The sequence below is a fragment of the Sus scrofa genome, chromosome 18 (assembly GCF_054392235.1).
Source record: "Sus scrofa isolate SSC_HxYL_T2T_F1_AM1 chromosome 18, Sscrofa_HxYL_maternal_Yorkshire_Landrace_v2.0, whole genome shotgun sequence".
Classification (NCBI taxonomy): domain Eukaryota; kingdom Metazoa; phylum Chordata; class Mammalia; order Artiodactyla; family Suidae; genus Sus; species Sus scrofa.
The window spans coordinates 49,476,696-50,505,000 of record NC_139400.1 but is presented as its reverse complement, the minus strand read 5'-3'; the positions used below and the strand labels follow the sequence as shown (position 1 = coordinate 50,505,000).

The window sequence follows — 1,028,305 nt, the reverse complement described above, 5'->3', positions numbered from 1 at the left end:
TCTAAACAGGCATGAAGAAGACTTTAAACATTTCAGCTAAGGCTAAAAGAGTGAGGTGACATTTCCAATTGGAGTTTGATTCCAGCCAGCTTACCTGTTAAAATAACATACCATTTACAATGTCCAGATACAATAAAAACATTACTGGCCATATGAAAAAATAAAATACAACCTATACTCAAAAAAGAGGCAGTTAGTGGAGACAAACCATGAAAAAAACCAAGATGTTGGAATCAGCAGAAAAGTATTTCAAAGAGCTTACAATATCATGCTGAAGGATAAAAGGAAAAAATATGCTCATAATGAATGAAAATCTCAAAATCAAAATAAATTATAATAAAAAATTACATGGAAATTGGATAAACGAAAACTATAATTTCTGAAATACAAAACTTATTGGATAGACTTAATAGCAGATAGAGAATGAGAAAATAAAGACTTGGGAACTTTTAAACCAATAGAAATTATCCAATAAGCTGAAGAACAGGGGGAAAAAGATATTAAAGTATATGAAAAAAAATTATCTGACTTTCAGGAACCTGTGGAACAACATCAAAAAGCCAAATATACATGCATTTGCAGTCAAAGAAAGAAAGGATGGAGAGAATTGGGCAGAAAAAATTTTTTTGAAGAAGTAAGGGTGGAAAATTTCTGAAATTCACTCAGATATTTACATTTATAGATTCAAGAAGCTAAGTAATTCCCAACTATGATAAATACACAGAAAACTATACTTAACTAGTGCCAAACTCATAAATAGAAAATATTCAAAGCAGGTACAGAAAAAAATACATAGTGCATGTAAGGGAATAAAGATGTGAATGACTCAAGACTTATCATTAGAAACAATGGAAAACAATAAGCAGTAACTGAGAACCAGATTCTGTGTGCACCAAAAATGTTTTTCAAGAGTGAAAATAAAGGTATTTTCAAATAAAGGAAAACAAAAATAACATTATTAGCATATCTGTGCTGCGACCAATGCTAAAGGAAGCTCTTCAGACTAAAGATAGACAGTGGCCTGTGATGTTTATAGCATCCATTAATGTAAAACATATGACAATTTTAGCATGGAGGATGGGGAGGTTGGTAAATGGACTGTTACAGCTCAAGGTTTTTACATTTTACATGAAATGGTACAGTATTAAATTTAAGTATACAATGAAAATTTGAGGGTACAAAGGAACCATTAAAAAATTCCAGAGTTATAGCAAAATCCTAATAGAAAAATTTAAGTATAATTCAAAAGTACAATGAAGACAGTAAGGGCCAGATTGAATGCTGGAGGAAAATCAAAGTAGGAGACATGTGATTTAGGAATCAAGTGGAAAAATCAAATGGATATAATAAACAAAATGTCAAGGAAGACAGTTCTAAGGAGTCTGCTACATAGATGCAGCAGGTGGTTAGAGTTGGACGCTTCCTGTCTTAGTTTTGAAGGACATTCTAAAAAAGATAATAGATATCAGATACAAAGTCAGCATGTGACAAATCTGTGTATGCAGCTTTTCTAAGGAAATTGTAGGACCCAGATCCACAACTCTTGAACTTTTCAGTCCATTGTATATTGAAAGAGGGGACAAGGGGTTCCCTTCGTGGCTCAGTGGTTAACCAACCTGACTTGGATCCATGAGGTGGCGGTTTGATCCCTGGCCTCGCTCAGTGGGTTAAAGATCCGGCTTTGCCGTGAGCTGTGGTGTAGGTCACAGACTTGACTCGGATCTTGTGTTGCTGTGGCGTAGGCCAGCAGCTATAGCTCCAATTCAGCCCCTAGCCTGAGAACTTCCATATGCCTCGGGTGTGGCCCTAAAAAGCAAAAAATATAAAAAAAAAAAATTTTTTTTTTTTTTAATAAAGAGGAAACAAGTTGCAGAGAGAGAAGAGATTGATGAAGATATTTCATTGGTGAACAGGAGCACCATTTGGAGGAGGACGTAGGGGTGCTAGCAAGCAGTAAGAGGTCTTTAAAGAAGACCACTCACAGGGCAATTTCATTACATTTACCAAGTAGAGTCAGAGTGTGACAGGAACTGTTCTGAGTCCTTCACATGCATTACATCGTTTAATCCTCACAATAAACCATTGAGTTAGACACTTATTATTTCTAATTATTAGATGAAGAAACTGAAGCACAGAGAGATTAAGTAATTTTCCATGGCCTCACAGAGAGTAAAAAGTGGTTCTAAGGTTTCAGCTTCAGGTCATCTAGCACCAAAGTCTGTACTCTTAAATGCTGTGCGATACAACTTTGAAATGACTCCTCTGCAGTTGGAAGACACCTGGCTCATACATGAGAATAACAGTTCAGGCCGTGGAATGGGTCCTGACTCCGGGCTGAGAATTGTTCACGAGTAGGTCAAGATGCAAGACAAGAGTTGGCCGCTGTATTTCACCAATTAGAAGATGAACAATTTAAATCTCGCCGTATCTCACAATAGACGGCAAATCATAAGTTAATTGGCACAGGGTTTTTTCCTTTTTTAGTGATACGTAAGTAATAGGAATCTTAAAATAAATGGTATCTAATGCCACTTAATGACAGTGGGATAAAGAAAAGGAAATACCACCTGACCAAACTAAGGACTCTGCAGTGAATCATATTTACAAGGCCATAACAATGTAAATGCTATTGATTGGTTTCACTTTTGAGAATCTACAAATAGGCAAGCATGGAGACTTAATTCTGGCCACATAAGAGATTAGAAATATCAAATCAAACATTTTGAAGGTAGAATTATAGCTGTTGTGAAGTGGTAGCTGGAAAGTCTAAAAAAAAAGTGGAGGAAGGATTAGGGACTTTCGTCAAAAAAACAAAACAAAACAAAACAGATGGCACTCAACCTCAGTGACTCACCAGTGATTTCCATAAAAGTATGAGCAAGTTTAGCAAAACCAACATTGCATGGTGCCAAATCATAGATTTAGAAATACTAGGAAGAAAGTACTCTTCCTAGGACTGCAGGGGTAAGGGAAGGAGTAGTGACAGGAAGCTGGATTAAAGAGCTGTCCAGAAACTGTGGCTTTTTGTAGAGGGAAGCAGCAAGCTGAGGATGACCCAGCAGGGAGACAGATGGGAAAATAAATACTCCAAACTCCCTGTCTTGCTATCCTCCAATCTCCAGTGGCCAAACCCAAGATGATGCCAGAAATCAAGGAACTGCATTGATACAGTCCATATGGGACGCCCAGAGTAGGGTGGAGAAGAAAGGAGACTAGATCTGGAGAAGCAAATAGAAAAATGGGACCTAACTCACACTTAAAAGCTTTTGCACAGCAAGGGAAACCATAAACAAAACCAAAAAGACAACCTACAGAATGGGAGAAATATTTGCAGATGAAGTGACCGAGAAGGGATTAATCTCTAAAATATACAAACATCTCATGCAGCTCTGTATTAGAAAAAAAAAAACAACCCGCCAAAATGGGCAGAAGATCTAAGTAGACATTTTTCCAAAGAAGACAGTCAGATGGCCACAAAGCACATAAAAATACCTTTAATATCACTAATTATTAGAGAAATGCAAGTCAAAACCGCAATGACGTATCATCTCATACCAGTCAAAATGGACATTGTCAAAAAGCCTACAAAGAATGTTGGAGAGGGTGTGGAGAAAAGGGGGCCCTCCTATACTGAATGTAAATTGGTACAACCACTGTGGAGAACAGTATAGAGATTCATAAAAAAACTAAAAATAGAACTACCGTATGATCCAGCAATCCCACTCCTGGGCATATATCCAGAGAAAAACATAATTCAGAAAAATATGTGCACCCCAATGGTCATAGCAGCATTATTTACAATAGCCAGGACATGGAAGCAACCTAAACATCCATCAGCAGAGGAATGAATAAAGAAGATATGGTGTGTATATATATATATATATATATATATATGTATAATGGAATATTACTCAGCCATAAAAAAGAATGAAGTAATGCCATTTGCAGCAACTTAGATGGACCTAGAGATTATCACACTAAAGTCAGTCAAAGACAGAATCATATGATATCACTTATATGTGGGATCTAATTTTAAAATGAGACAATTGAATTTGTTTACAAAACAGAAACAGAGTCAAAAATTTCAAACTCAGTCAGGAGTTGCCATTGTGGCCCAGCAGCATATGAACCTGACTAGGATCCATGAGGATATGGATTCAATCCCTGGCCTTGCTAAGTGGGTTAAGGATCCAGCATTGCCATGAGCTGTGGTGTAGGTTGCAGATGCAGCTCAGATCCCACATTGCTGTGGCTGTGGCATAGGCTAGCAGCTGCAGCTCCAAATCAACCCCTAACCCGGAAACTTCAAAATGATGCAGGGGCAGCTGTAAAAAGAAAAATCAAAATCAAACTTACAGTTACCAAAGGAGAAACATGGGGGGAGGACTAAATTAACATATACATACAACTACATGCAAAGTAATCAACATGGACCTAGCACAGGGAAATCTACTCAGTGTTCTATAATAACCTTTATGGGAAAAGAATCTGAAAAAAAAAATGGATATAGGTATATGTATAACTGGTTCACTTTGCTATACACTTGAAACTAACACAACATTGTAAAACAACCATACTCTAATAAAATTTAAAAAAAAAATAGCACAGGGTTCTAATGTCTTTACCTTCGATATGAGACTGGCAAGATGCTGATCAAAACTGATAGACTAAAGGAATTCCCATTGTAGCTCAGCGGGTTAAAAACCTGACTGGTATCCATGAGGATGCAAGTTTGAGCCCCCTTGTTCATTGGGTTAAGGATCTGGCGTTGCCATAAGTTGCATTATAGGTTGCAGGTGCAGCTCAGATCCCATATTGCTGTGGCTATGGTGTAGACAGCTAATTGCTGCTCTGATTCAACCCCTAGCCTAGGAACTTACGTATGCCACAAGTGCAGCTGTAAAAAGAAAAGGAAAAAAAAAAACTGATAGACTGAGAGGAAAATTTAGATAGGTAGATAAAGGTCAAAGGGAATGGTGTAGCAGTGTAAATCTGCTAAAATTTATCTTTTATAGTGGAATTTGACTGACCTAGATTCATAGTCTGTCTAATTTCACTGCTTTAAAAAGCCAACCTAGAGCAAGTCAGTCAACTTCTCCATACCTTACTTTCCTCAAAAGTAAAATAATAGCAAAATAATTTTATAGAGTTGTGAAAATCAAATGAATTAGTTAATTTATGTAAGGGGATGGAAAATGTTCAGCACTCGAGTGTGTTGTTAATAAGTAAAAAATAATAGAGATGAAAGCATATTATTTAGAAATAAACCAAATAACCAGAAGAATCATACATAGAAAGGGTTAAGAGCACTTACTTTTGTGGAATTTCATTATATGGTCTTTGGTGCCAGCTGATTTTTTAAAAATGTGTTTTAGTACTTTGATTTAAATAAATTAATAAATACTGCAACAAAAATAGTTTTTATTAAGTCCAGGTACCTGGATGAAATGAGAACACCTAAATAGCATGGTAAAAGTTCAAAGATAAGATGAAGTAAGGGGTAATCCACAAATTTCCAGACAGAAAAATGCAGATTACTTACAAAGTGAAAAAATTCCAGCATTTCCTTAGCTACACTAAATGGCAGATGGGAATAAACTAATATACACATAATTTAGAAGTGGAAAAATGTGAACCATTGATTTTATACCTATTTTTTATATATGCAAAGGCAACATAAAGTCATTTTCAAAGGAGGACTCATGAAGTATTTCCTTCACTACCCTTCCAGGACAATGTCCTAACTAATTAAGATGTTACTGAAAATAATGTACTCTAGGAGTTCCCGTCATGGCTCAGTGGTTAACGAATCCGATTAGGAACCATGAGGTTGTGGGTTCGATCCCTGGCCTTGCTCATTGGGTTAAAGATCCGGCGTTGCCGTGAGCTGTGGTATAGGTCACAGACACAGCTGGGATCTGGCATGGCTGTGGCTGTGGCGTAGGCTGGTGGCTACAGCTCCGATTGGACCCCTAGCCTGGGAACCTCTATATGCCATGGGAGCAGCCCAAGAAAATGGCAAAAAGACAAAGAAAAAAAAAATAATATAATGTAGAATTCAAATAGGATATGGGAAAAGTAAACTCAAGTGAAAACCAACTAAACATACAAAGTTAATTACCATTAAAATTTTTGAAACAAATAAAATATTGCAAAGTAACTTGGAATAAAAGTAAAATTTACAGTAATGGTTTGCTTGAATTCTATTTTATTACAACAAACTACTGAGAAAAGTTGGAAATAGGATAAAAGAGGAAAACAAAAACTAATCAGGGTTTTGATACTGAACTCTGATAAAGTATACTTGAAGTAAAAAAAAAAAAGACTTTTTTAAAAGGTAATCAAAATTATAAACCTCATTTAAGATTTAACAGTTGAATCATTACATACCAAATAAATAACGTCTAATATACAAAGGCTGATTTTATCAGTTTATAAAAAAAAACAAAAAACCCTCAAATCAAGTATAACAAACACAAAATCTTATTAGATTAATGAGAAAAGGAAATACATAGGAAATTCAGGGGAAAAAAATATAAAGCTCCATCAAAATGGGAAAACATGATCAGTGTTCCCTCTAACTAAAGAAATACAAATTTAAGCACTAATGATAACATGTTCCACCTATCACTTTAGCAAATAATTAAAGGTTATTGATGCCCAGGGATAATAAAATTTTAAAACAAGCACCCAATGTGGATTGGAAGTTTTATTGTCACAATTATTTGGAATATAAGCTGTTGATGTTGTACAATTTTAAATGTATGCAACTTTTGTGCAGCTATTTTAGTTCTGAAACTTGACCTACCACTAGACTCAGATGTATACTCAAGGATTGAATTTTACTGCAAAAATGTTTATAATAACAAACAACTAGAGGCAGCCTAAATGCCAAAAATATGTTAGTTTAAATAATTATTGTACATCCTTACATTAAAATTTATTCAAACAGTATGTTTTTTAATGAGGCAGTTAAGAAAGGTCTCTGAGATACACAGTTTTTATTTTTACTTATTTATTTTTTGTCTTTTTGCATTTTCTAGGGCTGCACCCATGGCATATGGAGGTTCCCAGGCTAGGGGTCCAATCAGAGCTACGCCACAGCCACAGCAACACAAAATCAGAGCTACGCCACAGCCACAGCAGTGCAGGATCTGAGCCGCGTCTGCAACCTACACCACAGCTCAGGGCAATGCCGGATCCTTAACCCACTGAGCAAGGCCAGGGATTGAACCCACAACCTCATGGTTCCTAGTTGGATTCGTTAACCACTGAGCCACGACGGGAACTCCCGATATGCAGTTTTTGAAGGAAGGGAAAAAAGATGTGTACAAAATAGTCTATATTAATACCTCTTTGTATTAAAAGAGTTTATCTGTTCTATTGAGGGAAGAGAGTATGTGCAAAATGCTTCTGGAAGAATCTATAAGGGACTGTTAATGGCAGTACCTGAACAGAAGGGAAACTACATGTTTTAAATTAATTGGCATCTTTTACTTTTATTACATTACCATGTGCATATGTTATTTTCATAACACTACTTAGCAGAAGGAACTCTGCAATACTATAGGAAATTGACACAATGAAAATGATTTTAACAAAAATTATATACATTAATGTGTACAACATAATTTGATGTACATACATACACAGTGAAATATTACTATAGTCAAGCTAATGAGCATATCATCTCTTCACATAGTTAACTTTTTCTTGTATGCGATGAATGAACCTAAAGTCTCTTAGCAAATTTCTAATATTCAATACAGTACTGTTGATTATTGATGGTCATCACGCTATACCTTGGATCTCTAGACCTACTCATCCTACATAATTGTAACTTTGTACCCTTTGACCAACATCTCCACTCAAATTGGGAGATTTTAGTATTCACCTCATTTTTTTTACAGATTAAGCATTAAATGATAAAGTGTGATAGAAAAGATATTAATATGATAATTGATAATATTCTCTTAATATAAAAATATCAAAGTAGGTATTCTTTGCCAGTGTTCTTGGAATACTTATTAAAATAGCTAACAATTTGCAAAGATTATTTCATTTATATCTTATATACATACCCATATACACACATACTCACACATGAGGTAGGCCATTTTCCATAGCTACAAATGCAGTAATGTTTGACTTCAGTAATGAAAGTATAAGCAACGCTTTCCTCCTCCAAAAAAAAAAAAAAAAAAAACTAAAGTCATGACTTGGGAACCAAGTCCTCCATCCTAAAGAAAAACACACACAAAAAAATGCTATATATTAATTCAGATCATTGGAATAACAATGGAGAGCATTTCATATAAAATTGGAATAGAAACGCTAATCTGAGACAAATTCATAGCATTAATTGCTTTCACAATTAAACAAGTAAAAACTAAAATAAACTAAGCATTCATCTCAAGAAATCATCATAAAAACAAAGTAAACATAATTAGAGGATATAGATTAATAGCAAAGTGGAATTAATAATGTAAGGAGCAAAAACAAGAGATGTAAGTAAAATCCAAACACTACTTTTGGGCTTTTTTTGGGGGAAAAAAAAAGACAACATTGTCAAAAAATAAAAGAGAAAAAGACATACAAACAAAATTAAATAATCAAAATAGAGGAAAGCGGAGTTCCTGTTGTGGTTCAGCAGGTTAAGAACCCAACTAGTATCCATGAGGATGAAAGTTTGATCTTTGTCCTCACTCAGTGGCTTAAGGATCCGGCATTGCTGCAAGCTGTGGCATAGGTCACAGATGTGGCTTGGATCTGGCATGGCTGTGGTTGTGGCATAGGCTGGCAGCTGCAGCTCCAATTCAACCTCTAGCCTGGCAACTTCCATAGGTCACAGCTATGGCCCTAAAAAGGGAAAAAAAAAAAAAAATTATTAGAGGAGAGACACATGATCACTGATAGAAAACATAAATTGTATAATATACAAACCCATTTTTGAGCGCACCCCCAGCATGTTGAAGTTCCCAAGCCAGAGACTGAACCTGCACCACAGCAGCAACCTGAGCCACAGCAGTGAGAATGCAGAAGCCTTAACCTGCTGCACCACAAGGGAACGCCCCCATTTTTACATTATAAAAGACACTAGTATAACCAGTGTGATTAAAACTAGAGATAATTAACATGGATGATATTTTAGAAAAAAATACACTTATATCAGTAAATTTTATATTGGTATTATATTATCTATATTAATGTGTGTGAGTATAGATGCTATGGCATGGGATCATTCCCTGGCCCAGAATTTCCACATGCTGTGGGTGAGGAAAAAAAAAAAAAAAAGAAAAGGTAAATGACAAACTGGAAGTATATTTTCATCATAAAGAAGAAAGGTGTTATGATTTTTAGTACATAAAACTTATTACACATCAGACATCTTAAAAAGGACAATAGTGTTTTTCCATGAATTTGAAGATGGACCCCCAATCAGTAAAGTCACTTAAAGCATATTCCATTGCTAGCTCAAAAAAAACATTTAATAATCTCAAAATATGCAGAAAAGTAAATAACACAATGTTAAAGTAATTAATGAATTAAGTATCCAAACAAAGAAATGAGAACTTTTGGCAATGGAAGGGAAGTTTCTTAATCAAGGGCAGCTATCAAATCTTGATAGCAATTATCAGTCCTAATGAAGAAACTTTAGAAGAAATTCCATTAAACCGGGAACAAAACCTGCTAACATTGCTTCTATTCAACATTAAACCAAAGGGCAAAGCAGAATGGCAACACCCTAGAGTAAGAAGTATATAAACTTAAAACCTCTTCCCATTTGTAGGCAAAATGACTACCTACATAGAAATCCCAAGAGAATTGACCTGCATATTAGTAGAATGATAAGGATTAACAAGCTAGTTAAATGCTAGAGCAAAATGCAAAAATCAGTATTATTTCCATGCATGGGCAATAACCAAAGGAAAACATTAAAGAAAGAAAAAAAAGATTTCTGTCACAATTCAAAATAAATAAGTAAATAAACCTACAAAAGGACCCTAGAGTTTATCTAAATGAAGACTCAGGATATTTACTGAAAATTTTGAGAAATATTACCACATCTCATAAGGGAAATACAAATAAAAGCAGAACTATATCATGTTCATGACTGGGAAAACTCAATATCGGAAATTAAATCTTCAATTAATCTAGAAATGCAACACAGTTTCAATAAAAGTTCTGATACTTTTCTTCGTGGGCCCTGCAAAATTGTCCTAAAATTCATATATACTAATAAAGGGCCAAGAAAAGCCAAGACAATTATGAGGATCATGAAGAGGAACTGGCCTCCTAGAAATCAAGAGGCTTAGTACATGGTAATTGTAATTAAGTCTCTGTGCCATTGCTAAAATAAAATGATGAGCCAGTAAAATAGAGACATCAGAACAGACCCCACATAGATGGAAATAACGTCAGAGAGAGCAGCTCAGAATCAATGGAGAAAGGATGACAAAAAAAGATGTGAGAGAGTTCCTGTTGTGGCTCAGGGGTGATGAAGCCGACCAGTATTCATGAGGTTCGATCCCTGGCCTCATTCAGTGAGTTAAAGGATCCAGAGTTGCCATGAGCTGTGGTGGGGGTCGCAGATGTGGCTCTGATCTAGCGTTGCCTTGGTTGTGGTGTAAACCAGCTGCTGCAGCTCTGATTTGACCCCTAGCCTGGGAACTTCCATATGCCACAGGTATGACCCTAAAAAGAAAAGAAAAGAAAGAAAGAAAAGAATCGATATGGGAAAGATAGAAAATTAAACCCTTGGCTTGACTCATACACAAAAATAAATTCCAAGTAGAGCAAAGATCTGAATATGAAAGGCAAAGTATTGGTTCTTAGAGAAGGAAATAGAGAGGGTACATTTATGACCTCAGAGTGGAAAACAGATTCTTAAACAAGATATCCCAAAAGCACATACCATAAAGAGAAATATGGGTAAGACTTCACTATAATTATTAATATTGGTTCAGTAAAGATAGTATAAAGTTCAAAGACCAGTCATCAGGAAGATATTTGTAATTTTTATACCACAAAGTATTCATTTTCAGAATGAATAGATAATTTCTAAGTCAATAAGAAAAAGGCAAATTAAACAAAAATGGACAAAAAATATACAATTCACAGAAATATCAGCCAATAAAGAATAAAAATAGGTTTTATCCCATTATAATCAGGAATAGAAAAAACTAAGATACCATTTTAGATCCCAAATATTGGCAAAATTTTCAAATTTCAGTACTGCCAAATGTTGGTGAGCCTGTACATAGAGGGGAGAACTCTTACACTACTGGCGAAATTCGTACATTTTTCAAAGCAGTGTAGTAATATCTGGTAAAGTTTAAGATGCACATACTCTTTGACTCTGCCATTCTATTTTTAGTATATTTATAGAGAGATCCTCACGTATGTGCAGAAAAATGGAGCTATAAGAATTTTTTTGCAACACTGAAATAATGAAAAGCTGAAAACAATCTAAAGGCAATCAAATCAATAAGAAAGACCAAGATGTTGTAATATAGTCATATAGTAGAATAATACACAGCAATGTTAATCAAAAGAAGTTAGGGAAATATCACAAATATAAGGTGGGGATAAACAAGTCACAGTTGAGTATGTGCAATACGTAAAATATTCTGTATTAATGCATATAAGGTAAAAGCACAAAAATATGCCCCAAAAATGTACATAAACATTAAATTCAGGATCCTGGTTAACTGGGAAGGAAGGAAAAGAGGGAGGAAATGCAATCAGGGCAGGATAAACCCAGTGATTCTATTGTGTCTGTGATGTTTCCTTTTTTTAAAAAAATCTGAAGTAAGTATAGCAAAATGTTACATTTTAGTAGGGTGGGTGGTTAAAAGGAATAGATATTTGTTGTATTATTTTTCTTTACTCTCTAGTATTTGAAATGTTTCCCAAAATGAGATTTAACAAAAACCAAAGATGTCAGAGGGAATTTTACTAAACAAATAATGTAAATGGAGTAATTTTCAACCTCACTGGTAATCTAAGTTGGCAAAGGGAAGGACCAAAATTCAATCCAGGATGTTTTGAATTCAAATCTAGTCCTCCTTCCATACTGAATTAATTCATTCAACAAATATTCAGTGAGCACTTACATATGTACAAGAACCTGTTCGAGGTACTGAGAATACAAATGGAAGCCAAACAGGACCTAGTCTCATGGAGTTTACAAGATTCAGGAGAAACCAGTTAATTATTAAATATCATTGTTATAAATGTCAAGCAGAAAAAGCAAAAGATGAATTGAAAGCTGCCAACATCCAGGAAAGAGCCAAGTACAGATTTGAATGCCTTGATAAAGCATCACTTCAACCTCTTGGCAACATTTGAGTGCTGATTCTGTGTCAAGCACATTTCCAAGTGCTTTCCATCTATTAATTCATTGCATCCTCCTTTGGGGGTGGAGTCTATCATTATTAGTCCCATTGCACAGATGCTGAAACTGAGGTAGAGAGATTAGTGGCTGCCCATGGCCATACATCTCAGAGCCTCTGACTGCCTTTTGTTTCTGGTTGCCTTCTAAACCGACCTTGACAGCATGCCTCTGGTGAAAGCTCTTAAGAGCTCATCTTAAATCCTGCTGCAGAAAGGCTATTGAAGCAACAACATTGCTCAAAGAGAAAACAAATTTAGATCACGAGACTCAGAAGATGCTGAATTCTCTAATAACCTTCTACACAAGAATCCACTTTGCTATCTACAGTTTAGTGCCTGGATTATTACCTCTAACCTCCCCAATGATGTGGTTTGCTAACTTGAAGGTGAAAATGGATTCTGTTGGTAATGAGAAGAGAGACAAGAGTACCCACCTCTTTTGTTGTTTGTTTGGTCTGGGTAGTGTGACTTGTGTTAGGGGAATTAGTGCCTGGAGAAGAGGATAAGCCAGAATGAAGGGAACTGATGGCTGGTGATTGCCTGTTCACAAGGCAGATTACGACTAGGACACTGGTGGAGCACAGGTCTTGGTGCCTTTGTCCCTTGGCTCCATTGCCTGGCCTCTATTTGAATCCAATTGCTTAATTTTCTGCACACCCCATGAAAGCCAATCCCCATGCTGCTCTGTGTCTTCTTTATATTTCTCCATAATGCCATCTCTGGCTGTTTAACTGCAGCAGGCTTTATGATAAGGGTTGCTGTTTGTTTTTTTCTTCCTTGGCAGTAGGCAAAGACTTAATTTTAAAAGACACAGTCAAACTCAAACAGCCCTGAACAACTTACACAGAAAGCAGGGTGTTTTCTAGGCTCGTTTTTGAAATATTACAATTTTTTTATTAGGCAATTTTATCATTGTTATAAATAAGTAATTGTACTGGGGAGAAGGGATAATCCTTATTTAATTAAATTCATCTATACTCCCAGGTTGGCAGCAACAAGACATATGTGAGACTAATACCCACAGCCTGCCTCTTTGCATGTGCAATTAAAAATTCACTCTACAGTAGCACTGCCAGTTTCGTGTTGCTTTTGGCATTTACAAATTCTTTTATTTTGTGACTTTTTTTTTTACCATACACATATGCTGGAGCAGATGTTGCTTATTTGTTGTTTATTCAAATCTGTAGGCTCTGGCAGCTAACTCCATTGTTCTGTAATGAAGCTTTATTCACTGTCCTGTATTAGGACCCAGTGAGGCTGCGTTAGCTCCCAGTAGGACGCCACAGTTATTGCCCTTGTAGTTGGCTGTTTATAGTCGGAAGCTTGCATTGGGGGAAAAAAATCAACAACAACAAAGGGCTGGGTGATTACAGTGGGGTGAACGAAAGGGAACGAACAGGCAGGAAGGTCACCCCACATTACTCTGCTGTGTAGATCTGCCCGGTGGCCTCAGCCTGGCATCCGGGCTCAGCTGCTGTGGGGTTTGGTGTCTGAAGCTGGGAAGCATTTCCTTCCTGCTCTTTCTCTTCTTTTCCTTTCTTTTTCTCTCTCTGGTTATTTCATTTGCTCACAGGCAGGGTGTCTAGTGCATCTCCCCACCCCCTTCCGCCCTCTTATTTCCAGTGCATTCGTAGATTCGTTCACAGCCACGCTTAGTCCAGCACAAAACTATTTCTCCCATATATCACACCCTCATCACATCTTTCCTCATCCACATACTGTTTCTGGCTGCCTGTGTCTTGGGGTAGCCACACTTCATAAAGTTAAGAATGTCAGGTCCACGCTGACCAAAATAAAGACCTGCTGATCCCTAGAACTCCAATGCCAATTTGGAGACGTTCGCCTTCTGGAAAACCCCTGTCTTGGCCAGGAGGCAATCAATCAGAGATGTAACCACCTCCATCTGGCACATTATGACATGGAACCTCACTATTAACACATTTGTGATTCATCTTGTCCCAACAAGTGGTGCCAGGGATCAAACCACATCCTCCCTCCCTGTGGCAGCTGGGAGCACTCTAGCTTCCCAGCATGCAGAGTTAACACATTGGCTCCTGTGACATCACAAGTAACAATTCTTTTAATTATCACACCTTCCCTCCCCCTCCCCACCCACTCCACAGACATTTTGGCACCATGGGGATATTTTGCAGCCGGCAATCAGTACTTTTCTTAATTGACAGAGTATGTTCCAATAGCATGAAGCCTGGTATCCTCTGTCGAAGGAAAGGGGCAGTTGCTTGATGCTCAGTTCTATCGCTACAACCCTACACTTGTTTGGGAGCTTTTACTTCCATACACATGATGTACCATTTGTTCATGATTTTTTTTTTAAATTTCATTTCTCCTAATAGTCTATACATGTTTATATCTTTAGGATTGCATTCAAGGTCTTTCCTAGTCTGGCCTCAGCCACTGACAGTCTCATTTCCTTTCCCCAACCCAAACTGCAGGTACTGGGTTGCTCTGCATCCCCCGGCATTCCTCACCTTTACATCTTTGTGGTTGCCTTGTTCCGTTTTCATGAATTGTACTTACAGTTTCCTTTTCCACATGCCAAAAGTCATTTGTTCTTCAAGTTCTCAGTTCAGTCCTTACCTCTTTTAGCATCTCCTCCAAGGACATTATTCCCCAAGACGCTCCTTCTTCAGTGCTCCCGTAAATTTTGACATGCCTTTATCATAGGTCTGAACACAGTCTGCCTTACATTACAATTAGCTGGTCCAAAACATATGTGCCTTACTAAATTGTTACATCTCTTAAATATTCTTTGCATACATCTTTGCAGCCATGTTTTGACTAGGGGTTGGCATCACGTCTACAGAGGGGTTAGCATGAGAAATGGGAATAAACCTATACTGAGTATTCTGTATGCCGAGCATCCCACAAAGCACTTTATATTATTAACTATTCCTTAAAATAATCTTAGGAGTAAATGGATTCTACTCCCATTTTACAGATGAGGTAACTGAGGCTCAGAAAGGAGAAATAATTGGATCAAAATAACCTAGCTACTAAGTGACTGAGGTAGGACTCAGAAGTTTTTTTTTTTTTTTTTTTTGCTTTTGCTTTTTAGGGCTGTACCCTAGGGCACATGGAAGTTCCCAGGGTAGGAGTCGAATGGCTGCCAGCCTACACCACAGCCATAGCAGTGCGAGATCTGAGTCAGGTCTGTGACCTACACCACAGCTCATGTCAACGCTGGATCCCTGACCCACTGATTGAGGCCAGGATCGAATCCACGTCCTCAAGGATACTAGTCAGATTCGTTCCACTGCACTGTAACAGGAACCCCTGATTCCAGAGCCTTTATTCTTATCAAAACATTCCTGTATTTCACTAGTGAAAAAACAATCTTATGTTAGATTTCTGTGCATTTATTTTGTAATCGATTTCTGTGTATTTGTTTTGTATCCTGTGACTTTGCCAAATTCATTGATGAGCTCTAACAGTTTTTTGGCAGCATCTTTAGGATTTTCTAGGTATAGTATCATGTCATCTGCAAATAGTGATAGTTTTACTTCTTCCTTTACAATTTGGATTCCTTTTATTTCTTTTTCTTCTCTGATTGCCATGGCTAGGACTTCCAAAATTATGTTGAATAGTAGTGGCGAGAGTGGACATCCTTGTCTTGTTCCTGATCTTAGTGGAAATTCTTTCAGTTTTTCACCATTGAGAATGATGTTAGTTCTGAGTTTGTCATATACGGCCTTTATCATGTTGAGGTAGGTTCCCTCTATGCCCACTTTCTGAAGGGCTTTTATCAGAAATAGGTGTTGGATTTTGTCAAAGGCTTTTTTTTGCATCTATCGAGAGGATCATATGGTTTTTATTCTTCATTTTCTTAATGTGGTGTATCACACTGATTGATTTGTGGATATTGAAGAGTCCTTGCATCTCTGGGATCAATCCCACTTGATCATGATGTACAATCTTTTTAATGTATTGTTGAATTGTTTGCTAGTATTTTGTTGAGGATTTTTGCATCTATGTTCATCAGTGAAATTGGCCTGTAATTTTCTTTTTTAGTGGTATCTTTGTCTGGTTTTGGTATCAGGGTGATGGTGGCCTCATAGAATGAGTTTGGGAGTGTTCCGTCCTCTGAAATTTTTTGGAAGAGTTTCAGAGGGATAAGTGTCAACTCTTCTCTAAATGTTTGATGGAATTCACCTGTAAAGCCATCTGGTCCTGGACTTTTGTTTGTTGGAAGTTTTTAAATCACAGTTTCAATTTCAGTACTTGTGATTGATCTGTTCATCTTTTCTATTTCGTCTTGGTTTAGTCTTGGAAGATTATGCTTTTCTAAGAATTTGTCCAATTCATCTAGGTTTTCCATGTTATTGACATATAGTTGCATGTAGTAGTCTCTTATGATCCTTTGTATTTCTGTGATGTCTGTTGTAACTTCTCCTTTTTCATTTCTAATTTTATTGATTTGAGTCCTCTCTCTTTTTTTCTTGATAAGTCTGGCTAAGGGTTTATCAGTTTTGTTGATCTTTTCAAAGAACCAGCTTTTCATTTCATTGATTTTTTTTCTATGATTTTCTTCATTTCTCTTTCATTGATTTCTGCTCCGATTGTTATGATTTCTTTCCTTCTGTTAACTTTAGGTCTTGTCTGTTCTTCTCTCTCTAGCGGCTTTAGATGTAAAGTTAGGTTGTTTATTTGAGCTTGTTCTTGTTTCCTAAAGGCTTGTATTGCTATAAACTTCCCTCTTAGAACTGCTTTTGCTGCATCCCATAGGTTTTGAAGTGTCATATCTTTGTTGCATTTGCTTCTAGGTGTTTTTTAATTTCCTCTTTGATTTCTTAAGTGATCCATTGGTTGTTTGGTAACAGGTTGTTTAGTATCCACCTGTTTGTATTTTTTTTTTGCAGATTTTTTTCTTGTTGTTTATTTCTAGTCATATAACATTGTGGTCAGAAAAGATGCTTGGTATGATTTCAATTTTCTTAAAGTTGCTGAGGTTGGATTTGTAGCCCAGGATGTGATCAATCCTAGAGACTGTTCCATGTGCACTTGAGAAGAATGTTTATTCTGCTGCTTTCAGTGGAATGTCTTGTAAATATCTATTAAGTCCACCTGGTCTAATTCTTCATTTAGGGCCTGTGTTTCCTTATTGATTTTCTGTCTGGATGTATATAGAATTTCCATATACTAACAACAAAAGATCAGAAAGAAAAATTAGGGAAATAACCCCATTTACCATCACATCAAAAAGAATAAAATACTTAGGAATAAACCTACCTAAGGAGACAAAAGACCTGTACTCTGAAAACTATAAGACACTGATGAAAGAAATTAAAGATGACACAAACAGATGGAAAGACATACCATGTTCTTGGATTGGAAGAATCAGTATTATCAAAATGACTGTACTGCCCAAGGCAATCTACAGATTCAGTGCAATCCCTATTAAATTACCAAGGACATATTTCACAGAACTAGAACAAAATATTTTAAAGTTTTTTTGGAAGCACGAAAGACCCAAAATAACCAGAGCCATCCTGAGAAAGAAAAATGGAGCTGGAGGAATCAGGCTCCCTGACTTTAGACTATACTATAAAGCTACAGTCATCAAAACCATATGGTACTGGCACAAAGACAGAAATATAGATCAGTGGAACAGGATAGAAAACCCATAATTAAACCCATGCACCTACAGTCAAGTCATCTATGACAAAGGAGGCAAGAATATACAGTGGATAAAAGACAACCCTTTCAATAAGTGGTGCTGGGGAAACTTGACAGCCACATGTAAAAAATGAAATTAGAATACTCCCAAACACCAGACACAAAAATAAACCCCAAATGGATTAAAGACCTAAATATAAGACCAGAAACAATAAAACTCTTAGAGGAAAACTTAGGCCAAACACTCTCCTCCACAAACCAAAGCAATATCTTCTCAGATCCACCTCCTAGAATAATGACAGTAAAAACAAAAATAAACAAATGGGACTTAATTAAACTTAAAAGTTTCTGCACAGCAAAGAAAGCCCTAAACAAAATGAAGAGACAGCCCACAGAATGGGAGAAAATATTTGCAAATGAAGTGACTGACAAGGGATTAATCTCCAAAATTTATAAACACCTTCTGCAGCTCAATACCAAAAACCAAACAACTCCATCAAAAAAAGGGCAGAAGATCTAAACAGACAATTCTCCAAAGAAGACATACAGATGGCCAAAAAACATGTGAAAAGATGTTCAACATCACTCATTATTAGAGAAGTGCAAATCAAAACCACTATGAGGTACCACCTTACACTAGCCAGAATGGCCATCATCAAAAAATCTACAAACAGTAAATGCTGGAGAGGGTTTGGAGAAAAGGGAACCCTAGTACACTGTTGGTGGGAATGTAAATTGGTGCAACCACTGTTGCAAACAGTATGGAGATTCCTTAGAAAAATAAAAATAGAATTACCATTTGATCCATCAATCCCACTTCTGGGCATCTATCCAGGGACAACCGTAACTCAAAAAGATACACGTACTCCAGTGTTCATTGCAACACTATATACAATAGCCAAAACATGGAAACAACCTAAATGTCCATTGACAGAGGAGTGGATCAAGATGTGGTACATATACACAATGGAATATTACTCAGCCATTAAAAGGAAAGAAATAACAGCAACATGGTGGACCTAGAAATCATCATGCTAGGTGATGTCAGTCAGTGAGACACCAACATCAAATGCTATCACTTACATGTGGAATATAAAAAAATGATACAACAAACTTCTTTGTAGAACGGATACTGACTCATAGACCTTGAAAAACCTGTGGTTTCCAAATGCTAAAGGTTGGGGGGCAGGGAGGATGCACTGGGGGTTTTGGATGGAAATGCTATAAAATTTAGTTGCGATGATTGTTGTACAGCTATAAATGTAATAACATTCATTGAGTAATTTAAAAAAAATTAAAATATGTTAGAAAAGTCGAGATACCACTCATATGAAAATGTAGGTAGAATTAGATTTATAATTCAACAAGAGGACACCAGTGTATTTCTAAGGGAATATTAAAATCCAAGTATAATAATATGGTTGAAGTGATCCACAGCAAAAAAAGGAGCAAACCAAAGTTTATGATTTAATCAGGGGGTCGAGTTTATTGAAATTTAGGCTTAATAATTATTATTAATAACATTTAGGCCACAACAAAACTCTACTAGGTGAAAGTAAACAAGAGCATGCTCTTCCATACCCTTTATAAAAATCGGTTAAATTTTTGTTTAACAAGAGATATTTTCAGGGTTTTTTCAAAGGATAGCTTATGTCAGATATGAAACCAAGAATCCTTTATTTTTATTTTGTTTTAGCTTGAGAGGTTGTTTTGGAAGAGGATTAGGAGATCAGTCTCTCACAGGCCTTCCTTTTTGAGCCTGGAGAAGTGATTATGGAAGGAATGGAGGGAGTGGCCAAGGTGGTTAATAGAAGCCACCAAAGAGGAAGAAAGGAGAGGTAAAAAAGATGGATTTCAATGCTCTTTATTACAGTTTTTCCCCTATTCTTGCTGTAGCTCGGCAGCAATACTTTTCCTCCACTCTTTTTTCTAAGTGCCTTTAATTATTGGCCAAGCGCTAAAATAAAACCAGCCAAGGTGAATATTGCATCAAGAAACTAGGCTGTTAATAATGGAGTTTGTGTTTTGCCACAAGTCCCTGGTAGTATGAAATCAGTGTAAAGATCATGGCTTGCTGTGAGCAAGGGGAAAACAATAGCTTCCTGCCTCCTTTTCAGGAATCTGTTGGAAGGAAAATCCCAGTGCTTGTCTTGTGTAGCAGATATCATCCCTATGATGAGCACAAGGCTCTAGAAAAGTTTGAACAAATGAAAAGGACACTGGTACTAGAAGAAGCTTTGAGTATTAGTGTTTTTCCTTCCATATCTGATCTTATTCTGGCTGTTCTCCTCACTCTGGAAAGAAAGTTGGCATTTTCCCCTCTTAGCCTTCCCTGGGAAAGTTGAAGCCAGAGGTGAGGCTGGTTCTTCTCCATGAGAAGAGAGGTTAGAGAGCGGCTCAGAGCCAGAGCAGCTGAGAATTTGATTGGTTTCTTCTGCTGCCAAGTCTAGTCTGCTTCTGGTGCCCGCACAGACTTCAACAATGATAGCTGACATGGTCTGTTTCCTTCAGCATGTGCAATTTGCCCACCTGCATGGCAATCGCACAAGTCTAACCTTGGTCATGGTCTGATGCATTAACCAATAGGACTTGAAATTTATTTTATAAAATATAACGTGGTATGAACTTGGAAATTTTCTCTTTTCATTAAGTGCCTTTCTTTAAAAAATGGGCAGAATCCACAGGGAGATTCGAAGTTCTGTTTCTATCATTATTGTTCTGATTTACTAATAGATAATATTATTTAGTATAAATTCTTACCTCCTGAAAAATATGACTATTTCAGAAACCTCTATTTGCTCTTTTTAAAATTTTCTTCATGAATTTTATTACATTTATGGTTATAAATACTATAAAGTTGGGTTGTGATGATCATATTGGCTCTATATTAGATGTAAAGTGAATAGATTATGATTTCCTAGCAGTCCGAAAACCCTGACATGTGTACCCTTGTAATCTAGTGTGGAACCTGGCACTTATTGGAAGTTCAAAAAGTGTTTGTTCAGTTGGTGAGTGAGACAACAAAGGTTTCGCTGGGACTGAATTTCTGCCTATATAAGACAAAATCAAGCCCCTTTCTAAATGTCTTCATAGTGCAATGATATGAGAGAGAGAAATAGAGCTAAAGACAGAGAGACACTCATGATGGCCGGGCACTATAGGCTTAAATACAACTAAAGCCACATAGATAAAATTTTGCAAAGATGAAGTAATGCAATACCATAAACGTCTGTTGACCTGACTTAATATTGATAAAGAGCTTTGAATTTGAAAGAATAAAAAAAATTTTATGCCCCTCAGACTATCATTTTCAAATATTAATATCAAATGATGTATCAGTGGGGCTTTCTTCAGAGAAATTGAAATTGAAAGTTTAATTCAATATCATAGAGATATTGAATTAAAAAAGACCAAAATATTTTCAGCAAAGTGTTTTTTTCTGTTTATTTTCCTTTGTGTATATTGCCAACACTTCCTACACGTTTCAGTATCTTCTCAATATATTTTCTTTAAAATTAAATTTTTATGTCAGGTAAACTAGCAATTCCAATAATTTCAATTTACTCTTGGCATCTACCCTTATGGTAATTTCTATTCTTTTTTTCCTCTGAATAGGATGATTTCTAAGCCTGTTATGAAACTGTCATCCTTGGGGATTTTCCTTCACCTTTTTCTTTCCTACGTCTTTCTAAGTTAGATTATCTTTCTCCTAGAACTCATTTCTTTCTTTCTTTGTTCATTTTTTAAAGTTTTGTTAAAGTATTATTGAGTTACAATGTTGTGTTAATTTCTGTGATTCAGTTATACATCTACACATATCCATTCTTTTTCAGATTCTTTCTTTGGGTACTATTTTCTTTTTTTCCTTCAGAGAAGCTCCTCCCTTGATGTCATTAGATAAAAAAGATACATAATCAGAAAACACAGCTTTGTTTTCAGTATGCCTTTCCAGTCCACTAGGTGGTGGTTCTGAATGCCTGGTGCACAGTTGTTACTTTAGGGTATCTTAGCATCACCAACTCTCTAGTTTTTATCCACTTCAGCTTGAAGGATTTGCATTAATTTATCCCATAGGGCAGGTGTGCTAGTGATAAATTTTCTCAATTTTGTTTATCTGGCAATGTCTTAAATTGTCTTTTATTTTTGAAGGACAGTTTCACTGAATACAAAATTTCTTGGTTGCTGTTCTTTTCTCTTTCAGTACTTTAACAGTGTCATTCCACAGCCTCCTGATCTTCATGGTATCTGATGAAAAGTTAACTATTAAGCCTACTGAGTTTCCCTATGATTTACTGTTATGATAGGTTGTTGCTGGTATTAGTGTTGGTGTTGTTTCTGGTTTGTTTGTTTTAAAGTGACTTCCTGGATTAATTTTGTGAAGTCTGTCTTCTTTGTCATGTGTAGCCACTGAAGTCTCAACTGAGATAAATTAGTGGTCACTTAATGATTGGACAGATATTTACTTAAGTGCCTTGAATAAATAAATTTCTCACCCTTTGCTGATGGTTTCTGTGCATATGTTGGCACATGGCTTCAATGCTCCAACTATATACAATTTGCTTTAGTCTTTCCTTCCTGCTTGTTCAGAGCCTCAGAATCAGTCAGAGGTGAGAAATTAGGATCTTCTCAGACCTTTCCTGGTCATGCACAGAGCCCTGTACATGTATGTGTACAGCCTTCTAGATCCATAGGAATCTATCAGAGCTTTTCAGAGTATTATATGGATATTAGTTAGCTGCTTGTTTGCCCCATGTTGTATCACTATTTGGGGTAGCTGCAATGTTAAACGATTATCACTGGTTGTTTTTGACAAATACACACATGATGTGACTTCCCTTGCCTATGAGTCAGATCAAATAAAGACAAGCTTACTGAATGGAGCTTTGCCAGAGAGCTGTCAGCCAGGTCAAATAATGACAGTTCTCCAGGGATGGGATTTTTCTGGGAGTTTCACCTTGTTCTTCCTCCTTCAATAATTTTTAAGGCCTCTTGTTTATATGGCCATTGTTCCAAGGCTGCTGGTTTTCAAGGCTAATGTAGAGCTGGGGAAAGGATTATGGGATTAGGATAAGTTAAAATGCCACAAAGTTCAGTGTTTTTATTTATATCCAGCTTTGTTTTTCTGAAAAAAAAAAAATCCTCCTTAGGTTTTTGTAAGCCTTGGTTCATTTCTAGAGTCCTGAAAAAGTTAATTTTGATAATTTTTTCCAGTGTTCATGTTGCTTTTATGTAGAAATGGGGCTTGAGGGACTATTTTCCCATTATTCCAGGAGTGCTTTCTTTCCTTTTATGACTTCGTAATGAAACAAATTTCTTTACTATAGTTTTACTGAGAAATTTGCTAAGGAAAAAATGGTATGTGTTCATTCTACCACTTTAGTCCAGAATCTACATTTGTTTCATTATTCAGTAGCAGTGGATTGAAACATTTCTAGTAGTAGAATATCAGGTAGTAAGACACACCAGAAGGAAAGATATTCTTGGTTAAGGCCATCCTTCTTTTAAATCCCCATATGATCAGCAGTCTGCTTTGCTTCAGTCTAAAGCCAGATTCAGTGGTTATGTTTATATTTATGTTGTATATCCAACAGCATTCTGGACCTTCCTGAATTTGAAAGACAGCTTCTCAACAATGCAGATATCGTTTTCAAATCTTTATTGCTTTTTGTACAGTATGATGACATTAAGTTACATTTATGTTATTCTTGCCATTAATAAGAACCTCAGATTTTTCTAGCTCATAAGTTCTCTCCTTATGGTTATGAGTACATTAGCTTGAGCAATCAGGCTTATCCATATTTTTCAGATGGTAAACTTTGGCTCCGAGGAATTAAGGGACTGGCCACAAAACAACCACTTAGTATGCACCAAGGCTGGAAGTTGAATTCAGTCATTTATCTTAAAATTTTATTTTTTTAATTTTTATTATAGTTGATTTATGATGTTCTGTCAATTTCTGCTGTACAGCAAAGTGATATATTGAAATTTAGAAACTTCTTCACTATACCATCCAGCGTCCTCAACTCCAGGTACCATGAACTTTCAGATTGTCATTTAGTCCAAACTATCCAATGCTTAAAATACTTACATAACCTCCAATATTTCCTTAAGCACCTAGGATAAGGAGGATGAAGAGGTCAGTTCATAAATATTTCCAATAAAGTAATGCCTTATTAAGGAAGATCAGAGCCAGTTACCTTTTTTTTTTTTTTTTTTTTGGTGGGGAGCAGGGTGTAGAAGGGAAAGTAAGACTCAACTTTAGCTCAATAACCTATTAAAAAATAACTCTGCCTGCAAGTTTGCAGATTTATATTTTTTCTAGTAATTTAACAAAAATTTATTAAGCACCTGTTATGTGTCCAGAGCTGTAAATAATACAAAGTCTCTGCAAAAGGAAGCGATGACATACACTTAAGAAGTGTATACATCTCATGACTAAAGTAACTTCTGTTTTGTTCAATATTGTGTGCCCAGATCCTCAGGACATGTCCAGATCCTGATACATAATGGGTGAGCAATAGATGTTTATATAATTAATTAATTAACATATGAAATAATCTTAGATATTTTTAAAGGTTATGAAAAAATAAAATGGAATAATGGATTATAGGGTCCTGGCACAGGGAGCTATATTGTATTAGATAGTTAGGAAAGATTTTCTGAGGAGAGAGAGTGGGCACCCTTATCATATGATTTTTAGAATAGTCATTGCTCACTTTTTTAATCCTATTTCAGAAACAACCACTGAGAAATTTCTGACTCAGAAATTCCATTGATACTTTCAAAGCACAAGGAACCCTGGAATGGCGTTTCTTATTCCCTGGAGAAGAATGGCAGGAATAAACACTAGACCGCATTGCAGATCCACTGCTAAGGTTTTCAATCACCATCAGCCAAGGACTATGTAGACGTTTCTTTTTCAACTATAAGCAGTAGGTTTGAGACTATTACTTCGTTCAGGTTAATTTTATATCAATTTCCTTAAGGAGCATAAGAGTGGCTTCCTGAGAGTGTATATTGATTAGTAAAACTTCAGGCATTATCATAATCCAGAATTTAGCCCTTAGAAAATAAGGTGATATAGATCCTTTAAATACATATCACCAGCATATTCCCCTTTCTTCTTTGGACATGGATACAGGACTGACTGGTGAAACACCAAAGATTTGATATATGCACTTTAATGGAAAGTGTGTGAACATAAGGTCAAGTCACACTGTTTGTGTGATCCATGGTAAGTTACTTCAGACTCACACACCCTAATGTTTCCGTTTTTATGATGGGCCTCATAAAACCTACCCACCTTGGCAGGTGTAAGCGTCAGGAACACAGTGTATAGAGAATATCAGAAACAGTAATGGTGATCAGTAAATGGTGGATATTAGTAGTATTGTTATTACTATGGATTCATCTTGAAGGTCATTTGTAAATTCTCTTCTGTCGTTTCTATGGACAAAGATATGAAGACATGATAAATAATTATCCATATCTAGCCCTTCAGCAAAATGAGACATCAACTGATTAGAAAAATGGAAGCCTTTTCTTTGATTACTGTAGGCAAAGTATGTGTAACCACTGTACTCTCATTTTCAGATATAATCCAGATTGTTACTGGTATACCAAGTGACTAATTAAGAGCCCATACGAGTGGTACATTAGAGTTTACTGAGATTTCTAATTCAGTTTTCTATAAAGCAGCCTGGCTACACAATGCTATGACATTGCAAGGTGCCTAATTGTACGTAAAAACATGCAAATTGTTGGAATTCTTACAATTTTCAAGAACCGTGTTTTTTTTCTGGTATGTTAGTAATGTTATCTTGAATTGATCAGGGTTTTCAATCATGACCCTTTCCTTGATTTTTTAAATGTAAATTATTGTTAATTTTTTTTTTATTTATTCTATTTATGATTATCCCTTCTGGGCCTAGTGATGAGTATTTACATATTTGGGCCTATTGCTTTCAATAATTAGATTTTTTTAAATACAGATTTTAGAGTGCATTTATGAATAACCCTACCATTTGTCTCAGATTGGGTTCCTCAGAGAGAGACCTTGAGAAAAGGTTTGTGTTAAAGTGATTTATCAGGACATGCTCCCAGGAAAAACAGGGAATGCAGAGTGGGACTATGAAGAGAAGGAGGTAATACAGTTTGGGCACACCCTTTCACACACTGACAAAGATCTCGTTTTTTCATCATCTCTGATTCCACAGGCATTTTGTGTTATTGTAGCTTTGAAAATAACTAGTACCTTATATATAACACACCAGCTTCCCTAGATAGTTAGAAGAACAGTTTTCAATGGCCTCTTTCTGATTTCCTTTGTGCCCAAAGCCAGAAACAGCATGAGGATTAGTACAGGTGAATGACACAAAAAAACACAGGACCAAAAACGTTTCTAAAATGCCTGTGTTGGCAACATCAAAACATTAGCTAGTCTTTCAAACAATTGTCAGACTCCCAAACCTCTCCTGTCCACTTTTTGCTTTTCCAAATCGGAGTACTCCATTAATAAAAGGAATGATTTGAATCTTGGTAGTTTGCGTATATGGTGTGGTTGTCCTGGTCACATGCCAAGCTAGATAATTATATCTTCTCTTCCTCAAATCCCCTGTTGCTTATTTGCCAAGTGGCATTCTTCGTTCCTTTTTAACCAACTGGTCCCAGGCACCACTGTGAGGTGGTAAACAGCTGGAGGGAGCTACTCCGGAGATGGTTGTGCATCGATGATAGGTGTGCCTATCCCATACAATTTGTCTCTCAACTTGTTCAGTTTTTAAAACACTTGGCATCCTTCAGGAATAAAAGCCCAGAGAAGGGGAAAATCCTATTATTACTCCTATAACCTCAGTAGATTTGAAGCACTGCTCTAATTAGAATGGAGGTAACACTAACAATTAAAAAGTGGCATAGACCAGTGCAGAGAGGGTGATTAAAGGAGAGGAGTTTCTCAGTATCAAGTACTTCACTGATGGCCTGTAACAACATTAACCTTAAGTTTTCGAATGCCAAGGGATCACGTGTCTCTAGTGTTAAGCATTTCTATGTTTAGAACGAGGGGCACTGAGATACTAACCAAATATCTCTAATTGTTTACTTAAAAGAAAATGTGTAGGAGCATAACATAGAAATCATCTTGCTTTGTGTGAAGAAAACTTCACTGTAAGTGGAAATAACAGAGTCTAGACAAACATGTTTCACAGGAAACACATTCTGATTGGGCTCCTCCATTGCAGTTCCTCTTTAGAAGAGTCCCTTACTTTACAAAGAATTCAATGTCCCATTTTCTAAGGAAAAAAAAAAAAACATCATTTTCTCTTGTAATGTTCTGGTTTATGTTTATGCCTCATTCCTGCTCCAACAGTACTTTAGGAACACTGGTTTTCCTAAAATAAATTCAGTAAATTTGGTTGAGAGACTGAAGAGAAAATATTTGAATTTCAGAAGAAAATACTTGACTTCAGAGGAAAAGTATTTAAATTTGCTTCTAACATAAATCACTGCAGAAAAAGAAAATAAAATAAAGTCCCTTTTTTCTTTGTAGCAAGAGAAATGGTAGGGAAATAATTTCAGACTCTTATTTATTGTTGTTAGAGAAATTGAACCTGTTCTTCAGACAACTCCTGGTAGTGACAGCCTCTCTGGGATCCTAAGGAAGCCTGGAGAAGACAGAAACCATTGGCTCACAGACCCTTATGGATCATATGCCCTTTTGGTACCCATTAGTGTTATGGGAGCAAGGACTCTGAGGTCTGTATCAATTAAAGGTGTAATCATTTCTCCAAACTTAACTTTTCTATTTGATGTCTATCTCTTCAATCACCAACCAACTTGCCTCTCTCCCCTACATGACCAATATCCCATAATAAATAATTGAGGCTATTCATGAGAAAATGGAAAGAGGGCAAGTCTGCATTATTCTGTGGGGGAATCCCTCTCATGTTTGCTTCCGATACTCAACACTGCTAGAGGCATCTGGATATTGCCTACTCTCGGTATACAAGTTGCCCAAATATTAGTTTCTTTGCTGATCCCTAGCCCAGTTCCAAGACAGAATGCCTCGGGGGTGGGGGGTCTTCACTTTTCCTGGAGAAGGTAGAGATGATGTTAGAAAAGGCTTGGAGCCAAGAAAGCAGTAGGGCGCCACGAAGGGCCAAACGCAGATTTTGGAAACCTCCCTTCCTTAATTTGGTTTCGATGTAAAACCTCATACTTACAGTTGAGTATAAAGACATACCTACAGTTATTTCTAGTTTGTGAATGAGGAAACCAAGACTCATAAAAATTAAGTAACTTGCTCAAGTTCACCCAGCTGGCAAATGTTGGCATCAGGACAAAACCCAGATCTCTCTGACCTCAAATGACATGCCCTGCCCAAATTCTGTGCTGCAAAAAACCCGAACGGATGTAACCTTATTATCAAATGAGTTTTGCTGATGCAGATTGCATTTTGTTAGAAGCCAAAGTGGATGAAATGTTTCATCATGTGTGTCCTGAGGGAGTGCGTGACACAAAGCATTTCAGGATTCACTCTCTAAGACCTGATTACTCACCACCTTATAGTATGTCTGAAAGAGGAAATCTTCTCTGCTCTCCTTCTTGACTCCCTGTTCTCTTTGTCTTCTTATAATTTCTAAAATATATCCAGGTTTACCTTTAATCTGTATATATTAACCATAATAATTTATTCATTTTTAAACATAAATTTTGTCCTCCTTCCTTTGCGTTGTCTGCAAATACATGCAGGTATCCCTTTCATGTCTTGATAGGCTTTAGTGGACTCTGCTGAGCCAAAATGCATACTCATATCAGATGTTTAGGGGTGGGCATGGAATTATGGTTATTTCGGGCAAATTTTTGTCATTATAAGTGGAAAGCTTAATGACTGCGTTTCTAGGCTAACCCTCCTACTTTACAAATGAGGAAAGGAAGACCTCCAAAGTTAGTAATTTGTTCCAGTGCCCATGATGGTTAGTGACAAATCCAGACCCAAGACTCTCAGTTCTAAATCTTCGATTCTCACTATTCTGTGATTAACCAGTTCTCTGTGTAATGTGTTTCTAAAGTAGTCTTTATTTATACAATATGTGCAAAGCCAAGGTTAAGCAGGTAAATCCACTACACCATAGCATTTTGATGGCAGAATAATGTCTGATTTTTTTTCAATCCCCAGAATTTACCTTAGTGCTTAGCATGGACAAACACTCAAAGATATGTATACTGGAGAAACAAATGATCAAGGCAAGCTCTTCCTCAAACAGTTAAAAAATTAGAGTATGCTTTTCTTAAAATGTATTTTTAAAAATATGTCCTTTATAAAGTTATTTGATAAATGCTTAATGAAAATAAAATGGTCTCACTTTAAACACTATTTCAAATTCAGTTACACTGAATGTATTAAGAAGGTTCGTTATTTACAGATATTTGGTGATGATAAAAATCTTGAGTAAACCTTGTTAAGACTTATCTGTGGCAAAATCTGTAATTTTTCTGATGTTAAAAGGAACCCAAGTTTATTCTAAAAATCAAAGAACAAACAGAAGTTCAAGTGGGTTGCAAACTTGGCAAAAACATATTCTACCAAGAAAAAAGAATTCAGCCTCAAAATCTGTTACTGTGCATGCATCTTCTGGTTTTTCCTTTTGTAAGAACGAAGTCCAGAAAAAAAGAATCATAATATCACATAGAGCAATGAAGTATACTTTGCAAGACAAAAGATATTAAAACTGCTTGTTTGAAATTAATCCAGCCATATAACTCCTTTTGAAAAGTCAATTTAATAAGGCTGCCATATGACCACAGTCATGCTTTAAGTTTTTAGCGTGCAACCATGTTCTGAGCACTACCATTGATCCATTTGCCATGAATAATTTGGTGCTACCAGGTAGAAATAAGTTCTTCTAATATACTTCTGTTTGCATTTTACTGTTTATAGATCCATGATTGTCTTCTTCCTTTGTTATGATGCTTCCCTTTACCGTCATGAATAGCACAAAGATATATACAAGAGCTTCATTTGATTTTTCCCCCCTGTATTATGTATTTGGGATTTTTCTTCTAAATAGTTTTTAGCATTTGAATACAAATAGTTTACATATTTCAGTGAAACAGTGCTTTAAAGGAGGAATTCAGGGCTGCTGGAGTCTCAGAAAAAGGGACTTGGGGTTTTTTTTGGGGGGGAGGGTATGGCCATACACACAGCATATGGAAGTTTCTAGGCTAGGGATTGAATCTAAGCCACAGCTGCAACCTACACTGCAGCCATGCCAATGCCAGATAGTTTAATACAATGCACTGGGCCAGGGATCAAACCCATGCCTCCACGGCAACCGAAGTCACTGCAGTCAGATTCTTAACCCACTATGCCACAGTGGGAACTCCAAAGGGACTTAACTGTGTTCAAAGACTCTTGTTATAAGGCTGATTATTCTTTACAAGGGCTATTGATATCCTCATAGTTCATTCTTAGAATATTAGATTGTGAACTTCTACAGAGAAGAGCCACAATCTTATTCACCATTGTATCCTCTGAATCTAGAACATTGCCTAACTCACAGTAAGCACTCAATAGATAAATATTTGTGAAATGAGTAAATAAATACAGCAAGCTTTTTTTCTAGAGGGTGGCTAGTCACTGGCTTTAAGATTATTTTGTTTCTTAGAAGGCTTGCCTGGTGAATTATGTGTTTCTAAAACATATTGAAAAAAGATGTTCTGGGGTATTTCTTATTGCTATCAAATTAAATTAAAATACATTTTTAGCATTTTTTGTTACCATCTATTTTACCCATAACCTGTGCCTTGTCAACTAGACAAGTTCCTCAGATGTTGGACTGTGTCTTTCAACTCCCTCCATTGTTCATCCAGTGCCTGGCACAAAGTAGCCAATCAGTAAATGGTTGTTAAATAAAGAATGAGAATATATAAAGTAATTTTTACCAGAATTTAAAATGATCTGCAAGCAATAAAAAAATAACATTGATAGTGCAAAAAAAAAAAAAGTGACATGGAAGACATTCTTTAGAGAAACATCAAAATTAACAGGACAAAGAAATGAAAAGGATTAAACATGACAGATATGGACAGCAGTGTCTCAATCCTCTGTCCTTCTTTCCTCCAAGCTTGGGTGGATTGAGGTCCCTAAAAACCCAAGTCTCCTTTTTATTAAAAAGGAGATTGATTAGAATTAAAATACAAAGATTCAGTACTATGAAAATACAAGATTAGTCATGTCAAGGCATTTTTAGTTGCCTGGTTGATTGAACTGGATGTTTCACTCAGAAAAGCAATAGTATATTCAAAAGAGTTTCACTGAAGAGAGGTTTGAAAAGGAACTGTTGGAGTTCCTCTCATGGCTCTGTGGTTAACAAATCTGACTAGTATCCATGAGGATGTGGGTTCAATCCCTGGCCTTACTCAGTGGCTTGGGGATCCAGTGTTACCATGAGCTGTGGTGTAGGTCACAGACATGGCTTGGATCCCTCATTGCTGTGGCTGTGGTGTAGGCTGGCAGCTACAGTTCTGGTTCAACCTCTAGCCTGGGAACCTCCATATGTTGTGGGTGCAACCCTAAAAAGACAAAAAAAAAGAAAAAAAAAAGGAAAGCAAAGGAACTATTTACTGAAGTGGACTGGATTCAAGGAACCAATAAGAGTTGAGGAAGCACCCCTAGGTTAGCCATAGAGGAAAGCCATGATCACTCCTAGGTCTGAAAAAAACAGTGGGAAAGAATCATGTTACTGAAGCCTGATAAAAGAGGAAACCTCGAAAAGAAAATGCTTTACCTGGAGTTCTCACCATAAAGGAGTAGAGGCATTTTCAAATAGTACCCTGAAGGAGGTGGGGGTAAATAAGAGCTCAAAGTTCTTTCTCCTGCCCCTCAATTTCTGCTGGTTCAACAAAGGGAAAGACCTAAAGGTCATTAAAAATTTTTAACCACATTTATTTGGAAGATGTGGTATATATACACAATGGAATACTACTCAGCCATAAAAAAGGATGACATCATGCCATTTGCAGCAACATGGATGGAACTAGAGAATCTCATACTGAGTGAAATGAGCCAGAAAGACAAAGACAAATACCATATGATATCACTTATAACTGGAATCTAATATCCAGCACAAATGAACATCTCCTCAGAAAAGAAAATCATGGACTTGGAGAAGAGACTTGTGGTTGCCTGATGGGAGGGGGAGGGAGTGGGAGGGATAGGGAGCTTGGGCTTATCAGACACAACCTAGAATAGATTTATAAGGAGATCCTGCTGAATAGCATTGAGAACTATGTCTAGATACTCATGTCGCAACAGAAGAAAGGGTGGGGGAAAAAAACTGTAACTGCAATGTATACATCTAAGGATGACCTGACCCCCTTGCTGTACAGTGGGAAAATAATAAAAAACAAACAAACAAAAAAAAAAACTCTTAGCACAATAAAAAAAAAAAATTTTTTAACCACATTTAATATGAAGAAACACAGAAAAGTTAAAATAGATGGGCAAAAATATACCAAAAAGTATGCTAATGTACACAAAAATAAAACAGAAATTACAACATTATTATTATTAGAGTAGAATTAAAGAAAAAAGTACATACAAAAAATATATGAAATAAGGTCAAAGCTATAACAAGAGGCAGAGACATAGTCTTTTCTTTTTAGAGACTGTAGAATGAAAACAAATTATTTGTTTGACTAATAACATTAGAAAATAAGAAAAATACTTCCATTACCTCAAAAAGTAGGAATCCCAAAATATCAATAACTACTGAAGAAATTAAAAGTTGTCAAAGAATTTCATCTTTTAACATGCCCCATGCTCAGTGGTTTTATGGCTGAGCACTTTTCAAGGTTTAAGAAAGTGACACTTCCTAAGCTTTCTAAGCTGCTTGTGATCACAGAAAAGAAAAAAAGAAAGAAACCTATCAAGTTATTTTTTATACAAGTAGCATATTGATGGTAACAAAATCTATAAAAGAAATTCATGTGCTTACAAATGCACACATGTGAACACATGCAAATTGTAAGGAATTTTTGATAAAAAATTCATAGTATATTATGTGAAAAGCAGAATATATATTGTGGATGTTATGATTTTTATTTTACAAAACATGCTCTGCTCCATGCTGGTCAGACCTTGTCTCAACCACTGAATCGAGACCTGGGTGCCCAGTTTTGCAGCAAATGTTATTAATACGCACTTATTCAAAATGGCCTGGAGACCCTCCTTTGTGACGGCTGCTTTAAGGGGGCTGGGGAGATTTTAAGCTGAGGAGACAGACCTGGAGCGTATGAGAGAGCTGTCCAGAGGAAAATGGGTTAGACACTTTCTGGATTATTCCACGGAGGAAACTATGACCAATAAATAGCAAGTGCTAAAGTAGACTTGCTCAATATAAAGAGGCATTTTCTAAAAGACATGATATGTGCTGACTACACAGGACTAGGTCTCTCTCACCCCAAGTGGGCAAGCGCCACCTAGATGACCATCTGTAAGGAATGTCCTGGTAGGGATTTCTGCACTAGATGGTGGGTGGCACCATCCTAGTTTCCAACCTCAGGGACCTCCTGGCCCACAGAGAGGTTTTGTTTGTTCTGCACATTAATTTTTAAATGCCCTCGAGGGGAGCACACACTCTGGAGTCCAGACCATCCACACTACCCCCTATTGTCTTGAATCCTGCTGCTTCACATGCCTGTGCTGCCTGCCCAGCTCCTAAGGGCATTCAGGTTTGCCTAATCTGCAACGTCCAGTCCAGTTCGAAGGTAATTTCCCCCTGAGGCTCAGCTTCTTCACGGAGCTGTCACTGAATTGTCTACCACTGGGCGATGGAAGAGAGAAGAGCTCAGCAAAGAGACAGGTAAAGTAGACTAGATCAGTAAAGATGGAAACCCCAAACAGCCTAAGGCTGAACCATTCCTTTTGCTCTGCACAGGTCCAGCATGCCACACACCCCTCAAGACTCCTTTTCTCCCCCCCCAACCCCCATTGATGTTTCAATCCTGTAGACTTTTTACCTGAGCATCTAGGAACTCAGACTACATTAAGTGTAAAACTTTCCACTTAGGTGACTTTTCTACTACTTTAAGCCATTTCAGAGACTCAGCAGAGCCCTGCCTCCCCTGTGCTGTGGTTGGTGTAATGCTGCCACCTGGTGATCATTTGGACAAAGTGCCTGAGGCACCGTCTCCTCCCAGGCAGAAATATTTCACACTTAAGAGATGGCGAAGCTGTTCTTCTGCCCAGGGCAGAGTCTGTCTAATTCAGAGGGTGAAAATCTTAATTCTGTGAGGACAGTCCTGTGCTGGAAAAGGTGACTTCTAAAAAACATTAATATTAATAGTGATACTCATTAGTGATCTGTAATAATATTAATAATGATTGAGTTCTGATAAATAATGATACTGAGATGATATTCTGCAGTAAAAAAAAGTATGTATAATCACATCATATTTTACATGTGCATAAATTCTTGATGCATATATTCTTGGATATTAGCCTCTTTGTATAACCCCACAGGCAGTTTTTATTAGCATATTTATTCTTTGCCCCATGAGGAAACAGCCTCGGGAAGTATAAGTGGCATGCCCAAGACCACACAGCTAGTAAGTAGGAGAGTCGGAATCTTAACCCAGTAACTCTGGCTCCAGATTTTCCAGATGACTCAGTTGTTGGGCCAAACTGGATCATAGTAGGATGCACTGTAGAGAAATTAGCCTCCTGGAGCTGTGGAATTGCAGAATGGGGGAAGCAACAGCCTAACAATCTCACAAGGGGTTGGTGGTGGTTTGGAGCAGGCTCCACCCAGTAGGGGAGGATCAGAATAATAAAAGGGAAAAGGACTGGTAGGGGTAAATCAAGGCCCCAGTCCAGTGGAGTAAGAAAGAGCTGTGGCCCCTCGGGCATACTGAGTGTCTAGGGAAAATCCCAATGGAGGTGATGAGGCTTCCAAAGTTCTACCCGGTCTTGGCGCCAGGGTTTCAGGAACTGGGTTGGGCTGGCCTGGGGGTGGGGGTGTTAATCCATTACTCTTGCCAGAGGCCATGCCCTTCCTCAAGTTACGTATTAGGTGTGACAGCTTAGGAGTTATAAACTGGCACTACTGTAATTGTCTATTTGCTTAATCATCTGTCACAGCCATCCTGGACTAGGCAATTTCCCATCTTTTAAATCATGTAATTCTTACAACCCTGAGAGAATATTTAGAATTTGCAAAGACAATTTTGAGATGTTTATCATCAAGTTGCCAAAAAGGTGATTTATAGCCAGGAAAGATTTTTAACCTCCTGAAGAAACCAAACTATCTGTAAATAGGACCACATTTCCTTGATGACTTGTTCAAAATGATTCAAATGCATGTCTTTGACTTCTAAAACACAAGATAAATAAGCCTCTACTCCTGAGAGAAGTATGCCCATTTTCACCATTTGGTCTCGCCTTCAAATAGAAGCTCTCAAAATCTGGTTTCTCCACAAATTCACTTAAATAAGTTTCAGAAGTTATTTTTGTTAATTTTGGGGGTTTGTGCTTTATGCAACTACATTCAACTAAAAGTAACAGTTATAAATATATCCTTTTTATATATTTTTTAAAATTAGACAGCTTAGTTGCTTTATTTTGACTATAAAAATTTTAAAAGAAAATATGTATTTTGTGCCTTCCATATGAGTGTAATTTTGACCTTAGTAGAGAATGTTTCATCTTGAAAAATATATCCCTTGTAGAGAAAATTTCTCTCTACTTTTTAGGAACCCTTTATGTTTGTGGTTGTTTTTTTTTTCATTTGGACCAGACTGACATGAACCAACCAGGATACGGACAAATGGGCTGTAACCTATCGTTTTGTTCTACTGCTCTAATGTGTAATTTCATCCCAGTATTTGGAAGAAAGGAAACGTATCTGGAATCTAATATACAGCCCAGTGGACCTTTCCACAGAAGAGAAAATCATGGACATGGAGAACAGACTTGTGGTTGCCAAATGGGGGGGAGTGGGATGGACTGGGAATTTGAGGCTGATAGATGCAAACTCTCACCTTTGGAATGGATAAGCAATGAGATCCTGCTGGTATAGCGATGGGAACTATATCTAGTCATTTATGATGGAGCATGATAATGTGAGAAAAAAGAATGTATATATGTATGTGTGACTGGGTCACCTTGCTGTGTAGTAGAAAATTGACAGAACACTGTAAACCAGCTATAATGGGAAAAAAAATGAAAATCATTAAATTACCAAAAAAAAAAGGAAAGGGAATAGGAACCATTTTATATGAAGCTTATATTCTGTAATAGTAATTGCTTAGACATTACCTGGAAAGTTTAAAGAAGGATGGTGTACTAGGCCTAGGAGTCCTTCACAGCTTGCGGCACGAATCTTGCACTAAAACATATTAGAAAAAGCTAGAGGTTGCGAATTCCGTTCTGTCTGTCTTTCAACAAGAATCAGCCTCTTGTGAAATATCTTTGGGTTTCCTGATGTTTAGGGAGCATGAGGCTGGGGACTGAGGGTGGAAGTCAGTCCTGGCTTGCTCTCTCCTCTCCACGGCTCTGTCTACGGCAGAGGGACGTGGAGGCTGAGTAGAAACACTGTGGTGGGTGGGCATCTGAAGACAGAAGGGGAACTTGGAGCAGGAGGTTTGTGTGGGAAGTTCTTGTGGACGGGCTTCCCACTCCGCAGGGTTATGCAGTGGAGAGTCACCCGCCGAAGTGGACAGAACCCTTCGTGTAGCACTGAAAAAATGCTTGAAATTCTGCACTGAGCTTTTGAAAGGTTTCTGCTATAATCATCCTTTATATTGTACCCACAGTTGATATAAGGAGGAAAATAGCTGATTCTTTTCCCCAACCTCTAAACGGATCTGAAGAGTTTTAATATTGGCAAAGTTAATTATAACAAAGCAGTGAAGTATTAAATATTACACAATATTGTATATGTGAAATATTACACAGGTAAATTTCTTATAATAAACATACAGTGAGTATATGCCATTTCTTTGACAAGGAAACAAGTAGTCTATTACCCAGTTAAAGACTACAAAAATTACACATCTTAGTTAAAACAAAATCTCGCAGGTATTTCCTTCTACACACCATTTTATAACAGATGTTTGGTTTTCTTGGCTTAGTAATTTTGTTTAAATGGTCAATTATATTTTTAATAGATTTAGAAATTTTTAAAATATTTACAACTTCCCCCAGTTTTGTTTTGTTTTTTTAATTTTCAGCTTTGAAGATGTTCCTTCACCGTCTTCTTGTTTGGATTATTTCCAGCAAGGACTCTGTTGCCTCCCTTATCTTCGTTCCCTCTGTGTGTAATGCGTCTTTTTTCTCTGGCTAAGTTTAAGAGTTTTGTCATTATCTTTGGTGTTGGACAATTTCATCTTGATGTGCTTTGGTATAGTTTTCTTCATATTTCTTATATTAGGGATTTGTTGAACTTCTGCTTGTGCGAAAAGGAGGCTGTATTCCAACCATGCTCTTCGCAAAAGATGTACTATTCTAACCTATACTTAGAATAAGCTTCCTATTCTAGCTTTTTCTAGCTACACTAAGGTGTAGCCAGAAGCACTCCTCATTACAGCAGTGTAAATCCTACAATTTAATCTTTAGCAGGTATGACCCTCTAGTAACCACCCATTCCCCAGCCCCATTGATATAATATTTACATAAGAAGTTGCAGGTAGGAGTTCCCGTCGTGGCGCAGTGGTTAACGAATCTGACTAGGAACCATGAGGTTTTGGGTTCAATCCCTGGCCTTGCTCAGTGGGTTAAGGATCCGGTGTTGCCATGAGCTATGGTGTAGGTTGCTGATGCGGCTGGGATCCGAAGTTGCTGTGGCTCTGGTGTAGGCCCCTGGCTACGGCTCCAATTAGACCCCTAGCCTGGGAATCTCCATATGCTGTGAGAGTGGCCCTAGAAAAGGCAAAAAGACCAAAAAAAAAAAAAAGAAGAAGTTGCAGGTAGACTTAGAATTTCAAGATGCTAATGTTTGCAGAGTTATTACCTGCCCAAACTTATCACTGTTCTTTCTCTGCCCCTTCCAGCCTCTCACCACAGCAGTAGTGACAGCAGTAGTCTGAAACAAGAGTGGAGAGTTGTAGTCATGTACTTACAGTCCAGATGAACCTAGGAAGGGGTTCTTATCCAACATTTAGTCAAAAGAAAAAGAATGCATGTGTTTTTGTCAGCTTGGGCTGCTATAACAGATACCATGGATTGAATGGTTCATAGATAGCAGAAGCTTATTCCTCACAGTTCTGGAGGCTGGCAGCCCAAGATCAAGGCGCTGGCAGATGTGGTGTCTGCTGAGGACCCGCTTCCTGATTCATAGACGGTCATCCTCTCGCTGTGTCCTCACATGGGGGAAGGAGCAAGGGAGCCCTCTGGGGTTTCTTTTATAAGGGCACTAGTCCCCTTAATGAGACCTCTGCCCTTATCACGTGATCACTTCCCTAAGGCTCCCCTTCCTGATACCATGATTTTAGGGGTTACAATTCCAACATACGAATTGGTGGGAAGGAGGCATAACATTCAGTCGACTGCAATACATATACACAGATATATAAATTTTGGTGTTTATTATCGTTAGTGTGGCATTTAAGGCATATGCATTTCTTTCTGGATTGTCTTCTCTTCAGTAAAGATGCATCTCACAGTCAGATTGCTATTTAGTCTTAAGAGCCATTCATTCCTTTTCCTTTGTTTCGAGTTTTATTCCTTGTTTCAGGAAACCAGTGACACAGTTTTACATAGACCCTCTAAAAAGTCCTTGGCATTCCCTCATCCATTTATACTTCCAGGCAGTGGACCTCTATTGAGGACCTATCCCGTGTCGGGCACAGAGAGCATTGGAACCGCAGTCCTGCTGGCAGCCTGCTTTCACTCTTTATTCCTTTCTGCAGGTGCCATGGTGAACCGAGCAAACAGCTGCCAGTCTGACAGCAGTGGGTTCCTGGAGGAGCCACCAGAACCACCACCCCTGCAGGTAGAGGGGCCACTTGAGGATGGCACTAGGAAGGAAGGCATGTGTTGCTGCTGTTGGAAAGTGCAGCCAGTGCTTAGAAGACACATGCCACAGTCACCCAAGAACAGGGGATGGGACTTTGGGGTCACACTGGACAAGTGCACCTAGCTCAGCGTTTCTTTCCTTTTTACATTCTTTGGATTTTTCTAAAGAAGGAAGCCGAGGAGTTCCCACTTGCGGCACAGCAGGTTAATGATCTGGCTTGTCTCTATAGAGGCGCCAGTTCCATCCTCGGCCCCACGCAGTGGGTTAAGGGTCCAGTGTTGCTGCAGCTGTGGTGTAGGTCACAGCAGCTCCATCTGGGATTTGATTCCTGGCCTGGGAACTTGATCCCTGGCCTGGAGACTTCCATATGCCTTTCCCGCAGGTGCAGCAGAAAAAGAAAAAAAAATTTAATTTAAAAAATAAATAAAATAATAAAGGAATGACTGAATGAATAAAAGAAGGAAGCTGAGCTTCATTGGAAGAAGGTCCCAGGTAAAGTGGTAAACTCACATAAACCTGAGTTAGTAACGCTTACCTTCTGATTCCTAAGTCAAGGATAATGATAAGGAAAAAAGTAAAGCAAAAAAAACCATTTCTTAAACCTAGTGCCTCCTCCAGTTTCCTGACACACTCACCTTTATTTGGGTTTCCTCCGCAGATGCCTCCCTTGTCAAGCAGCCAGAGTCCTGGGGAGAGTGGATATAGAAAGCCAAGGGATCAGAGCCACAGCTCAGGGTCTTCCCAGGACTGCCAGCAAGAGTCAGATGAGTCGGATTCCAGGAGTAGTATGGTGAGCACATCTTTTTCAAGTCAAGACTGGAGTGTTTTGGAAGAAAAAGCCTCAACCTCTGTGGTGGAGAAAGGGTCTCAGTTTGAGGCCATGGAAGGGCCCCCCGGGCAGCTGTCCCAAGATCTGGCTCTTGACAAGACCCCCCCTGGGGGAGAACTCCCACGGAAAGACAGCCAGCAGCAGCAGCCCCAAGCTGAGTGTGAGACTGTCGTAGGCACAGACCCCTCCAAAGGTGATTGTCCTCGGGGTCTTACCGTGGCGCACATCGCGGAAGTGAAGGATGACCCTCTGAGGCCTGGGCGAGCTGGGGACGTGGAAGTGTGTGTGCAAACTCACCCCTGCGGGTCTCAGAGACCACCTGGGATTTCTCCTCCTCAAGACAAGTTCCTTCGTGTTGACTCTGAGGCCCCAAGAGGAGTGGAAAGCAGTCCACTCTGTCCTGGCACTAACCCCTTACTAATGCACAAAGATGTCCCACAGCATGTGCCCAGGCACCTGGAGGTCATGCCCTCTGCAGTCAGCTGTGTTCACCTATCGGAAGAGTCCGTTCCCCATCTGGGTAAAGTGGTTGGAGATGTTCCCCAGGCAAGGCCAAGGTGTCGTGCTTTGGGTCAAATACCACTGAGGGCAGAATCTGAGATGGGACGCCTTCCTCCAAATGCTGACTTCAACGCCGTTAGCTCCAAGTCTGTGACCGTCCAAATGCCCTCCAGTCTGGCCTCGGCTGCTCAGAACGCTGTGGTTTCGGGAATGGATTCTAGAGGAGCAACCGTAGAATGCACTAAGTGTGACCCTGTCACGGCCGCAGAACCAGGACTGGGGACAGAAGCAAGACAGTTCAGCGATGTTTCTGTTCAGACTTACGCATGTGAGTCTAGGCTCTGGCATTGCTGTTCAGCTCCAAGTAAGAAGGCTCAGCCCCTCACCAAGTCTGTCTCTCTAGACACGGGCTTCCCGGGTCTCTACTCAGTGGGCACCTGCCCTGCTGTACCTGCCCACTGTTGTGTCTGCTACCATCACCATCTGCACTGCCACCCAGAGAGGCAAAGCCCCAGCTCTGTGTCTTCAGCCTATAGGCATTGCTCATGCTCACACAAGCATCCGGAAGCCCAGTTCACGAGGCGGTTGGAAGTCCTTCAGGACACGACAGCAAGGGAGCTGTATTCTGTAAGTATTCACCTCTGCAAAAATACGAAAGCAGATGTAGCAACATCATCCAGAGCATGTTCCGCCTTCCTCTCTTCCAAATGTCAGCTCTGGAGACATACCTTTCCTTTTCAAATCATGAGTAATATTTGTAGGGTGCTTTACTGTTTACAATGTATTCTTGCAAATTTCTTCTCATTTGATACTTCCAATCACCTTGTGAAGGGAGGAAGGCAAATTTTATTGTTAACCCCCATTTTACAGAGGAATATAGAACAATACATTCACATGTGAGGTCTGACACGTAAATGTATCTCTACCGCCTCTTCAGTTCAGTCTAACTGAAAATTAAATTCACTTCGCCATGCAGTCTAACATAAGCCATGTCATCTCTCTGATCCTAGTTCCTGTTTTGTAAGAGGGAAACTATTCATGTCAGTGACACAGGATTGTTTTAGGATTTAAACGAGAGAAATCTTGTAAGGCAGTCGGCACAGTTGCCTAGCACATAGAAAACCCTAGAAAATGCTAATTGTGTGGGTTTTTACTCTTATTATAAATTTTTATTACTATGCTGTTATTGTTCAGATCTTAAATATAGAGCTTCTCAAAGGAGAATGGACGGGAACTATAATTTACTAAGTGCTTACTGTTTGGTGCCTTCTGTGTTACTTTCCATCCTTTTAATTCCACAAATACTTACCGAGCATCTATGCTAAGCACTTTAATTATGCTATGTCAAATAACCCTCATTTTCACCCATGCCATAAATATTTATTGAGTCCCTAATACATGTCAAGTCCTTCCTCTTTTATAGATGAGGAAACAAGAACTGAGAGAGTTTAAGGAATAGTCCGTCTTCCTGAAACTATTAAGTACTAAGTGGAGATTCAGATTCAAATTTAGTTGTCACCAAATTCTTGGACAATACACTTCAAAGATGTGTCCAACTTTAAAATATCTAAATCTATGTAAGTGTAATAGTAACATGAGAAAGTGAGTATTTGAAAAGGCAAATTTCTACATGGTCCTTCAACACAGAGACATCTGTATGAATGTAATATAAACATGCAAAGTGGTTGTATGAAAGATAAAATAACTCACTACATTTTTTTCAAATTGCAAGACTCCCAGGCATTTGTAATATTTTGGAATGAATCGTTGATGAGGATTGAACTAGTCAAAGAAGGCACTGAAGTCAATCCTAGGTGTAAGTTCACTGGGGTAAAAGAACAAAGGCTAATGTATAGCTGGGGTCTTTGGGAGAATAAGATGAAGAGAATAGTAGCATCATCATCATTGATGCTAACGGAGAGATTTTAAATGCTGTAAGGCAATGGTTTTCAAGTGGGGATAACTCGCCCCCACCCCAGTGACCTGTGGCAATGTTTGGAGGCATTTCTGGTTGTCACAACTAGGGTGGGTGCTACTGGCATTTAGTGGACAGAGATCAGGGATGATGCTAAACATCCCACAATACGCAGGACAGCCCCTCACAACAAAGAATTTTCTGGCCCCAAATGTCAACAATGTCAAGGTTGAAAAACTCAGCTCTCAGAGAACAGACATTTGCTTAACCATGTAGTACATGGAGGAAAATGTTAGGGGTAAAACACAGCTAGAGAAGGTGACATTTTAAGAGGTTTCAGGGAGAAAATATTAAATCCTACAGTTAGGTACTCCAGTTTCCATGATAAAAACCAGATTGTTGATATTGATGACATATCATGAAAAAAATATTTTTCTAATTTACGTTTTTAAGGTACATTTGACAGGGATGTATAAATTAACCCATATTTGGTTTTCTATTTTGTTTAAAATAATAAAGTATAAAAAATCAAAACTGTGTTTAAAACTTTATAAGCAAAGGTCCTTCTAGACATACCCGACGTCATTCTTTCAGTGTAAATATGGCAGATATTTGTTCCATAATAAGACTTTCTCTATTTTCTGTTCATATCACCACTCTTAAAAAGCAATATAAATCACTTATTGACTGTGATGAGAAGAGAAATAACATGTACCCATGAGCTAAGCAGTTGGAAGTCTATTCCATCAAATTTGGGGGGGGGGGTGCTGTTACTTAATGTATTGATGTTATAAATTAAGCATCTATGGCAACAGCTATATACTGATACTCAATTAGCCTAACATTTATTCAGTTATATGACCACAAATGAAAAAAAAAAAGGGTAAATCAGTCTTCTGTGGCACAAACAAGGCAATCCTGGCTAATGAGGTTATTTGGCATGGTTGAGGCGACTGTGACAAATCAATGCAGATAAAGAAGACACCAGGCTCTAGAGTGGCTCAGTCGTACAAAGGATGGACCTGACTACAGTTATCAGGCAGATTTCTAGTGCATCAGGCAAACCATGGCATCCGGAGAGCACAGTTGACCAACTAGTACAGTCCAGTAAAACTATTAATATGAAAGGTATGAAAGAGAAGGCATAAGGGGTTGTAATGTATTGGAGTGTCCTTATGAATTTATAGGAACGTGGTTCTAGAAACTGAAAGAGCAGGTGGGCATCCAGCCCCTGGGAGCATCATAGTAGGTAGAAGGATTTCAGCTTCCAGGAGGAAGCTAGAATTCTGGAAAGGGTACGAGATGTGCTAGGGAAACTCAGGTGCTAGAACCAGAGCCAGGTACAAGGCAAGGACTGGGTCAGGAGCTACAGAAGGACATTGCTTAGAATAGGGACAGAAGAATGAACCTGAGCTGGCTCCAGGGATGAATAACTCTGCATGTAGAACAGAGCTCTCCCCACTCTGCCTACTGGTGTCAAGAGAAGGTCTTGGACCCATATAGCCCCAGCTGTGTGGAGAGATCTGGCAACTGGAAAGAGAAGTTAGTCTTGATTTGATTCTGTGACATATCAGCACTTCTGCAGAAAATACAGGGGTTTGTGGCCCATTATGCACAATGTCTATCTTCACAGTGGCAGGCTTGGAAGTTTCAATGAGTGTACACACACCCATTCATGTCTTCTCATACCTTGTCTCATATCGCCCTAGCCTTCTCTCCTCTTAAAATTTAGAATTATACCCCCCAAATGGTGGCTTATATCAAATTGATGTGGCATTATACTCCTCCTGAAACACATGCTATATAGGATTTTACTAGATGACGATGCATTTCTCTTTATTTAGATCTAAGGAGCCGCAGACATACTCAAAGGAAATTAAAATGTGCACACACATGTGTATATGTACTCACAATGCATGTGTACACACACGCAGACGTGCAGAAAAGTAAAAACAAGGCATTGCATTCATCCATAAGAGGAGGCAACTTACACTACAGAACAAAGAGAAAAAGCATCTACAGTGCGTGAGCCTGGGTTCGTAAGGCCTAAAAAATATTCTGAAGGAAAAGTGGTCTGCGTTAGATGCCAGGTGCTAGTTACGCTTAGAATAATTATTTGTGAAAAAAATTACCTAGAAAATAGGTCTTAGACCAAAGATCACAGGCAGAGATAGATAGCATTTCTTACATGTCAGCGGAGTTCCAAGCAAGTGTTAAAGAGCAGTTTTAGGTAAAAAGGACTCAGAAAACAATCCCCATCTAACCCCCTTACGCAGAAGTATGTGACAGGGCAGAGAAACATTGGCTAATTAGAAAATGCTATTTTTGTGGTCTTGTGGGTTACCTAAGATAATCGTTTGTTAATGTGACTAAACTGTTATATAGAAGTGAATTCTTCAAAATCATTTGTTGATTCAAAAAAAAAAATCCCAGAAAAGAAAATCAGATGTTTCCGAAATAAGAGTTTTAGCTATTAGAAAATTATTCTATAGTGTTTACAACTTGTATTTAAAGAAAAAAAATCACACAAATTTTAAATAGTAATACAAGCCAATTTAAAAGTGAAGGGTTGGAGTTCCTGTTATGGCACAGTGGAAACAAATCTGACTAGTATCCATGAAGATGTAGGTTCGATCCCTAGCCTCACTCAGTGGGTTGGGGATCTGGCATTGCCGTGAGCTGTGGTGTAGGTCACAGACGCAGCTTGGATCCTGTGTTGCTGGGACTGTGGCATGGGCCGGCAGCTGCAGCTCTGTTTTGATGCTTAGGCCGGGGACCTCCATATGCTGCAGGGGCGGCCCTAAAAATAAAAAAAAAATTTTAAAAAGTGAAGGGTTAATGTTGTTGCCCTTATCGTTGAAGTTCAGGTTTGTTTTAATGAACAGCCTGGGTCAGTAGAGTAGAGCTTGCATTGTATTTGAGTTACAACCTAACCCTTATATTAGAAAAAAGAGTTCTAAACAGTCTCTTTTTCCCCCCGCCCCTTCTTTTTGCCTAAGTTTTCCTTTTTTCTGAAACTATTCTGTGTCTGTTTTGGATTTCGTTCTGGAGCTGAAATGTGCTTGTAGTGTTTCCAAATGGCCAGAAGATGGCAGCATTTTGGAATCTTCTATATCACTCCCTTAAAACCACCATTCATTTACTCCTAAATCCCAGCCCCCATACCCTCAATGAGAAAGGGTAACCCCTAAATGTCTAGATGAAGCAGAAAATTCAGTGTGTATAGTGTTCAGCCTACCTGAGCACCACATTTCAATGGCTCTGGCCTGGCTGCCCCTAGAACTTGGTCACTTTGCAAGCATCTACTAAGACCAATGGACTCATTCCTTAGGGACAAATAACATATTCACGTGATCAGCTATACTATAGTCTGCTGTGCCTCAGCTAGATCTTGAGAAGAAAAGAAAGAAAGCAGGAGACTTGGGTTTGAAATCTACCGTTTTTTTTTTTAATCTCAGACAAGTTCGCTCTCTGTGTCAAAACACTTACATATTAATAGAAGTCTTCCATGGTCTCTAAGATCTGTTCTAGTTTTAAGAGCCATACTGTAGTCACCTTTTAAGCACTCTCGCCAACATCAATAACCTTCAAATAAATATTCCTCTACCTGGTTTAAATACACTTCACGATTGAAGCAAAAATAATTGCAGAGATATAAAAATGACAGGAGAGAGTCAAAAACCAAACTCTCAGAACAAAATGATGAAATATCACTCTTCCAGAAGGATCTATGTTATGACAATCCCGGTAAAAATAGCCTTCAAGCTGGCAAGATCTCAGCCATGTTGTTTTGGAGAGAAGGGTAAAAATCTGGGACTTCCTAGAAATAAGAGGGGGAGGAATTAAACAGAGCTGTAAAATTAGTCTCTGTGAAAGGAGGAAGAAGAAGAAAGCTTAAAAGAGGTCTACCCCTGAAATGAGTTTCCTTTAAAGAGCTTCCCAGAAGCGCAACTCCAGGCTCTTCACTTCCATCTCATTGCTGTCCTATCTGCAAAGGATACTGAAATGCAGTTTTTTGGTTAGACACTTTGATGCCCCGAAGATATTAGAATCCTATTAATATGAATAAAGGGGGACGAGATAGCCACACTAACCAGAGTGGCGGCCCAAACCGGTGGGCCTGGTAGAGATAGCATTAGTGTCCAACTATCATTAATATTACTCAAAGTCAGGAGTTCCCTTTGCTGCTCAGCGGTTAACGAACCCAACCAGGATCCATGAGGATGAGGGTTCAGTCCCTGGCCTCGTTCAGTGGATTAAGGATCCGGCTTTGCCCTGAGCTGTGGTGTAGGTCACAGACATGGCTCGGATCTTGTGTTGCTATGGCTGTGGTGTAAGCCAGCAGCTATAGCTCCGATTCAACCCCTAGCCTGGGAACCTCCATATGCCACAGGTGTGGCCCTAAAAAGCCAAATTAAAACAGATATATGTGTATCATTATATATATTATGTGTGTGTGTGTATGTATATATATTACTGAAAGTCAGATGGGTAGAGATTCTGGGGTTCTGGGTCATGGATCTATTCAAAGCATAATCCAGCCTGGGCTGGAGAACACAGGGGATAGCTAGTGAGAATCAGCAGATCAACAGAGTGCCTGACAAATAGGCTGGACTTCGTGGCTGCAAGAAAGTATTTAAATAAGGCAGTCAAGGCAACGACACTGTCATACGGAGAAGGTAAGATTTAAAGAACGATTCACATCGGGAGCAATGGGGAACAGGATTGGGAGGATAGACAGTTCAATTCTAGATTCCAGTCCATGGAGGATGGAATGTGTAGTCTTTGCCTCACTCCGAATGGGCTTGTTAGCTGGGCGGGGCTGATCCAGCAGAGCTAAGACTCATAAAAAATATTCTAAGCAGACTTACTCTAATCAGACACATACCATGGGAACAGATGTGTTCAGTGTTATTGAGCTTCAAAGTGAGGCAATGCTCAGCACCAAAGTTAAACAAGATTAAGCAAGACTCAGCTTTTCTAAGCACAAGCCTGCACTAGTCAGACCCTTCCCCTCTTCTCTTGTCTCCATCCTTGCATCTCTGCATCACCTAGTCTCCCACACTGTCTTCCTGTCTCTGGGACGTGATGTCTGCAAGGGCCATCCAACAAGGGCTGCCTCCTGTCCTAGCCTGAACTGCCTCTGGTTGCTTGGAGAAGCCAAAGGCTGGGCTTCCCCTATTCTCTTTCCCACAGGGTAGCAGCAGGGCTTCAACGCAAACAGGTAAGCCCAGGTGGGAAGGCAGGTGCCACTGTGGCGCACTCTTGCAGTGACTCCGAATGGCTTTCCTTCTCAGCTCTTTCTAATTGTTCTCAGTGCACAGTCCATGAGATGGAAACAATGAAGATGGTTTGCCAGAGTTTCCGGGAGCATTTAGAAGAAATCGAGCAGCACCTTAGAGGACAACAGGCGCTCTTTTCCAGGGACATGTCAGAGGAGGAAAGGTAATTCTCTAAGGGAGCCATAAAAGTAAGTACCAGCCTGCACACCTGGAGCAAGGAAAGGTAATCAGGGCAGGACAGATGAGCACCAGGGAGCAGGGCTAATGAGAAATTGGCCAGCTTTGCTTTGCTTTGCAGTTCTCATTCTTGCTTTCTCAGTGGGAGTCTGTGAAAGCCATTTGCCAGAGAGCAACACTTCCTCTTCCAGGCCAGGGCTATTTGAGGTCAGAAAATGGGCAGCAGCTGGGAAGAGGAGGCTAAGCCAGCAGGGTATCTTTAATCAATATGAATAGGGCTCATGCAAATACAAATATTGGCGGTTGTTAAGAGTTTTGAAAATCTGCACTATTTTCACATGGATTAAAAGTGTGTGTCCCAAAAGTAGATTAGTCATTGCCTGGGGTGGGGAGTAGGAATAGGGATTAACTCTGAAGGGGCACGAGGTTTCTTACTGGTGAGGTGGAAGTGTTCCAGAACTGAATGGGGGTGTGATAGTTACCCAGTTGGCAGATTTACTAAAAATCATTGACTTGTACTCTTAAAAGAGGTAAACTTGACAGTACGTAAATGATGCAGCAATAGAGATGTTTAAAAAAAAAGAAACCTGCCCTAGTAATACACTTACACCTGCAACTGATACAAATAAGGGAGGGACATTCTTTTTTAAGACATGTCTAAGGAGCGACCTACATTTTGAAAGGGGCAATGGGAGACTGCACCTGGAGGTGACTGTGACATTTGTTTCCTATTATTTACCTGCAGGGAGGAGGCTGAGCAACTGCAAACATTACGGGAGGCCTTGCGGCAGGAGGTGGAGGAGCTGGAGTTTCAGTTGGGAGACCGGGCTCAGCAAATCCGAGAAGGGATTCTCTTGGTATGCAGATGGGGTACGGGGTTTCGCTAGATCCTGCCCCCCGTAGCTGAGGTGCATTAAATGAGAAACCTGAGTATGCATTCATTCCAGATCCTAAGATTAGGTGCCAGCACCTTCATTTTAAGTATAGAGAAATGGAAGCCTCAGAGGGGCACACAGCTAGCTGATGGTCATCTAGGCTTAGAATTCAGGTCACCTAACCCCCATGCTGATCTTGTCCTCTGCATTGTAAGTAAGAGGTCAGTATCAGGAGTTCCAGTCATGGCGCAGCCGTAATGAACCCAACTAGGGTCCATGAGGATGCGGTTTGATCAGTGTCCTCACTCAGTGGGTTAGGGATCTGGCATTGCCGTGAGCTGTGGTGTAGGAGACAAACGCAGTTCGGATCTTGCGTTGCTGTGGTACACGCCAGTGGCTACAGCTCCCATTCGACCCATAGTCTGGGAACTTCCATATGCCGCAGGTATGGCCCTAAAAAGCAAAAAAAAAAAAAAGAGAGAGGTAAGTATCATTAGCCCATTTTCCAAATAAGAAACACAGCTTTTGACCTAACAAGGGCTAAGTCACTGTCAGAATCTGTTGCCATCTCCCAGAGCCCACTCTAGAGAATTCTCCACCCATCTATGCCAATCCCACAAGTCTGAGTTGCCTCCCTGGTGTAAATATGGTAAGTTATCCACATTTAGCATTCTTGTTTTCCTTTTAGCAGCTTGAGCTTCTTACAGAAGACCCACCTGAAAGCCATACAAATCTGCATCGACATAGCTGGACAGAAGAAAAGAATGGCCAGACTTCATGGGCGTCTGGGGCTGCCTTTCCTCCCAGTGATGGCCAGCAGGCTCCTTGCTCAGGTGTGACCCCTTTGGCTGTCTTTCCTCCGCCCACCTTGGGGAGAAGCCCCAGGATGTCTCCTCCAGAAGCACAGTCAGGGTTAGATCTGTCCTCTCTGTCAAGTTGTCCTGTTGGAGAAAAGAATACAAATGTTTTCCTCTAAATCAGAGTGAGTTTGATGATCTTCCTGTAAGACGTAAGAGCACTTTCTGACTACAGCAGGAATATCTAAATTTTCCCCAAGGAGAAGTTTCTTTCTTTTTTTTTTTTTATTTTCCCACTGTACAGCAAGGGGATCAGGTTATCCTTACATGTATACATTACAATTACATTTTTCCCCCAGCCTTTCTTCTGTTGCAACATGAGTATCTAGACAAAGTTCTCAATGCTATTCAGCAGGATCTCCAAGGAGAAGTTTCTATCAATCCTTCATCAGCTATTTTTTTTTTTTACTATTCTACCCTATGGTTAAACCTGGGAGGAATATTTTAATACACATTCAATACAGAATAAGTGAGCGCCAACTATGTTCCTGGCGTAGGGTGTGCTGGCCAAGATATATATATCTCAGGGTATATATATATGGTATATATGCTTGGCTGAAACTTACAGCCACTGGAGGAGGTAGAATGTGAACACATAAATAGGTATGAATTTGAAAAGTGTAAAAGTGCTTTGGAGGAAATAACAGAGTTTTATGAAAGAGAATCTAACAGGGAGTCTGATTTAGATCAGCATAGTAGGAGGGCCCGGGGAAGTGACAACAGAAGGAGGAAAGAAGATCCAGGCCTCAGAGGCACTAGATTCTCCAAAAGCCTTGATTCAGTCGGTGAGCCAGATGCATGGACACGGCACCTACCAGGTGCCAGGAACTCCTCGTGTGCTGGAGACAGAGCTGTGAAGGAGGCAGCTTCTCCTCCAAAAGAGGTGGATGAAGATTGAGAAACAACTACAACAACAAATAGGATCAAGCGTGTACTTTTTGCCACAGCACAAACAGCGTGACAACACTGTAGAGGGTGATGTGGGGGGAAGAACATACCACATTCATCCGAGGGGTCAGCCTTGCTAAAGGGAAGCTATTTGGGTAAGACCTGGAGGGCGAGGAAGAAGAAGCCGGGTGAAATTCTGGGGAAAGAGCACCGAAGCAGAAGGAATGGGAAGTTTAAAGACTCTGAGCCCCAAAACACAGCCAGCGTCGCTGAGTGGGTGAGTGATGGGGGGTGAACTGAGAGGAGGTCTTGAGAAATGGGCCTTCAGGATGACAGCGGGCTGGAGTCTGGGGGCCCGGGTGTGATGGAAATCCACCCCACCGTAGGTTTTAAGCAGAGTTGTCATATGATCTGTTTAAAGCGTCACGCTGACTGCCTGGTGGAGAAGGCATCCCTGGGGACTTCTGCCACTGGGCAGAGCTCCCATTGGAAGGCAGCTGGTGTAATCCCTGAGGGAGAAGCAGAGCCACCCAGGTGGCTTGCATCCAGCCGGGGGCTTGCAGAGCCCCTCCCAGTGAGATGCAGGGAGGTTGCCCCCGGGCTGCGTGCCCCGGCAGTCTCTGAGTCCTGCAGGAATTGTAAGGGAGGAGAAACGCGTGAAGAATGGAGCAGTCAGAAAAACTTGGTGGAGAAGCACTGCCTTGAGGGAGGTTTACCATCTGTGTAAGGTGGGCAGGTGGTGGTCACTCCCTAGCCAGGAAACTAAGAGCTATTTCTTTTTAAACTACCCATTCCCAGAACCCATCTCACAGCCTGTTTCCATTCTTCATCCTCCTTGCTTTTCAGAAACCCTGCGGCTTCAGCGAAGCCCTCTTACCCTTCAGCCATCCTGCAGTTTCCTCTGCGGACTGTACTTCCTTGGAGTATGGACGTCCCCTTTCTGTCCTTAATTCTCTTCTTTTCTCTCTCTGTGCCATCGTTCTGTACACACTCACTCTAGAGACCCAGTTCCCCACTCTCTCCAGAATCCCTATCCAGAATTTTCTACTCTCAACAAGATAGTTTCACCTGGAAGGGTCTCACTCAGTATCTGTCTTTTCATTTCAGTGTGATTCACAAACAGCTACTTATATGACAATCTCTTTTTCTCAAAAGCAGCCCACAGCAAAACTGCTCATTAAGCATGGACAATTTTTTTTTTTTTTTTCTGAGAATCAAGCTTAATGCTAAAGCAGATTCCATTTTGGGGTTCTGAAGTTTTGGTCAGATTCAGACATATTTTTGACCCAAATCGCTTCCAAACAAAGCAGATGGAAAGGAAGATTTGGTGGTGGTTAGTTCATGTGATCAAACTGCATGAAAGGGACTGACCATTCGAGTTGCCATTTGCTTATACAAAAATAGAATCTTTTGCTTGTGCCATGACACACTTGCCCTCACTTGAGCCTCTTGATATTAAGAGAAATATTCCCAATGTGAATGATGAGGAAACTAATACATGGAAAGAATGACCTACACAGGTTCACACTCAGTCCAGTACTTATTAATGAGAAGCAACTGCACACTGGGGTAAAGGGCTCAAGCTTGGTTTAAAATCTCTTAAAATCCAGGATTTTAAGCTTAAGTCCAGCTCCACTATTTGTGTTGAGTAAACTACTTAACCTTTCTAAGCCTCGGTGCCATCATCTGTACAATAGAGTTAATGTGTATATAGCCCTATAGGCAGGCCTGGAATGTGGTTGTAGTATGAGTCCACACTGAGTATGGCTCAGTACGATTAGGATGATAATTAATAGTAATTAGAGTAGAGGCAATTTTTGAGTATCTCCTTACATGCCAGGTAACTGCCTAAGCACTTTGTGTGCATTATCACTTACATTCACAACAATCCTGAGAGGCAGGAATTAATACACATACGCACGCATGACTGTGTACACACATGCTCGAAAAGACTGTAAATCATCTAAGTTCCGACAACTAGTAAGGGATTGAATTGACTTTGATTCCTTGTTTTGCCAGTGGTTCTCCACTGTGGCTCTGCCAAGCCTTCGGGCTTATGTGGAGCCCACTGACTTGTCCACATTAACCAAAGTAGTCCTGCTTCTGTCTGTATTATCTTTTTAGCTTTAGCAGAGATTTTCCTTTTTTAAAAAAGATCTCGTTCCTATAGAAAATTTTGAAAAGGGCTGTACTATGCTAGTATGTGACTCCTGCAATCAAATACGGGTTCTGGAGTTGCTTTCATACAAAGAGATGGCTTTCTCCACAAAGACTCCTCAGGGGAGTTCCCATTGTGGTGCAGCGGAAATCAGTCCGACTAGGAACCACGAGGTTGCAGGTTCCATCCCTGGCCTCACTTAGTGGGTAAAGGGTCTGGCGTTGCCAGGAGCTGTGGTGTAGGTTGCAGACGCGACTCAGATCTGGCATTGCTGTGGCTGTGGTATAGGCTGGCACCTATAGCTCCACTTGGACCCCTAGCCTGGGAACCTCCATATGCCACAAATGCGGCCCTAAAAAGCAAAAAAAAAAAAAAAAAAAAGACTCCTCAGAGACCTACCATCCTCGCAATTCTTATTAGCTTATGGCTGCTTGTCCCACAGCCATGAAGAAGGGCAAGAGTTCCTGTGCAGCCCCTGAATGATTTCTGTTTTCCAGTTCCAAACTCTTTAAAAGGGTACCTATCCAAGCTGATTTTATTCAGGAAAATCCCAACCACATATTTGAAATCAAGATAATTGCAGTAAATATTTGTAGAAAGTTAATAACATAGAAAACCTTTTAATTGTGACACCCAACTCAGGGTTGGAGTCATTTCATTTCAGTGGAAAAGAAGAAAAAAGTAAAATGAAACCACGTGATCATTTTCAAATTTAGAAATCGGCAAGGGAACAGTTTGACCTCTTCTACCTCAAAAGAGGTCCCTTTTTGTATTAATTTTATTCCATCTAGATTCCATTTTGGTATTCCAAATGAAAAGCTTTGAGTAGAGAAAACTGAGTTGAAAACAATCCTTGGAAACCCAAGTCACATATTTTCCTTGGTTTCGTTATGCATGAGTAAAGACCCAGATTGTACAATGGAGACGAAAGAATAAAACCTTGACGGTTGCTCCGGACCACAGCGTGTACATAGGCTGTATAGACTTGTACAAGGAATTCCATCCTTCCGTACACAGAAAAAACATTCCCCCACAATCCCATTGGATTTCATTTAGCAGATATTCCCTTGTATGTGAATTCTTCTCGGCAGGGCCACAGTTCTCTTTTCTTCAAAAGGAAATCATTCTGCTAAAGTAGAAAAAAATAAAATCAGAAGACTTTCCAATGACTTGAAAATCTGATCTAATATGCTGTTTATTCTTTGTTGAGAAATAGTTTCTGTGGTGTAACAGTGGTCAAATAAAATAGGAGATGTGTGCATAGATTAAAGGATAAAAGAATTTTCTTTTTGAGAAGAAAAGTTTTCACGTGTTTTATTGTGAGATGGTGAGTTGCATACCTAATTTCAAATTTTTTTTTTTTTTTTTTTTTTTTTTGGCATTTCTTGGGCCACTCCCGCGGCATATGGAGGTTCCCAGGCTAGGGGTCGAATCGGAGCTGTAGCCACCAGCCTATGCCAGAGCCACAGCAACGCAGGATCTGAGCCGCGTCTGCAACCCACCCCACAGCTCACGGCAACGCCGGATCCTTAACCCACTGAGCAAGGGCAGGGATCGAACCCGCAACCTCATGGTTCCTAGTCGGATTCGTTAACCACTGCGCCACGACAGGAACTCCCCTAATTTCAAATTTTAATTTGAACAACAGAGAACAGCCATAATTTTCAGAGATTATGAATTATTTTAAATGATGTCAAATTACCTTTCTTGAAAATCAGAGAACAGAGACAGAAGCCAAAATATTTGTGGCACCTTTCTCTAACCCAAGATTCAGTCTTTTTTTTTTTTTTTTTTTTTTTGTATTTTTCTAGGGCCACACCCACAGCATATGGAGGTTCCCAGGCTAGGGGTGTAATAGGAGCTATAGCCGCCAGCCTACGCCAGAGCCACAGCAACACCAGATCCAAGCCACGTCTGCGACCTACACCGCAGCTCACGGCAACGCTGGATCCTTAACCCACTGAGCAAGGCCAGGGATTGAACCCAAAACCTCATGGTTCCCAGTCAGATTCCTTAACCACTGAGCCACGATGGGAACTCCTAGTCTTTAGTAGTCTAATTTTCAAACATTAATACACCAGAAATTTCGTATGAGATGCTTCCTCTGTGAATCACCCCAATTGTGTCATCTTGGAGCTTGCATTTGTTGATTACTTTTCCCGTGAAGATTGTTAACATTTTCCTGGTTGTTTTGTTGTTGTTGTTGTTTGTTTGGTTTTGTTTTGTTTTGTTTTGTTTTTGTATGTCAAGTAACTTTGGATTGTATCCTGGATATTTTCAGACCACAGTCCTGTCTTACCTGCGGGCTGTGGCTCTAATGTCAATTTAGTATTCCTAACCTTTCCGTCCCATCCAGCCTACTTATGAATACACCATCCAGGGCTTGGTCTGAGATCTGGGTGGTGGTCTACATTGTAGTTCAGTTCTCAAAGGCTTTGCTCTGTTGCTTATGATCAAGTTCTATGCATGCACAACTCATGATGAGCTCAACACTTTATACGCAGGTTTAAAGGATCCCTTTCTCCAGCTATGTCCTCTTTGTGAACCCCCCCCCCCCGCCACATTCTCTGCCTCCAGTGGGCTCCTTTTCATGGCTCTGCCTAGAAAACCGTGGTTTAACATCCAGGTATGATAATGAACTTCCTGAAACTGGAACCACCTCAGGGCAAAGTAGCAAGAGAAGAGAGCCTACAGAGCCCCTGCTGCTATAGCTGCTACCCGTGATGCCACCTCCACTACTGTTGCAATTGCCACTGCCTTGGGAATACCACTTCATTACTTGGGCATGACTGAAGTAGGGCTGAAAGAGGTAAAAGATCTTTCTTTCCTAAGGGCCCCGCTCCCAGCCCTCTGGCCCAAGAGAGAGGACTTTTCTTGCAGCATTTTCTCTTAGTATCTGTTGTACAATTTAGGCATCCCTAGAATCTGTGCCAGGAAATATGAGAGGAAAGAAGCAGGAACTCATCTTCATAGGTTTTGTTCTTTGTTTTTATTCTCCCCAGTTAATCTGCTGTTACATACTTTTCAGAGTTCTCAGATAGTTGCTTCATATAGTCTATTCAGGTCTTTTAGTTGTAATTCGTGGAAAAGCGAGGGTAGCAGGCACTTACCCTGTCTTAACCAGAACTGAAATTTTCCAAACTAATTGTTTTTAATATTATCTTACCATAGTAAAAAAAAAAAAAATGCTAGCACTTTCTTACTATGTGCTAAATACTGTCCTAAGCTTTTTATGTGCATGATTTACATATAGAAAAAGAGGAAATATTTGTGATAAACATAATTATTCCCATTTTAGAGATGAGAAATAGAGACTTAACAGGTGTTACGTGAATCACTCTGTGTCACACAGCTGGAAAATCAGGTTATGATCGTAGACTGGTCTGTCTCTAGAACCAAACTCTGAATCACTCTACAATACAGCCATGAGTGGGGCCACAGCTGCACATACTCTGATTACATGTGAGGATCAGGCAGCAGTTTTCTCTGCAAGCATGTTTTCCCGGCTTTCAGCATTGATTAGGTCAAGTTTAAAGATGTACTTATGCACAAGGCACGTTGACATTTAATACTGCTTTGTGTTGGTTTGTTTAAAGGAAGTGGAAACAGGTGGGTGGGCCCTGATTCAATTACGTGATGGAAGGGAACACACTGATCCATGGCCATTTTCAAGGAGAGATGCTGATTGTGCTAATTAATCATTTGTCTGTCAGAATAAAATAGAACGTAATAGAAAATGATGTTCCAGTTACCATAGATAGAGAATACAGACTCAGTGTCTGGCTCTCCAGCAACCAGATGCAACTGTTTATGATGACAGCAATTAAGATGCAGTACCTCAATCCTCCTGGATGGCCATGTCTGAGGTGGTTTGAAGGAAGGGTGTTTTGTAAACTCTTGCCAACAACATGGGACTGCGGAATTGTCTCTCAAAGGAACCTTTCTCTTCAAAGAGATTAATTGAGTCCTTTTAGATCATGGTAATATCCAAGGGCTGTGGATGAGTGAAGTATTTTTCCATTCTGTGTCTTGGAGTACTCAATCCACCTCCCCTAACCAAGACCTTCAGGCTCATAATGGAGTGTCATAATATTTAATTTCTTCTTAAAGTTATCCACTTTCGGAGTTCCCGTCGTGGCGCAGTGGTTAACGAATCCGACTAGGAACCATGAGGTTGTGGGTTCGATCCCTGGCCTTGCTCAGTGGGTTCAGCATCCGGCGTTGCGGTGATCTGTAGTGTAGGTTGCAGATGCGGCTCAGATCCCGAGTTGCCTTGGCTGTGGTGTAGGCCAGTGGCTACAACTCCGATTCAACCCCTCGCCTGGGAACCTCCATGTGCCGCAGGAGCGTCCCTAGAAAAGACAAAAAAAAAAGTTATCCACTTTCTACTCACTAACCAGAGTGGTCTTTTAAAAACATAAAGTAGATAGATTGCTTCTCTGCATAAGTATCTCCAATGGCTTCTCAGCACATTTATAATTAAATCCCAGTTCCTCCCCAAGATCTACAAAGCTGTGCATGACCCAGTCCTGCCAACCTCCATGACCCCATTTCATACCATTCTCTCCTCCTTCGCTATGATGCAACTTCATGGATCTTTTTGCTAATTCCCCAGCATACTAAGGTCATTCTCACTTCAGGGGTCTTTCCCTGGCTGTTCCATCTTTACTTTTGCTGTTCCACTTTCCCTAGATAGTCCTATGGTTAGTATCTTCTCATTTAAAACTTTGTTCAAATTTACCCTCTTCAGAAAGGCTTCCCATGACAGCCATATCCAAAATAGAGCTTCTTCCCCCACACGTCTCCATATAGTCTTTATCCACTTACATCTTTGTTTTCTCCATGGCATGTATTATCTGGATTTTTATTACTTTGTTTGTTGAGCAGCTGTCTATCTTATTAGAATGTTAGCTTTATGAGGAAGAGACTTGTCTGTCATCTTTCCATATCATATCTCCAGGTCTAAAACACTGCCTGTCATGTTCATAAAAGAATTTGATGAATGAGTAGACAAGAGAATTAATTAGCTAATCAGTATATCAATACTAATAAACATAGGATAAACAAAAATTAGACACAGTCCAAAGAATTTTTAGTCTCGGGGGGAAAACACCTATAGCTAATAATCTGTGCCACTTATTTGTTTATGCTTTTCAAAAATTCCCAATTAACAGCAGAATTTCTGGGCCTGAGATCCTCATTTGTATCAGACAGTGGGGAAATTGAGGAAAAAAAAATATTAGGACAACACAGCAAGTCTTTAATGAAGTTAATCCAATCCAAATAACAGTGTTCTTCCTCTTACTTCAGAGTCACATCTCCTTTCACATTAGAGGAGTTTCCCCTTGGTTACAGCACCACAAAACTGATTCCAAATTACATTATCCATCTCAAAGATTTCTCCTTCACTCTAGGCCCCTGCTTGCTTCACCAGCACATGGAATTCACTACCTTATTGTAAAGTGACTTCCTCCCAAGGACTTTGAATCAGGATTTTGTACAAACAGGTTTCCTTTACCTTTGGACCCCATGCTTTTATGAATTTTCAGATTGTAATAAAGTATCTAGGTTAGTGAGTCTCAAATCTGAATGCCTATTAAAATTAATCTGAGAATTTTCAAAAAGTTACCATTGCCTATGAAAAAAATAGAAAATTTTATATAATTGGTTTAGGATGGGGCTTGGGCATTGGCATTTTATAAAAGAGCTCTAAACAATTTTAATAGGTACCCTGGGTTGAGAGCTACTGGTGTAAGTAATCTATAAGGCATTATATTTGCAGGGAAATAATTATAACATGCATGCTGAATTTGAGTTTTCTTCTAGTCCAAAGGAGAAGCACCTCACAAGTTAGGCACTTCTTAGGTGGTTCCTTCATTGGGTGCTTTCCAGGGATCTCCTTGCTCACCTGCCTTCAAACCTTTTTTTATGAGAATTTCCACCAATTTTTTTCAGGAAATCACATACATTTCCTGCAGATGTTGCTATCACCCAAGGATCCACCACCTCCTCCATGTCTTCATTATTCAGTCTTGATCTGTACCCTGGGGTTACCCTAAATCCTTCAGCCCTCTGCAGTAGTCTTGTGAGTGGAGTACAGAATTGGAATGTGGAGGAACTTATTCCCTGGATTGTGACTCATTTTCCCATGAAATGTCTAAATTCAAAAATAGCTAGCTGCATTAGAGATTAACCTTTGAGAGATCTTTTTCTTCCTAGAATGTATAAAGCTGGATAACTCTCAGTTAACAAGGAAAGCCAGATAAAAATCATAATTTTTGTAAACCCATCAGACAGTTGAGATCACAGGGCAACCAAGAAACTTGACATTCAATGAGAAACAACCTCCAGCTTGATTCCAAGGAGAGATAGGAATGTCTCCCTGTGACAGAGCTTGGGAGAACATTATTTTTGTTTACATGTATTACAGGTTTTTAATTTTTTTCTATATTGATTTTATAATCTGATATCAAAATTTCTAGGAGGCATTCCAAGAGAAAAACTGCCAGTCAATATCCCTCACAAATGTAGATGAAAATATACAATATTTTCTTGCCCTGTCAGCTGAGGAGAAGAACACTGCAATAGCAACAATCCCATCTAGCACTTAGAGCTTAGTGTCTGATATCACTCTCTAATTAAAGAAAACAGGACTACTTAAGAAATGGCTCTGTGGCTGGAAATATACAAGATTATTGTATAGGAAATATACAAGATTAGCCTAGGCAGCTTTTAATGCCAGAAAGGAAGAAAATGTTCAAAAACAATCCAACAGGAATTCCCATTGTGGCTCAGTGGGTTAAGGACCCACCATTGTCTCTGTGATGACACAGATTTAATCCCTGGCCTCATTCAGTGGATTAAGCATCTGGTGTTGCTGTAAGCTATGGCATAGATTGCCGATGTGGCTCAGATCCAGTGTTGCCAAGGGTGTGCCATAGGCCACAGCTGCAGCTCCGATTCAACCCATGGCCCAGGGCCTTCCATATACCATAGATGCTACCATAAAAAGAAAAAAAAAATCCTGTAGGGGTATGCCAAGTGGATCAGGAACCAAGTGTAAGAGGTCTCAATGGCAAAAGATGGGACAATTTGAGCAGCAAAGTAAGTTTATTTTAGATTACAATTGAAGGTATGAAGTAAATATCCATGAGTCCGCAGTGATATAAGTAAATGATTAAAATGAATCTCTAAATGGGGAGAAGAGACAAATCTGCCATGCAGAAGAGCTTCAAATGGTGCATGTGAATACTGCGTCTTCAAAGGGGTGGACTGTAACTCCTCCCTGCCCAAGTGTGAACTGTGAATAGTAAAATCTTTCTATATAACACAGTGCAGAAAGGAGGAGAAAAGATATAACTTTACAATGGAAAAATTGGACAAACTATGTCTCAGCCAGGTGACCAAGTTGTGTTGGTATCACATGTCCTCAAATGATGTGATGAAAATGACAGTTTACTTCTACAGTCTTCCATATCTCTAAATCTAATCATGAGGACAGAACATCAGAAGAATGCCGTTTTAAGGAGATTCTACAAAATGTATCATCAGTGTTTCTCAAAATTGTCAAGAACATCAAAACGAAGTCTCAGAAACTCACGGCCAAGAGGAGCCTATGGAAATAGGGTGACTAAGCATAACGTGGTGTACTGGATGGAGTGCTGGAACAGAAAAGGAATGTCATGTAAACACTAAGGAAATCCGAGTAAAGTATGGACTGCAGTTAATAATAACGTATCAACATTGGTTCATTAATTTTAAGAAATATACCATGCCAATGTCAGGTGTTAATAATAGGGGGAGCTGGGTTTGGTCATATTGGAACATTCAGGACTGTCTTCAAAATTTTTCCATAAATCTAAGATGTTTCTAAAAATTAAAGTTTATCTTTTAAAAAGAGAGAGAGTAATACTAGCAGTCAACTAAAATAATTTTTTAAAGAATAAATAAAAAGAAGAAAAAAAATAAAATGTTAAGTGAAAAAACATGCCGTAGACTGGAAGAAAAATACTTAGAAAACACATATCTGATAAATAACCAGCATCCAAAATACATAAATCACTCTCATGACTCAATAATAAGAAAACAAACAATCTAAGCTTTTAAAAAGACATACTATTTAAACAGATACCTCAAGTGAAATAAAATGTGGTTAGATAAAGAGCCCATGAGAAAAGACTATTAAGAAAGATGAAGTAGGGAGATCCCTTATGGCACAGCAGGTTAAGGGTCCAGCATCATCACTGCAGCAGCTCAGGTCACTGCTATGGCGCAGGTTTGATCCCTGGCATGGGAACTTACACATGCTGCAGGCACTGCCAAAAAGAAAAAAAAAAGAAAAGAAAGACAAAACTTCAATTAAAAAAAAAAAAAACCAAAATGACATACCATAACACATCTATTATAGTGGTATTACTGCTAATAAACTGACAATACCAACTACTGGAAAGGATGCAGAGCAACTGGAAACTAGAACTCTCATACATTCCTAATTGGAATGCAACCTGGTACAGCCACTTTGAAAACAGAGTAGCTGATTTTTGAACATTATGCATACACCTTAGGATACAACCTAGAAATACCACTTCTAGGTATTACCCAAGAGAAATGAAAACAAATATACAAAAACCCCATATATTCATGTTTATCGCAGTGTATAAATAATCTCTCAAAACTAGGAAGAAATCCAGATGTTCATCAATTAGTGAACACACTGGTGATGTTCATGTATACACGCAATGGAATATCACTCAGCAAGGAAAAGGAACAGGGGTGACTCTCAAACACATTTTGCTTCTGTACGAAGCCCCCCCAGACTAGAAAAGTTACATCCTCTGTTACTCCATTCATATAACATTCTAGAGAAGGCAAAATTATAAGGTGAGAAAACCAAGCAGCCATTGTCAGGGGCTATCTGGAACGCTGGGCATTGACTACAAATGGGGCATGAAGTGAGTTTGGGGGCGATAGAAATGTTCTGTGTGTTGGCTTGTAGTGATGGAATGTTGCTAAATCTATTTGTCAAAAGTCATAGGTTTGCACACTGTAAACGGGTGAAATACTGTGTATAAATTATACCTTAATAACCTGACTTTCAAAAGCAATTAATGTCTTTCCAAAAAAACCAAATCAGGTCTATATGCCAAATTTAATTTTCTCTTAGTGCAATCAAACTTTTCTATACAAACTATAGTCCTAAATTAATTGTGTGAAGGGTGTTATTTTCCAAACAATTATAGAAAAAAAGACATGTTCTATTCAAATACATAGCAAGAATTTGTCAAAGTTTTGCTGAACTTGTTAAGGAGAGAACCAGTAAAGTGACGAGAGTTAAAGGACAATGCGAGAAGGGTTTGTTTAATGAATATAAGACAAATACTTGATAAAATTTCTACTTTAAATAAAAGACTGTTTAATGTCCTACAGGGCAATAAATCATATTTGGGAAGGGCTGTCTTCTCTACTGGATAAGTATTATTCGAATTTGTTATTGGATATCGTTAGTATTTTATCAGATTTTAACAAACTTATGTCTCACGGTAGAGAGTTATTAAATTCCTTGGCCCTGACCAATTTAAACCCAGCACGTGTACTTCTTAGCAGTCAGGTGACCCTCACAGAGGTTGGGTGAGCAACACCGCAGCATGACAAAGCAGGTCCTAACAACTATGGACAAGAAGCATCCTACCCAATTGTTTATTTTTTTTTCCCCTAACCTTCAGGATTTTCCCTAGATACAATAGCGGAGGTGGTGGGGAAGGATTCTCATCTGAGCCTCCTCAAATTTGCCTGAGTCCTCCACAGAGGTAAATCATTTGTCAAATTTCCTTCTCTCCACCTACTCCATCCCCTGGGATTGCTGAATATGTTTATCTATATACATCAAATGGAAGCACTTCTTGAGTGGGAGTTCATACCCTTTAGAATAGTGGACAGGTAAATAAATATGCACAAGCAGTGAAATGTCAGGTAATAATAAATGCTTTGAGGTCATCGATAAAATAACGTCACAGTGACTGTAGAGGTTATGATGTCCTGTGTCATCAAGGTAGAACAGTTCGGTCACCAGGGTGCAGACCAGAATAAGGGAACAAAGCCAACCACATACATTTGTGTGAGCATGTGGAGACACCGGAACCCTCTGACACTGCTAGGAGAAAAGTCAAATGGTGCAGCCACTCTGAAAATAACTGTCAGTTGCTCAAAATGCTGGGCATAGAGTTACCATTTGGCCCAGCAGTTTCACTTCTGTCTACCCAAGAAATGAAAATGTTACACAAAGACTAGTGCATGAATGTTCATGGAAGTATCTTCATAATAACCAAAAAGTGAAAACAACACAAATTTCTATCAGTTGATGAATGGATAGACAAAAGGTGGAATATTGGGGCAGCATGGATAAACTGCAAAAGCAGCATACTAAGTGAAAGAAGACAGCTACAAAAGACCGTATATTTTAATGGTCTCGTTTATATAAAATGTCCGGAATTGTCAAATCTGTAGGGACAGGATACAGATTAGTGGTTGTCCAAAGCTGGAGAATGAGGCAGGGGAATGGAAGTGACGGCCAATGTGATGAAAACATTCTGAAACTAGATTATGATGGTGGTTGCACAGTTCTGTAAATACACTAAAAACCATTACACTGTTCACTTTAATCGTTATCATAGGTGAATTATATTTCAAGGAAGCGTCGAAAACAAAACGAAAAAAGCCATGCAAACACCTGAGGCAGTGTTTCCAGAAAGTAAATAGCAAGTACAGCACCTGAATGGGGAGTGAATCTGCCCTGTTCAAGGAACGGAGAAAGGAAGACTGCAGCCGGCTGAGGGAGAAGCAGGGACCAGGTCAGAAGGGTCTCAAGCCACGACAGATCTGTTGGAATTTTAATTTGAATGTAACGAGAGGCCCTCGAAGGATTTGAAGTAGAATTTGGATAGTGACAGGTTGTAAATACATGCTAATAAGATTAGTCTGGCCATCTTGTGGGTAATTGACTCAGGGGGAGTGAGAGGAAGCAGACCGGCCAGGGTCTATTGCAGTAGCCTGGGCAGCACTCAAGACGTGTCATAGATTCCTTTCTTTTCCTTTCCCATCCTTTCCCTCCCTCTCCTTCCTCTCCTCCCTTCTCCTCTCCTCTCCTGTTCTCTTCTCTTCTCTCCTTTTTATCAAACAGACAGCAAGGTCACTTTATATTTAGCAAAACAATTCTCGGGAGTTGTTCCAGAAAAAGACAACTAGCCAAAATACGTGACCCACTGTTAACCTTTAGCATCTCAAACAAGACATCCATCACTGGTCCCAAGTCTATTCATAAGGAAAAGTTTAAACTCTTACCTAATTAGCCCTTATAAAGAAAGTATTATCCCAATTAATATTAAAAACCTGCCTTTTCACTCCAGATAGCATGTCAGAGTAAAACAGGCCACTTAATTTGTTCATGACAACTCTTCCCACACCAATTTCCAAGCTCCCAGCAACCAAACGGTTTTCCTACATCACAAACAAACTGCAGTCTTCAGTGCTGTATTTGGAAAAAGAACAATAGGGCATCTGTAGAAAAACAGCATGTGCGTTGGACTTCTCTTCTTGCCTAAAGTGTTATTTCCATTGTGCAGGCTCAAGTGGGTGGCAAAGAACAGGCAGGCTTTGTTAGACCGTTACTCACATAATGAGATTTGAGGTCTGCTATTCAACACAATTTTCAGTGGGCACTTTCCCCAGGGCTAAATTGCAGCCTACAAACGTTTGATTAGTAAATATAATTTTAAAATAAAAGAATACAAAACGCCCCTTCTTTTCTCCAGCTTCCATCCTTTTGAGTTTGTCAGTTTTTTCTCCTAGATGAGGTTTGCTCAGCAGAATACTGTGCTCAGCCTCAGAATATGTGACTCTTATCTGGGACTCCTCCAGCCCTCCTCCCGGCCCCTGGCAGGTCCCCAGCTATCTCTCCACTTGACCCAGTTACTTCTACATCAGGAGCCAATCAACCTAGAAAGTATAAGTAATTCGACACCATGTCTTTCGGCTACAGTCACCTACCGCACTCCCACTTCTCCATAAAATTGAGCCAGACCCATGCACTGGGGATCATTTCAGAGCCTGTTTATCAATTGTAAACCTGCCCCTGCTTCAGTGCAGTTTTCTTCCAGGTTCTTTTCTTTATACTCCTGTTCATCTCCCTGCAAAAGTTTTGTTCCTAATCTCTCTAACTGATAGCTGTTATCCTGTTAAACTACACTTTAAGGCAGACATGCAGGTAACTTTAGAACTGCAGGTCCAAGGTCCAAGGTCCAAGCCTTGTCTATAAACTGCGATGAGACTCTCTTACCACCTCTGTGACAAAGTCTCATTTTTCCTTACTGGTCGCTCGTTGCCTGTGCCATGGTGATAGCCTTGCAGGTCCCGTGGTTCTCAGAGGTCCGCTCTCTCCTGTGCATTCCCCACTCCGCACCACCTCCCTCATCACTAGACTGGGCACACTGGAATGTCTGGCTGTCCTCGACATCATGCCCAGGTCGTGGGGAGTCATGGGACGTGTCTCAGGCCCTCTCTCTGCAGAAGTCCACCATGCTGGCATTTCTGTCGTGCCCCTTCCATACATAGCCATGGGACAGATGCATAAGGTGGTCACCCAGAAGCCCAGAGGGGAAGCATGCTATCAAGCCCCTTAGCTCTGAGGGTCCCCTCCCTCTGTCAGGGAATCCCAGCAAGCTCATAGGGATATAGCAAGCTCAACCCAAGCACACCAGAAGTAGGGCACAAAACCCGCACGAAACTAAGTTACTCCCCCTCTCTTATCTTTCTTAGCTTCTGCTGTCCCTAACACCACAAGGGCTTTTGTGCTTGTGTGATAGGACTGTTCCTTTTACCATAACCTCCATTCTTTCATGGTCCAAGGATTGATTCTTGATTTGTGAAAAAACAGTTTTGGAATTTCCTAAAAATTCCAAAAAACAGTTTTGGGATTTTGTTTCTTAAAGCCCTGTTTTTATGCTTTTTACATTGATAGGGACTTTCAAATGCTCAAAGCTGAGCTCTGACTTCTACGTTCTAAGCATTCTCAGTTCTCTCACCTCCTGGGGCAAGAAGCCTCGACTCCGGGCCAAATGTTTATGTCAAAAAAACCCTGCTTGGCAAGGCTTGGGGGCGGGGGCGGTGGTAAACATTACCAAGAAGGGAAATATACTGTATGGTCTTCCAAAAAATTACACAATTGCAAGCATGAATGGCTGCGCCACAGCCTATTGTATGTAAGTGCTAATTTCCCGTGTTGGAGGCATAGATAGTTTCTCGTGTTTCCTTCTTATTAACTACCAAATAGGTATCTTTGTACACAGGTAACTTTTGGCAGATTAAATTAATAAAAGTGAGATTTCAGGGTCAAAATGTGAACATTTTTAAACTTTGGGTCCTTACGCCAAACTATCCCCTTCTCAACAGTAAGGTAAACTCACTAACAATGACCCTTACTTCACACTCTTCATAAATCATTGTAATTCTTTTAACTCTACTAATCTGATACGTGAGTTTGATTTGCATTTGCCTGAATATTAGTGAGATCAAAGATATTTACATATACTTTTGACTGCCTTTTTTTTTTTTTTCTTCTTTCTTTTTCTTTTTTGGTTTTCATTGCCTATTTGTATTCTTTGTACATGTTTGGGAGTGCAGAAATAAGTGAAGAGCACACAAATGAGAACACTCAGAGGCACTCTTCACCTCAGAGCCTGCTTATGACAATGGAGTCAGCTAGCAGCACTTGTGTTTGGCAGTGACTCGTGAAAGCACAAGCGTGGGAAAGCTTTATAGTGAAATAAATCAAAGGCTTCGAGAATGTCGTGATTGAAAGTTGTTGGCATGGGGAAGCTGGAAATGGACTAACCAGAAGGGAGATAGTTCATATGATCGGTCTGGGGAGCATAGCTAACTTTCTCTGGTTGGTCCTGAGTTGGACCTGGGGCAAAAATTAGGGAAAACGGCAGTAATTATCCATTTATGGCCATTTGGGGCTGATTGCTACAGAGACTGTGGGTCAGGGTTCTTTTTTTCATATATGTCTAGCAGTTGTTGGTTTGTGTTTTCAGTCTCTGGGGAGGAGAAAATATCTCTTTCTCTTTGATATGTAAGAATTCTTCATAGGGTAAGGAGATTCAATCTTTGACATATGTGGCAGATGGATCTTGAGTTATAAATTTGTTTAAATGTGTTTATGTTATATCAGTATTTTTTTCTTTTTTTTTTTGTTTTTTGTTTCTTTGTTTTTTAGGACTGCACCCATGGCATATGGAGGTTCCCAGGCCAGGGGTCTAATCAGAGCTACAGCTGCTGGCCTACGCCACAGCCACGGCAGTGCCAGATTGAGCCCCGTCTGCAACCTACAGCAAAGCTCATGGCAACGCCGGATCCTTAACCCACTGAGCGAGGCCAGGTATCAAACCCACAATGTCATGGTTCCTAGTCAGATTTGTTTCCCCTGTGCCACAGCAGGAACTCCCATCAGTTTTTAAATTTTACATAAACTACTGATTTTTATGGCCTCTGCTTCAGTTAGTGTGAAAAGATTTCTCACATTCAAATGTTATAAAATATGCACCTGCATTTTCTTCTAGTGTTTGTACTTTTTAAACTTTTAACGTATTTGGAATTTATATTGGTGTTAGGTATGTGGCAGACTAGTTTTCTTTTTCTCCAAACTGATAGGTGGTTGCCTCAACTTCACTTATTAGTTAAATTATTCACTGCCCATCAATAGATTCCCACCAATAATTTTGGTTTTGATTTAAATTATAAAATCAGCCTGTGAATTTTTAATTAAACTCTAAGCTTATGAAATGTCTCACAGAGGTTCAGATGGTAAGAGTCAAATGGGAGGGAAGGGGAGAGTAAACACCATTCTGGGCAGTTAGAAGAAAACCCAGAACTAATTGTTGTAGGTCTGTGCATCTCATTCACAAGAGCTTATGATATATTTATAGATTTTTTTTCCTTTAAGCATATAATCAAATGCACAAATCTTAAATATACCATTCAACAACTTCTGACAAATGGGTACACCTGTGCAACTCAAGATACTGTCAAGATACTGTCAAGATACTGTCAGGATAATGAACATCACAATCATTTCAGAAGTTCCCTCATATTCTCTCTCAGTCAGCCCTGTCCCATCCTGCAGGGTCAGTCACTGTTTTCTTTTTTTCCATCATACATCAGTTTTGTCCTTTCTTGTCTACAACACACTTTGAAATACAAAAAAATGGTACGCATTAATGGAGAGAGAGAGGGATGAGTAAATGGATAGCTATGTCATAAAGCAAGTATAATAAAACCTGGGTTTTTTAATGATAAAACCTGAGGTGTAGGTATATGTTTACTTCCATTGTAGTGCTTTCAATGTTTTATGTTTGGAAATTTACATAGTAAAACATTAGAAATTTAAAAAAAAAAAAAAACACCCAGAGAAGAGCTGAAACACTTGTACAGAAGGTCAGGATAGGGAAATATTGCTAGATAATCAAGAAACACATAAAGATATATTAATCAATACAGTGTGGTATTACAGAGACGTAAAAACTGACCAACAAAACAGAACAGAGACTCTAAAAACAAACCCATAAGTATGTAGAAACTTCCCTACCCGATCAGTACTGCACTGCAGGTCAATAGAGGGAGGACAACTTTTTCAAGGAATAGTACTTGGGCAGTCCATTATCCCTGTGTAAAAATAAAATAAGATTCCTTCCTGACAGCATAAAGCCAGGTGAATCCAGGACTTAAGTGGGAAGGCAAAACTATAAAAGTTGTGGAGGAGTTGACTGAGGCTCAGAATCCATTTCTACTTTCTTCTGATGTGTAGCCTACACTGCAAGGAGCCTTAAAGAAAAAAAAAAAAAAAAAGACATTTCTCAAACTTCCAGTAGCTAGGGCCCAGGATACAAATTAGGTCTTACCAAATAGGTGTGCTCACATGAGATTTAGAAGGTGGCAATGAGGCCAAGGCCACCTACCTGCTGCATGAGGCTGTTTTCCAATTCAGGGAAGACCATGGAGAGTGCCAGCAGGCAGCCTGCCCTCCTGGGGGGGGGGGGGGCGCTGTTGTGATGGCAGCTGGCCTCTGTTCCAGCCTTCAGTCATCAGCTTCAGAGCTCTCAAGATGTGGTTGATTTGGTGGCCAGGGCAGCTTTGTGATTATGGCTTTTTGATCCTAGATCATAGATTTCATTTTGATCCTGGATCCATATTTTATTAGCACCTGCCTTTGAACTCCTCTCTGTTGAAACACCAAGATTGTGTTGCCTGCATTCAACTCTCGCTGGCAAAAAAAATACCACATTAGAAAATATCTTTATGGCCTAATTGTAGGAAAGCATTTCTTAAAGAGAATACATATTGAACAACCCATAAATCAAAATAATTCATATTTGACTTCTGTTTAATGAAAACACCATAAATAGAGAAAAAAACTCATAAGATGCTTGATGATATTTGCTTATGAAATGTCTCACAGAGGTTCAGACGGTAAGAGTCAAATGGGAGGGAAGGGGAGAGTAAACACCATTCTGGGCAGTTAGAAGAAAACCCAGAACTAATTGTTGTAGGTCTGTGCATCTCATTCACAAGAGCTTATGATATATTTATAGATTTTTTTTTCCTTTGGTATAGGACTAGACATATCACTTGGTATAGACACATATCACTTGGTATAGACTAGAATCCTAAATAAAATTTTTTAAAATTAACATGAATCAATAATAAAAAGGATTTTTTTTAATTTTATTTATTTATTTTTTTTGTCTTTTTGCTATTTCTTGGGCCGCTCCCGCAGCATATGGAGGTTCCCAGGCTAGGGGTCCAATCGGAGCTGTAGCCACCAGCCTATGCCAGAGCCACAGCAACGTGGGATCCAAGCCGCGTCTGCAACCTACACCACAGCTTACGGCAACGCCGGATCCCTAACCCACTGAGCAAGGGCAGAGACCGAACCCGCAACCTCATGGTTCCTAGTCAGATTCGTTAACCACTGTGCCACGACGGGAACTCCAGGAGGATTTTTTTTTTTAAATATGACAAAATACATGAACAAGAGGAAGGGTTAATATCCCATAAACATATGAAACTATATTTAATGTCAATGGTAATCAATAGAATACAAATTAAAACCACAAGGTAAAATTCTGTACCCATTAGATTGGTAAATGTTTAAAAGATAGATAATACAAAGTAATATTAAGATATGGAAAAACCAGCATTCTAAAGCACCGCTAGGAGTTCCTGCTGCAGTGCAGTGGTTTAAGAATCCAACTTCATATAGTGGGAAAATAAAATTAAAAATAAATAAATAAATTAATTAATTAATTAATTAAAAGAATCCAACTTCAGCTCTGGTCACTGCAGAGGTGTCTGTTCGATCCTGGCCCCAGCAAGTGAGTTAAATGATCTGGCATGGCCGCAGCTGTGGCTTAGGTCACAGCTGCATCTCAGATTCAGTCCGTGGCCCAGGAATTTCCATATGCCACAGGTATGGCCATTAAAAAATAAAAAGTAATTTTTAAAAAAACCCCACTGATAAGAATATATCCTGCTATAGCCACTTTGGAAAAGAGTCTGGGATTATCTAGAATAATTCAACACGGGCAGACCCTACCACAGATACTCTACTTCCAGGAGTATGTCTTTGGGAAAATCTTGCACATATGCACATATGCATGAAGACAATAATTTAAGGGAGTTCCTGTTGTGCCACAGTGGAAATGAATCCAACTAGTATCCATGAGAATGCAGGTTTGATCCCTGGCCTCGCTCAGTGGGTTGGGGACCTGGTATTGCCATGAGCTGTGGTGTAGGTCATAGACATGGCACGGATCCCTCATTGCTGTGGCTGTGGTGTAGGCCGGCAGCTGTAGCTCTGATTCGACCCCTAGCCTGGGAACTTCCATATGCTGTGAGGCCCTAAAAAATTTAAAAATGTTTCTGGAAGCATTGCCTACTGTATTTGTATAAACGGTGTACTCAGATCCTTTGCCCAATGTTACTGGGTTATTTGTCATTTTATTGATTTATAGAAGGTCTTTTTATTATCTGGATGTGAGTACTTTATCATATGTAATTTTTGTGAGTATGTTTTTCCCAGTTAGTTGTTTACCTGCTCATTTTCTTGATGTTATCTTTTGAAGAGCAAAAGATTTTACTTCTGATAAAGTATGGTTTATCAGATACTGATTTTATGGTGAATGCTTTAGCTTTTGTCTAGAAAATATTTATTTGCTTTAAGTTTATGGAATGCACTATTTGTTTTCTTCTAGAACCTTTAGAGATTCAGCGTTTTTGTTTGGGTCTGTGATACATCATTAATTAATGTTTCTGTGTTTTGTGAGCTAGGAATCAAAGTTTATTTTTTTTCTGAATAGATAGCAGCATTATTTGTGGAAAAGACTTTTTCTTTCCCCATTGAATTACTTTGGCAACTTTGTCGAAAATCAACCAATGATACAAGTGTGGGCCTCTCTGGTCTGTTTTCAATACCTATTTCTGCTATCTCTATGCCAGTAGTCCTCAAACAGGGTGATTTTGTGCCACTTCTGGAGAGAGTATATTTGGCAATGATTGGAGACATTTTTTTTCTTTTTTCTTTTTTTTTTTTTTTTTGGTCACAAGTCCTAGAGAGGCTGCTGCTGGCATTTAGTGAATAGTTTCCAGCAATGCTACCCAACACTCTGCAGAGTACAGGACAGTCCTCACAACAAAGAATCATCTAGCCCAAAATATCCATAGTGTCAAGGTGAGAAAGCCCACTCTATGTCAATATAACACTGCCTTGATTATGGTAGCTTTATAGTAAGTCTGGAAATCAGGTAGTGTAAATCCTCTAACTTTGTTCTTCTTTTTCAAGATTGTTGTGGTTATTCAAATGTTGAAACTTTGGATAAGAATTGCCTTGAATCTTTGGATTAATAAAGAAAAGGGACTTCTTAACAAAACTGTCATCCAATCCATGAACATGCCAAAACCTTCCATTTGTTTAGAACTTTTCATTTACTCTCAGCAGTGCTTTGAAGGTTTCAGTATAGAAGGCTTGCACATATTTTGTTACATTTACCCCAAGTTATTTCACATTATTTGATTCTATGTAAATGGTATTTTTGGCCACACCCTCAGCATGCATACTTTCCTGGGCCAGGGACCAAACCTGCAGCACAACAGTGATAATGCCAGATCTTTAACCCACTAAGCCACCAGGGAGTGCCCGTAGATGGTATTTTTAATTTTATTTGCCAAATGTACATTCCTATTACAAAAATATAACTCAATTGCATTGGCCTTGCACCCTGTAACTTTGCTAAATTTACTTATTATTCGTAGTATTTTTGTAAATTCCTTAGGATTTTTATATGAATACAATCCTCCTTTTTTTTTTTTTTTTTGTCTTTTTTTTTTTTTGTCTTTTTCTAGGGCAGCACCTGTGGCATATGGAGGTTGCCAGGCTAGGGGTCTAATTGGAACTACAGCCTCCAGCCTACACTAGAGCCACAGCAACGCGGGATCTGAGCTGCGTCTGCAACCTGCACCACAGCTCACGGCAATGCCAGATCCTTAACCCACTGAGCAAGGCCAGGGATAAAACCCGCAACCTCATGGTTCCTAGTCAGATTGGTTAACCACTGAGCCATGACGAGAACTCCACAGTCCTCTTATCTGCAAATAAATACATCTTCATGTCTTCCTTTCCAGTAGTTTCTTATTCCTGATCCTAGGGGAGAAATAGTTTAGGTTTTTACTAATAAGCATTTTTGTTAGCAGTAGGTTTTATCCTAGATAGTCTTTATCTGGTTGTAGAAATTCCTACCTTAATGATAAATTTTGCCGTGAATGAATTTTGGATTTTGTTAAATGCTATTTCTCTATCTAATGAGATGATAATACATACTTTCCTTCTTAAAAGGTAGTGTATTACACTTATCAATTTCTGAATATAAAGTTAAACTTTAATTCTTGACATAAAATTCAGTCACTTATGATGTATCAGCCCTTTTATATATTACTGGATTTTTTTTTCTCATATTCTAAGATTTTCTTTTGAGTTTTACATTCATGAAGGATATTTGTTGGTAGTTTTCTTATAATATTCTTGCTTAGTTTGGGTATGAAAATTGTGTTGGCCTTATAGAATTTGGAGGAAGTGTTCCGTTCTTTGTATTTTCTGAGAGATTTTATGTAAACTTGGCATTACTTCCATCTGGTGAATGTTGGTCACTTTAGCAGGGAAGCTGTCTGAGCTGGCAGTTTTCTTTGCACAAGATTTTAATTATGAATTCAATTTCCTTATAGATAAAGATTATTCAGATTTTCTTTTTCTTGCATCCAGTTTGGGAATTTTTGTCCTCTAAACTTTGCTTTAATGACACTCCACAAGTTTTGATATGTTGTATTTTTATTATCATTAATTCTAAAATAAGTTGTTTGATTTTTATATATTGATTAATGGAAAATTTTGAAGTATGTCCTTTTTTAGCCATACCCATGGCATACGAAAGTTACCGGGCAAGGGATGGACCCAAACCACAGCAGTGACCCAAGCCACTGCAGTGTCACTGGATCCTTAACCTACTGCACCACAGTAGAGCTTCTAGTGTGTCTTAATTATCAACTGTTAGAGGAGTTTCCAAACATTTTGGTGTTTTATGTCTAATTTTATTCCACTGAGGCTAGAAATATACTCCGTATTATTTCAGTCCTTAAAAATTGAGTGTGTGTGTGTGTGTGTGTGTGTGTGTGTGTGTGTGTGGAGGGGTGGTGTTTATATGGTCCAGTATATGGTCTATATTGGTAACATTCCACATGCCCTGAAAATGATGTGTTGTTGAGTGGAATTTTCTAAAATACCAGTTAATTTGAATTGGTAGATACTGTTATTCAAATCTTCTATATTGTTACAGATTGTTTTTCTGTGTGTACTATCAATTACTGAGAGGGGGAATCAAAATTATTAACTATAATGGTTAACTTCTCTATTTCTTGCTTTAGTTCTGTCAGTTTTATTAAACTCTATTGTTAGGTACCTATACACTGATGATTTATATGCATTCTTATTAATTGACCTTTTGTTATTATGAAATGCCCCTCTTTATTTCTGGTAATCCTTCTCATCCTAAAGTCTACTTTGTCTGATATTAATATTGTAACTTGAGTTTTCTTTTAACAGTTTACTTGACATATTTTCCCATTTTCTTGCATTTATCTTATTTGCATATTTATATTTAAAGTCTATATCACATTAATAGTATATAGTTTGACTTTTTATGCAATTGGACAGTCTCTGTCTTTTAACTTTAATATTTATTCTGTTTACATTTACTGTAATCACAAATAGTGTTTGTTTTAATTCTACAATCTTAATATTCTCTGTGTATCCCACATCTTCTTTTTTCCATTTTCCTCAATTCCTGCCCTCTTTTGAATTAATCAGGTATTTCTTAGCATTCATATTATCACTGCTCTTGATTTATTAGACATACTAATTTGTTTTCTTTTTAAGTTGTTGCTCCATGTATGATTTATGATAAGCAACTTTAACATATTATAGTCTAGTGTCAAGTGATATTATGCCATTGTACACATAACTTAAAAACTTTACAGAGGTATGCTTCCCGGAACCTCTGTTCCAACCTTTGCTGTCTTAGTAGCATACATGTTTACCTCTATATAATATAATATTAACAATAAATTATTTTTGCTTTCAGCATCCAATTGAAAATTAAGAAATGAGAACAATAAAAGTACTCTATGTTTATTCATGTTTAGCATTTCCACAATTGTATTTTCTTGCTTCATTGCATGTCTTACAGTTTTGGGGGGCGTTTGGGGAAGAGTTTTTGGCCACATTTATGGCGTGGGGAAGTTTCCTGGACAGGGATCAAACCCTCACCACAGCTGTAACCAGAACCACAGCAGTGACAACAGCAGATTCTTAACCCATCGAGCCACAAGGGAACTCCTTTCTTCACAGTTTTTTACTGTATACAGACATGGATAAAAGAACAGTAGAGACTGAGGTAAATAATGTTTACTCCTGCAAAAGTGCATCTTGATTCTTCTCTCCAGCACCAGCGTGAGAGCCTGAATAAATCTAATCTGAGGTTAAGCTGGGTTGGGACTTTGCTACAGTTTTCATTAGATTCACTTCACCACTGGCTCCCAATATTTTCAGAAGGGGATAAGGACTTTCCATTCAGCAAGGCTTGGGCTCTATGCATTATTGATTTCAAGATCTCTTTAAGATTTCACGACCCACCTGCTACCTTCTGAATCATAGGGTGTCTCTCTATGCTTAACAGCCCAGCTTTCAGCTTTGAATTCTTGGGGTCTTCTCTTTGCCCTTTAATGCCTCTTCTGTTCTGGACATTTCTGAAAGATCTTTCTCAATCTTGTTACCAAGATTCTAGCCTTTGACCATCACAAACATGTACTTAGTGATGCCCTAGGTTCCTTGGACTGATTTGCATTGTTTTTCCTCTCTGCTCTTTGCATTCAGTGGGTTAGAGCCTTACACTCAGTGAAGACCTAAAATGCCTCAAGAGGAGTTTCCCTTAGTTCTCCTGCCCTGCTTGCAGTTTTTCAGTGCAGTGGACCACTGCATCTAACTTGAGAAGGCACTATGAGTCTCGAAGAGGATACCTCTGCCTCCCTGCAGGCCTCCTGCCTTGCTCCAGCCTCAGCATACTACCTAGCTTCTTGTACTCAATGAAAACTCTTTGTATCCTCCAATCTCTGAGTGATTCTTAAAAAACACTATGATTTTTGTGGCTTACCTTGCTTGTTCTCATTTGTAGGATTTTGCCATTTTCTGTGTTCTAACTGGTGGCATAAGTCTCTCCCTAGCTTTGATTTTATTTATTTATTTATTTTTGTCTTTTTATAGCCACAGGTATGGCCTGTGGAAGTTCCCAGGCTAAGGGTCGACTTGGAGCTGTGGCTGCCCACCTACGCCACAGCCACGGCAGCAGCAGCACGGGATCTGAGCCATGTCTGCGACGTACACCACAGCTCACAGCAGTGCTGGATCCTTACTTAACCCTCTGAGCCACGGTGGGAACTCCTTCCCTAGCTTTGATTTTAATGAACACAATTTTAATGGGCATGGAGTTGTAAACTCTTAACTAAATGTTCTCATACATGATTTTCAAAGATCTACTGACCCTCCAAATATAGATTTTTGTCTCAGTTGATCCAGGAGGTTCTTATTTGACAAAATTAAACTTAATTTTATCATTAATGGGAATGAGAGAATAAAAGACGAGGCAAAGGACAGGGAAGAGGATGAATATTTTTTAGGTAACTGCTATGAGCCAAGGCACAGTATCAGATTCTTACTTTCATGGCATTGTCTTTCCTAATACTTATCCCAACTGTATGAGACAGGCATTACCATCTCCATTTACAGATGCGTCAGTGGTCTCAGAGACTGAGCTGTCTGTGGTCACCCAGAGTATAACTAGATGTGATGGAGATTAACCCCAGTTCTCTAGGATTTCAAACCTTGTGCTTTCTGTTCCCATCTATTAGTTTCCTGAGATAAGGATGTGTGGGGAACAGGGAGGACATCATCTAAGCAGTCGTGGGTGAGACCAGTTTAGAGAGGTAAGATGGGGTTGATCACATGAGCCTTGGTTCTAGATGTAGCTGTTCAAAACTGACCTTAAAGGCAATTGGTATTATTTCAACTTCCTGGCTTGTAATAGAAATGTAAGAAAAACTTTTCTGGAAGCACTGGCGGAGACAAGGGCTGGTTGACTTAGCCTTCCCATAGTGTGTACCACCAATCCAAACCCAAATGAACACACAGTCTGGTAATAACTGTGCTCACTTTGCAAATGAAGCTTTGAGACAGACCCTCTAACCTTCTCTTCCAATTAGAGTGCACTCCAGGGCTGCTCCTATGTAGGCATTCTAGAGCTGCCCCTGCCAGGCCAGGGGGTACTGGACAGACAGGAGGAGGAGCTAGAGTTCTGCATAGAGGCTCTTGCCAGAAGCTGGGTAGCTGACCTTCTCACTGGCAAAAGGCAAGAGAGTTTCCCACTGGGCTTTATGAGTATAGTAATATGAGGCATGTAATTTCCTTGAAATCAAGTGCAGAAGTTATAGCCGCTATTTTAAATACATGCTGGGTTTAAAATTTGCTTTCACATGTTCCTAAATTGTGTGTCATTTTTCATGCAGTTGAAGAGGCAAAGTCCTAAAACTTTAAAAGATTTTTTCCATATCATAAAAGCTTAGTCAACACTTTTTTTAATGCTCATAGAAAGTTAATGAACCTACTTATTAATATTTTTGTAGCACAATTCAAATGTGATAACCCCTCATTTAACTACTTCTCTCTGAGCAACAAAAGCTTTAAACCACATTGCACATACCTTAAAATTCTATGTGCCCTCTGGGAAAATATATGTGCTTGCTCCCTCTGTGTTTAGAAGCCCCCGTAAACAATGTGTTGTGTCTGCTGCTATTACCATCTGGTAGCTGACATCAGTTCCCTCGCTGGTTTCCTCCAACAAGGCAGCCTTATATGAATGCTTGCAGTAACATTTGATAGGATTTGGAGACGCAGTGGGGATTAGGCTCAGTTCCCTCATTGTGCTGCCTCTCTGGTGGAGATTTCTCAGAATCCAGACAAATCTCAGAATGTTGAAAATTCTACTAGCTTAGCTAGAAAGAAGCAAGCATGGGGAAGGGCAGTGAATTCATTCTCCACAGGCCCATTCATTCTCACGTGCTAGAAAGGTAACCAGTGACCAGAGAGCATTTGGGTGCCCTTAATGACTTAGAGCTGCATTAGTCAGCATATTTTCAGCATGTTTTTCATCTTTAGTACACTTACTTAATCAAGCATCAGAGCAGCCGTGATAGAATTTATATTCAAGCAAAGCTTTGGATTAGTAACCGAAGAAAAGCCACATGGCTCCCTTGCTGTTCTGCTGAGTGGTGATTACCATTGTATGCAGTAGCCAGATGTCCAGCTTTGAGAGTATGTTACTGAACAAGAATAAAATCAGCTTGGTTTTCATGGGGGCACAAAGGATGGGTCAGATCTGTCTGCTTCACTGATACAAGAGAATAGAAGAGCCTGAAGCATGGGCAGACCACCAATGCCGAGACAACTGGGAAACACACACACATTGCAGAGCAAGGCAGAAGGAAGAACATTGACTCTGGGGAAGAGAGATCTGGCTTCAGATCCCTCCCTTGCTCTTTAGTTGCTATTCAGCATTGGCAAGTGACCAAGGTCTCTGAAAACCAGCTTTTAAATCTGTAGCATCAAGTAACATACCTGATGGGTTGGGATGAGAATTCACCAGGATATAGTTAGATTGAAGTGAGAACTTAATAAAAGGTAGTTAGGTCAGAGTAACTATGACTTTTTGGATTAGAATGGTGCTCAAGATCAGTCAGTGGATTGTGACTCTGTGGGTCAGAACGGCACTTGAGGTCGATGGGACTGTAGCCCCTTTGCCAGAATGATGCTCAAGGACTTCGTGGCTCTAATCTCCACTGGATAAGACACACCAATATCAGCCAGGACCTGGAGACTAGATAGAAATGCATGTAGCTGGGGCAGGCCTTGGAATTGGATCAACTGAAGGAGATGAGAGAAAATCAAGGCAGAGATGAAGGTAAGATAAAAGATGGGGTGTGCATGGAAATCTTAGATGTATCACAGGTCAGATACCCAGTCAAGCATCGGAAAGCTGCAATTCCGGATCCTGACAGTTGAGGGGCGCAGCCTCTGAGACATTCAGGCTGGCCAGCTGACATCAGAAAGTAGGGAGAACCTGTAATTTAAAGGCAAGTCACATAAAAGAACAAAATAATGCTATTTGCAGCAATATGGATGGACCTAGAGACTCTCATACTAAGTGAAGCAAGTCAGAAAGAGAAAGACAAATACCATATGGTATCACTTATATCTGGAATCTAATATACAGCACAAATGGACCTTTCCACAGAAAGGAAAATCATGGACATGGAGAACAGACTTGTGGTTGCCAAGGGGGCAGGGGAGGGAGGGGGATGGATTGGGAATTTAGGGTTAATAGATGCAAACTATTGCCTTTGGAATGGATAATTAAGCAATGAGATCCTGCTATATAGCACTGGAAACTGTGTCTGGTCACTTATGCTGGAGCATGATAATGTGAGAAAAAAGAATGTATACATGTATGCTCTACCATAGAAATTTGACAGAAAACTAAACCATCTACAATGGAAAAAATAAAAATCATTATAAAAAAATAAAGGCAAGTCACCCACCTTCCTGGGGAAATATATTATCATTGAGGCCAAAATATCAGAAATAATTAAATTTTTATTAAAAATTTGACAGTTCTTGAAATGATATCACACTGTCCCTCCAGAAAGATTGTGATTTTTTTTGTTCTTTTTCAGAAGGGTAGGTAAATACCTGCTGCAATCTTCCAGCTCTCAAAATTTGACTGACCTTGGCCACCTGCCCCTGCCATATTCCATGCAAAGGACTTTGAGATTGTGGTGACACTCTATTTTATTCACCACTGTATCTGCTATACCTAACACGTTGTGTCAAAAAGGAATTCTCAAAGGAAATTTGAAAATACCTAGAATTAAATGAAAATGAAAAAACCACACATCAAAATATGTGGGATGCAGCTAAAGCAGTTCTGAGAGGGAAATATATATCATCAATGCTTACATTAGAAATGAAGAAAGGTCTCAAATCAATAACCTAAGTCCTTACCCTAAGGAACTAATAAAAGGAGGATGAAATAAATCCAAAGTAAGCAGAAGAAAAAAGGAAGTAATACAGATAAGGACAGAAATCAACCAAATGGAAAACAGGAAAAACAATAGGGAAAAATCAATAAAACAAAAAGCTGGTCCTTTTGGAAAAAATTTGGTAAAACTGATACACCATTAGCAAGGCTGATAAAAACAGAAGATACAAATCACCAATATCAAGAATGAAATAAGGGATATTACTGTATATCTTGCAGCCACTTATAATAAGGCAACAACATGTGCCCATAGTTCAATACCTTAGAATAAGTGGACCAATCCCTGAAAACCACCAACAAAATTTAAACAGGATGAAATAGGTCACCTGTATAGCCCTAAAACCTGTAAAAAAAAAAAAATGAAGTTTTCATTTGAAAGCTCTCAAAAGAAATGTCTAGGCCCAGATGGTTTCAATGGAGAATACACTACACATTTATATAAGACTCATGAAATTAAATTCTGTGAAACCCATGTGAAGAAGGTGAAAAGATACGCTACAGATACAGGCTATGATATCTTTTCAAACCACATATCCAACAAAAGACTGATACTTAGAATATATAAATAACTCTCAAAACCTACCAGTAAAAATTGAACAATCTAATTCAACAATCAGCAAAAGACATGAAGTGACACTTCACTGAAGAGGATATCCAGATAGCAAATTAAGTACATGAAAAGATGTTCAACAGCCCTAGCCATCAATGAAATGCAAATTAAGACTGCAATGAGCAATCACTGCACACCTATTAGAACGGCTAAAATAAAAACAGTGATAACGTCAAATGCCGGTGAGGATGCAGAGAAACTAAGTCACTCATACATTGCTAGTGTGAATGCAAATTGATACAACCACTCTAGATAATAGGTGGGTGATTTTCTACAAAATCAAACAACGCACTGCCTTGTCCTCATGTGTATGTGTTCTCTTAGTTGTCACTATATTGAAACCTGTTCTGAGAAGTGATTGGAATAAGAAGTTGAGCAACATTAAAAAAAAAAATTAGAAATTCAGTTGCCACACAGAACAGCAATTGCACATCATTCAGTTGCCGTACAGAACAGCAGTTGCACCCCTTGGCGCCTATCCCAGGGAAGTGAAAACTTATGCTCACACAAAAGCCTGTACATCAATGTGCATAACAACTTTATTTGTAACAAATGACAACTGAAATCAGCCTAGATATCCTTTAACAGGTGAGTGGTAAAGCAAGCTGGGGTATATCCGTTCCATAGAATACTTTTCAGCAATTAAAAAAAAAAAAACGCAAATGATTGTTATGGGCAACAATTTCCAGAGAATTATGCTGAGTGGAAAAAGCCTATACCAACATTTACATAGTATATGATTCCATTTATATAACATTCTGAAAGTGACAAAATTATAGAAATGCAGAAGAGATCAGTGGCTTCCAGAAGTTAGGATGGGGCAAAGAGAACAAGAGTAGAAGTTCGGGACGTGAGTGTCATTATGAAAGATCAACCTGAGGGATCCTCCTGATGGCAGCTTTCTGTTCACTTCTTGACAGTGATAGTAGATGCATGAACCTACACAGGTGGCAAAATTGTATGAGACCTAATACACACACACACACACAATGGGGGAAATCAGAATAAGATAGATGGATAGTGTAGATACCAATGTCCAGTTGTGTTATTGTGCTATAGTCTTACAAAATGTCACCACTGGGGGAAACTGTGCCCAAAATAGAAAAGATCTGTTTCTCTTTAGCATTTCTTATAATTGCATATGAATCTACTGTTGTCTCAAATGAATTAATACTATTACTTATTTCAGTAAGCTCTTCCTCAGTATTGGACAATTTCTGGAAGGTTAAATATATTCTGTATTTTTATTTCAATCAGATGAGAATAAATGACATCAGAATTTCTTACAGATTAACTCAAATAGTCCTCTGTTATAAAGAGAGAAAATATTTTCAGATCTTCCCAAGGCAAAGCATAGACACTTATTTACCAGAAGATATTGATCTGAAACCGTAATTCTCCTCTCTGAGGGTTGAAGGAGATAACCAGAATGATCCAGCAGGATCTCCGGGATAAAACCAGCCTACAAACATTCAGTGCTCTCACTCTCTCTCTCCCTTAATTGAAAAGCTGGAGGAGCCCCATCACCCATCAACACAGAAACTGCCTTTGATTGATTTTGGAAGGCACATATTTCAAGTGCACATTTTATAGGTTATTGACTGAAATAAATTGTCTGAAAATGTCCATCACTGTGATCATTCTTATTCATAAAGACGGAATATTTGCGACTAAAATGAAAATATATTCCTTTAAAGCTAGTTACCATTAGGCATCCATCAGAAATGAAGCCAGAAGTCAATTCCGACACGTCAGAAGGCTCTTGGACCTACAAATCATGTCATGGACACAACGGCTCCGAGCACTTACACTGGGAACACTGTAGGCCAAGAGTCTGTGACTTCCACATTGCACATATGTGGCTGTTATTTAGAACTCTCCAAGGTATAAATTCATATTACCATCTGTCATCTCAGTTGCTGTTTACATCTGCCTTAAAAGGGGGGTTGGGCATCATCAATTAAAGTGTATAGAGCCCTGGAAAAACCACCACTGACAACAGTCTGAACTTGGGGGAAGTACATGTCTATCCAAAGGGGAAATAAAGAATTCATACTCTCTTCTCTCTTTGAAAATACTGCCTTTGAACTTGGGAAATTAAGTGGCAAACGAGTGTTTTAAAATTCTTAACACTGTTCAGCTTCTCACAAGGCCCCCTCAGAAATAATCGCAACTTCTTATGCTTTAAGTTAATTTAATGATACATGAGAGGATAATAAGTTAAAACTTTTGCTCTACAAAAGACCGAGTTTGAAAAGACAAACTATAGACTGGGAGGTAACATTTGTGAAAATCTATCTCTGATGCAGAAGGATTAGTATCTAGAATATATAAAGAATTTTTAAAATTCAACTGAAAAAAGTAAACAATCTAACAAGAAAATGGATGAAAGACATGAAGACACATTTCACCAAAGAAATGTACAGATAGCAAACAAGCACATGAAAAGATGCTCAGCATCATTAGTCAACAGGAGAATGCAAATAAAACCATAATGAGATAATACCAAGACACCTATGCGAATGACTTTTAGAAAGTACTGAATGCTAGCAAGTGTGTGGAGAAACTGGATCACTCATAAATGACTGGTGGAAATAGGTAATGGTGTAGCCACTCTGGAACACAGTTTGTTCATTTCTTATAAAATTAAACATGTAATTGCTATATGAGCCAGGAATTGCACTCCTGGGCTGTATTCCAGATAAATGAACACTTATGTTCATACAAAAGCCGTACATCAATATTCATAACATTGATGTGTAATAGCTGAACACGCGATACAACTGAGATGTCCTGCAACAGGTACATGGTTAAACTTTGGTGCATACCATGGAATATACCCAGTGGTAAAAAAGGAACAAATTATTGATGCACAGAATAACTTGGATGAATCACCAGTAATAAAACTGAGTTTAAAAAAAAAAAAAGCCAAACTCAAAAAGTTGCTTACTGTACTATTCCCGCTACATAACATTTTTGAAACGACAAAAGTTATAGAAATACCAGATTAGTGGTTGCCAGGGGTTGAGGAGTGGGTAGGGCAGGAAGAGTGAGGAAGGGGAGGAGAGGGAGGAAGGGCCAACATGAGGCTTCCCTGTGAAGATGGAGCTCTTCTACATCTTAATTGTATCCATATCAACACACTGGTTGAGACCTGATCCTACAGTGTTGCAAGATGGTAGCACTGAAGAAACTACTTAAAGGGTATAGGGAACTTCCTTGTGTTATTTGTTACAACTGCATGTGAATCTACAAAGACCTCAAAAAAAAAAAAAAAAAGAGTTTAATTTTTTTTTTTTTAAAGAATTGAGTCTAGGAAGAAAGTATATTTTTTCCACTCAAGTTTGGAAATGAAGATGCTGCTAACCCGTTGGCTAACAAGGCTGTTGATAAGAGGAGAAAGCAGGCAGTTTAGAACTGAGAGATCCTTTTAGGGACTTTCCGTCAGCATACGGGGGTCTCCCTTCCTGGCGAGCATTACCTTTTGCTAATGAGCTTTTATCTCTGTTCTAGAGGCTCCAATAAGGACCAAGACAAGCTGGATCAAATAGGGAAGCCTCCTTCCTACTAATTCATTATCATTGCATTTGAAGAAATTCTAACCCTAGGGGTGAACTTCAGGATGAGTTTATTATGGTTCTAGCTCTATTATTGGGATACTGGCAAATGTCAAGGAAACATTCACCAAGTCAACTAACCAACAGGTCATTGAGGCCAACTCGGGACTCCTCAGGACCTGCCCAACTTGCATCCTCAGGAAGGAAAGAAAACAACATGCATGGAAAACATTCGAGCCTCTTCTGTGAGAACCCATCTCTTGAGCATCGTTGGTGGGTGGCCTCTTGACTGCCCTTAAGGGTCTCAAGCCTTTCTAGTAGGTGCTGATCCCTACCTGATCTCCCAGACTCACCTTCTTGCTCTCGACGCCCAGACCAGTGACTACCAACTTCTGTTGCTCCGATCAGCACGGGGCATTTCCTCCAGTGAGCTCCCTGGAAACACAGACCCTTCCCCTCCCTCTGACTGCATGTGACCTACACCACACACACACCCTTGCTTAAATATTCTTTGGCCCCAAGCCTTTCCTAGAGTGTATATGGATTCCTAACATTAGAATATTTCATTTCTTTCCTTTGGAGGAGCGAATTTTTCCTGCCTTCCATACCCCACCTATATGGTGAGGGCTGCATTCTTTGTTATGTTCTATCTTTTTTAAACACTTTTTTTTTTTTTTTTTTTTGTCTTTTTAGGCCCTCACCCACGGCATATGGAAGTTCCCAGGCTAGGGGTCAAATTGGAACTGTAGCTGCCGGCCACAGCCACAGCGACTTGGAATCCAAGACACCTCTGCCACAGCAACTCGGGATCCTACACCGCAACTCACGGCAATGCCGGATCCTTAACCCACTGAACAAGGCCAGGGATCAAACCCACATCCTCATGGATACTAGTCAGGTTCATTACTGATGAGCCACAATGGGAACTCCGTGTTTGTTTTTTTTTTTTTTTTAAAAACCCTCTGGTGAGGAGGACTGCAAAGTGGTTAAGAGCATGGGTTCTAACACTCAATACCCAGCTCCAGCCCTAGCCTCACCATTTACTAGCAGTGAGACCTAGGGCCCCAGATTCCACATCAGTGGGATGGGCAGGAGGAAAACGGCTTATCTTGCAAGGGTGTTGTGAGAGTTGATGCTTGTGAAGAAGAGTGCCTGGCGTGTGGAAAGCCTTATGGAAATGTCACTGTTTGCTGCAATTCTTCTCATCATGATTCTCCTCTAAGACTCAACAGTGGTGAGGGAGAGTACTCTGAACTTAAATTCAAGTGGATTTGAGGGTCGAAATTAGTAGTGGCACCTTTGGGGCAAGTCCTTTATTTTCTCTGTGCCTCAGCTTCCATATTTGCAACATCAAGCCAAAAAATCCCACTGCATGGGGTTTTCATGGGGATTAAAGGACCTGGCTGGTTTGTTTGGACTTCTTTAGCTTTGCACGTTAGGTCCTCAAAGCACTACTCTGTGTGTTGTTTTTGTCATGGACAATTATTATAGTTGGGAGCGGTGGCTGCAAAATGAGTCCTCTTTCCCTCTCCATCCCCCTTGCCCTGGCGCCTGAGAAACAGAGCATCCCCATGGCAACAGCGGCAGCTGGTCCCTTGATAAGAGGCTCTGGAGCCAGGCAGCATCAGCCACTGCCACTGAGGAGCCGGCCCAGCTTCAGGGAGGAAGCTCTCTCTCACCATCCTTTGCCTTCTCATCTCAGCCCCTGTACCGATTGGTAAGTGCTTTGGTTTTTTACTCAACTTTTATGGCAAGAAAAGCAAGTTTCCACTAAGTTACAGCTGTTTTGTGGTTACTGGAACAAAGAAGGCTGCAGCTGGTGGTATGGGGCATGGGGGTTGGGGGTTCTGGTTGAGGCAGGTGCACTTTCTGGAGCAAAACTAAGCTAAGCCGGGGCTCGCTGGGGAGCAGGGAAAGCCATTTTTCCAAGGAGTAGAGTCCTGAGTTCTGTAAGAGCCTGAGTGCTTGCAAATTAAGTTGTGAAATTTCACAGTGAACACAGATATATCTGAGTATTCAAAGCAGTGTAAGGAGGCTTATCTTTCAAGGCCGGGGAGAGTGTTGTTACCAAAAAACCTCTCTATGTCCTACTTCCAGTAGGAGTCATTCCTGAAGGAATATTGCAAATTTAGGTCTTCTAAATGAACAAATTTGATTTTAAAATATGGTATTTTTTGACCTGAATTCAGTCCTCAGGTTGAAAAAAAGATGTGCAAAGGATATGGATTTTATATAACCAGAGGCTCCCTTAACCAGACACCACATTGGTCTGCGGACATAACCTTCTAACTTCTTATTCCATCAAGTACATCCAGGCCTGGCTACTTTGGGGATATTTTTTAGAATACCACAGGTCTGAGCTCAGTGTCAGCTCACTTCTGAGGATCAGTATTATGTTCCCATAATACTGGAAACATGTATTCTGTAGTTGGTTTATAAATTGGATTATTCTCATCTCATCATTAGCTTCAGAAAAGGCCAGAGATAAGGTGGAGATAATTCCATTTAGATATACATGTTGTAATTACAAGGGGAAGACAAAGAGCAAAGAAAGCAACTCACATTCTTAAAACGGTAGCATGTGCTGGGATCTGGGTTGCAAGCTTGACACATGTAGTACTGTTAATACTCTCAACCCTGGAGAAGAGCCACTGCAGTTCCCATTTCACAGATGTGGAAACTAAGTTTCCAAGAGGACATAAAACTTTCCCAGGTTCACCCAGCTAGAGAGTGGGACAACCAACCAAGCATTTGTTTCTACCTCGTATTACCTCACAGCACCAAATGCTTCCAGTCCCTGAGCCTTTTACTGTCTATGAATTAATCCAGACATTCTAACACCCAACTGCGAAATCTCCTCAGTGTTGAGAGAAAGGACAAGATGGCCAGATCAGCTTCGGATCTCAAACTGAACGGACAGTCTTTTTTAGCTGCAGAAATAGTACTACTGTCCTCCTAGTACAGGTACCAGCTCTGAGCTAGCAGACACAAGCCCTTCACATGGGTCCAGGTTTCAGCAGGCTGCTGTGACATGCCTGTCTTGCAACTCAGCTGGCTTCCTTCCCTCACACCCAGTTCCCTGGACCTTTCAATTCCTGTTCTCAAAAGAGAAAGAGACCTTTGTCATTAATAACCTTTGTGTATCGTGAATCAGTCAATATCTCCTCCCTCAGTGGTAATTTGCATTTACAAATATCTCTCTGAGAAGAGGGATGTAAGAACTAGCAAGAGGAAGTTGCAAGAGTTTAGCCTCAGGGAACCTGAAAACCTTCTCAAACCCCCAAAATGCTCTTACTTGGTCTGTTGTACATGCTACACCAAACCACCCACATTCTCTCAAACAACGAGAAAGATAATTCAGACCGACAACCCTTTCTTGTCTAATGGAGAAATCTGAAAAATTCTGAAAACCCCCAGTTTTTGTTGTTAAGTTCAACATAAATTCATTTGGTAGCAAAACCTGACATGAAAGAGATGACTCATCTTGCAGTCTTTATTTATACGATTTGGTGCAAATGCTGGTATTTTTGCTGCCGAAGTAATGCCTGTGACTGCGGTGCCTCCTGAGACCCCTCTAAGGTGTCACATAGTAAAAATTTCCTATTTTTCCACCATACATGTGGCCCCAGTCTTTTCAGGAGAGGGTGGGCAGGCTGATACTGACAGTCACAGTGGCAGTCTGAGTGTCACTGTGTAAGTATTAAAATTCAGAGACCACACCAAACCAATAAGTGGCATGAGAATACTAAAGAGCCACAAACCTTTGATTGGAAACCAGTTTATAAAATATCCCAAAGCATCTTTTAGGTCTCTAGGCCCCCTCAGTAGGAATCTGAGGACCAGGGGACCAGGTAAGTTTAGGTGTGAAAGAAGGAGGTGATGCTTCAGAAATTCCCAAATTACAGCGAGCTTCCGAGGGAAATGATGAAAGCTTCCCTGGGTAGCATGACAAACACAGCATCCATTTGTTGTGCTTGGGGTGGAGACTGAATTAGAGAGAGGCAGGCACGGGCAGAGCAGGAATAGGACGTAGAAATATTCCATTTCCCAGTTCAAGAATCAGACTAGCTCCTGACTCACAGCCGCTCAATTGCCCTGAGCACCCTTCTCACTGAGGATAGAAGTGCAGAGAGGGTAGGGGGATGGGGTCATCTTATACTGACATTCGGCAGGCAGGGAAAATGGTTAATGAGTAATGGTTCATGGTAAATTAATGATTATGAATGAGGCGACAGGAAACTCCAAAGATCTCACTCCTCCACGTGGTTGTTCCTTTGTGTGGAGGTTCTGCAAGAAGATGGCAGTGACATCATCCACGATGAAAGTGTCTTCTAATCCCATGGGTAAAACACATCCCTGCCCAGCACGAGGCATTTTCTAGATAAAATCCCAAGCGCGAGAATCCTCTCAGGTCCCTAACAAACAGAGGCTTGAAAGAAAGTCATTCTTTCACTCCCACTGATTTAAAATAGTGTTGTTTCCCCCATAGACACCAGGTGCTGTCCTTGGGAGGAAACGTGTCAGTTTTGTGACTGATCACCAAGGACTCTCCCCTTGTCCAGGGACTCCTGACGCTTGAATAATTTATCTCCCAAGGGCAGCCTCTCTCTCAAGTCCAGTACTGTGAGAGCCAATTTGCTCAGATGAAGGCAGGCCAGCCCATGGCTCAGCATCTAGATGAAAGGAAGGAGTCAGTGATGCTTAGAATTTTTCAGTTCAGCAGCTGGTCTTCATCAGCCAACTATCTAGTAAGGTATAGGCAACGTTGCATGACAATGACTGCCACTCACTCGGGACTTGCAACATGCACAGCATGTAGCTAGCCTATTTAATCCCCCTGGTAACTCTACAGGTTTGGGACTATTATGTCAACTTTACAGAGAAGAAAACTGAGGCCAAGAATGGGGGCAGAAAGCAACCTGTCTCCTTGGGTGGCTGTGGGGGGCACCACCAAGATGCTCGCCTTGGCAGATTCTATCATGGCAGCTGTAGCTTGTTGGAAGAAAGGGCAAATAATTATATTGCACTTGGGCTCCTCTCCCCTCACTTAATTGTGAAGACTTAGCCATTTCATCAAAGTCGCATGGCTTTTCGTCAAAGGGCTGCGATGTAACCTAGATGTATTTGACTTGAAAGCTCAGATTCAAATTAAATAAGCAGCTCTTAAAGTACACGGGAGCAGCCGTATGATCCAAGTACGAAGAACAGCTGACCTTAGGCTGGAGAGAAGAGGGGTACTCGTGCCAGACAGGACCTAGAGTCGAAAGTAGGAGGCCTGAGTTCAAATGATGATTCTGATCCTAAGTCGTAACTAAGCTCTTTGAGTCTCAGCTCCTTCTTCTAAAGAGTGAAGATTTTGACTAGATCCTCCACGGGGTGATCTTCAGCACAAAATTTATGACGAGACTTTCTGCACCAAGAGAGGGAAGACGGTGTAGGTACGCAGCCCATCTGAGGCTGTGACTTGGCCTCCAGACCTTAGCGCTGAGCCCATTCATCCTAAATGATGATCCCATAATTTCCTCTCCATGCAAGTAGGTGACGGCCAGCCGCCCAAGTTAAGAGCACACTTCCTCATGGTCCCAGGGAGTTGGCATTGGCAGTCTCTATACAAACACTGAAAACAGTGGTCTGAGTTGATTTCTGCTGAAGTCATTCAGTACAATCAGTCTGCTTAGAAGGACACTAAAAGCTGGCTCAAGTAATCTGTTAATGGCTCCATCTGCTAAGCAATGATCTCAGCTTGCAGGGGGAGAGGTCCTTCAGCCTTCCCAGAGAACACTGGCTTATTCGTCAGAAGACAACTGAGTTAAACTAATTGCATGAGCTTGTGCATGCCAGTGACCCAGGAATCTCATGAAAAGAGGACCAGTTGGGTCATTTTCATCTTATTCCTCTCCAACCATTCTTACTGTGGTGGGACATGAGCAATAAATGATCTAAAAGAAACAATATAGGCAGACGCTAATGACAATTTCCTATAAATCTCAACTAATGTGTTTCTCGTTCAGACCTGACACGTGTCCGTTCTGAATTTCTACTCCTCCTGGACAATGGCTACAAATAATAGCTCTCGAAAGTTCAATGGATTTGTGGTTTAGAAAAGATGGGTGATAGCAGGAGGGGGAAGGGGAACAGATTAGCTCTAATGTCAGAAATCTCTCGGGAGAAAATAATAAAGATCCATTTCAAGACTGAGATGTTTTCCTACCGCAGATCCACCACCGTTGTAATATGGATGAGAAGGAAGTCTCATTACTTGATAGTTATAAGCATGTAATAGTAGAAAACCAGAAGCCTGGATCAGTTTGGATCCAAAGGAACCATTGTCTTAAGCGTCTTGGGTGTCTAGTGGAAGTATGCAGAACTGAATTGGGATCCAAGCTTGGTTAGGTAGTAGACATGCAACTAAATAAAGTAAGTTTTCTGATCCTCGCTTTCCTCGCCTGTGAGGTAGGCATAATCCTACTTTGCAGAACTCAGTAGAGAACATATAGGAAAGATTTAATCAAGTTTTTCTGTAACTTAGCTAACTCATTTTTAATTCAGATATTGCAGATTTTCAGTCTGAAACTCCCACAGTACTTCTGTAAAACGGCAAATATTGGATATTTGATAAGTGACAATTACTGATAAATCTGTGTGTGTGAGTGTGTGTGTGTGTGTGTGTGTGTGTGAGTGTGTGTGTGAGAGATTCATTTATTTTGGCTTACATCTTAAGTTTAGAGTTTCTAGTGGCTAAGTAGAAAAAGCAGAGTTAAGATAGGAGAACATAATAGCAAGTGCTCAGTAAATATACTTGTTTAATAAGTGAGTTGAACAAACAGAAGACATACTAATAGATTTGTTTCTTAGCCTTCTGTAGGGCTGGAGAAGAAATCATACACTGACCCGCCTTGGATGATGTCCACCGAGCAAGTGCAGCCCCTGGAGCTCTCAGAAGACCGACTGGACAAGCTCGACCCTCGTTGTGGCCACTTAGGTAAAGGCTCCAGTGTGGATGCCAATAGCGGAAGTCACAGAGGGGCGTCTCTGCCATTCAGTTTGCAAGCAAGTCAGAGGGAAGGTCCTGAAACCTGATAGTTTGTGACTTCTGGTGACAGCCAGCACCAGATGGACAGGCAGATAGCCATGGGTCTGTGGGGTCTGCCATGTAAATATTAGCTGAAGCGCTGGAGGGAAGTTCATTAGAATTAAAAAGAGAGACAAAAGGCATTGTCCTCTTTTTTGGGTCTGACAGAGTCCCAGGCAGAGCATTTTTGAGGCAATAAATGGAACGTAGCAGAATAGCTTGTTTCCAGTGTGTCCCAGCACACGTACACCCCATGTGCGGTGCCAATAAAATATTTCAAATATCTCTCTTTGCCTATCAAGGCAGAATTTTAAATAGCCTTTTTCTGCTTTATTGTCAATCTGTTTCCTTTCCAGAACTGACTTTTTGCATAACCTTTGTAATGAAAATACCAGGAACATTTCTGCCTCTACCCATTTCTAAAAATGAGACACTCAGACTTTTGATGGATGGGCCTTTTGCATATTCATAGCCTTTGTTTATGCCTTGCTTGGTTATGATGCCCTCCCATCCCTGCCTCTCCCCTCTCCCCATTTACCGTCAAGATATTTTATATTCAGGACTTCTCGAAAATGGGAAAAAGTGCAATCGAAGTAAAAGCTAAAATTGAAGGAAATGTCTTGTTGTCTGTGCGGCGCCCTGAGTGACATCCTGGAATTGAATGGTGGGTGACCCACTACAGGTCCATAGCCAGGCTGTATTTCCAGAGACCCCACTGGCACGCAGCACCCAGCACCCATTCTGAGCCACTTTCCTTCATTCAGCAAATGTCTACAGTGTGTATAATATAAGAGGAGATTAACTGTGCTCTGTGTAATACATTTTTAAAATTACATTTTCAGCCAGGCATTAAGATGCATAGTCCCAAGAGCCTGGATTTAATCTGATGCCATAACCTGCCAACAGTGGAATCTCAGAATTTTAGCTGGCACCCCTTTTTTTTTTTTTTTTTTTTTTTTACAGTGGCACCTGTGGCATATGGAAATTCCCAGACTAGGAGTCAAATTGGATCTACAGCTGCAGGTGTATACCACAGCCACCGCAGCACAGGATCCAAGCTGTATCTGGGACCTGTGCCACAGTTTACAGCAACACCAGATCCTTAACTACTGAGTGAGGCCAGGGATCGAACCCACATCCTCATGTGCTAGTTGGGTTCTTAACCTGCTGAGCCAAGACAGGAACTCCTAGCTGGCTTTATAAACCTCAGTTTCTTTATTTGAAAATTAGGGGTAATAGTACCTTTCCTGTGGGCATTGTGTGAAAACTAAATGAGATAATGTATGCAGGATTGTGTGACTATTTAGCAACTAGTAAAATATAGGTATTGAAGAATCAGAAAAGGCGTTGGTCCTTCCTACACACTGGACTGATGTGAGCCACCTAGTACCTAAGTCGTAGTAAATAAAGTCCCCCTCACCTTCTCTTCTTGTGTGCATGTAAATTAAAAGCATATAGTCCAATGCCCTACACATAGTACAATTTTGATAAATATTTATTAAATTGAAATGATTGGATGAAATTATTAAAATCTAATGAGAGAGGCAATTAAGAATAAACTTATTCGAAGGCTATATCATCTTAAATCTCTAAGGAAGCTCTATCTAGAGCAGATGATAAATCATTATAGAAAGAACAAGTGCTTGAACAATGATGGGAAGCTCAAATGACAGCAGGATAAACCAAAACACGGGAGTAACATGAAACAGAGAAAGTAATTTAATGGGCAAGGAATGATCAGGTTGAATTTTTGTGTCCAATGACATCTGATGGACACGATGTAGAATCCAGGCTGCAGAAGCTTGAGTGGGGTCCTACAGGGGACTAGGAGAGTAAAGAGCTTGATAAGACAGGATGATCTGGGGTAAGGATGGGCCAATAGGACCACTGCAAAGCTGGGGGTCCGTGACAAAGCCATTGCTGAAGGGTGAGTGTCAGCCACTGGTGTGCCTTGGCCAGCTGTGGGAGTGAAGGCGTGGGGACCAGACTGAGATTATCACCACTAGACCAGAGAGAGCACGAGGCTCCATACTGGCCGTTGCACTCTCCAAAGAGAGCAAGGCTGGAGCAAAGGAAATTGAGAAGGAGCATTTGGGACAGAAGCTATTCTGGCATCAGAAATGTAACTTAAACCCTCCCTGTGGCTTGCTGAACTGTATTTTAAACTTCCTCTTTCCTTGATTATCCACCCCATTTGAGGGCTCTTCATTTGGGGTTGTCTAGAATTCTAGTTTTCCCTTTTACGACATGTGTTCATGCGTATAAAGCCTTCTGGGAGTTCCTGTTGTGGCACAGTGGAAACGAATCCAACGAGGAACCAAGAGGTTGCAGGTTTGATCCCTGGCCTCGCTCAGTGGGTTAAGGATCCAGCGTTGTGGTGAGCTGTGATATAGGTCGCAGACTCGGCTTGGATCTGGCGTTGCTGTGGCTGTGTCTGTGGTGTAGACTGGCAGCTATAGCACTGATTTGACCCCTAGCCTGGAACCTCCATATGCCACAAGTGTGGGCCTACAAAGACGAAAGACAGAAAAAAAAAAAAAAAAAAAAAAAAAAAAAGTAAAGTCTTCTATAAAAGAGGCCACAATTTTTCTTATTTTTTGTATTTTTCAGACAAAATGACTTCTACCCCTACCATCAGGTATAATTGGAAACCAACCAGTCTGTGACCAGACCCTTACTCATGTGGCTTTCTTTTTTCTTTGCATCTTGTCAAAATCAGATGATCTTTCAGACCAGTTTTTTAAGGACTGTGATCTCAAGAAGAAGCCAAGAAAGGGGAAAAATGTCCAAGTCACCCTGAATGTTGAATCAGACCAGAAAAAGCCAAGGAGAAAAGATACACCAGCCCTGCACATCCCACCTTTCATTCCAGGTACCAGACAATGAGGTCAATTTGCCTATCTGTAAAAAGGAACTGCTTGCCACTAGGCCACATCAGCTTACGATTTTTTCTCCTTAAATATTTGGATGTTCTTAAATCATTGGTACAATCTCTGCATATACTTAGTTACAATAATGCCAGCCTCTATAACATACAAATTCCAAAATATTGGTGGATAACACAAGTTTACATTTCACTCAGCAGTGGAAGTTGTGGGCAGGGGAGGCAGGTTGTGCTCCAGACAGTGACTCAGGGACTCAAGCTGACAGAGTAAAGTCACCATAAACATCACTCCAGCAGGCCCGGAGCAGACAGAACGGAGGGTTGGCAGGCAAGTAGCCCATCACTTCCTTCAGTGGCAGCCCTCACGTGACTGCTAGGGAGGCTGAGACCTATAGCCCAGCTGTGTGCCCAGGAGAAAAGCAAAATGGTTTGGTGACCAGCCAAGGAGTCTCTAAAACAACCTTGCACGTGACATGTGACACTCTCTTATTTCCCAAGGTTTCGTTTTTTTCTTATTCCTGTCCCCCCTCCCTCCAAGCCATGTATTTAATGTCCTCTCTGTTCACAACCCACGTGGAAGGATAAACAAATAGAACACAGAGCTTTCTGGAAAGGAACTTTTTTTCATTCTATAAGAAATAAGAGAAACGCATAAATAGCTGAAATATGCAGTGAGAGGCAATGTCATAAGGAGGTTCTCAGATAAAGACCCTGGGATTTCAGTCTAGGCAGTGAACTTTGGAAAGTTTTGGAGAGGAGGCTGTTTTTAGAGAGTTTGTAAATGATGGGGAAATTTTTCATGTGTAGAAAAGAGGAGAGGAGACAAATGCGTGGAAGCAGGGAGTTAAATCAGTCCTTGAAGAGTGTAGCATGTAGCTTATGGAGCAAGAAATGCCCCGTGGCTCTGACAGGGATGGACTTTGGTGGCAGGCAAACCTGGGCTCAATTCCTTGGGTGCATGTCTTTGCCTCTCTTTCCTCAGCTAGGGGGTTGTGGTAGTGATACTAAATTCCTCAGAGTTTTGTGAGGCTAAAATGAAATCAGACACTTAAACCCCTTTGCATAGAGGATATTCTCTAGTGCAGCCTCGGTAGATACTAATCTTATTATAAAGAAACCCCTTTCATTTAAAAAAAGTTTGGGAGTTCCCTTGAGGTGCAGTGGGTTAAGGATCCAGTGTTGTCATTGTAGCAGCTCACTCAGGTCACTGCTGTGGCATGGGTTTGATCCCTGGCCCAGGAACTTTATACCATGAGTCAGCCAAAAAAATAATTAAAGTTAAATTAGTTTGAAAAAATATATTGACTGCCATCACCAGTTGTTTGTGCAAATGTGGATGCAAAGTCCTTGTGTATCAGGAAATAAGTATTTGACCCTGTTTCTCCCTCTGTTCCCCTTTCTATCCAGGTGTGCTTTCAGAACACTTAATTAAAAGATACGATGTCCAAGAGAGACATCCAAAGGGCAAAACAAACCCAGCTCTTCACAACACGGACCTGGAACAGAAAAAGCCAAGGAGAAAAGACACACCTGCCCTGCACGTGTCCCCCTTTGCATCAGGTAAAAGAGCTGGTACAGGACATTTGCGGAGGATGCTGGGAACAGGTCAGGGGTCTTACCACCTGGAGGTGCCACGGGCATGGCCTTTGTCCTGGCCCCACAGTCTGTGCCTCAAAGAAGTTCCCAGGGGAAGAGCAGCATTGACTGCTGCTTTTCAGGTTTACTTTCATTGGCAGCTCCCCTGGGGCTGACTTGGAGATGGCTGAGGATCAGAGTAGCACTCACGCTTCCGCAGAACTGGTTAGATTCACTGAGCCAATGAAATAGAAAAGTCAGTGGTCCTTGAGAAGAGTTTAAATACCCTAATCTTCAGTCTTCCAGGGATCATGCTGATGGCTGATTCAAGACACCTGGATATTTTGACCAACTCCCCAACAGAAGATAAAGAGGGAAAGAGAGAGGAAGAGAGCTGCAAAAATAATGCTGGCTCTCTCGATATGTGTCAGATCGAGCCAAAAAAATCTTGCTGAATTATGTCTGTAATCCCACACCATAAGGGAGCCAGCGTGGGAAGTATAGTCCTTTCCCTAAAAATTTTATGTACAAGTTGGGGACGAAGACATGTACATTTATGATTAGAGTATAAGACAGAGTGCATGCATGCGTGTTTTATAGACAGTTGGGGGTGCAAGAGTGGCAGAAGAGAAGGTATACCTAACTGACAATCTACTAAATGTTGGGTACTGAGTTTGGCGTGTCTCGTGGATTTTCCAAAGTTAACCAAATAACACAGAAAAGTGACTATTATCTCCCTTTACAGATAACGAAACGGAGAGAATTTAGGTAACTTAGCCACTCTAAAGTCTTCTGTTGATGAAATGGATGGATGGATGGCTGATTGGTTAATTGATGAGGATGATTAGAAGGATAGATGAATGGATCAAATTATGCTCACATCAAGAACTGTCAAGTGACAGAGCTGGGGCTCTAAGCCACATCTGTCTCCTCTATGAGCAGTTTTTCATTGCACCATGCTATGGTTTGGACTTGTAGTAAAATAGCCATCCAGCAGGGACACTTTGGAGAGGAGATGCGATTTGGTTATTATAAAACTATATTTTCCCATTATTTCATTTAATAAAAAAAATCAAAAGACAGCTCGGAGGACCATGAAATAGTAGTCAGGGGTACATACAGGGTTGCTGATTTCAGAGATGAGCCAGGCAAGGAGGCACTTGTCTGAAGAAATGGACCAAGGAGGGGCTGGAGGGTCTGAATCTTCCTCAGCCATGCTTCTCATGGGTTACAGCCATTCCTACCTGCACCAGTGCTTCTCCCCATAACAGGTTTCATCCTCCAAGCTCTGCCTCTGTCCATGTTGTAGTCACTTTTTAAGACTCCATCAACTGCCCTATTTCATTTCAGATAGCGTGACAACCTTCACTCTCCCCAACCAGATCCTTTCATGAAATGCTGGATATAAACCAAACTCACTTTACTTTCTGTCTTGTCTATAGAGTGACTCTTTTTCTACTCAGAAAAAGGTCAGCCAGAGTGGGAATGAGGCAAAAGCGTTGGTACAACTAGGTACCACATATCAACCCTCATATAAATATATATTATATTGACCATTATTGTAAGTTTAAAAAAGATAATCATTTTAAAATCAGATTATTAATTTTCACTATGTAGACCAAACACAGGAGTCAATCTTAACAAAATAATAATTTTTAAAGGAAACACTATCTACTAATTCCAAGTAAATAAAGCAATTCAAGTTAGGTTAACTAAGTATTGTTAATATAAGGAGTTGGGAAGTTACTTCAATAAATAGAGAAGAATGATTTCCATTTAAAAAGAAAAAAGAAAAAAGACTCCATCAGCTTAAAGTCCTACCAACAGAGCCCTTCAAGTACAAAATGAATCTTTTCAATTCTGAACTAACTCTGTATTAGAGCTGGGCATGCAAAGACCAAAACGTTGCCATCTCTTTAGGTATTGTCCTTATAGTTCTTGTAGCTGTTATTATAGCTGTTATTTAAACTGGTTTACATCAAAGACGTTTTTTGATGGGAATTCACGAGAACTGGCCTGGGATTGCCCTATGTTGCAGGTCTTGATCTTGATATCTGGCCCAGTGTCTCCTATGTAGCACCTCTCAATAAGGATCTGCTGATTCGATATTCTCTTTGTCAGTCATGATTTGGCATTTTCAAGTTCTTCATCAGGAGACTGATTCTTTTCTGCTCATTCTTGTATTTGTTTTTATTAAAATCCTTTTAGCAGAAGACTTGGTAGAGGAACCAAAATATTTATGAACAGAGAGTTACCTTACCTTGAACAAGGGCTTTGGAGTCAGAAAGGTGTAGGTTTGATTTCTGGTTCTGCTCCATTCTTGCTTCATGACTTTGGGCAACTAACATAAACTGTAAGAGCCTCCTTCATTTCATCCTTCCCTGAAAGGAGGACCATAAAATCTGTCTCCTAAGGTTGTTATCACAACTAAATAAAGTATATGAAGTACCAGGTACAATTCCTGGCTTGTTGAAAGTCCTCAAAAAAATGTGAGTTTGCCCCCATTCTCTTTGCAACCTGATATTCTTTGGCATAAGTTAAACCATTTCAAAAGGAGACTTTTTCTAGCCACAGTGTCTTATCTCACCATAGAAACCTACTGATTCAAGGAACTTCCTAAATTCTTGAGTCCTATTTCTCTGACAGCAGAGGCTGCCTACATCCCAGTATCGGCATCCTAGGAGAGCAGCTCCCAATTGAATTAAAAAAGTTTATCAAAGAGTGCAAAGTACACAAGAGTTGGAGGAGCGGCACTGTATATTCACAGACTCTATACACAGTATGGAATTCCTTGAGTCAGAAAATCTCTGTATTGCAAGTATTTGCAATTATAGACAGTGTTCTATGACTCCAGCTTTTATTAGCATATTAGCTGAAGTGCTTTATTTTTGAAGAGCCTTTTAGTATCTAAAGATTTGGCAGTAATCGAAATGCTAGTTAAGCTGATAAGGATAGAGCCTTCAGCAGATGTTCAGAGAGACTCACATTGGTTCTAGTAAGAGAGGAAATCACAGAAAAATGCACACCAGAGACATCTCCTCTCATTAGCCCTTGGCAAGTGAAGACTGGACAAGGATTGGCTCTCTCCTCTAAATCTCTTGCTAACTACCTTCATTCCCGGAGGTTAATGAGCTTCTGTGACGGGTTCCAATTGCCAGACAACTCCTCTGAGCTATGAGGAGTAACCTCGGGCTTCCTTGGCAACCCAGGGTTTCCTTCCAACACGGCCCACAGTTGCCAGGGCCAAGTGTCTGCACTGCAAGGAGCTTTGGTTTGGGATTGGTCAGATCCGAGTAGCTGAGACCTGCTTAAGAGGAAAAGTCTTTAGTTGAGGTCTCTGGCAAAAGGAACCAGAGAAAAGAATGAATGATGAAGCTGGAAGCACTGAAGAGAAGCCTCCTGGAAAACTGGCCCATGAGCCATTAAGGCTTGGAGATAGAAGTTCAGTATTATACTTGCAGAAAGGATATAGATGTGTCCTTTGAAAGTGACACTTCCTCTGTCCTGTTGGGAAGAGATCACTCTGGTGTGGTTTCCCAGGAGCTGTGGTGTCACAGTTCTGGGTGCCTTAGATCTGCTCACAACTGTAATGCAGGTGACCAGCTTTAGATGGTGCTCTGGGTGGGGTCATGGCCTAAACCAGCTTGTTGCAGGGGTTAATTGACCCTTGAGAGTCCTTGGACTGACCATTTTGGCCTTAAAAACACACCAAGTTCTAAGAAGCAACCAAGTTCCCTAAACTCTCCTACATAGCGAATGGAAGGAAAAGACCTGACATTTTTTAAATCCCTGCAATCATCCAAGCCCTGTGCTGGATGTTAGAACAGCCTTTGAAAATCTCATCGTTTGGTCCAGGGGAGACGGATGTCTTGTCTAGTGATTCCTACAATGTGAAAAGTGCTTTAATGGAGGTTCATGTAAGGTGTGGTTGAAGCATAAAAGAATGTTGGCCTAAATCTAGCCTGCTGGCATCACCACCTGTGGGACATGCAAAGTATGTTTCCTTCAGTTTTATAGATGAATAGGCTGGGGCTCAAACAGGTTGAGTGACTCCTCCAAGTTGGTCGGACACAAAAGGCAAAGCTTTTCTGGCTCTGGATCATTTCCTTCAATAACACACCTCTGCTTCCACAGGAAATTGTGAGGACCAGGACTGGGTTAAGTCAGACAACTAGTGTTCATCAAACCTCATTCACCAAATAACCAGTGCCATGAGATGAAGCATCAAGAATACGAATACAAAAAAGAAGAAGAAGAATACAGTGACATCCTATAGATGCTACTGATTCAAGCCTCATCCTAAACAATGAGATCCATAAAATCAAGATTTTGATAAGCTGCCACATATTTTTTTCATTAATGACATTAAAATGAATGCTTAACTATATGAAATACAAACACCAGCTCACTTTCCACTTGAAATAATCTCCCAAGTCCCTGGGGGAAGCCTAGGCCACTTTGGGAAGGGCTGACCTTGATGATTAAACCAGCTTCCTCCCTTCCCTGAAATCCTAGCACTTTCTTTTTTCTTTTGGCCCAGATACTTGTATAACTAGGTGTCAAGAATTCCCAAAGTAATCAAAAATTAACTGGAATCTGAAATTTAAAGGCTCCTGTTCACCTTGAATCCACCCAAATTTAGTTTAATGTAAAAAAAAATTCAGAGTTCCCATCGTGGCTCAGCAGAAATGACTCTTGACTAGCATCCATGAGGATGCAGGTTCGATCCCTGGCCTCGCTCAGTGGGTTAAGGATCTGGCATTGCTATCAGCTGTGGTGTAGGTTGCAGATTCAGCTTGGATCTGGCATTGCTGTGGCGTAGGCCAATGGCTACTGCCCCAATTCAACCCCTAGCCTGAGACCCTCCATATGCTGCAGGTGCAGCCCTTAAAAAAAAAAAAAGACAAAAAATTTTTGAGAAGGAGGAGTTGGGATGCTTGAGGCTCAGCCTAGCTAACTTTATGTTCTTCTACCAAGATGGCATCAATTCCAAATAAAAATCCAAACCTCTATTCTGCTGGTATAAGAGAAAATATCTCCTATGATGTTTCATAAGTGATGTATGCAAAAGCCTTAGTTTCAGCTCTCCTCCAATAAATATTAGCTAATTGGTAAAGAACCCACATGAACAAACTAGGGACTGAATCAAATGAATAGTCATTAAGATCAACACACAGTTTGCATTAACTTGCCGCTGAATGGAGTCCAGGGTTGTAGAAAGGCCTCTTGTGATGCTCAGCTTTCCTCCCTCAAGTTTAGATCTTTATGAAACGCTTCATGAACGGAAAGGTCTCTAATTATGAGAAGGAGTCAGTGCAAAGCAGTGGTGGGAAAACAAAATTGGCTGGCTGGGGAGGGATGACAGAAACCACGGCAGAGTGGCCTTGAATCACAGCTCTCTTTCCTTTTATTAAAACGACCTCCTCTCACAATTCACAGGAGGCGCAGAACCACCCAGATCCCCCTTGGATGGTCTTTTCTGGGCTGATCAGTCCAAAAAAATGGTACTTAAGATTATGAATTCCACCCTAGAGCAGTAAACTTTTAAAAACAAGATATTGTGGGGTCTAACACAGGGGTTTCACCTTCAGATTTTTCTTAGTAAGGATGCTGACAAAACAACCATCTAACGTCTCTGAAATCTGATAAAAATAAAAGGATATATTAGTCCCCCAAATTAGAAAAAGAACCATCTTAAACTAAAGGACAGCTTTTACAACCGTAGCCATAGAGCCGAATGAAAAATTTCCTTATTTTCTCTTTTTGCTCTAAACCATGCAAACTTTACCAGCACTGACATTTAGAAATGGCATGTTCAGAATCTCAGCTCAGTATTTTTCCCAGATGTTAGTAAAATGTGTTTAGCTTGACTTCATGAGATTTAGAGGTTCTCTGCAAAGGGGAAATAAACTACCAATTTGTGAAAGGAGGGGAAAAACTAAGTTGCTTGCAGGCGTAGCACTGTGCTAAACATTTTTACCTACTTATTATTTAATTGTCACAATAACCTTTTATATAAGCATTAATGCCCTCATTTTCCATACAAGAAAATTTAGGTCTGAAAGGTATTATCTGGCTCAACCCAGATTAAATGTGTGGCAGAATGAGAAGTCCAAAGCAGTTAGACTCCAAAACCGGTATGCTTACCATTCTGCTGCCACAGGCTTAAAGGCAGAATGTAGAGAAGTGGGTGTAGGTTGCCTCTAACTCCCATGTTGAGCATCTCTGGCAACCAGAGCGTTGTCCTCACTGAGCCACAGCACCTCTGGGAAGGCCAAATAAGGCCACCCAGCTCCCTCTGTCGGCACCGCTCGCAGGTAGCCTCGCAGACACTGGAAGGTTTCTGGGTTGCTATGCTCCTGTGTACTGTGTCTACACTGTAAGGTCATCTAATATTTTAATTAGAGGACCTAATTGCAGACCTGTGCTTTGTGTTTTTCAGGTGTGACCCTGCTCAGGGATGAGAGACCCAAAGTGATCCTGGAAGATGATGAAAAGGACGGTGACAAGATAGCTATTTAAAGCGATTTCACTTGAGACCACGCATAAATAGGTTAAATTGGTTCCCTATGGCGACCTAGAAAAAGTAGGCTCATTTCTGCTCTCGTTTTGTCACAGTCTACCTTTAAGATCCAGACACCTTTTCCCCAGGAGGCATGCAGTATCAAATTTCCAGTCACCTCTTTGTCCCTCTGCTCTTTCTGGACTCTGGTTTCCACTCTCACCTCTTGAATTTTCATTTTCTGATGTCGTGGAAAGGAAGTGGGTCATCCTAACTTAGGAGGTCAACAGGGAAGCTTTAGTGCTCAGTGTCTTCATCTCCCGGATCAATTTATGGAGCAAAGTATGTGGATAACACGGGAATCCTTCAGACTTGACCTCACATCATCCAACTGCCAGTTCCAGTGCGGGCTCTCTGTTTCCACTTAGAAAAGTGAGAATGTTTGGGTTCTAACTCCCTGGTTACTTTGGAGAACATGGTCTTTTATCTCTTTTATCCTTCCTCAAGAGTCCAAGGGTCTCTGGTGATATTCCTAAGAGCTTTGTAACTGTTACCCTAAAAGTGAATATATGAGCTGTGGGAGTCAAGCCAGCCAATCATGCATTGGTCCAAAGTAGCGCGGATAGAGAGTGCTGGTCTGCCTGGGAAGCTTAGAAATATACGCTATTTATTTATTTATTTATTTATTTATTCAGCTGTGCCCGCAGCATGTGCAAGTTCGGGGGCCAGAGATCAAACCTGCACTACACCAGCGACCTTGAGCTGCCGCAGTGACAAAGCGGATGCTTAACCCTCTGAGCCAACCAGGAAACTCCAGTAATATACCCTATTTACTTTAAAAAAACATTTCTTAACCATGTTGTCTGGAGATTTTGTGCGTTGTGTCACAAGTGAACCATTCCAAACAGTAGGTATCATACCAATGTTGGTGATGAATTTACTTTTTAAAAACTTAATTCAGATCAGTGGCAGTCCACTGCTATACTTTCAGCATCCCCACTCATTTGGACGCCAGGATGCTTTCTCGGATGAGAGGGAAACATGTGGTGTGATGAGCAGGAGGCTTTATGACCCCTGCCCAGCCTGCAGTCTGGGTGGCGGGGTGGGGGTGTGCCATGGAAAAGCTTTGCATGGGGCCTCATCCACCAGGTGACTGATGTGAGGAAGGACAAAAGCTATTGTTCAGAGGTATAAGGGTGGCTGTTGGAGTTCCCATTGTGGCTCAGAAGAAATGAATCCAACCAGTATCCATGAGGATGCAGGTTCGATCCCTGGCCTCACTCAGTGGGTCAGGGATCTGGCATTGACATGAGCTATGGTATCACAGACACAGCTTGGATCCCGCGTTGCTGTGGCTGTGCTGTGGGTGCAGCCCTTAAACAAAAAAAAAGAAGAAGAAGGTATAAGGGTAGATATTCAAATAGATCCTGCCTAAAAATGATAAATTTGGAAGCTGTAGATACAGCTTGACTCCAATGGTTCGTTAATCCTTTCTGTTTTCCTGTCCTCACAGATGTGGAAAAGATGCAGGACTCTCTTGGTAATAAAGATGCCTCTAGTAATAAGATGCATCTCTATGTCCTGGTGCATTTCTCCTAAAAATATCCTATCTACCTATGTTTGTAAAGTGAAGTGGTTGCAAAAGAAATTCAGGATTGTTTTGTTTGTTTTTGACCCACAGAGGTTTAAAAATATTTAAACCAACTTATTATTTAACAAGGAGAATTTACATAAAAATCCTAGATTGCCAGATTCTGTTGAAAAACCACCTCAAGATCTGGCAACCTGAGCCTGATTTAGAAGCACTGCAAGTGTCCGCAGGCACTAAGCACTGGGTGCCCTTTTAGGAGTAATATAAGTTCTCCAGCTCGCTGTCCACGCCACCTGGCACATTTCACCCCTCAACTTCACCCTCCAGCCTTCACCTTTAAGGAGCCTTTGGTGTAGACCCATACTTTGTGTCTCTAATTATCTCTCTTCAATCCCAGTGCTCTGCTTTCCCTACTGGTGGCCCCAGTCACAGCTTCGGGAGGAGGGGAATACGCCTGTGGCTAGGCTGCTGGTTGAGGCATGAGTGGTGAAACAGGCCACCATCGAGTTGTGAAGAAACCAAATGCAATTACGTTTATGTGGATGATAGGCTGACATCACACTAAGGGATTCCTAGTAAGAAAGCACAGACGAACTCTCATCCTATCAGCTTTGTTGCACAGGCATGATGTACCTGTAGCCATGCCAACAGGGCGTGCTCAATAAACTCACAGGTGCCCAGACAAGCTGTTCTCCTTTCTGACTTCCTGGGGCAGGGGCAGCGGGGAAGTAGACTGGCTATTGAAGATACAGAGGCCTTAGTTTCTTTTGCAACACTGAACAAGTCCCTGGAACTCTCTGAGTCTGTTTCATTATCTTAAAAATGAAGATAGTAATCCCCACTTTGCCTTCATAGTCTGAGAACTAAATGACATAATATATGACACAGGGCATAATGAGCTTAAAAGCCCTATTCATCTATAACAGAATAATTTTAAGACATTTTCAGAATATAGACTGTGCCTTTTCTATTGCCAAATACCCACTGCCTGGGTATTAAATCAGTAGCAATTATATGGACTTTAGTCACAGCATCTGAAGAAGTATTTCCAGTAGGGAGAGCCCATCACTTGCAAAGCTTTAAAAGACCAACCCTCCTCTGTTCAGGAAAATAGTCTTTGTAGTACTCCCAGCCTCAAAGGAGTGCTTACAGAAATGATGAGGGGAAAAGCCAGCCAAAACGTCTGACCAACCCCGGACATCACCAGGGGATTCGGAGTGAAGCCAAAGGTCCTCCACTCTCCTTAACCTGTGTGGCCCTTTTCTAGGCGGGTGAGTTAGAGGTTTCATGGCTAGGATTACATTCAGATTAAAGTAGTTCTCAATACATTTGTGACTCACTTCCCTCCAGCCAAAAAACCATTATATTAAAAAACTAAGAGCATTACATGAAGCCCACTCCAAAAGAAGGGCCCAATTAAAGGCATCCCAATAGAACTGGCAAATCAGTTGGCCTTTTGGTCATTCTGAAGGCATTTACCCCAAGCCCAGGCCTGAGAGGAGGGTGCACTGGACGGAAACACTTAGTTCTCTTTCAAAAGCCCCAAACAGGACTTGTGCCTCCATTTAAATCCAGATCCTCTTTAAAAACTTCTGCTGAGATCACACAGCCAACTTCTAATGTTTAGCTATCACCCAGAGAGGCAGAATCAGGCTCCCAAGGATTGAGATGGACCTTAAAGGACTCAAGCAGGGTTTCCTTGTGAATGCAGTTAAGTGAATTTTCCCTCCCAAGCCTGTGTTGTCCATACTGTTTTCCCTCTTTCTTTCTTTGTCTGTCTGTCTGTCTGTCCTTCTTTTTCTTTCTTTCTTTCTTTCTTTCTTTCTTTCTTTCTTTCTTTCTTTCTTTCTTTCTTTCTTTCTTACTTTCTTTCTTTCTTTCTTTCTTTCTCTCTCTCCTTCTTTCTTTCTCTCTCTCTTTCTTTTTCTTTTCTTTCTTTCTTTCCTCCTTCCTTATTTTTTTTTTAACAGTAGTTCCCAGGCTGAATCAGAGCTGCAGCTGTTGGCCTACACCATAGCCACAGCAACTCGGGATCCAGACTGCATCTGCAAACTACACTACAGCTCACGGCAATGCCAGATCCTTAACCCACTGAACAAGGCCAGGGATTGAACCTGCATCCTCATGAATACTAGTTGGGCTCGTTACTGCTGAGCCACAATGGGAACCCCCATCCATGCTGTTTTCTTAAAACAAGGCTAGACTGAGATGGCAGGCAGTTGTGAGAATAAATTAGTCAGGCAGTAATTTTCCCTAGCTATATGATGGATTGTGTAGACGCCCTGTCATCTGGTATAAATGAGGCACCTTTGCCACTTGAAATTTTTTAGTGTGAAAATGTTGCTCAGAAAACTCCTGATGGCAGTGAATGAATGCGCAGGAAATAGATGGGCTGAAAATCTCCTTGTCCTGGTCTCCTGAACACAGGACTGCCTTTGAACTGGTTTGAAAATATCATCCTTACAGCAGCTCAGAACATGATAAAGACCATAATTCCTGACCCCTCCCCACCCCACCGCCAAAACCAGGACAGGAGACTCTGCACAGAGGTGTATTTAAAGGGAAAACAATGTCGTATTTGAAATGAGCTCTTTCCTCAAAAATCCGAGACATTAGCTTGTCTTTCTCAAGCAGAAAAGGACAGGTATTTCCTGACCCCCAGTCCCAGGTCCTTCCAGTAAGATGAGATCCCTCATCCTTTAGGAGACTTGCTGAGAAGCAGCAGAAAGCAGAAGATAACCACGCTCATCCTAACCAGCCTTGCTCTTCCAGTCTGGAGCCAAATGTGAACTTTGAACGAAAACAGTGAACCCCACATCCTCAAGTCCTTACAATTATGTATTAGAGCTCCAGAAAAAACAGTATTTATCCATCAAATCCTATATCAACTATATTTAAAATATATTACTGGGGTCACCCTGTGGCATAGTGGGTTACGGATCTGGCATTGGCACTACAGCGGCTTGGGTCACTGCTGTGGCATGGGTTCAGTCCCTGACCTGGGAACTCCCACCTGCTGTAGGCATGGCCAAAAAAATACTACTACTTAGTCGCTTCTTAAATAATGTCCTTCATGAAAAGAACAGTGTGTTCTGAGCCCTTGTATTTGTTCAGTCTTTTTCCTCTCTCAAGTCATCTGATCCTCAAAAGCAATTGTCAGAAAACTAAAGAGGCAAGGAAATGGACTTGGAGGAGAAGCCAAGATGGGAACTCAGGCCTCTGAATGCATGGGTGCTGTGATCCTGGCAGCTTCGTGTGGAGGGATGACCACTGTATACAATCTTTGCCAGCTCCTCGCTGCCAGGCAGCCAGGGTAGTGCCTATGGGCTTGTCGTGGGTCCTGGGCTCACCTTGGGGGAAAGTGTCTGAAACACCCTCTGGTATAAGGAGATTCATGGTTGTGAGCCCTCCTGGGGTTCTATAACCAGAGCCTTTACACCAAACTGACCCTCAGCTGGGGCCACCAAAAGGCAGCAGTGACTCAGACAAGGTCAGGTTGAGAGACAGGAGTTTGGAAGAAGCATGTGAAACCTGGAGATGGGGTGGGGAAGATGCAGGATGGGGGAGAGGTTGGGACCAGTGCTAGATCCAAGGTCTGGAATCTTAAATATCTTTTTCCTGTTCTTCTGTGATTCTGTTAGCCACTTACCAGTAATGCTTCCTGATGGCAACCTGACTTTCCTTCCTCCCTGAACACTGTGGCTCCCAGCTACCCCCAGCAATAAAGCGACCACCTGCTATTGGGGGCCCTGAAGTTTAAGCTTCATTAACTTCCTGATAAATCCACCCCCAGGAGGCAAGAGACAACTGTCTGCCTGCATTGTGAGGGGAAGGGAGCTGTGATGAGGCTGAGCAAGTCTGGACACCTGTTTTTTTCACCCTTTTCTCCGGTGGTTCTCAAGTATCATACATTCTCCACCAACATGTTTTTTTAGCAGGATGACTGATGCAATTAAAAGGTGAACATTTAGAGTTCTTGTCAGGCTCAGTGGTTAACGAACCCAACTAGTATCCATGAGGATATGGATTCAATCCCTGGCCTTACTCAGTGGGTTAAGGACCTGGCATTGCCGTGAGCTGTGGTGTAGTTCAGATGTGGCTTGGATCCTGAGTTGCTATGGCTGTGGCACAGGCTGGGAGCTACAGCTCCGATTCGACCCCTAGCCTGGGAACCTCCATATGCCATGGGTGTGGCCCTAAAAAAGAAAAGGTGAACTTTAATAAGAGGAGTACTCATTTTCAGGAAATTTTTTAAAAAAGTATTCCCAAGGTTCTTTTTTTTTTTTTTTTTTTTTTTGGCTGTGGCATATAGAAGTTCCCGGACCAGGGATCAAACCAAAGCCACAGCTGTAACCAGAGCGACATCAGTGACAACACTGGGTCCTTAACCCTCTGAGCCACAAGGGAACTCCTTCCCACAGTTCTTGGAGTGCTGGTGGGGTTGTCCTTCAATGCTGAGTGACTGGTACCACTCTTTACTGTCCTGGACAATGCTATCATAATTTCTTGTTGCCAAGTGTTCATGTGTCCCGGGAAACATAGCTCTTCCCTTTGAAAGATCCCTCCATCCTCTCCCCGGCCACACGTCGCCCTCCCTCCCCATCCCCTTGCATGACCACGTGGCTCTCTGTTCCGCCTGACAGACAGTAGCTGGAACGAGAACGAATTGTGCACGTTCACTGAAATGAGCCATCACACATGGGAAAGGCTTGAGGCACACCGGCCAATGCTCGTTGCCCTGAGGCTCGGGCTCAGAAAGAAAACAAGTACGAAGGCCAATCCCACTCCTCCCTGAGCCTCTCAATCCCAGTGGAAAGCTTCTTGCTTCCATTCTCCAGTGTTTGGAGATCCTTTTGTTGAAGGGAAACTACTGAGAAGACTAACGTGTAGAACACGTAGACTCCGAGGTTCTGAGCAGGATTACAAGGGGAAGCTCCTTGACTCTCCCCTCCATCTCTCCTCCTCCCCATGCCCTCCTCTGATGGCCTGTAAGGAAAGCCTAGCAGGGACTTGGCCAAGCAGGGGCAGAAGCACTGGAACTAGATCATTAGGGAGGCCAAGCATTCCTTCAGCTGCCTCCAGCATGCCAGGCCTCTGTTCACACTCAGCTCCAAGCCTCCCGTGTCGAGTGGGATGAGGGTTTTCATTGTGCGGGTAATGTATAGGTTTTAATATACATGTTTGCAAGCTCCGTCTTTGATACACCCCATGCATTTCTGAATAGGAACAACGTCCCCGGCGATTCCTCCATCTGAGCGGCAGCCAAATCTGCAGTCGCTCTCCTGTAGAGCAAAGCAAAAGCCAACAATAAAAAAACTAAATAGCAAATCAACAGGGTGTCGTTCTTGAACAAATGCACATTCATAATTTGCAACTGTGTAGTTATAAATCCCCTCCTAGAGCTTCGTTCTAACGACCCAAAGCAGAGAGGAGGCTTTTATTTTTTCCCTCCATTTGGGTATTGGGTGACAGAGCAATGTGCATTTGCCAACAGTGCAAATATTTATACTCTTCAGTACTTTAAAGCCTTATTTCAGATGTAGTGGAGTTACAGAGAATCAATGCCTGATTTTACCAAACCCTGCCTTGGCAAGAGAGAGAGAGAGAGAGGGAGGGAGGGAAAAGAAAAGAGAAGAAAAGATCCTAATCCTATCAACTGCAGATATTAATTTTCGAGAGAAAAGAGTATTCTTAATTTGACCCAAGAGGTCTAAAGACACGGGCTTCATCACCAGGTCCCCAGCAGAAATGCTCGTATGTGTGTGTGACTGTAGGCACGCAAATCTTAACCCCAATTGTTCTTTCCAACCAAAGCCAAGCACACAGTGACTGGGCGAGAGGCAGAACATTCTGGGATCCATTTCGTTTCAATCCCAACCCTGATCGAGCGATGTAGAAGAAGTCAACAGGAAGAGAATTCTAGAACAAAGATTATGTCTGTCATTCAGAGGTAAATGGTTCTCCACAACAGGGCTCGGGTCTCATGGTGCTTAAAGGAGGAAGTAACTCCCATTATTTGCACCGGCACTGACGAAAGAACTCCCTGTGATGGTGGAAGTCTTCTTGGTCCAACATAGTAGGTACCTTGTGCCCACTGAGCACTTGAAATGTGGCTAGTGAAACTGTGGAACTCGCTGTTTCATTCTACTTCGTGTTGATACATGTACATAGCCGCCTGTGGGTGGTGGCTCCCATATTGAGCAATGCGGGTTTGGAGTATTAAGGTATCTATTTCAGGAGGCTGAGGTCAGAAGTAGAATCAGCCATCCAATGGAGCATATAGAGGTGAAGAATTTTAAGTTGGATGATCTTAGCATCCTCATGTTGCAAAGACAACAGGGTTGAAGGACTTCATGGTAAATGCTAGAGGTTAAATAACCACACTAGTGAAATTCTGTAGATTTCCAGCAAAGTTTGGAAAATCTCTAGTCAGGAAATACCATCCCATTTATGAACAACTGCTGAAATGCTCACCCCCACGCTGTAACTCCTTGCTCCTGCTTCATGCTACTAATATTCTCTTTCCTTTTTGAGCATATTTCTTGTGCTTATTCTAAAATTGTGTTCTGCCTCGTCTATTAGATATGCTTCATCTGTTTAAGCTTCCCAGCCTGATGCCTGTTTGTTTGTTTGGTATCTTCCTCTTGCAATGTGTACGAGCTTATATTCCATGGGATATAACAGCTGCCGTAGCCGAAAATTTGTACCTGCGGAACAACTTAAACCTAAGCCTCGTTTGGTTCCCTCCTGATGATTTAGGGAATGGGAAGGACCCATGTGGGGACTGTGGGTCTCTTCTGGTGTTGATTGCTGTGGGCCAGCCTTCCCCAAGGACTCTGTACCTTAGGGAAATCCCTTTACCTCCACGAGCTGTGGGCCTGGCCCGTGTGTGTGAGCCCCTCTGGAGATGGGTGGGCACAGCTGGGGAAGGACTAGCGAGGCCGGCAGGTCAGTCCACACCTGTTGTTACCTGTACCTCGCCTCAGCCAGGCTTGAGCATGGAGCTCTTGTTTCCCTTCCACATTAGCTCTTTTTCTGCCACAAAATGGTCATGGAGTATTTATGTAGGCTAATGGGGGAATTGAAAGAAAACAGATACAGTTTGGAGGCTTTTCTCTAGCTTATTGGCCTCCACAGCATCCTGGCCTCTCTAGCGGCTCCTGCCCACTCCCAAACTCCACATACACAGGCACAGAGCTGCACGCTCACCACATGCCTGTCCCCTGTCTCTCTCAGTGGTTGTCCCCATGTTTGCATTACTTTCTCAGATCCTTCTGTCTCCTTCTCAGTTCTGTGGCCTCTTCAACATCAGGTTGAGAAGAAAGGGCCAGTGTCCCTGCGGAAACACCTCTTTACTGCTATTTATTTTTCCAAGTCTATCTGGTTTGATGAACTTCCTGAACCCAATGGGCACAGATAGAAACAGCTTTTTATTCTCCTGCCTCTGCTGTCCGACATGCGCTTCCTTTTCTACGTCCCCCTTCTCAGTGTCGAAAGGGACTGGATTGTTTCAGTGTTGATATTCCGGTGTGATAATGCACTGCAGCGATGCAAAATGTTAACCACCCATTGCGGGAAACCGGGTAACATACTTTTTGAAATCTCTCACCGTATCACTTCTAACAACTGCATGTGAATGATCTCGAAATAGAAGTTTAATGAAAGGGACTGGAGATCAAGTTCAGTACTTTCCATTTGTCTCTTTTTACTAGGTGTACAATTATAAAGCTAACTGCTTATTATAGGTCATTTTTTTCTTATAGAAGCTACCTCTGATTTATCAAAGAAAGAGAAAGAAATCCTAAAAAGTAAAACAAAATTATAAGAAATTATGTTGAATCCCACCTCATTAATTTGCTCATGGTGCCCAGTTGGTGAATTTCTTATATGGCCTTTACGAAGTTAAAAATAGTACCCCTTATACTGTGTTTTGCATATTCCTTGTTGTATTATGCTTTTAAAATGGACAACTGAGAAAAAATAAAAGCAGCCCCTGATATTGAGACACTGGCCTGACACTCAGAGCTGGGCCTTGCTATTTGCCTTGCTGAGCATAAACCATTTGACAAAACATCAGTATCAGGCAAAGCCACTCTGTGACCATGATGGGTTGAGACCAAAACAAGACCCCCCTACAGTCATGTCTGAACACAGACCAAAATGTGACCCACAAAATGGTCAAACACAAACTCCCCGTCTTGGCAAACACGAGTGACTCTTGCTTTTTGCCAATTCCAGCGTTAGCTTTAGTCTGGAGCTTCTAAGGCTTCTCTCCTTGCAATAGGTTTGATTAAGATGCCCATTCATAGAATTCTCTCTCCTTCCTGACAGCATCCAGCCTGGAGCCGAGTGCTACTTCAGCGTTACTTCCCAAAGTCAGCACCAGATCGTCTGCCACAAGCCAGACCCTCTAAGTCCTTTCTACACACAGTTCCCGAGCCTCCTGGGCATGTTCCTTCACATGAAGGAGTAATGAACAGAACTCGGTCAACTGCAGGTGTGTATCTGGTGGTCTTTTACGGGAGAGCATTGAAACGCTATATTATAGCGTTTAGTCACGCTATCCCACATGTCTCGGGGGTTTGTTTTTGTTTGTTTGTTTGCTGCAGCATATGGAGGTTCCCAGCCGAGGGGTGGAATCGGAGCTGCAGCTGCCAGCCTATGCCACAGCCACAGCGACACAGGATCTGAGCAGCATCTGCGACCCACACCACAGCTCACAGCAACTCCAGATCCTCAGCCCCCTGAGCAAGGCCAGGGATCAAACCCACATCCTCATGGATGCCAGTCAGATTCATTAACTGCTGAGCTGTGATGGGAACTCCAGTTATTTTTAAATTTCTTGATTTCTGTGACCTACACCACAGTTCACGGAAACACCAGATCTTTAACCCTCTGAGCAAGGCCAGGGATCAAACCTGCACCCTCATGGAAACTAGTTGGGTTCGTAACCCCCTGAGCCACAACAGGAACTCCCACGTGCCCTTCAATTCTCCTTTTTAATAGCCGTACATATTCCATTCAGTGAATATATCATAATTCATTTGACCCTAACGATGGCCCCTTATCTATTTTTCATGTTCCCCACATAGTAAATAATACTGTGATGTGCACTTCTTTACAAAAATATTTCTGCTTATTTCCTCAGATAAGACTCATCAAAGTAGAACTTCTGAGACAAATTGTGTAGATGTGTTTAAAGTCTGACGCATTTTGTCCATCTCTTCATTTTACAGAGGAGGAAACTGAGGAACAGAGATGGTAAGTGACTTGTTCAAATGCAACCAGATTCAAGACACAGGTTTCTTGTAAATGCACGCTTTAAGAAAAAAGAGAGGAGTTCCTGTCGTGGCTCAGTGGTTATCAAATCCAACTAGGAACCATGAGGTTGCAGGTTTGATCCCTGGTCTTTCTCAGTGGGTTAAGGATCCGGTGTTGCCACGAGCTGTGGTGTAGGTCACAGACGTGGCTCGGATCCCGAGTTACTGTGGCTCTGGCTTAGGCCAGCAGCAATAGCTCCAATTAGACCCCTAGCCTGAGAACCTCCATATGCCGCGGGAGCAGCTCAAGAAAACACAAAAAGACAAAAAAAAAAAAAAAAAAAAGAGAGAGAGAGAGAGACTGCAATTAGAGATATGTGCCTACAATCAATCAATTTAAAATTTCATGTGCTGTCTGTTTTTCCTGCTTCATAACCACTGAAATTGCAGGGGCCAGCACGAAGTGACAGTTCATAAACTGTCCTCAGTCAGGCTGAGGTTCTTAGGGACATTCTGGTGCTTCGGGCTCTCAGGCCACTGTGGCCAAAGATGTTTTCTAAGTGCTTGAGGCACAACGGCCCTTCAGGCACTGATCCTGCAGCCAGTGGCCCAGGGAAACCTGGAGCTGCCACCTGTTCTCTGGGAAAGGAAATAAGCCAGCACTTCTCTCTTGGGTAAAGACAGTGAGATCTCCTAAGGTACAAGCCGTCAGCCCACGGGGCCACTAGCCTGTTTCTCCCATTGGCTAACAGCGGTCATTCTAGGCCAGTCAAGTCCCCAGAGCATGAGAGATACAGCATGTGTCATATCTGATTCTGGTTTTGACTGTATTATATTGGGAATTATGTCATGTCCTTGCAGTCAGTTTTCTGTTCTGAAGCTCTGGAATTTATATGGCTTCATTTGTGTATTGATTCCCTCTTCTCAGGTGTTTATCTCACTGTTTTCTGAGCACTGAGGGTTCAGAGATGAGTCAGACACAGTCCCAGACTTCCTCAAGCTCACGCTGTCCTGGAGAGAGAGCCAGCAGCAAATACTGATGGCCTAGTACATTCCGCGCTAAACAAATGTCAGTCCTGGAGCCTGGGGGAGCTGGGGGTCAGCGGAGGCTACGCACTGCCAGGGGGTCTGAGGAGAGTTCACAGAGGAGGTGAAACCAGGGCTTGCTCTGAAAAAGAATACAAAGGAGACAGAGGACTTCGGAACCCAGGATCCCTGAATGAAAGCAAAGAGGGGTGGAAGCGAAAAGATCTATTCCACCTCCTACGGGGACCAGGCTTTCCAGGGCGGAGCCCGGGTCCTGTACCTTGTGATCTGATGAACCTGGTTCAGTTTCTGGCTCCACACCCCCTTAGGATTTGACCTGTGTCTTTACCTCCCTGGAGTCTCACTTCCTCCCTGGAAAAAACACATGAATGCAGACTCTGTTAAGTCTGGGGGAGGGTTACACATGAAAACATATGGGAAAGTTTCCAGCCCTGGGCCTGGCATGAGGTTTATTTTCTCTCTTCATTCTTCTGGACAGGTGATCTTCCACGTGGGCCTTTCTCAGAAACGGCTGCCTCGGCCCCAAGAACCACGGTGACAGGCCTGCTCTGGGGTTAGCTCAGGTAGGAATGGATTCCATTTGTTCCTTCTCGAAGGCTTTGCTCTGGAAGAAATGACAAATTTCATAAAAACTCAACTCCTCTTGATTTGGGAGAGACAGCAGTGCCTGATGGCTTGAAGCAAGATCTTAATTCTCTGCTCAGGAATTGAACCTAGGCAGCCTGGGTGAAACCCAGGAATCCTAGGCTCTCGACCAGCTAGAGGCTAGAATTGCCCTGATTCTTGTCCCCTTTGAAAGCAGGAGTGTTTCAAGAAGGCAAAGACTGTAAAAACAGGTGCAAGGTTTATTGTTAGAAGCACAGGACACCACACGGGAGAAGACATGGAGAAGGGTCTCTTTGGCTAAGGCAGAAGCAAAGCGGTGACACACCCAGAGGAGAGGCGAGCGTTCCGGCGTCCCCTGAAGGAGGAGCGCAGCAGAGAGGTGATTTAAATCACGTATACGGGACAGTTCCTCTGGGTCTTTGTCTTCCTTTGGCCAATTTTCTTTCTTTCTTTCTTTTTTCTTTTTTTTTTTTTTGCCTTTTCTAGGGCCGCTTCCCACGGCATATGGAGGTTACCAGGCTAGGGGTCGAATTGGAGCTGTTAGCCACCGGCCTACACCACAGCCACAGCAGCTCGGGATCGGAGCCGCATCTGCGACCTATACCACAGCTCATGGCAATGCCAGATCCTTAACCCACTGAGCAAGACCAGGGATCGAACCCGCAACCTCATGGTTCCTAGTCAGATTGGTTAACCACGGCGCCACGACGGGAACTTCGAGGCCAATTTTCTTGTTTTATCCTTTACACCTGACCAGACCCGGGCCCTCCCCCCATCCGCATCCTCATCTTTTGGCCAAGATGGATTCCTGAGCAAGCATGTTGTCTAGACTTCTCATGGCCTGGCACCCCCTCCCCTTCTGACCCAGGGGGTCTCTGTGCATGTGTATTTGGGGGTCTCCCTGGCCCGGAGAATGGGGAGTATGTGACCTCTTTGTTCTTTCCTCCAAGCAGGGCTCCTCGGCCCCTCTTCTGATTCTGTCATTACCATAGTTTAACAAGTGCACAGAATACAAGTACCAGTTATCTGCCTTGTGCCTGTTGTTATTTCTATCTCGAAGTATAGATAGGTGTCTGGTTGTAAATGTTTGTCCTGGAGCCCACCGACCTCCTGCCTCGGGAAGTGTAAACAAGAAGCTAGTTGCAGTGGTACATGCTGGAGCCCACCCATCTCCTGCTCGGCTAGAGCACCGCAAGGCTGCACAGGGTAGGCACTTGGTGAGGACTCAGTGAGAGAAAAGAGTATACTGTTTTGCATTTTTTAAGATTTGGCCTGGTTACCTGATTCCTTTTAAATTGAACTTTTTAAATTTACTTTTTAAATTTAATTTCAGGGATACCCAAAGATTTTGCATTTAAATTACCCAATAAGGTGACTCAGCTACTTCCCAGCAAGGAAGAACTACACACACCAGGGGTATTGGAGAAAGGCAGGGCTCCAACCCAGTTGATTCCCACCCAGACTGTTGACAGGAGGCCAGATCCAAATCGTAAACTCTGTCCCGAAAGGAAAACAGGATTTGGCAAGGGAGGGATGCTGAGGCTCAAAAAAGGGATCTCAGGAAATCTTCTCCCTCTAATCCAGGATCCGATTGAGTCAGTGTAGGGAAGCAAAATATTCTAAACCATCCCCAGGACCCTTCTGTATAGAGAGTACAAACATACATCTGAGAAGGACAAGTGGTGCAACGGGGAGCTTTGGACCCAGACGCGTGGGCTGTGACTGCTCTCGGGCATTGACTAGCTCTACCTTGTGGCAACTTACTTAACTGTTGTTGCGAGTTCTGAAACGTCAGAGTCTGGAGCAGAGGAAGGTTTATTGCAGGACCACGCAAGGAGACGGGTGGCTTGTCCCCCGTCAAAACCCCAAACTCCCCCAAGTAAATTGTAAAGCATTTTAAAAAGCCAGGTTGTGGGGGGTGAGGGGGGTGGCGGGAGGTCAGGTGCGGGGTGGGGGGATGTACGTGTTCAGCTGGTGCTCAGTTCTCTGATTGGCTGATGGTGACATAACAGGGCCGTATCACAGGGGTTAACAGGATCAGTCCAGGAGGCCCAGGGCCTATGAGCTTATGGTCATCAAGTAGTTAACATTTTCCATCTGATGGGGAGATATTCACATGTGTGAAACCACTCAGGAAAGGTGCCTCTCGGAGACTGTTTTCTAGAACTTCAGAAAGGAGCTCAAGCAGAGGGTGTGGGGGAAGGGGCTGTGCGGGGAAGGCCCCACAGTGTCCCACTCAGTTATAGAAGCTCTCTTTGCTTCCCTGTCCTCATCTGTAAAAACAATGTGTCATCCTGTCCTCTCCAGGTTCATGCGACAAGTCCTGGAGCTCATGCGTTTAAAGCCTCTGGTTCCCCTAGACATTGATTCAGTCTCCGTTCACCTCTCGTTCCCATCACTTTCCTCTTGGTGTCTGAGACTTTGTTGGCATCATTTAGGTGATTCACCAACAGATACTGTGTGCACAAACTCACACGTTTGAGTGCACACAGGGCACACGCAACACACAAACATGCAGACGCGCGCTGATGTCACTCTTTCAGCTCATTCAAAACAACTCAGGGTCACTGATCCCCAGTCTCCCTCTGGAGCTCAGTTTTTGCCCTCTTCACTCTACTTCCTCCTCTGCCCCTTCACCAGGCAAAAAAAGAGCATGAAGGAAGGGCAGAAAAGAACATGACGCTGCCGAGGGAAGAAGGAAGTAACAAATAAAGGAGACCTCAAAGGTCCTGGTAGATCAGAACTTCTAATGACCAGATCAGAAATGTGATGGCTCAGCAGTTTAAGGATCCAGAGCTATCACTGCTGCAGCCTGGGTCACTGCTATGGCTTGGGTTCAATCCCTGGCCTGGGAACTTTGCATGCCACAGGCGAGTTCAAAGAGAGATAGAGAGAGAATACAAGGAGATTAGAGAAAATAACATGAGAAAATTACAGGGAATCAGATCAGGGAGGGTCCTTGCACCCATGTACAGGTCATGGGCCTTTACCATCCCCTCCATGGAGTAGTTTGTGTTTGCCACGTGGTGGGGCTGGGTTGGGGGTCAGTCCCTGAGGGAATCAGGAACCAGGCAGGACCCTAAGGATAGGAAGGGAGCTGAGGATCACCCGGTGGGTCAGTGAGAGCTTCTCAGAAGCTCCAGTGATCACTGGTTAGAAATCACTTCCTAACAAAACTAAGCACAGCACCTGGGGGTGGGGTGGGGAGAGGGGAATGGCACTTTTGAACAAGCAGGCAGAAGATTTCCGGGAATGCTGTTTTCACAGTACTCCAGGCACGGTGCCAACCTCCCACCAGGTTAACCTCCTGGCACCAGGCTGGTCTGACCCCTGTCCTGGGAGAGGGGAGCGGTGGGAGGGAGGACAGGGCCACCCCTGAGCGAGGATTTAGCATTATTTCCCCAGAGGTCCGTGTTGCCTCTGGCCCCGACAGAGCAGTGCGTTACTCAGAAGGGACTCGCCCGAGTGGAGGAGGCAGCATTGATGTAAAGGGAACATCAGCCCAAAGACTGATTGCCTCGCAGTGAGCACACCCATCCAGATGTTCCCACACCCGCCCAGATGTTCTCACACCCGTCCAGATGTTCCCACTCACCATGGGGGCCGGAAAGCCCAGCACGGGGTGTTGGAGGAGGAACTTTGGTTCTTCATTTTCCTAAGACATTTACCTGGGAAAACTCCTCCATCCTGAGTCTTTTCTCCCACTCGGTTTTACTCCTCTCATGGTGGTACCAGTTGAATTAAGATAAGTAGCTGATTGTAGGCTGTTTCTGAGGGCCTCGGTCATTTTTGGACACTTATCTGTGATGTTTGATTTTATGTGTCAACTTGGATAGGCTAGCATGTTAAGTTGTTTGGTCAAACACCAGTCTACATGTTGCTGTGAGGTAATTTTTAAATGTGATTAACATTTAAATCAGTAGACTTTGAGTGACATAATGGGTGGGCCTTATCTAATCAGGTGATGGCCTTGAAAACAAAGACTGAAGGATCCCAAAGAAGAAGACATTTGGCCTCAAGACTGCAAAATAGAAACCCTGTCTGAGTTTTCAGCCTGCCAGCCTGTCCTGCAGATTGCAAACTTGCCAAACGCCACAATTGCATGAGCCAATTCCTCAAAGTCTTCCTCTTCTCTCTCTCCCTCCCTCCTTCTCCCTCCCTCTCTCTCTCTCTCTCTGCTATTTGTTTTGTTTCTCTGAGTAACTCTGATGAAAACACCCACACACACAGAGCTCTCCATTTCCACAATATGTTTGGTCTATTTACGATTTAACGGTTAATACAGATAGCTAAAAACAGTAATGAACTGTAAACCCAAGGGACAACTCGAGGATTAATTGGCAGATGTTCTTGGACCTAATTCTCAAAAGAGAGAATTAGTAGATCCCTGAGGTCTCATCAATTAGGGGACAGGAGGACTGCTGACTTAGGTGGGTGGACAAAGTGATTCATCTTGATACTGAGGTGAGATTGGAAAGTGGTTCTATTGGTTTAGGGAAAAGTGTCAGGCTTTGAGCTTGGAATTTCCTTTCCTTTTCTTTTTCCTTCCTTCCTTCCTTCCTTTCTTTTTTTTTCTTCTTTCTTTCCTTCCTTCCTATCTTTTTTTCGCCCCATGCCTTGTGGAGTTCCTGGGCCAGGGATCAGATCCGAGAAGCAATTGTGACCTACACAGCAGCTGTGGCAACCTCAGCAACCCTGGATCCTTTAACCCGCTATGCTGGGTGGGGGTTGGAACCTACATCCTGGCACTGAAGAGAATTTCCATTTTTAAGGGAAAGACATTTCACAGCTTGATCTGTCCCAAGGAAATAATAAGAGTAATTGGCATACTACAGATAGCCTTTTTTTTTTTTTTTTTTTTTTGGCCACGCATATGAAAGTTCCCTGGCTAGGGATAAAGCCCATGCCATGGGAGTGACCCGAACTTCTGCAGAGACAACACCAGATCCTTAACCCACTGCACCACAGGACTCCCTGATGTCCATTTTCTTTTGCTCCTTAGATGAAGGTGAAAGATTCTGTCTCAAAGGACACATAGATATTTACGAAATAAATTGATGTATGATGCTGAATTTGTTAGCTCTCCGATGGATTGAGACTGAGTGTCTCTTGGCCTTCTCCTCCTGACTCCTTTCCAATGACCTGGATAATATCTGAGCCCCATGATTAAAATAGTGACACTGGGAGTTCCCGTCATGGCGCAGTGGTTAATGAATCCGACTAGGAACCATGAGGTTGCGGGTTCAATCCCTGGCCTTGCTCAGTGGGTTAAGGATCCGGCGTTGCCGTGAGCTGTGGTGTGGGTCGCAGACACGGCTCAGATCCCGCATTGCTGTGGCTGTAGTGTAGGCCGGCAGCTATAGCTCCGATTTGACCCCTAGCCTGGGAACCTCCACATGCCATAGGAGAGGCTCAAGAAAAGGCAAAAAGACCAAAAAAAAAAAAAAAAAAAAAAAAAGTGACACTGGGCGGGGATCTCTGCTTCTGGTTATGGGTTTTGGAAGCTGCTGTCATTTGCCAACAATAGTGGACAGTTGTCATCACCCCTCTGTGGAGGGGGTGCTGGGAGGACCAGGCTGGGATGACGAGGATGCCAAACTCACAGAGCACACTCACATCCAGCACCTTTTAAAATATTCTGCATTACCCCGTGGGCAGAGAAGAGCTGATAGGATTCCTATCAAAGAGATAGACTGAAGTACAGAGAATCAGGGGACTTGCCCAAATCCACACAGGCAGTGAGTGAGTAAGTGGCTGACCTAGAACCAGAACCCCAGCTTTGGCGTTCAGTCCTTCCCCATGGCTATTTCTGTTCCTGCCCTCTTGGAATCCCGTGGCGCAAATGTCTCTACTAGGCATGTATCCTTTGAAAATGACTGCCCAGGAAGTTCCCATTGTGACTCAGTGGGCTAAGAATCTGACTAATACCCATGAGGAAGCAGGTTCCATCCCTGGCCCTGCTCAGTAGGTTAAAGGATCCAGGGTTGCCAAGAGCTGTGGTGTAAGTCACAGACACGGCTCAGATTTGGCCTTGCTGTGGCTGCAGTGAAAGCCAGCAGCTGCAGCTCTGATTCTATCCCTGGCTTGGAAACTTCTGTGTGCCACAGATGTGGCCCCAAAGAGCAAAATTAAATAAATAAATAAATAAATAAAATTACTGTTCAAACACTGGCCACTAAAATGCTTTATCATCCATCAAAATATTTTGAATATTAAAGAGTGAACAGGAGTTCCCATCGTGGCACAGCAGAAACGAATCTGACTAGGAACCATGAGGTTGTGGGTTCGATCCCTGGCCCCACTCAGTGGGTTAGGGATCTGGCGTTGCCATGAGCTGTGGTGTAGGTTGCAGACACGGCTTAATCTGGCTTTGCTGTGGCTATGGTGTATGCCAGCAGCTACAGCTCCGATTCGACCCCTAGCCTAGGAACCTCCATATACCACTGGTGCGGCCCTAAAAAAACAAAAAAAAAAAAAAGAGAGAAAGAATAGAATCACCCACCCTATCCCACCCGCACCCCCAGGAAATTAAGATATTTTCAAAAGGAATTTATTGCACAGCTCTTTACTGAGCAACTACTGTGAGGAAGGCACTGCAATATTTGATGTTAAATGAGACTCAGCCTTCACCTGCTAAGAGCTTAATTTTATGGGGGAGCTGAGACACGTGTTCAGTCATGAGAATCACGTGTATTATATCTGAAGGTTCAAGGTCAGCTCGTGTGGTCCACTCTCTGTTCAGAAAAGGGCCTCAAGACCTTGGCAACCTGCTGAGGTACAAGGTAATTTAGTAAGAGTCTCTTGGCTCCTAACCCACATCTCCACCCCGCTGTTCTCTCACACAAGGCAGCGTGCGGTAAAGCCACGGCTCCCAAACTGTGCGCTGGGAAGCTGTGGGGTACCTCGGGATATTTTAAGATCCAGAGGGAAATACAGCAGTATTTGATATCTGTTGGCCTCTGTGTGAAATATGAGTTCCAGGGAGATCACGATTTCAACATGCTCTGAATTCCTTTTGACGATGTCATGTCTTTTGGAAGCCAGATTTTTGACGATTGTTGTGCTATGAGCAAGTATCACTAAAAATCAGTACGGAGCAGGAAATGAGGCTGGGGGCATCCAAACGGATTCCAAAGTTTGAGAAGTTGTGCAGGGCTGGGCTATGCCTATAACCTACTAGTAAGTAATTGTGCTTATTTAAGAAAAGAATAAAAACATCATAGGGTTCTTTCAATTTATATGATATAATTGTTTAATGGCTGTTAAGCTATTGGAAGATAAAACTTAGTATGTTATTTGGACTTAACAACTTAAAAAGTAGAAGAGGAATTTCTTTTGACCTAAAGTCCTGGGAAGAAGCTTCTGAGACAATGAGGAAGTTGGGGAACCCCTGCAGATTAAAGTCTTGCTATTCAGAGTGGGGTCCCCACCACCAGCATCTTTAGTATCGCCTGGGAGCTTGTTAGAAATGCAGAATCTGGAGTTCCCCTTGTGGCTCAGCAGAAACGAACCTCTCTAGTATCCATGAAGATGAGGATTCGATCCCTGGCCCCGCTTAGTGGGTTAAGGATCTGGCGTTGCCAAGAGCTGTGGCATAGGTCACAGACGTGCATCAGAGCTGGCATTGCTGTGGCCAGTAGCTGTGGCTCCCATTCGACTCCTAGCCTGAGAACTTACCTATGCCACAGGTGTGGCCCTAAAAAGAAAAAAAAAGAAAGAAAGAAATGCAGAATCCTCTGCCAAACCCAAGTTAGAATTTCATTTTTCACAAGGGATCAGGTGATCTTTACACACTTGATGCACATTTGGAAAGCATGTCAGTTAAGCATCACAAGGGCAGCAGAAGCAAACAAATGGCCCAAGTCTGTCATCTGCTTAGCTGACCACACAGAAATGGGGTCAGAATTCAGAATTAATAAGCCGATGCTTCCTAGCTGTGGATCTTTGGGGTAACACTGTGAATGCTGAGCCTCAGTTTCCTTCTTGCCAGGTGAGAATGATGGCAGATTCTATCTCTTTTGGGTGATTAAATAAAGGTTAAAGGTGGTAATGTTTTCAGAGTAGAATGCTTGGCCTCGAGTAGATAAATAAACAATTCTTTTTGCTTCCTGGGTCTGTGGCTCTGGGACAGGTGATTTGTCTTCTTTTTCCGCATCTTTGACAGGTCACAAATACAGGAAAGGAGTTCTCCTGGGGTCCAGCAGGTTAGGGATCCTGTGTTGTCCCTGCAGCAAGCGGCTCAGGTCACTGCTATGGCGCAGGTTCAATCCCTGGCCCAGGAACGTCCATATACCATGGACATGGCCAAAGAAACAAAACAAACACAAACAAAGGCAGGATAAATCTAGTTTCACAGTCAGCCCTTGGACTGATGATCACACCCACTGCAAAGCCAAGCAAACACAAACACCCACTCGCTTTCCAGGTCTTGAACCAAGGGGCGCTGCCTGGAAATGTGCATAGGTTTGCCTTAGGGATTTCATCGTGTCCCTACAATGAAGGCAAACGCTGCAGGCAGGTGGGTGGGCAGAGAAGAACTTGCTGTGGCGGGGTCTGTGTGGGGGGTAAGGTCCGCCTAACAGATCTACCGTATTCACCCGTGTTTCCGTGTACTGTCCAGTGCTTTAAATGTAACCGTGTGATCCCCCTGCCGCTTTTCATCTTGTCAAATTGAAACTCTGTAACTAAACACTCACCCTCTTCCCCCAGCCCCTGGCCACCACCATTCAACTTTCTGTCTCTGTGAATCCGACTATTCCAAGTCCTCATCCAAGTGGAATGTGTCGTTTTGTGAATGGCTTATTTCATTCAGCATAACGCCCTCAAGCTTCATCCATGTCATAGCGTGGATCAGAATTCTCGTCCTTTTTAAGAAGGAAAAATAAATAGTCCACTTACAAAAGATAGCACATTTTGTTTATCTGCGCCTCCTTCTAGAGACGCTCAGGTTGTTTCCACATGTTAACAATTTAACACTTGTATGAACACAAATATCTCTTCAAGACCCTGCGTTTCGTTTTTGAAGATATACCCTGAAGGGAAATTGCTGGCTAGTCTGGTAGTTCTAATTTTATTTTTGTTTTTTTGAGGAACTACTGTACTCTTTTCCACAGAGGCTGCAGGAACAGTTTGAATGAATGACCCTGCATGATAGACACATGCTTCCCTAAGACTGTGAGCTCCCCAAGCTGGGAAACACCCCCTCACTCCTCCTACTGGATCCACTGCACATCTAGGGCGGTGCCTGGAAACTAGAAGGGCTCAAGGTGTGTTTGCTGACCTAGATGGATTGTCCCCAGCCAGCCTCCATTCTTCTCTAGCCTGAGGGTAGCTTTTCTTCTTACACAGCACTGCTACCTGCTGGAGAAATTGTGACATTGCAGTTGCCCAGCTAACGTGGGTGCCTTTGGTAGGCAGCTAATGTTGTCTTGGAGGGTTTAGATTTTTGTAATCCTTTAGACAAGACTGCGGTTTATTTTTTGCTTCGTAAAGTTTTTTTCTCAGAGATAAAAACATAATGGAGTTAAGCTTACGGGTGCACAAAAAAACATCTGTGTGTGTGTGAGAGAGAGAAAGGAGTTCCCTTTGTGGCTCAGCCGAAATGAATCTGACTGGCATCCATGAGGAAACAGGTTGGATCCCTGGCCTCGCTCATTGGGTTAAAGGTCCACTGCTGCCGTGAGCTGTGGTGTAGGTTGCAGGCACGGCTGGGATCTGGTGTTGCTGTGGCTGTGGTGTAGGCAAGCAGTTGTAGCTGCAATTCGACCTCTGGCCTGGGAAATTCCATATGCTGCAGGTGCAGGCCTAAAAAAAAAAAGAGAGAGAAGATATCACTGACTGCAGTCGGCAATAAGGTATAGATACACACTCACACACATGCACACAAATGCACAAGCCAGCTTCTCTAAAGAAAGTGGTTGCTTGAAGGATTACATCACTCGTCCAAGGTCATACAGCTGACAAGCCTGGGAGCTGGGAGCTGGGAAGAAGGTCTGATACTGGTGGTGTGCAAGGAGCCCAGGGCACTGGCAGGAGTCCTCCTGAGAGGCACCTGGGAACACGTGCACAGCACCAGGTGGCTCTCAAACCACCCTGTCTCATCCCCCTCCTCTCAATGAGCAGTGTTGCTGGTCCTCTTAGATCATGACCTTGACTTACAGTGACTGCAATTCTCCACCCAGGCGAGATCCCAGCCAGCTGAGCTGGCTCAGGGGCTGCCCCTCCCCACTGCTCCCTCCTCTTCCTCACCCCAGCCCTGGCTCCCCGGCCGAGCCAGACCACGCAGAGGGAACGAGGTATGCAAAGGCTGTGAGCCCTGGAATTGCTGGCATCTCCAGCAGCTGGAGCTCATAGAGCATGTGTGGGAGGCGGGCAGACACAGACCACAGAGGGCACCTGACCAGCCCTGGGCCCTCACACTGTGTCCTGGGACCTCATACTGTGTCCTGAAACAGGGGGAAGCCTTGAGAGGAAGCAGGGGAGGTGACTGGATCAACTGTGTAAGGAAAAGCATCACTCTGCTGGTTTTAGTGGCTGACTTTGGATTCACCTGTGAATCTGCATTTTTCTTCCCCAATCCAGTAGACTGTTTCCAGGTGAGAAATAAAATATTGCCTGCCGTATCAAGCGACAAAAGATGTCACAGTCTTTAGTGACACCACCTTGTGGCCACCTCCGAGGGTGAGCTGGTGAGCCCTGAGGGAACTCAGGAAGGAAACCAATCCTTGCCATCTAGAATCTGTCAGGTGGCAGCCATTCCCTAAGGTGAGCCCTGAGGAAACTCAGGTTATAAAAAGCACGGGATACTGGCCCCAGGTAGCTGAGGTGCATGACAAAGGAATGATTTCCGTGAGCCCAGACCCGTGCATCCTTCTATGCACAGAAAAGGATAAATTCCTTGAAATATCTGATTCTCTTGTATTAACAATGAAGTTTTGTTCCTACTACCTGCCCTTTGTTACAAAACTCCTCTATATCCTAGCTCCCCTCGCCTCCGAGCTGTTTTCTCAGGGATACTTGAGACGCTGCCTCCTGGGGCTTAACTCCTCAGGTTTTTTCCAGCAAATAAAACATAGCTCTAAACTTTTAGGTTGTACATATTTTTTTAAGTGGACACAGGGGCTTAACAAATGTGTGATAAACTACCAGTGGTATTCATCTTAGAAAATTGAACTCAGGGTTCTTGTTGTGGCTCAGGAGTAACGAACCCAACTAGTATCCATGAGGACTCAGGTTCGATCCCTGGTCTCCCTCAGTGGGTTAAGGATCCGGCGTTGCTGTGAGCTGTGGTGTAGATCGCAGATGTGGCGTAGATCCTGTGTTGTTGTGGCTGTGGTGTAAGCTGGTGGCTACAGCTCTGATCCAATCCCTAGCCTGGGAACTTCCATATGTGGTGGGTGAAGACCTAAAGGAAAAAAAAAAAAAAAAAGAATAAAAAGAAAATAGGACTCAATTTATGAGCTGATTTAAAAACAAAAACACTTCCTCTTTGTTAAGTGCTGTGGGTTCTCCATCTGGGTTGACAGTAATAAGTATACCTGTAAGTAATTTAACAAAATTACCTGAAATAATGGAATTTTAGAAATGGAGATAAACATTAGAGATTTTCTAAGTCAATGATCATCTGTATTAGTATTAAAAATATCCCAACTTCTGGAGTTCCCGTTGTGGCGCAGTGGTTAACGAATCCGACTAGGAACCATGAGGTTGCGGGTTCGGTCCCTGCCCTTGCTCAGTGGATTAACGATCCAGCGTTGCCATGAGCTGTGGTGTAGGTTGCAGACGCGGCTCGGATCCCGCGTTACTGTGGCTCTGGGCTCTGGCGTAGGCTACAGCTCCGATTCAACCCCTAGCCTGGGAACCTCCATATGCCGCGGGAGTGGCCCAAGAAATAGCAACAACAACAACAACAAAAAAGACAAAAGACAAAAAAAAAAAATATATATATATATTCCAACTTCTTGTAAGTAAATTTAGATTTTTGTAAAACATTGTTTAAAAAAAAAGTAATGGGAAAAAAATCACTATGAATTCAACTATATTGAAGGTATGTTTTATTATTTACAATAGCATCTGCAAACATTTGGGCAGAAAATATGTATGTATATCTATTTGCAAATCTAGGTGTGTGTGATATGCCTTCCTTTTGCACATTCTTTCTATGTAAATAAAACTTTATATAGTTGATGATGGGAAATAAAATATCAAAACCATAAAAATAATTCTAGACATACTTTAAAAATAAGCAGATTCAGCCATCTAAAGGCTTGCCCCACCCCCCAAAAAAATACATTACCTAAAACACAAGGACACTTAAAATATGTGTACATTGATTTACTACCAACCAGCGTCCCTAAGCTAGAAGTGAAAGTAAAACTTTGCATAGTTTCGATTGCATAGTTTGCAAAAGTTTGAAAGAATAAATTGTTCAGCAGGGCGAGCTCATTCGGAAATAAACAGCCCTACATCTCAGTGGGTTGTTGCACAAGAGGGTAGCTTCCCATGATGCCACAGTGCAGGTGGGTTGGTGGCTCTGGAGAAGGGTTAACCCACTGAGCATGGCCAAGGATTGAACCCGCATCTTCACGGTTGCTAGTCGGGTTCGTTAACCACTGAGCCACGACGAGAACTCCCCTATTATTGTTTATAATGTTATTATCATCATCCCGAAACACCCAGGCAGGCACCAGCCAAGGGCCTCTCAAACAGCAGGCCTCGAATGTGACACACCAGCCGCGTGTAGCACAAGGCTTTTTCAAGGGCCACATGGACATAGGACAATTTAAACGACTCCATTTCCTGACTTCTAACTTGAGTCTCTCTCCTAAAACTGAGCTGTCAGAGATCTGATCTGCATGTTTGTGATCTGATCCGCTCTGACTCTGCGAAGGGAAGGCACGGCACCACCATGCAGGAAACACCAGTTAACCAAGCACAGCGCTTTGTCTTCTGCTCAGAAGGGTTAGGGCCGATCGTTTGGTTTTGCTGTCATGGAACTCCCTTTCTTTAGAGGATGCAGACAGTGAAGTCACCCACCACCCCACTCTCTAAGGTGCCAAAAGAAAAGATTAAGGAGTTTCCGTCATGGCACAGTGGTTAACCAACCCGACTAGTATCCTGAGGACACGGGTTTGGTCCCTGGCCTCGATCAGTGGATTAAGGATCTGGCATTGCCATCACCTGTGGTGTAGGTCGCAGATGCAGCTCAGATCTGGCATTGCTGTGGCTGCGGCGTAGGCTGGCGGCTGTAGCTCCTATTCAACCCCTGGCCTGGGAACCTCTATATGCTGCAGTTGCATCCCTAAAAAGATTAAAGACCCACCCCCCAAAAAAGGCAAGAAAAGAAAGAAAAAAGTAAACATTAATACTGACAGATACACTATAATTCAGGTTTCTCTTTTCTAAGTAGTCAACAACTGACATGCCAGCTCATCACTGGTGAGTCCAGGTAAAAGATTTTGGAGTATTTGAAAAAATTGAGAAAGGGGTTGACTGATGCCTAGATTATATATCCCTTTCCAATTCAGGTTATTTCCAATTCTTCCCTTACATGGAAATGGAAATAGAACATATTCAAGTTATCAGAATAAATATGTGATGCTGGATTACCTCATGCTTGTTGTGGGTATCCGCAATAGAGTTGCAAGACTTAAGGAACATTGCTAAAGCTTCACCCATTTCCATATCCTTATAGATGGGAAGGAGTTTTCTCAAAAATTTTTCAGTTTCAATGCTAAAAATAAAACACCGTATCATTCTAACAAGAAATAATATCCTTCCTTGGATCCATGAACTAATTGAGGGAAAAAAAAAAAAAACCTAACACTTTAAGAAATGCATATCTCGAGTTCCCGTGGCCCAGGGGAAAAGACCCTGACTAGTATCCATGAGGATATGTTCGTTCGATCCCTGGCTTCCATCACTGGGTTAAGGATCCGGTTTTGCTGGGGCTGTGGGGTAGGCTGGCAGCTGCAGCTCTGATTTGACTCCTAGCCTGAGAGCTTCCATGTGCCCCAAGTGCAGCCCGAAAAATACCAATAAAAAAAGAAAGGAAATGAATTTCTGTCAAAATTGTCCATTTAATAGTCAATGATTTGTTTATCAGTATAATGGGATCATGTTGTTTGGAACTAATCCTAATTCTACATAATTCTTATAATGGAGAAACTGGTCCTACTAGATGCTGTGATTAAATATCTTTCAGTCATGGATTGTGTGGTGCCATGAGACATTTGGAGCATTTACTTGAGCTGATGGTAACGAGATTAACTGATCTTATCTTATTTTTCATCTCTTTTAAGTTCCATAATATATATCTTACCTCTCATTTTTCAGTGCCTCACCATATGTACATCTCATGTTTTTTAAGTTTTACCCTTTCCTGTTCTAAAACCAAATGTATCCTTTTTTACTATTATTAGCTTCCTTGTCCTTTTATTAGTAAGTTCTCCCAAGCTCTTATTTTCCTTTCCTCTAGGTTGTATTCTACTCTGTTTTTAACTATTGCATATCTCATTTTTAATTAGTAGCGTCAAGCTTGTCTTCAGTTATTTTCACCTCCTTTAAGATTCTTCTAACCGGGTGGCTGGTTTTATACCAGCTTGCATTCTACCTGACTGTAGCCAGAATTTTCGTCTTCCTTCTCAGCCGTCATATATTCTCCTGATATGTGGCTCCTCACAGGGGCCAAGAAGGGGTGAGCTAAGTTGGGGACAGCAGGAAATTGGGTTCCACTGGGAGCGGAAGGGACCTGGTGGAAAATAGCCTCAGGCAGCAGGGGAGAGGAAGAGAGAGGCCAGACCATACGTGCTCTGAGCCTCTTCCTAGAGCATCCCTAGACTTAGCCACGCTTTCCTCCTTTGCTATTAGCTACTTGTCTTCTGTCTTTTTAGGGCCGCACCCCGGCTTATGGAGGTTCCCAGGCTAGGGGTCTAATCGGAGCTACAGCTGCCGCCCTACCCCACAGCCACGCAATGCCAGATCCTCAACCCACTGAGCAAGGCCAGGGATCCAACCCAAAATCTCATGGTTCCTAGTTGGATTCATTTCTGCTGCACCACGATGGGAACTCCCACCTTTGCTGTTCTTGAAACACTGGCCTCACAGCTCAGGCACAGCCCTCACCATGTTGTGTAGTAATTACTTATTCATAAAGCCACCTCCCTGCTAGAGGAGAGCTCCCTGAGACCAAGGCTGCCTTAGTCCCTCTTGCATGTTCCCAGCTCAGTAGCACCACAAAGCAATTCACGGATGACCAATAAAACGATGAATGAATGGTCCTCAAAGCCAGGAACCAGAAGCATGAACGAAGGAGAAAGTAACGGCATGACATGTACGTGCGTTTGTGGCCAATGAGAGCGTACATCCAGCTAAGAAAACAGCCAAGAACTGTGGTCTCATAGGACTTCGGTTTTGCTCGAGAAAATGCAGAGGCTCTGTTCTCTGCTGCTGTCAGTCAGTTCTTAACATAAATGAGTGAGCGGACGCCTTCCTGAGGTCCTTCTCGGTGACAGCTCTCTAGGCTCTGCAGTTTCTGTTCTTCCAATAACCACAAGTTTCCTGGTAGGGGCTACATGGCGGCTCGTTGTCACAGTGGCTCCTCCTGCTGACCCGTGAGCCTGACCACCTTGCTCGTCCTGTCTGCGCCGCAGGTGCCTACTCTCCCAAGACGGCGAGCCAAGACCCTTCCCCTTCCCCGTGGGACACCACACACCTCCAGCTTTCTCGGGATTACGAGACCACCCTGCCATGAGACCCTCTGACTTTCTCATGACAACCTGACCACCAGAGTCCAGCTGCAGGTGGAAGATAAACTAAACTCCCCCCCGGTCAGAGGATCCCATCTCCCTTCTGTGGGGTATAAAGAAGGCCCCGCGAGAAGAGTGGGGAGCTGGCTCTTCTCAAGGGTCAGTCACCCTCTCCCTTTCCCCCCTAATAAATTTTCTTCTCTTTGCCTGAACGCCTGGCTTGTTCTCTTTTTCTCCGCGCGCCTTGCATTTCCTACCCATCAGGGCTTTAGGGTTATTATTGAACTGAATGCAAGACGCACTCCCCAGTCTTCCTTCCCCGAAACATGGCGTTGGTCCTCTCTGAGAGCTTGGCTTTCCACATTCTCAAAGTTTGATTTCACCGAACCCTCTCATACCACCCAAAATGATGCTGAGTGCAGGTAGGGATGAGGGGGAGTTGCCTGTGAACATGTGGAAATGACAGGCTGTGGTCCTCTTAAAATGTCTGACTCTAATTGGAACCTTCTTCTGAGCTCCCAACCAGCAACGCCAAGGGCAGGTTGTGTGCCTTACAAAGTGTGCGTGTGTGAAGCAGAATGGCTGGCTCCCTCTTCTGCCTCCATCCTGCCCCCCTCAACGGGCTCACCGTCTCTGTATCCACTGCCTTCATCTCCCCTCACTAATGCGCAGCCTCCCTCAGCCCCCATCCAAGTTCTGGAGTTCTGCCGATTGTGGTTTCCAAGTTCTTAGCAATTCCGTCCCTCACTGTTTCCTGTGCTGCCCTCATCAGCCTCAGCTCCTCCTACCTCTGTGGTCTCCTTACTGGCTTCCTAGTTTTCGCTGAGGACCCCTTCTAGCCCATTCTCCTTGGGGCAGCCATGATGATCCTCATAAAAGTCGAATTTCATCCTGCTGGGACTTTGCTAAACGTATTTGGAACCTTCTGCTTACACTTCAGATCAAGTCCAGGATCCCACGTGTGCCTCTACAACCACTGCCTGATTTAGCCCTTGCTTGTCCAGAGAGCTTCGTCTCGTGCCGGCCTCCTGACTGGTCATGATGCTCCTATGACACGGACCTTTTTTCAGTTCAGGTGTAGGCTGGCTGGCTTTTCTTTCTTTCTTTCTTTCTTTCTTTCTTTCTTTCTTTCTTTCTTCCTCTTTCTTTCTTTCTTTCTTTCTCTTTCTTTCTTTCTTCCTCTTTCTTTCTTTCTTCCTCTTTCTTTCTTTCTGTCTTTCTTTCTTTCCTTTTATTCTTCCTCCCTTCCTTCCTTTCTTCCTTTTTAGAGCCACAGGTGCAGCATATGGAGGTTCCCAGGCTAGGGGTCCATCAGAGCTACAGCTGCTGGCCTATGCCACAGCCACAGCAATGCCAGATCCGGGCTGCATCTGTGACCTATACCACAGCTCACAGCCCTGCTGTATCCTTAACCCACTGAAAGAGAACAGGGATGGAACCTGAGTCCTCATGGATATGTGTTGGGTTTGTTACTGCTAAGCCACAGCAGGAACTCCATGGTGTAGGCTTTTAGATCATGCTTTTTTCCCTCCTTAGAAGTTCTTCTACTCATTTTTTAGTTTCTTAGCTCCTACCCATCCTTCAGATGCCTGAGGACGGCCCTCCTACAGCAATTAAGATAAAGCAAAGCAGACAGGAGCGTAAGAAGAAACAGTAGCTTGTGCTTTCAGTGGGGTCACAAATGAAGTCATAAGATCACCTCAGTGCTGGGTAATTGCCCAGAGAATGTAGTAAATACACACACACACACACACACACACACACAAACACATTCTAAACAAAAAACTAACAAGTGTCAGTGTCTTAATGGAATTTTAAGAAAGCAAGGTCTTTTGCTTAGTTAGGAACAGGCTTCAGAGGTAGCAAGAGAAATAATAACACTTACTCAAATATGTTTATTTTTCTCACAACAGTAAGTCTCAAGGAGTCAGCCCATGGATGGTGGAGCGGTTCTGATAGGGATGCAGCAGGCACAGGTGGTTGTAGAAGTCCCAGTAAAGGACCACAGTTAAAGAGGGAAACTTGGGGGACATTGGGGAATCACTGTAAGTTAATAACTGGCTCCAGAAAGCCATCAGAACAAAGCAGGCTTGCTCCATGAGTGGAGGTGTGAGAACTGTCTCAGGTCGTTGGCTGGGGGAAGCGAGGAGGCCTGCATTCAGATTCAGATCAAGGGCAGGTGTTTGGGGATCACCCTTCAGCTGATTTGAATATACATTGAATCTACATCTTACCGGAAACTAAGGAGGAGCTACGACTCCCGGACAGGAAGAGGTGGTCTTTCCAACCCCCACGCCCCCTGGATGATAAAACTGTGGCCCACCGGCCTCTCTGGCAGAGCCGCCTCTCCTGCTTGCTTGCATCTCTCTCAAGTGTCCCATCTTAACAAATCTATTTCTTGCTGAATTCTTTCTGCGCAGAGACATGAAGGACCTGAACCTCAGTGAGTCCAGACACAGGGTGAGTGATTCTAATTTAAAACTGTGGCTTCAAGTCCCAATCTGGCTTCAGGCTGGGTTCAAGTCCCGGCACCTGGGTTCAAGGCCAAATCTGTGTTCTGGCTAGGTTCGGGCCGTTCGTGCTGTCAGTGTCTGTTTGGTGATATAATCAGGGACACGGGCTTTCCTTTCTGCTCCACGATAGGAAGCACAGGGGACTTTGTTCTCAGGTTCACCGTCACTTCGAAGACCCAGCATGGCTGCTGCACGTCCAGACTCAGGTCTGTGTTCCAGGCAGGAAGGAAAACTAGAAGAGGCAGCTTCTCTCTCATTAGCTGAAACTCTGTCACATGGCTTGTCAGGGTATGTCCCCCGCATATGGTATGTTCTCCACGTCCTGTGTGGAACAGGTCGTAGCTTAAAGAAAGGAGACTTGGGCTCCGTGGCAAGAAGCTCAGGTGCCACATAGGCCTTTAGCCCATGTTTTACTGTCCGAGAAACACGTGCCCACCCACGAATCTGTTCCCAGTTAAACAGATACAATCAAGCAGGAATAGATACAGGTTAAAGGGATTAAACTGATAGACTCAAGCAGGTGGTAAACGCATAGCCCGAGATAACCAGGCAGGCAGGGAGGGATCTGTATCCTCTCAAGCAGAGCATTCTCTGCAAGAGGCTTAACAGCATCCCGTCAAGCCTCCTACTCTCCTCTAAACTATAGGTGGCATTGATAGCGGAATCGGGTTCTTGTTCACCGCAGTCAAAGAATGAACTCTGCAGCTTTATTGAAGAAAAGCAAAGAGCTCCCAGGACAGCTGGGAGGGGGAGAAGAGCTCCCTTTCTCTATTACCCTATAGGGTTTTGTTGTTGTTGTTTGTCTTTTCTAGGGCTGCTCCCTCGGCCTATGGAGGTTCCCAGGCTAGGGGTCAAAAGGGAGCTGTAGCCGCCAGTCTACACCACAGCCACAGCGCAGATCCGAGCTGCATCTGCGACCTACACCACAGCTCACAGCAACCCCGGATCCTTAACCCACTGAGTAAGGGCAGGGATTGAACCTGCAACCTCATGGTTCCTAGTCAGATTCGTTAACCACTGCGCCATGATGGGAACTTTTTTTTTTTTTTGCTATAGGGGTTTTTATCCGGTAAAGATAGTGGGGCACCAACGTGGGGTCCAGAGAGATGGGGTCTTCTCCCATTGGCCTATATCAATCGTTATATCGTTACCTATATCAGTCCTTGTCCAGTAGGGTTCTAGGGGTGGAAATATCCCGTCAATCCCATAGTTTCTTTACCCTTGTCTTCCCATAAACTGAATCACGGGGGATTAGGGATTATTGTCCATCTGGGTGTAGGTACACTCCCTACAGTAAACAAGGCTTGTGGGGATGTTACTCCCTGGAGCCCTGAAGCCACAAATGTTCATCAGTGGCCATATCAAAGAATGCATGAAGCCCATGCTCCTACTCTGACTAATATTCAGACTTAATATTCTGCCTCCGCATCCCACCAGGCTTGCGTAATTGTAGGGAGTACTACGCTTAAGCTGTTTTCTTCTCTCTTTCCCCACAATGGCTGCCCCTACCAGTGAGAAAACTGGACCGTTGACTGTTTTACACTGTCTCTCAAAGAGGCAGGTGGAGAGGGCAGGGTGTAGCAACGGAGGTGGGTCAGCACAAAAGGGGAATTCATGTCATTAATTTATTAAAGGGGAATTCACGGAAGTAAAGAACTTATTTCCATATTTTAAATGTCACAGGTTTTATCTTTCATTTAGAGTTCTGTCTTTACTACATGCACCAGGACTTCTGCAATTTGTCTCCCAATATGTCCCCCAATTCTATTTTTTTTTTCCATAAAGATCTCTTAGTGTGTTCATGTGTGGTATTTTTTTTCAGCAATAGGACTCCTAGAGGACCTAAGCCCTGTGTTTGCTAGCAGAGTAAACCTGTTCAGAAAGGGGCAGCACTTGTATGAGATGAGAAGGGTTTTCTCCACAGCTGCCTGCCCTTTTACAATCTTAAGATTCATCCAGCTTAAAATTATCACCATTGGAAGTTCCTGTGTGGCTCAGTGGTTAAGGATCCGGCATTGCCGCAGCCATGGCACAGGTTGCACGAAAGTTCAATCCCTGGCCTGGGGAATTTTCAGCCATAGTTGAGCAACCAAAAAAGAGAAGGAAAAAAAAGAAAATCATCACCATTAAAGATCCTGGGGAGCTCAGCAAACAGCTCCTGCCTCCAAGAGACACCAGGGGGCAGTGCAGCATAAGAAGTGAGCTTGATCTCAGCTTGGATCTGCAACTTGAGTCCATAACATGGAATAAACAAATAGACTTTTTAAGCCTGTGCCCTGCCTAAATCCCTGTGCCACCAGTTCATCATGCTTTCAACCTCATTTCCAGAAATGAATCAGGCATGGTGCCCTTTCTGTGACACACATTTGGCTTATTTATATTCAAATTATTTTCAGATGGAGGAGTATTTACTGAAAACACAGCTGTGTTGTCTAATGCAACATCACCCAAGGCATTTTTAGCCTATTTTAGGAAATGATGAGGTCACACCTTGATATTTGTTTCCATAATTCTGAGTCCTATGGGACCTCCATGGGTAAAGGTTCGTGGGGCAGAATGACTTAGACAAATTTCCTACATTTAAGGGTGAGGCTCTAAGGGCTAGAGCTGTATTCTTGTCTTCTCTAGGAATTTTGACTCTAAAGATAAAACAGAGACACCTATGTACATCAAAGTAGCTTTTTTTTTTTTTAAGAAAAGTATCATGACATTTTAATCTTCAGACAAATTTTCCTTTCTCTCACTTGACTGAGGTTTTGACACATAAAGATATGTTGAATAAGCAGGGCTCAGGGTAAAGGAAAAAGTAGGTTATCGCTATCTGCGGGTGATACATTAATTTTAGCAGAATGGAAATTCCAGTGGAATAGAACCAATTGCATGGAGCTCTGGGCTGGGGAGGATTTTGAGGTTATGTCTGGACTGGGGGAGAAAACATGCCCCGATTGCTTAGTGATGTCATAGTGAAGATGAGGCCTGGCAATGTCTCTGTCACCTGCTCACACATTGTCTATCTCTCTCTCACTCTGGTTTGATGTCATCGCCAGCCGTGACATTTCTGAGCATCTGTTTTATATAAAGCACTGTGTAGGTTGCTATGTGGGAAACAAATATGAAAACAAAAAATGAGATTGTCCCTGCTGTCCCAGAGATGATGCTACAGTAGGGAAGAACTAGAATCCATGTTATTTAAGGCAGAATCCCTGTTTTCCTAAAGAAATAAAACTAGAGCATCCTGAAGGTGAACCAGGGCGAAGATGACCCCAGTTGAAGAGGTCAGAGCCTATGTCCCAGAGGTGAAATTTTCTCCTGGGTGGTGAAGCATAGCCAAGATGTCCACAGGGGCATACGACGTAGAAGGAATTTCGTAGAAACAGGGTGACATGTGAACACAAAGGAGAATAGGGCCAGTTGCCACAGGAAGCAGCTCCGTGAGATGGTGGGTGGTACAAAACAGCTCAAGGCCATAGATGTCACGTGGTGAGGGACCTTGCCTCTGGAAAAGGCACAGTGAAGGTATCCACAACATCATTCCTTAAACAGAATCACCTGGTGATAGCTGCAAAGCCCTTAGGGCTGGGAATGCTTGAAGCCAAAGGATTTGATTTGACCTCTTTGTGCTGAGTCTGCTGGGGGTACAAGGGAGCCAGGACCTCAGCAAACTTTCTGCAGAAATTTAGCCTGCATGTCATCTTACTGATTGGCAGTAAAGATGCTTCCACACAGATGTATTAGCAGAGGTAAATATACAAGTGTTTATAAAAGGGCTTGTGCCGAGACCAGCTCAGCAGGATGGGGCTGAAGAACGGGTGCTGTGAAACTTGAGGAAAAAAGTTAACATAAAACAAGACAGGTGGGAACTGGGGGACTCCAGGTCTCAGGGACCAAGAGCATCGCCTCCAGAAACCACACTGCTTTTATTGTGCTCTTTAGGGTGACATCAAGTGAAAAAGGGGTTGTAGGTGCAGGATAGAGGTTTTGTTAAGTTACTTTAAAAGTCACAGAGCCAGGTGCTGATGAAGCTTTTATTCTGACCTTTAGGCATTTAACAATCCTTAGCATTTGAGGAAGCTTGGCATCAGCTGTCTATGCAGAGCATCCTAGAGAATCACCATTGTGCTTCTGCAGACAGGGTGCCTGTCTGCAGCAACCCAGCGTGCCTAGGTTTGCACCTGGGTTCTCCTTGCTAATGCATCTCCTGCTAAGGACCCCTCAAGAACCCCTTGGGGCCATGAGGCTCCTCTTTCTTTTATTCTTAAGAGGACCTATCATGCTGTGCAAACGGAGTGCCAGTCTGCACAGGTCCAGGGTGCCTAGACCAAGACGTTAAGTCCTCATTCAGCTGACCCTATGAATAACTTAGGCCTTTAGGTCTTTATGCTTAAGCTGAAGTCATTCACCAGCACTGGGACTGTTTTCCAAGCAGGAAGATGGGGTAAAGTAAAGCAGGACAAGATGGAGTTTTCAGCAAAGAGGCTAAGAAAATACTGTAGAAACATGTCTCGCGACCTCTCCCCCTTTTTGTTTTTGCAGGAGGACAAAAGTAGATCTTGCAACTTCTTTTTTCATTACTTCTTGGATTGCTTGTTTCCTGCATCTATAGACTAAATAGAAAATTATTAAGAATCCTAGAAATGCAATTAATGATCAGATTATTCCTCCACCAAAATCTTTAAACCATTCTAAAGGATTAATTATTTTTAAATCTTCCAGAATATTACCCCGAAACTGTATGAGGTATATTTTGTAGAGAGGTCTTTTGAGTACTCAGGACTCTAGTCTGCAGTTGTTGTTTGTTTTTTGCTTTTTTTTTTTTAATATCCAGAGTCAACTTAACGGTTGACCTCGCAAATGCCTCTTAATTTGTTCCCATGATGTTTCACTAGAATTGTACTCATAGGGAGTAACACAATAAGAAATAAAAGATTGATTAATTTTCCTTTTTGACTTTTCATAAGTGTAATTTCCATCCCAGATTTGAATATTTTTAAAGTTGAGGAATTTTTCACAAGTCAATTTGAGGCTTTCTATGATCAAATTGAGGATAGGGAGGTACAAGTCCTGAATCTTTCCAACTTATGGGGTTTTTGGCTTTAATTATTTTTTGTTGGCCTGATTGGCTGGAGACTGTCCCAGAGAGTAATTCATTAACAGAACACAGAGGTTGATGGCCCCTAGACAGGAATCAGCTTCCCCTTAGGGGACCAATCCCATACAGTTCCATAGGAACCATTAAGCAGTATGACCCCCTCCGTTGCCCTGCATATATTCCAATGAATTTGATTTTTCATTATCTTGAAGGTCTCTGTCCTTTTCGAGGGACATAAAGTCCTGTCAGGCAGCCCCGTATTAACTGGTTTCACCTGACGGTAAGCGAAACTCCAGCCTGTAACTAAATGTACATCTTCACTAGTGGGCATCTCTAAATTTCCTGAAAACCTCATTTGAGGTTCAGGAGTTAAACATAAGGTTTCTTTTCCAATACAAATCAGCCAATTTTTAAACCCTAAAATTTGATTAAAATGTCTTTTTTTTTTTTTTTTTTTTTTTTTTTTCTCAGTAGGGCAGTTTATCATCCTCCAGCCCAGGGACCCAGGAGAAATCATTAATAGATAAATATATATGCACTGGAGCCTCGCCCCATTCCATAGGTCTCAATAAAGGAGGATTGGGGACACAGGCCCAGAAGATATAATTAGTTTCTCCCGATGCTGCTAAGGGAATACTCACTGCAATAGAAACCAAAGCAAAGACAGCTAGGACCAAGTTATCTGGAGTGAGAGGCTTTCCTTCTCTTCTTGATGGAATCCAAACAGGTTGTAATCCAGGACCCAGTGAAATACAAGCCTATCTCCTACCCCATGTGATAAGTTTTTCCAGGGACCAGACGTTTGTTAATGGATCCTGCCACCAAATCTAAGGCTGTTCAGCCTGAGGAAAGTTAATCTTCTTTCCTTCTGTATTAAAATGTCTCTCTGCAGCCGTTTTTTTCACCAGAGGCCAAATATAAAAAATTTAAAGTGAATAAGGTTTTATTTAAAAGTGTTTGTTGTGGCTTAACTATTTGTGTCTCCCTTTTTGTTTTTGAAGAGCCTGTTTTACATATAAATTGGCTCCTTCCACAATAGCCTGTCCTTGGGGCTTGTAAGGGAGACCAGTGCAGGGAGCAATTTGCCCTGTACCCAGGAATAGTTTAAATTGAGAACTGATATAAACTGGACCATCATCAGTCTTAATTGCTTGCGGCAGCCCCAAGACTGCAAAACAGGCATATAAATGACAAAGAACATATTTAGCAGATTCACCAGATTGCGCAGTAGCCCAAATAAATTTAGAGCAAGTGTCAATACATAAGTGAATAAATGACAGTTTTCCAAAAGATGAATAATGAGTCACATCCATTTGCCAGAGAGCATTTGGGACAAGTCGCCTAGGGTTAACTCCAGACTCGGATTGGGAAGGATTGTTAATAGTTTGACATGCAGGACATTGATGGACAATTGTCTTAGCTTTAGCCCATGTTATGCCAAATCTCTTTTTAAGGCCTCGAACATTTACATGTGTTACATCATGAAAATGTTGAGCTTCCTGTAACACAGATGTCACCCAGCAGTCAATTTCTTTAGTTCCTGCAACTAGAGACCCAGGTAAGACAGTATGTGCTCTGATACAAGTAATATAAAATGGGTATCTTCTTTCCCTTGCAACAGTTTGTAATTCTGTAAACAAGTCAAATAACAAGATAGGTACACTCTGTTTAATGGTAGCGGTTTCAAACATTTTGGCAGCATGAACTACATCTGCCGAATCAGAAAGAATATTGATTGGCTCAGGGCAGTCCCTCAAGGCATGGACTACAGCAGTTTGTTTGTTCAGCCTGTTGGGCAGAAAGTCCAGGCGTTTCTGTAATTTTAGATTGATTAGCCACATATCCGGCCTTCCCTGTACTAGTGCCATCAGTAAAGACCACGGGGGCTTCAATGATGGGTGCATCCTTCACTTTTTTGTGGAAGAATCCATCGAGTTCGCTTTATAAATTGTAAAATAGGGTTTTTTGGATAATGATTATCTATTGATCCTACGTAATCTGCAAAGGCAATTTGCCAACCTATATGGTTTTGAAAACAATGTTGGATTTCCTTAACAGTTAAACTAACAATTACATGATTCAATTCTTTCCCCGACATTTGTACAGACGAGTACAACCTTTTAGAATAAGTTGTGCCATCAGGTCCAGGTGCGGAGACAAAGATTTTGTGACATTATTGGGAAGAAAAAGCCACTCGAGAGTAGTTTCTAATTGCATCAGTATTCCCCTGGGAGAATGAGGAGAAGGCATAATTACTCACTGAATGGACTGTTTTAGATTGACCCAAATTAGTTGGGAGTTTTGTATTTTACTTTCAACCTTCTTTAGTTCCTCTTCCGCTTCCACAGTTGGGGGGGGGGTGCTGTTTAATTTAGAATCTCCCCTAAGCAAGGAGAAAAGATTTGACAATTCATATGTAGGAATCCCCAGACACGGTTGGAGCCAATTAATGTCTCCTAAGAGGTTTTTTAAATCATTTAATGTAGAAATTTGATCTCTTCTTAATTCTACCTTTTGAGGGTGACCAGTGGTAGATTCAACCACAGTTCCCAGATAGTGATATGGACTTTTCATTTGAATCTTTTCAGGAGCAAAAACCAATCCTGCTCCCTTAAGACAGGATTGCAAGCATTGAAAAACCTCTGTCAGCTGCTCCCGAGAAGGTGCAGCACAAAGTATATCATCCATATAATGAACAATAGAGCATTTAGGAAATTGTTGTTGGACTGACTCAACAACTGAAGCCACATGATACTGACACAAGGTAGGGCTGTTGAACATGCGTTGAGGCAGGACATTCCATTGATAACGCTTTCTAGGGGCTATATTGTTTATTGCTGGCACTGAAAAAGCAAATTTTTCCCTGTCTTCTGGGTGTAAAGGAATTGTGAAAAAGCAGTCTTTTAAGCCCAGGATAATTAGCAGCCAGTCAGCTGGTATCATGCTAGGAGATGGGAGGCCTGGTTGAAGGGCACCCACAGGCTGAATTACAGCATTTACTCCTCTTAAATCTGTTGACAATCTCCATTTTCCTGATTTTTTTCTGTATAACAGACACTGGCGAATTCCAAGGACTACAGGATTCTTCTGTGTGGCCCTTCTCTAATTGTTCTTGGACAAGATCATTTAAAACCTTTAATCCTTCTGAAGAAAGAGGCCACTGCTCAACCCAAACTGGTTTTTCTGTAGTCCATTTTAATCGAATACGTTCAGGAGAAGCTTAATTATTTTTGCAAGCAGTGGCCACTAAGGAAAAGGCCGATGTCCCAAACCAGATTTGTCCATTTTAACCTCAGATGCGACAGGTTCCACTCTCCCCTGATGATGTCGCCCTAACTCCCGTCTGGGAATGTAACCCTCTTGCTGTAACATCTTTTGGCTTTGATGACTATATTGATCTACTGGTGGTAAGTAAATTTCTGCATGCCACTGCTGTAATAAATCTCTCCCCCATAGATTGATAGGGAGCTGAGCAACATAATTCAATCTAGCTGGCTGCCCATCCTGTCCTTCACAATTAAGCCATTGGGCACTCTTTCTGAGACCCTCTGCTTTTCCTAACCCAGTGACTTCAATATATCGGCTGGCTGAAGAGGCCAGGTGTCTGGCCAGTGTAAATGGCTAGTGATTCAAACATCAGCCCCAGTATCAATCACCCCTCTAAAAGACTTCCCATTTATGATAACTTGACAAGTGGGTCGTTCCTCTAGGACCTTTTCCTGCCCCTCCTGTGGTAATTGAATCCTTTCTGTCTAAAATTATTCCTCTACTTTTTCTTCTGGACTCTAGGTAAAATTAAGATTTGGGCAATCCGATCCCCCTTTTTAATTTTCCAAGGAATCGCAGTGGAAACCATCACCTGTACTTTATCATCCCCTATGTTATCCAATATCCCCGTGTGAGCTCGAACTCCTTGTTCTGTTAGCCCTGCCCTTCCTATCATCGATCCTACTGTATCTGTTGGTGACGGTTTTTTCAATTCGGTTGTAATAGAAGTGGGAGTTTCACTAGGAAGGAGAATTAAATCCTGTAAGCTAGGGAGAGCTACTGTGATGTTGAATGCTCGTGCAGAGCGTAGTCCCAGGGAATCTTGCATCGGTTGAGAGTTTGGCTCTTGTTCTGAATGGGAAAGCTTCCTTGGTTGATGGGGCTGGAAGCTTGCCCCAGGGAGAGTTTCCCAACAAGGGGGTTCCATCTTTATGGAAGATGGACCAGCCCGGACTAGCCCAGTGATTTCCTTTATTACATCTTGGACATAGTCTGGGCTGCTTATTATTGTTCCTAGAAGGTGCCGCAGCTCCGTGAAAGGAAGGTCGGGCTCGTGGAGGAGTGCGACATTGTTTTTTAGTATGTCCTGTCTTGCCATAATTAAAACGTTTTTCTGAAAATTTGTCTTTAACCTTTAAATTAGCCATGGCTTGGGCTGGCATTGAGGCCTTAAAGGACTCTGTCCCCACTCCCTGACAGGCCTTAATATACTCGGCAATGTTAGCTTTCCCTTTTAAAAATCCTATGGCCTTTTTGCAATCAGTATTTGCATTCTCATATGCTAACAATTGAAAAATAGTATCAGACACCTCAGAGTTAGTAATTTGTCATTTTAATGCCTCTTGTAAACGAGCTAGAAATTCAGTAAAAGGTTCCTTAGGGCCTTGTAGGATCTTTTGAAAAGAAGTATTTATTTGACCCTTAGTTTCAATTTTACCCCATGCCGTTAAGCAACATTGTCTAATCTGTTCAATAGCCAAATGATTCATTCTCAATTTGATCTTGAAGATCACTCCAAGGACCAATCCCTAACAATTGTTCCTTTGTAATCAGAAGATTTCGAGCCTGATTACAATTTGGAGTAGTTTGGGCATGATCTTGCCACCAAGACTTAAATTGCAAATATTCACTAGGCAGTAGCACAGCACAGGTTGAGTTATGCCAATCAGCAGGAATCATAAGATTTCCTTCAGCTACTCCCTGCATGATTCCTTTTGTAAAGGGAGAATGAACACCATAGTTTTGAACGGCCTGTTTTAATTCTTTAAGAATTGTAAGAGGAAAGGGCTCATGAATGAACTCATAGACTCCACCAGGGTTGGCGGGATCAATGCTTGGAGCCACTGTCTCCCTGACAGTTACTGGAAAGGCTCGATGTATGGCGTCCAAATTGCCTCCCGTTGGAGCCTGTAAAATTCCCTGTTGAATGGATGGTAGATGGTGTTCAGGGAAAATGCTCATTTTCTTTGCAACCCTAGAAGTAGAGGCTTGATGAGTCCTCGTCACCTCACTCCTAATAGGCAGTAGAGGAATATCAGAATCAACCATTGGAGCCAAATATTCTCTATGATAATTTTGTTCAGAGACTGCATATTTAGGTTTTTCCAACAAAGGGGTAAACTCCCCTTCTTCCTCCTCCTCCAAGTCCTCCGTGGTCTGTAGATGTTCTAAAACTGATTTAATTAAGCTCCAGGGACTCCAAATGGACACAGGAATTGGAATGCCCTCATCATGTAATATCCTAAGTTCCCTTCCTACTGTTTCCCATATTTTTAAATATAACGTTTCTAATGTAAGAAACCAATCACAATGTTTCTCAATAGTCTGAAAAAGTTCCAAAAGCTTACTTTCACTTGTTTTTGCACCCCCTTTTTTAAGGAGTTGTCCTAACAAACAAATGTAAGGACTACAGTTTCCTGCGATTACCTTATTTCCCATGTTACCCCGTAAATACCTGAGAGAGGGAACGTATCTGCAGGATTTTTTTTAGCGTGGCCATGCAAAATTCCTCCCTTCTTCTCAGGGCTCCGCAGCACTTCCAGTGAATAAAAATCCGCTGTCGTCTTGGTCCTTCGTTCCTTGTGCCTGCCCCGTATTGGGCGCTACTTGCCAAGACCAGCTCAGCAGGATGGGGCTGAAGAACGGGTGCTGTGAAACTTGAGGAAAAAAGTTAACATAAAACAAGACACAGGTGGGAACTGGGGGACTCCAGGTCTCAGGGACCAAGAGCATCGCCTCCAGAAACCACACTGCTTTTATTGTGCTCTTTAGGATGACTGTCAAGTGAGAAAGGGGTTGTAGGTGCAGGATAGAGGTTTTGGTAAGTTACTTTAAAAGTCACAGAGCCAGGTGCTGATGAAGCTTTTATTCTGACCTTTAGGCATTTAACAATCCTTAGCATTTGAGGAAGCTTGGCATCAGCTGTCTATGCAGAGCATCCTAGAGAATCACCATTGTGCTTCTGCAGACAGGGTGCCTGTCTGCAGCAACCCAGCGTGCCTAGGTTTGCACCTGGGTTCTCCTTGCTAATGCATCTCCTGCTAAGGACCCCTCGTGAACCCCTTGGGGCCATGAGGCTCCTCTTTTATTCTTAAGAGGACCTATCATGCTGTGCAAACGGAGTGCCAGTCTGCACAGGTCCAGGGTGCCTAGACCAAAGCATCAAGTTCTCATTCAGCTGACCCTATGAATAACTTATGCCTTTAGGTCTTTATGCTTAAGCTGAAGTCATTCACCAGCACTGGGACTGTTTTCCAAGCAGGAAGGTGAGGTAAAGTAAAGCAGGACAAGATGGAGTTTTCAGCAAAGAGGCTAAGAAAATACTGTAGAAACATGTCTCGCGACAGGCTTGGGACCAAGTTCTCAAAAAATTGTGAGCTCTTCATCTCGGTTGAATTTACTTAGTATCTTTTGCTCTGTGACTTCCAAATCATCTTTTACCCAGTGAATCATAAGTGATGCTGCTCAAAGGGTCACGATTACAAATGGAATTGTTTCCATGATGCTTTGCTTACCAAGTATTGTGCTTCTATAAGCCCGGGTCTCCTGAGCCTCTCACTCAGGTGTTCAAAGCATGACGTCAAATATTCACAGAGCATCTAAGCTGAATATCAAGATTACGCAAGTTGCATAGAGTCTTCCAGAGTTATTATTGAAACCATGTACAAGACCTTGAGTCCTTGTGTTTTGAAGTAAAAGGCTTTTCCTTTAGCCTCCCAGCCCTCCCCTCCGTCTCAAAAGGCTGACTCAAGAGTTAATGATTAGAAGATACTGTTACAGCTAAAAACTAGTTAAAAGTCTTCATTATGTTATGTCCCGCCTTGACCCGATAACTCTAACTGGCTTTTCACAAATGATTTCTTCCTTGCTTAATTACTTTCTTTTACCAATGCTAACTTTTTTTTTTTTTTTTAGGACCATACCCACTAGACAAGGTTTTCCAGGCTCAGCGTCCAATTGGAGCTATAGCCGCTGGCTTTGCTGCAGCAACATCAACACCCGATCTGAGCTGCATCTGTGACCTACACCACAGGTCCTGGCAACGCTGGATCCTTAACCCCCCTGAGCAAGGCCAAGGATCAAACCTGCGTCCTCCTGGATCCTAGTCAGGTTCGTTACCATTGAGCCATGAAGGGAACTCCTCCCAGTGTTTATTATTTAGAGTTCTCTTGCACCTGGCATTTTCTTTTGTAATTTAAATGCTCCCTAACACCCCTTCCCTGTAAGCAATCTTCTTTCCAGAGGCAAGGTCAAGGAATGATAACCGCAAAGACAACCAGAAATCAGCACTGGACCGAGACTGACCTATGAAGGGAGAATAATACAGACATTTTAATCAGAAACCCTGTCTTCCGAGCTAAACCTATAAAGCCCCTTGCTATCCCCTCTCAAGGCAGGACACAGTTTTGAGGTTTAGCCTGCTGTGGTCTCCTTTGCTGGGTAAAGCAATAAAGTTGTTCTTTCTGCTTCACCCAAAACTGTCTCCAACACTTAATTGGTGCCGGTGTATAGAGAACGCATTTTGGCTATATTATGACTTGTGATTCCTAAGAAGCTGGGTTTCATGTTTTCTGAATATACGAAAAGCGTAATGATGGCTCACAAGTCTCTGACATTAGTCTTAGAAGCAGACCTTACCACCAGCAAAGATACTGTGCAGTCTTTGAGGCTGCAGGCTTTTTTGAACCACCTGGCCTTGCTGAGGGCACCTGGGGACACACCTGGGACCAAGACTGGAGCCAAGTCATTAACCCTTCACCCAACTCCCAGCCCCAAGGCTTCCTCACTTCTAACAACAGATTTTCTGTGAATCAAGATGTTGGCCCAATAGGAATTTTTTTAATTGGAAATGGAATCCAAAGAATCTAATTGATCAAATGAAGTTGACAACCAATGGAAAGATGAATTCAGACCTTGCAGATGAATAAGTGGCCTTGCATCTGGTTGAAGAACAGATTTGGATGGAAATCCTAGACTTAAAAATGGTGGTTATCAACCCTCTTTTCCTCAATTTCACGGGAGGTTAGAAATCCTAACGATGGGGGGATGGATTGGGGTGCACTCCCTGTTTCAGAAGCTCCATGGTTGTGCTCAAGGTCAGGCTTAACTGGCTTGTGGTAGGAAGAGGAGGGGAGAGGGAGAATTAGCATTCTCTGAGTGCCTCGTAGTTACGTCACTGCCTTAGCCAACTCAGGTTGGTATTATAACCAGACCAGGAAAACAGAACTTCTGGGGGGCATGGGGGGCTTATTTTGGACAGGAGTGGGAAATGGTGGAAGAGTGAGGAAGGTATTAATTGCTCTTTTCTTACAGGGACTGGTCCTAAGAACTGGATTCTATTAAAGAGGGGAAAAAATATTTCAAAGCTCCCATTAGTTCTTTTGCAGGAGCGGGACCCAGAGTAAATGCCCTCTGTTTGGCAGAGTAAGTTCAGAAGCTTTAAAAATGTCTAGCCCTTGTGTGGTGTCGGCAATGAGGGCTGAACATACATTCACAGGAGTGTGATATTCAAGAGGGGAGGAATTTCTTGGTGGAGGAGAAATCCAAGAAGATAGAGGCAAATTCCTGTCCAGGGAAGACAGGGCCAGTGAGAAATCCTCCACGAAGGGAGGCGAGCTGATAGTGGTGTTGACTTTTTAAGTAGTGGCTTCTTCTGTGTCTTTTTTTTTACCCCAGCTGCACTTGCGGCATATGGAAGTTCCTGGGCTAGGGATCAAATCTGAGCCACAGCTGCCGGCCTATACCACAGCCACGGCAACGCCAGATCCTTAACCCACTGAGCAAGACCAGGGATCAAACCCACAGCCTCACGGAGACTACGTTGAGTTCTTAGCGAACTTTTGTGGGTGGAACTTGGGAAGAATAAAGGTGGAGCCCCCTGAACTCCAAGGTGCAGGGTCACACATGGTGGGGGGGCGGGGGCGCCAAGGGTGGGGATGTCGAGTTTCCAAGCAAATGTGGAAACACATACCAAAGAGTCAAGTGCAGCACAAGGCAGAAGCTGGTGCCTGTGGGACTAGCTGGGTGGGTGACATATGATTAAATTAACTTTTTTTTTTCCCCTTATATAGATGAATGCTCATAACCTACCTGAGGTCACAGGACTGGAAAGGGACATCAATCTTGGATTCAAGCCCTCGCTTCATGTATCCCACTTTTTCTCCAAGAAATAATCGCTAATATTTATTGCATCCTCACTATATGTTCAGCCTGTGCTCTGCTTGGTCACAGACGACTCTTCGCATTTTACAGCTGAGACTCAAGCTTAGAGAGGTGACAAAACTTAGTGAAGATCAGAGAGCAACCAACAGATAGAGCCGAGATCCTGTGGTATATAGCACTAGGAACTACGGCTAATCACTTGTAGTGAATCTATACATGTATGTGGAACTGGGTCACCATGCTGTGCAGTAGAAAATTGACAGAACACTGTAAACCAGCTATAATAGAAAAAAATCATCATTTTCAAAAAGAGCCGAGATTTAAATTTTTTTTTTAACCTCAAAGTCCTGGTACTTTACTAGCTATACAGCTTAGTCTGAAATGATATAAACTGCATTGATAACATAGATGTTTACCTATCGACGAGCTGCTATTATTACTCATATTAACAATCTATTGGGTTTGTGTTGTAGGGAGGAAGAGGTTTTTTTTTTTGGTTTTTTGTTTTTGCCCTTACCTATACAATCAGGAAGCGAATTGAAACGGCTACGTTAGATTCTTAGATCTTGACAAGATATTCAGGACTGAATAGTGTGCCAAGCATAAGGGAAATCTAACTCTTTGCCAGTGAATCCCAGGATTCTGAAAAAGAAAAACATGACTCACATACAAGAAAGTCCTTTAAAAGCATCTTTTTATTTGCTGTAAGAATATAACCAGGCATGTCTATACAGTCCCTTGTGCAAAAAAAATTTTTTACAAGCATCGCTGCACTTCCAGATCTGTACATTTGCTCTACTAAAAAATTAGCAAAGGCTGAAAAGTAATGTCTTGGGATAAAAGAAGACAGAGGAGCCACCTTTCATCCCCAGGATCGTGGCTACCAACACCAAGGAGCACAGCCAAGAAAGCACAGCCACAGTGAAGTCTTAATACCCAAGAGGGCAAGGTCATGGACATCACCTGTGGGTGGGTACACGGAAGCCACTCTGCCATGGACGGGTTCCTCATGTGGCCAGGTAGCTCTGTGCAGCAAGTGCGGAGGCATCTGTGTTCAAACAGGTAGGAAATTGCCTGTTGAGTTAACCTAATTCAGCTGGATTAGACTCTACCAGCCTACAGAAGGGTCCTCTGGTTCGGGTACCAAGCAGGGAGCGAAGAATTACAATTGCTTCCTTGACAAAAAATGTCACAGTGATTTTCCTTTCTGTATAATAACTAAATTTCCCTAAAATACCATGGTAAAGCACATTATAAATTGCTCACTAGCACGATAAGCACTAAACTCTGGTGCTGACTTGACTTCCATGACTGCGGTTTATCAGAAATGAACTATGGAGAATGAGAGGACACCAAGCCCTTTGCAATCAGACCCAAAAGCTGTGGCTCAGGGAACAGCTCCCTCGTTGTAGGGTGAGGGCAGTGGAGGGGGGCAGGCCATCCCTGAGCTTTTTTTCCTGGCTCTCAGCTACCCCTGCTGTGCACCTAGGACTTTCCAGGCTGGGCAATAGCAACCAGAACCTGCATTATCCCTAACCTTCACCACCAAAGGCAGAGTGGGGTTATGAAGCCCACTTTCCAGTTTAGCAAACTGAGGTTTTGAAAGGTTATGCCATTAGACCAAGGACCTGCAGCTAGTTATAGACAGGACAGGGTCAGAGATCAGACCTACCTGACAAACCCAAAGCTTTCCACCGCACCAGGCCCTTTCTGAAGGGATCCAAAGCCATTTCTGATCTGGAACCTTTCCTTACGATTTCTGTGAACTTAGTGCCCAAGTAAAGATTCTAGAGAGAGATACAGAAAGGCTAGCAAATGTCACCCCAAAGAGGTAAGTTACTGGCTTCTATCCTGCCACCAGCTCCAAGAGAAACTGGATTTCCAAAGGGACTCAGATATGTGGTCTGCTGGAAAGATGACCTGAAATCTAACCTAAAGTCACCTCTGACCTTATGGGAAAAAAATCTGAAAGTAAGGAATTCAGATTAGGTTCAGGATTGTATACTCTCCTGAACCAGGACCTTAAGACGAAGTGGACACCTCCTGGGTGAATCTTAAATCAGGAGTCTCTGACATCCCATTGACTTCAGGTGTTGTCCACCTGAGTGATGGTAGAGGACCAGAAGCAGCAGGGCCAAAATGCGTCTCCTGCAAATTCTCATCCTTACAGGTACAATGAGGCTGTAGGGCATGAAGCAGGCAATGAAAACCGAAATGAAGACAAGGGTCTTCCTTGTTAACTTGGAACTTCTTGGTGAAACCTCAATTCAGAAATACCGATGGGGAGTTCCCGCTGTGGTGTGCCATTGCTGCAGCTCTGGCCTAGGTCGCGGCTCTGACTGGGATTCGATCCCTGGTCCTGGAACTTCCATATGCTGCGGGTGTAGCTGAAAAAGAAAAAAAACATACCTGTGAACACAATCCATCAGAAAGTCCTCCTTTCCCTGTAAGCATGTTCCATTCAGAAGCTCAGATTTTGTGTGGGAGGCATTTACTTTGCAAGCGCCATGCTTCCTTGAATTTTAAAGATGTGTATTGAAAATCAGAAAAGATGTTTTTAGAAGTGCATTCCTTAAATCCAATAATTATTATTAAACCACTATTCTCATTGGGGCAAGTTAATTTCCGGGGATGAAAAAAGTGTCAATGGGGAGGAATTTTTTTTCTAAATGGGTTACATCATTTGAACTTTGGTCTGGAAAGGTCTAGAACAATAGAAGCCACATGGGACCACACTCTTACTGGTTTGCCACTAGAGTCTGCATTGGCCCCCAAATCCAGTGACTTGAAGGGTCTGTCCCAGAACAACAAAGAAGAAACTCACATCCAGCCTTCACTGTGCCTCAGTGGAGTCACAACCATGAGAAAACACACCAGCCCCAAAGGCCTCCAGGGGTCCTGGAAGCGTGTCCCACAGTGGCTGGTGAGCGGCCAGAGGCAGATGGGCAGGCCTCTCCTTCACTCCCTCTTCCCCTGGACCTATTTTCTGTTCCAGTTATGTGAGATGTTCTGAATCTTTTTCATTTTGATCCTTTGATCCAGCATCTTGTACCTCGCAGGATGCTCATCAGTTTTCTTTGGGACAGACGGTGCGTAGGAGCTGGATGCATAAGCAGGGCGTTTAAAATGACGCAGAGGAGCCTTGATGACTGGGGGCCATGCAAAGGAAGACAGACAAAATGGTTAGCCTCACCAACGACAGGGTGCGCCTATCTCCTGTGGGCAACTTCCTGGCCCTGAGACCTGTTTGTTTTCTTTAAAACCAGGAAACAGAGTTGAACTCTCACTACAAGTCTTACTGCAAATAGATGAAATAAGCACATTATTACTTTGTTCACTTAAAAATAGACAATTTCCTAGGAAAACAAAATTCCTAGAGCTGGACAGTGATGACCCCAGAATATAAAGTTGCTTTGAGAAGGAAGGGATGGGGTTAAGGCAGTGAAGAGAAGCAGTGGCTTCGCTTGGGGCAAAAGCAAAGCAAACACAGGGCAGCAGGGCCATATCATTCGTCTGCATTCAGGCCCAGATGCAAGCTTTCAGGGTTGCAAAGTGGCATACAACCCTGGAGTGCTAATAAGTACATCGCTGAGAAAATATTTGCAAAACACATGTATAAAGGTCTTGTTTCCAAAATATAAAAGAACTCGTAAAATTCGACAAAAGGAAAACAAAACCAATTTAAATATAAGCAAAGATCTGAACAGACTCCTTGTCAAAGTAGATATACACAGGGCTGCAAGGCATAGGAAAAGATCCTCAACAATTTTTGTCATTTGGGAATTGCAAATTAAAACAATGATATATACTACACACTTATTAGAATGTAATACTGTTAAGTGAAAAAAGCATATATACATCTAATCTTATTATAAAAACAATCTGTGCATAGGAAAATCTGGGAGAATACACACTTAAACCATAGCAGAGGTTATCTCTAGTATAAACATGGCTTTATTTTTTTTTCTTCGTTGTTTACCCTGTCCATTTTTGTCCATGATGATCAAGTTTAGTGATGTCACTTTTTTTTTGGCTGCGCCCCTGGCATACAATAGTTCCCAGGCCAGGGATCCAACCCACACCACAGCAGCTACTAAAGCCACAGCACTAGCAATGCTGGATCCATATGCCGCTGAGCCACCAGGGAGCTCCAGTGATGTAACCTTTTTAAAACTGATAACTTTCTTCCATAGATTCAAGTATCAGAGCTATTCCACAAACTGATACACGATAGAAAGTCCATAAACCTGAGTTTTCAGGAGTTCCCGTCGTGGCGCAGTGGTTAACGAATCTGACTAGGAACCATGAGGTTGCGGGTTTGGTCACTGCCCTTGCTCAGTGGGTTAATGATCCGGCGTTGCCCTGAGCTGTGGTGTAGATTGCAGACTCGGCTTGGATCCCGCGTTGCTGTGGCTCTGGCGTAGGCCGGTGGCTACAGCTCCGATTCGACCCCTAGCCTGGGAACCTCCATATGCCGCGGGAGCGGCCCAAGAAATAGCAAAAAAAAAACAAAAAAAAAAAAACAAAAAAAACCCTGAGTTTTCGCTGAGTTTTAGTGCTAGACCTCTCGGAGCTCTTACAGCTGAGTATATATATATATATATATATATATATATATATATATATATATATATATATATATTTTTTTTTTTTTTTTGTCTTTTTGCTGTTTCTTTGGGCCACTCCCGCGGCATATGGAGATTCCCAGGCTAGGGGTGCAATCGGAACTGTAGCCACTGGTCTACGCCAGAGCCACAGCAACGCGGGATCCGAGCCGCGTCTGCAACCTACACCACAGCTCACGGCAACGCCGGATCGTTAACCCACTGAACAAGGCCAGGGACCGAACCCGCAACCTCATGGTTCCTAGTTGGATTCGTTAACCACTGCGCCACGACGGGAACTCCAGCTGAGTATATTTTTCACAGCCTATAGCTCAATATCCATTCATTGACTTCTTGAGTGCTTCCCGATTGTCCTGCTGAGACGACAGTGAACAAAACAGGCAAAAATCTCTGCCCACATGGAGCTTCCATTCCAGTAACCCCGTCTGAAATCTGACTTGCTTACAGAATAAAAAAATGTTCGGTCATAATAAGTGATGCTTTTGCTACAAGCTTTGTTCACACCCACACCAACTCCGCCAAACACATAATTTTAGATTTTCAACAAAGGTCCAGTAGTGACTTAGTGGGTATGCAGAACAGAGGTTTTTGTTTTGTTTTTTAAGATCTCAGTATATTGTTTCTTAGTGTAAAACAAGGGATTGCAGCACAAAACACTCTAGGAACAAATATAAAAACAGTCCTGTTACACTAGAGAATGGAGTAGAAACAGGTGAGAGCTTCGGAGGAAACGTGGACTGTTGCGCACATGTCTGGGCTAGCTGAGTTATTGCTCTTTAAGTCACAAGCCTTCTCCATATTCATTCTATTTTCACGACTCAGCATGAACCCTCAGCCAAAGTATTATTGAATTTCCCACTTCTCAGCATGAAGAAACATTTACCGTTTGCTAGAATTCTGAGCGTCAGAACAAAAACTCTCCCTGCCACTGGAGTCGCTGCAAATAGAGTTGCACCCACTGATTGAAATCGGCTCCCCACTGAGACTGTGGAAATACTTCCACGCCTGCTGTCACCCTTACTCAAAATGCAGGAGGAAAAGACAAATTCATATAGTGCTGTTTGTAGGCACTGATTGCCTTTCCCCTCCACAGGGGAGCGTGACTTGAGGACAGGGCAGAATAGCAGAGCCAGGGAGAGGGCACCATTTTGAATTTAATGGGGGGGGGGGAACCTTTCTTCCGGGTGCGAGTGTGGCCTCTTGAGGACTCTTTCACTCGCCTTCTGCTTATTCCTGAGATAGTCCCGGAAGGGAGCTGACTCTGTTCCTTTCAATGACTGGCCACCTCCCGCAGATGAACCCAAGCAGTAGTATTGCAATCCTCCCCCATCCTGGCAGAGAAGAACCAAGCTAGAAACAACCTGCCCCCTCCTTCCTAGGCTTGATCATCAGCAAGGTGGACCCTTTCTCTCTTGGGGACATGTTCACAAACTCTGCTCTCTTCTCCCAGAGCAACTTCCTTGCAGAAAATGCTCTCATCAGCTAATGAAGATTTGACAAAGGCACATATTTCTGCTCAAAGCCTGAACTTGGGAAAGTCATGATCTGTATTTTTTCTTTTTTGGTCTCTTTAAGGCCTCACTTGAGGCATATGTAAGTTCCCAGGCTATGGGTCAAACTGGAGCTGCAGCTTTTCCGCCTACGCCGCAGCCACAGCAACACAGGATCCAAGCTGTATCTGCAGTGTACACCATAGCTCGCATTCTGGATCCTTAACCCACTGAGTTTGGCCAGGGATCGAACTCACATCCTCATGGATACCAATCAAACTCTTAGCCCTCTGAGCCACAGCAGGAACTCCCATTGCCTCTTAAATGTTGATTTACATGAAGAGCAAAATCCCACTGCCATACACGCCATTTCTATAATCAGTGTCTATTGGCATCTGTTGGGAATCTGATGCAAAGTCCTTATGAAAATGCATAAAAATCATCCAGGAGCTTTGAATTGCAAAAGACTGACGTGTTAACATCCATTCCATGGAGGGTGGAGTGATATAAGAACTGAGCCTGTGATTTTCATTTCAGGATCTGTGATGGCAAGATAATTATAATCCCTGACATACATCATCTGCAAGGCACAATGCTCAGACTTTCACGTGCACTAGCCTTTAATCGTCATTACAATCCAACAGGCAGGTGTTATTATCACCCCTTTTTGAGGGAGGAAACTAAGGCTTAAAGAACTTAAGTAATTTTGCAAAGTGTACACAGCCAGCACGAGGGAAGTCTGGATTCTGCATCCACGTCCAAGCCGTCTGACCTCAGAGCTCCCATATTTAAAATATCCTGGGACCAAAGTTCAGATAAGTTTCAATAACTACCGTAATAAGTTTAAATAGTGACTCATGTATAGTATTAATCCTTGAGTATTTATGTATGATAAATGGGAAACTTGAATATCTTTGTTGGTTTCTGCAATCATATTTCGCCCGAAGCAAAGTCAGTCCCCGTTCAAACAATGCATGTAGTAACAGTTCGGGAAGGAATTGCAGAAAGTTCATGGCTAACAAGTGCTCTCTCTTTTTTTTGGCTGCGCCCATGACATGTGGAAGTTCCTGGGGCCAGAGATCGAACTGGCACCACAGCAGCGACCTCAGCTGCTGCAGTGACAACACCAGATCCTTAACCTGCTATGCCACAAGAGAGCTCCTAATAGCTCTCTTAAGTAGCTCCCCCCCCCATCTTTGCTTTTTAGGGCTGCACCTGCAGCATGTGGAAGTTCCCAGGCTAGGAGTCAAATCAGAGCTATAGCCACTGGCCTATCCCACCGCCACAGCAATACCAGATCTTAGCCAAGTTTGCCACCTATAGCACAGCTCATAGCAACACCAGCTCCTTAACCCACTGTGTGGGGCCAGGGATCAAACCCTTGTCCTCATGGATACTAGTTGGGTTCATTACTGCTCGGCCACAGCAGGAACTCCTTAAGTAGCTGCTTTTGTCTACCCGCCTCACCTGGCAAGGCTGAGATGTTAGCAGGTGCTCCCAAAGTCTAAAGGCTGGAGACAAACAATCAAGACAGGGGAGCCACAGGGTCTTGGGAGGAATTTTAACTTGGTGGTTCCCACCCCTCCTTGCATATGGGAACCACCTGGGGGGCTTTAAAAAATCCTGGGTACCCCAGAGCAACTAAAGCAGAATCTGGGGAGGGGTTAAGCTGAGGCCTTAAGAATTTTTTTTTTTTTTTTTTGTCTTTTTGCTATTTCTTTGGGCCGCTCCCGCAGCATGTGGAGGTTCCCAGGCTAGGGGTCGAATCGGAGCTGTAGCCACCGGCCTACACCAGAGCCACAGCAACGCGGGATCCGAGCCGCGTCTGCAACCTACACCACAGCTCAAGGCAACGCCGGATCGTTAACCCACTGAGCAAGGGCAGGGACCGAACCCGCAATCTCATGGTTCCCAGTCGGATTCGTTAACTACTGCGCCATGACGGGAACTCCAAGGCCTTAAGAGTTTTTGAAAGCTCTTCAGATAATTCCACAGGGCAGTAGTTTACAAACTACTGTTTTAGTCTCGCCAACCTCGCCCCTCCTTATCATCGCAAAGGAAACAAGAGTGGTAACACTTTGCACCTGCTGCAAATGCTCCTTAAAGAGCCAGCCAGGGCTCTACCTCTGGTCTGATCACAACGAACTGCCTGGCTGGGGAGGAGTCCTTTGTGCATCAATTAAAGTTACCGTGGTCTTCAGAATTAGGTGTTTTTTTCTCTCCTACCTACACAGTTTGTTCTTCCTGTTGGGTGTACTGTGAAGGCAAAAGCTCTGAGCAATGAAAAAGCACTATTTTGTTGGAAAAAGCAATGCCGATGCTATCACTTGAGAATTGTGAGAAAATCGGCAACAAGAACAGCCAACACTGAGAGTCCGTGATCTCTTCTAAATAAATAGAACCCTTGGAAAAGCCACAAATCAGACCAAAAGGGATGTTCCTGGTGTCTGACTAAGGGGTACATGCGAGAGCAAGAGATGTGCAGTTAGAGCAAGAGCTGTTTCAGCCTCTTTCCACCACTCCCAGCTATTTAATTTTAGGCAAACGCTTAACTTCTCTAAGCACCACTTTCCCCCCTCTGTAACTTGAATAAAACAGCACACCCCTAGCAGGGCTCCTCGGGAGGGCTCAGCGGGGGGGGGGGGGGGGGGGGCATGTCCAGCACTTACCACGGGGGTGGCATAAAGAAGGCCTTCAGTTAAGGGCAACTTGTATTTTTACTACAGTGACAGCGATGGCGTCGGGAAACGCTGGTGAATAACAGGAGACCAAACCTTGAGCGAATGGAGCGCAGGGAAGACGTGGAACGGGCACCACTGTCCTTCCAGTGCTCGCCCTGGGCTGCTGGCAAGGGTGCCGCTCCTTCTGCCCCTTTCAGAGAATCGGCCTGATGTCAGTTTCGCCCTCCGGGTGTGGCTTCTCCCTGGATTCTTTCTAGCTTCTTTCTGGGACATCTTCTCAGAGCATCTGGGATTCCCAGCCCGCCTTCCTGATTCTTAAGGAGTCAGCATTAGCACATTTGGTGTGAATCACCTGTTCTGCAGACGAGCTCGTTGGAACATGCGCAATCAGCTAAGCATCCTGGCGCTGGGAACATCAGCTCCACGTGGAGCGGAATCAAGTCAGGTGCATCCCAGTCTGAGGCAGAAACACACCCTTAGGAACTAGCAGTTTGGCTGAATTGGTTTTCATAGCTGCTCTTTTCCTTAAGTGGCACGTGGAAGATGCGAATGTGTTTCACCAGAACAAGAGACTTGCTCCTTGTTCTGGGCTTCCCGGCAGACATTTTAAAAAATGAAAGTGACATATAACAACGTTTTGTGAACATGGGGCTTTGCTGTTACAGGAGCCCAGTAGCCTGGCTTTTCCTCAGCATCACTCAGTGTCTCCAGGTCCATCGCCTCCTTTGCAGCCGCCCCTCATCCTTGGAAGGAGGTCAGAGGTAGTTCCGTCTCTGCCCTCATATGACTGAGACACATAATTTCAGTTTCCCACACCACCACCACCACCAACAGCAATACCAACAAAAACAACAGAGATAATAACACTTACTGCAGAGGCCTGAGTGAGAATGACCAAAAAAAAAAAAAAAAAAAAAAAACCAAGGCGGGTCAAACAGCCGGCAGAGTGCCAACACATAGTAGGCACTCATCCAGCATTAGTTTCCATCCCTTTCTGCAGAGGAAGATCCTACATTTCAGGAATTATCTGGAAGATGTGCAGCTGCCAGGGAAACTCAGCAGCAGCATGCTTTCTAGCCGGGGAGTTCATCTGTCTCCTCGACATAAACGCGCATCAGTGAGGACCACGCGGATCGTCGTGCCTTCCTTTGGTAGAAATACAATCCAGCGACGTTAGCGCAGCCAGAAAATTACTCTTCAACCATGTACATCCGATATACTGTTGTCTAAGGTGAAGGTTTAGCCTTAAAGTCCTCAAGTTGCAGTTTATATTAAAACTAGGATAATTGAATCCAGCATCTACATTGGAAAAGACTGGCTCTCCTTCTTTTCCTCAAGAAAATGAGAATACTAACTAATTGGGAGTTCCTGTTGTCACTCAGCTGTAATGAATGTGACTAGTATCCATGAGGATGCAAGCTTGATCCCTGGCCTTTCTCATTGGGTTAAGGATCTGGCGTTGCTGTGTGCGGTGGTGTAGGGTAAAGATATGGCTCGGATCCTGTGTGGCTGTGGCTGTGGTGTAGACTGACAGATGCAGCTCCCTTTCGACCCTTAGCTTGGGAACTTCCATATGCTGCAGGTGCAGCCCTAAAGAGTAAAAAGAAGGAAGGAAGGAAGGAAAGGAAAGGAAGGAAGAGAAAGAAAGAAAACAAGAAAACTAACATATCTGAAACTCACAGAGCAAAGAGCACAGGAGACAGGAAGCTCATTGTCTGAGAAGGTACCCGGAAAAAACCCAGGTGACACTGCCTGAACCAAACCACTCCCTTGTGTGGAAAGATGACCCAGCCAGCATTTCCGTCCCTGGAGGAACACAGCCACAGAGAAAAGAGAAACCACTTCATGCACCCTGAAGCTGTTTGCTTCCATCTGTAGTTCTCAACCCTAGATGCCCATCAGATGACCTGGAGAGCTTTAAATCTGCTGATGCCTAAGCCCCACCCCTAAGAGTCTCAGAAGGAAGCTGTTATTTTAAAGTGGAGCCCAAGCATCAGTATGTTCGTAATGCCCAGCAATTCTAAGGCATGGCCAGGTTGAGAACCACTCGCTCAGAGGCTGAGTTTGTTTTACGAGTAATTGGGCTTCTAGTTAAGCTCCGAGCGATGTTTGGGGCAGCTGGTGGGGCTGGTTATCGCATACAGGAGTGGCCAGCGTTTGGCCATGAGCTAAGATCTGTGACAGGAATGGAATCTGTGAAGATCTATTTTGCGGACAGGTGGTACGGTACTGTGAGAGAAGAGTGGGTTTGGGGGTGTCACAGAGCAGAGCTAAGCTATCACTTGCTGTGAGATCCTAAGGGGTTAATCTGTTGCGAGATTCAGGGTTTTGGTTTTTGATTTCTGTAAAACAGGAAAAATGGTGACTGCTTTGCATGGCCATTGTGGGGAATTTAAAGGGCCCATCACTGAGATAATGTACTCACGGTACCTTGCAACCTTGCAGAGTGCCAGTTAGGTCATGGGTACAGGGTACGCGGCTACCATTATTACACAGCACAGGAGACGAGAGGTCATCATGGGAGCCTTTTAATGGTGCCCTCCCTGGTGCATTTCTTATTACAGTATAGAAAAGCCATGTAATTCCCCATACAAATGGATTTTACCCACATGAAAGACCTCAGCACACATGAAGAGATTAACTTAATGAATTTATTTGTGACTATTTGGCAGAGAATACACCACTGTGGTTCACAAAAGGCTAATTATCCAAAATGTGCATTTGTGAAAAATATACTTTTTCCATTAAAAGTGAGGGAAACACTTTGCTGAAACCAAGTGCTATTTTAAGCAAAGCAGAAAAACCTAGTCCTCGTTCTAAATTATTTACACAGTGTACCAATATGGAGGTTCATTCAATCCCTTTGGGTAACCATAAGTATAAAGAGTGCTGGAACTCCCAGCCGGGAAGGGTGGCCTAGACACCCTGCCAGGATGGAAGGAGTTTCAGCCCCTGAACTCTAATCTTGATGTCTTTAGGAAAATGACAAGGGCACTTTTGACTCTTTAGATTCTTTGCATTTATTATGCTGACCCATAATCGTTCTTAGAGTCACCTTTATTGGAAGCCATTCTCGAATCACTGATTCCCTGGGCTTTGAGATTCCTTATGCTTCACCTCATAGATCATTCATCCTGGCTATGAACTTCATGAGGATGGGACAGGGTGTGATGCATATCTGCAAAGTTGACTGGACTCTACAGAACCTGACGTTTCTCCCTTGCATCAGCAATGTCTTAATACCTCGACTTGCTGCCTGTGTTTTTTCAAAGAATATCAGCAAGTTCCTTTCCTTTGAAGTTTCAAGTTTGAGGCCTGAGCACTTCCATTTTATACCCATGCTACAATCTCAGCTCATTTCTACAGGTCTTACTATAGTCTGTAGAGACACTGCGGCACACATTTCAAGCCCCTCTGACAAACAGGTGAAAGAAGAGGAGCAATAAATAAGGCTGGAAAATAAGCTCATCCCTTATTCAAATAACTGCTAGCTATTAAATGCCCTGCAACCTTATGACTTAATGATTAATGTTTTAATTTAATAAAAATATTATTTATTTAGCTGCACCTGTGGCACGTGGAAGTTCCTCGGCCATGGATCGAACCCATGGGCACAGAAGTAACAACACTAGACCCCTAACCACCAGGGAACTACAAAAATATGATTTTAACTAATAAAAAAAGAATAAAAAAGTCCGCCCAATGACCATTTCGAGTTCTTTGTTTTCATCTTGTTTTCCCTGGACAGCACAAAATGCACGAGGCAAGCACTTTCAGAGGAGAAAAATATTTGGGAGAAAATGCGAGCTAAGTCTTTTTTTTTTTTCCCTGTCTTTTTAGGGCTGCACCAGGGGCACATGGAAATTCCCAGGCTAGGGATCGAATTGGCACTGCAATTGCCAATCTACTCCACAGCCACAGCCATCCTGGATCCTTAACCCAATGAGAGGGACCAGGGATCAAACTTGCATCCTCATAGATACTACTTGGGTTTGTTATCACTGAGCCACAATGAGAACTCCCTAAGCTAAGTCTTTTGCTTTATTTTTTTTAACAATGTGTGCATTTTCCCACATGTCAGGCTAAATCAGTAGCTCTGACATTTGCTCATACCCACAATGACCTGTGCCAGAAGAAGCCTGTAAAGATCTAGTTCTTCAGGGTTCTAGAGCTCTGAAGTGTTAAATCACTGCAGATGAGCTTTGCTCTGGTCCACAGTAAGAGCGACAACTGATATGCCTCAAACTGAACTGAAGATTAAAAGACGATTGCAGAGAAAGTACTTATGGGAACCTTCACTCAGAATGAAAACAATGCAAGATTTTGTCACACACCAAAGTTGTGCTTGAAATCAATATGTATTTAATTGATTTAATTCCCAGGCAGAGTACATTATAGTGTGGACTCTTTGACATTATGCCTAACAATGAAACTTGAGCGAGGAGCACAGGCTTGCCATCTGCTAACTTTGGGCAAGTTATTTATTTGAGTATGCCTCAGTTTCCTGATATGTGAAATGGAGATAACAGTACCCTCCTTAGAGGGTTGTTGGGAGGATTAAGTGAGATAATATATGTTAAGAATCTAGCATTGTCCCTGATTTTTGATAAATGTGCAAGACATATCAAAGTATTTATTGTTAAAAACCTGTGTTAGGAAGATCAGAAGTTACCATTTTTGAAGTTAATCACTCAGTAACTTACAATACACACACTACTTTGTTTTTGTAAAACAACATAAGCTTCCTAAAATGTCTTCAGACCTCAGAGCTGGTCAGTTCTCTTCCGAGGAATCCTCTGGATGGACGTTTTATCCATAGTCCCCTAGAAAAAGACACACAACAATGTCATTGCAAGCCAGCTGGCATCTTAACACACAAACTCTTTCTACATCAGGCAACAGAGATTAGAAGCAGAGCTGCATCTACTGCTGACACTACGTGCACGCCAGCAGCTGCACAAACAGGAGCAATCAGCTATCTGCATCAGCAATGGCTACGGTACCGTACCTTTCCATCTAAAGGATCACTTCAGGAAAGAGAGGTGACCGAAGTGCCTCAGGGCATCTGCTCAGAAGCCATGGACTAGACTCCATCCTTAGCAGTCATGACTGGAAGTGAAGCTCTGGGCCACTCCTCCAGTGAGAGCCAACATTTCCTCAGCTCTCCATCATTTACGACCCACGGAGCTTGACTGGGTTCACAAATCTCATAGGGGGAACAGTAGAAGTTGGCTCTAGAAAAAAATTGGCTGCAGGTGCTATTATTTTATCATCTAAGAGTCACTTTGCTATAGGTAGGCTAGGAGTTAATGTGATGCCCCTGGAGCAGTGCTGGAGTTTCAGGAGGAAGCTTTGATAATTTCAGGAACACCTCACAAGTGGTTCTTTGATGAAGTAGTCTCTGGTGGCTTCATGATTGAAGCATGTGACAAATACAACTGTCTTGGAAGACAGTCACAGATGTTTCACTTAAAATTCTTTAATATATAATATTTGAGCACACATAAAAGTATAGTTGATAATAGAATATTCTACCAATATAGTTTAATCCAATCTTAACATTTTGCATATTTGTTCAAAAGTTTGTTTAAAGAGAGTAAATATCAAGGTAGAGTTAAGTATCTAATATACCCCTCCATGATCCCATGATGTTTCTCTTTCTTCTCCCAAAATCATCCAGAATTTTTTTTTCCACACCCACAGCATACGGAAGTCCCTGGGCCAGGGACTGAATCTGAGCTGCAGCTGCACAGCTGTGGTGATGACAGATGCTTTAATCCACTGCACTGGGCCAGGGATCGAATCCCTGCCTCCACAGTGACCCAAGCCACTGCAGTTGGATTCTTAACCCACTGTGCCATAGCAAGAACTCCCAGAATTTAATGTTAGTTATTCCGGTGCATTGAGTCATTCAATGATTACATTTATATGCATCCATAAAATGTCTATTTTCTGCTTGTTTTAAAATATAATACAAATTGTGTTAGATAGTGTAAATCTTATTGGAACTTACTTTTCTTGCCCAACATTATGTTGAGCATTGTTTGTAATAGAAAAAAAAATTGAAAAGCACCATCAACAGAAGAAAGATGAAATGAACTATGGAACATTTGTAATAATAAGATGTTGTACAGATGTTAACATGGATAACATTTTTCAAAGAACTAGCTTTCATTTTGTATGGACTTTCTTTTGCAATACATTAGCAAACTTTCTTGGAGTTTTTCTCAAAAAATGTGTCTCTTAAAAGCAAGACAGAGCTGGATTTCATTTTTCTTATCCACACTTCTGTATTTTAATAGCAGAGTTTAAGCCATTTACAATTATTGTTATTACTGATGTTGTTGGACTCAATTCTACTAATTTTATAACCACACTTTACTCTTTGCTTCTTTTTTCCTTTTCTGCCTTCTATTAAGTAGATACATCTATATTCCCTTTCTTTGTTATTGTTCATTTGCTGATTTAGATGCAATGGGTTATATTTCTATTATCTTACTGATGATCCTTTGTACCAAAAAAATTACAAAATTACAAAGCTCTGCCCAAAGACAGACAAGATCTGATCATTCCTTAGCTCTGTATTAAATATTCCTTCTTCCATCTATAGCTTCTGTTTCTATTTTAACAAAAAATGAACATATTTTTACAGTGACAAGTTACATTTACTAACATGCTTTATTTACAAATGAGCTCACCACTAATTCCTCTCTCACACTTTGCTTTTGGGTTCACTTTTTTGAAGTATATACTTTAATATTTCTTCTTTTTCTTTTTCCTTTTTTTGGCCTTTTTAGGGCCACACCCATGGCATATGGAGGTTCCCAGGCTAGGGGCAGCCATAGGCCTACACCACAGCCACAGCAATGCCAGATCCTAGCTGCATCCACAACCTATGCTTCAGCTTGCAGTAATGCTGGATCCTCTAACCCACTGAGCGAGGCCAGGGATCAAACCTGCATCCTCATGGATACTAGTTGGGTTCTTAACCTGCTGAGCCACAACAGGAACCCCCTTAATACCCTCATGGATACTAGTTGGGTTCTTAACCTGCTGAGCCACAACAGGAACTCCCCTTAATACTTTTTTTAATTAAGTCTATGAGTGGTAAATTATGTTATTGTATACCTAGAATGTTTTTACTGTGCCTTCACTCATAACTATTTAAGCTATTTTATAATGCTTTCTTTCAGCATACAAAAGATATTTCATCGCCTTCTGTCATGTACTGTTACTAATGCAAATGTTGCTATCAGTTGCTTGTCATTTTATTACAGGCAACCTGCTTGCAGTTCCCCTGAACATAATGAGCTTCTTATATTTAAGATTTTCTCACCCTTGATATAATTTGGAATGATTTCACACAATGCATTTAGGCATGTATTTAGTTTTATTTAGGTATGGCAACTGAGGTGCATTTACCATTTAAGAATTTGAGCATTTAGAGCTGTTTATCTATATTTTGTGCTCTTTCATTTTACAAATTGAGATATAACTCACATACTATATAGTTCACAATTTGAAGCATACAGTTCGGCGCTTTTTAGTATAGTCACAAGGTTGTGGGTCATCACCAATATTTAATTATAAAACATTTTCATCACCAATAAAAGAAATCCCAAACCCATGAGAATTCACACCATTCTTCTCTCTCCCCAGCCTCTAGCAACCGCTAGTCTACTTTCTTTCTCTATAGATTTACCAAGTCTACGTATTTCGCATAAATGGAATCATACAATAAGTGGCCATTTGTGTCTGGTCTCTTTCACCTAGCAAATATGTTTTTAAGGTTCATCTGTGTAGAATGTATCAGTACTTTCTTCCTTTAGCATAGCCCAATAATAATTTATTGTACGGATAGATCGCATTTTGTTTATATATTCACCAGTTGATGGACATTTAGGTTGTCTCCACTTTTTGTCTATTATGAATAATGTTGCTGTGAATATTTGTGGACAAGTTTTTGTGTGAACACATGTTTTCAGTTTTCTTGGGAACATACCTAGGAGTGGAATTCCTGGGTCTTATGGTCATTCTATGATTATCATTTTGAGGAGCTGCCAAACTGTTTTCAAAAGTAGTTGCATCATTCTACGTTCCCATCAGCAATGTATGACGGTACTAATTTCTCTGCATCACCGTGAACACTGGTTATTATATATCTTTTTTATTCTTGTCATTCTCATGCATGTGAAGTGGTATCTCATTGTGGTTTTAATTTACATTTCCCTAATGACTAATGATATTGAGCATCTTTTCACATTCCTTTTGTATATCTTCTTTGGAGAAATGCTTTTTCAAATCTTTTGTCCACTTTTAATTGTCTTGTTTATTATTTCTTTTCTTTCTTCCTTTCTTTCTTTCCTTCCTTCCTTTCCTTTCCTTTCTTTCTTTCTTTGTCATTTTAGGGCCACATCCTCAGCATATGGAAGTTCTCAGGCTAGGGGTCAAATTGGAGCTGCAGCTGCAGGCCTGTGCCACATTTGTAGCAACTCCAGATCTGAGCTGCATCTGCGACCTACACCATAGCTCACAGCAATACCGGATCCTTAACCCACTGAGCAAGACCAGGGATCAAACTTGTGTCCTCATGGAGACTAGTTGGGTTCGTTACTGCTGAGCCACAACAAGAACTCCTATCTTTTCGTTGTTGAGTTGTAAGAGTTCTATACATATTCTGGATACTAAATCCTTATCAGATATATGATTTGCAGATTTTTTTTATTCTGTGGATTTTCTTCCCATTTTCTTGATAATGGAAAGTTATAATTTTGATGAAATTGTATTATTTATTTTTCTTTGGTTGCTTGGGCCTTAAGCTTCTTATCTAAGAAACCACTGCCTGATTCAAGAACATAAAGAGTTCCACCTATGTTTTTGTCTAGGAGTTTTATGGTTCAGGCTCTTTCATTTTTTAAAAATGGTTCTGTCTCTTCAGTCCATTTAGTATAAAGTCCTAAGGTTATCTTTTAATTCTCTTTTCAGCTGTGTTCTACCTTGAGCTTATACCATCAACTGTATTTTTCTTTGTTTTTAAATATTCCAACTATATGTTTACTTTTTAAAATTTCAAATCTTGAGTAGCTTCCTTTGCATATTTCTGTTCTTGTTGGGTTTCTGCACAATTTTTAAAACATTTTTGTTTCAAAACATTTAAAACATGTCCCCACAGCACGTGGAAGTACTCAGGCCAGGAATCAAACCTGCACCACAGCAGTGACCCAAGCCATTGCAAAGACAATGCCAGATCCTTAACCCACTACACCAAAAGAGAACTCTCTCTGCACAATTTTACTTTATTGTTTTTCAAGGATTTTTATTCTTCCTTTTGGCTCTTGGTGTATCCTGAAACATGATATTTTAAGTTGGTGGACAGCCTGTACCAAGAGCTTGTGGTAGAGGCATTTGCATTGTGTGATGTTTGTGAGGCAGGAGGGAGAAACAGGGCTGGCTGTGTTACGACTGAGGGGGAGGGTATCTGCTAGACAAAGCACAGCTAAGGTTAACTAGATCGAGAAGTTTGAAAACTATGCACTCCACCCCTCTGGACTTTGGAGTGGTCGGAACTCAGAGCCTGACATTCAATTTGGGACGACTTCAGACTGCCAAACTAAGGTCAAAGACAAGGTGGCCAAGATGCTGATTCATAAGCCTTAGAAACCCAGCAGGCCACCAATAGGTCCCCAGCAGAGCAGGTAGGAACTAGATTAGCTCTGCATATTCTTACAGATATGATGTCAGAGATTCCATTTAACCCAGGAATGTTATGACCTTACAACCAATAGCAAATACCACCACTGCACCCTGAGGTTGTTGGGTTTAGAGCTGTTTTCCTCCTAATGTCTACAATCACAAGAGCACAATAACCACGAGTGGGGACAAGATGAAATGGGCTTCCAGAGACCACAGAACGTGGTCGACATGATACTAAAAACCAGTCAGTGTAGTAGTATAGCTACAGTTGTGTAGCTGAAACAAATCCAAACTCCAGGATGAGCATTTTTCTGAGGATGGTTGCTTTCTATCTAGTCGTAAATTACAGTGGTAGAGCTCACTCACATACCTGTGCACCCGGCCTTATAAGCATTATTAAGGACACAAATGTGCCTGTCACCTTGGCAGGCACTGCGACAAAAAGGATTAAGACAGTCCTCCATTCTTGAAAAAGCCACCTAGCAATGGTTAAAGAACTTATAAGCAAATCGTTATAAGTCAGCATTAATTGGACCTCAAGGATTTGGAGAGACTGCAAAGAGAAATTAACCGGGGGGAGAAAAGGGTGAAGAGTGTTAAGCAGAGTAGCAGAGGCAAGAAAGTTCATGGGCTACTCAGGGAACACTGAGTCTAGTTGATGTGGCCTGGGTTGGGAAGGCTGATCAAGTTGAAGTTGGAAAAGCAGACATAGATTATATTTCATCTAGTCTAAGATGCCACTTATTGGAAAGTGAACTATTATTTCACATACGACCAAGAAAATATGTATAACACACCACTGATTGCAATTAAAGTATAACACACCACAGATTGCCAAACATTCCTATTTCAGAGGAACTAGAATGAAAGGTCCTGTCCCACTTAGCATGGATGAAATGTAGCAATTCCCCAAAGAAGCAATGCAAAAGATATATCAATGCAAGAAAACAAATTTCTTAAAAAACATAAATGCAAAAAAAATGGATATAAATTTTCTCATCAAATAAGTACAGTATTAATATTAGCATTAGGAAGAGAACAGTGAAATGACAAACTCATTGCTAAAAGTATAAAATAATACTACTTTCCTGGAAATCACTTGGACAATGATGGGTCAAAAACCTAAACTGTACACACACTCTTTGAGCCAGTAATTCTACCTACAGGAATCTGTCCTAAATCCATATTTACAGACTCGGAGGAAGATTTATGTACAAGAATGTATTAATAATAAAATGCCAGATTATTAATGCATACAGTCAGCTCTTTGTATCTACAAATGCGGAACTGCAGATGCAGACATCTGACTCTAAGGGACCCGAGGAACCGTGGATTTTGGTATCCGGGGGGGCGTCCTGGAAGGGATTCCCCCTTGGATACTGAGGGACGACTGCATATAAATAAATTACGGTTATAAGCATATGAAATGTTAATCAATCAGAAATATTTTTAACATTTAGTAACATGGAAGAAAGCTCAATAATAGCAGATTTTAAGAGGGAGGAAACAAAACTCTAAAGTATAATCTCACTCTAGAAAAATAAAAGTAATAAAGATTGGAAGGAGAGGTCATCTGGATTAGTGCTCAGTGGTAGCATTTTGGGGACATCTTTCCTTCTTATAATATGTGTTATTTTTCAGAGTTTTCTATCTCTTTTATAATCTCTCCTTTCTTCCAAGTTCTACTTGGAACTTAATTAGGCTAGAGACTTAAGTTTCTACATGGAGACAGAGTAACCCATAGATAGCTCTCATATGAAGTCATGAATGCCTCACATTTTCTGGCATATGGGATCCAGTACAGATCACACATGTTCTCCATACGTCTCAGTCGTACAGACTCGCTACCCTTTACGAGAACCCGCTATGAGTACAGTGCTAAACTGATAGGCATTCTTTCTAATTCTTATCAACACGCAGACAGATGAGAAAACAGAAGGTCCAAGAAGCTGCGAAGTGCAGTGAGCCTACACAGTTTGAACATGGCACAGTTGGGATCTGAACCCAAGTCTCCCTCGCTCTCACCAAAGGCTCACACTCCTGCACCATCTGTCTCTGCAGAGCATGTCCAGAGGAACAGCAAAGTCAACCAAGGGCCTATTCCTTCCATAAGTGAGCAGGAGAGATTGTGCACCAACTAGGAATATGGTACCCATTTCTGGAAGAACCTTACAGGTGTGGATGACAAAGTTCTCCAACCACACGGGGTTGACTGGACACACAAGGGGCCAGATTCCCAGCTCATCAACGGCTAAACTCAACTCCTGAGAAACCAGTCCTTTCTGCGGCCTGTGGTCCCTAAGTTGATGATGCAATGCCATTTACCCACCTGGCAAGGTAAGGCGACTCGTGGAGCTAGTGCTTGGAGCTGGGGAGCCATGAGAACGCTTCTTTGTGCCTGGAAAGAGGAAAAGGACGATAAGAAAGAGTAGGATTGTGGACTGAGTTTTTGAACCAGTGAACGCGCATCTGCAATGTTATCAAATGGTCTAAAAGTCTGGCTCTGAAACCAACATTTAGAAGGCAGTTGGAAGAGGCTGAGGGAGCAGCGCATAGTCCATGGTCCAGAGAAGCCAGGCGCACAGCCTTTACCTCTGTGTGATGGTTCTCAGTCTCCTGATCGGCAAATTTGGTCTTTACGGACCCACACCTCTCAGCAGGAATGTGCTCTAGGATCCCCAAGGAAGTGTTCTAACCAGGCAGCTGCCTGGGCGCCACCCCCAGAGACTCCATGTCCCTTGTACTGGGCTGACGTCTCTGGTTTCAAGGTCCACCCCAGCTGATTCTGAGATGCATCAGAGTGAAGAAGCACTGCTGTGAAAGGGGAAGTTCTGGATTTAGCAGTGAGGCGTCAGGGCTTGTCCCCTTCGCCTTTACTCCCTGTTGGACCTGCGGCAACTTGATGTCTCCCAAGAGCTGTGATGATGAAATCTTCGGCTGCAAGATGAGGAAAATGCAAACTACATCATAGGGTTCGGGTGGGAAGTAAAAGAACCGAGCTGTGTGAGGGTGCTTGGGAGCCGTGGGAGACCAGCAAAGCTAGGCGGGTGGGGTCCGGGCGTGCCTGCAGCCGGTGATGAGGTTCCTTTGAGGAAAGGGATTCGCGAAAGCTCCTGTTTACAGCTCTGGCTACGACGAACTCCAAAGGCAGGAAGGAGAGAGCAAAACGAACGGAGGGCTGAATTGCTCTGCAAAACAACTTCACAGGTTTGCATATACATGTGTGTGTGTGTATATACACATAACGGCATAGAGAGTGTGTATAAATATACATATACACGTAAAATGCACATGCACACACCTATACCTACACAGAAATATACATAAATGCAGATGTTATTTGTTCACTCATTTCTTTATTTATTTGGCCACCCAGAATGGGGGCAAATGACGCCTGGAGGCTGGACTCTAGCAACACGACTGACGCCTGGAGTCCGAGGTGGCAGAAACGCAGAGAGAACCCTTAGGCAGAGGATGTGCAGGAGTCAATGTCACGTTATTTCTGTCACAAGTCCCCTGAACCTATGCCAACGCTTTTGTAAAGTCTCCTTTGCATGCAGGGGTCTGGTGTGAGCGGAGGCTGTGTGAGTCTGAACACAGTCCTGGGTAAAGAGAAGGAGAGGTGACCGACTGGTCTCCACATCAGAGGAGGCGGGAACTCGGGATGGGCTGCGGGCGAGCACCTCCTACTCTGAGATGTGGAGAAATACACTAGGCAGGGTGCTGGAGATGGTTTCATGCGAGTCTTGACATTCTGTGTCACTGCTAATTATTATTATTATTACTGTCACAGCAACAGTACTGTTAATAGTAGTGATAGTAAAAATAGAAAACACAAAATTAACCCAAACACCTCAGACCCACAAAAACTGGTTTTTTTGTTTGTTTGTTTGTTTGGTTTGCCTTTTTTTTTGTCTTTTCTAGGGCCACTCCCATGGCATATGGAGGTTCCCAGGCTAGGGGTCTAATCAGAGCTGTAGCCACCAGCCTACACCAGTGCCACAGCAATGCCAGATCCAAGCTGCGTCTGCAACCTACACCACAGCTCACGGCAATGCCAGGTCCTTAACCCACTGAGCAAGGCCAGGGATTGAACCCGCAACCTCACGGTTCCTAGTTGGATTCGTTAACCACTGAGCCACAACAGGAACTCCCAAGAACTGTTCATTTGTCCAAGGTGAGAGGAGATGTCTAGCAGAATGCTAGGTCTTCAGTTTCTGGGTCTCGCAGGTGCCCTGAATGTCAGAGTTGGGGGAACCTTAGAGGGTTCCAAACGGGCTGTAACTGCGTGGGAGGCAATTGTGATACACATGGCTTCAGGGTCCTCTCCTGGACCCGCTGAAGGGGACTGTCCAGGGGATGGAGCCGCAGGTTTGCAGGTCAACACGTTGCCCCATTCCCCAGGTGAGGCTAAAGATCATCCATCAAATGGGGTGCTCAGACACCCGAGGCAAAAAGGTTTGCCCAAAGTGAGACGCCGGGGTCCAGGCCAGGGCCTCATCACTGCACAGCTCCGAGGGGTGCCGCTCACACTGTTCCCTGCAGGAAGCGGTGGACCTGAGTGTGTCACAAGTCGGCTCCAGTAACGGGGCTCCCAGGATGCAGATCCTCGCCGCGGGGCTCCTCGTCCAGAGCCATTCCTGACCCACTGGATCAGCCTCCGCCGCGGGGAAGCCAGAGACTCAGGGTGTTTATCCCTCCACTCCGGAGACACTTGATGTGTCTGTCCCACTGTCCCTTTGGGATAGGGTTTCTCACGGTCTAAAGATCATTCCTGGCCGGGCCGGCTGTCCTGTGCAGAGCAGGAGGTTTAGCAGCCTCTCTGGCCGCTGCCCACTAGGTGTCAGCAGCACCTTCCCTGTCGTGAAAATGACGAAACATCTCCCAGGCACTGACACATGTTCCCGAGGAGCAGAGCTGCCCTCAGTTGAGGACACCTGCTTTAGGAAGGAGGCGGGGTTTAGGGTTTTTCATTCAGAGCTGTGATTCGCAATTTGGCCACTTGGTCATTAATAAGAGTCACTGCCACACAAGCACCATTTCTAGGCACTGTATTAATTTGGGACATTTAAAGGTATGTCAGCTATCTTTTCTGATGCTACCTCTCTGAGGAAAAAATGATTTCCAATTTATGGAATTTGGAGACAAACAGAATGTAAGTCATTTGTACAAAGGTACTGAAATAATATGTACAAAGCCGGAGGGCAAAATTTAAGCCCAGAGCCTACAAAAACTTGTCCCAACAATACTTGCTCTTTCTTGACTCATCCATTACCCACGTTTCCTTCAAATGCCGTCTTCCAAAATTTGCATCAGCCCGAGAACAAGCTGGGACCTTTGTTTTAACGAAAAGGAAAAACCAAACCGGATTCTCAGGCCCAACCTAGCACTAGTGAGCCAGCATTTCTGGAGGGGCCTGGATGTTTGACAAGCATCCCAGGGGATTCTGAGCTGGGAGGCTTGGAAAAGCTTGTGTGATAGACATTCCCTTCTTTTCCTCTACCGTTGGGAAAGGCGGTGCCCTGCTTCCCACGGCTATTCTCGTGAAGCTGAGAGAGCAAAGGCAAGGTGACCTCATTCGACACTTAAAAACCTGCAGAGCACTGGATGGTGACAACCTTTTAATGGCGGTACCACTGCCAGGTGAGTTCATAGAAACGCTTCATGCGCTTAAAGATAAAAATCACCTGCTCCGATCTTCCCAAAGCCTGAAGCTCCATGGCTTTTTCTTGGGGCCAGCTTTTCATCCCCTGCAACTCTCCTCTGAAGACAGTGAATGAGACAGGAACCTCTGGGGACTGTTGGTTCGTGGAAACGCAGCCCTGCGAGCCCTCAAGCAACGCTCTTGTTTTCTCTGTACGCTTGACAAAGCGCCCAATACATCAGGGAAAGGGAGACACCACCCTCGCCTCTCCTAATCAGGAGTCAGAAAACAGGCAGCAAGCAGAGACGCATAAAACAAACTTGCTGGCAATTTCTCCTGACCAGCAGGTGGCACCAGGGACCCCTGGGCCAGGGAAGGTGGGGGGGCGGAGGTGGGGGGAAGGGGGGGGTTAGGCTGGGAGTCAGTCTCCTGTGAGTGCCCCGTTAAGTGAGGTTGGTTCCCTGAAATCATTTTCCCTTCTGCAGCCCCCACATCACCTATTCCTTTACTCACAGTTCCATTTGTGGGGATAATAGCTCATGCACCTTTCATTTTCTCAAACTCTGTGCCCCTCCCTGGCTCCCACGTCCAGGAAAAATGTCAGAAACTGAGCTGGAAGAGCCACGTCCAGATGAGCTTGCAAAGTGCGCCCTGTTCTTCCGGCCCGCAGGCACATGGGATCTACTGCAGAGGTCCACCTGAGATGCTGCTCCGGGAGCCACTCGGAAGTCCCTCTACCAGCGGGGCTTTTCAATCCCAGCTCCACACTGGGATGGTCTGGGGAGTTTTGCGGGTACCTGGGCCCGCTCCCCTTAGAAATGCTGTTGAATTGATCTGGGGTGGGCCCCGGGTCAGCTTGTCCTGCCCCCATGAGGGAAATCTCTTTCTTTCAGCTGTCAGAGGACGCGTGCTTTCTTCGCAACAGCTGGCCTGTGCTTTATCCTCAGGGATGATGCGAAGCTTGTAAATAGTTTCTTCTCATGTTTATTTAGGTTTTCAGGAAACTCTGATCCAATTCGAGACCTGATGCTGGGAGCCGGGGAGGCCCATTCAGGCTATAGGACTGTGCACTAACACGTGCCCTGTTTGGCTCTATCTACATCAGCTCTCCTTTCTGCCTCTGCTTATTATTTTGCAGTCTTTGTTTTTTTCAAAACAAATTGCTAAATGTATGTGCTTGTAGACTTCTGAAATATTTTGTAGATGAGGCAAATAGAAGAAAAACATGACTAAACGCCTCCATCAGTGCTGACATGGCCAAGTACCATTTTCCTCATCTATAAACCTTGTAAAAACATCCATTTCGGGGTGCCATTGTGAGGGTCAAGTGAAAGCACTTAGCAAACTGCAGCGCAATAGAGTGTTTGTTATTAGTTTATATCCAAAAGAAGGGTGTGTGTGTGTGTGTGTGTGTGTGTGTGTGTGTGTGTGAAGTAGCTAGTTTGTCATCTTAAGCATTTGAAGGTCACTCATTACATTGTCCTTGACCCACGGCATGTGACTGTCCAAAGAGGAAACAACCCGATCTGTCAGCTCGGGGCAGAAATGTCATCGCTGCAGCTCGTGTGACTGGAAGTATCTTTTGACAAACGAATAGCTTTCAGATATTTCAAATTACTGTCCTTGGTTGGCTCAGCTAAGGGGCAATGGATCCAATTCATTAGGAGTCTGGAGAGGAGGACAGTGACGTCAGTGACGGCCCAGGCTACCCGCCTTGGGGCAAATACGCACACCTAAGATCAGGATGCGGGGTTAGCACTAACCCAATGACTGGCGGCTTGACCTCAAACGAAGAATCTCCCTTCTGCAAGTAGGGTGAGCTTGGCCAGGCCCACACCTGCTGGCAAAGGGTGATTTCAGAGCCCTTGAGACCCAGCGCCGTCATTAGTAACGGTGCCGCAATAGCAATGCTGTTATAGCACAAGCAGGTCCCAAGGCAGAGGAGGGGGCTGAAGGGCTGAAGTAGGAAAAGTGTCTGTCAGCCACATCTTCACTCTCTTTCAGCCTAGGGCAGTGTCTGCTTTTATTTTATTAGTAGTAATAGTATTGTTTTGTCTTTTTAGGGCTGCACCTGCGGCATATGGAGATTCCCAGGCTAGGGGTCGGTTAGGAACTACAGCTGCCCACCTGCGCCACAGCCTCAGCAACGTGGGATCCCAGCCTCATCTGTGACCTACACCACAGCTCATGGCAACACCAGATCCTTAACCCACAGAGCGAGGCCAGGGATGGAACCTGCATCCTCATGGATGCTAATCAGATTCGTTTCCCCTGTGCCACAACAGAAACTCCACAGTGTCTGATTTTATGATACCCACAGCCTCTGGTCACCAGTGCTGTGCACACATACCAACATTTTCTCTGTGCTCCATCTGGCCAGTGTCAGAGATCAGCAAGCTGGAAGGAATCCTCCTCCTTGTCCCTTTGCAGCCTTGACAAAAGTGCATCAAGAGAAGTCCACGTTCTGCTTAGGGCTGTGGAATCTCTGAAACTTTGAACACCTTCAAATCCACCTCCTGTACTTTTGTAAGAGTTTCTTTCCAATAGTATGTAAATTAGAGCGGCACCGTCAGAGTGTTTGATAGCATCCTCCCTCCACGATACAACCGTGAATACCATGCTTGCTTTTCCGTGACTTGATCTCTGCTCAGCATAAAGAACAATGATCAAAACACAAGCGCTATTGAGACATGCGACATGATATGCTTAAATGTGTCTGTCTTAATATTTGAATATGTTTGGAATTGGGCCATATGAGCAAGGAGTCCAAAAAATGGTCCACAGGTTTTGACCCAGGAATCTAAGAATTTTTCCAATAGAGAGATTCAGAAATGCAACAAAGCTTTATGCACAAAGAACCCAGCTGCTATTATTTACAACTGCGAAAAATAAAATGAACGCATGTAACTTAATTGTCCAACAGCAGAGAGGCCGTTAAGTAAACTGCAGTAGAGCCGCAAAATGAAAAGTTCTGTTGTACCTGAAATAATATTAATAGTTTTTTTTTTAATATAAATGGCATAATGCTTACAATCCAATGTTATGGGAACAAACCGTAATACAAAATTAACTGTACTGTTCAGTATGGCCTCAACTGTGTAAAAACACATACCAAGAGACCATAAAGAAATACAGCAAATAATTACAGTGAATAATTGCTGAATGGGGTATTACAAGTGATTTTAATTGTATTATACTTCTCTATAGTTTTCAAAATGAGTAAGTTGTTTTTTGCTTTCAGAAAAAAAAAGAAATTAAAAAAAAAAGTTTCTCTGCCTGGTAAACACAGCCACCTGGAAAGACCATCACAATCCCTTTTGTCAGAGTAATAATCCGGTGGAGTTACTACACAGGAAGAAAACACAGAGGCGGCCCAGATAAAGAGGTGGTATTTATGTAATATGCACCATCACCACTAGGGGCGTCCCCTTCAGAGGCTCGTTTGAAGAAGGCAGGATGGACACCACTTACTAATTAAACCGCATATATATATGGTCACCAACAGGGGTACTGACGATTGCCTTGTCAGACTCCTTATGTCTGTGGCTGGAAAGAAAGAAAAGTGCCAGGTATCCCTTTCAGGAGAAGGAGAAAGAAAAAATGTTTGGAATTTGAAAACTAGTGTTGTGAAAATGTAAAAGCATATTATGGTACCAAGAAGAAAACAACATATGGAAACCAGCCTAATTCCTTGATTACTGACATTTCTTATGCCTCCAAGGAGCTTCTGATAACCCATCTACTTCATCCTTCAAAAAATATTATATGAGACATGATACTGTATATATCTTCAATGTGCAGACAGAAGCACTTGGTACCGAGGTATTGTGTGGCATTTGGAGGAATACAAAAGACAGATGGTGGAGTGAGTTTGGACAGCCTCATATCTGGGACAAAACACGGAAAACAGTGAAAAACATTAAAATAAAGAAAAAACAGTCTTTTCATTTTTCAAATTCCAATAGAGAGGTTAACTCATTGTTTTTATTTGGTAATCAGAAGAACATACAAGTACTTATTTGTTACAAGATGCTGGGGGAAAATTATACATTGAAGGAGTGTCGGCCTCATCTGTGCAGTAAAGGTTCACAATAAACACAATTTATTGAGAGTAGTTTAGCATATTCTGTTTTATATGAATCCCTATGATTTATTTTGCATTTAGAGATGTGATGCTATGTCATCTGAATAGTTGTTTTTTTTTTTAGTACAAACCAGCATCACAGAGAACAAAACACTCTGGAGAATGGATGGTCACTCTCTTGCCTTATGAGACACAAATGCAAACTGCAACTTCATTTTATCTGCTAGAAACACATTTCACATCATGGAAGTACACTCCATCTCTGCCGGAAAATACAAAGTCTATTTTATCATCTTCCTTTTGGGAAGAGCTTTCTTAGGACATATCTGGAAATTCCTTCCTTACTCCTCCTAAAGAACTGTGTATTCGGCATCATTTGGGCTAGGGTTTGGGGTTTGGGTTCTGCTTATCTCCCTCTTTTAAGTCTTGATTTTAATCCAGACATCTCCCTGAAATCCAGCTGAAGCGCAGCAAAATCTAAGGCTGAGGAGATGAGCTGAATTATCCGTTCATACATGGCCAGTGCCCGAGAAAGGAGAGGGTTTATAGAGCCATGGGGAGGGCACAGCATCCTAAGGAGAAAAATCTTGTGCCCAAACTGTGCCCTACACTGAGGGAGGATAAGAGCCTTCTACTAGACTCGCGGCGAGTCACCTTGCTTTAGGTAACTGATCTCCCATGAGGATTTCCTTTTTCTTGCTTCCTTTCCCCAAACTATTCCCTCCTCCCCACCTGCCCACACCCGTGCCTGGCCCACAACATTTCCTCATATGGATCACACTGGAACAAGATGATTTTGTTTCTTCCGTTATTTTGTGTTTCCATGTGCTAAAACGATGTTGCAAGCAGGATGGCTTGCCTGGACAGAGGCAAAAGAAGGAATTGCAAAAGACAGAAAAATGAGAGAAGGAAATAAGGGAAAGGGGAAAGAAAGAGTATGAAAAAAAGGAGAGAACGCTTAAACTAGGAGGAATCTGGCTGTACAGTGGGCACCAGAGTTGATTAAAAACCTAACCAAGCTCTACAAAGGAAAATAGCAAATATTTTTATAAACTTTTTACAGCATATAAAATTGTATAAAAATATCATCAAAGCAAGAAAAAAGGAAAATGTATACTCTACAGTTCTAGCTCTAGACTCAGTGACCGGACAATCCCTATGGCTGTAGATTTTGACTATAAATCTATGTAGATTGGTGGTTGACTCTACTCTGTATCATCACACACACACCCACTCAAAGACAAGGACACTAGCACACAAACACCTACCCTAAGATAGATCACAACAGAGAAGCGAAATCTATACAAGGAATGCCTCCCGGGCAATCTACTTAAAAGCCAATCCATAGCTGCTGGCGTTTAATGGGCATCATTTTAAATGAATTCTCCTGCACCTCATCTGACAGCGAAATGCCTCTGTTGGTTCGGAAGCCAGCTCCCATGAAGATATTATGTGTGAGGTTCAGGAAACATGGCTGCCAAGAGCCACTGGCTGGTCTACCCCAGCCAGCATTGAACACAGAGGTGGTGGGATTTCCCCAGTGGAGACTGAGTAAGTGTGCCCTGAGTGAGATGAAGGGCTCACACACCAGCCCCTGCTTCGCCCCTTGGTTCAGTGGATGGCAATCTAGGCTGGGTTCAAGTTCCTGTAGTCAGGCCAGCCATTGCCAGTGTCAATCCATTTCTACTTGGGAACATAAACCAGAATAAATGTGAATTCATTTCAAATATGTCTGCTGACATTTTAAAGAAAAAAAAATGGGTGAGGTGGAGGGGCATTCGTTAAAAATAATCAGGAATTAATAATGTTTCAGCTGACTCTCCTGACGCTTTCTGTCCGAGGCGCCTGCCGTACCCTACTCTTGTTCAATGTAAAAACAAGATGTTCTTTCGATGAAACGATTCTTGTCGATTCCTGGAGGAGCATCCAGTCTTTTGCAAACGTCCAGGGAGAACTCCTTCCCATTTTTCTAAACTTCCCCAGACCCAAATTCACTTATAGGATGAACCCTGTGTAACGTCCAAGAGGCTCTGTGACCATTCTAATTCCACCATTGCTTCTGTGCCCACCAGCATCTTTTAATGAGAGGGAATCTTCATGACTGAAATCTGGTTCTGGCAGGTAATGTGTTTCTTGGTTCTCAGAGGGATATTTTATAGAAATATTGTGCTGTTGGTTACACTTTTTCATTAAGTGCATTTTCTAAGTGATAATGAGGCCTTTAATCATGGATCACTGTTGATGAATTACAAATACTACTTTCCACTTATTCACACAGAAGATCCAATATAATATCACTATTGCAATGTTAAAGAAATAACATCCAGTGTTGTGGTGGTTTAATACTATACTGACCACAGTATCGGCAGAGGAAAAATTGGGAAATGCTGCACATATAAAACCATTTTGTTTCAAGAAAGTCTATTTTGGATTTTATTTTATTTTTTAATTTTTTAGGGCCGCACCCACGGCATATGGAAGTTCCCTGGCTAGGGGTCGAATCAGAGCTTTTGCTGCCAGCCTACACCACAGCCACAGCAACGCCAGCTCCGAGCCGTGTCTGCAACCTACACCACAGTTCACGGCAACGCAGGATCCTTAACCCTCTGAGGAGGCCAGGGATCGGACCCACATCCTCCAGGATACTGCGTCCTCATGGGTACTAGTCAGATTCACTTCTGCTGAGCCACAATGGGAACTCCCTGGGATTTTAAATGTTACAACTTGGATTATAAGTAAATCTACTGGTAATGCTTTATGGATTAGTGTTTCCATCCCTTTTGGAAGAGCCTTTTCATATAAATCCTCTTTTGGTTTTGTTTTGGTTTTGCTTTTTCATTTATTTGTTTTTCTGAAACCCAAAGACCATAGAGAAATTTTAATTATGGTCATAAACTTGGCTCTGATCATTTTCCCCACGCTGCTTGCAGTTTCCGATCCCTGGTAAAAAGCTATTTGTGTCACAAGGGTGTGTCTGCACATACTTAGAGCATAAGCCTTGAGCAATGATTGACATATAGAAGCTGTTGAGTACATTTTCAGGTAGATTGGAACTCCGTTTGTACTCAGGAGAGTAGTGGAATTCAGTTGGCCAATTCTGCATGTGTTTCCAGAATGCTAAGTGTATGCAGGCACTGTGGTGGGCCAGGGCTGCAACTCCTGTGGTATGTGGGAGAATCTCAGAATCAGAATGAAGTTGATTCCCTAAAATCCCATTTATTGGGGACATACTACTACACATGCAGGTTTCAGTCTCAGGATCTTCTCTATCTCATTATGAGAACAAGATTTGTGCCTTTTTTCTTTTGTTTTCCTCCTTACTCCATGGGAAATGAATATTATGAAGTCATTTCTATCATGTAAGTCTCTGCTCAAAGGTTAAGAATAGAAGAAAATTATTATCTCTTCCTACCTATCTACCTATTATCTACCTTATCTATCTATCTGTCATCTTCCTATCTGTTTATCCATCTATCTATCTATCTACCTATCCAAAGAAAAGTGATCCATGACAGAAGTGATACGAAAATACTAAAAAGCTAGTATCCTTACTCCTAAAATATGGATTACAAAATTGGTCTCCATCTTTTTATCCGCTCTCTGTATCCCATCCTGTGATAATATTGCTCTTGACTTTTTATTTTTCACATTTACTAGAGGCATAATTTCAAGTGGCAAATAGAATATAATGGCTTTAATTCTACAAAAGAAATGAACAGATATCCTAGATTGTTCTTTGGCTCTCAGATGTCTGCTATCAGTTTACTAATTTAAGTGTATCAGGTCCTTAATGAGATCCTGTCACATGTCAATAGTTTTTTTAAAGCGCCAGGAATAAAATGGACATAGGGAGAAAACCTATTTGAATTTCATGAATTAGAAATGGGTTTCTTGCCTGCTACCATAAGCAACTAGGGCTCATAACCTAAGAAAGGTTGGTTGGCATGAGTATAAGTTGGAACAAAGGCCTGTCTATGGATCCGCCATTATGGCACCGAAACACACTGTATCACCAAAACTGGGCTGTAGAGCTATTTGGTGACCTGGGGACCCAAACTCAAGGGCTAACTCCGTTTGTCACTTTCTACCCAGGAACACGTAGAACCTGTGGTTGTCACTGGTGGGAATGACCCTAGTACTTTCCCCACATACTGGTGAATTGTTAACTCAGGTGTGTCAGCCTTTGTTTTCTATGTAACAGTGGAACGCAGAGGAAGATGCTGTAACCCATGCCAGGGAAGAAGGTCTGTCCCACATCACTGCTCAACTTGGAGGAAATTCTCAAGAGAACTGAATGACCTTTAGCAAGTGAGCTAAAGCCCCGGAAATACTGAGCTGTCAGTCAATACTGCTGTCTTACCAGCTCCAGCATCAATTTATAGCACAGTAGTACATTATTTTTTAATTAAAAAAATAAACAATTTTGCTTTTTTGATCAGTGTCCCTTCAAAACACTTAATAAGGATTTTAGAATAAGAGTTACATGGGGCTTTTGTTTTTCCACACTGAGGGTTCCAAGCAGAGTGCTAACCTGAATAAAATTCTCTTCCCATTCTTTTCCAGCTAAATGGATGACTTAAAGCAAATGAAAAACATTCCCATCTTTATTGGTGCTAGAAAAAAATGGCTATATTCCTATTTCTGTTTCAAATAGTGTGCAGTCTTGCTTGTCAGTATATAAAAAGGGGAGCTGCAGGCTTTCCATTTTGACTGGCTGCAAAGCTCTTCACAGAAAAATACAGAACTGAAACGAGGTAAAAGGTTCAGATTCCAAGGTCAAGATCTGACATGCATTGGTTGTATTTCACTCCTATATGAAACCACACCACCCCAAAGAACATCGTTTGCAAACTGATGTCCCAGGTACTGAATGCAGTTCACAGGCATGTTTTCTTTGGCCAGCACAGTGTTTGTAAGTTTCTGAATGAGTTGCCAATATTAAAAAAAACTGGAGAGTGTTTATATAAAATCTTAGGTATCTTGGGCCCCTCATTCCTACACAGCACTAATCCCAGAGCTGCCTAGCAACAGCCCCGACTGGCAGCACCTCCCCACCCACCTCCTCGCAGCCCCTGCAGCCCTTTACTGCCTCACCGATACCCAGGCCACTTTGAACTGCCATTTACCACAATCATTCTAATATCATGCTTGCTTTACTCATTTACTTGACTTGCTAGGCTCCTGTTTTGAATGGGTGACCACATGGTTTACTGCGGTTACTGTTAGGAAAACAGGAGGAGCAACAGAAAAATCCATGTTCTTACAAGCTAAATGTTAGGTTTATGTAACATTTAGATTCCTTTAAAAACCCTTCTCTAATATCAGTACGTGATGGTGCATTCTATACAGCAGTTCTGCAGAGCTTTCTGTCGGGGAACAAAAGGCCTTGCAGACCACATACCATATTCTCCTTCTTTCTGTCTGAAGAAACACCAACATTTTGCCTTCGTGATGAGAGGATTTTTTTTTTCTTTTTTTTTGTCTTTTTGCTATTTCTTTGGGCCGCTCCCGCGGCATATGGAGGTTCCCAAGCTAGGGGTCGAATCGGAGCTGCAGCCACTGGCCTACGCCAGAGCCACAGCAACGCGGGATCCGAGCCGCGTCTGAGACCTACACCACAGCTCACGGCAACGCCGGATCGTTAACCCACTGAGCAAGGGCAGGGACTGAACCCGCAACCTCATGGTTCCTAGTCGGATTCGTTAACCACTGTGCCACAACGGGAACTCCGAGAGGATTTTTTTAAATGTTTGTTTTTGTGCTTGTTTAATGTGGAAATGCAATCTGCAACAAGGAACACACTTGAGACTATTGTCTAGCTCTTTCTCTTCCTCTTACTCATTCTCCTCCATCACCAACATATTCATGTGATCTACAAAGATTCCTTTCTGAGCCACCACCACATCTTAAGAATCGGTTTTACCCAAATCACACCATTCAGATCCACAAAATTACTTGACTTGCACTCCATTGGATCCCACTGTTGACTTGGCTTCAGGAGGCTGTATTTTTATTCTCTTTCCAGGCTACCTCCACTATCCTTACTTTTGACTTGTGCTACTAATCATCTCCTACCTGGTATATCTAAAGGCTCACAAAAATGAAAAAAAAAAATACTGGACATATCTCCCTGATACTAATTCTGTAGTGCTTCCCTGAATAGAAAGAAGAGCAATGAAGTCAAACCATACATATTCAAAAGAAGAGGACCAGCCCGTGGTAAAAATTACAGTAACCACTCAGTTATGGATGTTACCCAATGAAAACACTGGGTTTCCCACCTGACCAATATGGTAATGAGTTGAAACATTCAGGTTTATATTAATGAATGCACAGGTAAATTAACCATCGAATAAAGAGTCCTATAGGAAAATCTCCTTTTTTTTTTATAAAACAAAGAAAATTTCATATTATATAAATGGAAAGAAAAAGCATATGAACAAGTCTGAAAGGAAACTGGAGAAAAGGAATGTTTCTGACTTAGGAAAGTAATAACCAGAGAGCAAAATCATCATCTTAGCTGCGCTGAAGGCCAGCCGAGCTGTATCCACCATCGGCAACCAGTGCAAAAATAACACCATATCAGGTAATGGCATTGACAGTAATACAATGGCAATTCCTGCGTGTGTGGCTTTTTCAGGCCTCTCTCAGCATCTCCAGGATGTCCATTCCCAGCAGGCCAGACAGGTGCCTTGAAAGCCAGGGCATTAGCAAAGGATTTTGAGGAAGTCCCTTCATGTTTTGTTTCTGTTTGTGCAAAAAACCTGACGCTGTGTTGTTTGCTTGGAGTAGAGGGTGTTCCCCCACGGTTCTAAGACCTCAAACCAGCTCCCAGGAAGTCACCTCCTGGAAGTACATGACATGAGAGAAGGCCAAGTGTGGGGGGCTTGTTTTTGAAAGTTGTACACCTTCCCCAGATAGGGGTCTTTGTGGAAGGAGAAGAGAATGAAGAAGCTCAGCTAAAATGATGCAAGACATTGGCAGCCCCTCTTATTGTCTATGAGATGTGTTTTACTCTTCTGAATCTGAAAAAAAGAAAAAGAAAAAGAAAAGTGTCAATGCTGCCTTTCCCCCCCCCACCCCGTCTCCACCCTCCAGGTCTGAGAAGAGAATCTAAGGGAAGAAAAAAGAGAGGGGGGAATCAATTAAACATTTCAAGACTAGTCACTGCCGTCTCCTTTGTTATAGAATCATTCTATTCATAAAGGGGAAATCTCAGTGGAGAATTTTAAACACTGGTTACACTGGAAGCCTTAATAGTTGCTTTAAACGAAATCATCAAACGCTTTGTTCACGCAATATAGATTTTTTTGCTTTTTAGGGCCGCACCTGTGGCATGTGGAAGTTCCCAGGTTAGGGGTGGAATCAGAGCTACAGCTGCTGGCCTACGCCACAGCCACAGCGACATGGGATCCGAGCCGTGTTTGCAACCTACACCACCAGCTCACAGCAATGATGGATCCTTAACCCACTGAGCAAGGCCAGGGATGGAACCTGCATCCTCATGGATACCAACTGGGTTCATTACCACTGAGCCACAAAGGGAATTTCCGGCAATATGGATATTAAGACTCGTTATTTTGCAATCAGGCTGACAGTGACTGCCACATCTGGTCAATTTGCCTCAGAGGTCAGTGGGTTTGGAAGCAATCAGATACAGCTAAGCCCAATCATTTCCATAAGCAATGCTGCTCCATCAGGATCCACAGCTGTCTGAGGAGGACATTCCACCCCAGACTACAGATTCCTCATGGGCAGGGAAATATCTTATTTATCTTTATAATTCTTTTTGCATGTAGTGCAAGGTCTGCCACATACCATGTGCTTAACAAATGCTTCCCAAGAGATTTCAAGCAAGATGCGCCCCAACTGAAATCACTGTGCAAATGGATAAAATCACCTGACTGCTCTACTGGGCCTAGAGTGAGGTGGTGGAAGAAAACCAAGATTGAACAGGACTAATTAATGGAAATAAACAATACTGGATTTTTTTCACCTGGCCTGCTCTACAACATAAAACCCCAGTGGACTTGGACTGGATTTTTTAAAAATAAACAAAAATGATGATGGTATTGCTTCCCCTAAGTGTTGTCTACTGCAAGTCATCATGCCTCACAGTGAGAGGGTTCCCTCCTGTGCAGGGTCCCAGAGGGATACGAGATTTTAAGAAGGGTAGCACCATCATTTATAGAAATGTTAGGAGTCATTAGAGGACAAGGAAAGTTTCCCATTCAACTTCAAAAACTAAGATACTCTCCTAAATAAGACTTAGTCGAAATTAGGCTCAAACTAGTTGGGAGATAAGAGAGCCCTTTCCAATCTAGTGTAATTACGGTCAAATCTCAATTTTTCAGGGGCCATTGATCCAGGCCTCCTGTGGTTCCTCTTTCTTCATTCTAATCCTGTATGTGTTTACTCTCCATTAGCACCTTCACCCACTTGGGAGAAAAGACAGAAAAAAGAAAAGCTTCTGACTAACTACTTCCCTCTGATTCTAGCAGGAAAGTTGACAGTTGCCTCACTGGAATTTGCCAGTGAGGGAAAGAGGTGAAACAAAAGCTGAAATCAAAGATTCGAAATTTTCCATTGTTTCTGATCATCTCTGCATAGCTCGGGCCACAAGGGAAGTGCAAGAGAGCACAGCTCAGTGCTCTGGCCCTGTCATGATCCGCATGGGGTCATCCATAATGAGACTCCTCTTAGATGGTCATGACAGCACTAAGCACCTTAAGAGATGCCCCAGGCCCTCAAATATAAAACCCAGTTGTGTTGTGATGATACAGGGTTAGGTTTAATTGTTTTACTAAATGACAAATTGGTTGGAAGGAAGCTAGGGAGAGCTAGCTGGAGGTGGGCAACAAAGATCACTGTGACACCCAGTGAGCTCCAACCAGCCAACAAGGACAGGATGCACCTCCTGTGTCATGCAGCCTGGCGTAGCAGGGGCTGGCTGTCCAGACTGCTGCATTCCAGAGATGGAAGCGATCCCTCCAGGGTGTTAATGGAACCCAAAGGCCCCTGAGAGGAGATCTTCCTCCTTTGCTAGTCACTGCTCATGAGTGAGATGGGGAGACAGCTGGCTTTGGCTCTCTGCCCTCCCTCCCTCAACCTTCTGGTCAAAGAATGGAGGAATGGAGTTCCCGTTGTGGCGCAGCAGAAATAAATCCAACTAGGAACCATGAGGCTGCAGGTTCAATCCCTGGCCTTGCTCAGTGCGTTTAGCTTGGATCTGGCATTGCCGTGGGCTGTGGTATAGGTCGCAGACACAGCTCGGATCCTGTGCTGCTGCTGTGACTGTGGTGTAGGCTGGTGGATGTAGCTCCAATTCAACCTCTAGCCTGGGAATGTTCATATGCTGCGGGTGCAGCCCTAAAAAGCAAAAAAAAAAAAAAAAAAAAAAAAAGAAAAAAAGGAGGAATGGAGTTGGTCAAGGACTGGCAAAAAGGGGTAAATAAAGGCAGCCTCTGTGTTTAAGCTGTGCCTGGGTTTACTGCCATTAAATACAACCAACAGTAAAAGAACAAGAGGCAGATACTCCAGCTGGGCACGTGACCTGAGTGACCAACCCAAACACATGCTCCTCTAAATGGCTTGTTTACAAATCCCTACGCTGTCAAGGCTCACAGCTCTCTGCAGGAGGACGTTCCACCCTGACTGCAGACTTCTCCAGGGCAGGGGAAATATGTATTGTTTTAACTCTTCTTGAAGGTAGTGCCATGCCTGACAAACAGACATGCTCAACAAATTGCTAGTTTTTCATTGAAAAGAAGTGAACTGAATAAGCCTGAGATGGATGACAGATAAGGGTATAATGATGAGTAGGAAGGCTCTCTCCACCCTTTTTCTAATCTTGATTTTCACAGTGTGAAATGAACAGAAAATTATACGTACATTGATTTTGTACGTATTCAACAGCAAAGTACGATGCATCAAAAATGGATGCTCCCCATGAAGAAGCAGCCCCACTGTGCATTGCTTTTTCTGGGACTAAGCTCCCAGAGAAAGAGCACCTGCTATCCATGCAGCTTCGACAAGGTCTGTAAATCTCACTCCACACTTCTGCTCCTGAACTTCAAATGTCCTAGACTTGTTTTGTTGTGTTTTGGTTTTGTGTATTTGTTTTCAGTGTGAACTAAAACTGCATACGCATTTGAAACTAAACCTGAAGACTACAAAGTATGTGAAAATGAGGGTCTAAAAACAAAGTGTGAGAAGTCAGTCTGTATTGGTCCGATTTACACGACTCTTTGTTTATGGTTGCTTTGCATTGATTCTAAATCTGTGTTGGCTTTTTAGAGGCCACAAACAATAAACTCACTCACCTTTTAAGAGTGACTGATAAACTGAAATATCAACCACCCAACTAGTGATTGGGAAAAATATCTTCCCCCAACTTGAGAGAATTCAAGAAAATATAGACATTAGTGCCACCGCCTCACCTGCCCCTTAACCAAAGACTTCTTACAGCTCCTGGAGGGGCAGCCATGGGGGTTCCAAAGCCTAGAGTGTGTGGTGTATTAATTCAAAGGAATGTATTTACTCTAAGGGAAGGTACAGCAAAGAATGTTTGAGCAACTGCATTCTCAATAGGAGATGCTGAGGTACAATAAGGTGGCCTTACTTCTCTTGCAGGTAGGTGGAGATGCTGCAGAAAACCCTTTGGTAAAAAGATAATTGCTTTAAGAAGAGGCTTAGAGTTTGAGTTAGCAGGACTGGATTCAAAAAATGTGTTCAGCAATCACAATGCTTATCACAACCTGAGCATCTATGAGGCAGATCTCATAAGAATCTTGATTTCTTTACAGCCTGATTCAACTACCATCCAAGCTCAAAAGTAAGCTGACTTGGCTGAGCAGAGAAATGGGATTCAAGCCAGATTTTCAAGTCTCAGAAACTCTTCTCAGGCCACCCTTCTATGGAGTCAACTGTATAAAAAAAAAAAAAAATAAGGTGGCACTGTAAGCAACAGAAAGAGTTGTAAAACTCTTTCTAGGGAAGAATAAATATGGTAAAAACCAAACCCAGTTTGAAATGTTTCTGTGGGGCTTATAAGTGGGTCCTGGTTTTGTTTTGTTTCTTAATAATGAGGAAATACTAAAAACGAACAAATGTTATTTTAGAGATAAATGTTAGGATTTATCCAGGCATGGTTTTCACTGCGCTAAGTGCCTGACATCTATTTTAAATGGTTACCACCAACACCCCAAAGCACAGATGCACACTTTCTCCTTACCCCAAATGATAAGAGGATATGAGTATATTAGGATTGTTCCAAATTAAGTTTACTGTATATAATACCAATGCTACAGCCCTACTCAGATGGGTGGCTGGTTGGATGAATGAATGGATGGATGATGGGTGGACAGAAGAGACAGACAGATGATAGAATAAATTTATGGGAATATAACTTCCTGAAACCTTGCCTATGCCATGATCTAAAATTTACCCATTTGGTCCAAATATACAGAATAAGAACAAGCACAAAGGACAGCGGTTCTTAGGTTCAACCTTTGTGATTTTTCTTTGTCTTTTCTTTTGATCTTTGGCATTTGCGCTATCACCGAGAATAAGGACAGTGTTAACTTTTATTCTTTAACTTTGCCTCCTCTCTCTTCCCTTATATAGAACAGTCTTTCTTTTCAAACTTAAACTATGTGAATAACTGTCCCAGTTCTTCTAACACCGCCCAGAGTATTTTACCGCCATTCCCCTCTGTATTAAGAGCCTAGTACTTCAACACAGAAGGACACAAGACCCTCAATGCTCCAAGTACCCCAGGACCAGGCCACTCTTAAGAAGTGAGTAAATGTCAGGCATCAGCAGCTCCTGCCCCACCTCTGGATCAGGTGAGGGTAGAGTTGTCTGCACACAAGAGTTTTGTTTCTGGTTTGTCTTTGAATTTGCTACTTTTTTGTTTTGCTTTGTTTTGTTTTGTTGGTCTTTTTAGGGCCACACCCACGGCATATGGAGGTTCCCAGGCTAGGAGTCCAATCAGAGCTGTGGCTGCCGGCCTACACCCACAGCCACAGCCACACCAGATCCAAGCCACGTCTGCAACCTACACCAAAGCTCACAACAATGCCGGATCCTTAACGCACTGAACGAGGCCAGGGATCGAACCTGCAACCTCATGGATGCCAGTCAGATTCGTTTCCACTGAGCCACAGCAGGAACTCCTGAATCTGCTATTTTTTGAGCCAACAAAACACCAGCGAGTGTAGAGACCAAGGAAGTCTTTCAGCGAAAGTGTGGCTGGGATTTGAGACCTAAAACATTCTGATTGTTCTTCATGTTTTTCTCAATTTTATTAGTTCAGGAATAACAATAAAAGATTCCAAATGAATGGAAGGAAAAAAAAATGAACATTTACTCTCCTGTTTTCACTGTGGCTCCAGGGCATAGAATAAAAATGGCATATATTGGAGAGGGCTAATGTTTATGAAATACAAACTATTGTCATTTGGAGAGTAGGCTGCCCTTTGGTGAGGAAGGCTAAGAATAAAAACAGAGGAAGCTTTGATACTTGCTTGACATTGCATTTTTCACAGCTCTCCTAGCTTGTGGGTGTCTAGCAAAGAAATGGCGTTAACAATGGAGACATCGCTAGCTACTGGCTTTGGCACATATTTCAAAGGCAGCTGTTATTTTAAAGAAATTTTTTATAATGTTAATAGCGTTTCTTTGGATAAATGAATTGGTATTTGTGTTTCTCCAATCACTTGCAAAGAATCTGAGAAAATACAATTTTTCTAGGGAGAAAACAGATAAATATTTATTTCATGAATACTAAGAAGTTATTTTTAATCCTGACCATCAGTATTGAGGAAGAAGAAAAGACAGATCACATTTCCCCAGTAGTTCCAAAATTATAATCCTCTCTGTCAAACCGGGTTCCTTTAAAAATACAATGGTACATTAAGAGTGTAACGAAATGTCTAGAAGATAGAGTGAAACAATGAAAGCTTATATACCAATAATTGCAAGGGAAAGGTTGTTTAAAAAGATTAATTTCATCATTAGCAAAGAGTACATAATATACTTTGATGTGACAGTTCTACTATGTAGTTATTTGGTAAGAGACTGGAATCTAAATGGCTATGTGAAAGCTGGGAATTGACTTTAGAAGTTTGCTTTAGTATAACGCAATTCAATTATTTTAAACCCACCAATCTTACATTGTATTTTATATGCACATACACACACAACAGATATACACATATATATACACAATACACATATATATGTATACACCAATTTCAGTTGGTTTGACATTGTAAATGTGAATTTCAACAACACAAAACCTACAGGATAATAACAGTTACACATCACTTTGTTCCTTTATATTTATAATCTACCACACGGATATTTACTATATATCTGCCTTGAAAAGCACAAGGATATTCACTGAACCTAAAACTATATATATATATATAATGCACTGGTTTGAAATGGATGCTTTTAACCAAAAGAGCTAACTGTTCTGATTCATAGTGACTCATCAAAGCTAGAACCACGTGGATGCCAGGGGTTTGTATTTCCAGGCTCTCAAGAGTATAGTCTGTAGCTAAAAGGGCCAAGGAGATTTTTTGAGTTTACCCTATTTGACCACCTCCAACCCATATATCATGGATTGGTTAATAACTTTCCCCAAAATCCATCCAAAAAAATTATGTTGTGTTTCAACATTGTTGCACTGACAATATCTTTTTTTTTTTTTTTTTTTTTTGGACAGTGTCCACAGCATGTGGAACTTTCTGGGCCAGGGATCAAATCTGCAATACAGCAGCAACCAAAGCCACTGCCATGACAATGCCAGATCCTTAACCTGCTGAGCCACATGGGAACTCCGATAACTCTAAACGCATATGCTACTGAAGTGTATCCATCAAAAATTTTAAGCAACAAAAGCTTTTTAGAATTTAATTATGGGATCTTATCTAGATGTATAAGAATAACAGGCATTTAAAGATAATATTGCAAAGCTCTCATCCATTTGTTAACTTTCGGCTGTTGTCCTTTGACAGGGACATTGCAGGGGAGGGTTTAGACACGTGGGTTGTTACTCTATGTGAGGAACTGCAGTATAAAATGTTTTGAAAAACACATATTTCAGGGCTCTTTCTTGCTAAACCACAGCATTTTCTAATTGTTGATGCTCTGTGTGTTGACTTATATAAATTTGTTAAGTAAATGGGTCACAGGAGTTTTCATGGATAAACAGCTAAGGGAAATGGGATATTAATCAGAGCATGTGTTGTTATGATGACTTATCTTAATTGGGACCCAGGGCACTCCAGATGTTTGGTCCCTGTACACTCATGGAATCCCACAAGGATGCTAAATTCTCATGTTGAAGGCAATTCCTTCATTAAAGAAACTGACCTACTTCTGTGAATACATAGAGTTACAGTGAGATATCACCCCAGAACTAAGAAATAATGTTATCCTCTGAGAGGGAAATAAGTAAAAAACTCAAAGGATAGGATTAACTATTCGTAGAAACTACCACAAGGCAGAGATGTTGACATCGGTGGCATAATCCACAGTGAGGTCTACTGCAAATCATTCATTGCTAAAAACAGTTAAGCACCACAGCTTTACAGGGTTCATTTTAAAAGTGAATTAGAAGGGATTCAAGATTATTGCTATAATAGCACTGTCTTGGGTATGAGAAGAAAGGACAGGGTACCAGCTTGTGTTCCCAGAACTGTTCACTGTCTCTGACATATCCTACCCACCACAGTTCATGATCTGGGCATATTTTCAGGGGTATGCAGAACTTATGATACTATAGGAGGCTAATATGTTAGGCAAAGAAAACAAGAAAGAAAAAATTTGAGGGCATCACTCTTAAAAACAGGGTTATCAGGATCAAGGTCCAGACAAGTCCAATCCAAACCAATCCAAGTCCAAGGTCCATCCAATCAAGGATGACTGAAAATGAACGAGAATGAGACTCTATGCCAAGACAGCCACATATCCTGATACTGAACATAGGATCCAAAAGGAGACTAGAAGTAAAAAGGGTGGCAGACAGGACTGCCTCTTGCCCTGTCAGGATCTAGGATACACAACATGGTTCCTATTCACTCTTTTTGGCAGATCCACCCAAATGATGTTATACCTTGAAGTCCCAATTTACCACCTAACTCCCCTTACAGTCTCAGTTTACCAAACAACTTTCTGATAGGATTTGACTTTCCAAGTAGGTTTTCCTTCAGGAGAAAGAAACCACTCACTGGCCAGTAGATGTGAGCATTCCAGTGTACAAGGAGGATATAATTCACAGGAAACTGGCCATCAAAACCACACACGGGTCACGAGTATTCATTTTACTGCCAACAAGTCTTCTACAGCATAATCTCCCCTTCATTTACTGTCAGTATGGAATTCCTTTGTTGGACAAAGTCAAAAATAAGACTCCGTGTACATGTGGATCTATTTCTGGATCTTCCATTCTATTCCATTGATCCACTTATCGCTCTTGATGCCAGTGCTATACTTCCTTGATTTTTATAGCTTTATAAGTCTTGAAATCAGGCCTCTTTGTTTAGTCCTCTTTCTCCTTCTTTTCCAAAGTTGCTTTGTCTATTCTGAGTGCTTTGCCTTCCCATACAAATTTTAAAATCACCTTGTCAATTTCTACCCAAAAATCCTATGAGGAATTTAATTGGGATTACATGGAATTTACAGATCAATTTAGAAAGAACTTAAATTTCAACTATCTGTAGAAAATCCCCAAATATTTGGAAACTAAATGATATACTGTTAAATAATCCTTAGATCTATGTAGAAATAAAAATAAAAATTAGAAAATATTTTGAACTGGGTGTGAATTAAAATATAACATATCAAAGTTTGTTGCATGTTACCAAAGCAGTACTTAGAGGGAAATATACAGCAATAAAGGCCTGTATTAGAAAAGGAAAAATATCTCAAATCAATGATATTAACTTCTACTTTAAGAAAAGAGAAAAAGAAAGGCAAACCAAACTCAAAAGCAAGCAGAATAAAGGAAATAATAAAGATCAGATCAGACTTAATGAAATAGAAAAACAGATGGAAAATATAAATGATAGTGATTAATTAATAAAATTTAACCTCTAGACAGATGATCAGGAAAAAAAAGAGAATACACAAATTACCAATATAGAAAATGATAAAGATAACATCACTAAAAATGCTATAGCTATTAAAAAGAAAATAGAACAATATGAACATCCTATGCCAAGTTAGTTCCATTGTGACCTCTGAACAATTTGTGTATGACTTGAGTCATTTTAAATGTATTGGAATTTATTTTATGTCCCCAAATCTGATCATTTATAAACGTCCTATGTGCGCTTGAAAAGAACGTGTAGTCTCATACTGTGGGTGTTCTGGGAAGGCTAATTAGGTCAAGCTAGTGTCATTCAAGTTTTCTTTTCCTTACTGACTTTCCATCTACCTAGTCTGTCAATGATTGAGAGAAGGATATTAATATTTATGAATAAAATTGTGGGTTAATGATAAATGGGCAAAAGACCTAAATAGATATTTTTCCAAAGAAGACATATGAATGGACAGCAGACACATGAAAAAAATGCTCAATATCACTAATTATTAGAGAAATGCAAATCAAAACTACAATATGGTACCCACCTCACACTGCTCAGAATGGCTATCATTAATAAGCCTACAAATAGCAAATACTGGAACGGGTGTAGAGAAAAGGGAATCCTCCTGCACTGCTGGTGGGAATGTAAATTGGTACAACCACTATGGAAAACAGTAAGGAGGTTCCTCAGAAAATTGAATATAGAACTACCATATGATCCCAGCAATCCCACTCCTGGACATACATCTGGACAAAACCACAATTCAAAAAGATACACGCACCCAGATGTTCATAGCAGCACTATTCACAATAGCCAAGACATGGAAACAACCTAAACATCCACCAACAAATGAACAGATCAAGAACATACAAACACTGGAATACCACTCAGCCATAAAAAGAATGAAACAATGCCATTTGCAGAAACATGGATGCAACTAGAGATTCTCCTACTAAGTGAATTAAATCAGAGAAAGACAAATACCATATGAAATCACTTGTATGTGGAATCTAAAACACGTCACTAATGAACCTATCTACAGAACAGAAACAGACTTGCAGACATGGCAAACAGATTTGTGGTTGCCAAGGGGGAGAGGGTAGGGAGTGGGATGAAATGGGAATTTGGGGATAGTAGATGCAAACTATTACATTTAGAATAGATGGGCAATGGGGTCCTGCTGTATAGCACAGGGAACTGTGTCCAATCTCTTGGGATAGAGGGATGGGGAATGATACGAGGAAAAGAATGTATAATACTTATGAGTGGGTCACTTTGCCATACAGCAGAAATCAGCACGACACTGTAAATCAACTAGACTTCAATAAAAATGTATACGCAATAAAGAATGGTGAAAGTGAGAAAAATTAAATTGTGGATTGAAATTTTTTACATTTCATTTCATGCATTTTGGTGCTAAAATGTACAGGATTATTGCAAATAGTCAATTATTTACATAGTCATTTAAATAATAAAAATATTGTATATTTATCCATCTAGACACCATTTCTCGTATTCTATTTCTCTGTGTGGGTCCATATTTCCAGCTGGCATAGCTATCCTGCTGCCTTTCTTTAACATTTCTTGTAGTGTAGGTTGACCAGTAATGAGTTCTTTCAGTTTTTAATATCTGAAAGATATTTTTGCTGGTATAGAATTCTTGGTTGAATTTTTTTCCTTAGCACTTTAAAGATGTTTCACTCTTTTTTTTCTTATTTCACTGTTTCTGATAAGATATCTAATGTTATCCTTATCTTTGTTCATCTCTACACATGTATCCTCTTTTCTCTAGTTGTTTTTGAAATTTTCTCTTCATTACTGGTTTGGAGTAATTTGATTTCGACATGCTTTGGTGTGATTTTCTTCGTATTCCTTGTGCTTGTGTTTTATTGAACTTCTTAACCTATGGATTTATAGTTTTCATCATCTGGCAAAATTTTAGCCGTTACTTTTTCAAATATCTTTTCCTCCTTCCTCTCTTTTTTACTTTAGAGACTCCAATTATACACACACTAGACTGCTTGAAGTTGTTTTGCAAATCATTGATGCTCTTTACAATTCCTATTCTTGTTTTCCTATTCATTCAGGCATTTTCTTTTGTTAATTCTCACCACTCTTTTTTCCATAATGTCTAATCACATGCAGTGTATTTATCATTAATCCATCCAATGTGATTTAGTCAAAACCTTCCAGTGTATTTTTCAAAAAGACACTGTAGTTTTCATCTCCAGACATTTGATTTTATCTTTTTTATATCTTTCATGTCTCAGCTTTCAAATATATGGGCTACAGTTATAAGAACTACTTTAATGTTCTTATGTAGTAATTCCAGCATCTGTTTCAGTTGTAGGTTGATTTCCATTTTTATCCTCTTATTACAGTTAGAATTTCCTTGTTTCTTTGCATGTCCAGTAATTTTTGATTGGATGTTAGATACTGTGAATTTTAGCTTGTTGGGTACTATATAATTCTGCATGCAGTATACATGAACTTTATTTGGGGATGCAAGCTATTTGGAAACACTTTGATACTCATATCTTGATTTTAAGGTTTGTTAGGTGAGACAAAAGCAATACTTAGCCTACAACTAATTACTCCTCTGCTAAGGCAAAACAATTATGAGTATTCCATCCAATTCCCTTTAACTTGTGAGGTATTCACGTCTGGCTAGTGGGAATAGGCACTTTTACTGTTCAATGTGAAATGTTCCCTCAAAACTTCATGAATGGTTCTTTCTTGGTCTCAGGTAGTTTCCTCACTGTGTGGGTCAATCAGTACTCTGATGAATACTCTTCAGATTTCTAGAGTTCTCTCTCTGCAGCTCTAACCTCTCATATTCTATCCCGTTAATTATAGCCACCGTGGTCTCCTTGGATCCTGAGTCAACTCCTCAATGCAAAGAGTCCATTGGGTCTGCCTGGAAACCCTCTCAATGCAGTGAGCTAAGGCAACTGCACGGCTCGCTTCCTTTGTTCCTTATTTCTTAGAGAGTACTGACTTCACTTCTTGATGTCCAATATTTCTTGATGTCTTCATTTCTCTAAAATGATTCTTCCACATACACTGTCTTTTCTTCCTAATTATTTCAGGTGGAAGGGTAAATATAATTCTTTTTCTTATTTCTTCTTAAGGCCACATCTGCAGCATAGGGAAGTTCCTAGGATAGGGGTCAAATCGGAGCTGCAGATGCTGGCCTACACCACAGCCACAGCAATACCAGATCCAAGCTGCATCTGTGACCTATGCCGCAGCTTGTGGCAATGCAGGATCCTTAACCCACTGAGCAAGGCCAGGGCATCCTCACAGACACTATGCGGGGGTATTAACCTGCTGAGCCACACGGGGAGCTCTGGTAAATCTAATTATTAGCGGTCTTCCTTGAAGAAGCAGATGTCCATGGATTGTCTTTTGTCCACTCTTTACACTCTTCACAACTGACTTAAATTTCATGAACCAATATCTTTAAACATTCTAATTCCTAGAACATTCAATAAAGGAAAAATTCTTGCTCAGTTCCCTCCCTGGGACTTAGAAAATGACCCTATGGGGCCTAATTATAATCAATCATTTGAGAGGCACAAGCAGTGGCTATATCTCTTATGTCTCTGTTTAATGGAGTCAATGAAAGTTAAGGGCAACTTCATATTTCTGGGCAACTATAAAAAGTATAGCTATGCGGTGTCCAACAGGACTGAAAACACACTGAAAATAATTCATTCATGTAGTACCCCATAAGTCTTCCAATCTGACAGTGTAAAACTTTAGGCCCTGAGAGAATCTTGGCTCGGAAACCTAGGTCTTTTTATGTTAGTACATTTCTCCCTAAGAGTAAGCAAGGTATTTTCAAAGAGCATTCATTCTTTGAAGTCAGTTAGAAAATGAGGGCTGCAGGGTACCAAAGAGTACTTCAGTAGCCTGGCAGAGATAATGGATGACTGCAAGGTGCTCATTATGCCAGGATGTAATTTACCCTTTCAGCACGTGCTCCTTCCCTCTGTGTGTGCCTGAGCTCACTGGAGTGTGGGAATAACCAACTGGTCCTGTTTCCACTGGGGTTTTTTCGGAATGCACACAATGTTGAAACTTCAAAACACAGTGGGTTTGATCACACTGGGCACTGAGAGGGTGTGCTTGGATACGCCCTCTCAAAAACGAGAGCTGCTCCCCAGGGTTGTATTAAGGCGAGGAGCATTAAAAATAGTTAAACTGACTCCCCCTGGTCATCAGAGGTAATAAGAGCCATTAAAAAGAAATGTTCAAAATGTATCTGTTCCTAGTTTCTAAAATTCAGTATGTCTACTGATCTACGTATCACTTAAAATATTTTCCAAGGAGTTTTAATGAACAAAGGAGAAGAGGTGTGTGAGACTGATCAAATTATTTTTTACTCCAGACGACTAAAAAATAACTCTAGTCTTGATATGACTTGGGGCTCAGATAAAACAAAGTACTAAAGCCCAATGATCTAAAAGGTCTGAAGATCCTGAAGCAATGATAATGACTGATGTCATGTTAGCCCATCAATGAAATTAAAATATGAAGTTGTCCATGCCCTAACTTGCAAGTATATGGACACACCAGACCCCATCTGAAACAGTGGAAGGTTGGCGTTATGGAGGAAAGGGGGATAGGCAGAAAATGTCCCTTCTTTATTTACTGCATCCTGTTCACTGCCCTATGGGATCAAGAATTCTGGTCATTAAAGAATCAAGCTTTAACTTATTTGTACTCTAATATCACTTCGCCCTGCCAAAACCCACACAGTTTAATTATTTAAAATACTGTTAATAACTCAGCTAGAAAGGACACGGGTAAAACAAAAGGGCTTAATGAAGGTAACACAACTTAATCCATAATGCCCACACGAATGCTTTATAACTGATATTTGTAGCACAAAACGAAATGCTGTGAGAGTCAAGACCTCAGGTTAAAGATTTGGGAATTGGTTTATTCTGGGCTTTGATGCTGTAGGAATTCAGATGGGCCAGTCCCTGGATGGAGCATGGGTCAGGTGGCCAGAGGCTGGATTTATAACTGACATCCTTGTCCTCTACTGTACATATTCTGGTTTGTGCTACATTGACGTGGGTCTAATAATGTCGAGTACTTGAACAAACCTTGCCCATAACATAGTCTAAGAGACCATCATTCTCGATTCCATTTTATCTCCATGTACTTCACATCTTGTCACAACCATTCAAGGAGGGTATATATTAAGCAAGTGGTTTCCATGTGCATAAACAATTTGGTAAAAAATTGAACATGTCTGTTCCCCAGATATTATGTGATAAGACACCTGGAATTAATCATTTGAATAATTTTCAAGGAAAGAAGTGATTCCACGCATATGGGTAAAGAGCATATACAATGGCTTAGAGATGAGAGCTAAAGGAGATTCTTTCTTTTTAATAGATGTGTGAGGAGTTATTCTCAAATTTCTTCTTAGTCTTCAACCTGATTATCCAGCATTTGTTCTTCAAGGGCATTATAACCAAACTATTTAAAGAATAGCTAAGCATCCAATAAAATGTCTCCAGGGAGGTATGGTTCAAAAAGTCTGGGGCCACGACAAAAACCACTCCCTAGAAACTTTCATTTTCGGTTTAATATTAATATCATATGTATGGGGAATAACTAGGAATAAGCCCACAATTTAACCGAAACAGGAGGATTCTATAAAAGGTGAAAGGAGTTTTCTCAATCTGATGGTCCAAAGTTTGGAAGGTAATGGAATTTGAACTTTCAGATTTTAGAAAGAATGGAATGCCATTTATCAAAAGTAAAAGCAGTGCTCTTGAACCCATGACAATACAGGTTCATTCTAGCTGATCTGGGATTGTCATCCAAAGCTTGCCTTTAAAACCTGCTTTTGTTGACCCAACGACTTTCCACAGCTCTGTACGTTCTTCAGTATGTGGGCCTCCCAGCACAGGGACAGCACTCGCCAGATTTCTCTTCTTGTTTTTACTGACAGCAGTAACTCATTAAAGGTTAAAAAAAAAAAAAAAAAGTGAAAACTGAAACCATGAAACATTTCCCATGTATGCTGCATAATTCACAAAGACTTATATTCCATGCCATCATAATCAGCACGCCCAGAATCAACTTTTCATAAAGTTTAAAATGAATAATGGCAAGGGGGAAAAGAAAGCGTATAGAATGCATTTGTGATGGAGAAAGTGTGGTGGAAAGAAAGAGATACGACGATGATTTGTAAATTATTGAGAATGGGGTAATATGCTCTTTAAATGAATGTTTTCTCAGGGTCTAATATAAGCCGATATTAACAACCACAATTTCAATTTCAGGTGTAATTCTAACAAGCTTGCATTAAACTGCACACTTTACGGAAAAATATAATGCGAGTTATGCTCTTACCATCTGCTTTCTTGGAATCATTTCCGACATTGGACTGATCCTTCTTGTCTGTCTTATTTTTACCTTCTTTCAAGTCACCTGAAAGTAATAAACATGACAAACGGTGTATGTATAAAGCTAAGAAAGAAGTTATAAGTATCTTTAAACCTGTCCAGGTGAAAAAAGAAAAAGAAAAAAAAAAGTGCAGGATAATTTTAGTGTAAATATCGGGAAATTGGATTAGGTCCTGGACATTGGATTATGATGCGGAAATTAAGACTGAAAGTTCATGTTAAACAGGACTGTACTTAAGTCAATGGTGTTTATTTTCCAAGGAAGGCAGTTCAGCTTTATTGCTCTGCTATGGAGTGAGGGAAAACCTAGGTTAATATAAATTCTATCAACGAAGAGCTACTACGTAACTTCTATGTGTTTTTCCTTATTTGCAAAATGGAGATAATAGTATTCTTCATAGGCATAATATGAGGAAAAATGCATTTAAGGTATTCAATGTGATATCTGGCACATCACTCAGTGATAGCTGCTATTCTCAAACAGAGCTGTAAATGGTACTTTAATTTAATTTTATTTTTTGACTTTTTGCCTTTTCTAGGGCTGCTCCCGTGGCATATGGAGGTTCCCAGGCTAGGGGTCGAATCAGAGCTATAGCCGCTGGCCTATACCAGAACCACGGCAACATGGGATCCGAGCCGCGTCTGCGACCTACACCACAGCTCACGGCAACGCTGGATCCTTAACCCACTGAGCAAGGCCAGGGATCGAACCCGCAACCTCATGGTTCCTAATCGGATTCGTTAGCCACTGAGCCATGACGGGAACTCCCTGTAAATGGTACTTTAATATCAACTCTTCAAAATATAATATGTAAAAGTTAAAAAACACTCAGCACACAAATGTAGAATGAACACATATCAAAAAGTTATTTAATTCATTTATGAGGGAACCAGGAAGACAGGAAGGATGGTTCCAAGAGCATTTGAGGAAATGGGTATTTCGAGGTATTTTTAGAAATATGTTAAAACAAGATTGCTGGGTTAGAGACAAAACTGGTTGTGTTCCACGGGGCAATAAAACCCTAACTGTTGGTGTTACCTCCTCCAAAAATCTACAAGTTAGCACATAATATCCCAGTACTGGGGCTTGGGTCAAATAGTAAATGACAAAGTTAAACACGGTCATGTTCTTCTAAAGCAGGGGGTCAGCAGATTATGGTCCTGGAGCCAATCTGACCTGTTCCTATTTTTGGAAACAATGTTTTCTTGGAATATAGGCACTCATTCATTTATATATCGCCTAAGACAATTACACGATCTTTAGGGGAGTTCCCGTCGTGGCTCAGTGGAAATGAATTCAGCTAGTATCCATGAGGATGGGGGTTCAATTCCTGGCCTCGCTCAGTGCCTCAATGATCCGGCGTCACCGTGAGCTGTGGTGTAGGTCGCAAACATGGCTTGGATCCCACGTTGCTGTGTCTGTCACGTAAGCTGGCAGTTGTAGCTCTGATTTGACCCCTAGCCTGGGAACTTCCATATGCCGCAAGTGCGGCCCTAAAAAACAAATAACAATAATAGTAGTAATAATAATCTTTAGGCAGGTCTGTTAGACAGTATGCCAGTGCGACACTGAAAGGACATGGCATCACCTCTCACAGATTTATTCTCAAGTTTTGGATATTTTTCTTACAAATCTTACTGATGACAGCTTTCTTTTTAGTGTGCATAAAATCAAGAACGGATTACTACTAAATTATGATATCATTAAAGCAAAAAGACCCTAATTATAATTGCAACTGGGAACAGGGGAGCAGAGCCCAAGGAGGAAGGGGTACGTTTGTACATTTATCCTTTCTTCTTTCTTTGTGCCAGGCAGTGTGCTAACTGCTTTGATTACATCATTAAATTCTTTTATTCTTTTTTTTTTTTGGCTGCACCTGCAGCATATGGAAGTTCCCAGGCCAGGGACTGAATCTGAGCCACGACTGTGACTTATGCTACAACTGTGGCAATGCCGGATACTTAACCCACTGCACCACAGCAGGAACTCCTCATTAAATTCTTACAGCAATCCCGTTTTGAAGGCTTTATTTTGAAAGCAGACAAATTCATCAAAGATTAATACACTAAGTGATCAGTATACTGAATAACAAAGTCACCATAGGATTGAGGATGTTTTCCAAGTTTGAGTTTTTCCTCGATTTCCCTGCAGACACTCTGTCACACCCTGGTCAGCCCTGCTGTGTTGAGAGCAGGGGGCTGCCTGCCTGCCTGTGTTTGACACACTCCCAGGCCCCATCCCTGCCCCACACTTTGCAAGTATCTCCCTCTGGCAGCAAAACTGCTTCTATTGGCTACTTTAGATCTGGTTTGCGCCACTAATTTGACAGTTTTTGAACAAATGACAGACTGATCTTTCTACAATGTGATTTTGCTTAAATAGTAAATAGACTTACAGAGAACTGATGTGAACTCCTATCCTCATCCCCCTTTTATGACTACAGAACCTAGAACGCAGACAATGCATCACACTATGCACAGGTGGTCTGACTTGGAGCCTAAGCTCTCAACGACTATGTTTTGCAACTTCCCTAAGAAGCTTAAGTTTTAGATTCCAGGCTTCCCATTATTGCTGCCTTTAAAAAAAATTTTTTTTAATTATTTTTGTCTTTTTAGAGCCATACCCACAGCATATGGAGGTTCCCAGGCTAAGGGGGTCAAATCAGAGTTGTAGCCCACTGGCCTACACCACAGCCACAGCAACACCAGATCCAAGCCATGTCTGCAACCTACCCACAGCTCACAGCCACACGGTATCCTTAGCCTGTGGTGTGAGGCCAGGGATCGAACCTGCGTCCTCATGGATACTAGTCAGATTTGTTTCCACCGAGCCATGACGGGAACTTCCTATGGATGCCATTTTTAAATGCCTTTGGCCTCCAGATTTCTAAAGAAAATAGTACCTAATTCAAGACCATTCTGGTTTGCAAGATATTCTACAGAAGTTAAAGTGGAATTGGATAAATTTAAGCTAAGTTAGGAGTCAATAAACTCTCCAAAGCACACAGTCATCACACTTTACTACCACCCATGGCCAAAAGAGATGGATTCCTTGGAGATCCCATAGAACAGTCCAAACGCTTGCTTTTCCTTGTTTAAAATTTCTGGATGCAGGAAATTACCTTGAGCCTTAGAGTCAAACTAATTCCCTGCAGAAAAGTGGTCTTTCTTTCCTAAATGAGCCTTCACACCCCTAATGCACAATACTTTAAGCTTTCCGGGTTGCCCTGAACTGGAGCTTTACCCACAGCTGCAGCAAGCCTGGGATGTCTTCCAGAAGTCAGCAGGAGCGGTCAGATGTGCCGGATGCTAGCCAGCAGCCCATGGCAGCCTGCCTTCTCCTTGATCAGGGCTGCGGAGGCTGAGAGGGAAGGTGCCTTGATGGACACCAAAGCTTAGGGGTTCCCATGACTCCTGATAAGGAACCAAACTTCTAGAACCCCACTTAGCCACTGTCCTTTAGCTTCATCCTGGAATTATCTTGGGTGGCCACAATGAAGGGTGCCGGGAAAGTGACACATGTTTCTTTGATGATGTTCTTTGAACAGAATCCATTAGGTAATTTCCCATGGGTTGAATATGGATTAACGGCAATGTGAGCTGTTATTCAATAAACGGGGAAACAAAAGAGCCTTTCTGCAGTTATAAATCATTTTAATTAGGCTGTGGTGGCACGGTCCTGAACCACCATTAGCTTTTCTTACTATTGCTCAAAATTGATTTCTTTTCCCACCTCTTATTTAATACTTCATTTTTAGCGGAGGTGGGGGGGGCTACTGCTTATGTTGGGAAAGAAACACAGTTGTGAATCAGCCCAGCCTAGCTGAAGACTCAGGTTCCTGTTTGTTTCTTTCAGGCTCTCCCTAATCATCTTCAGAATAAATTACTGCCACCTTTGCCCTGTCTAGGTATTTTTTTATACCCCTCTTGTAGAATGTATAACCTCCTTTGTAAATGGCATGTTCTATTCACTGGTTTATCTCCTTGACCGGATCAGGGGTTTTAGCAAACTCTGGCCCATGGACCAAAACTGGTCCACAAACTGAGAATGGTTTTTATAGTATTAAGTGGTTGAAAAAAGAGAAGCATATTTAATGACAAGGAAGTTTGAATTTTCATAAATAAAGTTTTATTGCCACACAGCCATGCTGGTTTGTTCACATGTTATCCGTGGCTGCTCTTGCCTAAAACGGGAGTGTTAAGTAGTTGCAACAGAGACCTATATGGCCACAATGACTAAAATATTTACTATCCGGTCCTTTACAGAGAAAGTGTGCCAACCACTGGAATAGACAGATTATAAGCTTCTTGCAGGCAGTAGCTGAGTCTCAATAGTCCTCTGGGTTCCTCTTCTCCCCCTTGGTACCCAACCTCGCAAACAGGGATGGGCTGGTTATGGAACACAGAATTCGGACTTACATATTCCTGAATTTGACCTGAAATCTCTACTTAATGGCTGCTTGATCTTAAGCAAGTATGTAACCTCTGAGCCTCAGTTTCCTCATCTGCAAAATGGAAATGACTGTACCTGCCTCATGCAGTTGTTAGGATTTTTTTTTTTTTTTTTTTGGTCCTTTCTAGGGCCACACCTGCAGCGTATGGAGGTTCCCAGGCTAGGGGTGTAATTGGAGCTATAGTCTCTGGCCTACCCCAGGGCCATAGCAACACAGGATCCGAGGCGTGTCTGTGACCTACATCACAGCTCACAGCAACGCCAGATCCTTAACCCACCGAGCGAGGCCAGGGATCAAACCTGCGACCTCATGGTACCTATTTGGATTCATTAACCACCAAGCCATGCTGGGAACTCTGGATTTTTAAATGACTTGATGTGTGTAAGATCCCACATACAACCTCTGGCACATATTCAGCCTTCAATAAACATCATAATGACTGTTTTTTATTCAGGGAAAGATATTTTAAACTCATTTCTTAAAAGAAATAAAAAAAAGTAGGAAAGAAACACATCTTGCTGTTTTCACAACCCTTGACATATTCCTCCCCTGGGAAGGAGAGACTCACCAGAGGAAGAGGTGAGTAGGCACAGCTTAGCCCCGCCACCCACAGCTTAGCGCCGGCACCCACTTCTCCAGCCCCCTTTGACGTGTATGTTCTAGGAGACACACAGCTTTTCTGCTATTCCAGAGACAGCCTGGGAGGGGGGGCGAGGCCTGAACCCGCCTGCTCTGTTGGTATGTGGCTGGCTCAGCTCAGGGCAGGGCAGGTGTGTGAAGAAGCCCCTGGGCTCAGCAGACCTCGTCTGTGATTTCCAGTTCAGCCCCAGTTGCGGTGGCGCTAATATTTTGATCACTTTCTGCTTTTGGTATCTTTCTCTCCGTTGTTCTCCCCTCGGGAGGAGCACAGAGGAGGGTTTTGCACTGTCCTCTGAAACTCCAACAGGTGTTTATAAATTCTTATTAAATTGAACATATTTTCTGGACTATGATGCACTTGAATCCAAAGCAAACTAGTTATGAGCTGGCTCCAGAACCTGGCTATTGGGGGGCTGGACAAATTGGATGATGGCTTTCCTTGCCTCTTGGGTGCTCGTGGGGCTTAACCTAGAGGAAATCATGCAAAGACCTTGGAACAAATACGAGCTAAAAGATAGGAGCTACTATCATTATTGCGTGTATTAAAACACTGTTTTCTGATTCTACATGTGCTATATGTTAATTGCAAAAAAAAATGATAATCAGAGAGTGTGGTGCTCAGCACTTTCTACGTATTTCTCATTTACTTGGGTGTATAGCATGACAGTGAAGACCGTGGCTCCGAGCAGCTCATCTGGACCTACAAGGCAGTTAGGAGAGTGAATATGGGAAGAGAGAATTTAAAACGGCATCTGATGTATAATGTACAGGGGCTAGCTGTTTTCTGTCGTCGTTATTGTTCGTTATCATTACTATCGGATGCTCACAAGTGGCTCATGCTATGAGCAGGTATTATTATGCACATTTTTCAGAGATAGTGGAAGGTTAAGTGACCTGACGGAGGCCAGTAAGAAATAAGAGGCACAGCTATGACTTGAATCCAGGTTTCTCTGACTGCCAAATTACCTTGCCACAACCTGGCACTTGAAAGGTTTGGTGTCTCTGAATTTCCTTGTTCTCCCCTAAACAGGGTAACTAATTCCATGCCCCTGTGCCTTGGCTCATCTTATTTTCTCTGGCTGAGAGGTCCCTGTATCCCCCCAAATTACAGCAACTAAAACCCAGCTCAGGGAGCTCCCTGGTGGTCTCATGGTTAAGACTTGGATTTTCACTGTTGTGGCCCAGGTTCAATTCCTGTTTTGGAGACTGAGATCCCACATCAAGCTACTGCACGTCGTAGCAAAGAAAAGAAAAGAGAAGAAAAAAAAAAAACCCAGCTCAGGCATCACCTCTTCTTGAAGATTTCTTTGGTATTTACTGTATCCTGCAATCCCCAGACCTAACAAAACCAGTCTCTTTTCTGCACATGTCTGTTGGGGACTTCTGAGCCACTACTGTCACTGGTTCAGGATAAATCCTGAGGCCATTAAATATAAGAAGTCATCCTGGGGCCAGCTCATTCCAGCTTGCCTAGAACTTCTCTGGTTTTAATACTGAAAGCCCTGAATCCCAGGAAACCCTTCAGTCCCAGGCAAACTGGGATGACTGGTCACCCTAAGGTACACACTTGTTCACCTACAGACGTATGGACCGATCCTAGGGAAGCAGACCCGAGGCACACATGAGCTCTAGCGCTGCTAGGGGGACGTTACGTACAGGAGACTGCTTTTCCATTCATCCATCCTGGCGCTAAGCACTCAGGAATGTGCTGGGATGGCTAATAGTCATTTCCCTGGTGGGTAGGCAGACACTGGCCAGAGTCTCCAGAACAGCTGGGAAAGGCCCCAAAGGTATAAATATCCCCAGAGAGAACAGGGCAGGCAAGCTTCTGGCTGCTTTGGATGGGATTCTAATGGCATCCACAGCCCAGGGAAGTGTGATGGGCGGCAGCCGGATGGTCAGGGCAGCCCTGCTTGGCGAGCTGTCCTCACAGGGGCAGTTCTTTGCCAGTTTCCATTCATCACGTCATTAACACCCGAAAACAGCCTTTAGGCAGCTCGATTCTACTCACCATTCTGTTGCTTTTCTCCTGCCGACTTCTCAGCTTTGGGATTTTTCCCATGAGGGTTGTCGCTTTTGTTTGTTCGGGTTCCATTGACGGGGTGAGTCTTCGCTTCCCCAGAAGCCTTTTTCTCAGCTTTGCCAGCTGCACCGTCTTCCGCCTGGCTCTTGGCTTCCATTTCCTTCTGCTTCTCCTCTGCGGCCAGGCGGGCCTTTTCTTCTGCTTCTTTCTTGGCTTTCTCCTCTGCAGCCAGGGCAAGGAAAGGAGCCAAAAAGAAAGAGGTCATGCCATTAAGAGGACTGTCTCCTTGAACAAAAACAAGAATTGGTATGGGGAACTGATACACCAAAAATAACCTAATGTGTTTACTGAGTGTTTGGGGCATAATTGTGGTTCATTCAAGCCAGATCGGATGTAGATTCAGGAAACCAATAAAATCGATTCACGGCAATGACATTTCTGAAAACAGTGGGTTGGAAAAAGGGGCAGGGACAAAGTAAGAATACAGATAATAATACTTAATAAACCACTGCAAGAACTGGCGTTGCTAATATTATCATCAATAAGTTCTCTTGAGTGTATCCTTTATGCCAGGTATTCTGCTATGTGCTTTTCAAGGGTGACTTCCTCTCAGTCTCAACCTCGTATAGTAGCTATTATTGGAACCCTATTTTACACATGTGGAATTGAGGTTCGGAGACATTACAAAACTCTCCCACAGCCTCAGTAAAAACTGAAGTTTCATCTACGTTTGCTTAGGATCTGGAGTTTAAGCATTAAAAAATTGATCACAAAATCAAAATAGAGGGAAAATAACCTCCACTAGAATAACCCAGTTTAGGGCTACTGTCTATGCATTTAAAAGTACAAAGAGGGTAATTAAGCCTCACGAAAAAATATGGTCTTCAAACTGACCAAAAGATGAGAGATGGCCTTTAGTTTGGCCAGGGACCCTGGTCTGGGTCTTTCCCTTGAATGAGAGGATGTCAGCCTTATCGCCAGTTTGGTTGACTGTGAAAGGGTCTGTCTCTGTGTTTAATCAAAACCATAGCATAGGAGTTCCCATCGTGGCCATGAGGATGCAGGTTCGATCCCTGGCCTCGCTCAGTGGGTTAAGGATCGGGTGTTGCCATGAGCTGTGGTGTAAGTCGCAGATGTGCCTTGGATCTGGCGTTGCTGTGGCTGTGGTGTAGGCCGGCAACTAGAGCTCCAATTCAACCCCTAGCCTGGGAACCTCCCTATGCAGCAGCTGCGACCCTAAAAAGACAAAAAAAAAAAAAATAGTGTAACTGCCTATGTCCATGAAGGGGGGGGGAACCCCAAAAAAACTAATACAATCATTCAACTAATATTTATTGAACAGCTACAATGTCAAGGACCATTTCAGGCACTGGGCAGCATAGAGCAGCAAGCAAGAAGACTTATAGAGTAAAAAAGACCACAATTAAGCAAACAAATCACTAAGATAATTTCAAATGGTGAAAAGGGCTATTCAAAAAAAAATGTAGGGAAGAATAACATGGCTGAGCATGAGGGAAGGAGGGAGCCGTAGGGAAGGAGGTGGAGAAGGTGACATCTGACCAGTCCTGAATGATGAATTGCTGCCCACGCAATAATCACGAGAAAGAGCACTCTAGGCAGAAATTTGAAAACGTAAGACTGGAATGAGCTTGGTATGTTCAAGGGACAGTGAGTTGGCCGTACGGCTAAAGCAAGTTTAGTGAGGGGTTAGTGACAGATGACATGGTCAAAGGACCAAGGACACGCAGGGGTGGGAACATGCAGAGCCGTGGAGGCCATGAAGCGGAGCCGGGCGGTGGGAAGTACCACACGTGGAAGGCACCTAACAGAGACCAGTCCTCCCCCGGGGTCTGGAGGCTCACTTGCTTAGCAGCTAATTCACTCAAAAGGCCTTCCACCCTCCCCTAGGAAAAGCATTATCGCCTTCCTCCTCTAGCTGTGTTACAAATATCCCACACCTCATCACCAGGGGTGCTCTTTATGTCCCTTAGTGAGCCTTGGCCCTGAAAGCAGGTGGCCTTCATAGATGACAAGTGTGTTTTTAATCTAATGGGCACCGGAGCAGTTATGCACGTGATCATGGTTCCCTGTGTTTCAGCTGCGAAGGCGCACAAAGCCCAGACCTGGTTCCAGGTTCCCGTGTTCACGGGGCTTTTCGGCATTACATTTTGTGAATGTCTGTGATCTCTGGCTTCATTTAACTCTTCCTGCCCTTCCACGTGCCTGGCTCAGATGTCCTCCTTAATATGCTGGGAAGTTTTCATTCATCCTTTCATTGATTCATCCATGCACCCAACCAAACCGATGGCCTGGCCTCACCCCAGACAAGTTAAATCAGACTCTGGAGGGACAAGGGCAAGAGTAGGATATTTTTAATGCTCTCCAGATGATTCTAACATGCAGTCTGGATTGACAAGCACTGATTAAATTTTAAATATTTGCCATTCAATATTTCATGACATTCTACTTCCCAACAGGATGTATTTATAATTTACGATAAAAAGGTAAGGAAATATCTCTTGACAAAAATCACATAATTATGTGCATATACAGTACAGTATGTCTTCCGACTTCTACTAAGGGGTACAACTAAAGAGGAAAAGAATGCCCTTACAGAAGAAGACAGTGAGATGGCATTCTCAGGAGGCTGCAGGCCCACAGAATCCTCCCCAGAACATTCGTCCAGACTTCCTCTCATCCTTCTATGAGTGCACTGAGGACAAAGGTCTAATGTCATCTCTATCACTGAATTTCCAGTGCTTGATCCAGCACCTGGCATCTAGCAGATGCTCGTGGGGTCTTTGTAGACTAAATGAAATGTATACGATGGGTGTGAGTCACCTTATCTACCAATGAACCTGACCTGGACCTATTCCATCATCAGCAACCCAGACCGGAATACAAGACAGGAAGTACACACACGATAAAGTCCTATCCTGAAAGAATCAGCCATTTGACCAATGTTAGTTTCCTTAACCACTAAAGCAGGTGCGTAAAAGAATGACTGTACTTACTACACAGCGACGGAAAGTGGGCCAAGGGGGGGGGGGAGAAAATTCATTCACACTCAGGTATCAGGTAAACCAATGTATATACTCCCCTCACAGGATTCCCACTGAATCTGTGGCAAACGTTCAACCTTCAGAATATCCCCAAGTTAAAAGCAATTTGGATGGAAGCTGAAGGTGTTAAATTCTGGTTTGCGACAGGAGCACAAAATATTATCTGAGCAAGAAAAATTCATTTGACAACTGAGTCAGACCAATTTTCTAGGAAAAAATCTGGCCAAAAAAAAAAAAAAAAATCCCGGGAGGTGGGGGGCACATTTCAGACACAAATCTGTTTGGGCTCAGTGACAACTGACAGCAGGCAATTAATGTTTAAATCAACGACTGGTAGCTCTTAGGACTTCACATTCAGATCCAGTATGATTCCTTTCCCTGCAGCAATTGTGTTCCAGTGAATGGTTCTGAAATGCCCTACAACCTGTCTTCTCCACTCCGGTTTCTTTCTCACCTCTCTGAAATATCTCAAATTAGTGTGATCAGCCCCCAGCACCAGTGCTCCTACTCTCGATAAGTACATAAAAACAAGCAAACACATAAATTCGAAAAATACACTGACAGGAAGTACATCTGTTCCACTGTAATCCAATCCCCTTGTATTTTCAGGGTGAAATTATTAATATACATAAAATCTTTCCTACTTTAACACAAAGCAGGAGGTAGAACAATTAATCTGTACATGATAACAGGTTCCAAAAATGACATATATGCAAAGAATTAACTTTTCAGGTTTCAGATTTAGCATCTGTGACACTCCTAGGCTCTAGACTAGCAGAAAGCAAACGTTTTAGTTTAATCCCGTTTCCTTCTGCTTTCCATTTCAGACTGTCTGTGGCAATGTGATCATTATAAAAACAGCCAAAATGGCCTAAAGCAAGCAGCTAAAGAGTTAAGGCAGAGCAGAGACCCTCATGGCCCATAAATTGCATTCCTCCTGAGAGCTGGTTCTATCCTATGCTGAATGTCTGTGCAGTCTTGGAGAAATGCATTGATTTCTTCATTTAATTTGCCTTTCTGAATAAATGAGGCTATAGGTTCTTGGTTTAAAATGGTATTGGGATAATTATTCCTTAGTATGATTTTCTGAAATGACTATTTCATCTACAAAAAGAGAGAGAAAGAAAAGGAGAGAAATTAACAAAACAACCAAAACGCTATATGAATTTTGTATAGTAGACTTTCGATTATGTACAAGAACGCAGAAAGGTACTTCTAGATAGTTAAGGACTCAGAAGATGTTCCCATCAGACCTTTCTACAAATTTTAGCCAAAGTGCTTCAGCTGACAGAAAAACCCAATCAATGTTAAAAACTCAGAATGAGGAAAATGCATTAATGATGTGCAGTAAAATTAGTAGATTATAGAGTTCCCTGGTGGCGTAGCCATTAAAGATCTGGCATTAACACTGCTATGGCTTGGGTTCAATCCCATGCTGCAGGCATGACCGAAAAATAACAAAACAAAATCCCCAAAATTCATAGTGTTAAATAAAAACCATTGTCAATATAAAACTTGATGTATACGTCAGAAACAATATTAAAGGATAAGTTAACTGCAAAGTAACAATTTACTTATAGTCTACCTAAGTTGAACCTCTCATACTATTTCAATAAAAACTGAGTGACAATAGAAAAAATTTTAAAAAATTCAATAAACTTCTCAGCATTTGAAAAGGAGTATCATAATATACTATTTCATATTTATATATATATAGGAAACGAATTCAATAAAAAAGATAAAGCTAATCTCTAGTAAAATAAAAACAGGATGTATTTTATTTTATTTTATTGTCTTTTTTTTTTGTCTTTTTAGCTATTTCTTGGGCCACTCCCGCGGCATATGGAGGTTCCCAGGCTAGGGGTCTAATCGGAGCTGTAGCCACCGGCCTACACCACAGCCACAGCAACGCGGGATCCGAGCCGCGTCTGCAACCTACACCACAGCTCACGGCAACGCCGGATCGTTAACCCACTGAGCAAGGGCAGTGACCAAACCTGCAACCTCATGGTTCCTAGTCGGATTCGTTAACCACTGCGCCACGACAGAAACTCCAAGGATGTATTTTAAAAGACCATAAACAAAGTTAAGAAGCATAAGACAAACTGACTAACTGGAAAAAAGTAAGGCAGAAACTGCAATACAATGTAGCCGATTTAAATCATACTTCCTAAGAATATTCAATATAAAAATAAAATCTTCAAAATAGATACAGAGACAGAAAATACCATATTACATATGATCCCTATTTAAGGGCAAATTTTTACCTATATAAATACACACAGCAAATGAAGTTAAAAAGAATTACATCAGAATTTCAACAATAGTTATACTTGGCTGGAAAATTTATAAGGGTTTTTATTTTCTTCTTTACATATTTTGTTTATATTTCAGCATTGCAATGTAAACACCTGTTATTTTTACACCAGAAAAAAACATGTTTAAAAAGTATTAAACACCAAATGGAAACTTATCAATACTGATTAGACTGGCAATGTTATACCTACACATCTTTGGGAATAATAATTTTCAGCTCTGAGAGCTGTAAAAAACATGGATTTAATTTTTCAAACAACTATGCATTCTGGCCTAGCTAGCTTTGTAAATCAAGTCGGTTAATTAAACCAAGATTTTTAGATCCAATTCCACTTCTGATCAATTTAATAACAACATATATTCAAGTACCCCACACAGGGCAGCCTTGGATGAAATCAGGGTTTTTCTGGCAAAAAAGAATAACGAAGAACTATGTCTAGATACTCATGTCGCAACAGAAGAAAGGGTGGGGGAAAAAACTGTAACTGCAATGTATACATCTAAGGATGACCTGACCCCCTTGCTGTACAGTGGGAAAATAAAAAAAAAAAAAAAAAAAAAAAGAATAACGAGCACAATAGCCTGGGATGGTCTAGTACAAACCAGTCGCTGATGGGAAAATGATGTGGACTTAACACCAGTTAACCAGCCAACAGCAGCATTACTGGGAGGCTGACAGTGTTACAAGATGTTAACTATAGGTTGGCATTTTGACCTCCACCTTCTTAACGTTGCATTCAAACAAACCTCTAACTTTCTTTTCCAATGTTTGAAAAAAAACAACACCTACCACTTATCAGGCACTAACCACGTGCAGGCTCTCTTCTCAGTGTCTTACACATATAATTTCTGTTCTTTGCATCAACTCTGTGATGTCTATTATCATAGCGAATTTTCAAAGGGAATTTTCCCAAAGAATCTACCTGAATTTGCCAAAGCACACAGGGTGAGTAGGGATTCAGTTCTCCCTTTCCCCAAGGAACTTCTGCTTGGATAGCTAATCTATCCTCCTCCAAAAGAGACAAAACCCAAGGGCTGTGCCCTTTGTTTACACCCTCTCCCCTTGCTCCCCGTCTCCAAATACATCACCTCCTTCGGGGTACAACCTCAGGCAGCCCTTCAATTTTAGCTGAAAGATGTCTTTCCAAGCACCCCTATAAGCTTAGGAAGAGGTTAGCTTAAGCCTATCTCTAAAAACAAAAAACAAAAAATAAAAAGGAGTTGCCATTATGGCATAGCAGTAACAAACCAGACTAGTATCCATGAGGACAAGGGTTTGCTCCCTGGCTTCGCGCAGTGGGTTAAGGATCTGGCGTTGCCATGAGCTGTGGTGTAGGTCGCAGATATGGCTCGGATCCAGCGTTGCTATGGCTCTGGTGTAGGCCAGTGGCTACAGCTCCAATGTGATCCCTCGCTTGGGAACGTCCATATGCCATGGGTGCAGCCCGAAGAAGCCAAAAAAAAAGAAAAAAAAAAAAGCTATCTCTCTCAGCATATCTCACATATTTAAAAACTACTAGAGCTTATTTATCTGTCTTTTTTAAAGGGCCAGTTTTCCTCTGAAAAATAAATGGTCTAATGCTTCCCCAGAAGGGGGGAAGCGGAAGGTAATTTGAGTAAGCCAGATAATTGCAAACGAATTATTTTGAAGTACCTCTTTAAATTGCGTGCTGTCAGGAATTGGACTTTCAAGTGTAATGAGTGTAACTGATCATAAGAAAGTGCCTCTTTGAAAAGATGCATAGCTGCCATTGCTGCTTGCCTCGCCAGCCAACTGGGAGGACTGGATGTTTAAAGCATCTGCATAGACTGAGAGAGGCTACACCTAGAATATGGGAGAGACACGACTCCCTCCATAGTTCAGGATGCAACATCTGCCCCCGATGACAAGGGCCCAGGTATGTCTTAAAAGAGCCATAAATATAAACCCTTTGCCCCATTTGAAATGAGCAGCCACATGGACACAACACAGTGGTGGCCTCTGAATAACTCCAAAAGTGAGGTCTCGTCTCCCACACTAGAAGCTGCCGCCCCATGTATGAGGACTGAGACTGCCAGAATGTTCTGTGCCTGGCTACACCCACCCTTCTTCTCACTTCTGCAGACACTGGGTCGATAAAAGTGTGGGATGCTGCGGCAGGGGATAAAACGTTTCTTGTCTATTAGGAGCATCTGGGGCTCAGGGCTGATGGGTGCTGGTGACCTTCCATTCCTCCTTTGAAAGAAATCCTGTGTTAACGCCTCTCCACCCCCCACCCAAGACACTGTGAGCTTTGAGGACAAGGATGTCTATTATTCCCCTGTGAGTAACACTGAGTACAGGGCCTGGCCTACAGGAGGCACTCAAGAGATACTGGCAAAAACTGACTACTGTTGGAAGCTCCTCCCACAAAACCCACTGAGATGAGCCTCATCACTGAGCTGTAGGGCCACCCTGTAGGGCCACATCTGTGTCCCTCTCTGGAATCTGGCATCACAGCTTCCTAACACTTACCCAAGGTATGTGTTCCTACCTAGACTACAGAGTGAGCATGAGCTATGTACGACTCTTATGCATGTGCTCAATAAACACAAATACACATGTAAGCAAACGGATGCCAGCTTTCGAAGAACAAACCAGGAGTTCCCATCGTGGCTCAGTGGTTAACGAATCCGACTAGAAACCACGAGGTTGCGGGTTCGACCCCTGGCTTCACTCAGCGGGTTAAGGATCTGGCGTTGCCATGAGCTGTGGTGTAGGTCACAGACGAGGCTCGGATCCCGAGTTGCTGTGGCTCTGGCGTACGAAGGCCGGCGGCTACAGCTCTGAGTTGACCCCTAGCCTGGGAACCTCCATATGCCGCGGGAGTGGCCCTAAAAAAGGCAAAAAGACAAAAAAAAAAAAAAACAAAAAAAAAAACCCAAAAGAACCACAAAGAACAAACCAATGTCAGTTTTTTGTTGTTGTTGCTGTTGTTTATAGTACCAAGAGTGATGACTTTCCTGTCTTTGAGTTTCTGTTTACCTGCAAGGTACCTTCATTTCAGAAGGTCGGCCTGAGTAAGGACGGAACGGAAACTGAGAACACAAAAGGAAGGTAAAAATGCACGTAAGGAAATTAAAGCTTCTTCTATCCCAAGATATTGACGGAGGTGGTCACTGGCCAGGCCTCACTAACATAAAAGCAGGAAGAAAGGCCTTAGAGCTGTGCCACCTGACATGAAATGAGAATGACAAGAGGGCCGAGGAGAAATCAAGAAATACAGCCCCCCTCCTCTACAGAGCCTTCATTTTGAGAGGAGTTTGGTCACAGAGCACCAAGGTCATGCGGCTGGAAGGCTTGGCGGTCGGCCTCCCTCTATCCTGCGTGGAGCGTCAGATATGATGAAGAGAAAAAGACAGTTGATCCTGACATGCAGCAATGCGAGTCTACATCCTGAGTTTGGGCTTCATTTGCAACATCTATCCACCAAAGTGGCAATGCCTTGCTTGGCGCGTGGGTCTGCATGGTGTGGACAGCTTACCTTTGGGCACCTTGGCCCTCCATCTCTCCCGATTGATGTGCACCACCTCAGTCCATGTGGCTTTAAAACTCTTGTAATCAACGGGGATGACGGAATTGTTGATTGGGGCACTTCCTTCTGAGCCAGAGCTCTTGACGGTTGATCGCTTGGCGTCTGACGAACTGATGTTGTTTAAACTAGAGGACAAAAAAAACAAAAACAAACAAACAAAAAAAAACACACCAAACGAGAGGGTTAGTGTTTGGAAAATGTGTGCTAATGCACATAGCTAAGAGAGGAGTGGTTAACACTCATCAAGTTACTGTTGTGAAATTCCTGGGGCCTGAGGTTTATAATTCCTGGTTTCCATATACAACAACTAGGACATTCTCCATCTTTGGCAGAAAAAAAAAATCAAGATTTTTAGCCTTCTGAGGATTAATATACCCCACAATCCCTGTATTTCAGATCTTATTTTTCCATCTGACTAGATTCCCCACATGTGAATTCTCTGTCTTTGACGCTTCGAAATGAACTCATTTGAACGTGACGTTTCCCTGGAGCCACAGTTCCACCTGTCTCCATACTGATCACTTTTCCAAGCTACCTGGCCACTTGGTCTTCTTATTCTCCAGCACCCCCCCCCACCGGCTCCCGTACTCAAGAGCCTCTGATTCAGGATCCCCAAGGCCAGAGCATGGTGATTCCTTATGTTCCTGGGGGAAGGTGGAGAGGCACAGGCAGCTTAGAGATTCTGGAAGAGCAGTCATGCATAGACCTTTTTATAAAAAATACACTATTAATTTAAGCTTTAAATATGGGCAACTTTAAGACATATAGAAGTACATATTATTATATAGACAGTGCCATCCTGCTGGAAAATGCTGAAGAATCACACTCTTTCAGGGGGCTAGAGCAGTAACTGACAAATGCAAACCCACTAAATGACAACCAAGGCTGACTGCACAGGCAGCACAGGGCTCCGGCCAGGGCCTGCAGGGGCAGGGGGTGTGTGCCTAGCAGTCTTGACTGCGTCCGTCCACCTTCCGCATCCCTGGGATCCCACTGTCCTAAGAGTCTTCCTGCCTTTCTTTCTCCTCTTTACTCCTCCTCTTGCTCCCTTCTTCTCTTTTTCTTCTCCGTTCCCTTTCTCTGCCTTCTGACAAAGTCCAAGTTTTGCATGGAAAGGAGTAGTACTAGTAGGAATACAAACTACTAATAAAGACTGCACACTAGCTTCATTGTAGTTGCTCTGCCTCTGTGCTGGACCCTGTTATAAGGACTTAATGTAATTAAATCATTCATTTAACCTGTAACCTACAAATACTATAATCCGCACTTCCTGGAGGTCCCGTCGTGGCGCAGTGGTTAACGAATCTGATTAGGAACCATGAGGTTGCAGGTTCGATTCCTGGCCTCGCTCAGAGGGTTAAGGATCTGGCATTGCCGTGAGCTGTGGTGTAGGTCGCAGATGCGGCTCGGATCCCGAGTTGCTGTGGCTGTGGTGTAGGCCGCTGGCTACAGCTCCGATTCGACCTCTAGCCTGGGAACCTCCATGTGCTGTGGGTGCGGCTCTAAAAAAAGACAACAACAACAAAAAAACCCATACTTCCTTAGATGGGGAAAGTGAGGCAACTGTTGGCATGATGGCATAGCTAACACGTAAGAGAGCCAGGGTGTTTAACCCAGCAAAGGATTCCAAAGGCTCTACTGTTCAACTGCTAATCAACATGCAGGATAATGATGTTGTGGCAGAAGGCAATTTAACATGCGTTTTTTTCCCCTTCTTCATTTTCTTCCGCAACCTAGAAATGAAAGTCAGCTTCACTTCTTGTGATAACTCTGATCAGTAGTACATTTTTTTTTTTTTTTTTTTTGGTGTATGCAGAGCAAGGACTCTGAGGGTACAGCAGGTAACATCAGTGCCTGGTGCTGTTCTGAGCAAAGGTACCGAAAGAGCGGTGGGGCGCACTGGGAACCTGCTGGTCATGACCTGGACCTTGGTCGCCCCCTTACAGCCTAGCCTGGCAAGTACAGAGAGCCGGACGTCACCCCTCTGGGAAGGAGGAGGAGACAGACAGCTCTCAGGAGGACGTGGGAGGGTGAACATCATTATGAAGCACCACCCCCATCCCTTCCAAAAGGATTCTATCCACACAGACGAGCCACCCTGATCCCCAGCCTTTAAGCTTCAGCACTGACCTTGAACGCCTCTGTCCTGTCCCACCAGTTTGAGACGTTTCATCAATGAGTGGACTCACGATCTTTTCTGTCATGTCCGTGAGCACAGTGAAGGTGGGTTCCACGATGAAATCTATGAAACCTGAAGAGAAACAGCAAAGCTTCAGAGGAACTACATATGAACCTGGGCCTTTCTGTGTTGTCCCATGCAAACTGATGAGCTGTATCTTTCTTCTACACAAGAGCGCCAGATCAGATTAGGACGGAATCAGTTGGTCGTAATCATTTAACATATCTCTCGTTTTGCTCTCAGGAGTCTGTTCCATTTCTCCTCCATAACTTTCCTATGACTTTTTCAGTAGATAGTTCAATAAAGTGCTTAAAAAATGCAAATTCAAGATCCACTACGTAAAAAAATGCTGTCATAGGCATTGCATAAAAGACTGAGATGTGTCACACAGCCTGCCTGCTCTTGCAAGGTTTGTGGGAGAAATTACATGAGCACCAAAGCGGAGAGGGCCAAAGGAGAAGCCCAAATAAAGGTCTCTGGGAAGGTGCGGGACAGAGGGTATTTTCCCTCCAAGCAGCATTACGGAGGTTGTGATATGGGAGCTGTTACGGAGGTTGTGATATGGGAGCTGACCCTAAGGCTATTCATTCTAGGTGGAGGGTGGTGAAATCAGCACAATGACAAGGATGGAAAAAAGTGTGGGATGTGCCTGGGGAATAACTGGGGTTTAGGTATTCTTTTGGAATCAGAAAGGGAATGCCTGGGAAGGCAGGTCATTATCAGCTCACGGAGGGAGGTTCCTAAGTGTCCGACTAAAGGATTAGGATTTAGTCCTAAGCACTAGAACTCTCTTGCGATGCTTGGGCAGCATTGTCTTAAGATTTTTTAAAAGTTATTTGGGAAAATTGATCTGGCAAGATGGATGGGAAGGGAGAGAGCAACAGGGACTGAGGCTGGGAAAATCATTTCAGAAGCTGTTGCAACAGCTCAAAGGCAAGGTAAGGAAGGCTATGCCCTTTTAAGGCGGGAATGTGATGGAGGCGCAGAAAATGTACAGCAGGAGGTGGTCCTGCCTCTGGGTGGGATGTGTCAGAGAGCTCCAACAGGAAAGCAGAGAGAACAGGGACAATGGGGGAAAGTGTAGCTGGGGAGAAAGATGGTGGGATCCGTCTTAGAGCTGCTGTGCCAGATGGGAAGGCACAGGTTTGGAAACTGGGAGAGGGGTCAGATCTGGAACTGTGTCTTGAGACATCCCTTGCTGGGGAAATAGTTGACAATAGACTAGAGGGACTGTCTCACAGCTCAAACATACCCAAGTTGTCTGTGACACATCAGGAGAAAATACATGATCTGGAACTAATGGTGGTAACACATTACACAGACACATGAAAATTGCAAGTAAACAAAACACCAATCAAAGGGAATATGGTATTTGGAAATATATGCATGCCTATTTGGTTTTTACAATGACCAAGGTGGAAATGATACTGGCATTTAATGCCCGGCAGTGAAGGATGCTAAAAATCCTGTTAACGTCACTGGCAAAACAAGAAGCCTCCCAAATACCAATAGCATCTTGATAAGGAAACATTGAACTCCAGATTTCAATTGTAGTTAATTGCACTATAATTTTAAGCTGAACCTGAAGTGTTTGATGACAGTATTTTCACCTTATTTTCCCACAAGTTAAATTCATTCAACACGTCCAGACCAAACTCACTCATCAGCTTTCCCTCAACCCTTGTAAATGAGACCATGGTCCAACCACTTACTCAAGTTGCTGGCTTTACCTCTGCATTGCATTCAGCCCAATCCTTAATGTTCTATACGCTACCTCTCTCCTGGAAAGCCCCTGTACTATAGCTCGAATACTCAGCATCTCCTCCCTATAATGTTGCAGGAGGCACCACATCGTCTTCAGTCTTACTCCAAACCTTCCAATTAATCTTCCATGCTACTACGATAGAAATCTTTCTAAAGCAGATTGACATACTTTTTCTGTAAAGGGCCAGATGATAAATCTTTTAGGTTTTGTAGCCACATCATATCCTTAATTCCTCTGTATTGCAGAGGCAGCCATAGACAATACACAAAGGAATGAGCTTAGCTGTGTTGTAAATAAAACTTTATTCACAAGACCAAGCGACAGGTCACATTTGACCCATAGGCTAGAGTTTGCTGGCTCTTAGTCTAAAACATCAATTCATATACAGTTTTCACCTTATTTTAAATTCTTTAGATATGCCTTCACTTCCTACTGAAAAGGATGAGCACATGTTCTTCTTAATACAATATACACGTCTCCAAACATGTCCCTCACTGCATCCTTCTCCCTACCCACTGCTCCAGCCAAATGAAACTGTTTGTAATTCATTCCCTGACCATATTCTACTGTTCTGAATTTCTCTGTTTAGCATATGCAGGCATTGCCTGCAATGTCCTTCCACCTACCCCATGCAACTCTAACACGTATCACCATTTGCCTAGACACTGCCTACCTGTCTCCTAGGCCTCAGCTCAAATATTACCTCTAAACAAGTCTTTCCTGGTCTAATGGTTCACACACTGTTCTGCCCCTGCTTGTACCATGTACAATCTCTGTCGTAGCACTGTAACATTCTAATAGGTCTCGTTTTCGTAATAGCTTGCCCACCACCCCATATTGGTTCAATGTCGTTGGGAGCAGATACCAAGTATAATTTGCCTTTTAAAAAAATAGCATCTGTTATAGTGCTTAGCAGTGCTCTACACCTAATAGGAACTCAATATATTATGCAAAATAAGCACATAAAATGCAAGTAGAAAGAAAACGAATAAATCTTTGTTAAACCGATTTTTTGAATGATTTCACACTTTTCCAAGGTGGAGATCACTGATGGACATTTAATTTATGTAGGGCACTGGTACCCTCTCTCATACGTGAGGAATTCTGTAATGCATATACATTATGATTATTAGAAAAAGTTATCTTTACAAATAGGTTGCTAATTTTTTTTTAAAGGGAAGAAGGGAGGAAGGAAGGAAACATTTTAACAGAGCCATTCCTAGAAGTAGGGTCATCCAGGAAATGCCGCTGTCCTGGAAACAGGACTAGAGGAAGCAGCATTGAGGACACTTCCGGTATTGCACACAGAATGGAGAGGCTGCAATAGCATGGGCTTCCTGCCACTAAGTCTTGTCATTGCCTTAGTGTTGAGGTCCCGTTTTCCTCTGGCAGGGAATGATGGAGACAGCAGGTGCCACTGTCTAATCTCCCCAAGAACCAGCTATACTCCAGTGAGAAGGATGGGAGAGCTCTTCCATCAACCCAACCAGCGAAAGCCATGAGCAGAGCCCAGCAGACGAGAGCCAGGTTCCCAGCCAAAGAATCACTGCGAGCATTTGAGCTTACTTCCAGACACTCCCCTCTGGCATCTCTTTCCAACCAAAGGGTTGGCAAGCACGTACCTACTTGCGACTGGGCAACCATGGTCGACTTTCGGTCACACAGAGGAGAGAAAGGCAGCCCCAGCTCTGCTTCTCTATCACCCTAGAAAAAAGAGAGGTCACTGTAAATTAAGAACAGTAGGCTGAACCACCAGATTTTATTTCACCACTCCAGCTGCCACAAAGACCACTGGTCTTTATTTTAATTATTACAATTACATTATGCAACAAGTCCTTATGGATGCTGCTCCTCTGCATAAAAGACACCAAGAGGCTGAAGCCCTCTGGGGCCCAATCATTCCATCCAACTGCAAAGGCGCATGCTGTTGTACAGAAAGCCTCATCAGGCAGCAATAGGTCCCCTGAGGAAAATAAGAAAAGCAATGCATCACACGGCCTAGACCAGCAGTGTAGTCAGAATTCCTGTGTGTTTCTCAAGTTGTTCCGTGTGGCCTGCGGCCTTTCTTGAGCAGCCACCCCCTCCCAGCTGTGGGCAGTGTCCAAGACACACATCCTCGCTGGACTGATTTGGAATCATTCTCCAAGTGCGATCTAAAACCACACACATTGGAGTAAGTGCTTTGTGGGTTTTCATGGCAGGGCTCAGTCCATAAATGGAAAGTGAACCAAAACAAAAGCAGAGTAAATAATTGCTATTTGTTATGAAGTTAGACAATAATAAAACATGATTCTCTGGCCAATACATTCTCAATTCCACCAAAAAGCAACACTAAAATAAGCAACTGCTATGGAAAGTCTAAATAATGATGGAGATGATTTTTAAAAACTGTTCTGGGGAGTTCCTGTCGTGGCTCAGTGGTTAAGGAATCTGACTAGGAACCACGAGGTTTCAGGTTCGAGCCCTGGCCTTGCTCAGTGGGTTAAGAATACGGTGTTGCCGTGAGCTGTGGTACAGGTTGCAGACACAGCTTGGATCCCGTGTTGCCATGGCTGTGGTGTAGGCCGGCGGCTAAGGCTCCGATTAGACCCCTAGCCTGGGAACCTCCATACGCCATGGGAGTGGCCCTAGAAATGGCAAAAAAAGACAAAAAAAATAAAAATAAAAATAAAAACCATTCTGAATCAGAGCTCAATACGTCAGTCACACATCCAGAGGAACGTGTGTCACCCTTCTTAGAGCCACAAAGTTGTGTGATTCTTTTTACTAGAAAAGTACCTGCTCAGGTTAATGGCTACAGACTTGGGTTTGAATCTGGCCTTGCTCCCACCACCTACGCAATCACAGGAAGTTTGTTGTCCTGCTCTACATTTCAACTGCATCATCTGCGAAATGTGGGATAATAATCCCTACCTTGTCGAGTTAACAATGAGGACTAAGTGAGAAAATGTATTTAATAGATAAAAAGAACAATTACTGTTTCCCAATAGATATTTCTAATATTTAAGTGAAGATCTGAGAAACATTCCTTGCATCAAATACACTCTGATTCTAATAAATGTCACCAATGAACTAACAGTAAATAAAGGATAATCACAACCTGATTTGACAACCAGGCCTACTTCAAAAACTGAATGTTTTTTCTTTCTAAGGCATGTTACCAAAGAGAAAGGATGTTAGGTTACACGCCCATTTAAGATCTACTGGATGGAGTTCCCATCATGGCTCAGTGGTTAACAAACCCGATTAGCATTCCTGAGGACTTGGGTTTGATCCCTAGTCTCGGTCAATGGGTTAAGGATCCAGCATTGCCATGAGCTGTGGTGTAGGTTGCAGATGTCGAATCCCACATTGCTATGGCTGTGGTGTAGGCTGGTAGCTTCAGCTCCCATTCGACCCCTAGCCTGGGAACCTCCATATGCTGTGGGTGCGGCCCTAAAAAGACAAAAAAAAAAAAAAAAAAAAAAAAAAAAGAAAAGATCTATTGGAAAGGAATGGGCTTCTGAGGAAGCTGAAAAGTGGGGGGTCACAATGGGCACTGGGGACCTCCAAGAGGCTCAGGGACAGACCTGCAGTGGCTTAGTTCCCTCTGTACCCCTTTCTCCATGAAATCCCATGGGACATACTGGCTCCTCTGCTTCCGAGTATGCCTTGCTGAGGGCTGCTCGCTTTCTCTCTCTGAAGAGCCATGATAAAAATAACTCAGTCCCAAGCTACTTCTACCTGGGCAGTATGAAGACGAGGAAGAGTATTTGTAACATAAATTGTAGTTGTGTAATGGTATAATGGACTAGCTCAGCGAACACAAAGAAAACTCTTACTCCCTGTAAAGTACGGATGCAAGCTGTTTGCAGGTGCATTTTAATGGGGGTGGTGTAGAAAAAGAGATCATGACAACTAACCATTTGACTATTAAGACACATGTGTTAATCTGGATTTTATTACTGAAAAAGTGCATGATATTAAGCAACGTCTTATCCCACCGACTTGCCCATGCCCACATCGACACATCACTTACACCTTTTGGATTTAATTAGTTACTACTGCTAACGACTAAAAGCCCATTTTATGTTATATTTTTTTCTTTTTACAGCCACACCTGCAGCATATGGAAGTTCCCAGGCTAGGGGTCAAATCAGAGCTGCAGATGCTGGCCTAAACCTCAACCACAGCAACACCAGATCCGAGCCACATCTATGACCTACACCACAGCTTGTAGCAAAGCTGGACCCTTAACACACTGAGTGAGGCCAGAGATTGAAACCAAATCCTCCTAGATACTATGTCAGGTTCTTAACCCACTGAGCCACAATGGGAACGTGAGCCTATTTTTAAAAAGTTGTCAATGAATTCCTTCTGGAAGACATATACATTTATAAAATGGAAAAAATATTCAGAAAGTAATATGGAAGAATATACTTCTACAGGTGAATCCAGCTTAAATGATAAATATTGTATGGCTCTATAACTCTGGCCCTTGTGGAATTATTCATATACTTTCCTCTTTATTAAAGAGATCAATATTTTCAAAAAAGGGCAAAAGGCTCAGCTGACACAAAGGATTTCTTTTAAAAAAACGAGCTCATTTTATTTCTTCCGGGACAGGAGAGAAAAATAAGAACTTATCACTCTTGTGGTAGGGGTTATAAAGTCATGCAGTGGATCTGCAAAGGGAACACAATGAATGTTTGTTGAATGAACACAAAGTGAATCCAAGTTCCTTTGGCCACTTGGACATTTCTGACAAGCAAGAGGGGGGGAGCAATTAGGCAGTTGGCTGTTCACAAACCACCCCCTCTTTCCATTTCCTGTCTGCACAACTAGAGTATGCTTGCCAGAATCTCTGCCAGTTTACGTTAGATTAAAAAACAAGAAGAGAAAAGATGTATTCCCACCACAGTTGTGGCCTACAAAATCTCCTACACCCACCCTCTCTCTCTATGTCATCCCCTCTTTTGGTGCCTTGATGTATGTAAGCACCAGAGAGGCCAGGTAGATGGTAGAGTCTAGATCTAAAACCACTGCTTACTGTAAACCACCTGCCAGTCAAGAAACACTATACAATTGGATTGCGATGATCATTGTACAACTATAAATGTAATAAATTCATTGAGTAATAAAAAAAATGATAAAAAAGAAACACTTGTCTGTACTTTACATGAATGAGGGTTAAAATTCCATGTTATGTGTGCTGGTACCCATTTGAGGGTTGGTTTGTTACAGCAGCTATCTGTAAGCAGCAAACCACTTAAGAGAGACAAAGGTTCTTTCCACATGGGATGTTCACAGAGCGGATGACATCTCTAGAGGAGGAGGGAGAAGGAGGAGGAGGAATGAGAGGAGGAAGAAGGGAAGGAAGGAGAGGAGGGGGACGAGGAGGAGAAGGGGTTGGCGGAAAAAGGGGGATGAAGAGGAGGGAGAAAGAGGAAGAGAGGAAGGAGGAGGAGGGGGAAGCAGATGTGGCACTACCACCACTACCAGGAGGAAAAAGAAAATTTATGAGAAGATACCTCACACGAAAAAGAAAAAAAAAAAGAATACAGAATCAGAAAAATAAAAATAACAGACAGGGACCGCTCGCCAGAAAAACCAGTGCCAACAAGTGATGAGCAAACGTAGCACCATGGTCAGAAAGAAATTCCTGAAATTATCAAGAACAAGGGCTCAGAGCAACAGGAGCTGGCAGAGCTCAGGGAATACATGGAAAAGAAAAACAGAACCACTGCATAAATGAAGGTTGTACTGGAAACAGCACAAAGGAGAGTTGTTCTTGATAAAAATATGTTCAGCGGCATGGAGTTGAAGAATGAAAGAATACTACAGATCAAAGAGTTAAAGAAGATTTAAAGGAAGATAACAGATACAGACTAAAAGCAAAAAAGAGGCAACGTATGAATAACTCTTTCCTAAAGAAGAGACCTAACCAAGTGAATAAGAAAATCATTCAAGATTTAATCAATGTGACATGAATTGACACAGATAAAGAGCATGCCGGGTCTCAAAAAAAGCTATTATAGAACAATCATTATTGAAATATATTCTAGTTCTGTCCCTGGGATTCAAAGGTAAAGAAATAATCCTAAGGGTACATAAGCAAAAAGAGAGATCACCTAGACATGGAAATAATTCTAGCATGGCCTCCAATCTCGCCACAGCGATACTCACGAGTGGAAGAGGTATGAACAAAATCTAAAGAGGACCTCAGAGAAAGAAAGTTTGATCCCCCCAAATGCCTTACCCCAGCAAACTGTGACCCAAGTACCACAGCAGCAGAAAAACTTGCAAATGCACAAAATGTGGTTTTTAGTACTTTTAGAAGAAACCACTCTAGGAACAACTTTGATCAACCAATAAATAAATGGATCAATCATGGCCAAAGTGCCAGCACTGAGTAGAGCCAAGACAAGAACAAATGGAGAACTATGCTTTTGCCAAATCTGTTTATTTTCCACCTTTCTGGGTCACACTGTTTGGAGTGTTTTTTTGTAAACGGCAGATACTATATGAGATAGAATGCTCACTTAGAAAATATGGAGAATTTAGAAATAATATAGCCAACAAATAGTAACAAGGAATTAGTTAGGTTATGAAAGGAAAATGGGAAAGGTGTTGGGAGGTAATGAATAAGCCCTGGCTGTCTTATGTGTTATAAATGGGGGTGCAAATTTATAATTCAAAGCTGACATATAAGGAATAAAGCTATGTTTAAATAACAAAGGTACAGACGATAAGAATTAAACAATTTAATAAAACCAGGTGTTGTGGGAAGAGTCGGGAGGAAGTATACTAATTTTTATAGCAAGGAGACAATAGATACTATCTAAATAAATAAAGTCAGTGAAGTTTTCATTATCAGGTAAGTCACCAGAAGAGCTGAAAATGTAATATAAAACTTCTAAGTCACCAGAACAAATACATATATAACAAAGCAGATGGCACTGCCAATACAGTGAACTGTTTAAAAAGAAGCCATAAAAACAGAAATCAGGATACAAAATATGATGGCACCTAAGAGCACAGATTCCTGTCATTTCAATAAATGTTAATATGACTGATTTCAAATAATAAAAGAATTTTAGGTTGGCTCATAAATAGCCTCAATTATATACAGTGTTTAAGAGGCACCCCTAAACCAAAGTGTCTTTGAAAGGCTGGAGTAAAAAGTTGTGAAAAGACAAGGGTCATATTCTTAAAATGAGCTAAATTTGAAATCTAGGATTAGGAAAGACAACAAAGCAGGGCTTCATAATGATAAAGGATACAATAAATAAACAGTTCTTGATATTCAAAGACCAAATAACACAGAATCAACAGTCATGAAGCAAAACCTATACCATGTAGAATGAGACAGTAATATAAACACCTCTCAGCTCCCAATAGATCACATTTTTTAAAATAATGTAGAAAATAAATCTACTTTTCAGGAGCTATGGACAGTCACAAAACTTGATTATACAATCGGTGACAATTGAATTTCACGATAAAATCCAAACAAGAAAATTCTTTGATCAAACTTCAATAAGTTGCAGATTAATTACAAAACTAGAAAGCAAAGGAAACCATCACTGGAAAATTACATAAACAAACACCTCCATCTGAAGGAACTCTTGGGTAAAAAAGAAATCAAAACCAAAATTACAGAATATTTAGAAAAGAATGATTGTGAACACACTGCATAACAAAACCTATGAGATTCATGATAAGAAAAAAACAAACTCCTTAACTCCTTGCTTTGTATTTTCTTTTTCTTTCTTTTTTTTTTTTTTTTTTTTTTTTTTTGGTTCATTTGTCTTTTTAGGGCTGCACCCAAGGCATATGGAGGTTCCCAGGCTAGGGGCTGAATCAGAGCTATAGCTGCTGGCCTATGCCACAGACACAGCAATGCCAGATCTGAGCCTCATCTGCAACCTACACCACAGCTCACGGCAATGCCAGATCCTTAACCCACTGATCAAGGCCAGGGATTGAACCCACAACCTCATGGTTCCTAGTTGGATTCGTTTCCGCTGTGCCATGATGGGAACTCCACGCTTTGCATTTTCTAATATCTAACAAGCTGAATGAAAACAAATGAATAGAGCATTCAAATCAGGAAGTTAGCAAAAGAACAAAATAAACTCAAGCAGAAGAGATGAATTAATAAAGATGAAAACAACAATTAAGACATTATAAATAACGTAATACAAGAAATAACCAAATGATTAGTTGATTTTATAGATAAGCAAGGGAGAAAACACTGATATATGAAATAAGAAATAAAAAATGGGGAAATAACCACAAACACAGAGGAAATTAAAAGAATTATAGGAAATGTATATAAAATGTATATAAAAATATACAGCCATACTAAGGAAATGAACTTCAAGAGTTTTATAAGATGTATTTACCAAAGAGGCAAACCTTGCTTCTTTAAAGTCGATATTTCATTGAAAAGGACCTAAGGCTGTGGCTTGGATTTTGTAAAATATGGTTATAAAACTGAAGATGTAACTTACTCTTTTTAGCAAAGCAAGGAAAGTCTGGTCTATAAGCACTGAGGCTATATCCTTATACTGAAATATAACCCAACTTCTAAACATAATTCTTTTAAAGACTCTACAGTCCAATTGAGATTTCCCATTTGAACTGTCCAATTTAAAATCTATAGTTAGGAGCTAAGGCAACATTTCTCCCACATGGGTTATTTACCATGGCTTACGGCATCTGGGTTAAAATATTAAGTCAATAAAAATAATTTACTGAATCCTAATTACTAAAAAATAGTTCCAGTCCAGTGAGCGAACATTCCACTCTCAATTGTCAAGAAATTCAATACCGTTATTTTAACATTGCCTCTGGTACATCTCCTTTCAATTCAAGTGTATATGAGTGTGTGAATGTTTCTTTCAATAGGAAAAAAAAAAGGTTAAAATATTTAATTACTTTCTCATATTCACTCTCTACAATTAAAAAAATGGATCACTTCACTACCTCAAACTTATACAAGTTAGCTATGCCTTAGCACTGGCTACAGACTAAATATTTCTAGTTATAGGGGGTGTTATTACAAAAGTAATGATCAAAAAAAAAGTGCTTGATAAGAGGAGCAATGTTTTGGAGAACATTCCTTCATTTATATTAGAAAAGTAACTTCTGAAAAAGAATGGATCAAAATGAGCCCTTGATTAAGAATGAATGTGCAGGAGTTCCTGTCATGGCTCAGTGAAAACGAATCTGACTAGCATCCACGAGGACACAGGTTTGATCCCTGATCTTGCTCAGTGGGTTAAGGATCCGGCATTGCTGTGGCTGTGGTGTAGGCCATTAGCTGTAGCTCCAATTCGACCCCTAGCCTGAGAACCTCCATATGCTGTGGGTGCAGCCCTTAAAAGACAACAACAAAAAAGAATGAATTTGCAGTCATTCTTGAATATACACCTTGGCCACACCTGTACAGCTCTGGTTTCTCTCACACACTTGGGTTCCCCTTGACAACTACTCTGTGAGGCCAAGCAATGATTATATGCAGAATAGGGTACCTGCTGGTGTATTCACAGAACAGCTTAGGGGTGTACACGTGTGTGCAAGTGTTGGACAGAATAGAGGAAACGTAGAACAGTTAATGCAGGAAGGACCCCAAGAAAAAAATCTGGTCCAACCATCCTTTAAATCCTCCCATCTACCTCCCCCCCCCAAAAAAAAAAATCACAGGTAAGACCACTGGGAACCAGAGGAATGATTGTATTAATCCCAGGTCACAAAATAGTTGGAATAAAGATTCCAATAAAGAGCCCTCTGAACTTTGTTTAGTATGTTGTTAATTCTAGTCCTCCCTAACAGAATATTGTGTACAGCTTCAGAAGGAAAAAAAACCCAGAAATGCCTTTTATAATTTCTCCATTCAAACTAGAATCATGAGAATAAGAGTCATCATAAGAATAAATCACTTTCAGGAGTTCCCGTCGTGGCGCAGTGGTTAACGAATCCGACTAGGAACCATGAGGTTGCGGGTTCGGTCCCTGCCCTTGCTCAGTGGGTTAACGATTTGGCGTTGCCGTGAGCTGTGGTGTAGGTTGCAGACTCGGCTCGGATCCCATGTTGCTGTGGCTGTGGTGTAGGCCGGTGACTACAGCTCTGATTGGACCCCTAGCCTGGGAACCTCCATATGCTGCAGAAGCGGCCCCAGAAAAGGCAAAAAGACAAAAAAAAAAAAAAAAAAAAAAAAAGAATAAATCACTTTCAAAAATCCAAGTAACCAGTGAAAGAGTGTATCTCTTGCCAGTTTAGGGGACAAAGTTGAGACTGGAATTAATAAGTAATGTTTTATGGAATCTCAGAGGTCTCCGAATCTGTACTGTAACTTCCCTTAGTAAATTACCAAGAATTAATGAATTAACTGTTTTACCTTCAATTAACTGTAATTCAGGTGCCACAATCTACATGTCATCTGCCTTCAACCTCAGGATCGCAAGTCTTAAAGCACATTTGTGTGTGTGTGTGTGTGTGTGTGTGTGTCTGTCTGTCTGTCTGTCTGTCTATGTGAAACGTCAAACCTTTGTTTTATTTTTAATTACTTATGGATATTCTTTTTAATGTTTATGTCCCCCAAAGATCTTTCCCCCCCATTTTTCAAATCAAAGTATAGTTGATTTACAATGTTGCGCCAACTTATGCTGCACAGCAAAGTGACCCAGCCATACATATATATACATTCCCTTTCTTATATTATGGCAGCTCTTCTTGAGATGAGCTTATTAGTACACATGCCTGGATTTGAGAAGACAGCATTCCTGGTCCTGTACATTTATTTACCTTTGTATTTCTCTACTTCCATGCACTTTAAAAAAATTTTTAAAGTAATGTATACTCATTAAAGGCCCTGACTATTCTTATAGAAAACACATCCCCGTGTCTTAGGATGCAGTAAGTTTAAACATAATTGGACCAGTAGCTTCCAGTGAGTTCCCGACCTCAAATAGCCCCATCTGGCTTTGGAATCTGACAACATGGCCTTGTTTGCTAAAAAGGAAAAAAAACAGCCAATTATAGCAGAGAAAGGGGTTAAAGATTAACATCTTTATCCCACAGGGCAATGCCAAAGTGACTGCCATTTGGCCACCATGTTAAAAAAAAAAAAAATAAAGGGAAAAACATTCTTCATATGATATTTTGGCAAAAGATTAGCACAAGGAAATGCATTTTTTTTCCCAAATAGAAATGCATAGGATAGAAATACCACACTGTTCTGAGAATCAGAATTTAAGTGAGATTCAAACATCACATGACAAGAAGGCAAAGAGAAAAAAAAGTAGCGAACCTTCCCTCCAAAAAGAGGATGACTGTAATGGCATAGTCCTTATCACACTGTTGCTGAAATACAAAAATCGGAATGCTGTCCATTGATGGGGGTGACAGCGGGGAAGGGTAGCAGAGCAGCAAGTACCTGTCGGAAGAACTCCTCCAGGAGTGACATTGTCCAGCGATGGTGGAGTTCCCAGGCTTTTGCTGGATGGCTAATGTCTGCTGTGTGCAACATCAGAGACAACGCTTTCGGCTTTTCAATTCTGTGAACCCAAAGGACCCAAACACATGATGACCAAACTTACAGAACCTCAATAAGAGCTTCTAATAAATCGCTATTTTTAAAAATCCCTTCCATCCTCCCATCTCAGACCCCACTGCAGCCAAACTGGGGAAAAGCATCATTTTCATCTTACAACTGAAATACTGATCAGCATAGTCTCCACATTTATTGAACTGTACACCTCCAAAACTGATGCAAAGCCATTTCTGGAATGACTGCCATCATGAAAGAGACAACAAGAATCCAAGAATCACATACTGACTTCCATTTAGTGCCCCCCTGCATTGAGGGGATATATGATAATTTAGTTTCCAGCAGGGAAATGCTTTAAATTCTAATTGGAGCAAATTGCTATTGGCCCTATTATTTATTTCAACCCTGATGAGAACATATCTGTGATAGGTAGATTTTTCATGCTTTCCCCTCCAAGCATCACTATTTTATGAGACCACTTGATAAAGTTATCCTGAAGGGGATAAACTTGAAAAGTACAGTGACATGGACAAGTACAAGGTCAAACACCTATAAAAACACATGATGTCACAGGCCCACTCACGCTTCTGGCTGCTGCAGAGCAGTCTTCATGGCTTTGATTTGTTGGAAATGACAGGACATATCCGTGGCCATCACCATCTCAATTACCAAGGTCCGAAACTCCCTTTCAGGGACGCCCCGTAGAGAAAAAAAGATGGAAATAAAAAGAGGAAAGTAAAAGTTAGTTTATTCCTTGCTAGTTCTAATCAAAATCAGTTAATTAGTCATGATACTTTGAATCTAACTTGAATCTTTTTTTTTTTTTTTTTGTCTTTTGTCCTTTTTTTTAAGGGCAGCACCCTTGGCATATGGAGGTTCCCAGACTAGGGGTCTAATCAGAGCTATAGCCACCGGTCTACGCCAGAGCCACAGCAACGCCAGATCCAAGCCTTTTCTTCAACCTACACCACAGCTCACGGCAATGCTGGATCCTTAAACCACTGAGCGAGGTCAGGGATCAAACCTGCAACCTCATGGTTCCTAGTCAGATTCACCACAAAGGGAACTCCCTAACTTGAATCTTTTAGGCAAACTTTTGAATGAGGAATAAATGAGGGTTAAAGACTAAGAAAATAATTTACTAGGAATATGGTATGTGGAATGCATATATCATTTGGAAAATGAATTCACAGGAAAAATGCCAGTGCAACTGAAAGTGTAGTAAAGGATTCCTTTCTCAACTGAATTCAAATTTTAAGAAAATTAACTTGAAATGGGTTCTAGGAGGGGACGTTGGATATAGGTATTCCACTGTTTTTTTAGGAGACCTTATTTTTTTAGAGCAGTTTTAGGTTTACAGAAAATACCCTCTTGCCCTTGTACAGTTTCCCCCATTACTAACCTCTTACATTTGTTTGTTTTTTAAAAAATTATTAAAGTATAGCTGACTTACAATATCATGTCAGTTTCAGCAACGTGTGACCGGCACAGCAATTCGTGTGAACAGGTGTACTGCACAGCAATTCAGTTACGTATATGAATATATAAACTTCAGATTCTCTCCCCTTACAGGTTATTACAAAATATTGAGTATAGTTCCCTTTGTTATACAGTAGTTCCTTGCTGGCTATCTACTATATATGTAGTAGTGTGTATGTGTTAATTCCAAAATCCTGTTTATCCCCACCCCACCTCCTTCTCCCCTTTGATACCCATAAATTTGTTTTATAAGTCTGGAAGTCTCTTTCTGTTTTGGAAATAAGTTCATCTGCATTTTTTTAAAGATTCCACATAATAAGCAATATCATATGATATTTATCTTTTCTCTGTCTGGCTTACTCCACTTACTGTGATAATCTCTAGGTCCCTCTTGGTTGCTGCAAATGGCATTATTTCATTCTTTTTTTTACAGCTGAGTAATACTGCATTGTGTATATATACCATATCTTCTTTATCCATTCATCTGTTGATGGACACTTGGATTGCTTTCATATTTTGGCTATTATAAATAATGCTGCTATGAACACTGGAAAGAATGTATCTTTTCTAATTAGTGTTTTCATTTTCCTGGGATACATACACAGGAGCGGAACCGCTGGGTTATATGTTTAGTTTTTTGAGAAACCTCCATACTGTTCTCCACAGTGGCTGCACCAATTTACATTCCCACAGTGTATAGACATTCCCTTTTCTCCACATCCTCACCAACATTTGTTATTTGTGGTCTTTTTGATGATAGCCATTCCAACAGGTGTGAGGTGATATCTCACTGCGGTTTTGATTTTATTTCCCTGATTAGTGATGCTGAGCATCTTCTCATGTGCCTGTTGGCCATCTGTATGTCTTCTTTGGAAAAACGTCTATTCACAGATTTTACCATTTTCACACTTTGAGTCGTTCGTGTTCTTACTGAATTGTAAAAGTGCAATATATATTCTGGATACAAATCCTATGTAAGACATACGCGTTGTGAATAATTTCTCCTACTCCCTATCTTGCTTTCTTTATTTTTTTTAACAGTGTCTTTTAAAGATCAACAATGTTAAAGTTTAATACAACTTTTTAAATGTTGCATGCCTTTGGGGATCCTATCTGAGAAACCTCCGACTACCCCCAAGAACTTTGCTTTCCTCCAGAAGTTCTACCATTTTAATCTTATACATTTAGGTCTATGATCAATTTCAAGGTAATTTCTGAGTATGATGTGAGGTAAAGGTAAAAGGTTTTTCTTTATTTTTTTTTTCTATATTGGTATCCAGTTCTTCCAACACCATTTGTTGACAAGCTTTTCCTTTCTCCATTGAATGCCTTGGCACCTTGGTCATCCATCAGTGATGAGTCAATTTCTGAACTCTCAATTCTGTTCCATGGATCTGTACGCCTACCTTTTCACTAATAAAACTCTGTCTTGATTCCTGAAATCGGGTAGTGTGGATCCCCTAACCTTGTTCTTCTTTAAAATTGTTTTGCATTTCTGCTTGAGTCATAGAATAGCCTCACAGTTTCTAGCATAATTCTGCTGGAATTTTGATTGAGGTTGTGTTAAATCTATAGACTTAACATCTATATAATACTGAGTCTTGTAGTGGAGACTACATGATGACATTATACCTCTCAATTTATTTAGGACCTCTCTAGCCAGCAATGTTCTGTGGTTTTCAGCACATAGGAGTTACACTTGTTTTTTTCACAGTTACTTCTATTTTATATTTATGCTATTGTCAAATAAGTTGTTTTTATTTATTTTCCAATGGTTTGCTGCTAATCTGTGTCCTGTAGCTAATGAAATATCCACATACTTTTTTTTAATATGGTGAACAATTTTAATTGATTTTTAAATGCTGAACTAACCTTGCATTCCTGGAATAAACCCTATAAGTCAAAGTTTTCCAGAGAAAGAGAACCAATATACATAGAATATATATTCTCTCTCTCTGTGTATATTTATTTATACAGAGAGAGAGAGAGATTTAAGGAATTGGCTTATATAATTATGGAGGCTGACAAATCCCAAGGTAAGGTGCCAAGCAAGCTAGAGACCCAGGAGAATCCATGGTCTGGTTTCAATCCACGTCTGAAGGCCTGAGAACCAGGAGAACTGAAGGTGCAGTTTCAGTCTGAATGCTCACAGACTTCTACATGTAAAATGTAAAAACCTTGTAGTGGTATAGGTCCATCTGCTTATAAACAGTCTCTATGTTATAGTTTTTACATGTAGTATACCTCCCTGTAGTATAAACTCATAAGACTATTGTATTTTTTTTTAATGATAATAAAGACTTAACCTAAAGAAATTCAGAAAAATACCCTTTTAGGGAGTTCCCATCATGACTCAGCAGGTTAAGACCCCAACTGGTACCCACGAAGATGTGGGTTTGATCCCTGGCCTTGCTCAGTGGGTTAAAGATCCAGCATTAAGGTGAGGTGAGGTGCGGCGTAGGTTATAGATGTGGCTTGGATTTAGCATTGTTCTGGCAGCTGCAGCTCAGATTCGACCCCTAGCCACGGGTGTGGCCCTAAAAAGAAAAAGAAAAAAAAAAAGAAAAAGAAAACTAGACTCTCATATGTACCCTGATATTCACCATTTTATTCTTATCTTTCTTTTTCTGATTTACTTCACTTAGTATCTCAGTTTTATTCATCCCTAAAAGTCTGATTTCCATCAGGTACCATTTTCCTTCCACCTAAAGAACTTTATCATTTCTTAAAATACAGCTCTGCTGGTGATAAATTTCTTTAGTTTTCCATCATCTAAAAATAATGTGACATCATTTTCACTTTTAAGGGATATATTCACGGGATATACCATTCTGTGTCAACACTTTTTTGTTTATTTTTGTTTGGTTTTTTGTTTTTGGATGCACCTGTGGCATGTGCAAATTCCCAGGCCATGGATTGAACCTGTGCTATACCAGTTACCCGAGCCACTGCAATGACAACTCCAGATTCCTTAACTTGCTGAGCCACAGAAGAATTTCCTTTTTTGTTTCTTTTAACACTTTAAAGACATTATTCCTTTGTCTTCTGGCTCTATGGTTTCTGATGAAAAGTCCAAAGTAAATTAAAAATCTTTCCGCAAATGCAATGTGCCATTTTTCTCTAATTTTATATTTGACCCTTAGCAGTTTGATTATAATACACACGCGGGTATATTTTTATTTAAATTTATCCACTTTTAGGTTTGCTGAATTTCTTGAATCTATAAATGTATATCTTTCACCATATTTGGAAAGTTTTCAGCCATTATTTATTCAAATATTTCTTGTGCCTCATTCTCTCTCTCCCCCTCTTTCTGAGACTCTAATTGTTCCTATAGGTCCCCAAGACTGCTCATTTTAAAAAATTCTTTTTTCTCCTACTTCTTCAAATTGGATAATTTGGAATGACCCTTTCAAGTTCACTGATTCTTTTGTCCTCCGCAATTTTCTACTAAGTCAATGCAATGAATTTTTTAAGATAGATATTTTATATTCTTCAGTTCCAAAATTTCTGTGTGTTCTTGCTTATAGTTTCATTTCACTGGTTACATTTTACACTATTTTATTTATTACAAGCATACTTTCCTTCCCCTCAGCGAGCATAAATATAATAACTGCTTTAAAAGTTCTTGTCTGATACTTCCAATAATAATGCATCCTGGAGATTGCATCTATTGTCTTTTCCCTTGCAAACAAGTCACATTTTCCCGATCTGGGAAAATGGTATTGGCATTGAGACTTTCACAGAATTTGCTTCCCCATATTTGGCAATCTCTTTTCTGGGCTTCTAATTCACTTGCAAGCAGCTCTCGTAGTTCCTACACTGGTTTCTCTAGCCAGAAACATAATGGAGACTGGTATATAAATATAGCTTTCTTTCTTTTTTCTTTTTTTGGTCTTTTTAGGGTTTTACCTGAGGCAAATGGAAGTTCCCAGGCTAGGGGTCAAATCAGAACTGTAGCTGCCGGCCTACACCACAGCCACAGCAACGTGGGATCCAAGCTGCATCTGCAACCTACACCACAGATCAGGGCAACGCCCGATCCTTAACCCACTGAGTGGGGCCAGGAATCGAACCCACATCCTCATGGATACTAGTGGGCGAATAGAAGCCACGATGGGAACTCCTTAAACATAGTTTTAGTAACTTAGTGTTGCCTTGACTGAGACTTGCCTTGGGAGTAACGGCACAAAACACACTTCCTAGTTCTATCATAGTCTCCAAACGTTAACACATCTTCAAAATTTGTCTGATTTTATTCACTCTCTAGAGCCTTCAAGTCACTGGAGGCCAAACGTTAACACATCTTCAAAATTTGTCTGATTTTATTCACTCTCTAGAGCCTTCAAGTCACTGGAGGTTGTGTTTGTTTGTGTCTTTGTATTTTGTTCATAGCTTATAATTGTTATTTGTAGGAGGATTGCTTTATCAGCAGCTGATTGGTCTGCTCCAAGAGGGATTACATATTTTTCTTCTTTGAAATGCAGTAAACACCTGGTAATATGTTCATTTATAAAGGCCCTAAAAAGTCTAAAGCATTTAGGTATCCAAATAGAATCTATCATGTATTAAATTGCTTTCTTAGAAAGATACAGGATACTAAACGTATGTTGGTTTTGAGTTAATGGGCTTTACTGAGAGCCCTAAATAATTTTATTCATGAGATAATACCATTGTCTTGGAGCGATGTAGTTCAACATCAATAAAATAATTTTAAAATATTTTAAAAACTGTCCTTAAACGGAAATATAATAGAACATTAAATCTATGTGACTTCAGTTAAAACATCATCAACTGCAATATTTTCTTAACTTACAGAATCCCCCCAAAATAGGAGTAGTAACAAAGCATGTGGGCACCGTGGGCTAATATTGTAAAGAAGAATCCCCTGAATCAGAATATTCCTATACCTGAGATGCTTTATGATTCTAATTCCAATATATTTCACTCTCTGAGAGAATAAAGATAGTGCTGAAAAAACACACAAATATATAAGGCTAGCACATAAACAAATTGCATTAAACTACATTCCCAAGTGACTAGTTTGACCTGTTTCTTTCGTTCTTTTTTTTTTTTTTTTTTTTTTTTTGCTGTCCAGTGGCATGTGGAGTTCCCCAGCCAGGGATCAGATCTGAGCCACAGTTGCGACCCTTGCCACAGCTGCAGTACCAGCCCCTAACCCACTGTGGGGGCCGGGGATCAAAGCTGGGTCTCTGAGCTCCAGAGACACCCATGATCCTGTTGAGCCCCAGTAGGAACTCCTGATCTTTTTATACTAAATTTACTTATGGTTTGCTGGACCACTCAATTTTATAACTTGTTTTTTATCAGAGTCGGTATTCAAATGATTCACAACTAGTACTTCACAAATACCCACCAATAAGAATGCAGAGCTAATGATAAACAATTCAGATGGTTGCCCTGGTGATAATAGTGTGTACCAGTATGAACTGATAATGTTCTGGTCTACTGCAATGATTCTGGGTTTAGATACCACCTAAACCAGCCTCACTAACCGCAGTGGTGGACTGAACAATGAAGGAGGCATATTATCAGAGCAGAGTGGGAACCCAAACAACATGGCTAAATGTTAACAAACGTAGAGTTAAGCAGAAATAGAAAATTCTTAACAAAAATACAGATAACAGAGGTGGCGTATCTATGCTTTGAAAATGGGTTAGGAGATAATCATGGCCATCCAGCCATAATTCCCATGTGTCCACAAATCCCACAGTCCAGCAATATCAGTGTATTACCTGAAAGCCTTAAAACAACAAACATTCTTTGATCCATGAATTCTACACATAAAAATATATTAAAGAGATGTTCACTGTAGGATTCTTTATCGTACCCAAAACACACAAACACCCACACAGTCACATACTCAAAATAAAAGTGATTATGGGACATCCATAGATGCAGTATGGTATAGTCTCTTAGCATAATATTTTAACTGCCATGGGACAGTGGCCACAGAATATACCACACAGACCTTCAACTACAGGAATGTAACTGGCCATAGGCCTCATCTAGTACATTCTGAAAACTATTGCCCATTTTTGCCCCAAGGCCATGTTTTCCATGAGCAGCTCCAAGCCAATGACTGAGGGCACCCCTTTCTAGGAGACATGGGGCTCCTCTGAGGCTTTGGCTCAAGAATTTCTTGACCAACCACATTGCTGAACTTTCCCCGGGATGCATGGAGATCTAGAATGCTTCTACCCAAGCTTTTTTTCCTCTCTCTTTCTTCTGGGATCAAAAATAAAAATAAAAGAAAAAGAAATGAGACAATTATGCAAGCTTTGAAGCACTTCATTTGACTGTCGTAAGGCCAGGAATATACGCTATTTAAACAAGCCCTCACACAATCCTTCAAAACCAGGATGTATCTGAATACATGTATCTGAAAGGATGTTCTCTCCCATATTCAAATCTTTCATTATACTTTTACAAACATTTAAATTGGATAGAGGAGTCCTTTTTCTAGAGGATTTGCATTGATTAACTGAAATGCTCTGCATTTTTTACATGTTGCCTAAATCTAACAGTTTTTCCAATAAAATTCAAGCCAAATATTTCTCTGTGTTTTAATGAACTAAACGCTGCATGGAAATTAATGGCCAACTCTTTCAGAAAATCAGTTTCAGATTTGTTGTTCAGTATGATTTATTTCTCTGAATCCCTGCATAGAGGCACAGAAATACTCAATAAACAGCTGGTCATTTAATTAAAATATAAATATTATTTGCATCACAGTAGATTCAGAAGTTTTAAGCATTTAAATGATTTGGCCTATAAGCTTTGAAATGCTTTGACCTATATTTACCGCTACAACAATTTGCAGGCTTGTTGCAAAGTGTGCTAAGCACTTTTAATAGATTATATCATTTATTATTACCCTAACCAAATATTACTATCTATTTTCTAGAAATTAAATTTTAAAAAAGGTGTAAAGGGGCTGAGTAACTTCCTAAATGTCAAACAGCTAGTAAATGACTGTGTTCATATTCAAACTCATGTTCCAAGTTCAAAGACACATAGTGTCATTTAGGCAACAGAATTCAGAATTAAGTACCTATGATTATTATTATTATTATTAGTCTTTTTGCCTTTTCTAGGGCCGCTCCCATGGCATATGGAGGTTCCCAGGCTAGGGGTCTAGTCAGAGCCACAGCAATGCGGGATCTGAGCTGCGCCCGTGACCTACACCACAGCTCACAGCAACGCCGGATCGGTAACCCACTGAGCAAGGCCAGGGATCGAACCCGCAACCTCATGGTTCCTGGTCGGATTCATTAACCACTGCGCCATGACGGGAACTCCCCTATGATTATTTTAAAGTGTCAATTTCCTTAGCAAATTTTGAAAGATTTTTTTTAAGACGTCCAATTAAATATAAGGTGAAAAAAAAAACATTAAATGACAAAATTCAGGTTTAAGCAGGTAAGATAAAAGCAACACAAGGTTCCTAAGGTAACCAACAGCAAATACTTCCAACATGCCTGCAATATATTTGAATATTTATGTCAAGAAAAAAAAAGAAAGAAACAGCAATAAAAATTTCAGAGTATTATTTCTTCAAAAAAAAAAAGCACACTCCATCTCTCCTCCCAGCTCCTTTTCTGGCCTCCAAATCTCTCTCATGGTCCATCCTTACCTCCAGTCATCTTTCGAGAGGTTGATCAAAATATTCATTTCCTCATCCTCCTGCAGAAGACGGTAGGCTGCACTTAAATGGTGATTTTCCAATACAGACCTATCGTTGTACAGAATAGCTGGGTCAGACCTGAATAGAAAGCCAAGCAAAATAATTTAGGATGTTGAACAGCTGCAATTTTTCAGATAACTCTGCTAAGGTGGAATGCGCCATCTCTTTACCCTACTTTAGCAATTAACTTTGCCTCCATGCCTTTAATATCAACCAAAAAGTTAAATTAACACTACAAACTATCAATAGATGAACGCAGGGTATTTTAATGTTAATTTGCCAATGTTATTTCACATGTGATCTCCAACTTGAGAACTTTCAAAACTGCTTTATAAACAGATCTCAATTACCCGGAAGAGTAGCAAAGCTGATTTTTTTTTAAAATGTGGGTGATGTCAAAATTCCTTATTTTTTTTCTGGAATGACTTTATTTTTATTTTATTCAATAAGAGAATGTGTTTATTTTAGTTGAAATTCCCTGAACACATACAACCTGGTGGGAACAGTTTCCCAGTCCACTATTAGTAGTTTGATCTTAAAATTTTGCCATGCAGAAGCCACATGTGGGAAATTGGAGAGTAAAAAATATAAAGGTTATGTGACAATTGTTAGTTGCTTTCTAACAGCTGAATGACACCAAACATAGGGTGATCTACTTTTTTTTTTTTTTGGCTTTTTAGGGCCATGCTTGCAGCATATGGAAGTTCCCAGGCTGGTGGTCGAATCGGAGCTACAGCTGTCAGCCTACAACACAGCCACAGCAACGCAGGATCCGAGTTGTCTGTGACCTACACCACAGCTCACAGCAATGCCAGATCCTTAGTGTACTGAGTGAGCGCAGGGATGGAACCCACAACGTCATGGTTACTAGTCGGATTCATTTCTGCTGTGCCACAATGGGAACACCTACGTTCTTAGTATATGTATTTTAATGAAACTTTAGATTATTAGAGCTTATTCATGTCTCATCAAGGAAGCTGAGTCCCAGAAATGCAAAGTGGGAGTTCACAGAGCCCCACAGTGGTTAAGTGGCAGGGTTGGAATGAAGGCAACATCTGACAGTTGAACCATTTCTCCCCAAGGTAACTTCCACCTGGCATGGGCCAAACTTTGGGATATGTCCAGCATACGTTTAAAATGTTAGGCTTTACAGTCTATCCATCAAAGGGCAAAGAACCCGGTCACAAATATAGTTTCCTAAAGATGGATCTCACAGATGGAGACATTTTGGATAAAATTCAGTTAAAGAAGGCAAATGTTTAAATTTCATTCCAAATCAACTTAACTGAGCCCACTGGAATTTTCCCACTCCAATGGAGATGACACAAAACAAGCCAATTCTGAGATGAAAGATCTAATCTTGTATCCGTTGAGCAAGTAAGGCACCAACTGATGTGTATTTTGTGACATGATGCAATTTTCCAACTCCTGTAATTAAAGCCATTTTCCTCTGAGTTGTGACTGCTTTTGACACTGGTCTCCAGCCAAGATCCATGTACGACTCTTCCACCCACCTCTCTTCAGCAGGTGCTATTCACTGTCATCTGAGCAAAGGTTCCAGCGGCAGATAGGCATTAAACAGAGATGCTCTGTGGAATACCTGTACTCAGAGACCTTGCAATTGAACTACAGAAGGCTGCTTTACAGCAGCCAAGACTCCTCTGTGAAGAGGCAGGAGGTAGAAAATGAAGCCACAGCTTAAGTTCTTTTGTCTGCTCCCATTCTATTGAAATCCCTTTCTGAACAGAGATCAGATGATACTGTCTTCTTTTGTGTACCCCATAATTAAGTGTTGGCTTCATTAAATACAGGTAGAATGACTTAACGAACACAAATCTATCTGAAGTATGCACCTGCTTTTCCAAGGGACATCAGAAAGTATTTATTTAGTCTTAAACTCTCAACCCTCACTGCTATATTCTGTCTCTGTGTCTTTCTACCTTTTTCCAATTCTAGCTTCTTTTGATTCCTATGTCAAGACCCAATTATTTTACTGTCAGAGTCTCTCTGGCTCCACATCATAGTCTTAAGGGAAGCTAAGTTCTTAGACAAGGAGAAGGCAGATAAGGCTTCATCCTAAATGGAAATGATAATTGACTGGAGTTCCGTGCTAAGAGGAATACTTAAGGATAAATCTGCAGCTTGGTAAGAAAAAAAAATCAATTAGTGATGTCTGTCAAAGTCAAGAGGTTTGGAGGGAGGAACTTGGACCTGTATTTACCATCCCCCACAGAGCTTTTCATCTCCCTGTACAGTTCCTTATAGAAGGTGCAAAGTGGCCTAGAGGACACAGCCTAGCTCCCTAAGCCCTGTACCAGGGAATGACATACACACTGAATAGGGTAGCAGTGAAATCAGGGGGAATGAGAAGAGCATCACCAGAATCCAGAGGTCAGAGGGTAAGATGGCTCTGCTATTGTTTACATCACTGGAATCATTCCAGTCCTTGCCTGTCCTCACTGATTTAGCCTACATGGTATCTGCACCTTTATGTAAACCCTTCCTATTAGAAACAGGTAGAGATGCGTGGTCCATACATAAACAGCTAGCATTAGAAAAGAGAAGAAAAGAATATCCACATTTAACATGAATAACATAGGAGAATTAGGAGTGAATGGCTTCTTTTGATTGAGGCTGACCAAGCTGATCTCTTGTTCATAAGTTCATTTTTTTCAGAAATGCAAAATAGAGCCACTAAGCCAAAAAAAAAAAAAAAAAAAAAAAAGGTGACGGCACTTTTCAAACTGCTCACACTCTATCCCTGCCCCCTCTTGCCTCTTCTCCAAACAATACAACATCCTCACCGGGTCTGAATGTGGAAATTGTTGGTGGTTCCGGTGTGCTCATAGTCGTGGATGGCAGCTGAGAAGATTATAGCAAAGATCTCCAGCTCCGTCAGCCAGTTCTGAAAGGGATATTACAGAGCAATCAGATAATCTGTCTCCTTCTCAGATAAAGTCTTCAGCTTGCTGACAACACACCCACACTGCTGCCTTTCCACCCCGCAGCTGGCAAGCTATTGCCAAACACACGCTTTCTGAGAGACAGAATTTCTTTTCTCCTGTGAGGAGACTGGAGGATGTGTGATTTGAAAAAGCATGCCCAGCTCAGTTGAAAGCGCTACCTAACAGTGTTTTTTCAAAGAAACAAAAAACAACGAACATGAACACTGTAACAGCCCTCACTGCACCCTCTCCCAAACTCCAAATAAAGTTCCTAAGTAGACGTAGGAAAAAAAATTAAGTTTCAACACAGTACCAAGAAGAGTAACAGAAAACCTCATGTCTAATCCATTAGAAAGTAGATAGGGGAGTTCCCATGGTGGCTCAGGAGTAATGAACCCAACTAGTATCCATGAGGACGTGGGTTCGCTCCCAGGCCTTGCTCAGTAGGTTAAGGATCCGGTGTTGCCATGAGCTGCGGTGTAGGTCACAGACATGGCTTGGATCTGGCGTTGCTGTGGCATTGGCCAGCAGCTGTAGCTCCAATTCGACCCTGAGCCTGGGAACTTCCATACGTCATGGGTGCGGCCCTAAAAAGACAAAAAAAGAAAAAGAGAGAAAATGGATGGGTAGGGACAGATGGAGAGATAATATCTTGCCTTCTGCATACTGATGTTTGAAAAGACCTGTCCTCATCCACATCATCAAAACTGGCTGAAGTTCAGTGGTTCTCAAAGTGTGTTCTCTGGACTTATAGAGTTAGCATCACATTAGAAATGTAAACCCCTACCCCAGTCCCACTGGATCAGAACCTCTGGATTACAGCCCACCAATGTGTGTTTTACCAAGCCATCCAGGCAATGCTGATGAATGCTGGAGTTTGAAAACCACTGCTGTGTTTGAAGTTCCCTTAACTGATCTCCATTTCAGACTTTATGGATTCGCTGACACCTCCCCTTCCTTCTATAAGCCATGCTGCCCAAGGTCCACAGCATGGAGCCTCCGGGACTGTTAGCTCACCCTTTGGTACTTTCTGCTTATCTTTGTACTAGTTGAGTTGATGATCACAAATTTCAGTATGGTTTATACCGAACCCAGTTTTTTGACAAACTGTATTTATTATTATAATTAAGTAGTAAAATATAATCTAAACCAACAAACTATGAACACAAAACTGGAGTTATGTCTACAGAACCTAAATTCAATGCTTTGCATGGTCAACTATGCAAACTGGAGTCAAAAGAGGTGTGATAACTGTGAAACAGTAGAAAACAATTATAAAAATTTAGGAAGAATCTGCACTCAGTTTTTTTTCATGAGAATCTGTAAGTTCCTATTTCCTTTTAAAGAAATGAAACCTAGTCTTAGGGCAGGGTTAATGCCAGACAAATGTGAGTACCTAAACTGGCAGAATTCAGAAAGAAGCCTGAGTTCTGGATTCAAGATTCATAAGAAAATTAGTTGTTTAAGTAAACAAAATGATTTTAAAATGCACAGGCCAATTTTTAACAATTCTCCTTCTGCTTTTTTTTTTTTCATTTAACTACTAATTTTGGTCTTTAAGAAACTCCCTGAAATTATTGCCTTCTTTGCAGATGGCTAAGGGAAAAATAAATTAACCACATACAACCTATGGCAAAAGACTTCATAGATAGGGGGGAAAATGAGCACAGAAATACCTCAGGGGAAAAAAAAAAAACAAACCCTACATTTAAAAAATGATTAAAAGCAGAATCCAGCCTAAAATGTCAGGAAACATTTTGGCATTCGGATAACATGCTTCAAAAATACAAACTGATGTACTATGAACAGAAAGACACAAGGAAAGAAACAGAATAAAATGAAAAAATAAACAGAGTTAAATGAAAAGAGATGGGTAAATAAGTGCTAATTTCAATAAAACTGCAACACTATCCTGAAAGCAGCAAAGGCCATCCTCATCAGGGTTGACATTTTGGGGAGCTCACTCTGTGTTGGGCTATTTATACACAGAAACTCATGCAGTACACACAACTCCACAGAGGGAGGTACTCTTGTCACCCCCCTTTTATAGATGACAAAACGGAAGTTGGGAGAGGGTCAGCAAGTCACCCAAGGTCTCACAGCCAGTCCTTTGACAAGCCACACACTCGTACCCCAGAGTGGTCACTTATAATCTTCTTTTTTTTTGGCCTTTTTAGCCCTCCCCCCCACTCCCGCCCCGAGGGATACAGAAATTCTCAGGCTAGAGGTCCAATTGGAGCTGCAACTCCCAGCCTACACCACAGCCACAGGGACACCAGATCCAAGAAGCATCTGCAACCTACACTGCAGCTCACAGCAATGTTGGATCCTTAACCCACTAAGCGAGGCCAGGGATTCGAACCTGGTCCTCAAGGGTACTAGGGGGTTTGTTACCACTGAGCCACAATGGGAACTCCTCTATTGGTTTTTTACTGCTCCCTTAACAGATTACCACAAACAAGGCACACACTCCTATTTATTGGCAGGCGGTTCTGTAGATCAGAAGTTGGCACCGTTGGCTGGATTTTCTGGTGAAGCCCTCACAAGGGTGAAACCGACCTGCTGGCAGGCTGCGTTCCTTTCCGGAAGTTCTGCGGGACATCTGTTTCCAGGTGCATTCAGGGCACTGGCAGAATTCACTTTCTCATGTGTGCACTTGACCCTCCATCATCAATCTAGCAACAGCTGGTTGAGTCTTGCTCACACTTCTTCTGTCACACTTCTTGACTTTTAAGGACTCATGGGATTACAAGGGGCCCACCTGGAGAACCCAAGATAATCTCCCTGTTTTAAGGCCCTCTGGTTAGTAACTTTCATTGTATCTGCGGAGTCTCTTTTGCCATCCAATGTGACATATTAACAAGGGTGACATCAGAGGGCAAAGGTCACGGGGGCCGAAATTCTCCTGGCCACAAACCCTCATAAAGTTACTTCGTGGTCTTTAACCGGGTTGCCATTTGGATGACCTTAGTGTGTCCCTTGAATATATGATGATGTCACACATAATCAAAAGAACAAGACGCGCAGCTTCTCTCTTCTAAAAAGAAAGAAAGAAAGAAGCCAAAGGAAAATTAATGGCACTGTGCCCGCCAAAAGCAATGAAAGGGCCAAAGGATAGCTTTGGAGTTCCATTTTTGACCCAATACAAAAGCCGACTGGAGCTGGGAGTCTGACTCAGATCTATTCAATCAACCACTCTGCAATCTAATACTACGCAAGGATTTTCTCTTAGATGTGAGCGAAATCATTATGAAAGAATTCAAGCCTCTTCTAGGCATCTAAGTAAAGCAATAATGAGGACTATAAACAGACTACAATGAGTAATACTGTTGATGCTGAAGCCCAGACATCACTTTATCAATGGGATGTTTTCATTCCCTATGTGTCTTACAGTTTATAAAACTGAAATGATTACACGCATTTTCCCCCGCTTGGTTTGTAATGAAAGGTTAGAGTAACAATATGGTCTCCATTCATCAGCCCGCTTCCCACTGTTTTTCGGAAGCTTTTTGCAATGAAAGACGTTTGTTTGGAGCTGCATTTCCAAGAGGGAGTGGGTGGGAAGTAGTTTCTATATTTAAGAATTATTCTGAATATGGCCTGAACTGATCATGAGAATTTAATGGCAAATGGCAAACGAGCTCATTTAAGAATAGTGTGCAGCACACTATGGCTGCTATGATTTAACATCTATGTCAATGACAAGGTGCATTAGCATAAATGCTTGGGAGTTTTTCTAGAGGGCTACAAAGGCTGTGTAGGATTCACCTTGACATCCCCAGAGTGTGGACGCACTGTACACAGTAGGGACCAACTAAATAGATGTCAGATAGATGATTTCAAAGTACATTTTCACATCCATTTTGATCCTCACCACAATACTCTGAGGTACTACATAGGATAGATACTAAGGTGTAAGACACCAGGGGCTCTTTGCCTGCCCCTGGCACTGCAGCAGCGTGGCTGAAGATTTAAAGTCATGATCCCAGAAGTCAGATTTGAGACCAAATCTTGCCTCTGCTGCTGTACCAGTTTGCTAGAGCTGCCACAACAAAACACCAAAGGCTAGGCAGCTTGAACATTAGAAATCTACTTTTGAAGAGTTTTGGAGGCCCGTGGTTCAAGATCAAGGTTTTAGGAGGTTTGGTTTGGGGTGACAGCTCACTTTCCTGCTTGCAGATGGCCGTCGTCTCGCTGTGTCCTCACGGGTTCTTTCTTCAGTGCATCTGCACGTTGTGTCATCACCTCTTCTTCTGAGGACACCAGTCTTACTGGTTTAGGGCCCACAGAGCTGACCTTATTTTACCTGAATTATGTCTTTAAAGCCCTGGTCTCCAAATACAGCCACAGTCGGAAGCATGGGAGTTAGGGCTTCACAAAAAATGGGGGGGGGCCATAAAATTCAGCCCATGACAGAGACTTTATGATACACTTTATAATCTTAACTCTGCCAGTGTGGTTCATCCTATTTCCCCCTGAATTTGTGCCACTTTCTTATTGATTTATTTATATAATCTGGATTTTTTTTTTAAAATCTTTTTAGGGCTACACCCGAGGCATATGGAAGTTCCCAAGCTAGGGGTCAAATCCGAGCTGTAGCCACCAGCCTATACCACAGCCACAGCCACGTGGGATCCAAGCCATGTCTGCAACCTACACCACAGCTCATGGCAAAGCCGGATCCTTAACCCACTGAGCAAGGTCAGGGAGTGACCCTGCATCCTCATGGATGTTAGTCAGATTCATTTCTGCTGAGCCACGATGGGAACTCCTATAATCTGGATCTTAATCCTTGTTCTCTATTTTTTTCTCTCAAGTCCTTACTTCATTATGGTGATTTTTTTTTTTAATCCTACAGAAGGTTTTAATTTTACCATTCTCAAAATAATCAATATTTTGTTATATAACTCTTGTGTTTTGAGGCTTATTTAAGAATTTCCTTTTCCAAGGCTATAGACATACTCTCATATTTTCTTGTAATACAATCAAATTTTTATTTTTATGCTCACATCTTGAATTCATCTGCCTGATTATTTAGTGAATGATTTCAAGTAGGACACAAACATTAAGTTTTTTTTCTGAATGAACTGTCCCCAAGACATTTTTTGCACGGAGTAATTTTCCCTGTAATTGTTTTCTACAGACCTGTCCTCATCTTTTCATCGGCCATTCAGTCTCCGTTATACTCCAGTCCGTGTTCCATCCCCACCAAACCACTGGGACTGGTGGTGACAAGTTCACAACGATTTCCATGCTAAAGGCAGTGGTCACGTTATCCTCATCCTACTCTACCTTTTGGCAAGTCCTGCATAGGTCACGATTCTCTTTGGAAGCTCTTTTTTTCCTTGCCTTCCAGGACACCTCACATGCTCTTGGGTTTTGCCCCAATCTTGCTGGCCACTTTTTTTTTCAGTTCCTATTGTTGGCTCTAATTCATTACCTTCATTTTAAACTTGAGACCACTCCAGGGCTCCCCTCAGAGCCCCTCTACATCTCCATTCACACCCTCTCTTCAGATCACCTCATCTGGTTGCATGTCTTTAAATAACATGGACATGCCCAAGACCGCCTAATCGCCATGGCCATCCCTGACCTCACCCAGAACTCCAGACTCCTTTGGTTTTCTTTCTTCCTGGCATTGCCACACTGACATTGAGTACGGATCTTAAACCCAACATGCCTGAATCAAAACTCTTGACTTCCCTTCCCGCAAAGCCTGCTTTGCTACAAGGCTCTCATCAACCCTATGTATCAAACCAAAAATCTAAGATGCCCTCTGGATTCCTCTCCTTAGGGTTCCAAATCCTATTCACCCCCTAGTTATTTTAACTCTAATGCAGAATAGAACTTTTGGTCTCTACAGTCCCAGCAATGTGCTTCCCAGTCCAAACCACCAGTCTCTCTGAATAGACTTCTGCTCGCCTCTCCTAAGAGGCGTTATCTTGCACCGCTGTCCCCCTCAGATGCTGGCCTTATTGCTGCTCCTGAATGGAGCGAAGCTGTTCTCTCAGGAGGGACATTTTTTAAATTGAGGTTGAATTAGACATACAGCTTTACGTTAGTTTCAGGTGTACACACAATGATTTGATGTGTGTATATATTGTGAAACAATCACCACTGTAAGTCTAGTTAACACCCATCACTATACAGAGTTACAGATACTTTTCTTGTGATGAGGACTCTTAAAATCTACTCTTAGCAACGTTCAAATACACACACACACAGTATTACCAATGTATTGCCACCACGCTGCACATGACATCCCAATGGCTTATTTATTTTATAACTGGAAGTGTGTACATTTTGACTCTCTCCAGCCATGAGGTCAATGTACTTACTAATCCTGCACTAATTCCACTGGCGACTCTTCATTAGTTCTTGGCATGACTCAAGCCTAAAATCACAACTGTCTCAGATTAAATATTACTTCCCGAGAGACGCTTTTGCTGACTATCTAATAAAACACCCAGGTTTCCCTCTGTAGGTGGCCTATTTTTAATTCTCTGCAGAGCACTAGGATATGTTCTTATTTACTTTTTCATTGGTCTACGATCTATAAATTCTCTCTAAAATGCATGGTTGGTTGGATAATTCTTGGGGAACGGAAGTCCACAAAACAGTGCACGTCCTATGGGCTCGACCTCACCAGAAGAGAAACAGACTCCAGTTAAAAAAAGAAAAAATCACCATCCCATCTTTAGTGCAATCTCAGCATTCTTGTCCGTACTTACCGCCACTCCTGTCTTATAGAGGAGGTAATGCACAGTCTGTGTAACGTCAGCCGCATGCATTAAATTGTGGTAGGGATTTTTGTGCTTGCTGTATCCCACTTCCAGGGCCTCCACAAATGAGACAAGTGCAGAAATGGGGATCTGAAAGAGAGCGACAAGGTTAATTAGCTAGGGACCTAGTAGCTTTGAGCGAGGGTGCAAAAGTCTAAGGCACTCTAGCTGCCTCTTGCTGGAGGGGTGACGTCTCACATGAGGGAATCAGAATTTTTCCCAGTTAGTAAAAATCACCGAACAAAGTATCAGATAACCTGAAAACTAACAGGAAGCCCCTGGTCTGCCTTGCAAATTGTTCTTGGTTTTCCAGTTCAAAGGCCCGGGGTAATGACACAGGATCACCTCAAGGACCCTCAGGGCAAAAAAGAGAGGTATTCATTTATTTCTCAGGCAAAGCCTCAAATCTTTACTTCTTGAGAAATAAATGAACATATACAATGCAGAACCTCATTTATTGTGGGAAAACATCAAGTTCAAAAAGACCTTAAGTAATAGAATGATGGCAAAACAAACACAAGCTGCCTCCTTCTGACAACCACACCCTTTAGGAGGAGAGATTGTGTACACTGGACAGGTGAGGAAAAAAAACAAAAAAAGCAAGTGAGAGTCTGTTCTATCACAGAAATAAGCTGTGATCTTGTGTTTACCACTTGGCAATTTATTATTGGTGCCTTGTAATTTGGAAAAATATTTCCAGTTAGCCTAGTCACTTTCTGTCTCAAATATGTATAATACAGATACCTTCTTTTTCTATTTAGCAGAAAGTGAACAACGGCAAAATGCCTGTACAAAAACAAAGGGACTCAGAAAATGTTCATTGTATTAGTTTTCTGGATCAATTCTTTGATTTAGGGTAAATTATCAAGTATAAGATTGGAGGAATGATAGAAGATAATATGAGAAAAAGAATATGTGTGTGTGTATATATATATATATATATATTTATTTATTTATAGGGTCACTTTTCTGTACAGAAAAAAGTGACAGAACATTGTAAGTCAAATATAATAAAAATTAAAAAAAAATTTTAAAGACTGGAGGTAAAACAGGGAGTGTGTGTTCCAGGAGGCTAAAAATCACATTTAGAAAAAAAGAAGGAAAATTCTGCTGTAGTGCTTTAAGGGAGTCCATACTATGTTATTCCTTGGGCACATTGTTCCATATTTACTATTTGTGGTTTAAAAAATTTAAATACACCCTTTTATTTATTTATTTACTTATTTCTATTTGGCCACACTTGCAGCCTATGGAAGTTCTCGAAGGATCGAACCTGTGTCACAGCAGTAACAAAGCTGGATCCTTAACCTGCTGAGCCACCAGGGAACTTCTTAAAAATAGCCTTCTGGATGTGCGGGACTAATTCACTATCATTATCATTCATTAAAAAGGGAAGATCCAATGATCTTGGGTTACTCGGGCTATTCTTTGGAGACCGATGAGTCACTGAAATGCAAGGTAAAGGTGTGTCTATGTGCATAGGAGCTTTCTTCTGAGGTTTGGAGCATCCATGGGGTCTTCAAGCAGGTTTCTAATGCGAAATAAATTAAGGATCATGGCCACAAAATGCTTAAGTGCAGTCCTTAGGAAAGTGAAAAAGAATCATGCTGTCCAGAGAATCAATGTAATATAGAAGAAGACCTGCATTTTCCGAAGACTCGGTCATATGATGGGAGAAATGTGAGTGGTGTGATACAAAAGATGCCAGCAGAGGATGCTCAGGTTCCCCGGCGAACTGCCCCCCACCCCCTCCAGAGTCCGTGGAATTAGGAAGCTGAGGAGGTAGAGCTCTGCTCTTATAAGGTGAAGAATTAATCTGAAGCATGAATGGCTGGGAAATACCAGTGATCTGTCACAGACGATAAATGAGAGTAATTGTCTGAATCTGAGTCAAGTGAAGTTTGCAGAGATAAGAGCTGCATGCTCTGACTCCACTGCTATCTCCTTGCCAGTGGGTGGTGGTCATTTGTACACGAAGCCAAGGTGAAATGAGATCTGTGGGCAGGGAGCTCTGCTGGTTCAGGCTTCCAGCTGTACTGCTAGGAAGACTGGGATCTAAATGGGCAGCTCCAGCCTCTTCCCTGCTGATGAGGCTACCAGGCAAAGGAGCAATGAGAAGTTCCCACCGCAGAGTTCACAGCTGCGGCTGTCTGGACGATGCTTCCCAAGTCACCCCAGAGCAGTTTTCAGTTTATATTAAAAGGATTCTCTTGGTCTTAGCCCAAAAGTCATGTAAGGATGGACACGTGGGCAGTTTTTTAAAAATGAGACACTGACCTTGAAACGGCTGATCAGATCATAGCGTGTGAGTAATTCATAGAAAATGAATTTCAGTGCATGATCCCCGCTGGCTTCATTGAGGGAAAAGACATCGAAGGACCACTTGTCCACATCCTACAGGGCAGGGCAGAGAGAAAGAATCATTAGTTGGCAGCAGCCACTTACACAGCTACCAATCTCCCTACTGCGGGGCTAGCCTGTAGCCCTCACCTGGGAATTCACAGCCTAAGACTCTAATTCCCCTTCCACTCTTAAACTTTTTCCAGGAGTCCCCGTCCTGGAGCAGCGGAAATGAATCCGACTAGGAACCATGAGGTTGCATGTTCAATCCCTGGCCTCGCTCGGTGGGTTAAGGATTTGGCATTGCTGTGAGCTGTGGTGTAGGTTGCAGATGCGGCTCGGATCCCACGTTGCTGTGGCTTTGGCTTAGGCTGCCGATTAGACCCCTAGACTGGGAATCTCCATATGCTGTGGGTGCGGCTCTCAAAAAACAAAAAACAAAAAACAAACAAAGAAAAAGAACCAAAAACAAAAACAAAAAAAAAACTTTTTCCAATATGGCAGTCCTACATAGCACTTACTGATAAAATATCAAATAGTCCTATTAGTAATAAAAATAGCTACATTTATCAGGTGCCTACCATATGATAGGTATTATGATCAGTGATAAATATGTAATTTATCCTGAAGACACCTCTAAGAGGTAAGTACTATCAGTCACATCTTACAGACGAGGAAACTGAGAAGTTACCTCATTTCCCTCAGACCCATGGCGAATAAGTGCCAGGGACACATGGGGGCCAAAACACATATTCAACTGATGCCTATGCTCTGGCTTTTTCCATTAACCCTCCATTAACTCTGCTGAATTCCAAAATTTCAAGTGACTTCACAATAACCGAGGGGGTTCCCTACTCTAAACTTCTCCCCAGCCCTGTGGTACTATCTGCTGACTTTCTCTTAGTCCACTGTTGAGAATGTAAACCCACTTAAAAGTGTTCAGAAACATGCATGATACAGAAAAAAAAAAATAATAATAATGTGCCACTTCAACAACCCAAACCGCGGAGCTGAAAGCAAAGAGAAAAGCTTCCTTTCACAGAATGGAAAAATGTTACCACTTCTGGAGTTGCGGATCTGGGGACCGGGTCCTCAAATCTGTAAGTCACTTTACTGAAAAAAGTAAAACTAAAAGCTGAGCTGAACACCCTCCTCACACAGTGCTCTTGAAGTTCAACGCTCTATTTGTATATAAACAGCTTCTCTAAAATATATGTAAACATTGTCTGATGTGTCTTTGATTTACAACAAGCTACTTGTGGGTATTATAAACAAAGGTGTATTTAGGCAATAATTAAAGCACGGGTCATTTGGTTTCACATCATGTCAACAGTCCCACTTTCAGTAGTTAAGGAAAGTTTACTGCCGTCAGCATGACAATAAGGACCCATGTGAGACCCCACTGAGTCCAAGCTAGGTGTCAGATGATCCCCTGCAAGAGACCTTGGCTCCAAGGAACTCCTAGATCCAGTGACTCCCACATCATCCCTCACTGCATTCCAACATCTATCCATCCCAATCCTGCCCCTCTCCGAGCATCCCAACCAACAAGATCACCCCGAAACCATGAGGGTCTCTCTCATGGATGCCAGGGCACAGGAAAGCCAAACTGGGTAAAAGGAAACCCAAACTTTTCCAAAAGGGTTTCAAATAGATTGTTTCAATTCACACTTAGTGGTAACCTCACCTCAGCCTTCAATAATTTCTCCTCCATTATAACAACTAAAGAAATAGCTATAAGCATTAAGGACATTTTCTGTGCCAGGCACACAGCGAAGTATTGATACACATTTGAAAACCCTTACAACTCTAGAAATGGGTACCACTTTCCCTGTTTCACAGATGATAACCTCAGAGAGATGAAGTGTCCAATGCCATTCTGTAGCAGAACCAGGCAATAACCCTACTGACGCCCCTAGTGATACCATTACTGACATGACACTGCAAACTCAATGAATATATGCTGTGACCTAAATACCCCAATAGGGCCTAGGAGGTGGAGCCATTTACGATTAATCCAAGATGTAAAGCTTCACCTTGGCTGCTATAATTGGCATTGTCATGACAGCCACTGTCTCACCGTTTGTCCTAAAGAAAAGTCCACTGACAACTCAGTAGGTAGGAAAACACTGTCAGATCTGACGATTTTTAATCCTCTTCATCAGAATGAATTTTTTTTTAAAAGGATAAAAGCTCTATCACTGGAAATACAGAGATTATTACAGGAAAAGTCAAGGTTTATTCTGAATACTAGATCGCAGAGAAATGGAAGGATGAGAAAATATAGTGCGATGGATAAGCTCTCCAGTCCCCCATTTTTGGGAGGTCTTAGCCATGATTCTCACATTTTAATGTTCTTTAGAACTGCCCGGGGTGCTCAGAAAAAAATGTTGATTCTCCAGTGGAGAAGGCCGTAGAATCCTGGCTTGTGGCCCGGAATCTGCATTTTAAGAAGCACCTAATTTAACTGCCTTAAACCAATCTTCCTTTTTTTTTTTTTTTTTTTACCATATTTGGTCCAAAGACCATTCCCATGGAGACACCACATGAATTTCCTATTAGTCTCATGTGAAGGAAGCCTGAACCATCTCATTTCCTCCCACTTTAAACCTGGAGTCTGTCCAGGGTGTCTCTTCCTGAGTCACACAACAGATGCCTTTCTAAAGAACAGCACCATTCTACATTTCCAATAACCCCACCTTAGAAGATTAGAGATAAAATCCAGATTAGAAGCCAGGATTCACTGAAGTGGAAAAAGAAAAAAAGAACAAAGATGCAACATATTCCAAATTTAGAGATGTGCGATGGTAACGATTCTCTTACTTAAATGTTATTTTATGCCATATTCTTACATTAATCACAAAGGTAAACATGGCAGTGGCATGATGGTTATTTTACTGAACTGTCTTTCAGTCTTTGGGGAAATTTTCTGTAAAAGAAGAAAACAATCACGATTCCATATAAATTACTGCAGTGGAGTGAAAATAACCTTTTCTTTTTTTTTTTTCTTTTTCTAACAGGCACTACGTAAAAATAGAATCTGTGCCATCTCTCCAATTCACTTCCAATCCACTGCAAATAAAACCGGAGTCTAGGGAGGCGGAAAAAATATTACATTGTAAAAAGGTCTTGAATTTGTCCAATAAACAGGGAGTACAACCAAGAGAAACAACAGTTTTAGCCTTCTGTACATATCGGCAACAGCGTGGAAAAGGGTAGCAATTCAGAAAGTATTTATTCCTCGTCTGAATCATCAAGGTAACATTTCCCTGAGAAAAGACAACACGTGTGCCTCTGAGAGTCACTTTTCCCTAAGGTAAAAATAACAATTCATGCACATCACAGGTTTTCCACATATCCTCCGTTATTCTGCATAGAAAAGATGCTTCCATTTAGAAGAAATATTTTCATAAATTTACCAGTCCCAGTATAACCACCTGTATTTATGTTCACGATGAAGGAATTAAGGATAAAAGATGCTTCTAATGTTCCTAAGATTTTCACTGAGTGTTTCAGGTTCAATTATGAAAATCAATGCAATTTTATAGTGGGTGTTATGAAACATCAGATCTCATGAAATGATTTCACAGATTAAATGGAAAATGTTGCTATAAGTTACACAATGATTTATTGGGCACTAGAGTGGGCATTGAAGAGGAAGGAGTGAAAACATGTGTCCTCTTGCTGTATCCCTCTTGAGGCACTTTCCTGTCCCAAAGACGACTTGAAAAGAGATAGAAAATGGGTAATAGAGAATCTGAACATATAGGGTCTCACAAATTCAGTTCATGAATGGCTTTGAGAGAAGAGAAAGGGACGGTGAAATAAAAAACCAAAATGGCCCTAAAAGGCTCTTTCTTGACATTAAATTGATCAAGTAGCACTCCCACCCCTGACTTTAAGAATAGGGAATTTAAATTATCTTCTGAAAATTGCATCAGGAATATACTTTTCAGGTCTCAGAGAAAGAGAAGAAATAGCTTTAACAAGAGTCAGCACAGTGGGACGTCTGAGCGGTTGACACAACTCCACCTATAGGCACCAGACAGTGCTGACCAGCTCAGCCATGCTGCGCCTCAGCACAGCTCCTCCTTCAAATCCAGAAGCCAAATCAGCTTCAGCACAGCTGGGATACCCTCAGACCAGTGGGTCTGAATCAATGCACACCTACAGGAATGCATGCAGTTGGGGGCTCTTAGAGATAGTCTATACAATTCCAGGAGCTTGACTGATTGGGAGTAATTCTAACTCGTCTGTGTGACTTCCCGTGGAAGTTCTGGGCTCAGTGAGAGTCTTGGGAAAACAGTAGGATATATGAAGAGGACTAGGGCTCAGGGGAGACACACTTTCATGCAGTAAAATGTTAATGAGTGCTTACTCTGCCTACAACTCCACTATCAAACCACAGTTCTGTCTTTGTGTATTTTTTTTTTTTTTTGGTTTCACTAAGTCTTAATTTCTTCATCTACAAAATGGACATAGAGCAGATCAGCAGATAATAGTAGAATTATGATTACCAAAGATCCTCTTAATGTTGAATATTTATAGTCAGAACAAATCTGATCTTCCACGGCCAAAGTCAGACTGGGTCTCGTAATGCCAGACCACTGTACAGATCACTAAACTACTCCAAGACAGAAAGAAATGAAACCCATTCGGATTTTGACTAAAAACGATGGCAGTACAAATGCTGAAAAGATAGTGATATTGTTGGAGCAGGGAAGAAAAAGACAATGAAAGAAAAAAGGCAGGAATGACTGAAAAAATTATAAATGAGCTCTATGTGAAAACCTCTTGTTTTCTAACAACAAATTTAACTACTTTTCATAAGGTACCATGTACACTGTAAGACCTTTTCATTGGTGTTACCTTTAATGCTTCAATAACGGCTGGTGGGTAGCTCAGTCCAACCATGTTTGATGTCCGTCTATACATTCTGGATAAAACAGAAGGGAACATATGATATTATATATTACAAAACAAACAAACCAACAAAGAGAATTAGCAGGCCATAGACTTATACCAAGTATTGGCAATTAACAAGAAGTCATGTCATCTGATGACCCAAGGAACCTCAAACTTCTTTTATAATTTTTCATGGTCACTCCAGTGGCCTAAGGGGTAAACTCAAATGCAATTAAAAGCAATCTCAAACATGTAAACCACTGGAGCCAAAAAAAAAAAAAAAAAAAAAATTAAGTCTATGTGCCCCAAATTGGAAATTAAATGATCAAAATGGGTCTCATTTTCTGCTGGAAGTGAATTAGTATAGCATGGACAGTATATAACGCAGTATTTTAACTTGAATGAAGAACTCCTATGGGTAACCCATTTAGAAAAGCTTGTCCTTTAGAACTGTCAAAAACGAGAAAGAAAACTATCCCGGGTGACCTTTGCGCTGACCGTGGCATTTCTAAAACGTATAATTGTGTTACAAGGATTGTAAGAAGAATACATCAATTTCTGGAACCTATTTCTGAGGAAGGGGTGTAATTTAATTTCAAAGAGCAAAATGACTAACAAAATTGGAAAGTGCCATGGGAAACTCAAATCCCTTCAATGAACTCCTCCCTGGGTCAGTACCCTCAAAGCATTCTTGACCTGGTCCAAATCATGCACATATGTCAAAGGATGGTGGATGAGATGATGTCCTTTAAAAATTAGAGGTTGAACTCAAATGAAATCTTCTCTAGTCAACACAAAGAAGTCCGAGCAAAGGCCAAAGCTTGTCTAATGATGCTGCCGAGATTAAAATAGATATGTTTTTGCCATCTCTCATTCGACTGCCTATATCCACACAGAATTTTCAGTATTTGTAAAAATATCCAAACTAGATCAAAGCAAAGCCTTTAGTTATTCGAAACCAGTGTTTTGCCTTTCGCTGCTTTGGTCACTGAATGACAGGCGTCTTTACCTCTCCACGAATATCCCAGCCTGCACTGCGTGGACAATGCTCTTGAACCTCGGCTTCTCCTCGCTCCTTCTGAGCATCATCCCCATCTGCCGTGTGAAGGTGGAGGCCAGCCAGTCTCGGACCTCGGAAGGCACAGCATCTGATTGAATGTCACTGAGCTCATCCTCTGTGTCCAGGAGTCGCCTGCACCCAAGAAACACAAGCAGGACACTGAGATTAAACCTGAAGTGAGAACAATCTGTTCAAAGCAGCTGTTCCTTCCCTCCACCCCACCTGCATATACACATGCAAAGAAACCAAAATAAGCTGGCCACAAAAAATCCAACACGTTTATGCCAAGGCTTGTGAAAGCCCACCAAAAGTGTTTCAGGATGGCTTCCTCTACCAGACTGGACAAAGGAACAAAGGAATCAGAGAAAGTCAAATAATACTTCATCTCAGGCTCTATGGGTCTCAGACCCCTTACATTCAGGAGCACCCAGTATCTTTATTCCTAGTTGGCTTGTGGACTTTGAATGGAATCTACACCTTCCACTTAAAAATGCATTTAAGGAGTTTCCACTGTGGCACAGTGGGTTAAGGATCTGCCATTGTCACAGCTGTGGCATAAGTCGCAGGTGCATCTCAGATTTGATCCCTGGCCTGGGAACTTCCATATGCTGCTGTAGCCAAAAAGAAGAGAAGAGAGGAGAGAAGGAGAGAGGAGAGGAGGGGAGAGGAGACGAGACGAGATGAGACGAGAAGAGAGACGAAAATGTTAAAAATGCATTCACAGGGAGGTTTATTTCCTAGATGGCCATATGCTATTATTTTGTTTTAGAAATAATGACACTTAAAAACTATAGACAACAATACTGTATTATATAAACTTCAAGGTTGGTAATTGCTAGATCTTAATTGTTCCCACTACACACACACACACACACACACACACAAATAATTACGTGACGTAACAGGTGTTAGTTAACTCTATGGTGGTAATCATATTGTAACATATAAATATATCAGGTCAACACATGGTACACTTTCAACTTATACAGTGTTACATGTCAATCACATCTCAATAAAAATACATTTTAAAAAAGAAAGACTTTGCAAAGTATTGCCCAAATCACATTAACCCAGTAATAAAGTCATGAAGCCAAATGATAGCAACTGATATTCTCTCTAGTTTGATAAGACATTACAGAAGCTTAAATGTCTAAATTTAAGCAAATTTTCCAAAATAATGCAATTCTTTATTTGAGTACAGTGATTTAAGTCATCTGTCAGGTGTGCTTAGCAGGTTTTTCAAACATGTTCATAGGTTAGACTAGAAGAGAATATAAATAGCAAAAAATTAAAATAAAACTTTGAAAGTTGTATCTTATACTTGTATTAAGCCCTACTAAAAATATGCAGTAAAAACAGGTATCAATGAAAAATTGTTTTTTCCTTTAGACCTATCAATTGTGAAGTAGGGGAAAAATGTTAACATTTGGGAAAAAACTACAGCATCAAATTTCCTTAAATTAGGAATTAAGCATATCACCAAAAACTAAGACACATTAGATTACTGTGAAAAACTTTCAAGGTGAAATTTGGCATAGAAAAGTAAGACATCACAAAAACTAACAGAGGAGAGTGTCTGAATTAGAAAAAAGGAAGAAAAGCCTTTCATATTTACCATTTCATTGAAATGAATAATATGCAATAATTCCAGTGTGACAAAGCATTTGATTAAAAATCTGGTAAGATTTTTAAAAATTACTTTTTCTCCTCTGCTATTATCTCACTTTCATTGTCATAATGGGTATGTGAGATAAGTTCTATTGGCTCCTTTTATAAATGAGGATGCATAGAGGATATGTCATGTCCAAATCTACCCCATTTGTTTGTGAAAACTAAAGTTTCAGTCATTTGAATGCTACCTTCTACATGCGATGGGGGACATTTCAGAAAAGCCATATGAAAGAACAATCATATCACCACACCCACTTCTTGTCATTTCAGCTTACCTGGTTTCATCAATGTATACAGACTCAAGCACTGTGGCTGCATATTCCAAATTCTTCTTAAGATCTACCACTGAAGCCTCCCCTCTCTCTAACTGTTTGACCAAAGACCGTAACCTGGGGGAAAAAAGACATGATTCAATTAGAACAGAGGAAATAAAGAACAATCCTACAATTAGAGTAATGTACTTTAAGTGTCTTTATTTATTCCAATACGTCTGAATGGAAAATAAAAATCTAATGACGGAATTGACCAGTATTTCTCAAAGAAGCAAGTTATGAAATAAAGGCACACATTTTCCCACTAGGAATCAAGAGCAAAAATGTTCTCATCTATAAAGGCAGTGACCACCCCCAACATTTTGTAACTGCCTTTTATCTTTCTAAGCATTTCCTAAATTATCAATGATTTTGCTTCTTCTCTGGCTTTAATGTTTTTCAGTCCTAACTGGATGTAGCAAAGCATGACCACCAGCAACATCACCAAACACCACTCGAGATTCTGCTATGTTGAGGCATTTGTTCACCTGTGACCATTGAGACTAACAGCGCCATGGCCCAATGGGTATTCCAAGACAGGTGAGGAGATGTAGACCATCAAAATAACCATAAAGGGCTACATAAAGAATCCATGAAGGCAAACTCTTTTACTGGACAGGAAGAATTCTTCTAAGAACGGATAAAAACCCTAGTCTTTTTTTTTCTTTTTTAAAGGAGGATGGATGATAAACCAAGATTCAGAGGAATCTTACCCATGGCTAGATAACAGTTCCAGGCAGTTTAAGAGAAGCAATAAAACATGCTCTCCTCTTCCTTATAGGAACATAATCCCCACAGAGAAGGACTTAGCATATATGAGAGCAACAAAATGCCAACAGATTATCCAAGCCCTGCAACTGGAAACACTGTAAATATCACAGAGACTTGGAGATGACAACTCTGCAGGCTGTTTGATAGCCAGCGAAGAACAGAAACTCTGAGGACAACCTTGTATTTGAATCTTACTTCATGATGCATTAGTTGTGGGAATACCAGGCAGGGTATTTAGCTTCTCTGAGTGTCAGCTATAAAGTGAAGAAGCAACTACCAAATTTCCTAGGATGATATAGAGGTTAAATCAAACTGATACTGATGTAGTCACATCAACCATGTGACCCATGATTTTTTTCCCCCAGCTTCATTGAACACAGCTGACATACAACACTGAGTAAGGTTAAGGTATACAACATGATGATTTGAGGCACACACACATAATGCAAAAGGACTACTGCAATAAGGCTAGTTAACATCACCTCATCAATTTCTTTCTTTCTTTTTTTTTTTTGGTGAGAACATTTAAGATGTACTCTCTTATTAACTTTCAAGTATATAATACTTGAAACTAATACTTGCTAACAGAACCACCATGCTGTACTTGAGATCCCCAGAACTTACAACTGGAAGCTTGTTTCTTTGACCAACATCCCCCATCACCCTATTGTTTTTTAAAAAGTCATTTGCTACCATTACGGTCATTATTATGTAGTGACCTTGATCATTAAAGGTAATCAGATGAGAAACAGCCTGTTAAGGTCCTTGAAGTTATTATCAAGTCTCCATTTCCCAAGACTGGTCCCACTTCCCTGACCTCAAACTATCCTCAGACTCTCACTCTTAAGAGAGCACACGTCAACTTCTCGGCAAGGCATAAACTACTCCTCTCCAGATCGACAGGAAAATGACTGACAGTAACGAAGGAGGAAAATCAAATCCCAGGATCAACCTTAAAAAGTAGGCAAAAGGTTCAGCCATATAAAAGAAATCCCCAGAAACTTCAATAATGTAAGATACAGAGGAAATGAGATTGAACGTGGCCACTACCTGACTTGCGCATTTCCAAGACGCAGAAGGGAAATGTGCAAAGGAAAGGAGCAGAGGCCTCTGCAGGCTTGGAGGGGAGAGTCAGCCTGTGGATCCCGCGGATGACACTAAGAAGTGTTTCTGGTCTCCAAGGCAGCCCAAGACAGGAGTTGGCATGGAAGGGTTTATCAGTCACTCACACATGGTGGACAGCCAGCCTGCCAGAGAGTGGGGAGGCTGCAGCGGCAAAGTCTGAGAGCTGCTCCAAATAAGGAATGGAAGCCCTTCAGCAAAACACATTCTTAGCTACACCAGGCTCTAATTCTGACTCTCACCTCCAGGAGCACAACTACCCCCTAGACTATTTGGACTCTCCACTGGCAGAGTAAAATGAGAGTAAATTTCAACTTTCTACAAAATGTCTCCCTTCATTGGAGGTTTAAAGATTCTACCAGGAATAGACATGAATCTCCCATAGACCTATATCAATTCTCAAGCCATAAAAAAATGATGAGGGAAAATATAAGACCTAATAGAAGTAAGAACCTGATGATTCCATCTTCCTATAAAAGGGCAGTCATAAGAAATAAACAAACAGAAGTAGCTTTTATGAAATAAGTTTTCCTGGACTGAAGCAAAACCTTTACAAGAAGATGAAAAAGATCAAATAAAACCAGAAAAAAAGGAAACATTCTACATATGCTGTTGTCATTTTTTACCTCCAAGAATAACAACAACAAAAGAATATGACAATAGTTGAAAAAAAGCTACATTCTTACAAAGGAACAAAAATTCAAGCTGGCCAGAGACTTCTACCATGCCAAATATCACAATGCAATTTAACAACAATATCAGTTTTTGAGAATAATATGGTGTAATTCAAGATATCTGTATTTATGCCTATATTTAGTAGGATTGCTGTGTATATGTGAAGCCAACAAATACACTCTCAGGTCTGAGTAAGTTCAAAATTTCATCATTAATACACTTTTCCAGAAAATAAAAACAAAAACACTTTAAGTGAATCTCTGGGGCAGTGGTCTTGCAAGGATAGATTCATGGGTATCCAATTAGATTGATTCTGAATTCATGACCTAGATACAACAAAGCCAACCCTGCAGTATTTATAGAAAACACCCAGAGACCTTCACCTCTCCTTTTTTCATTCAAGGATGATAAAACAGTGGAAAAAAAATCTACAAAAAGACTCAGCAAAAAAGAAAGTGGAGAATCATCTTCAAGATGCAAAGAAAGGACTCGCTTTGGAAGAAGAAACGCACTCGTGGAAACAGAAGTAAATTTTAGGGAACATCTTCTTTGCATTCAATAAAATTCAAGAGAACCGATTTGTGAAACCTAGGTGAAACCTGAAATCATAATGGAATAAAGTGAATATATTGAGAGAGGAAAAGAAATTAGAAAGAAACATAATATTACAATAGAAAGACAATAAGAACTTAAAAAAAAAAAAAGAAGTAGGAGTTCCTATTGTGGCTCAATGGATTAAGAATCCGACCTAGTATCTGTGAGGATGCCGGTTCGATCCCGGACCCTACTCCGTGGGTTAAGGATCTGGCCTTGACGCAAGGTGTGGCAGAGGTCACAGCTGCGGCTCAGATCTGGTATTGCTGTGACTGTTGTGTAGGCTGGCAGCTGCAGCTCCAATTTGACCCCTAGCCCGGGAACTTCCATATGCCGTGGGTGTGGCCATAAAAAATAAATAAATAAAAATAAATAAAATTTTAAAAAGTAGTAAATAGCGACCAACTTCCTATATACCCATCTCCTACTTGGACCAGCACCCATCAGAGATATAAGCTACTGCTGTCCCTGTCCATGTAGCAGCCGGCCTCCTGAGTTACGGGGCTGCCACACGAACCCGAGGAATTTCCAGATGTCTCTGTTTCCAAATATTTTTGAGCTCTAGGTTAGCACTCAAGTGGGTGCTTCTCCACTGGCCCTTCAATTCACCCCCTTCTCCAATCCTTCATCCTTCTTGGAACATCCTGGCTTGACCCCCACCCTACCCCAGCACCTACCACTATCTCTTGCTAAAATTGCTTCTTTGTGGGCAGAGGACTTATGCATTAGCTCCTTCACCACTGGTCATCAACTAGCCTCAAAAATTGAAAACTTCCCTAAAATTTCTGGGAATAAGGAGTCGCCCTTCCCTACTTTCCATCACAGTACAGCTTTGCCCCAGATCTCAATGCATCTTAAGAAGGGTTGCCTAAAAATGGCCAAGAGCCTTCACACCCATATGTTAAGTATTTTTGGTCAACTTGGAGAAGACTAACTAAGCACAAAGGCTCAGATACCTTCCTTTGTTTTCCTAGTAAAGTTTGTCTGGATGTTTTTCCATGTGAATTCACTTGGCCTAAAGGGTCCATGTCCTCAAGGACAGGTCACATGGTAACTTGTAGGCTGTACATCTAGCTTTTTAATCCTACGCAAAAGGATTTGGGGTCTGGGCACCTAAAAACACAGGGAGGGAGGGAGACAGGAAACCATCACAACAATAATAATAATTTCTCTTCTGACTGATGTTCATAGTTTCCAGCACTCCATTCATTTCTGTCACTGTGGCTGCCAGATTACAGTTCCAGTATAGAAGTGCAACACCATTTTAGGAAGAGCTTATGCGTTGAAACTCTGGCAAGACGCCTTGCTGTTAGGGTAGTGTATAATTTCATTGGGGATGAGCCTGTGCATCTCCACGTGAGTCCTTCACTTCTTCATGTAAACTCTTTGCTGTCTTTAGGCTTCTTTGCTACAAGGCATGTGGTGAAACGCTGCATCCCTTTAGTGCTCAGCATCCGCAGGTTCAGAGCAAGTCCTGGATGGAAGCTGAGTTATCTTGAGACCAGGTCATTATTTGGGAAGCATAAAAGTGTCAGAAGAGAAAAACTAAGTGAGGGAGGGCCCGCACATTGTATTTTGGAACTTGAAAGGCTTGGTAAGAAAAAGACAATGTCTTCTTCTTCTTTTTTTTTTTTTTTTCTTTTTTTCCAGAAGATCATTTCTAGGACCAATGGGGCTGACTTTATTAGGAGGCAACTTTTTGAATCGACTTCGTAATTTAGAAAGTGCCCGGAGTTCCCATCGTGGCATGGTGGAAGCGAATATGACTAGGAACCATGAGGATGCGGGTTCGATCCCTGGCTTTGCTCAGTGGGTTGAGGATCTGGCGTTGCTGTGAGCTGTGGTGTACGTTGCAGGCGTGGCTCAGATCCTGTGTTGCTGTGGCTGTGGCATAGGCTGGTAGCTGTGGCTCTCTTGAGACCCCTAGCCTGAGATCCTCCATATGCCACAGGTGCAGCCCTAAAAAGACAAAAGAATAATAACAATAATTTAGAAAACAATGGACTCAGCAGTGTTCCCTACCCAAGTGAGGTCCCCCAAACCTTTCAAAATTAAGCCTTGAGCACACATATATTTGTGGTGCTTTAGACCCTGCTGAAATGAAATCACAAAAGCATAAGCAAAAACAAACTGGAATAAAAAGCCATGAAACACACTTTCTTCTATATGTCCATTCTGCCCAAGGTTATTGCCACCTGAGAATGGACAAGCAGCTTCTACAATGCCAGCACAGCCGATGACATATCAGACAGGCTTCGTTTAGTTAGAAAGAATGTCAAAGGGAACTGGATCTTTTATAGCATTTCCTGTTCATGTCTCAGTGAATCATGAGTCTTAAAAACTCATCTGAATAAAGAAAAAATCACCACTTCAGTTCATCACATCCGTGTATTTGTAAGGCAAAGGCAGCTCTGTGTACTTTTCACACACCTGTTTCCTCTATGTCACTCCCATTCCTGCCACTTACCTAAATGCCACAGAAAGTAAACTGAAACAGCTCCTTCAAATGGGATTTGAGGCTTATGCTTTAATGTCATCCGATGATGCCATCTGAATGTTTTTCTGGAGATCTGTTGGTTTCTATAATTAATTAACATTGCTGTTCTTGAAACTTTCCTTCAGCACTGATTGGCTGCTTTCTGGACGTAGGGACTGTGATATGCTCCAGGAACACAAAGGGGAGAAACGCAACACCTTCCCTCAATTAGGGGTAACGACAGCTAATCAGGGCAGACTGTGTAAGCACAGCAAGCATGATGGCAGGGGCGTGACAAGGGAGCTAAGAAAGCACAAAGGAGAGGAATCTCCAAGGAACCAGGTCCTCCCTAAGAGGAGGTGACATCAGAGCTAAATTGAGGCCAGATAGGCATCAGCCAGGCAAGCAAGATGGGATGGAGAAATGATGGACTGGGGACCTAGGGCACAGCCTCTGAGATGGTGATGCATTCAAAGAGGCATGAAAGTTTGTGAAAGTTCCATGGTAGCTGGAACTCAGGGGACATGGAGAGATGTAATTTCCAAGGAAGGTAGGAGTCAGACCCTCGTGGGTTTAGCAGGCTAAACTAAAGGAATTTAATTTTCTCCTGGAGTTAACGTGGAGCCCCTAAAGAATTTTTAAATGGGGTAGGGGGTGGCATGATAAGACTGGCATTTCAGAAAGATCAGTCTAGCAACAGAGTAGAGAAGTGCATGTACTTAATGAGTGGGGAAATTATATTTTTGTTGTAATTAGGCTTGTCTGGTAGCCTGAAGAGTGGATATTATCTCTCATGTGACAGAACTTGGATAGCATGTGGCAGGAGCCTGGTGGCAGGATGGATCACTGCTTTTAATTTCTGGGAAAGGGCTTGCTATAGGTATGTGGTTTCCTGATTTAGTGACCTCCAACCAAAGATAAGAACACCAGCAAAAAATGAAGATGGCAAGAATAGCCCAGTTATGTAGCTGTCAGTTACTGCCTGTCAATGCTGTAAGTAAAACTTTTTGCTCTCATGTTTCTCAATTCCACATACTTAAGGCAGATGCATAAATAGATTTAAAGAAATTATTAGGCTCTATTTACTTTTTCACTCAAGAAAAAAATTGGTATCAAGGTGCATATCTGTATTTATACATATTTCTCTAAATAAGCTATTAACTAGTTAAAAAAAATTAGTGAGGTTAAAAAATTTTAAATGACATCATTAATGAACTGGTCCTAATTGAACATGTACTGAACACATCATCCAGTTGTGGTATAAGACATTCCCTTCAAGTACACATGCAACAGTTATCAAAACTGACATTATGCTAGGTAACAGCAAAATCCTCAATAAATTTCAAATAATTGAAATCATACAGATATCAGGTATTCTCTGGCAACAGTGGAATTCAGCTTAAAATCAATAACCAAAAATGTCTAGAAATATTTCAAATTTTTGGAAATTTAGGAATATACATCTGATTGATCACAGGTCAAAGATTAAATCAGAAAATAATTTTAGGAGTTCCCATTGTGGCACAGCGGAAATGAATCCAACTAGTAACCATGAGGTTGAGGGTTCAATCCCGGGCCTCGCTTAGTGGATTAAGGATCCAGCATTGCCGTGAGCTGTGGTGTAGGTCACAGACGTGGCTCAGATCCTATGTTGCGGTGGCTCTGGTATAGGCTGGCAGCTGTAGCTCCAATTCAACCCCTAGCCTGGGAACCTCCACATGCTGTAGGTGTGGCCCTAAAAGGCAAAATAATAATAATAATAATTTTAAATGTTAATGGAAATATGACTCACCAAAATTTGTGGCATTCAAATAACGTAGTGCTTAGAGGGAAGCATATGGCCTTAAAAGGACACATTTCTTAAAGTAGAAAAGAAGAAAATCTAAAAATAAGTAATTTAATCTAAGGAAGATAAAAGACAGTGAAAAACAAACACAAGAACAAAAATTAAGTAGAAAACAAACTTAACCACAGAAATAACCAACAAAGCCAAAAGCTGTATCTTTGCAAAGCTTAAAATAAAAAGCCAAGACTTACCAAGAAAAAAGAGAAAAGTCATAGATAAACAATACTAAGAATTTTTTTAAAATTACCACAGATTTATAACAAAAGATAATCATAAATACCTTTGTGCAGATACATTTTAAAAATTAGATGAAATGGGAAATGTTCATGAAAACTTAATTTATCAAAACTTACATAAGAAAAAGATAAAATATGAATACTTCCATATCTACTGAAAAAACTGAATCCATAGTTGGGTTTTTTGTTTTGTTTTGTTTTGGTTTTGGTTTTGGTTTTTTTTGCTTTTTAGGGCCACACCTGCGGCATATGGAAGTTCCCAGGCTAGGGGTCGAATCAGAGCTACAGCTGCTGGCCTATGTCCACAGCCCCAGCAACGCAGGATCCAAGCAGCATCTGTGACCTACAGCACATCTCACGTCAAGGCCAGATCCTTAACCCACCGAGAGAGGCCAGGGATCAAACCCGCAACCTCATGGTTCCTAGTCACATTCGTTTCCGATGCGCCACGATGGGAACTCCCATAGTTGTTTATTTTCTCACAAAGAAAACTACAGTGCAAAATCACTTAATCATTGAATTTATCTAAACATTCAAAGAGGAAATCACTCAGTCTTCCAGAGAAAAGCAAAAGGAGGAAACACATTCCAAATCATTTTATGGGGTCAACATACTCTTGATTCCAAAACCAAACAAGGACATTATAAGAAAAGAATGATAGAACAGTCTCTCCCATCAACATAGATGCAAACATCCCAAACAAAATTTTAACCAATTAAATCCAGTGATAAATAAAAAAGAAGGCACACAGAAAGCAATTTGCGAGACTCCAAGGTTGGTTTAACATTTTAAATCAATGAATAAATGTGACTCACTATTTTAACAAGAATAAAAGAGAAAAATCATAGAATCATCGTTAAAGACTTGGAAAAAATAATTTGAGAAATCACCTACCCATGCTAAGTATCTTTGCAAAGGAGGGAAAGTGAACTTCCTCAATCTGAGAGTGAGTCTTTAAGACAGAAGTTCTGCAGCAAACAGCGTACTGAAATACTGAAATATGGAAAGGTTTCCTGCCGAAGTAATAACATGAGGACACCTACTACCACTACTTCTCTTCAAGAGTGTATAAGAATTTTCACCAGTTCGATGAGAAAAAAAAAAAAAAGAAGGAACAAAAGATACAAGGACTGGAAAGAAAAAACAAAAGTCACTACAGATGAAATAATACTTAAGACAGGATATCAAATAATTTGCAAATAACTTATAATCAGAAGGTGAATCGAGCAGGGTCACTGGGTAAATGGCAGCAATGAGAACATGGTACTATCTGTAAAAGCATCAAAGTAAAAAATATCTAAGAATAAAATCTTACAACAGACAAAAAAAAAGTGCTCAACACAAAAAACTCTATATAAATGGAAGAATAATCTATATTCATAAATTATAAACCCAGTGTTTTAGAAGTATGAATTCTGCCTAAATTTATCGATAGATTCAATGAAATCCCATTAAATTCTCTACAGGTTATTTGCTGGAAACTGACAGACTGATTCTAAACTTTATTTGTAAATGCAAACCAACTGTACCCAAGATGGTTTTGATGAAAAAGAACAAACCAGAAGGACTTATATTCCCAAAGAGCAAGACTTATTATAAAGCCTTTAATTATGGGCCTGCACCCCTCTACCATCTCACTATTCCAGCCCTCTCCTCTCAACACCCAGCTGGCCTATGTAAGGATCTGCACATGTGCTTTTGTATTAATATAAGCACTACATAAGTAGGCCAAGAAATCTACTTCAAGAAAAAAATGGAAAAGCTAAATATAAATTGCTTTCCGATGATCCTATTCTACAAATGATTTTTCCATTCCATCAGCACGGACCCGTTCTTTGGATGTCTGCTCAAGGCTACACTGCATGCTCTCTTGGCTGCTGTGGATTTTATAATGAATATTTGCATTCCTTTTGTTTCCATGAAGCTACATCATAGAGGAAGCCTACATATCCTGGCTTCTCCTAGTTTCTGTTGGACAGAGCAGATCCAACTTCAGAAGGCATGTTTGGTGTGTGAGAGTGAGTGTGTGTGTGTGTGTGTGTGTGTGTGTATGCGCGCGCGCATGCCTCGCAAGCTGTGAACACTACACAGAAAGCACAGTTGGTTCAGGAGAAACCTTTTATTTTTATGGTATTCTGGACGTATTATAACCCAGGGCTAAAATTTCAGTTCCTTTAGAGTTGCTGATATTGACTCTGTTCCTCTGGATTCTGGCAGTAACACAATGCAGTGATTTAGAAAGGGGTTCCCCCCCCTCTAAAACACAGCCATTGGCCTCATAAAGAAATATTTCTTAAAAACCAGTTTATTCCTTACTTGTTTTTACTGTCATTCAAGTCACACATTTTGTTAAAAGGAAACAGTGCAAAAAAGAAAAATGTGCACGATTCACAAGCATGGCAGGAAAATCTTTATTTCTGAAGGAAAACACTCTCTAAAGGACAACTCTCGGTTGCCAGAGGGTATTGGGAAAGGATGCTGAGATAAGAATCCAGTCTTCTGGCCACTGTTCTTCAGGAAAAAGAAATTAAAAGAATGAAAAAGAAAAGCCAGAGTATCATTCAGAATCTGGCACAGGCCATGCTGGGGACTGTGGAGGGAGAAGGAGATGAAATCCTGCCAGGCCGCCAAAAAGGTAAGTTCCAGAAGCCATTTTTCATTTGCAGCTATTCATGTGAAAAGAATCACCATCACTTTTCTCTGCTGATAAACACGCCACTTCAAAAACATCTGTTTCAATAGACCAAGGGAATGAGGAGCACTGGAAACATCTTTGAATGGTGGTAATGAGACAAGGAAGATGAGCAGAAGTGAGAATAAACTTTGCAGGAAGTATTAAGAAGGTTGAAACCACGCAGAGATGTGTCCCTCTACATTGAAAGAGTCAACTCAGGATTCTCTGGTGGCACAGCGGAGTAAGGACCAATGCTGTCACTGCAGCGGCTGGGGTCACTGCTGTAATGTGGGATTGGCCAAAAAAAAAAGTCAACCCAGCCCCATGGCGCCCTCATTTTCCTCCCCTGAATTCTGTTCTTTATTCAGGCTGAATCGCACTGTATTGGTATGATTATCCAGAGGAGCTCACTCACCCAGCAAAATGAGACATAGTAAGATAATCCAAGATTTTACCCCCACTTTTTTCCTTCTATAATAACAGAAAAAAATTAAAATTAATTCAAAGATGAAAATCTGCAAAGAATAGCTTTCTTCCTTAAGATTATTTCTAGAAAAATTACAGAAATAATAAAAAAAAGAAAACTCAAAGGACAATTGGGAGAAAAGGGGACGTAAGGGCATTACTTTGAATGTGTGAGGACAGGGCCATGTGTGTCCTTGGTCTAGGACTCAAGAGGAAATGACAGGAGAGGAAGCGTCAGGGTCCACTATTGTTTCTCTCTCCTCCGCTGCCTCTAGATACACCACACCACCCCCACGCCTCTGGTGACTCAGCCCCCAAAGGTCACGAGATCCCCGAGAGTTAAATCAGGGTTGTTTGTCCCACCTGCGGTTCCACTAAATTCCACTAAGTTTCCAAGACAGCCGCCGCAGGAGAAAGACTGCGGAAGGACACGTGGGGGAGGCTGGATTGCAACTCACCAGCTCTGGTCACTTCCCCAGGCCAGAATCCAGTGAGATGGCCACCGCTTTCCAAGAGAGAAGCTGGAAGGTGAAGCCGGGTTGTACGCCCTGACGGATAAGGGGTCAGGTCTGGTGGAGCCCCAACCCATCTCTGCCACAGCTAGAGGATGGAATCCTGTCATCTATACTTGTGTTTTTCTTCTAAGTCTTTTGTTTCTACCCTCTTGAGAGGATCAAATGGAATACTGTATATTCAAGTGGCTTGCTAACGTTATAATCCACTAAACCGAGAGAGACATAATTATCCTGATGATGAGATAACTTCCCAGGCATTCTAATAAAAATGAGATCGTTCTCAAGGGAAAGATCCTGAATGAAAAAGGACAATCCTCAAAGGTTAAATACTATATGATACGATTTCTATAACATTCTTGAAATGACAGAATTATGAAAGGAAGGACAGATTAGTGGTCGCCAGAGGTTAGAGAGAAAGGAGCGGGGGACGAAGATGGGTGTAAACAAGGAAGTCTTGTGACGATGGCATAATTCTGTATCTTGACTGTGGTGACAGATGCAAGAGCCTATACACATAATTAGATTGAATAAAACTGAACACACATACACACACATACAGGCACAGGAGTACAATAAAACTGGGAATATGAAAAAGATCATTGGCGTGTGCTAATGGCAATATCCTGATGCGCTGTGGTTGTGCGGGATGCTTCCACTGGGGAAAACTGGGGAAAAGGTACATAGGAATCTCTCTGCATTATTTCTTTTCTTTTCTTTTTTTTTTTTTTTTTTTTTGTCTTTTTGCCATTTCCTGGGCCGCTCCCATGGCATATGGAGGTTCCCAGGCTAGGGGTCGAATCGGAGCTGTAGCCGCCAGCCTATGCCAGAGCCACAGCAACGCGGGATCTGAGCCAACTCTGCAACCCACACCACAGCTCACAGCAACGCTGGATCCTTAACCCACTGAGCAAGGTCAGGGATTGAACTCACAACCCCGTGGTTCCTAGACGAATTCGATAACCACTGAGCCATGACGGGAGCTCCTGCATTATTTCTTATAATAGTGGGCATCTCCAATTATCTCAAAATCAAAAGCTAAATTTAAAAAAAGAGACAGTCCTTCAGCTCATGGAATATTGATGATAACAGGCTGGACCTGAGTTGTCCTTACATAGGGCCTCTGGTTTCATAAGGGCTTCTCTGTTCAGATGGCCCACTGAGTATCTGTCTCCCAGATCCTCCTGTTTGGCGTCAGTCGCAAAATTGAGGAAGGAGAAATGTTTATGGGTGAGCTGTAACCCCGTCCGATGGTTCTGGAGAGGATCCAAGGAGGGCTTGCCCCTGGTGACATGTGGAGCTTGGTGCGAACCAGAGGAAGACTCAAGATTTCCTAGGGGAGGTTCTCAGGATCAGCTGAGATGCCAGCGAATGGTCAGCACGTGAACAAGATGAGAGAAGAAGAACCCCAATGACTCGACTAAAGGGTCACCGATTCCAAGACAGGAGGTCCCCTCCCCTTTTCAGTTCATCCTCATAAGTCTGTTTTATTTTGAAGTTAATTTCACCACACAGGGTGGCCACGAAGGGTTTGTAAAGGAGGAAATTCAGAACCAGGCATGAGGCTGATGGAGCGGGGTAGGGAAGTAGGTGGGGGTGTGAAAGAACCTGTCACGGTGATTGTGCTGCAGGGTGTGGTCCCTTCCAATCGCACAGGAAAACAGTCTGCATATTGTTATGCATATTGTTAACAGTCTGAAATTTGTTTTCAACAGAATTATCATTCCATTTCTTGCCAACCAGAAATAATTCTGTAACAGCTCTGGGGTGGGTAGCAGGAAGGGTTCTGGACCTGCAGTGTTTGTTATCATTATCAGTAGTTATTATCATTCATTGTCTGTCTGCTCTACCCAGTTCTGAAAACTGAATAGGTCCAAAGCTGAAACTTCATCATTTTGTTACACATTAACTGAAAAGGAAGAGCTGGGGAAATATTTTACTCAGGCATTACCATCTCACTCACCAGCACTGCCTCCCTCTTTGAAGGCAGGACTTGTTTCACTTTCCCTTTTATTAAAATAACGCCCCCTCTCTCTGTGGTTAGAAACACACATTTGACATAACTCAAGTAGCCACATGAGGTAAACACTAACAATACAGGACCCAAGGCCCATAACTATTTAGGAACAAATCTGGTCCCCTGTTAGCTTTTTTTTTTTTTTCTGTCAAAATCTACCAGAAGAGCTGATTTACAAAGGAATTAGCAGTAATCACAGCAAATACTGATGGATCAATATGGATAAAGCACTGCACTTGCCCCAAGTAAACTAGCCCTCATTGTTCACGGTGACAATTCCTACAGTTTAAAAATATTGTCTATGGAGTTTTCATTTTGGTGCAGTGGAAACGAATCTGACTAATGTTCAAGAGGATTCAGGTTTGATCCCTGGCCTTGCTCAGTGGGTTAAGGATCTGGTGTTGCCGTGAACTGTGGTGTGGGTGGCAGACGTGGCTCGGATCCCGCGTTGCTGTGACTGTGGCGTAGGCTGGCAGCTATAGCTCCTATGAGATCCCTAGCCTGGGAACCTCCATGTGCCTCAGGTGCAGCCCTAAGAAGCAATATGTATATATATGGTCTAATGCTTTGGAGTTCTCCCCTCAGAAGCAGTGTGAGCCTCCACTGAACTGGAACTTCCTCATGTAACATTTTTAAAACCTCCTAAATCTCAATCTATGTAAGATGTTTTTTAGCGACACTTGAACCTACGTGGTGGCATAATACATGCCATTCATGTAATGTAAAAACGGTTTGTTTCCAGAAGAGATGTGATGAGCTTTAGACTCTGTCTCAGGGACTAGGAAGAGGAAAAAACCGTTCCATTGAATTATTCTCTAGTAAAGGGAAGAGAGACACCGAGGGAATCGTAAAGTGTTCGACCCTAGCTGGGGACTCTTTAGAAGCCTGCAGGAGACGTGTGAAACCTCGAGGAAGGAGGGGTGCGTTCACACTTCCTCTATCGAGTGCTTCTAGAGACGGAGCTTTCCTTTCGTCCCATCAGGCGACAAACACAAACAACTGGGGCTCGGTGATGTCCCTGGCCTGGCATCGCAGAAGAGGAGTGCCTGCTCTGCCCACAACCTGCCAGAGCCTAAGGCCACCCAGAGGAGATGGGGCACCTAAATGCAGGTCTCCCCAAGGAGCCTGAGAAGATGCTGTGCTCGGTCCCCCACGGTAGGAAGTAAGAGCAACATGGCATTTTTACTAGAGCTGGGACTGGCCTTCAGAATTCACAGTCACGCATAATGGCTCAAGGAACATCCCAGGCGCCTTCTGTGTGTGTCCTTGGCTCTGGGGTAGGACAACCATGACGAGCACCCAAGAGGATTCCAGGGAAAGAGGCGGAATGAGAGAAAGCTGAGCACTGAGGCATTCCGCCCCTCTTCCTAGTTTAGACAAATCGAGATGACCCCTGAGGTGACCCCCAGGACATCCTCACGCCAACGCAGGATGGCACCATCAGAGGAGAAGCAGTGACTATAAGCTGTTCAGACAGAGAGAAGGCACAGTTTGGATCCCTCCCGACCAGGGGGAAAGAGGTGTCAGAGGTGGCCTGTGCCCTGCAGCAGGACGAGGGCAGCTGCAGACAGTGCTGACTGGCATCGCCCTCCCAAGCTAGGGACCAAGTGGGCGCTACAGCCAGACCTCAGCACAACCCCGGTGTCACAGGAGCTGAGCAGGGCCAAGGGAGCGGGGAAGAACAAGGTCGCAGACCTTGGCTGGAGATGTCAAGACTTCAGTGACTCACCGGACAAGAGGCATTGCCCTGGAGACGAGCAACACCAGGGGACAACACAGGAGCACACAGGTCTGTGCCATCTTGGATAACAGCAGGGAGAGCAATGAGGGAATCTGAAAGTCTTAAGTATTGGAAGGTTTCAAAAAGTGAGTTATCTAAAACATTGCTTAAATCATTAAACTGGTTGGCGTTTCATGAATTGGATTCTAATTAGTTTCTCTGTTTCCACCCTTATCTTCTCTCTCTCTCTCTCTCTATCTCTCTCTCTCTCTCTCTCTCTCTCTCTCACACACACACACACACACACACACACACACACACACGCCATCCCATTAGACTCAGGCCCAGCAGGCGAGGCTCAGGAAGATCAGATCACACACAGGAAGTAAAGGACATCTCGAGCGCACTGTGAAAACATGACTGGACCTGCTACATCGAGCAACTCCTCAGTGGCAGGCAGGGTGCCCAGCAAGCAGAGCTGATACGTGCTGGGCCTGCTCCCTAGAAGGCACACCTGGTGTGAGGCAAATGCAAATAACCGTCAACCTCTACGGCAAATTGGCAGCAGAGCTGCAGCCAAATATTATTCCAGCACCGAGAAGAGGAAAATTACCCCTGATCACGGTAGGACAGGGCTATGACATGCAAGTGGGATTCAACGTTTAACAAATATTTCATGGGTTCCCACAGTATCTCTGCTACTGTGCTGGGTCTGTGCATCTTGAGGATGCAGTCTGGGAAGGGAGGTGGACGCACACAGGTGCATTCCGTGTAACGTAGTTTGTCTTAAAACAGACTGTGCAGTGGGCATCACGGAAGACTCACAAGTTTGAATGTGTGGACTTCAATTTCTACAGGGCACCAAGAATCCCAAGCTTGAGAGCAATTGGTGCCCAGGTTCGCTGGATCGTCTACTCCCTACTTAGGAATAAAGAGTATTTTTAAAGAGATATTACCAAAAAAAGGTGTGTATGTGAGGGGGAAGATAGGAGATTATTCCCAAGGGATTTTCAGAACTTCTTCCCTTTGGATTTGGGACTATAAGAGCTTTGGTCCCACTGAAGGAGGACATGAGTCAGGTATACTCCTCATGTCTCCTTAGAGCATCAACGGGGCATCTGCCAGCTAACAGCCCTGCTCATCTTCCAGAGGGGGCGGAAGAACAATGGACGTCAACTCCAGGGATGGGGTAGGCAGGCAAGGAGGGTACCACCCCCTCAAGATGGCTTCTTATGGGCAGCAGCAGTCACTGCCTCAAACAGAGATCATAAGGGGAGGAAAGAAAAAGAAAGCTTAAAAAATACTTTAAAATTGTATAAAATAAAAAGTTCTTTAAATAAATAAAAATTTTAAACTCTAAAAAAATTGTTTCCTTCTTGCTAAAGTGTGGTCTATAAGAAAGGAAACTCTAAAAGGATAGAAACAGAAGTACATGTGGCAGCTCTTACATGGTTTTGGAGGATTTTTTTTATCCTACCCCACCTCAATAGTAAAGAGCAAGTGTTGGGCAGAACGATGCCGCTCTGGAGAGTGATTCTCTCCACTGGTCACCTCAAAAGTTTATGTGTCACTGAGGCAAAGCTATGCGATCATTTTATAGGGATGAATACAAAAGCACAAAAATGTTCACCATCTGTTAGGGATTTCTTCAAAAAGGCTGCTTGGGTGCCCAAGACCAGTCAAAATGTCCAGATGCTAAATGAGCAGGTGTTTGGGGCACCACGTTTATACTGAGGCTTCTGCAGGAAGGCAGGACAATGTCTGCTCCTGGACCTCAGGGAGGAAAGCTGGGTGGGGTGGGGTGGAATTGGGAAATGCACAGAGAATGGACACAAGTGGGGAAGGAAGGGAAAGTTGGATCACCGAACTATTTGATTTTATTACTAATCAAACTAATTTCCTTATTCTTAGGGGCTTCATACTAGCTCTTGCGACCTACTTGGTAAGAAAATGTTTCCAGCACTGCAACCACTGTCATTAACAATGAGAGCACCTAGCTGGACCTTGTTGAATATACTCTCCAAAACGCTTTCCTTTGCATTTTTGTGGTATATTTGCCTCCATGGCATTGAGTCAACAGGTATTTATAATGAGATAAGAAGGGGGAAAAAAGTGTTCTAAAGAAGCAATAGTAATATTACTATCATAGTAATAATAATAGTAATTATTGGTAATAATACCAGCATTATTCTAAACTCATGCTAGTGCAATGATTCCCAAAGCCAGCACTGCATTCTAATTTCCCAGAGAGCTTTTTAAAAATATAGAAACCCAGGCCAGACTTTAGACCACAGTGTGAAATGACGTAATCATGCTGATAATTCTGACCTTGCATGGTGGGAGGTAATACTTTCAGGCAAATAATCTGAATAATTAAACTGTCTTGTTACGGTTTGAGAAATCTTGACCAGTGCTTTCTAAACCGTATTGCATAGAACACTTGGCCCACGGGATGTTAAGAGGCATTGCTAACGAAAAGCTTTCTGCTTGCAAATGTTTGGGAAATCTGGATGAAACAAAGTGAAATAACATTTGTTTGGTCTTTGCTTTCTCAAGGCTTTTGTCATTGATGCTCACTAGGACTCTCCAAGAGAAGGCTACTGTGCACAGCATTTCCCTGCTGGATTTGACAAGAGTCTTATGTTTTTCTTCGTAAATCCCCCAGCCTCAAACGCTCTACTGCATGGGATTCAGGGAGCACTGCCAATAAGCCCTACTCCCCTGGATGTGCATGTGCATTAACGTTACCTTTAATGACTGTAGGAGTGAAATGGCTTGAAATGGGAAAACTTGGGATGAAATGATGATTGTAAATTTAAAACAAGGTTAGCCACTGAAAGCTTTGTCATATGCTGAGATAAAAAGATAACAAATCGGAAACATGCCAGCTTAGACATTCATTGACGCAAAATAGAAAACCACCTTTTGACTAACCCTGAAACCAATTTTCTATTTTGCTAACATTTCACCCAATTTGCTTTTCTCTCTTACACAAGTTTTGTGGCATTAATACATGATTGAGTAATGACTCACCAGTTAAATGACAGTACTCTCAGGTATTTTGATGTGTTTCATTTTTACCTCTGCAATGATAGAAGAATATTTTAAAAAATGTTTTCCCTTTGTCTCTGAATATGATTTTTCTCTAATATTTTTCTTTCTCTTGCAGGACACTCTCTGATGACCAGTTAACATAATTCACAAGGACAAAGGGCATGTAATCATTATTGCCAATTCTCAAGTGTACTGCTCTGTATTTTGAATAATATGCCAAATTAAGCACAGAACCACCATAACCTATTTATTCTTCCATATTCAAATGATCTGGGATAGAAGAATTTCTGGGCAAGGCTATAAATAACTGGAATGTATTAATTTTTTACTTCTTTCCTTTCCTGTAGCCAGAAAACCAATAATAAGTTATTTGCCCATGATAGAACATTCTCAACTACAATGCTGGTGTGTAATTTTTCTCAGGTTTTATTTAACATGTTTCCTAACATTCTTCTGAGTAACTGAGAATTTGTTTTGTTTGGTTTTGTCTTTTACTATGACACGTGTAAAAATGTGATGTAAAAAAGTTTCCTTTAGTGTTTATTTTAAAAATATTTTTAAAAGATTCCAAGTGAAATAAGTATTTTATAAATGATAATCATTTTTCATTGGTATTTTCCTGTATATATATATTTCCTCCACTAGATTTTCCTCAACTGTACAAACCTCTGTTTTATTTGCAATTTTAAAAGATTACATGGTCTGGAGCTCAACTTCTCTCCTAAAAAACAACAAAATTCACAACTAAAAGCTAAGCAATCTCCACACAAATGGACCGGAAACCTTAAAAAAGATACCCTACTCCAGAAGAAAAAGAGGAGGCCACATCAAGAGGTAGGAGGAGCGATTTCGTGATATAAACAACCCCATACCTCCCAGGTGGGAAGCTCCACAGACTGAAAACTAATTGGTTCCCAGAGACTCACAGGAGTGAGAGTTCTGAGCCCCACATCAAACTCTCACGTGTGGGGATCCAGCACGGGGAGAAAGAGCCCCTGGAGCATCTGGCATTGAAGGCCAGCAGGGCTTGTGCGCAGGAGCTCCACGGGACAGGGGAAAACGGAGACCCCATTCTTAAAAGGTACACAAGGACTTTCACGTGCACTGGGTCCCAGGGCAAAGCGAGGTCTCCATAGGAAGACCTCCTGACTGCAGTTCTTAGAGGACATCCTGGGAAAACAGGGGTGAATGTGGCTTGGTGTGAGGGAAGGACATTGAAGGCAAAGCTCTCGGGAATATTCAGCAGCAGTGCCTTTCTCTGGAGGGGGCCATTTTGGGAAAATCAGTCAGCTTTTGCTGAGAAGCCCCAGGGCAAACAACAATCCAGGTGGGATCACAGCCCCGCCCCTCAGTAAACAGGCTACCTAAAGACCCCTCAGGCACACAGCTGTCTCTAATCTCATCCAGAGACTAAGCCCCACCCACCAGAGGGATTAGAATCAGCTCCACCTACCAGTGGGCAGGCATCAGCCCCTCCCATCAGGAAGCCTACAGCAAGCTCCCATACTGACCTCAGCCACAAGGGGGGCAGACACCAGAAGTAAGAGAGGCTACAACTCTATTATCTATAAAAAGGTCACCACACCAAAAACCTATAAAAATGAAAAGACTATAACTCAGATGAGGGAGAAAGGAAAACCCCAGAAAATCAGCTAAGCGATGAGGAAATTCTCAGCCTCCAGGAAAAAGACTTTAGACTGTTGATGCTGAAGATGATGAAAGACATTGGGAATAAACTGGAGGCAAAGATGGATAACTTACAGGAAACACTGACCAAAGAGATACAAGATATAAAACTTAGACAAGAAGAGATGCAAAATACAATAACTGAAATAAAAAATTCACTAGAAGCAGCTAACAGCAGAATACAGGAGGCAGAAGAGCCAATAAGCGAGGTGGAGGACAGATTAGTGGAAATTATGGATGCAAAACAGAAAAAAGATTGAAAACAAATGAAGAGAGTCTCAGAGAACTCTGGGACAATGTGAAATGCACCAACATCCCTACTATAGGGGTGCCAGAAGGAAAAGAGAGAGAAAAGGGGACAGAAAAAATATTCTAAGGGAAAATAGCTGAAAACTTCCATAACATGGGAAAGAAACCACTCACTCAAATCCAGCAAGCATGAGTACCATATAAAATAAATCCAAGGAGGAATACACCAAGACACATATTAATCAAACTAACCAAAATTAAAGACAAAGAGAAAATCCTGAAAGCAGCTAGGGAAAAGAAACAAGTAACATGCAAGGGAACCCCAATAAGGTTATCAGCAGATTTTTCAGCAGAAACTCTGCAGGCCAGAAGGGAGTGACATGATATACTCAATGTGATGAAAAGAAAAAACCTCCAACCAAGATTACTTTACCCAGCAAGGCTCTCATTCAGATTTGAAGGAGAAATCAAAACCTTCACAGATAAGCAAAAGCTGAGACAATTCAGGAACACTAAACCAGCCTTACAACAAATACTAAAGGAACTTCTCTAGGCAGAAAAGAAAACATAGCAATAGGAAACAAAAATCCCACAAATGACAAGGCTCACCAGTAAAGGTATATATACAGTAAAGATCTGAAATCATCCATGCACAATTATACCACCCAAATCAGAAATCATGAGAAAAAGTGGGTACAAATGCAGGACACTGGAGATGAACTTGCAATTAAGAGAACAACAACTTAAAACAATCTCATATACGTATAGACTCTTATATCAAAACTTCAGAATAACTGCAAATCGAAAATCTACAATGGATACACAAACAAGGAATTTCTGGAGAAGAAAGATATCTCATAGTAAATAAGTACATAATCCACCATGAAGGGGGTCATTTGACATCATTCTTGGAATGCTGAAGACTTCTTGGATCTGATTCTGATTTCCTCTTCATCAAAGAATTTATGATAATTATAATTAAATAATGCAACTGTACAATTAAATAATACAGTTCTACAATTGTATTATTAATAACCATTTCTCTCCATGGTACAATGTAAGGTCTATGAGGTCTTGTTTATCACATCACCTAGAATGGTGTAATGCCTATATTGAAGAATCAATAAGATGTAACAAATTGTGAGGACATATTTATATAGTTACACTGTTTTTTAACCAATTTATGCATTTTATATTTTGCTTATTTTCAGAGGGTGTATTATTTTTGTTATTCTTACCAGTTATTCTTTTTATTATGCCATATAAAATATTTAATGGTATATAAGGCTTTCTTCTTTATAAATTTTAGTTGCATAATATACACAATTTTAACATAATGGTAATATTTAAAGAAAAATTGAAATGTAATAGATAACACTAAATAGTAAAGATGAAAGCCATACAAAATGGGATAAAGTATAGAATAAATTTCCTATTTGTCTCAGCATTATTTTCCATTCCACTTCTCCAGAGGGAGTCACTTAATCTGTTTCTTAAGATCCATGATATAATAATCTGTGTGAATGTAATTGTGTTTAAATATATGTATTTTATTCTGTAGAAAAAATAAAAACAAAATTTCAAAAATAAAATAAATAAATAAAAATAAAAAAGATGACAAGATTTTCCTAAAAAAAAAAAAAGATTACATGGTCATTATAAAATTTACATCTCTCTTCTAATAAATAAGAGAAAGTAAAAATCATATCAAATTGTCCTACCTATAGATAGCAATATTAATAACTTATCATATTATCCATGGATAGATTATTAATGATGACTTTTAAACATTTCCTCCACAAATTATTTGGTAGAATGCTTTAACACTTAATATATTATAAATCTTTTTGTGTTATTAAGTATTTTTCTCCAAATAACAAAAAACTTTAATAACGACATAATTTGTCACTAAATAGATAGCATAATTTATCCAATCAGCCCATTCATGTAGGACATTAGGTTGTTTCTAATTTTTGTTACTATAAACTATATTCACATAAAATTTTTATAACTTTATTTTGTGCACTTCTTTTTTATCATGACAAAATTTGGAAGTCCAATATCAGGATCAAAGGGAAGAAATATTTCTAAATTTTTTGATGCTTATTGCAAAACTCCTCACTAAAAAATTGATAGCAATCCCCCTTCTTGTCAGCAGAACATGAGCAGGCCCACCTCTCCAGATCATCACAAATACCTCTTAAGACTGAATCAATGGAAATATATTTACAGAGATATATATTTGCCTCATTGTTTTGTATTCTTTGGATTTTCAGTGACAATTTTAGAAAGGGGAAAAACAAAAGACTTGAGCTAAGCTGACTATCTTTAACTGGAGCGGCTCCCTCCATCCCCACGAGATTTTAACTGAAGGCCGCTATTTATGATTCTAATATAAAACAGCAGTCTTCATCTATCCTTCCTGTTTCTCTGCCTGGCAACTCTGAAGCTTTCCATCGTTTATGCAGTCTGACCTCCTGCCACAGTGCCCTTGACCTAGCACTCCTTTCAGCTCTAGTCCTTACCAAGAGCATGGATGTCCTATTTATACCAGTCAGGCCTGACTATCAGTAACAGTGCATCAAGAAATAGCAACTGATCCTAAAAGCCCTAGAAGATCCCTACATGTCCAGTTAGTAACAGAAGTGTTTCGTTTTTTGTTTTTTTTTTTTTTAATTTTAAAGCATCACAGATTTTATTTCATGTGTAAGAAAGATATTGCGATGAAAGAGGAAAAAGAGACAGGTTGAAAGAGGGAGATGAGGAGAGAAAGAAGAGGAGAGCTCAAAGAGGGATGGAGGCAGAGGAGGAAGGAGACAAAAAAATAGGAAAACTCTTGGGATGAGCAGGTATGGGTTTCCCTCCATTTGTGAAAGAAAGCGGATTAATCTATTGCCTATTTCATTCTGCCCAAAGGCTCGCGTTAGATTAAACTGACCCTTAAATGCGTTCATCGTTACAGTCGGGTCCTCAGGGAGTGGTGGTTCCCGTGGTTCTCAAGCCAGGGTGATTTTGTCCCCACAGGAAAACTGAGTAGTGTCTGGAGACATTCTGGCTGTAATGACAGGAGGGTGGTAACTGGCCTCTAGGATATTAGAGCCAAGGATGCTGCTAAACATCCCATAAGGCACAGGACAGCCCCAACAACCAAGTCCTATCTAGCCTGACATGTCAATAAGGCCAAAAAAACTTGCTTCATGACAAACGAGTTTAATTATCTGTAATGACTGGAGAAAAGCAATGCCATTGTCTATATGTCTCTTCGATTAAAAAAACAAACCCACGAGATGAAATAAGCTAAAAAACAGAAAAAGAAAACTCTCCAGCAGATCACAGATGATCTCTACTTACATAATTAATTGGGTTTTTCATTTTCTTTTAAACAGCGTTATTGATGTATAACTAACATACAAAGAACTGCACATATTTAATGTGCATAACTTGATGAGTCTGAACATAGGCAAACACCGTAGATACCCTCACCTCAGCAGGTAACAGACCCATCAGCTCCCGGTTTCCTTATGTCCCCTTTGGTTTCCTTTCTTTTTGTATTGCTTTGCTTTGGGTTTTTTGGTTCATTTGTTTGTTTGTTTCGTTTGTTTGTTTTATGGCCACACTTGCAGCATATGAAAGCTCCCAGGCTGAGTCAAATCTGAGCTCCAGCTGTAGGTCTACACCACAGCCACAGCAATGCTAGATCCACGCTGCATCTGTGACCTACACCACACCTATGCCAGATCCTCAGCCCACTGAGCCGGACCAGGGATCTAACCCACATCCTCACAAAGACAATGTCAGGTCCTTAACCCACCGAGTCACAATGGGATCTCCTTGTTTTGCTTTGGGTTAAGTGGTAAGAACTATTAATGTGAAATCTACCCCCTAACAGATTTTGAAGTCACAACACCGTATTTACTGTAGGTACTATGTTGTCAAGCAGATCTCTAGAACCTATTAATTTAGCACAATTGAAACCTTCTGCCCATTGAACAATTGTTTCATTTATACATAAAACTATATACCAATGTAACGAGAAATAGATTTCAAATTTTATTTCCTTTTTTTTTGTCATAACACTAGTTATCAACTCATCTGTATTAAACATCTGTTGTATTAATCACACAACTATGCAGAAAATTCTCTTATCAGGTGCTTCTTCATTGTTATCTAAAATATTGCCATTCTTTTTTTTTTTGTCTTTTTTTTTTTTTTCTAGGGCTGCATCTGTGGCATATGGAGGTTCCCAGGCTAGGGGTCTAATCAGAGCTGTAGACGCCGGCCTGCACCAGAGCCACAGCAACGCGGGATCCAAGCCACGTCTGCGACCTACACCACAGCTCACAGCAACACTGAGTGAGGCCAGGGATCGAACCCGAAACTTTATGGTTCCTAGTTGGATTCGTTAACCACTGTGCCACGATGGAACTCCAATATTGCCATTCTTAAGGTTACATCTTCTGGACAACAAGAAAAAGGATTGGATAGCAATCATAGCTTTCTTCTCCTGGTTATTTCTTAACTACACTATGCTATCATTACTGGAAGCATGAAAATACTACCAAAAGATAAAGTTATTCATGGTAAGCAAAAATTTGCTATACATAGAAACCACATATTTAATAACTATGTAAATAAAACATCTGTCGAGGATGTACTGTGTGTTCAAAATTCTATGTAAGATTTATATGAAAAAGACAGAACAGTGATATCATATATACATATAAATATCTATATATCTAATATATTACATATCGTATGTATTCATATAGTGAAATATATCACAACAAAATAGGTGATATATTTCACTATAGGTTATCACAATATAACCTGTGGAGCTATATTGATATACTGAGTATATTCGAATGTTCTGTTTCAAAGTCTAATTCATAGCTTTAAAAATGTAAAAATTAAACTTTTTCAGTGGCTGTATTAATAAGTTCTTGAGACTGACATTACAAACGGTGGTTCAGGGAGTTCCTGTTGTGGCTCAGCAGATTACGAACCCAACTAGTATCCACGAGGATTTGGGTTTAATCCCTGGCCTTACTTAGTAGGTTAAGAATCTGGCATTGCTGTGGCTGTGGCATAGGCCAGCAGCTATAGCTCTGATTCGACCCCTAGCCTGGGAACTTCCATAAACCACAGGTGAGGCCCTAAACAATAAATAAATAAATAAAACACAAATTTAAAAAAAATGGTGGTTCAATATTTTAAAACCTATTAATATGATGTTCCAAATTAGGAAGTCAGAAGAAAAAAATCTGCAAGATCTTTTTGATAAATACTAAAAACAAATTCAATACAGAAACTAAAAATATGTATTATTTAGAAATAAACATAGAAAGAGATACCCTAGTTCCACATGAAGAAAACTATGAAAATTCTGAGGCATACCAAATGAATACTGAATAAATTGAAATAAATGTCATATTTCTGGATAGGAGGACTATTTTAAAGATGTAAATTTCTTCTCAAATTGAAATATAAACTATTGATTTGTTTTAGAATTTGAGAGCTTATTCTGAAAATAATGTAGAAGATTAATTTTTTTTAAGTTTTATTAAAGTACAGTTGATTTACAAAGTTGTAATAATTTTTGCTGTACAACCAAGTGACTCAGTCAGGCATACATATGCACATATCCATTCTTATTCGATTCTTTTCCCACATAGATTATCGCAGAATACTGGGTAGAATTCTCTATGCTATATAGCAGGTCCCTGTTAGCCAATCATTCCATATACCTCAGTGTGCATATGCCAGTCCCAAACCTCCAGTCCATTCCTCCCACACTCTCACCTGTCCACTTTGGTAACCATAAGGTTTCACTCTGTGAGTCTGTATCCATTCCGAAAATAAGTTCATTTGTATGCTTTTTTTTTTTAAGATTCCACCTACAGGTGATATCATATGATGTTCATCTTTCACTCTCTAACTTCCCTTAGTATGATTGTTTCAAGGTCCATCCATGTTGCTGCAAATAGTGTTACTTCATTCTTTTTATGGCTGAGTAGTATTCCATTATATACATGTGGAATACACACACACACACAAACATACACACACACACACATTCCGCACATCTTCTTTATCCATTCCTCTATTAATGGATATTTAGGTTGCTTCCATGTCTTGGCTATTGTAAATAGTGCTGCAATGAATTGCTGGATCTACTGGTAGTTTTATTTTTAGTTTTCGGAGGAACCTCCATACTGTTTTCCACCAACGTACATTCCCACCAGCAGTGTAAGAGGGTTCCCTTTTTTCCATATCCTCTTTAGCATTTATTATTTGTAGACTTTTTGATGATGGTCATTCTGGCTGGTATAGGGTGGCACCTCAGAGTAGTTTCAATTTGCATTTATCTAATAATCAGTGATGTTGAGCATCTTTTCATTTGTTTTTGACCATCCAAATGTCTTCTTTAGAGAAATATCTATTTATTTATTAGTTTCTGAAATGGTATTTATTTACTGAGAAATCTTAACCAGCACAACACATACTAATCTTTTTTTTTCTTTTTTTTTTTTTGTCTTTTCTGGGGCCACACCCGCGTCATATGGAGGTTCCCAGGCCAGGGGTGGAATTGGAGCTGTAGCCGCCGGCTTACGCCACAGCCACAGCCACGCCAGATCCGAGCCACATCTGCAACCTACACCACAGCTTATGGCAAGGCCGGATCCTTAACCCACTGAGGAAGGCCAGGGATCGAACCTGCAACCTCATGGTTCCTAGTCAGATTCATTAACCACTGAGCCACGATGGGAACTCCAACACATGCTAATCTTAATGTGAAGAAATAAATTTAAATACAAAATATAACCTAACAAAGGAATGACTATTCAAAGAGAAATCAAGAACTGGATTTTATTTATTTCTCTTGGCTGTGCCCACAGCACGTAAAAGTTCTGGGGCCAGGGGTTGAACCCAAGCCAGAGCAGCGACAATGCCGGATCCTTAAGCTGCTGAGCCTCACAAGAACTCCCATGAACTGGATTTTAAAGAGCAAAATGTTTATAACTGATCCTATGAATCCTCCCCTAAAATTCACGTGATTAGACCTCATTCATCGCTCAGTTTGCTTGAACGACTGTTGAAGGCGGGAGACCAGGGCAGATTCTCAGTACAGGCCCTAGGCTTCTGGGGAGGATGGTCCCTTCCCAGAGCCCCGCCGAGGCTGTGCGCTCCACGGACTGGCCCTCGTTTCTAGGGCAGCTTCTCCCCTTGCTGAGAAGACCCAGAGAGGTCTCTCTGCTCTCTCTGCTCTCTTTCTCCAGCCTGCTTCCCGCCAGCCAGCCCTGCTCTGCTCTGTCTCCTTTTAAGCATTCATCAGAAAGAATCACTCGTCTGACCGTGCGTATGGGATGTAGGAGAGACTGTACCAGGTCAGCGACAAGAACTGCAATATGCAGAATAATAAGGCCAGTCCCTTCTTACGCCACCAAAGAGCAGCACACAGGGTAAGTACCAAACACAAGATCATAACAATCGTCGCCAGAGAAATGTCTATTTAGACCTTCTGCCGACTTTTTTAAACTGGGTTGTTTGTTGTTGGTTTTTTTTTTTTTTTAATAATAAACTGCAGGAGTTTTTTGCATATTTTGGAGATTAATCCCTTGTCAGTTGCTTCATTTGCAAATATTTTCTCCCATTTTTGTGGGTTGTCTTTTTGTTTTGTTCATGGTTGCCTTTGCTGTGCAAAAAATTTTAAGTTTAATTAGGCTCCATTTATTTATTTTTGTCTTATTTTCACTATTCTAGGAGGCGAATCTGAGAAGATATTGCTGCAGTTTATGTCAGAGAGTGTTTGGCCTATGTTTTCCTCTAAGAGTATAGTGTTCGGTCCTTTTTTGTGTGTTTTTGGTTTTTTTTAGGGATGCCCCCATGGCATATGAAGGTTCCCAGACTAGGGGTCCAATCGGAGCTACGGCTGTCTGCCTACACCACAGCTCATGGCAACGCCAGATCCTTAACCCACTGAGCGAGGCCAGGGATCAAACCCACAACCTCATGGTTCCTAGCTGGATTCGTTTCCACTGCCCCATGACAGGAACTCCCAGTGTTCAGTCTTATGTTTAGGTCTTTAGCCCATTTTGAATTTATTTTTGTGGTGTTAGAGAATGTTTTAATTTCATTCTTTTGCATGTAGCTGTCGTCTTCCCAGCACCACTCATTGAAGAGACTGTCTTTTCTCCATTGTATGTTCTTGCCTCATTTGTCGTAAATTGATCATAGGTGCTTGGGATTATTTCTGGGCTTTCTGTTCTGTTCCATTGATCTATATGTCTGTTGCTGTGCCAATACCATATACTGTTTTGATGACCGTAGCCTTGCAGTATAGACTGAAGTTGGGGAGCCTGATTCCTCCAGCTCCACTTTTCCTCCTCAGGATTGCTTTGGCTATTCAGGGTCTTTTGTATTACCATACAAATTAAAATTTTTTTATCTAGTTCTGTGAAAAATGTCATTGGTAATGTGATAGGGATTCCCCTGAATCTGCAGATTGCTTTGGGTAGTATACTCATTTTGACAACACTGAGTCTTCCAACCCAAGAATATGGTATATCTTTCCATCTGTCTGTGTCACCTCTGATTTATTTCATCAGACTCTTATAGTTTTCAGAGTACAGGTCTTTGGTCTCTTTAGGCAGGTTTATTCCTAGGTATTTTAATTTTTTTTTGATGCAATGGTACTTATGCTTGTTTCCCTAATTTCTCTTTCTGATCTTTCATTATTAGAATATAGAAATGCAATGGATTTCTGTGTATTAATTTTGTATCCTGAAACTTTATTGAATTCATTGATGAGGTCTAACAGTTTTCTGGTAGCATCTTTAGGATTTTCTATGTATAGTATATCATCTGCAGTGAGAGTTTTACTTCTTCCTTTCCTTTTTAGATTCCTTTTATTTCTTTTTCTTCTCTCACTGCTGTGGCTAGAACTTCCAAAACTATGCTGAATAAAAGTGGTAAGAGTGGACATCCTTGTCTTGTTCCTCATCTTAGTGGGAATTCTTTCAGCTTTTCACCATTGAGAATGATGTTCGTTGTGGGCTTGTCATGTATGGGCTTTTTAAAATAGCCAGTCAACTTTTAACCACAACGCTAGATTCTTAGATCAATTCCTGAATTAATATTCATTGCAAACCTGTCAATCTTTGAGCACTATACACTCTGGTCAGTCTATATGTTATGCCATAAGTGTAAGAATTTAAATATTAGGATAGTCCATTCTCCTGCCAAAGCTTCAAAATGAAAGATGAAATGGGAAGACTGTTTCCTTAAGGAAGATTTCTCCAAAGATAGCAGCCTGAGTCAGGGGAAAACAATTGGCCAAACTCATTTATTATTACAATCTAATTGTGTTTTACAGCTGTCCACAGGATGTCTAGGAAATTACACTTACAACTTTAATCAAAGGGCCAGGATTAATGCTTATTTAATAATCAATTCTCCTTTGGCTATTTCTAGCTTTGAGAAAAATAAAATCGAGACAATAAAGAAAGTGATCATTTCTCTCTTACATTTATTTCACCCACAGTCTTGGCTTCCCTCCTTATAATTAAGTAGAGCAGTGGATTTATGCTCATGAGAAAATTCAGACAGAGAGAGAATTTTCTCAACTTCATGAGCAACCTTCTCAGTACACAAGAACATAGAGGGCTCTATGTATAGTCTTTTGGAAAATGCTTGTCCTTTCAGCTCCACACCAACCCAGGACAGAAGCTGAATTCATGTTGGATTGAACTAGGACTAGGCAATAGGAAATAAGCCATTTCATCTCTTGGTTTGATATGCACCAAAGAGAAGTGCAGATAAACAGCTTTAAACTTTAGTGTACTAATATTTCTAAGGAAATTTTGATGAAATCATGCATTGATGTTTTTAGTTCAAATTATTTAAAAGATAATTTAGAAGCAAAATGGATTAAGAGAGATCTCAATGGGAGACTTTAGCATTTCTCATTGAGGGTAACAATGCATCTGGATTTCCAGACACTGCTCTTACAACATGAAATTTGCAAACAAAATCACTGAAAGCAAAAAAAAAAAAAAAACTATATATGATAAAAGACATTTTTCTTAAATTTAAGTTCCTATGACACTTGTTAATTTCATAGATTCTCCTGAATGGAGATATCACATCTCCACTCACTTAATATGAAACAACAAAATCTAAATCCAGTGTGTCCAGACACATAAATATGAAGCAAACAGAGTTTATGTATAATTATTCTCCTAAGTAATACTTAGATCACTACTAAGTACTACTTCCACTCGCTACAGAAGTGGCTAAGAATGAGAATTTTTTCCAAAATTCACTGACTTCCCATCATTCTTCTGAGAAAGAACCAAATCAGTAAAGATCTCTTATCTTAACTGAAGTTGGTAAAATTAATATTTTAACAGTAAATGGTACATTCCATCCTTCATGGTTCATACCTGTAACTAACTTTATATGACTTATGGAAATGGTTTGGATGCTCTATCTACCGACCATATTTGTTGATGAGATGATTTTTATCATCAAAAACTAGGAGCATCTTAACCAGGACTTGAATGTATTAATTATTATTCAACTGAAACACCTGGTAAAAAAACTATGCTGAATTTTAAAAAAATATTCTTTTATATATTTAAGAGACACACTTACTGTAGGCTAGATATTAGGCTAGATACTGTGGAGAACAACAGAGGCATCTGGCATGGACCTTGATCTCATACAACTCACAGCCTAACGGTGAATTCACAAAGAGATATCAAATGATTGCTGACATTTAATTTAACAAATATTTGAAGATTGCTAATGTGCTACACATTATTCTAGATCCAAGGAAACAAAAGCAAATAGATCACAAATTGACAATGTTCTCTTTGGTTTCAGACATACAGATAAGGAAGAACATCTCTATGCTTATAGATTAACAAAGTATAATCACTATAATGTATTATATAATCAGATATCAGTAGATGCTAGACTTTGTTCTCTTGACTGCCTGGGAAAAGGGGGGAATTAAGATAAAATGTTATGCCATCTATTTTTAGAAAAATTTTAGAGATGAAAATGTCTATTTGAAAAGGTTATGCCTTTTCTTGCAAAATTATGCTACACGGAGAATCTGTAAAATAACGTCCCTCTATATTTTAGAGCCAGAAAACAATGTGCCACTTCAGTTGAACAGTGGCAACAATATAACTTACTGTGTACAGATTTTTTTCTTCTTTTAAAGCCTTTGTGGTTGATCATAATGGACATTAAGTAAATAAGCTGGATGAATATAAATGCCAAACCAAACATGTTACTTTAAGTACTTAAATCTCTTGGATGTAAATTGAATACAAAATGGGTCACTATCAGTTTCTTTCCAAATCTCCATATGTTCAAAGTCGTTATCGAACCATGACCTTCTCTTTCTGTTAAATATTCCCAATTCATTTCCTCACAAACACCAACCTTAACACCTTTAATCATCTCGCTCACTGTCACAGGGATCTTCCAGATTCTTCGGGCTCTTTTTAAAGTGTTAGTATCATGACATTCTAATAAATTAGCTCTCAAATGTCAACTTCTCAATAATTCCTAAGAGCATGTTAACTTTTTATATATTACAGTATAAGCTCATTCGTGGATGGTGATCAATTGGTGAATCCTGTATTTGCTTTTGCTTTAAATATATTAACTACAGTGAAATACACTTTCCTTGGTTGGTCTTGATATAGGAAGATGTGTAGATTAGAAATCCCCTTGCCCTTGGCCAGGTGTACCATTGAGTCAGCAGTATTTATTGCTGCCAAGTCCATGGCAGGTGCCACGTAGGCTACAGAGAGAAAAGATATAAGAAGCTTCCAGTTGAGTAAGGAAGGCAAGCATTCACTGATGCACCAGTGAGTGAACAAGGAAAGAAGAGCCCAGCAGCCCAGCATGTGGCCTTTGGAGTTCAAAGCTTTCTGTTCCAATACTTACTAGCTTTTTCATTTACTAGTTGTGTGACCTTGGACAAAGTTTTTCAAACTCTCAAAATGGATTCCATTTCTTCTTTGGTAAAATAGGGATGATAACAGTATATAGGTCATCGGTTTGATGATAATTACATTAAATAACTTATGTAGAGAATTTAGAGAATGTAGAGAATTCAGCACAGTGTTCTTAAACCTTCAGTAGCTGCTATGTGAGCACAAGTGTGTATGCATGTTTTTTTATACTTTGCGCTAGGTACTCTGCTAAGTATATAAATAACTATGATATAAGGCAGACTTTTTTTTTTTTTTAAAGAGAGGGTTAAACTGAAGAGCAAGAATAGATTTTAAGAGTGAGCCAACCACTGCCTGATATGTCGTGACTATGTGTGTGTGGAGTCAAAAATATCCTCAGTGGGTGGGAAATTCCAAGCCTACAGGTAAGAGCAAGATAAGTGTCCTTGTCCAAGGAAGTAAAGAGCAAGAAAAGTAGCATCCAAATCACATTATGTAGAAAACCCAGCCTCATCTGTATTCCTATGAACAACTGCTCCTTCCCTGAGATATAGAGACCTCCATAGATACGGTTGACTTTTGACTCATAACTCCTTCTATGCAGAAACTAGCACCGAGAAGTTGGCAAGCATAGAAGGTATTTAATAAATTAGAACCTGTAAAACTTTATGGGAAGCAGGTGTTTGAGTCCCATTTTATGGAACACGAGCCTAACGAAAAGGGTTATATGAACTATTGTGAGGTTGTTCTGCCAGTGAACAATGATGGGAATGCAATCACACGCCCCACAAACTAGACTATGATAAGTCTCCTGTTGTTAGGATAATGCCATTTATACATCTATTTATAATTTTATATTCCTCCCCTTCACTTCATTCTTCATTGAAAGTTAATGTATTGCAACTCATTGGCAGGCAATTTATTTTAGGGTAAAAAAGTAATCTAATAAAAAACCCAGTAAAATCTGTGAATGTGAAAAAATATCCCAAAGATACAAGCAGATTTATTATACATAGCTGGAAAATATATCTCTTATATGAAGGCATTCATAAAGTGAGTTAATGTCTCTGTGCAGAAGTTCTTTGAAAATATATTTGACAGAGTCATTTACTTTCAATATCAGAAATCACTGGGGAACAGGTGAAAATTACTCCTACAAGTAAGAAGTATGTATATACAGCCAAATAACTAGAGCAAAATAAAACCTTATGGAAAAAAACAGACGAGTGCATGGAAAAGTGGGGGCAGGGAAGGGAGAAAGATATAAAACCTTAACTTAAAGACAAAGTTAAAATGAACCCACTAACCACACAATAATTTAATAATAGGACACCTATAATCTTGATTTCACTTGACAGCTCTCTTTAGGTAAATCTCTAAGAAAGTGACATCCAGTCATTTCATAATATTGCTCTTTAACCTAGAAATTGCTTTAGGAGCTTTAAATTTAGTTCTCGAGGTCATGAAGCTGACTTTCCATGCAAAGATTCAATATCATTTTCTTTAGTTACTCTTTCTTGATGAAACAGTTCCTCTTTCATCACATCATTAATCTCAATGCCAAGTTCTGAAGGCTGTGCTAAGGTTCACTCTCTGTGTGGGCAGTGGATGGCAAACCTGCCCCTCTGCAGGAAGAGTAGGCAGGGATTCTCATTCCAGTGTGCTTCCACCACAATCTGGACATCCACCATTAGCAGGTGCGTTGCAATGGCCAGTACGTACGCCTTTGTCAATCTCTGTGCTGTGCCAAGACATTCTAAGACTGAAAATCAAGTCCATGACCTCAAGAAGTAAATATTCTGACTTGCAGGATAACCTCGTTTAGTCCTCAAAACAATCTATGAAGTAGTTAATGGCATTATTCCTATGTCACAATGAGAAGAAACGGCTTAGTTTATTTAACTCTTCCAAGGTCATACACCTCGCAAGAGCCTGTGCTCTTAATCACGTTATTCAACAAATAATATAAATTGGGTGATTTAGCAAGTGGCAAAACAAATGAATAAGACATTCTAACACAAACTAAACTCCATGATCATATTCCTATTCAGCCTCTCAAGTATGAGATAGAATAGTCTTAAATTTGGATTTATAAATTTCCCAAGTTAAAATTAGATCCCAAAGACCATTCCTAGTATGGTGAACCCTGCCATCCAATGAATGAACTAAAGTGATGATGAGAAATATTAGTAGCAAGAGACCGTGTCCTCCAAATGCTGACACTAGTTACACATTTTAAATCTTAATTTATAAACTGACCAAACTGATGCACAAAGGTGTCTATTTTTTTCACTGATTCTATCGATTAACTGCTGTTTTATAAATACAGCCCAAATAATGTAATAATGTCAAAGTATCACTAGATAATTAAGAGTGGCTAGAGATACTCTGGCTATTACTTGTTCATTAACATATACAAAACACATTTCTTTCAAATATTACTGCGAAGATCTTTTTGATGTGTCAACTTGGCTAGGCTAGTCCCTAATTATTCAACCAAATACTGTTCTAGATATTTTGTAAATATGGTTAAAGTCTATAATCAGCTGATTTTATTTTATTTTTCTTTTTTCTTTTTCCTTTTACAGCAGCACCTGAAGGATATGGAAGTTACCCAGGTAGAGGTGCAATTGGAGCTGCAGCTGAGGCCCCTGTCACAGCCACAGCAACACCCCACCTGAGCCACATCTGCAACCTATGCCACAGTGTGTGGCAGCTCGATGCAACACTGGATCCTTAACCCACTGAGCGAGGGCAGGGATCCAACCCCACCCTCACAGAGACAATGTCGAGTCCTTAACCCACTGAGCCACAACAGGAACTCCTCGGTTGACTTTAAATAAAGAAAACTACATTAGATAATTTGAATGGACAAGCTGGAAAACTGGAAAACCTTAAAAGCAGAACTGAGGCTTCCCAGAAGAAAAATGAATTCTGCCTTTGGACAGGAGCTTCAACTGTCTGAGAATTCCAGGCTGCTCTCTTTGCAGATTTTGGACTTACACAGCCAGTCCCAGAACTGAGTAAGCCTGTTCCTTGCAATAACTTTCTTAATATTCATTTCCTATTGCCTCCACTTTTCTGGTTGAACTCTGACTGATACAATTACTCTTACATTCTTACATGGCAGAGTTGTAGTGACTGTAGTTAATTTATCAGCCTCTACTCAAGGAACAAATGGTCTGGAAGCAATATAAAACTTAGTGCACAGCAGAAACGAATCCAGCTAGTAACCATGAGGCTTTGGGTTTGACCCCTGGGCTCACTCAGTGGGTTAAGGATCCAGCATTGCTGTGAGCTGTGGTGCAGGTCACAGATGTGGCTCAGATCCCGTGTGGCTGTGGCTGTGGTGTAGGTCTGCAGCTGTAGCTCCAATTCCAGCCCTAGCCTGGGGACTTCCATATGCCGAAGGTATGGCCCTAAGAAGCCAAAAAAAAAAAAAAAAATTTTACAGCTAGGAGTTGCTATCACCACTTTAATGAAAAATAAATTTAACAAAAAGAATAAGATACAGATATGGGGATTTTTAATAAAGATCCTGAACTCTTATTCATCTTTATAACTCCAGTGACTACCATGCGGGAGGTGTTCAACAAATGTCTTACAAGTGAATAAATAACTGAATCAGTGTTTGAGTGAAAGAATGAGTTGATCTGGCTAGCAGTTCCCTTGTGCTAAATTTCTCAGATTCTTCACTGCAGTGTTTGGAATACAAAGGATGCAAAACTTCAGCACAGAAACTATAGCTCCTGATAAAAAGTTGCTTGAAGGCCTTTCATCCTTCAGAAGTTCCACATTAATCTTTCTTTTTTTTTTTTTTTTTAGCTGCCCCATGGCATATGGAGTTCCCAGGCCAGGGATCAAATCTGAGCAGCATTTGCAGCCTATGCTGCAAGTGCAGCAATGCCAGATCCTTAACCCACCACACTAGGCTGGCTATTGAATCTGTGCCTAACGCCCCAGAGAAGCCTCCAGTCCTGTTGCACCACAGCGGGTACTCCAAATCTCCCATTTTTAAGGCAGTACTTTGCACCCACAAATTGTATAACTGTTTCACATAGAATCCTAATGGAATAACCACCAAAACATAAAAATGTGGTTATCATCACTGAAAAATAGGTAATGAGTCAAAGACATAAAAACTTCTAAAAAGGTGACCTAAGTTCTCTTAGTTGGTCACTCAGATGTCAGTTAGAACTACAACTAAGTAAATAAATGGTTCTGGCCCCCATGGCTATTTCTACACATTGTGATCAGCGACTCAGTCAAATCATTGTCAGAGGAAAACGCAGCTCCCTGGATTTCCACTAGTACCATAAACAAGAGGGGACCCTGAACTCTCCATGTCAGGCTCCATCCCTCTCATCTGAGGAGTTACCGCAGCCACCCTTCCTATCACACTTTGAACCATCAACTGCCTGGACTCTCTTGGGCTTCTTATTTGTCTCTTTTATTTTGTTGCATGTGGGCTGATAACCAGGGTCCAGAAGGTTTGCTCTGCTATAGGTAAAGCCCTGGGGGCCCTGGCTCTTCTGGATCCGTTAACACTAAACAGGATCTGAGAGAGAAGAAGGAAAAGGAAACCCCTCTTCTTCATCCCCACTGTACCTAAACCCCATACAGCACCGTGTGTGCCAAGAACTGCCTAAGAAAACACATCCAGAGCTTCTGCTGTGGCGAAGCAGAAACAAATCCAACTAGGAACCATGAGGTTGTGGGTTCGATCCCTGGCCTCGCTCAGTGGGTTAAGGATCTGGCGTTGCCATGAGCTGTGGTATAGGTTGCAAAGGCGGCTCGGATCTGGCGTTGCTGTGGCTCTGGCATAGGCCAGCTGCTGTAGCTCTGATTTGACCCCTAGCCTGGGAACCTCCACATGCCTCGGGTTCAGCCCTAAAAAGCATAAACAAAACAAAACAAAAAAACCCACACAAAACAAACAAAAAAACACATCCACTTAATCTTTCCAAAAATCTATTAAACTTGTCATACTCATTATCAACTCTAAGACACATTTATTTTCACATTTTAATATCTCTCAAAAAGAGATGCATTGTACAATCATAGAACATCATGACTTATTTGACTCTGGTTTATCTTCCATAAGACAAAAGCGTATCTTTATTTTAAATGAAATAGGTCTTAGCATCACCCCTTTTACAGATGAGGAAACTGAGGCACAGCAGTAGACCTTTTTCCCAAAGTCACACAAATAGGAAGGGGCAGAGCCAGTACTTGAACCCAGGCAGTATGACTACAGAGTAGAATTTCTCAGAACTGGCACCACTAACATTTTAGACTAGGTAGTTCTTTGTTGCAGAGGGCTGCCGGTGCACTGTCAGATGTTTAACATTATCTCTGGCCTCTACCCACTAGATGACAGTAGCACCCACCCCCAATTTGTAACAAACAGAAGTGTCTCTAGACATTTCCAAATATTCCCCTGGGGGTAAAATGGCTCCTCTCAAGAAGCACTGCTCTGGAGTATGTTTAATCATCATGCAATATACAGTCTTCCCCAAAAATAAAGATATACCCAAGGTGACCTGCACTATAGCCAGAAATAAGTTGAGCCCACTCTAGAAATCAGGAACACTGCTTGGCTTAACTTTCCCCTTTAAGATGGTCCTTTTTTCTGATTTCTTCTGTTATTTTTACTGTGCTCTTATCATTCTCCCCTTTTTTTAGCTCTGCACAGTCCACAGGTAGGTTTTTTTCCCCCCCATCCTCTTATCAGGTCCCATTTCTGTCCACTTAGTTTCGACTTTCTTTGGAAGGGCTGCTCTGGAAGTGGTGAAAGCATTTGCTCCCCTGGTGCCGCCCTGTACCACCTCCACCCCTCATCCCGGAAGATGATGCTTAGAACCCCATGCTTGCTCCGGCATCAGGCAAGTGAGGAAACCTAGCAGAGGCTTCCCTGGAGTGGGGAGCGTGGTGAAACCCAGGCACATAAATATGATTTGATCTTAATAAGTTCTGACAAGAGAGCTCATCTCAGGAGTCTGTAAACTGAGAGGCATCACCTGTGGTGGCTGAGTGCCTGGAGTCCACGGCCTGGGTTTCGATCCCAGCTCTGCTGCTCACTAACTATGAGTTTGAGCTCCGTGATCTACGTTGCCTCAGTTTACTCCTCTGTTAAAGGGGAAAATAACAGCCCCCATCTCATGCAGTTGTTGTGAAAAAGGAGTAACATATTTGGAAGAGTAAATGCCCATGCAAACACTAGATAAGTGTCTATAATTATTAGTGACCCAATTCTAAACACAACTGAGGTGCACCTTCTGCTGAGCAAGAGAGTTTCCAATTTGTCAGCCTAATTTTTTCATAGAATACTTACACCAAAATACTAAATCTAAAATCATCAAAAATATATAAGCAAATTGCTTACATATATTCAGAGCAGGGTAACAGAATTAGGCTACCCTTTGAGATGTAGTTTATCCACATATGCATCCAAACTAGCAAAATTCTAGTAATGCTAAAAATGACCAGTTTTTTTTTAATGAACAATCACTTCTGAATATCTGGCATACTACACAATGGTACATGCCTGTTATCATAATAGATATAGTTATATAGAGGTAGATATGAAACAAAGACTTTAAATCATAAAGGGCCTTCTGAATCACAAAAATCAAATAACAGGATGTCTCAATATTAACATCAATATACTTGACAGAAACTTAGTCCTTGAAAACTGAGAGTGAAAACTTAAAATCCTTCAAATCCTTGAAAACTGGGAGACTGTATGTATCTGTGGTACTACCTGTGACCCGTCTGCCTGGTGTGTAATCCCCAGAAACAAGACAATCTCAAGAGGCCACATAATCACGTCACCTCCAAGCTGGCTCTCAGAGCCATCCACATTGACTACAGCATTTTATGAGTTGCCATTACCGAGAAAGCAAACCTCATCCTTTGAGCTGGAAGAAAGTAGCACCTGCTGTTAATCACCTCCCCCGCCACCCCCCCCCACCTCCCCCACCAGTTTCTGTATCAGCTTCCCCACCACCCCCTGCAGCTCCACTCCGGCCCATCCCATGAGGCATGCAGCCAGGGAAGCCGCTCCTTGGGGGCCTCTCAAAGAGCCAATAATAAGTCACTTTCACTTTCTAAGAGCCAGATGTGCTCATGTCACAGAAAACTTTGCATCCGTAACCATCTATATCTTTATTATGTCCATTTTACAAATGGGAAAACTGAAGCTCAGAAAAGGTCAGTAGCTTTCCTGCAAGAAAAACGCTGTCTGTATCTCAGTCTGGTGGCTGAGATTCCTTGTTCACTTCCTTTAAAGATAAAGGCCCGTTATCTATATTGCCCGAAGGAGCAAAACTGGTTTCATTCCTCTGTCCTCCTCCTCAACAGGACACGCCACATCCTTCTATCCAAGGTGTCTCAGGAGCTTTTATCTTTTCTGCTGCCCCTGTGTGGGCAGGTGGTGTTAAATTCAAGGGGTTACTTTTCTTTTAGTCAAATGTTAAATCCATTGGCTTCCAGGAAGTAAAGGGTTACTCCACAGAGGTAGAAGTGATACTAACAGATCAAAGATTATCTATACAAGTCACCATGATCAGAAGGAGGATAAAAATCAGTAAAACGTATTAATCCTGAAACTACAGACAAGGAGAAAGAACTCTATCTCAAATCTAGTTAATCTTATGGTCTTACAGCCACACTGTTTCTATCAGAAATATCAAGAATATTTTGATGGGTACACAGATGTCTTTTCATTTGGGTAAACACGTATTTCTAAAATAAAATTTATTGGGGGAAAGGAAGTACTATCTCCATATCATGGTACATTAGAACATAGACAATACAAAGTATTTCGGCCTTTGAGACAGGAAGTTAGTTTTTAAGAAAGACAGCAGAGTGAGCCGGCTAGAGTTTATATGGAAAATATATCTTAACTTTTGCACACAGAAATATGTTTAACAGGTGATCACTGAGGATGATTTGCTTCATGGATTAGTATTCAAATGTTTGCTGACATAGTTGGACTTGATTTTCCTTTGTGATCCGAAGTAACTGGTAAAACCAGGTGTTTCACATTTCAACCTGTGATCAAGGGACATTAGGGCTCAGGACCTGAGATGTCTATCCCAGCTCTACTGATTTACCATGTAAATCTGAGGACACAAACATCCTGGACCTCAAATTTCTTCCCTGAAAAGCGATGGTGGAAAGGGTTCACTATTATCATCATAATTAAAGGATGCACACATCTGGGGCTACACTTTATGCTACACTTTATCCCACACTATTTGCAATTCATTAACCCCTGTTTTCACTTTCACTTTAGCTCTTTATGTGGTAGTCAATCACATGAATGTCCAATGAAAAATTTTCAATAAAATTTCAATAATGCTTCAAAGAAAAGCAAGCCCCAGGGTACAAGCCAATGCTTCGCAGCAGCTGTGCCCAGCACCACTTTATAAGAAAGGGGACTGGCAAAAAAAAAGCATCCTAAAGAGTACATGGTGGCCAATTTGGGTCATGTAAAAGGCGGGTAGCCAACAGCAACAATTAATATTGGGCCAGAGAGACAAAGTCAAAACCTGGAGTCAGAATGGCAGGAGTGATGCAGCAGGTGTCAAATTAGGGATGCGACTATGGATGAACATAGGAATAGCAGACAAAAGAAACCAAACCTGAATAGGGCAAGCAGTGGGGTGATCTGAGATTTAAAGGCAAACGGAGTCATCAAATCAAGTCTGGGATTTGTGGTCTGGGACCAAAATAAGAACTGGCTGGAGTAATTTTGAGAGATAACATTGGCACCCCTTTGGAAGGTGGTCACCAAGTGCAAACTGGTAGGGATCCTTCACACAGGGTTCTCCGATGCTGGCCTCATAAAACCAGTTCGGCTGTGGCTATTTAGAAGTATGTGTGTGCTGGTTTGCCATCTCTGTTCACGAGCACAAAGAACCTGCACAGTCCACTTCATAAATCTCCCTTCAGCTTGCTACCTTCCACCTACAACTCTGGGTTGGGTGCCAGTTAAATCTACAACAGCTATATTTTTAAACCAGCAATTATCCTCATTTCTTCTCACTGACACTCCATACAGTTAGTCTGGTTTTGATCCAAGGCAAGAAAAAGCATATACTAGCTAAAACAAATTCACACAAACATAACACAGATTGTCTCAGAATAAATTTCAAGATAAATTTTAAGCAGCTCCAATCTGATTTACAGGTCAGATTCAAAGCTGGTTCTATACTAAGTATAAATCAATTACACAAATATCTCCAAACAACGGTAAGAGAAGTCCAAGGCCAAGATCTTAATTAAAATACAGTTTACTTTAGCGAATGTAGAGATTATCATTGGAAAACTCTATCACATCAAGAAATAGTTTGGATTACACGTGTAAAAATAAGCACAGGCTGAAAGAGAAAGCTTTTTGACAAGTAGTTCAGGGAAGAATTTAGCAATTCTATAGCCAACATGATCTATCTACATCCAGGTGTCAATACACACCTTGCTTTTTCTCCTTTTGTGTTAAATAGGGGTGTTTACCATGGCTATGATAACAAAAGGAATCTAGTGAAAGCAAACAGCAGACCTAACATACTATCTCTTACTTTAACTGTGGTCAACTCACTCTAAATACACGTTTTCAAGGAAAAGATATATGGATAAAGCAAATCCACTGCTTTTTCCCGCCACTACTAGATGTCGTCTTTAATCATCACAAAGGTTCAACCCTCACCTATCAAATACATTAAAAGACAGTATCTTAAGAACAATTTCGGTAAAAGATGCCCACGCTACATAGACAAATATAACTTTAGGATTACTTCAAGTTTTTCCTCCTATTATAAATGCTGCTTTTATGCACCTATAATAGCAAAGGTTCCTGTCCATTTGAAAGGAGTTTGGAACACAAGATTCAAGTTTAATTATGGAAGACAGTCACCATTCCTCTGAATCTATGAGAGGTTTGCTCAAGAATAAATTCATTATCACAGAAAAACCACTTATATGTCTGTCTGTCCCTAAATATCTCCAGTTCATTGAGCTCTATTTACTTAGCCTCTCAAAGATGATGTTTGTTCATTCATTCATTCAAATATTCCATTCATTCCATGGTTGCTATAGAACCAATCCATTTGGTAGCCAGGATGGGACTTAAGGTTCCCCAAGAATCTAATCAAAAGTCAGCCTTATTCCTGTGTAGACTCTGACCTGCAGGCAATGAGCTTGTGTCCTTTAATAAGACCTTGACTTGCCCAACGACAGTTGTGCTTTAATTGTTGTCCCAGTCTCTGTCATAGTAGCCCAACCCATATGCTCCCTAGTGTCCTCAGACCCAGGCTTGGCCTTGTTCCCTACTGTTTCCAGTATTTTAGGTAACTGCTGAGTTACAGTCCTTCCATCTAGGTCTTGGCTGGATATTGCTACATCTTCCCCCAAATCTCTGCCTGCCCCCAACACCTGCTGCCTGCTGCCAAATTATGTCACCATGAGAACCTACCTTAACCTCCAGTTTTGATACTGACAAAATCAGCCTAGACCGATGCTACTTATGCACTTTGTGGGATTAATCACATCCTTCACATTTCACTGGATCCATGGAATTTTTCTCTGGGCTTGCTTAGCCTTAAATGTCTATACTAACTGCTCTATGTCTTGGTTTCCTTATCAATAAAAGGGGAATATACTATAAAGATTAAATTATATATATTTTATAAGTACGTTAAACATAGACACTTCATACATTTTACAAGTATATAAAAGTTAGAAATTTACAACAGAGGCTGGAAGATAATACATGCTCTATAACTATCAGTGTTGCTATTATTATTATTGCTATGGTTGACTTCCTCTAGGAAGCTGTAAGATCTTTCAAGATGCAGACTCTTTCATTCTTAAAACCCCTCAGATCTAATGGATGATTTGCATATTTCAGGCAGTAAGTGGTCATCAAATAAAATCGATTTTTCAAGTATTTTGCAAAGATACCTAGAAATACTATATCTCACATAGCTGTAGAAAGTATGACCACAGCTGCCTACTTAAGGACATAAAGTCACTAAAACAGTCAAGATAGTCATAAGCCATACTCGAAGATGGTTCCAGCACCATCTTCATACCATACTGTTTTGATGACATGAGAGCTAGCACATTTACTCCAATCTTATGTTTTATGTAAATTTACTTCTCCAGAGGCAAGGACATGGCATAGGGTAGCTTGGGCAATGTTCATTCATTCATTTTTTATTGTTCAGCCCTATGTCAGACTCTATATAAGGTATTAGGAGGCTACAGTAAACCAAGCAGACAAAAAGCACTGCCTCATGGAGATAACACTTGGGGTGGAGAGTTAAAATTTAGACAAACACAACATTACTGTGTATCAAATTGTGGTAAGTGGGATACATAATACTGAGCAGCTGCTCCATTCTATCACCTGTAATGACATTAGCTTACTTATCATATCCCTTTCTGGAAACCACAAGACCAGTTTTCTCCAACACTCGGTCATTGAAGGGAAATGTACAGAGGGGTATGATATTGTTATTTTGCTGCCAATCCGTGCACCAAAAGTCCATACTTCATAGCCAACTTGGGGAAGCATCCCACGACCAGTCATGAGCAGAAACTTAAGTGGCTCTAGAAAGGCCCAGCAGTTCCTCTGCACAGGAAAGGCTTCCCTTCTATTCAGCCACACATGGAGAAGTAACTGGCCCAATTCTGACCCATGTTCCATCTCAAATACAACCTCAAGATAAAGAAAGAATCTGTTTTGGTGGGGATAATTCTCTTTTTATAAGTGGAAAATATGTTAGATTATCTGCTTTAAGATTCCAGGGATTGTTCTAAAGAAAAAGAAGACTTTCATAGTTATCAATTTCACTTTAAGGTTGTTGAGGCACCTTTAAGACTTTATGACCTTTCACCAATGCAACACTCACAGATGGGTATTGCTCTTTAAAGCAAATTAATGTCAACCCATATATAAATGAGTCAGACCAGTCAGTGCCTGAGTATTATGGTTCATTCCATGGCCAAAACCAAGCCTTTGTAGGGTAGTTTTAATTCTCCAGCTCTATGAATAAGTCTGCTGAATGAATATTTTGCTTAATGACATTAATTGCCTTGAAACTAGTTTTGGGTAAGTTGCTTTTTCATAGAGCAATTGAATGAAAACACCAAAGCTAACAAGAAAGACATGAAAAACCATAGAGATCAATCAATAATATTATTCCCTCCCAATATTAAACCGACATTAAGGACCTGTCAAGCTATCAATCTACTTGCTATTGATCTACCCATCATTAACTCTCTGTATTTCTTCCAAATAACCACACTCCTCAGTAGGATGCTAAACTTTAATCATGATGTTTGATAATCCACTTGCCTTGCCAAATGACCTGTTAAAAATAGCTATACTTCTGCTCTGCTGTGGGAAAGCCTTTGTAAGAAATGATATATTGAATAGTTTAGATTCAAATCACTGCCCTGATTTAAACCCTGTGGAAATAATAGTGTGACAGTAAATAATACCGAGTGCTGCCCACACTTCATACATTAAAAACCGTCAAAGATATTTAGTACTGAAGGTCTTTCCAATACTAAGCCCCAAGAGATTTACAAGGGGTCAAGGTGATTAGACCTCCTTAATTAAAATGCAAATTCACTTATTGATTTATTATATCAAACAGATCCATAAGTAGCTACTCATTTTTTAACGTGTTCATTTTCGATTTAAATGACAGATATTAATTAAGTATTCATCAGACTCCCCCACCACACCTGTAGTTCCAGGGTCCTAGTCTCAAATTAAGCAAGACAGGGACATTTTATGTCCCAATTTTCTCCCCCTCTGGCTTTAGAGTTTGGGAAACAGAATAAATACTCCATGACTAACAAACAAAATGTGTACCAAACTGCCAACTCTGGCAAAATATTATTCATTTGTGTATGTGTACATATCATACATGTATGCCCAGGCTGGCTCTGCAGATCCATAAAAACCCAAGTGATTTCTCTTCATCCCAGAGTAAAGAGAGGAGATTTGCTTAGCTGGGCATGTTACACAGGGGACCTATGGGTCTCACTGTCCCTGTGAAGACTGAGAACCATCTTTTAAATTTCCTCATGCCCCCAGATCCTGAGTCTCTTAGTTGTTCTGCAGCACAAAGGGACTAGCCTCTTGTTGCCTTCTTTTATGAAGGCTTTTCTGCTGTGTCTAGTCTGCTAAGACAGTGACCATTGGCCTTCACATTTTTCATGCAATTTCCAGCTTTCAATCTTATGTTAATATTGCTTTTCTTCTGCCATTTCCTCTCCCATTTTGTCCGTATCCATTTATGCCTTCTTCATGGCTTTTCTGTCACATGGAAGAGTTTTATAAAGGAGCAGAGGTAAACACATGTATTTAATCTGCCACATTTTGCCAGAAGTTTCCACTGTACTATATATAGTATATACCATTTCAATCTAAAACTATTTGGCTCAAGATGGGTAACTTCTAAGGTGTATAGACTAAGATAAAATAATAATCAGCATCAGAACTGCTAAGAATAAATCATATTAGGATGAGACTTACAGATAAATCCCAAAGTTTAAATCTGATTATCTGACTAATTATTAGTATCTTATTAAGATATTTAAAATAGGGACTAGGAGTTCCTGTTGTGGCGCAGTAGAAACGAATCTATGGTCTCCATGAGGATGCGGGTTCGATACCTGGCCTCACTCGGTGGGTTGGGGATCTGGCGTTGCCGTGAGCTGTGGTGTAGGTCGAAGACTCACCTTGGATCCCACTTTGCTGTGGCTGTGGTGTAGGCCAGCAGCTGTAGTTCTGATTCGACCCCTAGCCTGGGAACTTCCATATGCTGTGGCTGTGGCCCTCAAAAGCAAAAAAAATAAAATAAAATAAAAAATAAAAAAAGAATTTTTAAAATAAAATAGGGCCTAATGCTTAAGAGAAGGATTTGAGTCATGGTATCAGATCATAACCCATAGAGCCCTAAATACAGAACGGCCACACGTGGAGTAAAAACAGTGAAGTTGATGGAGTAAAGACTGCGTAAGAGAACACTTCCTTTCTTCCCCTTGATCTTGACTGCCCTTCAACTTCTCTATTCGATTTTTCAGTTCAAGTAGTGTATTCTTCATCTCTTTGGCTTCTGTTTGGTATTTTTCAATATTTTCTATCTCTGTTGCATTTCTTACTTTGTTTATTCATTGCTTTCCTGACCTTAGTAAAGCAGCTTTATTATCATTATTTTGAATTCTTTATTCCATAAATCACTCAGCTTTGTCTCATTAAGCTAGGTTTCTGGAGATTTGGCTCATTTTGTTCGTTTGTTTGTTTGTTTGTTTTTAACTCATTCCCGTTTCTTCATTTTCCTTGAATCTCTGAGTTGGTTTCTACCACCCAGTATTGACAGATTGTACCGTCTTGGGTAGGAGATAAACCTCATTAACCAGCACAGCCTGAGCTCCTATTTGCCTCTCAAACCTTTGTGATCTTCCAAGTGGCTTGCAGTAGTTGAAGGTGTGCCAAGACTCATCAGCATCCCGAAGGAGAGGATTATGGTCAGCACCTAGAGGCAGGCTAATCAGAAGCCAAACCCTTGTGCAGCAGCTTGGAAATAAGGCAGTCAAAGGCCTTCCAGGGAGGAGCTGGGAGATGGGCATTTTTGCCTTCTCCCTTGGCACCAAGCCCAGATGTATAGCCACAGGGCTATCCGCCCATTTAAAACTGCTTCTTTGTTAGCTATATAGTCCTGGGGGACTCACGAATGCAAGCCCCACTGACTTTCAAAGCCATGTGATTTGAGGGTCTGTCCTTCTGGTAGCAGACTTAAAAACTGGGGTGCTAAATGTGTGGTCCAAATCCTTTGGGGGTTGGGGGTTCCCTTCCGATTTTATGTGCTGTGCCGAAGGTGGGGTTTATGGCAAGAGCGTGTCTCAGCCTTTACTACCTGATTTGATATACGTATTTTCTCAGTTTTCTCTTGCAAAAGAATACACAACTAGTTTCTGGATTTCTCTCAGCAGGACTTAATCCACGCGTCGCTGTACGTTTGGTGCGTCCATGGGAAGAGGGAACTTCAGGGGCCTCTGTTGGTGCCATCTTGCTCTGGATCCGATTTTTATTTTTTTCCCGGGGAGAGGTTATTCTTCACTCCTCAATGGAATCAAAAGAATCAATACTGCTTCTATGATTAAAAATTGTAATATTTAATAATTTAAATAAATTTCTTGAAATTTTGTTTGCCAAGTGTTCGATGTACATTAACTCATTTAATCCTTACAACCACATGAGATACATATTACTAATACCAATTGCATAGGTGAGAAAATGGGAATTAAGAAAGGCTAATAAATAATTGGCTCAAGTTGGTAGAGCCACAGTCAGAATCCTGTCAACCTACAAAGTTCACCTCTTCACCTCATTATTATACTACCTCAGTCAGTATGCTATGAAATTGTGTGGCATGAAGAATGAAATGGGAGTATGCACTGATAATATTTAAGTTTCCTTTAAATAGTTTCTTGTATAATGTCCTTTGCCTCTCTTATAAATATTTCAGATTATTTTGGGCAGACTCTATTTAATGATCTTACAGAAATGCTCTGAAAACGATGGAATTGAGCTTTTAAAATATAAAATCTCATTGCCCCAAGCAAGAATGCTTTCTGAAATTAGAGCCAGATTTTGCTTATAATTTAATAGTCTTTTTTCTCCATCATTTGCATAGTGATAAAGCTTTTATAGAGTTTTAATTCTGAATTTATATTCCAAAAGTGTCAATCTAGAGGCTGTAATCCTACTAACTTTTCTGTATGCCTATTTTTCTGAATGCGTATAAATGTTTATTTTCTTTAAGCAGCATATTTCAGAGGTAAAATGTATTCCACAGGCTTTAATCTAACCACATGCTGTCATAAAACTTCCCTGGCATATCTTTCTCTTACAGTTAAACAAATTACATTTGGGTATGTGAGGAAAATGAGGATATAACAAAGTGATTTGGGTGGACAAAATGTATGAACTGCATCCTGTTTATGGAACATTTTTACAATTGTACAGGCTGACAGCTATGCTTAGAGAAACAGTTGAAGAATAATTTTATTTGATTATTCACTCAGTGGTTTATAAGCAAAAGGGAAAAAAAGGATGATAATCTTCAAGATAAAAATATGCAGTCCAGAGTGAGATTTATATAAAAAAAAATCATTACAAAAGTCCTTGGAAAAAAGAAGTCCTTGAAAGAATGTAAAAAAAAATTATATATAGATAATTGGGAAAGTAGGTCCACTGTTCCAAAATTGAAAGCCTCTATCCTTTTTTTCTTTTTCATTTCTCTCTGTATGAAGACGTTTCTATCAGCCTGGGTGCATTTTCATCATATCTGGAATGTACATTTGGCACATAGACCAATGGCATACATTGAATCAACCTGGGCAGGGGGGTGGGGGGCAATACTCAGAGCAGCTGATGCTGAAGCACAGTGGGGCGATCCAAGCAATGTGCATGATTAAGATGCTCTAGCAGAGAAAGCCTACAGGGATGTTCAAGGTGAGCCCCCAAATCAATCATTCCAGCACCAGATGCTCTGAACTGTCCTGATGTTGGATTGGGCTGTTTCTCACCTGAGCCACACGGCAGGACTCAGGCACAGAGGCTGCACATCAGCATCATTTGGAGGACTTTTTAAAACCATGGGCGCCCAGGTCCTAATCAGATTAGTCAAAAGGAAATCTACTGATGGTGGGGTGAGGTGAATTAGGGGCCCCAAGGCACCAGCATTTTTAAAAGCTCCCGAAGATATTCTAAGGAGCAGCCAGAATTGAGAACCACTGGTTCAGAGTGACTAGCAGCCAAGATGTATTTAATAATGGTTAATGAGTCTCTAAAAGAGGCTAGCTGGTATTCTATAAAATTCTTTTTGTTAATTTTTTTAAAAAAATGTACTGAGGTACAGTTGATGTATAATAATGTGTCTTTGAGGTGCACGACACAGCTCTTTATAATTTTTAGGGTTATATTCCACTTATAGTTATTATATACTATTGACAATATTCTCTATGTTGTACAATCTACCTTTGTAGCATATTTATTTTATACATAGTAATTTGTACCTCTTAATCCCCTACCCCTATCATGGCCCTCTCCCCACTGGTAATCACTAGTTTCTTCTCTATATCTGTGAGTCTGTTTCTTTTTTGTTATATTCACTAGTTGGTTGTACTTTTTTATATTTCACATAGAAGTGCTATCATATAGTATTTGCCTTTCATCGTCTGACTTATTATACTTAACGCAATATACTCCAGATGTCCATTCATGTTGCTGCAATGACATTTCATCTTTTTATAGCCGAATAGTATTCCACTATGTGTGTGTGTATACCACACACCACATCTTCTTTATCCATTCATCTGTTGATGGACTCTTAGGTTGCTTCCATATCTTGGCTATGGCAAATAAGGTTGTGCTGTGGTCACTGGGGTGCATGTTATCTTTTCAAATTAGTGTTTTCAGTTTTTTTCAGATATATACCCAAGAGTAGATTTGTTGGAACATATGGTAGGTCTGTTTTTAGATTTTTGAGACACCCCCATACTGTTTTCCATAGTGGCTGCAACAAATTACACTCCCACCAACAGTTCGCTCTCTATTCTCTTCTGTTGATCTATGTGTCTGTTTTTGTGCCAGTACCATTACTGTTTTAATTATTATAGCTTTGTAGTATAGTTTGAAGTCAGGGAGTGTGATTCTCCCTGCTCTGTTCTTTCTTGAAATTGTTTTGGTTAATTGAGGTCTTCTGTGATTCCATGTGAATTTAAAAATTACTTGTTCTAGTTCTGTGAAAAATGCCATTGGCATTTTGATAGGGATTGCATTGAATCTGTAGAGGGCCTTGAGTAATATGGTCATTTCTACAATATTAATTTTACCAATCCATGAACAGAGTATATCTTTCCATCTGTTTATGTCATCTTCAAGTATTCTATAAAATTTAAATGACCCATTGCCTATGAATAAATGAAAACAGTCTATGTCAATTATATATGTCTGGATCTCATAGTATACTTACAAGAAGCTTAAACACTGAAAAGTTAAAAATGCAAGAGATCAGAAGTGGGATTTGGGGAGTTCCTGTGGTGGCTCAGCAGTTAATGAACCCAACTAGCATCCATGAGGATATGGGTTTGATCCCTGGCCTCACTCAGTAGGTTAAGGATCTGGCATTGCTGTGAGCTGTGGTGTAGGTTGCAGACACAGCTCAGACCCTGCATTGCTGTGGCTGTGGCGTAGGTCAGCAGTTGTAGCTCCAATTGGACCCCTAGCTGGGGAATCTCCATATGCCATGGGTGCAGCCCTAAAAAGCCAAAAAAAAAAAAAAAAAAAAAAAAGAGGAAGTGGGATTTGGTCACAACAAATCCAGGGTAAGGTCCACTAAGTCCAGGGCTTACATCATGGAATTCTCCAGTAGCAAGTGTAACAGTCCCAATTTCCTAAGGTGATTTTTTTGTATTACACAGGGTCCTATTACCATGTAGCTCTGGTTTTAAGTCAACAGAAACCTGAGTTTTAAAATCCAAGCATGAGGGTTTCTATCATCTTGACTAGCACCATTTGTTCAGGGGGTACTTTCAATAGAGGAGCATAATGTGGGGTCTCCCCCTAATAAGAAAAGCACCCATTTTAATTGGCAGCAAAGCTAAATAGAAGAGTCCTGAGCTGACAAGCATTTCCTGTTGCTCCTGTACAATAAGCTTTGGAATTCAACCTAAGGAACAGAAGGGACTCTCTTGTCGCCTGCAGGCACATGACTGGCACTGATAAATCCCTGCCTTGCAGCTTTTCAGACAGCTTTGATCAACAAATCAATGAGAGCCACAGGCACCTGGTTTATGTAAAGAGCCTTTTCATCCCCTCCACTGATCCAGCAGCTGCTCCCTCCTTTTGGGGACCCCTGCTTTCATATATGTACAGAGTTCAGAAGGAGGACACTGCTGCAGTGTTTACTCTGATGCCTTTCCCATTCAAGGAAATGGGCAGTAAGTTCATGCTTTGTTCTGCTGCTGGAACCAACTAGCAAGTAAAAGCATTGCACTTTCCCTAGGGGGAAAAATGCTGGCACCTAAGGAGACAATATGTTCTTGTTATTAACATAATTTCAGGATCCAAAAGAGTGAAGTTCAAACACAGGACCATCAGCAAAAAATGAGAGAATTTTAGACTACTGCAACTATCTTATGGTTTATGCCAATAGTACACTTTTTGTGGTCTGCAGTAAATGTTGACCTTGAAGAACAGTTTCTAATTTATTTTTCAGAATGGAGGGAACTTTTGCTTTCTAACAGCAATTATCATATAAGAAGAAACTTACTATCTAAAAAGCAGGGTTATGCCAAGTACAGCCAATAGGGCCCATTACATTAAAAAAAAAAAAAAGCATATAACAGTTTGACGATGACACAAATGAATACTACCCGAAGAATGAATTTTACTTTACTAAGGCACTTAAATGTGCATTTTATGCTTTTCCACAGTATAGGAAGAAACAGTTGTCTCAAGACGGTGAAATGCTACCTTCCAGGTCTCTACCAGGAAACGCCATATCTTAAATCTTCTGATTTTTGACAAAACTAAGACACCATCAAATGCAGGACTCCCCTGAATTCAGAACAGCTTTTCAGACCATGAAAAAGGATTCTATATCTGATGCATATCTCTCCTGTAAGAATTATACCAATTTAAAAAAAATTCAACTTTTAAAAATATATCTCCTCTAATCAAAAGTTTATGGTATAGATCTCTAAGATTCTTAGCCTTAGCTCATTAACAATATTTCTATTGATGAGTATTATAAATCAGATAACATAATAATTAACATCATCATCTCTGTCATCTCTTCCAGCAGCAGCTTTCTCTGTGTAACATGCTTTGCATTGTAACTAGTTTAGGTTCACAGCACACAACCTCTCTGAAGTAGAAAATCTTGTGATGTAAAAATCCTCAGCAAATTCAATTAGCACAACCAATAAAAAAATTCACACTAGCTTATGTGAGTTGATGCCAGTCGGTTTTATATGGAAGAACTCACTAACCCATACTCAAAAGTTATTTAATTTGCAGTACAGATGAGGAAGAGTAATTTTTTTCTTATGCCACCATTCTCTTAAGGGCCCAGTTTTGACCAGAACTTTTTGTAAGTCATTTTTAGCATGGGCTGTTCTCGGGTGACTGACAGACAAGCTTGACTTCCATTCTCTGTAAGATCATTGTGGGCTAGAACACCATGAAGGTCTGATTCTACAGGATGCAAGGTTCCCAAATGATGCATACAAATACTTGATTTCAGGGGGGGAAAAAATGGAAGAAAGTGAGTGGTTGTGTCCCATTTCATTTTTAAAATGCAATGATAATACTGCATTTTTTTAAAATTTCATTTCTGGGCCACACATGTAAGGATAAAATGGTCAAGTTAATGCATTTGTCTTATCATGTAACCTTTCCTATGACAAAGGCAGCAAAAGCTCAAATGCTTTCTTTAATAAGAGCCAATAGAGGAGTTCCTATTGTGGCTTAGCAGGTTAAGAACCCGATGAGTATCCTTGAGGATGTGGGTTCGATCCCTGGCCTCACTCAATGGGTTAAGGATGTGGTGTTGCCGCAAGCTGCAGTGTAGGTCGCAGATGCAGCTCAAATCCCACCTTGCTATGGCTGCGATGTAGGCCAGCAGCTGTAGCTCTGATTTGATCCCTAGCCTGGGAACTTCCATATGCCAAAGTGGGACCATAAAAAGAAAAAAAAAAAAAAGAGCCAATAAAGCTATCATATATATGTGGGTCTATAGACTCTGAAATGTTATGAAATTGAAATAGTGAAGAGACAGCACCCTGAGTAGATGGAAAGAAATAAATAGTGTCACATATGGACACAAACTCTTTCATTTAATTGAAATCAATATTTAAAAAAAAAGTTTGGCTGACTAGCCTGGGCCCTGGGCTTTCTACATTTCCTTAATGAATCAAGCCAGTTATTTCAGATCTGCCCCTTGCCCCTGGCCCATACTCCTCTGTATGACAGAACTTCCCTTTCACTGATTTCAGGGCACAAGTTCATTCTCCTCTGGCTCTTGCTTTTCACACTGAAGTTCACATTTCTGAAAGGAAAACCTATAAATCAGCTCTCAGGACAAATAAAAAACCAGCAATGCCAAGGTCAGAAAAAGGTCCCCATGATATGAGGGCACCTCACTCATTCATTCACAAGCACCCACTCTGTGGCAGGCCCAGTGTTAAGCCTTAGACACAATATAACAAGTGTGACTCAGTCTCTGTCTCTAGGTGTTTGTTATCTGGTAAGGGACAAATAAAATGAATTAAAGTTAAAATACATGTGTTAAGAGCAGCATAAATAAAATGCTACGGTGGTCCCTAGAACAGGGTTCTGGGATCCTTTGCCCTGAAGCCTAATTCGTCTGGAGTCTCCTATTTAACAGGGCACAACACCTCCAAGGGACAACAAGTAGGAAAGAAAGACAATTACAGCAGTAACAGCAATTTCTACAACGCTCATTACATTCATATGGTTTGGGGAGAGGTACAGCTAATAAGGCTTATTATGCTTACCTTCCACATTTCAATAGAGGGATAGGGATTCACCCCACTTCCTATATGGGAATACAGGAGACACTACCACTTACTTGACATAGGCCAGAAAACTCTGTCCAATTATTTCCTATTATGTACTTCCACAATGATCAGTTGGGCAAACCAAAAATTGAGACATGTGGCCCAAAAAAGAGTAAGTTTTTTCAAATTGAAAGTTATGTATATTTGTATAAACAGCTTGAAAGATCCAAAGCAGATTGCTATATACTTGACAAATAGCCTTTATTAATTAGGGAATGGCCCATAAAACTCATTGCATTTGTTGGGATAGTGAGTAACGAGTTTTACCACATCCAAATTATATTGATGCTGATGCTACAAAAAACACCCTAAAAGAACTGCTTCTGCCAACTCTAACAAAAGTTTGAGTTCTCCTTCCTACAGATTTTAAAGAAAAAGTCTACAAAAAGGAAACTCAACAACATGCTCTAACAAACGACATCCATGATCCTCTAAATTCATCCCAAGACAGAACCAGCTTTACATCAAATCAGTTTTACAAAAAAGAAGTTAAAGAGACTTTTCTAAGCAAAAAAGAAAAGTCCACAAGAAACATGAAAATTATGAAATAAGAAAATTATGAAAGGAAAAAGCTCACTGGTAAAGATAAATATATAGTAAAGTAAAGCCAGTAGGAATGTTGAAAGACAAATGTAGTAAAATCATCTACACTTGCAGTAAGTAGTTAAGGGATATCTAAAACAAAAAGATGTAAAATATTTTGTCAAATCAGTAAAAATGGGAAGGGGTAAAAATGCAGGGGTGTTAAAATGTATTTGAACTAAGAGATCAGCAACTTAAAATAATCACACAGATTGCTAGATATAAATCTTATGGTATATCACTGTATATCAATCTTATGGTCACCGAATACCAAAAATCTATAATATAGACACACATAGAAAAAAGGAATCCAAACATAATGCTAAAGATACTTAGCAAATCATAACAGAAGAGAACAAAATAAGAAGAAATGAACAAAAAAGAAGTTAAAAATGACAAAACAATGAACAAAACAGCAATAAGCACATACCTACAATTACTTTAAATGTAAATGGACTAAATGCTCCAATTGAATACACAAGAGTGGCAAAACGGATACAAAACCAGTAATGATATTTATGCTCCCTACAAGAGACCCACTTCAGATCTAAAAATACACACACACTGAAAGCAAGGGTATGGGAAAAGGCATTCCATTAAAATGGAAATGAAAAGAAATCCATGGTAGCAATACTTTTATCAGACAAAACAGATTTTAAGACAAAGATTCTAACAAAAGACAAAAGAACGACATTACATAATGATCAAGGGATTAATTCAAGAAAAAGATATAAAGATGATAAATATATATGCACCCAACATAGGAGTACCTAAATAAACAAAGCAAATATTAACAAACTTAAAGGGAGAAACTGACAGTAACACAATAATTGAAGGGGACTTACCCCATTTACATCAATGAACAGATCCAGGCAGAAAATCAATATGAAAACACTAGCTTAAACAACACACTAGACCAAATAAACTTAATGGGCATATATAGAACATTCCATCCAAAAGCAGGAGAATATATAAATTTTTCCTTATTTATTTTGTACAGCCACACCTGCCCTATGGAAATTCCTGAGCTAATGGTCGAATCAGAGTTGTAGTTAAGCCTACACCAAACCACAGCAACACCGGATCTGAGCCGCATCTGCAACCTATGCTGCAGCTTGTAGGAATATCAGACCCTTAACCTACTGAGCAAGGCCAGGGATTGAACCTGCATCCTCACGGACACTATGTCGGGTTCTTAACCTACTGAGCCACAACAGGAACTCCTCATCACTTTTATTAAATATAGTATTGGAAGTTCTAGCCACATTAATCAGACAATAAACAAAATGAAAGGAATCCAAATTACACAGGAAGAAGCAGAACTGTCAAGGTTTGTAGAGAACATAGTACTCTACGTAGAAAATCCTCAAGACACATGCAAAAACCTACTTGAGTCCATCAGTGAATTTATTACAGGTGCAAGATACAAAATTAACATACAGAAATCTGTGGCATTTCTATACACTAATGATGAACTATCAGCAAAAGAAATGAAGAAAACCATCCCATTTACCACTGCATCAAAAGAATAAATACCTAGGAATAAATCTAACTAAGGAGGCAAAAGGCCTGAATTCTGAAAGCTATAAGATATTGATGAAAGAAATTGAAGATGACACAAACAAATGGAACAATATACTGTGTTCATGGAGTGGAAGAATTAATATTGTTAAAATGACCATACTACCAAAGACAATCTAAAATTTGATGCATTCTATACCAAATTACCAATGGCATTTTTCATGGAACTAGAACAAATAATTCTAAATTTTGTATGGAAGCACAAAAGACCCCAAAGAGCCAAAACAATTTTGACAAAGAAGAATAAAGCTGGAAGCATCATATTTTCTGATTTAAAACTATATTACAAATCTACAGTTATCAAAGCAGTATGGTACTGGCACAAAAACAGAATATAGATCAATGAAACAGAATATAGAGATCAGATATTAACTCATAGGAATTCTCTTGTGGTGCAGCAGGTTAAGGCATTGTCGCTGCAGCAGCGCAGGTCACAGCTGTGGCATGAGTTTAATCCCTGGCCCAGAACTTCCACATGCGACAGGTGTGGCTGAAAAAAAAAGAAAGAAAAGAAATGAACCCACACTTATGCAGGCAATTAATCTACAACAGAGGCAAGAATGTACAATGGGTAGAAAACAGTCTCTTCAACAAATGCTGGTAGAAAAATTGGACTACAACATGCAAAAGAATCAAACTGGACTATTCTCTCATACCATGCACAAAAATAAATTCAAAATGTGAGTTCCCATCATGGCACAGCAGAAACAAATACGACTAGGAACCATGAGGTTTCAGGTTCGATCCTTGGCCTTGCTCAGTGGGTTGAGGATCTGGCATTGTCATGAGCTGTGGTGTAGGTCACAGACACGGCTTGGATCTGATGTTGCTGTGGCTCTGGCGTAGGCCAGCAGCTGTGGCTCCGATTGAACCCCTGGCCTGGGAACCTCCATATGCTGCAGGTATGGCCCTAAATAAAAAAGGCGGAAACCAGGGCGGGGTGGGGGGGGATTTAAGACCTAAATGCAAGACCTGAAACCATAAAACTTCAAGAAGAAAATATAAGCACTACTCACTTTGGACACTGGTCTTAGTAATATTTTTTGGATATGCCTCTTCAGGTAAAGGAAACAAAAAGTAACAATAAACAAATAGAAATACATCAGACTTTAGCTTCTACACAGTGAAGGGAATTATTAAAAAAGGAATAGGCCACCTAGTAAATGATAGAAGACAAGATTTGCAAATCATGTATCCAATGAGACGTCAATATCTAAAATACACAAAGAAGTCACACAATTCTATATCAAGAAAACTCAAACAACTTAAATTTTAAAATGGGTGGAGGATTAGACTTTCCAAAGAAGACATACAGAGAGCCAACAGGCAAATGAAAAGGTGCTCGACATTGCTAATTACGCAAATCAAAACCACAATGCGATATCACTTCACACCTATAAGGCTATTATCAAAAAGACAACAAATAAAAAGTGTCAGCTAAAATATGGAGAAAAGAGAACTCTCACGCACTGCTGGTGGAAATATAAATTGCTACAGCCCCTGCAGAAAACAGTATGAAGTTTCCTCAAAAAATATAAAGTATAACTATCATGTGATCCAGTAATTATACTGCTGGGTATTTATCCAAAGAAAACAAAAACACTAATTAGAAAAGACACATGCACTCCTATGTTCATTGAAGCATTATTTACAATAATCACGATAAGGACGCAACCCAAGTGCCCATAGTAGATGAATTTATAAAGAAGATATTGTATATACATACCGTGCAAGATTATTCAGCCATAAAAAAGAATGAAATTTTGCCATTTCTGTCAATATGTACGGACCTAGAGGGTATTATCCTAAGTAAAGTAAGTCAGGCAGAGAAAGACAAAGTGTCTCTCACTTATACATGGACTCTAAAAACAAACCAAATGAATAAACATAACAAAACAGAGTTACAGAGACCAAGAACAAACAGCTGGTTGCCACAGGGGAAGGAGGTAGGGGGAAGATAGAATAGATGAAGAAGATTTAGGGGTACAAACCTCCAGCTGTGAAATAAATGCGTAATGGTAAGAAAGGTACAGTGTGGGGAATGTGGTCAACAACCATGCAGCATCTTCGTATGGTGACATATTGTAACTAGACTTACTGGAGTGATCATTTTGAAATACATAGAAGTAGCAAATTACTACCTTGTGTAATAGTAGCCAACATAGTGTTGTAAGTCAATTATGTTTCAAAAAAAAACTCAGATTTGTGGTTACCAGACACATGAGGGGATAGGTAGGGGTAGTGTTGGGAGGGGACTAGGGCACTGGATGCAGGCAGTCAAAAGGTACAAACTTCCAGTTATAAGACAAATAAGTACTATGGATATAATGGACAACATGATAAATATAATTAACAGTGCAATATATCATATGTGTTAAATTGTTAAGAGAGTAAACCCTAAGAATTCTCATCACAATATTTTTTTCTATTTCTTTATTTTGCATCTATATGGGTGATGTGTGTTCATTAAACTTATTATGATAATAATTTCATGATGTAGTTAAGTCAAAACATTATGTTGTACATCTTAAACTTATATAGTCCATATGTCAAGGATATCTCAATAAGCTGGAAAAAGAAACTGCTTTACTTATAAAGGTGTTTTGTACTTACTTTTAAAAAGCCCCTTAGGAAGACTACCAAGGCTTGTTTTTTTATCATTAATCATCCACACTGGAGATCTATATTGATTGAGCCCTCTGGCTAATTACTTACCACACATTTCATATTGTTTAGATTACAATCTAACACCTATTACAGGTCTTGCGGGTGATGGTGAAATTCTTGCAAGAATGTCATTTTGGAAGATGGATTCATTTTTGATCCAACAATGGTTATTAATCTAGAATCCTGGGAAAAAGTCAGTACGTGGCTAACACATTTAAAATTGGTTTGTAGAGGTTTCGAATTTGTAACTTCCAAAACTATTCACAATTCCAAATTATTTGGTAATTCCAAATAACTTCTTTGTAGCGTTTGTCTTGTAAACTACCTCAAAAAAGAGCAGGCCAACTGGATAAAGTGAAGATCAAGAGACCAAATAGCTTAAAGCCAAAATTAGTTTTACTGATGAAAAGCCCTTTATACCTTATATAGCATTTACTTTTAGAATACTTTCCTTTTAATCATGTATCATTATAGATGCTATAATTATCTGCTTCTACTTCAATAATGCCAAAAACACTGACAAAAGGCTACTGTGAAGATTTATAAAAATCGACTTCAGATCATCTTCATATACCATGATTAGCTCCTAGCACATGTAAGCAGTATACAATAGTTTCAATTTTTTTGTTGAATGAATAACTGAATGAGTAGTTTATCATACAGGTCCCAGCGACACACTGGCAAAGGTTTCTTTCTAACCTTAATTATGGTTACAGTGCACTGTGGATACAGCATCATGGTCAAGGCCTCAGCCAAACCACTACCGCCAACATCAAAGTATTTTTAGCTCCTTGTGGCATGGTCTAGGTATTGCAAAGAAAAATTTGGATGCATAATCCAAGTGCTTTAGAAAAGTCCAAAGTAAACAAGCCCAAATACCAAAAAAAAACCTTGTAATTTAAAATTATTACTTTAGCAGTGTAATTTAAAATTATTACTCATGTTGCAACAGAACAAAGGGTGGGGGAAAAAATGTAATTGTTATGTATACATGTAAGGATAACCTGACCCCCTTGCTGTACAGTGGGAAAATAAAAAAATAATAAAAAATAAAAAAAGAGGACTAAATGAGTTAATATATATAATAAACCTGGACTAGCTCTTGGCTCAACAAAAAATAAAATAAAATAAAATAAAATTATTACTTTAGCAGTGTAGCAGTGTAACTACATAGGTGGCCGGACAACTTTTTTTTTTTTTTTTTTTTTTTTGGTCTTTTTGCCATTTCTTGGGCTGCTCTCATGGCATATGGAGGTTCCCAGGTTAGGGGTCGAATCAGAGCTGTAGCCGCCGACCTACACCAGAGCCACAGCAACACAGGATCCGAGCCGCGTCTGAGACCTACACCACAACTCATGGCAACGCCAGATCCTTAACCCACTGAGCAAGGCCAGGGATCGAACCCAAAACTTCATGGTTCCTAGTCGGATTCGTTAACCACTGAGCCACAACGGGGTCCGGACAACTTTTTTTTTTCCAAGTCACACACATACACAGAGTAAAGAAAATAGCTAAATAAGTTACATGGTTATTAACTTACGTGTAACTGACTTGGGTGGACAACTTCACAGAGTTGTCAAGGTTGATATTTATCAAGTTGACAGAGTTTGACAAGAGTTAAAAAGGAAAATATGTGATAAAGGTAAACCTTTACTTTATTTTTAATATTTACTTATATAATCTTTAATATTTAGTGATAGGATCACTATTTTGCCATAACATCAAGACACAGAGAAGAGACTCTGATAAGCATCCTATATGAGACAAACAAGAAAGACATCTGAGAGCTGATAAAAACAAAGCCTTTTTAAGGGGGAAAAGAATTGGTGGGGGGAGTTACGAGGAATGCAAATAAAGATTTCAAAGAGCAGCTTTTGAATGTGCAAGAACAGTTCTCACTCTGCTTGATTCACCAGGTCATGCTCAGGAAAGAAGATGGTATTATCTCTTCTCTGCCAAATGGACTCACAAAATAAGACAGAAGGAGTTCCCGTCGCGGCGCAGTGGTTAACGGATCCGACTAGGAACCATGAGGTTGCGGGTTCGGTCCCTGCCCTTGCTCAGTGGGTTAACGATCCGGCGTTGCTGTGAGCTGTGGTGTAGGTTGCAGACATGGCTTGGATCCTGGGTTGCTGTGGCTCTGGCGTAGGCCCGTGGCTGCAGCTCTGATTCAACCCCTAGCCTGGGAACCTCCATATGCCGCGGGAGCAGCCCAAGAAATAGCAAAAAAGACAAAAAAAAAAAAAAAAAAGACAGAAATTGATCAAAATAATAGAAAAAGAGAGAAGACACAAGAGGGTATGTGACAAAGGTTAACGCAGAATGAAAACAAGTCATCTAGAAAAATAAAAAATAGCAAGAACCCCCAAAGAAGACTCCACTCAGGCCCAACTGAGATTCATAAAGAGGAAACATGCTCAGCTGTCCACAGCCTGGAGAAAGGATGAATCATCCATCATCCCTGAGAGACGTGCAAAACGGAAACCATGAAGCTAGGAGATTTCCCCCCCAAACACTGGGGGCTAGAAATGAGACACATGTCAGACCAATGGTGTTCAGCACTGGCGGCACATTGGAATTACCCGAGGAACAAACAACAAACAAACAAAGCCCCAATGCCCAGGCCCACCTGGAGAGACTGATTCAATTACTCAGCTTGCATCTACATATAGAAATTATTTTAAACCTGCCCAGATGATTCTGACATAGTCAGAACCATGATTTTCATTCCTATCATTCGGTAGAAAAGAAACCACAGCCGAAGGGGGTTTGAAATTCATCTTCTCCAATAATTTTTGCCTTTTTTCTCTAATGATGTCTCTTGGCATTTACTGATATCATACGTCTTTAAAGAGGCAACAAAGCAGGAAACCAGAGACTGTGCTCCAAGTCCTGATTCATCTATATCAACTCAGGCATGGCTTTGCATTCTGTAAAAACAAAGTGAAGCGCCAGGCAGTTATACAAATTCCTCTGCAGTGTAAAGAGGCTATTTTCTTGCTCAAGTACAGCTTCCTCCAAAGTGGCTACTCATCTTCTTCATTGCTGCTCTCAAAGTCTTTTGCGTTATCAGCAGATTCCCACCACTGTCACTTCCACAGCACCATCTGCTGATACCCACTCTCCTCTCTGCACTGAGTTTATGCATGGGATATGAAGGAGGCTCTTCCTTCTTCATTTCAGAAACTCATACATGAGTATTTATGAGAGGCCTTCTTCTCACATCTATAAATCCATAAATGTGACAGACAGTATCTTCAGGTATGACCCAGACCACGACCTTTTTTTAAGCTCTCCAATAACGTTTGACTTTGAAGATAATTCAAGGCATAAACAAAATTATAAGTGACATTTTTAATATTATGCTGATATTGAAATTTTATACATGGGGTCTTCCTGATGGATCAACTTTCTCATCAAATTCCGGTCCAAGAAACATTTTATATTCTAAATAATACTCTAGACCCCAAATTGAATCAGCAAGATCACACTAGAGTAGGAGGTGGCAAACTATTGCTTGAGTCACGTCGAACCCACAGGACTGTTTTTGAAAATGAAGTTTTATTTGAACACAGCTACACTGCCTCATTTGTATACCGTCTATGGCCACTTTCACACCACAACTGTAGAGTTGAATAGCTGCAACAAAGACTATTTTGGCTCCTGAAGCTTAAAATATTTTCCATATAGCCCTTTACAGAAAATGTTTGCTGATCTCCGTGCTAGGGGGTGAGATGGAGGAACTGCCATCAGATACTTATCCTGCTACCTTGGAGGGCAATCTGCTACCGCCTACCCCAAAAGAGTTCGCTCTCCTAGACTCTGATAAGCCTCTAGCTCTAATGAGATTTCTCACCAAAGTTACAATGTGTGATATAACCAACCAAGGAGAAATTTTTTTGTTTGTTTTTTATGGCTACACCCTCAGCATATGGAAGTTCCCAGGCTAGGGGTCAAATCAGAGCTGCAGATGCTGACCTATACCCCAGACAGAGCAATGCAGGATCTGAGCTGCATCTGCGACCTATGTGGCAGCTTATAGCGATAACATACCCTTAACCCATTGAACAGGGTCAGGGATCGACCCTACATCCTCAAGGATGCTAGTCAGGTTCATTACTGCTGCGCCACAAGAAGAACTCCAAGGAGAAATTTTTTAGTCTGTTTATTATACCTTTTCAAAAATGGGAGGAGGAGGTTGATGACTGAGCACTTATATTTTCCCTACCTCCCACCTAAAATTCCATGAAATAACCAAAAATGTATTTTTAAATGTGTCAAACATCCTTGCAAACCAAGAAAGGGTTCCATGATGAAACAAAGAGTTTGAGGAAAGATAACAAACAGATAGAATCAGCTTGACTCAGAAGAAAAACCAGAAGGAAACCACATCCCCAAACCCACAGGGGCAAAAACTGCCTATAAAGTAGACATATTTGGGGAAAACCAAACTCAAGGTCAACTGAGGCAGAATATAGGAAAAGCCCCTGGGGAATTCTCCATATTCTTCAGAGTGATTTATTAGCGAGCTAGATTTGGATTTTCTTGCCACTTAACCCTTCATCACTATCCCTCTTGTGCTAAGCAACCGTCAGCAGGGACACTGACCACTGGCTAAAGCAGTGGATGTGGAGCTAGGCTCACAGAGGCAGAGTAATTACTGAAAACTAGATAGACAGCAATTTCCTGACACCCAGAGGACAAGTTACCAACAAACATCTCCCAGAGAATGTCCTAATCCCCTCCACATTAACTGGAGATACAGTATGGTAGGGAAAACAGGAATTTTCAAATACCAAAGAGATAAACAAGAATCACCAAATGTTTTAGGAAAACCCATACCAAACTCAACAGAACTAATACCTGGGAGGAAACAGAGCAAAGAGAAGATAAATTTAGAATAAATATATTTTCTATTTTCAAGAAATGAGATTTGATATATCCACAAAAAAAGATCAACTAGAGATCTTTTAAGTTAAAATTTTAATCATTGGAAGAAAACGGAATGAAGGACAAGTGATATCATTCAACTGAAAAGAAGCTTAGGAAACTGAAAGAACACGTCAAGGAACTCTCCCTGAACACAGAACAAAAAACACAGAGTTCCTGACTATGAAAGAAAAATTAAGAGACATGGAGGATCAAGCAAGATATTTCAATATATGTATAACAGGTATTCAGAAGGAATTTCAAAGGGGAAAAAAAAATCCCAGGGCTAAATATACAAGCCTCAGTTTGAAAGGGCTCACCAAGTGCTAAGCAGGATGAATTAAACTACATTTTGTATATTTTCATGAAATTTCAGAACATTAAAGTTGGCAAGGTACGGAATAATACAAGCTTCAAAAGAAAAAAAAAACAGACTGCCTACAAAGGTACAGATTGACATCAAATTTTTTACTGTCAACACCGGGTGCTAGGAGAGAAAGGACTACTCTCTTGGAATATGAACATGATATTATTTTGAACTGGTACCCCATCAAATTCACGTTCAAGTAGAAAGGCAAAAAAAAATTTTTTTTTCAGACATTCCAGAATCCAGAGAATGTATCTCCACAGGCCATCTCTTAAGGAATTAATTAAAGATTCACAAAAAGGGTGAATCTAAGAAAGAGGAAGAGATGGAACACAACCAACAGAGTGGGAAGAAGAAAAAACTCCTGTACAAGGACCACCAGCTCTTCCAGGAAAAGAAGGAGGACAGATCCTTCAGGGCATGACTATGGTCCTTCAGGTGGAAGGCCCAGCTTTTCCAAGCAACGTCTTTCCTTTGGGCAAGTGCTCATTCCAGAATGCACCAGGCAGACCCACTTGCCTGGGCAGGATTCAGCTGCTCCCAGGGGTAATGTTTGTCTGGGAGATTGAATACTGGTTTCCAGGAAGAGAGCTTAGAAATAAGTCTGCAAACCGCTGTTCTTCTCTCACATCTATACCTATGTTTTCTGATCCTTGAGCTTTTCATCTATCGAGTAGTGAGAAGTTTGCCTACACGTTCTCAAAAAACTGACCATCAGCCTCTCCAAAAAGTGTATTTTTGAACCAACACACTCTCTAATGGAAGGGCTGTAAAGCTGAATACAGTAGTTCCCCCTATTTGCAGTTTTCCTTTCCATGGCTTCAGTTACCAGCAGTCAAATGTGATCTGAAATATTAAATGAAAAATTCCAGAAATAAACAATTTGCAAGTTATAAACTATGCGCCATTCTGAGTAGCATGATGAAATTTCATGCCACTCTCCTTCATCCGGCTCGGGACGTCAATCATCACTGTGTCCAGCATATGCTGCTCATTAGTCACTTAGTAGCTGTCTGGGTTATTAGATGAACAGTCATGGTATCAAAGTGTTTACGTTCGAGTAACCTTTACTTTTCTTAACAATGGCCCCGCTCCTGGCTCCCAGAATTGAATAAAGGTTATATCTGCTCCTGAGATCTTTCTTTTTTTGTTCTTTTCAGGGCTGCATGTGTATCATATGGAAGTTTCCCAACTAGGGGTCAAATCAGAGCTATAGCTGCTGGCCACAGCCATGGCAACACAGGATCTGAGCCGCGTTTGCGACCTACACCACAGCTCACGGCCACGCCAGATTCCCAACCCACTGAGCGAGGCCGGGGATCGAACCCACATCCTTATGGATACTTGTTGGGTTCATAACCGGATCAGCCACAATGGGAACACCTGCTCCTGAGATCTTGGAAGATCCAGCAATAAGGTACCAAATCATGCCTGCACTCCAAACTAATATGTAAATATCAAGTGTGTGGTTGTCCTCCCAACATCCTCCTGTTAGTCATCCTTAATTGAAACCTTTCAGACATTCCGAGAAAAGAGCATTGGACTAAAGTTTTCAGGGAACCTGGCTTCAAATTTTATCTCTATGTCCTTTAACCCAGTGCCCTGGGCTTACCCCCTTCTCTTCTTACACCACGGAATTTGTCATTTGTCACCTTACAATGATGTGATCTTACAACCCTAAGCCTCTCAGGGTTCCTATGTTGGTCAAATAAGATCATGTGTGAGAGCGCTTTGAAAACTGTTAATCACAATTCAGTGGTACTCTGAGTGACTTTATTTGATAAAATGATGTTGATATTTAAAATTGAAAAAGCAAAAATGCACAAAACAAAGAATAATTCTTTGGGAGTTCCTGCTATGGGGTAGTGGGTTAAGAATCTGACTGCAGAGACTCAGGTTACTATAGGGGAGCAGGTTCAATCCCCAGTCCAGTTGAGTGGGTTAAAGGATCCAGCGTTGCTGCAGTGTAGTGCAGCCAATTAAAAAAACAAAAAAGGAATAATCCCTCCAGTTGAGAATCAGATATCTACCTGTGACATAGATACCTACCTGTGTGAATATACAGAGAGGAGGTAGATAACATTTCTGGGTTTTCTTTTTTACACTCACCTCTAAAGACAGTAACTCAACATCTTCCTAAGAACGGAGAGAAGAATAGCCCATTTTTTCCTTCAAGAGCAGCCTAAGGAAACTAATAAAAGCCCGGGGAGATGCAGACTCCAGTGGAAGAGTCTGTAGACGAGTCATTTCGACGCTCAGAAAGGAAATCATAATTTGTATTAGGCACTGTGTTTTGTGTCACTCTGAATCATGACCCCTTCCAAATTTCTCCGGAAACATTATCAGTTTCAGTATTGCTAGCTCCCAACTTATGCCCTTAAACTAGCCTTTTATCATAACCCACTCCCCTAGTGATGCCAGTGTCGTCCCTAGAAAAGGGTGCATTTTTAAAGTGATGACCCTCAATAATTTATGAACCTGGCGGAATGATGTCAAAGCCATTTGAATTCTCAGAAGAAATACACCCTAGAAATGACATGGATTGAAACCGATCCAAAGGGTATTAAAATGGATGTGTGCTGCTCTTTGTCCCATAGGTAATAAATGATGCTGTACGAATAAGCAGCAACGCAAAATGTTAGAAGGATCTGAGATAGTAACTTGAGGTCATTCTTGCAAGCCACTTATTTTGAGAGGCAAGTGATAGCTACTGTCTAGAGGCAGTAATAAGAAAGCATAGCTTTGCCTGGATTAAACCTATTGTCAAATGCTGTCCTTAGGATACATTCGAATGTGAAAAGCAAAATAATCTATGTTGTCCTCACTTAAATTTCACCCCAAAGAGCTGATCCTCACATGTGATAACAAAAGATTTCCTCACTTACTGAAGAAATTGTTTTCTACTCCTAAGTCTAACAATCTTGTTTCTGTCACTCAGATTCTTTTTTTAAAAAATGTTATTGTTGTCTTTGATATACAAAAACTACATATTTTTAATGTATACAATTTGATGAGTCTGGACACATGCATAAACCCATGAAAGCATATCTCAGTAAAGGTGTTAGAAAAAATTAAAAATAAAGACACTTGTAGAAAAGAAAATAATTAGTACCATGTGGGCGATTTTAGAAGCAAGGTGTCCAAAATGCTCAAAAACACAAATGGCCATGATTGCTGTGGAATGAATTGCTATAGTAGCTGAGGTGGCCCAAGACCAGCCCATAGTATAAAGGAAATTCTGATGCCTGAAAGCATGCAAATTTCCTATGCTAGGAGTGCCCCTGGTTAGGCTACCTCTAAAAAAGACCCTGTCCTTTGGCAGTTTGGAAGCCTTTGAGCTTCAGGGTACAGGAAGCATGCGGAAAAGCTACAAATGCAGAACAACTGTGAGGTAAGAATTAAGAGCCATATATACCTAGGATCTTTCTCCCAACAGCAAAAGTCTATTATGAAGTCAAGCCCAGTGAGGCTCAGAATACATGAGGTTTGATCTCCACCTTGTAGTCACTGCTCACCAGACATCTGGGGTCAGAAGCCTGTCGGAGCCACTTTCAGGAATTTGTTCCAAGGAATGTCTTGTTCAATAAAGAGATACACTGATTGTTGATTCATTTCACTTTAAAAAAAAATCATAGAAGTAAACGAATTTGCCTTACTCAGGGTCAAACACCTGCAGATGTCAGAGTCCTCGTTTTCTGCCAACCTAAAATTATTACTCAAATCTTAAGGGGAGGGCAGGCGCACCAAGAGTAGCCTCACAAACACCAATTACCATTAGTATAAACCCCTAAATAATAGCTAGTTCTTCCAAGGTACTTAACCAATTCTCTCCAGAATTTCTATACACCCAGAGATCTTCTTTCCAGAGGCATGTAATGAGGCTTTCCTCTCAAGGAAAGGGAAACTACCTGTTTCATTGCAGTAGGATCAGAATGTCAGACACTGGGATCAAAACGACTAGAAGATTTTGTTGAATCCCTGCCACTGAAAGACTAGGAAGTTCAGAAAAACTACAGGCGAACCTCTAAATTGCCACTTGAAGTAATTCTTCTACCATATGAGGAGTAGATTAAAATACAAAGAATCTCAGAATCCCATCAAGTAAATACCAAGTAGGACAAAATTCACATTTGTGAGGTCTTCCCTAATCTTCACATGGGACCCCCACCCAATCCTCCTGTGGTCCAGCCGAGCTCTCCAGCTGAGGCTGCCCATCCTTCTCCGCACAGTTCCCTGCCCTCCTGTCCCCAGACCAACGGCCTCACCTCAACTGCAATGACTTCCTTCTTACTTTGTATTTAAACTTCGCTTAGGTCAAACCCTACTTGTCAAATTACCAGAGCAAGACCCATCAAGACATCCTTTACCACTTTCAAACCCTTCTGAGACTTCCTCATCTGGTCCTGCCCTTGTCGATGTTCTCGTTCTGTCACTGTCATGCTTGAGCGTTCACCTCCCTCAAGGTCAACAAGCACCTGGCATGTGATTCACAACATGACTAGGAGCCTGTAGAACAGTGCCTCCCAAAGATGACCACATGTCAATCCCGAGGACCTCTGAACACACGGCAAAAAAGAATTTGCAGATAGGATTAAGGTTATGAACCACAGAACGGAGACTGGGGCCTAGATTATCCAGGTGGATCAAACAGAATCAAACGGACCTTTGAAAGCTGAGACCCTTGCCTGGCTGCAGTCAGAAAGATGAGGTAGAAGAACAGGCAGGGGACACTCGAAGCATGAGAGAGACTCAACTCACCATTGCTGGCTTTGAAGATAGGAAACAGACCACAAGCCAAGGAATGTGGGCAACCTGCAGAAGCTGAGACCCACCCATGGCCAACAGCCAGCAAGCAAATGGTTGCGCTGAGCCACTAAATTTGTGGCCATTTGTGACAGCAACAATAGAAAACTAATAGAGCGGTCATTATCTGTATTAATAGCTATAATCACTTCTCTTCTTTAGTATTTAGTACAGGCCTTTGTCTGGTTCTTTGTGAACTATTTTTATAACACAAGAATGTGACCAGCTTATTACTTTACCATTTTATTGCTTTTAGTTTAGACTAAGATTTGCCATTTATGTATAACTGGGTAGAAATCCACTATCTTATCAAATAATTAGGAAACATTTTTAACAGCAAAACCATAATCCTCCATCCCCAAACCATCTAAACAGGTGCATTCTTTAGCTCTATAAATATTATACTAAGTTCTAGTAATGTCAAATAGATCTGGCTGCCTAAACATGGAAAAATCAAATTTCAGGCTCTGAACAAAATTCCTTCAAGTAAGATAGCCTTGGGGGTTGTATCAGCAATGTTTGAAGAGATACGGTGCTAAGGAAATTTAATAAACAGTTTTATTCAATCACTAAATCTGCTTCAACAACATACATTAACACTCACTCTCACAAATGGAATTTGTTTAAAAATAAAATCTCTCAAGCTAGTTGACTAATGTTAACAATTTCCAGGGCCCAGATTATCCATAAATAATCATGTAATTTTTCTTAAAACATTCTTTGCTTATCAAAGTGTTGATACTTTGAATTTTTCTTTGAACTGGTTGTAATATCTCACTAGTTCCTTCATTAATAAGGGAGTTAAACACAAGATTTGGCATGTGTATTAGGTAAGGGTTCTCCAAAGAAACATAAGCAATAGTATATATATATTTTAAATTATCATTAGATATATATAGACATATAGATATACAATAGTCCCCCCTTTAGCCATAGTTTCTGCAGTTTTAGTTGCCCACAGTCCAACACAGTCCAAAAACATTAAATGGAAAATTCCAGAAATAAACAATTCATAAGTTTTAAATGGTGTACCATTGTGAGTAGCATGATGAAATCTTGAGCTATCCTGATCCATCCCATACAGGCCATAAATCATAGCTTTGTCCATTACCTGTGTATACTACCTGCCCATTAGGATAGAAAAAAGCATAGTAAATATAGGATTTGGTCCTATTCGCCTCCAGTTTCAGGCCTCCACTGGAGGTACTAGAACATATACACTTCGGATAAGGGGGGATGAACTATTGCCTAAACTATATATGATATATATGGAGAGAATATATATATAGATATATAATCTATATCTACAGATTGATATAGAGTCGAAAGGGATTGAGAGATTGATTTTAAGGAACTGGCTCATGTAGACTCTGGCAAGTCCAAAACCTGTAGGGTAGAGCAAAGACCCAGGAAAAGTTAATGCTGTAGCATGAGGCCAGAGGCAGTATGCTGGCAGAATTCCCTCTTCCTCCAGGATGTGAGTATTTTTTCATTTAAGGTCTTCAACTGACTGGACATACTGATTAGGCGAGGCCCACCCATAGAGTGAAGGGTAATCTGTTTTACTCAAAGTCTACTGATTTAAATGTTAATCTCATCTAAAAAAAAGTATCTTCACAAAAACCTGTAAATAATGTTTGACCAAATATCTGGGTCCCATTGTCACCAAGCTGGCACATAAAATTAACCATTACAATAAGCATTCATGTTATATTTGACGGGCCACGATTCACACCTATTTTAAAAAATATTAACTTTTAACAACTGGCAGGCCCCTGAGGCGAAGTTAGGTGGCATCTTTTTTATTTCCAAAGGCATGAAGACTGTACCCCTTCAAAGTCAGGGGGGCCTTCACAGTACTCCATTCACCCCAAGGAGACCCCTAGTCATTCCCTGCTGTTAAGCAGACTCCAAATATCATTTTCCTGATCTCTGTCAGTGATCTTCATGTATTCAGGGTCATCAATGATGAATGTTCTCATAGTCCCTGTCCTGAAACAGCTTTTAGAAAATTAATCTAGCATTCACTCAAAATATTGATTGAACTTCTTTTGTAATGAAGTCCCTGTAGGAGCTACATGGCAATAAATACCTCAAGGAGCTTAAAATGTAGTTGCAGAGATACGATATAAAGCATCAGCTCAACATACACACTTAAGGAGAGGACAAGTCCAGATACTAGGTCTGTTTATCTGGGGAGGTTCATTCTAGCTATGCTACTAGTCGAAAGAAAATGCAATCAGATGCACAGATGATGGTGGTAAAATGTGACAGACAATGTTAAGAGATTTACCTCCATTTTCAGGACCATATCAAAGACTGAAGGACTAAACCCTATACCAACCAGATTAGCCACAAGGCAGTACCTACCAGTACAGCTCCTGAAACATTACTAGTCCTCTTCCATGACTTCTCTCTGGGACTTTTTAACAACTCAGCTGATCAGGCAACTAGCTGACATCTTTCCAAATACATAAAAATACATTCCAATTTCCCTAGAGATGTCCGTTTCAGGGACTCCTTTGAGAGTTCCTCCCTTATCAATATAGTTATGTGTGCTTTGGACCTGACTAATAGGAACTCTCTGATTAGGTAAACATAGCTACCTTTGCCGACTGGCAACCAGGAAAAGGAGCTGTAAATGAAAAACTCTGCATAGTTCAGTTTACCTTTAATATGACAGTTTAGATACTGGATGGAAAAATATCATCTAAAGTTTAAAAACAGTTAATTATTGAAGGTGGTACCTGAATTTCATTTTATTAATGTCATTTGCAAATGATTCATTCCTTTATAGTCACTGAGTTCTATGAAGGTTGTGAATCAATCATTACTCTTGTGATGTGAACCATAAAATAATACATTCAGGAGTTCCCATCGTGGCTCAGCCGCTAACGAACCCGACTAGCATCCATGAGGACATAGGTTTGATCCCTGGCCTCACTCAGTGGGTTAAGGATCTGGCGTTGCCGTGAGCTGTGGGGTAGGTCACAGATGCAGCTCAGATCCTACGTTGGTGTGGCTGTGGTGTAGGCTGGCAGCTACAGCTCCAAATGGACCCCTAGCCTGGGAACCTCCATATGCCAGGGGTGCAGCCCTAAAAGACAAAAATACAAAATAATAATAATAATAATAATAATAATAATAATAATATATTCAAAATTACCACTACTTGACATATCCCAACTTTCTTTCCTTACTTGTCCCTGCCCTTGATGTGTCAGTATTACTTTTCCTTTTGGAGGAAGGGATATCACTGGGGAGGGGGGGCATTTTTATGTTTGCTTGTTTTTAATTATCATCCTAACACCTAGTATTCTTTCCTGATCATCTAGGTGAGGGATATTTTGTTAAAGCTGAAGATGACAATTTAATAGTATAAAACTGGGAACCAAGATTGATGACAGGCTCCAAACTGGGGCACAGCAAAAAGAGAGCCCCCAAAGTCAATGCATTCAAATGTGCAGAGTTTGCTGGAAAGCTCCTAATTTTACAGAAAACCCTAACTCTGTGTGAAACCCTGGTTCACCACTCCTGAGCACAGTAGAAATTGCAAACTTTCAGGTGTGGGCAAAGGCAAGAGGTTGACGTGCTGTCTCCATGGGAGGCTTTAGCGGGCACAGAAAACCTGCAATGAGTGGACAAAATTGCTCAAACGATTTAGTCGGGGGTCTTTTAGACTGACTGATGAACTCTATTCAACGGCCCTATTCAGTTTGGGCTTAAAACATGACTATCGTATACATGAATAACTGACTCACTTCTCTGTACAGCAGAAACATACACAACATTGTAAATCAACTATACTTCAATAAATTCAATGTCTAAAAAACATGACCATCATTTTCCTGTATGTTTTGGCTTTTTAATGTTTCTGAAGTCAAAATCAATCTTAGGACTGATGTGTTCCTTTAAAATAACTGTGTTTCTTTAATAAAATTTAGTGATGATCTGTCTTACAATCTAGGTGAGAATAAGTAAAGTCACTAATATTCATAAAGAGGCTGAATTGGGTCTATCATCCTCTGAATTGAGGACTTTCAATATCTGATAGAAATTTTCACCCCAAATAAAGGATTTTTTATCTCTTAACTTGACTGAAAGGGTTGACCTTGAAAATTAAGTTACATGGAACACTTTGCTCCCCAAATATGCCTGATAAATGAACTAGATACTTAGGCATACAGAGCTCCCTAAAAAGCAGCCAAATGTTATCACAAACACTTGCTAGTTTACTTTCTTTTTCCATGATTAATTGGTGTTTGGCTTTCCGGTGTCTTCAAAGACCATTCTCGTGAAGTCTAGAGGCTTCGTAAGCTTGAAAGTATGATTTTTCAGCTTCCATATTAAAAATGTACATATCTTTCTATTCTCAATAAAGAAAAGCCATATACCTGAGCAGACAGTGTTTCTTGGACATTTCTCTTGCTTTATGTTGGTAACAGTGAACTAACTTAATCCTTAAGCTATCCTTCTACAAGGTAAAAACATTGAAAGTCCCATTTAAATATTTACAAATCTCTCTGACTGGCACTGCAATGACTCAGCCCTGTATGCAAAGATAAAGATGCAAGTTCTGCTCCCAAGGGGCCCAAGAGAGTGTTGACATAAAAACAGAGGTCTTATTAAGGGCTGATCATTAATCAATATAAATCATGTGAAACACTCCCACAGCCCACCCCAATTTTGATGAACTGAAATACGCTTCTATAACCCACCTCAATTGCAACAAACTGAAGCATGCTCTCATAGCTCACTCCAATTTCCATAACACCCTAAAATATACCAAGTAGAACGGAACTCATAAATACTTGTCATAGTTGCTATCCACACATCAGACAAGGGATCTCTTTGGCAGAGACTTTCAGTACATGTGGGTGTCAGTTTAAATGTACACAAACATATGTGTATGTTTCTGTTATCACTCACTCCACTCTTTCTCTCTCACTCATGAGAAGTATATTTGAAAGAAAGAGTTACAGGGAATAGCCTGGAGTCCACTTATTCATTTAAGCGAATCATTCATAAACGTATTGCTTAACTATTTGGGGCACCCTGCAAGATCAATCCACAGTGGACATCACCCAGAGACTCTACTCTAAATTCTACATATTAAAAAAAAAAAAAAGAAGACGACGACGACATGAAATAGAATTAGAGGAGCGTAGAGATTTCAGTATCTTTCCCAAGGTACAGAGTACCCTGACTGCCTGGTAACCTCCCAGCAGCTTAGCTATTATTCCTACTAATATAAGAGTCATCTGAGTCAGAGCCTCTCCATGAACAGACTCAAAGAAAAGTAGATTCCAAACCTATCAAGGCACCTGTGGTAGTTCAGCCACTACCCTCTCTTCAGCCCTCATAAGGTGTCTGCCTCCCCAAGTGTATTCTCACTACAGGTTGCTGCCAGCAGTTATTGGTATCCAGTAAGTCTGAGCAATGAGGCAAAAGAGAAATGAGGAAACTAAGTTATTTCACTTGCTACTTACTGCACACGTCTCAGGTTTTCTGCCCCACAGAGCATCACTCAGCAGGTGGAGCCTCCCCACCAGGCTAACCACAAGCTGGCAGGGCCTTCCCTTATCCAGCATTCCCTTGTGGGTCTTCTCTGTGGAGAACAGTCTTGTTTTCCTTGTCCCAGCACCCAATCCCAATGGCAGCTAAGCTAAACCACGTGTGAGAGAACTAGACTGTCCTCACCCGTCGGGACACAAAGTCGTGGGCTCCCTCTCTGTGCCTTCCTTGAAAACGTTGGTACAGAAAGGTTTCAATTCTTCCCTTCCCTTTGATCTTCCACAAAGAGAGACCCACTTAGAGCTCCACCTGTCCTTCCAGTTTTATGAAATCCATACGCAATTTAGAATATATGGCACTTCCTGATTGCCAGCTATACGACTATTTTCTAACGTATATGTGGAAGCTTTTTTTTTTTTTTTTTTTTTTTTTTTAAAAAAGCAACCAACTCACAGAAAAAGAGATCAAATTTGTGGTTATCCAAGAGGGGGAGGGTTGGGAGGAAGGAAGTTGGAGGAAAGTGGTCAAAGGGTACAAACTTCCAGTCATAAGATAAATAAGTACTGGGAATAAAATGTACTGCATGATAGCTATAGTCAACAGTGCTGTATAATAACTGTGGAAGTTGTTAAGGGATTAAATCCTAAAAGCTGTCATCACAAGAAAAAAAATTTTTTTTGCTCTTTTGCTTTTTCTTTTGTTATACCTTTATAAGATGATGGATCAACCTAAACTTATGGCAGTGATCACGTCACACTATGTATAGGTCTAACCATTAGATTGTACACCTTAAACTTACACAGAGATGTATGTCAATTATATTTTGATAAAACTGGAAAAACTGCCTTACAAATAAAATAATAAGTGCGAGTTAATGAGTGCTTATTGTGTGCTAAGCACTGTGCTAAGTGTTTCCCTTATATTGTTTTGCAAATCCTCTCAACAAATCCACGTATTTACAGAAGGGAGAACTGAGAGTTAGAGCGGTGAGGGGACCCCCTGGGATTACACAACTAGTAAATGGCAGCGTGAATAGTCTAACCCCTTTATTTCCAACACTCAAGCTTTATCTACCATCTTTCCTTGCTGACTCAAGCATAAGTTTTCTACCCAACTTGGGTAAAAGAATGCCCCTCTCTATTAGGGAGCTATTTATTCTCAGCAAAAGAAAATGCAGGGAGTTTCCGTTGTGGCGCAGTGGAAACAAATCCAACTAGGAACCATGAGGTTTCGGGTTCGATCCCTGGCCTCACTCAGTGGGTTAAGGATGCAGCGTTGCTGTGAGCTGTGGTGTAGGTCGCAGATGCGGCTTGGATCCCATGTTGCTGTGGCTGTGGTGTAGGCCAGCAGCTGTAGCTCCAATTTGACCGCTAGCCTGGGAATCTCTCTATGCCACAGGTGCGGCCCTAAAAAGCAAAAAAAAAAGAAAGAAAAAGAAAAAAAATGTAGGGAGGTAGAGAGGTCCATGCAAAAAAGCACTACTTCTGTTTCAGTCCTGGATTTCACACACTCTGTATCTCTGGTGAGGCTACTGCCATGCATTTCTGAGCTTCAAGTTCCACAACTGAAAAATGTATCAATAATACCTGCTCTTCACATTACAGAGAGCTGAAGAAATACAAATGAGAAGCTGTGTGTGAATAAGTTTTGAGGAAAATCAATAAATAACCAATCAAAAATTACATAAACTTATTTATATTCATCAAAATTCAAGGAAGAATATATATAGTTCTTTGTGGTATCTCCCTTGATATAACAATCTTAGCAATTCGAGTTCCCCCCTCCTCCAAAGTCTTCTAAGAACTCACAGTTTGTTTCACTGTCATGGACCTTTAACAAAAGTCACAACTGGTAGTATTAACAATTTTATAGGCATCTATCTAGAAATATGGATGAGCCACAAATACCTCGATTATGGAGACTGTTCACTATCTTACTACTTCCAATGGCATGCCCTGCATACTTTCCATATGATGGATAGTTTTATATACATATATATCTTGGTTGCATTGATAATAACTATGTATGTTACTGTCAAAGCCAGAAAGCTGCTATTAACTGGCAGCCATATAAAACAAGAGATTAAAGCTATTTCAAAAGTAACTAAACGTTTACTAATTGTATCTTTGACCAACATGCCTGAACAGTCCTGGCCTACAGGAACAGAGATTTTCAGCTGTGCCAGTTCAGTGAGTACCAACAGCAAACGCTACCCATAACCTGGCTTCTCGAATTCTACCACTTCCATTCTCTTTCCACAGCTAAGGGAACCCATACTCCGTTCTGAAGATAGAGGGGGAACCCTGGGAGCCAAGAGGGAGGTTTTGACTCTTTGGTCTCCAAGTAAATGCAGAACAATGTGCCCCACTGTGCACGTCTGAAAGGGACAGATCCTCAGCACAAACGACTGACAGCACAGAAGCCAAAACTGGAAACAGGTGACCATCCGGGTACTTGACAGCTCTATAAAAGAACACCTTCACGAGGAAGACTGTTTACTGGATCCCCTCTCCAAGCACTGATTTTGCTTTCATTTCAAACCAGGCTCTCCAGAGAAAATATTCATCCATCCTGCCAGGTACTTTGACACAGGAGTTCATCAGAATAGCTCTAGAAACTGTCTCGGATGACACCACTGAAAAGGCTCTTGGCAAGCCTCTGTGTTTAGAGAGCTACAACTCAGAAACTGTTTCATGAGCTCTGGCAAGACGACATAGCAAAAAGGAAGGAAAAAAATAAGGCAATGAGTCCTATTCTTTTGAGTCTGTAAAATGTTAAGTTAAAAAAAAAGAAAAAAGAAAAGAAAAAATCATCAACAACACAGAAGATGTAGAACTACAGAAAGTGGGTTATCTTAGGAGTTCCCTGGGTTAAGGATCCGGCATTGTCACTGCTGTGGTGCAGGTTTGATCTCTGGCCCAGTAACTTCCACATGCCACATTCGGGGCAAAAAAAAAAAAAAAAAAGTAAGTAATTTTTAAAAAAGAAATAGGGTATCTTAGGACCTTGGTGAACAATATCTTGATGGGAATATTTTAAACTGTAATGACTGGAAACTTTGCCTTTTGAAGTTAAGTTGCTCTTTTCCCAAATATATCCTCCAATTTAATCCTCTGCTAAGACAAGTAAGTAAAACTCATTACAGCGAGGTCCAGAACACTCATTTGTGTAGCCAAGGGGCTGACGATCTCCGAAAGACTCACGCTCCCTCTTCCATGGTGTACAGTTGTTTCTGCGAATAGTTGTACAGTCAGGGGCTACCCAACCCCCCTGCACCTAGGTAAGGAGGCTTCGGGACTACTTCTTGAGTGGAAGTGATGTGTGTCACTTTAGGACCAGTAAAGGAGCAACTGCCTCCCCATCACGCTCTTTCCCCACCCTCTGGCTGAACGCTGAAATGTCACAGATGGTGCGAAGATGAACAAGAGCCTGGGTACCCAGATCACTGATTGGAAGGCTGAGCACCCACTAGACCAGGAACATGAGAGCAAGAAGGAGAGTTCAGTAAGGCTGCGGCATTGGCAGTTCAGTGTTTGTTATGCAGCTCGATTTAACTTAAGTGTCCAATTTGCTATTTTAGTTTTCTTTCTATTAGACAGCTTTTCATTTTGATGTGCTTTTTAATGAGTCTATTTCTCGCTAACAATTTGATTCTCTGATCTATTCCTAGCTTTTATATACTGTGGATTGTCAAGATTTTGTCCCTCTGGCTAACCGAAATAGTTTTCTATCTATTCTTTTTCTCCATTCATCCCAGTAGCAGCTTGGCTTATCACACCACACTACTACTATTTGATGGACGTGACTAAAAGACAGTTGTAGCGCAGTGTATGGATGTAGGTTTGAAAGTTGATTCTGGTTAACCCTTGGCCAATTATTTACTTTCACCAAGGCTCCGTTCCTTCCTTTAGAAATTACCTCTGTTTTGACATTTCATTGTCTCGTCTCAAAATGTGAAGAGATAGGAGTTTCCATTGTGGCTCAGTGGTTAACGAATCCAACTAGTATTCATGAGGACGCGGGTTCGATCCCTGGCACCACTCAGTGGGTTAAGCATCCAGTGTTGCTGTGAGCTGTGGTGTAGGTTGCAGTAGCCACTCAGACCCCATGTTGCTGTGGCTGTGGTGTAGGCTGGCAGCTACAGCTCCGATTTAACCCCTGGCCTGGGAACCTCCATATGCTATGGGTGTGGCCCTGAGACAAAAGACCAAAAAAAATTTTTTTTCAAAAAAAAAAAATATGAAGAGATAACGTCTCACTTAGTCTTAAAAAGTTTCATACGTATTTCTCCACAACGTTGAGTCACCATCCATCACACCTGGCAATGGTTCTGATACTAAGGAGTCTTGTTTTACGTAACAGGTAAGAGGCACATCTGGAAGTAGCCACGTGTGAGCAGATGCAGACTGGTTTATCCAGACAATCCTCCCTGCCCCCCCCATTTGGATTACATTATGTACAATTTGATGTGGCTGCTCACATTGTACATGATTGATTTGTCAAACTGCTATCAACCATGCCGTTTCATTAAATCCTTCCTGCTGCAACAATCCACCACTGGATACCCATTTCAAGTGTTTTCTTCCTCCCTATTAAGGCAGTGAAGGAAATAGAGCTAAGGTTTTACCCTCATTGGTGAAACTACTCACTCTCAAATAGGAACAAAATGCTGAAACCATCAGTTCACTCTGAGCTAGTCCAACAAAGAAGTCAAAAATGTGGCCTTTAGGAGGCTGGGTTTCCAGCGAGCAGGTTCCAAAACAATGTCCTTGTGCCTAAAATGGAGTGGGGCAGAGTGTAAAATACACCAATTGTCCTAAAATCAAAAACTCCCCAGGAGTTCTCGTTGTGGCTCAGCGGGTTATGAACCTGACTCGTATCCATGAGGCTGTGGGTTTGATCCCTGACCTCGCTCAGTGGGTTAAGGATCTGGTGTTGCCGTGAGCTGTGGTGGCGGTCACAGAGGTGGCTCGGATCTCACGTTGTTGTGCTAAAACAGCTCCCCCATTCTCAATAAGTAACTGCAGTACTGCAGACTGGACACTTCCCCTATGAAGTACATATTTAGGCACAAAGTACATAACCAAGTCCAGATGCTACCCTGTCCAACTGACTCATTTTTAAAAGTAAGAAACTGAGGCCTCAGCAGATTAAATGACTTGCGTATGGTCACCGAAGGAACGTGTTAATTCACCACGTAACAGCCAAAAGCCTCTGGCTTGCTTGCTTCCACGGCACTCTGGTGTCAGAGGCCCCCTGCAGAATTCCTCTTCTGCCTGCACTGTCTTCCTTTAGAGGCAATGCAAGCAATGCTGAGCGCTTTGGGGACCTATCGACCAGATGTGAGCTGAGCGACCTTGACCCGGTCACTCACCCTCTCTGAGGTTCCATCCACGTCCTCCGCTGTAAATTGGGATTAATAAGAGTGCCTACACTGAGCGCCGTCATGGGGACCCATAGAACGTTCTGTCTCAGCACTGAATGTGGCTTCAGTAAGTGTCTGCCTTTTTTTTTTTTCTTGTCTGTCTGTACATCCCGTCAGAGAGTTTCTAACAGGAGAGGAAGCCCTTCTGACGGATCTATTTCTTTGATCATTACTGAGAGGATTCTGGTTTTAAAAAATAAAAAAAAAAAAATTTTTAAAGGCTGCCACTCAGGCACATATGGAAGGGCCCATATGCAAATGAGGAGCAGGGCCCCGCTCAAGGAGGAAGAAAACCCTTCTTCATACTTTTGCTGTGACTCTGAAGGCATAAGTGCCACGTGTGAATTAGTTCAACACTCCCCCATCTTTGCTTGTACTTTGCTAGATCAAAGGTACCAGATCACTGAAGCTGATCCATGCGACGTGGAGGGCAAGTCATGAAAGACGAAAGATTTTTAAACTTTTGGTATTTATACTTTCGATGTTCTAACATTTATTTTTTTATTGCCAATGTTTCATCATGAACATATTCAAAGATACAGTAGAGTTTAAGGAATTTTACAGTGAACCGAGGTATCTAATTTACACTGCTTTATCTCCATGTTCTAATATTTAAAACAGAGTTTAAGCGTATGTTAATCGGATGCTCCCTAACAGATTTACAAATAAAATGAATTTTCACACATGTGCATGAACCTTCTCGTCAGGGAGAAGGTGCTATTTAAATCGCTCAGCAGGAAGAGACCAGTTAAGCAAAGTGAAAATTTGCTAAATGGGGTTTAGGCTAAAGGAATGTGTAATTCATAAGCTTCTCTCCCTCTCAGGGTCAATGTGCGAATCACCTCAACCTGCCCTTTTAGGAATCCTGTCTTGAAATTTTCTTCTGTTTAACCTACTGATCTATGTCCCCTGCACCCAACCAAGAGCAAAGAACACTCAGAAGGAGTTAATCAAGTGAAAATTCAAATAAAATCAAACTCGCTTGTTTTCCAAGAATCAAAAACTAAACCAAAATTCCTAAACTTTATCACAACTATTAGGAGTTTTTCAGAATACTCGTATAAAGAGAAAACCGAACACTCATCAGTCAAAATCATGGGCAGATAAACAAATAAACAAATTCATATTTGTCCAGGTTTCTGTTACCCTTTTAAAAATTGGCATGTCCAATATTCAGAAGAGATTTTTCTCCTAGTGGAGTACAAATATTCTACCTAATAAGCCAACCTCATTTCCCTTCAAAGAGATCACAATCTAAACATCTGCCAGGGCCAGAGGCAAAATGGGCCGATATGCTCACCTAAGGAATAAAAATTGGAAAACTCATTAATAATCCTCTTTAAAGAAGAAAAAAAAAATTGCTCTGCATTAAAATCACAGTGCCATTAAAATAGAGTTTTAAAATATATATAATTTTCCCCGGGCTTATATTTCATAGTAAACAGCCAAGTCGCTTAACTCCTCTGATAATGACATTAAGAACATTCGTGAACCCAATATTTGGCTTTTCAAGCCTAAGGATAACGTGTCAGTTTTCCATTTGTTCTTCTGCTGTGGAGATTAGCTACCTCGTGGTTCAGGCAAAAATATAAACTTCTTCCTGTAACCCTGGCATCCCCCAGTTCTGCCATTGAAAAGTGTATTTCAGGAGTTCCTGCTGCAGCTCAGCAGTAGCAAACCTGACTAGTATCCATGACGACGTGGGTTCGATCCCTGGCCTCACTCAGTGGGTTAAGGATCCGTCGTTGCCGTGAGCTGTGGGTGTAAGGTTGCAGAGGTGGCTCAGATCTGGTGTTGCTGGGGCTATGGTATAGGCCGGCTACAGCTCTGATTCGACCCCTAGCCTGGAAACTTCCACATGCAGTGGGTGTGGCCCTAAAAAGGCAAAATAAATAAATAAACATTTAAAAAAATAAAAGTGTCTTTCTATGTAGTCCTTGAAAACAGCTGCAGCTGAGATCCCAACCGAATATGGGTAAGCCATCTCTTGTGGGGACAGAACAAACCACCAAACCCTCACTGATGCACTGGGTTCTCGCCATCAAGGTACCGAGCAAGAGGACCGCAGGAAGTGACTCAGCATCTAGGAGCTGTGCCATCACAGGCACATTTAGACTGGTTGCCCGTAAGATGTAAGAAGAGAATCCTCCCTTTTCCTATTAGCACTGCCATTTTTTAAAACTGGGAAACACTGGTCACATTAGCATAGTTTTCACGCAGCATTACATACACTGGTGTTCCCTTCCTGAGTAGCTTAGGAAAAATGCATTTTCCCAGCAGTCTACCTCCCAGGTGGGCTCTGGTTACTGGCAGCAGTGGTGGGGGTTGCGGACAGGGGACGGAGAAAACCACCGTCTCCATCAAGTCCCTGCACAGCAACCAGGACCTGAATGAAGTGCTTTATATTTTGTAACAAGTTTCCACATACATGATAAGTGACTGGAAATCAACTGGGTTTTATTCAAAGCACTGTTTCTAGCCACAGCTCTCCAGTCTGCCTCACATAGGATGCTGGATAAGCCAGTGAGCTGGGTTTCCACTCACTGAGTAGCTCTAAACCTTGAATACACTGCAGTGATGAAATAAAAAGCCTTTTCTAGTCTGCTTTAAAGCTCATGTTGTACCGTGTTTTCTCATCCAGACATCTGCAGGGTAAGTGGTCTTGTGTCCATGCTACAGCCGACCCATGTGACATAGTCAAGAAGGGCTTGACCTCAGTTTCCCTATTCAGGCTCACGCATTTTTTCCAGATCTCATCAGTTTATCCTAATAAGCCTCCAACCAACATCGGTAATTGCTTCTTTTAAAATTTACAATCATATTTAGATATATTTTAGCTTCTGTAAACACCTGCTCAGGCACAGAGGTGCATCTAACATGGATGGTCAAAATATTCCCAAGGAACTAACTGTAAACTGATTTTTTAAATAAATTAAGCAATTTAAACATGCACCAGAGAGTTCATGTTATTTACAGAAAGCCTATGACTAATTCTTTTGCAAAGTTCCCTGTTGCAATCTGAACATCCAGTCCTGATTTATCTGTTGTATGACCCCCAAATGTCACATATCAAGTATATCCAAAAAGTGCCTACCAGAGCACCAGGTAAACGGTGTCACTCAGTAAACGTTATGATTTAACGCAGTTTCAGGAGATCCGTAAAGCAACCTACCACATATCATAGAGCATCCAGACACATTTTGTAAAACTATGTGCAAGTTTATGACTCTGGAATAATTTGGGCATGTTAATTCCCTTTCAGATAGTAGAGGACTCCATGGAATTTCTGAAATCCAAAGAAATCTTTGGATTGGGTTAACTAGCAGAGAAATATTCACCTGGGAAATCAATTTCTGGATCTTCGAATTCTATGTGTAGTTCTTCCCACAACTAATCTTCCCGCAACCCAGGCTTCCTGCCAATTCTCCTTTCTACTGTCCTTCTCCCCCTACAAAAACCTCAAGAGTGACAAACCAAAAAACCAATACAAAGCAGAAGTCCTCAATGTCTAGTTTAATCAAAGCATCACCACTCCCATCTGTTTTGCTAAGTGATATATTGCTAGCTTTACTATTTATATGTAACAATTATTTATAAAACATTATAATTCATTCACATAGTTCTGATCAATTTTATATTAACAATGATTGTAAAGATAACTCAATCTTAAGTGTTCACGTTTCCCCCTCTGGAATGAGTTATCTTTACGATAACTAATAATAGGGGGAAATGTGAACACTTAAAGATGTATGGTCACAGGAAACTGAAAATAAATATAGTTTGACTAATATGCATATTTTTTCAGGACGTCATGATAAGATGATCAAGAAGAGATATTCAAATATAGTATACTATTCTCTGGGAGAATGGAATGACAATAGAGTTTCGATCTGTTAAAGAAGAATTTGTTCCTGTTATTTTTTAAAGGATGATACTGGGTATCAGATCAAGTCATATCGAACATTCTGCTCCAAATACTTTTGGGAGTTGTATAAGAGATTGATTATTAATATTGACAATACACCAGAAATAACGTGCTACATGCTAAAATTAAAGTAGTCACATTACAGTGAGAACATCTGGAGAATACTACTTAACCGAGTGATCAAAGTTAACAGACCAGTAATGGGACACATAGTAAGAGCATCCTGTGCCTTCTGATGAGTCACACTGAGAAGGATACAGCCCCCCTTCTGGGATATTCCCACCAAAGATGCATTACATGAATCCAAACACAAGGAAATTGCTGACAAACCCCAACTGCGGGGCATTCTCCAGAACAAGCAGTCCTGACTCTGACTCTTCAACATGCCAAGGTCATTAAAGCCAAGGAAAGCAAAGGGACTGTTCTGGAGTCAGGCAATAGGTGATCCTGACTGGCAGGAAAATGCTACGTATCAAGACAAACGGTGGAATTTAAACACGTGACTATGCATTAGACAACAGTATTTTAATAGTTAAACTTCACAATCGTGCTAATTTTCCTGTGATTATGTTAGAAAATGTCACTATTCATAGGGGATGCACACTGAAGTACATAAGGATAAGAGAGTATGTACTCTCAAATCATCTGGAGGGGAAAAAACTAGACAGATAGGTAGGTAGGTAGGTAGACAGAGAGATACATACATATATACAGACACACAGACACACATACACAGGCAGGCAGACAGGTAGACATAATGAGTGATGAAGAAAACTGGCAAAACATTAACAATTAATGAATGGGGTGAAGGATATATAAGAGTCCACTGTACTGTTCTTGCAATTCTCTGTGAGTTACAATTATTTCAAAATTAAAAGTAAATAAAATGTACATATCAAACAAAATTATGAAAGAAACTACATAATTTTCCAAACTCTTATCAGGTGTATTGGTCCAAGTGTTGCAAAATGCTGCAAATTCTGGATTGTTTCTCTTTTTTCTTTCCAGAATCCTTGTCAGTCATAAAATCCCTACTCTCCTGAGCTCCTGCTGTTCACACATTTCCCAGCAAAGAGATCTGTATGTTCAATTTTATCATCTCCTTTCTCTATTTTGTCTAACAAATTGACACTCTGTGTCTGCCACCCTCCTAAGAAAGAGTAAAGAAAGTGTCATTTTCTCTTCCATAATCATGAACTGCTTTGCCTAGAGAAGCGACAAATTAATTAAATTTAAAGTTGAATGACTTACAATTAATCTAGCTGGCTTTATATTGTCAGCATATAGAAAAAAGACGAGCCCCCCCACTGGAAAACAAAATGTATCCATAACTCTTCGCTACCATTAAATCTCTTTTATCTGTAGCCTCTATATATGACATTTCATAATATTACATTTGTATATGAAATAAGTTTCAAATGTTACATTTCTATCTGTATGTATAACATGTATATAATTGAACTGAGAGTATATGGATAAAGTTACTCTGAACATGCCTGGTAAAATGCATAAAGCATAATATTAAAACTTCTCTTTAAAATGAATGAAGTGGCTCTAAATGTGTCTTTCTAATTTGTTTTCTATGTGATCTCAGAATGTGTATGATACACACTCTTCTGTATCCCCCATTCCATTCTTCTGAGTAAAATTACATTTGACAGATAAGAAGCCTGGGGTAAAATAAGATAAGATACTTGTACTATATAAAATCATTGTTGGAGGAGTTCCCATCGTGGAGCAGCAGAAACAAATCCAACTAGGAACCATGAGGTTTCAGGTTTGATCCCTGGCCTTGCTCAGTGGGTTAAGGATCTGGCATTGCCAAAAGCTGTGGTGTAGGTTGCAGACATGGCTCAGATCTGGCGTTGCTGTGACATAGGCTGGCAGCAGCTACAGCTCTGATTAGACCCCTAGCCTGGGAACGTCCATATGCCACAGGTGCAGCCCTAAAAAGAAAAAAAAAAAGGAAAAAAAATTGTTGGAGAGACTGGTCAATTAGTGTGAGAAATTAGGCCTCCGAGTTGCCCATGTGTAGTTCTATACTGGATCATGCTGGGATTTGCTGACTTTTCCCATTCCCCATACACTCATGTCTACATATACATATATGTTACATAACATACACATATACATGAACTCACATACATGATTATATCATACATGCATGTCATTTCACCAAGGCGAGAACCAACACAAATAAAAAAATATCTCCAGAAACCATTTTCTTTCTTTTTGCCCTCTTCAATACAAGGAGTTAATGAATACATGAATAGAAGAAAGCAAATATTTGGGAAAACAAAAACCAAAAAAACCTGCCTCAGGTTGTTGAGATGATCCTTAAGCCATAGACAGTTCAAATTTCAAGCCTTAGAGATAAAACTTACAGCCAGCAATCTCTGTAAAATCTAGAATAAATTTCAAAGGAAAATTCCTGATATACAGTCTGTCTGTACAACACCCAAAGTTTCATAATTAGAACTCAAACTCTTGCTTCTAAATATCCAAAACCTTCCAGCACCTTTTCATCAAAACAACACAAAATAAAGAGGCATCTTGTTCCCACTGACTTCTCAGGCTTTTATTGAAAGCAAACCAATTCTAACTAGAGGAGACTAGATTTTGTGTGTGTGTGTGTGTGTGTGTGTGTGTGTGTGTGTGTGTGTGTGTTATATAAATTACATACTTTTTTTTTGCTTTTTTTTAGGGCCGCACCCATGGCATATGGAAGTTCCCAGGCTAGGGGTCAAATTGGAGCTACTGCTGCTGGCTACAGCCACAGCCACAGCAATGTGGGATCCGAGCCACGTCTGTGACCTACACCACAGCTCACAGCAACGCCAGATCCCCAATCCACTGAGCGAGGCCAGGGATCAAACCCACATCCTCATGGATCCTAGTTAGATTCGTTTCTGCTGGGCCACAACTGGAACTCCCCTAGATAATACTTTTAAAGTGCACTGCTACTCCTAAAATCTCTTTACTTCGGAAGCCCCTGAGTGCAAACATCTTTCAAAGCAAGTTCACCTTGGCTGGTAAATGCCAACAATCCCTGAGAGTTTGCACAGAAGAGTCGGTCCCTTGGTATTTTTCGCAACAGTTGAAAACCAACCATTTCCAGTTGGAGACAGTTCTGTGGACAAAGAAAATAAATCCTGCAATAGATAGGCTCCGGGCCACATTTTCCACTCAAAGAAAACTGACACCCTTCTGCTTCAACTGCTTTTCCTAAAGAGCCAGAGAGGGGGTGGGACTGGCCAGGAGAAAGTCAGAGGAAAGATAGAGGAGGCAGAGAATTAGAACTAAAACAACATCCTCTCACAAGTCTCTGGCCGGAGAACCTTCTCTAGAAGGTTTCAGGAGATAGAAGAAGGAGAAGATGACATGGTTACTTCCAAGAAGCCCAAAAGGGGAAGACACTGACCAAAAAGAAATGGGCTTAGGAGGTCAGCAAACCAGCAGGAGGGTTTCAAACACCCCGTGTGTCTAACTGGGATTGGGTTTCTCAGTCCAGTGATTCTGTTCCTGCGCATCTGAGTTTGACACCTAAGGCCCCTGCATCCTGACTCCAGTCAGACTCGCACATACAGGTCAGAAGCTGGCTAGATAAGAGGTTAGCAGGAATAATTCGAAAACCAAGACTGGCCACGAGCTGAACATGAATACATCAAGGGACTTCTGAAAAGACAGGTCTACTAGGCCCATGGCCCAGGCCCATCCCTGTCAACTCCTTCATTCAGCTTCAGCCCCTTTAAAGGATATCTCACTCATGGTGCCACTGGATTCTTCTTTTCATGTCTGATTAAGAGCAAGCTTTTGTTAACTTTTTCTTTCTTTCTTTCTTTCTTTCTTTCTTTCTTTCTTTCTTTCTTTGGTCTTTTGAGGGCCACACCCACAGCATATGGAAATTCCCAGGCTAGGGGTCGAATCAAAGCTACAGCTGCTGGTCTTCGCCAGAGCCACAGCAATGCGGGATCCCAGCCACGTCTGTGACCCACACCACAGCTCACGGCAACACCGGATCCCTGACCCCCTGAGAGAGGCCAGGGCTTGAACCCGCATCCTGATGGATCCTAGTCAGGTTTGTTACTGCTGAGCCATGACGGGAACTCCATTTTGTTAATGTCTTACTATGAAATCAATCCTTGAGAAAAATTACAAAATAGAAATGAGAAAAAAATAAACCAGATACTCACCGTGGAGATTAATAGTATTAACCTCCGGATATATAGCAAGAGTAACAGTGAAAACATAAGTATTAACCTCTGGGTATACAGCAAGAGTAACAGTGAAAACATAAGAACAGCTGCCTATATTTATTTATTAATATCTATTCATCAATTACTATATTGATTAATATAGTATACGGTAGTATAGGGTCATATACCCTACTAAGCATACAAACATTATCTTATTTAATCCTCATGGTAAAACTTAAAAAAAAAAAAAAGAAAGAAAAGAAAAAAGTTGTACGGCCCATTTTATAGATATTTGAGCCCAAATGCCATGCTGAGTCACAAGGTTATACTGCTCAACATATATCAGCTTGTTTGTTTATTTGTTATGCACTTAGGCACGTATTGAGTGATGAAATGATTCCCATCTTACAATCTAGAGATGTCCCATTCAAAACCATAGAATATTTGCCAATTTATTCAGAGCTTCTCTCAGTAAAGGATTACAGTGTTTTGTTCTTTGCGTAAGTTCTGTCTATACCTTGTTGAGCTTATTTTTCAGTTTTGATGCAATTATGACTAGGATCTTTATCTCCCAATTCTAAAATAATACCTCATATTATTTATTTCAGATTCCCTGTAATTTTGAGAGTAATCTTTACTTTTGAGAAGAAGACTAAAAGGGATTTTTTTAATAGGAATTAAAACATGAGGGCGGATAGAGATGGGGTCAACTAGAAATTAAACTGAGTTAGTGTCCTTGCAAGAGCAGAAATAAGTGCAGAATACAGTAAACATAAATCAGCACCTACTTATTGACTCAGTCTGGCTGAATGAGACACTAGAGGGTTATAAAAGAATTTCATAATCATTGACCTTGACATGTAAGAACGTACAAAATGGTTGGGGGTTTAGAAGTCAAGGCATACACATTTCTTAGCATCTCTAGAGACAGGAAATACTAAATTGTAGAATATGACTTCATCTGTGCTGAGTGTTAAAAAAAAGTGTCTAGAGAGCCGAGGTTGTGGAAAAAGATTCCACCAAATAAAAAAGCTTGTATTATCACTGAGTCAGTGGACAGCTGGCAGATAAGAAGCCAATATAAACACAGATTTTGATTTTTATTTTTTTACTATAAAGCCAGAATAACATCCTCATGCTGAGCCCCAATGATCCACTAAACTGTAACTCTGCAACTCCTCCAACAGTGAAAACAGTCAATCATACTCTTCCTGGGAAATCTTGGGGAGAAAGAGGGCCAGAGACAACAGATACCTAGGAAATTGCTTCTCAAAGTGGAAACATGTAGCTAAGATGTGGCAAAGTCAAAATGCCTGGGCTGCCTTCTTCCTTGAGTCTTCACTTACTCAACTGTTGTAGACACAAATCTCCCTTCTTTGGCTAAGAATTTATTGCAGTTCCACCTTTCTTAAGAAATGAAAATTGCAATGCTGAATAAATGGCTTGTAAAACTATCCGTTTTCACTGACACTTACTAAGTACCTTTGCTTCCTGAATTGAATTGCTGTTTAGTCACTTCCCTCAACATGTCACCAGATCTAATATGGATGTCTTGATTAAAAGCCTTGAAGGGATGAGGGGGAAAGACTTTCTAAAGCACTCCACTTCCACCAGGGAGAAAGCATCCCAGCCATGTGAGGGCGCAGACCACACTTTTCCCCTCGTGTTGATCTGGAAAGATGACCGAGGCGGGGATCAGAAGGGAATGAATCACTGTGGAGCTGTTCCTACATGCCTGGCACTGTGCTCAACACTTAACAGGGTCTCCCTGGCAACGACCTTCTGAAATAGGTGTACTACCCTTATTTTATAACTTAAAAACCAAGCCTGGAGTAGTTAAAGCAGAAATGAGGTGTATACACACAGGCTTGGTTCAAAGACCAGCTCTGCTGCTTATTAGTTGTGTGATCTTGAGAGAATTATTTAATCAGGCTGAGGCTTAGTTTCTTCATCAATAAAATAGGGAGGAAACCCTTTTTTTTTTGGTAGTAAATAACAGAGCTCGTATTCAGACCCTAGTTTTATATTCCCAAGCCTGTGTGCACATCCCTTGTTTGTGCTACAACTAACCTAAGCCTCGGAGTCACAGTTAGAATTATGTATCGAGCACTAGGAGGGTCCGAGGGCCACTATGAAGATTACAGATACAGTGTTTGGCATAGAGCAAGAACACAGCAGATGGCAACCACGGGATCTGCATGGATTCTTCAGTCTGCCTCCTCTCCACTCTGCCTTCTCTACCCTGCTCTATGACCTGAGATCTCCTCCTAAAGATGCACCCCCCAGGCTTCGGGCTAGATAAGACCAGTGGGAGCCGTTAACTGGAGGTCAGAGGTCAGGAGGAGGGAAGGTGAGATGGCTCTTTTCATCCTCTTCTTCCACTGAGTTACATTTCCTGGCAACATAGTGTTGTTCTGTGACTCCAGATCCTGTAGGAAAAATCCTCTTCCATAGCTCCTGCTCTCACTAGATTCCTGTAATGCTAATTCTTCTCCTCGTGCCTTCAGAACTAAGCAGGGTAACAACTTTCCATGGCTATTCGTTGCTGGGAGCACCAACACACTTACCCTGTGCTCCTGCTTGCAAGTAGCCACTTCCTTACAATTTCTTGAAGCATCTAAGTTGGAGTCCTCTCCCTGCCAAACCCTAAATGATCCCCAAACTCAAAAATCATACGTAAGTGAGGGACCCACCAGCCACTAGGATCCACTGCTGGTGCTTGACAAACCACTCACTCACCAATGGCCATTTAAACTAGAGGAGAAATTTATGACCAAGTTTTATTAAATAACCAATCTTGGGAGGGAGAGGAGCACTGTTAAAGTATAGCTAGCAATCACCCCACCACCCATTTGGTGATTTATTTTGACAATTTTGGAAATGTTCTCTACCTCATTCCAAAACCCCCATCCCAATTACACAGGTTGGTCCAAACTCAATCTCACAAACTGCACTGGCTACAACTCAGCTTTCTTTCTGAGAAATGTCAGTGTGACTTTCCTCTGAGAAAAAGCAAGACCAAGATGCTGGAAGAATCTTGAGGAAAAATCCCCAGGTATATAGCCAGCACAGTTTTTCTCTCAGGTCCTTCTGAAAACTGTTTATCACAAACTTCAAGTTCTCGAGATCACCGTTGTTGAAATACCACCAGAGCTATTTTGCAAACCATCATTTTCAACCATGTTCAGTTAGCATTTGTCAGAAGCCACTTCAGCAGGTCTCATTTTTTCCATGTGTAATTGCTAATCAATCCACAGGGCATGAATAAGTCTATAATTACTCAGTTAAAGAGTAATTATACGGCCATTTATTTGCACCCTCCAAACTCAAGGGATACTGGGTGCAATATCCAAAAGAGGCATACTCTATGTTTTCAAAGACTCAAATTTGTGTTTGCTTCAATGTTTCCTTTTTGCTGTTTCTGCAGATCTTTTTATAGCTTTTGTTTTGGTGCACAGTTTTGCTGTGTGAAGCTTAGCCACATTAGATGAAACATCCAAAGTAATGCACCACAGTGCTTCACATGACTGTAATCAGTTTTGATAATTTGAAGCAATTTTATAAGGGACCCCACATTATTTGTGAATCATTGCAAATTTCCCATTTTGGATTGGAGCAATAAAAAACAGTGGTCTTGACATTTGCTGGTCATCAACAAGCTTCAAGCTGGCAAGGCAGGCACAGAGTAGGAGCTCTGAGAACCTGGCGGCTTGCCACTTTCAATAATTATATTCTGCCAATCTTAATTCCCAGCTGCAGTGTCAGCTGGATACAGAACTTTTACCCATTTCCTACCCTGTATACTGCACCACACGGCCACATAGCTGCTGGGTTTTGCCCCAGATGCCAGGGCATTCCACTGTGGGTTAAGTGATGTTTATAAAACTTCTTCCTAGTAGAGAGATGTGCCATCAGAATATTTTGGAGTCGAATGGGATGAAACTCACACCACAGCAGTGATTCAAGCTGCTGCAGTGACAATGCCCCTTCCCCTGCTTCAAGGAAAGGCAACTCCCTTTTAAAACTGATGGGTCCCTCCTACCAGTTCTTATGCAGAGCAGCCCCTCACTGATGAGGATGCAGTGAATGTCGCTGAGGCTCTGTCAACCTGTGTGTGACATCCCTCTGGCATCTGGCCGGGGCTAAATTGTGTCCTCTCAAAACTCATATCTTGACTTCCCAACCTTCAGTGTCTCAGACTTTGACTGTGTTTGGAAATATCTTTAAAGAAGCAATTAAGTTAAAATGAGGCAGTTAGGATAAGCCCTTATCCAATCTTACTGGCGTCCTTACAGGAAGGGAAGATGAGGACACAGAGAGACACCCCAGGGGTGCCTTGCCCAGAGAAAAGGCAGCAAAAGGACAGCCATCTGCGAGCCAAGGAGAGGAGCCTCAGAGGAAACCAAACTTGCCGGTATCTTGATCTTGCACTTCTGGCCTCCCAAACTGCGAGAAAATAACTTTCTACTGTGTAAGCCACCCAGTCTGTGTGGTATTTTGTTATGGCAGCCTCAGCTGACTGATACATCCTAGATCCTCCACTTCAGAAAGCTCCAATGTCACCAAACTGTGGAGATGAAGAAGAAGGCATGCCAAATGAACCTACTGGACCAGGACGAGATTACCACCAAAATCTCAGCTCCAACCCCAGTCCTGCTGCCCCTCCTGCAGGCTGTGTAACCGAACAAAAGTCCTTTCCCCTCCTCGGGTTCAGTGTCATCCTCTGGATATGAGGGGCATGCTGTAGACAGCAGTAGCCTCTGCTATCTCACACACCTGTTTGGGGCACCAAATGAAGTGACAGTGGCAAGGAAGTCATACAAACATGTGAGGTATTAGAGTAATTCTAATTGTTATTGTCACGTGCAGAAGTCTAACTGTAATCCTGAAGTCTTAGTTTCAGGATATCTAGGAAAAAAGGAATGGGATTGCCTAGTTCCAGACAAGAGGACATAAACCCCATTTCCTGCTCCTCCCCAGGTACAACTGAAAACCCCATAAATAATACGACAATCATAAGGGGACTCAAAATGGTAGAAAGAAAAAGGCAGCTGGCTAGGGACCACAAGACCTAAAGAACAGCACCATGGCCCAGTATCTCCTGATCTCCAGCCCAGAGGCAGAAGACAGCCCAAGTGGGTGCCATGCTCCCTTTCAGAAAGTACCAGCGAAGACTAACTGAATCCCACCAGCACTGGGCAGCCAGAGGAAGCCCTCTGCCTCCTCCACAGGTCTAGCATCTTCTCCTTCTCAATTTGGCAGTGCCAGGAAGACCCAGGGAAGCACCTTCTGCCTTCATGGGCAGCAAGAGCAAGTACTGGGTGAGAGCACTGCCAGCTCTCGGCAGCCCAGGCTCAAGAGAGAGGTTTCCACTCCAGTAGGCCTGGCATCTCCCTTCCCCAACCAGAGCGTCCCTGGTGAACTCCAGGAAGTGCCTTCTACCTTTAGAGATGACACCTGTAGGGATTGAGTAGAAGCCCCAGCAGCATTATGCTAACAAAGCTGACCAGAATAGCACTGCAAAGCTCTAAATTATCATTGAGACTACAGCCCACCAAATTAGGCTCTGACCTGTGCACTAAATCTAAGCAGGGCAGCTGTCTGCTAAAATAGAAGGTAAGAGAGGATCCAGAGTCTCCTAACACAAGCTCCAAATGCCCAAGAGGCAATTTTTTTAAACTGTAGATCATATCAAGAATCAGGAAAGATCACAACTTGAATAAAAAAGACAATCAACAGAGGCCAAATACTGAGATGGATCCAATGTTAGAATTATCTGACAAGGATTTTAAAGCAATTATCTTAAAAATGCTTCATTTTATTTGATAAAGGAACTATAAGTGCCTTTGAAACAGATGAAAAATTGGAAAATCACCAAAAAAAAAAAGATACAGAAAGAACCAAATGGAAATTGTCAAACCTAAAAATGAATAACTAAAATTGAAAATGCATTGGAAGGGCTCAACAAAAGAATGAATAAAATAGAGAAAAAATGAGTGAGCTCGAAGATAGAACAATAGAAAGAGACATCTGTGAAACAAAAACAAAAGCTCTAACAGTCATATCCTAAGAGTTCTAAAAGGAGAAGAGAAAGAGAGAGAGGCTGAAAACATGTTCAAAGAAATAATTACTGAAAACCTTCTAAATTTGGTGAGACAATCACTGAGAATGCAAATAGATTTCCAGCAAATACACAGATATAGACAGATAAAAATATAAACATAACACATTTACAACGTCAGGTATTTATGAGCACTCTGACAAATCTTAACTCATTCAATTTTCAAAATAATCCCACTAAGTAAATAGTATCATCCTCATTAACCTGGCCAGGATCACACAGCTAGTGAGTGGAAGAACCCAGAATGCAAACTCAGGCAACCTGGCTCTAGAGTCTATACTCTTAACTCTATGCATGGAAGTAGTGTTATAATCAACAGCCAAAGAGGACAATGTCTATATAAAGTAGATAATGAGACAAAACATAATGCAGGAATTGGTTTCAGGGTTTGTTTTTTTTTTATTTTTTTTATCATTTTGAAGATTTCCTTTATAATATATTAGGACTGGACATTATAGCCTATGTAGGCTTGAATATTAATAACGTTCATTATTCAGAATTGAGTTTAAACTGAAAATACTGATATGAACAGTTATTTTTCTGCCAGAATCCATGACTTTTTTTAAAGTTGCATTTAAGCAGTAGGTCTTCTCGGCTTAATACTTTCATCAAACATCAATGCTAATGTCTTTTTCCACCTACTAACCTTCTAAATGATTTTTTTATTAAGACATATACTTTCAATCATGGAAAGCAGGTCTCTTCAGTATTCTATTAATTAAAAGGAAAATACCAAAAAAAAAAAGAAGAAAGCAATTAGCTAAACAATATAGGCATACTAAACAATGAAAATCTTGTGTCAAATTTGAAAATGTCACAGATCTGAAGATTAAACTGTCCTTTTTAGGACTGCCAGGCCAATATTATATTTTTATTCTACTATGTAACCATGTCCAAAAATGCACTTTCCTATGGACTAAAAGGAAAGCGAAGTGTTTTGTTACACTAAACTACACTCAGGTTCATGGTGACAGCACTGTTTATGAATGACATCTAATCTGGGGCTGGAGGAGGCCACTTGGACATAAGGGGACACGCTAAGTGTTCAATAAATACAAGCTTGATGGATAAAAGGGAGGAAGGAAGGGAGGGAGTTTACCTCCCTCTAATCTCTTCTCCACCCCACTCCTAGAGTTCTTGATGCAGAATTCATGCCTTAAAAAGTCTGCAGAGTGGGGACTGACTACAAATGTGCATGAAAGATCTTTTGGAGGTGACGGAAATTTTCAAAAACTTTCAGGTGATAGTTGCACAACTCCACGAAGTTACTAAAAATTACTGAATTGTACACTTAGGTGAACTTTATTATATGGAAATTACACTTCATTAAAGTTTTTTTTTTAATCTCTATCCATTGCCTTTGGGATAAAGCCCAAGTTCATGAAAGCATGCAAGATCCTTGATGATGAGGCAACTACTTATCTCACATCTTTTTTACCACCAGTGTTTCCTCAACCCTCTGACCCACCACTCATCTTCTGTCTGCTGACCACAGCTCTCAGAAAATCTGCTCACCTCGCTCCTTTGCTCTCTGCCTTGGAGTCTTCCTCACTGCAGCTGACAAACACTGAATGGGGATAAAAGACACTGCTCAATCTAATCCCTATTTCAAGAAGCTTTCTTGACCCTCTCAATAGAATAGACCATTTCTTCTTGTGTATCCCAAAGCACCTGGTAATTCAATGTCTACGAATACTTCTTCTTTAAGTCCCTGGGCTTAGTTTTTTCTACTATTTTCTCTCTTAAATCTCCCTAGAACTCAATGAGATAGAATCACCATCACCCCTACTTTAGAGATGAAGACTCTGAGATGTAGAGAAGTTAATTAGATTGCCCAAGACCACAGAGCTGGTATTTAACAAGCCAAGGTTCAAACCCAGTCCAACCAACTCCAAAGTTCACACTCCCAACCATCATCCTATCCTGCCCAGATATAGTCAACATGGGTTTCAGGCATCTCTCAGCAGGGATACCCCAGTGAGGAAGCAGTCTTCCCAAGTCAAACCCACAGATGGAAGCTGGGCAGATGAGTAGACAACTCTGCCATCCAAGGCTCACAAAATTAGAATGGTAACTGATGGGTACTTAGAGAATGCACATTTCAGAAGACTCTTAAATTGAGTACAGATGTTTAGAAGATTAGTGTCAAATTAGGAAGCATTAAGCAGACATTAAAGCAGACCAAATTGGTCTTTTTGGGAAGCTGGGTCAGGATGAAAGAAGTGTGTGCTTGCTAAGTAGGCCAGGTTATTCAGAGCAGTCCTCTAACTCTGAAATCAGTGATGGGAGCCGAGATTTGCCAGAGGATGAGCCACAGTAAGAGGCCTAAACCCTGGTGCTGAAGGATTGAGCCAAAGGCTTTCAGATGAGGTGGAAGGAAGGTGGATTCTCCCACTAAGACTTTTTAGCAGCTTGTAGATGCAGCGCCAGAATGCCAAATAATGGAGCATTTTCTCTCTTTTTTTAACTGTGCTTTAAAAAAAGCACACCTAACATGAGAACACCCCGCTTAAATTTTTCAGCATGCAGAACATTATTAACCATAAGCACACTGTTGCACATGCAGACCTTCATCTTGCATCATAGAAAATGTTCTTTTGTGCACTGCTGCTGGAAATGTAGAATGGTGCAAGTGCTATAGAAAACAGCATGAAGGAGGAGTTCCTGTCGTGGCTCAGTGGTTAATAAATCTGACTAGGAACCATGAACTTTCGGGTTCGATCCGTGGCCTTGCTCAGTGGGTTAAGGATCCAGCGTTGCCGTGAGCTGAGGTGTAGGTTGCAGACTCGGCTCGGATCCCAAGTTGCTGCGGCTCTGGTGTAGGCTGGGGCTGCAGCTTCGATTAGACCCCTAGCCTGGGAACTCCATATGCCACAGGTGCGGCCCTAGAAAAGAAAAAAAAAAAAAAAGAAGAAGAAGAAAAAAAAAGAAAACAGCATGAAGGGTCTTTAGAAAATTAAAAATAGAACTACCATGTGATCCAGCAATACCACTTGTGGGTACATACCCCCCAAAATTGATATCAGGATCCTGAAAAAGATATAAGGAAATGCAAATCAAAACCACAATGAGATCCCTCTTTACATCCACTAGAATGGCAATAATCCAAAGACAGATAACAAAAAGTGTCACTGACAAAGTGAAGAAATTGAAACCCTCACTCATGGCGGTAGGAATACAATATGATACAGCTGCCTCGGAAAACTATTTGGCAATTCCTTACAATGTTAACCATTGAGTTAACATGTGACCCAGAAATTCCACACCTAGGTATATACTCAAAAAAATGAAAAATTAAACATATGTCCACACAAAAATTCACATGGGAATGTTTATAGTGGCATTATCCACAGGAGCCCAGATGTGGAAGCAACCTAAATGTCAATCCATGGATAAATGGATAGAGAAAATGTGGTATATACCTACAATGGAGCATCATTCAGCCTTAAAAAAGAAGAAAATATGAGATTTTTTTTTTTTTTTTTTTTTTTTTTTTTGGCCAGATCATGGCATATGGAGCTACTAGTCCAGGGATTGGATCCAAGCTGAACCACATACTAAACTGCAGCTGCATCAATGCCAGATCCTTAACCCACTGTGCCGGGCTGGGGATCAAACTCGTGTCCCAGTACACCCAAGATGCTGACTATCCTTGTTGCACCACAGCGGGAGCTCCTGAGATGTTTTCTTAACCATTAATCTGATGCTGAGGATACTGATACTATCCTGGAAGTCAACATTTTCAAGACAAATCACTACAAGAAATGAATATGTTCCTGCGTCGAACAGACATGCTCGTATCCCCCATCTTTGGGTTTCCAGAGGAGGCAATGGTCTCTGAGGTTTTTTGAACCAAAACTATACCTTTATTTTCATTCACTGGTTTCATTATAGTCAGAAATATTGGGTTATTGCCTCAATATGAAGCCTCAGTCACACACACAAAAAAATTATAATGTATTTACTGGTCTCCAATCATGCTATGCCCAGTCACACCTGCTTGGAAGACTAGGTGGGAATAATAAACTCTCAGAGAAAGACATTTTATTCTGTGTAGCATAATATGTTGAGCATTCACCTTCCAAACTCCAGGGCACATGGCAGATATCATTAGTAAATCCCAAACTTAGAATCCTCCATAATGCACCGATCAGAATTAGCACTCAAAAACAAGGTGCCTCCCCTACCATGAGTAACATTATATGGAATTAAGGTATATGAAGCAGTGTAGACTGGTCGTTATGAACTCCACTCTGGAGTGAGACAGACATAGGCTCCTATCTCGTTTTTTTTCACTTACCAACCTTGTGACGTTGGACGAGTTATTCATACCATGGTTCCCATCTTTAAAATAGAATAAAAATAGTCCCTAACTCATTGTACAGAGGTAATAAGGATTAAATAATTTAAATAAATATATAATCACTATTTTATAAAAATATTAACTCATCCACTCCTCAAACAATCCTATGAGATGGAAAGTATCATTATCCCCTTTTTGTGGAAATGGGCACACAGAGAAGGAGAGCAATTTGCTCAAGGTCACACAGCCAGTAAATGGCAGAGCCAGCATTCAAACTGAGGCAGACTGGTACAGAGTTTACACATGTAAGTAAGCACTGCACTATTAAGAAGTAGACAATTCCCTCGCTTATTAGCTTCTTGCTTTAGTGGTTGACCAGGGCTTCAGGAAAGTGAGTAAAAATATTTGCAGGCTTTGCTTTGAGATTGCCACAAAAACTACTAGAAAAATACAAAGAATTACTTTAATAGTCCAACACCAGACAAGGAGAAAAAAAAGCAGCAGGACTGTCTAAACCCAATACTGTAAGGTTATTTTACTACAGGTCAACAGCTACGACACATGCAGGTCTGCATCTTCCTGACAGGTGACAGAGAGGACCAAGGAGTTCCAATCATAAGATCTCAAAATACTCATTTTATCCTCACAGTAGGGGAGACAAAATACATAAATCACCATGGGGAAATGTAAACGTTCCAGGAAAAAGCTCCTTTAGCAAAAAGTAGCCTTCCTCACACTTGCTCAAACTTTATGAGGGAGGTACCCCCTGGCTGTCAGCTCTCCTCTGCTTGAGATGATGAGCCTTTCAGCCAGAGGCTGGCTTCTTCCAGCACTTCAATCTAGCGTTCTGCTGCTGCCCCAGCACAAAATTGGGTAGATCCACTTCATCACAAGGTTTCAGATGAGTCATAGATTAAAAAAAAAAAAAAATTTCAAAAAAAAAAAATGAGTGCTTAAGAATCAGGTATCAAGATTTCAGAAAGTCATTATTTTTTAGAAATAATATTTAATTTTAAGAAATATGGAAATCAAGGCTTTATTCTGTGCAAAATGATATAAATTCTGGCTTCATTTCTATGGACTAATATAATCACAAGGACTAATCTTTTTTTTTTTTTTTTTTTTGTCTTTTTTGCTATTTCTTTGGGCCACTCCCGTGGCATATGGAGGTTCCCAGGCTAGGGGTCCAATCGGAGCTGTAGCCACCAGCCTACGCCAGAGCCACAGCAATACGGGATCCGAGCCACGTCTGCAACCTATACCACAGCTCACGGCAACGCCGGATCGTTAACCCACTGAGCAAGGGCAGGGATCGAACCCAAAACCTCATGGTTCCTAGTCGGATTTGTTAACCACTGCGCCACGACGGGAACTCCACAAGGACTAATCTTGATAAAAATACTTGGATTGCCTAAGACCTCCCAAAGGAGGAATTCCAAGGGATTCAGTGAATCCTGGGGAGCAGGATTACCAATTTTTTTCTCTATTTTGTAAGATCTTTGGTTTGCTACTCTAGGAAATGCGCCACAAGCATGTTTCACCTTCTTGATCAAAAACACATTTAAACCTATGACCAATCTGCTTCCTGACTGAATCTAGTGGCTTAATACCTCACGAAGTTCTTATCTTGCAACTCTGGAGGTCCGAAGTCTAAAATGTTTCCCTGGACTAAAAGCAAGACATCAGCAGAGCTGAGTTCCTTCTGGTGGTTCTAGTGGAGAATTTATCCCCTGCCTTTTTCATTTTCTAGAGGCTGCCTGCCTCCCACGGCTTATGGCCTCTTCCTCCCTCGTAGAGCCAGCGGGCACAGGACCTTCAGTCTCTCTTGATCTCTGACTCCTGCCTCCTCTTGTGAGTGACCTTACACTGTGTCCAGCCTTACACTGGTCCACCTGGATAATCCGGAATAATCCTTCCATCACAACAGCCTTCACTTAATCCCATCTGCAAAGTCCTTTTTGCTACAAAAGTTACCATATTGAAAGATTTTAGGGCCTGTGGCCAACTTTAGCAGGAGGGTCATTATCCTACCCACTACTTGATCCTTAAGAACTTAATTCTCTCTCTCTCTCTCTTTTTTTTTTCCTTGTCTTTTTAGAGCCACACCCTTGGCACATGGAGATTTCCAGGCTAGAGGTTGAATCGGAGCTGCAGCTGCTGGCCTACAGCCACAACATCAGATCCAAGCTGCATCTGCGACCTACACCACGGCTCATGGCTACGCCAGATCCTTAACCCACTGAGAGAGGCCAGGGATAGAAACTGCGTCATCCTCACGGATGCTAGTCAGATTCATTTCCACTGAGCCACTACGGGAATGCCAAGATCTTAATTCTTATAGTCTTTTCTCCTACTCTACAAAACCGTCCAATGTCAAAAATACTGAATTTTAAGTTATTTTTGCAACTATACACTTTGTCCATATCTAGTAACTCCACCTTGTAATAATAAGTTATGCCACATTACAGTCCAAATCTCTGGGGTGTAACAGCATATGTATAAAAGTAGAACAATAACAAATTTAAACCGTAAGTTCTGCTTTTGTGCATTTATGTATCTACAGATTTATAGATAAATGAGATTTGGTAAAGTCCTAAGCGAATATGGCACATCATTTGTCTTTGGTCTCCTCTGTATATTTTAATTATAAAAATATTTGCTAACAAAAAGTCTATGCTCAAATGCTCCAACAGCTTCATCAGTCTAAAGCAAGTTTTCTCTCTGGATTTTGATCAATAACGTTTTTACTCAAGAATAAAGCCCTTCCAAACTATGATCTACAGTTTACCCCACGACATCCAATGACAAAATGTTATCACTGCTTCAGTTTTAAAAGTACGTCTGCCTACAAGCACTTTTTCTAGACATGCATGCTACTTTCTTAACTTCAGGAGATGACACTTACATAGCACTACGTATCATTGTATGTGTCAATACACATAAGAGAAAAGAGAAAGGGAAAGTGTTAACTGCATATATTTTATCTTTTCACGGTAGCAAAGCAATTTAGAGTGCTATATCTGAACGTTAAATATGAGACAGAAAAAAGAACTTTTAATATCTTACAGATGAAATTGGTGTCTTGGAAGTGGGGAAAGACCATTTTCTGAGCACATTTACGTGTGAGGCTTTGTTCTAGGTTCTCTACCAAACAACCATTCTCAGGATATCATATCGCTTGTCAGTGCCTTAAAAATCGCCTATTATGTCACCTTGGAGAACCCTCTTCGAAGCTGCACAGCACAATTCATTCACTGTCTTGTCTGCAGTACTACCTGAGGTGCAGAGGAGAGCCCTGTACTTTCTCTTTACAAACATCCAAACAGAGTTACGTGGAGGTTAAGTGTCTCCATCAAGGAATCAAAGGCAAGCCAAGGCATGGCTCTCAACCTGACCCCAGATGGGGCAGCCATTGAGATGTGCCCAGGGTGGGTGGCTCTGCCAGCAAAGGTCTCACGGAGATGCCTGCTTTTCAGACATTTCCATCTCTCAGTGAGCACATCAGTATGAATTCAACAGTTCTGCGTGATAGTCATCTGTTTGTTTTGCCCTGGGAGCAGCTATGGTCAGTTACACACCGTGAATTTAATGGCAAAGCTCTGTTTTCAGCTACACATAATACTCCACCCTCAGCTGCTTATACATAGATGAAAAGATGAAGATAAATAAAATGCACGGAAAATAAGAATACTTAATTGGAACCAATAGGTGTAACAACGTCCTGTCATTAAAGATGTTTTACAGAAGGCTCTCTGCTCCTTTTTTTCTTGTGTATAAGCAATACACAAGGAGTCCATAGCTCCAACTTAGGAAAATTCTTACTGACAAGCCAAGATCAACAGATTTTGAGAGGGACCCATGAATAACACATAAAGAATGCCTAATTGGAGTCGAGAAGCAACTCACCAAAATAATGGTTGAATCTAGGTGGTGGGTGTAGGGATGTTCATTATATTACTCTTTCAACTTTATATTTGAAAAAAAAATGAAAATCAAATTTTGAAAATAAAAAGTAAAATTGAAAAAGAAATAATTCACTAGATGTTTTTGAAATATTTGGACTTTGAGGAGTTTGCATAAATTTGAGGCAGATTTATACAAACCAGATACTTCATCTCTCTATATGTAGCCCCAGCACCCAAAAAAATGTATGTAAAATTTACGACCTGATAAAATGGAAATCCACAATGCTTCATACCTCTTCTGAATGAATGCATGGTGACTAGTACAGAGTTAAATTCTTTAGAGAAATCTCCTTTTGTAGATCAGGTAATACCGGCATGTACTAGATGAGCAATTACAGTAATCTTTTTGTTTTGTTTTGTTGTTTGCTTTTTTAGGGCTGCAACCATGGCATATGGAAGTTCCCAGGCTAGGGGTCGAATTGGAGCTGCAGCTGCCAGCCTACACCACAGTCACAGCAACACAGGATCCGAGTCACGTCTGCAACCTACACCACAGCTCTCAGCAACGGTGGATCCTTGACTCACTGAGCAAGGCCAGGGATGGAACCTAAGTCCTCATGGATACTAGTCAGGTTCCTTACTGCGGAGCTACAGTGGGAACTCCACAATAGTCTAAACCAACACCCCTCTTCATGTAACTGTCCTTGTCACACCCTTTAAGTCAGAGTATGCATTGCCCCAGGGCTAAGCAATGACAGAAACACCTCCCAATTGCTCCCAGTTAAACAGAGGGGGACGTGATGAACATTCTAGTGCCTGCACACTCCTGAGTGAACTCAAATTTCCCCAAATGATAAATGATCAAAAAGAGTCCCAGAATATTGGGCAGAGTTCTCTGCTGTACAGCACAGAGAACTCTACCTAATATTCTGTGACAATCCGTGTGGGAAAAGAATCTGAAAGAGAATGGATGTGTACACATGTATAACTGAATTGCTTTGTTGTACAGCAAAAATCATTACATTGTAAATCAACTATACTTCAATTTAAAAAAAAATTAAAAAAAGAAAAGCAAGGAGTGAAAATATACCCTACTCGCCACCACAACTATTCCAACTAGAAAGAGGAAGGACTGGGAAAAGAGTGGAAGAGATGGTATTCGTGAGACCTTGACAGGTGACCAGGACACGACTGGGACCCTGTCTCCAGCACCACCTAAACAAGGTGACTCTGAACGTGTCACCTCACCTCATGGGCCTTCAGGTTTCTCACCCGTCAAACGAGGGGGTGGGATCAGAGGTAAGTTACCATTTTGCTCTAACTTTCCTAATTATAATTTAAAAATCAAACCCAGAGGTTACCCTTTCTAGAAGATCCTCGTAGGGAATAATTTGGATGATGGTGACAGTGTGGTCTGCTGCTCAGCTCAAAGAAAATGAAATAAATTAATGCCATGTCTTCAAAAAAAAAAAAAAAAAGGAGTTCCCATCATGGCTCAGTGGTTAATGAATCCAACTAGGAACTATGAGGTTGCAGGTTTGGTCCCTGGCCCCGCTCGCTGGATTAAGGATCTGACGCTGCTGTGAGCTGTGGTGTAGGTCACAGGTGCAGCTCTGATCCCGTGTTGCTGTGGCTCTGGTGCAGACCGGTGGCTACAGCTCCGATTAGACCCCTAGCCTGGGAACCTCCATATACCGTAGGTGCGGCCCTAGAAAAGACAAAAAAAAAAAAAAAAGAGTCTCATGGGGGCTTTTAAGGAAAAGAAAGAAATGATATGGGGTGGCGGTTGGGGAGGAAGAACCCAGGAGGAGGGAGATAGAAAGAGAGGCTTTACTGAAGACCAGGGATGGATGACTCCTTAAGACACCACCGAAAATCTGGCACAAAAGCAAATGCACTGAAATATGAATTCCATTTACTATCATGGCTGATAACCCCAAACACTTTGTCATTATTAGAAAGTGAAATGAGTGCTCCTGGAAAAGTGAAATGAGAGCCAAAAAGCACCATGGTTTACATGGAAGGACATGGCGACGGCTACATAACACTTTCGTGTTCCAAAGCGCGGTGCAAATGCTTCTTTGTTCCTTTCACTGAACATGTGTAAATGTAAACACTAGAAAACCCTGGGATTTATAATTCCAAAACCCAGCATGTTTGCTTGTAAACCCAACGAAGCAGGGGGGAAAAAAAAAAAAAAGAGTGACTCTTGGGCCAAGGTGCCAAGAACTCTGAATTATTCTGGGCAGCAAACTTCATCCTCCACACACACTTCACGTCCTGACTGCTTCCTCCTCTCCCACCCCAGGTCTCAGGTACACGACTGCCCCTTCTGGCTGCTTCAACAACCCTCTATTTCAACATTTCTTTTCCACTTCTGTCTATTTTGTCTGCTCCTTTTAGGCAACCTTCAGCCCCAAGCACATAGCCATCCCCGCTGGCTATAGTGACTTCTAAAGAAATAACACTGGCAGGAATTAATGACCAAACCCTATAGAAAGTCATTTTAGGAATAGTGACCAGGGAGTTCCCACTGTGGCTCAGGAGAAAGGAATGTGATTGGTACCCATGAGGACGCGGGTTCGATCCCTGGCCTTGTTCAGTGGGTTGTCGGTCCAGTGTTGCCATGGGCTGTGGTATGGGTCGCAGATGCGGCTTGGATCTGGCGTTGCTGTGGCTGTGGTGTAGGCCGGCAGCGGTAGCTCCTCTTCAACCCCTCACCTGGGAGCCTCCATATGTAGGTGCAGCCCTAAAAGACAAAAAAAAAAAAAGAAAGAAATTATTGACGAAACTATACCAAACTATATAGAATGAGTGACTGAACTGTACAGAACGTTGCAAAGAAAGAACAAGAAGACTCCTGCTTATCCTTTGTAAGCAAACCTTCAACAAGCAGAAGAATCTCCAGTAAATGGCTCACCCAGCCAAGTTTAGTGAAGAAGGTATTTGGGGCATATGCAAGGTTTTAAAAATGAAGTTATCTGAAACCCTCTATAAAAACATTACTTGAGGATGACCAACTTTTGAAAGGCAGTACTTGTCATAGAAAGACCAGTGACTTTGGAATAGACCTCTCTGGGCCACCACCCAGCTGGGAAATCTTGGAGAAGTTATTAAACCCTTCTGAGCTTTGCTGTTTGATCTGTAGCAAGGAGATGATCCTATCAAACAGGGCAAACGTACATGAGCATCCATAAAAGAATCTGCAGAATACATTCGGTTAAAAAAATAATAATATGCAGGGGGGTTAGTGCATACCAGGCATTGTGAAAGTGTTATGCACTTGTTGTCATCCAACCTTTGCAACAAGAGAAGAAGTTTTAGCCCCTTCTTCCGTAGAGAGATGAGAGTCGTTGTCAACACAAGTGGTGCCCAAATTTGACTTCATGTCTGAATCACTTTAAACAACCTGAGGTTCTTATCTGAGCATCTGGAGGGCGGCCTGGGCCCTGAGGATCTTAAAAGCTCCCTAGGTGATCCCAGTGTGCAGCCAAGGTCGAGGATCACTGTATCAGAAGCATTTCCTCCATGCCACCTTCTGCCTTGCCGGAGCTCTTGGGCAATACTTTTTTTTTTTCTGCCACTGTACAGCAAGGGGATCAAGTTATCCTTACATGTATACATTACAATTACATTTTTTCCCCCACCCTTTGTTCTGTTGCAACATGAGTATCTAGACAAAGTTCTCAATGCTACTCAGCAGGATCTCCTTGTAAATCTATTCTAAGTTGTGTCTGATAAGTTGGGCAATACTTTTACCGAAAACAAGGAAAAGGTATTTCTTCCGCACAGACTTTTTCCCTCTCATACCATGGCAGTCCTTTTCAATGAATCAATCAATCATTCATTCACTGGGAATTTGAAGAAAGATAAGGTGCACAGACATACCTGAGGTATTGTGGGTTTGGTTCTAGATCACTGCAATAAAGCAAATACCACAACAAAGTGACATAAATTTTTTGGTTTCCCTGTGCATATGTTTGCCCTATACTATAGTCTGTTGAATGTGCCATAGCATATGTCTAAAAAATGCACATACCTTAATATTGAAAAATAGTTTATTACTAAAAAATGCTAACCAGCATCTGGCCTTCAGTGAGTTGCAGTATAACATCAAAGGTCGCCAATCTCAGATCCCCACAACAAATGTAAAAATAATGAAGTGTGAAATACGGCAAGATTTACCAAAATGCGTCAGAGAGACACAAAGTAAGCAAATGCAGTTGGAAAAATGGCACTGATAGGGAGTTCCCACTGTTGCTCAGTGGAAACGAATCTAACAAGCATCCATAGGGACACAGGTTCAAGTTGATCCCTGGCCTCGTTCAGTGGGTTAAGGATCTGGCATTGCTAAGAGCTGTGGTATAGGTCACAGACATGACTCAGATCTGGCGCTGCTGTGCCTGTGGTGTAGGCCAGTGGCTGCAGCTCTGATTCGACCCCTAGCCTGGGAACCTCCGTATGCCACGAGTGCAGCCCTAAAAAAGACCAAAAAAAAAAAGAAAAAAAGAAAAGAAAAATGGCACTGATAAACTTGCTCGATGCATGGTTGCCACAAGCCTTCAGTTTGTAAACAAAACAAAACAAATAACCATTATCAGGAATTGCAATAAATATAGGTATGCCTATAGTCACCACTACAGGAAATAACTCAAGGTCTAGAGTGTAAATATATGAGCAAGCCAACAGTAACCATCTCGAGTACTTATCATGCAATAAACACACTTAATTGAATGTCTACTAAGTACTTGGCCCAATACTTGGCCCTGAAGGAAGAGCAATGAAAAGCACCGATGTACAGCCTGACCTGATGGAGTTTCCAGTCAATTGATTTGATAAGAACCAAATTCTGGTTGCTATGGGGGGATAAAAAAAGAATAAGCTCTCTCCAGACTCTTTTCCAGAATTGTCCTTCCAGGCTGGAGAAGCACTAAGCCTTCCAGCAGACACACGCTCAGGATGCAACACAGTACGAGAATGGGAGGGTGGCAGAGAGGAGAGGCCCAGCCAAATTGAAAGTCAGATGGCAAACGTGGAGTTATCCGCCATGCCTCCAAAGCACCTTGCTCTCCCACACTCAGCCAGGGAATTCAGGAAAGGTTTCCATGAGGACAGGGACTCTGCACTGACTCTGAAGGAAGGGCAATTGATACTCGGGTAAAAAGATGCTATGAGGATTCTCGGGAACAAGAAAACAAGGGCAGCAACTTTGAGGCAACGTGGGGGACAACCTGCTTCCTGACAACCTAGCCCTTTCCCCCTCCTTCCCTCTGGTCCCTCCTTTTAATCACTCTGCTTCCTCCTTCTCTTTTGACTCTCTTTGCTCATCCCTTTATTTTCCGGTCTTTTTTTTGGGGGGGGGGTGGCATTTATTCTTTGCTTGTTCCTTCTAGTCAGTCTTCAGTACCTTTAACTGACCCACCCCACCAGTACCCTCCACTCTGCTCTTTCAACCTGGCTCATTATCCTGGAAGCCCACCAGGATCCAGCAGCCCCACATTTGATGTAACGCTCCAGGGTTCTCTTCTTGAAATTCTTTAACAAGTGGTCCCATGTTTTCATTTGGCACTGGGTCCCACAAACTATGTAGCTGGTCTTGCCTAGAAGATTTAGAAATTCACCAGTCTAGATGGAGAGTTCTGGAAGAAAAATTCCTGAAGAAGGTCACCTCTGGTGCAATGACCTTTTAAAAATGGATTCAGTTCGTGGAGTCTCTATAACCTCGATTTATAAAACCAATGTCTGTGAAATTAAATGTTGACATAAATGGATCTTGTCATGAAGAATACAAACTCTTTTTCTCTCTCAGAAATTCTAATAGGAGTTCCCCTTGTGGCTCAGTGGTTAACGAATCCAGCTAGGAACCATGAGGTTGTGGGTTCGATCCCTGGCCTCGCTCAGTGGGTTGAGGATCCGGCGTTGCCATGAGCTGTGGTGTTGGTCGCAGATGCCGCTCAGATCCCACGTTGCTGTGGCTGTGGTGTAGGCCAGCGGCTACAGCTCCAATTAGAGCCCTAGCCTGAGAACCTCCATATGCCATGGGTGCAGCCCTCAAAAGACAAAAAAAAAAAAAAAAAAAAAAAAAAGAAAAGAAAAGAAATTCCAATAGATCAACAAATTGCAATGCAGAAGCCTCAGACAGGAAACTCAGGAAGTGAAGGCATCATCCTGCAGGGCAGCCATTCATTAAATTTCTTAGCCCAAGTTCATTCATCGGTTCCTCTGAAAGGAAGATGGTCCTTACTTCAAAACACTGGAGGAGAAATGCAGGGAAGTGAGGATCAAGAATCAGCGCTTAAAGGAAAACCACCGGGAAGCTGTGGTTGAGAACCACCAAGCCCTGAGTGCACAATTTCTCTTCCGAGAAAAACTTACCAGTTCTGGGAAAAGGGCTGAGAGCAAACGAGTCAACCAGTACTATAAAGGTCATGAAATAAAATACCACTTTCTCACAGGGAAGGCAATGGATGAGCTTTCCCATGATTCTTTGCTCCACCAAAGTGCAATAGGGTCTTAGGTCACATGTTCTAAATAGCAAGGCTGTTTACAGGATCAGATAAATCACATTTATAATGGAACCCAAAGAAATGGTTTCTCAGAAACTTTGAGAATTCTTATCTCCAAGAGAAAAGAGTATTGAAGTTCAATTTCCAAAACAAAACAAAATAAGTTAAAATAAAATGAACTCAAGTCCCTGCTCTGTGCCTTCCCTTAGCGCCTCACTCCTCCTTTATGTAACAGGTAGAACAACACTGGCCATCTTCGCTCACAGTGAGGAGTCCCAGGGGCCAAATAAAAAGCTCAGGTAGGGAGCTCCCTGGTGGCTCAGTGGGTTAAGGATGCAGCACTGTCACTGCTGTGGTGTGGGTTCAATCACCATCCCAGGATCTTCCGCATGCCAGGGTTGCAGCCAAAAAATGAAAGTTCACCTATATAAAGTTTTCCTTCCTTTTTTTTTTTTAAATGGTGGTACCCGCGGCATACAGAAGTTCCCAGGCTAGGGGTCAAATCAGAGCTGCAGCTTGCAAGTCTATGCTACAGCCACAGCAACACCAGATCTGAGCCGCCTCTGCAACCACTGCTTTCAGCAATGCCACAACCTTAATCCACTGAGTAAGGCCAGGCAATGAACCCTTACTCTCACAGACACTATGTTGGGTTTTTAACCTGCTGAGCCACAATGGGAACTCTTAAAGATGTTTTTTAAGCTGGGTGAATTAGCTACTAATGTAAAGTGTTCTATTACTACACAGGACAGTTCCCTTCTTCACTGTAACTCAGCATGTCTTAAGACTCCTTTTCCTCACCCACACTAAGTCTGCCAGCCCTTGTCCTGCTATGCCCTGCCTGCCCCTGCCTCTTGGGCTACAGCTGCTGCTCAGGATCACGCTCTTGACCAGCAGGCCAGCTCTGGAATTAGGGCACCTGCACCAGACCCCCAGCGAAGTCCCAACATGTGGCTTTTTCTACCAGTGGCTCTCTCTAAGCCCTACAATGCATACGCTGCTCTGGCTTCTTGGTTTCCTGAAATGAGGGTTCATTCTTCTGACTTCAATTTGGATATTCATTATAGCGTCACTTCTTCCAAGAAGTCTTCCCTGATGGGCCCACACACACAGATACACACACCATTCCTGATGTAAAGGCATTCCTGCATTCTTCCATACCCCTCAGCCCTATCGCAGCACTTGCTGCAATATTTCATAATAGTTGTCTTCAGATGTCTTTCTCCCCCTAGCTAGATTAGGAATTCCTTGAAGGCATGGCCTGTGTTTATTTTTTATTTTTTTGGCGGGGCAAAGCCTTTCACTTGGCATAGTGCCTGACAAGAGTAGACGTTCAATAAATGTTTGAAAAATGGCAAAGAAGAGGAGTAGAGGAAGGAGGTACAGTGAATTCAAGAGTGTCCCCCAAAATTCATGCTGACCTGAAAACCCAGAATGTGACTGTTAGTTTCTTAGGGTCACCAAAACAAAGGACCACAAATTCAGTGGTTTAAAACAACGGAAAGTTATTCTCTCACAATTCTGGGCCCCAGAAATCCAAAATCAAGGTGTTCATAGGGTCATGCTCTCTCTGCAGACTCTTGGGAAGAATCCTTCCTTGTCTCTTTCTAGCTTCTAGTGACCCCCTCTCCCCCAAAATCCTTCAAGTTCCTTGACTTGAGGCTGCGTTACTCTGATCTCTTCCTCCTGCTTCACGTGCCTTCTTCTCTCTGGGTCCACGCCCCCTTCCCATAAAGACACCAGCCATTGGATTTAGGTCCACGCTAATTCAGTACGGCGGCTTGTTAATTTAACTACTTACATCGCCAAGGACTTTATTTCCAAAGTCTCATCCTGAGGTTCCAGGTGGACATGAATTTTAGAGGGGTATTATTCAACCCATTACCATGATCTTATTTGGAAATAAGGATGAAGGTGGGATCAGAGTGGATTAGGACTGTTGCACTTATAAGAAGATGAGAGGACACAGAGTGAAGACTGAGACAGAGATTGAAGCCACACGGTCCCAAACTGAGTGACATGTGGGGCCCCCAGAAGCTGGAAGAATCAAAGAGAGATTCCTCGCTGGTCATCAGAGGGGGAATGGCCCACCAACCCTTGAGTTCTGGACTTCCAGCCAACAGAACCGTGAGAGAGTAAATTCCTACGGTTTCAAACCACCAAGTTTGTGGGAATCTGTTGCAGCAGCCATAGGAACTGATTGGAGGGATAAAAAGGTGATGAAGATTAATTATTGCAACTCTTATTTGAGCTTCCATTTTCCAAAAGAGAAAAGAAAGGAAGGAAAGGGGGAAGGAAGGGAGGGAGGGAGGAGAAATGCATCTGTTTCAAGACAAAACTCAAAAACTCATATAATTTAATGTCAACACTGATTCAGTCAAAGGAATATAAGAGTCAGAACGATTTAAATTTTATTGAATCTATGCCTTAAACAGCTGAGGGATGGACCAGGATTAAGATAGCAGATATTTCCTTTATTTATTCGTTCAGTCAAGTATTTATTTATTTAGAAGAGTGATTTTTAAAAAAACAGACCTTTAACTTGTTTATCAGGAAATCCCTGCTAAAGAAACAACCAGCTCTTAACACACTGAGGATTCTCGAGGAGAGTAAGAAAAGTAAACAGAAGGATGCAAATGGAATGTGCCATTCAGAGCATTTATTCCCAGGGGCGCTTAGGAACCAGGACAGGGTGGGTCCACCCAGTGAGCTCCTCTCGCATCCAGCTCTACTCTTCTAGATGCCTCTAAGCTAAAGCCTTCCTCAGCCTCTTCTCAGGAGCAGTGGCAAATACTACAGAGATCTGGAACTTCTCACACTGTCTAAAGAGCAAACCACATCCAGGCCTACAGGGAATAGAATGAGCTTAGAAACAAAGAAAAACCTCCAGCTGCAATTTGCTGCCTGCAGGGGTTTGTTTTTGAGCCCCATCTCTGCAAAGTACCAGGATGAGATGAAGGGGCAGGGTCTTGGATAATAAAATATCCCCTTTCCTAATAAAACTTATTGAAGCATCATTACCATTTTTCCCCTAAAGAACCATGTTAGAGCTTCATGAGCATACAAAGTGGACCTAAAAGAGGTTATTGCTGGTAGCTTCACTAATAAAATCTCTTCGAATGGTATCCAGTATGGAATTATTTTCTGAGTTCTTCTCTGACGAGAACAGTTCTATAATGAACTTCCAGGATCAAGCTGGAACCCATAGAAAATATTACGTATCTGTGTTGATCATCCTCTGCCAACTTGGATCCCAGAGAGAAGGGTGGACCTTCTCTATGTGCCTCCCACGGGGGTGACCCCATGGCCTGTGCATCACCCTGGCCCACCACTCCCTGCTGAGTTTAAAGACACCAGTGGAAGGTCAGCGAGTGGAAAGAGAAGGAAGCTGGAGTACTTACAACATGACCTATCCCAGCATCACTATTGCTCCAACAGTGACAGGCAGGCAGTTTCTTTCATACAGCTCTTAGCTCTCCAGCCCACTACTCCACTGCTCCCCTGCCCATCAGGCCTGGGCAGTGGTGGCTTCCTGCTATTGCCAGTCCCTGGGTCCTTCCCCATTCTTTTCTGGCTCTGTTAACTCTGCCCACATGTCTGCAGAGATCACCTTCATTGAATGGCCCTGCGTTCCATTGGTTTCGAGCCAGAACCAGGAGTGATAAGTGGCAATGCCAACATCTGTAAGTCTCTCTTAAATACCTCCATGTATTTCATATAAATAATCACAACTCATACAATGACTTCACCTTACCTGCCTTCTCTCCATTCCAACCTTGACCTGTAGAGATTCTTCTGCCCATGATTCGAGAATCATCTTTTTTTTTTTTCCACTAAGTGACTCAAATTTAATTTTAAAGTAGTTGGAGCCATCAGAATCATTTCTGAACCTATGTTCTAACTGAATACAGTTTCTCCCATATTTGGGCCCCTCTATATTTTGTGATTGTATTGTTCTGGTCTCTACTTACAGTATTTTTTCACCATTCTGCTTTATTTTCATTTGTATTCAGGTTATATCCTGGTTCTCTGGCTAATAACTCGCTTAAGATCAATGATGGGGTGGTACTCATTTTTATATCTATCTCCTCCCTACCCAGTAACTACTTCAGTGCCAGACATACAAGTATGTGCTGCTGTGAGCTCCTGACAGGTAGGGATTCTCAGTGATAAATCGCCATGAAACCAAGAACACATCCACAAACATTCATTTCACATTTTTATACGTTACATATATACATTATATATTCTATATCTACATACACACCCTACACTGAAACTTTCTTGATAAACCACCTTTTTCTCTTGATTTCGATATACAGATATAGACACAAATATAGATAAAGGTACAGGGTCAGAGATAGAGATCTAAAATGAGTTTTCAGGAGTTCCCGTTGTGGCACAGTGGTTAACAAATCCGACTAGGAACCATGGGGTTGCGGGTTCGGTCCCTGCCCTTGCTCAGTGGGTTAACGATCCGGCGTTGCCGTGAGCTGTGGTGTAGGTCGCAGACGAGGCTCGGATCCTGCGTTGCTGTGGCTCTGGTGTAGGCCGGGGACTACAGCTCCGATTCGACCCCTAGCCTGGGAACCTCCATATGCCGTGGGAGCGACCCAAAGAAATAGCAAAAAGACAAAAATAAAATAAAATAAAATAAAATGAGTTTTCACCTTCAGTCAATTACTTTTCCAAACCCTTTATACATGCGTATACATCAGCGTCTCTGCTAACCCAGAGAAAATGTCCTTTCTCCCTTATTCCCTTTTCCTCTTAAGGAGACCCTACGATGTCACTCATTACAGCCATAGTTGGCCTCTGATGGGTGGACTGTCTTTGGTCTCCCTGGGCTATTTAACTCCAGAAACCAGCTGTGTCTCTGTCTTTAGCTTTCTCTGGGCAGGCACTTCCTCTTGTCCACTCCATCACTTTTCACTTATATAATCGCATTCAATTTTCTGTCTTGTCTGAGCTTCACTTTCCTCAACTAGGAAAAATGGGAATCATTAACTCTTTCATTGATTCAATTAACCACTCATTAAGAGTTAGACACTGTGCAAAGTCCCAGGAAGGCGGTGGGGGAGGGATGGATCTAAAGCAACCCCCCCCCAAGGATCCTGCAGTCTGAGGGGGCCACAGAGGAAGAGAAAGACCACGAGGGTGCATGCAGTCTGGGAAGGTGACTGTGTTAGTGCAGGGCTGGGGCTGGGGTGGGGAGTGGGGGGAGTGCCAGGAAGGTGTCTTCCAGCTGGTTGGTGGGAAGGGGTGAAGGAGGACTTTCCAGAAGAAGGGGCCACTAAACCAAGTCCCCAAGCTGAAGGGAGATAAAGAAACATTCTCAATATTTGGTGGATTTTGAGAACTACAGAAACAGTATCAGCCATAGCAGCAAGACTGGAAAGATGCTTTCCACAACTGAAATTAATACGATGTTACTTGAACTCTACCATGTGTAAAGAGAAATTGTCTGCTTTGCTGAATCTGACTATTGAACTTAATTCAGCTTCAAAATTAAGTTATTCCTCTGCTGGAGACTCACTTAGAGCAGCAAGATGTAGGGGAATAAAATAAATTAAAATTATACTTAAAAATTCAATGCATCATCATGATCTTACTATGATATTTATTTCATGTTTAAGCCACTCTAATTTTCTTCTCATATTGGGGAGCCTCTTACATGATTTTTACCAGCAACTCAGAGCTGCCTCCAGAGAGCAAGCAAGGCTCCCAGCTCCTAGAGTCCCCTCCCACGACCAAGGAAGATGGTGATGGATACTGAAGAAAACAGTTCTATTTTTTAAATAAATTGAGCTCTATTTATGCTATGCATACCAACTGACACATTTTCCAAGTTTATTTATTACATATATATGTATTTGAGTATGTCTTACATATATTCAAAATTTATTAGTAAGTCATTTAATTGGAATGTGACATGCATCTTCCTATAGTAATGATACTTAATAATGCTCAGCTTCCCAGGCTAGCCTTCAAAAGTCTATTACACTAATCTGCAAAAATACTGAATCACCATGCTGTATACCTGAAAATAATGTAATATTGTAAATGAAAAAGTACACTTCTATTTCTAAAGCTTTATATTACACTATAGTATCTGGCCACCACATCAAACATCTCCATGGAGAAAATCTGGGCAATGGTCAAACTCAGAGGCCTCAAGCCCTGACTCTGAAGAAGGTAAATGAGGTTAGGGCCTCAGAGGCCAAAATTGGAAATGGGTGGTGGGAACAGGTTAAATGATGTCTCCGGGGCATGTGTCTTGATTTTGACCAGGTCAGGACCTCAGATTCACCAGTTACTAACCTAAACAAATTACATTCTCTGTCTTTATACATGTACCTGCAAAACGGGAGTGGCTGTGAGGACTAAGTAAGGTGACACATGCGATGCGCCCCCACTGCCTGGCATAGAGCCGGCGCTCAGTAAATAAGGCTCCCTTGCCTTTCCTCCTTTGCTTTCTGAACCTGTCATCTCTCCCAGCGTATGAAGGAAATGACCTCCGTTGCAGGATTGAAAACGAAAATTAAGGAAATGTATGTATCTATGTATTTGTGTGCATATATGTGTGTGTGCATAGAGCATATGCATATGTACTTGTGGGTATAAAATCAGTAAACACTAAGCACATGGTCCAATGAATAATAAGAATTCAGCAAATTCTGGTTCATTTTTCCTCCAGCTTTAAGCAATCTACCGAACGGCTTGCTTCCTTTTCCACTGACCCAGTCTTTAGATGCTTGTTCACCACCTGTCCTTGGGCCTCTGCAGTGTGAATTACAGTGTCTCTTCAGACAGTCACAAAGCCATCATCTTTATGGCTAGTAATATGTTATAGGGTTACTAGTAGGTCCCAGGTCTCTGGGTTATTCTAGAAAGGGGGTAGGGACGCAGCCTGGAGACATCTATTTCCATGAGCTGATGTGCAGGACCTGACAAGGGCCTTGGCATCAGAGGTGGGCATAGAGAGAATGACTTGGGAAGAGTATCTGTGCCCCAGTGGGGTCCCTAGACACCAGTTTGGAGCCCGAATGGGAGGAGGGCTGTGGTCAGAGGCTGTGGGGGTGTTTTCACAAGGCTATCCAGAGTGTGAGCAAATGCAGAAGAGAAACCCTTCTGGTATGTGCATGGAACACATATGGCTTCAGCTCAGGGACCCGAGGGACCACAATACCACTGGGACTGTTGCAGAGTTTGTGCTCTTAGGAGAAGTAGGAATCTACGCCAGTCCAAGGAGGCCACTCTCCTACAGAGGACACCAGCCACAAGGACGAATGAGGCACGAGTCCCTAGTGCTTCCCACCACCTTGGCCACTGGGAAAGAAAGGGTTCAGAGAGAAAAACCCAGAAAGGACTATTTCATGATCACATCTGAGACATCCCTTGGAACCCCCAAACCACTATTAGGAGCAGGGAGGTGATCCTGAGATGTCAGTGGCAATGCCAACCAGGAAAACTTGAATGCCCTTCATGTGATTCATTTAGCACCACAGGCGGGGAAGATCTGAAGAGGGGTGCAGAGAGAAGGGTGCATCCAAAGAGGAAGTCCAGCACCTTAAGTCAGGGGCGTCTGAAACTCTCCACAGTCACTGGGGAAGCCCGGTTGAAATGGGCTTAAGAGCAAAATGGAATAAATGGTTACATTAGAGCTGTATAAATCACACAATTTCCACATATTATGGCATCAATATTAGTAAGCCTGACTCCTTTTTAAGCAAACATGTTCTGAATTCTTATTGTCCACTGCTCACAGAGATGGCAGATAATGACGTCTTGCGAGCTCTTGTCAGGATCCTGGGGGGAAGGCGCTCTATAAATATCAATTACAACGAGTTGAAGCTGTATTGTTTTCCATTCTATAGTGGCATTTTGTATGTAACATAATGAAGGTTTGATCTCTAATCCTCACCCCATACAATCAGCACCCACGCAGCATATTTTTTTTATAACAGTTGAACTCTGATTAGTTTATGCCGGTTACTCTGAGAACATTTCTTAGAGGGGCTTTTCTTTTCCAGTAATTATGGTTTTGGTATCTTCCAATATTTGCCAATACAGACTGGTTAATATCTAAGTGATTTCACTCTAAGATGACACAATGTTGCGAATATGTCTCAGCTATGTCTGAGATATAGAATAACTATGACTTTACTCTCTGTCTGAATTGGAACATGATAATTCCTCATCTTTCTTTCTTTCTTTCTTTCTTTTGTCTTTTTTGGGCTGCACTTGAGGCATACAAAGGTTTCCAGGCTAGGGGTCAAACTGGAGCTGTAGCCACCGGCCTACACCACAGCCACAGCCATGCCAGATCCGAGCTGAGTCTGCAACCTACACCACAGCTCATGGCAACACTGGATCTTTAACCCACTGAGTAAGGCCAGGGATCGAACTTGCATACTCATGGATGCTAGTCAGATTCATTTTTGCTGAGCCGCAACAGGAACTCCCATTCCTGATCTTTCAATGTGAATCCTTAACCCAAAAAATAATTGCTGTTTTCCAGGCTAATACTTGAGTTGGCTAACTTAAAGGTATTCTGGGATATGCAAAGCATTCTAAGATACGCAAAGGATCACAGTTTGAACTAGAATGAGAGAAAGAGAGAAAACATGGTGTACAGGAGGGCCTGGTTGGCAGGCATTCAGAACTGTAACTTGGGAAAAACAAGAAAGAGAAACACAGGGGCATAGGTCATACATTTGCAAATCTTCTAAGTGATCAACCAGAAATCAGGAGAATAAATGGATAGCCTCCACGAGTCTATTTTTTCCTATTATACAACATAATAGTTTATAGATATAAAAGCTCTGGATGTGGGAAATTGAAGGAAGAAATTCTGGAATGAGATGTCTCATAAAATCTTAGAAAATATTTTCTCCCATTCTATGGGTTGTCTTTTTGTGATGTTTAGGGTTTCCTTTGCTGTGCAGAAACTTTGAAGTTTGAGTAGGTCCCATTTGTTTAAAAAGACAACCCATAGAATGGGAGAAAATGTTTGCAAGTGAATCGACTGACAAGGGATTAATCTCCAAAATTTATAAACACCTTCTGCAGCTCCATACCAAAAAAACAAACAAGACTTCTGCCCAAAAAATGGGCAGAAGATCTAAACAGACAGTTCTCCAAAGAAGACATACAGATGGCCAAGAAACACATGAAAAGATGTTCAACATCACTCATTATTAGAGAAATGAAAATCAAAACCACGATGAGATACCACCTTACACCAGCCAGAATGGCCAACATCCAAAAGTCTACAAACAATAAGTGCTGGAGACGGCGTGGAGAAAAAGGAACACTAGTACACTGCTGGTGGGGTTGTAAATTGGTGCAACCACTGTGGAAAGCAGTATGGAGATTCCTCAGAAAACTAAACATAGAACTACCACTTGATCCAGCAATCCCACTCCTGGGCATCTACCCAGAGAAAACCACGACTCGCAAAGACACATGTACTCCGATGTTCATTGCAGCACTCTTCTCAATAGCCAAGACATGGAAACAACCTAAATGTCCATCAACAGAGGAGTGGATCAAGAAGATGTGGTACATATACACAATGGAATATTACTCATCCATTAAAAAGAATGAAACACCAGCATTTTTAGCAACATGGATGGACCTAGAAACTATCATGCTAAGTGAAGTCAGCCATACAATGAGACACCAACATCCAATGCTTTCACTGACATGTGGAATCTGAAAAAAGAACAGACTGAACTTCTTTGCAGAACAGATGCTGACTCACAGACATTGAAAAACTTATGGTCTCCAGAGGAGACAGTTTGGGGGGTGGGGGTTGTGCCTGGGCTGTGGGATGGAAATCCTGTGAAATCAGATTGTTATGATCATTATACAACTACAGATGTGATAAATTCATTTGAGTAATAAAATTTTTTTTTAAAAATCTTACAAAATAGTAGTAAACATTATTAAATAACAAGCAATTCAAATGCCAAAACATGCAAACATGTATCAGGGTAAAAGGTGAATAGAACACTATAGGACTAGAACTCCTAAAGCCTATAACCGTGACAAGTCTTTTCATCTCTCTTAGTCTCTTTCCTTATCAGGAAAAACGAAAATGATGGACAAAAGTGATCTCTTAAAAAAAAATTAAAAAACCCTTTTGTAACTGGCCAAATGTAATAACAGTCCTGAAGTTTCCCTTTTGGGACAAAATTTATGCTGCAAAGTATACAATCGACTTCGCAACTGCCCTGTGTAGAAGACAAAATAAATCATAAACCTCCAAGGAAGAGAAACTAAAAAGTGGAAATTCCATGATGTTGCTGAATCACTGTTGGTGTCTGATACCCAAGCTCCTTTTTCCTGGATTTCTTTAGTGTCTCAAGTAGCAACAAGTGCTTCATGCCAGAGGAAACCAGATACAAAGGCAGACAACCACAATGGGAGGCAGAAAAGGCCAAATTCTTTGAGGTTCCACCTGCAATTTCATTTTACGACCTTGAGTAAGCCCCCATATTTCCTTATGCCTTAAGTCTTCTCATCTAGATACGCAATTGGTATTACCTAAACTACTTTGTCATCAAAAGAATAAATATTTTAGAAGTATTCAAAATCAAAGCCTTTAACAATAGAAAGCACTACCAGTTTTGAGAGCTAATGGGATTAATGGAAATAGCACTAAGTTTGGAATTAAAAACAAACAAACAAAAAAACTGAGTTACAGTCAGGTGTCTATGAGCGGGACCTGACCCCTCTCTCAGTTTCTCATCTAATGAAGGCAAATTGTAAAATCTTCTCTGTCCACCCCCAAGACTGCCAAAATCAAATGAGATTATGAAATGCATGGCATTCCTTGAACTCTAGCAGGCTATAAAACGTGAATTCTTGACAGCCTCATCACAATCAGAAGAACCTAATGAGCATTTTCCCACCCTCCATTTTTTAGCCATAAGTCTCACAGGTCCAATCCCTGGGCATCAGGAAACTTCGGGATCCTCAGAAGGTGAAAGAACATCAACAAAAAAGTGAACTCAACCTAAGGTTCACAAGCTTTATGCAGATCTGGGAGGAGTGACTGATCATTGTCAGGATCTGTTTAACCATCATTCTTAACTGGTTTGTAAAACAACAGGAGCAACAACAACAAAAAGACAAAAAGACCAAAAAAAAAAAAAAGGAGTTCCCGTCGTGGCGCAGTGGTTAACGAATCCGACTAGGAACCATGAGGTTGCGGGTTCAGTCCCTGCCCTTGCTCAGTGGGTTAACGATCCGGCGTTGCCGTGAGCTGTGGTGTAGGTTGCAGACGTGGCTCGGATCCTGCGTTGCTGTGGCTCTGGCATAGGCCAGTGGCTACAGCTCCGATTGGACCCCTAGCCTGGGAACCTCCATGTGCCGCGGGAGCAGCCCAAGAAATAGCAACAACAACAACAAAAAGACAGAAAGACAAAAAAAAAAAACAAAAAACCAACAACAACAACAGGAGCAATGGTGTTAGCAAATGCTCATGACTACAGCCAAGTCACGGGGCCGTTCAAAATGTAGCGAGAGCTAGTCTGTAATGATTTGGGTCTTCACTCATGAATCAAAAACCCACACTGTCCGGAGTGACAGGCCCATGATAATGCTTTCTAGAAATGCTTTCCATCCTGTATCCTAAATGGGACCATCCTGGAGAGAAGCCCCAAATATCCCAGGTTTGCTTATTTCATGGGTACCCTTGTTTCCAGATACTATTTTGGATATTTTTTTTTCTTAATCAAAAAAGAAGCTTTTTCTCCCCACCCCCCCCCCCGAACCCCCTGGCAATGCCTATAATTACAGATATAGCTCTTGAGCAAGGTTCTCCTAAAATCATAGTAAGAAGACAAGAGGAAGGAAGAGACCCAGTGAGGTCCCTCCTGGTTGGAGGTCTATTTTGTAAAATACGTAATGGACAAGATGTGCATTGTGCAATTTTTGAGGACCCAAGATACATACTTACACACCATGCACAGCCACTCATTCTCCACCACACCTCCAATGCCCAGAAACCCCGTCTTACAGCAGAGAATACTTCTCCAACATTTTCCCATTGTTCCAATTCTGCATCTAAATCTAATTAACACTAAACCATTTTAAAAATCATGCTTAAAATTATAACATAATCATCATATTACATTCCTCATCATATTACACTCCAAGGGGAGTTTTCCCTCATTCCCTTAGATGTTGGCATTGGAAAAATTGATTGGCTCACCAGCTTCTTGTGAACAAGAATAGATTTTCTATTCAACTCTTAAATTCCCCCAAAGAACCTCACAGAGTTTATATCTATTCAGAGGGAATGCTGCTTATAGCTAGATGATTAGGCTAACTGGTCTCCTAGCAAAAAGCATCAAATTTCAGGACCAAAACAAACAAAAAGCATCAATTCTGAATTGTCACCGGCATCCAGGCCAAACAAATGCTTCGTGCTTGCTGATGGTTTCAGGTTGGCCCATGTTCCCGCTGTCTATCATCTAAGATGCAGGCTGCCTATTCAGAGGGCAGAAAAACCCTTGGCAATGAGTGTAGGTGCCAGAAACTATAGGTTTATTAGGCAACCAGCATTTCCCCAAGAGGGAGATCTGGAAGCTCCCACTCCCTGCCAACCTTCAGAACCATCTGCCTCTTTATGCTTCAGGACACACACACACACACACACACACACACACACACACACACACTCCTCCATGCACTGACTGGGCATGAAACCCAAATCAGAGAGAGAAGTTGGCAACATAAAATGTCTACCTCACAGCACAGGCTGAAGGAGCCATCGCGGCTGCAATACGGACTTGTTCCCGTCTGGGAGGAAAGGAGATTCCACCCGCTCATGCCCCACTGCAGCCCCAGCCCCCAGGCCAGAGCAGTAACTTATAGCCTGAAACAATTAATATAGATCATCCAAGATACTGCCCAAAACTAAATTTCAAGGTCATATTACATGCTGTAAAGTCTTCAAAGATGCAGAAATTGCCTCTTTTAAAACAGCTTTATGTCTGTTTTGATACCAGTGCCACACTGTCTTGATTACCGTGGCTTTGTAATATTGCCTGAAGTCTGGGAGAGTTACACCTCCTGCTTGGTTTTTGTTCCTCGGTATTGCTTTGGCAATTCTGGGTCTTTCATGTTTCCATATAAATTTTTGGATTGTTTGTTCTAGTTCTGTGAAAAAACAGCTAATTTGATAGGGATTGCACTGAATCTGTAGATTGCTTTGGGTAATATGGCCATTTTTATGATATTAATTTTTCCAACCCAGGGGCATGGAACATCTTTCCATCTCTTTGAGTCCTCTTTAATTTCCTTGATTAATGTTTTATAGTGTTCAGCATATAAGTATTTCACCTCCATGGTAAGGTTTATTCCTGGGTATTCAATTTTTCAGGGTGTGATTGTAAAAGGTATTACATTTTTGTATTCCGTTTCTAATATTTCATTGTTAGTATACAGAAATGCAACCAATTTCTGAATGTTGATCTTGTATCTGACTACTTTGCTGAATTCTTTGATCAGTTTGAGTAGTTTTCGTGTGGCGTCCTTACAGTTTTCTATATATAGTATCATGTTATCTGCATATAGTGACAATTTTACCTCTTCTCTTCCAATTTGGATATCTTTTATTTCTTTTGTTTGTCTGATTGCTGTGGCTAGGACTTTCAATACCATGTTGAATAAAAGTGGCGAGAGTGGGCGATCTTGTCTTGTTCCAGATTTTAGCGGACCAATGGAACAGAATAGAGAACCCAGAAATAAAGCCAGACATCTATGGTCAATTAATCTTCAACAAAGGAGGCAAGAATATAAAATCGGAAAAAGACGACAGTCTTTCCAGCAAGTGGTGCTGGGAAAACTGGACACTAAGCTCAAAATGGCTTAAAGACTTAAATGTAAGACAAGACACCATCAAACTCCTAAAAGAGAACGTAGGCTAAACATTCTCTGACATCAACCATACAAATGTTTTCTTAGGTCAGACCCCCAAAGCAACAGAAATAGAATCAAAAATAAACCAATGCAACTTAATCAAACTAACAAGCTTTTGCACAACAAAGGAAACCATAAAAAAAAAAAAAAGACAACCTACGGAAAGGGAAAAATAGTTTCAAACGATGCAACTGAAAAAGGCTTAATCTCTAAAATATACAAACAACTTATACAACTCAACAGCAAAAAAATTAACAACCCAATTGAAAAGTGGACAAAAGACCTAAAAAGACATTTCTCCAAAGAAGATATATAGGTGGCCAACAGGCACAGGAAAAAATGCTCACCATCACTAATTATTAGAGAAATGCAAATCAAAACAAAATGAGGTACCACTTTACACCATTCAGAATGGCCATCATTAACAAATCAACAAATAACAAATGCTAGAGAGCGTGTGGAGAAAAGAGAACCCTCCTACACTGTTGACGGGAATGTAAATTGGTACAACCACTGTGGAAAATGCTATGGAGGTACCTCAGAAAACTAAATACAGAACTACCATATGATCCAGCAATCCCCCTCTTAGGCATATATCCAGACAAAACTTTCCTTGAAAAAGATACATGCACCCATATGCTCGTTTCAGCACTACTCACAATAGCTAAGACATGGAAACGACCTAAATGTCCATCAACAGATGAATGGATTAAGGAGATGTGGTATATATACACAGTGGAATACTACTCAGCCATAAAAAGGAACAAAATAATGCCATTTGTAGCAACATAGTATAAGAATCTCTAGTTCCATCTAAGTGAAGTAAGTCAGAAAGAGAAAGACAAATACCATATCACTTATATCTAGACTCTAATATATGGCACAAATGAACCTTTGCACATTAAAGAAACTCATGGTCTTGGAGAACAGACTTATGGTTGCCAAGGGGGCGGGGAGATGGACTGGGAGTCTTGGGTTAATAAATGCAAACTATTGCATTTGGAGTGGATAAGCAGTAAGATCCTGCTGTATAGCACAGGGAACTATATCTAGTCACTTATGATGGAACATGATGGAGGATAATGTAAAAAAAAAAGAATGTGTGTGTGTGTGTGTGTATATATATATATATATATATATATATATATATATATATCTGTGACTGGATCGCTCTGCTGTACAGTAGAAATTGACAGAACACTGTAAACCAACTATAATGGAAAAAAATAAAATCATTTAAAAAAAGAATAGGGAAATATATAGAGACAGAGAGTAGCTTAGTGGTTACCTTGGTCTGGGCTTGGAGATAAATAATGGGAAGTCTGATGGGTACAGGGTTTCTTTTTGGAAATGATAAAAATGTCCTAAATTAAAAAAAATAAAATAAAAATAAAAACAGTTTTAATATGGGACAATTAGAGGAGTGAGAAGGTATGTCCTCAGGATGGATGACCTTGATTACACTGTGTAATTGGTCGGATCCAGTGATCAGAGAATAGAGGCACTGGGACTAATGTCACACAAGTCAGACAGAGGCGAGCCATGGGCAGCAGACTCAGAGGGCATGACCTACTAATATTCTGTGTGCACGCACACAGATACACTTGTGCACATGTGTATGTGTGAAAGGACAAGACATAAAGCCACTGCTTAAATGGATCCAGCATCTTCCTATTTGTTGCACATTTTTAAGCGGATGTCCAAGATTAGTAAAGCTGTTTAAATGTTTGGAAAATATTATCATGATTTTATAATTTATACTTTAAGAAATAATTTGGAAGCTTAAAAGGCAGTTAAAATAAGAGAAAATAGATCCATGGAAATTTCTAGATAGAAAGGAGAAGACAATAGTACCAGAAATCAGAGATGAGAATTGTTGCAAGTAGCCACTTGATTTGGCTTGACAGTCAAGCAAAAAAAAAAAAAAAAAATTACAAGTGAAATAATTCTCACAATCTAATAAAAAGGAGCATTATTAGCTTACAGAAAGATCAGCAAGTCCAGCACTGAGTTTACGAGAAACTTATCGTAGAAAAATGTAGAGAATGAATCGATAGGTTAGAAAGATTAACAAAACATTAAATAACAAATGGTGCTGCATGAAGTAAGTCAGCACAGTTTTTCTCTTTGTTTTTGTCTTTTTAGGGCTGCACCCACAGTATATGGAAGTTCCCAGGCTAGGGGTCAAATCGGAGCTGTAGCTGCTGGCCTACACCACAACCACAGCAAAATAGGATCCAAGCCGAGATCCTTAACCCACTGAGCAAGGCCAGGAATCAAACCCTCGTCCTCATGGGATCCTAGTCCTAGTGGGTTCGTTACCACTGAGCCATGACAGAAACTCCAGCAGAGGAGTCTTGAGTATGGATTTTCGAGGAGACAAACTGAGTTCAATCAGTAACTAGAACATTGGTCAAGCTGTATAAGTGCTTGAAACTTCTGATTCCTCATCTCTAAATTGGAGGCACAGGTTTGATCCGCGGTTGGGCACAGTGAGTTAAAATCCAGCACTGTCACAGCCGTGGCATGGGTTGCATCTGCGGGTGGGATCTGATCCCTGGCCTGGGAACTCCATATGCCACGGGGCAGTCAAAAATAAAAAAATAAATGGAGATGATGGTAGCTACCTCTTAAAGCTATCCTGAGGATTAAATAAGATAACAGGCAAAAGATCTCGCATAGTACCCAACCAGCAGGTGCACAAAACATGGGTTCCATCTCCCATCTCTTCCCCATACGCACCAGGGTTAATAACATCCAGGTTTGTGTGTTGCTGGGACAAAAGTCAGAGACCTAACGCCCTTGAAGGTGTTGCACTGAACACGGAGACATTACAGTGGTCTTAATAAAGTTCTGGCCAGATGCAACAGAGCACTAAGAAACGGTGGCTGGTCTATCTCTTAGATTGATAATGGTCTCAGCCACAATCAGGGAATCGTACAAGCCTCAAGGCCAAGTGGTGGGACGGGACTACCACCTTTTTCGCCATCTCACCCAGATGGTGAGCCATCCCACCTTCACACAGAGAGCTACCTCTAGGCATGATTAGAGAGAAGTTAATTCTTTGTCTCAAAGAATACACAGGGGAGTTCCCGTCGTGGCGCAGTGGTTAACGAATCCGACTAGGAACCATGAGGTTGCGGGTTCGGTCCCTGCCCTTGCTCAGTGGGTTAACGATTCGGCGTTGCCATGAGCTGTGGTGTAGGTTGCAGATGCGGCTCGGATCCCGCGTTGCTGTGGCTCTGGCGTAGGCCGGTGGCTACAGCTCCAATCAGACCCCTAGCCTGGGAACCTCCATATGCCGCGGGAGCGGCCCAAGAAATAGCAACAACAACAACAACAAAAGACAAAAGAGACAAAAAAAAAAAAAAAGAATACACAGGGAACTTGTCAAACTCAGTTAGGAATGAATTGGGAGTCTAGAACTCTGGATCACAGAGATCGGGAGCGACAATTTGAACTTGGAATATTTAAGAATAAATATCACCTACTTGAAAAAAAAACAACAACAAATGAAATGCCTCTATATGGTTGCTAAAAAATATATTTTAATAGCACTATCACCAGATGGAAAATGGATGCAGGCATATTAGAGAGATGACTAAATACTTAGCAATCCCTTACTGTATGTCTGACTCTGTGCTAGGCTTTTGCACGTATATTATTTCAATTAATTCCAGCAACAGGAAAACAAGGGTAATAAACTGCATTATCATCATCAATTAACGACTGTACACATCTCAGCACAACTACAAGCTTATATTAGTGATTCACGAAAGAACTATTAAATGAAGGAATGCGAATCATGTATGGGGTCCACAATACACCTGAAGAGTCAGAAGCAGAAAATGACCATGAGTAGCAAAATTATGGCAATTTAGTCATTATATACATTGCTTTGAGCATAATTAACAATTTGATCAACATGCAAATTCTAATCTAGACATTCTTTAGCTAAAGGGGGGATTAACCGAAATTCATTTCCAAAGCCACATTCTGGCCCCTGGCAAATTTTCTAGTATCTGCACATTTTCTCAAGTGATGAAAGCAGGTCAACATCACTCAGCCAAGGCAACAGTTTCATTTTAGCAACTCTTTGTCCAAAAGCCAATGAAATCAAGAAGGTTAGAGCAAGGTTACTGTGCCACCCCTAATGGCTGTGGTCAGAAACACCACAAATTATTTGCAAGTAAAGAAACATGAAGGAAACGTCAGGGTTCAGTAACAGAGGAACTAATGTACTTGGAGCGTTTGCAGAAACTCTTTCCCACCCAGAACCATTCTCACCTCCATAAAGACACAACCACTCATTCATTCACTCAAATTTATGCTATGATAACTCATGGTGTGCCAGATGCTGGGCCAGGGGACAGAGTGACATCAGATACGGTCACGGCTCTGGTAGAAATTACAGACATTCTTCGACCTAAGCTCAAATTTCGGGGGCACACTCCCAAGGAAGTAAAGGGCCTACAATCGAAATGAAGGCACCTTAATATGCAAATATGCTCTTCATAAGGACACATCACCTGTTAAACATGCTCAAATTGCATTTGGGAAATTGACCCAAAGTAACTGACATACACTGTCTTAGAGCTCCATCCAAATGCCCATCTCAGGGTCTGCACAGGCAGGTGTATGTGTGTTTGATCAGGGGATCTGTGTCAACCACACAGTGGAGCACAGCAGAGCCTGGAAAAAGCACCAGGAATCCCTGTGGTTCCCCAGCTCTTGCACCCTGCAGCCACCCCACACTCAGCTCAGGACAACCCCCTGCTACCTTATTACATCTGCTGTTTTCATGCAACGTCAAGAATGTGGAGGGAAAGGCATTCCCACATGGATGGAGAAACACCTTGAGGCAAGAACCCAGATGAATTCCAGGTGACAAAATTAAGCCATTACAGTTTTTATACTTTTCCACATATGATTCCAAAACGATTGCAGTGAGACATGCCTTTAAGTTTAGGTAAGATAAGAACCCTCACACACAGCCCAAAGGGACTGGTCATGAAACAATTATTGAGCACCAGCTGTATGCCAAGAGCAGTGTCATGCATGGCTGCTGTTGGGGGAGAAAAGAAGACCCCAGTAGTGGCCCCAGGGTAGACTGGGCACAAGGACCTCTAGTATCAAAGGGGTACGTGCAGAGGCAGCAAGTTAGAGGGGAAAGAACCTGAGAATCAGAGGGAAAACCCAGTTCTGCCTTTTCCCACTGCATGCCTCTGCCACGCTGCTTTGCTCCCATTTCCTCGTCTGTAAAAATGGAGATAACCACACCTACTTCCAGATCATTGTGAGAAATAAATGGTAGCAATTACGGCTATTACGTCAGCCAGTTCATCAGACTGCCAGAATTTGGAACTGGACTTCACTCCTCATTAAAGGTGTGACCTTTCTGTGCCTCAGGTTTCCTCTTCTGTAATATGAGGATCATCATAGTCTCATCAAATTCAATGGGTAAATCCATGTACAGAACTCAGAACAGTATCTGGAATGCAGTGAGAGCGTGAAACAGTTTAGCTGTTACCACTGCTATGCTCCCCATGCTGGTACAGCCACTGTGGAGAACAGTATAAAGGTACCTTCGAAATCTATACATAGAACTACCATACGATCCATCAATCCCGCTCTTGGGCATATATCTGGACAAAACTTTCCTTAAAAAAAGACACATGCACCCTCATGCTCATTGCAGCTCTATTCGCAATAGCCAAGACATGGAAACAACCCAAATGTCCATCAACAGACGATTGGATTCGGAAGATGTGGTATATACACACAATGGAATACTACTCAGCCATAAAAAAGAACAAAATAATGCCATTTGCAGCAACATGGATGGAACGAGAGACTCTCATACTGAGTGAAGTAAGTCAGAAAGAGAAAGACAAACACCATATGTTATCACTCAAATCTGGTATCAAATATACAGCACAAACAAACCTTTCCACAGAAAAGAAAATCCCGCACTTGGAGAATGGACCTGTGGTTGCCCGGGAGGAGGGAGACGGAGTGGGAGGGATTGGGAGCTTGGAGTCAACGGATGCAAACTACTGCTCATGGAATGGATTTACAATGAGATCCTGCTGTGTAGCACTGAGAACTATGTCTAGATACTTGCAACGCAGCACAACAATGGGAGAAAAAAAATTATGTATACATGTAGCGTAACTGGGTCCCCATGATGTACAGTGGAAAAATAAAAGTGTGTTGGGGGAAATAACAATAAAAAATAAATAAGAAAGAAAAAGGAAAGAAAGGAAGGAAGGAAGGAAGGAAGGAAGGAAGGAAGGAAGGAAGGAAGGAGCCGAGAAGGTGCAAGGGAAGGTTTTGAAGGAAGATTTCACCACAAAAGGCTGGTGAGAGTTTGGGTGGGGTGGGGGGAGCAGAAATGTAGCCAAGATAAAACACAGACCAGGAAAGTGGTCTGAGGGGCCAGGGCCCGAGATGGCAGCCCTTGCCTTCCTGGGTCCCTGTCATCAGCTGCACTGTCCCCTCAGTTCCCAAGCCAGTCCTGACTAGCGCAGCACCTCTCCCCAGCCTCAGACGTCACTGCTGTCACCACAGAGCAGGTGCCTGAGATGAGCCCTGGACACACACTGCCCAGCGACGCTGCCCCCGAACCAGCCTCCTTTCATGATGCCCCTTAGCTTGGGCTCCAAAATCCTGGCCAGTTCTTAGAGGTTACGTTTATTTTTTTATTTTTTTTTATTTTTACATAATACTTTCATGTGATATGATTTTTTTTTTCACCCACTGATTCCCTGAGAAAGAGTACTAACCGCTATCAAAAATAGTAAGGTGGAGATTGACCTCTTTGTCTCAGGGGTGTGTGTGTGTGGAGAGAGAGAGAGAAACAGAGCGACAGAGAGAGAGAGGCAGAGAAAAAGTGCACTAAGCAGAAAAAGAAGGTATAAAATTGTACATAATATGTTCACATCTGTGTGAAAGAATGGCTATGAATATACTGCCAGCACATGAGTAAGAATTCTTAGAGGGTTTGGAGTTCCCGTTGTGGCTCAGTGGTTGACGAATCTGACTAGGAACCATGAGGTTGCAGGTTCGATCCCTGGCCTCGCTCAGGGGGTTAAGGATCCGGCGTTGCCATGAGCTGTGGTGTAGGTCGCAGATGTGGCTCGGATCTGGTGTTGCTCTGGATGTGGTGTAGGCCAGTGGCTACAGCTCTGATCAGACCCCTAGCCTGAGAACCTCCATATGCCACAGGAGCAGCTCTAGAAAAGGCAAAAAAAAAAAAAAAAAAAAAAAAGAATTCTTAAAAGGTTCAAAAAAAAAGGTTTACAATGAGTTTTCTTTGGAGAGTAGAACTAAGAAATCTATAGCAAAAAAGAGACTGTCTTCATTTCATGAACTTCTCTATGTCTTAATTTTATACCATGCGTGCGTACTATTTTAAATTTTTTAAGTACTTTTAAAAAACAAGTAAGATAAAATTGTATAATTGGGTCACTTGTTTGTACAACAGAACTTGACAAAAATTATAAATCAATTATACTTTCATAATAATAAAAATTAAAATTAAAAAATAAATACAAATAAAATCTCAAAAAACCAAAAAAACAAGTAAGACATCTCATGTCAGAAGTTGATTCTAAGGCCCAAATAAAAGTACGTTTTCCCGGTACCTAGTAAGCGTGGGTAAATGGCAGCTGCCTATTGCACTGCTATTATTATTTGTATAATAAAACTACTGCATAATTTAAAATTAGTGTTTAATTATTTGTATGATGACTCTGTGTATAGTAAGAACATGCTCCAGTTCATTTCTGTGCATCAGCTCTCCCCAGTGACGCTCTGAGCTCCGCGACGTCCACTCCTGCCTGGACTGGCCTTGACCCACCCAGCACATGCAGCATCTCCCAGAGGAGATCAACATCACAGACTAACCGACTGAAGCAACACACGCAGGAATAAATGCTCACTGCCCAGGATGAGGGAGCAAATGACTCCTTACGTCCATTTTGCAGATGTGGAAATTGAGGTCCAATGGAGCCCCAAGTCAAAAAGTTGGGGGAGGACCTCCAACAAAGGGGCCCAGTGGTGCTGGGAGGCCACGGCTCCCAAGAGTCACCTAGTGAATAGGTGGCTGTAGAAGCCACAAGAACCTGGACAAGTTACTGAACCTCTGTGAGCCTCAGTTTCCCCTCCCAAAAATGAGGACGATCCAGATACCTTCTCCATAGAATCTCCTCTAAGGATTAAATGAGATAATAGGTATAAAGCAATTAGAACAGTGCCTGACATAAACAGCACTCAACGAATGTTAGTTATGTGTTTATTGTTTCCATTATTTTAGAGATTAAAAAGCCACAGCCAGAGCATAAACACAACTCGTGCGCGCACGCGCGCACACACACACACTCACACCCCCACAAACATACCACTCCAAAAAGAATTACTTACCACCCTCTTATAATATTTGGCACAGACTCCTATCATACCACTTATCGCGGATTCTAAATTAATGTGTCCCTCCTTTCCAGACTGAGTGTTCTGAAACCAAAACAGGCTTATCTTAATTTTATATCCTCTATGCTTAGTACTTGGAAAGTACATGTACATGTTTGTTAAAAATGTCAAAATGAAATGAAAATTTTTGAATCATTTAGACCCACAGAGTGATGACTGCAAGTAATATTCCGAAAACTGAAATTCAGTTTCTTTTCATTTTGTTGATGTCTTTTTAGCTAGTTCACCATAAAAGCACTATCTATAAATAAAGCTAACTTGTACCCTGAGGTCCACTCATGGGCTAAACTATCAGCCCTGTAGCTTCTCTTGATGTTCATTCAACTTTATTTCTGCAAAGTTTAAGCCGACACATTCGACCAAATGAATCTAATCTGTCAAGGAGCCCAGACTGCCACAGACCTATTCATGGATCCAACCTCCAGGTTCTCTCTAGAGGTGGACGTGCAGACCCCTTTAATGAGGGCAGTCACTGGAATCAGTTCTCTTTCTCTCGGTTTGGTGGGAGGAAGGAGGCATGTGGGGAAGGAATTAACAATGGAAACTCTAACTCACTTCCAGGCACTATGGTAAAATTCTGTCAACTGGGTAACTCGCTAGATATCTCTGCCAAGTAGATTGTGAGACTGTGAGTTCCAAGGGTGTGTTAAGAGCAAACTTTATTCCATTTCTACATAGTGCAATCACACTTGTCCTCAGATGCAATCGTGTGGTTCAAGATAAAACACTCCCTAGTGCAATGCTTATTGTCTTTAAGTGTAAGCCCCATCCATCAAGGAGGTCAGACTCATTCTGTGCCTAAAGCTAGTAATATGTCTTTTGGATAAAGGACACGCTTTGGGAGTTCATAACTTCATTACGTTTCATGGTCCATCCATTACCGCAACATAGCTGTGGCTGGATTCAGCTACTGCAATTGCTGCAACCAACCCAGCGAGGCAGTAGATGAATGGTTGTAGGAGCCATTCATCCACACCCTAGTGTTTGTTGAGTGCCTACTATGTGCCACACACTGTTCCAGGTGCTGTGGCTACTGAAGAAAACAAGACAGAACAAAATTTTTTTGCTCTAAATGGAGTTCGACATTAGTGAGAAAAAAATACATAATGTCAAAAGCCGATTTCAGATAAGGATGTATTAAGAATCAGGAAGGCCCTTCTGGTGAAGTGCAATACGGATGACGAGAAAGGGGCATCCCTGCAAAGAACGGCCCCTTACCCAGAATTTCACGTCTGTTCTGTTCACATTCCATGGAGCTTTGCGGAAGAATCATATTGCTCAGTTTGCCAGAAAGGCACAGCTAAGATGAATCACTAAAACTCGAACTCAACTCCATGTATCAAAACTTCTAGATCCCTAGAGAGATCTTATCAGACCCTTAAATGAAGTTTAGACATCTGGGGAAAACCTCTGTTATTTAAGTGACACCCAGGACATCTGAAAACAGCTAAGAATCGTATAACAAAATAGACTATTTTGAACTGTCACTACGTCGTTAAAGATAATAACCCCCTCCTCTAAACTTTATCTGAGTAGGACTAGGTTACAAAGGCCTGAAGAAGACAACCAAGGGGTCCACAGAGGGAGGGAACACTGGCAGCAGACTGGCTACCGTGTACCCCCGGGACCTTTCTTTTTTGGGGAGTAGCACACTCTTTCATCACCTGCTTTCAGAGGACCCCACTCCCAGCTCCAGGGGAGGGGGATGCCTCAGCCAGACCTGGCCGGTGGGCACACGGACTCCCCTCCCTTCCACAGGAACTGGCAAGGAAGGGTTATGTGGCCCAGGCTCCTCCAGACCCTGGGAGTCCTGGTATTTGTGTGAGAGTTCCTAGAGGCAACTTTTTTCTGCCGCACTGAACCTGGAAGGATGGGAGGCCTCGCTGCAACAGGCAAGCCTGACAGAGGCCAGAGCCTCCGTGGAGCAGGATGTGGGAAGATGGAGTGAGACACTGGGCCTTGATACCTTCATCTGAGCACCTGGATCAAGCCGTACCTAGATCCAATATGTTCTCAGAGTCTCAAAATCACTGGTTCATAAATTATCTTTTGTTCTTATACTGGTTTATTTAACACCTGTCACAGAAAGCATCCAAACACGTCGTAAGTAAATTCTCCTTAGCATCAAATTATTGAGAACTTAACACTTCTCAGTATATCCAAAGGACATGTGTTACAATAGAAAAATGAGGTCTCTTCTGATTTCCATGAATCAATAATTCTTTATCTGGCACATACCGTGTGTCTACATTGGTGCCAGCTCCTAGAGAGGATGAAAATGTACACGATATTGCTTCCCTGGCCTGAAGGACATATCCTACAGCCTATCACAATCACTAATGCTTCACTAATCCATAGAGCTTTCTAGGCTATAGAGCACGTCTAAAGCACTGAACTTCAGGTGCAGAGAATCAAACTAGATTCATCCGAATCCTTGGTCTATGAACTCTCACCTCTGCCCCACACTTGGCCCTTTTTTTACAGGGTCCCACCAACCCCTTACTCTTATCATTTCACAGCATCCCCACCATGAACAAGGACAAGGTTGTCGAGATTGTGAAAAAATCTATCAAACCTCACAATTAGTGAGTTTCAGATCCAGAATAGCGTGTCCTTCCCATTCCCCCTTATCGGCCTGTTTCATAAATATTTAAAAAGAGCTCCTCCAATCATACCAGCAAGGAGCTACACTGAACTGGCTGGCATATTTGAAAGGTGTGTAGTTCAGAACAGACACGTAACCACTAAGCACAGAGACAGAATTTATGGGGTTATGGCTTCGAGTAAACTGCCTATTCGGCATCTTTGAAGGTGGTCATTTTAAAATGCTCTTGCACAAATTCAGTGGCTATCTGCAGACACACTGAAATATTCAGACTCAAATCAGATTTTTCCAGTTCAACACAGGAGACAGCTTAAAGTATTCATTAAAAAAACACTTTTTTCAAAAGTCACATCTTTAAAATGTCAGTACAGCCGTTCTCTGGGGGCATTTTCTTCCTAAAGATCAATAATAGGTCTATTATTACTTTCGTGGTTCTGACTGAAACCAATCAGGTGAGAAAAGGTAAGGAGTTTCATCTATTTAATCTATAAATACATTCACCTAAAAAAAGTATTTTTAAATTTTTACAGGTAATTGATTTCTATTTCTTAGCCTGAAATGACTCTCCTCTTGTTCTCCCGACACGTTAAATTGGTGAAGCAGTTTCACTTTATAGGAACAATGCTCTCAGAAGAATTAACGTTTTCTGCATTGGCTGATCGATTTAGAAAAATTGTCTTCTGCACCTTAAAATGCAAAATCCTCTCCCACACTACACAACCCAAGGGGATGGAGGATATGAATAAAAGAAAAGAAAGGTTTTTACAGAAGTGGATGTTTACAGGGGCAAGAAACCATGGCTTGGGCCCCAAATCCTTCAGACACCACTCGTAGGTGTGTGTCCTGGGTCAGAAGCCTGTGCTCCACCGCCAGGCCCATCACTTCCAGTGGGTGCTGGCAGTACAGGAGATGGGTCCCATCTTCCAGAGGAGGATAAAAGCTCAAGGCTGGAATGTCTTCCTTCTACCCAGAGGCACAGCAGGAAACCAAAACATGATGCAATTCCATAAATGGGCAGACAGGGTACGGAAGAGATACATGACTGACACTGGCAATGAGGTGCACTCAGGGCCAAGAGACATGAGGAAGAGGATGTGCTGTGGGCCCTGGAGCCACAAAATATAATCAGAACGAAAGGGGCAGCCATGACACAAAGTGCTCAATCCACGGAGTCAGCTAGGGAAGGTCTAAATGCCAGCTCTTGGGAGTTCCCATCGTGGCTCAGTGGAAACAAATCTGATTAGTATCCATGAAGATGCAGGTTCGATCCCTGGCCTTGCTCAGTGGGTTAAGGATCCGGCATTGCTGTGAGCTGTTGTGTAGGATCTGGCATTGCAGTGGCTATGGTGTAGGCCAGCGGCTGTAGCTCTGATTCGACGCCTACCCCGGGAATCTTCCATATGCCATGGGTGCGCCCCTAAAAAGATGAATAAGTAAATAAATCCCAGCTCTGCCATGCTCCAGCTTCACCACCAAATAGCAAGACAAGAATATGAAGCATCCAGTGCCTGGCCCATCAACACTTTACTGGTGGTCTTCCTTTCCCTACTCCCTACTCCCTTTCTATGTCGGTCCTGGGTGTAATCAAAGGCCCACACCTTCCACAGTTTACCTTATTGTTGATGATATTTGAGTGCATGTACCACGTCTAAAATAATGAACGCAGACTCTGAAAGCCCACAGCAACATATTTTTCATTAAATTAACCTAATTAACTCTATCAGGGCCTAGAGAGGTTTCCAAAATAGAACTTACCCAGTTGTGTCAGAGTTAATCGTAGGCTGTTGTCTATTCAATACTTCTGTTTGTACCCAGGCCTTGTGGCTTCATAAACAAGCTTTACTCTCACATATGCTCCATTAATTCTTTTCCCCCAAAGAGCCACTTCAGTCCATCTGCCATACTGGCCTCCGAACGCTACACGCTTTGTTTCCAACAAAGCCTCAGCCCTCTGGCTTTTAGAATATTGTAAATCAGATCAGTTGTATCACTAATTGTCTTGGCTAGGGTCAGGACTATGAGTAAAGAAGCCTACTGCAAGGAACTGAGCTTATAAAATGATCGTGTTATTTGGAATAGATCATGGACGTTTACGATTTTGATTTGCACCCCGATACCACTAACACTGCCATCATCATGGCCGGTCCCCAACTAGCCTTATTTTTCTCCTTAACATTGGTGATTCCATATATTCCACTTATTTACTGTCTTCATTTTACATCTCACGCTATTAGAATGGGGGCTTAAAGAAATCACCAAGTTGTCTGTTTTCACCTCTATACCCACCCCATCTAAAATACTACCTGGCACAGAGGAGGTACTTAAAAATGTATCTACTGAATGAATGGTCAGATATAATATTTCTTTGAGATCTTCTCTCTAAAAACAATTTTATAAAAAGTAAAAGCTAATGTAGTATGAAAATATTAAATAAGAGGTTTCAGAGAAACTTCCAAAAATAAAATGGTAGAATCATGTTTTTTAAAAAAATAACATCTTCTATCTAAACAGACAACTCTCCAAAGAAACCATACAGATGGCCAAAAAAACACATGAAAAGATGTTCAACATCACTAATTATTAGAGAAATGCAAATCAAAACCACTATGAGGTACCACTTTACACCAGCCAGAATGGCCATCATCAAAAAGTCTACAAACAATAAGTGCTGGAGAGGGTGTAGGAGAAAAAGGAACCCTATTACATTGTTGGTGGGAATGTAAATTGTGGAAAACAGTATGCGGATTCCTCAGCAAACTAAAAATAGAATTACCATTTTATTTTACTTTATTTTATTTTTTGTCTTTTTGCCTTTTCTAGGGTCGCTCCCGTGGCATATGGAGGTTCCCAGGCTAGGGGTCTAATTGGAGCTGTAGCTGCCGGCCTATGCCAGAGCCACAGCAACGCTGGATCCGAGCCGCGTCTGCAACCTACACCACAGCTCACGGCAATGCCAGATCCTTAACCCACTGAGCAAGGCCAGGGATCGAACCTGCAACCTCATAGTTCCTAGTCGGATTCTTTAACCATTGCGCCATGACGGGAACTCCCAAAATTACCATTTGATCCAACAATCCCACTCCTGGGCATCTATCCAGAGAAAACCATGACTCAAAAAGACACATGTACTCCGATGTTCACTGCAGCACTCTATACAATAGTCAAGATATGGAAACAACCTAAAAGTTCATCGACAGAGGAGTGGATAAAGAAGATGTGGTACATATACACAATGGAATACTACTCAGCCATTAAAAGGAAAGAAAGAACAGCATTTTGCGGCAATATGGATGGACCCAGAAATTATCATCCTAAATGAAGTCAGTCAGACAATGAGACGCCAATATCAAATGCTATCATTCATATGTGAAATCTAAAAAAAGTACACAATGAACTTCTTTGCAGAACAGATACTGACTCACAGACTGAAAAACATATGGTTTCCAAATGAGACAGGTTAGGGGACAGGGGGAATGCGCTGGGGGTTTGGGATGGAAATACTATAAAATTTGGTTGTGATGATTGCTGAACGACTATAAATGTAATAAAATTCACTGAGTAATTTAAAAAAATAAAATCTTCAGATAGCATTCAAATATGGCTTTTAATTTTGTTTTCCAGTATCCCTTAATAAATATTTAGTGGAAAAAAAAAGTCTTCTTTTAAATATGTGTTACAACTGTAGGGCTATTCAGGCCCAACCCACTTACATACAGCCTGTCAGGCATAAGAAAATGGCAACTATGGACAGCCTAGTGCCACTTGGATCAATGGCCCAATCCCCAATTCCACTGGCTTAGCAACCAATCCCTTGCTGTTGTATTTCATGGCTGTAGAGTCTTCAAAGTTGGATCATGATGAATAGACTTTTCGTAAAGATGAAGTACAACATAAGGTTGTGAGAAAAAAACATGGGGAATTATACTTCTGACCAAGCTGGAGTATCAGTGACCAGATTTACCCTTTCACAAGAAACCTAAACTCAGGCAAAATATATATAACAATGGGCATCAAGGCAACAAAGTACAGGCAAGGAAGCATTGCAGCCAAGACGTGGCTGCAAACAAACAAGGGGAGCTCTGTGACTGCTACAGCCTACAACCTTGAGAACGTTTCCGGGGCTCAGCACAGGGAGAGGTGACCCAGCTGGAGCCCAGTGGACTCTCAGAAGGATATGCGATTCCAGACAGACCAAGGCAGCTAGAATGTGCAGGAAACACCACCTAAGAAAGAAGAACTGCACAAAGATCTGCAGAGAATCCCACCTCAGCACACAGGTAAGTGAGGTCAGCACACAGGCATGAGGAAGGTATGGCTGCTCCTGTACTACCATGTCAGAATTGAGGAGTTACAACAGACCATACGGCCCTCAAAGCCAAAAGTGTACTATTTGGCTATTTACAGAAAAAAAAAAAATCTTCCGACTCCCAATAACATCATATTTAACAGTAAAAGACTGAACATGTCCCTCCTAAGACTGGGAATAAGACGAGGATGTCCCCTCTCACTACTTCCGCTCAACATTATTCTGGAGGCCGTATCAGCACATTAAGGCAAGAGAAAGAGACCACAGGCATCCAGATGGGAAGGGAAGAAGTAACACTGTCTTCACGTACAACAACACAATCTTTTATATTGAAAACCTGATGGAATCTACAAAAAAACTACTAGAACTAATTAATCAGTTTTCAAGCTTGCAGGATACCAGACCATTATACAATAATCAATTGTACTTCTATACAGTATAAAAGAATGATCAGAAGGTGAAATTTAAAAGTAATTGCAGTTATAATTAAAATCAAAAATATGAAATACTAATAAGTCTGTTAAGAGGTTATTACGACCTGAATACAGAAAACTACAAAATGCTGCTGAGAGGAATTAGATAAACGCTAAAATAATGATGAGATAGACTGTGTTTATGGGTCAAAAGACTCAATACTGTTAAAATGTCAAGTTTCCTCAAGTTTATCTATGGATTCAACACAATCCAAGTCAAAATTACAGAGGGTTTTTTTGGACACATGTGCTCCAAAGATATGGACAAACTGATTCTCAAAATCATATGGAAATGTAGAGGTCCTGAAATTGTCAAAGCATCCTTTGAAAAACAGCAAAGATGGAAGAACAATGTGAACTGATTTCAAGTCTTATTACAAAATTAGTTTGGTATCAGTGTTAAGATAGACAAAGCAATGGAACAGAGTACGAGTCTTGAAATGGACATACAAATACATAGAAAACTGATTTTAATCAACAATGTAATAGCAGTTCAGTGGAGAAAGGATAGTGCTTTCTACAAATGGGGCTGGAACTCCTAGATATTCATGTGCGAAAAACTAAACTTCCATCCATCCCTCCCACCACATACAAAATCCACTCAAAATGGAACAAAGGGCATAATCAACAAACTATAAAACTTCCAAAACAAAATACAGGAGAAAAATCTTTGTGATACTGTATTAGTTAGCTATGGCATAATGAAGTACCATGAACCAAGTGGCTTAAAGGACAGAAATTTCCTGTCTCATAGTTTTGAAGGCTAGAGTCTGAAATCATGGTGTTGACGGGCTGGTTCCTTCTGAAGGTTGCAAGAAAGAGATCTGCTGCAGGCCTCTCTCCTTGGCTTACAGACAGCCATCTTTACCTTGGGTCTCTTTACATCATCTTCCCTACGTGTGTCTCTGTATCCAAATTTTCCCATTTTATAAGGATACCAGTCAGATCAGCACCTACCCTAGTGACTCACCTTAACTTGATCATCTCTGTAAAGACCCCATCTCCAGTAAGTATAAATAAGGTCAAATGCTCAGACACAAAAGATTAGGACTCCAATACTTCTTTTGGGGGTGACATAATTCAACCTATAACAAACGCTGAAATCACAATCCCTAAAAAGAACAAATTGCTAAACTGAAAAGAATGTGAAAAAGGATATATACGTGTATGTGCATAACTGAATCATTTTGTTGTACAACAGAAATTACCACAGCATTGTAAATCAACTGTACTTCAATAAAACTTTTCAAAATGAAAAAGAACATCTACTCTTAAAAGACTGTCAATAAACTGAAAAGCAAGCCACAGGTTGCATGAAAATATTTTCAAAGCACATGTCTGATAAAAAAAAAAGTGCCTAAAATATACACAGACTCTCAAAATGCAATAATAATTAGAAATTTTAAAAGCAAGCAAAGAGTTGAACAGATATTTTACCAAAGAAGACATTCAGGTAGCAAATAAGCACATGAAAAAATGTTCAACATCATTAGATACTATAGAAATAAAAACTAAAACCACAATGAGATACCACTGTTCATCTATTAGGACAGCTAAAATTAAAAAGACCCACCATCAACTATAATAAAAAAAATTGTAAATAAAATAAATATATATGAGTGGCTAAAAAAAAAAAAAAATGACTGACCATACCAAGTACGTCAAGGATATAGAGCAAGTGGGACTCTCACACTCCGCTAGTGGGACTGTAAACTGGCACGTGTTTGGGAAAGAGTTTGGCAGTTTCTTAAAACTTTAAACATGTGGCTACCATATGATCTAGCCATTCTACTTTTAGGTATTTGCTCTAGAGAAGTGAAAATCTATGTACCTACAAAAATTTGTCCATGAATATTCTTACAACATAATTTGTAATAGCCCCAAGCTGCAAACAACTCAAATGCCCAACAGTGAATAAACAAAATACTGTGGCATGTAGTTCATATAATGGAATAATATTCCACAATATAAGGACTTAATCACTGATACATGCAATTACATGGATGTCTCTCAAAACTATTACACCAAGGGAAAGAAGCCAGTTTTTAAATTACACACTAGATAAATCCACTTACATAAAATTCTAGAAAAATGCAAATAATTATCTATAGAGCTGGCTGCCTGGGAATGGGCATATGGGGAGAGAAGGGCAGGGTAGAACTGGAGGAGGCATCAAAAAGGGTCATGAGCACAGCAATCCCATTCTTGGGCATATATCCAGGCAAAACTTTCCTTGAAAAAGACACACGCACCTGCATGTTCACTGCAGCACTACTCACAATAGCGAAGACATGAAAACAACCTAAATGTCTATCGACAGATGAATGGATTAAGATGTGGTATATTTACACAATGGAATACTACTCAGCCATAAAAAAGAACAAAATAATGCCATTTGCAGCAACATGGATGGAACCTGAGACTCTCATACTAAGTGAAGCAAGTCAGAAAGAGGAAGATAAATACCATACGATATCACTTACATCTGGAATCTAATATACAGCACAAATGAACCTTTCCACAGGAAAGAAAATCATGGACATGGAGAACAGACTTGTGGTTGCCAAGGGGGAGGGAGTGGGATGGACTGGGAATTTGGGGTTAATAGACGCAAATTATTGCCTTTGGAATGGATAAGCAATGAGATCCAGCTGTACAGCACAGGGAACTATATCTAGCATGATAATGTGAGAAAAAGGAATGTGTACACGTGTGTGTGACTGGGTCAACTTGCTGTACGGTAGAAAATTGACAGAACACTGTAAACCAGCTATAATGGAAAAAATAAAAATCATTATTTAAAGAAAAGGGGGGTCATGAGCAATATTCTGGAGGGGGTGGATACGTTCCTTATCTTGAATGTGGTAATGGTTTCAGGAGCATGTGCATAGGTCAATATCTATATCGTGCACTTTCAATAAGTGTAACTCTTTACATGTGAATTATACTCAGTAAAGCTGATTTTAAATACGCATTTCACATTCATATGGCCCCCTGTTTCAAGTCCTGGTGCTATCCCTTTCTAGCTTCGTTACCTCAGGCAAGGTATCACTGATCCTCCCGCTGCCCAAGTGTAAAGGTGCTCTTTCATAACATTTATGTCCCACAGTTATTGTGGATGTCGGCTGATAACTCAGTGAAACATGAGGAACTCAATAAATTACAGCTATTACTAATAATAACAATAATAAAGTTACCCCTTCTTACTTCTTAACTTCCTATAAATGCTATCTTGGAAGACATGATATACAGCCCACAGTTTTAGAACCTAGAAAGCTGAGTCTTCTCCACTTTCTTATTCAGTGTTTCAGATAGTGCTAATGCGAATTTTTCAAAATCAAAAGGTGCATTGGCAGAAAGTTGAAAGTCTGTTTTTCGGATCCTAAATAATAATATTTTCAAATGTAAGCGGTGACCTCCCTTGGTATAAAATGGTTATACAGTCTCAGCGAAATGACACCCTTTTATACATATGTAATCCTTCCTCAACCGCAATTGGCAAAACCACATTTTGAGTTTTAACCACACACACACACACACAAATAAACACACCCACACATCAAAATGTTGGACATAATGTTTTTTTCCATGTGTGTGATTTAGACCGTCAAGAAAGCAAGCAGGCTCGGTTGCTGTCCTGTCCCATAGACCAGTGAATGGGCTTGTGGGATTGAACACGTCTGGGTAACATCCTCATAATACCTGGGGGGAGGACCCAAGCTTGGAAAGATGTCCTTAAACATTGCAATAGTTTAGGGAAAAGGCAAGACACACAAGTACTGTGCTGAGACTTTGGGAAATGAAATAACAAAAATTTATGTGCGAAAGATATTAAATGGTAAGCCAGTAAGAAGACAGTTTCAAAACATTTAAAACCTATAGAGTTAACAAAACAAACAAAAAAAATCTCTGGTATAATCACACTTCCACAGCAATGGATCTTGAAAAAGTGATGACGTTTTAGTGCCTACAGATGTGGTTTGTTTAGGAGTAAACACCTTCAAGAATTTTCATGTACTGAATCTTGAAGAAACACATTAATGTCTTTTTTCGACTCTGAGATTATAAAGTACTTGTGTATTTCTAGTACATATTTTCCAAGTTCATAGAAAGAGAGAGGGTCCGAAGTGCTGCACAGAAATCTCAATCATATGCATGCTGATAAATGCCTAGCTTTCTAGGTGTGTCTATGTATAGCTTTCAGAGACAAAGCAGACACTACTGAAAAAATGACCAAAAACTAAGGAATCAAATTCTTAGTTGACAGTATAAAAGAGTGACCCTCTAGTGTGTAGGTTTTTACAAATATAATAACACCTATAATAATAATGAGTTTCCAGTAGGTGCAGGCACTAAGGTTTATCCCCTTATGTGTAAGTTTCAACAATACTTAAAGTCAATAAAGTTCTCTAACTCCGTTCCCCTATGTGCTACAGCACAGCCCAAGAGTCTGAGACCCAGGTTTGAACCTGCAGAACTATTTCATAGATCTTTGATCTTGGGCAATCTACTTACCCTCACTCAGTCTCAGTTTCCTCCTATGAAAAACAAGCATAACAATAGTGTATTTTATTGTGAGGATTAAATGAAATAAAGCTGATAAAGTGTTCAGTCATTTCCTTGCAACAGAAGTACTTCGTATTAGTTTCTGATTAAGGCAGACACATTTCTAGACCTCTATCTAAACCCTTTGAAAGGGAATATATCTGAAATGGAGCTGGGACAAAGTTAGAAATGTATTTCACACATGTGGGAAAACCAGATTAAAATGAAAAAATGCATTTTCCAAATCAATTGTGGGAACTAGATCTGCTCCACCATCATCTTAACCAGAGATCAGATTAGAAGACCAGAAAAACTGGTCCACTGCTTGAAGAATAACCAGGTGACTCAGAAAGAAGATCCTGAATCTCCATGCTATGCTACCTGAGATGGCAGAACAGTTTACAACTGAATAGTGTGTAACTTTTCTAATTTATGTTGCTAAGGAAATCTACACTATCTCACACAAATTGTTTGTGTTTTAAGATACCATGTCTAGGAGTTCCCGTTGTGGCGCAGTGGTTAACGAATCCAACTAGGAACCAGGAGGTTGCAGGTTCGGTCCCTGCCCTTGCTCAGTGGGTTAACGATCCGGCGTTGCCATGAGCTGTGGTGTAGGTTGCAGACACGGCTCGGATCCTGCATTGCTGTGGCTCTGGCGTAGGCTGGTGGCTGCAGCTCCGATTCGACCCCTAGCCTGGGAACCTCCATATGCCGCGGGAGCGGCCCAAGAAATAGCAAAAAGACAAAAAAAAAAAAAAAAAAAAAAAAAAAGATACCATGTCTAAAAGCTGGGAGATCCAAATTATCAATCCCAGCCTATCTTACTGCTAACATTTTTAATGCCAAATGGCTAAACTCATGGCGTAACTTTCTATAAGCTAAAAGGATACAGATAACGAATATTTAAAATGAAGCAAGGTGGAGAAATAGAAAGGAAGATTTCTCATATCTTCCCTCAACTCATGGAAGCCGAGCACTGGAAACAATATTTTGAGCTTTTATTTTTAAATACAAAGATTCCGGAAAATATTAATGTATTTTTGCTAATATATTTTCCTATTGAGAAATTTAATTTTCTATACATCAAAAAAGTCATGAGAAAAAAATTTTAAAACAATGATAAACTAAAGGGGAATGCAAAAAAAAGGACATGGGGTTAATATTTTTAATATATAAAAGCTCTTAAGATGAAAATCAGAATAAAATATCAATAGCTGGTTCACAAAAGAAAATTTATAATCATTATTGATACCTGTTCAATCTCACTGATAATCAAAAATATGGACACCAAAGCAGGAGTTTCCACTGCAGCAGTGGGTTAAAGCAGCTCAGGTCACTGAGGAGGTGTGGGTTCAATCCCCAGGCTGGAGCAGAGGGTTAAAGGATCCAGCATTGCCACAGCTGTGGCATAGGTAACAGTTGTGGATTGGATTTGATCCCTGGCCCAGGAACCGCCATATGCCACAGGTGCAACCATTAAAAAAAAAAAAAAAAAGATATAAAACAAAAAGAAGGGAGTTCTCTTCGTGTCTAAGCGGGTAACAAATCCAACTAGGATCCATGAGGATCTGGGTTTGATCCCTGGCCTCTCTCAGAGGGTTGAGGATCTGGCGTTGCCATGAGCTGTGGTGTAGGTCACAGACACGGCTCAGATCCCGTGTTGCTGTGGCTGTGGTGTAGGCTGGCAGCTGTAGCTCCGATTAGACCCCTAGCCTGGGAACTGCCACATGCTGTAAGTGTGGCCTTGAAGAAAAAAAAAAAATGTACGCTACAGCAATGTAGGATTGGAGTCACCTATGAAAGATAAAATATAAACTATCAATGGAAGCATAGAGAAACTTCTTGGAAAAGAATTTCGCAATGTGAAAATCTCTACAGATACTTCATACTCCTTAAATTTCCATTAAAGGAATTTCTCCCTACCCTAAGGAAGAAATGATAGAAAAGCACAAGTCATAAAAGAATACATGCATCAGAACACTGTTTATGAAGTGAAAAATTGAAAGCAACCTAAATGCCCAACAACAGTGGATTGGCTAAATCCACAATGGTGCACACATGCAGTAAAATACTATGCAGCCATTAAGAATGTCTGAGATGAAGATTTACGGACAAGGTAAGTCAGTAATACGTCAATGAAGTAGTAGACTATTCAATAATGGATATGCAGTCTAAACTCATTGTTATAACATCTTTCACACTGGAAAATGTTTGGAAGGATGTACATGAAAATGTCAACATTAGTTCTCTGGAGAGTGAATTTCGGCTGTTTTAAAATTATTATATTTCCTAAGAACAAGACAGAGTCAGGCATAGCATAACGGTTAGGAATATAGGCTGTAGAGTCACCCTGCCAGTGTCTAAGTCCTGGCTCTGATATTTTCCCGCTATGTGTCCTTTTTCAAGTTTTTTGTTTTTTTTGTCTTTTGTCTTTTTAGGGCTGCACCCGCAGCATATGGAGGTTCCCATGTTAGGGGTCTCATTGGAGCGTAGTCGCCAGTCTACACCAGAGCCACAGCAACGCCGGATAGAAGCCGCGTCTGTGACCTACACCACAGCCCAGGGCAACACCAGATGCTTAACCCACTGAGCAAGGCCAGGGATCAAACCCGTAACCTCAAGGTTCCTAGTCAGATTCGTTTCTGCTGCGCCACAACGGGAACTCCCTTTTTCAAGTTTTTAACCTCTCTGTATCTCTGCTTCCATATCTGTAAAATCAGGATAACGGTGCCTGTCTCACAGAGTTATTGTGAGCTCCACATGGGAGATCTCCTCAAATAGTGCCTGATACCTAGTAAAAACTTAATAATGCTAGCTGTCAATATGCCTTCTGCCATGTATTATTACTTCTATGAAAAATAATAACAACATTGAGAACAAGTAAGACAAAAATACCCTGACAAATGGCCAATAAGCACATAAAAAATGCTCAACATAATTATCCATTAAGAAAATGCAAACCAAGACCACAATGAGATGCCACTTCACATCCTCTAGGATGGCAATAATCTTAAAAAAAAACAGATAATAAGTGTTATTAATAACAAGAGATATGGAAATCCACATTCCTTATTGATGGAAATGTAATATTATACAGCTGCTCTAGAAAACCAGCAATTTCTAAAAAAGTTAAACATAGGATTACTACATGACTCAGCAAATCCACACCTAGGGATATACTCAGTAGAAATGAAAACATTAAAAACAATCCAAAAAAATAAAAAATGAAAACAATCCATACAAATACTTATATAGGAATGTTCAGAGCAACATTATCCATAATAGCAAGTGTGTGGAAACAGCCCAAATGTTTATCAACTGATGAGTGGATCAAGTCTAGTATATCCATAGGATGGAATGTTATGTGGCAATCACAAGGAATAAAACACTGACAGGTGCTACCACATGGATGAGTCTTGAAAACATCATGCCACCTGAACGAAACCAAACACCAAAACCCACAGTGGTGAGCGTGGTCAACTTGGGCACTCAAGGCTCGACCACTGAAGAATTTCCTCTTTCCTCCTCAGTCCCCGGACATCCCAGCCCCTTCAGGCACCTTCAGGGAGCAGGCATCCCAAGAATATAAAAGGAAGTCATCCCAAGCACTTTCACAGGTGCCCCGGTAGGAAGAAGCCAACAAACTCCCTGCCCTAAGAAAGGCTAGAAAAAAATGATTCAAGGGACATCAGAACCATGTGGCAAGTGGCTCCAGTGAGGGTCACACCCCGGAGAGAGCGCACTTCTACGCCGGAAGCTCAGGCAGGCCCAGCAGAGCGGGCTTCCAGGCTGTGCATTTTAGAGGAAGGGGACAAAGCACATGCCCAGAAGTGAAACACATGCAAGAACACTTGGGAGATGCAAGGATTTCAGAATGGCTGTAGCTCAAGCGCAAGTAAAGAAATCCTTTGATCTCACAAAGGTGGAAAATACTGAAGGATATTGAGTTGGATAGTGCTTTGATAAGATTTGTGTTTTTATTTATTTATTTGTCTTTTTAGGGCCACACCGTGGCCTATGGAGGGTCCCAGGCTAGGGGTCTAACTGGAGCTGTATAGCCGCCAGCCTACACCAGAGCCACAGCAACGCGGGATCCGAACCGCGTCTGCAACCTACACCATAGCTCATGGCAACGCTGGATCCTTAACCCACTGAGCGAGGCCAGGGATCGAACCCGCAACCTCACGGTTCCCAGTCAGATTCGTTTCTGCTGCGCCACAACGGGAACTCTAGGTTTGTGTTTTTAAAAAGCAGACAGTAAAAGAAAAATCTGCTCACTAGGGTGCCTTTCCAAAGTGCAACACAAATGTTAGTTTGTAACCATTGTGTTATAAGCTACTACACTCAACAGAAATTCTAATAACTGAAAGACCAGCTATGCCAGCCAGAAGGGGACCAACATCTTCCAGGTAGCTTATCCACAGAAGCACTCACAATTTTTGAATCTGTTCATTACACCTAAAAAAAAATAACAACAACAATAACAACAACACATCAAGACCACCTTTTGGTTTTTTCTCTTGGACAAAAAAAAAAAAAAAAAAAAAAAAAAAAAGGCAATTTAATTTTATAAATTCTGTTTTTCTGAAACAGTACATAAAATGATCCAAGGTCTTTCAAAATACCAAAATTTTAATAGATTCTTTTCTCAAAATTGAACACTTAGGCTAAATCTCATAGACTTAAAAGCACAGAAATTTGGAGATACTTTAAAATCAAAACAGGGAAATTAAGGAAAAAAAACCCACACTCCTGGTTTTACAAAGTAAAACCACTTAGTGTAAAATTGCAGTTATATTTTCTGAAAAGCACACCAGAGCTTCAAATCCAAGCAATTTGCACAAGGATAAACTGTATTCAAACAAGACCCAAAAGAGTTCGGTCTGTGTCAGACAAATTTTATACAAATCTAAAATTTTACTCTGGGGAGCAAGTCAAAATCCTCCTGACAAAGTACAGATCCTATAGTGTTTGTTTTCATCGAGACTGCCAGGAACATAAAATTCAAAGCCATGTTTTGCATTGCAGTAATTTCTATACCCTCAATCTAGTAAAACTCTTATGACCAGTGACAGGTGGGGCAGCTATATTTTTCTGCCACCAAATGCTTTGCTCTGGACAGAAACCAACTACCCACAGAAGAAAAACCTCACAAAACTAGCATCTGAGGAGGATACAGAAGTGGACCTTAGAATGAGCTCCTCAGTTCATCCCTCTCTAGTTTTTCCTAACTTGCCCTGTGATCAAGTCATACTGGCACCATCACTGTCCATTTTATCCCCAATAAATCCAGACATCAAAGGCTGCCCTGAATCTGCACTTTCTCAGCCCATCTCCTTAACATTCCCACATTCATAGTTCAACAGGCCCTTTTCAGGCATCACTGAAAGGGACGTTTCCCCAAGACTTTGTTTTTTGGAAACAGACTTTTCGGTTTCTTTACACTTTTTTTTTTTTTTTCATAAAACACAGGGCACTGAACTTCTGACAGCTTTGTAAGTTCCCCTACAAATCCCTACCTCTCTGACTTCTCTTTAAACAAATTATGCTCCATGAAAGTTCCCAGGTTGGGATATGTTTCCACAGTTACTTCTTAGAGAAGGGTTCGAGGATGGCATGAGGAAAACACATCCTACCTTTTATAGACACAAATCCTGTTTACCATTTATCAAGCACATCAGGCACAGGACAAGATACAACATCAGAAACCCCGCAGGTAAGTGATAAACAGAACAAATTCTTATTCTCTGCTTCCTCTCGTCTTTTTTACATTTTCAGAGCTTCCAAAATGCTTGGCTGAAGCATTCTGTGTATCAATAAAAATTATTTTAACACGTCATTTGAATGCCAGTCATGTCTTCTTTGGCATTTGCAGTTTGTATTATCAGCTGCCACTCCATTGATGTCTGTGAACAAAACTTAGGAACACAATAATTTTTCTTAAATTCACAGAATCCTGAATATAGGAGTGAAAATGGTCCTATTTAAGAAAGACTACATTTACACACCCCTCTCTCAGGAAAAAAACAGTTTACCTTTGTCTAAAATTTCTGAAGAGGAATATTCAATACTTTCTCTTTTAAGATGGCCTTGATCTCTCAATATAGCAATCAGATGGTTTTTTATTCTTAATGTGTAACTTAAGTACATAATCAAGTTAATCCAGGGACCTAGTATTTGTTTTTATTCTCTCTACCCTAAGTCCCTACTATACTGTCTGGCACATAGTAGGTGGTAAACAAATATTTAATGAATACCCAGAAGAGAGGGAAAAAATGAACAGAGGTGAACAGGGAAGAAAAGGGAGAAGAAAGAGCAAGAAGGAGGAAGAAAGGAAAGAGAGAGAAGGAGAGAACAAACAAATACTAAGAAGGCTCAGGAATTCCTATTGTGGCTCAGTGGAAATGAATCTGACTAGTATCAATGAGGATACAGGTTTGATTCCTGGCCCCACTCAGTGGGTCAAGGATCCAGCATTGCGTTGAGCTGGGTGGAGGTCACAGACATGGCTCAGATCTGGCATTGCTGTGGCTATGGCATAGGCCAGCAGCTATAGCTCCAATTCGACCTCTACCCTGGGAACTTCCATACGCTACACCTGTGGCCCTAAAAAATAAGAAAGAAAAGAGAGACAGATCAATAATGAATTTAGCACTCACGCAATTAAAAACAGGGTAGCAAAGATGTGTACAGAAATAATACAAAGTAGAAAATACTAATTATAAAATAGTAAAAACAGAGATAAAATGGGGAAAATTAGAAGAAAGTTATTTAATTTCTAGCTAGAAGAAATCAGGAGCAAGTCAATAGAGGAGATATTTGAGATGCCTTAAAGAACAGTTAGAATTCGGATAAGCAATCATAAGAGGCAAATGTAATTCCAAGCAGAAGTCATGAAAGTGAGAAATAAAATGGTTTAAAAGGAGTATAGAATATGGAAAGGGGGTCCCTTTAGTATCCAAGCTTATATTGATAGAGCAGAAGTATTCAGGATACCATTTAGGATTTAGGATACCATTTGAGTAAGTGAATAAATGAATGAATAAGTAAATAAATAAATTAGGTTAGACTTGACATTTTAAAGATAGATAGCAATATGAATATGGATTCTACAATCCATCCACAGATGTCAACTGCAAATTACACCTCTATCTCTTTGCAAAGATCTTGTGCAAAAGTCTTCTTCCATCAAATTGGGTTCACTTGAATTTTAAAAATGAATGTCAAGGCAATCTTGAGAAAAAATAGCAAAGCTAGAGTTATTACACTCTCTGACTTTAGACTATATTACAAAGCTACAGTCAAAAAAGTATGGTACTGGCACAAAAAACAGACACACAGATCAATGGAAGAGAATAGAGTGCTCAGAAATAAATCTACATACTTATGGTCAATTGATCTACAACACAGGAGGCAAGACTACACAATGAAGAAAAGATAGTTTCAATAAATGCTGGGCTAACAGGGGCCTGCTGTATAGCACAGGGAACTCTACCCAATATTCTGTGATAATCTCTATGGGTAAAGAATCTGAAAAAGAATGAATGTATGTGTGTGCGTGTGTGTGTGTGTGTATACAACTGTGGATGTGTATACATATATATATATAAATGTATATATATAAAACTGCATCACTTTGTTGTATAGCAGAAATCATCACATTGTAAATCAACTATACTTATGAAACTTTAAAAGATGGAAAAAAATTGGTGTTGGGAAAACTGGATAGCTTCATGTAAAAGAAGGAAATTTTCTCAGAATATTTTCTCACACTGTATTTAAAAATGACCTCAAAATGGATTAAAGACCTAAATTTAAGACCAGAAACCATAAAACTCGAGAAGAGAAGATAGGAAGAACACTCTTTGCCATAAATCATAGCAATATTTTTGGGGGGGAATCTGTCTCCTAAGGCAAAAGAAACAAAAGCAAAAATAAACAAGTGGAACCTAATTAAAAACTTCTACACAACAAAGAAAACCATCAACAAAAGGAAAAGACAGTTTACTGAATGGGAGAAAATATTCGCAAATTATATGACTGATAAGTGGTTTATATACAAAATATATAAACAGTTAATACAACTCATTATCAAAAAACAAACAACCCAGTTTAAAATTTGGCAGAAATTTGCAGCAACATGGATGGAACTAGAGACTCTCATCCTGAGTAAAGTAAGTCAGAATGAGAAAGACAAATACCATACATCACTTATATCTGGAATTTAATATACAGCACAAAGGAACCTTTCCACAGAAAAGAAAATCATGGACTTGGAGAATAGACTTGTGGTTTCCAAGGAAGAAGGGGAGGGATTGGGAAGGACTGGGAGCTTGGGGTAAATAGATGCAGAACATTGCCTTTGGGATGGATGAGCAATGGGATCATGCTGTGTAGCACTGGGAGCTCTATCTAGTCATTTATGATGAAACACGTAATGTGAGAAAAAAGAATGTATACATGTATGTGTAACTGGGTCACCATGCTGTACAGTATAAAAAAATACAAATATAAATAAATGATAAAAAATAAAAATAATAATAATAAAATTGGCAGAAGACCTGAATAGACATTTTTCCAAGGAAGATATACAGATGGCCAAGAGGCACATGAGAAAATGCTCAACATCATTAATTATCAGAGAAATGTAAATCAAAACCACAATGAGATACCACATTGTACCTGTCAACATGGCTATCGTCAAAAAGTGGACAAAGAACAAATGTTGGCAAGAGTGTGGATAAAAGGGAACCCTAGTACACTATTGGTGGGAATGTATATTGGTGCAGCCACTATGGAAAACAAGATGGGATTTCCTCAAAAAAATTAAAAACAGAACTACCATATAACCCAGCAATTCCATTTCTGTGTATATATCCCAGGAAAACAAAAACACTGATTTGAAAAGATACATTCTTCCCAATGTTCACAGCAGCATTATTTACAATAGCTAAGATATGAAAGTAACTTAAGTGTTCATAAACAGATGAATGGATACAGAAAATGTGGTATATGCATACAATGGAATATTACTCAGCCATAAAAAAGAATGAAATTCTGCCATTTGCAACAATGTGGATGGACCTAGAGAGTACTATGCTAAGTGAAATAAGTTATACGGAGAAAAAAAAATACTCTGTTATCATTTATATAGGAATCTAAAAAATAAAACAAACAAATGAATATAGCAAAACAGAAACAGATTCACAGAAAGAGAGAACTAATAGTTACCAGTAGGGAGAGGAAAGGAGGGAGATGAAAGATAGGAGTGTGGAATTAGAGATACAAACTACTATGTATAAGATGAATAAGCAACAAGAATAGACATACAGCACAGGGAAATAAAGCCATTATTTTATAATCACTTTGAATGGAGTATAATCTATAAAAATACTGCATCACTATGTTGTACACCTGAAACTAACAAAATCTCAAATCAACTATACAATGATAAAAAGAATGATTATGTCACAGTATTTGCATGTTATTTTATTTTAATCCCAAAGATGTGGGAAATCCATAGGAAAGAGATTACAATTCTCCTATTACCAGTACAAAAATCAAGGGTTTTTACTTTTCATGCCTTTCTTTTAATTCCTAATATTTTCTAGCACTTAAAAGCCAACAAAAACAGGCTCTCTTCTTATTCTCCCCATTGCCTATTTGTTCCCCACCATTTATTACACACACACATTAAAAACTAGCCAACCAATTTGTCAACAAAGTACTCTCCTGCTGGCTTTTATGGCTGAGTTATTTCTATTAAAGAACTAAGAAATAAGACACAATGCCATACAATTGGTCCTGGCAGAAATGCGAACTCTAGAGTAAGATGGATAAAACAAAATCGGTAGAAAAGCCAGTGAGATTAGTGAAAGCTTTAACATACAGCTTACAATGGTGGAAATCTCTTCTGACCCATGATGTTTGTTAAAGATTACTTGCTGAAAAACAACTTCAGCCACTATCATTAAGTTCTAATTGGGTTTTCACTCTACAGCTGTCAAACTTCCTATACAACATGATTTTTTTCATGCTTCAGCTCAAATGAAATTTTAAACTTTCATCAGAACAATTTAATCTTGTTTTTATGTAGGAATTTGTACGCAAGTGTTCACAGCCGCTTTATTTTGTAATAGTCCCAAACTGGAAGCTACCCAAACATCTTTCAAAGAGTGAGTGGTTAAACAAACTGTGGTTCATCCATACCACGAGCTACTACTCAGCAATCAAAACGAAGTGCTGTTATACGCAATAACTTGGATGAACCGCAAGGAAATTGCGCAGAGGAGTAAAAAAGCCAAGCATACGAGGATACATACTGTATGTATGCAGCCTTCATGAAATAAAAGTATAAAGATGAAGAACATATTAGTAGCTGCCAAGGATTAGGGATAGAGGAGAGGAGATGGTTGTGGCTATAAAGGAATAATATGAAGGAGTCTCATAGTGATGGTACCATAGAGTCTTCTGATTGTGGGGGTCATTACACAAGGCTATACATGTGACAAAACTGCATACAGCTACACACACACACACACACACACACACACACACACACACAGGTGAATGAGCACATGCGCAACTGATGAACTCTGAATAAACTCTATGGTTGTACCATAATTTCTTAGTTTTGATATCATGTTATAGTCACATAAGAGGCTGGAGGATGGGTGCACAGGACTCTCCTTGTTTCTTTCATGATCATCTATCGATCTATTACTATTTAAAAATAAAAACGTTTTAATATATATGGTCAATTCCTATCAGAACATGCCACGAGGTTCACTTCTACTGAATCCAACAGTACTAAATACAGTAAGTGAAGATTAAGGTACAAAATACAGTGTCCTTCAGGATCCATGGGAGATTCCAGGACCCCCCACAGATACCAAATCCACAAACGCTCACGTCCCTCCTATACCACGAAGCAGAACAGTTGGTCCTCTGTATCCGGAGGTTCTGCATCTTCAGGGTGAAGCCATGGTTGGTTGAATCCTTGGATGCAGAACCTGCAGATATGCAGGGCCAACTGTAAATGCTTTTTTGAAGAGAAGGGAGAGAGAGAAATGGGAGAAGATGTCCAACATCCCTAGGAGATTTAGAACAGATGAAAACCTGATTGGGGGAACAAGTTACAAAACTGTCTTAAGTTTTCAGTATACCTTTACACAATGCGGACACTACCACCAACTTTACAATGCAGTTGTGCAAATTAAAGAAACACACATGTCTTTTACGAAGAGGCTGGGATTCAAAAAGTATTCATTCTCTTTCAATAAGCAAAAAAAGAAAAAAAAAGAAAAGAAAGAACGAAAGAAAGAGAAAGAAAAATTCCCTCTCATTTTATTCTCCTTCCCTTACTCCCTTACTGCATGACCTTCTTTCTCAATAGAATTATTTCTTCATCCTTCAGCAACCATCAGAGACAGCAAAGATTAAACGTAAAATCAGAGCTCATTCTATCTAGGCACATCTGCTGCAAGGAGGCCTCAATTCAATCAGCGAGCCACAGAGTCACAGTTCTATGAGCTCTGAGAAGCACGGAGCCCCATGCATAGCTCAACCACAGGGCTGAAATGTTACAGCACCTGAACAAGAGCCCTGCTTTGAACACTGAACACCAAGATCTTCACCTCTGTCTCCTTCCCACGGTAACTGCGATCCCACTTCTCTCAGGGGCTTTAATCCTACTGTCACCCCCTTTCTTTTCCCTTTAGTGAACTGTAACAACCTGGACAGACCGCAAACAGAACATGAGAAGAGTGATGTCTTCAAGGGCCAGTCCAATGAGGAAATCCACCCAGGGGGCCTAAAATGGAACAGCTGAGCAGGACAAGGACCAGCAAAGCAGGAAGTGGCCTCAGAATCAGCTGACAAAGAGACAAATATCCCAGAGTGCACTGGATCCTGGCTGACCCCCAAGGGTCAAAGCAGACAGGGCAGAAGATGAGCGGCCTGTTGAAAAATCATCTTTACATCCAGGTACCATCCTTTTAGAAAACACTCACCCATCTCTACATTGTGCCTACTTCTTTACGTTAATTTTTATGCCAGACACCAAAAAGAGAGTAGAAGAGAGAGGTCAGACATAGGGACAGGCTAAGACCCAAGGCCAGGGTCCAGGGAGGGGTGGAGCGGAGGTGGAGGGGGGACGTAAGGGCAGGGAGGACACCCAGCAGAAACCAATGGGCACGAACACAGTCAGACCTCACTGAGGCAGAGGTCGGCTACCACTCAGACCACAAGGAGCAGATCCCAGCAGGACTGGCTGAGGCTCCCAAGATGGGACAGACAACCAGAGGAGGCTGGCGGAAGTGGACGCTGCCCAGGAGGATGGGAACAGCCGCTCTGGGTGAGCCAATCCTAACCGCATCCGAAATGAGGCGGAGCCATGGGCTCCGTGCTCCGCGGGAGAGACATCACCCCAGCGGTCAGAGGATGGTCACGGTCCATTATTGGCAGGCTCAACCGCCTTGTCCTTAATTACTTATTGAGAGCCCACGTGAGGGATGCAGGTCCCAATTCACACTTACAGCCAAAGGCCACACCCACGGTGCAGGCCCGCTCCACCGCTCCGATCCCAAGGGGGTCCTTTCTCTTTCAGTCGCTTTGTGATCACAATGGAGAAGGTCCCAGCACTTACCTGGCTGCATCTTTTCAGGCCAATCAAGTCCTGGCAGCTTCTGTTTCCTTGTAATAACTTCCCGGGAATTTGCTCCACTAATGAGGCCCCTCCAACTGACAGCTGGTTCCACAAGCTGCTCTCAGAAAACAAAAGCTGTATGTTGAGGTAACCGACATCCCCCGCCACGCACGCACACGCACACGCACACATGGTACAATTCAGAAACTGCGGTCAGCATGAATCCAGCACCAAATGGAACAGAGGCTGCCCCCAGCTTAGATGCAGCACTCCCACTTTTTCTTCTGCCAAGTCCACAGCCTGCATTTTCCTTAAGTTCACCCACAGAGCGGAGCTGGCCACAGTTTGTGGTTTTAAATGAAATGCTGGTACCTCATCTTCTGGTCTGTCATTCCCCTTATCCCTCATTAGCCACCACAGAAGAGACTCACTGTCCATATCAGAACATTAGGAACGTGCCTCGTTTCTATAAGAACCTCATTCTGCTGGGACAAGCGAATTCCAATTGAATCACTCATTGATCCGGTCATATTAAAGCAACTGTCACCACTACACACCTATGAGATTAGCCAAACCCAGAACGCTGATGACACCAAATGCTGGAGAGGACGCCGAATGACAGGAACACTCATTCATTGCCGGGGGAAATGCAAAATGGTACAGATAATTTGGCAATTGCTTTCTCAGACTCTTATCTTCCAATTCATCAATCCCACTCCTTGGTATTTATCCAAATGAACTGAAAACTCATGTCTACACAAAAATCTGCACACACATGTTGACAGCAGCTTTACTCATAATTGTCAAAACTTGGAAGCAACAAAATGCCCTTCAGTAAGTGAATGGATAAATAAACTCTGCTACATCCCTACAATGGAATATCATTCATTACTAAAAAGAAATGAGCTAGCAAGCCATGAAGGGACATGGAGGAATCTCAAATACATATTTTGTTTTGGAGGGTTTTTTTTTTGGCCACACCTGCAGCATGTGGAAGTTCCTGGGCCAGGGATCAAACCCACAACACAGCAGGGACCTGAGTCCATTGAAGAGACAATACCAGATTCTTAACCTGCTGCACCACAAGGGAACTCTGAAATGCATATTAATAAGTGAAAGAAATCCATCTGAAAAGGCTAAACACTATATGAGTCCCACTCTAAGACATTACGGAAAACACAAAACTATGAAGACAGTAAAGAGATCAGTGGGAGTTCCTGTTATGGCTCAGCAGTTAACGAATCCAACTAGTATCTGGGAAGACGCAGGTTGGATCCCTGGCCTTGCTCACTGGGTTAAGGATCCGGTGTTGCCATGACCTGCGATGCAGGTTGCAGACATGGCTCAGTTCTGTAGTGTAGACTGGGAGCTACAGCTCCAATTTGACCCCTAGCCTGGGAACTTCCATGTGCCATGTGTGCGGCCTTAAAAAGACAGAAAAAGAAAAAACAAAATGCATCAGTGGCTCCAGAGGTTGGGGGAGAAAGGGACAAACAGAGCACAGAGGATTTTTTTAGGGCAGTGAAACTACTCTATATGATTCCATAATGAATGAAAACATACCCTTATGCGTTTGTCCAAACACACAGAAAACACAAGGCCAAGAGTGAACCCTAATGTAAACAACAGACTTTGGATGGTATTAGTCTGTCAGTGTAGAGTCCCTGATTGAGTCGGAGAGGCCGCACACGTGTAGGAGCAGGGGTGCGTGGGTACTCCTGTATCTTCCACTCAGTTTTGCTGTGAACCTAAAACTGATCTGAAACAATAAAGCTTACTGATGAAGAAAAGAGAATGACAAAGCCAAAACAAACCAAAAATACTGACATGCAACATTAGTGGTATATTGTGTGTTTATGTGTCTGCTGTGTGTGTGTATCTGAATAGATACCAAGTTATTAGGGCATTCTAAAGGAATGCTGTGTTCACCAATGTGGGAAACTATAAGACTCCAAATAGGTCTCAAGTGAATGCAACTGCTTCAATTTTCTTTGCAAAGGCAAAAAAAAGAAAAGAAAGAAAGAAAGAAAGAAAAGGAAAAAAAAGCTCATCAAAAATGGTAGAGACTAAAGGAAGGAATTTTCATCAATCAACAATCATGACTCTGACCCTCTATCAAAATGAGCCTCACTGCTATGGAGTGCATTACAGAAAAACTTAAAAAAAATTGTTTTCATCTGTTAGGCTAATGTAGGATTAGTATTTCCTCAAATTCCTCATATTTTCAGAGCAGCAAAAATATGATGCAATACACTGAAACCGCATTAAATCTTCAAAAACCAATCAGAAAAAAAGCACAGGCAAGTCTTCTTGGGATTCTGACTTAATCACCTTTAGGGACGAAAGGTAGGATCAGATCTTAAGTATGTCCTTAACAAAGAGGGTGATGCAAGAACAGTGCCGGCCAGGGACAGCCTTTTTTCCAATTCACATCTAGAGCAGGACTAGCCAACAGAAAGATACTGAGAGCCATATACCATATTTTAAATATCTTAGCTACACATCAAAAAATAAACAGATGAAATTAATAATCATGGTATATTTTATTTAACTCAATGTATTCAAATGTTTATCATTTTAACATGTGGCAGCAGTAGCCACATTTTAAGGGGTCAACAGCCACACATGGCTAGTGGTTGCCTGAGTGAACACTACAAATACCGACTTTTAGTATAAATCTAAAAGGTCTCACGCTTCCCACTCTCAAATACTAATTTATTCGTTCAAATTCACTTACTGAGTCTCTTCAAATATGTCATTATTCTTGCTACTAGAACTTCATCAGAGAAAGCAGTAACAGACTAAAGTCACCTCTCCAATCTATACATACCTTTATAAAAAAGGTTAAGATCTATGCTAATGTGAAAACCAGTTCAATTTCAGTTTTTTGCAATTATTATTATTAATTTGATGCCTAGTTCATCTTCTTCCCATGTTGTTTGAAAAAGCAAAAAAATTTCTCATCTTGTTTATTTTTGTGATTCTAAGTTATGTCATACATAGTTCTGTTTTAACAATAATCTACAGGTTTTAAAGAGGCAGAATAAATCAAGAAATATTATGTGCAATGCTATTTGGGGACTGCAGAAAAAAAAGTGGACATAAGTGTAGTGAGAGGTGGGAGAAAAGGAAAGAAGCAGAAGAGAGAAAGCTGGGGTGCAGGGCAGATACCACATCATTTCATAGAAATAAACTCAAGGAATCAAGAGTTTAAGGGCAGAATTTTCATATTGAGTGACTTTCACCCAAACAGGTAAAGGGACCTGGGTTTTTAAAAACTGTGCAAATGTTATGAAAAGGATTTTCAGGGCAATGAACATTAATTACATGCACCAATACATCTGAAAGCACGAGAAAGCACAGAGGTTAGCCACTGCATTTGTGCATTTTAAAGACTGTCCCTTAATAAACACATAATGGGCTTTCTCATTTCACTGCAGCATAACTGATCACGGCAAAGAACCAGAAACAACCTTAATGCCTATCATTAGAACAGCCCAATTAATTATGATTTAGCCATATTATGACATTTTTAAGAAGTAAACTTTTATGATCTGACATATAAAACTTTCCAAGATATGACTTAGTTAAAAAAAAAGCAAGTTGCAGAAAAACACATATCATATAAAATACACACACATCCTACGCTGATCAAAGTTATACTATCTCAGGAGAGGCTGGGAGAAGATGATTGAGGGGACAGAGGGGGAGTCAAAGGAGACTGGACACTTTAGCCTTCACTGTAATACTTTCAATTTTTTATAGAGAATGTATTCATATTTTACTTGTATAGGAAAAAAAAAAAAAGAATTGAAAACCCCCAAATGTGCTTATCCCAAATCAAAACACCAACTCATGCTTAGGTGTTTGTGTTCACCTAAGAACAAAGATTCTCCCCCTCTGTGTGTGTATTTGAACACGTGGGTGGATCCTGAATATAGAGAAGGAGTTATTCTGAATGGCTTATTTTAAAAAATAATCTGAAGATCTCTGCAATCTTTTCATGTAAAACTAAACACATCGGTATGCTTCTACCTATCTGTGTATGAATCAGGATCTTGGTGATACTATGAAATGAAAATAAAATGGCAAAATAAACCAGGTGCTGAGCTTGATTACAAGACTGCAACTATAATTCACAGCTCTTCATTGTCTTTGGCCAACTCTGTAATAAACTTGAATAGAATTTATAATAAATATGATGAAGAATTTATAAAATAAATGCTAACTGCAGTAGATGCTATTGTCATTTGCCAATATGGACAGACCTCTTCTCCCCCAGTGGAAGGACCACGACTCCATCCACTGATGTTGGATTTGGCCATAAGATGTGTTTTATCCAAAGGACCTTAAGTCATGACATATTCTGCGATGAAGCGAAAGCTTTAAAGGTGACCAAGCAGTTTGTCCTTCTCTTGCTTCTGTCCTCATCACAAGAAGCAGTCCCACATAGCCTTTGAGCTATTTTACAACTCTGTAAATTGCGGATAACTGATAACAATGCGAAATAATTCTTGTAACTATTGCACTATAGACATGCAAATACATTTTGTCTGGTGGAGAATCAGTCAACTTCTCCCCTCCATGGTTGAAGAGTTTTGCCATTTGCACATTTCTAATGTACAAATGTGTCTATTCTTTGGATTGTCATTTGAGCTGCTTGTAACTTCTTACCAGTTCCCTCATTAATAACGAGGTAACTAAAATCTCTAACACACATTTATTTACCATATGAATGAGTTATAATTTTTACCTTTTAATGGAGTCCCCATTGTGGCCCAGTGGTTAACAAACTTGACCAGTATCCATGAGGACTCGGGTTCAATCCCTGGTCTTGCTCAGTGGGTTAAGGATCCAGCGTCGCCGTGAGCTGTGGTGTAAGTCACAGATGCCGCTCGGATCCCTTGTTGCTGTGGCTGTGGCACAGGCCAGAGCTATAGCTCTGATTCAGTCCCTAGCCTGGGAACCTCCATATGCCTCAGGTGTGGCCATAAATAGACAAAAGACAAAAAAAAAAAAAAAAAAAAAAAAAAAAGCAGAGTGGGGGGGAGAGAACCTAATCAAACTTAGAAGCTTTTGCACAGCAAAAGAAAACATTAAAAAAAAGAAAAGGACAACCTATGGAATGGGAGAAAATAGTTGCAAACAATGCACCTTGTCAAGGGTTTAATCTTCAAAATTTACAAACAATTCATACAACTCAACAACAAAAAAACAACCCAATCGAAAAATGGGCAGAAAACCTAAAGAGACATTTCTCCAAAGAAGAATGGCCAGATGGCCAGTAGGCACATGAAAAGATGTTCAACATCACTAATTATTAATCAAAACTACAATGAGGTACCACCTCACACTGGTCAGAATAGCTATCATTAATAAGTCTAGAAATAACAAATTCTGCAGGGGGTATGGAGAAAAGGGAACCCTCCCACACTTTAGTAGAAATGTGAATTGGTACAACCACTATGGAAACTAGTATGGAGGTTCCTTAGAAAATTACATATAAAACTATCATATGATCCAGCAATCCCACTCCTGGGCATATATCCAGACAAAACTTTCATTCAAAAAGATACATGCACCCCTATGTTCATTGTGGCACTATTCACAATAGCCAAGCCATGAAAACAACCTAAATGTCCATCAGGAGATGACTAGATTAAGAGATGTGATACATATATACAATGGAATACCACTCAGCCACAGAAAAGAACAAAATAACGCCACTTCAGTGAATACTAAACATCAGTTTACTGGGTCACAATCAACATTTTGTTTATGTTTAAAAAAAAACAGACAGAATAGGAAATATCAGACTTAATCACTGGAAGTAAGATAAAACTTTTATTTCGGTGTGAGCGTGTGTGAGTGTCTTAGTGTATGTGTGCATCAGTGTGAACACATACCAGGTCACAGGGTAAAAGGTGCTTCTTACTGAGAGCCACAGTAAGCAGGTGAGCTACTTGCTGCCTTAGGGCACCTGCAAATCAGCCCCTGGCTGGAAAGAAAAGGGAGGACTCACCAGGAGAGAACAGGAAAAACCAGTTTCCTCCATAAGCTTCTAAAAACAGAGGAAGAAGTCAAGTCCTCCTGTGGCTGGACAGATGGGACTGGAGCTTCCAGATACTCCCCTCTCTTCTCCGTCCCCTCCCCCAGTTACAGCTCAATCAGAAGCCACATCTCATCAGAAAGCTCACAAAACGGAAGAAAAGCTGATTTGTGTCAACGCAGATTTGGTCTCACACAGAGGTGCCCATCTGGCGTGTGGACTTCCCTCAGCAGCGAAAGAAAAGCCTCAGCAATGCGGGGATCCTTCTCCTCAGCAGAGTTTTCACTAAGATTCCCCCCCGGTCTACAAAGACTATTTTCTTTTTCTCCCGGGCCATGTTCATGGCAGCCCCTGGTCACACGTAGCTTCAAATGCACAGGAACACTAAACAGGAATTAAGAAGATGTCCAAATCATTCAGAAAGACTATAATCAGCCCTGAAGATGAATTTTAATGCAAAATCTAAGTCAGAGTCCTACTTTTGTCACCATATCCCATGTGCCCAACATCAAATGGAGATGCAGGACAACACAGGACTTAAGGCTTGGAGTCAAGAGCCAAATGAGCCTCACTTGAAATCAAGTTCTACCATTTTCTGACCTTGAGAAAGTTAATATTTTCTAAGACTCCATTTACTCACTCAAAAAATCGGGACAATAATAGCACCTACCTCAGAGGCTATAGGAAAAAATTAAATGAGATAAATGTGGAAAGCACTTAACCCAATGCCAGGAACATAATAACTAAAATGCATTATCATGTGTTACTATGGCTATTACTATTATTTTATTACCATCACAGCCATGATCACTTCAAATCAGCGTTTGATTTCTCCGCAGCTTAGCTTATTTTGTTTTGCGATCTATCACTGGTATAGATTTTAAAGTATGAGAATAAAAAAAACATTTTGTTATTGTTTATCGTAAATGATTTGCATAAGGATAGGCCCCCAACTCAGTTCCCTAGGGAAGTCCCCATGTCTTCTGGGGAAACGAACATCCTAATTCTTCTCCCTTTCAATGAGTTGCCAAACATCAAAAAATCCATGAACTTGAAAGCTTTTATCTCTGAAGGTCTAGGAGCTAGAAATTCTAACATTGTGAGTCCATATCCATCCCAGGATAGGAGTTCATTAGCAGAGGGCCATTCTCGCCTCTGACAGCCACAAACACCAGCTGCTGCTGAGGAAGTGGGAAAAGCACCCCTACCTTTCAGCTATTATGCACCTGGCCAACTATGAAATCCAGCTTGAATGGAGTGAAATTTCATCTTGACTCCATTTGGTATTGAGCACAGAGGGCAGCCTGGCCTCCAAAGGAAATGCCAGAGAGGGAGCAGCTCCTATAAAATTCAACCAGTACCCATCTTAGACAGTAGAAAAGTGTTCTCTGAGTGCCAGGCCAGCCTCACTGCCACCTATTCTAACACTTTTTCAAATCAAGGATGTCTCCACGCCCACATAGTTTGTTTCAGAAATGACGTTTCCCCCTATAACTGGCATTCCTTTGCCTGAGAACCACACATGCAAGAAACAAGGACAAAAGAGGAGGCTTCTAAGCCACCAGGTCAACCACAGTCACTCATGCACCTGCTCCAACATACTCATCCCATGGATTTATTAGGGAAACAAAAATGAAAAAGAGAGTCTTTTCTATGAAGGAGCTTGTGGGGTGGTTATGGAGAGAAGCAGGCATTCAGCACGTCAACTGTAACACTACAGGTATGGATGAGGCACCAGGGAGGCACAGAAGAGAAACAGGACTGAGTAGGAACTGTAGAGTTTAGGTGCTTCTAGCAGAAAAGACGAAAAGTTTAAAATCAGTGCTCTAAGTTTTATTTTAAGAAGTTAGAATATCAAACCCAAAATAGACAGAAGAAATAATCAAAATAAGAGCAGAACACAATGAAATATGGAACAATCAATAGAAAAAGTTTATTTACAACTTAGGATTTTTTTTAGCATTTATGAAAGTAATACACAAGCAGCAAGACTGATCAAGAAATAATGAGAAAAAGCACAAATTGCCCATATCAGGAATAAAAGAAGGGACATCACTATAGATTTTACAGACATTAAAAAGATGGTAAGCTGTGGAGAAAGGGGAACACTATCACACTGCTGGTGGCAATATAAATTGGAGCAACCACTGTGGAAAACAGTAGGGAGATTCCTCAGAAAACTAGAAATAGAATTACCATTTGATCCAGAAATCCCACTCCTGGGCATCTATCCACAGAAAACCATGACTCAAAAAGACACATGCACTCCAATGTTCACTGCAGCACTCTATACAATAGCCATGACATGGAAGCAACCTAAATGTCCATCAACAAAGGAGTGGATAAAGAAGATGTAGTATATATATACAATGGAATACTACTCAGCCATTAAAATGAACGAAATAATGGCCTTTGCAGCAATATGGATGGACTTAGAAATTATCATACTAAGTGAAGTTAGTCCATCAGTGAGACACCAATATCAAATACTATCACATACATGTGGAATCTAAAAAAAGGACACAACAAACTTCTTTGCAGAACAGATACTAACTCACAGAACTTCGAAAAACTTATGGTTTCCAAAGGAGACAGTTTGGAGGGTGGGGGATGGGGCGTTTGGGATGGAAATGCTACAAAATTGGGTTGTGATGATCGTTGTACAACTATAAATGTAATAAAATTCATTGTGTTAAAAAATTTAAATAAATAGCTGGTTTACAGTGTTCTGTCAATTTTCTACTATACAGCAAGGTGACCCAGTCACACATACATGTACATGTTCTTTTTTCTCACATTATCATGCTCCATCATAAGTGACTAGATATAGTTCCCAGGGCTACACAGCAGGATCTCAGTGCTTATCCATTCCAAAGGCAAGAGTCTGCATCTATTAACCTCAAGTCCCCAATCGATCCCACTCCCTCCTCCTCCCCCTTGGCAACCACAACTCTATTCTCCAAGTCCATGCTATAACGAAAAAAAAAAAAATCATTAGACAAAGAAAAAAAGAAAATAGAAAAAAGGATGCAAATGGATAAATAAATTTTAAAAAGATGGTAAGCAACATTACTCCAATGAATATCACAACACAGATGAAATGAACACATTTCTTGACAAACACAACTTATCAAGAATGACATAGAAGAAACATAAAATCCGAATAGTTCTATACCTATTAAGGCAGTGTATCCAAGTGTGGTTCCCCAGAATGGCAGCATCAGACACACCTAGGAACTTTATGAAATGTAAATCCTCAGACCCCACTCCAGACCTACAGAATCAGGATTTGGGGGGTGCAGTCTCAGCAAGCTGTGTTTTAACAGGCCTTCCTGGTGATTCGGATATCATTTGAGCACTGCTTGAATGCCATCCTCCCACAAAAAACCCAGGCCCAAAGGGTTTCACTAATACATTTTATTGGGCGTAGAAGAAGGAAATAATACCACCTTACAACACTCTGAAAAAACAGAACACTTACCATTACTCTTAATCTCTACTCCCTTATGAAAAATGGAGATTCTTTTTAATCTGCACTCTGATTCTTGTTTTTAAGTGACTCCCAGTTTCTTTGGGATGGAACATTCTGACTGACAAGTGGTCTACAGTGTCAGGTGGTCACACTGCCTGCCTTCAAGCAGAGGAGTCTTTTTTTTTTCTTTTTTCTTTTTTCTTCTTTTTTTTTTTTTTGTCTTTTTGCCATTTCTTGGGCCGCTCCCACGGCATATGGAGGTTCCCAGGCTAGGAGTCTAATCGGAGCTGTAGCTGCCAGCCTACGCCAGAGCCACAGCAACAAGGGATCCGAGCCGCATCTGCAACCTACACCACAGCTCATGGCAACGCCGGATCGTTAACCCACTAAGCAAGGGCAGGGATCGAACCCGCAACCTCATGGTTCCTAGTCAGATTCGTTAACCACTGTGCCACGACGGGAACTCCAAGTAGAGGAGTCTTTATGAATTGCCTTCTCTCCTATATTCACAGCACAGCGACCCCGCCCTATGCTGTCACACCAAACCTCACTCAACTCAGACTAGAGATTGGGGCTTCGATAACCAAACAGATTATGTTACTTCCTCTAAAGACATATCCAAACAACCTTTCCACATCTGCCTGTTTTTGCTTATTCATCCTTGAGTCTCGGCTCAGACATCACCTCCAGCAAGCCTTTTCCGAACCCTAAGCCAAGCAGAGGACCCCTCTCCTCTATGCCTCTGCACCTCTATCAAAAACTTAGGCTGCGGGAATTCTCTTGGGATGCAGCGGGTTAAGGATCTGGTCTTTGTCACGGCAGAAGCCTGAGTCGCTGCTGTGTTGTAGGTTCCATCCCTGGTCCCGGAATTTTCACATGCGACAGGTGCAGCCAAAAACAGAAACAAAAACCCAAATTATGTTGAAATAACCTGCCTGGGTTGCTATCTCTCTCCCATTATCCCATTAGCTCCTTCAGGGTAGAAACCACATCTTACTCTTTTTTATGTATTTTTGAATATCTTACGGTGCTTGACCATCACAGAGTCGATATTCAGGAAATGTGTGTCGAAAATGAAGAGTCTGGAGTTCCCGTCGTGGCGCAGTGGTTAACGAATCCGACTAGGAACCATGAGGTTGCGGGTTCGGTCCCTGCCCTTGCTCAGTGGGTTAACAATCCGGCGTTGCCATGAGCTGTGGTGTAGGTTGCAGATGCAGCTCGGACCCCTTGTTGCTGTGGCTCTGGCGTAGGCCGGTGGCTACAGCTCTGATTAGACCCCTAGCCTGGGAACCTCCATATGCCGCGGGAGCGGCCCAAGAAATAGCAACAACAACAACAACAACAACAAAAGACAAAAAAAAAAAAAAGAAAGAAAGAAAATGAAGAGTCTGCGAGTGGAGTCAGACAAGCCAAAATCGACATCCATAAATAAAATATGCTTAATTTGATTATACCCAACACTTTCGACAGAACTCATTTTTAAAACTACCTGTCATTTACTCTTCATTCAGCCTCCCAATAATGCCAATGCAAACCATGTGACCTCCCTTTTTTAAAACTCTGATGGGTATGCGAGGTCCCTGCCCACTGACCTGTGCAGTGTAAGACTTTTTCGAGAATGAACACAGGGACAAAGAGACTAGCAGTGAACAGATGACACCTATGATCTAGGCTCTTGCTATGGGCCTTCTAGACTCTTGCTATGGGCCTGCACTTAATGGTCACAGCTTTGTAGGTTAACATGAAGCAAAAGATGGCAGTTTCTCTCCTCCTGCCCATAACGTGCAAGCTAGGTTCCAACTACTCCTCTGTCACAAGAGATCCTGCAGAATTAATCTCCTGTACAAGCAGAATAAGTTCTTGAGGAAGGGCAAGTTTTGCAAAGAGTCTGCAAGTTCTCGCTTTTAATTATGATGAAAAGCGGCATTCCTGTGGCCATTAATTTTTATTAGAAGGGAGGACATTATATTAACAGCTAATATTTATCAAGCACGTCCTAGCCACCTAAAACTGGGTCATATACCATATATACATTGTCGCATTTAATTCTTATCAACAACCTCATGAGTTAGGTACTATCACTAGCCCACTGATAGTGGGCTAAGTTATGTATACTTAACTAGCTGAAAAATCACAAAGTTAAACATGGGTGGAAATGATATTTAAATTTAGGTCTCTCAGATCCCCCCACAAAAAACCCACGCTCTGAGAGCCAAGGCTATATTGCATTGTTTACAGACTTTCAGTATAATCACGCCCCTACAAGGTCCCATACAAACCAGTGGTGGAAATAAGTCTCTGATATCAAGGTGGGGGGGTGACCATCCACCCCATCAATCTAAAGATCAAAAGTATATTTAAACATGATCCATTTTCCACACAAGACTCTAAGGAATTTTTCTTTCTATTCAAAATAATGGTGCTAAATGAAAAGCAATTTAGCTTTACGATGGCTTCATCAGAACCTCATCTGTCAAATCCCCAAATCATGCTCCCCAAACACGTTTCTCGATACGGAGAAATCAGTAGTGAAAAAAAAAAACCAGTGTAAAGCCAGCAGGTGAAAGTATGAAGTTATTGTGATCTAATGAGCATAAGCTACCGTCTTAAAGAAGGGCTGTGCTCATGGGCCACCACCATCACCACCACCCCCACAATCACAGCCATCACCAGCACCAACGCCACCACTGTCATCACCATCAGTATTGCTATTAAAAAGCAACTTCATTTTCAAAGGGAAGCACTATAACCTCTAATGAATGAGCTTCTGTTTACCCCTCAAAGAAGCACTATTTGCATTACCCAAAGGGTTAACTTTCTATCTTTCTTGATAAAGGGTTATGAATGAACAGTTACTTTCACTAACAACATAGTACATAAAACTATCACAAAATCATGGCAACGTTACTGGGAATTCTGGACTTGCATACCGGCAGAGGCAATCACGCACCTCACAATCCACCCTGCACTCCTAAGGTGCTTTTCTTAAGCTATTTAATTGTTGCGCTAACTCTAAGAAGCTCTTGATGATGATCTAAATGATAAAACATATCTTGAAGATTAAGAAACTGATTATACAAAAGTCAATGCACAAGTCCTCCTTCGTACTTATATCAAAGGTAACAAGACAACTGTGGCAACCCCATCCCCTAGAGGCTGGCCACTGCAATTCACAAGCCCACTACAGAGAAGAGCACAGCCTGTGACTCCAGACAGAGCTATGCTTTCAATCTGTACTTTATCAATTTCAAGGGACATTTTTGTTGTCTGGTGTACTAAGTAGGCATCTATCCCAATTTATATTGGGACTCACTTTGTAGTTACCAGTTTTCACTGAAATTACTGTGATAATTTACTTTCTTGACCGTGGTACGTAAAAGATGGGATTTGATTTCTCAGTACATTTGTTTGGGGTTTGTTTTTCAGTGTGGTTTTTTTTTTTTTTTTTTTTTTTTTTTTTTGCCTCCTACATAACAATATGTGATAACACCAAATTATTTCTTTTAAGATCTTTGATTTTATGCGTTTTCAGTCGAACAGAGTATAATAGCATGGAGAACTTACGATTTCTGACTTGTTTCCGCATAGAGCATGCTGTATTTACATAAACCAAACAATATTACCCCTTCGAGACAACTTCAAAATCTCTTTCGATGCATGATTTAAAGTACTTCAAAATTTTTTCCTTGTAAAATGTAAATGCATCGAAACAGCTGTAAAATTGTATATGTCAGCTACATAAACCGTGAAATACAATTCATAAATGTGCTGCATAAACAATGAATCATACATAGATCCAAAGAGTAACATTAATAATAATGGCAAAAATACTCTTCACACTGACTAAAAGCCAAAAAGCGCACTGAACGTGGTCATTCTTTATCTCGTTTAAGCCTTACAACATCCCTATAAGGGAAGAACAAGTATCATCTTCTCTGCACAGACAAATAAAGGCTTAGAGCAAAGGCTTCTCAGCCTTGGCCCTACTGACCCTTGGGCCAGATATTCTTCGTTCCGGTGAGGACACTCCGTGTGTTGTAAGGTGGGTAACAACATCCTTGACCGCTATCTACCAGATGCCAGAGGAGACCCCACTCCCAGATGTGACAACCAAACATGTCTGCAGGGGAGCTCCCGCTGTGGTGCAGCAGAAACAAATCCAACCAGTAACCAGGAGGTTTCAGGTTCGCAGAAACAAATCCAACCAGTAACCATGAGGTTTCAGGTTCGCAGAAACAAATCCAACCAGTAACCAGGAGGTTTCAGGTTCGCAGAAACAAATCCAACCAGTAACCATGAGGTTTCAGGTTCGATCCCTGGCCTCACTCAGTGGGTGATGGATCCAGCATTGCCATGAGCTGTGGTATGGGTTGTGAATGCGGTTCGGATCCCACGTTGCTGTCACTGTGGTGTAAGCCGGTGACTGTAGCTCTGATTTGACCCTTATCCTGGGACCCTCCATATGACGCGAATGCAGCCCTAAAAAGTGGGGGAAAAAAAAAAAGTCTGCAGATGCTGCCAAACGTTCACTTCGAAACCACTGGCTTAGAGAAATTAAGGGATTTACTAGAGGTTGTACACTTAAGAATTAGTAGGTCAGGGATTAGAAGCCAGGCCTGCTGATTCTAGAATGTACACCTTCAACCAATAAAACACAGTGCTATTCACTCTGTGATAGTTCCGAGGACATTAATTTTCCCTCAAGATAGAAAACTAAACATGAAGATGAACCATGAGTGTCTTCCTGTGGAAAGATCTTCCATGACCACACCAGGCTGGGCCCTTCCAAGTTTTTTTTTTTTTCCCTAATTAAGGTCCATGTTCCAGTGGCTGTTGACCTTGCATAGGGCTCCCCACCTCACCTATTCCAACTTTCTTTCTAAAAGCTGCTCCCCAGTCACTTAGTTAAGGCTGATTCCATTCTTCAGTAAATAAGACACAGGCCCCGCCCCTAAAGAGCAGGGCCAACGGCTTCCTACCAATTCCCTTACATGCCACGGCTCTGTCTCAAAGTGCAAACCCTTTGCATAGTGACCACTGGATGCTGGTTTTTCTCTGAGGGATCCTCGAGCCATCAGCGACTAAACACTTTGCATGTGCCAAAGACTCCCTATGTGCTTCACATATACTATTTCATCCTGGGCTCCCAAGAACCCAAGGAGGTATGCATTTTTATTTCCATTTGACCCAGAGGAAGAGGTTCCTGCAAGCAGGGAACTTAGCCAAGCCTGACAACAAGATCTGTACCAGGACTCATATTTCAATCAAGGAATGGATGACTCTGAACCCCTTGCTCTTGACCCAACCCTCTGCCCTTTTCATTTCATGGATGAGCAAAGACTACAGACGTGTCTCTTCCAAAGCATGTTCTTGGCTTAATCTACTCCCTCCAGCTTGCTTAGAAATGTTCACGTAGGCCCCCCTCTCACCCAAGTTATGGGAATAAATAATACAGAGCAGAGCGTGGTTCTACTCGTGCAGAGCCGAAGGGGAAAAGTCAGGCAGTGACCTCATGAACTTCAAAAAGGCATTACCATATTCAATCAGAGGATAGAAAAATACAGGGCAAGTTTTCCTTTATCTGATCCTATCTTTGTTATTTACTTTTTATGCATAAAGAGTTGTGTATTCATGTATGACTGATTATATCGCTTCAAAGCACTTTAAGCGGTAAGTACTAAAATAGAAAAAAGAAAAAACAAAGAAACCTGATGGTAGAGGTGAAGGATTTTTCCTGTTTCAATCACATTATTTAAATATAGCTTGTTGGGTTTGGGGTTTTTTTTTGGGGGGGTTTGTTTGGTTGGTTTGTTTTGGTTTTTTTGTCTTCATTGAGCTTTCCTGAGAACTTCAACTTTGAGGTTGAAGCCAAATATGAAAATTTTCAAATGTCTAATGTTTTGATGAGAAAAGAAAAACTGGCAGAGTAGGGAAATGAACTCCAACAGGCATATTTTTCTGATGCTTTGATTTTATTCAGCTTTAAGCTGCTTCATTTAGGGGCACAGGTGGGGAGGGGTTCCATGGTTGTAAAAAAAAAAAAATGATAAAACCACAAGGATGGAAAAAAACCCAGGAAGTTTTTGGCATCTCAAGAGTCTGCCTTTAAACCCTGGCTCAACATTTCTCTACTTTGTGACGTCAGTCAAGTTACAAATATTCCCAAAGGTCTTAATCTATAAAGAACTTCATCAGAAAAAGAAACTCTGATCGCTGTGAAGATTAAATAAGATCATGCACCTGAAGCACCTGCCACATGATGGACCCACAATAAATGTAACAGAGTGCCCTTTAGACATATTTGTCAAAGTTTATGTTTTAGCAATTGTCCCTTTAATGTCCTTCTCATGATTAGTTCACACTACTATTCAGGCGAAATCAGAAGTATCTAAATCCTAGGTGATCTGGCTGATGGCCAAAGGACCATCACTATGGGGTCAGACTGTGTCACCTGCCCAGTGACCTCTGTGCTAACTGGCAATGTTTCTTTTCTCCAATGATTTAGTTACAGGTCAAAGAGTGGTTGTCATCACTGCAAATGCCATTTGATGGTCTGGGCTTCCTTGTAGAAACCCTCAGTAATTAGAATTAGAGAATACCATTTTTGAGCCAAAAAGGAACCATAGAAAGTCTCATGTTCCATCTCCTCTCTTTACATATGAGGATACTGAGATGAGGAGGGAGTAAACTGCAAATACAAACTGGTAACAGAATTGAAATGTGACTCAATCTTTTGTCTACACCAGTGGTTCTCAACCAGAGGTGACTATGTCCCCCACACACACAAGGGACATTTTTTGTTGTCACAACTAGGGAAAGGAGGTTTACTATTGGTATCCAGTGAGTAGAGGCTGGGGATGTTACTAAACATCCCACAATGCACAGGAAAGCCCCTACAATGAAACCATCAACAGTACCAAGGTTAAGAAACTTTGATCTAGGAGTTCCCATTGTGGCATAGTGGAAACAAATCCAACTGGTATCCATGAGGATTAGGGTTTGATCCCTGGCGTCTCTCAGTGGGTTGGGGATCCGGTGTTGCCATGAGCTGTGGTTTAGGTCGCAGACATGGCTCGGACCCCATGTTGCTGTGGCTGTGGTGCAGACCAGCAGCTGCAGCTCCAATTCGACCCCTAGCCCAGGAACTTCCAAATGCCGCAGATGCAGCCCTAAAAAAAGGAAAGAAAAGAAAAGAAACTCTGATCTATACTACTGGACCCAGTGTCCCCAGACACTTCAAAAGCTGCCTCTTCAGCTGCTGCTATTAGACTTTGGACCTAGCCCCAAGCTGGAAGCCCTCACCAATGACTGAATCGATCAGGTCAATTCTGCCTCTTTAGTATTGAAGACCACTGGGATTAGGAGGGATTTAGAGACTTGCCTACTCAGGCAACTGAAAGTCTGGGCTTAACTTCGGAAGCAGAGTAATATGCCCAGCATGAGTGTTGCTAAAGTCTTAACGAGGTACTCAGGTCTTATCAGGCAATCTAAGAAAATGATTCTCAAAGCTGTTTTGGCCAAACACCACAAAACAGCCAAATGACGCACACCACATAGTTATCAAGTATTCAGAATAAAGCATCACCAACAAATACATTCGATGCTGCACTAAACATCTCCATGATTAATGGTGTGATGGAGGAGATAACAGAGATTCAAGCACTAATGTAGAGCAAAAATACTCTCAGAGTTTCTCCCCAAAGCTAGAGTTCCATATTAAAAGAACTTAAACAGAAAAGCAGAGTCAATGATCCAAGCAATTGCATATTTTTTGGTTCTTGCCCATGCATGCCATCTGGCTTGCTGACCTCATAGGCCTCTACCCGGGCGGGTGTGAAGGCCAAACAGAGCTTGAATGTGTAAATATGTGGTGATCACAAGTATGAGTCATTTATCAATCTGAACTTATCTACCTACATTTCCACCTGGTAATTCTGGCTTCTGACCCATGATAGAAATATATGAAGAATCCCTATTGGATTCGCTCATAAATTCAACTCACATTTAGTAAATAAATACCAATTATATCCAAGTCACCATGCTTTGGGGAAGCCTATCCCCTACTCAAAAAAAAAAAAAAAAATCCCAATGATGCCAAGAAGAATGACATAGACCCAACTAACTAGTTCTTGTACATAGGACTAGAGCAGCGGTAACTGGGGAAACAAGCTTGCTCTCAGAGGGAAAGATCTAAGAAGGCTTTTTGGAAAGAAATGGTATTTGAATTGGATATGGAGAAAAACGTGGGACTTCAACAGGTAAAAATGAGAACATTGAAAATAGGAGAAAGGTTATAAAGGAAGAAGAGAGGATAGAAAGTACAAGGCAAATAGGACCATCAGTGAGGAGTTGAGCTTGATGGGAACTTAGGGAATAACAGAGACAAGCAGGAATGTTGAGTTGGAAGCAGATATAAAATCCCAGACAAGAAGATAGTTGTTTTTTGTTTTTTGTTTTTTGTTTTTTTTTTTCATTTTTAGGGCCACACCCGAAACATATGGAAGTTCCCAGGCTAGGGGTCAAATTGGAGCCACAACCACCAGCCTATGCCACAGCCACAGCAATGCCAGATCTAAGCCTCGTCTGTGATCAGGCCAGGGATTGGACCTGCATCCTCATGGATACTAGTCAGGTTCTTAACCTGCTGAGCCACAATGGGAACTCCAAGAAGAGAGTATTTATTAGCGTTTATTAAAAGGAAGCCAGTAGAGGTTTGTTGCTGTTGTAGGTACTGTTGTTGTTATTTTTAAACAGATGTGACACACTCAGGGGTACTGTGGAAAATGGAATCAGACATGGGTGTGCAGAATGGAGATGAAGAAACCAGAGTAACGAGAGTGGCAGGAGGCTATCTGAGACTCTAAGAGATGGACAGTGAGACTGGACCAAGATCACAAGGACGAAAACAGTGAGAGGGAAAAGCCCATAACCCGTCAGAGACCCACTTACCACAGGAGAAGGGGAGCACAAAAAGCTAACTGTTGAAGAAACACACAACAGAAGCTCATATATAGCCACTCAAAAGCTTTGATCCCGGATGAGCGGGAGAAAGGTAATAATGAACAGACACAAAGATGGAAGAGAAAAGAAGACTGAATCCTGTGTAGGCGAACCTCTTGACGCAGAAAGCAACAGCTCAATGCCAAGGTCTGTCCTGCTACTAGTCTAGCTCTACCTCCCAGACTTACTCTATCTCAGCACCCTCTCACCAGGCCCAGTTCCCAACTCCTGCTACACAGCCTCTCTGGGTCTAGATCTGTGCCTGTGCTCCCGACTCCTGCTGACACATTAGGAGGGTGACTGCGTGGGTAAGGGACGAACGAACAGCTGCTGCCTGACACCCTGAACTCTGACCCAACTGTCCATGTGGGCCCTCCATCACCCTCCTTTCTCCCCTGGCTATTTCACCCGAAATCACAGTACTTGTAGGCCATTTCCCAAGTTAACTGCCTCGGGCATTATATTCTGTGGCTAAATCTCAGTGTCCATCTGTGATCTGTGCTCTAGCCAGACCACTTGGCTGCTTTCTCTGGTCCGCTCTGCCTGCCACCATGCACTGTAAAGTTGCCCCGACTCAGTGGGCAAGCTTGGAATGTAAGCTGGACATGTTCTCATAGCTGCTGCATACATTCCTTACCACTTTGAGAATTTATCAGTCATCACCAATACATATAGAAAAACATCTTAAAGGACTCATTCTTAGGAGATTCTGTTGTCCCTGACGCCAGCACTCATATTTGGGCTCTAAATGTCAGTGCTACTAAGTAGTGATATGCAAGACTGGTTCTCCATAAGCATACAAAAATATGTGCACTGACGTATCCCACCACCCCTTTCACTTTCCCAACGAGTTATCTCCCAACAACCTTTTTTACTGCAAAGGTTGGGGACAGCATCCCTGAGTCTATGTTAACGATGCCGAAAGAGTTTCAGAATCCACCCGAGTCTCAATGCGTCTAGAATGAAACGGGGCATGGTTCAGCAGAAGATGCACCTGCTAACCCGAGACTCCAACTGCTTGGAAGGCAGTCTTCCCACAGGGTGATACCCACTCACCTTCCTACCCGCCTCCCGCCCACACACGACAGTCTATTATTAACAGCAAAGGTGGAGGTTCTGCTGATGACTCATTAGGTATGCTGATTCATGAAGGCTGATAGGCAGACCTGACGAAAGGAATCATTCGCTGGAGTTAATCAATTATTGGGCCCATCAAATGTGATTACTGAACCACATAAACATCCAAGTGAAAGAAGGCACTGGACACTTGGGGGGGAAATAACTCCTTGTTTTGCCTTGCAACAAATAAAGGCCAGTCTGTTACCTACATAGGTGAGACCTACCCTATGGATTATCTCCACACCTTTGTATCCTGGCCGGTTTCTTCCTGATAACCAAAATATTTTTGTGCCATTTGCCCCTTTGAGAAAAAGCCTAGACAATCAGCAAAACATGCGTTTTTAAAATAAATGAAGGAGTTCCCTGGTGGCTCAGTGGTTTAAGGATCTGGCGTTGTCACGGCTGTGGCTCCGGTTACTACTGTGGCATGGGTTTGATTCCTAGCCTAGGAACGTCCACATTCCCTGGGCACAGCCAAAAATAAAATTAAAATTAAACTAAAATAACTGAAAACATAAAGAAAAAAAAAAAAAAACCTCAACTATCCCATTAGACTTTAATTTGCCCATACTTTCAAGCACTATGAATAATAAAAAAAAAAATACCGTAGGCTCTCTTGGTGGTCTAGGGAGAGAAGAGTATACAAAAATATAAGTATCCTCTCTAAAGATTTAATTGTTCCCAATGATATTCAATATTTACATCTGTTACAGCACGTACCATACTCTATTACCATTCTTCCCACGCGTCACACCTACAGGCCTGTGCACCTCCTCACAGAGTCTGTTCCTTAATATCTTTTTATTTCTCATTCTTTTAAAGGTATGACAATAGCATGAAGTAAACTTTTGTTGAAATGGGAGATGTTGTAAACTACCAGGCACGTGACTACCGACCTAACATGATCATCAGTAAGAAGAGAGACAACTTTGGCTATAAAGGTAATTGCTCACAGAAACATCTAGAGTTATAAAATGAGTAAATCGGATACACTGAGAACCGGAACTTGCACGTAAATGACCTGCACAGAACTAGGACTACTAACACACAAATCAACAAAAACCTGCATCCTACTGAGGGTTTTGCTATCTGGTGGCCTTAAAACGCCAACTCCACGCCACTCCTGGCCAAAGTATTTCCACCGCCCAGACACAGGAAAACAGGACATGTGTCTGCGGAGGTCCCTGAGGATTGTGGGGTGTCTTTACTTGGCCTTCTGCCTCTCCCTGTGCTGACCAGTCACAGCCCTCTGAAATAGGGGTGAGTGGGTGCATGTATGTGTGTGTACCGGAAGCCCTTTGGGCACAGATTCAGCTTATCACATCATCTCTCATAGCAACTCTTTTCTTCCTGGGCAGCCCAGAGTATTAGATCATTTCTAGGGATGTGTGATTATTTTGTACCTGGTCTAGTGGGCTTTCTCAAAGATATAAACGTCTCAGAGCCAGACCTGCTAACGCAAAGCTGCAGCTGTACTGAAAACAGCCCGATGAGAACTGTATGGGGAAGCAGGCATCCGTGCAATCCTCTCTAGCTGTCAAATTACCATTTCACCACTTCAGCAAATCTCTTGAAATGATTGGCCCTTACAGACAAGACCCATTCATAAAGCGAAAGGACGGTTCCCCGTAATTGTGTTGATTGAAAGCCCAATCCAATAAGGTTTTCTGTGCAGGGAGAAGCATGCCTCCTACCTACAGGTGCCCTTGCTAACCCAGTAAAGAGTACTTACCACATTGCTCTTCCAGTTGAAATTCTGGTCTCGAAAGAGATGAGTTCATGTCCCTTAACACTAAAGGTGAGACTCAGTAGAATCACTGTCATCAAAATACTCTTATGGGCGCCTAGGATATGTTTGGTACTTGATGAAACATTTAAAGAAAGCTATCTACCTTAGTTAAGCTGTAGTATGATGACGATTTTTTCTTGAACATGGCTTTTGAAAGTAAATATATAAACAAAATGAAAAGAAACTTAGCAAGAAAAGTTGAAACAAAGGTAGATTATTTTTATATCCTGGGCTATCTTCCCCCTAATGTCCAAAGCAAACCTGAGTGACCTAAGGCTTTTTAGTGTAACATTTGTATCATTTCATTTTCCTACCAGAAGCCACCAGCTTTATCTGACTAATTAACCGAAGCCAAATAACTACACTTAAGCTCAAGGAACCAGATGAGTCCATGAGCCTGTCCCTAACATGAAAAACGAATCACAGCTACTCCTGGACCAAATGAACCATTCAACAGATAAGCAAACATTCAAACAGTCTAGCATCTTACAGGGCGATCAAGATACATTTAAAAGTGTCTACCATTCAACAAATGAGGTACCTGCATATTCTCAATGTAAAGATCCCGGGAAAAGGTCTTAAGCAAGGTCATTCGGCAAAAGGTTGAAAGTTTGATGCATGAAAAGAGCCTCAAATTCTTTAAGACCTCTCCTCATGGCTCTGGGTGGGTTCTGCAAAACCTTGACAAATAAGATACAGCAGAATTGACCCTGAGCCAGTTTCAGGGTCCAGGCCATAAAGTGACTCGCATCCGCCACTCCTTGTCTCCTGGAACATATGGCCTAGGAAGCCAGCTAAGAGTGTGACTACCCAGCATCCACCATGCAGTAGAAGCCCAAGCTCCAAGGAGACATCCTGGAGGTTGAAAGCAACATGGGGGGAGAGAGAGAGAGAAAAAAAAACAAGGAACACCAAAGCTCCCCTCATGCGAGTGGGGATCCTCTATCCCCAGCAGCCCCAGCTGACATCAGGTGGGTCAGATCCAAGGCACCCAGCCAAGTCCTTCCTGAATACCTGGTCTATAAAACCATGAGCAAAGGAAAATGCTTGTTCTAGGCCATAAGTGTGGGGACGGTTGGTTACTCAGTGATAGATTAGTAGACATGGATCTACTGCACATGAGACTATGAAGGTGATTAAAAATAGAAGAGCTCAAACCAAGCCTCTAGTAATCTGCACTTTACAAGACTCCAATGAAGCTGATACAAAAGTCTTTTTTTAACATCAACATAAAAATGCAACAGTATTCACATCAGATATGCAAAAATATGCTTTCAAAAAAAGTTGACATAGTAATTTGAAACCTGACAGGTTTGAGCAGTTCTCTTGTAAAACTCCCTCTTACCTGTCTATTTATCTCCTTAAAACTGCAGCAACTCTGAAACATCTCGTACCCCCAGTTAACTACATGTGAAAATGATAAATTACCTTTTACTACTGAAGACTATATGCTCTCTCATCTGAGTGATTAATTTACACGTTCAGTGATTCACATGCAATTACCATCATAAGCCCAATGAACCTGAAGGTAGAATTACTTGGCCAGCCATAGAAGCTCATTCTATTTAGAAAGGTATAGCAACCTCTAGGAAGCTTTAAAGTTTTAGTAAGTTCTAGTTCATCTTCTCTCAATGATTTGTGCCCCTCTGCACTGCATAGAGAATGGCGGCACCACTACTACGGATAATTATCTTTATTTTCACTAGAAAAGGTCAGATGAAAGTGGGCACCTGAAAATACCACTGTTGAAACCTACTAGAAGATTTTGATTGCAACAGTAATTTTTGATCTCAGTGTAATCTGCTTAAAGCCATAATACCAAAGTCAATCAATGAAACGTAGACTTTTAGACTGCAGCCTTTTAGACTGAGCTGTACGTAGGCTTCTGATGCTTGGGGAACAAAAGGTCTAAGCCATTTTATTTCTTTGGAATGTGCTTTCTAAACTCTTATCAATAAAACAGACTAATGGGGGGTGATGATATATGATGTTCTCCTTTAAACTGCCTTTTCCATGGTTAAATCTATGCTGACTTTGTCAGCGAATCAGGCAAAAGAGTGTATTTAAAGACCCTTTTGTGCTCCCATCCATAAACCTTACACACGCCCAGCTTCACTCTGGTCAAGGTTTAGTAAAAGCACCATACACCTTAGCAGTAACAGGCTTTTTAAGCCATCGGATCCACTCTCACATGAAGATATACACTTACTGTGCCACACTAAATGCCTGCAATCAATGTTTAATTACATCAACAGGAGCGACTTGAGGATAAAGCAGGCAAAAGGCTTGGAAGGAATGAAGAGACTATTTATTACAAAGAATGTTCACCATGAGCCAGACTCACAGAGTTGTGACACCAATGATTCAACCAAACAGCTCCCCTTTCTCAGAGAGATGCTCTTACCTCTGGGATGTTTTCTTATATTTCCTCCTGTAGGAAAAGAAGCATAAACACACATCAGAAAAAAAAACGTGCAGCAGGCAGTGGGTTAGAAAAAGACAGCTTCAGTGGGGGTGGATATGGAGGTGAACTTTTTGTAGAGGGATCTCTTGAAAGGCTTGTGGGTCTCAAAGCCCACATAAGTTTTGGATTATTGTGTTATATTATAGTAAGATGCACAGAACCACACTCCTAAGAGTTACACGTAGCATCCCGGGAGCTCAATGGCTGGGCGCCCTTTGTTCTGCCCTTCCTCCTCTGAGGGCACTGCAGCATCTTGGCTGAGATCAGACTTCAAAGACAGCAAGATCTAGGCTTAAATTTCAGCCCTTAACTCACCAGGTTCATGGAGTTGTTGAGAAGTAAATGGGCAGAGACCGTCATTTCTTGTATCTAGCACATAATAAATGATCAATAACTATTAGCTCTTTGTACCGTCATTATTGCTACTACCACTCCCATCATCTAGCACTAGAGTCCTTTTAAAGAGTTGCCTTTTAAAATATAAGTGGGTAATCGTGCAACTCAACCATGATTTTAGACATAAGGTCTGCAGGCAAGGAAGTGAGGAGGGGAAAATGAGGAAATCCAGAAGCAAAAGTGGTGGGAGCAGCATGAGCAACTTGCTAATGGCTCAGCTGTGGGCTCCGATCCCCTGGAAGAACACTTCCCCAGGAAGCTCCCGTGGCTGGAGCCACCTCTGCTGTTTACAGTCCTCATTTAGCCTTGGGCAAATCTGTTGGCTTCTTCATCTATCAGATGGAGGTCACGTGTGCCCTGGCTTCCTCACCTGGGTCACAGTGGCATTTGAGAGGAAAGAGTCATAAACGTTTATTTTTTCCAGTATCCCAAGGTTTCTCATGTTTGTGGCAGCTTTTGTCGACTCTGAAGACGCTCAAAAGAGGGTCTAAAAGGCTCTTCACTGGGGGTCAGAGGAAAGGATGCGCTAGGAGAGGGAGATGCCTCTCCTGGTAGCATCTCCAGGAAAGGTACTGCTTCCCCGTTGCCCCTGGTTCCACACCCACGTCCCCATTACAGTCACTGCACCAGGGAGCCAGGCCACTGCTTTGCTAACAGAGATATATGTCACACGGGTTTTTCAAAAAGGCACAGATGTTTCAAATTCGGAATCCCTATGACCTGTGAATCTGTGTTCAAATGAAAACAGGCAGTGTGAGATGTTAAAGAAGCCGTGTGTAGCACCCAACTTACCGTGGGATCTTAACTAGATACGTACTGGACCCTCTCAGCAGTACAGCCCACACTCTAGGCAGTAGCAAGGACAGAGGTTTCGTCTATAGGCACAGAGCACTGTGAGCTGTGGGCGACCCCATGCCCTTGGCCCTTGTTAGGACTGCCGTCTGATAAATTGGGCCAAGGAGTCCCTGGGAAGACTAGAAAAGAACCCATTGTGAATATGCAAGGACTGAAAGGTAAGGGGGCAGTCGGACCAGATGGAGGCACCAAGCTCAACTAGTTCCGTCCACAGACAGAAATTCTGGCTTCAGAAGCCAGAGGAAGACAACCTTTGCTATTGGCTTCCAGCATTTGCCAAGGACTCTACAAAGGCACTGCTGGGAATGCTGCGAGCATAAAATGAACAAAAATAAGAATAGTTTCCACTTTTAGCACCTACTAGTAACAAGCACTTAACATACATCACTAATCTTCAGAATAACTTTGCTAAGATCCACTCTCTGAAAGAATTTGAATTCTATAAAAGGAAATTAAGACATGTTGCCAAAAATGTTACTTTATTATAACAACCGAGACCAGGGGTGGCTCAGGAGGCTTTGTGAAAGTCAGAGTCTTGATTGATGGGCAAGAGTTCAACAAAAAGAAATATGTAAGTACATGGGAAACAGGTAAGGAGGGCAAACCAGCCCTGCCCAGCCCAGCCAGATATGGAGGGAGACAGCAGGTTCTAAGTCTAAAAAGTGATGAGAACATTAAGATAATCAAGGATAGCAATGAAATGTATCCTTTAAAAAAAAAAAAAAAAAAAGATGACACCTGAGAGAAGGGGTCAGCTCTTGGGTAGCCTTGTGACAAGATGACAGGGCTCTGGAATATTATAAACCTGGTTCAAAACCCAACTTCTCCCTCTGTAAGTATGAGACTGAGACATTTCTATGCTATTTTAAGCTTTAGTTAGCCTCCACATATATTAAATGGGAGGAAAGATCTCAAAGGACATAATCATTGACTTTGCCAGGTACCGTGCTGCCATGTAAGAAGGCATTCTAAACCCCTTGCACCTTGTTTTGAGTTTCTTGAGCTCAGGGGTCCTGCCATATGGATCTCTGGATCTATCCCAAGGGCTTGTACATCAACTGGCACATGGCTGGCACACAGCAAGTATCTGATGACAAAATAAAGTCATTTGCAGCGCCACCCACACCTATCAAAATATGGGTCATGCCTTTGGTAGACCCAAAGAAAGAGAGACCGAAGATCTCATTTTTCAGTCCAACTCACCTTTCCAACACTCACCCCCCTTCATAGCTACATTCCTGACTCTACAAGCTCTAAAGCTCTCCCTTCCCATGTCCCATTTGGACAGATAGCCCCCACATCAAAAGAGATTTAATCCAAATAGTGTCATCTTACACTGGAGTTGGAAGGGCAGTACCTAAATCATAAGAGAAGGTTGGAAAATCCGCAGAAATTACTCAAGGTCCTACTCCCAGATCATCGTGACTGGGCAAGACAGTGAGGTCCTGCTGAGTCCTACTCATCCTTCAGCTCTCAGGTGAGACATCACTTCCTCCTGAAAACCCTCCAGGGCTTCCCAAACTGGACTGTGCCCCTTTTGTGTGTTCTCTGGTGACCAGAGCTATTGCACATATCACTATTGCACATATCACTCCAAATGGTACCATTACAAGATCAAGGGCTTGTCCACCATCAGCTAGTGTTTCTCCCCTGCCTAACATGGTGTTTGACAAATGACAGCTGTTCATTATACTGCTGTTGAGTAAATGAGTGAATTTATCAGGACACTGGTCAAAATGCTTTCTTTTCTACTCATTTCTTCTTTCTGCTTAGTGATGATTTACTACAAGAAGTGAAGACACCTACCAGAGTCATGCTTCCTACACACAGGAGGAATGCAATGAGAGAAGGCCTGGGGCAGGGGGTGCCCACAATTGTTGAGAATCTCCTCTGTTCCATGTCTGCTACATCAATTAACTCACTTTGACCTCCTATAAACCCTGGGAGGTTCACCTCACTTCATACTTGATGGAAATGAGGCTCAGAGAGATTAAGTATCTTGACTAAGAATATAGAAACTTGAAGTGGTTGAGACAGAAAGTAAACTCTGAAGGACTCACAGAAACTTGAGGAAATTAGTTAAAGAAGTCAAAGGATGCCCAGAGGAAACTCAGACACTTGACAAGAACAAACAAAACCAACAACAATAGAACATACTGGGTTCTTTCCATCCAAATACAGGAAATGAGCTGGAAAAGAACCTAGTTTATTCTTGGCCTTTTGTTTTTAAGAACTTCAACAGAATCTGCCCCTGATTCATAACCTGAAAGACACAGGGAATGTTTTTAAATGTTCTGTTTGGGTTTCTCAAACTCGGTTTAAATTTACAATTTTTGGAAACCTGAAACAACACATGACAGATGATAAGATTCACGAAGCTCGATGGAGCTAATTCAGACCACAGAGAATGACAGGAAGCTGCTGCAATCTGGGCTCTTGGAGGCCTGGGCGATGCAGGGAGCACAGCTCCACACTCGAGCAGCAGGCAGGCCCCTTCAGGAGCCCAGGCTAAGGAAACCACACTGATGAAGTTCTAGAGGGCTTTGCAAACTCTGTTCCCCGGAATACTCTCCACCCTTCACCCACATACGTACACGGCACTGCTTGTGTGTGTTTGTCTTATTTAAGGAGAGGAATTAGAGTACAATCCTCAAGGTCACTTGCTGAGGCTAAAATCCCGTCTCCACATCTCACAGGCCGATGTGAGAGTGGAAGGTAATAACGAAACATTCAGCGCAGTGCCGGGCATCCGGTAAGTGACCAAGAACGAATCAGTTACTGCATTCAGAACAACAGTATTGTGTAATTAATAATGGTATTACAATGCCACGGGTTTCCAAATTTTGTTTGCGGGGGAAAAAAAGCCTTTCATTGGTTAAAAAAGGAAAAAGAGTTGAAGATTGCTTTCTCCAGTAAAAAAACTGAACTCCCAATTCTCATCTTAGAACACGTGAACCACAAAGAAAGCAGGTGCTAATCTCAGTCCTACTATGAGGAGGAGGAGCTGAAACCCTGCCCAGCTCTACCCGCTGCCCCCATGCCCGGGGGAGCCTGCAGGCTGTTCACTCTGGCACCCACCTGGCAGTGGTCCCAGTTAGCCTAGCAGATGCACACACTTCCTTCTAATGTCAAAGCCAAGGCCATTGCTCAGAAAGCAAGAAAAAAAGCAAGAAAAACTAGCGATTTAGGAATAGGACACCATGATAATCTTTAGAAATACATAAAATTGTCTTTTAAGAAAAATCTTTTATATCCATCATTCCCTAAAAGCTGAAGCCCAGTGAGTTGCTTACACAGAGTCCCTAAGCATTCCCCAAAGTTGTAACTCAGCCCAGAGATAATGGTGCTATAACTAGAATTATTGATTGACCATATCCACTTCCCTCTTAGACAAATTAAAAGACTCCTGGTCTTCAATGGAAATCAATGTCTGTTTAAGTCTAGAATGTTTCTATGGAACCGCGGATTTCCCAAGAAGAATCTAATGGTGTGTACCTGTTACGTGTGCATGCATGGGTAGGGAACGGGAGAAGTGATGGCTTGAAAATCTCCTCTGAAAGGTTTCAGTCCATTTACACCCAGCTGCTCACACTCTGACAAGTGACTGCAAGACAGGAGCATCATCAAAGAGCAAAGAGTTCTGACCCCCAATGCTTAAAAGAGTTCTCCAAAGCTCGCCCTGCTGTGGCATCTAGACCCTGAACTTCACTGTACCTCTCCTGGCCCCAGTCAGGCAGAGGAGGGATGAAACCAAGCAAGCAGAAAGGGTGATTCTGTTCACAGTAAACCCGGACCTACCTAAGGGCAGAGTAGAGACAGCAAGGAAACGGCAAGAAAACAACAAGAGTGGTGGGAGAGAGGAGGCTTTTAAGGAGCTTTGTTTGCTTTTTGCTGGCTTGGAGTTTCCAAAGTACTGGGCTTATCCACAATCACATGTAAGTTTCACATACTCCAAAGTCAAACAGATGACTTGGGAATCATTCCTAATAGCCTGGGCAAGTGAGAGTCAATTAAGTATTGAGGTTAAATCATGAAGCGCCTGGCAGTCTTTCCTTTTTTTTTTTTTAAGTGAGTATCCTTGACTAAGAGCCATATGGTTGCTGCAATAATGAGGTTTATAAATAGGCTTAATATTCAAATAAGCTGGCTTACAAAAACCAAAACTTGTGCTCAGTTTCTAAGTTGACAGCAAGATACCTCCCAGTTGAGCCCAGGAAGGATTTCTGGTCCGGGAAGTTGAATATGCAACAACTCCACAGGCACAGTGAGAATTCCACTTCTGCCTGCAGGGTTCTCCAGGGTTTCTGGGCAATAATGACTCACTCTGCTCCAAATCCCAGCAGATCCCATCTCCATCCTTCCCTTACTAAACTCGCTACTGCTGCCCATGCACAGACAGCGTTAGAAATTTTGATTCTCAGCCCTCAGTTCCCTCAGGGGAAAGGAGATTGGGGGACAGACTCAGAAGGACAAAGTGCACAGAAAGACTCAGGAGTTAAGCACATGTTCCCATGAATTCAGGTCACATGAGGCTCACTCATGGGAAAGTAAACTGAGAGAGCATGCCACAGAGACCCGTGAAACGCGCGACAATCTCCGTGATCATCTGATCCTCTGGTTTTGTGTTTTATGGGCACGTGGGGTGCCTACTAGACAGAACTGGATATGTTTAGAAACTTCTACTGAACCTGTCTTAAATCATTTGTCTGAACTACTTTAGATGTTGCTGAGAATGGAAGGCTCTTGTACATCTCATTTCCATGATAACCCGTGTTAAAACCTAGATTTGCAAAGCTATGTGTACTGATTGTTGGATGGCCTTTCCCATTTTTTTTAAATGAATAAATGCCAAGGAGAAAAATACATATAAATTGCGATCTCCTTCTAACAGACTACTTGGGGAGTCGGGGGTTGGGGAGAAGATATTAGAGAAAATGAGAGACTCTCTTACTTGCTCAAATATTTCTTAACTGATGAGCTACAAAATGAAAATCCATGTGGGAAATGATTCTGTTTTCCTGGTTGGCCAAAGATCCAAGTCAGGACAAAAAAATTAAAAATAATGAAATGACATAAACTCACTTTCATCTGGAATAACCTAATAATTAGGAAAGAGTTGGTTTTGCTTATTAAATTTTCCAGAAATTTTTTCTGCCAGGTTTTCTTTTTTGCTTTTGTTTGTTTGTTTTAATTTTGTCTTTTTAGGGCCACTCAAGGCATATGGAAATTCCCAGGCTAGGGGTCCAATCAGAGCTGTAAGCTGCCAGCCACAGCCACAGTCACAGCCACAGCCATGCCAGATTTGAGCCTCCACTGCAACCTACACCTCAGCTCATGGCAATGCCAGATACTTAACCCACTGAGTGAGGCCAGGGATCAAACCCAAGTCTTCATGGATACTAGTCGGGTTCATTACTACTGCGCCACAACAGGAACTCCTTTTTTTTTTTTTTTTTTTGTTAGTTAAAGTATAATTTATTGACAATGTGGTGCCAATTTCCCCTGTACAGCAAAATGACCCAGTCATGCATACATATACGTTCTTTTTCTCATGCCATCTTCCATCACGTTCTATCCCAAGACAGTGGGTATAGTACCTTGTACGGTACAGCAGGACCTTATTGTTTATCCATTCTAAATGCAATGGTTTGCCTCTCCCAAACCCAAACTCCATCCGCCAGGTTTTCTATCAAGGAAAATTGTCCAACGGAGTCACACCCTTTCATGTAGGCCTCTCGGAAAAGGAAGATCATGTTTAGGGGCAGCAACTCCCAAAGTACAAAATTCCAGTAGGTTTAAGCAAAAGTGATGAGATCAAATTCAAACAGAGGCAGCCTTCCACAGAGTGGGTAGGAGTTGAGGATGGTCAATCAAAAGAACGACAGAGGGAGTTCCCGTTGTGGCGCAGTGGTTAACGAATCCGACTAGGAACCATGAGGTTGCGGGTTCGGTCCCTGCCCTTGCTCAGTGGGTTAACGATCTGGCGTTGCTGTGAGCTGTGGTGTAGGTTGCAGACACGGCTCGGATCCTGCGTTGCTGTGGCTCTGGCGTAGACTGGTGGCTACAGCTCCAATTCGACTCCTAGCCTGGGAACCTCCATATGCCGCAGGAGCGGCCCAAGAAATAGCAACAACAACAACAACAACAAAAAGACAAAAGACAAAAAAAAAAAAGAACGACAGAAAGCTGTAAAGAAGGTCAATGCTTCACTCACTCCTGGAAGCATATGTGCTTCTCTCTCGTGCCACGGAAAGAGGAGCAGTGGAAAGAGGAGAAATCTTTGAGGAGGAGGCTTAATCCAAGCTAAACAGCCCCACAGGAAGCCCCCCCGGACTGGCACCAACACACACAGCCAACCACACCGCCTGATGCGCCTGCATTCCTACAGGCCTGTGTCTCCACTGCCCCCTCCTCCCCAGCCCCCTTGTCTGCCGGCAGACAGCTGGCCAGACACAAAAATCTAAATCTCCTGTTCATGTCGGCTCCTCTCCTGGGCCTAAAAATTCCAACACTCAAATGACTGTCCAACAGGCCCGCAAATGGGACCCCTCCCCAAAGAAAGCTGAGATCTTCCTCTGAAAAGCAGGACTTGTTGAGCAAACCAAGCACTATTTCCCTCTAGTGCAAAGTCTCTAGCTTACAGTTGGGCAGCGAGCTCATCAGTGGCACCAATGAAAAACTATGGAAAGGGTGCCCGAGGAAGAACATAGAAAGTAAATGCCACGCTTGCAGAAGTCCAAGTAGTATAGTCTTTTGCATAAATGATTTATCCCTCTATTCACATATTTACAGCCACTTGCAGTGCTATGAGTACAGTAAAACTGCGTGGGTGGGAAGAGAAGAGATTTTTGTGACCTCCTTCCTGGAAATCTGGCTCCTGTTTAGATAAACATGAATGAGAAAGTCTGAAATATTTCTTAATATCTGTGACGATGCTGTCAGAGTGGAGATAAATCCAATGGACTGAGACCAAAAATCCCACTCTCCACAGATACACCCCTGTTATTGGGGGGGGGGAGATTTTCATTGAATTATCCACAGAGATGTTTGATTCTCTACTCCGTTGTTCCCACGTAGATTTAGCCAGAACAAAAACTGTATCTTCTGCTAAGGCTAACTTCAGCGACCAGTCTAAAATTTGTAAGCCTTTCCTACCTACTCCCGTGGCACTCTCTCCTCCTCTCCTCTGCCTTTCTTCCCAACTCACTGTCCAAACTTCCTCCTGGCAGAATGCAGCTACTGACCATTTAAAACTCCAGATGAATGTAAGTCAATACAACAGCTCCTTGAAAGCAGAAGTCCTTCCTAGTTCCTCTAAAATCCTCTCTCATGATACAATCATTGGCGTTCCCGTTGTGGCTCAGCAGAAACGAGTCTGACTAGCATCCATGAGGACGCAGCCTGGATCCCTGGCCTTGCTCAGTGGGTTGAAGATCCTGCGTTGCTGGGAGCTGCGGTGTAGGTCGCAGACATGGCTCGGATCCTGCGTTGCTGTGGCTCTGGTGTAGGCAGCACAGCTCCAATTCGACCTCTAGCCTGGGAATCTCCATATCCCATGTGTGTGGACCCTAACAAGACAAAAAAATAAATAAATAAAAATACAATCATCTATAGAATACTCCTCTCTGGACACAGACTATAAATTTCAACAATTCATATGTGGCAAAATGAGGTCAATATCCAAAATACAAGGGAAAAACCCCCACTCAACTAGCAAACGCACTCCTAGGGACCATTTTGAGCTCTAGTGTCAACTGAATCAGTTAGTTGAGCATTTGAACCAAATTCTCAGCTACAGCTGCCCTCACCGAAACTATCCAAGACTCCCAGTAATGGGTGCTTTGAACAATTCTTTAATTTTTTAACCATGACTAAGTTCAGTCAGTAGTTTTATAGACAGAATGGCAGTTCTAAACAACTTTTTTGTAGCCTGATTTATAATAATTCATCCTTACATTTCACAAAAGAGCTACTCTGGACCCTATTTATGAAACTGTTCATAGTCTCTCTTAATTGGCAGACAAAGTTTCCAAGTAACAACCTAGAGTAGGATCCTAAACATAAAATCCTTATGGGGATAATTTAAAGGTATTGTAAGACCCCTTAGAATCATCCTCAGACAAGAGTCGGAAGGTACAGAAAACCAGGAGTGGGATATTAGTCTGAGTTTGAACTACTCCTAAAACACTCTGAGGATTCGTTTTCAGGGTCTAATCTTTGACTACTGGATTTACTCAGTGTCTCTAGAGTAGGAAAAGCTTTCGTTATTTAAGCATTTTGGTTGTTTGGAAGCTGGATAAACAGAATTTAATGTTCTTTGGATGTCCAATAGTGACTTTCAGCCAAAATACTCAGTGCATCCTCATGGTGCTTTTCACTTAAGTGGCCTTAAGGGAAAGGAAAGCTCTATTTTGGCAGAATATTGAATAATGGGTCCCTGTAATAGGCCTCTGGAGGAGAGTGGAAAAGAAAGGAAGAACCATTTGGGGAAGGCCAAAAAGAGCCAGAAAAAGGCCATGAGGCAGAGGTGGCCTGGAGGGTGAGCACTACAGCAGGACCATGGATGCCCCCAGAGACACGGGCCTGGGGCGTGTTCCGCAGGTTCCTCTGGAGCATCCGCACGAGGCTGCACCCACTGGACAAGCCTAGACAACAGGACAGCCTCCTGAAGGCTCTGGGGAACCTCCACCCAGCCAAGCTCCACCAGACCCTTCTCCAAGCTCTGAGTCTCACCACCTGGCTTGTGCCCTACAGTCCCCAGAAGTCTGTAATGAGGGCCTCATTCAGTCTGGCTTCTTGGGACGCAGTCTCTTTCTGCCTTTGGAACACTAGACATAACCCTGCCTAGCTCCCAGCTTTCTGTCTTTGCTCAAAGCCATGTTGTGGTGGGCATGACACCAGGTCATCACCATAAGGGTCCCAAGCAAAGCCATGGAAACTGACTGCCATCTGGCCTTCCCCAAAGATTGAGCAAGCAAACGCCAGTGAGAAATTAGATTTAAACTCACAGTCTTCTGGCACCTTTTTTCAGACTGTTTAGGGGAGTCACACTAAACTGTGTCCTCTCTACTTGTAAAATTTATAGAAATATAATTTAGCATCATTCAGACACATACATGAATGCACATATTCACATGTGCATATAGGTATACATTACACATTATGTGTTTTATTATCACTGGATACATAAATGTTTTCTTCTTACTTTGTGGGCTATACATTATGTCTCCAATCCGGACCTTTCCTCTAATCTCCAGACTCGCTTATCCGACCACTTATGCCTTCACCCCACCTCCTCAGGGCAGCTTACAGGTAGCTCCGGAGGGCTAAAACGGAACTCCTGATTTATACTCACTGTTCACTCTGCTCCCATAGACAACGAAACCTGCCAACCTGCTCCCCTCTCAGCGATCCCGACCTAAGTAAATACGACCTGTGGACTCAAGCAAAACACCTGGGAGTTATTCTAAATTCCACATTCTTCCTCATTTCCCAAGTCCAAGTCTTTAGAGTCTATGTCCTGAAAATCTCTCAAATCCAGCCCTGTAGACCTATAGTGGCTTCTCATCACTAGAGCCCCCAATCTAAAAGAAAAGGCAAGAGCTGACCCCTCTCCAGCTGTGCCTCTTTTTTTATTTTACTTCATTTATTTATTTGTCTTTTCTAGGGCCATACCCACAGCATATGGAGGTTCCCAGGCTAGGGATCTAATGGGAGCTTACGGCTGCCAGCCTACGCCACAGCCACAGCAACACCAGATCCTTAACCCACTGAGCAAGGTCAGGGATCGAACCTGCGATCCCAAGGTTCCTAATCAGATTCATTAACCACGGAGCCATGACGGGAACTCCTCTCCAGCTGTGTCTTGAGCCTCTGGTCTCTGCACAGCTTGTGCTGAAGCCACTTGGCTTTCTTTTGTTTTCCCGGAGGCGTCATGTCCCTTTGGCTCTTTGCACATGCTATTCCCCAGACTTTGGAGACCTTAGAACATTCTTCCTCATCTCTTAACTCACATCTACTGCTTCCTCATATCTCAGCTTAAATCCCACTTCTTCGGAGAAGCCTTCCTTGATTCCTAGGCCAGGTCTGGGCTCCCTCTTACATGTTCCCACAGCACCCTGTACTTTGTGGTGCTCAGCACAGAAAATAACCATTTGTGGAATGGGATGTTTCATCTTTGCCTCTACCTGTGGACTGAATACCCCCCAAGGGAGGGGATGTTTGTCTTCTTTCCCTCGTATCCCTGGTGCCTGGCACCGTGCCTGCCACATGGTAAGCGCGAGAGAAACGTTCACCGAGTGAATGAATGATGGATGAGCTTCCTGCACACAGAGGTGTGTGTGTATTCATTCGAATTTATACATAAAACTCATTACCTATAATCATAAATTATGCTTCCTTGATTGAATGATCCTCTTAAGCTTTTTCATAGTTTCACAACCTGGAAACATCTAGATGTTTCTTATGCTCAAGAAGACTTGTTTATTTTGTTTAATAAGGGCTGTCAAATGTCTCTAAATAGAGAGTACACGTCAATAAGACTGAAGAATACCAGCACTTTGCAGTGGATTCAGCATACTTTCTCCAGAAACTGAGTGTTTCATTTGCTGTAGAATTCATTTTTATTACTAACGGGAAACTGCGATGGTCATTCTCAAAGCTGTCACTTTCTGTGCCTCATATGCAACCATTATTTTTTCTTAGTTGTCTCTCAAAAAGCTGGGAGGTAGGTCATGGAAGCACTTGCCTTCCGTGTGGGGAAACTGAAAGCAAGGAGCGTAGTTTTCCACGAGCTAAAGAAAATTAAAGACAGCAAACCAAGCTAGAAATGCCGAAATCTCTCTGCTTTGGGCTGTCTCCAAACTGATGGAGGCTATAAAGTTTGGTCAAAATAATAAACACTTAGCGGCTAAATACCGAGTTTGTAATGAGCTAATAAGTTAGCACAACCAAATTATGAGAAGCAAGTGATGATGTACTAATATACTGCATTTATATTCAAGTGAAGAACATTTCATTCTAAACGTAAGACCCTACTTAATCCCTTTTCATATTAACTCCTCTCTCCCCTTCAATATGCAGTGAGGACATATTTCAGGGAGAGTTAATGGGTCTTTTTTGGGGAAAAGAAAGACTCAAAAACCAATCCCTCAAACACAAACATCTTCCTTCTCTAAATGCCAGGACACTGTGCCAATATCACTAATCTAGCAGTTAATTATTGCCCATACTTACATTGTTTTTTTAACTTTTCACATCTAAAAGAATTATCCCAAGAGTTCCAGGTTGTGGCACAGTGGAAACAAATCCAATTAGGAACCATGAGGTTGCGGGTTTGATCCCTGGCCTCGCTGAGTGGGTTAAGGATCCGGCTTTGCTGTGAACTGTGGTGTAGGTCTCAGGTGCAGCTCAGATCCCACATTGCTGTGGCCCTCTCGGAGGCCAACAGCTGTAGCTCTGATTCAACCCCTAGCCTGGGAACCTCCATATGGCATGGGAGCAGCCCTAAAAAGCAAAAAAAAAGAAAAAAAAAGGGAATTATCTCGTCTCCCTAACCAGACTCTGAGTTTCCTGAAAACAGGGCTTTTCTTCTGATATTGTCATAACTCTTCTGAAGCTCCTAGTATGTGGTATAAAACAGGAGCCTAATAAAAATATGCTGAACCACCTGACATTTGCAATTAAATAGGAAAGTGGAGGACCAATTAATACAGTAAAATATGCAATCTGGGTTGGGAGGAATAATAATTTTTTTCTTTTTTTTTGCCATTTCTTGGGCCGCTTCCGCAACATATGGAGGTTCCCAGGCTAGGGGTCGAATTGGAGCTGTAGCTGCTGGCTTGCACCAGAGCCACAGCAATGCGGGATCCAAGCCATGTCTGCAACCTACATCACCGCTCACGGCAATGCCGGATCCTTAACCCACTGAGCAAGGCCAGGGATCAAACCCGCAACCTCCTGGTTCCTAGTGGGATTCATTAACCACTGAGCCACGACAGGAACTCCGGGAGGAATAATAATTTTTTAACCATTTTTTTCAAATTGCTTTATTAGTGACTCAGCCCCCCTTCCCTGGGTCATCTGTTCTAATGGCTTCAACTCAGAGCCATGACTCTCAGACCCCAGGCTCCAGGCCTAAGGTCTCTCCGTAGTTGCAGGCTGCTCATCGACAACTACCTGGACCTTCCAGGGGCTGCTCCAGTTCCGCACGTCTAAACCCAGTTCCCATGCGGCTGTATCCGAGCCTGCTCTCCTCTCTTGATCTGGAACAAGGTACCAACTCATTAAGACATTGGAGACAAAAGGTATTTGGGAGACAACTTCTCTCTCTCTCTCTTTCTCTCTCTCTCTGCTCCAGCCTAATGTCAAACGTGCCTCTGACTCCTTCCTCCTCAATGGCATCACCACAGTTGAAGGATCTTCTCCAGACCCCAAGTCTCATCTCCAATCTACCTTCCATGCCTCTTCCAGAATAGCCAGCCTAAAATTCAAATCTCATTTTGTGACTCTCTTTGAAAGTCTTAACAATTCCTTAGAAGTTAAGGGATAAACTGTAAACTCTTTAAAATTACATGTATTCAAAAAAAATAAAAGAAAAAACAAAAGAATAAAAGATTCCCTGAAAGATAAATGATGAGTGTATGGAACACATTTGTGGTGGGGGTTGGGGGGGTGTATTATACAGTAAAATGTGTTCAAATACCTGCCACCCTCCACTGTAAGCACGTATCGTTCTGAATAAAACAAAAGGTAAATTTTTTAAAATTCCATGTCTCACTACCTGGCCCATGCCTTCCTTTCCAACTTGATCTCTCACTCTTCCTCGATGTGCCAACATCTTCCACGCCTCTGTACGTGACACACTCTGGTACCTCCACGCACTAGCTTTCTCTATCCATCAATATTGCACTACGAGCTGCAAAAGGCTATCATCACGTAGGTACCTTCTAAGGAAAGGACCAATGGATCCAGGACCAGTGTGGGGAGTGACCTGGGAGATTTCTGTCCAATGGCTCCATATGAACGACCATCACCGACCGAGTGTACACTCTCCTTCGGGATTACTAGTAAGAGGCGAGCACAGGGAAAGGCACCAGGACTCGGGTTATATTCCTGGTAAACAGACACAGCCTTTCCAGCTGCCCATAAAAACAGCTCAGAATTCCAAGCTGATGTATTCTGGGCTGATTGGATGACTCCTTGTTTTCCTCACATCTTTGCAAAAGGCTGACACGAATGAAAGAAATCTGTGTATAAGTTTCTTCCTTGTGAATCTAAGGACTCTGCTCAGATGAAGTCTGCAGCTCACTGCTCACTGCTTCTCGGGCCCTCCCAGGCAGAGGCTGCTCCCCAGCCACCCTCTGTACTAGAGTCAACACTCCCGGGTGTTCATCTCTTTAGCTATAGCCTGGGAATTGTTGAAGGGCTGGTACCTTATCTACTTTTGCACACCCAGAGTTCACCGAAGTGCCAGCACGTAACAGACACTCAGTGAGTGTTAACAGAATCAACTCCTGTTGCCTGAACACTGATGACACTAGCAAAAATTTCAGATGAGCAGACAGAAAATAGAGTGAGAGGGCTTAACTAAATAAGAAATATCCTTAGAAGAGCCAAGCATCTTTGCCTCTGGATTCCGCCCCACCGCACTTCTGCTGTATAGTTTCAAAAAGTCATTTAACTTCTCTGTACTTCAGTGCCATATTAGTGAAGACCCTCAGAGACACCAAACTCAAAGCAGCTCAAGCAGAAACAGAGCCCGACGGACTCGTGCAGCTGGGGCAGCAAAAGAATCAGAAAGAACTGCAGGAACGGCCACCTGGGGGGCAGAGCCAGGGATTTCCTCTCCCTCCTCTCCCCTCTGATTCTAAGTGTTGACCACCTCCAATCACTGAAACTCTTCTCCATGAAGTGAGAAATGGAACCAACAGCAACTACCAGGAAAACCCAGAAGAAAAGCAAAGCAGCTCTTTCCCACCGGCCGACAGAGCAATCTCAGTGACAGACCCCACTGCTTCTGCTTGGGTTCTTCTGGGCCACACTTGAGACTGACCACTGTTGCCAGGAAGATGAAAACCTATGACTGGCCAATACTTAATCTTGAGCCCTTGGTGGGGTAGGGTGGGAGCAGAGGGAGGGTCTAGTCCTATAATGGGGGGGATGGGAAACTTGCTGAATAGACAGAAACAATAGTCCAGTCTGTTACCCTAGTAACCATATATCTGGGGATACTCCAGTAACCAAAACAGACCAAAAAAAAAAAAAAATCTATGTTCTCATGGAACTTATATTTTAGTTAGAGGAAACAAACAATAAACATAACAAACCATACCTCTGTTTATATTCATAATACTATTTTAGATCATGCCAAAAAAACTCATCTTCATAGAGTGTTATATAAGCATAAAATTTATCATACTGACTACCTCATAGTTGGGCAAAATAAATACATAATAGCTTAAGTACAATTGTGACAATTAATGCCAAGGAGTCAGTGAACCCTGTTCTCTTCCTCTCAATTTTCCAAAAAAGTATACAGAAGCGCCCTTTTGTGATTCTATAACAGAAAAAACTCTTGGTCAGGACCCAAGGTCCAAGTCATGACTCAAACCCATACAGCCGTGAGGTTCCCCCTCATCATCAGAGGAAGCAAGTGGCCGTCATCGTATTTTCCCTAATCAGAAGATTCTCGAACAAAACTGCCGTTGGGAGGGGCTCCTAACAATTCCACCCACTCCTACAGAGGAAGAGTAAGGACAACAGCACTTGAGGACAGCTAAGGAAATGATAGGGAAAAAAAAAAAAAGAGGCTCTTCTCAAAAACATAAGAGGACAGCATCCCCAGGTAGACATAATTAAGAAGGCTCAGGTGTAGCATATGTGCTCTCTTCAGTTTAGAGAAATGGGCACGTGGGTAGGAAAGGGCGGCAGGGCTGCAAAGGGAGGCTAAGGAAACCATGCCCTTGACTCACAGGTGGCTCCACATGTTGGAGGGCAGCATCTCCTTCAAGGGAAATGGGAGCCACCATCACAATGAACACCCAGACTCGCAGGGTTCTGCAACCTCAGCTGTGGTCGATAGTGTGTGCCATTCGCATTTCCAATACTCAATGCACCATGAGTATGTGGATGATGCTACAAGGCTAGATTAAGAGTTCTTCCTCGTTCTTTCGCAGAGTAATACGTGAAACAGCCCTAGGTTTCAAACACTTATTGAAAATTTCCTATACATCGGGTAGAACTGTAGGCATGGGGGATATTCCAGTAACCAAAACAGACCAAAAAAACTGTCCTCATGGAGCTGATATTTAGGTGGAGGAATCAGACAATGAACATAATAAATAAGGTCTATGGTGTTATGATAGTGAAACAGGCTAGAGAAAAAAGCAAAGCATGGGAAGCAGATGTTTGGGGTATAGAGGGTCATCCCCTGTATTCTCTACACTAGATTCTTGGCAACAATCCTCTTGCTGCTGGTAAGACCACGCCTGGCCAGAACAGAGAAGCGGAGAGATAAGAGGAGGAAAAGAGAGAACCTGAGTAAACACAAGAGTGGGATTCAGCCCTGGGTTGTGGCTCTGCCACGTCTTGCCCAGTTTTCACCTGTGCCCAACCTGGGTAATGAACTAAATGAATTCCATGAACTCATTTAGTTCACGGGAAGATTGGGTTGAGAGGTCACATGGCCTCTAAGCTGACCCAAATATACATTTATGTTCATTTCCAACACTGAAAAGTTCCCATGTGGGTCTTTATGCGTCCTTCAGCACCTACTGATTGAGCACCTACAATGTGCCAACCCCTGTTCTAGGCACTGGAGGTACAGTAGTGAGCAGGATACACAAAGTGGCTGCCCTAAGGTACTTACATTCTACTAGAGATGAAAATTTCAAGGACAGATTAAATGGAAGAGATACTGACAAGAAGGGAACAGATACCATTGAACAGTCCAGGCATGAGATGATCAAGTCCTAACTGAGATGGCTCCCAAACAAGCTGAACCAAATTCCTGACCATCTGTGGTCACCTCTAAAGCCCTTTCTATACAGTGGCAGAGTCATAAATTGATATGAAAATCCAACTGTGGTTTGAATCTAAAATGTTGGAAGAGCAGCTTCCTTTCTCTTACTGTTAATCCACCGTGTGGACAAAAAGACACACACCCTTGCATCTCCTGTTTATCTTGTTGACTGAAAGTGTTAGTCCAAGTTGTATAAAAAAGCATGTGCTTTGGTTTCTGGAGTCTTTAGCAACTTATTATAGCACTACTGTTTTTTTGCTTGTTTGTTTGTTTGTTTTGTTTTGTTTTGTTTTTTCCTTAATGGGGTGAGGGGGTAAGAACCATGACAGCAGTTTAAAAAAAAAAAAAAAAGTCGTAACAATAGTAACATGTCCTTTTCAAATTAGCAAGTAAAGCTACAGATCTCCTGAGATTGCTGTTGGGCAGAATGTTTCAGAAGGAAGGGTAAAAAGAGAGGGATCCAAACACCCATTTGAAAAAGAATCACCCCACACCTTTATATTCAGAGGTACAGGGGTGATGGGTAAACAGGAGAGACTTGAAAACAAAAATGCAGATACATCACACCCCAGCAATTTGGGAAGAGGAGACTAACAGATGAAACAGAGGAAGCTACAAGACAGTGCTTTGTGTCCTCTAAATGCTTTTTCCACACAAGTTTCCCCCCTCAGCCTGGCTGATTTGCCCAAACACCCTTCTCCAGCCCAAGCTGCTCTGTGGAGTTGGTTTAAATTGTAAAGCAGCCTGAGAGAAGCAGTTCCTCAGTGTGTGCACAGGAGTCCCTCCAGCCAGAACGGCAAGGAGGCCAGCCTGACAGCACTTGGACACTGAATACCTCAGACCCAGCTCCTGTGGATGCAGCAAACTTTCTGTGTGCACCACAACAGGATCAGATGGAACGTTCACTACATGTAACATGAGCTTACTGTAAACACCTCTTTGAAAGAGATGCTGGGCTACGTGCATCTCTTGACTGTGGAAAGAGCCTGCCAGCCAGAATGCCAAGATTTCCAAGTAAGTTTACAGCCTCTGCTTGCAGCAACCAGACAATACAAAAATCATGTTATTTGGCAAGGTTTCCCATTTAGATCAATGGCAATGAAACTCACCTGAATTACTGATGAAAGGGCTCTTTATAAAATGCACTTTAAATAGAGATCCCTCTCAAGAAACCCATACTACCTACCTTATTGCTTCTCTTTAGAAACTTTGAATATCCTGGTTGCAGTGTGGTCCCATCTAAGATGAAGACAACTTAGATCAGTGCCTTTTTGATTTGTTTCATGTGGGGAGGGGCGGGGGTAGAGGCCCACGCACGTGCGTGTGTGTTTTCAAAAACCATCATTGTAGCAAAACAACCTGAGAAGTAGCTGGTTTTCCCATCACTGTCCTTGGTAGGAACAGAATGTCTGGAGAATATACTTGGAGAAAAACTATTTTTTATCTGCTCTAGATCTCTGATGCCACTGATGTCAAATACCTGCAGAAATGAGTAGCTGGTAGTTACGGAAGGTATCTTTGGGACCTGCCTGGTCAATTGAGAAGCAAGCTGCAGCCATTCAGCTCTCACTACAGCTTCCTGACTGGGATAACCAGCAGCTCATTGTTTAGGAAATCTTTTCATGGAAAATGCCACGTATTTTCAGGTCACCTCTCCTCAGAACCCCCCAAACAGAACTCCATGAAGTGAATGAAATTTGGAGATCTTGGTCCCTAGGTCCCACTAAAATTCTGCCCCCTGCACTGGAAGCAAAGGCCCTATTTCGCTGCTCAAATATTGCTAGGAAACTCCAATATTGGTTCTGACCCCTACTTTCTCCAAAAATAGCCCTTCCTTCCAGTAACTATTTTCCTGCTAGAAAGAATCCTAAGAAAATATCAGAAGTTGAAGTAGGCTGGGGAGAAGAAGAGGAAAATTTAACAGCCAGAATGCATGTTGAATTTGAACTGTTAGTAAGTTCTTGGACCACCTGCCTGCCAAGGTGTCTGCTATTTTGCTAGAAAATAACTTCCTTTGATTAAAAGTCTGTGACCTGAATCCCCCAAACTTTTCTTCTCTGACAAAAATAGCCAGAAACATCTCCACGAATACTGAGCTACTGTAACAGAACTCTAAGGACTTGGAAACAGCAAGGCATTCTAAAGCACTCGGAAAGACAAGTCTCTCCGTTGAAAGGAAGGTAGCAGTGACTGTAATTAAGAGAGAAGTGGCTGTGGAACTTCCAGGGCTGGATGGAAAGGGCCACGCAGGAATGGGAGTGAGCCCTCGTGACGGTGCCTGGGTAGTAAACGACTGATGAGAGAGGGAAATGGGGCAAGAGGAGTAAACATGTACTTACAGCCCTCGGAGCCGAAGCCAGATTTTCTCGATCTGTTCGGGTTGCAGGTATTTCAGAGAGTTGCTCTCAAATTCTTCAATCTCCTTGGTTGGCGATTCCATAGCTGCAGGTTATCACAGGGCGTGAGGCCGAGAGAGTCTGGGCTGTCCCCTCCCGCCTGCTCGCCCGGTCCAGCCCGCAGCCCCAGCCGGGCGCCCCTGCCTGTCACTTTCTGCGTGCGCTCCCCCTTCTGCGCCCCACCAACGCCGGCTTCCAGGGGGCTCGGAGCGCCGGGGGCCCCGGGCCCAGGTGCCCCCCGGAGGCAGCTGCGGGAAGCAGGCAGGCTCTCGGACCAATGCCTGGGGTAGAAACTGTGCTCCAGCTCTAGGAGAAAGCACCTCGGACCTATTCGGATTCTTTTTTTTTTTTTTTTTTTTTTTTTTAAACAAAACCGCAGAAGCGAACCGTGTGGCAGCTGCAGGTTTGGGGGGAGACAGGAGGACGGAGGGGAGAGGAGGGAGAAAGTGAGATGGGGAGAGGGGGATGAGCCGAGGGGGAGCCGGCGCCGGGCGGGGCGGTCCCACCCGGAGGCCGCGCACCCCGGTTCCGCCCGCGTCCCCTGCCCCGGGCGCCCCGCGGCTCCCCCTGCCGCCTCCTCCCACCCTCGCCACGCTGCCTTCGCGCCCCCCTCTCTGTTTTCTGTCACTTACCAGCAGCTCTGCTGACAAGCGAGAAAACTGACAACTGAGAGGAAGAGTCGTCTTCGAGCGCGCCCGGGCCGGCGTCTGGTCTGGCCCCCGCGGGCGCGGAGGGAGAGGCGCGCCGGGCACCGGCGTCTGCCCGGCTCCCGCTCGCCGGGCTCCAGCCCCGCACCCCGAGACCCGCGCGCGCCAGGGCGGCCCCCGCGTGCCGATGACTCCCGAAGCCCGCACAAAAGGAAGAGCACGGCACCACGCGCGGAAATGCCGGGGAACCGAGGTCCGTCTCCTCCCAGGGGGCTGGTGGAGCCACGAGCAGCGGCGAGGTTCCGCGGAGTTTGTGCCAGGAGCTTTCATTCACAGCGCTCACGTCCACGCCCGCCGGAGGGCCGCTTCCATTTTGAAAAATTAAAGCAATTGACAAGGACTAAAGGAACCACACATCACGCTTAGCAAAGTCCTGATATGTTCTTGCTAAAGGGAGTCTTCATTTCTCTTTCTCTCTCTCTCCAAAATGGTGGGGGGGAGGAGGGCGGAGATATAAACAAAAGTAAGGAGGTAGGAGTTTCCGATGATGAATGATGGGACTCCTCCGAGGGTCCCTGCAGGGCGATGCTGGGCTGATGCTGGATAAGAGTTTCCGCTCCGCGAAGCTACGACTCAGTGACTGTGTCCCCCTAGGTCACTCACAATGTCAACAGACTGGGACCAGGTATGCAGTTAAGAGGACGGATTAAGAGAGAGAGACCAAAGACAGTAAGATCCTGGCTCAAGGTGATTGCAGCCTTAACATCATAGAACTGGTGGTCAAACTCCCTTCAACGTGGCCAGCACCACTTCCCAGGTGCCATTTCCAACCTGAGACTCAGAGTTCCCAAGGTTCAGGACACAGCTTGCCCTATCCTGGGATTTTCCCTCACTGACAGTTAACGATTCTTTCTGTCACACTCCCAGCATTCTTTTTCTATCCATCAGCTATGTGCCTGCTTCCCAAAATTAAGATAAACCTAAAAGTGAGAACTAGTTTTTCTCCATTGCTCAAGTAAAGTTCCATTCATGTGATCTTGATAAAGAAATTTTAAAATGGTGTTTAAATCCTAAATGCTCATCCATTTGGTAGTAGGCACTTGCTTTCCAGAAATGAGGGGTGAGAGTGATGAGCATGGCACGGCGAGGCTACCCTCATTCATTCTTGTAAAGAAGGTACATGATGCGAGGTGCAAAGACAGACCCTTTTTGATTGAAAGGGACTTAATACCCACCTACCACACAATCTGAAGTCACCTCATTAAAGTCAGCCCTTAAGGATTTTCTGGAAGCACACACATTTCCACTGAGTTAAGGCATTACTACCAGGCAAAGACAGCATTAAGAAGCCAACATATTAACATAAAATTCATTTATCTGAATGAAACCAATTTACCCACCCAGTGTCACCCAGCGGGAACAGTGACCTGGAGGAATTGGATGTTAAGAGATTATTTTAACGACTTATTTTAGAGATGCAAGACAGGAGTGTGGTCCCCAAATGGGGTTTCCATTCGATCGTGTACCTTGGGCAGCCTCATGTCAGAATATGGAAGCATAGTAACGATAACAAGAGCTAATATATATCTGACATTTTCTATGGTCCAGCATTGTTCTAAGGGCTCTACACTCACATAATACTAGCAACCCTGTTGTGAAGCAAATGCTATAATTATCATCTCCATTTTATAGTAGAAAATGAAAAAACAAGGAGGTTATCTGGACTTAGCAGAAAAGGAACTGAACTGGAAGAGACTAGAGCTTGAGTAATGCATGAGTCATTACCTTATCCCACACAAAACGGGCCCCCCTCACAGGGTCCCATTTTCCACATCTTTAAAGAAAATAATTTAGGCAAGAATTTGTTTTTTATGTCTGTTCTACCTTTATGATTCCATGAGGTTATCTGGAGAGACCTGGGGAAAGGAAACGCTGAAAAGGGAGCTGCGTACATACTTTATGTCGTGGATTCCACAGACTGGCCTGGGGCCAAAGGATGGAAGGGAATGGGAAGGCTGATGCTCCTCTTCCCGCCCTCCCCCATACCTGTGACTTTTTCCTCCTGTTAGTGGGGGTTTGATCAGGTCAGAGAAAGGCAAATTTTGGAAGAAAAAGGAAAGGAATAGCCTTCCTTTAAGTAAGCTAATGAGAGAGGGAGGACAAAAATAGTCTTTAAAAGTTTATAAAACATGATTCTGTTTCATTTTAGAAAACTTTTAAAAAGTAAACAAGTATGAGAGCATTAATAAGGATATAACTGTTCTTTATTTTAGAGCCACAGTAATTTTTGGAGCTAGAGGGACCTTAAGGATAATCAAGCTTAGACTTTTTTTTTTTTTTTTTTTTTTAAAGAGCCATACCCGTGGCATATGAGGGTTCCCAGGCTAGGGGTTGAATTGGAGCTACAGCTGCTGGCCTATGCCACAGCCACAGCAACGCAAGATCCGAGCAGCATCTTCGACCCACAACACAGCTCACAGCGACTCCAGATCCCCAAGCCGCTGAGCAAGGCCAGGGATCAAACCCGCATCCTCATGGATGCCAGTCAAATTCGTTAACTGCTGAGCCACGATGGGAACTCCAGTCATTTTTAAATTTCTTAAGTAACAGAACATTTTTATTACAAATTAACATCTTATAAGGGATTCTAATACATACCTCAGTTTTAAAAGTAAAGAAAAGGCTATTCTGGTTGAATGGGGAAGGAAAGTACTTAGTTCTCAGGGTCAGAATCCTCTGCTTTCTCCATATCCCATCTCTGAGTGCCCAATGAGCCCACCTCACAGATGAGAAAACTGAGGGCAAAGTACCATAAAACACCTCAGGATTCCTTGCTTCTCATCCAGCATTCTTTCTAAACTATATTATGAAAAGTTTGTCTTCTCTCTGCCAACAAAATATTACTACTTTTAGATACCATGTTATTGTGTCACTCAGATTTTGTTCCTTTTTTTTTTTTTTTTTTTTTTTTTTTTTTTTTTTTTTGGTCTTTTTTGCTATTTCTTGGGCCGCTCCCGCGGCATATGGAAGTTCCCAGGCTAGGGGTCGAATCGGAGCTGTAGCCACCGGCCTACGCCAAAGCCACAGCAACATGGGATCCGAGCCGCGTCTGCAACCTACACCACAGCTCACGGCAACGCTGGATCGTTAACCCACTGAGCAAGGGCAGGGATCGAACCCGCAACCTCATGGTTCCTAGTCGGATTCGTTAACCACTGCACCACGACTCCAGATTTTGTTCTCTCTTTATCTGTCACAGACAGGGTATGCTTATATGTCGTAGCAACATTTAAAAGCCACAATTTCTACTGGCATTCTGCTCAGAAGCAAGTACAAAAACAGATGCCAATCCACCCATAAACCAAAGAACTAGGATAATGCAAAGCCACTCACAATCTTGCTTTGAGGGTCAATTTCCATGGTGACTTCCTATCCCAGCTTTCTGAGTAAGACTTTTTAGGATATCTTATATGGTGGAACATTACAAAATATATAGAGACATGCATATATACATAAATAATATAACACATATATAATACATACACGCATATATACATATATTTAACTGTCAATTTAAAATTGGGCCCCAAATAAAACTACCTAACAAAGAAAAGTCTTGTACTTGAAAAACTATGAGTCACTGATGAAAGAAATTAAAGATGATACAAACAGATGGAAAGACATACCATATTCTTGGATTGGAAAAATCAATACTGTTAAAATGACCATACTACCCAAGGCAATCTAGATATCCAATGCAATCTCTATCAAAATACCAGTGACATTTTTCACAGAACTAGAACAAATAATTCTAAAATTTGTATGGAAACATAGAAGTCCCTGAATAACCAAAACAATCTTGAGAAAGAAGAACAGAGCTGGAGGAATCATGCTCCTTGACTACACTCAGTATTAGAAAGCTACAGTTACCAAAACAGTTCGATACTGGCACAAAAACAGACACAGATCAGTGGGACAAGACAGAGAGCCGAGAAATAAACCCACTTACTTACAGTCAATTAATCTACAACAAAGGAGACAAATGTACACAATGGAGAAAAGATAGTCTCTTCAATAAGTGGTGCTGGGAAAAGTGGACAGCTACATGTAAAAGAATGAAATTAGAACATTGTTTAACACCATATACAAAAATAAACTCAAATTGGATCAAAAACCTAAATGTAAGACCAGTTACTATAAAACTCCTAGAGGAAAACATAGGCAGAACACTCTGACATAAATCATAGAAATATCTTTTTGATCCATCTCCTAAAGAAAATAAAAGCAAAAATAAACAAATGGGGCCTAATTAAACTTAAAAGCTTTTTCACAGCAAAGGAAACCAATGACAAAATGGAAAGACAATCTAATAAATGGAAGAAAATATTTCCAAATATGACCAAAAAGAGATTAATATCCAACATATATAAACAGCTCATACAACTAACTCAACATCAAAAAAAAAAAACCTGATTTAAAAAAAAAAAAGGCAGAAAAACTGAATCGACATTTTTCCAAAGAAGTGCAGATAGCCAATAGACACATGAAAAGATACTCAGCATCACTAATCATCAGAGAAATGCAAATCAAAACCACAACAACATATCAGAATGTCAGAATGGCTATCACCAAAAAGACCACAAATAATAAAGAAAAAAGATAAAATCGGGAACACACAGCATTGCCCCCCCGAGCACCCATCTTCTAGCTATGATTGCTTGCTTGACCTCCACAAAGCAAGCCAGTGCCCTTGAGACATTTTTCATGACTTGGCAATGGCGTCTTCTAGATAGAGTCTGTTGACTGGGAAATTCTGGAGACGCACTTAGGACGTCGGAAATGGCACCACCAGGGACAGCAGCCCCCACTTCCCGCCCACACCAGATGTGAGCCACCCCCCATAACACACTGTCAACAGAGGCTTTTCTCTCCCATGGGCTTTTCTTTCTGGCGAGGGGCCTCTTCGGTGACAGTCACACTGCTTTTCCCTTTTCATCTTCTCTTTTTGGTTTCCTAATTTGGGGCAGACCCGATCCCAGGAACCACCTCTACCAGAAAAAAAAAGGGGGGGGTACAAAAAGAGACAGTGGACTGATGAAGCCAGGATGACCTCTATTTTCAGCCTGATATGAAATGGGCTCTGAGTAGCCAACAGCTTCACTATCCAGAGTGTGGCCCAGGGATGAGATGGGGAGGAGACAGGATGGAGTCCCAGCTCAGGGGTGGTCTAAGGTAACCTGTTTGCAGCCTGGGTTTGGCCCCCTCTCTGGAAGGATCCTTCAGTTGCTCTAACAAGAGAAGTTCATGTAATCCTTCCAGTGGAGGTGACACAGGCAAAAGAAAGGACTGGGAATAATACTGAATCACACAGGACTAGAATATGAACTTTCTCTTCTCTGGCCATGGTTGGGTTGGACTCAGTGACCTATGGATCTTTTTTCTAGGTCTCATATACCCTGATTTGAAAGCCACAGCCTGGCCTGAACTAACCAGGAAAAAAAAAAAAAAAAAAAAAAAAAAAAAAGCTGCAGGAAAACCTGGAGTCTGGTCCCTGGCTAGGTTTGACTATAATAAACATAGCCCAGGTTGGCCAATCAGAGCCACCCACCTTCTATCTCTAAACAAAGTGATTGGTCCAAGAGTGACATGTAACTAAAGCGGATCCAACACGACTTCTTTATGGGAGATTTGATGTGGCCTCTGGGAAAGTGAGAGAAGGTCTATATGTCTTTTCTCTGTGATAATAAGCTATAAGACTTGAGATTATCTTGGCCCTGGGGTTATCTTTTTACCATGTAGAGAAGATATACCAGAAAAATGACACCAACACAGAGAAAAGTAGAGAGAAGAATTAAAAAGACAAAGAGGAGTTCCCATCGTGGTGCAGCGGAAATGAATCCAACTAGGAACAATGAGGTTGTGGGTTCGATGCCTGGCCTCGCTCAGTGGGTTAAGGATCTGGCGTTGCCGTGAGCTGTGGTGGAGGTTGCAGACACAGCTCAGATCTGGCATTGCTGTGGCTCTGGCGTAGGCTGGCAGCTGTAGCTCCAATTTGACCCCTAGCCTGGGAACCTCCATATGCCATAGGTGTGGCCCTGAAAAGACAAAAAAAGATTTAAAAAAAGACAAAGAAAAAAATGTGAAAGGATCTTTTGAGCCCCTTGATCCTGCTATGCCTGAAGCCAGACTACCCACAGGACTTTTAAGTTATATGAACCAAATAAATATCCCCTCCCCCTCATGTTTTTTTTTTAACTTAAACTAGCTTGAATCAGATCTTTGTCACTGACAACTAAAAGAATCATGATTAATATAACTCCTCCCTTAGAGGATTGCTGTAAGGAACTTTAAAAATATATGACTGGTGCCTTACACATTGAAGGTTCTCATGAAAGAGTAATTCCTCCCCATCTCAACCACCCAATAGCACATGAAGGAAGCTGGAAAACAGTACAGGAACCCTGGGGTGGAGTGCACTCAAGGTAAATATAAGGAAACTTAATTATCCTAATAAACAGATATAGCAGACATTGTGTTTCAATTACTTTTTTTTTTTTTTTTTTTTTTTTTTTTTTTTGGTTTTTAGGGCCAAACCCATGGCATATGGAGGTTCCCAGGCTAGGGGTTCAATTGGATACAGCTGCCACAGCCACAGCAACGCCAGATCCTTAATGCACTGAGTGAAGCCAAGGATCAAACCCACAACCTCCTGGTTCCTAGTCGGATTCGTTTCCACTGCACCATGACAGGAACTCCTATCAAAGCATTGCCATGTTACCAACATTAGCTTCTCTGACAACCCTTGAGTGAACACACATTATTTTTATCCCCAGTTTAGAAATGAAGTGGATGAGCTCTGAGAGGTTTCTCGGCTGCCCTCCAGCTGGTCTACCCCTCAGCTAGTGGCTGGGACATGTGACAGCATGAGGCTTTCCTGACTCCTGGCCCCAGTGGCCACTCTGCCTCTCAGAACACACTGCCAACCCAGCAGAATTAACTCGGCTGTACTAATGAAATTGAAGATTTTGTTCATGTAAAACTGCTGATGCTACAGTCAGCCAAATTCTGACCCAAATGCACATAAATCAGCGGGTTGTTCGTCTATCACTGTAAAGCAAATGTGAATGTGGAAAACAGCGCTGAAAGGGACCTAAGCGATCCCTTTATCCGAGTTCCTAATTATACTGAGGAAAAAGAGCAGCGCAGGCAGGTTAGCCAACTACACAAGGCCCAGCGGTTGATGATGGCAAACCTGAGACCAGGGACCATGTTCCCAGACCCCCAGCCCAGCGCACCTTTTTCTCTGAGCTTCCCTCCCCAGGTCTCAAGAACGGCTCCAGCATCCACCTAAGGGTTTGGCTCAGTGGCTTTTCCATAGATAAGAAGAGGAAGAGAGATTCCAGGGAAGTGAAAGGTGTGTGGTGGCTCAGGTAATAACAAGGAACCCGGAGCCATGGGTATAAGAGAGCCAAGAAAGGGACAAGGACGAGAGTTGGCTCTGCAGACTGAGGTGGGTCTCAACTACCATAGGAAAGCTTCATCTTTTTATGCTCTTGCTGATAGGGATTCATTAAAATCTGCCGAGCAGAGGAATAGTAGATGCAAAGTAGAGGGTGATCCAACAAGTATGATTTTATAAAGAAGGATAAAAAGAATTTCAAAAATTGTTTTTGAACTGCTACCAGAGAAGCTGTGCAGATTCCTGTCTCTGTATCGGCGGGGGAAAGCAATAAATGCTGGAAACATCTCAATTCATTCACCATGCATTCATTCATTCATTCAACAAACATTTTCTGAGTGCTTACTGTGTGCCAGGCACTCTGAGATAGTACGTGGGCAGGGGTTAATAAAAACTCCAGTGCCTACATCATGGAGCACCAGTCTAATTAGGGTAACAGATGCTACAGAGATTACAAACCAACAAATACATCGTCATAAATTGTGAAAAGTGCTGAAAAGAAAATAGAGACTGTTTTCTCGGGTATAGAAACCAATGGGGGTGGGACCTATTTAGAAGTAGGATGGGCATATCAGCCAACCATTGCTACGTAACAAACCACTCTCTAAAATTTAGCGGCTCAGAACAAAAGCAACCATCTTCTACCTCTCATGATTCTGTGGGTTGACCATGCAGTTCTTCTGCTGGGCTTGTCTGGGGTCTCTCATTCAGCTGCAGTCAGATGGCAACTGGTGCTAGATATGGTTTCACTCGCATGGCTGGGGCCTTGGCAGGGATAGATCTCTCTGCATCTCCCCCGCCTCCACCCGCATCCTTCAACATCACCCTCTCTTTCTACGTGATACCTTTGTACGGCTCGCTGAGAGTTCTTTAGATAGCAACTACATTGCAAGTGCAAGTGTTTAAAGAGGGAGGAGACAGAAGCTGCCCCTTGTCTTAAAGGCAGAGCTCAGAACGGGCACAGCATCCCTCTCGCGGCATTTGGTTGGCTAAGGCAACCACAGCGCTGAGCTCTGATTCAAGGGCAGGAGAAATACATTCCACCTCCCAAGGCAGAGGGGAGGGGTGGAAGTGACCCAGATTTTACAGCCATGTTTAATCCACGTAGGTGGTCAGGGATGGCCTCCATGAGCAGGTGTCATGTGAGCCGAGACCTGTAGGAAGAAAAGGAGTCATCTAGGTACTAAGTAGGAGAAAAACATTTCTGACAAGAGGGAAGAACATGCATAAAGATTTGAAGGCAGGAAGAAGCTTGATAGGGTCAAGCTTGATAGGGTGTTGGAAGGAGTCAAGCTGTGATGGGAGGGATACGGCAAAAGGAAGAAGGGCCTGGGACTAGGTGGAGGAGGCAGGTGGGTGGGACCGAAGCAAAACCCTGAGGGCAGATTTAAGGGCCCACTTTCACTTGAAGTACGATGGGAAATCATTAGGGATTCCAAGAGATGTATGTTTGAAAAAGAGCCCTCTGGTTGCTATGTGAAGCATGGTTGGAAAGGAGCAAGAATGTCCCCTGGCTTAATCAAAAATGCTAAATGATTTCAAGAAGTGACCTGAACTGAGTAGACCCATGAGCTCCAGCATCCCAAATCCAAGGCAACAAACCTGAACGAATTCATCAGTGGTGGTGAGCTGATTTCCCTGTTGCTAGGATTACCGCAGGATTCCCTAGACTGCTCTCCTAGAGGGCAGAGATCATGAATGCACCTCGAGTGCATAACAGATCAGGTGACCAAAGACCAAATGGCCTTCTCAGAAAAGGACTGTAAAATGGATTTCATTTACCGGCCCAAGATGATTCCTGCCATGTAAACTATATTCAAAGAGCAAACCTGAGACATGGAACCAAATGAACCTTCGACCAGACCCGAAGCCAATGTGGGGTCATCCAGGGGAAGGCAACGAGGCCCGGCCCAGATTACTTCTTGCTGCATAAAATGTTAACGTTCAGTTATCTGGCAGCTGCACCTCCAGAGAATTGAAATGCTACTTTCTGTGTGATTCAGCACACCAGGGGAATAGGGGATATTAACTACTCCTGACAGTATTTTCAAAATTGTCCTTGGGGACAATTAAATAGTCCATTCTAGTCCCTGTGATTCTCAGAAGTGAAAGGATTTTTAAAACCCAGGAGAACAAAAGAACAATGTCTCCATGAATGCCTTCCACCCACACACATTTGACAGATTCACGCTAATAAAAAAGACCCTGAAGGCACCTTGATTTGGCCCATAATCCTTCACACGCACACACTGTCAGACCCGTCGGAAGATGATGTACGCTTATATTTCTGCTTCCGAGATAGAAACAGACTCCTAGGGAACTTGATTTATGGAGAGGAATGGAAACTTATAGACCCCATTTAAAAGTGATTAGTATGCATAGCGAATGAGCAAAAGACTCGCAAAGTGCGAGCTGCCTCCACTCCTGCCAAGGAATCAGGGGGACCCTCACACACATAGTTTGATGACTTTCCCCAAGCCTAGGCTAATATAAATGACAAAATACAAATTACTCTCCTCCGTGGGATTTAGGAAGCACTTGAGAATTTTAACTAAAGTGGTGAAAGAGTGCTGAGTCCTTGAAAATAGCTCCAGTCTAGTCACTTAAGATCCTGTTAGAGGCCATTCTGCTTTCACTAGGGCCAACCAACCAGAGCCTTCTGAATCAGTTTCTAAATAAGAAAGAGTTCATTTAATACTTCCCTTCCCCCACCTAAGCACAAAGAGCATGTGTGAAAAATCAATCCCCACCTCACCCATCCATACAACAATGCAGCAGAAGTGCCCTCTGCATCCTGTGCAGAAATGTTTCCACTGCTGCAGAAGCTGGAATATTAATGATCAGAGCAACAATTCCCCACATAGGTACTCCCACTCTACAGCACAGGATGCAAACCATCAGAAACCAACCATTTCTACCAAATCAATTCCAAGCATTTCCTAAAGATGCTACCATTGCCTTGGTACCACTGGGGACCACTTTTCCTATTTATTACCGGGCTTAACTGTCTCTAACCATGTGCCGGAGCCAGCTGGTCAGAGAGAAAATTTTAACACATGACCTTTTCAAAACCTCTCCATCTCCCATAGCAGAGTCCAACTTGGTTAAGGATTTATTGACAGAGGGCTGGTCCTTTACTACCGGTGACCTCGGGAGCTTTGTTTGATAACTGTGGCTTTGAGAAACAACATTCTCATCGAAATGAAAATGTGTTTATGTCAGAATACTGGCAGGGAGACTTACACCATTCAATTTGATTATAAATTTGGATTGGAATTGCAGTAATAGCCTACCTCCCATGGTCACTATCTAGCCCTGGAAGCCTCAACTAACCAATGCAGCTTCATAAACCACTACAAACACAAAGGGGAGGAGAAACAAAGGCAGGAACGAACACCGCTCCTAAAAAAGCTGTGGGATATTTCAAGGCAAGGAGACTGGTGAAAATGTAATGATTGGAATTTTTCCTTCTCTATGGTTTGAAACCAATTAAGCAGGTGATCCCATTCGAGAGCTTATCAGAGTTTGCTCTCCCAAAGTACACATGAACACATGGTTCTGGGCATCCTGGCAGCAGCCTGGCTCCAAGTCCTTTTGTGCCGCTGGCTGAGCCGGTCCGCGTGGCATCTGCAACCACTCCACCACGCTTTTCTTGTCCGGCGGGTCCGCGGGAGCCCGGGCGGCTCGGAGGCCGCCTTTGTCCCCGGCTGCTGCTAACCCTGGTGCCAGTGCTTTCACCACCACAATGGATAGCGCCCCGGAGGCTCCGTGACGTGGCCGGTTATTGGCAAAGCCGAGGAAAATCCCTCTTCACACCACCGGCTCTGACCTCACTCTGGCCGAGCGGGGCGCGCTGGCCCGCCTTTAATCAGCCGTGAAATGTGCGGGGGAGAAGCAGCACGGAGGAGAGGCTGCGCGCACATCAGCCGCAGGGACGACCAAATGTGACTCACGCTTTTCACCTTTGGAGGGAAGTAGCATTTTGGAGCAGGATTCCACTCTGGCCTGCCTCCAAGAGACACAGGAGAGAGAGAATACCATTCCTGTTCTCGGCAGACCAGGAGTGTGCAATGCAGCTGGAAGAAAAGAGCCAACATCAATAATGCATGGGGACCCATGGCTGACATTTTTCAGCTATCTGGGGAATTGAGCAGTTGTCAAAATACAACTCTAAAAGGCCACGTGGACAGAGCCGGCACTGTTACTGAAAGGGCAGGTTTAACCCTGGGTGGTAGCCAGAGGACATAGCCAATCCCTCCTTCTTTGCGCAAACACAAATTTTGCTACCAGCATGAGTAGTAACAGTAACAGTAGTAGTACAATTAGTAGCAGTAATAATAATAATAACAACCACAATGGCTATTCTCTATTCTATGTAAATATGTACTACCCCCTTTGCAAGCATGTTAGCCCATGAAAGCCTCACACTGACACTTGACTTGCCCAAGGTTCCGCTGCAAGGGTCAGAACCGGATTGGAACTGGAAGCTGTCACTGACCTGCCCCACTATGGGGTCTCTCAGACACAGGGGGTTTTTTGTCTATACAAAAGTTTTGGGGCTAACGCTGTGTCTTGGCACTCTGACCCAAGGCCTTCCGATGATGGTACCTGGACTTTGCAGTTAGCAACCACTTCAAGGCATGTTAAGCAGCGGTACAAACAAGAATGAGCAGAGTAGAGAAGAGATTACTAGCCCAAGGTCTAGCAGACAGTGGCAGGGCTGAAATAAAAAGGAGCCTACAGTGAGAACACTAGACGGCTACTCTCAGCACATCTCAGGAACACAATACAGTGTGGTTAACCAGAGCCGGCATGCTATGCATTCCATCAGCAGAAGCTAGCCTGCATAGCCGAAACTATGTACCCCTGGACCAGCATCTCCCCATCTTCCTCTTTCCCCTTCCCCTTGGAAACCACTATTCTCCCCTCTTTTTTTTTATGAGTTGGCCTGCTAAGGGAGTAAATCTTAACTGTTCTTGCCACACACAAAAAAGTAACCATGTATACATGCATCAAAACATCACTTTGCACACCTCAAATATATATAATTTTAATGTGTCAATTATACCTCAATAAGGCTGGAGGCAGTGGGGAGGAGCCTGAAATTCTCACTATAGGAACTGCTTCAATCACTCCAGGGTCTACAATAGACCTACAGCCTCGGAAAGCCACTGATGGCCATACTGGTACCCCAGACTTCAAGGGCCGTGTTCCACCCACGTTTCACAAGGAGGCATCTCTCTTCCCAAGGGTTTCCAGTGACAAAAAAGGACAACGCAAGCATGCTGAGGAATGGAAGCAGAGTTAGGGACTCCCATTAAAAAAGCTCTGCCGGAGTTCCCGTCGTGGCGCAGTGGTTAACGAATCCAACTAGGAACCATGAGGTCGAGGGTTCGGTCCCTGCCCTTGCTCAGTGGGTTAACGATCCAGCGTTGCCGTGAGCTGTGGTGTAGGTTGCAGACGCGGCTCAGATCCCGCGTTGCTGTGGCTCTGGCGTAGGCTGGTGGCTACAGCTCCGATTCAACCCCTAGCCTGGGAACCTCCATATGCCGCGGAAGCGGCCCAAGAGATAGCAACAACAACAACAAAAGACAAAAAGACAAAAAGACAAAAAAAAAAAAAAAAAAAAAAAAAAGCTCTGCCTATCACAGACCCAGGAAACTCCTCCATCACCTACTCCTTTTTCTTGCTTTGCCTGGTGGCATTTTTCCTCCTCTTCAGGCAGAGAGGAGACCACAGGAAAAAAATTTTACTTGCTTGCTTTATTAAGGCAGGGCAAAGTAGTTTCTTGGTACCATTTTCTTGCCTTTTAAATGCCTCTCATTCCTTTCATCTAATTTTTCTCTTGCAAGAAGCAAGAAATCCAAAGAAAACGTATTCCTGGGATGATACATGTAAATGAAGACAGAATGATGAAAACTGGGATTAAATGCTGCAGAGCGGAAAAAAATAATGCATGAGGCTAAGTAAGCAGCAGCCTGGCTGTTAATAAAATAAATACCAGTCATAATAAAGTAATGACACCTCTGCATTTAACTCCCTTTGGGACAATCCTTTTCTCAGACCTCCAAAATCAGAGCCCAGAATTCTGCTGAGGGCCGGAGAAGCTCTACCCTCTGTGATCTGTACTCAATCTAGATTAATGAAGCATTCATAACACCTATGCTTACACTTCCTGCACTGTCACCCCAGCCATCTCGGGGGTGGTTTCATCTGTGTGGGAGCAAGCCTCTAAATTCCAGTGGTACCAGGGATTCTAAGGGCAATGACCTTGACATAGCCAGGCTTTCCTCTCACCACCCAGGAACCTGGGGGCTTAGTAGCAATACCAGACAAAAAGCCATCTTCCATCCTGGAATTAATCATCAGCTTGGCGATTCCATTACAAATCTTTGTTTAGAGAAGCCCAGAAAGGCAGACCCATCATGGGTGCTGGAAAGGTTTTAAATTTTTATGGATCAAAGGCAACCTTTGAGATTCTGATAAAAGTTACAGACTCTGGAGTTCCCGTCGTGGCGCAGTGGTTAACGAATCCGACTAGGAACCATGAGGTTGCGGGTTCGATCCCTGCCCTTGCTCAGTGGGTTAACGATCCGGCGTTGCTGTGAGCTGTGGTGTAGGTCGCAGACGTGGCTCGGAACCTGCGTTGCTGTGGCTCTGGCATAGGCTGGCAGCTATAGCTCCGATTCAACCCCTGGCCTGGAAACCTCCATATGCCACGAGAGCGGCCCACGAAATAGCAAAAAGACAAAAAAAAAAAAAAAAGTTACAGACTCTGTTTCTACCTATTTAAATAAAATGTATATATCATGATTTGTGTATAGTTTTAGGAGGCTCTTTGACCCTCCCAGAGCTCATGCAGCCCCTTTCCTAAAAACCCTGCTATGACTTAACAACATGTGTGTGTGAATGTGTGTGGATTCATCTAGTTTGCGCTTCTCAGCAAATGAAAACAGTATGGACTAAAAGGGGAAGAAAATGAAAAGCATATTCAAGTTCTTCAAAAAGGGAACCATATCGAATGAGCAACAAATATATGCCAGTGTATCAGGCATATGACGCACATTTTTGCAATTTAATTCTTTTCACAGCTGTATAACAAGGTCAGTGCCTTTCATGTTCACCTCTCCGTCCACAATGCCTTTCACAGTCCTGGTGCTTACTGAATAATACTTGCTGAATAAGTTAATTATTATTATTTTGTAGATAAGGAAACAGAGCCTCTGAGAGGGTAACTCACAAATCGAAGAGGGAATGAATGGTAGAGGTGGAATTCGAACTCCAATCTGCCTGCTCCCTTCCCCCTGCACCTTGATAAACATTTGACATGGTCTTCTCTGAGATGAAAGCAAAGACTCAAACACAATAAATAAATTATATACTATGTTGGTGGCAAGCGTTATGGGAAGGTGGAAACGTCAGGGAGGGGGATTAAGAGTGTGGCAGAAGAGTGGGTACAGCCGGACCGGGGTGATCAGTGTCGGCCTCTCCAGAAGGTGAGAGGTGAGCAAAACCCCAAAGGAGGTGAAGGAAGGAGCTGTGCAGAGGCGGAGGCCCTGGAGAGGAGCAGCTCGAGCCAGGCGCCAATGCCATGCTGTGCCTGGTGGCTCAAGGACCAAGGAGCTGGTGTGGCTGGGGTCAGGCGCGGCAGAGGGGAGTCATAGGAGGCGAGGATGGAGAGGTCACGGGACGAGGTGCAGAGACCGCGTGTCGGTCACTGCAAAGACTTTGGCTTCGACTCAGAGCGAAACGGGAACCCGCTGCAAGATCGGGAGCAGGGCAGGGGCATAATCTGACTTCCGTCTTACGAAGACGTCTTCGGCTGAGGACATGAGGACAAAGCGTGGCAGGGTGAGGACCGGAGTGGGGAGACCATATCCAGGGGTTCAGGCAAAAGAGGATGGCGGCTTGGCCTGGTGGTAGCAGCGGAGATGGGGAGAAGCCCAGCCCGGTAAGTGTGAGAAGAGAAGCGTGCAGGATGACTCTGAGGTTTTTGGCCCAAGAAACAAAGCCGACATCTGTTTAGGCTCAGCCCTACATTCAAAGAAGGTGAGCCTTAAAAGCCTGCTGTCTTATTCTCAAGGCCTCAAAATCATCCTGGGAGAAATAACATGATGTTTACAGTTTCCAAAGATGTTTCTTTTTTTCCTTTCATAAGAGAGATGTTACTCCCGTGCAGCCCTGTGACAAGAGGCAGGCGGGAATTCCTTTTAAAGCGCATGTTTTTGATGGAAGTTTTGGAAAGCAAGCTCTGAGAAGTGTTTCCTCTGTCCTACTCCCTCCCTTCCTGTCTAAGGCTGCATGATCCTCTCTCATGTGGAAGCGGCATGGTCTTCAGCCCTGCTCTGCCAGGCCCCGGGTCAAGACTTGGATACACCCCTGCTGGCCACGAAACGCTGGTGCTTTCAAACAGCTTTCTGAAACTGGGAGCCCGAGACAAAGGCTGGCTCACAGGGGACCTGAGTCTGACACCAAGAGTGAGAAGCCGGGGCTGTCTCTCTCCCCCACAGGCATTCCTGGTTAGCCTAGGCTGCCAGGCAACTGTTGAGCTGTTGGGTCTGGACACAATCAAGAGCGAATCTGGAGCCTACTTCCGATCACACAGCTCAGCCAAGGAGGCGGGCCACAGGAGGTTAAAGCAGAAAGTGCTGAAGGCTTTGCAGCGGCTCAATCTCCCACTTACTTCCTTTGAGGGTGTGCTTTTTAAAAATGGTAAAATGAAAAAGTGAAGATGATAGATACACTGTATTTTTGGAAGACAACATGTATTGCAATCTACTATGTGCCTGGCACTATGCTGAGTGTTTTTTAAAAGCACTGTCTTGCGGAATCTATACAAGATCTGGGAAGTAAGCATTATTTTCTCCACTTTACTCAAAAGGAACGTTTAGAGAAGTTAAGCAACTTGCCCAGAGTGATCCAACTAGTCAGTACAGCTGTCCGACTCCAAAGTACAGCTTTCACCACAACCTCCTCTAGGATGACTAACTGTCTCCATGCGCCTGGCACTGAGCGGGTTCCTGGGATGCTGGACTTTCAGTTTTAAATGCAGGAAGGTCTCGGGCAAACCATGACCAGCTAGCCACCCCAGCTGCCTCTTTAAATGAAAATATGCACATTATAAAATGAAATCTTATCACAAATACCTAGACGATTCAGTAGAATAACATCATTGAGAAAGTTATAAATGCACACCCTTATTCAAGGTAAATATGGGCTCCTATGAGGTTCATCTTTAAGAAAAGCAGGTCTCTTGGAGTTCGCGTCGTGGCTCAGTGGTTAACGAATCCGACTAGGAACCATGAGGTTGCAGGTTCGATCCCTGGCCTTGCTCAGTGGGTTAAGGATCCAGCGTTGCCATGAGCTGTGGTGTAGGTCGCAGACGTGGCTCGGATCCCGCGTTGCTGTGGCTCTGGTGTAGGCTGGCAGCTACAGCTCCGATTTGACCCCTAGCCTGGGAACCTCCATATGCCGTAGGAGCCACCCAAGAAATGGCAAAAAGACAAAAAAAGAAAAAGAAAAGCAGGTTTCTTTCCCACCCAGTTAAAAGCCAGTCTTCTGCAACTACAAGAGTGAGTCCCCAGTGAGGATGTGCTGTAGAACATTAATCCCCAGTTTCCTATGCATTTTATGCCACACCAGGATCAATGTCACCAGCTGACTCCCAAAGCAAGCCTGCCAGTTGTGAATGTTCCCCAAATCCAGTTCCCCTTTGCATCTGCTTGCTGCAAAATGTCAAAGCATCTCTTGCTCTGGCAATTATAATTTATACCCTTGACTAATTTTCCCAAGGACTCTGGCCCAAAATCTTGCTAAGAGGACATCAGTGAATTCAGCTCTTTGGGATAAGATTCAGCTGCTTAGAACCTAGACCTTGGAGCATTTTCTAGGGCCTGGGTTGTACCATTTGCTAGTACTGCTCACTCACTTCGTCCACATCTTTTCACTCATTTATTATCCTTAGTTCTTTAAAAGACATTCTATCCTCTATTCTAAATAAACTCTTTGAAGGCAAGGACTGGCTCATTTGTCCTCTGGAACCAATAGGAAATATTTAATAAAGGCTTGCTAAAAAAATAAATAAAAATAAAAAAGCCTTGCTAAATCATCTTGTTATTTCATTAAGAATAGTCTTTGTGCTCAGACAGCCTGAAGACTAAAAATTTCCTTAGGAAAATCTGACAGTGGTGGCATTCAGGCTGAAGTCAGACAACAAGGACTGTGTTCCCAGGATGGGCGGGTCTGGCGCCCCCTTATGGGTGCACAGGAAATGACGCCTTCATCTGCGGTTTCTTCCCTCCAAACAACAGCATCTGAGATGTGTCACTCCCAGCAGCTTCCTCAGCTGGACTGGTCTGCCCTTTGCTGCTATGTTATGCAGGGTGGCCAGAATCCACACTGGTCTTGACCTGGAATCCCAAAGAGGACAAGAGTGTCTATTCTCATGGTTCTACAGGCCACCATGGGTCTCAAACATAAGTGCAGCTTTGCTGCCTCTTTCTAAGAGTCCCCGTATGCTGCTTCTAGCATGGATGGTCCTCATCAACTCAGTTTGCAGAATCAGGATCCTGCTTCTAGGGAAGCTTTCTTTCTGCTTTTTGAACTTTAGAAATTGCATGCATCAGACTATCCTTATGCAAAGGTGGATATATCCTCCGGGCCTTCACCCCTAACAGGACCTAAGCAAACCAGGCTGTAGGTGAAGTGCCTACAGAATAGCACCAAAAAGGTCCCTTACACCTGGCCCTTCTCCAGCCTCAACAGGTACCAGTCCGATCCCCTATCCCATGCTTAGGCCAACATTTCCCACAATACTATGTTTCAGGAAACTATAAACTGGCATCATAAAAATGGCCTTTGGTCAAATAAGTTATGGAGATGCTGGGTTATGAACTATGAAGAGGGTATCTTTGCTGGAGGACATTTGAGAAAGTTAACATGCTAAGGTGTATAATGAACCTTCAAAATGGGGTGCGATATGCAGTGCTTCCCAGATTTAATGGATCACAGGAACCCTCACTCATTTCCTTCTTCGGTGGATCATCTTGAGGCTTCGATGCTCCTCCAGCATAATTTGGGAATTCCGTTCTAGCCCCATGAACTCGTTCCATCACTGAGCACGTGAGGGACTTGAACCAAAGCCAGGAGAAGAAAGCATTGTTGGTTGGGAAGATATTCTTTAATGCCCTCGTGAGAGAGGCATACAGGGTAAATTTAGACAATAGAGTGTTAAACAGAGAATGTTAACAGAGCTTCAATACAAAAAAAATTTTAATCCTCAGTTAGAGAGCCATAGTGAGCATCAAATCTGGCAAGAGAATAAACTGTGCCTTCCCCTGACATCTTATCAATTCTCATCATGCTGAAATGAGCACAGCCTTGGGAATTAGATACATCTGTGTTCAAACCTGGGCTCTGCTCCTATTTAGTCGCTCAAAATCTGCCTTGCAGGGCTGTTGCGAGAATTCAATAAGATAATGGACATTATCACATAACGAAAAAGGAAACGTGACTTAAAATTATTCTTTTTCTATGATCTAGAAAACATCCCATAATGTCTTAGTGCAAACCCATACGCTCCATCTACACAGAAGTGATGGTTCTATTCCAAACTCTGGTGTGTGTCCTGGTAGAGGACGCATCTGTCCATTTTACAGATGTGAGAACTGACATTCAGAGAAGTTAAGTGACTTGCCCAAGGTTAAATGGCCTTGGAGAGCCTTTCTTCTTATGGAAAATGAGAATTATAAAAATGACTGTATTTGTCCATTTGCTAAAGATGCCATGAAACTCAAATTCAAATGATCTTAATATAATTCCTGCTTATGGATTTAATTAATTTCAATTTTTTTTCTCGCATTCTTATAAGCCACATCAAATCCTTTATGAATCAGAGTAGAAGAAGGATGGACACAAAGATGAATTACTATCAGACATCTGGGATCATGACCCAGGCTTATCTGATTCCAAAGAGTTTACTCTTTTTCTTTCATTACACTGGAGATAATTGTTCAATTAGGTTTTTCTTGTGTTGTTTTGTTCTGTTTATGCATACTTCAGGAATTTCTAGGGTGATTCTAGATCTGTATATCTGTGTATCTTGGGCTTTGCAATAGACTAATTCCCTCTAAGATCATCCCCTTCTTACCTCTCCTATTGAATGAGCTCAGAGCACTTTTTCTGAACAAGTCAGTCCCCTATCGCTGAAATTAAAAGCATATATTTACTGTCATAAGCGAATGAGGAACTCAAAAGATGTGCACTGCTGCAGGGTTAGCATACTGATGTCCGCAACTTCCTCTGAAATGCATCCAAAAGTAACACAAGAAGGGAATAACATGAATTGATGAACAACAGAGAGATTGAGAGGTGCACAGATTCGTAGGAAATCGAATACAGCAACTGTTAACTGTACAGTCGAGGTGGTACATATATGATGCCCTCTGTAAAATTCTATTGCCCTACACTCTAATCTTTGAAGTTTTTCGCTGAAGATATCAGGAACTCATAAAGAAAACAACTAATGGAGGGTACCAGGGGCTTGGGGAGAGTTTCGGTTTGAGATGATGAAAAATCAGATCCAGGTGAAAATCTGTCTGGAGATGGACAGAGTGATGGTTGCGCAACTTCTTTGGTGATGCGTCTGTTCCAGGGAAAAGCCCCTCGAGCTCCATTCCGCTCCCAGGTCCCTAACGTAGCAGGTGGCATGTGGCCATCTCTTGAGTTTTTGCGGACAGAATAAAAAGAAGGAAGAAAGGGAGGGAGGCGGGCAGCATTTCCGTACATCCCATCAAATTTCAGGCTGTTTTACTATGACATTCCTAAAGAAGAATTTCTTATGTGAGGAAATAAGTGGTATAAATGCTGCTATGTTTGCTAGGACAATAAGTACATCGTTCTGGTTGCTCCCATTAGTCATCTAATGCCATAAATTAAACGCCTGCCTGGTGGCATATTAATTTACTTTCTCTTAAATTACACACTCATGCCATATGGTTTGAGCTGCTAATCTCTACTAAATTAAGGAGGAAGTTCAAAAGATGCCTTACTTGGACTTTTCAGAAAGCTGTATAAATACGTGAGCTTGGCCCAAAGTGGTACTCGATGCCTTTCAGAGCTAGACAGTGACCTTCCGCTTTGATCTAGACAGATCCATCCATGACTCACCAACTTGCTAGAATAAGAAAGGTGAGCCCCAAACAGCAAACAGTGTCAGAAACAACACCTGAGATGACCACACACTGGCATGCACCAATACACACACACATGCACACACACACACTTGTTTTCCTGCTCCTGACTTTCTTTTTCCTCCTGTATATGTGCATGAATTAGCTTTCTTGAAGCGACAGACAGTGAGTGGATTCTGGCTGGGGAAGTGCATGTGCGTTCTCACCCTTCACCGCCGTAAAGCACTGAGATAACAGGCACAGCACATTCCTTATCTATTCAGCTCTGCCTTGGCCCCACCTGGCCCAGCAGAGAGGGAGCAGCGAAGAGCCCACCACTGCCCTCTGCAGGGCTCTGCATTTCAAGACATGTGAATGTTCACAGGACAGACAGACGGATGGACAGCCAAACAGAGTCACTAAACATGGAAGCAGAGGAAGAGGTTTAGATGATGCACAAAGTGAGCGGAGTCTCTTTTACGGAGGAGGACACGTTCGGGGCCGAGATGCGGTGCGCCCCACCCAGGTCAAGAGGAATCGTGAAACAAAACCGCCATGGAGGACCCGCCACGGGTCAGTGTTACAGCAGGGTCTCCTGTCGCCCTGCAGAGGAAAGTTGCAGATGAGAAAACTGAGGCTTCAAAGAGTCCCTCACACTTGAAGCACAGAAGCCAAAGATCTGAGTGTGTCTGTCCTCCAGGCCTGTGGACTTTCCACTAAATGAAATCTATCATCTAGGGCTTACAACAGCGCCCATTGCGTAGTAAGAATCCTCATTCAGCATAATTCTCATTACAAAGCCTGAGGCATCTCAGGAAGAAACAATGACAACTAAGGAAGAATGGGTCTTTGCCTCCGTGGACCAAAAGAAGGCTGTAGCTGCACATTTGCTTCACCAAGTCCCCCTGCCTGGTCCTCTCTGCATCGTCTCTGTCCCTCCCGGCCCTTTCCCTTCCTCTCTGCCTAATTTAAAGTGAAAGACTAACCTCACTTCACCCACCACTGTAATGACAGTGCGGGTGAGTCATCACCCCTCAAGATGGGGCCACTGCCACCAACCTGGCAGCCTCTCAGAGCCCGCCATCTGATTAAACCCCATAGATGGCTGGTATTTTCCAAACGACTGCCTTTAAGATCTCAGAAACAGGTGGGGAAAGTAACAACTTCGCTTATTAGGAGACAACTCTAACAGCCTAAGAAGAAATTAAAAATCTCCTTCAACTCCCCAGAGAAATTTCAAAAACTCCAGAGCGCCTCCTCCAAATAAAATATCTCACTTCAAACATACTCTCATTACGGGAACAAAGCTGGAGGGTGCTGCTGGGAGATGCGAGGGGAGGCAGTGAACTGACACAAATTACACTGGGAGGGGGGGGCCTTTCGCACACACTAGAACAAGAAAAAGGGTTTGTAACCAGATGGCAAAACAAAGCTTCTGAGAATGAGGAGCTGTTTCTGTCCCGTAGCAAACTCAAGAGCACTCTCTGAATCAAGCTCAAAAGGACACAGACTCTTAAAAGTCTGAAAAAAAAAAGAAGTACACAAGTGAAATCAGAAAATTTCAAATGACCAGTTCCAACTGCCTTTTTTTTTTTTTTTTTTTTAGGGCTGCACCTGCAGCATATGGAGGTTCCCAGGCTGCCAGCCTGCACCACAGCCACAGCAATGCCAGATCCAGGCTGAGTCTTCAACCTACACCACAGCTCACGGCAATGCCAGATCCTTAACCCACTGAGAGGGACCAGGGATCGAACCTGTGTCCTCACGGATGCTAGTCAGAGTCATTTCTGCTGAGCCACAAAGGGAACTCCCCAAGTCCCTAGATTTTCAAGCTTGGAGCAGAGGGGCAGGTGTAAAGTAACAATGAGGATGTTTCTGAGACACTAAAGATGGTATGTTTGATTATAGAGCCTACTGGTTATTTATAACTTGTTGGAACCCCTCCCTGAGAGTGAGAAAGGCTGTAGAGGTGGAGTGAGGTAGCAGGCAAGGAAGGCTTGTCCCTACCAATTAGCCAAGACCATGGAACCACCACTGGGAGCTGGTTTCTTCTGCAGCCACAGAAGTGGTAGGAGCCCAAAGCCCACCAAGGCAAAGTCTGTTTGGGAAACTGAGGTTCAAGCCAGGAGACCTTTGGACCACAGTCAGGCAGCAGCCAGAATTGCAGGGGGAAAGATCAGAGTTGAGGCGATGCGATGAGAACCAGATCTGCTGTGTGTACTGCCACTTTGTGGGGCTAGGGGCGCACCTCTATGGGTCAGCTCATAAAGAGCATGATGGTCAGAAGGGCTGACAGTACAAGAGTCAGTAATAAATGCCTAGAAGTTACCTGCCAGCCCACTTTATAAGAAAACACTGATGCAAATTTAAAAGCCGGTTTTCCTTGATGTTCTCCAAACCTCATCTTGGTATCATCTTCCAATACTGCTTGAACGCATTCATGGGTAAAATATTACCTTTCGATCATGAAACTATTATTCTCTGTTCCCAAAGGATGAGTTACCAGAAACCTAAGCCTTCTAAGCACCCTAGGAATCATATGGGAATCTCTGTTTTGTTTTGTTTTGTTTTGTTTGTTTTTCTAGGGCCTCACCCTCGTCACATGGAGGTTCCCAGGCTAGGGGTCCAATCAGAGCTGCAGCTGCCAGCCTACACCACAGCCACAGCAACACGGGATCCGAGCCTCGTCTGCAACCTACACCACAGCTCACGGCAACGCCGGATCCTTAACCCACTGAGTGAGGCCAGGGATCGAACCCGCAACCTCGTGGTTCCTAGTCGGATTCGTTAACCACTCAGGCACAGACGGGGACTCCTGGGAATTTCTGTTTTAAAGAGAGTGTTCCCCTCAAGGTGGCTACGAGTCCTCTCACGGATTTTCCCATAATTTCGGGTGCTCACCCCAGGCTACTGGAGAGCCCCCCTCCAGCCCCCGGTCGGCCTTCCTCACCTCCAAAATGATGTCTCCTATGCTTTCTCCCACTGCCTCAGGTTCTTTTTCTCGTCTTCCTCTTCCTTCTCCTCCTCCCCACGCTTCTCCAACTCCTCTCTCCTCTTCCTCTTCTTTTCACAGTTTTTCCTTCTAAAGCTAATTGTGTGAATGACATAAATGATCTGACTCAATTCTTAGCAAATGTTTTGCCAATGAGCCCAACATATTTTACTGACTTAGCCATCCTTTGCCCACCAATTAAAAAACTTTGTGACATCTGTAACTCATATATACTTGGGTCCATTTTTGGACTTTTTACTCTGCTTTCTTCATCTCTATTTGTCCATACTGGAATCTGTACACAGTGTTTTAATCATTATAGCTTTATAATACATATTTCTAATAGTGAAAATCTTCCTCTGTTACTATTCTTTGTGTTCCAAGAATAACTGTCCTCTATTCTCCTTTTGTAAGAGATTTATTTAGAAATGGATATTGCCAACATTACACTTAAAAATCTGTTAAGAGGATAGACCTCATGTTAAGTGTTCCTACCATGATTTGAAAAAATAAAAATAGGAAAAAAGAAAAGAAATGGACATTGCCTTATAAAGTCAATTTAGCTTGGGCATTTCTGCTGTGGCATAGCAGGTTAAGGATGTAGCAGTGTCTCTGCAGCAGCAAAGGTTTGATCCCTGGCCTGGTGCAGTGGGTTAAGGATCCAGCATTAGCTGTAGCTATGGCGCAGGTCACAGCTGTGGCTCGAATTCAATTCCTGGCCTGGGAACTTCCATGTGCCACGAGTGCAGCTGAAAAAGGAAAAGGGAAAAAAAGAAGTCAATTTATCTAGTAATGTAATAAATTTCTATACTGAATTATCCTTGCATTTCTGGCTTATACTTCACTTGGTCATGATACTACTAGACTCAATTTGATAATATTCTTAGAATTTTTTATATCTATATCCAGAAATGAGACTGGCCAGCAGTTGACTCTTAAGTATAATTTCTAAGAAAAATCAAAATCTTATGCAAAAATCTAATTTTTGCATAAGATTTGCAAAGGTGAGCTCACTATAAATCTTCTAATTTCTACTCTATGAGTCTAAATAGTCCTAATGAGGAAAGATAAGCCAAAAAAGCCACTAAGGCTATAGGTAATCTGCCAAATAGTTGGTCAACGAGTATGACAACTTATCATTATAGAATGTAATCATAAACATAGGAGATTTTACTCTATTTCCTCAATTTCTTTGCTCTCTTACCTTCTTCCTTGTCCCCAGAGCTCCAAGGAAGGAAAGGATGCAAACTACACAGGCAGATTCTGAAGACAACAGCCACCAGAGTAGAGAACTACACCTCCCAGAAGGCTTTGCACAATGGAAAGATGTGACCTCTCAGAAGCCCAACATGCAAACAAAGCAACATACAACTAAGGGACCAGGATGGTGGGGACAGAATGGCAGGAATGAAAGAGGTCTGCTCAAGTAAAGGTGTAAGAAAATTCCAGGAGATTGGGGTGATAAAAAGAGAGAGAATGAAACGGAATATCATCTGTAAAAATACTGAATCCCTGTGTCTTACACCTGAAATTAATATAACACTGTAAATCAAATATACTTTCAAGAAAAAAAGAAATAAAAAGAGATAGAGGGATAAGAGTGTCCTTACACCTAGCCTTTAAAACTCTTACAATATTGGAGAGGTGTAACTCAAGAAATTTTTGTCCTTAAATGTGACATTTACCTGGAATGAAACTACATAGTGCTTTGAAACTTCAGGGAATGTTTTAGAAGCAATACCTTAGTCAACCCATTCCCCCTTTCACCACTGCATACATCCCGCTATGGGGGGCTCACATGCTACGCAATAGAAGATTTGGCATACTTCTCTTCTTCCTAGCACCGAGCTGTACCTACCTCATTGCCAAAGGACACTCCTAATGTGCTCAGCAAACCCCATGAGATAATACACCTGCTGTTCTCAGGGGATGGGAGGAGTGTGTCCTTGCTGCTTCTGATTAAAGCTGATGCATCATAATAATGAAGAAGCAGGCAGGGGTCTGTCACATTTATTCCAAGGAAACACCTTAATGACCTCCCCAAATGGCAGGAGGGCTGCTCATAATAGGCACATACATATGTAAAATAGCAAAAGAGAAGGTGCCAGAATTTTTCTGCCACCTGCACTTTCTTCTCCTGATTCCACCACCTGCGGTGAGAGGGATGAGGAGCCGTTGGAAACCTAGAAGGTGCAGTAACCTTGGGAAGCTGGGAGCTGAGGGAGCAGAGAGCTAGAGAGTAATAAGAGGAAGCCAGAATAAAAGAGGTGGCTCTGACAGTCCTTTCAGAACACATACCCGGTTAGGTGATTTGAGTCCTCTTTTGCTAGAGTTTTAGACTACAAAACTATAGAAGTATAAAACTCGAGCCCCCTATAACTATATAGTTATTTCTTCCCAGATCTTCAGTCACATCTCTGGACAAGTTCATCAGCAGCACCTTACAGCCCATTTCATGGCAATAAACTAAACATTAAAATGGAGTGCTTGCACTTCTCATCTCACTTGACTTCCTGGACCATATGGGAAAGAGCATTCTTACGCGCAAGTTATGACTCAGCAATGCAAGTGAAAACCTCTGCTTCTCTGCTCCTGGGAGCAGGCAGATGCAAAATGTAGAAATCAAACTCCTTACTTGGTATGCATCTGGAAGCCCATCAGAGGGAAAACAGCCTTGAAATTTCTCCTTCCCTTGACATGATCAACTTTCCTTTCTGGCAAACCCCTCAGAGAGATTTTGTTTTAAAGGTCAAGAGAAAAATATTGATCTCAAGCTGTTTGTCTAGCTAGGCTTTCCAAACTATTTGACCAAGAATTATTTGAACAAACTCTGCTAATAATAACAACTATAAGAAAACTATCTCATGTGTAAATGAAACTTTACAGTTCATATGGTGATTCCATGTACATGATTCCTTTTGAGGCTAAGAGTCCATGGGTGAGGTTTATTATACTCTTTTACAGGTAATAAAACTGAGGCCCGCAGTGGTTGAGAGACTTGCTAAAAAATTTTATGAGAGTTATAACAGGAATTTGAGGCTTCTAACTCCAGTATAGCACTATTTCATCTCTTTGTGTCTTCAAGTCTTTCAAACTTATTACAACAGCTGGTCAGTTCACTACACAAGTGGACAGATACATGGCACATACACATGAACATGTCCCAGGATCTATGATGGGCTCTCCTTCCTTCCTGATGTTGGCCATCTCTCTTCTCTCTTATTTTCTTGATCAGTCCAACAAGGTCTATTACTTGTTACAGGTTAGTGGCCAAGAAAGTTCAAAATCCCCTGCTCACCTTTTTCTTCCCAAATGACTAAAGAAATTCTGGTGTAGAATGAGTTGTTGAAAAATTAAGTTGGTATCAGGATTTTCATTTGGGGAGGCAGGATGTTGTTGTGAACTCATTAGCTGAAAGAACAAAAGCGACACTTCCATTCTCCACTCAAGAGGGAGCAGGGTCCTTAGAGACCGATTTCTGTTACCCTCAGGGAAGCGTTAACAGCACAATACTTTAGAAGAGATTTGCTAAAGGAGGTAGGAGGACAGGATGGACACTGGTGCAACAAGAGGAAGGCAGACTGGTCTCTTCCCTAAGGGTTGGATTCCCAGAGCCCGGGAAGTCATGCGAATAGGTTTTGCAAAGTGAGGGGCAGGGAGAAGGAACAGCGTCACCCTGATCACATATCCAGTTGCAAGGTCACGCCTACAATCAGTGGGGCGGGATCCTGTGAGCACCCTCACGGGCACGTCTAGAAGCAAAGCCTGCCAGACGTGAAGGACCAGGCGCCACCTGGAGCATCTTGGAGCAGAAGGAAGGATGCCGATAATGGTGACTACCATGGACTTAAGGCCAGGTCCTTTTTTCTGGTTCACGAGGCACATATAACTGCTGAGGTCCTTGCATGATCCAGTAGAGAGGAAAGAGAGCCCTAATAAAAAGGAACATTAGCGCCTTCCCCAACCATAGCTATTAGGGCTTAAAATCTAGGTTTAATTTCATTTAAAAAATAAAAAATAAAACATGAGAGTGTTTGTACCTCAAAGTCATAAAGCAGTTGCTCTATTCTTCAAGCTACTATGTTGATATGGCTGACTTCCGACCTGACCCAGAATTCCTTCTGGAAGGACTCCTCCAAGACGGGGGTGGGTAGCACCAATGCCAAGCCAAACAATGTGGGAGAGGCTATTCAAGACATGGGGACTGAGGAGCTGAAAAACACCCGCTTCGCTGGCAAACTGAGCATCAGTTTTTATTTGCTCCTCTCGCTCCCTGACTGAATTCTCGCCTTTCACAATGACCACAGATACACTTGGACATCCTTTGTTTACACGAAAATTCCAAGTCTCAAAACGCTCCAGAGGATTCTCAGGAAACTGGAAGAAATGAAGGGTGACTGCAAACACTCGAGCTACTAAGCCAAAACTGTCAGCTGGAAACATACAGGATGACACTGAAAAGCCCCAGGTTAAGCCAAAGCCTTAAAGGTGTAAGTCTAGCCTTGCCTCACTTAAGGCTCCTAAGGAGAGCTGACAGAGGGCTCTCAAAAGAGCAACAGCTTAATAGGAAATATTCCATTTTTTGAAACAGCCTGAAACGGACCCTCTGATGAGTAAGAGGGAACAACTCTTGCCTGACTTTCTTGAGCTAGGACATTGGTTCTTTTCTGCCTTCCAACTCAAACTGCTCTCACCGGGTCTCAAGCCTGTCAGCATTTGTACCAGAACCATAACATGGAATCGCTGGCATGGCAACTGCAGGTCTTAGGACTTGGAGCCTCCATAATCATGTAAACCAACTCCTTACAATAAACATCTTTCTAGCTATACCTACATCCTATTGGTTCTGTATCTCTAGTGAACCCCAACTAATACAGATATTAATGAGGAAGGCCAATTTAAGAGCGCTTCAGAATGCAAAGGAAAACACGGAGAAAGTACAGTCAATCTTCCATATCCTTGAGTTTCTCATCCTTTAGTTGGATCTTACAGACATGGAGGGCCATATATATTCATTGTACTGATATATGCATCATTTTATATCAAGAACTTCAACATCCATGTATTTTGATATCCACAGGGACTCCTGAAACCAATGGATGCTGAGGGACCATTATACTTTAATGTAATAGGAGCTCCTAATGAAAGAGCAGAACTAATGAAACAAGAGAAATAATCAAAGACGTAGCAGAAGAAAGCTTTCAGGAGTTCCCGTCGTGGCGCAATGGTTAACGAATCCGACTAGGAACCATGAGGTTGCGGGTTCGGTCCCTGCCCTTGCTCAGTGGGTTAACGATCCGGCGTTGCCGTGAGCTGTGGTGTAGATTGCAGACACGGCTCGGATCCCGCGTTGCTGTGGCTCTGGTGTAGGCTGGAGACTACAGCTCCGATTGGACCCCTAGCCTGGGAACCTCCATATGCCGTGGGAGCAGCCCAAGAAATAGCAAAAAAAGACAAAAAAAAAAAAAAAAAAAAGCTTTCAGTGTTGATCTGCAAATGTCATGATTGTCTACCAGGAAAACTCAAAAAAGAACCAATAAGAACTATGACAGAAAAGTACCAAAATATAATACAAAAATAATGGCTTTCCTATATATCAACAATACTCAAGATAACATAATGTGGAAGGCAGGGGGGTCTTAAAATAGCAACAATAAATAAAAAATACCTAGAAATAAGCATAACAAAAACTATATTCGAAAAATGACAAAACCTTCTTGATGAGCATAAAAGAGGACGAGAATAAGTAGAGAGCATACCAATTCCTGAACTGAAAGACTCAACACTGTACAGATGGAAACTATCCCCCAAATAATCTATGCATTTAATGCCATCTCAAGTGGGTTTTGAGATGTATATTAAAAATACCCTAAGTTTTTCTTGTAAGGTTAAATATATACAATGATAAAAATGTTTCAGAAAAAAAAAAAGGGAAAAGAATAGTAATGAAAGGAAACTTACCCAGCCAGAAATTAATATATGTTTTCTAAATCTAAAGGAAATCAAACAATGTGATACCAATGCAAGAAAAATAAGGCAGATAATGAATTAGAATTGGAGGTCAAGAAGGAATTGACATAAACTGTGGAATTTAGAATATGAAAAGGTGGCATTTAACATTGGTGGAGACAGAATTTAAGAGTTAATAATGTATTACCTAAATAGCAATTTAATTTAAAGAAAGTTAATTTAGTGCCTATCTTATGCAAAACACCAAAACAGACACCAAATTTTAGCTAAAGGACCTGTGTACATGATTTAAAAGTTAAAATTGTACTTAAAAAATTTATTTTTCCTAAGCACAAAAAATAAAGAGCTGAGAAATTTGACTTTGTAAGAATTCCTACATGTCAACAACCAACATAAAATTAAAAGTAAACAATATATGAGAGAAATTATAACATGTTAATTAATGACATAAAAATTAAGTAATGACATAATTCTTCCAATACATTGAATATTATGCTATCATATAAAAAGAAGAAATTCAAATGGTCTATGCAATTATTAAAATGTTCATCTTCAGTATCCAGTTCTAAAATGTAAATAAAACAACATCATTTTTCTGCATCAAATTGGCATCGATTTTTTTTCAATGATCTTGGCCTAGATGGTAGAACATGGACAATTCATAAACCACTAGCAACAGTATCTGCTGGTGTGATACTTTTGGGAACAATTTGGCAATGGCCTAAAATCAATGTAGACTAGTAAGGGAAAGGCTATTTGATAGAGTAATTCTACATCTAGAAATTTATTGTAAGGAAATAATCAGATGGGGGTGGGGAGGAGTGTTTGTCACAATATTACACATTATGGTTAAAAATTCAAAATAATGGCCAACAATTAAGGGTTTGTTTTCAAAATATTATACTGTATACAATCGTAAAAGTGATGTTAGGGGAGTTCCCTTGTGATGCAGCGGGTTAAGGATCCAGCATTGTCACTGCAGTGGCTCGGGTCACTGTGTGGCAGGGGTTCAATCCCTGGTCCAGGAACTTCTGCATGCCGCTGGCACAGCCAAAAAAGAAAAGTGTGTTGCAGATAGTATCTGTCACGTGGAGTTTTTTCAAAATAAACTGACACTTCTTCCTCCCTCCTCTCTGCCCCATGTCTTTGCCCCTTAAAAAAAGAGCTGACATAGAATACCACTGTCAAAACTGTGTTTAATCCTTCAGGTGTCCTTGAGTAAAAAAATTTCCGAGTACTGAAATTACATTTAAAATTTTTCTTCTTTCAATTTTACAGTAATTTCAATATACTAATATATACTTATTTGCTTAACAAATTCAGTATATTAATGAACATGTAACATAATACATTTGTAATAGGAAAACAAATTATTTTTAATTTGTTAAAATAGATAGTAGCTCTCTACCCGCCCCCCCCTTTTTTTGTCTTTTTAGGGCTGCACCTGCAGCATATGAAGGTTCCCAGGCTAGGGATCTAATTGGGGGTCTAATAGGAACTGTAGCCGCCGGACCACAGCCACAGCAACGCCAGATCCAAACCGAGACTGTGACCTACACCACAGCTCACGGCCACGCCAGATCCTGTTAGGCTAGGGATCGAACCCACAACCTCATGGTTCCTAGTCAGATTCGTTAACCACTGCACCATGACGCAGTAGTAGCTTCTCTTAAGTTTCTCTCTAACAAGGTGTTACATTTGTAGGGTTTTTTTATCAAAAGAAAAAAGCAATGCTAATTAACTTTTGCTTTTTCAATTGCCTTTCTGTTAACTAGTTTTCCTCAGATTCAAGGATTTTGCATTTACTCTCGTCAAGTCACTCCATATTAAGTTGAAATAACACAAAAACCGTCTTGTAATAGTATAACTTCTTTACTGCCTTCCTTCAAAGACTCTAAATTGTTTTTATGGGCTTATATTTTTTTCTTCTGCTCCTGAGTTAAGACAGAAATAATCTTTCCAATGACGGTTCACGATTAAAGCAGAGCACACGTGGTTCCAATATAATTAAGGCTAAAGTTCTTTTATGTGGTACTTTACAAAGTTAGAGAATTATAAAATTGTGATTCTAAGCTTCCAAGCTTTTTCTTCACTGTTACTTGGAAACAACATACCTCACACAATAATAATGAAAGCTTTTTTTTTTTTTTTTTAGTGCCACACTTGCTGCATATAGAAGTTTCCAGGCTGGGGGTCCAATAGAGCCTACACCACAGCAACATGGCATCCCAGCCATGCCTTCGACCTACACCATAGCTCACAGGCAACACCAGACCCTTAACCCACTGAGAGGGGCCAGGGGTCGAACCCTAGTCCTTGTGGATACTAGTCAGGTTTGTTACCACAGAGCCACAACAGAAACTCCATGAAAGCAATTTTCAATACACCAGTCCAAAACCCAAGCTGACTTCTTACTTAGATTAGCTATTTTTAACATAGATTTCTCTCTCTGGTTGTTTGTTTTTATCTTCAGAAAACAGTGCTAATATGTGCAAATACGAAAGGCAGAACCTACAGGAACAATTTCTCATTCATGTCCAAAACAACTCTGTTTCTCTCTCTCTCACTACAGAAGCTATCTATCTACCTTCTAAGGGAAACATAACCATAGTTTTTTCCTGAAAGAAATGAGAACATTTCTCCATTGCAAAATAAAGGAGCTCAGTAACCAAGACAAGGAAAATACACTGCAAACTTGCTCAAGATATGAATTAATTAAGAATTGCCCCCTCTCTTCCCTTCTTTCTCTCTCCCTCCTTTCCCCATGGTACTCTGGGAAAAGTACCTGAGTAAGAGTTACTTAGGATACTCAGGTATTACTACCCTACTATGGCCTTTATTCATATGCGTAATTTTAGCGTAACAACTGTCCCTCATTAGACCCCCTGTTCTTCAACTGCAAAATAATCACAGTCCTTTACTTCCCTAACTCCTTCTGGCCAAATCCCTCTGTCCTTGTAGCACTGACCAACAATTTAACCAGCAGGCAAGCATGCTCCCTTGCGCCCCTCTCTCCTCCTTGACCAACTCTAGGGCAGGAGTTAACCAAGTCCTTAAAAGGGATCATGGTCAACAGTATGTTGAGGAAAAGAAGAGAAGCAAAGACCCTGAAAAATGACAGCCTCTCTCCTCTTACGACCTCCCAGCTGGGCAAGTGATGCGAAGAAGCACAAGAGAACTTCCTGGGCTCATGCTCCGCCCAGCCCCCGTTATACTAATAATAGTTATAAGCGCCATTATTATTGCGAACTTTTGTTGGGCATTTGTGTTCTAAGCCCTGGTTCATGTTCTTTGTTTCTTCAAGTTGAGGAGGTCAGTATAAATCTATGTGACTCAAAACTGCCACATTCCGCCCTAGGGTGATGGAATTTTCCCCCAGGTTACGGACCCCTTAATGGTTTCTCTGCATGGATCCGCACACAAGTCTTTCCCTTAATATCTGAGGAGTTTTACTTGTTCTTCAAATGTCACATCTCCAGATTCTCCTTTCAAAATGCTCCCTGAACCCTTTCTACTCATTCTCAGAGTGAGCCTCTGGCACCCCCTGGTTAGAGCATTTTATCATGCTGGATGGCACTGAGTATTTTGAATTTCTGACTCTACCCATCTCACAACATAAGGGAGGTATGTAATCACCTCTGTACCTCCAGGATCTGACCCAGGACCAGTTCACAGTCAGTACGGGTAATAATTTGTCAGTTAGATGACAGGTTCATTGGATGGATGAAATGAAAATTTTAAATCCTTATGTGCTTGGTCATTTGTACATCAGAGCTGAGCCTTGGGCTTCATTCAGGAATTAGTGACTCTTAAGAGCCCTAATGAAGCCATCTCATTACAGTCAAGGTCTGGTTAAACCTATTTCATTCACCCTCTGCCTTGGGGGAAGTTACTTGAATTTCAAACTGATCCGATCTGCTATCAGATCGGATCAGTTAACTATCAGCTATCATATCTAATAGCTATCAGGACATCAGATTTGGCAACAGGAGAAACAGTGGAAACCAGATAAGAACAGTTCCAAAGAAGGGGTAGAGAGAAAACGCGCAACAGGAAGAGGTGGAGGAAAGAAAGGAGGGCAAAGAAGAGAGACCCCCATTCCATTCCTCTGATGACAGAGAACTTCTACACTTCAAACTTGAGTATGCCTTACTCCTAAGCAAAACCATTCAGCAGACTCTCCGTGACCTCAATACAGAGAAGTAAAGTCTTCAAAAAAGAGATTGCACTGCAGATTAAGGGTCTTGAGCATTGCTTCCCAACATGACAATCTAGACAGAAGACCAAAACATCAAGGGAAATGTGATACAAGGGAGAAAACTGCATTGCCAGAATGCCTCTCATAGCCAGTCTTACAGGTTATAGGAAATACACTGAAAAACCTCATGGGACAATGATGATAAGAAGTGAGACCTCTTAAGGTAAACTTTGAAGGAAGCAAAGATAGTCTTCGATGGGCAACCTCGCTAACTTTACCCTAACTCATTCATTCATTTTCGCTTCCTCTGCACCTGGAAGAATCTAACACATAGTACATGCCAAAAAATTTTTTGTTGAAAGAATTGGTTCCAAATGCTCAATGTTACTCCTCTCTTGGTTTTATAATTCATCAAAGGACTCCTTCTGATAAATATATATATATATATATATATATATATATATATATATATTATATTTAGTTACAAAGAGAGAGAGGGCAAAACAAGCATGCATCAATAATGACAAGCCAAAGTCGCTGATATGTTGATCCATTTAAGGTAGCTTTAGCTCACTTATTTTGTCTCAGGATAAATCAATACTGCATCATTCACAATATATACAAATATTAAATCATGTTGTACACTTGAAACTAATATAATGTTATTGTCAATTATATCTCAATAAAAAAAAATCTATACTGCATCATAATTAAACAGAGGAAGTGTTTGAGCCTAACAGGATCTCAAATGTCTGTCTCCTTTTCCAAAAAGTTGCCTTCATGGGAAACAATATGCAGAGTTCACTTGTTTAATTGGAAGTAGTTTGGTGTTGTTTATTTAGTAATCTTTAACAGAAAAAGAAGGAAGCAATTACACCCGAAAGGCTTTCTTTTTAAACCCAGTACATTTTCTTTATGTAGTTCACCCTTACTCACAGAGTCATGTATTCATTTGTTCATTCATTCATTCATTTATCCTATTTATAGCAATCCAGAATGGGGCATAAGAATATCACAGTGTTTTTCTAGAGTAAGGGTCTGGTTTAGTAAAGACCTTGCAAAATACAAAACACGATATATACAGTGAAGCGAAGTTTGCTTACAGAAACCAGCTTTCATGCTGCAAGCAAAGATTCACAGCAAGTGATCCACAGAAATCTAAAAATAGACCACGATCCACCTCCAGCCCCAGCACTTTCCATCTTCACTTTCCATTAGGAAAAATGTCAGCACCACCTGGTTCCTCATGGGCTGTTACAACTGCAGCACCCTTTGAGCCCATGCTCCATTTTCTGGACAACATAATCAAATTAATCCCTGTCATATGCTTTGCTTGGGTGTCACCATTATTCAACAGCCATGTGGAGACTGCCTGGAAAAGTGCTGATTAACAACGCCAGTTAAATAAATGCCCTACAACTGAACAATCAACCAGGTGAGGGACGGATTCGTTGCCAGCTGTTGTATCTCCTCTGTCCACTGGAAAAGAAACAGAAGGGGAGGTGACGAAGGCTGTTCATCATCAGATTGAATAATGAAAAGATCCAATAATCATTTTCCACTTCAATATTTGTTATCCAATTCACTCGACCTATTACTCAAGTTTTGTTTGCATCAGTTGAAAGAGTGTTTCCTCTCTGGAAACAATATTAGCAGAGAACACATGAGAGAAAAAAATACACATCAGCCCCATTCAGTTCACCATCACCTACACCTACTCTCCATTCTCTTCGACAGCAACCCAGCACGTACGTAGAAATGGCTACTAATGATGAATAAGAGGCTTGCATCAATCCGTAAGTGTTTACATCTCTGACTGGAGAAGGAAATTCTATTGTGATTTGCATACCTGAATACAATTATAATTAAGCATACCCTTCATGTCAAGATCCCCAAGCTCTTTCATGATTATTTATGAACTGAGTCCCTTTATTGTATGTTTCATAACTTTTTATGAGTTTAGCATGGCCATGTGTCAATTATCTCTGGCAAAGAGGAAAGGTACAAGAATATAGAAAAGGACAGAGAAAGGAAGCCACAAATATGGAGAGCACCAAATTTTGAATCAGAAGTTCTGTGTTCAAATTCTAGCTTTATAACTACTTGAAACACCAGCTATGGACATGGGTGTGCATATTCAGTGAGAGTTTTATTAAGCCAAATTCAAATAAAAAAGAAATAAAATTAAAAAACATTAACCCCAACTAATGTGCCATATTACACAGTAGTAATTTAGTCTCTTTTCATGTCCGAAATGAGGATAATACAATAACTTACAGGAAGATTAAATGAAATAGAAATATGAAAGGGATATTTCTATAGAAGGTACTATTAGTAATAATACCAGTAGATAGTTAAATCACCAGATGGCCCAAACTCCTCATTTGAACCAATGTTATCCCACCAAATCTCTACCCAAGACACTGACAAGCTCTAATTTTTCACTATTTTGAATGTAATATACTCCTTTGTCCCCATCTTCTGGTTGATGAAGACGTTAACAGCTGGGACATGCAGAATATTGGACAGACCAAGACAGGAGAAAAAGAAACATCCAAGAATAACCAAGAACTGAGGTTTGTAGGTGTGAATGAGTAAGCACAAAATAAATACTAATGAATTAAAACTCGTATTGCAAATGTAGGCACATTGAGAATCATTCATTCTACTTTACCGGGATCAACTGACAAATAACTACTGCTAAGAACTTCTAAATGTTGACCCATGAATCATTTCTGGTTTTTTTCCAACTAATCAATATGCCCATTAAATTATTAACTCCATACATAGACACTAGTAGTCCTGAGTCTCTTACTTCTTCAGAATTTTAAAACTGAAAAGGTCTGGAGGATACCCTGGAGCAGTGGTTGCCAAAAGAACTTTCTGCAACAATGGAAACGTTACATAATTGGCAGTGTTTAATACAGTACCTACTATTCATGGTGTGGCTATCGAGCACTTGAAATGTGCCTAGCACAACTGGGGAAGTGAATTTGTAGCTTTATTTCATTTCAATTAATTTTGATGTAAACAATCACCTCAAGATATAGCACCCCCCACCACCACCTTGGGAGTTCCTGCTGTGGTGCAGTGGGTTAAGGATCCTGTGTTGCTGCAGCTATGGTGTTGGTCGCAGCTTCAGCTCAGGTTCACTCCCTAGCCCAGGAACTCCCATTTGTCATGGGGGCAGTCAAAAAAAAAAAAAAAAGATATAACCCCAGGGCTGGTTCATAAGAAGCCATTCAGCTCTGCTTCAGGGACAGACTCTTATATACTGGTAGGAATTCAAGAAGAGGAAGTAATCATTCTTTAAACATGCTTTAAAATGATCCCTTCAAATTCTGAGATTCTACAATATTAAAGACTGAACCAAATGACCAACCTAAAGGGCAGGAAAAGATATCTACATTTTAATCTATCAGATCAATGACCAGCCTCATGACTTAAGTCAATAACCTCGTTTGCTGAACCTGCAAAAGTTCTGACACATTCAGATGCTCCTCCTTTTTAACAATGTACATGTTTTTTATTCAGATATTAGGGAGGCTGGACCAGCATTTGCCTCAGATGGATCCTGGCTGGTCTAACCAATTATAGTGGCCCAGAAATAGATCCTGATGGGTCTAAACCAATTATGGCAACCCACGATGTAGACAAAAATCTGTGACATAATTCTAGTCAAAGAGATGGGAAGAGCAGGTCAACTAGGAAAGGAAGAGTGGGGGTGGCTTGCTTTTGAAAATGATTTCCTCACTTTTAAAGAAGTGAGTGGGATGGATTGGGAGCTTGGGGATCATAAATGCAGACTATTGCCTTTGGAATGGATTAGCAATGAGATCCTGCTGTGTAGCGCTGGGAACTATGTCTGGTCACTTATGATGGAGCATGATAATGTGAGAAAAAAAGAACGTATACATGTATGTGTAATGGGGTCACCATGCTGTACAGTAGAAAAAAAAATAATGTATTGGGTAAATTTTAAAAAAGGGGGAAATGATATAAAAAATAAAAAAAATAAAGATAATAGAGTGATACCTCATCTTCTTCTGGGCCTGTCAGCTATAATATGATGCCTGGATTTCAGCAGCCATGTTTTGATTGCGAGGAGAGCTATTCTGAAGCCTAACCCTTCCTGCGGAGGATGACAGAGTAGAAAAAATAGAAAGAATCTAGACTTTTGATAGCAATGTTGAGCCTCTGAAGCAATCCACCCTGAAGTAATCCTACTATTATTCTATTTATGTGAAAGAACATAAATATTCTTTTGATTCTTTTAGCCACTTTGGGTTGGATTTCCTGTTATTTGCACCAAAAACATTCTGATGCAGTCGTTTTCTATTAAATACCTGGTAGGTACCTAACAGGCATTTCCTCATTTAATCCTTGCAACAACCATCCAAAGAAAATTTCAGTAACTCCACTTTGCAGCTGAGAAAGTCTGAGGTTCAAGAGAGAGAAAGTTGCAAACGTCACTTGACTAATAAATGGCAGTATCAAGATTGAAACTCAGGTGTGCCCGGAGCCAAACCCACATACCATGAGTCCCAAAGAGCACGCAAACTGGCAGAAAAGTCTTAAGGTGGCCCAGTTCCTGCACTCAGCTGTAAGACTTTTCACATTATCTGTATTCTCACATGTAGAATAAAGTGATCTGTCTAGATGATTTCACCCAACTATGATTATAAATGGAAAACAATTAGAGTCGTGATTCATTTCAATTTTTATTTCAAAAGCATTCCCTTCACACTTTTCCTGACAGCTGAGAAAGCAGGCTTTGAAGTAAGAAACTCCACCTCCTGTCAGACATTCTGAGGCTCCTCTCTGCCATCGCTGATGCTCTGAGCTGGCTAGGTAGGGCATGACTGTGGCTGTTACAACGGCTGAAGGCACCCTCCTACCCACTTCCCTTACCAACCAACAGAACACCTCAGCACCTTGGCCTGCCACCAAAAATGGGAGCAATTTCAAAAAACTCAGGCACCTCACCATTTCAGCCAAGAGTGAGGCTGTGCACTCATGAATAATGGAGGCAGTGAGGACTCAAGCAGCGATTTGCAGTCATTAGCCAACTCCAAGGTGTGTGCCTTCACAGAATGATTATATGCTAATTGGCTCATTTGCTTGCTTTGTTTCAACTCCTCAGGATGGACCCTCTCTTTCTCCTGTGGAATAAATATTTGCAAGGCTCTTCATTTAGATGTCAGCGAGGTAGCTTTGGAGGCCCTGATTTATGTCTGCCATTGAAGCACAAATATGTTTAGGGGCTTTGACACCATGTAAGTGGGGAAGCGTCAAGAATGCTCTAAATAATATTAAGTAACTATTATCCTTTCCAGGGAGTGGTACTTAATTTCACCCTCCCTGCGCTGGATTTAGTGAGTGGTATCCAGCAAATAAGAATATGGAAAGGAGAAAAATAGTAACTTCATAGTAGAGAAATTTAGCAAACATGACCTTAATCAAGTGCTCGAGTTTCTTATAATGAATGATATCAGGTGGATATATTTACCCCCTGACATGATGTGATGAGGACAGAACTTTCACCTCTGTGGTCTTCCTCGTAAGAACCCATAACCCCAGAACCATAAGAAAAAAAAAGTCAAACCTAAATGGGGACAGTCTACATAATATGTGACTGGTACTCCTCAAAACTGGTCATCCAAAGGTCATCCAAGGTCATCCAACACAAAGAAAGACTGAGAAACTATTACTGACGAGACGAGACTTAAGAAGACATGAAAACCAAATGCAATGTGGTGCCCTGGATAGGATCTTGCAACAGAAAAGGACACTGGTGGAAAAACGGGCACAATCCAAATAAAATCGGAATTCAGTTAATAGCACTGTACCAATGCTAGTGTCTTAGTTTCGACAAAAGTACCCGAGAAATATAAGATGTCAGCATTAGGGGAACCTGGGAGAGGGGGTTTATGGAAACACTCTATCATCTTTCCAACTTCTCTGTAAATCTAAAACTATTCCCAAAAAGAAGGTTTATTTAAGACCCCCCCCCAAAAAAAAAATATAACAGAAGGAACTGGAATGGCTGCCCTCTTCTCTCTCTGCCCAAGAACACACACATACGCTTTTTTTTTTTTTTGCTTTTTGCCATTTCTTGGGCCGCTCCCGCGACATATGGAGGTTCCCAGGCTAGGGGTCTAATCGGAGCTGTAGCCGCCAGCCTATGCCAGAGCCACAGCAACGCAGGATCCGAGCTGCGTCTGCAACCTACACCACAGCTCACAGCAACGCCAGATCGTTAACCCACTGAGCAAGGGCAGGGACCGAACCCACAACCTCATGGTTCCTAGTCAGATTCGTTAACCACTGCGCCACGACGGGAACTCCAACATACGCATTTTTGACTCTGAGTGCACTTAGGCCTTTTGCAATTGGCTTTTGGGTAAGAATGAAAGTAGGTTAAGAGAAGGCAAAGAGAATAAGAAAAGTTTAGATGACAAGGCGAGAAAATGTAGAGACAAGGAGGAGGAGGGGGAGGATAGTAGCGAGAAGAAGGTGAAGGCACTAAAGGTTTTATCCCTTCTCAGGAGCAAGAAAGAAAAATAAAGCATCAAAAGATAGCGTGTGAAGTGCTGCCCATATACCGGTCCTGACGGGTATCACTGCCTCCTAGATGTTCAGGGTACTTCGTTCAGAAACGCCAAAAGATGCGGAAATGATGAGACCTCTCCAGAAGGGAGGTGGAAATGACTGGCCATAAGTGCACCGATTCCATTTCCTCTTCCAGAGCCCACAAAGAAACTGCATTTCCCAGACATCCTTGCTTTTAGACTGGCACCATACGCCTCCGTTCTGGCTAGTGGCATCTAGGTGGAAATAACATGAGCACTTCCCATTCTAGCCTCTAACATATCTCATACATCCACCATCCTCTCTCCTTCTCTCCTGCCCTCGAGACAGCCCATCAGAAGCTAAGGCCTCTGAGATGATAAAACCACATGTTGTAGAAGATGCCTAGATTCCTGAGTTTCTGCTTGGAAGTGGCCAGACATAAGAGATGTTCAAATTTTATTGTGTTAAGCCACTGAGATTTGAAATTTGTTATAGCAGCTGGACTACCCTAATACAGAATGTATATTCAGATGACCATAATGACGAAAACATTCTAGTGTAGTTTCAAATGCGGAAAGGGTAGCATTTGTCTGTGGCAGCAAAGGATGCAGTTATTGGTCTTGCAGAGCTAAGAACCGAATATTCCAGGTGGAGAGATCTCCCTAAGAGAAATACCAAAATAGGAAATATTAGGGTGTGGTCAACAGTCCAGATTGGCATACGGTTCACTTTAGCTGGAACACTACAGGGAGGAATGGGAGTTCTGGAAAATGAGCCCGTAAAAAAAAGTTCAGGCCCTACCATGGCAAGTCTGAAATGATGCTTTAAAAAGATATCTTAGGTACTTAAGGCTTGTAAGTAAGGGTGTGACAGGAACAGATTTATAAGATCATTCTAGCCCAACATACAGGATGAACTGTGTGTGAAAGACGGCAGGCAGGGAGCCCCATGAGAAGTCTGATGCAGTAGTCCTGTGGAGACGGCCTGAACCAAGGAATGTGAGAAGGGAGGAGTCCTGAGAGACATTCCCACAGCTGACATCCCATCTGCCCGGAGGAGTTATTCAGCTGAGCAGGACATCGTATCACTGACCATGACTTTATATAACTTAAAATCATCTCTTCAGCCTCCCTTCTTGCCATCCCCATGTGCTTGGCTGAATTCTCCCCAGCTAAGAGCTACATACAATGTGCAGCTGTCAAGTACAAACAGTTCTCAGAAAGAGATTAAATAGGTTTAACTTGTTATTCAACAAGTTGTTCCCATCCTCTTTCATCCACAGTCCAAGTCTAAGACATTGGACCTTTCAAAGGGCAAAGTGCACTTTTTCTCTTTTCTTTCTTTCTTCCTTTTACTATCTCTCTTTTTCCACTAAATTCACATCAACAAATATTGAGACAACAAATATTTGTCTATCCACAGAAGCTGTGCAAAGTGTTAGGGATATAAATTTAAATAAGAAAAGTGTCTGAAATTAATAAGTATCTCACAAATAAGGGGTGAGAAATTCTGATGCATGCGTAGCAATTGGAAGATAAAGCGCAATGGCATGTGTGACCCTGGACCACAGGAACATGCAGAGGAGACTCATTTTGCACAGGCAAGATGGAAAGGCAGTGAGGATATCTGACCTGGCCAGAGACAGATACACAGAATCCTTCTGAGAGATAGGGGGAGTATTCCAGGCCATAAGCGAAAACGTCATGGTACAATGGAAACAACATAAATGTCCGGCAACAGATGAATGGACAAAGAAGATGTTACACATATATACACTGGAATATTACTCAGCCATAAAGAAGAATGAAATGATGCCATTTGCAGCAACATAGAGATTAGCAAACTAAACGAAGTCAGACAGAGAAAGACAAATATCATATCATATCACTTGTATGTGGAATCTAAAATACGACACAAATGAACTTATCTATAAAACAGAAACAGACTCAGATACAGAGAACAGACTTGCAGTTGCCAAGGGGACAGAGGAGGGATGAACTGGGAGTTTGGACTTAGTAGATACAAACAATTGTATGTAGAATGGATAAACAATAAGCTCCAACTGTATAGCACAGGGAACTATCAATATTCTGTAATAAAGCATAATGGAAAGGGAAAAAAAACATGCCATGGTAAAGGGCTTGCCAAAGTTGGGGATGGTGAGGAGTCCAGTATATTGGTCAAGACTCTTGGTTTGAGGTGACAGAAACTGAACCCAAATTGACTTAAGCAAGCGAGCTAGACAGACACTAGAGTGGCTCATAAAACCAAGCTTCACGTGGACCCAGGGGCTCAAAGGATGCCACCAAGACTCTGTGTCCACCCCTCTTTCCAGGTTCCTCTCTTATGTGTCAGCTTCGTACCCGGAGAGTCTTCTCCCCCTGGTAGGACCAGAACACATCCTACCAGCTTCACACCCCTTTCCCAATAATTCCTGCAAAACCGGAGGTTGGCTCTGATTGGCCCAGTTAGAGGCACCTGCCCATCTCCAGCCAATCCCCACGTACTGCGGCCAGGCAAGCATGGAATACAGGGGCAACCCAGGAGACTGAAGTGGGGTCAGCTTCATCCAAGCTATGTGGATGGAAAGTAGAGTCTCCAAGGGGGACAAGGCTGCTGTTCCCACAGGAGAAAGAACACCTGCTGGGTAGGAAACAAATGGCACTGTAACTGGCACAGCTGGGAAAGAGCACAGGGGTTCGGGGACGGCAGGAATGCGAGGTCGGGCGGGGAAAGGATCAAGATGATCAGGGATCATTTTAACGAAATGCAAGGAAAGCGGGTTTTGTTTTTCAGGCCACCATTTCTCAACCATTTTCTCCCACAACATAAATGATGGACGACCCCATCTGCAGGCATATCCATGGTTTATTCGTGATTTTCCCATGCATTAGCTCTAATTTCACCCTGATTCTCTCATGCTAGACAGAGCGATACAGTAAACCTTGCTCTAATTGGCTTTTAAAGAGTAAAACAAAAAGAGAATAAATTATTCACAGGCTCCTGCTCACTAATTATTAGTAGTAACAAATTACTTTGATACAACACCGTCTCCCAGTGCCTCAGTCGAGCACAGATGTTGTAGGCAATGGGGAGCCACCGAAGGTTATCAAAGGCAGGATGGCGCAGAGAGGAGGAGATTCTAAAGGCAAAGAGGCCAGCAGGGAGGCTCTTTTGGTGAAAAGGTGAGGGGTGTCAAGGACTTGAGCCAAACTAAGAGCTGAAAAGAATGGAAAAGGAGAAATTAATGACTGAGGTTTTGCACAGGAAATAATTACTTACTGAATGGACAACAGCAACAGAGGATGCTTCCAGCTTAGCTGATGGCTTCCAAATCATCCCTTCTCACCCCTCCTCCTCCAGGAGCTCCTCCTGGCCGGCGGACTATAACTTATACGTGGAAAAAAAGCAAGTGATAGGGAGCAGGGAGAGAGATTCCTGTCTAAACGAATTTCTTCCTCTCAGTCTCAAAAGAGTGTTTCTTCATAACTGCTTATTAATTGTTCTTTAAAATACAGGAAAATGAGGAGTCCCCATGGTGGCTCAGCGGTTAACGAGCCCGACTAGCATCCATGAGGATGCAGGTTCAATCCCTGGCCTCGCTCAGTGGGTTAGGATCTGGCATTGCTGTGAGCTGTGGTGTAGGTTGCAGACGTGGCTTGGATCTGGTGGTGCTGTGGCTGTGGCGGAGACTGGCAGCTGTAGCTCCGATTCGACCTCTAGCCTGGGAACCCCCATATGCCGTGGGCGCAGCCCTAACAAGACAAAAGACAAAAAAATAAAATAAAATAAAGTAAAATGATGATTTATAATAGTAACTATTGATGATTTTATGTGGCTATTAATGATTTGTAAGCACTACTGGTAATACATATAATTCTAATTATTAATATTACAAACTTATTATTATTACTAACAACTGCTCAAAACAGTGCTTTATATATATGTGAGAGCCCTTTATCAACTTTACACTTTCATGTATCTCCATTTATTTTATTTTCGCAATAATTCTGAAACAAGTATTATTGATCCCATTTCACAAACTTCATCAGGCAGAGTGACTTTCCCCAAATCAAACAAGAGATAAATGAAACTCCAGATTTCTGACTCCTAGGATTGTGATTTTTCCACTTTGTTTTCCTACTCATTATTTGCAATAAAAATTAATATTAAAAAAAAAAACCTGTGTTCCTAGTCTGAGAACTGGTTATCATTTAGCGTTTGCATTTTCAGCTACTCAGATTTCCCAAAAAAGGGAAGTTTAAATGGAGAGGAATGAAGTAGAGGTAGTTTAGGGAAAGCAGAAGCTAATAATAAGCCCTAAAGGCAGATGGCAAGTTTTTAAGGTTTCCACAAGACTGTCTCAAAGTCACTATGGTACTGGGAACTATCTCTCTGTATTCCTGCCTTCCTTTCTTTCTTTTAAAGGGCCGCACCTGCAGCATATGGAAGTTCCCAGGCTAAGGGTCAAATCAGAGCTGCAGCTCCCAGCCTACAGCATAGCCACAGCAATGCCAGATTCTTAACCCACCGAGAGAGGACAGGGATGGAACCCGAATCCTCATGGATACTGGTCAAGTTCGTAACCCACTGAGCCACAATGGGAACTCCCTATCTGTCCGTATTTCTGTTACAAACCTGTGTCCAGAAGTTCCCAGCTAATGTGCTTCTGGGGAGGAACTTAGCAATTTCCTGTTGTTGCTGAAACACATTTCCATAATCCCAGTAGCTTAAAAAAACACAAAATATTATCTTGAAACTCTGGAGGTCAGAAATCCAAAATGGATTTCACTGGGCTAAGGTCAGGGATGGCAGGGCCAAATTCCTTCTGGAGGCTCCAGGAGAAAAATCGATTGCCCTTCCTTTTCCAGCATCGAGATGCCACCTGCATCCCCTGGATCATGCCCCCTTCTTTGCCTTCAAAGCCAGAAGCATGGCATCTCCAAACCTCTCTCTGGCTGAACTGATCCTCCTGCCTCCCTCGCTCGCCCAGGAGGATATCCGTGCTTACATGTCATTCTCTAGAATAATTCAGGATAATCTCTCCATCAGATCTTTAACTTAATCATATATGCCAAAACCTTTTGCCATATAAAATAACATAGATTCTAGGGACTAGGATGCGGACATCTTGGGAGGGGGGTATATTTCTGCTTATCACAAGGAGTAACACATTAATTGATCTTAATGTGGTTTAGCTGATCAGATTAAATAGCTGTCATCTTTCTGAAAATAAAATAATGAGTCAGAATGGCCATCATTAAAAAAATCTACAAATAACATCCTGGAGAGGGTGAGGAGAAAAGGGAACCCTCCTACACTGTTGGTGGGAATGTAAATTGGTACAACCACTATGGAAAACAGTATGGAGGTTCCTCAAAAAACTTGTGTTTCCATATAATCCAGAATCCCACTCCTGGGCATATATCAGGACAAAACTCTAATTCAAAAAGATACCTGCACCCCTATGTTAATAGCAACACTGTTTACAACAGCCAAGACATGGAAACAACTTCAATGTCCATCAACAGGTGAATGGGGAGTTCTGGTTGTGGTTCCGTGGGTTAAGAACCTGACTTGTCTCTGTGAGGATGCGGGTTCAATCCCTAGCCTCGCTCAATGGGTTAAGGATCCAGTGTTGCTGCAAGATGTGGGACAGGACTCAGATGCAGCTCAGGTCCAGTGCTGCTGTGGCTGTGGCTGTGGCTGTGGCTGTGGCTGTGGTGAAGGCCAGCAGCTGCAGCTCTAATTTGACCCCTAGCCTTGGAACTTCCATATGCTGCAGGTGTGGTCATAAAAAGAAAAAAAAAAAAAAACACAGATGAATGCATAAAGAAGATGTGCACAATGGAATATTATTTGGCCGTAAAAAATAATGAAATAATGCCTTAGCAGCTACATGATGGACCTAGAGAGTATCATACTGTGAATGAACATCCTGCTGTGCATGAAGTAGGTCTCATTCTGATCTACTTCACGTCACATAAGTAAAGTAGGTCAGAATGAGAAAGACAAATACCATATGATACAACCTAATGTGGAATCTAAAATATGACACAAATGAACTTATCTACAAAATAGAAATGACCCACAGGCATTGAGAACAGACTTGTGGTTGCTGAGCGGGGAGGGATGGGTTGGGAGTTTGGGACTAATAGATGCAAACTATTATATACAGAATGGATAAATAATAAAGTCCTACTGTATAGGAACTGGAGTTCTATTAAAGAGCTTATTTAGCATGATCTCATTTGGTAAATAAAAAGCATTTACAGGTACATTTGATATTGCATGAAATTTTTGTCCTTGGGAGAAGGACTAGGGGGTCACAGGAGAAAAAGGAAGACTTTTCATTTTATACCTTTCTAATCTATTTGAACTTTAAATCACAAACATGTACTAATTCTGCTTTTTTTTTTTTAACTGTTAAAATACATACGCCCATGCCTTCCCTGGAGATTCTGGTCCTAGAGATCTGCTATGTAATCACACATGGATATTGTGAAAAAAGCTCCCAAAGCAACTCAGTTGGTTATCCCAAGTTCTCGCTGGGGTTGCTATCGGCATTTGGGGCAAAACAGTTCCTCTCTGTGTTGAACTGTGGTGCTTTGCATCTTAGGATATTTAAAAACAAACAAACAAACAAACAAACCTCCCCCGGCTCCCCCAACTCCCTGCGTCCAGGCACTGCAACAACCAACATTCCCATATATTTTTTCTATCACCCCCTGGGGGATCAGGATGATATTGCAGAATACCTGGGTAGAGCCCGAGCATAAGGCAACTTTAAAACCCTGAGGCTCCAAATAATGCAGAAATGAAGTGGGTGGTATTTAAAAATATAATAAAATAAAAATCTATTCTACTTCCTAACGCTAGTCCCCAAATTCCCTGAGCACTAGGCTTTTGTGAAAGCTGCTTCCCCCTTACTGGAATTTGCTCTTCCTTAGTAAAACCTAGTCTTAAAAATAGTCATTTATCTTGCCTTCAAGACTCAGTCAAATGACAATGTTCCAAGAAGCTTTGCTGAACCCCCTGCCAGTGGAATGACTCTCTTCTCCAACTCCAAAGTTCCCAGAGCATTCTGTACCTCAGTGCAGTCTGCACTAGATTTCACACTATAAATCACACATTTCTAGATATATCGGTGCCACCAACAGAAACATAACGCAAGCCACATGCTTAATTTTCCCATAGCCACATTTAAGGAAGTAAAAAGGAATAGGTGAGTTAATAACATATTTTATTTAACCTAATATATGTAAAATATTATTTACCATATAATCATTATTAAAATTATTAATTAAATATTTCACTTTTTTGTATATGTTAAATCTGATTTCTAAGAGATATGCTAATGACCCTTACAGCATATCTCAATTAGGAAACTAAATTTTCATTGGAAAGACTTGATTGTACTTAGATTTCATAAAATATGGAGTCAGAGAAGTTCCTGCCATGGCTCAGCAAAACAAATCTGACTAGTATCCATGAGGATGCAGGTTCAATCCCCGGCCTCGCTCAGTGGGTAAAGAATCTGGCATTGCCATAAGCTGTGGTGTAGGTCACAGACACGGCTCAGATCTGGCGTGGCTGTGGCATAGGCCAGCAGCTGCAGCTCCAATTCAACCCCTAGTCTGGGAACCTCCATATGCCAAAGGTACCACCCTAAAAAGACAAAAAAAAAAAAAAAAAAAAAGTAGAGTCACATACTCAAGTTGTTCCAGACATAATTCTCAATGGAAAACATGAGGAATTTTTTAATAATTCAGTTACTGAATGACCTGTTTTTTCAAGTTTATATTAAAATTCACTAAAATTAAGTAAAATTAAAAATTCAGCTCCTCAGTGGCACTAGCCACCTGTAGCAAATGGCCACCATATTGGAAAGCACAGCACAGCCGTCTATACTACCAGATTATAAACTCCTCAATGGTTTACAGGGCCTTATTCACGACCGTATGCCCAGTACCCAGGTCACTGCCTTGTATATAGTAGCTACCCAATAAATATTTGCTGAATAAGTGAATGAATGAATGGTTCTGCTCAGTGTCACCCAGAGTATCCAGCAGAACGCTTTGCACCTATGACAATAACTGTAGCTTTTATTTATATAACACTGCACAGTTTACTAAGCTCATCATCTATTCATCTTCCCAAATACCCACTGAGGAAGATATTACTTCCACTTTTCAGGCAGAAAAGAAAATTAAAACAAGATTCGGAAAGTTTAGCCTCTGTGTATAAGGTCACTTAGTAAACGGCAGAGCCAGATTTGGAACCTAGATTTTCTGACTCGCAATTAAAGCTCCTTCAAATTGACCAACAGCTGTTCTTTGGTGCTCAACAAACATATGTAGAATTGAATTAAACACTGCAGAGTGCACAAAGAATGCTCAGGACAGCTGAGAAAGGATTCTCCCCAATGCCCTAGATCAATAGGTCATATGAATAACAAAATTACATAGATCCTGTGCATCAATTAGGGGAAGATACGGTTGCTTGGCAAGAGTCAAGGCAAAACATTTTTAAGACCAAAGAGATTACAGTTAATACCTGTTTGATAAGAAAATGCCAAGTGAGGAGGACTGGAACAGCATCTAAGGAACGACATCGAAGGCAGTAATAGCCAGAGCACCTCTGATCTCGGACCACACTGCTCATCTGAGCAAGCTGCTCAGATCTGCCTGGGGCATAAGAACCTAACCCAAGTAAATTATCCTCAAACTACAACAATCTCTTTACACAAACGGTCCTCACAGTATTGCTTACATTACATTTGCAAAACACTGCAAAAACTTCAAATATCAACAAATGCTTTACTAAGGTATGGTACATCCACCAAGTGATTAAATTTAAAAGTTTTTGATGCTCATGAAAGTTGAAACATGGAGAAACGTTGGGTGTGTTATAATGTTACATTTTAGAACATGATACTGTGTAATTAAAAACAAGTTAAACACATGCATAAAGTAAATCAAATTTTAACAATTTGAAAAAAAATAATGGGTAATATATGGGTAACATTTTCCCCCCTTTCCCTTTTCTAGAGCATGTATCACATTTACAATAGAGACATTAAAAAAAAAAAGGAGTTCCCATTGTGCCATAGCAGAAAAGAATCGAACTAGTAACCATGAGGTTGTAGGTTCGATCCCTGGCCTCACTCAGTGGGTTAAGGATCTGGCGTTGCCGAGAGCTGTGGTGTAGGTCGAAACGCAGTTCAAACCCTGCATTGCTGTGAGATGTAGTGTAGGCCGGCAGCTGTACCTCTGATTTGACCCCTAGCCTGGGAAACTCCATAAGCTGCAGGTGTGGCCCTAAAAACAAACAAACAAACAAAACAAAATAACAACAACAAAACCCACTGTGCGCTCACACACACACACACACATATACATACACACACACACACAAACACGCAAACAGCTCTATTTCCCCTCGCCCACCCCCACCTCCACCATGGAGGATAAATGAAGCCCAAGTAAAGAAAAACTTTCTTCTACTTTTTGTTTAGAAAATAAGCTTCTACTCATAATCAAGGAGATAATCCTTTTCTCTGAGGTGTTGGTCTAAGCTACTCGGTGTGTCAAGAGCTATCATCACCCTTTGAAAGGATATGACAACGGCTGGGCCACAGTCTAACTCATTGTCCTAGGTCACACAGCTCTGCAAAACTAAGTCCAGGCAACAGATACACTCAACTGTCACAGGAAGAGCTGCTCATATTCGCAAAGTACTCTGGCTGGCTTCCAGCAGACCCAGTTCACACCGGGTCACATCAGTGTGGGGTTGGCTTACACGCTTGGACGATCACTTCCCAGCTCTGCTGTTCACACTATGTTAACATGGATGAATCAGAGACTCTCATACCGAGTGAAGTAAGCCAGAAAGAGAAAGACAAATACCATATTATATGACTTATATCTGGAATCTAATATATAGCACAAATAAACTTTCCAGAGAAAAGAAACTCATGGACTTGAAGAACAAACTTGTGGTTGCCAAGGGAGAAGGGGAAGGAGTGGGATGGACTGGGAATCTGGGGTTAACGGATGCAAACTACTGCGTTTGGAATGGATAAGCAATGAGATCCTGCTGTAGAGCACTGGGAACTATATCTAGTCACTTGTGATGACGCGTGATGGAGGATAACATGAGAAAAAGAATGTATGTATGTATGTGTGACTGGGCCACTTTGCCATACAGTAGAAAATTAACAGAACGCTGAAAAACAACTATAATGGGGGAAAAAAAAAAGTCATTTAAAAAGAGAGAGAGAGAATCAGCCACACCGAGTTTTCAGTGATAAAGAGCCTGGAATAGGAAAAGCTCTTGCAGCAAGCCAGGAGCCGGCAAAGACTCTCCCAGGCTCCCCTCCAGCCTTGCCTACGAAACAGACCACCCTTCTCCTAAGGCTGGTAGGATTTCCCAAGGATAAGCAGGTGTTAAAATGCTGAAGGATCTCTGCCAAGATGACAGGATCTCACATCTTGCTGATGGGCATCCAGAGAGGCAGAACCGTTCAAACTCAGCTGAGGTCTTAAGCACAATTCGGTGATTAATCACCTGGATTCTGGACACAGAGAGAACTAGGGGTCGAAACCCAACTCCACCACTTGAGAGCTAAGTGATCTTGGACAAGTTATTTAACTATATTTCAGTATTCCCACCTGTAAAATGAGTGTGACAGTAGTATCCATCTCAAAAGATTATTATAAGGGTTAAAAGAGCATTTACAATAGGCCCAAGCCCTTAGTAGGAACAATGAAAGGCCAAGGCTTCCTTGACTTGCAATATTGGTTGGCCACCTCCTAGTACCAGGGGACAAACACTGGTAGTTCACCAATAGGGGCCCAGCCCTGTGCTGTGCTGTACTTACATACTGTATTGTTTTTAATCCTCACAATAAGCACAAAGTGTAACTATTGAGTATTTCTGTTCTACACACGAGGAAACTAACACTGGGGCAGGAGACTGGGGTGGGGGCTGGGATTAAGCGAGCTGCTAGGGTCCCATACAACAGAGTTCCCATTCAAATCAGGTCTCTTGGAACCTAAAAAACGAAAGGTCTTCCCAGGTGAGATTTATATTCAGATTAAACTTACTTAGGAGAAATAAGTATATTTCTCTATTATACTTACTTATTAAGGTTTACTTATTAAGTAAGGGTTTTCTCCTTGGCGTGGGGCAGGGAAGTGAGGAATTCTCTTGAACCTTCACAGAATACCTGGGAACTGCAAGAAATGCCTTTCTGGGGTGAACACCCAAGGACCATTGGGCCTAAATTTTTCAGGGCAAAATAGCTAGGTTTAAGTGCAATGGTTTCTTTGATGTTTGCCTAGGATAAAAATGGTCACTTTGGAAGGACTCTTGAGTCCAGGCTGGAGAAAGTTCTTAGCTCCCTGCCATGTCCTGGAGCTATAAACTCCTATAAACAAGGCCATGACTCTTTTGTCTCCATGTTATACCTAGAACCTACCACAATGCCTGGCACACAGTAGGAGCTCAACAAATGGTTAGTATAAATGAATGAACCCTAAGAAGTTCCCACATCCATGCCTGACCTGATTCCCCTACTTTTCCAAGCCACCTTCCTCTTCATGGCTTATCTGACCACATTCCCTGACTGGACTTCCTCTGTGCAGTGGGCATGGTTTCGTGCTGTTTCTGGAGGTAACTGCTGTTATTCAATAATGAATGAAGAGATCAGAGAGGAACATTTTTGGATTGTGTGGAATAAAAAAATATTACTATAAATGTAAATTGTTACCCTATAAACATGGATGATTATTCACAGAGAGGAAGATGTATTAAAAAAAATTAAAGGACAAAGTAGAGCGGCTCAGTTTTTTTCTATATTTTTTCTATTAACTTTGAAAATTAGCTCTTTTGCATTCCACATAATATCTAAAATGAAGTTAATTTAACAATATGTCTAACTAGGAAATGTAAAGAGTTTTAAAGAAAGCCTTTCCCCATCCCAAAAGATTCATATATTTACTCTCATCCTTTAAAATAATTATAAATGAATAAAATCCTTAAAACAGGAGCTCCTGGCTCAGCGGTTACTAACCCGACTAGTATCCATGAGGACTCGGGTTCAATCCCTGGCCTCACTCAGTGGATTAAGGATCTGGCGTTGCTGTGATTGTGGTGTAGGCTGGCAGCTACAGCTCCCATTCAACCCCTAGCCTGGGAACTTTCATATGTTGTGAGTGAGGCCACAAAAAAGACAAAAAAAAAAAAAATCCTTAAAACAGTTCTCACCCATAGTCACCAGTTATTGCCTAAAGCAATAAATCTTCCTTTAAACCAAATAGTCTCTGTAAACACAATAGTGTTTCTCCACAATCATGAGGGCAAAGTCCCCAAACCATCTATTTGTAAGAGGAACAAGCCCCATCCTCACAAGCTGGATGATAAAGAACTCCCCAAGATGAAGGTGTCCCACTCCCCAACTGTCCCTTGAGATGTCCCAGTTCCCTCCACTCCACACCTATTTATTGTCCATGACAAATTTCCTGCAATATATGTAGCAGGAAGTCTCTTGCATCACTTCCCAACTCCATATTCCGTGACTTCATGTTCGTAACCTGAAATTGGCCATAGGAGGGATATTTCCACTACAGCAACTGGCAAATGCCAATGTCCATCAAACAGGTCAGTGGACAAATAATAGCACAGTATTGCCACTCATCCGTATGCTGCTCAGCAATAAATAGGAAGGATCTATTGATACACACGGAAACGTGGAAGATTCTTAAAACAGACTTAGTGAAAAACACCCTGTTTTTTAAAAGGATACACACTTGAGTTCCTGTTGTGGCGCAGTGGAAACAAATCAGACTAGTAACCATGAGGCTTCGGATTCGATCCCTGGCCTCTCTCAGGGGGTTAAGGATCCAGCGGTGCTGTGAGCGGTGGTGCAGGTCACAGATGCGGCTCAGATCTGGCGTGGCTGTGGCTGTAGCTCCTATTTGACCCCTAGCCTGGGAACTTCCATATGCCATGTGAGTGCGGTCGTAAAATGCAAAAAAAAAGAAAGGAAAATGGATACATACTGTATGATTCCTTTTATATAAAAATCACGAAAAAGCAAACTAACACAATATAATCTCTGTAGTGACAGAAAGCACATCAGTGGTTGACTGGGGACTGAAAGGAGGCGTTTACAAAGGGCACAAGGAAATTGTGAGAGCGATGGATGTGCTCATTACCTTGATCCTAATGATAGTTTCATGAGAATATACACAGGTCGAATGTGTCCACTTGAATACGTGCAGCTTTTTCTGTTAATTAAATTTTAACAAAACGTCCTAAAAATGTTCTCTGTCTATGCCTATGATAGTATTTATTTTAGTGATATTTTAATATTAATTACATAAAATACTAATATTTTTAAAGATAAACACCACTGCACAATACAGTAATTACTGATTTACTTTCATATTTCTTCCACTAAACTTTAGGTTCCTTGCGGGCAAGAATTGTTCCTGGCACATATGTTCTCCTCTCCTTTGCCCCGAGGACCAACTTCTGACTCTAGTCTCTGAGCTCCTGTTTCCAGACAGGGATGAAGGAGAGTGGAAAGCACACAGGCTCTGGGGCCAAAACGATGCAGGTTTAACACCTGGCTCTGCTCTTTCTCAGTCGTGCGTCCTGGGGCAAGTCACTTCATTCCTTCGATCCCAACTTTGCTTGCATGTAAGAGGGGAATGACACTGACACCTACCAGGAGCAGACCAAAAAGTAGTGACTATATCACCCCTGTGAGTAACAGGTCAGCAAAAGACACAAAAACCATCAGCATTGGTGCTGTACAGCTTTAGTGAAAGGGCAAGCTATCTTTTTTTTTTTTCCTGTCTTTTCTAGGGCCACACTCGCAGCATATGGGGGTTCCCAGGCTAGGGGTCGAATCAGAGCTGTAGCCACCGGCCTGCTCCATAGCCACAGCCATGCCAGATCCGAGCCACATCTGCGACCTACACCACAGCTCATGGCAACGCCGTATCCTGAACCCACTGAGCAAGGGCAGGGATTGAACCCGCAACCTCATGGTTCCTGGTCGGAGTCGTTAACCACTGAGCCACGACAGGAACTCCCAACAATCTATCTTGAAAATATCGTTGTAATAATCAATTCAAAGTTGTGAGAAATGCGCGCCAACCCACTCAACTTAAGGGGTTCAATGCCCTTGGAACCAATGTTTCCACTTGTATTTTTCTACCCTTAGAAATACAGCTTAAAATGGGGAAATATCCTAGATGCATGAGGATTTTCAATACAGCATTCCTGTAAAAAATGAAAACCTGGGGACAACCTAAATCTCCACCATATATTCTCTCCCTCTCTCTCTCTCTCTATCTCTCTCTCTCTCTCTCTCTCTCTCACACACACACACACACACACACACACATTATGTAGTGACTTGGAAAAACGCTTAAGATAAAACACTCAGTGAAAAAATGTAGGATACAAAACTGCATCTACACTATAATTACGACTGTAAGAATCAGGCATGGATATAAAGACTTCAGGAAGGATGCCAAAATGACAGCAGGGAATATATTCAGGACTTTTTTCTTTACCATTTATCAAATGTTCTACAAGTATATTATTTTTATGACAAAATTTCACTTTGTAAAAGATGAATAAAGGAGGACTGGTGACTAAGAAACTGAGGCAATGGCTCAAAGTGAGTTTACCCGGAAGGTGGTGAAAACACGTCAGCCCTGAAACTATAAGCAAAAGCAGTCAGTGCCCAGCAGCCTTCGGAAAACCTCCACGTATCACATTCCCCAAAGAAAACGTGCACGTCGCCTGCATTCTGTTGAGTTGGCTTTTGGGGAAAGACAACATAAGGGACATTTGGTGACACTTCAGTTATCTAAAATGGCATGGACATATGGCATCTCGGGGGGTGGGAGAGCTTATTCTGTGATCATTCCGAAACCCAGACGTCCCTTCTGGGTAAATGCAATGAAGAGAAGGGAGCAAAGTCTGCACCTGGGAGCCATGGCGAGGAAAGGCCTTGAGGTCATTAGAAAAGTGGTGGCCCGTGGAAGAAGCACACACAGAGGCAATGTGGACCTGGGAGAGAGGGAGGGAAGGGAGACAGGGCCAAAGCCGAGCCTGCAGTGCAGCCACAAGAGCAGTTCTCAGGCCCGCAGTGCTGAAGCTTTCAACTCATACAGCTCTCTGGGTCCTGCCCCAGGGACGCTGGTTTAATCGCTCGTGAGTATACTGTGCAGCCTGGATTAAGAACCACTGAAATAGATGGTAGATAACAAGTCTGAAGCGAACAGAGATTGCTAAGTGTAGTAAAAGATAAGGGTTTCAACTGGGAGAAAATGGAATTAGCATGAAGGGAATTCACCTGTGGTTCCTGGTGATGCTATGGATGGTGATCAACAGAAAAGGGAAATAATTTTAGAATCTGTCCAGTCGGGCTTTACTGCTTTATCTTAGGCCTCTCTCTCTCCCTCCCCCCCTTCTCCACCTCCTCCTCCCTCTCTCTTTCCCCTCTTCCTCTCCCCCCCGTCTCTCTCTCACACTCACACACACCCCTCAAAATGTTGAATTTTAGTCAAATAAATTTATTCCTGTTGATATTTTATAATTTTAAAAAACTCCAATTAGTAGAGATCTGGGACTAAGCTACATGATTTTTTTTTTTTTTTTTGTCTTTTTTTTTGCTCTTTCTTGGGCCGCTCCCGCGGCATATGGAGGTTCACAGGCTAGGGGTCCAATCGGAGCTGTAGCCACCGGCCTACGCCAGAGCCACAGCAACTCGGGACCTGAGCTGTGTCTGCGACCTACACCACAGCTCACGGCAACGCCGGATCATTAACCCACTGAGCAAGGGCAGGGACCGAATCCGCAACCTCATGATTCCTAGTCGGATTCATTAACCACTGCGCCACGACGGGAACTCCTACATGATTTTTAAATCTTTTTTGAGGAAGTTCCCATCGTGGCTCAGTGGTTAACGAATGTGACTAGGAATCATGAGGTTGCGGGTTCAATCCCTGGCCTTGCTCAGGGGGTTAAGGATCCGGCGTTGCTGTGAGCTGTGGTATAGGCCAAAGACGCGGCTCGGATCCTGCACTGCAGTGGCTGTGGCATAGGCCAGCGGCTACAGCTCCAATTAGACCCCTAGCCTGGGAACTTCCATATGCCGCAGGTGCAGCCCTAGAAAAGACAAAAAAAAAAAAAAATATATATATATATATATGTATATATATATATATGTTGAAATGATTGTCAAAACACAATAAGATGAAAAACAGTACAGAGAGCTCCCATGTACCCATCACCCAGCTCCCACCAGTGATAACATCTTACACAACTACAGTATGTTATCAAAACCAGGAAGAAATAGAGAACCCAGAAATAAATCCAGACACCTATGGTCAATTAATCTTTGACAAAGGAGGCAAGAATATAAAATGGGAAAAAAGACAGTCTTTTCAGCAAGTATTGCTGGAAAACCTGGACAGCTGCATGCAAAGCAATGAAACTAGAACACACCCTCACACCATACACAAAAATAAACTCAAAATGGCTTAAAGACTTAAATGCAAGACAAGACGGCATTAAACTCCTGGAGGAGAACATAGGCAGAACATTTTCTGACATCAACCGTCAAATGCCATCTTATAAACAGAGAATAGCAAACTAGAAATTACCATTGATTCAGGCAAGAATCATCAAGTGACACCAAAACCACTGCATAAGTGTTTGTTAGGAAAGAGGACGATGACACCTACATCATCTCAAAGTTATCTCCCCACCGAGAGCTTATTACCTACAAAGGGGAGAGTGGCACCTGTGCAGTAGACACACGGGGGAAACAACCTTAACGCAGCAATCAAAGTTAACAGGACAATCAACAATCTTCTTCCTGTTGCTGCACTGAGGACACAACACCCATGTCACTTACACAGTTTTTCTGTCAACGCTAAGAACCTAAATCGAATCGCAAGGAACATCCTGCAGCACAAAACACGTGACCTGCTTGCTTTAAAAGGTTAACATCACAAAAGACAAAGAAAGACTAAAAAACGGCTTCAAGTTTAAGGAAACTAAAGAGACATGGCAACTAAGGGTAACATGTACTTCAAGAACCTGTCATGGATGAGAAAAAAACATTGCCATAGAAGACATTATCGGAACATCTGGTGAAATCTAAATGTAGGCTATACTAGGTTACAGTGTATCAAGGTTAAGCTTCCTGAATTTGGTAATTACAGTGTGGCCATGTAAGAAAATGGTCTCATTCTTAAATGACACAACCTAAAGCTGAAAGGTTATCACGGTTCAGAAAGAAAAAAAAAAATAGATGATAGATATACAGATTTGATAGTAAGCAAAAGTGACTGTAGGTGGAAGATAGATAGTAGTTCATTTTACTCGTCTTATAATGTCTCTTAAGGTGGAAAATTTCTCAAAATAGTTTTTTGAAAAACAATATAGGTACCTACCAGTTGGCTTAGAGCTAGACACAAAAGCCTGATTCAGTGCTACTCATGGAAACTTAATGATCAAAAAAACTCAACCCTGACATGGTCAGACATGGTCCAAAAATAAAATAATTAAACCCTCAGTGGAGAAACACAAAATTTAATAAATATAATTCGGCCCCCTTCAAACACCCCTTTCTAATTCTCAATCTGGACCATTTTCAAAGAATGAAACTGATGGACAGATCAAGGTTTGGGATCCTTAATCCAGATCTGTGGTTTGATCCCCATCTTCCTGTTTCCGACTTTGCAGAGTGTGCACGAATGACACGCAGTTTGCAGTGTACCTGTCTCCAAGTACTGGACTCCATCCACCCCTTGAGCCAGAATCCTCACCTCTTCCAAAGGAGGACAAGCGTGTCTACAGCTCTTGTTCCAATAACCATCCTTCCCCAACCGAGCGAGCCTCTGGGGTCTAGAGGCAGCACATCTTAGCAAATTCACCTCTGGCTGTACACCACAGTCATCAATAAGTGGGGAGCCGCTGGGCGACAGTTATGGGGCTGTCTATTCAATAACCATTAGCGACCACTGCATTTAGAAGTAATAGGAAAAAAATGGCCCCCGTTCCAATCCATGTGGGAAAGCATATTTTTCACAAGTTTCTTCCCCGGATTATCCATGCACTTCCTCCACAGGTGTTTAGATCCCATGCTGTTCTCCAGCTCTATTATTCCAGCTCTGCTGCAGGCCAGGGAATCTTAATTCTGATGCTCCTACGTGGAGAGGACAGAGGCACAAAAATATAATTCCTAATTCTGCAACTTAATTTTTTTTAAAATATGCAATCTTTTTTCTGCTTCCCCAAAGATGTCCAAGACCTCCAAAGACCTCTGCCTATGGAATAAAATGGAACCTTCTTCTTGTGGTAAAACAGCGTCCTGCTCTATTTGGTCCCAACTTCACCTTTCCAACGTTGCGTCCCTTTCACGCACCTTAGACATACATCCAACACCTCCTTCCACACAGGGCATGTCTTCCTGCCTCCTGACCCCGGCTCACGCAGTCTCTTTTGCTTCCCTTTTATTCCATCATGACACGGTGGCCTGTTTCACGGTTACACCGAGTGCCATTCAACACTGATCTATGTGAGGCCCAGGGGGCGGAAGTGAGCATCGGTCTAGTTCAGCTCATACGGCTCCAGTGCCAGGCAGGGGATGTGACGGCAGAAAAGGCAGGGGGCACTTGAATGGGAAGAGAGTCTCTGTCATTAGAAAGATTCAACGAGAAGGAAACTGCTCCTCTCCTGTTAACAGGAGCGGAACCCCTGCCCTAACGCAGTAAGTGAGAATGAAAACTTCTACAGAGCAAAACACAAGGTCACCTGATGGTGAGGTTAATAATGGACATAACCCAGGCCTCTCACTGCTGAGGACAGCGACCAGTGACCGAGCAATGGATACCCAGACTTGTATGATTGTGGGGCACAGTTTTAAAGGGTTCTGCTTTATTTTTATTTGGGGAACCTTAATTTTATTGCAGAAAAACAAACCAGATGAAATCATTCATCACTGAAAGCTTACAAGGCATAACATCTGGTGCTTTCGAGGTATTTCCTGGTGGAGGCCCCGTATCAGTTAGGCCAATCTGTCTTTTCACCTCATCCACCATCGAGACTTCGCCCGAGGCCTGGGAAGGAAGAGGATATAATGCAGGAGAAGCAGGAAGCCAGAGACCCAGCTCTTCTGACCTGGGGTGGTGGGGGGTGAGGGGGTGGCGCTGGATCTGAAGAGGGAGGAAACCAAGGCACAGGAGGCAGGGGTGAGACCCTCTCAGCTCTTTCTAGATGCACATCCACCCATAGCCAGAAAGTCCACAGTGCAGTAGTGAGTTAGGTACAGGAAGGCTGAGTTTTTGCTTTTCCAAACTGTCTTTTGGGTTCTGCATGGGTTGGACAGGCCCCAGAGGTCCCCACAAGCTCCTGTGGCCGAACCTTAGAAACTACCTTGGATTGTGACTGGGGAGCTGGCCCCTGAAGAGGACATGGGGTCAAAGGAGCCAAGGGCTAAAGGCCAGACCATCTGATCCAGAACCACATGAGAACTGTGACCAGACCTCAGGATCCCAAGTGCTGCCAGAGCGGGCAGGAAGCCATCCTTCACTCAGAGGGAACTCCAGGGCCTCCCTGTACACTTCAGGTCTCTGTGGGACCCATGACAGACGTTCCTGTTGCTCACTGGGAGGCCTGGGGGTGGACCCACGCTGCACACTGGCAGGGAGATGGATGGAGGCTCCGGGATGCTGACAGCACTACAGCCCCCACTCCTCCCTGTGGGATCAGCCTAGAATGACTCACACTTTGCAAAACGTGCTGCTAGGGGTTATTCTGTTCAGCTTTAAGCGCGTGCTGAGAGGATGAGGGCACCTCAGGTGAGCACCATCCAAAGGGTGGGAACCTGGATTCCCCAAGAGCCCGATGAGATTGTGTCTGGTTTGAAGGATGCGCTCCCAAGGGGAAGTCAGCCCTGGAGACAGGTCCACTGGCTGGGTACCAAAGTGAGCAAACCATCTGCCCTATGTCCAATGTTCTTTAGCATTTCCCTTGGACAAATGAAACAATTCTGTTTGGGGTGTGAGTCCAAATGCTCCCTTCTTATATTGTCATTTCTTTAGCTAATCCCAATGTTTCAGCAAAGTCTTTTGTAGGCAATAAGAATACAAAAGATTAAAAAAAATAAATAAACGGCGGCCTGCCCCATGTTCACCCCACCACTAGAGCCCACGGGGAAGATGCAGCCTCAAATATAAAATATAAAATCAAGTAGAGAAAGCTGGCCTAGGGCTTCTAGGCTAGTATCTTTGAAGCTGTGCCCACAGCACAGAGCTGGTCGCAGTGGGCCAGCAGAGGATCACAGTATGGGGAGGGGGAGACTGCATTAGCCCAGGTCCTTGGGAAGCAGGTGCCAAGGCAGGATTAGACAAGCAAGAAATTTATCGGAGGAACATCTGTAAGACTTTAGGGAAGGAGTCAGGGACAGATGAGACGCAGGCCTGACTCCCAGTGAAAGAGAGAAGGAAAGAAGGCTGGGTGGCAGCATCTTATATCACAGCACAGTTCTCAGCAGAGTTTGGCAAGGCTGTCAGGGAGTCCTTGAACCAATGTAAGTGTCAGAGGAGTCCCATGTCTCCGGGAATGGCCACCCCTTAGTATCCCTGACATTCTCAGTCGCCGACTGAAAGTGCCCTTGAGAAACACAGGCTGAGCCATCACAGGCACAAATATTCTTATGCAGAGGCAGGGGCCATGGGTCAAGTGGTCAGAGAAGTGAGAGGTGCAGTGACATGGTGACCACAGAGACAAACTCCCCCTTATCCAAAACACCATGGAAGGACCAGGAAGAGCGCAACAGGAAAGGCATCTGCGTGATATACGCTTTGTCGATTTCCAACACTGGAAAATCTGTCTATAAAAACTTGCTTACAAAGAGAAGCCTAAATATTTCTCTTGTGGGAAGCCAAAGCTGCAGTAGCAACTCTTCTGAGCTTTAAAAAAAAAAAAATCAGAATTCATTCTTTTGGGAGTTCCCATCGTGGCACAGAGGAAACAAATCCAGAGTTCCCGTCATGGCACAGAGGAAATGAATCTGTCTAGGAACCATGAGATTGCAGGTTTGATCCCTGGCCTTGCTCAGAGGGTTAAGAATCTAGCATTGCTGTGAGCTGTGGTGTAGGTCGCAGATGCGGCTCGGATCTGGCATTGCCGTGGCTCTGGCATAGGACGGCAGATGTAGCTCTGATTAGGTCCCTAGCCTGGGAACCTCCATATGCCGTGGGTGGGGCCCTAAAAAGACAAAAGACACACACACACACACACACACACACACACACAAAGAATTCATTCTTTCATGTTTTTCCCCTTCACAGACTTGAGCAAGACTCCACAAATTTGGATAGCAAAAACTAGAGACGAAAAATGTCAACTCCAGGGAGGCAGCACTAAGTCACGACAGTACGGGTCCCCAAAGTTCCTGGTGGGTGACCAACATATGGCACTAGAGAAAGCTGCGTATGAGCTAATTGGGAATTTTAACCCATGATTCACCCTGGGGTGGAGTCTGAAGCTGCAGGGGACACTACCCCACACCATGCCATATCATCAGCCAGATTGCACATTTCCTGAAAGTGATCAAGGCAGAAACTAGCTTCTTGGCTACAGCCCCTGGTGGAAAAATGACTGCCAAAAGACAAAATGAGGATGAGTTCAACGGTTTAATTCTGCAAGGAAAACGCAATCCATTAAATGGGATCTGACAATGCCTTAATCTCATCTACGGCCGAGGCTGTTGGCTCAATGCAGTTCTGCCCTCTGGAACGTATTCTTAGTAAGCTATGTATAGAATCAGAAGCCCTTTTGCCAAAGCCCAAATAAGTCCATTCTACGTGGGAAGGGAAGCTCATCAAGCCCCCCAGTGATTCTCTAGGGAGTGAGCAAGCTCTTCTTCCAGAAGCAAAATTATCAAAACCTGGCAACTCAACCCATGTTGAGTCACACAGTTCAAGGTAAGTAACGGAGACAGCCGATGACTGGACGGCTCCAGAACTTCCACTCCTGCCCAAGCAGGTCAGGCCAGTGGCCAGCCTTGCTCACTAAGCACCCACTGAGCTCACATTCCCAGCCTGGGGCTTACTGCACAATCCAGTCACGAAGAAGGGGCCGAGGTATAGAGGCTCAATCCACTCCTAAATAGGTTTTTGAAAACGGAGAGAAAAAGTGTCATATTCACAGACCACTTAATCCAAGCAACCGGACCCAAGGTCAGCATTGTGATTTCACTGCTTCCATTTGCAAAATGAGGAAACTGAGACTCAAAACCATGATTCAAATCCCAGGATTTAGAACAGCATCTGCAGATTTATGCGTGTGGTATTCCAAAGCCTGTGCCTCACTCCTTAGAAAGTGGTCCCTGGACCATCCCATCACTTGAGAGCTTATTAGAAACATAGACTCACAGGCTCAACCCAGACCTACTGAATATGGATCTGCATTTAATAGAATCCCTCAAGGAATTTTTTGGACACAAAATTTACCTTAAAGGGGCTCCTATGCAAAAGGGGTAGGCATATTAAAAACATAAATTTGGACTAGAAAAAGGATTTAATGCAACAGAACAGGGTCAGTCTCACAGGATAAGCCTCAAACAATATATCCAAATTGCACATCCAAATTAATTGGAACCAGTCACGCTATTTTATTTCACCAACAGCAAACCCAGAAGCAGGAAAGCCAAGGTGATGTGATGGTAGAGGAGCATGGGGGTGAGGTAAGGCTCTGGAGTCAGGTGGACTGGGTTGAAATTTCCACTGCTGGGTGGTTTTGAGTAAGTCATTTGATCTCTCTGAGTCTCCGCTCCCTGACTTGTACAACTGAAAAGCAATATTCACCTTGCCAGGATTTGGGGAGATTAAATGAGCAAATGAATGCACACTTCCTGGACACAGCAAATGCTCAATAAATACGGGTTTCCTTGACTTCCAGTACAACCTGGGCTGGGTCTCACCTTTGCACATGCACACACTAGAAGCTGGGGAGGAAAAGCGTTTTCAGCAGCCAGCTCTTTCCTGTTCTCTTGGGTCCTCTAGCGGTAGGCAGGTAGATTCCCATCACTAAACAGACGGGAGGGACGGGTCTGCCTTCCTTAAACTCCAGGTTCACCTTACTCTCTCAGCTCTTTTAAGAAAAACCAGAGCAGCACAAGAGGTTCAAAGGGGTGGGAGGAAACAGGAACAGGAAAACAGGCACCTGGGGTGCAGCTCCCAGGAGTGTCTACTTTCTGGACACTGAGACCTTTGCATTGAGTGATGGTTTCCACGTTCGTCTTTTCAAAAGTCTCCGGTTTTGTAAACAGACTTTTCATGCCAGAGGCTTCGTGAGCTTTCAGAGCCCACCGTGTCTGCACCTGGAACCACAAACTCACGTCTGATTTGATTCACTCTGTGTGTACATGCTCAAAGCAGAGTGGGAAGACACAAGTGGTCCTTCCTGAGCACACGTGAGATGCTGACACTGTGCCTGCCTCCTTCATGTGTGTTATCTCCTTTAAATCCCCTCGAGAACCCTGAGGAGGAGGCGTCTTTATTCCTATTTGAAATACGAAGAAACCGAGGCCAGATTAGAGAAATGCCCTGCTCAAATTAACAGAGCAAAATATTTTAGCATTCAGAGGGAGATTAAATATCATCTGGTCCAGTGGCTCTCCAAGTGTAGTCCCTGGACCAGCAGCAACAGCACCACCTGAGCGTATTAGGAAGGCACGTTCCAGGATCCCACCCAGACCTGGAGGTGAGCCCTAGAGTCTGTCTGAACAAGCCCTCAAGGTGACTGTGAAGTACCCTTAGTTTGAGAACCTAACTAAAGTGCAACTTAGTTAGGTGCAACCCTCAGATGGGGCCGTCAGAAAAACAGAGGCTCGGGAGTTCCCGTCGTGGTGCAGTGGTTAACGAATCCAACTAGGAACCATGAGGTTGCGGGTTCGGTCCCTGCCCTTGCTCAGTGGGTTAACGATCGGGCGTTGCCGTGAGCTGTGGTGTGGGTTGCAGACGCGGCTCGGATCCCGCGTTGCTGTGGCTCTGGCGTAGGCCGGTGGCTACAGCTCCGATTCAACCCCTAGCCTGGGAACCTCCATATGCCGCGGGAGCGGCCCAAGAAATAGCAAAAAGACAAAAAAAAAAGAAAAACAGAGGCTCAAGAGACGAAGCAACTTGCCAGCAGTAACAGAACTGAAGCTAAAGCCCAAGTAGAGCCACTTTCAGAAGCTGCATTTTCCTACCTGGGTAGCTTAGAATGTCCCTTTCATGGGGGGTAAAGGCTAAAGCCGAGTGCAACACAGCACAAAGCCAAGATGCCTTCCAGAGACACTGGCTGGGATTGGGAACCTGGACTGCAGTGAGGGGACCTGTCCCTTCAAGCCCTGGTGTCTTTCTCCCAAGAGATGGAGCATTTGTCTCATCACCACTGCCCAGCAGAGCGAAGGACTGCAGGGCAGAGTGTCAGGGAGGGTGTTCAGCATTGAGATGCTATAAACTATCAACTTACACGCCTTGGGGAAAAGAGGCAATGCCTCTCATTTTCCAAAATCTTTATCTTAAAATTGGCTTATTGAATTCTTTTTTTTTTTTTTTTTTTTTTTTTTTTTTTTGCTTTTTGCCATTACTTGGGCCGCTCCCGCAGCATATGGAGGTTCCCAGGCTAGGGGTCTAATTGGAGCTGTAGCCACCGGCCTATGCCAGAGCCACAGCAACACGGGATCCGAGCCGTGTCTGCAACCTACACCACAGCTCACGGCAATGCCAGATCATTAACCCACTGAGCAAGGCCAGGGATCGAACCCACAACGTCATGGTTCCTAGTCGGGTTCGTTAACCACTGCATCACGACGGGAACTCCGGCTTATTGAATTCTCACTTTCTTCTACACCCTCTGACATTAGTGCTAACTAACATAAAAACTTGTCCATCAGCGGTAGTTGGCTGGAAGAGGAGTTATCTGAAAGTGCAGGTTCATCACAAGCCTGCCTTTTGTGTTAGCTTGCAAATGATATATTTATTTGGGGAAGGATTCCGGGGGGCTGATAAGAATGAAAAGTAGGGCCTTAAAGTCTACCGAAGTTAACCTTGACTTCTGCCATTGGTGTCCACCAATTTATAAGTAATAGTCCTTGTTAGTTTGTGTTTGAACTCAATCAGAACTATAAGTTCTACCTTTCTGGGCCAGTTTCTCCATCTCTAAAATGGACATCATCTTTGGGTTGCTAAGGCCATGCCTGGCAATATAAGAATACCCATCATTGTCATTGTAGTAAAAGGGGACCCAGGAGAAACTGAAACATACAAACTTCTGAAACTTTTTTGAAAAACAGCCACCATTTATAAATGTAGAGACCCTTCCTTTCCTTTGAGAATAGAGATTAAAATTTAATTTAGGGCAGACTGTCCCTTTCATCTAGAAAGAAATACTTATATGAAAATACTATGCAAATACAAAATAAATATACACTCTTTGTCCTGAAAATAGCTTGTATGTAATTGTCTCCACATACCTGCAAAGACATAGAAAAGATTTTTGGAGAAAATAAAAGGAAGTATCTGGCCCCTTCCCTTGGAGGACAACGTTGTTAGGCAAAGCTGTCTGAGGCCAGGTGTCAGGAAAGGTGGCCGGAAGGAAGCCAGAGGCAGAGGTGTCATAAGAAACAGGTGATCTGGACTCCTGGTGTAGACTTAGAACTGAGGTCAGCAAGTCCACCTTCAACATGAGACCCTCACTGGCAGGTAGTAGGAAGCAAGAACAGGATGCAGGCTGACTCTTTTTAGGGCCGCACCCGCGACATAAGGAGGTGCCCAGACTAGGGGTCCAATTGGAGCTACAGCTGCCAGCCTACGCCACAGCCACAGCAAAGCAGGATTGGAGCCACATCTTTGACCTACACCACAGCTCACAGCACTGCCAGATCCTGAACCCACTGAGCAAGACCAGGGATCGAACCCAAGTCCTCATGGATACTAGCAGGATATGTTAACCGCTGAGCCACAGTGGGAACTCCATTTTTTTTTTTTTTTTTGGCGGGCTGACTCTTCAACTCCGTCAGTAAGCCTGGGGTCCATGGGCACAGTTAGGGAGAAGAACCCCAAGGAGAGACCAGACTTACTGATAATTTGGTGCCTTGGGCTTTAATGTCATGCAGTTTGGGTCTTACCTGACAATAAAAGCTGGTGACCACATTTCTCGGCCCCAGATTCCAAACTCCCTCTAAGTGTGAACAAGGAGAGAGAGAAGGGAGTATCCAAAGCTGTCACGTATCCGGTGTTGTGGTAACGACCCTGTGGAAGGAGCTATGAGGACGATGCCAATTCATGAGAACCCACTTGCTCCTCCCCAGCAAACCTGACTCTGCAGAATCGAGACGGCAGGATGTTCACAAGTCCATGCCCAGATCCCTTAATTGTGTGGGAGGGTGTGTATAAGTGTGCCCACGGGTGAGGGCACACACACACGCAGGGCACAGTGGCTGAGAGGCTCTGAATTTCAGAGTCAGAAAAAAGAACTCAATAGCTCAATCTCAGCCAAGAGACGGCTATACTGCTTGGTTAAAGAAGTTCTCTTAGGGCCTGAGAGCACTGATCACAGATGCAGCCCTGAAGTTTAAAAGTGCAGGAGTCTAACACATCGGGCTTCCTCGATTTCCAAAGTTACTAACGCTGGAGTCAGCTATTCTCAGGTTTTTCCACTCCTGGAGTGAAGAAGGAGGTGAGGGAACACACAGTGATGGATTCCTATCAGCATTTTTTAAAATCCAGCTATAACGCATTCCTCCTCTGTAATCCAAAAGGCATACCGAAAACAAGCGACATTATTATAAGAGCAACCTTGACACTGCTCTAATTTATTTCTTCATCAGTAAGCTGTTCCATTTCTTGCTTATAATATTTATGCACAACAAATCTCACAACTGACATGACTGCCACATGTTAACGACAGCTGCCTTAGAGAACATTCATCCTCTAGTATTGCCACTGAAATCAACTATCTTCTTTGGAAGAAAGGATGGTTCCAGAATAGCACACAGTTGTATTAAGGAGATCAATAAATGAATAACCCATGCCAAAATAGTTCTGGCTTCCACTGCTGTAGGACTGGCATATTTACACCTGCTGTGTTTTTCCCTCTGCCCCAAGTGCTATAAGGAATCGAAATAAGTCCTGACCTTTACAAACGTATAACTTAATCTCTTTCTGGAAGCGAGACATTGGCACATGATACAACTAGCAGATCAAAAGAAGCACATGGCCATCAGTACATTTTTCTCTGTTGAAGCATGCTGAGGGAATGCAAACACAAGGGATGATGGAAATGAAGTCGGGCTAGCAAATAAGATGTTCTTTTCATGAATGCAGCTTGTTAGTTGCTCATCGAGAAGACCAGGAACCTGGTCTGGGGTGGAGACGTAGCTTCCAGAAGACAGTCTATGAAGGGCTGATTTCACCAGAGCTGTGTGGCAATGTAAACACACAGACCACGGGAGCTATTTGCCCTCTCCTCTTCTCTTACGGCACTTGTGAAAAAAAAATTGCAGGTTCATAGAATGTACTTCTCTCTACTTGTGTGGGTTTCATGGAAACCTCACAAGGCAGTAAGCAAGCCCTCACTAGCAATATGAGAGGCATGTGCCTTGCAGTTCTTGTCCCGCCACATTACATAAAGAAGTCCAAGCCCCTATTCATCACTCCTTCTCAGACCTCATCTATAATCCAGTCTATACTAAGAAACTTCACACAATGAAATGCCTTTTACTGGGCAACTATACACATCACCTAGATCCAAAAGAAAGCACATTAATCAAGGACATTTCAGGGACCCCAAGAGTTGTCTGATTTGTTTACGAGGGAAGAAAAGGGAAGTGCTTTGTTTTGTTTTTTGTCTTTTTGCCTTTTCTAGGGCCACACCTGTGGCATGTGAAGGAGGTGAGACTAGGGGTCTAATCAGAGCTGTAGCCGCCGGCCTACGCCACAGCCACAGCAACGTGGGATCCGAGCCGCGTCTGCAACCTACACCACAGCTCAGGGCAACACCGGATTCTTAACCCACTGAGCAAGGCCAGGGATCGAACCCGCAACCTCATGGTTCCTAGTCGGATTCGTTAACCACTGCGCCACGACGGGAACTCCAGCAAAGGGAAGTTTATATGTTCTACTAGCCATGTGGAGAGTATGAAACCCTATATAACAGAAGGAAAAACGAAAGAAGTAAGATTAGGATAACAGGAGGGAAAAGGAGGGGAGAGAGGCAGGCTGGCAAAAAATGACTAAATCTAATACAGGACTACTGGGTATTTCAAAAGTAAATGTGAAAAACTCCCTCGGGGGGGAAAAAAAAATCACTCTTATACCCCACATCCATACCCAGACTGGTTTCTATTTAATATGGATAAGAAGGTGAAGCAGTGGTGTCGTGATGAAAGTGAGTACGAGAAACAAAAAGAAAACACAAGAGACCTTTGCAGAAAGAGGCAAGGCTAAACGAAGAACAGAGTCAAGAACCCCTCAGAAACCACACAAGAAGAACCTCGCTTCATTTCAGGAGGCAGCAGCTCTCACGTCTCTTACAACTAGAAACCTTCCCCCAGCAAGGGACTCGAAAGGCACAGGGCTGAATGCATTCCCACCACGTGCTTTTTCCCTGTGCACTTATCTCCGTGTGTCATCCTCCTTTGAAGCAAAAGACTCATTAATCCAATTCAAATTGCCAACATCAGGAAATCCTTTGCCTCAGCATTTAAACGCCAATACCGCTTAAACACCCACAGCAACTTAACTACTGAGAGGGTCTTCGCTACATTCGGGAAATCCAGCCAGGAGTCCAGCGAACATTAATTCCAACACGACTTCATCAATTCTAATTAACTCAGTGCAAAGAAATGAGGTAGCTGACTGGCCACACTGATGATGCATCCAACTGGACTGAAATAACTCCACAAGCAAGGAAGAAGGAACAAACAGTTGCAATCCACCAAACCTGAAGGATGTTTTCACCAAGGCTTCTGGGCTGTCGAGCTGAGGCAATTCATCAGCTAGGATTTCCTCCGGTGGTCGGGGGTCGTGGACGATGGTTGGCCGTGGCTTCTCCTTGACATTGCCTGTGAGCCCATCGATGAGGGAGTTCCACAGACAGTTCTGCGACTTCGACCCTGAGGCATGAGGGGAAAAAAGGTGTGTATGTGAATTACCACCAGCTCCATGTCCTGCCTTGTCCATCTCAGGATTTTCAAAAGCAGGGCAGGAACCCTCCTTACTTAATTGCCATGATCTCCACCAGCATCAGAGGATTCCAAAAGATACTGGTCAGCAACTTGGGGGGCACCTAGGATTTTTTTAAGTTTACATACAAAAATAGGCTTGGAGTTCCGCTGTGGCGCAGCAGAAACGAATCTGACTAGGAACCAGGAGGTTGCGGGTTCGATCCCTGGTCTTGCTCAGTGGGTTAAGGATCTGGTGTTGCTGTGAGATGTGGTGTAGGTCGCCGATGCAGCTCAGATCTGGTGTTGCTGTGGCTGTGGCATAGGCTGGCAGCTGTAGCTCCGATTCGACCCCTAGCCTCGGAGCCTCCCTATGCCACAGGTGCGGCCCTAAAAAGCAAAAAAAAAAAAAGAACTAGAACCCACTATAGGCAGGTTTATTCTTCTGGGAGAACAAGATTCAAGGAAAGTGACACTGAATGTTTACTAACGTCCTACCCTTCAAACACTTCAAACATGGGAGATGAACATTACAGGCAAACCTGCAGTGGATCCGGTGCCACAAAACAGGGTCTGATCAGCCAGGTGATCAAGGTGAACATCCACAATGATGTCGGGTACCCTTGACATGACGTGAGGAAAGCAGCACGTGACTGTCCTAGTCTTTCCCCCCAAAACACCAAACTCCGGTGTATTAAGCATGTTTCCAGCTTCTGTAACTTTGGTGTTTTAACATCTGCCCTGCATGCATATCCCAGACATGCCTTGTTCTGGACGATCAGATAATACACCTGAGTCACTGTGGCTTGGCCTCCTGCCTTCCTCATCTCCCCCCTCAATCCTCTGGGAAGAGTCCCCGTCCCAGGGGCATGCTTTTCAGACACAAAGCAACCAAACCAGAGTCCACACCCCAACACCTCCCTTACAAGCTTTGACATTCTGAGCCACGAGGCACCCTCCCCAGTGACCTCAGGCAGGTACTAGACAACGGGGTACAGCCTCTGTGCCCCAGAGCACACTGAAATTATTCAAACTAGCCAGTCTTAAGCCTGCTTACCCTGTGTGGGCCATTCCTTCCCATAGAAACCACAGTGAAGGCACTTGTCCACATGTGCTCCCGCCCCCCTGTCTCATAACAACCCGTGCTTCTCAGCATGGCCTCCATGGTGGGACAGGTGCCCTCTCTTTCTGGATCCGTGAGTATCAACAAACTATCTCAATAGCAGTCATCCCCTGATCTGTTACCATTTATTTTATTATAAAGAATAATAAAACTTATTAAAACATTCAGTCATAGGGAAAACATCAGACAAATCCCAACTGAGAGACATTCTGCAAAACACCTGACCAGCCCTCTTCCAAACTGTCAAGGTTATTACAAAAACAAGGAAAGTCTGAAAAACGGTCCCACCTAGAGGGGCCTAGGAAGACATGGTGACTAAATGCGGTATCCTGATGGGGTCCTGAAATTCAAGAAGTACACCAGGTAAAAACTAAAGAAATCTGAGTAAAGGATGTGCTTTTGTTAATAATGATGATATTAACATTGTTTCATTAACTGTGGTCAATGCACTGCACTAATATAAGAGCTCAGTAATTGGAGAAATGGAGAAGGGGATGTATAGGAACTCTTCGTACTATCTTTGCAAATTTCCTACAAATCTAAAAATGCTCTAAAATTAAAAGTTACTAGGAGTTCCTGCTGTGGCACAGTAGACTAAGAACCTGACTGTGGCTCAGGTCACTGTGGAGATGCAAATTCAATCCCTAGCCCAGCACTGTGGGCCACAGGATCCGGTGTAAACTGGCACAACACCGTAAATCAACTATACTTTAATAAAAAAATAATAATAATAAAAATTAAAAAAAGAATCTGGTATTGCCACAGCTGCAGTATAGGTCACAGCTGTGGCTCAGATTCAATCCCTGGCCCAGGACTTCCACATGCCATGGGTATGGCCATTTAAAAAAATTAAAAATACAAACAAATAGATATCAAAATAAATGATAATAAAAATATATAGTTATTTCAAAAGTCTATGAGCAAGTTTTTATTTAAAATAGAGCCTAAGGGCATGACTGTTACCATTACCCAATGGGCTCTGGCCAACGCTGGTTATGCTCTTCCCAGAAAAGAAAGAAAGCCTTTATCTTTGCTCAGATATACCGTCAGGTCTCCTAGTCATGTCCATGGAACTGTATCCCTCCGGGGGGGGCGGGGGGGAGGCTTTTTCTACCCCATCCAGGCAGAAGGAGTATCTTCCTAATTCAGAGACTCTCTGCGGGCACAGGAAGGGGTGGACGGAGGGGTGAGGAGCAGTGACCGCTAAGGCACAGCACGAGACAGGTGTGGCGAGAACAGATGTTTACACGCGTGGGATGCCCCCGACCAGCCATCCGCAGGCACAACAGAAGAAATCGCCACAGTGCGTTGTGCCTGAAGCCTGTCTCTGCAGCTAAGATCAAAAGAACTTCACACACAAAAGGGAGCAGCTCACGCGGATCCCTGAAGCTTCATCAAGGACACCTGTGGGTCTGAAAACAACTCTTAATGACCATGGCCATGACTGAGCTTTTTGGGGTGTCCCACATCCAAACTGCCTTTGTGTCAATCAGGAGAAAACTAAAGCACATGAGGGGCAGGAAACAGCCCCCCTCCAACTCCTGAAATGCAAGACAGCTTTTTCAAAGCCATAAACACATATTTTAATAAGATTTGTTCCTATGAATGAAGGTCTGGTTCTGTGTTAACGAAGGTCTGGTTTGAGGAGGAAGACAAAGCAGCAGCCTGTTTTCTTAAATTTGATCTCAGTGGAGGCCTTACTGTAAATTCCCTGCCCATTTCCCTTCCTCCTTTCTTTTCTTTCTTCTTCTGTGTGTGTGTGTGTGTGTGTGTGTGTGTCTTTTTAGGGCTGCACCCACGGTGTATGGAGGTTTCCAGAATAGGGGTGGAATTGGAGCTGCAGCTGCCAGCCTACACCACAGCTCACGGCAACACTGGACCCTTAACCCCCTGAGCCAGGTCAGGGATCGAACCTGTGTCCTCGTGGATCCTAGTCGGGTTCATTACCACTAAGCCACAATGAGAACTCCCCTTCATCCTTTCATTTATTCATTCAATACACACATTTGAATTCCCTCAATATGACAGGTTTCATTCCAGGCTCTAGAAATAGAAAGATGAATGAGACAGGTTCCCTTGGGATGCGTCAGCCCATAAGCACTCACAATAAATGGGCAACACACTGAACCTAAGGAGCAAAGAAGGCGTCACAGGAGGCAGAGGGCTCACCTGCCTGCCTCAGGGCCCAGGGCAAGCTCCACAGAGAACATGACACCTGATATGGGGTTAACGCAGGCGGGAAGAGACAAAAGAGCGTTGGGTGCAAACAGCACATGCAAAGGCTCAGAGGCATAACAAAGCAGTTGTTGTTGTTGTTGTTGTTGTTGTTGTTGTTTGCCTTTTCTAGTGCAGCACCCGCTGCATATGGAGGTTCCCAGGCTAGGGGTCTGATTGGCACTGCAGCCACAGGCCTACACCACAGCCACAGCAACACCAGACCTGAGCCGCGTCTGGAACCTACACCACAGCTCATGGCAATGCCGGATCCTTAACCCACTGAGCAAGGCCAGGGATCGAACCCATGTCCTCATGGTTCCTAGTCGGATTCATTCACCACTGAGCCATGATGGGAACTCCACAAAGCAGTTCATTAAGGCTGAAGCAAAGTGAGAGGGCGGTGACCAGGGATAAGGCCAACGATTGGTTGTACAGGGCCTTGAATAAAACGCTAAGCATTTTAGAACTCCTCTGTAGGCAAAAAAAGAACTAAAGATTTTTAACCAAGGTTAGGTGACAGGACCGCTTCTGTGTTCCCAAGAGGAAACTAGACTACTGTGGAGCCGTGGACCTGAGGGGAAAGCAGGGCTGGAGGAAGAGCTCTGTGAATCCACTGCATCTGTAGGCAAGACAAAGTCTACATACATGACCCATTTTTAAGTATAAATGGATGTGATTAGTAAACTATGAATGTATGTAAAGGCACCAATGAATTCCTAACAGCGTTTTCCTCATTTTCTCAGTCAGTGAATTGGAAGGTCATGTGATCCAAGCAACCTCCCCATGAGGGGTCCCAGGCAGAAGTTGTCCCTACAGCTGCAAAGATACACTGACGAGTTGAAAGAACACTGTGGCAGAAGCTATAAACGGGATCCACTCAACACTCAGTCCCAACTCCTTTTTTACTTGCCTTCCTCTTTTGAGGAGGCCAGAAAACAATATACTCTATTTCCCAGCCGCCTTTACTGCTATGGCTAACCATATGCTATAATTCAGGCCAATAAAACATAGGTGGTAATTCCTAGGACTAGTGTCTCTTTCCAAATTAAAAAGTAAAGTCTCAGCAGGTGAAAAACACTTTCGTCCCTTTAAATTTGGCCTTTCCCTTTTATCCCCTTTGCCCTTTTCTCTTCTTCCTACTGGAAGGTAGATATGTGTCAGAGCTCCAGCAGCCGTCTTGTAACCATGAGGTGACAAAAGCCAACATCTTGCCTATGGAGAGTAGAAAGGTGGAAAGAACCTGCGTCCCTGACAACACAATTGAATGGCTTCCCTGGTCTCCCTCATCTCCAGGTTTCTAGATGTGAGACATATGAAAACATCCTCATTACATTCTTAGATTGTCAGCTGCTTACATTCAAATGTATTCCTCAGTATATATATATATATATATATATATATATATGCTTATCACAGTACCATAAAGGTGTTCCCCATACCCAAACACTACCATCCATAAAGCATTAGGAATTGTTATTTTAATAAATCCTCCAATTTTCTTGTGAAAAGCATAACTACGTTGCACAGTTTTCTCATGTTAAAATTATTAATGTGTTAAATGCAAACTGTCAGTAACACAATTTTTATAACTTATTGTGGCATTTCCTCACAGTTTTTAATATTCTGGGAAACTGTGAAAATAGAAACGGCCTGTTTCTCTTGACCTTTGAGAGCCCAGAGAACAATTATTCTCATGGCATAGCCTTTGACTGGTTTTGTTACTTTTTAACTTAAGGAGGGGGGGGAAATCTTTGCTCAAGAAAATGTTGGGAACCAGCAACACAGTGGGTTTCCCAGTTGTGAGTATGTAGGAACCTAGAACTAAGCGATCAGCCCGAGGGAAAACTGGTCATGCGCAAACGAGGGGTCTGGAATGCCCAGTGATAACGAAGACAGAGAAGGATGGGTGGGCTTAGGAAATAAGCAAGTGGAACTTGTAAGATCTGGTAACTGATTGGGTGTAGAGGATGAAGGAAGAGATGGCAAGATGGACCGAGGTTTCTGTTTGAGCATCTAGGCAAATGCTGATGCCCTCAGAAAATGCTGGGAGTGAAGCAGCTTCTGAGCTGAACTGTGTTCTGAAAAGTTACATTTCAAGATAGAAAATACAAGCAAAGATCCCCTCCATATTCATGAAAAGGAAGCATGCAGGTGATGAATACACAGTTCACATGAGAATACTCTATTTCAGCAAACACCTCTATCAGGATAGAGAAGGAAAGTTTTCATAGCATGAGAAAGTGGGTGAAAAATGACCCTTCTCACTGTACACAAACAATAATAAGAAACTAAAATAATAATAAACGTTTTAAAGAAGGGCAATATCAGAGCCCCTGCCCTGTCCTGGAGTGTTCCAGCCATTCTCTGACTTGATAAACACTGTAATTAAGTAAAACTTGGGCTCCAGCCACAAGGATCTAATTATAACAGCTCATTAGCGCTGTCTCACCTATAACCTGGCCCTAAGGCACAAACCCCAGAGAGATCCAGGAAACTGGCATAACATGAAGCCTTATAAGGAGAATTTTGCTATTTCTGTTTTAATCTCTTTCAGAAGGCAAGTGATTGACAACCGTCGGCTTTGGTGAACAACACAGCACAACATGGGAAGACTTAGGAATGGCAGATAGGCCTGAGGCATGAGTCCACGGATACACGCCAACCCTCAACAGAAGGGGACTTGTGTCTGTGCCTCCAGTACTCTAGGACAGTGCTGAGAACTTCAGAGCTCTGTGCTAAATGCTTCAAGCCATACAGAAGCCTTTATTACACCATCCCTGCCTTCAAGAAGCTTTGGAGAGGCATCAAAATGCAAGGCAGCTACTGAGGGGTCCAGACTAGAGGCAGTCTTTGTAAAAATGAAACAGTTTTCCCCTACCCTGTGTCCCCACCCCTCCATAAACAGTGTTGAGAAAAATGGTTAAAGACTTTGAAATGGGAATGGAGGAAAAGTCTGCTGGGTATCCTGGCCAGCTCCCCTCTCTCTGTTATCTCCGTTTTCCATTATCTTGCAGCTACTTCACAGTTCTGTAAATTGGAGAAAACTGATAGGAATGCAAATGACTTCTGTTTAGAAATGTCAAGGGTGTCCCATGGAATGCAATGACTCGTTGCCCTGTAGATACTGATGTGTTTTGCCAGTTTTACATCCAACAAGCAATTCATCTCAGCAGTCCTGATGGGCTTGTGTATTTGTCTGCTCTTTGGACTCGGCATCAAAGCAGCTGTAACATCTTACTGGTTTCTTCACCAATTAATGAGTTAAATAAGACCTTTAACACAGATTCACTCTGGATTTGTATGATTTTTTTTTTTTTTTTTTTTTTTTTTTGTATTTTTGCCTTTTCTAGGGCTACTCCCTCGGCATATGGAGGTTCCCAGGCTAGGGGTCTAATCGGAGCTGTAGCCACCGGCCTATGCCACAGCCACAGCAACGCGGGATCTGAGCCGAGTCAGCAACCTACACCACAGCTCATGGCAATGCCGAATCCTTAACCCACGGATTAAGGCCAGGGATCGAACCCGAAACCTCATGGTTCCTAGTCAGATTTGTTAACCACTGTGCCACTACTATCCCAAAGAGAAAGATCTCTGTAAACGGATAAGGAGTGATTTCCAGTATGTATCCTAAGTGGGGAAAAAGCAACATGCATGAATTATTTATTATTCTCTCTAGTATTTGATATTGTATTATGCTATCTCTTGGGTAAAAAACAGAGGAAATGAATTTGCATGTCTCCGCAAAAAACAAATAAGAATCACAGACTTTCTAGAAAACATGAAAATGATTACCTGTAGGGGGTGGGTTGAGAATAGGCAGAGCACACTAGAGATGAAATACTTTGCAAACAGTTTTCACTTTCAGACTATGCCATGTTTTAATATCCAAAAATAAAATAAAATAAAAAAGGAATAAAAAATCTTAATACTCCCATGTTGCTGTGGCTGTGGCGTAGGCTGGCAGCTACAGCTCCGATTAGACCCCTAGCCTGGGAACCTCCATATGCCGAGGGAGTGGCCCTAGAAAAGGCTAAAGTACAAAAAAAAAATCTTAATACCAATAGGAACAAACAAGTCTATCCATATATCAAATTGTTAACATAACCATCATGGAAAACAAGAGCTAATTTAAACACATTTTGAGTACACTACTCTAACTGTATATCCTCAGAGGCCAACTCCAAGGGCACACACATAAACACACACTGCAAAGAAATCCTGAACTTCCCGTAGTAGGTTTCTAGTCAGTAGCAGTCATAAAGTAGTCATCTAAACTATGTCACGAGGAACTCAGGAAAGAGCGAATGAACCATTATCACAAGGATGCAGGGATCCAGAGGTCTTGACTCTGGAGAAGGAAAATATAAGTGGGTAATGAGAGCATGTGAAGAAGAATCTTGTGGCTTTGGATCTGGATTAGAACTATCAGTGTAAACACATGACTGTTTTCAACAGGACTTGAAGAGATGTTTGTTGAATAAACTAATTAATACATAATGGAATGCTTTTCAAAAAAAAAATAAACCTTTAAAGTGAAAAGTGAATGAGCATAGTTCTGTCAATTTTAAGTAAAATATATATCACAGCAAACATACTAAGACTGAAACAAAGAATACCATGATGCCCAGAGAAAGGGGCCTTTCTTAGCCCATCCTGAATGGCTTCTGATGCTTGGCCTAGTTTACTTAGAAAGTAGACCCTGAGACAAGGCTCGTGGCAAGTGGTTTCCTTGGAAGTGATTTCAGGAGGCAGGCGTGGAGGGCAGAGAGGGGTGAATCAGGGAAGGGCAAGGGAAAGCCAGCACGCGGGGGCAATACTGAGCAGCCACACGGATGTTATTAACCAGGTCTTAATTGGTACATTTGGACTGCTGACATTCAAATGATTATTGATATAACTGGATGAATATCTACCATATTTATCACTGTTTTCTATTTGTCGCCCTTGTTTTTTGCACTTATTTTTGTCTTCCACTGGTTTTTGGCCTTTTGTGGTTTTTAACTGAGCATCTTATAGGATTCCACCTTCTCTCTTACTTAGCATATTGATTATAGCTGGGTTTTTTTGTTTGTTTGTTTGTTTTTTAGGGTTGCACTCACAGCATATGGAGGTTCCCAAGCTAGGGGTCCAATCCAAGCTACAGCTGCTGGCCTACACCACAGCCACAACAACACCAGATCCGAGCCGTGTCTGTGACCTACACCACAGCTCACGGCAACGCTGGATCTATAACCCACTGAGCGAGGCCAGGGATCGAACCTGAAACCTCATGGTTCCTGGTCAGATTCGTTTCCTCTGCACCACGATGGGAACTCCAATAGCTGGGTTTGTTTTTTTTTAACTTTTTTTTTAGTGGTTTCCCTAGAGTTTAAAACATACATTTACAATGAATCCAGGTCCACTTTTAAATAACAGCCTACCCGCTCACGGGTACTAAGAGTACCTTCTAAGAACAAAATAATCCTAAATCCTCCCTCCTGTCCCATGAACACCCAGATTGAGTATAAATCTTCCAGAGCATTAACTCAGCAGCAGCATCCATAGCACTGAGCTTATCAAGAGAACAAGTGCTCAGATTCAAACGTAACCAACATTTGTTCAGTACTTGCTATGCGCTGGGCATTGTCATGATGCCTTCAGCTGCATTACCTCATTTAATCATCAGATCAACCCTTCAAAGTAAGTATTACTGAAACACGATTGAACACTATTTTTCCAAGAGATCACACCACCCATGGAGTTAGAAAACACCTATTGCTTTGACCCCAAATGCTCATTCTCCTAATCCAGGGTTCAGGGTGATACAGCACACTGTACTTTATTTATGAGTAAACAAACATACACATGGTGTAGATCAAGCAGAATGTCTGCATTTTTTACTATGAAAAAGACATCCTTTCACACAATAAATAAGACACACCCCATCTGCAACTAGACAGAGGCTTGATGTTGTGTAGTCTCTTGCATGAGGCAGTTGGCAGCTTCCTTTAAGGAAGGAGGTTCAGGCTGCAGGGAGAATGAATAATGCAAGATGAATTTAATGGGTTAAGAAAAGACAAGAAGGCAAGAAAAGAGATGAGAAGAATCTAAATCCAAAATAACTAGAGATTCATTTTGAAATGTATCTAATGGTGGCAGCCTGATAAACTGCTGGCAGGAGGAGCCCAAGGTGATGTGGTAATCCCATTTAAATCTGACAAGTGACTTATCAACTGGGTTCCTGATAAAGGAAAAAATACGCAAATGCTATGCTGGCAGAAGGCTGAGAAGTTGAGTCCTGCAAAGCATGAAGGGAAGAAGAGGTTTAATTCTCCAAAAAGGTTTAAAAAATAAAAATAAAAATAAAACCCTGGAAACCTTCAGTGGTTCTCAAAATACCTATGACTTGAGTTTGTAGGCATCCTCTCCTTTTGGGGGAATAAGGCTCCTAAAATTCCTACAGGGTAGGAAAATTGGGGCTTGGGTACTAAGGTCAGAAATGAACCTAGGAGGAGGACAAGATGGCGGAGGAGTAGGGGGACACGCTCGCCCTCTCCCACAAACACAACAAAAAAAGCACATCTACAGAAGAAATGACTCGCACAGAACAACAACCAATCGCTGGCAGAGGAACCTAAACTCCAATAACGGCAAGAAGTTCGTGACATTATTGGGCAGAACGGGAGAAAAGAGGAGAGTGAGAGAAGGTGAATCCGAGCGGGACAGGCGCTCCCGAAAGGGAACTGCGGAGGAGAAAGGGATCCCGCACCCTGGAAAGTCTCCTACGGGGGAAAGATCAAACGAACCGGAGGAATCTCCAGATGCAGAGAAGAGTGTAGCAGTAAGTCGGAGTACGGAAAAACGATCAAGAACCCAACGGACCATCTGAACTACGGGCACAGTCACCAAAAATTGAGACGCCTGGGTGGGGGCTGGGCACCGAATCCTCGGCTCCAGAGGTTAGTCCCCGGGAAAGGGCCGGGGGACGCCTGGGTGGGGGCTGGGCACCGAGACCTCAGCTCTGAAGGTTGGTCCCCGAGAGGGGGCCGGGGGACGCCTGGGTTGGGGCTGGGCACCGAGACCTCGCCTCCGAAGGTTAGTCCCCAAGAAAGGGCCGGGGGGCGCCGCCTGGGTGGGGGCTGGGCACCGAGACCTCGGCTCCAGAGATTAGTCCCCGGGCTAGGGGGGCGGGGAAGAGCGGAAACTGCTTGGGAGGTCTCTAAACCATTTGACGGGGCAGAGACTGCCTGAGAGACTAGAAAACAAAGCTGTCGCAGAGGAAGGGAGCAATACTCTAGGGGCGGGGAAGTGGAAAGCCGCCTCAGAGGGAACCTGGGAGAAGAGCCTGGTCTGCGCCCGTGCTGGGGAGGGGAGAGAAGAAGGGGTGGGTCCCCATAGAATACCCCCCACGCCACAGCAAGCTTACAGGCCCGCTAGCTAGCAGAAAGCTGTGCTTCCCAGTGCATTCCCTCCCCCCACCCCCGCCACCCCCTACGCTCTCGCCGAACCTGGGGCTGCCTGCCATCCAGGAGGGCTGGCCTCAACAATTGCCTGAAGCCTACCACCGCAGGGGCTCTCCCTGCACAGGCCTGCTTGCCCTTTGGAGGGGCTACACTTCCACAGAGCAGCACCAAACACCACCAGCCCCCTAGAAAAGGCCTGCAGCCCAGAAAAGCTAGAACAAGCCTAGCCAGGCCGTGAATAGATCGACCTAATTCTCCGACGGTTTTTCTGAGACGGGCTCCCCCGGGGAGGAGCCTCTTGAGTCTCCAAGGGCCTTGCTACACGCCCAAGACCCCAGGGGGTGCTAAGACCTAGGGGACCAGCTGCATAGGACTGCCAGCTCCAGGCAGGACCCCCTGCAGCCCAGAAAAGCTGCAACAAGCCTGGCCGAATTGGGAAAAGATCTCAGACGGTCTTTCTGAGTCGGGCTGTCCTGGGGAGGAGCCTCTTGAGTCTCCAAGGGCCCTGCTACCCGCCCAAGACCCCAAGGGGTGCTGAGACCTAGTGGACCAGCTGCATAGGACTGCCAGCTCCAGGCAGGACCCCCTGCAGCCCAGAAAAGCTGCAACAAGCCTGGCGGAATCGGGAAAAGATCTCAGACGGTCTTTCTGAGTCGGGCTGTCCTGGGGAGGAGCCTCTTGAGCCTCCAAGGGCCCTGCTACCCGCCCAAGACCCCAGGGGGTGCTGAGACCTAGTGGACCAGCTGCATAGGACTGCCAGCTCCAGGCAGGACCCCCTGCAGCCCAGAAAAGCTGCAACAAGCCTGGCCGAATCGGGAAAAGATCTCAAACGGTCTTTCTGAATCGGGCTGCCCTGGGGAGGAGCCTCTTGAGTCTCCAAGGGCCCTGCTACCCGCCCAAGACCCCAAGGGGTGCTGAGACCTAGTGGACCAGCTGCATAGGACTGCCAGCTCCAGGCAGGACCCCCTGCAGCCCAGAAAAGCTGCAACAAGCCTGGCGGAATCGGGAAAAGATCTCAGACGGTCTTTCTGAGTCGGGCTGTCCTGGGGAGGAGCCTCTTGAGCCTCCAAGGGCCCTGCTACCCGCCCAAGACCCCAGGGGGTGCTGAGACCTAGTGGACCAGCTGCATAGGACTGCCAGCTCCAGGCAGGACCCCCTGCAGCCCAGAAAAGCTGCAACAAGCCTGGCCGAATCGGGAAAAGATCTCAAACGGTCTTTCTGAATCGGGCTGCCCTGGGGAGGAGCCTCTTGAGTCTCCAAGGGCCCTGCTACCCGCCCAAGACCCCAAGGGGTGCTGAGACCTAGTGGACCAGCTGCATAGGACTGCCAGCTCCAGGCAGGACCCCCTGCAGCCCAGAAAAGCTGCAACAAGCCTGGCGGAATCGGGAAAAGATCTCAGACGGTCTTTCTGAGTCGGGCTGTCCTGGGGAGGAGCCTCTTGAGCCTCCAAGGGCCCTGCTACCCGCCCAAGACCCCAGGGGGTGCTGAGACCTAGTGGACCAGCTGCATAGGACTGCCAGCTCCAGGCAGGACCCCCTGCAGCCCAGAAAAGCTGCAACAAGCCTGGCCGAATCGGGAAAAGATCTCAAACGGTCTTTCTGAATCGGGCTGCCCTGGGGAGGAGCCTCTTGAGTCTCCAAGGGCCCTGCTACCCGCCCAAGACCCCAAGGGGTGCTGAGACCTAGTGGACCAGCTGCATAGGACTGCCAGCTCCAGGCAGGACCCCCTGCAGCCCAGAAAAGCTGCAACAAGCCTGGCGGAATCGGGAAAAGATCTCAGGCGGTCTTTCTGAGTCGGGCTGTCCTGGGGAGGAGCCTCTTGAGCCTCCAAGGGCCCTGCTACCCGCCCAAGACCCCAGGGGGTGCTGAGACCTAGTGGACCAGCTGCATAGGACTGCCAGCTCCAGGCAGGACCCCCTGCAGCCCAGAAAAGCTGCAACAAGCCTGGCCGAATCGGGAAAAGATCTCAAACGGTCTTTCTGAATCGGGCTGCCCTGGGGAGGAGCCTCTTGAGTCTCCAAGGGCCCTGCTACCCGCCCAAGACCCCAAGGGGTGCTGAGACCTAGTGGACCAGCTGCATAGGACTGCCAGCTCCAGGCAGGACCCCCTGCAGCCCAGAAAAGCTGCAACAAGCCTGGCCGAATTGGGAAAAGATCTCAGACGGTCTTTCTGAGTCGGGCTGTTCTGGGGAGGAGCCTCTTGAGTCTCCAAAGGCCCTGCTACTCGCCCAAGACCCCAAGGGGTGCTGAGACCTAGTGGACCAGCTGCATAGGACTGCCAGCTCCAGGCAGGACCCCCTGCAGCCCAGAAAAGCTGCAACAAGCCTGGCGGAATCGGGAAAAGATCTCAGACGGTTTTTCTGAATCGGGCTGCCCTGGGGAGGAACCTCTTGAGTCTCCAAGGGCCCTGCTACCCGCCCAAGACCCCAGGGGGTGCTGAGAACCAAGTGAAATCTGCTACCATCGTGGGGTGGACCTCCCAGTCCTGTCTGCCCTCAGGAAGTCCTCCTTTGCTTCAAAGAAACACTGTTAGTCCCATCAACACTCCAGAAAAGCCACACTGCCTCAAAAAAAAGATTGACCAACAACGACAGCCCTCAGGAAATATTCCACGGCAGTGACAAGGCAAACACTACCCGATAACGGAGAGTACAACTCCCTCAGGAGAAAGAAGACAACAAGCAAGATGAAGAAGCTGAGAAACCACCCCCAGTCAAACCAACAGGAGAACTCACCTAAAACAGTCAACAATGAAACTGATCTCTGCAGTCTGACAGACCTGGAGTTCAAAAGAGAAATAGTGAAAATACTGAAGGAATTAAGAGAAGATATGAACAGCAATGCAGATACCCTCAGAAAGGAGCTAGAAAATATAAGGAGGAGCCAAGAAAAACTAGAACATTCATTTGCAGAGATGCAAACTGAACTAGGGGCAGTAAAAACCAGAATGAATAATGCAGAAGAACGAATCAGTGATATGGAAGATAGAATAATGGAAATCACTCAATCTGGTCAACAGACAGAAAACCGAATCAAAAAACTGGAAAGCAATATAAGAGACCTATGGGATAATATAAAACGAGCCAATCTACGCATAATAGGAATTCCAGAAGGAGTAGAAAAAGATAAGGGAATGGAAAATATATTTGAAGAAATTATCGCTGGAAACTTCCCAAATCTAAAGGATACTGGATTCAAGATACAAGAAGCACAGAGGGCCCCAAACAAACTGAACCCAAACAGACCCACACCAAGACACATCATAATAAAAATGGCAAAAGTTAGTGATAAAGAGAGGATCCTAAAGGCAGCAAGAGAAAAACAGAATGTTACCTACAAGGGAACCCCCATAAGAATATCAGCTGATTTCTCTACAGAAACACTACAGGCCAGGAGGGAATGGCAAGAGATATTTAAAGTGCTCAAAGGAAAAAATATGCAACCTAGAATACTTTATCCAGCAAGAATATCATTTAAAATAGAAGGGGAAATAAAAATTTTTCCCAACAAACAAAAACTTAAAGAATACAGCAACACAAAACCCAGGTTAAAGGAAATATTGAAAGGGCTTCTCTAAACCAAAAGAAAGGAAGGAAAGGGAAGAAAAAAGAAAAGAAAAAAAAAAAAAAAAGAAGAAGAAGAAGAGGAAGAACTAGGACAGAGGAAGATACAATCAGAGAGCAGTCATTCAAATAAGCCAGCATACAGATTTAATCATGAACATGCTTCAAACAAAATAAAATTAAAAAGAAAAAAATAAAAGAGTCATCAAAACCATAAAATGTGGGCAAGGGATGTTAGGAGGTAAATAATCCTTTTTGTTTGTATGTATGTCTCTCTTCTTAATTTTAATATAATAATGAAGTGTTTGAACTTACAGGACCATCAGGCTAAAACACACAATTATGGGAAGGGGTTAGCATACTTAAAAAACAGGGCAACCACAAGCCAAAACCAAATATTGCATTTGCAAAAAATGAAAAAAAAATACACTCAAGCAGATAATAACAGGAGACCATCCAACCAAAAAAAAAAAAAAAAAAAAAAAAAAAAAGAAAGGAAGAATGGAGAACCATAGAATCAACTGGAACACGAGGATCAAATGGCAATAAATAATCATCTATCAATTATCACCTTAAATGTCAATGGACTGAATGCCCCAATCAAAAGACACAGAATGGCTGAGTGGATAAAACGGCAAAAACCTTCAATATGCTGCCTACAAGAAACTCACCTTAGGACAAAAGATACATATAGATTGAAAGTGAAAGGCTGGGGAAAAGTATTTCATGCCAATAGACATGACAGAAAAGCAGGAGTTGCAACGCTCATATCAGACAAAATAGACTTTAAAACAAAAGACATAAAGAAAGACAAAGAAGGACACTATTTAATGATTAAGGGATCCATCCAAGGAGAGGATGTTACTATCATCAACATATATGCCCCAAACATAGGAGCACCCAGATACATACAACAAATATTAACAGACATAAAGGGAGATATTGATGAGAATACAATCATAGTAGGAGACCTAAATACCCCCCTCACATCAATGGACAGATCCTCTAGACAGAAAACCAATAAAGCAACAGAGATCCTAAAGGAAACAATAGAAAAGTTAGACTTAATTGATATCTTCAGGACACTACATCCAAAAAAATCAGAATACACATTCTTCTCAAATGCTCATGGAACATTCTCAAGAATCGACCACATATTGGGACATAAAGCGAATCTCAATAAATTTAGGAGCATAGAAATTATCTCAAGTATCTTCTCTGACCACAATGCCATGAAATTAGAAATCAACCATGGGAAAAGGAAAGAGAAAAAACCTACTCCATGGAGACTAAACAACATGCTACTAAAAAACCAATGGGTCAATGAGGAAATCAAGAAGGAAATTAAAAACTATCTTGAAACAAATGATAATGAAGACACAACCTCTCAAAATCTATGGGATGCTGCGAAAGCAGTGCTCAGAGGGAAATTTATAGCAATACAGGCCTTTCTCAAAAAAGAAGAAAGATCCCAAATTGACAACTTAACCCTCCACCTAAATGAATTAGAAAAAGAAGAACAAAGAAGTCCTAAAGTCAGCAGAAGGAAGGAAATTGTAAAGATCAAAGAAGAAATCAATAAAATAGAGACTCAAAAAACAATAGAGAAAATTAATAAAACCAAGAGCTGGTTCTTTGAAAAGGTGAACAAAATTGATAAACCCCTGGCCAGACTCACTAAAAAGAGGAGAGAAAGAACCCAAATCACCAAAATTATAAATGAAAAAGGAGAAATCACAACGGATACAGCAGAAATACAAAAAACCATAAGAGAATACTATGAACAACTATATGGCAATAAGTTTGACAATCTGGAAGAAATGGACAATTTTCTAGAATCTTACAGCCTGCCAAAACTGAATCAAGCAGAAACAGACCAACTGAACAGACCAATCACCAGAAATGAAATTGAAGAGGTCATAAAATCACTCCCTACAAATAAAAGCCCAGGACCAGATGGCTTCACAGGTGAATTCTATCAAACATATAAAGAGGAATTGGTGCCCATCCTCCTTAAACTCTTTCAAAAGGTTGAAGAAGAAGGAATACTCCCAAAGACATTCTATGAGGCCACCATCACCCTCATTCCAAAACCAGGCAGAGATACCACCAAAAAAGAAAACTATCGCCCAATATCATTGATGAATATAGATGCAAAAATTCTCAACAAAATCTTAGCCAACCGAATCCAACAACATATCAAAAAAATTATACACCATGACCAGGTTGGGTTCATCCCAGGTTCACAAGGATGGTTCAACATACGCAAATCAATCAACATCATACACCACATTAACAAAAAAAAGGTCAAAAATCATATGATCATCTCAATAGATGCAGAAAAAGCATTTGACAAAGTTCAACATCCATTCATGATCAAGACCCTCGCCAAAGTGGGTATAGAGGGAACATTCCTGAATATAATCAAAGCCATTTATGATAAACCCACAGCAAATATAATCCTCAATGGGGAAAAACTGAAAGCCTTCTCACTCAAATCTGGAACAAGACAGGGATGCCCACTCTCACCACTGCTCTTCAACATCGTTTTGGAAGTCTTAGCCACAGCAATTAGACAAACAAAAGAAATCAAAGGCATCCATATAGGAAGAGAAGAGATCAAACTGTCACTGTATGCAGATGACATGATTCTATACCTAGAAAACCCTAAGGACTCAACCCCAAAACTCCTTGAACTGATTAATAAATTCAGCAAAGTGGCAGGATATAAGATTAACATTCAGAAGTCAGTTGCATTTCTGTATACCAGCAATGAAGCATTAGAAAAGGAATACAAAAATACGATACCTTTTAAAATTGTACCTCACAAAATCAAATACCTCGGAATACACCTAACCAAAGAGGTAAAGGACCTATATGCCGAGAACTATAAAACCTTAATCAAAGAAATCAAAGAAGATGTAAAAAAATGGAAAGATATTCCATGTTCCTGGATTGGAAAAATCAATATTGTGAAAATGGCCATCCTACCCAAAGCAATCTACAGATTCAATGCAATCCCTATCAAATTACCCATGACATTTTTCACAGAACTAGAACAAACAATCCAAACATTTATATGGAACCACAAAAGACCGAGAATCGCCAAAGCAATCCTGAGAAACAAAAACCAAGCAGGAGGCATCACTCTCCCAGACTTCAAGAAATACTACAAAGCCACAGTCATCAAAACAGTGTGGTACTGGTATCAAAACAGACAGACAGACCAATGGAACAGAATAGAGAATCTGGAAATTAACCCTGACACCTATGGTCAATTAATCTTTGACAAGGGAGGCAAGAACATCAAATGGGAAAAGGAAAGTCTATTCAGCAAGTATTGCTGGGAAACCTGGACAGCTGTATGCAAAGCAATGAAACTAGAACACACCCTCACACCATGCACAAAAATAAACTCCAAATGGCTGAAAGACTTAAATATACGACAGGACACCATCAAACTCCTAGAAGAAAACATAGGCAAAACACTCTCTGACATCAACATCATGAATATTTTCTCAGGTCAGTCTCCCAAAGCAATAGAAATTAGAGCAAAAATAAACCCATGGGACCTCATCAAACTGAAAAGCTTTTGCACAGCAAAGGAAACCCAAAAGAAAACAAAAAGACAACTTACAGAATGGGAGAAAATAGTTTCAAATGATGCAACTGACAAGGGCTTAATCTCTAGAATATACAAGCAACTTATACAACTCAACAGCAAAAAAACCAATCAATCAATGGAAAAATGGGCAAAAGACCTGAATAGACATTTCTCCAAGGAAGATATACAGATGGCCAACAAACACATGAAAAAATGCTCAACATCGCTGATTATAAGAGAAATGCAAATCAAAACTACCATGAGATACCACCTCACACCAGTCAGAATGGCCATCATTAATAAATCCACAAATAACAAGTGCTGGAGGGGCTGTGGAGAAAAGGGAACCCTCCTGCACTGTTGGTGGGAATGTAAACTGGTACAGCCACTATGGAGAACAGTTTGGAGATACCTTAGAAATCTATACATAGAACTTCCATATGACCCTGCAATCCCACTCTTGGGCATCTATCCGGACAAAGCTCTACTTAAAAGAGACACATGCACCCGCATGTTCATTGCAGCACTATTCACAATAGCCAGGACATGGAAACAATCCAAATGTCCATCGACAGAGGATTGGATTCGGAAGATGTGGTATATATACACGATGGAATACTACTCAGCCATAAAAAAGGATGGCATCATGCCATTTGCAGCAACATGGATGGAACTAGAGAATCTCATACTGAGTGAAATGAGCCAGAAAGACAAAGACAAATACCATATGACATCACTTATAACTGGAATCTAATATCCAGCACAAATGAACATCTCCTCAGAAAAGAAAATCAATCATGGACTTGGAGAAGAGACTTGTGGTTGCCTGATGGGAGGGGGAGGGAGTGGGAGGGATCGGGAGCTTGGGCTTATCAGACACAACTTAGAATAGATTTACAAGGAGATCCCGCTGAATAGCATTGAGAACTATGTCTAGATACTCATGTTGCAACAGAAGAAATGGTGGGGGAAAAACTGTAATTGTAATGTATACATGTAAGGATAACCTGACCCCCTTGCTGTACAGTGGGAAAATAAAATTAAAAAAAAAAAAAAAAAAAAAGAAATGAACCTAATAAAGCCCTGCTGAAGTTTTATGCCCACTAAAATAAAATAATGATGACAGTACAAAAAATAAAGTATCAATAATGTTTTGAATATCTTTAAATCAGTTAAAGCACCAGAACAGCATCATAAGAGGTGCTAGGTGCTGTTCTATTATTTTCAATATTCTAATTTGTTTTCTAACTTTATGTCCAGTAGCTATGTGATCTTAAGGATACATTTACCTCATTTTGGTGGTCATCAGTTTTCTAACATAATAATTTATCATCTACAGCACCACTGTCCAATAGAACAGATACAAGCCACACTGTATAATCTTAAATTTTCCGGTAGCTATATTTATTAAAGATAAACAACCAAAATCAATTTTAATAAATAACGTTCTTTGAACCAATAAATCCAAAATACTACCATTTAAACAAGTAATCAATATAAACATTATTAATAAGCCTTTTATATTATTATTTTTGTTCAAAACCCAATGTGTATTTTACACTTAAAGAACTCAGGACTAGCCACCTTTCAAGTCCTCGACAGCCACATTTTATGAGACAGAACAGCTCTACAGAATTTATTTTGATTCATGTTTCATTGACTTAAGCATACCCTTGAATAATTCTTTCCAAAAATGGCATTGTGGTTGATGAGATACACATAAGCAACAACTAAGGTACAGATTTATTGAATTTACATTAAACTCTGAACATATTTCTCAATTATCTTCTGCTATTTATGTCATGTAGAAAAAAAACCTAGCAAACAAGTCTGATAGTGTTTTTTTCTTTTGTAGGCAGAGGTACATTATCTTTGTATTTGAAAATTTTTGCTAGTCTACATGCAATCATGAGTTTTTACTGATTTTTATTTTTTTCTGGAATACAACGATCCTTTTCAATATGCAAACTTAGGCCTTACTTTTTTCTGTTCAGGCAAGCTGCCTTCAACTTTCTCTCTGATGGCTGCTTCTCTTCCAATTGTTTGGCGTTAGTATCAGCATATCCATACATTTATTTATGCTGGTTCTCTCTTCAATGACCTATTATCTTTCCTCATCATTTTCAATTCATCATCACCCTCATCTATAGGTTAACACACTCTTTCTCAAGTTTGACTTCCAATCATTGATTAAAATCTATATTTTAGATTAAAATCTATATTAATCTGTCATTTCTATATTTCAGTGTGGATTTTAATTCCTATGTTTCATATTTACTTTCTTTGCATTGTTTCTTTTTATTATCTTAATTCAAAATCAACCTGCTTTTCTTCTTAAGGCTTTTTGCTCCCATCTCATTGGGACTATGTCTTCTTACTCATGGAGAACGCAAAGTAGCATTTACATATTTTCTTTTGGCTTCCATAATAGGTCATTTTCCAGAAATTTATCTTTTCCCAAAGTCTTTAAGATGGTGTTTCATTTCCCTAGTTCTTTATTTCTGTTTGGAGTTTTATTTTGGATTTAACTCTAGTTTAATCATTCTGTAACACAAAAAGATTGATACAGAGCTTGTTGTTTCCTAAAAGGTAAGATATATAGGTCACTCTAGGTTTCACTCACTATCTACTCGGGCTACCAGATAAATTCAGCAGAAAGAACCAAGAGTAAGACACTCAAACAGCCAGTTATCACAATAAGTAAGGCATAACCCAAGCCTAAAGGGAAGAGTAAGAACAGCACCCAACCTACTTTGAAGCAAAGCCTTGCATCTGTCTTGAATCAATTGGTGAGCACAGCTCCCACATAATTTTCAAAGTCTGTTTAGAAATGCATCTGATGCAGTGGGTCACTATACAGGGAGACCATCATTCCCAGAGGAAAGGTCTCAATTACTCTTTGTCACACATCAAAAGAATGCGTCTGTTCAGCAGAGTAACGATGTAGACAAAATTAGAGGGGGACTCTTTTCAAGACCTTTGACAGCATTCATTTAGTACACTAACGAAAAGGAAAGCTTGTCTACTATGAGGGAAATCTACCTAATAAACATTTTGTTAATAGTTAGTGTAAGGTGGGTGCCTGAGAGTTAGAAGAGAGTATTTTTTTAAGTTTTCTATAAATTTAGACTATCACTAATTCAGAAACCACCTCTCCCATAACTAAGGGGAAAATGTTCAATGCATAAACTACCTTGAAGCATGCTAGCATCTGCAAAGCATGCGAAAAATCCAAGTCTTACCATCTGCTGGATGATTCATTTGTCAAACTGCCTAGTATTCCTTTGGGAAGTTCCAGGATTGATTTTTAACCTCATTATAAAAACTTGGTGGGAATGACTTCGGTAACATAGCATTATGAAAGTGCTCTGAGCACTTGGAAAAAGGCGTCACATTCATCCTAGACATGTTTAAATGGTATGTACACTGTGATCCAAAATACAAGTGTTTGAAAGTAATTGCTTGGAGACGTGGAGTTTTAAGCAAGAGTTCCAGAAAAACAGAGGCTTTGGTGGTAATATATTAGTCACAGGGAAGAACCCTTTCTAATTTTGGCCCAAACTAGCCACTGCCAGTAATAAAATAAGGACAATGGATCATCTGCTGGTGGTAAGCTCCCTTAGGGAAAGAACTGTGGTTTGTTTATTTTTATACTCCTGCGCCCCAAATTCCTTCAGGGTTAACTTTTTATCTGTTTTTAAGATATCTGCTTCTGCGGCTGTAAAACTGAATTAAAAACATGAATGAATCTCTCATCAGTCCTCTTTCACGTATTTCAATTGTATCATGAGTTTGCTTCAGTTTCTTTTTTTTTTTTTTTTTTTTTTTCGCTTTTTAGGGCTGCACTTGCAGCATATAGAAGTCCCCAGGCTAGGGGTCGAATTGAAACTGCAGCTGCCAGCCTAAGCCACAGCCACAGCAACATGGGATCCCAGCCATGTCTGCAACCTACACCACAGCTCATAGAAACCCTGGATCCTTAACTCACTGAGTGAGGCCAGGGATTGAACGGGCATCCTCACGGATACTAGTCAGGTTCATTACCGCTGAGCCACAACGGGAACTCCCTGGTTTCACATCTTGACCTCCCTTCCTATCTTGCCCTATTGGGTTTGGTAACCCAGCTTCATAAAATTTACTTCCTTGGAACCCAGGCAATTCTTTCATAAGTTCCAAGAATTGGAGCTTCAAAGATGAAGAATTTCACAAGAGCTCCTAAGACTGCACAGTTGCAAGGAGCATTGCTCATGCCTTAGTTTTGCAGGATGTCCCTGGAGTTGTGCATTTCACAGCCTACAAGACCCCAGGTGCACACCCTGGGCTTCAACCCAAGACTTAGCCAGGACCTAATGCACACCACGGCAGGAACCACTGCACTACCTTGGTCTACCTGCTACTCCAAGAAGCGGTAGAGAGCATACTCGATACACTATAGGTGCTCCATGAGTATCTGTGGAAGATAAAACATCACAGGAAGTTGTGACTGGTAAATCATGAGCATCCTACAAGTTAAAATGCATCGGACTTCCTTCTAGTTAGGTAACTGAGTATGAATCTCTAGGAGCTGTCCAGGCAATGAGTGGGATTCCTCTCCTTGTTTGGAATTGTTACAGACCTAGAACACTCCCATTCACTGTGCCTTCAACCCATCTGAACATTTATTAAACACCTATTATACACTGACTGGCAAGGCATAGTTTCTGCCTTTAAGTAATACAAAATCTATTAGGGAGACAGTCAATAAAGAGATATTTATACAATATGAAGCAAGTAATAATATAACTTTGTGCAGAAATATACGGATGCCAAACAAAGGAGGGAGTGACCGTTCTGTCCAGGGGGTCAGACCAGGCTATACAGAAAAGGTGGCCTGTGACCAGGGGTGAAAGATGAATGGGCTCACTCGGTGATCAGCAGACGGAGAGAACATTTCAGAGGGAAACACATGTACAAAGCCATGGAGGAGTGAAACAGCATGAGCGGGAAACTAGTTTCATTTTTCTGAGGCTTAAATGATGAATTAAGGTGAGAGAAGAGGTCAGCTGGGAAGAGCCTTGAAGAGCCTTGCACAGGGTGCCAAGAACTTTGTAACAGGTAATGCAAAGATTCCCTTGTACCCTTTATCAAGTTTCCCCCAGGGGTAACATTCGGTAACCCTACAGTACAACATCACAGCCGAGATGCTGACACAGATGCAAAACACTGCCCTCACCATCACAAGCATACCTCATGTGGCCCATGTATAGCCACACCCACTTCCCTCCCACCTCACTCCCTCAACTCCCTGCAACCACTAAACTGTTCTCTGTTTCTATAATTTTGTCATTTCAAGAATGCAGTATACATTTGATCCAGCAATCCCACTTCTGGGCATCTCTCCAGAGAAAACCATGACTCGAAAAGACACATGTACTCCCATGTTCACTGCAGCACTCTATACAACAGCCAAGACATGGAAACAACCTAAATGTCCATCAACAGAGGAGTGGATAAAGAAGATGTGGTACATATACCCAATGGAATATTACTCAGCCATTAAAAGGAAAGAAATTATGGCATTTGCAGCAACATGGAGGGACCTAGAATTATCATGCTAAGTGAAGTCAATCAGACAGTGAGACACCAACATCACATGCTATCACTTACACGTGGAATCTAAAAAAAGGACACAACGAACTTCTTTACAGAACAGATACTGACTCACAGACTTTGAAAAACGTATGGTTTCCAAAGGAGACAGTTTGGGGGGGTGGAAGGATGCACTGGGGGTTTGGGATGGAAATGCTATAAAATTGGGTTGTGATGACCATTGTACAACTATAAATATAATAACATGCACTGAGTAATAAAAAAAAGAGAATGCAATAAACGGAGTTCCTATTGTGGGGCAGCGGAAATGAATCGGACTAGTATCCATGAGAATGCAGGTTGGATCCCTGGCCTCACTCAGTGGGTCAGGGATCCAGCGTTGCCATGAGTTGTGGTGTAGGTTGGAGGTGCAGCTCGGATCCAATGTTGCTGTGGCTGTGGCAAAGGCCAGCAGCTGTGGCTCCGATTTGACTTCTAGCCTGGGAACTTCCATATGCTGTGAGCATGGCCCTAAAAAGCTAAAAAGAGAGAGTGAGTGCAATATACATGAAATATATTGAGGGTTGGCTTTTTCATTCAGCATAATTCTCTGGAGATTCATCCAGGTTGTTGCAGGTATCAATGGTCTGGTTCTTTTTACTGCCGAGTTGTAGGCCATGGTATAAACGCATCCACAGTCTATTTAACCATTCACTGAATAAATACATCTGGGTTCTTTCCAATTGAAAGTTATTATGAGTAAAGCTTTTATAAATATTCATGTACACGTCTTTTTAATTGTGGTAAAATACACATAACATAAAATTTACCATCTTAACCATATTTAAGCCTACAGGTCAGCGGCATTAAGTCCATTCTCGTTGCTGTGCAACCGTCACCATCCACCTCCAGAAATCATTTCATCTTGCAGAGCTGAAGCTGTGTACCCATTAAACAATATTTCTGCCTCCTCGGAGTCCCTGGCCTCCTTGATTCTACTTTCTGTCTCTATGAATTTGACTACTCTAAATACTTGATACAGCTAGAATGATCCAGCATTTGTCTTTTTGTGACTAGCTAGTGTCATTTAACATTAAAACCCTCAAGGTTCACTCGTGCTGTAGTACGTTTCAGAATCTCCTTCCCTTTCACGAATGAATAATATCCCACCGTATTTATTCACTATATTTTGTTTATCCATTCATCCATCAGTGGACAACTGGGTTGCTTCTGGGTTGCTTGGCTACTGTGAATAACGCTGCTACGAACAAGAGTGTACAAATACCTGTTCAAGTCCTTGCTTTAAATTCTTCTGTGTACACATCCAGAAGTTGAATTGCTGGATCATATGGTAATTCTATTTTTAATTTTTTGAGGCTCCACCAAACTGTTTTCCACAGTGGCTACACCATCTTACATTCCTACCAACAAGGTACAAGGGTTCTAATTTGTTCACATCCTCACCAACACCTATGTCTTTTGTTTTTTCTGTTACACTAACCATCCTAATAGGTATCAGGTCACATGTACAGATTTTTGTGTGCATATAAGCCTTCATTTCTCTGAGATAAATTCCAAGGAATGTAATTTTTGGGTTATATGGTAGCTGCATGTTAGTTGTTTTTGTTTGTTCGTTTGTTTGCACGTTAGTTTTTTTTTAAACAACAAACTTTTCCAGAGCGGTTGTACCACCAGCAATGTATGAATGATATGGTTTCTCCATATCCTCACTAGGATTTGATGTGGTCACTATTTTTTATTTTAGCCATTCTTATTGGTGTGTAGTGGTATCCCAGAGAATTCACCACTGTTTCATTCCTCAGGTCCCAAGATCTCTAGCTGGTCTGGCTTCTTCTCTTCATCTCTCACAGTTTTGTGTGTGTGTGTTTCATATGCAATGACCAGAGTCTTTAATTGTACTTAATAGAAGTAACAGAGAAAAGTATGTCTACTCCATCTTCCCAGAAGCAGACATCTGAAAGCTTTGAAGGAGAGGACGGACACGGTCAGCTTCATCTTTCAGAAGATTGTTCTAGCAGGGAAGAGAATTGACTTCACAGAAGAGGATGGAGGCTCAGTGGAATCTATTAGGTAACAGACAGCAAGGGGCTAAAATAAAGCTGTGGCAGTGAAAATGGAGTAAAAGGACCTGAAGGAAACGGAATTCAGGAGAGAGATCCAGTACAATGTGGCAACTGGTGAAGGAGAAGAGGGATACACATATGATTTCCAGATTTCAGGTTGCTGTTACCTAGTGAAGAAAATTGTACCAATTCAGTTAGAGAACAGGAACTTGTATAGAGTTGATGAGTCCAGTTTAGGAACTGCTGCTTTTGAGGTTTCTGTTTTCTTCCACCTTTGATTCATAAATAAGTTTGGCAGCTTCCATGTGATGACTGTTTTTCACCTTATTGTACTTCCTTCAATTAGAAAATAAGAGGATGGGGAGTTCCCGTCGTGGTGCAGTGGTTAACGAATCCGACTAGGAACCATGAGGTTGCGGGTTCGGTCCCTGCCCTTGCTCAGTGGGTTAACCATCCGGCGTTGCCCTAAGCTGTGGTTGCAGACGCGGCTCGGATCCCGAGTTGCTGTGGCTCTGGCGTAGGCCGGTGGCTACAGTTCCGATTCGACCCCTAGCCTGGGAACCTCCATATGTCGCGGGAGCGGCCCAAGAAATGGCTAAAAAAAAAGACAAAAAAAAAAGAAAAGAAAAGGAAAAAAGAAAATAAGAGGATGGGATACTGCTCTCTCTCTTAAGCACTAACTAGCTCTCCAAAGAAGAGAAACAATTGGCCAAAAAGCATATGAAGAGATGCTTAACGTTATTAATAATGAGGTAAATGCAAATCAAAGTCACCATGTGATACCACTCCCCACCTATTAGGTTTAAAATTTTAAAGACCAACCATACCAAGTATAGAAGAGGATTTAAAGAAACGGGAACCCTCAAACATTGTTAACGGGAATAGAAAATGGTCCACCCACTTTGAAAAAGAGCTGGGCAGTTTCTCAAAATGTTGAATTTAGTGTTACCAAATGATCCAACAATTCCACGCCTAAGCATACATCCAAGCTGAATAAAAACATACATTCACACAAAACTTGTACACAAATACTCATAGCAACATTACTTATAATAGCCAAAAAGTGGAATCAACTCGAATTAAAGGAAAAATAAAATGTAGTCTATCCATCCATACTATGGAATGTCATTCAGCAATAAAAAGCAAAGACATTCTGATACAGCTACAGCGTGCATGAACCTTGAAAACATTATTCCAAGTCAAAAAAGCTAATAAAAGAGACCACAAATCATGTGAATCTACATATGTAAAATGGCCAGAATAGGCAAATTTATAGAGACACCAAATAGATCCATGATATCCTAGGATTAGGGGTCTGGATCTCAATGAAAAGGGACTGCTATTGGGCGCAAGATTTCTTTCAGGAATGACAAACGTTTTCTAATATTAGATCATGGCAATGGTTCCATAATTCCACAGATACACTGAAAACCACTGAACTGTACTTTTAACCAGTATCCCTTATGGCATATGAAATATATCTCAGTAAAGACATCTTTTTTTTAAAAAAAGCAGCAGTAATCATCTCCATGTTTTCAATTTTTAATTGTTGAACATATAAAATAATGGGCCATCACTTTTTCCTGTGTTCATTCTTATTTCCGGGTTCAACTGTCTTCTTCCTCAGATATATCCCTTAGTAGTTCTCTTAGAAAATATACATGTATACTAAATTCTCTCAGAATGTGTTTGTTTGAAAAAAATGTATCTTGGCCTCGCTCTTGAATTATCTCTCTCTCAGGACAGAATCCAGGTTGGCAGTTCTTTTCCCTCGTCATTTCACAAATACACAACTTGTGTTCTGACTTCTAAATATGCCATTGAGAAGTACGCAGTCTAATTATTACATGTCTAGCAATGGGTTAATTCTTCTTTTCCTGCTTAAAACCTGGTATGATTCTTCAAGCGGATGATTCACTTCACTAATCAATTCTGGAAGACTCTCAGCTATTAAGTTTTCAGTTATTAGCTTTTCCCACATTCTCTCTAAGTCCTTCATTCTAGAATTCCTACGTGATGTACAATGGACCTTCTCATTCTATCGTCTATGTTGCTTAATCATGCTTTCATGTTTGCCTGTGCTGCATTCTGGATAATCTTCTCCGATACATCTTCCAGTTCATTATTTCCCTTTTCAGTCCTTCTCAATACAGTTGGATAAACTGTGTTTAGTTTTGTTTGTTTGTTTGTTTGTTTGTTTTTGTTTTTGTTTTTGTTTTGTCTTTTTGCTATTTCTTGGGCCGCTCCCGCGGCATATAGAGGTTCCCAGGCTAGGGATCGAATCGGAGCCATAGCCACCAGCCTACGCCAGAGCCACAGCAACGGGGGATCCGAGCCACGTCTGCAACCTACACCACAGCTCACGGCAACGCCGGATCGTTAACCCACTGAGCAAGGGCAGGGATCGAACCCGCAACCTCATGGTTCCTAGTCGGATTCGTTAACCACTGCGCCACGACGGGAACTCCTAGTTTTTTTTTAATATTATTGCTCCCATTTCTTAAAGTTCTATAAGTTCTCTTAAAAATCTTCCTTTTTTCCTTCAAAATGTCTTGCTCCTTGCTTAGAGTTTCAATTTTTGTATATATTTATATGTAAATATGTTCAGTTTATGTTTTCCTTCTGTTTATCATCATATTACCTTGAGGTTCTAGGGTCTTAATTCTCTATTTATTGTGCTCACTACTTCCTGCTCATCACGGCAGATCGCTGCCTCCATGAATTTTTTTTAATTTCAACTGTGAGCTTGTATTTAGCGGGTCTTACTTTCTTTATGAAAATACTTTATGACTTGGGTTGCACTTCAGAAGATTTCTGCATTTGATTCTGCTAGATGTTTCCATTTGATCTGCCATTACTAGCCCAAAGAACCAATTTTTATTAATTTCTTAGTTTGAAAGGGTACCTGGGAAGTTCCCATTGTGGCGCAGTGGAAACAAATTTGACTAATATCCATTAGGACACAGTTTCAATTCCCAGCCTTGCTCAGTGGGTTAAGCATCCAGTGTTGCCACGAGCTGTGGTGTAGGTCGCAGATGTGGCTCAGATCTTGCGTTGCCATCGCTGTGCCAGCCGCTATAGCTCTGATGTCACCCCTAGTCTTGGAATGCCATATGCATTGAGGCCCTAAAAAGCAAAGAAAAAAAGAAAGAAAGAAAGAAAGAAAGAAAGAAAGAAAGAAAGAAAGAAAGAAAGAAAGAAAGAAAGAAAGAAAGAAAGAAAGAAAGAAAGAAAGAAAGAAAGAAAAAGAAAATAAAGGGTACATGGACGAGGCAGGTAGTTTCAATTGCCCAGGGAAGATTTTTCTTCAAGAGTCCAGAGGAAGAAAATGGGTTTCCTTGTTATCTCCCTATGCTAATGGATGTATTTTGTTTTCCAGATATCTCTTTCACTGACCTTTGTTCCTGTTATCTACTGCTGCCTAACAAATCCCCCAAACTTAGTGGCTTCATACAACAGCAACCATCTATTTTGCTCACACTTTGGGAGGGGCCCATCGCTGGGCTCACCATATGGTCTCTCTGTTTCCTCCCAGAATGATGACACTGTTCCAAGAACAAGCGTCCCAATGGGCCCCGGGTGGAAGCTGTATCACTTTTGACAATCTAACTTTGCAAGTCACATAGCGACATTTCTGCCACAGTTAGAGGCCACCCAGATACAAGGGAAGGGAACACACATCTCGGTGGGAGGCTTGTCGACATCCCACTGAAAAAAGAACATGTGGGAAGGGAGATAGAGTTGCAAATATTTTTGGAAAACATGACTTGCCATATGTTTAAAGAGTCCAAGTCCAGGCAGACGTCTCAGCTCCAACTCCCCAGACTCCCCAAGGCCTTCACTCCTTTTCCAGGTGGATGTTAAAACACGTGTTACTAGATCTCGTGGCATCAGGAGCACCACGCCTGTGCGGCATAGCTGCAGAATCAGCAGGCGTATTTACAGCTTGCTGTGCTGATATTAAATTCCTCTTTCATTTCTACCACCTGCAGAGTTCCCTTTCTTTACCACAAGTTTAACTATGCATTTAAAGGCATTTTTAAAATAAATATTACTCAGCACTTTACTATGTGCTTATAAAAATTGGAGGATTTCTGGGTTTACTTAGTCCCCTTCTCATTGGAACCAGAAACTTAATTCAAAGAGTATGCATGGCGGGGAGGGCATGTGCTTGGCATGCAATAGTCACGTCATGTTTTCATTGCCCTCCCTGGGGTCACGTTACACACACACAAAAAAAATTTTTTTTTCTTTTTACAGCCACACCTGCAGCATATGGAAGTTCCCAGGCTAGGGGTTGAATCAGAGCTGCAGCTGGAGCCTAGGTCATAGCCACAGCAATGCCAGAGCCAAGCCACACCTACAACCTACACCACAGCTTTGCAGCAACACTGGATCCTTAACCCAGTGAGTGAGGCCAGGGTTTGAGCCTGCATCCCCACAGAGACCATGATGGGTTCTTAACCCAATGGGCAAGGCCAGGGGGTCTTAACCCACTGAGCAAGAGCCACAATAGAAACTCCCCCCAAAAAAATTCTCATCAGATTTTTTCATTGTGTAAGCTTGTAAACATATGGCAAGGAGGAAATATCTGTTTGTATCTCAACAGGTTGGACCATAATTCCTATTAAGGAAGAAGAAACTGGCCTGCATGTAGGAAAAGAAAGTTGAAAGGTGTGGAGATGAGATGATATGGGCAATGGTGTCAGCAGACACCAAAGCAACTAATGCGACAGTCATGCTGCTCTGAATGAGATACTGGGGAGATGTTTTTATTCCTAAGAGAGATGGAAATAAAGGGCAAAGAGGAGGGTGGGCAGAGGAGGATCAAGGGGTGCTAGGCCAGGAGCTGTGTGGGCAACTGGTGGTGGGATGGAGGAAAGGGCTGCTGAGAAGAGAACTGTGACTTTAAGCTGTCTGCAGGCAACTGCATGTTGTGATCTCTCTTTCCACAATCGACAGTCAAGTTTCGTTTTAATCAATCGCCTTTGGTTGCACAGGAAGAAGGGCCTTTGTCTACATTTGTCAGAGAAGATATGAAAAGAGACAGAAGCATATGGAGGAACGAAATTAAGATATAGGAAATCAGAGCCAGATGGACACTAAGTCATCCCAGGTATTTGCGGAAATACTGAGGACGGCTCTGAACTTCCAAAGGGCAATAGCGATTTGAACCCGTTTACCTAGAGCTCAGAGGAGCAAGAGCCTCCAGCTAACATCTACGTTATGTGTTGTCCACAAGCTCCTAGAAGCTACTCATAGGACAGTCAGCCATCCACTGGTGGATCAACGGCTAACCTATGGGGGACCAAGTGACACAGGAGACATATTCAAAGACTTGATCAAACAGCTTCCCAAAAAGTTCCCCAAACACACAGACACACTAGAGTCCGTCTCTGCAACCAGCATCATTGACCTTTTCTAAGACAAGGTGTTTCCTGACAGGGATGTCACCAAGAGGATGAGTTTTACATGATGTGGTGCGCTTGGGACTAGATCATTTTCAAGTTCTAGTCTAACTTGAAATTAGGTTTGAAATTTTCCAAACCTAAGATGATGAGTTGATATATCTGCTTACTAAGCCAAGCAGATTTGCTTGGCTGATAAGGACTGTATTTGATAAAAGGGATGAAGAAAGGGGAAAAGATAAAGCAGTGGGACCCCTCATGGCCTGGCAGATAAACCTTGGATGGACACAAGTTGGGGAGCCATGGCCTGTGGTTCTGAAACACATATATGTCATGACAAAAGCTAGAGTTTAGAGTGATGGTAGAGGTTACTGTGTGGAGGGTGATTTGAACCTATAAGCAAGAAGCTAGGGGGCAGCCAAGCAGCTCTTATAATGACCTTGTAGTGGAGGGGAAAGGCCAGGACTAGGTAGGAGATGACCTCAGAAAAGAGAGGATTAGGAGTTCCTGTTGTGGCTCAGCAGATTATGAACCTGTTGTGCAGGTCACGGATGCAGCTCAGATCTGGCATTGCTGTGGCTGTGGCACAGGCCAGCAGCTATGGCTTGGATTCAACCCCTAGCCTGGGAACCTCCATATGCTACAGGTACAGCCCTAAAAAAACAAAGAAAAAAAAAGGGAGGGAGGAAGAAAGAAAGAAAAGAGAGGATTTGAGTCAAGAGATGATGCAGAGCAGTGGCAGTCACAAGGGCTGATAAGGGGGATTTGGGGCCCTCTTCACATAGGTTCCATCAGCCCCCACAAACTCCTCCAATAAAAATAAAATAAGGAGACTCTACTATTTTTTGACAAGAACAATTAACATTTGCTCTGTCTTAGGTCTGTATATAATTACATGTTACAAGTGGCTACTGAAAACTGCTAAATGTATTATTCTGTAATATGGAAACTAAATAAAACTACCGTACTGCTCGGTGTGCTGGCTTCCGCCTCGACCTCTACCACCACAACATAGTCCCTCCAACTAGAGTAGGCGTTCTCAAACTTTAGTGTGCACTGGAATCACCACTAGAGTTTGTTAAAACATGGATTGCTGAGCTGCACTCCAAGAGTTTCTGATTCAGCAGATCTGGTAAGGGGCCCAAATACTCATACTTCTACCAAGTTCCCAAGGACCCCATTTTGAAGGCCACTGAGCTGTATTACTGCCCCTAAGCCCTAGAATTGCCATTGCTGGGAGAACTTTCTACAGGAGCCAGTGGGAAATGAAGATGCTCAATCTGTGAACACTGTTGAGGGGGGCCCTTGAGTTCCACATAGGCTCTCCCCAGATCCGGTTCCTGCCCTGTCCTGGCTCTTTATACGGCTCTAGCTCATCCATAGTACACATCCCTGAGAACACGGAATGCCCAGCCAACAGCCATAGCCCACCACTGCTCATGGTATTTCTCAGCCCTCCCTCCCACCGTTTCTTCTCCTCGTTCTCGTCACACTGGTTCCATCACCCGTCCACCCCCAACTCAGGTCTTGATGCTTGCAACAAACCCTCTTCGTTGTGACAATCAATTTAGATCTTTAAATTGTGTCAGACATGATTGGAGTTTGCCCCGAGGCTCCACGATGGACATCACCATGTAATAGCTCTAGCTCACCCTCTACCCCAGTCCAGCGCCTAGCCTGACTGTGCATCCCTGTCTGCCCCCGCCCATCTCTGTCCAGGAAAGGGGACCATTCGCCCAGTCACACACCCAGTAGAAAAGTACTAGGTGACCTCCCTTCGCTTTATTATCCATCCACCAAAGCTACACTAGCTCTTCTATAGGATAATCCATTTTCAACATTATCTGGACTTTTACCTCCCAAGGCAAAAGAGGCCAAATTCTCAGGCATTACTAATTACTAACTAGACTCCATTTTCCTACTGCTTTTGATATCACTCTTTTCTTTTCAGCCATTGCTCATCTCAGGGAAGAAATTATTCTCCTATCAGGGAAACAATGGCAGCTCCAGGATGGGGCTGCCCATCTACAGAAGCTCTGGGGCCAACCCCTCCTTCCACACGGTCAATGCCATGGACTCCCTTCTCAAAGACTGCTCTGTTCATTGCACTGAATGCAGCCTCCTTCGGGTCTCCTGGAGAAGAGATGTACACCAAATTCTGGGCTTTTCCCGCCACACTGTGGCCACATCTGAACACTACACCTAGTCTTTATTCCCTGAAAGGTGGCAGACTAGAAGTTGTCTTCCATTCCTTTTTGAAGGAATGGAAGGTACCTTCTCTACGTATTAACCCCCATGCATCCCTCCAGGCTTCAGCTAACGCTTGTCTCCTCCAGAAGGACTCCCCTGAATCTACCCCACATCCATCCCCCGAATCCAATCCACAGGCAGATACAGTCTGCCCTGTCTGGCTCCCATAGCTTCTGCACCAATCCCTAGCATTTCCTTCCACACGCTGCCCTGGAGCCACTCATTTTTCCATGGTTAGATCATGAGCTCCTTGAAGGCAAATTTATCAATCTGTGTGTCCCCAGGGCCCAGAGGAGAAAAGCCTTCAATAAGTAACATGTGAAAGGAAGGAAGGAAGAGAGGGAGGGAGGGAGACACTCAGAGTAATAAGGTATGTGAGGTCAGTCACTCACCCTTACTGGGCACTTACAGCGTGCAGACACTACACTCTAGTGTTCCAGGTAATCAGGGTCAACATCCACCTCAGCGACCCCAGCCCCATCCAGTGCCTGGCCTATCAGGACCTCCTGCATCCCGGTCCTTCACATCGCTCACGGTCAACATCTGCTCTGATTGGTCGGCGACCAAGTCACATTTCTAAGCATTTTCTGCACTCATCCCTGCAGGGGATCATCCCCGACAACTCTGGAAGAAAGTTACAGTCCGTCTTTTTTTTTTTTCTTTTGGCTATTTTAGGGCCACACCTGTGGCATATGGAGGTTCCCAGGCTAGGGGGTCTCACTGGAGCTACAGCTGCCAGCTTACGCCACAGCCACAGCAATGCCGGATCCGAGCCACATCTGCGACCTACACCACCATTCATGGCAACGCAGGATCCTTAACCCACTGAGCAAGGCCAGGGATCAAACCCAAATCCTCATGGATCCTAGTTGGGTTCATTAACCACTGAGCCACGAAGGGAACTCCTATAGTCCCATCTTAGAACCAGACGTAGAAGTGTGGCTTAGAGGGGTTAAATTACCTGTCACTGCCCAAGTTCATGCAGAAGTCAGAGCTCCTAGACTCAGAACCCAAACCCAGGTCTTACACTGGAGCCCGTGTCCCTCATGGCTTCTGAGGACCCTCATGTGACTATGTGGGCAGCCCTGGAGGACATATACAGGAGGGACCCATATCTGGGAGTGTGCTGCTGACAGCAGGAGAACCTGCCCCTGCTTATGAAGTTAGGACGAGGGAGAGGAGTGGGAACGACTGCAGAAGTAGTTTCCTCAGTCTTCATTCAACAAGCAGGGGATCCTACAACAGGCGCGGTCAGTACGCGTTCAACCAGGAGTCCCTTGGCCTCCAGGAGCCTACTGTCTAATGCGAGACAGACATACACACAAAACGATGTCTCCAGGGAGGGGCGCTCTCTGGGGCTGGCACGGGAGGGCAGCCTCCTGGCATCTCAGACATCTGGACCAGCTGGGGACCCAGCCCCAGGGCCTGCTGACTCCACCCCAGCAGCCTGGATGTCAGAAGCCCAGGCTCAGGGGGCTCCAGGAGCACCTCCCCTGGCTGACATCTGGAGCAGGCGGGGCAGGTCCAGTTCTTCACGGCACAGCCCTGGTCCCCAGAGGCCACCTCCAGCTCCAGAAGGAGAGTATGATGCTGTTCGAGCATGACACGCTCAGAGGCTTCCCCGGAATCAGAGTCCGCTCCATGGGCGAGCACAGAGACCCCTCTCGGCCTGACCCTGGGCTGCCTCTCCAGCCAGTTTCCGTAACACGCGAGGCTCCTGTGTGCCCGGGGGCGCTCTCTGCCTGGGATGTGCTCCACACACCTTCCTCACCTGGGGAGTTCCCAGCACCCTTCACCACGCGATGCAAGCAACCCCTGCCCAGGGAAACGTGATCAAACCCCTTGAGAGGCCCTGCCCTGAGTGACCTCTGCCCCCACTTCCGGACCCCCTCTGATGAGCTCTCCGGGCTGCTGACTATTCTCACATCAAGCCTTACATTTCTTGATGCCGGGGATCTTGCTTTAATGGCGATTTATATCCTCAGCATATAGCACAGAGCCAGGCCCGTGGCAGTGTTCCGAAAGTAAAGGAAGGAACACGAGAACAGTTAAACGAGGTAACCCTTTAGTGCCCTCTCTTGACCCACAGAGATACACTTTCAGGAGTCTGGGTCTGCTATCAATCATTTTCACCATAGTAAGAATGGATCTCTAGGTCCCCACCCCTGAGGGGACTTGTATTTCAAGTTTCCCTTATTTTAGGCAATTTCTGATATAAGTAAGCTGGTGGAAGGGGAAGTCTGAGGAACAGCCTTCCTGCCCCAGATGGTACCAACTGTATTGGAGGTCACAGCCCTGTGGCTCCCTGAATCCTGCCCTGTGGTGAAGCCCGAGCACCTCCACAAAGGAGCTGGAAGACCCCCCACCCCCAAGGCCCAGAATCAGGATGCTCTAACCCCTAAGACCAGGGAGGAAGGAAAGTGCACTGGGAACAGCCAGGATTTGGAGTTAGAAGCCCTAGAATTCCAACAGTGAGCGACTCTCACTGTTTTCTCCCAGCCTCATTGTCCTCGTTTGTAAAAACAATTTAGAGACACAGCATAGCTAGTGTACGCACTGCCCTCATGATGCGAGCCGTTCTAAACCTTCAGTTGATCCAAAGCCAGCATGCTCATTCTCCTGGACACTGTCATTCTTCCGAAGGCTTCAGAGGGGAAGATAATATTTTCCACTTCCTTCGAATGCCATGCCTTCCCCCTGCTTCTGCCCCATCCCAGTCCCAGGAGGATGACTCCCCTGACACTCTCTGTGCCTTTGCTTGTTACACAGATGCTCTGACCAAGGTCAGGTTGATCGAAAGCCACTACTAAGGAGTTCCCGTTGTGGCACAGAGGAAACAAATCCGACCAGTATCCATGAGGATGTGGGTTCGATCCCTGGCCTTGCTCCGTGGGTCGGGGATCAGACATTGTCCTGAGCTGTGGTGTAGTCACAGACAGCTCAGATCCCATGTTGCTGTGGCTGTGGTGTAGGCCGGCAGCTGTAGCCCCGATTTTGACGCCTAGCCTGGGAACTTCCACATGCCTCAAGCTCGGCCCTAAAAATAAAAAAAATTTTAAAAAGCCACTATTAAGACTAAAATGATGAGGACAAAGGTGGCGAAGGGTCCTGATTGGACCCAGAGTCTCAGAGGACTGACTCCACAGCACCTACCACCGCAGCACTGCTGTTTGATGGCACAGCGAGTGTCTCCGGCCTAAATGTCACAGGAACTAAGCTTGAGCCACAGGCTTTAGAATCGACTGCTTTGAGGAAAGTGCGGGGTTCTGGGCAGTGGTGTCAGTCACACAGAAACGAAAGCCAGGCACAGGGTTGTAGTGTGGAGACGACCCCCTTCGGAAGTGGACTAGAACGAGCCCGCGAGGCTGATAAGCCCATCATGAAGCCAGATGTTTTCATGATTCCTACACTGCTTCCCTCTAGTCGCCCTTTAGGATTTCTTCCGACAGTCGTCACAGCGCATCTCCACTGCAATACGGAGAAGCCAAGAAAATGTATGGATTCAAGCAGGGCTAAAACGTACAGAGAAAAGAACATATGTCAGAGGCATCGGGAATCAGGATGGGAGAGCCGCAGAGGGAAGGAAAATTTGGGGACAACTTGGGGGGTGGGGGGCACTGAGCCGGCCCCTTCCTCCCGACCCGAGCTCTTTTCCGCTGAGCCCCTTCCCCTGCGGGTCCAGGTTTCACGGCATTACCAGCCCATATTCTCGCCTCCTGCTCTGAATTCCTCCTAAGTCCGTGCTGGGCCGAGCACACAGTCAGGGCTTTCACATGCCTTGTTAGGTGCAAAAAAAAAAAAAAAAAAAAAAAAACTGGAAAATGCTGCTCCATCTTCCCCTCTCCAAAGGGAAGTCTATCATCCAAACCCTTCCAGTTTCCTAAACTGAAGACTTCATCCATGTGAAGAAGGTTATTTTCAATGCAGTGCAGTCGGTGCCAATCAGATGATGCTACAGCAAGAATTTCTCCTCCTTCCTAAAAGCCATCGAACTTTTCCCCTCTGGTATTTGCCACAGAAAGATGTAGTAGCTAATGTGCCACCTGGCTTCTTTGCACTGCCTTGCCCTGCAAAAGTCAGGAGATTTTCTTTTCCTTTCTTCCTTTTTTTTTTTTTTTTTTTTTCCAGAATCAGCCCGACTGAATTGGTTTGCCACTAACTACTTTTTTGCTGTATAGGCATTATTTTCCCTCACCTCCACTTGCAAGGGACACCCCAGCCCCTGATCCAGTCACACAGTGCGGAAGCTCTGGAAGCCATTTGCAGGGGAAGGTGCCCTCTTCTCTCTGGGAAGGGCCTCGCTGCTCCAGGCTTCACTCTGCCTTCACCGAATCCCCTTCCTAGACCTCCCGACAAGCAAGAGAATAGCAGGAACTCCCGTGGAGGTGCGGGCGTGCACAGCGTGGTCGGGTTACCATTCCAGTTTATTAATTTGCCTAACTACGGCTTAGGAGACGAAGAAAGAAAGGGACTAAAAGCATATCCATCATCCTCACTGAGCTGTGGGATGAAATACTTATTTTGGAAATAATGGTTCTAGGTGGGAGGGCAGTGGAAAATGGGGCCTGCGAGAAGCGAGTGTTTCATTACACAATTTCTAGACTGTGAGCACTTAAAGCTCTTTCGTTATCATGTGCTGCTACCATTCTATAAGAACCGTTTTTAGGAATCATTCCCCAAATTTTGAAGAACCCCCCAAAAAAGAGCCAGAAGGTGGAGTTTAGAGGAAGCCCTACAAATAGAGAAAGGATACTTCCACTTCACATATTAAGACTTAACTATGGCAGAAGCTGTCTTCAAGATTCGGTCAAACTTACTGAACAAAGCAGCGACCTGGAATTTGTGTAGCCCCTCTCAGGCCATCACTTCAAAGGGTGGTGACTGTTTTTATAAAGGAGAGAAGATGGGTATGACTTTCCTATTTTTCAGATGGGAAAACTGAGGCCCAGAAAGTATAAGTGAAAGCCAGTGAGGAGGGATGGTACTGGGAAGAAAAATCCACCTGATGTGGTTGACAGTTCCGCCGCCGTTTCTCCACTGAGCACTCGCTCAGTCCATCTGGGGAGCATCTCCACCCAACCTCCTCACTCTCCCTTGGTGTCCCCCCACCACCACCCCTGCCTCACTGGGATCTGGGTTTTCACCCCAGGAAGTGCATTAACTTGCTGTATAATTTGCAGATCACTCTGGCACAGAAAACATCAAGAGGCGTTTGACTCTTGCTCGCCCACAAGGACCAAGACCTGGAGCCAGAAGAGTCAAGTGAAACTGACGGGGAGCTCCAGGCCCCGAGGAACATCCCAGGGCCAAAGGAGAGCCACTCACTGACTCATCTGAGCTTCCAAACGTCACCAAACTGAGGTAAAGCAGTGGAGCTGGGCCATTAAGTCCACATTGGTGGGGGTGGGAGGGGGTGATGATGCTTTTCCATGTGCACAGACCTTGACAATAACAAGCATTTCACAGGCTTTTCCACACTCATTCTTCAGAAGAGGCCCACCCCGTGGCAGGGCACACGAGGGGGCTGTCCAGTGCAGCGCTTCTCAGACTCGGATATGCTTAGGAATCTGGGGGTTTGCTGAAAAGCAGATTCTGATTCAGTAGGTCTGGAGTGAGCCTGGGGGTCTGCATTTCTAAGATCCTGTGGCTCCCAGGACCACACTTTGAACAGCAAACCCCTAGAGCACTGTTGGCTAAGCCACAGTTGTAAGGACTGAAAAGCCAGCAGCAGTAGCATCCCTCACTGCCCATGGGGCTCACGTGGAGGGGTAACCCACTGAAGACACTTCCCCTATCACTCTTACTGGCTGTGTTTTACTGACACCTGGCAGGACTAGAGGGGTGGACCACGCAGGCATAACAGCCTCTGAAGGAGCCAGGAAAGACATGAAACAAGATTTACTCACGGGAGAAGCGAGCAAGTGGTCTGGCAGTCTTATCTCCGGCTTCGTTTGCAACTGGAAAAAGAAAAAAAAAAAAAAAAAAGAACAGAAGATGCAATTAAGAACAAGGCATATGCATTCACAGACTATGCCCAACGTACAGCTAATCCTCTGGATGATTCGACATGAGGCTGTGTTGGAGAGTCTTTGTAAGAGGATAAAAGCAAATTTACTCCCTCTCCTTCTGCATTTCCAGTGCTGCTCTCAATGCCTGAATGAGGTCAAATGTCTTCATCATTTTGATCAGAACAGTGAATTAAGCTGGAGACAATCTAAACGCTACCAGTTTACTGGGCTTAGAGGAGTTAACTGGCTTGCATCCATTTAGTAAGAGACAAGCACGCCTGGCTTCCAAGCCAGTGCACATCCTTCTGCTTCAAGCTTCCTCTCGTCCGATGTCCTTCAACACACAAATGCACCCCAACCACCTGACATCAGCCTGGTTTTCTCAATCCATGGGGCGAAGCAAGGCAGGGATTTCAGGGGATAGTAACCTGGGGGGTTGTCAGATTTGGATGCTAACAAATAGGAGAATCAAGGAAATTGTTCAGACAGATGCCCTAGAAAACCTTATCCCTAACACTTCTCAGCAGGGACGTCCCTCTCCTCTGAAAAGCCGCTCTACAATTTATCCTCTCAACAGGGTCATAACTAATAACCCTATATTTATGAACACCATCTTCGTGGATTAAAAAAAAAAGATCAATTATTAAACTGAAACACATGTTTCACTCACTTTAAACATCATTTTTAACGCCCATAAAGACTATGCCTTGGGCGTTTTGTAGGTATATGTGGTCAACTTGAATGAACACCCAAAGCAGTCAGCTAGAAAAACCTGTCCATGTTAGTTTAAAAAAGAATATCCAGTGCACAGGCATCATCAAAGAGATTGCTAATGCAAACATTAAATACGAGAATGTGCAGTACAGGACAAAAAAAATAACTGCTTCCCAAAAGTATTACATCATTTTTCTAAGAATGGAAGGAGTCCAAAAATTCCTTTCACGCTTTCAAAAGGATGAAAATTTTAAAATTTGTGCCATTTTGTAAAAAGTAGTGGATTCGATCTCCATCTACTTTGCATTTGTCTACTTTGTCTCCATTCCTTAGACACATGACAAACAAGACATTATACGAAACGACCAGCAGGGGGAGGTAACATCGCATCCTGCTCCCATTATCTCTAACACCCCAGCGTTTCAGAGAGAGAGAAACGGAGATGGGAAGAAAGAGAGGGAAAGAGGGAGAAAGAAGTTAAGACCTAATTAGCTATAGACATGAGTTTCTCTGGCCTTGAGTTCAAATCATTCCCTCTTTGGACACCACAGATTTCTAAAGAGAGCAAGGTTATATTCCAAAATATTTGCTGCAGAAATTGATGGGTTGCTTTTAAAGTAGGATTACAAAGGAGTTCCCTGGTGCTCTGCGGGTTAAGGATCCAGCATCGACACTGCTGTGACTCATGTCGTTGCTACGGCCCAGGTTTGATTCCTGGCCCGGAAGCTCCATATGCCATGGGTGTGGCAAAAAGAATAAATAAATAATAAAGACTATTATTGCCATGGCTGAAAATACCAGCAACCACAAAAATGTTCAGCTTGGAGAGTGCACATTTTCCCTGAGGGAAGAAAGAGGAGCAGTCCCAGCACTGCCACAATTTCACACGCAGCCATAGCTGCTTCCTCACTCCAGGCTTTTTCCTCCCCTCCCCCCCACCTATCCAAGGATGGGAATTGCTGACCCAGATCCAAGGCATGCCAGGAGAAGCGGGAATCAAGATCTAGGCCAGTAGTGTGCCAGGAGAGGTGTCTTGACTCAGAAAGAATCTGAACCCTGCTACCAGCACTGTTTCCCCAGATGTAAACCCAGCACCACAGGATCTCCTGCAATGTCCCAGCACCTCCAAGATACACCCAGCTCACCTGGCCCCAGCTACCAGCTCACAGTATTTCCCTGAGCTTCCTTCAGGGACCAGCCACAGGCTCTAAATGGACAAATCCCAAACACGCCCTGCAGGCTCGCTGCGGCCCTGCTCTCGCTCCTCTGCCCCCTCCCCCAAGGCACCCCTCCCCACTGCTTCACCTGGCCAACTCCTGCTCCTCCTTTAAGACTCAGGTGGAGCCGTTCATTTCAGAAAAGCATCCCTGACTCCCAGCACAGCTTCTGCATTCCACAGATCTCCGCCCATGCACCTCCCTCCCCTCCCAGACCAGTGGTCCTCAAACTTCAACAGGCAGCGGGACTCCCAGGATGGTCTGTTAAAAGAGACTGCGGGGTTTGTTTCAATACAGGTTCTGATGCGGTGGGTCTGGGATGGGGCCTGAGAATGTGCATTTCTAACAAGTTCCCAGGTAATACTGAGCATGCTCGTCTGAGGACCATATTTTGAGAACAGCTGCTCTAAACTATAAACTACCCCCCCGCCTCAAGACAAGTATCATAACTTTTCATCTTTGTGTGTGCAATCTTTCAAGCAGTGACTGGCTGGCATGCAGAATAATGCATTCAGTCAATATTTTTAGAGCTGAATGAAATACACTGCAATGGATACCAACTGCCACTGATGGCTTAGGAGACGGAGGAGCCCTCAGACTGGTTTCCAGAGGACTAAAAAAAGGCCCAGATGTGTTTTGCTTGGCCCCTACAATGTCTTTAATTTTTGAACAACTAGTTGTCTGCATTTAAAAATCAAGAGGTTTCAAATATAAGCACAGATTGTCGGCTTTTCTCAGTAACTGAGTAACTGTCCAGACCCCACTGGCCAGTAACAGATCGCCACTGAGACGCCCCCAATGGGTGGTTCCAGGTCCTGCATGTTCAGGAAGCGGCTCTTTGCTGACTGGCGCTGGGTTTTCCATCCTCTCAGCCTGGCTCCAAAAGACAAGTGAAAACAGGGCTTCTTAAAGGGCTTAGAGAATGCCACTAGGACTCAACGGAGACCAGCACGATAAAGAGTGGTTGTGGCCCAGCGTGCTAATAAGCCCCTCTGTCCCCAGCCCACAAACGGCCCAGACCTTTCGACAGCCCGGCAGCACAGTGCCGGCCAGCGCAGACACACGAGGGCGTCTTGACGAGCAGAGGAGCCCTGCTACACTGTCATCGGCCTTGCATTTTTTTAAAAATCCAGCAAGTAGTCACGGTGAAGGAGATGTTCCATTCGTCAGGAGCAATGAGAGACTGAATTTGGCAAGATCTCCTAAAAATGATGATGTGGAGTGCAGGAAAGTTAACCATTTAAGGAAAGCCATGTGGGTCAAAAGAAAGTCCTGTTGGGCACAACGCACAGACCAGTGGGAATCATTGATTCCACTGATGCGGAATGTGTGTCTAGGCCGCGCAGGTGGTTAGCCACAGAGAAATGAATGGAAGGGTGGGCGCCAGACACATGGACAGTTGATCTTGCGTGTGCTGGCCTTGGTGGAGAGCATTAGCCTTCTTTATATGTCTCTACATAAACCCAACAGTGTGATAAGCACGTTCCATATTTACAATCAGGAAAGATGCTTTTATTAAAGAGGTAGAAAACAATTAACTATTAAATATAATTTACATCATATATGTACATAAATGCATTCACATATATTTTAGACTCAGATTTCAGAGCAGTCTCGGATCACAGAATCCTGGGCACCTTCCATCTCTACTCCAAGAAGACTCCCTGTAAGATTCAAGAAATGAATCGCCCACACCCCTCTCCAGGAGGGTCCACACTTTCTAGGTCAGTGGTTGGCAGCCCTGGCCACACATAAGAATCACTAGAGAGGAGTTCCATCGTGGCGCAGTGGTTAACAAATCCGACTAGGAACCATGAGGTTGCGGGTTCGATCCCTGCCCTTGCTCAGTGGGTTAAGGATCCGGCGTTGCCCTGAGCTGTGGTATAGGTTGCAGACGTGGCTCGGATCCCATGTTGCTGTGGCTCTGGCGTAGGCCAGTGGCTACAGCTCTGATTAGACCCCTATCCTGGGAACCTGCATATGCCGTGGGAGCGGCCCTAGAAAAGACAAAAAAAAAAAAAAAAAAAAAAAGAATCACTAGGGAACTTTAAAAAAATTCTGAGGCCCAGACCAATTAAACGGGGCCTCAGAGGGTGGGACCCCAGCACCCACACTTTTCAAAGTCCCAGATGATTCCATAGAGCAGCTAAGACTGAGAAGCACTAATAGAGTGTAACTTTAGACACCTTTATCCAAGCAACATTCAGGGAAGAAGGCATGGCTCAGATTCCTTCAAAACTAATTACCCCTATTCAGTTCTTCTTTTCAGGGTGCCATTGTTTTGTCATTAAAATCCCGAACAGAGACACGCCTCTGCCTCAAGAAAAACTCAACAGTTAAGACTGCAAACATAACTACAGGGATTAATTGGTGGGCAACTCTTCACGTTGTGAAGGGTTCTTTATCAAAGGATTTGCCTCACCTTGCCTCAAACCCTCAGCACAGGTGGACTGAGTGCTACCTGGGGGCTCCGCGCTGGGCTAGACCCTGGGAGAACTGCAGCAATAGATTTCACTCGGCTCTGACACACAAGCAAGTTAGGGAAGCAAGCTACTACACCTCTCAGTCTGGGTTTATGCAAGTGTCTGCAGCTAGGGAACTGACTTTAAGATAACAATCATGGGGAGTTCCTGCCACGGCTCAGCAGTTAGCGAACCCGACTAGCATCCATGAGGTTGAGGGTTTGATCCCGGTGCTTGCTCAGTGGGTTAAGGATCCAGCAGTGCCGTGAGCTGTGGTGTAGGTCACAAATGCAGCTCAGATCCCAAGTTGCTGTGGCAAAGGCCAGCAGCTTCAGCTCCTATTGGACTCCTAGCCTTGGAACCTCCAAATGCCATGGGTGCAGCCCTAAAAAGACAAAAGAAAAAAACAAAACAAAACAAAATAACAACATAATGATCATGATAAGGATTGTATGATGCAGATTCCTTGGTCTCATCTCAGACTCACTGAATCAGAATCCCTACAAGGGAAGACAAGATTCTAGATTTTAAACAACTGCCTCGAAATCTACTTGGGGATACTAATGCTTGAGAAGCAATATTCTAAATGAAGTGTGCTCCTGGGGTGTTTGCTTTATGTTTCCCCCAAATAAAACTGGCCAGAAACAAATCTTAAAGTAAGGATTCGCCAGGGAGACCAGTGTGAGAGGCAGGTGAGACGGGATGGAGAGAAAGGAAGTTAACTCGGAGCAAGGTGCCTCTGACCCCAGCGGAGCCACAAACAATGCAGGCCATCAGAACAGGACGCGAGGGTGGTCCAGACAGTTGTGGTGGTGGCCTGGGCAGGTGCACACTGCTTTGTAACCAAAGCTAGCACCAAAAACACTGCCACTCTTGTTTTGAAAACCCTGGCATCTGGGTGAGCGTAAACGCAGCTGGGGTGCTGGGTGCCAGGGCAAACACAATGAGAAAGCAGTTCCACAGACGAGCCCTGCTTCCTGCAAGGAAACCTGCCCAACGCTCTGGTTGGCTGCTGCTCTACCACAAGCTCTGGGGCTTGCCAGGGCCCCTCTCCACATGAGGTCCTTTGGGAAGCCTGGTGCTGGAGAGTCAGGCACACGGGACCTCAGAGAAGAAAGTGCTGGAACGAGGTTCCAGGCACCTTCCTAGCTGCATGGAAGGTGAAGCCTGGATTTGCTCACAGGTGCTTGGTCTCACCTCACCTTGACTTCCACTTGCAAACACCCAAGCAAGAAAAACAGGATGGGATGCCTGGGGGGGAAAGATCTGGTCCAAGATCATTAACTATCTTTGCTTGGCTGTCACCTTCTGAATAAGGTGCTCCATGGTCACCTTATATAAAGATGGCAGCTCCCAACTCCCCGTCTCCTCTGCCTCATCCCCCTTCCCGGCTCGATTCCTCCAGAAGCCCTTCTCACCTTCCCATATGCTCCATACGTCATTCACCAGGTTTACTGCATTCTCCTTCCACTACAATGTAAGCCCCGCACAAGCAGAGACTCTCTTCCATTGAGGAAACTACTACAGCCCTAGTGCCTAAATGCCTGCTCAATCAATGAGCAACCTCTTATCAACCTACCATGGACAAGGCCATGGGGGCCAAGAATTGGAAGGAGACCTGGAAGAGGAAGGCACAAGGATACTGGCACCCCCTGAGCATTTAAATATGCTAGAAGTATCCATTCTGTCCTTCAGGAAGACATATCAAGCCCTGACTCAGTTGCAGATAAGGCCCTGAATAACCAGTCATGGGCTCTGCTGTCACTCTGAGAAAGACTATCATTCCCATTTGATGGGGCACTGGAGCTCAGAAAGGTCCAGGAACTTTTCCAAGACCACACTGTTGCATGGCACAACCCCAAACCAAGTGTGCCTGGCTCCAAAGCCCAGGTCCCTTCCATTTAGCCTCTTTGCCTTCCAAGAAAGGTAGGCAGATAAGAGCTGTGTTGCAGAGAGGGCAACCCCTGGAGAAAAATCATGCTAAGGCCTGACCCTCTACTGCATGCCTCTAGCCCCACGGAGAGCCTGCAGAGAATGGGGGAGATCAGCCTGCCTGGGATTTCACGCCTGGCACAAGACCACGAGATCGTCAGTAGCCTCGGGTCAGAAGCGCCGCAGAGGAAGGCAGTCTGTGCTCCTCTTCCGTCAGCAGAACAGAGCTCGGCAGTCCAGCTGGACGGTGCGCCCCAGCGACATAAAAGCCATCGCCCCCCCTCGGCCTCTTCCTTTCTCCACTCCTTTATTCAGAAATGCTTGGCATTGCCTCATTATACCTTTTGGTCCAATTTGGCTGTCAGAGCGACTCTGAATCAGGCTCTTGCACAAAAGAAAATAAAACCAGTTTGCAGTGACTCATCAGGAATGATCATTTGAAAGTGGCAGGGATGGTGCCCCTTCCAGGCCCTTCTCTCCTAGGGCAAGGCTTGCCTGCCACAGGACAGAGTCACTCGCCAGCCTACTCAGCCCAGGGTGCAAGGAAACACAGAGAGGAAATCAAATAAGCCTTTGCCAATCTGAGAAGACAGCTTGGGAAACAGATTTCCTTTACTTTTTTTTAATTTGGAGGAGGTCAGGTCAGTTTATATACTTCTTTCTTCACTGGTCCTAACTTTATACATTTGCTTATTTATCTACATCTAAGCTTGTTCTTATATTTAATTTCTATTTTGCTCTATACATTAACCCTTTATGGAACAAAGGGAGATGGTAATAAAAGTGAAATTTACTTTTTTTTCAATCACTTCCTGGCTCCCTTTCCCGAGTCTCTCTTTCCACGTTGCCAGGTTTCAGACTGACTTGCCATGGCTTCAAGGCACATAGATCAAATAATCTATTACTTTACTGAGTGCACTTTACTGAGTGCTCCCTGAGCCCCCTCCTCCCCATCTCTTGCTGGACTCAAGGATGGATACAACCTGGGTGGGCAGGAGTCCAGCTGAGCCTGGAGGCCCGGCGCTGAGCGTCCGGACACAGGTTACTGGAGTTATTGCAATACCAACGTATCATGGTACCTGATATTTCTATGGAAACCACCTGGCCGAGCCACCAGCTCTTGAGGCTGAGTTAGGAAAACATAATATTACTACGTGACACGATCTATACTCAGCTGAAAGCCAAATATAAGGTCCTTTGTTCACAGAGGGAGAAAGTGTGGTGGCCTAGAGCGAGGAGTGCAGAGGGCTTCTAGGGGATTCAGGGCAGGCGAGAGTCAGGGAGGCAGAGAGGATGATGGAATCTGTTCTGGGGAAAGGAAGAGGAGTCCCAGGTCCTAGAATGCATCTGGGAGCAGACTGAGATGGATCAACTATGTACCTTGAATCTCTCCCTTTCTCAGGCAAGAAAAGCTTTTCATGAGGGGATGGGGGAGTTCCCGTTGTAGCTCAGCAGGTTATGAACCCAACAAGTATCTCTGAGGATGCAAGTTCGATCCCTGGCCTCGCTTAGTGGGTTAAGGATCCACTGTGGCTGTGGCTATGGTGTAGGCTGGCAGCTGCAGCTCCGATTCAACCCCTAGCCCAGAAACTTCCATATGCCACAGGTGTGCCCTGAAAAGAAAAAAAAATCCACTAAGGGAGGGGGTAGAAAAAAGCAGAGAAAGGAGGGCCCTCCCATCTTGAGACATTAGAGAACGCCTCTTGCTGCAGCCCTGCCTTCTTTTCTGGTCCCATCTATAAACGTGTTGCATCTGCAGCTGGATGTGTGAACTTAGCCAAGAGCAGATATGCCTAAATTCAGGTGTGGGTACACTGGTCCAGAGGTAGCAGTCACTCCAAAGCATCGCTGCTCAACAGGGACCATAGTGCTTCCTGAAGGTGACAGCCTGTGCAGCTCTGGCCAGGTCTCCTGGCAGGCGCCCTGCTGACCACCATAGACCTCGGTCCCCGAGACTGCTGGCCCACATCAGGGGTGCCCCCAAAGCAGTGCCCTACAGGGCCCCCTACTATTCCGACCTCATTAAAACACCCCAGTTGAGCAAACCAGGCCAAGACCAATCATTAACAGTTAATACGAATCAGAAGATTAAAATCCAATACAAGCCAGCTGCTCAAACTGTTAACTAATTAAACCCAACTCAAACAAGGGAAAGGAAATAAGTACATGGAGGAGGGAAGAAAAACACTGCAGTGTGTGAAGCCCCTGCTTGACGCCAGACACTGGCAAGAACTTTACACCCATCTTATTTTTTCACGCGCATAATTTTGATCTAATTTTCACGCCATCCCAAGAGGCGAGTATTATTGTCCCTATTGGCAGATAAGGAAACTAAGGCTTAGAAAAGTTAAGTAACTTGCCCCAATCAGGTCTAGTAAATGGGAAAGCTGGGCCTGGACCCAGTTCTGCAAGCCCTTCTCTTTTCTCAACAGTTCACGGGACTTGGGTCTGGTCTGACTTCAAGCGTCCTGCTTGGACCCGATGCAACATCCCGAACGAGGGCATGGCCAGCTGAGGCCTGGATTACCCTATGGGGGGAGGGGGAACTCCCCCCGGAGATAGGCTCCGTCACCTCTAATCAGCGCTGCAACCTCGGGAAGCTCTTCTTCACAATGATGGAAGCTTCCAGAAGGTCTTCCTTCTGCCCTCACGGAACAGGCCTGATTCCCTTTCCTCCTGAGGGCCCTTCTGATTGTTGTGTGATGACAATGATCACGGCCTCAGCCCTTAGCGCTCTCTCTTCTCCAGACAACAGGTCCCATCCCTCTTCATTTGACAAAACTATCCCAAGGCCTTTACCCACAGGAGGAAAATCACAGAAATCACTGCAGGAAAGGAAGAGGAAGAGGGAAGATGTTTTTAAAGAAGCCTCAGCCGCCCTCTGGTCAACATTCACTTCCACAGCCATCTCCAGGCAAAGCCAACTCTCTGTCTTCTCAGCCAAGTTCTTCTCTTTGCTTGATTCTCAGGAGACACCCAGGGTGCCCGGGACCCTTCTTCTGTGTTGTCCATTCAGTCCCCACCCCGAGAGACTGAATTTTCCAGAAGGCTGAAGCACTGCATCTCAGGTGTCCCCGTGCATGAGAATCACTGGAGGATCTTGTTAAGCTGCAGACTCGGTCTTGGTGGGTCCAGGGTGGGGCCTGGGACACTGCATTTCAAACAAGCTCCCAGGCGGTTGCTGATGGGGCGGGTCCAGGAGCCACCCTCTGAGCAGCGAGGTGTTAAGAGACATAACCCACTTGGAAAAGGAACAGCCAAGCACACTTTCTAAGAGCTCGCTGGAAAGCCCCTGGGTGGTTGTGGAAATGCACACTATTGAACTGAATGTCCAATTGCCTTTTTCCCTCAGCCATTCTGTGAGAAAGAACAGCTACCAGCACGACTTTGAAACCCTGAGGACAATCCTGACAAGGTGAGGAGGCCCAAAGCAGAGAGGGCAAGGGAAACTCACCCCGCCCCACTGCCATTAAATAGAAGAGACAACCCAGCAAACCACTCCCCACCCCGGCCAAGCCGCCAGCAGGCGCAAAGCCCAAAGCAAACGAGAAGGTCCTCAGACCCAGGGTCCCAGGGAGCTGCACACCCAGGACTGATCAAAGTCCTGCTCCTTTTTTCTCCAAGGGCTTGCAGCAATTGGGCTCATAAGAGCTGGCATGTGTGCACACAGGCGGGCGCAGCCCTAAACGTGACTCACCCCTAGACGTGACTCACCCCTAAAGCTGCCAGCACAATTACAACCAGCACCGTAAATCACTGCTTTGTTACCAGCCGCCTGCGGGCTGAACAGATCAAGTGCATCAGATACATAAAACCAGCACAGGACATCGTTTCTCTGGGCAAGGAACTCGCACCCTCACAGCAGAGCCCACATCTCAGACATTTTCTTCCATCCTAGAATGCGGCCTGGCATACATGGGCGCTAAGGGAAGGGCTGATGGACAAGTGGAGGGAGCCGGGCCACGAAGTCACAGAGGCCCCGGGATGGACACAGGCCAAGTGGCCAGGGACGCTCCTCCCCTGCAGAACCTAAGAGCCTTGCTACCGACCCGTCAAAGCTGGCAATTTATAGTCATCTTCTAAAATGGATGGAAGTTTGGGGACCACTGGGGGCCACAGATTGGAGGCAAGTATTTGGCTTGGGAAGCACAGTGTTTAAAAGTAAATGATACGACGGACTGGGAGTTTGGGGTTACTAGGTGCAAACTATTACATTTAGAATGGATAAGCAATGAGGTCCTACAGCACAGGGAACTACATTCAACCTCTTGGGATAGAACAGGATGGAGGATAATATAAGAAAGGGAATGGGAGTTCCAGTCATGGCTCAGCGGAAATGAATCTGACTGGTATCCATAAGAACCCAGGTTCGATCCCTGGCCTCACTCAGTGGGTTGAGGATCTGGCATTGCTGTGGCCACGGTGCAGGCTGGCAGCTGCAGCTCCAATTCAACCCCTAGCCTGGGAACCTCCATATGCTGCAGGTGTGGCCCTATTTTAAAAAAAAAAAAATTTTTAAGTAAATGATGCCAATTCCCTTGGGAACAGCCCACCACAGTTCATGAAACGCTGCTGCTCCCCAGGCGTGCTACGATCCAGCTGCCTGCCTGAGACACAGGCCAGTGCTGGGACTCGCAAACTGGACACGGCAAAGCAGAACCGTTCCCTCGAGAAATCTGCTCTTCCCCAGCCTCTCCCATCTCAGTGAAGGGCGCCACCTGCCCCTAGCCTTCTCTCTTCTAAGCAGTCGCTCAGGACGAGAACAGAAAGTCACCCTTATTCCACTCTCCTTCATTCGCTTAGCCCTCCCATCAATAAATCCTACATGCCTACCTCTAAAATACACCCTAACTCCTAGCTCCTCTCCAAAAACTCTGGCCTGAGCATCCAGAGTCCCTCACCGAGAGGGCCCAACAGCCACCCAGGGTCTCCTGCTCCACTCTTGCGCCTTCTCCGCTCAGTGGCCAGGCCATCAGGACGCGGCACTTCCCCCGCTTAAAACCCTCCAGGGACTCTCACTGGGTGTCAGTCGCTGCCTACAAAGCCTTTCCTGATCTGACCTCGGCTCCTCTCCTGTCTGCCGGCTGACAGCTCCAGCTACACCAGCCACCTTCCTCTCCCTCAAACCTGCCAAACGAATCCCCATGTCAGCATCCGCTCCCTTGCTTCTGCTCAGAATGCTTTGTGACTGGTGAAGAAGATTCCAGCGGTAGCGGCTACCCTACAGGGGCCTACGTGCCATCCAGATGCCAAGCTAAGCACTTCACGTGTGCTAACTCATCCAATCCTCTCAACCACCTGGGGAGGTCGTGGTATTGTTATCCCCACTTTACAGGTGAGTCACTGAGGCACAGAGAGGTCAGGCAACCTGCCCAGGTTCATAGAGCCGGTAAATGGCCGAGCGGGAGTCACACTCCACAGCCTTGCTCTTAATCACTGCCCTGCCCCGCAAACCTCATCCGGCTCAACCCGATGACCAAAGGCCCCAGAGGCCTCCCCTGACCACCGCCTTCACATCTCGAGCACCTCGTATCTGGAATTAACCTGCTTCTCCACCACAAACATGCAACACAAGAGGACATGAGCTCCCTGAAGGCAGCTCCCAGCAGTCTTATCCTCTGTGCCCCCAGCACTCAAGGAGGGTGCCTGCGCAAAGTCCCCTCGACAAATATTAACCAACCCATGACCTCATGTTACTTCCTGGCCCCTGAAGGCACCTGAGCCTTTAATCCTCCATCATGTCCCATCATATAGATTATCTGGGGTCTCCCCATAGCCTGCTCTACAGGAGAGACCACTGCAATGCCGAGCCCTCACCATCCCTCCAGCTCGACCTCCTCACCCCACTCCACATCCCTGCCTACTAGCCGTCCTGAGCTCTCTACCATCTGGTCCACTTGGGCACTCTCCTACCAGAGCCTTTATTCAGGCCCTTCCCTTGACGTTCCTGTCCTTCCCCACTTTTCAAACTAACAAATGCCCGCGTGTGCATCAGGACCCAAGTGCAACTGCCCTCAAAGAACCAGTCCCTCTGGAATCCTGTTCTGTTCCCTTGATGCCAGGGCTGCATCACAGCCGGTGGAAAGACTGAGGCTTTCAAGTCAGACAGACCTAACTTGGATTCCTGGCTCCGCTGCTGTGTTGCCAAGCCTCCCTGAGTCACTTCCCTCACGTGCACAATTAAGTCACAATACCTCCCTCTCAGGACTGTCAGGACAGGAGATAAAATGTGTAGATACTCGGCACCATCGCAGCACATGGTCTGATGAGATGCTCAGTGAAAGCGAGACCATGGTGTTAGTATGATTTCTTGCGGGTCTGTTTTTCCAACAACATGTGTGTTGCAGGGAACAGGGACAGCTTCTCTGTGTCCTCGCTGCTTAGCACGCGCAGGACACATGAACCTCAGTGACTGTCTACCGCAGAAACAGGGCAACGGTGTCCTTGGGTTCTGGCGTCCGACACCTCTGGGAGCGCAGGAACTCAAAGCCTCGTCAGTGTTTTACTAACAAGGGGGAAATGGAGAGATGGACCAAACGGTGTGTCCACGCATCTGAACTTATGTTAGAAAAAGCGACTTCGAAAAAAAGTGTGTGCATGGGGGGGACTCTCCCTGGTCTCGGGGAGGAGGTGGAAGAGGACAAGCTGGGGGCGGCGAGGGGGAGACCCAGCGCTCCCACGGACCTGGGCATCCGTGGCCAACGCTACTATTTCAGGAAAAAACTCTGGTACAACACCCTCGACAGGGGAACCAGAGGACATAAGGCAACACGAGCAAACTGATTTGTATCCATTTTCAAAGAATGCCATTCGTCATCGTGGCTGGATTTGTCACCCCTCCATGGTCTCCCCACTACGAGCGCAAATTCCAATAACGTGAAGGGGAGGCAAGGCAGCCTCTGCACTTCTGGAAGGCACTTTACAAACCTTCTCAGACATGCCCGATGCCTTTTTTTCTCTTTGTTTCCCTTTGTAGTTTCTACGCAAGCCCATCTTTTTTTTCTAAGCCTTTGGTATACACACTCATACCCCCTGATGGCCGGGAGGATCAGAGCAGGTTTCATTTTCTCTCTCACAGGTTCTTCTGCAAATGAGCTTGGAGTCTAAGGGCCAAGGATTGTAATGAGTGCTGTGACAGAGGAGTCCAGAGAGATCTCAGAGAGAGTAAGGGTGTAGGGATGTGGGGGTTTTTTTTTTTTTTTTCTGTATTTCTTTTGTCTTTTTAGAGCCACACCCACAGCATATGGAGGTTCCCAGGCTAGGGGGCGAATTGGAGCTGTAGCCACCAGCCTACGGCACAGCCTCAGCAACGCAGGATCCAAACCACATCTGGACCTTCACCACAGCTCACGGCAACGCTGGATCCTTAACCCACGGAGCAAGGCCAGGGATCGAACCTTGGATTTGTTAACTGCTAAGCCACAATGGGAACTCTGGGATGTGTATTTTAGATCAGGGATAACAGGGCTGTCTGAGAAAATTACATGTAGCCTCACAACAAGATCTGAAAAAAAATACATCGCCTAGAGTCACCAACATTCCCTCAGCTGGCCCTTCCACAGAGCCCTGCAGAAGGGAACCTCGCGTGACAGGCCAAGGACACGCACAGCCAGTGAGACGGGCTTTGCTACTTAGGGCAACTGGGTGTTAGCAAAGCTGAGTTAGGAAAGTGACGGTCACGTGACTGCAGACCCTTCTGTCCACTGCAGCTTATCGCTTATGACAACGGGCAGCGACGGAGGGCTGCCTTTAGAATTCCAGGGCCTGGTTTGAATTCCCCGGCCTCTCTCTGCCTGCCCCGACTCCCTCTGTCAGCCTCTCTGGGCCTGAGATGCTCCTCCAAGAAAATGGCTTTTAAACGACGGGATACCTGTCCTGCCTTCCTCAGAGTATTGTTTCAAGAAAGGGCTAGATGAGCGACCTCCTAAGAAGACATTCTGTAAATTACAGAGCACGAGGACATCAACATAATTTGTGGTCTCCCTGTGAAACCTTACATCTCAACTAATACAGAGAATTTTAATGTTCTATTCCTCGAGACTAATACTGGACCCCTTTATTTATCTTCCGGTGCTGTGGACTGAATGTTTGTGTCTCCCCAAAATTCACAGCTGAAGCCCTAATGTGATGGTATTTGGTGGGGGGAGCTTTGGGAGGTAATTAGATCATGAGAGTAGAGCCCCCATGATGAGATCAGGGTCCTTAGACGAGGAAGAGAATTCGCTCACTTGCTCCCACCCTCTCCCCTCTTCCTTCTCTCCACCCTCCCCACCCCCATGTGAAGGTACCACAAGAAGGTAGCTGTCTCCTGGCCAGGAAGTGGGCCCTCACCAAGAACCGGATCTGCTGGTGTTTTTGAGCCGAAATCCACTAGCTGATCTCATTCTAGTTTCCTGACCCAGAGACACAGTGTGCGATGATCTCTGTCATTGCTTTCAGCAGCTAAGCTGCGGGGTAATGTGTTGCTCAGCCAGAGGTAACCTGAAAGGACCAGAGGACCTTTAAAGAGCAGAATTTTAAGAACAGGCAGGATTTCCTGAGGCCCAGAAGAGGCAACCACTGTATTTCCCGCCGAGGGAAAACGCAAGCAGAGCTCAGAGAGGGCATGAGGGTTGTGTCTGGGAAATGGGAGAGCATCTCCGATGGCCAGAGTGCAGGGTACCAGGAATGATACTGAAAAGGGAGGGTGGGGCTGGGTCCCGACAGCCCTTGAACAGGATGCTAACGGGACTGAACTCTTTGAAGGTGAGTAATAATTTCCATCTTATAAGTGAAGCAACTGTAGCTGAGAAAGGTTAAGGAATGTGTCCAGGGCACTTGCCTTCTTTTTGTATCCTGGCATGGATGAGAGCGGGGTTGGGGGAGGAGGGCTCTCTTCCGCTTCTGTTTTTTTTTTTTCCTTGTCTTTTTAGGGCCACGCCTGCGACATATGGAGGTTCCCAGGCTAGGGGTCCAATCAGAGATATAGCCACTGGCCTACACAACACCCACAGCTCACAGCAACGCTGGATCCTTAATCCACTGGGCAAGGCCAGAGATCAAACCTGTGCCCTCCTGGATACTAGTCAGGTTCGTTAACCGCTGAGCCACGACAGGTACGCCTCTTCCTCTTTCTCTCCTTATAAGGACACTAATTCCATCAAGAGGGCTACACTCTACCGACCCAATTATCTCTCAAAGGCCCCACCTCCAAATACCCTCATATTCATTGATTCATATGAATTGGGCGGGGGGCGGGGGGGGCACACAAAAGTGACAGTCCTGAAATTCAAATGCAGGAGGAATCAACACCAGAGCCAGGGCTCTTTTCAACACCTCTGTGTTAGGAGAACGCCATGACTTCAACCAAGGGCCACAGCAGCCTCCATCCAGCTCCCCGGACTCAGTGGGAGATGCAGTGTTTCTGCTCTGCCTGCTGAGTAGAGCAGGACCTGAACAGCCTGTGTGTCTCTGCTCACCCCACCCACGTGGAGGGCTCTCCAGGGAATCCCCAGGCCGGGAGAGAACTCCTCGCAGTGTGCACTGCTCTTCCTTTCTGGCCCGGGCTCTCCTGAGCCTCCCCACTGCCTCGCAACAGTGACGCCACTCTATGCCCCAGGTAATCACCCTGCCACTGGGGGCTCCCCTTCCCTCCTGCTGGGCAAACGCAAGGCAGCATTCCAAAGCATCTTGGAATGACCTCCCAAGATAGCATCAGAAGCAGAGGCAAGCTGACAGAATGTGATTCCAAGCTCCAAACCCACCTGAGAAACACCAGGGCACCACCTGCTGTTCTTTGGGGAGGGGCAGGTGCTTCGGGCCCCAAAAACTACATCCCAGGAAGACAATTCCTGGAAAAGAAAAGGGAAACTTCCAGAGCAACTACCCTGGGCTTCTGACACATAATTCTATCCTCATCACTACCCTGCAGGGTGGGCAACATATCCTGTTTCTCCAGATGAGCAGAGATCCAAAGAGGTGGAGGAACTTGCCCAAGGACACAGACAGCTGTTGTGTACCGCTGGCCAGGTTGTTGTGCGCTGCACAACTCTAGGGGGCACAAGTCACATCAGAGTCACTGTAGATTTATATACTTGTCATGAAAAATTTCCAGCAGAAGTGACCTCAGAGGGGGCATATGTTTCTAATTTGCACAAAAGCACAGACAGGTCAGCAACGGTTCTCCTAACTAACCCCCACCCTGCTGGTAGGGTGGGGATTTGATCCTATTGTCTGTCTGACTCCAAAGCTCTTGCTCTTTCCCTAAAGCTCCATTTCTTCCTTGGGACAACTTCAAGCATGTCCTTATCATGACATCACAGTTCAACTGGCAGAGATGGAGTCACAGGTCCCTAGACCGTCTCAGCTGGAACAGATGTTAGCCATCAATACTTTACCTCAAAGCTTACCCTCTTCACTGGCAGAATACAAGGCCCAGAGAGGAGACGTGAGCTGCCCAAGATCACACAGCTAGGTGTGGCAGAGCTGGGACTTGCATCTTGTGCATCTAAAAGCAGATCTAGCTCTGATATAAAAGTTGGTCAAAGCACAATCATAGAGGATCAGAGCTAGATTGTGTAGGCCAGAGTCTCAACTTCCTCTTACATCAGAAGCACTTTTTCAGCTGTAGGGGCAGGCAGTGAGTGAAGGGTCTTCGGGAGTATCCCTTACCAGACAACTTTCTCAAGTCCAAGTTTAAGGACAAAGAAGGTTGGAGGGAAGAGGGAGATGAAAGAGCCACAGCTGAGAAGTCTTTCCAGGATAGGCAAGAAGTATGTCCCTCTGCAGGCCTGTCAGGTCCTAGGAGGGAAACTGTTGCTAAGAGGAAGCTTCTAGGCCCTCCCCAATGACTCTCAAGGCCTTTGGCATCCACCTTGAAGCGAGGACTCAGATTCTGCACAGGCATCCCCGGGAGCCCCTGAAAACCATGGTGACGGCCCCCAAGCAGCAACTTAGTTCTGTCTGGGCTCCAGCCTCGGTGACAGGACCCAAGGGAGAAAGAACACAGGGAGGAAATCCAAGCACTTAATTTGCTATTCTGTGGAAGATGCCAATTAAAATGCTTCATCCTTCTGAGGCTGCCCTTCAGCCCTGCTCCTGCTGGGCACCTCATTAACAGCCCCTATCAGACGCCCTGCCAAGGCCCACCAGCTCCCTTCCCAGACAATGGAGCCCACGCACCCCCAAGTCTGGCTAAAAGACACATTGGCCTTAAAGACCTCTAGAACCCCAGGGATGCCCCTGGACACTGAAGTTCAGGGAGGCAGCGTGATCTGCTCGCAACCATTCAGCTGGTCCTTCCTGGCGCAACAGCATTCATGAGATGGCATTTTAGACATCACTGAACATGGCTGCTCCCACCGTACGTGAACCTGGGCACCCACCTTCTGCCTGAGTCATTGACACAAACCCTGAGCACAGCCAGTTAGGACAGCCAGAGGACGGAGGACTCCAGACTCTCAGGTTCCATGCCTTGCACAGTCCCGGAGAGAAGAGACTACTGAGCTACCTGCGAGCTGATGCTGGAAGAAGGGTCCAGTGACCACTAACGGTCCTCTCTGCATAGCTATCTTCTAGTTTAGCGCTCTTCCATTAGACTTAGGGTCCAGTTTTTATAAAGCAGGAAGGCTTATCTCTTCACAGACACAGAGTAAATCTCAAAGCCGGCACATGTGCATAATTATGTTAAAGAGAAACAAAAGAATATAAATACTGGAGTTCCCGTCGTGGTGCAGTGGTTAACGAATCCGACTAGGAACCATGAGGTTGCGGGTTCAGTCCCTGCCCTTGCTCAGTGGGTTAAGGATCCGGCATTGCTGTGAGCTGTGGTGTAGGTTGCAGACACGGCTTGGATCACACGTTGCTGTGGCTCTGGCGTACTACAGCTCCAATTAGACCCCTAGCCTGGGAACCTCCATATGCTGCGGGAGTGGCCCAAAGAAATAGCAAAAAGACAAAAAAAAAAAAAGAATATAAATACGTAAATGTACATTTTTGCTGTATTTTTGCCATTTATGACTAACAGGGGATCTCAAACATGGCTTTCTCACTGACCAACGGAGGCGCTAGTCTTTGTATTTAATCATTTTCTAGAACATACTGTAAATTTCTACCTGCTTTCTTTATAATAGCACATCTATAATAGAATCTATTGGTCACAACTTTTTTAAGAGCAGAAGTAAATTTCCAAGAGTCTGCTGTCTGAAAAAAAAAATTGTGCATTTAGGTCACTTGTATTAAAATTTATAAAACCATAGGTTTGGCTAATTCCAACAGCACAGGCAAAGAACAACCAAAAGGAAGTATTTGATAAATATCAGAGGCCACATGTCTGTCATTTGTCAAGCCACAGATTACTTCAAAGAGTTTATATATGAAACTGAAGATCTAGAATTTCAAAAGAATTTATTAATTAAAACGTGGTGTAAAATATTGTTAATTTAAAAATGTTTGCACACAATAGAAAATAATGTTTCTACAATCAAGGGACAACTTATACCTTGATACCTTGATATTACCAGCACTTTTGTAATTCTAATTAATTTTTGGCTTTTTTCTCCTCCCAGCTATGTAAACTTCAATCAATTTAATTAAGTGATTATAACAATAAAAAATAAAATAAAATAAAAGAGAAACACATTGAAATAACATGGGAAAATTGGAGTTCCCATCGTGGCGCAGAGGAAATGAATCTGACTAGGAACCGTGAGGTTGTGGGTTCAATCCCTGGTCTTGCTCCGTAGGTCAAAGATCCGGTGTTGCCGTGAGCTGTGGTGTAGGTCGCAGACCCGGCTCGGATCCCGCGTTGCTGTTGCTCTGGCATAGGCCAGAGGCTACAGCTCCAATTTGACCCCTAGCCTGGGAACCGCTATATGCCACAGGAGTGGCCCTAAAAAGACAAAAAGGCCAAAAAAAAAAAAAAAAGAATATGGGAAAATTTAATGTTTTCATGATGTTACTAATATGAACATTAACACAGGTGAAATAACAGTAAAAAAAAAAAACACCAGGGCCAACACTAGTTAGTAAGCCGAAAGCAAAAAATGTTTTTTATGATACAGCTTAAACAAATTATGCTTATCACAGAACTGTAAGAATATTAGAGAATCTATGAATCTTATAATATAATTTAGCATACTAAGAAATTAAATAAGAAAGCAAAACATCACTCACGTCCATAGGTGTAGGGAGAGTCTTGGAAAAAAATCAAAGAATACTTATTCATGAATAAAAGAACACAAAAACGAAACAAAAAGGATGAACCAGCAATTCCACCCCAGATATATACCCAAAAGACTTGAAAGCGGGGATTCAATCAGATACTCGTGCACCAATGTTGACAGCAGCATTATTTACAACAGCCAAAAAACTGAAACAACCCAAGGATCCATCAGCAGATGAATGAAAAAACAAAATACAGTATATCCATATAGTGAAATACGTTTCATTCATAAAAAAGAATGGAATTCTGACACATGCTACAACATGTATATACCTTGAAAGCATCATGCTAAGTAAAAATAAGCCAAACACAAAAAGACAAATGCATAATTCTACTTATATAAGGTATCCAGAATGGGCAAATCCATAGAGAGCAGAATAGAGGTTACCAGAGAGCAAAGGGAACAAGGAATGGGGAATTACTGTCTAACGGGTCCACTTACTGTTTGGGATGATGAAAGAGTTCTGGAAATAGACAGTGGTGACTGTTGTAAAACATTGTGAATGGACTAAATGTCACCAAGTTGTAAACTTAAAAATGGTTAAAATGGTAAATTTTATGTTACATAAGTTTTACCACAATTTTTGAAGCCCAGTAATAGGAAAAGAAAAAAAAAAAACAATTAAAAACTGGGCAAAAACATGGCCACTTTACCAAAAACAAAACAAAACAAAAAAAAAATATATATATATATAAAGTAGGGTTTAAAAGCACATGAAAAGATAATCAATACTACTGATCATCTATTAGCTATTAAAGAAATACAATTAACACCACTATGAGACACACCTCTTAGGACAAACAAGATAGCTAAAATCTAAAAGTTTGACAATATGAAGTGCTACTGAAGATGCAGAGCAACTGAAACTCTCAAACATAAATGGTGAGAAACAGTACAGCCACTCTGGAAAATACCTTGGCACTTCCTTACAAAGTTATATATACCCTTAGGTATTTATCTAAAGAAATGAAAATTTAGGTTACACAAAAACCTGTACATAAATGTTTACGGAAGCTCTATTCATAATCATCCAAAACTAGAAACAACCCAAATCTCCTTCAATGAGTAAGTGAATAAGCAGGCCATGGGCTATCCATGCAAAGGGACACTACTCAGCCATACGAGGAAGCACGCTATAGGCAGAGGCAACCTGGATGAAACTCATAGGTGATTAGGCCAAAGGAAAAAAGCCAGTCACAAAAGATTATACACTGTCTGATTCCAATCACATATCATTCTTGAAAAGAATAAAAGGATAGTCTCAGAGATGAGATGAGTGGTTGCCAGAGGTTAGAGGTGGAGAGAGAGTTTAACTATAAAAGAACAGCATGTGGTGCAACCATGATGGAGAAGAGCATGGAGGTGCCTTTCCAAACTAAATACAGATCTACCATACGATCCAGCAGTCCCACTCCTGGCCATATATCTGGAGAAAACCATAATTCAAAAAGATACATGCACCCCAATGTTCACTGCAGCACAACTTACAACAGCCAAGACATGGAAGCAACCTAAATGTCCATCAATAAAGGACTTGGGAGTTCCCATTGTGGTGCAGCAGAAACAAATCCAACTAGGAACCATGAGGTTTCGGGTTCGATCCCTGGCCTCACTCAGTGGGTTAAGGATCTGGTATTGCTGTGAGCGATGGTGTAGGTTGCAGACGTGGCTAGGATCCTCCGTTGCTATGGCTGTGGTGTAGGCCAGCAGCTGTAGCTCTGATTCAACCCCTCGCCTGGGAACCTCCTCATGCCACGGGTGTGACCCTAAAAAGCAAAAAAAAAAATGAAAGGATAGGATAAAGAAGACGTGGGGTACATATACACAATGGAATACTACTCAGCCATAAAAACAAAATAACGCCATTGGCAGCAACATGGATGGACCTAGAAATTATCATACTAAGTGAAGTGAGTCAGACAAAGACAAATATCATATGAGATCACGAATACGTGGAATCTAACCAAAAAAATAACACACAAGAACTTACAAAACAGAAACAGACTCAAAGATTCTGAAACCAATTTTTTTTTTTTTTTTTTTTTTGTCTTTTGTCTTTTTAGGATCTCACCCGCAGCATATGAAGGTTCCTAGGCTATAGGTCTAATCGGAGCTGTTGCAGCCGGCCTACGCCAGAGCCACAGTAATGCCAGATCCGAACAAACTAAAAGTAGAAGGATACTTCCTTAATCTAATAAAGAGAATCTACCAGACAATAACAGCAAACATTCTTGGTGAAAAATAAAGATTGCCTTTAAAATTAGGAATGGAGGAGACCCACTATCACCACTTCTGCTCAACCAGGAGTCCTAAGCAGCAGGGGTTATAACTTTCACCTAGGAAATACAAGAGAATTCACAGATGAAAAATTAGAAATAACAAGAAAGCTAATTAAAGCTGCTGGGTTTAAGGTTAACAAGACGAATCTGTACATACTGAATTCCTTTACACCAGTGATGTACAATTAGGAAGTGTCATTTTTCAAATGCCATCTTCTACAACAGCCATAAAAATTTACAAGGTGCCAAGGGATAAATCTAGCTGAACCATCAAGACCATTAGAGAAAATCATAAAATTTTTTTAAAAATATATAAAAGAGGCCAGATCTTTTCCATGCTCATCAATGGGAAGACGAAGCATAAAGATGTCAAGTCTCTCCAAATAAAAGTATACATGTGAACTGAGTAAATATGTGTAAAGCATTTAGAACAGTGCCTGGTATATAATAAGTGATATATACCTGTTGTTGAACAAATACATCAAAATTTCAACAAGGTTTTTCATGGAACTTGACAAGCTTATTCTAAAATTTTTAAGGCAGAACAATGGTACGAAAATAGCCAGAGCAATCTTGAAGAACAGAAGTGGGAAGAAGGGTAATTCTCAGTTAATTATGAAACCATTAAGAATGTTTTTATTAGCCCAGGAGTAGACACACAGACTAACGGAACAGAAAAAAAAGAGTCTTGGATTATTTGCCATATGGAAACTTGATATACAACAGAATAAGCATTACAAGCGTGTGGATACTAGAACTGTCCATTACCCTGGCTGCAGAAGAAATAAAGTTCTGATGCATACCATATACAACTCTCAACTAAAGGCACAATAAAGACCTATATATTAAAGACAAAACTTTTAAAAGAAAGTATTATTTCCTTAGGGTGAGAAAGGATTTCTTAAGTGAGATGCAAAAAGCACAAACCATAAAAGATAAAAAAAAAAAACAATGAAATGTTTTAAAACTTCTGCTTCAAAAGATTCCCTAGATAAAGGGCAATAAAAGATATCAAGTAGAAGAATATATTTATAATCACATATAAGCAACAAAGTGCTAGTATCCAAGATACATAAAGAATGCGAATAAATCAATACAAGAGCAAAAACAATAATTTTAAAAATTAAATTTATAGAAATCAGTAACTCACAAAAGAAGAAATCAAAATAGGTAATAGATATAAAAAAGATATTTAACCTAATAATCAGGGAAATAAAAATTAACACAATGAAATATCACCAAATTAAGTATAGGTTTAGTCTCCAGAGATGGGAAAAATGAGCCAGGAAGGAGTTGACAGAGAGTTACATCGACATGCGCAACCATGACAGTCATTAGACCTATTCATACACGTTTGAGCTCCCCTCTTCTAGGTACACCACAAGATTGCACTTCCCCAACCCATTAAACTAGGCAAGTAGGTATGATTTCCTTCTGCCAAGCAAATGTATGCAGAAGTGTCACTTTCAGGTAGAAACCTTTGAGTCAGTATACAATATATCATGTCTTTTTCCCTCTTTTTCCCATTGCATGCATGACTGACATCAATGCTCTCAGCCTGGACCCTGGATGGAGCTCCTGTCATCCATGAATGGACATGCAGCATGACTCTATGTTTGTTTGCTCGTTTTAAGCCACTTGAATTTGAGAGCTGTCTGTTTTAGCAGCATAAACTAGCGCCCTGACCTCATGCTACCTGACTTCAAACCATACTACAAAGCTATACTAATCAAAACAGTACGATATTGGCACAAAAACAGATACATAGATCAATGGAGCAGAAAAGACTGCCCAGAAATAAACTTATGCTTATAGGGTCAATTAATCTATGAAAAAGGAAACAAGAACATATGGTAGGAAAGACAGCTTCTTCAATAGGAGGTGTTGAAGAAATAGGACAGCTACATGCAAAAGAATCATATTGGAATGATTTATCACTCCATATTCAAAAATAAACTCAAAATGGATTAAAAACTTAAGTGTATTTACAAATGATATAACCAATAAAGAGTTAATCCAAATGAGTAGGGAACATGAATAGATATCTTCCCAAAGAAGACCACAGGGCCAACAGGCCAAAAGGCACATGAAAAGATGCTCAGCACTACCAACCAGCAGGGAAACGTAAATCAAAACCACAATGAGATACCACCTCGCACCTGTCAGAATGGCTATCATCAAAACGGCAAGAAATAACAAGTACCGGCAAGGACAAGGAAAAAAAGAGAACCACTCATATACGGTTGGTGAGAAAGTAATTGGTACAGACCCTACAGAAAACAGTAAGGAGGTTGCTACAAAAATTACAAGTAGAACTACCACATGGTCCAGCAATTTCACCTCCAGGTACTTACTCAAAGAAAACAAAAACACTAATTTGAAAAGGTATATGTATCCCAATGTTCACTGCAGCACTATGTACAACAGCCAAGATATGGACGCACCTTCAGTGTCCATCAACAGATGAATGGATAAAGAAAATGTGGCACATATATATCTGCAACAGAATATTATATTATTAAAAAAGTGAAATCTTGGAGTTCCCTTGTGGTGCAGCAAGTAAAGGATCCGATGTTGTCACTGAAGAGGCTCAGGTCACTGCTGTGGTGCAGATTTTGATCCCTGGCCTGAGAACTTCCACCTGCTGTGGGCACAGCCAAAAATAATAATAATAATAATGAAATCTTGCCATTTTCGACAGCATGGAAGAATCTAGAGTGTATGGTGCTAAGTGAAATAAGTCAGACAGAGAAAGACAAATATCATATGATTTCACCATTTGTGGAATCTAAAAAACAAAGCAAACAAACAAATAGGACAAAATGAAAACAGTCTACAGATACAGAGAACAAACGTGAGATTCCCAGAAGGAAGGGAGGTCAGGAATGATGGCAATCAGATGAGGGGGATTAGGAGGTATAAACCTTCAGTTAGAAAATAAATAAGCCACAAGGATGTAATGTACAGTGTAAGAAATATGGTCAATAACACCGTGATAACTCTGTATGGAGACAGATGGTTACCAGATGCACCATGGTTATCATTTCATAATGAATGCAAATGTCAAATCACTACGAGGGGCACCTGAAGCAAACATAATATTGTGCGTCAACTACATTTCAATTGAAAAAAAAAAAAACCGAGTCAGCCTGTATAAAAATTATGTTGAGGAGTTCCCCTCATGGCTCAGCAGAAACGAATTTGACTAGCATCCATGAGGACGCAGGTTTGATCCGTGGCCTCGCTCAGTGGGCTAAGGATCCAGTGTGGCCATGAGCTGTGGTGTAGGTCACAGACATGGCTTGGATCTGGCGTGGCTGTGGTGTAGGCTGGTGGCTACAGCTCTGATTCGACCCCTAGCCTGGGAACCTCCATATGCTGTGGGTGTGGCCCTAAAAAGACAAAAAAAATAAAAAATAAAAATATGTTGAGGAATTTTTCTACCAAGGAGATCCAAGAAATGGGACAATCACTGCAGAAGAATGTTGTATCCACACAGGATCTCCCTGCTTCATTCTTTTTAAGATAGAGGCTATTACAGCATGTTTGCATGCTGGTGAGGATCGTCCAGTAGAAAAAGAAAAATTGGTGAAGAAATAGAGGTGAATAACTGTGAGCAAAGCTCCTGAGAAGATGAGAGGACATGGGGTCCACGGCACAGGCAGAGATGCTGGGTTCAGACCCAGTCTCTGCGCTGTACCAGGACAGGGTAGATGGGGAGAAACAGAATACAAACGCAGAGTCTACGTACAGACGCAGGGAGGGTGGAAGGGGTGGCAGTGGGAGCACATGGAAGTTCTCTTCTGACTGCCTCTGTTTTCTCAGGGGAAAAAAGAAGCAAGGTCTTCAGCAGAGAAAGAGACGGAGATAGAGTGAACAATTTGAGGAAAGAAGAGGGTATATAGAGTATATAAAAGAGTCATCTCTCAACGTGGGAGAAGGTGTTACGACGTGCCAAGACAATGGTCCAGCATGAGATTCACAGTCATGAATTATTTTATTGAGATATAACCGACATAGACCGATCATATAAGTTTCAGGTATACAACAGAGTGAGTCACAATTTTTAAAGGTTATACGCCATTTAGAGTCACTGTGTTGTACTTTATATCCTTGTGTTTCCTTATTTTATACAGAGTAGTTTGTACTCTTAATCCCCTACTCCTCCTTGCCCCTCCTTCTTCCCTCCCCCCACTAATAACTATTCATTTGTTCTCTATATCTGTGAGACTTTTTCCTTTTTGTTATATTCACTAGTTTGGTTTATTTTTTGGATTCCTTATACAGGTCATATCACACATCATGTGTCTTTCCCTGTCTGACTTATTTAGCCTAATACCCTCCAAGTTCATCTCATGGTCATGAACTTTTAAATAAGACATTCAGCCTGGCTATATGTTTTTCTCGGCCCAGTTCAGCTGTCAGAGAGTAGAAAGAGAGTTGGTGCTTTACTTGGCTCCGGGTTTGGCCAGGCAAGTAAAATAAAGGGTGAATAAAAAGGAGTGATTATAACGGTGGCCCATGGAAACGAGATGGGTGAGAAAGAAACTGAGGACTTGAAAGGCTGACGGCCAGTGAAAAGAAAGTAAATTTGAAGTTGTGAGGGGTTCTAGAAGGAAGGATCTGGAAGGAAGGAAAAGATTAGTCAATGAGTGGGATACCGTTAATGAAATTATGGAGGGGGACAGCGAAATTCACAGGAAGGGAGGACCGCCTACTGGAATTATCAAAACCACCAAAAATTGCAACGAGTAGTAGATCAGGTGTAAAAGTCTTCAAGGGTTGACAGAGATGGTTTATAGATGATGCTCACAAGGAGGAGGGGTCGGTGGTACACCCTGAGGCTGGAGCTTCAAAAGACCGAGGGGCTTCTCAGGAGGAGGCGAGAACCGTGGCCCAAAGTGGACCTGAGGAGTGAGAAATTCACCTACGTGCCTCTGAGTCTGGTGACAGGGGAGGGTAAAACTGCCAGTGGAAGCAGCGTCCTCTGAAGACAGCCCAGGTTAAGCTGGAGCAAAAAAAGAGTCAAATGGCCATTCAGAGAAGAAGTTGAGGACTCAGGGGGGGTTACTGATGAGGAGGGTTCTGTGGGGCCCTGTGGGAGTTAAACCTTCCAGAGATGAGAGACTGAGTCTGATTAAATAACACAAGAGCCACGTGGAGACGCGTGTCTGGGAGATGGCGATGGATGCCTTAGGGTCTTGACTTCTTTGGGTGCCTGACATAAACGAGGTACCCCGAGGGACAACGAGGGAGAGATGGCCTCTTGGGAAGACAGGGGTGGGAAGGGAGGACAGTCAGGAGGCAGGAAGGTGGGGCTTGCCTGGACCACATGGGCACTACACACTCCTGCACGACAAACACATGCCTGATGCCGTTTTTTTAGAGAAACGGCTCCCAGACAAATAGCTTCCTACAAATGAACATTGTGAGAGGCGGCTCCACACACAGGCAGTGCCTGTCTTCCTGGGTTGATATGCACAGACTGCGCACGAGACACAGAGAATGAGGAACACTCAGATTGGTCCTCTGAGCCCTTGGAGATCAGCAGGGGTGATGGTTTTCAGTGGAAGGAAGCTGATGGCACGGGTTCAAAGCGGAATGTGGAAATGCTCTGTGGTTTTCGATGAGTCACCCTTTCCTTGAGCCACCTGCCATGGAAACCGGCTCTGGGTGGACCGAAAATGGTTCAAACCGGACGTCAGAAATAGCAAAACAAAGTTCTCCTCCGTCACAAATCAGGACGCAAGTCGGGTTTTCAAGAACACTGTGGCTGGGGTGAGAGCTGGTGATAACAGGGCCTGGAAGAGTCCTCCTAACAACAAATAGTAGCTGGAGGTAAGAGTCAGCAGGCCTGGGTTCAAATCCTGCCTCCTTCCTGGGAGAAATCATTTCTCCAAGTTTTAGCTCCTCTGCATGTAAAAGTGGGAGTGAGTGATGCCTACATTTGAGAGTAGTTATGAAGAGCAAAGTCTATTGAGCTTTTAGGACTAAATTAGCACCAGTTTTCTTTATCACCTTCTTTCCCCCCCAAAAAAACCACTGAAATCTGGGACGTACTGGAGTGAGCGGAAAAGGAAATACTGGTATTCCTGACCAGGAAGGACACTTAGACACAAGAGTTTCTGAACTGGCTGCAGAATGAAGCCTATCTCAAAAGCCTTCAAGATGAGAATTTATGTGTCAGTGGGTTTCCAAGGAGATAGATTTTACAAAAGCTACTATGAGACTCGCTTCCTCTACAAAAACAAGACAGCATCCCGCTCCTGCTCTCTGAGAACTCCTTCTACACTCTGACAAATGATGGGGTGTAGGAGGCCTAAATGCAGGATACGAAGGCAGCACCCCACATCCAATCTGAGGAATGAATGAATGAATGCTCTGTTTTTCCTTCACGCAGAGATGGGAGACGAGAAAGGAGAGGGACATGTCAAAATGGCCACACGGGGCCCAGGGCAGGAGTACAGAGGCAGTGGGGACAAGTCATGAGGCTACGTAACAAGAAACAAGGCAAGAGCCCAGACTGGTTCTGAGAGCTTTCGAGGCACTCGAAGGCCGTGCAGCTGCGCAGCCAAAGTCACATGTGGGCAGCTGGCCTCCCAAGCACATTCACTATTCCAGAACCTACCGCCCCGCCTGGGTGGGTGCTGCGCTGAAGCAGCATTCTGACAGCGGGTGTCTGTGAGCCTGACAGTGAACGTGGAAAACCACCCCATGGAAAAATCCACTTTAGTTATTTTTCCTTTGGGGGTGTTCGCTGTTTCCACCGGCTCCCTCAGCCTGGGGGGCTGTTTTCCAATGAGCGTTCTGTGGAATATCAACACCGAGAGGCAGTCCGTCCAGGAAGGGCGCCTTCCCTCTAAACAGACCTGAGCTAAAGGCTTGGACTCTGCAAAATGAGAAGATTCTGCAGTCCTTTGTCCCACAAATAAACATGAAGAATGCAAAGATGCTTTAGAAGATGTTGGCATCAGGAAAGGGGAACAGACAGATGGTTGACAATTTTGATGGACTGAGAATATTCTTAGAAGGAGGCATAGAGGAGACCATCTCAAGTCTAAGGTGCTTCTTTGGCGGTCACATGAGCATCTAGGGCCATTCACCAACCTCACGGTGACGACAGGTACTTTATACCTCAAACCGACCATTTTTCATCAGGGTCTTGTACTTTTCAGGGTCTTGTACTTTTGTCTCTTTAGGCAGGTTTATTCCTAGGTATTTTGTTTTTTTGAAGTGATGGTACATGGGATTGTTTCCTTAATTTCTCTTTCTGCTCTATCGTTGTGAGTATACAAAAATGCAAGGGATTTCTGTGTATTAATTTTGCATCCTGCCACTTTACCAAATCCATTGATGAGCTCTAACAGTTTTCTGGTAGCGACTTCAGGATTTTCTAGGTATAGTATCGTGTCGTCTGCAAACAGCAGACACGGGCACAAACTTGTAAATCAACTATACTTTAATAAAAACAATTTTTAAAACTACCGTTTTTCTCACAAATCCATGGATTGAGAAAAATCACAGGAATGACAAGACTTTGTGGGTTAAAATGTTTTTCATGGGAATAGGCAAACATTTCTCCAAGTGTCACCGTCCTACCTCCTTTTGCTGGAATCACTCAAGAAGGTTGATAAAATGCACATCCCCCCTCAGAGCTTCTGGATCAGAACTGTGGGGGGCCTAGGAATCTGCATTTCAAACCGGCTTCCCACGTGATTATGACCCATTCTTCTGTCTGAAAATCACTGAACCTGGGATTTCCAAAACTTTCACGAGTTCATGACACAGCACTGCAAATCAACTATACATCCATTTTTTAAAATCCCCCTTTTTTTTTTTTTTTTTTAAGAGCTGCACTCACGGCATATAAAAGTCCCCAGGCTAGGGGTCGAATAGGAGCTACAGCTGCCGACCTACATCACAGCCACAGCAAGTGCTGGATCCAAGCTGCATGTGCAACCCACACCACAGGTCTCAGCAATGCCAGATCCTTAATCCACTGAGCTAGGCCAGGGATCAAACCCACATCCTCATGGATCCTAGTTGGGCTCGTTAACCGCTGAGTCATGAAGGGAATGCCTAAAAATCATTTTTAGAAAAGGGTTCACTGGGAGTTCCCGTTGTGGCTCAGTGGTTAACGAATCCTACTAGGAACCATGAGGTTGAAGGTTCGATCCCTGGCCTTGCTCAGTGGGTTAAGGATCCGGCGTTGCCGTGAGCTATGGTGTAGGTGGCAGACGCGGCTCGGATCCCGTGTTGCTGTGGCTCTGGTGTAGGCCAGTGGCTACAGCTCCGATTCAACCCCTAGCCTGGGAACCTCCATATGCTCTGGGTATGGCCCTAGAAAAGACAAAATAAAATAAAATAAAATAATTATACAATATAATAAGCTCCTTGGTTGCCCAAAGCTAATCCTAAGTCCACTTATGAAGAAAGGAGAATTTATTTCTGTGAGCTCTGCGGTTTAATGCCATTTTCTGTCCCTAGTCCAGCCCAGCCCATTCCACTCCCCTGCTTTTACCCCCACTCCTCCCTCCCATCTGGCCTCTGCTCCCTGGAGAGGGCCAAGCCCCAGCCAAAAACAGCCCACTGAGAATTTCTGTGCTCCTGGGTTCTCTTCCAAGTGTATCAGGCATAAACTCATATTCATGATGAAAGAAGGGCTTTGCCCCCTTGGGGGCAGATCAGAGGCAGGAGCAGAGGGTGGGGTGTGGACTCTCCCTGCTCCTGAGGCCAACTAGATAATGCCAAGAAAACCTGAGTATGCAGGGAACACAACCCTGATTCACTCTTGGCCATACTATTCCGTGTTTATGCATTTGGAATCTCAGAACACAGAGTAGCAGCACTTGGCAAAAGTGAGTTTGCCCAGCAGTATAGAAACATGGAAATCAGAAACTTCTAGGAAACCCTTTCATTGACAAATCAAGAAATATCTACTGCAAGACGAAGGGTGGCACCTATTTAAAGGACACGGGCTCTGAGGCAAGCTCTCAAGAACCACTTGTTAAGTCAATGAATGAACTTTATCCTGCAGGTGCTACATCACCTAGTCAGTCCACTAAGGCAACGGGGTGAAAGCCGACCTAGAGAAAGAAGGCTGAGTGACACAGTGAACATGAGGAAACTATGGGAGCAGGGAGAGCCTCCAGAGGGGCTCGATGGTGGAGATGGAGAGGAGAGAATGGATTTCCCAGACATTTCTGAAGGTGAATTGCCTCGACTCCATAAATAACTTAATATACTATGTGGGTGCAGTCAAGGGCTGGCTATTAGTTGAAGTAAGATACGTTGCCCATGCAGAACAGGCTTGGGCAGCCCAGGCGAGGGCTTAAAAGGTATTTAGTTAATACGGTACAGGTTGCACTTGAGGTCCCTGGAGGATGTAAAGTAGATCCAGGTGACAACGAGACTTACGGGGTCTGCGGTTGATAGAGACAATGGACTCCACACAGAAACCACTGCAATGAGTGAAGTCCCCAAGGGAGAAAATTTCGTATGGAAGGGAAGATCAAATCCACTTCAAATCAATAATATAGTCATTGGACACCAAGAATGTAAAATCGATGGACTAGAAATACTCATATGTACTAGCCAGCATGCTGGCCTCACATGAGCTTATAGTCTAGCAGGAGAGTCAAGCGAGAAATGTATGGAAAGTGAAAACGGTATGTAAAATTGAAATGATAGCTTGATTCAGCCCCAGAAGGGATTTCCCAGGACCTGGAAGAAGTCTACCCAGTGAATCACACAGATACAAAGCCAGACAACCTGACAGAATGACAGGAGACCTCCAGAGGAGGTGAGCTCAACAGAGACCTAGAAGGACAGGTAAGATGTACCACCGAAAAAAAAAAAAAAAATACAACCTAGCAGATAAGCATTACTACCTCTGATTAAATAGACAGGCCAGGCCCCACTACTACAGCAAATACTCTCTGACCCAGATGTTGCCAAATAATTTACTTCTAACCATACCAACGGGCAAAAATGTCACCAACACGGGGAAAACAAAACAACGTGGAGAGAGAGATGTTGTGAAAAGCTTCCTTTTGTTTTGTGCACTGTACATAAATGTTACTGCATATGTGAAAATCAGGCAGGAGACACTGGTGGGAGCAGCGGCAGAGCTGTTCCTGGTAAAGAAGAGAAGTGGGAGGTCCCTTTGTGGCTCAGCGGTTAACAAACCCGACTAGGATCCATAAGGATGTGGGTTCGATCCCTGGCCTCGCTCAGTGGGTTAAGGATCCAGCATTGCTCTGTGGTGTAGGTTGCAGATGCGGCTCAAATCCCAAATTGCTGTGGCTGTGGCATAGGCTGGCAGCTACAGCTCCGATTCGACCCCTAGCCTGGGAATTTCCATACGCCCTAAAAAGCACCAAAAAAAAAAAAAAAAAAAAAAAAAGAAGAAGAAGAAGAAGAAGCAGAAGAAGAGAAGTATATATAGTCCTCAAATGTATGAAAGACTGTTGCACAGGAGGGAGACTGGACACAGGTTCTAAGGTGCCAATGGACAGAAGCTCTTGGGAGTCAAATGTTCCATGAAACATGACAAAGAAGGTCAAATACACCCAGAAGAAAGCGGGCTGCCTTGGGGGACCCCTTCATCACTGGAACTGTCCAAGCTGAGTCTGGACAACCTCTTATCAGGGATGCTATGGAGCAGATTCAGACATGGCACAGAAAATCCCTTCTAAGACTCGAAGGTTCTAGAGTTCTTAGACAAAGAATCTAGATCATTTCACTGATGGTAGTGCTTCCAATTGTTTCAAAAATATGGCTGGGAGAACCACTGGTGGTGCCCTCCTTCCTTATGGTGGGTAAATGCAGGCCCACAGAAGCAGACACTCAACTGCACATGAGAGGATCCGGTCAACAATAAAGTCCAAGCCTTACTTGGATTGTGGGAAACGCCACTAGTGCTATAAGCAAGGGTGTCCCCTCCGTGGCTCCATGGGATGCTGGGGAGAAGGAGAGAGGCCTCTTAAACACCAGCCTGATTTAAACACCTGTTCTCAGCTGTGGGAAGAGGACAAAAGACACCCCAGACCAGTTTCTGGGAGCTGATCTTCAAGGGCCATCCTACCACACAGGTGACTCTTTTTGTTAATTCTATTTTGGAATCATTTAAAACTTTTTCTTAAGAACTAAGTGCCTTTCACAACTGCTATCTCATGCTTCCACTCAACAGCCCATGAGATGATTTCAATTTTGCAGATTAAAAAAAAAAAATCAAGGCACAAAAATAAGTCAATCATTGTGTCTTAAGTATAGTGGAGTCACACCTTCTGTGGGGGTGAGGTTCTAAAGTTAGCTCGGAAGGCAAAAATCACATGTGCTCAAGGATTGCCTTTGAATCCCTTACATCAAGTGTAGAGTCTCTTTGGCTCTAATATATACAGTCCTAAGCAGTGCACAAGAGAAACGTGCACAGTAAGGCAGAGTGTTTAATAAAGAATATGTGTATGACTGGGTCACTATGCTGTCCAGTAGAAATTGCCTCAACACTGTAAATCAACTATACCCTAATAAAAACTAAAATTAAAAACAAAGAACATACATACAAACTAGAGAGTTCCTTGGTGGCCTCGCAGTTAAGGATTTGGCGTTGTCACTGTTGTGACTCAGGTTCAATCCCTGGCCCAGGAACTTCCACATGCAGTGGGTAGGCCAAAAAAAAAAAAAAAAAAAAACATGCAAAGTATAAATTTGAAGAATCTTAGATTACATAAAAGAGAAGAAAACGAAGAGGTACAGTTAAGTTTTTATTAATCAAGGGTGCCCATGCTACCATGGCACCATAAATGCAGCACATTAAACTCTATAGCTTCATATTAAGACAGACGAGCTGCCCTAGGTCGGCTGGCCCCATAGAAGCTGAATAATGACATGAGGCTCCCACTTACTGGCACTGACCGCCTGATGAGCTCTGTGTTGAGCACTTCATTGAAGCCCCTCAACCATCTAGCCTCTCAACCATCCACTACTATCCTCATTTTACAGATGACACATTTGAGGCTGAAAGGGAGCAGTAACCCTGGGTCACACACACAGCCAGGAAGTAGCAGAGCTGGAGCCAGAGGTCTGTCTGACTCAAAAACATGGGCTTACAGGAGTGACTCTCAAATCAGGTGTGCCTCAGATTCACCTGGGGAACAAGCCTGTTAAAAATGGAGCTTTTGGGAGTTCCCGTTGTGCTCAGTGGGTTAAGAACTAGACGTAGTGTCTGTGAGAATGTGGGTTCAATGCCCGGCCTTACTCAGTGGGTTAAGGATCCAGCATTATTACAAGCTTCGGTGTAGGTCGCAGGTGCAGCTGGGATCTGGTGCTGCTGTCTGTGGCTGTGGTGTAGGCTGGCAGCTATAGCTCCGATTCGACCCCTCACCCAGGGAACTTCCATATGTCGCAGGTGCAGCCCCTAAAAAGAAAAAAAAAAATGGAGTTTCCCAGGTCCCTCTTGGACCAGTGGAGTCAGAATCTTGGCTCCCTTGCCAGTGGATTCTGATGTGGAGAGACCACAGACCGCACTTTGAGAACCCCCTCTGCAGGCTGTAGCTCCCTGCTTCATACACTTTCCACTAAAGCACATGTCAGTGTGCTGTCAGCCTGGTGCTGCGAGGGCTATTAATCAAACCTTGATGATAATGACTGATAATACTACAGCCACATCCTCTTACCACTCAGCGCAGAGGCAACGTGCTCCTAGTCCTGCCATAAGCACACCCAGCCGCCTCGGGTCTGTCTTAATGATTCAGGGCAGAGTAAAGGCCCTGAAACTGTGAGAACTTTTCCTGCAGGAAATCTGTTTCATGGTTAATCCAAACAAGCTTTTTACTTAAAAAATGTCTATCAGGCTGATTGCAAGTTTGACTTCGGCTGTAACACACCACGAAGGCATTCAGTCATGGACTTGCCTTTCTGAATGGAATCGTTCCACTCCTTTTGATTGAAAAGGCACATGATCTAGTGCCAGATGGTGACATTTGCACAAGTCAAGCCAGATTAAGTCAAGAGCTTTAGTGAAGCATGATGCAGATAAAGAAAAGGATGGATTACACACACACAGACACACAGACACAGCTAATGCTAAGTGCTCTCAACTGAGGCAGCAGATTCCGCATCAGCCTATTTCTGTTCCCTGGCTTCTGCAGTTCCCAGCCTCTCACAGCTGGATATACTTCTGCACCCACCCAGCTGCAGCTGGCATGTCCCCAGACCCGGCAGACCTAGGTCTGAAGCAGACAGCCCAGGCTAAGCCCCCAAGGCTAAGCCCTCGAGGCCCTCTTCCTGCCCACCTCTGCGCACGCATTTGAAGCTGGGTTGGCCCAGTCTAAGCATCTCATGAGCAGCCTGAAGCTTCAACTCAAGGAAAGACACCATCAGTGACCCAGTTCTCCAGACCGAGCACCTAGTTACCCATCATCCTTCACGCCTTTTCCCGCAATGTCTACATCCAATCCACCACCAACTCATGCCAGTTCTACCTCTAGTCTGTCTGTCTCTCTCCATCTCACCACTGCCGGAATGATCTGTTTCCTGTACAGGCCACCATGCTTGCTCTCAGGATGACTTAGGAGTCTCCCAACCTCTCTTTGGCCTCAAGATCCTTCTGCGCCTTGTGGATTGCTCTCTCCCTGGCACCTGCACAAAGGAGGTACCTGGCTCAGAGGAGGGCAATATGCACATAAAAAACCATATATCCATGAACAAGAAAGACTTAAAATATTCATAATCTCTTGCACTTCCTCCATTCTCTATTCTCTACCCTAAACCCCTGAAAGTTCCATAGCTCCCTCGTGCTATTAATATACAGTTCAGCAAGGGATTAATTTCCAAAATACACAAATAGCTCATACAGCCCAATATCAAAAAAACCAACAACCCAATCAAAAAAAAAAGGGCAGAAGATCTAAATAGACATTTCTTTCAAAAAGCATGAAAAAATGCTCAACGTTGCTAATTATTAGAAAAATGCAAACCAAAACCACAATGAGGTACCACCTCACTCTGGTCAGAATGGGTATTATCAAAAAGTCTACAAACAATAAATGCTGGAGAGGATGTGGAGAAAAAGGAACCCTCCTAAAGTGTTGGTGGGAATGTAAATTGGTGTAGCCCACTGTGGAGAACATTATGAGGTTCCTTAAAAAACTAAAAATAGAGTGCTCCAGCAATCCCACTCCTGGGCATATATCCAGAGAAAACTATAACTTGAAAAGATACATGCACCCCAATGTTCACTGCAGCGCTATTACAATGGCCAAGACATGAAAGCAACCTAAATGTCCATCAATAGATGAATGGATAAATAGTATGTGGCATATACCTACACTGGAATACTACTCAGCCATAAAAAAGAATGAAATAATACCATTTGCAGCAATATGGATGGACATAGAGATTATCATATTAAGCGAAGTGAGTCATACAGAGAAAAACAAATATCATGATAGTTCTTATTTGTGGAATCATAAAATGACACAAATGAACTTATTTAAAAACAGAAAAAGCCTCACAGACATAGAAAACAAATTTATGGTTACCAAAGGAGAAACGGGGCCGGATAAATTAGGAGCTTTGGATTAACATATACACAAAACTACATATGAAATAGATAACCAACAAGGACCTACTGGATAGCATAGGGAACTATATGCAAAATCTTGTAATAATGTGTAAGGGGAAAGAATGTGGAAAAGAGTATATACATACGTGCATATTATGTATAACTGAACCACGTTGCTGTAATCAACTACGCTTCAAATTTAAAAAAGAAAAACAGAAAAATAAAATCCAAGCTTACAAAGGTTGGTCAAAGTCACCTCTCCAGGTATGTCATGTGCTACTTCCCTCATCCCACGTTGCCCTCCAGCCAAAGTGAAGTCCTTTTAACTGAGATCTCATCTGCATGACTGTATCAATCAGATCTCAGCCCAGGGTTGTAAAGAAACCCAGTTGATGGCTAATGTGTCTAGAAAGGAGTCCATTTTGTACTTCTCATGATGCTTGGGGATCATGAATATTTTAGGCAAATTCCAGTATTCAGGGGTGATGATCTAAGCGTGTGTTACAGAGACCACGTATGCTCCCGCTTCTCTTATGTGCCTACTCTTAGGCAATTGCTCTCTTGTTTTAAAATTATAGCTGAAAATAAATAAATAAACGAAAATGTACTGAATAAATAAATACATAAAAGTATAGCTAATTTAATCATATAAACAATGTGTACCAAGCACACTTTCCCGCTGATTCTGAGAGGGACAGAGTAGGCACAGGTAGCTGTAGAGGTCCCAATAAAGGGCCATGGATAGAGAGGGAAACCTAGGGGACATTGGGAAATCACTGTAAGCTAATAACTGCTCCAGAAAGCCATCAGAACAAGGCAGGCTTGCTTGACTAGGGGAAGTGCGAGAATTGCCTTCAGATTCAGACCAAAGGCAGGCATTTGAGGACCACCCTTCCACTGATTAAAATACACACCTTCTGGGATGCTAAGGAGAAGATACTGCCAGAAGAAAGAGAAAGAAAGATGGTCTTTCCCAACCCCCACTCCCCTTGGATGATAAAACTGTAGCCCACCGGATCTGGGGGGCAGAGCCTCCTTGCCTGCCTGCTTGCATCTCTCCCAAGCGTCCTATCTTAATAAATCTATTTCTTGCCTATCACTTTGTCTCTCGCTGAATTCCTTCTGCATGGAGGCATAAACAACCTGAACCTCAGTGAGTCCAGACACCGGGTAATGATTCTAATTTAAAACTGGGCTCAAGTCCCAAACCGGTTTTAGGCTGGGTTCGAGTCCCAGCATGGGGGTTCAAGTCCCCGTCTGGGTTCTGGCTGGCTTCGGGCCATTAGTGCTGGCAGTTTCAATTCTGCATTCACTCATTCAGTAACTTTATTGAGCATCAACTCTGTGCCCAGCAATACGCACTATCTCAGAATTACAGGGCGAACCACAAGGCAGGGGTAGCCTCTTCCCTCATGAAATATATATCCTATTCGGACAATAGGCTTTAAACAAGTTACACAATGAATTATTTGATGATGATTTTATAAAGCATTATAAAGATGAAGAACCCGGTGCCAGGAGAGCGTTTAATCGGTCACTCTGGAGGGGAAAAAGAAGAAGAAGACTACTTCAGGAAGCTGATGTGTGAGCTGAGACCTGAAACCTAAGTGGGAATTAAATCCGTGGTGAGGCCGGGCAGGGAGGAAGAATTCCAAGCAAAGGAACAGTATTTGCAAAGCTCCGCTGTGGAAGCGAGGAGGCTGGCATGGCTGGGGCACAAAGGAGCATGTGAGAGGGCCTCTAGGGAGGCAGCCAGGGCCAGAAACTTCAGGCTTGCAGGCCAGCACTGCTCAAACCATTTAGTTCCAAGGTGACCCTGATAGATAATTTATAAAATATGATGAAAATGGACTACTAGAAAATGAAAATTGGGAGTTCCCATCGTGGCGCAGCGGAAACGAATCTGACTAGCATCCATGAGGACACAGTTTGATCCCTGGCCTCACTCAGTGGGTTAAGGATCTGGTGTTGCCGTGAGCTGTGTTGTGGGCCAGCAGCTCCAGCTCCCATTCGACCCCTAGCCTGGGAACCTCCATATGCCGCGGGTGCGGGCCTCAAAAAAGCAAAACAAAACAAAAAATGAAAATTAAAAGATATGGAAAATACAAGCCCCTGATTTTTTTACTATTAGATTGAACAGATATAAAATGATTCTGCCACAGCAGAAGTTTCTAAATGCTTGTTCTCAATGCGCGTCCTTTTGCAGGGCTTACTGATAACAAGAAGGCACGTGTCCACAGACCACACAGTGGGGAAGCTATCAAAGGGCTTTAAGCAATGGTAAGGCAAACTCAGAATTGTGTGCTTGCTTCGAAGCTCACTCTGGCTGGTGTGTGGGGAATGGGTCTGGGGCAGGAAGGGTAATTGGTGCTACTGCAGGTATCTTGGTGAGAAACGATGTACCTCAGAGGGAATGGTATTTAATGCTTGCAATAATCTACAAAGTAGTCTTCAACATTCTTTATTAAATGGGATTTAAGGTCATCTCCAGAAGTAGAATTCACATTTCCCAAAACCTAGTAAATCCAGGCTCTCTGAAGCCTTATTTAAACACAGTCTTTAGGGCCACCTTATTGGTGACCTTATAACAAGATCCGTATTGCTGCTTCTGTAAATAGCCTTTCTGTGCCATCTACAGCCGAACTGGCCTTTAATGAAACCCCACGATGATCCAGCATCATTACCCAGCCTTTCAGAGAATACAGCTGCCATTCTTCATGCAAATGGCCTGCAGTGAATGAAACCCCAGAGGTAGAAAGAGAATCTGCTTATAACGGGCTGTGCTCTTCACCATTTTCTCATCTTTCTTCTTAAACTGATGAATTTCCAAAAAGGTCCTGATGACTTTTAAAAGGAGACAATTGAGTTTATGCAGCTGGGGAAGGGAAGGGTTCGGCGAGGCCATGAGGACACTCAGCTCTGGCGCAAGAGCAGAGGACTCGGCCTCTACAGGCCAAGAGGGAGGCACCTGAGACCTGCCTCCCTCGTGTATCTGCTGCATGACCCAGCACCTAGCACTCAGCCTTTCTGAGCCTCAGTTTCCTCATCTACCAAATGGAGCAGTGATCTCTGCTCTGGCTCACTCACAGGGCTCAGGGAAAGATGGTTTCAATTTCATTCAAACAAACATGTCTGTGGCACGAGCAATATGCCAGGCATTGAGCTGGACGCTGAGCTTACAGACATGAGGCAACAATGTGTAAATAATAAATGTTGTGGTCTCTGCAAGCGGGTGGAAAAAGAATTTTCCGGATTTAAAGCAAGGCTTAGAAAAGACAAGTTTATTGAGGTAAGAGACACTGTTAACACAGTGGGCCGACTTCCTGATAATCAGGGAGTGTCGACTCTGGGCGTACGGTCGTGTCTGTTTTTATAGCCCAAAGACAAAGGAGTTGCAAGCAGCAGTCTTGCCATACACCTGTTGACCTGCTGGTTGGCTGGGGAAGGATGAGGTCTTTGGATACACTTGCTGGTTGGTTGGGAGCATGTATTGCCACAATAGGGGTGGGGTAAGGAGTGGGCAACACAGCTTTTCATAGTGGGGGATAGGAAGGAGTAGGCCAAGTTGCTGGGGTGGGGAGGTCCTTGGGAACATTGTAACAATTACAGTGAGACAGGTGGGATGATAAGGGTCTGGCAATTCTTATCTCGCTGGAGGCTTTTTGAGGTTTATTTCCTTGGAGAAGCTTTGAAGTCCCACAGTAAAGGGCAATGCTGCCAGGTGAATGCACTACGCAGACACACACGTGGAAAGCGGCGGGTCCAGTCTGAGGATATGGGGACAGCGGGTCAGGCACGGCTTCCTAGAAGAGGTGCTGGCTGGTCTTTTCAAGCAGGGAAAGGAATTTCTCAAGCAGACAAGCTTAAGAACATCATCTTAGGGAGAAGGATCGGCCTGATGCATTTGGAAACCACAGGAAGCTCACTGCTGAGAAAATGTACGGGAATAATGGAAAGGGAAAAGGCAGGATAAGGACGGGGTTTCAGAGAGCCTTGTGCATGGATGAGAGAAGGAAATGAGACAACACAGAGCACGCCTGAGGATCTGGGCTGCACAGACTCCACATCTGAGTGGGGGTTTTTTTTGGCATTGTTGTGGTTAACAACTATGCTGACTAACACTCTTTGATATTATTGAATATTGTTGAATTTTTGTTGAATAACATTATCGTTGGTTATTATTTGACTCAAAGAGAACCAAAAAGTGGTTGTGTACACAAGACACTCCTTCATGGATACCTCCGGAAACAACAATGAGACTTGGAGGGGGCAGGTTGGAAGGCCTACAATATTGAAGGTGGGGACAAAAGCCAGCGACATCTGACTTGCTAATGTGACCTCACTTGTAAGGTCAGATTCAGGACACTCGGGTTCTCTGCACATGTGCGAGATGGTACAAAACTCTGGGTGGTCCCGGGGCAGGGGCGGGGGAGGACAACTCTTCTCAACCAGGCCTCCTGAGAGAGAAGAGAAAAAAGGCTTTCCCTTCCTCCTAACTTCGAACTGTAGCCCAAAAGCCCAACGGCTTCCTTTCAGTGATATCACCAGATCCCAAAGGCAAGCAATACATGCTATTTTTTAGGCAGATGAGAAAGATCCTGACTTTTTCTTCTACTAGTCATCAGAGACAGCATCAGCTTGGGGAAATCCACCTGGAGTGGGTGAATGTGTGTGTACACTTGTGCACGTGCACCATGTGTCTCTGGACACTCGCGTGTGTCGTGCCATGTGAAGGTGTGTGTGTGCGTCTGAGTGTCTGTGCACGCACGTGTTTCCCCTTCTGAGTAGGTGCGTGAGGGGAAGGCAGAGGGGATGTCAGAGACCCCTGCTGGGAGGAGTTGTCCACTCCGAGGAAGGACTGTCCTGGAAAGGGGTCTAGGACCCTACAGCCAGCTCTGTGCTTCCAACACAGCCTTTCCTGCCAACGAAATTCCCTCAGAAGATAAAGATGCCCCCAGAAAGGCCAATATACATTCTTACATCTGACTTGGAGAATCCTCTTTCCTTTCTCTTAGAAATCTGTCAAAAGCTGCCATTCGAAAGTAACTGAAACACTCAAGTTTTCCCCATTGCCAACCTGTTCCCAGAAGAGCTATGAAACCCATGACTCTGTTTTGGAAATCACCCGCACTGATAACAAGAGGTCCCAGAGGCTGGTGAGAGCCCAGAGCGTGAACCCAGGGTGGCTGATGCCACCCTGCAAAGCTGTTTAGAGCATTAATGAGAGGGGAGGCACCAACATATGCTGCCCAGATTTATTTCGATGCCAGGGGTGCTATCCCACATCCTTCCCCCTTCTTGCTGAGACAGCAGATGCAGGGCGGGAAGGAGGATGTGCACAGGCTTTGGAGACACGTAGACCTCAGTTTGAACATAGCCAGGCCACACTTGAAATGCTTAAACGCGAGTGTCATCAGAGCTACTTTGGAAAGGCCATTAAAACGCAGGTTCCTGGGCCTCCCCTCCAGAGTTTCTGACTCAGTGAGGCTGGTGTAAGCCTGAGAATTTGTATTTTGCCCAAGCTCCCAGGTGAAGCCAAAGCAGCAGGCTACAGACCACATTACGAGCAGCGCTGGGCGACCACTTACTACCTCTGGGGTCTTTTCCAAGTTACCTAACTTCCCAGGGCCTCAGTTTCTTCTGAATGAGCATAACAGTACCTGTCACTTGGAGGGCCCACAGCCATCACACAGGAGAACCTGTCTTTTGGGGACCAGCATGTAAGAGGCATTTGATAAATGGAATCTAGAGTTTTAAATGGAATCTAGAATTTTACACCAAGAGCCCCAAGCTCCCAAGACGGTCATACGAGTGGAATCCTTGGGCCCTGAAGCTCAAATCCCAGGAAGAAAGTATTGCACGTATACGCACCCACACGCACCATCACTTATTAAAATATTATCACATGTCTGGGTTCCTGAAGGTCTCCCTGCTCTTGAGAAGAAAGAACACAGCCTCAGAGGACAGCCCTGCTGGCCTCTGGCTTCACCGTCACTCAGTGAAATATTCATTAGATGCAGCCGCAGTCTGGGCACGGGGGACTGAGCCGAGCAGGCCCCCTCTCCTGCCCCTGAGAAGAACATGGGAGCCAAACACAAGAAGACGACTAAAATGTATTCTTGTGAGCACAACATGGAAACCTAGGAGGAGAGGATATTCGTCCTGCCTGTAAGGAAGCACAGGATTTGAAAAGCTTCACCAAGGACAGTGCATTGCAAGAGGTCTGATGGATATACAGGGAGAAGGGAAAAGACACCCCAAGCAAAAAGCACAGACAGGACAAGAGACGGCAAGCCTAGGAGTGAAGTGGCTTGTACTGCTGAGTGTCCAGACAGACAAGTATGTGTGGACAAGAGGGCCAGAGGTCAGTCCAGATACAGGAAGGGCCTGGGAGACTATGGTGAGAAATCCCTCATGAAAAGAATAAAGACACACTGAGCATTTTTTGTGGTTGGGAGAGGGGGGTTGTTTGTTTGTTTATGGCCCGTATTCTTTTTTTCTTTTTCTTTTTCTTTTTAGGGCTGCACCTGCGGCATATGGAAATTCCCAGCCTAGGGGTCAAATTGGAGCTGCAGCTGAAGCCTGTGCCACAGCCTCCACGATACTGGATTTAAGCCACATCTGCGACCTTCACCACAGCTTATGGCCATGCCAGATCCTTAACACACTGAGCCAGGCCAGGGATCGAACCTGCATCCTCACAGAGAGCATGTGAGGTCCTCAACCTGCTGAGCCACAACAGGAACTCCTAAATTTAATTTTATAGAAGGACAGTTGATTTACAATGTTGCGTTAATTTCTGCTACACAGCAAAGTGATTCAGCCATACATAAACACACATCCATTTCCATACAGCTTATCACAGAACTGGGTTGGTTTCCCGGTGCTCTACAGCAGGTCCCTATGTTTTGGATTGAGCGCTGTGCCCACTGTGGAGGTGGGCTGGAGGACCAAGATTAGAAGTAGGGAAATCTTTTAGGAGACAAGAGATGGCAAAAGTCTGAGGCAGAGTGATTACATGGGGAAGGAAACCAAAAGCTACTTCACATGCATTGCCCACACTGCTCCTATGTGTTTTACTAGTTCACATAAGGCAAGGTTCGCATAAGGAATTAATCCTCAGAGACCCAAGCATCTGAACTTTAACAAATGGAATCTCCCAGAAGGTGTCACCCTCATGAGTTCCAGGTATAAGCAGCTTGTTTAATGAAGTGTTCCAGAAGCTTCGTATGGACCTGCTATTTGGAGTTACAGATATGGGGCTCCCAAATTCCTGCCAGGTGACAAGAGAGGAAGGCCCAAGAGAGTGCATGCCAAGCTGTCTGGTGACAAGGCCCTGGGCATCCATGTCCTAGCTCCTCTTCCTCCAAAGCGTGAGCGCCAGGGCTGAATGGCAGCCAACTCACCAGGGGCCTTGTGTCTGTCACAAGCAGCCAATTCCCTCTGCCGACATGTCTAGCCAAGGGATTCATGTTGCCCACTCAGCCTCACCTGGCTACAGGGGTGCTCCGCTGCTCACCTGGCTCCCCTGCCCTACTCTGGGTCTGGCCAGTCCCATTGAGCAGTGGGAGAACCACTGGACACACAGTAATGTGACCTTGGACAAGTCACTTCTCCAGGCCTCAGTTTCCTCATCCCTAAAAGCAAGGCAACAGCATCTGCTTCCCCCTAACATGGGCTATTGTGAGGATTAAATAAGACAGCGTATAGGAGCTCCCACTGTGGCACAATGGGATCGGCAGCATCTTGGGAGTGCTGGGACACTGGTTCCATCCCTAGCCTGGCACAGTGGGTTGGGGATCCAGTGTTGCCACAGCTGGGGCTTCATTTGCAACTGCGACTCGATCTGCTCCCTGGCCTGGGAGCTCCATATGCCATGGGCTGGCCCATAAAGAAGACAAGGTATTTAAAAGCATGTTATGGAGTTCCCGTCGTGGTGCAGCAGAAACAAATCCGACTAGGAACCATGAGGTTTCCGGTTCGCTCCCTGGTCTCGCTCAGTGGGTTAAGGATCTGGCATTGCCGTGAGCTGTGGTGTAGGTCACAGACGCGGCTCAGATCCCACGTTGCTGTGGCTGTGGTGTAGGCCGGCGGCTACAGCTCCGATTAGACCCCTAGCCTGGGAACCTCCATATGCCGCAGGAGCAGCCCTAGAAAAGGCAAAAAGACAAAAAAAAATTAAAAATAAAAACATGTCATGAACTGTGCATCGGTAAATGGTCCATTCTTTCAACTTCCAACCCAGTCTCCTAGTTTCAGCTTCTTGCTTTGTCTCTACGTCTTTGTCCAGCCCCCAACTCCAAGCTCACCCAGGGAAGGTCATTTTGAAGTGGATCACTGGGTATGACATGGGCATGGCTGCCTTCGTCGGCCCCTCCATCCCTCCAGCCCTCTGTGCTACAAACACGTACCGAGCGTAGATTCTGCATCAGGATTTGTGCAGCTGCTGAGATGCCCGGGCACACGGCTCCTGACCTCCAGGAACTCAGAGAGAAGCCTCTCAGCCAGAGTCTGAGGACCAGCGACCACAGACCAGTAAAGAAATGAGGAAAGAGGGAGGATGATGGAAACGGGAATGTAAGATTCTTAGAGACGTTAGAGAAAACAGAGAATGGCGAAAACAAAGGAGAAAGAGGAAAGGGAACTTGTCGGGGGTCAGCGCTCCCACCAGCTCCTGGGCGGCCTGTGTCGGCTTCACCTCTGCTCCAGGCCTGAGCACGTGCCTGAAAGCGAAAGGCTCCATGAAGACTTATTTATACTTAAATGATGTGTCAGAAACCAACTCCCTAAACTTAAATCCCAGGTCCGTCATTTACTGTGTGACCATGGGCAAATTACGTGACTTCTCTGTGCCTCGGTATCCTCATTTACGAAAGAGATGGAGAATGATCGCACCTACTTTAATGTGTTGTGAAGATTAAAATGAGCTAATATTTATAAAACGCTCAGAACAGTGCTTGGCAACATAATCGTTTTCATTGGTATTACTATTAGTACCACTGCTATCGTTATTATTATAACCATTATTATCAACTCTTAAGCAATCATGAAATAGAAGAGGTGGTGACTGTCTCCTGGGCAGCAAGACAGACAATGCACTCAAGTTCACATGAACGTCCCTTGCCCGAGCCCTGCGCCAGCAGATCTAGCCTCACCAGCCCACCAGACACCAGAACAGCTCTGCCTGGCACTCTCTGACTTTGCTTGGCCACATTCTGTCTCTGGGAGCAAAAGAAAAATATTTTTATTGCATCCTGACAATGCATCTGCATGAAACAGGCAGAGACCAGCCCTAAACGGGGCTGTTCTTCAGCCAAGGAAATAGATTGAGCAGGTTACGTGCTGTCCATCCCATCCACGTCCTCAGCAAGTTGGATCACCTCCAAGGAGCCAGATGGACAGACTCAAAGCCACCAAGCTCCTCTGAAGAGCTTCCAGGGGCGGCAGATGAATGAAAAAGTGCCCTAGAGGTACAGGACGAATGCCTCGGAATTCGAATTTGTTTTCTGCCTCTTACCAGTTGGGGACGTTGGGCAAGTTCCCCAATCTCTTAGAATCCATGTGTCCTCCTCCATATAATGAGAATTAAAAAAAAAACTTACTTCTCAAAATTAAATCATATCCTAGCCCAAGGCCCAGCATATCAGACATTCTAAACTGTGAGAGAAAGTGGGAGTTCCTGTCGTGGCGCAGAGGAAACGAATCTGACTAGGAACCATGAGGTGGCGGGTTCGCTCCCTGCCCTTGCTCAGTGGGTTGAGGATCTGGTGCTGCCGTGAGCTGCGGTGTAGGTCACAGACGCGGCTCGGATCCCGAGTTGCTGCAGCTCTGGTGTAGACCAGCAGCTGCAGCTCGGACTGGATCCCTAGCCTGAGAACCTCCATATGCCACGGGTGTGGCCCTAAAGGAGCAAAAAAAAAAAAAAAAAGTAAATAAAAGTAAACTGTGAGAGGAAGTGGAATCTGTATTAATATGACCATTAATCTGCCGGTTCAAAAACACAAAAGGCTGACAATGACTCTCTCACCAAAACATCTCTCATGTACTTCTCTCATTCACAAGAGCTGGGTCCCTGCGTGGGGTGCAAGGGGGAATGACTGGTGCGCAGACAGACCAGGCAAGGGCATGCCCCTAGCGAATTCTCAACTAATGAGCTTCTGGAGCCCAGCACACCCTGTGCCAACCAAGGGAATTCAAGACTTGGGAGTCCCCGAGGAAACAGCATGTACCAAACTCCGGCCAGGCCACTGACTGCAAGTGACTCAATTTAGGGACTGACTCAGACGTGAAACCTCCAGTAAAGCCAGTGGGCAAGGCAGCCAGCTTCCTGCCACTTTATTCTGGCGAAGCTTGCGGCCTTCTCTGATTTTTTTCTTTTTTTAAACTCAAGCCAAAAAACATCTTTCCTCATTCCCCGAAACGATCCTTCAAAAGGCTCAGCTCCTTCCAGGAGCAGCTCTTGCTCTCAAAAGGCCTGCAAAAGCCAAGTCAGGGACCCTCCCGGAGCCTCGGTCTACTCCTCTGTGAATTGGAAACAACAGGTTCTACCTCTCGGAGCAACGACGGAGGTGAATGAAGGAGGTGACAGGCGTGGCGTGCCCAGCACGGTGGTCCTCCACCGGTCCCCCACCTCGCTCCATGGTTTGGACCTGGATGGAGGGTTGCACGTGGTAGGCAATCAGCAAAAGTTTACCACAAAGCAAAAGACATTTTTACAGTCCTGATTTTTAAACATCTTATATGGTGTGTGTCCCGATGCCCCAGACTCAGAGATGCTGCCAGCATTTGTATCCGGCCCAAAAGAAGTTCTGATAAACTGCTGTCCCATAGGCCAGACAAGGAGGAAGACAGGGCCAAAGCCGGGGTGAGGACAGCACAGAGATGCCAGGTTGAGAATTTCCCTCTCCTGCCTTGTTCTTCCTTCTCCTTGCTCCCTTCATCAGCGTGTCCTTTAATTCCAGCCATGTGGTAGCAAAGGAAGGCATGGCTGGACAAGTGCCCCAAAGGGACAGGACAAATGCCTCATGTGTGCGGGGCCAGGACAAGTCTGTGCTCTAGAGGACACGGCCTTGGAGTCAGGACAAGTGCATTCAATTCAGGCTCTACCTCTGAGCAGCTGGGGGACTTGGGCAAGTTCCCAAACCTCTGTGTCCCCATATCCTCGAAGGGAGGATGAAGCATTCCTGGGACTTGAATCTTGATCTCACTCAAAATCTCACGGTTTCCTCACTACACTGGGCTGAAGCAAAAGAGACAAACAAGCAGAAACACTGCTCTTCAGGACGGACCCTACCTGTTCTCTCATCTGCTCCCAGGGAAACTCCTTGAGCAAACACCGTCACGTTTCCACCCTGTGCTATCGCTACGGTAGCCGAAGTGGCCTCAATTAATCAAGAGAAAGAGAACACTGTCAACAGAGGCCACCTGTCACCCGAAACACGCTCCTCCAGCCTCTAAGCGGAGGATGAGTCAATTTATTCTGCAGGCTGACTCCTCAGCACTTCCGCTCCACGCATCTGTCGGAGTCACTGCACAAACACACAGCACAAACCCCCAGAGCGTGTCCTTTCTTGCCCCCAGCCATGGACAGGCGCCCAGAAATTCTCTGTCCCACCTAAGCTTTGGGCTGTTCCCCAAGAACTGTGCTCAGGGACCAAACCCAACCAGTCTCCAGAGAGCTGCTACGTGGCTCTTCCTGTGTCCAGGCTCCCTGACCAGTCTCCAGAGGAGACTTGAGTGGTTAGGACTTTGGCTTCAAGTTTTTGACCCCAAGCAGGAAGTCGGTGAACATCAGAGTCAAGTTCAGGGAGGGAGGCAAGGACGGGAAGCGCAGTAACAGAACGCAGTCCGACTGAAAGTCAGTGGACTGGCCAGTCAGCAGGGCAGAGGTGGGGCAGCCTGGCTCCACCCTGCAGAAGGTGACACGACCCTGGAAAAGTCATGCAATCCTTCTAGACCTCCGTGTCCCCATGTGCAAGATGGCAACGTGTCATTATCTCTACTTTTCGGGACTGCCGTAAGCATCATGGGACGATGCTCGTGGAAAAACATCTGGCACAGAGAAGGTCCCCAGGAAACATGAGTCACTTTTCCCTCAAATTTCACCCTCCCCCCGCCCCCCATTCTTTATTCCTTGAGGAGAATGCTCAGTCCATGGAGGGCGGCCCCGGCCCCGCCGTGGATTGTGTCTGTGGAGAGGTCTCATCTTCCTCACCCCTGGGGATGAGAAAAGCCAGGAAGTTCCCATCACTGCTCCTGGAGCTCACTGTTGGCCTCTTGGATCAGAAGCCAGGAATTAACCCAACTTTGATTTTTACACTGAACCTGCCAATAAATGTCTACTCATGTGACAGCAAGAACACTGGATATCAGAAAAGCTAGGCAGGTGGTTCGACGCGTCTAAGTCATTCACGTCTAAAATCTCTCATTCTCTCGGCCTCCGTTCAACATCACTACTTTGAAGATTCTTCTTTTGACGTGCCACCAGTCCTTAAAGACTGTCCTTAAGTGGGGGGAAAAAAAAGGCTTGATGGACTAAAGCTATCCTGGGCATTCCATTCTGAACACCAAAATGTTTATAGAAATTGTGTGCTGACCCTGAGATGGGCAGCTCATAACTGGGGCTGCTCTGAGATTTTCAGATGTGACATCTAGTGGCTGGATAAAAAACAGCCGCCAAAGACCAGGTAGAACTGCCCTTGTTGTGCCCACGTGGATGGAAGGGGTTTTTTCATTTTTTAAATTCTAAATTGGATGTAGGAGATTAAACATTATGGGTAAGGATAATCTTTGCCATTCACTTGTATTTTATTTGGTTCTCATCTCCACCTCACACCCACCCAATTCCAAGCAAGTGACTAGATGACTAAGTCTATGGCCCCCTCTTGTCTTTCGTAAAATCCTGAACTCACTGAGAAAATCATGCTGATCGGTAAGCAGGTGGCCCGGGAGGATGGCAGAGAGGGTGCTACGCCGCTCTGAAGGTTCTGAGAAGGAACGGGATTTGATCCTCTGGATGGTGAGAGATCCAGACTGGGGATGGGGTCGCATGAGGAGCAGTGGCCCACATCCTGCTATGTGCAGTGCACCAGAGCAGCGATGGTAGGACCTCACAGGGGTGACTGCAAGAGGCCCGCAGTATGGCAGCACCCCTGGCACACAGGTGCCCAGACTGGCCCAAGATTCCCTGTGTGGGAACATGGTGGAGAATCGGCCAGCCAAGCCTCCAACAGGGTGGGACTACAGGGAACCAGGCTGGGACCAGGCAGCTCCATGGTCCCCAGGGTGGACCAGTGATGTTCTCATTCCTAGGACCTGGGAAGGAGGCACCCCTGTAATGATTCTGAACTTCCTGCCAACCCGTTGGGATAGGATCTTGGAATGAAGCTTAAACTGATGTGTAGAAAGATAAGATGTCTTACATACCTGGGTGTGTGGGTGAAAATTTCTACTCAAAGGCTCTCCTTGTCCCCTAAGACCTCAGTTCCCTCTTTCCTTCCTGGATTGTTTAGTCCTCAGTATCAAATATCGTTTTATCCAAGATTCTGGGAGTTCCCGCTGTGGTGCAACAGGGTCAGTGGTGTCTCTGCAGCACAGGACGCAGGTTCCATCCCCAGGCCGGCACAGAGGGTTAAGGGTCAGTGCTGCCACAGCTGTGGCATAGGTGGCAAAACTAATCCCTGGCCTGGGAATTCCACATGCTTCAGAGCAGCCAAAAAAGGGCGGGGCGGGGGGGAGAGTCTGCAAAATGATGATTCCTCATTTTGCCACCTTTGAGTAGTGATTAAAGAACAAAGATGTCAAGCGGGATTCCACCCACAGAGTCCAGTTTCCACTTTTCAATCAGGCCTGGTTGGGAGGATGTCAGAATCACCCTGAAAGTTTCTCTAACGCACATCCGTTCATCCCCGCCACCCCAACATCCTTAGTAGCCCAGGTCGCTGGAGGCAGGGAAGGTGGGAAAAGCATGAGTTATTGTTTTTAACTTTTGAGAAATTTTACAAAACGTTGCAAAAAAATGGCACAAGGAACGCCCGTAAACACTTTACCCAGATTCATCTACTGTTACCATTTTACCTCATTTGCCTTCTCCTCTCCCCCCACCCGCCCCACATGTATGTGTACATGTGAACATACAGGTAATGTGTCTATGGCTGTGGGTGTAGCTGTGGATATATGCATAAATTTATTTTTCCGAACCACTTCGCAGTCAGTTATATACATTATGGCCTTTAACTCCTAAATACAGGAGGGTGTATTTCCTAAGAAAATAGTTTTCCACTTCATAAATTTACACTGACAGCGTTTATGTCTAAGTAACCTTCCATATTCCAGTCTTTTCGGCTGACCTAATAACAATCTGTCATAGCAATTCCCATCCAGAAAGGATCCAGTCTAGGGCCAGGCTTCACTTTTAACTGCCATGCCTCCTTAGCGTTCTTGAATCTGGAACATTTCTAACAGCCTTTGCTTATCTTTCACGACTCTGACATTTTTAAAGAATACAGCCCCCCACACACACACTTGTTCTTTATCATATGAAAATGTCCCTCCTTTTGTGTGTCTGGGGTTTCCTTGTCATTAGATTGAGATCTGCATTCTCAGCCAGAACCCTGCGTAGACTTTTCCCTCGCAGGCTCTCATATTCGGAGGCACACAATGTCTATCTGTCCTTCATAAATCATTATAATTTTGATCACCTGATCAAAGAGGATAGCAGATTTTTTCCCCATTATCCCTGTTTTATTTCCTCCCCTGCAAGATGGTTTAGAACCATGCAAATATCCTGACCTCCATAAAAAACCCTACCCACCCCCTAGGTTTAGTACATATCCATTGCTGATTCCCGCCTGATCCAATCTTTAATATGATGTTTGCAAAATGATGATTAAATGCCCTCATTTCCCATAGAGAGGTCTCTGGGGAGGGGGTACCTCTATACTCCAAATAATTGAGAACCACTAGGTAGAGAACCCTGAAAACACTGGCAGCTGTTGCATATTTAATATGCAAACTGCAGGGATCATAAAAGATAACACTCAAAGGATGGAGCCCCCGCTGTGGTGCAACAGGATTGGCAGCCTCTTGGGAGCCGCTGAGATGTGGGTTTAATCTCCAGCCCAGCACAGCAGGTTAGGGATCCAGTATTGCCAGAGCTGCAGCTTAGATCGTGACTATGGCTCTGATCCCTAGCCCAGGAGCTCCATATGCTGTGGGTAGGACAAAAAAAAAAAAAAAGATAACACCTGAAGGAATAAAAGCCAATATTTATCAAGCACCCCCTATTAAGCCCTTTATATACATTATCCATGACCCTTCACAACCACCCTAAGAGGCAGGTGTTTTTATTCTTTCACAGATTAACACACTGACGCTCAGAGGGATTAGCTAACATGCCCAGAGTCAAACAGCTACCAAGTGACTGCAGTGAGATTTTAATGTAGCTCCGTCTGATTCAAAAGCCTCTGATACACTACTGCTTTCATGACCGGTTTCTGACTCCCTCTGAAACGGATCCAAGCTGTTGGGTCTCATCACACTGTGTCCACTCAGGTGTGAGACCTCAGGCAGCAACACCCCATGCCACCCAGGATGCTGGCTGGGTGCAGATGCTCAAGGAATGGCCAACAAGGGCCATCAGGAATTATTCAAATGGATCAACTGAATTCACTGCCCACATAGAGACCATCTTTTTTCCTATCTGACCTATCGCTGATGACCCAGAGTGTTCCCCGCCCTATGTCCTCTGGGCCTATCATGCAGCTAGAAAACAACCAACCACCCAGCAGCAGCAAAGGTCCTGCCTAGAAGCCTTTTGAATTTCTCCCTTTTCAAGCAGGCTTTTCCAAAATGCCCAAACAAATGCTTTTTTGTTCCCCTAGTTTCACACAATGCCCCCTATTGTTCTTTAATCCAAATTACATTTCCCTTTGGAATCTAGGGTGCCTTTGCCAAGAAACAAGGGCAATGGTCCAATGAGTAATGAAATTCATTCAGATCTATAAAATTAAGAATAGCAATAAATGTTAGCCATCTGAAACTAATATGATATTATGTCAATTATACCTCAATTTTTTAAATATTTTAATAAAATTTTTTTTTTTAAAAAAGAGCATTAGTGGGCTTATGCGGTTAGAAAAGGTGATGGAACTGAGACGCTCATACTAAGTGAATTAAGTCAGAAAGAAAAAGACAAATACCAGATGATATCACTTATATCTGGAATCTAATATATGGCACAAATGAAACTTTCCACAGAAAAGAAAATCATGGACTTAGAGAACAGACTTGTGGTTGCCAATGGGGAGGGGGAGAGAGTGGGATGGACTGGGAATCTCAGGTTAATATATGCAAACTATTGCCTTTGGAGTGGAAAAGCAATGAGATCCTGCTGTACAGCACTAGGAACTATATCTAGTCACTTATGATGGAATATGATGGAGGATAATGTGAGAAAAAGAATGTATATGTGTATGTGGGACTGGGTAACTTTGCTGTACAGTAGAAAATTGACAGAACACTGTAAACCGGCTACAATGCAAAAAATAAAAATCATTTAAAAAAAAAAAAGAATGACTGAAAGGAAAGTTTAAGAAAAAAAGAAAAAGAAAAAGAAAACACGGAGTTCCCATTGTGGCACAGTGGTTAACGAATCCAGCTAGGAACCATGAGGCTGCAGGTTTGATCCCTGGCCTTGCTCAGTGGGTTAAGGATCTGGCATTGCTGTGAGCTGTGGTGTGGGTCGCAGATGCTGCTTGGATCCTGCATTTCTGTGGCAGTGGCGTAGGCCAGCAGCTATAGCTCTGATTTGACCCCTAGCCTGGGAACCTCCATATGCCATGGGAGCGGCTCAAGAAAAGGCAAAAAGATGACAAAAAAAAAAGAAAAGAAAGAAAAAAAAAGGTGAACCACTCAGAGAAGGCAAGACTAGCAGGAAAGAAGAAAGAGAGAAGGGAATTTATTTCACAGCACTTTGAGCCATCTCACTACCCTTTAGCCCAAAGAATTACATTGCTCCTAATGGCTAATGAGCAAATCTAGACAGGACACACACTCAATCCCTCTTAGCTGGTGAGTTTTGATGAAGTTGGCCCCATCCTTCAGCTCTCGGGGTGGTCATCTGATATAAGTCTGGCCAGTCAGTACCTCCAATGGTCCCCTAGACATAGTGATTCATTCAGCAAAGGGCACATGACCCAATCCAGGCCAACAAGACTCTATCATAGGACTTTTTGCCAAAATAACAGAGAGAGAAAAGAATGTTCTTTCTTTTTTGTCTTGAGGATAATATAGCTGGAAGCCACCATCCAGGTAGAGCTTGCCTGAGAGTGAAGCCAGCACAGAGAAAGGGAGAGCCAAGAGATAGAGAAAGAAAGAGACCAATCCTGAGGGCATAATTTGAGCCACTGAGTCCAGTAATGCCTAAAGCAAGGTTATTCTTTGGTATTTTCTGCCTTGTGACTCAATATGTAAGGTCTTTGACTGAAGTTAACTGAGTTGAGTCACTTACACCAAAGGAATCCTGACTAAAAGAGATAGATACATATCCAAATAGCTGCAAAATGGGTCAGAATGGTAATTCAGAAATTCTGAACACATGGTGTTATATGTGTTCACAGGAAAAAGATGTCACTTCCAAAAGAGCAATCAGGGAAGGCTGCATGAAAGAAGCGATGGTTAGGCAAGTTTCTGGGGACCTGTAGGAACCTCTGGGGAACCTTTCCTCCAAGGAGGAGTGAAGGAGATGGTAAGAGAGAAAAGGGACAGTATCAAGCCAGAAGAACAAGAGAAACCAAAGCATGAAGCATTTTAAGCAAGTTCCAGACATAATTTCACCAATAAAACTTTTACAACAGAAAACGACTTTTTTAACATAATCACAAAACCATTATTATACCCAACAAAAAGAAAAATCCCTTGATAATATTTAATACCCAGTCTGTGCTCAATTTTCCAGCTGAATCCAAATTATCTTTTTGCATTTGTTTTGTTCAAATCAAATCTCTGTCTCTGTCCATTTTTCTCTCTCCCTCTCTCCCTCCCTCCCTCTCTCCTCTCCTCCCGCCCTCGAACATCCCAGCAAAAAACACCCCCCAAACCACTTGAAGTGGAGTCTCTTCTCACACCCCTGGTGGGGAAGGAAATCAATGTCACAGTGGAGGAAATCCCCTCCAAAATCATTTCTTTTTCTCCTGGTCACTGCCTCATCTCTCTGCCCAGGGGCCACCCACAAACAGCAATCATGAGGCCTCCTCTCTGTGGAGCATTCAGGCGCTTTACATGCATCATTAGTTTTAGTCATCCCAACACTCCTAGGAATTAGGGATTATTCTCCCCACTTTACAGAAGTGGAAAAAGAGGCTTAGTGAGGACCACTGTCCTAAGAGCGACAGCACATAGAGGCAAGAGGCCAGCAGTGCTCCAGGAATGCAGCAGGTGCACCAGCTGTGGTCACAAGGAGCTGGGGAAGTAACAGGCTCCTGCAGGGCTGCCAACCGGGAACCCCAGCTGTGGACAGTCCTTCCTGGACCCGGCCCTGAGGTATGAGAGGAAGACCTGACCTCAGGAATTTAAGTTCAATTCAGACTTGAAGTTTCTGAAGGGTTCATCCCATTTTCTCAAAAGGCTTAGGAGGCTGCCTTGCTGAGCACAGATTGGCTGGGGGTCTGGGAGGGTGGAGTTGAGACAGGTCTGGGTTTAAACCCTGGCCCCCCATACTGACCCCTGGCTATGGGCAAATCACCAACCTCTCTAACCTCTGGTCCTTTACTAAAAAACATCTCTCATTCTGGAATGATGGAAGGATTGAACAACATATATAAAGCATAGCACTTGGAGGCTACAAGAAATGCTACAGTTTAAAGGCAGGGGCGGTGGGGGGGGGGGGCTTGCATTTATTTATTTCTACCTCGCCTTCCTTGTTCTGAAGAGAGTTAAGGCAGCTGGTGCACAATAAATATTTGTTGACTGGGTGAATGTAAAAGAGAGACTAATGAGCCTGCTCTCCCACAGAGAGGCTCAAAGAGAAAATGAGGGGAAAATGCCTACAGTGAAATTCATTAGGTTGTTTTTAATATCAGTGATTTCAATTCCAGCCTTTCACTGGGAAGGGGAGAACTGAGTCTAGTATTTAAATGCAGTTAGGATAATAGGTAACATTTCAAACAACATGCAGCTTTTCACTAATTCATAGCACTGAACTAGACCCCCCCACCCCCAAACTCGTTCCTATGAAAGGATTCCTGCATGCTGGTCAGGGAGGGGCAAGAGAGGATGCCCAACCAGCCAGCACCCCCGATGATGAATTATTACTTACTCTGACTTGCCAAGAACCGCTCACATCTTATGAATTCTTTCCCCTGAGACCTGAAAGAGTCCGTGAGCTATAAAACACAAGTCGCCCAGACTGCTGAACTCACGTTGTCATGACAGCTGTGACAGTGCAGTATATACAGACCTCATGAAAAATGTCTGCTACACGTGCGTTCATCACAGTGTTGGTTAGAGTTCAAACACTGGATGCAACCTAAATGTTCACCGAGGAAGAGGGCCTCCAACCAGTGCTCCCCAGGCATTAACGTGACAGGAATCACCTGGGAGTCATGTTAAGCAGCAGATTCTGAGCCAGCAGGTCTGGCTGTGGGCAGAAGTCCCCATTTCTTTTTTTTTTTTTTTTTTTTTTTGTCTTTTTGTCTTTTGTTGTTGTTGTTGTTGCTGTTTCTTGGGCCGCTCCCGTGGCATATGGAGGTTCCCAGGCTAGGGGTCAAATCGGAGCTGTAGCCACCGGCCTACGCCAGAGCCACAGCAACACGGGATCCGAGCCGCGTCTGCGACCTACACCACAGCTCACGGCAACGCCCGATCCTTAACCCACTGAGCAAGGCCAGGGACCGAACCCGCAACCTCATGGTTCCTAGTCGGATTCGTTAACCACTGCGCCACGACAGGAACTCCAGAAGTCCCCATTTCTAACAAGCTTCCCGATGAGACAATGCTGCTGACCCACAAAGCACACTTTGAGTAGCAAGGCCGTCCCTACACGATAATAAATGCATAAAGGAATAATGTGCACCTGTTGAGAATGATGATGCGGATCTCCATATATTCATACAGAAGGGCATTTAGGACGTATTGTTAGGCACTAAAAGTAGGCCATTCCATTAAAAAGATGAAAAAAGCCGAGCATAAATGAGTATATATATATATATATATATAGATAAATAATTCTGTTTCATATGCAAATTTTGCATGTAAAAATATCTAAAATAATACACTACGAACTCTAACAGGGTTTACCTCCAGGTGGTGGACTTTAGAGTTATTTTAATTTTTCTTTTTGGGCAACTGTATTTTCTCATGTTTTTTTCTTTCTACAATAATCAAGCAGCATCTGAGTTGAATGAGAGAGAGAGAAGAAAAGAAAGGAGGAAAGAGGAAAGGAAGGGAAGAGGGACAAAGAGAGGAAGCAGGAAATCAGCAAGAAGTTCTGCGGCCCAGGGCTTTCCCACTGGATTATTAGGCAAGAATATATATACAGGCACGGTTAAGAAAGGAGAGACTTGGAGTTCCCATTGTGGCGCAGTGGTTAACGAATCCGACTAGGAACCATGAGGTTGCGGGTTCGATCCCTGGCCTTGCTCAGTGGGTTAACGATCTGGCGTTGCTGTGAGCTGTGGTGTAGGTTGCAGACACGGCTCGGACCCCGCGTTGCTGTGGCTCTGGCGTAGGCTGGCAGCTACAGCTCCAATTGGACCCCTAGCCTGGGAACCTCCATATGCCACGAGAGCAGCCCAAGAAAAGGCAAAAAGACAAAAAGACAAAAAAAAAAAAAAAAAAAAAAGAAAGAAAGAAAGAAGGAAAGAAAGAAAGAAGGAAAGAAAGAAAGGAAAGACTTCTCAGGAAGTCAGGAACATTTCAAATGTGGTCACATCACCCATCAAGGTGCCACAAAAGGCATTTAGAAAAGGATATTGGTCAGGCCCCTGGAAACCAAAAGAGCAAACACCTTGACTTTTCAACCAGCAAAATATTCAGAGTTAGGCTGCCTGCGTCAGACACTCTTGGCTGTCCAATCAAAAGTCATTCTCCCTTCAAAGACTAGCAAACAGAATCCTGTGGATGTTTGGTTGCAATGTTCCCATAATTCCAGTCCATGGAATCATGGAATGATTCATGGCTGTTCTAAGTGAACAATGACAACCTCCTCTACCAAGCCAGTGATTGGTCTAGGCAGGTAACATGTGACCCAGCTCTAGCCAATGAGATTTAAGGGGATACCTGCTGGAGCCACCATTAAGGGGTGAGCTGGAAAACAAAAGCTGAGAATTGCAAAGCTATTCTTATTGGGCATGTGTGTCCAATGCAACAATGTAAAAGAATGCATTCAGTGAAAGTAGACAGGCCCGCTATGATTTTGACAAGTGTCTATTAAGCATCTACCATATGCTCAGTTAACTCCATAGTATTAGATATAGAATAATTAATCAGTAACCTCTGTAGCATCTGCCTCAAGATGGAGATTAGGTCACAGTGGAAATGAATCCAACTAGGAACCATGAGGCTGAGGGTTCGATCGCTGGCCTCACTTAACGGGTTAATGATCCGGCGTTGCCTTGAGCTGTGGTGTAGGTCGCTAATGCGGCTCGGATCTGGCATTGCTGTGGCTGTGGCGTAGGCCGGCGGCTATAGTTCCGATTAGACCCCTAGCCTGGGAATCTCCACAAGCTGTGAGAGCAGTCCTAAAAATAAAAAAAATTTTTTTTTAATTAAAAAGATGGAGATTAGGGTGGGGGTGGGGGATTCAGGTTATTAAACAGGAAATGCCCTAACACCTAGCAATGGAGAAATCTACTTCAGCTTGGTGCACACCCAGGAAGTAACTCTTCCAGCCAGCACTCAAATAATATTAGTTGCAAAAAAGAACGGTAGTTGCAGTAACAGCAATGGTAGACACAGGGCAAAGAGTGCCAGTCAGAGGTTGATAATGTAGAGCCTGCCAGACTTCCTACCAGGGAAGTAGGCAGCCAGTATGTCGCAAAATATATTAGAAGAAAACAAAGCTGTCCATAAAAAATTAATTGATAAAGTTTTGATCCTGTGCTTTGAGTCAACGTATAAACATAAACCAAGAACTTCCTGTAATTACGGTACTTCTGAAAGTATGTCGGGGCTATAGCAAAGGACAGAGGTCATCCCACAACTATTTCCTTTGCCACAGTGGACACAGAGTTATCACAGTGAGAACTGGAACTCAATTTCAAAACCCACAGGGTCCTCCCATTTGTTTGCTAGTAAGACAGAATTCACATCAGGGCTCAGTCAACAGACAGCTGAGCATGGTGATGGCCAGAGAAGGACATCCCTGAGCACCAGAGAGTGAAGAAGTCTGAAATTTGCTTTCAAAGGACTCGTACAACTGATCCCTGGAAGAACTGCAGCCGTAGTTGTGTCTGCATGAAGGCAAATGATTTGTTATCAAAATCAATTGTGTCATCACCATAATTGCGGTGGCACAGAAATCAAATATGAAAGTGCCCCAAATCTAAAAACACTGAATCCTTATACCACCACCTCACTGGGTTCCTGAGGAGAATAACCTACTCAAGATATCAACTCATGCTGCTGCCTCTTTTCTAGAGATCTCCAAACATGATGGGGGCATATCCTCAAGACAGCGGAGGGGAATGGAGGCCTGCATGGTGACAAGCATACACTAAAGCACAGCTGGAAGGCTTAAAGGTAAGTGCTAAGAGGGTTTTAGAATAGAAGGACCCTGAGAAGCATCGAGCACCACGTTTCAAACACTTCTGGAAAGAAAGCTTTTTTTCAAATGGAATTTGACACAGAACCTCAATATGGATATAATGGTATTCACTAACAATTTTATTTTAAAAAGTGAAAACCCTTTTTATATATTGACAAGTAGGCAAATAAGATCAATTAGATGCTGTTTTGCTGGATGTGAAATTTTCAAACAGGGATTAAGGATGATGGATGTGCCTTACATCTGCTTCGGCATCCAAAGTATTTCTCTGTCATGTATTGGTTACAGAGGATCAAAAAAATTTTCACTGGTACTTATAAGTAGGTTCCTGAGGAACAAACTGGAGGAGATGTGCAATCTCAAATAAATCGAAATAATAGAAGAAGCTTTATTCCAAGTTCCACTAGAAAAACATCTCATCTTGCAACATAAATTACCATGTTTACGAGTGTTGATGTGTTCAAGAAAATTGGTATATTTGGGTAAAACCATCCAGCAAATTCATTGACATGACATGATACATAATCATGTTCACTTAGACCCCATAATTGCTGGCAAACAATCGTCAAGTTGGCAAACCTTAATTATGAGCTGCAAGATATCCAGTTGGTGAAAATGCAAACACATTTTCATTTACTTGGGGCATAAATGGCTATAATGAAAGCAGAACATTGTGTTACAATAATACCACTAATAATGCCAATAAGAGCCAGACTTAGTGATCATTTTACCGTGTACCGAGCAAGTATAAGGACTCTACATTTATTATCTCCCTAATTTTCACTATAACCCTAAGAAATGGGTACTCTCACCAGCCATTATTTGACAGCAAAGAAAATTTAGGTAAAGAAACGAATTGTTAGAACTGACAAAAACAAGTATAAACTGGACTGAAATGAGCATTTGTCTCTTCCTATCTAAACATTAATTGGTATCTACCCATGACTTAAAAAAACAAGGTAGAGAAAAAGCTTGAATACCCCAGATATCATCTTCAGCTCTTCCATTAACACAAATGAGAGGCGTTTTAATGCAAGAACAAATGGACGTGGAATTATAGTCCGGGGTGAGATGGAACCCTTGGGAAGTTGCAGAGGAGGAGGTTTTCGGAAGAGGGCTGGGTAGCTTCAGGAAAGGCAGCTATTTTGAGAGATGGTTCTAGGTGACAGTTAGGAGTTGGGGCCCCAGAGCCAGACAGCCTGGATTCCAATCCAGCCTCTGCCACTTGTAAGCTCTGGGATCTTAAGCAAATCGTTTAACCTTTCTGTGGGAAGAATAATCATAATAACAACCATGTCACAGGATTGTTGTGTGGATTAAATGAGCTACTACATGTGAAGCCTTAACATGGTACCCGGCCCACAGGAACCAATCAACCAACACCAGTTACCACTATCACCACCCCTGGAGAAAGAGAGAATTGGAAAATGAGGCTTTGGTTAGTGTAGAAAAACAAAATCCTGGCTTTATAGAAAGCAGTTCTTCACTATTCTGCTCCTGGTTTCATTCTTAAAGAAATACTACAAAAAAAAAAATAATCCCTACACCCCACATCACTTAAAAACTGCATCCATGCCAAATTTTCCCACGATAAGCAGCATATGACACTACTCAGATACAGTCATCCTTTTTAATCCTCTATAAACCTCACTTTTACAAAGTCTTCACAAATTTCCAAGAGGCATTTTTAAAGTTTTACACTAGTGTTAACAAATCAAATATGATGCTTCTGGCCCCAAATGGTAGAAAGCCACGAGCCCTTAATGCAGATGCTCCTGAGTTTGCATTAACAGAAAAAAGTCACAACAAACTAGAGTGATCACAGCCCAATACCAGTACCTGGGAGCAACTGATTAGGATTGCAGAATAGATGGCATCAGATTAAAACAACAGCTGCTGAGACTTCCTCTCAGACACAGCCTGGATTTGATGAATCAAACAGACATTGAGACCAGAGAGAGGGAGAGAGACGATATGTTCCTTATTCTCATCCCCACCTCCATCTTCTACTTCTTCCAAATCTAAGCAGGAACCACAAATTCTATAAAGTACAACGTGGATGTGGATGAAAAAAGACTTAATGGTAGCACAGTACATTCCTCTTAGATAAAGGCAATGTCCCATCAGGATGAGCCCTGATAGCAATGCATACTGATAACTGTGGCTCGTTCATGCTCTGACTGCCACAGAATCAAACAATGAGAGGGGAGAGAAGACGCCACTTCACAGTGCAGGACACATCAGGTAATGGCCTAATGGAAACAGGAAAATGGACTGGGAGTGGTGCACGCCAACACATCCCATGCATGATAAGGAAATTAGATGATATGTCATTTTAAAAGTATAAACATGGACAGATAGAAATTAAAATGCAATTAAAGTTGCCCCAAAAAAGGCAGGAGAGAAAAAATGATTCCAAGAAAATAAAAATGCAAGGGCAGAAGTAATGCAGGCATTGGAAATAGTTAAAATAAATGAATTGATGCTGTGGGAAATCCATTTAGTGGTCCACTCAAAGGGAAATTAGAAAGAACATATAAATTAAAGTGACTTTTGCTGTGAAAAGCAGAGACTGGAAAGTCAACATAGGTATAATGGATGTTCATGAAGGTTATAATATATATGTAAGACATACAGAAGAAATTATTCCTAACCTGAAGAGAAACTGCATAAGCTGATCCAATGAGTCTTTGGCTTTCTTCAAAAGTCAACCAAAAGAAACCTACGTCTACCCACATGCTGGCAAAACTATTTAATTACAAAGATTAAAATTTTAATTATATATAATATTTATTATAAATTTAATTTATATAAATATAATATATAAATTAAATATATAATAATTAAATAATAATTTTAATTTATATAAATATATATATATATATATCTCAGGCAGATAAACCAGTTGCCTGCAAAGTGTGAAAAGTAAGTCAGCTCCCAGGTTTCCCTTATGCTATAGGCTAAATCCAAGGAGATACTGAATCAAATGCTTACAGAAATATGAAAAAGAAAAAAGTTCCCATGCAGCAATTTTATGTCATCAATTTATCTGCCATGTTAGGAAGGGGGATTTTCAGATACAGGAGCCCTCAAGATACAGAGGAGCTTCTAGAAAGTTTCTTGAATTTGTAATCCAACAATCTGAATATTAAGACAGAAGTTCTAGAAAGGCACAAAAGTGACCAATAGTGAGAAGTAAAATGAGTTAAAAGAGAGAATCCGGAGTTCCCGTCATGGCGCAGTGGTTAACGAATCCGACTAGGAACCATGAGGTTTCGGGTTCAATCCCTGGCCTTGCTCAGTGGATTAAGGATCCGGCGTTGCCGTGAGCTTTGGTGTGGGTCGCAGACATGGCTCGGATCCCGAGTTGCTGTGGGCTCAGGCGTAGGCCAGCGGCTACAGCTCTGATTTGACCCCTAGCCTGGGAACCTCCATATGCTGCGGGAGCGGCCCTAGAAAAGGCAAAAAGACAAAAAAAAAAAAAAAGAGAGAGAGAGAGACTCCATTGGCAGAACACTGGCTATGAAACCAGATTCAAGGACGACAAATGGGCATAAAGGTTCAATTTAGGGGTGATGAAACGTCCTAAAATTGGACAGTGGTGACGGTGGCATAATTCTGTAAATGTACTAAAAATCACTTAATTGCATAATTAAAGTAGGTTAAGTTTATGGTAAACAACACCTCAGTAAAACTGTCTGTATTAATCTGAGCTGTCCATAGGAACAGAACCAACAGGAAACATATGAAGATAGGTACCAAGAGTCTTATTGTACGAATTGGCTTCCACAGTTACCGAGGGGAGAGGTCCATGACTGCAACAAGTTGGATGACGCCCACCAGCACTGGTGAGGGTGGTCTCTACTTAGCCTGCCAATTCAAAAGCTAGTATCTTCAGAGTTCCCACTGTGGCTCAGCGGGTTAAGAACCCGACTAGTATCCATGAGGATGCAGGTTCGATCCCTGGCCTCCCTCAGTGAATTAAGGATCCAGTGTTACAGAAAAGAAACTCATGGACATGGAGAACAGACTTGTGGTTGCCAAGGGGGAGAGGGAGGGAGTGGGATGGACTGGGAATTTGAGGTTAACAAATACAAACTATTGCCTTTGGAATGGATAAGCAATGCGATCCTTCTGTGTAGCACTGGGAACTATACCTAATCACTCTGATGGAGCATGACAGTGTGAGAAAAAGGAATGTACACATGTATGTGTGACTGGGTCACCCTGCTGTACAGTAGAAAACTGACAGAACACTGTAAAGCAGCTACAATGGAGAAAAATAAAAATCATTAATAACAAATAAATAAAAGGATCTGGTGTTGCCTCGAGCTGTGGCATAGGTCGCAGATGCAGCTCCCATTTGACCCCTAGCCTGGGAACTTCCATATGCCACAGGTGCAGCCCTAAAAAGAAACAAAAAGCTAATCTCTTCCACAAATACCCTCACAGACACATCTGGAAATAATATTTTTTCTAGCTCTCTGGGCATCCCTTAGCCCAGTCAAGTTGACACATAAAATGAACCATCACACTGTTTTAAAAATTCAAATATAAAAATGTATGCAAAGAGGAAGATTTATAATGCTAAAAATAATAATATAAAAACCATCTGGATTTTCAAAGCAAAGGTTCTATCAACATAGCCTAAGAAGTGGGCAAGACAAGTGCCAATACCACCAAAGGTGCCATTTCACACTTGATTCTGACAATCTGAAAAGATGATTAAAGAAACTTTTGAGGAGTTCCCATAGTGGCACAACAGAAATGAATCCGACTAGGAACCATGAGGTTGCGGGTTAGATCCCCGGCCTCCCTGAGCAGGTTAAGGATCCAGCATTGCTGTGAGCTGTGGTGTAGGCTGGCAGCTGTAGCTCCAATTAGACCCCTAGTCTGGGAACCTCAGTATGCTGCAGGCACGGCCCTAAAAGGCAAAAAAAAAGAAGTTAACTACTAATACAATGCCTGCCAAACACTAGAAAAGATCAAAGAGAATGCAGTCCATATCTCAAAAAACAAAAAAGGGAAAAAAAAGTAGGATTTATTTCAGTGGAAAACACTGCTAATACTACAGAAAAAAAGAGCAACTATAATGACTGTAATGATATCTATATTAACCTCCCCAATTTAAAATTAAAACTATCAAATTGGAGCAAAAACAAAATATTGTACATAAAGCACAGTAAAAAACAAGACAAAAGATAAGCCTAATTTCTTGATCTGATGAAAAATATAAACATTTCAACCCAAGAAGAACTTTTTTTATTTTTTTTTGTCTTTTTGTGTTTTCTAGGGCCGCACCTGCGGCATATGGAGGTTCCCAGGCTAGGGGTCTAATCGGAGCTGTAGCCACTGGCCTATGCCACAGCCACAGCAACGCCAGATCTGAGCCACGTCTGTGACCTACACCACAGCTCAAGGCAACGCCGGATCCTTAACCCACTGAGCAAGGCCAGGGATCAAACCCGCAACCTCATGGTTCCTAGTCGGATTCGTTAACCACTGCACCATGACGGGAACTCCAAGAACTTAATTTTAAATGGTTATTTATGTTTATTGTAACAGAAAGATGACTGTAACAAATTTTTAAGTGGAAAAAATGTGTTTTACATACCAGCTATACAGAAGAACCCCATGGCAAGTGGTGAACATGTGTGCTCATGCACAAACATCCAATAAAATAATAAAGCGTGTTCACCAAGCTGTCAGAAGTAGGTTTAGGGAGAGCATGATGCTTTGGGAAATTGTTTACTTGCATTTTTAACAAAAAATAATAATATATTCTCACACACACAAGGATACTGTAAACTGAAGAAAGAAAATGCTAAACACCACTCAGTGGTAAGTATCTAGAGAATTATTTATATTGAAAAAGAACAAAATTGATAATGAATATATAATTCTCATAAAGTCTACAAAACAAGTCAAAGTGTACCAAAAGATATGTGATGCTAAAACTGAAATATGAAGAGAAATTTGTAAGAATAAAATATAACAATGAAAAAGCTTTGTAGGCGTTCCCATCACAGAGGAAATGAATCCAACTAGGAACGATGAGGTTGCGGGTTTGATCCCTGGCCTCGATCAGTGGGTTAAGGATCCAATGGTGCCGTGAGCTATGGTGTAGGTTGCAGCTACGGCTCAGATCTGACGTGGCTGTGGCTGTGGCGTAGGCCAGTGGCTACAGCTCCAATTAGACCCCTAGCCTGGGAACCTCCATATGCCATGGGTTCGGCCCTAAAAAAACAAAAAAAAAAAAAAAAGAGAAGGCTTTATAAAACAAGTAGTCGTCTTCAGATCAAGCAGCCCCCCCCCAAAAAAAACTGAAGGATCTGAATAACAGTATTGATATAATTACTAATCTTGATTATTAGTCTGTATTATGTAATTACAATAGAATTAATTTATTAAATATATTGAATGACATACATGAAAACAGAAAATAAGTTCCATTTTTCAGTACCCATGCAACTTTTTTTGGAGGGGAGCCCGCCCTGAGGCATACGGAGTTTCTGGGCCAGGGATCATATCCAAGCCTACATCCACAGCTGCGTCAATACCAGATCCTTTAACCCACTGTGCTGGGCCAGGGATTGAACCTATGTCCTGGCACTGCAGAGACATCACTGATACTGTTGCATCACAGTAGGAACTTCCATGGAACATTTTTAAAAGTTTGTTTAGAATTAGACCATCTGGACTTTAAAATGCAAACTAGCAAACCCCCCCAAAAAAAAAAAACAGAAGAAAAATAAGCAAGAATAGCCAAGAACTTTTTGAAAAGTGCAGCCTTGCCATGTTGGATATGAAAATGTATCACAAAGCTACAATAACTAAAGAGCATCACACTGGCATAGAAAAAACAGACTGATAGAAGAAAGGAATAGAAACTCTAAAAGAACACCCAAATGTGTGTGTGTGTGTGTGTGTGTGTGAGTATAACATTTTATTATAAAATTAATGTTTTAATTCAGTGCAGAGAAAATGGATAAGTTTAGAGAGGAAACAAAAGTAAATCTCTACCTCACCACAAAATAAATTTTAGCTGAATTCAAAGATTTCAATCAAAAATTTTATAAAAAGTATAAAGTACAGGAAGAAAACAGTGATGCATGTTCTCATAATTTCTTCAATGCACAAGGTTTTTCTAAACACGAACCAGAGATGAAAAAAATACTCATTGGTTTATTTTTTAGAGTATGAAAATCAAACAAGGTTAAAAGGCATATTTACAAATGGTGAAAATTATTTGCAGCAAATATCATCAAAAGTTTAAATAGCCTCAGTAAATTAGAGAACTCCCAAATAAAACAAACGAGTAGGCTATTTATAAAAGAAATACAGGAGTTTCCATCGTGACTCAGTGGTTAACGAACCCAACTAGTATCCGTGAAGATACCGGTTCCGTCCCGGGCCTCACTCAGAGGGTTAAGCATCCAGCGTTGCCTGTGGTGTTAGGTCACTGATGCAGCTCAGATTCCACGTTACTGTGGCTGTGGCACAGGCTGGCAACTGTAGCTCCAATTTGACTCCTAAACTAGCCCAGAAACTTCCATATGCCGCAGGTGCAGCCCTAAAAAGAAAAGAAAGAAAATTTTAAAGAAATACAGAGGTGCTATTTATAAAAGGAATAACAGATGAGAAACAAAGGTTCAAATTCAGAAATCATCAAACAAATTAACAGAAAAGATATATGGTATTTTTTAACCAACCAAATTACAACTTTTTAGAAGCGGAGAGCCAACATAAACGTCAACAGGCAAAGCCATACTTTATGTGTGAAACTATAAACTGGTTCAACGTGGGGGGGGGAGTAGAATACATGTTTCAAATGCTTCAAAAATATTCAACACTTTCTACTCAATGACTCTACATCTAAGAATTTATCCTAAGGCAAAAAGGACTTATAAAGATGTAAAAATGATGGCAGTAACTGAGTGGCATTTGTAACAGCAAGAAAGCAGAAGGAACTTAAAACATCCAACAATGGAGACCAGCTAAGTAAACCACAGTACCTTAAAAACTCTGTTGAGGAAAACCATTGATGTGAAATGCTATTAACTCTGGATTGTTAGGTAGGAAGGGAAAAGTAAACAACAACACAGTAACGGTCCCATATTTGCAAAAATAATAACGAATATTCATAAGTGTTAAAATTCAAGCAGAAAAAAAACATTTCTCAAAATGTTAACAGTAGGAGTTCCTGCCATGGCACAGTGGGTTAAGAATCCGACTGCAGCAGCTCAGGTTGCTGCAGAGGCGCAAGTTCAACCCCCAGCCCAGGGCAGTGGGTTAAAGGACCCAGCGTTGCTGCAATGCAGGTTGCAGCTGCAGCATGGATTCAACCCCCAGCCCAGGGAATCTGCTACTCCGTGGGTGTGGCCATAAAAAAAAAAAAATGTTAACAGTAGTTCTCTGTACATGTTGATACTACAAGTAGATTTTGTGTTCCCATTGCCAATCTTCATTTTATAAATTTTTCCACAATCACCATGTATGACTTGCATAATTATTGTTAAAGTAATAACAAGACTAGTAATATGCTGAAAATCATTAAGCTCTTTTCTCCTTTTGAAGAGCATTAATATGCTGGTGCTTTTTCTCATTATGATGGAAGAAGCACCGTAGATTCCCATTAATGGAGAAAGATGTGGCTTGTCATCACCCTGAGGGACACTTTCAGTGGGATGACTACAGCTGCTATGACAACAAGGGGAGGATGTGATGTCACATAATGATCCAGTGACTGCGATGTCCCTGTCCCAATGCAGAGCTCTCACTGCCAGCTGGAAATCCAGCAGAGACCTCATTACGGGCATCTGTTCAGTAATTACTGCAAGTTTCCCCTCATCATGCGTCCAACCTTGAAAACAGCCCTACCGCAGAACGACCAACTCCTGATTCACAGAGGGCTTAATCTCCCCCTTCTGCAGGGCTCAGACGGACAGCCACCAGGTCAAGTGTTGGCACGTCAATAAATGCAGCCTTGATCAACAGGGCCCAGGAGGGAAGAAGCAGCCGGAGGATTTTCACTGAAGAAGATATAGAGCTTCACAGTACTTAACTAAGGAACCTTACATTGCATCTCCCTAGAATGTTTAAATATTGTCATTTCCATTAGAGAAAATTTAATACACCTCTAACCCACAGAAAGGAAGAGCAAATAGCCGTGATTACACAGCAAGCCAGAGAATCAATTGTAATATGAAAATGAAATAATGGGAGTTCCCATTAAGGCTCAGCAGTAACCAACCCAACCAGTATCGAACCAGGGTTCGATCCCTGGCCTCACTCAGTGGGTTAAGGATCCAGCGTTGCCGTGAGCTGTGGTGCAGGTCACAGACATGGCTTGGATCTGGCGTTGCCGTGGCTGTGGTTTAGGCCAGGAGGTGCCACTCCAATTTGAGCCCTAGGCTGGGAACTTCCATATGCCACAGGTGCAGCCCTAAAGTGCAAAAAAAAAAAAAGAATATAATGAATATGAAAATCCAAGACCCTGTTCACACAGTGGTCTGCACAGAGTAGGGGCCAACTGCTATATAGAAAGAGCTAGGCAGACCCAGTTTCAAGTCCCAACCCAATTACTTAATCTCCTGAGCCTCAGTTTCCTCACCTGTAAGCTGAGGATGACAATGAGTAAAAAGTGCCATTGAAAATTAAATGTAAAAGTCTGAGCCTAGTGCCTGGTACTCAAAAAAATGTCAGTGCTCCTGAAAATTTTTCACAGAAAATTAAACGGATAGGTTGATGAATTAATTGGTCTTGACTGGACCAAATGCAGTCTCCTAACTGGCCTCTCTCTCCAGCCACCCCTACTGAAACCATTCATCACAAACACATATTATGCTGTTAACACATCCATCTTCGCTGCCTAGAACATTCCCAAAATCTCTCCCCATCCATCCCATCCTCAACCTCATCCAGCTTAGTGATTCCCAAACAAAGTCACACATCAGAGTTAGAGAACTTTCTAAAAATGCACCTGCTCAGGCTTCATTCCATAACTACCGAATCAGAATTGCCAAGGCATGGGGCCCAGAAACCTTTAACAAGTTCCCCATTTGGTTTGGACACTGTCAGCCCTGCCCCTGCAGTATTTCAAAACCACTGAGGTAGCTAATTCCTACTTCTTTAAAACTTGGTTCAAGGCCTCTCATACACGGCTGGTGAGGTGGTTAAATGGTGCAACCAATTTGGAAAACAGTTTGGCAATTCCTCAAAAGTTAAATATTAGTTTATCATACAACCCAGCAACTCCACTGCTAGGAATCTACCCAAGAAAATAAAAACACACGTGCACATGAAGATGCGTCTGTGTATGTTTATAGCAGCATTTTCATATTAGTCAAAAAACAGAAACATGATTGTACAACTCTATACATTTACTAAAAATCATGAATTGTACTTTTTAAATGGGTGAATTTTATGGTACATAAATTGAATAAAACTGAATGGGAAGGGGGGAGGGGGAGGGACTAGGAAGACAAGGCAAGAAAAAACTGAATCCAAGCCTTTGCTGACTTCTGCAAGCAGTGAGACCTTCCCACCCTGGTGTTACCCTCATTCTTTACAAACCCCTCAAACAACACTTGGCCCAGGGATGTTATATTGTTAGTATCAGTCTCCCCACAAGCCCGTACACTTTTCAAGAATGAGATAATTATCTAATGTCTCCTCACATCTTCAGGGTAGTCAAAGGGCACCCACAAATGTTTGAAAGAGAATGAAGGCAGGAAGGAATGACGGATTGAGCTTTCTTTCCATTGAAATAAATTCTAAGAAATATCCTGGTCCTAAAACCTTCATATGCCATTGCCCTCCCAGCCCCCACATTCAAGGTCATGAATCCTCTTATTGCGAGGCTAAAAGGAGATCGTGGAGGTCCCAAAAGTGCTTTGAATTTTTAACCAAGACATGTGCCATAGGTGAAAGAAGGCCCTTCCTCTGACTTCTCCCATGCACCGTCAGGCTCACACACAACCATTTTAGCTTCAGATGCCCTGGATTCAAGTCCTGGGCTCTTTACTTCCCAGCACAAGAGTCTGTTTCCTCAGCAGCAAATGGGGAATTAAATGAGCTAGTGCTTTCAAAGCCCTCAGAACAATGCCCGGCAAATGGCAAATGCTCAACTATAGAGAGAGAGAGAGAATAAGCGTACATGGGGCTGGGTATGCGTGTGTGAGAGAGAGAGAGATGTGTGAGTGTAGAATTAGTGAGACAGCACTGCCCAAAGAAGCCATGCTCTTGAGATGCTCAGATAAGTTTCATCTGGCTCGCTGGGTATTCAGATTGGGGATACCGAGAAGAGCAGGAGAGAGGGCCTAGACACTAAGTTAGAGAGGGAGGGAGCTGAGTAATTTTAAATGCCCATGAATAAAATTAAGTTTTAAAATGCAGATAACAGAGCAACATGGTTGACCCCATTTAGCTATAAAACTGCAACAGAATATTATGTGTATTTCAGATAAAGAAAATATGGAAGCGGATTCACCTAAACATGAACAGAGGTCCTCTCTGGATAATGAGTTTTTCTTTCCTGAGCTCCTAAAATGAAAATGAATTATTTTTATAGGCAAATTAAATTAATAATCATCTTCATTTTGTTAAAAAAATGAATGAAATTATTAGGAAAATGAAGAGAGCCTCCAGCCCCCACAGACCACCTGCCTCTCTGGCAGCCTAAAAGTCTGTCTGGTTTGTTCTAAAGAGAGAATGGCTACTCCGAAGGATACAGGAAAGCACAGATGCAGAGGAGGAAGGGCGCACACACAGTAGTCACGCCTTATGACTCAACAGCAGAACAGTCAACAAACACCAACTCACCCCAGTACAGCCAGCACATGCTTCTGTGAACACAAACATGACTGCATCACTTCTGCTCAAAACACTTAGCTGCCTTCCACTGCTCTTGGGAAAAAGACCAAACCCTTTAGTTGGCCCCCAAAAACCTCCGTCCACCTCTCCAGCCTCTTCTCAATCCATACTCCACCTCTACCCACCCCCCAGGCGCAAGGCTTCGAGCGCTGTCCGCTCCATCTGGATGCTGGATGCTTCCCCATCTCGTCCTCCCACCGCCATTCCCCAGACGAGGTTCCAGGCCATTTTTGGGCACTTGCACAGCTCCCTGGTGGTTCCATCAGAGCACAGTTTACCACTAATATTTGTGGGTTCCGCTGGGCTAGTTGGTTTGACTCCCATTGTATCCCAAGTGCACCCACAGCTGGCATGGGCGAGGGAAGGGGATCCCCCATAAAGAAACGCCAAGAGAATGACAACCACATGGGCAGGCAGGGACACTGGGAAGTATGAGCCTAGAGAAAAGCAAAGCCCGAATTATGGAAGCCTGTGAGCCTTACTTGGGAATGCGGGCTTGATCCTGCAAACGATGGGGAGCTACTGGACGGTTCCACACTGCAGGGCAGCAGGATCAGGTGTGTGCTCCAACAGAACATTCTGGCTGTCGTGTCAAGGGGAGTTTGGAGGGGAGGCAAGTCGGGGAGGTAGAGATACCACTTGGAAATATTGCAACAGACTCGGTGAAAGAGAGGGGTTCTGAACTAAGGCAGAGGAGATGGTGGGGAAAGTAGGAATAGCAAAGAGCTTAGAGAAGAAAATCTACAGGAATTGATGACAAATTAGATGTGAGGACACAGGAAAAGGAATCTCAAATGGTTCCCAGGTTTCGGCTTCAGGTGCCCGAGTTTTCCAAAATGCGGAAACTGGATTGGGGTCATTGTTCTGCAACAAGGCATTTTGACTTCTTGAGGCCCCAGTTTCTCCACCTGTAAAACGAAGCTGCTCAGAGTTTGCTTGCAGGGTTACTGGTAGAATCAAATGAAGTGATATCTAGGAAAGCGCTCCACGAATCGTGAAGCCTCATTATTATCATCATCAACATGGGGGCCACAGCTTGCATAACGACTGCATGATCACCCCCAGAAACCAGCCTCCTTGGAAAAGTCGCCAAGACCAGCTTACAGTCTTACACAACTGGCCCGATTTCTGCATCTTTTAAACAGTATTCACTGTCTTAAATAGTTAGCCTCATGAATGACCCAGATGAGAAAGGAAGAAAAAGCATCTTGTTGGAAAACTGGGTTGCCCTGAGGCCTGGCAGATGGTTGGGATCTGGTTTGGCTCAGCGTCCTGCTGGTTCCCTCTTTAAGAGATGCTGGATTCCCCTTCAATACTTACTCACTAGACAAAATTCAAAAATCAAAAGTAACTTCTAATTCTTAAAAGATGACTCACTAGACACAATGAGCCTTTCTGGTAAATTGTAAACTAATGACTTTAAAATAGAAACCTATCCATTTTCCCACTGGCTGCCTAAACCCCACTGTGTTAATTTGGGATCCCTGCCCCCAGAAGTCAGAGTCAATCAATGCCAACTTTCTCCTGGGGCCTCTCAGAGAGATGAAGTTTCCAGAGGGCTGGAGGGTTCCCATACTTTGTATCACAGGTGAACATCTAATCCAGGGGTTCCCATCGTGGCGCGGCAGAAACGAATCTGACTAGGAAGCATGAGGTTGCAGGTTCGATCCCTGGCCTCACTCGGTGGGTCAAAGATCCGGCGTTACCATGAGCTGTGGTGTAGTTCGCAGGCACAGCTCAGATCCTGCATTGCTGCGGCTGTGACATAGGCTGACAGGTGTAGCTCCGATTCAACCCCTAGCCTGGGAACCTCCTTATGCTTCGAGTGTGGCCCTAAAAAGACAAAAAAATAGAAAATAAAAATAAATGGCATAATCAAATACAGATATTATTGTTCCCACGTAACAAGATTGAGAACAGTGAAGAGTGTAGTCAGAGATCTCACCAATGGTGAACATCAGAGCTCAGCAATTTAACTGCCGGTCTGTCCAAAAGTAAAGAAGGAGTATCGTTCCACTTTATACACTACAATAATTCTTTGAGATGACTCAGATAAGCAAGGTGTCTGATGAATAAAATATGTAATATGTAATTCAGCAGGTCCAACATAATATACCAACCCAAAAAAAAAATTGTTTTAAAGTTAAAAAAAAAAAAAAAACTGGAAGAGCACTGGACCTGAACCCTGAAGACCTGCACTGAAATCTCACTCACCAGTAACTACTCTACCTGTAACCTCACTTCTAAAAAATGAATTAGGAGTTCCCATTATGGCTCAGTGGGTTAGGAGCCCAACTAGTATCCATGAGGATGCAGGTTCAATTCCTGGACTCACTCAGTGGGTTAAAAGATCCGGCGTTGCCGTGAGCTGTGGTGTAGGTCGCAGACGTGGCTCGGATCCCTTGTTGCTGTGGTGGTGGTGTCGACTGGCAGCTGCCACTCCAATTTGACCCCTAGCCTTGGAACTTCCAATATGCCGTAGGAGTGGCCCTAAATTTAAAAAACAATAATAATAAAAGCTGAATTAGACCATCTTAAAGGCTAAACAAATGCTGGTTGTAACTAGTGATGCAAGTGCAGCATAGCTCATCCTTCTCTTACTTTCTTCGCTAAGCCCAGGGAGTCACACCGGAGCTACTCTATGCTGTGATCAAGAGAAAGCACACCCATCTGGAGAAGCAGAGAGAAGAGGCTGGAACTGGCACATCAGCTCACACCGCGTCCTCTCAGAGAAACAAAGCCTGGCAGCGGTGTTTGTGAACTAATATTCACTGAGTCCTGAGTGCTTTGGACTTTTCTGCCCTCCAAGAAGTAAAAACCAACTTCCAGGAGCAATGCTTCCAAGCCCCCTCACAGTCCCGTGGGGAAGGCCTGGTTCTCAGGCTAAGCTCCCTCCACACGCCAGGGTCTGCCCGCCAAAGAGCACCGGAAGTGCCATCCGGCGCTCCCCACAGCAGCTGGCACCACTTACTCAGACCCAGCTGGAAATACTCAGCTGGGGTGAGGCGGGCGCTCCAGATCCCCAGCCTGATCGGAAATCCTACACTAAAACAAAGACAGCCTTGCAGCCCTGCCAGCCCAGCGGCTGCGACAGGAGAGGCTGGTCAGGCAGGAGCCGTGGGAGGCAGCCAGGGGGCAGGCTGGTGAGCGCCAGCCAGGGAAGCAGCTGCGGGTCTGGGAGGCTTGCCCGCTCCCTGATTTCAGAGCTTCTCCATCATCACAACCAACAGCTACCAATTACTGGGCACCCAGCGGGTGCTGGGTTCTTACATTCCTCATCCTCTAGAACTCTCCCAACGCCACAGAAAAGGAACAGTCATCCCCGTTTACAAGGGAGAACTGAGGCTCAAAGAGATTAACGATCCTTCCCACAATCGCAGGGACCGGAAGTGACAGGGCTGGGTCTCGAACCCAGTCTTCTGCACCACTTTCCACCCCAGGTAACAACCTGGCTAGGAGAGCTAACCACCCAAAAAGGGCCTGGCACTTAGGGACTCTGCAAAGCCCTCACAAGTGACACAGTAAGCCCTCAAAGATAATAATCCGGTTGAGAAGATGGGAAAATGTGTAGGTCCACCATGGATTCATCAAGAGCAATGGTACAGCATTAGGATTCCATGCCCAGGAACACACAAAAGTGAATGCCTTTTGGCAGGAAGGGCCAATTTTGAACAACAGAAAGCAGATGGCCAAGGTTATCCTTACAGCTCTTCAAGGAATAGCATAAATGGGTGTTTGATCAAACAGGACTCAGAGGTGGTTATTATTAACTTCGTTACTAGTAATATTATTACGGGTATGTATTATGAATATTATAATAATACGGAAGTATATTATAACAAACATTTATATAGGACTTATTATGCACCAGGTGCTGTTCAGAGTGCTTAATGTACATTAACTCCTTTAGGAGTTCCCGTCGTGGTGCCGCGGAAATGAATCTGACCAGGAACCATGAGGTTGCAGGTTCAATCCCTGGCCTTGCTCAGTGGGTGAAGGATCTGGCGTTGCTGTGAGCTGTGGTGCAGGTCACAGACGCAGCTCGGATCTGGCGTGGCTGTGGCTGTGGCGTTGGCTGGCAGCTGTAGCTCCGATTCGACCCCTAGCCTGGGAACCTCCATATGCCGCGAGTGTAGCCCTAAAAAGCAAAAAAAAAAAAAAAAAAAAATACATTAACTCCTTTAATCCTCCAACACCCTAGGAGACAGGTAATACAATTATCTGCATTTAACGAATGAACACATCGAGATACAGAACAGTCAAGCAACTTGTCCAAGATCACAATGACCACCCAGCTACGAAACTGCAAAGCCGAAATTCAAACAAGGTGGTCAAACTCCGGAATCCACGCTCTTAATCTCTATTCATGTTGCCTCCAGAATACAGTAAGCACTTTTATTAAGCGTGACCCATGCTGGGTGCTTCCGCTATTATCTATTTTCACATGTATTGTTCATCACAAACAAATCTAGTCATAGGAATTGAAGCCTTAAAGGCTTCCTGTCCCATCAGAATGGAGCCAACCCTGCAGGCAAGCAGAAACCACTGGAAATCCCCACCCAGTTCCCCTCCCCCCGTTTCCCACTGGGAATTGATATCAAAAGGTAAACTGGCTGGAGGATTTAGCCTCACATTGACTTCATCTTTGGCTACAGCTCAGGGGCCACCAAACTGCACTGTGAGTACAGCCAATTATCATACAAAGTTGTATACACAATAGCGAGTTGACTTGCTTCAAGCATAATTTCAGGTCTTTGCTGGTCTGGTATCCAATGTGCCTCTGTGTTGCTCAGCACTCTGCAAATTTCTTTCACCAGGAATCCCTGGAGGGCCTCACTGAGCCAGCCCCCCGCACCTCCCAGCTCTGAGAAAGCTACGGTGGTCTTCGGGACCCCAAGGCTCACCACCTGTCCAGAGGGGCAGGAACCACAGAGATTTCTGTACCCAACCAGCTCATGTACAGAGAAACTGTCACCCGTGGTAAGTGACCTGCCCAGGATTAAAGAGAAAGTTAGTAAGGAACTAACTTTTTTTTTTTTTTTTTTTTGTCTTTTTGTCATTTCTTGGGCCGCTCCCACGGCATATAGAGTTTTCCAGGCCAAGGGTCGAATCGGAGCTGTAGCCGCCAGCCTATGCCAGAGCCACAGCAACGGGGGATCCAAGCCGCGTCTGCGACCTACACCACAGCTCATGGCAACGCCGGATCCTTAACCCACTGAGCAAGGCCAGGGATTGAACCCGCAACTTCATGGTTCCTAGTCGGATTCGTTAACCACTGAGCCATGACAGGTACTCCAAGGAACTAACTCTAACTTTCAGTCCTGAGTCTGGTATGTGTGTTTCATTACACTGTGCATTTTTCCCGCTGTGGTCCCCTGGCCCTTCTACTGCGCCCACTTAAGTGCTACATTCAGAAAATGTTTATTAACTCCCAGTAATAACAGTGCTGTAGACTGACTGTGTCTCCTCGAAGTTCATACGTTGAACCCAATCCCCAACTGAGATGGTATTAGATGGTGGGGCCTTTGAAAGGTAATTAGGTCATGAGGATGGAGCCCCACAAAAGAGACCCCACAAAGCTCCTTCACCCCTGCGGCCACGTGAGGATACAGTCAGAAGACAGCCTTCGATGAACCAGGAAGCAGGCCCTCACCAGACACCACACCTGCTGGTGTCTTTCCAGTCTCCAGAGAGGTGAGAAATCCACGTCCGTTAAGCCACCCAATCTATTACCTGGTATCGTGTTACAGGAGCCTGACGGACTAAGAGAATGCCTAGGAGCTCTCCTTGCATCGTCTCACTTAATTGTCCAACTCAGCAAGGTAGATACTATTTATTATGTCCATTTTACAACTAAGACACTAAACTTGGCCATGAGATGCCACCTCTGCAGATCACGACAAATGACAGATGAGGTTCAGAATCTGTGAGTGTCTAACACCAGAGCTTGTTAAATTCTGGACTCTCCCAGTTCCAATTTAACCATCCTGGTCCCCTTTTCCTTCTGTGTCCCAGGCCCGACCCCTAAGCCAAGTTCAGAAGCTCATTCCTGCAGTGTTGTTCTCCCCACCACCCCCAGCTTCCCCATGGCCCCAAGTGGACTCTGCCCGTTGCTCTACTAGGTCTGTGGAGGCTTGGCAGACATGCCAGGGCCACCATCCAGGGCCCTGGGGGGGGTGCATCAGTCCATGGGAGGACAGGAGGGTGCCCAGTGCCCACCCTGCTCTTGTTCCCATCTGGTGTCAGGGGCCAGGATGCAGCACAGTTGTACAGGGTTGCCTGGTGGCAACTTCTGCACCTGCACAGAGCAGTGCTGACCCACCTCTGCACCTGCCCCGAGCACACCCGCAAACCCTCAGGATCACACGACCGACCCCCACCCACTCCCAGCCAGAGCCTGCCGTGATCAGAGCATAATTTCAGGCAAAGGGAAGAGGTGCTGAGCAAACATTCACAGTGGACAGCCAGGCACCGGGCACAGAGCTTCACTTCCCTGGCCAGGTCCACCCATGAGGAAGTGTCACTAGCCACATCTATCCTGAGAAGGAAATTGAGGCCCAGAGACACCAACTCACCTGGCCAGCACAGGAAGCCTTTGTGTGACCCCAAAGGCTCTCTCAGGGGTTCCCACTACAAATGCCGCCTCTCAGCTGACAAACATCCCTAAAACCATGCACTCCAATTGCTGGTTGACAACCAGAACCCTGTCGTGACAGCCTCATTCCTGACAGCCTCGTTCCTCAAGCCTCCCCTTGTTGAAGTGCAAATACTGTGAAAGGGGGAGCACGACTTGTAACCACTATTAAGTCTTCCCTAATAACAAAGGCATTTTAAGGGCAAACAATTTTTTTCATGCATAACTTAACTGGAGCCTCACCACAGCCCGGTAGCTAAGGATCACACACCCCATCCTACCTATGAGAAACGGAAGCTCGGATGCAGAAGCGGGGAGGGTGACGGGGGAGGTCAGAGTAGAGCCCCCAAGTCCCAGTCTATGTGACCCCTCAGGTCACAGGCCACCTCAGCTCACTCTGCTCCAGCCTTCCCAGAGATGTGAGGAGGGGGAGGAGGAGGAGCGGAAGGAGGGCAACAGGCGCTGGGAGGAGGCTGCAGAATAGTTCCCCTCGGATCTTTCCTCATTTCTTGCACCATCGCCCACATCCAAGCAGACAATACCCAAAGGTCTTGCCTTGCCCTGGACAAACTAGCAGGCAGACTAGACACTGGGCCGGGAGCCCTAAGCCCATGTGGACAGAGGAAGTCCTCAGCCATATGTACCAAGAGAGCCTGGGAGCCTCTATGCCTGGGCTGGAGGGGGGGTCACACCCCCAGCGTGGGCAGCCCCGGGCCTCGGCCACCCACAGAGCCCTGCCCATCCCAGAACCCCTATGAGAGGCGCATTTGCCAGCAGAGCTCCCCACTTAGCAAGGGTTCCCAGGGCTGGGGAGTCCCAGGGTGGAACAGGGAACCCTCGCTCCCAGGCCCTTGGGCCTCTGATTGGCGTCTAGGGGCCCTTTGTTTTTCCTCCTCTGAGACAACCCCACAGAGAGAAACACGGGGGCAAGGGAGCCAGTGGCAGTTGCTACAAGAAACACATCCCTCTGTTAGCAACACCTCTTCAGTTACAGGCCTAGAATTTTCCACAACAGCACCAGGTTCATTTTGGAAGGAAACAGCTTCTTTTCCATACACTCCGCCAACTCCACACCCTCCAAGCCCACAGCGTCACCCTCTTCCTTCTGACACCCTAGCGGTCATCACCAACAGAAGTGGGGACGGGGCCCCGCGCCGTGTTCTCATCTATAAAATGAGGGATGAGAAGCACCGAGAGAGCACGAGGGAAGCCCCTCAAGTGGTTCAGAGAAAAAAGTGCCTTCGTTTTCGGCAGACATACTTCACTTTGGGGGAAAGGCGGGTGTTGTATTTCACACAGCCTCATGGAGAAAGTCAGGGTCTGCGAAGCCACTTAACCCCAAAAAGATAACCAAACCCCAAAAGACAAGGAAAGTTCTTCTGGAAAACAATGATACAGCAACGCCCCACCACAACCACTCACTGCATAATCAAATGCTGCATCCAAGTACCTCAGCCCAGTTAAATTACACTTGAACTGGTATATATGGCCTTCGATTAATGCTAATCATTGTAACCAACAGCTACAATCATAAATTCAATCGCTTCCTAGAGATGGAACCCTCAGATCCTGAAGGCTGATGACGGTGCTTTCTGGATGGGGCGCAAGTTCAACCCCATGGTCTTGGTTCTAAGACCTCTTGACTACATACCTGATTTCATGACCTGAGAAAATCATACAAAGGGGACACAAAACCCATTTGTCCTGGGGCACGGGAGAGCACAAGACTGAAGACCGAACAGGTGGCCCTGGTGGGAGGCGGATTAACGAGCCTTTTTTTTTTTTGCCATTTCTTGGGTCGCTGCTGCGACATATGGAGGTTCCCAGGCTAGGGGTTGAATCGGAGCTGTTGCTGCCGGCCTACGCCACAGCCACAGCAACTCGGGATCGGAGCCGCATCTGCGACCTACATCACAGTTCATGGCGATGCTGGATCCTTAACCCACTAAGCAAGACCAAGGATCAAACCCGCAACCTCATGGTTCCAGGTCGGATTTGTTAACCACTGAGCCACAACGGGAACTCCTAACGAGCTTTGTTTCATCAACCTGATCTTCCTCCCAGGAGCAGCTGCCCCCACCTGTGACAACAGTCCATCTTTTTCAGGTTTTGCCCCAGCCTACCTGGCAACCCCCCTGATCTGTCCTCATCGGGATGACAGGCTGGTACCAAAGCTCGGGTAGAAATAAAGTCCCCCTAGAGGACACGGCATGGCTGGGACAAACCCTGGCCCACAGAGTCAGGGCAGATGTGGTCTGAACCCAACTCTGCCGCTTCCTAGCTTGTGACTTCCGGCAGATTACTTCCTCTTGGAGTCTCAGGAGTTTCTTCTCCTAAAATGGGCACTAGGACTGATATTCTTCAGAGTTGTTGTGAGAAGTGATCAAAGAAGCTGAGTAAGGCACCCAACTCAGTGCCTGGCCCACACCCGACAGCTATGCATGGAAAATGGCAGGGTCTGTTCTCAGTGCAGACTTGACCGTCAGTGTCCCAGAGTCTCTGCAGCCAGGGCGTAGTGAGGTCAGGAGCCCCAGGCTTCCACGTCAGAGGGGACCTTCACGGGGTTTCTCCATGGGAATGTCATGGGCTTTTAGAGCAACGCCTCCCCGGGCAAGACTGTCCCTCACACTGCAGAACACTTAACTCCTCTGATGTCTGCTCACTGTCTGTAGAGCCTGTCCCCAGCCCCTCAGAACTCAGCTACTACACGTGCACCACATTTGCCCAAACGTCTGGGGAGCATCACCCCAGTGGAGAACCATAGCTGAAACCTCCTGCCAGTCTGAACCAGAAGCGGACGCCTTCCCTGAGCCCCGAAATGTCCATTCATTAGAGAGAAGTTCTGCCAGGAGCCCTCCAAGGAAACATGACCTTGCCACAGGGGTGGGTCATGCCTCTCCCTCTGCAGAACCCCTCAGACCTCCACTGTCCTCAGAAGCCTCCTCTGGTAAGAATCTGGAATCACCAGGACTGTAACATAAATTCCTTTCGTAAAGTTCTTTGACCTGGAAATTCTGCATAATGAACAGACTGGAAGAGAAGGTGATTCCTGATGACAGAATGTCAGACACCTGGAAAAGGAGCGATCTGGGCACCAGGATCTCTTCAGGAGTCTTCGCGCACATGGTAAGAGGAGGACTGTCCACCTGCGCCACCCCGCTGAAACCATGGGACCAGCCGGCAACCAACTGCATGTCCTCAAAGCAAGTCCTAACCGCCACGCAGTGACACTGCAGGAAAAGAAGGCCCCCTACTTAGAAGAAAATGCCATATAAGACGCATGATAGACGGCACTTTTGCAAATCATACATACGCCACACAGAGACACACATGTCCATGTGTGTACATACTGTATATTATTGACACGTGTTAATTATATAATTATTACGATTCATATATAGTGTGCTGTGTAATTATTATACAATGACTATAATTATATATTATGTATAATTAATGTATTGACTGTGTGTATAATTAACATATGTTATGTACATTAAGAGTACAGTTGACTCCTGAACAATTCAGGGGTTAGGATTAGTTGAAAAGCTGCATCGTAACCAACTGTCAGCCCTTCCTATATGTGATTCCTCCGAATCCCGAATTCCACGTCCACGGATTCAACCAGCTGTGGACCGCGTCATACTGTAGTATTTACTGTTGAAAAAAAATGTGTGTATAGGTGGACCTGTGCAGTTCAAACCATGTTGTTCAAGGGTCAACCGTACTTGCAAATTAAAAATAAATGATGGGAGCGTTCCCACCGTGGCTCAGCAGGTTATTTTTTTTTTTTTTTTTTTTTTTTTTTTTTTTTTTTTTTTTTTTTTTTTGTCTTTTTGTCTTTTGTTGTTGTTGTTGTTGTTGCTATCTCTTGGGCCGCTCCCGCGGCATATGGAGGTTCCCAGGCTAGGGGTTGAATCGGAGCTGTAGCCACCGGCCTACGCCAGAGCCACAGCAACACGGGATCCGAGCCGCGTCTGCAACCTACACCACAGCTCACGGCAACGCCGGATCATTAACCCACTGAGCAAGGGCAGGGACCGAACCCGCAACCTCATGGTTCCTAGTCGGATTCGTTAACCACTGCGCCACGACGGGAACTCCCTCAGCAGGTTATGAACCCAACTAATATCCGTGAGGATGAGGGTTGGATCCCTGGCCTTGCTCAGTGGGTCAAGGATCTGGTGTTGCCATGAGCTGTGGTGTAGGTCGCAGATGTGGCTGGGATCCTGTGTGGTGTGGCTGTGGTGTAGGCCGGCAGCTGTAGCTCCAATTCCACCCCTGGTCTGGGAACCTCCATATGCCATGGGTGTGGCCCTAAAAGCAGGCAGGGGGCTGGGAGGGGGTGGAGAAAAATAAGTAAATAAAAATTATGAAATCCCCCAATGGAAAAACATACAGGCAAAGGGCATAAAAAGGCAATTTCAGGGAGGTCCCGTCGTGGCGCAGTGGTTAACAAATCCGACTAGGAACCATGAGGTTGCGGGTTCAGTCCCCCGGCCTTGACCAGTGGGCTAAGGATCCGGCGTTGCTGTGAGCTGTGGTGTAGGTTGCAGACACGGCTCGGATCCAGCGTTGCTGTGGCCCTGGTGTAGGCGGGTGGCTACAGCTCCGATTCGACCCCTAGCCTGGGAACCTCCTTACACCATGGGAGCGGCCCTAGAAAAGGTAAAAAGACAAAAAAAAAAAAAAAAAAAAAAAAAAAAGCAATTTCACAAAAGAAATGAAATCGCATGTGGAATTAAGATACTACCTTCCACCTCGCGAACCAACAACTCTTTAAAAATTATAGTGTCCGTATTCATAAGAGTGTGTGGGCACCTGTGTGGGAGCGGGAGTTGGTATTTCCAGAGAGGAGTTAAACAGTGTATTTTAAAATCCCTAAAAACATGCTAGTCTTGGACCAAGCAATTGTACTTTGAGAAATATATTCTCAAAAGTATTAACAGTGTACTCAAAGATCTAGTATTTTCTTCACTGTCTATTATGGTGAAAATTAAAAGCAACCCAAATAGCCAACAATAGAAGATTTTTTTAAGTAAAAATTTTATCTATAACATGAATCAAGGCTACTATGATATTAAATAACATTGCCAAATATTTTCTTTTTAAAAATTATGTATATACAAAAAAGTACTAGAAGTATGTACAGGAAATATTAATAATGTTTAGCATTGGGTGATAAAATTACAAATGATTTTCGTCTTTCTTTTTAGTTATTTGTGTTGCTAAAATGTCTATATTGGCCAAAGATTTCTAAAATGTCTCTTACAGCACTTCAGAGTTTCTGCTTTGTAAAATGTTATGTATGAACACATTACATCGCCCCAAGAGTACAAATTCCTTGAATACCAGGTTCTAAGTCTGATTTATCTTCATAAACTCCCCATGATATTAGCTTAGGGCGCTGAATAATTACAACAATTACCATTTATTGAATGTTTGCCATGTGGCAGGCATTGTACTAAATTGTATCATTTAATACAGTAAAATTCAATAAGCTTTCATTGAAGGATGAGGCAGATGGAAAGGAGCGAATGAATAAACACCCAAAGATCAGAAACAAGCTGGCAGCGCTCACACCCGGAAGTCACCCACTCACTTCTGAGGTCCCTTCTGACCAACCAACCACACCGATGGGCCAGACAATTTCCTCTAGCGAGGATGCGAGCAAAAAGAGAGAAGGCGTTAGGTGGGGTGGGCCACACTATAAACGTCGGTTTTAGACGCCACACGTTTTGGAAGCTAAGATTTCACAGGGAACTGCCCAGTAAAACTTAAAAATCCTTTGGAAGCTTTCTCACCAAAATCAAGAAAACGAATATTAACATGGCAATGACCTTGTAATGAATCACTTTTGACCATGACGACATTCAATCCATCCCTACAAAAATTCCCAGGCACCTACCATCACCATTAGAGGGGAAGATAAATCAGACATAGTCTCAGCCTTAAGAAGTGTGTAATGCAAAGAAGACAACGAAAAGGTGCTGAGAAAACAGTGATTCAAGGCTGGGTGTGAGCTCTCACAGAGGCCTAGGAGGCTAAGAGGAATGCAGGGGGAGAAATGCTCTCTGATGGGGAAGGAGAGCAGAGGATGATCAGTGAGAGCTAGGATAGACAAGATTTCTCATTGCACAGTTGGGGGAACGGCACTCCTGGCTGAGGGAACAGCCTGAACAAAGGCTCTGAGAGGTGGGATGTGGGCAGACGCAAGCGATCGTGAGTGTGTGGAAGAAACAGGTTTGAAGTGACAGTTGAGGCAAGAAAGTCAAGTTCAAGCCAGAATGGAGAACCTTGGGAAACAGCAAAGGAGTTTAGACTTAATTCTGGAAGTGACTTATTCAGTCCATGGCCCAAGATTTCTGCTCACTAGAAGGAGCAAAAGCGGTCCAGGAGTTCCTGCTGTGGCTCAGGGGTAACAAACTGACCAGTATCCAAGAGGACAGGGGTTCAATCCCTGGACTCATTCAGTAGGTTAAGGATCCAGCGTGGCCATGAGCTTCAGTGTAGGTCATCAACTCGGGTCAGATCTGACATTGCTGTGGCTGTGGTGTAGGCAGGCAGCTATAGCTCCAATTCGATCCCTAGCCTGGGAACTTCCCTATGCTGCGGATGTGGCTCTAAAAAGGCAAAAGAAAACAAAAAAAGTAGTCCAGAGATGACCTCTCCATCAGCCCCTCCTTGCCTCTGGCAAATTCCTGCTACACCTCCAAAAAGCACATTAACATAGCCCTCATTTTCAAAGGCTCTGGGGTGAAGTTCAGATTTAATGCCATAGTGACCTGAGCACGCAGAAGCAGAAATATTGGAGCATCCCTTTGGCACCTGGCTCTGCCCTGCCCTTCTCCAAACTCTGATATTCCAGAGAGGAGCCCCCCTGACCTTGCCTATCTCCTGGAAAGATGAGGAAGGAGGCAATCATGGACCAGTCGATTCGAAACAGTACACAGCATGAAACCAGTAGTAAGAGCCCCAAGAACGGATCTCTTCAAATTCAACTTCTAGAGGACAGCCCTGCGGTCCTTCTCCCTCTAATAGCCATGAAGATACTACCCCTGGCCCTCTCCAATACCCCTCTTGGTAAAGGGTTTGGGGAGCAAAGACAACCAAAAGCCACTGGGAGCCCAGAGGCCAGGACAGGAGACAGATTTTTCTCGAATATTTTAGTAACGTGATACATCCCTCTCTGGATCCTCTTCTTCTTTCTTCTTCTTCTTCCTCCTCCCCCCCTTCTTCTTTTTCTCTCTCTCTCCCCCTCTTTTTCTGCTTTATCTTTCCTCTCTTTCCCTCCCTCCTCCTTCCCCCCTTTCTCGCTCTCCTAGTGTCCCTTCCTCCTTGTTTCAACTTTTGTAGAAACTAGCCTTCGCTCTCTCTCTGAATCTGTCTCTGTGTCGTCTCTCTCAGCCTCTGCATCTCTCCTGTTTCTGTCACTGTCTCTATGACTGACACTCCCATGTCTCTCAATTAGTCTCTGTCTTGGCATCTCCTTCTTTGTATTTCTGAGCTGGTGTCTAGATGTTTCCATTAATGTCTCTGTCTAGATGTCTGTCGCTCTGTCATTCTCTCTCTGTGTCTCTGTCTTAGCGTCTGTCATGCCTTTGTCGCTCTCTGACATCCCTCTCCCGGTATTTCTGCCTCCATCTCTCTCTCTCTCTCTATCTATCTCTCTGTCTCCATCCCTGTCTCTCTCCCGCCTCTCCTGGCTTACATGACTAAAATCGCACAGAGAGGAAATGGAACAGTTCACAAAGCTGTGACCCTAAAAATTGGCTTCAGGAGGATGCTGGGTTACAGCGGCGGGAGGGGCGCCGCGGGGAGAGCGCTGGGCACGGCGGCCCGGCCACACTTGCCACTTTCCCGCCCCAGTCGCAGCTCCCCGGGTTTCCCCTCCTGGCGAGCGCCTCGCGGCCCAGCCTAACCCTGGCCGCCCCCGCCCCTCGCCTAGAAAAGACCCTCGCCGCCACCAGAATCGGAGTTTGCCCAAGCCAGGAGTCGGACAGAGGATGCAAAGTTCTCACCGATGGTGAAGCTGTAGCCATCGATGCTGAAAGTGGCGCTCCGGCATTTTTTGAAGCCCTCTTTCCTGCTGCTGGCGTCCGTCATGGCTCGGCCGGCGGCGTCCCGGGGTCCCCGCGGCGGAGCGCACAGCCCCGCGCTCGGCTGCGTCCCCTCCCCCGGCGCGCCGCGCGCTGTCCCCGCTGGTCCGCCGCTCGCTGCAAAGCGGAGCGCGCCGGCTGCAAGCGCCGCGACCGCGAAGTCGACGAACGCGCTAGGCACACGGCGGAGCCAGCGAGCCTCGCAGCTGCCCCATCTCCAGGGCCAGGTTCCAGATACGACGAGAAGAATGCTCAGAAAGGGAGGCGACGCGCATCCGTGCGTGCGTTTGTGTGTGTGTGTGTGTGTGTGTGTGTGTGTGTGCGCGCGGGCTGGTGGGTAGGTGGGTGGGTGCTGAAATCCCCGTCTTTGCCACCCTACTCCCTGGGAGCCTCTGAAGCCAGTGCGCTCCAGGCACGTCTGTTTTCTCTCTCAGCTTCGCCCTCCTCTCTCTGGAGGCTGGTGGGGTTTGGGGACCCAAGGGAATGGTTAAGATTTGGCGTCGTACTTATTCTAGATGTTTTCTCTGGCAGGCAGGAGAGCTTCCAAAAAGCACATCAACAGATGGAAAAGCAAACATCTAAACCGCTTAGATGCTGCCAAAAGTTTGCTCCAAACAAGGAAGTCGGGGAAAATCGCCACGCCCACTTCCTCCCTGCAGCTGTCCCCTTAAGTAGCCTGAAGCCCTGATAAGATTACTTCTCAGCAGGGTCTGACCAGAAGATATTTATCAAAGTAACCCACATTTGTGGCTAAGGGCTTTCTCACAGAGGCTCTAAGATGTTCAAGTTCTAATCCATTCCAACGGCTTGTCTGAGCTCCTTTCCAATTTGGTTTCGCCCAACAGAGACCCTAGGAGGCGTGTTGCCAAGTAGAGATTCCTGGGATTTGTGGAGGTGGGAGATAATTTAACCAATCTGACAGCAAACCTTATAAAAGAGGAAACTGAGGTCGACAGGGGTTTGACTAAGATCCTACAGATAGAGTGACAGCGTTTAGACACAGGAGTTTCAAAACTTTATGACACCAAACCACTCCAGTACCTGAGATGACTGAGTTAGGTGAGGTTTGGACAGGGAAAATCACTCCCTCCAACCAGCAAGTCATTGCTAAGCATTTGCAGTTGCACTGTTCCAAATCGGGTCACGGAGCTCATGTAAGGAGACCAGAGCTTGAGTCCCTGGGTGGAGTCTACCCAGTGTAACATGTGAAATGACAGTGCTATGCTTAGGGGACTATGATTTCTTAACCTCATTTGTTGTGATGGAATTTGACACAATTACCAAACACGTGTCAATGTTAACAGAGTCAATCAGGTATATTCCTAATTTGTTCTGAGTTTAGAGAGCACTGGATTCACATGACTTCAGACTATAAAATTAGAACCCTTCTCCCCAAAAAAAGGGTGTATATACACACATGTGCAGTATTCTACATGCAATTTCAATGAACCCATAAAACCTTCAAGCCCAGTGGAACCCAGACTAATGATGTCTCAGAAACTGACTCCTTTTCAATTTACCGTATGTTTTTAGAGAAATGGATTTTTTTTTAATGTCAGATGTAGTTGGAACTTTCATTATAAATCTTCTCTGAGAAGACCAGAATCACACTCACATTAAGACTTTTCTCAGGTCAATGGCAAGATTACCTTATCCAAAAGGCAACGGGTGTCACAGACCACGTGTTACACAGAATGGCACATCTCAAGGCTTGGGAGTCAGGGGGGTGCTTCAAACCCTGAGGCATTCCTTGAGCCTGGAACCAGTTACAACATGAAAGCGTGAAAAAAGGCTCTAGAGACAGACAGACTTGGGTCTGAAATCTGGCTTCACCCCTTCAGAGCTAAATGACCTTGAACAAGATGCTAGACCTCCCTGAGTCTTGCTTTCCTCATCTTACAGTGAGGATTAAGTGAGAGTAAAGCTTAGGCATGCAGCAGGCATTTAGTTACTGCAATCACCAGGCGAATCCCAAGTTTCATTATGAGGACATGGTGGAAAATTCTTCTTCATAACAATAATATATTTTTGCTATTATTATCATTACTTTATATGTAAAATGTTTATATTTAATATATAGAACTTATTTTTAATATAAACCCCCCAAAGTTTCTTATTCTCACTTCCCTGCTTGTCCCACCTTTAGCAGAAGCATATACCTTCTTTTGTGTCAGTAATAGTCTCCTATGGCAAGTTATCAAGAAAAAAATCCTAATGCAATAGAAAATTTTCCTTGAGGGAGTGAAATTAAAACTTGGTATTTAATCGCTCTTAGCAGAAAAGCTTTTTGAAATATAATCTATAAAAATAATAACAATGTGATCATTTATATGTCCCCTAAAGATTGGTAAAAATAACTTGCCTGAACAATTAGAACTGTTTTTAAACTGCTTCTCCCCAGAATCATTCTCTCTCCCTGGTTTTAGAGATTGTACACCTACAGAACCACTGAATGCACTGCTTCAAGTGCAGAGTCTTAAAGCAGCCTTCTCAGTGTGGGGCTCTTACACCAAACCAAGTGAAGTCAATGCTGACATTACATAAGCCAAGGAAGAATGAGTTCAAGACTAAGATCAAAAGAAGCATTGTTTTTGCTTATTACTCTTTCAGAAATGCTCCTTTAAGAATGCCTGCAGGGGAGTTCCCGTCGGGGTGCAGTGGTTAACAAATCCAACTAGGAACCATGAGGTTGTGGTTCCATCCCCAGCCTTGCTCAGTGGGTTAAGGATCCAGCGTTGCCATGAGCTGTGGTGTAGGTCGCAGACGCGGCTCAGATCTGGTGTGGCTGTGGCTGTGGTGTAGGCCAGCGGCTACGGCTCCAATGAGACCCCTAGCCTGGGAACGTCCATATGTCATGGGTTTGGCCCTAAAAAGACAAAAAGACAAAATAAATAAATAAATAAATAAATAAACAAAGAATGGCTTTAACACTTTTAAGTGATTAAAAAAAAAATCAAAAGAAGAACATGTCCTGTGACATGTTAAAACTATATGAAATTCAAATTTCAGTGTCTACAAATAAAGTTTTATTGGAACATAGCTATACTCATTTACATATTGTGTATGGCTGCTTTCATAGGCAAAGTTGAATAGTCGTGTCGGAGACCATGGCCTGCAAAGACAAAAATATTTGCTCTCTAATACAGAAAATGTGTGCTAACTCCTAGATTATAGTAAATATCTTATACTTGTCCAGGCTTGAATAACTTCCTAGTTTTATTGTTCTTACTTTAAAATAAGTTTGGAAAAAAATCCCAGTATTTAATTACTGGAATGGATTCTAACAAGGAAAGTACAGCAACAAATGAATGAAAGAGAAAGGGAAAGAAACAATAAACATAATAATAGCTTGATCCAAGTGATTAGTCAAGTTAAAATTAACTTCTCCCAAGAAAATGCATGCCCCTGATTTCAACCCAAGAAAGCAGAATAGGAACTGAACTTGGTACCTAAATCAGTTCATAGCTATGGATCAAATAATGTCCTTCAAAATATAACAAATATATAAGGAAAAATAAAAACCTGGCGGGATAATCCTCTGACTTCAGTGCTAATATCGTGTCCTTTGATACTCCCTGTGAAGGCACTGATAACTGATTCTATATAAGAGAAAGAGTGTCAATGGCAAATACTTATTGTTGATTGATTTTGAAACCTTTAGAGTAAGATGAAACTGTAGGTAGCATATGTTATCAAAAAGTCAGCTAAGAAAATAATTTTTCTTTTTCTTTTTTTTGTCTTTTTGATATTTCTTGGGTCGCTCCCACAGCATATGGAGGTTCCCAGGCTAGGGGTCTAATTGGAACTGTAGCCGCCAGCCTACACCACAGCCACAGCAACGCAGGATCTGAGCCGAGTCTGCGACCTACACCACAGCTCACCGCAACGCCGGATCCTTAACCCACTGAGTGAGGCCGGGGATGGAACCCGCAACCTCATGGTTCCTAGTCAGATTCGTTAACCACTGTGGCACAACAGGAACTCCTAAGAAAATAACTTTTTATTGCTCATACTAAAGGGAAGATTGCTCCTCAGCACTACCTTGATGCATTTCAGCCATTCTCAGATTGGAAACTGTCTACCACTTGGAATTCTCCCGAGAGTCAGCAGCCCGAGAATTGTAAACCCAAATTGCCCCCCCTGTAAAAGCACTATTCATACCCCCTTGGGGACACACACTGGACTGACAACCACTTCAAATTTTGGGGAGGACCCTCCTGCATTCACATAATCACAGAAATGGCGACAGGCAATGAAGTTTTTGAACTGCAACCTTGCTCTTCCGGCTGCATATGGTATAATCCAAGTAAAGCTAATGAGTCCATTCGCTGGGAATAGGGATTGTAAGAGCTGAAGAGAAAATTCCAGTACATTCCAGGCCCAGTTCCAGCCTGTACCTAAAAATCAGCTCTCCCAAATTTTATGAGATGCCCTAGGACCTTATACTAGCCTGGGAACCATCCTTCTGTTGCTTGCAACCATGAGTCCGACCTAAACCATCAAACATGCTCCCTTCAAGAAGAGATAGAGAGAAAGAAAAGATAAACAGAGAAACAGTGAAATTAAACTATCATTACTGCATGCCACAATTTAGGCATTGTGCTAACTAAAAAAACAATCCCTGCCTTTGAGGACTTTACAAGAAGACAAAGTTGCTAAACAATCTCTGGATTCAGGGGCTCCAAATAAGAAAGCAGTCTTAGAAAGTCTACATCATGGAGTTCCCGTGGTGGCATAGCGGAAATGAACCCGACTAGGAACCATGAGGTTGCGGGTTCGATCCCTGGCCTTGCTCAGTGGGTTAAGGATCTGGCGTTGCCGTGAGCTGTGGGGTAGGTTGCAGACGCGGCTCGGATCCAGCGTTGCTGTGGCTGTGGCATAGGCTGGTGGCAACAGCTCCAATTAGACCCCTAGCCTGGGAACCTCCATATGGCATGGGTGTGGCCCTCAAAAAAAAAAAAGACAAAAGACAAAAAGAAAAAGAAAAAAAAGAAAGTCTACATCTGTGGAAGCAACTCTTCAGCTGTCACTGACATCCTTCTGTGTTTCATTTTGCTTCTATCTTATTGCTTCCCTAGAGCCTGTTCTTTATTTCTTTTTTTTCTCATTTAATTAGGCCCTGGGATGGCAGCTACTATCTAAATAAACAGAGAGAATAAAAAGCAAAGTGCCTACACACTCGAGGGTCAGAGAAAGTTCCCAGAAAGATGCCTCGAAGGCCCTAGTGGAGATTACAGACTTCTATTTGCACAGTAAGGTGATTTTTCTTTGTAATAGGGATGGCCTCCATCAATTTTTCAACTTTTTTTCTAAGTTTACATATTATTAGCGTCTGTGAAAGTGACTATTTTTTTTTGTGCCCGCCTTCAGTGTCTCAAAAATTCCTACTGTGTCTCAAAAAATATTAGCTGAGGGACTCCCAGACCAATGCTTTCCCCATAACATCAGGAGAAAATTAAAGTAAATTAAATTTCTTTCTTGCACTAAGAATTTAGGGAGACTTTTCCAATAGCCTTTGCAGTGAGGAGATTTTGAGAACTGCAGACACTCTCCAGCAGGAGTGGGGAGACCAAAATGACAGTCTTAAATTTACTTTTTATAATCCAGAATATTCTTCCCTCTCAGCCCACTTGGTTTGCCTAGAGACCTCCTTCTTAGTCTTCAAGTCTCCCCTGATGTCCCAGGTCCCTCCAGAAGCATTTCCTGCCTGTCCTTTCTAGAGGGAGATGGACACTCCACTGCCAGCCTTCCCTGGACCCCATTCCTCATCTCCACCCTTGAACCATCACACTGGACTCACCCTGCTTGTTTGCATGCTGGTCATCCCACAAGAATGGAGCTGCTGGTAGCAAGGATAGGTCTTCCCTCCCAGCCCCAACACAGTACCCGGCACAAAGCGGGCTCTCGCCGGAACAATTGATTAATTAAGGAATGAACACAGATGTGCGTACAACCCTGCACAGCCAGGAGGTAATGGATGTGACCAGGGCAGGACAGTCACTTCTCAGTCGTTCTCTCTCTCCACTCACCCTCTATCTCTGGAGCCAGCTCATAATAAATAGGTTAACAACATTTAAAACTAATAAATGAGGAGTTCCCTTGTGGCACAGTAGGTTAAGGATCTGGCATTGTCACTGCAGCAGCTCAGGTCACTGTTGTGATGTGGGTTCAATCCCTGGCCCAGGAACTTCCACGTGCCACTGGTGTGGCCAAAAAAACCAAAAACTAATAAATGAAAAGCTCCTCTATTCACTATCCATGTGTCTTTGAGCAAGTTGCTCAGCCTCTCTGAATCTCAGTTTTTCTTCTGTAAGATGGAGATACCTATCCGACAGGGAATATGTGAGTTATAATGAGATAATGTATGTTAAAAATTTACCTTGAACATAAGCTTAAGGTAAATTTTTGTTTTTTGTGGGTTTTTTTTTTTTTTTTTTTTTTTTGGTCTTTTGAGGGCTGCATGCACAGCGTATGGAGGTTCCCAGGCGAGGGGTCGAATCGGAGCTGTAACTGCTGGCCTACACCACAGCCACAGCATTGCAGGATCCAAGCCACATCTGCGACCTACGCCACAGCTCACAGCAATGCGAGATCCTTAACCCACTGAGCAAGGCCAGGGATCGAACCCCCCTCGTGGATACTAGTTGGGTTTGTTAGCCACCGAGCCACAACTGGAACTCCAGAGTTTGAGGTAAATTTTTAACATAAACCATCTATGGGAGTTGGCTCCAGGACCCCTTCAGATACCAAAATCCTCAGGTGCTGAAGTCCCTTATATAAAATGTCATCGCATTTGCATGTAACTGACATACGGTCCCATATACTCTAAATCATCTCTCAAATTCTTATCATACCGAATACAATACAAATGTTATGTAAATAGTTGCTGGAGTATGGCAAATTCAAATTCTGATTTGGGGAACTTTCTGGCATTTTTTTTTTCAAATATTTTCAATCCATGGTTGGTGGGACCCATGGAAGTGGAACCCGCAGATGCGGGGGCACCTGTTGTATCTCCGGCTGCTGAAACAATAGCAGAGCAAGATGTGATGGCCAGACGAAGCTCCTGAAGTAAGAGCAGGAGGAGTAGGAGCACGGGATGGGGCCAGGGTCTTGACAGAACCTGTCACCCTGATATAATCAGACTGGCTTCTTATTAAGAAGCCTCCAACTAGAGATGCAGCGAACAAGCCAGAGAACAGGCATTTGGATGTTTCATTTTTCACGCACACTTTGACAGGTTAGAGAGCGCATGTGAGGAACAGGGGGAGTGATGGCTCGTTTTATGGGTCGATTTGGCAAAGCCACGGGGTACCCAGCTATGTGGTCAGATATTCTGGGTGTTTCGGTGAGGATTTTTTTCCACGGGATGAGATTAACATTCCAATCAGTGGACTGTGAGGAAAGCGGATTATCCTCCATAATGTGGGTGAGCTTCATCCAATCAGGTGAAGATCTCGCTGCAAAAAAGACTGACGCGGCCCCCTGGCAAGAAGGAATTCTCCCAACAGACAGTCTCTGCCCTCAAACTGCAGCTGTCGGGGTCTCCAGCCTGTCAACACACCCTGCAGATTTTTGGACTCGCCAAATGAGCTAAATCCTTAAACTTAGTGCTCTCTGGAAAGAAAGAGAGATAAATAAAATAGGTAGGTTAGATAGATAGATAGATAGACAGACAGACAGACAGACAGACAAACTATTGGTTCTGTTTCTCTGCGGAACCCTGACTAATACAAAAGTAATAAGACAGAAGCTGGAGAAGATGGGAAATGGACCCTAGTGGCCATGACGTAGCTTAAGAGGACCCAAAAGTAAGAGACCCTGTGGGGGCCATATTCGACACGACAAGGAAGGTCTGAATGCCAAGGACAGTTTGAGAAAAGTGGCGTGAGCTCAAGAAGCCCTCAGCCCAGGATGACAGTCCATGGTGAGCTGGCTCTTGGCTCATAAAAGTGTTTCTCTCCATGGATGTGATGGTGCTTCTTGGCCCAAGCAACCCTGGGGCACTTGACAACTCCAGAGGACCCCTCTTGGCTGCCTCAGTTTCCTCATCTGCCTTTCAGTTCATATACTTCTCCCCATAATGAAATGATGAGAATCGTCCTGAATTCACATTTCAAGAAGTGAAATTTTCAATACTCCCTCCCTGGTAAGTCTGAAAGGAAAGGTGAGCCTTGACCAGCAGCTTTCTCCCCTCCACCTTCCTGCAGCCACTGGCTGTTCTCCCTGGGGAGACCCTTAAACCTGAGTCAGAAGCTCTGGGTGACAATACCGGGGCTGCCAGATATGTGACTACGGACAAGTGGCTTAATTGTCCTGAGTCTCACTTTCTCCTCTTGTAAAACAGGCATAATCAGGCCTCCCTTGCAGGGCCTTATAAATGCACAAGTTATAAGTGGAAGTGCCTTCAAAAAGACCTTTGAAAGCAGGGACCATGTTTATTCACTTGTTTGACACCTTGCATGATGCCTGACATATAAATCACCATTAGAGGAGTTCCCACCGTGGCGCAGTGGTTAACGAATCCGACTAGGAACAATGAGGTTGCGGGTTCGATCCCTGGCCTTGCTCAATGGGTTAAGGATCCGGCGTTGCCGTGAATTGTGGTGCAGGTCGCAGATACGGTTCAGATCCCATGTTGCTGTGGCTGTGGTGTAGGCCGGTGGCTACAGCTCCGATTAGACCCCTGGCCTGGGAACCTCCACATGCCATGGGTACGGCCCTAGAAAAGGCAAAAAGACAAAAAATAAATAAATAAATAAATCACCATTAGAAGTTACTGAATGAATGAATGGTGCACAGTGGTCACAGCACCAAATGGACCTCCAAAAGTACAAAGTGTTTCCCAAAGAAGAAAAGTCAAATTAGAGCTGGCGGTTCCTCTGCCTACAGCAAAGCCTTTCAACCTTCTTCTTTAGACTAATACTTTGGGCTATTTTAATAAGACGACACTGGATTTGATAAGGTTTCCTGAAACCATAGCAGGTATGTAAGCTCAGTTTAACTCCGACTTTTGTTCAATTTGCCCGCAGCCTCGAAGGCGTAATACGCTACTATCAATCGCTATCATTATGCTCGGTTATCCACAGTGGCCACTAACCCCCTTCCCCTTCATCTCTATACGAGCCAGCCTCCTAAACATGAAGCTCCAGCGTTCCGCAAGAGAGCATGAACATGACTCATGACAACTACGGAAGGGGGACTTTGGGCTCCAGAACTCAGGGAAATTCCCCCGATCAGAGCACCAAGAACACATGGAATGGAACTCGAAAGCACCATGGCAATCCCACAGGCTGACCTTCCGTGTTGGTACAGGAAAAAAAAGTTACAGATGTCTTGGGGAATGGGGTATTTGAGCCATAATTTGTTCTGGCTGCATCGATCTCTGGCTTTTATTTAGCAGGCCATATTATCTCGGTCCCTTTGGGTCATCCGAGTATGCCTCACATGAGGACCTACTGCCCAGGAAAGATGAGGCACGGATGCTTCAATACTGTTGCCAGCAGTGGTTCTCAACAACAACAGCATGCTGAACTCGTGTGTGGAACCAGCCCATCATACAGTTATCAAGGATCGCCAGAACAGATTCTGATTCACTGGTCTTGAATGGGACTGGGGGCTAAGCATTGGTCTTATTATTCTAGTGAGAAGCCAAGGATGAGAACCAGTTTGCAGCATTCATCCCAACAGTCCTGATCTGTTTCCAAACTGTTTCCACTATGATGTTCCAAGGCTGTGTCTTCCCTGCAAACCACACAATGTGCCACGGGCAATGTATTTGGCTTTCCTGCCTGATTCCTTTTCCTCAAGGGCTTTCCTGAGACATACCCTATCAACTCGTCGCAGTTCAGACCACCTTGAGAAGGTTCTGACATTCTGTGCTTCCTGGGGACCAAGAGGAAAAAAAGCACTAATATTTATTGAACTAATATTTATCTGTATTATTTATCTGTATCCTGTATTAGTTGGTGTAGCTAATTTCCTTTTTTTTTTTTTTTTTGTCTTTTGTTGTTGTTGTTGCTATTTCTTGGACCGCTCCCTCGGCATATGGAGGTTCCCAGGCTAGGGTTGAATTGGAGCTGTAGTCATTGGCCTACGCCAGAGCCACAGCAACACGGGATCCAAGCCGCATCTGCAACCTACACCACAGCTCACGGCAACGCCGGATCGTTAACCCACTGAGCAAGGGCGGGGACCGAACCTGCAACCTCATGGTTCCTAGTCGGATTCGTTAACCACTGCGCCACGACGGGAACTCCTGGTGTAGCTAATTTCTATAATAAAAACCCAAAGTCTCAGTGGCCTGATGCCACAATAAAGGCTTACTTCTTGCTTATTACAAAGCCCAAAATGCAGAGGACAGGGAGAGACTGAAGAAAGAGGCAGACCACTCCAGACTGGTGGGCGGCAAGTTTAATAAACAAGGGAATTTTCTTACCAGACTTGTCTTGGGCGGCCGTGAGATGAGTAAGTTTCTGCACACACCTGCTACCTCTTAGAAATTTAGATACAGGACTTAACAGGGTTCATCACATATACTATCCAGAGAGCCTCAACACTACATTTCTATCTTAAGGCTGTATCCTTGGAGAAGCTTCTGAACACGGGGAAGGCAAGCAGCCAAGGACCAGGAGCCTCCAATTGCTGCGTCCAGCCACAGGTCAACCAGCGGTCACGGCTCCTTGATGACCTCCTCCAACAGCCTGGAAGAAAGCACATCCCTCTTCCTACATTCCATTAGCCAGAAATTAGTCATACGGCCTCACCAAACTGCAAGAGGGGCTCTAGGAAATGAAATCAGGAAAGAAAAGTGAGTTTGGTAAACATGTGTTCTTTGAAACCCTATCTCCTCCACTGTTTTGACCAAAATTCCAGTTCACCAGGTGCAGACAGAATGAGTACCTGCGTGCCAAGGGCTGAGGGAAAATTCTGCCCCCAAATCAGAACCATAACCTTTCCACCTTAAGTCAAATAAAGCCCCTGAGTTCTCCTCCATGACGTAAATTAAAGCTTTGCCCCAGAAAGAAAGCCTATTTTTCATGCAGTCTGACGTTAGTATTATCACTTACAGAAGACTTAAGAGTATAAACAGTTTTAATAGTACATCATAGCTCTGGCATTAGAAAGCAAGCCAAAATTTTGAAAAAGAAAAACAAAGCTGGAGGAATCAGGCTCCCTGACTTTAGTCTATACTACGAAACTACAGTCATCAAAACAGTATGGTATGGCACAAAAACAGAAATGTTGATCAGTGAAACAGGATAGAAAGCCCGGAAATAAACCACACACTTATGGTCAATTAATTTACGACAAAGGAGGCAAGATTAGGAGTCCCCATCATGGCCCAGCGGAAACGAATCTGACTAGGAACCATGAGGGTGCAGGTTCGATCCCTGGCCTCACTCAGTGGGTTAAGGACACAGCATTGCCATGAGCTGTGGTGTAGGTCACAGACGCAGCTCAGATCTGACATTGCTGTGGCTGCAGCGTAGGCTGGCAGCTGCAGCTCCAATTCAACCCCTAGCCTGGGAACCTCCATATGCCATGGGTGCAGCTCTAAAAAAAAAAAGGAGGCAAGACTATGCAACAGTCTCTTCAATAAATGGTGCTCAAAAAACTGGACAACTACATGTAAAAGAATGAAATTATAACATTCTCTTACACCATACACAAAATGAAACTCAAAATGGATTAAAGACCTAAACATAAGGCTAGTTACTATAAAACTCAGAGGAAGACAAAGGCAGAATAGACATAAATTGCAGCAATATCTTGTTGGAGACACCTCCTAGAGTAATGAAAATTTAAAAAAAAAAAAGGGATCTAATGAAACGTAAAAGATTTTGCACATAAAGGAAACAAAAAAAAAAGTCAAGAAAGCAAGCTGAAAGTGTAATTCATTTAGTAGTCAAAAACTGCATCATCTGTAACAGGATTTTTTTTCCTTTCTGTAACTAGAAAACAAATATGTAGAAATACAAAAATGTCAGTATGTTATGAGGCAAGGGGCATAACAGGGAGAAATTTGATGAGTAATCTTTAGTAGACCAGCAAAATTAGTCATATCAAAGATGCTTGATGAGACTCTGGGGAAAAGGGATTCGAGTAAATACAGAGCAGCCAAGGTTACAACCTGCGCAGGAGCTAGTCCCACACGGTTAATAAGCACACATCTGCACTTGGATGTAGGGAAAGGAGCATGATGTCTTAGGGGTCTAACGTGGGTCCGGCCACCATGTGCCAGGCTCCGTGCTAAGTATTTCACGCATGCATCTCATTTCAATCCCTCCAATGGCAAAGAATGGAATTATGGAGATAGATTTAGTTAGAAAATCTTCCTACTGTGGTTCTGAAATCCCTGGAGAAGGTAACTCCTCTCAGTGGCAACCTTGGCAACAGAATCATCAGAGCACCAAGAACCCTGGAACCAAAGAGAACAGACAGGCATCTCGAAAGGGATTTCTGACAGCAGAGTGGGTCCAACGATGTGCTGAAATGACTTGTAATAGAGAGATGCTCTCCCCATCTGTTGTTCACTGGCAGCTAAACTCATCTAGGACTTTGCTCCAGCTTGTGATCCACTTCAAACAGGACATCAAACATGTCCCTTGTTACCAGCAAACACACACCCACACAGATACACACAGCTGGCTACACACACACACACACACACACACACACACACACCCCCCACACCTTGTGCTCTAGATGTGACCCCTGCTGCTGATGATAATGATAAGGATGCTGGCGTTTTGGAGAAAATGTCACATCACTGTTAGTGAGAATAAAGATAAACTAAGAGGAGTTCCCGTCGTGGCTCAGTGGTTAACGAATCCGACTAGGAACCATGAGGTTGCAGGTTCAATCCCTGGCCTTGCTCAGTGGGTTAAGGATCCAGCATTGCCCTGAGCCATGGTGTAGGTCGCAGACGCGGCTCAGATCCCATGTTGCTGTGGCTCTGGTGGTAGGCCGGCGGCTACAGCTCCAATTAGACCCCTAGCCTGGGAACCTCCATATACCGTGGGAGTAGCCCTAGAAATGGCAAAAAGACAAAAAAAAAAAAAAAAAGATAAACTAAGAAAAAAGAGCAGCCGGAGTTCCCTTCATGGCTCAGCGCTTCATGAACCTGACTAGGATCCATGAGGATACGATATAGCCACAACTATATAAAAAATGCACTTCAGAAAGCCAGGGAGGAAACACACCAAAATGGGTACACTGACTATATTCCGGTGCTGGAATTACAGGTAACTTGGCTTCCCAGAGGCAGCAAGCCCAGGCTTATCCTCCTACCCAGGAAACTTGGTGGAATTTTGTTTCTTCTTTTATGTATCCTGCAAATTTTTTACTATGCCCATAATTAGAAATAAAAAGAAACATTTTTTTGTCTTTTTAAGGGTCGAATCAGAGCTGTAGCTGCCCATTTACACCACAGCCACAGCCACGCCAGATCTGAGCCATGTCTGCGAACGACACCACCGCTCACAGCAATGCTGGATCTTTAAACCACTCAGCAAGGCCAGGGATTAAACCTGCATCCTCATGGATGCTAGTCAGATTCGTTTTCACTGAGCCACGATGGGAACTCCAAGAAAAACATTTTTTTTTGTCTTTTTGCCATTTCTTGGGCCACTCCTGCGGCATATGGAGGTTCCCAGGCTAGGGGTCGAATCGCAGCTATAGCTGCTGGCCTACGCCAGAGCCACAGCAGCGCAGGATCCGAGCCGTGTCTGCGACCTACACAACATCTCACGGCAACAGCAGATCGTTAACCCACTGAGCAAGGGCAGGGATCGAACCTGCAACCTCATGGTTCCCAGTCAGATTCGTTAACCACTGCGCCACCATGGGAACTCCATTTTTTTTTTTTTTTTGAAGAAAAACATTTTAAAAGTCAGTTGTCAACACAAACATGGATCTCTATATTATTTCCTGTATTTTTCATATTTTAAAAAGTGATGATTTTAAAATATATTAAAGTACAGAGTTCCCATCATGGTTCAGTTAGGTTAAGGACTCAACGTCATCTCTGTGAGGACGCAGGTTGGATCCCTGGCCTTACTCAATGGGTTAAGGATTGAGTTTGAGCATTGCTGCAACTGTGGTGTAGGTCTCAGGCATGGCTCAGATCTGGCATTGCTGTGGCTGTGGAGTAGGCAGGCAGCTGTAGCTCCAATTCAACCCCTAGCCTGGGAACTTCCATATGCCACACATGCAGACCTAAAAAGAAAAAAAAAAAAAAAAAAGAGGAAGAAATATGGAAATTAACATGTCAACCTTCTAAATCAAGGAAGTGTTCTAACCAGTCTCCATGATACGAATAAGACAGTCCATCTTGACCACTGAATGAGTAAAAAAGCGTTCATATTCATGGCCTAAAAACCCTTGGCTCCTCTTCTCAGAAGGGATTTCATTCTTCCATCATACCAGGATCTAATAGAAAAGTCCTGATACCACATCATCAGTAATGTGACACTGTATTTACTGGTACTTAAAAAAAAAAAAAAAAAAATACTAGCTTGTTCACAATATAAGGCAAGTTGGTACCAAAAGAAATAGATTACAGACTTGTGTGATGGCAATTCTAAGCTGTGATCGTGAAATACAACAACCTTCACAGGTGGGGAAAGCACAAAGTCTCTACACTAACATGACTGAAATCACAAGTAGATTTTTCCAGATGTTGATTACGCTGCTGCCCAAAAACTCTACCGGAGAATCAGACAGTCTGTATTATCATGATAAAAGAAAGCAGCTATAGTTGGCAGCAGGTGGGAGTATTAATGATTTAATGCTGGGATGCTTTTGTCAGGTATTTAAGTTACCAAAAGGTATTTTTTTCATTGTGATAAATTCTCACACGTACATTTGGCAACTGAATTTTTAACAAAATGCTTCTCAAGCCAACGAAAGGCACTCGGGAGAATGGAAGCTACTTGGTTTCCTCTTTTCATGCGTGGCCTCTTGACTTAGTTGATTCTCCTGATTCTGAAGCTATCCTCCAAGCCACAAAGCATCGTCACTGACAGAGAGCCTGCTCGCAGCAAACGTTTATGGGATTGACTCAGAATGTGTGACAACTGAAGGAAATCACAAAGAAAACTGAACTGTCGAAATCAAGACCACATGCTGGAAATAATAAGAAGGGAAAGGGGGCAAAAAATGAGGTGTTGGAGTTCCCGTCGTGGCGCAGTGGTTGACGAATCCGACTAGGAACCATGAGGTTGCGGGTTCGGTCCCTGCCCTTGCTCAGTGGGTTAACGATCCGGCATTGCTGTGAGCTGTGGTGTAGGTTGCAGACGCGGCTCGGATCCCGCGTTGCTGTGGCTCTGGTGGTAGGCCGGTGGCTACAGCTCCGATTCGACCCCTAGCCTGGGAACCTCCATATGCCGCGGGAGCGGCCCAAGAAATAGCAGCAACAACAACAACAACAAAAAGACAAAAAGACAAAAAAAAAAAAAATGAGGTGTTAATTCAGTGATTATAGTGAAAGAAGTAAGAAGAGCCAAGGGATCCTCATTTTCAACTCATATTTGTTGAGGTTCCCTCCTGTAGTTCAACTGCTGTGCTGGACCCTTTCACCTACAGAATCAGAGCCCTCATAACAATTCCCATTTCAGAGATTAAGAAACCGAGGTCAGGGAATTCCTGTTGTGGCTCAGCGGAAACGAATCCGAATAGTATCCATGAGGATGCAGGTTCGATCCCTGGCCCTGCTCAGTGGGTTAAGGATCCAGCGTTGCCATGAGCTGCGGTGTAGGTCACAGAAATGGCTCAGATCTGCTGTTGCTGTGTCTGTGTAGGCTAGCAGCTGCAGCTCTGATCCAACCCCTAGCCTGGGAACTTCCATGTGCCACAGGTACAGCAAAGAGAGAGAGAGAGAGAGAGAGAAAGAAAGAAAGAAAGAAAGAAAGAAAGAAAGAAAGAAAGAAAGAAAGAAAGAAATGAAAGAGGGAAAAAGAAAGAAAGAAAGGAAGAAAGAAACTGAAGTCAGCTGCAGCAAGGTGGATAAAAGATCTAAATGGGGACCAATCTGACTCCTCCCCAGGCCTCCGTCTATGAAACTAGGCTGCTTGTCTCCATCTTCTCAGATGGTATACAGTTCCAGACACTCCCACTCAGTGGCCTTTCCACCCACTCTTACTTTTTCAACCTCCTTCTTTTAATCAAGTCCAAAGAAATAAATAAACAGGGAGGAGACAGGTGCTAGTTAGAGCCCACAGCATAGGCCCTATTCTTTCCAGTGCTCCACCTGGAATTCAGAACTGTGCCCTTGAGCTGCCCTTGAGGTTTCTATCCCTGGGAGAGGAGGCTTCTTCCCCAGCCCATCCCCCAAGCATCTCATGTGGTCCTGGTTCCCATCCACAACACTGGCCAGGCCCCCAGCAGTGACCACATTCAGCTTCCTGTTATACAAAAGCAAGTGAGAAAACCCCAAGCATCATGAAGATGAGTCACGCAAAGTCAGCGGCCCCTTCGAGAACTGCCTCCCTGACACCCAGATGGACCCTAGAAACCATTCAACAAGGACTCTCCTGGGAAGATAGGAGGGAGAGCCAGCTGCCTCAGAGGAGTGGGAGGGAAGAGAGGAAGGGGACAAAGGTCAGGAGTACCCAGAGGCCCAGCACCCAAGCTCCGAAATCTACCTGCCAGACTCTGGCTCATCATCCCTGCCTTCAGACAGCTCCCCATCTAGATGGGCCAACCCACAAGTGAACAGACGATCATCTAACATGATGTACAGACAGAGGGAAGTCCAGGAGGTGGGGGGAGCCAGCATGAAGGCCATTAGTCCAGCCTACAATTTCCTGGAGGAGGTAACATTAACACCAGTTCTTTTTTTTTTTTTTTTTTTTTTTGAGATAAGAGTGATAAAAAGGCATGAGCAAAAGTGATAGGGTTTTGGTCTGGTTTGGTTTTTGTAAACTCTGTTGGTGTTATTTTCACCCTAATCATACTCAGGTCATTTTTATCCTATCCACAACTCATGTTAATGCAATAAAACATCCCAATGAACAGCACAAGTTCCGCAGCTGACCTGCCAAGGTCAAATCCTGGCGCTGCCCTAACTGGCTGTACGCCCTTAGGCTCTCCCTCGGTTTCCTCATAGGACCGCCGTGAGGACTAAATGGCTTCGCACGGAAAGGTGCTCAGAGCCGCATCTAGCACACTGTAACCACTTGACAAATAGCAGCGGCTGCTATCGTGTCACTGCTACTCTGTTTTCACACCTTATGCATATCGGGGCCCTTCTGCACAGTAGTAAACCGGGAAGGGTGAGAAGTCAGAGATAAAGGGACAGTGTCAGAGACGGCATAACTACAGACGTTCCTAGCGACAGGCTGCCTTCACAACTTGGCACAGTCCTGGCACCAGAACTCTGACAGCCCATGTTATTTCCAACGCTTCACAACAGTTTCTAAAGTTGTTTAAAAACGCTGAACGCTTCTAAGTTCCTTTAAAAACCTTAATTTTCACATACATAGCAGGGAAAATGGCACTAGGAGACCCCATGACTGTCAACATCCAACAGACTGGAGGACCCCATGCCTAGCGCTAGTGTGGGAATGCTAGGAATCCCAATCAAATGCCCTTCTGAGTATGATAAAAAGTCTTTCCCGAGTCTCATGGGAGCCCTCTGTGCAACATCCCCCAGACTGCCGCAGCCCACAGCACTGGGAACCTCCCCCTGGAAAACACAACCTCCCTCTGGAAAACACAGGCTCTCGCCTGGCAGGCCACTGTCCCCACAACGCAAGGCAGCGCCTTGCGTTCACGGGACTCCAAGCACCTTTTAAGGGCTGCCGGGTGATCTCTTCTCACCAGGACAAAGGGACCCCCTCTAATCTGGCAGAAGTGACCAGGGTGAAGGGGAGTGAGCACAGGCACAGTCGTAATGGCTAGAAATCATGAAGTGATTAACCAAGACGGATGGCACTTGCTTAGATATTTTCCTGCAGAGAGAAACTGGCGGAGTCCTGCATCCTGGAGCATGGCCAAGATCCTCCAGGGTGCAGGACTTCTTCCTACTGTGCGGCCAAGATCTCTGCACGAAGCGCTGCGCTGCTGCTCTGGGAAATGCTTAGGAAACTCCCAAAAGATGCGGCCGGTTCAGTGTGAATGGCTCAGGACTGAGATTCAGGAGAGCTGGATTCAAACCCCAGCTCCACCATGGCTGAGCACAGCATTAGCACTAAGTCCCGGTTTTTCCATCTTTTCACTGGAACTGATAGTACTCGTCACTCCTGTGTTCCCTTAAGCTGCTGCAAGAGGAGAGGACAGAAGAGCATTTGAAGGATTCTGAGCCCAGTCATTTGTGTCCAGTGGGGCTTACCTTGCTCTCCTGCGTCTTCAAGTTTCTCCACGGTTTCCCCTGGGCTGGGCCATGCCTCTTCCACCACTGTCCTCCTGGCTCCTGCCTCTATCAGCAAAGAAAAAAAACATGTCCTGTCAGGCACCTGAGGACAGCCAGGGGGGCGCATCCTCAGGGACCTCTCTGGGGTGTCTGATGCAGCCGACAGGTCCCGCTGCCTCCACTCTCGACTGTGGGTCCTCCTGCACTCCCATGCGCAGCTCCCTCCTGGCTGGCCTTCCAACTCTCCTCTGCTCTGTTAACACTGCTGCTCTGTCACGGGCCCCTTTTCTTTTCTCACTCTCCAGGTGATGGCATCTGCCCCCTTGAGTGCTGTTGACTCCTAGCTCTCCAGCCAGCACGTGAAGGGGGATGGAGCCATCTGGGCAATGGGCAAACCAACCCTGCAAAAGGACCAGTTGGGAAAGTGAGAGGAGCCTCCTCCAGACCTTTGGAATGATCCCCCACAAATCATTTTGTAGGAGGCAAATATTCCTGCATCCTGAGAGCACTGGTCCAAAGGAGGCAGGAATAGAAAATTCGGACAAACTTCACTACAGAATGTCCTGTGCCACAACTCTGTGAGTAATCATGACTCCCATTTCTCAAGTGGAAAAACAAACTCAGAGAGGCTGAGTAAAATGCCCAAGTTCACGGGGTTCATTAAGAGACAAAGTCAGGATCTGAACATAGTCTGGAGAACTTTCTTCCTCCCCACGGCCGCCCCTCTGGGTATGAAGGCTGAAAAGTTAAGACGCCCATTCTAAAGCGAAAACACTCCTAGAGAAATTTTTCTTAGGATGGGTTTAATTGCACCTATCTTATAATGACAAGGTATTTCCTCTGTTTTGTATAGTTTTGTGCTTCCTGAACATAGATAAATAAAGCGCAATTGTACACTGTATTATCCCCAAATCCAAATGAACAGGGTAGGTAAAAGACCATCCAGAATGCCATGGCCTTGGACACAGAGTCCTGTCCAAAATTCAACCGGCTTGTGATTTTAAGTGAATTCCATAAATGATAATTGCACAAAGAGTGAATCTTCAGCCTGCTAACTGACAGATCATTGACTCACCAAACCCTTGTCTATAATGACATTTTATAAAATTCACAAAAGTCTGAGTTTCACTGACACCACCTAATGTATAGTATGTTTTGAGAATGACAATTGCTTCTGTGTCATGAATTTCAAGTATCATGTATGTCGCAAATAGCAAATTTTGTAAGAACTGAATGGGTTTTTCTTGTCCAATGCATTTTCCAACCAGTTACTTCTTTCTATTTCCTCATAGTTAATGGATTTGCTTTCTTTTCTTTTTTTTTTTTTTTCCTTTTTACAGCCACACCTGCAGCATATGGAAGTTCCTGGGCTAGGGGTCGAATAGGAGCTGCAGCTGCAGGCCTATGCCACAGCCACAGCAATATCGGATCTGAGCTATATCTATGACCTACACCACAGCCTGCAGCAATGCCGAAGCCTTAACCCACTGAGCGAGGTCAGGGATCAAACTCACATCCTCGCAGACAATGTGTTGGGTTCTTAGCCTGCTGAGCCACAACAGGAACTCCTGGATTCGCTTTCTTGATGGAAGAGAAGAAAGAGGTGGCGCTGAAGGTAGCCTGCAAGGAACTATTCTAGAAATAGTGTCATACTTGTACGTGCCTGCCCTCCAAGAGCAAACACACACAAACCGGTACATCCATAGTCCTGTACACATTCACACAATAGATGTTTCATCTGGATGTTAATTTTCATACATCCCTATCAATTTAAATATGTCTAAGGGGAGTTCCCGTCATGGCGTAGCAGAAACGAATCTAACTAGGAACCACAAGGTTGCGGGTTCGATTCCTGGCCTCGCTCAGTGGGTTAAGGATGCAGCACTGCTGTGATCTGTGATGTAGGTCGCAGACGTGGCTCGGATCTGGCGCTGCCATGGCTCTGGCGTAGGCCGGCAGGTGTATCTCTGATTAGACCCCTAGACTGGGAACCTCCATATGCCGCAGGTGCGGCCCTAAAAGGACAAAAGACAAAAAAAAGAATACATATGTCTAAGGAAAATCCCATCATTCATATAACACTTTCTGCGAGAAAGAAACTTTGGAATGTGACAGAAGAAGCATTTCTGAGCATCTACTAAGTCCCCGGCTCCACCTCATAGTGTCACCACAGAGCTCCATCTCACTGAAACCTACAGTGACGCCAGGCAGCTGTCATAATCCCTGCTTAGAGAAGAGAAGAGTGAGGCTCAAAATAAAAGATGCCTCCCAGACCCTAGATCGCTCCCTGCAAAATGACAGAGTCCTGATTCAAACCAGAGCTGACTTGCCGCAGAGGCTGTGAATTTTGGAGGGGCAGGGGGGCTGAGGATCAGTTTCACAACAGTCCTGATTCTTTATCTACAGCCGGCCTCATCTCCTTGCTCTGATCTACTTATCAGCTGAAGAACAACTGCTCAATGACAAAGGAATAAAAACCTCAAAAAGAATTACGTCAATCTCGATCACTGCGCCAGTCCTAAGAAAATTAATCCCACTCCTTTCTTTAAGGAACCAGCCTTTCTTCTAGCACAATCAGGGGACAGAGCCAGGCATTATTTGCTTGGCTTTGATTTGCCAGAAGACAGCACAGGAGAGTTCTGAAAGGAAAAACAATCCACGAAAGATGAAGTGACAATGGATTCGAGAGCAGGAATAATCAAGGGGTCACAGGCTCTCAGTCGTTATAAAATTACCTTTGGATTCTGTGGAAATGTCACCATATTATGTTAATTTCTCCGGAATGCATAAAATTAATGCCCCCCCGGGTGACAGAGCCCTCCTGACTTCTTCCTGCTTTCTCGTCAAGCGCATCATTCAATAATTAAAACCTATTATATTCCTAAAGCAAAACACTTAGTAACACCTCAGCAGACACTAGGGAGGAGAGAAATGGAATTTTGATAGCAGGTCTGCTACTAACTTGAGATGAAATCAGCTTAATGCTAATTATTTTTCACATTCAGTTTCTATATTTACCAAATGGCCTACCTTTTGCAGTGTCAGCTGAATTAACCATTAACTCTCCCATCTATCCACATTCAAGCAACCCTTCAGCCCTAGTGCAAACCTCAATCAGTTGTTCAAATCCCCTTCCTTCAGCCTATGAGGCTCACTCCCTTCTCCACCTCAATTTGCACTTTTGCTCATATATTTAGCATTTAACATATATATTAAAGGTATTAAGTATGTGCCACACAACATGTGCCAGATAATAGATGGGAATTGAAAGCAAAATGATTATTAATAATAGCTGAATTACCAATGCTTACCAAAGGCAGATGTGGTTCTAAGTGCTTTTGTGGATATGAAATTATGTAATCCTTGCCTTCTAGGAGGAAGGTCCTATATTATCCCAATTCTACAGATGAAATAAACTGAGTTACTTATTAACTTGCTCAGGGTTACTCAGATTATAAGTGACAGAATCAGAATTTGGACCCAGGGAGCCTGGCTCTGGAGCTCAGGTGATTTTGATTTTTTTTTTTTAGGGCTGCAGTCACGACATATGGAAGTTCCCAAGCTAGGGGTCAAATAGGAGCTGCAGCTGCCAGCCTACACCACAGCCACAGCAACACAGGATCCTTAACCCACTGAAGGAGGCCAGGGATTGAACCCACGTCCTAATGGATACTAGTCAGGTTTGTTAACCACTGAGCCACACGGGAATGCCGAGCTCAGGTGATTAATCATTACTCTATAGCTGCATCTCCAGACCCACATTCCACACAGTTGAATGAAAGACACACCTGGAATCAGAAGATGACACAAAAGTGTGATATGGGAGTTCCAGTCGTGGTGCAGTGGTTAACAAATCCAACTGGGAACCATGAGGTTGCAGGTTCGATCCCTCGCCTTGCTCAGTGGGTTAAGGATTCAGCATTGCCGTGAGCTGTAGTGTAGGTCGCAGACTTGGCTCGGATCTGGCGTTGCTGTGGCTGTGGTGTAGGCCGGTGGCTACAGCTCTGATTTGACCCCTAGCCTGGGAACCTCCATATGCTGCCAGAAGCGGCCCTAGAAAAGGCAAAAAGACAAAAAAAAAAAGAGTGATATGATTGAGCACATGGAGGAAGGAGGACCAATGAAGACCAGGAGAGCCCCATAGGAATGTGTCAGGAAGGTACAGAAGGCAGGACATATTCCAGGCATTTTCAACAGCTTAATAATTAACATTACAGCTAAGTCCAAATTTTTCCTAGCTTTATCATTCTATAAGTCAATGAATAGAGTTGTGTAATATTCAAAAAAAAGTACTTTTGCCTGGGTGTATGAAGAGTGCTGTGCAGTAAACCAGTTCTCCAGGGCGGTAATGGCTCTGATGTGTAGATGTCCTTTGCCAATTTCTATGGTGTAAATACTTCCACCATAGCAGGTTTCAAGCTACCAATCAGGCATCGCTGAGGTCATTTGGAAGGAGATATGTACCTTGGGGTCTCATGAGCTGACTGGAGCTGGCACCAGGGCATCACTATATCAAGCTCCTGCAGGGCATGTCAGAGATGGGAGGGAAACACCACCCCTGAAGGAGAGGGGCCGAGGGTACTCAGGAGGGAGCAAGTGCATGCTCAATCTCTAGAAGGCTGCAGCAGCCAGGACAGGACTCAAAAGATAAGGTCCCCAAAGTAAACTGGGGAATATGGGGATACAAGCTGCAGAAACAAGTCAGGGAACCAGGAGGAAATAGGAGCACCAGAAAGAAGACTCAAGGTGAGCACTGAGAGTCAGGACCAGGACTTGAGGGAAAGAGATGCCCTGTCAGAATAGGAAACACTTGAGTTTGGTCAGGAACCATCCAACCAGGTCTTGAAGATAAAGGGGAAAATTCAGAGTGCCTCCTAACCCATCCAAGTCCCTCCCAGCTCCTCCTCTGGGCTCTCAGAGCATCCTCGCTGAGCTCTACCACAGCCCGTTTCACAACACACTGTAATTATCCATGCAGATGTCTCCCACTAGGCTGGGGGCTCCTGCAGACACATAGCATATGATGTTGGCAAACCAGTGGGCCAAATCTGGCCCACCACCTGCTTTTACAGGCTATGCAAGCCAAGAATGGTGTTCACAGCTTTTGAAAGCTGGAAAAATATCAAAAGAAAAATAATATTTTATGATACGTGGAAATTACATGAAATTCAAATCTCAGTATCCATAAACAAAGTTTCATTGTAACACAGCCCTACTCCTTCATTAACGTATGTCTATGGCTTCTTTCACACTACCATATGGCCCACAGAACCTAAAATGCTTACTATCTGGTTCTTTACAGAAAGTGTGCCATCTCTCAGCACGTACCACGCCATAAGAAGGGAAACACTGAATAAATGTTTGATTAATGATTATTTACCCTAGATCTACCCCCAACCTTTTTTTTTTTTTTTAAGCCATGGCATGTGGAAGTTCCCGGGCCAGGGATCAAACCCACGCCACAGCAGCAATCCAAGCTACTGCAGTGACAATGCCAGATCCTTAGCTCTCTGTACCACAAGAGAACTCCCCATCTCCAAGCATTTTAATCTCATAACTATCCAGACTTTCCTGGTTGAAGGACCCCAGTCACCCTACCAACTGGCCTTGTTTTTCAGCTCCTCCAAGTACTTTGCTCCCAGTGTGAACCCAATCAAATTTTCCAGATTGGTTGGTTCCAGTATGTCTATAGAATCTTGGAATTCCATCGACAGATTGTAGTTCTATGGAATTTGGCTACAAGTTCCATTAAAAAAGGATTCCACAAATAAATAAGCTTAATAAATGTGGAACACGGAATCTTTTGCCCACAGAATCTTTTTCTTGAGAACTACTGCTCAGAATCCACCTTGGGAATCTGATTCTAAAGGAAGTAGAGATCTGATAAGCATACTGTCATCCAGGCTACATGGAGAGCTCATTGTTCTGACCCAAGTTATTTGGCTTAACCAGGACCACCACGACCACCCCTTGGCAGTGGGGAGCATAAACAACATGGCAGCTGCAGGCAGCATCACCCTGGAGGGAGCAGCCATTGCTCCACTTACAGTATGGCCGCTGCCCGAAGACCCCGTCACCTCTCTCATCTGCAGGGCTAATTCCCTCTGCTCCCACAAGGCTTTGCTCAGATACCACCTTCTCAACAAGGCCACCTTCTTTAAAACCACCATCTCCCCCCAGCCAAGACTCTGGATTTTTCCTTCCTCTGACTACTCTTTCCCCAACACTTATTTCCTTCTAACAAAGTATGGAACTTACTGATTTGCTATGTAAGTTCCAGGAAGCAGAGACTTTTTGTGTGATTTGTCACCAGCATGTCCCAAGCACCCAGAAAAGTGTCTGGCACATAGCAGGCTCTTAGTAACTCTTTGTGGATGAAATGACTGAATGAGAAAATGGTTAGAGCCACTGATTCCCCTTCCAGGATTTTAGCCACGGGCTTTGTATTCAGGATCAGAGAGGTAACAAGGGAAGGACCAGACTGCACGATGGTAAGACAGTGTGCTTTCGTTCTGAGATGGGGAAACACTGGAAGGTTTTGACCACAGAGGAAAATAATCCGACAGCATTCTTAACCCAGACTGCTGGGAAGTGGGTGCAACACCTTGGACTACAGATGAAGGTGGCTTGGGTTAGGGTGGAGGAGGAGAGATGGGGAGGAGTGGTGAGGTTCTATTATAATTTACAGGAGGAGGCAGCTGGATTTTCCGGTGGGGACAGTGTGGTCTGAGGGGGAAAAAAGGGAGTCAAGAATAACTCCAAAGTTTTTGGCCTGAGCAACTGGAAAGATAGAATTGCCAAAAACAGAGAAGGAAAAAAAAAATACAGGTAAAATCGGTTTTCGAGAAAAAGTGCAAGGTCCCACTATGCTCAGAAGAAATCCAAATGCATAAGCACAGCCTCCAAGTCCCTGCATGATCTGGCTTCTACCCACCAGTCTGACTTCTCATCCCAACCACACTCCCTGTCTTTCACTGTGCTCCAGGCACACCAGCCTTGAAGAGGCCAAGCTCTCTCCCACCTGAGCATCTCTGCCTGGAGCACAACCCTGCTCTCATCCCCCACCCCAACTTCTTGCTTTAATCCTTCAGATCTCAAGGTACATGTCACTTCCCCAGGTGGGAACTCCTACCTGACTTCCCCATCATGGGTTTACTTCCCCTGCGGCACCTACACATCTGTACAGCTTATTTCTCTTTTTTTGGCCATGCCCACTGCATGTGGAAATTTCCAGACCTGAGGTCGAACCCATGCCACAGCAGCAACCCAAGCCACAGCAGTGACAAGGCCGGATCCTTAACCACTAGGCCACCAGGGAACTCCTATATCTTATTTCTTTATTTCCTTGACCACATCTTATCTTCTCCACTAGCTTATGAGATCCATGGCAGCAAGGACATGACTCTCTTGGTCACTATTGCATACCCAGTACCTGGCGCATAATAGGAACTCAATAAATTGCTATCAACTGGTTAATGTAAAAAATAGTATCCCTATGTGGGGGGATCTAAGCTAAGCAGACAATTCTTATAGGAAAATATAGCAAAATGTTCTGAGATCATCAAAGGAGAAGCACTATTCATCCATCACTTTTAGTAGTTCACTGAGCAACTACTATCAATGGACTATATGTCCCATATACTCAGCGACAGAGTGTTCCCTCTCAGCGGATGAGTATGGATGACTGTGAGATGCCTTGGGCCTCCTGCTCTGTGTTCTGACCACTTTACATAGGTTTACCCTTACGTCAGAGGTAGAGCAGCATTTAACTTAATTTGCCCAGTATTTTAATTCAGAAAAGTGGGGGTTCTGATAATAATGCTAATAAATTATCATTTACAAAATTCAGGCAATGGATGAGAAAAACAATAAGCATTCATACTTCTGCTACCCAGGAAGAGCCAGTGGGTCTCCTCTAAATCTTTGCTCTTTCTTTTTTCCTTTATTGTCGGTGTTGTTCAAAGGGCTCACTGAGCCCAGGTCTAGAATGACTGAATAAAGTAAGGCATTGGGGGGATTCTAATGACCCAGGCCAGCACTGGGAGTGGGAAAGGGATTAAAGTTCGCTATGCCCATAACTGGTGGGAATGACCCGGAGATAGACTGTGGGTTTTTTTGGGTTTTTTTTTTTTTTTTTTGGCTTTTGTCCTTTTAGGGCCACACCCGCAGCCTATGGAGGTTCCCAGGCTAGGGGTTGAATCGGAGCTGTAGCTGCCAGCCTACACCACAGCCACAGCAACACCAGATCCGAGCTGCGTCTGCGACCTACACCACAGCTCACGGCAATGCCGGATCCTTAACCCACTGATCGAGGCCAGGGATGAAACCCACAACCTCATGGTTCCTTGTGGGATTCATTTCCTCTGCGCCACAAAGGGATCACCTGGAAACAGATTATTAAAAGCTTCAGGCTTTGGGCCTCTTTCCAGCTCATTCACTCCAATCGGCTTCCACACCCTGCCCTTGTCTCCCCATCACAGATACAAAGGAGCCTGGCAGTAACCTCACAGTACAGCAATTCTGTACATACTGCTCTGGAATCAAGACTAAAGGTAGTAGTGGAGTTCCTGTCGTGGCACAGCAGAAATGGATTCAACTAGGAACCATGAGGTTGCGGGTTCAATTCCTGGCCTCACTCAGTGGGTTAAGGATCCTGCATTGCTGTGAGCTGTGGTGTAGGTCGAAGGTGTGGCTTGGATCTGGCGTTGCTGTGGCTCTGGCGTAGGCCGGTGGCTACAGCTCCGATTAGTCTCCTAGTCTGAGAACCTCCATATGCTTTGGGTGTGGCCCTAAAAAAAAAAAAAAAAAAAAAGGAGTTCCCGTTGTGGCTCAGTGGTTGATGAATCTGACTAGGAACCATGAAGTTGCGGGTTCGATCCCTGGCCTTGCTTAGTGGGTGAAGGATCCGGTGTTGCCCTGAGCTGTGTTGTAGGTTGCAAATTTGGCTCAGATCCCGCATTGCTGTGGCTGTGGTGTAGGCTGGCAGCTATAGCTCCGATTCGACCCCTAGCCTGGGAACCTCCATATGCCACAGGAGCAGCCCAAGAAATGGCAAAAAGGCAAAAAGTCCAAAAAATAAAATAAAATAAAAAGACTAAAGGCAGTAGCTCCCAGGGAAACCAAATAGATTCAGAAGCCATACATGACCATCTTTCCCAGAAGACAAGGGACTTTGTTTAGAAAAAGAATGATCTCATGCAGGACATCTGCCCTGTACTAGCCGCAGTGCTGGGTACTTTCCACAACTTACTTGATCGTCACAATGGCCTCGGGGGTAAGAATTAGCTCCATTTGGCAGATGATGTTGAGGCTCAGGGAGGTAAGTGAATGTCCGGGCCCCCACTTGGTAAGGGACTGGATCAAGCTAGAACCCAGCTCTTTCTGAGTCCAAGGCCTTGTTCAGCTACACGGAGAGATTTCACCCTGGCTGTGAATTGTGGGAATACAAGGGAGGACCGTTCCTTTGTTGGATTTAAAATTGCTCATGAACCCACCCTGCTGAGTGCAGGCCATCTAAAGGGAATTGGGGAAAGCGTCAAATTAATTGAGATCATGACAGGGTTAGATTCCTACTTAATAGACTAGCTAAACACTGGGGACACAGCCTCAATACAGCTGGAATTTCAAACTGCAGTCTGGTCTCTTTCTGGGGATGCATCTGGATGTCTATCTCCCTGCCATGACCTTGGGCCACCGAGAGAAGAGTGGGGCCCAATTTGGAGCCCCAGGGGGCTCCAAATGTGTTCCACTCTGGCCCTCTGGGAGACGTCAGAGGCAGGACACGGGGACAGGATCAACCCCTGTCCCAAGCTTGTTTTGCCCCAAGAACAGAAGTGCACTATGTTCGCTGGTAACATTATGGGTGGGAGGTAAATTTGAGCCAAGAGCCAAAACTTCATCTGCTAATTAAGAGGAGTTTTCCAACTTAAACAATTAAGCAAGGACAGTGGTGCCTTGGGATGATTTTCCCATTTCCGGTCTTGCCAAGACCTCAGCCTTCCTTCCCTTTCCACACTTTGCCTCCTCTTTAAACACTAAAGATAGGTATGTTGCTTTCCTTTCAAATAAGGACAGGAGGCCTCAGAGGTAGTGAGAGGTCCCATCCCTTGAAGTATCCAGAAGAGGTCGGATGCCCACCTGAAAGCGGCACTGGGGACTTGATTCAGATGTGACGTGAGGTGTTAATTCAATCTCTCACGTTCGAGTGCCACAGCTATTAAGACGCACTGGCATACAAAGTAAGCCTGATCCCTTCATGGCATTAATAGAGCAATGGAAAAGACAGGTATGAAAACAAAGGCAGAAAGAAAGATGTAATTCCCAATTGTGATAGAGCTATGAGGGAAGGAATAGGGGGTATAAGGGATAAGAGCAGGGAGAATAAAGAACTCCAAGGACCGGTTCAACTTCTGTTTTAAAACAGTTCCCAGTGGCAGCTGGAGGTCCGTCTGGAAGCCCTCTCATTGGCCTAGGGGAAGGGTGATGTGCCTTGACCCAGATGCTGGTGGTACAAGTGGAGGGATTCGACTGGAGGCATATTTTGGACGTAGAATTGCCAGTACTTGATGGGAGTGGAGAGGCGAGGACTTGGAGAAGAGGTGAGGAAGCAACACCCAAATTTGGGACTGGACAAGATCATCTGATATTGTGAGTTTAGAATCCTGTATGGATTCCCAGGCAATAGGGCTTCAACACCCAGATTCATAGGCCAAGAGGTGGCGCCAGCCTACCCGCTGCTGAAGCACAGAGCTACCAAGGTACTACTACTAAAGGTACTACTACTTAAGATACCTTTCCCATGTCAGGGCTGAAAGGAGAGGCAAACAGGGTTTTAGTCGAGTGCCTCAACCTCCCTTTCTGTTCTTCCTGCCCCACCACCTCCACAGCCCACCCCTCCGTCTATACCACACCCTCCAGGATGCCAGGACTTACACACTGCCTCCAGCCACTACACCACCTAGGAGATAGACATATAAAGAATTCCTACAATCAGTAAGAAAAACACACTAAACGAATACAAAATGGGCAGGAGGAGTTCCCGTTGTGGCGCAGTGGTTAACGAATCCGACTAGGAACCATGAGGTTGCATGTTCAATCCCTGGCCTCGCTCAGTGGGTTAAGGATCCAGCGTTGCTGTGGCTGTGGCATAGGCATAGCCTGGGAACCTCCATATGCTGCAAGTGCGGCCCTAGAAAAGACAAAAAGACAGGAAAAAAAAAAAAGAAAGAAAATGGGCAAGAGATCTGAACAGGTATTTCACAAAAAAGGATATCCCAATTGCCAACAAACATATGAAAAGGTACTCAACTTCCTCAGTTATTAGAGAAACACAGAGTAAAACCTTAATGAGCCTACCCACCAAACAGCTAAAATGAAAAGGACTAATACCAATTGCTGGCAAAGATCCAGAGCAGCTAAATCTCGCATATATTATTAAGAGAACTTAAATTAGTACGATGACTTTGGAAAAAAGCATTCGGCAGTTATCTACAAAAGTTGAAACATGTCTCTACTCTATAACCCAGCGATCCACTCCTAGGCACATATCCAGCGAAATATATATTTGTGTCAGAAGATACGGTATGAGAATGTTTTTAGGGGCACTATTCCTAATAGCCAAAAACTCAGCAGAAATCAAAAGTCTACTGTGAGAAAATGGCTAAAATCAATTGTGACACATTCAGACAAAGGAATGCTGTGCAGAAATCAAACTGAATAAACAAGTGTTGCAATAACCTGGATGAATCTCACAAAATAATGCTGAAAAATGAAACCAAATACAAAATGGTATATTTTCTATGACTTAACTTATATGAAGTTCAAAAACAGAGAAAGCTGGTGATAAAAGTCAGGAGAGTGGAAGCCTTCAGGGAGGGAGGCATGATGATAATTAAGACTGGGTATGAGGAGGTTTCTCTGATGCTGAAAATATTCTTTTTCTTTTTCTTTTTAACATTCCTTTTCTCAATCTGAGTGTCAGCTACACGGGCAAGTCCATTTCACGAAAATCACTCAACCTATATACCTTGTGATTTGTCTCTGTTGAAACATATTTGTGTTACACATCAATAAAAACGTACTCTTCAAAGCATCTAGGAAGAGGGTTTGCCAATGACAGGCAAAGGTGATACGCTGCAATAAATAACCAAAAGCACAGTCAAGGTAAATCAAGGTCATAGCCAATCAGTGACAAGTGCCACGTTAAAAGAATAAGGATTTTTAAAAAGTTGTAATAAATAGTAAAATATTTTATTTTTGAGTATTAATTTTCTGAGCATTTCTCAAGTTTTTGGCCTTGATGTACTGTTACTACAGCATTTGGCTGCCGACTCGTGTTCTGGCTATAGGACTGGGCTGTATTTTGGAGGTTTCCAAAGGCATCAGTGCATCCCTTTCAGGGCAGGCTTTTGTACATGTATATATAAGTGCATGCCCATCTACCCACAAGGACCTTACTGTACATAATGTAGGTGTGTGATGACAAACAGCGGGAATGAGTCCCACAAAATGAGTCTGATTATTCAACCATCACAACCAGTCTGTGTGTGCCTGCTCCTTGCCTCTGACTGCCCATTAAAGAATCCAAAAGCGATCTGAGGAGCTGTGCTGGTCATCCAAAAACTGTACTGTGTAATGAAAAAGAAAACCCATGCTTTGGAGCCCACCACGTATCAGTGTGCCCCTGGACAGTGATGCAACCCCTTTGACTCAGTTTCTGCTCATATAAAATGGAGGAAAAACTACCAAAATTGTGAGGCTAGAGTGAGAATTAAATGAAATAATTTACAGGAAAGTGGCTGCCACGTACTAAGCCCTTTAACAAATGCTAGACAGTTGCAATAACATAGCAGATAGTTTCTCTTGCAATTCTATTCATTTTAAAGTAAACACATTAAAATTCTCTTTTCTCCATAATTTAACGAAGACAAAAGTTCATGTCTTTTGAACTTGCTTCATAGACATTTCCAAAGAATGTTTCAAAATACGCCAGGCCCTGTCATGTCAGAAAGAAAAAAGCAAAGACAAGGAGGAAGAGTACTGGAACCTTAAATTTGAGTTCATGGAACAGACATGTTTTCAGGTACACACACGAAAAACCTAAAAATAAAATATGCCACCAATTAATAATTCAATGAAAAGATGGTCAAAAATAAAAGTCATAAGAATAAATTCACTCAAATTTCGTATTTTAAGCAAATTTCTTCCAGTAAAACTAAACTACCTCCAGCGACAATACACAATTACTGAGAAAGAATAACTACAACTGCAGCTATCTAAATAAAAGTCCTTAATTGGGGGGTAACTAAATATATAATATGTCCTTTAAAAGAATTTTTTTCAGAACATGACGGAGGATAACGTGAGAAAAAGAATGTGTATATATGTGTATGACTGGGTCACTTTGCTGTACAGCAGAAATTGAAAGAACAATGTAAATCAACTATAACAGAAAAAATAAAAAACTAAAAAAAAATTTTCTGGGAGTTCTCTAGTGTCTCAGCAGGTAAAGGATCTGGCATTGTCACTGCTATGGCTCTGGTTACTGCTGTGGGAAAGATTTGACCCCTGCCGTGAGCACAGACAAAGAAAAAAATTTTTCCTGACCTTTATTTTTTAACATAATTCCACTAACATTTTGACTACATTTCTGATTATAAAATGAACTTATTTTAATTGAATACTAGGATATTAGTGAAATAAAGTAGGGCACATTTGTATAATGAACATTAAAAATGTAATGATAGGAGTTTCCATTGTGGTGTAACAGAAATGAATCCGACTAAAATCCATGAAGATGCGGGTTCGATCCCTGGCCTTGCTCAGTGGATCAGGGATCCAGAGTTGCCGTGAGCTGTGGTGTAGGTCGCAGACACGGCTCAGATTCCATGTTGCTGTGGCTGTGGCATAGGCCAGTGGCTACAGCTCTGATTCAACCCTAGCCTGGGGACTTCCATATGCCGTGGGTGTGGCCCTAAAAAAAAGGCAAAAAAAAAAAAAAAAAGGTAATCATAATAAAAGTTGCATTTTCAAAGAATAATATTTGATGATCTGGGAAAATGTCCATAAAATATTTCCAAACACAAACAACAGAGGCTATGAAGTAGTACATATACACGGTAATTTCATTTGTATGATATATACATATGTTTACATAGGCATAGAATAAATTTTGGAAAGACAGCTATTCAAATGTTCACAGGAGTTATCTTTGAACAGTCAGATTGTGAGAGATCTATGTTTCTTTCCTTAAGCTTTGGTCTTTTGCAAATGTTACACCATAAATATTTATTACTTCTATAATGACATAAGAAAATATTCTTCCTTTAAAAAATGATTGGCAATTGATGTTTACTTTTTCGGTATTTTTCACGTCTTGGCAGAGATCTACGCATAGGTCTGTAAAATCTCCTCTCCCCTCCCCTCCCACTGCTCTCTCCCTCACAACTTCTTTCCTTGGGGCCATTCGTGTGAAACACTTATGAAAACTACCATGTCATCTGAAGAAGGACAGCATCTGTTTGCAAGTGATTACATGGACATATTCAAGGTGTTATGCCTCATCCAGCATTTTATCAAACAGACTGAAGAACTGACATGTCCACATCTCTTAAGGGGGCTATGCGCTGAACAGTGAGCTCTAGTCTGCAATCTGGCCTCTACCTGGGTGTGTGTGACCCCGGATGAGTCATCAAACCACACGTTTCTGCTTGGACCCTACGGGGATGCTTCTCCCCCTGTAAGGCCCAGAGGACCCAGTGAAGCTAAGAGGGTGTCTAAGAGGGCTCAGCCAGGCTGGTGGCATTTGGTCCAAAAGCTTGGTATGAGTGTGCTGGGGCAGCAATGACCAAGTCCCTCAGACCAGGAGGCTTAAACAGCAGAAATTAATTGTCAAACAGCTCTGGAGGCTGCAAGTCCTAGGTCAAGGTGTTGGCAGGATGGGTGTCTTCCGAGGCCTCTCTCTCTGGCTTGCAGACGGCTGTCTCCTCCCCGTGTCTTCACATGGTTTTCCCCTCTGTGTGTCTGTGTCCCAGTCTCCTCTTCCCTATGAAGCATACTGGATTGGGGCCCATCCATCTGACTTTCTTTTACCTTAATTACTTCTTTTTTTTTTTTTTTTTTTTTTTTTTGTCTTTTTGCCTTTTCTAGGGCCACTCCCACGGCATATGGAGGTTCCCAGGCTAGGGGTCTAATTGGAGCTGTAGCTGCCGGCCTACGCCAGAGCCACAGCCACACAGGATCCGAGCCACGACTGCGACCTACACCACAGTTCACGGCAACACCGGATCCTTAACCCATTGAGCGAGGCCAGGGATGGAACCTGCAACCTCATGGTTCCTAGTCGGATTCAGATTCATTAACCACTGAGCCACGATGGGAACTCCCTTAATTACTTCTTTAAATGCCTCATCTCCAAACACAGTCACATGCTAAAGAACTGGGGGTTAGGACTTCAACATATGAATTCTAGGAGGGGCACAATTCGGCCCATAACAAGTTCCTACCAAAGAAATGAACATAGCGAGTAAAGGGAATGATTCTTATAGAAGCAGGAGAGTCCCATTGAAGATATTGTCTAGAACTACCTGCAAATTCCCCCAAATATAAGTAGAGTTCCATTTTCTTCACAACCCCTTTATAGCAGGGCCCTTCTTAACACAAGTGCCTTCAGCATGGGGGGGGTGGTCTCTTTGCTATTATCCAACAAGCAACCTGTCCAAGTTATCATGTCAGCTCACAGCTCATAGTTCAATTTTAGCAGCACCCCCACTTGTATCCATTAGAGAGTGTTTATGCGCTTATTTGAATATTTTACTGCACTTGCCCTTATTATGTCAAATAAGTCTGTAGAAAACGGGGAAATGAAAGGCTGCCACTATAGTGATTAGAAACGTAAGTCTCATAACCTCACTATAGTTGACACAAAAATGAGAACTGTCATGTAAGCTTGAATCAGAGACTCTCTCAACAGGGAGTTCGCTGAACTTAAACTGATATGTGCACATCTGTGACAGAAAAAGAAAAAAAGCTAAAGAACACAGATTAGCTTCTAAAACCAGATGATCAAAGATTGGGCCTAGAAGATAGGCTGTAACTTGGGGAGTGTGTCTTAGCTCTTGGCAACGGAGTTTCCCTTGTAACATCCAAATCTCTCGTACAGCCTTCACACAGGACCTGCCTGTAGAAAAGAAGAGATTCGGAGTTCCTGCCGTGGCTCAGCAGAAACGAACCTGACTAGTGTCCGTGAGGACGCAGTTCAATCCCTGGCCTCACTCAGCAGGTTAAGGATCTGGTGTTGCCATGAGCTGCGGTGTAGGTCGCAGATGTGGCTCGGATCCCTCATTGCTGTGGCTGTGGTGTGGGCCAGCAGCTACAGGTCTGATCTGACTCCTAGCCTGGGAACCTCCATATGCCATAGGTGCAGCCCTTAAAAGACCAAAAAAAAAAAAAAAAAAGAAGAAGAAATTCTCTACAGGAAAGTAGAAAACTATCTAATAAAGTTTTTGCTGATGGCGTTTCAGTAAATCATTTCCAACAAACAACTCTGGTGAGCATGGTTTATCAAATCCCTAGCCATATCATTGAAGCATAATTTCTGCACAAGTCCTGTGATACCCATCCGTCCCCAAGCCCAGGCATTTACGCTCCATGGATTCAGCTTTCATGTTTCTTAAATATATGTCTTCCTTTCCACCCCTACCTTCTTAGTTCGGATATGTATTACCTCTTACTTAGAGAGATTCTTAAATAGAGCCCCTGACTCCAGGCTCCTCACTCACTCCTCATATAAACCCTTTATACTCCACTGCCAGGTAATTCATTTGTCTGATCAAAAGGTATTTATTGAGCCCCTCCTGTGTGCCAGACAATATGCTGGGGGTCCAATCTTAAACAAAGCAGGCACACCCCTAGAGGTGACAGTCTAGCACAGGATTCAGTCAATTGCTAGAAACAAATAATTACAGTAAACTAATACCATGAGTGCTTTGGTAGATAAGAGTATGTGCTATGAGAGCAGGTAATTGGGAAATCCAAACTAGTGCAGTAAAATTGAAAAAAAAAAAAAAGGTTGCTATTGAAAAATGACTACTGCAGAAGTTCCACTGCGCCTCAGGAGTTTAACGGCCTGACATTGTTCTCTATGAAGATGCAGGTTCCACCCCTGGCCTGACTCAGAGGCTTAAGGATCCAGTATTGCCATGGCTATGGCACAGGCCGCAGCTACAGCTGTGATTCGACCCCTGGCCCAGGAACTTCTAAATGCCATAGGTACAGCCGTTAAAAAACAAACAAACAAACAAAAACAGGTATGCTTGTAAAAAAAAAAAAAGAAGAAAGAAAAAAAAGGAAAGTTGTGCATTTAAAAAAAAAAAAGGGGGAGTTCCCGTCGTGGCGCAGTGGTTAATGAATCCGACTAGGAACCATGAGGTTGCAGGTTCGGTTCCTGCCCTTGCTCAGTGGGTTAACGATCCAGCGTTGCCGTGAGCTGTGGTGTAGGTTGCAGACACGGCTCGGATCCCGAGTTGCTGTGGCTCTGGCGTAGGCCGGTGGCTACAGCTCCGATTCAACCCCTAGCCTGGGAACCTCCATATGCCGCGGGAGCGGCCCAAGAAATAGCAACAACAACAACAAAAGACAAAAAAGACAGGAAAAAAAAAAAAAAGATTATTGGATTACTAGGATAGACCATGATGGAATATTTTTTTAAAAAGAATGTATATATATGGAGTTCCCGTCGTGGCGCAGTGGTTAACGAATCCAACTAGGAACCATGAAGTTGCAGGTTCAATCCCTGGCCTTGCTCAGTGGGTTAAGGATCCAGCGTTGCCGTGAGCTGTGGTGTAGGTCAGAGACACGGCTCGGATCCCACGTTGCTGTGGCTCTAGCATAGGCCGGCGGCTACAGCTCCAATTAGACCCCTAGCCTGGGAAACTCCATATGCCGTGGGAGCAGTCCAAGAAATGGCAAAAAAAAAAAAAAAAGAATGTATATATATGTGTGTGTGTGTGTGTGTGTGTGTGTGAATGTATGTATGACTGAGTCACTCTGCTGTACAGCAGAAATTGGCACAACATTGAAAATCAACTATATTTTAATAAAATGTTTTTATTCTTTAAATAATATTCAAAAATGATAACTGCTATACATATTTTTTCTTGGGGAGGACCAGCAAAGTGGAAGATGCTGGAAACAAGGAATGAACAGATTTTGATGGAGTGACGTTAGACATCTGAATGAAAATACCAAAAAGCAAGTGGATGTGAGCCTGGAGTACAGGATCTGGGATGGAGACAGAGAACTGGGGGTTGCCACTATTTAAAGCCACAGAATTGAATGAGGTCACCTGGGCGGGAGGGAGGGAAGAGAGGGGAAAGAGACAAGTACTAAGCTTATACAGATCCAATGTTTGGAGGTCAGCAAGAAGAGGAGCCAGCAAATAGTTGGAGAAGGAACAGTCATTGGGTTAAGAGGCAAAACAGGAACATGCAGAATCACAGAGCACTAAGAAAAAAAAATGTGTTTCAGAAGCAAAGGAGCGGAGTCTTTCCAACAGATGGTGCTGGGAAAACTGGATATCCACATGCAAAAAAAAAAAAAGATTTTGGATCTTTATACCACATATCAAAATCAACTTAAAGTGGGTCCAAAATGTAGACATATGGGCTAAAACTATAAACTCTCAGAAGAAAACATAGAGGGAAAGCTTCCTAACACTGGATTTGGCAATGATTTCTTAACTATGACAACAAGAGCACGGGCAACAACAAAAAAAAAGATAAATTGAACTATATCCAAATTTAAAACTTCTGTGTGTCAAAGGACACTATGAAAGGAATGGAGAGGCAACCTAAAGAGTAGGAGAAAATATCTGCAAATCATATATCTGATAAGGAGTTAAGACCCAGAATATATAATGAACTCTCATACAGCTCAATGACAACAACAAAAACCAAGCAAACGACCAGAATAAACATTTCTCCAAGAAAGATATGCAGATGGCCAACAAGCACAGGAAAAGATACTCAACATCACTAATCATTAGAAAAATGAATATCAAAACCACTGTAAGATAACAACTCACACTCATTAAGACAGCAATTATTAAAAAAAAAAGAAAAGAAAATAACAAGTGTGTATGAGGACGTGGAGAAGTTGGAACTCCTGTACCCTATTTGTGGGAATGTAAAGTGATGCAGTCACTAAGGAAAATGGTTTTGGAGGTTTATCAAAAGATTAAATATAGGGAGTTCCCTGGTGGTTCAGTGGTTAGGACTCGACACTTCAAGGTTCAATCCCTGGTCTGAGAACTGAGATCCCATGTCAATCCACTGCAGGCTGTGGCAGAAAAAAAAAAAATAAATGTAGAATTACCATATGATTCATCAATTCCTCCTCTGGGTACATATTCCAAAGAACTGAAAGCAGAGACAGATACGTGTACATCCGTGTTCACAGCAGCCTCACTGACAACAGCCAAAAGTTGGAGGCAATCTACGTGACCATCAACAGATAAATGAATGCTATCTACATACAATGGACTCTTTTATAGCCTTAAAAAGGAAGAAGGAGTTCCCGCTGTGGCTCATGGGAAACAATCCGACAAGTATCCATGAGGATGAGGGTTTAATCCCCGGCCTCCCTCATGGGTTAAGGATCCAGCCTTGCCATGAGCTATGGTGTAGGTCACAGACGCAGCTCAGATCTGGCATCGCTGAGGCTGTGGTGTAGACCGGCAGCTGTAGCTCTGATTTGACCCCCTAGCCTGGGAACTTCCATATGTCAAGTGTGCGGCCCTGAAAAGAAAAGAAAAAAAAAAAAAAGGAAGGAAATCCTGTCCCATGCTACCACATGGATGAACTTTGAGAACATTATGCCAAGTGAAATACGTCAGTCACAAAAGGACAAACACTGTCTGACTCCACTTACACTGGTCCCTAAAGCAGTCAAAATCACAGAGACAGAAAGTAGAATGGTGGTTTCCAGCAGCTGGAGGGAGAGGGAAGTGGGGTGTTGTTGTTTAATGCACACAGGGTTTCAGTTTTGCGAGAGGAAAACATTCCTGGAGATTGGCTGCCCGACGCTGTGACTGCACTTAGCGCTGCTGAACTGGACACTGACACAAGGTTAAGACGGTAAATTGTGCTTTATGTATTTCACCACAATGTTAATGTGTTTTGAAGAATAAAAAAAGAATAAGTAGACCATTTTACTGACAGGTTGAATAAGATGAGGACAGAACTGTCTGTGACAAGATACGGCACTGTCATTTGTTAGAGGCCTTTCACTGACAGAATTACAGAGCCTGATGGAAGCATAGGGAAGAGAGAGACGGGGAGGCGAGAAAGCAGAGCAAAGGAGGACACAACTTCTCAAGCTTCTTAGCTTTGAACAGAAACACAGAGACGATGCCACAGCTGGAGGAGGAGGCAGGGTCAAGGCTGGCAGGAGGAAGATGCACAGGATTAAAACTGTTCATGGGGAACCATGGGGCCACCATTTGGGATCTGCAGTCTTATCAGCTGCTTGGGGGCAGGTGCGGAGTTAGTGACTTTAACGTAGCTTTAAGCAGGTGGTGTCCTTTTCTGGGCAAGGACAATGGAGGAAGGAGCGAGGCAAGAGGCTTACATGTAGGACTTTGCCAAGGGAAGGATTACGATGCCAGACCATGGCATCTACGTGGCACAGAGAGGGACAGGAGGGTATGAGGAGGTGGGCAGGGTGAGACGTAAAGTCTGCACTGCGGTCTGGGACTTGCCTGGGTGAGTTAGAGACAAAGGAGGGAAGGACCAGAGAGCAGGATGCTGGATCCAGATTTAGGAAGTGGGCAGTTATCGACCATGACTTTGAGAATGGGCGGCCTAATAAGGTCAAGACAGACAGTCCTGAATATTGAATGGACCACCTATATGGATGCTGACGTCCCCCCGAAGACAGACAGGACAGGAGAACAGAGAGCTCGGGGAGGGGGAGGGTATGAAACAAGGGGAGGACAGATGTGCCAAAGCCCTGAAGTAAGTGAAAACATGTCACTATGAGGAAAAGAAAGAAGTTCATTAGAGACAGAGAACAGAGTACCATGGGGAGGGGGTACTGGAGTGGAATGCAAGGCTATCTTTGTGAAGACTTTGGGACGCATACAAATGAGTATATTTTTTATCCTCAGGGAAGCTATTAAAGGATCTCAAGTAGAGAGAACTACAGTCAGATTTGCGTTCTTGAAAGACCACTCAGATAAATGAACTGATCCATCAGACACTGGAGTATTAGCACTCAGAAGAAATGAGAGGAGTTCCCGTCGTGGCTCAGCAGAAATGAATCTGACTAGCATCCATGAGGACGAAGGTTTGATTCCTGGCCTCACTCAGTGGGTTAAGGATCTGGCCTTGCCATGAGCTGCAGTGTAGGTCACAGACGCAGCTCAGATCTGACTTGGCTGTGGCTGTGCTGTAGGCTGGCAGCTGCAGCTCCGATTAGACCCCTAGCCTGGGAACCTCCATATGCCATGGGGGTAGCCCTAAAAAGCCGAAAAAAAAAAATGAAAGAAGTCAATCTGAAAAGGCTACATACTATACGACTCCAACTATATGACATTCTGGAAAAGGCAAAACTGTGGACACAGTTAAAAAAAAAAAAAAAGCTGCTATGGGTTAGAGGAGAAAGAGGGATGAATAATAAACAGAGCACGGGAGGGGGGGTGTTTAGGGCAATGAAACTATTCTGTTTGCTACTGCGATGACATGAAACTATACGTGTCATTATAGATTTGTCCAAACCTGCAGGATGTATAGCACCAAGAGTGAACCCTGATGTAAACTACGGATTTGGGGCAATAATATGTCAGCATAGCTTTGTCAGTTAGAACAAACGCACTCCTCTGGCGAGGGATGATGAGCATGCAGGAGGCTGGGTAGGTGGGTATCTGGGAATTCCCATTCTGTACTTCATATTCAATTTCGTTGTGAACCTAAAACTGCTAGAAAAAAAATTGTCTATTTTTTTAACTACTCTGGCATGCTCTTTGGAGCAAGGATGGCGCAGGGGCAGCCCTAGAGAAAGGAAGCCCAGACAACAGACTACTGTTGCACTTGCTGAGACAGGGAACAGAGAACAGGGATGAGTTTAGGGGTCGGGGAAGGGCATGGTGAGTTCAGTTTGGGGTGGAGGGCATGTGAAGTCTGAGGTTCCCCAAGCTGAAGGGAGCCCATACCTAATATGTTTTCCATATAAGCACTAAGCACAGGAAAAGCCCCCCAGTGTGTACCCCTGCCACTCTGTAAACACACTCATAGCCAAGGCCAGCTCAGGCCTGTTTGCATGAGGCCACTGCAGCCTGGTGCTTGAGCTCATGGATTCCAGAGCCAAATTTTCTGGTTTGAATCTTAGCTCTGCTACTTACCAGCTTGAACAATTTATTTAACCTTTGTGCCTCAGTTTCCTTACCTATAGAATGGTGAGTAATAACAGTATCTGCCCCTAAGGTTGCTACGGATGGAGTTAGTGCATATGAAGTTGTCAGGAAAGGGATGAACCATAAACAGCATATGAGCCTTTGCTGTCAATATTAGGAATATTCATTACTTTGAATCAAGTTTAGCCAATTTTTTTTTCTTTGTATGGCCACACCTGCAGCATATGGAGGTTCCCAGGCCAAGGACTATAGCCGAACCACAGCTGCAACCTATGCTTTGGCAACATGGGATCCTTTAACCCGCTGCACCAGCCTGGGACTGAACCTGCACCTCCGTGGCGACGCAAGCCCCTGCAGTCAGATTCTTAACCCACTGCACCACAGCAGGAACTCCTTAGTTGATACATCTATTCACTCATTTCACTGTTCATCATTCAATAAGTATTGACAGAGTCCCCACCCCTGGCAGTCAGAGATAAATGTACCCTAATTCTGTTCTCAAGAAGTTTAGACGAATAGAGATTAAGACCTAAGGAACTTTACATTTTCAATTCCAATCTAAAGAATAACCTAAATTCATAAATGGCAGTATCACCACACACAAAGAAAAACACAAGTACTTTTAAAGTCAAAGCCATGTATTCATCTTGCCTCATATATATAATTCTTCCTTTTTACGCACCTGTCTTTAAATGATACATTTTACTTAATATATATTTTATATATGTGTGTGCATGCAAATACATAAAAATATTTCACCTTGTTTTGCTTTTAAAAAGCAATATATTTGAAGAAGGATAGTCAATGCCAGAGAACAAGACACTGTACAAAATCAACTGTGTACCCAGGTACATAAGTGACAGCATGCTGCAGCAGTTGAGAGCACAGAATCTGGAACAAGACTTTCTGAGAGTAGATTCCAGCTTTCCCACTTCCTAGTGATGTGACCTTGTGCAAATGAGGCCTCTTTATGCCCAAGTTTCCCCTTCTGTAAAGTGGGACTATAATAGCATCTCCTACAACAAGAATTGTGCAGCTTAATTGTGCAGCTTAAATGAGTTAATAAACATGAACCACTTAGAACAGTTAGAACCTCAAAAGGATTAGCTCTTACTAACATTCACAAATGTTCAGAAATGTTCCATGGCTTTTTTATTTATAGGCCCAACTTAGAATTCAAGTAATTTTATTAAATTCTGGAATATGCACCATTAGCAGAGGGAGATGCTAGGTTTTACACAAGATGCGTTGGTACAGGCCTTTCTCATGAAGGGAGTTGATAGGTTAACTGCAGGATGCCAGTCACTCGTCGGCAACTTGAACCTGCCACCAGAGGGCACCCACAATGGGTTTCTGCCACAGCTGTGCAAAAATCACACCAGGAAAGGCAGAAACAGGTCAGTTTACACCAGGACGACTTCTGGGTCTACTCCACTCCCACTGAGACAGGATATTTTCTTTATATTTAAAAGTCTGGTTTCAGCTTGGAGAACTTTCTTTTTTTTTAACTGAAGTATAGTTGATTCCCCATGTTGTGTCAGCTTTGGATATACAGCACAGTGGAGAAACATTCCGATTTAAATGATTATTTCTTTGAGTTCTAAGCCACAGAGATCATACATTTTCTAAGAGTCATGTAGCCAACTGACTTGTAAAGCTGGCTGCAAGACTCTGATTCCCAGACTTCCCATGGTGGCTCAACAGGTTAAGAACCCAACTACTGTCCATGAGGATGTGGGTTCAATCCCTAACCTTGCTCAGTGGGTTAAGTATCTGGTGTAGCTGTGACCCGTGGTATAGACAGCAGCTGCAGCTCTGATTTGACCCCTAGCCCGGGACCTTCCACATGCTGCAGGTTCAGCCCTAAAAAGACAAAAAAAAATAAAACAACAACAACAAAATTTTTTTAAAGACCAACTTTCTCACAGATGGTGAGTGGATTCACAAACCACCAGTGGTAGGCCCAGCCCAGTCCCTAAGGAGCCGGTATGTCCGTGCTGTGCTTCTCTCCCCCAGGGCTCGAGGAGATATTCTGTTTCAATCACTGTCCATATTCCTCCTTATTACACAGGTATATGTAAAAATATCTCATGTGCATCTTACACTTAAATCCAATAAATTACATATTCTGGTGAGTCCCTCTTTAAATCTCTGTTATCACACTGTAGTTCCCCATTGATAGCCTGCTTTGTACTAAATTGGCTTTTGTAATTTCCCACAGTCTCTATTTTTAATTAATCCATTTAAAACCTATTTCAGGAGTTCCTGTCGTGGCGCAGTGGTTAACGAATCCGACTAGGAACCATGAGGTTGCCAGTTCGATCCCTGGCCTTACTCAGTGGGTCAAGGATTCGGCGTTGCCGTGAGCTGTGGTGTAGGTTGCAGACGCGGCTCGGATCCCGCGTTGCTGTGGCTCTGGCGTAGGCTGGCAGCTACAGCTCTGATTCGACCCCTAACCTGGGAACCTCCACATGCCACGGGAGTGGCCCAAGAAATGGCAAAAAGACCAAAACAAAAAACAAAAAACAAAACCCTATTTCAAAGAAAAAAGATGCATTTATATATTTAACTTTCATTCGTTTGTACATAGGCCAGTGTTTTCATCTTTCTGGCGGCTCTGTAATAACATTTGAGATCCATTGGCTATCTTTTATTATGCACACAGCATCATTTGCAATTTTTAAAAGTTAACTACTATCCGATCACAGGCCAAATTCCTTGGGCTGTTCGGGAACTTATCTGAGGAAAATGAAACTGTTACACACCTGAATGGAAGAGAAACTTAGATGTCACAGTCGAACAAAATGTGTTCTAGTTCTCGCTGTGTAAGAGCTCACGTCTTCATGGGTTTTGAGGTCGTCATCATCTGGCCCCATCTCCTCTCTGACTTGTCTCCTGCTTCACTCTTCCCCGCTCTTTCTACCTTGACCTCCACCCCAGCGCTGGACGTGCCAGGCACACCATCGTCTTGGAGCAGCCTCTGCACTGCCTGGGGCCTCCTTCTTTGCTCTTTCCCCAGATATCACTTTCTCACTGCAAAGAGCACCCCTCCAGGGAGGCCCCCCCCCACCACCCGATATGATTGGAAACATCTCCATCCAAGTCCTCCACCCTCTGCTACTTTTTCCCACAATATGTCACTTCTGTCACACCCTTATCATCTTCCTTACTGTTTATGTAAGTCTGTCTCCCCCTCCTGGAAATGCAAACTCCACACAGCAAGGATTTTTGTCTGCTTTGTCCTTTTTAGGTGCCCATGGGGCCTAGAACACTGCCTGGCCCATAATAGGTGTTTGATAAATATTTTTTGAACCAACAGAAAGATATTAATTATATAAAAACATCCTGAGTCATCAAATGCCTCTACCATTTATATTACGACTATTGCTTCTATCATCCCATGTGCAGTTTTAGCTAAAACTAAGTTTGCTGCTCATCATTGACTTTGAGTGTGCTTAGCTTTAGAAAAAAAGAACTAGAGCTTCAGCCTCAAATCACTCCCCTTCTAGTATAATCATGAGGTCAGGTCTTCTGGAAAAATCTCTCATACAGGCCAAAGGATCCCACGATCCCTGAAATTTCCATGTGATGTTTGCCCTTTTTATTCGGAGAGTGGAGCTGTCAGGCTCTGACTCTTCTCCATCATTCCTAGGCTGCCCCATGAGTCTCTCCCCAGACACGTGCAGCATGTCTGCGGTGGGGAGGAGGACGGGGGCGGGGGGGGGGGCGGGCACAAAGGCCTGTGCATCTAAAAAGTCCTGTTCAGGAGTTCCCGTCATGGCGCAGCCAAAACGAATATGACTAGGAACCATGAGGCTGCAGGTTCGATCCTCAGCCTTGCTCAGTGGGTTAAGGATCCAACATGGCTTTGGCTGTGGTGCAGGCCAGCAGCTGTAGCTCCAATTCGACCCCTAGCCTGGGAACCTCCATGTGCTGCGGGTATGGCCCTAAAAAAGACAAAAAATAAAAATAAAAAGTCATGTTCATTTTTTTTCCTCTGTGTATTTCTATAACATAATCAAAATAAATCAACCCCTCAATGCCTCAAAACAAGTAAAAAGGTGGTGATTGTCTCACTACAGACCCCAACTTCTCCCCCAAAGAGAGTAATAAAAAGAATCAGACATCACCAAAAGTATGGACTATAAAAAAAAAAATTCTGATTAATTGGATTTCACTAAAATTTAAGTTTTCTGTTCAAAAGACACCATTAAGAAAATGAAAAGATAAGTCACAGCCCAGGAAAAAAAATATTTCAAAATCACATAACTAGAACAACTTGTATCCAGAACATTTTTTGAGTCTTATGATTTACTAACAGAACAAACAACCCAATTTTAAAACAAACTGGTCAGGAGTTCCCACTGTGGCACAGCAGAAACGAACCCGACTGGTAACCGTGAGGATGCAGCTACAATCCCTAACCTCACTCAGGGGATCAAGGATCCAGTGTTGCCCTGAGCTGTGGCGTAGGTTGCAGACACACTTGAATCTGGCGTCACTATGGTTCTGGCATAGGCCGGCAACTGTGGCTCTGATTAGACTCCTAGCCTGGGAACCTCCATATGCCACGCCTACAGCCCTAAAAAGCAAAAAAAGGGGGGGGGGGATTTAAATAGATACTTCACCAAAGAAAATATATAGATAGCAAATAAATACATGAAAAGATGTTCAGTATCACTGGTCATTGCAAAAATGCAAATCAAACCATAATGAGATACTATCACAACCCTCCCCCCAGCAGAAAGGCTAATACTCAAAAAGACAGATGGTAGGAGGGGGAGGATCTGAAGAAACCCTCATACACTGCTAGGGGAGATATAAAATGGCACAGCCACTTTGGAAAACAATCTGACAGTTTCTCAAAAAGCTGAACACACACTTCCCATATGACCCAGCGATTACACTCTTAGGTATCCACTCAAGACGAAGGAGAACATGTCCACAGCAAGACTCTCCTGAATGAATGTTCACCATGACCAAAAACTAGAAACAGGAGTTCCGTCGTGGCACATTGGTTAATGAGTCAGACTAGGAACCATGAAGTTGCGGGTTCAGTCCCTGGCCTCGCTAAGTAGGTTAAGGATCCGGCGTTGCGGTGAGCTGTGGTGTAGGTCGCAGACTCGGCTTGGATCTTGCGTTGCTGTGATTCTGGCATAGGCCGGTGGCTACAGCTCCAATTAGAACCTCCATATGCCATGGGAGCAGCCCTAGAAAAGGCAAAAAGACCAAAAATAAATACATAAATAGTTTTAAATTAAAAAAAAAAAAACTAGAAATAACTTAAAAGTCCATCATTTTGCAAATGGATAAACAACATGATTCATCAAATAAGGGAATATGGGCCAGTTTCATGGGCAAGCAGCCAGTGTGGGATTACACAGACCACACTCAGAGGGCCCCACACATAGGGTTTAATGCTCTATGGTCATCATCTCAAAATTCCTTTTTCTTTTTTTTTCTTTTTCTTTTTTTTTTTTTTTTTTTTTTTTTTTTTTGTCTTTTTAGGCCTGCCCCTGTGGCATATGGAGGTTCTCAGGCTAGAGGTCAAATCGGAGCTGTAGCCACCAGCCCACATCAGAGCCACAGCAACGCCAGATCTGTGCCACATCTGTGGCCTACACAACAGCTCACGGCAACGCCAGATCTTTAACCCAATGAGCAAGACCAGGGATCAAACCTGCCTTCTCATGGATACGAGTCAGATTCGTTTCGGCTAAGCCACGATGGGAACTCCATCATCTTGAAATTCTTAATAAGTTTATCTTTGAATGTGTGTTTGGTAAGTGAATTCCAATGGGACATGCACCAAATCTAGGTTTCTAGTGCATCCCAGCATAGAGGCTGCACTACCTTTGGGGGTCACCTGTCACCATAGGTTGGAGAAATAGGTCCATGTGGTTGACAGATGCCTGGCTCAACTTCTGCTCGCCAGCCAAGAACAGCACACTGGTCCAGCGGCTGGTTGGAAAGGACACCCTGCCGTGGAGAACCCTGCTCAGACGATGCGCCATGGGAAGTATCCCCACGCTAAACACAACACCAAAGAGCAAATGAAAAAAACGCCATGGCAGGCGGAAAAAGAGACTTCTGAAGAAAAGGAAAAGCTTTATACTTTAACACCATGAATGGCACTTTTTCCTGCTTTTTGAACAAGGGGCCTTGTATCTGCATTTTGCATCGGGCTATAAATTATGTAGCCAGACCTGAAAGTCAGAGTAAAGAAGAATGAAGTAGGGATACCTGCAGCCACCATTCTACTTGATAAAACGGGCTGACAGCAAAGACCACGTGATTCTATCTATATAATATTTCTAGGAACAAAAAGATAAAACAATAGAGACAGAGAGTAGATCTGTGGTTATCAGAGGCTGAGGCGCAGTTGGGGGGGAGCAAAGACTGAGTTCAAAAGGCCCAAGGGAACTTTCAGGGTAATGAAAGTACTTTAAAATTGGATTGTGAGGGAGTTCCCGTCATGGGCAGGGAAACAAATCCGACTAGGAACCATGAGGTTTCAGGTTTGATCCCAGCCTTCGCCCAGTGAGTTGAGGATCCGGCATTGCCGTGAGCTGTGGCATAGGTCACAGATGCAGCTTGGATTCCGCGTTTCTGTGTCTGTGGTGTAGGCCGGCAGCGGTAGCTCTGACTTGACCCCTAGCCTGGGAACATCCTTCTGCCACGAGTGCGGCCCTAAGAAGACAAAAGGCAAAAAAAAACCAACAAAATTGGATTGCGATGCTCATTTAATGTATAAACATGCTAAAGCTCTCTGAACTGTACACTTAAGATAGGTGAATTTTATGATATGCAAATTACATCTCGATAAAGTTGCTTAAAAAAGAATCTGAAGTCCACGTTTCTATTTTCCACAACTGACCCACAGATTTTTGTAAGGCAGTCTAGTCAGGCCAGCAGACTCAGCTGCACAACATAAGGACCCCTCAGTCCGAGGCCAAGGAAACACTATTAGCCCTGTGGCTGTGCACACCCAGGGAACTGATGATGCCTGGACCTTCTAAGAGGTAGAACAGTATAGCTAATACATGGTATTGATGTATTGATTTTTTTTTTTTTAAGGAACCAAGGAAGAGTGGAACGCTATTGGTCAGTCTCTTTATGGAACCTGCACTTTCTGTGACATCAGGATAAGAAAGAATCAAGAACAATCTTATTGTGGTACGTAGAATGCTAATAGGGCTCCCTGCCCCTTCATGGTTTTGCCCTGTATAATCTCTTTCCCTTGAGTGTGGGTGGGCTCTGTGACTTGCTTCTAGGCAACAGAATATCACAAAGGTGAAGCTATTTTGCGTATGTAATTAAGGCTCCAGATCAGTTGCTTCGGAGTTCCTCAAAAGAGAGATTATGCAGGGTGGGCCTGTCTGAATCAGGAGCGGGCCCTCCCTGTGCCAGGGATTCTCCCTGATGGCTTGATGAAGAAAGACACCCTGTTGAGGAAACTCACATGGCAGGGAGCTGAGGGCGGCCTCTAGGATCTGAAGGCAGTCTTCAGCTGAAAGCCAGCAAAAAGCTGGAGCCCTCAGCTACAGAGCCGTGTGAGGATACAAATTCTGCCCCTACCCTGGATGAGTTTAGAGGGAGATTCTTCTCCAGGTGAAAATGCACTCAGTCCAGCCAACACCTTAACTGCAGCCTCACAAGACCACCAGCAGAGGACCCAGCTGAGCTAGACTAACCTCGCCCCCCCAACGCAGTAAAACTAGGCAATAATAACTGTGTGCTGTTTTCAACTGCTGTGTTTATGATAATTCATTACGCAACAAGAGAAAAACATGCACTTGCCCACACAAAAGAGGCATCCTTAATTCCAACCAACCCTAAGGCAGACTGTTACATCTTATCAAGACATCTGAGCTGCTGTGCTCATGGGAGTAGACTACGTGCGGCAACCGGTTACTGAACTGAAAATCAGTATCCAGAGTCTGATGACTACAAACGACTTTATAGGGGAAATGGACTGGGTCCAAAATCAGTTTTAGGAGTTCCCGTCGTGGCGCAGTGGTTAACGAATCCGACTAGGAACCATGAGGTTGCAGGTTTGATCCCTGGCCTCGTTCGGTGGGTTAAGGATCTGGCATTGCCGTGAGCTGTGGTGTAGGTTGCAGACGCGGCTCGGATCCCGAGTTGCTGTGGCTCTGGCGTAGGCCGGTGGCTACAGCTCCGATTCAACCCCTAGCCTGGGAACCTCCATATGCCACGGGAGCAGCCCTAGAAATGGCAAAAAGACAACAACAACAACAAAATCAGTTTTATCCAGTGAACGTCAGAAAAGGTGGTTGCCATAGCTTAGAATGGGAAGGCTGTGAAAAAGATTACAACACTATCTGGTACACAACAGGCACACGACAAGTGTTACTTTACCCATGTGAAGACTCCCCCTCTCTGCCGAAACCAAAATGTCAGTGTGCATCTTAACAGTGACCTTCTAGAGACAATAGATCTAGCTTCATTTTCTCATCTGGGGTAAGAGGACTCCTTAGGAGGCCAGCAAATGATGTATCAAGACAGTGACAGCTACCTAGTATTCTGAACACAGACAAGAACAAGGAAGAGAGTTCCCGTCGTGGCGAAGTGGAAACGAATCTGACTAGGAACCATGAGGTTTCCGGTTTGATCCCTGGCCTCGCTCAGTGGGTTAAGGGTCCAGCGTTGCCATGAGCTGTGGGGTAGGTCGCAGATGTGGCTCGGATCCTGCATTGCTGTGGCTGTGGTGTGGGCCAGCGGCTGTAGCTCCAATTTGACCCCTAGCCTGGGAAGCTCCATATGCGTGGGTGCAGCCCTAAAAAGACCAAAAAAAAAAAAAAAAAAAGGAATAAGAAAGAAAAAGAAGAAAACATATCATGGTCAAAAGATATACCATAATTCCTGAACAGTGAAACTCAAGCATTTTGCACATAGGAGAGCTCATATCCTCCAACCTGTGTGCGCACTTTTCCGTATTTTATGTACCATTGTTAAATGTTCACTTATCTTGTATCCAGGCCCACAGATGATTAAAGGGAGAAAACCAAAAGAGAGAAACTGCTGGCAAGAGTCCTACCAATAACAAAGATAAATAATATGTTAGTGAAACAGTAGCAGAAGGAACAGAAAGACAAAGGCAACAAAAGTTCATAAAGTGGGGCCAATTACGTCACGGGCATGCAGCCTGGGCCAGTCACTAAACCCTAAGACCATCCCAGGCATACATCCCCCACAGTGACCGGGTTTCCAAGGATTCCAGCAAATGTTCCAATTCTGTTCCGCATAGTCTACTTGGGAGAGCAAGGAAGCATGCAACCCCTTTTACAGAAACTTCATCAGAACTTGTTAAAATCTTTAAAATTGTGCTGATTGCTGAAGGAAAATGTTTCACTGTTCCATGCATTGTGAGCCCACAGGTCACAGAGAGCTAAGGAACACGAGAAGTGGGCCCAGGCAAGTGGAAAGAGAAGATTTATCCCAGGGCTAAAACATACTAAATATGTCACTGTGTCGGAAGCCAGGCAACAAGGATCCCCAGCATCTCAGTGTCTGCTATTAGAAAAATCATAGTTCAGAGGAAGAGATTTAAGCAGCCATCCTGGGCTGAGAGCTCATCTGCAAATGTCATGTCAAAAATATAACTCTATTATGAAAAAAGCTATTCAAGGTCATCACTAACGCCTGACATTTCAGGATGGTTCTTGCTCTGTTTTTACTAATCGCACTCAGAGTAGCTGTTTTTCATAGTCCCTTTTTTGATTAGAATGCTGAACTTAAGTGAAAATTGTCCCTGGGAAAGGCTCTAGAATTTTCTTTTCTGGGTGATTTTCTAGGCAAGTCAGCTAACAGAGGTCTGTCTTCAGCTCTTTCCCTTAATATAAATCTCAGGCATTGAATCAGCCTACATTTTATGAAAAAAAAATAAGTCATAAGTAATATCGGTGCATTCTGGAAAGACAAGTTGCCATGAAATCCTATAATGGGGGAAACCACCCCTCTCCATTTCAAAATGGGTTATGAATATGAACTGGTCTTGGTGGTCTGGCTTCTACCAAAAACCAGTATCCACAAGGGGAACTTCCCACAGGTCGTGCCTATGCCAGAGGAAAACAAACACCAACTGACCGACCCAGGAGGCATTTCTAGTATCGCTAATTCTCTCCATCCCCTTACAACACAAAGAAAGAAGGAACAAACTCCTTAATCACTCCTTTTCCTTACTGTCATCTCAATCTCAATTAAAAACTACACATGAGCAATAAAAATCGCTAATATGTGTAGACTTAAAAAAAAAAAAAAAAAAAAAGACAGTGACCTGTGAAGTTCTTACTACGGAGCTGTACGTGGCCACCCCAGCTGCACCATCCAATGGCCCCAGCACACGCAGGTGAGCTCACCCATACTGGCCACTCCTACATGAAAGAGCAGTAAAAGACCAAGACCTGCCAGTTGCAGTTTAAATTTATGCCAAAGAAGGATTCTCAGGGAGTTCCCTGGTGGCCTTATAGATTCAGTGTTGTCCCTGGCCTGAGAACTTCCGCATTCCATGAGAGCAGCCAAATAAAAGGGGGGGGGGGATCTCAATCCTTTTCTCCCACACAAAGCTGCCAATGGCAGCTCCTTGAAGAAGCTATTCCAACAGAAAACCACCAGGGGGGGTCACACAATCAAAGAAACAATGAATCAGCTGGTCAGACAGGGATCCCTTCAAATTCACTCTCAAAGGTCCAGGACCCTTTCCAAGTCCCTCCACAAAGATAGCCTTCTAGGTGACCTGTGACCTCCTGGGAGTTCTCTAGCCATGGCAGAAAGTTCCCAGACTGAATCCGATGTTACTCAGTTCAGTTCAGTTTACCTCTATTGAGCCCCGTGGTGCTCCAGGCCCTGGGCCGTGGCTGAGGACACAGAGTGGGATGGGGCAGGTCCTTGTCCCCGAGGAACTCGGGACAGTGGGGCAGACCATGGCACAGGACAAATAATGCTTGATCTTTACAGACACAGATGAGGAGTTCCCGTCGTGGCGCAGTGATTAACGAATCCGACTGAGAACCATGAGGTTGAGGGTTCGATCCCTGGCCTTGCTCAGTGGGTTAAGGATCTGGCGTTGCGGTGAGCTATGGTGTAGGTCGAAGACGCGGCTCGGATCCCGAGTTGCTGTGGCTCTGGCGTAGGTCGGTGGCTACAGCTCTGATTAGACCCTTAGCCTGGGAATCTCCATATGCCGCGGGAGTGGCCCAAGAAATGGCAAAAAGACAAAAAAAAATAAAAATAAAATAAATAAATAAAGACACAGATGAGGGAGGAGGGGTGGGGGAAAGGCAGGGCTGGTATCATTTTGAAGAGGCAAGATTACTGGGGCCATCTCAGTCCTGAAGCAAGCCAAGCCTCCCTATTCCTCACCCCAGATTTAAGCTAAGTAGGAAACACGCCACCTCGCCCAGGAGGAGCAAGTTAGGCCCCAGGCATGCACTGCAGCACCGTGCTAGGTGAAAGGATTTCTACTGAAATGAAGAGAAGGCATCATGGCCCTCACTCCTTAGAATGTCACAGTACTGTCCCCTTTCCCACCTTGCATCTGCACCCATCAGTTGCCTTCCCTTACTTCAGCTTCTCCACCAAACCCAGTCAACTGCTCCCCAGGTTTCAACATCTAGCAAGTTCTGTGATAAACAGTACTACCTGTCTTAGCTCTCCCTGCCTCTCCACACCTAAGTGAATGAATGGTCCCTCATCTGAGTTCCTTTAGCAGCTTGCTCCTATTTCTAAGATATCTCCTGGAGTTCCTGCTGGCCCAGGGGTTAAGGATCCGGGGTTGCCACTGCTGCGGCGGGTTCCTCCCTGGCCAGGAACATCCACATGCTTCGGAGAGAAAGAAAGAACGGAAGGGAGGGGAGAAGGGAGGGAGGGAGGAACAGACCTCCAAAGAAGCCTCGAGGTTTTATCAAAATTAGAGATAGCTTTCCTCAAAGGCCCCATCTAAGCTAAGACACAACTTTTTCCAAAGTCCCCCACCCCCACCCCCGCCACCATATGCTTGAGTGTAAAGTATAATCACTTGGCCATCAGTTGTCATTTCACTGGGATGTGCTCCTCAATGAGGAGAAACCTATTGATAATGTCTTGAAAGATGACTGTACCGTAGGATCTGACCCATGTACAGAACAGACAATAAGCAAACAGAGAATATTTCCGATGGAAAAAATTCTGTTCCATCAGAGAATGAATAGATGTCTGACAGGGGGCAGGGATGGAATGCTGGAACAGGGGACCCCCGAGGCTCCAGGCAAGCCTCAGGCCTTAGAACTACAGGAACTCAGAGGTATCCTCACCCGAGTCGTTGGCCCACTGGCGAAAACCCCAAAACGGCTCCTTAGAAACATACTGTTTCCCATTGACTAGGACTGCAAAGAGAAAAAAAGTTCTGTATTTGGTTAATGACAGTGACCTTAGATTGAAGACATTAAGAGACAAGTGCTCACTCAGTGAAATAAAACCTTAGTGACTAAGGGCTGTTCAAAGCAGACCAGAGAGCTCTGAGTGAGGAGGGTGGGGGAGCTCTGGGTGAGGGTGAGGAAGGGAGAGGGAGCTCTGAGTGAAGAGAGTGAGGGGGAGCTCTGGGTGAGAGATCCCCTAATATTATTACTTAGGCAAGAATAAAATAAATTTTCAAAAACAGCAGCCACAATGCTAGAATACATAGCCATGCATGAATTGAAGCCCTACATGTTTTGAATTATCCCAAATCTAATTTGGATGGGCATATCCAGGAGTGTCCTTTCGTCATCATAGATACTGTAACGATCCGTCCCAGCTCCTCTTTCCACAACAGAAGTACCATGTACAGTTTGCTGAGCATCCCTTTGAAGGGACAAATCACCTTCCTCACCCTATGAAGTAGCTGATGGCTTGTTAGTTATTTACTGTGCCCTGGTTACCCAGGAACGACTTCAGCTACTCCAGCCTTGATTTTTCAGATTTATACTGAATTAATTACATCTTTTTTTCACATATGAAACTCATTTTCTTTACAAATGAATGATGGTTTCCAGGCTCGTTTCCATACCTCAGAGAGGAGACAATTCCGCTACGGATTGAAAAAGGGAAAGCCAGCCATACTCACAGGAAGTGTTCAAAACACACACCCTAATCTGAGAAACACCCATCTTTACCTTTAAGCATATCATCTGCGCACAAAATCTTGAGGTGACGGTGATATGGTTCAATGATGTGGAATCCTGAGAAAATGTAAAATGAAACACAAGCCTGAATGGAGAGCTGACCTACCATTCAGGACTTGCGTTCCCTTCTTTCTGTCGTTTGCTTTGGGAACTGAGTTCAGAATAGAAACATTTTAAGAGGAAACTCGATGCAGTAGACTTGGGGGAATGAAAATGCTGGGAAGGGCTTGGGAAATGGGCATTCAAAGAGAATAAGGTGGACCATACTGGGTGCCCAGCTTAGGAGGCAACTTCTAAGATCAGTAAACACTTCAAAGTCACAGTAACAGGACTTCGGATTCTCTACCTGGTCAGCGCTTCTAGAAACTCTCATACCAGCATTTTTTTTTTCTTTTTTTTCTTTTTAGATCCACACCTGTGGCATATGGAAGTTCCAGGGCTAAGGGTGGAGTCGGAGCTGCAGCTGCCGGCTTATGCCACAGCCACAGCAACGGGGGATCCAAGCCACACCTGCGACTTACGCCACACTTTGGGGCAAGGCCAGATCCCTTAACCCACTGAGCGAGGCCAGGGATCAAACCTGCATCTTCACAGACACTGTGTGCGGTTCTTAACCTGCTGAGCCACAGCAAGAACTCCTGATAAAAGATGGAAGTAAGGCTGGCATGTGTCTGCAGAGGCTTTTGATCCTGCTCATTGGGAAGATGCATCTTCAGACCCAAGTTCCAGTGCTCATGAGATTGTGTTTTGTGTCTAATTGGCAATTCTAAAGTTTTCATTTTTCTTTTTTTTTTTTTTAGCCACGCCCACAGCATACAGAAGTTTCCAGGCCAGAGATCAAACCTGAGCCCCAGCAGTGACAATGCCGCACCATTAACCCACTGAGCCACCAGAGAAATCTTCAAGTTTTCTAAGTTGCACAAAGGTGCTTCCATGGAACAGGCAGTGGCGCCAGCAGGCGACAGCAGGCTTTGCACTCGTGACCAGAGAGCCACATTATCTCCCTAGGAGAACGTGCCTGGCACAACCCCTGTCTTATATTGTCTTTCTCCATCCTCCCTGCCCTACTCTGTCCACCGTCAAAGTCTGCCCATGACAGTCCACAACCTGACAAACACCCCCACACCAGACGGAGGGGCTGCCCTCGCCCTCCAGAACAAGCTCACCAAACACAATGTCGTCTTTCCTTCTAGAAGCCCCAAACAAGTTTTTGTTTGTATAAATGTAAGGGGTTGTTATTAAATGTTATTTTTTTTTTTTTTACCCATATCACTGCTTCTGTTTTCCATTCAGCTCCATTTCCTCACTGTCCCAGCATAACCATGTCATTCCCATTGCAGAGCTTTTGCTCAGTGTCCTCTACATGAATGCCTGCCTTCCTCCCCAGCGCCCATCCAAATCCTATCCATCCTGCAAAGTCAGCTCATACCCCACCTCCTCCAGGAAGTCATCTCCAATCAGCCAGCCTACACACATCCATCCCTCCTCCAAATTCTCCTGCAGTTACAGATAAATTTAGTTTGGTATTTGCCTCTGCTCCACGACGTGGCCTGAACTTCCGGGACTAGATAAAAGGCAATTGATTATTTGCTGAAGCAGTCACACTCAGTATCCTGAGCCACGGCCACGCTGAAAGCCCAAGCCACATGGAGAAGCTGCCTGAGTCTTCCAGGCATCCCCACCCAAGTCTCAGACATGTGAGTGAAAGAGCTTCCAGATAATCCCAGCCTCCAGATGATTCCACATCTTCTAAGCCGAGGCCTTGGACATCGTGCAGCAGACAAATCATGCCTGTCGTGTTTGCCCCAATTCCTGACCTACTGACTGCCTGTTATTCTAAACTGCAAATTTTGGGAGTGCTCTGGTATGAAGCCATGGTCATCAGAACAGATGCTCAAAAGGTAAACTTTGTCTAAGGTTTTGAGGAGAGTATTTAAAGGCTGTGAATCCCTGAAACTATAGGAACTCAGTTTTATCCCGGCTCTCAGCCAATCTCCCAAACATGGTGCCCAGCTCTGTGCAAGCCCAGGCAAAACTGAGTTTTTTGTGATACTGGACAAGAACCACTGAGTGCCCAGGAACCAGGCTGCCTAGATTTCTTGTACCTCCTGAGTCTTGCCAGGAAAGAGGAAATAAAAAGGATAATTTGAGGAGGGCTCGAAGGGACTCGGGGTAGGGAGGGAGGGTACTACCAGTATTTCTAGCAGGTATATATGCCAGAAATACGGCTGAACATCCTGCAATGCCCAGGACAGCTCCTACAACAAAGAATCCAGTCCAGGAGTTCCCATCATGGCTCGGTGGTTAACGCATCTGACTGGGAACCATGAGGTTGCAGGTTCCATCCCTGGCCTCGCTCAGTGGGTTAAGGATCCAGCATTGCCATGAGCTGTGATGACGGTCACAGACGCGGCTTGGATATGGTGTTGCCGTGTTGCTCTGATTAGACCCCTAGCCTGGGACACTCCATATGCCACAGGGGCGGCCCTAGAAAAGACCAAAAAAAAATTTTTTTAATTAAAAAAAAAAAATCCAGTCCAAAACATCAATGGTGTCCAGGATGAAAAACTGTAGCATGTTCTCCAAAAAGCCCTACTATCAGAGTCTCACAGCTTAGATTCTAGCTCCTACGCTGCTGCTACAACTTTATGACCTGGGTCAGGGCCACAGCTTCCTGAGCCTCTTTCCCATCAGATTAAGGCCAGGATAATACAGGAGTTTCTGCTGTGGCAACTGCAGCAGCTCTGGTCACTGCAGAGGTGCGGGTTTGATCCCCAGCCAGGCACAGTGGATTAAGGACCCAATATTGTCTTATCATAGATCACGGAAATTCCATATGCTGCAAGTGCAGACATTAAAAAAGAAGAAGAAAGAAAAAAGACCACGATAATACAGAACCATTGCTTTTATGTAACGAATGCATTTTTGAAGACAATATAATTTAAACCTTGAATAATTAAAAACCAATCTTTACAAACAGTGGCAGATAGTTCTGTTTCCCTCCAAACTCATGCAGCCATGTGGTTTTAGCATAAACACTACTGGTGATTCCATCTGCCAGCCAGCTTTGATATTGTGTGATTCCTGATAGATTTTCACACTTGAGAGATTCATATTAAATTCATGCATAAAGTAAAATTTTATTGATATTTTATATCACGCTTTTTCAAGTTCTCATAAAATGCAACACTTTTGCATCTGCCCTCCCCTGTCTGCTGGTGTTTGGGGGAGGGTCAGGGGCGATCTTAGCCACAGAGTCCTGCACCCCTAGAAGAGAAGGCTGTTGCTTTTGGTAGCTCCATCATGCCAGGGAAGTCTCTGTTCTTTCTCTCTCCCTAACCTTCAGGTCATCTCTTTCTGTGGGGCATCCTCTACGGCAGCTCATCTAATGAACTTTTGCTCACACCTCCTAAGCCCATGTGTCTTATATAAACATAAAAATATGACTTCCCCTTTTCAAAGATCCTCCTATGGCCATTCACCTAGTGTGGGGACCCCTTCATGGGCCCAGGTAAGAATCACTACGGTTTGAGGTTTTTTGGTTGTTGGGTTTTTTTTTGGTTTTTTGGTATTTTTACTGCAGCATGCAGAGGCTTGATGTGGGATCTCAGCTCCCAGACCAGGGATTGTACCCAGGCCACAGCAGTGAAAGCACCAAGTCCTAACCACCAGACCACCAGGGAACTCCTTCACTGTGTTCTTTGTTGGGTTTTGTTGTTGTTGTTGTTGTTGTTGTTGTTGTTGTTGTTGTTGTTTTGCCATTTCTTGGGCCACTCCCAGAGCATATGGAGGTTCCCAGGCTAGGGGTCTAATAGGAGCTGTAGCCACCGGCCTACGCCAGAGCCACAGACACGCCAGATCTGAGCCGCGTCTGCAACCTACACCACAGCTCACAGCAACACCAGATCCATAACCCACTGAGCAAGGCCACGGATCGAACTGGCAACCTCATGGTTCCTAGTCAGATTTGTTAACCACTGAGCTACCACGAGAACTCCCTCACTGTGTTCTCTGATGCAGTCACCTTTCCCTCTACCTTTCTACTCTCCATCAATCTAAAAATGAACAGGAAAGGATTAGACAATGACCCCAGGACAGTCAATAGCTGAGCAAAGTAGAAGCTGCCAGAGATGGTCCAAGAATCACAGTGTGCGAGGCTGAGTCTCTGGGGAGGAGCTGGGGAGCCTGATAACCTCCCTTCTCACCTCCACCCTCCCTCTGTTTCCAAGCACTCCGTTCATACCACCATTGTAACCACGGAGCACTGCAGCTGGCTTGCCTGTGATACTTGCCTTGGATTAATGGGCACTTTCTTTTTCTTTTTCCTTTCTTTCTCTTTCTTTCTCTTCCTTCCTTCCTTTCTTTCTTTTCTTTCTTTTCAGCCAAACAGGCAGCATGCAGAAGTTCCCCAGGCCATGGGCCCAAGCTACACCACAGCAGTGACCCAAGGCACAGCAGTGACATCTAGATCCTGCTAGGCCACCAGGGAACTTCAACGTGCACTTTCTATTAGCTATTTTAAAACAGTTTATGGGCCCCCATCACTGCCTCTTTGGTACCCCAACGGGGAAGAACTATTTGGGTGAGTCTGTTTATAGTTACTTTGCCATTGAGAAGCATTTCATCCTCGCCCTCTGGTCCTCAAATGTTCCAAATCACCAATAGTAATAGCTTAGATTATTAAGTCCTACTATGGGCCACCTCTAGTCTAGACACTTTACAGAAATTATTTAATATACCTTCACAGTAACATTATGATATAGGTTTATTATTGTCATCTTTGTTTTAGAGTTGGGGAAATTGAGGCACGGGGAGGCTCAGTCACTTGACCAGAGTCACCAATAAATGGCAATTTAGTTATAAAATGTGTGCTCTCCAACTATATTCTACTGCCTCTCATCAACCAAAACAAAATAACAGAGGAAGGAAAGCTGAAAAAAAACCCACGAGTTTCCTCTTTGGTTTTGTCTCAATGGCCCCTAGGCTGGGATTGTAATTTCTGGTATACAAGAGTCCACAAAGAAAGATAATCCCTTCCTCCAATCTCTACAAAGAGAATATTTCTGGGAGTGGGAAGTAGCATTTAAAATCACACCACTGCTAATCCCCTGTGTTTGGGAGAATAAGGGGTTCGTGTGAGGGCGGAAAAGAATCAGATCTGTGCGAGTCACTTTAGCGGCATCATGTTCTAAAGCTGAGCTGGGAGTCCTGCCAACTTAGTGCATTTACCCTCTTTTATGCCTGCCCCCACGTCCCCTCCACCACCTCCCAGGCTCAGGCAGGTGCAGAGATGAACAAAGCCTCCTCACCAGTCTTCCTGTGCCTCCCTCCCAACCCATGCTGCTGGGGCTGCTGCTGCTGCTACTGCTGCTGCTCCTCCTCCTCCTCCTCGAAGCAGCAGCAACAGCAGAACAGAGGCCAGAGGGACAAGCAAATCTCAAATGCAAATCGGACATGTCACTGACCTCTTACAACTTCAATGGCTCCCCACTGTCCCCAGAACTCTGGCCAGCCTCCCTCCCCAACTCCAGCGCCATCACATTTCGGCTCCAGCTCCACTGAAGGACTTGCAGTTCCCAGAGAGAAGGATGGTGACCCTTCCCTGTGTTTGGTCTCCCCACTGTAATGTCAGCCCCTGAAGGGCATTTCCCATAGCCCTGACCCAGCAGACAGGTATCAATATGAGAATGAGGCTGGTTCAAACAGCCAGGTGGACCTCCTCGGGGCTCAGGTAGGGCCTGGGGCACCATTCCTCTGCCAGTCAGAGCTTGCGGCTGGCAGCCAGAAACTCAGCAGCCATACAGAGGAAGACCTGCAGGTAGGACAAACAGAGCCCAAGTCCAGACAATAGGGCACAGCCTAGTACAGCACAAGTGGAGACCCCTTGAGCCAAGGACCAAAGGATCCAAGGCACCAACCAGGGCAAGCACTTGGGCTGCAAACCAAAGAGACAAAGAGGGAAAGTTGGGCTTTCTTGATAATAAAGAAAAATGGAAATGATGTCGGCAATAGAGAGAGAGAGACTCTCAGCCACAGCAAAATCCCCAAATGCCCTGTTTGAGGACAATGCCACAGCCTATCTCAGTCCATCAGCAAGGTTATAAGCCATAATTAAGGCTGGAAAATAGAAACTCAAGAGTCCTTCGGATAAAAAAAAAGACGTTTGTCCATGAGTTTCAGAGAGCTGTTATTGGAACAGCCATCCTCTCAGATTGTCAATCCCCAGTGATACTGAAATCCAGCAGCCCAAGATCCCACCCTTACAAGAGTTGCATAGAATATCTAAAAACAAGCCCAAGGGTGGACCTGCATCTCATTAATTTTCCTGAGGGTTTTTCTTTGACCCATTTTAATGCAAACACAGCTGACAAATCGCTGCTGCCTGACACCCTAAACAGAGCTGTTGATGGACAACTGCATAATTTGGAAGCCAAGAATTTCCTACAGCTGCTATTAGTGGCTGCCCTGTCTGCTTTCTGGTTATGAGTTCATCAAATTCACTATATGTCTACGATCAGAAATCTGAAGCTATAAAAACAACTTAACATTGGTCCCTGGAATGAACCTTCCAATATTCTCTGCAAGACTCCCAATGCCACTGCTGCCTCTCCCCCTAGAAACACCCAGCAGCACCTAGGGCTCCAATGGGGTGTGAGCATCGTCTAAAGCCAGCCCCTCCCCAGGCACAAAGGTCCACCCCCTGTTGTCTACTCAAGGATGTGGCTCCAGCCCCCTGTATTATCAGTGTCCCTCTCTTTACTGAATCATTCTCATCAGCATACAAATCTGTTATTTCTTCCATCATAAAAGAAAACCCTCCCTCACTTGACTGCACGCTCTTCCAGATACTGCTCCAGTTCTCTGCTCCCTTGTATAATAAAACTCCTCATAGAATGTGTCTATAATTAATGCCTCCTCTTCTCTCCTCCCAGCCTCTCTTGAACCTGCCCCAGTTGGGCTTTCATCCCTACCACTCCACTGGCGCTGCCCTTATCAACCTCAACAATGACTCTGTGTCCCAAATCCATAGTCAACCACAAGCGTCACCTCACTTAGCCTCTGGCAGCCTGTGACACCTGTGATCACTACCCTTGTCTGGAAACACGTGCCTCACTGGCTTCCGGACACCCACTGCTGGTACCTTCCCCTCACTGGCCACGGCTTGCCTGCCTCCTTTGAGGAATGACCTCCAGCTCTGGGGTGCTCCAGGGCTGAGTTCTCTATTTAGTCTCACTCCCCAGAGGACCTGCCCACATACATGCTAACCATGCCCCAGCAGTGTACCAGCTCTTTTATCCCGGCGGGAAACCAAGCGAGCCCTCGGAGAGGTGGAGAACTCAGGTTTATGACGCCGGCGGACTCAGAGGAGATCGCTCTCCAGAGTCTAAGCCCCGAGGAAGGGTTTCACAAGGCCTTTGTGGGCTGGCTCTTCCAGGTCTGTGCGGGGCGGACCGGAGTGAGGTCAGGCAGGGTAGCAGATGCGGAAGCAAGTTTACAGAAGCAGGTGCGCGGGGGCGGGGAGGGGCAGTTGGCTGGACTTTGCTCAGTCATCACGGCCAGGCTCTCTCCTTTCTACCTTTTTATCGGGACATTTTCTCCTACAATAGTATCCTCAAGCTTGGTGCATCCAGAGCAGGACTGTTTTCCCCTCAACACCTTCTCCTCCCCCGGCTTCTTCCCATCCAGGGGGACAGGAAAGAGCAACCCTATTTTTCCATTCGCTTGGACCTAAGGTGTTGACTCCTCCTTGGTTCTGCTCTTTCTTACTCCACGTCCACTTGGCCTTCCAAACACACACAGAGTGGTCCTATGCCTTAACACCCTACCACTTTTTTTCTAGGCGAAGCCGCCACTCTGTCTGGCCTGTACTACGGCAACAGCTTCAAAGGTTGCCCCACTCCCCCACCCCACCAGTCTATTCTCTGCTCAGCAACTAGAGAGGATGTTTATCAATGAGCCCCCGGGGGAAACAAAGAGCTGAACTGCTCCTCTGCCTGCCCTCCCTGGCCTGCCAGCTCCCTTATGATAAACCCAGTATCGACACTGCGGCTTCCCCTGGGTCTATGTGCATCTGCCCCAATTATCTCTCCAACCTCACTCCCCACTGTCCGGCCGGCTCCCTCTACTTCCTCTGGCCTCCTGACCGTCCTCTGAACGCCCAAGCATGGCTCCACCTCAGGCCTCCCCTGCTCCTCTTTCTTCAGCCTGGAAAGCGCCTCTCCTCTGATAGCCTCACAATTCTCTCAATTTTCCAGGCCTCTTTTCGAGCCTCCTAGTCAGAGAGGCTTTCCCTGACCACTGTTCCGAAAGAGTTCCTCCCTTCTGTCCTGCTCAGCCTGCCTTGCCCGTTACCCCGTAGCAGGAGAGACATACCTGTGTATCTGTTGATTCTCTGTCTGCCTCGCCCCGCAATAACGTCAGCTCCACAAAAGAAGGAATTTGTTTGGTCACCTACCACCCTCCTGGAGCTGGGAACAGTGCCTGGCACAGTTTAGAAGACCCTCTACATCTTTTTTTTTTTTTTTTTGTCTTTTTGCCATTGCTTGGGCCGCTCCCACGGCATATGGAGGTTCCCAGGCTAGGGGTCAAATCAGAGCTGTAGCCACTGGCCTACACCACAGCCACAGCAACACGGGATCTGAGCCACGTCTGCGACCTACACCACAGCTCACGGCAACGCCAGATCCTTAACCCACTGAGCGAGGCCAAGGATTGAACCCTCAACCTCATGGTTCCTAGTCAGATTCGTTAACCACTGAGCCACGACGGGAACTCCAACCCTCTACATCTCTATCAAGTGCTGCCATATGTCAAGCACTGATGTGAAGACTCTACATAAATGAGTTCATTTAATCCTCCAAAGTGACTACAAAGCAAGGGACATGATTCTCATTCCCATTCCACAGCAGAAGTTAAAGCACAGAGAGATGGTCTATCTCGCCCGAAATCACAGAGCTAGTAGGTGGCAGGATTCGAAAACCAGGCACTCTGGGGCCAGCACCCTCCTTCTAAAAAAAAAAAAAAAAAAAAAAAAGGAGTTCCCGTCGTGGCTAAGCAGAAACAAATCCCATTAGTAACCATGAGGTTCCGGGTTCGATCCCTGGCCTCGCTCGCTCAGTGGGTTAAGGATCCAGCATTGCCATAAGCTGTGGTGTAGGTCGTAGACGAGGCTCAGATCTGATGTGGCTATAGCTGTGGTGTAAGCTGGTGGCTGTAACTCGGATTCGACTCCTAGCTTGGGAACCTCCAGATGTCATGGGTGCAGCACTAAAAAGCAAAAAAAAAATTAAAAATAAAAATAAAATAAAACACAATGCACTTCCCTTAAGGAGCTCAGTGTATAGCTTGGGGGAATTTATGAGGCTCCATCCTACCTGCGCCTACCATCCACCACCTTGGCTCTGACCTTGGCCTCAGCTCTGCTCACAGGGATCCACCCTGCTGACAGCTGGGTCCCAATTCTGGTAGCTTCATCTCCATCCTACCTTTTGGTAAAAGAGTCTCAAATCTCTGTCTTGGCTTACACGTCCAGAATTCCCACCTCCAGAAGTGGATCCTGGCAGGGCCCCATCCTGAGACAGGTCAGGAGACCTTCCGGCACTGACCATCTGGCTATCTGGACAGGGCACATCCCAGGAGCATCATGCTGCTCTGCAGTCGCTCCTCCGGGAACACGGCAGGTGGCCCAGTAATAACTGCGTCCAAAACTGGTCCATGGGGAGAAGCCTGTGCACAAGCCCCTACCAGCTAACCTTACCAGCCCCCAGGCCACAGTTCACTAACCAGGCCTAAGGCACATGCAATGTGCCTGGCACTGTGTACAGCACTTCCCACATGTCACCTTACGTAATCCTGTGAGATAGGCAGCATTCAACCACTTCACAAATCTATAAAGTTTAAAAAATTTACCAAAAGCCAGGGTGGGAACATGAACCCAGTCTGAGTCCAGTGCCTGTGCTGTCCCTACACCTCCTCGCTGTCACCAGGAAACCTCTCCCAGCTTGTGCTCATGGCTGCTTGCAACTCGTGCATCTCAAAGACAACAGCAGGTAGAAAATTCTGAAACATATTGTCTTGGCTGTCTGAGTGTTACATTCCCTCTCTCTCTCTTACACACACACACACACACACACACACACACACACACGTCATGAGGCAAGGCTTCAGTCAGCGGACGTCTCTGTTCAAAATTAACAGGCAGCTGCATTGGGGCATCTCAGGACTATCCCCATTTACATTTAATAATAACAATCAAGTTATTATCTTTGACATTAATTGCAGGAATTTGAGCAGATAATCATAGCTCAAGACGTGAACTTCTCTTTTGCTTACTAAAAGTCACAGGGGACTTGTCCCTGACTGAGGCTGAGTCATTCCATACCCTGTAAAGGCTCCCAGCAGAGAGCAACAATCGCAAGACCATCAATAAGCATTTCCTGAATACCTACTGCGTATGAGGCAGCAAAGTCCAGTGGATAGAGCTCTGAACTGACTACTCAAAAGTCGAGGTCCGGGCCCCAGCTCTGCCTCTTATTTGCTGTGTTACCTTGATAACAGTCACTCTGTGTCTCTGAGCCTTGAGGAAAAGAAAATGGAACCAACCAGCTTCTAATGAGATCGCTTCTATATCTGGCATTCTCTGGAGACGCAAAGAGACTTCAGATCCCACACAGCAGGGCCCAAAGGAAGGGCTCTTTGGGGAGTCTGCTGTCCATGGAAAAGACTAGGAAGGACTGATCTATGTTAGAGATGGTTGGCTTTTATTTTTTTTCCCCTCTTTGGCTGCACCTATGGTATATAGAAGCTTCCAGGCCAGGGACCAAATCTGAGATGCACCTGCAACCTATGCCACAGCTTTGGCAATGCCAGATCCTTCACCTATGGTGCCAGGCCAGGGATCAAACTGGCAATACCACAGAGACAAGTCAGATCATTAACCCACTGCACCACAGCAGGAACTCCAAGATGGCTAGCTTTTTTAATACGAAGCGCCTGATATACTAAAATCATCATCAGAATGATGCCTGCTGGCACTCATTCACTCATTCATTCATTCAGGACAGAAGTGGCCAACTTGACCTTCACACAGGTCCTGGCTCTGGAAAAAGTTCCCAGCTTATGAGTCCTGGCTCCAATTCTTATAATCAATGTAACCCTTGGCAAGTTGTAACCTCTCTGAACCTCGGTTTCTGCATCTTTAAAATGAGATCATTGGTTCCAACGCCTCCATTTTCCAGTCTCCAGAAGACTGAGATTGGACCTGAGCACCTTCAGATTAAAGGGAGCAAAGGGAATTTGTCACACACCCCCCGCTTAATTCACCAAATAGGTCTTTGTATCCCATACTCATCATCGGTATACTTTGGGCTTCCCATCCATTTAACAAGTTTTTATTGAGTGTCACTTTGTTCAAAGTGTCATGCTAGGTCTCGGGATCACAAGCGAATAAGTAAACATGGTTTCCATCCACAATGAGCTTCAAGTCTAGAGGGGGAGAAGGACGTGAGAACGAATCTATGATCCAGGGTACTCTCAGCAGCTTGCATACCAGCACACAGGTGCTGCACAAATACTATTCGACAAAGTTTTAGAAAAAGAATTAATTAGCAAGATAAGGGAAATACAGAGTGCTACAGGAACACAGAGAAGGGAAACCAAAATCAGATGGGGGAAGTCACAAAGGTTTCCTTGCGGAAGAAATGATGTAGACAAAGAATATTCCAGGCAGAGGGAAAAGCACATGCAAATCCTGGAGAAAAGACACAGAGTTCACCCTGTCAGAGACCTGAGAGCAGAGCTGTGATTGATGCCCAGAGGTCACCAGCAGCAAGAAAAGAGACAAACCTGCCTGGGTCCATAGGGACTATATCTTAAAGGGCATTATGGGCTCACTTAAGAAGGGTGGATTTTCTTGAGGTCAGTAGAAAGCCTTTAAGGGCTTTTAAAAGGCAGAGATATCATTAGATATTTATCTTAGAGCTATGCTTCTCAAATCCTAATGTACTTAGGTATTATCTGGGGGTTTTATAAACACAAATTCTGATTCAGCAGATCTGGGGTGGGGCCTAAGAGTCTGCATTTCTAATGAGCTTCCAGGTGATGCTTAATGATGCTGGTCCATGGACCACACTTTGAGTACCAAGGTTTAAGAGTAGTCACTCTAGCTAGTTTTGATAAATAGACTGGAAGAGAGCAGGACCAAGGAGGCAGGGACAATAGCTAGATAAGTGATAGTGAGGAAACAGGCTGAGGAAGTGGCGAATAGAACAGAAACAGCTGAGCAGAGATGGAATATTACAGGATTTATTGGGGAAGAATAAGGCAGGGATATTGCTCCAGTTCCTGGCAGCATCTGAGTGAATCAAGCTGGTATTCATCAAGATAGGAACCTAGAAGGAGAAGTCAAGTTTGGGAGAGAAGATGAATCCATCTTTGTACACACTGTTCTTCTGAGGTTCCTTTAAATATTGTCTAAGTAGAGCTATTAAGTAAGCAGTTGAATATACAGATATATAGTTCAGAAGAGTGTTTGAGAACACAGACATATAACTGGGATCCATCAGCAGGTATATATATTTTTTTCCTCTCTGAAATAACAAAGAGGCTAAAGCTGCAATTTCCTTCCTTCTGGCAGTTTCTGAAGTATTTCCAATGTGATGGGGTGGGAAGTGGGCAGCTGGTAGCACTCCCCTTCTTGAGCTTATCTATTGCTCCCTCAAGGCTCTCTACAAGCAAGCATGGTTGGGATCTTCCAGGAAGAAGAGCACTCCCTCACAGGGGCTCATGGGACGCTAGTCCTGGGACTTTGTTTCTGCCCACTGAAATCCAAACTCAATCTCCTTTGTAGAGTATTTGAAAAAATAAAATAGATGATTATGAAGGGTGTCTGGCACAATGCCTGGCAGGTAATGAAGAGAGGGAGCTAGGCTGAAGTCACATGTAGTAATATGCCCGGGGGACCAACAAAACCTTGTTTGGCAGGACTTAAAATCTCAGAAGGTCAGGTTAGCCCATACAGGAGCAGGTGTGGGAAACATGAAATACAGGAGGAAGCCCCAAATATATGGTCAACTAATATTTGACAAGGAGTCCACAAATACTCCATGGGGAAAGAACAGTCTCAACAACAAATGGCATAGGGAAACTGGATAACCACAAGCAGAAAAATTAAATTGGATCTTAGCTTATACTCACAAAATTAACTTCAAATTGATTAAAGACTTAAACACAAGACTTGATATATAAGACGATACATAAGTCTTAAACATAAGACTTAGGATTTTCTTTTCCTAAAAGAAAATTAAGGAAGAAGCTTCCTGATATTGGTTGTGGCAATTATTTTTTGGATACGACACCTAAAGCACAGCAATAAAAGCAAATATCAACCATGCAATTTGACTTTCATTTTCAGCAATATGACAGACTTGGAAGCCAAGGTAAAAAAGACTCCTGGCAGAGGATACAGTAAAATGTTAGTAAAACATTTTTTATATCTCATTTCACTTACATGGCTGAGCTGGCATGAAAGTGAAAGAAATGCTCAGAGGTTAGGAACAATGAGAAACCATAAATCCAGAGAGATGAGCAAGTACTAAAACTGGCATTCTCTCTGGAGAAATCTGTCAATCCCTAATGGCTTAGGGACTGATTTTAATGTGCCTCATGCACATGGGAGGACAGGAAATAAAGCCCAGACCAAAATGGGTGAAAGGGTGAGTTAGAGCTCTCACCAAAAGACTGGACCTCTCAAAAAGCACCATCCTTAATGGTATGAACTAGATTTTTTTTAAAAAAAAAAAAGATCTTTCCCACAGTATAGGTAAGCAGTGGAGATCTTGAGTGTTTTGATCTTGACTCTAGTTAGAGTCTGAAAAAAAGAGTAGAATCTCCCTAAAGATTTCTTCATCACAAGGCTTTACTCACGTGGATTCAGAGCTGGAATCTACACTACCTGTGGGGATAAAAGAATCCCAAGTCAAACATTAGTTTAAAAAAAATAGTTTAAAATGATCCCAGGATGACCAATAAATTCCAAGCAGAATAAAAAAAAAATTTAACATACCAAATACACTGCACATTCAAACGACAAATCATTAAATACAGAAAGAAAATCTTTAAAAGGAAACAAATGAAAGGCAGAATATCTGTAGTCAAACAACCATTAGACTGACAGCTGACTTCTCTCATAACAATGGAAGTTGAAAATGATGGAACTGAATGGAATGTGTGAATTTCAGGTCCATTTAGGCCCATCAGGTGATTTGTATAATCACCTCCCTTTCGTGTGGCATAAACCTCCTCCTGGAAAAGAGCAGGTAAACACCTTCTTTGAGCCATCTCTTCTCTCTTGCTCTATGGGTTCTATCTTCCTTTTTCTCCCAATATTATTTTATTTAGCTTGAAAGAAAATCTAGGAGTTCCCATCATGGCTCAGTGGTTAACAAATCTGACTAGGAACCACGAGGTTGTGGGTTCTATCCCTGGCCTTGCTCAGTGGGTTAACGATCCGGCGTTGCTGTGAACTGTGGTGTAGGTTGCAGACATGGCTCGGATCGCACGTTGCTGTGGCTCTGGCGTAGGCTGGCGGCTACAGCTCCAATTAGACCCCCAGCCTGGGAACCTCCATATGCTGTGGGTATGGCCCCAGAAAAGACAAAAAATAAAAATAAAAGAAGAAAGAAAATCTAAGAAATGTCAATTGGAATCTAAGAAATGACAATTAGGAATTGTTATTCCTAATCTGGCTGTCATATCTGCAGAGTAAAGGCCCAATTATTCCCATCACATTTTATTCTGGGTTAGGGTGGGAAAAGCATTATATTGAAATTACAGGAACATTGTTTTGGTACCACTATTTATTAGCTTTATGATTTTGTGTAAGCACCTTCTCCTCCCTAAGCCTTCATTTAAAAAAAAAAAAGAAGTTATTTTGAAGAGCTCTGAGGTCCTTTACAGGTCTGAAATTTTCATTTATACTTCTATCTGTGCCTTTAGCTTGCATTTGGCTTTTACTGGATGCATTCCCTCAGAAATATGGTAACAGGGAGAGAACATCACCATGTCTCTTTCAAAGGAGACTATAAGGTTCCAATGCCCTCAGAGGAAAAGAAAATTGTAACTGTCCAAAGTATAGTAGAACCATAAGCTTGACAGTAACATGAAATCAGCTATATAAATTACAAAGCCTATCACAGTTCAGTTTGTTCTGTGAAGGAGCAACAGACATACATCTTTTTAAGACAAAGAAATAAAAAATAACCACTATGGATGTCATTCCAATGGAAAAAAAAATCTATCATTAGCAGATAAGATTATGAACTTCCAGTCATAATTCTGGAACAAGGAGTAAACAAGAAGAGTGGACCCCCAAGCAATTCTATTTTTAAAAATCAGGGCAGATGAGTATATCAAGTATGAGGATACTTATAATGACCAAAAGACAAAATGTTTTAAATTGGGAACAACCCAGATAAGTAAAGACACAGCTGTCTTATACATCAGAATAGAAGATCTCTGTATTATTTTAAAGGCACCAGGGGTAATAGAAAAGGCACAAGCCCCTAAATTAGACAGCTTCCACTCAAGTCCTGGCTCCACCATACATGTGCCATTCCTAAAGCAGGATGCACAACCTTTAACAGGTCAGTTCTGCTCTAGGCATCTGTACAACGGAGATAATCACACCTTTCTCATAGTATGTTTACGATGATTAAACAAGATCCATGTTTGTAAAACACTGGCATAGTGCCTGATATTTAGTAGTTAGCCAATAATTGTTACTTCCTTCTCCCACACCCATTCTTTTTACCTCCGTTTGAAGCCCAGATTACACCTTTTTTCCTTCCCCATCCATCTCTAATCCCAACCTTGGAGGTGTCCACAGACATCACTGCTGTTCTCTCAAAGTAGGTTTTCTGAGAAGACCTCAGTCAACTGCCTATAGTTGGGCCCATCTCTCCTTGACTCCTGTCTTAAAGTCCTGGCCGTATCATTATTTTTGTGCCTAGTATTTCTAGTTGTTTTAAGGGGAAAGTCTGGTGGAATTAACCCAGTCCACCGTATTCTTAGAAAGGGGAATTGGATGTCTCTAATTTTTCAAAAACTCTCATAAATACTATAACAAAACTGTATTCACTACATATAATATATATTTATGTATATATGCATGATTGGATCCTTAGACTAATAGTATTATAACCAAATTATTCCTTAGTTAATCTTAAAACACATAAAAGGTTGTCATTCTTCCCCTCAGTAATTCCTCTGGCTTCCCAATATCTAAGCACCCTATTCAAGGTCTTTCACCACTGCGTTTTAAGGGAACTTTCAAATCTTACTACCCAAGTAGTGTCCTCAGTGTCCCTCCATGTGTCTTCTAGTCTCCTGCTTACTGTTCTTCACACATACTGAACATTTCTTGTCTCTAGCCAACAGTCCCTTCCCACATGTGCTCTCACCTTTTAACACCCGTTCTCATCCTCAAGGCCCATCACAGGTGTCCTCCTCAGTCAGCCCCTGCTTCATAAGCTCATCCTATCTCCACTTCTGATATGAAACTAGAATTAGTCTCACTGCTCAGGCTGATGTGATCTCTTGGCCTTCACTAGCCACATCGAATTCACCTGGTCCATGTGTTCAGGCTTCTGCTTGTGGTTTCTAAGTTTAACCAATGGCTGCAGCCTTGCTTTGAACTGTAGCCTATACAGCCAGGGCCTAGACCCTCTGCTGGACTCCTCCTAGCCTCTCAGTGTCTATTCCAAACCAGAGGGACTCAGAGAATCAGATTACTGTCAGAAATTCCTTATAGCTAGAGACCACCTATCTGGTCAGAGCTTCTTAGATATGAGTAAAAGCATGGGTCCAAATTACAGATTCTCAAATATTGGAATCTGTAATTTGGAGGCAAGGACGTACCTTATAAAGCAGTCATCTGGACCTGGTTCCACCTGTTCCTGGCTCTTTGCCATTCCAAACTGACCCGTCATTAAGATCCAACATGCCTCAAACCCCAGCTTAAAAAGCCTTAATATCTCATGGGAAAACTTCCCTGACTGCCACTCCCACCATAGGCCATAAGCCCCGGGCAAAGTAATGTCACTCCTAAAAGACAAGCTTTAACAATGAAAACATTGTTCTGCCATTTTTCCAAGCCCTTAATCCATCCCACCTTGAGGGTGTCTGTCAATAACTGATACCAACACTAACATTCATTAAGTACAACGTATTAAGCATCTAAAACACCTTCCATTTAATCTTTAAAATTATCATGAAAATATCTCCTTTTTAGGGATGAGCAAATTGAGCCTCAAAAATGTTAGAAAGGAGTTCCCGCCGTGGCTCGGTGGTTAACGAACCCAACTAGCATCAATGAGGATGTCGGTTTGATCCCTGGCCTCACTCAGTGGGTTAAGGATCTGACGTTGCCATGAACTGTGGTGTAGGTTGCAGACGCAGCTCGGAACTGGCGTTGCTGTGTCTGTGGTGTAGGCCGGCAGCTACAGCTCCAATTTGACCCCTAGGCTGGGAGCCTCCATATGCCACAGGTATGGCCCTAGAAGACAAAAAGACCAAAAAAAAAAAAAAAAAAAGTTAGAAAACTTGTCCAAGTTTCCATGGCTCATCAATGAAACAGGATTACAGTTCAGGTCCAACTAACACAAAGTTTTTCTTAAAATACTTTTTTGTCATCCTCTCTCTGAGCCTAATGAATTGGCTATACTGGAGCAAGGCTGCAACTCAAAATGAAACTCAAACCCTTAGGAAGAAATAAAGAGTCCAGAAGTGTTAAATATATAGGTTAAAACAAAAGATTCTATAAATATATATTTCTCTTTACTTTTGTAAAAGACATACTATGAACCAAGAATTATAACACTGTATATTGTTGGCTTTTGAACATATGTAAGACAAAGTGGGGGTAGGACATGGACCTATATCAGAGCTAAGTTTTTATATATACTGGAATTAAATTAATACTAATATCAAGTACACTATGACAAATTAAGATGCATAGTGTAATATCTAGAGTAATGGTTCACAACTGGGAATGATTTTGCCCCCGAGAGGACATTTAGCAATGGATGGAGACATTTTTGGTTGTCACAACTTAGGAGCATCTGACAGGAAGAAGCCAGAAGGGCTGCTAAACATCCTACAGCGCACAGGATAGCTTCCAACAACAAAAATGCCAATACTGCAGAAGCTGAGAAATACTGCCCTAGAGCAACCACTGACAAATAACTCAAAAAGTTATTGAGAAAAAAAAATCAGGAGTTCCCGTTGTGGCGCAGTGGTTAACAAATCTGACTAGGAACCATGAGGTTGCAGGTTCGATCCCTGGCCTTGTTCAGTGGGTTAAGGATCCGGCATTGCCGTGAGTTGTGGTGTAGGTCCAGACTCAGCTCGGATCCCTCGTTGCTGTGGCTGTGGCGTAGGCCGGTGGCTACAGCTCTGATTAGACCCCTAGCCTGGGAACCTCCATATGCTGTGGGAGCGGCCCAAGAAATGGCAAAAAGACAAAAAAAAAAAAAAAATCAAAGGAATTAAAATGATCATTCAAAAAATCTCTTTAGTATAAAATAAAATAGTAAACATAAAAACAAATATAGAAACAAATGAGAAATCTATAAACCAAATAGCCAACTGTCAAACATAAATCCAACCATACATATAATAATGTTAAATGTGAATCAGTCAGATACACTAATCAACACAGAGATTGTCAGATTGCACAAAAAAGAATCCCCAATACACAGGAAGCAAAAAATAACATATTTCAAGGGAAAAACCAACAATTCAACAATAGTAGCAGGAGAACTCAATACCACTCTCAACGATGGTTAGATCACCTCGACATAAAATCAGAAAACAAGTAGATTTGAACAACACTCTGAATCAACTTGACTTAACATCTGTAGAACAAATTCCATCAGATAACAGCAGAGATGCCTTCCTTCGAGTGCACTTGGAATATTCTCCAGGATACACTATACATTAGAGCATAAACAAATCTCAATAAATGTAAAATAATTTAAAATATATAAAGTATACTCTCTGACCATCATGAAATTATATACGAAATCAACAATAGGAAATCCACAAATAGTTGGAAATTAAACACCACACAAAGAGCCAAACAGCTAAACGACTAAACACCAAAGACAAAATCAAAAGGAGAATAAGAAAATATTTTTAAGCTGAATATAAATAAAAACACAGCATATCAAAATTGTGGGGATAAAGACAAAGCAGCACTTAGAGGGAAATTTATCACTTCAAATGGACATATTAGAAAAAAGAAAGGTCTTAAATCAATAACCTAAGCTTCTGCCTTAAAAAAACTAGAAAAAAATAAACTAGGTCCAAAGCAAGCAGAGAAGGGAAATAATAATGGATAAGGGGGGGAGGGGGGAAATCAATGAAATATAAAAAGAAGAGAAAAAAATCTATAAAACCAAAAGTCGGTTCTTTCAAAAGAACGACAAAATTAGCAAAACTTTATTTAGACTGAAGAAGAAAAAAATAAGGATCACTCAAATTACTAAAATTGGGAATAACACAGAAGTCATCACTATCAATCTCACATAATTAAAAAGAATTATAAGAACTACTATAAACGACTTTATGGCAACAAATTAGGCAAGTTAGCTGATGTGAACAAATTCCCAAAAAGATATAATGTAACTGTAATTGACTCAAGCAGAAATAGAAAACCTGAAAAAACCTGAAGAAGTATCTAAAATATGTTACAGATTTCTTCTCCTTCTAACTTATTTACTATCTTTTTTTTTTTTTTTTTTTTTTTTTTTGTCTTTTTGCCTTTTCTAGGACTGCACCCGGCACACGGAGGTTCCCAGGCTAGGGGTCCAATCGGAGCTGTAGCCACCGGCCTACACCAGAGCCACAGCAATGCCAGATCCAAGCCGCGTCTGTGACCTACACCGCAGTTCACAGCAACGCCAGATCCTTAACCCACTGAGCAAGGCCAGGGATTGAACATGCAATCTCATGGTTCCTAGTCGGATTCGTTAACCACTGAGCCACGACGGGAACTCCCTTATTTACTATCTTTAAGGCTCACAGATCTAAAAACAATTCTGTGGTCCATCATTTCATTGTTTTCATTGTTTAAATTAATCCACAAAACTATGACTTAAAGGGACAATATTGCCCTTTATTTCAATCGCAAATTACTGCCATTTTCCTACGATGGATCAAGCATCCTCTTAAATAGTTATTCCCTGAATAATCCCAGGAAATGCCTGTCAGCCACTAGGAGCCTGAAATACCAGCATTTTAGAAAGTATAGGCCCGGCCTTCACATAATTTAAAAACATAACCTTATGCCACTTGAATTTGGAGGCCTTTTCAGATTTCCTGCCAAGTATTTCGCCTGAATTGGTGCCAGCACTTAAATCCTATATTTTGTCTTCCTGTTACCAGATCATTAACACTCACACCTTTTCATGTCTTCCTCTAATCATGTTTTATGAAATATTTTCCCAATACTACAAACAGTTCAATATTTATGGGAAATGCATACCTGTTATGCTTTGCTTAAGAATGACAAAAGAGGAGTTCCCATTATGGCTCAGGGTTGCAAACTCAACTAGTATCTGTGAGGATGCAGGTTCAATCCCTGGCCTCACTCAGTGGGGTAAGGATCCAGCATTGCCCTAAGCTACAGTGTAGGTCAGAGATGAGGCTTGGATCCCACATTGCTGTGGCAAAGGCCGGCAGAGGCAGCTCCTGTTCGACCCCTAGCCTGGGCGTAAAAAGAAAAGAAAAAAGAATGATGAAAAAAATTCAGAAGTCCCCACTGTGGCAAAGTGGGTTAAGAATCTGACTACAGCAGCTCAGGTCGCTGCAGGGACACAGGATTGATCCCCAGCTCAGTGCAGTGGGTTGAAGGATCCCACATTGCCACAGCTGCAACACAGCTCGGATTCAATCCCTGGCCTGGGAATTTCCATATGCCATAAGAAAAAAACAATGCAAGTTACTAATGACTCAGAAATGACATCATGTAGAGCTGTCATTGTACAAAGCCGTCTGTGGAAAATTTAATTGTTGAGAAGTAAGTACACAAAAAGCTTCTGGGTTGTCTGGCCATCCATTGGGACCCCTGGGGTTGGTAATTAAGGTGCATGGTCTGCTGGTGATGCAAAGGTTGTGGAAAACGGTGAAATGACTCTCTGGTTACAGTTTCTTCAAATGGTAAGGGATTATCTGGAAAGAATATCACAGGGGAAAGAAAGAGCTTTAAAATAAATTAATTAATTAAAAGGACGCTGAAAAGCAGCCGTGATAGGAATCTCCAACCACCTGAAGGGTTGCTCTATGGAAAAGGTGGCAAATTGGCCTGCAACCACTTATTCAACAAATATTTTAGTGCATCCTATGTGTCAGGAACTGTACTAGACGCTAGTGATACAATAGGGGAAAGAGACAGGTTATACACCTCACCTCACCACGTCAAAAGCAAAGCAATCAAAACAGGTATAGGGAAGAGTGTGCTATGAGAGCCAATGTGCTATGGAAACTCAGGGAAGGCTTCTGAGACAAGGCAAGTTTACAGAGAGACATGCAAGTTTCCTAGAAAGATGAAGGGACAAGGAACCACAGGCAGAGGCACAAGCAGAGAGATGCACAGAGGCACCAAAGGGGGTGCAATGTGTGGGAATTTCACTCTTTCTTCTTAGGTAGAACAACAAAACATCGTTTAAAACATTAATTATAAAAGTTATAACTTTCATGATTCTCTAATTTTAAAAATTAGTGCAATCACAATAAAAATATCTAACGGGCTTTTTTTAAAATAAAGCTATAGGGAGTTTCTGTCATGGCTCAGTGGAAACAAATCTGACTGGTATCATACCATGAGGACACAGATTGGATCCCTGACCTCACTCAGGGGGTTAAGAATCCGGTGTTACTGTGGTGTAGACCAAAGACACAGCTCGGATCCCGTGTTGCTGTGGCTGTGACGCAGGCCAGTGGCTACAGCTCAATTCGACCCCTAGCCTGGGAACTTCAGTAGGCTCTGGATGTGGCCCTAAAAAAGGGGGGGGGGAGGGAGACAAAAAAATAAAGCTAAATAAATTGGTACTAATATTCACATGGAGAAAAAACCTTGCAATAGCTGGGAAAATCTTAAAAAAATGCATGAGGGGGTCTAGTTCTGCCAGATAGCAAAACATACCACTAAGGCTCTATAATTAAAATTCATATGTATATTGAAGTTGGGGGAAGTGTTACAATGTCTGCAACTTGCTTGAAAATGCACTAAAAAAATAAGATGGTTTGATGAATGAGCAGAGGGACGGATAGATAAGACGTGATAAAGCTCTGACATTCTACAGGTTTGTCCCAGAATAGCTCCAAGTGAATGTGAAAATTACTCTAGCTGGAGGGTGGAAATGAAACCACAAATGCTGAGACAGTGAGACCATGAACACACTGCCAGACAGCATCTGTTTCTGCAGGGCCGCAGTACAGAAGGTCCCCTTCCACATCCCTGAAACAGTCACTGCTGAGTAAGCGCCCACCTTCACACGTGCTTCCCAAAGCCAAAATCACCCAGATGACCTGCGCTCTCCTGAACCAGACTCTGAAAAACCACCTTCACTTTGCCTAAGTGGTTTCCTGAGTAAAGTGTATCCACTTTCCATCCATCCAAGCTCTCAGCAGGCATGGCTTCCCATTTGCGAACTCTTGGTAAATTGCCATAGATCGGACCTAACTGAGGCACCATTACCGAATCTAGTGGCCTTTGAAGTGTTTTGACTGTACATGCAAACCAATAAAAATAGTCTGACATGCACTCCCAATATATTTTATTTTATTTATAAAAATAATGGGTGTGCCCTACTGTCCTAACAGGATATGGCCTCTATAAAACTCATACAGGAGAAATGTAAATCAGATAAGGAAACAAACAGAAGTAAAAGACACTAATATATTCACATGGCACCCAGCAGGTTGCCTTGGGCTCCCCTGGTGTGTATGCCCCTCACTTGGAAGAACTGTGAGTTCAAAGCCAAGCCCTCCCACAGGCTACCAGGCTCACAGAAGCAGAAGTAGAGGCTACCTCAGGCTCCCAGGCTGAGCAGACAAGCTCCGCTAAAGTGGCCCTTCTCACTTCTGAGAGAGGTGACCAGCCTTTGTCAGAGAGTCAGCAGTGTTTCAAAGGAGTGGGGGCCAGTGCAGGCTTCAGCTTGAACCGGGCCTGCATTCAAATTCTGATGGTAACAACTTGCTGGTGTGTGACTCTGAGCACATACGCTTAAGTACTAATAGCATCGTTCATTTATCAGGGCTTTACCAGGTGTCAGGCAGTCTGCGAAGCACTTTGACACATTTTCTATTTATCCTAATGTTTGTCATGCAATGAGGATACTATTATCCCCACTTGATAACTCAGGAAACCAAGACATTGGAAAGTGATGCCATCTGCCTCAAGCAAGACCCTTGCCCATCTGACTCCAAATTTCTGACTCCAGAACACCACACTCAGATTTCCCACCGTGGCTCCACAGAAATGAATCTGACTAGCATCCACGAGGACAAAGGTTCGATGCCTGGCCTCGCTCAGGGGGTTAAGGGCGTTGCCGTGAGCTGTGGTGTAGATTGCAGACATGGCTCGGATCTGGTGTGGCTCTGGATGTGGTGTAGGCCAGTGGCTACAGCTCTGATTGGACCCCTAGCCTGGGAACCTCCATGTGCCGCAGGCGCGGCCCTAAAAAGACAAAAAAAAAAAAAGAAAGAAAGAAAAGAAAAGACAGACCACCACACTCCACGGCCTCCCACACACACCTTCTCCGAGCCTCTGTTGTTTTACAACCAAAACAGAGAGAAACAGTACTTGTAAAGTGTGAACACAGCACCTGAGCTCAATAAATGTTACCAGTTATTTTTGAACCCCCAGATGAGTCCCCAGAAAGATGCCATGGTGAGTTGCCAGGAGAAGGGTATAAAGAAAGTTAACCATTTCAGGCCCTGTCTGAGAGAGGAAGTGCTAGAGCCGGGTGGGCAAGAATGTGTGCGCATGCGCCCTGCCCTGCCTTATCCCTGTGGCCGGGAGACCCGAGTGAAAGGAGGCAGAAGCCTGGGACTATCCCAGCTTCATGACTCCTGGCTTTAAGATCATCAGCTCCTTCTACTCATACGCCATGGCCATCGTGCAAATTTCTGAAAGCATTTCAGTTCTCCATGGAAGAGAGAATTCACTGAGCATGAATATTCTGTACCAGAGCAACTAAATTAATAAACTGACATCTTTTAAACTCCAAAGTATGGAAGAAAGACCATAAGCCTAAAGACCTGGATGGGTCCCATGCTTCCTGAACAGCTGTGTGACTTTAAGGCATCATTTTTCCCACCTCTCTCCAATGCAGATTTCCACTTCCCAAAATTTCTAATGTCCCTTTGCCCTTTCCCCGATTTCTAAACTTGCAGCATTTAAATCCCCCGTTTCACCACTTTCTCTCTTATGAATTAATCAACACTGGCTCCTGGCACAGAGAGGTGTATTCTAAGACTTGAAGACACTCAGAAAAAAGAAGCCATGTCATAAATGCAATCTAGCCCTAAAATCACTCCTCACTTTAATCATTAGAGGCAACCCGAGGTGAGGAAATATAAAGGTTTCAACAATGGCACCCTGTCCTCTCTAAATCTGTATAAACATTGGCTCAGTTTGCCCTTCTCAGCTCGCCATTCTTCAATTTGCACTCCATGATTCAATTTGACTCCATTCAATAAACACTTCTTATACCTCTATACTTTGGCAGGGAGCTCCCTAAATCACAATTTATGTTGACACAACAGAGGAATGGATCAAGAAGATGTGGTACATATACACAATGGAATATTACTCAGCCATTAAAAGGAACAAAATACCAGCATTTTTAGCAACATGGATGGACCTAGAAATTATCATGCTAAGTGAAGTCAGTCAGACAATGAGACATCAACATCAAATGCTTTCACTGACATGTGGAATCTGAAAAAAGGACACAATGAACTTCTTTGCAGAACAGATACTGACTCACAGACTTTGAAAAACTTATGGTTTCCAAAGGAGACAGTCTGGGGGGTGGGGAGATGCGCTGGGGTTGTGCGATGGAAATCCTGTAAAATTGGATTGTGATGATCATTGCACAACTATAAATGTAATAAATTCATTGAGCAATTTAAAAAAAAAAACAAACAATTTATGTTGCCAGATTCAACAGCATATGCAGTAACCATTTTTACTTAGGACCGGTTATGATGTTAGGTACTAGGGGTGAGGGAGACACTAGATGCCCTTTTTCCCATTTGTTGGTTTTGGGTTTTTTTTTAATTTTAAAGGTAGCAAATTGAAGGAAAAGTGAAATTATAATAAAAATAATTCAATACTTAAGCTACCTTCCCCAACACAAAAATCATCACTATCACACCAAATCCTCCGTATACATACCTATGTATTAGCCCAATGATTAAGTGCCTGGGCTGGGGAGTGAACTGCTGGCGCTCCACCATGTCTCCGCCAGTGGGGGTGGTGAACCTGAGACCTTGGGCAAGTTTCCTGGACTCTCCGTGCTTCACTTTTCTCGTGGGTAAAATGGGAATTGCCATGATGGTCCCTACCTCATAGGGTTGTTATAGAAGTAAAGCATTTAGAAAGTGCCTGCTGCATAGCCATGAATAAATACACGGGGCTGTTAATTATGGCATTCACATTAGTGTTTAACTTAATTTTCAATAGCTGTTATTTCTCTGTCCACTGGCACTGATGATTCTACCTATTCTTTGTGCCTGTGTGCTCCATAAACAAGGGGGCGGGGATGCTCCTTGGAGCCGTTTGGTTTTTCTTGGCTGAAATAGGGACAAAGGGAGACATCTCAGATCCCTGCGGTTTTCAACTGATGCATATCTTGTACTTACCGCTCATCTAATCATATGCAAAGTTATATAGAAAGCGGGGTATGTGACTAGGTGTCTGTGAGAGATGAGAGTGTTTGTTCTCTTAAAAATAGGATCAGACTTTGTCTAGATACTCATGTTGCAACAGAAGAAAGGCTGGGGGGAAAATGTAATTGTAATGTATACATGTAAGGATAACCTGACCCCCTTGCTGTAGAGTGGGAAAATAAAAAAAAAAAAATAGGATCAGGAGTTCCCGTCGTGGCGCAGTGGTTAACAAATCCGACTAGGAACCATGAGGTTGCGGGTTCGGTCCCTGGCCTTGCTCAGTGGGTTAACGATCCGGCGTTGCCGTGAGCTGTGGTGTAGGTTGCAGATGCGGCTCGGATCCCTCGTTGCTGTGGCTCTGACGTAGGCCAGTGGCTACAGCTCCGAATGGACCCCTAGCCTGGGAATCTCCATATGCCGCGGGAGCGGCCCAAGAAATAGCAAAAAGACAAAAAAAAAAAAATATATAGGATCATATGGAGTCCCCACTGTGGCTTAGCCAGTTAAGAACCGGATGTAGTCTTCATGAGAATGCAGGTTCGAATCCCTGGTCTTGCTCAGTGGGTTAAGGATCTATCATTGCTGCAAACTGTAGCATAGGTCACAGATGGGGCTCAAATCCCGTGTTCCCATGGCTGTGGCATATGCTGGCAGCTGCAGCTTTGATTGGATCCCTGGCCTAGGAATTTCCATATGCCACAGGTGCAGCTGTAAAAAGAAAAAAAAAGGAAAAAAAAATGGGATCATACTATAATACATTTCCATGCAAATTGCTTTTCTTATTTAAGATACCTCAGCTGAAAGTGGCTTATTTCTTTGTTTGTACTCAGAATTTCAACTGGAGCCTTTACTTCAGCAAGACTTTATCTCTGGGAGTACTGTGGGGCTTGAGTTAGGGATATAGCTCTCCAGCAAGTGTTAAATTTTCTTTGTGTGGAACTCAGGAACTACCAACCCAAGTCTACTTTATTCTGTATGCTACTGTATGTTAAACAAATGTATATATTTGTGTTTCATACATACTGGCTAATACAGTCTTTTTTATAATGTCCCAGAGCATACATGGAGTGTGAATCAGGAACCCAAACATAAGCAACAGCAAACCTGCAGAAATAAAGGCTTAAAAGGGACTTTTTTCCCTCTGCTCAAACCCAGGATAAAATAAACGACATATTGTTTTTTCTCTTATTGCTAGTAGGCAAAATTTCTTTTCGCACATTCCTCCACAAGGGCCCTAGCTTTATGCAGGGGTTTCAGTTCCAATACTCTAATTAGTTCAGGCCTGAGGCCTTGTCTCCTGTCCAGGCCTTGTTTAACCAGCGGTTAAACCCTGGTTACTGAGGTCTGCAGGCCCACTTCTTTAGCCTCCAAGAGATTCCCTGAACTTCCCACAAGCTCAGCTCTGCATCTAAAATGATGTTTGGGAGTTCCATCGTGGCTCAGTGGTTAATGAATCCGACTAGGAACCATGAGGTTGCCAGTTCGATCCCTGGCCTCGCCCAGTGGGTTAAGGATCCGGCATTGCCATGAGCTGTGGTGTAGGTCACAGACATGGCTCGGATCCCGCGTTGCTGTTGCTCTGGCATAGGCCGGCGGCTACAGCTCTGATTAGAACCCTAGCCTGGGAACCTCCATATGCCACAGGAGCAGTCCTAGAAAAGGCAAAAAAGACAAAAAAAAAACTAAAAAATAAATAAATAAAAAATACAAAGATGTTTGCTGGGGAGTTCCCTGATAGCCTAGCAGTTAAGGATCTGGCATTGTCACTGCAGTGGTGCAGGTCACTGCTATGGCTCTGGGTTTGACCCCTGGCCCAGCAACTTCCACATCCATGGGCATGGCTAAAAAAAAGAAAGAGAAGGAAAAAAGACCTTCCTAGAGGCTCCTCGGTTGGGAGGGGAAAAAAAGTAAAATCCTCAAGTACACTACACACAGGCACAGACTGTAGAGAGAACAGTAAGGAGGAGAATATCAAATTTGCTCAAGATGCCACTGATGCCTCTATTTCTGTACATGATAGAGAAAATATTGCTACTCAAAGCTGGCTGTAGATTCTCTCTTGTTCAGCAAAACATATTGATGTTTACAATAAAACCCCTCCATGTGCAAAAAATGGAATCCAGAAAATTCAATTGCATGAAATGCTTAAGTTGCATTTTTGCAAGGTTAATGAAAAGCAGTATTTTTCAGAAGAGTTTCCAGTTACCGTATAAATGTGTATGCATGTGGGACTGTGGGGGTGCTCCTTGAAGCTGCTTGGTTTTTTTTCTTGCCTGAGACAGGGAGGCAGGGAGACACAATTCCAGCTAAAACCCTGTGCAGGTGGGAAGGGGAGGGAAAGCCAGGATCACACAGGGCTCAGACTCTGCACCTGACCAGCGAGGGAAGGTAGGGCGGTGGCCTCCTTCTCCCTGGAAGACAGACGGTATCCTAATGAGGACATTTCTTGGCTTAGACAAGGAGTTAGGAATGCTTTCCACTAACTGAGGAAAATCCACAAGATCACAGGGGAGTCACTTCTGCATCCCATGACACTCTCCCATCCCCATAAGAGACTGGAATTTAAAAATCTAGCCAGGAGTTCCCGTCGTGGCGCAATGGTTAACAAATCTGACTAGGAACCATGAGGTTGCAGGTTCGGTCCCTGGCCTTGCTCAGTGGGTTAAGGATCCGGCATTGCTGTGAGCTGTGGTGTAGGTTGCAGACGCAGCTTGGATCCCACATTGCTGTGGCTCTGGCATAGGCCGGCAGCTACAGCTCCGATTCGACCCCTAGCCTGGGAACCTCCATATGCTGCGGGAGCGGCCCAAGAAAAGGCAAAAAAGAGACAAAAAAAATAAAAAAATAAAAAATAAAATAAAATCTAGCCAGGCAGAGGGAGGGAGAAATTGTCAGTTGTGATATACCTGAATTTCATCATCCCAGGGGGCCATTACTGCTGGATTTTATTGCATTTACTTGTAAAAACATAAGCTCCAGCACATCAACCAGAGAAGTAAGACTAAGAGAACTAGGAAACTCTCCAAAATAGGTAAGAAGAATTCTGAGGGATGGGAAGATGGTAGGAGGCTGGAAGGAGGAAAGAGCCAAGCAGCAAGAGGTAGGCCAAGAGATGATGGGAAGAAAAGAACAGAGGCGGTTAATGTACGATTTGAAGCGGTTTGCTGTGCTGAGCTCAAGTGTCACCTAGCTCCTCTGTACCTAAAACTTGCATAAACAGCTACCCCACAGTCCTGGGTCAGTGGTACTTTAGGAAAGGATGGAATCAGAGCAGTATCTAATGGGGTGACGTGCAGGTGACAACGTGAGGAGGAAAGAAACGGACAACTTGCAGAATCTAGAATTCAGAAACTTGGGGTGATGGAGGCATGCACACGGCCCACTAATTGGGAGGGAATTCTGAGCCCTCCCTGCTCAAACATTAAATAAAATTCAAAGATGTATAAAAACTCTACTCAACCCTAAATATATACATTTTACAATCTAAATGGGGAGTTCCCATCATGGCTCAGCGGAAACGAGCCAGACTAGGAATCAAGAGGTTTCCGGTTGGATCCCTGGCCTCATTCAGTGGGTTAAGGATGCAAGGATCCAGTGTTGCTGTGAGCTGTGGTGTAGGTCACAGATGCGACTTGGATCTGGTGTTGCTGTGGCTGTGATGTAGGCTGGCAACTGTAGCTCCAGTTTGATCCCTAGCCTGGGAATCTCCATATGCTGCGAATGCGGCCCTAAAAAGCAAAAAAATAAATAAATTAATTAATTAAATAAAATCTAAATGGAATAGATAATTTTTTTAAAAATATATAATTTTCCCAAAGATTCCACAGAAGAAAGCAAAAATATCTAAGTGGTCCAGTTTCCGGAGAAGAAAGAGAAGTTATCAAAAGACTGCCCCTCAAAAAAAGCACCAGCTCTAAGATTTCCATCAGAATTATATGCACTTTCAAAGAGCAGTATCTGAAACCTATCTAGAGTTTAGAAAGAAAAAGAAACTGTTATTTTTATAAAGAGAATATATATACATTGATATCAAAACCTAATAGGTATTTCACGTACACTAAAAACTAAAGACAACTCTCACTTAAGAATATCAATACAAAAATCCTAAATAAAATATTAATCAACAGAATGCAACAGCACATTACAACACATAAAGAGATGCTTGGAAGGATGTCCCCTAACATTTTAACAGCGGTTATCTTTAGCTGGTAGTCTGTTAATGCTTTATTCTTGCAGTATCCTACATTGCTTGACACTTTTCAACAAGCTTGTATTCTTTTCATAAAAATAATAAAGACATTTTCAACTCATATTAAATACTAAAAGTCAGCATCTGCTACCAGATGATCTAGTCCCTTCCAGCTGTAAAGATTCACCAATGCTATGTACACCCAAAGGATGAACAAGGAGAGAGTGTGTGTGTGTGTGTGTGTGTGTGTGCGCGTGCGCGTGCATGCACACTTGCACCAAGTTCCCCTTCAAGAAAGGACTCACTCGTACTTGAGCTCTCAAGTCTCTCTTTTAGAGCAGGTTGGGAGTCAGACTTCAAAAAGGAGTGGGAGGGAGTTCCCACTGTGACTCAGTGGAAATGAATCCGACTAGTATCCATGAGGACAAGAGTTCGACCCCTGGGCTCTCTCAGTGGCTTAAGGATCCGGCGTTGCAGTGAACTGGGGTGTAGGGTGCAGACACAGCTTGGTTCCCGAGTTGCTGTGGCTGTGGTGTAGGCCAGCAGCTATAGCTCCGATTCGACCCCTAGCCTAGGAACTTCCATACACCATGAGTGTGGCCCTAAAAAGACGGGGGAAAAAAAAAAAGGAGGAGGAGGAGGTGAGGTGAATGTGAACAGCTGAAAGCTAAACTTTGATCAGTCCCTGTCTTCCTTCTGAAAGTTCCAGGGACAGCATTACTCACAGACTCCAAAAGTGCTGTCATACGAACAGCTTAGACACGGGTGAAGATGATGTGTTCTGGAAAACTGTCAGATGACTCTGAAAGGGCTTTAGTGAAGACAATGATACTAGGGATAAAAACACATCTAAGATTAAATAACAAATGTGGTTTGGGCACATAACGAATATGTAGGTATTTGTTACATTGTTGAAGAAGTCAGGCCTCAGGAAAACAAATAAGTGTTTTATGAAATGTAAGAGTGGAAAAAGGAATGTATTTTCTGCAACTTGAGATTTTTAAAAAAAAAGGTATAACAAAATAACAAAATATTGAAAGTAAGCACTTTTTTTTTCTTTTTCAGCCGCCCAGCAGCACATGGAGTTCCCAGGCCAGGGATCAGATCTTAGCCATAGTTGCAACCTATGCCGCAGCTGCGGTAATGCCAGATCCTTAAGGCACTGTGAGGAGCCAGGGACAGGTGTCCCAGCACTGCAGAGACACCACTGACCCCACTGCACCACAGCAGGAAATCCCAATGTGATTTTTTTTTCTTAGTCCCCTCAAAGTATGTATGATCAAGTAAAAGCAATTTTTTTGGCCACACCCATGGCATGCAGACAGGGATCAAATCCATGCCAGAGCAGGAACCCAATACATAGCAGTGACAATGCCAGGTCCTTAACCTACTGTGCCACCAGGGAAGTCCTCAAGTATACTATTTTTTTAATTGTTTTTGTATTTTTAGGGCCACACCCATGGCATATGGAGGTTCCCAAGCTAGAGGTCTAATCGGAGCTGTAGCCAATGGCCTACACCACAGCCACAGCAACATGGGATCCGAGCTGCATCTTTGACCTACACCACAGCTCACAGCAATGCCAGATCCTTAACCCACTGAGCGAGGCCAGGATCGAACCTATGTCCTCATGAATATTAGTCAGATTCATTTCCACTGAGCCATGATGGAAACTCCTAAAAATAATCTTTTTGGAAGAATCTTCTCAAAGGGGAAAAGGAGGACTCACCTTGTATTGGGGGCCATTTTATTATGCAACAGCTTGACAAGCAACGTGGGGTGCAGGAAGTGGTCTGGGGGCCCTGCTTACCTGGCACTCTCACCGTCTCCCCCTTTCCCAACCCAGTGGAGCCAGAATCTCAGGACTGATCATAACAAAGCAAAAGGCTGGAGGCTGGAGAGGGGCTGGGGCACAGAGCAGATGCCTTCTTTCCTCCTCCCTGGGGAGCCCACAATTAGTATGGCTGTGGAAAAAGTGACAGAGTGGAAAGCAAAAACTCTTGCTGGCTGACTTACAGGCTCGTCATCGCCAAGGCCACATGGCGAGTGGAAATCCCTGCAGGAGAACAGTTTTCCCCAGGTTGGGCCACGGCTGCTTCCTAGGGGAGGGCCCTGAGAATTCTGAAAATTCTGGGTGGGCAGGCAGTGGGCAGAGAGCTTGCCTCCGCCCCTCCCCCGGCAGGGCAGAGGGCCTGGATATGGTGTGGGACCCCCTCTCCACACGAAGCCTTTAGATGAGACCCAATGTACCTGTCACTGGAGCCCTGGAGTCCATCAGGGCGCTCAGGGCTGATGAGTGCTGAGAGCAAACAGGGGCCTGGGCCGAGCTGGGAGGACATACTGAGTTTCTTTGATCTAAGATCAGAGGATCCTCCCAGAACCCTCCTCCCGACCGACCTCCCTCTGGGATACAGAGGCTCAGAGCATGCTTGGGAATGACCTGGATATTTATTCTGGGGCAGGGTGAGAAGGGCCCCTGGGAAGTCCCTGCCCTCGGTGTGTGGTCTGGAAGGGAAAGAGATGTGGGGCCATCCCCTGCCCAGCTCCATGAGGAAATTCAAAATGTAACCTTGGAGGGATTTGGCCAAGTGTTTTACTCTCTCCTAAGAAACAGACCAGGAGTTCCCCTTGTGGCTCAGTGCTAATGAACCCGACCAGGATCCATGAGGACACAGTGGGTTAAGGATTCAGTGTTGCTGTGAGCTGTGGTGTAGGTTGCAGACACAGCTCGGATCTGGCATTGTTGTGTCTCCGGTGTAGGCTGGCAGCTAGAGTTTCAATTCAGCCCCTTAGCCTGGGAACTTCCATATGCCACAGGTTCAGCCCTAAAAAGACCAAAAAAAAAAAAAAAAGAAAGAAAGAAAAGAAACAGACCAAACTGTTCATTAGAAACAGTGACATTTTGACAGCACTTTTTTTTTTTTTTTTTTTTAAGGGCCACACCCTCAGCATATGGAAGTTCCCAGGCTTGGGGTCAAATCCAAGCTGTAGCTGCCAGCCTACACCACTGCCACAGTAACGCAGGATCCAAGCCACATCTTCGAAGTACACCACAGCTCACAGCAACGCTGGTTCCCTGACCCTCTGAGCAAGGCCAAGGATTGAACCTGCATTCTCACTGATTCTAATCAGATTTGTCTCCGCTGCGCCATGAAGCTAACTCTGACATTTTGATAGTGGTACTGACGACCATTTTGACATGGCTGTTTTGATGTAAGAACTGCTTTTTAAAACTTGTTATTAAGCAATAAGCACAATTTAATCAGCTAGTGTCATCCTTCGTCTCCCAGGCAAATCAGAGACGTAGACATAAGGCATCAGGCGGGCAGGTACTGATCACTGGAGTCACCAGATTCCTACTCCTCACTCATGCAAGGGCAGAAGTTCCTAACAAGATTTCAAGCCAAATGGCATATCTTAAACATCACTCGATGTGACCAATGAAAAAATATTTCCAATTACCTTTATGCGGATTTTAAAAGCCTTTAACACAATTAGACATTACATAGTTGGAGCAGCTGGAGGAACAGGTGAAGAATGTAGGACTACACTTCTTATCAAGTATTTCTGAATAGGGTGTAATGTTGACTACCCACCCCTAGAAGGCAGGTTAAAACTCACATACACACACACACATACATCGCTGTCTAGGTTGAACAGGGTGAGTAAATTACAGGCAATGTAACACCAAGGGTAACATATGTATCTGGGATCTACATCCTTACCCCAGAAGCAGGTGATCTAGGGCCTCAACTCTCGAAGATCAAATGAACTGCCTTGTGTTTTCTTGCTTTCCTCCCCTCTGCCTTCAATCTTTCTTTGGATTGACACCCTTCTCTTCCCTACCTTTCTCACTACACTTGTTTTATTTCCACAGAAATGATATCATAGAAAGAGAACTGGACAAGGAATCAAAAGATCTCTATCTGAGCTCGGCCAGTCCATGGACTGTGGGACTCCAGGAAAGAGATACATCATCCATGCAGGTAGAGCCTACCCCTCTGATCTGTATTTTTTTTTAATAATTTTTTCTTAATTTTCCCACTGTACAGCAAGGGGGTCAGGTTATCCTTACATGTATACATTACAATTACATTTTTCTCCCACCCTTTGTTCTGTTGCAACATGAGTATCTAGACAAAGTTCTCAATGCTATTCAGCAGGATCTCCTTGTAAATCTATTCTAAGTTGTGTCTGATTAAGCTCCCGATCCCTCCCACTCCCTACCCCTCCCATCAGGCAGCCACAAGTCTCTTCTCCAAGTCCATGATTTTCTTTTCTGAGGAGATGTTCATTTGTGCTGGATATTAGATTCCAGTTATAAGTGATATCATAGGGTATTTGTCTTTGTCTTTCTGGCTCATTTCACTCAGGATGAGATTCTCTAGTTCCATCCATGTTGCTGCAAATGGCATTATGTCATTCTTTTTTATGGCTGAGTAGTATTCCATTGTGTATATATACCACATCGTCCGAATCCAATCATCTGTCGATGGACATTTGGGTTGTTTCCATGTCCTGGCTATTGTGAATAGTGCTGCAATGAACATGTGGGTGCACGTGCCTCTTTTAAGTAGCGTTTTGTCCGGATAGATGCCCAAGAGTGGGATTGTGTACCCCTCTGATCTGCTTATTTATCTGTAAAGATAACTGATATCTCCTAAATGATTATCGTGTCCCAAGGCACGTACTAAGTTCCTTACATAAATTAGCTAATTTAGGTAGGTCCATAACCATTTCCAGCTCCATTTCCATTTCCCAAATGAGGAAATGGGCTCAGAGAAGGTAAGTTCCTGTAGCCAGAAAGTATCAGAGGTAAGGATTAGGATTCCAGAGCCTCTTTTCCTGCCACCCACTTCCTGGAAGAATGAATAATGGGCCACCTGAAAGTCTAACTAACTGCAAGTACTCTAGGATAAAGCACGTCATCAATAATGAATAAAAATTGATTTAAATTCCCTTCCTTTCCTAAAGGGGAACAATAAGGCCACCTGTCTCATCTACCTCAGAAAATTATTCTGAAGATCAAATAATGAAAAGACTCTACAGGGGTTTTCTAAGCTTCAATGTGCTGTACACAGAGGATATGAAGCATCCTTCCCAAGGGTCTCCACCCAACAGGAGCCAAATACACCACTGGTGGCTCAGGGCTGAACAGGTTACTCGACTCTGCCCTAGGCTGAGACTGGCTTTGGGAGCAATGACTGAAGTAACTGCCAGGAAAGAGAATCAAAGGAAAATGGTTCAGAGAATTTTCAGCCTCGATAGAGCACTAGGACGCCAGCTTGTCTCCCCAGGGGGAAAGAGGATGGGGGGCATTTGGGGTAATGCCAGATCCACAGGGGTCCCGCGCTCACCCATCACACATCCATTCTCATCAGCATCGCCTGTCACTAATCTAAGCTTTTAGAAGGCTGTCTGTGTCTGTTTAAATTAGCTCAGAACAGAGACATACCTTAGAAGCAATAATGGCATCACTATCCACCATCTGATCCTTGAAAATGATGGAAGGTTGCTTGTACTTTTATATTAGTCAGTCCTTTTAGCTCAGCTAAAAATTTCCCAAAAATTTCATCCCAATTAAAAGCATCAGTGGTAAGGAATCATAATTATCCTGTCGTTTTATCTGTTTTGTCTGTTTTTGGCCATGCCCACGACATGTGGAAGTTCCCATGCCAGGGATCAAACCCCGGGCCACTACAGTGACAATGCCAAATCCTTAACCCACTGAGCCACACAGGAACTCCTATCCTGTCATTTCAGAAAGTGCAATACTGGTTGCTAAGGGGCTGGTCAGGTGAAGCAGAGAAGCAGAGCCAGTGAAGCTACCTAGGATGCAGGGTCTCTCCTCCACAGCATCTGTCAAGATCCCAAATCAAGAACTCGATAATAGCTAACACAACACATCTAAGAGTAGTGTTCCTTCTATGTGGTTCTATGCATGAACCAGTCGTGTTCAAAGTGTGATCTCTTGACCAACAGCATCAACAGCATTTAGGAACTTGCTAGAAATGCAGATTCTCAGGTTGCCTGCCAGACTTACTCATCAGAAACTCTGGAGATGGGGCCCTGGAGTCTGTTTCAGCAAAGCTTCCAGATGACTGTGATACATAAACTAATGGTAACAGAACCACCTGGGAAACTAACACTCCCAATCCCATACCCACAAGCCCGGGCCTCTGAAATTAGCTCCCCAAGTGACTGAGATAAACACCAAAATTTGAAAACTGCTGTTCTTAACACCCGAAAGGACTGAGTTAGAGGAAAGCAGTAGCAAAGGGATTATCAGCCCACCAAAGTGGTATGAAGTTTGCTTTAAACTGAAAACGTGATGAGCAAGAAATATTATCTAAACTCAAGCAGAGCCTCCTGAAAATACAGCTGCCCTGGACCCTGACCGCCCTCCTCCTCTGAAGGAGTTTCCAAATTAGGAAAAGATGGACCCTTAGGGCTGGGAAGTGCAAAAATTCAACCATTCATTAGCATCAAAAGGCCCAAGAGAACCTTCCATACCATTGGCCCTAAACAGCCCCTCCTTTTTTGTTCAAATGGTAAACAAATCTTTACCTATAGCTATTCGACAAGTTAGTTACTCATTACTAAGTACTCCCTCAGGTGACTATTAATATGTTATCTTTTCTCCCATTAAGCCAGAGTCAGTTAATTTGCAGCCCCCCAAGACTTTGAATAGGAGAAAAAGTTTTCCACCCAACAGTGGTAATTTTAGCAGGAGTCACAGAAGCCTTATATGGAAACCAAGGGGCACTGAAATTCAGCAAGTCAATGTTCCAAGATGACCATTTGACAAATATTGGTTGCACTTTGAATCCAGCTATTACAGGATACACCTTTTCCAAATGTGAAAACACCAGGACGAAAGAAAGAAAGAAAAGGAGAGATAATAATTGAAAACTGAAAGAGCCACAATAATTTTAATGCACACATTATTAAGCAAAAATCACCCTAACCAGTAATATCAAGTCTCCCCATCTAGAGGAATTTCTAACAAAAGCTGTGAGCCTCAAATAATCTACTATAGATTATTACACAATAGATAACTGTGGAAGATTTTCTGTTTGTTTTATTTGGGTGTTTGTTTACTCTGAGATACCTCTTCATTGAAAATAAATCAACCTGCTCCTTCCTTTTCTACCAGTGAGTGGGGCCCTAAAGCTCTAAAAACCAAACAAACACACATACAAAACACTCGTGCTTAATATACTATGCCAGGTGCCCACCTGGATTTTGATACCATCTCTTCCCAACATACTGTCTCTCAGTCCGATGAGACAGGCGTAGGAAACCATCATTGTCCTTACGAAGATGAATCTCAGAGACGCTCATGTAGATGAGAAATAGGGCCAATGCCCTTTCCCTTGGTTCCCCTGACCACAGCTTAGACAAGCCAAAGCTTTCAAAGGAGTTCCCATGGTGGCTCATCGGAAACGAATCTAACTAGGAATCCAACTAGGAACCATGAGGTTGCAGGTTCGATCCCTGTCCTTGCTCAGTGGGTTAAGGATTTGGCGTTGCCGTGAGTTGTGGTGTAGGTCACAGACACAGCTTGGATCGGGCATTGCTGTGGCTGTGGCGTATGCCGACGACTACAGCTCTGATTAGACCCCTAGCCTGGGAACCTCCCCATGCCGCAGGTGCAGCCATAAAAGGACAAAAATAAATAAATAAATAAATAAACAAAGGATATTACTAAATACCAGTAAACTAAAGAACTAAAAAATGGGAAATAAATCCACAGCACTTAAGACAAGTAGTATAGAAAAGTAGAGAAGAATAGAGTTCCAAGAAGTTTCCTCATGGTGCAGTGGGTTAAGGATGTGGCATTGTCACTGCAGCAGCTCACATTGCTGCTGTGGTGCAAGTTTGATCCCTGGCCCAGGAACTTCCACCTGCCATGGGCGTAACCAAAAAAAAAAAAGAATGTAGTTCCAGAACTAGACTACCTGGGCTTAAATTCTGGCTGTCATATACTTTATATATATATATATATGTATATATATATATATATATATATTGTCTTTTTGCCATTTCTTGGGCCACTCCCATGGCATATGGAGGTTCCCAGGCTAGGGGTTCAATCGGAGCTGTAGCTGCTGGCCTACACAAGAGACACAGCAACTCAGGATCAGAGCCGCGCCTGCAACCTACACCACAGCTCACGGCAATGCCGGATCCTTAACCCACTAAGCAAGGCCAGGGATCAAACCCACAACTTCATGGTTCCTAGTCGGATTCGTTAACCACTGTGCCACGACGGGAACTCCTGGCTGTCATTTACTAGTTGACCAGTTTCTTTCTTTCTCCTTTGTGCTTTAATATCTTCACCTATAAAATGATAATTAAAGGATCTATCCCACCATCTCATGAAATAAAATCTGGCACATAGCACATATGTATACATTCATTTTAGTTTGCAAAGAACAAGTTTTAGTTTGCAGCATAGCTACTTCACTCCTGGATTCACAAGTTCTGGGCTGTTCTAATGCAGTATCTGGAGAAATCCAACCTAATTCAACGAAAGGCCGCCCAGATTCCCAGATGAAGACAACTCACCTCATTTTTAAAGATGATAATAACTGAGCCTCATCTGTAATTCCAGCTATCTAAACCCACACATTTCAAAGATTTAAGCTCAAATACTATTCTCTTTTTTAAAGAACAAAATCTAGAAACTGAATGACTTTGTGTAAGTATCCTAGGTGATATAAAGCTCAGAATGTTATTTTTAATTTGAAATATTCTTTGTGACATAAAATGGAAGGAATGGAAAAAGAATCATCACACAATCAAAAAGTTAAAGTTAATAGTATTTCCAAGGTATATTCATCAAACTCAGAAGAGAAATTAGTTCAAGAAAATTCCTAGAAATTAATTTCCAGGACTTATAAATGTGTGAATTAACTGCAGTATACAAATCTTCTGTCCACATCATTAAAAGCATGAGAAAAAAATAGGGTGATATTCTTCCATAGATACATATGTTTGTAATTCAACTGATATACACACAACTTAATATTGACAAGTTTCACAAATGAAGTCCATGTTTCATCTAATATAACTATGATGAACTATAAGATTACATAAAAACAAAATTTGCTTCCTACACATTAGAAAATATCAAGCCTCCAGATACTTTAATAACATCTTACATTTGTACCCTATGTATAGTTTACAAACCATTTTTATCTCCATAATTTCCTTTGTTTCGTGGTATAGGAGATGGCACTCCTCAGTTTGTACTCATTTTTAAAAAGCAGATGGGAAGTTCCCATTGTGGCTCAGCAGGTTATGAACCTGACTAGTATCCATGAGTATATGGATTTGATCCCTGGCCTCACTCAGTGGGTTAAGGGTCCGGCATTGCCCTGAGCTGTGGTGTAGGTTGCAGACACGGCTCGGTTCCCCAGTTGCTGTGGCTGTGGTGTAGTCCAGCAGCTGCAGCTCCAATTCAACCCCTAGCCTGGGAACTTCCATATGCTGCAGGTGCAGCCCTAAAAAAAAAAAAAAAAAGAAAGCAAACAAACAAAAAGCCAATAGTACAGGCTTAAGAAATATGGATCTCCTGCCCTGAGAGGCAGAACTTAGCAGACCCAGGCATCCTGACTCCAAATCTGGTTCTCTTTCCATTAATACTACAAAGACATGTCCTATGAATAGAAAAAATGAACACATTTTATAATGATAAATCGCTCCTTGCAAGAACAATGTGCCTCTATCTTTAATTTTTGTTTTAAAAGGCTGTTTGAGTGAAACAAGAACAAATAAAAGGTAATAAACTCACACTACTTTAAAAGAAAATTCTCAAGGGAATACGGTTATATGTATCCTTCCTTCTCATGAGTCAGTGTGTGAGCCAATTCCCCTCTTCACTAATCTCAGCTTTTTCTCTTTAGGAGAACTAATATTGCCCACTGAATCTACTGAATCCTTCTTGAAAACTCAACAGACAATAGTTATGAGCATCACAACCTTACTTGGGATGAAGTGGGGATTTATGTGAGATCAAAAGGCCAGCTAGATGTATTTAGTATCTTTCCTAGTGAGATTTTTTTTAATTACATGTACCAAGTAAGGATTTTTCCTTGCACTTACACAAAACAGGATCTACCCTATGAAATGAAGCCTTTAAATATCTCAAATTAAAAAGTGAAGTTTCACAATTCCCTTCAGTTTCAACTGAAGAGTTTTAGAGATCTGGTTCAGGCATAATACTCAATATTTGCACAGCACTTGACAGTTTCAAAGTACTTCTGCATGCACTGTGTCTGGTTAGATTTTCCAGTTACCAGTGAGAAATATATTGTCATCATCCCTGTGGCAGAGATGTTAAAACTGAGGGACAAGGAGAGTATCCTGCCCAAGATCACAATGAAAGCAGCAGATGGAAACTCAAATCCACCACTGACTCTAAATCTTCTGTGCTCTTTTCACTTCTCCCCTACTGTCTACCCTTAAAATGTCTTCCTCCGACCACACACCCCAAATCCCTTCAGCAGAGACTAGCTCAAACACTGGTTTCTTTCTTCGCACATGGATAAAGTCTTGGACAAGCAGGCATCTCCTGCCTTTTTCCAACTCCCCTGGGAGAAAGGGGCACCTCCTTTTTCCTCATCTTTCCAAAACAGGAAGACATCTCCCCGTGGTGCCAACGACACCAGTACAAAACTGGGAAAGGGGTTCTTACTGTGTAAAGTGCCTTGCCAATTACGGTTTAAACCCTTGTGAAAGATGATCCTTCTGAAATAACTCTTTACTAAAATGAGTCAGAAATGAGTCTTAACTTCTGAAAGCTAATGAACAAGTTTTATGGGCAAGAGATTATGGGCAAGTTGTGGGCAAGAGGACAAGAAAAGCGCAATCCTATTAGCAGACAGAGCCTTCATTTCTCCCCGTGAAGGCAAAGAGGAGCCCCAGAAGTCTCCACGGAGCAGCTCCCCGCGATCCTTACGAAAGAGGAGACTTACCGGCGCTGGGGCTTCCGGACCAGTGGGGCTGGGACATACTCCCCGCAAGCTTCAGCACCGGGGACAGCTCCGGACTCCCTAACGCAGCGCGCCCTGCCGGGCTCTGAGCTACCCGACGATCCTCCCAGGCTTCGGGCGGGGCGGCGGCCTCTCCACGCCCTGGTCCAAGCCTCTGGGTCTTGGGGAGCGCGAATAGGTCCTTGCGAGCTGCGGGAGCAGCCGGTGGCGCCTCGGGCTGCGGCGGCGGCGACGAGCCCAACTGCGCCACGGTGCTGCGGGACCGCGACAGCGCCGAAGAGACGGAGCCCATCTCAGAGGACCCGGTCGGCTGGGCCCAGGTGAGCGGCCACAGCTCCCGGTGGGACCCACACCCCTTGGCTGCCAAAGGTTTACTCTCTCCTTGCGCCACCGGAGCGCCCCCAACCTCTGATCCGCCTCTGACGCGGCTGTAGCCGCTCCTCCGTAGAGGAGGAAGCTACAGGGAGGGCTGCGTGCCCACCCCGGGGAGACCGAGGAGAACCCGGCGGTGTCCGCGCCTGTCTGACAGTCAGGGTGTCAGGGTGGATGAGACACCTGGAGGGGTCGGTGTGCAGAGGCTGTCTGGAGACTTGCCTGGAGGATGGGGGGAGGAAGGGGCGTGGCATTCAGCGAGGGACACTTTGGGCTCTACTTTCTGCACTTGGTTCCCCTGGGGCCAAAGGGCTGCCGCGTCCTTCCCGGTCCATCCTACACATCTCCATCTTCAGGGAGGATGGAGAGTTTCCAGGAGGAGGTGGAGGAGGAGCCTACATTTGTTTTCCTCTCCCTATTCCTAGGGCCTACATCACCACTCTTCAGGCTGTGCTTTCTCAGGGAGGCCTGCCTGGATCCTGGCTGTCCCTAAGGAAGGCTTGGCAATACCCTTCCCCAGCCTGCCTCTTCCCTTGATCCACACCCTGGGTGCCTCCACTTCCCACGCTTCCTGTTGAGGGAGGAGTTGAGGCAGTTGAGGCCAGAGACAGCAGGTAAGGTGCAAGGAGAGAAAACACTGCTAGTTCTCCTCAGGAAAGCAGGGAGACAGGTGCCAGCCAGCCCTGGAGCCAGGAGCATGAAGGGAAGCCAGAGCAGCCAGGGACCGTATTCATAGCCCTGTGGGCCCCATCCCTTCTCTACTCTAGTGAGAAGGTGGTGATGCCTAATGTGAGTCTAGAAGCAGGGAGAACAGCCTGGGATTGAAAAGTGTTTAAACTTTATAATATTTAAGCACTTTTCATTTTTCCCTTGCTCACCTGATGGACAAGTGGAAATACTCACTCTGAGCAAAGGACCTTTTAGAAAGGGAGCTCCCTGGACAGACGTTTCCTATTCCTATGTACCATGTCTTGATTTTCCTGCACACCTGACCTAGGCATTGTTAGCAATAATGGAAAGGTGGGCATGGAATGGAAGGAGGTGAGAAAGGAGGTGTTCTGACCTACTTAGGAGCGACAGACTCCACCTGACTGTACCTGCTGGGAAACTACATAAACATAATACTGCTGAACAGGATGGAAAGGAGATGCTACCCTAAGCCCTCAGAGTCCCCCTGCCACACTGGCTGACCCAAGCCTTTCCCCAGGACACACACACACACACCCTCCTCCAGGAGGGAGGCTCAGCTCAACTAAGAGTTTTGTTGTTGACTAAGAGTTTGGTTGATAATCAGATTCTCCCAGTTCTCCTGTCAGTGGGAAGAAATGAGCCTAGAAAACAAAAATAATCTTCCCTGTCTTCTTTTCCTACTTTCATTTCTTTAAAAAACAAACAACAACAACAAAAAAAAAAAAACAGGCCAAGTATTGTCAGCTAGAGCTTGGTAAGAGAAGCCATTAGAGAACGTGCCAGCTGTAGGTGAGCTCCTTCTCATGCCCTGCTTTTCCCCTTCAGACCTCTGACCTCTTCCATCAAGGGCAGGAGCACCAGTGGGTGCTCAGCAGAGTGTGCACTGAGGGCCAATGGAAAGATCCAGTCACCCATCAACATCCTTCAAGAATGTCACCAGCTGAGGGACTTTGGATCCTGAATAGTTGATCACTGACAATGTTGACTATTATCTGAGCCCTGGGTTCTCCTGGAAAACAGCGCAGGCAGAGAAATCCCTTTTGTGTCCTAGAAAGCAGCTTATAACAAAAAACAAACAAACAAACCTTCCCCAAACAATCGGGATAACAATCAAGGCTGTATCTCTGCTTACCTATGACAAGGCTAGATAGACACTGGGCCACAAATTCTCATTCTTGGCCTCATCAATGATTAGTTGAACTGTTTCCTCCTCAGTGATCAATTGTACAAAATGCTTATTAACCAAACCATGATGAAGCTTTCTTCCTTCCTCCAGGCCTCCAAACTTTGGCCCAACTCAGCCTGAGCCAGCACACGGCCCCTCCTGAGAACTGAATTCAACACTAACGTCTGAATTTCATAAAATTTTCACGTGCCACAAAATATTGTTCTTCTCTTAGTTTTTTTCCCAACCATTTAAAAGAATGTAAAACTCTTTTTTAGCTTAGGACTGAACAAAAGCAGGCAGCAGGCTAGACTTGACCTGTGAACTATCACTTGCCAACCCCTGCTCTAGATATTCTAGTGGAAAAGTTTATTGTGGGGAGGAAGAAGGTCTCCCTGCTGAAGTTTTAGGATCTGTGTGATCAGGAAAGCAAAGTAAGTTTACCATTTCTGAGGTTTGCTTGGGGGCAAGATATTCAATTTCTTTTGAAATTTCAAATAACATTTTTAAAGGGCTTGAGATTTTTCTTTGCTTTCAGAAAGAGCATGGGTTCCCTATAGGTTAAGAAATGCTCCTCACCATAGTCACCTCACATCCATTAGGATGGGCGATATCAAAAAAAAAAAAAAAAAAAAAGGAGTTCCCGTTACAGTGCAGTGAAAAGGAATCCAACTAGTATCCATGAGGTTTCGGGTTCGATCCCTGGTCTTGCTCATTGGGTTAAGGATCCGGTTTTGCTGTGAGTTGTGGTGTAGGTCACAGACTCAGCTCAGATCCCACATTGCTGTGGCTGTGGTGCAGGCCTACAGCTGCAGCTTCGATTCAACCCCTAGCCTAGGAACCTCCATGCGCAGCAGGTAAGGCCCTAAAAAGCAAAAAAATAAAATACTGTATTTTAAAATACATCCATGTATTGACAAGGATGTGGAAAAATTAGAACCCTGCACACTGTGGATAGGGACATAAAATGACACAGCTGTTCCAGAAAAGAGTATGACAATTCCTCAAAAAATTAAACATAGAATTATTATGTGATGCAGCTATACAACTTCTGAATATGTACCCAAAAGAACTGAAAGTACCTTAAAGAGATATTTGTACATCCATGTTCCTAGCAGCATTATTCTCAATAACCAAAAGGCAGAAGCAACCCGAAGGTACATTAACAGATGATTGGACAAAGAAAATATGTCAAACGCAGACGGAAGAATATTATTCAGTCTTTAAAAAGAAGGAAATTCTGTCACATGCTATCATATAGATGAATCTTGAGGACATTATGCTAATGAAACAAGTCAGTCACAAAAGGCAAATACTGTATAATTTCACTTTTATGAGATAACGAGAGTAGTCAAACTGATAGAAACAGGAAGTAGAATGGTAGTTGCCAGGAGGTGAGGGAAGGAAAGATGGGGCATTGTTTAGCGGGAACAATTTCAGTTTTGCAAGGTTAAAAAAAGTTCTGGAGATTGGTTGCACAAAAAAATGAATACATATAACACCACTGAATCGTACACTTATAAATGATTAAGATGGTAAATTTTATGCTGTGTGTATTTAACCGCTATTTTTTAATCCAGTTTCTTTAGCCCTGCCCATGGCATGTGGAAGTTCTCAGGCCAGGCATCAGACCTGCATCACAGCAGTAACAACACAGGATCTTTAACCTGCTAGGCCACCAGGAAACTCCTAAGTCCAATAATTTATTTTATTTTATTTTATTTTATTTTATTTTATTTTATTTTTTTGGTCTTTTTGCCTTTTCTGGGGCCACTCCCGCGGCATATGGAGGTTCCCAGGCTAGGGGTCCAATCGGAGCCGTAACCACTGGCCTACACCAGGACCACAGCAATGTGGGATCTGAGCCGCGTCTGCAACCTACACCACAGCTCATGGCAACGCTGGATCCTTAACCCACTGAGCAAGGCCAGGGATGGAACCCGAAACCTCATGGTTCCTAGTTGGATTCATTAACCACTTCGCCATGACGGGAACTCCAATCCAATAATTTAAAGGAAGAAACAAACAAAATTCCCCAGACCAATAGAGAATCAACTTGTGCCTCCTTCTAGGTGACAAAATTGTAAGTTAATGAAGACAGCTATTGTGCTCCCACCAACCTTCTCTTTTTCAAGCCAAATGTTCACTTCGTCAGCTCATCCCTTTATGACAGGCTGCTCAGACCCTTCGTCCCCCTCCAGCGTGCTCTATTTAATACTCTCCACTTGTTGTTCAATGTTTTTCTTCAAGCTGAATTCCAAGACCTAGGACCATGATCCAAGTGCGGTCTAATCAGGATAAAATACTTAGGAACTACTCCTTCCTATAATCCAGGAGACCCTGGACTTCATCCGTGTGTTCTGAGAAGGTCATCTGCTAAAACCTGGGACTCGTTTTGTGGAAGCTACTTTCTCCATTTGGTTCAGACCTTTGAGCCTAAATAAAGAACTTTTTAATATATTTCTATGCTATGTAACTTCATGTTTTGCCTCAGCGGTGTTAAATTAAACTGAGCCACTTGCAAGAAGAATGGGAAAAAAAAAAAAAGAAAAAAAGAAAACCCATGAGAGTTCATGGTCTAAGTAAAAAGACCAAATCTGAAAGTCACATGAATCTCCCTTAGCAGCTTCTTCAGCTATTCTTCACGGGATAAATGTCAACAATGGAGCTTTATTAGATGAAGACTGAGACAGAAATACTGCACACATGACAAATTAGTTTCTTTTAGTGCGCCTGCATTTGATTGGTCGTGGCTGCCTGCCACACCGCGTTTAATTAGCAGGAATCTGAAGCCATGCGAAGGCAGAGCAGGGAAGAGTGCAGGGATAGATTTAGGGTGTCTGTCAAAGACAGAGGAGGGAGAGAGAGGGAGGTATGCCACTGACTTCCCAGCAAGGCCCCGTGGGTTTTACTGTGGTTGAATTTCTGCCAAAGATCCCATGATTGAAATCTAAAGGCTATTAGCAAGAGTGCTTCAATTGCTCTCAATTGCTGTTACCCTGTAGTCGGAAATAAAGCTAGAAAAGGAAACCTAATGTCTGTAATTCCCTCTGACTTTAAAGGACATCTGCATGGACTTGGCTGATTGTTCTATTTTGTCCCCTCCCACCCAGTTCTGAGCCAGAGTCTAAAACAGAAACAGGAAATAAAATTCTAAAGGAAGCCAAAGATAGAGAAAACATTATGATGCTATTTTTTAATTATAGATAACATAAAACGTATGTTTGTAAAAATATTCTTTCATTTTTACATGAAATTTGTATGTAGGATGTGTGGGTATAGGAAACTGTCCTCGCCAAGATAAAAAGACATATACCTTATACTATATACCATATACAAGGACATATAAAATCATTGCAGAAATGCATAGGAAAAGCAAAGACTAATCTTAATATCTTCTGTATTCCCAGCTGTTACATATTAAGATATGCAATGTATTTATACGTTATGAGGCAAACAATGGCCTCCAAGCCAAATCTGCTCTGTTGTTTGTTTTCATACAGCCTGTGAGCTGAGACTGTCTTTATATGTTCTAAATTGTTGGGAAAAAATAAAAAGAAGAATAGTTCATGACAGCTGACAAGTATACGAAATTCAATTTTGGGGATTCATAATTAAAATTTTAGTACTGGAACAGACCAACACTCATACTATCTATTGTTGCTTTTGCTCTGCGACTCTATAGATCTGAGTTACTCTGACAGTGACTGAATGGCCCACAGAGCCAAAATATTCACTATCTGACCCTTTATAAAAAAAAATGTTCTAGACTTGTGGTTGCCGAGAGGGAGGGAGAGGGAGTAGGAGGGACTGGGAATTTGGGGTTAATAGATGCAAATTATAGCCTTTGGAATGGATAAGCAATGGGATCCTGCTGCAGAGCACTGGAAACTATGTCTGGTCACTTGTGACGGAGCATGATAATATGAGAAAAAACAATGTATACATGTATGTGTGACTGGGTCACCTTGCTGTGCAGCAGAAAATGGACAGAACACTGCAAATCGGCTAAAATGTAAAAAATAGAAATCACTATAAAAAAAATGTTCTGAGACAAAGTGGCCATGATCATCTCTAGGATTTAGTTTCTTTTACAAATTTAGCATTGAGGAGTTCCCGTCGTGGCGCAGTGGTTAACGAATCCGACTAGGAACCATGAGGTTGCGGGTTCGGTCCCTGCCCTTGCTCAGTGGGTTAACAATCTGGCGTTGCCGTGAGCTGTGGTGTAGGTTGCAGACGCGGCTCGGATCCCGCGTTGCTGTGGCTCTGGCGTAGGCCGGTGGCTACAGCTCCGATTCAACCCCTAGCCTGGGAACCTCCATATGCCGCGGGAGCGGCCCAAGAAATAGCAACAACAACAACAACAAAAGACAAAAAATTTAAAAAATAAATAAATAAATAAATAAACAAATTTAGCGTTGAGACCTCTATTGTAGACCCAGAAGTAGGTAAGATTTCAAGCAACTTGGGGTTTGTACTTACCCATATAATTTTATTAGGATAAATCTTACTATAAAACAATTTAATAAATAACAGCTCAGTGTGAATGTCTCAATAAAATATAAAAATACAAATGTTATTGTAATAAAATTAAATAGTAAAATTTATTAATTAAAATATTAAATTTTAATTTTAAAAAGTATTAAACTGGGAGTTCCCATCGTGGAGCAGTGGTTAATGAATCCGACTAGGAACAACGAGGTTGCGGGTTTGATCCCCGGCCTTGCTCAGTGGGTTAAGGATCCGGCGTTGCCCTGAGCTATGGTGTAGGTCGCAGACGCGGCTCGGATCCTGTGTAGCTGTGGCTCTGGCGTAGACGGGTGGCTACAGCTCCGACTGGACCCCTAGACTGGGAACCTCCATATGCCGTGGGAACGGCCCTAGCAAAGGCAAAAAAGACCAAAAAAAATTTTTAAATTTTAAAAAAAGTATTAAAGTAAATATTGTCACAACAACCATTTTCTTTTTAAGTAGGAAACAGAGAATGGCCTAACACCTGGCATATACTAGGCATACTTGCACCAAATGTTTGCTGCATTTAATTAAATAATTCAAATCTTCCTATTTCAATTCTTTAAACAAAGCAGTTACTCCAAAGGCTATTATTTTCAGAGCTCGCTCTAGCAAAGGAGTCAGACACCATCACTTTACTTTTTGGCAGAGACGCAAATCTCAGGCAGAGGAGTGGAAAAACTTTATAGTAAAAAATAGGGAAGACTTCAGTGTGCCCTGACGGAAGGCTATTGGCATGGGAAGCTGCAGGTGGGCTAACTAGAAAGTGATTAGACATTTTTTTAAAAAAAGAAAAACTATAATGAAAAAATAAAAATCATTAAAAAAAAAAAAAAAGAAAGAAAGTAATTAGGTAGGGTGCATATTTTGCTTTCTCCAGTTGGTCTGAAGTTGGAAGTAGGGGCAAAAATTAAGGAAGCTGTCAGTTATCAATCAAGTCTTGACCATTTGGGGCCAACTGCTACAGAAGTTGTTTGGCTTTCTGGACGGGTTGCTACCGATTGAAAGTTAGAGGTATATTTTCATATGCGGTCTGTTTGTATATTAGTCTCTGAAATGCAAAAGAGTAAAATTCACTTCAATCTCACAGACATTTATAGAACCACCAAATACACACCAGGAACTCTGTCTCTGCCTCTGCATGCCGGTGTAAAAGCATGAGCAGTAAAGCTCATGCAACCTGTCCTGCATGTCTATCCTCAAGTTTCCTCAAACTCATTAAGAAAGCACAACACAGGAGCAATCTGGGAATAGACAGATTTGGGTTTCTACCTAGTTCTCACCATTTACACCATTGAAACTTTGTGCAAGTACTTAACCTTTCTCTGACCCTGACTGCTTTCACCTGCAACATAGAGATAATAACACTGTCTTCCTTAGCTGTGAAACATGACATTTTTTTATCAGTTAGGGTACAACAAGAAGCAGGTGGCACCCACCAACTGGATAGTTTGACAAAAGTTGAATAAAGAGTCTCATCTATAAAGGTGTGCACAAAATACAGAAAAACCAAGAAGGGATAGCAAAGTATGCCATGATCAGCAAGGGCAGGGGAGTGGTACGAATCCAAGGCCTGAAAGAGTAAGAGGAAGGAGCTACCCAACCCCAGAGCTGTGGTCTAGGTGACATAGTCAATCTGCAGTGTGCCTGAGAAGAATACACTCCACTTCCTCCTCTTTCGGCCCCCTCCCACCAGAGCCTCCCGCTGATCAAACCCAAATGGAAGCCAGAGGACAAAAGCCTACTGATGCAGCAAACACAGGACGACCTCCCAACATAGGGCCGCCAGTTTAATAAAAATACAGGAGCCCAGATAAATTTAAATTTCAAATAAACGACAAATAACTTTCTAATATAAATATGTCCCAAATACTGCATAATATATACTAAAAAGGTGTTTGTTGGAGTTCCCTTGTGGCACAGTGGGCTAAGGATCCAGCATTGTCACTGCAGCAACTCTGGCGGTTGCTGTGTGGAGGATTCAATCCATGGCCCAAGAACTTCCACGTGCTGCAGGGGCGGCCTAAATAATAATAATAAAATTTAAAAGTGCTTGTTTGGTAAAAATCAAATTCAACTTTAACTGCGTCTCCTGTATTTCATCTACATCCTGGGGCACAGAGCAGGAAAAAGAAGAGTGGAGGTTCCAGTGATGTTGCCGAGTCCAGTCGCTTTGTCTGCTGTGTGCAGCTACATCACTCACCTTGACTGGTCCCAAGATGGGCGCTTCTTTACATCCAATTCCGGGCGCTATGACATCCTTTAGTGGGACCTGGCTGGAAGCTGGAAGCTGCTGAAGAAGTGCTATGAAAGCCGAGACCAGGAGTGGGCCATCTACACCTGCATGCTGGCTTCCATTGTCTAGGGCGTGTGGCCAGATGGCTCCTATGGACTCGACATCAACTCCCTGCGCTGCTCCTGCAAAGAGCACGGTGGCGGTGGCCACCGACTTCTGCGACGTGCACGTCTTCCAGCGCCGGTGCGCAGGCGCCAAGGCGCCTATCCTGGTGTACGGGCATCACGGCAGCCACGTGACCAGCGTCCGGTCCACTCACGACAATTCATCTCGTCTCCGACTCAACTCCGCCTCGCTGGGCGGCAAGAAAGCCAATATCTTCCAATGGAGAGTGCTGATCCTGGGGGTGAGACCCCCTTGCAGAAACCGACCCCTGTCCCCCACTTGGTCTCTCGACCTCTGACTGCTGCCGATGCCTGCCAGAGGGAACCCACCAGCCCTGCGGCGTGACCCCGCCCCACCCAAATCCCCCAGGACCAGGGCCTACCCTTGTCCTTGACTTGAAGACATTCCCAAAAGCCTATTTCCCTGGAGGTGTGAAGGGCACCCCTGCACACACTGTATAGATCTGCTGGCTGAGCTGGGCAGCCCCAGCCTGGGCCCTGACTCTTGCCGCCTGCTGAGAGGCAACAGGCCAAAAGCAAAGTCGCAAAAATAAAAAATAAAATAAAATAAAAAGTAAAATAAATAGGAGTTCCCCGTCGTAGCTCAGCGGAAGCAAATTTGACTAGCATCCATGGGGACGCAGGTTTGATCCCTGGCCTCCCTCAGTGGGTTGGGGATCCTGCATGACTCTGGCATAGGCCAGCACTACAGCTCCAATTAAACCCCTAGCCTAGGACTCTCTTTATAAAAAAAAAAAAAAAGTAAATAAATAATAAAACAAAATAAAATTAAACACTTTACAAATGTTTTAATAAGTAAAAGGTCAAAAAAAAAAAAAAGAAAAATAGAGCTAGATGAGGGGAGGGGGGAATGAAATTTTTCAGCACATTGCCCATATGCTTTTTGTTAATAATCCTGTTCAACTGATTTCCTTTCGTCCTTATTGGTTCTGAGTTTCTCAGGCCAGACTTTGTTTCTGTAAGTACTAACTAGTGAAAAATGCCAGGCTTGGTGGTGAAAAAGAAATGTCTTCCCACCTGCAGATGAGAACAATCTCCAGGAGATATGTCTCTCCTGCATCTACAGAAAAGCATCCAGGACTCTCTGTTACCAAATTGCTTTTGCAGATGGTTTTTCTAACAAAGAAGTCTTCTAAATCACCCAGATGGTGAAAGTAAATTTTCACCTCTTAAAGTCTGTAATTTTACTCTCACCTCTTAAAATCTGATCTTTTTTAATAATGCGTTGCCCTTATAATGATATTTAAATTAATATCTGTTTTCTAGAAAGTAAACATATTTGCAAATTTTCTTTAAGCAAGCGAAAGATTGATGGCACTTTCCTTTTCTACCACATGCACAAGCTAGAATCAAACCTGCGACTCTGGCTAGATTTTTCTATTTCAATAAAGAGTTTTAACATCTGTAATAAGATTAGAATTAAGGGAGTTCCCATTGTGGCTCAGTGGTTAACAAATCCGACTAGGAACCATGAGGTTGTGGTTTTGATCCCTGGTCTTGCTCAGGGGTTAAGGATCTGGCATTGCTGTAAGCTGTGGTGTAGGTTGCAGAGGCGGCTCGGATCCTGCTCCATTTAGACCCCTAGCCTGGGAATCTCCATACGCTGCGGGAGTGGCCATAGAAAAGGCAAAAAAAAAAAAAAAAAAAAGATTAGAATTAAGAATAGTACCTGTCTCATTGTGAAAATCAAATGAGCTAATGCCTGGGAAGTAGTTAACAATTACACATAATAAAATCACTTATTCCAGACTGCCTCTCAAAATCTCAAACTAAGATTTGTGCATATGCACATTATATCAGAAGCTCAGAAGTGGAACAAAATTAGGAGGGACATTACATGTGGCCAGTGTGGGGCAGGCCCAGTGCCCAGCCCTGGAAGAGAGAAAAACCAGGCAGAGAAGCTCAGTCCCCAGGGCCTGTCCAGGAGTCTCCATCAAGGACATGAATGGGGCCCAGCAGGAAGGCAAAAACGGTGATCGACAGGCTATAACAAGCTGATACACACAAGGACAAGCTGGCAGGTCATATCTGATCACAGGACATTGGGGCTCTTCTAAAATTATCTATATGAGGTTCCCATTGTGGCTCAGTGGGTTAAAAACCTGACTAGTATCCATGAGGATGTGGGTTCAATCCCTGGCCTCACTCAGTGAGTTAAGGATCCGGCATTGCCACAGCTGCGGCACAGGTCTTATGCGGCTCAGATGCAGTGTTGCTATGGCTGTGGTGTAGGCCAGAAGCAGCTCCAGTTCAACCTCTAGCCCGGGAACTTCCATATTCCTCAGGTGCAGCCATAAAAATAGACAGACAGATAATAAAATAATCTATATGATTACAAGTTATGTTACGAACTAACACTGATTTTTAACACTCTGCAGTGTCTTTGCATCTGTTAACTTGCATTAATCTTACTTTACCATTTTTGGAGCATTTTTAGGAATTTTAAATAAACTTATCTAATGATTCTTGAGACAATGTGCTTAATAATTAATAATAGCCTTTCTTAAGCATTTTCTATATGCCAGTGGATATATTAAAAGCAGCACTTAAACAGATTCTTTAGAGCAGGGCTTCTGGTAATATCCTAGATTCAATGCCCAACTCCACAATTAGTAGCCGGGTGATGTCGGGAGGTTTTCTCATCTATTTTTCACATACTTCATCTGTGAAATGAGGGAAGATAATAAGAAATTTGCCATTGAACTTTCTATATAAAATGCCAGCCATGGTAAATATCAGCCCTTGTTAGTATAGTGTCACTATATAGTCATGCCCAAACTATATATAACACAGAGAGGTCAAGCTAGGATTAATCCTATGTTATGGACAAGGAAACAGGTCCAGGAAGGTTAAGCTACCAGTCCAAGTTTATGCAGGTTCAAACCTAGGTCTTTCTGACTCAGACCCACGCATGTTCTTAACCACTGTGCTATGTCAAACTCCCACCATTTATCAAATCCCCAGCATTTTGAAAATGACAGAATTGTTTTAGATCTGTGTACATTTACTTTTTTTGTCTATTTTTTAATGCTCGAAGATTTTTTTTTTTACCACACCCACAGCAAGTGCAAGTTCCCAGGCCAGAGATCCAACCTGCACCACAGCAGTGGTGAGCGCCACAGCAGTGACAATGCCAGATCCTTAACCTGCTGAGCCACCAGAAAACTCTTGAAGAACTTTTTTTGCCAGTTTGTCTAAAGGATTATTTATTCAGAATGGAACTAGGGTCACAACAGACTATGAAACCACTGCCTGACGACCAAAGGACGAGTCACCAGTTCTGCTGTACGAAGAGGGGGCTGGGTGCCAGCAGCCAAGAGGTGCCCAGCCGGACCAGAACAGTAAGTCAGAGCAGGAGAAGCAGCAATGCCCAACTGAGACCAGGCCATTTCCATTTCCTCCACTCCCCACAGTAACAATTAAATTCAAATATAATTATCCAGGAGTTCCCGTCGCGGCTCAGTGGTTAACGAATCCGACTAGGAACCATGAGGTTTCGGGTTCAATCCCTGACCTCGCTCAGGGGGTTAAGATCTGGCATTGCTATGACCTGCGGTGTAGGTCACAGACAAGGCTTGGATCCCGCGTTGCTGTGGCTCTAGCATAGGCTGGCAGCTGTAGCTCCAATGAGACCCCTAGCCTGGGAACCTCCATATGCCTTGGGTGCAGCCCTAAAAAGGACAAAAAAAAAAAAAAAATATATATATATATATATATATATATATATAATTATCCAATAACATAGAAACTGTGTTATAGAAAGGGAAAATGACTTGCCCTTTTAGTAAGTGCTATAGCAGGACTTGTACTAGAGTTTACAGTGTGGGGCATGAAGTGGAAGAAAGAAAGGAAGAAGCAGGTCACACAACCACAGAGCAAGCCTCAGAGATGACCAAGCTGGCTGCAGCTGGAGCACTGCCTCTATACCCATGAGCTCTGGGGAGCTCCGGGAGCCTTGTCTAGGTTGAAAGGAACACGCCAAAGTGGAACACACCCAAGTCCAATTGGAACATGAGCTGCTTCTAGGGTTCAAGCTGGGCGCTGTTTCCCCAGCCAGCAAAGGTAGTTCTTGGAGGAAGGAGGGAGAGAGGGAGTGTAGACAAGGGCAAAGGAAGGAGAGAGAGAGAGAGAGCAGGCTCTATGGGGACTAGACCCTGGAGTGCTGCCTAGCAACCAGAGCAAACCCTGCATGACCCCAGAGCACTACCTCAGTTCTGCAGCTGCTTCGAGGGATGCACCTTGGAAAGTACAACTCTGCACACAAGGTGAGGTCAGTGAAGCATCCAACTTCATCTACCCCGCGAACAAGTCAGGAAAAAAACTTGGGTTCTATATCAGCTGCACGTAACAGGAAAACCTGGCCAACAGCGGCTTGCCTGGCCACATGTTTTTTTCATTTTTTAAAGTTATACTATAGTTCATTTGCAATGCTGTGATAATTTCTGCTGCACAACAGAGTGATTCAGTTATACATATACGCACATCCATTCTTTTTCAAATTATCACAGAATATTGGGTCGAGTTCCCTGTGCTACAGGGCAGGTAAGGACAAATGTATTTGTTTATCTCACCTAACAAAATATCCGGAGATAGGTGGTTCCAAGTTTGTTCAGCTTTTCTGCACCTGTGTTGGCCTTCTCAGGATCACAGGTTGGCTGTCAAAGCTCCAAACATCGCCTCTTCACGCAATAACCACACAAGTAGAAAGGAAGAGAACTGGTGGGAAAGGGCCTTCTCCTAAAATAGACTTCTCTTTGATTAGGGAAGAAATAGCCCCAGAAATCATCAGACAAATGTCACTTCCTACAGCTCACTGACCAGAACCAGGTCATATACCCAGTTCCCTAAACCACTAGCAAAGAGAAATGAAATCCCATGATTAGCTTGAGCCAATTCTGATTCCTCACCAGAGGCTGGGAATTGCCTCCCAAACAAACAAACAAATTTAGCAGTTTTGTTTTGTTTTTTTGTTTGTTTGTTTTTTGTCTTTTTAGGGCCACACCTGAGGCACATGGAAATTCCTAGGCTAGGCGTGGAATCAGAGCTGTGGCCACCAGCCTACTTCACAGTCACAGCAGAACTGCCACCCAAACCAAACAAAGTCGGTCTCCTTCTTGTTTGTTTGTTTTTAAACAATATATTTTTTAGCGGGTCCCAGCAGCTCCGGCGGCGGGAGGAGCGGCAGCAGCCAGGCAGCCCAGCTTCGCGAAGGCTCTGGGCGCACCGCGGACCGCAGGCACCTGCCCCGCCGCCGCGATGCCCAAGACGAAGGTCAGCTCCGCCAAGCGGGCGGCGAAGAAGGAGCCCAAGAGGAGATCGGCGGCGAGGTTGTCAGCTACACCGGCTCCTGCAAAAGTGGAAACGAAGCCAAAAAAGGCGGCAGGAAAGGATAAAGCTTCAGACAAAAAAGCACAAACAAAAGGAAAAAGGGGAGCGAAGGGAAAACAGACCGAAGGGACCAAGCAAGAGATGAAAGACGATCCGCCTGCAGAAAACGGAGAAACCAAGAGCGAGGAGAGCCCAGCCTCTGATGAAGCAGGAGAGAAGGAAGCCAAGTCTGAGTAACACCACACGCCCAGTCCTGTCAGTGGTCCCTGCGTCCCTCCTTGTACAATCCAGAGGAACAGTTTTATCAACTATTTTGTAGATGCAACTTTTTTAGTAGCTCTAGAAACATTTTTAAGAAGGAGGGAATCCCACCTTATCCAATTTTTTAAGTGTAAATGCTCTTTCTTTAAGCGGTGAAATCATTTGCTGGTTGTTTATTTTTTGGTATAACCAGAAAATAGTGGGATATTGAATGTGGGAGGCTTTGATTGTCTTGTGTATCAGCTTAACATTCATAGATGGGGGAGCTTTTATATCCTATAATACAAAGCGTACTAAACGGCAATTTGGAATCAGTTGTGCATTTAACGTCTTGAACACTTGAAATTACGTCTCTTCCCATGTTGTTTTTGGTAGAACTGTTTCCTAAAGCAGACCAACCTTGACCTTGGGTCTCCTTGTCAGAATTTTGTGCACTCTGCAACACCTTTGGTCGTGGTAGTCCAGTTTTCCTAGTAATTTTGTTAATGTGCTGTGAAAGACTGAAATTTGAGTACGTAGTGTATATGATATTGAATTGTGAATTAGTGGGACTTATGATATACAGCATATCAACATTTGAAGATATTGGTACTTGATATCCTGTTAAGGAAAATATGCCTCCAAATTTTAAGCTGTAAAGTCACTGGAATAACTGTTGAGAAAAGAATCACAACTATATGATTTTTTTTTAGATTTTTAGTACGTATGCTAAGAATTGTTTATAAATTGAAATGTCTGTGTACTGATCCTCAAAACAACCAATAAAATCTCAGTTATGAAAGAAAAAAAACTGTATTTTTTTCATCTTTGTAGGGTCATAGCTGAGGCATATGGCAGTTCCCAGGCCAAATCTGGCATGTGGAAGTTCCTAGGCCAGGGGTCAACTCGGAGCTACAGCTGCCAGCCTACACCACAGCCATACCAATGCCAGATCCAAGCCGCATCTGTGACCTATACTACAGCTCACGGCAACACCGGATCCTTAACCCACTGAGCAAGGCCACGGATTGAACCTGCAACCTCATGGTTCCTAGGCGGATTCGTTTCCACTGCGCCACGACGGGAACTCCAGAAAAAAGATTTTTTTAATAAAAAATTTAAAAAATGAAATAAAAAACCCACAAATTTTTAAAATTGTCTCTTTAGGGCCACACCTGTGGCATATGGAAGTTTCCAGGCTAGGGGTCAAATAGGAACTGTAGCTACCAGCATTCACCACAGCCACAGCAATGCAGGATCCAAGCTGAGCCTGAGACCTACACCACAGCTCACGGCAATGCCGTATCCTTACCCCACTGAGTGAGGCCAGGGATGGAACCCCAGCCCTCATGGATACTAGTAGAGTTTGTTACCGCTGAGCCACAAGAGAATCTCCAAAAACCCCACAAATCTAAACCCATCTTGTTTCAGCTTTAAAAACCTCTGACATGGTATAAAACCTAAACTCTCTAAAGTGTTTCAAGGTCCTTCAGGACAGAACTCTCATCCACTTTCTGTTAAAAGATGATTTTTCATAAAAGTTAAAATCATGACTCATACAAATATAAAGTTAGCATATGTCAAAGATTTTATTTAGCCCACTCATGAATGAGGAAGTGACAAGGTGTGAATAGTCACCTCAGAGAAGTGTCCACAGAGCAGACACATACGCAGGCACTCAGGAATGCTGAAACAAATGTGTTAACAGATGCAAAAGTGGATGCTTTCAGTGTGTGTGTGTGGTGGGGGTGGGGAGGGGTGGCCGAAACAGGGAACCAATTGTAACTCCACCTGACAAAACTCATTTTCATTTCTGCAGGCAAGAATCGTGCACTGCTGTCGGCTGTAGAAAAGGTCAAAGGCACGGAAAGGCGCACCCGCTATAGAGCAAGCTAATAACAAAGAGGGCGTGAGTCAATGCCCAGCATTCTATAAGGCACACAGTAATCTTTTCTTTCCTTTGTTCTCCTTTTCTTTTTTTTTTTTTTTGTTGTTGTTGTTGTTGTTGTTGTTATTGTTGCTATTTCTTGGGCATATGGAGGTTCCCAGGCTAGGGGTTGAATCGGAGCTGTAGCCACCGGCCTACGCCAGAGCCACAGCAACGCGCAATCCGAGCCGCGTCTGCAACCTACACCACAGCTCACGGCAACGCCGGATCGTTAACCCACTGAGCAAGGGCAGGGACCGAACCCTCAACCTCATGGTTCCTAGTTGGATTCGTTAACCACTGCGCCACCACGGGAACTCCCTGTTCTCCTTTTCTATTTCAAAGTCTTAGACAATTGTTTGCTCACTCTCCAGCCTCAGCAGCAGCAGCTCCTCCAGCCCTCCACTCTACGCTGTAGCCACTCTGCGTTCCTCATAATTACCCACAAAAGCCCCAAACACTTCTGACCACATTCCGGGGCACCATCTTCACCTTGTGCGTGGTGTGGACTCACTCTTTGGAAATCTAGCCATCATTCTTTCCATCTGTTTAGCATATACTTCTTTCTACACCAAGAATAGGCTAAGCAGTGAGAATTCCAGAAACAGACAAGGTCCCAGTCTAGACTGGGAATTGTACTTTGGGTGGCACTGTTTATCGTGAACCACCCAGATCTGGGGACATGCACGGATGTCCAACCACTGAGTCACTGTGCGTGATGAGGGGGCTTTCCTTGCAGGGCACAGACATTTCCACTGTTCAACACTCCAAGTCAAGAGGAACCCTCAAGGGAGACTTGAGGGGTGAACATTCAGAGAAGGAGGAGGATCCAGAAAGACCAGGACAGGCAACCAGAGGAAGCAAGCTAGGGGTCAACAATGCAACCGCCATGGAGAGTTCCAGTAAGAAAATCATTACATACGCCCATATGTTCTAAAAACTGCACAGTGTTTCAGTGGAAAGATGGAGGCAGAAGTCATATCACTCAGGGCTATAAAATGAAATTGGGGCATAGAATTTTAGAGACCGAGTGTGTTTTTTTCTTTTGAAGGAATAAAGATCCTATTCTAGAGCTAGAAAGGAAGAGGCATGGGAAGAGAAAGCGTAGGTGCAGCTGCTAAGTCAACGCCCAAAGAAAATCAGCAATGTTGTGACGTGGAAAGAGCACTGGATTTGGAGGCGAAACCTATATTCGAATGCTAGTTACAAGATTTGCGGCTTGTTTTGCAATATCTGTAGACGTTAGTAAAGTGGGGATGGTAATACCTTAAATTATCATTCAATGATAACAATCTTTATAAAAGAACATAGTATAAAGCCTAGTATATACTATCTGCCCAATGTGTGTTATTTTAAGCCTCAAAGAGACTTTTAAGCCCCAAAGGTAATCAGGTCAGTAATCTTGACAAATTCTCATCGCATTCCTTGAGGTTTTGGTTTTGGTTTGTTTCTATATCCTGAGTGGGGTTTCAGTTTGTTGTTGTTGTTGTTTCTTTTTTGGCCGCTGCACAGCACATGAAAGTTCCTGAGCAGGGAATTGAATCTGAGCTAGAGTTGTGACCTATGCCACAGCTGCAGCAATACCAGATCCTTAACCCACTGCAGCAGGCAGGGGATAGAACCGGAGTCCCTGCTGCTCCTGAGACACTGTCGAACCCTTTGCACCACAGCAGGACCTCTGGAACTCTTTCTTAGTAAGAATCTGCGGCTCGGGATCTCTTTCTAAACAAGGACCTGGGAGATGCTCTTGCTTGGCTTTGTTTTGATTTACCTTACTGAACAGAAGGCCCCCCAAAAGACATCCCAGAGCAGACCTAGAAACTAGGTCTCCTGAGAATGGGCCCCTGCCCTTTCCACCTTATGAATTAGACCCCAGAAAGATTCTTTAACGGACATGAGTGGGAAATATGAACAGCTTCTTTGTTTCACCAAGGAGACAACACAACAAAGAACAAAGAACTGAAGCAGCTTGCAGCAGAAGTGATACAAACCCCAAGCTTCATATGACTATCTTCTATCCACCCCAAACTCTCTGCTACCACCACCCAGAGGAAGAATTAACTACTTGGAACAGATGACTTTTAAGTTCTCTCCTGTCCTAAAGAGGGGGAAACAACTTCACTTTCTTTCCTCTAGACAGCATCCTAATTTGTCTCCATTTAGCCACATAAGTCAGGACGAGAACTTTTGAAATTAATGATGCTTTTCTAAGAGTAATTGCTTCTGCTCTAATCACTTGCTAGTTCTTTCTTCCCACAGGGCTCAGCATTAAGACTGCCTAAAGGAATCATCAAATTGCCCAAAATGCACTGCTCTCAAGCTTCCATTTGCTTAATAAATGGAGATGAGTCACCCGAAGCCAGGTATTCACACCACAACCCTTACAATGTGAGCTTGCAGGTCAACATGCGTCCCAGGAGGCAACTCAAAATATGGGACTGGGAAAACTAGGAACTCAGATTTTTTTTTTCAACTTTCCCTGCTGGGTTTTTTTGGGTTTTTTTTAAGGTGAGATCCATACAGCATAAATTAACCATTTTAAAGTACACGGTTCAGTGGTATTTAATATATTCACCACATTGTGCAACCACCAGCTCTCTAGCATCAAAACGTTTTCATCACCCCATAAAAATACCCTATACGCATTAAGTAGGCACTCCTCATTCCCCCACCCTCATTCCTGAAAACCTCTAATCTGCTTATGTCTCTGTCTCTATGGGTTTTTCCAAATCTATGGATTTGCCTATTCTGGATATACCACACAAAAGAAACCATGCATTGTTTGCCTTTTGTGCCTGGCTTCTTTTCATTCATATAAGGTTTTCAAGGTTCATCCATGCTGTAGCCTATATCTGCACTTCATTCCTTCTAATGAATAATATCCCATTGTATGGATATACCAGTATTTTTCTGTTCATCTATTGATGAACATCTGCGTTATTCCAATCTTTTGGTAATTATGGATAATGGATAATGCTGTTATGAACATTCTTGTATAAATTCCTGTGGATCCTGGAGTTCCCGTCATGGAGCAGTGGTTAACGAATCTGACTAGGAACCATGAGGTTGCGGGTTCAATCCCTGGCCTTGCTCAGTGGGTTAAGGATCTGGCATTGCCGTGAGCTGTGGTGGTCGTAGACACGGCTTGGATCCCATGTTGCTGTGGCTGTGGCTGTGGCGTAGGCCAGGGGCTACAGCTCTGATTAGTCCCTTAGCCTGGGAAACTCCATATGCCGCAGGAAGCGGTCCTAGAAGGCAAAAAAAAAAAAAAAAAAAAATCTGTGGATCCCAGCTTTTTTTTGCTCTGCCTCTTTGCTCCTTCAGCTCAGAGATCACTTGATTAGAAAAACTCCCAAGAAATCCCCAAAAAGAAGGAGTAAGATATTCTTAAGAAGAAGGGGAGGGTGGAGTTCCCGTCATGGAGCAGGAGAAACGAATCCAGCTAAGAACCATGAGGTTGTGGGTTCAACCCCTGGCCTTGCTCAGTGGGTTAAGGATCTGGCGTTGCCGTGAGCTGTGGTGTACATCAAAGATGCTCCAATTCGGGAGTTCCCGTCGTGGCGCAGTGGTTAATGAATCCGACTAGGAACCATGAGGTTGCAGGTTCTGTCCCTGCCCTTGCTCAGTGGGTTAACGATCCGGCGTTGCCGTGAGCTGTGGTGTAGGTTGCAGACGCGGCTCGGATCCCGCGTTGCTGTGGCTCTGGCGTAGGCCGGTGGCTGCAGCTCCGATTAGACCCCTAGCCTGGCAACCTCCATATGCTGCAGGTGCAGCCCTAAAAGGGCAAAAGACAAAAAAAGAAGAAGAAGAAGAAGAAAGGGGGGAGTTCCTGGTGTGTCTCAGCGGGTTAGAAACCTGGCTAGTATCCATGAGGATATGGGTTTCATCCCTGGCCTTGTTCAGTGGGTTAAGGAGCCGGCATTACCGTGATCTGTGGTGTAGGTCTCAGGCTCAGCTTGGATTCTGCATTGCTGTGGCTGTAGTGTATACTGGCAGCTACAGCTCCTATTTGACCCCTAGCCTGGGAACTTCCAAACACCGCTGGTGCAGCCCTAAAGGAGAAAAAACGTGGGGGGTTAATTACGCAAATGTTCATAATACTATTATAACATGTAAGCTTGTACCCGAAGTGCTTTTTTTTTCTTGGCCATACACATGGCATGTGGAAGTTCCCGGACCAGGGATCAAACCCATGCCACAGCAGTGACAGGTTAAATTCCTAACCTGCTGCACCACCAGGGAACTCCTCAAAGTGTTTTAATAGGAAGTTATCTTTGACAACCTCAGAAATATATAAACTATGAATTTCCACATGGAGACTATATTTCATAAGGAAATTATATACAAGTACATTATATGACTGTGGCCTCAAAATACCATAAGAACAAAGGTGAAAATTACCTGTCACAGGACAAAATAACACAGACATTTATCATTCAAGACGAGTTCAGTTAAAAACAAAACCAATGGTCCTCTATCCCTGTCCATTGTCTTCTAAAACCATAAAGATATGTTCCAAGGTTTAAAACAGAGACTGAATGCCTTAATACTCATTTTTCTATGTTTTATTGAGTTCTAATGTCCAAAAAATGTTTCTTTCTTTCTTTTTTTATTTTATTAATTTATTCATTTTTACTTTTTAGGGCCACACGTGCAGCATATGGAAATTCCCAGGCTAGAGGTACAATCATACAGCTGCAGCTGCCGGCCTACACCATAGCCACAGCAAATCAGAATTCGAGCCGTGTCTCTGCAGCCTACACTGCAGCTTGTAACAAGGCCGGATCCTTAACCCACGGAGCAAGGCCAGGGATCAAATCCACATCCTCGTGGATGCTAGAAGGGTTCATAACCTGCTGAGCCACAACAGGAACTCCTCAAAAAAAAAAAAAAAAAAACTTTAATTCAGAGTAGACTTAGTAATAGCAAAGACAAGGACTGTAACATAAAATGACCCACGAATATTTTAGTGTATACTATAAACTCACTAGTATTGGAACTGTTTGAGATTTCTTAGGCCGTCGTAATTTCCCCACGTGTGTTACTTTGGCTGCTCCTTCCCTATGATGACCAGGCAAACCTTTAAAATGGAAAAGGCCTGTGTGCTTGTGTGGCCCCTGTGCTAGGAGCCCTGGAGTTCAGGGACATGCTTGTTCTACACCTGCCAGAGAGGATGTAGACCACATTACAGGAATTGTCAGTGTTATGCAATGGGGTAGGATGCCATTCTGTGCCCAGCCAAGACCCCTATCAGAAAGGATCTTTTCTTGTCCCAAAGAGTACAGCAGCAAAGCAGAGAAAGTTTATTCAGGTTGAGAACAGGCACCAGACAAAGCATCAGATGGAGAGTGCTTCTTTTTTGTTTTGTTTTGTTTTTTGGTTTTTTTTTGTTGTTGTTGTTGCTGTTGTTGCTATTTCTTGGGCCACTCCCGTGGCATATGGAGGTTCCCAGGCTAGGGGTCAAATCGGAGCTGTAGCCACCGGCCTATGCCAGAGCCACAGCAACGCTGGATCTGAGCCGCATCTGCAACCTACACCACAGCTCACGGCAACGCCGGATCCTTAACCCACTGAGCAAGGGCAGGGACCGAACCCGCAACCTCATGGTTCCTAGTCGGATTCGTTAACCACTGCGCCACAACAGGAACTCCAAGAGTGCTTCTTAGCCAAGCAAAAAAGAGCCACCCCCAGAAAAGCAAAAAACAGAATGACCTCAGCAATTTGCAAAACATATTGGAGGAAACAAGATGTAATAGAAATCTATTGATGAAAATTGGAGTAAACATGAACTTTTTGCAAACACATGCAAAAGTGGAGTCAGAAGCATTGATACAAGAATACCATCTAGGAGTTCCTATTGTGGCTCAGCAGTGGCAAACTCGACTAGGATCCATGAGGATGCAGGTTCGATCCCTGGCCTCGCTCAGCAGGTTAAGTATCAGCTATGGTATAGGTCGAAGACGTGGCTTGGATCCTGCCTTGCTGTGGCTGTGGTGTAGGCCGGCAGATGTAGCTCTGATTTGACCTCTAGCCGGGAACTTCCATATGCCAGGGGTGCAGCCCTAAAAAGACCAAAAAAAAAAAAAAAGAATACCATCTACTGGGATTAATCCCAATAGAATGAAGAAAACATAGGACAAATGGAAGAGGAATGGCAGATTCTGGATACAGAGACTTGATCTGAACAAGATGATTCCTGTGGTTCATTGGATAAGAGTTCTATATTCATTGGCATACTTCCAGCAGCAAAAAAAAAACAATAAAATAGAAAATTCCAACCCAAATTAGCTTAAACTATTATAAGGAAATGCATTGATTGGTCCACTAAACTTGAAGATCAGAAAGAGGGTGACTCTTTCTCCATTTCTTTGACCCCCTCCATGTCTTGGCTTCATCTTCAGACTGGCAAAGAGATCGCTACAGCAGATGCCAGCCTCCTATGCACACACAATAAAGCCCAGAGGAAGAGAAGCACAGCACGCTCACTAGGCCAGAGGACACCTTTAAACTGAAGATCAAGTACCTGAGGTAGGAGGTCATTGATGTGATATGGAAACTCCGCCCAGGGCATAAGGGACCTCCAGGGTGGGCCAAGGGGATATTACAGGGGGTGTGACAGCATCCACCACAGTTCCCAGAACCCAGTCTGCAAGCAGACCCTTCAACTCCCGCACCTCAAACACAGTCTCCCTTCTCAGATGTTCCTGGTGTCCATGCTAAGCAGCTTTCCTCTAGAATCAATCAGCAGCGAGGAAGGGGTGGCTTGGGCCAGCCCCCAGCAGTGATTCCGGAAAAGACAAGACGCAACACACACTAAGTACTTACTATAGGCCAAGTTCCATACATATTCCATACATATAATGCTCAAAGCAACCCTACTATGTACATAATTGTGTGTATACATATACAATGCTGTGTATACACACACACACACACACATACACGTACACATACATATACGTATACATATAAATGAAAACTAAAACCTGGAAAGGGAAGTAACATACTCCATCGCAAATGTCTAATAATTCACACAGCCAAGGCTCAAAGCAAATATGGTTGACTCCAAAACCTCACACCCTTCCTCCCAACCCATGAAGAGAGGCCAGTGCCTCTTCACCTCTCAGAACATTCCTCTTAGATCAAAAGATCTAAGTTAAAAAAAAACAAAAAACAAAAAACCCAAGTTTAAATTCTTGGGAACTTCAGAAAGCCCCAGTTGTCCCAGAGCCAAGAGTGAAATAAAACTGTTTGCTAGGATATCTTTTACAAGTACTAAAATAGAACCCAAGCACTGCCTACAGCTAAACCACTCCTTAAAATACATCCACTTAACACAATGCCCTTCGCATGTGGGCTGTTTTGCTGCTCTGGGTTTCCATGAGGAGGGATTGATGTAGAATAAACCAGAAACCTATCCATGTTACCTCCCTCCGGGGAAGTTTCCATGGCTGCGGATTAAAGGAATTCAGTACCTATTAGGTGGAGACGCTGCCTACAGGAGGAGCAAACTTTAAAGGGTCCAGGTGATGTATGTGGCAGTATTTTCCAGCCTGGGAAGTGTGTTGCACCAAAGGAGTGGATAAATTTATTAGGTTCACTGGCAGGTGATTTCCCTAGTGTCTGGAGGGGACTCCTCCTGCCCTCTCCAGGGCAACAAGAGCTGGGATTATTCTTTCATCTCCTGGAAGAGATTGGAGCCCATGGAAATTCTTGGCCAACCCCCAACCCCTCAAGAAGCTCTTAGCCACCATCACCTGGGTCTCTGCTGGGCAGTAATTCCATTGATTCATAGGCATTTAATGGGTGTCTCCACTACTCCCAGCCCTGTGAAAGGTATCAAGGATACCAAGGGCCCTCAAAGAACCTCAAAGGATAGAGGATTTGCATACTTTGTGAGTATTAGATTACAAAGGTGCAGATGCTAGCATTGTGTCTGGGATACACAGGTGCACAATATTGGTTTCCTTTTTCTTTTCCTTCTTTTTTTTTTTTTGTTTTGTTTGTTTGTTTGTTTGTTTTAGGGCAGGACCCGTGGCATATGGAAGTTCCCAGGCTAAGGGTTGAATTGGAGCTACAGCTGCCAGCCTTTGCCACAGCTACAGCAACGCCAGATCTGAGCCATGTCTGCAACCTACACCGCAGCTCACAGCAACGCTGCATATTTAATCCACTGAACTAGGCCAAGGATCAGACCGAATCCTCATGGATACTAGTCAGAGTCTTAACCCACTGAGCCACGACAGGAACTCCTCCCTTCCTATTCTTCAAAATACTTTTATGGGAATTGACTTGTTGATTTCTCAGAACTTTCTTGAATCCAATTTGGAATGAGACTGAATTAAAGCACATAAATAAGTACAGGAATCCTATGAGTAGAAAGAGGCAGGCAGTATTAGCCTCACAGGCCCTTGAGGAAATTACAACCAGTTAGGCCATGGAGCAGCACAACAGGGAAGGCCACAGCTAAGGAGCCTGGACTGAAATTCTACCTCTGTCCCATCCCAGCCCAGACCTTGGGCATGAATTCTCCACCTTGGTTTGCTCATGTGTAAAAGGGGGGGTGCTGGTTAGTTCTGTGTCAACTCAGCTGGGCTTTAGCACCCACCTGTTTAATCAAACACTAATCCAGGTGTTGCTATGACGATTTTTTGTAGATGTGATTAACAGCTACAAGTAACTGACTTTTTAAAAAAAAATTTCAGCTGCACCTATGGCAAGCGGAAATTCCTGGGCCAAGAATCGAACCTGTGCCATAGCAGTGACCTCAAGCCACTGCAGTGACAAGGCCGGATCCTTAACCCGCTGTGCCACAAGGGAACTCCAGAAGTTGACTTTAAACAAGGGAGAGTCAATATTGTAAGTGGGTCACATCCAGTTAAGGGAACAGCCATGACAGCCAAAACTGAGGTTTCTCAGAGGAAGGAGAAATTCTGCCTCCAGCAATACAGGCTCCTGCTCAAGCCTTCTGATCTGCACCATGGACCACAGACTTGCCAGCCCTCAACAGCTGCATAAGCCAATCCCTTGAGATAGACAGACAGACAGACACAGGGAAAGAGATCTCATGTTAGTTCAATTTCTCTGGAGAACGATAACTGATACAGCCGACAATAATACATCCTACCTCACTGGGTCTTTGTGAGGAGTAGCGTGCTTGGGCAGAAAGGGACCACACTAAATGTCACCTACTCAAGATCACGTGGCTGGTGGCTGTATGCTAGGACGAGTCCCCAAGAGCAAGATGTTTACTCCACACCCCCTGTATCCCCTGCCAATGCATGGAGAGCTGTGCCCACCTGTCCCGCCCTGCAGGGCTACTTGAGCTGGAGGGGAGTACACATCTCCCGAATTCCTAACCACCCGCTCTATCAGCTGATTCACAAGTGGCTGCTTGGGTGGTGGAGATCCTGACCAGAATCTGCCTCTCCTTTTTCCCTAAGGGCTTCAGGGTTATTAATGATGTTTCCTTTTTTTTTTTTTTTTTTTTTTTTTTCCCTTTTCAGAGCTGTGCCTGCAGCATATGGAAGTTCCCAGGCTGGGGGTCGGATGAGAACTACAGCTGCTGGGCTATACCACAGCCACAGCAACGAGGGATCCCAGCTGTGTCTGTGACCTACACCACAGCTCATGGCAATGCTGGATCCTTAACCCACTGAGCAGGACCAGGGATCAAACCCACATCTTCATGGATACCAGTCAGGTTCATTTCCACTGAGCCACAACGGGAACTCCCAGGTTCTTGTTACCTATTTTATACAGTCGTGTGTATGTATTATTCCTATCCTCCTAATTTATCCCTCCCCCACACAGTTTCCCCTATGTAATCATGTTTGATTTCAAAATCTATGAGTTTGTTTCTATTTTATAAATAAGTTCTTTTGTATCATTTTTATTAGATTCTACATATAACTGATATCATGTGACATTTGTCTTTCTCTGATCTCAGTATGATAATCTCTAGGTCCTTCTATGTTGCTGCAGATGATATTATTTCATACTTTTTATTGCTAAGTAATATTCCAATGCACATATATATGCATTGGAATATACATCTTCTTTATCCATTCCTCTGTGAACATTTAGGTTGTGTCCATGTCTTGGCTATTGTAAATAGTGCTGCAATGCACACAGGATGCATGTGTCTTTTCAAATTATGGTTTTCTCGGGATAGATGCCCGGGAGTGGGATTGCTGGATCACATGATAGTTCTATTTTTAGTTTTTGAAGGAACCTCCATACTGTTCTTCATAGTGGTTGCATCAATTTACATTCCTCTGTGTAATGTAACAGTGTAGGAGGGTTCCCTTTTCTACACACCTTCTCCAACATTTATTGTTTATAGACTTTTTGATAATGGCCATTCTGACTGGTGTGAGCTGATACCTCATTGTAATTTTGATTTGCATTTCTCTAATAATTAGTGATGTTTGAGCATATTTTCATGTGCTTTTTGGCCACCTGTCTGTCTTTTTTGGAGAAATGCAGATTTAGATTTTTTTTGTTGTTGTCTTTTGTCTTTTTTTAGGGCCACACCCTCGGCATATGGAGGTTCCCAGGGTAGGGGTCTAATCGGAGCTGTAGCTGCCAGGCCTACATCAGAGCCACAGCAACCCACGCCACAGCTCATGGCAATGCCAGATCCTTAACCCACTGAACAAGGCAAGGAATCGAACCCGCAACCTCATGGTTCCTAGTCAGATTCATTTCCACTGCACCATGACAGGAACTCCTGTTTAGATCTTTTGCCCATTTTTGATTGTTTTTTTTTTAATATAAAGCTGCATGAGATTTTTGCACATTTTAATCCCAAGGTTGATTTTTTTTTTGTAAGAATGAAGATGTTTTTAGCATTATATTTTGGTTTTATCTTAATTAGCCTAAGAAAAGAGACTGGGAAATGGTAAAGGGGGCCTGAGAAAGAAATGGAATTTTGGAATTTTTCCAATTTGTCACACAACAAACAAGTCTTAGAACCCCCACATTTCCTTCAAATTCCTTTCTGGGCCCTTTTCCTTCCTGCCTCCTGTCCCATCTAAGCCCCTTCTCTTGGTCCCCCTTCACCCTTTGGCTCCTGCTGCTGGTTGTCAGCCTTTTCCAAGGTACCAGAATCCTGGAGGCAGATAAGCCATCACTCCACGGCATACTGCACCTTCAGGGAAGAAATAGTACTTTTGGAATAAACTGGGAATGCACACCTCTAAGACACCCATGGAGAAGTGAGCCACTCTGACACCAGCGATTGTGACCGGCTTCTGGGAGAGTGGGGGTAATTTTATCCAGGGTAACCCAAAGGACATCATTCAGTCATGGAGACAGAGTGGCATAGCCAAGAGCTCTGAACCAGGGGCCCAGGACTGAAGCACTGGTTCCAGCTCAGCCCCTAAGCCCCTTAGGCAAGTCAAGGCAATCTCCTCTTCCATAAAGTACAGGACTGGGCCCAGAGGTACTGAAGCTCCCTTCCAACTCATTACATCTGGATCGTGCACCCTGAGAGACCACAGGTCTCAGTGCAAGCTTGTGTCACCCCCAGTACCAGTCACTAGGCCAGCAGGAGTCCAGGCTTCATTGGTGAGGTCCGCACCTCAAGGGGGCTCATCATTTACTTTCCCAAATAAAGCAAGGGTGGAATAGAAGAAAGCAGGTGTCCATGGGGGCTCATTTGTGGTTCGATCACTTTGGAAAATTCCTGAAGTCCCTGCCATCTCCACCTGTGGTGATGTGAACACCCAATCCGGATCTGGGAGAAAACCTAGACCAAATTGCCCCACTAAGCACATCACTTTCCCCGAGCCTTTTCTCACCCTTTTGCTGGCACAGACTGCCTCCTGTCTGACTCAATTTTCTCCACTAATGAAATATCACACTTCCAGCTGCAATCACTGAGAGATGCTCTCCAGGCACTTCAGCAGAGGGAAAAAGAAGGCCCTTCCCATTCCTTACTACCCCCATGAGACGGTGACCATGAAACTGGCTAAACCCAATGACAAATAACAGGGTTGCTATGAAGAAGTGTTAATGGGGCCCATGGCTCAAGAAGCAGCAATTAGAAGACAAAGGGAAATACTTAAAAGGAAGTAGAGAGACTCCTTCCCAGAGATTAGGGGGAACAGGTGAGCCCATAACCCACATATCTCTGCTTCACCACACCCCATGGTCATGACTTCTACTCTCGTTATTTCTCTATTTTAAGGAAACACAGTGATCAATTATTTTGTAGGCCTTCTTGTTGATGCCACAGACCTTTTTGGAAAGTGGTGGAGTATAGATTCAAAAGTCAACCAGGATGTTAGCAGCTGGTATCCAATGATAAATGAATAGGGATCCAAAAAAAATACAAAAAACAAAAACCCGAATAGGGATCCAGAATTGGCTCTCGTGGGAGTTCCCTTGTGGCACAGTGAGTTGGGAATCACGGCTCAATGGTATTGTCCCTGCTGTAACACAGGTCTGACCCTTGACCCAGGAATATAGAAAGCTGGCCAAGTTAAAGCATTTCACATCTGTGAATTTGCTGCATCTTCAGAATATCTATGTGGAACAGGAAAGGCATGAGTTTTTGCCTTGGTTTAAGAGATAAGGAAACCAGAGTTCCCATCACGGCTCAATGGTAATAAACTTGACTAGTATCCATTAATATGAGGGTTCAATCCCTGGCCTCCCTCAGTGGGTTAAGGATCCAGCGTTACCTTGAGCTGTGGTATAGGTCATAGACAAATTTCAGATTCTGCCTTGCTGTGGCTATGGCATAGGCCAGCAGCTGCAGCCCCAATTCAGTCCCTAGACTAGGAGCTTCCATAAGCAAAAAAAAAAAAAAAAAAAAAAAAAAAAGGAAATCAAGACCTAAAGAGGATACGTGGCTTGCTTCAGCTCATTGAGCCTGTAAGTAATAGAGCTTTTACACTAGACCATGGTTCCTCTCCAAAAAAAAGAGTCATTTCCACTGTGACGGTGTTCAAGTTCACTCTCATTGAAATAGAACAGAAAAGGAAGAGGCAGCATGGAGAACAGGAAGCATCAAAGCCACAGTATCCAAAACCACTCGATTCCCACAGGACAAAAAGTCACGGGAAAAATCTGCAGATGTGGGAACATGCCCCCAAGTTCCCAAAGGCTACCGACATACTATAGATTCCAGACACACCACAGCTGGCAGTGATGGAGTGGCTGATGGTTGGAGGGAAGAATGAGTCTGCCTGAGCTTTGAAGACCATGACCTGTCACTTATGGTCAACCACCCCCTTCTTTCCCATCTGGACCTCAGGCCCTTGACTGATTTTCTCTTCCATGGAGATGAAGAAAACCAAATGTGGAAAGCTGAGTGCTGGAAGGGAACCCAAACATTCAATTTGACTTCTGTCTGACGGATGAAAAAATTGAAGTCCCCCAAAAAAGAGTGACTTGCTCAAGGTTACACGACCACGTCCACTTGATGACAAGCTCAGGTTTCCTGATTGTCTCTTTCATTCCTTTTTCTGAGTTGGCTTTGCCTGTGTGTGACTGAGCTAATTCGAGTGATACCAAAGTGCTCAAGGCAAAATGTCAGGCCCTGAATGAATACACAGCTCGGGGAGATGGCTCTTAGCATCCTCTTAGACAACAACTTTCCTCCAAAGCACATGCACCCCTGGGGCCTGGCTTAGGACTGGTTTGAGCACAGTCACCACGCTTTACTGGGATCTTCACTTCTTGCTGATCCTCATGCTTCTTTCTGAAGCCAGTTCATCACAATTGTGCCTCTTTCTTCCCCTGTGATGAAATGAAATCCCAAGACCTCCCTTCAACCTGATTTTGTACGTAGGCCCTCTCTTCCAAAGCCATCAGATAAGCATGAACAGGTCAGAACCTACAGCCTCCAAGAGATTCCCCATCCTCATTGTAAACAGAGAGTAGAAACAGATCCTTTAGAGAAGGGAATCCCTTAGCCCTCCAGAGGTTGGCAGAGCTCAGTTCTGAGACAAGTCCAGTTTTCAGCAGCACTCTCTATTCCAGCTTCCCACCCCCTCTCTCTCCACGTGCTCCAAAAACAAACTATTCATCAGGCTGTATCACAGCTAGGGAGGTAGTAAGCCTGCGGAGGGCAGGCACAAAACAGCTGCTCAATAAATAATTGCATTATCCATGAACATATTTTGAAATCACTCTGCCTCTTTGTTTTACTCCCTCTGCTAATCTTAAAGCTAATTGCTTTGTAAGTTCAGCCATTTTCCAAGCAATAAAGCCCACTTTCACAGGCTCATCTTAAAAGGTAGTTTATTACCCAATACCACTTAATTCAACAAATCACTTGAACCCTTATGCCCAGGCACTGAGCTTTGTGGCAAAAGATTCAAAGACTGCTAAGGGTTCAATTTAGGAGGGAAACGTTGTGGACGAAGTGACAGCTTGAATTGTTGAAATGGAATTGCTATGACAGAAAAACTATAAAAATAAGTTGATCTTTAAAAATAAGTTGGCTCTTTAAATAGTAGTAAGAATAATGTCATTTATTGAGCATTTACTATATGATTGAAAACTATACTGGAGGCTTTACATATATTATCTTAGCTTTTACAACCCTAAAAGGAGGTTATTTTTCCCAGTTTACAAATGAGGGATCGAAACCAGAGACATTAAGTAGGCAGCTAAACTCACACAACCCATAAAGGACTGATTGCAATTAGAGTCCAGGTGAATCTGATTCTAGAGCCTGTGTTTTTAGCCACAAAATTATATATTTAGAAATAGTTTTTACAGTACCTTGTGTAGAAAATATGAAGGAAAAGTTTCCTCCTTTTCAAAAATAATTGTAAAAGAGTATAGATTCACCCCTTGACCTGCCCTTGTGCTGTGATCTCAAAGTAGGTACAGCAGAAAACCAGAACCTGAATTGGAATGCAGGATCTGGGAGTTCCCCTGTTTACAGTGCAGCAGAAATGAATCCAACTAGTATCTACAAGGATGTGGGTTCAATCCCTGGCCTCCCACAGTGGGTCAGGAATCCAGCATTGCCATGATCTGTGGTGAAGGTCGCAGTTGAGGCTCAGATCCAGCGTTGCTGTGGCTGTGGTGGGGGCTGGCAGCTGTAGCTCCCATTCCACCCCTAGCCTGGGAACTTCCATGTGCCGAGTGAGCACCCTAAAAAGCCTGGGCTTTAGCACTAGTTGCCTTGGCTTTAATGGCCACAGTGCCCTCTGGTGACCAACGGATACCATGAATGATTTTTCTTCCTAGGTTCAAGAACGAAATGTTTGGAGTTCCTGTTGTGGCGCAGTGGAAAGGAATCCAACTAGGAACCATGAGGTTGCAGATTCGATCCCTGGCCTTGCTTAGTCGGTTAAGGATCCGGCGTTGCTTCGAGCTGTGGTGTAGGTGACAGACTCGGCTCGGACCCTGTGTTGCTGCCAGTTCAATCCCTGGCCTTGCTCAGTGAGTCGGGGATCCAGCATTGCCCTGAGCTGTGGTGTAGGTCACAGATGTGGTCTGGCATTCCTGCAGCTATGGCGCACATCTACAGCTGCAGCTTCAATAGGACCCCTAGCCTGGGAACTTCCATATGCCACACCTGTGGCCCTAAACCCCCCAAAAAAAGAAAAAAACAAAGGAAGTTGTTCACATCATATCTCATATCTGACTTAGACTACCAAATGCCTATGATTATAGGAAATTGTGCTGCAAAAGCCAAACAAAACAGCTTCCTGTCCAACAGCCACCTATGGGGATACCAGCTGGGTTTATGAGTAACACTTATGGAACTGATCTTGCAAATACTTAGTTGGCATTTAAAGGAAATCCTGCTCTGAAACAGCCAGAGCGGGGGTTCTTTTGGCACTCCAAAATTGATTTTTGCCCATGCAATTAGAGAAAGCCACCAGAAGGTAAGAATTCTAACCATGTCAGTTAGCATCCTGGGTCCCTGGAAACAAGAGTTGTAAGAGGTTTTAAATTTTTTTTCCCTAAAATTACATTACCAGGAGAAAATACTGGTGGAACTACCTCCATGGATCCTTTGACTTGGAAAGACTTCTAAACTGTTAAAATTTCAGAGGGCACCCATCTTAAACAATTTTACCTATCTTAGTTGGTGTTCAAAAGTCCCCAAAGACCTCAAAATTCAAAAATAGGAATTCCCTGGCACAGTGGGTTAAAGAACTGGCTGTTTTCGCTGCTGTAGCACATATTCGATCCCTGGCCTGGGAACTTCTGCATGCTATGGGTGTGGCTTTAAAAATAAAAACATATTTTTACAATATTATTTTTTAAAAATTCCAAAAAGCCCTCATTGAAGGAATTGTTGTAGAAAGCTAATGAAAGATTAATAATACATAAAGTACAGGAATTCCCCCTGTGGCTCAGTGGTCACGAACCTGAGTAGTATCAACAAGGATGTGGGTTCAATCCCTGGCCTCACTCAGTGGGTTAAGAATCTGGTGTGGCTGTGAGCTGTGGTGTAGTTTCAGACTTGGCTTGGATCTGATGTTGCTGTGGCTATGTTTTAGTCCGGCAGCTGTAGCTCCAATTCCACCTCTAGACTGGGAACTTCCGTATGCCTTGGGTGCGGCCCTAAAAAAGCAAAAAAAAAAAAAAAAAAAAAAAAGAAGAAGAAGAAAAGAAAAAAGAAAGAAAAGTTATTTCTTTTTTCCTATTGTGGTACACAAAACAACAAACTATCCTGTTCTTTATTCATTGCCTCTGCATTAGTTTGCTAAAACTGCCACACCAAATACTATAAATAGATTAGGTGGATAAACAGTAGTTATTTATTTTCTCAGTGTTCTGGTGTCTACAAGTCCAAGTTCAAGGTGTCAGTAAGTTTAGTTCCTTCTTGTGGTTTCTCCGGGTTTGCAGATCATCAATACATGATTTTTCTTTGTACTTGCACATGTCTGGGTCCTTAATCCCATTTTCTTGAAAGGCCACTAGTTATGCTGGATTAGACAAACCAGATGATCTCGTTTTACCTTAATTTCCTCATTAAAAGCTCAAACTCCAAATACAGTCCCCGTCTGAAGTCCTGGGGGTTTTAAATTAACAGAATTTTTTTTTAACAAATTTAGCTTTTTTCTGGACATGGAAACAATCCAAATGTCCATCGACAGAGGATTGGATTCGGACGATGTGGTATATATACACAATGGAATACTACTCAGCCATAAAAAAGGATGACATCATGCCATTTGCAGCAACATGGATGGAACTAGAGAATCTCATACTGAGTGAAATGAGCCAGAAAGACAAAGACAAATACCATATGATATCACTTATAACTGGAATCTAATATCCAGCACAAATGAACATCTCCTCAGAAGAGAAAATCATGGACTTGGAGAAGAGACTTGTGGTTGCCTGATGGGAGGGGGAGGGAGTGGGAGGGATCGGGAGCTTGGGCTTATCAGACACAACCTAGAATAGATTTACAAGGAGATCCCGCTGAATAGCATTGAGAACTATGTCTAGATACTCATGTTGCAACAGAAGAAATGGTGGGGGAAAAACTGTAATTGTAATGTATACATGTAAGGATAACCTGACCCCCTGGCTGTACAGTGGGAAAATAAAATAAAATAAAAAAAATTTAGCTTTTCATTAGCACAAATTTTCTTTGCTTTTTTGGGGGCGGGGGAGTGGTTCCCAGGGCCAGGGGTCAAACCTGAGCCACAGCAGTGACAATGCCAGATCCTTAATCAGTAGGCCACCAGGGAACCCCAAAAGAAGGATTTTTAAAGGACACAATTCAACCATAACACTCTTTGCAGCTTTGTACTTTTTTATTCATCTTTAAAATAGTTTAGTTCTATATCATTGCTATTTAAAATTTATATTTGTTTGGAGTCCCATTGCGGCTCAGCAGTAACCAACCCAACTAGAATTCATGAGGACACGGGTTCAATCCCTGTGGGTTAAGGATCCAGAATTGTCATGAACTATGCTGAGGTCACAGACGCAGTGCGGATCTGGAATTGTTGTGCTGTGGCTTAGGTACACAGCTGCAGCTCTGACTTAACCCCTAGCCTGGGAACTTCCATATGCTGCAGGTGGATAAATAAATAAAATTTGTATTTGTTTAGTAATTTACAGGTCTAAGCTTTTTTTGAAAAGTGCTCAAAATACCTGGTACCTGGGAGATGAGGTTTAGTGACATGAACTGAAAAGTTCCCAAGCCAGTTAGCAACAAGTGATGCACAAGGCTCCTTGGTGAGGGGAGATGACTGAGTCTAATGGCAACAACATCTGAATTTGCATTGAGTAAAGGAATAGAAGGCAGACAAGGCTGAGTGGTTATGGCCCTTTATAAAGAAACTTGCCAGAGTTCCCATTATGGCGCAGCGGAAAAGAATCCGACTAGGAACCATGAGGCTGCGGGTTCGATCCCTGGCCTCACTCAGTGGGTCAAGGATCTGGCAATGCCGTGAGCTGTGGTGTAGGTCACAGACGCAGCTCAGATCTGGCATTGCTGTGGCTGTGGTGTAGGCTGGTGGCTACAGCTCCGATTAGACCCCTAGCCTGGGAACCTCCATATGCCATGTGTATGGCCCCAAAAAGACAAAAAAGACCAAAAAAAGAAAGAAAGAAACTTGCCTGTAATGGGAAGGGAGGAGCATGACTGGGGACAATACAGAGCAAAGGGAGTGGGAGAATACCGCCTCTTTCGATGGCTGAAGCACCACAGCAGACACTGCTACTGACCTGCCCAATCAATATCTATTCTCCACTCTCAGTCACAGCATCCCACTTTATTCCAAGTGGCAACACGCCCAGCTCACAGGCAAGGGCTCCCACACTGCCTGTCAGTGGGGGGTAACCAAGGAGATAGAATCCAAAGCTGCAGTTTGCCGTCTAGTACAACGCCCTAAGAACAACCCTGATGACTGGGCAGCTGCTGTGCTCCCTTCGGGCTGCTCCCCAAATCCCCCTTTCACCTCCTCACCGTTTCCCTTGACTTCCTTTTGCTTTCTGCTTGGAACAAGCATTTGGACAACGTGGCAGGTTGAAGGAGGAAGCCAGTGCTAAGGATGGTGGGGTAAAGAGTGAAGTAGACGGGGTCCGTTGTGAGGCCAAGAAGTCACCAGGCCACTCTCGAGCAGTCCATTAGGGCGAAAAAAAACCCCTTTATTCTGTTCCACCAACTGCCATTGCTGGCCACACAGAATTTCTACCTGGTAATGCAATCATTTCAAGCTTTCTGTTTCCTTCAAGAAGTTTTGTTTGCCTGTTTTTTTGGCGGCCACCCCAGCCATGAAAGGTCCCAGGCCAGGGACTGAAATGGGGCCACGTCAGGGACCCAAGCCACTGCAGTGACAATGCTGGATCCTTAACCCACTGCGCCACAAGAGAACTTCCTATTCCTGCCTCTCTTGGCTGAGAAAATAGTAACAACAAGGTCATCAGGCGCTAGTACCCTTTAACTCCTGCCTTCACTCCTCCCACCTTAAATTCCCTCCCACCTCACAGACCTTCTGTCCAAGGCCAAGCACTGGACCCAGGCTGGGCTCCTCTCTCCCATCGTCCTGACATCCCTCTCCCTCCACATCAGTCGGGTCTCCCTGTCTCTCCATCCCCGAGACTCAGAGAACTCAATCCCTGCCTTTCAAAAGCCAAACTCCTCCTTACAACCCCAGGATGCCCCTTCACTACCTCCCATTCCCTGTCCTAGGGCTTTCCTTCCTCTCACGCACAGAGCACTCTGTAGGCACCAGCGGCCCTTCCGAGATGCCCATCCGTCACCCACACACACGCCAGCGCCTTTCTGTCCCTCCACTTCCCCGCCAGTGGCGTCCCACCTGCAGGAGCCCCTTCCCCCGAGAGGTTGCTCTCCCCAGCATTCAGCAAACGTGTTCATCCCACCTCTGTGCCCCTTCCTCCTCTCAGGGCTGTCTGTCCTCCGCCCAGGCTGGCCTCCTTCCTCTCTGCTTCTCCTCTTCCTTAAGCGTCAGCGGCTCTAGGCCCGAGGATGGAAAGAGACCAGGAGCTCAGAGGAGCAGCCACGACCTGTCCCAACTCCACACTCAGAGGAGGGGACGGTCCGGGAGAGTGAGATGGCCAGGAAGGGCTCTGTCCTTCAGAGGAGCCAAGGCCAGGGTGCTTCAGGGTTCACCTGGGAGCAGGATGCAGAGGACCGCTTCCCTCCAAATGTCAAGGACCAGTTTCTCCCAAAGCCTTTGTTGGGCGCCCCTGGCCTATGGGCTAAGGCGCCTGCGCAGGGTGGGGCGGGGCGGGGCCTGCTTGAAAGGCGGGGCTTCCGCGTGGAGCAGATAAAAGCTGGAGCCTCTGCCTCCCCACCCACAGGCTCCCTTGTCTCCCAGGTGGAGTCCCTGCAGGGCGTCGTGCTGCACGCAGAGGCTCCCAGTCCCCGACTTCGAGGTAGAGCAGGTGGGTGTCGAGAACCGGAGTTGCGGTCATGGGTGGCTCAGAACAGACTGGCCTGAGGGGAGAGGGGCGTGAAGAAGCACAGACCCCGGGGCCTGGATTCGCTGTCTGAGGAGGGGTTGGGCCTGGGACAGAGGCTGAGGGGCAGGCTGGAGAGGCCTCAGAGAAGCGGGTGCAGCCTGGGCCTCAGCCCCCTCGGCAGTGCGGCTTCTGGCGCTTGGCTCCCGGCACTGGGTCGCCCCGCACCTGCAAGGCCTCATGTCCCCAAGGTGCTGCTGCCTGGGGAGCCTAGACTTGCTCAGCACGACGGGGGCCCGGGCCTCTGCTCCCTGGGTCGGAACACAGGGCAGCACCTCGTGTCCCCATCCCAGGGTGGCTGAAAGAAAAGATAAGGGACCTGCCACCCAGGCTTTTCAGTTGTGATGGGGGACCAGGATGGCTTTCTTCCTCCACAGCACTTTGCAGGGTTGAGTCCAGCTGCCCTTCCCTAACTCCGAACCTTTGTTTTTCAGCCTGGAAAATGGACTCTTCAGGAAACAACCAGACTTGTGAGGGCAGGAACATCGGACCTTTCTTTCCTGTGCCCCCCGTGACCCAGCAGCCTCTCCTGGGTCCCTGGTACCAGAATGCCACCTATAATCCACTCTCCATTCCAGGGGCAGGTAAGGAATCTGAAGCCTCAAAGAGGTTCAATGGGATTAGGGACCCTCCCTGTCAACCAAAGCCTGAAGGTTTTCTTTTTTTTTTTTTTTTTTTTTTTTTGTCTTTTGTCTTTTTGGTTGTTGTTGTTGTTATTGTTGCTATTTCTTGGGCCGCTCCCGCGGCATATGGAGGTTCCCAGGCTAGGGGTTGAATCGGAGCTGTAGCCACCGGCCTACACCAGAGCCACAGCAACGCGGGATCCGAGCCGCGTCTGCAACCTACACCACAGCTCACGGCAACGCCGGATCGTTAACCCACTGAGCAAGGGCAGGGACCGAACCCGCAACCTCATGGTTCCTAGTCGGATTCGTTAACCACTGCGCCACGACGGGAACTCCAGCCTGAAGGTTTTCTAACCCCTTTTTCCACGCCTCCCTTCCTCGCCCTGTGCTGACACCAAAGAGATGGTGGCAGCACCGTGGGGCAGTGTTTGTAGTCCAGGGTCACAGGAAACACTTGAATTCTAGCTTCATGCCAGTGACTCTGCTGACTCTGCTGAATACTACACATGGGTTCTCGCATTTGACCACAACAAGCCATGGGCGAGGCAGCATTGCTGTCCTTGATTCCACATGAGGGACTGAGGCTCCCAGTCAGTGACCAGCCCAGGGTCACACAGCAGTCCAACCAGAGTCTCCTCATGCTCTGAGAGCAGGCTGCTTGGCAGAGGTACCTTAGAGCTCCTCGTCCCTGTAATTTCTTCTACAAGGCCTAAAGGTTCTAAAAGCTCTTATGGGGAGGTCTGAAAAGTCCTTTGGAGGAAGACTGACAAGTGATACTTGAAAATGTTTGGAGGGAGTTCCTGTCATGGCCCAGTGGAATCTGACTAGGAACCCTGAGGTTATGGGTTCGATCCCTGGCCTTGCTCAGTGGGTTAAGGATCTGGCATTGCCGTGATCTTTGGTGTAGGTCACAGATGCGGCTCGGATCCCGCGTTGCTGTGGTTCTGGCGTAGGCCGGCGGCTACAGCTCCGATTCAACCCCTAGCCTGGGAACCTATATATGCCACGGGTTCGGCCGTAAAAAGGACAAAAAGACCAAAAGAAAAAAAGAAAATGTTTGGCGGGTAGATGTCTGGGATATTTCATTCAGTCCATGATGGGCAGAGGCTTTAGGCAGGGTGGTGCAGGGGCCTTAGGCAGGCAGGCGGCTCCATGGAGTGTTTCCCCCCTCTCACACCTCCCAGTAGGAAGATAATGTTCAACTTGCTCTTTGTGTATCCTGCTGTAGGTGAAGCATGTTGTTTATATTATGAAGCTTTCCAAGTAGAAAACTAGGTGTAATAAGGAGAGCTTTTGAATTTATCTATCAGTCAATATTCTCAGCTAATAGTACACACAGCTTAAGCAAAAGGGAGTTGTGCCAGCTTATGGCCTGTGAACTACAATTTCTATCTTTGAATTCACAGGCTGAGTTGCTATATCTCTTCCATACCTTTAAGGTTTATATTATTTGTCCTGTAGATAAGATCTGACTCAAATTTTACTCAGAAAAAAATGTATAGGCTTTACTGTCTTCAGAAACCTGTAATTTTAGGATTTAAGGCATTTCTCCTTGGCTCTATACAGATCAGTCCCCTACAGGTTTTGTGTTCTTACAAGTTGTGATTGTACCAGGATTGGGGGTAGCAGTTTTCCCTGTAATCTCACTACTGTGAAAGATCTGAGTTCTGATACATTAGCTTTTTACTGTTTTAGGAGTGAGTGACTTCCAGGCATTTTATATGTCCAGTATCTAGAAGACTGCCACCTTAAAATATTAAGACAGGCAGCACACAGTACTATAGGAATGAACTAGAGGGATAAGGGAGTTCCCGTCATAGCTCGGAGGTAACGAATCTGACTGGTATCTATCTGGTATCTATGAGGATGCAGGTTCGATCCCTGGCCTTGATCAGGGGATTAAGGATCTGGCATTGCTCTGGATGTTGCAGAGGCCAGCAGCTGCAGCGCCAATTCAACCCCTTGCCTGGGAACTTCCATATGCCGTGGGTACAGCCCTAAAAAAAAGAAAAAAAGAAAAAAAAGAGAGGGATGAATTATGTCCTTATAAATAAGCTGATTTCAATAACTCTTTAACTTCCCTTTGCCTCAGGTTTGTCTTCTACACAATAAGTTGAATTTGATGTTTTTTGGGATTGGCCAACATTTGCCAATTTCCCCTTACCCTGTGTCTGTTAACTGCCATTCTACTGTTTCTGTGATTTTATTTTTTTTTAGCTTTTACATAAGATACTGTACAGCATTTGCCTTTCTCTGTCCAACTGATTTTTCTTAGCAAAATGCCAAGGTCTGTTGGCAGGATTCTCATTTTTAATTCATTAGGCTTTGATAGCTGTGAAGAAGGATGGATCTTCCAGAAAAGGGAAGAGACATTGCATTATGTGGAGGAACCCACCTACAGCCAGGTCCTTACTGGATCACCTACATCTTAATAAGATGATATAGAAGAATCTAGATAGATTAAAAACCGAGGTGCTTTTTGCCATCCTTGGGAATGTGGTCGTTGTTCTTCATTATCCTGACAGGCAATGATAAGCCATTTAAATCCCGCAACTGCAACTGGAGTAAGGATCAGGGGATTGTACTGAAAGAATGTTCTGGAGTTCCTGTAAACAATCTGACTAGTATCTATGATTCGAGGACACAGGTTAAATCCCTGACCTTGCCCATTGGATTAAGAATCTGTTGCCCATTGGATTAAGAATCTGTTGCCCATTGGATTAAGAATCTGTTGCGTGAGCTGTGGTGTAGGTTGCAGATGTGGCTTGGATCTGACATTGCTGAGGCTGTGGTGTAGGCAGCTACAGCTCCAATTTGACCCCTAGCTTGGGAACCTCCATATGCCCTGGGTATGGCCCTAAAAAGACAAAAAGACAAAAAAAAAAAAAAAAAAAAAAAAAAGATTGTTCTGGGAGCAAAATGGATTATAGACCTGTGAGATGTGTGGGAGGCAGGTTAAGAAAGTTGTTAGTAGTTTGCATTTAAAAATGGGGGAAGTTTCTGTCATGGCGCAGCAGAAATGAATCCAACTAGGAATCATGAGGTTGCAGGTTCAATCCCTGGCCTTGCTCAGTGGGTTAAGGATCCATTGCTGCTGTGGGCTGTGGTGTAGTTCGCAGACTCAGCTCAGATCTGGTGTTTCAGTGGCTCTGGCGTAGGCCAGTGGCTACAGCTCCAATTAGACCCCTAGTCTGGGAACCTCTGCATGCTCCAAGTGCAGCCCTAAGAGGACGAAAGACAAAATAAAGTAAAATAAAATAAAATAAAAGGGGGACTTCCCATCATGGCTCAGCAGAACTGAATCTGACTAGCATCCATGAGGACGCAGGTTCAATCCCTGGCCTCATGCTCAGTGGGTTAAGGATCCAAGGATCCAGTGTTGCCATGAGCTGTGGTGTAGGTCACAGACACGGCTCTTTGGATCTAGTGTAGCTGTGGCTGTGGTGTAGGCTGGTGGCTACAGCTCCAATTGAACCCCTAGCCTGGGAACCTCCATATGCCATGGGTATAGCCCTAAAAAGACCAAGAAAATGGGAAAACTTTTAAGTCGTTTGCATTGGTAGCTGAAGAGGTAACAGAAGACTAGGTGGGGAGTTCCCATTGTGGCTCAGCAGAAATGAATCTGACTAGCATCCATGAGAACAGAGGTTCAATCCCTGGCCTCACTCAGTGGGTTAAGGATCTGGCATTGCTGTGGGTGGGTAAGCCAATAGCTACAGCTTTGATTTGACCCCTAGCCTGGGAACCTCCATATGCCATGGGTGCCATGGGTACAGCTCTAAAAACACTAAAAAAAAAAAAAAAAAAAAAAAAAAAAAAAAGACTAGGTGATAGTCCTTTTGGTGGATTGGAACAGTTGTGTCTCTGCAGGTGTGCACTGGCTGAATGTTGTGACTGGCTGCAGGAGACAAAATGGCTAACCATCCCTTTCTCTTTCTAGGTTTCACAAACGGAAGTCTGTATTTTCCATATCCCATGGTGTTCATTGAGTATCCTGGCTTCCTCGTCCCTCAGTCCCCATTGCCCACTGCTCTTAACCAAAGACCCATAGTCCCTCTGTTTTATAGCATGGCACCACAATACGGTGGCCACTGCGAAAGAATGAAAACAAAAGACACACAAACAGAAACTGAACCTCAACAGGACGAAAACTTGAATGAAAATGAAGACATGCCCTCAGAAGGGGACAGCCGTGACATAGGAAGGGTGACCAGTAACCCTCCGGATACATTTTCCCCTGAGAATGTAGGTGAAAAGAAAGAGGTAGAGAGCAGTAGCTACCCTGAGGGGCATGTTCCCTCCCCTACCTGGTTGGCCCAGGTCGACAAAGTAGATGGGACCACTCAGGGTGACACGAAGCAGTGCTGTGCTGCACAATCTGGCCAATCCCCTGAGTCTGCATCAGAAAGCAGTATAAAGGGACCAGTGTGCCCGTGGTGGAAATACGAGGACCTCTATGTGTATGATTGTGATGATTATGAAAGCCTCTATGAGGGGGGTTCTACCTCCCCAACAATGTCCCCACATTCCCCGCTGCTAAACAAAGAAGCTGAGAGTGTACAGCTCAAACAATACTCTCAGGAAATGCCCTCTGGAGGTGACCTTCATAGCCTCCCCAAGGGTTCTCGTTATTCCTTCCCGCCGCCCATGCTGTATAAAGTCAATGAGGGCATCCAGTGTGATGCAGAGCAGAAGGAGAGTGGGAACCAGGATGAAGATGAGTATGAAGAGGAGGTAGAGAATAACTATGAGGACCACGGGTTCTCCCCTCCTTGGTCAGCCCAGCTCAGCACAGTTGATGAGGGCATCCAGTGCGACATGGATAAGGATGCAGAGCAGAAGGAGAGTGGGAACCAGGATGAAGATGAAGATGAGGAAGAGATTAACTCTGAGGAGCACAGTGTCTCCCCTACCTGGGAGGGCCAATTCAGTGAAGTGGATGAGGGCATCCAGTATGGTGTGAGTTGGTTTGAGTCACAGCTAGAGACGTATCCCCACCAGATGCCCTCCAGAGGGAAAGAGACATTGCCAGACTGCCAAGCCAAGAGATCATGGAGAAAACCAGTCGTGAATAGGAAATTAGGTCCAGATGAAGAGCGCATGAAAGATGAGACTGGGGAGGCGTCTAAAGAGAACTTCAAAAGGAGTGAAAAGATTAAAAAGACAGTGAGAGGCAGGAAGCTGAAAGACCAGGGCAGCTTCTCCAATGTTAAGACAGTCTGTTTGTTGAAGAAAAGTGCTGCCTTGAACATGGTGATTCCTGAGGATTCAGGAGACTCTGAGTTGGAAGAGGAAGGTGAGGATGAAATGGATGAGGTCGAATGCCTCCTTGAAGAAGTGAGTCTGCAGAGCCCTCTGACAGCTTCCAAAGGAAGGTCTTATCAGAAGGCTGGGAGGATGCTCAGGGTGCCCCCTGAGAGCGCTCTCCCTCCCCAGCTTATTGCCTGGCCCACGAGAAATAAGTACAAGCTGCTGCAAGTTCGTGGTGGATATGAGCGCATCCCTGAGGTGTATCAGTCGGAACCACGGGATGGCTGTGAGAGCAGCGGTGACAGGCTCCGAAGCAAACACACCATGGCCAGGCTGAAAGGCCTGGAGTCCAGGAGAACCTCCCACAAATGACTGGAATGAGACTAGTGGGCTCATATCCTATTTGGTTGTCTGTGACCATTCTCTACTGGGTCCTGGATGCAAAGTCAAAAATCACTATTTCTCTGTTTTGAAAGTATATTTTCACTTAAGTTGTAGGTGCCCACATTCATGGGATTTGCGAAGAGAACCCCGCTCTAGACTTCTTTTGTTCTATGAAATTGCAGTGTAATCTGAAAGAGCGCTCTAGCAGAAGATGAGCTGGATGAGCTGGGTGGTGGCACTAAGGGGAGTTGGACTGGGACAGTCAGGAGGAGATAGATCTAGCTCGATTGCTAGGAATGGCCGGTCCGTGTGAGGGCACAGAATTTTAACAGATTTGGGAATCTGTGGTTTGAAGAAACAGGAAGTTTGGAGTGGGAGTGGAGACAGTAGCACGAGCTCAAGTGGCGGCCAGGGCAGGGTTCAGGTTGAGACCATCCTGCCAAAGGGAGACTTGTGAGGAACTGAGAAAGGCTAAGAAAGGGGTGAAGTCAGGTAGTGTTTCTCTTCACTTACAGATTTGTATCCCGTAGGCGATAAGGGGTTAATCCAGGCTAAGTAGAGAAATGAGACAAATGTGCTGTAGAAATCTTGAACCTATTGAATTTTATAACAGGAATTAGAGTGGAGAGTGACTAGATGGCGAAAATTCTGTATAAATTCAGTTTTATTCAATAAAAAGTACTGTAATTCAACAAAACAAAGTGGTGATTGTCCTGCCTCAGATATATTCGTCCCTTACACTCCCCATCTTTTCTTTTCACCCACTGGGCTTAACCATTAGCTCTGGAGAACCAGAGCATAGCCTGTCATGAAATTATGTCTAAGTCATCTCAAAATCCAACCATTGTTCCTTTGGGTGTTTTCTTGATCATTGGAAGCAGTTTTAAGTTTTGCCCCAACAGGCTCTGAGAATGGTCAGAATGGTACATGAATTAAGGGAGTTCCCTGGTGGCTTAGCGGGTTGAGGGTCCAGCATTGTCACTGCTATGGCATGGGTTCAATTCCTGCCCTGTGAACTTCCCACATGCCACCAGCACTGACCAAAAAATAAAAACATTAAGGCAATTTCTTTTTTTTTCTTTTTTTTTTTTTTTTTTTTTTTTTTGGTCTTTTTAGGGCCGAATCCGGGGCATATGGAGGTTCCCAGGCTAGCGGTCAAATTGGAGCTGTAGCTGCCAGCCTACACCACAGCCACAACAATGTGGGATCCAAGCCACATCTGTGACCACAGCTCATGGCAATGCCAGATCTTTAACCCACTGAGCAAGGCCAGAGATCAAACCTAAGTCCTCATGGGTACTAGCCCGGTTCGTTAAACGCTGAGCCACAATGGGAACTCCTAGGGCAATTTTAAGACTTTTATATTTCCAGGAGTTCCCATCGTGGCTCAGTGGTTAACAAATCCGACTAGGAACCATGAGGTTGCGGGTTCGATCCCTGGCCTTGCTCAGTGGGTTAAGGATCTGGCATTGCCGTGAGCTGTGGTGTAGGCCGGCGGCTACAGCTCCGATTGGACCCCTAGCCTGGGAACCTCCATATGCTGCAGGAGCAGCCCTAGAAAAGGCAAAAAAAAAAAAAAAAAAAAAAAACTTTATATTTCCAAGTGTGAAAATTCATTTTACTTCCCACCTCAACATATACCCAGCCCATGGTCTACCCCGTGTCAGAGCACTATGACCCCAAGCAAAAATGCCAACCACTTGAGAGATGCCCAAACTTAAATATTATCCTCTCCTACTACCAAGTTTACAAGGAGACATCAAAGTACAAAAATTCAATCTCTTTGCAAATCGAAATCCAAAAATATTAAAGTCCATTACAGTTGAGAACCAAAACTAATATCCCTTGTCTTGGTCAGTTAAAAGACCAAAGTTCAGCTTTTTTTTTTTTTTTTTGGTCTTTTTTAGGGCTGCACCCACAGCACATGGAGGTTCCTAGGCTAGGGGTCTAATTGGAGGTATTGTCTCTGGCCTACGCCACTGCCACAGCAACGCCAGATCCAAGCTGAGTCTGCGACCTATACCACAGCTCACAGCAATGCTGGACCCTTAACCGGCAAGGCCAGGGATCGAACCCGCAACCTCATGGTTCCTAGTAGGATTCGTTAACCACTGCGCCACGGCAGGAACTCCAGTTCAGCATTTTTAAATGAAAGGTCCACCAGTCTTCCCCAATTCTTCTGCTCAGTCTTAATCACAGAGGGATTTGATGCATGGGTGAAGACAGGGTGCTTCAGCAGCCACAGCTTGGACTGTCGCTCATGGAAAAGTTTGTATTTCTTATAGGGTTACATTAGACATGATTAAATCAGATATTAAATAGGTCTCACTTTAAAAACTGAGATATAATTCATGTACCCTAAAATCCACCCTTTTAAAAGGTATAGTGCAGGAGGTACTGTTGTGGCACAGCAGAAATAAATCTGACTAGGAACCATGAGGTTGCAGGTTCAATCCCTGGCCTCTCTCAGTGGGTTAAGGATCCAGCATTGACATGAGCCCTGGTATAGGTCACAGATGCAGCTTGGATCTGCCGTTGCTGTGGCTGTGGCATAGGCCGGCAGCTGTAGCTCCGATTAGACCCCTAGCCTGGGAACTTCCACAGGCTGCAGGTGTGGCCCTAAAAGGCAAAAAAAAAAAAAAGAAAGAAAGAAAGAAAAGAAAGAAATATTTAGAAAACAGGCTACTGTAGGCCTTGCTTCTCTTGAGAAGTGTATAAGTTTTTGATGCTTCTGACACACTGATTCACTGGAATTCACAAAAATATATTTTGAGGTATTGCTTCATTTATTGAAAAACAAGTTTAGTGGGGAAGAGATCTAGTAAATATATTTTGAATTAGGAAGAAATTTTATGTTTAGAAATCATGTAAGAGACAATTATATTCCTTTTTATTGGAAAGGAAAGCCATTCATACCAGAATGCAAAAATTATGCTGCCTTTATTTGGTTGTTAGAAAAGTTGTTTCCTTTTTCGTATTGTGGTACTCAAAACAGCAAACCATCCTGTTCTTTCTTCATTGCCTCTGCATTAGTTTGCTAAAACTGCCACACCAAATACTACAGATTAGGTAGGTAAATGACAGTATTTTATTTTCTCAGAGTTCTGGTCTATAAGTAAAAGCTCAAGGCATTCGCAGGTTTAGGATGTTTTTGTTTGTTTTTGTCTTTTTTTTTTTTTTTTAGGGCTGCACCAACAGCATATGGAGGTTCCCAGGCTAAGGGTCGAATTGGAGCCGCAGCTGCTGGCCTACACCACAGCCACAGCAGTGCCAGACTCAAGCCACGTCTGCGACCTACACCACAGCTCACAGCAACTCAGGATCCTTAACCCACTGAGGGAGGCCAGGGATGGAACCTGCGTCCTCATGGATGCTAGTCGAGTTTGTTAACCACTGAGCCACCATGGAAACTCCTACAAGGTGTCAGCAGGTTTAGTTCCTTCTTGAGGCTTCTCCAGGATTTGCAGATCTCCAATACATGATCTTTCTTGGTACTTACATATGTCTGTGTCCTTAATCTCATTTTCTTAAAGAGCCGCAAATTGTGCTGGATTAGGCCAACCATATGATCTCGTTTTACCTTAATTTCCTCATTAAAAGCCCTAATTCCATATATAGTCCCTGGCTGAGGTCCTGGGGGTTTGAAATTAATAGAAGGGTTTTTTTCCCCTACAAATTTAGCTTTTTATTAGCCCCCTCTTTTTTTGGGGGGGGTATATGGGGAGATTGAGGGGGGAGTTCCCCCGGCCAGAGCTCAAACCCAAGCCACAGCAGTGACAATGCCAAATCCTTAACCACTAGGCCACCAGGGAACTTCAACAGAAGAATTTGAAAAGGACACAATTCGATCATAACACTCTTCGCAGTTGTGTATTTTTTTTTTTTTTTTTTTTGTCTTTTGTCTTTTTGTTGTTGTTGCTATTTCTTGGGCCGCTCCCTCGGCATATGGAGGTTCCCAGGCTAGGGGTTGAATCAGAGCTATAGCCACCGGCCTACGCCAGAGCCACAGCAACGCAGGATCCGAGCCGCGTCTGCAACCTACACCACAGCTCACGGCAACGCCGGATCATTAACCCACTGAGCAAGGGCAGGGACCGAACCTGCAACCTCATGGTTCCTAGTCGGATTCGTTAACCACTGCGCCACGACGGGAACTCCGCAGTTGTGTATTTTTTTATTCATCTTTAAAAGAGTTTAGTTCTTGGAGGTTAACGATCGTGGCGCAGTGGTTAACAATTCCGACTAGGAACCATGAGGCTACGGGTTCGATCCCTGGCCTCGCTCAGTGGGTTAAGGATCCAGCATTGCCATGAGCTGTGATGTGGGTGACAGACGCGGCTCAGGTCCCATGTTGCTGTGGCTCTGGCATAGGCCGGCAGCTACAGCTCCAATTAGACCCCTAGCCTGGGAACCTCCATATGCTGTGGGAGCGGCTCAAGAAAACACAAAAAGACAAAAAAAATAAATAAATAAAAAATAAGAGTTTAGTTCTATATCACTGCTATTGAAAATTTGTATTTGTTTAATAATTTACAGGCCGAAGCTTTTTTTTTTGCTCAAAATACCTGGTACCTGGGAGATGAGGTTTAGTGATATGAACTGAAAAGTTCCCATGCCAGTTAGCAACAAGTGATGCACAAGGCTCCTCGGTGAGGGGAGATGAGTGAGTCTAATGGCAACAACATCTGAATTTGCACTGAGTGAAGGACTAGAAAGCAGACAAGGCTGAGTGCTTATGGCCCTATGTAAAGAAACTGGCCTGTGATGGGAAGGGAGGAGCATGACTGGGGACAATACAGAGCAAAGGGAGTGGGAGAATACCGCCTCTTTCGATGGCTGAAGCACCACAGCAGACACTGCTACTGACCTGCCCAATCAATATCTATTCTCCACTCTCAGTCACAGCATCCCACTTTATTCCAAGTGGCAACACGCCCAGCTCACAGGCAAGGGCTCCCACACTGCCTGTCAGCGGGGGGTAACCAAGGAGATAGAATCCAAAGCTGCAGTTTGCCCTCTAGTACAACGCCCTAAGAACAACCCTGATGACTGGGCAGCTGCTGTGCTCCCTTCGGGCTGCTCCCCAAATCCCCCTTTCACCTCCTCACCGTTTCCCTTGATTTCCTTTTGCTTTCTGCTTGGAACAAGCATTTGGACAACGTGGCAGGTTGAAGGAGGAAGCCAGTGCTAAGGATGGTGGGGTAAAGAGTGAAGTAGACGGGGTCCGTTGTGAGGCCAAGAAGTCACCAGGCCAGCTCTCGGGCAGTCCATTAGGGCGAAAAAAGAACCCTTTATTCTGTTCCACCAACGGCCATTGCTGGCCACACACAATTTCTACCTGGTAATGCAATCATTTCAAGCTTTCTGTGCTTCCAAGAAGTTTTGTTTGCTTGTTTTTTTTGGCGGCCACCCCAGCATATGAAAGGTCCCAGGCCAGGGACTGAAATGGGGCCACATCAGGGACCCAAGCCACTGCAGTGACAATGCTAGATCCTTAACCCACTGCGCCACAAGAGAACTTCCTATTCCTGCCTCTCTTGGCTGAGAAAATAGTAACAACAAGGTCATCAGGCGCTAGTACCCTTTAACTCCTGCCTTCACTCCTCCCACCTTAAATTCCCTCCCACCTCATAGACCTTCTGTCCAAGGCCAAGCACTGGACCCAGGCTGGGCTCCTCTCTCCCATCGTCCTGACATCCCTCTCCCTCCACATCAGTCATGTCTCCCTGTCTCTCCATCCCCGAGACACACAGAACTCAATCCCCGTCTTTCAAAAGCTAAACTCTTCCTTACAACCCCAGGACTCCCCTTCACGACTGTCCTATGGCTTTCCTTCCTCTCACACGCAGAGCACTCTGCAGGTGCCAGCGGCCCTTCCGAGATGCCCGTCCGTCACCCACACACACTCCCGTGCCTGTCTGTCCCCCCACTTTCCCCACCAATGGCGTCCCACCTGCAGGAGCCCATTCCCCTGAGATGTCAGACCCTAAGCCAGGGCGCCCCAGGGTTCACCCTAGAGCAGGGTGCAAAGGACTGCTTCCTTCCACCCATCTCAGGACCAGCTTCTCCCAGGGCCTTTGGCGGGAGTGCCTGGCCCGAGGGCTCCCACAGGGCGCATGCGCGGGTGCGGTGGGCGGGGCAGGACTGGGCAGGGAGTGGCAGGGCGGGGCAGGGAGTGGGTGGGCGGGGCAGGGAGTGGGTGGGCGGGGCAGGGAGTGGCAGGGCGGGGCAGGGAGTGGCAGGGCGGGGCGGCGGGGGCGGGGTCTGCATGAGAGACAGCAAGGGCTTGTCCCCGCCCCTAAAGCGCTTATATAGAGGCCGGAGCCTTTCCGGAAACCATTTGTTCTCCCGTCTCCTAGACTCTTCCAGCGCACCTGGTACACAACCACAGAGGCTCCAGAGACTTCGAGGTAGAGCAAGTACGGGTCTAGAATGGGAGTGCGGGTCGTGCAGGTTATGCGGGTCGTGTGTGTCGTGTGGGGCTCGGGAACAGACTGGCTTGTGGGGAGGGGGGTGTGAGGAGACCCAGAGACCTGGGCCTGGATTCCCAAACCGAGGAGGGGTTGGGCCTGGGGCAGAAGCTGCGGAGCAGGCTGGAGAGGCCTCAGAGAAGGGGCATGCCGCCTGGGCCTCAGTCCCCTCATCAGTGCAGCCTCCAGGAGAGGCCCCTGGTGTTTGGTGCCAGGCACTGGGTTGCCCCGTGTCTCCAAGGCTTCATATCCCCAAGGGGCTGCTGCCTGGGGAGCCTTGACTTGCTCAGCACAACAGGGGCCTGGACCTCTGCTCCCTGCTCCGTGACACAGGGCAGCACCCTGTGTTCCCACCCCCAAGGAGCTGGAGGAGAAGGTAAGCGACCTGCCACCCAGGCTCTCACTTCCTGGCCAGGGATCAGAGTCTAGCTGCAGTCTCGACCTCAGCTGCAGCTGGGCAATGGCGGATCCTTAACCTACTGAGTGGATCCACATCCTCATGGATACCAGTCCGGGTTCGTTACTGCGGAGCCACAACAGGAACTCCTATTCCTGCCTCTCTTGGCTGAGAAAATAGTAACAACAAGGTCATCAGGCGCTAGTACCCTTTAACTCCTGCCTTCACTCCTCCCACCTTAAATTCCCTCCCACCTCATAGACCTTCTGTCCAAGGCCAAGCACTGGACCCAGGCTGGGCTCCTCTCTCCCATCGTCCTGACATCCCTCTCCCTCCACATCAGTCGTGTCTCCCTGTCTCTCCATCCCCGAGACACACAGAACTCAATCCCCGTCTTTCAAAAGCCAAACTCCTCCTTACAACCCCAGGACGCCCCTTCACTACCTCCCATTCCCTGTCCTAGGGCTTTCCTTCCTCTCACGCACAGAGCACTCTGTAGGCGCCAGCGGCCCTTCCGAGATGCCCATCCGTCACCCACACACACGCCAGCGCCTTTCGGTCCCTCCACTTCCCCGCCAGTGGCGTCCCACCTGCAGGAGCCCCTTCCCCCGAGAGGTTGCTCTCCCCAGCATTCAGCAAACGTGTTCATCCCACCTCTGTGCCCCTTCCTCCCCTCAGGGCTGTCTGTCCTCCGCCCAGGCTGGCCTCCTTCCTCTCTGCTTCTCCTCTTCCTTAAGCGTCAGCGGCTCTAGGCCCGAGGATGGAAAGAGACCAGGAGCTCAGAGGAGCAGCCACGACCTGTGTCCTAACTGCACACTCAGAGGAGGGGACGGTCCGGGAGAGTGAGATGGCCAGGAAGGGCTCTGTCCTTCAGAGGAGCCAAGGCCAGGGTGCTTCAGGGTTCACCTGGGAGCAGGATGCAGAGGACTGCTTCCCTCCAAAAGTCAAGGACCAGTTTCTTCCAGAGCCTTTGTTGGGCGCCCCAGGCCTATGGGCTAAGGCGCCTGCGCAGGGTGGCAGGGTGGGGTGGGGCGGGGCCTGCTTGAAAGGCGGGGCTTCCGCGTGGAGCAGATAAAAGCTGGAGCCTCTTCCTCCCCACCCACAGGCTCTCTTGTCTCCGAGGTGGAGAGGTGGAGTCCAGACACAGGGCGTCGAGCTGCACGCAGAGGCTCCCAGTCCCCGACTTCGAGGTAGAGCAGGTGGGTGTCGAGAACCGGAGTTGCGGTCATGGGTGGCTCAGAACAGACTGGCCTGAGGGGAGAGGGGCGTGAAGAAGCACAGACCCCGGGGCCTGGATTCGCTGTCTGAGGAGGGGTTGGGCCTGGGACAGAGGCTGAGGGGCAGGCTGGAGAGGCCTCAGAGAAGCGGGTGCAGCCTGGGCCTCAGCCCCCTCGGCAGTGCGGCTTTTGGCGCTTGGCGCCCGGCACTGGGTCGCCCCGCACCTGCAGGGCCTCATGTCCCCAAGGTGCTGCTGCCTGGGGAGCCTAGACTTGCTCAGCACGACGGGGGCCCGGGCCTCTGCTCCCTGGGTCGGAACACAGGGCAGCACCTCGTGTCCCCATCCCAGGGTGGCTGAAAGAAAAGATAAGGGACCTGCCACCCAGGCTTTTCAGTTGTGATGGGGGACCAGGATGGCTTTCTTCCTCCACAGCACTTTGCAGGGTTGAGTCCTGCTGCCCTTCCCTAACTCCGAACCTTTGTTTTTCAGCCTGGAAAATGGACTCTTCAGGAAACAACCAGACTTGTGAGGGCAGGAACATCGGACCTTTCTTTCCTGTGCCCCCCGTGACCCAGCAGCCTCTCCTGGGTCCCTGGTACCAGAATCCCACCTATAACCCACTCTCCATTCCAGGGGCAGGTAAGGAATCTGAAGCCTCAAAGAGGTTCAGTGGGATTAGGGACCCTCCCTGTCAACCAAAGCCTGAAGGTTTTCTAACCCCTTTTTCCATGCCTCCCTTCCTCGCCCTGTGCTGACACCAAAGAGATGGTGGCAGCACCGTGGGGCAGTGTTTGTAGTCCAGGGTCGCAGGAAACACTTGAATTCTAGCTTCATGCCAGTGACTCTGCTGAATACTACACATGGGTTCTCGCATTTGACCACAACAAGCCGTGGGTGAGGTAGCGTTGCTGTCCTTGCTTCCACATGAGGGACTGAGGCTCCCAGTCAGTGACTGGCTCAGGGTCACACAGCAGTCTAGCCAGAGTCTCCTCATGCTCTGAGACCAGCTGCTTGGCAGAGGTACCTTAGAGCTCCTCGTCCCTGTAATTTCTTCTACAAGGCCTAAAGGTTCTAAAAGCTCTTATGGGGAGGTCTGAAAAGTCCTTTGGAGGAAGACTGACAAGTGAGACTTGAAAATGTTTGGAGGGCGTTCCTGTCATGGCCCAGTGGAATCTGACTAGGAACCATGAGGTTGTGGGTTTAATCCCTGGCCTTGCTCAGTGGGTTAACGATCCGGCGTTGCCGTGAGCTGTGGTGTAGGTCACAGATGCGGCTCGGATCCCGAGTTGCTGTGGTTCTGGCGTAGGCCGGCAGCAACAGCTCCGATTCAACCCCTAGCCTGGGAACCTATATATGCCACAGGTTTGGCCGTAAAAAAGACAAAAAGACCAAAAGAAAAAAAGAAAATGTTTGGCGGATAGATGTCTGGGATATTTCATTCAGTCCATGGTGGGCAGAGGCTTTAGGCAGGGTGGGGCAGGGGCCTTAGGCAGGCAGGGGGCTCCATGGGGTGATTCCCCCCTCTCACACCTCCCAGTAGGAAGATAATGTTCAACTTGCTCTTTTTGTATCCTGCTGTAGGCGAAGCATGTTGTTTATATTATGCAACTTCTCCTATTTGAAAACTAGGTGTAATAAGGAAGGCTTTTGAATTTGTTAATCCCTGTGTTCAGCTGAATAGTAGTCATAGGCTGAACAAGAGGGAGCTGCGCCAGCTTAAGGCCTGTGACCTACCATTAATTCTTCACTGTGTCTCTATCTGGTAGATGGAGGACTAGCACCTCCACATGGCCAGTTCTTTCAAGAAATCTTTTCTATGAACGTTGGCTCTGTCTCTGGAGTTTCCCTAATTAGTACTGATTTTGAAATGCTGTTTTGAAATTATGTGAGGAAGAGTCTGAGTACAATGACTGGGAAGTTTCTGAGAGGAAGAAATTCACATTAAAACAGGTTCTTCCACACCCTTAAGGTTTACATTATTTATCCTTTCCAGTTGGGGTTTAGGAGAATTAAAGGGCTCAATTCTGGGAGAAGGAATAAGATTTGACAAGATTTTACAGAGAAAAAAATTTATAGGATTAATTGTCTTCTGAAACCTGGAATTTCAGAATTGAAGCCCCTTTGGATTGGCTGTGTGCAGATTGAGCCCCCGCAGGTTTTGTGTTCTTGTAAATTGTGATTGTTCTAGAATTGGAGGTAGCAGTTTTTCCCTGTAACTTCACTGCTGTGAATGATCTACGAGTTCGGTACAAGAGCTTTTTACTGTTTTAGGAGTAAGTGACTTCCAGGCATTTTACATATCCAGAATCTGAAAAGCTACCACCGTAAAATATTGACATGCAACACACAGTGCTATAGGATTGAAATAGAGGGATTAATTATGTTCTTATAAATGGGGCTGAGTTCAGTAACTGCTTAACTTATCTTTGCATCAGCTTTGTTTTCTATATAAGATGATTTTGAGGGTTTTTTTGGAATTGGCCAGCATTTCCCCATTTCTCCACACCCTGTGCCTGTTAACTGCCATTCTACTACTGTTTCTGTGATTTTATTTTTTCCAGATTTTACCTAAGAGATTGTTCAGCATTTGCCTTTCTCCAACTGATTTTTCTTAGCAAAATGCCTCAAGTTCCATCCATCTGTTGGCAAGATTCTCTATTTTTTCAGCTGCCTCAGCAGCATATAGAAGTTCCCAGGCCAAGAATCAAATCCAAGCCCTGGAGATGTGACCTATGCCACAGCAGCAGCAACTCTGATCCTTAATCCACTGCACCAGGCCAGGGATTGAACCAGCACCTTCACAGAGACAAGCTGGCTCATTAACTCACTGTGCCACAGCCGGAACCCCAGGATTCTCTTTTTTTAAAGGATTAGGCTCTGGTAGCAGTTTGGTAGCAGGGAAAGGAGGATGTTTCAGAAAAGGGAAGACTCCACCTATGTCTAGGTCCTTATTTTATCACTTACATCTTAATGAGATGATGCAGAGAAAATACAGATATGAATGTGTGGTCATTGTTCTTCATTATCCTGATAAACATCAGGATATTGATAAACCAATGGTAAACCATTCAAATGGTGCAACTGAAGTGAGAATCAGGGGATTATTCAGAAAGATTGTTTTGGGAGCAAAATGGACTATAGATCTGTGAGATATGTGAGAGACAGATTAAGAAAGTTAGCAGGTATTCATTTAAAAATGGGAAGACTTTTAAGCCACTTGCTTTGGTAACTGAAGAAGTAACAGAAGACTAGGTGATAGTCCTTTTGGTGGATTGGAACAGTTGTGTCTCTGCAGGTGTGCACTGGCTGAATGTTGTGACTGGCTGCAGGAGACAAAATGGCTAACCATCCCTTTCTCTTTCTAGGTTTCACAAATGGAAGTCTGTATTTTCCATGTCCCATGGTGTTCATTGAGTATCCTGGCTTCCTCGTCCCTCAGTCCCCATTGCCCACTGCTCTTAACCAAAGACCCATAGTCCCTCTGTTTTATAGCATGGCACCACAATACGGTGGCCACTGCGAAAGAATGAAAACAAAAGACACACAAACAGAAACTGAACCTCAACAGGACGAAAACTTGAATGAAAATGAAGACATGCCCTCAGAAGGGGACAGCCGTGACATAGGAAGGGTGACCAGTAACCCTCCGGATACATTCTCCCCTGAGAATGTAGGTGAAAAGAAAGAGGTAGAGAGCAGTAGCTACCCTGAGGGGCATGTTCCCTCCCCTACCAGGTTGGCCCAGGTCGACAAAGTAGATGGGACCACTCAGGGTGACACGAAGCAGTGCTGTGTTGCACAATCTGGCCAATCCCCTGAGTCTGCATCAGAAAGCAGTAAAGGACCATGGTGGAGATATAGTGACTCCTTTGAATCTGATGATGATGATAATTATTCTGATAGCTCTGAGGAGTACTATTTTCATTCCCCTGTAATGTCTGCCCCTACCCCCTTGCCAAGTGAAGTAGGTGAGGGTGTACAACTCCAGGAAAAGCCCCAGCAAATGCCCTCTGGAGGTGAATCTCATAGCCTCTGTGAGAGATGTCATTCCTCCCCTCCATCCACTGTGTACAGAGTCAGTGAGGGCGTCCAGTGCAACATGGATAAGGATGCAGAGCAGAAGGAGAGTGGGAACCAGGATGAAGATGAGTATGAAGAGGAGGTAGAGAATAACTATGAGGACCACGGTTTCTCCGGTTTCTCCCCTCCCTGGTCGGCCCAGCTCAGCACAGTTGATGAGGGCGTCCAGTGCAACATGGATAAGGATGCAGAGCAGAAGGAGAGTGGGAACCAGGATGAAGATGAGTATGAAGAGGAGGTAGAGAATAACTATGAGGAGCTTGGTTTCTCCCCTCCTTGGTCGGCCCAGCTCAGCACAGTTGATGAGGGCATCCAGTGCAACATGGATAAGGATGCAGAGCAGAAGGAGAGTGGGAACCAGGATGAAGATGAGTATGAAGAGGAGGTAGAGAATAACTATGAGGACCACGGGTTCTCCCCTCCCTGGTCGGCCCAGCTCAGCACAGTTGATGAGGGCATCCAGTGCGACATGGATAAGGATGCAGAGCAGAAGGAGAGTGGGAACCAGGATGAAGATGAGGAAGAGATTAACTCTGAGGAGCACAGTGTCTCCCCTACCTGGGAGGGCCAATTCAGTGAAGTGGATGAGGGCATCCAGTATGGTGTGAGTTGGTTTGAGTCACAGCTAGAGACGTATCCCCACCAGATGCCCTCCAGAGGGAAAGAGACATTGCCAGACTGCCAAGCCAAGAGATCATGGAGAAAACCAGTCGTGAATAGGAAATTAGGTCCAGATGAAGAGCGCATGAAAGATGAGACTGGGGAGGCGTCTAAAGAGAACTTCAAAAGGAGTGAAAAGATTAAAAAGACAGTGAGAGGCAGGAAGCTGAAAGACCAGGGCAGCTTCTCCAATGTTAAGACAGTCTGTTTGGTGAAGAAAAGTGCTGCCTTGAACATGGTGATTCCTGAGGATTCAGGAGACTCTGAGTTGGAAGAGGAAGGTGAGGATGAAATGGATGAGGTCGAATGCCTCCTTGAAGAAGTGAGTCTGCAGAGCCCTCTGACAGCTTCCAAAGGAAGGTCTTATCAGAAGGCTGGGAGGATGCTCAGGGTGCCCCCTGAGAGCGCTCTCCCTCCCCAGCTTATTGCCTGGCCCACGAGAAATAAGTATAAGCTGCTGCAAGTTCATGGTGGATATGAGCGCATCCCTGAGGTGTATCAGTCGGAACCACGGGATGGCTGTGAGAGCAGCGGTGACAGGCTCCGAAGCAAACACACCATGGCCAGGCTGAAAGGCCTGGAGTCCAGGAGAACCTCCCACAAATGACTGGAATGAGACTAGTGGGCTCATATCCTATTTGGTTGTCTGTGACCATTCTCTACTGGGTCCTGGATGCAAAGTCAAAAATCACTATTTCTCTGTTTTGAAAGTATATTTTCACTTAAGTTGTAGGTGCCCACATTCATGGGATTTGCGAAGAGAACCCCGCTCTAGACTTCTTTTGTTCTATGAAATTGCAGTGTAATCTGAAAGAGCGCTCTAGCAGAAGATGAGCTGGATGAGCTGGGTGGTGGCACTAAGGGGAGTTGGACTGGGACAGTCAGGAGGAGGTAGATCTAGCTCGATTGCTAGGAATGGCCGGTCCGTGTGAGGGCACAGAATTTTAACAGATTTGGGAATCTGTGGTTTGAAGAAACAGGAAGTTTGGAGTGGGAGTGGAGACAGTAGCACGAGCTCAAGTGGACGGCCGGGGCAGGGTTCAGGTTGAGACCATCCTGCCAAAGGGAGACTTGTGAGGAACTGAGAAAGGCTAAGAAAGGGGTGAAGTCGGGTAGTGTTTCTCTTCACTTACAGATTTGTATCCCGTAGGCGATAAGGGGCTAATCCAGGCTAAGCAGAGAAATGAGACAAATATGCTGTAGAAATCTTGAACCTATAGAATTTTATAACAGGAATTAGAGTGGAGAGTGACTAGATGGCGAAAATTCTGTATAAATTCAGTTTTATTCAATAAAAAGTACTGTAATTCAACAAAACAAAGTGGTGATTGTCCTGCCTCAGATATATTCGTCCCTTACACTCCCCATCTTTTCTTTTCACCCACTGGGCTTAACCATTAGCTCTGGAGAACCAGAGCATAGCCTGTCATGAAATTATGTCTAAGTCATCTCAAAATCCAACCATTGTTCCTTTGGGTGTTTTCTTGATCATTGGAAGCAGTTTAAGTTTTGCCCCAACAGGCTCTGAGAATGGTCAGAATGGTACATGAATTAAGGGAGTTCCCTGGTGGCTTAGCGGGTTGAGGGTCCAGCATTGTCACTGCTATGACATGGGTTCAATTCCTGCCCTGTGAACTTCCCACATGCCACCAGCACTGACCAAAAAATAAAAACATTAAGGCAATTTCTTTTTTTTTTTTTTTTTTTGGTCTTTTTAGGGCCAAATCCGGGGCATATGGAGGTCCCCAGGCTAGCGGTCAAATTGGAGCTGTAGCTGCCAGCCTACACCACAGCCACGACAATGTGGGATCCAAGCCACATCTGTGACCACAGCTCATGGCAATGCCAGATCTTTAACCCACTGAGCAAGGCCAGAGATCAAACCTAAGTCCTCATGGGTACTAGCCCGGTTCGTTAAACGCTGAGCCACAATGGGAACTCCTAGGGCAATTTTAAGACTTTTATATTTCCAGGAGTTCCCGTCGTGGCTCAGTGGTTAACAAATCCGACTAGGAACCATGAGGTTGCGGGTTCGGTCCCTGGCCTTGCTCAGTGGGTTAAGGATCTGGCATTGCCGTGAGCTGTGGTGTAGGCCGGCGGCTACAGCTCCGATTGGACCCCTAGCCTGGGAACCTCCATATGCTGCAGGAGCAGCCCTAGAAAAGGCAAAAAGACAAAAAAAAAAAAAACTTTATATTTCCAAGTGTGAAAATTTATTTTACTTCCCACCTCAACATATACCCAGTCCATGGTCTACCCTGTGTCAGAGCACTATGACCCCAAGCAAAAATGCCAACCACTTGAGAGATGCCCAAACTTAAATATTATCCTCTCCTACTACCAAGTTTACAAGGAGACATCAAAGTACAAAAATTCAATCTCTTTGCAAATCGAAATCCAAAAATATTAAAGTCCACTACAGTTGAGATCCAAAACTAATATCCCTTGTCTTGGTGAGTTAAAAGACCAAAGTTCAGCTTTTTTTTTTGGTCTTTTTGCCTTTTCTAGGGCTGCACCCACAGCACATGGAGGTTCCCAGGCTAGGGGTCTAATTGGAGGTATTGTCTCTGGCCTACGCCACAGCCACAGCAACGCCAGATCCAAGCTGAGTCTGCGACCTATACCACAGCTCACAGCAATGCTGGACCCTTAACCGGCAAGGCCAGGGATCAAACCCGCAACTTCATGGTTCCTAGTTGGATTCGTTAACCACTGCGCCACGGCAGGAACTCCAGTTCAGCATTTTTAAATGAAAGGTCCACCAGTCTTCCCCCAATTCTTCTGCTCAGTCTTAATCACAGAGGGATTTGATGCATGGGTGAAGATAGGGTACTTCAGCAGCCACAGCTTGGACTGTCGCTCATGGAAAAGTTTGTATTTCTTATAGGGTTACATTAGACATGATTAAATCAGATATTAAATAGGTCTCACTTTAAAAACTGAGATATAATTCATGTACCCTAAAATCCACCCTTTTAAAAGGTATAGTGCAGGAGGTACTGTTGTGGCACAGCAGAAATGAATCTGACTAGGAACCATGAGGTTGTGTGTTCAATCCCTGGCCTCTCTCAGTGGGTTAAGGATCCAGCATTGACATGAGCCCTGGTGTAGGTCACAGATGCAGCTTGGATCTGCCATTGCTGTGGCTGTGGCATAGGCCGGCAGCTGTAGCTCCCATTAGACCCCTAGCCTGGGAACTTCCATATGCTGCAGGTGTGGCCCTAAAAGGCAAAAAAAAAAAAAAAAGAAAAGAAAGAAATATTTAGAAAACAGGCTACTGTAGGCCTTGCTTCTCTTGAGAAGTGTATAAGTTTTTGATGCTTCTGACACACTGATTCACTGGAATTCACAAAAATATATTTTGAGGTATTGCTTCATTTATTGAAAAACAGGTTTAGTGGGGAAGAGATCTAGTAAATATATTTTGAATTAGGAAGAAATTTTATGTTTAGAAATCATGTAAGAGACAATTATATTCCTTTTTATTGGAAAGGAAAGCCATTCATACCAGAATGCAAAAATTATGCTGCCTTTATTTGGTTCTTAGAAAAGTTGTTTCCTTTTTCCTATTGTGGTCCTCAAAACAGCAAACCATCCTGTTCTTTCTTCATTGCCTCTGCATTAGTTTGCTAAAACTGCCACACCAAATACTACAGATTAGGTGGGTAAATGACAGTACTTTATTTTCTCAGAGTTCTGGTCTAGAAGTAAAAGCTCAAGGCATCCGAAGGTTTAGGATGTTTTTGTTTGTTTTCGTCTTTTTTTTTTTTTTTAGGGCTGCACCAACAGCATATGGAGGTTCCCAGGCTAAGGGTCGAATTGGAGCCGCAGCTGCTGGCCTACACCACAGCCACAGCAGTGCCAGACTCAAGCCACGTCTGCGACCTACACCACAGCTCACAGCAACTCAGGATCCTTAACCCACTGAGGGAGGCCAGGGATGGAACCTGCGTCCTCATGGATGCTAGTCGGGTTTGTTAACCACTGAGCCACCATGGAAACTCCTACAAGGTGTCAGCAGGTTTAGTTCCTTCTTGAGGCTTCTCCAGGATTTGCAGATCTCCAATACATGATCTTTCTTGGTACTTACATATGTCTGTGTCCTTAATCTCATTTTCTTAAAGAACCGCAAATTGTGCTGGATTAGGCCAACCATATGATCTCGTTTTACCTTAATTTCCTCATTAAAAGCCCTAATTCCATATATAGTCCCTGGCTGAGGTCCTGGGGGTTTGAAATTAATAGAAGGGTTTTTTTCCCCTACAAATTTAGCTTTTTATTAGCCCCCTCTTTTTTGGGGGGGGGGAATATGGGGAGATTGAGGGGGGAGTTCCCCCGGCCAGAGCTCAAACCCAAGCCACAGCAGTGACAATGCCAAATCCTTAACCACTAGGCCACCAGGGAACTTCAACAGAAGAATTTGAAAAGGACACAATTCGATCATAACACTCTTCGCAGTTGTGTATTTTTTTATTCATCTTTAAAAGAGTTTAGTTCTTGGAGGTTAACGATCGTGGCGCAGTGGTTAACAATTCCGACTAGGAACCATGAGGCTGTGGGTTCGATCCCTGGCCTCGCTCAGTGGGTTAAGGATCCAGCATTGCCATGAGCTGTGATGTGGGTGACAGACGCGGCTCAGGTCCCATGTTGCTGTGGCTCTGGCATAGGCCGGCAGCTACAGCTCCAATTAGACCCCTAGCCTGGGAACCTCCATGTGCCGTGGGAGCGGCTCAAGAAAACACAAAAAGACAAAAAAATAAATAAATAAAAAATAAGAGTTTAGTTCTATATCACTGCTATTGAAAATTTGTATTTGTTTAATAATTTACAGGCCGAAGCTTTTTTTTTTTTTTTTTTTTGCTCAAAATACATGGTACCTGGGAGATGAGGTTTAGTGATATGAACTGAAAAGTTCCCATGCCAGTTAGCAACAAGTGATGCACAAGGCTCCTTGGTGAGGGGAGATGACTGAGTCTATTGGCAACAACATCTGAATTTGCACTGAGTGAAGGACTAGAAAGCAGACAAGGCTGAGTGCTTATGGCCCTATGTAAAGAAACTGGCCTGTGATGGGAAGGGAGGAGCATGACTGGGGACAATACAGAGCAAAGGGAGTGGGAGAATACCGCCTCTTTCAATGGCTGAAGCACCACAGCAGACACTGCTACTGACCTGCCCAATCAATATCTATTCTCCACTCTCAGTCACAGCATCCCACTTTATTCCAAGTGGCAACACGCCCAGCTCACAGGCAAGGGCTCCCACACTGCCTGTCAGCGGGGGGTAACCAAGGAGATAGAATCCAAAGCTGCAGTTTGCCATCTAGTACAACGCCCTAAGAACAACCCTGATGACTGGGCAGCTGCTGTGCTCCCTTCGGGCAGCTCCCCAAATCCCCCTTTCACCTCCTCACCGTTTCCCTTGACTTCCTTTTGCTTTCTGCTTGGAACAAGCATTTGGACAACGTGGCAAGTTGAAGGAGGAAGCCAGTGCTAAGGATGGTGGGGTAAAGAGTGAAGTAGACCGGGTCCGTTGTGAGGCCAAGAAGTCACCAGGCCAGCTCTCGGGCAGTCCATTAGGGCGGAAAAAAAACCCTTTATTCTGTTCCACCAACTGCCATTGCTGGCCACACACAATTTCTACCTGGTAATGCAATCATGTCAAGCTTTCTGTTTCCTTCAAGAAGTTTTGTTTGCTTGTTTTTTTGGCGGCCACCCCAGCATATGAAAGGTCCCAGGCCAGGGACTGAAATGGGGCCACATCAGGGACCCAAGCCACTGCAGTGACAATGCTGGATCCTTAACCCACTGCGCCACAAGAGAACTTCCTATTCCTGCCTCTCTTGGCTGAGAAAATAGTAACAACAAGGTCATCAGGCGCTAGTACCCTTTAACTCCTGCCTTCACTCCTCCCACCTTAAATTCCCTCCCACCTCATAGACCTTCTGTCCAAGGCCAAGCACTGGACCCAGGCTGGGCTCCTCTCTCCCATCGTCCTGACATCCCTCTCCCTCCACATCAGTCGGGTCTCCCTGTCTCTCCATCCCCGAGACTCAGAGAACTCAATCCCTGTCTTTCAAAAGCTAAACTCTTCCTTACAACCCCAGGACTCCCCTTCACGACTGTCCTATGGCTTTCCTTCCTCTCACGCACAGAGCACTCTGTAGGCACCAGCGGCCCTTCCGAGCTGCCCATCCGTCACCCACACACACTCCCGTGCCTGTCTGTCCCCCCACTTTCCCCACCAATGGCGTCCCACCTGCAGGAGCCCATTCCCCTGAGATGTCAGACCCTAAGCCAGGGCGCCCCAGGGTTCACCCTAGAGCAGGGTGCAAAGGACTGCTTCCCTCCACCCATCTCAGGACCAGCTTCTCCCAGGGCCTTTGGCGGGAGTGCCTGGTCCGAGGGCTCCCACAGGGCGCATGCGCGGGTGCGGTGGGCGGGGCAGGACGGGACAGGGAGTGGCAGGGCGGGGCAGGGAGTGGCAGGGCGGGGCGTCGGGGGCGGGGTCTGCATGAGAGACAGCAAGGGCCTGTCCCCGCCCCCAAAGCGCTTATATAGAGGCCGGAGCCTTTCCCGAAACCATTTGTTCTCCCGTCTCCTAGACTCTTCCAGCGCACCTGGTACACAACCACAGAGGCTCCAGAGACTTCGAGGTAGAGCAAGTACGGGTCTAGAATGGGAGTGCGGGTCGTGCAGGTTATGCGGGTCGTGTGTGTCGTGTGGGGCTCGGGAACAGACTGGCTTGTGGGGAGGGGGGTGTGAGGAGACCCAGAGACCTGGGCCTGGATTCCCAAACCGAGGAGGGGTTGGGCCTGGGGCAGAGGCTGCGGGGCAGGCTGGAGAGGCCTCAGAGAAGGGGCATGCCGCCTGGGCCTCAGTCCCCTCATCAGTGCAGCCTCCAGAAGAGGCCCCTGGTGTTTGGTGCCAGGCACTGGGTTGCCCCGTGTCTCCAAGGCCTCATATCCCCAAGGGGCTGCTGCCTGGGGAGCCTTGACTTGCTCAGCACAACAGGGGCCTGGACCTCTGCTCCCTGCTCCGTGACACAGGGCAGCACCCTGTGTTCCCACCCACAAGGAGCTGGAGGAGAAGGTAAGCGACCTGCCACCCAGGCTCTCACTTCCTGGCCAGGGATCAGAGTCTAGCTGGAGTCTCCACCTCAGCTGCAGCTGGGCAATGGCGGATCCTTAACCTACTGAGTGGATCCACAACCTCATGGATACCAGTCCGGGTTCGTTACTGCGGAGCCACAACAGGAACTCCTATTCCTGCCTCTCTTGGCTGAGAAAATAGTAACAACAAGGTCATCAGGCGCTAGTACCCTTTAACTCCTGCCTTCACTCCTCCCACCTTAAATTCCCTCCCACCTCACAGACCTTCTGTCCAAGGCCAAGCACTGGACCCAGGCTGGGCTCCTCTCTCCCATCGTCCTGACATCCCTCTCCCTCCACATCAGTCGGGTCTCCCTGTCTCTCCATCCCCGAGACTCAGAGAACTCAATCCCTGCCTTTCAAAAGCCAAACTCCTCCTTACAACCCCAGGATGCCCCTTCACTACCTCCCATTCCCTGGCCTATGGCTTTCCTTCCCCTCACGCACAGAGCACTCTGTAGGCGCCAGCGGCCCTTCCGAGATGCCCATCCGTCACCCACACACACGCCAGCGCCTTTCTGTCCCTCCACTTCCCCGCCAGTGGCGTCCCACCTGCAGGAGCCCCTTCCCCCGAGAGGTTGCTCTCCCCAGCATTCAGCAAACGTGTTCATCCCACCTCTGTGCCCCTTCCTCCTCTCAGGGCTGTCTGTCCTCCGCCCAGGCTGGCCTCCTTCCTCTCTGCTTCTCCTCTTCCTTAAGCGTCAGCGGCTCTAGGCCCGAGGATGGAAAGAGACCAGGAGCTCAGAGGAGCAGCCACGACCTGTGTCCTAACTCCACACTCAGAGGAGGGGACGGTGCGGGAGAGTGAGATGGCCAGGAAGGGCTCTGTCCTTCAGAGGAGCCAAGGCCAGGGTGCTTCAGGGTTCACCCGGGAGCAGGATGCAGAGGACCGCTTCCCTCCAAAAGTCAAGGACCAGTTTCTCCCAAAGCCTTTGTTGGGCGCCCCAGGCCTATGGGCTAAGGCGCCTGCGCAGGGTGGCAGGGTGGGGCGGGGCGGGGCCTGCTTGAAAGGCGGGGCTTCCGCGTGGAGCAGATAAAAGCTGGAGCCTCTGCCTCCCCACCCACAGGCTCTCTTGTCTCCGAGGTGAAGAGGTGGAGTCCAGGCACAGGGCGTCGTGCTGCACGCAGAGGCTCCCAGTTCCCGACTTCGAGGTAGAGCAGGTGGGTGTCGAGAACGGGAGTTGCGGTCATGGGTGGCTCAGAACAGACTGGCCTGAGGGGAGAGGGGCGTGAAGAAGCACAGACCCCGGGGCCTGGATTCGCTGTCTGAGGAGGGGTTGGGCCTGGGACAGAGGCTGAGGGGCAGGCTGGAGAGGCCTCAGAGAAGCGGGTGCAGCCTGGGCCTCAGCCCCCTCGGCAGTGCGGCTTCTGGTGCTTGGCTCCCGGCGCTGGGTCACCCCGCACCTGCAGGGCCTCATGTCCCCAAGGTGCTGCTGCCTGGGGAGCCTAGACTTGCTCAGCACGACGGGGGCCCGGGCCTCTGCTCCCTGGGTCGGAACACAGGGCAGCACCTCGTGTCCCCATCCCAGGGTGGCTGAAAGAAAAGATAAGGGACCTGCCACCCAGGCTTTTCAGTTGTGATGGGGGACCAGGATGGCTTTCTTCCTCCACAGCACTTTGCAGGGTTGAGTCCAGCTGCCCTTCCCTAACTCCGAACCTTTGTTTTTCAGCCTGGAAAATGGACTCTTCAGGAAACAACCAGACTTGTGAGGGCAGGAACATCGGACCTTTCTTTCCTGTGCCCCCCGTGACCCCGCAGCCTCTCCTGGGTCCCTGGTTCCAGAATCCCACCTATAATCCACTCTCCATTCCAGGGGCAGGTAAGGAATCTGAAGCCTCAAAGAGGTTCAATGGGATTAGGGACCCTCCCTGTCAACCAAAGCCTGAAGGTTTTCTAACCCCTTTTTCCACGCCTCCCTTCCTCGCCCTGTGCTGACACCAAAGAGATGGTGGCAGCACCGTGGGGCAGTGTTTGTAGTCCAGGGTCGCAGGAAACACTTGAATTCTAGCTTCGTGGCAGTGACTCTGCTGACTCTGCTGAATACTACACATGGGTTCTCACATTTGGCCACAACAAGCCATGGGCGAGGCAGCATTGCTGTCCTTGCTTCCACATGAGGGACTGAGGCTCCCAGTCAGTGACCGGCCCAGGGTCACACAGCAGTCCAACCAGAGTCTCCTCATGCTCTGAGAGCAGGCTGCTTGGCAGAGGTACCTTAGAGCTCCTCGTCCCTGTAATTTCTTCTACAAGGCCTAAAGGTTCTAAAAGCTCTTATGGGGAGGTCTGAAAAGTCCTTTGGAGGAAGACTGACGAGTGAGACTTGAAAATGTTTGGCGTTTGGGGTGTAGATATCTGGGATTTATTTCATTCAGTCCATGGTGGGCAGAGGCTTTAGGCAGGGTGGGGCAGGGGCCTTGGGCAGGCAGGGGGCTCTATGGGGTGATTCTCCCCTCTCACACCTCCCAGTAAGAAAGATAATGTTCAACTTGCTCTTTTGCGTATCCTGCTGTAGGCGAAGCATGTTGTTTATATTATGCAACTTCTCCTATTTGAAAACTAGGTGTAATAAGGAAGGCTTTTGAATTTGTTAATCACTGTGTTCAGCTGAATAGTAGTCATAAGCTGAACAAGGGAGAGGGAGCTGCGCCAGCTTAAGGCCTGTGACCTACCATTAATTCTTCACTGTGTCTCTATCTGGTAGATGGAGGACTAGCACCTCCACATGGCCAGTTCCTTCAAGAAATCTTTTCTATGAATGTTTGCTCTGTCTCTGGAGTTGCCCTAATTAGTACTGATTTTGAAATGCTGTTTTGAAATTATGTGAGGAAGAGTCTGAGTACAATGACTGGGAAGTTTCTGAGAGGAAGAAATTCACATTCTGTCTTAAAACAGGTTCTTCCACACCCTTAAGGTTTACATTATTTATCCTTTCCAGTTGGGGTTTAGGAGAATTAAAGGGCTCAATTCTGGGAGAAGGAATAAGATTTGACAAGATTTTACAGAGAAAAAAATTTATAGGATTAATTGTCTTCTGAAACCTGGAATTTCAGAATTGAAGGCCCTTTGGATTGGCTGTGTGCAGATTGAGCCCCCGCAGGTTTTGTGTTCTTGTAAATTGTGATTGTTCCAGAATTGGAGGTAGCAGTTTTTCCCTGTAACTTCACTGCTGTGAATGATCTACGAGTTCAGTACAAGAGCTTTTTACTGTTTTAGGAGTAAGTGACTTCCAGGCATTTTACCTATCCAGAATCTGAAAAGCTACCACCGTAAAATATTGACATGCAACACACAGTGCTATAGGATTGAGATAGAGGGATTAATTATGTTCTTATAAATGGGGCTGATTTCAGTAACTGCTTAACTTATCTTTGCATCATCTTTGTTTTCTATATAAGATGATTTTGAGGGTTTTTTTGGAATTGGCCAGCATTTCCCCATTTCTCCACACCCTGTGCCTGTTAACTGCCATTCTACTACTGTTTCTGTGATTTTATTTTTTCCAGATTTTACCTAAGAGATTGTTCAGCATTTGCCTTTCTCCAACTGATTTTTCTTAGCAAAATGCCTCAAGTTCCATCTATCTGTTGGCAAGATTCTCTATTTTTTCAGCTGCCTCAGCAGCATATAGAAGTTCCCAGGCCAAGAATCAAATCCAAGCCCTGGAGATGTGACCTATGCCACAGCAGCAGCAACTCTGATCCTTAATCCACTGCACCAGGCCAGGGATTGAACCAGCACCTTCACAGAGACAAGCTGGCTCATTAACTCACTGTGCCACAGCCGGAACCCCAGGATTCTCTTTTTTTAAAGGATTAGGCTCTGGTAGCAGTTTGGTAGCAGGGAAAGGAGGATGTTTCAGAAAAGGGAAGACTCCACCTATGTCTAGGTCCTTATTTTATCACTTACATCTTAATGAGATGATGCAGAGAAAATACAGATATGAATGTGTGGTCATTGTTCTTCACTATCCTGATAAACATCAGGATATTGATAAACCAATGGTAAACCATTCAAATGGTGCAACTGAAGTGAGAATCAGGGGATTATTCAGAAAGATTGTTTTGGGAGCAAAATGGACTATAGATCTGTGAGATATGTGAGAGACAGATTAAGAAAGTTAGCAGGTATTCATTTAAAAATGGGAAGACTTTTAAGCCACTTGCTTTGGTAACTGAAGAAGTAACAGAAGACTAGGTGATAGTCCTTTTGGTGGATTGGAACAGTTGTGTCTCTGCAGGTGTGCACTGGCTGAATGTTGTGACTGGCTGCAGGAGACAAAATGGCTAACCATCCCTTTCTCTTTCTAGGTTTCACAAATGGAAGTCTGTATTTTCCATGTCCCATGGTGTTCATTGAGTATCCTGGCTTCCTCGTCCCTCAGTCCCCATTGCCCACTGCTCTTAACCAAAGACCCATAGTCCCTCTGTTTTATAGCATGGCACCACAATACGGTGGCCACTGCGAAAGAATGAAAACAAAAGACACACAAACAGAAACTGAACCTCAACAGGATGAAAACTTGAATGAAAATGAAGACATGCCCTCAGAAGGGGACAGCCGTGACATAGGAAGGGTGACCAGTAACCCTCCGGATACATTCTCCCCTGAGAATGTAGATGAAAAGAAAGAGGTAGAGAGCAGTAGCTACCCTGAGGGGCATGTTCCCTCCCCTACCAGGTTGGCCCAGGTCGACAAAGTAGATGGGACCACTCAGGGTGACACGAAGCAGTGCTGTGTTGCACAATCTGGCCAATCCCCTGAGTCTGCATCAGAAAGCAGTAAAGGACCATGGTGGAGATATAGTGACTCCTTTGAATCTGATGATGATGATAATTATTCTGATAGCTCTGAGGAGTACTATTTTCATTCCCCTGTAATGTCTGCCCCTACCCCCTTGCCAAGTGAAGTAGGTGAGGGTGTACAACTCCAGGAAAAGCCCCAGCAAATGCCCTCTGGAGGTGAATCTCATAGCCTCTGTGAGAGATGTCATTCCTCCCCTCCGTCCACTGTGTACAGAGTCAGTGAGGGCGTCCAGTGCAACATGGATAAGGATGCAGAGCAGAAGGAGAGTGGGAACCAGGATGAAGATGAGTATGAAGAGGAGGTAGAGAATAACTATGAGGACCACGGGTTCTCCCCTCCCTGGTCGGCCCAGCTCAGCACAGTTGATGAGGGCATCCAGTGCGACATGGATAAGGATGCAGAGCAGAAGGAGAGTGGGAACCAGGATGAAGATGAAGATGAGGAAGAGATTAACTCTGAGGAGCACAGTGTCTCCCCTACCTGGGAGGGCCATTTCAATGAAGTGGATGAGGGCATCCAGTATGGTGTGAGTTGGTTTGAGTCACAGCTAGAGACGTATCCCCACCAGATGCCCTCCAAAGGGAAGGAGACATTGCCAGACTGCCAAGCCAAGAGATCATGGAGAAAACCAGTCGTGAATAGGAAATTAGGTCCAGATGAAGAGCGCATGAAAGATGAGACTGGGGAGGCGTCTAAAGAGAACTTCAAAAGGAGTGAAAAGATTAAAAAGACAGTGAGAGGCAGGAAGCTGAAAGACCAGGGCAGCTTCTCCAATGTTAAGACAGTCTGTTTGTTGAAGAAAAGTGCTGCCTTGAACATGGTGATTCCTGAGGATTCAGGAGACTCTGAGTTGGAAGAGGAAGATGATGAAATGGATGAGGTCGAATGCCTCCTTGAAGAAGTGAGTCTGCAGAGCCCTCTGACAGCTTCCAAAGGAAGGTCTTATCAGAAGGCTGGGAGGATGCTCAGGGTGCCCCCTGAGAGCGCTCTCCCTCCCCAGCTTATTGCCTGGCCCACGAGAAATAAGTACAAGCTGCTGCAAGTTCGTGGTGGATATGAGCGCATCCCTGAGGTGTATCAGTCGGAACCACGGGATGGCTGTGAGAGCAGCGGTGACAGGCTCCGAAGCAAACACACCATGGCCAGGCTGAAAGGCCTGGAGTCCAGGAGAGCCTCCCACAAATGATTGGAATGTAAGTGACCATTTGGTTGTCTGTGACCATTCTCTACTGGGTCCTGGATGCAAAAGCATCCATGGATTTGTAGGATTTCTCCATTATTAGTTCCATTCTTAGCCCTAAAACCTTTTGACTGAAGACATACTAAATAAGCCTACCCCTTCTACTTAAAGGTTTTGGTATTGTCATATCTTAAATCTGCTATTGTCATGAATTTGATTAATGCTTACTGATTTGGAAGTTGTTGTTGTTGCTTTTTAGGGCCGCAGCCACAGCACATGGAAGTTCCCAGGCTAGGGGGTGAATCAGAGCTACAGCTGCCAGCCTACACCACAGCTCACGAAACGCTGGATCCTTAACCCACTGAGCAAGGGCAGGGATTGCCCTCATGACCTCATGGATGCTAGTCGGTTCATTAATCACTGAGCCACTGCGGAACTCCTCCACCAAACTTTTTTGTGAAAAAAATTTTTTTTGTCCTTTGTCTTTTTAGGGCTGCAGTCTCGGGCATGTGGAGATTTCCCAGTCTAGGGGTCTAATTGGAGCTACAGCTGCTGGCCTGTGCCAGAGCCACAGCAAGCCTGTCTGCGACCTACACCACAGCTCATGGCAACGTCAGATCCTTAACACACTGAGCAAGGCCAGGGATTGAACCAGCAACCTCATGATTCTTAGTTGGATTCCTTTCTGCTGCTCCACAATGGGAACTCCCAAACAAATGTCTTTAAAGGCAGCAGCACCCCTTCCTCAAATGCCACCTTATGTAGCTTGGAGGTGCTGCTGCTCTGGTGCAGTGGAGGGTGTGCGCAGAGCTCTACCTGTTCCAGACCCACCCTCTGTGGCCTGGAGCTCCTCTCAGGGCACCTGGATAAAACCTTCCCACCATGACATGACTGAGTCAGGACCCAAAGGGACAGCCCTCCAATGCATCCCTTGTTCCCCATGGCATTTCTACAGGGAATATCCTTTCTGTTACAGGAATATCACCGAAGCATCTTCTCCCAGGCAGCTACGGTCCTGTGCAAGACCACTGCCCTGATCAAGAAGCCTGGAGTCAGAGCACCGCTCTGCCTCTTACCTCGGACACTTACTGGCATATGCAAGGCGACTTCCTCATCTACAGAATAGGGGTCATGCCTTTACTTTAACAGTGCTGTGGTGAGAACAAGTTAATTAAAAGAAGTGAACTCATTTGTAAACAGTGTTCTGTATTCCGTGTGTGTGTGTGTGTGTGTGTGTGTGTGTGTGTGTGTGTGTGTGTGTTAAGGGGTGTTGCTTGAAATTTGTCCGCACTCACACTGCATGACTTTGACTTCTTTCCCCAGTGGCATCCAAAGTCCTTTGGTTGGTGCGCGGGCCAGAAATTCCCTGGCATGTTCATTGCCTGGGACATCTGGTATACAGTCTTCTGGCTTAGCCTCATCTTCCTGGAAAAGGAAGCTCTATAGCAAAGCACTGGAATTCCCTCCCACCTGTCAGAGAACACAGCACCACCTGGCTTTCTCATGGGCTGGAGACCCCTAGGTCATCATAAATTAACCTCTAAGAGCTAGAAGGACAAGTTATAACTGACAGAAAAAGCAGTAACTATACTAGAAGAACTATGCCCCTCAAACAAGGTAGCTGTTCTTAGAGAAAAGTTACTAGTGTTTAAATTGATCTGAGCTCCAAATTCCAATTCTAGATTATAAAAATTAGATCCTAAGATGGCAGAAAGTTTTCTGCTAACTTAAAAGCTTTGGGGAGTAAGGCAAGGCATAGAATTAAATATGTTTTCCTGGAATAATAAAAGCAGACTAAATTATACCTTGAAAGCCACTGTCGTGTTTTGTAATCTCAAACATGTCATATAAGTAAAACAGTTAATAAGTGTGGCCAGCAGTCAGAGTTGCTGTATAAATAAACTGATGCTACATTGCTGTACCACAGCATGCTGGGTTGTAGAACTGAAATTCACCAAAAAAAAAAAAAAAAAAAAAAAAGCCAACTTGGTTTCTTGGGCCAATTTTTTTTTTTTTTTTTGAAAGCAGGGAAAGCAAAAGATTGTAGATAAAATGTGAGGGAAGAGGAGCCATGAGTTAATTATGGGTCCAAACTGTCATTACAGTTGTGGGTAATTTACCTACAGTAACTCCCAATATTGAGAGGCCTATGGGGGTGAGTGATCTAACAAGGATGGGGGCTGCGGAGGGGCCTGGGGTTGGGGCAGCAAAGCCAGAGGTCAGGGCCTGGTGCAGGGGAGGGAGCTGACGGTGCTCTGTCCCAGAGGCTCCCCCTCCCGTGTCCCCTGCAGCTCCTGATTCAAGATCTCCCCCACAGGTCTGTGCTGCCAGCAGCGTGGGCTGCCGGGCTGGCTGCCTCCTGCTCCTCAGCTCTCTGACCGCCCTCTATACCCCACTGACCTCGCTGGACTCAGGGATGCAGGCCTCCTGCTCGGTGCCTGGAGGCCAGGCGGCCCTCAGTAAAGAACTGCTGCTGGAGCGGCAGAGGACTGACTGCGGAACACACTTGCCCTTCCACCAACAGAGCTCTCGACCCCAGGGCCCTGAGGATACAAGTCCTGTCTGTGCTCCCAACTCAGTTCCACTTTGCAGCCCTCTGCCAGAACTTCTGGACAAGGCTTGCAGGTACCAAATGTAGAAAAGTAGCACCGAATGTTTATGTTGATTACAAATTTTTTTATTTTAAATTTTCAAATTGAGATATAATTGACATATAACGCATTACTTTTAGGTGTAATTATGTTCAGTTTCAAGGACTGACACATTTCAGACTATACAACACATGGCATGGGTCTGGCTTTTGAATGTGAGTGCATCATGGGCACAACCCTCTTTTTAAAAAGTAGTAGCAGGAGTTCCTGTTGTGGCCTAGCAGGTTAAGAACCCAACTAGCATCCATGAGGATGTGGGTTCAGTCCCTGGCCCTTGCTCAGTGAGTTACAGCATAGGTCACAGATGCAGCTAGGATCTGGCATTGCTGTGGCTGTGCCGTAGGCCAATAGGTGCAGCTCTGATTTGACCCCTAGCCTGGGAACCTCTATATGCCACAGGTGCAGCCCTAAAAAATGTAGTGGCAAAAGAAGCAGGAGGACTGGACATCTCAGATGTTTCAGTGCCTCTAACAGTGTCTCCATAAGGAAATTTTACTGAAAGAAAGCATCAGGCATGGTAGCTCGTTTCAAAATTCTATCTTGGGAATTCCCATCGTGGGAGTTCCCATTATGGTGCAGCGGAAATGAATCCTCTAGAATCCCTGAGGATGCAGGTTTGATCCTTGGCCTCACTCGGTGGGTCAGGGATCCAGTGTTGCTGTGAGCTGAGGTATAGATCGCAGATGTGGCTCAGATCCTGCGTTGCTATGGCTGTGGCCTAGGTCGGCAACTGTAACTCTGATTCGACCCCTAGCCTGAAAACTTCCGTATGCCATGGATGCAGCCCTAAAAAAAACTAAAAATAAAATTCTGTCTTTGACTCCAAAACTTGGAAATGGGGAGTCCCCAAATGCTACACACAGAAGGTGGGTTCAGATTATTCATTTTCTGGATGTTTGTTTTTTTCTCCTTGGGCCCAGCTTAATTTTCTCAATTTGTGTAGTTAAAGTGTCTCACTTTTAGCATCAGAAAGATATTAATAAATGTTGAAATGTTAAATCATTTATCTAACGGTCAAATACATTGATTATCCCAAGACTGATTTGCGACACTCTCCAAGAAAAAAAGGGGTGCAGTATAGTATGAGATAGTGTGTTCTGTGTGCTTGTACTGTGTATATGGGGAAAAAGAGATTGTGTGCATGTGTTTACACATTTCTATACACACAGACATGGCTTTATAGAATAGTATACCTCTGGAAGGATACCTGAGAGAGGGAGCTTTTTTCTTCACTTAAATTTACTTACGTATAATTGTTTTTAATTGCAAAAGAAAAATGAAATTAATGTTATCTTCCTTAACACCCATGTTGGTGTCAGACCAGGTTAATATATCTCTAAGAGAAAAGCCAAAGATAATGCAGTACTTTGCATAATTTTGGGCCCTTTTATTAATTGTTTCTGTTAGGAGCTCATTTCTGCTACACAAGCTATATAGTTAGAGACTGCATTTTTCTTTTAAAATTTCAATGTTATTTCTCTAATTGCTTCAGGAGTTAAATCTCCATTCTATCTACTACTAACCAACTTGCTATTTCCTCCTACCAAAAAAGAGCACGTGTCTTAAGAGAAACTAGACTATTTTCAGGTTATATGGAATATTCAACTTAAAATCTTACTTCTTATAGAAGTAACCAGTCAATAGTTACTATGCCAGGCACAGGGCTAAGTACTAGAAGGGAGAACTACGAGCATAAGGGTACGCCTAATGAAATCTAGAAAGGCATAAAGTTAAAACTGCTCTCGGGGGAGTTCCTTTCGTGGCTTAGCAGGTTAAGAACCTGACTAGTATCCATGAGGATAAGGGTTCAATCCCTGGCTTCACTCAGTGGGTTAAGGATCTGGCATTTCGGCAAGCTGTGCCATAGGTCACAGATGCGGCTTGGATCCCAATCCCTTGTTTCTGTGGCTGTGGCATAGGATGGTAGCTGAAGCTCCAATTCAACCCCTAGCCTGGGAACTTCCATATGTGGCAGGTGCAACCCTTAAAAAAAAAAAAAAAAATCCTGCTCTCAAAAATCCCTATGTAACTCTTGACAAAAGTACTTCCCATAGTGGCACCCACAAAATGGAGGCCTCATCAGTGACCCAGCTGATGCCTCAAATAGAAACTAAGTTAGCCTGCACCGATGGGAAACGCCTCCGTGTCAAGGGAATCTAAGATACATACACACCAATCACTATCCTCCAGCCGGCCTTACCTAGCTTAGCCTAGCTTACCCTAGATAAGACCTGCTAGCATTATAAGGAAATCCCTAATGTTTTACCTAATCATGTTGTTTGAGTTCCCATAAAACTGAATTACCAGAGGTCCTGTTGTGGCTCAGAGGTAACAAACCAACTAGTATCCATGAGGATGTGGGTGGGTTCGATTCCTGGCTTTGATCAGTGGGTTAAGGATCTGGCATTTCTGTGAGCTGTGGGGCAGGTATGCTACTATTATGGCATTGAGAAACCAATTATTTGATCCGAATGCTTTCTATCAAAAGATTAATAATCAAAAGGGGGAAATTGATTAAAATTCATATTTTATGGCAGGAAAAGAAAATTTTAAATATACTTTTTCCTTTTTATTGCCACATCTACAGCATATGGAAGTGCCCATGCAGGCCTACAGCCATAGCAACACCAGATCCAAATGCATCCATAATCTGTGCTGCAGCTTGCCCCAACACCGGATCCTTAAACCACTGAGGTCAGGGATTGAACCCACATCAGGTTCAAAACCTGCTGGGCCACAACGGGACCTCCTAGATAAAAATTTTTTTCTCTGCCCACCTGGGCTTTCTCTGTCCTTTCAGTGTGTATTATGCTTCTGCACTAACCAGACCTCCCTAGGAGATAGCCTTCCTTCTTAATCTTGTAAAAGGTCCAGGTGACCCAATACTTGCTTTGTATGTGCATCTGGATTGTCTAAAGTGTCAATGTCATCTAATGTGTAACCTTTTGTCTCAAAAATGTGTATAATGATCCTTGACATCTAATGGGCAAAACAGTCCTCAGAGCTTTCTGAAACGTTTCTGGGTTACAATTCTCAGGTTGGTCAATTAAGTTTTTTCCATTTCTTCCTTAGATTGACCACCGATTAATTTTTTTTAACAGGAAGGAACAGTGTCACAAATTCTATGTTACTAAGCCAAGACCTAGATGTGGTTGACAAGTTCAATAGGTTTTCCTCATGGCAGCCTGTTAAGGAACTTGGGTTTCTGTTGTATAGAGGTTAAGCTGCTGAAGGATTTAAAAGCCAAAGTGTCACATGACAGTATGCTGCATTTAATAAATCACTCAAATGTTCTAATGGCTGTGGAGGACAGATTTGATGGAGACAAGCACAAAGGAGGTTGTGTGAGTACAGCAAAGTTTGAGAGCGGTTGGAGTCTTTGAGGGAACCAGCAATTAGCACGCCTCCCCCATGACTGAGTTCTGAACCAATGGAGAAAAAAGGTAAAATGGTAAACAGACAGGGATAAAAATATTTTTATTATTTACAGATGTTAGGTGGATGATGTAGCTTGTATCTGTGGGCTGTAGTTGTAACCTTCTTAGTATGGAACTCCTGAATTATTCAGATTTACCCATCAAACTACAGGAACTGCTGGATAATCTCACACCACTTCGTGTCTTCATGCAGACCTTCCTAAAACTTACAGTTAAGAGCAGAGAACATCTGTTCCCTGAAGGCAACTCAACCCAAAGAGGGAAAAGGAGTTGAGGTAAGCATGCCCAGTTTCCCTCTTCTGATATTTTATTAGATACTCAGTCAATGTCTCCTGGAATAGAAGGAAAATGATAGAGCCAGGTGCATGATGCTAATTAATCTTACTCCATGTAGGAAAAAAAAACAAACACAACACCAAAAGTGGAAAATAAGCATTCTGCCCTTACATTCCCCATCTTTTTGTTTTTTTTTTTTTTTTTTTACTTTTTAGGGCCTCACCCATGGCACATGGAGGTTCCCAGGCTAAGGGTCGAATCAGAGCTGTGCCCACTGACCTATGCCACAGCCACAGATACGCCAGATCCAAGCCAAGTCTGCGACCTACACCACAGCTCATGGCCACACTGGATCCTTAACCCACTGAGCAAGGCCGGGGATTGAACCTGTATCTTCATGGATGCTAATCAGTTTCATTTCCACAGAGCCACACGGGAACTCCCTCCATCTTTTTGTTCTTTTCACCCACTGGGCTTAACCATTAACTCTGAAAAACCAGAGCACAGGCCATAGTGAAGTCATCTCAAAAACCAACCACTGTTCCTTTGGTTATTTTCTTGGGATCCCTGGAAACAATTTAGATTTTGTCCCCAAAGCCTCTGAGAATGGTCAGATAATTAAGGGAGTTCCCTAGTAACTCAGCATGTTAAGCATCTGGTACTGTCACTGCTGTGGCTCTAGTTACAGCTGTTGCATGAGTTCAGTCCCTGGCCTGGGAACTTCCACATACTACAGGTATAGCCAAAAAAAAAATGTAACCTATAAAGAATTCCTACAGATTAATAAGAGAAGTATCTCAATAGCAAAAGCCTTATTCACAAAATACAAATGAGTTCAAAGGAGTTCCCGTCGTGGCGCAGTGGTTAACGAATCCGACTAGGAACCATGAGGTTGCGGGTTTGGTCCCTGCCCTTGCTCAGTGGGTTAACGATCTGGCGTTGCCGTGAGCTGTGGTGTAGGTTGCAGACGCGGCTTGGATCCTGCGTTGCTGTGGCTCTGGCGTAGGCCGGTGGCTACAGCTCCGATTCAACCCCTAGCCTGGGAACCTCCATATGCCGCGGGAGCGGCCCAAGAAATAGCAACAACAACAACAACAAAAAAAGACAAAAAGACAAAAAAAAAACAAATGAGTTCAAAATTACTATTATTATTATTACTTTTTGCTTTTTAGGGCCACGCCCTAGACATATGAAGATTCCGAGGCTAGGGGTTGAATTGGAGCTACAGCTGCTGCCCTATGCCATAGCCACGTCAGATCTGAGCCGCATCTGCAACCCACAGCACAGCTCACGGTAATGCCAAATCCTTAACCCACTGAGCAAGGTCAGGGATCGAACCCACAACCTCATGGTTCCTAATTGGATCTGTTTCTGCTGCGCCACAACAAGAACTCCCAAATTAATTTTTAAAAATTTAGGAGTTCCCGTCACGGCTCGGATTCCCACGTTGCTATGGTTCTGGCATAGGCAGGCAGCTACAGCTCTGATTAGACCCCTAGCCTGGGAACCTCTCTATGCCAAGGGAGCAGCCCTAGAAAAGGCAAAAAGACAAAAAATAAAAATAGAAAAATTTAAACATACCAGGTTTTGCCTATCACAATGGCAAAGAGAGAAGATAAAACAGAGACAATGCTGGTAAATATGTGATGCATACTATGAAAAACTACAACTATATGTAGGTTGGCACAAACTTTTTCTTGGCAACATGATAATAACTTAACTTTTGACTTTATATATTTATGATTTATTCTAAGAAAAACAAAAATGCATAAAGATTTAGTTAGACTACTGTGGCCATTAATAAAGAATAGGCTAAATAAGTCACGGTAAACCCTTTTAATGAAATACTATGCACATATTAATGTCAAAACATTTGACACAGAATTTAAGTTAAAAAAGTCTTGGGAGTCCCCGTCGTGGCTCGTGAATCTGACTAGTATGCATGAGGACGCAGGTTGGATCCCTCGCCTCCCTCAGTGGGTTAAGGATCCATCGCTGCTATGAGCTGTGGCATAGGTGGAAGACGGGGCTTGGATCCAGCGTTGCCTAGCCTAGGAACCCCCATATGCCGTAGGTGAGGCCCTAAAAAGACAAAAAAAAAGTTTTAAATGGGAGTTCCCATTGTAGCTTAGTGGTAGGCAAACCAACTAATATCCATGAGGACTCGGTTTCAATTCCTGTCCTTACTCAGTGGGTTAAGAATTTGACACTGCCTGGAGCTGCAGTGTACATTGCTGACGAGGCTCAGATCTGGCGTTGCTGTGGTAGGCTGGCAGCTGCAACTTCAATTTGACCCCTAGCCTGGGAACTTCCATATGCTTCGGATACGGCCCTTAAAAAAATAAAAGTCTTAAGTGGAGGCTACAAAACTGCATTTGGGAAGAGCAAATTTTTGTAGAAATAAAATGTGTACTGAGAGGATACTGAGAAAGTCTAAAATAGACAAGGTGTGATTAATATTTTCCTTTTTACTTTAATTACTTTTCTACAATGTACATATATTATCCATGTATTTTGTCTTTTTTTTTTTTTCTTTTTAGGGCCAAACCCGGGGCATATAGAGGTTCCCAGGCTAAGGGCGGAATCAGAGTTACAGCTGCCGGCCTATGCCATAGACGCAGCAACTCGGGACCTGAGCCGTGTCTGCAACATAGACCACAGCTCACACCAACACTGGATCCTTAACCCACTGAGCAAGGCCAAGGATCGAACCCACAACCTCATGGTTCCCAGTAGGATTCATTTCCGCTGTGTCACAACAGGAACTCCATATTTTGTCTGTTTTTAATAGGAGTTAATGCAACTTGAATTCAGTAGAAAAATCCTCATTTCAAGGCATCAGAGTTTGAACTGAATTTTGTAAGTAATCATTTCTGGTTTTTTAAAACACACCTGTTCAAAATCAAAGCTCATCACTTTGTTTAGAACAATTTTTGTTTGAAAAATCAAACGGTCGTGTAAGTGAGGAAGCAAATAAACATAAAATGATAGGAAAGCAAGTTGACAAAATAAGTTTTGTTCCGCTAGCTACTACAGTATAATGAATAAAATAACAGTTTACCAAAAACACCTTTATTTTTGTCTTCAAAGAACAAACTATTCTTTTCCCAAGATAATCATGATTAATTTACAAAAATTGACATTAACAATGCCTCTTCAAAGCATTTCCCTTTAACGGGAAACTTGGCTTCACAGAATCCAAATGTTCATTAAAAGTTTAAAAAAAAGTTACATTTTGTTGTCATAAGACAAAACAGAATCTAGCATAAGTGAAGAAATCCATTCATACTTCAGGTCCTTCTCCTCCAGGAACCAGCTGCAAAAAAGGAAAAAGCTTAAAATCATCACTACTACACAATATAAAAACCCCTACTGAGAGCTCCCCATTGACTAAAGCCACACCACTTTGCTCCTCCCCCATATTCCCATTTTCTCCAAGTCACTGCTATTTTACAATGCCACCACCCTCAATACTTAATGTCTCCACAATGACTCTTGGTAAAATAAATGATTAATAATCACAAACTAATCTTAGGCCTAATGTCATCTTTAATGGCTTTAGAGCCCTGACCACCAGCATCCCTTTCCCATTTTAAGTACCACTGGGCCACAAGCATTTAGACAAGTTAGTTCTGTAATCCCTGCCCCATAAAAATGGCTTAACATCTAAATAAAATAGCTTTACTGTATCTTACCATTGTTATATTATTTCCATTTAGCAAAATTTGATCTAACTTAGTAATTCTTCTTCCTTCTGGTGTGATTTCACTAAACAGATTTTTTAAAAAGTCAGGATAAAAATAAAGAAAAAATTAAAACAAAACAAAAAGTCAGGATAAACAGTGATTGTCAAAGCCAACATTTTGATTCCCCCAAAAGGCTAATTATTATATATAAATGAAAACATGAGACAAAAGTTATCCATTGGTTTATTCTTCCCCACAGGGAATAGAGTTGACGGGCTCATCTAAGATCCACATCCACTAGGGCTGATCTTCACTTAAAAAGCTAAAACTTGCCTAGGAGATCAAATATGAAATAAAATGTTTACTATCCTCATTTTTTTTAACCATTCATTTGCTTCTGCTTCCTATCCATTATACCATTCTGTAATCAATTCAATTCTGAAAGCAGATCTACTACTGGTCACAATCTTTATAATTAATATAATTGAGCCATCATTTACATTTTCTATATTCAATTCAAAGTATTAAATACTTTTGATCTGAGCCCTAAGATCCCTCACTGCTTTTAGTGTCTTTTACCTTAAAGCTTTGTTTCCACTAATTTCCTAACAATTAAGGTAATAATCCTACAATCCAATTTTACTAACCTCAGTCATAAAATTTCTATGTTAGTGATTCAAACAGGCAGTGTTTTCTCATACATCATTTTACTGACTCAACAGTGCTACAACTGCCTTAAAGAGAGATTCCCCCTGCCCAATTCTTTAATTTTTAACACTACTCACAATTCAGTGACATCTTCCAGTACCATATCTGAAATTTGGTGTTAAGAAAATATATACCATGTTAAATTTACTCTGGCTTCTGTCTTTGTTCAGTTTTAATTATAACATTGGGAGTTCCCATCATGGCTCAGTGGTTAACAAATCCAACTAGGAACCATGAGGTTGCGGGTTCAATCCCTGGCCTTGCTCAGTGGGTTAAGGATCTGGCGTTGCCATGAGCTGTGGTGTAGGTCGAAGATGTGGCTTGGATACATCATTGCTGTGGCTCTGGCGTAGGCCAGCAGCTTACAGCTCCGATCAGACCCCTAGTCTGAGTACCTCCCTATGCCGAGGGAGCGGCCCTAGAAAAGGCAAAAAGACAAAAAATAAAAATAAAAAAATAACATTTAACATAATGACTCAAATTCAAATTGCTTGCGATTGGTAGGGGTACACACACCCCTTAAAACACTACCACGAATTCCATGAGAATAAATTAATTTTTATTATAATAATCAGTAAGCACTGACTATAGTTCTTACTTTTTTAAAAAAAACTGAAGATGGAGTTCCCGTCGTGGCGCAGTGGTTAACAAATCCGACTAGGAACCATGAGGTCGCGGGTTCCGTCCCTGGCCTTGCTCAGTGGGTTAAGGATCCGGCGTTGCCGTGAGCTGTGGTGTAGGTTTCAGATGCAGCTCGGATCCCGCTTTGCTGTGACTCTGGTGTAGGCCGGTGGCTACAGCTCCGATTCGACCCCTAGCCTGGGAACCTCCATATGCCATGGGAGCAGCCCTAGAAAAGACATAAAAAATAATAACAAAAAAAAATTTTTTAAATTAAAAAACAAAGAAAAACCCATACCCCCACTTTTTAAAAGGATACTGACAAAGTCATCAAATCCGAGAAGCGTGCCAACAATCTCTTTATCACTCTTCATCACAATGTGAATTCTTGATCCTATACACTTGTCTACAAGCTCTATAGATACAGGTTTTTTAAAAGAAAAATAAGTGGGGGGAGGGGTGAAAAAAATTATTTTGCACATTCATTACTTCAAGAAATATGTGAGTACTTACTGGCACTTATTACTTACATATGGTGAAAGATAAACCAAGAAAAGGATTCACTCAAAAACTTCAGGTCTCGGGAGTTCCCGTTGTGGCGCAGCAGAAACGAAGGCCAGCAGCTACAGTTCCAATGGGACCCCTAGCCTGGGAACCTCCATGTGCCTCGGGTGCGGGCCTAAAAAGAAACTTTTTTTTGTTCAATGAAGGAAAAAACTTTCCAATTACCGCCACGTCCACTAACTTAATTACCCTTCAGATACAAAATATTAGAAAAAGACATAACTGTCTTCCCCAGCCCCAAGACGGCTATCCTCTGTTCTCTGAGAGCAGCTTGAATATCTCTTCAGCAGAATTACTGTTACTTGGTATGATGTTTAATTGTCTGGCATCCTGTCTCCTGCGCTGGCATGAATGCTACCTGAAGCTAAGTTACGATGTCTAGTCTACAGATGCGCAAAAACTGTTTGTGGAATAAATGAATGACAATCAGAGCTAATTTCCAGTGTCCCCTTTTAAAGCTCATTGCAGACCCCGCTACCTCTCTCAATAACGGGCCAGACAGACAACAGGGTCTAACCTAGGGATTTTAAATGCCAGGTAGAAGAATGGGACTGCTATCCACTACTGTAAAGGCGAACTCACAACAAAAAAGGCCGACGACGCATTCACTAAGTGTGAACCTTTTCCAGTGACGGTTTGGTGTGAGAACTCAGAAAGTCCTGGCTCAAGAAAACCCTTCCACGCCGAAAAGACGCGGGCGGCCTGAGGCCTCAGAGCCTTAGAGCCCAAAGAGCCGCGGATAAAGAAAACAATTGGTCAGATACATTTCTCTAACACTCAGTCAAGGACTGCGCTGGCCCTCGGCCCGCAACCCTTCAGCTCCCCTCCCCAGCTCCCCACAGGACAACGATTACCTAGAGGTAGCAGCTGCGACGGGTTAGTCGTAGCGTTAGCCGCCATGGCTACGCCGGAAGTGGCCAGCCTCTACCGACGTTGGGAAGGCGAGTTTGAAAGAGCGCGCTTCCGCTTTTTTCCCCTAGCCCGGCCAGGCTCGACCAATCTGAGGCCGAGCGTGCGATCGGGCCAGTCCTACGTGAATCGCTCGGAGTCACTTCTTTCCTCCGCAACGAGATCCGGGGGAATACATCAGTGCGTTGAACATTCTGCGGCCTCAGCAGATACTTTGCCCTCCAAGTTTCCAAGACAAATTAAAGATATCTTGCCTTATAAATAAAATATTCCTCAACCTGGAAGACTGCAAAATAGAAACGTTTGAGTCGTTTGATTTTCCCTGGGTTATATTTCATTTCAACCAAGGATCTTCTGAAGACCAACATAAATATTTTTTCCGCCACTGATTTTATTGTGTTGCAATTTTTGTTAAAAAACAAAAGCAAAAACTTTTTTTTTTTACAGGAATCTACCGCTTTTTTTTTTTTTTTTTTTTTTTTTTTCTTTTTAAGGCCACAGAGCAGATACATGGAAGTTCCCAAGCTAGGAGTCAAATCGAGCTGCAGCTGCCGGCCTAGCCACAGCCACAGCAATGTGGGTTTGAGCCGCAGCTCGCAGCAACAAGGGGATCCTTAATCCACTGAACGACCCCAGGAATCCAACACACGCTCAGGTATACTAGTTGGATTCTTAATCCTCTAAGCCACAAAGGAGAACTCCCTACCTTTTTTTTTTTTTTTTTTTTCTTTTCTTTTCTTTTCTAGGGCTGCACCTGCAGCATATGGAGGTTCCCAGGCTAGGGGTCTAATCGGAGCTGTTGCTGTCAGACTACGCCAGAACCACAGCAACTGCCAGATCCAAGCCACGTTTGCGACCTACACCACAACTCAGGCACAACGCCGGATCCTTAACCTACTGAGCGAGGCCAGGGATCGAACAGGCAACCTCATGGTTCCTAGTCGGATTCCTTAACCACTGAGCCACCACAGGAACTCCCCTACCTTCTTTTAAAGGTTCAGTGTAGGAGTTTCCATTGTGGCTCAGTGGTAAGGAACCCAACCAGTACCTGGGGACAGGGGATTGGATCCCTGGCCCCACACAATGGGCTAAGGATCCGGGGTTGTCATGAACTGCAATTGTAGGTCTCAGACGTGGCTGGGATCTGCTTTGCTGTGGCCTAGGCCAGAAGCTACAGCTACGATTTGATCCCCTAGCCTGGGAACCTCCATAGACTGCAGAGTGCGGCCCTAAAAAGACCAAAGGAAAAAAAGTTTGCAAACCCATAGCTAGCTTTAAAGAAATACTTTTCTGGGGGTTCCCCTCGTGGCTCAAAGGTAAGGAACTGGATTAGTATCCTTGAGGACAAGGGTTCAATCCCTGGCCTTGATAAGTGGATTAAGGACCTGGCCTTGCTCTGAGCGCTGGTGTGGGTCGCACAGGTGGCTCTGATACAGTGCGGCTGTGGCTGTAGGTAGGCCACAGCTACAGCTCCAATTCAACCCCTAGCCTGGGAACTTCTATATGCCGTGGGTTCGGCCCTTAAAAAAAAAAAAAGAAAAAAGAAAGAACTTTTCTGTGATAGGAGGGATTTAAAATATGTTTTATTTTCTACTACTTTTTAAAATGCATTGCTCTTAATCTTGTATTTAGGTGTCTTTCAGACTTTTTGTATTCACTTTCTTCCACAAACACATTGAGAGACAACCACCAGATGTCACTCTATGTCAATGATATCACTGGAAGAACTTTTTACACTTCTATTTTGAAAAGAGAAAGCAAACAAATTCTCTGCCTTAGTCTATTTTATGTTTGTAACAGAGGAACTTAAAGCTAAAGACTCTAAGCAGGAGAAACCAGGAAAAACATTCATTCATACAACAAATGGTTGTAAAGCTCCCATCATTCATTCATTGAATACTTTTAGTTGTACAGTCTCTGGCATTTTGCTGAATATAAAACAATATAAAGAACAGAACCATGAAATTTTCTGCCCTTACAGGAGCTAAAGGATAAATGGACAACTTTCAAACAATACAAGACAGGAGTTCCCATTGTGGCTCAGCGGAAACAAATCTGACCAGTATCTACGAGGATGTAAGTTTTGTCCCTAGCCTTGCCCAGTGGGTTAAGGATCCCAAGTTGCTGTGAGCTGTGGTGTAGGCCAGAGGCTACAGCTTTGATTGGACCCCTAGCCTGGGAACCTCCATAGTCCGAGGGTGTGGCCCCCCCAAAGAAATACAAGGTACATGGAATTTAATGTGTAAAGCAAAAAGACCTCTTTTAGTTTTAGGGATCCTAGAGAAGTGGGTATGATTTAAGGCAAATACCAATGAGAGGGTTCAGAATCCAATATAAGTGGGCCCTTTAGATTGAGGCCCCCTAGGGGTTCGAGGCCCCCTAGGGTTCTGCCTCCTTCTAAATAAATACTAAGCCAATTCTGGCTTTTTTTTTTTTTTCATTCCATAAATATTGAGTACCTACAATGTACTAGGAAAAAAAACCAAATAAACTTATTTCCAATCTTTTTTTTTTTTTTTTTTTTGTCTTTTTGTCTTTTTGTCTTTTTGCCATTTCTTGGGATGCTCTCACAGCATATGGAGGTTCCCAGGCTAGGGGTCGAATCGGAGCTGTAGCCACTGGCCTACGCCACAGCCACAGCAACCCGGGATCTGAGCTGTGTCTGCAAACTCCACCACAGCTCACATGGCAAAGCCAGATCCTCAACCCACTGAGCAAGGCTGGGGATCGAACCCACACCCTCGTGGTTGCTAGTCGGAATCGTTAACCACTGCGCCACGACGGGAACTCCTTTACTTCCAATCTTTATGACTATCCTTTGAGACAGGTGTTCAGATAAAGTTCCTTATATTCAGAGAGGTTAAATAATTTGCTCATTGGCTACATAGTTTGTAAAGCTTCACAAAGGAATTGATTGGAATCTAGTCTTGGAAGATGAATAAATATTGGACCATCAGAAGGGGGTAGGAGTTCCTGTCATGGCACAGTGGTTAACGAATCCAACTAGTAACCATGAGGTTGCAGGTTCAATCCCTGGCCTCGCTAAGTGGTTTAAGGATCTGGTGTTGCCGTGAGCTGTGGTGTAGGTCGCAGACATGGCTGGGATCCCCTGCTGCTGTGGCTCTGGTGTAGGCCCGGCAGATATAGCACTGATTAGACCCTAGCCTGGGAACCTTCATATGCCACAGGTGTGGCCCTGGAAAAGACAAAAAAAAAAAAAAAAAAAGGCAGGGACAGGAGCAGCATTCCAAGCAGAGGAAATACTGTTTGCAATTGGCATGTACCCTCCTCTGAACATCTCTTGCTGTTAGAGATCCCTACACACAGTGAGGACAAACAAACAGAAACATTTTGGAGCAGAGAAAGGCTTATTGCAAGGAGACTGGTGTGCCACCCTCCCCCCCAAAACCCCAAACTCCCCCAAGGGTTTCAGCAAAGCATTAAAAAAAATTTTTTTTTTACTTTTTATTTTTTGCTTTTTAGGGCTGCACCCGAGGCATATGGAAGTTCTCAGGCTAGGGACCAAATTGGAGCTGCAGCTGCCAGCCCACACCACAGCTCACAGCAACACTGGATCCTTGACCCACTGAGAGAGGCCAGGGATCGAACCTGCAAACTCATGGTTCCTAGTCGGATTCGTTTCTTCTGTGCCATGACAGGAACTCCAAAGCATTTTTATTTTTTATTTTTGCGTATGTATTTATTTAGGCCACACCAGTGGTATGTGTTAAGTTCCTGGGCCAGGGATCAAACCCTGCTTCACCACAGCAGTGACCTGAGCCCTAGCAGTGACAATGCTGAATCCTTAATCAGCTGAGCCATGAGCCACCAGGGAAGTCCTTAGCAAAGATTTTTTTATTTTATTTTTTTTTTAACGGCTTCACTCACCTGCATCATATGAAAGTTCCCAGGCTAGAGGTTGAATCAGAGCTGCAGCTGAGGTCCATGCCACAGCCACGGCAACACAGGATCCAAGCTGAAAGCTCTGAACTGCATCTGCAACCTGCACCGCAGCCGGCCAGCCTCATTGGATGCTTAACACACAAGGGAGGCCAGTAATCAAATCCGCATCCTCATGGACACTACATCCACTACATCGGGTCCTTAACCAGCTGAGCCACATGGGATCTCCAGCAAAGGATTTTTAAAGGCCAGGTATGGGAATGGAGTCACAGGGAGATCAACTCCTGTTCAATTCTCCAATTGGCTAACGGTGAGATAACAGGGCAGTGTCACAAGGGTTAACATCAGTCCTTTTGCTCCAGAAGTGAGATAACAGGGCAGTGTCACAAGGGTTAACATCAGTCCTTTTGCTCCGTAAGTCCTTAGCCTCCAGGCATGGCTATGTGCTCCTGGTCATCAAGTAGTTGACCTATTCCTTTCAGTGGTAGTGAAGGGGTGAGGCAGGGTTTCCTAAACAGTAAAACAACTCAGGAAATGTTCAGTAGATACTGTTATCTAGGTACTTCAGATAGGAGCTAAAGCAGAGGATGTCGTGGAAGGTCCTGCCCCAGAAGGCCCCAAAGGGTCCTGGTAATTTAAATCTTAAATACTTCCTCTGAGTTTGGCCTAGGACCCTCCCCTTTCTAAATGCTTTCCTTTAACAACCCCAGTCCTTATGAAATCCACACACCTCTGACTCGAACCCAGCCTAAATCCGGTTTGGGACTTGAACCCATGGGTTTTTTAATTAGAATCACTCACTTGATTGCTTGTCTGGACTTACTGAGGCTCAGGATCTTTGTGTCTCAGCTCGGAAGGAATTCAGCAAGAGACAAATAGACAAGAAATAGATTTATGAAGATAGGCCTTGTGAGGGATAGAAGCAGGCGGGTGAGAAGGCTCTGCCCTGAGGATTAGGTGTGCTATAGTTTTACAATTCAAGGAAAGTGGGGAAGGGTAAAAAGACTGCCTTCTTCCTCATTCTTTGAGTAAACATCAGGTTTATATCATTAGCTCTTCCTTCAAATATGAGGTAAGAGAATATTTGACCCTATTGGATCAAACTAGGACTGTCATGGCACTTATTCAAATCAGCAGAAGAATGGTAATATATGCTAAAATATGTTGAATCATCTCAGGTTTCTGTATAATTGATAGCGGAAAGATGATACCTACCAGAATCCGGGTTCTTGTTCGTTACAGCCGAAGAATGAACTCCGAGAACACACAGGCAGCAAGCAAGCAAAGTTTTTGTTAAAGGAAAGCAGATAGCTCCCGGTATTGCTGGGAGGCTGGAGAACAGCCCCCTTTCTCTATTGTCCTATAGGGATTTTTATTCCTTAAAGTTGGGGTGGTACCAACGTGGGGTCCAGAGAGATCTGATCTTCTCCCATTGGCCTTGCTCAGTTACCTATATCAGTCCTTGTCCAATAGGGTCCTAGGGGTGGAAATGTCCCTTAAGTCTCATAGTTTATTTGCCCTTTTCTTCCCCTAAACTGAGTCACAGGGGATTAGGGATTAATGTCCATCTGGGCGAAGGTACACTCCCTACAGTAAACAAGGCCTGTGGGGATGCTACTCCCTGGAGCCCTTAAGTCACAAATGTTCATCAATGGCCATATCAAAGAATGCATGAAGCCCATGCTCCTACTCTGACTACCTGAGTTAATATTCTGCCTCATAATGAGGGTCTCCTACTTTGTTTTCTGTTTGTTTTTCTGGGTTTTTTTTGTTTTGTTTTGTTTTGTTTTGGTCTTTTTGCCTTTTCTAGGGCCACTCCCACAGCATATGGAGGTTCCCAGGCTAGGAGTCTAATCAGAGCTGTAGCCACTGGCCTACACCACAGCCACAGCCATGCGGGATCCAAGCCAAGTCTGCAACCCACACCACAGCTCACGGCAACACTGGATCTTTAACCCACTGAGCAAGGCCAGGGATCGAACCTGCAACCTCGTGGCTCCTAGTCAGATTCATTAACCACTGAGCCACAATGGGAACTCTGAGGGTCTCCTACTTTGGAATGCCATCTTTCCCTTAAATTCCTCTCCTTGGTGCTAAGAATCATTGTCTTCCTGAACATGAATGCAGGCCTCATTTTATCTTTCACTTAATGACCTGAGGCATATCTCTTGCTTTTATTTATGGTTTATAGTTAAGGAAGCCTGTTTCATTCTAAGATGTTCTTTTGGTTTATTAACTTACAGTGGTTCCCCAAAGTTCCCTAGTTTTCCCTTTCCATCTACGGTTCCCTGCTGTGTAACTATTCCACTCTACCTCTAACACATAGAGATTATATGATTTTACTACGGCATTTAGAATACTGCCCCTGAGTTCTGATAAGTCCCATTCATCCTTCAAGACCCAGTTCAAATATGACCACTTCCATGATGCTTCTCTGACTTGCAAACTTGGGCTTTCTTATTATCCTGCATCAATGTAAATAGCTCTCAGAAAGCTCTCAACGTGTTCTTAAAACTAAGTGGGACCCTGTGGGACCCTCCTGTGTATAATAGCCTTTCCCTGTCTTGTTTCTTGTTGGTTGGAATTAGGCTCATTTAACTTCCTTAACCTTCCCTGAGTTCCAAAGGACAGATTCAAACAGTTGTAATCAGGGAAGGGAGGGGATGCAGAAACAAGGGAGGAGTGGTCCAGAAACAATGAAGAGAGTTCCCTGGTGGCTCAACTGCTTAAGGACCTGGCATTGTCACTGTTGTGTCTGAGGCCACTGGGTTGGATCCCTGGCCCAGGAACTTCCACATTCCATGGGTGTGGCCTAAAGAAAACTTCTCCCCCAAGACTATCAGAGAGGTCAGGGGTTTTTTGGGGGGGAGGTGGGGCACAAGCTACCCTTTCTCCATGCTTGGCCCTGCTATAAACATTTCTCTTCTCCAAACTGAGACATTTAGGTTTGTTTGGCCTCACTGTGTATCAGAGCACATAAACTTGTACCTGGCAACATTCTCTTAGGGTTATCTATCCAGGGGGTAATTAATATGCATCCCACCCCATCCCACCCTACTCCTGTAAAAGACTGTGGGTTCCTCAAAGTCAAGAATTTTGGAAAACAGTCGAGTGCTGAAGTTAAAACACTGTGATTCAAATCTCATCTCCATCACAATTCTTTCTAGTATTTGACCTTGGGCAAGCTATTCAATGTAGGTCTCAATTTACCCATTGGAAAGAACAAGAATAATAGTATCTATTAAAGTTGATGTGAAAATTAGATGATATAATCCATGAAAAGCAGTTAGCAGAGGACTGGCACATAGTACTTTCTCATTAAATGAGCTATTAGGGTTTCTTTTTTTTTCTTTTTAGGGCCACACCTAAAAAGAAGTTCTCGGCTAGGGGTCAGATCATAGCTGCAGCTGCCAGCCTACACCACAGCCACAGCATCACGGGATCCAAGCTGTGTCTGTGACCTACACCACACTCATGGAAATGCCAAATCCTTAACCCACCGAGCAAGGCTAGAGATTAAACCTGCATCCTCATAGATACTAGTTGGGTTCGTTTCCACCGAGCCACAACGGGAACTTATTTTTGTTTTCTATTATTTAACATGATGTTTGGTGTAAAGTGTGTGCTACAAAAGCTAGCATTGCCATCTAGCTGGTTTCACATCAATCTTACCTTTATTTATGTATTTTTTAGTTTTTTCTTTTATGCCACACCCATGGCATATGAAACTTCCCAGGCCAGTGGTTGAATCCAAGCCACTGCTGTGACGTACCCCCACACCACAGCTGGAACTCCCACATTTTTACTTTTAAAAATATAAGCCACCTGAAGTTCCCATTGTAGCTCAGAAGAAACAAACCTGACTACCATGAAGATGTTGGTTTGATCCCTGGCCCTGCTCAGTAGGTTTAGGATCTGGCATTGCTGCAAGCTGTGGTGTAGGCCAGCAGGTGTAGCTCCAATTCGACCCCTAGCCTGGGAATTTTCATATGTCGTAACTGCGGCCCTAAAAAATATATAAATAAATAAATAATAAAAGCATAAGCTATTTTAAGGGAGCAGTTTTGCTACTGGAAAACTGGGTTTATCTCTTGGTGTGTGTCTAGACAAAAGACACAACCAAGCCAAAGATCTAGAGATGGAAGGACTTATACTTGCAGTTAGTAAGGGTAACATCTGGGACCATTCCCAAAAGAGTACATCCCCAAACAGCAAAATTGGGGAGGTCTTAAGATAAGGGTACATGCATATTCATAAAGAATTGTGAGCAGATGGAGTTCCTGTTGTGGCTCAGCGGTTAAGGAATCTGAATCTGACAAGGAACCATGAGGTTGTGGGTTCCATCCCTGGCCCCACCCAGTGGGTTAAGGATCCAGCATTGCTGCAAGCTGTGATGTAGGTCCCAGACGCAGCTCCAATCCTGTGTTGCTGTGGCTCTGGTGTAGGCTGGCGGTTACAGCTCTGATTAGACCCCTAGCCCAGGAACCTCCATATGCCGCGGGTGCAGCCCTAGAAAAGACAAAAGAAGAAAAAGAGATGTGAGCAGAAAATTCAGCATAGAATTGGGTCAAAGGTCCAGGAGTTAAAGCTTTAATTGATTGAAGGCACGAAGGTCAGAAAAGGTTAATATCATCAACCCTTATGTTCCTGGTGATGTGGTGCTTGAGAGGGATTTAAATTCTGCAAAGCAGCTCAAGTAAGTGCTTCTAGCTAATCTTTATTATTGAAACCATTATGAGTCTTTAAAACTGATTTATTATCTTTGCTATTGTTACTTCTCTTGTCTGATAACAGTCCTTTGTTGTTTTTTTCTAAGATCATTATTACTGAGACCTGTTGTGGGCAAGCCTTATGGCCAGGCTTAGATCATAAAGTGGCTTAGGCCTAAAGTGGTTTCTTTTATGTCAAAAAGTTATTATCTGTTTCTTTCCATCTGGGAACTGTCCCCCCATATGCTTGCAATTTTTTGAATGTGGTATGCCTACCACAGTCCCAAGTGTACTGTAGGGTATAATGTTTTCTAAATTGATTCACATTTTCATTCATATCCATCAACAACCTCCTTAATATTGACATGTTCTAAAGACAAAGTAATGCTAAATTTGTTTGTGAAACCCTTTTCTTTTCCTGTTTTTTTTCTTTTTTTTTTTTTGGATTTCTATTCTTGTTTTATTTTCAGCATATCCTGATGTGAGTAGGGACCAAATTCAAGGTATTGTTGCTATCTGATAGAGTTTAAAATTCAGAAAAAATATGCTTTAAGAAAGTCAATACTTTGTTTTCCATTACAAGAGCAAAATTACATTAGCAATCTTCAATACTATTGAGAAGAGTAAAGAAAGTCTCTTTATACTCTGGAAAAGGAGATATAATTCATTTACACAGCACAGTTAATGGGGATTGCAGGAAGGGGGTGGTTTTATGTTATTGAATTCTTTCCTAAAGCATGACATAAAAAGAAACAACAGACCAGTTCCAGAATAAGAATTCATTTTTAATGAATTTGAAAACATGTCATACCTCTAGGTCTAAAGGGTTTTTCTCCCATTAGGTCTTATTACAGAGCAGATAGAACATAGAATATATAATTCATCATAAATTATATGTAATTAAAAGAGACTCTTCAATGTAGCAGCATATGGAAGTTCCCAGGCTAGGGGTCGAATCGGAATTACAGCTGCGGGCCTACGCCACAGTCACAGCAACGCCAGATCCAAGCCACATCTGCCAAACTACACCGCAGCTCATGGCAATGCCAGATCCCTGACCCACGTAGCGAGGCCAGGGATCGAACCTGCACCCTCACGGATATTAGTCAGATTGTTTCCACTGTGCCACAACAGGAACTCTGCAAAAAGCATTTTTAATTCTTTCCCTGGATTATGAATATCATCATAAAAATGCCAGAAAATCTTCCAAATAAGGGAGAAATTTCTATTTTTCTCTCAATAGATATTTGTCCTTAAGGACACTATGTTGTCAATGAATTTGAAACTGGCAGGACTTATGACTTGAACCTAGCCAAAATCCAGGTACTTGAACCCACTGGCTAGGACTTGAATACAGCCATAAGCCAGATTGGGACTTGAACCCACAGTTTTCTAATTAGAATCAATCACCTGGTGTCTGGATTTACTGAAGTTCACGTTTTTGTGTCTTGGCACAGAAGGAATTCAGCGAGAGACAGAGTGATAAGCAAGAAATAGATTTATTAAGATGGGACAGTTGTAGAGTTCCCATCGTGCCTTAGCGGAAACAAATCTGACTAGCATCCATGAGGTCACAGTTTCAATCCCTGGCCTCGCTCCGTGGGTTAAGGATCCAGCATTGCCATGAGTTGTGGTGTAGGTCGCAGACATGGCTTGGATCTCGTGATGCTGTGACCGTGGCGTAGGTCAGTGGCTACAGCTCTGATTCGACCCCTACCCTGGAAACCACCATATGCTGCGAGTGCGGCCCTAAAAAGACCAAAAAAAAAAAAAAAAAAAAAAAAAAGATAGGGTGCTTGTGAGAGATACAAGCAGGCAGGCAAAGAAGCACTGCCCCGAGGATTAGGTGGGATACATTTTTTTATAATCCAAGCAAGTGGAAAGGGGAAAAGACAGCCTTCTTCTGTTTTTTTTTTTTTTTTTTTTTTTTCCTTTTTAGGCCTGCACCTGCAGCATATATAAATTACCAGGCTAGGGGTCGAACCAGAGCTGTAGCTGCTGGTGTCCGCCACAGCCACAGCAACACGTGGGACCTACCTCACAGCTCCCGGCAACGATGGATCCTTAACCCACTGAGCAGGGCCAGGGATTGAACCTGCATCCTCCTGGATACTAGTTGGGTTTGTTACCACTGAGTTACCACGGGAACTCCCAGACCACCTTCCTCTTTTCTTTGAGTAGACTTCAGATTACATCATTAGTTCCTCTTCCCAGTGAGTAAGTAGAGTATTTGACCCTATGAGGTCAAACTAGGACTGGCGATTATTCAGATCAGCAGAAGGATGGTAATATATGCTAAAACATGTTCAGTCATCTCAGGTTTCTGTATAATGAGGGTCTCCTACTTTGGAATGCCATCGTTCCCTTAAATTCCTCTCCTTGGTCCTAAGGATCATTATCTTGCTGAACTTGAATGCAGGCCTCATTTTATCTTTTCACTTAATAGACCTGAGGCCTATCTCATGCTTTCATTTCTGGTTTTATAGTTAAGCAAGGCTGCTTCATTCTCATGGGTTTCTTGAGTGATTATTAACTTACAGTGACCTCCCACAGTTCCCTAGGTTTCCCTCTATATTTACGGTCCCCTATTGGGACTTTCACAATTACCTGTGTAACTATCCTACTCCATCCCTATCAAATTTATTTTATATTAATACAACTCATTAAAAACAATTGTAGGAGTGCCCACTGTGGCACAGTGGTTTAAGAATCCAGTTGCTGGGGAGGCACGGGCTTGATTCCCAGCCCAGCACAATGGATTAAAAGAGCTAGTGCTGCCACAGCTGTGACTCATTTAATCCCTGGCCTTGGAACTTCCATATAGCAAAAGTGTGGCCATTAAAAAAAAAATTATAAAATGTACTATTCTAAACTGTTAAAAGGACCAGTCTGTAATTACAGATGGGAAAAATTCTGGAAACCCCCCTGATTACTTTATCTATCAATTTCCCCAGTAACATATCTTCTTTGTTTACGGCATTTTTTTTTTTTTTTTGGCTACCCCATGGCATATGGAGTTCCCAGGTCAGTGGTCAGATCTGACCCACAGCTGAGGTGATGCCAGATCCTTAACCCATTATGCTCAGCTGGGGATCTAACCTGAGTCCCAGCACTGCAGAGATGTCACTGATGGCGCCATAGCAGGACTCCTAAAGCATTATTTTAAATGACATATTTTTAAACATTTAAGCAACATAATGGTTATGAACAAATGATTTAATCTTAGTTGGAGGCACCAGGATGCAATATGACACAGATTTTTTATAAAGCTATGACTGGGGTCTCCTGTACAATGAATTAAACAATTGGCATTCACTATAGCTACAGAGTCCTAAGATGCCCTGCCTTTATATCTTAAAAAGATGTTCAATTTCACTTTAATTTTAGCTAGGCTAATGTAGAAAATGTCAAGGCAGATGGAAGAAAACAGTAACATATTCTATATACAAGGAATATTATAGTTTCACACGCAGTTGAGCCAATGCCATGAATTTTGTAATACCTAAAAGAAATAGTACAACATCTTGAAAATTTTCTTTGATATTTTTATGAGCATTTAAACAGTTCTCCTGAATCTTAGAAAGTATAAGAAGACTGTACTGTCTTTCTCATCTGTACTTAGAGTAGAATGCAGGTCTCAAGGCCAGAAATGGAAGATATCAGTTGTTAGGGTTGTCTAAACTAAGGGATGTGCAACTTGTAATCCCAGCCAGTTATTGTAATAAATTGTGAATTCTATTTGAAGCAGGTACCTAATTCCCAAACTGCCTTGTTCAATCTGTTAGTATTTCCAGTGAAAATTGAACTAGTACAGTCAGTAAGGAAATAAAAGACCCTAGTGCCAAAAGACTCCATATATTTTGGGTTAACTGGGTTTAGGGTACTAAACCCAGAAAAAGACAAAATGAAAACAATGTTGTTTTTTTATTTTTAATTTTTTATTTTGTAGGACTGCAGTACATACGGCATGTGAAAGTTCCCAGGCTAGGGTCAAATCCAAGCTGCAGCTGCCAGCATAGGCAGGATCCCACTGGCATCTGCGAACTACACCACATCTCACTGCAAAGCCTTAACCTACTGAGCAAGTGAACGCGCATCTTCATGGATACTAGTCGGGTTCATTACCACTGAGCCACAACAGGAACTCTGAAAATATTGTTTTTGAAAATAGCAGGACTAGAATAATCATTTTATAGCTCTCCCTGTAAATTTCTCTTATTTTTAAGGATATTTTGCTTCAGGCCTTAAATCGCTTTCAAACTCCTATACATAATATTTAAACAAGGAAAAAACAAAAACCAAAAAACAAGAACAAAGCAAAACAGAAACCCCGGATTAGCAAGTAATTTAAAGCTTGAATACACAGATAAAGAGCCGCACAAATATGCCTGTGTTATCGAAATTTAAAAGGTAGAGGGACTCTAGGCCAGAGAGGTGAAGGAAAGCAAGCGAAGGAATGAGATACCCTGAAAAGAACAAAAAAGAGAAGCAAACTGAGCAAAGAAGTGGGAAGGGGCGGAGATTTCAAGGAGGAAAAAGCGAGGGCAGAGGAGGAGGAGGAGGAGGAAGCGGGCAGAGGTCGCACCTGCGCACGAAGGGCCGGGGCAGGTGTGCGGGGCAGCCCCGTCAGGCCCCGCCCCTCGCCCGGCACCTCCTCCTGGAGCCCCAGCACCGCCCCCAGGCCCCGCCCCGGCCCCCTCAGGCCCCTCCCGGCCCGGCTCAGTCCCGCCTCGCCGGCGGCGGCCGCCGCATCAGGTGACAGCCCGGAAGCAGCGGAAGCGGATGAAGGAAGCGCGGCGGGGGCCGAGGGGGCGGTGCGGAGCTGCAGGAGCCTCGGCCTCCCCTCAGCCCCTGCGCGGCTCTAATGCGGCGCCCGCGCTGACCCCCGAGCCCTGCCGCTCGCCGTCCTCCTGGGGAATCACAGGGACGCTCCGCTGGCCGCCCTCGGCGGTTGAAGTCGCCTTGCGGGCTTGCGGCGGCCGCCCATGGAGAAGGCCGGGTGGAGGGGCGATGGCGTCCCCCGGGGGCCCGTACTGCACATCGTGGTGGTCGGCTTTCACCACAAGAAGGGCTGCCAGGTGAGGAAGGGGCTCGAGCCCGCCCCCGGCCGTTCCGACGTTCGCGCGCCGCCTGCGCCCACTTCCCTCCGCTCTGCTTAGAGCTCCCTGCGTTCCCCTCGGCCCTTCGCCCCTGCACTTGACTCCTCTTCAACTCCTCACCCGACCTTGAAGCCCACCCCCACCCCCCCTTCGTCCTCCTGCCCCTGAAAAATTCAGGAGCCGTGTGTCGACGTGTTGTGGTTGGCAGGTCTCTAGGTTCTTGGGTGGAGTGGGAGGGAGGAAGGAATCGAAGGTCGGCCCACTCTTCCCCATTCATCGGTCTCCACCTGTAGTGGAATCCTTGAGAAAAATTGAGCACTTGGGCTGCGCTTTCAAGGTAATGAGCTCTGGGCTTCCCTACGAGTGCCTCAGGTTGGTTGAAGCACACACGTCGCCGTGGGAAAATCAACTTCCTTTGTTTATCCGTGGAAGCCCTAGAACCCGTCGTGTTAAGGTGGTGTAGACTCCGCCCCCCCTTCCCTTTGGGCCTGGATTTTGCTACTTGATCGTGTCCAGATCTTGCCTTTGGGTGAGAGATTGAACTCTCCGGCTCAGTTGCAGTGAAAGTGTATTTGCTGAGTAAAGAAACGTGAAAACGTGGTCATTTTTAAGCTTTTTCAGTGAAATGGTGAACCGGAACAATAGGACATTTGCAATCTAGATATTGAAGGCAAGAGAACAAAGATAGTAACAGGATTATTTAATCAGAGTAAACACTGGAAGGCAATGATGTCATAATGTGCTAGTGAACAGTACATGGAAATGCTTAAAGTATTAAAAATACTAATTGCTACCACTAGGTAATGTAGCATTTTGCTTCTTGCATTTCACAGAAAAGGAGCATTTGAGAAGACTTTTACTGGCAAAATTTAAGTTCCTTAGAGGATAACAGAAGAGTCATGAAAGGAGTGAAAAGATAGTTGTGTTTGTGTGTATTTTAAAATATAACTTTAAAATATATCGTATTCCTTGTCTCTCAGGTATAAGTGGCATAGACAGATACCCAGGAGGAAGTGGCATTATACAGTGTGGTTTTTAAAAAAAGTTCAAGCAGCAGCCGTAGAATTTAAGTTTTTTAAATGTGGCCTTATATTTAGAGGTAAGAAAATAGGTATTTGAGATTATTGTACCACAGCATGTAAACACAGTGTTCATCATCATTAGATTTTTAATACTTCAAAACTTCAGGAGTTCCTGTCGTGGCGCAGTGGTTAACGAATCCGACTAGGAACCATGAGGTTGCGGGTTCGGTCCCTGCCCTTGCTCAGTGGGTTAACGATCCGGCGTTGCCGTGAGCTGTGGTGTAGGTTGCAGACGCGGCTCGGATCCCGCGTTGCTGTGGCTCTGGCGTAGGCCAGTGGCTACAGCTCCGATTCAGCCCCTAGTCTGGGAGCCTCCATATGCCGCAGGAGCAGCCCAAGAAATAGCAACAACAAAAAGACAAAAGACAAAAAAAAAAAAAAAATTATAAAACTTCACATCTCTGATGTTGTCACTTTATAACTTACCTTGGACATGGGTGAAGTAACTGAAACTTGGAGGAAGTAAAATGATCTTACTGATCTTACTGAGGTCACGCTGCTAGTCAGACTTAGAATTGCCTTGGCACCATGTGTGTTCATTTCGCTGAGCCACGTGGCATTTAGGAGCCTGAGGATAAAGTAAAAGGTGGGGCCCACTTCACAACCAAACTGGATGGAACTTTCAATGACAAAAAAAAGAGGAAATACTAGTAGGAAATAGAATAAAACTTTTAAATTTTGCTATCATGTGAAGTCAAGATTAATTATTATGTATTCTACTTGTTTTATTGGTGAATGTAATATAATTATGTTCTCAGGAAAAATGATTTATTTTATTGAAACAAAATGCTTAGGGATTGAAGAACACGGAACAGCATGCTCTGGGGTGAAGTAGCACCCTGGATGCCTTTGCCTTTCTCTTCATTAGTCTGGCTTTTGGTTTCTGAGGTAAAGGTGACTGGTTTTGTCAAATGAACATTGAGCTGGGTGGGAGACAGGAGATCTGGATAACAGCTTGGCTTCACAGCTCCGTGACCCCTAGTAAGTCCAAATTGCTTAATTTTTTCTCTACCTCCTTTTCCTCTACCAGATTTCTTATGAGAATTTTAGACTTGGCAAGGATTCCTGGAGATCACCTACTCCTCTTTCCTTACATTTGCATACAGATGAATAAACTGAAACCCAGAAAGGTTAAGTGACTTAAGCATACTTAGGTAGTTAGTGGTAAAACAGATTTTATTCGGAAAAGCTATTGTGACATTGGAAAAGAGACCTCAATATAGAACTGGACAGCTACGCCCACAGCTGCAGCAATGTCTGATGGGGTGGGGGGTATTCAGGGATATAAATCCACAAGGTGATTCACAGAGACAGAGGCAATTATGTTTTAATATATGCACCTGTCGAGTATCTGCTCACCTCTGGGTTACTGATAGGATGGAAGAGAACGCAGAAGATTCTGCCATAATGCAATGAAAGATGAGAAACCTAGGGTGGGTTATTTTCTTTTTGCTAACCGAAAGCAGCTTTTTAAAATTATACTTACCTTTCAAAGCAGAGAATGGCAGCTAAGAACCTGGTTTTAACAAATCTGTTATAGCTTGTCAAAGTCAAAATGCAGTGAGCAAAAAGGTGATTTTTTAGATTTAACTAGTGTATATTCTGTGGCTTTTGTAGGAGTCAAACACTTAAATTTTAATACAGCTATTACCATTTCTCAGAGAAGAATTTTGGTTTACTAGTAATTTTGCGTTATTTTTTGTTTCTCCTCTAATGGAAGTTGGAGAGATGACAGGCTGTAATTTCTCTGAACTCAGAGGACAGTTAAGGTTGGGCGAGTTGATAATCTGAAAAACCTTTGACACCTTCTGTGTGGTTGACAGATTGTGTCCAGGGGCTGCTGACATGGCCACTCCACTCAGACAACAGAGCAAATGAATGAAAGGGCTCTTATACAGAGCTGGTTGATGCGAAGTTGCCAGGTTAGTGCAGTCAAAAACAACCTTTCAGGAGTTCCCGTTGTGGTGCAGTGGAAACAAACCTGACTAGTACCCATTAAGATGTGGGTTCAATCCCTTGCCTCGCTCATTGGGTCAAGAATCCAGTGTTGCCGTGAGCTGTGGTGTAGGTCACAGCTCAGATCCCTCGTTGCTGTGGCTGTGGTGTAGGCAGGCAGCTGTAGCTCAATTCGACCCCTAGCCTGGGAACTTCCATATGCCGCACCTGTGGCCCTCAAAAAAAAAGAAAAATTAAGCTTCTGCTGGAGACATAATTTGTGTAAACTCGTGGTAGTTCATCTAGCTGGAATAGGATTCAATTGATGTATAATAGTGTTGGAAAAGATGGAAAAATAGTTTGTTCAGCTGCATTTCTCATTATTGGTTGCCCTACTTTCTCCTTTTTTGTCTTAGCTTTCATAAAATATCAAGAAAGTGTACTAAAAGTTCCAATATATGTTTCATTAGTTCTTAAAAGATGTTCTTCACTTCTGCAAGTGATTTTAGATTGCCTTCAGCTCTGCTTTCCTAACCCTTCAAAATCCAAATACATTTGACGTTTTGTAAAGTACGGGTATTACATGCATTAAGTCTTAAGCAAAAAGTCTGTTCTACAGACTGCTGTTTCGGTTTTTTGGGTTTTTGTTTTTGTTTTTTTAACCACGCTGAGCCATGAGGGAACTCCTAAAGACTGCTGTTTTTAATCAGTATATCAGGTGTTTGAGATTTTCTAATTATGTAAGATTTCTTCAGGGCGGATCAGTCAGCCACCTTCTCCATGTTCAGATTTTACATCCAGGTGTAAAGGATTAAAAGTGCATGGCTCATTGAATTGTGGCTGTGACTTCAGGTTGTTCGAGGGTGCTTTTTAGACTGCTCATCCATGCTGCAGGTCATTTTGGTCATTCGTTCTTTCCATGCACTGAGATTATTCATAGAGAAAATTCCCATACTTGGTTGTAATATCATACTTAGATGCAAGTAAGCAGAAGTAAAACCTTTGTTGAGAAAAAACTCCTTTCAGCAGTTGCTGGCTTGAAGGTGATAACATTACCTCAGGGAATGTACTCAATCTTTGTAGACTCTTCTGTTAAAAAGGTGCTCTGTAGTGCTATGATAAAGGAGTCAGGTGAAAGCCATCTGCATTGAAGAGCTTCAAACCAAGCATGTAGATGTTCATTCCTTCATCGTATTTCCTACAGTTTTGCATCTTTGAGGGCTTCAGATGTATTTTATTTTAATTTAATTTTTTATTATAGTTGATTTACAATGTTCTGTCAATTTCAGATGTATTTTAAATGAAAAATTCTTTGACTTAAAATGAACATCTCTTAACTTTATCACTTGATTGCTTTTTTACTTTTATTTGAGAATGAATTCTTCTATAGATGCCATGTTAGTTTCTAGTGGTCATTAGTCTAGTTTATTGGTATACTTAATATTTAAAACATTTTAAGTGAGCTAAAGTAGTACCGTGACATTTCAAATGGTTTTGAAATATTTATGCATTCCAACTCTTCCCCTGAAATCTTAAAAAACTGAGCATTTAGCAAAGAACTCTTCCTTAAAAACTCACCTGCATTCACTGACACAAGGTAGTTTATGAACAGGTTCTCTATAGTAGTTTGCATGTTACAGATTGTGTGTTCTGGAGTTTTGTTTGTTCCTTCTTTGCTTTGTGGAAGTAAATATATAAACTATATTTGTCAGATTAGCAAAATTTTTTGCAAAATAATATAATTTTATATACATCAAATAAACTTTTTTGTTCTTTCGTAGGCAGATTGGAACTTTTTTAAACACTCAAATTAATAGGGAATTGTTACTTTCCAAAGTGCTGTCATAAAAAGTTGGAATTATTGCTTGAACTTTGATCATTCTGATAGAGTTCATGGTTTTATATACATAGCTAGTAGTTTTACTTCTTGAATAAACTCTTTTTACCAGACTGTATGTCTTTAAAAAGTAGAATTATGAAAGAAGTAGAACTCATGTTTACACTCGTTCCAACAGCAACAAGAAGCAATGAAGAAAACAGTATTTTCCTGTTGGTCTGAGCCGACTGATCATGGGAAAACCTCCATGAATAGCAGGATGCTGCAGTGAAAATTGAGGGATGGATTGAGATTGGGGGAGGATGGCAAAGGGAAGGTTTAGCTTTATATTAGGGTGGTAGTGTCAAGCTCTGACCCATTCAGGTTTTTGGTCACGAAGGCTGGCTGACAGGCATGCATTTTGGCACCTGCTATTGATGGAATCCTGTGGTGACAATGAAGAAACATCGGGGAGGTGTTTTTTTTGTGATTCTTGGACTAAGTAGGTCTTTGGAACAGAAAAAAACAAAATTTTTGGAGAGTTAGAGATTAGGAAAGAATAATATATAAACGTTTTGTTTGCTTGTTTTAAGCTATTCAGAGAAACTGCTGAAAGAAGATTTTTTTGTTTTTGCCACCTTGCTGCATATGGAGCTCCCAAGCGAGACATCGAGACATCCGATCAGAGCAGCTCCGGCAACGCCTGATCATTAACCCACTGTGCTGGCCCGGAGATTTGGGAATGGAATCATCCCGTTGCGCCACAGTGGAAGCTCCAAAGATTGCTTTTTCTGGACCTCCCTAGCACTTTTCTTTCTCTCTTTTTCTTTTTTCTTTTTTTGTCTTTTCAGGGCTGCACTCTTGGCATACCCAGGCTAGGGCTCAGGTCGGAGCTTCAGCTGCCGGCCTACTCCAGAGCCACAGCCACAGCCACAGCAGCGTGGTGCCTGAGCTGGGTTTGCAACCTATGCCACAGCTCATGGCAACGCTGGATCCTTAACCCACTGAGCGAAGCCAGGGATCGAACCCACATCCTCATGGATCCTAGTCAGGTTCGTTTCCGCTGAGCCACGACGGAAACTCACCTTTTTTTTTTTTTTTTTTTAAATTTCTTCAACTTTAATATTTTGGTGGAAGTTTTTCCTGATTTTAGCCATGCTTTTTTTCTGTGCTGAAATGATGAAAATCCCTACCCTTCCAGGGCTGTAACATTTAATACTTAATGGCAATGGAATAGTTTAGGCCTTGACATCACAGCTAAGCAGGGTGGGGGCATCAACCTGTGTAATGGAAATAATGTAGAAATATCAGGAAGATTCTTTTGTCCTCTTATAATTCTCCCCAGGTAGCCAGTAAGTGCCTAAATTCTTTCTTTGGCTTTTAAGTCTTTGATCCCTAGTAAAATGTTTACATGTCATGGGTAGCCATCTCCTTCTTAGCGGTGTTTTCGATCTTTTGCTGAGCACAGATATTGCCAGATAAGGGAGCCTGTGGAATGGCCCTGAGCTGTGGGGAATGGACACTACAAGGGGAAGGTGAAGACATAGAAGATGTAGGGAGAGGAGTCTTTATTTCGCTGTTAATTTTGAGAAAGACTATTATAATATTTGGTTAAGATGCCATCAAATTTAAAAACTTGTTTTCTCTTGGATTTTTTTAATGATGATTTTTATTTTTTCCATTACAGCTGATTTATAGTTTCTGTCAATTTTCTACTGCATAGTAAGGTGACCCAGTCACACATACATGTATACATTCTTTTTTCTCACATTATCATGCTCCATCACAAGTGACCAGACATAGTTCTCAGTGCTCCATAGCAGGATCCTATTGCTTATCCATTCCAAAGACAATAGTTTGCATCTGTTAACCCCAAATTCCCAGTCCATCCCACCCCCTCCCCCTCCCTCTTGGCAACCACAAGTCTGTTCTCCATGTCCATGATTTTCTTTTCTGTGGAAAGGTTCATTTGTGCCATATATTTGATTCCAGATATAAGTGAAATCATATGGTATTTGTCTTTCTCTTTCTGAATTACTTCACTTAGTATGAGAGTCTCTAGTTCCATCCATGTTGCTGCAAATGGCATTATTTTGTTCTTTTTTATGGCTGAGTAGTATTCCATTGTGTATATATACCACATCTTCTTAATCCAATCATCTGTTGATGGACATTGAGGTTGTTTCCATGCCTTGACTATTGTGAACAGTGTGCAGTGAACATGTGGGGGCATGTGTCTTTTTCAAGGAAAGTTTTGTCCGGATACATGACCAAGAGTGGGATTGCTGGGTCATATGGTAGTTCTATGTATGGTTTTTTAAGGTACCTCTGTACTGTTTTCCATAGTGTTTATACCAATTTACATTCCCATCAACAGTGCAGGAGGGTTCACTTTTCGCCTCACCCTCTCCAGCATTTGTTATTTGTGGACTTATTAATGATGGCCATTCTGGCTGGTATGAGGTGGTATCTCATGGTAGTTTTGATTTGCATTTCTCTAATAATAAGGGACGTTGAGCATTTTTTCATGTGCTTGTTGGCCATCTGTTTATCTTTGGAGAAATGTCTATTCAGGTCTTTTGCTCCTTTTTCAGTTAGGTTGTTGGCTTTTTTGCTGTTGAGTTGTAGAAGTTGTTTGTATATTTTAGAGATCATGCCCTTGTCAGTTGCATCGTTTGAAACTATGTTCTCGGAGTTCCTGTCCTGGCGCAGTGGTTAATGAATCTGACTAGGAAGCATGAGGTTGCAGGTTGGATCCGGCATTGCCGCGAGCTGTGGTGTAGGTCGCAGATGCAGCTCGGATCCCGAGTTGCTGTGGCTCTGGCGTAGGACAGCGGCTACAGCTCCAATTTGACCCCTAGCCTGGGAACCTCCATATGCCTTGGGAACAGCCCTAGAAAAGGCAAAAAGAAAAAAAAAAAAAAAAAAAAAGAAAGAAACTATGTTCTCCCATTCTGTAAGTTGTCTTTTTGGTTTTTTTTTATGGTTTCCTTTGCTGTGCAAAAGCTTGTCAATTTGACTAGGTCCCATTGGTTTATTTTTGCTTTTAATTCTATTACCTTGGGAAACTGACCTGAGAAAATATTTGTAAGGTTGATGTCAGAGAATGTTTTGCCTATGTTCTCTTCTTGGAGTTTGATGGTTTGTGTCTTACATTTAAGTCTTTAAGCCATTTTGAGTGTATTTTTGTGCATGGTGTGAGGGTGTGTTGCAGTTTCATTGATTTACATGTGGGTGTCCAGTTTTCCCAGGACCACTTTCTAAAAAGACTGTATCCTGTTTTATATTCTTGCCTCCTTTGTCAAAGCTTAATTGACCATAGGTGTCTGGGTCTCTAGGATATTTTTAGAGGATGTTATTTAAATATGTATTTTTGACAATTTAAAAACATTTTATCTTAGCTGTTTTTAAAAATGACATTTCTTTTCAGAAGTGATAGGTACTCACTGTAGTAAAGTGAGAAAAGGTAGCAAAGAAGACAACTAGCAGTTAAAATCCCATATCCTAAGAACTCTTCAGTATTCTTTGATAATCTGTGTGGGAAAAGAATCTGAGAGAGAATGGATATTGTGTATATGTATGTTTGGTCACTTTGTTGTACAGCAGAAATTATCACAACCTTGTAAATTAACTACACTTCAGTAAAATTAAAAAAAAAATTTAAAAGCCTGTATCTCAGAGAAATCTGCTCTTAACACCTTGATGAATATTCCTCCAGTTCTTTTTTTTTTTTTTTTTTTTTTTTCTTTTTTAGGGCCGCACCTGCAGCACATGAAGGTTCCCAAGCTAGGGTCAAATTGGAGCTGTAGCCACTGGCCTACACTACAGCCATAGCAACGTCAAAGCTCATGGCAATGCCGGATCCTTAACCCACTGAGCAAGGCCAGGGATCGAACCTACAACCTCATGGTTCCTAGTCAGATTTGTTAACCACTACGCCACAACGGGAACTCCAATGACCTGACTTTTTTATGTAACACTAATATCTTCCACTTTGATAAGCATTGAATTATAGCATTTTAAAATAGCTAAATAATACTTTGTAGAAATCTTTATTTAACTGGTCTCCTTTTCAGACACTTAGGTGGAATTCTGATTTTTTTTTTTTTTTTTGTAAAGAACTTCCTTGTGACTTTGCACCATTTTTCTAAGTGTGGAGACTTTATTTTAAGCCATCTTTTTTTGTGTGTGTGGAAATCTTGTTAAAATAGATTTTTATATTCTTATACTGAACACAAGTTAGTCTGGATGATTCTGCTTTCATAATACACGTCACCTGTTGTCCTATGGCATTCTTGGTTTATTTTAGCGTAGAGTGATTCTCACATGACTTTGACTCAGCTGGACTTTTGATAGCCAGTCAGAGAGCCAGAGATGATGGAGCAGTTAGCAGTTACTTCTCAGTCGTCACCAGAAACATAACATTGTAGTTTTCAGCTTCCCTTCTCTGCTTTGTCACATGTTGCTTCTTGTCATCCGAGGACTGGGAGGGTACATTTACGAAATGTGTATGAAATAAGATGACTTAGTCATGAGTTTTGAAAGAAGATCTAAAGAGTTCTTCATGATAGTTGGTTAGGTCAGTAGATGTTTTTCTCACTCATTCCTGGTCCACAGTGTTTTAGGTAATTAAATTGTCAGAAGTCTGACTTCTGAATAAACTGTGTTTGGGTGTCCAGGTAGATTTGAAATATGGCCCTCTGCACTTGTATTATCTTCAACTCATTGTCACAAGGTATGCTAACTATGTATTCATATATGAGGAAATCACTGCAGGGCTGTTCGTGAAAACTGTTCCTGTCCCCATAGATTTCACGGGTGATATTAGTAATTTGTTAGACTCTGGTTGGCGGGTATGGTACACAGCCAGAAATAGGAATCTTTTTTGCCATATACAAGTTCGGTATTGAAATATTAAAAAGAAGGTGATGTGTAAAAAGATGGCTAGAGTAGAATTCACTAAACTGTATCGATTTAAATCATTTGTTAGGAAGTTCCTAATTTTTTTCCAGCAAGAAAATAATTTTTGATAATCATCTTCGTATATCGTATATCATTCATCCAAAAGACCAGTCTTAATCATTCCACTGTATGTTTTTTATAAATCCTCTTCCTATCTCCCCTGCATTAGAGGAACTTTACAGTATTCCTAATATCCCTTTATACTTTCAACTCTGCCACCTTTGTAAGAGAACAATAAACAAGAGTGCCATTCTTTTCTAATGAATCTTGAAGAAATTTGGGAGGGAACATTAACTTAGAGAAGACATGTCTTCTAGGTCCAGGGTTTCCTTTAAAGTGAAAAACGTCATGACAGCCTTGGTGCCTAATGTGTTTTTGACTGTTAACCCCCCCCCCAAAAAAAAAGAGAAGGAAAACAGATGTGCTGTGCTTCTGAGTGAATGGAGTAAAATCCCTTAGGTACCTAGAAAGGGAGCGAATAGGTGCAGCAGCTGGTTTAGAATTTCCGGGAAGCTCCGTTGTAGCAATATCTGTGGGCCATGGATGTGTTTAATTTGTGTGCTGTTTAGCATTGTGGCTTCTGTGGTTCTCAGTGGAGTGGATATTGCCTTGTTAGAAAGTGAACAAAGGGTACTTTAGAAGTCATCAAATTCATACCAGGACACTCTGTTTATTGTTTTGTTTTTGTAGTTTTTCATTGCTGTTTTTTTAATCTTTTGCCTCTGGAGATGTAGTAAATGGAATCTGACCAGAGGACACCATTTAGACTCCTAAATTATGGAAAGGGGTGGTAATTTTTATCATTCCTGGAGGAGAAACATATATCATTTCTTACATAGTTCATTTAGCATTTAGAAAACTTACCTTTTTATTGCTTGTGATTAGAGCATCTTCATTCAACTTTCACTTACTAGAAATCAGCCATTGTCATCTTTTTCCCTTTTGGAGTTATTTAAGTATGAAAATTATTTCTACTAGTTGAGATCAAAATAGATCTTTCTACTTGAATATTGGTTGAAATAAAAAAGAGCTACTGCAGGCAATTCCCGTTGTGGTTCAGCAGTAAGGAGCCCGACTAGTATCCATGAGGGATGTGGGTTCAGTCCCTGGCTTGACTGTGTGGGTTCAGGATCTGGCATTGCCGTGAGCTGTGGTGTACACTGCAGACAATGTGTTGCTGTGGCTGTGGTGTAGGCCAGCAGCTACAGCTCTGGTTTGACCCGTAGCCTGGGAGCTTCCATATGCGGAGGGTATGGCCCTAAAAAGACAAAAAAAAAAAAGCTACTTGAAATTTGCATGATTTACTATTATCCTTTGGGAAGCATTTGGTATATCTATCACACATTGTGTTAATGCCCTACCAGGTACCATCTTTGATCCTCAGATTTAACTTAGATTTTGGGCTGGGAACTTTCACTACTAAACAGTAACCCTACTGGATGAAAGTCATTCTAACTTTTTTAATGTCTGGGGATTTACCTTGGTTTTTCTCAGTGATTTTTCACGTGTGCTTAGGGCTGCGGTGTACAGTGTATAGACCCTGCAGAGCACAGCTCCAGGGAGAGTGCTTCATGGAGACCGCAGTGCAGTGGCTCCCCCTGGAGTTTTGCAGTGAGTCCACCTACTGTGACTGTCCTAACTTTCTGTGGTACCGCTTAGTTTTGTTGGCATTATTTAAATTGCATTTTGATTCAATGGAGTATCATTCAAGAGTCTCAGGTGACCTCCAAGAGAATTCCTCTTAAACTTCTCTGCCATGAATTGTGAGTCGGTTTGGATTATTTTGGACATTTCAAAAGGGGTCATATGGAATATTAAGTCAGTATTCAATATGAAGAATATACAATTTAAGATTTATAAATCCCATTAATTGGGAAATTTGTTGTTTTCATTCCCCCCCCCCCAACACCAACTGGGTGTCCTTTAATTCAGTCCTAATCTATGCTAACTACCCAGAGATAGCATCATACTCCACAAGTTGAAGGGTTCAGTCCCAGAAGATGCCTTCACTTTAGACACCAACCAGTCCCAGGTCCCCAGGCTATCTGCATTTTTATCCAGCTTAGCTACAAATTAGGCCCTTCCTGTGCCTCCCATTCAAGTTCTAAAATTTCCTGGAATAACTTGAAAAGTTTAGGAAAACACTGCTTACCTTTACTGGTTTATTAAAGGATACTACTCTGGAACAACCAAGTGGAAGAGATGCATAGGACAAAGTATGCAAGATGGGGTGTGGAACTTTCATGCCCTCTCCAGGCACGCATCTCAGTGTCTTCACTGCTAGCAAGCTCCCTGAATCCCAGCCTTTGGGGGTTTTATGGAGATTTCATTACTTAGGCATGATGATGGATTAAATCATTAGCCATTGATGACTGGACTCTGTCTCCAGCCCCTCTCCCCGCCCTGGAGGTTGAGGGATGGCGCTGAAAGTTCGTAGCCTCAAGGTTTGATCTTTCTGCTGACCAGGCCCCATCCTGGAGCCGGTTAGCCCCACCAGGAGTCATGTTGTTAGCGTTGTTACCCAGATGTGGTTGAAAGCATTTTGTTAGGAACAACGAAAGATGCTCCTATCACTCCAGAAATTACAAGGATTTTAGGAGCTTTGGATCAGGACCCGGGACAAAGACCAAATATAAATATATAATTTATATTACACCACACTTAAGTGTACTGAATAGAATATAATTATGTAAAAAAACTGTAAAAATGCTTAACAGTGGAGGATTTATTAAATAATGAAACCACTGTATACGCTGTTGAAAATTGTTGTATATGTGTAGACATAGAAAGGAGTTTGTGCAAACTGTTGCAAACTTGATTAGCAAGTTCAGCCGTCTCCAAATGCAAAGATTTGTGGTAGCAAATAAACCAGGAGAAGAAAAGAATTCTAGAAAGTTTCCAGCAGTGTCCAATTTACGAAAAAGTTTTGTCTCCAAAGTTAGCTGTTTGAAATGTGAATACATTTTGAATACATTTTCCCAAAAAAGCGATGCTATAAATACTATGGGCGCAAGTTAGTCTAAAGCCGCCTTATTTTTATCCATGGGATTCTTTGAGCATGTGTGGTATCTACACTTAAATTTATAACAATTTTATGAGTTGACTGCATTTTAAGTTCTAACTAGAGTCACCCAAAACAGATCTTCCTTCAGTAGGATCAGGAGTTTGGAGGATATATTGAACAACATAGCATTAGATATTAATTAGATTCTGACCATTGGTAATTTGTTAACTAAACCATCAGAAAAGGAAGTAGATTTTTCCATCTCCCTTTGCCTCCAAGAAGACAGAATGTAAATAGCATTTCCTTCAGCAGATAAGACCTACTTGTGATTATCTTGGCTTTGTTAATTCTAAAAAAAAATCATTTAAAAATAAATACCAGTTTACTTAAAAGTAAATGATATCATCCTCAATTACTGTGAAGTGGTTTAGAAAAAGTGTATGTGTTTGTATATATAGGCAACACAAATAAAGCACACCTAGCCAAAAAATTAGCAGTTTGTGAATATAAATGAAAGTTACAGGATTGTTCAGATTCTTTCAACTTTTCTATAAGTTTAAAATTTTTAAAAAATGGGGATACAAATTAACAAGAATATTCTTTGATCTCCAATACCCAACCCTATTCACCTTTCCAGAGATAAAAACCTGTTAAAGGATAGCTTTTTAAACTTAAAGTATGTATGTATTTTTCTATTGCTTCTGTTACAACAAATTTAGTTACTTAAAGCAACGCAAACTGAGAGTTTCCACTGTAGCACAGTGGGTTAAGAATCCAACTGCAGTGGCTCAGGTCACTTTGGAGGTGTGGGTTTGATCCCCCAGCCCAATGTAGTGGGTTAAAAGATCTGTTAGTCACAGCTGCAGCTTGGATTCAGTCCCTGGTCTGGGAATTTCTGTATGCCATGAGTGTGGTCACAAAATTAAAAAAAAATTTTTTTTTTAGAGTTCTGGAGGTTAGAAATCTGAAATAGGTTTCAGTGGGCTAAAAATCAGGTTTTGGCAGCTCTCCATCTATTCAGGATGCTCTAGGGGAGAATGAATTTTCTTGCCTTTTCCAGCTTCTAGAGCTCTTCTGCATTCTTTAGCTCATGGACCCTTCTTCCATCTTCACTGTGTCTTGAAGCATAGCATCTTCAATTATCTTTGACTTTCTCTCATAAAGACCCCTGGGATTATATTGGGACTTCTTAGATAAGCCCCATCTGGAGATAATCTTATCTGTGATGTCCCTTTTGCATTATAAGGTAACTGACAGATTCTAGGGATTAGAAAAGATATGGGCAAGTCTGGAGGGCTCTTATTTTACCTAGTATTCAGTATGTCATATTCATCTTGCTTTATCTATATCTACATCTGTCTATTGGTGAATTTACCATTTTTGAGGGTTTTTCTTTTCCTTTTTTTTTTTTCATCTACCATTCTTTTTAACAGCAGGATAGAAGTAAAATTTATTTGACCACTCTTCTGATGAATATTTAGCTTTCCAATTTTTATACTTCAATAAGTCACGTGGATGTGAACATTTTTGTACCCTATCTGTATGTATGCATGGGCTAAATTACTAAAACTGAAATTGCTGAGTCAAAGAGTAAATATATTATTGATTTGATAATACTGCCAAATAAACATCCAAACTGTTATACCAATTTACAGCCCTATACGCAAGCCCAGTACTCTTATCAGTACAAAATATTAATTATCTTTTTCATGTTTTTCAATATGTGAGTAGAAATTCTATTATTTCAAATTGCATTTCCTTGTTTTTAAAATTTTTTTCCATTTTTTAAAGTTTTGTTGAAGTATAGTTGATTTAAAAAGTTGTGGTAATTTCTGCTGTACAACAAAGTGAGTCAGTTGCACATATATGCAATCTGTTCTCTTTTAGATTCTTTTCCCACGTGGATTATCACAGAATATTGGGTAGAGTTCTCCGTGCTAAACAGCAGGTCCCTGTTGGCCAGTCATTGTAACTCGGTGTGCATATGCCAATACCAAACCCCCAGTCCACCCCCCAGCCCCCACCCCACCCCTAGTCGTCCCCTTTGGTAAGCATAAGTTTGTTTTCAAAGTCTGTAAGTCTTTTTCTGTTATGCAAATAAGTTCATTTGTATCCTTTTTTAAGATTCTACATAGAAGTCCTATCATATGATGTTTGTCATTTTCTTTTTTTTTTTTTTTTTTGTCTTTTTGTCCTTTTGTCTTTTTGTTGTTGTTGTTGTTGTTGCTATTTCTTGGGCCGCTCCCGCGGCATATGGAGGTTCCCAGGCTAGGGGTTGAATCGGAGCTGTAGCCACCGGCCTACGCCAGAGCCACAGCAACGCGGGATCCGAGCCGCGTCTGCAACCTACACCACAGCTCACCGCAATGCCGGATCGTTAACCCACTGAGCAAGGGCAGGGATCGAACCCGCAACCTCATGGTTCCTAGTCGGATTCGTTAACCACTGCGCCACGACGGGAACTCCGATGTTTGTCATTTTCTAACTTCACTTCCGTAATCTCTAGGTCCAAGCATGTTGCTGCGCATAGCGTTAGTTCATTTGGTTTTATGTCTGAGTAATATTCCATTGTATATATGTACATCTTCTTTATCCATTCCTCTTTTGATGGACATTTAGGTCGCTTCCATGTCTTGACCATTTTAAATAGTGCTTCTGTGAACATAGGAATGCATAAATCTTTTTTTAAATTACTCAATAAATTTTAATACATTTATAGTTGTGCGATGACGATCACAACCCAGTTTTATAGCATTTCCATCCCACACCCTCAGCCCATTCCCCCACCCCCCAACTTGTCTCCTTTGGAAACCATATGATTTTCAGTCTGTGAGTCACTATCTATTCTGCAAAGAAGTTCATTGTGTCCTTTTTTAATTTTTAAATTATTTTTAATAATTTTTATCTTTTTCCCTAAAATATCTTTCTGAACTAGAGTTTTGTCTGGATATATGCCCTGGAGTGAGATTGCTGGGTCACATGGTAACTCTTAATATCCAAACGGTTATATCAATTTACAGCCCCACAGGCAAGCCCCGTACTGTTATCAATACAGCATATTGATCATCTTTTTCATGTTTTTCAAAATGTGAGTAAAAATGTCATTACTTCAAGTTGTATTTCCATGTTTAAATAAGAGGTTGTGAATTGTACTATCTTTTTGGAATTTTCTAGATTAAACTTGGCAAACAAATAAAAACACACACAACGTGAGCTTGTGAGTTGTTTTATTTGGGGCAAAATGAGGACTGTAGTCCAGGAGACGGCCTCCTCGCCAGCTCTGTCTGAGGAACTGCTCCAGAGAAGGAGCAGAGGAGGACTGTGTTTATGTGATTTTGTGATGTAATCAAGCACATATTTTGGCAGAGGGTTGCTGCTGGTCACAAAGAGCAGATGTCTCCATTAATGATTTTAATGCTTTTCTAGATATGAGAAAATGCAAGAAATTACTTGGCTTATAAAATCTCCTGAAAAATTTGTTTAACTATCTGAAGGCCTGTTCTGCCAGGGTTTTTTGTTGTTGTTGTTGTTGTTGTTTTCTTTTTCAGCTGCACCTGCAGCATGTGGAAGTTCCTGCACCAGGAGTCGAATCTGGCCAGAGCTTTGACCACAGCTGCAGCAACACCGGATCCTTAACCCACTGCGCCGGGCCAGGGTTCAGACCAGTGCCCCCACAGAGACAAGCCAGATCATTAACCCACTGTGTCACAGCTCTCCTCTGTTGACTCCTCTGCAAGTTTTTTGTTTGTTGGATTTTTTTTTTTTTTTTTTTTTTTAATTTTATTTTCCCACTGTACAGCAAGGGGGTCAGGTTATCCTTACATGTATACATTGCAATTACAGTTTTTCCCCCACCATTTCTTCTGTTGCAACATGAGTATCTAGACATAGTTCTCAATGCTATTCAGCGGGATCTCCTTATAAATCTATTCTACGTTGTGACTGATAAGCCCAAGCTCCCGATCCCTCCCACTCCCTCCCCCTCCCATCAGGCAACCACAAGTCTCTTCTCCAAGTCCATGATTGATTTTCTTTTCTGAGGAGATGTTCATTTGTGCTGGATATTAGATTCCAGTTATAAGTGATGTCATATGGTATTTGTCTTTGTCTTTCTGGCTCATTTCACTCCGTATGAGATTCTCTAGTTCCATCCATGTTGCTGCAAATGGCATGATGTCATCCTTTTTTATGGCTGAGTAGTATTCCATCGTGTATATATACCACATCTTCCGAATCCAATCCTCTGTCGATGGACATTTGGATTGTTTCCATGTCCTGGCTATTGTGAATAGTGCTGCAATGAACATGCGGGTGCACGTGTCTCTTTTAAGTAGAGCTTTGTCCGGATAGATGCCCAAGAGTGGGATTGCAGGGTCATATGGAAGTTCTATGTATAGATTTCTAAGGTATCTCCAAACTGTTCTCCATAGTGGCTGTACCAGTTTACATTCCCACCAGCAGTGCAGGAGGGTTCCCTTTTCTCCACAGCCCCTCCAGCACTTGTTATTTGTGGATTTATGAATGATGGCCATTCTGACTGGTGTGAGGTGGTATCTCATGGTAGTTTTGATTTGCATTTCTCTTATAATCAGCGATGTTGAGCATTTTTTCATGTGTTTGTTGGCCATCTGTATATCTTCTTTGGAGAAATGTCTATTCAGGTCTTTTGCCCATTTTTCCATTGATTGATTGGTTTTTTTGCTGTTGAGTTGTATAAGTTGCTTGTATATTCTAGAGATTAAGCCCTTGTCAGTTGCATCATTTGAAACTATTTTCTCCCATTCTGTAAGTTGTCTTTTTGTTTTCTTTTGGGTTTCCTTTGCTGTGCAAAAGCTTTTCAGTTTGATGAGGTCCCATGGGTTTATTTTTGCTCTAATTTCTATTGCTTTGGGAGACTGACCTGAGAAAATATTCATGAAGTTGATGTCAGAGAGTGTTTTGCCTATGTTTTCTTCTAGGAGTTTGATGGTGTCCTGTCGTATATTTAAGTCTTTCAGCCATTTGGAGTTTATTTTTGTGCATGGTGTGAGGGTGTGTTCTAGTTTCATTGCTTTGCATGCAGCTGTCCAGGTTTCCCAGCAATGCTTGCTGAATAGAGTTTCCTTTTCCCATTTGATGTTCTTGCCTCCCTTGTCAAAGATTAATTGACCATAGGTGTCAGGGTTAATTTCCAGATTCTCTATTCTGTTCCATTGGTCTGTCTGTCTGTTTTGATACCAGTACCACACTGTTTTGATGACTGTGGCTTTGTAGTATTTCTTGAAGTCTGGGAGAGTTATGCCTCCTGCTTGGTTTTTGTTTCTCAGGATTGCTTTGGCGATTCTGGGTCTTTTGTTGTTCCATATAAATGTTTGGATTGTTTGTTCTAGTTCTGTGAAAAATGTCATGGGTAATTTGATAGGGATTGCATTGAATCTGTAGATTGCTTTGGGTAGGATGGCCATTTTCACAATATTGATTTTTCCAATCCAGGAACATGGAATATCTTTCCATTTTTTTACATCTTCTTTGATTTCTTTGATTAAGGTTTTATAGTTCTCGGCATATAGGTCCTTTACCTCTTTGGTTAGGTGTATTCCGAGGTATTTGATTTTGTGAGGTACAATTTTAAAAGGTATCGTATTTTTGTATTCCTTTTCTAATGCTTCATTGCTGGTATACAGAAATGCAACTGACTTCTGAATGTTAATCTTATATCCTGCCACTTTGCTGAATTTATTAATCAGTTCAAGGAGTTTTGGGGTTGAGTCCTTAGGGTTTTCTAGGTATAGAATCATGTCATCTGCATACAGTGACAGTTTGATCTCTTCTCTTCCTATATGGATGCCTTTGATTTCTTTTGTTTGTCTAATTGCTGTGGCTAAGACTTCCAAAACTATGTTGAAGAGCAGTGGTGAGAGTGGGCATCCCTGTCTTGTTCCAGATTTGAGTGAGAAGGCTTTCAGTTTTTCCCCATTGAGGATTATATTTGCTGTGGGTTTATCATAAATGGCTTTGATTATATTCAGGAATGTTCCCTCTATACCCACTTTGGCGAGGGTCTTGATCATGAATGGATGTTGAACTTTGTCAAATGCTTTTTCTGCATCTATTGAGATGATCATATGATTTTTGACTTTTTTCTTGTTAATGTGGTGTATGATGTTGATTGATTTGCGTATGTTGAACCATCCTTGTGAACCTGGGATGAACCCAACCTGGTCATGGTGTATAATTTTTTTGATATGTTGTTGGATTCGGTTGGCTAAGATTTTGTTGAGAAGTTTTGCATCTATATTCATCAATGATATTGGGCGATAGTTTTCTTTTTTGGTGGTATCTCTGCCTGGTTTTGGAATGAGGGTGATGGTGGCCTCATAGAATGTCTTTGGGAGTATTCCTTCTTCTTCAACCTTTTGAAAGAGTTTAAGGAGGATGGGCACCAATTCCTCTTTATATGTTTGATAGAATTCACCTGTGAAGCCATCTGGTCCTGGGCTTTTATTTGTAGGGAGTGATTTTATGACCTCTTCAATTTCATTTCTAGTGATTGGTCTGTTCAGTTGGTCTGCTTCTGCTTGATTCAGTTTTGGCAGGCTGTAAGATTCTAGAAAATTGTCCATTTCTTCCAGATTGTCAAACTTATTGCCATATAGTTGTTCATAGTATTCTCTTATGGTTTTTTGAATTTCTGCTGTATCCGTTGTGATTTCTCCTTTTTCATTTATAATTTTGGTGATTTGGGTTCTTTCTCTCCTCTTTTTAGTGAGTCTGGCCAGGGGTTTATCAATTTTGTTCACCTTTTCAAAGAACCAGCTCTTGGTTTTATTAATTTTCTCTATTGTTTTTTGAGTCTCTATTTTATTGATTTCTTCTTTGATCTTTACAATTTCCTTCCTTCTGCTGACTTTAGGACTTCTTTGTTCTTCTTTTTCTAATTCATTTAGGTGGAGGGTTAAGTTGTCAATTTGGGATCTTTCTTCTTTTTTGAGAAAGGCCTGGATTGCTATAAATTTCCCTCTGAGCACTGCTTTCGCAGCATCCCATAGATTTTGAGAGGTTGTGTCTTCATTATCATTTGTTTCAAGATAGTTTTTAATTTCCTTCTTGATTTCCTCATTGACCCATTGGTTTTTTAGTAGCATGTTGTTTAGTCTCCATGGAGTAGGTTTTTTCTCTTTCCTTTTCCCATGGTTGATTTCTAATTTCATGGCATTGTGGTCAGAGAAGATACTTGAGATAATTTCTATGCTCCTAAATTTATTGAGATTCGCTTTATGTCCCAATATGTGGTCGATTCTTGAGAATGTTCCATGAGCATTTGAGAAGAATGTGTATTCTGATTTTTTTGGATGTAGTGTCCTGAAGATATCAATTAAGTCTAACTTTTCTATTGTTTCCTTTAGGATCTCTGTTGCTTTATTGGTTTTCTGTCTAGAGGATCTGTCCATTGATGTGAGGGGGGTATTTAGGTCTCCTACTATGATTGTATTCTCATCAATATCTCCCTTTATGTCTGTTAATATTTGTTGTATGTATCTGGGTGCTCCTATGTTTGGGGCATATATGTTGACGATAGTAACATCCTCTCCTTGGATGGATCCCTTAATCATTAAATAGTGTCCTTCTTTGTCTTTCTTTATGTCTTTTGTTTTAAAGTCTATTTTGTCTGATATGAGCGTTGCAACTCCTGCTTTTCTGTCATGTCTATTGGCATGAAATACTTTTCCCCAGCCTTTCACTTTCAATCTATATGTATCTTTTGTCCTAAGGTGAGTTTCTTGTAGGCAGCATATTGAAGGTTTTTGCCGTTTTATCCACTCAGCCACTCTGTGTCTTTTGATTGGGGCATTCAGTCCATTGACATTTAAGGTGATAATTGATAGATGATTATTTATTGCCATTTGATCCTCGTGTTCCAGTTGATTCTATGGTTCTCCATTCTTCTTTTTTTTTTTTTTTTTTTTTTTTGGTTGGATGGTCTCCTGTTATTATCTGCTTGAGTGTATTTTTTTTTTTCATTTTTTGCAAATGCAATATTTGGTTTTGGCTTGTGGTTGCCCTGTTTTTTAAGTATGCTAACCCCTTCCCATAATTGTGTGTTTTAGCCTGATGGTCCTGTAAGTTCAAACACTTCATTATTATATTAAAATTAAGAAGAGAGACATACATACAAACAAAAAGGATTATTTACCTCCTAACATCCCTTGCCCACATTTTATGGTTTTGATGACTCTTTTATTTTTTTCTTTTTAATTTTATTTTGTTTGAAGCATGTTCATGATTAAATCTGTATGCTGGCTTATTTGAGTGACTGCTCTCTGATTGTATCTTCCTCAGTCCTAGTTCTTCCTCTTCTTCTTCTTCTTCTTTTTTTTTTTTTTTTCTTTTCTTTTTTCTTCCCTTTCCTTCCTTTCTTTTTGGTTTAGAGAAGCCCTTTCAATATTTCCTTTAACCTGGGTTTTGTGTTGCTGTATTCTTTAAGTTTTTGTTTGTTGGGAAAAATTTTTATTTCCCCTTCTATTTTAAATGATATTCTTGCTGGATAAAGTATTCTAGGTTGCATATTTTTTCCTTTGAGCACTTTAAATATCTCTTGCCATTCCCTCCTGGCCTGTAGTGTTTCTGTAGAGAAATCAGCTGCTATTCTTATGGGGGTTCCCTTGTAGGTAACATTCTGTTTTTCTCTTGCTGCCTTTAGGATCCTCTCTTTATCACTAACTTTTGCCATTTTTATTATGATGTGTCTTGGTGTGGGTCTGTTTGGGTTCAGTTTGTTTGGGGCCCTCTGTGCTTCTTGTATCTTGAATCCAGTATCCTTTAGATTTGGGAAGTTTCCAGCGATAATTTCTTCAAATATATTTTCCATTCCTTTATCTTTTTCTACTCCTTCTGGAATTCCTATTATGCGTAGATTGGCCCGTTTTATATTATCCCATAGGTCTCTTATATTGCTTTCCAGTTTTTTGATTCGGTTTTCTGTCTGTTGACCAGATTGAGTGATTTCCATTATTCTATCTTCCATATCACTGATTCGTTCTTCTGCATTATTCATTCTGGTTTTTACTGCCCCTAGTTCAGTTTGCATCTCTGCAAATGAATGTTCTAGTTTTTCTTGGCTCCTCCTTATATTTTCTAGCTCCTTTCTGAGGGTATCTGCATTGCTGTTCATATCTTCTCTTAATTCCTTCAGTATTTTCACTATTTCTCTTTTGAACTCCAGGTCTGTCAGACTGCAGAGATCAGTTTCATTGTTGACTGTTTTAGGTGAGTTCTCCTGTTGGTTTGACTGGGGGTGGTTTCTCAGCTTCTTCATCTTGCTTGTTGTCTTCTTTCTCCTGAGGGAGTTGTACTCTCCGTTATCGGGTAGTGTTTGCCTTGTCACTGCCCTGGAATATTTCCTGAGGGCTGTCGTTGTTGGTCAATCTTTTTTTGAGGCAGTGTGGCTTTTCTGGAGTGTTGATGGGACTAACAGTGTTTCTTTGAAGCAAAGGAGGACTTCCTGAGGGCAGACAGGACTGGGAGGTCCACCCCACGATGGTAGCAGATTTCACTTGGTTCTCAGCACCCCCTGGGGTCTTGGGCGGGTAGCAGGGCCCTTGGAGACTCAAGAGGCTCCTCCCCAGGGCAGCCCGACTCAGAAAGACCGTCTGAGATCTTTTCCCGATTCGGCCAGGCTTGTTGCAGCTTTTCTGGGCTGCAGGGGGTCCTGCCTGGAGCTGGCAGTCCTATGCAGCTGGTCCACTAGGTCTCAGCACCCCTTGGGGTCTTGGGCGGGTAGCAGGGCCTTTGGAGACTCAAGAGGCTCCTCCCCAGAACAGCCCGACTCAGAAAGACCGTCTGAGATCTTTTCCCAATTCGGCCAGGCTTGTTGCAGCTTTTCTGGGCTGCAGGGGGTCCTGCCTGGAGCTGGCAGTCCTATGCAGCTGGTCCACTAGGTCTCAGCACCCCTTGGGGTCTTGGGCGGGTAGCAGGGCCCTTGGAGACTCAAGAGGCTCCTCCCCAGGACAGCCCGACTCAGAAAGACCGTCTGAGATCTTTTCCCGATTCGGCCAGGCTTGTTGCAGCTTTTCTGGGCTGCAGGGGGTCCTGCCTGGAGCTGGCAGTCCTATGCAGCTGGTCCACTAGGTCTCAGCACCCCCTGGGGTCTTGGGCGGGTAGCAGGGCCCTTGGAGACTCAAGAGGCTCCTCCCCAGGACAGCCCGACTCAGAAAGACCGTCTGAGATCTTTTCCCAATTCGGCCAGGCTTGTTGCAGCTTTTCTGGGCTGCAGGGGGTCCTGACTGGAGCTGGCAGTCCTATGCAGCTGGTCCACTAGGTCTCAGCACCCCTTGGGGTCTTGGGCGGGTAGCAGGGCCCTTGGAGACTCAAGAGGCTCCTCCCCAGGACAGCCCGACTCAGAAAGACCGTCTGAGATCTTTTCCCGATTCGGCCAGGCTTGTTGCAGCTTTTCTGGGCTGCAGGGGGTCCTGCCTGGAGCTGGCAGTCCTATGCAGCTGGTCCACTAGGTCTCAGCACCCCCTGGGGTCTTGGGCGGGTAGCAGGGCCCTTGGAGACTCAAGAGGCTCCTCCCCAGGACAGCCCGACTCAGAAAGACCGTCTGAGATCTTTTCCCGATTCGGCCAGGCTTGTTGCAGCTTTTCTGGGCTGCAGGGGGTCCTGCCTGGAGCTGGCAGTCCTATGCAGCTGGTCCACTAGGTCTCAGCACCCCCTGGGGTCTTGGGCGGGTAGCAGGGCCCTTGGAGACTCAAGAGGCTCCTCCCCAGGACAGCCCGACTCAGAAAGACCGTCTGAGATCTTTTCCCAATTCGGCCAGGCTTGTTGCAGCTTTTCTGGGCTGCAGGGGGTCCTGACTGGAGCTGGCAGTCCTATGCAGCTGGTCCACTAGGTCTCAGCACCCCTTGGGGTCTTGGGCGGGTAGCAGGGCCCTTGGAGACTCAAGAGGCTCCTCCCCAGGACAGCCCGACTCAGAAAGACCGTCTGAGATCTTTTCCCGATTCGGCCAGGCTTGTTGCAGCTTTTCTGGGCTGCAGGGGGTCCTGCCTGGAGCTGGCAGTCCTATGCAGCTGGTCCACTAGGTCTTAGCACCCCCTGGGGTCTTGGGCGTGTAGCAAGGCCCTTGGAGACTCAAGAGGCTCCTCCCCAGGACAGCCCGACTCAGAAAGACCGTCTGAGATCTTTTCCCAATTCGGCCAGGCTTGTTGCAGCTTTTCTGGGCTGCAGGGGGTCCTGACTGGAGCTGGCAGTCCTATGCAGCTGGTCCACTAGGTCTCAGCACCCCTTGGGGTCTTGGGCGGGTAGCAGGGCCCTTGGAGACTCAAGAGGCTCCTCCCCAGGACAGCCCGACTCAGAAAGACCGTCTGAGATCTTTTCCCGATTCGGCCAGGCTTGTTGCAGCTTTTCTGGGCTGCAGGGGGTCCTGCCTGGAGCTGGCAGTCCTATGCAGCTGGTCCACTAGGTCTTAGCACCCCCTGGGGTCTTGGGCGTGTAGCAAGGCCCTTGGAGACTCAAGAGGCTCCTCCCCGGGGGAGCCCGTCTCAGAAAAACCGTGGGAGAATTAGGTCGATCTATTCACGGCCTGGCTAGGCTTGTTCTAGCTTTTCTGGGCTGCAGGCCTTTTCTAGGGGGCTGGTGGTGTTTGGTGCTGCTCTGTGGAAGTGTAGCCCCTCCAAAGGGCAAGCAGGCCTGTGCAGGGAGAGCCCCTGCGGTGGTAGGCTTCAGGCAATTGTTGAGGCCAGCCCTCCTGGATGGCAGGCAGCCCCAGGTTCGGCGAGAGCATAGGGGGTGGCGGGGGTGGGGGGAGGGAATGCACTGGGAAGCACAGCTTTCTGCTAGCTAGCGGGCCTGTAAGCTTGCTGTGGCGTGGGGGGTATTCTATGGGGACCCACCCCTTCTTCTCTCCCCTCCCCAGCACGGGCGCAGACCAGGCTCTTCTCCCAGGTTCCCTCTGAGGCGGCTTTCCACTTCCCCGCCCCTAGAGTATTGCTCCCTTCCTCTGCGACAGCTTTGTTTTCTAGTCTCCCAGGCAGTCTCTGCCCCGTCAAATGGTTTAGAGACCTCCCAAGCAGTTTCCGCTCTTCCCCGCCCCCCTAGCCCGGGGACTAATCTCTGGAGCTGAGGTCTCGGTGCCCAGCCCCCCCCACCAGGCGTCCCCCGGCCCTTTCTTGGGGACTAACCTTCGGAGGCGAGGTCTCGGTGCCCAGCCCCAACCCAGGCGTCCCCCGGCCCCCTCTCGGGGACCAACCTTCAGAGCTGAGGTCTCGGTGCCCAGCCCCCACCCAGGCGTCCCCCGGCCCTTTCCCGGGGACTAACCTCTGGAGCCGAGGATTCGGTGCCCAGCCCCCACCCAGGCGTCTCAATTTTTGCTGACTGTGCCCGTAGTTCAGATGGTCCGTTGGGTTCTTGATCTTTTTTCCGTACTCCGACTTACTGCTACACTCTTCTCTGCATCTGGAGATTCCTCCGGTTCGTTTGATCTTTCCCCCGGTAGGAGACTTTCCAGGGTGCGGGATCCCTTTCTCCTCCGCAGTTCCCTTTCGGGAGCGCCCGTCCCGCTCGGATTCACCTTCTCTCACTCTCCTCTTTTCTCCCGTTCTGCCCAATAATGTCACGAACTTCTTGCCGTTATTGGAGTTTAGGTTCCTCTGCCAGCGATTGGTTGTTGTTCTGTGCGAGTCATTTCTTCTGTAGATGTGCTTTTTTTGTTGTGTTTGTGGGAGAGGGCGAGCGTGTCCCCCTACTCCTCCGCCATCTTGTCCTCTCTCTGTTGGATTTTTTTTTTTGACAGGAATGAGAGTGCCTCATTCCTCATCTCTGCCCTGGACTCCTTTCAGTGTGTGTTGAAGGTCAGCAACTGCAGTGGTTAGTGACCTAATCCTTGAAGAGGCAAATAGTAAGTACAGTTTTTAGTTGGCAGAGCTTCAAATTTAACCATGGTTTGGGAAGTATTTCATGACCATTTTGTCCTGTGGTGCTAGGAATGCTTATTCCTAGGTCAGGCAAGGATTTCATTGATAGGCCACTCAGTGTGCTGTTATTGGACTAGGCCTTATTAGCAGTAGCCAAAAGTCTCTGGACCACCTGTCTTTTTTTTTTTTTCGGTCTTTTTGCCATTTTCTTGGGCCACTCCCACGGCACATGGAGGTTCCCAGGCCAGGGGTCGAATTGGAGCTGTAGCCACCAGCCTATGCCAGAGCCACAGCAGCTCAGGATCCAAGCCGTGTCTGTGACCTACACCACAGCTCATGGCAACGCCGGATCCTTAACCCACTGAGCAAGGCCAGGGATCTAACCTGCAACCTCTTGGTTCCTAGTCAGATTGGTTAACCACTGAGCCATGACGGGAACTCCAAGGACCACCTGTCTTACTAAATTAGTCTGTATGGTCCAAGAAAATATTCCCTCTTGTTGCTTCTTCCTATATCTAGAGTTACACTTTTACAATCAGTGATCTCATAAAGAATTAGATATCTGGTCAACTGCTTCAGGTCGCCTAATCATCATTTTATTAAGGGCCCAGTCACACATTCGGTAATATAAGAAACAACAGTCTTGTAAAAGACAGAATATAGGTAATATAGCTGGTAATATTAGTAAGGTCCTAAGTAAGAGTATAAGCCAAGAACTTCCGTTACTGTGGCCCAGTGTATCCCCAGGCCGTCTGACTCAGTCTCTGCTGTACCAATCCTTGTCTTGGTATTGTTCATAAGGCACCCAGCCCTATTTCCAGTAGTATTAGCCTGGTTATCCTTAGTTTGCTTTAACTGTTCCCAAAATAAATTAAATGATCATAGCTTGGTGTTAGCCATATGATTTCAGCCCACAAATGAGGGAGGTTACAGTCTTTGGCCCAAATTTTGCTTGTTTTTCTCATTGCGCTTGAGTGACCCTATAAGACAATTTGTATTTATGGCAAGGGTCATACCAGGTATTAATTGTCCAGGTGAGGGGATCTTCTTGTCATCCTTGTCTGGTAGTTTGAGCATTATTCTAAGGTGATTTTTGAAGTTGGCATTCTTCCCCATAGACCAGTCCACTGGTCTTCAACTTTTGAAGTTGAACTATTAATCCAAGAGCCAGTTCTCTTTTGACCTAGTTAAGAGTACCTAATAAAAGTCCTTCCATCTGGGTTAGAGATAATCCTTTAAATGATGTCTTCTCCACTGTGCATAACCTTCTGGTTGTAGGTCATGGGGCATCTGATCTTTATCCAAAGATGCATTACTGAGATAAGTTTCAGAAACAAGCTTAGAGTGACCTTTTAATAATTCACTTAAACTTTACAATAATATAAAAGCAAGGAGCTGTCTGGGAAGTGAGTTAGGCAGTAAATATAGATCTCAATTAACAAAACTAGAATTTATTTATTTTTTTGGCAGTGGAAATTCCTGGGCCAGGCATCAAACCCATACCACAGCAGAGACCCAGGCTGCTGCAGTGACAATGCCAGAGTTCTTCACTGTGCCACAAGAGAACTGACCATATAGGCTTTTTAAAAAAAAAAATTGGTTTTGGGAGTTCCCACTTGGTACGGTGGGTTAAGAATCTGACTGCAGTGGCTAGGGTCGCTGCAGAGTTGGGATTTGATCCCTGGCCTAGCACAGTGGGTTAAAGGATCTGGTATTACCACAGCTGCATAGGTTGCAGCTGTGGCTCAGATTCAGTTCCTGGCCTGGGAACTTCAATATGCTGCAGTGAGGCCATTTAAAAAAAAAAAAAAAAAAAAAAAAAAAACTTTGCTGGTATTTTTTATAAGGAATCTCAGATTATTATTATTTTTTTCTTTTTAGGGTTGTACCCTTGGTATATGGAAGTTCCCAGGCTAGGGGTCGAATTAGAACTGTAACTGCTGGCCTACACCACAGCTCACAGCAATGCTGGGGATTGAACCCACGTTCTTCCTCATGGATACTAGTTTCGGTTTGTTACCACTGAGCCACAGTGGTAACACCTCAGATTAAATTTTTAAAAGACCAAGAAAGCCATACCAATTCCTTGTCATAGATTTTACCTATGATATCTATAGCTTTGGGTGGTCCCCAAAATACCTTAAGATTCCTGCACCTGTTAGGAGGTGGCCTGATAAAGCTGTTGGGAACCTCTTATCTGGAGGGATTAGATAGAAAAGATATTTCAATTCTGCTTATAAAGGTATAATTTACCAAACTGTCGTAAGTCATAATTAGCTTGAGGGGAAGGTTTACCTTATATCTGGAAAATGCAGACTAAAAGCCAGTAATATTTCAGACAAACCATAAAAATTATAACCATATTCACTAGTTCACCCAGTCCTGTGTAACTAAACCTTTTAATTAATTTTATGAAGCCTTCAGGTTTTCCACTAAAATTCTTTTTTTTTTTTTTTGGTCTTTTCAAGGGCCACACCTGCGGCACATGGAGGTTCCCAGGCTAGGGGTCTAATCGGAGCTGTTGCTGCTGGCCTGAGCCAGAGCCACAGCAACGCAGGATCCAAGCTGCATCTGCGACCTACACCACAGCTCATGGCAACGCTGGATCCGTAACCCACTGAGCAAAGCCAGGAATCAAACCCACAACTTCATGGTTTCTAGTTGGATTCGATAACCACTGAGCCACGACGGGAACTCCTCCACTAAAATTCTTATTTCTTTCCCACTTTAGCACTGTGGTCTGAAAGTTATCAGAAACCTATGCTTGCTTGTTAAAAAGTCCTTGTTGTGACTTTTGTTAAAGAGGAAGCATTTTTGCAAAGAGCATCAGAGTAAAACAGTAACCGTCTATGAATAACACAACGCTTAAGAAGACACAGTTAAGAAGATCTGGTTCTAGGAGTTCCTGCTGTGACACAGTAGTTTAAGGATCCAGGGTTGTCTCTGCAGCATTTCGGTTTTGACCCCTGGCCCAGGAACTTCCATATGCCACGAGTGTGGCCATTAAAAAAAAACAAAAACAAAAACAAAAAACCTGATTGCAATGCAGTCGACAAGAAAGTTGGTCAGTATGGTGACATACAACATTTTAAGACAATAGCTAGAATTACGACCAATAAGATTTTACTAGCACATACCAGAGTTTTAGAGATTCCCTGTAATTTCTAGAACATCTATATTAATAACATGTACCCATATAAGATTTACTAAGATTCAAAACTTCCCATGTAATTTAACATACCAAATAAACCTAGTTTAATATCTTTCTTTAGGATGTTTCAAGGGCCCAAAGTTAAATAGAGGTCAAAGAAACGTCATTACAATTTGATTTGGAAAGTTTGTCCAAAAAAATCTCAAAAAGGTTTTTAAACACTTGGCAGATAGAGTCATAGGCTACTGTGACCAAAGTGACAATAAAAGATTGCAAGGGCAAATACAGAACAGGTCATTTAAAAGGTAAAGGAGGAGTTCCCGTCGTGGCTCACTGGTTAACAAATCCGACTGGGAACCATGAGGTTGTGGGTTCGATCCCTGGCCTTGCTCAATGGGTTAAGGATCCAGCGTTGCCATGAACTGTGGTGTGGGTTGCAAATGTGGCTCGGGTTCTGGTGTTGCCTCAGCTGTAGCGTAGACCAGCAGCTACAGCTCCGACTGGACCCCTAGCCTGGGAACCTCCATATGCAGTGGGTACAGCCCTAAAAAGATAAAAAAATTAAAATGTGAAGAAACTTAAAATCTATTATCAAAGGAAGCTTAACTTTTTTTTTTCTTCCCCCGCTTTTCAGGGCTGCACCCACGGCATATGGAAGTTCCCAGGATAGGGCTCATATTGGATCTCCAGCTGCTGGCTTACACCTCAGCCACAGCAAGGGGATCTGAGCCAAGTCTGTGACCTACACCACAGCTCATGGCAACGCCAGATCCCCGACCCACTGAGCAAGGCCAGGGATTGAACCCACATCCTAATGGATACTAGTCGGATTTGTTTCCTCCGCGCCACAACAGGAACTCCCGAAGGCGTCTCAACATTTTAAGAAAACTTAACTTCTTAACAGAGAGAAAAACCAAATTCAGGTTTTGCATCAGTTTACTTCTTATTTTTTATTTTTTGCTTTTTAGGGCTGCACCCTTGGCATATGGAGGTTCCCAGGCTAGGGGTCAAGTTGGAGCTGTAGCTGCCAGCCTACACCACAGTCACAGCCACAAGGGATCCAAGCTGTGTCTGCAACCTACACCACAGCTCACAGCAACGCTGGATCCTTAACCCACTGAGTGAGGCTGGGGACCAGGCCTGCGTCCTCATGAACAATAGTCTGATTCATTTCCGCTGAGACACAATAGGACCTCCTGCACTAGCTTACTTTTAAAATTCATCTAGTCAACTAAATTTATTCCTAACTTAGCCAGTCCTGAACTTCTACAAAATTCCTTTCTCAGAGTTCATGTTCCACATTAGAAAATGTTTCATCATTTTCTGTATCCATATTAGTTTATCCCCCCCCCTTTTTTTAACCCAATCTAGAAACAACTAGCTCTAGGACAAAACTACTTTCTTTTCCCTTAACAAAATGCAATTCCATTTCTCATATCTTCTTTTACTGAACACACACATCCTGCTTTCCTACATAGACTGAAATGTTTTCTTATTTCTAGTAGCTTTAATGACATATTTAAATTAAAATCCTAAACTCTTAAAACCTTAACTTCTAGTGAAAACTAAGAGTAAGCAAGCAATTGTGAACTTTTACATTAGAATTCTGTAGATTGTCAAACATAAATACCAATAAAGAACTTCTAAAAAGCATGTACTTTCTCATAAAAAATATCTGTGTGGTACCAAACATTTATTAATTGTCCTAAATATTTTTAGTTTTTCTGTAAAAGGACACCAATGTTCAATAATTAATCCTTTAGGAGTTTCCTTGTGGTGCAGTGGAATAAGGATCTGGTGTCACTGCAGTGGCTTGGGTTGCTGCCATGGTGGGGGTTCAGTCCCTGGCCTGGGAACTTGCACATGCCACAGCCCCCCAAAAACTTTCAGTATCTTATTTGGCGATGACCTAGCTATTCAATAAACTTCTATCATTTACCTTAATTTAGCACAACTCTTAACTTTTTTTAAATTTATTTTTTGTCCTTTGTCTTTTTTTTTTTTTTTTTTTTTTAGGGCTGCGCCTGTGCCATATGGAAGGTTCCCAGGCTAGGGGTCCAGTCGGAGCTGTAGTCTCTGGCCTACGCCAGAATCACAGCAACACGGGATCCAAGCCACATCTGCAACCTACACCACAGCTGTTGACAACACTGGATCCTTTAACCCACTGAGTGAGGCCAAGGATCAAACCCGAGTCCTCATGGATGCTGGTCAGATTCTTTAACCCCTGAGCCATGACAGGAACTACAGGAGAGATTATTTTTAAATAGACATTCCTAAAACAATTATTTCCTAAAGAGTTTGCCCAAAAGATCCTATCTCATTTATATTTAATTTACTTTATAAAAATTTCATCATACCAAGTTATTTTTCTTGCTGACAAATTTAAAGTGGATAGATCTTTGATTCTGTTAAACCTACGGACAACAAAGGTATTATACTTAATGACTTTAAAGACCTGTAAAAACCTTTAAAGTCTATATTAATTAAATCAACAAACTTTAATACCAGGTATTAATTTAACACTGAATATTTCATTTTGTCCAGTTTCCTTTATATTTATGTAAGTGCTTAATTTCCTTTAAGCTAATTAGGTAGATCTCATTTACAAATTAATTTTTTGTTTTGTTTTGTTTTACTATCCAAAGGCAAAGACATAAATGCACCCATAGTCCTAAAGACACAGCCAGAGATCATATAGCTTCATTTTCTAATCTTATGCGTGAATCAGGTATTACAATTAAAAAAAAAAAAAAGACTCACTAGTTTATAACAGTTGAATTGAATTACATTTAAAAAGGCCTCTTTCCGTAGTTCCCATTGTGGCACAGTGGAAATGAATCTGACTGGTAACCAAGAGGTTGTGGGTTCGATCTCTGGCCTTGCTCAGTGGGTTAAAGATCTGGCATTGCTGTGAGCTGTGGTGTAGGTTTCAGACTTGGCTTCGAACCTCCATTGCTGTGGCTGTGAAGCAGGCCTGCATGTGTAACTCAGATTGGGCCCCTGGCCTGTGAACTTCCGTATGCCTCAGGTTGCCCTTTAAAAAAAAAAAAAGGCCTCTTTCCATATTTTCCCCCTCAGTCTCAGTCTCAGTCTTAGGAATTTGAGATGGTCTAGATAAGAGAAGTATTTCTGAGAACTCTGGCCTCAAGGCACAGAGAAAGAAAAGCAGGTACTCCTAGAAGGACTTGTTCTCTCAGGGTCAGAATTCTGAAAAGATGTTTTATCAAGCCAGCTTTCACCAACAACTGCATATGCAATGTAAGATCCATTTCAGGGCCAAAATTGCCTTGAATTCCCAATTAAGTACTCGTAAGCATAAGTTTTGTATGTTCAAAAGCCTAACTGGGTGTTAGTTGGAGGCTGGCTTGCTTTTTTTTTTTTTAATGGCTGCACCTGTGGCATGTGGAAGTTTCCAGGCCAGGGACTGAATCCAAGCCACACCTTCCACCTTTGCCACAGATGCAGCTGTGGCAACACTGGATCCTTTAATCCACTATGTTGGGGCTCAAACCTATATCTCTGTAGCAACTGGAGCTGTTTCGGTTGTATTCTTAACCCACTGTGCCACAGTGGGAACTCGACGCTGGCTTTCTGATGTCCTGGTTTCTGTTTGAAAGACCCTGTTTGTTTGTTTGTTTTTAATTTTTAAATTTTAGGGCCACACCCCTGGCATATGGAAGTTCCCGGCTAGGGGTCAAATTGGAGCTGCAGCTGCTGACCTCTACACCACAGCCACAGCAAAGCCAGATCCTTACTTAACCTACTGATCGAGGCCAGGGATCAGACCTGCGTATTCATGGATACTAGTTGGGTTCGTTTCCACTGAGCCACTATGGGAACTCCTGTTTCCCATTTTAAAGCTGAATTTGTCAAAGATAAATTTTCCTGATAAAATTGTGTGGTGGGCTAGTGTGCTACTTGTGAGCTTAACTCCTCTGGGCATCACCCTAGTATCACTTCAGCTCTCACATCTCTCGGTTTCTCCCTTTGGTGGTCTAAGACCATGGTGGGTGCACGGATCACTGATGGCCAGTTCTTATATGCGACCCTTGGATGAGCAGTCTTTTAATGAATGGGTGGGTTTCCCTATACAAATGCTGCATGGGATGAAGACTCTGCCTTCATCACTCCTGTAAGTTTCTTAGTTGCCTGAGAAAACCCCAACTGACTGGGGAGGAGTCTTGGCCTCTCTTCAGAGCAAAGCTTCTATGTACTATCTTCACTTTGCTTCCAACAAAGTCTTATTAAGGCAGCCAGATTGGGGAAAGTTATCAGATCAGCCTCTTACCTCAACACTCAGCCTACTTTTGCAGTGTCTTTCAGTCAGGCCCTCATACCTTTCAGCTGGGTGGGCACCCCCCAGTATATCTTTCAACTGGGGTGGGGGGCAGGTACTTGTTATACACTGCAAATAAAACTGAGGATTATTAACCAATACAGGAGATCTGAGAACTGGGAGCGACTCATCTGAATTCGTCTGGACTCTGCAGGGAGGCAGCCGGGTACAAGAGGCCTCTACTGGTACCAAGGTTCCAACTCCTGGTAGAGTTGAGGCGAAGGAAAAGAATCTGTTGTAGATCCCTTTTGTTGGTTGCCAAAACTGTCGACTGAAAAAAAAAAAAAATACATGAGAGTTGTGAGTTAAAGTTTTATTGGGGGCAAAATGTGGACTCTCGCCCTGGAGACAGCCTTGCAGATATCTCTGAGGAACTGCTCCAGAGAGGTGGTGGGGGGGCGGTCGGTACATATACGATTTTGATGGAAAAGGTGTATATACAGTCAGGCAGGCATTTTGGCAGAAGTTTGGTTGATGCTGGTCATGAGGATTAAATGTTTCCATTAATGATTTAGTGCTTTTCCAGATATGAGAAGATGCAAGAAATTGGGCTCATAGAATCATCTAAAAAATACTTAGCTGAAGGCCTGTTCTGCCAGTTTTTCCCAGCGCACGGAATGCCTCATTCCCAGTCTCTGCCCTGAACTTCTTTCAATGTGTCCCGAAGGTCTGCTGTGGTTAGTGCCTTCGTAGAGGCAGATGGCAAGTGACAGTTTTTTTTGTTTGTTTTGCTTGGTTTGGGGTTTTTTTTTGGCTGCACCTGTGGCATGTGGGCCAGGGATCAAACCTGTGCCGCAGCAGCCACCCAAGCCACTGCAGTGACAACACCAGATCCTTAACCAGCCATTCCACAGGGGAACTCTGGCAAGTGACGGTTTTCAGTTGGCAAACTTTTTTATTGCTTTTTTTGTTTGTTTTTTAGGGCTGCACCCACAATTTATGGAGGTTTCCAGGCTAGGGGTCCAGTCAGAGCTACAGCTGCCGGCCTACATATGCTACAGCCCATGGTAATGCCGGATCCTTAACCCACTGAGTGAGGCCAGGGATCAAACCCGCAACCTCATGGTTCCTAGTTGGATTCGTTTCCGTTGTGCCATGATGGGAACTCCAAACTTTTTGAATCCTGTAGAACAACATACTTCATGATGTACTTGTGAGAATTTGAGTCCATGATGTTGATGTTTATTTAAAAGCATGTTTTGGAGTTGCTGTTGTGGCTCAGTGGTTAATGAATCCAACTAGGAACCATGAGGTTGCGGGTTCGATCCCTGGCCTTGTTCAGTGGGTTAAGGATCTGGCCTTGCCGTGATCTGTGGTGTAGATCACAGACGCGGCTCGGATCCCATATTGCTGTGGTGTAGACCGGCAGCTACAGCTCCAGTTAGACCCCTAGCCTGGGAACCTCCATATGCCACGGGTGCAACCCTAGAAAATTCAAAAAGACCAAAAAAAATAAATAAAAGCATGTTTATTATATACCGTGCTTCTTTTTTTTTTTTTTTTTTTTTTTTTGCGTTTTTTAGGGCCAAACCCACAGCATATGGAGATTCCCAGGCAAGGGGTCAAATAGCTGTAGCTGCCGCTGCCGCCACCGGCCTACACCTCAGCCACAGCAATGCAGGATTCAAGCCACGTCTGCAACCTATGCCACAGCTTAGGGCAACACCGTATCTTTAACCCACTGAGCAAGGCCAGGGATCGAACCTGTGTCCTCATGGATACTAGTCAGATTCATTAACTGCTGAGCCATGATAGGAACTCCATTAAGTGCTTTTTAATCAGACATCTATGCATAAGAATTAGAGATTGCCCAAAAGAAATTATTTTGTGATAATTACCAAGACTTCTGATTATAGGTAGTATATATTGGTCTTTGGTATTTACAAAATAAAATATTACAGTAATACTAATAAATATATTAATAAATATTAATTTTTTTCTATTAAAGCAAGTATTCTGAGTTGGGAATTTTTTTTAACTCTGTAACTACCAGCTTCATATCAGCGACTTTGAGTTTATGCCTCTCCTTCTTTGGCACATACTGCCTTCCTTGCTCTTTGAAGAATTGCTAGTGTATAAACCTGTATCAGAGATACGTAGTGGAATGTGAAATGTGACTTAAGATTATTTATACCCCGCCTTCAGTTAGTCGATGTTAAATAATTGATCTCTTGGAGAAAAGTTTTACTCCATTATCCAAACCTTTTGAAAATTCTTTAAAACTGAAAAGTGGATTGCTTTGGAGTTGAGCAGAGAAATTTAAACATTTTCAATATGGAACTAGACCACCTATTAAAAATAATCTTTTTTTTGGTTTTTTCTTTTCTCTCAGGGCCGTACCCGTGGCATATGGAAGTTCCCAGGCTAGGGATTGAATCGGAGCTACAGCTGCTGGTCTACACCACAGCCACAGCAATGTGGGATCTGAGCTGTGTTTTTAACCTGCATCATAGCTCATGACAACACTGGTGACCCACGTTGCCCGACCCACTGAGTGAGGTCAGGGATCAAACCTGTATCCTCATGGATTCTAGTCAGATTTGTTTCTGCTGCACCACAACAGGAACTCCTAAAAATAATCATTTTAAAAGCCATTTTATAATTGGCGCTTGTGTGACTAGTGGCATCTTGAATTCCCTTGATATATGGGAAAATGAGCCATCTCTTTCCACATTTAAGATGGAATCTAAAATTGATCCTTTTTTTTGCTTTTTTTTTTTTTTTAGGGCTGCACCCTTGGCATATGGAGGTTCCCAGCCTAGGGGTCCAAACAGAGCTACAGCTGCCAGCCTACGTCAGCGCCACAGCAACGTCAGATCCGAGCCGCATCTGCGACCTACACCACAGCTTACGGCATTGCCAGATCCTTAACCCACTGAGCGAGGCCAGGGATTGAACCCACAACCTCATGGTTCCTAGTTGGATTCGTTAACCACTGCGCCACAATGGGAACTCCAAGTGATTCTTATTCTTAGGTTGTTCCAACTTTAATGTATATATTACTGATACAGTGCAGATTCCTGCTTTAACATACTTTGAAAGAAAATTAAACAAATGTAAGATACCTAGAACTTCTAAGTCATTATGTTCGCCCAAGTCCTGAATATTTAATTCTGCCTTCCTCTCTAAAACACTCATTGAAATAAGAAACAGAAGCACAGGGAAAATACTAATTGATAAGAGGAATGCTAGAAACTGGGGACTTATCCAGAGTTATTTCTGCAAGACATAGTATTGGAGAAACTTCATTGAATTTTCATTGATCAACTCTGAATCTTGGGGAAAAAATAACCTAAAGTGGTAGTTAATATCCACTCACCCCCCAACAACCTATCAATATCAGAAGCTCAAAGCTTCAAGTATTGGAAGAAAGGGACCCAGTTGATAGGAAGCAAATCTAGACCTTGACTCAACTCTCGGGCTCCTTTTGTTGGGCTCTCCTCAGTTCAGTGGAATGTTGGTTTTTCTCAGGGCTCCACGTCTTCAGTTACCGTCTATCTGATAATACTTGTCACATGTACATCTTCAGTCACCACCACCTCTGTCCCTACCCTCATGTGCACATCGACGTGAAATACCTCTATCAGAAAAGGAAAAGGCTTACAAGTTTTTCCTCCTTTTCCTTCTTACATACCATAGGTTGGCTGATAATTCACACGGCATCAACAAGTGTGGCTTACCCTTATTTGTGTCTGTCAGAGTTTCAGAGCACTTTCGCCTGTCGGGCTGTCATGCTGCCATTGACCAACACCCCTTTGTCTAACATTCCTTACCCTTTTAGGTTGAATTCTCCTACCCGCCCCTGATTCCAGGAGATGGACACGACAGTCACACTCTACCTGAAGAATGGAAGTATTTACCCTTCCTTGCCTTGCCAGATGGCGCACACAACTACCAGGAAGGTAGGTAAACAAACAGACAGTGGGTTTTTTAGGGCCGCACCTGTGGCATAAGGAAGTCCCCGGGCTAGGGGTCAAATTGGAGCTGCAGCTGCTGGCCGGTGCCACAGCCACAGCCACGTGGGATCTGAGCTGTGTCTGTGACCTACACCACAGCTCACGGCAACACCGAATCTTTAACCCACTGAGCAAGGCTATGGTTTGAACCCACATCCTCATAGATACTAGTTCGGTTCGTTACGTCTGAGCTACAGCAGGAACTCCCAATTTTTTTTTAATTTGCCAAGACATCTTAAGATTCTGAGTACTTTGGTAATGAACGACCTTTGGCCCCTTGTGGTTATTCATTAAATACGTAAATGCTTGTTTAGAGATGACTAATTAGTCATACACTGGAGGCTCTCCAGAGGAGTGCCAGGCTTATATTGCTAATGGTTGGTGAACGTTGGCCACTCCTTTGCCAGGAGCCCTGGTCAACTAAGTGATTACCCAGGTTAGGACATCTGCAGCTGGTAGCACTTTTCGCATTTAAACTTCAGACTCAGAGACCAATAAAAGAGCTCACCTTCGTCAGCTGCAGATTGACTGGGGCTCTAGCTACACACTTTACCAGCTTAGTCCTCCAGCGCCCGCCTGGAAACAGCCGGATTGCCTTTCCACCCCGAGCATTGCCATCTCCCTGGTTTTCTGCTCAAAAGTGTTCTTGCCTGTGTGGGGCACATGTTAACAGCCTCGGAAAGCAATCCTGTGATGTTAGTACCGAGTCTCCTCTCACCCTGTAAATGAGTGGTGTAAGTGGCTTAATGAAGAAATATGTTTTATCATGGTATGAAAGGCTCTACCAAAACACCAGGTTGAACTTGGTTCAGTTACCTGGTTTTTTAGTATTCATTAATTTTCATATGAAATGAAGCCAGTGTTACTGTGCAGTTTAACACAAACTTTAATTGCAGTTTTTTTTTTGTCTTGTTTTGTTTTTGGCTGTGCCCACAGTATAGGGAAGTTTCTGGGCCAGGGATTGAACCTAAGCCACAGCAGGGACCTGAGCTGCTGCAGTGATAATACTGGATCCTTAACTCACTGCATGACCAGAGAACTCCCTAAATGCAGTATTTTTAACTTCATAAATCTTTCTTTAAACTTTTTATCATGAAAGCTTTTAAAAAGACAGAAAATTAGGAAGAATAGTATTGCAAATAGTCCACAAATTTTCTTTGTGTGTGTACAATTTTGCCTGTACTGTTTGAAAGTCAGTTGCAAACATCATGACACTCTCTCTTTAAATACTTCAGCATGCATCTCTTAAGAATAAGATCATTCCCCAGGATGACCTCTGACTGGCTGTTACCACAGCTGAGAGATATAACAGTAATTCCATATCATCTAATATCTAATCTCTGTTCAGATTTCCCCAGTTGTCCCAAGAATTTCTCAAATCTATGCAAAATTTATGTGTTGTCTTTCAAGGCATTCTCTTGTGACATAGCAGGTTAAATACCTGGCATTGTCATTGCAGCGGCTCAGGTGGTTGCTGTGGCATGGGTTCCATCCCCTGGCCCGGGAACTTCTACTTGCCTTGGGCTTGGCCAAATATATATATATATTTAATATAAATCTATGGGTTGTCTTTGGTTTGTGTGATTCTCTACTTACTTTTAATCTGGAATAATCCTGTATAATAAAGTGTTTTCTGAAGAAAAAGTTACCATAGTCTCAGTTTGACTTGTAATTCAGCCTCTTGGGCTTTTTGTGATGAGTGTACACTGGAAGGTGGTGAGAGGAATTCTAAGAAAACAGTAGTTGTGGAGTTCCCATTGTGGCCCAGTGGAAATGAACCTGACGAGTATCCATGAGAAGGCAGGTTCGATCCCTGGCCTCGCTCAGTGTGTTAAAGATCTGGTGTTGCTGTGAGCTGTGGTGTGGGTCACAGACTCGGCTTGGATCTGGCGTTGCTGTGGCTGTGGTGTAGGCCAGCAGCTATAGCTCTGATTTGACCCCTAGCCCAGAAACTTCCATGTGTCATGATGTGGCCCTAAAAGAAAACAGTTGTTGTGACGCTAGAAATGTGTGACCTGGATTCCCTGTTGCGTCTTTGTTTTTGTTTTAATGATTGCATTATGATAATTTCAGAGTTTATTCTTAATACAAGTAATTCACTTTGGTATTTACATTTTTCTGTGTATCTCTTAGATACTGTGTTTTTTCACTTGCCACCCAGAAGTGGAAATGGAGCCACTGTGTATGGCATCTCTTGCTATCGACAAATTGAAGCCAAGGTAGGACAGTTAAAATGAACAACAAAACACTCAAAAATTCTTTTAAGTGTTGGCCGCTTAAGATGTACAATTTGGGGAAATGCATGGTCTTTATTTTGCATGTGATACCTGTGATGTTGTTTTAAACTTTTATAAACCATGTAGCTGTTTTCTGTAGTACCGGCTTATTCACATAAATGTTTTTCTAAGTTAATATTGGTGACTGACTACATTTGTATTGTGTTACATGTTGTGGATTGTTTTTAGATAGTGACACCTAAATTATCCATTGTCTTCAAAATACTGTGTTTAAATTTCATGGTGTCCTTGATTTTCTTTTTCTAATGTTTGGTGTGTAACTTAGAAAAATGGAATGGTAATGTGTTGTATTTTTGTTTGTTTGTTTTTAAGAAGCATTCTAGAAGTAGTGGAAAGTATTTACAGTTTGTTTGTTTTTAAGAAGCATTCTAGAAGTAGTGGAAAGTATTTACAGTAGCTGCAAACTACGTGCAAGTTATCCTGATTACCTGTAACTAAGGATTTTGTGTCATGGCTCAGTGGAAATAAATCTGACTAGTATCTATGAGGACGCAGGTTCCATCCGTGGCCTCACTTCAGTGGGTTAAGGATCCCATGGTACTGTGGCTATGGTGAAGGCTGGCAGCTACAGGTCTGATTTGACCCCTAGCATGGAAACCAAGTGTGGCCCTAAAAAGACAAAAAAAAAAAAAAAATTATAACTAAGATTTTAATCATTCTTAAATTACCTACTTAATGACTAACTTACTATAGTAGCTCTAATTAATAAATTCAAGTAAACCAAGATGAGTAACTTCCCCTTTCCTAGTTTGCTGCTGATGCTTTTTTCTTCCTTTAATTTTTCATGATGGGATTGCTCTTTTTCTGAGTAAAAGTATCTTTCCTCTTAAATCATTAATGCTCTGAAGTAGTAAGAGCTACTCAACCTCATTTGCACATTGGAATCACCTGGGGAGCTTGAAATACTAGGGATGACTGGGTCCCAACCCGACTCTGATTTATTGTTCTGGGCGTCAGGAGTAGTAAAAGCTCCCCAGGTGACTCTAATATGTGGGCAAGACTGAACCACTGCTCTGAAACAATGTGTTTTTTTGGTGGTGTTTCTTAATTTTATTGGAGTATAATTGACTTACAATGTTAGTTTTAGGTATACAGCAAAGTGCATTAGTTACGTATACACATATCCATTCCTTTTCAGATCTTTCCCCGTGTAGGTTGTTACACAGTATTGAGTAGATTTTCCTGTGCTATACAGTCGGTCCATGTTACTTATCTCTTTTTATATAATCGTGTATGTTAATCCCAACCTCCTATTTATCCCTGCCCCCAACATGTCTTCCTTTGGTAACCGTAAATTTGATTTCAGAATCTTTTGAGTCTGTTATGGTAAAACAACAGTTTTAACCAGAACTACCTAGAGACCTTTTTTTCTCTTTCTTTTTAAAAACATGTACGTGCTGTGGCACAGCCAGTTAAGTATCTAGCATTGCTGCAGCTGTGGCTCAGATTCAACCCCTGGCTGGGGAACTTTCATATACCACAGTTGCGGTGCAAAACAACAACCGCTGAGTCACAACAGGAACTCCTAGACAGCCTTTAAGTGGCATTTTACACAGCCTCTCCCTACCTCCTGAGCCTGACCCACTCCAGAGTATAATGGGATTGCCCATTTCTCCAAGTTTTTCTCACCTCATCTGATAACCAGATAAATTAGAAATCAGAGGGCCTAGAAGAAAGCCTTTGATTCCCTTTGGACAGAGGTGGGGCCTGCTGGGTGAATCCAGTCAAGGTAAAGATTGAGGAAAGGCTCTACACTTAATTTACCAACGAATCATCAGTCCTTAGTTAAAGTCACTGAAACCCCATGGTCCTCAGGACAGATCCAAGGAGATGTCAGGCACTAGAGGGAAGAGTTGTTCTTACTTTCCTCACAGCCTTAGCCAAAGTTGATCAAGTCAAGTCTTCTTTTCTGCTAGTGGAGAGCTGCAGAAATCTCATGTGGTCACCCTCAGAATCTTAAGCTATGGCTAGAGGATGGGCTGCAATACAGGTCAGGATAGACTCCAGCAGCATAGAATAACCAGCTGAATAAAAACTGCTGACAATATTTCTGTCTATGGAGAAACAAGCTGTTAAACTGTTCCCTTCTAACCAGAAATAGTCTCTAAAAAGAGTGTCCATTTTAAAACCAGAGCAGAGTTGCCGTCGTGGCTCAGGGGAAACGAATCTGACTAGTATCCATGAGGATGCAGGTTCGATCCCTGGCCTCATTCATTGGGTTAGGGATCCAGCATTGCTGTCAGCTGTGGTGTAGGTCACAGATGCGGCTCAGACCTGGCATTGCTGTGGGCGTGGTTTAGGCTGGCAGTTACAGCTTGGATTTGACCCCTAGCCTGGGAACTTCTTTATGCCTTGGGTGCAGCCCTAAAAAGACCAAAAAAGAAAAAAGCAACAACAACAAAAAAACAGAGCCATGGATGACTGATTTGCATTATAGATATGGCAATTTTCATGTAATTACCCTTCACCAGATTAATCTCCTTGGGAATAGAGATTGCCTCTCATTCTTATATTCCCATTGCCTGCCGGATTCTGGCACAAAATGCTCTGGCTGACACTTTTTCAATAAATACCTTCTGAGATTCTCAATAAATACTTTTAATTAATGCGGAGTTCCCATTGTGGCTCAGTGGTAATGAACCCAACTAGTATCCAGGAGGCTGCAGGTTGGATCCCTGTCCTCACTCAGTGGGTTAAGGATCCAGGGTTGCTGTGAGCTGTGGTGTAGGTCACAGACATGGCTCGGATCCTGTGTGGCTGTGGATGTGGCGTAGTCTGGTAGTCGCAGCTCCTATTAGAGCCCTAGCCTGGGGACTTCCATATGCTGCAGGTGCAGCCCTAAAAAGAAAAAAAAATTAAGTAAATGCAAGACATTTTTTCTGTTTGATTGCATTTATGTTGGGGAAAATTTTTTAATATTTCCATGAAATATTTCTAATAGTATTTGTTTATAATAGGCATTGAAAGTACGGCAAGCAGATATCACCAGAGAGACTGTTCAGAAAAGTGTCTGTGTTCTAAGCAAGCTGGTAAGGGGCCAATTAACCTGTTAATATGTTCGTTAAATACTCTTGACAGCTTTTTGAGAATAAAGCATTATTAAAATGAGAGATTTATGAAAACAATGATATGTTAAAATTAGGGGCTTCCCACTAATGTTACATCTCCTCTTGCTCTTTACTTGCTCTCTGCAGGTTTACTCTCGTTTCCCCTCTGCCCAAAATTGTGTAAGAGGGAGAGATCTAATAGATCAATTTTGGGGAAAGAGGTTGACAGTTGACTAAAATGAGGCAGGTGATGAGATATTTCATTTATCTAGTTTTGTTGTCAACACTGGATAAATGATATTTTACTAAAATTCAGAGTTCCCTGGCAGCCCGCAGGTTAAACATCCGCCATTGTCAATGCTGTGGCTCTGGTTACTGCTGAGGTATGGGTTCCATCCCTGGGCCTAGAACTTGTGCATGCTGTGGTGTGGCCAAAACCAAAATAATATTTTGCTAAAATTCAAAATATCACAAGTACTCAGTTTTTATTTTATTGTAGAAGTGCATGGCTCTTTTACAGTGAAAAATTATATCTGTAACTTGCTCTTTAAAAACTTAAAATGTTTGAGGAAAGGAAAGGACATAAAGAATTGTACTGGAGTTCCCATCGTGGCGCCGTGGAAACGAATCTGACTAGGAACCATGGGCTTTCAGGTTCGATCCCTGGCCTCAGTCAGTGCGTCAAGGATCCGGCACTGCCTCAGTGTGTTAAGGATCCGGCACTGCCGTGAGCTGTGGTGTAGGTTGCAGACACAGCTCAGATCTGGCATTGCTGTGGCTGTGGTGTAGGCCGGCAGCTATAGCTCCGATTCGACCCCTAGCCTGGGAACCTCCATGTGCTGCGCAAGCGGCCCTAGAAAAGGCAAAAGGCAAAATAAAATGAAATAAAATAAAATAAAATAAAAATACCTTGAGTATTAATAACTTAATACTGTGGGCCTTACCAGTAAGTTTTTGAAGATCAGTATACTTCTTCCAAGATAGTAGTTTTAAATATAGGGCAAGAATATCTCAGAAAAGGAATGGTTATAAAAGACCCCAATATCAGAATATTGGAAGATTGCTAATCTGATTTCTGTATACACTGTATCTAGACAGGAAGCCTGAAAAAATATACATCAATGAATTATTGATCAGACAGATAAAACAGGCATGGGGTGGAGAGAGCTAGCTCACACAAAAACGTTGGGTCGTTCATAGTGCATTTTAGTATATACATAAAAATAAAATGAGTTTATACTTAAATGGTTAAGTGCCCAGAGTTACGTGAAGTTGTAGGTGTTTGTTTTTTACTATCAAACTAATGGTAATTTTTCTTTTTCTTGAAGCCTCTCTATGGCTTACTTCAAGCAAAACTTCAACTCATTACACATGCATATTTTGAAGAGAAAGATTTTTCCCAAATTTCCATTCTAAAGGTAACTTTATACCCCTTTATAGATGTGTTGGAAGACAGATTCTTAAATCAAATAAATCTTTCATATTGTGAGAGATAATCATTTATTATCTTAAGAAAGACATTTCTCTTTGGAATTCCCATTGTGGCTCAGTGGGTTAGTGTCCATGAGGATGTGGGTTCAATCCCTGGCCTTGCCCAGTGGGTTAAAGGATCTTGTGTTGCTGTGACCTGTGTTGTAGGTCACAGATGCAGCTCACTTCCCGCGTGGCTGTGGCGAGAGGTGGCAGCTGTAGCTCCGATTCAACCCTCGCCTGGGAACTCGCATATGCCACACCTGCGGCCCTAAAAAGAAAAAAAAAAAAAAGAAAAGAAAAGAGTTCCCTGGTGATCTAGTGGTTAGGACTTGGTGCTTTCCCTGTTGCAGCCCAGATTCAATAATCCCTGGTCTGCGAACTAAGATCTCACATCAAGCTGTTGCACACTGTAGCCAAAAGAAAAGGAAAAAAAAGTAGAAGAGGAGGACGAAGGAGTTGGAAACTGACCGAGTTTCAGAGAGACTTTGCTTGTTTTTGAATTTACAGCCTGGCAAAACTCAATTAAAGAATCAATTTTCGGAGTTCCCGTCGTGGCGCAGTGGTTAACGAATCCGACTAGGAACCATGAGGTTGCGGATTCGGTCCCTGCCCTTGCTCAGTGGGTTAACGATCCGGCGTTGCCGTGAGCTGTGGTGTAGGTTGCAGATGCGGCTCGGATCCTGCGTTGCTGTGGCTCTGGCGTAGGCTGGTGGCTGCAGCTCCGATTCGACCCCTAGCCTGGGAACCTCCATATGCCGCGGGAGCGGCCCAAGAAATAGCAACAACAACAACAACAAAAAAGACAAAAAAAAAAAAAAAAAGAATCAATTTTCCCCCAATTATCTTATTTCTAATTCAGTGTCTAAAGTGATAATAAAGTGTTCCAAACTGAATCTATATCTTATAGGAGCTCTATGAACATATGAATAGTTCGTTGGGAGGAACTTCCTTAGAAGGATCCCAGGTATATCTTGGTAAGCAGCTTTTTTATGAGTCAGAAGAAATGCTTTCATTTTTTTGTTTGTTTGGCATGCTGAGTTGCACTTAAAACTTCATGATCAGGAGTTCCCGTCGTGGCTCAGTGGTTAACGAATCTGACTAGGAACCATGAGGTTTCGGGTTCGATCCCTGCCCTTACTCAGTGGGTTAATGATCCAGCGTTGCCGTGAGCTGTGGTGAAGGTCGCAGACGCGGCTCAGATCCTGCGTTGCTGGGCTCTGGCGTAGGCTGGCAGCCACAGCTCCGATTCGACCCCTAGCCTGGGAACGTCCATATGCCGTGAGAGCGGCCCAAGAAATGGCAAAAAGACAAAAAACAAAACAAAACAAAACAAAAAAAACTGCATGATCAGAATTACATTTCTATATGGGATCTAAATTCTCCAATATGCTTTTCTCTAAATTAATTTATCTTGTTCTGTGGCAAATGATCAGAGAAGACTGTGTGTGATTCAGAAATAACATCCTGTGGAGATGGTGACCAAAAACCAAGCTCGTACTGCCACTGTGGTACAAGCTTCATAATTTCTAAACTTGTGTCATTTGTAAGATGGTTGTAGAAACAAAGTTTTAGAGCTGCGTAACAGTAGCCACTAGCCACGTGTGACTACAGCTAGATTAGTTTTCAGAGAAATTAAATAAAATTTACAGGTCAGTTTGTTGGTCACAATTGCCATATTTCAGGTGCTCAGTGGCCACATATGGCTACTCCGTTGAACAGTGCAAATTGAGAACATTTCTGTTATTATAGAAAGTTTTATCAGATGGTGTGGTTTAACTATTAACAGTATCTAATAAATGCTGATTATATGCGTACATAATCAAAAATTACATAAATACTTAAATATTTGCATGTGCCTACTTTTTACCTGCCTTTCTTTTGAGGTCAAACTTTCTCTGACAAGAACAGAAGGTTGTAGTCACAGATTACCTTTTTTTTCTTTCACCATTGTAGGTCTGTCTCCTCGAGATCTTGTGCTTCATTTTCGACACAAGGTATGATACCTTTTTTAATTTACAATGTACTAAGATTACGTTCATTTAACTGGACAAATTCCATGAACTGTGTGGAGTGATGTAGATTGTGGCATAGCCACGTTTTAGTTTTTCCTAAAGACAGCTGTCATAATGATATCAAGTTGAAAGTGTTGGTGGTACTTACATGATAGAAATTTCTAAAAATGTACAAATAGTGTCTGTTTATTTCTGTGTAGGATAGGATACTTTTTTCCTATGGTCTTTATAATTTCAGATCTCATGAAATTACAGTGGAAAGGAACATGTTTTATTTTATTTTTTCTTTTCCATTATGGTTTATTACTGGATATTGAATATTATTCCCTGTGATATACAGTAGGACCTCGTTGTTAATCCATCCTATGTATAATTCTGTACGTAATAGGTTGTGTCTGCCAATCCCAAACTCCTAATCCATCCTTCTCACACCACAAAAAAATCACTCCCCCACAACCACAAGTCTGTTCTCTGTATCTGTGGGTCTGTTTCTGACAAATTCATTTGTGTTATATGTTATTTTATTTTATTTTTTTGCTTTTTAGGGCCACGCCTGTGGCATATGGAAGTTCCCAGGCTAGGGTGAATTGGAGCTGCAGCTGCCAGCCTGTGCCACGGCCACAGCAATGGATCTGGATCCGAGCCTTGTCTGCAACCTACACCACAGCTCAGGGCAATGCCAGATCCTTAACCCACTGAACGAGGCCAGGAATCGAACCTGATTCCTAATGAAGCCACAGTGGAAACTCCCCATTGGTATTTTAGATTCTACATATATCATACGGTATATGGTATGTGATATATTTGCCTTTCTCTTTCTGACTTCCACTTAGTATGATAATCTCTAGATCCATCCGTGTTGCTTCAAATGGCATTATTCCATTCTTTTTTATGGCTGAGTAGTATTCCATGGGTGTGTGTGTGTGTGTGTGTGTGTGTGTGTGTGTGTGTCTCACATTTGAAAGAAACCTATTTTAAATCTTGCGGAGTATTTTGTATGTCGAGTGAAACATTTTCCAGTAAAATACCTATACTTATGTCTTCTGATCTTTATTCCTAAAGAAAGCATGTGTTGAATGGAGCATACATTGATCATTCACTTAACAGATACAGTATCTGCTCTATGAATGTCCCTTGGACATCCAGAAATGAAGAGTATATACCCTTTAAGGAGCTTTCACATGTTTCAAGCAAAAGTGGCACAGCTTCTTCCAAAATGTGCAATTTGTTAGCAATTTAAGTGGTTCTCAGTGTTTTTTAGAGGACACAGATAATATTTCAGTGTATTTTTAAAGGCATTATAACTGCTTAATATTCACTGAAACATGGTTACCTTGGAGGAGGGGGAGAGGCAAAGGAATAAATGGCTTGAGTTTCTTATTTTAATACAATATATTTTTTGTCTTTCTTCAGGTCTTAATCCTATTTAAACTAATTCTTCTTGAAAAAAAGGTGAGATTGGAATGGATAGAACATTTAATATTTATTGATATTTCTTAAGTACTAAATAAAAAACTAACGACAAAGTATAAATGAAGACTTTTTGGTTATCAAAATTGCAGTCAGCTAAATTAGCACATATTCTTTTTTATTATTATTCAGTGAATTTATTACATTTATAGTTGTACAGCGATCGTCACAATCCGATTTTATAGGATTTCCATCCCACAAACCCAGAGCATCCCCCCACCCCCCAAACTGTTTACTTTGGAAACCATAAGTTTTTCAAAGTCTGTAAGTCAGTATCTGTTCTGCAAAGAAGTTCCCTCTATCCTTTTTCAGATTCCACATGTCAGTGAAAGCATTTGATGTTGATGTCTCATTGTATGACTGACTTCACTCAGCACGATAATTTCTAGGTCCATCCATGTTGCTAAAAATGATGGTATTTCATTCATTTTAATGGCTGAGTAATATTCCATTGTGTATATGTACCACATCTTCTTGATCCATTCCTCTGTCAGTGGACACTTAGGTTGCTCCCATGTCTTGGCTATTGAAAATAGTGCTGCAGTGAACATCAGAGTACATGTGTCTTTGCGAGTCGTGGTTTTCTCTGGATAGATGCCCAGGAGTGGGATTGCTGGGTCAAATGGTAGTTCTATGTTTAGTTTTCTGAGGAATCGCCACACTGTTTTCCACAGTGGTTGCACCAATTTACAATCCCACCAACAGTGTACTAGGGTTCCTTTTTCTCCACACCCTCTCCAGCACTTATTGTTTGTAGACTTTTGGATGATGGCCATTCTGGCTGGTGTAAGGTGGTACCTCCTAGTGGTTTTGATTTGCATTTCTCTAATGATGAGTGATGTTGAACATCTTTTCATGTGTTTCTCGGCCATCTGTATGTCTTCTTTGGAGAATCATCTGTTTAGATCTGCCCATTTTTTGATGGGGTTTTTTGTTTTTTTGGTATGGAGATGCAGAAGGTGTTTATAAATTTTGGAGATTAATCCTTTGTCAGTCGATTCATTTGCAAAGACACATATGCACATTTGCAAAGACACATATCCAGAGCCACAGCAACGCAGGATCCGAGCCTCGCTCACGGCAACCCCGGATCCTTAACCCACTGAGTAAGGCCAGGGACCGAACCCGCAACCTCACAGTTCCTAGTCGGATTCGTTAACCACTGCGCCATGATGGGACCTCCGATAAGGGATTTTAGAGCAAGGGTCTGCGTACTCGGACCCAGGGCCCAATCTGCTTACCACCTATAGAAGAGTTTGCTGACCTCAGGTTTAGACTAATCAGGAGCCATCCCTGCTTCCTTTAATCTCAAACAATTCCATGATCTCATTTTCTTTTTGTTTCTTTGTTTTTCATGACATTGACTTTCCTCCTTTTTTTTAAGAATCCAGATTAGTTTCATTATAATATTTGATTTGTGTGATTGTTTCCTTGTGCCTAGTTTCAGATTAAACTTTTTTTTTCTTTTTTCTTTTTTTTTGCCTTTTCTAGGGCCGCTCCCGAGGCATATGGAAGTTCCCAGGCTAGGGGTCGAATAGGAGCTGTCGCCGCTGGCCTACGCCACAGCCACAGCCACAGCAACACGGGATCCAAGCCGCGTCTGCAACCTATACCACAGCTCATGGCAATGCCGGATCCTTAACCCATTGAGTGAGGCCAGGGATCAAACCTGCAACCTCATGGTTCCTAGTCAGATTTATTAACCACTGCGCCATGACAGGAACTCCTTTTTTTTCAGATTAAACTTTTTTGAGGAGTTCCCCGGTGGCTCAGTTAAGAATCCAGCTTTGTCACTGCTCTAGCTTGGGTTGCTGCTGTGGCACAGGCTCAGTTGCTGGCCTGGGAACTTCTGCATGCCATGGACACAACCAAAAATAAAAAAATAAATAAACTTTTTTGGCAAGAACACTCTACAGGTGGTGATGTGTCCTCTGAATCACATCAGGAGGCCCATAACTGTACTAGTATTGGTGACGTGAGGTGTGATCTTTTGATTAAGGTGGTGGTTGCCAGGTTTCTTCACATTAGGTACTTGTTTTCTCTTTGCAGCTGGTAGGTAAATTGTGGGATGATAAATTTGAAGCTACACGAGTATCCTGTTACCCAGCAACCTTTCACAATAGTTTTAGCACGTTCTGGTAATTTTTACCTGAACTGTGGTGGATGCTCAGTGGCTTTCTGCTTCCATCATAAATTCTCTATTTGTCAGCTGTTATGCTTTCATAAAAAAGAGTTTTATCCTCTCCTTTTCTTTTTTCTTTTTTTAAGGTATCTTTGTGTGGAGTTCCCCTTGTGGCTTAGTGGTAACAAACCTGACTAGTATCCATGAAGATACTAGTGGGTTCGATCCCTGGCCCTGGTCAGTAGGTTAAGGATCCCGTGTTGCTGTGAGCTGTGGCTCAGATCCCATTTTGCTGTGGCTGTAGCATAGGCCAGCAGCTGCTGCTCACATTCAGCCCCTAGCCTGTAAACTGCCATATGCCTTGGGTGTGGCTCTAAAAAGATAAAAAAAAAAAAAAAAATTTAGAGTAAATAAATAAATAAATAATCATTGTGGACTTCAGAATTTTCTAATTTAATTTTGATTGAATCCATTTCAGGTTCTTTTTTATATTTCTCCAGTGAATAAACTGGTGGGTGCCCTGATGACTGTGTTATCCCTTTTTCCAGGTAAGAGGGTTGCAGTTTCTTTTTCTTTCTTGATTTCTTTCTTTCTGTCTTTTGTTCTTTTAGGGCCTCACCTGTGGCATATGGAGGTTCCCAGGCTAGGGGTCTAATCGGAGCTGTTGCTGCTAGCCTACGCCAGAGCCACAGCAACAGAGGATCCAAGCCGTGTCTGCAGCATACACCACAGCTTAGGGCAACATGGGATCCTTAACCCACTGAGCGAGGCCAGGGATCGAACCTGCAACCTTATGGTTCCTAGTTGGATTCATTTCCACTGCGCCATGACGGGAACTCTGATTTCTTTCTTTCTTGATTTTTTTTTTCTTTCTTCCTCTGTCTATCTGAGGCAAATGAAGTATTTATTAAGAGGAAAAATATGTGCAAAGAATGCATGGGCAGGCAGGCGGGGAGGGGGAAGACAGAGAAGGGCTCTACTCTTTTTAATCTTGTACTGGACCTTTGAATGATAAAAATTTTCAGAGACGAGCTGTGTAGGATTACCATTCTATTTTAATGACATATCCACTTTAGCAATAAATTTCTCTTTTTTTATGAGACTTTTTTTTTTAATTAAAGTTTGTGCAAGCATTGCTTACTAAAATTTTTATAGGACAGTTCCACTATTTAGAGCAGACTATAAATCTCTTCTTGACATAAGCCAAGCTCTTCTCCAATATTGTATGTTTTAGGCATGATTGAACATGGCCTCAGGGACTGTTCTCAGTACAGACCCCGAAAGAGTATGTCTGAAGATGTTGGGCTTCAGGAAAATAATCCCCCTGCAGACGATTTTGTTTCCATGCCTGCTTCGGACATTTCAAACACCAACTTGGGAACATTCAAGAAAAGCATGACTGGAAATCATGGAGGAGACATTGCCTTCAAGACTGAAGAACCTTTGGTCCGGGCAGAAGATGACAGCAGCGAAGGACAGGAACTCAGTGATTCCAATCAGTATTTGAAACCTCCTTCTCGCCCCTCTCCAGAGTCTTCAGAAAGTGACTGGGAGACCTTGGATCCTAGCGTCCTAGAGGATTCCTCCTTGAAAGAAAGAGAACAGGCAGGGTCAGAACAGATAAACTCATTTCCAAAGGACTCTTTGCCCTCAGACAGTCCTCCAATTACTGTACAACCTCAAGCTAACACAGGCCAAGTGGTCCTGATACCAGGGCTGATTTCCGGTTTGGAAGAGGACCAGTATGGCATGCCCTTGGCCATCTTCACAAAGGTAAGGCTTAGTGTCGTTTGTTAAGGCCCATAAGGATCTGACAAACTCTTTGTAGAATTTAACTTTTGGCTTTGAAGACATGTTCAGTCTGAAAATTTTTTGTGAAAACTGTAAAATACATACCAAATGTGTAGTGCCCTGGCATCTATAACCATAGTGTAAGGCTAAAGGGAATTAATTCAGGGGATTTTGATTGGAAAGAGTTTGGAAACTATGAACTCAACCATCACTGTATTTGGTCTGTTTTTAATTATCCAGGTTTATCTTTGAAAAAATAAGAGTCTTGATTGTATTTAATGAATTTATACTAAACTATTGCAATTCCAAAGGTTACAATATTTTAAGAAAAGTTGCCTGGATTGCTAACTTAAATATTAGTACCACTCATAGATGCAGTGTAGTGTTTGGTAAACTTGCCCTAGAAACTATTATTTAATCTTTTTATGAAAACACATTCAAAACATATGTGTAAATTTTTTCATCCCCCCACCATAATTTTTTTAAAGTCACAAACACAATGTAGTCAGTCCAATTGAACCTTTGATTCAGTATCTTTTTTTATTTTTGTCTGTTCCCAGGCTAAGGGTCAAATCAGAGCTGCAGCTGCCAGCCTATGCCACAGCCACAGCAATGCTAGATCTGAGCTTACATCTGCGACCTAACCCACAGTTCACAGCAATGCTGGATTTTTAACCCACTGACTAAGGCCAGAGATTGAGCCCTCGTCCTCATGGATACTAGTCGGGTCCATTACCACTGAGCCACAATGGGAACTCCCTGATTGAGTTTCTTATGTTATAGGATATCTTTTTTTTTTTTTTTTTTTTTTTGTCTTTTAGAGCCACACCTACAGCACATGGAGGTTTGCAGGCTAGGGGTCCAGTCGGAGCTGTAGCCACCAGCCTACACCACAGCCACGGCAACGCCGGATCCCCAACCCATTGAGCGAGGCCAGGGATTGAACCTGCAACCTCATGGTTCCTAGTCAGATTCGTTTCCACTGTGCCAAGACGGGAACTTCTGGATTTTTTTTTTTATCCTATTCAGGAAAAAATATTTTATTGCCATTCATGAAATATTTTTCAAAATGGAGAAGAAGAAAAGAAATCCTATTTCATTTTCAGTCAGTATGTATTACTGCCTTCCTATGTGCCAGGCCCTGTACTAATTTCTAAATTCTTACCTCTGTGGTCTTGAAGTTTACCATGAAAGGCAGATAAATGTTTCCAGTAACTAGAGAAAAGTTTTATGTTTTTCTCTAAAGACTTTGCTTTATGCCTGAAATAAAACTTTATGTGGAAAAGAAAATGTGCAGTATTGACTGGAACATGTATTTCTTTGCCACTATATAATAAATTCTTTTTAGGTTTATCCACTTTTACAAATAAGTACTTGCCCCAAGTCAGTACTGCTGAATAGTTAACAGAAGTGCTGTCTTAGTTCATTTTGTGGCCTCTTGGGGGATGCTGAAATTATCTTAATTGGTTTCATGATTGAACTAAATGCAATGTCTTAAAACTGGGGTTTAAGAGCCTGGAGAGCAAACTCAGGGCTCTCACACTACTGAGTGTTGTTGGTAACCACAGACTGTGGGTGGCTCTTCCGAGCTCACGTTTGGGTGACCCGACCACCTGTGCTTTTGGGAGCTCTTACTCACCCACTCCAGTTTTTATCATTGTGGAGATATCAAGAGGGAGATGAACTTGGGAGGGATTTTTGTTTTTGTTTGTGAGATCGCTGAATTAAATAAAGCAGTGTAAATGTGTTTTGTGGTGCTGTTAATAAACTATGTTGGGCAGAATCTTCTCTTAGTGTGCATTATGCCAGTACTGAATGTATGAGGGGCTTATCCACCACCATCATGATAAATTTAACATTGTTCTTTCGGGTATTATGTTTTATTATGTAATGATTAAAACCTAACTCATGTAATCACACTTTCAAATGCAGTTGCTGATTCTTTCATGTCAGTAAGTTTGGAATATGAAATATACTTAGGAGAGCTGCCTTTAGGCTTTTTTTTTTTTCCTCTTGAAGATCTTAAACTGCTTGTTCAGAGGAAGGGGTTAGCAAAAAATCTTGGAAAATTACTTCAAAAATAGCCAGAGAGGGAGTTCCTGTTGTGACTTAGCAGGTAATGAACCCAGCTAGTATCCATGAGGTTGCAGGTTTGATCCCTGGCCCCACTCATTGGATTAAGGATCCAGTATTGCCATGAGCTACAGTGGAGGTTGCAGATACAGCTTGGATCTAGCATTGCTGTGTCTGTGGTATAGGCTAACATCTGCAGCCCCTATTCAACCCCTCGCCTAGAAACTTCCATATGCTGCAGGTGCAGCCCTAAACAAAAAATTAAAAAAAAAAAATGCCGGAGAGAAACTTGCATGCCTGGACAATATTGCAGAAGTGGGATGGCAAGCTTTGAAGAGAATACTAAGCTGAGTGGTCCCCTGACTCAGCAGGGGAATAAATGGAAACATTTCTTCCTAATGAATAGTTATGTTTGGAAAGATTCCCCAGGTATTGAGTTCCAATCTTCTCTCTGGTTCTTGAAATTGATAATGCATTTCTTGTCAATCTTAGAGATGAGGCATATTAAATAAAAACTATAGACACCAGATTCTAAAATTATGCCTGAACTTCTCCCCAGAGCTGATTTAGGGATGTAGGGAAGAAACTAGGATGCTGAGGGAGAGGAGAGGGGACCATGAGGTGAGGGAAAGGAACGAGGAATCAAAGGAGAAAGGAAAATTAGAAAATGTACCTGTGTAATACGTATGCTCTGCTGACTGGACCACTTTATTTATTTATTTATTTTTCTTTTCCAGGGCCACATCCACGGCATATGGAGGTTCCCAGGCTAGGGGTCTAATCAGAGCTGTAGCTGCTGGCCTACACCACAGCCACAGCAATACAGGATCTGAGCCACATCTGTGACCTACCACAGCTCACGGCAACACCGGACCCCAACCCACTGAGTGAGGTCAGGGATCGAACCCACAACCTCATGGTTCCTAGTCAGATTCGTTAACCACTGAGCCACGAACCATGAGGTTTGTGAGGAACCATGAAGTTGCAGGTTCCATCCCTGGCCTCACTCAGTGGGTTAAGGATCCGGCGTTGCTGAGAGCTGTGGTGTAGGTCACAGATGCGGCTTGGATCTGGCATTGCTGTGGCTGTGTGTAGGCCGGTGGCAACAGCTCCTATTAGACCCCTAGCCTGGGAACCTCCATATGCTGCGGGTGCGGTCCTAAAAAAAAAAGGAATCCTCTTGTTTCAACTTGTTAACTTGTTAACTTTTAGTGAAACAAATTTATGAAAGAGTTAAAAGTATATGTAGTTGAAAACCAAAATTTCTTTCTGTCACGTGTGTTAAAGTGCTTCTGAGTTTATATTTGGTTTGCTTGCTTACAGATTATCATATTCAGAGTGAGGGAACCTATGTATAACTTGATGGACAGCTAAAAAAGTAATGGATGCATGTTTATGAATTTTGTTTAAGTGGCACCAGGCTTTTTTTCTCTCAACACTGTTTTTATTTTTTTTTATTGTAGTTGATTTACAGTGTTCTGTCAGTTGTTTTTAGTTTCATCCACGATTTCACATGAAGTTACATACCATCATTCCTCTGTATTTTCTGGTCGCAGTTATTCTTCAGTTTGTCACTTCTGTGGATGAACATCTTTGTTTCCAATTTCTGACTACTACGTACGAATAATGCTTCTTTATAATTCCCGAAAAGAATAATAAATTCTTTTTCAGGAATCTTGGCTGTGTACATGCAAGAGTTTCTTAAGGATTCAGTCCTAGAAGTGAGAATACTGGAACATGAGAATGGATATCTTTAGCTTTACTAGAACAATTCCAAACTGTTTTCTAAAAAGGTTGTAATGATTTCCATTTCCACAGCAGTGGATAAGAGTTTCCATTGCTCCACATTCTTGCCAGCAATTGTTATTGTCAGATTTCCTAATATGTAGCCATCCTGGTGATATCCTGTCATTGTTCGTTTGCATTTTTTTCATTAGTCACGATTGAGGTTGAGTGATGTTTCATATTCTTGATAATCATTTGGATTTCCGTTTGTGTAGTAGTTGTGTTAAAGCTTCTGGGTTGTCTCCCTTGTTGTCACTAGTGTGTGGGACTTCAAGCTTCGTAGTTTTGACTTTCACATTTTTGTTTTTATCTACCTGGAATTAATTTTTGTGTATGGTTGAGGAACAGAGTCTGTCTTGGGGCCCTTTGTTGTTGGTTCATTGGTGTATCTGTCTGTCCCTGGGGCATACAAACCTCTAGAACTTTCTCATAAGACTGAAACTTTGTACCCATTAAATCACAACTCCCCTTCTCCTTTTACGGTGGCCCTTGACACCCATCATTCTTTCTGTTTCTATGAACTTGACTTCTTGAAGATACCTACATTAGTGGAATTATGTATCTTTTTGTGACTGGTTTATTTTATATTACATAATGTCCTCAAGTTTCAACCATGTTGTAGCATAAGACAGGATTTCCTTAAGGACGAATACAGTTCCATTATATGTACAGATACCACATTTTGTTTATCTGTTTAACCATCAATGGACATCTGGGTTGCTCCTACATTCTGGCTATTATGAGTGGTGCTGCTATAAACATAGGCGTGCAGAATCATTTTTTTTCTTTTTTTTAACCATTATATACTGCAACTGCAAATAATGGAAGTTAAAGCACTCTAGAAAAGTGGAAAGCCATGAATGGGCTTGGGGTTGGAGGCTCCTCTATGTGCAGAGACCCAGACTCTTATTGCCATCATACACTGAAGGCCTTTAAAAGATTTAGGCTAAATTGGAGTTCCTGTTGTGGCGCAGCGGAAACAATCCGACTAGAAACCATGAGGTTTCAGGTTCAATCCCTGGCCTCACTCAGTGGGTTAAAGATCTGGCTTTGCCATGAGCTGTGATGTAGGTTGCAGATGCGGCTCAGATCCTGCATTGCTGTGGCTCCAATTCAGCCCCTAGTCTGGGAATCTCCATATGCCTCCTGTGCAACCCTAAAAAGCAACAACAAAAAAAAGATACTTAGGCTAGATTGATCACATTAAAAGTAATGATTTGGGGAGTTCCGGTTGTGGCTCAGTGGATTGCAAATCAGACTAGTATCCATGGGGATGTGGGTTCGATCCCTGACCTTGCTCAGTGGGTTAAAGATGCGTGCGGCCTTGCCATGAGCTGGCAGCTGCAGCTCTGATTCAACCCCTAGCCTGCAACTTCCTTATGCTGCAGTTGCAGCCCTAAAAAAGCAAAAAATAGAAAAAAGAAAAAAGTAATGAAGTCGAGTTCCCTGAGGCTAAGCAATTAAGGATCTGGTGTTGTCACCCCCGTGGCTTGGGTTTGCTCCCTGGCCCAGGAACTTCCACACACATGGGCACGGACTCTCAAGAAAGTAATGGTAGCAAGTTTTTGTGTGTGTCTTTTTGTCTTTTCTAAGGCCGCACCTGCAGCATATGGAGGTTTCCAGACTAGGGGTTGAATTTGAGCTATAACCGCTGGCCTACATCACAACCACAGCAACACAGGATCCGAGCCGTGTCTGCGACCTACACCACTGCTCATGGCAACACCAGATCCTAAACCCACTGAGGGAGGCCAGGGATTGAACCCGCAACCTTGTGGTTCCTAGTTGAATATGTTAACCACTGAGCCACCACAGGAACTCCCGATAGCAAGTTTTTAAAGCTATTTTGAACTACCGTTTGAAGTAATTTTAAGAATTGAAATATGTAATACTTTTACATGGTTCACTATCCAAAAGTTCCAAAGTATTTATATTAGAAAGTCTCTCTTGGGAGTTCCTGTCGTGGCTCAGCGGAAACAATCTGACTTACAACCATGAGGACACAGGTTGGATCCCTGGCCTTCAGTGGTTTAAGGATCCAGCATTGCTGCAAGCTGTGGTGTAGGTTGCAGATGCTGCTCGGATCTGCTGTTGCTATGGCTTGGCTAGGCCAGCAGCCGCAGCTCTGATTCATCCCCTAGCCTGGGAACTTCATTATGCTGCAGGTGTAGCCTTAAAAAGCAAAAAATTAAAAAATGAAGAACTCTCAGCCCTAGTTGGGACGGTAGGGCATTCTGGGGTCCCTATCAAGTTTGAAAGCTTTCAATATTGTGCTATTTATGTTTACTTATTTTGGGGGGCGTGGCCTACAGTGGCTCTGCATGGGGTCTCAGTTCCCAGACCAGGGATTGAGCCTGGGCCTCAGCGGTGAAAGTGCCAAATCCTAACCTCTTGACCACCAGAAACTCCGTGTTACTTATTTATGTTTAGAAACAGGGAGTTGGGGAGAGGGGAGTCTGTTGTTTTTTTAACCCATAGCACACAAAGTGAAGTGTGAATGTGAGCCTTGAACCAGCTTTTTGAGTCATTCTGGATGAGGAGCAAGGGTTTTTTTCTGCCTTTAGTCACAAGAGGGAGTGGGTTGAGAAGCACTGTGTACTAAGTATTTCTTAATACTTAGACATGGATTTGTTTTTGGTGCTTCTATAGTTGGCCTTTTAAAGAAGAGAGGAGTTCTCTTGTGGTTCAGCAGGTTAAATAAAGATCTGACAGTGTCAGTGCAGGGGCTTAGGTCACTGCTGTGGCATGGGTTTGATTCCTGGCCCGGGAAAGTCCGTGTGCCAAGGGTGTGGCCAAAAAAAAGGTGGGGAAAAAAAAAAGAGGAAAACATTGTCCAGAAGGATAAAAACCAGGTTACTAGACCTATATTTCAACTTTTGAAAGTCTTCTCTTATCAGTGATTTTTTTTTGCTGTAATTTTCTTATTTGTTTATTTGTTTGTGGTACCTTTGATGGCTGGTTTTGGTATCAGAGTGATGGTTGCCTCATAGGATGACTTTGGGAGTGTTCCTTTGGAATATTTCAGAAAGAGAGGTGTCACCTCTTCTCTAAGTGTTTGAAAGGATTCACCTGTGAAACTGTCTTGTCCTGGACTTTTGTTTGTTGGAAGGGTTTTTTTGGTTTTGATTTTTGGCCAAGCCCGTGGCATAGCAGTGATAATGCTAGATCCTTAACCCACTGAGCCACCAAGGAACTCCAGTTTTTAAATCACAGTTTCTTGGGACTTCCCATTGTGGCTCAGTGGTTAATGAATCTGACTAGGAACCATGAGGTTTCGGGTTCAATCCCTGGCCTTGCTCAAGGGGTTAACGATCCAGCGTTGCCATGAGCTGTGGTGTGGGTTGCAGATGCGGCTCGGATCCCGAGTTGCTGTGGCTGTGGCGTAGGCCGGTGGCTACAGCTCCAATTAGACCCCTAGTCTGGGAACCTCCATATGCCATGGATGCAGCCCTGGGGGAAAAAAGACAAACAATAAAATAAAATAAAATCACAGTTTCGTTTCTCGTTCTTTCTTTCTTTCTTTCATTTTATTTATTTATTTGTCTTTTTGCCTTTTCTTGAGCCACTCCCATGGCATATGGAGTTTCCCAGGCTAGGGGTCGAATCGGAGCTGTAGCCACTGGCCTACGCCAGAGCCACAGCAACTCGGGATCCGAGCCACGTCTGCAACCTACACCACAGCTCACGGCAACGCCGGATTGTTAACCCCCTGAGCAAGGGCAGGGATCGAACCCGCAACCTCATGGTTCCTAGTCGGATTCGTTAACCACTGCGCCACGACAGGAACTCCTCCTTTGTATTTCTATGGTGTTAGTTGTAACTTCTTTTTCATTTCTAATTTTGTTCGTTTGAGACTTCTTCCTTTTTTTTTTTTTTTTTTTTTTTTTTTGATGAGTCTGGCTAAAGATTTATCAATTTTATCTTTTCGAAGAACCAGCTTGTAGTTTCATTGATTTTTTTCCTCTGTTGTCTTCTTTTTCTTTAATTCATTTATTTCTACTCTGACCTTCCTTCTACTAAATGTGGTTTTTGTTTATTCTTTCTCTAATTGCTTTAAGTGTAAGGAGATTTTTCTTTTGTTTCCCGAGGCAAGATTGTATCAGTGTAATTTCCCTCTTAGAACTGGAAGTCTAAGTATTAAGTATTTAACAACCAGCTGTTGGGTACAAAGCACATCCTAGATGCAGTGAAGAAAATGAAGTAGCAGAAGGGGCATCTCTTGCCCCCAGAGAAATTCATCTTATGATGTGAACAAGATGTCATCCAGATAACTATTGTTCAGTGTATGTTTGTTTTTATGGTGATAAGACGAAAAAAATAAATGAAACTGTCATCAGACTTGATTAAAAACAAATTCAAGAGTTCAGTAAATCTGCCCTCCTGATTTCACACACAAATTGTGTCACTTGTTATAAATCTATTTTGATTTAGAATCTTTCAGCAGAAATTGCATTTCCTGCTTCAGTTTATCATAGTTCCGATGTCATCACCTTTATTTTTAGGAAATATGGTGCTTTTCATAAACTTAATTCCCTGCAATGGTTTGGCAGTTAAAGCATAACTTTCAGGGTAGTGGTGTTTTCCAGTGCAATTTAAATGAAAATTAAATACACACCTCCTGCCAGTGTCATTTTTGCTTTAAACATTTAGTAGCAAATATATTGTTGTATAATTTTTAACAATAGAATAAAACAGCTGTTATGTAGTACCTTGGTATTCTCACAATAGTACTTTGGTGGTTATGTGTAAATGCATGTGTTTTAAAATTTTACTGGAAGAACTCACAGCTTCCTACTGAACAACATACTTTTTAATGGACTTAATACTTAGTTTCCTAGATGAAAAAAATCTGGTTTGTTAGTTTACTGTAGGCTTTTAGGTTGAACTGAGAACAAAGTGATCAGGTAAGACAACTATGTTAGACCACCTTGCCAAGATCTGACCATTCATGGAAAAGGTTGGCAGTTAACTGGACATAATACAGTCACGACCTTCAATGATGATGGTGGTGATGATTGGAATATTATTGTGAGTCAAAGATAGCTGTGTTAGGGATGGCGTAGGGGTGGGGGAAGATTGGGAGTTTCTTTCCCACTGTTAGCCATGTCTTTCTTCAAGCCTAGAGAGCTAGTCCGTTACTTTTCTAATGTGTTGTGTTATTCTTACAATTTGTAGGGATATCTATGTTTGCCTTATATGGCATTGCAGCAGCATCATCTTCTCTCTGATGTCACCGTTCGGGGATTTGTTGCTGGAGCTACTAACATCCTTTTTCGACAACAGAAGCACCTCAGTGATGCCATTGTGGAAGTAGGTTTACGTACAAGTGCATGTTCTTGACACAGCTCGTCCCTGCTTTCCTTTCTTAGTAAACAGAATTTGGGCATAGTAATAACACTAGTGGCAGTAATAATTGCTTCCTTTGCCAGGCATCCTAAGCACCTTAGGTATACGAACAATCTAATTTTCATAACAACCGGTGAGATAGGAGTCGTTAGTGTCCACATTACACCTGCAGAAGCTGAAGAACAGAGAGGTCAGACAGCTGCCAAGTGGACAAGCCAGGATTCCTACCCAGGCGGTCTGTTCCTACTACAGTCTCACAATCAAAATGTGTTTATTGTTTAAATAATTTAAATACTTCTAGCCTGTTTAATGTGCTCCTCATAGTAGAAAGCAGCTAGAGGTAAGTACTTGCCATCTCATCAGTGTGTAAGAAATTTAAATAATTTGTTCAATTTTACAATTTTGGAGGGCTGATTTCAGCCACCATAAGATTTTCATGGTTCCTGACAGAAAGTACCGCAGTGTGCTTCCTGGGGAAATGTTTGTAATATAATAAATGGAAATTCTGGAATTCAAAACTATATGTATTAAGATCCCAGTTTTGAGAAAGAAAAATACGTAAATACCTTCCAAGGCAGGAGGATACAGATTGGGAGGATCATAGCTTTCTCAGCCTTATTGGTTCCTTTCTGGTTCTGAAGTTGGTTGGTGAGTTCATGGGCATTTGTTTTATTATTATACTTCCAAACTAACCTATAAGTTACATATATTTCTTTATATATCAAGTATTACATAATAAAAATATTCCAAAGTATCTGTAATTAAAGGAACATTTTTTAGGAATTACATTGATTGTTTTAATTCCTGATTATATGATAAAGGTGATTTTTACTGTACATTTCTATATTTTTCAAAATATTTATAATCAACATGAATTGCCTTTTTTTTTTTAAAACTGGGCCGCTCCCGCAGCATATGGAGGTTCCCAGGCTAGGGGTCCCACAGCAACGCAGGATCGGAGCCGCGTCTGCAACCTACACCACAGCTCCCAGCCATGCCAGATCCTTAACCCACTGAGCAAGGCCAGGGATCGAACCCCCAGTCTCATGGGTTCCTAGTCAGATTTGTTAATCACTGAGCCACGACGGGAATTCCTCCAAAATGAATTACTTTTATACTGTATAAGAATAAAAGAATAGAAAATGAGAGACGCAAACTGTTATATTTAGAGTGGATGGACACTAAGGTCCTACTGTATAGCACAGGAAACTATATCCAGTCTCCTCGGATAGAACACAATGGAAAATAATTTTAAATATGTACGATTGAGTCATTTTGCTATAGCAAAATTGGCACAACATTGTAAATCAACTGTACTTTAATAATAAAAATTTTTTTAAAAGAAAAATGAGCATTTTTTAAATAGTAAAAGAATATTGCAGTATAAAAACTTGTCTCTTTCATAGACTCGGCTTTTGAGAATGCTATTATTCATATTTTTTATTTCCAGCTTCAAGTTCCCAGTAGTTACTCTTTAAAGTGTGGCATGGATATCTGCGTGAATGCCCAGACTCTGACTTGTACCTGGGTACCCTCTAGGTAGAAGAAGCTCTGATCCAGATCCATGATCCAGAACTCAGGAAGCTGCTGAACCCCACCACTGCGGACCTCAGGTTCGCAGATTACCTAGTGCGACATGTGACTGAGAACCGGGATGATGTCTTCCTCGACGGCACGGGCTGGGAGGGAGGTGACGAATGGATCCGAGCCCAGTTTGCAGTCTACATCCACGCGCTGCTGGCTGCCACACTGCAGTTAGGTAAGGAGCTTGAGGCTGCTTTCTCATTTTGTAACACTTACATGATGTTTTGAGTTGCATAAGAAATAAGCTTTTGGAGTTCCCGTCGTGGCGCAGTGGTTAACGAATCTGACTAGGAACCATGAAGTTGCGGGTTCGGTCCCTGGCCTCGCTCAGTGGGTTAAGGATCCAGCGTTGCCGTGAGCTGTGGTGTAGGTTGCAGATGTGGCTCGGATCCCGCGTTGCTGTGGCCCTGGCATAGGCCGGTGGCTACAGCTCCGATTCAACCCCTAGCCTGGGAACCTCCATATGCCACAGGAGCGGCCCAAGAAATAGCAAAAAAGACAAAAAAAAAAAAAAAAAAAGAAATAAGCTTTTGGAGTTCCCGTAGTGGCGCAGTGGTTAACAAATCCGACTAGGAATCATGAAGTTGCGGGTTCGGTCCCTGCCCTTGCTCAGTGGGTTAACCATCCGGCGTTGTCGTGAGCTGTGGTGTAGGTTGCAGACACGGCTCGGATCTTGCGTTGCTGTGGCTCTGGCGTAGGCCGGTGGCTACAGCTCCAATTCGACCCTTAGCCTGGGAACCTCCATATGCCGCTGGAGTGGCCCAAGAAATGGCAAAAAAAAAAAAAAAAGAAAAAGAAAGAAATAAGCTTTTATTGTAGAAAAATGACCTGTCAGTCTCACATACAGAAATAGTTACTGTTAGCATTTTGAATCCTTTGTATCCTTCTAGACTTTTTCTATGCCGGTGTCTTGGATTTTAATTGTGTGGTATTTTGGTAGTCCTTTCACAAACATGGATCCCATTTTTCCTATTTTTTGAAACTTAGCTTCTCTTTATAAGAGAAAGAGAAACATGTATCTAGAGAGTAAATGCAGATCTTTGTCACTTCTAAGTGGCTGCTTGGTGTTGCACCATATGGAAGTATATAATGGTGCTATTTATAAATACAGCTTACATGTTTTTAAGATATGTAAAGGGAGAAAAGAGAAATTTTAAAAAAAAATAGAAATCATTGGAGTTCCTGTCCTGGCTCAGCAGTAACGAACCTGACTAGTATCCATGACGAGGGTTTGACCCCTGGCTTCATTCAGTGGGTTAAGGATTGGGTGTGGCTCTGAGCTGTGGTGTAGGTTGCAGGTGTGGCTCGGATCTGGTGTTGCTGTGGTATTGGCTGGCAGCTACAGCTCCAATTCGACCCCTAGTCTGGGAACTTGCATATGCTGCTGGTACAGCACTAAAAATTAAAAAAGAAAGAAAAGAAATCATTGGAAATCACATTTGGAATGATTAAACCTTCAGATTTCCCCATTCTAAGAACTACTCTCCCTGTTAAACAGTAAAAATGGATCAGGCAAACAGAATCACTCTTGTATTAAAATTATCTCATTCCCCATAGAAAAAATATACACAAGGAAAAACAAGCTCTGCAGTGAGCCATATTTTAGATTCCACACACAAGTGATATCATGTTTGTCTTTCTGATTTACTTCTCATAGTAGGATAATCTCAATTTACATCCCTGTTGCTGCAAATGGCATTTTTCATTCTTTTTTACGGCTGAGTAGTAGTCCATCGTGTATATGTACCACATATTAATTCATTCCTCTGTCAGTGGACATTTAGGTTGTTTCCATGTCTTGGCTATTATGATTAGTGCTGCTCAGAACAAGCAGGTGCATATGTCTTTTTGAATTACAGTTTTGTATGGATATATGCTCTGAAGTGGGATTGCTAGATCATATGGTAATTCTAGCCTTAGTTTTCTGAGGAACCTCTATACTGTTCTCCATAGTGGTTGTACCAATGTATTCCCACCAACCCCAGTGTAAGAGAGTTCCCTTTCACCATACCCTCTTCAGCATTTGTTGTTTGTAGACTTATTTTGTTTGTTTGTTTGTATGTATTTTTTCCTTTTAAGGACTGCTCATGTGGCATATGGAAGTTCCCAGGCTAGGGGTGAAATCAGAGCTGCAACTGCCAGGCTATACCATAGACAAACAACATGGGATCCAAGCTATGTCTATGACCTTCACCACAGCTGGCGGTAGTGCTGGATCTTTAATCCACTGAGCAAGGCCAGGGATGGAACCTGCATCCTCGTGAATACTAGTCGTATTCATTACCACTGAGTCACAATGGGAACTCCTTTTGTGGACTTATTAATGATGGCCACTCGGACCTATGTGCAGTGGTACCTCATTGTAGTTTTGATTTGCGTTTCTCTAATGATAGTGATGTTGAGCATTTTTTCATGTGCCTCCTGGTCATCTATGTGTCTTCTTTGGAGAAATGTCCATTTGGGTCTTCTGCCCATTTTTCAATTGGGTTGTTTGGTTTTTTGTTGTTTTTTATTTCTCTTGCTGTGGGAGACTCCTCATTGTGCTTTTGATTTGCATTTCTGTAATAATTAGAGATGTTGAACAGTTTTTCATGTGCCTGTTGGCTATTTGTATTTCTTCTTTGAAGAAATGTCTATTTAGGTCTTCTGCCCATTTTTTGATTGTGGTGGTTTTTGGGTTGAGTTGTGTGAGCTCTTTGTATATTTTGGAAACTAAGCTCTTGTTAGTCACTTCATTTGCAAATATTTTCTCCCTTTATATAGGTTGTTTTTTGTTCCATTTATGGTTTCCTTTACTGTGCAAAAGCTTGTCAGTCTGATTAGGTCCCATTTGGGTTTTTTTGTTTTGTTTTGTTTTTATTTCTATTGCCTTGCGAGACTGAGCTAAGTAAATATTTGTACAGTTGATGTCAGAGAAGGTTTTGCCTGTGATCTCTTCTCAGAGTTTTATGGTGTCCTGTCTTGTGTTTAAGTCTTAAAGCCATTTTGAGTTTATTTTTGTGCATGGTGAGAGGGTGTATTCTGTCATCATTGATTTACATGAGGCTCTCCAACTTTTCAAACCACTTGTTAAAGAGACTTTTTCCCATTTTATATTCTTGCCTGATTTGTCAAAGATTTGTTGACTTTAGGTGTTTTGAGTTTATTTCTGGGCTCTATTCTCCATTGATCCATATATCTGTGCCAGTACCATGCTGTTTTGGTTACTGTAACTTTGTAATATTGTCCAAAGTCTGGGAGGGTTATGCCTTCTGGCTTTGTTCTTTTTCTTCAGGATTGCATTGGCCTTTTTGTATCTTCTATGGTTCCATATACATTTTAGGATTGTTTTAGTTCTGTGAAAAATGTCATGGGTAATTTGATGGGGATTGCATTAAATCTGTAGATTGTTTTGGGTAGCATGACCATTTTAACAATATTAATTCTTCCAATCCAAAAGCGTGGAGTATCTTTCCCCTTACTTAAGTCATCTTCAGTTTCCTTTATTACTGTTTTATTCTCAGCATATGTCTTTCACCTCCTTGTGAAATATTCCTAAGTATTTTATTTTGAGGGGGTGCAATTTGATCAGTTCTAATAATTTTCGTGTGGAGTCTTTAGTGTTTTCTATATATAGTATCATGTCATCTGTACATGACAGTTTTAACTCTTCCCTTCCAATTTGGATAACTTTTATTTCTCTCTTGTCTGATTGCTGTGGCTAGGACTTCCAAAACTATGCTAAATAGAGGAAGTGAGAGGGGGCATTTGAAGAATAAGTCTTAAAAGAACTTCCCATGCTGCATATGGAACTGTGTATGTCCTTCTCTTCCTCTCAGAGCAACAAAAGTCACATGTTTCACCTTCGAAGCAAGCAATTTGCAATTACTCTATGAAGCAATCGCAGTAATAAATAATAGCAATAATAAAAGTTTCTCCAGACCTTTTCCATTCGACCCAGTAGTAGAAATGCTCTATTTTGAGGCTTTCCCATGATAGTGATATAGTGAAAAAGTTTTAAGCATTAAATATATGAAAATTCTCCTCGTTATTTTAAATGTTTTGACAGTGAAATGCATGGAAACTTAAGAGTGAGTTTCATCAAATAGTGAGACAAAGAAGAGAAAATCGTGGTGAAAAAGAAACAACTAATATATTATTTCTAATCTCTTTTCTTAGAAAAATGATGTTTGTGAAAAGATTAAAAGATACTCTAAAAGATACCCTAATCGCCTACTCCATCCACATGTGCACATCAGTATGTTTACCCACTGTCCATCCTGTTAATTTTAATAAATAAAGTGCTTCTTTACCTTGGTAAGGAGAATGTGGAAATATTTTGGGGTTGTAAGGAACCTTAGAAAATGTCTGGCTCAGCCTTCTTGTTTTTCCTTAAGAAAAATGAAATTCTAAGTGATTGACTTACCAAAGGTCACATAGCTTCTTAACAGGATTTCTGGAAATAGACCCCAGTTCGCTGATCTCTCGTATTTTGTCTCCCTAAAACAGCAGGGGGACAGGGAGAATAAAGCCGTTCCTTTACCCTTTTTGGTTGTGAATCTTCACTTCCCTGACTGGTTACAGTGCAACTCAACTTTCACGTATTTACTTGACAGATAATGAAAAGATGTTATCAGACTATGGGACGACCTTTGTTATGGCCTGGAAGAACACTCACAACTACAGGGTCTGGAACAGCAACAAGCATCCAGCACTTGCAGAAATAAATCCAAAGTAAGCACGTCCTCTGAAGGCTGATATAATGCGTAAAGGTTGTTGGCCCTTTGTTTTCCAACATACAGAAACCCTTATTTTAATTCTGATGATACTGTGAATATCTTCAAGAATCTTCTTTAAGCAGATTTTCATAAAAGGCTCCCAAGTATAGAGAAGCAGCTGAAAACTGCTTCCCTATTCACACTTCTTCCCCACAAAGCACAAGCATTTTGGAAGCACTAGCATTTCTCCCAGCTTTCAGCATCGTTGAGATGTGACCTCTTTGCTCCCTTTTCCCGGGTCTCAGCCTCAGCGGCATGTCAACAAAGGAGGAGCCTTGAGAGAACACCACTGCTTAAAATGGAGAGGTTATTTTATTTTATTATTATTATTATTATTTGTCTTTTTGCCATTTCTTGGGCCACTCCTGCGGCTAGGGGTCAAATCGGAGCTGTAGCCACCAGCCTACACCAGAGCCACAGCAACGCAGGATCCGAGCCGTGTCTGCGACCTACACCACAGCTCACGGCAATGCCGGATCGTTAACCCACTGAGCAAGGGCAGGGATCGAACCCGCAACCTCATGGTTCCTTGTCGGATTTGTTAACCACTGCGCCACGACGGGAACTCCAAGAGGTTATTTTAAAACATAAAGTGTGAACAACTAAAGTTAATATTTCAGCTCTTAGAAATGCAGTTAAATCTAATGCAATTTCCACATCAGATTCTTAAGATCCAGCAAAATTTAATACCTATCGCAATACCAGCTGTTGACTGGACAACGACTTATCCCACGTAAAAGGCAGTTAAATGTGCTGGGGAGTAGGGCCATTAAGAAATAATACCATCTTTGGAATTCCCATCATGGCACAGCAGAAACAATCCAGCTAGTAGCCATGAGGTTGTGGGTTCGATCCCTGACCTTGCTCAGTGGGTTAATATCTGGCGTTGCCCTGAGCTGTGGTGTAGGTCGCAGATGTGTCTGTGATCCTGCATGGCTGTGGCGTAGGCTGGCAGCTGTATCTCTGATTGGATCCCTAGCCTTGGGAGCTCTGTATGCCCGTATGTGGCCCTAAAAAGCAAAAAAGAAGGAAATAATACCATCTTCTTGTGAATAGGGGGGAGAGTCCAAGGGGATCAGTTTACAGAATGTGTAAATCCTAGGAGCTGATTTCTAAATTAAAAGATTAAAAGATTTTTGGAGTTTCCATCATGGCACAGAAGAAACAAATCCTACTAGGAACCATAAGCTTGGCAGGTTCTGCAAGTTCGATCCCTGGCTTCGCTCAGTGGGTTAAGGATCCAGCGTTGCTGTGAGCTGTGGTGTAGGCCGTCAGCTGTAGCTCCGATTTGACCCCTAGCCTTGGAACCTCCATATGCCAAGGGTGCAGCCATAAAAAGCAAAATAAATAAATAAATATTTTTTTTAGGAGGTGCGGAGTGGGGGTCACACTTGGGCATGTGGATGTTTCCTAGCCAGGAATTGAACCCACGTGACAGTAGCAACCTGAGCCACTGCAGTGACAACACCAGATCCTTAACCCACCGTGCCACAAGAGAACTCCTTAAAACAATTTTATATGTGTGTTGGGGGTCTTTTTAGGGTCATACCTGTGGCATATGGAAGTTCCCAGGCTAGGGATCAAATCGGAGCTGTAGACTTATACCACAGCAATACCATATCCAAGCTGCATTTGCAGCCTGCGCCACAGCTTGCAGCAGTACGAGATCCTTAACCCACTGAGTGAGGCCAGGGATTGAACCCACGTCCTCATGGATACTAGTCCAGTTCTTAACCTGTAGAGCCAAAACAGGATCTCCAAACAGTTTTTTTTTTTTTTTTTTTTTTTTTTTAATGATACAGGTGTACACTGAACATTTGTTTTCTTTTTCTTTTTTTGTGTTTTTAGGGCCACACCTATGGCATATGGAAGTTTCCAGGCTAGGGGTCAAATAGCTGTAGTTGCTGGCCTACACTACAGCTGGATCTTTAACCCACTGAGCGAGGCCAGGAATCAAACCCTCATCCTCATGGATACCAGTCAGGCTCCTTACTGCTGAGCTACAACAGAAACTCCCTGAACATTTGTTTTCATTTGTATTTTCAACTTCTTGATGAGAGTCCAACGGAAATCGACTTTGTACTAACATAGTATTTGGGAACTAGAGTTAACTCAGCTGGGGACGAGATTTAAGTGATGCTAACACACGAAATCCAGGAATGTATGTCACAGTAATTTCTGGAAGCATCTGTAAGGATGGGTGGTGTGTAGCAGGATTTGGGAGAACATGTCTGCTAAACTTCGTATATATCAGGGAAAATAGGGAGTTCCTGTCGTGGCTCAGTGGTTAACGAATCTGACTAGGAACCATGAGGTTACAGGTTCGATCCTTGGCCTTGCTCAGTGGGTTAAGGATCCGGCGTTGCCGTGAGCTGTGGTGTAGGTTGCGGACGCGGCTCGGATCCCAAGTTGCTGTGGCTTTGGTGTAGGCCAGCGGCTACGGCTCCGATTCAACCTCTGGCCTGGGAACCTTCATATGCCGCAGGAAGCGGCCCTAAAAATGGCAAAAAGACAAGAAAAAGAAAAACAGGAGTTCCTGCTGTGGTGCAACAGGATGGATGGCATCTTGGGAGCACGGGAACACTAGTTCGATCCCTGGCCTGGCACAGTGGGTTAAGAATCTGATGTTGCCACAGCTGTGGCTTAGGTCCTGACTGCAGCTCAGATCTGATCCCTGGCCTGAAAACTCCATATGTTGCAGGGCAGCCGAAAAAACAAAAACAAAAAGAAAAATAGCTAGGTTCAGTACCAGTTTGAGCAAATTTAATCCTCATGTTGGGCTGTAGCAAAAACTTATTTTGCACTTTGGATGTGGTTAAAATATAGTGAATTAAAGGGGGGAAACATTTTAATGGTCTTAAATGAAAGGGCTAAGGGTTCAAAACTCTTCTCCCTCATTAACCACAAGGTCTGTGTCCTAAAGAGTGGTAAAGAGAAGCGGATGTGAGTTTGTTTCCCTGCAGTGGTCCCGGAGGTGGCCTCCGCTCTGGTGACCCCATCTCACTGTCCCCCCACTCCCAGTGCTCTGACTGATGACCTGCTCAGATCCTTACCCAGTTTCTCTATCTGCTGTAGCGCCTTTCATTTGAATCAGCTCTGCAGATTTTAATGCAGGTCCATACAAGGATTAGCTGGAATGTGTTTCAAAGGATTTTAAAACAGTGCTTTAAAAAGATCTAAATAAGTTGAGGTATTTAGACTGAAGAGAAAGACAAGACAAAATAGGTAGAGAAATTATGCAGATATGGTAGTCAGCAGGTTTTCAGTATTTTCATCAAATTAAAAATGAGAAATGATGAGCTTCAGTTGTCATCAGGGGTATAAGCTAGAAATATTTAAAACTAAATGCAGGATTTGAGATCTGCGATACCCTTCCCTCAACTCCTAGAGATCAGAGAAGGCAGTCCCCTGTCTTTCTTGTTTGTTTGTTGTGTTGTTTTGCCTTATGAATAACAGACATTTATTTCTCACATCCTCTGTCTTAACAAGCAGCAGGCACATTTCCTCCTTTGAACACGGCCTTTACAGGAATAGAGTGATTACCTGATCTTCTCGTTTCTTTAAACTGGTGCTTCAGGAATCCAGAAAAAGAGAGGTTATTACCTACACTTAATATGGCCAATAAAGAAATTTTGTTGTCATTTGAAAAGCTATAAAGGACATTTTGATATTTTATTTATTTATTTATTTGTCTTTTTACCATTTCTTGGGCCACTCCCGTGGCATATGGAGGTTCCCAGGGTAGGAGTCAAATCGGAGCTGTAGCCGCCAGCCTTCACCAGAGCCACAGAAATGCAGGATCTGAGCCGCGTCTGCAACCTACACCACAGCTTAGGGCGACGCCGGATCCTTAACCCACTGAGCAAGGCCAGGGATTGAATCCGCAATTTCCTGGTTCCTAGTTGGATTCGTTAACCACTGTGCCACGAAGGGAACTCTGATATTTTGATATTTTAAAGCTGGCTATAATTTCACTAGGATCGCTTTCTTTGCTAGACATTGACAGAGAGACCCCTGAGTAAGAGCTAAAGAATTTGAATATTTATTGACTCCTTGTTTTATAGTGTAACTTTGATCAAGTTGCCTGATTTATTTTCTCTTTTGTGTAATTTTAAGACCTGCATTTGAGTTACTTTTCTAATAGAAAGTACAGATTTTACTGATCTGTCCACAAATCTTCCTATAACTAATACTACACATTTATAAGATGGCCAGAATCAAGGTACAGTCCACCACAGGCCTAAGTCAATGACTCTAATCCTGACTATTCCAGGAGCTTTTAAAAGATGAGGGTGCTTGGGCCCCACCCAAGACCAAATAAATCAGAACATTAGGGTAGCACTAACACAAACCAACCCCACCCAGGAAAAATCACACCTGTTTTACAAGCCAGGAAATAAGGTCAGAGAGGCTCCTGTGGCTGAGAGCTGTGCTCAAAGCCCCATTTCCTGAGTCATGTTCGGAGTCATCGCTGTGAAGTTTCCTGATACTTGTGATAACTGTGTTGCAGCTTTGTTGGTGAAATACTCATAATCTAAACTCAAACTTTGTTTTACAGCCACCCTTTCCAAGGCCAGTATTCGGTGTCAGACATGAAGTTAAGATTCTCACAGTGAGTATTTAGAGAAAATACCAGGAACATTCTCATGTCTGAATTTGTGCCATGTGTTTCATTGCTAATTGGGATTTGTTTTTCTCCACATCATAGATTTGTGTGCTTCAAATAGTAACCAAATATGTGCAGAACATTCTCTAGCTCAGCAGTGTGTATGTTTCAGAGTGAAAACACTGCTGTTGCATGGAGAATGGTGTGAACTAATAAGACAGGCTCTGCCCTTTTTATTCTAGTGAAGTAGTTTTAGTAGATTATGACCGCAGGTGAATTAAACATACCATCCCGATGTCCTTGCACTTTTTGGCTTATCTCTATATTCTTTTAATATTGTCTAAAAATTCACATGTTTAAAGTGTTAGTAAATTAATTGCTACATAGCAAATAATGAATAATTTAAGTTTTCTCAATAATTCTGATGGGGGGCATGATTATAGGGTGGTTAATACATGTGTCAGAGTTTTTTTGATTATATTTAACATTTCTTTTCTTTACTCAGTTCTGTTCAGAACAGTGAACGCGGCAAAAAAATTGGAAACGTCATGGTCACAACAAGCCGGAATGTCGTACAGACAGGAAAAGCTGTTGGTAAGGCATGTTTCAGTCAGGAACCAATTGAATCATAACACATCACTTCTCTGTTCTCAGTATGTCATTGATAAAACCAAATTTGCAGAGAACTGTGTATCCCGTAAGAATGCAAGATGGTCAAATATAAGGGTTTTTAGTTTTGGTTTAAGTTTTGGTCTTATTCATTAAAAAAAACAAAACAAAACAAAAAAACTTGTAGCACAAGATAATATCAGAATTGAGCAATTTTTGTCATATCTGTTTATTTACCAGGATTCAAACTTCTGGAGTTTTCCCTCCATTCCCTGAGCTGCCCACAGTGCTTTATAAATAGTTGAGAGCCATAATATTTTTTTTTTACTTTATGTGGATTTTTTTTTTTTTTTTTTTTTTTTTTTTTTTGCTTTTTTTTAGGGCTACACTTGCGGCATATGGAAGTTCTCAGGCTAGGGGTCAAATCAGAGCTACAGCTGCCGGCCTACGCCACAGCCACAGCGACTCCAGATCCAGGCTGCGTCTGTGACCTACACCACAACTCATGGCATTGCCGAATCCTTAACCCGCTGAGCGAGGCTAGGGATCGAACCTGCACCCTCTTGGATCCTGGTGGTGTTCATTAACTGCTGAACCACGAAGGGATCTCCCATGGAGTGATTTTTATTTTTTTCATTATAGCTGGTTTACAGTGTTCCTGTCAGTTTCCTGCTGAACAGCAAAGTGACCCAGTCACACATACACATATACATTCTTTTTCTCACATTACCCTCCATCGTATTCCATCATAAGTGACTAGATACAATTCCCTGTGCTATACAGCGGGATCTCATTGCTTATCCATTTCAAAGGCAATAGTTTGTTTGCATCTATTAATCCCAGATTTGAAATTCATCCCACCCCCCTTGGCAACCACAAGTCTATTCTCCAAGTCCATGAGTTTCTTTTCTGTAGAAAGGTGCATTTGTGTTGTATATTAGATTTCAGATATAAGTGATATCATGTGGTATTCGTCTTTCTCTTTCTTACTTCACTTAGTATGAGCGTCTCTAGTTCCATCCATGTTGCTGCAAATGGCACTATTTTGTTCTTTTTTATGGCTGGCTAGTATTCCGTTGTGTGTATATGTGTTTGTGTGTGTATATATACCACATCATCTTAATCCACTCATCTGTCAATGGACATTGAGGTTATTTCCATGTCTTGGCTATTGTGAATAGTGCTACAGTGAACTTACGGGTGTATGTGTCTTTTTCAAGAAAAGTTTTGTCTGGCTGTATCCCAAGAGCGGGATTGCTGGGTCATATGGTAAGTTCTGTGTATAGTTTTCTAAGGTACCTCCATACTGTTTTCAGTAGTGGTTGTACCAATTTATATTCCCACCAACAGTGAAGGAGGGTTCCCTTTTTTCCACACCCTCTCCAGCAATTGTTATTTGTGGACTTATTAATGATGGCCATTATAACTGGCTTGGAGTGGTACCTCATATTAGTTTTGATTTGCATTTCTCTAATAATCAGGGATGTTGACAGAGTTCCCGTCATGGTGCAGTGGTTAACGAATCCGACTAGGAACCATGATGTTGCAGGTTCAGTCCCTGCTCTTGCTCAGTGGGTTAAGGATCCAGTGTTGCCATGAGCTGTGGTGTAGGTCGCAGACGTGGCTCGGATCCTGCATTGCTGTGGCTCTGGCGTAGGCCAGCGATGACAGCTCCAATTAGACCCCTAGCCTGGGAACCTCCATATGCCTCAGGAAGCGGCCCTAGAAATGGCAAAAAGCCAAAAAAAAAAAAATCACAGATGTTGAGCATTTTTTCATGTGCTTGTTGACTGTCTGTATCTTCTTTGGAGAAATATCTATTCAGGTCTTTTGCCCCATTTTTCAGTTGGATTGTTGGCTTTTTTGATGTTGAATTGCATAAGTTGTATGTATTATTTTAGAGATTGAACCCTCATCAGTTGCATCATTTGAAACTATTTTTTCCCATTCTCTAAGTTGTCTTTTTGTTTTTGTTAAGGTTTCCTTTGCTCTGCAAAAGCTCGTCAGTTTGATTAGATCCCATTGGTTTATTTTTGCTTTTACTTCTGTTGCCTTGGGAGATTGACCTGAGAAAACATTTGTATGGTTGATGTAAGAGAATGTTTTGCCTATATTCTCTTCTGGAGTTTGATGGTTTGTGTCTTATATTTAAGTCTTTAAGCCATTTTGAGTTTATTTTTGTGCATGATGTGAGGGTGTGTTCCAGTTTCATTGATTTACATGTGGCTGTCCAGTTTTCCCAGGACCACTTGCTGAAAAGACTCTGTATCCCATTTTATATTCTTGCCTCCTTTGTTGAAGATTAATTGACTGTAGGTGTCTGGGTTTGTATCTGGGCTCTCTGTTCTGTTCCATTGGTCTGTATGTCGAGAACCATAATATAATAATAAAGCAGGCATTAGAAGCTGCTGTCTTTGAAGGTAGTATCACGTGATAAAGATCAGGAGTTCGTTCTGTGACTCAGTGGGTTAGTGATCAGGCCTGTCTCTGTGGAGGTGCCAGTTCAATCCCTGGCCCAGCACAGTGGGTTTAGGATCCAGTGTTGCTGCACCTGTGGTATAGGTTGCAGCTCAGATTCTATCCCTGGCCTAGGAACTTCAGTATGTCTCCGGGCGGTCAAAAACGAAAAATTAATTCTACTTCTTTTTATCTTTTTAATTTTTTTAACTATTTTTTTATTTTTTTAGGGCCACACCTGCAGCATATGGAGGTTTCCAGGCTATGGGTCAAATTGGAGCCATAGCCATCGGCCTACACCACAGCCACAGGAATGCCAGATCCGAGCCACATCTCTGACCTGCGCCACAGTTTGTGGCAACACTGGATCCTTTAACTCACTGAGGGAGGCCAGGGATCAAACCCACATCCTCATGGATATTAGGTTTATAACCCAGTGAGCCACGATAGGAACTCCTTTTTTCATCTTTTTTAGTGTAGCTAGTAGAAAATTCTAAATCATATGTACAACTTTCATTGCAGCTCACATTGTGTTTCTATTGGATACAGCTGAGTAAGTGATAATATTGATTAAACTTCTTCCTACTTGCCAAGCACATTCTTTTTTACATACACCATTTGACTCAAATTACCAAAATGATACAGCAAAGAAAAAGAAAATCTGAATAGTCATATATCTATTAAATAAATTCAATTAAAAAATTTAAAATTGCCACGGGGTTTTTAATTTAATCCAGGCCCAGATGATTTCACTTATGAATTTATTAAACATTTAAGGAATTATACTAATTATGCTCTTTCAGAAAGCAATGGAGGAGGAGTTCCCATCCTGGCTCAGTGGTTAACGAATCTGACTAGGAACCATGAGGTTGCGGGTTCGATCCCTGGCCTTGCTCAGTGGGTTAAAGATCTGGAGTTGCCCTGAGCTGTGGTGTAGGTTGCAGACGCAGCTTGGATCCCCATGTTGCTGTGGCTGTGGCGTAGGCCAGTGGCTACAACTCCAATTCGACCCCTAGCCTGGGAACCTCCATATGCCGCGGGAGCAGCCCAAGAATTATGGCAAAAGACAAAAAAAAAAAAAAAGAAAGCAGTGGCGGAGATAATACTCCTCAGCTCATGTAAGGAGCCCAGTATTCCCTGAGACCAAAGCCAGACAAATGGTAGCATGCTGTTGTGTACACCCTTCTATACCTAGCTTTTCTCACTTAAAACATTTTGAAGATTATTCCATGTCCTTTCTTAAGAAATTTCTCATTACTTTTTTTCTGTACGTTTAACTTTTTTAGTTTTATATTATTTCAAACTTAAAGAAATTGTACAACACTGTACACGGAACTCCCAGTTATCTCAGATTCACCAGTTATTTATGCTTTGCCACATTTGCTTCGTCGTGGCAGTATTTAAAATGGGAGGAGTTCCCGCTGTGGTGCAGTGGGTTAAGAATCCAACTCCACCCAGTATTCTGTGGTACTCTGTATGGAAGAAGAATCTGAAAGAGATGGGTATGTGTATGTGTAGGACTGAATCACTTTGTGGTACAACAGAAGTTATCCTACCTTGTAAATCAACTGTACTTCTTTTTGGGGTTTTTTGTTTTGTTTTGTTTTGTTTTGTCTTTTTGTTTTTTCTAAGGCTGCACTTGTGGCACATGGAGCTTCCCAGGCTAGGGGTCAAATCAGAGCTACAGCTGCTGGCCTACATCACAGTTACAGCAATACAGAATCCGAGCAGTGTCTGCAACCTACACCACAACTCATGGCAACACTGGATCCCTAACCCACTGAGTGAGGCCAGGGATCAAACCTGCAACCTCATGGTTCCTATTCGGATTTGTTAACCGCTGAGCTACAACGGGAACTCCGTAAATCAACTGTACTTCAAATAAAACCTTAAAAATCCAGCAACAGCAACAAAAAAGCATCCAACTTCTGTAACTCCATTTCCTGCGGAGGTGCAGATTTGATCCCCAGCCTGGCACAGTGGGTTAAAAGATCCAGCATTGCTGCTGCTGTGGCATAGGTCCCAGCTGCAGCTTGGATTCCATCCCTGGTTGGAACTTCCTCTTTTTTTGTCTTTTTAGAACCACACCCATGGCATATGGAGGTTCCCAGGCTAGGGGTCAAATCGGAGCTACAGCTGCTGGCCTACACCACAGCCACAGCATCACCAGATCTTTAACCCATTGAGTGAGGCCAGGTATCAAACCTGTGTCTTCATGGATGCTAGTCAGATTCGTTTCCACTGAGCCACAATGGGAACTCCTGGAACTTCCCTTTTAATGGACATGGCCATTGGGAAAAAAAAAAAAAGTGGGACCCATCTCCTTCCTTAGCTCCAGAGAGAGGTTGACCAACTCTTGGTGAACATAATTCAGAAGCCCTGGAAGTAGGTGATTGCTATGCGGGGTCCTCGCAGCTCTGAAGTCCTGTACACCCAGAAGTACACAGGGTGAGAGAACTACTCTACAGATTCATGTTGGAAAACAGACACAGGGCACACAGCCCTGTCACCAGGCTCATCTTATTATAAGGGAATGGAGTTTGTTATATAAGCATTTATCTCCATCCAATGTTATGCATCTTTTGCATTTTGAATTCTTATTTTTTGATGGAAAAATTCACTTCATCATAGGTATATGATGTCAATTGTTAATGTTTAGCAGTGTTGTTGATCTAAATTCTAAGGTCTGTTCTCTTCTCCTATACTCCCCTCTCCAAAAATAGTGGGAGTATATGATTCGACCCAAGTAATTTCACTTTAACATCAAGAATTACCAAAAAATGGGAACTCCTGTTGCAGCTCAGTGGTTAACAATTCCAACTAGTATCCATGAGGATGTGGGTTCAATCCCTGGCCTTGTTCAATGGGTTAGGGATCCGGCATTGCCGTGAGCTGTGGTGTAGGTCGCAGAGGTGGCCTGGATCCCGTGTTGTTGTGGCTGTGGTGTAGGCCAGCAGCTACAGTTCCAGTTTGACCCCTAGCCTGGAAACCTCCATATGCCTCAGGTGTGGCCCTAAAAACCAAAAAAAAAAAAAAGACTTACCAAAAAATGTATACATACTTTTTTTTTTTTTTTTTATTATTTAGTGGTCACACTCGTGGCATATGGAAGTTCCTAGGCCAGGGATTGATTCCGAGCCTCAGCTGTGACCTACACTGTAGCTGTGGCAATGCCGGGATCTTTACTGTGCTGGGCCAGGGATGAAACTCGCATTTCTGCAGGAATCTAAGCTGCTGCAAGTCAGTCAGATTCTTAACCCACTGCACCACAGCAGGAACTCCAACATCAGCTTTTGAGATAATACTGTTTAAAACAAAACAGACCTCAGGCACATAGAGCTTTCTGTGTCTTCATTTGATGCTACGCCATTTTAGATGACAAAAGCAAGTTTCCCTAAAGTTGTTCTTCCCTCCATCTGTAGGTGGTTTTCAATTATCAACCTGGATTTTGGTTACAGAGAGCACATTAGACTTACTGAGTTCTCCACGTCATTCTCCTGCACAGCCAGTGCTGCGAACCAGGGGCCTGGCCCAGTGGGTATTAAGGAGTTTGGTATAGAGTTTGAAAATACTTAGGAGAGCAAGCTCCTACACCCAGATGCTATCCAGGTTCCTGTTATACACCCCCACACTAAGGGATTATTTACAACTAGGTGGGTAAATGGTGTTAAGGTAACTATTAACATGATGTATTGCAGTTCATTAACATTTATTTTTTGGAGTTCCCGTCGTGGTGCTGTGGAAGCGAATCCGACTAGTAACCATGAAATGGCAGGTTCTATCCCTGGCCTCACTCAGTGGGTTAAGGATCCGGCGTTACTGTGGGCTGTGGTGTAGGTCACAGATGTGGCTTGGATCCTGAATTGCTGGGGCTGTGGCGTAGGCCAGCAGCTGTAGCTCTGTTTCGACCCCTAGCCTGGGAACTTCCATGTGCTGCAGGTGTGGCCCTAAAAAGGGAAAAAAAAAATTGTTAACAATGGTTTTTCACCATATCTTAACAGAAGTGAAGACGTTTTTCCTTTTGTTTTTTCCCTCCTTTCCATTCAGGCCAGTCGGTTGGTGGAGCTTTTTCCAGTGCAAAGACGGCTATGTCTTCGTGGCTTTCTGCTTTCACCAATTCTACCCCACAGAGTCTCACTGAACTGCCCGATGGGAAGCCCTGAGCATGCTGCCCAGAAGCTGCTGTCACTTCCTTAGGTTTGAGCACTCCCTGTCTGTCTGCTGTTCCAGCCTCTTCCTCTTCATCGGCCGCGGGTCCACAGCAGGGGACCGATACGTCAAACTGTTTACATGAACGGTTGCCCTCTGTCTAAATGAATGTCTCGGGATGCGGAAAAGATGAAATCACAGCCGTAGCAGGGATGGCTTCCCAGGTTGGGGTTTATATTGACTACTTTTATTTCAGTCTGAGCCTGATTAAAACACAGTGGACCTTCTAATGAATTTTGAGTTCTGATGTTATACCTTTGTTTAAAAGTTTTTTTACTCAGTGTAAAATTTGTTCTATTGTTGCTGTTTGAATATCCAGATGGTCACTGTAATTTATATGTGCTAAAAATAAGTTATATGACTATCTTAATTTCTCTGAGGTGGGCCCTATAATGTGCGTATAAAGTTAATGGGCCCTATTATCCACCCCTTTGTTAATATTTTGCTGAGTTATATGATGATCTCTTTTGTATATGGGTTTTCTACCCATAAAACACATTTTTCACTTCACTTCCTCCTGGAAATGTACACGTCAGAGGTGGTAGTTCTGTGGATGGAGGGTTCTTTGGATTTTATTTGGCCTTGCCTGCAGCTGGGAATCAGACCGACACCACAGCAGTGACAACACTGGATCTAACCCACTGAGCCAGCAGGGAGTGAGGTTGGATTGTTTCGTTTCATGTTTTTAGTTTTTTCTTTCCCAATCCTGAGCACTTGTCTTGAGGTGTCCGGGAGTGTGCCTGTGCTTTCTTCTTCCTAGTTGTTCGAGTAGACGTGCAAAGAAATAACTCAGTGATGGTTACAGCGGTTATTCTAGCAGTTTAACGAGAGTGTGTATTTAGGGCAAGACCTAGGTTGGGAGTTCCTTTTGTGGCTCAGTGGTGTATGAACCCAGCTAGTATCCATGAGGATGTGAGTTCCATTTCTGCCTCGCTCAGTGGGTTAAGGATCCAACATTGCCGTGAGCTATGGTGTAGGTTGCAGGCTCGGCTCAGATCCCGTGTGGCTGTGGCTGTGGCGTAGGCCAGCAGCTGCAGCTCCGGTTGGACCCCTAGCCTGGGATCTTCCATATGTCACATGTATGGCTCTAAAAGAAGGGGGGGAAGACTTAGATGTTAGTTCTGTCAACTCTAGTCACGTTGCAATCTTTAGGGATTTTTTTTGTTTTTGTTTTGTTTTGTTCATTTTTGGCTATCCCACAGCACATGGAGCTCCTGGCCAGGGATCAGATCCAAGCCACAGTCAAGATCTAAGCTGCAGCTGTGGCAACCCCGGATCCTTAGCCCACTGTGCTGGGCTGGGGAACAGACCCGTGTCCTAGTGCTCCCAAGATACCACCGATCCCGTTGTGCTATAGCAGGAGCTCCACGTTGCAGTCTTTTCACACATTTTTTAACCCAGAGTTTGTGCCTTCAATTTCTTCTTTTGAACGGTTTTCCATTGGATGTTTACAGACCTACAGGTTTTTCTTCATCTTACTCTTCATAAAGCTTTTCAAAGCACCCGGCCTTCCTGTTTCCTGTGATGGAAAGGCCTCGTGTTAGCAGTCTCTGCCCCCTTCTAAAAGTATTTGTGAGAGAAAAGCAAGAAGATCTGTAAATATTAAATAGAAATCTCATCCCTGCTCACTTTTAGAAAAGCAAGAGGAAAAACTACAGCCCTGACTTCGGTCATGTTTTCATGAAGCACACTTGGGTTCATTTTTGATGCTCACGTTTTTACACAGGCTCGGCTCTCATTTGATTTTTGAGGGGACTTTAGATGAGTGTTCTCAGGGACTAGTTACAGGGGACTGACTACTTTTTAGTAATAAAGGTTACTTGGAAGATATAGTTACAGGTGATATAAGGAGTATTGAGAAAAGAAGCTTAATTAGGGAGGGTGCTTGATTATATTGGATCCTCTAAGAAATGTTTGTATAGGAAGCACTACTATGGCATGTGAAATGAAATACAGATATAAATATCCATAAATTTCCTAATTTGTGTTTTAACACAAGTCCTGTAAATCTAAAAGTAGTATACTTCCGTTCGAGTATAATAAGAATTCATTGATAAATTCAGGGGCTTATTGGGAGAATTCCATTAATTCCACTTCTGCTAGGAAAGTTAACTTTCTCAGGAAATATTATTTGAAGAGAAAAAAGTAGTACCAAACAAAATTTAAAAGGTACTTTAATCAGTGTTGCACTGCTTCTAATATCCCATTGTTTTGTGAGGCCACATCATTATGGGATAGATTGTGATAGTGTATTGGTGTTCAGTTGTCACCTTCCGACCGCTGGGCGTTGGTGCTAAGAGCACTGGGAGGGTTCAGCCATGCTGCTGGTTCATCCTTTAGTTTGTATAGTTGGTATGATTGGGGTGAACCTTTATCGCTCACTGTGCAAAGCAGACCAGTCCAGTTTGGAAATCCCACTGAAATAAAAACAATTGCATGAGATTTAACTTTGCATTCATATCACCTACTATCCATATCAATATATACGTACCTTTAATTGATCTTTCTATTCATGTTTCTAGTTAAGAGCTCAACACTTAGAGTGGGCTTTCAGCGTAAAATGAGTATCTCAGAAGATCAATCTTTTGTCAAAGAAATGGTCAAAAACCGTAATAACATCTCCTTCAGGTTCTGGGAGGTGTGTGCATCTTCAGGGAGCGTGGGCTCTGATGTTGTTGGTGGGGCCCCGGGCAGCCGGCACAGTGGAAGGCCTGGTACCTGGTCCTGGGAACCTACGTGTTTCAGGTTTGGATTCCGGGTTCTAGTCCTGAAGCAGCAGCTTCCCTCGGGTCACTGGCTCTGTGAGCCGTTTGGCTGTCTTCGGACCCACCCTGGGAAAGGTTGGCTTTGGTTGCCCACACTAGCTTCAGAGCTTTTGTCTGATACCTTGTGTGTGTGAATAGGCCTTAGGGAGCTTGGTGGAGACCTCGCTCCTGCCCAGGCAACTTAAAAACAGTGTTTGGGGAAGTCCCTGGCATCTTTAATTCCTCCTGGGCACTGCAATGACGATGATGTAGGTAAGAGAAAAAGGGTTAGAGCTAGCCCGCGTGTCCAACGGGAAGAGGTGGCTAGAAAAAGGTGCATGTCAAAGTGCAGCTCCGAGTCACTCTGCTTCTGCATTTGCGCTGTGAATAGTCTATCCCCAAGTAAATGCATTAGTGATGTACTAGCCCCCAGGCCCTGAAACAATTCCTCTTTACTTTTTGCTTTAAGACGCACAGCAGCAATATCCTTGGGCAGCAAATCAGAGCGTATGACATGATTTCCTCAACCTCACCTTGCTCTCCAAGTCCTGTTTATTAAGCATTGAATAATCTACCTAGAAAGGTGATGAGAAAACAAATTAGGAAGGAAGAGAAGTTGCAAAGCTGAGAAACAAGGTTTTGAAAATCTAAATGAAAGTGTTTTGAGAGCAGTATTTAATACAATACAGTTTATAAGAATCCTTTTACAGGAGTTCCCGTTGTGACTCAGCAGTAATGAACCCAACTAGTATCCATGAGGATGCAGCTTCGATCCCTGGCCTTGCTCAGTGGGTTGAGGATCTGGCATTGCCATGAGCTGCAGTGTAGCTCACAGATGCAGCTCGCATCCCACGTTGGCTGTGGCTGTGGCGTAGGCTGGCAACTGGAACTCCAATTCAGCCCATAGCCTGGAAACTTCGATATGCTGCAGGTGCAGCCCTAAAAAGGCCCAAAAAACCAGAATTCTTTTACCAAGAAGTTAGGCTTTTTTCATCTGCTGGTTTTCAGATAATGCTATAACTTTATCTCCCTGGCAGGCAGGTTTGTTTTGTGGAAGTTACAGCCAGAAGTCCTTTTCTCTGAGGCCTGGTGATGAGTTCAGGAGCACCCAGCCCTGTAAGGGGCCAGTGGACTGATCCTGAACCCCTGGAACTTTTATCTGCTTCAGCAGTTTGGGAGAGTAGCCTGTTAGGATGGTAGCCGTAAATGTTGCCTGTGATTTTATCAGGGAGCTGTTGCATGCTCTGACCATTTGAGCAGAGGTGGCACGGCATTCGTGGCCTTTGCACGCAGTTCTGTGGTAGCCTGTAAACACGATAGAGGATGCAGCCTTAGTTTCTGGAAGATGATCGTCATTCCAGGGTGCCACTAGGAACTTTTTCCATTCCAAGTCTTTGGACTTCATAGCATTGGAATTGTTTTTTCATAATTCCCAACCGTCCCTAAATATTTGTCAAGGACAAAGACCAGGAATGTGGATCTTTATTCTTCTCATATAAACAACTTTGTACACAGGACTTCATGCTTTCATATATGAAGGAGAAGAAACTAGCTCCCTCGTATGGCAGCTCCAGAATCAGAAGATTGTGCACGTTTAAGGGGTTGAATATATTTTGTAAAACTCTAATGCGTTTGTATTTCTGTGCTGTTCTAAAGATTACCTTTTTACTTATATTAATTAAAGATATAGAAAGTATATATTTAAATCATGGAAATGGGACACAACCTAGGGGTTTCTTTCTTCAAACTTATTCTTCATCAGCGTCTCCCACTCACATAGTATGCTGCTCAAATTCTTTTGTGTGTGCAATATGAACATATGAACATTTCAGTCAAGTACTGAGCCAGAAAAGGTAATTGAAGTTTTTAGAAAACTTAAGTGCTTAGGAAGTATTTTGTTCTCTTGAAATATGAATAATTTATAGCTGGAAAAATAGGATCAAGACTTAAGTGTTTCTGACCACTTGGTCACTGGTTCCTAAGTTTAGGAAGCATTTGATTAACAAGTTGGTGAAGGCATTTAGTAGTTACAGAAATAGTTTAAATACTTGAGGTTAAAACTTTCCACAAACGCTATCTAAGAAAATTGAGCTTAGAAATCTTAGAAAGTTTTCTAAGGATGCTTAGCTGTGGTACATGTTTTGATCAGAAAGATAGTTTCTCTTTGCTCTAGTAGTTTTATAATTTGTACGAGGTCTTCATTTCTGTTGTCATTTGTTTTTTAAAAAATGTTAAAATTATAAATCACGTCTAATCATACTGAATTGTAAAACTTGTACTGTATCTTTATTTTTAGGGAAAATAAAATAAAATTATCCTGTTTGTCCTGCATACAGTGTACTTGGCCTGTCTTTCTAGAGGTAGCCTTCTTGTGAGTGTGGTTCCTGGCTTTCCTTCCCTGAAAGAGGGCCGGCTTCATTTATTAAGAAACCAGCAAAGCTAGAGGATGCTCTGCTCATTTTACTCTGGTTTTGAAATTGCTTATGGTGCTGCTTCAGTTTCTAAGGAATTGCAGCAAGAGCCCCTTATTTTCTCTGGAAGGCTGAGTGCCCAGGGCTGCACAAAGTACAGCCAAACAGAGGTGGGTTGTGTCATCAGCTCTTGTTACATGCTCACTGATGGAAATCCCCAGGGGAATGGGACATTGTCCCCAGCAACCCATTGTCCCATCTGGACTGGTAAGCATCAAAATAGCCTTGACGTTTCCACTGAGGCCTCCTAGAGCATTTTCATGTCTATTTCCATGTACCGTGGTTTCCTGACATCTGTTTTGCAAAACAGCTTCACAGAAGGAGACAGATTTCTTTGCCTCTGTGAAAGTGTGCTTCTTTGAATGCAGGGTTAAGTTTAAGGTACCAGTGTTCTTACAACGTGGACCGTTGCCACCTGGAGCTGATAAGGAGACTCAGGACACCACCCACATCTCCCTTTTTCTGAGGACCTGTTCCAGCTGCGCCTCAGGCTCTGCATGGTGAGGTGATGATCTCCCAGGTCAGCTTCCTGCTCTTCATTCTGGTGGGATGGGAGTTGCAGGTACGGTATCTGACGACATCTGGAAGGAGGAGGAGGATGGAGCCAGCTGTGAAGGGCTCACCTCTGCCTGTGCTCATCCCGGGCTGGGAAGTGCTCTGCGCAGGACTGTCCACGTTCACAGTCACAGATCCCCAGCCAACCTTCCAGTCACACGACTGACCCGCTCACTCCAGTGAGACGTCTAAGGTCTAGGCATCCAGCACATGTAATAATGTTTCTCATGACCGTGGAGTCAGAAGCCAGGGAGAGTCTGGGGCAGGAGAGCCGGACAGCTGTGCCCTTTGCTCTTGATCATGAATACAAAACTCAGATGCAAGTTTTTTTGTTTTTTGTTTTTTTTGTTTTTTGTCTTTTCTAGGGCCTCGCCAGTGGCATATGGAGGTTCCCAGGCTAGGGGTCTAATTGGAGCTGTAGCTGCCAGCCTACACAATGCCAGATCTGAGCCACATCTGCAACCTACACCACAGCTCACGGCAATGCCAGATCCTTAACCCACTGAGCAAGGCCAGGGATCGACCTCCCAACCTCATGGTTCCTAGTTGGATTCGTTCACCACTGCGCCACGACGGGAACTCCAGACTCAAGTATTTTTAAAAATTATCTTTTATCCTTCACCAGACCTGGCTGTACTCCTGGAGCACATAGCTGTTGACGGGGACTGGGAAAATGACAAAAGCCACTTAATAAAATATTGATCATTGCTGGAGTTCCTATTGTGGCTCAGCAGTTATGAACCCAACTAGTAACCCTGAGGATGGAGGTTCATTCGGTCCCTGGCCCCACTCAAAGGATCCAGCATTGCCTTGGGCTGTGCTGTAGGTCACAGACGTGGCTCAGATCTTGTGTTGCCGTGGCTGTGGTGTGGGCCGGCAACTGTAGCTCTGATTTGACCTCTAACCTAGGAATTTCCATATACCATGGGTGTGGCCCTAAAATAAAAAAAATTTTAGTTTTTTTTTTTTTTGGTTTTTTTTTTTTTTTTTTTTTTTTTTTTTTGTCTTTTGTTGTTGTTGCTATTTCTTGGGCCGCTCCCGCGGCATATGGAGGTTCCCAGGCTAGGGGTTGAATCCGAGCTGTAGCCACCAGCCTACAGCCAGAGCCACAGCAACGCGGGATCTGAGCCGCGTCTGCAAGCTACACCACAGCTCACGGCAACGCCGGATCGTTAACCCACTGAACAAGAGCAGGGACCGAACCCGCAACCTCATGGTTTCCAGTCGGATTCGTTAACCACTGCGCCACGACGGGAACTCCAAAAAAATTTTAAAAGACAAAAAAATATTAATCACTCTTGAAACCAGGAGAGGAGAACACAGGTTCAGTAGACTATTCTGGTTTCATGTATGTTTAAGAACTTCGGCTGCACTGTAGAAAATTGACAGAGCACTGTAAACCAGCTATAATGGAAACAATAAAAATAATTATTAAAAATAAATAAATAAAAATGAGGTAAAAATAGAGTACCAAACAGCTCTGGAGGAGGAAGAGTTATGATCTGGGAGGGACTTGGGCTGCTCCTTTTTAGGTGCTGGTAATATTCTTTACCGGGGTCTTGAGTGTGTGTATGGTTTATTTTATTTTATTTTATTTTGAACTGGCATCCTCATGGATACTAGTCCGATTCATTTCTGCTGCATCACAACATAAACTTTAAAGACCTATAACAGAGTTCCCATTGTGGCATAGCGGAAGCGAATCCGACTAGGAACCATGAGGTTGCAGGTTTGGTCTCTGGCCTTGCTCCTCCAGACAGAGCTATTTGGTACCTGATCTTTACCTCATTTTTATTTTATTTTTTTAATAACGATTTTTATTTTTTCCATTATAGCTGGTTTACAGTGTTCTGTCAATTTTCTACTCTACAGCAAGGTGACCCAGTCACACATACACATATAGATTCTTTTTTCTCACATTATCATGCTTTACCTCATTTTAAAATGAGATAATCATTTCTTTATAATTCTACCTCTAATTGTGCATATCCCAAACAGCATAGTTGTTTTTTTGGTCTGTTTTTTGACTTGTATAAATGGAATCACACCATTTGTTATCATGCCTTTTTCTGCTTAATTTTGGTTTTAGGAGATCCTTCTCTTCCACTGCATGCCTACACCATGGTTCATCCAGACTGCTCTGGGTGGACATTGGCTGCTCCCAGTTTGAGGCTAATATGAACAGCAAGGCTGCTCTGACCCTTCTAGAATGCATCTCCCAGTGCACCTGTGCAGGTTTTCTCTAAGGTTTAAATGTGGGAGTGAAATTGAAATCACGGAAACACGTAGATCTTCAATCTTTTTAGTTAATGCCAACTTGTTTTTCAAAGGGGTGATACCATTTTACTCCCTACAAGCAGGGCATCCTTCCCCACTGTCTCCAGTGCTCTAGGATCACAGAAAATCAAATTTCTGCTGGGGGTTCCCCTTGTGGCTCGGTGGTAATGAACCCGAATATTTCCCACGAGGACTAAGGTTCCATCCCCGACCTTGCTCAGTGGGTTAAGGATCCGGCGTTGCTGTGAGCTGTGATGTAGGTCGCAGACGAGGTTTGCAACCAAGCCTAGGAACTTCCGTATGCTATGGGTGTGGCCCTAACAAGACAAAAAAATTTCTGCTGATTTGATGGGTGTGAAATGGTATCTCACTGTAGGTCTTAATTTGCATTTTCCTGTGTACCAATAAAATTGAGTACTTTTTGGGGGGAAGGGCCTGCCTTGCGGCTTACAGAAGTTCCCAGACCAGGGATCGAACCCCCACCTTAGCAGTGACAACACCAGAACCTTAATTGCTAGGCCACCAGGGAACTCCTAAAACTGAGTCCTTTTTAATTTATTTATTGAATAATCTCTTTAGATTTCCACTTTTATGAAATGCCTGTTTGTTTTTTACCTGTTTTTCTATTAAATTGTCTATTTATTTGCTTGAATTTTAGTTTTATGAGTATGTGTGCGTGTGTATGCATCTATCTATAGAGAGGGAGAAGTATATTCTAGATACTATTTCTTTATCAACTATGTGTATTGCAAATATCTCATTCTGACTTACTTCTATTCTTTTTTGTTGGCCACACCCAAAGCATATGGAAGTTCCTGGGCCAGGGATCAAATCTGAGCCACATATGCAGCCTATATCATAGCTGTGGCACTGCCAGACCCCCAAACCCACTGTGCCAGGCTGGGGATTGAACTGGCAATGCCACAGAGACAAGCTGGATCGTTAACCCACTGCGCTACAGGGGGAACTCACCGCCTTCATTTTTCATGGTCTCTTTGGATTGTTTGTTTTTGGCCATACCCAAGGCACATGGAAGTTGTTTGGCCAGGGATTGAGCCCAGCCGCAGCAGTCACCCAAGCCAGTGCAGTGACAAGGCTGGATCCTTAACCCACTGCACCACAAGACAGCTCCCTTTATGGTCTTTTGATGAATAGAGTTCTTAGTATAGTCAAATTTATCTTTCCATGTGTTTTTTGTTTGTTTGTTTGTTTTGAGAAACTTCTCTCCTGCAAGGTCATAAGAAATTCTCTGTAGGTGTCCAGAAGTTTCTCAGTTTTGCCTTTCACATTTAGGACTTTATCCACCTGAATTTTCTTCCCCTGTCCCCACCCTCACCCCCTTCCTTCACCCGGGATGGCTAGGAAGTTTTGGCACTTTTTTTTTTTTTTTTTTTTTTTTTGTTGTTGTTGTTGTCTTTTTGCCTTTTCTAGGGCTGCTCCTGCGGCATATAGAGGTTCCCAGGCTAGACGTCTGATCGGAGCTGTAGCCACTGGCCTACACCAGAGCCACAGCAATGCGGGATCCGAGCCGCATCTGCAACCTACACCACAGCTCATGGCAACACCAGATCCTTAACCCACTGAGCAAGGCCAGGGATCGAACCTGCAACCTCAAGGTTCCTAGCCGGAGTCGTTAACCACTGTGCCACGACGGGAATGCCTAAACTACCTTCTCTTTATTACTATCACTTCATACAAAGTCTTTTTTTTTTTTTTTTTTTTTTTTTTTCTTCCTATTTACAGCCACACCTATGGCATATGGAAGTTCCCCAGCTAGGGATTGACTCGGAGCTACAGCTGAGGCCTCTGCCACAGCCACAGCATTACCAGATCCTGAGCCACATCTGCAACCTACACCACAGCTTGCTGCAACACCAGATCCTTAACCCACTGAACGAGGCCAAGTGGAACCTGCATCCTCACAGAGCTGAGCCACAACAGGAACTTCCAAAGACATTTTACTACCAAAACATGGGAAGAGCATATAGTCAGAGTAAAGGAGACTCTTTTAAATCAAATAACCCTTTGAGATGTACTCATTTAATTTGTCCATATTTTCTCAGTTTGTTGTAAGTCCTGTGCAAAGCTCTGCCCCTCGGCGTGTATTTATGGAGATGGTTGAAGGAACCCTGTTTTTTTTTTTTGGTTTTTTTGGTTTTTTTTTTTTCACTTTGAAGGGCTGATGTTCTCCAAGTCTAACATCGCATAAATGTCCAGTGTGTCCAGAAGTGTCTTGGGCAGCCCCAAGGACATTCCTTTTTTTTTTTTTTTTTTTTTTGTCTTTTTGCCATTTCTTGGGCCGCTCCCGCGGCATATGGCGGTTCCCAGGCTAGGGGTCCAATCGGAGCTGTAGTCACCGGCCTACGCCAGAGCCACAGCAACTCGGGATCTGAGCCTCGTCTGCAAACTAAACCACAGCTCACGGCAACGCCAGATCCTTAACCCACTGAGCAAGGGCAGGGATCGAACCCACAACCTCATGGTTTCTAGTCAGATTCGTTAACCACTGCGCCACAACGGGAACTCCAACCCCAAGGGCTTTTAACACTGCCGCAGAGACTCACACTGGCCTCAGAGACCCCAGATTTGCCCATTTTTGGCTACTTGCACTGGGAAGTCACTCTTACAACTAACCCAAGTCCCTCATGCTGCATTTTAAACCTCACCTTTTTTCTGTCAAGTATTTGAGTGCCTACTGTGTACACACACAGTACATGCCACATATATAGCAAGGCTCCCCTTGCTGGGCAGTTACCACAGAGAGTTAAGAGGCCAAGTGAAGGGTCAGCCCTGGTGTGTTTGAGCACAGCATGGTGGCCAGCCATTTTTTTGCGTTTTTTTTTTTTTTTTTTCTTTTTTTTTTTGCCTTTTCTAGGGCTGCTCCCGCAGCATACAGAGGTTCCCAGACTAGGGGTCTAATTGGAGCTGTAGCTGCCGGCCTATGCCAGAGCCACAGCAACGCCAGATCTGAGCCGCATCTGCCACCCACACCACAGCCACAGCAACTGGGGATCCGAGCTGCATCTGCGACCTACACCACAGCTCAGGGCAACACCAGATCCCCAACCCACTGAGCGAGGCCAGGGATCGAACCCATAACCTCATGGTTCCTAGTCAGATTCGTGTCCACTGTGCCATGACGGGAACTCCAACAATTTTTTTTTTGTCTTTTTAAATAATATTCAATAATTGTAATTGAGCCAGCCATTTTCTAATAGAGATGAGTAAATGTCTCTTCCTATGAAGGCTGAGTGATAGTTTTAGGAGCACAGTGGGGTTAGGGGAAGGGGCTGTAAGATAGAAAGGGCTTCAGGACCTAGGGGAACAGCATAGGCAAAGACTCGGAAGCAGCACCTGTTCTTGGGTGTGGCCGAAACCTAAACGGCAAGAGAGATGGGTAGGAGGGGAGGCTGGTGGTTAAGGCAGGCCAGGAAGAGAGAGCCCTTCCCAGCCTGGCGTGGGGGCAGGGGGTGGACTCAATTTCAAAGGCCAGGGGAAAACCTTGAAAGACTCCCCAAGGGCAAGAGGCAGGTTGGGTGTTGCATTTAAGAAAGTTCAGGGGAGTTCCTGTCGTGGCGCAGCGGAAACAAATCTGGACCCATGAGGGCGCGGGTTTGATCCCTGGCCTTGCTCGGTGGGTTAAGGATCCGCCATTGCTATGAGCTGTGGGGTAGGTCACAGATGCAACTTGCATCCTGAGTGACTGTGGCTGTGGCGTAGGCCGGTGGATACAGCTCCAATTTGACCCCTAGTCTGGGAACCTCCATATGCCTCAGGTATGACCCTTAAAAGACCAAAAAAAAAAAAAAAGAAAAAAAGGAAAGTTCCTCTTGGGTTGGCACCACTGAATTTGCAAAAAGCCCTTAGCTATAAAATCAGTGACATTTCCCTGAACTCAACAACCACTTCCCTCCCTTTCCTCAATGGCCCAATCCCTCAGCTTTCTGCCTACTTTAAATCCCATTCGCCCCAAACAATAGGCCCCAGAGCAAAAAAATGACACAGCCCCTTGGTCAAAACCAGTCGCGCTGAGAATGTGGTGTTTTCCTTTGATTTCCCCAGCAGTTAGCCTAGCAGGGCTTGCAAATCAAGAGCAGCTCTAAAGTGACCATGGGCGGTGCCAAGAGAGCATGGAGGACACTGCAGCATCTGCCTGAATCATTTCGGCAAAGGTAAGACCCAAGAGACCTGTGCCAACACCACCGTGTTGATATGCTTAAACTTTCGTGTCGTTTACAAACAGGAAGTACTTGGTGTCTTCAAAAGTCTGTCTGCGGTTAATATCTGGACTTTAATTTATAGTCAATCCATTCAATTTTTATTATGATAAATTTTACCAGATGAACCATGTGCTCTGAGGAATGGTTAGCCCGAAGTAGGACAGTAAAAAAAAAAATCCACCTGTCCCCTGGCTCTGCCCCAGAAAACAGTCCCTCAGCGGCACTTCCTAGAAGCCACAGAGGCAGAAGTAACTCTGCACCGTCCTTGGCTGCAGCAATCCTGAATCGGTTCTTTGTGCAAGATCATCCAGAGCCTCAGTGCCCTCAATAGATCATTCACTCCCACTAACTGCCTTCGAAATGGAAATTCCCAGGTGAAGTGTTTTTTTTGTTTTGTTTTTTTGGTCTTTTGCCTTTTCTAGGGCTGCTCCTGCGGCATATGGAGGCTCCCAGGCTAGGGGTCTAATCGGAGCTGTAGCTGCCAGCCCATGCCACAGCCACAGCAACACAGGATCCCAGCCGCGTCTGCAACCTACACCACAGCTCACGGCAACACCAGATCCTTAACCCACTGAGCAAGGCCAGGGATCGAACCCGCAACCTCATGGTTCCTAGTCGTATTAGTTAGCCACTGAGCCACGATGGGAACTCCCCAGGTGAAATTTTAACAGATGAAGATAAATGAGTATTTTTTGCATGTCACCACCCACTTTATGGTCTTTTTTTTTTTTTTTTTTTTTGTCTTTTTAGGGCTGCACCGAGGCATATGGAGGTTCCCAGCCCAGGATCTCGAATTGGAGCTACATCACAGCCACAGCAATGCAGGATCCAAACCGTGTCTGCAACCTACACCACACCACTCACGGCAACACTGGATCCTTAACTGAGCGAGGCCAGAGATTGAACCGTGTCCTCATGGAAGCTAGTTGGGTTCGTTAACTGCTGAGCCAATACAGGAACTCCTATGGTCATCTTTTTTAAAAGCCACAAGGCCAGCAGGATTGAAATTTTAAAATCTTAACAGAGGCTCTAACTTTAAAAGTTTGTTTTTCCCGTAATGATAGATCCTTTATTCTGTGTGCCATTAATGTCACTCCTTGGAGCATCTGGGCTTAACGGATCCTTAGAACTGTTTGTTCTCAGCCCTCCTTGGAAATGAAGGATACTGGTCACTACTCCTCTGGGTGGAAAACATGGTTTTTGTTTCACTTTAAGTTAGCAGGTTAAATTCTGTGACTCTTCTCCTTGAAGACCGGGTTGTGTTTTCAATGTTGCTATCACTCTTAGGGCATATGCGGAATGGTTCTGGGAGCCATGTCTCAGTTCATAAAAGCCTGCATGTTGGAGAGCCAGGTTAAGCACCGAAGTGTGGTAGAAGGTACTAGAGAACAGAAATGCTCTTCACAACACACGGAAAAATGCGGTAACTAACATCCTGAAAGCTAAAAACATAGCTCCATGGGAATTCCTGTTGTGGCTTAGGGGGTTAAGAACCCAACACAGTGTCTCTGAGGATTCGGGTTCGATCCCTGGCCTTGCTCTGGCACTGCCACAAGCTGCAGCATAGGTCGAAGATGCAGCTCGGATCCAGTGTTGCTGTGGCTGTAGGGTCAGCCTGCAGCTGCAGCTTCAATTTGACCCCTAGCCTGGGAACGTCCACATGCAGCAGATTCAGCCTTAAAAAGTAAAAGACAAAAATAAAAAATAAAAACATAGCTCCCCTCTGTGCAGCCCCAGCAAGAGCGAGTGAAAATTCTGTCACAAAACCACTAACTGTGGGTAAGGCGCTGGTCGGGGTTCAGGAGACAAGAGGGAACCTACTTTAAAATTTGACATAAAGAGAAGTTCCCATTCTGGCACAATGGCATCGACCGTGTCTCTGCAGCATCAGGATGCAGGTTTGATCCCTGGCCTGGCCCTGGGTTAAAGGATCCGGCATTGCCACAGCTATGGCATAGGTCATAACTCCGGCTGGGATTTGATCCCTGGCCTGGGAACTCCATATGCCATGCGGCAGCCAAAAAAAGAAAAAAAGAATTTGATATAAAGAAAATGATGAGCGTCTTAAGAGGTCCAGTGAAGTGCCATGAGAGTCATTTCAGCTGGGGCAATCACAGAAGACTTCCTGGAGGAGGCAGCATTCACATGACTCCTTGAGTGAAACCGGTTAGATTATGAGTAGAGACAGTAAAGAGCAGATTTTTTTTCAGTCTGCCCTAGGGGTGCCTAGGGTCTGTGATACAAGAGAGGAACAGGTCAGTGAGTCCAGGCCCAGCAAGAGGGGCGGAGCGATGATACAGGGGGAAGAGGGAAGGGAACAGTCCCTGGGGATGCTTAAGCCAGAGGAACCTGAGAAGTATACAAGCCACGGGAGATGGCTCTTGCTGAGAACACAAGGATTAAGGAAAAGAGAGTGAGGAGGGGGAGAATCCCTAGTGGCAGGAATAGGAAGGAAAAGAAGTAGCTGTAAGGGGTTATCTTATGTTGGAGGACGTGGCTGTCTCTCCAGCAGTACAAGTATGAAATCTTTGCTCTGAGTAAGCTGGGAAGTGTTGGCAAGTGCATGCTTTATAGCAGCTTCACAGAACAAATCATTTTGAGAAGAAACATCAAGTTGTTTTCTTGCGGGACTAAAGTTGCTTTATCCACTTTCAAGCATAGTATTGATTAAAATCAACTATTTCAGGAGTTGTCTTGTGGTGCAGTGGGACCTGTCATTGCTACTAAGACGGCTCAGATCACGGCAGAAGCACAGGTTCCATTCTTGGGCCCCGGGATTTCCACATGCCTCAGGTATGGCAAAAAAACCCCAAACGACTATGTCACTTGATCTAGATGGTTACATAGGCATATACATAGTTAAAATCACATTGTCCACGTAAAATACATATTTTAAGGATCCGGTATTGCCACAGCTGCGGCAGAGGTTGGGTCGCAACTGCAGCTTGGATCTGATCCCTGGCCCAGGAACTCCATATGCCGCAGGGCAGGGGAGGGGGCCAAAACAAAAAACAAAAACAAAACCCAGAACAGCATGTTATGATGCATTTTTGCTTATTGTCCACCTTCCGCCATGGAACGTGAGGAGGGATTTCTTTCTGATGTATTCCCTGCTGTGTGGTCAGAGACTAGAACAGTGCCTGGGACACTGCAACTACTCAGTAAACAGGATGCATGCATAGACGGGCCGTTTTCTGTTTTTTTTTTTTTTTTTTGAATTTGTTTTTTTTTTTTTTTTTTTTTTTTTTTTTTTTTTTTTTTTTTTTTTGCTATTTCTTTGGGCCGCTCCCGCGGCATATGGAGGTTCCCAGGCTAGGGGTCAAATCCGAGCTGTAGCCACCAGCCTACGCCAGAGCCACAGCAACGTGGGATCCGAGCCGCATCTGCGACCTACACCACAGCTCATGGCAACGCCGGATCGTTAACCCACTGAGCAAGGGCAGGGACCGAACCCGCAACCTCATGGTTCCTAGTCGGATTCGTTAACCACTGCGCCACCACGGGAACTCCCGTTTTCTGTTTTGTGACTTGGGGACAAGGAAGAAGGTTTATGTAACTGGAAGGGGAAGGGTCACAATCCGTGGGCTGATCAAAGGAGGATAAAGCAAGCGGTGTGGACTCTCCAGGTCTGGGGAGGGGCTGACAGAAACGAACAGCAGAATTGGGTATAAAAGGAAAGTGCGACGTTTCTATGCACGCTCACCCTCAATCTGTCTGCCCCTCAGTTAGCTTTGAAGACATGCTTGCTTTTACCTTTTTTTTTGCTGCCCCACGGCATATAACGTTCCCAGGCCAGGGATCCGATCCAGGCACAATTATGACCTACCCTGTAGCAACACCAGCTCCTCAACCCTCTGTGCCAAGGCTGGGGATCGACCCTGCGTCCCAGCGCTCCAGAGACACCACTGATCCTGTTGGACCACAATAGGAACTCCTACCATTTTTAATTCTTTATAAATTAACAACTGAAAAGATTCAAAGGAATTGTTATCCAATGTGTCAGGTACGCAGAATAACCATAAAATGAACACGCTGCCACCCAGTTTCTCATCCCTCTCAGCTGCGGGGAGACAGGAAGGAGCGAGGAGATGCCGGGGAGGCACGGGGGCTCCTCAGGGCTCCTCCCTCAGGCTCCCAGTAGCTTCCTCGGTTTCCCTCCTTTCCTAGGAGAGGATTTCTGTGCAGAGAACCCCGAAGCCTGAAGGCAGAATGCAGTCCTGGAGTGCTGAGCCACCTTCTGCGAGTTAAAGCCGTCTCTGGGCCTCTGTTCTGAATCAAGGAGGTGCATTGGTGGTTTTCAAATCTTCTCTTAGAGGGGAGACTGCTCCAACAAACTTCTGGATAAAGAAGCCGTGAGGCTGCTCAGACCTAAGAGGACGCCTCCTCCGTCTGCACGTGACTTTTATTCCCTCCTTGCTCAGGTCCCCACAATACCGCACTTCCTGCTCTGTGTGGGGTTCCCACATTCCAGTGGAATTCCTTTTTTTTTTTTTTTTTGAGTGTGTTTGAATGTTAAGCTAACACTTATTTCACTGATTTAAACAAGATGCACTTTATTTTATTTTATTTTATTTTATTTTATTTTATTTTATTTTATTTTATTTTATTTTTTGTCCTTTTAGGGCTGCACCCACAGCATATGGAGGTTCCCAGGCTAAGCGTCCAATCAGAGCTGTAGCCACCAGCCTACACCACAGCCACAACCATGCCAAGGATCAAACCCTCAACCTCATGGATGCTAGTCGGGTTCCTTAACTGCTGAGCCATGATGGGAACTCCTTGACCAGGCTTCTTAAAAGTGCATCTTGGGACTTCCCGTCGTGGCGCAGTGGAAATCCCACAAGAAACCATGAAGTTTCGGGTTCGATCCCTGGCCTTGCTCAGTGGGTTAAGGATCCGGCGTTGCCATGAGCTGTGGTGTAGTTTACAGACGCAGCTCGGATCCTGCGTTGCTGTGGCTCTGGTGTAGGCCAGTGGCTACAGCTCCGATTAGACCCCTAGCCTGGGAATCTCCAAATGCCGCGGGAGCGGCCCTAGAAAAGGCAAAAAGACCAAAAAGAAAAAGAAAAAAAAAAAAAAGGCAGCACGGTCAAAACACAGGCATGAATATTGTCATGAGCCTGTACCTTCATCAGGAGAGCATCTAACTCAACATAAATGGACCTAATCCCCCCCAAGCCTGATGAAGCCTGATGGGCTTTCCACTCCTAAGAGTTACCATCAAGAAAATCATCCAAAAGAAAGAAAAAAAAAATCCATGTATGGGGAGTTCTTTTTCATGGTGTTTTTCATTATAATGAACAACCGACAGAGAAGGATTGAATTACCATGTTTTCAGGGTCATATTAACAAGTACGATGCTCACTGTCACATATGACAGCGACGAGAACCATCACTGTGGAGACCGGGTGACGTGGAAAAGAGGAAAATGCAGAATAGGGACGCAGGAGGGGGGAGGCCGGCTTGCTTCCCTGTGCTGCCTCTTCCTCCTTCCTGTGTCTTCTCTCAGGTTTGCCCCCGTAGCTGTGTGTGATAAGATGGAAAAGTGAGTTGATTTATGGGTTCAAAATCCTCCGGTCATTTTCTGCTTCTGAGCCATGGACTGGCTTGGGAGAGAGCACACTGCGTGGGACTCCTGGGACTAAGGGCCTCTTCTCCCCCATTGGGCTCTGAACTCATTTCCATCACCATCCTTCCTGCGAGGGGGTAACTCTCTGGTTTGGTAATGAACCCTGAGGACAGGGAGGCTGGCACGTGGTAGGCCCTTGATTTATCTTATGACGTGAACAAAACCTTCCTCTCCTGCCTCTGTGGGTGTCCCTTATCAAGACAACACCATGTGACGCCCTGAAACAGCCACAGGAACTGAGAGAGCAAAAGAGAGCCGTGCTTTCAACTATTTCTGTCTTATGAAGTGCTTGGCAAAACTGTAGATGGATCTTTAGTGCCACGAAAAGTAGGCCAAGGGTAAGGAAAACTCGCCATACTCCGGAGACTTCAGCTGACCAGACGAAGTCTGATCCAGAATAAACAGTTCTCATCTGGAAATCTAGCAGTGCCAGAAAGGGCTGTCCGGGGACAAAAGCCCACGATGCTGATCTGCAGAATTATGTAACCTTTTAGGAAAGAGGGAAGACGTGCCATCGCGTGGGGGTGCCTGGGCAGGGCCACACGTGAGCAAACGACTCTTCTCAAGCCAAAGAAGACTTCGTTCCGGAAGAGAAACTGGCCCTTCCCATGAACTCGACCAAACTCTGTGTTCTCTATGCTCACCCAGCATCCGAAGCCCAAAACAAAGTCTGTGATCAAATCCCTCCAATAGAAATAACTTTCAAAGGGTTCCTTCCAGTCGTGGCTCCGTGGTAACGAACCCAACTAGGATCCACGAGGACATGGGTTCGATGGTTAAGGATCCAGCATTGCCGTGAGCTGAGGTGTAGGTTGCAGATGTGGCTCCAATTGGACCCCTAGCCTGGGAACTTATGTATGCCGAAGGTACGGCCCTAAAAAGACAAAAACAAAACAAAACAAAAAAAGAAATAACTTTCAAGTAGAGATGTGGGTAGCATTGCCTATGAAGGAACTGGTTTGAAATGAAACCAACGCTTAGCTGTTATGAGCAGCTGTTGTCACCGCTGTGGTGTGGGTTCGATCCCTGGCCTGGGAACTTCTGCATGCCACGGGTGTGGCCAAAAAATGCCAGTCAAAAAACACAGCTCAGTGATTGCCCTTGTGTGAGGTAGCTAGAGTAATCAGACTTAGAGAGACTGACATTAGAAGGGTGGCTTCGGAGGCAGGGGGAGGGAGGAATGGGGAGTCAGTGTTCAGTGGGTATACAGTTTCAGATTTGCAAGATAAAAGGAGGTCTGGGGATGGCTGGTGGTGATGGCTGCATAACAGTTTGAATGTACTTCTTGCCACTGAACTGTATATTTAAAAATACTTGAGATGGTACATTTTATCTGTATTTCACCACAATTTACTTAAATGCAGGAGAGTTCCCATCATGGTGCAGCGGAAACGAATCCGACTAGGAACCATGAGGTTGCGGGTTCGATGCCTAGCCTTGATCAGTGAGTTAAAGATCTGGCATTGCCATGAGCCATGGTGTAGATCGCAGATGCGGCTCAGATCTGGTGTTGCTGTGGCTCTGGCGTAGGCCGGCAGTGGTAGCTCCGATTAGACCCCTGGCCTGGGAACCTCCATATGCCATGGGTGTGGCCCTAAAAAGGACAAAAAGACAAAATAAATAAATAAATAAATGCAGGCTTGATTCCACAGAGCCTTTGCTTAAGAATGGAAAAAACTGGAGTTCCCGTCGTGGCGCAGTGGTTAACGAATCCGACTAGGAACCATGAGGTTGCGGGTTCGGTCCCTGCCCTTGCTCAGTGGGTTAACGATCCGGCGTTGCCATGAGCTGTGGTGTAGGTTGCAGACGTGGCTCGGATCCCGCGTTGCTGTGGCTCTGGCGTAGGCCAGTGGCTACGGCTCCGATTCGACCCCTAGCCTGGGAACCTCCATATGCCGCGGGAGCGGCCCAAGAAATAGCAACAACAACAACAACAACAATAATGCCACGGGAGCGGCCCAAGAAATAGCAACAACAACAAAAAGACCCAAAAAAAAAAAAAAAAAAAAAAAAAAAAAAAAAAAAAAAAAAAAAAAAAAAAGAATGGAAAAAACTTCCTAATTTTTGGTCTTCTATTTTTCCTGGGGGCTCTATACAAGATGTTTTTGGTAAATAGAGGACTCTGTTACATCCTGTTAAAAGAAAAAAGAAATATGTACTTCTTAACGTATAGGAGTCCCCCTGATTAATCATAAGAACGTTGTTCTTGCCGAAGCACCCAGAGTGAACCTAGTCCTCATGCCTGGAATGATCAGGGCTGTGCAGGTCTAGCTCCTTACCACCCCTCAGCCATCAAGTGCAAGTTCATCTTTCTATTCCACTTGTTCATCCAATAGTAACAGTTGTTACTGCCATATTGAACAAGGGGTATGTGCTGGAAAATGTGCTGAACAACTTTAACATGGGTAAGGTAAAGTTAACAATCCTCTTAGTAGAAATTATCATCCCGGAGTTCCCGTCGTGGCGCAGTGGTTAACGGATCCGACTAGGAACCATGAGGTTGCGGGTTCGGTCCCTGCCCTTGCTCAGTGGGTTAACGGTCCGGCGTTGCCGTGAGCTGTGGTGTAGGTTACAGACGCGGCTCGGATCCCGCGTTGCTGTGGCTCTGGCGTAGGCCGGTGGCTACAGCTCCGATTCAACCCCTAGCCTGGGAACCTCCATATGCCGCGGGAGCAGCCCAAAGAAATAGCAACAACAACAACAACAACAAAAGACAAAAGACAAAAAAAAAAAAAAAAAAAAAAAAAAAATTTATCATCCCCAGTTTTTGGAGGAAATACCTGAACCAAGGTAAAACTCAAATTCGCATCCTGTATAACCTACCACACTCAAAAAGACCATTGAACGATGCAGCTGGAAAAGGCATTGGGGATCCTCAAGTTCAATCTCCTTGTTGTTTACTGTCCTTTATTATGCAAATTATCAAATATATATAAAAGTACTTGGAAGAGTATGATAAACTACTCAGCTTCAGCAATCATCAACTTAGTCAATGTTTTATTGTTGTTGTTGTTGTTTTTGCTTTTTAGGGCCACACCCATGGTGTACAGAGGTTCCCAGGCTAGGGATCTAATCGGAGCTCAGCCACCGGCCTACACTGCAGCCACAGCAATGCCAGGTCCGGGCTCTGTCTGTGACCTACACCACAGCTCACGGCAAAGCTAGATCCTTAGCCCACTGAGCAAGGCCAGGGATTGCATCCGTGTCCTCATGGATGCTAGTCAGATTCGTTTCCACTGCGCCCTGACAGGAACTCCAACTTACAGCCAATCTTGTCTCATCTTTACCCTCACTTATTTTCCTCCACTCCATAGAATATTTTTGCACTATTATTTGTTAAAGTTTTTATTTGGGGAGTTCCCGTCGTGGCGCAGTGGTTAACGAATCCGACTAGGAACCATGAGGTTGCGGGTTCGGTCCCTGCCCTTGCTCAGTGGGTTAACGATCCGGCGTTGCCATGAGCTGTGGTGTAGGTTGCAGACGTGGCTCGGATCCCGCGTTGCTGTGGCTCTGGCGTAGGCCGGTGGCTACAGCTCCGATTCAACCCCTAGCCTGGGAACCTCCATATGCCGCAGGAGCGGCCCAAGAAATAGCAACAACAACAACAACAACAACAACAAAAAGAAAAAAGACAAAAGACAAAAAAAAAAAAAAAGTTTTTATTTGGAAATAATTTCAAGTATACACATAAATTACAAAAATGAAAATAGTAAAAAAAAAAAAAAACCAAACACACATTACCCTTTACCTTTATCTATTATTAATATTTATTCCATTTGGGGTTCCCATTGTGGCACAGTGAAAACAAATCCAACTAGTAACCATGAAGATGCAGGTTTAATCCCTGCCCTTGATCAGTGGGTTAAGGATCCGGCGTTGCGGTGAGCTGTGGTGTAGGTCGCAGGTGTGGCTCAGATCCTGTGTTGCTATGGCTGTGTCATAGACCTGCACCTGTAGCTCCGTTTCGACTCCTAGCCTGGGAACTTCCATATGCCATGGGTACAGCCCTAAAAAAGCAAGTGTTGGAGTTCCCATCGTGGCGCAGTGGTTAACGAATCTGACTAGGAACTATGAGGTTGCGGGTTCGATCCCTGGCCTTGCTCAGTGGGTTAAGGATCTGGCGTTGCCGTGAGCTGTGGTGTAGGTTGCAGATGCGGCTCAGATCCCTTGTTGCTGTGACTCTGGTGTAGGCTGGTGGCTGCAGCTCCAATTCGACCCCTAGCCTGGGAACATCCATATGCTGCTGGAGCAGCCCTAGAAAAGGCAAAAAGACCAAAAAGAAAAAGAAAAAAAGACAAAAAAAAAGCAAGTATTTATCCCATTTGTTTTATTTGTAGGTTCTCTTTCTCTCACCCTTCCTTTCCCCCAACACTTTTTTTTTCTGAACCATTCGAGGGTAACTTAAATACATCATGGCCCTTTACCCTTAAATACTTCATTGTGTATTTCCTGAGAATAAGGATGTTTTCTGGAGTTCCCATCGTGGCGCAGCGGAAACGAATCTGACTAGGAATCCTGAGGTTGTGGGTTCGATCCCTGGCTTTGCTCAGTGGGATAAGGATCTGGCCTTGCTGTGAGCTGTGGTGTAGGTTGCAGATGCGGCTCGGATCTGGTGTTGCTGTGGCTTCGGTATAGGCCAGCAGCTGTAGCTCCGATTAGACCCCTAGTCTGGGAACCTCCATATGCCATGGGTGCAGCTCTAAAAAGGCAAAGAAAAGGATGTTTTCTTACGTACCATAGTAAGATTATGAACCTCAGTCAGTTGAATATTGACTCAATAACTTTGTCCACTCTAACATTCGTATTCCAGTTTTGTCAGTTGTGTTCTTTAGCGTGTTTCTTTTCCCTCTGGTACAGGCTCCAGTTGCATTTAGTTGACAGTCTTTTTTGATCAGGAACATTTCCAGAACTTTTTTCTTTTATAACATTGACATTTGGGGAAAATAAATTCTTTTTCTTTTTTTTCTTTTAGGGTCACGTCTGCGGCATTTGGAATCTCCCAGGCTAGGAGTCAAATCAGAGCTGCAGTTGCCAGCCTACACCACAGCAACAGCAACACCAAATCCAAGCTGCCTCTTTGACCTACATCTCAGCTTGCAGCAATGCTGAATCCTTAACCCACTGATCGAGGTCGGGGATTGAACCTGCTTTCTCATGGATACTAGTCCAATTTTAACCTCTTGAGCCACAACCGGAACTCCTTAAATCTCCAAAACTTTTTTTTTTTTTTTTTTGTCTTTTTTTATGGCCGCACCTGTGGCATATGGAAGTTCCCACGCTAGGGGTCCAATCAGAGCTATGGCTGTCAGCCTACACCACAGCCATAGCAATGCCAGATCCGAGCTGCATATGTGACCTACACCACAGCTCACGGCAATGCTGGATCCTTAACCCACTGAGCAAGGCCAGGGATCGAACCGAAATCCTCATGGACACTAGTCAGATTCATTTCCACTGTGGGACAATGGGAACTCCCAACATCGGGTCCTTAATCCACTGAGTGAGGCCAGGGATTGAACCTATGTTCTCATGAATACTAGTCAGATTCATTTCTGCCGAGCGACACAGGAACTCCTAAAGCTCCAGCTCTGAAGGGAGACTAAGCAAAGAATTTGTGGACATGTGTTAAGATCATCACAGCACCCCTTGATGATTCTTGCCTGACTTAATCCTTAGTCAAAATAATGATTTCCCAACTATCCTGTATTATTATTATTTTGTCTTTTTAGGGCCAAACCCACAGCATATGGAGGTTCCCAGGCTAGGGGTTGAAGAGCTACAGCTGCCAGCCTACACCACGGCCACAGGCACACTGGATCCGAGATGCATCTCCAGGCTACACCACAGCTCATGGCAATGCTGGATCCTTAACCCACTGACCGAGGCCAGGGATCAAACCTGCGTCATCATGGATCCTAGTCAGGATCGTTAACCACTGAGCCACAATGGGAACCCTTGTATTATTTTTAAAACAAATTTCAGCATCATATTTCACCTGCAAAAATTTTTTTTTTACTGCACCCGAGGCATGCAAGATTTCCCGAAATTTCAAACCCGTGCCATAGAAGTAACCAGAGCCACAGCAGTGACAACACCATATCCTTAACACACTGAGCCACCAGGGAACTCCTAAAAAATAATTTTCATGTAACAAACTGACCATATTATCAAGTAGCAGGTCAGGTCAGTATTTAAATTTCCTTTTTTTTTTTTTAAGGGCCAAACCCCCAGCATATGGAAATTCACACACTAGCGGTCAAATTGGAGACGTAGCCACCAGCCTATGTCACAGCCACCGCAACGCCAGATCTGAGCTGCCTCTGCAACCTACACCACACCTCTTGGCAACGCCAGACCCTTAACCCACTGGAGGGAGGACAGGAATCAAACCTGCATCCTCGTGAATTCTAGTTGGGTTCATAACATGCTGAGCCACAACAGGAACTCCTGGAAATGTTATTTTAAGACTACCATCCAGAGGCTAGGATGCTCACTATCGTAGGAGTGGTAACTGTTTCCAGGCCTATTCAATAGAAAGAAGGAGGAAATATGTTTTTTAAGATAAAATGTATTGAACTTCCCCTGGCGGCTCAGCAGTAACAAACCTGACTAGTATCCAGGAGGATGAGGTTTGATCCTGGCCTTGCTCAGTGGGTTGAGGATCTGGAGTTGCCATGAGCTGTGGTGTAGGTCGCAGACACGGCTTGGATCCTTTGTGGCTGTGGCTGTGGCTGTGGCTGGCAGCTGTAGCTCTGATTTGGCCCCTAGCCTGGGAACCTCCGTATGTCACAGCCCTAAAAAGCCAAAAAAAAAAAAAAAAAGATAAAATGTATTGCAGGTTTATTTAGATACTCGCTGCAAACCCAGAGTTTTTATTTATCCTCTTCTGTGTGTGTGTATACACACACACATATATATACACACAAATTACTATATATATATATATATATGTGCATAAATATATTGTCTTGAGTGCCTCACCCACAGCTTATGGGTCCTTAACCCACTTAGTGAGGCCAGGGATTGAACCTGCATCCTCATGGATGCTAGTCAAATTCATTTCCTCTGAGCCACAACGGGAACACCTTTTTTTTTTTCTTTTTTGTCTTTTTAGGGCCCCACAATTGGCATAGGGAAGTTCCCAGGCTAGGGGTCGAATCAAAGCTGTAGCTCCCAGCCACAGCCACAGCCAGAGCAACACCAGGTCCAAGCCTCATCTGCAACCTACACCACAGCTCAAGGCAATGTCATATCCTTAACCCAGTGAGCGAAGCCAGGGATTGAACCTGCATCCTCTGGATACTGATTGGATTTGTTACCCCTGACCCACAATGGGAATTCCTCCTCTTCTATTTTTCCTTTCTCCTGGAAAGGCAATCCCAGTTCTAACAAGATTCTAGTAATAAAAGTTTAGATTATTTATTCACTTGCTTTAACCCACAGTATATACACAACAGTCTCAGAATGCTAATACCAATACTACCACTAAAACAAAGTTTTTTTTCTTTCTTCCTTAGGGTTTTTTTCCACTAAGGGGACAGGGATACACAAATTACTGTTTTAAGTTGATGAAAAGTCCCTTTTTTGTTGGGTTATGCCACCCCCTGTATACAAATTTAGATTCTCCAGATTCATCCTAAAATTTTACAATTGAATTTTTTTTTTTTTTTCTTTTTAGGGCCACACCTGCAGCACATGGAAGTTCCCAGGATAGTGGCTGAATCAGAGCTACAACTGCCAGACACAGCCACAGCAATGCAGGATCTGAGCTCTATTTGCAACCTACATCACAGCTCATGGCAATACCAGATCCTTTAGCCCACTGAGCGAGGCCAGGGATTGAACCTGCATCCTCATGGACACTAGTCAGATTCATTTCCTCTGTGCCACAACAGGAACTCCCTGAATTTTGCTTTATAATTATGTAAAATATTTACACAGTTTCAGATTTAAAAAACAAGGTGCATTCAAAGGAGATTTTATTATTCTCCACCATTCGGTTCCTTTCTTCTCTCTCTCTCTCGTTAAGCATTGAAAAATGTTAATAATTGGAGTTTTGGGTGGCTCAGCTGCTTAAGTATCTGGCTCAGGGCATTGCTGTGGCTCACCATTGCTGCTGTGGCTCAGGTTCCACCCCTGGCCTAGGAACTTCCGTATGCCATGGGTGCGGACAGAATAAATAGTTAATTTTTTAAAAATAAAAATAAAAATGTTTATAATTTCTTTCTACTTTAAACACATAAGCAAATATTATAAACATATATTTTACTGTACACACACACTTTTCTCCACTTTGCCCTTTAATGAAATATTCTGGAGATCTACTAAATGGGTCTGATATTATTTAACCAATCCTGATTTAACCAAGGACTGATGGACATTTGGGTTGTTTTCTGGTCTTTTTGCTAGTACAAATACTATGATAAGAGATGAAAGCCTTGTTCATACATTAAAAAAATTATTTTTTAATTAAAACAATTTTTTTTTTTTTTTTTTGTCTTTTCAGGGTTACACCCCTGGCACACGGAAGTTCCTAGGCTAGGGGTCAAATCAGAGCTGCAGCTGCCGGCCTACACCACTGCCACAGCAAGGCAGGATCCAAGCTGTGTCTGCAACCTACACCACAGCTCACAGCAACAGCAGATCCTGTTGAGCGAGGCCAGGGATTGAACTCAAAACCTCATAGATACTAGTCGGTTTCGTTACCGCTGAGTCACAGTGGGAACTCCTAAAAAGTATTTTTGGAGTTCCCACTGTGGCTCAGCAAGTTAAGTACCTGACCTTGCCACTGCAGTGGCTCAGGATCGATCCCTAGCCTGGGACTTCCACATGCTGCAAGTGGGGCCAAAAAATATATATATTTTTGCCAGTTTATCTTTGGGAGAGGACCCCTAGATATAGGATTGCTGGTCAAAAGGATTACTACTTTAACCAGTATTGCCCAAATCTCCAACAACTACCATAATAATTTGCAGGACTATCAGCAATGTACGAGCAGACTGTTTCTCCAACGGTACGTCCAATTTTTGAATTTTTGCCAATTTAATACATGAGATATAGTATCTCAGTTTTGGTTTTACTGTGTGTTTCTCTTAGTATGAATTAGATAAGCATGTTTTTATATGGGTTTATTGTTCACCTTACTAGCTCAACTTCTTAGAGTTTTTGATCTTTTTATTTGGAAAATCTCTTTAAAAATATTAGAGATACTAGGAACTTTTTTTTCCTGTTTTGTCACTTGTCTTTTTATTGCCCATGGTGTCTTGCTCTATAAAAGTTTTGTTTTTTTGTTTTTTGGGTTTTTTGTTTTTTGTTTTTTGTTTTTTTTAGCTTTTTAGGGCCACACCCATGATATACAGAGTTTCCCAGGCTAGGGGTCTAAGCAGAGCTACAGCTGCCAGCCTACGCCACAGCCACAGCCACGCCAGATCTGAGCCACGTCTGCGACCTACACCACAGCTCATAGCAAAGCCAGATCCTTAACCCCACTGAGCGAGGCCAGGGATTGAACCCGCAATCTCATGGTTCCTAGTGGGATTTATTTCTGCTGTGCCACAATGGGAACTCCAAGTTTTTTTTTTTTTTTTGTATTTTGTTTTATTGCTTCTGGAATTTGAGCTAGTATCAGGAAAGTGTTCCCTATTCCCTAATTATAGAGAAATTAATCTATGTTTCTTCTAGTGCTTCTATAAATATGTATATTTTGTGTATGAAAAATTATTCAAGCACCCTTTGTTGAAAAGACTATCTTTCCCTGTTGAACCACCAGGCATTTTTGTCAAAAAAAGAAAAAAAAAAAAAAAAGACCCTAGACATGAGAATCTGTTTCTGGATTCTATTGTAAAGCACTTACCTATGGGCTTATGCAGTACCACATTATCTCTATCAGAGTAAAAATTAGAGGGGTTCGCCCTGTGGTGCAATCTGGCATCCGTGGCATTTCTGCAGCACCATGATGCAGGTTTGATCCCTGGCCCAGCACAGTGGGTTAAAGGATCTGGTGCAGTTCGCTGGCTCAGATCTGATCCCTGGCCCAGGAACTTCCACATGCCATAGGGCATCCAAATAAGAGAGAAAAAAAAAAAAAAAAAAAAAAGCGAGAAAAACAGTAAAAATGTGAAATTTATTGACGTAAATCTCCCAACTTTGTTCTTTTTATAAAAACGGTTTTGTCTCTGGTGGGTTCTGCGGCACATGGAAGTTCCCAGGCCAGGGATGGAAACTGAGCCAGAGATGTGACCTACACCACAGCTGCAGCAACGCCAGGTCCTTAACTACTGCGTTGTACTTGCACCTCCACAGAGACAAACCAGATCATTAACCCACTGTGCCATAGCAGGAAATCTTCCTTCGCTTTTCTATATAAAATTTAAATTCAACGCATCAATTTCTATGAAAAAGGATATTAGCATTTTGATAGAGGTTGCATGGACTATATGGATCAATTTGGGGAGAATTGTCATCTTGACAAAAATTTATTTTTCCAAACTTTTAAACACGATCTATCATCTCCATTTCTTTAGTTTTTTTGGTTTGTTTATTTGTTTTTTGTCTTTTTGCCTTTTCTAGGGCTACTCCCGTGGCCTATGGAGTTTCCCAGGCTAGAGGTCTAATCGGAGCTGCAGCTGCCGGCCTCACCAGAGCCACAGCAACGCAGGATCCGAGCCGTGTCTGCGACCTACATCACAGCTCATGGCAACACTGGATCCTTAACCCACTGAGCAAGGCCAGGGATTGAACTGCCCTCATGGTTCCTAGTCGGATTCCTTAACCACTGAGCCACGACGGGAACTCCTCTTTAGGGCTTTTTTATTCTCTCTCAGTAACATTGTATATTTAGTTATCAGAGTACAGGTCCTGCACATCTTTTGTTAAATTTCTTCCTAAGTATTTTTGTTGTTAATGAATTTTTATGGTTGATAATACAAAAAATACAACTACTGTATTTTTATATATTTCTCTTGTGTCCTGTGACCTTGCTAAGTTATCAGGTTCTAAGAGATTTTTTTATCTTTTAAAACTCTAATATATATATATTTTCTTTTTGTTGCCTTATTTGCCCTGAGTAGTACAATTTCAAATAGAAGTGATGAAAGCAGGCAATCTTGTCTGATTCCTGATTGTAGGGGGAAAGTTTTCAGTCTTTTACCATTAATATATTAGCTGTGGGTTTTTCATAGATGTTCTATATTAGGTTGAGGAAATTTCCTTCTTGATTTGCAGCTTTTATCACAAATGGTCCTTGAATTTTTGTCAAATCATTTTTCTGTGTCTATTGAAATGATCATGTTATTTTCCTCCTTTTTTCGGTTAATATGGTATATTATGTTAAACCCACAGGCTTTCCACTGTGGCTCAGTGGGTTACAAACCCAACTGGTATCCCTGAGGATGTGGGTTCGATTCCTGGCCTTGTTCAGTGGGTTAAGGATCTGGTGTTGCTGTGAGCTGTGGTGTAGGTCGCAGATGTGGCTCGGATCTGGTGTTGCTGTGGCTGTGGTATAAGCTGGCAGCTGCAGCTCCGATTTGACCCTTAGCCTGGGAATTTCCATATGCTGCATGTGCAGCCTTAAAAAGCAAATAACAAAAACAAAAAAAGCCCATTCGGTCAAATCCTTTTATATTGTTGGATAGGTTTTTTCTTTTTTTTTCTGTCTTTTTAGGACCACACCCACAGCATATGGAGGTTCCCTGGCTAGGGGGTGAATCAGAGCTACAGCTGCTGGTCTACACCACAGCCACAGCAGTACCAGATATGAGCCGAGTCTGGGACCTACACCAAGCTCACAGAAATATCGGATGCTTAACCCACTGAGCGGGGCCAGGGAGCGAACCTATATCCTCATGATACTAGTCAGTTTCGTTTCCGCTGAGCCACGACAGGAAGGAAAGTTTGTGTTTTTAATGCCAGCCCATTTGATGTTAATTTGCTGACACATCCTTCTTCTAGGAGTTCCCATAGTTGTGCATCAGAAACAAATCCAACTAGGAACCATGAGGTTGTGGGTTCAATCCCTGGCCTCGCTCAGTGGGTTAAGGATCTGGCATTGCTGTGAGCTGTGGTGTAGGTTGCAGACAAGGCTTGGATCCTGCATTGCTTTGGCTGTGGTATAGGCCAGCAGCTGTAGCTCAGATTCAACTCCTAGCCTGGGAACCTCCATATGCTGCGGGTGCGGCAGTGAAAAGCAAAAACAAAACAAAACAAAACAAAACATACATATATATATATATATATATATATATATATATCCTTTTTCCATAGTGTCATAAATACTCCATTGTGAATGACTTCAATTCCAAAATAGTGGTGTGGTCTGAATGATTCTATTGTAATTAAAATTCCCCTTGTGACCCATGAACACCTTTATATGGGTTTCATTGTGTTCCTTCTATGTGCCAGGCATTATTAGATGTAGAGGGTACAGAAATAGACAAAAGCCCTTGCCCTCACAGCAGTGGAGACAATATGTATAAGGTAATTGACCGTTAGGCAACATGGAATACAATTCAGATGTAAATAAAAGGAACTCAAGGCAGTAGAATGTTTTTTTAAAAGCCTCTTGGAGGAAGTTACATGAAGTGTATAATTTAGGCCAGTAAAGTAAGCAGAGACCAGAATCTAAAGGCCTTGTAAATCAGAAAGGAACTTGGATTTTCTTCTAAGCACAATAAAAGTTCTAAGCCAAGGCATAAAATTAAATTTGTTTTAAAAAGCTAAGTCGATGGCTTTGTGGAGAAAGTGTGAGCAAAGGATTGCAAGAGAGAGCATTTGGGGGGAAATGAGAATGGGTGTGGGTTTGGGGGGTCATGAAATGTTCTGCAATTGTGTGACACAAAGAGCACTGAATTGTACGGTGTGTGACTTAAAGGTCAATAAAGCTTTTGTATAAAGAGGTTCAGGAAATTCAATTCTCCAGGTGAGAGACGATCAGGGCTCTAGATTCATGTGCTGGTTCAAGGGGTATGTGAGAGCCTCAAGGCCTGGAGGCTGACAGACTACTGAGCTGAGGTAGAGGCAAGAGTCCAACTTGCATAATCTGGCTTAAGCAACAAGATGGACGACGGTGCCATTACTGATAGAACGAGAACCAGAAGATGTCAGCTAGGGGTAGGGGGAATCTTAACACGTGGTGAATTTGTGATAAACTTGAGACATTGACGTTATAAACTATTGGTGTTCCCCTCAAATTCGTAAGTTGAAATCCAATCCCAACATGATGGTATTGGGTGAGGTCATGAGGTCATGAGGTGGAATGCTCATGACCTCGTGACAGGCCAGAGAACTTACTACGTCTTTTTCTGCCACAGGAGGATAAAACAAAGTTGGCACTCTGCAACCCAGAAGAGGGCCCGCATCAGAACCTGACCATGTTGGCACCCTGATCTTGAACTTCCAGCCTCCAGAACCGTGAGACATTTCTGCTGTTTCTAAGCAACCTATGGGTACTTTGTCATAGCAGCCTGTGCTAAGACAGTATCCACATCTGGTTCTCAGGTGAAGGTGTGAACAGTATTGTTGAGGGAACATGTGAATAAAAGACCAAGATTTCAGAGATGGTTAGAGGTAAAGTCAGTGACTCTAAGGTTCTAGATGTAGAACGAAAACCAGAGGAGCATAATGTCACAAATCCCGTTTGGAGTCTTCCAAATAAAGTGTTTAGCAATATACAATACTATTATTGTCAAATAAGACAGAGTATCTTCTGTGCTTAAAAAAAAAAACAGCAACAAATTTCAAGTTTGGTGAATAGTGGCAGAAACTAGTCTCACTTGAGTTCAGTGGTAAAAGTGAGATGTGGTTCATCAAGAAACAATTCAGACAAGGAACTGGGTTTGTGAAGAAGGGGTTGCGGGAAAGATTTTTAAGAATTTTGTTTTGGAAGGAGTTTCCTGGTGGCTCAGCAGGTTAAGGTTCCATGTTGTCACCACTGTGGCACAGGTTTGGTCATGTTTAAAGAAAGGCATGGATCCAATTAGAGAAGCTGAGATAGTGGAGGAATGAGAAGGCTACGTTAAGAATCTGCTGGGGAGGACTGCTTAAGATTTAAGGTTCGGGTAGGGTCCAGGAATCTGTATTTAAGTTTCCCATGTGACTCTTGGTGCTCAAGCAAGTTTGGGAGCTGGGAGAATCACAGAGCAAAACATTGTAGAAAGGTTGGAAAGGCTAGTATCTCTAACACAGATCTTTCATGCTTTGATTCTCTAAGCAGGAGAGGAAAAACTTATAATGGATATAGGTACAGACAGATGTGATAATGGATAGTTCAGAAGTAATCTGCTCACAGCAATTGGGGAATGGATGAGTTTATAGGACTGGAGGTTTCAAATTGTTTTGAAGAATGAAGGACAGGTTGCTAATGTTGAGAAACTGGTTGAGGATGGTGACCTCAAGTTATCTAAGGGCATCAACCTGTGCATTACGCAGTTTTCCGTAGCAGTTGCCAGCAACCCAACTGTAATTAGAAAAGGCAGAGGGAACTGAACTCATCTAAGATTCGGGTTTTGCCACACAGTTATAAAATAACTGATAACAAGGCAAAGGAGTTTAGGATATTGCCAAGAACGTCTTTATTTCTCTTTTACTTTAAAAGGATGGTTTTGCAGGGCATAGAATTCTACATTGGTAAGACTTTTACTCAAACACTTTTATTTTATTCCACTCTTGTCTGGTTTCTGAAGAGAAGTTGGATATATTTATCTTTATTCCTGTATACCTTCCCTCTGTAAGTATTTTTTTCCCTTGCTTCAAGATTTTTTTTAATCTCTGATTTTCTATAATTTGAAAATAACATGCCTAGGTATAATTTGGACTGCATTCAATAAGCAGTAGGAGGCAGTTAAGGTTTGTAAACATGATCAACAAAATGCTCTAGGAAGACTGGTCATCTAAAATCAAATCCTTGTATTTAGAAGAAGGTCTAAACCAATGGTTCTCAGTGGGACTGGACAAACGAATAGCCTGTAGTACTTTGAAGAAAGCAGAGATTATGGTTTACTTTGGAATCAAGCTCGGGCATCTTCCCAAGCTTTCCAAAGTGCACCAAGAGGACTGTCACATGCAACTGGGGCTGAAAGGCACTGTCACTCATCTGTTAGTTTATGTTCACACGGTAAGGCTCAAATCAGACAAATATACATACATTTTGAAGAAATCACCTTTAAAAACTAAGCTGGCCCAGAAAAATTAAAAGCACAACATTTGACCATTCCCATCACAAAAGAAAAACAGATATTGAATATATACAATTTATTTAATAAATTAATGTCATTCAAAATACAGTGCCAAAACATTATGCAGTTGAACATGCGAGTAATGTTTGTCATGAAGCACCTGTGCTCATGTTAGGTTGGCGGCGCCCCGCTACTGCTAGTGGTTCCTGGGATTAATGCCAGAGCAGCACTAGTTATCTGCTCTCCTGCACAGCTAGTGCAGAGAATTCCTGAACAGTTCACCTTTCTAATCCTACCTCCCACTCACACACACAACAGGTTAAAAAAAACACACCCTGACAGCTAACAGGTATCTATACACAATCACTCTACAGTAATGCTTGTTATTAAATTAAGATGTAATGACCTGGTTAACCCACTCTAAATCTTTAAGATGGAGAAATACAACAGCAGCAGGTAGGTATATGCATGAGCCAATGTTAATGTAATACAGAAAGTGGAGGCATTTACTGATTAAAGCTCCACACAGACCCGCAAAATGAGGGACTAGCAATTCTTATTGCAAGCCCAGCAACTTAACTCCACATCTGGTAAATGACCAGCTGGTTGGAAGACCTGTATTCTAGATAGACAAGTATAAGTTAGTGAAAAGAGAATACATGCACCTAATAGTATAGTTAGACTGATCCTGCAGTCATACTTTCCCTGTGCAAAACAATAAAGTGGAAGATCTTCCTCAACTATAGTATAGGATTTAGACAACATTTCTTTTGCTTTTTAGGGCCGCACCTGCGGCATATGGAGATTCCCAGGCTAGGGGTCGAATCGGAGCTACAACTGCCAGCCTACACCACAGCCACAGCAACAAGGGATCTGAGCCACGTCTGTGACCTACACCACAGCTCACGGCAACGCCAGATCCTTGACCCACTGATCGAGGCCAGGGATTGAACCTGCATCCTCATGGATACCAGTCAGGTTCGTTTCTGCTGCACCACAATGGGAACTCTGATTTAGACAACGTATCTATACCAACATGGACATTAGTGCTAAGTGCAGCTCAATTAACTACACTGGAAAAACTGTATTCCTGGACTTCAGAACAGAAGCACGGGAATGAAATACATATACTAAAATAACCTCAGCACAATTTGTGATATACCACACTAGGAACAGGAAACTACTTTAATAAGTGAACTTCTGGAACTGTACATACACAGGGCTAACAATGTTAGATAATTCAGATTCTTATGCTCTCATGATACACATAAAAGTTTCTCAATTATTGGATAATCTATTTCATATTATGGAAGCATATCTTTTCTGTAAGACTCACTGATATATATTATACTGATGCAAATATTAAGTAGGGCATAAAAATAAAATTTATCAAAGATAGATTTTTATGTACTCATATTCAGTCCTTTCATAGCCTCTTATTTAGCAAAGAAAATGACAAAGCAAATAGATCAGGTGTGCACTCCCTCAATGCCTCCTAACTATACAGGCGGCAGTGCAACCATTTCTCCATCCAGTTCAAACTCCTCTGTTCCATCGGGTGAAAAAAGGTAAGTTGGTGGTTTCCATGGAGATTCTTCAAGGCAGGATGGATAAAGTTTCCCCACAGTGCATCGAAAATCTCTCCCTAAGTCCCACAGTACACGTTCAGATATGTGCTGCCGCAGTGACCACTGGTCAAGTTCCAGATCATACTGGTAAGTGACGTACTTAGCTCTCTCATTTAAGTGGGTTTCTCGCATAAACACACAGAGAGAATTTGAGATCACAACAGCTCTAACACAAGGGTCTGAGTACCTCTTAGCAGGGATGTTGGCTGCCATTTTCCACTCATTTTTATTCACATCATAAATTTCCACAGTTACTGAAGACCCATCTACAGTACCAGAGGGGAGTCTTATGCCAGAATTGGTAGCAATGTGCAACCCTCCAATATAGAAAATTTTATCACCAAAAGCTGCAGCTGAAGCAAAAGACCTGCTGGTCTGTCTCATGGCCATTTCTACCCATGAATCAGACCTTGGAAAGTAACAGTACATGAGGTTCAGTGTCATCACATAAATGCAGTCATGAACCACAACTGCTGCACTCCACTGCCAAGCACAAGGCAAAGGGCTCACCATTGTCCACTCATCCTTCTCCGTGTCGTATCTTTCTACAGTCCTCCGGTTAAGTTCTCCACCCACGCTGTCGCCTCCAATTGCATAGATATAGCCTTCGCAGCAAACCAAAGATGGCTTTATGCGGACAAAAAGCATTGGGGTCTTTGGAAACCAGGTATTTTGCTGTGCATCAAACCAATAAAAGCAATTCACAGTTCTGAAGGCAGTCTGAAGTTTGCTTGTTTTACTGTGATTTGTTTTTGTGTTTTTCAGAGGAACTTGACCACCTGCTATATAGATGTCATTATCAGGCGTTACAACGGTCCCAACCTTATGTAAATCAGCTGGTGGGCTGCAGAGCTTGTAAACTTTTTCTGCTTGAGGGCTGTAACAGACAGAAGAGTAAAGACTACAAGGATTTTCTGAAGATGCTTCAATGAAAATCATCATCTCCTCTTTAGTCATTCCGAGTCGTGGTTTGAAAAACTTGGGCATGGACTTATACAGACCTTGAACAACTACAGACTTGTCATTGGGTGGCAGGCCTTGAAACCAAGCTCTCTGCGTTACTTCTGAAAGTGCATCAATTCTGATTTGGCTAAGAACTGAAGACAAATACTGGGATCGTGATTCCGTGTTGTACTCTAGCCACAGCATAGCAGCTTCGCGAACGGTCTCCTCCTTTTCCACATTTAAATTGTCACTACTGAGAATGTCTATCAGTAAATCATGTGACAGCTGCATGAAAGCTTCCTGGTGATACACAGCAGTGAACTTGTGTTCCACCATCCTTTTAGCACTTTGTTTTAATTCCTCACAACTGAACAGATCAGCAAAACTCAACAATCGCACACAATTCTCTGCATTAATTTTTTTAATTAAATATTCTCGACAACGTTGTAACACATCTTCTACCTAAAATGGAAACAGAAAAGGCTGATAAAGGCAGGACAGACAAATAGTATAACTGTAAGTTACATAAAAATACAAACACTATAGTTTTTGAAAAAATTTTTTTAAGGCTGTGGCATATGGAAGTTCCTGGGCCAGGGACTGAATCTGAGCCACAGATGGAATCTATTCCACAGCTGCAGCAATGCCAGATCCTTAACCCATTGCACTGGACTTGGGGATCAAACCTGCACCATGGCAGACAATACTGGATCCTTAACCTGCTGTGCTACAGCGGGAACTCCCTATTTTTAGAATTTTTTTATTATTACCTCTTTTCTTTCTTTTGGCTGCCCAATGGCACATGGAGTTCCGGGACAGGGATCAGATCTGAACCCAAGTTGCAACCTATGCAACACTGGATCCTTTAACCTACTGTGCCAGGCCGGGGACTGAACCTGCGTCCTGGTGCTGCAAAGATGCCACCAATCCTGTTGCACCACAGTGAGAACTCCCTGTAGTTTTTATTTTTAGATAAACATGTTTAAGCTAAGAGGTAACATCTTCCAGTGATGATAACATTATAAAACTTTTGCATTTTTTCTTCCTATCAAGTGGCCTATTTAACTGCCCTATTTAGGAGTCAATAATATAACATTAAATAGGCTCTTAAAAATCTAAACAGGGAGTTCCCACTGTGGCACAACAGAACTGGTGGCATCTCTGCAGTGCCAGGATGCAGGTTCCATCCCTGGCCAGGCACAGTGGGTTAAAGGATCCAGTGTTGTTGCAGCAGCTGCAGTGTAGGTCGCAACTGTGGATCAGATCTGATCCCTGGCCTAGGAACTCCATTATGTCCCAGGGTGGCTAAAAAAAAAAAGGAAAGAATCGGACTGTAGCGTCTTGGGTTGTTTTGGAGGCGAGGGTTCAATCCCTGGCCCGTGCAAAACAAAAATTAAACACAAGTTCCCTGGTAGCTTAGCCAGTTAAGAATCTGGTATTGTCACTGCTGTGGCATAGGTTTGATCCCTGGCCCTGGTACTTCTGCATGCCTCAAGGGTGAGGCAAAAAAACCCAACCAACCAACTAAATTGCCTTAAGGGAAAAGTAAGATGAAATTCATAATATACACATTAACGTACTTTTCTAGGCTTTAAAAAATGTGTAACTGGAGTTCCCACTGTGGGACAACGGGATCAAGTGGCATCTCTGTAGCACCAGGACGCAGGTTCAATCCCCAGCCCGGCTCAGTGGGTTAAAGGCATTGCTACACCTGCTGCAGTGTAGGTCACAACTGCAGCGTGGCTTTGATCCCTGGCCCAGGAACTTCATGTCGTGGGGCAATCAAAAAATGGAGAACAAGAAAATGTGTAACTGAGAGAACCAAATAAAAACAATGTAAATAAATCAGTACAGGAAATGATTATTGTTGAGAAGCTGGAATCTAGTTTTCTCAACAGGGACAAGATAGTCACATAAAACCAGAAAATCATACACCATGCCTAACAATACTTATTTTGTTATCTTACTGCTACAGGCAAGAAAGGCAATCAAAAGAACAATAAATACATTCACATGCAGTTATGTTTCCTAGATTTTTTTTTTCCTTTTTTTTAGAGCCGCACCCAATGTGGCATATGGAAGTTCCTGGGCTAGGGGTCGAATTGGAGCTGGTGGCAACAGCAGCAAAGGATCCAGGCTGCATCTACGATCCATGCCACAGCTTGCAGAAACAATGGATCCTTAACCCACTGAGCAAGGTCAGGGATCAAACCTGCATCCTCATGGATACTATGTTCCTTCTTAACCTGCTGAGCCCCAATGGAACTCTTGTTTTTTCTTTCTTAAGAAGGAAAAGTACATCTCAGTTGAGCTGGAAGTGCTACCTATTAATTCAGTGCCAAAGTGATTAACTAAAAGCAGTTTGTGGTTAAAAAGTCAGGATGTTCAGATTCAAAACCTGGATTGATCAGGCAGCACTTGCACAATATGAGACAAACAGCTTGCTCTTATGTAAAATGGGGAAGTCCTTACAAATGACTACTTTAAAGAGTTGATGAGAACCTATATAAAGTATTTACAGTATCTGACAAATAAAAACATCATTTCATGTGGTAAATAGTGAAAGCCATTAAATGGCCCATTCCCAAGCTTGCCAGGGCAGCCAAATCCTCCTTCCACATTTGGGCAAGCCTGGGTTTCACTAACATGATAGGAAAAATTTTAAGAAAGCTGTCACTATTTAACAGTGTTCTGGAATCCAGATTTCTTGTAATTCCTCAGTTTTTTTTTTTTGGCAATTCCAAAAGTCTGTTTTTAGTTCCTGGCTTTAAAAAAGGTAATGAAAACATATAAGCTATAGAAAGACAGTGCTTATAATAAGCATTTCCCCCCTAAAGTTTGGATTTAGGATATGAATGTCTTTGATTCTGAAATACCAGGAAGCTACTATGGTACAGTGGGACACTGCAGTTTCAGGGGTTGGGGGAAGGGTCAGAAAGCTACCGCAGCACGGACACACCGCGCTCTGGTTCCCAGAGTTATACAGATACTGGTTTGACCAGTGTCATTCATATTTATTCACACTTTTATCAAATACCTACTATACATCATGAACTGTGCTCCCAAAATTTAACTTTTAGTTTGAAGGTTCTCCCCTTTTGAGAACCTGTTTCTGAAACACATGCTATTCCAAAATGGGAGAAAAAATGAAGAAAATATTATTATATTCAAATTTTTTTTTTTTTTTTGCTGTGCTTTTGGCATTCAGAAGTTCCTGGGTCAGGGATCAAACCTGTGCCACAGCAATAACCTGAGCCACTACAGTGACGTCAGATCCTTAACCTGTGGCACCACAGCAGGAACTCCTCCCTTACATGTTTTAAAAAGGGAAAATGTATGCAATAAAAAAATAAAAAATGCAATAAAATTACACAGATATAATGTATAATGTATTCTTTTTTTTAATGTTTTCTACGGCTGCACTCGCAGCATATGGACGTTCCCAGGCTTGGGGTCCAATCAGAGCTACAGCTGCCAGCCTGCACCAGAGCCACAGCAACACAGGATCTGAGCCACATGTGCAACCTACACCACAGCTTACAGCAATGCTGGATCCTTAACCCACTGAGTGAGGCGAAGGATGGAACCTCATGGTTCCTAGTTGGGTTCATTTCTGCTGTGCCACCACCACAGGAACTCCGAAACAATGTTTCTTAAAAAATAAACCACAGATTTCCCCTTGCTGTCAATGCTGTGGCTCTGGTTACAGCTGTGGCATAGGTTTGATCTCTGGCCCAGGCACTTGTGCTTACAAGCAGGCGAGGTGAAAAATAAAATAAAAATCAAACCACGGTTAATGCATTTAACAGAGGAGAACCCTGCTTACCTGTAGGAAGCAAGCTGTTTCATAGAGCTGTTCTACAGTGCCGTCACTTACTGCCAAGTTACCCGTGTACGCATACGTTATTATTATCTGTAAGGTGGCCGCATCCACATTCCTCAGGTGTACGTGTGTCTGCTTGCTTTCACTTAGTCCACTCATGAACATGGCCCTACAGCAGCAAAGGGGAAACAAATGCAGAGCTAAAAAAACCCAGACAATACGGGGTATTTATTTAGGGTATTTGCTGATAAGACAACTTACAGGAAATGTTTTTGAGGGAGACAACAGAAAAGTGTAATCCAATGACAAAGTTTTACCAAACTATTCCACTCTGCCATCTGAGAGAAAAACTTCAAAATCAATTTACTCCTTACGGTCATACAATGGAACACCATTCAGCAGTAAAAAGGGACTCTCTATTGGAGTTCCCATTGTGGCACAGTGGAAATGAATGTGACTAGGAACCATGAGGTTGTGGGTTCAATCCCTGGCCTTGCTCTGTGGGTTGACAGGCCAGCAGCTACAGCTCCGATTCGACCCCTAGCCTGGGAACCTCCATATGCTGTGGGTACGGCCCTAAAAAGGAAAAAAAAAGAGAGGAAAAAAAAAGAAAACCCAACAAAAAAAGGGGACTCGATGACTCTATAACTATTGATATATACAACACAAACCTCAAAAATATGTATGCTCAGTGAAAGAAAACAGATACAAAAGACCACATACTGTTTGATTAATATGAAATGTCCCCAAAAAGCAAATATATAGAGACAGAGGGAGATCAACAGTTACGTTACTTAGGGCTGTGGTTAAGAAGGTGAATGACTATCAATGGGCACCAGATGATAGAAATGTGTCAAGTTAGACTGTAGAGATGGTTGTACAGCTCTTTAAGTAACTAAAATTCATTTACTTGTATGGTATACAAATTAGAGCTTAAAAAAGCTGCTAAAAATGTTGGAATTCTCTTGTGTTGCAGAGGGTTAAGGATCAGGCATTGTCACTGCAGCAGCTTGGGTCACTGCTGTGGTGTGAGTGTGGGTTTGATACCTGTCCTGGGAACCTCCACATGCTGTGGGCACAGCCAAAAAATTTTATTTACTCGAATGATTTCCTAAAAATATGCAGGGCAGTTTCCTAAAAATTATATATAAGGAACTACACTGGGAAGGCAATAAGAGCCGTGGAGAATACAAGGTAAAATACCTATATATATATGGGAGAGATGAAAAAACGCAAAAAATATTACTGCATGCACAGGAGGGAAAACCCCTGTAGTGATCACAAAAGGGGGAATCACAATACTCACTAGCCTGGGCACCTCAAGGTCAAGAAGATGAGGACAGCTTTAAAATGGATAAAACAGTGAGTCAGGATAGAACCTAAGAACGATTTTTTCCAGGGTAATGGTGAACATAAGGGCCCAGGCAGGACACTGGAAAGATGCGTGGCAGTCAGATCACAGGAGGCTTTTAAATTAAATCAGACACAGGCGTTCCCATCATGGTTCAGTGGGTTAAGGACCTGAGGTTGTTTCTGTGAGACTGCAGGTTCAATCCCTGGCCTCACTCAGTGGGTTAAGGATCTGGTTGTGCCACAAGCTTCAGTGTAGTTTGCAGATGTGGCTCAGATCTGGTGTTGCCATGGCTATGGTAGAGGCCTCAGCTGCGGCTCCAATTCGACCCCTAGCCCAGGAACTTCCATATGCCATGGGTGTGGCTAGGAAAAAAAAAAAAAAATCAAACATAGGAGTCTGAGTGTTTTCTTGTATGTAATGGAGAATGGGGAAGGGTTCTGAGCATGGATTTATTTGCATAATAAAATGTATTCTGAAATGAACACTCTGTACTGACCTATCTCAAGGGCCAATGGCTGGAGAAAGGAAAACTGCAATAATCTAGATCAGAAGTAAGATCCACCTGAGACAGGGTGGCAGAAATGGATACAAAGTTTTTACAAGGAACAAACAAAATCTGGTGATTTTCTGAACATAAGAAATTAAAATAGAAAAGCAGATAGGAAAGAATCAAAGTTATCTGTTTATTTTCAAGTAAGTGCCTGAAAAAATACTGTTAACCATTGAGACAAAATTGTAAGGTCAAGGAAGAAAGTTCATCCTGTGAAAAAGGTGAGCTAAATTTTGGATATATTTAATCTGAGGCAAGGACAGCTGTGTCAAATGGAAATAATACAACGATCAGTAAAGGTCAGGCATTAATGCAGCACATTGTGACTTATCTACAAAGTGACATGTGTTGAAGCCAAGCAAGTTATCCGAGAGAGACTAAAGAACTAAAAGAAAAAGTTACCCAGAATCCCAATGACCAACCTAAGGTAGAGTTCAATTAGAACAAAATAGAAAGAAGAATGACAGAAAATTGAGAAAGATTCATCAGAGTAACAAGAACAACCAGGCCAGTACAATACTGCTCAGAGCAAGAGAGGTGGGGTGTCAGAAACTGTATAGACAAGGGTAACAAACACTGCAAAAACAATTAGAAAGCCACCCGTAATTTCTCAGGTAGCTCAGGATGAGCGGTTAGGAACGGAGGCTAAACCTTCAGGCAGTTAGGGAGTGGAAGAGTGACAAAAACAACATCAATCGTGTCGGTTGATGACTTCCTCCCAAAGAATACAGATTGGCCATAAAATAAATAATCCCAACCAAGTAATGGAATGGGATGTGTTCTTGAAAAATATCCAAGACATCACAAGAAACTCTAATAAAAAGACCTATTGCTTCTGGATTCCCCTGTTTGACATGGAAGAGTGGGAGATAAGCAAAAGCAACCTGCCAAAGAACTACAAGAACTCTGAGTAAAAATGGAAGATTTAGGAGTCATGTGGTTTTATGTTTACTTCAGCAGAAGGTAATTAACTCTGGAAGAGTTAACAGGGTAAGGAAACAGCTGACTATACAGACGAAAAGATGACCCTGAGACGACTTACTCTAGACTATGGTTTATGACATCAGAATGACAGACTTCTAGGAAGGAACTCTAGGCTTCCTGAAGAACCTGATTAGAAAAATTTAGCCATCCTGATTAAAAGGCTGAATTACCACTGTGGAAGAGGTGTTGAGTAATTCTCAAGTAATCCTCTCATTTGAGGTCTAAAATCAACTATATGTTATAACGAAGACGTAGAAACTACTATTTCAGAGGCTCTTTTGATTTTAGAAGTTCTGTTGACTCTTAGTGGGATGGAATTGGTAACTCACACTACAAAGGAAGAATGTGTCTAGTTCAAAAGGAAAAATTTCTAACAATAAATTTCTAATGGTAAAGACTGATAGTAGCATTATATGTAAGATACTGAGATCTACAAATCTGAAAGGATTCAGCTGAAGAACACTTGAAAAAATTTCAAGTTATTATAATGGGAATATATAATAACAACTATCTACCCAGTCCAGAAAAAATTTATATATTGGGGGGAATTGACATACAAGTGTTTTTGTGTTGTGGATTATGAAACTGGCCCAGATACAGGATTTTAAAGATGGGAAACTTTTGGAGTTTCCTTCGTGGTGCAGCAGAAATGAATCTGACTAGGAACCATGGGGTTGTGAGTTCGATCCCTGGCCTCGCTCAGTGGGCTAAGGATCCAGCACTGCTGTGAGCTGTGGTGTAGGTCACAGACGTGGCTTGGATTTGGCATTGCTGTGGCTCTGGTGTAGTTCAGCAGCAATAGCTCTGATTAGACCCCTAGCCTGGAAACCTCCATATGCTGTGGGTGTGGCTCTTTAAAAAAAAAAAAAAAAAAGGAGTTCCTGTTGTGGCGCAGTGGTTAACGAATCCGACTAGGAACCATGAGCTCGGATCCCGCGTTGCTGTGGCTTTGGCGTAGGCCGGTGGCTACAGCTCCGATTCGACCCCTAGCCTGGGAACCTCCATATGCCGCAGGAGCGGCCCAAGAAATAGCAACAACAACAACAAAAGACAAAAAGACCAAAAAAAAAAAAAAAAAAAGATGGGAAGATTTAGCCCCAAACATGCATTGGACTATTCTTTCTACTTACTATTATTTCTACTTCTTATTATTTGATTTGCTTTAGGGACAATATATCCTCACAGAAGACCAAGGATGCTAAAGAGGGGAACTAGCTACTGATAAATAATAAGCAGCCTAAAGAAGACTGTATTGTTTTCAAGACTGTAACATTAATGAAGTATTTAAATGTACTGCTCTTCGGGAGAACCAACTTCAACCCAATCAAGTTAAAGATAAAATAATAACCTCATGTTTAGAAAATTTTAATGAACTGTGTGTTATCTATACAAGGAAAATACAATACTTAATGGGAAGTAAAAAAGGTAAGACAGCTAACCCATAAACCCATGTGTTACTTCCTGATAAAGAAGATGGGGAGCAGAAGGACTAGAGCTCACCTTCTCTAATAAAAGCAACAAAAATTACAACCAAATGGGAAACAACCTTCAACAAAATAGATTGCAAACTATCAAAAAAGGTATCCTATTCCAGAAGACAAAAAGGAGGCCACGCTGAGAGACATGCCCAGTAGGCATCCCACAAACTGGAAAGTAACTATATTGCAGAGGCTCACCCATGGGAGTGAGAGTTCTGAGCCCCACATCAGGTTCCCACACCTGGAGATCTGGCACTGGGAGGGGAAGCCCTCAGAGCCTTTGGCATTCAGGGCTAGCAGGGCTTGTGTGTAAGAGCTCAACAGGACTGGGGAAGATGGAGAATCTACTCTTGAAAGGTGCACACAGGCTTTCATGTGCACTGGCTCCCTACGCAAAGCAGAGACTGCATAGGAATCTGGGTCAGACCTGTCTGCAGTTCTTGGAGGATCTCCCAGGAAAACGGGGTGACTGGCTCATTGTGGGGGACCAATGGAAGCAAAGGTCTTGGGAATAATCATCAGCGTGAGCTCCTCTAGAGGTGGCCATTTTGGAAAAATCGGGCCCATCTGGCCCATCAGGGCTGAGAAGCCCCAGGCCAAACAATAACCTGGGTGGGAACACAGCCCCACCCATCAGCAAACTGGCTGCTTAAAGCCCCCCCCAAGGCACACAGCCACCTCTAATCACACCCAGTGACAAAGCCCCACCCACCAGAGGGATAAGAATCAGCTCCACTTAGCAGTGGGCAGGCAGCAGTCCTTCCCATCAGGAAGTCTGCAGCAAGCCCCCATACCAACTTCGGCCACAAGGGGGGCAGACATCAGAAGCAAGAGAGGCTTCAACCCTATAGTCTGCAAAAAGGAGACCACACCAAAAATCTATACAAAATGGAAAGGCAGAAAATTATGACTCAGATAAGGGAACAATAAAAACCCCCAGAAAAACAGGTAAGCGATCTGGAGATTACCAACCTCCATGAAAAAGACTAGACTAATGATTGATAGTAAAGATGACTCAAGATCTTGGAAATAAACTGGAGGCAAAGATTGATAAATTATAAGAAACAATGAGCAAAGAAATAGAAGATTTAAGGATTAAGCAAGCAGAGATGTAAAATACAGTAACTGAAATAAAAAATTTACTATGAGCAACCAAAAGCAAGAGTACAGGAGGCACAAGAACAAATAAATGAGGTGGAAGACAGACTAGCAGAAATCACTGAAACAGAACAGAAAAGAGAAAAAAGACTGAAAAGTAATGAAGACAGTCTAAGAGACCTCTGGGACAACGTTAAACCCACCAACATCTGTATTACATGGGTGCCAGAACAAGACGAGAGAAAGCGCCAAAGAAAATATTTGAAGAGATAACAGCCAAAATCCTCCCTAACACTGGGGAAGGAATCACTCACTCAAATCCAGGAAGCACAATGAGCACCATATAAAATAAACCCAAGGAGGAACACCCAGAGACACATATTAATCAAAATGATCAAAATTAAAGACAAAGAGAAAACACTGAAAGCAACTAGGGAAAATAAGCTAATAACATACAAGGGAACACTGACAAGGTTATCGGCAGATTTTTTTTAGCAAAAACTCTGCAGGCCAGAAGGGAGTGGCATGATATACTTAAAAAAAATGAAAGAAAAACACCTCCAACCAAGATTACTCTACCCAGCAAGGCTCTCATTCAGATTTGAAGGAGAAATCAAGAGCTTTACAGATAAGCAAGAGCTAAGAGAATTCAGCACCACTAAACCAGCTTTACAACAAATACTAAAGAAACTTCTCTAGGTGGAAAAGAAAAGGCCACAACTAGAAATAAAAATATTACAAATGACAAGGCTCACCAGCAAAGGCATACATACAGTAAAGGCAGGAAATCATCCACACACAAATATGCTACCAAAACCAGAAATCATGAGAAGAGGAGGATACAAATGCAAGACACTGGAGATGCACTTGTAATTAAGAAAGCAACAATCTGAAACAATCCTCATGTGCACAGACTACTGTTACCAAAACTTCATGGTAACTGCAAACCAAATATCTACAATAGATACACACATATAAGAAAAAGTAATCCAAACACAACACTAAAGAAAGTCATCAAACCACTGGGGAAGAAAAGAGACTAACAAAAATCCAAAACAGTTAATAAATTGGCAACAATATATACATATCAATAATTACCTTAAATGTAGGTGGACTAAACTGACCCAACCCAAAGACAAAGAGGGGCTGAATGGATACAAAAGCAAGACCCATATATATGTTGTCTTCAAGAGATCCACTTCACTTCTACGGACACATACAAATTGAAAGCAAGAGGATGGAAGAAAATATTCCATGCAAACAGAAATCAAAAGAAAACCTGGAGTAGCAATACTCGTATTAGACAAAATAGACCTTAAAATAAAGAATATTATAAGAGACAAAAGATATTACATAATGATCAAAGGATCAACCCAAGAAGAAGATACAATTGTAAATATACACCAACCCAACAAAGGATCACTTCAATATATAAGGAAACTGCTAACAACCTTAAAAGGAGAAACTGACAATAACACAATAATAGTGGGGGACTTTAACACCCCACTTACAGCAATGGACAGATACCCAAACAAAAAATCAACAAGGAAACACGGGCTTTAAATGATGCATTAGACCAGATGGACTTAATAGATATTTATAAAACATTCCATCCCAAAGCAGCAGAACACACATTCTTCCAAAGTGAACACAGAACATTCTCAAGGATAGATCACATTCTGGGTCACAAATCAAGCCTTGGTATAAATTTAAGAAAAAATGAAATCACATCAAGTATCTTTCTGACAATGCTATATGACCAGAAATCAACAAGAAAAAAACCTGCAAAAAACAAACACATGGAAACTAAACAACCAATGGATCACTGAAGATATCAAAGAGGAAATTAAAAAATAAGTATAAGCAGGAGTTCCCGTCGTGGCGCAGTGGTTAATGAGTCCGACTAGGAACCATGAGATTGCAGGTTCGGTCCCTGCCCTTGCTCAGTGGGTTAAGGATCCGACGTTGCCGTGAGCTGTGGTGTAGGTTGCAGACGCGGCTCGGATCCCAAGTTGCTGTGGCTCAGGCATAGGCTGGTGGCTACAGCTCCGATTGGACCCCTAGCCTGGGAACCTCCATATTCCGTGGGCGCGGCCCAAGAAATAAAAAAGACAAAAAAATAAAATAAAATAAGTATAAGCAAATGATGAAGACACAACAATCCAAAACCTACAGGATGCAGCAAAAACAGTTCTTAGAGGGATGTTTATAGCAATACAAGTCTACCTCAGGAAACAAGAGAAAGTTCAAATAAACTACCTAACTTTACACCTAAAATAATTAGAGATAAGAGACAAAACCCAAAGTTAGCAGAAGGAAAGAAATCATAAACATCAGCAGAAATAAATGAAATAGAAACAAAACCACTGAAAAGATCAATGAAACTAAGAGCTGGTTCTTTGAAATGATCAACAAAGTTGATAAACCCTTAGCCACACTCATCAAGAAAATTAATAAAATTAGAAATGAAAAGGGAGAAGTTATAATGGATATCACAGAAATACAAAGGATCATAAGGGACTACTACAATCAACTACATGCCAATAAAATGGACAACCAAGAAGAAATGGACAAATTCTTAGAAAAGTACAACCTTCCAAGACTAAACCAAGACCAAATAGAAAAGATGAACAGTTCCCACTGTGGCTCAGTGGAAATGAATCTGACTAGTATCCATGTGGACACAGGTTCTCAATTCCTGGCCTTGTTCAGTAGGTTAAGGATCCGGTGTTGCTGTGAGCTGTGGTGTGCGTTGCAGATGTGGCTCAGATCTGGCATTGCTGTGGCTGTGGCGTAGGCCAGCAGCTGTAGCTCCAATTCAACCCCTAGCCTGGGAACCTCTGTGTGCCGTGGGTGTGGCCCTAAAAGACCCCCCCCCCAAAAAGACGACAAAAAAAGATGAACAGACCAATCACACGTACTGAAATTGAAACTGATTAGAAAACTTCCAAGAAACAAAAATCCTGGACCAAATGGCTTCACAGGCGAATTCTATCAAACATTTAGAGAAGAGCTAACATCTATCCTTCTGAAACTATTCCAAAAAATCGCAGAGGAAGAAACACTCCTAAACTCATTCTATGAGGCCACTGTCACCCTGACAGCAAAACCAGACAAAGTTACCACAAAAAAAAAGGAAAATTACAGGCCAATATCACTGATGAACATAGATGCAAAAATCCTCAGCAAAATACTACCAACCTGAATCCAGCAATCATTAAAGGAATCATACATCATGATCAAGTGGGATTTATCTGAGGGATGCATGGAATTTTCAATATCCGCAAATCAATCAGTGTGATACACCACATTAACAAACAGAAGAATAAAAACCATATGATCCTCTCAACAGATGCAGAAAAAGCTTTTGACAAAAATCCAACACTCATTTCTGATAAAAAAAACAAAAACAAAACCCCATAAAAACTCTCCAGAAAGTGGGCATAGAGGGAACCTACCTCAATATAATAAAGGCCATATATGACAAACCCACAGCTAACATCATTCTCAATGGTGAAAAGCTGAAAGAATTCCTGCTAAGATGAGAAACAAGACAAGGATGTCCACTCTCACCACTACCATTCAACGTAGTTTTGAAATCCTAGCCACAGCAATCAAAGAAAGAGAAATAAAAGGAATATAAATTGTATAGAATAAAACTACCACTGTTTGCAGATGACATGACACTATACCTAGAAAATCCTAAAGACACTACCAGAAAACTATTAGAGCTTATTGATAAATTTGGTAAAGCTGCCAGATACAAAACTAACACACAGAAATTGACCACATTTCTATACACTAACAATGAAAGATCAGAAAGAGAAATTAGAGAAACAATCCCATTTACCATTGTATCAAAAAGAATAAAATACCTAGGAATAAACTTACCTAAAGAGACAAAAGACCTGTACTCTGAAAACTGATGAAAGAAAAAATGACACAGATGGAAAGATACACCATGCTCTTAGATTGGAAGAATCAATATTATCAAAATGACTATACTGCCCAAGGCCATCTACAGATTCAATGCAATCCCTATCAAATTACCAAAGACATTTTTCACAGAACTAGAACAAAATATTTTAAAGTTTGTTTGGAAGCACAAAAGACCCAGAATAGCCAAAGCCATCCCAAGAAAGAAAAACAGAGCTGGAGGAATCAGGGTTCCTGATTTCAGACTATACTACAAAGCTAGTCACCAAAACAGTATGGTACTGGCACAAAAACAGAAAAATAGACCGGTGGAATAGGATAGAAAGCCCAGAATTAAATCCACAGACCTACAGTCAACTAATCCATGACAAAGGAGACAAGAATATACAATGGAGAAGACAGTCCCTTCCCTGGGCAAACTAGACAGCTACATGTAAAAGAGTAAAATTAGAACACTCCCTAACACCATACACAAAAATAAACTCAAAATGGATTAAAAAGACCTAAACATATAAGACCAGATACTATAAAACTCCTAAAGGAAAACACAGGCCAAACACTCTCTGACATAAACCACAGAAATATCTTCTCAGGAGTTCCCGTCGTGGCGCAGTGGTTAACGAATCCGGCTAGGAACCATGAGGTTGCGGGTTCGGTCCCTGCCCTTGCTCAGTGGGTTAACGATCCGGCGTTGCCGGGAGCTGTGGTGTAGGTTGCAGACGCGGCTCGGATCCCGCGTTGCTGTGGCTCTGGCGTAGGCCGGCGGCTACAGCTCCGATTCAACCCCTAGCCTGGGAACCTCCATATGCCGCAGGAGCGGCCCAAGAAATAGCAACAACAACAACAACAAAAAAAAAAAAAAAGAAAAGAAATATCTTCTCAGATTCACCTCCTAATGACAATAAAAAAAATAAACAAATGGGACTTAAAGTTTCTGCACAGCAAAGGAAACCCTAAACAAAACAAAAAGAGAATGCACACAATGGGAGAAAATATTTGCAAATGAAGCAACTGACAAGGGATTCATCTCCAAAATACATAAACACCTCCTGCAGTTCAATACCAAAAAAATCAACAACCCCATCAAAAACGGGCAGAAGATCTAAACAGACAATTCTCCAAAGAAGACATACAGAGGGCCAAAAAACACATGAAAAGATGTTCAACATCACTCATTAGAGAAATGCAAACCAAAACTACTATGAGGTACCACCTTACACCAGCCAGAAAAGTCTGCTAACAATAAATGTTGGAGAGGGTGTGGAAAAAAGGGAACCCTCTTAGACTAGCTGGGAATGTACTCTGGTGCAACCACTATGGAAAACAGTATGCAGATTCCTCAAAAAAATTAAAAATAGAATTGCCATTTGATCCAGCAATCCCATTCCTGGGCATCTATCCAGAGAAAATCATGAAAAGATACATGTACCCCAATGTTCAATGCACCACTATATACAATAGCCAAGACATGGAAGCAACCTAAATGTCCACTGACAGAGGAGTGGATAAAGAAGATGTGGTACATACACACAATGGGATATTACTCAGCCATAAAAAGGAATGAAATAATGGCATTTGTAGCAACATGGATGGATCTAGAAATTATCATGCTAAGTGCAGTTAATCAGACAGACACAAGCATCATATGCTATCATTTACACGTGCAATCTAAAAAAAAAGGATACAATGAACTTCTTTGCTGATCAGAAACTGACTCACAGACTTTGAAAAACTTATGGTTACCAAAGGAGATAGGTTCTGGGGAGTGGGATGGGCTAGGGGTTTGGGATGGAAATGTAGCAAAATTGTGTTGTGATTATGGTTGTACAACTATAAATATAATAAAATTCATTAAGTTAAAAAAAGTAAAAAAAAAAAAGATGACAATTCAAAAAACCAAAAAAAAGACAATTCAGAAAATACGTAGAAAAAAATTCTGCTTGAGTTTAAAAGTTACGCAAGATGATTGCTAAGGTTATTACCAGAAAAGTTTCTACTCTATGATTACAACTATCAATCTGAATATCCACAACTAAAGCATGAAGCTCTTGCCAGTAATAATCAATTTATAATTAATAGTCAGTAAAAAAGGAGAACTAATGGGCCCAGCTTTGACTGAATCTACAATCCTGAATTTCTAACACCATATATTAAGCCAACAGATCCAAGAGGAAAAAAAAAAGAAAAAGCCTGACCATCACAATCACAGGAAGTTCTTTTTTTGGCCACACTCACAGCATATGAAAGTTCCTGAGCTAGGAACTGAACCAGTGCTTCAGCAGCACCCTGAGCTGCCTCAGAGACAAGGCCAGATCCTTAACCTGCTGTGCCACAGTGGGGACTCCCTGGGACACTTTTAAATATACAAACCCTGGGAGTTCCCTGGTGGCTCATCGGGTTAAGGATCTGGCATTGCCAATTCTGTAGCTCACATCTGATCCCTGCTATCAGAACTTCCATATGCCACAAGTGCAGCCAAAACAAACAACCACCACCAAAACCAAACCAAGCAAACAAAAAACACCCCCTCAAATAAAACTCTAACTCATACCCACTGAGTCATAATTTCTAGGTTTGAAATCTAAGAATCTCTATTTGTAGAAGCACAAAGAGATTCTGAGGATCCTCTAGAATCACGGTTTGTAAACATGCTAAGCTTTCCAAGAGAAGAAAATCAGTGTCTGAAACTGCATGAAAAATCCACAGCTGAATCTGCACAGCAAGGCAAATGACATTTGGGCCTTAGCTTCTATAATCACCACCACATGTGTGACACTGAGGAATGTGCAGTTTCTACACCTTCATGTAACTTAGCCTTGAAAAGTCAAGTTCTACCTACAGCTGCCACTGAAGAACAGCAAAATTAACTTTCATTGCTGATCTATGATCATGCCAAGAGTCGGACCAGGAATATACTGGTTCACATTTATTTCATCTGTATTCACCCTATCCCTTTCAAATATTAAGTAAAAATTCAACCTAAGGCAGAGACCAAATACAGGGATTTCTACACCTCAATTCTATTCCTCCCAAAAGAGAAACCTACCTTAAAAAGACGAAAGGTTGAGAAAGATCATAAAAATAAGTTAAGCTTTATTTAGTTGTAATCTTTTTTTTTGCTTTTTAGGGCAGCACCTGTTGCATATGGAAGTTCCCAGCCTAGGGATCAAAATTGGAGCTACAGCTACTGGCCTACGCCACAGCCACAGCCACACAAGATCCGAGCCACAGGTGCGACCTACACCACAGCTCACAGCAACACCAGATCCTTAACCCACTGAGCAAGGCCAGGGATCGATCTCACAACCTCATGGTTACTAACCGGATTTGTTTCCTCTGAGCCACTATGGGAACTCCTTTATTCATTTGTAATTAGCAAACAACTAAATCAGCTTCTAAATTCTGAGGCATAGAAAACAACGTTATTAATTATTAACTATTTATATCTGGTAAGGGGTACGGTAAGGCTAAAAGGATATCATAAATAGTAATAATAACCAAGAGTGAGAAAAGTAATTCATTTTTTGCCAAGAAAATGAAAGTTCTTAACATGTTTTAACAGTACCAGTTATCCTCTAAAAGTTATTATTAAACCTACTGTAACCCTTACATTTATAAAGACTGTTTCCTAAATTTAATATTTTAAAATCTTAAGAGTAAACGAAAATTATCCCATTTTCCTTTTTCTTTTAACGAAAAAACAGTATTCTGAATCTTTTTGTCTCCCCATCATTAAAACTACAGCTTAATTTCAACAAATTTCTTGTATTTAAATTTAAATTTTTGCAAAAAACTTTTGCCTGTCCCTTACTTACAGATAAATGCAAGGTGGTGATCTGGCAAGCACAGTATCACCCGCATAGAAAATTTAAGCAAAACATTAAGACACCTAATTTTTCAAATAGTTAAATGTTTAAAAAGAATTCATATTAAAAGATTAAAACAAGATAACATCCTGCACTTGAAATTACAACCTAATCAAGATTAAAGTACTTACCTAAAATAAGAACTACATGTTGCAAGAACCATCTTATGACAAGGGAATTCAGTGCCCTCAACAATTAACACTATGTCAGTAAACAACTGCTGTTCATAAAACAGTTTTAACTGTTCCAACAAGGACACAGCATATTCAGTATTGATCTGCTTCTCGTCTTGAGTGGACATGACTGCATTCCATTAATATCTCCCCGAACAGATTAGAAAAGTCAGTTTCACTGATGAAAGGTCAAGTGAATGCTTCAGAAATAAAGAAAGGAGCAACTCTGCTTGCTGTTATCTGCAGCATTCAGAACCAAGACTGGCACATTCACTAATGAGTAGTATCTTGTTATAGGCTTAGAATCACGACTAGGTCATCCTGTGTTAATTAGGTTCTTCAGAATTTTTCAACACAGTCTGCAGATATCTTGCTCAAATTTGCAATTGCTGTGCAGCTCATGAGTAAAAGAGAATAACACATGAGGTAGATTTTGTGGTAACATCCTACATTCTGTAGATCCTCTGGAGTAACTGAAAAGAAAAGAAAGTTAAGTTAGAGTATTTAGGCCAGAACATTTTTAGAATGCAACATTTAAAATGACAGTCTTAAATATGAATTATATTTACTTGGAGTTCAACTTCAGACATTATTATAAAAATGAAACATGAGAAAAAGGACATTTTAAAAATCTATTAGATTTAAAATAAAAAACAGACTGAAGAAATTAACATTAGTAGTTTTAAGTTAGCCTTTGCCTTCTATGCAAAATATAAACATTCTAGAAAGTAGGGAGCACATTTATAAATAAGTAAGAAGCTTATTTATAAATAAGCACACATTTATAAATTTTATAAAATTTAAAAAAATAATTTAAATAATTTACTACCAAAGCTGCATCTCCTACATAACTTGCTGTGGCAAGACATGGCTGTAATTTAAGAGGAGAAAACTCTTTTGGAAAGAGATGGTCATTTTGGGAATGTAATTTAAATTTAGTCGCACAGGTCTTATATTTAAATTACTTAACCTATATTGATAAACAAATTCAACTTTTTTATTTCCAAAGTACAAACTATATATATTTGGGGGGCAGGCTGTGCCCGCAGCATACAGAAGTTTCAGGGCCAGGGACTGAACCACACCACAGCTACAACCCAAGCCACAGCAGTGACAATGCTGGATCCTTAATCCACTGTGCCACCAGGGAACTCCCTAAACTACATATATCTATCTTTTTAAGGTATATATAAAATGTGTGTGTGTGTGTGTATATATATATATTTTTTTTAAGGGCTGCACCTGTGGCACATGGAGGTTCCCAGGCTGGGGGTCAAATTGGCCTATACTGTGGCCTATACAGCCACAGTAACACCAGATCCTTAACCCACTGAGCGAGGACAGGGATGGAACCTGCGTCCTCATGGATACTAGTCAGATTCGTTTCCGCTGAGCCACGATGGGAACTCCTAAACTATATTTTTAAAATTTGCAGTTCAAAGGAAGTAAATGAAATATGTATATATATATTTTTGGAGTTCCTGTCGTGGCTCAGTGGTTAATGAATCCGACTAGGAACCATGAGGTGCGGGTTCCATCCCTGGCCTTGCTCAGTGGGTTAAGGATCCAGCGTTGCCGTGAGCTGTGGTGTAGGTTGCAGACACGGCTCGGATCCCGCGTTGCTGTGGCTCTGGTGTAGGCCGGTGGCTACGGCTCTGATTAGACCCCTAACCTGGGAATCTCCACATGCCGCAGAATCGGCCCTAGAAAAAGGCAAAAAGACAAAAAAAAAAAAAAAAAGAAAAAAAAGAAATATCTTTTTGTACAATGGTTCCTTCCTTGAAATCTTTATAAGAACATACAATTTTACTGAAAAAACATAAACATAAAACATGAATAAAATAGATGTATTCCTACATGGAAGATTTCATATTATACAAATAAGAATGTCCTCAAAATGTTTAAATTTAATAATACAAATCCAATTTGCAGAAGATTCATCTCAAAGAATTCACAACAACTGCCAAGATATTTGAGGGAAAGAAAGGGGAAGTTTCCCCCCAGATTCTTATCAAATATTAAAATGTATTACAAATTTACAATAAACTCAAGTAAACAAAAATAAGTAAATGCAATAAATAAGTAAATACAATACACTCAAGTGAAAAAAATAAGACATTAGATGTGATAAACAAGGCATTTCAAATTAGAAGAATGGCTTATTTTTTTTCACTTTTTAAAGTTTTATTGAAGTATAGTTGATTTACAATGTTGTGATTTCTGCTGCACAGCAAAGTGACTCAGTTATACATGTGTACACATCCATTCTCTTTCAGATTCTTTTCCCACAGATTACCACAAAAGACTGGTTTATTTCAATAAATAATGTTGGTACAATTGTTACCCACTTGAAAGAAAAAAAAAAAACACCTAGGCTTCAGTGATACTGCATACCATTCATCAAAAGAAATTCCAGCTAGTTTAAGTTTAAAATGTTATTTGGAAATCAGTATTTACAAATCAGTATTTACAACATGTAACAAAGGAATTATAAATCAGTGAGGGGTGGGGAGAATATAGAATGCTAGTAATTGTTAGTTAAAAACTATCACCTATTTTCTAATTCGATGACTCTCAGTTCCGTAATTAGAAAGTCAAGTGTTGTCAACATGAAACCTATAAATATATTTGACTATCACAAGAACCACCAACACTTTTTCTCACAAAAACATCATCCATATATCAAAAAGAAAGTCACACTGAACTTCCTGCCATACTATACTATTACATGAACTGCTAACTTGATACAGACTGTCAAATCTCCAGCCAAATAACTAAAAGGAAGTAGCTAACAGGTGCAAAGGAGGAGACTTTGGGTCATTTAAAGTGACTCTGCTCCTCCAGATCTGAAAGTTACACTATAAATCTATATTTACCACTATAATCTCCAAGGCTAATAATATCTAAAATCACTGGCTATTATCACAAATTAACAAGGTGGCAAAGCCCGGTGTTAGTGAGGGTGTGGGAAAAGGAGCATTCTTACATAGCAGGGTAAGTCAATACATACCTACGAGCTTTAATCAAGAGCTTTAATCAAAACTCTTGGAGCCAGCTATGTTCTGGAATTTAGAATTTTTCAGACTTTAAAGAGGTAATGTGGTACATATGTCATAAATTACAAAACTCTTAAAAAAGTCTGGGGCAGGACCCCATAATTGAATTCGCTGAAGGAACTATGAACAGTGTGAAAAAAATATGAACTATGTATAAAGTTCCTCTCATGGCCTGGCAAGTTAAGAACCAACATAGTGTTGGTGACTGTGGGTTGAATCTCTGGCCCTGTTGCAAGCTACAGTATAAGTCACAGATGCGGCTGGGATCTAGAGTTGTCGGGGTCAAGGCACAGGCCTCAGCTGCAGCTCCGATTTGACCCCTAGTCGGGGAACTTCCATATGCTTCAGGTGTGGACATTAAAAAAAAAAAGGAAAAACAATACTATGTATAGTCTCATGTTACTTCAGGTCAGATTTGCAAAAAAAAAAAAAAATTTTTTTTACTTGATTTTAAGAACTTTCTCAATTTCAGAATTTTAAGTGAAGTATATAGATGAGGTATTATTTGATACTGTAAATGCTTAATACCTCATTCTATCAATTCTACCTCTAAATTATTTTACAGAAATGCATGTATTAATAGACCGAAAGTCCTACCCCCAGCTGTAGACCCAAAATCATCCCCATCCATATTTAAACCAGGTGACAGGAACTGGCAGCCAGGGCCAGGATAGATTTAGATCACACTGCTAGACTCCAGAATTCCTTGCAGGCTAACTGTACAGACTCACTCTGGTCACTTATTTAACCTTATACTATGACCTGATTTTTCTTTATTCTTTTTTTTTTGTCCTTTTGCTATTTCTTTGGGCCGCTCCCACGGCGTATGGAGGGTCTCAGGCTAGGGGTCTTATTGGAGCTGTAGCCCCCAGCCTACGCCAGAGCCACAGCAACAGGGGATCCGAGCCACGTCTGCAACCTACACCACAGCTCCCGGCAACGCCGGATCGTTAACCCACTGAGCAAGGGCAGGGACCAAACCCGCAACCTCAGGGATCCTACTCGGATTCATTAACCACTGCGTCACGACGGGAACTCCCTGATTTTTCTGCAGTGACTTTTTTGAGCTCTTTTGGGGGGTTATGTCTAAGTTCTACTAGATTTGATTTCTTTGTAATATATGCACGAAACTGTATTAAAACAATCTAGTCTGGGAGTTCCCATTGTGGCTCAATGGGTTACAAACCCAACTAGTATTCATGAAGACACAGGTTCGATCCCTGGTCTTGCTCAGTGGAATAAGGATCTGGTGTTGCCGTGAGCTGTGTTGTAGGCAGCTGCAGCTCCAGTTTGGCCCCTAACCTGGGAACTTCCATATTCTGCGAGTGCAGCCCTAAAAAGCAAACAAACAAAAAACCAATCTGGTCTGCTTTTACAAAATTACACAGTGAGCCACCTTCATGTAATCTTCATTGTCTCTGTTTTATACACTGCTATTCCCACCTGTTCCTTTGTAATGTGGAGTACATTTTCTTCCTGATAAAGTTAATTTTTATTTCAGCTATCTTAATATTAAAATAGGCAGAAAAAGTAAGTCATTCAGATATCTTAAGTACACTTAATTTAAATAGATCTGTATCTAGTACAATTCAAAATAAAATTCAGCGTTGTTTCTCTGGGAAGATAAGACTTCAAAATGTACTAGCTCAAAATGTGAAAGGTGGCAAAATTTAAAATGATCAACCAATGCCTGTAACACATTTTCTTTAACATTCTTTCTCTCCTAAAAACAAATTTTGAAATCAATATCCTAATACTGAAACATTTCACAAAGCCTGTACTGTATTACTTAATAACCAATAATTTGACGCATTTTATAAATTTTCCCTTTTTAATTAATATATTGTATCATGTATCATTCTGTATTGCATCTAAAATTAGCTCCAGGAGTTCCCCCTTGTGGCTCAGTGGTAACAACCTGACTAGTATCCATGATCCCTGGCCCTGCCCAGTGGGTTAAGGATCCAGCGTTGCCGTGACCTGCAGCGTAGGTTGCAGACACAGCTCGCATCCCAGGTGGCTGTGGCTATGGCTGGCAGGTGTATCTCTGATTAGACCCTAGCCTGGGAATTTCCATATGCCTTAGGTGTGGCCCTAAAAAAGAAAAAATAATAATAAAACTAGCTCCAAAAATTCAAACTCCCTAATGTCTGTAGAAGTTAACATCCTCAGACTTAATAATTCTAAGGTATCAATGGCACTGTTTACTTAATTTTCTATTATAAATTAATGGCTACTTAAATTTAATTCAACAAATATTTGAATATTTACTACGTGCTGGTCATTGTACTCTAAGTGCTAAGACAGAGAGTTGCCAAGCACTAGAGCTCCAGTACACCAAGTGCATTTACTCTTACTATAGACTACAACCAAAAGCATAACTGTCATTTAAAAACGGTATTTTTATTTTTATTTTATTTTTTGTCTTTTTGCCTTTTCTAGGGCCACTCCCTCGGCATATGGAGATTCCCAGGCTAGGGGTCTAGTCGGAGCTGTAGCCACTGGCCTATGCCAGAGCCACAACTATGCAGGATCCGAGATGAGGCTGCAACCTACACCACAGCTCACAGCAACGCTGGATCCTTAACCCACTGAGCAAGGCCAGGGATCGAACGGTTCCTAGTTGGATTTGTTAACCACTGCGCCACGACAGGAACTCCTAAAAATGGTATTTTTAAAACCAATTATTCTAAACAAATTCAAAAGCAGAAAGAGGCACATGAGTGAAATATGTTTTGATCTTTCACTTCCAAACTTTTGACAGAAGCATAACACAAGGAACTTCACTCTTTACTATAAGAACAAATGCAGCACAAGTAAATTGAGCAAAAAAAGGCAGTTGATGCTTGTCCCCAATGCTAACAGTTGCAAAGGAAGTAAAAATTTTTATGCTTTAAAGTTGAGTTAGGAGTTCCTGTGGCTCAGTGGTTAACGAATCCGACTAGGAACCATGAGGTTGCAGGTTCGATCCCTGGCAGAGCTCACCATTGCCATGAGCTGTGGTGTAGGTTGCAGACGTAGCTCGGATCTGGCGTGGCTGTGGTGTAGGCCAGCGGCTACAGCTCTGATTCACCTCCTAGCCTAGGAACCTCCATATGCCGAGGGTGCGGCCTAGAAAAAACAAAAATAAAGAAAGAAAGAAATCAAGTTGAGTTAAATATAATTCTTGAAGTTCCCATGGTGGCTCAGCAGTAATGACCCAACCAATATCCATGAGGTCGTGGATTCCATCCCTGGCCTTGCTCAGTGGGTTAAGGATCTGAAGTTGCCATAAGCTGCAGCATAGCTTGCAGATGGAGCTTGGATCTGTCTGGCCTTGCTGTGGCTGTGGTGTAGGCCATTGGCTGTGGCTCCAATTCAACTCCTAGCCTGGGAACCTCTATATGCCACAGGTGTGGCCCTAAAAAGACCAAAAAAAAGATCACGAGGGAATTCTCTGGTGGCACAGCAGGTTGAGGATCCTATGTGTCACTGCAGCAGCTCAGGTCGCTGCTGTGGCCAGGGCTTGATCCCTGGACTGGGAACTTCCACATGCCATGGGTGCAGCCAAAAAAAAGGGAAAGAAAAAGATCACGAGGATTAAATCAGTCAGCAATTCAACAATATATACAATTCTACCTAAAAATATGAAATACCTCTTAGGGAAAACTATTTCAATAGTTTTTCTTTGTTTGAATAGTCAATGCTCAACTATAAATTTTCACAGAGCTAACCTGCTTTTCATTTTCATCATAAAATAAAAAATGTAGAAAAATTCAACTTTCGAATTACTTGTAGAGTTGACCCTTGAACAACATGAGTTTGAACTAGACAGGTCCAATATTTTCGATGATAAATACCATAGCACTATATGATCTGCAGTTGACTGAATCCATGAATGAGGAACTGTGGATATGGAGGCACTGCAAATTTAGAGGACTATAAGATACACGCAGATTTTCTAGCCTTGGGAGGGTTGGTGCCCCAACACCTTCGTTGTCCAAGGGTGAGCTATACTGCAGAAGCTGGTTGTCTGAAAACCTCACTTCTCTTTCCTGTAAAATAGCAGTATTCAAGTTCTTGTCGTGGCTTAGCGGTTAATAAACCTGACTAGTATCCATGAGGACTCGGGTTTGATCCCTGGCCTCACTCAGTATGTCAAGGGTCTGGCCTTGCCATGAGTTGTGCTACAGGCCACAGACATGGCTTGGGATCTGGTGTGGCTGTGGCTGTGGTGTAGGTTCAGATGTGGCTTGGATCTGGCATTGCTTTGGCTGTGTCATAGGCTGACACAGCTCCGATTTGACCCCTAGCCTGGGAACCCTCATATGCCTCAGGTGCAGCCCTAAAAAGCAAAAAAAAAAAAAAAAAAATCATTGTTTTCTCTTTTTATGGCCATACCTGAGGCATGTGAAAGTTCCCAGTCCAGGCATCGAATCAGAGCTGCAAGTGCCAGCCCATGTCACAACCACTGCAACACCAAATCCAAGCCTCATCTTCGACCCATACTTCAGCCTGCAATCCCAGATCGCTTAACCCACTGAGTGAGGCCAGGGCTCAAACGTGTATATATCCTCACAGAGACAACGTCAGGTCTTCAACCCACTGAGCCACAACAGGAACTCCACAAGTTATACCTTAGTAACTGAGGTGATGCTGCATCTTCCAGTGCTAAAAATGTCAATACAGAAGATAGACAACTTTTGTTGGAATGAATTCAAGGCATTTTGTTCTTTTTTTTTGTTGCTGTTGTTGTTGTTGTTGCTATTTCTTGGGCCGCTCCCTCGGCATATGGAGGTTCCCAGGCGAGGGGTCGAATCAGAGCTGTAGCCACCGGCCTACACCAGAGCCACAGCAACGCGGGATCCGAGCCGCGTCTGCAACCTACACCACAGCTCACGGCAACGCCGGATCATTAACCCACTGAGCAAGGGCAGGGACCGAACCCGCAACCTCATGGTTCCTAGCCGGATTCGTTAACCACTGCGCCACGACGGGAACTCCTCAAGGCATTTTGAATGTCAAGTATTGCCAAAAAATTAAGAGCATGAACTGTGGAGCCAAATTACTTGGGTCGAATGCCCAATTTTGCAACTTAGTGATTTTTTTTTTCATAAGTTATTTACTTTCTGTGTTGTAGGATGCTTATCTGTGAAATGGGGGACAAAAAATACAACTCTTCTCAATAGATTAGGATTAAATAAGATTTGTGGTTGCTGTTTTTTAGCTGCACCCATGGCATAAGGAAATTCCCGGGCTAGGGATTGAACCCAAACTATAGCAGTAACAATGCCAGCTCCTTAACCTGCTGAGCCACCAGGGAACTCTAGGACTAAATGAGTTCTATGAAGAACTTGGAACAGTAACTGACACATAGCACTACATAAATATTTGCAATTTTTTTTCACCCCACTCACCGGTCAAGCTTTTTGCAACACTTTCTGAACTTTTTGAATCGTCACACCTATATAGGTCTAAGGGTCCCAATTACAAGGTTTCAGCACTGAAAAACAGTTCTCTTTTCACCCTAGGTGAGTGGCTAAGTGGTATTTTAGATTAAAAAAAAATTTATTCAAAGATTTTAGGGAGGATTTTGATGGTACAAATCATGAACCAAACTAGTTCAACAGAGACCAATCGTGAGAAGACTGATGTCTGTACAGAAAAACTAAATGATAGCCAGGAAGGCACCAGTCATAAAACAAGCCTTTCTTCATTTCAATGAGAAGACAGGTTTCTCCTTATGGAGGACAAAATACTGGTGCCAGAAATAGTTAGCTTTCAAGTTATCAAAACAACCTTTGACAGTTGAGAATGTTTGGAAGACCACTTAATCTTTAGATTGATTGTCAACCACTACACAAATAGAATTTTTTGGAGTTGTGACAAACATCAATGAAAAAGCAAATATCTTGCCTTTTGAAGAATGTATCAAGTTTGATAAACTTCAGTTTAGCTTCCTCTAATCAAATTCAGGGCTTAGGTCTATTCCCCTGTGCTCTCCTTTCCAATCATACTGAAAAGACAACACGGTTCCATCAAGTTAATTATGCTCAGTACCCTAAGTAAATTCAGGTCATCTGTAGTACATTATGATTAATAAGTTATCTCACTTTTAAAAAATTAAACAAGACCATAAAGGAGACACCATCTGTGACAGAATAATTACATGAGAGTAGTATGTCCTTTTATTTTGGATATCACTTTTCTTTTTTCCTCTCAGCTCTGAACAGACTTAAGAAAGCTGGAGAAATACAGACTGAAGCAAAAGTTTTCCAATGGGATTTTCTTTACCACCAAATCAATGATTTTTTTAAAATACCACTGCAGAAGAAAATATTTCACAGATATTAAACATACTCATGAGGTCATTAAGAGCTTAGCCACTTAACAATGATTGACAACGGAAATTTCTTTAAAAAAAAAAAAAAAAAAAAAAGTAGGAGTTCCCGTCGTGGTGCAGTGGTTAACGAATCCGACTAGGAACCATGAGGTTGCGGGTTCGGTCCCTGCCCTTGCTCAGTGGGTTAACGATCTGGCGTTGCCGTGAGCTGTGGTGTAGGTTGCAGACGCGGCTCGGATCCCGAGTTGCTGTGGCTCTGGCGTAGGCCGGTGGCTACAGTGGCTACAGCTCCGATTCGACCCCTCGCCTGGGAACCTCCATATGCCGAGGGAGCGGCCCAAGAAATAGCAACAACAACAACAACAAAAAAAAAGACAAAAGACAAAAAAAAAAAAAAAAAAAAGGTAAACTGAGGAATACTTAGAATCTGTTGCCTATGATGGAACTCACTACATATCACCACTTGTTAGAGGTATGGGTGTGGAGCTGAGGAAAAAAAGAGAATTTAAAAAAGCTTGTTTCATTAAATGGTTATATTTTCTCCAAATCTCCTACAATAATCCCTTCTTCTCACACAGAGGAATCCAGATACTGACAATTCTTGGCAAGAGAACCAGGAGTAATCTTCATATATTTAAAAAGTTACTTGAATTAGTTACTTATAGTACTGAGTTATTTAAATATCATCTGCTCTATTCAAACTCCACAAAATTGAAAATGATAATACTAACATATAATGAAGGATTTTGACGTTTTCATTCATATTTTTTATGACAGCAAAACCAATCCTTTTTCCTGGTTGTAGGAATGTGGGCAAGGAGAAAAACAATTATTTTCTAAATAAATAAGTAAAATCTTTGAGAATACCTTTTGGCTTTTAAGACTGCATTCAAGCTTCCATGGATTTACCATCCACGTTAAACCTATTTACAATGTTTGCATTTAATGAATTATTCTCACCCATCTCCTTAAAGGCCGTGTGAATAACCAAAGTTAACCGCATTTATGGTAATGCTTATTGCCAGAGCAAAAAAGAGAAAACTGATAGCATCCTACAAAACTGGCTGTAGAGAAAATAGCACTATGTGGAAAAGCATAAACTATAAAGCATGCTCAACCGAAGTGCCATTGTCCTGCAGTGTTTACTGAGGACAACCACCTCTGGAGAATTTCAGGGCCCAAACTAAAGGGGCTTCAATGAGCACTAGACCAACAAAAGATTAAAGTGAACTAAGCTGAACATCAGCAAAATTTCACATCATCAAGACTAGCAAACAACTGACTGGTTTGACTTTTTCGATTTTCTTTCCGTCACAAACAGCCCTTCTGAAAAAAAGGTTAGGAAGAAAGCCGTTACCAAAGCTTAACCAAAATAAGTCACACACAGTTGCGATAGCTGAAGTCCATACCACTAAAACACAGGCAAAAATTCACAACACGGAGAGAAGGAAGAAGGAAAAAAAAAACAAAAACAAAAAAACGCACTGTTAATTAATTGCTTCAAAAGGAAATATAATTTTAACCAGGCCACACTGCCGATAGGTTGTCTGCGAATGCCAGAACGCTCAGGGAGCCAGACGTACAGATTCATGTATCAACAACACGTGACCAGAGCTGTACCGTACCCTACGTTTTTCTAAGGCTGATATGGTAGACAGATACTTCACACACACATACACTTTCAGAGTTAATTTTCCACTTTAAACTGTTTTTCTAGTTTCACTTGTGGGGGCCATCGTGGCATCGGACAATTCTAGAAATCTGCAGACTGTACATTCCTTTCCCTTTGAGGTACCCAAGAGAGAGAGTAGGTTAATAAACCAGGGGAAAAAAAAAAAAACAAAACCAAACCTGTTAACTCGAAATAACTACATCAAACTAACGGATACTCTTCTACTCCAAGGTTTCTCAATTCATAGGGAGACAGGGTGGTCGAGTTCAAATAAGTTAGGGATTTCACAGTCTAAAGTAAACACGCACACAATTTTCCGTTTCAAAGGGCAGATTCTGCCGTCTTTTAAAAATCACGAGCAGATCACAATGGGACCTCTGTTAATCTAAACATCTCCTGGCTACTTCAGATGTACCGGGAAAGAAAAACATGCGAGCGAAGGGCTTGCCCTCCTTCTGCCCACCGTCTCGCGAAGATGTCGCGAGTCGTTAAGGGAAACAGCTTGATTTGGGCCAGCGCGGGCGCCAGCCGGGGCCAGGGCGCCGCCCGGGAGACCCGCGGCCGGAAACGCCCCCGCGAGCGGCGCACCGGCCGGACGCCGGGCCGCAGAGGGGCCGCCGCGGGGTGGGGAGCAAGGCGCCGACCGCCCGCGCCCCTCCCCCGCCCGTGGCGGAAGCGTCTCGGGTTTGAAAGATGCCGCCGCCGCCGCCGCCCCCCGCCCGGCGAGCCACAAAGAGCCGAGCCCCCTCCCGCCGCGGCCCTCCTCCCCCAGTTCCTCCACAGGTCGTCCCCGGCTCCCCCCCCCCCGGCCCAGCACTGACGACGCCTGCTCACCCGAGTCCCTCTGTCCCGAGGGTTAGGATCCGGTGCGGCTGGCGGCCCCGAAGACACTGGGCCCCTGGGGCGCGGCGGCGGGGGCGTGGCCCTCCCGCGGCGTCCAGGGCCGGGGTCTCGCCTCCCGCCTAGGAAGGCTGGCGCCGCCGCCTTCTCTTCCTTCCGGTTTCCCTCGCGCCCTCCCTCGGCAGGTCCGTCCCGAGCGGAAAGCAGCGTCCTCTCTAGGCGCCGCCGCACGCTCCCCAGGGCCCGACCACCGCCAAACTCCTCCCCCGGGAGCCGCGCCGCCCGCACCGCCTCGTCAGCCCCGGGGCCGCGAGACGCCCGGCTCGCCGCTCCTGCCCCGCCCCTGCGGCGCGCTCTCGCTCCCCTTGGCGGGCCCCTTCCGAGGCCCGGGAACGCGCGGACAGCGGACTGTGGGCCAGCCTTTGCCAAGTCTCCTTTTCCGCCGCCCGCGCGCGCCTAGCAGCACAAACGTCAGTTTTGCAGTTTCCCGGGTTCTGGAGACGCCCCCCGCCCCCCCAACGCCGCCCCGCCCTTTTCCTTTGCTGAATCCCACCGGAAAGCCAAAACAATTGGGTCCGCGCAGGCGCGAGAAGGAAGCGGAAAGAGCAGGAAGGGCGGGGGAGGCGCGAAATGACGGGGAAATGCTTTTGAAGGGGTTTCCCGGGGAAGGTCAGCGGAGAGCCCGCGGAGAGCGCGTGCGCGGCCGAGGGGTCGCCCGTGAGACCCGCCGGCCTGGGGCGCAAGGGGGGCGGGGGTTCGGGCGGTGGAGGGTTCTGGGGTGCTACGCTGGCGAAGAGAGGCCCGATAAATTGAGTGCTAGGAACTACAGACAGCTTTATGCCTGTTTTTCCCCCTTGAAATATAGAAATTTGCAGGCTGGGTGAGAGAGTGAGAATGAGGAGCACTGAAAAACATCAGACCATGAAAGAAAGAGAAATTGGGCGGCTGGCTAAGTAGGCTTTGTCTCCTAAGCCCCTAATCTCCAAAACAGGCCCTCCACTTTGCAGAGCATGTTCCGTTTTCCTGATCGAAGCAAGAGAGGCTTCACGTCCTGGTTTCAAGGCCAAGGAAAAGCAAAACAACACCCCAAAGGGCCTGCAGTCCTGGGGAGGGAACCGTTGGCCTGCGGAGGGGAGGCTCTGAACGCAAAGCTTTCAGAGAGTTTGTGCTGCAATGCAGCGGCTACCTGCTCTCCAAACCCGAGCCTTCAGCTTCACATGTGAGATCTTTGCAGTAGCCGAACGCTGTGGTCTCCACTTGGTACTGCTTGCTAGCAGGCAGAAAGTTGTAGATTTACTCTCTCTTTTGATAGAAGTTATTCGTGGATCAAAGTTGTCAGAAATGGCCGCATAGGCTTCATCCTCCCTCCTAACTTCCACTCTTGGCACAAGCCCAATCTGGTGAATGTACATGACTAATTATAAACGAAGTGCATGTGTGTTACTGAAGAGATTCTTTAAGCTAGACTAAATCAACTGAATACACACCAAAATGTGTGTATCTGGGACTACTGATAAAGGATTTTGCAGTAGAGTCTAGAAACCAGCTCAATTTAACAAATCTTTATTGAGTGTCCAGGATGCTTTTACTCTGCTTCGTCTGATTAAATGTTTAAGTCTTTTGATATTTAACAACAAAGAAGCCATACAAGAGATTCAGTCATCCATTTAACAAACACTTGAGCACCTACTCTGTGCCAGAGTGGATCCTGGAGATGCAAAGCCTAAACAAAGAAGGCAGAAACAAATAATATAGTAAGAGTTTGTGTTTTGTTCTGTAGAGAACTGAGAGCTATTTAGGATTTTGATAAGATTTTAGAAAAATGACTGTGAAGTGTGGTAGATACTGGACTGAGTGTGGGGATACTTTTAGGAAGCTGTAACAAATAGTCCAGACAGGTGGAGCAGGAGTCCAAACTAATGTAGTGGCAGTAGGGATAGTGAAGCAGAGATGGATTTGAAACTAGCTACATATAATAAACAATACTTGATTAAGAGAATGAGGGAAAATAGGAAGTGAAGGACGACTCAGTTTTCCAGTTAGGGTAATTAGATAGTAGTATCAGTAACTATACAGAGAGTAGCTAATTTAAGGATGAAAGAGAGTACTAAAAGTTGTCATTTTACTAGTTGTCCAGTTAGGAATACATTTGGCTGCAAATAAAAAAGATTCTATTGCAGTGGTCTCTTTGGTCATCTCTCTGCAGGTGGTTAGTTATCCTTGGTTCAACAACTCAAGAACAGCAGAGCCACAATTTCTGTGATTCTTGACATTCCTCTCATGGTTGCAAGATGGTTGCAGCAATTTCAGCCTTTACACTGTTGTTCGAGGCAGGAAGATAGGAAAAGGAGTGGCTTCAGCCACTTTTTTTTCCCCCCTCCCCAGGAAAGTGAAAGCTTTTCCAGGATAATACCCCATACCCTCAGCTCACCAGACTTTCACATATCTCATTTTCTAGGACTGTAATTTGACAAACTAAAGCTGAAAGGAATTTTTCCAAGCTCTAAGGAAAGGTGGTAAAGAAGTAAAGCATGCAGAATGGATATTGGGTCAAATAGCAGTCTGCTAGCTAATGCTGAAAGCATCCCTTTTTAACATTTAAAACACTGAGGACTGTCAGGCTGAAGTTTCTAAAGTTTCAAAGAAGACTTTTTTTTTTTTTTTTTTTTTGATGTTTTTACGTAACAGAGAAAGAACAGTTTATCCTCAATTATTTGTACTTGTTTGCCATTCCTTCCTTTCTCAAAGTTGCCATCCCTTAAATAAAGCCTCAGAGGGGATTGGAACAATCAGGAAACAGGGGCTGCTGTGGTCAGAGAAGGCTGACTCCTTGCAGCTGCTGTGGTAGAACAACTGTAGGGTATTTGGCATTATGAACATCAATGCCACCTTGACTTCTTTACAGATTTTGCCTCTTAGCATGGAAGCAGAATAATCACAGCCAATCAAGAGTTTCCAGTTTACGGAGATCATAAATTGGTATTTTCTAGCAATTATACTAACTTTTTTGCAATGTATAGTAGCTTCCATGTGATCTATATCCCAACCTGGGGACATTATACTGTTTAAAACATTCCCTTTTAGGAGTTCCCATCGTGGCTCAGAGGTTAACAAACGCAACGAGTATCCATGATGATGTGGGTTTGATCCCTGGCCTTGCTCAGTGGGTTACCACGAGCTGTGGTGTAGGTTGCAGACGTAGCTTGGATCCCGTTGCTGTGGCTGTGGTGTAGGCCAGCGGCTGCAGCTCTGATTTGATCCCTAGCCTGGGAACTTCCATATGCTGTGTGTGCAGCCCTCAAAAGACAAAGAATTCCATTTTAGGTAACAAGGTATTTTCTTTCAATTAGTGCTAATGACCATGAAAAAGTATCCTCCTCAGATAGCATTTTTTTTTTTTTTTTTTTTTTTTTTTGGCCACTCCTGTGGCATTCCTCGGTCAGGGATTGTATTTAAGCAGTGACAATGCTGGATCCTTAACCACTAGGCTGCCAGGGAACTCTGACTACATTTTAAACACAATTCTAGAAAACAGTGATTTCCTAGGAAAATAAAGATGCAACTACAAATTTTGTAAAGTTGAGTCCTCTTTGCTTAATCATTTTTGAATGCTATAAATAATAATCCTTTATGATATTAAAGTAACTACTTTTTTTTAATTTTTCTCTTTTTATGGCTGCACCTGTGGCATATGGAAATTTCTAGGCTAGGGGTTACATTGGAGCTTCAGCTGCAGGCCTATAGCACAGCTTTCAGCAATGCCGGATCCTTAACTCACTGAGCAAGGCCAGGGATTGAACCCAAATCCACAGACTGTATGTCAGGTTCTTAACCCCGTAAGTCTTGACAGGAACTCAAACTATTCTTAATGTTAATTTTAACCTATTTCAAAATCTTGGATTTGGGGGAGGAAGTTACCAGGCCACCTCTTAGGGAAGACAATACACTATCCACAGTTGTTTGAATTTGCAGATGCAGAACCCCACTGGAGGACCCACGGTAAAGTTATATGAGGAGGGTCAGCAGCCTTAACCCCCACGTAGTTCAAGGGTTAGCTGCATATCCTCCCCATCTTGGTTCCCTGTAGTAATGCGGAGAAAATCTAGTTTAAATGAACCTCGTTATTACAGGGCAGCATAAGGGAGTCCTTTATGGATACCAGTCAGGAGTGTTACTGCTGAGCCACGATGGAACTCCTTTATAGTAAATCTTTAAGTTGGGCAGTATCAGTTCTCTAACTTTGTTTATTGTTCTCCTTCATTGCTCAGCAGACTATTCTTTTTGTTTTTGTTTTTCCTTTTTAGGGCCATACCCACAGCATATGGCGGTTCCCAGGCTAGGGGTCCAATCAGAGCTTTAGCTGCCGGCCTACGCCACAGCCATAGCAATGCAGGATCTGAGCCACTTCTGTCACCTACACCACAGCTCATGGCCATGTCGGATCCTTAACCAAATGAGCAAGGCCAGGGATCGAACCTGCGTCCTCATGGATACTAGTCAGATTCGTTAACCACTGAGCCATGATGGGAACTCCTCAGTGGACTATTCTAAGTCAAACTTCTCCATAAAAATTTTAGTTTTTTAAATTTAATTTTTTGTCTTTTTAGGGCTTCACCCAAGGCATATGGAAGTTCCCAAGCTAGGGGTCAAATTGGAGCCATAGCCATCGGCCTTCGTCACAGCCATGGCAACGCCCAGATCTGAGCCCCTTCTGAGGCTTATACTCCAGCTTTGGGCAACGCCAGATGCTTAACCCACTGAGCAAGGCCAGGGATCAAACCCGCATCCTCTCAGAGACAACATAATGTCCTTAATACTCTGAGCCACAGCAAGAACCCCTCAATAAGTTTTCATATCCATTCTTTCAGACTTTCTACATGGAAGAGCATGTATTCTGCAAACATTAGACAATTTCCTCCTTCCCAATTAGTATAGCTTTAATTTATTTTCTTATTTCACTGGTTAGCCTGCTAGTATGCTGTTGAAAAGCAGTGGTGAGAGGGGAAATTCTTGCCTTATAGCAGTTATTAGTGGGAAAGATTCAAGTTTCTCACCATTAAGTGTAACTGTTCCATGTGTATTCTGCTATTGTTGGATAAGGTAATCTATAGATGTCCATTTTATCCAGGTGTTTTATGGTGTTGTTCAATTCATCTGTGTCCTTACAAATCTGTTGGATTTGCTCATTTTTGATAGAGGGGTGCTGAAATCTCCAGTTACAATAGTGGATTCATCTATTTCTCCTTGCAGTTCTATCAGTTTTTACCTCATCTAATTTGACACTTTGTTGTTCCTCATATTCATGTTAAGGATTATTATATCTTCTTGGAGAATTGACCCTTTTTTATTATTATGAAATTCCCCTCTTTATCCCTGGTCCCTTTTCTTGCTCTGAAATCTGCTCTGTCTAAAATAAATATAGCTATTCCTACTTTCTTTTGATCAGTGTTATTATAGTACATCTTTCTTCATGCATTTACTTTCAGCCCCTATAAGTCTTTATATTTAAAGTCAATTTCTTGGGAGTTCCCTTGTGTCACAGTGAGTTAAGGATCTGGCATTGTCACTTCAGCAGCTCGGGTCACTGCTCTGGTTTGATCTTTGCTCTGGGGACTTCTGTATGCTGCTGGTGTAGCCAAAAAAAAAGTCAGTTTCTTGTAGACAACACATAGTCTTATTTTTTGATCCATTTTTGTCGATCTGTGGCTTTTATTTTTTTTTAATTTTTTTATTTTTTTGTCTTTTTGCCATTTCTTGGGCCGCTCCCGCAGCATATGGAGGTTCCCAGGCCAGGGGTCAAATCGGAGCCGTAGCCACCGGCCTACGCCAGAGCCACAGTAACGCAGGATCCGAGCCGTGTCTGCAACCTACACCACAGCTCACGGCAATGCCGGATTCTTAACCCACTGAGCAAGGGCAGGGACCGAACCCGCAACCTCATGGTTCCTAGTCGGATTCGTTAACCACTGCGCCACGACGGGAACTCCGATCTGTGGCTTTTAATTTGTGCATTGAGATCTTTGAGAGTCAAACTTATTTCCAATATAGTTGAATTAACATCTAACATAAATGTTATTATTTTCTATTTCTGCCCTTGTTTTTTGTCCCTATTTTTGTCTTCCAGTCTTTTCTGCCTCTTGTGGTTTTCGATGACTTTTTTTTTGCTTCTTAGGGCCACCAGTGTGGCATATGGAAGTTACCAGGCTGGGGTTGAATCAGAGCTACAGCTGCTGGCCTACACCACAGCCACAGCAACACGGGATCTGAGCTACATCTGCAACCTACACCATGGCTCATGGCAACACTGGATCCTTAACTTACTAGCAAGGCCAGGGATCAAACCTGCATCCTCAGGGATACTGGTCGGGTTCATTTCTGCTGAGCCACATGGGAACTCCCTCACTGACCATTTCATATGATTATATTTTCTACTTTTCCTTAGCATATCAGCTATAAATATGCTTTTACTCTTTTCGGTGGCTGCCCTAGAGATTGCTATGTACAATGTACAACAAATCCAAGTCCACTTTAAAATAACAGGATACTACTCCACCAGTACTATGTGTACCTTATAATAACAAAATATTCCTAATTCCTACTTCCCATTCCTCTTATCATTACTATCATTCACTTAAATTATAGTTAAGCACACATAAGCATATATATGTGTATGTACACACACACACACACACACATAGCATACGTAAGTGAATACCTTGGTGCTATTATTATTTTGAGTAAATTTTATTTGTTAGATCAATTAAGAAAAATAAAAGTTTTTATTTTACCTTCACATGTCCTTCTATAATGATCTTTACATAGATCTGAGTTTCTGACCAACACAATTTTCCTTTTAAAAATGTCTTTTCACATTTTTTGCAAGGTAGTTCTACTGGCAATAAATTCCCTCAATTTTTGTTTGAGAAAGTCTATTTCTCCTTCACATTTGAAAGATAATTATACAGGCTACAGATTTCTAGGTTGGTGGGTTGTATTTTTACCTCTCAACACTTTAAATATTTCATTCCACTGTCTTCTTGCTTGCATGGTTTCTGAGAAAAAGTCAGATGTTAGTCTTAGCTTTGCTCACCTACAGGTAAAAGTGTTCTTCTCCTTTGGCTTCTTTTCAGCAATTTTTTCTTTAGCTTGCATTTTCTGTAGTTAGAAAATGATATGCCTAGGTGTAGTTTTTTTTTTTTTTTTTTTTGTCACTGTTTTGTATTTATCATGCTTGGTGTTTTCTGAGATTCCTGGATCTGTGGTTTGGTGCTTGACATTAATTGGGGGGTAAATTTTGTCATTGTTGCTTCATGCACTGCTTCTGTTCTTTTCTCTTTCTTCCTCTGCTGGTATTCCCACTGTGTGTATGTAACGTCTTTTATAGTATTCCCAGTTTTTGAATATTTTGTTCTGCTTTTTTCAAGCTTTTTCCCTCTTTGCTTTTCAATTTTTGAAGTTTTCTAATTTATTTATTTGGGCCACATTCACAGCATATGGAAGGTCCCAGGCCAGGGATCAAATCTGACCTACATCACAGCTGTGACAATGGATCCTTAAACCACTGCACTGGGCTGGGGGTTGAACCCATGCCTCAGCAGCAACCTGAGCTGTTGCAGACAATGCCAGATCGTTAACTCCCTGAAGACTTCTAATTTATTATTTTCTTTTTCTTTTTTTCTTTTTAGGGCTGCATCTGTGGCATATGGAAGTTCTCAGGCTAGGAGTCAAAGTGCTGCCCTAAAAACAAAAAAATAAAAAATAAAAAAATATAGAACATGAAGAACACAAAGACTCAAAACAAGGATATACTTACAGATATCACAAGAACTTTTTTTTTTACGGCCTCACCCATGGCATTTGGAAGTTCCCAGGCTAGGGGATGAATCTGAGCTGCGACTGAGGCCTACCCCACAGCCATGGCAACACTGGATCTGAGATGCATCTGTGATCTATGCTGCAGCTTACAGTCATGTTGGATCCTTAGGCCACTGAGTGATGCCAGGTATCAAACCTGAATCCTCACAGACACAACCTCGGGTTCTTAACCCACTGAGCCACGTGGGAACTCCACCAGCACTTTATTTTTTATTTTATTTTATTTTGTCTTTTCTCCATGGCATATGGATTTTCCCAGGCTAGGGGTCCAAATGGAGCTGTAGCCTCTGGCCTACGCCACAGCCACAGCAACTCAGGATCCCAGCCGGATCTGTGACTTATACCACAGCTCATGGCAACGCCGGATCCTTAACCCACTGTGCGAGGCCAGGGATTGAACCCATAACCTCATGGTCCCTAGTCAAATTCGTTAACCACTGAGCCACGACGGGAATTCCTCAACCAGCACTTTAAAAAATAAAAAATTATGAAAATTTTTATACCTATGAATTGGGAAACAGACAAAAAGGGCAATTTCCTGGAAAAATTCAAGTCATTGTAACTAAATTAAGAAATGGAAAAGCCAGACTTAGAAACATTTTCTAATGTTTTCTAACTGCATCAGTAGCCAAGTCTACATACAAACAAAATAAACAACATGCTCTTTCCAAGCAGGTCTGCTAAACCTGCAGGGAAAAAATAGATAACTCTTATCTTATGGCAAACTGCTCTAGAGAACAGAAAATGATGGCAAGTTATCTAGCTTATTTTATGAGGCTAGGATATCTTGAAATCAAGAAAAGACAATATAAGAATTGAAAATGAGGAGTTCTCGTCATGGCGCAGTGGTTAATGAATCCGACTAGTAACCATGAGGTTGCGGGTTCCGTCCCTGCCCTTGCTCAGTGGGTTAACGATCCGGCGTTGCCCTAAGCTGTGGTGTAGGTTGCAGACTCAGTTCGGATCCCGCGTTGCTGTGGCTCTGGTGTAGGCCGGTGTCTACAGCTCCAAATGGACCCCTAGCCTGGGAATCTCCATATGCTGTGGGAGAGGCCCAAGAAATAGCAAAAAGACAAAAAAAAAAAAAAAAGAATTGAAAATGATAAAACAATTCCCTTTATAATCTTAGATTCTAAAATTCTAAATAAAATACCAGCAAATGGAATTCTGCAATGTATTTTAAAATATATCAAGACCTAGGTGGGTGTATCCTAGGATCACAAGGATTGTTTAAGGAGAGAAAAATCTATTAAGGAATCTGCTTTATTAAGAAGAAAAAATATTATTTCAATAGATGCAGGAAGACCATTTGCTAAAATTTTAAAACTTTACAGCTAATTTGGAATAAAAGAGACCCTACTAACTTGCTAAAGAGTATCTCAAAAATAACTTACAATAATTCTTTATGGTGAATCATTACAAATTAAGTATAAGACAGTGCTATCCACTAAATTGAATACTGTGTTGAAGGTTTTGGAAGATTAAGACAAATAAGAGAAATGAGAAGCTATTCAATGAAAAGGATGCAATAAAACTACTATTATTTGTAGATGATTTGAGTCTTCACATAGAAAATACAGTCAGGTCCACAAAAAATTGAAACTAAAGATAGTTCAGCAAAGTTGCTGGAATATAAAATCAATATGTAAATATAAACAGTATTCCTATATACCTCCAACACAATGAGAAAATGTAACTTAAATAAAAGGAATAATTCTCAATGGCAAGAAAAACTGTTAACTCTAAAATACATTCCTAAAACAAATTAAAAATTAGAACCTTATATTTAAGATTTATCATGGACACAGAAGTGATTCTAGTTCATTCATTTAACTACTCTGTGGTACCCCACAGTCTATCTATACTATAATTTATTTATCTATTCTATTGTTTCATGGACATGTGGGTGATTTTCAATTATTTTTACATTATGAATCATGCTAATGAAACAAACATTTTATTTATTTTTCGCTTTTTTTTTTTTTTTTTAGGGCTGCACCCGTGGCATTTGGAAGTTCCCAGGCCAGGGGTCGAATGGGAGCTACAACTGCCAGCCTACACCACAGCCACAGCAACGTGGGATCCAAGCCTCATCTTCGACTTACACCACAGCTCATGGAAATGCCAGATCCTTAACCCACTGAGCGAAACCAGGGATTGAACCTGTGTCCTCATGGATACTAGTCAGGTTCATTACTACTGAGCCACAATGGGAACGCCACAACAAACATTTTAAATATATGGCTCCTTGTGTGTAGATGCAAGATTTTTTTTCTAGGGTATTTCTAGAGGTAGAATTGCTAGTTCATGCAGTATGATACTTTTTCAACTTTGTCAGATACTCTCAAATTTCTCTCCAAAGCGATTTTACCAATTTACACTCTTATGAGCAATGTATACATATTCCTGTCATTCCACTTCCTCCTTAACCCTTGGTTTTATCAGACTCATTACATTTTTTTCCCCTGATGTGATAGTTATGAATGGCATCTCATTGCAAATATCACAAAAATGTAGACTCCTAATTAAGAATTATAATTTTGCTTCTCTTCCCTGCTATTTCCTCAGGATTAGAACTGCACTGGTACCATCCTAGAGACTCCAGTTTTGTGGATGGAATGAGTGAATGAAGGATCACCAGTGAGGCCGAGCAAGGCTCTTTAGGTGTGGGAAGCAAGACTATCCCTACACTTGTGTTTAAATTTCTATCTGAAATCAGCATGTCAGTTGAGGGGAGAACAGAAACCACTGCTTTAATGAGAGACAAAGTCTGTCAAACTGTCAAAATGAGGGTGACACTGACCACTCAAACACTTAGAAAAGGCACTGGATCTGGGAGTCCAAACACCTTACCCCATTCCCCTTCCAACTGGTAGGATTGCAACTGAATATTATGGACAAATTTTTCAAGCTCCCCGAGTCTCAGCTGTCCTCATCTTAAAGCAGAGGTGATGATAATAACACTCTTTTGGAATCCTGAACAGAGAACACATAGTTCACTAGTTAGAGCTTTTTAAAAGTTCTATTTATTTATTTATATATAGGGCTTTTTAGGGCTGCACCTGCAGCTTACAGACGTTCCCAGGCTAGGGGTTGAATCAGAGCTACAGCTGCTGGCCTACACCACAGCCACAGCAATGCCAGATCTGAGCCTTATCTGCAGCCTGCACCACAGCTCACGGCAACACCAGGCCAGGGACTGAACCTGTGTCCTCATGGATTCCAGTCGGGTTCATTAACCACTGAGCCACAAAGGGAACCCTTATTTATTTATCTTTAAAGACTGCACTGGGGGCACTGGAAGTTCCCAGACCAGGGACTGAATCTGAGCCGCAGCTGTAGCCCATGCTGCAGCTATGGCAATGTTGGATCATTTAACCCACTGTGCCAGGCTGGGGATCAACCCAAGCCTTCACTGTAGGGACAAGAGCCACTGCAGTCAGATTCTTAACACATTGCCTCACAGGGAGAACTCCCACTAGCTAGACCCTAAAGCAAAAATAGCAAACCATCATCTAACCTCAGACACCCCACCCAACACAAAATGCCTCAGTTGGTACAAAAACAGTCTTCCATCAGAGATCTAGTTGGAATCTATGGATCGGGTAGTGCCACTCTATGCTTCACCCATGGTGTCTTCCAGGAGTGCCTCAAACTCGTAGTTCCCAGTTGGCTGGCATTTCTGGGACATTTTCATTCCAGTCTTTCTCCCTGCTCACCTACCTACCAATCCTCTCACCTCTGTTTGACTAAACACAAGCCACCCTATCCTTCACCCTGTTTACTGAATAGTCACTGAGCTTGTTCCCTCCCAAGAACACTCCTGTCCTGAGCTGCCCTCATAAGCGGGTTCTTCGCTCTTCCATTCTCCAGGCACTCAGCTCTGAGACATGGCCACAAGCATATGGCAGATCCAAGTCTTCGGGAGACGGCATATTATATAATTGGCCGGACTCTACTTAAGAAAAACATCAAATATGGATACAAACATGTTGCAATTTTCTACCTCTCGCCTTGCTGACCATTCTGCCACATTCATTGAGACAAGGAACCTCTAAATGACTACATTATGAAGGAGGTGACATGAAGCAGGACACAGTGGGGGCCTCCCAAGTACAAAAGCTCTCTGTGTCCTCCATGTCTTGTTTGCAGAAAAAAGCTGGAGTCTCCTAGATCTTCTCTGAATTCCAAAGAGCAGATTCACACAGATACCAACCAGGGAAGTGAAGGAACACAGAAGAAAAGCAAAATCTTTTCCAACATAATCTTTTCTCAGGATTGTTAACTTAAACGAATGCTTTGGTTTATGACCCCAAACTATCGACATAATGTCTGGTAATTTCAACCAGCTGGCCACAAATGGACTTAAAGTTGATGACACCAGGAGAGTCAATTAAGAACTGAAGCTTCCGAACCATCACAAAAGCTCTAATAATCAAATGCCACAACCATCGATCGCTTTTGCTCCCTACGAGAAGGAAGTAAGGGTTCACAAGACCACGTTTACTCGTTTGCTCTGTGGGAACATACAGATCAAAGACAGCAACCCAGGAAATCTACAAGTGAGGTCTTATCAGGAAGCTGAAATCACCAAGACTCTCTACCTTTGCTGCCTTTAAAAACCTCGCGCTCTGGCAGCCAGCAAGGTGGATGTGAGACAAATCTAGGTCTCCCTCCCATCTTCCAGACTGATGCCTTCCCCACTAAAAAATCTTTCTTTGCTCCAAATTCCGATGTTTCTGTTTGTTTGGCCTCACTGTGCATCAGGCACACAAACGTGGGTTTGACAACTTGAGGAGGGGGTGATGCACCCCAAACCCCAGCCTCTCAGATTCTTTCCTCAGCAGCAATGACTTTCACACCACAGGACTTCAGCAAACCACTGCCAAGAGCCACCCTGTTGACCTTGGTATAACTTAGAACTGCTCCAGTTCTGAAATCCTAAACTTCAGGTTTCCATTCTGATCACAAATGCCCTCCTCGAGCTCTTTTATTCTCATGAAAGACCTCTGTTACTTTTTTTAAAAAAAAAGTATTTTATTTTTTTGTCTTTTTAAGGCCACACCTGTGGCATATGGAAGTTTCTAGGCTAGGGGGTCAAATCAGAGCTACAGCTGTGGACCTACACCACAGCCACAGCAATGCCAGATCCAAGTCACATCCACAACCTTTGCCACAGCTTGCAGCAATGTTGGATCCTTAACCCACTGAGCAGAGGCCAGGAATCGAACCTGCATCCTCATGGATACTAGTCGGGTTCTTAACCTGCTGAGCCACAACGGGAACTCCAAAACCTCCATTACTTTTGCTTCAATTTGATCAGCCCTCTCTGGCACTACTCTCTCTTCCTGACTGTATGCTAGGCTACTAGTTAGAGTGAGGAGAGGCTCTCAGGGAACACAATTTAAGAAGGCACTCACACGCAGGGTAACACAAGTGCAAGGTGTACATTATGTGCCATGATGTATTACTTTAATTACTCACCATCACACTAAACTTTCTTAAACACTAGACTTCTCTTTCCACCAGCCAGGCAAAACCCGTCCTCGATCCATCCAACCATCGTGTCGCCCAAGTGACTGAAAATTACTGAACAGCTGATGAAGCGCTGCAGATGGGCCAGGACAAGTTACTGAATCCCTCTCCAGCTCAGTGCCAGCTCTACCAGGAGTCCCTCTGCAGGTCTGAGGATGACTGCTCTCCCCGTTCCATGGGGCAGTAGGGCAGACAGTGTTAGTCCTATTCCTGCCTCTCTTTGAACTAAATAGTAATAACAAGGTCATCAGATGCTAACGCTTTTAAATTTCTGCCTTCAGGTCTCCATTTCCCTCCCCCCTCAAAGCCTTCCTTCTGTCCAAGGCCAAGCACCGGACCCAGGCTGGGCTGCTCTCTGATCAACATAACATCCCTCTCTCTCCACTGCCAGGAACATCTTCTGTTCTCTCCATCCCCAAGACACACAGAACTCAATCCCTTTTTTCTCAAAAGCCAAACTCCTCCTTACAACCCCAGGACGCCCCCTCACTACCTCCCATTCCCTGTCCTATGGCTTTCCTTCCTCTCACGCACAGAGCACTCTGTAGGCGCCAGCGCCCCTTCCGAGATGCCCATCCGTCACCCACACACACGCCAGCGCCTTTCTGTCCCTCCACTTCCCCGCCAGTGGCGTCCCACCTGCAGGAGCCCCTTCCCCCGAGAGGTTGCTCTCCCCAGCATTCAGCAAACGTGTTCATCCCACCTCTGTGCCCCTTCCTCCTCTCAGGGCTGTCTGTCCCCCGCTCAGGCTGGCCTCCTTCCTCTCTGCTTCTCCTCTTCCTTAAGCGTCAGCGGCTCTAGGCCCGAGGATGGAAAGAGACCAGGAGCTCAGAGGAGCAGCCACGACCTGTCCCAACTCCACACTCAGAGGAGGGGACAGTCTGGGAGACTGAGGGGCAAAGAAAGGGCTCTGTCCTCTAGAAAAGCGAAGGCCAGGGCGCCTCCGTGCAACAGGGATGTGCAGAAGGGGGGTCTCGGGTTCGCCCAGAAGAGGGTGCAGAGGACTGCTCCCTTCCACCAGGCCTCAGCAGCTTCTGGTGAAGAAGCAGCACATGCTGGCCCAGCATGACAATAAAGTCACAGCCTTTGCCACCTGCATATTTGGCTCACTTGTTACCAGGGTGGTGTGCGCCACCTCAGAGGCCTCCCAGGCTCAGACGTCAAGCTAGAGCAGGTTCATGTCCAGAATGGGAGTGTGGGTTGTGTGGGGTGAGGTGCCAGGAGTGGGGGTTGCAGGAACAGCTGGGCGTGAGGAGATGCGGAGTACCGGGCCTGGACTCTGGGGTTAGAAAGGGTTGAGCCCAGGGCGAAGGCAGGGTCAGGATGGAGAAGCCTTCAGAGAAGGGCCTCCTGCACTGGGTCCCCCCTCCACCTCCAAGGCCTCATGTCCCCAAGATGTTGCTGCCTGGGGCATCTAGACTTGCTCTGCACTAGCAGCCTCTGGGCACTGCTCCCCTGGTGGTAACACAGGGCAGCATCATGCATCCCCACCCCGGATGAGCTGAAGGAGGTCAGGGACCTGCCACCCAGGCTCACAGTTCTGATGGGGGTTGAGCATGGCTTTCTTCCTTCACAGAACTTTGCAGGGCAGAGGGCGGCTGTCCTTCCCTAACTACTGACACCTGTTTCTCAGCTTAGAAAATGAACTTTTCAGGAAACAATGAAACTTTTGAGGGCGGGAACATCGGACCTTTCTTTCCTGTGCCCCCCGTGACCCAGCAGCCTCTCCTGGGTCCCTGGTACCAGAATGCCACCTATAATCCACTCTCCATTCCTGGGGCAGGTAAGGAATCTGAATCCTCAAAGAGGTTCAATGGGATTAGGGACCCTCCCTATAAACCAAAGCCTGAAGGTTTTCTGACCCCTTTTTCCTCGCCTCCCTTCCTCGCCCTGTGCTGACACCAAAGAGATGGTGGCAGCACTGTGGGGCAGTGTTTGTAGTCTAGGGTCACAGGAAACACTTGAATTCTAGCTTCATGCCAGTGACTCTGCTGAATACTACACATGGGTTCTCGCAGTTGACCACAACAAGCCATGGGCAAGGCAGCGTTGCTGTCCTTGCTTCCACATGAGGGAACTGAGGCTCCCAGTCAGTGACCGGCCCAGGGTCACACAGCAGTCCAACCAGAGTCTCCTCATGCTCTGAGACCAGGCTGCTTGGCAGAGGTACCTTAGAGCTCCTCGTCCCTATAATTTTTCCAACAAGTCCTAAAGGTTCTTTTTGGTTTTTGTTTTGGCTGCACCTGCAACGTGTGGAAGCTCCTGGGCCAGGGATCAAACCCACACCACAGCAGCAACGTGGGTTGCTGTAGTGACACCACCAGATCCTTAACCCACTGCACCACAAGGGAATTCCAGGCCTAAAGGTTCAAACTCTTACGGTGAGATCAGAAAAGTACTTTGGAGGAAGACTGACAAGTGAGACTTGAAAATGTTTGGCGGGTAGACATCTGGGATTTATTTCATTCCGTCCATGGTGGGCAGAGGCTTTAGGCCGGGTAGGGCAGGGGCCTTAGGCAGGCAGGGGCCTCTATGGGGTGATTACCCCCTCTCACACCTCCCAGTAGGAAAGATAATGTTCAGCTTGCTCTTTTGCGTATCCTGCTGTAGGCGAAGCATGTTGTTTATATTATGAAGCTTTTCCAAGTAGAATACTAGGTGTGGGAGTTCTCTGACACTGCAGGTTAAAGACCTGATGGTGTCCCTGCAGTGGCTTGGGTTGCTGCTGAGGTGTGGATTTAATCCCTGGCCCAGGAATTTTCTCTCATGCTGCAAGTGTGCCCCCCCAAGGAAGACTAGATGTGATCGGGAGAGCTTTTCTGCCCCTGTTCCCAGGTCAGTAGTGGTCCGTCTGAGCAAGGGGGAGTTGTACCAGCTTATGGCCTGTGACCTACAATTCTTTTTTTTTTTTTTTTTTTTTTGTCTTTTTGTCTTTTTGCTATTTCTTGGGCCGCTCCCGCAGCATATGGAGGTTCCCAGGCTAGGGGTCGAATCGGAGCTGTAGCCACCGGCCTATGCCAGACCCACAGCAACGAGGGATCCAAGCCGCGTCTGCGACCTACACCACAGCTCACGGCAACGCCGGACCCCCAACCCACTGAGCAAGGGCAGGGACCGAACCCGCAACCTCATGGTTCCTAGCCGGATTCGTTAACCACTGCGCCACGACGGGAACTCCTGACCTACAATTCTTCACTGTGTCTCTACCTGGCAGATGATGGATTAGCATCTTCATGTGAGCCAATTCCTTCAAGAAATCTTTCTATATAAATGCTTTGTTGGGAGTTCCCATTGTGGCACAGCGGAAATGAATCTGACTAGGAAACACGAGGTTGTGGGTTCGATCCCTGGCCTTGCTCAGTGGGTTGAGGATCCAGTGTTGCAGTGAGCTGTGGTGTAGGTTACAGATGTGGCTCGGATCCGGTGTTGCTGTGGCTGTGGTGTAGGCTGGCAGCTGTAGCTCCTTAGACCCCTAGCCTGGGAACCTCCATATGCTGTGGGTGCAGCCCTCAAAAGACAAAAAGACTAACTAACTAAATAAATAAAATAAATGTTTTGTTGGCTCTATTTTCCTGCAGACCGCTAGTTAGTACAGATGTTGAAATGCTATACTGCAGAGAAAGAAACTGTGTGAGGAAAAGTCTTTAGTTTAAAAAGTGGGAAGTTCTGAGAGAAATTCATCTTGTGCCTGGGAGTTCCCATTGTGGTTCAGAGGTAACGAATCTGACTAGTACCCATGAGGACGTAGGTTCGATCCCTGGCCTCACTCAATGGGTTAAGGATCCAGCGTTGCCGTGAGCTGTGGTGTAGGTCACAGACATGGCTCGGATCTGGCTTTGCTATGGCTATAGCATAGGCCAGCACTACAGCTCTGACTTGACCCCTAGCCTGGGAACTTCCATACGCTGCAGGTGTGGCCCTAAAAAAAAAAAAAGAAAGAAAGAAATTCATCCTATATCTGAAACATTCTTTGAATTAACAGGTTGAAATGCTATAACTCTGTGGTTTTCCTACACCATTCCTCTTAAGGATTTGTCCTTTAGAGTCGTGGTTTAGGAGAATAGTTAAAGTAATGAGTCCTGGGAGTAGAAATAAAATTTGTATTTTTGGAGTTCCCGTCGTGGCGCAGTGGTTAACGAATCCGACTAGGAACCATGAGGTTGCGGGTTCGGTCCCTGCCCTTGCTCAGTGGGTTAACGATCTGGCGTTGCCGTGAGCTGTGGTGTAGGTTGCAGACGTGGCTCGGATCCCGCGTTGCTGTGGCTCTGGCGTAGGCCGATGGCTACAGCTTCGATTCGACCCCTAGCCTGGGAACCTCCATATGCCGCGGGAGCGGCCCAAAGAAATAGCAAAAAGACCAAAAAAAAAAAAAAAATTTTGTATTTTTGTTGTTGTTGTTCAGCTGCAACAAAACACAGACTTTAGTGAAAAAAGAAATTTATAGGATTTATTGCTTTGTGTAACCTGAAATTCCAAGATGAAGCCACTTCTGGCTGGCGAGATGAGGACTCAAAGGACGTAATCCATTTTTTAGTCTATCTCTATTTCTAGGTCTTGACTTCCCCTGCGTTGGCCTGTCACCAAATATTTCAAAGCAGCACAGGGTCTTTCATGACTCTCTGGCTAATGATCCAAGAGAAGAGCCCACTCTCCAATAGTTTCAACGAGAGTTCCAAAGCTGACGCTCCATGATTGGCTTTGAGATTACCTGTCTCTGTATTTACATGAACTTCCTTCTTTTGGCTTCTAACCTGTTGAAAAGCAAGGTGAGACTCTCCTTTCTTTCCATAAAGGAAAATACCTGCATGCATGTGCTTATACAGAGATATCAAGCCAGGTATAAGAGGCACACTGACACATTCCTCAACAGTGACACTGAGTTCATAAGATCCACCTCACAACACTGGGTAAACTGCTTCGTGTACACTGATTTGAATGTAACTATTGCTTAAAAGTTAGTAAAACTTTTATCTTAGTTTCCTTTGTCAGTGGTACAAATCTGTCTCACAAAGTCAAATGCCTTTCCCCAAAATATATTTATATGGGAGAAACATACCTGATGTTATTGACGACTCTGCAGTGATTACCCCTAAAGTGTGGAAATAGGGGAAGGAGTGTGTATGTGTGTGGTTGTGAATGAATAGTGCTGAATGCATAGGTTTAGAAAGGATTTGAAATCCAAAGAGCTTTCATTTTGCTCTGCAAGGCCTGAAATTAATTATTCTTTTTGCAGCCATGACAAGCCTGAGGTATGCCTGGTATGTGCTTGGTCTCTTTTAAAAGGCTACAAAGTAGGGATGCTATTCTTTTTTTTTTTCCTTTTCATTTTTGGCTGCCCCATGGAACATGGAGTTCAGGGCCAGGGATTAGATCCAAGCTGCAGTTATGACCTAAGCCACGACTGCGGCAATGCTGAATCTTCAGCCCTCTGTGCCAGGCCAGGGATTGAATCTGCATCCCAGAGCGCCTGAGATGCCACTGATGCCATTGTGCCAGGGTGAGAACTCGAAGAGGGTGCTATTCTTACGCTTCCTAATTGATGGCCTGGGAACCAACCAGTGTGAGCAGATGCTTACTCTCGTGCCGCTCTAGTGTGAAGAAGGGTTCTGGAGGCCCCACTGTTCCAATCGTTTCTCCTTCACTGATTGACTCCTGCAGATGTCCAGGGAGGACCTGAAGGCTGTTATCAACTGACATGGAGAAAACCCAATATTTTAACAACTAGTGTGGCTATACAGGTGTGCACTGGCTGGATGTTGTGACTGGCCCAGGAGACAAAGTGGCTAACTATCATCTTCTCTTTTTAGGTTTCACAAATGGAAGTCTGTATTTTCCATATCCTGTGGTGCTCAATGAGTACCCTGGCTTCCTTGTTCCTCAGTTCCTGTGGCCCACTGCTTTTATTTTATTTTATTTTATTATTATTTTTTGTCTTTTTGCCATTTCTTGGGCCGCTCCCGCAGCATATGGAGGTTCCCAGGCTAGGGGTCCAATTGGAGCTGTAGCCACTGGCCTACACCAGAGCCACAGCAACGCAGGATCCGAGCCGTGTCTGCAACCTACACCACAGCTCACGGCAACGCCAGATCGTTAACCCACTGAGCAAGGGCAGGGACCGAACCCGCAACCTCATGGTTCCTAGTCCAATTCGCTAACCACTGCGCCATGACGGGAACTCCAGGCCCACTGCTTTTAACCAAAGACTGATCATCCCTCTGTTTTGTAACAGAGCTTATAAAACAGGTTAAGGACCTGATGTTGTTTCCATGAGGATGCTGGTTAGATCCCTGCCCTCACTCCGTGGGTAAGTATCCAGGGTTTCTGCAAGCTGCAGCATAGGCTGAAGATGCTACTAGAATCCAGTGTTGCTATGGTGTAGGCTAGTAGCTGCAGGTCTGATTCAGCCCCTAGCCCTGGAATTTCCATACTCTGCAGGTGCGACTGTAAAAAGAAAGAAAGCGGGAGGCGGGGGGAGCTGGAGTTTGAAATTGCGTTCATTAAAAAAAATGGTAACATGAGTTAAGAAGAGTTAACTTGGGAAGAGAAATTGTTTGATTTTCTGTGTGGGTTGTGGGTGGGAGGAGTGCAAGTGGCTCATCCACTCACACCTGGTTGAAGCTTGAGTTTAGACCAGGCTATGACTGAGGGGCACAGCTGACACCAGTGGGAGGGCTCTGGGAGATGACTACATCTGGGTGAAGTGAAGAATGGATGCAGAAGAGCCCCAGGGAAGTTTAAATAAGTTCCAGTCTTTTTTTTTTTTTTTTTTTTCTTTTTCAGCTGTGCCCACAGCATATGGAAATTCCTGGGCCAAGGATCAAATTCGAGCCACAGCTGCAGCAACCCAAGATCCTTAACCCACTGTGCTGTGCTAGGGATTGAACCTGTGCTGTCACAGAGACAACGCTGGATCCTTAACTCATTGTGCCACAGCAGGAACTCCCAAAGCTTTAGACTGAAGAAATATTTAAGCCTACCCCTTCTGCTTAAAGGTTGAGGTACTATCGTTTTTTTTTCTCCCCGCACCCACAGCATATGGAAGTTCCTGGGCTAGGGGTCAAATTGGAGCTGTGGCGGCTGGCCTACACCACAGCCACAGCAATGCCAGACCTGAGCTGTGTCTGTGGCCTACACCACAGCACATGGCAACACCGGATCCTTAACCCACTGATGTGGGGCCAGGGATCAAACCCAAGGTCTCCTGGATACTAGTCAGGTTTGTTACTCCCAAGCCATGATGGGAACTCCTTGAAAGACCTGTTTTTAATTTTTTTTTTTTTTTTTTTTTTTTTTTTTGTCTTTTGTCTTTTTTGTTGTTGTTGCTATTTCTTGGGCCGCTCCCTCGGCATATGGAGGTTCCCAGGCTAGGGGTTGAATCAGAGCTGTAGCTGCCAGCCTACGCCAGAGCCACAGCAACGCGGGATCCGAGCCGCGTCTGCAACCTACATCACAGCTCACGGCAACGCCGGATCGTTAACCCACTGAGCAAGGGCAGGGACCGAACCCGCAACCTCATGGTTCCTAGTCGGATTCGCTAACCACTGCGCCACGACGGGAACTCCTGTTTTTAATTTTTTTTCCTTTTTTTTTAAAGCAACTTGGATTATTTTTAAATGATTTTTTTTCCATTATAGTTGGTTTACAGTGTTCTTTCTGTCAGTTTCTTCTGTACAGCAAAAGTCTCACATCTATATACATTCTTTTTCTCACATTATCCTCCATCATGTTCCATCATAAGTGACTAGATATAGTTCCCAGTGCTATACAGCAGGATCTCATTGCTTACCACTCCAAATGCAATAGTTTGCATCTATTGCATCTATTTAGACTCCCAGTCCATCCCACTCCCTCCTCCTCTCTCTTGGCAATACAAGTCTGTTCTCCAAATCCATGAGTTTCTTTTCTGTGGAAAGGTTCATTTGTGCCATATATTAGATTCCAATTATAAGTGATATCATGTAGTATTTGTCGTTCTCTTCCTTACTTCACTTGGTATGAGTTTCTAGTTCCATTCGTGTTGCTGCGAATGGTATTTTGTTCTTTTTTTATGGCTGAGTAGTATTCCATTGTGTATACATACCATATCTTCTTAACCCACTCATCTGTCAATGAACATTTAGGTTGTTTTCATGTCTTGACTATTGTGAATAGTGCTGTAATGAACATGTAGGTGCATGTATCTTTTTCAAGTAAGTTTTGTCCAGATATGCCCAAAAGTGGGATTGCTGGATCATATGGTAGTTCTAGATTTGGTTTTCTGAGGTACCTTCATACCATAGCAGTTGTACCAATTTACATTCCCACCAACAGTGCAGGAGGGTACCCTTTTCTCCACACCCCCTCCAGCACTTGCTATTTGTGGACTTGTTAATGATGGCCATTCTGACTGGTGTGGGGTGGTATCTCATAGTACTTTGATTTGCATTTCTCTAATAATTAGTGATGTTGAGCATTTTTTCATGTGCCTGTTGGCCATCTGTACATTTTCTTTGGAAAAAATATTTATTCAGGTCTTTTGCCCATTTTTCATTGGGGTTGTTGGTTTGTTTTTTTTTTTTGCCATTGAGTTATAGAAGTTGTTTGTATATTTTAGAGATTAAGCCCTTGTCAGTTGCATCATTTGAAACTATTTTCTCCCATTATGTAGGTTGTCTTTTGGGTTTTTGTAATGGTTTCCTTTGCTGTGCAAAAGCTTGTTAGTTTGATTAGGTCCCCATGATTTATTTTTGCTTTTATTTCTGTCGCCTTGGAAGTCTGACCTAAGAAAACATTTGTATGGTTGACGTCAGAGAATGTTTTGCCTATGTTCTCTTCTAGTGCAACTCGGATTATTTGATGTATGAATCTCCTTTTCCCTCAGGTAACTGTGAAAGATCAAAAACCAAAGTCCAGAGTTCCCATCTTGGCTCAGTGGTAATGAGCCCAACTAGTAACCATGAGGATGTGGGTTCAATCCCTGGCCTTGCTAAGTGGGTTAAGGATCTGGCATTGCCAGGAACTGCAGTGTAGATTGCAGATGTGGCTCGGATCTGGTGTTTCTGTGGCTGTGGCATAGCCCGGCAGCTGCTGCTCCAATTCAGCCTCTAGCCTGGGAACTTCCATTTGTCCTAAGTGCAGCCCTAAAAAAAATGAACAAAAAAACCGAAGTCCCTTTCAAAGTAATAGAGATTCAAGGCAGATGTTACAAAGTTCAGGAAATACTCAGCAACTTTAGAGGCTAGTATCTCTCCTGTGTCTGATTTGATGTGTTCTGATTTGTTTTTTGGACTTTGGTTTTTTTTTTTTTTTTTTTTTTTGTCTTTTTGCCATTTCTTGGGCTGCTTTCGCGGCATATGAAGGTTCCCAGGCTAGGGGTTGAATCGGAGCCATAGCCTCCGGCCTACACCAGAGCCACAGCAACGCAGGATCCGAGCCACATCTGCAACGTACACCACAGCTCACGGCAATGCCGGATCCTTAACCCACTGAGCAAGGCCAGGGATCAACCCGCAACCTCATGGTTCCTAGTCGGATTCGTTAACCACTGCGCCACTATGGGAACTCCTGTTTGGGGCTTTCTACTCAGCATCTCTTCTGCCCCCCAAAACTAGCACTGGTTATGGGCGATGACAAATGGCAGCACATTCTAACTGGGTAACAGACCTAAGACCCTAGCTTACAAGATCAGAGTCAGTTTGGTGGTATATCATTTTGATGCTGGTTTTCACACTTAATTCCTGCTGCTGTTAATGATAGTATATTGTGGGTTATATGGGATTTTTAAAGTTATCCTGGTTGTTTTACTCTTAGTGTGTAACTTAGAGCTGGGTATTGGAAGCTTAGTGTCCCCCTTAAGAGGCAGAAGCATGACGGGCTACCCTTCACACCGAATCCTGGCATTGGGGAACCCTGCCTCACTTCAACCCCTAGTCCTGGAGCAGTGGCTTGACTGTCCCTTAAAGGTCATTTCTGCCCTGCAAAGGTCAAAAAGAGAAGAACAATAACTAAGCTGAGGCAAAGTGTCAAGACCTTTAGGAGTTCCTAAGACTTTTAGGAGTTCCCTGTTGTCTCAGCAGGTAAAGGATCTGGTATTGTTACTACTGTGTCATGGGTTTCGATCCCTGACCCCTGAACTTCTGCAAGTGATGGGTGCAGAAAAAAAAAAAAAAAGTGTACAAAATGTCAAGACCTTTGGCTTTATCCTAAAAATGAAAACGATTGATATTTTTATAAAAAATAATAAAAATAAATTTTAAAAAAGAATGTAAACATGTATGTGTGACTGGGTTACCTTACTGCGCAGTAGAAAATTGACAGAACACTGTAAACCAGCTATAATGCAAAAAATAAAAGTCATTATAAAAAATAAAACTAAAGATATTGGTAATGATTCTCTGTATAACATCTTGCGTCTGTTACACAATCGATTTAAGGGATGATATTCCATTGTTATAGAAAACTGCTGAGTCCCAGTGACAGGGAAGTGCTAAATATTGCATCCTCATACATGATCTCTCTTGATTGACTGACTAAAGCATTATACCAAGAAAACAAGAAAAATGTGCCACTGTAAAGCCTTGGGAATTATAAGTTGTACAACAGCAAATAAATTGAATTGCAAAAGTGTATGTATGATTCTCAAACATTCTTCTGCCCTCTCAAAATGGCCACATCACTCCTAGCACTAGTAGCATTGGGTCGTTCATGAATAACTCTGTCTTGGCATCTCTAGGGCCCTCAGAGAAGGAGAAAAGGATGGAGGAGTTGAGGACAGAGTGAAAAGATTAAGCATTCCCTGTAAAGAGGAACTGCCCTGCAGATAGAGAGCGTACTGACTCACTGCTTATTAATGGAGGCCAGGCACGCAGCAGGTCCACTGATGCATATGTCAGTGGGGTGGGGGAGGCTGTGGAATCCTATGTTCTTTGCTTTAGGCAAACAAAGATTTTTTTTTTTTTTTTTTTTGTCTTTTGTCTTTTTTGTTGTTGTTGTTGTTGCTATTTCTTGGGCCGCTCCCGCAGCATATGGAGGTTCCCAGGCTAGGGGTTGAATCGGAGCTGTAGCCACCGGCCTACGCCAGAGCCACAGCAACGCAGGATCCGAGCCGTGTCTGCAACCTACACCATAGCTCACGGCAACGCCGGATCGTTAACCCACCGAGCAAGGCCAGGGACCGAACCCGCAACCTCATGGTTCCTAGTCGGATTCGTTAACCACTGAGCCACGACGGGAACTCCCAACAAAGATCTTTATACTCAGAACCAAAGATCTAGACGGTCAATTTGCGGAATGAATCGTCTAAGAATTACTGGTTAAGTAATTACTGGTTAAGTCTATGACCATGTGCCAAAAAGATTTTTATGTGGCTGGAGGCTTTCCTAAGGTTATTTGAAAGAGCAGGGAAGTTGTGAGAGGTTCACGGTGTCTCCAGGAAAGGCTCTCTGGGTGATGGTATGGACAGTTGTTTTGGTTTTGGTTTGGGTTTTTTTTTTTTTTTTGCTTTTTAGGGCTGCACTTGGGCATATGGAAGCTCCCAGGCTAGGGGTTGAATCAGAGCTGTAGCTGCCAGCCTATGCCACAGCTACAGCAACACCAGATCTGAGCCAGGTCGTCTCTGACCTGCATGGCAGCTCATGGCAACGCCGGATCCTTAACCCACCGAGCCAGGCCAGGGATCAGACCTGCGTCTCCATGGATACTAGTCCAGCTCATTACCGCTGAGCCACGATGGAAGCTCTGTGGACAGTATATTGATACACACAGATGGGTCCACTCATTGTTGCTACTACGTTACCCTGTGATGAAAATGTCCTATCGAAAAATGTCCTTTAACTTCCTCTATATTAACCAAGTGCCCCTCAAGATGTATTAAGAAGACAGTAAAAAGTGATTTAAGCACTATATTTTTTCAGATGAGAAGCAAGGCTGGTCTTAGGAGGCCTGAGGCTTTATCTAACCCCTGCTTAAAGATGTTGTTTAGATATTCCAGGAAAACACCTTTCACCATCCCCAACCCAGACTGGATTATGTGACACTTATAATGTGCTCCAGTATCACTTGTGTTTCCACTTTCATAGCCCACTTCATTGTGTGGCACATGAGACCTGTAACGTTCCTACCCTCATCAAAGGAGGTCGTATATTCCTTAGGGCCATGATTATTGAAGCTGATGCTGTATCCCCATGAAAGAGTATAGAGCCTGGCCCATCACACGTACCCAAGTATTTGTGAATGAATGGCTTAGTGTTAGTGTGCTAGATTAACAAATTCGGCCTTGTGGGTTCAACCCTAGAAGGTGGCAAGATGGTAATGCCAATATACGGAAGAGGAAGCACAAAGACAGAAAGAAGAGAGTACCAATGACACTTTCCCGTCCTGTAATGCCTCCCCAAGTCTTGCCTTTATCCTCAAGGATCAATGAAAGTCAAGTATAAATTTGGAAATTGGAATCTAAAATGAAGGAACGCTCCTGACCACACCCACCCTTCACCCTCCCAAGTGGCTATCGTACCTCTGTGGCAGGTTGAGTTTCTTAGGACCAGACTCTAAGATGAAGTTGTGGGTGCAGGTAATTTAATGGGGAGTGCTTCAGGGAACAGCATCTGTAAGGGGCAAAGAAAGCACGATGAAGCAGAGAGAGGAGTTTTGGCTGTGATGTCATCAAAACAAAGAGCTGGCCAATCCCCCTGAGAGCTCATGAGCTGTAATGACCCTGCAGAACTGTCCCAATTGGGGCAAGAGGCCACAACTTATACTCCTGCATGGACCAGTCACTGTGATGCAAGATATCCCTAGAAACAAGGCATGGACTTGGATAGGGTAGCGATTCTTCAGGAAAGAACAATCTGTGGAGTTCCCATCGTGACTCAGCAGAAATGCATTTGACTAGCATCCATGAGGTTATGGGTTCGATCCCTGGCCTCGCTCAGTGGGTTAAGGATCTGGTATTGCCATGAGCTGTGGTATAGGTCGCAAACGTGGCTCAGATCCAGCATTGCTGTGTCTGTGGTATAGACCAGCAGCTACAGTTCCATTCAGACTCCTAGCCTGGGAATCTCCATATGCCGTGAGTGTGGCCTTAAAAAGAAAAAAAAGAAAGAACAATCTGTTTTTTTTTTGTTTGTTTGTTTTTTGTCTTTGCTACTTCTTGGGCCACTCCCGCGGCATATGAAGGTTCCCAGGCTAGGGGTGGAATTGGAGCTGTAGCCCCCTGCCTATGCCAGAGCCACAGCAACGCGGGATCCGAGCCGCATCTGCAACCTACACCACAGCTCACGGCAACTCCAGATCGTTAACCCACTGAGCAAGGGCAGGGACCGAACCCGCAACCTCATGGTTCCTAGTCGGATTTGTTAACTACTGCGCCACGACGGGAACTCCAGAAAGAACAATCTGGAGTTTCCACTGTGGTGCAATGGATTGAGAATCTGACTGCAGTGGTTTGGGTCACTGCCGAGGCACAGGTTCAATCCCTGACCTCAGAACTTCCATATGCCGTGAGTGAGGCCATTAAGGAAGGAAGGAAGGAAGGCAGGAAAGAACAATCCCTGGAAAGGGGAAGTTATTTGCAACCATCGGCTGTTAACCAGCAGTTGGGAGAGGAAATACTTTGGTCCTGGCTCAGGGATGGGGGTTAGGAGTTTACAAGGGCACAACACACATCCCCACAACTTCCAAATCATGTTCTAACTGAAATGTGACCACACTTCTAATAAGTTCCTACTGAACACCACTCTGCATGACGCATTGCATTAGAAGGTGAAAACACAATACAATGGTCTCTGTCCTCAAGAATCTTCCGGATATTCAGGCAGCTGCTACTTACCACAAATAGAGTGGCTTAAACTGTATCCATCAGAGTTCCCCTCATGGCACAGCTGAAGTGAATCCGACTAGGAACCATGAGGTTGCCGATTTGATCCCTGGCCTTGCTCAGCGGGTTAAGGATCCGGTGTTGCTGTGAGCTGTGGTGTAGGTTGCAGACATGGCTTGGATCCCACGTTGCTGTGGCTGTGGTGGTGGCCAGCAGCTGTAACTCAGATTGGACCCCTAGCCTGGGAAACTCCATCTGTCGCCAATGCAGCCCTAAAAAGCAAAACAAACAAACAAATAAACAATATCCATCAACTTCTGGTTTTTGGCCTGGCACGTAAAGAGGTTAGAAGTCTTCACTCTGACCTAACAGATAAAAACCTGAACAAACTAATCATCAAATCTTAAATTGGTCAGAGAACTGAGGTTACAGGGCAAACCACTGACTCGAAAACTGGACAGATGGACAGATACAGAGTCACAGCTTAACTGGAGCAGAAACTTCTGTGGGAGCCAGTACCAGGGTAAGATTTCTTTTCTCTGGGAGTTCCTGTTGTGGCACAGTGGTCAACGAATCCGACTAGGAACCATGAGGTTGTGGGTTTGATCCCTGGCCTTGCTCAGTGGGTTAAGGATCCAGCATTGCTGTGAGCTGTGGTGCAGATTGCAGACGTGCTCAGATCCCGCATTGCTGTGGCTCTGGTGTAGGCCGGTGGCTACAGCTCTGATTCGATCCCTAGCCTGGGAACCTCCATATGCCGCGGAAATGGCCCAAGAAATGACCAAAAAAAAAAAAAATTTATTTTTTTTCTTTTCTTTTTACAGCTGCACCTGCGGCATATGGAAGTTCCCAGGCTAGGGGTCAGATTGGAGCTGCAGCTGCTGGTTTACACCACAGCCACAGCAACGCCACATCGGAGCCATATACAACACACACCACAGCTTTCAGCAATGCTGGATTTGTAACCCACTGAGCGAGGCTAGGGATTGAATCCGCATCCTCACAGACACCATGTTGGGTTCTTAACCCGCTGAGCCACGATGGGAACTTCCAGGGTAGGATACTGACTGTAATAAGCATACCATTGTGATACTGATGGTGGTGAGGAGGGGATAACAGAGAATATATGGCAAATATCTGTATTTTCAGCTCAATTCTGCTGTAAACTGAAAACTGGGATTAAAAAAAAGTTGATGATTTTAACTAAAAATAAAAAACACATTTATTATCTCAGAAATCTGTGTAATCAAGACTGGGTTCTCTGCTTAGCAACTCATAACACCAAAATACGGTGTGGGCAGGGCAAGGCTGTTACCCACAGGCTCTGGAGAAGAATACATGTCCAGAGTCATTGCAAATGTTAGCAGAATTGAGTTTCTTGTGAGTGTAGGATTGAGGTGCCCGTTTCCTTCCTGTGTCAGCGAGTGACGGCTTTCACCTCGTGGAAGCTGCCGTATTCCTTGCTATCTGGCCCCTTCATTTTAAATTAAGGCCATCAGCAGCACAACAAGTCCAAGTCCTTCTTTTTTTTTGTCTTTTTGCCATTTCTTGGGCCGCTCTCACAGCATATGGAGGTTCCCAGGCTAGGGGTCTAATTGGAGCTGTAGCTGCCAGCCTATGCCAGAGCCACAGCAATGTGGGATCCGAGCTGTGTCTGCAACCTACACCACAGCTCACGGCAACGCCAGATCCTTAACCCACTGAGCAAGGCCAGGGATCAAATCTGCAACCTCATGGTTCCTAGTTGGATTCATTAACCACTGCGCCACAACGGGAACTCCCAGCAAGTCCTTCTTAAGCTTGGAATCTGACTTCCTCTTTACTACCCACCAGGAAAAAACAAAAATAAAAACAAAAACTAACCAACCAAACAAAAAAACCTCTGGTTTTAAAATATGCATTGATTTGGTTCCAATCACCCAAATAGTCACCCTTCGAAAGGACCAAATTGTCTTATAATGTAATCATGGGAGAAAAATCTCTCAAAATAACAGTTAGGACCAGTTTGGGCAAAAAAGCTTGGGGCCGTTTTACAAATGTGCTGACCACAACCGTGATGACTGGCTGGTAAGATACCTTGGTAAAGGGAAGTCTGGTGGCTTGTTTACCTTACTGAACAGCAGTGGAGAGTACTGAGTCTGAGTGGAGAGATTTTAGGATAAAAAAGTTTCTTTTTTTTTTTTTTTTTTTTGTCTTTTTTTCCTATTTCTTTGGGCTGCTCCTGCGGCATATGGAGATTCCCAGGCTAGGGGTCGAATTGGAGCTGTAGCCACTGGCCTATGCCAGAGCCACAGCAACGCAGGATCCGAGCTGTGTCTGCAACCTACACCACAGCTCATGGCAACGCCGGATCGTTAACCCACTGAGCAAGGGCAGGGACCGAACCCGCAACCTCATGGTTCTTAGTCGGATTTGTTAACCACTGCGCCACGACGGGAACTCCCAGGATAAAAAATTTTCATTCAGAGTTCCCGTCATGGCTTAGTAGTTAATGAATCTGACTAGGAACCATGAGGTTGCGGGTTTGATCCCTGGCCTCGCTCAGTGGGTTAAGGATCTGGCGCTGGGGTGAGCTGTGGTGTATGTTGGCAGCTACAGCTCCGATTGGACCCCTAGCCTGGGAACCTCCATATGCCGAGGGTGTGGCCCCAAAAAGACCAAAAAAAAAAAATTTTTTTTTTCATCCATCAGCTTTATGGGTTCAGCAGTCTGGGAGTTAGAACAGAGGAGGAAGAGTTTGGTTTGAGGTTCTTTGGGGTAAGCTGGGCAGATCAAGGAAGATAACAGGCTAAAATGATGGATCACAAAATACAGGCCGGAAAGAGAAGACAAAGAAGCCTGGAGCGAAGGAGAACAGGCAGGAATTAGTTTGCAGGGGCTGCACTGGATGGAGAGATTCCAGTTAAAGCAGAAAGTGGAGGAAGGCTTCAGCAGGAGATTGAATAGTTAAATCCACAGTTCTTCAAATCAGATCCCCAAACCAACAGCATCAGCATCATTTGGGAACTTGTTTGAAATGCAAATTCCTCTGTCCATCCCAGATTTGGTAAATCAGAAATTCTGAAACCAGGAGTAGGGCACAGGAAGGTTTTAACAAGCACTCCAGGTGATCCTAATGCTCTATAAGCTTGAGAATCACTGATATTATTCCTCCATTGCGTAACAGAATATGTTTATCAGGAATGGGACACCAACAGGAATAGGAAAATTCCTGTACGGAGAATTTTTTGCTACATGCTGAGCTAGCCAAGGGTAAAAGGCATTGCTGAATTAACTGGCCTTAGAGTTTTCAGAAAGACCAAGTCCTGGACTACTCCAGCCAATTGTGTTATTGAGGTAAATTTCCCAAAGCCAATACTAGCAGTTACTAAAGAGGAGTTGGAGAAGGAGTCAGCCTGACCTATGTGAGTGATTCCTTTTTTTTTTTTTTTTTTTTCTTTGGCCATCCCTCGGCCAGGAATTCCCTGGCCAAGGATCAGATCTGAGCTGCAGTTTCGACCTAAGCCACAACTGTGGCAACACCGGGATCCTTAACCCGCTGTGCTGGGCTGGGAATCGAACCTACATCCCAGCGCTCCCAAAACCCCCCAGACCTTGTTGCACCACAGCAGGAACTCCTACATGGGTTATTTTTCAAAGAGGGGGGAATCCAATCCCCAGGGAAAAATGCGGGAAGTGGGAACAGTGAGTTTCTGGGGCCCTGAGTGACGACGACGACGAAAGCAGCAATAAATCCTAGTGGAGAGGGAAGGACTCTTGCTCATGAGTAACATCTGGCTGCACTTTGGCTCACCAGAGAACAGACTCCCCTCCCAGCTGCAGGCACCATCCCAACCTGCTGAGCTGCCTCAGCTGGAGGACAAAGCCAGAAGTTCTCAAGTAGGCTGTGCTTAGCCAACAGGTGGAGAATATATTTGGGGATGTGGGTAGCTGACCCAGTAATCCCTATATCCTTACAATTTTTCTGAACCAATTCCTCTTTTTTTTTTTCTTTTTGTCCTTTTGCCATTTCTTGGGCCGCTCCTGTGGCATATGGAGATTCCCAGGCTAGGGGTCCAATCAGAGCTGTAGCCACTGGCCTACACCAGAGCCACAGCAACGAGGGATCCGAGCCGCCTCCACAACCTACACCAGAGCTCACAGCAATGCCGGATCCTCAACCCACTGAGCAAGGCCAGGAATCGAACCCACAACCTCATGGTCCCTAGTCAGATTCGTTAATCACTGTGCCATGACAGGAACTCCCTGAACCAATTATTCTAAGAATAATAATAAATATGGGACAATGAGAATAAGTGCTAAGGGAGTTAAACACAGGGTTTTTTGTTGTTATTATAGGATTCTATTTTTAGTCTCTATTTCATTTATTTCTGCGCTGATCTTTAGGACTTATTTCCTTCTACTCACTTTGGTAGTTTGTTCTTTTTCTTGTTCTTTTAGATATAGGCAAGGATATGGAGATGAGAGGAACTTTGTATGCTGTTGGTGGAAATGTAAGTAGATGCAGCCACTGTGAAAAACAGTATGGAGGTTACTTTAAAAACAGAATTACCATTTGATCCAGCAATGTCACTCCTGGGTATCTATCTGAAGAAAGTGAGAACACTAATTCAAAAAAAACATGCATCCCACTGTTCACAGAAGCATTGTTTACAATAGTCAAGATACGGAAGCAACCTAAGTGTCCATCAACAGATAAATGGATAAAGAAGATGTGTGTATATACAATGAAATACTATACAGCTGTATAAAAGAATGAAATTTTCACATCTGCAACTGCATGTGTGGACCTGGAGGGATTCTGCTTAGTGAAATAAGTCAGACAGAGAAAGACCAATACTGTATATCACTTGTATGTGGAATCTAAAAAATAAAACATGCTAATGAATAGAACATCAACAACAGGTGGTAGAATATGTGTAGTTACAGCATTTAATACATTTCCAGGAGTTCCCGATGTGGTGCAATGAGATTAGTGGTGTCTCTGCAGCACCAGGACACAGGTTCAAACCCTGATCTGGCAGAGTGGGTAAAAATGATCCTGCATTGCTGCAGCTGTGGCACAGGTTGAAACTGGCTTGGATCTGATCCCTGCCCAGGGAACTCCATATGGCAAGGGGCGGCCAAAAAAGAAAAAAAAATTTCAAATGTATATGTATCAGTTGCTTTGTATCTTATGTCTTCATGACCAAGATCCTGAATTTAAAAAGTTACTATGTAATAAAGGAGTTCCTGTCATGGCTTAGTGGTTAAGGAATCCGACAAGGAACCATGAGGTTGCGTGTTCCATCCCCGGCCTTGCTCAGTGGGTTGAAGATCCCGTGTTGCCGTGAGCTGTGGTGTAGGTTGCAGATGCGGCTTGGATCCCTTGTCGCTGTGGCTCTGGCATAGGCTGATGGCTACAGCTCCGATTAAACCCCTAGTCTGGGAACCTCCATATGCTGTGGGAACCTCCCTAGAAAAAGACAAAAATAAAATAAAAAGTTACTACATAACACAAAGAATTGTTCCTGGCACATAGTAGGTGTTGGATAAATATTTGTTGACTGAAGACAATATATTGGTACATTTTGGCATATGCAGAGATAGGTCTGGATGGATGGATGAAAGGTGGGGATCATACTCGACTTCATCTTTCTTTTGAAGATACATAATCTTTGATGGGTTAGAGAATGACTTTCTGATATGGAATGAAATGAGTGGTAACTTAACAGTACACCAAAAAGTAACCTGATGGACTATGGATTCAGATTTAAGTAGGAGTAATAGACACATGCACTTAAAACTTCCAGCTCTTGTTTACTTTTATTTTTATTTTTATTTTTTGTCTTTTTTTTTTGTTGTTGTTGTTGCTATTTTTTTTTGGGCCGCTCCCGCGGCATATGGAGGTTCCCAGGCTAGGGGTTGAATCAGAGCTGTAGCCACCGGCCTACACCAGAGCCACAGCAACACGGGATCCGAGCCACATCTGCAACCTACACCACAGCTCACGGCAATGACGGATCGTTAACCCACTGAGCAAGGGCAGGGACCGAACCCGCAACCTCATGGTTCCTTGTCGGATTCGTTAACCACTGCGCCACGACGGGAACTCCCTACTTTTATTTTTTTTAATTCACCTCATTTCTGCCTTGCTTACTTTATTCTAATGGCTTATTTATTTATTTTTATTTTTATTGGCTGAGCCTACACCATGCGGAAGTTCCTAGGCCAGGAATGAAACCTATGTCACAGCAGCAACAGAGCTGCCGAAATGGTAACATTGGATCCTTAACCTGCTGTGCCACAAAGAACTCCTATTTGTTATTAATTTTGTATTCACCCTATGAGAATATCTACATTAAGTATGGGTCATTGGGGCATTCAGAGTGACCAGGTGGTATTTCAGGCTGGGAAGTTAGGGAACATTCTAATCTGGGCTGCAAGAGAATGATCTTTGGGGGTCCAACAGTATGGCATATTACAATATCCCTATGCTTCTGGAGTACATCAGTGAGAAATATGGCATTTATAAACTGCTGTAACTTCCCTCTCATATTAAACAAAATCAGTAAAAGTACAAGAAAAGGGTTTATTGCATTTAAGTCTGGCTGCTATATTTGAAGTGGCTTATTCGTAAGGTCATGTAATGCAATTAGCAGTAAAGAGTGATGCAGGAGGAGTTCCAGGAGTGGCTTAGTGGTTAGTGAACCCAAATAGTATCCAAGAGGATGAGGGTTCTATCCCTGGCATTGCTTAGTGGGTTAAGGATCCGGTGTTGCTGTGAGCTGTGGTGTAGGTCACAAATTCGGCTTGGATCCCACATTGCTGTTGTGGCATAAGCCTGAAGCTACAGCTCCTTTCAACCCCTATTCTGGGAACCTCCATATGCCATGGGTGTAGCCCTAAAAAGACAAAAGACAAAAAAAAAAAAAAAAAAGTGTTGCAAGCTTTTTTTTCAGCAGCTCTTCCACATTATAAATGTATAAATTCTTTTATCTGCTATGTATTTTTTTCTTTAGCTTCACCAACATTTTTTTTTTAAATCTAATTCCTTCCTTCCTAGCAAAATACCTAGGTTGGAGGTATCATTCCTTTTCTTTCCTTCCCTCCCTCCCTCCTTCTTGTATTTTTCATTTATTTCCAGTGTTAATTTTTATTTAAAAAATAAATTTAGACTCCTATGAAGTTGCAAAAATAGTACAGAGAATTTCCATGTACCTGTCACACAGCTTCCCTCAATAGCACCATCCCATATCTTGTAACCACAGCTCAATTACAAAACAAACAAGTTGACATTGGTACAGTATAGAAAATCCACTATACATCTTGCTTGAACATCATCAGTTTTCACCAGCACTTTTTTGGTTATAGGTATATCGCTCTAAGAAATTTTGTAAAGTGAAATTAGGATATAGAACAGGATCCAGGAGTAGGGTCTTTAGCCACAAATAGGTTCCCTTGTATGACAGTCTTATTGTCTCAATCGACCCCAAACTTACCCACTGGAAAACACTGACTTATTCGGCATAATGCCCTTAAGTTGTTCTGTGCATCAATACTCCATTTTTTCTATTCTTTAATTTTTTCTCATTGTATGGATATAACCGTTGAACCATTTTACATATCTACACACTGAAGAACATTTGTTTCTTTCTCAAAAGCTGTCTTTTGAAAAAGCATGAAAAGGAAACAGCATCAATAACCAACATTTCTTGGGTCCTTAATAAACAGAGCCAGGTTCAAGAGTTTTATTAAACTCAATCTGCAGCCCCCTCCTCCTCCCCTGCCTGGGGCTGGGGGGCAGGGATGAAAGGTCCTGTGCTTTAATCCCAAGTTTGGTCTCTCTGGTGACCTGCCTCCTTCCTAGAGTTATCTAGGAGCCCCACCCCGAAATACCTCCTGAGCATAAATCCTGAAGTGGTAGAAAGGGGCTTATTATGAATAACAAAAGACATCATTTTGCATATCCCAACAACAACCCAAGTCTGCTGTTGAGATATAAACACCTAGTAGAGAGACCCGAGACAGATTTGGTGTGAGCAGTATGCTGGTTGCAGCTGAAGCCGTGAGAATGGGTGAAAATGAAGAGAGAGTTGGTGGAGTAAGAGGGAGAAATATTTAGGACTATAATCTGGGGAATATGAACATTAAAGAGAGAAATATGCGAAGAGAGCGAGTAAAAGACTTTAAGGAGTATCAGCAGAGAGGCAGCCAGTTAGGCTGGTAGCTGGGAGGTGAGGTTGAGTGAAATGAGCTAAATCGTTTCCATGCCATTTAGCAGCAAGTGGTTCATTAGTGTCCTTGGTGAGGGTGGGTGAGTGGGCATAATGGTATCAAAATCTGGATTTGCAGCGAGTGAAGGAAGAGGAGGTGGAGAAGGCTGAGTGTTTATGGCCCTTTACGAAGACACTTGCCCGTGGAGGGAGGGAGGGAGGGAAGGAGGATGATGACTGGGGACACCACGGAGTAAAGTGGGAGAATATAGCCTCTTCCATGACCTGCAGCATTACAGATATTGTTAATTACTGGCCCAATCAATATCTATTCTTGACTCTTTAAAAAATTTTTTTATTGCTTTTTAGGGCCACACCTGTGGCATATGGAAGTTCCCAGGCTAGGGGTTGAATCAGAGCTATAGCTGCCAGCCTACACCACAACCACAGCAATGCCAGATGCGAGCTGTGTCTGCAACCTACACCACAGGTCACAGCAACGCTGGATCCTTAACCCACTGGGCGAGGCCAGGGATCAAACCCTTGTCCTCATGGATAATAGTCAGGTTCATTTCCGCTGAGCCACCATGGGAACTCCTTTCCACTCTTTCTTAGTCACAGCATCTAAGTTTATTCCAAGTGGCAATATGCCCTACACACAGAGGACAAGAGCACCTACACATCCTTCACCTGGTGGTAACCAAAGAGAGAGCACGTGAAGCTGCACCTGTTTTCTATTAGAGATCTTTAAGAACAAGACTGATGACTGACTGGCTGACTGGGCGCCCTTTGTGGGGGTTCCTGCCCCCTCCCCCTTTTCCGCTTTAGCCATTTCCCTTATTTTTCTCCTGCTTTCTGCTTGCAGGGGGCATTTGGATAGAGAATCAAATTGAATAAGGAAGCTGGTGCTAAGGATGTTGGGGTAAAGCGTGAACAGTCGGGGTCCGTTGTGGGACCCAGAACCAGCCCTGTGGCACCAGACCAGCCCTCAAGCAGTCCACTCCAGAGTTCTTTAGGACAAAGAAAACCTTTACTCTGTTTCACCAACTGCAACATCTGGCCAAACCCAGATAGCGTGATAACGCAGTCATTTCAAACTTTTTTTTTTTTTTTTCATTTCAAACTTTCAGTGCCCCCCAGAAGTACTATTCCCGCCTCTCTTGATTGAAAATAATAGTAATGACAAGGTCATCAAATGCTCAAGTACTTAAATCCCTGCCTTCAGGTCTCCATTTCCCTCCCCCCTCAAAGCCTTCCTTCTGTCCAAGGCCAAGCACTGGACCCAGGCTGGCTCCTCTCTCCTGTCGTCCTAACATCCCTTTCTCTCCACATCAGTCGTGTCTCCCTGTCTCTCCATCCCCGAGACTCAGAGAACTCAATCCCTGTCTTTCAAAAGCCAAACTCCTCCTCACAACCCCAGGACGCCCCTTCACTACCTCCCATTCCCTGGCCTATGGCTTTCCTTCCTCTCACGCACAGAGCACTCTGTAGGCGCCAGCGGCCCTTCCGAGATGCCCATCCATCACCCACACACACGCCAGCGCCTTTCTGTCCCTCCACTTCCCCGCCAGTGGCGTCCCACCTGCAGGAGCCCCTTCCCCCGAGAGGTTGCTCTCCCCAGCATTCAGCAAACGTGTTCATCCCACCTCTGTGCCCCTTCCTCCTCTCAGGGCTGTCTGTCCTCCGCCCAGGCTGGCCTCCTTCCTCTCTGCTTCTCCTCTTCCTTAAGCGTCAGCGGCTCTAGGCCCGAGGATGGAAAGAGACCAGGAGCTCAGAGGAGCAGCCACGACCTGTCCCAACTCCACACTCAGAGGAGGGGACAGTCCGGGAGGCTGAGGGGGACAGGAAGGGCTCTGTCCTTTAGAAAAGTGAAGGCCAGGGCGCCTCCATGCAACAGGGATGTGCGGAAGCTGATGCAAAGGACTGCTCATCTCCACCAGGCCTCAGCAGGTTCTTCCAGCGCCTTCCGTGGGAGCCACCTGACTTGGGAGTGTGCACAGGGCGCACGCGCTGGCTAACGGCTGGGGGCGGTACCTGCCAGAGAGGCTGCAGGTGCTCATCCTAGTGCCCAGATAAAGGCGGAGCCTTCGCTACCTGCACCTTAGGCTCCCTTGTCTCTGAGATCTGACCAGTGTGGGTCGTCGGCGGTGCCACAGAGGCCTCCTGTCGCACACTTGGAGCGAGAGAATGTAGGTGGGGCGAATGGGAGCGAGAGTCGTACAGGGCACAGTGTTGGTGGTCGCAGGAACAGACTGGCCTGAGGGAAGAGGAGCATGAGGAGATGTGGAGGCTTGGGCCCCCCGCCCCCGATGCCTCCAAGTCATCAGGGCCCAAGGGCTGCCGCCTAGACTTGCTCAGCACTAAAGGCCTTTGGACGCTGTTCCCCTGGCGGTAAAGCAGGACTGCGCCCCCTGTCCCCATCCCAGGTGAGCTGGAAGAGAAAGTCAGGGACCTGCCACCCAGGCTCAGTTTTGATGGGGGTTGAGCATGGCTTTCTTCCTTCACAGAACTTTGCAGGGCAGAGGGCGGCTGTCCTTCCCTAACTACTGACACCTACCTGTTTTTCAGCCTGGACAATGAACTTTGCAGGAAACAACGAAACTTTTGAGGGCAGTAACTCCAGACCTTTCTTTCATGAGCCCCCCCCATGATCCCCATGACCCAGCAGCCTCTCCTGGGTCCCTGGTACCAGAATGCCACCTATAATCCACTCTCCATTCCAGGGGCAGGTAAGGAATCTGAATCCTCAAAGAGTTTCAATAGATTAGGGACCCTCCCTGTCAACCAAGCCTGAAGGTTTTCTAACCCCTTTTTCCATGCCTCCCTTCCTCGCCCTGTGCTGACACCAAAGAGATGGTGGCAGCACCGTGGGGCAGTGTTTGTAGTCCAGGGTCGCAGGAAACACTTGAATTCTAGCTTCATGCCAGTGACTCTGCTGAATACTACACATGGGTTCTCGCATTTGACCACAACAAGCCATGGGTGAGGTAGCGTTGCTGTCCTTGCTTCCACATGGGGGACTGAGGCTCCCAGTCAGTGACCAGCCCAGGGTCACACAGCAGTCCAACCAGAGTCTCCTCATGCTCTGAGAGCAGGCTGCTTGGCAGAGGTACCTTAGAGCTCCTCGTCCCTGTAATTTTTTCAACTAGGCAAAAAAATCCTAAAAGCTACTAATGTGAGGTTAGAAAAGTACCTTGGAGGAAGAGGACAAACAAGACTTGAAAATACTTAGAAGGCAGACATCTTAGATTTAGTGGATAGAGGTCTATTAGGATTGTCCATCTCTATTTGTGTCTTGGCAAAATATCTCTTAAGGAATCAGTCCATTTTTATTATGCAATAAAATTTGTGGGATAGGGTTCATAATATTCATTTCTTTTTTTTTTTTTTCTTTTTAAGGCTGCACCTGCAGCATATGGAAGTTTCCACTCCAGAGATCGAATTGGAACTGCACCTGCAGGCCAACACCCCAGCCATACAGCAGTGCAGGATCTGAGCTCAGCTGAATCTGTGGCCAATACTGCAGCTTGCAGCAACACTGGACTGTTATTGCACTGAGCAAGGCCAGGGATCAAACCCATATCCTTAAAAACATATGTCAGGTTCCTAACCTGCTGAACCACAGCAGGAAACTTAGTAAGTTTTTTTTTTTTTTTTTTTTTGCTTTTTAGGGCTGCACCGGAGGCATATGGAGGTTCCCAGGCTAGGGGTCTAATTGGAGCTACAGGTCAAATATGTAAATCACAATATGAAAAAATGACAGAGAAAACAACTGAATTGTGATAGAGCCATGGTTAAATGAATTACAGCATCTTTAAACCAAGGAATTTTGTGGCCATTCAAAGCTTGTGGTAATCAGTAAGATTGCCAAGGTACACAGTAAGTGAAACAAAGTCATAGAACTATTACTGCAACTAATTAAAAACCACGCCTTTGTCTTTGGTAATGCATTTTTAAAGAAATATGGAAGACTTTATCAAACTATTAAAAGTAGACTCTTTAATTTTTTACTGTAAAATGGCTCTGAATGGGGAATTTTTTATGAGTTTGTATTAGTTTTATAATATAATTATTTTTTTAAATTTAAAAATAATTTTTAAATGCTGGTGGCAATATAGCAGTCAAAAGGAAAAAAGAGTTTAGTGAGATGGGATAATGAAAGGAGGAAGAGCCCCCAAAGGGACAGGAGGAGATGAGGGCAGCCTCAGTAGTAGCAGGAGTAGCTGACATTCACTTAGCAACTGAAATGTGCCAAAGTGGGTCCTAAATGCTTTACAAGACCAAGTCGCTTGCTGGTTCTATGAGGTGAACAGTGTCAGTCAAAGAGATGGAGGCGCAACTTGCCCAATCTGAGAGCCCGTGAATGGTGCAGCGGGGACTCAAAACCAGGTAGTCTGGATCCAGAGCCAGTGCTCTCATTCACTGCCCTCGACTGCTGGCTGATAGGCGGGGTCCACAGCACAGGTGGAGGGCTGGCCTGACAGGAAGAGACAAGCCTGACTGAACCACTGTATTAATTTTCTCTGGCTGATAACAAATGACCACAAACTTAATGGCTTGAAACCACCATTTGGTATCACACACCTCCACAGTTCTTAAATCTGGGCAGGTTCCACTGGGTTCTCAGCTTAGCATCTCACAAGACCAAAATCAAGATGTCACCAGGGTTGGGCTCACACCTGGAGTGAGGTTGGCAATGTTGAGTTCCTTCTGGCCCTAGGACTGAGTTTCTCGTTTCTGTGCTCTTAGGCAGGGGCTTCTGATTAGAGTTTGCTGCAGTGAGGAATTAGGGTCTACCGCATTCCCCACCTTGTAGCCTTGACCTCGTCTGTATCTGTAAAGTCAGCAATGGCACATGGAATCTTCTAGGCTTGAAATCTGACTTCCTATCTTGTGACCGATTGGCGAAAACTCTGGAATTTTAAAGGGCTTTTGTGGTTTGGTCAGGAGCATCCACATAATTTCCCTTTCCTTGTGGTTATGCAATAATCTAATCATCGGAGTAAAAGCCATCATATTTAAGTGCTGGAGAACAGGGGGAAAAATCCTGGGGCCATTTTAGAATTCTGTCTACAACTGTGATGATGGGTGGGGGGAGGTCCCGCAGCTATGATAATGGGTGGGGGGAGGTCACACAGCTATGATGATGGGTGGGGGGATGTCTTGGTGAAAGGAGTTCTGAGGGTTTGTAATGCCTTCCTGGATAGGACCTGAAGGGAGATGTTCCAGGGTGAAGGTCTGAATAGCTGACTGGCAAACCAAGTCTGCTACTCAGGCTTACAGGATGAGTTTGGAGATGAATTTGTGGGGGTACAATCTATGTGGCTGGATGATTTTCCTCTAGCAATCTGGATATAGGTGCAGAGGTCTGCGGTGCTTCTGAGAAAGCTTGGCCAAAAGGGCCACAGGTCAAGGGAGGTGACAGGCTTGAGTGAGGGCCTCGGGATCTAGGCCAGAAAGAGAAGACAGAGAAAAGCATAGAGAGGGAGTAGTGCCGGTAGTTCACTTGCAAGAGCTGCAGGGCATGGCCAGATTCCAGTGAAAGCAGGAAGTGGAGGATGTCCAGGAAGAGGGTGAAGACACACTGCAGTGGTTCTCCAAGTGTGGTCCCCAGACCTGCAGCATTAGCAGCATCTGGGGACTCGTCATGGAAGTGTGGGAGCACGGGGACCTATCTGTGTTTCAACAAGCACTCCAGCTGATTTTCGTGTCCCGAAGGTGTGAGAGTCATGAATGCAGAGTCTTAT

General features: G+C 43.0%; 9 protein-coding genes, 2 long non-coding RNA genes and 1 pseudogene across 51 annotated transcripts in view; 8 read left to right on the top strand and 4 right to left on the bottom strand.

Moving 5' to 3' along the window:
* Positions 1-79,687, top strand: part of ITPRID1 (ITPR interacting domain containing 1) — a 299,098-nt gene extending 219,411 nt beyond the window's left edge. For 5 of the 12 annotated variants that reach the window (XM_021079198.2, XM_085005886.1, XM_085005885.1 and 2 more), the window contains 5 exons: positions 38,938-39,020; positions 39,703-41,001; positions 47,607-47,734; positions 48,494-48,605; positions 49,312-49,600. In XM_021079198.2, coding sequence (XP_020934857.1) covers positions 38,938-39,020; positions 39,703-41,001; positions 47,607-47,734; positions 48,494-48,605; positions 49,312-49,599 — 1,910 coding nt within the window. In that variant the 3' untranslated portion in view covers position 49,600. Of the gene's footprint in view, positions 1-38,937; positions 39,021-39,702; positions 41,002-47,606; positions 47,735-48,493; positions 48,606-49,311; positions 49,601-62,248; positions 62,333-63,196; positions 63,506-78,962 lie in introns of those variants that run through there. The other 7 variants (XM_021079200.2, XM_085005888.1, XM_085005887.1 and 4 more) reach the window with 4 other exon arrangements.
* A 5,433-nt stretch (positions 79,688-85,120) lies between these two features.
* On the top strand, positions 85,121-103,800 carry PPP1R17 (protein phosphatase 1 regulatory subunit 17). 2 transcript variants are annotated; one of them, XR_014834335.1, is made up of 6 exons: positions 85,121-85,211; positions 90,350-90,476; positions 93,286-93,438; positions 94,858-95,010; positions 101,468-101,611; positions 102,223-102,384. XR_014834335.1 is itself a non-coding variant. In XM_021079216.2 (5 exons), exons 2-5 carry the CDS (start codon positions 90,395-90,397, stop codon positions 101,545-101,547), a joined length of 468 nt encoding a protein of 155 aa, XP_020934875.1. In that variant the 5' UTR covers positions 85,121-85,211; positions 90,350-90,394; the 3' UTR covers positions 101,548-103,800. The 2 variants fall into 2 exon arrangements, 1 of the variants encoding a protein (XP_020934875.1); XM_021079216.2 differs by having other exon boundaries at positions 101,468-103,800.
* Positions 103,801-147,485: 43,685 nt separating this feature from the next.
* PDE1C (phosphodiesterase 1C) lies at positions 147,486-756,962 on the bottom strand. Of its 16 annotated transcripts, XR_014834316.1 has the most exons (21): positions 747,721-748,484; positions 671,005-671,091; positions 566,831-566,881; positions 527,448-527,619; positions 258,247-258,360; positions 256,250-256,432; positions 255,205-255,271; positions 250,273-250,389; positions 247,945-248,085; positions 241,073-241,173; positions 238,218-238,346; positions 229,665-229,766; positions 228,968-229,088; positions 219,168-219,249; positions 215,732-215,852; positions 213,551-213,726; positions 204,658-204,891; positions 197,501-197,578; positions 167,627-167,695; positions 148,481-149,957; positions 147,486-147,856 (listed from the first exon to the last, which is right to left on the bottom strand). XR_014834316.1 is itself a non-coding variant. In XM_021079206.2 (20 exons), the coding sequence occupies exons 1-20, from the start codon at positions 748,028-748,030 to the stop codon at positions 149,788-149,790; spliced, it is 2,625 nt and encodes an 874-aa protein (XP_020934865.2). In that variant the 5' UTR covers positions 748,031-748,484; the 3' UTR covers positions 147,486-149,787. The 16 variants fall into 16 exon arrangements, 15 of the variants coding, with proteins under 15 accessions (XP_020934865.2, XP_020934867.2, XP_020934870.2 ...); XM_021079206.2 differs by having other exon boundaries at positions 147,486-149,957; XM_085005901.1 differs by lacking the exons at positions 147,486-147,856; positions 148,481-149,957; positions 747,721-748,484 and adding exons at positions 158,242-160,427; positions 756,681-756,962.
* Positions 756,963-762,045: 5,083 nt separating this feature from the next.
* On the top strand, positions 762,046-763,135 carry LOC100624587 (non-histone chromosomal protein HMG-14 pseudogene; annotated as a pseudogene).
* A 21,273-nt stretch (positions 763,136-784,408) lies between these two features.
* On the top strand, positions 784,409-791,767 carry LOC100624681 (uncharacterized). Its single transcript, XM_021078740.2, has 3 exons — positions 784,409-784,742; positions 785,252-785,401; positions 789,384-791,767. Exons 1-3 carry the CDS (start codon positions 784,409-784,411, stop codon positions 791,063-791,065), a joined length of 2,166 nt encoding a protein of 721 aa, XP_020934399.2. The 3' UTR covers positions 791,066-791,767.
* Positions 791,768-797,018: 5,251 nt separating this feature from the next.
* LOC146395034 (uncharacterized) lies at positions 797,019-804,536 on the top strand. Its single transcript, XM_085005579.1, has 7 exons — positions 797,019-797,201; positions 797,437-797,496; positions 797,881-797,923; positions 798,682-798,965; positions 799,050-799,143; positions 799,653-799,802; positions 802,529-804,536. Exons 1-7 carry the CDS (start codon positions 797,019-797,021, stop codon positions 804,508-804,510), a joined length of 2,796 nt encoding a protein of 931 aa, XP_084861705.1. The 3' UTR covers positions 804,511-804,536.
* A 5,950-nt stretch (positions 804,537-810,486) lies between these two features.
* On the top strand, positions 810,487-818,231 carry LOC110257594 (uncharacterized). Its single transcript, XM_021079050.2, has 5 exons — positions 810,487-810,558; positions 812,121-812,214; positions 812,724-812,873; positions 815,362-817,050; positions 818,014-818,231. The coding sequence occupies exons 3-4, from the start codon at positions 812,732-812,734 to the stop codon at positions 817,041-817,043; spliced, it is 1,824 nt and encodes a 607-aa protein (XP_020934709.2). The 5' UTR covers positions 810,487-810,558; positions 812,121-812,214; positions 812,724-812,731; the 3' UTR covers positions 817,044-817,050; positions 818,014-818,231.
* Positions 818,232-826,457: 8,226 nt separating this feature from the next.
* LSM5 (LSM5 homolog, U6 small nuclear RNA and mRNA degradation associated) lies at positions 826,458-829,903 on the bottom strand. 2 transcript variants are annotated; one of them, XM_005673272.4, is made up of 5 exons: positions 829,835-829,903; positions 828,736-828,831; positions 827,873-827,900; positions 827,097-827,169; positions 826,458-826,717 (listed from the first exon to the last, which is right to left on the bottom strand). In XM_005673272.4, exons 1-5 carry the CDS (start codon positions 829,878-829,880, stop codon positions 826,685-826,687), a joined length of 276 nt encoding a protein of 91 aa, XP_005673329.1. In that variant the 5' UTR covers positions 829,881-829,903; the 3' UTR covers positions 826,458-826,684. The 2 variants fall into 2 exon arrangements, with proteins under 2 accessions (XP_005673329.1, XP_005673330.1); XM_005673273.4 differs by lacking the exon at positions 827,097-827,169.
* A 13,382-nt stretch (positions 829,904-843,285) lies between these two features.
* AVL9 (AVL9 cell migration associated) lies at positions 843,286-927,445 on the top strand. Of its 10 annotated transcripts, none has more exons than XM_085005908.1 (18): positions 843,286-843,579; positions 869,166-869,270; positions 877,303-877,478; positions 880,558-880,678; positions 882,866-882,951; positions 885,987-886,058; positions 887,405-887,494; positions 888,457-888,523; positions 889,503-889,543; positions 890,975-891,013; positions 893,632-893,701; positions 894,388-894,926; positions 903,978-904,112; positions 905,688-905,907; positions 910,328-910,445; positions 915,048-915,101; positions 915,601-915,689; positions 922,209-927,445. In XM_085005908.1, exons 3-18 carry the CDS (start codon positions 877,476-877,478, stop codon positions 922,322-922,324), a joined length of 1,860 nt encoding a protein of 619 aa, XP_084862034.1. In that variant the 5' UTR covers positions 843,286-843,579; positions 869,166-869,270; positions 877,303-877,475; the 3' UTR covers positions 922,325-927,445. The 10 variants fall into 10 exon arrangements, 6 of the variants coding, with proteins under 6 accessions (XP_084862034.1, XP_084862033.1, XP_084862032.1 ...); XM_085005907.1 differs by having other exon boundaries at positions 877,292-877,478; XM_085005906.1 differs by lacking the exon at positions 869,166-869,270 and having other exon boundaries at positions 903,978-904,116; positions 905,692-905,907; positions 915,601-915,694.
* Positions 927,446-927,953: 508 nt separating this feature from the next.
* LOC106506824 (uncharacterized) lies at positions 927,954-957,467 on the top strand. The gene is made up of 4 exons (XR_002340404.2): positions 927,954-928,085; positions 934,480-934,589; positions 937,324-937,430; positions 953,574-957,467. It is a non-coding gene; the product is annotated as an uncharacterized LOC106506824 (long non-coding RNA).
* On the bottom strand, positions 955,498-988,583 carry KBTBD2 (kelch repeat and BTB domain containing 2). Of its 4 annotated transcripts, none has more exons than XM_085005910.1 (5): positions 986,059-986,204; positions 982,708-982,977; positions 975,230-975,744; positions 961,836-962,001; positions 955,498-958,471 (listed from the first exon to the last, which is right to left on the bottom strand). In XM_085005910.1, exons 3-5 carry the CDS (start codon positions 975,397-975,399, stop codon positions 956,936-956,938), a joined length of 1,872 nt encoding a protein of 623 aa, XP_084862036.1. In that variant the 5' UTR covers positions 975,400-975,744; positions 982,708-982,977; positions 986,059-986,204; the 3' UTR covers positions 955,498-956,935. The 4 variants fall into 4 exon arrangements, with proteins under 4 accessions (XP_084862036.1, XP_084862037.1, XP_084862035.1 ...); XM_085005911.1 differs by lacking the exon at positions 986,059-986,204 and adding an exon at positions 984,223-984,322; XM_085005909.1 differs by lacking the exons at positions 982,708-982,977; positions 986,059-986,204 and adding an exon at positions 988,348-988,583.
* Positions 988,584-994,601: 6,018 nt separating this feature from the next.
* LOC102162372 (uncharacterized) lies at positions 994,602-1,024,539 on the bottom strand. Its single transcript, XR_001302400.3, has 3 exons — positions 1,024,205-1,024,539; positions 1,013,062-1,013,152; positions 994,602-994,898 (listed from the first exon to the last, which is right to left on the bottom strand). It is a non-coding gene; the product is annotated as an uncharacterized LOC102162372 (long non-coding RNA).
* Between the last annotated feature and the right edge of the window lie 3,766 nt (positions 1,024,540-1,028,305).

Bases quoted from the DNA above. Each gene is read 5' to 3' on its own strand.
- PPP1R17 (XM_021079216.2), top strand. From the start codon at position 90,395: ATGATGTCCACCGAGCAAGTGCAGCCCCTGGAGCTCTCAGAAGACCGA. The intron at 93,439-94,857 runs GTACCAGACAAT...CTTTCTATCCAG, and splicing joins CATCCCACCTTTCATTCCAG to GTGTGCTTTCAGAACACTTA. The intron at 95,011-101,467 runs GTAAAAGAGCTG...TGTGTTTTTCAG, and splicing joins CGTGTCCCCCTTTGCATCAG to GTGTGACCCTGCTCAGGGAT.
- LOC146395034 (XM_085005579.1), top strand. From the start codon at position 797,019: ATGGCGTCCCACCTGCAGGAGCCCATTCCCCTGAGATGTCAGACCCTA. The intron at 797,202-797,436 runs GTGCGGTGGGCG...CCCGTCTCCTAG, and splicing joins CCCACAGGGCGCATGCGCGG to ACTCTTCCAGCGCACCTGGT. The intron at 797,924-798,681 runs GTAAGCGACCTG...CTCTTCCTTAAG, and splicing joins CCAAGGAGCTGGAGGAGAAG to CGTCAGCGGCTCTAGGCCCG.
- KBTBD2 (XM_085005909.1), bottom strand. From the start codon at position 975,399: ATGTCCACTCAAGACGAGAAGCAGATCAATACTGAATATGCTGTGTCC. The intron at 962,002-975,229 runs GTAAGTACTTTA...TTGCTGCTGTAG, and splicing joins ACATGTAGTTCTTATTTTAG to GGCCATGTTCATGAGTGGAC. The intron at 958,472-961,835 runs GTAAGCAGGGTT...TTTCCATTTTAG, and splicing joins AAACAGCTTGCTTCCTACAG to GTAGAAGATGTGTTACAACG.
- AVL9 (XM_021079002.2), top strand. From the start codon at position 843,487: ATGGAGAAGGCCGGGTGGAGGGGCGATGGCGTCCCCCGGGGGCCCGTA. The intron at 882,952-885,986 runs GTAGGACAGTTA...TGTTTATAATAG, and splicing joins ATCGACAAATTGAAGCCAAG to GCATTGAAAGTACGGCAAGC. The intron at 905,908-910,327 runs GTAAGGAGCTTG...TTTACTTGACAG, and splicing joins GGCTGCCACACTGCAGTTAG to ATAATGAAAAGATGTTATCA.
- LSM5 (XM_005673272.4), bottom strand. From the start codon at position 829,880: ATGGCGGCTAACGCTACGACTAACCCGTCGCAGCTGCTACCTCTAG. The intron at 827,170-827,872 runs GTGAGTAGTGTT...AAATCTGTTTAG, and splicing joins CTGGAAGATGTCACTGAATT to TGAAATCACACCAGAAGGAA. The intron at 826,718-827,096 runs GTAAGATACAGT...CCTTTTTTGCAG, and splicing joins ATGGAAATAATATAACAATG to CTGGTTCCTGGAGGAGAAGG.
- PDE1C (XM_021079206.2), bottom strand. From the start codon at position 748,030: ATGGGCTCCGTCTCTTCGGCGCTGTCGCGGTCCCGCAGCACCGTGGCG. The intron at 566,882-671,004 runs GTAAGCCCCACT...TTCTTTTTCCAG, and splicing joins TGAAGACGCAGGAGAGCAAG to TTGCAAACGAAGCCGGAGAT. The intron at 250,390-255,204 runs GTAACACCAATG...CCTGCCCTGTAG, and splicing joins CCGTTATTGAAGCATTAAAG to GATGTGGACAAGTGGTCCTT.
- LOC100624681 (XM_021078740.2), top strand. From the start codon at position 784,409: ATGGCCAGGAAGGGCTCTGTCCTTCAGAGGAGCCAAGGCCAGGGTGCT. The intron at 784,743-785,251 runs GTGGGTGTCGAG...TTTGTTTTTCAG, and splicing joins CCGACTTCGAGGTAGAGCAG to CCTGGAAAATGGACTCTTCA. The intron at 785,402-789,383 runs GTAAGGAATCTG...TTCTCTTTCTAG, and splicing joins ACTCTCCATTCCAGGGGCAG to GTTTCACAAACGGAAGTCTG.
- LOC110257594 (XM_021079050.2), top strand. From the start codon at position 812,732: ATGGACTCTTCAGGAAACAACCAGACTTGTGAGGGCAGGAACATCGGA. The intron at 812,874-815,361 runs GTAAGGAATCTG...TTCTCTTTCTAG, and splicing joins ACTCTCCATTCCAGGGGCAG to GTTTCACAAATGGAAGTCTG.